Raw genomic sequence first — 1,153,433 nt, 5'->3', positions numbered from 1 at the left:
CGGCTGATGATACCCCTCTGGGATCCAACCTCCACAACAAAGAACAGGTATGATAAGGTCTGGGATCCACCTGAATTGTTACAGAGTGAGCAACCAACATGTTGAAATCCTATTTCAGGTACCTTGATAGAGAATTTTTGCAGGACAACCCAGCAAAGGTTTCAAAAATAATCATTGTCTATTGCGTGTCACACAATTGTGCAACTCAGAAGGGTTAGTCCTGTCCAGTGAAGCTGAAACGGCTGGTAAAGTAAGAAATTCAAATCATCTAGCGGTTGGCCAGACAGGAGAGGAAGCGAAAGTAGAGGAAGTGAAAGGTCACTGCCAGTAACTGGAGAAAATGGCAGGAAATGATCCACAACTGTTTCCAATAAAAAAAGAAAGAGAGAACTTACATTTATATAGCAACTTTTATGACCACAGAACATCCCAAATTGCTTCACAGTGAAAGATAAATCATGGATTTCATATCCGGTCAAGAGACACTGAGGGAGCTCTCTCAATAGCCTTATTATAGACACTATTCCCCAATGCAATAAATCTTTGGCCCTTTCAGAGTTAAATCACTCTCTCACTATATTAAAGAACAAGGAGTCACATATTGCAGCATAATATTGCACTGTCACACTTTTTGACTGACAATTTTCAGGTTTGCTTAACACTAACAGTACTTCTAATTCCACCCACCATTGTGTCTACTGCATGAACATGAAATCGATCCTGTCATTGTACTGTAGACAATCCACACCTGCTCCTCACAGCTCTCCTTCACCTTGCTCATCTCTCACTACCTTATTGGTCGATCTGCTGAAGAGATGAAGAGCTCCCTTCTTTTGGGCACGTAACGGCTTGATGGTTGCCACTCCTCTCTCTGTGGCACTTCCTTACTGCTGATTGTCGGCAACCTTTTCCTTTGCAAGAAGAATACAAATTGAGTAAGGTAACTGATTCAATCAGCTTTGGCTTAGTGTAGCACTCTTAATTCTGAGTCGGAAGATTGTTGGCTCAAGCCCCAGGCCATACACGTGAGCACATCACCTAGGCTGACACTGCAGTGGAGTACTGAGGGAGTGCTGCACTGTCAGAGGTACTATCTTTCAGATGAGATGTTAAACCAAGGTCCTGCCAGGCTGGTCACTTGGACGTAAGGGGGCGATTTAAATACTACCTGCCCAGCAGAAACTTGGCAGGTAGGCACTTGAAATCACCTGGGTTAGTTACTCACCAGAAAACCATCCAGAGGCTGCACACCATAATTTTCATTCTAGCTTCTGCATGAATAGTGAGAATGGGTAGGAAGACAGCCGGCAAGATTTAAATGAAGTCTGGGAATTAAAATACCACAGACCTGATTTCTGGTGTAGTGGGTACATAATCCACCTACCCACGGAGAATTGCCAAACGTGATGCAATCTAGTAAGGCAGTGTACAGAGGCAAGGGTGCTCTATATATGATTGGGTGCATTAAAATAGATACTGAGCAGATAAAGTATGCTTCAGTTGAATATCTGTAATAAGATCTAAAAACCTAATTAAGGTGGTAACTGTCTAATGCAACACGTATTTCACATGACAGTTCATACAGGATATCATTATATGCTTCAGTCTATGTGCTTTGCTATTTTTTTCTCAGAGCCCTGTAAATCTGTCCCTGTAAATCCTATGGATGGGCAATAAATGTCGACTTTTCCAGTGACGCTCATATCCTGAGAATTAATTTAAAAAAAAACAAAAGTAGTCTGAATCTGAATAAGTTCAAATGTTTGGTAAATTCAGATTTACGAGGGTGAATGTTGGGCAGAGACAGAATTGGGCTATGATGGGCCCCATAACTGTAATAACCAGCCAATAACCAGCTCAAAAATGCAGAATAGCGACTTAGCAAGGTACTAGAGTGTGCTCACTGCCTGTGAAATCTTACCTCAAAAGGAGTCAGCACCTTTTGGTTAGAAAGGGGAGAAAGTTCAGGGGACTAAATCATAGCTCCCTGTTTATCAAAGCTATTCCAGGATTTATGTAAACTGGATTCGTTTTTACTCGAATTGTTAGTCAGTATAGTGAATTATAAAGAAGCACATTCATTCTTAAAGAGGATTATTCATTTCCAATCTTTTATGGTTTAAAATTTATAGTTATTGAAATGCCAGGGGTCAGCCTGTCTCTTTGCTAACTTTTTATATCTATGGGTACTGTGAAACCAATGCAATTTAATGATTTTAAAAAATGAAAGCTATTTGACTACCCTAAGAATCGTGCAATGAAAGAATAAAGTAGACTTTCCCTCCGGACCAAATGGACTATATTCCCTCACAGTGAACTTTTGGGATAAATACCATCTGATCTTTGAACCCAAGAATGGGTTTCCAGTTCCCGATATGATCTAACCAAGTTTGTTTTAAAATCCACCAGGCAGGTCTAGAGTTACTTTGCATGGTTTGACTTTTCTATATTAGACGGACAGTCTAAAACATGTTGTCATGGCTGTGACCTGTGACCCCCCCCCCTCACTTATAGATCAAAGATTCCTGGCTTTGCAAAAATACAAAATATAATTCAGAGAATAGCAAACAAGCAGAAATATCGTGACAGGGTAATCATCTGGCAATTGAACCTGAAATTTAGTATGATGTTAAAGCAGAAACTTCATCTTTTACTTCACTTTGTTTACATGAACATTTGAAGAGCAGTCTTTAAATCATTTACTTTTAGAAGTGGGCAGTGGTTAACATGCACTATGTTTAGATGACCTGTCCAAACCTGCTTTGGCTGAGAGTTCAAACCAGGATGCTCCTATTGAAATTCTCTGTCTCTGTTCCGTCTGCTGGAATTGAATAACAACCACCAATAAAGATCTTGAGGCGGTTTCTCTGCGCTGTGATGCTACGATATTCGTTAATAAGGGTTCCACAGTGTAATCTTTGATCTTAATAATTTGGAAAGGTGAAACCAAGCAGGTCCACTGTAACTGAACCCAGATGAGTACCTTTCATGTACCTGCAGTCGCCGCCAGAATTTTTTCAAATTCCAAACTGGAATAGAATCCCTTGTAATAATCAAACTAAGTTATCAGTTAAGTTTGCTTGCTACATAACCCTCTTCCCAGGGGATTTTTCCCTCTTATTACTTGCTAAAGGGGTCATTTCTCACTGGTGGGGAGCATTGACTTCTGAGATTGGACTTTACAAATTTCACTGTGTACTGCACATTGTTTAAATGCTTGTAAAATTGTGCACAGCATAAGCCAGAATTGCAATATGTGCTTTCAGTGGATGAGGATCTCCATCAGGAGCACAAAGTTGAAAAATTATCCTTATGTGCCTGGAGCATGATGGCGTTCACGTGCTCTCAAAAAAGAAAGAAAGACTTGTACTTATATAGCCTCTTTCATGACCACCGCACGCCTCAAAGCACTTTACAGCAAATGAAGTAATTTTGAGCTGTAGTCACTGTTGCAATGTGGGAAACGCAACAGCCAATTTGCACACAGCAAACTCCCACAAACTGCAATGTGATAATGACCAAACAATCTGTTTTTGTGTTGTTTATTGTTGGATAAATATTGGCTCGGACACTGGGGATAACTATCCTGCTGTTCTTCGAAATGGTGCCGTGGGATCTTTTACATCCATCCGAGCAGGCAGACAGGGCCTCGGTTTAATGTCTGATCCAAAAGATGGTTCCTCCAACAGTGCAGCCTTACTCAGTACAGCACAGGAGTGTCAGCCTTGACTTTTGCCCTTAAGCCTTGGAATGGGACTTGAATCCAGCGGTAAGAGTGTCACCAACAGAGGCTGAGAGGCAGGTTAATTTTGGATTTTTCTCCTACAGGCAGTAAATTCTACCAAAGCAGTTGGATGGAAATGTTGGGTTGGACTGGATTGCAATAACAATATATGAAACTGAGGGTAAATGCAATTGAATTGGTTTTGTAACAAAATAGACGGGATAAACAAAGAACAAAGAAAATTACAGCACAGGAACAGGCCCTTCGGCCCTCCAAGCCTGCGCCGATCCAGATCCTCTTATCTAAACATGTCGCCTATTTTCTAAGGGTCTGTATCTCTTTTCTTCCTGCCCATTCATGTATCTGTCTAGATACATCTTAAAAGAGGCCATCGTGCCCGCATCTACCACCTCCGCTGGCAACGCGTTCCAGGCACCCACCACCCTCTGCGTAAAGAACTTTCCACGCATATCCCCCCTAAACTTTTCCCCTTTCACTTTGAACTCGTGTCCTCTAGTAATTGAATCCCCCACTCTGGGAAAAAGCCTCTTGCTATCCACCCTGTCTATACCTCTCATGATTTTGTACACCTCAATCAGGTCCCCCCTCAACCTCCGTCTTTCTAATGAAAATAATCCTAATCTACTCAACCTCTCTTCATAGCTAGCGCCCTCCATACCAGGCAACATCCTGGTGAACCTCCTCTGCACCCTCTCCAAAGCATCCACATCCTTTTGGTAATGTGGCGACCAGAACTGCACGCAGTATTCCAAATGTGGCCGAACCAAAGTCTTATACAACTGTAACATGACCTGCCAACTCTTGTACTCAATACCCCGTCCGATGAAGGAAAGCATGCCGTATGCCTTCTTGACCACTCTATTGACCTGCGTTGCCACCTTCAGGGAACAGTGGACCTGAACACCCAAATCTCTCTGGACATCAATTTTCCCCAGGACTTTTCCATTTACTGTATAGTTCACTCTTGAATTGGATCTTCCAAAATGCATCACCTCGCATTTGCCCTGATTGAACTCCATCTGCCATTTCTCTGCCCAACTCTCCAATCTATCCATATTCTGCTGTATTCTCTGACAGTCCCCTTCACTAGCTGCTACTTCACCAATCTTAGTGTCCCCAAGGTTATTACGGGTAGCGAGGGAAGAGATTGCTGCGCCTTTGGCGATGATCTTTGCGTCCTCACTGTCCACTGGAGTCGTACCAGATGGTGGCAAATGTTATTCCCTTGTTCAAGAAAGGGAATAGGGATAATGCTGGGAATTACAGACCAGTCAGTCTTACGTCGGTGATGGGCAAATTATTGGAGAGGATTCTGAGAGACAGGATTTATGATTATTTGGAAAAGCATAGTTTGATTAGAGATAGTCAGCATGGCTTTGTGAGGGGCAGGTCATGTCTCACAAGCCTTATTGAATTCTTTGAGGATGTGACAAAACACATTGATGAAGGAAGAGCAGTGGATGTGGTGTATATGGATTTTAGCAAGGCGTTTAAGGTTCCCCCTGGTAGGCTCATTCAGAAAGTAAGGAGCCATGGGATACAGGAAAATTTGGCTGTCTGGATACAGAATTGGCTGGCCCATAGAAGACAGAGGGTGGTAGTAAATGGAAAGTATTCAGCCTGGAGCTCGGTGACCAGTGGTGTTCCGCAGGGATCTGTTCTGGGACCTCTGCTCTTTGTGATTTTTATAAATGACTTGGATGAGGAAGTGGAAGGCTGGGTTAGTAAGTTTGCCGATGACACAAAGGTTGCTGGAGTTGTGGATAGTGTGGAGGGCTGTTGTAGGTTGCAACGGGACATTGACAGGATGCAGAGCTGGGCTGAGAAGTGGCAGATGGAGTTCAACCTGGAAAAGTGTGAAGTGATTCATTTTGGAAGGTCGAATTTGAATGCAGAATACAGGCTTAAAGACAGGATTCTTGGCAGTGTGGAGGAACAGAGGGATCTTGGGGTCCATGTGCCACCCAAGTTGATAGGGTTGTTCAGAAGGCGTATGGGGTGTTGGCTTTCATTAACAGGGGGATTGAGTTTAAGAGCCGCGAGGTTATGCTGCAGCTCTATAAAGCCCTGGTTAGACCACACTTGGAATATTGTGTTCAGTTCTGGTCGCCTCATTATAGGAAGGATGTGGAAGCTTTAGAGAGGGTGCAGGGGAGATTTACCAGGATGCTGCCTGGACTGGAGGGCATGTCTTATGAAGAAAGGTTGAGGGAGCTAGGGCTTTTCTCATTGGAGCGAAGAAGGATGAGAGGTGACTTGATAGAGGTGTACAAGATGATGAGAGGCATAGATAGAATGGATAGCCAGAGACTTTTTCCCAGGGTGGAAAGGGCTATCACCAGGGGGCATAATTTTAAGGTGATTGGAGGAAGGTTTAGGGGAGATGTCAGAGGTAGGTTCTTTACACAGAGAGTGGTGGGTGCGTGGAATGCACTGCCAGTGGTGGTAGTAGAAGCAGATACATTAGGGACATTTAAGCGACTCTTGGATAGGTACATGGATGATAGTAGAATGAAAGGTATGCAGGTAGTCTGATCTTAGATTAGGTTAAAGGGTCGGCACAACATCGTGGGCCGAAGGGCCTGTACTGTGCTGTACTGTTCTATGTTCTATGTTCTAAATATATAAAACTGCAACTAAACTTTTCTACCCATTAAAACAGTTCATTTATTTAAATAATGAAGCCACCATATGTCCAGAAGGAGAAACATATACCTAATACAGTGCAAGGGATTGCTTTAGTCAGAATTATTTTTTTAAATTTATTTTTTAAAAATTTTTTTAAAATTTTATTTTTTATTTAAATAAAAAAAAATATACCTAATACAGTGCAATGGATTCCTTTATTCAGAATTATATGTACAAACAAATGGTTCTGAACACAATTGTCCAATGTGTAGCAACAAAAGCTCTTTTCTGGCAATTGCACTACTACTGCAGAACTGTAAGACTATTTTTGTGGATTCTTGCAGAGTGATTTACTGCCACCAAATTAAAACATGTTTTCAATAATTTGATTTAACAGTTTAGCTAATCTAAAACCAGGCCCTTGATCTCGAAAAGTTATAATGCAATAATACTTATGGGTTACTATATACTGGTTGTTAATTACGCTAACATGCTTTCTTTTATGCAATATAGTTTGGATCATTTCATACTGTGACTCAACGCTTTCAAAAAACAAAATCCAGCATTACAAACTGCCTGGGCCCCATCTACCTCCAGCAAAAGGTGAGATAGTTGGGGATTTTCAATGCGAATCCTATGATGGCTACTGGAGTTGTACAGAAATGAAATTAGCCCCAGAATGATAATCACAAAGGTTCCTAAAAACCTAAGAGGAAACAACAGCAAAAGCAAAGAAAGATAAATGTTCAGAGCTGTTTACATCATGTCAATCACAAATAAGGCTATCTCTGATCGCTTCCTAGTATTACTCTCCATCCACAGCACCCTTCCCCCTTCCAACCCCACTTCTTTCTGGTGTCAGCTCCTGGAGTAAACTCTCCCCCAAGTCACTGACAACTACTCTTTCGAATTCTCAACAGTCTAGCCTTTCACCACAATACTTCTGCAGCAACTGATGTGTTCAACCACACCCTGACCTCCAGCTTTGTTGTCTTTGTCCCTATTAAAACTATTACCCTCTCTCACCCTGGGTATTCCCTCTGGTACAGCCCTTGTTTCCACTCCCTTAAGTCTTCACTGTCACTAAGATTGAAATCGTGGATTGGATTTTGCCGAGATTATCAGGATGCTGATGCCAAACTCAATTGCAGATCGGAAACCCTGAAGTGGCCATGGTGGGATGTTGGTCATGACCTTCCCGGAGATGGCCAATTAAGAAGCCGCCTCCGGGAGCACCATCCAATTAAGGATGGCAGATGGACCAGGGAACTGGACGGCTGAACATGAGGGCCGTAGTGATGTCCGGCCGGCAGCCCCACCAGGAGAGGCCAGTGCTGCTGATGTAGGTAGGAGGGCGCCTCAAGATAGAGGTACCCTCTGAAGAATTATAAAAGTGTATGAAACAACTGTGGACACAGCTGCCAGGCCATCGGTGTGAAGGGGACAGCCACCACAGGATGGCTTTTGACTGCAGCTGTAGCCTTCTGGCACCCACGTCTCCGGGTGGGGCTAGGAGCGGGGAAATTAAAGGAGGCCTCACTGTCCCCCTGGGAGTCTCCCCGATGTGTGATTCTCTAGTCTGCTCCCGGTTCCGACTCCAAATCTGTCTCTGTGGAACCAACAAAATTTAGCCCCATCTGTTCAGTTGCCTCTGCTATTTCCCTCCTTTCCCTTAGCACATTGGGCCAAACTTCCCCTAAACGTCCCCTCCTGCCCTTTCCTTGAACTCATTTTTATTTAGTTTCTCTCCTATCGCCTGTCTTGCCCTCTCTGAGCTCATCTTGTCCATCAGACCCACCTGCTCCCTCGACCCTATTCTCACTAAACTGCTGACCACCCAACTTCCCTTCCTGGTCCCCATATTAGCTAATATTGTTCATGGTTCCTTCTACTGAGGTATTGTTCCCATTACCTTTTATTCCAACATTATCAGCCCTACCCTTAAAAAAAACCCATCCTTGAACCTACTGTCCTTGCAAACTACTCCAACCTCCCTTTCCTTTCCAAAGTCCTCGAACATGTTGTCTCCTCCCAAATCTGTGTCCATCATTCCCGCAACTCCATGTTTGAATCCCTCCAACAGGTTTCCACCCTGCTACAGTATTAAAACAGCCGTAATCAAAGTTGCAAATGACATCCTCTGTGACTGTGACTTTGATAAACTCTCTCTCCTCATCCTACTTGACTTTGCAGACTTTGATATGGCTGATCACATCATCCTCCTCCAATGCTTCTCCTCCATCATCCAGCTGAGTGAGACTGCACTTGCCTACTTTCATTCTTTTCTATCCAGTTGTAGCCAGAGAATTACTTGCAATGGCTTTTCTTCCCATTTCCACACTGTTACCTCTGGAATGCCCAAGGACCTATACTTTCTCAAGTATATGCTGCCCGTTGATGACATATTCTGAAAGCACTAGGTCAGGATCTACATGTACACTGACATTACTCAGCTCTACCTCACCACCACCTCTTTTGACCCGCCACTGTCTCTGATTTGTCATAGTGTTTGTTCGACATCCAATAATGGATCAGCAGACATTTCCTCCAACTAAATATTGAGAAGACCAAAGCCATTGTCTCCAGTCCCTGCTATAGACTCCATTCCCTAGCCATCAACTCCATCCCTCTACCTGGCAACTGTCTGAGTCTGAACCAGACCATTCACAACCTTGGTGGTGTATTTGTCCCCAAGTTGATCTTCTGACAACACATCCACTTGATCACCAGGACTGTCTTCTTGCACCGCTGTAGCATTGCCTGCCTCCATCCCTGCCACAGCTCGTCTACTACTGAAACCCTCATGAATGCCTTTCTTATCTGTAGACTTGACTATTCCAATGTTCTCCTGGCCGGCCTCCCATAAACTTGAGGTCATCCAAAACTCTGTTGCCCGTATCCTAACTCACACCTGATTTTTAGTCCCAAGAGTTGTGCCGCCTCGGAAAAATGTGTTGTTATCCGTTGCAGGTCTGACTGGGCCAGGAGAGCACAGTCATCGGCAAAGAGAAATTCATGGATGAGTTTTTCTTGTGTCTTTGTGTGAGCCTGAAGATGCCTGAGGTTGAAAAGGCCTCCATCAGTCCGGAGGCCGACGTAAACTACCTCCTTAAGGTCTTCCGTTGCCTGCTGCAGCTTCATGCTGAAAAAGATGGTGAATAAAGTAGGAGCCAGCATACATTCCTGCTTCACACCATTGGAGATTCAGAAAGGACTCAAGCGGTCACTGTTTTGCTTGACTTGTCCGTACTGATTTACATGAAACTGCTTCACCAGTTTAAATTAGTTTAAAGAAAACTGAAGTCCTGCATCAGCCTGCACCCCAAGAAGAATATAGACCATCAAGCATGGTAATCGAGGGAACTGAGCTGGATGCCATCAAGCAATTTACTTATTTGGAGAGTGTCATCTCGTTTGATGCCACCATAGACAAAGAAGTGGACAATAGGCTCTCAAAAACAAACAGTACATTCGGCAGACTCTACAAACGAGTGTGGAGCAACCACAGGCTCGGAGCACAGACCAAACTCAAAGTGTACGAAGCCGTAGTCCTCACCACCCTTCTGTATGGCGCCGAGTCATGGCTCCAATACTGCTGTCATGTATGCCTTCTGGAGCGCTTCCATCAGCGCTGCCTCCGCAGCATCCTCAAGATCCGCTGGCAGGACCGCATCACAAACATTGAAGTCCTGGAAACAGCCAACATTGAGGCCATCCTCCTGCAAAGCCAACTGCGTTGGGTGGGTCATGGCACCCAGATGGATGACAGTCACCTTCCCAAGATTGTATTCTATGGAGAACTGACCACTGGTAAAAGGAACAGAGGGGCGCCATGCAAACGTTTCCAGGACTTCCTGAACAAGTCTCTCTCTGTGCACCAAATGACTATAGCCAGTGGGAAGCACAGGCCATAGATCATGATGCCTGAAGATGCTACATCAGGAATGCTACAGACACCTTTGAGACTGAGTGAAAAACCAGCATGAAAGAGAAAAGGAGGAGAAGGATAGATCCAATTGCCCCCTGCTGCAACTATGCCTTCACTTGTACCCACTGTGGGAGGATCTGCCCGTCATGGATAGATCTGACTCGCCACCAGCAGGCCTGCAACCGATGACTAAAACCTTCCTAAAATCTTTGTCTGCGAAGAAAGGCCAAGAACACACACCTAGACCTGTTCAACCATCACTCCTGTGCTCGCTGACCTACATTGGCTGCTGGTCCACAATGCCTTGATTCTAAATTTCTCATCTTCTTTTCAAATCCCTCCATGGCCTCTTGCCCCTCCCTATCTCTGTAACCTCCTCTCTGCACTCCTCCAATTCTGGCCTCTTGTGTATCCGTGATTTTAATCACTCCACCACTGGTGGCCATGCCTTCAGCTGTCTAGGTCCCAAACTCTGGAATTCCCTCCCTAAATCTCTCTGCTTCTCTAGCTCTCTCTCCCCCTTTAAGACTGTCCATAAAGCCTATCTCTTTGACCAAACTTTTGGTATTCTGCCCTAATATCCCATTATGTGGCTCCATATTAAATTATATTCGATAACACTTCTGTAAAGCTCTAGGGAGATTTTACTACATTAAATGTGCTATATAAATGCGAGTTGTAATTGTTACTGAATCTTTTCACTATGCTTTTTAAAAGAACTTCCACGTACAGCTGAATCTCCTAACAACCTGTTGATATGGGTGTGAATTATGTTCAGCAACCTGCACCTAACATTTGCAAATACATGCACGATGAAATGAAGACAGGACTGTAAATGTAATATTAGGGATATTCCAATCTCATTTAGACGTTCGCTTTCTGCTTCCTTTCAGTTCTGCACCGATACGCTCTCATAACACAAACACAGTATAGATCGGCAGAATGATTTCCGCTCTTAATCCTGTTCCATGACACCATATAAACTGACACACATAGATGCAATGAAGATGAAAATTATTTCAATGTGCCTCCTCCTTCCCTTTTTTAAAATTCATTTCATGGGATGTGGACATTGCTGGCAAGGCCAACACTTGTTGCCCATCCCGAATTGCCCTTGGCAACTGAGTGGCTTGCTGGACCATTTCAGAGGGCAGTTAAGAGTCAACCACATTGCTGTGGGTCTGGAGTCACATGTAGGCCAGACCAGGTAAGGACAGAAGATTTCCTTCCCTAAAGGACTTGAGTGAACAAGATGGGTTTTTATGACAATCAATGATGGTTGCATGGCACCATTACTGAGAACAGCTTTTAACTCCAGATTTTTAAAAATTAGTTGAATTATAATTCCACTTGCTGTTATGGCAGCATTTGAACCCATACCCCCACCTTATTTGCTTGGGTCTACTAGATTATTAGTTCTATGACATTACCACTGCACTCCGTAGAATAAGTACTCAAAAGGGCAAAAAATGCAGGGCTGTGGGGAAAGAGTAAGGGAGTGGGACAAGCTGGATAGCTTTATCAATGAGCTGGTACAGGCACGATTGGCTGAATGAGCTTCTTCTGTACTGTATCATTCTATGGTTCTTTGATTCGATAAATTCTTCCTGATTTTCTTGGCCACTGTCAGAGCATCTCTTTTCAAAAGCAAACTGTTGATATTCTGTTTCCTTATTAGTCAAGGCTATGAGCACACACAAAAGGCAATGACGGTCTGGATTGCCATACTGTATAATGAAAATTGTACCACAAATATATTGAATACCTTATTGTGGTGCACATTGCATGCTACTTCTCAATCTGTCTTAGTTCCACAACGTTAGTTCTGCAGTAATCATTGTGGATATGCATGTCTCATTCTAACAATGCTCTACTGGATTTGGTGCATTCTGAGTTGGTGCCACAAGCAAGGAATTTAGGACATACCTGTGGTCACACAGGAGCCAGCCAAAATGACAGGCAGCAGTGTGCACTGGCTGAAAAAGTTAATTTTAGATTGCTTTGAAAAAGTTGGCATACAATATCATATTTTGGACATTACATTCAATTTCCACGTTCATCCAATGAATGATCTTTATGTGATTTTACTATGGCATGGCATTGCACAATGCTGTGCAAATTTCCATGACTGCACTCAGAGACTCTGGAAACTCACTGCTTGGCCACTTGTTGTTCTATCTTTTCATGCATTTAGACAAGTAGATAAATGCAGGTCTGTGACCTGCTGGATGTAATCGCCCATTACGTGCTAAGGAATAGGAGTCTCATTATTTCTTGGTGCTGAGAAGGAACCTGCAGCATAGATGTTCATGTTACCCTCCCAACTACAAGTAACGGGACTACCAAAGGATGGGGATTCTGAGTTAGCAGCTAACAGATAACAAGAGTGATTAAACACAACTCTGCTAAAGCATAAACAACACATGCAGTGTTGTTTTGTTAATGCCAAGCAATTGGCTCTTGACATAAATTCTCTGAAAAGCTTAATTAACCCTATCCCAGATTCCCCGTTTCCTTCCTCTCTCCCAATCTGCTGCTGTAATTCATGAGAACTAAAATCAACACTACATTCACACAAACTGTTGCTGGAGTGAATATGTGGTGATGGCATCCAAATTTATTTCAGTTTTTGGTCATCCGATCATTACCATAGAACCATAAAATGTTACAGCATAAAAACAGGCCATTGCGTCTATCAAGTCTGGGACAGTATTTTTCTCCACATGAGCCATCTAATCTCCTGCTTGCTCACCATATCCTTTAATATTCCTCTTTCCAAATTCCTTATTAAAAATAGTTTATGCATACTGCTTTGACAAAGGTTTGTGGCATAAATATCCACCTTCTAATCATTCTCTGTCTAAAGATTTATTTTCTAATCTTCCTTTTATTTCTTTTTGTGATTATCTTAAATTTGTGCATGCTCATTACCAACACTTTAATCAATGAAAACAACTTGTCACGGTTTACCTCACCATAACCTTTCATAATCTTAAGCCCTCTATCAGGTCATCTGTACCTCCTCCACTTTAGTGAAAGAGCCCTTATTTCTCAAGACTTTCTTCATAACTGTAACCATCCACCCTTCAGTGCATCTAAGTGAATCCACACTACACATTTTCCATTGCTTTTTATCCCTCCCATATGTAATACTCCAAATGTGGCCTAACCACAGTAATGTACTACATTAATTTCTTTCTTTTTTATTCCATACCTCTAGACACAAAACCAAGATTTCTGTTTGTCTTTTTATGGCCTTTCCTACTTCTGCTACAATCTTTAATGACCTGCGTATCTGCATACCAAGATCCATCTTATGCTCTACATTTAAAATCTTACTATTTAAAATATAATTCCTTGCCCTATCCTTACTTCCAAAAAGTATTCCTTCACATTTTTCTACATGGAACTGCGTCTGGCACTTACCCGCCCATCCCACAACCTACCTTTATCCTCCTGCAAACCATTTGCAATCTTTATCATAATTTCCCTTGCCCAAATTTGGTAGCATCAGCAAGTTTCCAAAATGTGACCTCAATTATTGATGCCATATCATTTATGCATCTAGTAAACAAGAGTAGGCCTAACATGGACACCTGAGAAACACCACTCACCAGAACTTTCCCTCCAATCATCTCTCTATCTGTGTGGCCACACACTAAAATTTGATGAATATTTGAACCAGAGAAGATGTAGGGGTTATGGGAAGATTTTGTTGTGTATGTTATTACATTGATTGTAATTTGATAGGACAATTGTATATAGGCACGCTTAATATTAATATTGATATTAATTGATATTAATGTACATTCCAAGTGTGTTGTATCAAAACATTCAAAACAATTTCACAGCAAGATCATTTGGTGTCCTATTTATGCAAATGATAAACTGTTAACTTTTAAAAATTATGAATGAATAAAGCATAAATAAATTGACCATGTACTTTATACTTGTGCACAGATCCATAGAGAAATACCATAGCTTTGTGTGATGATTTGGTGTGTAGATTTTGCAGAGACTGTACTGCTACAATGATCCACAGCCTGGGGCCTCAGTTTAGTTATTTGGTTCCTTACAGTCAACTCCATCATCTTGTGAGGGCTCCGTGTGCTAAGCAAGATGAAGTGTGACACTGGGAATTATAGCTGGTGCGTTTGAATGTGGCACTTGTTTTTCATTAATTTTCCTTATTTTTTGAGGTTGGTTGCTTGCAATTCCTGTGATTGATCCAGCTGTACAGTAGTTCATTCAACAAAAAAGACAAACAAAAGCACTGAAAATTTCAAACATTTAAAAATAGAAAAATTCAAATATTGTTTTATTTCAAAAATATAATTCAATTTCTATGATTCTAAGAAATATTTTAAGAAATTCGTTTGTAAGGATACCCTCACATCTATCTCACATGAGTTTAAAAAAAGACTTGTGTATTTTACATCAGCCTAGTCAGCACTACAATAATGATAAACATAACATTTCCAATAACTGTTACTCAAAGGGCTAAAATGACAGGTGAACAACTGACCAGACTGCTCAATATAGTACAATTGACATATTCTTATGTTTTTCCTAAATTACAGTGAACTATAATTTAAAAATTGAGCTGCTAGTACATTTATATTTGAAAGACACCAGGGCTAGTATAGGGGCAATTACATTAAGCTCTGAAGACAGAAAGTCTGATTAAGAGCTTTGGGAAGAATGCAACATGGAGGATAGCATTACAAATTGGTCAAAATCAGCATTTTTTCCCAGTCATAAAAGGTAACAGCTACATTCTGCCTTCTTATTATTTAGGCATAGCATTTACAGGAACAGTTAGCAAAATGATTAATGGTACAATTCCTCTCAATATGGGTGGCAGGCAGATTCAAAATACAAAAAGAAAACATAAATATATCTGTGCCTATGCAGATATCCAAGTTCGTGGAAGCTATCCAGAGGATTAAGAAAGTATAATAGCTGTTATTACTTGCCATCAGTATTTCATATAATTTCTATATGAAAATATTATTTCAATAAATTAGAAGCTATGAGAGATGCACATGCATGTGGTCAAATAATATATGTAGAGGGTATGCTAAGTTTAGTGCATTGTACGTGAATGTTATTATGGGGGATAGTCTATGCATTGAAAGAGATATTCTCTATTCTCACAGTTAACAGAAGCTGCTCATGAAACCAGGTTCAGCAAACACCAGTAAATAAATGGTGCAGGTAACAACTGGTGCTACTGGATTAATCAGGGGCCTTGGCTGGGAGTATATACTTAGGCTAAGAAGCTGAAGGAGATAAATTAATATTTGCAGATACAGTTACTAATCAAGAACACTTCTAAAAATGTATCATCCTAAGTGTGTGGATTAAATATGTTCTCTCAAACTGTCAGCTTTATCAATGACTTCAAATTAGCATAACCAATGCTATCATCAATACTCACAGTTGAAGCAAACAAATATATATGTTACACCTAGAGTGTATTTTGTCCATCACAGTGCTGTTTTACGCCTTAGCATCACATTGTGTGACTGCTGCAAATTTCTGAGTCACACTTACATTTTTGGACGGCGTTTCATGTTCTGAAAGAGCAGTACATCACAACTGAATGGATTCAGAATATACTGATCAATAACAGCAAGCAGAAATGAAAATTAACAATCAGCATTTGAAAATTCTTCTAATCAAAAATTGGTAATCAGAAAACATGCAAATAGCATTATTCCTTTGCTTGAAATAGTGACTCCAAATCTCTTCCCATGTGATGCACTCTAAACGCACAAAAAAGTGCACATATTTGATAGTGTATCTAAGGATTGTTTTTAAAAGGAATTATATCTTGTGTTATTATTTTTATAATTTATACTAACCTTATTTAAAATATTACAGTGTGAGAAATTCATAAACTCTTTTGTGGGGTTCAGAAGTGCAGTGGGTGCAACCTTAGCTCACTGCTTTGACCTGCTACTCACATCATCCCAATTTCATTTAAATATTTGGGTCCATCAATTGCACTTGGAGTGGTCAACATAGGGACTCGATCTTCTGAGGAAGAGCAGGTACCCCTCTGAAAGGGGTTGTCTGGGGATTCCCACTTGTCTGATAGATGGTGTGCATTGTACAGAATGAGGTGGGTGTGAGGTGGCTTGACCTAATATTGCACTATGGCCAACAGGAGATAGTGACCAGACTGAACACGGTCTGCAGTAGTTGGAAACAGATGCAGGAGGAATTGGCACACTTTAGGGACCTGGCACAGTAAAATAAACTAACAGTGCCCTGTACTAGATAGATGATGAATAGCACAAAATATGACCTGTCTACTGTTTCCACATTCGCTGCTTGCCTTTGTATAAGTGTATGGCTCTTTCACTGTATCTCATACCACAGCAGAGCTCACAGTCAAAATGCAAATGGATAATAAAAGCCTTTCTGCACTTTCAGCGTTCAGGGCCTTCAGCTTGGAAGCAGTTGGTATCTCCCTGCATTTTGTAAAATGTACCAATGTAGTAACTTGGCCGTGCATGCTATGGCATTCAATAGGAAGCGATAAAACTGCTAATTATGCTGACAAATAAATCAAACATATTTTTCATTATGAGACTAGTAAAGCAGTTGAGTAGGCTGAGCCACAGACATAATTGAAGACGGCGGTGATCTTGCCAACCACTAATAATGTTTTCCTACTTTTCGAGATTGCTGCAGGTGCCCATGCTGCAGATGAATAAATTACATGCACACAAACATACGAATTAGGAGCAGGAGTAGGCCATTCGGCCCCTCGAGCCTGTTCCGCCATTTAGTAAGATCATGGCTGATCTGATTGTAACCTCAAGTTCTGTCCAACTTACCTAAAGAAAGCTGAGACTGCTGCCCTGCTTTAATTTGAAAGTTGATGTTTCAAGTCCTGCTAAAACGTTTGAAGCCTGCTGGTCTCTGGCATTCCTTCTTCCGTCTTATACCATCTTTACCGTGAATTTGAGGCACTCGAAAAGAAAGCCTATCTTAAGGAGTGAGCAAAGGCTGTACCAAAAATTTATATCTTCATAATGGTTTCAAAAATATGATTCAAAAATCTCATTAAGAACACAACACAAAAAATACTATTAACATAACAAAAATCCCTTCAATAATAGCTCCTACGCACAGGGAGCTTTCCTTGTGCCCATTTCAATGACAAAACCCACCAATTTACTTTCAATGATTTGTGAAAAATTATCAGTCGAATGCAACCCTTACAAAGAAGGTGCAAGCTATGGGAGATCTTGAATTTTATCTAGTATATATACTCTAGCTCAAAGATCAGTGCAAGGTTAGATAGAAAACTAACTGAATCCTTGATGGAGTGAATTTAACCCTGTCTGGTCTGCAGAAACTGTCAAGGGGGCAGTTAAAATCACCTGAGCTACCTACTGTGGTTAGGTCATGTTCTCTTCCCACTATCTTCAGTTTTAGCCTGCTGTTCTGAGGAGGTGGGATAACATCCATTGTAAAATGGCAAGATCTTTTTTTAGTTATGCAGATTGGGAAGGTGACTGTTCTGAACATTGCTAAAAGAATTCAATGCTCACCTCCACTTTCAGAAATTTCTAAATCCATTACTAAATTGCAAAAACCACCCCCCCCCCCCCCAACCCCAAATAAAAGTTCTACAATCCCATGTATTAAAATGGGAATTTAATTTATTCAGTTCAACTAAATGGAATTACATTTATTCAGTCATGCCTGATGTTGGGTCTATTTGAGGACTTGTTTTGCTTGAGAATGTTCCAGTGAAGCACCTTGGGATGTTTTATTACTTAAAGGCGCTATATAAAAGTAAGTTGTTGTTATTGAGTCATCAACTTTTTTAAAGAATACTTCGCCAGTGTAATTGTGAGTCAATGATCATACACCATGCAGTTAAGTCTTATTGGAATCTTGCTTTGTCAGCTCACCTTCATAGATTCCAATGCAATAATGGTTCCAGGTTGAAATTAGAATTAGAAAATTTGCCTTGCTGGAATATTGGGATGCAAGTGGAGTTGGAAGAAAACAGTAGGATTGTCTGATTCTTTTTGCATGTATCCTCAAACCAGGTATAATGAATAGGCTGAGAGGAAACCATTTTTGTCACAACTACTCTGCCAGTCACTTTTATGTAGGGAAATGCTGTTCGACAGGTTTTGTGATGCTGGGGAACTTGTCCCTCACCTGCTCACAAGCCTCTGAATTTAGGACACTGCACCACCCTTTGTGCCATCTTCTCCATGTTGACGGAATGGGGAGGACACCCTTTGTTGCCAACTAGGGCAACCCTTTTTCAACCATTTACTACAATGGGAAACTCCACAGTGGCACCACTGAATGGTTGCATTCTTTGTGGACACTGCATTGTGCCATCTGCACATGATTCCCTGCCTCTTAACTTGTTCCTGTGGAAGGAAATCAGCTCACCCTTTAGGAGCTGCAACAGCTACAAATTTCCCACCCTGTCTGATTCCATTGAGCGAGCTTCCAGTGGAAGGTCCAATCTGGCGGAAGAGTTTGCACCACAAGCATTATGAGGTTGATTCCAGAAGATTTGCCATGGTCAACTATTTCAGCAAAGCTTACGGGTCATCAATCCTAAACTCTGAGCTACGGGACTGAATTGTCTACCTTGTATATATTATACAAACTTCACAATGGGCTTATATTAATACAGCTCATTTTTTTATTAGATAATGGAATGTGGGCATTGCTGGCAAGGCAGCATTTAGTGCCCATCAAGAATTGCCCTTGAGATAGTGGTGGTGAGTCGCCTCCTCGAACCACTGCAATCTGTGTGATGAAGACACTCACACAGCACTCTTAGGTAGTGAGGTTCCAGGATTTTGACCCAGCAATGATGAAGGAATGGTGATATATTTCCAAGTCAGAATGGTGTGTGACTTGAAGGGGAACTTGCAGATATGGGATCACTTAGCTCAGTCTATTGCATGCTGCTTCCACTGTTCAGCATGTATGTAGGCCTGTGTTGTTGCTTCACCAGGTTGGCACCTCATTTTTAAGTATGCCTGGTGTTGCTCCTGGCATGTACTCTTACACTCCTCATTGATCCAGGGTTGATCCCCTAACTTGATGGTAAAGGTACAGCTATGGCTATCCCAGGCAATAAGGTGACAGATTGTGGTTGAATACAATTTTGCTGCTGATGATGACCCACATGGATGCCCAGTTTTGAGCTGCTAGATCTGTTCTGAATCTATCCCATTTAGCACAGCGATAGTGCCACACAACATGATGCAGGGTGTCCTCAGTGTGCATATGGGACTTCATCTACAAAAGGACTATGCAGTGGGCACTTCTACCAATACCTACTATGGACAGATGCATCTGTGACAGGTAGATTGGTGAGGACGAGTTCAAGCAGGTTTTTTTCCTTAATGTTGATTCTCTCACCAACTGCCGCAGGCCCAGTCTGGCAGCTATGTCCTTCAGGACTCAGCCAAATCAGTCAGAAGTGGTGCTGCCAAGTCACTCTTGTGACAGACATTGAGCTCTCCCACCCAGAGTACATAGAGTCATAGAGTCATAGAGAGATACAGCACTGAAACAGGCCCTTCGGCCCACCAAGTCTGTGCCAACCATCAACCACCCATTTTATACTAATCCTACATTAATCCCATGTCCCCTACCACATCCCCACCTTCCCTCAATTCTCCTACCATCTACCTCCGATTGGGGCAATTTACAATGGCCAATTTACCTATCAACCTGCAAGTCTTTTGCTGTGGGAGGAAACCGGAGCACCTCTGCATCCTCTGCCTTTGTTACCCTCGGTGCTTCTTCAAAATTGTGCTCAACATGGAGGAGCACAGATTCATCAGCTGAGGGAAGGTGTTAGATGATAATCAGCAGGAGGTTTCCTTGCCCATATTTGACCTGATGCCATGAAACTTCATCGGATTGGAAGTCAATCTTGGGGTCTCGGAGTACCACTCCCTCTCAATTGTATGCCACTGTATGGCCACCTCTGGTGGGTCTGTCCTACTGGTGGATGGTGACGGAGGAGTCTGGGACGTTGGCTGAAAGAAATGATTCTGTGAGTATGACTATGTCGGGCTGTTGCTTGACCTATCTGTGGGGCAGCTCTCACAATTTCGGCACAAGTCCCCAAATGTTAGTGAAGAGGACTTTGCAGGATTGGCAGGGCTGGATGTGCCTTGTCGTGTCCGGTGCTTAGTTCGATGTCAGGTGGTCTGTCTTGTTTTATTCTTATTAGTTCTTGCAGCAGTTTAATATAACTTGCTCGACCATTTCAGAGGGCAGTTATGAGTCAACCACAATGCTTTGGTTCTGGAGTCACATATAGGCCAGACCAGGTAAGGACAACAGATATCTTGCCCTTCAAGAACATTAGTGAACCAGATGGGTTTTTACAAAAGTCTGGTACATTCAAAGTCACCATTACTGATACAAACTTTTTATTCCAAATTTTAGTTAATTTACTGATTTTTAAACTTTCCAGCTACCATCAGATTTGAACTCATGTCTCTGGATCACTAGTCGAGGCATCTGGATTGCTAATGCAGTAACATATCCAGTATGCTGCCATATTCCTATTATTATTGTATTGCTCAAAATAGAAAGAATTTAATTTTAAATTTGATTTCTGAAAAGCTATTCCTTACATAAAATGTATAAATATTATTGGAATTCATATCATAGATTTTTCATTACTGCATTTTGCTAAGAAGCAAAGTCAAGTAATTAGGGGTTAAAAATTCCAGTGCCCCTCTTTCGTCTGTCAGCAGCACATATTGAAACATTACACACTCCCAGCCCACAATTTTCTGTCCATTAAAGTCCGTTAGTGTTTTAACTGTTTGACTTTTGCTATAAAATTACCGAAATAAAATACTCTGAAATCAGTATTGATCAGAGATTAAAAACAGCAAGAACTTGATGAATCAAGACTTGCTAGGTTTGCGTGTGTGTCAGTTGACAGGGAGAGATGATAGATAACAATTGAAATATATCATTAATTCTGGGTAGTTTGCTTTTACTTTTATGGATTCTAAAATCCCACAACTGTACCTCAGAGGTCAATGAGAGGGGATGGAGTGGTCCTAAATTTGGTTTGGTCTCTAAGCCCTGAACTTTGAATGTACCTTTTTTGCAGGAAGACACTGTGACCTGGGTCATTATAGAGCCAGAGGCTTTATGGGATCAGCTTGCAATTTCTATTGAACTCTTTAATTCTTTGCTACTGGCCTGGACTGCTCAACCTACATGCAACAATCCTCCATTAGTAAGCTCCCTTTGAAATTTCAGGCTTTGTTCAAAGGACATATCTGTACAGAAAACATCAACAATGTCTAAATGCCAGACCCCGCAGGCAAAATATTAATGAAAATCATTTCTAAATAAATAATAAAGGAAGAAGGGTGGAAGTGTATCAGATTTGTGATGTTAATATGATCATAAGGAAACATTAAATTAGATAGACAATGGAAATTAAAGTTAAGTTCAAAACATATGCTCTCGGGTCTTGTCACAAAACGTAGTCAATAATTCCAAACTATCATAAAACATACCATATTACTCAAAAATAATTTAACCTTTGGAAATCTTAGCAGAAATCTGTACTAATGCTTGTTATTTTAGAATCACTGTGAGAATTTCTCTTGCTCACAGTAAAATTATGATAAAGTGTAGCTTGTGGAGAGATGCATAGAAAATGCATGAACTTCATGTCTTCAGTATGTTCTAGAAATGTAATTATTTCAGGAGATTCCAGTTTGCTATCTTGGCCTTCCATCAGCTATGATAAGGCTTCCAACTAAAGCACCCTGAAGTAATTACACTACCATAACACACTAAAGACAAGAAAAAAGCATTGAAATAACTCAGAGAAGTCACTGAACAAAGAATCTTTCTGATGGCAGTGATACATACGTTAATGAAAATAAATATTTTTGACAGTCTGCAAACTGTTTACAGCTCAGACTGCTGAAGACTTAATAAGGTAGCCTAGATCAAACTTCTGCAGCACTGAAGTTCATTTTATGGAGAACTTTACAGTGTACATTTATTGAATCAGTCCAGACTTTTTGAAAGGAAACTTAGTAGCACCATGCACTCTTGATTCCATTTAAAGCAAAACTAACAAAATGGAGACATTGCAGCGAGCTCTAGGATGTGTTTGATACTTTAAATCCATTTTCTCTTAATCTTTTTCGGGTTTTTCATGTGTGTGTGTGTGCTTGTTGGGATTCTTTTCTTTTCTCTGGAACTCTGTTCAGTAACCTGAATAAATCAATGGAACAGTTCCAACTGGAGCAGCCATGGAGTGACAACTCGATCCATTTAATTGGGACATCAGAGCTACAACTTTTAGGCTATCATGCCACGCCAACTATTCAGTCATCATTTCAAAATCAATTCTTACAGGAGCAACAGGCCAGAAGAGGAAAATTGATACAATATTTTTTATATTAATAAAATTGCAATCTTTCCTACACCACATGGTGGTGTACATCGAGCCTGCGATTAAGTTATATTTAAATTTTACTCTGCTGATCAAGTTGTGTTATTTTTACTATTTAGTTTTAGAGACTGGCAACTTTTATATAGTGGACTGCACCTGTTTCATGTGTTTTCATTCAGAGAAAGTCCCACAGATGTGAAGATTTATTGATTGCACAAGGACATAAACTATCTCAAATACAGATTAATTATGTCCTGGAGGCACTTACTCTGTGTCTGTTAATCCTCTCACCAGTACCAACCTGTACTTAGATTTATGGTTGCAAAGGTTAAAGATCACAGAGTAAGGTTTTATTTCCAGTTGTCATTATAAAAACCATATCATCCTTACATTTTCAACATTTTGCTTTGTAATATGATACATTTTACAACTATGCCAAATAGTATTGTTGGTTATTAGTAGGTGAATAAGACTTGTCTTTTACTGCTTAATCATCTCTTTTGCATACAACTGGTAAGTTAATTGTGGTAATAATGTCTAATGCAGTTTTTAGTTAGATGTACCCACCAATTAAAATACAGGGCAATATATTAGTATTTTTATAAGGGTTTCTGATAAACAACAGAATACACGAAAAAACTTTTCTTATAACATGCTTATTTGTAAGGTTCCCAGTGTGCTAGTTACTAACTGCTAACACATTCTGAGTTACCTAGAGAAATGGGGCTTGTATATTATGGCGTTTAAAAAAAAAAATCCATTCCCTTTTCTACCAAGTTTCTTTTTTCCTGTTCTCCTATCCTGAAGGTCTTTACTTCTTGCTGAGATACAGTTTCCAAGATGTTGGTACCTAACCTATTTTTCATATTTGAGGCTAGACAGTAAATGTTGGTATGTTATTTGACCATGGGAGCTTCACAGCTAAGCCAGATCCTATCCTGACCCAGCTTGCATGTCCATGCACTTCCAGCAGTGATAGTAGGATAGCAATCTGTCGTGAAATCACAATGCATTCTTTATAAACATGTTTATAATTATTCTATACCAAAATGTGTACAGGAGGAATTTCTTAACAGGTGTTAAATTGAAACCCTGTTTGCCCTGTTAAGTGGATATAAAACATACCCTGGTACTATTTAAAGGAGAGTTCTCCTGGTATCCTGGCCTACATTTATCCCTCAACCAATACTACCAAAAACAGATTAACTGATCATTTGCTTCAATACTGTTTGTTGGATTTTGCTGTTGCCGAACTGGCTGCTGCATTTGCCTACAAAACGACAGTTACTACACTTCAAAGTTCTTAATTGTTTGTGAAGTGCTTTGAGACATCTTGAGGCCCTATATAAATACAACCTATGTGTATCAAGGGAAATAAGCTTCTGAAATCTCAATCAAGTTTCTAAGGAAATGAATTGATAGAACAAAGGTATCTTTGGAAACATAATGGATACTGTCAACTTTGCAGGAATACAGAGTGGTATTTAGTAAAATACCATACCATGGCAACCTGCACAGTTCAACTGTCATCAATTTTGGAGAAGGCAGCAGCTTTTGTGAAATTAATTTTTGATTGGCTTTTAGCCAATCAAAAGCCAATAACTTTAAGAATTGACCTGGTCATGTCACAGAGCTGACCTGGTCAATCTTTGTCACATAAGCCTATAAAGCAGGAAGAGATGCCACTGGATGAGTAAACTTGTTGCTGGCCTTAAGAACCCAATAACATTAACAGTGAAATAAAGCAGTTAACTTTCCTGGTAAAAAACCTCCCTGCCACTAAAAATAGTATAGCAGATAGATGCCATCTATTGTGCCAAGAGAAATGAGTTACTAATCCTAATAATTAGCCTATTATGTATAAGCTCACTGTTTAAGGAATCAAATAACTCCTACAATTAAACTGTCTACAACAGATTTCAGTCAAAATGTCATGGCTGTTTTGTTCTAAACGCTCAATGCAATTTAAATATTTAGTGTATATTTTTAATGGTGCGTTCATAAACCTTTATGGCAAATAGTTTGTATTCTTAAGAGGAGTTGACTGTCTAGCCTTTCTTTGGGAATATTAAACTAGATGGTCTTTGTAGTATAAGTTTATGATGCCATATTTCAAATTGAAACAATATTTACCTAGGACTTGCAGTTTGAACCATTCTAATCTGATTAGAAGTGACACACCAACCAATTAGCTGTTATATAATAGTTCTGTACTGAAAAACCTTGGCCCAAAGTAGCCATTCAAATTTCAACCTGTATTTAATTTACCTCAGGGCTTTCAGCAGCCTGAGCACACAAATGCCAGTCATGCATTGGACTAATAGTTGGTTGAATATGGAAAATAATTATGTTAAGAGAGTGAACAGAAACCAACTACCTTCTCCCAGTAATTATTTAATTTAGGCTTTTTCTAAATTCAAACCAGATTCAGTATAACTGTGCACGACATGCAAATTCACTCAGATTTGGCCGCTGGTCAGTAATTTAGTTACTCAACAGAAATCCCTTGGCTTTAATAGATGTATGAGCCAACAGAATGATAAGAATAAATGTTACCCTATATTCCTGCATCATTATTGAGTTGATTGCAGCCACAATCTAGGCACTTGCAACATCCTCATGATAGACCCACAGTGAAATGCAAATGCCGCAAAATTTGGTTGCATAGTGTACATATTTTCAGCAATACGGTTGCTGTCTCAGGCCTAAAATGGTGTCTGCACCCTGCACACACACTTCTGGCATTGATTTCATGCCAGTGGTGCCATTTTTGATCTGAACATTCCAACTACTGCTCTTTCTTAATCTCGCACAGTTGACCATGTGTTTGGTAGCAGGTAGGACCCTCCACCAGCACTATTTAAAGGACTCATCAACCACTTTCAGGGTAATTGCTGATTGATTTATACTATCTGTTGCTGAGTTAGTGAAAGTGTTTTGTGGTTTGCACTGCTATTTAAAGTTGCTGAGGTTTACAGGGAGTGGAGTGGCGTGAGGTAAAAGCCTTGGTTCTGACTTTAAGGGTTCTGCTCAGACTACTTGCTCCCAGACATGGGTGCTGTAGCTTCTATTCCCCTCTGGCTTGCAGCATGAAACGTAGAATGAGCAGAGGCAACACAGAGGATGAAGCTGCTCGAAGAGGAAGAAGGAGGAGGGGAGAAGGGCTCTCAGCAGGAAGCCATATACACCCAGGGTCTTCAGGGAACAATTCTCCTCAGTGAGAAACAGTTTGCTAGATGCCTCCGTTTCATCAAGGAGGTGCTCACTGAAATCTGCCACCTGTTGCAGTTGGAGCAGGGCAAGGACAGCATGGCAAGTGGCTATGAAGGTGACCATAGCCATGAACGTTTATGCTTCTGGCTCCTTCCAGCCTGGAAGAGGAGATATTTGCAACATCTTCCAGTTTGCCATCCACTGTTACAGAAAGGAGGTCACTGAGTCTCTGTTTGCAAAGAGAGCTGAATACATTTCATTTTCTCTTGCCAGAGAGCAGCAGTGGGAGCGAGCACCTGGCTTTGCTAGGATTGCAGGCATCCCCATGAGTGCCATTGACTACACACACATCACTTTGTGGGCGCTGCATGTAAATTCTGAAAGATAACACACCAGAAGGGATTCCACTACCTCAAAGTCCAGTGTTACAACCAGGTGAGAAAGGGGTCTAGGGGTTCCCTCTCAGCCTTATCCTGGTTTGACCGTAAGAGGGTTTAATTTTTAAAACTGCATGTTTTAGCTTCCCCTCAGTGGATCCTTGTTCACTGCTCTCCACTTTTAATGGCAAAGAAATCAACCAGACAGGTTTTCTTAGATTTAAATAAGAAAGATGTAAGCTTATTAACCTTAAAATTCTAATTCAGTTAAAACTACTAACAATACACGTTGCAACCATGCTAGCATGCATACGTGATAAACACACATGCAGATAGAGACAGAAAAGGAGAAGGAATCAAGGGGAAAGTTTTGAAGCAATAGCTGGAGTTCATTTACTGTCTTTTGAGTTTGATGTAAAGTCTTTGATTGTAGTTCAATCTTGCTGTCTTGTTGGAGCCCAGTGCACTTTCAAACTTGTTTCAATAGTTTTTTGTCTTGATGCTTAGTTTCCTTCCATGGGTCCCTGTCTTTACATTGGAAACTGTTCTGTGAACATAATTCAAAACAAAACTTGGGCCAGTAGGTTAGTCATGTGAACAGTTTTTTTTTAGCAAACTCTCCTGTGTTTTTGTGGATTCCTCTTCTAAACATTCACCCTCAGTGGGGGGTGGGGGGTGGGGTGGGGGGGGGGAATGGAATGCTGGTTTTTTACACATTCATGTCTGGTGATCAAAATCCATTTGGGTTAATTGGATCAGGGAGCAGTTCCATTGTCTTCTCCAGGCAACTGTTTCTTAGAATGCAAATGTTTTCAGCCACTGCTGTGATCTCTTCAAACAAGTCAGTTCTTCAGTCCAGCAAGAGTTTAAAATTAATGTTCCATATGATGAAATTAATATGCATCATTCTTGGCAGGTGCGGTTTTCATGACACTAGCTAATATGCAACCATACGCAGCATGTCGTGCAAGTCAATTTCTGGTATCCTAGCTGCAGTTAAGGGAGATAGTGGGTTGTGGTAATGTCACTAGACTAGCAATCCATAGGCCCTGGCATCATAGATTCAAATCCCACCACAGATTTCAGTTACTTAATAAAAATCTGGAATTGCAAGCCAATCATTGGTGATTGTGCTATGAAATTATCATCAATTGTTGTAAAAACACTTCTGGTTCACTAATGCCCTTTAGGGAAGGAAAGCTGCTGTCCTTACCTGGTCTGGCCTACATCTGACTCCAGACCCACAGTAATGTGGTTGACTTGTAGCTGCCCTCTGAAATGGTTCAGCAAGCCACTCAGTTCAAGGGCAATTAGGGATGGGCAGCAAATGTGCCCACATCCCCATAAAATAATATTAAAAAAATGTCTCCATTCTGTGGCAATTTGCTGAACCATCTTCATTTGAGCCTCCACAACATACGAGATGGCGCCTACTGAGTGATAAGGGCTATCCACTGACCACCTGGCTCATGATGCCGGTGTGCAACCTATGCATATGTGGCCAGCATGCCTATAACATGCTGTGACACAATATATCATTAATTGAGGGGAACCTTGGGGTACTTAAACGATGCTTCTGCTTCTTGGACTGTGCTGGAGGAGCCCTGCAGTACTCACCAGATTGTATGTCATGGTTTGTTGTGGTGCAATGGAAGCTGAGACATCAGACACTGAATCATGGTTGGGTCTGCGAGTGTGCTAATGGATTTGGTACCACTTCCATGTTGAAAAGGATGGGCTCCAAGCTCTGTGCAAACCCTGTGCCAACTTGGAATAGGACTCTTCTGCGCTCCTTGACAATGACCACAGGCTTTCTAGCATGGCTGAAAATGCATCAAATATGTCCCTGCGCATATCCATCAATCTTTATCTGTAGGCTGCCCCATTGAAGTCCTTATCTGAGTCCGGTGCAGCAGAACTCATGTACAATCTCATCCTTCAGTGAACTGGCACCTATGCTACCCTTTGCCATTTGTGCCTGGTGTCTCATCATGTGTAGAGTTTGCCTCTTGATTTTGCATCCCCTTCTCAGTTGTGCAGGCACTCAGCATTGAATGCACACAGAAATCATTTAAATGAGATAATTGCATCGGAAGCAATGGACGTGGATTAATTGTGCATCGTGATCTCTACGCCTGTTATCACAGCCTAATTGAATTTCCTGGCCAAAGAATTTCAACTAGCATTATTTACCATGGATATAAGTATTTCACTTCCAGTATTCTCTGCAGGTAGATTGTAGACCTTTAGCTGGTTAAACACCAGTAGTACCCTTACACACGTGTGGGAGTCCCTTAATCCACCCTTTGTCTAATTCTTCATGACTTAGTTAGTTGAGGAAAAGCCTATGGGAAGTGAGAAGTGAGTGTGGACTCCATATCAGACAGAGAAATTCTGAAATTAAAAGCAGAAAATGCTGGAAATACTCAGCAGGTTTGGCAGCATCTTTGGAGAAAGAAACAGAGTTAATGTTTCAAGTCTGTGACCTTTTATCAGCTGCTGAGTTTTGCCAGTATTTTCTGTTTTTATTTCAGATTTCCAGCATCCACAGTATTTTGTGATTGTGAAAGAGGAATTCTGCATGTGCAGGTTTCTCAGATGCTTGTTTTGAAGCTGTTAAATATGGAGATGTGTGACTGCATGGGTCAGATAGTTGCCTGTCCAAAATGAAAATTCACCAATACTATCATTTAAAACTACAGAGATATTATTTCAATAGATCATCTTTCAGATGGAACATTAAACTGAGGCACCGTATATCCTCTCAAGTGAATGTAGAAAATCCCATGGCACTTTCTGCACATTTGTGTAAGGTAGGGCAGAACCCCTGATAGCCTGGTCAATATTTATTCCTCTAATGCCATGAAAGAACAGATTATACAGTCATTTGTTTTATTGACGTTTGTGGAACCTTATTGTGTGCAAATCAGCTGCTAGGTTTGCTTACGTTGCAACAGTGACTATGCTTCAAAAGTATTTAATTGGTTGTGAAATCCTTTAGGACATCTTGAGGTCATGAAAGGAGCTGTATAAATCCAATTTGTTTTCTTTCCTTCTTCCTTTCTCCTCTATGTGTCATTATATTTTCACGCCAATGTGCTATGTTGAATGGTAATTTTTTAACCCACTGGCTGCAGACCTGAATTAATTTTTTTTAAAGAAATTAAAAAGGAACAGATAAAAGGTGACTTTGCTAGCAGCTTAAGATGGTCACCTAATTTGCAACACTGTATCCTACATTCCAAGGCCTGTGAGGTGGAGACAAAGGGCTGCATTTTAAAAGGCCACTGCTGAGATTGGTACGGGGCCTGCCGGCGTCGAGGTCGGTGGCGGGCCTCCTCTGTTGCTATCTTCATTCCCCCCGCCACCATTCCCGGCATTGGAGAGCCTTTAAAATGTAGTTCGAAGTGTCTGCCCAGTCCTAGCAAGAACCAAGACCTGGGAAATTTAAGGGAACTGCCTGTTCCCATTTGCAAGGCATCAAGACTATCACTTGAACAATGGGACCCTGGTTGTGAGAAAGGAATTCCCAGACATGGGCTGTTTTATTTGCAAGAAGAAATACACTGCTAACTACCGTGCTTGCGTCACAGAATCACAGAATTGTTACAGCCCAGAAGGAGACCATTCGGCCCATCATCTCTGCACCAGCTGTCCAAAAGAGCAATTCACTGGGCTGAAAGTTATGTTGCACGGCAGCGGCCGCATGTGCAAGCCGAGTTTCACGGACCTGCCACGGTATTAATCATGGCGGCTCACTTAAAGTCCCCCTTCCCGAGGATGTGGAGGGGGCAGGCAGTCCGTGCCCGGCAATGGCGTCAGGCACCACTGCGCAGGCGCCGATGCCATTTTTAAAGGTCTTTGAGCCCTATCTTTACATTTAAATGTTTAAAGGGATATGGGTTTCAAAAAATTAAATTAATTGATCTAGCCCCTTTCCCACACACCCCCAACAACCATAGATCTAATTTCTTGCCCTCTTCCCCCCCCCCCCACAAAATAGTTACCTTGTGCAACTGACCTTCCCCCGCAACAAAGTTCACAATTCTTAATCTTTAACCCTTCCCACCATCCCCTACATCAATCAAATCACTCAGACGCTGCTCTCCCCATCCACACACCCTCCCCGCACTGAAAAGCTTACCTGCTCCCCGTTCCCCACCAATGTCCTGCTTCGGATTCCCAGACAGAGACCCGACATGAGGCCTCGTCAGCATCGGCAGTATCAGGCTAGGCCTTCCCAGCATCGAGGCCCGTGCTGGGCGTCTGCCAGAGTTATTTTCTGGCGCCCCCCCCCCCCCCCCCGCCACGATCCCTGACATCAGACATCAGGGGGGCTGTAAAGTCCAGCCCACAGTACCATTCCCCCGCCTTCTCCCCATAACTCTGCACATTCTACCTTTTCATATAACAGTCTAATTCCCTTTTGAATGCTTCAATTGAACCTGTCTCCGCCGCACTCTCGGGCAGCGCATTTCAAACCTTAACCACTCGCTGCGTGAAAAAGTTTTTCCTCATGTCACTTTTGCTTCTCTTCCCCATTACTTTAAATCTGTACCCTCTCGTTCTCGATCCTTTCACGAGTGGGATCAGTTTCTCTCTATCCACTCTGTCTGGATCCTTCATGATTTTGAATACCTCTACCAAATCACCACTCAGCCTCCTCTTCTCCAAGGAAAACAGTCCCAACTTCTTCAATCTAACTTCGTAACTGAAATTCCTCATCCCTGGAACCATTCTCGTGAATCTTTTCTGCAGACTCTCCAATGCCCTCACATCTTTCTTAAAAGTGCGGTGTCCAGAACTGTATGCAATAGTCCAGCTGAGGCCAAACAAGTGTCTTATACAAGTTCAACATAACCTCCTTGCTCTTGTACTCTATGCCCCTATTAATAAAACCCAGGATACTGTATGCTTTATTAACCACTCTGCCACCTTCAATGACTTATGCACATATACACCCAGGTCCTCTGCTCCTGCACTTCCTTTAGAATTGTACTCTTTATTTTATATTGTGTCTCCTTGTTCTTCCTACCAAAATGAACCACTTCACATTTCTCTACATTGAACTTCATCTGCCACCTATCCGCCCATTCCACCAATTCTTGTTTATGTCCTTTTGCAGTTCTACACTATCCTCCTCACAGTTTACAAATTGCCCCTAGTATAGGTAGATGGTAGGGAAATATAGGGACAAGTGGGGATGTGGTAGGAATATGGGATTAGTGTAGGATTAGTATAAATGGGTGGTTGATGGTCGGCACAGACTCGGTGGGCTGAAGGGCCTGTTTCAGTGCTGTATCTCTAAAACTAAAACTAAAAAAACTACAATGCTTCCAAGTTTCGTATCATCCAAAACCTTTGAAATTGTACCTTGTACACCAAGGTCTAGGTCATTAATATATATCAGGAAAAGCAAGGGTCCCGACACTGTCTCCTGGGGAACTCCACTACAAACCTTCCTCCAGCCTGCAAAGCATCCATTAACCACTACTCTTTGTTTCCTGTCACTCAGCTAATTCTGTATCCATGTTTCTACCGTCCCTTTTATTCCAGGAGCTATAACTTTGCTCATATGTATTTTGTGTGGCACTGTATCAAATGCCTTTTGAAAGTCCATGTACACCACATCAACTGCATTGCCTTCAATAAACCCTTTCTAATACCTCCACAAAAACTCCAGCAAGTTAGTCAAACATGATTTTCCCTTAAGAAATCCATGCTGGCTTTTTTAAATTAACCTGCATTTGTCCATGTCAACATTAATTTTGTCCTGAATTATTCTTTCTATGCTTCTGCGATTTCCACCTTCACTTCCCTCAGTATCCTTGGCTGCTTCTCATCTGGTCCTGGTGTTTGATCCACTTTAAGTACTGACAGTCTATCTAATACGTCCTCCTTATCAATTTTAGACCCCTCTAGTGCCTGACTTACCTCTTCTTTTACCATTGCCTGGATTGCATCTTCTTCCTCAGTTATGCCTTCTGCCTCCACGCGTAAATCCCCTTTATGATCCTGAATCGGCCCAACTCCTCCTTTTACCACCCTTTTACTATTAACATGTCTATAGAAAACTTTGGGATTCCCTTCAATGTTAGCTGCCAGTTTCTTTTCATGCCCATTCTTTGTTTCTCTTATTTGCTTTTTCACTTCCCCTCTGGACCTTCTATATTCATCCTGGTTCTCAATAGTATTTTCTACCTAGCATCTGTCATAAGCACACTTTTTCTTCTTTATCTCTACCTCTTTTGTCATCCAGGGAGCTCTGGATTTGTTTACCCTTCCTTTCTCCTTCGAGGGAATATACCTTGACTCTGCCCAAACTATCTCATCTTTGAAGGTAGCCTATTGTTCAGCTACTGATTTTCCTGCCAGCTTTTGACTCCAATTGATTCACCCCAGATCCATTCTTAACTCATTGAAGTTGGCTTTCCCCCAGTTAATTATTCTTACTCTGAATCACTGGGTGACTGTCATGTGACAAGCCCCCTCAGTTGTGTGTTTTAAGCTGATGTTTCTCTGCAGCAGGCTGACAAGCATCTTGACTCTGACAAGTGCAGACCCAAGTGGGGGTCCCTCCATTCTCTCTTTCTCACTCCATTTTTATTTGAAAGTTTCAAATAAAAGCAAAATACTGCAGATGCTGGAAATCTGAAATAAAAACAAGAAACGCTGGAAATACTCAGCAGGTCTGGCAGCATCTGTGGAGAGAGAAGCAGAGTTAACGTTTCAGGTCAGTGACCCTTCTTCAGAACTGAATGAGTGACCACCGCATAGTCATTGTGGAGATGAAGTCCCGCCTTCATGTTGTGTGGCACTACCACAGTGCTAAATGGGATAGATTTCGAACAGATCTAGCAATGCAAAACTGGGCATCCATGAGGCACTGTGGGCCATCAGCAGCAGGAGAATTGTGCTCAACCACAATCTGTAACCTCATGGCCCAGCATATCTCCCACTCTACTATTACCATCAAACCAGGAGACCAACCCTGGTTCAATGAAGAGTGCAGCAGGGCATGCCAGGAGCAGCACCAAGCATACCTCAAAATGAGGTGTCAACCTGGAGATGCGACAACACAGGACGACCTGCATGCCAAACGGGATATACCCAAGGATATTATGGGAAGCGAGGGAAGAGATTGCTGCGCCTTTGGCGATGATCTTTGCGTCTTCACTGTCCACTGGAGTAGTACCGGATGATTGGAGGATGGCAAATGTTGTTCCCTTGTTCAAGAAAGGGAATAGGGATAACCCTGGGAATTATAGACCAGTCAGTCTTTCGTCGGTAGTGGGAAAATTATTGGAGAGGATTCTGAGAGACAGGATTTATGATTATTTGGAAAGGCATAGTCTGATTAGAGACAGTCAGCATGGCTTTGTGAGGGGCAGGTCATGCCTCACAAGCCTTATTGAATTCTTTGAAGATGTGACAAAACACATTGATGAAGGAAGAGCAGTGAATGTGGTGTATATGGATTTTAGCAAGGCGTTTGATAAGGTTCCCCATGGTAGTCTCATTCAGAAAGTAAGGAGGCATGGGATTCAGGGAAAGCTGGCTGTCTGGATACAGAATTGGCTGGCCCATAGAAGTCAGAGGGTGGTAGTAGATGGAAAGTATTCAGCATGGAGCTCGGTGACCAGTGGTGTTCCACAAGGATCTGTTCCGGGACCTCTGCTCTTTGTGATTTTTATAAATGACTTGGATGAGGATGTGGAAGGCTGGGTTAGCAAGTTTGCCGATGACACGAAGGTTGCTGGAATTGTGGATAGTGTGGAAGGCTGTTCTAGGTTGCAACGGGACATTGACAGGATGCAGAGCTGGGCTGAGAAGTGGCAGATGGAGTTCAACCTGGAGAAGTGTGAAGTGATTCATTTTGGAAGGTCGAATTTGAATGCAGAATGCAGGCTTAAAGACAGGATTCTTGGTAGTGTGGAGGAACAAAGGGATCTTGGGGTCCACGTCCATAGATCGCTCAAAGTTGCCACCCAGGTTGATATGGTTGTTAAGAAGGCGTATGGTGTGTTGGCTTTCATTAACAGGGGAATTGAGTTTAAGAGCCGCGAGATTATGCTGCAGCTCTATAAGGTTCTGGTTCGACCACACTTGGAATATTGTGTTCAGTTCTGGTCGCCTCATTATAGGAAGGATGTGGAAGCTTTAGAGAGGGTGCACAGGGGATTTACCAGGATGCTGCCCTTACTGGAGGGCATGTCCTACGAAGAAAGGTTGAGGGAGCTAGGGCTTTTCTCATTGGAGCGAAGAAGGATGAGAGGTGACTTGATAGAGGGGTACAAGATGATGAGAGGCATAGATAGTGGATAGCCAGAGACTTTTTCCCAGGGTGGAAAGGGCTATCACCAGGGGGCATAATTTTAAGGTGATTGGAGGAAGGTTTCGGGGAGATGTCAGAGGTAGGTTCTTTACACAGAGAGTGGTGGGTGCGTGGAATGCGCTGCCAGCGGTGGTAGTAGAAGCAGATACATTAGGGATATTTAAGCGACTCTTGGATAGATACATGGATGATAGTAGAATGAAGTGTAGGTAGTTAGTTTGATATTAGAGTAGGTTAAATGTTCGGCACAACATAGTGGGCCGAAGGGCCTGTACTGTGCTGTACCGTTCTATGTTCGATGTTCTATAAACTGCATAAGCAGCATGCAATAGACAGAGCTAAGCGATCCCATAACCAACGGATCAGATCTAAGCTCTGCAGTCCTAAGACATTGAGCCGTGAATGGTGGTGGACAATTAAACAACTAACTGGAGGAGCTGGCTCCACAAATATCGCCATCCTCAATGATGTGGGAGCCCAGCACATCAGTGCGAAAGATAAGGCTGAAGCATTTGCAACAATCTTCAGCCAGAAGTGCCGAGCTAATGATCCATCTCGGCCTCATCCTGAAATCCCCAACATCCCAGATGCCAGACTTCAGCCAATTCTATTCACGCTGCATGATATCAAGAAACGACTGAAGGCACTGCATACTGCAAAGGCTCTGGGCCCTGACTATATTCCAGCAATAGTACTGAAGACCTGTGCTCCAGAACTTGCCGCACCCTTAGCCAAGCTGTTCCAGTACAGCTACAACACTGGCATCTACCCTGCATTGTGGAAAATTGCCCAGGTAAGTCCTGTACACAAAAAGCAGGACAAGTCCAACCGTGCCAATTACCGCCCCATCAGCCTACTCTCAATCATCAGTAAAGTGATGGAAGGTGTCATCAACAGTGCCATCAAGTGGCACATGCTTAGCAATAACCTGCTCAGTGACAATCAGTTTGGGTTCCGCCAGTGCCACTCAGCTCCTGACCTCATCACAGCCTTGGTTCAAACATGGGCAAAAGAGCTGAACTCAAGAGGTGAGGTGGGAGTGACTGCCCTTGGCGTCAAGGCAGGATTTGACCAAGTATGTCATCAAGGAGCCCTAGCAAAACTGGAGTCAATGGGAATCAGGGGGAAAACCCTCCTCTGGCTGGAGTCACACCTAATGCAAAGGGAGATGGCTGTGGTTTTCGGAGGTCAATCATCTCAGCTCTAGGACATCACTGCAGGAGTTCCTCAGGGTAGTGTCCTAGGCCCAACCATCTTCAGCTGCTTCATCAATGACCTTCCTTCAATCATAAGGTCAGAAGTGGGGATGTTCGCTGATGATTTGCACAATGTGCAGCACCATTCGCGACTCCTCAGATACTGAAACAGTCCGTGTAGAAATGCAGCAAGACATGGGCTGATAAGTGGCAAATAACATTCACGCCACACAAGTTCCAGGCAATGACCATTTCCAACAAGAGAGAATCTAACCATCTCCCCTTGTCATTCAATGGCATTACCATCGCTGAATCCCCCACTATCAACCTCTTAGGGGCTACCATTGACCAGAAATTGAACTGGAGTAGCCATGTAAATACCGTGGCTACAAGAACAGGTCAGAGGTTAAGAATCCTGCAGCAAGTAACTCGACACCATCCAGGAAAAAGCAGCTCGCTTGATTGGTACCCCATCGACAAACATTCACTCCCTCCACCACTGACACACAGTGACAGCAGTGTGTACCATCTACAAGATGCACTGCAGCAATGCACCAAGGCTCCTTATACAGCACCTTCCAAACCCATGACCTCTGCCAACTAGAAAGACAAGGGCAGCAAATGCATGGGAACACCACCACCTGCAAGTTCCCATCCAAGTCACACACCATCCTGACTGGGAACTATATTGTTGTTCCTTCACTGTCGCTGGATCAAAATCCTGGAACTCCCTTCCTAACAGCACTGTGGGTGTACCTACCCCACATGGACTGCAGTGGTTCAAGAAGGCAGCTCACCACCACCTTCTCAAGGGCAATTAGAGATGGGCAATAAATGTTGGCCTGGCCAGCAATGTCCACATCCCATGAATGAATAAAAAAAAACCTTGTGAGTATGTGTGTGTGAAAGTTGGAGCATAGTCTGTTATTTTACTTAGATTGGTTTAAGTAAAATAAAACAAACTTTTTTTTGTTAAACTCAAGGAAACCTGTCCAATTGATTCTTTTTATGATCATAGCATGTAAATAATCAAACACTCACTTATTGGCAAGTCCATGCACTTTAAAAAGAATTAAATCCTGTTATAGTCAAACAAATAGAGGGACAAGGGGGGAACTCTTTGACCCTTCCTCATCTGATCATAATAATATAAATTAATTTATTTTCCCACTTTCTCCCTCCACCATCCATAGAAGCACTGTGTCAAAACCCTACACCATCATTAGTTATTCAAATAAGTTCAAAAGATTAGATACCGATGTTAACATTATGGGAAGGGTCTCCACCAGAAACATTAACTCATCTGCTCGCTCCAGAGATGCTGGCTGACCTGGAGACTGTTGACCTCTTTCTGTTTTTGTTTCAGATTTTCAACATCTGCAGTATTTTGTTACCATTATACAGCATTGTCATGATAAAATTAAGCCTTAAGTTTTGAACCATTTGATTTGTGCTTACATTGGTCTAACAGAAACATTTGTTTCATCAATTAATATCAAAAGAGAGCAATTAATGAAAGTAAACTGATAATTATTTTAAATAGGATGAAATGAAGAAAACTGCCATCAGAGAATTCAGCAGTGCAAAGAGCTAATATTGAACTTTCACATCTGGGGCATAGATTTGAATCCAACCAAATTATTTGGGTGAAAATATTTCCTTTATTTCAGCTTTAAAGGGTCCTCCATGATGGGATCTTAGGCAGTCCATTCTTTGTAGCTGGGGTCCCTCAGAACAATTCAAACCAAAATTTACAATCATTTTCTGATCGACCAGTAGGATGGTTGGTGTGGCAAATGGACAATATACACAATTATACTACGAGCTGCTTGCCATACTTTGAGGTTGAGGATCTCTGTTGAGTGAAATGAAATAAGAACAGAAAATGCTGGAAATACTCAGCAGGTCTGGCAGAGTTAAGGGGCAGAGTTTTTGATCACAGGAGGAGGCGGGACTGGAGGCAGACGAACTTGCAATTTCTCGACACTGGCTGGCATGCCTGTTTGCCTGCATGCTCTTGGGCCATTTCGGGTCTCACCTAAACATGCAAACTACGTATTCATACACACATATCTATAAGCATAGGCCAAGCTTGTATTATAGTATAAGATTAGAACCAGGTCCCCTTTAAGACAGAGTGCTCTCAAGTGTCAGGAAGTATGCAGTCACACGAATGGGCCTGGAGGGTGGGAACTGGGCCCACCAGGAGTTGTGGTGTTCTTTGATATTAGAGAGTGCTCTTGGAAGTAGTCAGCACCTGGAAACTGGGTTGTATTATTTGCATGTCAATTAATATAAATGGAAGACCAAAGCGGTCACTATAATAAAGCTTGTTATTAAATAAAAATTACTCATGTGTGCATCATAAGTGCAGTTATTGTTACTGGACTAACAACCCAATGAAATCTTTTAACATACCCCAATATGTTTCCAAAGCCCAACCTTAACCTACGAGAGCACCATGCTACCCTGGCAGGATATTTATGTTTCAATCTATTTTTACAATTTTCGATAGTCACACTGCTAAATTAGTGCTGTGTTATGGGTAGGATTTTGCTTTGGAATTGTGCCAATGTGAAATTTAACTCTACCCAAAATTCATTACACTTCGCAGTTCTGATGAAAAGTCACAGACCTGAAACCTTGGACCCGATTTTCGTTTGGGACCCTGAAGTCGGGAGAATCTTCAGGTCCCGATCCTGTAGTGCATCCACACCGGACATCTGATGCGATTATTGAAGGGATGGCTAATTAGTGGCCAGGGTGTACGTTCACTGTCCAATTAAGGACGACGGGTGGGGTCCTGAGGCTGAAAGGCCAATAGGAGACCCTCCAGCACTGAGAGAGCGGCAGCCCCACTGTCAGAGGTGGGCACTGCCCATGCAGATAAGTGAGAGAGAGGGCACCTCCATTTGGACATTATAAGCTTTGTTTACAGCACAGTACATGCTTAGGCCAAATGTTTATCCTGCTACCGAGACCTGGGTGTTTTCATTCTCTGCCCTCGCATTTCCAAACTGTCTGTTGTTCATATAGAGAGACAAGATGACGAATTCCTTTTCTCTTACATTTGTTCTACCACTAAAAATGCTAAAGAAAGGAATGCTGGGATAAATTATTAATTCAACGTAAAAGATTCTAACAGTGTAAATTAGAAGCTCGTGGTTGCATTTCCTCTGTGGTATTTGGTCTGTGCATTGCTTAAATATATGTTTTGGGTAAGGAGAGGGGAAATTTTTCAGTCTGCATTAACATGTCCCTGCACTCTCTCCCCTCAAACCACACAATTCAAAATACTCAACAACATCATCAACTTGTATTTATTTGGCATCTTTAATATTTCAAGGTGCTTCACAGACTTCGAACAAAATTTAACACTGAGTAGCCGATGAAGATTTTAGGACAGATGACGAAAAGCTGAGTCAAATGGATAGGTTTTAAGGAGCATCTTAAAGAAGGAGAGAGAGTGTGATAGAAAGGCAGAGAGATTTAGGGAGGGAATTCCAGAGCTTAGGGCCTTGGCAGCTGAAAGCACGGTCCCAGTGGTGGAGAAGTTAAAATCAGGGATGCGTGAATTGGAGGAGTGTAGAACTATCGGAGGGTTGTAGGAATGATGGAAAATACAAAGATAAGGACAGGTAAGGTCATGGAGGTATTTGAAAACAATGCTGAGAATTTTAAAGTCGAGGTGTTGGATCAGAGACCAGTGCAGGTCAGCATGCACAGGGGTGCTGGGTGAATGAGAGTTGGAGCGAGTTAAGGTACAGGCAGCAGAGTTTTACATAAGCATATGTTTATGTAGGGTGGAAAATGGGAAGTTGGCCAGGAGAGCATTAGAATAGTCAAGTCTAGAGATAGCAAAGGTACAGATGAGGATCTCAGCAGCAGATGAGCTGAAGCAGAGTTGGAGTCAGGTAATGCTACGGAGGTGGAAGTAGTCTTGGTGATGGCATGGATACATGGTCAGAAACTCATCTCGGGGTCAAACATAAGTTTTTTTAATATTCATTCATGGGATGTGGGCATCACTGGCCAGGCCAGCATTTATTGCCCATCTCTAATTGCCCTTGAGAAGGTGTTGGTGAGCTGCCTTCTTGAACCGCTGCAGTCCATGTGAGGTAGGTACACCCACAGTGCTGTTAGGAAGGGAGTTCCAGGATTTTGACCCAGCGACAGTGAAGGAACGGTGATGTAGTTCCAAGTCAGGATGGTGTGTGACTTGGAGGGGAACTTGCAGGTGGTGATGTTCCCATGCATTTGCTGCCCTTGTCTTTCTAGTTGGTAGAGGTCGTGGGTTTGGAAGGTGCTTTCTAAGGAACCTTGGTACGTTGCTGCAGTGCATCTTGCAGATGGTACACACTGCTGAAATTGTGTGTCGGTGGTGGAGGGAGTGAATGTTTGTGGATGGAGTGCCAATCAAGCGAGCTGCTTTATCCTGGATGGTGTCGAACTTCTTGAGTGTTGTTGGAGCTGCACCCATCTAGGCAAGTGGACAGTGTTCCATCACACTCCTGACTTGTGCCTTGTAGATGGTGGACAGGCTTTGGGGAGTCAGGACGTGAGTTACTCACCACAGGATTCCTAACCTCTGACCTGCTCTTGTAGCCACGGTATTTATATGCCTACTCCATTTAAGTTTCTGGTCAATGGTAGCCCCTAGGAGGTTGATAGTGGGGGATTCAGTGCTGTCATTGAATGTCAAGGGGAGATGATTAGATTCCCTCTTGTTGGAGATGGTCATTGCCTGGCAATTGTGTGGCGCAAATGTTATTTGCCACTTATTAGCCCAAGTCTGGATATTGTCCAGGTCTTGCTGCATTTCTACACGGACTGCTTCAGTATCTGAGGAGTCGCGAATGGTGCTGCACATTGTGCAGTCATCAGCGAACATCCCCACTTCTGACCTTATGATTGAAGGAAGGTCATTGATGAAGCAGCTGAAGATGGTTGGGCCTAGGACACTACCCTGAGGAACTCCTGCAGTGATGTCCTAGAGCTGAGATGATTGACCTCCAACAACCACAGCCATCTCCCTTTGCGTTAGGTATAACTCCAACCAGCAGAGAGTTTTCCCCCTGATTCCCATTGACTCCAGTTTTGCTAGGGCTCCTTGATGACATACTCTGTCAAATCCTGCCTTGACGCCAAGGGCAGTCACTCTCACCTCACCTCTTGAGTTCAGCTCTTTTGTCCATGTTTGAATCAAGGCTGTGATGAGGTCAGGAGCTGAGTAGCACTGGCGGAACCCAAACTGAGCGTCACTGAGCAGGTTATTGCTAGGCAAGTGCAGCTTGATAGCACTGTCGATGACACCTTCCATCACTTTACTGATGATTAAGTGTAGACTGATATGGCGATAATTGGGTGGGTTGGACTTGTCCTGCTTTTTGTGTACAGGACATACCTGGGCAATTTTCCACATTGCTGGGTAGATGCCAGTGTTGCAGCTGTATTGGAACAGCTTGGCTAGGGTGTGGCAAGTTCTGGAGCACAGGTCTTCAGTACTATTGCCAGAATATTGTCAGAGCCCAGAGCCTTTGCAGTATCCAGTGCCTTCAGCCATTTCTTGATATCACGCGGGGCGAATAGAATTGGCTGAAGTCTGGCATCTGTGATGCTGGGGACTTCAGGAAGAGGCCAAGATGGATCATCAACTTGGCACTTCTGGCTGAAGATTGTTGCAAATGCTTCAGCCTTATCTTTTGTACTGATGTGCTCGGCTCCCCCATCATTGAGGATGGGGATATTTGTGGAGCCACCTCCTCCAGTTAGTTGTTTAATTGTCCACCACCATTCACTGCTGGATGTGGCAGGACTGCAGAGCTTCGATCTGATCCGTTGGTTATGGGATCGCTTAGCTCTGTCTATCGCATGCTGCTTACGCAGTTTGGCATGCATGTAGTCCTGTGTTGTAGCTTCACCAGGTTGACACCTCATTTTGAGGTATTCTTGGTGCTGCTCCTGGCATGCCCTGCTGCACTCTTCATTGAACAAGGGTTGGTCTCCTGGCTTGATGCTAATGGTAGAGTGGGATATATGCCGGGCCATGAGGTTATAGATTGTGGTTAAGTACAATTCTGCTGCTGCTGATGACCCACAGTGCCTCATGCAGGCCCAGTTTTGCATTGCTAGATCTGTTTGAAATCTATCCCATTTAGCACGGTGATGGTGCCACACATCACGATGGACGGTATCCGCAATGTGAAGGCGGGACTTCGTCTCCACAAGGACTGTGCGGTGGTCACTCCTACCAATACTGTCATGGACAGATACCTCTGCAGCAGGCAGATTGATGAGGATGAGGTCAAGTATGTTTTTCCCTCACCCCCTGCCGCAGACCCAGTCTAGCAGCTATGACCTTTAGTACTCAGCCAGTAGTAGTGCTACCGAGCCACTCTTGGTGATGGACATTGAAGTCCCCCACCCAGAGTGCATTCTGCACCCTTGCTACCCTCTGTGCTTCTTCCAAGTGGTGTTCAACATGGAGGAGTACTGACTCATCAGCTGAGGGAGGGCGGTAGGTAGTAATCAGCAGGAGGTTTCCTTGCCTATGTTTGACCTGATGCAATGAGACTTCTGGAGTCGAAGTTGAGGCCTCCCAGGGCAACTTCCTCCAGACTGTATACCACTGTGCCGCCAACTCTGTCCTGCCAGTGGGACAGGACATACCTGGGGACATTGTCTGTAAGGTATGATTCCGTGAGTATAACTATGTCAGGCTGTAGCTTCACTAGTCTGTGGGACAACTCTCCCAACTTTGGCACAAGCCCCCAGATGTTAGTAAGCAGGACTTTGCAGGGTTGAGTTTGCCATTGTCGTTTCCGGTGCCTCGGACGATGCCGGGTGGTCCGGCCGGTTTCATTCCTTTTTATTGACTTTGTAGCAGTTAGGTACAATTGAGTGGCTTGCTGGGCCATTTCAGAGGGCGTGTAAGAGTCAACCACATTGCTGTGGGTCTGGAGTCACGTGTAGGCCAGACCAGACCAGGTAAGAACAGCAGGTTTCCTTCCCTAAAGGGCATGAGTGAACTAGATGGGTTTTTACAACAATTGACAATGGTTCCTTGGCCATCATTAGAATAGCTTCTCATACCAGAGTTATTAATCGAATTCAAATTCCACCTTTTGCTGTGGTGGGATTTGAACCCATGTCTCCAGAGCAATACCTTGGGCCTTTGGGTTTATATTCTAGTGACAATACCACTACGCCACTGCCTCCCCAGGACGAAAGCAGTGGTCAAAGAACAGTTTTTGTAGCAGGGACTGAAGACAATGGGCTGGATTTTACCAGCCCGCCAACGGTCCTATTATACAGGCGGTGGCAGCAAGACCTCATGGCGGCCCCCCACCACTTGGCAACAGGAACTTCATTTGAATGTGGAAATTAATGTTAATGAATTAATAAATACTTACCTCGGCTCGACACCAGTCCCGCTCTGATACTCCGGACGGTTACCGGAACTCCTGCGCCTTCGGATCTCCATTCAGAAATCAGAGGCGCAATACTGGTTGAGAGGGGGGAGGAGTTAAGATTTCAGAGTGGGGGGAGCAGGGAAACCTCTTGCGATTGATGGAGGGGATGGTGAGAAGGGGTTGAAGGTGAAAGCGAATAAAGTTTGATGGGGGAAAGGTTGGGATCGGAAGATAAGTTTCTTTGCGGGGAGGGAGAGGGCAATCAATTAAGTCTTTAGTCATTGGGGGTGGTGGGAGAGGGGCTTGAATCATTTATTACATTTGTCACATTAAATTTTTCTTGACTGTTCCCTCAAAAATGTAAATGAACTGTAAGATCTTGAAGTGCTTTAAAAATGACGCCGGCGCTCACACAGTGGCACTGGACGCCGTTGCTGGGGACGGAGCGCCCACCCCCTCCACATCATCGGGAGTGGGCGTTCCGCCCCTTCCATGTAAATGAGCCGCTGCGTTAAATATCGTGGCGGCTGCACAGAGCAAATCCCGTGCTTGTGCCCTGCTGCTTTTGAATTTCGCCACCGAGAGCGATGGCGAGCTGGAAAAATTCCGGCCAATGGCTTCAGCCTTTCCAATATTCAGTTGGAAGAGATTTCTTCTCATCCAATATTGGATGTTGGACAAGCAACATGACAAATCAGAGACAGTGGCAGAGTTGAGAGAAGTGATGGTAATATAGAGCTGAGTATCGTCAGCGTACACATGGAGCCTGATGTGTTTTTAAATGATGTCATCGAGGGCAGCATATAGGTACGAGGGGGACAATGATAGATCCTTCGAAAACAGAGGTAACACTGTGGGGAGTGGGAAGAGAAGGCATTGCAGGTGACGATTATGGTTATGATTCGATCAATAAGAATGGAACCAGGCGAGTGAAATCCCAAGCAGCTGGATGATGGGGGAATGGCGTGGGAGGATGATGGTGTGGTCAACTGCGTCAGACGCTGCCTAAGTCTAAATGTTGATCAGGTCTTGCTGCATGTGGACACAAACTGGTTCAGTATCTGAGGGAGTTTCTCTCTATCGATGTTGCCAGAACTTCTGAGTATTTCCAACATTTTCTCTTTTTATTTTAGCTTGGATTCTTTGTCTATTTTAAACTGAATAATCTGGCTAAATAATTGTCATCAGTATTGTGACTATGCGAAAAAGATTTGTAGGGTTTCTAGTAGAATGTGACATAGCCCAGTCTATTTTAATAATTTACAGATGGCTACACATAAATGTACACCTAAATCAGCAGGGGTGAATTCGATAATTACTTTTTAATAAATAATAACTTTTGCTAATCTTTAGATCTCTGCTGCATTATGTTTCAGATACTCATGCATTTTAACATCTATGTAATTTGAAATGTCTTATCAATTGAAAGATGCTCTAAATCGAAATACACAAATTATTTTGTCAGTTCTGCTGAGAAATACCAAAATCTAGTACATAATGATCCATATTTTCCTAGGTTATGTAGTAATTATATTGAAAATTCAGATGTCTGCATGTTGTGTTGTTGATACAATGCTGGTGTGGTACTCAAGGGCCAGATTATTGACCTTTATCTATCTGCAGTTCACATTGCTCTAAGGATTGCTCTTATTCCACATTCAGAAGATCTGGACCCAGATGAGAAAGAAGCTTGCCAGCCTTCTGAAAATTGGTCAAGGTACGACTACACAGCAATACCCTACGCATAAAATGTGTCCAATGAAACCTAGCTGCATCATTTATATTGAATTACTCAGATATGTGCTGAGATGCAGCATATGCACTTGGATGTTAATATACATGCTTGTTACGGTCAAGTGAGGAGGGGTCGAAGGGCTTCCCTCATTTCCCTCTCCTTGGACTGAATTTTATAAGGCCGCCGCCGAAATCGGCAGCAGGAGCTGCCACAATCCTAAGCGCGGGAGCTCATTTAAATAGCCGGGGCGTGCCGCCCCCCCAAATCACATGGAGGGGGCAGGCAGTCCATCCCCAGCAATGGCGTCATCTGCCTGTGCGCAGGCACTGACACCATTTTTAAAGGGCTTTGAGCCCTACCGTTCCATTTAAATATTTAAATAATTTATTTTGCCCCCTCTCCCACCCCCAATAACCGTAAAATGAATTACTTGCCCTCTCCCCCGCAGAAAACACTTACCTTGTCCACCTGACCTCCCCCCCCAACAAAATGCATATACTTTAACCTCAAACCCTTCTCATCATCCCCTACACCAATGATGTTACTTTGACCCCATTCCCCCACCTGAGAAACCTACCTCCTTCTCCCTCCCCACAAGTGTTCCACCTCGTTTCTCCGGACGGGGATCCCAAGGTGCGGGAGTGCCGGCCAGTGGCAGGAAGATTGCAGCAGGACTGAAGGCGGCAGAGTAAATATGATTAATTCATTCATTTTAATGGATTTAAATATGCTAATGGGGATCCCATTGCTGAGCAGCGGAGGGGCCGTCACGCGACCTCGCCGCTGCCGGCAATATCAGGCCGGGCCCTCCTGGCATCGGGGTGCGCGGCAGTCATCTCCCAGAGGCATTTTCCGCCACCCCAACATGAAACCGGACATCAGGGATCTGCAAAACCCAGCCCCTTGTTTGACCACAACTGGTTTAATTCTTTCTTAAAGTGGATGCACTAGCCAATTCAATAGGTGCTTGATTACTTACTTGCTCTGATCATAACAAGAACCAATCGGACAGGTTTTCCTGAGTTTAACAAAGAACGAGGTTACCTTTATTGCACCTAAATGGAATTAATGAAAATAATAAACTATGCAACAACTTTCTCTCTCTCTCTCACACACACACACACACACACACACACACACACACACACACACACACACACACACACACACACACACACACACACACACACACACACACACACACACACACACACACTCACTCTAGAGGTTTACACACATACAAATAGGTTCCAGAGTGGGGAAGGGTAGATTGGTTGAGTTAGAGTCCATAGAAAAAGGTATACTATCTGTGGAATTTGGTGATTCAGCTAGCTTCTAGTTGAATTCAGTGGTCCTGAGGCTTTTAGTTTGAAGAGATTGATGACAGATTCGGTGGGTCTCTTGGAGATAATGATGCAGATGATTTCCTCCAACGGGGTTTCTGATTGTAGCCGGAGTATGCAAAGGTGGTCAGTCAAGAGGCAGGATATGAAGCTTTCAAGCTGGAATGGAGCGAGAGAAAGAGGGACTCTGCACTTGGGTCTGCACGTGTCAGCGTCCAGATGCTTCTCCTTGCTGCTGCAGAGAAACACAAGCTTAAAACCACAGATTAGAGGGGCTTGTCACATGATACTCAGTGATCACTCAGTGATTCAAGCATAGTAGTTAGCAGTATTTCCTCTTGCTAAAAGAAATAGAACAAGCAGTTCCCTTAAACTTCCTGGGTCTTGGTTCTTGCTGGGATGAGCAGACAGTTCGTCTCCCTCCTCACAGGCCTTGCAATGTGGGATACAGTGTTACAAATTAGATGACAATCTTAAGCTGCTAACAAAATCATTTTTTATCTGTTCTTTTTGAAATTTCTTTGAAAAATAAATTCAGATCCCCAGTCAGTGGATTAAAGGAAATTATCATTCAACAAAGCAAGTTGTTGTGACGTGCTCAAAGTCCCAACACCAACAACAAATTATATTTATGTCGCACCTTTAACATAATAAAACGTGCCAAGGCATTTCACAGGAACATTCTAAAATAAAATGACACTGAGCCACATAAGAAGATATTACATCAAGTTACCAAAAGCTTGGTTGAAGAGGTGGGCTTTAAGAGTATCTTAAAGGACATAAGTGAGGTGGAGAAGCAGAGAGGTGTACGGAGGCCATTCCAGAGATTAGGGCCTAGGCAGCTGAAAGCTCGGCCACCAGTGGTGGAGTGATTAAAATCAGGGATGCTCAGGAAGCCAGAGTTAGATGAGTACAGATATCTTGGAGGGTTGTGGGGCTGGAGGAAATTACAGAGATAGGGAAGGGCGAGGCCATGGAGGGATTTGAAAACAAGTATGAGTATTTTAAAATAAAGGCGTTGCTTGACCGGAAGCCAATGTAAGTCAGCAAGCACAGAGATGATAGGTGAACAGGACTTGGTGCAAGTTAAGGCACGGGCAGCAGCGTTTTGGATGACCTTAAGTTTACGGAGGGTAGAATGTGGGAGGTCAGCCAGGAGTGCATTGAAATAATCAAGTCTAGAGGTAATGAAGGCACGAATGAGGGTTTCAGCAGCAGATGAGACAGGGTGAAGTTGGACGATGTTACGGGGTGGAAATAGGCGGTCTTAGTGATGGTGCGAATATATGGTCGGAAGCTCCTCTTGCGATCAAATTTGACACCAAGGTTGTGGACAGATTCATTTATTCTCAGACGGTTGCCAGGGAGAGAAATGGAGTCAGTAGCTAGGGAACGGAATTCGGAGCATCTCAAAAATACATCACTACTGACAGAATTAAGCAGCAGACTGCGGAAGAGAGCAAACTGGAGTGGGCAGGGAGAAGCTGGAGGCCTTCCCAAACTCAGGGTTAGTGCTATACTTTTCATATTCTTTCTTCTGCTATTCACTCACTTGCTCACTCTCTCACAGGCATACATTCAAGCACAGTATCATTGCAGACAACCATCCTCTTGTCAACCTTATGTCACCGAGGAAGCACTAAGTTTAGGTAAGAGGTTAAGAGCACTATTATTAAGAAAGTAGGCCCTAGAGGTAGTCATAGTCTTATATGATTTACTGTAATAAGTAAACCAGAAATTGTCATTCAGAATGTGTGTATTATCATGCTGTTGTATGTGACTCCTTATTCTTTATGGTAATATAGTGCGAGAGCAAATTATCCCTGAAAGGACAAAAGATTTATTGCCTTGTGGAATGCTACTTATGGTGGGCAGTGTCTCATGATCTAATATTAAAACTGTGATTGATCTTTATTGGAAACAGTTGTGGATTACTTCCTGCCATTTTTCTTGAGTAACTGGGTTTATCAGAATCTCCTCCTCTTCTCCTTCCTGGCCAATGTCTGGTTAATTAGCAAGGAAGGATCTCTTCCTTTAACCACCTTTTCATCATCACCAGGCAGGACTAACCCTTTCTGAGTGGCATAATTGTGTAACATACAGCAGGCAACAATTATTCTTAAAACCCTTGATGCGCTGTACCTCAAGAATCCTCCAGCTTATCAAGGCATTTGAAACAGGATTTCAATTTGGCGATTCTTTGCTCTATTGCTTTTCAGATGGATTTTAGGGTCTCATCATACCCGCTCACCACTGAATAGGTTGGTTGCCAGAAAGATGCAATCATCTAGGACTGAAAGGGGAGATCTCTGTTGGTATTAAAAACAGAAAACACTGGAAATAGTCTGGCTGCATCTGCGGAGAGAGAAACAGAGTTAACATTTCAGGTTGGTGGTCTTTTGTCAGAATTGGAAAATGTTAGAGATGTAGCAGGTATTAATCCAATACAAAGGCAGGGAAAGGGTGGGGCATGGTGGGGATAGAATAAAAGAGGAGGTCTGTGATAGAGTGGAAGGCAGGGGAGATTAAATGACAAAAGGGATGATGGTACAAGGCAAAAGGAGATGATAATGGGATAAGTAAAGAATCAAAAGATGGGTCTAGAGGAGGGGTAAATGACAATAGCAGAATCCTTACCAACAGCTGCCATTCAAAAAAACAGGGCTGAGGTTATGATCAAAATTGTTGAACTCAATATTGAGTCTGGAAGGTTGTAAAGTTTCTAATCAAAAGATGAGATGCTGTTTCTCAAGCTTCCTTTGATCTTCATTTGAACAGCGTAGGAGGCTGAGGACAGGGAGGTCAGAGTGGGAGTGGGACAGAGAATTAAAATGACAGGTGACCAGAAGCTTGGGGTTCTGCTTGTAGAAGTGTTCCACAAAACGATCATCCAGTCTGCTTTTGGTCTCCCCAGTGTAGAGGAGACCACATCGTGAGCAGTGAATACGGTATATTAAATTGAGAGAAGTAAAAGTAAATTGCTGTTTCACCTGTTTGGGGCCCTGAACAGTGGGAAAGGAGGAGCTAAAAGGGCAGGTCCTGAATCTCCTGTGCCTGCATGGGAAGGTGTCGTGAGAAGGGGAGGGGTTATTGGAGGTGATTGAGGAGTAGACCAGGGTGTCGTGGACGGAACGGTCCCATCAAAATGCTGAAAGGGGAGGGGAGTGAAAGATGTGCTTGGTGGTGGCATCATTGCTAGTGGTGGCAGAAATGGCAGAGAATGATCTGTTGAATGTGGAATCCGGTGGGATGGAATGTGAGGACCATGGGGTCCTAACGATGGTTCTGGGTGAGAGGCAATGGTGTGAGAGTGCGGGAAATGGAACGGACATAGTCATGGGCCCTGTCAGTCATTGTAGAAGGGCATCTTCCATTGAGGAGAAAGGAAGTCATATCAGAAGAGCTGGTTTGGAAGGTGGGTATTGTCAGAATAGATGCACTGGAGATGGAGAAACTGGGAAAATGTAATAAAGTCCTTACAGGAAGTGGAGTGTAAGGAGTATAGTCAAAGTAGCTGTGGGAGTCAGTGGGCTTATAGTGGACATTGATTGATAGCCTATCCCCAGAAATAGAGACGGAGAAGTTCAGGAAGGGAAGGAAGAGTCAGAGATTGACCATGTAAAAGTGAGGGAAGGATGGAAATTGGAAGCAAAGTTGATCGTCAAAGTTGGAATGTATCATGGCAGATTTCTAGGTAACAAGCTTTTACATGCATGATCTTGTGTTAGCATGTAAGCTGCACATGATGAATGATGACCCTTTGTGTTCAGGGAGGGTGGGTCACATGCGTGGTTTTCAATGCACCATGAGTTTCATCAATCGCACACCATAGATGTTACTTGAAGAAAGCTCACTGCTTGTTCTAAATACTTAGCAGGGTGCATAGAGAAAAGTATAAATTGTGAGGACCACCTGAATAGAGCACCTGTCACCTTCTTGATTGCAATGGTGCACTGCCGATTGACATCTGTGACAGAGATTACCTGAGGATGCGTGGCATAAAAATTTAATGCTGTGGTCACTGTAACAACTGCTGGCTCTATGCTGTTCCTTGAGGTAGTGGCTGGAGGCCTATGGCCAGCAGCTGCTATAACCCTCCTATAACATCTGAGGTTGGCAGGGAAAATGCAACTGTTTAATTGCCTCATGGAAAAAAAAATCAACATTCTCCTCTAAGATCTGCAAACTCTAGGGTAGACAGTAATGTGTTGGAAACCAGATTCTTTTGTCACTGTCAGTCTACATCCTCCAATCTAGTCTATTCCATCTTCATAACACAGAAAGAGATGAATTCCCATAGGAAACTCCATCACGAATCAGAGCTAGATCGGCGAGGAGGATAAAAGAGTGGCCTGGAGAACAAGAGCACAGCAAGACCGGCAGGGAAGATAAAAGAGCGGCCTGGACAGGGAAAGCCCAGCGAGACCGTCAGCGGGGATGATAAAGGAGCAGCCCGGAGAGTGAGGGCACAATGAGACCAGTGGCAGGGATGATAAAGGAGCAGCCCAGAGAGTGAGAGCACAGTGAAGCCGGCAGCAGGGGTGGTAAAGGAGATGTGGGGAGGGTTCAGAGCAGACCTACTGGGTTTGAAAAAAAAATCAAAGTGTGACTCACAGTAAAGCAGGTAAGTGATTGGTTGGTGAATATTTCTCTTTCTCTCTCTCTAAACGCAGGCAATTTTTCAACTTAGGAGTCAGGAAATTAATAACCTCAATCAGGGTGAGTATAACAGTGAGTAAATTAATAAGAGTAGTAGCATAGAGCAGGTCTAGAGGCATTAATTAAAAATTAATAATTTAAACAAGGTACCAACTAGATTTTAAAAGAGGGAACACTTGGGTAAGAGTGATCATTGTATCATAATGTTTTGACTAGTAGTGCAGAGAAACAAGGAAGGATATAAGGCAGAACATCTAGACTGGAAGAGGGCTAATTTCAATGCGATGAGAAGGAATATAGCCAGGGTAAAATGGAACCAAAGACTAACAGGAAAAACTGTAATGGAACAATGGGTTATCTTTAAGGAAGCGGTGCTTCAGGTAAAGGCTAGGTACATCCCAACAAGGGTGAAAGGTAGGGGAACTAAAAACAGGACTCTTTGGTTGATTGAGGGAAATAGTGATGATGAAACAAAAAAAGAGGGTGATGAGGGTGAGGGTATCTCATCAACTGGCAGTTCTGATGAAAGGTCACAGACCTGGAATGTTAACTCTGCTTCTCTCTCCACAGATGCTGCCTGACCTGCTGAGTATTTCCAGAACTTTCTGTTTTTATTTCAGATTTCCAGCATCTGCAGTATTTTGCTTTTATTTTAATCATTCTTGGTGACTTCAACTCAAGAGTTGGTGCAGATCACCAGGCATGTGAAGGGGTCATAGGAAAAAACGGGGTTGGCAGTTGTAACAGCAATGGTCTCCTCTTGCTGAAGGTGTGTGCTGAGCAGAAGCTCTTTATCAGCAACACAGTTTTCACCTCCCTAACCACAACAAGATGTGTTGGATGCACCCCCATTCCATGCATTGGCATCTGATCGAATATGTCATCACCAGGCAGGATCTGCGTGTAACAAAAGCCATGTGCAGTGTGGACTGCTGAACTGACCACCATCTTATCATTTTAACGCAAAACATCAAGCTCCATTCCCCTAGAAGCCCCCAGTGCATAAAGGTCCAGAAGAGTCTCAATGTCTCAAGGCTCAAACGGGCAGTCGTGAAGGAGTCCCTCTCAGAGAAACTCGAAAATCGCCTGTGTATAGCTAAAATGGACACTCTGTGCATTGAAGATGACTGGGTGACCTTCAGGGATATAGTGTGCTCCACTGCTCCAGAGATCCTTGGCCCTACCTCTCTTCAGCATGAAGATTTGTTCAATGAAAACAATGAGGTGATCCAGAAACTACTGGAGGAAAAACATCACCTCTGTCGGGCTTCCCTCAATGACAAGTCATCACTACCCATGCATGTTGCCTACCACAACAGCTCCAGGACTGTCCAATACAAGCTCACAGAGATGCATGATACTTGGCTGAATCAGCAAGCAGATGAACTCCAGCCTTATGCTGACCATAAAAACTAGAACAGATTCTACGATGCTCTGAAATCTGTCTATGGCTCCCAGTCTACTGGTTCATCACTAATCCTCATTGCTGATGGGTTGACACTGCTCACAGAAAAAGTCTGAATTCTAGAAAGAAGAGCAGAGCAGTTTAACCACATCCTCAATCGGCCTTCATCCATCAATGAAGAAGCTATCAACAGGCAGCCAAAGGTTGCCATCAATTGTTCTCTTGATGACCCTCCCACGCGGTTAGAGACCACAAAAACTATGAAACCCCTATCTAGCTGCAAAGCTTCAGAAGCTGATGCTATCCCAGCTGAGGTCTACAATGCTGGAGGTCAATGTCAGATCAAGAAGCTCACTGAACACCTTCAGTCTATGTGGGAGCAAGGCACCATCCCGCAAAAATACAAAGATGCCTCCATTGTCCAGCTGTACAAGCAGAAAGGAACTCGCCAATCTTGCAACAATCACAGAGGAATCACACTCCTCTCCATCGCCAGAAAAATCTTCACCAGAATCCTCTTGAACCGCTTAGTGCAACTTCTCAACCAGGATCTGCCAGAGAGTCAGTGCAGATTCAAGGAACCACTGATATGGTGTTTGCAGTTAGACAGCTCCAGGAGAAATGCCAAGAACAGAACCTGAACCTTTATACCATGTTTGTTGACCCGATCAACACCTTTGACACAGTCAGTCGTGAGGGCCTTTGGACGGTAATGGAGAAATTCGGCTGTCCTGAGAAATTCATCACAATGATTCGACAGTTCCATGATGGCATGCTCGCGTGTGTCCTGGAAGATAGTGAGTCTTCTGACCCATTCCCAGTTATTAATGGAGTTAAGCAGGGCTGGAGCTTGCACCAGCCTTCTTAAGCATGTTTTTCTGCACCATGCTCTCCGATGCCTTCCATGATGGTGATCCTGACATCAGAATCAGATATCACATGGTTGGGAAACTGCTCAATCTGAGATGATTCCGGGTAAAATCCAAGGTCTCCAAGGACATACTTCATGATTTCCTGTTTGCTGATGACTGTGCACTTGTTGCCGGTTCACAGCTGGACATGCAATGCTGGTTTTGTTCTCCAATCCAACTTCAGCCTTACAAACAGCACAAAGAAAACTGAAGTCATGTACCAGCCTGCTCCAGGAGAGCATTATCTCAAGCCCAAGGTTTCAGTCCATGACCAGAACTTGTCGCCCAGGATCACTGCACCTGGCACAAACAAATAAAAAAAGAGGTGTGGCCTCCTTTGAAAGCAAGTGCATATCAGAGACAGAGAGAAAACGCAAGGAGAGGCAATCCAGAGCCAGCAGCTCGTCCAAAACTCAATCGTCTGTGGTATCCTGCCCTATTTGCAGCAGAACCTTCTGGTGCAGATTGGCCTTAGCTGTCACCGACATACCCACCAGAGCCGTATCAAACACCACAGATGATGGACATGGTTATCTTCGCCTTGAAGGACAAACAATACCCACTTTTATGTTGACTGCCATTCTATTCTCCTATTCTCTCTTTGCCAGTCTTATTTTTCTCTCCTTCTCCCCCTCAACTCTGTTTTTACCAAGAATAATTAGCTTGTCTGACTTTAGCACAGCAGCAATCAAAGAGTGGAGGTCATCATAAAATTTATCTTTGACTCCATCAGGGTTGGTCATGATAGGGGTGTACACACCAATGAGAGTTGCTTGCCTGTTGCTGTGCAAGGGGAGTTTAAGCACCATCAGGGGATCAGTAACGCCCTTGAGAATGCAAGTCAACTTACTGATGTGATGGTTCATGACAGCAAAGCCTTCACCAGCTTCGCGCCATTCTTCTTTTCCACAGCCACTCCAAACGAATGTGTAGCCTGCACCGATTTCCTTGAGCAGACGCTTCTCAGATAGAGGAGTCTTATTGAGGGCGGCAATTTGGACGATGCACCTAGCCAAATATCAGGTCTGTCAGCATTGTCCATGTGGGTGTGCACGTTCCATGCGCCAAAGGTGACCCATATCACCCTTACTTCTTTTTTGAGATAGACTTATGACCGCGTTGATGGATCCCCACCAGCTGCAGCCTGCAGGCCAGGGTAGGTGAAGCAGACAATGTTTCGAGCACCTTTTCTAGTCCCTTCCCTAGGGAGGTGAGGGATGTGGTCCTGAAAAAGGGCAGCTTAGTCACTCAGGGGGCTGCTGAGTTGCACTACTGCTTCCTTTCTACTGAAAATCGACCCTATGGCCTGAGCTGCCCATGTGCAGGTTCGCAGCTACAGCTCCCAGTGAATCCACACCTGCTGCTACATTACTCACCCATCGCCACATGACTTGTGACAGATGGACAATGGATGACGGATAAAGGTGATGAACATGACTTGCGCACGAATTGGATTTTAGCAGGGGAGAGTTGCGCATCGTTAGCCTCACTTTCGTCCTGACCTATATTGGTCCAGTGGCAGGATGAGACTAGATGGCTGGAGATAGATCCAGATGCAGTTGGCGATCAGGACGTCTTCTGTGTCCTGTCAAGCTCTATGCATTCCACAACACGGTGCTCAAATGCCTCAAGGCCATTGCACCTTAGATTGGTCTCATTCACCCAATCTTCCAGGGTAGACAAGCCCTAATTCGCTGAGAGTAGGAGACCCGACAGTTACCCTCGCCTGGTTTGGGCTACCCGTCGAAGTGGTTTACCAGGGTGTGGCCGCTGTTACACGCTAACAGCTGCTTGGAGCAACGGGTGAGAGCTGGGTGGTGAAGATCAATACAGGATGAGCCACTCCAAGGAGTGTGGCAATCCGCCTGTGAGAGGTGTTACCCCTTCCTTTACACCCCTTACATCCAAGTAAGCAGGTAGTAAGAGGTGGAACAGGGCATATTGGGGATAAAGAGGCACATGGTAAGGCTAGAATACTTAATGAGCACTTTGCATTGGTGTTTACTAGAGGAATCTGACAAAATATCCGAAGAAGCAAAGAGAGCAGAGGCAACGAATAGGATAAAAATTGAGAGGTATTCGAAAGGCTGGCTATATTTAGGGTCGGTAAGTCACCTGGTCCGGATGGCATGAATCCCAGGTTGCTCTAGAGAATTGTTCCGTGCTTTGCAGGGATGTTGCCGTGGTAGGCTCCAGGATGGTGCACTCATCAGGATGGCTGTGCACTGGAACCACTCTGATCCAGACACGTTTCACCTGTGTGAGACTCAGCGCTGAATTCTGTGCCTATGGCAGGGCTCCTGGTGCTGGAACGGCATAAGTGATACTGCCTCGGGCAGCTGGAGCCTCCAGGAGTGCTTCTCCACTGCCGGGACTATTGGGGATCCCACTCCAAGAGCTGCCGGCCAATCACGGAGCCAGCAGCTCAGTAGTATTTGCAGCACCACCGGGAGCAGTATGCCTATGCTGGTACTACAAGAAGTCATGGACCCAGGCCCAGCAGTGGAGCCCGGACCCAAGGTATGTGAGGCGGGGTCGCCAGGGTCAGATCGGCAGGCCCCGGCGAGGGTTGGCGTTTAGTGCATGGGTCAGGGGGATTTACAGGTGTAGACCTTTCCCAGCGGGCGCCCTCTGTAGGCCACAGATTGTATAGAGAAGGGCCCCTCCCAAGCCTGCAGGGAGGTTGCCTCATTTTACTGGCCGACTTCCCCGTGTGGCAGAGGCATCCCCGCTACTGTTTAAGTCGCAGCGGCAGCAGGAAGAGACCCTTAAGTGGTCATTAATAGGCAAAATTGTGTTGCAAAGGGGAGGCGATGGGCCCTCCACCTCCTGCCATCTCAGGGGAACCATAAAATTCAGCCCTCAGTTTGCAGGACATTTGGAGAGGAGAGCCGCCTTCATCTGAGTGAGAGCGTGCATCCGTTAACAATAAAAATCAGCAACCTTCCAACGCACAAACGGCTCCAGAGTCTCCACCTGACACTCTCTTCCCCAACACATTCCTTTACCCTGCTAACAATTATTTTCCATTCTCCTGCCTTTCGCCTTGCCTTAGTGCAAAAAAATGCCCAGTGCTTTATCGCACAACAGTTTACTATTATTTACAACAGAAACACCCAAATGACCCACAAAGCGATATCATCAATGCGGTGTTCTCTGCTCACAGCCACTTCTACGCAGGGGTAGGGTGGGGGGGGGGGGCGGTGTGCACCTCCAAAGGCTGCTGCCCAGGCATCACTACAAAGGCAGCCTCTGTCACAGGGTGTAACTCCACAGATGCTTCCTCCATCAGAGGGCCCATGGAGGCGGATGGTGATGATGGAGCCCCGTGAGGGGTTGGCCACTTCATCACCATCTGTTGCCTCCTCAGCCCTTTCATGGTGCCCTTGATCACTAGAGGGAACTGAGTGCAGCTGGCATCCACTCAAGCTTCTTTGCACCATTTGCGCCACTGACCAGTCAATGTTACAGACCACAACATGCACTCAGTGCATATCAATGTGCTGTTCCTGCACCCACTCAGAGTGATGCCCCATGTGGTTCTCCATGAGGTTGGCCACTCTTTCAAGGGAGGAGCTCATGCTCTCAAAGAACTGAGACATTGTGAAGCACATGAGATGAATCCATTCACATCCCATGATTTTGCAGTATATCAGGTAATACATTTAACGCTGGTTCTCCAGGTAAAGCTGCCTGTTTTGTGACTCCCGAGGCTCTGCAGCGCCGCCCTACTGAGCAGAGCTGCGCCTGTCCTCCATCTTCCGAGGAGGACTGGCCACAACAGACTCTGCCTCCCCCATCTCCTCCTGCTCTGATATATGCCACCGTTTCTAATACCACGTGAGGAGTCCCCAAGGTCCGGGTATCTGCGCTGGTGAAGAGTGCACAAGGAAGATGTGACGAGTTGATGATCCATCTCGGCCCCCTCCTGAAGTCCCCAGCAACACAGATGCCAGTCTTCAGTCAATTCGATTCACTCTGTGTGATATCAAGCAACGACTGAAGGCACTGGATACTGCAAAGGCTATGGGCCCTGACAACATTCCGGCAATAGTACTGAAGACTTGTGCTCCAGAACTCGCCGCGCCCCTAGCCAAGTTGTCCCAGTACAGTAACAAAACTGCATCTACCCAGCAATGTGGAAAATTGCCCATGTATGGCCTGTACACAAAAAACAGGAAAAGTCCAACCCGGCCAATTACAGCCCTATCAGTCTATTCTCAATCGTCAGTAAAGTGATGGAAGGTGTCGTCGACAGTGTTATCAAGCTGCACTTGCTTAGCAATAACCTGCTCAGTTTGGGTTCTGCCAGGACCTCTCTGCTCCTGACCTCGTTACAGCCTGGTTCAAACATGGACAAAAGAGCTGAACTCAAGAGGTGAGGTGAGAATGACTGCCCTTGACATCAAGGCAGCATTTGACCGAGTATGGCATCAAGGAGCCCAGCAAAACTGGAGTCAATGGGAATCAGGGGGAAAACTTTCTGCTGGTTGGAGTCGTACCTAGCGCAAAGGAAGATGGTTGTGGTTGTTGGTAGTCAATCATCTGAGCTCCAGGACTTTATTGCAGGAGTTCCTCAGGGTAGTGTCCTAGGCCCAACCATCTTCAGCTGCTTCATCAATGACCTTCCTTCAATCATAAGGTCAGAAGTGGGGATGTTTGCTGATGATTGCACAATGTTCAGTACCATTCGCGACTCCTCAGATACTGAAGCAGTCCATGTAGAAATGCAGCAAGACTTGGAGAATATCCAGGCTTGGGCTGAGAAGTGGCAAGTAACATTCGCGCCACACAAGTTCCAGGCAATGACCAGCTCCAACAAGACAGAATCTAACCCTCTCCTAGTGACATTCAATGGCATTACGATTGCTAAATCCCCCACTGTCAACATTCTGGGGGGTTATCGTTGACCAGAAACGGAACTGGAGTAGCCATATAAATAATACCGTAGCTACAAGAGCAGGTCAGAGGCTAGGAATCCTGCGGTGAGTAACTCACCTCCTGATTCCCCAAAGCCTGTCCACCATCTCCAAGTCACAAGTCAGGAGCGTGATGGAATATTCTCCACTTGCCTGAATGGTTGTAGCTCCAACAACACTCAAGAAACTCAACACCATCCAGGACAAAACAGTCCGCTTGTTGGGCACCCCATCCATAAATATTCACTCCCTCCAACACTGACGCACAGTGGCAGCAGTGTGTACCATCTACAAGATGCACTGCAGCAATGCACCAAGGCTCCTTAGACAGCAGCTTCCAAACCCGCGACCTCTACCACCTAGAAGGACAAGGGCAGCAGTTGCATGGGAGCACCATCACCTGCAAGTTCCCCTCCAAGCCACACACCATCCTGACTTGGAACTATATTGCCGTTCCTTCACTGTCGCTGTGTCATATTCCTGGAACTCTCTTCCCAACAGCACTATCGGTGTACCGATCCCACATGGACTGCAGCAGTTCAAGAAGGCAGCTCACCACCACCTTCACAAGGGCAATTAGGGATGGGCAACAACTGCTGGCATAGCCAGCGACGCCCTCATCCCAGGAACGACTAAAAAAAAGAGAAGGTGTTCATGAGAAATTGGCACAATCATCAGATGCTTCTGCTGCTTAAAATAACAAGATGACAGCTTATGCATTGACAGCTCATTGCATGCGGAGGATTGCCATGTATCCCCTGAACATAGAGATGTTGAGATCTTTTCACCCTGTCTTGTTGGACTCCTGTTTCTCAGTCTTCAATATCCCAGTGGCTTGTAATTCTGGCCAGATCAAGAGCCAGCTCCTCAAAATGCATTAGTGATGTGAGCTGGAGCACCCAACTATCCAAACGTGCCCTCTCCTTGTCCCTGGTGTTGTTCTACCATTTGGCCTGTGAGGTGAAGGAAGATGCCATTAGGACAATGCCTCTCTGCCTCACCACTTGCAACTTTTCATTTGTATAGGATATTGCAGTCTTCCCTGTAGCCTACTGTCCAATAGCACTAGGTTTATGAACTATGCTTATGGGTCATCAATGTTGCTCTGCAAACATTTCTGCCATGGTCAAGAGAACACTATGCGTCATCAGAATGCCGCTCTGTTTTTTATTCCTTTGACTGCTGACCGGGAGGCATTCCATCTGGGTCTATCTTTGGATTCACCTTTCCAGACCTAAGAACAAAGAACAATACAGCACAGGAACAGACCATTCGGCCCTCCAAGCCTGCGCCGATCTTGATGCTTGCCTAAACTAAAACCTTCGGCACTTCCGGGGACCGTATCCCTCTATTCCCATCCTATTCATGTATTTGTCAAGATGCCTCTTAAACGTCGCTATCGTACCTGCTTCCACCACCTCCCCCGGCAGCAGGTTCCAGGCACTCACCACTCTCTGTGTAAAGAACTTGCCTCACACATCCCCTCTAAACGTTGCCCCTCTCACCTGAAACCTTTGTCCCCTAGCAACTGACTCTTCCACCCGAAGAAAAAGCTTCTGACTATCCACTCTGTCCATGCCACTCATAACTTTGTAAACCTCTATCATGTCGCCCCTCCACCTCCGTCGTTCCAGTGAAAACAATCCAAGTTTATCCAACCTCTCCTCATAGCTAATGCCCTCCAGACCAGGCAACATCCTGGTAAACCTCTTCTGTACCCTCTCCAAAGCCTCCACGTCCTTCTGGTAGTGTGGCAACCAGAATTGTATGCAATATTCTAAATGTGGCCTAACTAAGGTTCTGTACAGCTGCAACATGACTTGCCAATTTTTAGACTCTAGGCCCCGACCGATGAAGGCAAGCATGCCGCATGCCTTCTTGACTACCTTATCCACCTGCGTTGCCACTTTCAGTGACCTGTGAATCTGTACGCCCAGATCTCTCTGCCTGTCAATACTCCTAAGGGTTCTGCCATTTACTGTATACTTCCCACCTGCATTAGACCTTCCAAGATGCATTACCTCACATTTGTCCGGATTAAACTCCATCTGTCATTTCTCCGCCCAAGTCTCCAACCGATCTATATCCTGCTGTATCCTCTGACAATCCTCATCACTATCCGCAACTGCACCAACCTTTGTGTCGTCCGCAAACTTACTAACCAGACCAGCTACATTTTCCTCCACATCATTTATATAAACTACAAACATCAAAGGTCCCAGCACTGATCCCTGCAGAACACCACTAGTCACATCCCTCCATTCAGAAAAGCACTGCTACCATCTGTCTTCTATGACAGAGCCAGTTCTGTATCCATTTTGCCAGCTCACCTCTGATCCCATGTGACTTCACCTTTTGTACCAGTCTGCCATGAGGGACCTTGTTAAAGGCTTTACTGAAGTCCATATAGATAACATCCACTGCCCTTCCTTCATCGATCATCTTCGTCACTTCCTCAAAAAACTCAATCAAATTTGTGAGACACGACCTCCCCTTCACAAAACCATGCTGCCTCTCGCTAATAAGTCCATTTGTTTCCAAATGGGAGTAAATCCTGTCCCGAGAATCCTCTCTAATAATTTCCCTACCACTGACGTAAGGCTCACAGGCCTATAATTTCCTGGATTATCCTTGCTACCCTTCTTAAACAAAGGAACAACATTGGCTATTCTCCAGTCCTCTGGGACCTCATCTGTAGCCAATGAGGATGCAAAGATTTCTGTCAAGGCCCCAGCAATTTCTTCCCTTGCCTCCCTCAGTATTCTGGGGTAGATCCCATCAGGCCCTGGGGACTTATCTACCTTAATGCTTTGCAAAACACCCAACACCTCCTCCTTTTTGATAATGAGATGACTGAGACTATCTACACTCCCTTCCCTAGGCTCATCATCCACCAAGTCCTTCTCTTTGGTGAATACTGATGCAAAGTACTCATTTAGTACCTCACCCATTTCCTCTGCTCCACACATAGATTCCCTTCTCTGCCCTTGAGTGGGCCAACCCTTTCCCTGGTTACCCTCTTGCTCTTTAGATACGTATAAAAAGCCTTGGGATTTTCCTTAATCCTGTTTGCCAATGATTTTTCATGACCCCTTTTAGCCCTCCTGACTCCTTGCTTAAGTTCCTTCCTACTGTCTTTATATTCCTCAAGGGATTCGTCTGTTCCGACCTTCCAGCCCTTATGAATGCTTCCTTTTTCTTTTTGACTAGGCTCACAATATCCCACGTTATCCAAGGTTCCTGAAACTTGCCAGACTTATCCTTCTTCCTCACAGGAACATGCCGGTCCTGGATTCTAATCAACTGACATTTGAAAGACTCCCACATGTCAGATGTTGATTTACCCTCAAACAGCCGCTCCCAATCTAAATTCTTCAGTTCCTGCCTAATATTGTTATAATTAGCCTTCCCCCCATTTAGCACCTTCACCCGAGGGCTACTCTTATCCTTATCCACAAGTGCCTTAAAACCTATGGAATTATGGTCACTATTGCCGAAATGCATCCCCTAATGAAACTTCGACCACCTGGCCGGGCTCATTCCGCAATACCAGTATGGCCCCATCCTTAATTGGACTATCAACATATTGTTTCAAGAAGCTCTCCTGGATGCTTCTTACAAATTTTGCCCCATCCAAGCCCCTAGCATTACGTGAGTCCCAGTCAATATAGGGGAAGTTAAAATCACCCACCACTACAATCCTGTTACCTTTACATCTTTCCAAAATCTGTCTACATATCTGCTCCTCTACCTCCCGCTGGCTGTTGGGAGGCCTGTAGAAAACCCTCAACATCGTGACTGCAACCCTTCCTATTCCTGAGCTCCACCCATATTGCCACGCTGCAGGACCCCTCCAAGGTGTCCTCCCACAGTACAGCTGTGATACTCTCCTTAACCAGTAATGCAACTCGCCCACCCCTTTTACATCCCCCTCTATCTTGCCTGAAGCTTCTAAATCCTGGAACATTTAGCTGCCAATCCTGTCCTTCCCTCAACCAAGTATCTGTAATAGCAACAACATCATAGTTCCAAGTACTAATCCAAGCTCTAAGTTCATCTGCCTTACCTGTTATACTTCTCGCATTGAAACAAATGCACTTCAGACGACCAGTCCCGCTGTGCTCCGTAACATCTCCCTGCCTGCTCTTCCTCTTAGTCTTACTGGCCTTATTTACTAGTTCCCCCTCATTTATTTCACTTGCTGTCCTACTGCTCTGGTTCCCACCCCCCTGCCACACTAGTTTAAACCCTCCTGAGTGACACAAGCAAACCTCGCAGCCAGGATATTTGTGCCCCTCCAGTTTAGATGCAACCCGTCCTTCTTGTACAGGTCTCATCTGTCCCTGAAGAGATCCCAATGGTCCAGATATCTGAAACCTTCCCTTCTACACCAGCTGTTCAGCCACGTGTTTAGCTGCACTATCTTCCTATTTCTAGCCTCACTGGCACATGGCACAGGGAATAATCCTGAGATTACAACCCTAGAGGTCCTGTCTTTTAACTTTCTACCTAACTCCCTAAACTCCCCCTGCAGGACCTCGTCACTCTTCCTGCCTATGTCGTTGGTACCGATGTGTACCATAACTTCTGGCTGTTCACCCTCCCCCTTCAGAATGTCCCCTGTCGGTTCAGAGACATCCTTGACTCTGGCACCAGGGAGGCAACATACCGTCCTGGAGTCTCTTCCACGTCCACAGAAGCGCCTATCTGTGCCCCTGTCTATAGAGTCCCCTATAACTTTTGCTCTTATGCGCTTTGTCCCTCCCTGCTGAACAACAGTGCCAGCCGTGGTGCCACTGCTCTGGTTGCTGCTGTTTTCCCCTGATAGGCCATCCCTCCCAACAGTATCCAAAACGGTATACTTGTTAGAGAGGGGGATAGCCACAGAGGATTCCTGCACTGACTGCCTGCCCCTTCTAGCGGTCACCCATCTATCTGCCTGCACCTTGGGTGTAACCACTTCTCTAAAACTCCTGTCTGTGACGCTTTCTGCCACCTGCATGCTCCTAAGTGAATCTAGCTGCCGCTCCAACCGATCCATGCGGTCCGTGAGGAGCTGCAACTGGGTACACTTCCTGCAGATGTAGTCGTCCAGAACGCTGGAAGTGTCACGGACCTCCCACATCTCACAGGTGAAGCACTTCACCCCTCTAACTGACATTTCTAGCACTAATTAATAAATTAATTTAAAATAAATAAATACTTATTAAATCCTTACTAAATTGTTATAATTAACTATATGGTCCCTAGTGCTAGATTCTGCTATAAATATTAAATGCTAACTAAATACAGTAATCTCCTCCCTCTTTGGAAGCTCTCAGCTCCCCTCACTCTGAGGACAGGTAGGAAATGAAAGAACTCCTCACTCCCTCCTCACTGAATTTCCTCAGTTACCGAACTTCCACTACAGCACTCTAATGCAACCCAAGTCAGCACTCTAGTGCAAACAAAAGGACTAAGCAGGTCATTGAAATGTTTCCTACGCTGGATCCAGTTCCTCCTCATCACTCCTCTGCTGCTGACCTCATGAGCCACCTCCAGCCTTCTTGGTCTGCCTTGCAGGCTTTCTCATGCCGCTGACAGGGAACAGGATATTTCTCCATGATGTCACCCTCTCCACCAGCACCTCAAATGAGGTGGCTGAGAAACACGGGAGCTGCCCTGGCACAGCTCCTCCTTCCATTATTGCAATAAGTGGCAATCAGAGCAAGGGCTGCCACTCGCCCTTTAAATTGGGTCCACTGCTTCCTGTGTCCTGCCTCCTTCCTTGCCTGCCTCGTCTAATTAGCGGCGAATGTGACTCTTGGCCTATTAAGTGCTTTTTCAATTAAAATGCAACATGTGCGTGTTGCCAATACAGAGCGGGGTCAGGACCCGGAAATGAATGTGAAGTTGGGGTCCCGACCCGGGAATTGAAATCTCACTTTCTGTATCTACCCCATCGAATGTCTGTATTGTTTTAAAGGCCTCAATCAAATCACTCCGCAACCTTCTAAACTGAAGGCAGAAGCCACGTTTATGCAACGTGTCCTCATTATTTAATCCTTCCAGTTAATTGCATAATTCTGGTGACTCTGCATCCTTTCAAAGCCAATGTATTTTTCTTGAAGTTCAGTGTCTAAAATTGAACATAATGCTCCAGATGGGTTCTGATTAAGACTCTGAACAGCTGAAGCATCAGGGGATCCTCACTTCTGTATTCCAATCCCCTTGAAATAAAGACTATCATTCCATTAGCCTTTTTGATTATATGTTGTCCCTGTGCACTCACTTTTGTGATTTGTGTACATGAACACTGATTTACAAATTATAGAAACCGGGCATATAAAATAATGCACAGTTGCCACGTTTTAATTGTTTCATTAGACTTTACAAGATATAAGCTACAGATACAATCCACTAAATGAGGAAAATATGTTCGTTGCACATTCAAATGATTGAAAAACAGCCACAATTACTACAGCCATCACATCCTTTGTGATCCAGGCAGAAACCACAATAAAAGCGAAGGAATGTTTGGTTCTCTGAATCACAGCAAGAATTCAGTGATTTATTCGTGCTTGTGCTGTTTAATGAAATGGAACTGGAGTTAACCATTAAAAACTTGTTTCCTGAAGGAACTGAGTCATTTTGCTTTCATTTTTTTGAAGAAAAAGAAATGATTTGGATGCCACTGGGAATGTGTCTAATCTGGTTACATCATCAGATCATTTTGTAAAAGTTTCAAGCTTTTAAAATGAAATTATGGCAGTTTTAAAAGCCAATGATAATTATAGGAACAATTTCTGCAACCTTTGATTACCACAGTATAGGTAGTTCCTATTATTAAGAAATAAAATTAGTTTGTCATTTTTATTGACTCTTTGCCCAAATAAATTAGCATGTAGGTCTATCCTGGAGAGAAAATATTTTATTATGCTGAAGCATGTGGGTCCCGGTGGCAGCACTGGATAATGGTGACATTATCGCATGTCACGTGTGCGGCCAGCTGACTGTGACCATGTGCCGGTCGGGCCATTTGAATGCAGGAGGCGCGGGGCCCATCCCATTGGAGGATGGTGGTGGGTGACAAGACGTCGTTGGCTGAGCCAAACACGGATTCCAGAGCCATATTTAAAGCACCGCCAACCTTACTTGAATTTGCTGCAGCCCTGCCTTTGTACTGCTGTGCTGCTGACTGGAGACCCTCTGTTGCTGTGCTGCTGACCATCCTGACTGGACTCCCTCTGCTGCTGTGCTGCTGACCCTTATGACTGGAGACCCTGTACCGCTGTGCTGCTGACCGTCCTGTCTGGAGACCCTCTGTTGCTGTGCTGCTGACCGTCCTGACTGGAGTCCCTCTGTTGCTGTGCTGCTGACCATCCTGACTGGACTCCCTCTGCTGCTGTGCTGCTGACCCTTATGACTGGAGACCCTGTACCGCTGTGCTGCTGACCGTCCTGTCTGGAGACCCTCTGTTGCTGTGCTGCTGACCGTCCTGACTGGAGACCCTCTGCTGCTGTGCTGCTGACCCTCCTGACTGGAGTCCCTCTGCTGCTGTGCTGCTGACCTTCCTGACTGGAGACCCTCTGCTGCTGTGCTGCTCACCGTCCTGACTGGAGTCCATCTGCTGCTGTGCTGCTGACCATCCTGACTGGAGACCCTCTGCTGCTGTGCTGCTGACCCTCCTGACTGGAGTCACTCTATTGCTGTGCTGCTGACCCCAGCCCCTGGTTGGAGAGCCTGTGCTACTGTTCTGCTGACCAAGGCCTCATAAGGCCAGGTGCTGACCGGGAGCCAAGAGGGACTATGTCAGGCAGAAGACACAGGTGACCCCACGGTTCAGCAATGCCTCCCTGCGGCTACAACCAGAAAAAGTCCTGCTGGTCTCCGTGGGAAGACTAACAGTGTCCCTTTTTCTGCTCGTAGGAGAATAGGACCCACAACAATAGCGAAAGGGCAAAGACTGGAGGTGGGATCCCAGACATCTGAGAACTGACCCCGGCAGCCTGGAACTAGTGTGCTCCCAGGGCGACCGTTCCATAGCAGACAGAGAGACTGGAGTTTCCACCCATCAGAGTGAGGAGGTATTGTCTTCATGTGCCCACCACTGCCCTTCTAAAGAATCACATCACACATGATTGGCATGGGCAGAATCATGCAGCAGAACTCCTACTTGTTTGTGTTTTCTCATGCAGGTCATGGTACCTCAGAGGAAAGATTGCCTGCTGGCACAGCTGGAATCCTGTTGTCCTCTAAGGATGAGGAGGGAGAATCGTCAGAGTGTGCATAGACACACCGTTCCCCTGGACCCTCCATCAGCGCAGATACACTCACGTCAGTGGGTATGCGCTCAGGCTTAGAGGCAGGGTCACAAGTGGGTGAGAGCATCACAGTGCCTTTGATCAGCTGACGGAGGCCATGACAGGCGAGGTCACTGACAGTCGGATGACCGTGGGAAGCTTGACCCATGCTGAACCACCAGTTGATGACAAGCCTCTGGCGTCGGCAGCACGGAACATTCTGGAGTCAAAAAGAAAAGTAAGGGAACATCTGGCGGAGCTGCCAGAGGCAATGCAGACATGCATAGACAATGGAGGAGGCTATCCATGCCATGAGTGCTGCAATGTCTCAGGGGTGTGAGGGCACGGCTTCCTTCATTGAGAGGTTGGTGACTCTCCTGGAGAGTCAGATCCTGGAGATGTGCATAGACCTGCATACCCTCACCTAGGCCATTAGTTCAACGCAGCAGTGGCAAGGCGAGAGGGTAACGAGATGCTTGGAGTCTTCTATAGGTCCTCGTCCTTCTATGGTCTGGAGGGAGGTTCAAGTGAGCCTTGAAAGGGAGAAGGAGAGGCTGACCTCTACATCTGGGGGCTCCCATTAGGGAACTTTGAGTGTGGAAAGTGGTTCCTCAGCCCCTCTGCCAGTGAGCTCAACTCCAGTAGCTGCGATGACTGAGGAGGCTCCTGCACGTGTACAGGAACCCCTCAGCGAGTCAGGGCCATCCAGTCCTCACGCAGCCAGAGGACGCCTTCCAAAGTCATCCCAGGCCATGGGGCAGTGTGTTCAGCAGCCTGCCATCACCTCAGCTGCCAGTGCAAGGGGAACACTTTGTAGAAGCTCACAGAAGCGGGTGACGAAGAGCACCTAGAATCACTTGAGGTTTCATGGGTGTGAGCAATTTGGTCTTGTTTTTGGGTATTGTGAATGTTTAAATAAATGGAGGTCACTTTCATTGTTGAGAATCTCTCATGCTTTCCCTGCTGCACTGTCAGATGCCACTTTCACGCGTGCTTCCTCAATGGGTTGCCCGCGCAGGGGCAGGCTGCATATGGGCACCTTGTCAGCTTTGTGCATATGCCTGGTAAGCCTGGGCGCAAGGTACGGGAGTGCAATAGGAAAGAGTGCAACATGGAATAGAGTGATGTATTACTGAATTCACTTGGAACAGGCATCATGGTGGCAGAAACCAGGTATGTATGAGATTGTCCCGAGCCTCCCCTGCACATCTCTTAATGGCCCTTGCCTCTGGTTACAAGGGCGTCATCATCCCGCACTGCTTGCTTGGCATCCTCCTTCACATCCTCCTCATCGGATGAGGTGTGGCATTCAATCATGTCCTCTTGATGCAAGGCCTCAACCCTCTGCAGTCTAGACTGTGCAGAACACAGCAGACAACTGATACCCGAGACCCACGCTGGGGCATAGTGCAGGCTCCACCAGATCAATCCAGGCACTGGAATCTCATTTTCAGCAGCCCATTGGCCTGCTCGATGGTCGCTTGGGTCGACCATGTCTGGTGTTGTATTTCTCCTCTGCTGCAGTATGAGGGTTCCTTACAGGCGTAAGTAGCCGTGTCTTCAATGGGTAGCCCTTGTTCCCAAGAGTCCATTCCTGAAGGTGAGCCGGGGGGCCTGAAAATCTGTGACACCTGGGACTGAGAAAATATGCAGGCATTGTGGCTGCTTCCCGAGAAGCGAGCACAGACCTGCAGGAAACACTTTCGTGGTGGCAGACCATTTATATGTTGATGGAATGGAAGCCTTTCCTGTTGATGAATGCCGCGGACTGGTCCGTGGGAGCCTTGATGGCCACATGCATGCAATTGATGACACCTTGCACCTGGTGGAATCCAACGATGGCCCCAAAGCCAATGGCACTCTATGCCTGACTGTCAGGGTTGGTCCAGTAAAGCACATAGTTGCTGGTCCTCTTGAACAAAGCATTGGTCACCTCCTTGATGCAGCATTGGGGCTGCTGCCAGGGAGACGCCACACATCTGCCCTGTAGGTCCCTGGAAAGAGCTGGAGGCATAAAAGTTGAGTGTCCTGGTGATCTTCAGGCCCACGGGCATTGGATGAAGACCAAAGCCAATGGGTCGCAGCTCATCCTGCTGCATGATGTATAAGTCGGTGACGACCTCCCTGGAGAGCTGCAGTCTTCATTGACACTGCTGCTTGGACATTTGGAGGTAGCTGAAGTGAGCCCGGTACAATCTCTGCTGTGGATAAGCCCTTATTGGCGCCGCCGGCTGCTGTGTTGATCTTCACTAGCTTGCCCAGACCCCACCTGGCCCTGCCTCCCTCTGAGTCACTGCTGTGCAGCATGGGGACTACACGGGTGTATAAGATCTAAGCCAACTGGTCGCTCCCGCTTCTATCCCTGGAGAGAGGACCTTACCTTTGGAGACTGCCCCTTGCCACTCCCCTCTGAACACGGGCTAATGCCCCTCAGCGTCTACCATTGAAGGAAGCCCACCAGCTCAGATGAAGCCTACTCTTGCCTCAAGGGCTGCAACCCCTCTATGTCCACTCTTACCGACAGAACAGAAATCCCTCTGCATCCACTCTTTCTTCGAGGGCTACACTGCCTTCATGCAATGGCGCTGCATTTCCCCCACCGTGCTGTTCCCCTTCCTGCATTCACCAACACTCCCCATGGCTGCCTTCCCGCGGTGGCACTGAGGCCTCATCTCGGTGCGCCATCTTTCAACGACCGGGGATCTGAAGGCACATGATCCCCCGTGTGCACGTCACCAAATTGGAAACACCCCCAGAAAATACAAATCAGGCCTATGCAAATACATGCTAAATACCAGTCATCGCCCCTTCGGCCTTTCCTGCCACTGACAAAATACGGAACCAGCATCACGATGTTAAGTTTCCAGGTGACCAAGTCCCCTCCCAATTTTTTGCCCCCGCCCATGCCTCCAATCCCACTGGTGCTGGCTGGATAAAATTCACCCATTGTGTGAGAGGGGTGAATTGAAAAGGCTGATGTTAGAGGCGTTGAAATTTGTCTCAAACATGTCTCAGAATCTTGTACTACAGAGTAAATGGGCTGGATTTTATTCCAGCGATGGGGTCCCTACGGTGAGCCAGAAGTGGGGAGACCCCACCTTGGTCCTTTGTTGGACCCCCGGTGCTATTTAAGAGCAGGCAGGCAATTAACTGGCTGCCATCGGGGATACTGTCCCTTTAAGGGACAAGCTCCCGCCTCCAAGAACAGCCGGCCAATCGGAAAACCGGCAGCTCGGCAGTACTGGTAGTGCCATCGGGAGCGGTGGCCACTGCTGCTACTGCAGGAGGCATGCTGAAGAGAAGAATGATGCAGACCTTGGGAGAGGTAAGTGGGGCCAGAGTCACCGAGAACATTCAGGCAGGCTCCAGTGATGGGGGTTGATGGTGGGGGGGGGCCCTCCACGGGCCCTGAATTTCCCCCAAAGGAGGGACCCACCCTGACCCCGCTAGGTGATTTACCTGGCGGCATCTCCAGGCGGTGGTGGGCCCCTCCTTCACCCATTAAGTTGAGGTGCAGGTGGGAAGAGGCCCTTAACTGGTCATTAATTACCAACTTAAGGGTCTCAATTGGCCTGGGGTGGGAAGGCCGTCCTCAGCCTTCACGGCTACGGAAAAATTCTTCCAGTGTACTACTCCAACCTCGGTCGTAACAGATTTTAAACTGTCAATTGCTGCAGTCAGCAAATTTGAATTGTGGCATAAATAATACTGTGTCTTTAAATGATGCCATCTTATCACATTCTTGATACTACTTTTGCTTTTGAAATTTGCTGATAACATATTCAAAATATAAAAATAATGGGGAATTTTATCTTCCAGGTGTTCACCAGTGGAACGCATGGACAAACCATCAGGGAGGTGAAGCAGGAGACCCAGCCCATTTTAATAGCTCAGTCACATTTAAATAGAGCCGTTGATTTGTGAGGCCCAAACAGACATTTGGGGTTGGAGTTTACCAGCCCCCCGATGTCAAGGGTCCTGGCAGGAGGGCCCGGAAAATACTTCCAGGGGAGGCTCGCCATGGGCCTCAGCACCATTTTACCGGTGGCAGCGGAGCATTCTGACGGTTCCCCCACTGCTTGGTGGCACAGCCTTAATTTCAATATTTAAATAAATTATAATGACTGTATAAGCACCTATCTTGTCCCAATGACCTTTCCTTTATGATATTTCGGTCGGTGGCCGGAAGTCCCGGCCTTCGGTCTCCGAGGCGTAACACTGGTGGGGAGGGGGGAGGAGTGAAATTTTCAGGGCGGTGGGGGGAGTGTGGAAAACTGTTCCTATTGGCTGAGGGGATGTTGGGAAGGGGTTGTAGGGCTACGGTAATGAAGTTCCGGTGGGAAAGTTTGGAATGGGGAAAAAATTTTTTTTAGGAGGGTAATGACAATAAGTGAAGTTTATGGTCATTGATGGGGGTTGGGAGAGGGCCTTCGATCTTTTATTAAATTTATAAATGTCCATGTCACATACATTTCACTTTAAAAAGTAAAAATGCCGGTAAAGGCTTGAAGCCCTTTAGAAATGGCACTGGCGCCTGTATGGTGGCGGCAAATGCTGTTGCTGGGGGTGGAGTGCCCAGCCCCTCTATGTTAATGAGCCATCACGCGTAATATCGCGGCGGCTCTGCGGCGCACATCTCATGCGTGCGCTGTGCTATCTTGGAAGCTCGCTGCGACAATGGTGGCGAGCTATTAAAATTCAGCCTCTGATATTGCATTGGCCTGGAGGCCACGTGCCCAGCATCAAAGTGAGCTATTACGGAGTGGGGTTCAGGAGAACTTCCTGAACATTGAGAATGGGAAGCCTGCAGTGGCAACATCCCAAACTATTTATGAGGCCTAGAGGAACCCTCTTGTTCGTCTTGGTCCCATTATAGGTTTTTGACTTACCTTGGAACATAACGAGTCTCTGCTTCATTGTTGGGTCCATTACACCCTGTGAACTGGTGGACAGGGGGAAGGCGTAGAAAACTTATGCCTCCCCCCAGCTAAAGGCCTTCACAATGCATCCTCCAGTTATATAATAAACTACATATTGATATATGACACCCATCAAGCCTTTTAACCAATCTCATGTAAATTTGCTTTACTGAAAATTTTAAACTAATTTTAGAGTGTCTGCAGAAATGCAGAAATGCAGAAAACTGCAGAAATGGTGGCAACAATGAGTGTGTGAAACTAGGGCTATATTCGACCCTTAATCAAGTGACAATTATACAACAGACATCTGATACCACATTTAACATTACCAGGCGTGGATTTTACAGACCCCGCCCCCCTCCTACAATGGCGAGGGTCTTGGTGGTGTGGGGGAGATGCCAGAAAATGCTTCCGGCAGAGGCCCGCCACAGGCCTCGGTGCCGGGAAGGTCCGGCCTGATATTGTTGGCAGCGGTGAGGCCCCATGGCACCCTCGCCACCACTCAGTGACAGGAGCCACATTTAAATATGTAAATGAATTTAAATAAAGGATATACTGCCTTCTCACTCCTGCCGTCTGTCCCGGTGCAATATTGGTGCCGGTGGTCGGCACTCCCACATCTTTGGATCCCTGTCCGGGGATATGAGGCGGAACAGTAGTGGAGAGGGGGGAGCAGGTAAGTTTTTCAGTGCGGCGGGGGGTGGGGTGAGGAGTGGCACCAAAGTCAGTTCATTGGTGTAGGGGAAGGTGGGAAAGGGTAAAGTGTAAGATTTATGAACTTTGAGGGGGGAAAAGACCAGGTACACAACGTAAGTGTTTTGTTGGGGGGGGTGGAGGGGAGGAGAGGGCAGGTAATTAATTCTATGGTTATTGGGAGGTGGGAGAGTGTCAGGATCAATTTATTTATTTTTAAAAATAAAGATATTTTTCAATATTTAAATTTAACAATAGGACTCAAAGCCCTTTAAAAATGACATCAGCGCCTGCGCAAATGCAGCTGACGTCATTGCCGGGGATGGACAGCCCGCCACTCCACATCATCAGGGTGGGCAATCTGCTCCGGCAATTTAAATGATCTGCCGCGCTTAATATTGTGGCGGCTCCGTGACGTACAGCCCGCCGGAGTTGTTTTCATCCACCGCCAATTATAGCAGTGGAAGTATAAATTCCAGTCCTATGTTACATATACAGAAGAAATATAAATGTAATATGTAAATCTGCTCTGCAAGTTTTTATTCTGCATGGAATTTTGGAAAATTCATAATGTATGATTGATTTTTCATGGACTTCCTTCACAAGCACTGGGGGTAGCAAAGAAAGTGGCATGGAACAAACGAAGCATTGTTATGAAAAGTCAAATGCATATCAGTCACAGTTATTGACCTAGATAATTCAGGATGCAGAAAAGCATGCCATCATGATTAGGCAACATAAGATAGACTGCAAGGTCTATTTTGCACTAACGAATTCTTTGCCAAGTTTTTAGACAAGGTCGTCCACTTTGACCGATTTTAGAGAATGCTACCTTTACAAATAATCCAGTTATGCCACTGTATAGCACTGTATTGTCTGTTTACTGCTGATACTAGAAAACAAGCTGGTCACGAGTGGAGAATACTTACAGAGAAAGTTATGGCATAATATGATGGGGAATTTGACAGTAATGCATCATTTTATAGCAATAATCCAAATTTGTGGACCTGTTAGATAACATGTGTTGGATACAATTTTTACTAGAACTTATTTTATTCTATATATTGCTTTGGTTCTTCAAGACACAAAAGAATAGAATACCTCCCAAAGCACTTTGCCTCAACATCCCATAGCAGCTATTATTGTACAACTGACACAGCACAACACTCACAGTCTTTCCTGGAAAACAATTATGATGTTTGTCACAGTTACGCTGATGCAACTTCCAACCAGTAGGCATTAGTCAGATTTCAATGATCACTCTGGTCAGATCTCAGCCTTCTTTCTGTGGGAACATCAAGCACAGTCCAAAGGTAGAAGACTAGAGGGAAAGTTGTCCACATGCCCCCTAGCAGCAAGCTTAAAGTAACAGTAACAGAAGTCTCAGCCAGGGAGGGGCCATTCATGTCACAGCCTTTCAGATGCTTAATCCTTCTACGACTTCATACTACTTTCCAAGGAAAGCATGCGAAGGTACAATAACAACTTAAGAGTTTCCACCCACCCTCTCTCTCAGCAGTGGATGGTGCATGGCTGGGGGAGGGACGATGAGAGGGTGGTAGGCATGGTCAGTGTGGGGTAGGGTTACACTGGGAGAATATAGACAGATTTGATTTCCTCATAAAACTGCAATCTTTAAAAAAAATTATGGATCAAAGTGGAAGCACCTGAGGACTCTGAACACAGAAAAGACTACAGGCTGTGACAACATTTTTTTGTGCTGAAAACCTGTACACCAGAGCTTGCCAGTCTCCTGACCAAGCTGTTCCAGTAAACCGTTCAAATTGACAACTACCCAACAATGTTGAAAATTTCTCACCAAAAATAAAATCAATTTAATCTGGTCAATTATCAACCTATCAATCTCTTCGTAATAGTCAGTAAAATGATGTAAGGAGTAATCAATAGCAGCATCAAACAACATCTAAAACATCAATGATAACCTGCTTACCAATGCTCAGTTCAGGTCTTATCAGAATCACTTAGCCTCAGGCCAGGATCCAGAGATGAACACTAGCTGAAAGCCAGAGCAGAGGCGGGAGAAGCTGCCTTCAATATCATGGCAGCATTTGATCAAGTGATCAAGTGTGGTACCAAGGAGTTCTAGCAAAACTAAGATTATTGGGGTTTGAAGGAAGAATACTTCAGTAGTTTGAATCATATCTGACTCAAAGGTGGCCCTGGTTGTCATCACAGCCATAGCACATTGTTGCAGGCATTTGTCAGGTAAGCAATCTTAGTCCAACCATCTTCACCTGACCGTCCCTCTGTTATAAGATCAGGAGTGGGTTGCTCGCTGACGATTTCACACTGTGACCTCCATTTGCAACTCCTCCAGTAATGAAAAAGCCAAGGACCTGTAAGAATGTAAGAATGGGCTGACAAGTACCTCGTAAAGCCTGTGCCATGTAAGTCCCAGGTAATAACTAACCCCCAAGAAAAAAAAGTCCAACCACCGTCCCCTTAGGATTGAGGCTCACTATCACCTTCTCAGGGCATCTAAGGATTGTCAATAAATGTGACCTTGCCAGTGTCATCCACATCCCAAGAACAAATAAAAATAACAGCGCCACCCTGGCCAAGTCTCTCACGGATAACATCTTGGGAACATACAAAAGCAAAATACTGTGGATGCTGGAAATCTGAAATAAATACGGAAAATTCTGGAAGCACTCAGCAGGTCTGGCTGTGGAGAGAGAAACAGAGTTAATATTTAAGGCCTTTGGGAACATCATTGACTGGTAGATTAACTGGACCAATCATATCAATATCATGGCTAATAGAATAGGGCAGAGATTGGGCACTCTATGATGGATGGCTCACCTCCTGGCCCCTCAAAACTTCTCTACCACTCACAAGGCTCAATCTGATGGAATAATCACCACAGCTGCAGCTGCAACAACATTTAAGATGTTCAACACCATCCAGGCCAGAGCAGTTCATGTGATTGGCACCCCTGTCAAGGAATCAAATATCAACCTCCTCCATTACCAGGTGCATTGAGGCTGCAGTATATACTATCTTAAAGCCTGGCTACCCGACCCGAACTCAACTAGACCCGACTACATGTGTCGGGTTCGGGTCAGGTCAGGTCTATATTCCAAGTCCAGCATTCGGGCTCGGGTCGGGTCGGGCTGGACAGTGCTACTTCCGGGAAGTCACAGGATCAGGCCTACCCATGATTCCCCATAGCTCCTTCTGCAGGAATAGCCTGCTGCTGGAACGGACAAAGGACATTTGTGTCGGGTTGGGTCAGGTCGGGTGTGAAAAAAAATTAAAAGGACTCGGGCTCGGGTCTGGTTCGGATTGGCTGTGGTCGGGTTGGGCGCAGGTCGGGTTTTAATTTTATACCCAAGTCAGGCTTTATACTATCTACAGAAACTCACCAAGGTTACTTCAACAGGACCTTCCAGCCCCTGCGACCCTATCAAAAAGAATGACAGGAGTGGCAATGTCATGGAAATACTATCACCTCAGAGTTCCCCTCCAATTACACAACATCCTGACATCGACATATATCACTGTGCCTTCATAACTGCTGTGTCAATATGCTAAAAAGTCCTACTAACACCACTGCAGCTACAAGAAGTAGAGCTGTTCAAGAAGTAGGTCCACCATCATATTTCAGGATGAGATAGACAGATGTTTAGTTTCTCGGGGAATTAAGGGATATGGGGAGCAGGCAGGAAAGTGGAGCCAAGGCAGAAGATCAGCCATGGTCATACTGAATGAAGGAGCAGGCTCGAGGGGATGTATAGTCTACTCCTGCTCCTACTTTTTAATGCTCTTATGTTCAACGGCAGGCAAGTAGGGTTTGGCAATAAATATGACCTTGGTAATGTCGGCAAATTGGCAAATTTCTGAGAAGAAACAGTGGGGCAGTGGCGCAGTGGTTAGCACCGCAGCCTCACAGCTCCAGGGACCCGGGTTCAATTCTGGGTACTGCCTGTGTGGAGTTTGCAAGTTCTCCCTGTGTCTGCATGGGTTTCCTCCGGGTGCTCCGGTTTCCTCCCACATGCCAAAGACTTGCAGGTTGATAGGTTAATTGGCCATTGTAAATTGCCCCGAGTATAGGTAGGTGGTAGGGAAATATAGGGACAGGTGGGGATGTGGTAGGGATATGGGATTGGTGTAGGATTGGTATGGGTGGGTGGTTGATGGTCGGCACAGACTCGGTGGGCTGAAGGGCCTGTCTCAGTGCTGTATCTCTAAACTAAACTAAACTAAACTAAAACACCTTTGATTTCTGTTGAATGTGATACTATACAGGCACAGCTGTACCCTCAGGACTTCACCATGCAAGCACTGCTTGAATGTTCATTGGATAAATGGGTCATCTAACAACACCCTGGCATCCCTGTATGTAATTTGCAAGATCAAAAGGAAGACAAGTGTACCTTGCAGTTTCACATAATCAGTTATGTATAATTGATCTTTTAATGTACTTGGGGCCTCAGTTAGTATAATGGACAGCATGCTTCAAGGAGAAGTACATCAGGGGAATTTTCATTAATGACAAAAAAAAATCATTAGCAGCTGCATGTCATAATATCAAATAATGCAATAGACAGTATTTTGTCTCCTTTAATAAAAGCAGAAGAATAAAGTTTCCAATTTGATTTTTTTTTATTTTTAGAGTTGCTTGATTTGAGATTATCTTTAATTTGAAACTGATGTAGGTTTGGGACCCTAACATTAGATGACAACAGGACTAGGTCAGCCAAACATTCTGTGCTTACTATAGATCAGTTTTACAGACTGATTTGTTCCATCTTTTTTTTAAATGGGAGCTCGTGTGTGCAAAGACTAATGGACTTCAAACCATCATTCGTTTGTAATACTGTTGTATATCTAATTAATTTTAACTGCTCCTGAAAAGAAAGCAGTAGCTGTACCATTGGAAGTCAGTTATCTAACCAATGCAGCTGTGGTCAGTCAAAATATGTTGCTTATGGAGACAATATCCCATTTGAGCAGCTTACGTAAGGGTTAATTCAGAACTTAAAGTTACAGTACAGCAGAGCAATTCAGCCTGAAAATTACTGTTACAGATGTTAATCCTTGACAGTTTCTGTCAATTATTTTTGAACGACAGTGATGTGAAGATTTGCTCCAAAATTCTGTGGTGTTGTGTTTCCCTATGCTTCATTTTATTTTCTTGTCCCTTCTATTTTATTTTTATATGGACATGTGGAACAGTCTTCAGTGTCAATTGGCATCTGTACAAGGCCAAATTGATATCGGTCAAAAAGAGAGATGGAGGGTAATCGAGATATGAATATCAGAGGAGTTGGGAAAGAATGTGATGTGGAAGGAAATCCCATGATAGGATATTCATATATTCATAGGATATTTATATGTGGGGCTCTGGATGGAGCAGGTTTGATGAACCAACTGTCCTTTTAATGCACTGAATTATCATAAGTTCTTATAGGACCTATTTTCTTACCTATAGCACCCTAGGAGCACCCATAGAAGAGACATGGGAAACCGGAAATATGGGCACTGAACCCCTAACCCCAGGGTTCTACTGATCATCAATATATTTATTTATTTCCTTCCTTCCTCCCTTCCTGCCCTCCTCCCTCCCTCCCTCCCTTCCTTCCATCCTTCCTCCCTTCCTTCCTGCCTGCCTGCCTGCCTGCCTGCCTGCCTGCCTGCCTTCCTTCCTTCCTTCCTTTCTTTTTCCTCCAGTAGCTGGCTTTCACTTCAGTACAGCGGAAGAAGCTGATTGGTGAGTAGCTGGTAAGTTATTCTACTTATTCTAATTGTAATAAATAGTTATTAAAGTTACAGTATAGCAGGACAGCTTGGCCCAGTGGATATACATCCTGTGGTACCTTGGAAATCATGAACGCACCATGTGTCCCAGATGAACACATCTGCAATAAGTGTCACTGGCTGCAGAAGCTTGAACTCCAGGTTTCGGAACGTGAGCGGCGGCTGGAATCACTGTTGTGCATCCACGAGGCTGAGGACTATGTGGATAGCACATTTAGGGAGGTGGTCACACCGCAGCTTAGGAGCATGCAGGCAGAGAGGGAATGGGTGACCATCAGGCAGTATTAGAGAACCAGGCAGGTAGTGCAGGAGTCCCCCAAGTCCATCTTGCTTGTTAATCAGTTTTCCATTTTAGATACTAGTGAGGGTGATGGTTCCTCAGGGGAGAGCAGCCAGAGCAAAGTCTGTTGCATCACAGGTGGCTCAGCTGCATAGGAGGGAAGGAAGAAGAGTGGCAGAGCAATAGTAATAGGGGATTCAATAGTCAGGGGATCAGACAGGTGTTTCTGTGGCAGTAAACATGATTCCAGGATGGTGGGTTGCCTCCCTGGTGCCAGGGTCAGGGATATCATGGAGCGGCTGCAAGTTATCCTTCCGGGGGAGGATGAACAACCAGAGATCGTGGTCCACATTGGTACGAATGACATAGGTAGGAACAGGGTTGAAGTCCTGAAAGCAGATTTTAGATGGCTGGAAGGAAATTAAAATGCAGGACCTCAAGAGCAGTAATCTCAGGATTACTCCCAATGCCACGTGCTAGTGAGCATAGAAATAGGAGGATTATCAATTAAACACGTGGCTGGAGAATTGGTGTAGGAGGGAAGGCATCAGATTTCTGAGGCATTGGGACCGGTTCTGGGGCAGGTGGGACCTGTACAGGATGGACGGGCTACACCTTAATAGGACTGAGACTATTATCCTCGCAGGGAGATTTGCTAGTGCTGTTAGGGAGGGTTTAAACTATTTTGTCAGGGGGATGGGAACCTGAGGGGTAGTTCAAATTGGAAGGAAGCCAAGCTGGTAACAGGAAGTAGAAAAATAGCAAGCAAAATTAGAAGGCAGGCGAAACAAAGGCAAGTATCAACTACGCTTAGAATGCAGAATAATGTCAAAAAGACAAGGTTAAGGGCACTCTACCTGAATGCATGCAGCATTCGCAACAAGGTAGATGATTTAAAGGCACAAATAGAGGTAAATGGGTACGACCTAATTGCCATTACAGAAACGTGGCTACAGGGTGACCAAGACTAGGAACTGAATATTCAAGGATATTCAACATTTAGGAAGGATAGGCAAAAGGGAAAAGGAGATGGTGTTGCACTGATAAGGGATGGGATCAATACATTAGTAAAGGGAGGATCTCAGATTGGAAGAACAAAATGTGGAATCTGTTTGGGTGGAGCTAAGAAACAGCAAGGGGCAGCAAACATTGGTAGGAGTTGTTTGTAGGCCACCAAACAGTAGTGGTAGTGTGGGGCATGGTATTAATCAGGAGATTAGAGAAGCATGTAGCATGGGTAGTACAGTAATCATGGGTGACTTCAACCTGCATATAGACTGGGTAAACCTAATGAGCACTAATGCTGTAGAGGATGACTTTCTAGAATGTGTCAGGGATGGTTTTCTAGACCAGTTGAGGAACCGACTAGAGAACAGGCTATTTTTGATCTTGTATAATGTAATGAGAAAGGGATAATTAATAATCTTGTTGTAAAAGAACCTTTAGGGATGAGTGACCATAATATGATACAATTTTACATTGTATTTGAAAGTGAGGTAGTTCAATCTGAAGCCAGGTTGTTAAATTTGAACAAAGGAAATTATGAAGGTATGAGGGGCAAATTGGCAGAGGTGGATTGGGAAAATACATTAAAAGGTATGACAGTACATAGGCAATGGATAGTCTTTAAATAATTATTGTATAGTTTACAGCAACTATGCATTCCTTCAAGGCACAAAAACATAAAAAGAAAAGTCAGTTAACCTGGATAACAAAGGAAGTTAAGAATTGTATAAGATTAAAAGAAAAGGCTTATAAAGTTGCCAGAAATAGTAGTAAACCTGAGGATTGGGAGGATTTTAGAATACAGCAAAGGAGGACCAAGAAATGGATAAAGAAAGGGAGAATAGAATATGAATGTAAACTAACAAAAAATATAAAACGGACTGTAAAAGCTTCTATAGGTATGTAAAAAGGAAACGTTTGGCTAAGACAGGCAGAGTCAGGAGAATTTATAATGGGGAATAGAGAAATGGCAGAGAAGCTAAATGGTTACTTTGTGTCTGTCTTCACTGAGGAAAATACAAGAAATTTCCCAGAATTAGAGATCCAAGGGATTTGGGGGAATGAGGAATTGAAGGAAATTAGTATTAGTAAGGAGGTTTTATTGGAGAAATTAATGGGGCTGAAGGTCGATAAGTCCCCAGGACCTGATATTCTACATTCCATGTAAGAGGTAGCTATGGAGATAGTGGATGCATCGGTGATCATCTTCCAAAATTCTATAGATTCTGGAATGGTTCCTGCAGATTGGAAGGTCGCAAATGTTGCCCCACTATTTAAGAAGGGAGGAAGAGAGAAAATAGGGAACTACAGTCCGGTCAACCTTACATCAGTAGTAGAGAAAATGCTAGAATCTATTCCAAAGGATGTGATAAATGGACACTTGGATAATAATGAAATGATTGGACATAGTCAACATGGATTTATGAATGGGAAATCAAGCAGTGTCTGTTGAAGTTTTTTGAGGATGGTACTAACAGAATTGATAAAGGGGAGTCGGTGGATATAGTATACTTGGATTTTCAGAAGGCTTTTGATAAAGTCCCTCAGAGGAGGTTGGTTAGCAAAATTAAAGCACATGGGATAGGAGTTAAAATACTGGCATGGAGTAAGGATTAGTTAATAGGCAGAAAACAGAGAGTAGCAATAAACGGGTCATTCTCATGTTGGCAGGCTGTGACTTGTGGGTTACCATAAGGATTAGTACTTGGGCCCGAGATGTTCACTATATTGTTACGACGTGTCTAGGGATCCCTCTCAGCCTTCAACCTTCACCTGGTCTTACTGTAACAGGGCTTTATTTTTAAACATACTGTGTTTTTAGCTCCCCCTTGGTGAATCCTTGTTCACCACTTTCCAATTATAAGGAAAAGAAATTAGCACAAACAGGCTTTCTTAGATTTAAAGAATAAAAGTGAAATTTATTAAAACTTAAACTTAAACTTTAATTCGGTTAATGCCTACGGATACACGATGTACCCACGCTAGCCTGCATACGCGATACACAAATGCAGAGAGGGACAGAAAAGAGTAGGAGAAAAAAATAAGGTGGAAAGGTTTGAGGCAATATCTGAAGAGCTGTTACAGTTCTTCGAGCTCACTGTAGAGTCCTTGCTTGTAGGTAATTTTACTTTTTGTTGGGGCCCAGTGTTTTTCTTAAACCTTGTTCTGTAAGAGACTTTTCTCTCTTGAGGTTTGTGTGTCTTCAATGGATTCCAAAGCTGGTGAGAAAGAGATGGGAGCAGATAACAGAGGGATGTTCTCAATCCAGGAGCCAGGAGCTTTCTGTTTTCAAACACCATTTCTCCAATTTAAAACTCTCAGTTCAAAACTCTGCAACAGCCTGTTAGTCATGTGACTGAACTGGTCTGACCACATCTGTTCTGTGTATTGCGAGCAGGGACTGGTGCTTTGTTCCAAGCAGTGTCTACTACTATGCAAAAAATGTCCTTTTGGCCAGGCCTGCCAATTCCTTGTATCAGGCCTTCTCTTCGTCCCATCAACAATTTGAAATTTAATGTCCATATGGCAAAATTAATGTGCCTCATTCATGGTAGGTAGGGGCCTGCTGTTCACAATATATATCAATGATTTGAATGTGGGTACCAAATGTAATATTTTCAACTTTCTGGATGATACAAAACTAGGTGGGAATGTGTGTTGTGAGAACAATGCAAAGTGGCTTCAAGGGGATTTGGACAGACTTAGTGAGTGGGCATGAACATGGCAGATGGAATATAATGTGGAAAAATGTGAGGTTATCCACTTTAGTAGGAGGAATAGATGTGCAGAGTATTTCTTAAATGCTAAGAAATTAGAAAGTGTAAATGTACAAAGGGTCTTGGGTGTCTTTGTCAATATGTCACTGAAAATTAGCATGCAGATGCATGTAATTAGGAAGCAATTAGGAAGGCTAATGGTATGCTAGCTTTTATCACAAAATGATTTGAGTACAGGAGTAGCGACGTCTTGCTTCAATTCTGTAGAACCTAGGTTAGACAGCACCTGGAGTACTGTGTGCAGTTTTGGTCCCTCATAGACAGTTGGCCCACTTGGCCCACCTCATTCCCCAGCACCAGACCCAGCAATGCCCAAGTCCTAGTTGGAGGGAGAACATATCAGTCAAAGAATTTCTCCTGAACATATTTCAGAAATTTCTCCCCCTTCGTTCCTTTTACTCCAACATAATCCCAATTGCTATTTGGGTAATTAAAGTCTCCCCAGTATCACCACCCTATAGTTCTTGCACATCGCTATTGATTTCCCTACAGATTTGCTCCTCTATCGCTCTCTCACTACGAATTACGAAGATATGAATTAGGAGCAGAAGTAGGCCATTCGGTCCCTTGAGTCTGCTCCACCATTCAATAAGATCATGGCTGATCTGTTTGTGTCTCAAATTCTACACCCTCATCTACCCCCAACAACCTTTGATTCCCTTGCCGAACAAGAATCTATCTAACTCCACCTTAAAAATATTCAATAAGCCTGCCTCCACCACCTTCTGAGGCAGAGAGTTGCAAAGTTGCACAACCCTCAGAGAAAAGATTTCTCCTCATCTCTGTCCTAAAAGGGCAAACCCGAATTTTAAAACAGTGCCCCCGAGTTCTGGACTCACTCGCAAGAGGAAACATCCTTTCTACACCCACTTTGTCACGATCATTCAGGATCTTATATACTTCAATCAAGTCTCCCCTCACACTTTATAAACTCCAATGAAAACAAGCCTGAAGGATATTATTGCCATTGAGGGAGTGCAACGAAGGCTCACCAGACTTGTTCACGGGATGGTGGGACTGTCCTATGAAGAGAGATTGGGGAAACTGGGCCTGTATTCGCTAGAGTTTCGAAGAATGAGAGGTGATATCATTAAAACCTACAAAATGTTTAAAGGGATAGACAGGGTAGATGCAGGTAAGATGTTTCCCCGGTTGGGGAGTCTAGAACCAGGGGACACAATTTCAAAATAAGGGCGAAGCCACTTCGGACCGAGTTGAGGAGAAATCTCTTTACTCAAAGGGTTATGAATCTTTGGAATTCTCTACTCCAGAGGACTGTGGAAGCTCAGTCATTGAGTATGTTTAAAGCAGAGATTGACAATTTCTAAATGCAAATGACATAAAGGGATATGGGGATAGTGTGGGGAAAAAGGCATTGAAGTGATGATCAGCCATGATCATATTGAATGCTGTAAGATTTAGAATCTTACTTATAATTTGTTCTTGGACAAGACAATAAGAATTCGCACAAGGGGATACCTGATGTAGTGGTATCGGGATGATTTATTAAGGCTAAAAGCAATACTTAAAAAATCCAAGGCAGTCAATATTCTAGTCCAAATGGCTTTTACTTTCCACTAGCTCTAGCAGCACAGACTATTCATGACTCCTCTTCTCTTGTCTTTCCCTTTGTCATCTTCAAATCTGTGCACGGAACCTCTCCAGGTCTGTCCTTTTATTCTTTGTAGCTGGTGGCTCCTCCTGTGCACTGATTGGTTGGTTCATAAATATCACTGTTTCGATTGGTCCTGCCATTTCATTTGTCAGTACTTCCGTTTGTACATTACTCATTATCACATGCGCAAAACAATGTGATCAAACAATCCATTATAACCTTGAGGTCCATTAGATCATACATTTCTGGCAAGACTCAACCTGCTTTTCTGTTGCATTTTGATCATAACTTGTTACATAGTTTTCGATATCTATTCTTTTCCTTGTGATTAGCAAAGTAATCACAAAGTAATTCTGTTTGACTCAAACTGTATAGGCAGCAGTTTTCCCAGTAGGATACACAGCTAAATTTAACTCTTCATTTACCAAAATCTTGTACAAAACATATATATATGAGAGTTCATAAAATTCATAATGCAAAAAAAGGCCAGTCAAAATTACAGAATCCACATTTCTTACAGTCCCTACCTTGAGGATGAAATGCACAATAACATTGATTCCTCACAATTAATCAATTTTTCCCTACAAGGTCATTTCATTAAGAAGTCAGTCTCGGAGGGTAAATCTTTTGGTAACACATTTTAAATGAAGCAGCTTGAGAATAACAAGCACAATCAATATTGTTTTGCTTGTGCAAGTAATCAGGGACAACATCCTCACCCAAGGGTGTTACCCTACAATTATATGTGGTTCCCCCAGCAGAGACTTTCTCCCAATCTTTTAATCGCTCTCTCCCTCTGTTCATTGTTCTGCCTCATCTTAATTAGATATTTCTGGGATGTCGTCATTCATTCTTTCTATTATAGATTTCAGATTTAGAGACGGGGGTATGGGATGTCCAAATTGAGCTACTGCTTTTCATGCTTCACCTTGCAACCCGAGGTTCATTCTTATTTCGGTGATATTGTGGACCAGTACAGGAAGCAAAACATTACTTCCTATTGGGTAATCTGGGTGGGTTTGAAGTAGAATGTGGGTTCTGAGATGGGGCATCGTGTTGCCCCATGCTGCATTTTCCGAGCAGTGGTGGTGACACAATACATTCCCATGTATAGGTACATGTGCCTATCATGCTCTTCTCCCCACTTCTGTACACACATCTCACAGTTTGGTGATTCCTGGTCTACAATGAACCAGCAAGCTGTCTTCCCTGTGTTCCTGACATTGCATCGAAATATATAGATTCCTCCTCTTTCTGAGCAGCACTCGAGGCTAGGGCTTTCCCAAGTGTAATCCCGATGGATCAAGATGGCTGAATGGCCGACTCTTGCTCCTATGTTCCTATGAGAGGCCTCCTTTGTGTTGCCTGAAGAGGATGCATGAGTTCAAATCAAGCTTTTCTGTCACCTTTGTGATTTCACAAGAACGTGCAGCCCAATTGCCTGGCTGCTGGGGGCTTTGGTTACTTAACTGTTCCTGTGGCTCTTGACTTTCCTGCATTCATGATCTGCAGCAGTGCAGCAGAAGTACAACAATGTTCATGCTTTCACCAGCTTCATTGTGGGAAATACAATCAGCATATTGAAGCCGAGCTTCTGCTGTCTAGATTGTTCAAGGCAAGTTCAGCAATACCATCCCACAAAGTTCTCCAGCACAATCATGGCTTGCTGTGTTCTCTACAATCTGGTTAATTGACAGGGACATTGACTTGGAGGAGTTAGAGGTGGAGCATGCTGAGAAGCAGCAGGATGATTTGCCAGATGAAGAGCACAAGACGAAAAACAGAGCAACACCCAGCAAAGCAAATACTGGTAGAACCAGCTAGAGAACACTTACCATGGAAAAGTTCTGATCATTTCAGCCATTGTGACATAGCCTTTCTATTCCTCCCTTCTCACTTCTTGTACAATAAAAACATCCATGAGAAGTCAAACCATTATACATCTATAAGCCCTCTTACCAACATTACACCTAGTAGAGAAAGCTGATTTTCTGGACTTTTAAAAATATTCTGGACTGAGCATTATCTAGATCTAACATTTAAATTTCACAGAATTCCAATGTCACACTATTAACCTCCTTCTATCATGGTGTTGTCCATTTCTAACAATGACTGTCTCTTATGCTTGGCTAACAAATCACTCCATTCACAGAAAATGAGACTCACTGATGAAAAGTACTATTTTGTCACTTTTTATAATATATGCACATTATGATCATGAATTTCTAGGCTGATTTTTCATGTTATTCCCTGCATGAAGCATGCGATTTAAAAATGTTAAATCATTGAATTGTGCAGCAAAGAAGGAATTCATTCATCCTAAAATACCAATGCTGGCTTTCTAAAACAGTTATGCATTTCATCTTTCCAATCTCCTTTTATGCTGCTCTATATTTTTATTATTCAGATTGATTTTATTTTGTATTATTGGCTCTAAATTTGCTATTTTTCTTTTTTAAGTCTGATTTTAAGTTTAATTTCTTTTTCCTTCCAAGGAAGCTTTTATAACACCACCATTTCTTTTTATGGAAATATGTCTAGCTTGTACCCTAACTATTTTCTGTTTGAATTGTCTGTGCACTGCATTGTTATTTCTTTCAAGTTTATCTGAGCTTTGGAGTTAGCCCTAGTGGCTGGAATAATACTAAACACCAAGGAAAATGGTTGTGATTGTCATTGCAGCACCAGGACATTGCAGCCAGAATTTCTCAGGATGGCATCTTTAGCTGAATCACCTCGGGCTGCTTCATCAATGTCCTTCCCTCTGTCATTAGTTAAGTAATGAGGCTGTTTGTTGATAATTCTACAATGTGCAGCTCCATCCCGCAAACCTTCTGATAATAAAACAGCCCATTGCCAGCCAGCAGCAGCAACTGGACAACATCCATACTTGGGCTGATAAATGGCAGCTACCATTCATGTCACATAATGACCATACAATGATCATGAGCAACAAGAAAAGACACAGCCATGTTCCCCTAAGCTTCAATGGCACCAACATTACTCATTGTCAACAACGTAGAGGTCACCGGTGACCAGTGCTTAACTGAACCAGCCATAGTGGCATCATGGCTACAAGAACAGAGCAGAGATTGTATACTCTTTGACAAGAAGCTTACGCTCTGATCCCTCAAAGCCTCTCTACCATTTACAATGCTCAACCCAAGCGTGTGATAGAATACTCATCACTTTTCTATATAGATGCAACTGGAACTAGGCTAAAGAAGCTCGATAGCGGCTTTAAACCAGTTCTGTTTTCATTAAGTCCTGCTGTAAGCAATATCCTGAGTCTTCTAAATTATTGGATTCAGTGGCATTGCATTCTTCATTAAATGAATAAGAAACTCTCCTCAAGAAGATTACTAAAATTTGAAGGAAACAAAGCCAAGTGGGTCACCCAAGATAAAATATTGATTACCAGCAATATGAGGCATTCAAAGCTGTTGCATATCTCTTCTTTAATCCTTTCACTGGCACAAACCTAAATATAAGTTTGAACAAACTTTTTCCAGGATAAGCATTAGCCTATATTTAGGTTTGCAATCTCAATTTTAATATCTGGACAATCAAAGATATTTCACAGCTGTGCACCATTATACCAATGAACACATGAAACAGAAGCCAGTCAATAGACTTTCAGGGAAAAGAAGATACTTCTCTGTGTTTCAAATCTCCAAAAATGTTCCTAGTTTTATTCCCTTGTCCACAGGAATCAGTTCTTTTTTACCTCAGTGAACTTAGCACTGAAGAACCTTTCAGTAAAGAGCATGGACCAGTGAAAATAGTTAAAATCGATGAAGTAGACACTAGACTTGATCTTTTATTATTTCTATCTCAAAAGACTTTGAAATTAGAGCTACAAGGTTCTGTGGTACACCATAAAGCAAAGACTTCAAGAATGTTGTTTATTTGTTTATGCCAGTCACAAAGGTAGATAAGCAGCAGGGCCCAGACTCAGGGCAAAGAGCACAGCAGCCACTGCCTTAGCATTTCCTGTAGCCCATTCTATGAGACAGGACAGAGGAAATACAGGGCCAGATTTGTGAAGAAAAAGTACTGGCCTGATTTTATACAATCCTCCAATTCACTCCCACTCAGAGCAATCAAGGTGTGATGTTGGTGAATAGAGGTCAAAGTTCAACAACATAGGCAAAGAGTAAGCTTGACCTTTCATGCCTACAAGGAGGCTTGGGCAAAAGTTTTGATCTGTTCATCAGTGCTTTCTGTGATTTATGGGATAAGGAAAACCTCACTATCCCTTGGGAAGTCTTTTATTACTTCTGCAAGCTCAATGTTATTGAACAAATTAAGCTAATGTCTTTCCTCTGTCAGAAACAATAATAAAGCTAAACAACTATTGTAGTTAAATAAACAAAAATAGCTATGTAAAAGAGCGAGTGACCAATTAGTTGTATATACAGAAATTTTAAAACTGTAGAAAGTTGCCATTAGTATACTTTCAATTACAATATAAGGTTCCAGATAAAAATACATAGTACTAGAGCAGACCTGCATTTCAAAAGTTGTTGATCATGACAGGTCGTGCATTTGTGTGACAAAGCTATCAGATGAGTTTTGAAGTTTAGACAAGCCATTTTATACAAGGCTATATCAAAGTGCACATGAGGAGGGAAAAAGAGGAAATGCAATGACCATTTTTTTAATAAATACTATACGGGAAATCAGCAATATTGCCTTCTAAAATCTGCTGTAACTATAATTATTACAATTATTTTGCAGTAGTCTATTCTGTAATGAATATTTATTTTGGTGTATTAATTCTAGTTTAGGAGTTAGCCATTTTTGCCCTTTACTTGCACCAGTTTTCTCTGTTGCACGTGTCCTCTTCCAAGAGAGTTCAATGGGCCTTGGGTGTCATCTGCTACCTTGCTGAAGTGAGCATTCTTCATGGGTGAACCTAGATAATGACTATAGACAGGGTATTTAACCATAGGGGCATGATAGCCAAACCTAGTACCATCGTCCTCTGATCTTGACATGTGCTTACTTCCAGCAGGGATTACTGCATTATGACTGGAAAGCATGCCAGATTTATACTTTTGTCATGTCTCAATGACAAGATCATGCGGGTGAAATTTGTCCAAGACAGCAGTACGAAATGGCCTCATAACAAATCAGTAATTAATTTTTCAGAGCGCCCGATCTTCTTTTCACTGATGTTCATACAACAATAGTTCAAACTCTTTTTGGGGATTCGTTTCCGAGTTTCACTGTTGCTTTTACTCGGTTTGAAATGAAAGATTTTGGCAATATTTCCCAAGTCAATGGAAAATAAAAACTTGTGCTGTGAAAAATCGACTGCCGAATCACTACGAGGCTGTTTTGTGCTGCTGGCATACACCAGTTTTGCCCCTAACCACCACCTCCCCCCGCAAGAGCCTGGAAATTATTATTTTTTTTTAATGAATACTTTATTCATTCATATCAAATTATTTAGTCAGCTATTTTAACAGAGGCATTAGTCCTCATGCCTCAAATAATTATTCTTTTTTTTAGAGAATAATCAAGACAGAATATTTGAATCTGCCAGGCTTAGAGTGACAAGAATGGCCATAGTCTAAGAGTTCCCAAGATTGCATGTGACATATGGCCTATCAGATGACAAAAATCATCTTGAATCATCTGCAAAGGCTTCTATTGTGGTGTGCTTTTTAGAGCAGGCTGGAATCCCACTCTACACTGAGCCTCAATTATAGCATTGGAAGCATTTTATAGCCAGATGCATATTTGTGGCTGCATTGTGGTTTTTTTGTCCTTGGACAAATTAATTGGCTTCTGTCGGAATTTTTACCTCAAGTCAGAAATAGGAAACAGTCCTGTACTTACAGACCTTGATTTTCCTTTCAAGAGACCACATTATCATTGGTCCATTCATTCGTGGGAAATATGCCACCTTTTTAAAGGTAGATTAGGACTTTCCCTCTCACACTTCATAACAAATGCACAAATAAAGACAACAGTAAGAAAACTCTCCCAACTTGCTTCCCATCTATTGACCTTGTTAGGAGTTTTATTCTCCGGAAATGACAACATTAGCACTTCGTATCAGATTGCTCTTCATATGTAAGGGAGCAAAACTGAATAAACATTTTGAAAGAATAAGGACCATCTCATGCAAAGACTAAACTGTTCAAATTGGGGATGTAGAGGCATAGCTGGACAAATATTTGCAACATTACTCCTAAATTGGCACTTCACCCGATAAATACACATAGAAACATGGAAACATTTATGAAATGGAAGGAGGCCATTTGGCCAGTAATGTCCATGCTGGCTGAGAAAGAGCTATCCAGTTAGGCATTGAATTCCAGACCCCCATCATCTTCTGGATGAAAAAATTACTCCTCAACTGATTACGTGAAATCTATGTCCTCTGGTTATTAACCTCTCTGCTAATGGAAATATGCTTTTCCTATCCATTCTAGCTAGACCCCTCATCATTTTACACACCTCAATTAAATTGCCTCTCAGCCTCCTCATTTCCAAAAAAAACCCCAATCTGTCCAATCTTTCCTCACAGCTAAATTTCTTCATTCCTGGCGACATCCGCGATAATCTCTGTACCCTCTCTCGTGCGTAAGCGTCCTTCCTGTAATGTGGTGACCAGATCTGTGCACAATACTCTAGCTGTGGTCTAACTAGTGTTTTATACAGTTCTGGCGTAACCTCCCTGCTCTTATACTCTAGGGTTCGGCCAATAAAGAAAAGTATCCCATTTGTCTTCTTGACCACCTTATCTACTTGTCCTGCTACCTTCAGGGACCTGTAGACATACACTCTAAGGTCCCTCTGACCCTCTACACTTTTCATAATCCTACTATTTATCGTGTAAACCCTTGCCTTTCATGTCCTTCCCAAATGCATTACCTCACACTTCTCTGAATTAACTCCATTTGCCACTTTTTGCCCACCTGACCGGTCTATTGATATCCTCCTGCAGTCTACAGCTTTCTTCCTCACTTTCAACCACACAGCCAATTTTTGTCTAATATACAAACTTCTTAATCATGCCTCCAACATTTAAGTCTAAATCATTGCTACATACCACAAAAAGCAAGGGGTCTAATACTAAGCCCTGTGGAACTCCACTATAAACAACCTCTCCATCACAAAAACACCCATCAACAATTACACTGTGTTTCCAAATCCTGACCCAATTTTAGAGGCAACTTGCCACTTTTCCTTGGATCCCATGAGCTTTTACTGATCAGTCTGCCATGTGTGACCTTTTCAAAAGACTTGCTAAAGTCCATGTAGACTACATCAAATGTGCTACCCTCATCGACCCTCTTGGTTACTTCCTCAAAAAATTAAAATCAAGTTAGTCAGAAAAGACCTTCCCTTAATAAATCCATGCTGATTGTCCTTGATTAATCTATGCCTCTCGAAATGGCAATTTATACCATCTATCAGATTTTTTTCCAATAATTTCACCGCACCCAAGGTTAGGCTGACTGACCTGTAATTAATTGGGCTATCCCTTCCTCCCTTTTAAGCAATGGTAAATGTTTAGCAGCCCCCCAATCCTCTGGCATTATGCCATTAGCCAGAGTGTTTTGAAAATAATGGTCAGAGCCTGGCCATTTCCTCCCTTGCTTCCTGTAACATCAGCAAAAAAGTATATTGTATTGCCCATAATGGGATTAACTCAGAGTTCTGAATATCTGGATGAGCAGTTGCAATGTCACTCAACTTGATATGAGGGAAATGACAAAAATATTTATTGTTTTGCTATGGTGCTGTGTACTGTGGGGAAAATTCTGTCATGCACTTAGGCATTATAGAGAAACCTCACAGAGAAAAATCAGACAGGGAAAATTCTGTCTACATAACAACGACATCCAATTTTCCATCCATTAATTCAATGGGCTACATAGGGAATTATTTAACACTCAAGTGCAAAAGAACACAATGCATTCTACGCATTTTAATGCTATGAAATAAAAAAATTTTACATTTATATAGTATCTTTCACGACCACCGGATGTCTAAAGCTCTTTACAGCCAGTGAAGTACTTTTGAAGCGTAGTCACTGTTTTAATGCAGGAAGCACGACAGCCAATTTGTGCACAACAATCTCCTACAAAAAGTAATGTGATAATGACCAGATAACCTGTTTTTGTGATGTTGATTGAGGGATAAATATTGGCCAAGACACCAGGGATAACTCCCCTGTGCTTCTTCAAAATAGTGCCATGGGATCTTTTACAATCACCTGAGAGGACAGATGACGCCAAGTTTCACATCTCATTCGAAAGACGGCACCTCCCACAGTGTAGCATTCCCTCAGTATTGCACTGGAATGTCAGCCTTAATTTTTGTGCTCAAGTCCTGGAGTAGGACTTGAACCCACAATTTTCTGACTCAGAGAGAGAATGCTACCAAGTAAGCCACGGCTGACTATAAAAGGAAAATGGATTAAAAAAAAAATTAAAATGTTGAACTTTTTTGAATTTTCATTTCTTCTTGTGAAAGGTTTGATTTATTCTGGGATAAGGTTGCATAGGGACTGATGCTCCTTTAACAAGCCAGCTTGCACTTACATAGTGCCTTGACAGAGAGCGTGGAATACAAAATGAATAAGATAAATAAAATAGATGAAACAAGGAATGAATACCAAACCACGATGGGAGAGTTATGATAGATGATTGAAAGCTTAGTCTAAATGGTAGGCTTTGAAAAGGTTTTAACAAAAGTAATAATTTACATTTACCACACACTGTGTCTCACATTACTCACATACTGATTCCCAAAATGTTATTTTCTGAAAGAAACTAATTAGCATTTGAATGAAACAATACCAACTATTTCCACTGCATCCCAAGAGAGTCTGTTCCATACATTGATCATTCACTCATTGAAATATTGGACTGGATTTTACCACGGAGATGGAGGTAGGTTTGGAGGAGGGCATGGCAGCAATTTTTCGCTACTGGCTGGCGTGCTGCTCTGCCGCCATGCTCCTCCCTTTAGCCTATTTTCAGGGAGGCGGCTTCTCAGGGGTGACGGCTACCTGTCCATCAGCAATGGGTGGCCAATTAAAGTGCCAACTGAGGGCAAGCTTCACACGCTGTCTGGATTTTCCACATGGCGGACGGGCCCCCCAAAGTGGCTGGAGCCCATAGCGGGAATGGTGGTGGCCTCTTGGCGGCAGGCCGGGGGGCCAGAGGCACGTCCTGCAAAGAAGCCCAGCATGGATCTGCAGGGCTGCGAGGACCACAAGGACCACAGCCATAGGCCATCCTGTGAGGGGGTCGGCCCTCTGCAATGATGGCCTGGCAGCTGTGGTCACAGTTCATTTTGTCGAATGTTCAATTCTTCAGGCGTGCCCGCTTCTCCTAGTGGAATTGCCAAGGTTCCAGATCTGCTGGCTCTCTGATTGGACCAGTAGCATCAGAGGACGACAAAAGCAGAGGTGGCCAATTCCAGGTCGCCTCCTGGAAGATTGATGAGCCAGTCTCAAAGCCGGCAAATATGGGCTCATGATCCCCATTTGGCCCCGACATCAGGGTCCCGAAGCCTGTGGGAAAATCCAGTGCATTATTTCCATAGGAAATCTTGGCCTGTGGGATTCTTTTTAACTGGCCACAATCAGATTATTAATATGTTTTCTTTATCAATGTTTACCCTGTGGAAATGTGTTCGTTCGTTGGTGTCATCTTCTTCTCAGTTGGTTGACTGCCATAGATCTCCACCTCTGTCTGTCTTGTGCTGTCCATACACATTCTGCATAGGTTAACTGCATCCAGTCCATTATATCTGTCATCCATTTTCTCCTCTAATTCCCTCTCCTACGTTTTCCATCGATCTTTGCTTCCAATTGTCTCTAACTTCTGCTCTCATGATGTGACCAAAGTATTGTAACTTTCTCTCTTTGATGTTTTGCACTAATTTCCTCTTTTCTCTAGCCATTTCCAGCACTTCCTCATTAAATAAGGCCAGGAGGACTAAGAGGAAGAGCAGGCAGGGAGATGTTGCGGAGCACAGCGGGACTGGTGGTCTGAAGTGCATTTGTTTCAATGCGAGAAGTATAACAGGTAAGGCAGATGAACTTAGAGCTTGGATTAGTACTTGGAAATATGATGTTGTTGCTATTACAGAGACTTGGTTGAGGGAAGGGCAGGATTGGCAGCTAAATGTTCCAGGATTTAGAAGCTTCAGGCGGGATAGAGGGGGATGTAAAAGGGGTGGGGGAGTTGCATTACTGGTTAAGGAGAATATCACAGAAGTACTGCGGAAGGACACCTCAGAGGGGTCATGCAGCGAGGCAATATGGGTGGAGCTCAGGAATAGGAAGGGTGCAGTCACGATGTTGGGGATTTACTACAGGCCTCCCAACAGCCAGCGGGAGGTAGAGGAGCAGATATGTAGACAGATTTTGGAAAGATGTAAAGGTAACAGGGTTGTGGTGGTGGGTGATTTTAACTTCCCCAATATTGACTGGGACTCACTTAGTGCTAGGGGCTTGGATGGGGCAGAATTTGTGAGGAGCATCCAGGAGGGCTTCTTGAAACAGTATGTAGATAGTCCAACTAGGGATGGGGCCATTCTGGACCTGATATTGGGGAATGAGCCCGGCCAGGTGGTCGAAATTTCAGTGGGGATGCATTTCGGGAACAGTGACCATAATTCCATAAGTTTTAAGGTACTTGTGGATAAGGATAAGAGTAGTCCTCAGGTGAAGGTGCTAAATTGGGGGAAGGCAAATTAGGCAGGAAGTGAAGAATTTAGATTGGGGGCGGCTGTTTGAGGGTAAATCAACATCTGACATGTGGGAGTCTTTCAAAGGTCAGCTGATTAGAATCCAGGACCAGCATGTTCCTGTGAGGAAGAAAGACAAGTTTGGCAAGTTTCGGGAAGCTTGAATAACACGGGATATTGTGAGCCTAGTCAAAAAGAAAAAGGAAGCATTTGTAAGGGCTGGAAGGCTAGGAACAGATGAAGCACTTGAGGAATATAAAGACAGTAGGAAGGAACTTAAGCAAGGAGTTAGGAGGGCTAAAAGGGGTCATGAAAAGTCATTGGCAAACAGAATTAAGGAAAATCCCAAGGCTTTTTATACATATATAAAGAGCAAGAGGGTAACCAGGGAAAGGGTTGGCCCACTCAAGGACAGAGATGGGAATCTATGTGTGGAGCCAGAGGAAATGGGCGAGGTGCTAAATGAGTACTTTGCATCAGTATTCACCAAAGAGAAGGACTTGCTGGGTGATGAGCCTAGGGAAGGGAGTGCAGATAGTCTCAGTCATCTCATTATCAAAAAGGAGGATGTCTTGGGTGTGTTGGGTGTCTTGCAAAGCATTAAGGTAGATAAGTCCCCATGGCCTGTTGGGATCTACCCTAGAATACTGAGGGAGGCAAGGGAAGAAATTGCTGTGGCCTTGACAGAAATCTTTGCATCCTCATTGGCTACAGGTGAGGTCCCAGAGGACTGGAGAATAGCCAATGTTGTTCCTTTGTTTAAAAATGGGTAGCAAGGATAATCCAGGAAATTATATGCCGGTGAGCCTTACCGTCAGTGGTAGGGAACCTATGAGAGAGGATTCTTCGGGACAGGATTTACTCCCATTTGGAAACAAATGGACTTATTAGCGAGAGGCAGCATGGTTTTGTGAAGGGGAGGTCGTGTCTCACTAATTTGATTGAGATTTTTGAGGAAGTGACGAAGATGATTGATGAAGGAAAGGCAGTGGATGTTATCTATATGGACTTCAGTAAAGCCTTTAACAAGGTCCCTCATGGCAGACTGGTACAAAAGGTGAAGTCACATGGGATCAGAGGTGAGCTGGCAAGATGGATACAGAACTGGCTCTGTCATAGAAGACAGATGGTAGCAGTGGAAGGGTGCTTTTCTGAATGGAGGGATGTGACTAGTGGTGTTCCGCAGGGATCAGTACTGGTACCTTTGCTGTTTGTAGTATATATAAATGGTTAGGAGGAAAATGTAGCTGGTCTGATTAGTAAGTTTACGGACAGTGATGAGAATTGTCAGAGGATACAGCAGGATATAGATCGATTGGAGACTTGGGCGGAGAAATGGCAGATGGAGTTTAATTCGGACAATTTGAGGTAATGCATTTTGGAAGGTCTAATGCAGGTGGGACGTATACAGTAAATGGCAGAACCCTTAGGAGTATTGACAGGCAGAGAGATCTGGGCGTACAGGTCCACAGGTCACTGAAAGCGGCAACGCAGGTGGATAAGGTAGTCAAGAAGGCATACGGTATGCTTGCCTTCATCGGTTGGGGCATAGAGTATAAAAATAGGCAAGTCATGCTGCAGCTGTACAGAACTTTAGTTAGGCCACACTTAGAATATTGCGTGCAATTCTGGTCGCCACACTACCAGAAGGACGTGGAGGCTTTGGAGAGGGTACAGAAGAGGTTTACCAGGATGTTGCCTGGTCTGGAGGGCATTAGCTATGAGGAGAGGTTGGATAAACTCGGATTGTTTTCACTGGAACGACGGAGGTGGAGGGGCGACATGATAGAGGTTTACAAAGTTATAAGCGGCATGGACAGAGTGGATAGTCAGAAGCTTTTTCCCAGGGTGGAAGAGTCAGTTACTAGGGGACATAGGTTTAAGGTGAGAGGGGCAAAGTTTAGAGGGGATGTGCAAGGCAAGTTCTTTACACAGAGGGTGGTGAGTGCCTGGAACATGTTGCCGGGGGAGGTGGTGGAAGCAGGTGCCATAGAGACGTTTAAGAGGCATCTTGACAAATACATGAATAGGATGGGAACAGAGGGATACGGACCCCGAAACTGCAGAAGGTTTTAGTTTAGGCAGGCATCAAGATCGGCGCAGGCTTGGAGGGCCGAATGGCCTGTTCCTGTGCTGTACTGTTTGCGGAAAATCCTTCGATATGTCCAAATCTCAAATGCATTCTGCTTATTAACAATGTCTTAATTTGTTGCCCACGTCTCCGAGGGATATAACATAGGGTGTATGGTGGAGTATGTGAGGAGTAGTTCCTTTGTACCCTCGTCAGCTGGTCTCCCACTGCTGTGTAAGGGGCTGGTAGTGCACACCAGCGGGCACACCTGGGACCTCGCTTCGGCTGGCATGCTGGACTAAGTGAGGGGGAACAGCAAATACACAAGGTGCTGTAGAAGGGGTGCCACCTTTTTTAAGTGCACAAAGATGGACCTGTGGAAGAACATACTAAGGAATCAGTGAAATATGTCAATTAACTTATTCTGAGTAAAAAAATCAATAATTCAGGAATACACTAACACTGTTCTTTCAGCAATATGTCTCCATCACTACAGTCTGATAGACAGTTCTACAGAAGGGAAATTTTAGTTGGATTTATATGTCAATATTTGTCGGAATAACTTATAGGTATCTTTGTTAAGTTGTATTGATGTCAGTAAATACTGCAACATGACATACTAAAAATGCACATCACTTATTCTATATGTAAATACCTATGTTCAATCACTTGCAGAGAATCTGAAAAACTCATCAGCAATATTGGATAAACCGAGGGTCCCCTCTACCAGAATGGGCGATTGATCTCCCAAAAGCTCTTGCTGGTGACTTGGGAGAAATGGTCCTTGTGTTCACGGCCAGTGCATGATGCTGCACCCTGAGTGTCATGGCTTGCAACTAAGTCATGTTATCTGAGCCATGCTGGCCTCCCAGCTATTCAGAATGCTACAGCTATTCATTTCTGGTTGTGAGGATGAAATTGGGGCCAATGAAAATTCCTGAAAAGTCCTGAAACTGCATAAGAATAGTTTTGATCTCATCTTTTACAATGAAGCCTTTCACATCTTGCATGAATTTCCCCAGTACTACCCATTTAGTGTTACAGGCAGCAGTCAATTTCTTCATATTACATGCCTCCATGTGGACAGAGAACAATACAAACTCCAGGAATACGTCAAATCAGAGCTGACAAGCCTAAATCAATGACCCAATATACACCAACTCTCCCGATTTTCATTTCCATTAACTTCTTGCATTGCTTGTGTACCAATGAGATCGGTGTGCATCTGAAAGGTCATGGGCATTAAATGTACCGTCTTCTCTGTGTTTTTCTTCACTTTCTCCCAATGGTCCTTCTCCTCTTTCTTTTCCTCTCCTTTTCTTTCTTTTCCTTCTTCTCTTTCTCCTTCTCCTCCACCTCCTTTTCTTTCTCCTCCTCCCTTCTTCCTTTTACATAGGAACATAGGAGCGGGAGTAGGCCATTCAGCCCATCGAGCCTGCTCCACCACTCAGTACGATCATGGCTTGTCATCCACTTCAATGCCTTTTTCCTACATATCCTTTTACATCACTGGAATTTAGAAATCTGTCAATCTCTGCTTTAAACATACTCAATGACTGAGCTTCCACAGCCCTCTGGAGTACAAAATTCCAAAGATTCACAACCCTCTGAATCAAGAAATTTCTCCTCATCTTAGTCCTTAGTGGCTGCTCCGTTATTTTGAAATTATGTCCCCTGGTTCTAGACTCCCCAACCAGCTGAAACATCTTAGCTGCATCTACCCCGTCTATCCCTTTAAATATTTTGTAAGTCTAAATGAGATCACCTCTCATTCTTCGAAACTCTAAAGACATACAGGCCCAGTTTCCCCAATCTCTCTTCACAGTCCTGCCATCCCGGGAACAAGTCTGGTGAACCTTCGTTGCACTCCCTCGATGGCAAAAATATCCTTCCTAAGATACGGGGGACCAAAACTGCACACAGTACTCCAGGTGCGGTTTAATCAAGGTTCTATATAATTGAAACAAGGCTTCACTACTCCTGTACTCAAATCCTCTTGCGATAAAGGCGAACATACCATTAGCCTTCCTAATTGCTTGCTGCACCTGCATGTTAGCTTTCAATGACTTATTGACATGAACACCCAGGTCCCTTTCTACACTTTCTAATCTCTTAACATTTAAGAAATACTCTGCACATCTATTCCTCCTACCAAAGTGGATAACTTCATATTTTTCCATATTATATTCCATTCTACCATGATGTTGGCCTTTCACTAAGTCTGTCAAAATCCCCTTGAAGCTGCTTTGCACCTTCCTCACAACACACATTCCCACCTAGTTTTGTGTCATCCGCGAACTTGAAAACATTACATTTGGTCCCCACATCCAAATCATTGATATATATTGTGAACAGCTGGGGCCTAAGTACTGATCCTTGCGGTACCCCACTATTCTTCCTCTTCCCTTCCCTTTCTCCTCCTTCTTCTACTGCTCCTTATCCTCCTTCTTCTCTTTCTCCTCCTTCTCTTTCGACCCTTTCTCCTCTTTCTTCTCCTTGTCCTGCTTTTTCGCTTTTTCCTCCTTCTCTTTCTCCTCCTTCTCCTCTTCCTCCTCCCCTTTCTTCTCCTACTTGTCTTTCTTCTCCTCCTTCTACTTCTCAAACTGGGCCACCATGAGAGTGTTTGCGCTGATTTTGAGTAATGAGTCGAAGCATGCTCAGACTGCCTTTTGTACACTTGCAGGATAATTTACTGCAAGGTGAAAGAGGTGTAATTAATTTCCCTGCAAGTGAATCATGAAAGGGGAAATACAGTTTTGAAAATAATAAATGGAGCAGTCCTTATGGGGAAACAAGTCCAAACATTATAGTGAAAATGCAAAGGAAGTGATTATAAAAAATTGGGAATTGTTATATTTTGGCAATGCACCACAATTTTTGAAATACATAAAGTCACATGTGACTATAATGGGTTTTGAAAGTATGGCGCTCAATGTTATGTTCAGCTGTAACTACTGATAAAATGTATTGTGAAATTATTGTAAAAGGTGTGCATATAACAATATTATTTGGCACCAAAGGATTGAACCACTTTTCAAGTTTTATTTTAAAGTTGAAAGCTGTCACTCTCAAGAAATAAGGTTGTTTTGAATTGCTGCTTCTCATTCTGACAAGATCTATAAATCATGAGTGGAATATGATTTGCTGTAATTTAACACTTGCGTGACATAAAAGTGTTCATAATTTGAAAATTAAATGTCTTTCTTTGTTCCTTTAAGAACCACGCAGCTGAAAACTCCATGGGGCCAAGGCAGGGGCGTTCGACATAACACTGATTCTGGAGTGTGCTGGCATTTTAATTAAACCGCTGACTGAAAGCTGGGAGGTTTACTCTGATGGAAAAATAGGGTCATTTTGAAGGCAAAAGGATAGCTGTTGTAGGGAATGGAAATGTAGCACTACTGCAGCAGCACATGTTATGCTGAGGATGGCAAGCACAGTAGATGGTGTTTTGTATTGCCTTTGAAGCTACTTTTATTTTAGGTTGAAGTGGGTGCCAGGGATGCCTTAGAGTAATCTTGCTGGGGTTTGCTGTGGCCTAATGAATCTGCCAAGTTTACACTGAGGTTGTCACCAGCTGAATGAGGCATGTACATTGGGAGTCAATGGCCATTATATCCTACTAAGCCAAATATAAGAGTAACTTAACTTGAGCTGACCTGGCCTGAGCATGCTTATTGCTGACACTGAGGGGCAGATTTTGACTTTGTGCGGTAAAATGATAGTGAGTCAGCAGCCTGCTTTACATCTCTCGCAATTATTATTTCTGTTGACTTCAATCGGGAGAGATGTAAAACAGACTGTCGGTCATTATCACACATTTTGCACAAGCCCATAAAGTCAGGATCTACCTTGAGCGCTTAAAACTAGGAAAATGTTAAACTTCCCTGGTGCTAACATCCCTCAGCTTAACAAGCACAAAAAAACCAAGTAGAATAGACACAGTCTAAGTCATGCCTATTGATAAAGCAATATTGTAATGATGAAGACAGACCCGTGACCACCAACATGCATGAAGATTTTCTTTGTGTCTGTGTATAGCAAAATCCTAAATGTGCTTATTAGGAAAAGGTTTATGATTTTGCTGCAGTTAATGCACAGAGAAAATTTTCATCCCATGTTCGATGCTTTTAGTTAATTCACATGGGAATTGTTTTCTTTAACTTCCAGGTTTTACAAAATGGTGCAGTCCCTTTAGTCAAAAAAGGTTGTCTCAATGATTCCAATGGCATTTTCCTTTGATATTTAAATTGAAACGCTATACAATATGCATGTTTGGTTTAAATGTTAAAACTAAGCAAAGTTCGGGCTGGTTGCATTCAATTCAGCGGATATATTTTCTTGCACAATGACACCGGGTTCGATTCTGGGTACTGCCTGTGTGGAGTTTGCAAGTTCTCCCTGTGTCTGCGTGGGTTTCCTCCGGGTGCTCCGGTTTCCTCCCACATGCCAAAGACTTGCAGGTTGATAGGTTAATTGGCCATTATAAATTGCCCCTAGTATAGGTAGGTGGTAGGGGAATATATAGGGACAGGTGGGGATGTGGTAGGAATATGGGATTAGTGTAGGATTAGTATAAATGGGTGGTTGATGGTCGGCACAGACTCGGTGGGCCGAAGGGCCTGTTTCCGTGCTGTATCTCTAAACTAAACTAAACTATCATTGCTTCCTGTCAGCAATATTGGCAGTTGTAATGCTCAAAAAATGTGGCGACAGGTGTTTTACTCACAGTTTGAGTGCCTGAAACTTTATCAAAAATCTATCAAAATTCCCTGAATCTATCCATTTAATAGACAACCAATGCCATCATGTCCACTTTGAGGTCTGTTTAATAAATACTGCAATTTCCACTTTAGCTAATCAATTTCTGTCAAGTTCTTAACAAGACACAAGATGGTTTTGAAAAATCCTCATCCAAGAAAATTGCTTCTGGAGTTATGATGTGTAACATTGGTCAAAGTGCAGAAATATTTACCAGTGGAAAACACAGTACATCACAACTATTTTACAAAGAGTTAGGTACCTAATTAAAAGATCGTTTGATGATAGAAATATCCAGATTGATTAAGGTTTGTAAAAAAACATTAAAAATGTAAAAAGTTCACTTGGTTGCCATTTCAAAAGACCCTGAAATTCCTGGGGCTCCAGAGGAAGTAAGTCCCATTTAAGCTGGTGAGTGGGAGCGGAGCAAGGAATATAGGTCATAATCTGCCTCTGTTTTGATTTTGTTCCATTTAGACCAGGCTGTTATATTTTGGGTAGCGGGCGTGTAGGTTTATCTTCCATCTGTCCTCCCCGCTCATCAGACACACCATACCATACATACCATACAAATTAGGAGCAGAAGCAAGCCATTCAGCCCATCGAGCCTGCTCTGCCATTCAACAAGATCATGGCTGATCTGTTTCTGTTTCAAATTCCACACTCCTATCTACTACCGATAATCTTTGATTCCCTTGCCTAACAAGAATCTATCTACCTCCGCCTTAAAAATATTCAATGATCCCACCTCCACCACCTTCTGAGGCAGAGAATTCCAAAGTTGCACAACCTCTGACAGAAAAAAATTCTCCTTGTCTCTGTCCTAAAAGGGCGACTCTTAATTTTCAAACCGTGCCCCCTAGTTCTGGACTCACCCAAATGAGGAAACATCGTTTCCACATTCACCAAGTCTCCCTTCACTCTTCTAAACTCCAGTGGAAACAATCCCAGTCTGTCCAACCTTTCCTCATAAGACAACCCATTCATTCCAGGGAGGGGACAATGAGGAAATTTCTGTACTTGCCCTGGAAATTCCTCCCTTTACATCCTTGAAAGACCTGATTGGAACTCATGCTAGATCTGACCTGCTATGAGGCCATTTGAGTCTTTCCAGAGGCCCCAAATCTTCACTAGAGTAGGCTAATCAAGCCCAGAAGGATCTAGACACATTTTCTATCATTGTATGGCTCCAGCAGAGGGCAACAGAATAAAAAACGTTTTGGGCCTTTTTGGATCTTGGGAGGACTCCACACAGCCACAAAAGGGTGAATCTTAATCTTAAAAGGGCTTGACAGGGCAGACAGTAGTGGTTGTTTCTTTTGGGCAGGGGAATCTAGAGGATAAGGTGACAATCACTTAGGACTGATATGAGGAGAATTTTTTTCACTCAGAGGGCTGTGAATCTTTGGAATTCTATACCCTAGAGAATTGTGCATGCTCCATCGTTGAGTATATTCGAGACTGAGATTGATAGATCTCAGAGAATCAAGGGATATAGAGGCTGGGCAGGAAAGTGGAGTTGAGGCAGAAGATCAGCCATGATTGTATTGATTGGTACAGCAGACTCGAGGGGCTGTATGGTCTACTTCTGCTCCTATGTTATGTTCTAATACTCTTAATACTGCTGATGTACCCTTGCTATGCAAATTATTCCATTTCTCGAATTTGGGACAGGGTCTCTGGCCTTGATTGAGGGCAGGCAGAGGCTCCACTCTACTACTAGCAGAGCAGGGCCCCAGAAATTTCCAGGCTTATGACCTCAAATCATTTTGTTTCTTTTATTAACCATAATTTGTTTTAGGTGAGATACAAGAGCAGCTTGACATAGTTTTGGGCTGTTCGCTCTCTCCTTGCATTTCAGGTGTTCTTCGGTCAGCCCTGGCAACACATTATTAAATCCAATCATGACTTCAAGCCAATTTGCGTCACAACATTTCTTACCCACATATAGAAGGTAAGTACGGCATCTCTGCTGGAGACGTACATCTCAATTTTTAAAATTGTATTTCTAGGAAGTAAAACTTTTGTATACAGAAATTTACATTGGAAAGAATTTGGACATGGATATATATGTTGGATAACATGGGTATCTATGGGTAAATGACACTAGTCATAAGCACATACCTGTCAATATCATAGAGTCATAGAGTCATAGAGTTATACAGCACAGAAACAGGCCCTTCGGCCCATCCGATCAGTGCAGGCCATCATGCACCTATCTATTCTAATCCCATTTTCCAGCACTTGGCCCGTAGACTTGTATGCTATGTGATTTCAAGTGCTCATCTAAATACTTCTTAAATGTTGTGAGGGTTCCAGCCTCTACCACCCCTTAAGGTTGTGTATTCCAGATTCCAACCACTCTCTGGGTGAAAATTTTTTCCTCAAATCCCCTCTAAACCTCCTGCCCCTTACCTTAAATCTATGCCACCTGGTTATTGATCCCTCCACTAAAACAAACAGTTTCTTCCTATCTATCCTATCAATGCCCCTCATAATTTTGTATACCTCAATCAGGTCCCCCCTCAGCCTTTTCTGCTCTAAGGAAAACAACCTTAGCCTATCCAGTCTCTCTTCATAGCTGAAATGCTCCAGCCCAGGCAACATCCTGGTGAATCTCCTCTGCACCCTCTCCAGTGCAATCACATCCTTCCTATAGTGCGGTGACCAGAACTGTACACAGTACACCAGCTGTGGCCTAACTAGCGTTTTATACAGCTCCATCATAACCTCCCTGCTCTTAAATTCTATGCCTCGGCTAATAAAGGCAAGTATCCCATATGCCTTCCTAACCATGCCTTCTACCTGTGCTGCTGCCTTCAGTGATCTATGGACAAGTACACCAAGGTCCCTCTGACCCTCTGTACTTCCTAGGGTCCTACCATCCATTATATATTCCCTTGCCTTGTTAGTCCTCCCAAAATGCATCACTTCACACTTCTCAGGATTAAATTCCATTTACCACTGCTCCACCCATCTTACCAGCCCATCTATATTGTCCTGTAATCTAAGGCTTTCCTCCTCACTATTTACGACACCACCAATTTTTGTGTCATCTGCGAACTTACTGATCATACCTCCTATATTCACGTCTAAATCATTAATGTACACTACAAACAGCAAGGGTCCCACACTGATCTCTGCGGTACACCACTGGTCACAGGCTTCCACTCGCAAAAACAATCCCCCACCATCACCCTCTGCCTCCCGCCACTAAGCCAATCTTGGATCCAATTTGCCAAGTTGCCCTGGATTCTATGGGCTCTTACCCTCTTAACCAATCTCCCATGCGGGACCTTATCAAAAGCCTTACTGAAATTCATGTAGACTACATCAACTGCCTTACCCTCATCTACACATCTAGTCACCTCCTCGAAAAATTCAATCAATTTTTCCAATAGTTTCTCTACCACTGATGTTAGACTCACTGGTCTGTAATTACCTGGTTTATCCTTGCTACCCTTCTTGAATAATGGTACCACAATCGCTGTCCTCCAGTCCATCTCCTGTGGCCAGAGAGGATTTGAAAATTTGTGGCAAAGCCCCTGCTATCTCCTCCCTTGCCTCACATAACAGCCTGGGTTACATCTCATCTGGGCCTGGGGATTTATCCACTTTGAAGCCCGCTAAAACAGCTAATACTTCCTCCCTTTCAATGCTAATTTGTTCAAGTATATCACAATCCCCAACCCTGATCTCTACACCTACATTGTTCTTCTCCATAGTGAACAAAGATGGAAAGTAATCATTTAAACCTCACCTATGTTCTCCAGCTCCACATACAGATTGTCACTTTGGTCCCTAATGTGCCCTACTCTTTCCTGGTTATCCTCTTGCCCTTAATATACATAAAACGCCTTGGAATTTCCTTTATCTTGCCCACCAGTGTTTTTTTATGTCCCCACTTCGCTCTCCTAATTATTTTTTTTAAGTACCCCCCTACACTTTCTATACTCCTCTAGTGCCTCCGCTGTTTTTGGCACTTTGAATCTGCCATAAGACGCCTTTTATTTCCTGATCAAATCCTCTATATATCCCTTGGCATCCAGGGTTCCCTAGACTTGTTGGTCCTACCCTTCACCTTTACTGGAACATGTAGGCCCTGAACTCTCATTATTTCCTTTTGAATGACTCCCACTGGTCTGACGTAAAGTCTCCTACAAGTAGCTGCTCCCAGTCCACTTTGGCCAGATCCTGTTTTATCATATTGAAATTGGCCTTCCCTCAATTCAGTACTTTTATTTCTGGTCCATCTTTGTCCTTTTCCATAACTACCATGTCTTCCCTGGCCTACAGCAGTTTTGGTTCCTGTTACAGAAATTTTGTTAAATTCATTCATAATAATTCTTTATGATGCATGTCATATACTGCAAGATGCAGGCAATAATTTCAGATTGTTTGGTCTATGTTGGGGAACATGGAAAAAATACCATTCGTTATTTTCGGTATGATATTTTGAGCATTTGGATTTTGGACTGCAGAGAATTAGTCGATATATTGAATTTGAACTCTAAGTTTGAATTCATCCAAAACCTTAACATATGAAAAGTTGGTTGGGGCAATTTTCACTTTGAGCTCTTGAGAACCTTTATACAACCCACCTGAATTTTCCATTCCATTGACGTCAATGGAATCTAATGAATGGCTAATCTTCTCCTGCCTGTTTTCTGCCCCCATCATTAGTTAAAATCAATCCTTTCAAATAAGCCCTATTGTAAAGCTGTTATTGTTAAACCAGTGTGGTTGGATAGCTTTGCAATTTACATCATTATCTCACTATTTAAAATATTAATCTGTTCATAAATTAAGTAATAGCCAGTATGCCATATTATTTTACAATATTTTTGCTAGCATACTTTATACCAGTGTCTTTAATATATACAGTACAGAGTAAACCAGTGTTATTAAATCATGTTATATAAGTGTAACGTGTACAGTAGCAGAGTGATCTCTTTCTAAACATGTCTGCTCCTAGGCATGAAACTTCTCATAACAACACCCTGCAAAACAGCTGAAACGATATAACATAGGAATGTGTTTTTCATCCTCTTTCTTTAAAATCCTACTTTACTCAGTCATCCTTAGGTTCATATTCCCCAGGGTGACAAATTGGTGCGTGCATTGTTAACCGCAGAGGTGCTTTTGTGGTTTATTGATAAAACAAAAAGAGCAATTAACCTGAGGCTAAAATGAACACAAGCAAATGCAGAAAGAAATCCAAAAGGAAACATCAGTCTCCACTCCACACAATACAACAGACTCAAACCAGATTTGAATAATTAATGTTCCAGAGAAATGTATTGGGCGGTTTATTGAAATCAAATGTAGAGGTGTGAATCAAGGAGATAAAAAAAACTCATTAAGATCTGTAATGACATTATTGAAATTTTCAAAACAACAAGAAATAATATATTGTTATTAGGTCTTTGATTCTGTTCTCACATAATCAATAATGTGAGTCCTTTGATCTCAAGGAATGTGTCAAGGTTCGAAGGCTAGGCCTCACAAAGGAGAAGCAGTAGCCAGGCACAGCATTAGGATGGCAACCTATGCAATTGCATAGAGCTCCAAGACAGTCTAGGGGCCCCAAGTAGATCTGACACCAGATAGATTAAGTAATATTTATTATCATTGTCTACTAAAATGTAGGGGACCAACATTTAAAAAAAAAATTTGTTTGGGGGATGTGGGCATCGTTGCCTAGGCCACCATTTGTTGCCCATCCCTAATTGCCCTTGAACTGAGTGGCTTGTTGGGCCATTTCAGAGGGCATTTAAGAGTCAACCACATTGCTGTGGGTCTGGAGTCACATGTAGGCCAGATCAGGTAAGGACAGCAGATTTCCTTCCCTAAAGGACATTAGTGCACCAGATGGGTTTTTACAACAATTGACAATGGTTTAATGGTCATCATTAGACTAGCTTTTTATTCCATATTTTTATTAAATTCAAATTTCACCATCTGCCATGGTGGGATTCGAACCCATGTCCCCAGAGAATTAGCCTGGACTCTGGATTACTAATCCAGTGGCATTAGCACTATGCCACTGCCTCCCCCATTTGCACATTTGTATGGGGCTCTGTGTGAAGCAAATACCACCCCTAGCAGCAGCACATGCTGGCAAGATAGAGCAGTATTGCTAAAGATTTATATTTATCCTCATTGGACTGCGTGAACATATAATTATAGAGGGAGACAAGATTCTCTGCCATCAACTATAAATTGTCTCTTATTCTGTGATGACAAGTATTTCTGTTATTTCTATGAGCCTCAGAGGATCAAAGTTGAAGAACTCTTGTGTTGTCATGAACAGAAGAAACCACATGACTCTGTTCATGGCATAACATTACTTTATCTTTCACTCTTCATGAGCACCTGTTATGATGTAACAACTGGAACAAATAATTTTACAGCTCAAAGATTGAATAATTATTTCTATGTGTCATTTTCAAAGTCAGACTCAGTAACATTTATTTTTCCTTAACATGACAGCCCCTCACTTAGAACTTTAAAGAATTGGCTTTTGTGACCTAAGACAGGCTACAGGGCCACCAGTAATCCAAAAGGAATTTACTACGGCAATTTGTTACCAGGAAAACTACAGCTAAAGCATCACAGAACTCTGTGGCAGTTCATAAAGGAAAGCAGAGCTGTCACAAAGAAGGAGCTCTGCAGCGTGCACTTTTTAAAAAATATGCCCTGCTGTGATGAGTCCTACTTTTTGTCCCCTTTCCATGCGGATTACACTTGGCCTTTGTGGAACCGTAATAGATCCATCTTAAAATGTGTCACAGCTGTGAAAACGTTATTTGGGCCAGTTGTGAAAAATGGAGAAGAAAGTTAGATAAATGTCTAGCTAAGAATGGGATTGAAGGCTGTAGAAGCAAGTGGGGGCTGTAATAACCAAATACTCCAGGGAATACGATGTTTCCAGTTGTGCATAGAAATGCCAACTGCAGATTAGATTGGTTAGATTTGGATAATGGATATTGTGTAATTTTTGGTGACTGTCTTTGAGGATTGGAGAGAATTTGTAGTACCCTCCCTCAGATGATCAAATAACCAGGTGCAATCCATTATAGGGTGGTATTTATAATGTGTTCTTAAGAACACAAGAACATAAGAAATAGGCCCTCGAGCCTTCTTTGCCATTCATTAAGATCATGGCTGACCTTTGACTTCAGCTCCACTTTCCCAACCTATCCCCATATCTGTTGACTCCCATAGAGGCAGGGTTTTTGTTTTCACGTCAAGACCCCGATGCCGGGATCAAATGTGGGTCTCGACCTCGCACCATGTCGGAAATAAGTCAGCTGACACAATCTTCCAAGGAATGGCCAATTAATAGCCGAAGGGCACGCTCGCTTTCCAATTAAGGACAGCGGACAGGCTCCTGATGCTAGAGGGCCGATAGGAGGCCCTCCAACACAGAAAGAGCATCAGCCTGCTGATGTAGGTAAGGGAGAGAGAGGGAGCTTCAGATGAAGGTGCCCTCTCAGCACTTTTAAAAGTGTTGAAAATAGAACTGGCAACAGGTGCCAGACTACCATCTTTCTGCACCGGCAGTGACGGGGGAGGGGTGTGATGAGTGGGTCTTCAACTTATTCTCGAGCACTGGCCCCCCCAGTCTGCCTCCAGCAGGCCATCTCCTTTCACTGGCTGTGATTCGGCCTCCACGCGGGGCCTGCCTGCCAACTGGGAATTTCCAGTCGATGTGGGAGAGGGACCTATTGCTTCAACTGGCAACCCATTTTTTGCGACCTGGCCTCCTTGAAAATGGCACAGAGGAGGGAAGATGCTAGCAAACTGGCATGCTGCACTCCCACAGCAATATTTCTGCCTGGTCTTCTCCGGTTCTGTTTCTGCGGCCATTTGATGAAAGGTCATCGACGTGAAAAGTTACCTATGTTTCTCTCTCCACAGATGCTGCCTGACTTACTGAATATTTCCAGCATTTACTATTTTTATTAGAATTGATCATTATGTCTCCCACAGAGGGTTAATTCAGTTCCAATCTTCCATCAGCAGACAAGTCTCCTCAGTAGCAACTCAGCCTCAAAGAAACCCTGCTTATCTCTTTAAGCAGAAGCATTGCTAGTTGGTCAACAACAACAACAACTTGCCTTTCAAAACACCTTTAATGTACATCGCAAGATGCTTAGCTCATTGAGCAGCCAAACATTGGCTTTAGTCCTTACTAGAGAACAGCAAGAATGAGGAACTCATCATGAACAGAATGGTGAGCAAGACAACTCACCATAAAATGTGTGTGTGCATTGCTACTATCCACCTACCCACAGAATAGGCAATTCACAATACCATCAAATGCTTGTTCCACCAGTTCAAAGTGTACACCTTTAGCAGCAGCTGCTTAACTCTGTAATCCAATCCCTATGTATGAGCACTTGTTATTATACTTGGCCTCCATCACCAGCAGGTGTTTTCCTAAGTTTCAGAGTTCTCTCATCAGCCAGACAATGGGTTTCTGCCATCAATATAGTGTCTTTGCAGGACACTTACAACAGACCAACCATCTTCGTGCTGTAGATGTCCGAATCCAATGCCACATAGCACACTTGCCTGTCACTAAGTGCTTAATCCAGGGCCTCATCTGGGGCTTTGGCAAAAAAGGAAAGTGCCTGTTGTGTGGCTGCCCCTTCAGCATTCTCAGTAACAGAATGGTGTAGGCCAAAGCCTTCTCTGCAAGCCATTTCCCCTTGCTGCCACAAATTCACTTCACTATTAAGTTCTGGATCTTACACATGGCAAAGGAAATATGTCTGTTACATGCCTCAGTGCTCTGAACCATGAAGAAGAACTGTTTGGACAGATGTCTTTTATGCTATAAACTTAACCTCTACTGGGACCTGGCCATCATTGAAACAAGATAAGAAAACCCAAAACTTCCTTCATCTATTCTCAGCATGTTCTAGTGCGTCTGCGAGAGCATTACATGAAGTGTATCTTTGAATCAAACTAGTCATTGGTGATATCTCTATGCTCAAGAATTAAGGATGAAAATTGTCTAGGGTTCGCACTCCTGATCGCCATTCAGTAGTCCACACTGAAAGAGAGTGTGTGTAGGATAGCATCTGGCTGTGATGGTTTCATTGTTGAATAGTCTACTCACAGTATTATCAAATCTCAAAGATGCATAGTGGTTATGTGGACAAGATACCAGAGGGTGCCTAAAACCTTTGTGAGTACACTCCAGCAAACAGTCAATGCTTTGAGAAGAGGGGAGGAGAGAAAATAGTCTATCAATTAGGAATATAGGAACATAGGAACAAGAGTAGGCTATTGAGCCCCTCAAGCCTGTTCCGCCATTCAATGAGACCATGGCTGATGTCCTCATTGCTTCTCTCTGAATAAACAATATATTAATTTGCTTTCCACTGCCAGATTTACCATTGTTAACAACCAAAATAACTTTTCCCTTTTATTTTATTTTTGGCCAGATTTTCATCTAATTTTGTTTCTCTCTTATTCCTGCTGATCTCCAATATATACCAGGCCTGAGCAAGCAGTAAATCGCATCAAACCTACAAAGTACTTACAGATTTTAAATACTAAGATTCAAATTCTGGGCCAAGGATTTGTCTTTGGGCCAAGCCACAGATTTCAGATCTTGGCCAACATAAGTTCTATATTTGGTTACTAATGCCACCCTCATTCATCCGCTACTAAAGTGGAGACATATTAAACCAGTTACTCGCTCTCTCTTCCTCTCTCACTGTCTTGTATAAAAAATTTAAACTTCACTGAAACTCAAGGCGAGATTTCAGCATTTCATTTTATGTTTTGTCTCAGTCTGCTTCTCAGTGTGGAAATATGGAACAGATCTTTCCATCAGCCTATGCATCTGAATTATAAAGCTTTGTTCATGACAGCTGGAATTGCACTGCAAAATGTATCACAGATAGTACAACATGGCAGTAATTTTAAAAAAATTATTCTAACTTGGTTTATGATTCAAAGCAACAATTTTGCAGTCTTTGTGCTGAAGAAATGGGTTCAATGCTCAATCAGTATCAAAGTTTGGCTATTAGTCATCCTAGAGACTTATCCAGAGTGTGGAAATTTCTATTTTTTCCCGATATGTGTGCGATACACCAGAGTGTATTACATGATAGAAACTATATAGAATCATACAGCTCAGAGGAGGCCATTCAGTCCAACGTGCCTGTGCCGACTCTGAATAAAGCTTCTAATTAGTTTCACTCCCCTGCTTTTCCCCCATAGCCTTGCAAATTTTGCCTTTTTATGTACATATCCCATTCCCTTTTCTGCAATGTCTGCAAAGGTCAGTTATTGGGACAGTAGCCCTGCACTAACTCAAACAGATTTCAACAGCACATGATCATGATTAAGAAGGATAGAAGGACAATGTTTCCATCTTTCCTCATGAACAAATGTATTAATACTAGCAAAATTCCTGAAGAACAAGAGCGGGCCTATCATCTTTCAAGTACTGTCAGTTTAATTCAACAGAAAAGCCTGCTCTTTGGAGAAAACAGCTGGCCCACTGCAATGTATAAGCAGGTGCAGAACACTTGTGGAGCTCCCTCAGATCTCAATCACCTATCAAAACAAGGGATGTGATAGGGATTTGGCCATCTAAGTTATGAGCAATAACTTTAGTTTTACCTTCAGGTTGTTTGAATGTCAGCCAGACATTTTTCAAAGGGAGATACAGCAATGAAAGTTTGTTGAAATATCGTGAGGACCCTCTGGAAATCGGAATTCTGGTAATATATTTGTAACAACAGAATCCTTCCTTCTTTAGCTGGGCAAGGAAACTTAAATATTGGGTAAGACACTGCAGAATATTTGGTTTCATTCATGAATTACAGTGCTTCAAAACTGTCAGCTGGTTGATCAAAACTGTTTAGCTCCTCAGCAGTGTAGTGTGTTTATTGAAATACTTTGGTTACAGTAGCCAATTTAGACGTTAACTATTGTTTCTATGTTTGATTGACATTTTAAAAATGGTTTTGCCAAGTTACTTCATGTTAGGGTCTTGTGACATCCTGCCAGCTTTTTGAAACACTTGAACAACATCTGGAGCAACCCAGGTTGTTTCCAATAGTAACTTGTTTCTTATAACATCGCCTTCAACAGTACTATTATGAAAGGGCACGGTCAGCAGTTTAGCCTCTCCTTTAAGCGGCCCATTTAAACTTGCATGAAAGCTGACACAATAATGTGGTGCACCTTAATGTGATATTAGCAGCTTCGCAAACTTCATATTTCTGTTTTGCAAAACAAGTATTTGGGATGATACTAGACATTTAATTCAAATTTACTTTTTGTTCTGGACAGATAGGCATCTTGGAAAAAAGTAAATAAATTAAAGCCCAAGATCTATATCATCCCAAAAAAAAATGTCTAAGGGGTAAATTATAACTAAAAATCCTGCTAAATCTCTTTTCATGGAACTGAATGCCAATGCTTTTTAACAAACCTATCATCTGATGTTAACTGATGCAAATTTGAATGCTGCAGAATGTTTATGTTTGATCCATTTGAATCATTTTTTTCTGTGCCATAGGGCTGCACCTCTTGTTACAGGCTGCCAAGTGCTGAACTCCAAAATGCAGATTTCTTCCCCATGGTGCAAAGCAGGTTCATACTGGGCCATCAGCCATTCAAGAATATTAGTAAAGGAGACATTATTTCTTGGTGTACAGATTTTAGTTTTGTGATATGCAGGATCATATAAATCTATAGAAAGCTTTTCAAATTTGGTAGTGGATTTTTAAAGAAATCTGCAGTAAATCAACAAGCCACATTCTGGTCTATTCAATTAAAAGCTCAAAAAAATTCATTTTTTTAATAAATAGCAGTTGCAACAATAAAACACTTAGGAGGGGTACTTTAATTATATTTCAGGCACACCTTTATGTCAATTCTTTCTTGACCCAGAAAGGTAGCAATTCAAATTTTCATTGGTACACCATCGAGTGAGCGGTAGATGAATCAGGATAGTGGTTTGACATCATCAGAGGCGATAACGCATTGAAGCAATGTGAATGCTGAGCAGGTGTTAGATTTTCACCCCGCTTAAATTGTACAGACGTACCATATTGAATGATGTGGCTGCCATTCCTCTAAGAGGCGTGGCTGATGGCTATTTTAAAAATGCATTCTATAATTGGGCATAGAATCTAATCTAATCCAAATTCATTTTATTAAGTGTCAAACTGAGGCAACATCAAATTCCACAGGAATATCAGAAATAATCAATCACTGCGCAATCTCTGAAAAATATAACTGCAGTCTTAATTGATTCTGTTAACATGGCTTCTGCAGACAACTTGCTGCAATAGTGCATGTTCGTGGTGCACTTGAAGTAGGGCTGTTTTCACAGGTGCGCTGAAGTATTTTGTTAACAAGCAAGGTACTACCTTAAAGCCCCCAAAATTTAACAACCCTGAACATCATTGGTCCCACAGTTTAGGGAGTAAAGTGTCTGATTGCCAAACAGATGTCATGTGGTCAAGTCTCAGCACTTCTGTCTATCACCGCAATGCACCCATTACTGCTTAGACTAAATCCCCAGAGTTCTCAGCTGGGTTGTTAAATCATAAATCAAGGGGAGGAAAAACTGACAAGATCTCTTTATATCTATTGTAAGCTCACTTTCTACTGACCATACAGTAAGTAGCTTTGAAGGTGAGTATGGAAAATCTCATGAGTTAGACTGGCCTGACCAGAAAACTGCATATCAATGACAAAGTCCCTAAGGAGTAGATAAAAGGATGAAATAAGAACGAAAAAAAGCGTGTTTTTTTAAAAAGCATTAAACGCAGGCTGTGAAACAAAAAATGAAATCCTTTTGGGAATACCAAACAGCTGATGTTAGCAGCTGTTCCATCTGTGTGTATGAAGTTGTTTGGTTTATCAGTGTCATTACTTGCCTTGCAGATAAAGAAAATAGACTGTGGATGAAAGGATGCTAAACACATTGAAAAAAATATACAACTGTTCAAAATACCATGTGGATTTGGAACAAAAAGCTTGAAGAATTTCAATCTTGTTAGTGTTAGATTTGAAAGCAACAAACTACTTATCTTTCTGATCTCAGCTGGTTTATGATAATTGCAAAATTCGTAAAAGAAGGGAACAATAATCCATCCAATTAAACTTTTTTCTTTTATGTAGTTTTTATTTTTATTACCTTGTAAAATATAAATGCATTTTCTATAGAACCTTAATGGGTTTTTTAATAGGCTAGGATATGTTAAAGAGCATATGGTTTTGTTTTAATGGTGATGCTTTTGGGGGAGGGTTGTGGGTGGGGGAGAAAGGTTGTCTCTTTAAGGCTGAAATGTCTTGATGGTTCTAAAGAAAATGAAAGCTTTAATTTTACTTCTTCAGCCAAACCTTGTGAACACCACAAGAAAATTGAAAATTCATCCTCAGGAATTTAATGTAACTGATCCCAGAGCATTTGGAAGCCCCGTGCTGTGGAGGCAAGAGCACCAAATGGAGAGGCTTACACAGCAGGCAGGGGATTGGAGAAGCCTTCCTTTAAAGTTGGCGCAGCACGGCTGACATCTGGCAACTGACACGAAACTGACATGCAGGCTAAATGAAATTCCTTTGTGGAAATTATTCCATAAGGAGTGTGAACAAATTTATTATCATGCACCTAGCTGCTGCACAAATCAAGAATGAATTTCTGGTGAAAGGCGTCCTGTGGCACTAAAACTTTAACCAATTCTAGTCTTGCTTAACTACAATTTTCTTTGATATCAGATTAACTTTTCTTTGTTTTCATTCTGCAAGGATAACTTCAAGACGGCAGGCAAAGTTCAGTGTAATCCTGAGCTGTACATGTATATGAAGAGGTGACAATATAAATAAATAGCATATAATTGAATGCAAGTAGTTGAGTAAAACCACAGTAATCACATGTGAATTTTAGTTTGATCAAGATTTAAAATTACCAGGTGCCCTTCACATAATTATTTTTAGGGCCATTAAAAATTGCCTTTAGGAATTTGTGGATAGTCCAGTGGTTAAAAACTGAAGATTTCCAAGTTAATCTCCTTACGCATAATGAGTAAGCAGATTTCAGCCAATTAGCCTCACCATTCTTAATAGAAAGGTGAAAAATTCACATCTTTTTAAATGCTAACTAATACTTATTTGTCAACCAACAATACATTAATAGATTTTCCGGTCATGTCTCTCACTTCTGTTGTGGGATCTTGCTGTGTACAAATTGGCAGCCACATTTACCTTCTTAGAACAGTGACTACACTTTAAAAGAGCTTTATTAGCTTTGGGACATGCTGAGGTTGTGAAAGATGTTACATAAATACAAGATGTTTCCTTTAGTGTCATTGAACATTGGTTTTACTTCACATTGATGCTAAAGTTGTGTCATAAATGCAGAGTTCGTGCCCAACCTCTTGGAGGAAAGAGTCTCACTTTGCTTCATGCAAGAGTCTGATCAGTGCTGACTCCAGAATTATGCTGCCACTTCTCAGCATTAGTGTGGAGTTCACACCAACTCTTCAATTGTAGTGCAATGCAGCCCAAGTCTCTGATGTTGGCTTTGCCTAGCTCACTGGAGATCCCCAGTTACCATGCATGATACTAACTTCTTTATTAGCTGTGTTATTTAGAAGCATTAATTCTTCTAAAATAAACAGAAAATGTGAAAATATGCACTAGATTAATCAGATTCTGAAAATAGAAATAACGCACACTTTGGCCCCCAAATTCTGTGAGATAATTTGTCCCGATATTGCACCACTGAGCCGTGACTTCCACTCACCAATGCTGCCCAGCATTGGCCCCACTATAAATTTTGGGGTCAGCTCATTAAAACGTAATTAATGCTTTAGTACAATTCTTGCCTTTAAAAAGCCAGAATGTCTAAAGATTGCAGCAGCTGGCTGGGGGAGCTGCAGACAAGTAGGAAAATGTTTGGCAAAGTTAATTGATCATCAGGTCACTGACATAAATGGATCATGTGAGGTTGTGTGGCACTTGTAAAGTATGCTTTCATGTAAAGGAACTAGTAGACGCACCCAAAGAAGGGAGCACATCATTGGAAGGAGGCATTAAGGAAGAACACACAATTTTAATGAGGCTATATATCTGACATGTCTGAAGGAGATTCAGCAAAGGACAGAAAGTGTCCTGCATGTTACATGGAAGAAGGGGAAGTACCACCTCTCTCACCTCCAGGACTACTGACCGGTGCCTGAAGCATTCAATAACTTGATGAGAGCAGACAAGGTTGTGCACTGGCCTATAACACTTTTCCTCATTGGGTACTAACACGCTGTTCGCTCTCTAAAATCAGTTGCTGCCCAAGTCACCCTTTCAGCTGTGCCATGACAAAGGGGGCCATTATCTTGAGATCTTTCAATATGTGCCACCATCTCCCTTAACAGCAAATACTTGCAAGAGAACCCCCTTCCTCTACATCAACAGGAAGAGACCAGCAGATCTATTATATCAGCTGTCTAATGCTATTTAAGAAGTATCTTTCAAATGCCTACACCTAGTTCCTATAATCTTGTGACAGGACAAACTTATGCACAATGCCCATGAAAGGCAGGAGGCTGAAGAGGGAATTTTTGACACCAGAGAGGCTACCCCCTATGAGGAGCAGACCAATGGAGCTTCTGGGAGCCATTCTACTAAAGCATGGGTGATGGCACGATCAGTAGGACAGTTCCAGCAGCAGACACACCTAAACCCTAACCATGATATCCCAGTGGAGCAGCAGCTGTCCAAAAGCTTTGACACCCTACTCTGGCTTCTTAATTCCAAAGGTGCTTTGCTCACCCATCCTTAGTTAATACCCTCCTTCCCTCCAGATCAATCAATACAGTGAGGGCAGAGGATGATGAGGGACAGAAGGAAAGAAAATTCTTTCTGGTGGACAGTGATGTGATGCAGGTGATGAGGAAGGTGATGAAGACAAGGCTGCACAGGAGTCCCAGGAACAAGATCCTGCCTCATGTTCTGTGGCCGCAAACATCTTCATAGCACTACTCTGTCACTTGTTATATCACTCCCATGCACATGGCGGTTGGGGGGATGGGGGGGTTGTGGTGGTGAATTAGAGAGTATTACAGAATGTGAGGGATTGGTTGTTGAAGTGCCACTTCCCCAGCAGAAGCAGAAGAATGGGCTGCCCAAAGCTTCAGAGTTGGGGGATGTGGATCTCATTGGCATTGCCTGAGAGGCAGAATGTTCAAACAATATCACACATGCAGGGTCTAAAATGTTATCTCCAAGATGAGCAGCAACTAACAGCTGTGACTCTGGAATCCACAGCATTCATTTGTGGTAATGCAACAAAAGTTTTTTCTTTTCTACAGGCATCGTTGCCACATCTGGCATTTTCACTGGAATCTCAGCAGCCGCCCACTTCAGAAGTGGCCCAGGACCAGTTTGTACCTTTTCCTCCATGCAGGCACAAACTACAACTCTGGTGGCTGTAAGGGGCAGATTAGGCAAATCCTCTCATACTGGCTTTCAGCTGTCTCTCAGAACTTTTAGGACCTGATAACTGATGTTGGTCAAGCCAGCCCATTCATCAGTGGATACACAGATGCATGATTTTGCCATTTCTCAGGATGGCAGCACATGCCAAACATTTAACCTTTCCCCTCAACAAGTGATACATAGGAGGTGAGGCCACTTAGCAGTGGCTTCCTCCCAGAAGAAGCTATCATGAGGGAAGGGCCACCTCAGCCCCATGAGTTTTAGTATCACGTGAGCAGTCAGGCCCACCTCATGATATTGGTTTTTCAGTTGTCCCCAGGAGAAACAACAGAAAGGGACAAAAATAAAAATTAGGCAACCAGGGTGTGAGGAAAAGTGAAATGTTTTACGTTAACCTTTTTGGGTTCCTTGCACTGAAGAATATATTCTCCTTTTATGATGTTATTCATGAAGACTATAGTCATACAAGAAAGAGTGCACTTATTTAGTGTTCACTTATTCAATGATATGATTGAGACTTGATTGTCTGATGTGATATTCTAGTTTGAACGATTTGTCATTTATTTGGAGGTGGAAGATAAGGAGTTATGGCAATGGTGACAAAGATAGAGTGGGTAAAAATATTTCATTAATACGTTGACTTTTAATGTCCCTTGCAGCTGACACTGAGGAGTCTGCCGTGCGATAGTCCACATGACGCTCCTCTTCTTACTCTGTTCTCTTCCGCCTCCAAAACTATTAGCACCACCTCAAAGAAATCTTCACAGATAGCATACTACAACTATGAGTAACATATTGCACAGTCCTTCCTCATCTATTGAGGCAACAAGGATGTCCATTTAAGACCCCATGGTCCTCTCAATAATCAATTCTATAAAGACTAATGCTGGAAACGAACCTGTGGCATTAAAATGGAGTGCAGTCATCACTTCTGCAACCATGGCAGAGCTGCCTGGCAGATGATCTGGGCTGCAGGCTTCCATGCAATAATTGGCTCAGCCCCTAATTTGCTGCATTGATTAAGTTCACTTTTCTTACACAGAATTCCTCAATGAGGTCCATAGAATCTACATTGCCTGTAGATTATTTAGGGAAGGCAATATCTTATTTATTTATTCATTCTTGGGATGTGGGCATTGCTGACAAAGCCAGCATTTATTGCCCATCCCCGATTGCCCTTGAGAAGATGGTGGTGAGTTGTCTTCTTGAACCGCTGCAGTCCATGTGATGTAGGTACACCCACAGTGCTGTTAGAGAGGGAGTTCCAGGATTTTGACCCAGCGGCAGTGATGAAATGGTAATATAGTTCCAAGTCAGGATGGTGACTGACTTGAAGGGGAACCTGCAGGTGATGGTGTGCACATGTGTCTGCTGCCCTTGTCCTTCTAGGTGGTAGAGGACACGGGTTTTGAAGGTGCTGTTGAAAGAGCCTTGGTGAGTTGCTGCAGTGCATCTTGTAGATGGTACATACTGCTGCCACTGTGCACTAGAGGGAGTAAATGTTTAAGGTGGTGGATGGGGTGCCGATCAAGCTGGCTGCTTTGTCCTGGATGGTGTCGATCTTCTTGAGTGTTGCTGGAGCTGTACTCATCCAGGCAAGTGAAGAGTATTCCATCACACTCTTGACTTGTGCTTTGTAAATGGTGGACAGGTTTTGGGGAGTCAGGTGGTGAGTCACTTGCCTCAGAATTCCCAGCCTATACCTGCTCTTGTTGCTACAATATTTATGTGTCTGCTTTAGTTTCTGGTCAATGGTAACCCCCACGATGTTGATAGTGAGCGATCTAGCGATGGTAATGCCATTAGACTCTCTCCTGTTGGAGATGGTCATTGCCTGGCACTTATGTGGCACGAATGTCACCTGCCATATATATTATTATAGTACACGCCATCATCAAATGCTGTCACATTTTCTGCTCTTACATTAAAATTGCAAACAAGGAAATGCCCATTGGGAATCACATATCTGGTTCTCAGAATCTCTTATCAGGGGTAGGGGCAAAAAAATTCTTTCAGGCTGCAAGCTCCAAAGCAAATCACTTCCACCAGCAGCAGCTGCTGATGGTAATGGGTACACTTTTATTTCATTCAAAGTTATCCTTGGTGAATAGGGACTGCAAGTCATGGGGTTTGGTGACTCCAAGGGCTGCATATAGTGTCACCACTGAACATAGAAAGATTAACAGCACAGAAGGCAGCCATTTGGCCCATCGTGCTTGTGCCTACTGAAAAAGAGCTATCCAGTTTAATCCAACCTTCCAGCTTTTGGTCTGTAGCCCTGTAGATTACAGCATCTCAAGTGCTTATCCAATAGTTCTTTAAAAATGCAATTAGGGTTTTATTCTAAGCCAGAATAGAGATGATTGGCTAATTTTTCCATCAATCATGCCTGTAGACTGTACTGCTGTAAGTGAATGGATCTGATTTTATGCATATAATTCGTATGTAACTATCCTCCACTCACTGGAATTTTTTGGAGAACTCACCCTGCCTTCACCAGGAGCAGTTGCTACAGTTTCAGTCATGCACGAGTTCCGTTTGGAGCAGTTTGTAGAGTCTCTTTTTAAACTGATGCTATAAATAGACTTTGTTTACTTTGCTATTTGTTGAGTTAATAACTCTGTTTCTTTTGCTTTGCTTGTTGTAAACTACTTTTGTTTTTTGTATGTCCTGATATAAGTCCTCATCTGCCTCCAACACATTGGCTGACACAGAGGTGTCAAAAGACACTCCAATGCATGTTCCTCCTCATTTGACTAAATGGCAAAGAGCTGCCAGCAGCATTGGTGAACACCCACATGAAGGCCTCAGATCATGCGGGAAACTTTAATGCTGCCATAGTGGCTGAAAACTCAGCGGAAATAGGTCCCGCCCCAGAATCCACCCTCAACAATAACTATTTTAAGACACAAACTCATCAAAAATGGTGAGTAAATTCAAGGCCCTTTTGACTGCATTTGTAGTTTTCTCTTTGCATCTCTATTCATTTTTTCATCCATCCCTGCACCAGGACACTGACAGAGATACACTGATCGCTGGGAATGCCTTTATTCTGTGCCAAGAAAGCAATAATAAAGAAGCCTCACAGCTCCAGGGACTTGGGTTCAATTCTGGGTACTGCCTGTGCGGAATTTGCAAGTTCTCCCTGTGACCGCGTGGGTTTTCGTCCCACAGCCAAAAACTTGCAGGTGATAGGTAAATTGGCCATTGTAAATTGCCCCTAGTGTAGGTAGGTGGTAGTGAACATGGGATTACTGTAGGGTTAGTATAATTGGGTGGTTGTTGGTCGGCACAGACTCGGTGGGCCGAAGGGCCTGTTTCAGAGCTGTATCTCTAAATAAAAAAATAAAAAATATATAAGCCATAATAATGCAGTAATAAATTATGTTACAGGTGGGAATAAGTGACAAGCTGGCAGTAATGATAATAACCTGCATTTATGTGGTGTCTTTAAAGTCATAAAACATCCCAAGGCACGTCACAGGAGTGAAGTCAGACAAAAATTGGCACTGAGGCAAAGGAGGCATTAGGACAGGTGACCAAAAGCTTGGTCAAAGAGTTGGGTTTTAAGGAGGGTCTTAAACTTGGAGAGAGTGGTGGAAAGGTGAATGCAAACCACCAATATAAAATAATAACAGACAAGAAAAAAGGAACAAACTAAAACAAGGAAACAAAAAGAAAATTGCAAGAAAGAGAACAAATTTCAAGAACCATGCAATATACAAAGTACAGCGAGAAAGCAATGAATAAACCATAAAAAGGAAGCAACAAATAAATGACAGGAAATGTGTAATAAATCAAGCACGAGAGCAATGAACAAGGCATAGGAAGGAAATAATAAACAGAAAGGAGGCAATAAACCAACAATAGTTTATTATACACAGCTATACACCAAAAGGAAGAGTAGACATCTCTTACTGTTACTGGTCAGTGGAGCTCAAAGTTTTTCATGCTCCTGATGTGGCTACAATTTTGGACAATAAAATATAACTGGGTAGAATTTGGACCTCGTTTCATGCATTTTACGGGTGTATAACGGGCACGTTGAGTGCGAGTTTTTAATGAATGTGTTTGTGATTTTTCTATACTTAGTGCACAGAGGAAATATTTGCCCCCAGGAGGGAAATATCTGGAATCTCCAGATATTGTTCAAGTCTGTATTTAAAATACAGTGGTCCATTTCTTGCATTGTTGCTTAATGGGACAAAGTACTGTATAAAAAGTGAAAATCTTAGCACTAATCTTGTGTTCATTATAAAATGACTTTGTACACAATTCAATTTTTTTGCAATTATAATGCTGCTAAATTTATCCTAACAGTTGGATCATTGTACCCAATCTTGTTTTGCCTCATAATGCTGAAAATATTTACTACTTTAAAAATATTTGATAGTGCTTCCGACTGATTAAGCATTTCATGCTTGTTGTCTATGTGTAAGTGTCTTCATGTCAATTCAGGTATGAGGCTGTGTCTTTTCGTAAAATGATGCATATGCTGCATATTCCTGCTCTCAATGCACAGCAAATAAATATTAGAATTACTACTCGTGGCTGAACTATTGATAAGTAAACCAATCTTGATGGCTATCAGCAAATTAAGTGCAGTAGGCATGCATCTCATCCAAAAACAGCCAAAATTCTTAGTTTGTGTGAAACTATTGGATTTTCAGAGGAAAAAGCCCTATTGGCCCTGACATTCTTCTTCAATAATAAATGTATCGATGTATACCGTTCACCCAATTTGTAAGGATGGACTGGACTATAAGGATATTTAGCATGGGAAATAGAAAAGTTCACATGGTAGCAGGTACTGTTTTGGAGTTGAGGCACATTGTTAGGGCGGAACTAATGCAGCCATATTCTACAACTAGCTGTATTATATCTGACCTATGGACATCTAAGATGAAGATGTGTTCCAATCTCCAACCGCAATAACTTTCAACCCAATGATTCAACAAATAAATAACATTTTCAGAATAACATTATCTGAATCGGTGATACTATCAACAATTTCATTGCTATAACCCCTTCAAGGACTTCAGGAAATAAAATTGTACTACTTTACTCTTTGTAGGTATTAAGTTTAAAAAGGGGGCCTTTTTCAAGTACTTCTGAGAGCCTGCTAGGTGAACATGATTTTCTTGAATCACTGAAGTACTTTCTAGTATCCTTTCCGGTTCTTTTTATCACAACATATTCCATTCAAATAGTTACCTCCGCACATATGTAGTGCCCTGGAGTTTGATGAATTCATGATGCTTGCAAGATGGGATGCTCACCGACACCACAATGTATTTCACCTTTTGCTTCATAAATCTTGGCTTTCTGATTCTGTTCGGTAAGGATGCCATTTAGTTGATGCCATTGCCACATAAAGATTTTAAGGTGATCAACCATCTGTTTCCCAGTACATTAAACTGCTTAAGCCAATGACTAAATGTTTTTTTTCTCCATCTAATTACCCAATCTTATTCATAGCAGTAAATCATTATTGAAATGATAAGAAAATAAAACTGTAAAATTGGTTAGCAGCTCTGCAGTTTTTATCAAACTATCATAAATGCTGTAAACTCTAGAGAGTTAAGCAGTGCGTTGGGTTGCTGGAAGTTGGTCCAACATGCTCCACCTAGCACCAGATCAGGCTATTTCCCTATTGCCGCTGCTATTAAGGTGCAGGAGGACGTCTGTGGGATAAATTTTCATCTTTACTGATGGAATGAAGCATTGCTAGGACAGAGTGCAGAAAGGAAAATCTTGCAGAGGGGAATTAGATGCTCAGAAAGAAACAGCCTGTGTTTCTTTCCATTTAAAGAAAGAAAGACTTGGATTTCAAAACCTCAAGATGTCTCAATGTGCTTTGCAGTCAATGAAGTACTTTTGAAGTGTAGTCACTGTTGTAATGTAGGAAACATGGCAGCCAGTATGCACACAGCAAACTCGCACAAACTGCAATATGATAATGACCAGATTATCTGTTTTTGTGATGTTGATTGAGGGGTAAATATTGGCCAGGAGACTGTGGATAACACCCCTACTCTTCTTCGAAGTAGGGAACGGAGGCAGGTGAGAGCTAAGAATACACCTGTTGGCCAGCATGCTGATTCCCGGGCTCCATCCCATCTCCGGGCCATTTTTTGCAGAGGCGGGATGGTGGGGTGCTCCTTAAGACCCTATTGAGACCAATTAAAGGAGGCTGGTGGGATTTTCCAGTCGGTTTCCAGGCCCCCACAGGGGCCATTTTAGGTGCCTGGAGATGGCCTCCCGATGGCAAACTAGGTGACCAACGCTCGAGGCAGACCTAGAGGTTCTCCCTGCCTGCCTAGTTGCAGGAGTGCCCACAGGCCACCCTGTAGAGGGGCTTCGCCCACCCACCCCCCCAACAATGGTGGCCTGACTACAAGATCCATTTTTTATTTGTTTAGAAAAGTCGGAGAGAAGGTGCCCACGTTTTGAAGCAGCCTCTCCCTTACTATCCTCTATTGCAGCCTGCTGCTCCTTTCAAGCTAGAAGGCCTCTGATTGGCCTTCCAGCTTTGAGAGCCTGCCCGCCATCCTTAATTGGATGGCGAGCCCATCTCCAGGTCAGTTAAGTGGGCATCTCTGTGAAAATCGGGGTCAGTGACTGTTTACCCCCAGTAGCAAGTTTGGGATCTGAAAACAGTCCAAACCTCTGTTTCCCAACCCCAGGAGGAAAATTCTCCCCCAAGTCTTTGGAGTGAGACACAAGAGGCAAAAGTGCGACCCACTGAACCATGGTTAAATTAATGGAAGAGAAATCTGGAAGGTCCTGCAAAGGGACTGCAACTCTCCCAGGCAATGCTTAATGCCCAGGCAGTAAAGACCAGAATCTGGTCAATTAACCTACAATTAACTTCTATTCTTATTCGATTGTAGCCCTGAAAGCAAGAGAAAACATCTTTGGGAGTGAAGTCAATTGGCTAACATTGGTGATGTAATCAGCTATCCATTCCCTCTATGGTCAGACACAGAAATGTTTGTACATGCAAGTCTGGTGTATATTTGCATATAAATGATTTGTTTCTTTATAGTGTACAGTATACTGATTAACTGGTTTACAAAAGCGATAGATGAATTATATGTTAGCATTTATTTATAAGCTTCAAGTAACTTCGCTTAACTGGGACACAGCATATTTGTTGCCATGGTTGTTGAAGCTCTTCCCCAAGGAATCCCTTTGCCCTCAACAAGAGACATTTAGTAGCTGCTTTCACAGTGTAAGGATGGTGAAAGAGTTCACCTTTGGTCAGCTGGAGCCCCAGTTGCAAATCCTTTTGAGATGCCTCAAGATCAAACATACATTTGTTCTCCATGTGGTAGCCACATGTGTTGTGCTTTACAGTATTTGTAGGCAGAAGTTTTTTTGTCCAGGATGGATGAAGATCATGCAGAATGTCAGGGACACATTTCACTAGTTTTCTGAAAAACTAACTAAAAGGTGAAAGAGGTAGGCAATATATGTTATAACTTATGCTTTATCTAATGATTCACACTCCAATAACTAATACTAAAATAATTCAAAATCTTTCTCTAGGGACTATTTTATTTATTTTTCTAAAAATTTACAAGCCTCGCAGTAATTGTAAAAATAGATTTTCTTTGGCTTGTTTTAAATCTGGTCTACCATCTGTGTCTTCCATTATAATGTTACTTACTTACTTCCATAGTCAACTGGGAAAGAAATATGCCTTCTAATGAGAAAATATGATTTTTTGCATTTTTCAGTCCTTTTAGATGAAGTTTTAATTCTGCCAGATCTTTAAGGGGACAGATTGTGATGTTTACAGTGGGTTGCTGGATATATCTGATTTATCTCAGAGCAATGCCAACATCACACCTGTATTGAATCACCAATTGGTTTATTTATAGCACTTTAAATATCTGAGCACTTACAAGATCTCAGTACAATGTCTTCTCAGAACAGTCTCAGTCTCTTTTAGTTTCAGTAACTACTAGGCTTAAACGATCAAACACAGTGAACACAGATAAGTGAACAGACTAATACAGTCAAACCCAGATCAATCAAATACTACACAGATGATCCACTTGTTCTTCTTGCCCTGAAGCATTGTCAGGATTGACAGGTTCAGTTTCAGCCAAGTTGGTTATAATGGGTATAATGGTTATAATTTATTCCTATTAATGGAGCAAAGCAGCAGCTGCTGTAACATGAATAGTTTTAGCCTTGAATATTAACCCCAAATAGGACTAGATACCTCAGCATCAAAACAGGATTTTTTTTTTACATTATCCTTACTGCTGCAAGAAGAAGTCAGAGTGAAGCTGAAATGTCTTCTTATAAACCAACTTTCAGTGAGAGGTCTCATTCCTTAAAAGTTCGCCTCTTTGGTCAATATTTCCACCTCTCCACCTCCTATCTTTTTTGAAACTCACCTCAAACAAACTTTTGGTCACCCCTCCAAATATCATCTTCTTTGGCTCGGTGTTTCCCTAAAAAAAAAAAACTGATTTTTCACCTGTTAGCCATAACAATAGCTTGTGATGCATCTCGGTCTCCAAATCCTGGGCAACAACATACCAGAAATTATGCTGTACTGATTGCTCTTTTATAGGCCTAAGTAATTAATAACAACTTCAATATCTTGGGCCTATGCAAGGAAAAGGGCATGTTCTTCCTCTGGTCAATGTTGGTGAGTACTTCACCTGTCATTCTGCCGTTACTCACCCTGGCTGCCAGTTATTTTCATGTCAGTGAGGACACAAATGAAGAGTTTTAAATCGCGTTTGTATCAAAAACTATGACTACTTTTACTGTCATCAGACATTGACATCAATTTAACTGAAATGGCATTTTAAAAAAGTTTGATCTTGGGATGTGGGCATTGCTGGCAAGACCAGCATTTGTTGCTCATCACTAATTGCCACCTTCTTGAACAGCTGCAGTCCATGTATTTTTAGGGAAGAAGTTTCAGGATTTTGACCCAGCAACAGTGAAGGAATGGCAATATAGTTCCTAGGTGACTGACTTGAAGGGAAACTTACAGGTGGTGGTGTTCCTATGTATCTGTTGCCCTTGTCCTTCTAGGTGGTAGAGGTTGTAGGTTTGGAAGGTGCTGTTGAAGGACCTTTGGTGAGTTGCTGCAGGGCATATTGTATATGGTACACACTGCTGCGAGTGTGTGTCGGTGGTGGAGGGAGTGAATGTTTAAGGTGGTGGATGGGGTGCCAATCAAGCGGACTGCTTCATCTTGGATGGTGTTGTGCTTCTTGGCTGTTGTTGAATCTGCAGTCATCCAGGCAAATGGAGAGTATTCCATCATACTCCTGACTTGTGTCTTGTAAATGGTGGACAGGGTTTGGAGAGTCAGGAGGTGAGTTACTCGTCGTTGAATTCCCAGCCTCTGACCTGCTCTTGTAGCCATAGCATTTAGTTGGCTGGTCTAGTTAAATTTTGGTCAGAGGTGACCCCCAGAATGGTGTTGGTGGGGGATTCAGCAATGGTAATGCCATTGAATGTCAAGGGGAGATTTAGATTCTCTCTTGTTGCAGATGGTCATTGCCTGACACTTGTATGGTGCCAATGTCACTTGCCACTTCTCAGCCGAAGCCTGAATGTTGTCCAGGTCTTGTTGCTTGCGGACACAGACTGCTCCAGTGTTTGAGGAGTTGTGAATGGGACTGAGCACAACGCAATCATCAGCGAACATCCTCATTTCTGCCCTTATGTTGGAGGGAAGGTTATTAATGAAGCAGCTGAAGATGATTTGGCCTAGGACACTACCCTGAGGAACTCCTGCAGCAATGTCCTGAGGCTGAGATGATTGGCCTCCAACAATCACAACCATCTTCCTTTGTGCTAAGTATGACTCCAACCAGTGGCGAGTTTTCCCCTGATTCCCATTGACTTCAATTTTTCTAGCGCTCCTTGATGCCTCACTTGGTCAAGTGCTGCCTTGATGTTAAGGGCAATCACTCTCACCTCATCTCTTGAATTCAGCTTGTTAGTCCATATTTGAACAAAGGCTGTAATGAGGTCTGGAGCTGAGTGGCCCTGGCAGAACCCAAACTGAGCATCAGTGAGCAGGTTATTGCTGAGTAAGTAGCGCTTGATAGCACTGCCAACAACACCTTCCATCACTTTGCTGATGATTGAAAATAGACTGATGGAGTGGTAATTGGCCACATTGAATTTGTCCTCCTTCTTGTGGACAGGACATAGCTGGGCAATTTTTCACGTGGTCGGGTAGATGATTGTGTTGTAGCTGCATTGGAACAGCTTAGCTAAGGGCACGGCTAGTTACAGAGCACAAGTCTTCAGTGCTACAGCCAGAATATTGTCATGGCCCATAGCCTTTGCTGTTTCCGGTGCCTTCAGCTGTTGCTTGATATCAAGTGAAGTGAATCAAATTGTCTGAAGACTGGCACCTATAATGATGGGGACCTGAGGATGAGGCCGAGATGGATCATCCACTCGGCACTTCTAGAAGAAGCTGGTTGCAAATGCTTCAGCCTTGTCTTTTGTACTGATGTTCTGGGTTCCCCCATCATTAAGGAGGGGGATGTCTCTGGATAGTAGATGTGGCAGGACTTCAGAACTTTGATCTCATCTGTTGGTTGTGGGATTGCTGACTCTATCAAGAGCATATTGCTTCTACTGTTTAGCATGCATATAGTCCTGTGTTGCAGCTTTAATGGTTGGCACTTCATTTTTAATTATGCCTGGTGCTGCTCCTGGCATGCTCTCCTACACTCCTCATTGAGCCAGGGTTGGTCCTCTGGCTTGATGGTAATGGTAGAGTGATGGTATTTTCTGGACCATGAGGTTATAGATTGTGGTTCAAATCAATTCTACTGCTGATGATGGCCCACAGAGCCTCATGGACGCCCAGTTTGAGCTGCTAGATTTGTTCTGAATCTATGCCATTTAGCACAGTGGTAGTCCCACAGAACACGATGGAGGGTGTCCTCAGTGTGAAGACAGGATTGTGCGGTGACCAATACTGTCATGGACAGATTGGTGACGGCAAGGTCAAGTAGGTTTTTCCCTCTTGTTGGTTCTCTCATCACTTGATCCAGGTCCAGTCTGGCAGGACTTGGCCAGTAGTGGTACTACCAAGCCACTCTTGGTACTGGACATTGAAGATCCCCCATCCAGAATACATTCTCTGCCCTTGCTACCCTCAGTGCTTCTTCCAAGTGGTGTTTAATATGGAGAAGTACTGAATCATCAGCTGATGGAGGGCACTAGGTGGTAATCAGCAGGAGATTTCGTTGCCCATGTTTGACCTGATGCCATGAGACTTCATGGAACCCAGAGTCCATGTTGAAGACTCCCAGAGGCATTCCTTTTCGACTGTATGCCACTGTGCTGCCACCTCTGGTGGGTCAGGACATACCTAGGAATGGTGCTGGAGGAGTCTGGGGCACTGGCTGAAAAGTATGAGTAAGTGAATGTGAATAATTCTGGCTGTTGCTTGATTAGTCTGTAGGACAGCTCTCCCAATTTTGGCTCAAGGTCCCAGATGTTAGTCAGGAGGACTTTGCAAGGTCATCTGGGCAGGGTGTGCCTTTGCCAATTCAGGGTGGTCCATCTGGTTGCATTCTCATTTGACTTTTCTGTAGCAGTTTGATATAACTGAGTGGTTTGCCAGACCAGTTCAGAGGGCAGTTAAGAGTCAACCAAATTGATGTGGGTCTGGAGTCACATGTAGGATAGACCAGGTGATGACGGCATATTTCTTCCCCTGAAGGGGCATTACTGAGCCAGATGGGTTTTTACAACAATCCAACAGTTTCATGATCATTATTAATGAGATTAGCATTTTATTCTAGATTTATTAATTGATTTTAAATTCCACCAGTGGCCATGGTAGGATTTGAACTCATCTCTCTGGAACATTAGTCCAGGCCTCTGGATTACTAGTCCAGTAACATTACCACTATGCCTTTACCTTTTAAGTTTAAGGTCCCTCTTCCATGCGTTTTCACCTCCAGGCTCAACTGTTTCAATGCAGTACTGGCCAGGCTCCCATCCTCTATTTACTGTGAACTTCAGCCCATCTATCTGATGCCCAAATTGCAATCCACACTAAGTCCCATTTGCCCATTACTACAATCCTCAATGGTTCCCAGATTTCCAACACTTCAAATTGAAAATCTGCATCCTTGTGTTTAAATTTATAGTCTTTCTCACTCCTTAAAAGTCCACCTCAATATTTCCACCTGTCCACCTCCTTATCCTCTTTTGAAACTCACCTTAAAATCCATCCAAGAACAAACTTTTGGTCACCCCTTAGAATATCTTCTTCTTTGACCTGGTGTTCATTGTTTTTTTGATTGCACCTCTGGGAAGCACTTTTGGGATGGTTTTCTACATTAAAAGGTGCAATAAAAATGTTTGCTGTTGTTAAATATACAAATGTACACATAAAAAGTTAATCATTATTCAGTTCAGTTACATTTATACTGTGCCAATCAGTTATTTGTCTGAATTATGTTCATTTATTCTTATAACAGTAAAATTCTGCTAAATACCTCTGTAATCAATCTGTACATATTTAAATATTAACATCTCATAGGTTTCATTCATTTGATTTTTGGCATCCCTTTGTTGGCCAGTTTGAAAGCAAATTCATGTGCTCCTGTGTGCATATTATAAATTTGCTTCAGGCGACTAATACCTTATCCTACCAGCAGTTTCAAGAGGTTTTTCAATATTTTACTGAGATCCTTAACAATAATACTGTTAAAATGACTATAGACTAGAAATTACATTGCCAATACTGCAAGCAAAAACGTAATGTATCTGTATGACATCTGTTGTTTTTGCGGAGATAATAATGCATTAAAATAAGGGTTAACACCTGCGTTAAAATAGTGGGAAGAGGAATGTCATGAATGCATGAAGTGTTTAGCAGCTCACAGCACCAAGAATCATTTCTAAGCTTCAAGAGCAGCAGTCTTTTATTTGGAAATAAACCACCAAGTAATATGACCTGAAGGGTATGAGTTTCCTGGTGTCACTCAATGCTTTATTTTCAAGTAAATTTTGCCTAATAGCAAACAATAGATTACAATTTAATCCATTAGCTGAGGTGAAAGATGAGATTAGTATTCAACTTTGAACTGAATATTTATTCATTGTTGTAGCATACACTGTTTCACTTGTTTGCAGATTTTGTTTAATATTTGATCATGCTGCTGTCAGCCACTAGTGGACCCATGTCCTGGATGGGGTGACATTGTTCTCAAAGAGTTTTAAAGCCCTTGTGACACTGACATCAGGCTTACTCTGTCTTTGGATATGTCGACACAAATCTACTCAAACTTCATAGTGAACAAAAAGGGACTTTATGTAAAACAAATAAATCAGCCAATGTCTGGGGTGGAACCATGTTTGTTTATTGAAACACAGGCTTGAAACAGTAGGCTTCTCAACTTGTTACAATGATAGAGTGTTGGATTGTTTGAGTAGAATTTTAAGCTCATGATGCAAACAAGTTTGACAACATACACCATATTTTTTATTTAAGATGTTTTTATACATTCCCTTATTTCAGTTTTAATTCCCTTTCTCTCACTTTCTTGTGATTCTTTTTGATTTGGTTGTTTTTCTTTCTTTTCCACCACCACCACGTCCATCTCTCTCTTTATCCTCTTTTTACTTTATACTCTGAAAACAGACTCCTTTAAGAATGTAACTTTAATTTCTGAATCTTATATTTGATCCCAAATTTTGAGAGGATTTACAGAAAAGAAATGCTGGAAGTATATAGACTTGGGGCAGGACCTACCTATAATTTTCCCTATGGGAGAATAGCTTACTTGCTGTGGCAGGCTGATTTCTGGCTGTGAGTTCTGAGTCTAGAGTCTTCAATGCTACGCATCTTTCACTTAAGGCTTAATGTGTCAATGTCTGTTTACACTGCACTAATACCATGATTGTGTTGATATCGAATGGTGGGACAGTAGGCAGAACACTTAACACTGATTTTATCAGTATTTACACTGCCAAGTTTGCTTCAGAAGAGTGCCCACGTCCAATGTCCAATTCATGTCGGTATGAACGTAACATCAATGACATCTTAAACACGTTTTAAGAATCTAAAAAGATAAAAGTTCGATGTAAGTGTGCTTTTTGCTAGAGACTGAATCTGCTGTCAATGAGACCTAATTCTTCAAAGAACCGTATAAGAGTACTGTATTAAAAACTGTATTTAAAAACTTCAATTATCTGACTATTTCAGACTTTACATAATTGATCTTACCCTTGAAGATAAATTCTAAACTTATGTCATGAATCATGTTAGCCTGCCGGCAAATTGTATAATTATGGCCACTTTCTTACATAATAGATTATATTTGGTCACTTATAAATAACCTTTGTTAGAAAGACCCAATGCTTTTGGGCATTGGTTATGTTGTGGAAATGATCATTTGTAACTCTGATTTAACTCCAAATTGAAATTTTATTAACTTTATAACTTTTTTTAGGGGAAATACTAACAGCCAAGATTGTGAGATCCCATGAGGACTTTTAAATTGTTTTCTGAACTGAAACTAGGAATTAAAGTAACAGAGTATGTAAAATATTATTTTAAATTTAAAGACTACTCTTACTTATGGATGATACAAGGAAAAATTACCACTTATGAATGTAAAAAAATATTCTCAACACTGACAAATTTTGCAGGCTATACATTCCACTGCTCAATATTTCTTGTGAGAAATGTGGTCTAGAGGTAAAGGGTTCTGATATTGGTAGAAAGCACTAACAAATTAATTTTCTGTATTTAGTGCTGCTCTGAGCAGTCTCAGCTGTGCAAAATAGATTAACAAACACGACCAAAATGTTTTGCAAAATAGCTGATTTTGCTTGTTAGCACCTTGTTAAGGCCAATCAGAAACAGCTCATGCAGAATTACACAGCTGTGGTGGTTAACTGAAAACTATTTTGCTCCTGGGCAGACTTGCTGTTCGTGAGCTGAGCAATGGAGAACATTGTTGAAGTATCACTGCAGCGCTGACAGAACTAACTGGTACTCGGGAGTTTTCTTCCATTGAGTGTGTATGCAACAGCCATTCTTGAGTATCTTACCACTTGATACGTGGAGGAGGAGACAGTGACCTACTTAATGGAATTGTACAACTTACAGCAGGTGCTAGCCTAGGTGATAAATCTACCTAAAGGAACAGGATTAGGCCATTCAGCCTCTTGAGCCTATTCCACCATTCTATTAGATCATGGCTAATCTGTACCCTAACCCCATCTACCTGCTTTGGTTCCATAATAGATAGCCGATCCTGGGCTTGACAAAGAAGCAGTGCAAAAAATAGGTGCAGCAAGGGTTTATTTGAATGAGATGTGCCATCCAGTTCAAGAACACATGTAGAGGCAGCCAACCATTTGCACTACCAGTACCAATGATGCTCACCTCAACCTTTATTCTACAGGGATTTCCCAAACATCCACTGGGCATGTCTTCGGAGTTGGCTACTTTTATGTGCCCCATTAAAGAGGTAAGCAAAGTGTTGACTTGCACCCAGTGCAGCATTGAACGGCAACAGAAGGGTCAGGAAAGATTTGCCTAAATTGCTGCCTTCCCCGAGGGCTTGGCTATCAGTTACTGCACATATATATAGAACCGTGTGCACTCATCAGCTATCATACATTACACTTCCATAGGAAGGCATTTATTTCATGAATGTGCAAATGCTGTGTAATGTTCACAAGAAAATAAATAACCTCAATACACAGTTCCTTTCAAGTGTCACAGCCTTCTGACTCAGATGCAAGAATGCTACCTACTGAGCCATGGTAGATACCATCAGCAGAGCAGCAGGGAGAGATACGTGAAAAAGGTATATTGTTCTTTTCTTCCAGTAAGCTCTGAAATTGGGCACCAGGATTTTCTATTGAAAGAATTGGCATTCAGAGAACTTTTTTTTTTGCTGACCACTGATGCTTTATCCTCTGCACAAAAATACAATAACAGACTGGTAGATATATTAAAATGAATTCACTTTATTGAGTTGTGCTATGCTTGTGGTGTATATTTAATGTATTTTGTTGGTGCGCTTGCCCTCTTGTGGGCCATGAGCTTCTCTGTTGTGGTTGTACATTTTTCTTATTGCTGAATGATTCCATAACTCTGGTGGATTGCTCCATATCCAACTGTTGAATAGTAGGAGATACAGAAGGCCCAATAACTGCATATCTGCAAATAATTCTTGAAACATGTGGATTAGTGCCGGGGTCTCTTTTGATGAAACTCCTGTTGTTTCCAGGGGTGCCACCTATGATCACTTGTGCAAATTATGCCATGACACAGAATTGCCACTGACATCACTGCAAGGCAAGTGTTTGTGTGCTACTTCATAGACACCACTGTTGGGCTGCATGTCTTCACAAGGCTTGATGATCTGTGTGTCTTAGCATAGGACACTGAATATCTAGGAGGTCCTAGAATCCCTTGCTCATGGTTGACTGCAACTGTTCTCCAAGTATGTTGAGCCCGGTTTTGACCTCAAAGCCTCTATAGTGACAATAGGAATATGGATGATCCTATTGTGCCTTTGGCCTGTAGAACCAAGATCTTTAACAGAGATTTGATTGGTGCTGCCATATGCTAAATGGCTGATTGTAGTGCAGACTGTATATTATAATTACTCCAGGTAAAGTCTGGGATTTCATTATTAGAACACAATGAATTGCAGGAGGAGCATTTCAAAATATAATTTGATGTTTTTAAAATGGATTTAGTATTTTTCTCTCTCGAGCACGCATTTTCTTAAAGGCTCACTTGTACTGGGCTTTTAGCAAAATAATTATTTGCTAGTACCTTTTTGAGAATTTAAAATATAAAATGATTACTGAATATTTTTCCAAAATAGCCATTCTGTTTTTAAAGTATAAGGAGATAAAAACTTGTGAAAAGTATGGAAACCACAAAATATGTGACAAACAAGTGTTGAAATCCAATCATTCCTTGAAATATCCAGTGAAATCATTGGGTCTATATTCAGCTACTTATTGCAATCACCAAACAAGTTCCCCTTTAAGAAATTAGAATAACATGACTGAATGAGACAACCACGCTGCACCTGTTTTATCGAGTGCTGAGCTCAGCGGCACTGTTATGACGCTGAGGACATGCTTTTGGCAAGGACCACATTAACATTTTGTTTAGGCGTAATAAGCCTCACACACAGCTGGCATGCAGGCCTTCACCACTACATGTACTTCACCAGAACACTAACTTGCAGTATGCATAACGGGCACAAGCACAGCCCTTAGCACCCAATAATATGGCTTTCATGTGCTTGATACACACCAACACTACATGCACTGACACTACATTATCAGCCAACATGTTTAGTGCACCCAATAATATGGCTTTCATGTACTCGATGTACAACAAAACTACAAGCACTGACAGTACATTATCAGCCGATGTGTTTAGTTGTCAATGCACCCTCAATTAAAAGGTGACACTGCATTCTGAACATTGAAATGAATATCTTTATATCATTGTATGTCAGCTGCAATTATTTGAAATATACACCTGCTTATTACTTGCAAAATATTTATCAAAGATACCACTTGAAGTGCTTTCTGTGTTTCTTTCCCTCTGTTCCTTCACCCATCTTACCCAACACAATAACTCCACTTGTGTGTGTATTGGACAAAACACTCTCACTCTTTCATTCCACCAGCAGCTCTTCAGTGCATTGTATGGGTGGGATTATCCTTTTTGGGGTAGATCAGCAGAGAGATGGGACTTGTGATCAGTCCCGCCCTACTCCAATTGCAGCCTGATTCTGACCCATTTTCCTGGGTCAGAGCTGGTTTGGGCCTGCAGAGCAGTGGGAGTCTGGCAATACTGAAGAGGAGAATGAGAGAGAACAAAAAAGTTTTGCACCAGTGAACATATTGATTGGTGTTTTTAAAAAGCTTCAAATCTTTAACTCTCAGAGACACCTGCAAAATATATTAACATGTTTGTTCTGTTATTTTTCATTTCTTTGTAGTCTATATAAAATCCAGCACCAAATGAAATTGGACTGCATAATTCACCACTCTAGCATGCATAAGTGAATTAGGGAGGTCAGTAACACAAATAGTATTTCTCTCTTGACATTTGGGACCAGCCAATGATCTTTTCGATTTGTGTACATTCCATGTTCCTCTCCACATGTCGCGGCACTCAAGAAGTTGATTCTGTATCACACAGTGTGTGCAACATCAAATGTGTATGTGCTGTAGTGCATTATTAGAGTCACTAACTATAGTGTTTATTCTGCATGCATGGTATATTATTCCCTTGCATGAACCTCCTACCCCCAACAAACTACTGTTTCTACAAACTACAACACATCCAAAATGTACATGTGCTCTCTTGCATCTCTTATGTAAAAAACAGCACTCCATCACTCTTGTCCTTTCTAAACTTAACCGACTTTCCATACCTCAAAAGAATCGATTATAATATCTGTATGAAAACCCATGACCATGCTACTTCTGAAATCTCCTCCAGCCATACATTCTTGTGCACACACTTCGCTCCTCTGACACAAGGTAATTTCTCATTTCCCATTTTGTCCGTTAGCAGTCATTCTTCTAGTCATTTAAATCTTTGCTATCTTGAATTTTCTCTCAGATTCCCTCCACCTTGCTACTGCCCTTCCAACTCTTAAAAGCTTCCTTAAAACCCTTTTCTCTGGGATGGTGGCCACTCCATAACTTCTTTATCTGTTTTGCTCAATGCCTATCTTTCTGTAAGATACTCCAAGAATCAGTTCTCTACATGAGGAACAGGGTAGGAATATAATTTGTTATTGTACAGTCAGCCACATTAGACAAGATTATTTATCTATGATAGACTTCTAACTAAGGAAGAAATTACATGCACATGTTTACCATACATCTGAGATTTTTGTGACATTGATTGAACTTCACATCTCATGTGAATGGATCTTGTTCTTAGGGTTGTATCTGAAAAATTCATCTGTGCTCAGAATATTTAAAAAGACTTTTAGAAGGTACAACATTTTTTTATTATTTGAATATGCTTCATTATTTTTAAGAATACAATGAATGTTAGAAGTGGATAAGCTGCAACTGCATGAGGAGGCCAATGTTTTTGGCTTCTCAAACCGCATGCTAACTTAAGCCTGATTGCTGCTACAATTATTATAATGTACTTTGCAGACTGAACAGCTACTGCGATAGGCACTTCAATCCAATATGCACAGACTGTCGTTATAGTTTGTTTTATGCCTATGGATGTAGCCATAACAACAGAGTCAAGAACAGAATAAGCATATTGACAGAGCTGGCACCAAAAACAGTCAAGATTTCATCTCTTTGCTTCATTCTTTTGGTGCATGCATAAAACACAAGCTTATTTTTTAACAACTCAAAATTCTAACTAAGAATTTTCTTATGCAACTATAAAACACACGGAAGACAAGGGCACAGATTGTTCTGGACCTAGACATCCTGCAGTGTGTACTGTTAGACTTGTTTGTACATGCTTAAGTTTAAAAAAAAATTCCTACAACGTTGCCAGAAATACGAGCTGATAACAGTGCACTGAGAGCAACAGGGCATCTCGAACCTTGGTGAACAATGAGACAAACACAACCATGAATTTAAGGATTGAGAAATAAACAGAGGGAGGACTGAGAAGGACAGTAAATTAGAGTGGGTGAATTCAATGTCAAATCAGGTATAGAAAGATGAATAAAGAGAGGGAAAGAAGGATTGTATTAAGAGAGACAGAAAAGAGACAGAGAAAGGAAAAGTTGGAAAAAATCAAAACGTTTAACATTTGATATTTTTAGAACTTGCAACAACAATTCACAACCTGAAGGAATGAGATTCCACACTTATAATTGTTTACTGTCTGGGCAAGAGAGGTTGATTGACAGTCACTCATAACTGTCACATTGTTAAAAGGGTAATTAGATAATTATTACATTTAACTTTCTGTGGTAAATTTAATAGATAATTAATATGTAAATGTAGCAAATTTATGAAAATCACAGGGAAATTAAGAGTGAGATGCTAATGGTGGAGCAGAGCAAATCAACCAGCAGCTTGTTGGGGCTTTGCAATTCATGAGGTATTTCTTCCTCACCACAAGTTGCTGCATGTTAATAATGGCATGTGCATTCAGACACCATTATTTTTGCAGCAAATTTGGGCTAAGGTTTATCCTGCTTAGGATGTAGTCCTGAAACAGAAGGAACTGTGAGGGTTATTTTGGTGAAAGAATGTAAACAAGCATCAAATGGTGCAGTGCTAAGACAAGATTGTTTGAAAGTCTGGTTTTAGCACTCAATTGCTTTTTACCATCATTTGAACTTGCCTGGAGGTGCTAAACCTGTAGGTTTAGCACTCAAGCATGAGTGAGACACAATTTTTGTGGAGCAGCAAATATATGGACTCCAAGTACACATTTTCATTGAAAGTGTGGAGTGGACTGGTGGATACACAGCAGCAGGTTTCAGGATGGCTTAGGGACCGAGTGAAAGGGTGCACAGGTTCTCAGATACAGCACTGGAGTTCCTGGTGGAGGAGGTCCAAAGGAAGAGGGATGTCCTGTACCCGCAGTGAGGAGGAGGTCCACCTCCCCTTCCTGTCCTTCTCTCCTGCAGTAATTGCCTAGCCCCATGTTCTCCTCCTATTCTTCCTGCAGACCTCTGAGGACCCCTAGCAAGATACCAATGACCAAGTGCTCCCTTTCTCCTGGTGAGTCCTATAAGGTAGAGCACTCACTCAGAGAACTTTCAGAATAAAAGTTGATGGAGTGTTGATGAAGTCTTGACCAAGTATCCCAGAAAGTCTCCCGATGTGTTTCAAAAGCTCCCTTCAAACCTCCGGTAACAAGTGAAATATGATATACTTTTAAGTAGCACTCGAAACCCTCTGCAACGACTTGGTTCCTCCCAATCAGTTAGTCATTTTTAGAACAGGGCATTATCTGCCAAAATGCTGTGCAGCTGTGATCCTTAATGAGTGCTAATAGGCAATTTAAGTGGCCCCTCAATGATCCTCAGGGCAGTTGTTCCTCGCCCAAGCTTCAATTCCTTTACCAAGATGGCATCTTGTACTAAACTGGCGTTTCAGCTCGAGACCCCACCTTGGTCATGGTGGAGCCTCTTTATCACCTGAAGGAGCCATCGAAACTTGTCCCCGTTTCTTGCTAATAGAAAAAAATAGTTGCAGTGTAATTTCTGACAATGCAGCAGTAAATTATTTAATATATTTGACAGAGTATTTCATGCAATGAATAAGCAAATTAGGTTTTTTTAAAGAGGATAGTTTATCTTTAAATTGTGGGAAGCTTCTAAATTACTTTTGCATGTCTAAATGTAGTGGCCCCTTTTTTTTGATATTGCAACGGTAGCAGATCCTCGACAGTTGGCACTTAGGCCCACTCCTTATTTGCATCCCTTAACCTGGCCCACTTTCAGGGCCAGAGGCATTACTTATTTCGGGTGAGGACCTGCACCATTGATGGTACAACTGAAACATCTGTTTCAGATGGGGGTGTGAGTACTCACTGCTGTGTCACCCAAGAAACTTTCAAAAAAAACTTTTAAGATTGCACCATTCTGAAGTAGACATGTCAACCTTTTACATTTTCAATGGCCCCTTTGATTCTTATTGCACAACCAGATGACAAGAATGCACAGGCATCCTCTGAACCCAGTGTTGCTTGGGCACAAATGTCAGGAAATGAACACATGACTTAGATCGTTTAGTTGCTCAGTGTCATAACACACCTGCCCGTTCATTTGTAGCCTATGTCGTTTTGTTGACTAACTCCGAATAGAATGGGCCCTACCAGAACTCCTAATAGACATGGGCCCTACCAGTGAGAACTCTTTCAGTTCCTGTCCATCAACTAGGTTTGACTGGTAAAATTGGATCAAAACTCCCATCTTTGTAACTATATCATAATGCGATTTTAGTTTGTGTATTTCTGACACCTTTGGTGCCTTAGCATTGTGGGACCAGTCTGCTAATTCTCTGTTAGCTCTAGTGTCAAACCTGACTCAGTGGTAGCACTCTCAGAGGTTTGTAAACTTTAACCCCACTGCAGGACTGGGAATACTGCACTGTCAAATGTGACATGTTTCAGATGAGATGTTAAAGTGGGGGCCCCCGAGGTGGATGTAAAGGTTCATGTTGTATGATTGCTTTAAGAGTGATGTCCCTTTAAGAACTCTATATGCTAATAAGATAAGTACCAGGATGTAGTCATATCACTAGAAGCCATCGTCACTCTACACTGTAACACTCTGGACAAAGGTTCTGTATATAGTTTGCTCTGTATTATATGCATTAGTTTAGCTGTTAATAAACTTTATAGAGATCTTCAAAAAACTGGAATCCATGTACCTTACTGCATTGTTAAAATAACACAAGCTGAGAAAAGCTCCATAGAATGGAAGCATGGCTGAAAATCAAGCGATTGGGTGAGTCATTGTGCCGACGATCGAGAAATCCCGGTAAAAAAAGCCTTTGAAGAGTTTTTAAAAATTAATTTTCTAAAGGCTCCATGTGAGCGCGAGAAGAAAAGAGAAAACCCTGAAAGGTGTGCAAACTGAAAAAAAAGTCCGCTTGTAAAAAGAAGCGTGGCAAACTCCAGAATACAGCAGAGTCTTCATTAAACCAGTCAAGCTGAAAAAAATCATTAAACCAGTCAAGCTAAAAAAAATCATTAAACCAGTCAAGTGTGAAGAAGATAAACAAACTCTAGCAAAAAAAGCAAAGGGGAAAACCCTTGAATTGCCTATCGAACAGTTGTGTACACATACAAGCAAAGTGCTGAAAGAGAAAAAAACAGAGAATACTGTCAAGCACCTGTTACACTCTGTCAAAGCAGCTAGCCTGAAAAAAAATTCTTAAAGGAGAAACAACATAGAGTTAATAGAACAAGTTTCAAAACAGGTTTTAAGCTACAAATAGAAAACACAGTGCTGAAGGCACACGCAGAGATGAACAAAGTTAAATATAGAGCAGAAAGCAAAAGAACAGCAGAAGAATGGATATCAAATTTCCCAGCATGAACTGGAAGTCCATTGATATCCTATCTGAGTTCAAACTTTTTAAACAAAGAAGGCAATTATACTTCATAGACCAAGCAGCTGCAGAACCAGAGATAGCAGTTAGAAATGAGGGGTTATACAGAATCAATACCTCTGGCTTATCGGAAGAGGACCAGAAAGATCCTGTAAAGATTTGGAAAGTGCTAGAAGATCAGCTTCAGGTAAGAGTGAATTTTAGAATTCCATCACCTGGAATTGATGTCCTATAGGCAACAGTAACAGGAATTAATAGATCAATTCGTCAGTAGATGCTGTAGTAAGGGCAACAAATGCATTTTTCAGAAACTGAGCCATCAGAGTGAATAATGGAGCTGGTGATTGTCTCAACACTTATTGAAGCATTTCAAAAAGACCTCTTGGCGGAAAAAGAAAGGTACAGCATTGATGCGCTGCTAGAAGATGGCAGGAAATATGAAGCCATTATAACTGGACAACAGCATCTGCAAGTAGTAGGTGGAGCCAACAGTATTAGCACAGTGACCAGGTCACAAAAAGCAAGCCTGCTGTGCTGTAAGTGTGGTTTGTCCCATTCACCGTGAAGTTGTCCTGCATTTCAAGATCTGTACAAGGCATGCGGTGACTCGGCCTATGCAAGAAATCTGGCTCCAAAGACACAGCCAAAAGTCACAATAGGACACAAACAAACAGAAGACAGGCGCAGCAACATGGCAACAGCAACATGGAGAGTGCCAGAGACCGGCATAAATGCAAGTCGATACACGAAGTCCACAGTGAAATAGACCTGAGACAAGACTCAGAGCAGAGTGATTCTCAGCCAGAAGATGAGCAGGCGTTTTACATTGTGAACCTGACACATTGTGTTGATGAAGTCAAACAACTGGAAGCTTTTGCTACTAGTAATATCATGTACACAAAGAATGTTGACAAACACACTCAGGAGTAAGATTGATATGGGAGCTAGTGGAACAATCCTACCAATCCGAATCCTGAAAGATATGTACCAGGGTCATTGGAAATTAGTGATACAACTGACAACTGCAAAGTTTACTTCATACAATGGATCACCCATCCCTTACAGTGGCACACTAACAATGCAATGCAGCTATGGCAAGTCAGCATGGAAACCACAAATATGTTACCTGGTAGATACAGGTGGACCCGCAGTGGCAGGACTACCAGTGTGTAAGAATCTCAACATTGTGACTATCCACAAGGTCACCAAGGTACCCACTACAGCAGAAGAGACCAAGGGTACATGCATTGAGTCAGTCTAGGACTTACAACGAATGTACCTGGACTGGTTTCGATGCCATAGGAGATTTCAAGGGCGATGCCGTACTGCATCTCGGAGAGAATGCAATTCTGTCAATCAACCCTTCCAGAAAGTGCAGCATGCACATACAAAAAAAGCCTAAGCACGAGTTGGATGACATGGAACTCAATGGCATCATCTGTCATGTGCATCATCACACAAACTAGTGCAGCTCAATTACGTGCGTACAAAAGAAGGATGGAGCAATCGGGGTAAGTCTAGATCCGAGGTGTCTAAACCTTTCCCTAAAGAGATTCCCCCACAAGATTCCAACACGAGATGAAGTGAATCCCAAGTTCACAGGAGCCAAATTCTTCTCCAAGTTGGATACTGAACATGGATATTAGTCGATACATCTAGCTAAGGAATCTCAGGAAGTCACCACCTTCAGAACACCATTTGAAAGATATTGTGTCCAGAAACTACCCCTTCTGCTTATCTGTCAGTCAAGATCTGTTTCAACAGCATACGGACAGAATTATAGAAAATATGCCTGGATGTATATGCATTGCCGATGATATTGCAGTAATGGGCAAAACCAAAGAAGAGCATGATTGGAATCTTCATTCACTGATGGCAGTAGCTCATCGCGAAGGGCTCATTTTTAACAGGACGGAATGTCAGGTGACTGTAAGTCAGATCCATTTTTTTGGCGCCATCGATTCAGGTTGTGGAATCCGTCCTGACCCAGGCAAAGTCAAAGCTGTAAAGCATATGCCTACTCCACAAAACAAAGAAGATCTACAGAAATGTCTTGGATTTTTCAACTTCTTGGCACCATACATTGCTAATTTTTTTGACAAAGCATCATCACTGAGAGAGCTCCTAAAGAAAGACGTACCGTATGTATGGCAGGAGGACCATCAGCATATGTTTGAGTCTCTCAAACAAGCATTGTCAGCAGAAACCTGTACCCTGCAGTACTATGATCCAAGGAAGAAGACAATCCTGGATGTCAACGCCTCACAGAAAGGGTTAAGAGTGTGCATCCTGCCGGATGGCAAACAAATTGCATTCAGATCCAAAAGTTTATCCTCAGCTCAATCCAATTACTCAAACATAGAGCTTGCTCTGGTGTTTGGCATCATAAGATTCCACACCTACCTGTTTAATAAGCAGTTCACTGTGGAAACCAACCACAAACCACTGGAGATGATCTGGTGCAACCATTGGCAAGTTCACCACCTCGACAGCGACTTTTAGTGAAAGAACAGGGGTACGACTTTGATGTCTGCTACAAACCAGGTACCAAAATGGTCACCTTGGATATGATGAGCAGATTGCCAAATCTGAACAAGAATGAAGAAGTTCCATTGAATCTACAAGTAGATAGCATGGACATCGAGGTGGAAAATGTGCTCAAAGTCAATTTACTGCATTTTGGTCAGCACAAATGTGACCAACTGCAATTAGAAACAGCCAATGATCCACAATTGAAGGCATTGTGGAGAGTCATCATAGGAGGATGGCCTGATATGATAAAAGAGGTGCCAGAAACCCTCAGATGCTTTTGGCCTTATCGAGATGAACTTGTATCTCGAGAGACGTAACCTTCAAGGGAAAACAAGTGCCCAATTGTGCCCAAAGCTCTCCAACAGGACATCTTGTCACAACTTCACCAAGGCCATATGGGTATAGAGCGAATGAGACAACTGGCACAATACACTGTTTATTGGCCAGGGATCAACGGTGACATCGAAAGTTTAGTGATGATGTGTGAGACATGCCAGAGCCACCAGCCACAACAATGTAAAGAATCTCTACACCCTCACGAGAATCCATCAGTCCCTTGATCCAAAATCGCCACTAATATATTTACCGTGAATGGAGACGACTTTATCTTAGTCACCGATTATTTCTCCAAATTTCCAGTTGTCAGACAGGTAAAAGACACTTCAAGCACGGTTGTCACAGACACATTGAGTGCCATATTCAGTCTGTTCGGTGCACCTGAATGAATTATTTCTGACAATGGGCCACAGTATACAGCCAGACCTTTCAGGAATACGTGTGCCAAATGGGGCGTGAACCATGTGATGCCTTCACCACATTACCCTAGATCTAATGGTCTTGCCGAGCAAATGGTTCACACAGTTAAATCACTTATCCTGAAGTGTCGGGCAACGAAACAAGATTTTCGTGTTGCCATGTTGCACCTCAGAGCTACACCTGTGGATATGGGCTTACCATGACCAGCAGTGATCATGTTTGGCAGACAAGTGAGAATGATTCTGCCAAGCCGTCATCTGTCCAAAGTCTCTGAAATGCAGCAGACACTGTTCAAAAAACAAGGGAGAATGAAGATGGTGCATGACCGACATGCAGGGGCAGAACTACCTCAACTACACGTAGGACAAAAGGACAGGGTCAGACACCCCACAGTGAGAACATGGTTACCCACAGAGGTATCCAAAGTATGCAGTGAGCCTAGGTCTTATGAGGTTACAACATCTAATGGAGCAGTGTTGAGGTGGAACCGAAGCCAACTAAGAGAAGTGTGCAATACTCCAATTGCACACAGCGGACTGGAAAGAACACACTCCAACGATGAGGGTGTGACGGAGTAACAGGACAACAATCAACACATTGGCAACACGTCTGCAAGCCAAGAACGGCCAAGGATGAAATCCACATCCCTAGAAGTTATACCAACAAGATCTGGGAGAGTTGTTAAACCACCGAAACGATATACGGACTTTTAAGCTTCTGCACTCATAACTGTCACAATCCATAACTTTATACTTGTACATTTTATAATCTCTATCCCTGTATAACTAATTTTGATGATATCCAATTTGTAGCGTACAAGACTTATCTTTGGAAAGAAAGGGGATTTTGTATGATCGCTTTAAGAGTGATGACCCTTTAAGAACTCAGTATGCTAATGAGCTAAGTACCAGGATTTAGTAATGTGACTAGAAGCCATAGTCACTCTGCATGGCAAAACCCTGGACAAAAGGTTCTGTATATAGTTTGCTATGTATTGTATGTACTAGTTTAGCTGTTAATAGACCTTCTAGAGATCTTCAAGGAACTGGAATCCACGTACCTCATTATGTTGCTTAAGATAACACAAAGAAACTCATGACATTTCCCATGACACTATTCAAAGATTAGTAGGATAATTCTCCAAGTTTGCTGGCCAACCTTTATTCTTCAACACACACTATTAAATCCGATTTACTTGTCATTTATCTCATTGTTATTAATCAGAACTTGCTGTGTGTAAATTAGACCCTGTTTGCCTGGATAACAACAGTGAGTACATTTAAAAAGCAATTCATTGGCAATGAAGCATATGGGATGTCCTGAGGATGCGAAAGTCGCTATATAAATGCAAGTGCATTTTCCTCAGTGGTCTAAACTACCTAAATTCCTTTGTATGTTTTACTCTTGCCAGATGTTGGACAGAGAGATTTCAGCCTCCTTGCATGTTGGTATGTAACCAAGCATCACTCCGGGATTGGCCACAATCTCGAGTGTCATGCAAGCTGAACTTACCTTTGTGGTCATTGTAATTTTAGTCTGGTTCAGCTCCACACTCATTGCTGACTCCAATAATAACCCAAGCTTCCCCTTTCTTAATCACATTAGTCATAACACCCCCATCACTCAAATCATTCACCACCAGAACCTAATACAGACTTGATGGGCCATTGTAACATTCCAGGATGCTATACTTCTCATAATATTGACTACGATATTACTTAATAGGAAACACAAATTTCTGTACTTGTCCATTTCTGTTCTACTAAATTCTGAATAATAACATTCTAGACTGTTCACCAACACATTTTTTCCTGCTGCAGTCCACAATAACTCTCGACACATAGTCTGCTCCATTAATCGGCAACACGTGATAGTTACACAACCAGTGATTCGGAATTTAGTTCCAACTTATTCATAAAAGCAAGAAATCAAGGCAATATGCCAGTTCACATAATGCTCTTCTATATGTTTGCCTGTCAGATAAATACAGTTTACTTAATGTAAGTTTGCTATACTTTTTAAAACTGCTAAAGAGCAACACAGTCTTGTATTTGCCTCAGTTAGGAGAAGAAAGATAAATTGCTGGTTAAACAAATATTATATTACACTTTTATGTGTCTAATGTCCTATGGCTTTAACTAAACTATTTTGCTCACATTATGGCAGCCAGGAAATGTTGTAAACCTCAATGGTCCACATAATTCTTCACATACTGGCATGAAATCAATATTTTGTTATAATATTACAAAACTTTATGAATTACATTAATTGATAATCTGTTGAGTTGAAAGCTTTAATTGCATTTTTAAATTGTTACATACTAGTTAGTACTAACTTGCATGTTGCATGTTATATAAAGTGAGTTTTTGCTCATTCATTGTTTGGATGCGGTGATGAGCGAATGGGTTTGAGTAAGTGTTGAGTGGTTGTACAGGTAAGTAACCTTTACGTGGTGTATGGTTCAGGTGTTCTCAAGATACTTCAAAGAACTGGCCTTGGAATATGTGTGCAGTTGTTGGCACAACAAGATTTGAAATGCACAAGCTGAGAGAATTACTAATTGTTCTGATGAGAGGTTACAGACCTGAAACATTAACTCTGTTTCGCTCTCCACAGATGCTGCCAGACCTGCTGTGTATTTCCAGCACTTTCTGTTTTTATTTCAGATTTCCAGCATCCACAATATTTTACCTTTACTAGCTGTAGTGTTATCCTGTGTTCTTAAGTCTTCCTTAAATGATTCAACACAAACACTATTTATAGTCTTATTTATATACATTCTATGATCTCAGGTCCAGGTCGTTTCCTCATTGGTGTTCTCTCTAAACTATGTGTTGAGTGTGCCTCTCAAAATGATGTCTCCCCTTATCTATGTATGATGACATCATCAGTTGAATCTGTGGCCGAGTCTCTTAAAGGTGAAGTTACTTAAAGGTGAAGTCACCACTGCACAACATTACAATTCCCCCCTTCTTTTAAATTTAAACTTTCCCCCTTTTCTTTAAAAATTAACAATTGTTCTCTAGCTGCTTCATCATGCAAAATTATATTGAACAAAACTCAGTTGGACTGAAGTTTAAGAACTTGGAAGGGAGAGGTTTCAGGCACATCGCCCTCAATACCAGACTTTTTTTCCCGCCAGGCTCCGTTCATCACCTAACAATGACATAGTCTTTAGATTGGACAGGTAATCAATGAAGTCTCGATGATCTTCACTGTGGATCTTGCAGTATCAATCTTGGCTGTGCTTGATTTGGCTGAGCTGCATCTTGCATCGTCATAGAGGTGAAATCATCAAAGCCATCTTCATCATTTTCTTCTGGAATTGTTTTAGCATTGACTCTTTTGATGAAAGTTACATTTCTCTTTACATGTAGTTTCCTCTTTTCGCTGTGATCATGTTTCCTTTTTTCTGAACTACTCTAAGCACTCTTGGGTCAAATGGTGAGCTAATTCTCGATGTTTTCTCTTACTGAACTAGGACTTTGTCTCAAATAAAAACAAAAAGTGCTGGAAATACTCAGCAGGTCTGGCAGCATCTGTGGAGAGAGAAGCAGAGTTAACATTTCAGATCTGTGACGTTTCATCAGAACAGAATAGAACAGAATGACTTTGTCTCCTGCTTTTATCTCATTATCTTTTGTGTGAATCCGCCGGTCTGCAAGTCTCTTTAATCTTCTGTTTTTGACTCTTCTCCCTATCCCTCAAGCTTTCTGTTGAGTGTGTATTGGGTTGCATAGGCATGAATTGTGGCAGTTTGCACTTCATCTGTCTTCTGACAATGTTGATTGTGATCAGCTTCAATTTGTTGGTAGTTTTGAAACTTAGCAGATTTCCCTTGCTTGAGTCTACGACGGAGAACTCAGTCTGACATGTGGACCTATGGGAGGATTTGAGAATAACTTGAATTATCCCTTGGAGTGGTAGAGGGGTAGAGGAGAAGATTTTAGATATCGACTTCTTCAATTGGAGTTTCTGTTTTGTGGAATGTCGGGGCATCCATTATGTTGACTGCTCCTGAGCCAATTACTGCAGAGATTGTTGAATTTTTAAATAATTCATTCATGCGATGTGGGCATCGCTGGCGAGGCCAGCATTTATTGCCCATCCCTAATTGCCCTTGAGAAGGTGGTGGTCAGCTGCCTTCTTGAATTGCCTCAGTCCATGTGAGGTAGGTACACCTACAGTGCTGTTAGGAAGGGAGTTCCAGGATTTTGGCCCATGGACAATGAAGGAACGGTGATATAGTTCCAAGTCAGGATGGTGTGTGACTTGGACAGGAACTTGCAGGTGATGATGTTCCCATGCATCTGCTGCTCTTGTCCTTCTAGGTGGTGGAGGTCGCGGGTTTGGAAGGTGCTGTCTAAGGAACCTTGGTGCGTTGCTGCAGTGCATCTTGTAGATGGCACACACTGTTGCCATTGTGCGTCGGTGGTGGAGGGAGTGAATGTTTGTGGATGGTGTGACAATCAAGCGGGCTGCTTTGTCCTGGATGCTGTCGAGCTTCTTGAGTGTTGCTGCAGCTGCACCCATCCAGGCAAGTGGAGAGTATTCCATCACATTCCTGACTTGTGCCTTGTAGATGGTGGACAGGCTTTGGGGAGTCAGGAGGTGAGTTACTCGCCGCAGGATTCCTAGCCTCTGACCTGCTCTTGTAGCCACGGTATTTATATGGCTACTCCAGTTCAGTTTCTGGTCAATGGTAGCCCCTAGGATGTTGATAGTGGAGGATTCAGCTATGGTAATGCCATTGAATGTCAAGGGGAGATGGTTAGATTCTCTCTTGTTGGATATGGTCATTGCCTGGCACTTGTGTGGCACAAATGTTACTTGCCACTTATAAGCCCAAGCCTGGATATTGTCCAGGTCTTGCTGCATTTCTACACGGACTGCTTCAGTATTTGAGGAGTCGCGAATGGTGCTGAACATTGTGCAATCATCAGCAAACATCCCCACTTCTGACCTTATGATTGGAGGAAGGATATTGATGAAGCAGCTGAAGATGGTTGGGCCTAGGACACTACCCTGAGGAACTCCTGCAGTGATGTCCTGGAGCTCAGATGATTGACCCCCAACAACCACAGCGATGTTCCTTTGAGCTAGGTATGACTCTAACCAGCAGAGAGTTTTCCCCCTGATTCCCATTGACTCCAGTTTTGCTAGGGCTCCTTGATGCCATACTCAGTCAAATGCTGCCTTGACGTCAAGGGCAGTCACTCTCACCTCACCACTTGAGTTCAGCTCTTTTGTCCATGTTTGAACCAAGGCTGTAATGAGGTCAGGTGCTGAGTGGCCCTGTCGGAACCCAAACTGGGTATCACTGAGCAGGTTATTGCTAAGCAAGTGCTGCTTGATGGCACTGTTGCTGACACCTTCCATCACTTTGCTGATGATTGAGAGTAGACTGATGGGGCAGTAATTGGCCGGGTTGGACTTGTCCTGCTTTTTGTGGTCAGGACATACCTGGGCAATTTTCCATATTGCCGGGTAGATGCCAGTGCTGTAGCTATACTGGAACAGCTTGGCTAGGGGTGAGGCAAGTTCTGGAGCACAGATCTTCAGTACTATTTCCGGAATATTGTCAGGATCCATAGCCTTTGCAGTATCCAGTGCCTTCAGTCATTTCTTGATATCACGTGGAGTGAATCGAATAGGCTGAAGTCTGGCATCTGTAATGCTGGAGACTTCATGAGGAGGCTGAGATGGATCATCAACTTGGCACTTCTGGCCGAAGATTGTTGGAAATGCTTCAGCCTTATCTTTTGCACTGATGTGCTGGGCTCCCCCATCATTAAGGATGGGGATATTTGTGGAGCCACCTCTACAGTTAGTTGTTTAATTGTCCACCACCATTCACGGCTGGATGTGGCAGGACTGCAGAGCTTACATCTGATCCGTTGGTTATGGGATCGCTTAGCTCTGTCTATTGCATGCTACTTATGTAGTTTGGCATGCAAGTAATCCTGGGTTGTAGCTTTACTAGGTTGACACCTCATGTTGAGGTATGCCTGGTGCTGCTCCTGGCATGCCCTCCTGCACTCCTCATTGAACCAGTGTTGGTCTCCTAGCTTGATGGTAATGGTAGAGTGGGGGATATGCCGGGCCATGACGTTACAGATTGTGGTTGAGTACAATTCTGCTGCTGCTGATGGCCCACAGCGCCTGATGGATGCCCAGTTTTGCATTGCTAGATCTGTTCAAAATCTATCCCATTTAGCACGGTGATAGTGCCACACAACACGATGGACAGTATCCTCAATGTGAAGGCAGGACTTCGTCTCCACAAGGACTGTGTGGTGGTCACTCCTACCAATACAGTCATGGACAGAAGCATCTGCGGCTGGCAGATTGGTGAGAACCAGGTCAAGTATGTTTTTCCCTCTTGTTGGTTCTCTCACCACCTGCCGCAGACCCAGTCTAGCAGCTATGTCCTTTAGGACTCAACCAGCTCGGTCAGTAGTGGTGCTACCGAGCCACTCTTGGTGAAGGACATTGAAGTCCCCCACCCAGAGTACATTTTGTGCCCTTGCCACCGTCAGTGCTTCCTCCAAGTGGTGTTCAACATGGAGGAGTACTGACTCATCAGCTGAGGGAGGGCGGTAGGTGGTAATCAGTTGGAAGTTACCTTACCCATGTTTGACCTGATGCCATGAGACTTCAGGGGGTCCAGAGTCGATGTTGAGGACTCCCAGGGCAACTCCCTCCCTACTGTAGACCACTGTCCCACCACCTCTGCCGGGTCTGTCCTGCTGGTGGGACAGGACATACCCAGGGATAGTGATTGCATTGTCTGGGACATTGTCTGTAAGGTATGATTCCGTGAGTATGACTATGTCAGGCTGTTGCTTGACTGGTCATTGGGACAGCTCTCCCAACTTTGGCACAAGGCCACAGATGTTAGTAAGGAGGACTTTGCATGGTCGACAGGGCTGGGTTTGCCGTTGTCGGTGCCTAGGTCGATGCCGGGCTATCCGTCCGGTTTCATTCCTTTTTATTGGCTTCGTAGTGGTTAGGTACAACTGAGTGGCTTGCTAGGCCATTTCAGAGGGCATGTAAGAGTCAACCACATTGCTGTGGGTCTGGAGTCACATGTAGGCCAGACCAGGTAAGGACAGCAGATTTCCTTCCCTAAAGGACATTAGTGAACCAGATGGGTTTTTACAACAATCAACAATGGTTTCATGGCCATCATTCGACTAGCTTTTTAATTCCAGATTTATTAATTAAATTCAAATTCCACCTTCTGCTCTGGTGGGATTTGAACCCAAGTCCCCAGATCAATACCCTGGGTCTCTGGGTTACCGGTCCAGTGATAATACCACTACGCCACCGCCTCCCCCTGTGTACACATCGCACAAGGGCAGGCATAGGTACTTGTGATTCCGAGCAAAGAAAATTCTCTTGTGTTGTGAATATGTAATCTTCCTTCTGACATTCAACTCTCTTAATATCTTGTGCAGGCTTTAAATTGGCATATTCTTGTGGAATGTCCCATTTTTCTGCAGGCTTTACACTTATTTCCTCTCGCAGGACAAGTTTGGTACTGAGGATATGTACCATCACAATGATTGCATGTTCGATCATGAGGTGATTGTAATCTCTGTCTTGGTCTTTCTTGACGTGCCTCTCGGTTTCTTCTGTGCCCTTATGTTTGGTGTGTTTCTCTGGTGAAACCATCCTCATGTGGCATTCGCAGATTCTGTCAACAATCCTCACCTGGCCTCAGGTGATTCTCGTCTTATGTTATTTGCCTTTTTCCTTCTAAGACTTCAGCTTGTCTTTCGCTGGCTTCCAGCATTCTGCCAACATCGAGTAGCCTTTGCAAGTTTAACAGTTCATCCCCTCTAAGTGTTTGCCTTCTTAGTCTTGATGATTGGCAGGTCATAATAATCTGGGAGATGATTTTTTTGTTCACATCTGTGAAGTTGCAATCCTGGGTCAGACTTCTGAGTCCCGTCACATAGTGGTCAAGAGTCTCGCACTTATCCTCTTTTGCTTGCCTGAAGACATCAATTTCATAGTGAAGATTTGCCCTCAGTTGAAAATATCTTGTTAGATCATTCTTCACTACAACAGAATCATCGTCCGTTCCGGTGTCTGTGAATATATCAAAAATATCATCAACTTTTGATCCAGCATAGTGTAGGAATAACGCTCTCTTTCTTTGGGATGTATTGATATCAAGTGCCACCATTAGGCATTCTAATCTTGCTAGCCATTTGCTCCAGTTTGACCCTGGGTTGCTGTCCATCTCTGTAAAAGCTGGTAAGACTGGCAGTTGCTGCGCACACATGGTGATGCTTAAATCTGGAACAAAACTTTTTTTTCTGTTCCTGCCCAGGTTTTCTGTCTATTCCAGTCTACATTTTCTCTCTGAAGCAGTCCTGGTTTCCTCTCACATTTTTTGTCTGTGTTTCCTTTTTTTAAGCCTCATCTCCAGAATATGTAGTGTTGTGCTGTGTTCTTAAGTCTTCATTAAATGATAACTGCAGGCTTTATATTTGTATCCAACACAAACACTATTTATTGTCTTATCTACATTCTATGATCTCAGGTCCAAGTCTTTTCATCACTGGGGTATGTGTGTATTCCTTCTAACCATGTGTTGAGTGTTCTTCTCAAAATGGTGTCTCCTTATATATATATGATGATGTCATCTGTCGTATCAGTGGCCTGGTCTCTTAAAGGTAAAGTTTGTTAAAGGTGAAGTCACCGCTACACTACATTACACTAACTGAGGTTACTCCAGAGATTTGGGGTTGTGAGAATTACAGACAATACCTGAAGAAAATTCAATTTTCTAAAATCAAATTTACTTGTAATCAGCGATTTGCTATTCTGCTATTATAAAATGATAGCACAGCTACCACAATGGTTCCATGTATTTATTATATAGATTACAATAACAACTTATATTTATATAGCACCTTTAACATAATAAAATGTTCCAAGGTGTTTCACAGCAGCGTTATAAAATAAAGTATGACACCGAGCCACAAACTATTAGGTCAGATGTCTAAAGGTTGGTCAAAGAGGTAGATTTTAAGGAGTGTTTTATAGGAGGAAAGCGAGGTGGAGAGGCAGAGCAGTGTAGGGAGGGTATGCCAGAACTTAGGACTTAGGCAACTGAAGGCACGGTCAACAATGGTGGAGCAATTAAAATCAGGGGTGCTCAAGAGACCAGAATTAGAGAAATGCAGATGTCTTGGAAGGTTGTGGAGCTGGAGGAGTTTAGAGATTAGTTTAGAGCAAGGCCATGAAGAGATTTGAGAACAAGGATAAGAATTTAAAAATCTAGATGTTGCTTAACTGGGAGCCAATGTAGGTTAGCGAACACAGGAGTGATAGGGGCACAGGACTTGGTGTGAGTTAAGAAGACATGGGCAGCAGAGTTTTGGATGACCTCATGTTTACCAAAAGTGGAATGTGGGTTACAAGCCAGGGGTGCATTGGAATACTCAAATCTTGAGGTAACGAAGGCATGAATGAGGCTTTCAGCAGCAGATGAGCTGAGACAGGGGTAACGTTGGTCAAAGTTATGGAGGTGGAAATAGGCGGTCTCAGTGATGGCACGAATATGAGGTTGGAAGTTCATCTCGGCGTCAAATATAACCCCAAGGTTGCAAACAGACTGGCTTAATCTCAGACTGTTGCCAGGGATTGGGACGGAGTCTCTGGCTGGGGAACAGAGCTTGGAGCAGGAACTGAAAACACTGGCTTTACTCTTCCTAATATTTAATTGGAGGAAATTTCTGCTCATCTAGTACTGGATATCAGATAAGCAATCTGATAATTTAGCCACAGTGGAGGTGTTGAGTGAAGTGGTGGTGAGATAGAGCTAGGTGTTAGCATACATGTAAAATTAATGCTATGCTTGCGGATGATGCTGCCAAGGGACAGCATGTAGATGAGAAATGGGAGGGGGCCAAGGATAGACCCTCGAGGGACACCAGAGGTTATGGTGCGGGAGCAGGAAGAGAGGCCATTGCAAGTAATTCTTTGGTTATGATTAAACAAATAAGAATGGATCCAGGTGAGAGCAGTCCCACCCAGGTGAACAACAGTGGAGAGGCATTGAAGGAGGCTGATGTGGTCAACCATGTGAAAGGTTCAGACAGGTCGAGAAGGACAAGGAACAAAAGTTTACTTTCGTCACTGTCACATAGGATGTTATTTGTGACTTTGATAAGAGCTGTTTTGGTACTGTGCTAGGGGCGGAATCCTGATTGGAGGTTTTCAGACATGGAGTTCTGGAAAAGATGGGAACAGATTTGAGCATAGAATTTACAAGAACACAAGAAATAGGAGCAGAAGTAGACCATGTGGCCCATCGAGCCTGCTCCGCCATTCAATATGATCATGGCTGACTTTGGGCTTCAATTCCACTTTCCTGCCCGCTCCCCATATCCCTTGGTTTCCTGCAAGACCAAAGATCTATCTATCCCAGCCTTAAATGTATTCAATGATGGAGCATCCACAACCTTCTGAGGTAGAGAACTCCAAAGAAAACACAAAATCAAGCCATTTGACCCAGTTGGTTTATTCCAGTGTTTACACTGCACCCTGCTTCATCTAACCCTATCAGCAAAGCCTTCTCCGTCATGTACTTATCTAGCTTCCCCTTAAATGCATCTATTCACCGGCACAGTGGCGCAGTGGTTAGCACCGCAGCCTCACAGCTCCAGCGACCCGGGTTCAATTCTGGGTACTGCCTGTGTGGAGTTTGCAAGTTCTCCCTTTGTCTGCGTGGGTTTTCTCCGGGTGCTTTGGTTTCCTCCCACAAGCCAAAAGACTTGCAGGTTGGTAGGTAAATTGGCCATTATAAATTGCCCCGAGTATAGGTAGGTGGTAGGGAAATATAAGGACAGGTGGGGATGTGGTAGGAATATGGGATTAGTGTAGGATTAGTATAAATGGGTGGTTGATGGTCGGCACAGACTCGGTGGGCCGAAGGGCCTGTTTAAGTGCTGTATCTCTAAACTAAACTAAACTATTTTATGTGGTAGTGAGTTCCAACTTCTCACCACTCTCTGAGTGAAGATGTTTCTCCTGAATTTCTTATTGGATTTACTAGTGACTACCTTATATTTAGGACCCCTAGTTTTGGACTCCCCACAAGCAGAATCATTTTCCCTACATATACTCTATCAAACCCATTCATAATTTTAAAGGCCTCTATGAGGTCAACCTCAGCTTTCTCTTTTCTAGAGAAAAGAGCCTCAGCCTGTTCAGTCTTTCCTGATAGTTAGAACATTTCCCTTCTGGTGTCATCCTTGTAAATCTTTTTTGCAGCTTCTGCAGTGCCTCTATACCCTTTATCCACGAAGTAGCAGAGCAATTACTAGAATGGTACCAGAGATCATGGACTTCAGTTATGTGGAGAGACTGGAGAAGCTGGGGTTGTTCTCCTTAGAGAAGAGAAGGTTAAGAGGAGATTTGTTAGAGGTGCTCAAAATCGTGAATGGTTTTGGAAGAGTAAATAAGGAGAAACTGTTTCAAGTGGCAGAAGGTTCGGCAACCAGAGGACACAGATTTAAGGTAATAGGAAACATTGTTTTACAAAGTGAGCAGTTGTAATCTGGAATGCATTGCCTGAAAGGGTGGTGGAAGCAGATTCATTAGCAACATTCAAAAGAAAATTAGCTAAATACTTGTAAGGAAACATTTACAAGGCTATGGGGAAAGAGCAGGGGACTAAGATTAATTGAATAGCTCCATCAAAGAGCTGGCACTGGCATATTGGCTAAATGGCATTTTGTTGGGTACATGGGGTACAGTAGCAGAGTGGTTATGTTACTGGACTAATAATCCAGAGACATGGGGCTGAATTTCATAGAGCCCTCTACATGGGTAACGGTGGCGGGGGTGGGGGGGATGAAGATTGCTCAGGATGAAGCCCGCCACCAACCTCGACGCCAGCAGGGCCCGTCCCAATCTTGACAGCAACGGACCGATATCGTGGCGGTCCCCCCCCCCCCACCGCTTGGCGATGAGACCACTATTTAAAAATTCAAATTTAATTTATATACCTTAGGTAATGAAGTTCCTGTCGCCTCCTGAAGTACGGTGGCGATCTTCATCCTGGTGGCCTGCACTGCCGCGCCTTCAAATCCCTGTCCAGGGAAACGAGGCGCGACACCTGGGTGGAGGAAGGAGGAGGGAAGTTTATCAGTGCGGGGGTGGGGAGCGGGGTCAAACTTACTTGATTGGTCTAGGGGGTGATGGCAAGGGTTTAAAGGTAAAAGTTTCTGAATTTTGCGGGGGGGAGAGGTCATATATTCAAGGTAAGTATTTCAGGGAGGAAAGGCAGGAATGATTTGCAATGCTATTGGGGGGGTTGGAAAGATTTTTTCATTACTTTTAATAATTGTAAATGATATGTTCCCTTAAAAATTTTAAATTGTCATTCACGGCTCTGAGCCCTTTAAAAATGGCGTCAGTGCCTGCGCAGTAGCACTGGACGCTGTTGCCAGGGGCAGTTCACCCACCCCATCATCATCGGGGGAGCGGTCTGCCTTGGGCATGTTAATGAGCCGCCACGTTTAAGATCGTGGCGGCTCCGGGGAGTGAATGCTGCAAGTGTGGGCTGTCATCTTTTACAGCCACTGCCATACTCGGCAGCAGCCACATAAAATCCAGCCCATGAGTTCAAATTCCACCACAGCAGCTGGGGAATTTAAATCCAATTCATTAGAAAAAAAAATCTGGAATAAAAAGCTAGCATCAGTGACTTAACTGGATTGTTGTAAATAAAAGGCATCTGGTTCACAAATGCTTTGTAGGAAGGAAGTCTATCATCCTTACCTGGTCTGGCCTGTATGTGACTTGTAAGACCCACAGCAATGTGGTTAACTCTTAACTGCCCTCTGAAATAGTTTGGCAAGCCATTCAGTTGCATTCAAGAAGGCAGCTCACCACCACCTTCTCAAAGGCAATTAGAGATAGACAATAAATGTTGGCCTTATCAGTGATGCCAACATCCCGTGAATCAATTTTAAGGTAAAAAAAAAGTAATTTTATGATTCTATTTACAAATTTGAACAGTCCCAGGTTTTAGGTTTGTAGAAGTTGGTTGATTTCAGCCAGGGTGGCAAAGTGGTGTTACAATTGGCTCCAGCACTCCTGCTGAATGTTATCCAGCAACCCTTGTTGGAAGTGTATGTTGAGGGAAGGATTATGCCCAGCTATAATGTCCTTCCAGAAGTGGAAAACCTGTTTACATTCACATCCCCAGAGGGCAGTTAAGATTCAACCACATTGCTGTGGGTCTGGAGTCACATGTAGGCCAGACCAGGTAAGGATGGCAGACTTCCTTCCTAAAGAACATTAGTGAACCAGATTTTTTGTTTCACAAAAATCTGGTAAGTCACCGTTACTGATGCTAGCTTTTTATTCCAGATTTTTAAAAAATAATGAATTGGATTTAAATTCCCCAGCTTCTGTGGTGGAATTTGAACTCATGTCTCCGGATTATTAGTCCAGTAACATAACCACTACGCTGCCGTACCCCTCTACCCAAAAAAGGCCATTTGGCCAATATGCTAGTGCTAACTCTTTGATGGAGCTAGCCAATTAACCATACATGAACAGTAGTTACTTGGGCCTCATTGAACAGTGAGGCACTTCTCTAAAACCATATCCCAGCAATGAGTCAGGTGATAGGGATCTCTAATACCATATCTGTCAGGAGAGGAAAACACATGAGAAAAGAACAATATAGCCCAAAACTGATTCACTGGATTCAGTTCTCCAAAACCACATGCACTTTGATAAACAAAACTTTAAGGAAATGAGGGAGTAGCTGTAAACATTACCGTAAAAAAACTATTAGTTAGTTAGCAGCTGCTTCTCGCACACAAACACCAATCTTACTGCCCGAGATGCGCTAACTCAGCAGAGACTGGGGATTCAATATCGGATCTTCCTGAAACAAAACAGAAGCTTACAACATTGCAACAAATATGATGTTTAAATACAAAAGCAAAATACTGCAGATGCGAGCAATCTGAAACAAAAACAGAAAATGCTGTAAATACTCAGCAGGTCAGGTAGCATCTGTGGAGAGAGAACAGAGTTAATGGGCAGAATTTTTCTGGTAGCATGCCAATCCCAACGTTGGGAAGATTCCGGGTCAGGATCCCAGAAGAGTGACCTTCCCGGAGGCGGACAATTAAGAAACTGCTTCCAGAAGCCACATCCAGTTAGGGACGGCGGCCAAGTTCCAGTATCGGGAGGTCCAATCAAGGATAGGGACACGGTCTGCCTTCACAGTGCGGGCAATGCCTGTCCATCAGCAGAAATGGCAGCAGAAACGACAGCAGCACCATGGAGGTACCTTGACTGGGAGGGAAGCAGCTGCCATTGAAGCAGGACAAGTATTAGCGGAGACATCAGTCTCATGAAGTGACAGCAAGGGCATGATTGCTGTATGGGGATAGATCTCCTTTGTGAATTACTGCCAGCAAATAAATGCAAACCTTCAACTGAGTTGCAGCTTGGACCTCCTGCTACAAAGCCGATTCTGATCCATGGCCAGGCTCCCAACACAGCAGGGGGCCCATGTAATACTGGCAAAGTTGCAGCACTGGGGAAAATGGCCCTTGATTGGGGCCTTATTTGGCATCAGTGCCTGCCCACTTCGATGGAGCGGGCTGCTAATTCCCCTGGCAGTCCACCCCTGGGAAAGTTGCCCAGAGGCAGGAAAGCGCGGGAAGCTCCTGACGGGGTTTCCCAGTCCTTTCCTGGCATCCCACTCCCACTCCCACCCCCCCGATCGCCTGGGAAAATTCAGCCCTATGTTTCAGGTCGATGACTTTTCATCTGAACTGAGTTCTTTTCTTTATTTAAGCATTTGTTGAAAATCTTATTTAAATCTGTTTCATTCATAGAATGTCACAAGGATGTGACATTCTGTAATTTAAAATCAGCAGTACAAATAGAAACATTGGGGTTGAGCTTTTTTGGGGCTCTCCCACTTGTCCAGTTTTCTCTGAGGTTTCCACAGCTCTTCTGCTGAAGTTACAGAAGAACAGATTCATCCTCATTGGTGTAAGTTGTCTTCTATGTATTTTGTTTGACATAAATATGGGTTGGTAGCAGTGAGAGGCTAATGTACCTAATGTCTGTTGGTGCTGCTACAAAGGCAATACTTATAACATAGAGACTAGGTGGCACAGTACTGCATAACCAGAGGTTACAGGGCTTCTTTAAACCTAAAAGTAACTGAAATTATAAGGAGGTGAACAAACATGTTATTACTGTTGTTACGACCAGGTGAGAAACATGTCTAGGGGTCCCTTTTAGCCTTCACCTGGTCTTATTGTAACAGGATTTATGTTTTTAAACACAGTGTTTTGAGCTTCCCCTTAGTGAATCCTTGTTCACTGCTTTCCAATTATAAGGCAAAGAAATTAGCACAAAACGGTTTAAAGAAGAAAAATGAAATTTATTAAACCTTAAGCTTAAACTCTAATATGGTTAATGCCTACAGATATACAACATTCCCACGCTAGCATGCAACCATGATACACACACGCAAATAGGTTCAGAAAAGAGCAGAAGAAAAACAAAGCAGAGAGGTTTGAGGCAATATCAGAAGAGTTTCTTGTTTACTGTGCTTCGACCTCACTGTAGTCCTTTAGTAAGTAGTCTTGCTTGGTGCCCTGTATTCTCCTTAAACCTTGTTTGCTGTAGGAGACTTTTCTCTCTTGGGGTTCATATGTCTTCAGTTACGTGAGAAAGATGAGAGCAGACAGGAGAGAGATGCTCTCAGTCCAGGAGCACACAGCTTTCTGAGTTCAAATTCTCTGTGGCAAGTTCAAATTCTGCAACAGCCATGTGACTTAACTGGTCTGACCACTTCTTCTGTGTATGTGGAAGCAAGGACTGGATCCTTTGTTCCAACACTGCTAGCCTGCAAAAAAGTCTTTCTGGCGAGGGGCCTGGCAATTCCTTGTAATAGGCCCTCTTTTCTTCCCAGCACCAATTTTAAGTTTTAATGTTCATGTGGCAAAATAATGTGTGCCTCATTCTTGGCGGGTGGGGGCCTGCATGACACTGTGCATATTACACCATAAATACTGATAAACCCAGACTTTTCCTCTATTCAACAGTAACTCAGGGACAGCTATGGGAAGGATTTTGTTCCAATGTCCACTTCTGAAGGTTTTCCACTACCTCAACAAAATATTCAAATTTTGCTATCCTTAGAGAAGGGTGTGATTTTGTATATTTTAATATAACTTACCTAAACTTGAGGATTTGCACCTCCACATTTTATGAAATCTATTGGATTATTTTTCCAGCTGTAAAAATAAAACTTATTCAGCTTGAATAAAATAAAATAACTGTTGACAGTCCATTTTTCATCCCATGCTGCTGCAGCACCTTTAAAGATGCTCAAATAGGAATTCTAAAGCTTTTCCCCTAGCAAACAGCAAAATGCTATTCAGTAGGAGAGACAGTCATTTACTTTGCTTTAACTTCAGTTAATGTCACAATTAATATAGCAGGAATTTGTATCTGATTTTCTGATATGTGTGGTATATATTGTTATATGGATAGAATACCTGATTACCATTCAGAAAGCCCACATTAAATTTGTGGTTTGGATTGTTACTGTATCAGGTATCCCATCAGTGGATATGTTTTGCTGACTCTCAGCTTTTCCAGGGAAGGAAAATATAACAGTATCATTCAACCCTATTAGTGAAATAATTGCCAGTGAATCTCTGAGCAGTGGTGGCTACGATTTGTTTTCTGTTATGTTTTGGAATGTTTGTGCACACATGGGTTGAAGGATGTCAATTCCAAGGAATGGAACACTTTTTCAATTGGGATACAAGATTTCAGCACTCCTAGATCAGGTATAGCATGATTGAATCTTGTTCTACTATCCCCCCAACAGTGTTGCTTAATCCTCAGCCTCAGAAGATGTGCCACTCCACAGTGCAATTTTATTTTTCCTCCCATCAGCACCACCAGCCCCGTGCCCCCCACCCCCCATTTCCCACACAAACCAACTTTATGAGTAATCTTGCTACTGAATGCCAGTTTTTGGCTGGTTTTCTCTTGTAAACCTATGTCCGCTATGAAATTTGTTTGTGCTGTCTAAACTCAATTCACAGAGAATTTTTCTAACTGGCTTAAAGACAGGATTTTCAATGTAGTCTTGTTGGGATTTGAACCCAGGTTTATCAAGGTGAATCAGTGGCAATGGATTCTGCCACCCCAGTTTATTGCTCCCACCTTGCAGCTTCATTTTACAAACTTTTAATGTGTTCTTTACTTTTATAATATTGTTTTTATACAAGCAAAGTAACTAAAGCCATGGTAGATAATAAGGATATTTGGTTATATTATAATGCTCGGATGATTTATTGCTCAAATCTGCAATGCCTGGAAAATATACATGGGTGAAGCAACTTCAGTAATGTGACATAATTGCCCTTTTCTTCTGCCCACCTCTCACCTCCCACCAAATGCACACACAAAAAAATTGTATTGGAAAAGCCTAGTTAGTTAGTCAGCTGACAAGTCCATAGGAAATTTGGGTGTGAATAAATTTCCCAACCATAAAACTTTTCTATCTTAGCAGACATTGACTGTGACAGTGTCACATCCATAGGGGTTTATAACGTGCATCTCATGAAAATATCCAATTTTAATATGAACAGCATTCCGTTAAAAGATCGAATTTGGCAGGGTTGAAGTGGTCTCCAGAGCCAGAAATTCCATCTGGGAATTGCAGCGTGATTAGTGATTCTGATTCCCCTGTTTGCAGTCTTTTTGACAGACTGGAAAGTTGCCCTGAGGCCATGTCATGCTGTTGGAGGTGAAATGGCCTCATTATTTCAGCTCAAGGCAAATAACGATCAAAGAGTTAGAGTTTCAAACACGAGCTTTTTTGAAGGAAGTCCTCAAAACAAGGAATACCAGCAAAGCAAGTATAAATACAAATTTAAATTCAATAAGAAAAACATGACTGTGATTAATTCATTACTGTATTTGGTGAAATGCCCTCTTTGTTCTCATTTTCCTTTAAATGATATTACATTCCAGCATTTAGACAGAAAGTTTTCATATTAAAATGCAAGACTTATTGCTCTCTAACACTTCCAATGCATCAAAGTTCACAAAAAATATCAAGAGTAAATGTGAAAAGGATAGTAACAGAGTTAAGGTACTACTTTGTGCAAACCACCATACGGTTCAATTAGGGTAACTCTGATGTGATGTTTGCACTAAGTGTAAAGCCATTACTGCATCCACCCAGATCTGTTGCATGTAATCAGATTCTATTTTTCTTTCTGTGATCAACAACAAGGGTCAAGGTCTTTCAGAAAGCAGGAGGCCCAATATTGAGTGGTAGGGGTGGTTGTGACTAACGGTGTGAAGCGCAGGGAGTAAGATGGACTTTCAGACTAAGGCAGTGCTATGAAGGAAAGAACTGGCATGTCAATGGTTTAAGATATTGCAGGTAGGTATTATGGAAGTAAATCAGGACTTGCACTGTTTTCTTCTTGTGGGCTGGCTGTGGAATTTAAGAGGACGTCGTGGATAGCACGTTTAGTGAGGTGGTCACACCGCAGGTAATGGCTGCACAGGCAGAAAAGAAATGGGTGACCACCAGACGGAGTAGTAGGCGCAGGCAGGTTGTGCAGGAGTCCCCTGTGGCCATCCCCCTCTCAAACAGATATACCGCTTTGGATACTGTTGGGGGGGATGACCTCCCAGGGGAAAGCAGCAACAGCCAAGTTTGTGGCACCACGGAGGGCTCTGCTGCACAGCAGGGGAGGAAAAGGGTTGGAAGAGCATTAGTGATAGGGGATTCTATCGTAAGGGGTGCAGATAGGCATTTCTGTGGCCACAGACGAGACTCCAGGATGGTATGTTGCCTCCCTGGTGCAAGGGTCAAGGATGTCTCGGAGCGGCTGCAGGACATTCTGAAAGGGGAGGGTGAGCAGCCAGAGGTCGTGGTCCATATTGGTACTAATGACATAGGCAGGAAGAGAGATGAGGTCCTGCAAAGTGAATATCGGGAGTTAGGCAGAAGGTTAAAAAGCAGGACCTCTAGGGTTGTAATCTCAGGATTACTCCCTGTGCCACATGCTAGTGAGGGTAGGAGTAGGAGGATTAGGCAAATGAATGCAAGGCTGAAGAGCTGGTGTAGGCGGGAGGACTTCAGCTACTTGGATCATTGGGATCTCTTCTGGTGCAGAGGTGACCTGTACAAGAAGGACAGGTTGCATCTAAACTGGAGGGGGACCAATATCCTTGTGGGGAGGTTTGCGAGTACTACTCGGGAGGGTTTAAACTAGTCTTGCAGGGGGGTGGGACCCAAAGTAGTAGTCTCTCCAATGAGATAGTTGAGGCAAATGTAGAGGTTAAAGCAAGCAAGTCCAGTAGGCAGGTCGGGCAGGGGCAGGACAGGGAGCGTGGAAGGTCTGGTAGGCTAAACTGCATTTACTTTCATGCAAGAAGCCTTACAGGTAAGGCAGATGAACTCAGTACATGGGATTGTTATATTATAGCTATTACGGAAACGTGGTTGAGGGATGGGCAGGACTGGCAGCTCAATGTTCCGGGGCACCGATCCTTCCGGCGTTACAGAGGTGGAGGTAAGAGAGGAGGGGGAGTTGCACTATTGATTAGGGAGGACATCACGGCAGTATTTAGAGAGGATATCCCGGGGGGAATGTCCAGCGAGGCCATATGGGTAGAACTTAGAAATAGGAAAGGGGTGATCACTTTGATGGGATTATACTATAGGCCCCCCAATAGTCAGAGGGAAGTGGAGGAGCATATATGTAGGGAAATCACAGATAGGTGTAGGAATTATACAGTTGTAATAGTAGGTGATTTTTACTTCCCTAATATTGACTGGGACTGCCTTCGTGCTGAGGGATCAGATGGGGAAGAATTTGTTAAGTGTGTCCAGGATAGTTTTCTGAAGCAGTATGTGGATGGCCCTACTAGAGAAGGGGCTACACTCGACCTCCTCTTAGGAAATGAGGATGGGCAGGTGGTTGATGTGTCAGTAGGGGAGCACTTTGGGACCAGTGACCATAACTCTATTAGCTTCAAGATAGTTATGGAAAAGGATAGGACTGGTCCTCAGGTTGAAGTCCTAAATTGGGGGAAGGCTAATTTCGATGGCATCAGACAGGAACTCTCAAAAGTTGAATGGGAGAGGCTGTTTACAGGTAAAGGGATGTCTGGCAAGTGGGAGGCTTTTAAAAGTGAGATAGGCAGAGTTCAGGGCCAGCATGTTCCTGTTAGATGGAAAGGCAAGGTTGGCAAGTTTAGGGAACCTTGGTTGACGAGGGATATTGAGGGTCTGGTCAGGACAAAGAAGGAGGCATATGTCAGGTATAGGCAGCTGGGATCGAGCGAGTCCCTCGAGGAGTATAGGGGATGTAGAACTACACTTAAGAAGGAAATTAGGAGGGCGAAAAGGGGCCATGAGATTTCCCTGGCAGATAAGATAAAGGAGAATCCTAAAAGATTCTATAAGTATATTAAGAGTAAAAGGGTAGCTAGGGAGAGAGTAGGTCCCCTTAAGGATCAGTGTGGCAATCTATGTGTGGAGCCACGGGAAATGGGTGAGGTCTTAAATGAATATTTCTCATCCGTATTTACCGTGGAGAAGGACATGGAAGCTAGTGAGTTCAAGGGAGGGAACACCAATATCCTGGAGCATATCAACATTACAAAGGAGGAGGTGTTGGAGGTTTTGAAGCGCATTAAGGTGGATAAATCCCTAGGGCCTGACCAGGTGTATCCTAGAATGCTATGGGAAGCAAGGGAAGAGATTGCTGGGGCCCTGGCAGAGATTTTTGTATCATCGTTAGTCACGGGTGAGGTACCGGAAGACTGGAGGATAGCTATTGTTGTGCCTTTATCTAAGAAGGGCAGCAGGGATAAGCCAGGGAACTACAGGCCGGTGGGCCTTACATCAGTGGTGGGAAAGTTATTGGAAGGGATTCTGAGAGACAGGATTGATATGCATCTGGAAAGGCATGGTCTGTTTAGGGATAGTCAGCATGGCTTTGTGCATGGGAAATCATGTCTCACGAATTTGATTGAGTTTTTCGAGGAGGTGACCAATAGGATTCACGAGGGCAGGGCGATGGATGTTGTCTACATGGACTTTAGCAAGGCTTTTGACAAGGTCCCACATGGTAGTCTGGTCCAGAAGGTTCAAACAAATGGGATCCAGGGTGAGCTAGCAAATTGGATACAAAATTGGCTTGGCAATTGGAGGCAGAGGGTGGTAGTGGAGGGTTGTTTTTCAGATTGGAGGCCAGTGACGAATGGTGTGCCGCAGGGATTTGTGCTGGGCCCTCTGATGTTTGTTATATATATTAATGACTTGGATGTGAATGTAAAGTGCATGATTAGTAAGTTTGCAGATGACATCAAAATTGGTGGTATAGTGGACAGTGAAGAAGGTTGTCTAAGGTTACAACAGGATATAGATCAGCTGGGAAAGTGGGCAAGGGAGTGGCAAATGGAATTTAACGCAGACAAGTGTGAAATGATGCATTTTTGGAAGTTAAACCAGGGCAGGACATATACAGTGAATGGCAGGGCCCTGGGGAGTGTTGTTGAGCAGAGAGACCTTGGGGTGCAAGTACATAGTTCCCTGACAGTGGCAACACAGGTAGACAGGGTGGTGAAGAAAGTGTATGGCATGCTTGCCTTCATCGGCGGAGGCATTGAGTACAAGAGTTGGGACGTCATGTTGCAATTGTTCATCACGTTGGTTAGGCCGCATTTGGAGTACAGTGTGCAGTTCTGGTCGCCGCACTGCAGAAAAGATGTGATAAAGCTCGAGAGAGTGCAGAAAAGATTCACAAGGAGTTATGAAGAGAGATTGGATAGGCTGGGTCTGTTTTCCCTGGAGCAAAGGAGGCTGAGAGGGGACATGATAGAGGTATATAAAATTATGAGAGGCATAGATAGGGTAGATAGCCAGAGTCTGTTTCCCGTGGTAGGGGTTACTAAAACTAGAGGGCATAGATTTAAGGTGAGAGGGAGGAGGTTTAAAGGGGATCAAAGGGGTAAATTTTTCACACAAGGAGTAGTGGGTATCTGGAATGAGCTGCCTGAGGAGTTGGTGGAGGCAGGAACAGTAGCCACATTTGAGAGGCATCTGGACAGGTACTTGAATGAGCAAGGCATAGAGGGATATAGAATTAATGCAGGCAGGTGGGATTTGTATAGATAGGCATTATGGTCGGCATGGACGCGGTGGGCCGAAGGGCCTTTTTCTATGCTGTCGGACTCTATGACTCTATGACTCTAACTATCATGGCAACTGGAATAGATTGAAAGTATTTTCCTAATAATTGATTGGTATAACAAGTGTTCAAATATTCTCTCAGAAAGTTTGGGCACTGAACCAATCCAAAATCTGAAATGAATATGTGTGCACAAAGAAAAATTATACAGATAGTCATGCCTGTACAACAGATAGATGATCGGACTGGAGAATAAAGCATTTTTATTTTGTACCCAATAGCTGCCTAAACTCCCAGATGAGGCAAAAGGAGGCAATAGGAAGGTTTCCTGTCTTGACATTAAAATGAGCCTCAACTCTTAACTTCAAACAATCAAACCTGTACTGGGATTGTGGCCAATTATTTTTCTGAGAGTCTCAGTCCATTGGCCTTTCTGACAGACTGAGAGTGCTAAATGCAATTTATATATAATTTAAAACTATTTACATAGGGTACAAATCAATAAAGTACAGAACTCAACACAGCAGTGCAATACATGAGTGGTTATTGTCACCCCTACTTAGTGCAATGTGATGCTTTAGAGCAGCATCCTTTGCGAAAATAAAAAAACACAAATAAAAACTAATTTTAAAAGGATATCAAAAAATAATAATTTTTCCACTACTCAAGATTAAATGGAGATGATCATTTAGCAAATAGCTGTTCAGAAGTACAGTCTTGTTTACTATATTTTGTTAAGGCTGCTGTGATGAAAAAATTTAATGTTTTGTTCTTGGTTTGTATTTTTCTTATTTATTTGTTGTGTTTAAATCTCACCAAAGCCTTTGACCTCGTCAGCAGACGTGGTCTCTTCAGACTACTAGAAAAGATTGGATGCCCACCAAAGCTACTAAGTATCACCACCTCATTCCATGACAATATGAAAGGCACAATTCAACATGGTGGCTCCTCATCAGAGCCCTTTCCTATCCTGAGTGGCGTGAAACAGGGCTGTGTTCTCGCACCCACACTTTTTGGGATTTTCTTCTCCCTGCTGCTTTCACATGCGTTCAAGTCCTCTGAAGAAGGAATTTTCCTCCACACAAGATCAGGGGGCAGGTTGTTCAACCTTGCCCGTCTAAGAGCGAAGTCCAAAGTACGGAAAGTCCTCATCAGGGAACTCCTCTTTGCTGACGATGCTGCTTTAACATCTCACACTGAAGAATGCCTGCAGAGTCTCATCGACAGGTTTGCGGCTGCCTGCAATGAATTTGGCCTAACCATCAGCCTCAAGAAAACGAACATCATGGGGCAGGACGTCAGAAATGCTCCATCCATCAATATTGGCGACCACGCTCTGGAAGTGGTTCAAGAGATCACCTACCTAGGCTCAACTATCACCAGTAACCTGTCTCTAGATGCAGAAATCAACAAGCGCATGGGAAAGGCTTCCACCGCTATGTCCAGACTGGTCAAGAGAGTGTGGGAAAATGGCGCACTGACACGGAACACAAAAGTCCGAGTGTATCAGGCCTGTGTCCTCAGTACCTTGCTCTGTGGCAGCGAGGCCTGGACAACGTATGTCAGCCAAGAGCGACGTCTCAATTCATTCCATCTTCGCTGCCTCCGGAGAATACTTGGCATCAGGTGGCAGGACCGTATCTCCAACACAGTAGTCCTCGAGGCGGCCAACATCCCCAGCTTATACACACTACTGAGTCAACGGCGCTTGAGATGACTTGGCCATGTGAGCCGCATGAAAGATGGCAGGATCCCCAAAGACACATTGTACAGCGAGCTCGCCACTGGTATCAGACCCACCGGCCTTCCATGTCTCTGCTTTAAAGACGTCTGCAAACGCGACATGAAATCCTGTGACATTGATCACAAGTCGTGGGAGTCAGTTGCCAGCGTCCGCCAGAGCTGGCGTGCAGCCATAAAGGCGGGGCTAAAGTGTGGCGAGTCGAAGAGACTTAGTAGTTGGCAGGAAAAAAGACAGAGGCGCAAGGGGAGAGCCAACTGTGTAACAGCCCCGACAAACAAATTTTGCTGCGGCACTTGTGGAAGGGCCTGTCACTCGAGAATTGGCCTTTATAGCCACTCCAGGCGCTGCTTCACAAACGACTGACCACCTCCAGGCGCTTACCCATTGTCTCTCGAGATAAGGAGGCCAAAGAAAAAAAGAAGAAATTTAAAAGAGGAATTTAAAATGCAATACTCAAGATGGAGAGGTTAAGTATTCATTTAAAAACAGACATCTTGGCTAGAGAGAAAAAATACAGTTTTTTTTTTAAAGGGAAGAAATATCCTTAATATGCTAATATTTTAACTTCACATTCTTAAATATCGCACTGGAACACTTCCTGATTAGGATTAAATGACTGTTATATGCTACAGACTGTTCCATCCTTGCACTGTTGGATTGTTGTGCAATGGTGTTTTTGATTTGTAAATCTCATCAGGAGGGATTGTTTTACATCAAAGGGGAATGTTAGACATCAATGTCACAGAAAGCCAACCATCATTTCGCTTGGTTTTGTCTGGTCGCTAGGCATGGAGGTGGAGAATAACTCTGTCGCATTCACCTATGTGAACGCAATAACTTTATTGGTTACGAAGGGATCAGACTACTATCTCTTGATGCAAAATATTTGTTTTATCCCAAGTTCTGCAAGGAGATTTTGAAAGGACCTCATCTGACTGCTTTTGTCTGCTGTTACCCCTTTGTGAACAAGTTCCAGACTGCTAGATCTTTAGCTCATTCAATATACCAGACAATTTCCCAGAAACTGCCATCACCATCCCCGGGTATGGGCTGTCCCACCGGCAGGACAGACCCAGCAGAGGTGGTGGCACAGTGGTATATAGTCAGGAGGGTGTTGCCCTTGGAGTCCTCAACATTGACTCCAGACCCCATGAAGTCTCATGGCATCAGGTCAAACAGAGGCAAGGAAACCTGCTGCTGACTACCATCAACCGCCCTCCCTCAGCTGATGAATCAGTACTCCTCCATGTTGAACACCACTTGGAGGAAGCACTAAGGGTGGCAAGAGCGCAGAATGTACTCTGGGTGGGGGACTTCAATGTTATCACCAAGAGTTGCTTGGTAGCACCACTACTGACCGAGCTGGCCGAGTCCTAAAGGACATAGCTGCAAGTCTGGGTCTGCGGCAGGTGCTGAGGGAACCAACAAGAGGGAAAAACATACTTGACCTCGTCCTCACCAATCTACCTGTCGCAGATGCATCTGTCCATGACAGTATTGGTAGGAGTGACCACCGCACAGCCCTTGTGGAGATGAAGTCCCGCCTTCACATTGAGGCTACCCTCCATCGTGTTGTGTGGCACTATCACCGTGCTGAATGGGATAGATTTTGAACAGATCTAGCAATCCAAAACTGAGCATCCATGAGGCGCTGTGGGCCATCAGCAGTAGCAGAATTGTACTCAACCACAAACTGTAACCTCATGGCCCGGCATATCCCCCACTCTAGCATTACCATCAAGCCAGGAGACCAACCCTTGTTCAATGAAGAGTGCAGGAGGGTATGCCAGGAGCAGCACCAGGCATACCTCAAAATGAGGTGTCAACCTGGTGAATCTACTTGTGTGCCAATTGCGATAGAGCTAAGTGATCCCATAACCAAGCAGCATGCAATAGACAGAGCTAAGCGATCCAATAAACAACGGATCAGATGTAAGCTCTGCAGTCCTGCCACATCCAGTCGTGAATGGTGGTGGACAATTAAACAACTAACTGAAGGAGGTGGCTCCACAAATATCCCCATCTTCAATGATGGGGGGGAGCCCAGCATATCAGTGCGAAAGATAAGGCTGAAGCATTTGCAACAAACTTCAGCCAAAAGTGCTGAGTATCCATCTTGGCCTCCTCCTGAAGTCCCCATCATCACAGAGGCCAGACTTCAGCCAAGTCGATTCATTCTGCGTGATATCAAGAAATGACTGAAGGCACTGGATGCTGCAAAGGCGATGGGCCCTGATAATATTCCAGCAACAGTACTGAAGAGCTGTGCTCCAGAACTTGCCGCGTCCCTAACCAAGCTGTTCCAGTACAGCTACAACACTGGCATCCACCCGACAATATGGAAAATTGCCCAGGTATATCCTGACCACAAAAAGCAGGACAAGTTCAACCCAGCCAATTACCGCCCCATCAGTCTACCCTCAATCATCAGTAAAGTGATGGAAGGTGTTATCAATAGTGCCATCAAGCAGCAGTTGCTTAGCAATAACCTGCTCAGTGACGCTCAGTTTGGGATCCGACAGGGCCACTCATCTCCTGACCTCACTACAGCCTTGGTTCAAACGTGGATAAAAGAGCTGAACTCAAGAGGAGAAGTAAGAGTGACTGCCCTTGACATCAAGGCAGCATTTGACCGAGTATGGCATCAAGGAGCCCTAGCAAAACTGAAGTCAATGGGAATCGGGGGGGGGAAAACACTCCGCTGGCTGGAGTCATACTTAGCGCAAAGGAAGATGGCTGCAGTTGTCGGAGGTCAATCATCTCAGCTCCAGGTTCACTAGACTGATTCCTGGGATGGCAGGACTGACGTATGAAGAGAGTTTGGGTCGATTAGGCTTGTATTTGCTAGAGTTTAGAAGAATGAGAGCAGGTCTCATAGAAACCTTCAAAATTCTAACAGGACTGGACAGACCAGATGTAGGAAGGTTGTTCCCGATGGCAGTGGAGCCCAGGACCAGGGGTCACAGTCTAAGGATAAGGGGTAAGCCATTTACAACTGAGATGAGGAGGGATTTCTTCACCCAGAGAGTAGTGAACCTGTGGAATTCTCTACCACAGAAAGCAGTTAAGGCTAAGTCATTAAATATATTCAAGAAAGAGTTAGATATAGTTCTTCAGACTAAAGGGATCAAGGGATATGGGGAGAAAGTGGGAACCGGTTACTGAGTTTGGATGATCAGCCATGATCATATTGAATGGCTGTGCAGGCACGAAGGGCCGAATGGCCTACTCCTTCTTCTATTTTTCTCTGTTCTATGTTTCTATCACTGCAGGAGTTCCTCAGGGTAGTGTCCTAGGCCCAACCATCTTCAGCTGCTTCATCAATGACCTTCCTTCAATCATAAGGTCAGAAGTGAGAATGTTTGCTGATGATTGCACAATGTTCAGCACCATTTGCGACTCCTAAGATACTGAAGCAGTCCGTGTAGAAATGCAGCAAGACCTGGAAAATATCCAGGCTTGGGCTGATAAGTGGCAAATAATATTCATGCCACACAAGTGCCAGGCAATGACCATCTCCAACAAGAGAGAATTTAACCATCTCCTCTTGACATTCATTGATGGCATTACCATCGCTGAATCCCCCACTATTAATATTCTAGGGGCTACCATTGACCAGAAACTGAACTGAAGTAGTCATATAAATATAATGATTACAAGAGCAGGTCAGAGGCTAGGAATCCTGCGGCGAGTAACTTACCTCCTGACACCCCAAAGCCTGTCCACCATCTACAAGGCACAATGTGAATGTGATGAATGTGATGAAATACTCTCAACTTGCCTGGATGGATGCAGCTCCAACAACACTCAAGAAGCTCGACACCATCCAGGACAAATCAGCCAGCTTGATTGGCACAGCATTGACAAATGTTCACTCCCTCCACCACCAACTCACATTGGTAGCGGTGTGTGCCATCTTCAAGATGCGCTGCAGCAACACACAAAAGCTCCTTAGACAACACCTTCCAAACCCGCGACCTCAACCAACTAGAAGGACAAGGGCAGCAAATGCATGGGAACACCACCACCTGCAAGTTCCCCTCCAAGTCACACACCATCCTGACTTGGAACTATATCACCATTGCTTCACTGTCACTGAGTCAAAATCCTGGAACTCCCTTCCTAACAGCACTGTGGGTGTACCTACCTCACATGGACTGCAGCAGTTCAAGAAAGCAGCTCACCGTCACCTTCTCAAAGGTAATTAGGGATGGGCAATAAATGCTGGCCTAGCCAGCGACACCCACATCCCATGAATGAATAAAAAAAAATGTCACTTATACGACTGCTTCTATGATTAGCTGTAGGAATAATTCTATTTAAAGTTTAGTCTGCTGCAAAAATGTTTTGGTGTGGCTGATATCTGTTTTACAAAGTGACATGAGATATAATATTTTTCCTTATCTGGTAGCAAAAAAAATGTGGTTCATTGTTCATTGGTTTGGAGGTGGGGTGGTGGGGTGCATGTTATCCCAGGTTACTTTGTTGCATAAGATCATGATAAGGTGGAGTAGCAGTGTTGATGAAGGATTCTGTCACAGCACTAGAATGTAAACATGTGTTCACATGTCACATTAAAACAGAATCAATATTAACAGTCAAGAAATAGGAAGGGAAATGGTGCAATTGGTGTGCATTTCAGGCCACCCAACAATGGAGATGAGATAGAGGTGGAGATTTTCAGACAACTTAAGAGAGATATGCCAGAACAACAGTGCATTAATATTGGGTGACTTTAACAATCCCAAGATAGACTGGCATACAGGAAATACATGGGTTCAAAGTGGGATATGCTTCATAGAATGCACCCAGGACTTCTTCCCAGATCAGTATGTTTCTTGGCCAATGAGGAAAGAAGAATTGCTTGATTTAGTTCTGCTGAATGAAGTAATACAAATAACTGATGTGAAAGTAAAAGAACAATTGGTAAATAACCACCACAACATGGTTATCCTTTTCTATTGACGTATGGTGCTGGCTGGCGTTCAGATGCCCTGATAGCATCATCTGTGCAACCAATAACTCCCTGCACCTGTGGGAAGTCAGCTACTGCTGCAAATCACCAAGTTTCTGCTGTTGATTCTTGAAGTCAATGGGGAGGAAAACAGCTTTGTTCACCAGTTGTGGACTGCAGATTGGAAGATACAGCTGACCTACCCTGAGAAGACTGAAAAGAGACAGCAGGCTAACATGGTGTTGGGGTGTATGTGTGTTAATGCGAGGAGTGTTACAAATGAAGTTGATCAGCTGCTGGCACGGGGTTATGGTAAAATGGCGACAATGGAGACTTGACATAATCATGGACAGTAACAGAAACTCGACATTCCTGGCTACAGTATATTCAAGAGAGATAGGAAAGGAGAACAAAAAGGGCAATATTGATCAAGCGTAATATTACAGTTCTACGGAGGGATGATCTCCTAGAAGGTTCAAAGACTGAATCTATTTGGTTAAAGTTAGGGAACAGAAAAGGAGCTGTTACATTGCTGCATGTTTGCTATAGATCCCTAAATAGTGAGAAGGAGATAGAGGGTCAAATTTCAGAGACTTCAATTACCCTAATATAGACTGGAGGAAAAAAAAGTGTAAAGGGCAATGAGGATTAAAATTTCTTAAAATATGTGTAGGAAAACATTTTTAATCAGTATGTTTCTAGCCCAGCAAGGAAGGAAACAGTGCTGTATCTAGTTCTGAGGAATGCAGGATTGGTGGAATGTGTTTCCATTGGTGAACATATGGGTAATAGTGATGATCATATAATTGGGTTTAAAGTAGTTCTGGAAAGGGCAAAGAAAAACCAATGACTCACTTCTGGTTGGCTATTTTAATCAATTTTAATGATTTGAGAAGGGATCTAGCACAAACAGACTGGAAACAAAGATTGGGCACGAAAACAGTTAATGAGCAATGGCAGTCCTTCAAAGTGGAGATGGTTCAGATTAAAACCAGACATATTCCCATAAGGAGGAAAGATAGGGCATTCAAAGTTAGAACTCCCTGCATGACAAAGAAATTAGAGATTAAAATAAAACAGAAAAAGAAGGCTTAAGACAATTGTTAGGTACAGAATACAATAGAATAAGGCAGAGTACAGAGTTTTCATAGGAAAATTGAAAAGGATATGAGAAGGGCAAAGAGAAACTATGAGAAAAGATTAGCAGGTGAAATAAGAGGGAAACCAAAAATCTTCTATAAACATGTAAAAAGTAAAATGATAGGTAGAGAAATGATAGGAAAGATTCGGGACAGAAAAGTAAATCTTACGAACCTACGAACATGCGGATTAGGAGCAGGAGCAGGCCACTCGGCCCTTCGAGCCTGCTCTGCCATTCAATAACTTCATGGCTGAACTGATTACTCCACATTTCCACCTACCCCCAAAAACCTTACAACCCCTTGCTTATCAAGAATCTGCCTCTGCCTTAAAAATATTCAAAGACTCTGCTTCCACCGCCTTTTGAAGAAGAGAATTCCAAAGACTCACGACCCTCTGAGAGAAAAAAATTTCTCCTCATCTCTGTATTAAATGGGCGACCCCTTATTTTAAAACAGTGACCTCGAGTTCGAGATTCTCCCAAAAGAGGAAACATCCTTTCCACATCCACCCTATCAAGGCCCCTCAGGATCTTATATGTTTCAATCAAGTCGCCTCTTACTCTTCTAAATTCTAGCAGATACAAGCTTCGCCTGTCCAATCTTTCCTCGTAAGACAGCCCGCCCATTCCAGGTCTAGTAAACCTTCTCTGTACTGCCTCCAACACATTTACATCCTTCCTTAAATAAGGAGACCAGTACTGTACACAGTACTCCAGATGTGGTCTCACCAATGCCCTGTATAGCTGAAGCATAATCTCCCTACTTTTGTATTCAATTCCCCTGCCGATAAACGATAACATTCCAAAAAAATAGATAAAATATAAGATGTGGTAAAAGGAGTGTAATGTGGGGAAACGTGAGGTTATTCACTTTAAAAAAAAATTGGCGGCACTGTGGCGCAGTGGCTAGCACCACAACTCCAGCGACCCGGGTTTGATTCTGGGTACTGCCTGTGCGGAGTTTGCAAGTTCTCCCTGTGACCGCGTGGGTTTTCGCCAGGTCCTCCGGTTTCCTCCCACAGCCAACGACTTGAAGGTTGATCGGTAAATTAGCCATTATAAATTACCCCTAGTATAGGTAGGTGGTAGGGGAATTGAGGGAAGGTGGGGATGTGGTAGGAATATGGGATTAATGTGGGATTAGTATAAATGGATGGTTGATGGTCAGCACAGACTCGGTGGGCCGAAGGGCCTGTTTCAGTGCTGTATCTCTAAATAGAAAAAAAATTAAAATAGAAAATTCTGTTAGCTTTCCTAATTACATGCTGTATCTGCATACTCTTCTTCTTCTTCTTCTTTGGCCTCCTTATCTCGAGAGACAATGGATAAGCGCCTGGAGGTGGTCAGTGGTTTGTGAAGCAGTGCCTGGAGTGGCTATAAAGGCCAATTCTAGAGTGACAGGCTCTTCCACAGGTGCTGCAGAGAAATTTGTTTGTCGGGGCTGCTACACAGTTGGCTCTCCCCTTGCGCCTCTGTCTTTTTTCCTGCCAACTACTAAGTCTCTTCGACTTGCCACACTTTAGCCCCGTCTTTATGGCTGCCCGCCAGCTCTGGCGGACGCTGGCAACTGACTCCCACGACTTGAGATCAATGTCACAGGATTTCATGTCGCGTTTGCAGACGACTTTAAAGCGGAGACATGGAAGGCCGGTGGGTCTGATACCAGTGGCGAGCTCGCTGTACAATGTGTCTTTGGGGATCCTGCCATCTTTCATGCGGCTCACATGGCCAAGCCATCTCAAGTGCCGCTGACTCAGTAGTGTGTATAAGCTGGGGATGTTGGCCGCCTCGAGGACTTCTGTGTTGGAGATACGGTCCTGCCACCTGATGCCAAGTATTCTCCGGAGGCAGCGAAGATGGAATGAATTGAGACGTCGCTCTTGGCTGACATACGTTGTCCAGGCCTCGCTGCCATAGAGCAAGGTACTGAGGACACAGGCCTGATACACTCGGACTTTTGTGTTCCGTGTCAGTGCGCTATTTTCCCACGCTCTCTTGGCCAGTCTGGACATAGCGGTGGAAGCCTTTCCCATGCGCTTGTTGATTTCTGCATCTAGAGACAGGTTACTGGTGATAGTTGAGCCTAGGTAGGTGATCTCTTGAACCACTTCCAGAGCGTGGTCGCCAATATTGATGGATGGAGCATTTCTGACGTCCTGCCCCATGATGTTCGTTTTCTTGAGGTTGATGGTTAGGCCAAATTCATTGCAGGCAGCCGCAAACCTGTCGATGAGACTCTGCAGGCACTCTTCAGTGTGAGATGTTAAAGCAGCATCGTCAGCAAAGAGGAGTTCCCTGATGAGGACTTTCCGTACTTTGGACTTCGCTCTTAGACGGGCAAAGTTGAACAACCTGCCCCCTGATCTTGTGTGGAGGAAAATTCCTTCTTCAGAGGACTTGAACGCATGTGAAAGCAGCAGGGAGAAGAAAATCCCAAAAAGTGTGGGTGCGAGAACACAGCCCTGTTTCACGCCACTCAGGATAGGAAAGGGCTCTGATGAGGAGCCACCATGTTGAATTGTGCCTTTCATATTGTCATGGAATGAGGTGATGATACTTAGTAGCTTTGGTGGGCATCCAATCTTTTCTAGTAGTCTGAAGAGACCACGTCTGCTGACGAGGTCAAAGGCTTTGGTGAGATCAATGAAAGCAATGTAGAGGGGCATCTGTTGTTCACGGCATTTCTCCTGTATCTGACGAAGGGAGAACAGCATGTCAACGGTCGATCTCTCTGCACGAAAGCCACACTGTGCCTCAGGGTAGACGCGCTCGGCCAGCTTCTGGAGCCTGTTTAGAGCGACTCGAGCAAAGACTTTCCCCACTATGCTGAGCAAGGAGATTCCACGGTAGTTGTTGCAGTCACCGCGGTCACCTTTGTTTTTATGGAGGGTGATGTGCATACTAACCTTTTATAATTCATGCATTAGGACAACCAGATCCCTCTGCATCTCAGAGCTCTGCCATCTCTCACCATTTAGATAATATGCTTCTTTTTTATTCTCCCTGCCAAAGTGGACAATTTCCCACTTTCCCACATTATACTCCAGTTGCCTGGTCTTTGCCTACTCAATTAACCTATCTATATCCCTTTGTAGCACCCTTATGACCTCACAAGTTACTTTCCTACCTATCTTTGTGTCTTCAGCAAACTTAGCAACCATACTTTCGAGCCCTTCATCTAAGTCATTTCTATAAATTGTAAAAGGTTGAGGCCCCAGCACAGATCCCTGTAGCACACCACTCGTTATATCTTGCCAACCAGAAAATAAACCATTTACGTCTACTCTCTGTTTCCTGTTAGCTAGCTAACCTTCTATTCATGCCAATATGTTACCCCCTATACTATGAGCTTTTATTTTTTCCAATAACCTTTGATGTGGCACCTTATCAAATGCCTTCTGGAAATCTAAGTACAATATGTCCACCGGATCCCCTTTATCCACAGCACTTGTAACTCCCTCAAAGAACTCCAATAAATTGGTTAAACATGATTTCCCTTTCACAAAACCATGTTGACTCTGCCTGATTACCTTGAATTTTTCTAAATGCCCTGCTATATAATGTCTTTAATAATAACACTGTGGGTGGCGCAGTGGTTAGCAACGCAGCCTCACGGCTCCAGGGACCTGGGTTCAATTCTGGGTACTGCCTGTGTGAAGTTTGCAAGTTCTCCCTGTGTCCGCGTGGGTTTTCGCCGGGTGCTCCGGTTTCCTCCCAACGCCAAAGACTTGTAGGTGATAGGTAAATTGGCCATTGTAAATTGCCCCTAGTGTAGGTAGGTGGTAGGGAATATGGGATTACTGTAGGGTTAGTATAAATGGGTGGTTCTTGGGTGGCACAGACTCGATGGGCCGAAGGGCCTGTTTCAGTGCTGTATCTCTAAATAAATAAACTTCTAATATTTTCCCGAAGACTGATGTTAAACTAACTGGCCTGTATTTTCCTGCTTTCTTTCTCTCTCCTTTTTGAATAAAAGAGTTACATTCACTATTTTCTATCCAATGGAACCTTCCCCGAATCTAGGGAATTTTGGAAAATTAAAACTAATGCATCAACTATCTCACTAGCCACTTCTTTTAACACCTTAGGATGAAGTCCATCAGGACCCGGGGACTTGTCAGCCCCCAGCTCCAACAATTTGTTTGGCACCACTTCCTTGGTGATTGTAATTTTCTTGGCTTCCTCCCTCCCTTCCATTTCTTGATTTACAGCTAATACTGGAATGTTACTTATATCCTCAATAGTGAAGACCGATGCAAAATATCTGTTCAATTCATCTGCCATCTCTTTATTATCCATTATTAATTCTCCAGACTCACTTTCTATAGGACCGACGCTCACTTTGTTAACTTTTTTCTTCTTTAAATATCTATAGAAACTCTTATATTCTTCGTGTCCTTCCTAAATGTCATGTACCCTTTAATATTCAGGTCCCAATCTGTGTCATCCTGCAGCAATGTCTCTGTAATGGCTATCGGATCAAACTTATTTATTTCTATTTGCACTCTCAGTTCATCTGTCTTGTTTCAAGTGCTACGAGCATTCAGATACCAAGCTGTTAGTTTTGTCCTTTTATTATTTTTGTAACCTCTAGCCTTATCTGCTGATTTACTCTTAGATTTGTACGCTCTGTCCCTTCCTGTCACAGTCTATCATTTCCCATATTAATAGCTTTCTCTCTTGCCTTGTCTTTACTCCTTGACTTAACATATCTTCCCAAATTTGATCCCTTGCCCCCACTATTCAGTTTAAAAACCTCTCTACTTCCCTAGTTATGCGGCTCGCTCGAACACCAGCCCCAGCACGGTTCAGGTATAGACCATCCCAACGGTATAGCCATCACTTTCCCCAGTACTGCTGCCGGTGCCCCAGGAACCAGAACCCACTTTTACCACACCAGTCTTTGAGCCACGCATTCATTTCTCTAATCTTATTTATCTTATGCCAATTTGCATGTGGCTCAGGTTATAATCCAGAGAGTATTACCTTTGAGGTTCTGCTTCTTAATTTGGTGCCTAATTCCTCATAATGACCGTGCAGAACCTCTTTCCTTGTCCTGTCCTGCCTATGTTGTTGGAACGTACATGGACCATGACGACTGGATCCTCCCCTTCCCATTGTAAGTTCCTCTCCAGCCCTGAACAGGTGTCCCGGCAGGCAGCACAACTGTCTGGACTCTCGCTCTTTGCTGCAGAGAATTATCAATCCCCCTAACTATACTGTCCCTTACTACCAGTACATTCCTTTTTTCTCCCTCCACTTGAATGGCTTCCTGTACCATGGTGCCAAAGTCAGGCTGCTTGTCCACCCTGCAGCCCCCACTCTCATCCAAACAAACTGAAAAAACCTCAAAACTGTTGGACAATTGCAAAGGCTGAGACTCCTGCATTCCTGCCCTCTGGGTCCCCTTACCTGCCTCAGCTGCAGCCACACTCTCCTGTCCCTGACCACTGACCAAATCAGATGACCCTATCCTAAGGGGTGTGACCGCCTCCTGGTACAAAATGTCCAGGTAACTTTCCCCCTCCCTGATGTGTCGCAGAGTCTGCAGCTCGGCCTCCAGTTCAATGACTCTGAGCCGAAGCTCTTTGAGCTTCTTGTGGAGGCAGAGGGCATAACTGAGGTAATGAATAAATACTTTGCATCTCTCTTCACAAAAAAGATGCTGTCAAGGTCACAGTAAAGGAAGAAGTAGTAGAGAAATTGGATAGGATAAAAATATAAAGAAGTTGTTAAATAGATTGGCATCACGCAAAGTTAACAAGTCACCTAATCCAGATGGGATGTATCGTAGATTGCTGAGGGAAGCTGGGGTAGAAAAAAATGAAGCTCTGATGACAATCTTTCAATCCTCCTTGGATATTGGAGTTGTGTCAGAGGACTGGATGATTGTAAATGTTACACCCCTATTCAAACAAGGGAGAGGGATAAAGCTGGAAACTACAGGCAATGTCAGTGGTGGGAAAACTATCAGAGAACGTTGTGAAAGACAAAATTAATTCTCTCTTGGAGAAGCATGGACTAATAAATGACAGTCAACAGTGATTTGTTCAAGACAAATCACATGTGACTAAACTGATTCTTTGAGTTCTATGTTGGAGGATCAGAGGGTTGATGAAGGTAATGCAGTAGATGTTGTACATATGAACTTTCAAATGGATGCTCTTCTGACTGGAGTGAAGTATGCAGTGGGGTCTCTAGGGACAGTATTTGGACCATTTCTTTCTTTGGAATATTAGAAATGACCTGGACTTGGGTATAGGGAGTACAATTTTCAAGTTTGCAGATGAACCAAACTTGGCAACGTGGTAAATAGTGAAGAGGATAGTAGCAGACTTCAGGAGGAGATAGACTAGTGAAATGGGCTGAAACATGACAGATGCAATTTAATGTGGGAAAGTCAGAGAGGCAGTATAATCTAAATGGTACTATTTTGAAGGAGGCGCAAGAGCAGAGGGATCTGAGGGTGCATATTCACAAATCTTTGAAGATGGCAGGGTAAGTCAACAAGGCAGTTAACAAAGCTTATGCGATCCTTGGCTTTGTAAATGGGCCATTGAATACAAAAACAATTAAGTTGTGCTAAACCTTTACAAATCACTGGTTAGGCCTCAGCTGGAGTATTGCGTACAGTTTTGGATGTCATGCTTTAGGAAGGATGTGAAGGCCTTGGAGATGTTTATCAGGATGATACCAGGATGAGGGCCTTCAGTTAAACAAGAGATTGGAGAAACTAGGCTTATTCGCCTCAGAGCAGAGAAGGTTAAGGGGTGGCCGATTAAAGCTATTAGTAATTATGAGGACTTTTCACAGAACACATAGGGAGAAACTGTTTCCTCTGGCAAGAAGGTCAAAACCAGAGCTTATAGATTTAACATAATTGGCAAAAAAAAACTAGAGGGGAAATGAGGAGAGTTTTTTTTTACATGCAGTGGGTTGTTAAGATCTAGAATGCACAAACTGAAAGGATGGTGGAAGCAAATTCCAATGAAAATTTCAAAAGGCAATTCGACATCTACTTGCACAAGTCTAATTTATAGGGTTATGGGGAAAATGCTGGGTGTGGGTCTCCACTGGATAGATCTTTCACACAGCCAGCACAGGCATAATGGGCTAAAAGGTCTCCCTCTGTGCTGTAAGATTCTATCATTGGTATTCAGAGGGATTTGGGTGTCCTTGTACACAGAAAGTTAACATGCAGGTACAGCAAGCAATTGGAAGGCAAAGGTATGTTAGCCTTTATTGGAAGGGGGTTGAAATCTAAGAGTAAGGAAGCCTTGTTGCAATTATATAGGGCTTTGGTGTGATCATATCTTGAATACTGTGAACAGTTTTGGTCTCCTTACCTATGGAAGGATATTCTTGCCTTAAAGGAGGTGCAATGAAGGTTCACCAGATTGATTCCTGGGAAGAGAGGGCTGTCTTCTGAGGAGAGTTTGAATAGAATGGGCCTATATTCTTGTACGTTTAGAAGAATAAGAGGTGATCTCATTGAAACGTATAAAATACTTAGAAGATTTGACAGAGTAGAGGCTGAGAGGCTTTTCCCCCTGGCTGGAGAGTCTGGAAATAGGGGGTATAGACTCAGCATAATGGGTCGGCCATTTAGGACTGAGATGAGCGATTTCTTCACTCGAAGGGTTGTGAATCTTTGAAATTCTCTACCCTGGAGAGCTATGGATTATCAGTCATTGAGTATATTCAAGACTGAGATGGATTAGATTTTTGGGCATTAAGGCAATCAAGGGATACGGAGATAGGCCAGGAAAGCAGAGCTGGTGTAGAACAGGTTGTCTAACATATGGCCCGTGGGCCAGAATTTGGCCCACGGATGTATTCCAGAGATGAGAAATTTCCCATTGGCTTCTTCTTCCTGACCGGCATTTTTTTAAAAAATCGCAAGTCAGTTGCACAGCTGACAGGTGCTGGGAGTAAGAACAGCAGTTTCTGAACTTTGGACAGATTTAGAGTTTTCCAGCCAGTTCCAACTTTTTTCAAAAAGCCCACTGGAAAACCGAATATGTCTTGACGTTGGGAAACCAGTGTTCCCGATGTCAGCACCTGTCAGCTGTGAAGCAGACGGTGTGATTTTTTAAAAAAATGACCAACCACAAAGCTGCTGTGCACTCCCACTCCCACTCCATGCAACTGTCAGAGAGAGAGAGAGAGAGAGACAGGGGTCAAAGAGAGGGGTGGGGCAGAGAGAGAGAGAGAGGGAGACAGAGGAGGACAGAAGAAGAGGGGGGAAAGATAGAGAAAGGGGGCAGAGAGAGAGAGGGAGAGAAAAGGGAGGAACAGAGAGAGAGGGGAGAGACAGAGAGAAGGAGACAGAGAGAGAGGGGAAGAGACAGAGAGAGAGAGGGAACAGGGAGAGAGAGAGAGGGGGGAACAGAGAGGGGGAAGACAGACAGAGAAAGGGATGGTGGGCAGAGAGAGAAAGAGAGGGATAGAAAGAGAAAGAGGGAGGGAAGAGAGAGGGGGGAACAGAAAGAGAGATGATGAATAGAGAGGGGGGGACAGAGAGAGAGAGAGAGGGGGGGAGAACAGAGAGAGAGTGGGATGGACAGAGAGAGGGGGGGAGATAGAGAGCGAGGGGAACAGAGCCAGAGAAAGACAGGGGGAGACAGAGAGGGAGCAGGGGGACAGAGAGTGAAAGAGGGGGATAGAAAGAGAACGAGGGAAGCGGGCAGAGAGAGGGGGCAACGGGGGGGGCAGAGAGCGGGGGGGACAGAGAGAGAAAGGGGGGATGGAGAGAGGGAGAGAGAGGGGGAGAGAGAGAGAGGGGGGAGAGACAGAAAGAGAGTGGGAGAGACAGAGACAAAGAGAGAGGGGGGAGACAGAGAGAGGGGGAATAGAGACAGAGAGAAAGATGGGGGTTAGAAAGAGAAAGGGGGGCAGAGCGAGAGAGAGGGGGGCAAAGAGAGGGGGCAGAGAGAGGGGGGGATGCAGAGAGAGAGGGGCAGAGAGAGAGGACTGAAACCATTTAGGGGAATTTTTCCAGGCTGGTGGAGGGGGGTTTGGAGGCTGGGGGAGGTGCTAGGAAAATTGCAAAAAATGACATTGGTCCTGTATCCCAGTGTGCTGTCACCTCCTTCTGTCATTCCCAGGGACAGGCAGGGAGTTAAGTCAGGAGACCCTGCAGCTGAGGTGGGAAGACAATTAAGAGAGACGTTGTGCATAGATTCCCTCTTTCCCAAAAGGGGAGCAGTCTCCAACTGTGTCTTGGAAACTGTGTTTCCAAGCCAGCAGATGGAGAAGGGGAGAGCACTGCAGGAGGGACTGCAGGCATGCAGGCGGCACAGGGCTCATCCCAAATGAAGGACAGGAGCAGGCGGAGAGATGATGATGGCATCGTAAGTGAAGACAAACACAGGTGTTTGGCACTATATTTAAAGTGCTGCCAGCCCTGCTTAAACTGCTGCTTCACTGACTGCTGCTGCTTTGCCTTTGCTGTTGCTGTGCTGCTGACCCCCCTGCCTGGAGTCCCTCTGCTGCTGTACTGCTGACCCCCCCTGCTTGGAGTCCCTCTGCTGCTGTACTGCTGACACCCCGCTGCCTGGAGAACCTGTGCTGCTGTGCTGTTGACCAAGGTCTCAAAAGGCCAGGAGCTCTCTGGAAGCCAAGAGGAACCATGTCAAACGGGAGACACCAGGTGGCCCCACAGTTCAGTGATGCTTCCCTGGAGATTCTTCTCCAGGCTGCAAGGGAAAGGCGGGAGGCCCTCTTTCCAGGGGATGGCAAGAAGAGGTTCTTCTGCCTGACCAAGCAAGCCTGGATGGAGATTGCAGAGGAGGTCAGAAGCTTTGGGGTCACCCAATACAACTGAGTCCACGGCAGGAAGAGAGTTAATGACCTATTTCATTCTGCCAAGGTGAGTGCTCCGTACCTCTCTCCTCTTTGGGGCTTGCTTGTGGCTATGTGGGAGGCAGCATGACCTGGGCAGGGAATCACCACAAAGGCGATGGCAAAGGGGGTAGGCATCACCACATCCTGGCAGATGTATGGATGCATCTCAGTGACAGGTCCCGGTCTATCATAGTTCAGCCCAATGATGCCCCCTGAGAGTGGACATGTAGGAAACCCCAGCAGTGGACAAGAAGCTGCCACTAGTAGAACTGCTGTCTTGCTCTTACTGCAAAGTCTTACTATGTCCCTCCTTCCACTTGCAGGACTAATGGGCCCATAACGCCAGGGAGACCTCGTGGACTGGTGGAGGAATAGTCAATATCTGGCCTCTTTTCACGGCTTAGGAGGAAGCACTGGAGCTAGTGGGGGCCCAAAGTGGCCGCTCAAGAGCAGATGGTGAGATTGGAGTCTCCACACGAGAGAGCGAGGATTGTCTTCATTCGACATCCACCGCACTTCTGGAAATCCACATCACGCATGGTTGGCATAACAAGATCTGCACAGCCTAACCCACAGATGTTTGTGTTTGCAGAAGGCTCCAGTTGCAGGGGGACAGCAGTCCACCTCTGAGGAAGAGAAGTCAGAGGATGGACCTTCGCGTGACTCTCCTGCATCTTCCAACAGCGCAGATACTTTCACCTCAGTGGGTTTACACTCGGCCTTAGAATCAGGGTCACAAGCTGGTGAGAGCACCGCACACGTGCCCGGGCAGCTGGCTAAGGCTGTGACAGGCGAGGCCACCATCAATCAGAGGACTGTGGGTGGCCAGGCCCATGCTGAGCCCCAGGATGATGATGAGCCACTGGTGTCGACAGCACAGGTCTTGCTGGAGTTGCAGACAGAGGTAAGGCAACATCTGGCTGATATGCCAGAGGCTTTGCGCAGCCATGAGTGGACGATGGAGGAGTTCATCCATGCCATAGTGCTGCCATGTCTCAGGCGATGAGTGGGCGAATGGCTTCCTCCATCAAGAGGTTGACAACCCTCATGGAGAGTCAGATCCCACAAATGCGCACAGACCTGCTCAACGCAGCAGTGGCAAGGCCAGAGAAAGACGAGGCACCTGGAGTCCTTTTCTGATCTTCAATCTTCTCTGGTCAGTGGGGAGGTTCAAGTGAGCCTTGAAAGGGAGGAGGAGAGGCTGACCACAGCAGGGGACTCCCCTCAGAGTGTGGACAGTGGCTGCTCAAGCTCTCCACCTGTGGATCCAGCTCTAGTAATCGCGATGCCTGAGGAGAGTCCTGCACCTTTGCAAGAAACCCTCAGGCAGCCGGGGTCTTCCAGGCCTCAGGCAGCCAGAGGATGGTCACCAAAGCCATCACAGGCCAAGGGGCAGCCTGATCAGCCTGCCTCCAGCTCAGCTGCTATCACAGGGGTCACACCTGATAGAAGCACTCGTAAACATATTAAGAAAAACCTAGACAAACTTGAGGTTTTACAGGTGTTTGATATTTGCCATTTATATTGTGTTATAAAGTTCTAGGATTATTACAGTTCACATTCATAATTGAAAAATGTTTATTCTTTCATGCCTTATTAGTAAGATGCTGCCTTCACCCTTACTCCCTCAATGGGCTGATTTTGTAGACACAGCCCTCCTTTGGTAAGCATCTCAGATGTGCCAGAGCAAGTGATGAAGCTGGGTACTAGGCACGGAATCCAGCTAGAAAGGAGGCGATAGACTGAATCCATCGAGGTGAGACTTTATTGAGTTCACTTTGAGAGGCCATCATGGTTGATGGAAGTGGATAAGTATGAGACTGTCTCTTGCCTCCCTGGCCCGTTGCTTAATATGCTTTGTCTCCGGTGCAAGGAGCTTAAATTCAATGCTGCTTGCTCATTAGCCTCCTCCGCGTCCTCTGCATCCTCCTCATTGATTGAGGAGTGGCGATCAACCATGTACTGTTCATGTAAGGCCTTCCCCGTCTGCAGTGCTAGATTGTGCAGAGCACAGCAAACCACCATGACACTCGAGACCCTCGCTTGGGCATACTGCAGAGCCCCACTGGATCGATCGAAGCACCAGAATCTCAACTTCAGCAGTCTGCTTGATGGTCGCTCAGGTGGAGCCATGGCAAGTGTACCTCTCCTCTGTTGCAGTGCAAGGGTTCTTCACAGGCCTCAGTAGCCAAGCCTTCAATGGGTAGCTCATCCCCAAGAAACCATCCCTGAAGGGACGTGGGGGGCCTGAAAAGTTGGGGCACCTGGGACTGTCGAAGTATGTAGGTGTCGTGGCTGCTTCTTGGGAAGCAGGCAGATACCTGCAGGAAACACTTTCCGTGGTCGCAGACCAGTTGAATGATGATGGCATGGAGGTCCTCACTGCAGCCAGTCGGCTCCCTCAGCTGGACCTCCAGGTAAGAGTAGGAGACCCGGGGACCAGCCTTCCCAGTAAAGGCCCGTTACCCGACCCAAATCCAATGGGACCCGACAACATGTGTCGGGTTTGGGTCGGATTGGGCCCGTCTTCCGGGTCCGGCTTTTGGGCTTGGGCTGGGTTGGGCCAGACACACAGTGTAAGTGCTCTGCCAGTAAGTATTAAAAATAAAAACTTACCAGAACTGAATCTGCGCAGTGAGCGAGTGACGCCACTATGACGTCATCACGAATGACCTGCAGCTTCATGATGCTTCCTAGTTGGAAGGTAAGTAAAGGGATGGTCAGGTCAGGTCAGGCTCAGGTTGGGTCGAGTCGGTGTTGGGCTCAGGTCGGCTCGGGCTCGGAGCGAAATTGGAGGGATTCGGGCCGAGTCGGGCTCAAGTCCGCTTTGGATCGGTCGGGTTGGGTTCTTTTTCCTGACCTGAGCAGGCCTTTACTTCCCAGATCTCCTCTCCATTTCTGTGGTTGCTGCAGCCTGAAAAAAACAACTGCTGCTGAGCTTCTCTACAACACACCATGGTCCCTTTCTCCTCTGACAAAATGGCCACGTCATTGTGCCTGCCCTCATTACTTGGTCAACAATCCTAGAGACGGACTCTTAATTGGTTGCTGTCCAGAAAGAGCAACTGGAAGGCCTACTATTCTTAGTTTGGCTTCCCAACCCGAAAATGGTCCCAACACTTGACTAAAACCTAAGGCAAGAAGATCCCACTTAATGGGCTGGATTTTAAGGAGCCCTCGACGCGGGATCCGTGGCAGTGTGGGGCGGGGTTGTGGGAGGGGGGGCACACCGGCTATTTAGCTGAGCCGCCGCACTTTAGATCGCGGTGGCCCTTTGGCGTGCGGGTGGGCCGCCATTTTTAAAACTCGCTGCCAATCCAGTCCAATGTCTTCAACCCCCAACACTAACTCCATTCCCTCGCCACCAGTTTTATCCCCCACCTTAGCCACTGTCTGAGGCTGAACCAAGTTGTTTCCCACCTCAGCCTGAGCTTCCAACCCCATTTCTTCCAGAGCATCTACTTCCACCTCTTTAATATTGCCTGCCTCAGCCCCAGTCTCTGTCCATTTGCTGCTGAAACCCTCATCCATACCTTTGTTACCTCCAGACTCAACTATTCCAATGTTTTCCTGGCTGGCTCCAATCTTCCATCCTACATGATCTTGAGTTCATCCCTCCTGACCGTATTCTAACTCACACCAAGTCCTGTTCACCCATCATCCCTTTGCTCGCTGATGTTCATTGTCTCCAGGTCCAGCAATGCTTCAAATTTAAAATTCTCATCCGTATGATCATCCATCAAATCCCTCCATGTTTTTGCTCCCCCCTATCTCTGTAACCTCCTCTAGCCCTATGACCCCCCAAGAACTCTGTGTTGCTCTAATTCTGGCCTCCTGTGCATCCCCGATTTCCTTTGCTTCACCATTAGTATCTGTGCCTTCAGCTGTCTATAGGCCCTAAGATCTGGAATTTCCTTCCTAAACACCTCCACTTCTCCAGCTTACTCTCCTCTTTTAAAATGTTTTAAAACTTACATCTTTGACCAAGCTTTTAGTCATCTGTCCTAATATCTCCTGATGTGGCTCTGTGAAATATTGTCCAATAACAATCCAGTGAAGCATATTAGGAAGTTCTATTGTATTAAAGGCTCGCTATAAATGCAACTTGTTGTATCATACTAGCACTTCAGCAACATGGATGTGCAGCAAGCAAGTTACTATCTGGAGTTAAGTGTTGTTTCAGCATATTTAAAAAAGATGCCACATGCTTTATGATCAACAGTACAGGGTTCAGAGACCTCTGCACTTTTTTATTTTATTTATTCGTTCTTGGAATGTGACCATCGCTGGTAAAGGCACCATTTATTGCCCATCTCTAATTGCTCTTGAGAACCACTGCAGTCCATGTGGTATAGGGACATCCACTGTGCTGTTAGGGAGGGAGTTCCAGGATTTTGACCCAGCAACAGTGAAGAAATGGCAATATTAGTTCCAAGTCAGGATGGTGTGTGATTTGGAGGGGAATTTTCAGGTGATGGTGCTCCCATGCGTCTGCTACCCTTGTCCTTCCAGGTGGAAGAGGTGGCGGGTTTGGAAGGTGCTGTTGAAGGAGCCATGGCAAGTTGCTGGTTTGTTTTTCACTGTATTCTCTAACAGGCCACAAGATTCCCAGATAGGCTTGAATATGAAAGAACTTTCAATCCATTTGATATCACCCTTCCAAGATACCAACCCTACCATCACCTGTTTGGAAAATCTGGCCATTTCTTTCACAACTCCTGACTTCAACTGCCTTCTCAATAATCAGGATGAGTTGTAGTCTGCTGTCATCTGATTCAAAGATTCATAAATAAAACTACAATGGACATCACTCCGATGGGGTATTTTTAACTGCTATCACTGAGCAATAAACAGGTGCTAGTGGAAAAGCTACAGGTTTTACATCTCGCCTGAGTTTCATTTCCATTGAAGGCCATGAGGTGAAAAACGGGCAGGGTCAAATCTGACAGCGTGTAAACCAAGCATCCAATCCGCTTCCACCCATTTCCCGCTCGATGCTAAACATAAAAATTCACCTCTTGGGTGAATGGCTGTGAGCGATCTTAATGTACAAATGCTTAACGCATATAAATCAAATGCCTCTCTTTTCTATTCCAATGGAGCCAGTTGTCAATTAACATCTATGTTAAAATAGTGGAAAGAGAAATTGATGTGCATAAGGTGTTTATACCATAACATTGCTCACAGTCATTCACAGGCTAATATCTTTGTTATGGTTGACTGCAGTGAAGAACTTTTAAACATATCTTAAAATTGAAAAATAAAAATACATAGAAGACAGCAGCAATACAGCAGGAATAATACAGCCTCTCTCCTCAGTCAAGATGACTGAAGATCAAAGATACATAAAAAATTTAAATTGAAGCTATGACTTTTCAGGCTCTATTGAAATATTAAAGCTGTCACAGACAGATCACTCACAACAGAGTCGTATTTGTGTTAGAGGCTTCTCTGCTAAATCGGTTATTAAAGACTTCTTGTCAGTTACAAAACTCGCTTTGTATTTGTGGTTTTATGTAAAAAGACCATCTGCCTGACTGTGGTGGGAAATTAGAATTATGGATGGAGCCAAGAGAATATCAGTGCTGAATCCAAGATTAATCACACCACCACGTTGGAGTCCAAAATGTTTCCGGTCAAAATTCTTCTTTCAATAAAAAAAACTGAAGGATTACTCCATAACCAACAACCTGGTAATGCCCTCTAGTCAGGTTCTGCTCCTCTCATGATGGTGTGGGATGGAGCTTTACTTTTGTGGGGCAGAAAGAGCTCAGAACAATAAAAAAAAAATTCCTTGTGTCGTTTTTTTTGAGTGCCTTTAAGGATCAATGGTTAGGCTGCTCAGCAACTGATACAAGTAGGTAGAGCCCGTGACGCAAACACTCCACTCATTTATACCTCAATTTTGCATCCGGGATCATATAACCAACATAGGTCCCCTATTTTCATATTTCAGGATTCTAACACCTAAAAATGACCTGAGCCAGTGACAATCCCAACAGAGTTCAGGCACTGCAGCTAATGACACAAAGTGCAGAGGTCTAGCATCAAGTTAACACCAGAAAAATGGTTGACCGTGAGTTGAATTTTGACCTCAATATCTCTTACCATTAAACCCAGTATCTCATTAGTATTTTTTGATGGCTTTATTCACTTGAGGTGCTGTTTTTAATGTCTTCTGAACCTGAATCCCCAAACTCCTTTGCTATTATAAATCACCCAAAGTTCCCCTATTCAAGATATATAATGACTTCTATTTTTTAACATAACGTATTGCTTCATATTTACTGACATTGAATTCCACCTGTCACTTGTAGCCTATTGCATCATCTTATCTATATCCCTCAGCAGCTTCTTTTGATCCTCAAAATTATTGATTTTGTCTCCTATTTTAGTATAATCTGCAAATTTGGATACCAGTCCCTCCGGCCTTACATCCAAAACAGTGAACAGAGCTTTGTCAGAACAGAATTTGTGGGACATCACCACCCAACTTCCAATCACTGAGAAAATGCTCTTAACTCCTACTTTGTTTCCGCATTTCCAACTAGTTTTTACTTCAATTTGCTGTCGTACCACAAATCCATACCCTTTAATCTTCACCAATAGTCTCCTGTGTGGTTTCTTGTCAAAAGCTTTCTGGCAGTCCATTTCTCATGTCCATCAAATCTATCACCCTCTCTAAGAACTTGTTAGGCTTGTCAAGTACAATCTTACTTTCTGAAATCCCTGTTGACTACTTCTAAGTATTTCCTTTACAGCTAAATTTATTGCCACATGTTAAATTAACTGGCCGACTATTACCTATCTTTTATATGGACAGTATATTGGCCATTGTCCAGTCTTCTGGCACAGATCTGCTCTCAATAGCATCCCGAAATATCACTTTAGGGCCTCTGCTATTTCTTCCCCACTTTCTCTCAAAATCCTTGGTTCAGGTTCTAGCAACTTTCTACTTTAGCTTAAATAACTTCTCCAGTGCATTCATTTTTTAAAAGCATCTCTTATCTCACTTCTTAGTAATTCAGGATTTACCTCCTTTTTTCTTTTTCTTTTATAAAATGCTTGTTAAATATCCCAGCCAGGCTGTTGTCGGGTCGGGTTTTATTTTTATACCCGAGCCAGACTTTAAGGTAGAGAACTGTTATCTAATAAGCAGAAAGTGGAGGAAAATCATGGTGATCAATTTTTTAGGCACGTAGATTTTGCTTTATTTTCGTATATTCTACAGCATGCTGCTGCTCGGCATTGGATGGTAAAAGGAAGGAAAATCACGCAAGGCTCATCATTAACAAGTTATGGCAGAATGTATGTTGAGTTCTCCCTAAAAATTGAACTTACTGTTTCTGATTAATTAGGAAACATAATGTAATACATATCTGTTAACCACATCTCTGCAGGAAGCAATGTTTTGGATTTAAAGTGTTACAGACTTAGGATTATTGACTATTAAGCTTCTATACATCTTCTCATATCTTCTCAAGGTATTGTCATCATATAAAAAAAAACTTGGAAGAAAGGGTGGAATAAGGGTTTATTCATTGTCACACCTGGGTATTCATGTAAAACTGGTGAAGTTTAAATTTCCCAAAGTACCACCACTTTTAGTTTGCTTTTCTTCCCATCCTCGCTATAAACAATAAGTTCACATTGCCCCAGCCCATAAGAGAGTTGGCATAAAACTGGATGTGGGCATACCAGCCTCAAGGGTGGAAGTGGCCACCCCCATGGGGAGATGGGGGCAGGTTTAAGACTATGGAAACAACCTGGACCCCCGAAGAAAATGATTTCCTGTTGTAGATTTTAGGATCTGCTAACTAATACAGGAACCCCAAAAGGGAACGATGTTGGGGGTGGCTGGACTACCCTCTCCCCATTGGCACCAGTTGTTGGAGTTACCAGCAGCATGGGCTGGTGAATGTCAAAGGTATACCTGGAGTGGGTGTGGACATCAGTTACATGCAAATGATCTATCCTCTCACTGACGTCACAAATTCTGACTGGGTCAATATGGCCAGCTACCAACTGGCATGCTTCTGGGATCATGAACCATGTATTTTCCGGGCTTGTTTTACCTTTTGCTGCACTCAGCAGCAGACTTTGTTGATGAGATACTGTGCTCCTTGCCCTGCAGATGAAACACCTAACGTATTATCTGCTCAAGCATTAAATAAGCTTTTCTAGATGCTTTTTGGCTTTCACATATCATTGATGAAAAATTATTTTGATGCTGTATCTTGGCTTGTACACTGCTTCTGAGCTCGGTAATTATTTTTCTACAGTGGTTTGCAGATGTGGACATGTTGGATACTTTAATTTTTCAATAATGGGATCCAGATTAAGCTTGTTGGTTTAATATATTTGAGCAATTTCAACTAATGTCTGATTACATGTCTTAATTTACTACTGGAAGTAATTTAATGTGGAACAGACCAGGAGAGTATTAAAGATTAGACAGTGAATGTATGTACATAATGCAATCATAATGTGTCTTTACCACTTCCATCCGAAATATGGGATGCACAACCTAGGTGTGATTTATTTAATCTTTTTTTATTCTTTCACGGATGTGGGCATCGCTAGCAAGGCCAGCATTTATTGCCCATCCTTAATTGCCCTTGAGAATGTTCCAGCCAGTTGCCTTCTTGAACCGCTGCAGTCCATCTGGTACAGGTACTCCCACAGTGCTGTTCGGAAGGGAGTTCCAGGATTTTGATCCAGTGACAGTGAAGGAACAGCGATTATGGTTCCAAGTCAGGATGGTTTGTAGATTGGAGAGGAACTTTCCAGTGGTGGTGTTTCCATGCACCTGCTGCCCTTGTCCTTGTAGATGGTAGAGGTCACAGGTTTGGAAGGCACTGTCAAAGGAACCTTGGTGAGTTGTTGCAATGCATCTTGTCGATGGCATACACTGCTGCCACTTTGCATGTTAGTGTCAAATAAGTTATTTTACTGCATGTTAAATACCTAGTTGTTGAAGGTAATAGGGTGAACAGATGTTGGGTGTTGATTAGTTAATTGTACTCAGATGTATATATAAAGAAAGCTAGCATTGGCTGGGCGTTGTTAGGAATGGAGAAGTAAGCTCTGTGGCAAGAAATAAACAGTCTCCACCAAAGCATCCTGGTCTCAGTGTCTTCTTCACAAACAGGCTTAGAAGTTTGTCTAACAGTGCATCAGTGGGAATTAATGTTTAACTTCATGGATGGGGTGCCGATCAAGCAGACTGCTTTGTCCTGGATGGTGTTGCACTTCTTGAGTGTTGTTGGAGCCACACTCATCCAGGCAAGTGGACAGTATTCCATTACAACCCTGACTTGTGCCTTGTAGATGGTGGACAGGCTTTAGGGAGTCAGAAGGTGAGTTACTCGCTGCAGAATTCCCAGTCTCTGAATTGCTCTTGTAGTCATGGTAGTTATGTGGCTGGTCCAGTTCAGTTTCTGGTCCATGTATACCACTGTGCCAGCACCTCTGCTGGGTCTCTCCTGCCAGTGAGACAGGACACAGCCAGGGATGGTGATGGAAGGACATTGGCTGTAAGGTATGATTCTGTGAGTATAGTTATGTCAGGCTCCTGCCTGACTAGTCTGTGGGAGAGGTCTCCCAATTTTGACACAAGCCCCCATACATACGAACATACGAATTAGGAGCAGGAGTAGGCCATTCAATCCCTCGAGCCTGCTCCGCCATTCATGGCTGAACTGATCACTCCACATTTCCACCTACCCCCGATAACCTTCCACCCCCTTAATAAGAAGAACTTTGCAAGGTCAGGGATGCCGTTGTCGTTTCCAGTGCCTAAGTCGATGCCAGGTGGGCCACCAGGTTTTATTCATTTTTGACTTTTCTGTAGCAGTTTTGTATGACTGAGTGGCTTGCTAGGCAAGTTCAGAGGGCAGTTAAGAGTCAACCACATTTCTGTGGGTCTGGAGTCACATGTAGGCCAGATCAGGTAAGGGCAGCAGATTTCCTTGCCTAAATGATATTACTGAAGCAGTTAGGTTTTTATGACATTCAATGATAGCTTCATGGCACCATTACAGAGACTAGCTTTCAATCCAGATTTTTATTAATTAATTGAATTTAAATTCCACCAGCTGCCATTGTGGGATTTGAACCTGTGTCCCCAGGGCATTAGCCTGGGCCTCTGGATTACTAGTCCTGTGATATTACCACTATGCCACCATCTCTCCAAAATCACAAAATTTACCTTACATTAGCAAATTGGCTATCAGAAAAAGTTAGAGTTTAATTTTACTAACATGGGTAAAAGAATAAACAGATATCCTCATCCCAACCTATATACGATGCATGAAGTTGCAATTTTTGAAAGGAATAGATTTAGTTCCTCATTTAGATGCTTCATCACTCCAATTTGCTCTCTTAAATCAGTTATACTCACTACAATTTATGTCATTTATCATCGTATAGCTAAAAGGGAGAAAATGAAAACATTACATCGAATGTACAGCACAGCAATAGGCTACATGGCCCAACCAGTCCATGCTGGTGTTTATGATCCACACAGGTCATCTCCTACCCCTCTTCATTTAAACCCATCAGCATAACCCTGTATAGCTTTCTCCTCCATATATTCATATAGTTCCCTCTTAAACGTATCTGTGCTGTTTGGCTACACTACTCCTTGTAGTAGTGAGCTCCACATTCTATACACACTTTATGTAAAGAGGTTTCTTCTGAATTCCCTACTGGATTTATTACTGACTATCTTATATTTATGGCCCCTAGTTTTAGTTTCCACCACACTGCACCCCTGCCATCCCCCCACTCCCCCCACACTCCCACCCCCACCACACACAACTGGAAACATCTCTATGTCTATCCTTTATGATCGTAAAGATCTCTGACAGGTTACCTCTCAGCTGCATCTTTTTTAGAGAAAGGACCTGCAGTCTGTAAATATTATTAACAGACTACTAACTGCTGAGCCTTTGCACACTTGGACCTCTGCATATGTTCGTTGCCATTTACAGGAGAAAGCAACAAACCAAAATCTGACATTATATGGCTTTGGTAACATTTGTGTACCAAATAATCAATGATAGCCCCCTTTTTGGATCACTTCAGCTTTAGAATTCCGTTTGGCTGTCAAACTTTTCAGATGTAACTAAGAAGTAAATTGGAACTTGATAAATATTGTTTTTACAGCCGATGATTTTTTAGATGAAATCTAAAAGGTTCACTGTACAGTGTAGCATCTCTTATTCAAACTCCTCAAGCCAGAAGTACAGTTGGGTGGGAACAAAGCATTTGCAATGTAAACTGAAAATGTCAGAGGTTCAAAAACTGAAAGCACTCAGATTTAGCAGAAGTTCCAATAAAGCACAAAGCCCTAACTTAAGCCCAGGTCTTTCAAGCTGTGCTGCCATGGGTTGAAAAGATCCCATCAACCTTTGGAACCTCTGCCTCAATCCTTACTCCAGATGTCTTTGTAACTTGCCCCTGTTGTCTAACTGCCCCAGTCTGTCATCAGCTTCCTTTTAGCCAGCTCCACGTGAGCTTTAGCATTTGCAGCATAGTGGCAGACTTTCTATAGCTCTGCCAAGTGCCACTCTTTATCTCATATTTCCTCTCTGTGGTCTAGGAAGAAAGAAAACTTTCTGTCTTCTGAGTGGGGGGAGAAAAAAAATGAAGGAACTTGCCAGAGATTTAAGATAGAAAGTGAAAGAGAAAAACAACAGCATTCAAAAATGACCAATGAGTCAGATTCTCAAAGAATCACAGAATGGTTACAGCACAGAAGGAGGCCATTCAGCCTGTCATGTCTGTGTCTGCTCTCTGCAACAGCAACTCACCTAGTCCCACTCGCTGCCTTTTCCCTAGGCCCACAAATTCTTTCTCCTCAGATAATTATCCAATTCTCTTTTGAAGGCCTCTATTGAATCTGCCTCCAGCACATTCTTAGGCAGTGCATTCCAGATCCTAACCACTCACTGCGTAAAAAGGTTTTTCCACATGTTGCCGTTGCTCCTTTTGCCAAACACCTTAAATCGATGTCCTCTGGTTCTGGATCTCTCTGCTAATGGGAACAGTTTTTCCCTATCTACTCTGTCCAGAGCCCTCATGATTTTGAACACTCTTAACCTTCTCTTCTCCAAGGAGAACAACACCACCTTCTCCAATCTATCCACGGTAACTGAAGTTCCTCATCCCTGGAACCATTCTTGTGAATCTTTTCTGCACCTTCTCTAATGCCTTAATATCCTTCCTAAGGTCTGGTGCCCAAAACTGGACACAATACTCCTTTTGTGGCCAAACCAATGTTTTATACAGGTTTATCATAACTTCCTTGTTCTTGTACTCTGTGCCTCTATTTATAAAGCCTGGGATCCCATATGCTTTATTAAATGCTTTCTCAACATGCCCTCCAACCTTCAATGATTTGTGCATATATACTCCTAGGTCCCTCTGCTCCTGCACCCCCTTTAGAAGTGTACCCTTTAATTTATATTGCCTCTCCTCATTCTCCCTACCAAAATGAATCACTTCACACTTGTCTGCATTAAGAGTGAGAAACAGAAGATATTTAATAAATTTCAATGCCCAACTTTTGATACAAATAATTCTGACTTGTGGAATTTACTCCTTCAGTATACTGGTGATGGCAACAGATTCCTGAGTGCTGTTATGCAGATATGTAGTACTTGAGGCTTTGTTGATACTGTTTTGCTGCTGCCAAAGGTGTAGTATAATAGAGGGATCACAGCATTGGTCTTAACAGAATACATTATTCCTGTATTTTCTCCTTATTTAGAGGTCCTGGCCAATATTTATCTCTCAACCAACACCTAAAAATTAATTATCTGACAATTATCAACTTGCTGTGTGTAAATTGGTTGTTGTGTTTCTACATAGGATGTGAGGGCATTAGAGAGGGTGCAGAAAAGATTCACGAGAATGGTTCCAGGGTGAAGAACTTCAGTTACATGGATAGATTAGAGAAACTGAGCCTGTTCTCCTTGAAGAAGAGAAGATTAAGAGGAGATTTGATAGAGGTGTTCAAAATCATGAGTGGTCTGTAGAGAGTGGATATGGAGAAACTGTTTCCATTGGCAGAAGGATCGCGAACTAGAGGACACCAATTTAAGGTGATTGACAAAAGAAGCAACAGCGACATGAGGAAATACGGTTTTACGCAGTGAGTGATTAGGATCCGGAATGCACTGCCTGAAAGTGTGGGGGAGACAGATTCAATAGAGGATTTCAAAAGAGAATTGGATAATTATCTGAAGACAAAAAATTTGCCGTGCTGTGGAGAAAAGGCAGGGGAGTGGGACTAGGTGAGTTGCTCTTGCTGAGAGCCGCCACAAACACAATGGGCCGAATGGCTTCCTTCTGTGCTGTAACCATTCTATAATTACAAGAGTGACTACACTCTGAAAGTACTTTATTGGCTGTGTGGCACTTTGGGATGCCCTGAGGCTGTGTAAGGCACTATATAGATGCAAGTTCTTTCTTTTTCTATATTGAAAAATCGTTTGCGTATTTTCAACACTTTCTGTTTTTATTTCATTCCATTGTATGATTTGTTCAATTTGTTTTTAAAACATAAAAACGTATAGGAAATTATGCCAGTTTACCGTGAGGTTTATCATTTTACTTGTCCTTCAGTTTATATGATCTCTCAACACTGCTGCAATGTTCCCCAAGGCTAAGTAAAAGCATGGCGGCTAAACAGTAAACAACAAACTCTCTATTCATAGTCATTTATGCTAAGTGGTTGCTTGCCCTTCTTGCATTGTTTGATCCAAGTCCAGTGCTTTTTCAATCCAAGGAAGCAAATATGTAACGTGGCATGCTATATTTAGCTCATAATAGCATGGTCAGGACACAGTTAATCAGGTTATTCTGGTTAATTAGGAAGGTTTTCCAAGCACCAGCTATGATTTTATCCAACTTTTTTTTTTAGCAGGAAAATAGCTCAAAGATTATTTGGACGACTTTTACTTGGACACAAGATTCCAAAAAAGCCAATGAGTGCTGATCACAAAAACATTTCTAGCTATTTTGTGAAAGATTTTCACAATGTTTTATATTAATCAACTGGACATTTTAGAAAATGTTTAATTTCCTTGTTAATCTCATTCACATACCATGTATTAATCCTCATCAAGAGCATGTATGATGACCAGTTTCCAAGACACATTCTGTACCATTTTGTAACTAACTGCGAATAGATACCCAAGAATAATGCAACAACATTTTATTTCACATTGTCCCTGTGGGCAAGTGTCACCCTTTAACACTGTCAGTACAGACAATTCAGCAAGAACTTACCATATGGGAAATCAGGGGCATGATAGGCCTTTCTAGCACATTGTGGCTCCACTGAACCAACCATGTGACATAACTCTACAGGGTTTTTTTTTCATTAACATACATTTTATTACTGAGTGAACCAATAAACTACACAAAGAAAAGACCAAATTTGAGAACAAGATCCCAACCAAAATGATCATTGTTAGTTCCTACATTGAGTAATTAGAATGAAAACTATGGTTACAGTACCCCAATGTCTAAGCAGGTTTATCCAGTAAGTAACTGAGCCAGTAAGATCCTTAGTTCAAACACTGGTCTGTACCTAGTTAGCTGATTTCACCCAGGGCAGGAATGAAAGTACTACAATGTTCTCTTTGTCTGTGGTATAGATAGGGTAAAATTGAGTGCAATCCAGCAATCCATATTTGACCTATGTGAGTGGATGTCAGATTAGGTCAGGTCAAATTCCGCAGTGATATCTCCCCATGATGAAATAGTATGCTGACATTCTCAAGGTTCACGTTTAAAAACAATCACCTGAATAAGGTGCTTTATGGTATTTTGTACCTGTAGAAGCCTACCCCAGCAAGGAGTCGATGTTTCCAGAAGAGGACAGGAGCGGAGAAAATTGTAGAGAAAATTTTTAAAAGTTGGTTACAAACACAGGGCAAGATCTAATGCCTGCATTTTAAAGGATTTAGTTGTTTTCCCGCTAAAAGCACTGCTCTTCCTTTAAATATTTAATGTTGCATCACTGAGGAAGATTGGAACTGTTGGGAGGTGTTCGGAGAAGTGAGGTAGAGTTTTTTTTCTTGTAACTGGCAATGAGTGCAAGCAGGTAGCTTCCCCACAGAGAGAAAAGGAAAAATGAAAAGCACAGCACCACAGGTTTTCCCTCGAAACATCCTGGCAGATAGCTTAATAGCACTGCTGACCAATCTGCAGGCAACCTGAGCACTGTTGACAGGAGGGAGGTCAACATTAATAGATGGGAGAAAAAATACCTTTAAAATAATGTAAAAACATTTAAGTGTTATTGAAAAGAAAAGCTTGCTCTTAATTTTTACAAGTTAAAGTAAATTTGTTGTGATGTTTCACAACTATGCGCTTGGAGTATTTAAAAATATATGGGCTAGTTTTCCAATAGACCAGTGGGGACTGGCAGAAGTAAGTGTTGGAGCAGGAAGAAAAACCATTGCTAGAGAAGCTCTGGCTACGATTGGATACTTAAGAATGGAACTAAGTGAGGACAGCCCACTCAGCTAGACTTCAGATGAGAGATGTTGGAGAATGAAGGTGTGGTTGACTGTGTAAAAGCCTGCAGAGAACTCAAGAAGGATGAAGAGGGATCCTGAATCATAATTAGGGGGGGTTCTGATGCTGTGGCAGGGCAAGAAACCTCAATGGAGAGATACAAACAAGAAGTTTCAGCAAAGCTGAGTATGGATTTGGAAGGCAACATGTTCATGGAGGTTGGAGATGGGGACATAGTTTGCAAGGATAAAGGGGCAGAAGTAGGTGTTTTATGGAGGGAGTGATAACAGCAATTTTGTAAGGGAGGGGGACAGTTGCTGAGGATAGGGAAGGATTTATAATATTAGCTAGCATGGTGGCCAGGAGGGCAGATTGGGTGGTTGCAGTTTAGTGGGAATGTGGTCAAGGAGCAGGAGGTGAATTTCATGGACAAGATGAAGTCAGAGAGAGTATAAGTAGAAATAGGAGATTGTCATGCTTGGAAGGAGCTGTGATATAATAAACAATAAACTGGTGGAATTATGACAACAACAACTCATCTGTTAAACTGAACCATAAGAAAATGGGAACATCTGTACCATGACAAAATGGAGTAGCAGTCAGGTGACCCATACTGTACTGACAATCAACAGGCCTGTCTGCAAAGACAAAATTCATTAACTACATCTGAATTGAAAGAAGCCCATTACATGTTAACTCCAGGCTATAGGAATGGGATTAACACAAGTTCTGTAAGACAGACTGACTTCCACAGCCCAAACCAAAATGAATGCATGTGAAGTAGCACCATTGTAACAGAATTGTCCCCATTCAGATGGCAAGATAGCAATAGTTTTCATATCCTGGACCATTGTATGGTTACACCAGGGGAGAGGGCCCTGTGTCACCTGACAGAGACTCAAATGTGATGGAGAGAGATGGGAGATCAAGAAAAGACCAGTTCCAGCCAAAGACTGTGTGGTTGGTCCAGCATAAGGAAAAAAGCCTGCTGCTGATACTACACTTCAACTTGTTGCAGCAGAGAACTTAAAAAGTGACCACTGCCTCTGGTCTGAAGTTTTAACCACCAGAAGCCTACAACACCTCAGCAAGTTCACAAATACAAACATCCAGGCCTGCACCTTTGAAAAGACTTTCCTCCCAAGAAGATTCAACAGGTTTCTGTGAGCTACAAACTCTTACGTCACTTTGGACTTTAATTGCATCCTACCGTTTTTTCCCTCTATCGATCTATTCTTGTGTATGCATGTGTGTGTGTGAATTCATGGGTAGGTCAAGAACGATTCAGGTTTTACTGTTTAACTAAAAACTTAACCTACTTTTTTTTTAAAGAAACTATGAGAAAACCTGTTTGTCTGTTTATTTGACCCTAAAATCATTCATGGACACAGTATTTTTAACAAAATACAATTGTGGTCAGTTGGGAGGAGAGAAGTGGAAGTTACCCACACCATTTACTACCTTTCGGTAAAAAGATGAACTAGAGAAACATGTGTATTCACAGCTAGAAGGGGGAGGCAAGGGAATGTGTCAAAACAGCAAAAGCAGCTGAATGGATGGTCTGAACCCTGGTGATGAAGAAGTTCATAAGCTCCTTACACTTGCTGGAGGTGTGAATTAAGGGGACAGGAAAGAAGGGTTTAAGAAGACATTGGTAATAAAGAAACGAAGCTGGGGTTATCTGTGCTCTCAAGGATTATCTTGCAATAGTGGGTGGTTTTGACAGAGGATAGGAAGGCCCAATTACATGTGATGTGGTCCAACCAGATATCCTGTTGGATGGTTAAACCTGTTGTGCACCAGGCACGCTCAGGTTTGCACACCCACTTTGGTTGATCTTGTCAAGTATGTGCACGTAGAGTCAAGTTCTCCAAGGCACTCTGGGTATCTTTCCCAGGAGGAGGATGCCCAGGATGCCAAAGAGTTACTCTCCAGTCTCAACTGCGTCATCAGGAAACTGTGGCGCTCTGATCCATTCTTATACTTATAAATCTGAACAAGCGTGGCAGAACATTTTCACATTCCCCTTTAAAAAGCTCCCAGATTACACAGCAGAAGCATGCTATGATGAAGCCTGATTCCAGATCCAGGTTGGGCAGATGCAATATCAACACTGCAATGTTACCATCAGATTGAAAAATCTTCATTTTATCCCTATTCCACAGTATCTAAATGCACTTCACAATTTCTCCAAAAATGTAATTTCTGTACCGATCTTATTTCTTTCTCACCATCTAAGTAGCCAATTCACCTCTTTCTTGGTAATCAAATATTTCTAACAGGCATTACTTGTGATAATTTCTTGCCCATCTGAAGTTTGCCCAAGACCTCCAGTCAAATATAAATTAGTTCCTCACTGTAAGCATATTAAAGAACATAACTTGTGTAGTGTTTGACTGTGAATTGTACAATTTGCTCTCAGCCATATCTCAACATATACTAACAGCCTACAGACAAGAGGACATTGGTGTCAGAGCTTAAAGTGAATTTGACATTCCACTGGACAGTACAATCTTATGTAAGTAATTACTGTAAGAAATTGCCATAAAATGAAAACTTTGCAAAGAAATTTCTTAATTATCATTTAGCTTTTGCTTAATTTGGGTGAGTTAACAAACAAAATAATTTAATTCCCTTGAGGACATCCCAGTAAAGAGGCTGCAACTGAATGAGGTAGATTTTCATCTTCACTGCCTGGGTGGTAATCCTGTCGAATAGATCGCCTGCCCTTTATACAACTAAATTAAATTAATGAATGAAAATCAGGAGGGTTATATAGAGGGTGGACAATTTGCTCCACCAGATTGAGACAGAAGACAGGAGAAAGGCTGAACACAGAAATAGAGCCATATAACCATAGAAAGGTTATGGCACAGAAAGAGGTCATTCAGCCCATTATGTCAGCGCCAGCTGAAAAAACTAGCTGCCCAATCTAATTCCACCTTCCAGCACCTGGTCCATAACCTTGCAGGTTACAGCACTTCAGGTGCAGGTCCAGGAACCTTTTAAATGAGTTGAAGACTTCTGCCTCTACCAGCAATCCAGGCAGCGAATTCCAGACACTCACCACCCTCTGGGTGAAAAAGTTTTTCCTCATGTCCCCTCTGATCCTTCTACCAATCACCTTAAATCTGTGCCTCCTGGTAATGGGCCTCTCCGCTAGGGTAAACAGTTCCTTCCTGTCTATTCTATCGAGGCCTCTCATAATTTTGTATACCTCACCCCTCAACCTCTTCTGTTCGAAGGAAAATAACCTTAGCCTATCCAATCATTCCTCATAGCTGCAATTTTCAACTGTAAATCTCCTCTGTACTCTCTCCAGAGCAATTACGTCCTTCCTGTAATGTAGTGACCAGAACTATATGCAATATTCCGGCTGTGGCCTAACCAGCATTTTGTACAGTTCCAGCATTACATCCCTGCTTTTGTATTCTATACCTCGGCCAATAAAGGAAAGCATTCCACATGCCTTCTTCACCAGTCTATCTACCTATCCTGCCACCTTCAGGGACCTGTGGACATACACGCCAAGGTCTCGCACTTCTTCTGCCCCTCTCAGTACCCTCCTGTATATTCTGTATTCCCTTGCTTTGTTTACTCTCCCCAAATGCATTACTTCACATTTCTCCAGATTGAATTCCATTTGCCACATTTCTGCCAACTCAACCAAACCATTGATGTCTTTCTAGAGTTTACAGCTATCCTCTTCATTATCAACTACACGGCCAATTTTTGTGTCATCTGCAAATTTCCCAATCATGCCTCCCACATGTAAGTCTAAATCATTAATATATACCACAAACAACAAGGGACCCTAGACTGAGCCCTGTGGAACACCCCTGGAAACGGCTTTCCATTCGCAAAAATATCTGTCGACCATTACCCTTTGTTTCCTGTCACTGAGCAAATTTTGGATACAATCGGCCACATTCCCCTATATCCCATGGGTTTTTATTTTTCTGACCAGTCTGCCATGTGGGACCTTGTCAAATGCCTTATTAAAATCCATGTAGACAACATCCACTGCACTACTATCAGACATGGGCAAGGAAACCTCCTGCTGATTACTACCTACCGCCCGCCCTCAGCTGATGAGTCAGTACTCCTCCATGTTGAACACCATTTGGAGGAAGCACTGAGGGTGGCAAGGGCACAAAATGTACTCTGGGTGGGGGACTTCAATGTCCATCACCAAGAGTGGCTCGGTAGCACCACTACTGACCGAGCTGGCCGAGTCCTAAAAGACATAGCTGCTAGACTGGGTCTGCGGCAGGTGGTGAGGGAACCAACAAGAGAGAAAAACATACTTGACCTTGTCCTCACCTATCTCCCTGCCGCAGATGCATCTGTCCATGACAGTATTGGTAGGACTGACCATCGCACATTCCTTCTGGAGCCGAAGTCCCACCTTCACATTGAGGATATCCTCCATCGTATTTAATGGCACTAACACCATGCTAAATGGGATGGATTTCGAACAGATCTAGCAATGCAAAACTGGGCATGCATGAGGCGCTGTGGGCCATCAGCAGAATTGTACTCATCCACAATCTGTAACGTCATATCCCCCATTCTACCATTACCATCAAGCCGGGGGTCCAACCCTGGTTCAATGAAGAGTGCAGGAGGGCATGCCAGGAGCAGCACCAGGCATACCTCAAAATGAGGTATCAACCTGGTGAAGCTACAACACAGGACTACTTGATGCCAAACTGCATAAGCAGCAGGCGATAGACAGAGCTAAGTGATTCCATAACCAATGGATCAGATCTAAGCTCTGCAGTCCTGCCACATCCAGCAGTGAATGGTGGTGGATGATTAAACAACTAACTGGAGGAGGTGGCTCCAAAAATATCCCCATCATCAATGATGGGGGAGCGCAGCACATCAGTGCGAAAGATAAGCCTGAAGCATTTGCAACAATCTTCAGCCAGAAGTGTTGAGTTGATGATCCATCTCGGTCTCCTCCCGACGTCCCCAGCATCACAGATGCCAGACTTCAGCCAATTCAATTCACTTTGCGTGATATCAAGAAATGACTGAAGGCACTGGATACTGCAAAGGCTATGGGCCCTGACAATATTCCACCAATAGTACTGAAGACCTGTGCTCCAGAACTTGCCGCGCCCCTAGCCAAGCTGTTCCAGTACAGCTACAACACTGGCATCTACCTGGCAATATGGAAAATTGCCCAGGTATGTCCTTTACAAAAAAAGCAGGACAAGTCCAACCCGGCCAATTACTGCCCCATCAGTCTACTCTCAATCATCCGTAAAGTGATGGAAGGTGTCATCAACAGTGCTATTAAGCGGCACTTGCTCAGCAATAACCTGCTCAGTGACACTCATTTTGAGTTACGCCAGGGCCACTCAGCTCCTGACCTCATTACAGTCTTTGTTCAAACATGGACAAAAGAGCTGAACTCAAGAGGTGAGGTGAGAGTGACTGCCCTTGACATCAAGGGATCAAGGCAGCATTTGACCGAGTATGGCATCAAGGAGCCCGAGCAAAACTGAAGTCAATGAGAATACGGGGAAAACTCTCTGCAGGTTGGAGTCATACCTAGCACAAAGGAAGATGGTTGTGGTTGTTGGAAGTCAATCACCTCAGCTCCAGGACATCACTGCAGGAGTTCCTCAGGGTAGTGTCCTAGGTCCAACCATCTTCAGCTGCTTCATCAATGTCCTTCCTTCAATCACAAGGTCAGAAGTGGGGACGTTCGCTGATGATTGCACAATGTTCAACACCATTCACGACTCCTCAGATACTGAAGCAGTCCGTGTAGAAATGCAGCAAGACCTGGACAATATCCAGGCTTGGGCTGATAAGTGGCAAGTAACATTCGCGCCACACAAGTGCCAGGCAATGACCAACTCCAACAAGAGATAATCTAACCATCTCCCCTTGACATTCAATGGCATTACCATTGCTGAATCCCCCACTATCAACATCCTGGGGGCTACCATTGACCGGAAACTGAACTGGAGTAGCCATATAAATACCGTGGCTACAAGAGCAGGTCAGAGGTTAGGAATCCTGCGGTGAGTAACTCACCTCCTGACTCCCTAAAGCCTGTCCACCATCTGCAAGGCACAAGTCAGGAATGTGATGGAATACTCTCCACTTGCCTGGATGGGTGCAGCTCCAACAACACTCGACACCATCCAGGACAAAGCAGCCCGCTTGATTTGCACCCCATCCACAAACATTCACTCCCTCCACCACTGACGCACAGTGGCAGCAGTGTGTACCATCTGCAAGATGCACTGCAGCAATGCACCACCAAGGTCAGACTGACTGGCCTATAATTATTTGGCCTATCCTGTGCACTCTTTATCAACAATGGTTCAACAGTTGCAGACCTTCAATGCTCTGGTACCTCACCTGTATCTAGCGAGGATTTGAGGATGATCCTCAGAGCATCCACTATTTCTTCCCTGGCTTCCTTTAACAACCTGGGATACAATCCATCTGGCGCTGGTGATTTATCCACTTTCAAGGATGTCAGACTCTCTAGTGCTTCCTCTCTCATTATGCTTATTGGGCTGGATCTTAAGCAGCTTTTAACATCGGGATCCATGACAGGATAGGGGGGCCTGAAGCTGGCTCTAGATGACGCCCGCCATGGACCTCAACGCCAGAAGGGACTGGCTCAATCCTCCCGGTGGCGACGAGGCACTGTAATGGCCCCCAGTGCTTCTCGGCGGCGGGACCCGGATTAGAATATGTAGACTGGCGCTTAACATCCATTAATATGCAAGCCACTCCGATTCAGGCAGCAGGTCTTGATCTTCATCTGGATGTTTGGCACTCACGTGCCTTCACTTTCACATCCATGAAAAGCTGGCAGCATTGAGGCGTCTGTCCTCAGAGCCTGTGAATGTGGGTGGGGGGGCTGCAATACGAAGGGTTTTAACTCTGCATTCATGAAGGTAGGTACCTCTGCCCTTCTTCTGTATAGGGGGCCACTCTGCGCCCGTTAACATTTGAGGGTTGGGGAATGCTGACCCTGCAATCTGCCAATGCTGTTTGGGGTAGGAGGATGAACAATGGCAGTCCATGATCCCTTTGTTTTGGGTGGAGACCACAAATGGTAGCCGGTTTAAGGTCATGTTGCCAGTGGTCCCATCCAGGCAAGGTCAATAAAAGACTGTGGTCATGCTGCCCCGCTCTTATTCAAAGCTAAGACGGGCAATGTTATGGCTTACCATATAGGTGATGCCGGAACACAGCTGAAGGACCAATTTACATCACTCTCTGCCCTGATAAGTGCCGTTGACGTACTGAAAGAACCGAGTTCACCTCCAGCTTAGAGATGGGGCTGGTCAACCCTGTCTTTCTTGGTTCAAGTGCTGTTAGGAGCCATATCTGCCAGAGGCAGAACCAAAAGGCAGGCGCAGCCAATGTGAAAGCTCCTAGACATGAGCAGCAGCAGCCACCAAGGGGCATTCGAGGCCTGAGGAGATAGCTGGTCTACAGGCCCCCCCATAACATACCTGCAGATGTCGGAGCGTCAGTGTCAGTGTCAGAGGCAACTGCAGATGTCCAGAGAGGCGTTGACAAATCTCTGTGCACTGTTGAATGATGACCTGCAGCCAATGGGATTTGCTGGACACCCTACGTCTGTGGCCCTCAAAGTCACCGCAGCTCTTGATTTCTACACATCCGCATCATTCCAGGAACCCACCGGCGACCTGTGTGGACTTTCACAGTCAGCTGTGCACAGCTACATCAGGGAGGTCACCAATTCCTTGTACAGGAAGGCCAGTGACTATATTCTCTTCAGGCCAGACCCTGAGATTCCCACAGGTGCAGGGGCTCATCAACTGCACGCATGTGGCCATCAAGGTTCCTGCTGGACAACCAGCCACATTCCCGAAAAGAAAGGGCTTCTACTCCCTCAACGTGCAGCCAGTTTGTGACCACATGAACTACTTCATGCAAGTGGGTGCCCGCTTTCCAGGCAGCTGCCATGACTCATTCATCCTGCGCCAGTCTCAGGTGCCACTGCTCTTCACTGCATCGGCTCAGATCCAGGGGTGAATTCTCGGGGACCAGGGCTATTCCTTGCAGACATGGCTCCTGACGCCGGTGAGAAACCCCACCAGTGAGGCAGAGGAGAGATACACGCCTACCACGGCTTGACACAAGCAACCATTGAGCAGGCCATCAGCATGCTGACGATGCACTTCCGCTGCCTGGTTAGATCTGGTGGGGCCCTACCGTACTCACCAGAAAGGGTTGCACACATCATTGTTGCATGCTGTGCTCTGCACACCTTTACAATACAGAGTGGGGAGGCCTTGCAGGATGACAAGAGACGGGAGCAGGAGCTATCCTCAGACGATGAGGACAGAGAGGAGTTGCAGCAGCATACGCACATGGGAGGACAAAGAGCATCGATGCAACACAGACATGGCGAGCAGAGAGCAAGGGATGCTCGGCAACGCTTTACTGATAAGCACTTCCACAATCCTTGAAGTGCACCATATCTCCCCATGTCATACATCACTGTGCTTCATCTGGTAGGCAGCCTTCTGCATCTGTGACACCTGTGTCTCTACCATTACTGGCAGCAGATGCCCATGTGACTGCATCCATGAAGTGCCACATCATGGATACTGCAATGGCAATGATGTTGTACCATACATTGGCTGTTCTGTTAGTCAATGATGTAATGGGAGGACACAGATTTGGCACATGCTGGCATGCGTCATTCACACAGTAAAAAAGGAGACAAGTTAGAAAAGCACATTTAGTGAGAAGGAATTAATACTGTCACCCGTGAAAACCCATATGTGTCATGGTGTCTTTTTGAAATGTTTGCGGGTGCTCCTTCGCAGTGTAACTTCTGCACGAGCGGCTTGACTGGAGGCAGGCAGCTGATCAGGATGGCCTTTGGCTTTGGATGACTTGAGTGGTCATCCTCTGGGTGCATGAGGCCTGGCGGGCCCCGGCTACCTGAGGGCCTCCTGCACCAGTGCAGGGCTGTCCTCAGATATCCTGGCTGCTGGAGCTGGACTCACCGGCGGAGGGGCTGAGGAGCTGGTGTCCACTTTGGAATCATCCAGAGGGAGGACCCCAGATATGGATCACTGGCTTGCCTCCTCCCTCTCAAGGCTTGTAGGAACCTCACTGGTCTCCTGCGAAGGACCAGTATCAGAGACACTCTCCAGGCCCTTGGTCCCTCTCTCGCCTAGCCACTGCTGTGTCCAGTTCATGGCCGAGGTGAGGGTTTGCAGGTCTGTGCACATCTATGGAATGTGGTTCCATTGAACCATCGAAAAATTACGGCACAGAAGGAGGCCATTCAGCCCGTTGTGTCCGTACCGGCCGAAAAAACTAGCTGCCCAATCTAAACCTACCTTCCAGCACCTGATCCATAGCCTTGCCCATTACAGCACTTCAGGTTCATGTCCAGGTACCTTTTAAAAGAATTGAGGGTTTCTGCCTCCACCACCATTCCTGGCAGTCATCCAGACACCCACCACCCTCTAGGTGAAAAAGTTTTTCCTCAAGTCCTCTCTAATCCTTCTACCAATCACCTTAAATCTGTGCACCCTGGTAATTGACCTCTCCACTGGGGAAACAGGTCCTTCCTGTCTACTCTATCTAGGCCTCTCATAATTTTGTACTCCTCAATCAAGTCACCCCTGAGCCTCCACTGTTCCAAGGAAAACAACCCTAACCTATTCAATCTTTCCTCATAGCTGCAAATTTCGAGCCCTGGCAACATTCTTGTAAATCTCTTCTGTACTCTGTTCAGAGCAATTATGTCCTTCCTATAATGTGGTGACAGGAGCTGTATGCAATACTCCAGCTGTGGCCTAACCAGCATTTTATACAGTTCCAGCATCACATCCCTGCTTTTGTATTCTATACCTCGGCCAATAAAGGAAAGCATTCTTCACCACTCTATTTACCTGCCCTGCCACCTTTAGGGGCTTGTGGACATGCACTCCAAGGTCTCTCACTTCTTCTGCCCCTCTCAATATCCTCCCATTTGTTGTGTATTCCCTCGCTTTATTTGCCCTTCCCAAATGCATTACCTCACACATATCTGGATTGAATTCTATTTGCCACACTTCCGCCCACTCAAACAAACCATTGATATAGTTTAGTTTAGTTTAGTTTAGAGATATAGCACTGAAACAGGCCCTTCGGCCCACCGAGTCTGTGCCGACCATCAACCACCCATTTATACTAATGCTACACTAATCCCATATTCCTACCACATCCCCACCTGTCCCTATATTTCCCTACCACCTACCTATACTAGTGGCAATTTATAATGGCCAATTTACCTATCAACCTGCAAGACTTTTGGCTTGTGGGAGGAAACCAGAGCACCCGGAGAAAACCCACGCAGACACAGGGAGAACTTGCAAACTCCACACAGGCAGAACCCAGAATTGAACCCGGGTCGCTGGAGCTGTGAGGCTGCAGTGCTAACCACTGCGCCACCGTGCCGCCCAGCTGGAGTCTACAGCTAACCTCTTCACTATTAATTTTTTTTGAAGCAGCGATAGTGCGAGCGAGGTGGCAGCTGGGAAGGTGAGTTTCAGTTTAAATTAACTTACCTTTTGTTTCGGCAGCTTTTTTTTGAAGCGGACACGGGGACTGCTGGGTAAGTAAACCTATATATTCGGGTAGTGGCTAAACCCGAAACACTACACGTGTAGTGTCTCCCACCCATCCTCCTCCTCTAACCAAAATAAAAGGACTCTTGTGTGGAGGGTTTGGTAAGGTAAGGTTTTCCCTTTTTTTTAATCTCTGTTGTCAATATAGAGCAGAGGGGATGAAAGCTAGGGCAGTTGCATGCTCCTCTTGCAGGATGTGGGAGGTGAGGGTCACCACTTGTGTCCCTGCTGACTTCACCTGTGAGAAGTGCACCCAACTCCAGCTCCTCGCAGACCGCGTTAGGGAACTGGAGCTGGAGCTGGATGAACTTCAGATCATTCAGGATGCTGAGGGGGTGATAGCGAGCAGTTATAGGGAAGTAGTGACACCTAAGTTACAGGATAAAGGTAGCTGGGTGACCATCAGGGGAGGGAAAGGGAATAGGCGCACAGTGCAGGGATCCCCTGTGGCCGTTCTCATCAATAATGCGTATACCGTTTTGGATACGGTTGGGGAGGGGGACCGACCAGAGGAAAGCCACAGTGGCCAGGTCTCTGGCACTGAGCCTGGCTCAGTGGCTCAGAAGGGAAGGGGGGACAATAGGAGAGTGATAGTGATAGGAGATTCAATGGTTAGAGGAACAGACAGGAGATTCTGTGGTTGCGAATGAGACTCCCGGATGGTATGTTGCCTCCCGGGTGCCAGGGTCAGGGATGTCTCGGATCGAGTCCACAGGATTCTTAAGGGGGAGGGGGAGCAGCCAGAGGTCGTGGTACGTATCGGTACCAATGACATAGCTAGGAAAAGGGTTTGAGGACCTGTAAAGCAAATATAGGGAGTTAGGTTGGAAGCTGAAAGGCAGGACGAGCAGAGTAGTAATCTCAGGATTGTTACCGGTGCCACGTGCTAGTGAGGCTAGAAACAGGGAGCGAGTGCAGCTGAACACGTGGCTACAGAACTGGTGTAGGAGGGAGGGATTCAGATACGTGGATCATTGGGATACCTTCTGGGGAAGGTGGGACCTATACAAGAAGGACGGGTTGCATCTGAACTGGAGGGGCACCAATATCCTGGGTGAGAGGTTTGCTAGAGCTCTTCGGGAGGGTTTAAACTAGTTTTGCAGGGGGATGGGAACCGGAGCTACGGATCAGTGGATGGGGTAGCTGTTGAACAGGCAGATACCGAGTGCAGAGAGTCTGTGAGGAAGGTTAGACAATTGACACGACAAAGTTGCAGCCAGTATGATGGGTTGAAGTGTGTCTATTTTAATGCAGGAAGTGTCAGAAATAAGGGTGATGAACTTAGAGCATGGATCAGTACTTGGAGCTACGATGTGGTGGCCATTACGGAGACGTGGATATCACAGGGGCAGGAATGGATGTTGGATGTTCCGGGGTTTAGATGTTTCAAAAGGAATAGGGAGGGAGGTAAAAGAGGTGGGGGAGTGGCATTGCTAATCAGTGATAGTATCACAGATGCAGAAAGGGAGGTCATTGAGGAGGGTTTGTCTACTGAGTCATTATGGGTGGAAGTCAGAAACAGGAAAGGAACAGTCACTTTGTTGGGAGTTTTCTATAGACCCCCCAATAGCAACAGAGACACAGAGGAACAGATTGGGAGGCAGATTTTGGAAAGGTGCAGAAGTAACAGGGTTGTTGTCATGGGTGACTTCAACTTCCCAAATATTGATTGTAACCTCCTTAGTGCAAATAGTTTGGATGGAGCAGTTTTTGTCAGGTGTGTCCAGGAAGGTTTCCTGACTCAATATGTAGATAGGCTGACTAGAGGGGAGGCTACGTTGGACTTGGTGCTTGGCAACGAACCAGGTCAGGTGGCAGATCTCTCGGTGGGAGAGCATTTCAGTGATAGTGATCACAATTCCCTGACCTTTACTATAGTCAGGGAGAGGGACAGGAGCAGACGGGATGGGAAAATATTTAATTGGGGGAGGGGGAATTACAATGCTATTAGGCAGGAACTGGGGAGCATAAACTGGGAACAGATGTTCTCAGGGAAATGCACGACAGAAATGTGGAGGTTGTTTAGGGAGCACTTGCTGCGACTGCTGGATAGGTTTGTCCCGATGAGGCAAGGAAGGGATGGTCGGCTGAAGGAACCTTGGATGACAAGAGATGTGGAACAGCTAGTCAAGAGGAAGAAGGAAGCTTACTTAAGGTTGAGGAAGCAAGGATCAGACAGGGCTCTAGAGGGTTACAAGGTAGCCAGGAAGGAACTGAAGAATGGACTTAGGAGAGTTAGAAGGGGACATGAAAAAGTCTTGGCGGGCTGGATTAAGGAAAATCCCAAGGCGTTCTACACTTATGTGAGGAACAAGAGGATGGCCAGAATGAGGGTAGGGCCGATCAGGGATAGTGGAGGGAACTTGTGCCACTAGGGGAGGTCCTAAATGAATACTTTGCTTCAGTATTCACTAGTGAGAGGGACCTGGTCGTTTGTGAGGACAGCGTGGAACAGGCTGATATGCTCGAACAGGTTGAGGTTAAGAGGGAGGATGTGCTGGAAATTTTGAATGATATGAGGACAGATAAGTCCCCGGGGCCAGATGGGATATACCCAAGAATATTACTGGAAGCGAGGAAAGAGATTGCTGCACCTTTGGCGATGATCTTTGCGTCCTCACTGTCCACTGAACTAGTAGCGGATGATTGGAGGGTGGCAAATGTTGTTCCCTTGTTCAAGAAAGGGAATAGGGATAACCCTGGGAATTATAGACCAGTCAGTCTTATGTCGGTAGTGGGCAAATTATTGGAGAGGATTCTGAGAGACAGGATTTATGATTATTTGGAAAAGCATGGTTTGATTAGAGACAGTCAGCATGGCTTTGTGAGGGGCAGGTCATGCCTCACAAGCCTTATTGAATTCTTTGAAGATGTGACAAAACACATTGATGAAGGAAGAGCAGTGGATGTGGTGTATATGGATTTTAGCAAGGCGTTTGATAAGGTTCCCCATGGTAGGCTCATTCAGAAAGTGAGGAGGCATGGGATACAGGGAAATTTGGCTGTCTGGATACAAAATTGGCTAGCCCATAGAAGACTGAGGGTGGTAGTAGATGGAAAGTATTCAGCATGGAGCTCGGTGACCAGTGGTGTTCCGCAGGGATCTGTTCTGAGACCTCTGCCCTTTGTGATTTTTATAAATGACTTGGATGAGGAAGTGGAAGGCTGGGTTAGTAAGTTTGCCAATGACACAAAGGTTGCTGGAGTTGTGGATGGTGTGGAAGGCTGTTGTAGGTTGCAACGGGACATTGACAGGATGCAGAGCTGGGCTGAGAAGTGGCAGATGGAGTTCAACCTGGAAAAGTGTGAAGTGATTCATTTTGGAAGGTCGAATTTGAATGCGGAATACAGGCTTAAAGACAGGATTCTTGGTAGTGTGGAGGAACAAAGGGATCTTGGGGTCCATGTCCATAGATCGCTCAAAGTTGCCACCCAAGTTGATAGGGTTGTTAAGAAGGCGTATGGGGTGTTGGCTTTCATTAACAGGGGGATTGAGTTTAAGAGCCGCGAGGTTATGCTGCAGCTCGAAAAGGCCCTGGTTCGACCACACTTGGAATATTGTGTTCAGTTCTGGTCGCCTCATTATAGGAAGGATGTGGAAGCTTTAGAGAGGGTGCAGAGGAGATTTACCAGGATGCTGCCTGGACTGGAGGGCATGTCTTATGAAGAAAGGTTGAGGGAGCTAGGGCTTTTCTCATTGGAGCGAAGAAGGATGAGAGGTGACTTGATAGAGGGGTACAAGATGATGACAGGCATAGATAGAGTGGATAGCCAGAGACTTTTTCCCAGGGTGGAAATGGCTATCACCAGGGGGCATAATTTTAAGGCGATTGGAGGAAGGTTTCGGGGAGAAGTCGGAGGTAGGTTCTTTACACAGAGAGTGGTGGGTACGTGGAATGCACTGCCAGCGGTGGTAGTAGAAGCAGATACATTAGGGACATTTAAGCGACTCTTGGATAGGTACATGGATGATAGTAGAATGAAGGGTAGGTAGTTAGTTTGATCTTAGAGTAGGTTAAAGGTTCAGCACAACATCGTGGAAACCGCTTTCCATTCACAAAAACATCCGTCGACTACTACCCTTTGTTTTCTGTCCCTGAGCCAATTCTGAATCCAACCTGCCACATTGCCCTGTATCCCATGGACTTTCATTTTACTGACCAGGCTGCCATGTGGGACTTTGTCAAATGCCTTACTAAAATCCATGTAGACCACATCTACTGCACTACCCTCATCAATCCTCCTTGTTACTTCCTCAAAAAACCCAATCAAGTTAGAAAGACATGACCTTCCCTTCACAAATCCATGCTGACTTTCCCTGATTAATCTGTGCCTTTCTAAGTGGCAGTTTGTCCTGTCTCTCAGAATTGATTCTAATAATTTACCCACCACCGAGGTCAGACTGACTGGCCTATAATTACTTACTTATCCCTTGCACACTTTTTAAATAATAGTACAATGTTCACAAACCTCCAATCGTCTGGTACCTCACCTGTATCTAGTGAGGATTTGAAGATGATCCTCAGCACATCCGTTATTTCCTCCTTGGCTTCCTTTAACAACCTGGGATGCTATCCATCTGGCCCTGGTGATTTATCCGCTTTCAAGGATGTCCGACCCTCTAGTACTTCCTCTCTTATCTGCTTATCGTATCTGATATTTCACACTCCTCCGCTTTAACTACAATGTTTACACCAACCCTCTCCTTTATGAAGACAGACAAAAAACCCATTAGGAACCTTGCCCACATCTTCTGTATCCATGCATAGGTTCCCTTGTACATCTGTGATAGGCCCGACCCTTTCTTTAGTTATCCGCTTGCTCTTAATGTACTGATAAAACACCACTGGGTTTTCCTTGATTTTACCTGCCAATAATTTTTCATGTCCTCTCTTTGCTTTTCTAATTTCCTTTTTTACTTCACCCCTGCACTTGTTCAACTCCTCTAGGCTTCCTAAAGTATTAAGATTATGCGATAATCATAAGCTTTCTTTTTTTGCTCTAACTTACCCTGTAAGCTTCTAGATAACCAAGGAGGTCTAGATTTGGCAGTACCACCCTTTATCTTTGTGGGGACATGCCTACACCGTGCCTGTAGTATCTTGCTTTTGAATGCCTCCCACTGATTTTCCTTCAAGTAGCTGTATCCAGTCCACTTTCACCAGGTCACCTCTCCATGAGGGTCACCATCCTCTCCATGGAGGAAGCCATGTGCTCATATGCCTGGGACATGGCAGCTGTCATGCCCTGGATGGACTCCCCCATCGTCCGCTCAAGTCTGTGCCTAGCCTGTGACATCTCCGCCAGACATTGTCTTAACTCTCCCTGCAATTCCAGCATGCCCTGTGCTGTCAACACCAGAGGATCATCATCAGCCTGAGGCTCAGCATGGGCATGGACAGCCACAGTCTTCCGACTGTCAGAGGCATTGACTGTCTCAGCCTGAGCCAGCTGTTTGGGTGTGTATGGTGCTCTCACAAACTTGTGACCCAGGCTCTAAAGCCGAATGGACTTCCACCGAGGTGAGTTTATCTTTGCTGGTGGAAAGTGCGCGAGTGTCATGGGACACTGCGTCCTCTGAGGTTGTCTCTTCCTCAGAGGTGTTGGACATCTCCAGGGTCTGCAATGCCGATTCTAAGCATTACCCTGCAAGATACAACGTGAAGAGCACAGTTTTAGGTTTAAGGGTATACATGTCACGGATATGAAAGCATTACGTCCACAAATTAAGGGCTTTGAGTAATCATTGTGTTTGTCAAAGAGGTGCATGTTCACCCGGGACCCCAAGCTCCACATCCGAAATGGCACATCCTCCCTGGCTGCCAGCTAGCTCCAGGGCCTCCTCCTCAGCCTGTGATAGTCTGTCTAATGTCTGGCACCCCTCTGCCAGTCCTGGATGACACCCTCACTTTGTGCGCCCTCTTTGCCTGGTTGAATAAGGATGCAGATGTTGAACATTGCCAAACAACAACATGATGCATGTTACAGCAGGGGCGCTACAACAAAAGGTGGGGGATGCACAGTTTGTAATACGGACTCCGCCTGTCATGTAGGGGCCATGCTCTGAGGTGCAAACGAGGGTGAGTTCTTTCACCCAAGCAGCCACTCATTTCCCTGCCCGACCTCCCTGTCTTTAACATGGCAATCACACCCATGTGCCACTCTGTGTGGGGACAACAGGTCAAATGGAGCCGTACAAAAAAGTGCCACTTAACTTTGCCGAGCACATAAGACTGTTCATCCTCTTGCGGCACTGGATCCAGTATCGGCGAATGACCCCACGGCAACTTACCTCCTCTGCAATCTCCGTCCAGGCTTGCTTGGTCAGGCGGGAGGGCGTCTACTAGGGCGGCACAGTGGCGCAGTGGTTAGCACCGCAGCCTCACAGCTCCAGGGACCCGGGTTCGATTCTGGGTACTGCCTGTGTGGAGTTTGCAAGTTCTCCCTGTGTCTGCGTGGGTTTTCTCCGGGTGCTCCGGTTTCCTCCCACAAGCCAAAAGACTTGCAGGTTGATAGGTAAATTGGCCATTATAAATTGTCACTAGTATAGGTAGGTGGTAGGGAAATATAGGGACAGGTGGGGATGTTTGGTAGGAATATGAATATGGGATTAGTGTAGGATTAGTATAAATGGGTGGTTGATGTTCGGCACAGACTCGGTGGGCCGAAGGGCCTGTTTCAGTGCTGTATCTCTAATCTAATCTTACTTACCAGCGCTGGGGAAAAGGACATCCCACCTGGAGGAGAGCGAAAAGGGAGGCATCACTGAACCATGGGGCCACAGTTCTTCGCACCTCTGCCATCTCCAATGCCTTGCAGGGGTAGTTGTTTGGCAGCTGCGGCTTAATAACTTCACTGCTGGCTGGTCTGCTCCAACAGCAATGGTTTAAATGTGATTGAGAATGAATGCAAGGCTGGCTGCCATTTAACCGTGGTGCCTGCACCTGCTGACTTGTCAGCTGATGCCATTCACGGCGTCGCCCAGCCTGCCCCCTCCACGTGACTGGGGACGCAGCCCAACCCAGGCATGCTAATGAGCCACTGCACTTAGGATCGCGGTGGCTCTGCAGCATGCGGCCCATGCAGGCGTGTTGCTATTTTTTTCGCCTGTCACTCATAGAATCCAGCCCATTGTATCTAATATTTCTCACTCTTTAACTACAATGTCTGCATCATCCCTTTCCTTTGTGAAGACAGAGACAAAGTACTCATTAAGAACCCTGCCCACATCTTCTGCATCCATGTATAAGTTACCTTGTACATCTCTGATAGACCTTTCCTTAGTTATCCTCTTGCTCTTAATGTACTGTAAAACATCTTTGGGTTTTCCTTGATCTTACCTGCCAATATTTTTTCATGTCCTCGCTTTTGCTTTTCTAATTTCCTTTTTTACTTCACCCCTCCACTTTCTATACTCCTCTGGGCTTTCTTAAGTATTAAGTTTTTTGAACTGTCATAAACTTTATTTTTCTGCTTTATCTTACCTTGTATGTTTCTAGATAACCAGGGGACTCTAGATTTGGCAGTACCACCCTTTTTCTTTGTGGGGACATGTCTACACTGTGCTTGTAGAATCTCGCTTTTGAATGTCTCCCACTGGTTTGCCACTGATTTTCCTTCAAGTAGCTGTATTCAGTCCACTTTCGCCAGATCACCTCTCAGCTTTGCAAAATTTGCTTTCTTCCAATTTATAACTTTTATTCCTGATCTGTCATTGCCCTTTTCCATAATAATGCTAAATCTAACTGTATTACGGTCACTATCTCCAAAATGGTCACCCATTGCTACTTTATCCACTTGCACAGCTTCATTTCCTAAGACTAAATCTAGAATTGAGCTTGTTATTTTTTTTTAAATTCATTCATGGGATGTAGGCGTCACTGGCTTGGCCAGCATTTATTGCCCATTCCTAATTGCCCCCGAGAAGGTGGTGGTGAGCTGCCTTCTTGAACTGCTGCAGTCCATGTGGGGTAGGTACACCCACAGTGCTGTTAGGAAGGGAGTTCCAGGATTTTGACCCAGCGACATTGAAGGAACGGCGATATAGTTCCAAGTCAGGATGGTGTGTGACTTGGAGGGGAACTTGCAGGTGGTGGTGTTCCCATGTATTTGCTGCCCTTGTCCTTCTAGTTGGTAGAGGTTGCGGGTTTGGAAGGTGCTGTTGAAGGAGCCTTGGTGCATTGCTGCAGTGCAGCTTGTAGATGGTACACAGTGCTGCCGCTGTGCGTCAGTGGTGGAGGGAGTGAATGTTTGTAGATGGGGTGCCAATCAAGCGGGCTGCTTGATTTGTGCCTTGTAGATGGTGGACAGGCTTTGGGGAGTCAGGAGGTGAGTTACTCGCCTCAGGATTCCTAGCCTCTGACCTGCTCTTGTAGCCACGGTATTTATATGGCTCCTCCAGTTCAGTTTCTGGTCAATGGTAGCCCCTAGGATGTTGATAGTGGGGGATTCAGCGATGGTAATGCCGTTGAATGTCAAGGGGAGATGGTTAGATTCTCTCTTGTTGGAGATGGTCACTGCACGTGCTGACTAAAACAACTCTCTTGAATGTAGTTCAAGAATTTTGTGCCCTCTGTGCCCTTTACACTTTTTGTCTCCCAGTTGATATTAGGGTAGTTGAAATCCCTAATTATTATTGCCCTATTGTTTTTGCACTCAGAAATTTGCCTACATATTTGTTCTTCTATCTTCCTCTCACTATTTGGGGGTCTATAGTACACTCCTAGTAGTGTGGCTGCCCCTTTTTCATTTCTGAGCTCAACCCATATGGTCTCATTTGATGATTCATTTAGCATATCATCCCTCCTCACAGCTGTAATTGATTCTTGATGCTCCAACAGCCGCAACCCCCCTACCCCCACTCTATCCTCCTTGAAAACTCTACATCCAGGGATGTTCAGCTGCCATTTTGCCCCTCTTTAAGCCAAGTTTCCGTTATAGGAATGATATCATGCTGCTGTGTGTCTATCTGTGCCCTCAGCTCATCGGCTTTATTTGCTATACTCCTTGCATTTAAAATAATTACCTTTTAACACAGCCAAATTCCTGTGCTGCACATTTTTTAACCTTTTCTTCTTCTGTCTTTCAGAGTCACTTGCTATTTTTCTGCCTCCCGTTCCCTGCTTTGAATTTGCCCTATCTGAAACTCCCTCAGGTTCCCATCCCCCGCCAATCTAGTTTAAACCATCCGCAACAGCACTAGGAAACCTTCCTGCAAAGATATACGTCCCGGTCCTGTTCAGGTGTAGACCATCTGACTAGTACAGGTCCCACCTTCCCCAGAACCGGTCCCAATGCCCCAGAAATCTGAAGCCTTCCCTCCTGCACCAATCTCTCCAGCCACGCATTCTTCTGGTGTAATTTCCTATTTCTATACTCACTAGTACGTGGCCTTGGGAGAAATCCGGAGATTACTAGCTTTGAAGTCCTGCTTGCTAATTTCTTTCCTAACTCCCTTTACTCAGCCTGCAGGACCTCATCCCTTTTTTTACCTATATCATTGGTACCAATGTGGACCACGACCTCTGGCTGTGCACCCTTGCCCTCCAGAATGCTCTGTAGCTGCTCAGTGATATCCTGTTGCACCAGGGAGGCAACATACTATCCTGGAATCACATCTGCGACCACAGAAATGCCTGTCTGTTCACCTAACTATAGCTGCTTCCTCGCAGGTCTGGTTCCAGCCCTCCTGCTCCCGAAGGTAAATGCAGGCCCCTAGTCTGGCCCTGTATTTATTCTCTCCCAGGTCTAGCTGCTTCCTCGCAGGTCTGGTTCCATCCCTCTCAGCTCCCGAAATAGTAGGTTTAGGAACATAGAAATAGTAAAAAGGTAGTCAAAAGAAGAGTTGGGCTGATTATGGATCAAAAAGGAAATCTTCTTCTGGAGACAGAGGGCATGGCTGAGGTACTAAATGAGTACTTTGCAGCTGTCTTCACTAAAAAGGATGCTGCCAATTTTGTAGTAAAAGAAGCGGTAGTTGAAAGAGGAGGTACTTAAAAGGTTGGCAACACTCAGAGTAAAAAAAAGTCACCAGGGCCCAAAGTGATGCATCCAAGGTTGCTGAAGGAAGTAAGGGTGGAAACTGTTAAAGGCAAATCGTGTTTGACTAACTTGATCAAGTGCTTTGTTGAAGTAATGGAGAGGAAGGATGAGGTAGTACAGTTGATGTTGTGCATATGGTCTTTCAAAAGGCATTTAATAAAGCACCGCATAACAGGCTTATTAGCAATATTGAAGCCCAAGGGATTCAATGGGCAGTCTGTGTGTATATGAAATTGGCTAAGGGACAAAAAGCAGAATGTACTGGTGGCAGCTATTTTTCAGACAGGAGGGAAGGGTGCAGTGGCATTGCATGGGTTGGTTTGGGACCACTCTTCTTCTTGATTTATATTAATGACCTGGACCTGGGTATACATGGCACATCAAAGTTTGCAGATGCCTCAATGAAAACTCAGAAATGTAGTAAACAGTGAGGAGGACAGGAACAGATTGGTGAGATGGGCAGTCATGTAGCCGATGAAATTTAACGCAGAAAAGTGTGAAATGGTTCATTTTGGTTGGAAGAATGAGGAGCAGCAATATACATTAAATGGTACAATTGTAAAGGGGGGGGGGGGGTTAGAACAGAGAGAGCTGGAGTTATATGTACACAAGTCTTTGAAGGTGACAGGGCAAGTTGAGAAGGTTGTTAAAAAGGCATGTGGGACTTGGCTTTATAAATAGAGGCATAGAGCACAACAAGGAAGTTGTGCTAAACATTTATAAAACACTAGTTCAGCCCCAGCTGCTGTATCATGTCCAGTTCTGGGCACCAGAAGGATGTGAAAGTCTTTGAGAGGATGCAGAGGAGATTTACTAGGATGCTACCAGGGATGAAAGTCTTGTTATGTGGAGAGACTGGAGAAAGTGGGGGTTTTCTCCTTAGAGGAGAAAAGGGAGATTTGATAGAGGTGTTCAAAATCTTGAAGGGTTTTGACAGAATAAATAAGGAGAAGGGGTAGTAGGGTTGGCAACCAGAGGACACAAATTTAAGGTAATTGAGAGAGGAACCAAAAGCAGCAAAAGGAAAAAAACTTACGCAGCAAGTTGTTATGATATGGCTGCACTGCCTAAAAGGGTGGTGGAAGCTGACTTAATGATAGCTTTTAAAAGGGATTTGGATAAATACTTGAAGCAGAAAAAAATTGCAGGGCGATGGGGCAAGAGGAGGGGAGTGGGACTAATTGGATGGATCTTTCAAACAGCTGGCACAAGAATGATGGGTTGAGTGGCCTCCTTCAATGCTATATCATTCTCTGGTTCTATGAAAAACCTAAACACTTACTATATATCCCTAAAAATTGAAAAAGAATTCCAAAATATATGTCTTAATTGTTTCTTTTGTAAAAAAGGTGGTGTAAATTTGTGATTTGAAGTGTCAGGACATAAGTTTGTATCTGTGATTTCCAATACACAAAAGTGGAGTAGGGAAATATATTCCTCCGGTTAATTTTATCAAAAGTGCAAATGCAGGTACATAGGTGAGCAAGCTGGTCACAACAGTAATAGATTTTTAACTGCTTCTTTGTGTCTTGCCTCCATCCTAAAATGGATGAAAGAAAATTGATGAGAGCAAAAAATAATATTGTTGAAATATTTTAAAGGTCTTTCCTGAGAAACCGATACAGATTTGTGCTGGCGGAGGATTTTATCAAAAAGTGAATTCTGAATCCAAATTAGGTAATTGTATTAGTTATACAATGATGGGGAAAAGTCTTAAAGTATTGACTAAACTAGCGATTATTGTTTAAAAATAATCTAAACTAACAGATCCCCTGTGGTAATATAAAAGCAAAATACTGCGGATGCTGGAAATCTGAAACAAAAACAAGAAATGCTGGATTCACTCAGCAGGTCTGGCAGCATCTGTGGAAAGAGAAGCAGAGTTAACGTTTCGGGTCAGTGACCCTTCTTCGGAACTGACAAATATTAGAAAAGTCACAGATTATAAACAAGTGAGGTAGGGGTGGGGCAAGAGATAACAAAGGAGAAGGTGCAGATTGGACCAGGCCACATAGCTGACCAAAAGGTGACGGAGCAAAGGCAAACAATATGTTAATGGTGTGTTGAAAGACAAAGTATTAGTACAGATTAGGTGTGAATACACTGAATATTGAACAGCAGCAAGTGCAAACCTGAAGAAAAACAACCTGAAAAAAACAGTTGGTAAGCAAACTGAACAAACTAAGACGAAATGAAATAAATGCAAAAAAAGATTGTAAAAAATGTAAAAAGGAATGTAAAAAAAAGCCGAAGAAGGGTCACTGACCCGAAACGTTAACTCTGCTTCTCTTTCCACAGATGCTGCCAGATCCCCTGTGGTGTTGTTCATGAATAGTCTGGAACATCAACTATAATCATGTGCCATTTAAATGTGACACTGGTTTGTCCATTGCTTTAATATAGAAAATTGCTGTAATATAGCAAATTTACTAAAGCAATGCAGAGCAACAGTGTGGGACTAATTGGATAGCTGCTTCAAACAACCCACATAGGCATGATGGGCCAAATGGCCTCCTTCTGTCATGTATGATTCTATGATATTGTACAGGCTTGAAGTACTAAATATATATATTATTGACATGAGTGACACAGGATTTCATAGATATAATACTTGTAATATCATTTACCTATAACCTCATAAAGCTTGCTTAAGATGCACACATCTTTGTTCTTCACTCACAAAGCCTTTTATTCCCAGTTGCTTACCGAAAAAAAAAATTGTTCTACCTCCAATGGTACATTTGCAGTATTTGCTTAAGATACAAGTTTAATGCTTTTGTTTTCCTCCCTACTCAAAATATTCTTAGTTTTTTCCTCAGTCATTTCTATTATTACAAAAGATACGTGCTCTTCCTGCTTTCTGACCACAGTGTTTTGTTGGTAGATCGCTGTTAAGTTCCTAATGACCAGCTGCTGAATAAGTGATCTTTTGTCAGGACAATCATTGATTGTCGTAAAAACCCATGTGGTTCACGAATGCCCTTTAGGGAAGGAAATCTGCTGTCCTTACCTGGTCAGGCCTACATGTGATTCCAGACGCACAGCAATGTGGTTGACTCTTAACTGCCCTCTGAAATGGCCTAGCAAGCCACTCAAATGTACCAAACTGCTACAGAAAGGTCAAAAAGAAATTAAACCAGGGACTGCCTGGCATCGACTTAGACACCAGAAACGACAATGGCACACCCAACTCTGTAAAGCCCTCCTTATGAACATTTAGGGGTTGGTGCCAAAATTGAGAGAGCTATCCCACAGACTAGTCAAGCAACAGCCTGACAAATTCATACTCATAGAATTATATCTGACAGCCACTGTCCTGAGCACCACCATCACCATCCCTGCGTATGTCCTATCCCACCAGCAAGATAGACCCAGCAGAGGCGGCGGCACAGTTGGGAGGGAGTTGCCCTGGGAGTCCTCAACATTGGCTCCAGCCCCCATGATGTCTCATGGTATCAGATCAAACATGGGCAAGGAAACCTCCTACTGATTATCACCTACCACCCTCCCTCAGCCGATGAATCAGTACTCTTCCATGTTGAACACCACTTGGAGGAAGCACTGAAGGTGGCAAGGGCACAGAATGTATTCTAGGTGAGGGACTTCAATGCCCATCACCAAGAGTGGCTCGGTAACACCAGTGGTGAGCAAGCTGGCCGAGTCCTGAAGGACATATCTGCAAAACTGGGCCTGCGGCAGGTGGTGAGGGAACCAACAAGAGGTAAAAGCCTACGAGACCTTGTCCTCACCAATCTCCCTGTCACAGATGCATCTGTCCATGACAGTATAGGTAGGAGTGATCATCGCACAGTCCTTGTGGAGATGATGTCCTGTCACACTGAGCATACACTCCATCATGTTGTGTGGCACTATTCCGTGCTAAATGGGATAAATTCAGAACAGATCTGGCAGCGTAAAATTGAGCCTCCATGAGGTGCTGTCGGCCATCTGCAGCAGCAGAATATGTATTCAACCACAAGTTGTAACCTCATGGCCTGGCATATCCCCCACTCTACCATTACTATAAAGCCAAGGAATCAACTCTGGGTCAATGAAGAGTGCAGGAGGGCATGCCAGGAGCAGCACTAGGCACATCTCAAAACAAGGTATCAACCTGGTGAAGCTATAACACCAGACTACTTGCATGCCAAACAGTGAAAGCAGCACGCGATAGACAGAGCTAAGCGATGCCACAACCAACAGATCAGATCAAAGGTCTGCAATTCTGCCACATCCAGTTGTGAATGTGGTGGACAATTAAACAACTGACAGGAGGGGGAGGCTCCACAAATATCCCCATCCTCAATGGGGGAGCCCAGCACATCAGTGCAAAAGAAAAGGCTGAAGCATTTGCAACAATCTTCAGCCAGACATGCCGAGTTGATGATCCATTTGCTAGATGTGTTCAAAATCTATCCGATTTAGCACGGTGGTAGTGCCACACAACACGATGGTGGGTACCCTCAGTGTGAAGACAGGACTTCATCTCCACAATGACTATGCTGTGGTCATTCCTATCAATACTGTCATGGACAGATGCATCTGTGACAGGTAGATTGGTGGTGACGAGGTCAAGTAGGTTTTTCCCTCTTGTTGGTACCCTCACCGTCTACCGCAGACCCAGTCTAGCAGCTATGTCCTTTAGGGCTCGGCCAGCTTGGTCAGTAGTGGTGCTACCGAGCCACTCATGGTGATGGACATTGAAGTCCCCATCCAGAGTACAGTTTGTGCCCTTGCTACCCTCAGTGCTTCTTCCAATTGGTGTTCAACATGGAGAAGCATTGATTCATCAGCTGAGGGAGAGCGATAGGTGGTAATCAGCAGGAGGTTTCCTTGCCCATATCTGACCTGATGCCATGAGATTTCATGGGGTCTGGAGTCAATGTTGAGGACACCTTCTTCACACTGGATCTCTGTGTCCATCCCCTTGGTCCTGTGGAACAGTATATGTCTGAGCAGAAGGCAGCTGCTACTGCTGCTGGTATTGCTGGTGCTGCTTCTCTTGTCCTCACCAGAGGTCTAAGCTAGAGCTGCATAAGGTGCTCTCATGCTGAAGGCTTGACAGCAGGGATGATCAGATCAAAGTGAGTAAAGTCGAAGGTAGATTAAATAACTTCCAAAAAGTTGGAAATTGCCTCTGAAGCAATGAAAGCACACTCAGAACAAGTGCTGTGAGCACAAGCCTTTCACATAGGCAGGCCAGCATCTATGCAGTTTCACTGTTTGAAGGCTTTTAAGCCATCAGTTTCATTGATCAATGACACTCTGCTGTGCTCTCACCTGGTTGATCCTGGCACGTTCCACACAGCTTTGGAAACACATTCGTTGGTTGTTAAAGCCAGAATTCAGAGTTAATGACTGCATAAATTGATTATTTAAACGCCTGACCCAATAGCTCCAAGGGATTTCCTGCTCACCTCCAATCATGCCCCGATGAAACCTGGAAGTGGGTGGGTTTCCAATTTGCCGGCATTTTTCAGGGATTTAACCACCTACCTGCACCCAAACTGTGCCCCTGGCAGTTAAAATTCTGCCCTTTCAAAGTCTCTGATTCACTATTAACTATGGTGACAATATCTACCTATAGTAATTCTCCTCTGTGAGATGACAGCATGCTATTGTGACAGAAATAAAAACCAAACAATAACATTTGATTCCAACCTATTAAATTTTGAAATTTATTGGGAGAATTTTAATTCTCCTTGATCTGCAGGAAAGGAGCGGAAGAGCAGTTAAAATTGAGTGGCTGCATCTCCTTTTGTGTTCCCGCTGATTTCCCCATTTAGCACCATTAGTACAAGTAAACAATATATCCCTGTGCTATACACTCACACCTTCTCATAAAATAGTACTAACATCAAACACACAGATAACTGTGCTTTTAAAATTGCAAACACTCCCAAGTGGGAAAACTGCAAACGTAGCCACTGCTGTATTAATCTCGAAGCTTCTTAGGAAGCCCAGTCCAGGGAGTTAAATTCCAAGACTGATCCTTAATCCTCTTTCTTGACCTGAGGTTATACAACCAACTTTGTGTTGAAAGTTTGTGCTCCAGGCCACTGCAGCACAAGGTCCGATTGGTGAAAGGAAGAACCACAGATGCATTGAAGGTCAGCCAAATTAACAAACAGAGGGCATTGGTCAGTAAAAGCTCATGACTTTTTTGTATATAAATAGCATATTCAACTAGGTCAGTCTCAATAGAGGAGTTTTTTTTACATAATGACCTCTTTTTTGGGGTCATCATTTTTGTGTACTCGTTCCTTACTTTTTATCAAATTTTCTTTCCTGACTCAATTATAATCACATGGTATATTTTTAAAAAGGGAAAAATGTCTCTTTTAAGCTTGGTTTTCAAAGGCAATACACAGACTAATATACCAAACCCTTAGGACCAGGCTGCACAAACGATTAAAACATTGTGGCAAAACAGTACTCTTGTTATCTTCACAGTCCTCATTTGAATCCAGCCTTGATAAAAAGTGATGAATGGCATCTTTTTCTCCCTGATACTAGTTTACGAGTATGATCCTTCTGTCATAATATAAGATTAACTATGGACATGCAGTAGTTTACCTTACTTAGTCTTACATTCTGTCTTCTACAAAATCTCCTCAGAAAGGTTTTTTACTGGCCTGATTTCTAATAGTTAAAGACACTTCCTACAACTGTGTAAAAGATGGCTCAGAAACATCTGCAGACATATTGACTGAAAAGTGCCTTTTGATATTCAACACGTACAACCGACAACAGCTTTCAGAAACAATCTAGTACTGTTGCCAGTATGGTGATTATTCAGCAATAACGGGCATTTATTATGTGTTAACTTCATTGCCTACTGAAGGAAAGTCAACTAAAGTATTCAATTAGAAAGGTCATGTCTAAATTCTAACATTGCTTTAAGGCTATAGAACCAGACTGCATTCCTGGAAATGGCTCATCAAAACTGGGGCAGTTCTACAGGTCCGGATTGCACTTTATCTCATGAATCATGAGCTTTTAATCCAAGTATTTTTCACTATTTGGTATAATTAAATGGAGGAAGTAGTTTCTTTGCAGCAAATGTTGAGGAAAAATGTTGGTAATTTTTTCAATCTATTTTTGTTTCATAAGCAAAATTGATAATTTTTTATGATCCAGTTATATACTGGTGTTCTGTTGTGCCGTGGAGAAGTGAACACATAGCATTGCACTTTTTATATTACCTATGGGACATCATTAATACTAACTCCACTCAGAAAAAGTAATCTAGCTATTTGTGGCAGCAGTTCATTGCAAAAACTTTTAAATAATTAGGTACTAAACTGGCAGTCTCATTCAAAGAATCTCCAAGCGTGGCTGTTTTGGGAAATGAAAAGGCTGCACCGGTGTAGTGAGCTGTGCCCTCCTGAAATTGGATTGAAGGCATATTTTTGGTTTAGCGTAAAGGAAGTTTTAATCTCAATCTGGTCCACATAGTTAATGGCTTGGGAGTGCCAATACTAATACTGAAATGGGGGGCTAATATTGCTTAACCAGCATTAACGTCATTGATATGATCAAGAGTTCAACTCAAAACAACCTTTAAAGCAAAAAGGAAAAAAAGCCTAGGCCCACATAAAATGTACAACATTTTTCCTATAATTATGTCTTGACCTTGTGTGACTCTGTACTAATTTAGAGTAGTCTAACATACGTCCCTGAACAAAGTTTATCCGGTTTTGATTTCAGAGGCCCAAAAATCCTGGTGTTTTTAAAACTAGAACCTGTTTTCAATAACTGCAGGATAGCAAGGAAGCTTTTCTGTAGAACAAGGAGATATGAATTCATATTCGTCACTATAATAGATCTCATTTAAAAAAACACACACAGTCAGGCATCCATTTTCAAACTAAGCCAAATTTAGGTATTCAGCTAATGAATCCAAATTGTTATACTGGACACCACACAATCTAAAGAGACACTTGAAGCCTCCTGACCCAAGATATATGTGAATAGGTGAACACACTGAGAAGCAAGTCGAAATAATTTTGATCCACTTGTTAAATTTGTTTCAGTTCTTAAGTCTAAATTAAACTTCAGTGATTTCTATTGAAAATCTAAGAAGCCAAATGAGTCATGAGACCTGCTTCCTTCTGCTTTTAATCATTGCTTTCTGAGAAACTTTTTCAGGATATTGTGCCTAACTGTTTATGGCTAGTATTGTTATGAGGTACTCAGTTAGCTTCGGATTTCTGATGATAGATGAATATTTACATTTTTCTCTTATTAAAATGATTTATTAATAAACTTAATCAGTAGAATTCAAAGTCTTAACCTAAAAAAAAAGCTAAAAGACAAGTGGTTCTCCAACAGACAGGTATGGACTATGGCTGAGCCACCAGTTCAAACAGGAAAGTTTCTGTTAAGATATCTTAATAGTGCTGAAGAAGAACCAAATATGGATTTGGGGCTTGGAGCTCAAATCCCAGCTTTGAAGGGCATTCAAATTCAATACCACCAATGTGTTTTGGACATTGGTCAAGCTGATGGATAAAGCATTTTACAATAATGTACTTGATAAGCCCTAAAAGTTAGTGAGGCTATTCACAGCTTACATAAATGTAACTCATGTCAGCTGGTTCTGGATCAACTTTGACAGTGGCTATCGGAAAGAACAGATAATATTATTCATGTAGCTGAAAGAGGAAAATAGTACTGTGGTAGAAAGTGGCAACTGTGAGAAACTTGTGGAGCAGCGTGAAGTCCAATAGTTTTTCAAATAATTCAATATATATTTAAGATATTATAGACTAATTTCAACACCTCAGAGGAGCCTTACTACGAAATAATAGATTCTTTAATGCAGTCGTTATTAAGCAGTTAACAGAGACCTACATGTGTGTGAAATATTCTATTAATTTAAATATAATTAGTGCTTATTTCTATACATTAGCTAGAGTAAATTTAGTCTGCTCTATTTTTCCTATATTATATATATATTTATTGAGTATAAAATGATTACAATTAAGATATTTAAACTTAATATGGAGCCAATTTCAAATAGATTGTTTCCAGGTGAATTGGTTTGTTTGTGTCCATGCAGAACTCTTGCCGATTAGGTTCCAAATCTGTGCAAATTATGAGCTGAATCTGTTTGAAATGGAATCATTATAAAACTTCTGAGCTGGTTTGGGTGTGTCCATATCTCCAATTGACAGATATGTGATTTCTTGCAGACACTGGAAATAGGAAGTGCAATTACAAATAATTACACAAAGCCAAACAAGTGTAAGACTCGATGTGCCACACTTCATCATTCACCTGAGGACTGAAATTGTGTAAGACAACATAACATCTGTACATGTTTTATGGTGAAACATGAAAACTGTAACTCTTAATGTAGCCAGAGTAAACTTTGACTTCTGACAGTACCAACAGAAATTTCCCAGAGAAAGCGCAAAGCAATGTTAACATGGCTTCTCCTGAGTTCAAAGCCTCTTCAAGGTTAATGAATGTTGAGAGCTCCTTTTTTAAAAAAGTTTGAGTGCAACTTGCTGAACATATTTGAAGGGAATCAAAGCAAAGTTGCTTGACTTAAAGCCAAGTTGGTGACTTTGCTGCACACCAGGGAAAAAGACATTACAAGCTGTTTTTTTTTGTTGCATGCTATATGCTGAATCACAGAATGAGATTCAAAAGGTTTCCCAAATATAACGCTGTAACTCATTGAAGCCTCCTTCAAAAGGTACTGCCTAGGCTTAACAAGATGTGAATAGCCTTCCAGTAAATCAGAGCCACGCCTGAAATGCAACAATTGCTATTCCTTCTTCAAACTTATTGGTAAACAACCACATTCTCCATTGCCAAGTTTACATTCCAACAACTAAGAAAAAGTCTTTAAGGCTAAAGCAAGCAAGCTCAATTTTAGTTTGGTTCTACCAAATTACTCAAATTCAGATAAGCTTGAATAAGAATCAGTATTTGCAGTAATCCTTAATCAGTCCACTGTCTACAGCTAGTGCTGTCACAAAAGAAGCAGTTATGTGGCAGTTTTTAACTGTGCCAGATGCAATATTCAGCAGATGTTTTGCATCAGTGAATACCATTGTCAACTCAGTTTTGTCTTTCCTGCTTATTGTTGTGCATGCTTTGGCTCTACAGATGCTCCCAGAGAGCCAGTAAATGTTGCTTGTAGTTATACTATCCCTCATTAAAAAACTTGCATGTTTATAGCACTTTTCACAACCACCAGATATCTCAAAAGTGCTTTACAGCCAATGAAGTGCTTTTGAAGTATAGTCGCTGTTGTAATGTAGGGAACACATTATTGTAAAAACCCATCTGGTTCACTAATGTCCTTTAGGGAAGGAAATCTGCCGACCTTACTTGGTCTGGCTTACATGTGACTCCAGACCCACAGTAATGTGGTTGACTCTTAAATTCCCTCTGAAATGGCCTAGCAAGCCATTCAGTTGTATCTAACTGCTACGAATAAAGAATGAAACCGGACGGACCACCTGGCATTGACCTGGAAACGGCAATGGCAAACCCAGCCCCGTCGACCCCGCAAAGTCCTCCTTATTAACATCTGGGGGCTTGTGCCAAAGTTGGGAGAGCTGTCCCCCGGACTAGTCAAGCAACAGCCTGACATATTCATACTCACGGAGTCATACCTTACAATGTCCCAGACACCGCCATCACCATCCTCGGGTACATCCTGTCCCACCGGCAGGACAGACCCAGCAGAGGCGGCGGCACAGTGGTAGACAGTTGGGGGGGAATTGCTCTGGGAGTTGCTCTGGGAGTCCTCAGCATCAACTCCAGACCTCATGAAATCTCGTGGCATCAGGTCAAACATGGGCAAAGAAACCTCCTGCTGATCACCACCTACCGCCCTCCCTCAGCTGATGAATCAGTACTCCTCCATGTTGAACACCATTTGGAGGAAGCACTGAGGGTGGCAACGGCGCAGGATGTATTCCAAGTGGGGGACTTCAATGTCCATCACCAAGAGTGGCTCGGTAGCACCACTACTGACAGAGCCCTAAAGAACATAGCTGCAAGACTGGGTATGCAGCAGGTGGTGGCGGAACCAACAAGAGGGAAAAACATACTTGACCTCATCCTCATCAATCTGTCTGCCACAGATGCATCTGCCCATGACAGTATTGGTAGGAGTGACCACCACACAGTCCTTGTGGAGACGAAGTCCCGCCTTCACATTGAGGGTACCGTCCATCATGTTGTGTGGCACTATCACTGTGCTAGCTGGGATAGGTTTGGAACAGATTTAGCAATGCACAACTGGGCATCCATGAGGTGCTGTGGGCCATCAGCAGCAGAAGAATTGTACTCAACCACAATCTGTAACCTCATGGCCCGGCATATCCCCCACTCTACCATTACCATCAAGCCGGGGGATCAACCCTGGTTCAATGAAGAGTGCAGGAGGGCATACCTGGAGCAGCACCAGGCATACCTCAAAATGAGGTGTCAATCTGGTGAAGCTACAGCCCAGGACTACTTGCATGCCAAACTGCATAAGCAGCATGCAATAGACAGTAACTTGGGATAAGTTAAAAGCACTGTCTCTGGAGGAGTTGAGAAAAATGGTTGAGTAGTGTGGGATCACGTATGTGGCAAGGCTAGGAAGTCTGAACTCCTAAGGTTAGTGGCCAACCATTTTTCCCTTGAATCTGACGAAGCAGAAGCAGTGTTAGAAGCAGACCCAGACAGTGTACTGTTAGCAAAGATACAATTGGAAAAAGGAAACTTGAATTAGAGTTAGAAGAAAGAGAAAAAGAGAAAGAGAGAGAGGCAGGAGAGGGAGAAGGAAAGAGCCTTCCAAATGGAACATGAAGAAAAACAAAGACAGGAGAAGGAACGAGAGAGAGGAGCGAGAGAAAGAAAATTCCAGAAAGAATGCCAAGAAAGAGAGTTATGGCAGCTTGAGTTAGCTAGGGGTTGACAGAGTAAACCGAGTGAAAGCATGGCCAATATGGAGAATCAGAATTCAGGCTTGGGTACAAAATTGCTAAAACTCACCCAATTGATTCCAACATTCAATGAGGAAGATGTGGAAGCATTTTTCGTTTCCTTGAAGAAACTGGCAAGGCAGATAAAATGGCCAGCTGAGACCTGGTCTCTTTTACTGCAAGGCAAATTAAATGGAAAAGCCCATGAGGTCTATTCCTCGCTGTCAGATGAGAGTTCATCAGACTATGAACTGACCAAAAATGCCATCCTCGGGGCATATGAATTAGTTTCCGAAGCCTATCGCCAAAAGTTTAGAACCCTCAAAAAACAAGCCAATCAAACCTATCTCGAGTTTGAAAGAAGCAAGCAGCTAGCTTTTGAAACAATGGCTGAGGGCTTTAAAATACAGCTCAGTTACGAGACTCTCAGAGAAGTAATCCTGTTAGAGGAATTTAAAAACTCTTTCCCATTCTCAATAAAAACTCATGTCGAGGAGCAGCAGGTTCGGGGAGCCCGGCAAGCAGCCATGCTGGCCGATCAATTTTCTTTAATCTTTAATTCTTAAGTCGGTTTCCCAGGGGAGAACCTTTCCTGAGCACTCCCACAAATCCAAAAAGGACAAAGGGTGGGAAGGTGATAGAAGCCCAGGCAGTCCTGGAAGAGAAAGGAAAGCAGGAGACACAGGGGGCCCTCCTCCAGCCAAAAAGGAAGGTGCTGTGAGCAAGAGTGAGACCCGGAGACGTGTGTGCTTCCACTGTAATAAAGCAGGGCAGTTAAAAGCTGACTGCTGGAAATTAAAAGGGAAACCATTAGGGTTAATCAGGGCACACCCGCTCAGGGAAGACGAGGGCCTGATGGAAACATGGAACAGGTTGTGGCTTTGACTGCAGTAAGGCTGCAACTCAGGAAGTTTACTACGCTCAGTGTAGGAAAAGTTAATAGGATTCCTGAAGGTTACCAGGGTTTTGTATCTGAAGGGAAAGTAACCCGATATCCCTCGAGTGGGGCCAGTAAGCCCATAGTGATTCTTAGGGACACAGGGGCCACTAGATCACTTTTACTGGGAAAAGGCCTGACCTTTCCCCCAGAGAGTGCAGTGAACACCAAAATGGTGGTGAATGGTATTGGAGGGTGGTGTATGTCTGTACCTGTAGACCGGGTGCACCTGGAGTGCGACCTAGTTTCGGGATTGGTGACCGTAGGGATTGTCCCTAGTTTGCCTGTGATGGGGTTGACCTGCTCCTAGGTAATAATCTGGCAGGGGTGAAGGTGGTAGCTCCCCCAGTAGTGAAAGAAAGACCGCAGGAGGTCAGAGAGACAGGGCAGTGGCAGGAGACGGTCTCCTGCAGAGTCCCTGAATGTGTAGTGGGTCAATCCTTGATCAAACCAGCTCTCCCAGAGGAGACTGCATTGGCACTGCAGGCAGATGACCGTGAGGTTTGCCTGTCCAAGACTTTCTTTGGAAAGTTAGAAGACCCCAGGGAATGAATTAAATGGATTTGCCCAGCTGAGGCTCATCGAGCTGACCCAGTATTGTGAGGATTAGCACAGGCTGCCCAGACTGAAAGTGAAGCAGAGAGAGTCCCTGATTGCTACTATTTAAAGAATGAAGTAATGATGAGGAAATGGAGTTTTCCTCACAGATCTGAGGGCCAAGAGTGGACAGTAGTTTACCAGTTAGTTGTGCCAAAGAGCCCACGAGACTACAGTAGCTGTTCATGCCAGTATACAAAAGACAAAAACCCGCATAAGGCAGCTCTTTGACTGGCCAAAATTCCACAAAGATGTGGTGGAGTACTGCAGGAATTGCCACATGTGCCAGATTGAGGAGAAACCCCAACCTACAGTGAAACCTGCACCCCTAAGTCCTGTAAGGGTGTTAGGAGGACCCTCCAGCAGAGGGCTGGTTAACTGCTGAGAACAAAAGGAGACAGGCAGGCACATGGCTGGCAAAAGTTTAGAAACAGAAGGGGGAAAAGTGACCCAGGGGGCAGGTTAAAGGAAGTCTGGGAGGAATCCCGGATGAAAACCCCTACCGCCCAGTCAAGAAACCCAGGAAAATGTGAAAAGTTAAACCCCACATCCTCCTATGTAAAAGCAGACTCTAGAAGCACCCCACCAGAGTTGCTAACAGCATTTACAGGAACCTGCAGAGAAACAGAGAGACCTCAAGAGGGCAGAGAAACCATGAAGGTGATGTCCCACCTAGTTGAAAGGTCACCAGAAAATGCAGTTAAGCCTGCACAAATACCTGCAGGTAGGAGTGTCCGGGAGAACAAAGGAGAGAGTAACAGAGACTCCTCCCCCACAGTCAGAGGAAAGGGGAACCACCCATCCCCTGAAGCCAAAGTCTTTACATGAATCAGGGAGTTAAGGATCGACCTGCTCCGCCCCACACAACCCCACTAACTTTCCCGGAGAAAAAAAAGGGGAATTAAAGCAGCCCTGACACCCAGAACAGACCATGTTTAATGAGCTTCAAGATTGGTGAATGAATGGAAATGAATGAGAGAAATGCATGATTTTCTTTCTGTATCTTATATTTCTCTCAAATTCTGTAATGAAATGCGCCATTTTCTTCAAATCGCATTTCATTCCCCTGGGTGTGTAGGTGTCAGGCAAACCCCCACCTGCCAAGACTGAGGCACACATTATTTCGCCACATGAACAGAAATTTAAAATCACAAGCCCTGAGTGGAAGGACATTTGTATAATATCAATGTTGAAACAACGGGGACCCCAGCAGTTGCTTCCCAATACACAGAAATGGACAGACCAGTTTTAGCCACATGACTATGGCTGTTGCAGAGAATTTGCAGTTCCCACAAAGGATTTTTCAAAAGACTGTTCCATATAAGGAGCTAGTCACATGACTAGCCTGCTGGGCAACTTGGGAGTTTTTTAAAAATTTGAACTCCCAAACAAAGGGATTTAAGGCAGAACTCCATTGCTCCTAGAACTGAAGCTAGAACATCTGCCTGTCTGCTCATCTCTCAGGGAACTGAAACCATTGAAAACACGTGAAACTCAAAGAGAGAAAGGTTTGCCACGTGAACAACGTTTTAAGAATATTACTGGGATTCAACGAATCGCAAGACCATATCTTCAATATAGGACTACAGTGAGCTCGAGAAACAGTAACAAGAAATTGCTTCAAACTGTTCTACTTATTTTTTCTTCTGCTCTTTTCTATTCCCATCTGCATCTTTATATTGCATGTGTATGCTAGCGTGAGCGCGTCCTATATCCAGAGGCATGCACCGTATTATAGTTTGAGTTTAAAGTTTAATAAATGTCATCTTTCTGCTTTAAACTAAAGAAAGCCTGTTTGTGCTCATTTATTTGCCTTATAATTGGAAAGATGTGAACCAGGACTCACAAAGGGGGAGCTCAAAACATAGTGTGTTAAAAATCAAGCCCTTTTACAATAAGACCAGATAAAGATAGCAAAAGACCCCGAGACATTGCTCACCTGGTCATAACAAAATGCAGCTTGTAACTCAGAAGATATTGTGGGATGAGGGATAGACGGATGTGAGAAGGAAGATTATGTATGAGCATACTGTCATCTTCAATGGTTTCATTTCCATTGCTGGCCACAACCTCAATGATGGCTGCCCCCATGATAGTGAGGACTGTCTCCTCCATGGGGGTAAGGACATGTGGCCATTTCTGTACCGTGCATTTAACTGTTGCTGCCTCCCATTATGTGAGATGGAAGTGTGTCAGTGAGTGTAGTGCAATTTGTATGGGTGATGTGGCTGTCATGGTTGAACAGCTGGCAGTGTGTGCAAGCTGTGAGTTGTGGGTGTGAGGCTTGCAGCAGTGCTAAGTGTGTGAGGGTGAGGTGAAGCTATGAATGTGAAGTATGAGTCATGGTTGATAGAGATTTTTGGTGGGTAACTGAAGACAGCGTGGTGCATTGAACTGTGTATGAGGTTAGTGGTGCAGTTGGTAGAATATGGCATTTGAAGATGAATTCACTGACCTTTGTGTGAGATCATTGAACTTCTTACTGCATCCAGGTCCTTGGGGCTAGACTCCTGACACACTGCCACAGCTATCTGCTCCCACTGCATTTGCACAGTTGCCTCTGCAGGAGGGCCTCCTGACTGCTTGTGGAGAGAGGACCTTTCTCCTCCTGTGCACCTTTTCCACCAAGGCATCCAGGGCAGCATCAGAGAACCTTGGAGCATACATCCTTCCCTGCTGCACCATAATTTAGTGTTCTTCTTGTTCACACCCTCTTTTGCAGTTCCAGCACCTTCACCAGCCAGAATGCACCTCCCCTTTAAGAGGCGCAGGATGGCTTTAATTAGTGCAGGCTAGCTTTAAGTGGAGCTAGCATCGCACAAACTTGAATCCCCTGCTCACGTGTGTAGCCATTTAGAAGCACATTTAGCACTGACTGCATGTAGCCATCATGCATCAACAAGCAGCACGAAATTTGTGTGCTGCCTGCATTGGAAGCAACGGGTGCAGGTATCACAATGCATAATTAACCCACCTTGTCCAATTTTATGGCCATATTGTGTAATCAGCATCATATCCAAGTCTTTCAGAATCTGTCGGTAGAATCAGTGTGTAAATTAAGGTCATACGCCACCTAGAAACAGCAACTGTACAAAGACTAGGCCTATACGCAGACCCAGAAACATAGGCCATAATTTTCCCGGCCCCTTGGCGGCAGGTTTGGAGGTAGAGGGCTGGGAAAACAGGAAAAACCCCATCAGGACAACTCCCCTATGTGATCCCACCTCTGGGTATGTTTCCCAGGGTCAGGCTGTCATTGGAAACTGGCAACCTGCTCACTGGAGGCAGGCAAGCAATCAAGACACTTAAGGCCTCAATTAGTGGTCATTTTCGGAGAGGAAGGCAGGTTTGCTGGCGTCATATGGGATCCTGTTGCGTCCGAAGCCCAGCAATGCTTCAGAGGCAGCTTCATGGCTCGAGGTCTGAGGGCAGTCATAAACTGATGCACACATGTATCAATGGTCCCAAAGGCTGGAAGCGGTACCTCTGCGGCCAAACGCATTCCTGTGGAGGTGCTCCCCCTTCACATCAATGGCCATGACTGTTCTGGGCCTTCTTTTTAAACATGCTGTCTGCACCCCTTTGTGAACACCTCCACTTTGAGGCGGCCCCTAGGTCTCTCTCTGCTTCATCAGCGTTCATCTGGCCCAGTGGGCCATCCCATCAGGCCCTCTGATTGGCCCTGCCATGACCGTGTGCCACCCACTGTCCCTAATTGGACGGCGGACATGAAGTCAGCCTGTTCATTGACCAGAAATGGTCCCAAAGCATGTACATTTTATAAGTCCAGAAGATTCCATCCATAGTTCCATGTCATTGTGCTTCCATTAGGCTTGTTTCGAGGCTAAAGCTGCAGCAAAGTATGATTCTAAGACATGTTTGGTACTACTGCACTACAAAGTGTCCATAATTTGTTCAAACATTTTCAAGTTTCTATTCTATTTGAAACTTGTTAATTGGACAAAAGCATTATTCTAGGCACTGAAGTATTCAGAAAGAAGTAGATTTTTGAAGCAATCACAGCAAAAAATGCCACATTTATTTTAGTGCATCAAAGTTTATTTTGAATTCTCTAATGAAATTAGCATCTTATTGAAATGAAAGCCTATTACTGTCTCCTTCTGCTGACTGTCACTTGTAGCTGGAAAATTGAAAGTGACTTTGCTCGAAATGGGATTCCACTTCAGGGTTTACTCTGAGGAAACTTGAGAACTATACAAATAAGGGTTATTTTAATTTGTGCTCATCATGCAACTCATAACTTTAATTTAAAATCTGCACAAATCCTAGTTTAAAGCAATTCCAATCTCAATTTAGAAGTGCACATTGCATGATTCATAAGACTTTCTTTACTTGTTGATATTGAAGAATCATGTTACCCTCTTCAGTTTTACAAGCCTACATTTAGGTTTAAATAAAATATCATTTTGCTTTATATATTTTTATCAGTCAGTAAACAATAGATGAATTAGGTACATAATTGCTCAGTGTCTTATAGACTGCTGCTACCAACTACTTCATTTGATATATAACATACACACAATTACACTTTATTACTGTTATGTTTTGCCATAATCTGCAGTGGTGATACTGGGCTGAATTTTGTTCAGCTCCCAACTTCGGGCTCCGTGGTGGGGGGGAGGGGACGGAAGATCGCAGCAGCAGCAGACTGCCATGCAACCCGACGCTGGGATTCACAGGCCTGATCTTCCCGGTGGCGGGGAAGCCCCAGGGCGGGCCATCCGTCGCTCTGTGACGGGACCCAACTTTAAATATTTAAATGAGGTGTTTGCATGAATTAAAACCTAACCCACAGCGATCTTACCTGCAGTTCCAGATCTTCAGCACGATGGGCAGCACTCACATGCCTTCACTTTCCGGTCCAGAGAAAGCTGGCGCCACTGAGGCAGGGAAGGGGGGAGCTCATCATTTGAAGTGTAGGGGGGGTGGGGTGTGGTTGGTGGTGAGAAGCGGAGTGAACTTTGCAATTTTAGTGTAGTGGGGGGAGGAAGGGTGAAATTTGCACTTTGTACAGTTGTGGGGTGGGGAAGGGGTCAACACTGCACTTTTGCAGTTGTGGGGCAAAGGGGTCAACACTGCAATTTTAGTGTAGTTGGGAGAGACAGGGTAAGCATTTGTTTTCAGTGTAGTGGTGGGGGGAACGGGGGCAACTCTGCATTCTCTACGCAGGGCTGGCCTTTAAAAATGGCATCAGTGCCTGCGCAGAGACAATTAACGCCGTTTACGGCATCGCCGAGGCCGCCCCCACCAGATGATTGGGGGGGGTGCGGCAGCCCTGCATAGAGTCATAGAGTCATGTAGCAGAGAAACAGGCCCTTCGGCCCACCATGTCCATGCTGACCATAATGCCTATCTATACTAATCCCACCTGCCTGCATTAATTCCATATCCCTCTATGCCTTGCTCATTCAAGTACCTGTCCAGATGCCTCTTAAATGTCACTACTGTTCCTGCCTCCACCACCTCCTCTGGCAGCTCATTCCAGATACCCACTATTCTTTGTGTGAAAAATTTCGCCCTTTGATCCCCTTTAAACCTCCTCCCTCTCACCTTAAATCTATGACCTCGAGTTTTAGTCACCCCTACCATGGGAAACAGACTCTGGCTATCTACCCTATCTATGCCTCTCATAATTTTATATACCTCTATCATGTCCCCTCTCAGCCTTCTTCGCTCCAGGGAAAACAGACCCCGCCTATCCAATATAATAAAAGCAAAATACTGCGAATGCTGGAAATCTGAAACAAAAACAAGAAATGCTGGAATCACTCAGCAGGTCTGGCAGCATCTGTGGAAAGAGAAGCAGAGTTAACGTTTCGGGTCAGTGACCCTTCTTCGGAACTGACAAATATTAGAAAAGTCACAGATTATAAACAAGTGAGGTAGGGGTGGGGCAAGAGATAACAAAGGAGAAGGTGCAGATTGGACCAGGCCACATAGCTGACCAAAAGGTGACGGAGCAAAGGCAAACAATATGTTAATGGTGTGTTGAAAGACAAAGTATTAGTACAGATTAGGTGTGAATACACTGAATATTGAACAGCAGCAAGTGCAAACCTGAAGAAAAACAACCTGAAAAAAACAGTGGGTAAGCAAACTGAACAAACTAAGACGAAATGAAATAAATGCAAAAAAAGATTGTAAAAAATGTAAAAAGGAATGTAAAAAAAAGGAAGAAAAAATAACTAAAAATGAAAGTAAAATGGGGGGCTGTCATGCTCTGAAATTATTGAACTCAATGTTCAGTCCGGCAGGCTGTAGTGTGCCGAATCGGTAGATGAGATGCTGTTCCTCGAGCTTGCGTTGATGTTCACTGGAACACTGCAGCAATCCCAGGACAGAGATGTGAGCATGAGAGCAGGGGGGAGTGTTGAAATGCCTATCCAATCTCTCTTCATAACTCAAGCCCTCCAAACCAGGCAACATCCTTGTGAATCTTTTCTGCACCCTCTCTCGCTTAATCACATCTTTCCTGCAGTGCGGCGACCAGAACTGCACACAGTACTCCAAGTGCGGCCTAACCAACGTTATGTACAACTGTAACATGATGTCCCAACTGTTGTACTCAATGCCTCGGCCGATGAAGGCAAGCATGCCATACGCCTTCTTCACCACCCTGTCTATCTGTGTTGCCACTTTCAGGGAACTATGTACTTGCACCCCAAGGTCTCTCTGCTCAACAACCCTCCCCAGGGCCCTGCCATTCACTGTATATGTCCTGCCCTGGTTTAACTTTCCAAAATACATCACTTCATACTTTTCTGCATTAAATTCCATTTGCCAATCCCTTGCCCACTTTCCCAGTTGATCTATATCCTGTTGTAACCTTAGACAACCTTCTTCACTGTCCACTATACCACCAATTTTGGTGCATATTCTAATGAGCCACCGGGTTCACGATTGCGGTGACTTGGTGGCACGTGTGTGCTGGCTGCCACTTTTTACGCCCACCAACAAAATCCAGCCCACTGTTTGAAGGTGCACAGGCTGAGCTTTGTATTTTCATTAGCTGGTGGTGTAGGATTTAAGCAACATACTGCTTTGGAGAGGAGGGAATGGCAGATATATGTTCCATGCAATCAGTAACTGGACATGAGGGAGAACATTGGGATTTAAATTCAACATTGTTGCACCTCTTTTATGGGTTTACAATGGGCGCAACAATAACCCACTTATCATGGATGATCAGGCCACTGCTAAATTAGTTGGGGCCAATTATTTAGATGGCCCTGTTAATGCACAAGCTCCAAATGGAGTTGCTCAATAATTAAGGCCCTGAAACTTACAGGAATTTTCAGAGCCAGAAAGAGCAGGACGGCCCTATCTACCCATTTGCAGCACCACTCAAGTTAGGACCTATTGAGTGGAGGGGGCCAAATCAGGAAGTGAGGTGGAGAGTGGAGGCCAATTTAGGGAGTAAGAATTATGATGAGCAAGATAAAATCTAAAAAAAATAATTGTGATAATAAGAGACAAATCATGACAAGGACAAACTGATCAGAATAACACAATAAGAATGTGGTCACATTAAAGCTCGCTTCAAAATAGATACTTAACATTGGAAAAATGGCCATCTCATGAAATATAAAATTATATTATCTGTTCATGGTAAGCATTTTCATGTACATTTTCATTCGCTACAAGGGACCCTGGGATATGCAGCACAATCATATATTTTAAGAGAAAGCACAGTCTGCTAAATGTTATAAGGGAGTTAAGTGCATATTTACTTTTATGAACCCTTGTTATCATATTTAATCCTTTTAAACTATTAGTTAGAGACAGCCTGGAACAGGTATTCCAGGTGGAACTCTCACCAATATGACACTATTTATCTTTGTTCCAGCAGAATCAGAAACTGGAGATAATCCCCACAACCCATTGTCCCCATTTATGTTAGAAAATCAATTGATTCCTATCTCTGCCACCCCCATCCTCCACCCCTTGTGAAGGCATTGAGCACTTGCTGGATTACAGTTCCATGACAGAGGTCTCCCTCCAGTGCCCTGCATAAGTGAGTATTATTCATATATGAGCTTGTCAGTGAGTATCGACAGATTATATGGGGAAATCCCAAATTCACTTTGATTGCCTCCAATTGGTGATCTTTAAGGGAACTGTTACATGTAGACACTTCCTGTACAATATTTGGGATTGTACAACAAAGACCATACATTTTCCCTATAACCTTTGTCTACACAATAACCAAACCACTTCATTTAATCAGTTTTTAAATTAACCACATAAAGGAATACGAACATACGAATTAGGAGCAGGAGCAGGCTACTCGGCCCTTCGAGCCTGCTCTGCCATTCAATAACTTCATGGCTGAACTGATTACTCCACATTTCCACCTACCCCCAATAACCTTTCCCCCCCTTGCTTATCAAGAATCTATCTACCTCTGCCTTAAAAATATTCAAAGTCTCTGCTTCCGCTGCCTTTTGAGGCAGAGAATTCCAAAGACTCATGACCCTCTGAGAGAAAAGATTTCTCCTCATCTCTGTCTTAAATGGGCGACCCCTTATTTTTAAACAGTGACCTCGAGTTCGAGATTCTCCCAAAAGAGGAAACATCCTTTCCACATCCACCCTGTCAAGACCCCTCAGGATCTTATATGTTTCCATCAAGTCGCCTCTTACCCTTCTAAATTCCAGCGAATACAAGCCTAGCCTGTCTAATCTTTCCTCCTAAGACAGCCCGCCCATTCCAGGTATTAGTCAAGTAAACCTTCTCTGTACTGCCTCCAACGCATTCACATCCTTGCTTACATAAGGAGACCATGACTGTACACAGTACTCCAGATGTGTTCTCACCAATGCCTTAAATAGCTGAAGCATAACCTCCCTACTTTTGTATTCAATTCTCCTGCCAATAAACGATAACATTCTATTAACTTTCCTAATTATGTGCTGTACCTGCATACTAACCTTTTGTGATTCATGCACTAGGACAACCAGATCCCTCTGCATCTCAGAGCTCTGCAATCTCTCACCATTTAGATTATATGCTTCATTTTTATTCTTCATGCCAAAGTGGACAATTTCCCACTTTCCCACTTTCCCACATTATACTCCAGTTGCCAAGTCTTTGCCTACTCACTGAACCTATCTATATCCCTTTGTAGCCCCCTTATGTCCTCTTCACAACTTACTTTCCTACCTATCTTTGTGTCATCAGCAAATTTAGCAACCATACCTTCGATCCCTTCATCTAAGTCATTTATATAAATTGTAAAAAGTTGAGGCCCAGCACAGATCCCTGTGGCACACCACTTGTTACATCCTGCCAACCAGAAAATGACCCATTTATGCCGACTCTCTGTTTCCTGTTAGCTTGCCAATCTTCTACCCATGCCAATATGTTACCCCCTACACCATGAGCTTTTATTTTCTGCAATAACCTTATCAAATGCCTTCTGGAAATCTAAGAACAATACATCCCCTTTATCCACAGCACATGTAACTCCCTCAAAGAGCTCCAATAAATTGGTTAAACATGATTTCCCTTTCACAAAACCATGTTGACTCTGCCTGATTACCTTGAATTTTTCTTACTGCCCTGCTATAACATCTTTAATAATATCTTCTAACATTTTCCCTAAGACAGATGTTAAGCTAACTGGCCTGCAGTTTCCTGTGTTCTGTCTCCCCCTCTTTTTGAATAAAGGAGTTACATTTGCTATTTTCCAATCTAACAGAACCTTCCCCAAATCTAGGGAATTTTGGAAAATTAAAACTAACGCATCAATTATCTCACTAGCCACTTCTTTTAACACCCTAGGATGAAGTCCATCAGGACCCAGTGACTTGTCAGCCCGCAGCTCCAACAATTTGTTCAGTACCACTTCCCTGGCGATTGAAATTTTCCTGAATTCCTCCCTCCCTTCCATTTCCTGACTTGTATCCTCAATAGTGAAGACCGATGCAAAATATCTGTTCAATTCATCTGCCATCTCCCTATTATCCATTATTACTTCCCCAGACTCACTTTCTATCGGACCAACACTCACTTTGTTAACTCTTTTCTTTTTTAAATATCATAGAAACTCTTACTATCTGTCTTTATATTTCTAGCTAGCTTTCTCTCGTACTCTAATTTTACCTTCCTTATCAATCCTTTAGTCATTCTTTGCTGTTTTTTTAATATTCTGTCCAATCTTCTGATCTGCCTCCCATCTTTGCATAATTATAGGCTTTTTCTTTAAGTTTGATACTATCTTTAACTGTTTTAGTTAACCATGGATGTCTTAATATTAATTTTAAATATATATATATATAAATTAATCTTTTGAATCATGAAAGATATTTTCTTTTGCATAATTTTAAAGTAGAATTGAAGCTATCTAGAGACTAGAGAGCTGAGTATTTTTCTTTATGCATCATATTGGAATAAAAAATAAAACTATTAAGGTGATACATTTTCTAAAGAAGTTGGCCAATCACATTGAAGTCCTCAAATAATTAAAAATAACCTTGTTCATTACGCTAACTGCCACTGAAACGTAACTTCAAGCTGAACATTATTATTTTTGCTCACCTGGCTTCAATAACCACCATGCTTTCATAAAACAACCTCACCATCAGTATTCAAATTAAAAATCCAGAAACAGTCTCATCAGCAGCACTAGATTTAACAGTGGAAAGACAGCTGTTTACCTTAATATCCTTTCCTTATAAATATTTTATTTAAACAGTGAGTGCTGATGGCATAATTGGGAAAACTAATTGGGGCGGCACAGTGGCGCAGTGGTTAGCACCGCAGCCTCACAGCTCCAGGGACCCGGGTTCGATTCCGGGTAATGCCTGTGTGGAGTTTGCAAGTTCTCCCTGTGTCTGCGTGGGTTTTCTCCGGGTGCTCCGGTTTCCTCCCACAAGCCAAAAGACTTGCAGGTTGATAGGTAAATTGGCCATTATAAATTGTCACTAGTATAGGTAGGTGGAAGGGAAATATAGGGACAGGTGGGGATGTTTGGTAGGAATATGGGATTAGTGTAGGATTAGTATAAATGGGTGGTTGATGTTCGGCACAGACTCGGTGGGCCGAAGGGCCTGTTTCAGTGCTGTATCTCTAATCTAATCTAGTTGGGAATAGCTATTATGTTGAACGCTAGCAGCAAGGAAAACTAATACCTGTAAATACCGTGTGCCAGAAAGTAGTAACTGTAATGGAAGTTTATTAATTGGGTTCCCTATTGTGACAGCATCTTGGTTGGATGCTGACAGAAGAACAATTTACAGTATAAATGAGGTGTGTAATGTAGAGATCAGAAAAATCAGAATTCTGGAATGTTTAATTTCAGGGATCGTTATCCTGCTTGAAATCCCTTAACAATAATCCACAACACAAGTAAATATCAGCATTTTATGAAAAGGCCTTAAAGGGGCAGATGGAAAATACCTTAGAATCACATAAAATGGTCTGATAAATATTGTAGGAGGTTCATAAACATGGTTGCAAGACATTAATCTGAGAATTATAGACAACTTAGTCTGACATCTGTAAGGGGGAAATTGAGAATATTATATATATTATTATATAGGAGGCTCACCATTAGATCATAAAGTCATAGGAAGTAGAAAGCATAGATTTAAAAGCAATAGATTATGCACCATTAATCTACTGGAATTCTTTGAGGGGGTAACAAGCTAGTGGTTGATGACTATCCAGTGGATATAATTAATTTGTTCATCGAAAGCATTATATTAAGTTCCACATGTGAGACTTTTAGAAAGTTCATGGAATTAATTAAGGCTTATGAAATTGCTTTCCACTATATACTTCTTTCCCCGAAGCAAAGTACATGGCAAGAATAAAGTTTCAATTAGAACCTCATTTATACGGGCAGAAATTCAATAATTTCTTAATGTGATCTCTACATTTTGTTCTACAGAACTTTTGTTGAACGAAACACCATTTCCATAAAATTGCAGAAAAACATATCTGTAAGTCATTATAACTAATTTGCAACAAGCCCGTGGGAGGCAATAGGCACTCAGTCCTACCAGTAACTCTTATTGGCTGCTATATTATTGAACTACCGGATTTGCCATTGTCCCAGTTTGGCCTGCAGTGCATGCTCATTAATCTAATGGTGATAATTTCCTGTTTCTGCAATATGTAAGGCTCCTAACCAATGGTCAACTATAATTGCATAAGCTAGAACGCTTGTTGTGCATAAATGTACAAAACAAGCAAGCAATAAGTTGGCATATAAGTGCTGTTACTCATCAGGGGAGAGGGCTCCTTTCTACATTCACACACCATATAATTAAGATCAAGGAGAAAATCAGAACCATATAAAAAGTGGCCTCCTGATATAAGCATTCAATGTGTACTTTTCATATTGCTGCTGTTTTTTTTTAATCCATTTGGAATAAACTTGCAGCTTATCCTCGTGACCTCAAATATACTACACAATGTAAATTGTCTCCACCAAACTGAACTCAGACTATCAGCTTGAGGGTACAGTCTCATCATCAGATTTCTTTTCAAGATTCAAAAAAATGACAAAGTGTTATGATCAACATTCAAATGCTTTTTATTTTCTTCCATTCATTACACCATTTCCAGAAAATTGCAGAAGAACAATGCTTTGAATGAATGTCAGGCAGCTGAACGGACTTCAATGGAGATGGTCATGTAACTAGGATGTGCATGTTAATTTAGCCTCATTACACCTCAAGCTCAATAACATTTGAAGCACTGTATCTTGAACATGTAGCCAGTACTCACTGCTAAATACTCCAGAAATTGTGTGGGGGGAAAAAAGATTGGTAGAGTTGTTTAGAATTTTTTAAAAGTTGATTTTAAAAGATGTTCTGCATGTTTTCCTTAAAGTTTACTCAGAATCACTTATTGTGGATGTAGATTCACAATCTATTTTTCCAAAGTGACTGGCCAAAAGTTACAAGAAATTCTATGTGCCACAGGTCCATTAGAATATATTCAAAATGCTTCTTCTTTCAATCCTTCTTCCTATATCCAGCTCTCATGTCCAAACTATTTTCTTAGTTGGTGGACAAGATGGTCCTGTCCTCAGACACATTCACAGTGGTTATCAATGCCAGTACTCCAGGAGTTGGAATTGTGGTTACAGCCAATTTCCATGTAGCCATTTTTCTGCTCTCTCCCACAAATGGCCCAATGAAGATTGACAGTCTTTTTCTACTTATTCAACTTACAATTGCCAGCTAAGACATAGGTATAGGTCTCAAGTGATTTATTTTGGGGAAGTCCAAAAGTGTTGTATTTAGTTACCAGACCAGACCAGCTGCTCTGGAATTTATCACTGAATCATTACAGTTTTTATTATAATGTATCCTACAATGTTCAAGACTTTCCAGCATGTGTTTCCCAAGCCATACTCTCAGTTTTAAAAATAGCACCAGCACTGGGCTGTTACAAAGTCTGACACATTACCCTGGAACAGCATTTGCCTTTTTGTATCGGAGAAAAATGGTCCCTCGTTTTTTTCAAATTTGCTCCTGTTTTGTTGCCTCCTCTCCTGGAGGTAGCATCTCAAACTGGAATAAAGTTCCACATCACCACTAATGCTTGGCTTGCACACATCGTCATATGTGACTATAGACAGCATAAAACAGTAGGTTATTCTTCTGGCAGGGACACCACAGTTAATTCCTATCCTGTTCTTGCTTAACACTCACATGCATGTATTTGCAGTAGAGCTCACTGCATGATGATCAAGAGCATGAACCCTGACTGACCCCATCTCCCACTCTGTCCTTCCCACCCCTACCCACTCAGCTCCAGGAAGCTGAATCAACTTTAGTGCTCCTATTATCATCCTGACTTAGATGAGTTTAATCTGCATAGACTAAAGATCAAACCTGAGGCATTCCCAGTGTGCAAGGATCAGTAACAGATCACATGAATCTTTATCGACTCAGCATTGAGGATATCTGTGAATGGCACCATTTTAATATATTGATTCAGAGCAGCCAGAGAAATGGCAAGATTAATTTACAGGAGAATGTTAAGTGTCTACTACAATGTACCACAGATAATTGTAGTGAATGGTGCAGGAATGAAACATAGCAAACAAACGGGAATGAAATTTCTTTACAGATGCTGCTTCCTTCTCTAGCACTCTTATTCTTTGCCTGCTCCAAACATTGATCTCTTGGAACAGCAGAAGATTTTAACGTTACATTACTGATACCATCTTGCGCAGCCCTCAGAGTTGTGGCCAATAGGACCATTACACCCTTTCAGCAGTTACATTGGCCCAGAATTGTGTGGAAGGGCGCATCTAGTAGTGAATGATGTGAATTGGATTTACCCTTCAGCTCTAATTAATTTTGTGCCACAAATTGCTGGAAGTGTGAGCTAGTAATGGTGCAGTGAGGTCAATGGGGCATCTGGGGCCTTGGTGAGTGATGGGGCCAATAGGCTATCTCTTTAACCAAAGGAATTTAATTATTTGAATGGTTAGCAAAATTCTGATATGGCAGATTGGACATTTGATTTTTAAACATAGTTTATCACCAAATTGCATGGAGGAAAATGTGTAGTGCAAAGCTTTTTTGCCAATGGAACATGACACAAATATATGAATAAGACAGCCTCCTGCCCAGGGTTCAAATTATTATTGTTTTTAGCTTGTGAAATTCAGGAATTGAAGACAGCTGCTGTCTACATGCAAAAGCTAGATATTTTATACCAGTTCAAAATGGTGTTATTTGTGGAATCAGTATGGTAATTGTTGGTTATTTATAAATTAATAGACCCATATAATTTGAGGGGAGGAGGTAAGTCTAAATCCTGATGGGATTAAACGAATTTACCATCAACTTTACTCCCAGCCAGAATCTATAACAAATCAATTTAAGAAATCAGTTTATCAGTTGTCACAGCCACATGGTGAGATTTGGGTGGCTCCTACTGTACAACCCTCACCTGAGCGCAGCAAGTGTGTTTGCTAATAGGGTTTAACCACTTTGTGTTTTATTTGTCTAATAGGCAGACAGCTGCAGGTTTTCTTGTAGATTTAAAACAGGAAATCAATTGTTTATTGATCAATGTGCCTTATCCCAAAATGGCATCCACTCACACATTTGCTCGCGCACACATTCACAAGAGACAGATAGAGAGGAAAAAGGGGTAAACGATTATAAGTTGGGGGGGGGGTGGGGGCGGTCACAGTAAACCTGTTGAATTCTCTTGGAAGTCAAGTACTCGTTGGTTGCAGGCCTGAGGTTCTTGCAGATTTCTCTCTTGGTTGAAAATACTGTTGCAGACAGTTGATCACTTCTAGTTCACTGCTGTATAGGTGTAGATGTGGAATTCTGCAGCAGGGCGTGTACCTTCTGGTTTGCTGGAAACAAGCTTCCTGGATGCTACTTTCTAGGATGTCTCTCCCTCTCTCTCCAGGCTGCTTTTTAAGGTACAGATGTGTTACACCTCGCCTCTGGGTAGGGAATGCTTTGGTCTGTCCCCCATGTTGATCATCAATGGCCCAGGATGTGGCTACTTCACACCTTCTTTGTTTCAGAAGAATCCATTCTAATCTGGAATATTTTAGGATGGGTGTAGGATGGGTGCAATTGACACCTGTTAGCTTTGAAGATTTTCTATTTTTCCCTGTCAGACAGTTTGAATTTTTTCTTTGTTGCCCATTTTTGGAGCATTGTTCACTTTTTAAAAGAAAGGTCCATTTTTTAAATGACAATGTCAGTTTTTATAACTCTTCACATTTTGTTCATAATTTGCGTATCATCGCATTTCTTGTCCGTGTGTATAATACAGTTAAACACATCTGTTTAACTTGCATCCTGGTTGTATGCTCTATGTGTCACGTGCACAACAATTATTTAATTACTAACTGGAAAGCCATTGAAAACAGAAATGACCCCATTATCAGGGTCCTCCAACCACTACATAGCAGTCCTAACTATCTTTGGCAAGTTTAATTCATGTTGACAGTCCAAATACAGCAATTTCATAGGGAGGTTGATGTGAGTGCCAGTTTTTACGAAGCTAATGGCTGAGCGGTGCAAATCGTCCAGCAGCTTATGGCGATTCGCAACTTAAATGTATCTCTTCCTTGACACAGATTGCTGGACAATCTAAACACTAATAATAGTGTGTGCCTTTAACTTGCTGTTATTTTGCCAGGTAATTTTGTTCCATTAATTCAGTTATCTCTGCAATCCACTGACCTTAAACAATTCAAAGCCTTTCTCTGGAAAATCTGGAACATTTTGTAAAAGTTATAGTAAATGTTACAATAGCACAATATTCTGCTTCAAAGCTAGCAGAATGAATTCAAAGATCAATATAACTGAATCAGTCATTAAAATAGCTGGGCACCAACACCTAGATCTACAGTGACCACTTAATTCCCTTCAAAAATACCATGATATAAATCTGCTTTAAGAATCTAGACTGAGAGTGACCAGCTGTAAAATGGGATTGTGAACAAGACCTTATGGTTTTGGTTTTAAATCTGATGATTCACAAAACCTAAATCTGGTCTCAATTACCACAGTCTCGTGTGTAAGCCTCCATGGACAGCAAGGAAACATGGATGCATTCCTGACACCATACTGCTGGAAAACACAGATGCAGACAAATCGCTAGACCACCAGGGAATCACATATTTATTCCTTCCCTCACTACCTGCTCTGTAAGGATACTTCTCTTTAACTCATACCTTCTTGTTATCCTTTAAGAGATTCTACTCCATGTCTCCAAGGTACTCTCTACCCAAACCGTTTCCATAATCTTCCACTGCATCTCCCAGTGTTTCCGAATTACTCTCCTTACCCTTTCCCATCTATCTCCTTTCATGCATTACAAAACTCCTCCATGCATTAAAATCCCCCATACACTCATTGCCTCTACCTTTGATTTTGCATCCTTTTATCTTTAAATCTTCACACCACCACTACACCCACTCCATGTCAACTTCAAACTACTCCAGTTGAAAATCACTTTATATCCACTGAAAACCACCTCCCACCCATTCTCAGCCTCCCCTTCTATTATTCCCCCCACTACTCCAGCATACATCTCTCAGTGATATGGAATGCTGTGGGTTACAGGGCAGCTTGCCACCTCCCCAGCAACGAAAATATGTATTATCCTCATTCACAAAGGAGAGAATTAAATTTGGCCGTTGACTGTATAACTGGCAACTGAGGTGTGTGTTTTCTTCTTTTGTTAACATAATTCAATGTTTCAGGGCACAAATGAGCAGAAAGAAATAAAAATAAAGATAGATATGAGGCAGTGAAAGAATGATGAGCATATATAGAAAGTTTGTGACAGAACTGGAGAGGGAGAGAGATCACAAATTAATTAATTTTCTCAGCTAGTTTTAAATTTCTCAAAAGTTCAAAATTAAAATTCCTAATTTAATGTTAGATATTGATGCAAAAATCTTGTTGAATCATAAAAATCCTAAATAATTTAAATAATTGTTAACAATTCTATGATGGATGAGGATGACATACTTTGTGCCAGAGGCCATTCCCTACAGCTTCAGGGAGATGTAACCAATCTTTCGTTCTTTACAATATCTTGGCAGTACCAAACCACAAGGGTTGATAGCCATTTATCTAGACATTCATGCTTTACGCCAAGAACATAAGGGCCTGGAAATTGGATCACTCCTGAATCAGTGCATGATCTTGCACGCACCTAATGAGGATGGCAACAGGACTGAGGCAAATTTGTCTGCTGACCTCATTACTGATAACCCGTTGGCACCACTTGTATTCCCAGACGCAGTTCACTGTCGCAGAATGGTTGAAGGTCCAGCTGGTTGGGATGCCAGCCAAGGGGTTCAGGTGAGTCAAGGTTGGGGCAATCGAAAGGGTGGAAAGTAGTGGATGGTAGCAACCCATGGTTTTAATGTGGAGCCGGGAGGCGCTTATCTTTTTTGGTGGTAGTCATTTTAGAGATTCACAGGTTAGGATGCATGTAGACCTAGTAATCCTGAACGCAGCAGGCCTAAGACCTGAAACTGGGGAAGTTGGCTCATGTTTGGGTCCTAAAATAGATGTTAGGCATTTTATTAGCATATTCAAATGGCTTATTATACATGGTTGCCAAGCATGTTTCTAAAACTTATGAACAAATATGGCATCTGACAGTTCAGGCAGAGAGGTCAGCCCCAAGTTAAACTTTTTTGCACCCCATTTTCTACCTGGAAAATGAGTGCAATTTCACCCAAGAAGCTGTGGAAACTGCACCTCATCAATTTAAAAATTTTACATATAAAATCAATATAAGAAAGATTTGCATTTATATAGTGCCTTTCATGACCTCAGGATGTCCTAAAGCTTTTTGTAGCTGATGAAAAACGTTTTTTTGAAGTATAGTCAATGTTGTAAGGTAGAAATAACTTCTGCTATTCCTACCTGTTGAAGTCTCTTCCAAACAGTCCCACTGCCTGTCCCTTGTTGCACCAGAAAATCCAAATGCAAAATTAGCCATCAGTTATTGGACAAAAATTGTTCACAAAAAACAACGCCACAAGAAAGCTCTGAGTTATGTGTTGACATTCCAGTACAAATTTTCCAAATGTTTTAAAGTTCTCAGCAACCACCATTAATCATCCATCCTTGTTGCAATTATCTCCAGCTGCACGCTCATATACACAATAGGAAGAAAACAAGTTGATTACTAAAATACTAATGTACTGCCTCAGTTAAGGCTAAAGGCCTGTTAGCAATGTATTATCATTGAAGAGCATGATCCAGATACAACAGAGTGGTGAAGGTAACAGTGCAGATCAATAGAATACATTCATTGGTATTTTCCCAAACTGAGCTGTACTGTCTGGGAAAAGCACCATGGAAGGAACTTGATGGCAAGCAATTTCAGGCTGCTCTTGTCAATCTAGATGCCAGCGAAGGAATAGCACCTGTAGGTGCTTGGGATAAAATAACTGACCCATCATCTCAGCTAGGGAATCATCTCAGCTAGGAAAGACAGTCAAGAAAAAAGAGAGGTTTTTTAACAAATATTGAATATTAGGTCTATAACTTGGCTTGATTCGGGATAGGATTTACTCCCATTTGGAAACAAATGAACTTATTAGCAAGAGGCAGCATGGTTTTGTGAAGGGGAGGTCATGTCTCACTAACTTGATTGAGTTTTTTGAGGAAGTGACGAAGATGATTGATGAAGGAAGGGCAGTGGATGTTGTCTATATGGACTTCAGTAAAGCCTTTGACAAGGTGCCTCATGGCAGACTGGTACAAAAGGTGAAGTCACACAGGATCAGAGGTGAGTTGGCAAGATGGATACGGAACTGGCTCGGTCTTAGAAGACAGAGGGTAGCAGTGGAAGGGTGCTTTTCTGAATGGAGGGCTGTGACTAGTGGTGTTCCGCAGGGATCAGTGCTGGGACCTTTGCTGTTTGTATTATATATAAATGATTTGGAGGAAAATGTAGCTGCTCTGATTAGTAAGTTTGCGGACGACACAAAAGTTGGTGGAGTTGCGGATAGTGATGAGAATTGTCAGAGGATACAGCAGGATATAGATCGGTTGGAGACTTGGGCAGAGAAATGGCAGATGGAGTTTAATCCGGACAAATGTGAGGTAATGCATTTTGGAAGATCTAATACAGGTGGGAAGTATACAGTAAATGGCAGAACCCTTAGGAGTATTGACAGGCAGAGAGATCTGGGCGTACAGGTCCACAGGTCACTGAAAGTGGCAACGCAGGTGGATAAGGTAGTCAAGAAGGCATATGGCATGCTTGCCTTCATCGGTCGGGGCATAGAGTATAAAAATTGGCAAGTCATGCTGCAGCTGTACAGAACTTTAGTTAGGCCATACTTAGAATATTGCGTGCAATTCCGGTCGCCACACTACCAGAATGACGTTGAGGCTTTGGAGAGGGTACAGAAGAGGTTTACCGGGATGTTGCCTGGTCTGGAGGGCATTAGCTATGAGGAGAGGTTGGATAAACTCGGATTGTTTCCACTGGAACGACGGAGGTGGAAAGCGACACGATAGAGGTTTACAAAGTTATGAGTGGCATGGACAGAGTGGATATTCAGAAGCTTTTTCCCAGGGTGGAAGAGTCAGTTACTAGGGGACAAAGGTTTAAGGCGCGAGGGGCAAAGTTTAGAGGGGATGTGCGAGGCAAGTTTTTTACACAGAGGGTGGTGAGTGCCTGGAACGTGCTGCCGGGGGAGGTGGTGGAAGCGATAGCGATGTTTGAGAGGCATCTTGACAAATACATGAATAGGATGGGAATAGAGGGATACGGACCCCGGAAGTGCAGAAGGTTTTAGTTTAGACACGCATCAAGATTGGAGTAGGCTGGGAGGGCCGAATGGCCTGTTCCTGTGCTGTACTGTTCTTTGTTTGTTCTTTGGATCTTTGGGCTGGGTTTTCCTGTGGGCATTCAGATCCCAACGTCGGGACCAAATGGGGGAGCAGGAAACAGCACTGATACAATCTCTCTTAACCTCCATTCCCCCACCAGGATGGTCAGAGGGCTCTCCGCTTCTTCCTTGAAAAGAGGCCCAACCAGTCCCCATCCACCACCACTCTCCTCCGCCTGGCTGAACTTGTTCTCACATTGAACAACTTCTCCTTCAACTCCACTCACTTCCTCCAAATAAAAGGTGTTGCTATGGGTAACTGCATGGGTCCTAGTTATGCCTGGCTTTTTGCGGGAAATGTCAAATATTCCTTGTTTAAATCCTACTCAAGCCTCCTCCCCCAACTCTTCTTCTAGTACACTGATGACTGTATCGGTGCCATTTCCTGCTCTCGCCCCAAACTGGAAAACTTCAACTTTGCTTCCAATTTCCACCTTCTCTCCCCTTTACATGGTCTACCTTTCTTCCCTTCCTTGACTTCTCTGTCTCCATCTCTGGGGATAGGCTTCATTATAAGCCCACCGACTCCCACGGCTACCTTGACTACACTTCCTCATACCCTGCTTCCTGTAAGGACTCTATTCCATTCTCCCAGTTTCTCCATCTCCGATGCATCAGTTCTGATGATGCAACCTTCCACAACAGTACTTCTGATATGTCTTCCTTTTTCCTCAACCGAGGACTCCCCCCACTCTGGTTGACAGGACCCTCAACCATGTCCGAGTCATTTCCCACACTTCTGCCCTCACCTCTTCCCCTCCCTCCCAGAACTGCGACAGGGTTCCCCTTGTCCTCACTTTACACCCCACCAGCCTACACATCCAAAGGATCATCCTCCGCCATTTCTGCCACCGCCAGCATGATACCACCACCGTACACATCTCCCCCTCCCCTCAGCATTCCGAAGAGACTGTTCCCTCCGCAACACCCTGGTCCACTCCTCCATCACCCTTGATACCTCATCCCCCTCCCAAGGCACCTTGCCATGCAATCGCAGGAGGTGTAATACCTGCCCTTTTACCCCTCTCTTTCCTCATTATCCAAGGCCCCAAACACTCCTACCAGGTGAAGCAGCAATTTACTTGTACGTCTTTCAATTTAGTATACAGTATTCTCCACTCACACTGCGGTTTCCTCTACAGTGGGGAGACCAAATGCAGATTGGGTGACCGCTTTGCGGAACATCTCCGCTCAGTCCACGAGCTTAACCCTGAGCTTCCGGTTGCTTGCCATTTCAATTCAGCTCCCTGCTCTCACACCCACATTTCTGTCCTTGGTCTGCTGCAGTTTCCAGTGAACATCAATGCAAGCTCAAGGAACAGCACCTCATTTTCCGATTAGGCACTCTCCAGCCTTCTGGACTCAACATTGAGTTCAAAATTTCAGAGCATGACTGGGCTTTGTTATTAATATTTAATTTATTTTACTTTATTATATTTTTCAACCATGTACCTGCCTTAAACTTGGTTTTTCATGTTTGTGCTTTTGGACAGAGCTGTCTATTATTCTGTCATTAACACTCTCTCTAGACTAATGCTTTGTCTTTCACCACACCATTAGCACTCCCTTTGCCTTTGTCCCATGACATCTTTGTCATTTAATCTCTCCTGCCCTTTGCCCTATCACACACCTTCCCTTTTATCCCCTTCCCCCATACCCGCTTCACTTGCTTAAAATCTACTACATTTCTAACCTTTGCCAGTTCTGATGAAAGGTCACAGACCAGAAACGTTAACTCTGTTTCTGTCTCCACAGATGCTGCCAGACCTGCTGAGTATTTCCAACATTTTCTGTTTTTATTACGGATAGCTCTAGAGCTTGACAGTCCCATCTGGAGAGATGGGCGCTGCTAAGGCAGGTAGGAGACCATAAGGGTGCCTCAACACGGAGGCACTCTCGGAGATATACATTTGAATTAAAAGCATAGAGGGGTAAACCCAATAGGCTGATCGGAGCAGAGGGGAAACCCCTCTGTGTGAAGCGTTTGGGCTGCGGGTCTGGACTTTCCTGCCTGTGGCCCCATCATTGGTGTATGGAGCCTCTGGCATTAATGGCCCTCTGGCCTTCTGTAGAAGGCCGCTTCATTGAGCTGGTGGCCACCGCACACAGCGGAAAGGCCACTCTGGTGCCTGCAAAATGCCAGTGAGACCACAAAATGGCTCCTAATTAGGGTCTTAAAAATGTTAATTGGCTGCCTGCCTTCGTGGAGCAGGCAGCCGATCAGCTTCCTAGCCTGGCCCTGGGAAAGTACCCAAGCAGTGGGAATGCATCAGGAAGACATCCTGATGCAACTCCCCACTATTTTCCTGCCCCCTCCTCCCCACTCACCTTCAACCCCATTTCGATGGGGCTGGGAAAATTCAGCCCAAATTTGATTTAATTTAAACTTTCTAAACTTCACAACTACTGAAGTTACTAATTTGTGTGAATAATAATACCCAGATGTGTCTGTGGCTTTGTAATTAATAACTGAGGCTTACCATAGCTGACAGGTAAGTGTAATCTGGACATTAAATACAGATGCTTAAAGAATTCCAAAAAAGCATAACTGACATTTGTTTTCTCTGTCCAGCACAGATTACAAGCTTCGTCTGCCAACCATTAGAGAGCTCACAAACTCTTCTTTCTGCATGTAAAGATTTTTTAAAACTACACGATTAATACTTGCATGCTCGAAGATAATATAGCTTGAGTTTAATTTCAATAAATAGATTCAGATTTGATCATATATGATGGTGATGAGGCATGGCCAAAGGTGTTTGATAAAAATGAACTATGTATTGTACCCCTCTCAACTGGAGAATACTACACTAGACCACTGTTTACATAGGAACATAGGAAATAGGAACAGGAGTAGGCCATTCGGCCCTTCGAGCCTGCTCCGTCATTCAACTAGATCATGGCTGATCTTCTACTTCAGTGCCAGTCTTGGGAGTGAAGGAGTTAGGAGTCTGTTAGGTTTTAAAGATTTAACATTACAATGTTTAAACAATTATTACAATCTGTTAGCACTGATTATTATGACCTCTGTGTGATGAGATTTTTGGGGGGCACTCAATTAGTAAGGAATATCAATGCTGAAGAACAGAAAACCTTTTCAGTTTTGCATCTATTATTACAATTGTGTGTTTCCAGTATATCAGAGAGTATATACATGGTAAAGCTTTCTCTATACTGTCTCAATAGTTTGCCTCAACTCAACTATTGGAAGATTGCCCTTGAATCTTCGAAGAGAAGGTGAAATTACAAGAAACGCAAGATCATTGGGTTAAATCCCAAATCAGCAGGAAGTGTCAGAAAATGGGTTGGAATGCAAAATTGCACAGATTAGGTATTGCCATGCATCATATATGAGAGCACCAGGGGTGACGTTATAGACTCAGGAGTCTTTAAGATAATGAAAGGGTTTGATAAGGTAAACAGAAAATTTCTTTCCACGTGTGGGAAGTCCAGAACTGGAGGTCATAGGTATAAGATAGATACTAAAATCCGATAGGGAATTGAGGAGAAACTTCTTTATCCAAATAGTGCTAAGAATGTGGAACTCACTACCAAAAGGACTGGTTGAGGAGAATAGTATAGATGCATTTAAGGACAAACTAGATCAGCTCATGAGGAAGAAAGGAATAGGAGGTTATGCTGATGGGGTTAGATGAAGAGAGGTGGGAGGAGGCATGTGGACCAGTTGGGCCAAACGGCCAGTTGCGACACTGCAGACTCAATGCAACATGGTTCGAGATGGGTATTTTTGACTTTGTGATAATGTAAAACAGGTGATAGCGAATTGGCAGCCTGTTGTATATCTCAATTTTTATTTCCATTGACTTCAATAAGCTGCCAATTTTCAAACACCCAATTTACACTCTCAAAGTCAAAATTACCTTATTGTTTGAGGTTTGAGGTTGTCACCTATTATATTCATCAAGTTAGGGTCATTGTGAGGGGGAATTTGCACTTTTACTGCTGGACATAAAGTGGATGTTAACAGATCGGTCGCCTGATGAACAACACACCCAAAAATTAGGTATTGTGTAAAATGGGTGGGCGATCTGCTGCCACTCATTTTGTGCCTACAGCTTAAAGTTAAAATTAAAAAGTTAGAAGTTAAAATTCAACATTGTAAACATAAACTCTGTGACCTCATGTCAATGTACTAAACTGAGACTGGGCAAACTCAATTCAGTTTGGCAGAGAAGGAAGGCTTTTATCTAATGATCTAGACTTGGTTTAAACTGGGTTCTTGAGATGAAAGAATGGTAATGATCTTTAAAATTAAAATATTTGGTTTAAGTTGTGACTAAAATGTTTGTTTGTTTCATTGTACACATCTATGGAGCTTTAAGTTATCCTCAATTTCCATATTGCATTTATTTTGCAGCAAAATATGGAGAGGTTGAAACCAATATTAATGTAGTTCACAAGTGATGATATTTTTGTTTTCTTGAAGGAAGAAAGAAAGATTTGCATTTATATAGCACTCTGCATGACCACTGGATGTCTCACAGTGTTTTACAGCCAATGAAGTATTTTTGAAGTATAGTCACTATTGTAATGTTGAAAACGCAGTAGCTAATTTACACACAGCAAACTCCCACAAACAGCAATGTAAAAATGTAATCTGTTTTTGTGATATTGATTGAGGGATAAATATTGGCCAAGACACCAGGGAGAACCCCCCTGCTCTTCTTCAAAATCATTCCACAGGATCTTTTACATCCACCCAGATAGGGTCTCATTTTAACAACTCATCCAAAGGACTGCACATCCAACAGTGCAGCACTCCCTCAGAATTGCACTGGAGTGTCAGTCTCAATTTTTGTACTCCAGCAGTACTTGAAGTAGTACTTGAACCCAGAGCCTTACACCTCAGAGGCGAGAGTGCTATCAACTGAGCCACAGCTGATGCATCTGTTCCTGGGTGGCAAAAGAAAATTTTAAAAAATGTTTAAAGCAACCTTTCTTACACCTGATCCCCTTGAGTCAAATTTATATTCCAAATGACACTGTGACAAAAACCCCCACATGCCAAATGGAAATATTAATTTCATCGTGTGGAACTTTTCCTGAGATTTTTCCTGGAAATTGTTACAAATAACTTTTAAAAACAGAACAGCTAGCAGCCAAGATGGCCATGCACAATTTGCATACGAAAAACCCAAAGGATCAGGCTGGAGACAGATGTGATTAACTCAGCCTAGCCAGAACAATGAGGTGCTCTCTGATTCACTTATCTGGGATAACCTTATCATAGTGGTCGTCAAAAGCCATTGCCACCCATTGACTTTGAAAGAGCAAACCCCCCCGCCCGCCCCCACCCCCAACCATGTCCGAACAGCTTGAGGTGAGAGCCTTGAATTTCAAAGACCCTTCCGGAGGATTCTGATTCAAACACAAAGAGGTGGTCATATCACATGACTGCTTGGACCACTCTGGAGATTTGTGGGTGGTGACTCAGAAGGCAGACAGTGACTGGGATCTAGCAAGGGAACATCTCTCTCCTGTCTCCAGAAAAGACCCAGAGAAGACTCGGCTACAACTACTAAGCCTTAAACCTACAGCCCAGCACAACCCACAACTAGGGGACAAGGATAAAGCCCCTCTTCTGCCTTCCAGAACCTGGGAAGCAAGCTCGAACCGTGTCGTGGCCCAGCGAGGACTTTAGGACTACAATTTCAACTAAAGATTCTGGGACTGAGATTCAGTATTTAATTTCTATTCATTTTGGACTCTACCCCAACCACCCAACTTGGTTTTCCTCTGTAATCTATTTTTGTGTGCGTGTGGCTCTTGTGTGAATGTGGGCATGGATGCTTAGCATATTTTAGTAATTTTAACCAGTTTATAATGATAAGGTTAATAAACTTACATCTTTCTTGTTTAAACTCAAGAAAATCTGTCTGATTGGTTCATTTGCAATTATATTAGTTCTCACTGATGTAGTAAGTTAAATCACTGTGTTAAAAAAGATAAGCCCTGTTGCAGTCAAACCAGAGAAGGGGCAAAAGGGGAGCCTGAGACCCCTTCCTCACCTGGTCGTAACAACACACATGCCCATAAATGTCCATGGTCTTCCTTTGTTATTCCTGCCATAGCCTTAAAATGTTTCTGGTGCCTTTTGGTTCCAAGTGGAGATGCCCTCTGAAATTATGGTCCTCCATGTTAAGCCACTTAGTACTAAACATCAATGTGAAATTTTGATGCACTGACAGGAAATATTGCCATAAAGAGATGTGAGTGAAGATTATGAATTTAGGATGTGAATGGCATTTTGTGTAATCATATAAAATAAAGTTCAAGAAATTAAAGCCTAAATTGAAGAGTGGTAGGTTGTGAAGGGAAGTAGTTTATAGAGTGAATCACAAGGGCCAGACGCAGAGTAACTAAATAAGAACATAAGAAATAGGAGCAGGAGTAGACCATATGGCCCGTTGAGCCTGCTCTGTCATTCAATATGATCCTGGCTGATCTTGGGATTTAACGCCACTTTCCCACCCCTCCCCATATTCCTTGAATCCCTGAGGGACCAAAACTCTGTCTATCTCACACTTAAATATATACAATGATGGAGCATCCGCTACCCTCTGGCGTGGAGAATTCCAAAGATTCATGACCCTTTGAGTGAAGAAATTTCTCCTCATCTCAGTCCTAAATGATTGTCCACTTATCCTGAGACTAAGCCCCCATGTTTTACATTCCCTGACCAGCGGAAACAACCTCTCAGTGTCTACCCTGTCAAGCCCCTTAAGAATCTTGTAAGTTTCAATGAGATCACTTCTCATTCTTCTAAACTTCAGACAATATAGACCCAATTTACTCAGCCTCTCATCATGTGACCACCCTCTCATCCCAGGGACCAATCTAGTGAACCTCCGCTGTACTGCCTCCAATGCAAGTATATCCTTCCTTAAATATGGAGACCAAAACTGTGCACAGTACTCTAGGTGTTGCCCCACTAAAACCCTGTACAATTGTAGCATGTGTTACAATCAGCTGGTACATGGTTTATATTAATTTTCTAGAGGTAATATTTAATGCAAAACAAATGAAAAAACCTGCTTTGAGAGGCTGGCGAACAATCCTAGAGTGGTTCCAAATCAAAGGGTGGTCCATGTTTATTTAGTAAGGTCATATTGGGAAGTGTAAAGGCCCAACACAATGGGAACCTGTCTTAACTTGTTGATGAATACAATGTGTCTGCAGCTGCTGCAATCAGGGGTTTAAATTATTCATATGATTTCCCAAAACAAAGAGAAGATTTGGAGCTAGAAATAATTAGTTTAAGTTGCTATCTGGGACATCCCACATGTACCAAATGCTATGGAGATAGATGATGCAGAGGGTGTCTGTTGGGTTTTTGATCTATGTGCTTGTTGACAGTCAGTCAGTTGGCTTTCAGACAAGCAGATGGCTTTTGGAAAAGCAAGTTGGCTTTTGGAAAGCTGTTGGCTTTGGGAGCAGCTGGACTCAGGACCAAAGAGGCCATCAGGAGCCAAGGATGTTTCTGTTTTAGTAAGGCCTGTGCTCAAGCTGGGAGGTCCAGATCCAGGAGATCTGATACCTCATAAGATAGCCAAGGAATTAAGGAAATCAAAGTGAATTCCTAAGAGCTATGGTACATTTTGGATTGGTTCCAGGAGAAGTGAACAAACCACCAAGAACTTGTAATGTATAGGGAAATTCTTGGAGTGGAGGTAACGGTCGAATAGGAGTGTTCGGTTGAGATTTAGCGTTTGAAGTATACGTCTTCAAGTTCTGTTAAGATTTTAAGTTTAAAATATGTGTTTTCAAATAGTAGTGTTAATTGAAAAGTGTTTTGCTTTAACTCTTGTACAGTAAAGTTTTTTGTTTAAAATGTGAAATCTTGTGGCATATTTCTTTCAGTAATAACTGGGAATTCGACTTTCTCTTTTTAAAAGTTAATGGTCCCTAACAGGATTGTAACAAAAGACTCCAATCCTCTTCCAATAAAGGCCAACACGACATTTGCCTTCCTAATTGCTTGCTGTACCTGCATGCTAGCTCTGTGTATTCCTTGTACGAGCACACCCATGTCTCTCTGAATATCAACATTTACAAATTTCACACCTTTTAGAAAATATTCTGCTCTTCTATTCTTTGGACCAAAGTGAATAACCTCACACTTCCTCACATTATACTCCATCTGCCACCTTGTTGCCCACAAAGTTGATCTTGCAGTTCCACCTACCTTTGTATCATCAGCAAACTTAGAAACATTACTCTCCGTCTCTTCATCTAATTCATTAATATACATTGTAAATAGCTGAGGCCCAGCACTGGTCCTTGTGGCATTCCACTAGTCACAGCCTGCCAACTTGAAAATGCCCCATTTATGCCTATTCATTGCTTCCTGTCCATTAACCAATACTCTATCTATGCTAATATGGGACTCATGATGTGACATAACTTGGTGACAGCCTCCTTGGGGAAACTCAGGCACTTGACACATTGCTCCTCAGTGAAGTTAAATTATGAGAAGTGTTCTCCAAAGATTTAAGTTTCTGGTCAATGGTAACCCCCAGGATATTAATGGTGGGGATTCGGCAATGATAATGCCATTGAATGTCAAGGGGAGACGATTAGATTCTGTCTTCTTGGAGATGGTTACATGGAACAGCTTGGCTAGGGGCACAGCTAGTTCTGGAGCACAAGTCTACAGCTGGGATGTTGTCAGGGCCCATAGCCTTTGCTCTATCCAGTGCCCTCAGCTGATTCTTGATATCATATGGAGTGAACCGAATTGGCTGAAGACTGACATCTGTAATGTTGGGAACCTCAGGAGGAGGCAGAGATGGATCATCCACTCGGCATTTCTGGCTGAAGATGGTTACAAATGCTTCAGCTTTGTCTTTTGCACTGACGTGCCAGCCTCCATTATCATTGAGAATGGGGATATCTGTGGCGCTTCCTCCTCCACCTGTTAGTTATTTAATTGTTCACCACCATTCACAACTGGATGTAGCAGGACTGCCGAGCTTTGATCTGATTCGTTAGTTGCAGGATCGCTTATCTCTGTCTATAGCATGCTGCTTCTGCTGTTTAGCATGCATGTAATCCTATGTTATAACTTAACCATATTGGCATCTCATTTTTAGATATGCCTAAATGCTAAAATATCCTATATTAACTGGTTAAATAAACTAGGTCGGGAAAAAGCTTACAAAGTTAACTGTGATTTCCCAGAGGTCCACTGCTGGGCCAGTTAGTAAAAGCAGAGCATAGCTGGACTATACAGGCAAAATATTTCCTGGTTAATACTCCAATGCAGAGTTAGTTGATCTTGGCCAGGATGGCAACAGAATTGCTATAGTTATCTTCAGCACTCATTCCTGTTCCTGGTTGCTACATAGTGATCCCTGCTGGAAAGTGCACACTTGTGGAAATTGGGAGAGGACAAGATTGAGCTCAGTCGTAATCCCCTGCCCCTCTCTCAGAATTGAACAGCATAGCAACTTTCATTACCTAGGATCACATATAAAGAATGGCCGCTTAATCAAGGTACTGAAAACAACTGTCACCCAGTAGGAATTGAAGACAAGGGGAGGAAAAAAAGGATCTACATGAAGATCATTCAAAAAATATATTTTAATAAAATGAGTGTAGAGTGGGTAATTCTTTTTTCTCCTGGCTCCACAGAATCAGAAGCTTAAAAAAAGTTTGCTTACCTTTTTGTGGCCAGTCTCTGGCTCTCCCTTTAAGGACCATTGGTCAGGCCACTGTAGACCCTGAAAAACTAAGTGGAGCATGCACAAATTTCATGCAAGGACCTAGACAAGTGTAAGGACCATAATTTTGATATTCAAAGTGCCCAACGCCTCTTTCAGGTAGATGTCCTGGACACTTGGAAGTTGCCAAAATCCCACTTGGTAGCCAGCATACTTCTGGGGGAGATCAGGCACAAGAAATAGTGTCATGAAATAGGAGCCCCTGAAAGCAAATGTTTCGCCCAAAAAACAGGCATGACGAGGCTCAATTTTTCCCCCTGGCAATGTTTGTTTAACACCCAAAGCAGCTCACTTCCCCCAGCAGTGAATCAAAATATTACGACTGGTTTAGGAAAAACACCTGAAATGAAACAGTTTACAATCAGCCTTTCACTCTTTGCTTGCAACCGCAAGTCAGATTGCTCAAGGAAGAGATGCTCAATTCAGAGTGTGAGCAGATATTCCCACAAGTCATAAAATAATCTAATAACTGCTTTGCCACTACTACCCTTTGACACCTTTGCACATTTTGTCTAATTGCCATCAATCAGATAAATAATGTTTGACCAATTTAATTAGAAAATGATGTCCTACTGTTGCCATTCTTTTAGATCAATGGCACGTAAGTGAGTGGCTGTTCAACAGGACAGTAAACTTTGACCTCAAAACACCTAAAAAAAGTACCTACCCCTTGTGCTGGATCCACTATGGACATTAGGTTTTCAACTGTAATGAATAAAACATAAAGGAAATGTCAAAATGTTTGTAGGGTTAATGTTGTGAATTCCCCCACGTCAGAGTAAATCAACATCCACATTTCTGCCTGCAATCCCATCTGAAAATGGCGTACAGCAAAATGCCAAAAACAAAAAATACAGTCACGCCACACCATGATAATAATATTTAGATGGGATTTTTTGCAAAATATCAGGCATCTACAGTTTGTGCTGACAAATAAAAGTATTTCAGAAGTGTGTTGTGTTGTACAATGGACAGTTTCCAAAGCAACTCAATGACACTATACAAAATGTATGTTACAGCAATAGCCAAGGGCCATGCTAAAGGAACAATCCCTCCCACTGAGTAGTTCAATGAGTCAAGTCATACTTTTAAACTGAAAAATGTATATTTGTATTGCCTGTGGGTAATTTTGCAATTCAAAATGCAGCAGCCAGATATTTACCTCACCAAGTCCCCCATCTTCATTGCTACAGCATGGGGGTAACTTGAGGGAAATTCTAAGAAGTTAGAATTAATTTAAAGACTCAAACAAGATCTGGTTGAAGGAGTCAATGCACTCTTAACTGCATTTAGCCAGAAATGAAGGCAAAAATTGTGATATGCATAACTTAGAATTCTGATCTATATTCATTTTAAAAATTGTTTTGAACTAAAGATCCTTGGAAAAGTTGATATGTAATTAATTTAAGACTACAGTGTTCTCTAATATGTCATTTTGGATAGATGTAGTAAGGTACACTCCTTTGAGGGTGAATATAAAAGTTCCCTATTGAGGGAACCGAAGCAATGCAAGTTATCAGAGAGCTTTATAGTGAAGGCTATTGCAGAAAGATATTGTAACATATACTTTACTGTAACATTACAGTAGATTTTGAAACTGATGAATACTTCTGATTTTGCTCTTCCTATAACAGATAGATTTCATGAATTCTATTTTATTCAAACGAAAGGCTACAGAACTGTTTCTATTTGAACATAGGTATCACAGCATCTAACTTCACCATTATTAAATGCATTCAAAGAGCCAATACCTCTGTGTAGTATTGACTTTGTTTAAAATGTTTTCCATTGTAATTTTTCTCATTTCCTCTCTTTCATCCACACATAGCCTGTTGAATCTGTAGGTTAAATATTTATGATATTGGGCAGAGTTGATTGAGCGCTGTAGATTGAGCTTGCCTTCTATAATAAACATATTGAATGAGCAGCTGACAGTGGAAACACGTTATACAACTGGAATTTCGGTGGTGTCAAGTTTAAAAAGTTCCAGCAATGCCTTTTGAGACAAAGTATTGTCAGGCAAACCCCCATCTGTCAACACTGAGGCACACATGATTTTGCCACAGGAACATTAAAATTTAAAATTGCAAGCCCCTGACTGGAAAGACATTTGCATAGTAACTAGCAGTGTTGGAACAAAGGGACCAGTCCCTGCCTCAATACATAGAAATGACCTGGTCAAATCAGTCGGTCACTTGACCACTTGCTGGCCAACTAGGGGAGATTTAAATTGGAAAAACAGAATTTGAACTTCCAACAGAGGATTTGAACTCAGAAAGCCATGTGCTCCCAGTTGAAACAGAACCTCCTCTCCAGTCCTGCCTGCCTCCATCTCTATCCCACGGAACTGAATCTTGTGAAAACACGTGAACCTCAAAGAGAGAAAAGTCTCCTATGTGAGCAAGGTTTAAGAAGAACACTGGGACCCGACGACCAGCAAGACTACCTACAATCAAGTGAACCCGAAGCACTGTAAACAAGAAACTCTTCTGATATTGCCTCAAACCCCTCTCTACTATATTTTCCTCCTCTTTTACAATATACAGTATTTCAGGAATCTCTTTATTTTTGTATCTTAAAGTCATTCTCGGTTCCCCTATAACTTTCAGCTCTATGATCCAAGCCAATACTCTTGCTTGTTGCTCTAAAGCTTCCCTTCTTTAGCCATGGTTCCTTATCCAATGGAACAGAAATCGCTGCTCCTGTGTCTAACTTGAAGCTAGTTTTATTTTCTCTTACTATGATATCCGTTGTCCAGCAATTTTGATTTGCTCCTTGTATTTCTCTAAGAAAGTCATTTCAATTGTTTGCTCATTTTGTACCTCATTTATTCTCCTGTTTAAATGATGTGTCCCTTTGCTGGTCTGCAGCATTTGCTGCGACACATCGATTGGAAATGTTCCTTTTTTCTACATTGGAAACAATAGGCCTCCCTGGCTGGGCAATTTTCCCACCAGTGCCTCTCTTGGCCGCACCTACTGCAATTCAATATTGCTGCCACGAGATAGCTTTCCTGCCTTTCGGGCTTTTTGGAGCCATTCCATTCCCTTTTTTTCACAAACTCCACTGAGTCTAATGTCTTCAAGATTGGACTCTCCCAGTCCCCTTGAACTACGGGTCAGTTATATTTCCTAACTTCCCACTGTCTGCTTAGCTGAATGGCTTTTCATAAACTCAAGTCTTCTCTCGACTGTAGTTGATCTGTCAGTACATTGTCAATAACCCTGACTACAATTCTATCTCGAATCAGTTCCTCATGCAAGCTTCCATACTCGCAATCTTTAACTATCTTGTATAGGTCATGAATAAATGATTCAATGCTTTCCCCTTTTCTTTGGGTGTGCTTATTAAATTTTTCCCATTCAACGATAACATTTTTCCTGATTTTAAAATACCCTTCTATAGCTTTCATGACTTCAGCATAAGTAGTTTGCTTCTCATCGATTCCTTGGGTTATTAGAATGTCATCTGCACACTCCTCCATGGCGAATAACAATGTACTGACCTGCTCTTGGTCTGGTCTCTGAACTAAACCCGACACAGAACAGTATACCTTGTGAATCTTCAGACCCATTTCAGCCACACCTCAGCTTGGTTCAGACCTGCTCCCTGCTCGAAGGCCTCTGGCAAAGGCAATGAATTTTGTATCTTCTTCTGTTTTGACAATGTTATCGTTTCTTCTCCTCTACAATCACTTTTCCGCTGCCCCCATGTAATATCGGGGTTACCATATTCTTTGTACTGAATAAAGATAGCAGTCGGTGGGCTAACGTAACTGGAGTTTATTTACAAAGGTCTATCAAATATGGCTGCCGCTACAATACTCCTCACACAAGGCTCTGTACAATCTGTGACATCACATCCTGTAATGATGCTTACAGTCTATTTACATATCTACCTAGCAACAACCTACATCACATTATACTAGACTGGCGACCCCGGCTCACTTATTTGAGGTTTGGGTCTTCAACGTTGGGCCTGGGTCCAAGGCCTCTGCAGTACCAGTACTAGCCACCGCTCCCGGTGGTGCTACCAATACTGCTGAGCTGTCGGCCCGGTGATTGGCCAGCAGCTCCTGGAGGCTGGATCCCCGTCTTTAAAGGGACGCAGATCCCAGCACGGGACATTTAGGCCTCAAAACATCGGAGGATCTCTCCAGGGGGCACGAAAAGGCCGAGGTGGCAGGGATCCCACTTCCTCCACAAACTCCAGCTCATATCTGTCAGCTGTGGCTCAGTGAGCAGCACTTTTACTTTTGACTTAGAGGGTTTTGGGTTCAAGTCCCACTCTAGGGACTTGGACACATTCCAGGCTGACACTCTAGTGCAGTCTTGAGGGAGCGTTGCACTGTTAAAGGCCCTGTCTACCTGCTCAGCAGGGTGTAAAGGATCCCATGGCACTAATTTGAAGAAGAGCAGCAGAGTTAACCTTGGTTTCCTGACCAATATTTATGTCTCAACTAATATCACAAAATCAGATTATTTGGTCCTTATCACATTGCTGTTTATAGGAGCTTGTTATGCACAAATTGGATGCTGCACTTCCTACGTCACAACAGTGACTACACTTCTAAGGTACTTCATCGACTGTAAAGTGTTTTGGGACATTGAGAGCTTCGGAAAGGCACTATATAAATGCGAGTCTTTCATTCTTTCTTTTTAACCAATGAGAAGCAGAAATAAGGGCAGTGACCTTGTTCTCCAGATGATTGTCAATAATGTGAGTCACGTGCATTTCAGGTTAATTGGTATTTGGACAAAGGTAGCTCTTGCCGTAAACATGCAGAAGTTTCATTTTAATTTGATAATGAAATGAAAATAACCTTTAATGAGGATTTCAATCTTTCTCAATCATGCCATTATAAAATGGACATTGTAGATTGTGAGGGTCTGTCTTCAAATCATTCCAAATTGAAAGGAGAACTGGTAAAATAGAATAGTTCCAGCATTTTCTGTTTTAATTTCAGATTTCCAGGTTTCACAATATTCTGCTTTTGTTATAGCCAAATAGAATTATTGCTTTTGTAGTATAAGAACAATGTAATTTGTTGGTGTTCATTTGTCAGAGAGTGCATTCCTTAGGTTATGAATGTTTGTGCTAAGGGTCTTACACAGTCATTTATTATCTTATAGTATTGAAATTTGGACCATGGGTTTTCAATCTTTATTTTTGTTCTTAGAGGAAGAGAAGGATGAGCAAAGGAAGGACGCTAGAAAAGATGGACTGTGCCAGAGGCCTACTGTCTTCACATGTTGGGCTAAATGTAATAATCCCGCCGCCAAAATTGGCACCGGGTGAAAACAATGGTGGAACACCTGTGCGGGCCACGTGTCACAGAGCCACTATGATCCTAAACGCGGCAGCTTATTTAAATAGTCAGGGCGGGCCACCCCCGATCACGTGGAGGGGGCAGGCTGTCCATCCCCGGCAACGGCATTAGCTGCCTATGCGCAGGCACTGGCGCCATTTTTAAAGGGCTTTGAGCACTACTGTTAGATTTAATTATTCAAATATACAGTGAATGGAAAAAATTTAAAACATTTATTTTGCCCCTCTCCCACCCCCCCATAACCATAAAATTGATTACTTGCCCTCTCCCCACCAAAACACTTACTTTGTCCAACTGACTACCCCCTCAATGTGCATAAACTCTAACTTCAAACCCTTCCCACCAACCCCTACACCAATGATGTTACTTTGACCCCATTTCCACCGCACCTCCCCCACTCCCGCATTGAGAAAATTACCTCCTCCCCCTCCCCACAAGTGTTCTGCCTCATTTCCAAAGACAATATTCAAAGGTGTGGGAGTGTTGGCCAGCGGCAGAAAGATCGTAGCGGGACTGAAGGCGTTGGTTAAGTATGATTAATGCATTCGTTTTAATTTATTTAAATATGCAAATGAGGGCCCCATCTCCGAGCGGTGTGGGGGGAGGGGGTGCTGCCATGAGGCCTTGCTGCTGCTGACAATATCAGGCTGGGCCCTCCTGGTGTCGGGGCCCGTGGGGGGCCCTCGCCTGGAGGCATTTTCCGCGCCCCGCCCACCCCCATCTGGAAGGAATGGACTATATGGGAATGGTAGTATTTTCATGGTCCATGCCTTCTTATATTTCAACACTTTGTGGTTAAAGGCAAGAGTCCCACAATTATTTTTCCACCAGGTTGCTTACTCATGTATTTCAAATGACATTTGCCTCTACAGAGCACTGAGGTTTCAAGCACAGAACGTCAGCAGACGTCACTTCAGCATTTCAGGTTACATTAACTTTGGAGCAACTGGTCTGAGACCAGTAACTGCAATTCAGGTTCCAACAGGCAGAATCCTGTTCACAAAGCTTGACTCCTAACTCCAGCGTCAAATGCATATTTAGGAGAGAGCTTCACATATGCCGACATCGGGGCGTGGGGTCTGTAAAATCCAGCCTGTTGTATCTCTTTAGTTCAGATATACAGGCAGAAGCAGACTTACCTGGATTTATTAGGGGAACTTTGTCTTCATAGGCTAGCATTCACCAGACAGGCTGTCACAGAGTTGTGCTGCATTCTGGCATCTGACCCCCAGCCAATTTCCAGCAAAGGCACAATATTGCCAGTTGCTGTCAAGGCTACTTCAGCCCTGAACTTCTGTGCCTCAGACTCATTCTAAAATACCGCAGCCAAATTGTAGCGCACAGATGTATCAAGTAAGTGACTGAAACGTGTTTTCTAGCCTGAGCAATTTCAGTCATCCTCCATCCCCCACCAGGACGGTTTGAGGGCTCTCCGCTTCTTCTTTGAACAGAGGCCCAACCAGTCCCCATCCACCACCACACTCCTCCGCCTGGCTGAACTTGTTCTCACATTGGACAACTTCTCCTTCAACTCCACGCACTTCCTTCAAGTAAAAGGTGTTGCTATGGGTACCCGCATGCGTCCTAGTTATGCCTGTCTTTTTGTGGGATATGTCGAACATTCCTTGTTCCAGCCCTACTCAGGCCCCCTCCCCCAACTCTTTTTCCGGTACATTGATGACTGCATCGGTGCCATTTCCTGCTCCCGCCCCGAACTGGAAAACTTTATCAACTTTGCTTCCAATTTCCACCCTCTCTCACCTTTACATGGTCCATCTCCGACACTTCCCTTGCCTTCCCTTCCTCGACTTCTTTATCTCCATCTCTAGGGATAGGCTGTCGACCAATATTCATTATAAACCCACCGACTCCCACAGCTACCTCGACTACACTTCTTCACACCCTGCCTCCTGGAAGGACTCTATTCCATTCTCCCAGTTTCTCCGTCTCCGACGCATCTGCTCTGTTGATGCTACCTTCCATGACAGCGCTTCTGATACGTCTTCCTTTTTCCTCAATCGAGGATTCCCCCCCACTATGGTTGTCAGGGCCCTCAACCGTGTCCGGCCCATTTACCGCACCTCTACCCTCATCCCTTCCCCTCCCTCCCAGAACCGTGACAGGGTTCCCCTTATCCTCACTTTCCACCCCATCAGCCTCCATATCCAAAGGATCATCTTCCGCCATTTCCACCACATCCAGCGTGATGCCACCACCAAACGCATCTTCCCCTCCCTTCCCCTGTCAGCATTCCGAAGGGATCGTTGCCTCCGTGACACGCAGGTCCACTCCTCCATTACCCCCACCACCTCGTCCCCTTCCCATGGCACCTTCCCCTGCAATCGCAGGAGGTGTAATACCTGCCCATTTACCTCCTCTCTCCTCACTATCCCTGGCCCCAAACACTCCTTTCAGGTGAAGCAGCAATTTACTTGCACTTCTTTCAATGTAGTATACTGTATTCACTGCTCACAATGTGGTCTCCTCTACATTGGGGAGACCAAACGCAGACTGGGTGACTGCTTTGCGGAACACCTCTGCTCAGCCCAAAAGCAGGACCCCGAGCTTCCGGTTGTTTGCAATTTCAACACTCACCCCTGCTCTCATGCTCACATCTCTGTCCTGGGATTGCTGCAGTCTTCCAGTGAACATCAACGCAAGCTCGAGGAACAGCATCTCATTTACCGATTAGGCACACTACAGCCTGCCGGATTGAATATTGAGTTCAATAATTTCAGAGCATGACGGGCCCCCCCATTTTACTTTTATTTTTAGTTATTTTTTTCTTTTTCCTTTTTTTAAATATATTTTTTGTGTTTATTTAATTTATTTCATCTTAGATAATTCAGTTTGCATACCCACTTTTTTTCATGTTTGTACTTGCGGCTGTTCAATATTCAGTCCGTTAACACCCCATCTGTACTAATGCTCTGTCATTCAACTCAGTTTGGGTTCCACCAGGGCCACTCAGCTCCTGACCTCATTACAGCCTTGGTTCAAACATGGACAAAAGGGCTGAACTCAAGAGGTGAGGTAAGAGTGACTGCCCTTGACATCAAGGCAGCATTTGACCTAGTATGGCATCAAGGAGCCCTAGCAAAATCGAGGTCAATGGGAATCAGGGGGAAAACCCTCCACTGGCTGGAGTCATACTGAGTGCAAAGGAAGATGGTTGTGGTTGTTGGAGGTCAATCTTCTGAGCTCCAGGACATCAATGCAGGAGTTCCTCAGGGTAGTGTCCTAAGCCCAACCATCTTCAGCTGCTTCATCAATGACCTTCCTTCAATCATAAGGTCAGAAGTGGGGATGTTTGCGGATAATTACACAATGTTCAGCACCATTCGTGTCTCCTCAGATACTGAAGCAGTCCGTGTAGAAATGCAGCAAGACCTGGACAATATCCAGGCTTGGGCTGATAAGTGACAAGTAACATTCGCACCACACAAGTGCCAGGCAATGACCATCTCCAACAAGAGATAATCTAACCATCTCCCCTTGACATTCAACAGCATTACCATTGCTGAATCCCCTACTATCAACATCCTAGGGGTTACCATTGACCAGAAACTGAACTGGAGTAGCCATATAAATACAGTGGCTACAAGAGCAGGTCAGAGGCTAGGAATCCTGCGGTGAGTAACTCACCTCCTGACTCCCCAAAACCTGCCCACTATCTACAAGGCACAAGTCAGGAGTGTGATGGAATACTCTCCACTTGTCTGGATGGGTGCAGCTCCAACAACACTCAAGAAGCTCGACACCATCCAGGACAAAGCAGCCCGCTTGATTGGCACCCCATCTACAAACATTCACTCCCTCCACCGTTGACGCACAGTGGCAGCAGTGTGTACCATCTACAAGATGCACTGCAGCAATGCACCAAGGCTCCTTAGACAGCACCTTCCAAACCCGCAACCTCTGCCAACTAGAAGGACAAGGGCAGCAAATGCATAGGACACCACCACCTGCAAGTTCCCCTCCAAGTCACACACCATCCTGACTTGGAACTATATCGCTGTTCCTTCACTGTCACTGGGTCAAAATCCTGGAACTCCCTTCCTAACAGCACTGTGGGTATACCTACCCCAAATGGACTGCAGTGGTTCAAGAAGGCAGCTCACCATCACCTTCTCAAGGGCAATTAGGGATGGGCAATAAATGCTGGCATGGCCAGCGTCGCCCACAGTGGCGCAGTGGTTAGCACCGCAGCCTCACAGCTCCAGGGACCCGGGTTCAATTCCGGGTACTGCCTGTGTGGAGTTTGCAAGTTCACCCTGTGTTTGCATGGGTTTCCTCCGGGTGCTCCGGTTTCCTCCCACATGCCAAAGACTTGCAGGTTGATGGGGCAATTTTTTTACAATCGCCAATTAACCTTAGTATAGGTAGGTGGTAGGGAAATATAGGGACAGGTGGGGATGTGGTAGGAATATGGAATTAGTGTAGGATTAGTATAAATGGGTGGTTGATGGTCGGCACAGACTCGGTGGGCCGAAGGGCCTGTTTCAGTGCTGTATTTCTAAACTAAACTAAACCATGAATGCATTAAAAAAAACACCATTAACATATTGTTTGCCTTTGCTCCATGACCTTCTGGTCAGCTATTCTGTGCCCTTGTCCTATCTACACCTTCTCCTTTGCTATCTCTTGCCCCACCCCCGCTTTACTGGCTTATAACCTTTTACATTTCTAATATTTGCCAATTCTGAAGAAGGGTCACTGACCTGAAACATTAACTTTGCTTCTCTCTCCACAGATGCTGCCAGACCTGCTGAGTATTTCCAGCATTTCTTGTTTTTTTTTCAGTTTTCCAGCATCTGTAGCATTTTGCTTTTATTATTCATTACATCCCCCACAGTGAACTGGCAACAGCATGAATTGGCAGTTCCCTTTTTAGAAATGGCAGGATTCCTCAAACTCCAGGGCATCATTGATGGCCCTGTAAGACCATGCAAAAATAGCTATACATTCATGTTCAGGAAAGGGTACAACTCTATCAACATAGAAGCATAGAAAATTAAAGGTACCATTTGTGCTAGCCAAAAAAGAGCTATGCAGCATCAGCCCACTTTCCAGCTCTTTGTCCCTAGCCCTGTAGGTTATGGCACTTCAAGTGCATATCCAAGTATTTTTTAAATGTGATGAAAACATACACTTGTGATCATCAGCACATTTATACAGGTCAATGTCCAACTCCCATGTTGCAGTTATGGCACGTTTATTTTTTGATAACCCATGGTGCCTCTATTATTTGAGACAGAAGAATGCAAGTTAGGCCAAGAATACCAATGAAGCACAGGTACAATTAAATGCATGCAGCCATAAGGACCATAATACAACACAGCAAAGACATCTTCAAATAGGTGAGGAGGCATCTTGCAATACAGTCCAGTAAAAGTTTCCCAATTCATTATCATCTGCATGCTACACTTTTGCCATGCAATGGGAAATAAGTACTTGGTTGAGAAGGACAATGATCCAGAGCTAAGATTAGAGCAACATGAACAGGAGAAGCCGGAAGATTTGCCTACAGAAATATCTTTGTGCCTGTGCTATATGAAAGGCTCTCACAGCTGAGAAATTCTCATAAGTATCCTCCCATCCTAACTATCAACAGTCTTCTTCGGCATGTAATGCCCAACACATGGGCTCAGTTTAACTGGTGTGTGTGTGTGTGTGTGTGTCTGCCTCATGTTCAACAGCCCAGTGCTGACCCTATGATTTGTGCACTCTATATCCTAACCTACTGCTCCTTCTGAGTGCTGCAACCATGCCACTTTTACTGACCACTGCCCTCACCATGCTTCCTAATCATTGAGACTGCATACCTAGTAGCACCATTAGGAGATAGAGCTTACTCTACATTGGAGCCCAAGATCCCTACCGCAGCAGTCTGAGACCTCATGAGTCATGCCATGAATATTATTAGGGTCTCTGCCAGGGGGAACGTAATTCCAAACGTCTAAGGAATCTTCCATGGTCTACAATATTACATATCCATGTGTCAGTGTATAGAGATGGGTAGTGGACTCTTCAACATGAGCCTTCAGCTGCATCAGATTGTTAGGCATAGTCTGCAATTTATCTATCAAAGTTCTGTGCTCAGAAAGCATAGTTCTTTTAAAAGTAAGCCCTGTGAGATCCAATTCCTTTGTTTCCTGTATTACAACAGTGACTACATGTCAAAAAGTACTTCATTGGCTGTAAAGCACTTTGAGATAGTCAGTGGACTTGAAAGGCACTATAGACTTTTGTCAAGAAAACATGCAATGCTGAATAAGGGTTATTAATCATCAGTTGGAAACCCATATTAAACATTTAAAAGGGAAAGCTGGAATTCTACATTTAACTTTTAAAAACTGGCAGCTAAGATGGCCATCACAATTTGCATTGTAATACCTTGCATTCCAGGACATTAAAGTGGAGGTGCATGTCTAAAAAGCTCCTATCCAGGACAATGGCTTGAACAGTTTAGTAAATTATCTATTATCACCCTCATTTGCATGACATTCAAAGCCATCTTAGAGCATTCACTAGTGGAGACATCCCTCCAGAGGCTGAACATTGAAACAATATAACCTGAGAGAGATTTGGGATTCTTAGACTTTGGACCTCATTAAAGAAAAGAAAGTCCTGAGAAAACCATGTGACAGTCTCCCCTGTCTATGTGAACTTGGAGTTTTTTGTTATACACAGCAGACAAACTTTGAGAGCTCATATGTGCAAGACCCCAGTGGGGCTGTCTCTCTCTCTGTCTCCAGATAACATTGCAAGTTTTTGAAATCTGTCTGTGACTGCAGAACATCCAAGTCTTTCATCGCTACAGCCAGAGACCCTGGAGAGAAAGCCACCTACATCACTGTCTCCAAGAAAACCCTGAACCAGGTAGACCAGCTGCAAGTGCACTTCGACCAACCAGAGACTTCAGAACCACGAATTCAGCCAGAAGACAGCTGAATCACCAGATCCCACAGACTGTATATTATTTTTATTTGTCCTGGACTCAAATCCAACCTAACTTCTTCATCACTCTGTAAACTATTTGTGTGTATGTAATTCTCGTGTGTGCGTGTGTGTGTGTGTGTGTGAAAGTTGGAGCGTAGTTTTATTATTTTACTTAGTTCGGGTTTTGATTTTAGTATACTTAAACTAACCTCTTTCTTGTTTAATACATGTAAACCTGTCCGATTGGTTCTTTTTTGATAATAGCACACAAAGAGTTAAACGCTTAGTGAATTGGTAAGCACATCCACTGTTTAAAAAGAAATAAACCCTGTTGCAGTCAAACAAGGAGAGGGAAAAGAGGGGAGCCTTTCAATTCCTCTTCAGCTGAAAAAAAACAGAGATACGAAGGAATTTCTTCTCTTAGAGGATGGTGAATCTCTGGAATTCTCTACCTCAGAGAGTTGTGGAGGCTAGGTCACTAAATGTATTTGAGGAGGTAGATAGATTTTGAAATCTCAGGGAGTCGAGGGTTATGCAAAGCAGGCCCGAAAGAGGAGTTGAGGCCTGGGATAAATCAGCCATGATCTTATTGAATGGCGGGGCAGGCTTGAGGGGCTGAATGGCCTACTCCTGCTCCTATTTCTTATGTTCTTATGTTCACCTGATCATAACACTTTTTTAATAAAAGCAAAATACTGCGGATGCTGGAAATCTGAAATAAAAACAGAAAGTGATGGGAATATTCAGCAGATCTGGCAGCATCTGTGCAGAGAGAAACCGAGTTAATGTTTCAGGTCTATGACCTTTCAACAGAACTGGCAAAGGTCAGAGCAAATGAAAAGGAGGGGGGGAGGTGTAAGAAGAACAAAAGGGAAGGTGCATGATAGGGCAGAAGAGATGAAATGACAAATATGTCATGGAACAAAGACAGAGGGAGTGCTATTGTTTTTTTTAAAGACAAATTATTAGTGCAGAGACAGTGTTAATGGATTTTTGAGGCTTTTTAATGACTTTTTTCTTTCTTTTCAGACCAGGTTCCAGTTCCTCCTCCACCATTATCTGCACTCTGTCCATCATTTGATGCATCTTCCTCTATCTCGCTATGTAAACACCTTAGAGGGGATGTAATTGAGCTGGCACTTTCACATGTCGGAATGAGTGATTCTGAATGCTGTAAGGTGCTCAGCAGGTCTGGCACACTTAGCCCTAGCACAACCTCCTGTGGCACATCTAGAGTGAAAGAAGAACGGAAATTACAATGCTCTCACCTTGACATAATTGACAGCAGAATAAGTCATATCATCTTTTGCTTCAGTATATGCTTTGTTGCCAGTAAGTGAATGAATTTTATAGTATTACAAGAAAGAACATAATCAGAAAGGTACTAATCCTGAAGATTGGTTAGATCTCAGAATTCACCATCCCCTATTCCCTGAATGCCATGTCATTAATGATTTGACGCAGTGAATTTTTTGAAGCCATTCAAAGACTGAAAATTATTGGGTTCTCGTCCCTTGCGAATTTGCTTCCATATATTATTGCAGTCTTGCAAACAGAGAATATGAGAGAAACTTAAATGGTCAGGAAGCCAAGCAGATGGTAGGCGTGAATACACTGCCCACAGGGGTGGTGGAAGCAGAAACAATCAATGATTTCAAAAGGAAATTGGATGGGCACATGAAGGAAATAAACTTGCAGGGCTACGGGGATCAAGCGGGGGAGCGGGAATGATTAGATTGCTCTGCGGAGAGCTGGCATAGACTCGATGGGCGAACTGACCTCCTTCTATGCCGTAAATGACTCTAATACTCTGATTAGATACAGATTCATCATGGAGCCATATTGAGATGGAAGGACTTTGTTTTGGGTGAATCCCTTTCAGCATGCGAGTCATGACATTACAAGTTGCTGGTTAATGTGTGCTCTGCCGCTGAATCTGAACGTATGGTCAGTATTCACAGGACTATACTATAGTGAGAGAGGAGGAAACACTTTGAGCTGTGCATCCTTTGGATAGTTTTTTCCACATAGAGTACCGGTAGTCAGTCCTACCCTGGCTGACCTGATGGGGTCTCTAAACCTCCTCTTGACTTGCAAGAAACTCCTTTGGGCTCTGTTCTCTGATTCAGCATGCAATGCCACCTATTGACAAGTACTTTACACTGCTCCCTTATACAGGGCTGAAATTTATACTACGAAAACAATGGCGGCCTGCCCGTATGGGCCGCATGTTGTGGAGCCGTCGTGCTGAATGGCCGGGGTGGACCGCCCACTCCGGCAATAGCGTCAGTGGCTGTGAACATTTTTAAAGGACTTCAACCCTGCCATTCAATTTAAATATTTAAAGATACATTGATTTTAAATAATTAAATACATTTATTTTGCCTCTCTCCCATCCCCCCAATAACCAGAGAATTAATTACGCCCTCTCCCCCCAAAACACTTACCTTGTCCACCTGACTTGCCCCCACAAAGTGCATAAACCTTACACCAATGATATGACTTTGACCCCACTCCCCCCGCCCCCGCATTGAGAAACTTACCTCCTGCCCCCACCCCAGCAGTGTTCCGCCTCAGTTCCCCGGAACCGAGTGACATGAAGATCGCACCGAGACAGACGGTGGGAGCATAAGAGTAATTCATTCATTTATTTTAATTACTTTAATTATTTAAATGGGTCTCCTGTCGTCGAGCAGCAGGTGGGGGCCGACCCGAGGCAATATCGGGCCGGGCCTTCCTGGCATCGAGGTCCATGGCAGGCCTCATCGGGGGGCAATCTTCATGCCCCCCCACCACAGATCCCAACGTCGAGGGCTCTATAAAATTTAGCCCACGATGTCAAAAAAGGTCAGCCTCCTCTGCTGCACTTGGAAGCGTCAGGAATTTTGGGGGATCGGGTTCTTTCCTCCATTAGCCCAAAAAACAGTAATTTTAATGAATTCTAGCTAAAAGATTTTATCTTTCCTCACATTACAGCAATGACTATACTTCAAAATTACTTCATTGGCTATAAAGTACTCTGGAACATCCTGAGGGTGCAAAAGGCACTATATAAATGCAAATCTTTCTTGCTTCTTCTGTCTTTCTTTAAGACTTCTTGACAGGAGCTTACAGCGCGAATGAAAATGAGGTTGATTTTAAAAGTTCCATTGGTGTCATCCCAGTGGGTGTGAAGCCATCATGCCTGCCTGGCACCTGACCTGCAAACGGATTCATTCTTTCATCACCAAGCTGGCCATCTGAAGCAAGAAGTGGAAATGATCAAAAACATTGAGGAATAACATCTGTAAATATTTCTACATTGGCTTCAACACTTATCGTAAACAGAGCTTTTAATAAATAGTCCAATCTCAAAACTGAATTTGATAAAATGTGCAATGATCTTTCATTGTAAAGGGGGACACATCAAAATAGCACTAGAATTTGGGACAGTTGTTCGAGTAACATGAACAACCTTTGTTTAAAAAAATTCTTATTTAATTGGATTTGGAAATTCTGTGAATAGAAATCTTCTATTTTATTGTATGTCAGGCCACATGATGACATAGCTTTGATGTCGTTGCGTATCTAAGTCATCATGTAGTCTGACGCACAACAAAATAGAACACTCACAGGATTGCCAAAGCTGTTAAAAAATTATATTGAAGCTTTTGGATAACAGATGATTTAGTTTGGACTCATAAATGTCACTTTATTTATGAAAGAATCTGGATGATTTTTTTGCAAAAATAAAAAATGCTGGTGGGAGAATTATTTCAGTCAATTTCAATCCCAGTGTGCTTGATAAACCTGGCAGCAGGCAGCAAAGTGGCTGGAAGAGGCCTTCATAAGTTTTATTTTTTGCTGTTTGGAGGATTCCGTGGGGGTCAGGAGGAGCAGGAGTGTTTCTTTAGGTCCTGGAACGACTCCTTGAGCATGGTCTGATTCTACATAGAATTTACAGCACAGAAACAGGCCATTGGGCCCAACAGTTCTAAGCTATTGATGTTTTACACAAGCCTCCACCCACTTTACTTCATTTTACCCTATCAACATATCCTTCTATTCCTTTCTCACTCATGTACCTCTCTAGTTTCCCCGTAAATGTGTTTATGCTATTCGCCTCAACTACTCCATGTGGTAACAGGTTAAACATTCTAACCACTCCAAATGAAGAAGTTTCTCCTGAATTCCTTACTAGGTTTATTGGAGACTGTCTTGTATTTGTGGCCCCTAGTGTTGGATACCCCACGGGCTGGATTTTGTTCTCTTCCCGACATCAGGCTCGTGGTGGGGTGAGGGGGTGCAGAGGATTGGAGTGGCAGCGGCCCACCACGGAATCTGACGCAGGGATTGCTGGGCCCAATCTTCCCGGCAGCGGGGAAGCTCCATGGCTGGCCCTCCGCCACTCTGCGATAGGACCCAACTTTACATATATAAATTACCTGTTTTCATTAATTAAAATCTAATTAGCAGCTATCTTACCTGTAGTTCCAGATCTTCAGCGGGACGGGAGGCACTCACACGCCTTCACTTTCCTGTCTATGGACAGCTGACACCACCGAGGTGGGGAAGGGGGGAATTCTGCATTTGTACTGTAGTGCGGGGTTGGGGGGTGGTGAACCCTCATTTGTTGTGTAGTGGGGGGGGTGGGGGAAAGGGGTGAACTCTGCATTGGTAATGTAGTTGGGGGGGGGAGCGATGAGGCAAATATGCATTTTTGATGTAGTTGGGGGTGGTGGACAAGGGGCAACTCTGCTGTTTCTTCACAGGGTTGGCAGCCCTTTAAAAATGGCGCCAGCGCCTGTGCAGAAACAGTTGATGCCGTTCACAGCATCGCTGAGGCCGTTCCCGCCATGTGATTGGGGGAGGCGGCTGTCCTGCATATGATAATGAGCCGCAGGGCTCAAGATGGCACTGGCGTGGAGGCGTGTGGCCCGTGTGTGCCAGCCGCCATTTTTTACGCCCGCCACTGCTAGTGGAAACTTCTTTCTTATATCTACCCTATTAAACCCTTTCATAAGTTTAAAACACCTGTATCAGGTGTACTCTCAGTCTTTCTTTTCTAAGAAAAGATCCCCAACCTGTTTAGTTGTTCTTGATTTTTATAGCCTCACAGTTCTGGTATCCTCCTTGTAAATTTTTTTTTGCACCTTCTCAAGTCTCTCTATATCCTTTTTTATAATATAGAGACCAGAATGGAGTACAGAGCTCTAAGTGTGGCCTAACCAATGTTTTATATGGATTTAGCATAACTACTCTGCTTCTCAATTTTATTCCTCAAGAAACGAACTGCAGCGCTTTGCTTTTTATTATGTCTTTGTTAACCTGCGTTGCTACTTTTAATAATTTGTGAATCTGTACACCTTGATCCCTTTGCTCCTCTATCCCATTTGGACTTGCATTTTCCAAAGTTTCCCCTGCCTTCTCCTCTCCCACACAGACATTTGTGTATGAATTCCATCACCCACCCACCCAGCTGCACTTAGCCAATGCCAGGAACCATTCCCTTAGGTCCAAGGTGGTATCTGATTCCCACCCCAAATCCGCCTCCCAGAAAAGGGAGGTGTTTTCAAAAGGGAATTGGATATATACTTGAAAAGGAAACATTGTAGAGTTTTGGAGAAATACCAAGAGATTGGAACAAATTGGATATCTCTTTCAAAGAGGCATGATGGGTTGAATGGCCTACATCTGTGCTATATGATTCTACAATTCTATAAATTCCCCACCATCAATATCCTGGGGGTCGCCATTGACCAAAACTCAATCAGACCAGCCACAGAAATGCCATTGCTCTAAGAGCAGGTCAGAGGATGGGTATTCTGCAGTGTGTCCCATCTTCTGACTCCCCAAAGCCTCTCCACCACCTACAAGGTAGAAGTCAGGAATACTCTCCACTTGCTTAGATGGGTGCAGAGGCAACAATGCTCAAGAAGATCAACTCAATCCAGGACAAAGCAGTCCACTTGATGAGGAGCCCATCTGCCATCTTCAACAGCTATTCGCTCACCATTGGCCTACTGTGGCTGCAGATGTGTACCATCTACAACATGTACTTTAGCAACTCACCAAGGCTTCTTCGACTGTTCTTCCCAAACCCATGACTTCCATCACCTAGAAAGGCAAGAGTTGCAGATACCTGGGAATACCATTACCTCCAAGTTACACACCATCCCAACTTGAACTTATATTGCTGTTCCTTCATCATCACTAGTTCAAAATCATGGAATTCCCTCCTCAGCAGCAATGTGGGGGCATCTTCACCACATGGACTGCAGTGGTTCAAGAAAGTGACTCACCACCTTCTCTTCAAAAGCAACTACAGTTGGGCTACTGATGCTCCTATCCCATGAATTTTTTTTAAATGACCACTCGTGTCTTCAACTTTTCTCACATTTTCTTCGGATGACTCAGTGGATAGATGCACCATATATTGCAATACCAGACCAGGATTGAGTTGAAGCAAGGGAAGATTCCTGCCTCCTGCCCCAGATTGCTATCCATCACAGGAAAGTATGCATACACCAAAGTTTGGTTCAGGTCACATATGATAAGATCACACATAAAGAATAACCGCTGAGATGATGTACCACACGGCTGCTGATATTTATGGAAACATAGCCCAAAATAAGTCACCAGAAAGAGTTAAAAGCAGTAATTCAAGCTACCTTGCCTTGCCATACTGTTCAACTCGTTGTAAGAATTCCCAATACACAATTTGAAGGGCAATGAGTTATCCTAGCATTTTGGTGAACAATTATCCTTCAATCAACAATACGAAGAAAAAGATTAATCTGTCATTTTACTATCAATAATGGAAAATTGCAAGTTCTCTGATCTAATTATGATCAAAATTATTTCCATACTGTTGGGGTGAAGCTCCAATGATAATGGGAAATTAAATATTTGTTAAATTTATACCAGTGTCTGCATCGAGCACTAAAACTAATGTTACAGAATGTGAGCTTCAGGTGGTCGATGTTAAACACTTTTTGTTTAACAGATTTCAGACATCAAAACCAAGCAAGAAAATGTGAAATTTTGATGAAAATTCATCTTCAGATCCTCCGACTGCATCTAAAGTCAACTACAGATGATTATCTCTATCAAGTATTCCCATGTCAGATTCTATATGGTTCCAACTGTCCTGCAATCAAAGCAGAAATTTGAGCTCTTTTTTGTGCATTACACGTAATGTTGATTAATATTATTTCAATGCAAACAGTCTTGTATTAAAGGTTTGTAGCATGGAATTTAGCATTTGTAGTTTGGCACACAAAGTAACAAGAGAATGTCAATACTAACAGCTGAATGAAAATATAGTTTGATACCAATAAATTGTTATCTGTTTATTTAAATTTCAGGGGCAAAGCACTCCCCTCTACAGGGTGGAAATTAAAATGAACTCAGGAACTTTACAGAACGACAAAAGGAAACTTGGCCAAAAGGAATTTTTATAGGAACAAAATGAAGACTAAAACAAAATCAGAAAATGCAGGTCTGTCTACATCTGAAAAGGAGTTAATATTATGGGTATAAACCTTTGTAGGAATTGCAAAACAATAAAGATGGCAGTTTATACATAAAGTAAAAAAGCCATTCGCACTTTTCCAAAAAACAATGGGATAGAAATGCGTTATGGCATGTTTTCAGGTTACTAACAAGTTTGTGAAGCAGGAAGCCCAATGGAAATTGGGCCTCTGGGCGCACTTTAGCAGGGAGTTATCGATACCTGTTGTGCCTCCAGAGGTAACTCTCCATTTTTCCATGATCTAATTTGGGTTGGCTGCCACCGTGGCATCGGACCACAGGTTTAGTTTAGAGATACAGCACTGAAACAGGCCCTTTGGCCCACCGAGTCTGTGCCGACCATCAACCACCCATTTATACCAATCCTACACTAATTCCGTTTTCCTACCACATCCCCACATGTCCCTATATTTCCCTACCACCTACCTATACTAGGGGCAATTGCTAATGGCCAATTAACCTATCAACCTGCAAGTCTTTGGCATGTGGGAGGAAACCGGAGCACCCGGAGGAAACCCACGCAGACACAGGGAGAACACAGACAGAGGTAAGTCTGTTGTGGGTGAGGTGGGTAGAGGTGGGGGAGGCAACCAAGAGGGGAGAAAGCATGGGCTCACAGTGGCCTGCAGCATTAACGTGGACCCAGGAGGAGCACTCCTGGCTGCACATTGAGTTAAATATAAAAGCTCACCCAACGGTTTCTTTGGTCTAACCCAACAATCCATTTAAGGACTACTAGGTACACTGTCATAAATCCAGAAAAACACTGCAAGCTCCGACTAGTTTTAACATATCAAAAATTGAGTCCTGAAACAACATTTCAATATAATTCCTGTGTTCATTTCAGGCAGCCAGCTGGACTGCCTAAAAAGAAGCCCTGATGATCTCAGCAGTAGGCCAAGCTCATGTGCAGATCAGGCAAGGGCCATTGCATTGCTCAGTTTGTCATTGTTGTGTTCATTTTGATGCCATTAAATGGGTGCATTAATTTTGAATTGCTCCCTCAGTATTTTAGACCCAAATGCTGGCACTATATCCTGACCCAAATATCAGAAATAAACTGACAATGCCATAATTTTTACCCTGCAAAAGTATGATTAAAATAGTACTGTGCTGCTAATTCTTGAATGATAGAAATTGGTTGAGGCTGCCCAACTTCACTTCCCTTGGGATCCGCTGTGCCAGAAAAAAAAGCTGAATTAGTTGCTGATAAGAATTAAAAGAATAATTTCAGTAATAGCTGCTGTAATCAATTGATTCTCCTGTGTTAAAAATCACTACTATTAAATTAACTATTCTAGTAGTGCAGTGGGTAGCATTCATCAATGTCTAAGTCATCTCAGATAAACATGATTTATGAAACACTTATGATCTAAAAGCCAGTGCTCTATCAAAATGTATATGTGAGCACTTGCAAGACAATCTTATACAGAGCCATTCAACCTGCAGCCTCACTCACAACAAAAGCTTAAGTGGACATTAATCATTAAATTTTACTGGCATAAGCACACTATGCAGACCTTTGGGGTATGTGAAAACCAATGTACATTGCTTGACAAACACAGTTCTATTTCTTATTCAACTCCTTTCAGCTTTTTCTAGCACTGCACATATCTCTGACTTGCTCTCACCCTGAAATTTTACTACATTCATCTTTTCATAGCAGCATTTACTCCATCCAGTATCCTCTTTGCACAGAGTTGCAATAATGGTACCATTTGGCATTTCTCAGGCTTGAAGCAATAAACTGCAATGAGAATGATACCAAATTGTCAGTGTGCCCATTGAGAGATAATTTGCTTTATTCTAATTTCCAGGTACTCTACTACAACAAAGTATTTGTTGTTGAATGTTAGAATTACGTTCTGCCTAAAAATTTACTTCAATCCAAAAGTAGTCAATTTAAAGCTAAGTTTTGGTGAAACATTAACAAGTTTGAAGAATATCAATGCAAATTCACATTCACCTTTTATGATTTAATCAGAGAGGACTGCAAAAGAATCTTTTTTTATTATGTTACATATTTATCAATTTTAACTGTTATTCAACATTAATTTTTTTTTAATTGCAGATTTTGAAATTAATATAAACTAATACACAAAAGATGAAACCAAAATCCCCAGGAAATGCAGCAAAAACAAATTCTGAAAATGTGGATGTACAGCGGTAAAAATTAATAGTGCCATAAGTCCCGAAGGGTGAATTCAGAAAATAATTAAACTTGACCTGAATCTGTGTCTTGGGTCTCTCTTGATAGCAGCTGACATTGAATTCTAAACATTATCAGCAAAATCTGACACACTGACAGCAGTGAAAGTAACATGGGGACTCGTTCCTCTCCAACATTATAAATGAAATTCTAAGTTACATTCTAAAAAAGCATGACAAAGGCCACTTTTGATTTAATTAAGTGCAGGTATGTTATTGAAGTCTCCAACCAAGGTAATTACAGCTGACGCCAGACCTAAAGGCAGCCTCACAGCCAGACTACACAAGCAGTGACGGTGTTTAGAGTCTCAGAGGGACTTGGAAAACCGTACTCAAAGTAGTAAGGAATTTGGTGTGTGAAAGGGAGGGAGCAGCCCCAGGGGAGTTTAATTCAGCCTCAAAGAAGAGAATCAAAGGTTCATCTCTTCGCCTTGGCACTGTCCCAACAGCCCCTTAAACATACACTCAAGCATCAGTGCTCCATATGGAGAGAGTCAAAGTGACAAATCCTCAGTTTAACACTTCCCTTCCCAACAGACATGCCACTATTAACATAAATCACTCTTTGACAGAATAGTCATTAAGAGTGTGGTTATATAATCTGGCTTTACCATTGGAAGTTCTATTTAAAGGAGTTGGTGAACTGCAAAATATTATTTCAAAGTGCTTTTGTTCATTCTCATTTTGATTAATAATAAAGCAACTTCTCAGGAATGCTTGAACATTGGCTCTGTTTTCCTTGAGGTTCTAAGTGATTAGTTTCAGCAATCGGCAAATCAGTTGCAAGTTTACATCTGCTTGTTGCAGTTCTCCAAATTGCCTTATTTTTACACAAAGCAACATATATGTGCACAGACACACAAAGGGTGTATAAAAGAATTTTACCCAGCCTAAATACAGCAAACACTGGCTAATCATTTCACAAAAACAACAATGGACTTCATTTTCAGTGGGATGGCTGCAGCATGACATGTTTGATTAAAAATATCAGGGTTATTTTTGTCTCACTACTATAGGAACAGGAGTCGGCTATTCAGCCCTTCAACTTGTTTTGCCATTCAATTAGCTCGTGACTAATCTGTATGCCAACTCCATCCATCCTCCTTGGCACTATGTCCTTTAATACCCTTGGCTTGCAAAAATCTATCACTCTTGGATTTAAAATTGTTAACTGAGCTAGCATCTTCTGCTTTTTGAGGGAGAGAATTCCACACTGCTATCTTTGCATGAAGGTGTGTTTCCTAACTTCTCCCCTGAATGGCCTGGCTCTGATTATAAGGTTATGTCCACTTGTCCTAGACTCTACCGTCAGCAGAAAAAGTTTCTCTATCCGCCCTATCAATTCCTTTCAAAATCCTAAAACTTCAACCAATTGTATAGCAATTGGGTGTTTAATTGTATTTAAGTAGTGAGCATTAACTGGAGACTCACCTGCAACTCATAGGGCGGGACGTGGAGCTGCCGCAATATTAAACACAGCAGCTCATTTAAATGGCCGGCGCCGACCACCATTCCCAATGATGTGGAGGGGTTGGGCTGGTCATCCCCAGCAATGGCGTCAGCAGCCTTTGTGCAGGCGTTGATGCCATTTTTAAAGGGCTTAGAGCCCTTCCATTCAATTTAAGTTTTTAAAGGGACTTGTTATGAAAACTTTTGGAAACATTTAATTTGCCCCTCTCCCACCCCCCAATAACCATGAAATTAACTACTTGCCCTCTCCCCCCAAAACACATCCCCTGCCCACCTGGCCTTCCCCCCCACCCCCACCCCACCCCCTGCCCAAAGTTCATAAGATTTAATCTTTACCCCTTATCACCATCCCCAAAAACAATGGTATTAGTTTTACCCCGCAGTGAAAAACCTACCGGCTCCCCCCTCCCCACCAGTGTTATATCTTGGATCCCCAGATGGGGACCCGAAGGCACGGGAGTCCCAGCCACTGGCACCAATATCGCTCAGGAATGGAGGCGGGAGCAGGTAGGACATTTATTTGTTAATTTGAATTAATTAAAATATTTAAATTTGGCTGGCTCCCATTGCCGAGCGATAGGGGGGCCACCATGAGGCCTCACCGCCACATGCAATACTAGGCCGGGCCTTCCCGGCATTGAGGCCCGGTGTGGGTCTCTGCCGGAGGTATTTTCCGGCCCACCCCCACCCCCCACCACAACCCCCAACGTCGGGAGGTGCTGTAAAATCTAGTCCATTGATGCAGGCTGAAACTATAGTTGTTGGATTGGAGGTGTATAATATATAATGTGTGTCTCTGGCTCTATAGATTGGGCATATATTCTCTAGAATTTAGAAGACTAAGAGATGATCTCATAGAAGCATACAAAATTCTTAGAGTGCCCGACAGCGCGGATGCAGGAAAGATGTTTCCTCTTGCTGGGTGGGGGATGATCTAGAACCAGGGGACACAGTCTCAGAATAAGGGGTAGGCCATTTAGGACTGAGAGGAGGAGGAATTTCTTCACTCAGAGGGTGGTGAATCTTTGGAATTCTCTACCCCAGAGGGCCATGGAGCCTCAGTCATTAAGTATGTTCAAGACAGAGATTGATAGATTTCTGAATATTAAAGATATCAAGGGATATGGGTGGGAAAATGACATTTAAGTAGATCATTAGTCATGATCTAGCTGAATGGTGGAGCAGGCTCGAGGGGCCAAATGGCCTACTCCTGTTGCTATTCCCTGTGTTCCTATGTATATAAAAGCTTCTAAGTGTATAAAGGCTAGGCTTCAGTTTTATCCCTCACTGCCTGGCTATCAGTTCTAACAATCAAATCACCCCTTAACCTTTTATATTCAAGGAAATACAAGCCTAATTTGTCATTTATCCTTATAATCAAACCTTTGGAACCCTGGTAACATTCTGTGCTGCACTTCTTCCTAAGCTAATACCATACATCATTTCTAAGATGTGGTGCCCAGAAATGTACACAATACTCCAGATGTGGTCTAACCAGAGCCTTGTATAGCTTTAGGAAAACTTCTAAACCTTTAGTTATAAAGACTAACATTTAATTAGGCGTTTTGATTATTTTTTGCACCTGACTACTGCATTTTAGCGATCCATGTGCATTGACGTCTGAGTTTCTTTGGACCTCCACTGTTCCCAGCTTTCAAAAGTACTTGGAACAGAATGGTTAACCTCACACTTTCCTGCATTGAAACCATCTGCCACAGTTTGGTCCACTCTCTAAATCCATCAATGCCTGTTTGTTTGAGCCAAAACGGACCAAAATAATGCAGCAGGTAGTCATGCCAACTTACTGCTGAGTTGCTATCCATGCTGAGTTGCATGCAGATCTCCATTCACATGACCAAAGCTCCCATTGGAAACAGATGGGGGGTTCATGCACATATAAGAGATGAAGTTAAGGTACCCAACAGAATTTTCCATCCTTCCTGCCTGAACGTCACCAGTTCCTGCTCCCATGCAGCAATGATGGGCAGTACAAGTCAGGAACTGGGCAGTACAAGTCAGGAACTGGCCATTTCCGGCAAAAATTTAAAGGGATCCTCAGTTGCAGTCAGGGTAGGTTGGATGACTTACTGAGAGATGTTTTACGACAGTCAATTATGGGTTTTGAGCCTTAAAGACTTCCATATCTAATGTATTTGCTGCTGTCGATTTCTTCCGTCCTCTTTCAAGTGCTGCGTGTTTTCATACTTGACACTTTTTCCCCTCCCCTTTAAGGTGCTGCTGCAGGCATTTCACCTTTAACACTCTGCCCAAAGCAGTGAACTGCCTACTGGGGAGCACCTATCATTTTGGCAGGCCACTGACCACATTATAATGAGGTTCTAGGACCAAAACAGTTCTCTGCGTTCTGTGGGTGGTAGGCACATATGCCACCCACCACCACCACCTACCCTCACCCCACCAATTCTCCTTAGGGTACCAGAATATTAAATGGTTTAGCACATAGTGGTGTACATTCTAGTCTCTAATGCTGGCATATATAGGAGTGTAAGAAGTTGTCTCACATTGGATTTCGAATGCAATGGCTGCCCATGATACAATTCATTCAGGAGAATGTTCTCTTCAGTACTAACCTTTTTGGAAATTTATTATATTTATTTTTAGCAAATCAAAATTGAAGGGCAGGAGAGAGGGATGAGAGCATTTTTATTTTGCTAAAACTTTGAAAACACACTTTGTCACACATCCAACATAAATTTGGCAACATGTTCCAGATCCTGCTCCTAAGCAGTAGCCAAGTAGAAGATTTCTGCACCAAAACTAGCAGCGGTTCTAATAAGAATATAAGAACATAAGAAATAGCAGCAGGAGTAGGCCAGACGGCCCCTCAAGCCTGCTCCACTATTCAATAAGATCATGGCTAGACTTCTACATCAACTCACTTTCTCAACCTATCCCCATATCACTTGATTCCCTTAGTGCCCAAGAATCTATTGATCTCAGTCTCAAATATATTCAACAACTGAGCATCCACAGCCCTCTGCAGTAGAGAATTCCAAAGATTCATAATCCTCAAAGAAATTTCTCCTCATCTCAGTGCTAAAGGTCAACCCCTTATCCTGTCTCTATGACACCTAGTTCTAGAATCTCCAACCAGTGGAAACAGCCTGTCAACATTTACCCCGGCAAGCCCTCTAAGAATCTTTATAGGTTTCAATCAGATCACCTCACATTCTTCTAAACTCCAGAGAAAACATGCCCATTCTACTCAATCCTCACAGGAAAACCCTCTCACCCCAGGAATCAGTCTAGTGAACCTTTGTTGCACTCCCTCTAAGGCAAGTATATCCTTCCTTAGGTAAGGAGACCCAAAACTGTACACAGTACTCCAGGTGTGATCACACCAAAGCCCTATATAATTGCAGCAAGACACCTTTACTTCTATACTGCAATGCCCTTGCAATAAAGGCTAATATATCAATCATCTTCCTAATTGCTTGCTGAAACTGCATACTAGCAGTACATACTGTACAAGATCGCCCAAATCCCTCTGAACACCAACATTTACTAATCTCTCACCTTTTAAAAAATAACCTGCTTTTCCATTTTCCTACCAAAGTGTATAATTTCACATTTTCTCACATTATACTCCATCTGTTACCTTCTTACCCAAACATTTAACCAGTCTACATCGCTTTGCCACTTCTTTATGTCCACCTCACAGTTTACTTTCCCGCTTATCTTATGACAGCATGAATGTTCACAAGAAAACTAGAGAAAGCTAATCGACAGCACGAGAAACATAGCACAATCCCAAACTTGCCCTGAAGATAAGCCCAATGCATGTGAAAAAAGTTAATTACACTGAAAGTTCAGTGGGACCCAGGAATAGATATACCCAATATTCCTTCATGTTAATAGAGGAAGTAAGTCAAAGTAATTGAAAGCCTGAAGGAGCATGCAAGTGTTAAAAAGTCAAGAAGTATTCTCTCGGGTGAACTAGAGACATACCCTTCCAGAAAACTTAGATTTTTGGCACTTTCATTTGGTGCAGAACATGTGACATATACTAATGACTTTGACTTGGGTGTACAGGGGCACAATTTCAAAAATTTGCAGATGGCACACAACTTTGAAGTATTGTGAATTGTGAGGAGGATAGTGATAGACTTCAAGAGGACATAGACAGGCTGGTGAATGGGCGGACACACGCAAAGTGAAATTTAATGCAGCGAATAGTGAGGTGATACATTTTGGCAGGAAGATCAAAGGAAAGGTAATATAAAATAAAGGGTAGAATTTTAAAGGGTGTACAGGAACAGAGAGACTTGGGGGTATATGTGCATAAATCATTGGATGTGACAGGGGAGGTTGAGGAAGTAATTAAAAAGGGATATGGGATCCTAGGCTTTATAAATAAAGGCATAGAGTTCAAAAGCAAAGAGATTATGATGAACCTTTATAAAACACTCAACTAAAGTATTGTGTCCAATTCTGGGCACTGGACTTTAGGAAGGATATGAAAGCTTTAGAGCAGGTGCAGAAAAGTTTTACAAGAATGTTTCAGGGATGAGGGACTTCAGTTACGTGGGAAGATTGGAGAAGCTGTGCCTGTTTCTCCTTAGAGAGGAGAAGGTTGAGAGATGATTTGATAGAGATGTTCAGAATCATGAGGGGTCTAAACAGAATATATGGAGAGAAACTGTTCCCATTGGCGGAAGGGTCGGGAACCAGAGGACACTGATTAAAGGTGATTGGCAACAGCACCAAAAGCGACATGAGGAGGAACATTTTTATGCAGTGCATGGTTAGGATCTGGAATGCACTGCCTGAGAGTGTGATGGAGGCAGATTCAGTCTTGACTTTCAATAGAGAATTGGGTAAGCACCTGAGTTGAAAAAAATTGCAGGGCTACAAGGAAAGGGCAAGAGAGTGGGACTAGCTAAATTGCTCTTGCAGAGAGCCAGTCTGAGTAGATGGGCTGAATGGTCTCCTTCTGTGCTATAACTATTCTATGATTCTATAAGCAGCATGTTAGAGTTTTGTGTGGGTCCAAGAGCAGCACTGCCGCTTCTTCGGGACCACATAAATTAATTTTTTTGAGTAGCCTTCAGCAATCCCTTTGAGGATTGCTGGTTAGGCCACTTAAGACCTGGTAAAACCAGGCAGAGCGTGTGCAGCACAAACAATTCAATAATCCTTTGGAAATTATGATATATTGCGTTCAGTCACATGACTAACCTTTCCAAAGTAAAAACAAATAATACTTCACAACAAAGGCATCAATTTTCTAACCCCGCCCCCCCCCACCCCCACCCTTCCCCACCACATCCTGAAGGTTCTATTTCATGCTGGGGTATAAATAAAATCAAATACTATCATTTTATATGACATCTTATCAGACTAGAAATCCCCAAGGTGTTTCACTCAAGGAATGAATTTTGAAGTGTTCTGGTTCCATTGGTATCAGCACTTTGAACTAAGTCACCATTCTTCACATATGCACCTAGATAGTTAGCCGGCTAAACAATCATGAGCGGCATAATTAAATCCAATCCTCTCCTCTCTCATGATACACACGAGCTCCAATTTTGTAGACAAGCAAAAGTGGGGCTGTGCTGAACCAAAACACCAAGCACACCTGTGCTCATAACTGAGTGGTTGGGAATAAAAACATTTTGTGATATAAGCCCTATCCACCATCTGGAGTACGCTGTAGGTACAGGAAGAGTTTGCTCAGAGACCTTCATTGACCATTTTTTGGATCTTTGTGATGTGCATGATAAAGGCTTCACACCAGATCAATTTCTGATACATCATAAGTAGTGGGACATACTTAGAAACCTATTTGGGAAAGCAGTAAAATACTATTACTCAAGGCATGCAACACATTAAACTGAAGGATCATATCAGATTTGATACGTATAGTGGGCACGACTACCTGAGGATTTGCATAAAGACCAAAATATTAATCTAGACATAAATAGATGGAGGTTCCCTTGTAAAACACAGATCCAAACACAAGAATCTTAAATGTGTTTTTGAGTGTCTGTCATATGCATTAAACTTCTTTCAAGGAGTTAAAAGTGAGATGGACTAGAGAATTGGGTTAAGTGGTGGGTTAGATATTGATCGAGCGAGGATTGCCTCATCACAATGTGCACACATGTAAGTGGTGTGTTGTGCTTTTACATGGCACATAAAGTATAATTGCCAAAATCAGAATTATGACCAAGCGTAATTTTATGGGATTTTGTTGCCAGAATTTAGTACTGCTGCTCAGATCCCTCTGTCAACCTATACCTTTCTGCACATAACACTGTCTTTAATTAGCATTAAGTGTATCCAAGGGAAATGTGGTTAAACGTAGAACAGTTCTTTCATTCATCCTTTGAGTTATGTGCTGACTTGGAAGCTTTCATATTCTGCTATAATATAAACTTTTTAAAAATTTGAATTGCTGGTGTGATTTCACAGGAAGGGCCTGTTGTTATGGTAACACACTGGCTTCATGAGACATGTACAGCTGTGCCTCACTTGTCCAATAAGGTCACAGTGGCCACTTGCTGTAAGGGTGCTGTGCGAAATTAGTTTGACAAACTCAATCCAGTTTTTGATGGACATGAATCTATGATATAAAACCGATTCTAATTTGTCACAAATTGGCTGGAATTTTTCATTGGGCTGGAGGCCCCGTCCACCGGCCGAAAAGTCAGTGGCGAGCCCGCCTCCGCTGGGCCTGGGGAGCCAGACCGGAATTTTTCCGCTTCCCAGGCCTTTAATTGATATTGGGCGGGACTTGCACCTCCTTGAGGCAGGAAGTCCCGCCTAATGGAGCTGCCGGCCATTCAGCGGGCCAACAGCTCTTAGTCCCAGCAGTGCCACTGGGAGCAGTGGCCACTGCTGGGAGAACACTCAGCCATTGCAAGCAAGATGAAGGACGGCCCTGGAACTCAGGTAAGCTTTTAGGGCCTGGCCAGAGACAATTGGTTGGGCCCCGATGAGGCAAGGGGGGGGTCGGATAGGGGGCGGGCGGAGTGTTGTGCTTTGAGGGCAGCTGGAGCTACGGGGGCAGCCCTCCGTGGGGCACAGCTTGTCCGATCAGGAGGGCCGCCCCCCCCCCCACCTGCCCACAAGAAGGCCATCTGGTTTCACCAGGCAGGGTTTTTGAGGCTTCTGCCATCCAGCCGCCGAGAGTAAAATACCCACTGCGTCGGGCGGAGGCCCTTAAGTCCCAGTTAATTGGCCACGTAAGGGCCTTCATTGGCCTGTGGTGGGCAGGCCGTTTCTCGTCGCCACCGCCCCGAGTAAAATTGCTGCAGGGGTGGAAGGGGGTCGGGAATGACCCCCACACCTCCCACTCAATTTTACGCATCCCCTGCCACCAGCCCGCTTGTTTGGGGGGGCGTAAAATACCGGCCATTGACAGCGTCATTCTGACAGGCCTAAGCATGTTCAGTATGAGAAATGTTGCAATGGATGCTGCTCTTCTGAGGTTGAGGTTGGAGCAGAGTGAAGGGGGTTATGCTATATCTGACCGGAGAATGCTTGACACTGACACTGGGTGACTGAAATTCAAAGTATTCCATTCCCTAATATTCAAATCGCTTACTTTAATGAGTACAAATAAAATTAGAGAGAGAGAAAAGCATCAGATAAGCAAGCACAAGTTAGAACAGCTAATGGCAACCTTTAGTACATATTGAAATATTTATTATGTACCCCACCCTCTATAATAATTTTCACGTTTATTGATAGTGTCTCATCAAAGAACGATGGGGTTGGGGGCATCATAGTAGTGCATTTTAGCACCGTGGCAGGATATTAAGCATTTTTTTCTTGTCTTAAGTTGTTGGGGGCTCCTTTAAATCAGTTACAAGACATTGGGCATAGACTTTTGAGATCCAGTGCCAACCACTGGGACTTTGCATGCGCTGGGCAACTAATCTCAAAATCGCAAGTGTGTTGTTCAGGATGTTCCAATAAGCTGTCCACTGCATGCAAGGCCCCTCCATGGTGCTTGGTCTCGGGAAATTTACCCAAAGCAGCTTTAAAGCCAGCTGCAGTCAGGATCATGTCCCTGATCTAACTCAATACAGATGTTGCAAAGATTTGTACGCTGTCTCCGGAGGGAGGAGCCAAACCACATTCAAATGAAACACATACTGGGTGATTTGCTTGGTTAATTGTAAAGCTACTTTCAAATGCATCCACAGTTATTCAGACATAGGAAACTACAGCAATTTTTTTTCTGGAGGGCATTGATAAACTGTAACTGTTCAACAATCTGATTCAAGTCAACTGGAACAATCAGAGAAATACGTTAGGCTAGCATAGCTCCTGCAACTAGAAAGCCTAAGAAAATAATATTCTGCATATATAGAAGTTAACCACAACAACAGCTTGCATTTATATAATGCCTATAACATAGTAAAACATCCCAAGGCACTTCACAGGAGCATTATCCATCAAAGTTTGACACCAAGCCACAGAAGGAGAAATTAGGGTAGATGGCCAAAAGCTTGGTCAAAGAGGTAGGTTTTAAAAAGGGTCTTAAAGGAGGAAAGGGAGGTAGAGAGGCAGAGAGGGTTATCATATAGAATAGAACCATAAAATGGGTACAGTACAGAAGGAATCCATTCAGCCCATCATGTCTGTGCTATTCTCTGCAAGAGCAACTCAGCTAGTCCCATCCCCATCCTATCCCCGTAGCCCTGCAAATTTTCTCTCTTCAGGTGCTTATCCAATTAACTTTTGAAAGCCATGACTGAATCTGCCACCACCACACATTCAGCCAGTGCATTCCAGACCCTTACTGCTCACTGCGTAAAAAAAGTTTATCCCCATGTCGCCGTTGGTTCTTTTGCCAATCACCTTAAATCGGTGTCCTCGGTTTCTCTCTATCTATTCTGTCTAGACCCCTCATGATTTTGAACACCTCTATCAAATCGTCTCTCAACCTTCTCTTCTCTAAGGAGAACAACCACAGCTTCTCCAATCTATCCACGCAACTGAAGTCCCTCATCCCTGGAATCATTCTCATAAATCTTTTCTGCACCCTCTCTAAAGGCTTCACATCTTTCCTAAAGTGCGGTTCCCAGAATTGGACATAATAAAAGTTGGGGTTGAACCAGTGTTTTAAAAAGGTTCATCATAACTTCCTTGTTCTTGTATCTATGCATCTATTTATAAAGCCCAGGATTCCGTATGCCTTTTTGACTACTTTCTCAACTTGAGCTCCTAACATCAATGATTTGTGCATTTCTGATATCTGGTATCTGTGTTCCTGTACCCCCTTTGGAATTCTACCCATTATTATACATTGCCTCTCCTCCTTCTACTTACCAAAATGTTTCACTTCACACTTCTTTGCATTAAATTTCAGCTGCCCATTCCATGTCCTCTTGAAGTCTATCCCAATTCTCCTCACAGTTCACAATAGTTCCAAGTTTTCTGTCATCTGAAAATGTTGAAATTATGCCCAGTATACCAAACTCTAAGTCATTAATATACATCAAGAAAAGCAGTGGTCCTAGTACTTTGGGAACCCCACTGTATGCCTTACTCCAGTCCAAAAGACAACCATTCACCACTGCTTAGTTTCTTGTCACTTAGCTAACCTCGTATCCATGCTACCATTTTCCCTTTTTTATACATAGGCTTCAACTTTGCTGGCAAGTCTATTATGTGACACATTATCAAACACCTTTTAGAAGTCCATATAGATGACATCAACAGCATAACCCTCATCAACCCTCTCTGTTACCGCATCAAAAAAACTCCAATCGAGTTAGTTAAACATAATTTGCCTTTAACAAATCCGTTTAGGGAATAAATTCCAGAGCTTCGTGCCCTGGCAGCTGAAGACACGGCTGCCAATAGTGAAGCAATTAAAATATGGGATACACAAGAGGCCAGAATTGGAGGAATGCAGATATCGCGGAGGGTTGGAGGAGGTTACAGCGATGAGGAGGAGCGAAGCCATGGATGGATATGAAAACAAGGATGTGAGTTTTAAAATTGAGGCCTTGCTCAACTGGGAGCCAATGTAAGTCAACGAACACCAGGTGACAGGACTTGGTGTGGGTTAGGAAACAGGCAGTAGAGTTTTGGATGAGGTTAAATTTATGAAGGGTGGAAGATGGGAGGCCGGCCAGGAGAACATTGGAATAGTTAAGTCCAGAGGTAACAAAAGCATGAATGAGAGTTTCAGCATCAGATGAGCTGAAGTTGGTGCAGAGTTGGGAAATATTACAGAGCTGAAAGTAGGTTGTCTTTGTGATGGTGCGGACATGTGGCCGGAAGCTCATCTCAGGATCAAATACGGCACCAAGGTTATGAACAGTCTGATTCCACCTCAAACAGTTGCCAGGGAGGAGCATGGTGTCATGGCTAGGAAATGGAGTTTGTGGCAGGGACTGAAGACAATAATTCAGTCTTACCAAAATTTAATCGGAGGTAATTTCTGCTCGTCCATTACTGGATTTCTGCTCATCCAAGACCTTAGCATATGGATTAACTGTTTTTGTTTGAGGTGTTAGTTAGTAGAATATCTACTGTAAACATGCCTGTGTATTATATAACTAATACATACTATATATTGTTTATCTTTTAATCAGTAAATTAGCTTGATAGTAAAGTCTAAAATGAGGTTTGATGTGATGCTCTGTTGCTTTTTGAGTTCACAAGAAGGACTTTGTTAAAGCACAGGACAGCTCCAGTAGCTAAAATGATTTACTGAAAGGTTTTCTGCTCATTATTTTTGTCTAATTATTTCAAATTTATTTAGATATCTGATCCAGTTAAGATACATTTAAGGCAGTAGGGAGTTAAGATTAAAATGGAAGACTTGCATTTAAATAGCACCTTTCACAAACTCAGGATCTCCCAAAGCACTTTATATCCAATAATGTGCTTTTTGAAGTGAATTCACTGGTGGAAATGCAGCAGTTAATTTGCATGTAGCAAGGTCCCACAACAGAAATGTGATAATGACCAGGTAATTTGTTCTTAGGTGCTGATTGAGGGATAACTATTGGTCAGGAAATCAGGGAAAACTCCCCTATTCTTCAAAATATTGCATGTGACCTTTTATGTTTGCCTTAGAGGTTAGAGGGGGTCTTGGTTTAATATCACTTCCAAACATCCAAAAGATGGCATCTCTGACTGTGTAGTACTCCCTCCATACTGCACTGATGTGTCAGTCTAGATTTTGTGCTTGGGTCCATGGAGTGAGGCTTGAACCCACAAGCTACTAACTCAGAGGCAAACGCTGAACGATCGCTTCCAATGGTGGAGTTTGGAGGGAGCAAGGAACAGTAAGTAGGCCAGTATCAAAGCAGCAGAAGTTGTAAACAGGCAGAAAAGACTGGAGGAGATCACTAAACTAGAGACAGTTGGGGCCAGAAAGAGATATGAAGTGAAGATGAAAAGCTTCAAGCCAATTCTCTGGGACAAAGGAAGCCAGTAGAATTTGACAAAAACAAGGGTGAAGACCTATTGAGAGTTATTGAAACATGCATGCCTTTGTTACCTCTAGATTTGACTATTCCAATGCATTCTTGATTGGACTCCCATTTTCCATTCGCCATAAACTTAAGCTCATCCAAAACTCTGCAGCGCATATCTTAACTTGCACCAACTTCACCCATCACCCCTGTGCTCACTGGTTCCCAGTCCAGCAATGCTTCAATTTTAAAATTATTTTCTTCATTTTCAAATTCCTCTGTAGCCCCGCCCCTCCCTTTCTCTGTACCCTCCTCCAGCCCTACAACCCTCCGAGAAGTTTATGTTTTTCCATTTCCTGTTCCTGCTCAAGCTGCTTCATCTGTAACTGAATTTTAGCTAAATCAACTGCACTACCCTCTGGTTTGCTGCCTCCTTCTTCCAATTTCAAATGGTGTGCTATGACTTAAATTATGTCTGCTTTCTTAGCTCCTGGTTTTAACTCTAACACCAACAGTTATGCCAAATCCTTTAGTTTAACCTTGGTTGTTTCTCAAATCACTCAGGGCTACATCCTCCTTCCCCCCAGAAAAGTTGCAGCAATTGATAAAGGCATTCCAGTAGAGTAAACTTTAATCTACTGCACAAGACACCTGTTTTTTCCCTTTTGCTCTCTTCAATTAATATTACCCCACTTACAATTGCACGTCATCAGTGTTGGATTATCCCACAAAGAGCCCCCAATTATATGTTACGATGGAGGCGGGAGAAATGCACTGTTTTTCTAGTTCCACTTCTCCACAGGTCACAACATATATTTAAATTTTTCCCACTTACCATTACGGTCAATTATAGACTCTATTTTTATCCCAGAATAAAATACACCAACCAGGTTTCTTTACTAAACAACAAATTATCAATTTATTATAAAACAAGTCTTAACCAGTAATGAAGCAAAGCATAAGCACACAGATTGAAACAGAACACACACACACACACACACACACACACACACACACACACACACACACACACACACACACACACACACACACACACACACACACACACACCAGTTAAGCAAAAAAAAATGGAGATTTACTCTCTAGAGCTCTATTACAAAAGAAAAGACAAAAAGAATACTTTGACCAGATACTTGCTAATTCTTGAAGAAAACAAGATATGGAAAGATGTCAGATGTCCTTTCTTTTGGTTTGGCATCCCAAGTACACGTAGACGGCTATCACTGGGATCTTCCTGGAACAGTTTTTGTCTGGCAACATTGAAGATTAGTTTGGGCAGGCTTACCAGGAAAAATGCAACGACAGTTTCAGACTGTTTCTTACACTTGCTTCTCACAGCTTCATAAAGCGATGGAAGAATTGGCAGGCTTTTCAAAGAGCTGGAACAGACTGAGGTAGGGTTTGCTCCCTTGGCACGTTTTCTCTAATTGTCTTTTTAACACTGTCTCTATCCCAACTCACTGTCCAAAGTGAAGCCAAAAACAATGTCACAAGAGTCAAGCCTCCTGACCCCTATATATCTTGACCTGTCACTTCTCAGTAAACAGCTTCCCCAAGTCAAAAAAGCCCCCTGCTGGGTATTTATTTGAAAACAGGTGCCTTCCAGGAACTGTTGTTTACAAGCTCAGTCCAAAAGACCTTCTGATGACCTCTTTTTAAAATAAACCCAAAACTTCAGCATCTATGGAATCTTTTTTCAGTTTTAAAATACAAATCCTCATAATTTAACAAAACATGGAAGCATTCATAACAATATGTCTTAGTGAACCCTTTCTTCCTATGATCTCATCCTACTATAATCCAGGTGGTGGATGGCAAAGCTCAATGGCTGTAATAGCAATTGTAAGAGAAACTTGTCTGTAGTATCAAATGGGAAAGTTAGAAATAGTTAAAGAGATTTTTAAGAATGCACTTAAGGCTGAAAAATACCCTCAGGGCTCAGATGTATGGATGAACCATTCAAGAGTCACTCTCACTATTTCAGAGGTCGTCTGAGTTCTCAAATGTGTTGCTACCATCTTGTTATGTTCGTATAAGGCACATTACTATCTTAATAATAATGGGATGAATTTCAGATAAATCTGGAGACTTTCAAAATGATTTGGCTCAGATTATAATGGCAGATTGTGTAGTGAACCTGGTGTGCATGAAATAGATCCACTGCTCGAGTCATCCTGTGTCTATGCTTTTCAGCTTAATCTCATGCAAAAAGACCCAACGTTTGACAAGCGATCAAAAGTCAAAGTAGTTGTAGACTACCAAGCTACTAATTGGGCTATTCTATTTCATGCATTAGAAGAATGGTTTGCTACTAGTTTTTACCACCTGAGGAGTCTTGTAACTGAAAACATCTGTTCCAGTCTCAAGTAATGTGTCATATGAAAATGTAAACAGCCCTTCCTTCTCCACATGGTAAACACTCAAATATGTTCCATCTTTACTGCGTGAACATCCTTATTAGCTTCAGAAGTACAACCAAAGAGAACAGAAGGATTGAATTGGATGTGCCTCAAATCATGTATCTGCCACTCTGAACATTTTTGATGGTCTACAAAGCCTGATCAATAGATGGGGAATCCAGCAAGTGCTCAATCGCTGATGCCCTATTTCTCATCAATCCGTAGCACTGTATTTTGGTACATCAACTCACTACCAGGCCACTTATTAATGTTTGGTGATCTGAGGAAAACTGTAACACGTTAAATAAGGGCAATTGACCACTTCCCGTGCTTGACCTGATTATGGTCACCAGTACAAAGCAGTAGCAAAATCACTGCCATCTGATTTGCCTGTGTAAAAATGGCCCCTAATGCTAGGAAGGGAAAACATTTTGTTGAGTTTTGGGGCTGCAAAAACACAATTTTAGGAGAAAAATGATTAGCATGATGACTATGTAAATGATGGTTATTTTTTCCCATTTCATTTTGTTATTATGGTATTTTGCTTAGGCCAGCCTAGGCCTATCATTCCTTCAATACTACAAGAGAAATTCAGCTTTTTCTTTTGGCAGATTTCTACTGCGTGTCTGCGTTTCATCAAATTGCTGCCCCCCACTTAACACTGAGCAAAAAAAAAAAATCACCTTTTTCTTTCATCGACACTAATCTTAGGCTCTCTTTACCACAACAGCCTTAGTCTGCTTCCTGTCATGGCAACCGACCAAAAGTCTGCTCATCACAATTAACACTTCACCATATCTCTTCTAACACTGAATGCAAGTCAATGGTAATAAGACACATTTTGAGTGGACCAAATGCTAAGATATTAAAAGGTCAAAATCAAATTTACAGACATTGAAAACTTGGACCAATATCCGTAGATTTTTTATTATCTAATAGGCTTTTAAATATGCAAACTTGATGATACTCCAAATTTCTAAGTTGCATTTTGTGAATTATATGGATTATTGGTTAAGGTAGACCAATAAATACTAACAGTATAGCGAGAACTACCCCACATATACAACAAATATAAAGTGTTGCTATGCAGACGGTCACAAATTAGTTGAGCATATGAAATGCATTAAAGGACAAATGTAAAAAAAGCATTAAATATATTTATATATATATATATATATATATATATATATATATGTCAAAAAGATTATTCTGTTTCTTAATATTGAATTATATTTTTAGAATTGGTGTAGACTAATCCATCAAAAACTACAGAGGACTACAGGAGGTTTTCTGCAAATGTTTCCCAGGCGTTTTTATGACTCATGCCCACTACTGAGTGGGAGTTTAGAATTTAATTTTCACTTTTATTCCCGTCCACCAAGCTGCATAATTTCATCAAGGCGTTCATAGTTCTTAACTCTCACTTAGGCAAGTAAAAAAAAGTTGCTTTCAGTTCTTTTACAGGTGATAGCAGATGCTTTTTTCATCCATTTTAATTCACTACTAGTCCAGCTCACCTGTTTACTCATGAACCCAGAGGAAACATAACCGTGTGAGAGGTCTGTTAACTAATTGCCTGAAATCATAGCATGAGAGACACATATCTGCAATCATGAAAGCAAATCAGTGTAATGGATTTTAGACTCTTCAATGATTCCAGAAATCTTTATAACACAAGCATGATTCCAATTATATAATTTAGTTAGTAATGTTTCTTTACTCATTTTTTTGCAAGATATGACAGTTACAGCAGCCTTCAAAGACTTAACAACTTCACAAAAGCACAATGCACTTTTAAAGTTTAATTATTATTGAAAGCATTGTGAGGGAATGTTTTTTGCAACATTACAGTTGATTTATAATACCTTTTACAGCCCAAATATCTTTTTACCCTCAGTGAATCAAACTTATTAATCAGATTGCACATCGTACCATAAAAAAATAAATGCCATAATTTTACCTTCTTTCACAAAATAAATTCCAGGAAAGTATTGCCTTATTCAGCAGCAATGCCATCCTATCCTAGAACGTTTTCAATAATTTAGCTCTCCGACTGTTAATTATACATTTTTAAAAAAGAAAAGCTGTTCATTTACTGTGAAACAGAAAGACCTGGTCAATGTTTTGCAGCAGACATAAGGCTGCTTTTGCAATGACAAATGACTTGCCTGAGCAAACTGCACACAAAAACCAATCGTAATGAAAATAAGATGTGCAGAGAGTGACAGACAAGCAAAAAATTATCTTCAAGTAGCCAAATGCAAATTCCTTCCATTGGAACCACACAGGTTACTATGTCTTGGAAACTACCCCTGTCTTTCATTACAGTTCCAGGTATAGACATAATCACTTATGGCCATATTTTCCTTTGGGTGCTAACTTTAATGAAAAGTACAAAAGCAAAACTGGTAAAAACTCGTAATGGACTTATATTTTTTCCAATACTCCAAACCTTGCTCTTAAGGTAAAATATAAGGTAACGAACATTGCTCATTAAGAATGGCGTCTTTTGTAGTCTGGTCATAAGCATTCAATAAAAAAGAACTGCAGCACAATTGGGCACAGTAGTTGGGGGAAGAGGGGTGATGCTGGGTGGGGGGTGAAGGTAGAGCTAGAAGCAAAGATTTTGAGCTCAAACTCCAAACTGTTACTTTGGAGTCTTGCTTTTTATATAAATATCAGCACATTCATTTAAAAACTATTCAAATATGGCATTGCTCAACAATATTAAGATGCGTTGTTTAAAATATTACCTACCAAAAATTATGGGATTATATTCAATATGAAATGTGATTTTTCATGTGCCCAATTTGCACATTGTAAAAGTTCAATTATAATTTCAAGGAGATACATAAATGAATGGCACCATGTTGTCACACAAATAAAATCCAGTGGTATGGCATTTGTCATTGCTAAATCATGTCTCATAACATGATCCTCCTTTACTATTAGGAACTTTTAACATACCCTGACTCTCTGTTATCCAGCAGGTTAAAGATGGAGAGAGGTTGGGGCCATCGCTCTAATGATGACCTTTTTCAGGAACAATTGCCAGGTGATTGCAGCAAAATGCAATCTTGAAAATTCAACAAAGCAATAAATAGCATCAGTGCTACGGGGCTAATACTAGTATAATTCTTTACAGATGACTAATGTCCTCTTCTTACCTATGGCCTAACTAGCACAAAAAAAAGTTGACTAAGCTTGAAATGTCCTGTGTTATATTTTGGTTTCACTCAGAAGATAAACTCTAGAAATGGTAGTTTACTAAATGAACTCCACCACACAGCTCCCCTTAATGAGATGCCCTCTCCGACTGTTGGCTTTCCGAAGTCCATCTTCATGGTGATGGGGGAGGGGGTGACAGTGTCATGGCCAAAACCATGAAGTGTGTCCTTAGAGAACTTGGAGACAGGACAATTAGAACTCACTGCTCTCCCTCTGAGACAGTAAAAGGATGCTGTTTCATTGCCCTAGGGTGCCTTTCTTTTGTCCTTAAGAAAATATTTACCAGCGTCTGAGAGAGAGAAAAAAATCAGTCTAAAGTTAGGATTAGCTCCCAGCTTCCTGCAGCCTTAGTTTTAACCCTGTAGTAATCCATAAATCCTTCAGAATACACTGGAGAAATCCACAACTGACAGGGTACAAGTTAATTCAAGCACTCCATAAATTAACATTCTTACATATACATTTCCTACAGTTTAGCATTCGCCTGTGTTAAAGTAAAACACAAAGGAACAACATCTAAGTTAACATTCATCCATTAAGACCAGAAACAATAATTTCTAGGATTGTGCATCCACCTCCATTTAAAATATTGCCAAAAAATTCTGATATTGCAACAGGATGTTCCCCTACAATAAATCCAATGAAGATATATTCAACTCAAGAAAGCAGAAATTGAAAAGTATTACACCAATGTTAGTATCTTTTGTCACTGCAAAACCTTGCAAATGACACTTATGCCTCCAAAAAAGTCAGCCATTTTGCCCTTGAAAAGATTTACATTGAGGTCTTTGAAGTTACAAAATTGTCACCATAATAAATGAGTACAGCAAACAATAACTGTGAATTAGTCTGTTTCCTTCCCAAGAAAAGTAAAATTAATGTTGAAGATTTTAATAGTTACTGTATCTTCATACATAATGGATAGTTAACCAGATTAACCAACAAGGAATTTTAAATTACAAGATTACTGATGTAATTCCAAATGACTGTGCAAGGCAGAAAAATACAAATACTGAGACAGGTAACTATTATGGACATCTGAAATGTTTAGTTACTTATTTTGGCTTCAAAAGAGCCTCATGTACTATCAGGTTGAAATACCATACTTTTGGAATGTACAAAGCTTCAATGAAATAAGGTCAAAGTGAAATATGTATAGTTCTAATATCCTAAAACAGATATGCATTATCCAGTTTCAATTTCTTCTATCATAGAAATTGGATACTATAGAAAATGTCCCCCACAGGGAACCATACCTCACTACAGCTATATACCGAATTCACTGGGCTCAGTTTAGATTTCGCAAGTCCTGACTCGACCTGTGACTGTGCCCCTTTAGAAATTACTTTGAAACTGAGTAGAGTTTGTCTCTGTAAAAATCTGTTATAAATAAATGGAATAATTCCCACTTAAGTATCGGTTGGACAGAATGAGCGCAATCGTACTGTCTTATGGCTGTGAGTTGCATTCCTGCATGAGCTAGAATTTTAAGTACTACTGAATGTATTTTGAATAAAGTTGGATTTTTTTGGTGATCAAAGCTGGCAGGTGTAACAACACTGTGATATACAGAGCTGGGTTGGTAGCAGACAAGGTGATAGCATAAGAAAAGTTTGGACTAAACTTATTTTAAAAAGTTCCACTAGAAATTCTGACCTTGCAGTTCTTTAGTCCAATCAAGATACATGCAACTCCAGAAAGCAGAACTTGAAAGCAATGCACAGCTGTTGGTAGCTTTTGCAGCTGAAAAACCTTGGAAGCAACCCTTGTGCCAACAAAATGGTTATCCACTTTGCCCTTGAATAATTTTCCATTGTGGTCTTAGAGGTATGAAATTACCACTATAATAAATGAGTACAGCAAAAAATAATTGTGAATTTGTCTGTTGCCTTTCTAAGAAAACAAGTTCTGCTATTTATTCACTGCATCTCTTAAAAATATTGTGAAATGTAAGTACAATAAGGCTGGCCAATCAACATTGTGCTGCTGCTTACACTTAATATCAACCTTAGTAGCAGAAATGCTTATTCAAGCCAACTGCACTTACACAGAATCAGCATTTAGCAAACTTCAGCAAAATACTATTCTATGTGCCATAGAGTGGATTAATTTTAAAATTATCCCCAAAAGATTGTGTTGAGATCGGTTTTCAAAGCTTATTTGGTATTCATAATACAAGTTCTCTTATAAACTGTTGAATCACTCCTTACCAATCTAGCCTATAGTAAGAGAATTCATAACACAAGCCTATCTATATGATGGCAAATTCTAAGTTAGTAAAACATCATTGTAAGTCATCTTCCATTCAGTAAGTCAATGTACACGTGATATGGCACTGACTGAAATGACCCAGATTTGATCTCCACCTCGAGCGCAGTGCAGAGGTAAGAGTGATTGCCCTTGACATCAAGGCAGCATTTGACTGAGTATGGCATCAAGGAGCCCTAGAAAAACTGAAGCCAATGGCAATCAGGGGGACAACTCTCCGCTGGTTGGAATCATACCTAACGCAAAAGAAGGTGGTTGTGGTTGTTGGAGGTCAATCATCTCAGCTCCAGGACATCACTGCAGGAGTTCCCCAGGGTAGTGTCCTAGGCCCAAACATCTTCAGCTGCTTCATCAATGACCTTCCTTCAATCATAAGGTCAGAAGTGGGAATGTTCACTGATGATTGCACAATGTTCAGCACCATTCACAACTCCTCAGATACTGAAGCAGTCCGTGTAGAAATGCAGCAAAATCTGGACAATATTCAGGCTTCGGTTGATAAGAGGCAAGTAACATTCGCGCCACATAAGTGCCAGGCAATGACCATCTCCGACAAGAGAGAATCTAGCCATCTCCCCTTGGCATTCAATGGCATTACCAGCGCTGAATCCCCCACTATCAACACCCTGGGGCTACCATTGACCAGAAACTGAACTGGAGTAGCCATATAAATACAGTGGCTACAAGAGCAGGTCAGAGACTAGGAATCCTGCAGCATGTAACTCACCTCCTGACTCCCCGAAGCCTGTCCACCATCTACAAGGCACAAGTCAGGAATGTGATGGAATACTCTCCACTTGCCTGGATGGGTGCAGCTCCAACAACACTCAAGAAGCTCGACACCATCCAGGACAAAGCAGCCCACTTAATTGGCATCCCATCCACAAACGTTCACTCCCTCCACCACCGACATACAGTGGCAGCAATGTGTACCATCTACAAGATGCACTGCAGCAACGCACCAAGGCTCCTTAGACAACACCTTCCAAACCCGCGACCTCTACCGACTAGAAGGACAAGGGCAGAAAATGCATGGGAAAACCAAATACCACCACCTGCAAGATCCTGTCCAAGTCACACACCATCCTGACTTGGAACTATATCGGCGTTCCTTCACTGTCGCTGGGTCAAAATCCAGGAACTCCCTTCTGAACAGCACTGTGGGTGTACCTACCTCACACGGACTGCAGCGGTTCAAGAAGGCTGCTCACCACCACCTTCTCAAGGGCAATTAGGGATGGGCAATAAATGCTGGCCTGGCCAGCCTCGCCCACATCCCATGAATGAATTTTCAAAAAGGATGTACCACAACTGGCTTTCTTGCTTTAAGGCTTGGTAGGGTTGGGAAGTAAAAGTAAAATCCAGCCACAGTTCTCATTCCAGATCACTATTTGGTGACCACTGTGGGTGAAGCAAATATGTGGATGTTAGCTAATGGCAAGATTTGATTAGCTTGCCAATAATCACTGCCCAAGTTCACACATGCGCAGTGGCCATTTGGATGAGGTACTGATGAGTCACAACCATCTGTTAGTTATAACCTGAACTTTAGTTACCACCCTAAGAAGATGAGAATATAGGAGAGAAGAATTAGGAAAAAACACCAATCTCTCAATTTTTCCAAGATGGGCCTTGAAATTTGATTGCGCAATGCCCATTTTTTTGCCCAAAAGAAAGAGTGCCACAGGATGCAACATTGTGTGCGGCACCTTTGTGGTCAATCCGCATCAGAAGTGCACCATGCCATAATGGTTAGGGCTGGTTAGCTTTATGTAAATAGGGGACTAGTGCCTGTTTCATTGGCTCCTGACTGACTGCAGCATGAGATTTGATTATTTGATGATCAGTTTAAACTTGTTTCCAGGATTTATTAATGCAATATAAATTCAAAAGCAGCTCCATTTTTTTGAAAAATGTTTTATTTTACTCAAATTTTTTAATTGCCTAACCTTGTTGACTATAGTTAAGCATAAATCACCACACACTATTGTATCATTTAATTAATTAAAATACATATTTAATTCAAAAGATCAGTTGAGAAATTAACTGACACACATTGAGTTGATTTGTGGCGCCTTCATGCGCAGAACCCCAATGTCAGCAGTTGTGTCAACTTAATGGCGGGAACAGATAATGCTCATTGGTAGAATACTGGTTGTAGTCAGAAAGAAGCCAATGATTTCTAAAGAAAATGGATGAACCGTATCAGGAGAGTCCTTCTCCATGTTGATCATGGAGGCATCACATCTATTTGAAAACTTCACAAACCTATATTCTCAGAAAGGGACAGAATATTCCCAGCAAATCATCAATTGACATGAGATTATAATGCATCTTGACAAACCTAAATTGGACAGCAGGATTTATGCAAGGCCAGAGAGTTAAAATATCTCAGGCCTCATTTCTGGAGCAACAGATGAGTTTCTCACCCGCCCAGAACTTGCCTGTAGTTAAAATTGGACCTTCTACTCTCAATGGGCACCGAACGTATAATTGCCAATTCAATGTCATGACATGGCATGTGATTCTTAATCCTTGAAGAATGCAAGGCAGTACAGAGCAACATGTTTGATTGGTGTCTACTACAAATGTACAAAATAGACTTGACTTAGTTATATATTAAGCCACTTGTCAATGTTATCATGAGCATATTTCCAAATACAATGATAATGAATTTTTATTTAGCAGTCTTCCATTTTAACATGCTCTTCTGAGCAGGCAGGAAAGACACCCAGAAGAAGCCTTCTTTAAATATGCAGACCGGATTCCAATGATGTCGGTGGGATCTGTCTGCTATTTTAACCAGTAGGCAGAATGGGCAATCTGCTGTGACTTTCCAGCCAGGTGAACTTAACAGATAAAAGAATTGGGACCAGAAGACATCCAAACAGGAAAATTAATAAACATTTTTGTTTAAAACTTTCCTTGTGCATACAGAAGGAGCAGGAATGCTCTTCCATGATCCAAAAGGGAACTTCAGGCCTTCTGAGCCCCAGGTTTCCCTCACCCTGATTGTGAGGCGCTCTAGAAACTCTCTTCCCCCCTGATTTATATAAGTACAGAGGATCATTCCTTCAGCCTTTCCCATTGGCCTCCTTTTGCCTGACAATCTGATCCCATTCCCCTGCCATTTCCCCATCGCCCTTGTGCCCTCTCTCTGAAAACCGCCGCTTCCCTTCAGTTTCAGGCATGCAACTGACTGGGGTCAAGTGGACGAGGGTCAGAAGTTAAAATTGCCCAGGCCTTACAATGCTGAGGTCAGGACAGTTTACCACTCACCTCAATCCTGCCCATTCAGTTCTTTCAGCATTAAAATTGAGTCTATAGTGTTTTCAACATTCCTTTCCTGTCATTTTCTCTCTCTCTCTGTTTCTGTATAACTGGCAGACTCTAATCTCTCATTACTGGTACTCAGTCTTTTGGTCTCTGTATTTGTCTTACTTTCTCCCACTCCGTTTTGTTGACACTGCAGCAAGGTCTGACCCCAAGCCATAGCAAACCGCGCGCTACAAAGTAGTTTGGCTTTCGACCTTTGACCATTACAGGATATGAAACTGTATGTTGCATGTTATGAGTTTACCCCTCATGTAGCACTCACATCCAGCATGGGTATGAAAAAAAATTCCATTATACCATATTTTTATTGGGTCAGTTTGGTTAATAATTTGTTCATTCCTACCAGCAGCTATTATTGGAATACTTCAGTTCACTTGTTTGTCACTGAAGGCAACATTACTTTAAGCAGCACTGTCTAATTTTCATCTGCTTTAGGAAACTTCAAAAGCACTTTTAAGCTCTGCATTACTCGGACAAAAGAAAACTTGAGCTGCCTGAGCTAAAAATAGCACAGGTAAAATGAAACTTGGAAAAATCTCCAGAAAATGCACATTCCAGAGTTTGCATGGGGCCTCAGTGTATATGCTTCCACAATTCACTGTGACTGATTAAAGGTGCCTATTTCAGTTTAGAAAATGAACAGCGGTCTACTTCAAGTGTTGTGTATACAACATCTGGGGCCTCCACTCTAGTTTCCTTAAGATGTCAGTCAAAGCAAACTCCCTCTGAAGTTGTGCATGATCATGTGGAGGTAGTTCCAACTATGGCTTTTCTCCAAAAGGAGTCCCTAGAGTTTGGCTGTGATTCCATCTATGCAAGCCTGCCACAATAACTCTTCCCTTTCATACAGAGATATCACCTAATACAGGAACATAGACCTCGAAAGAATGTAAAAATAAATTCTAATATTTCTTGGTATAATTCCCTCTTCGGCCATCACACTTCCTTCTCCAACAAGGGAAGTGAAGTAGTATAAACTGTAAACTTTGCCATAGCCATCAATGTTGCTCCATTATTAGCCTATCTGCTGGGTATAAGGGTTCTGACATTTATTTTCTGAGATGAACTACACAAGTGCACAAAGTGCTCCATCTAATGGATAATCAAGGTCTGTCAAAAGCCCTCCTCTTAGGAGAGGTCAGTCAAAGAATTGTATTTTAGTTTTTGACCTTTTGATTTGGATTGCAATATTACACCACTGGAGTTACCATCAATTTTTAATGGGAACTTAACCTAAATTAAACTTTGTAAATTAATAGGCCTCTTACTATTATAGACTTGTTTTAGTGCATCTTGCACTAGATGTATGCATAACCAACCATATTGGCTTCTTCTTTAATGGCAATTTAATTGTGGACAAGCGCGACTCTTTTGTAGGCAAAAATGTGATCCTTCCATTTTTGGTGAGATATTCACTGTACATTTTGCAGTCCAATTCTGCTTCGTAAACAGAAAATATTGGAAACCTTCAGCATATCAGGCAGCATCTGGAAGATAAACAGAAAGGTTAACATTTCCAGCATAAATCTTCATCACTATAGAAAGATATTATAGATCAACAGGTTATAAAACTAACAGAGCATGGGAAAGAGAACAGAGAAGGAGACAACATACATGGGATAGGAAAAATTGTGAGCTGTAAATTTATTAGGGAGAGAACAGGAGATAATTAAATAACAGAAGTGATAATAGTGTCAGACAAGAGTGCGTTTTCTACTGATTTTTCGGTAGTCTGTCAATTTCTGGCTCATAATCTATGTGACATTTAAGTGTTTTATTTTTGCCAGTATGTATAGTCTACTCAAAAGATTCTCCATAGTAGCCTGGCAGCAACTTTTACTGGGTGATTCAATAGGATGCAAAATCAATATAATCTGGGCAGATCTGCAGCACATTACAGGGATAGTTTTGTGGCAGCAATAGAGTCTCACGAATTACCTGTTATATGTGCACCCAAGCAAAACGGATACAGTATTTTAATCTGCTAAGCATTTATCATATAATTTCTCACCACACTGTAGGGGTTAAGATTTAATTTAAAATACTATTGTGTCATTGATCTCTAAAATGCTGGTGTAAATATTGTAATTACCATAAAATCCAATACATAAACTAGACTGTTAGGTTTTATGCTTTGGAAATATGACTGTTTTGTCTGCATAATTGTCATAATTGTTCTTTTTCTTAATAGGCAATTAATTGTCCCGTGTGATTTTTAAACCAGTGTAACCAATGTAATAAAATACAAACTGATAGGCACAACTGCCAAGCTGACTTAGCAGCAAAATGGATTCACGCTGTTCCAGCACAGTTTACTATGTGGAAGCCCCAAGTATTAAGGATTGCTGTTATGCCATCACAGTTGATCACATGTTTTTTTTCTTTCCCTCTTCGTCCTTCTCAACGTGCCTGAGCCTTTGACACGGTTGACCACACCATCCTCCTCCAACAGTTCTCCAGCCGACTGCACTTGCCTGGTTCCATGTTTATCTACTTAATCATTGTTGTGGGATCACCTTAAGAGAGGAACACCTTAAGAGACTGTAAGTGAAGGTCACTGGAGGAAGTGATGTCATGTCACACATGACCAGGGAGTTGTGAGTGCAGACTGCAGAGTAAGATGTGTGTAGGTGTACTTGTGTCGTAGCTATGTATATATGTTCTAGTTAAGTTAGGATAAAAACCCACATAATTCTTTGGGTATTACTTGTAGTCCTATGAATCTTACTATAGTCCACATGCCAAGGGAACATGTAATATTACAATCGTAGCCAGAGAATCACCAGCAATGCTTTCTCTTCCCACTCCCATACTGTTACCTTTGGAGTCCCCCCAAGGATCTATCCTTGGCCCCCTCCTATTTCTCATTTAATCTGCCCCTCAGTGACACCATCCAAAAACATAGCATCAATAGCCACATAAACGTTGACAATACCCAACTCTACCTCACCACCATGACTCTCAACCAATGCATTGTCTCTAAGTTATCAGTCTGCTTATCGACATGCAGTACTGAATAAGCAGAAAATTTCTCCAATTAAATATTTGGAAGAGCAAATCGATTGTCTGCAATCCCCACCATGAACTACATTCCCTAGCCATCAATTCCATTCCTCTCCCTGGCAGCTCTGAGGCTGAACCAGACTGTTTGTAATCTTGGTGTCATAAGTGACTCGAGATAAGCTTCTGATCATATATCCACACCATCACTAAAACCACTTATTTCCACTGCCGTAACATCGCTCAATGTCACCCCTGCCTCAGCTCTGAAACATTCATCCATTCCTTTGCTATCTCTGGATTTGACTATTCCAACGCACTACTAGCTGGAGTCCCACATTCTCTGTAAACTTGAGGACACCCAAAATTCTGCTGCCCATGTCCTAACTCGCACCAGATCCTGTTCACCCATCACCACCATGTTCCTTGTTCAACACTGGCTCCAAGTTAAGCAATGCCTCAAATTTAATATTCGCATCCTTGGAGCTTGATTCTATGGAGCCCCTCGATGTCGGGATTCATGGCGGGGGGTGGGGGGGCCTGAAGGTGGCCCCGGATGAGGCCTGCCACGGACCTCAACGCTGCCAGGGCCCAGCCTGATATTGCCGGCAGAGGCAAAGGCCTCGTGGCACACCCGCCCCCCCCCCCCCCCCCCCCCGCCGCTCAGCGACGGGACTGCAATTTAAATATTAATATAAATTACAATACCTGAATTAGTGACTCTGTTGTCTCCTCCTAATGTCCCACCACAATTTTCACCTCAGCAGCCGGCGCTGCCACGCCTTCGGATCCCCGTCCAGAAAAACAAAGCACAACACTGGTGGGGAGGGGGGAGGAGGTAAGTTTCTCAGTGCGGGGTGGGGGGGGGGGGCAGGAAACAGGGTCAAATTAGCATCATGGGTGCATAGGAAGGTGAGAAGGGTTGTAGTTGAGGTTTGTGCAGTTTGGGGGCAAAAGGCCAGATGGTAAAGGTAATTTGTTTTGGGGGAAAGGGCAAATAATTAATTTAATTGTTATTGGGGGGCGGGTAGGAGAGGGGCAAAAGAGATGTATTTATTTTTTTCATTTAATCTATCTTTAAATATTTAAATTTTTTGGTAGGGCTGACAGCCCTTTAAAAAAGGCGTCAGCAATTGCACACAGGCAGCTGACGCCATTGCCGCGGACGGACAGCCTGCCCCTCCATGTGATTGGGGGGGGGTGGGGGTGGGGGGCGGTGGCCTGCCCCGCTATTTAAATGAGTGGCTCTGTGGCGTGTAGCCCGCACAGGTGGCCTGCCATTTTTTTCGCCGGTGGGCTTATAGAATTCAGCCCTCGTTTTCAAATCCCTTCATGGCCTTGCCCCTCCCTACCTCTGTAAACTCCTCCAGTCCCACAATCCTCAGATATCTGTGCTCCTCCAACTTTGGCCATCTTAAGCATCCCCGATTTTAATCATTGCACCATTGGTTGTTGTGCCTTCAGCTGCCAAATCCCTAAACTCTAGAATTCCCTCTCTAAACCTCTCTTTCCTCCTTTAAGGCACTCATTAAGATCTACCTCTTTGAACAAGATTCGGCCCTAATATTTTACAATGTAGCTCAGTGTCAAATTTTGTTTCATAACACTCCTGTGAAGCACCTTGAGAAGTTTTATTACGTTAAAAGCACATTATAAATACAGGTTGTTGTTAGTATACTGACTGAAGTGCTTCTATTTTTATACCTGAAATTCTCTAAATCTCCTTCGAGAACAAAAAGTGGCGAAGGAAAGACCACTGGTAATGAAATAGAAAGAACAGAGAATGAGGAATGAACCAGTAGCAGAGAAGTGGAAAGTGCATACAGGAAGACAGACCTGGAGGGGATTCCAAATATGGGGTGAAGTAAAGCCAAGGGGGGATTTTATTAAGAGGATGAGGATTTTATAATTGTTCCATTTGAGTAGAGGAAGCCAGTGGAAATTGGCAAGGATTGAATGATGGGGATGAATTAGAGGATGTTAGCTTTAGCATTCTGGATTAGTTATAAATGGCAGAGGCCAGCAAGAATCGAGTTAGAAAAGCCAAGCCTCGAAGAGTTAAAGACGTGCATTGAGGGTTTCAGCAACAATGTAGCAAGAAGCAATATTTCAGAAGTGTAAGGAAGTGTTTTTCTGGAAGATTGGATCTGGGGAAGGAAGTTGAGCTATAGTTCAAGCAGGCCATATACAAATCCACAGTCTGAGGTGGTGACCAAGCAGTTTGGCAGAGCCGAGGCATGGGAGGACCCCAAAGAGAATGGCTTTGATTTTACGAATATGAACCTAGAAGAAATGATGATTCATTCCTTAATGTTGGACAGACAGCTAAAGAGGGTAGAAACAGCAATGGAATTAATGGCACAGGCAGACAGATAATCTCCGGGGGTGAGGGGTGGGGGGGGTGGGGCGTAAAAATATTTGGCTTTTCTGGCATACTCCCATCTCAATTCTAGCGGATGTACAGAAGATAGGCCACAAACTAGGCAAGGACACTGTCTCAACCAGGAGTTTCTGTGGCTTTTGTTGGGGGTACAGGCTCCACCTATCCAGGATTCCCAACATAAGGAGTACCCATGTCTTGGCCTAGGAAAAGCCAGTTGAGGTAGTGATTACCAGCCTATTTGCCCAACAGAAGGTGACATACTGGCCTCAGAAATAGCAGTTGTGGGGCCCACCTTGGGGATGTAGCCTTTAACCACCCACCACCCCACCCCACCCAACCCCCAGCAATATTTTGTCAATGGAACAATTATTTCAACTCCCATACAAGGGGAGCCGATGAGTGACCGAAACACTCTGTTGAAAAAGGACTAGAACTCTTGGACCATCCAAAGCAGATCAACTTTGACTGCAATTTCCAGCTTCCCTGGAATTTTCAGATACCCTACATGCATCCCTAATGACACAGGTGTTCACCAGGGACATACAAATTAAGGGACATCCCTCAGCATTGCTAACTGTGGTGTGGTCAGTGACGGAGTCCTCTAACAGGTGCTATCATGGTATAGTTGCAGGGATTACGGCCTATGCTTTTCTAAGGTATCAGCGTATATGTGGAAACTGACTATGCATGCAGGTTCCAGACTTGCATTAAGGCAGTCGGTAGTGGTATTATGGGCTGAATTTTTACCAGCCCTCTGGATGGCCTAGGAGGCAGCAGTGGCCCATAAAATAGCAAGGGAAGGTGGGGTTGGAGTGCCCATCGTCTTCCCACCATCATGCTATCTTGCCAGCAGTGGTGAAAGTGGTCCTCCCACCCAGAGGCTAACTGAGCCACTTAAGAGCTTCTTCCTGCTGCTGCTACCATTTTAGCAGCAGCGGGGGTTTGGGGGGGGCCCACCACCAGATGGGGAAACTTCCAGCTAAACCCTGGGTCGCCTCCCAGTGGGCACAGGGAGGGCCCTCCGATTCAGGCATTCTTTGGCCCACAGAGGGGCGTCCCAGCATCAATGACCATCTCCAGGTGAAAGGCGTTACTTTCCCTCATCAACCCCCTCTCCCGTCACTGAGGTCTGCCTGACTGGCCTCAGCACACCCAGACCGCACTTACCTGGTTGGGAGGGTGCCCTGTTTCCGTGCCATCCTCTTCTTCCAGATGCAGTCCCAACAGTGGTCACCAATCCCAGTGACATGCGAGGCTGCTGAGCTTTTTCTTTATTCATTCAGGGGATGTGGACGTCGTTGGCTGTGCCAGCATTTATTGCCCATCCTTAATTGCTCTTAAGGTGGTGGTGAGCTGCTTTCTTGAACTGCTGCAGGCCATGTGGGGTAGATATACCAACAGTGCTGTTAGGAAGGGAGTTCCAGGATTTTGACCCAGCGACAGTGAAGGAACAGCGATATAGTTCCAAGTCAGGATGGTGTGTGGTTTGGAGGGGAACTTGCAGGTGGTGGTGTTCCCATGTATCTGCTGCCCTTATCCTTCTAGGTGGTAGAGGTCGCAGGTTTGGAAGGTGTTGTCTAAGGAGCCTTGGCAGGTTGCTGCAGTGCATCTTATAGATGGTACACACTGCTGCCACTGTGTGTCAGTGGTGGAAAGAGTGAATGTTGGTGGATGGGGTGCCAATCAAGTGGGCTGCTTTGTCCTGGATGGTGTCGAACTTCTTGAACATTGTTGGAGCTGCACCCATCCAGGCAAGTTGAGAGTATTCCATTCCATGGTGGTCAGGCTTTGGGGAGTCAGGCGATGAGTTACTTGCCATAGAATTTCCAACCTCTGAACTGCTCTTGTAGCCACAGCAATTATGAGGCTGGTCTAGTTCAGTTTCTGGTCAATGGCAACCCCCAGGATGTTGATAGTGGGGGATTCAGTGATGGCAATGCCATTGAACCTCAAGGGGAGATGGTTAGATTCTTTCTTGTTTGAAATGATCATTGCCTGACACCTGTGTAGTGCGAGTGTTACTTGCCACTTATTAGCCCAAGCCTCGATGTTGTCCAAATCTTGCTGCATATGGACACAGTTGGCCGAAAGCTCCTGGGGTCAGGCATCTGTGCTTAATGGGGACGACAGCCCCGACGGCAACTCCCGTAAAATGCGGCTACGGCTTCCGCAGAACACCGAAGCATGGTCGCCCCCACTTTTGGACCCATCTGTGGGATGCCTGCCACGAGAACAAAATTCCGGCCTATATTTCTAAGGATCAAAAACGCTGTTTTATTCCAAGTCCCAAATTAAAATAAAACTGAAAAACATAGTCATTAGAGACGGATGAAAACAACGACACAAATTAGTCTGGTGTAAGGCTAAAAGTCTTTCTGACAGTCCATAACCATGAGTGCAATTGTTCAAGGACAAAAGTAGCATTCTTAAAGCACCAGCACTAGCAGAGACAACGGACATAAAGCATGGCCAGGTCAAGAATGCATTTATTTACGTCATTTCTTTTTGTTTCCCTTCTACCAAATCTACAAATCAATTTTAATAACTGGTTTACAAAGTCTTTCTGAACTCCTTACCGATTTTGGCATTGAGTCAGGTTATGGGTTGCTTGGTTTTGGTTCTTAAAGAAGATCTTGTTTCTTTCTCAGAAATCGGTACTCTAGACACTGAACTTTGAATTGGTTCAAACTCTGGCATGAGCTCATGATCAAGCAGATCATGTTCATGTTTTGGTTCATCCCTTGCAGGGATCTTGTGATCTACATGTACATTTCTCACTTTTCCATCAATTTCAACCAAGTATCTTTTGTTTCCATACACTTCTACTACATTTCCCACATTCCACTTGTGTAACTTGTGAGAGGGACTCAAAACACGAACATGCTCATTTTGCCTGAAATTGCGTTCTCTCTTGTATCAAAGAACAAAGAACAGTACAGCACAGGAACAGGCCATTCGGCCCTCCAAGCCTGTGCCGATCTTGATGGCTGCCTAAACTAAAACCTTCTGCACTTCCGGGCACCGTATCCCTCTATTCCCATCCTATTCATGTATTTGTGAAGATGCCTCTTAAACGTCGCTATCGTACCTGCTTCCACCACCTCCCCCGGCAGCAAGTTCCAGGCACTCACCACCCGCTGTGTAATGAACTTGCCTCGCACATCCCCTCTAAACTTCACCTCTCTCACCTTAAACCTATGTCTCCTAGTAACTGACTCTTCCACCCTGGGAAAAAGCTTCTGACTATCCACACTGTCCATGCCACTCATAACTTTGTAAACCTCTATCATGTCGCCCCTCCACCTCCGTCGTTCTAGTGAAAACAATCCGGGTTTATCCAACCTCTCCTCATAGCTAATACCCTCCAGACCAGGCAACATCCTGGTAAACCTCTTCTGTACCCTCTCCAAAGCCTCCACGTCCTTCTGGTAGTGTGGCGACCAGAATTGTACGCAATGTTCTAAGTGTGGGCTAACTAACGTTCTGTACAGCTGCAGCATGACTTGCCAATTTTTATACTCTATGCCCCGACCGATGAAGGCAAGCATGCCGTATGCCTTCTTGACTACCTTATCCACCGGCGTTGCCACTTTCAGTGACCTGTGGACTGTACGCCCAGATCTCTCTGCCTGTCAATACTCCTAAGGGTTCTGCCATTTACTGTATACTTCCCACCTGCATTAGACCTTCCAAAATGCATTATCTCACATTTGTCCAGATTAAACTCCATCTGCCATTTCTCCGCCCAAGTCTCCAACCGATCTATATCCTGCTGTATCCTCTGACAATCCTCAACACTATCCGCAACTCCACCAACCTTTGTGTCGTCCGCAAACTTACTAATCAGACCAGCTACATTTTCCTCCAAATCATTTACATATACTACAAAGAGCAAAGATCCCAGCACAGATCCCTGCGGAACACCACTAGTCACATCCCTCCATTCAGGAAAGCACCCTTCCACTGCTACCCTCTGTCTTCTATGACAGAGCCAGTTCAGTATCCATCTTGCCAGCTCCCCACTGATCCCGTGTGACTTCACCTTTTGTACCAGTCTGCCATGAGGGACCTTGTCAAAGGCTTTACTGAAGTCCATATAGATAACATCCACTGCCCTTCCTTCATCAATCATCTTTGTCACTTCCTCAAAAAACTCAATCAAATTAGTGAGACACGACCTCCCCTTCAGAAAACCATGCTGCCTCTCGCTAATAAGTTCATTTGTTTCCAAATGGGAGTAAATCCTGTCCCGAAGAATCCTCTTTAATAGTTTCCCTGCCACTGACGTAAGGCTCACCGGCCTATAATTTCCTGGATTATCCTTGCTACCCTTCTTAAACAAAGGAACAACATTGGCGATTCTCCACTCCTCTGGGACCTCACCTGTAGCCAATGAGGATGCAAAGATTTCTGTCAAGGCCCCAGCAATTTCTTCCCTTGCCTCCCTCAGTATTCTGGGGTAGATCCCATCAGGCCCTGGGGACTTATCTACCTTAATGCTTTGCAAGACACCCAACACTTCCTCCCTTTTGATAATGAGATGACTGAGACTATCTACACTCCCTCCCTAGGCTCATCATCCACCAAGTCCTTCTCTTTGGTGAATACTGATGTAAAGTACTCATTTAGTCCCTCGCCCATTTCCTCTGGCTCCACACATAGATTCCCTTCTCTGTCCTTGAGTGGGCCAACCCTTTCCCTGGTTACCCTCTTGCTCTTTATATACGTATAAAAAGCCTTGGGATTTTCCTTAATCCTGTTTGCCAATGACTTTTCATGACCCGTTTTAGCCTTCCTGACCCCTTGCTTAAGTTCCTTCCTACTGTCTTTATATTCCTCAAGGGATTCATCTGTTCCTAGCCTTCCAGCCCTTACGAATGCTTCCTTTTTCTTTTTGACTAGGCTCACAATATCCCGCGTTATCCAAGGTTCCCGAAACTTGCCAAACTTATCCTTCTTCCTCACAGGAACATGCCGGTCCTGGATTCTAATCAACTGACATTTGAAAGACTCCCACATGTCAGATGTTGATTTACCCTCAAACAGCCGCTCCCAATATAAATTCTTCAGTTCCTGCCTAATATTGTTATAATTAGACTTCCCCCCATTTCGCACCTTTACCCGAGGGCTACTCTTATCCTTATCCACAAGTGCCTTAAAACTTATGGAATTATGGTCACTGTTCCCGAAATGCTCCCCTACTGAAACTTCGACCATCTGGCCGGGCCCATTCCCCAATACCAGGTCCAGTACGGCCCCATCCCTAGTTGGACTATCTACGTATTGTTTCAAGAAGCCCTCCTGGATGCTCCTTACAAATTCTGTCCCATCCAAGCCCCTAGCACTGAGTCCCAGTCAATATAGGGGAAATTAAAATCACCCACCACTACAATCCTGTTACCTTTACATCTTTCCAAAATCTGTCTACATATCTGCTCCTCTACCTCCCGCTGGCTGTTGGGAGGCCTGTAGGAAACCCCCAACATCGTGACTGCACTCTTCCTATTCCTGAACTCCACCCATATTGTCTCGCTGCACGACCCCTCCAAGGTGTCCTCCCGCAGTACAGCTGTGATATTCTCCTTAACAAGTAATGCAACTCCCTCACCCCTTTTACATCCCCCTCTATCCTGCCTGAAGCTTCTAAATCCTGGAACATTTAGCTGCCAGTCCTGTCCTTCCCTCAACCAAGTCTCTGTAATAGCAACAACATCATAGTTCCAAGTACTAATCCAAGCTCTAAGTTCATCTGCCTTACCTGTTATACTTCTCGCATTGAAACAAATGCACTTCAGACCACCAGTCCCGCTGTGCTCCGCAACATCTCCCTGCCTGCTCTTCCTCTTAGTCTTACTGGCCTTATTTACTCGTTCCCCCTCATTTATTTTACTTGCGTCCTACTGCTCTGGTTCCCACCCCCCACCACACTAGTTTAAACCCTCCCGAGTGACGCTAGCAAACCTCGCAGCCAGGATATTTGTGCCTCTCCAGTTTAGATGCAACCCGTCCTTCTTGTACAGGTCCCATCTGTCCCTGAAGAGAGTCCAATGGTCCAGATATCTGAAACCCTCCCTTCTACCCCAGCTGTTCAGCCACGTGTTTAGCTACACTATCTTCCTATTTCTCGCCTCACTGGCACGTGGTACAGGGAGTAATCCTGAGATTACGAATGTAGAGGTCCTGCCTTTTAACTTTCTACCTAACTCCCTAAACTCCCCCTGCAGGACCTCGTCACTCTTCCTGCCTATGTCGTTGGTACCGATGTGTACCACAACCTCTGGCTGTTCACCCTCCCCCTTCAGAATGCCCCCTGTCCGTTCAGAGACATCCTTGACCCTGGCACCAGGGAGGCAACATACCATCCTGGAGTCTCTTCCACGTCCACAGAAGCGCCTATCTGTGCCCCTGACTATAGAGTCCCCTATAACTATTGCTCTTCTGTGCTTTGTCCCTCCCTACTGAACAACAGTGCCAGCCCTGGTGCCACTGCTCTGGCTGCTGCTGTTTTCCCCTGATAGGCCATCCCCCCCCAACAGTATCCAAAACAGTATACTTGTTAGAGAGGGGGACAGCCACAGGGGATTCCTGCACTGACTGCCTGCCCCTTCTAGCGGTCACCCATCTATCTGCCTGCACCTTGGGTGTAACCACTGCTCTAAAACTCCTGTCTATGACTCTTTCTGCCACCTGCATGCTCCTAAGTGCATCCAGTTGCCACTCCATCCGATCCATGCAGTCTGTGAGGAGCTGCAACTGGGTACACTTCCTGCAGATGTAGTCGTCCGGAACACTGGAAGCGTCACGGACCTCCCACATCTCACAGGTGAAGCACTTCACCCCTCTAACTGACATTTCTAGCACTAATTAATAAATTAATTTAAAATAAATACTTATTACATCCTTACTAAATTGTTATAATTAACTATATGGTCCCTAGTGCTAGATTCCTACTATAAGTATTAAATGCTAACTAAATACAGTAATCTCCTCCCTCTGGTTTAGTTACTCTACTTATTAATTAGTTAATTAGGGTTTTAATCAATTTTTATCAGTTTTATTTTCAAATTCAGTAAAAAAAAAATGCTCTCCCAGCCGATCAGGTCACAGCTTTCCTGTGACATCATTCAGTTTTTTTTTACCAGAGGTAAGTTTTTTATACTTACTGGTCCGGAACTCTGCCCTCCGAGTCTTCTCCCAGTCAGCTGTGCTCTTTGGAAGCTCTCAGCTCCCCTCACTTTGAGGACAGATAGGAAATGAAAGGAGCTCCTCGCTCCCTCCTTCCTGAACTTCCTCAGTTACCAAACTTCCACTGTAGCACTCTAATGCAACACAAGTCAGCACTCTAGTGCAAACAAAGTCAACACTGTAAGATGGCTCACTTTTATACTGACTGACTCTAGCCCCCTGAAAACTGGTTTAAGCCAATTCTCTAATTAACAAGGTGCAGCTGCAAGCAGAGCCTGAGTGAACCCTGTTTAAAGCTGGTCAAAAACTCACCTTCTCCAACCCTAACAGCAACTGTTAAGTTACTCTGCTAAATAAAAGACAGACTAGATTTAAAATAAAATTAACCCTTAATTATCCTCAGTTACCAAACTTCCACTGTAGCACTCTAATGCAACCCAAATCAGCACTCGAGTGCAAACAAAGGTGGTCAAAGTTTCAGTAGGGGAGCATTTTGGGAACAGTGACCATAATTCCATAAGTTTTAAGGTACTTGTGGATAAGGATAAGAGTAGTCCTCGGGTGAAGGTGCTAAATTGGGGGAAGGCTAATTATAACAATATTAGGCAGGAACTGAAGAATTTAGATTGGGGGTGGCTGTTTGAGGGTAAATCAACATCTGACATGTGGGAGTCTTTCAAATGTCAGTTGATTAGAATCCAGGACCGGCATGGTCCTGTGAGGAAGAAGGATAAGTTTGGAAAGTTTCGGGAACCTTGGATAACGTGGGATATTGTGCGCCGAGTCAAAAAGATAAAGGAAGCATTCGTAAGGGCTGGAAGGCTAGGAACAGATGAATCCCTTGAGGAATATAAAGACAGTAGGAAGGAACTTAAGCAAGGGGTCAGGAAGGCTAAAAGGGGTCATGAAAAGTCATTGGCAAACAGGATTAAGGATAATCCCAAGGCTTTTTATACATATATAAAGAGCAAGAGGGTAATTAGGGAAAGGTTGGCCCACTCAAGGACAGAGAAGGGAACCTATATGTGGAGCCAGAGGAAATGGGCGAGGCACTAAATCAGTACTTTGCCTCAGTATTCACCAAAGAGAAGGACTTGATGGATGATGAGCCTAGGGGGAAGGGAGTGTAGATAGTCTCAGTCATCTCATTATCAAAAAGGAGGAGATGTTGGGTGTCTTGCAAAGCATTAAGGTAGGTAAGTCCCCAGGGCCTGATGGGATCTACCCCAGAATACTAAGGGAGGCAAGGGAAGAAATTGCTGGGGCCTTGACAGAAATCTTTGCATCCTCATTGGCTACAGGTGAGGTCCCAGAGGACTGGAGAATCGCCACTGTTGTTCCTTTGTTTAAGAAGGGTAGCAAGGATAATCCAGGAAATTATAGGCCGGTGAGTCTTACATCAGTGGCAGGGAAATTATTAGAGAGGATTCTTCGGGACAGGATTTACTCCCATTTGGAAACAAACGAACTTATTAGCGAGAGGCAGCATGGTTTTGTGAAGGGGAGGTCGTGTCTCACTTATTTGATTGGGTTTTTTGAGGAAGTGACAAAGATGATTGATGAAGGAAGGGTGTGAGCACTCCAGTGACATTTTTGAGTGTACTGTTTGTGTTCAGGTTTAGCAGTCAAGTTTGGTCGACCCAGACTCAAACATGTCCTTAACCTTCTCTTCATCAAAAGCTCATCAGGTATATGCGCTGTAAAGGAGTGTGGCATTGTTCTATTGTTCAGCAGGAAATTAGCCAACTGCAGTTTCATACTGAAATTTGAACACCCGTGCAGCACTTGTTTCCTGAGTGCTTCTTTAACTATCCTAATGGATTTTCAGTTGCTCCATTTGATGCCAAATAGAATGGAGCAGAATGAAATTAAGGACCGTTGTCTCAGACAAGTTCCACTGGTAAACCATTATAAGCAAAAATAGACCGTAACTCATCTATTGTTGCTTCAGCATTGGTATTTTCACCCATGTGCTTGACTTTGATCCACTTCGAGTGGCTATCGATGAGTACGAAGAAATTGTTATTTTCCTTCTCACAAAAGTCTGCATGAACTCTGAAGTGGTTAAGTCAGCCATGGTCATGATTGCAAAGGAGATTTAGGCAGCTTATTACTACAGTTTTTGCAGACAGTACATTTGTTAACCAATGATTCTAGGTCACTGTCCAGACCAGGCCAATAAACAAAACCTCTTGATATGGATTTCATACTGAATATTCCTGTGTGTTCAGTATGGAGCTCTGCCAGAATCCTCTCTCTCAAAGAAATAGGTACCACCACTCTATGACCCCACTCATAGCAACGATTGTGGAACATTTTCAATTCCTCGTCTGTACATTCTTCAAATTCTGTCCACTCATCAAACTCTGTCCATCCATTCAACATCTCTTCATAGACTCTTTTCAACACTCGAGTCTTTGAGTTTCCGCTGTAATTTCAGTTGCAGCGATTAGAAAGTCATCATCTACTATGCCATTGTGACGATTGCACCTTCACAGCCTACTTCGGAGCCCTCATACGGCACACGCAACAGTGTGTCAGCGATAGCATTCCCTTTCAAACTGTTGTACTGTGAGAGAAGTAAAGCCCCCGACTGCAGCCTTCCCATTGCCATCATCGGTATTGCAGGCTTTGGTCCCAGAATAGCTATTAGGGGTTTATGATCTGTTAATAGTGTGAAGTTTCTACTCAACAAAAACTGGTGAAACTTCTTGATTCCGAAGATGATTTCAAGTGTTTCCTTTTCTATCTGCACATAGCTGTGTTCACGCTTGGTTAGGGTACGTGACATAAATGCTTCTCTCGACCATTATCCATGACATGATTGATCATTGCGCTAACTCCATTGTTTGGAGTGCCACATGCTAGCTTCAGGTCACAATTTGTGTTGTAAAGAACAAGTTTCTTTTACATGCAGTATAAACATCTTGTGCTTTAGACCATTCCCATTTCACATCTTTCTTCAATAGTTCTTGTAATGGATCTAATACCATTGCAACCTCTAACAGAAATCGCGAGTAGTATTGGACCATGCCTAGAAAAGATTTAAGCTCAGATACATCTTTTGGCTTTGGGGCATTCACAATTGCCTATATCTTCTCTTTCACTGGCTGTAATCTTTTCTCATTGTTTTTCAAGCCAAGGTACACTATCTCAGATTGCACAAAAGCACACTTGCTCCTTTTCAACTTCACAAAGTGATCATTGAACCTTTTTAACACTTGATCCAACACTTAAAGATTCTCTTCCTCTGTTTCGGACACGATCAATACATCATCCTGATTGCACAAGCAATGCGGCACTCTTTGTAAAATCTTATCCAGTGTAGTTCGGAAGGTTTTTGGAGAAGACGTCACACCATGGGGCAGCTTTGTGTAGGAGTATAGCCCCACGTGTGTGTTTATTATAACATACTGCTGACTCTCGATCCACATTGAACTGTGCATAAATGCATGGGACAAATCCGACTTTGTGAATAGCTTGGATCCCACTAACTCCACAAACAAATCTTGAGAGATCGGTAGTGGATACTGCTTATCATCCACAGCCTGGTTGATTGTGACTTTGCAGTCCCACAGAGTCTTAATGGTTTTGTCTGACTTGGGCAGCACTAGAATTGGGGTTGCCCAATCACCGTCATCTGTTTTTATTGGTACACCATTTCTCTGTAGCTTTTTGAGCTCCTCTTCAACCTGGCTTTTGAGGGCATTAGGAACCGGCCTAACTTTGTCAATATATTGGTTTTGCATCAGGCCTAATTCGAATGTACACTTTCATACCAATTATGCCTTCATAGCTGTCCTTGAATATTTTGCTGAAACTGAAGCTTCTTGGTCATCTCAACTTGGAAAACATGCTCCAGTCTAACTTTAGTTTGCAAAGCCAGTCTTTGCCCATTAACATTGGTTTATTGACGTATCTCACTACAATGGGTAACTTGAGGGACTTGCTGTTATACTGGGCATTGTACTCCATTTGTCTGCACGTTTCTAACATCTCACCAGAGTAGGTTTTCAAGTGAACTGTGTTCACTTAAAGTCACTGAATTTGCTCCCATGGGTGTCTCTACTCATAATGAAACAATCTGCAGCTGTATCAATGCGTATGTTGATGTACTGTTGATTTACCAACATCTTTGTAACGAAAGTCTCTGTCATTGAGTGATTGCTAGTGGCATAAATGCTGTACAGCCCTAGCTTAGGCACTCTGGATTCACTTCAAGATTGTGAACTCCACCTTTGTGATGTCGCTGTTTTCCATTACCTTTCCCTTTCCTGCTTTGGTTCCAAATTTGTAGCTTTCCATTATCTCTAGTGGCTTAGAGTTGAAATGTTCCTTCAGCTTGGTGATGATTGTTTTGAATGGCCCATTTTTTGCCTTGTTGGGAGCAAGAAGGTTTGTTAGTCTGCCATGCACTTCCGGGGCAATTTCCATTAGCAACATTTCTTTGTTGCATTCAAGAATTGCCTTATTCTGACTTTTGACCTCTCCACTTTCACCTCAAGTTCCAAGCTGTTATTAACTCTGAAAAGTATGTCCATTCTTTCAATAAACAAACTGAATGGCTCTTGAGCTTTCCTACATGTCCCTAGCCTTCCCATGTATCCTGTGGGTGCAGCCATATTATCCAGTCTCCAAATTCACAGTAACCCAGTAAGTATTTACTGAGGCTGTCCATAACAGTGATCCATAAAGCCAGTCTAGTCAGTGGTTGAAAATATTCTCTTACCCACATGAGCACATTGAATCTGATGCACATTAGGACGCTGCAGCATCCCATTCAACTGAGAAGACAATTTGAGGCTCAGGTTTCGCACAATTCAGCCAACATCTACGTCATCTGAGCAGGTAGGTCACCGGGAGCTGACTGATCTTGTTCACGGCAGTTACCTGCTGTTGTTTGCTGCCTATATTTATAGACTTTGATCCCATACTCGTCACCATTTTCTGTAATATATTTTGGCGACACTAGCAAAGAGAATGGACAATTATAGATTTTAATTTAGAATCTATAGCATTCGAACAACTAAGGTGCATTTGACTCTCTTATTACAATCCAGACTTTTGACTGCACCATTTTCAAATTAGTTCATAGTCCTTCCGCTAAGCATAACCCTCGCAATCAAGGATAATTCTGCCTGCACAAGAGATAATGTGGCATGGGTCTGACAATTAACAATAGTTAGTGTAAATTGGATACTAAATTTTACATAAAAGTCACGCTACCTCTTCAACTATTTAAAACATACCTGACCTGACTTGTACAACCTAAAATCACAAAATATTTACTCACACTTAATGGAATTTAAAGAATAATTCACTATTTTTAAAATACATACATCAGGGTTTCCACTTGAATTGATTACCATCCTTTCTCCTTCATGTGTGTTTTCAAACATAAATGAGTTGAAATTCTACTGTACTGCATTTACAGCTCATTGGTTAGTGTACTTACGTGGCATTCATGTTCACTATTTTAATTAAACTATCTTAACACATTTCAATTAGCAGATTAATAACTGTCAAAATAGCAAACAAAGGAATGATGTAGAGATAAGTTAACCAATCCATTAGAATATCATACAGTAGAATTTTAATTCTGAAGTCCACTGAAACAGAACAACTTCCAGAAATTTGATTTCACTTGAATGGGGACATGATTCTGGTACAGTCCATAGTTCATGCACCTAATGAAGCAGGCAGGAGGACCACAGCAAATTGATCTGGTGGCCTGATTAGATTAGTATTTGCAAACTGCAGGCCTTTAGGTGGCCCAGATGCAGCTCGTTGGTAACGGTGAGGGAGGTTGCTGAAAAGATCAATCAGCTTGGATGCTTATGAACTCTTCAGAAGAGGTGAGAGGTAATTGGGAGTGGGCCACAGTTTTAATGTAGAGCCAACAGGAGGACTCTGACCCCCCCCGCCCCCCCCCCCCCGCCAGCTCCACTGTAAGTTAAGTTTTAAAAAAATGTTTAACTTATTTTTGTGTGGCTGCTTCCAGCGGTCCCTTTGAGGAAAAACCGACAACATCATGCACTGTGCATATTGCGGTCATTCAGGGTGCAAATTGGCAAAAGGGCTGAAATGGGCACTTGGCCCCAAATTGCATATGCAGTGAACAGATACTAATTTCAGGCACATGTCCTTGACTACAAGAGCAGGTCAGAGGCTAGGAATCCTGCGGCGAGTAACTCACCTCCTGACACCCCAAAACCTGTCCACCATCTACAAGGCACAAGTCAGGAGTGTGATGGAATACTCTCCACTTGCCTGGATGGGTGCAGCTCCAACAACACTCAAGAAGCTCGACACCATCCAGGACAAAGCATCCCATTTGATTGACACCCCATTCACACCCTCCACCACTGACGCACAGTGGCAGCAGTGTGTACCATCTACAAGATGCACTGCAGCAATGCACCAAGGTTCCTTAGACAGCATCTTCCAAACCCACGACCTCTACCACCTAGAAGGACAAGGGCAGCAGTTGCATGGGAATACCCACCACCTGCAAGTGCCCCTCCAAGTTACACACCATCCTGACTTGGAACTACATCGCCGTTCCTTCACTGTCGCTGGGTCAAAATCCTGGAACTCCCTTCCGAACAGCACTGTGGTGTACCTACCCCACATGAGCTGCAGCGGTTCAAGAAGGCAGCTCACCATCACCTTCTCAAGGGCAATTCGGGATGGGCAATAAATGCTGGCATAGCCAGCGATGCCCACATCCCACAAATGAATTTCAAAAACCTACTGAGCAGCCCTAACCAACGTAGACGGTGGCACAATTGGGCACAGGCCCAGCACACACGACCTGACATATTGGATCCTTAGCTGCCTGTTTTATGCCTGTAAAATGAGTGCAGTTTAATCAAATTTCTAAGCCTGTGTTTTCCTTTGCACAATTTGTCTGCAAAGGTGCTCTAAGAAGATGTCTCCAGTGTATGAAACATGTTTTGCTCAGAATATGGGCTTCCAGAACAATCCCTTGATAATTTTAGCTTCCAAATGTATTTAATCCTGGATGGAGGATGAAATTGATACGTGCAAACTCTTATGACAATGTAATTTGGTAATAAGTGACAGTTGGCAAGGTGTAATTAGATTACACAAGATGTAATTAGCAAAAGACTCAGACAAATATTCAACCAAATAATATTCATGAATAAGTACCATTTACACATTCAGACAGGTTTCCATCAAAAGAGTACAGACATTTGACAATGACAACAGGCATTTATATTTGGGTAGAAATATCAATTAGCAAACTGCAATGAGATAAACATAGATCAAAGGTAAATTTCATAAAGACGTCCCAGCCTTTCTCTGATGACTGATGCCATTTTAGTTTGACAACATAATGCAGCCCAGCATGAAATGGAGTAAAAATGCTTTTTAAAAAATACAGAAAATGTATCTTCTTTGACTATTGAGCAATTACAGAACTCTACTCAAACTAGAATAAAACTTGCAATATGTAAATTCTATTCACAATGCAAAGGCAGCAGCAACATTCAAATCTTGATATTGTACTACTGCAAAAAATAACTTTCCAAGAGTTTGAAAATGTTTCAAGGATATACCTGAACTCAAAAGAGATGTTTTCCCACTTATTGTCAAATAAAACATTAGAAAAAAAATTTTCCCCTCAAAGTTTAAAAAATAAATATTTATTATTTCCTTACTCATTAGGTTTTGCTGGATTTATGTTATGTTCTCTTCTTGCAAACGTTTTTGAATCATGGATGTTCCATATGCATATTGCAACCAGAAAGTCAAATGGAAGTCTGAAAGTTGAAGGTCTGCCATAGATTTTCTCTGAGGTATGGTGGTGTTAGTCACAATCATAAGTAGTCTAAGTATTTTTTCTTGGAGTGCTCACATGGCCCAGTATCTAACTATAACATTGCATAACTCAGGACACCAATGCACTAATTACCATAACCAACTAATGCAATTGTGGGATTTTCAGCATGTCCCCAACACCTAAAAATTTAAATAGCTAGGCTTGTGTTTCAATCCCTCATGGCCTTGTTCTTATACCTACCTACACTATACCTTCCCTCAGCCTAACAAACCTTCTGCTCCACCCTTGCCTGTCTCCCCCACAACCTCCCCACCACCAACACCCGATTCCTCTGACTCTGTCCTCAGACATCTCTTACCTACAGTCCTGCCATTGGCAGCAGTATCCTCAGCCACCTAGACCCTATGCTCTAGAATGCCCTCCCTCTCCAACTCTCTCTTCTCCTTTAAGACCTTTCTTAAGCCTTTCTTAGACAAGCTTACGGTGATGCCTCCTGATATCACCTTTTTTGGTTTGGTGTCCATTTTATTTACACCTTTGGGAAATGCTTGGGATGTTCTTCTATGTTAAAAGTGCCATGTGAATACAAGTTGTCATTATAAATTTAAATTTTTAATATATATATTGTAACAAAAATTGTGTTGTCAGTAACGAGTGATAATTAACCCATTTATTTTTCCAAATGTTCAAATATTTTGTTGCTACTGATATGTTCATAAAGTTCAAATTTCTGTTAATATGCACTCACAATGTTTCTATATGTTACCACTGAGGATGAATGCTGCATTCTTTGTTCTTAGAGTTAATTTGCCATTTGAAATTTAAAATCTATCCAGGATTATCTCACTAGCTCTAGCAATAGACACCCAACTAAAGGATTACAAACTGAAAAAAGTTTTAACTGCTACTTTGAGTTCCTTACCTTCACTAATTCTCATCATTAAATGGGACACTGTCAGGGAGGTTTCTTCCTCTTACTGATAGAAGCATGCCCCCTGTTGACCAACCAAGAAGTCGCACAGGGAATTACCCAGATTTTTCAAGTTGACAGGCAAAGCAACCGTGGAGAACCTAAACAAGAAACACAAATTAAAAATAACTACCCAATATTGATTCTACACCATTTTATGGTCAATAGTTTAATGACTCATTTTGTGTGTTGCTTAGAATACTATGAGCAACATTTCTATGCTAAGGTAGGTCTTTCCACTTGTGATTCTGTCTTCAATATTAGATTTAAAACACTAAGTTCTATTAGTCTTGGCTGCGAATCACTCTTTTCATATCATTTTTCTTTCATTCTACAGTACATCTTACTGTTCAATAGGAGGGAAATAGCCAAAAGTGGTTGGAAATAGAAATCCTACCAAGGAATTCTCACATGCCCGTTGTTTGAATATACTGTATCCATAACTTTTCTATAAAAACTTGGGAATTGTTTTGGGCACAGTTAATACAATATACCTCTCAAAGTCAATGAAAGCTATTACAGGGATGCCCGCTATTTGTTACTCAGGAAGTGTTGCTTCATATAACTCCATCAGTTCACAGCCTCGCTAACAATTATTAACTTGATGACCTTAAGAACTCTGTAGCTACCTGGTCTTGGACTACTATTAGGGTTTCAAGCAATTATTGTGAAATAAAAATTACAGTTAGAAAGCATCCAACTGGCACAGTACATTACTACTCCTACCATGGATTACTAGGTAATCTTTCACAATTCTCCACATGATGTGGTCTGTTTAGACATGAAGTGCTTCCTCGATGAAGGGAAAGAGAAAATTGTAGGGTCCATCAGCATTATCCTTGTGTGATTCTTAGCACCTATTTCTAGATCCAATTGACAGAGGCATAGAAACATGTCACCCATTTGTTCCTTTCGGTAATAGGAAGGTGTCGGTGCTTGGTGGAAGGAGAGAATAACTATAAAATTGTGGGAGAATATATTTTTAAAGTTTAAGTTAAAAAAGGGTTCAAATGAAATTATGGTTGCAAAATTCAAACTTTAGATGATTCATATTTGTCCCTTTAAAATGAATAAACAATTTGCAATTTATCATGGGAACAGTTTCATTCTGTGTATACACGCCACCAATTATCAAGATCTTTATGCTTTCTCCGACAGTGACTGGAAGGGAGTGAGTCAGGTAAGTTTTTTTTAAATCATTTTTGGAGGGTTTATTCTTGAATGCAATTTGACTTTTGGGGCTTTGGTTTCATAGTCCATGTATGCAGGAAAAATAAATTCTTCATCTGGAATGGTATTCCAGGGAGACAATCCCTGCTAGAATCAATAAGCAAACAAATACACCTGTATTTTGCTACATTAATTATTGCCTATTTCTAATTGCTCTTAAGCAGATGAGCCACCCATTTCAGAGAGCAGTTAAAGAGTCAACTACATTGATGTGGCTCTGGAGTCACAAGGAGTCCAGACTGGGTTCTTCTTCTTTTGGGTCTATGAACTTCATGATTATTAGTAAGACTAACATTTTATTCCAGATTTATTGCATAACTAACTGAACTTAAATTCCTCCAGCCACGATGGTGGGATTTGAACACAAGTCCCTAGTGTATTAGGGCAGGCCTCTAGAATTCTAGCCCAGTAACATTACCATTATGCTACCATACCCTTCAGGCTGAGCTAGTGACTAACCTTATTAAAATAGCAGCCAGAGAAATTTCACACAAACACAATGATTTGCCAAGCATGATTTCACTCTTTTTTTTCACTAGACCTACACCATAATGGAGACTTGTGGTTAATGGCAGATTGCCACCCAGATTTGCCTCCTGTAGTTTCTAATTAACATTGGCTTGGATTTGACTGCCAGTGGCAAAAGAACAGCACTTGCTGTTGTCACGCTCACGCAAGGAGAATTTATGAACTATAAAAATGAACTGAGGATAAGAACTCCAAAATGGACACTTTTGCTGCAAGACAAAATGGAGTAAGAGGTCAGGTGACCTCTTCTGTACTGCCAATACACATGATAACTGCTGGAACTCTGAATCGGACATCGTGTCTGGTCAAGTGTTGAAGAAAACATTAGAAATAATAATGGTCCAGTCCATGTTAATGGATACCTTTTTCAACTAGTTGGACAAACAATAACTTTGCAGACATAGTCTCCAGACTCAAACTCAGGATAAAGGTGTGGAAAAACACCACTATATCAAGATGGCATAGAGATGAGCAACATCTAATGCATTGTCCAACGATGGCCACACCATCAAACCATTTATGAAAACACAATGAGAGAGAAACTTTGGTCACCTGACAGAAATCAAGTCTCTGATAAGGAGGTTTTAATAAGACACATTGCTGAGACAGAAAGACAGAAAGACAGAAACCAGGAGACCGAAAGAGATCTATTCCAGCAAAGAAGACCCTGCCCGAATACCAATTTTTAAAACTACCTTGAGGCAGAGACAGAAGGTGACCTTGGAAACTCCTTACCTGAGAGATTGTAACAGGATTTTTCATCATTGGACTGGGACTAAGATTTAACCCAAAGACGCCTGCAGCAAATTATCAGTCCATTTGAAACTTTCCAAATTTGATTTCAGTGAACCAGGAAGAGAAATACCAGACCTGCAGCATTTAAATTTTCCTCCTGGGAAAACAAACAAGGTTTCACAACGAACTCTTTTCAGAAATGCTAGACCTAAATACATGCTATCTCTTAATCTCTAACTTTTCTTGTGTGTGTGCTTGAGCAGATGAGGTTTCAAATTTTCGGCTGTTGTTTAATAAGCATTTATCTTTCTTTATCTGTTTATTGACAATTAAAATGCTCAAGGGTAAAAACATAATTCTAATCAAAACACTGGGCTGGATTTTTACAGCTCGCTGCCGATCTCGGTGGTGAGCTTCATAAACGGCATGATGTACGCACGAGATGTGCACCACGGTGCCACTGCGATATTTAGCGTGGCGGCTCATTTACATGGAGGGGGCAGACCGCACACCCCGATGATGTAAAGGGGGCGGGCGCTCCATCCCCGGCAACGGCATCTGGCAGCAGCATGCAGGCGCCGGCACCATTTTTAAGGGGCTTCAAGCCCTTACAAGTAATTTTGATTTTTAAATTGAAATGGATGTTAGCGTTCAAGTTAAAAATTGAATAAAAGATCGAAGCCCCTCTCCCACGCCCCCAATGACCAAACAATTTATTTATTGTCTTCTACCCACCCATCCCAAAAAAGTCTTTCATCCAATCCCGAACGTTCCCCCGAACTTTATTAACTTTGACCTTCCACCCCATCCCACCATCCCCTCAAACAATAGCAAGAGTTTTCCCCGCTACCCCACCTCCCTGAAAACTTCACTTCTCCCCTCCTCCCCACCAGCGTTCCACATCAGATCTCTGAAAGGAGATCCGAAGGCGCGGGTGTTCTGCCAGCTGGCTGGAATATCGGAGCGGGGTGGCCGTCGTGAAAAGGTAAGTCTTTATTAATCTAATTGAAATTAATTAACATATTTTAATTAGGTTCCCATCGACGAGCGGCAGGGGGGGGCTGCCATAAGGCCTCACCGCTGCCAGTGAAATGGGGCGGGGCCTGCTCAGTGTTGAGGCCTGTGGCAGGCCTCTCCCAGAGGTATTTTCGGGGCCTGCCCACCAGAACCCCCGACTTTGGGGGGCAGGTAAATTCCAGACTGTTGCTAGTTGAGAGATAAAATAGGGAAACCCCCCCTATCATTTCCCACCTGTCCATAACACTGTTCACCTCATTAACAGCTGCCCACAAAGATTTCTTGCGTAGATTGGCACTAATCTGATGTCTGATCCAAGGTGGTGCCCTCTACAGGGGATCAGTGGCATCTATGAGCAGAGAGGCTCTTCGACCAATCAGATTAAAGAATCCTCCAATGGGACACACAAGGGGAAAAATTGAATAAGGCCTGAAAACAGGCATAGGGAGCACAATGCACGATTGACCTCCACCCATTTGTTGCAATGCAGGCACCAGGCAAACTTCATGCTGCCTGCTAATTTAAATGATGCTAGCGGCAGTCCTATGCTACACACGCAGCTGAGTCACTGCATGCCTGAACAAGAAGCCCAAGTTCATATGAAGCTAGTGCCACTTAAGCTAGCCTGCACCTCTTAAAGGGGAAGGTATATTCTGGTAGCAGCATGTGCCAGAAATGGTTATAGAGGGCATTCAGAGCAGGAAGAAGAGTAAAAATGGCATAACAGGGCATAGAGCATGCTTCAGGTTCTGATGCAGTACTAGAGGCTTTGATGCAGGACGTGGACAGGAGGAGAGAAGTTCTCTATCCAAAGGGGGCTAGGAGGACCTCCAGACAGACACTGAGAAGGCAGTGAGGGTAGATAGCCATCACTGTCAGTGCAAGCATTCTAGCCGCAAGGACCTGGATGCAGTGCAGGAAGAAGTTGAAAGACCTCACACGAGTGGGCGAGGTCAATGAATGCATCTTCAAATGCCATATCCTTACAAATGAACCATTGGCCTCACACACTGCTTCACTTACCTACCAACAATCTTCATCAAGTATGACTCATATCTAAAATTCATAGCCTCACCTCACCCTTGCACACTTAGAACTGCTGCACGCCTCACACCCACATATCTCAGCTTGCACACTCTGCCAGCTATTCAAATATGGCAGGCACATCACTAAACACATTGCACCACACTTTCTGACACATTTCCCTCACTCTTGCAGGACAAGATGGCGCACAACCTTTGTCCTTTAGGGAAGGAAATCTGCCGTCCTTATCTGGTCTGGCCTACATGTACCTCAGACCCACAGCAATGTGGTTGACTCTTAACTGACCTCTGAAATGGCCTAGCAAGCCATTCCATTATCAAGGGTGATTAGGGATGGACAACAAATGCTGGTCTAACCAGTGGCACCCATATCCCAAGAAAGAATAAGAAAGAACTACAGGCAGCAGCACCTAATCGGTGCAAGGACAGGCATGGCAAAATGTCTTTACTCCCCATGGAGGAGAAAGTGGTCACAATTTTTGGTGTGGCCATGACTAAAGCCATGACCAGCAGCCAAGCTGAAACCATAGAAGATGACGGAATGTTCCTAACTAATCCACCTTCTCCCATTCCACTTGCCCCACATCCCACAATTTCTTCAGCTATATAAGCTGCAGATGGTGTAAGCATGCACCTTTTGCTTTCCTTCTCTGCAATCCTACCCTTGTGCCTTTCTCCTTTCAGATACCCAAGAACTGCCACCTGGCCAGGCTATGGCGCAAAAGGGTAAATTCCAGGAGACGCAGGAGACTGATGATGATCAAGCACCATCAACGGACGGACAGACAGACAGACCCGGAATCTGCACATAGTGGGCTGAATTTAGTGAATTTTGTCACGTGGGCAGCCTCCCCACTGCAGTCATGCAGCGGGCGGCCATTTTGCATAACGGAGGCACGGGGCCCCCCTAATGACACAGTGGGGACAGGAGGCAAGACGTTGAATATGGCATCAGATGACTCTGGAGCAGGAGCTGATACTATATTTAAAGCCCTGCCAGCCCTGCTTGCATTGCTTCCTTGCAATCACTTGCTGCTAGCTGCTCAAAACTGTGACCCATTCTGCAATGACTCTGGACCCCCACCCCGCCCGAGGCGGACACCACATGCTGTTTTCTCATGCTGTTCCTCACCTCTTTTTTTGAGTGCTTGCAAGTGGAGGACGTGGAACATGGCGAGGGTGGCACTACAACGGTGATGGCAGAGGAGGTTTTTTAAAAAAAAAATGTATTCATTCATGGGATGTGGGCGTCGCTGGCTATGCCAGCATTTATTGCCCATCCCTAATTGCCCTAGGTTAGGCATCACCTTATCCTAATAGGTGCATGGCTGCATCTTGGCCACAGGCCGCCTTCTTTTAAAACTCACCCCCCCCTTAACTCCCCTGAGAACAGGCAGCAGCATGTGCCATGTAGGATACCCAGTAGGGAATGAGGGGATGGCACTAGCAGAACTGTCATGTTGACCTCTCAGCAAAGTTTGATTATCTGCATCTTTTCTCTTTCCTTAGGACAAGAGGGCCCACAATAGGAGGGAGACAGCTGGAACAGGCAGAGGTACACCGGATCTTTGGCTTCTCAGCATAGCTGAGGAAGAAGCATTGGAACTGGCAGGGACACAGGCGGCCACAACATATCAGATGGAGAGACTGGAATCTCCACACAAGAGAATGAGGATTGGCTTCCATCTCCCTTCTGGAGACCCTCATCACTTAAGGTTGGCACACTGAAACCTGCACAGCCTAACCCACACGTTTCTATTCTCTCACACAGGTCAGCACCCGCAGGAGACTCAGAATTGTCACAGTGCAGAAGGAGGCCATTAGGCCTGTTGTGTATGCGCTGGCTCTCTGAAAGAGCAATTTACCTAGTGCCACTTCATCGCCTTCTCCCCGTAGCCCTGCACATTCTTCCTTTTCAAATAACAATCCAACTCCCTCATGAATACCTTGATTGAAACTGCCTGCACCACACTTTCAGGTAGTGTATTCCAGATCCTAACCACTTGCTGCGTGAAAATGTTTTTTCTCATGCTGTCATTGCTTCTTTTGCCAATTATGTTAAATCTGTGTCCTCTTGTTCTTGATCCTTCCACCAATGGGAACAGTTTTTCCCTATCTACTCTGTTCAGACCCCTTATGATTTTGAATACCTCTATCAAATCTCCTCTCAACTTTCTCTTCTCCAAGGAAAACAGTCCCAACTTCTCCAATCTATCCATGCAACTGCAGTTCCTCATCTCTAGAACCATTCTCGTGAATCTTTTCTGGACTCTCCCTAATACCTTCACATCTTTCCTAAAGTGTGGCACCCAGAACTAGACACAATACTCCAGTTGAGGCTGAACCAGTGTTCCATACATGTTTAACTTAACTTGCTTGCTTTTGTGCTCTATGCCCCTCTGCATGAAGCCTAGGATGCTGTATGTTCTATTAACCGCTCTCTCAACCTGTCCTGCCACCTTCAATGATTAATGCACATATACATCCAGGACCCTTTGCTCCTGCACCCTCTTCACAATTGCAGCCTTTATTTTACATTGTTTCTCTGTGTTCTTCCTACCAAAATGAATCCCTTCAAAATTTCATCTGCCACTTGTCTGCCCATTCTACTAACCTGTCTATGTCCTTTTGAAGTTCTACACTATCCTCCTCTCAGTTCACAATGTTTCCAAGTTTTGTATCATCTGCAAATTTTGAAATGGTGCCCTGTACATCAAGATCTAGGTCATTAATATATATCAGGAACTGCAAGGATCCTAACACCAACCATTGGGAAACTCCACTATAAGCCTTCCTCCAGTCTGAAAAACATCCATTAACCACTACTCTCTATTTCCTGTTACTCAGCCAATTTCATATCCATGTTTCTACTGTTGCTTTTATTCCATGAGCTATAACTTTGCTCACAGGTCTGTTGTGCGACACTCCAGCAAATGCTTTTTGGAAGTCCATGTACACCGCATCAACAGCATTGCCCTGATCAACCTTCTCTGTTACCTCATCAAAAATATCCTGCAAGTTAGTTAAACATGATTTGCTCTTCCCAAATCCATTGTGGCTTTCCCTAATTAATCTATATTTTCCCAAGTGACTATTAATTTTGTCCTGAATAATTGTTTCTAGAAGCTTCCCCACCACCAAAGTTAAACTGGCTGGCCTGTAGTTACAGTGTTTATTTTTACACCCTTTTTGAACAAGGATGTAACATTTGCAATTTTCTAGCCCTCTGGCATGACCCCTGAATCTAATGAAGACTGGAAAATTATGGCCAGTGCCTCCACAATTTCCGCTGTCACTTCCCTCAGTATACTTGGACGCATCTCATCCCGTCTTGGTGTCTTACCAACTTTAAGTACAGCTAGCCTCCTCCTTAGCAATTTTAAACCCTTCAAGTGTATGAATTACCTCCTCTTTCATCATGACCTGTGCAGCATCTTCTACCTTGTTAAAGACAGATGCATAGTATTCATTTAATATCTCAACCATGCCCCCTGCCTCCATACATAAATCCCCTTTTTGATCCCTGATCAGCCTCACTCCACCTTTTACCAGCCTTTTACTATTAATATGCCTATCAAAGACATTTGGATTCCCTTTTACATTAGCTGCCAGTCTCTTTTCATATTCTCTCTTTGTTTCTCTTATTTGCTTTTTCACTTCCCCTCTGAACCTTCTACATTCAGCCTGGTTCTCGATTGTATTATCCACCTGACATCTGTCATAAGCACACTTTTTCTTCTTCATCTTAATCTCTATCTCTTTTGTCACCCAGAGAACTCTATTTGTTTGCCCCATATTTCCCCTTTGTGGGAATATACCTTGATTGTGCCCAAAGTATCACTTCTTTAAAGTCAGCCCATTGTTCAATTACCATTTTGCCTGCCAACCTTTGATTCCAATTTATCTGGGTCAGATCCATTCTTATCCCATTGAAGCTGGTTTTCCCCGAGTTCATTATTCTTACTGTGGATTGTTCCTTGTCCTTTTCCATAGCCAACCTAAAACTTACGATACAATGATCATTATCTGCCACTTGTTCCCCACTTGGCCCACCTCCTTCCGAAGAATGAGGTCTAGCAGTGCCTCCTTTCTTGTTGGATTGGAAACATACTACTGTAGAAAATTCTCCTGAACACACACTAGGATCTCTTACCCCTCTCTGCCCTTTACACTACTACTATTCCAGTCTATATTTGAATAATTGAAGTCCCCTATTGTAACCACTCTAATTATTGCACCTCTATGTAACTTCCTTGCAAATTTGTCCCTCTTTTCTAATCTGTCGCTCTAGTTGTAAATATAATGCATACTTATATCTCCCAATACCAGTTTAACTGTTGCCCTCATTTAGAGAGAAAAAGTAACAATTTAAAACTCACCTGCCTGCTCATCTAATTAATGCTTCCAGGCTTCAGCTCTCTTGTCTTGCTGCTGGTCTCCAGCTCCCTTTCTCAGATCAGTCCTCTTTTGTAAATGGTCAGAACAGCGCCCCTCCTTCACTGCACCGAATTCACACACTTACCAAATTCACAAGCTCACATTTTGAGGGGAATTTTATAGTCTGCCAAACGTTGGGTTTGGAGGCGGGGAGAGCATATAATCAGGTGGATGGTGGCAGGGAGGACCCCGCCACCTTCCTGCCTCCACCCAAATTAAGTCGAATTAATGCCCAAGTAAGGGTCTCATCCCACCTGTCGCCACACAGAGTATGCTAAGCTGTGTGGGTTGCTTGCTGGCACTGGAGGGGGGTGATCCCTCATTAAAAGGCACTTAGTGACCGAACAAGGATCCGGCATCAGCAAGGAGGGCCCATTGAGAGTTACCTCCGTGCCCATGCTACTGACCGTCCTGCATACCCTCCCCGATGGCCCCCACCTGCGAAACCCCTCCCGCCCTGACTTACCTGTGGTCTGGGTACAGTGCCACCAGTGAGTCCAGTACCGGCAGCAGTACCGCCTCCACGGCAGGACTTACATCACTGTGGTTCGTGATCCCAGGGAAGGCCGGCCGCTGTCCACTTAAGTGTCTAATTGGAAAGTGATTTGGTGGGCCTTCCCCAGAGGAGGTAACGCGGGGCTTTCGCCGCGCTTTTGCCAGTGATCGAGACCCCCATCGCCAAGACAAAATCCCAGCCTTTGTGTCAAGCTGAGTCGCAAGCTGGTACTTTCATGCCTGGTGCAAAATTTGCAAGTTACTTGGTGCACTTAGAAAAACCACCTGTATTTATACTAGCTGAAATTCTACAGAGCTGAGTCATGCAATGCTGTCTAGAGAAACCAGTTCTAATCAGTTACCTATTAACTAACTGAAGCTGCCTCTCGGGCAGGGAGCTCCTTTATCCCTAAGACTGAAAGAAACTTAACTTTAACAGTAAATTGTAGATAAATGTTAAATGCAAACTTAACTAGCTTTTAGAAAGAGATTAACTCTTAAAATTTCCACATTTACCAAATTCCCAAGCTCAGACTCTGTCCAAAGCTGCGCTCAATCATGAGCTGCTACTTTCGTGCATGCGCGCATCTGAGAGATCTGGCTCTCATGAGGGTCGCCAACCTCATGATGGAGGAAGCCATGCGCTCACATGACTCAAGCAGAATGGGTCAGCCATCCACCTCTGAGGAGGAGGAGCACTCAGAAGATGCACGTCCCATGACACTCCTGCATTTTTCCACCAGCACAGATACTTTCATCTTGGTGGGACTCCGCTCGGCTGTAGAATCAGGGTCACATGCTGGTGAGAGCACTGCACATGTGCCCGAGAAACAGACTGAGACAGCTGAGGCCACTGACAGTCAGAGCACTGTGGGGGCCGAGGCCCAAGCTGAGCCCCAGGCTGATGTTCAGCCTCTGGTGATGAAAGCGCAGGGCGTGCTGGAGTTGCAGAGAGAGGTAAGGCAACATCTGGTGGAGATGCCAGAGGCCTTGCGCAACCATGAGAGGATGATGGAGGAGTCCATCCATGCCATAACTGCTGCCTTGTCTCAGGCATGTGAGCGCATGTCTTCCTCTATGGAGACTTTGGCGACCCTCATGGAGAGTCAAATTCCCACAGATGCGTGCAGGCCTGCACACCATCATTTTGGCCATGAGCTTGACGCAGCAGTGACAAGGCGAGAGAAGGAAAAGGCACCTGGAGCTTTCTCCAGATCATGGCAATGCTGTCCTGGCCCTGCAGTAAGGCTGCAGATCTGCCTGCAAGAAGTGACAGATTTCAGTGAGTATCTCTTTTGTAAAATGAAGACGATGCACACACTGTTCCTGGCTTAGGTTGAGGTAAGAGAATTGCTGCCTGAAGCCTTTAGATGGATAGGCCTCCTGCGGTGAATCCTTCTCCCCTGCATCTCCTCTCTCTGTGTTGGCTTTGCTCCAGCTCCCTTTCATGCTGCAGGCCAAGGGGGATGGTGACTGCAGCACCCATAACTGGGAGTAAGTGTCTGACCAGAACTCCCGAAGTCAAAACCAAGACCTTCTCCATGTCTAGCACCACTCCCTGTTGATTTCAGCAACTTTAAACAGCAGTAGTAAACTCCCAGCACTTCTACAAACTGAGACAGAGCCAGTAAAAATCAATCAGCAACCCACCTGAAAGTAATTGATGAACCTTTTAAATCATGAAGGGTCCTTCCTGCTAATGAACTCATGTTCAGCTGTGCGTGTTTAAGGAACAGCATTAGCTGGAGTGGTGAGATTGAAAATAGCAGCGCTGGTGTCAAATCACCATTACTTGTTGATTTATATCACAACATGCCTACTGTGCATAATTCTGATGCAAATTCCCACACCTATGCTAACACCCTCACCAAAATAACATCTGGAGGGGGTCGCGATGGAAGTGTGTGCACATAGCATGGCCTCCATTTTGCTATTAAAATGGCACTCACAGCACCAAAACTATGAGCACTTTGGAGCTGAGTTTTATGATCACAGAGTACAAACTGGGAAGTATAAAGCAGGAAATATAAATTAAATTTAAGTCATTTACAGAAAGCAAAATAAAGATTGGGTAAGAAAGATGGGATGAAGAAAGAGATAAAAGAGACAGACTGACATAGTTAAAAAATGTTTTTAAATCTTCAACACTAATCAAGAAGGAATGAGACTCTCCACTCATAAAATTTTCAGGGCCAGAGAGGTTGTTTGACAGTAAATTGCACACTGTTAAAAATTCACTTACTCCTGAAAGCACCAGCACTAACTTTTTATGTCATTTTTAGTGGGGAACTAGTGGACAAGTAATGCATGCCATTATAGTGATTTCAATTGCAAGTCTAACCTGAAGGTACCAGTATAGCACAGTCTGTGGAGGAGCATGGTATCTCTGACAGCAACTGCTAGATTTCCACATTTAACTGCCAACATCTGTACTCCAGAAATTTGTGTCAGATGTCCTGACTGTGAGCCTAACCATTAATATCATTGCAAAATCCAGGACAATATCACTCCCAAAGTAAATCGAGAACTCTGCAAATCTCATCAGAAAATAGTCATAGAGTCATTTACAGCACAGACCATTCAGCCCATCGAGTCCCTGCCAACTCTCCACGGAGCTATGCAGTCAGTTCCACTCCCCGGTTCGATACCCATAGCCCTGCAAATCTATTTCTCTCAGGTGACCATCCAACTTCCTCTTGATCATCTCAACTTCAAACATCATTGTGGACAGTGAGTTCCATGTCATTACCACCCATTGTGTAAAATAAAAATTTTTTCTCGTATTTCCTCTGGATCTTTTGCCCAAAACCTCAATCTGTGTCCCTTAGTCCTTGTACCATTTGTTAACGGGAACAGCTTTTCTTTGTCTAACTTATCAAAGCCTGTCATAATCTTGTACACGTCTATTAAATCTTCCCTCAATCTCCTTTGTTCTAAGGAGAACAAACCCAGCTTTTCCAATCTAACCTTGTAACTAAAATCCTCCATCCCTGGAACCATTCTGGTAAATCTCCTCTGCACCGTCTCAAGGACACTCACATCCTTCCTGAAGTGTGGTGACCGGAACTGGATATAATACTCCTGTTGGGGCCTAACCAGAACTTTATAAAGATGCAGCATAACTTCCCTTCTTTAGTACTCAATGCCTCTATTTATGAAGCCCAAGATTCATTTACTTTACTAACCAGTCTCTCAATATGTTCTGCCACCTTCAAAGATCTATGCACATGCACCCCCAAAGTCAATAAATGTAAGTGATGACCAGAGATGTATCGTGAGAGAAATAAAAATCAAACCGAAAACAAAAAGTACAATTTCAAATGTTTTTAAAATCAGAAAACAATATTAAAAAGGGAGAAGAGTTCCACTATTTTTCCAATTCCCATCCTTCTTCTCTAAAATATTGACTCCTTGCTCCAGTAGAATTGCACAGCCACCTGTTGGAGGAGGGAGGGAAAGTAGTAGATTTGGAGGGTGGGGTGAAAACCAAGAAGGGATTTAGAACCATAGAAAAGTTACAGCGCAGGAAGAGGCCATTCAGCCCATCGTGTCTGTGCAGGCTGAAAAAACTAGCCTAGTCTGTAGCCTTGCAGGTTACAGCACTTCAGGTGCAGGTCCAGGTACCTTTTAACTGAGTTGAGGGTTTCTGCCTCCACCACCGATCCGGGCAGTGAATTCCAGACACCCACCACCCTCTGGGTGATAAAGTTTTTCCTCATGTCCCCTCTATTCCTTCTACCAATCACCTTAAATCTGTGCCCCCAGTAATTGACCTGTCTGCTAGGGGAAACGGTCCTTCCTGTCTACTCTATCTAGAGTTATTGAAACACAGGGATGAGAATTTTACATTTAAGGTATTTGGAGATTGGAGACAACGTAGGTCAGCAAAGACAGGCATGCAGGTCTTTGTACAGGAAAGAATATTGACAGTTGAACTTGACAAAGCTTGGACAATGAGAGGTTGGCCAGGAGAGCCTAAGTTGAGTGTGGAAGTGACAGAAATAGATGAGAGTTTCAGCAGGAAATGGTGGTGCCAGAAGTGGGCAATGTTACATAAGTCGAATTAGGCAGTCTTTGTAATGGAGAGATATGAGTTCGAAAGAGAAGCATAGGGCTGATTAAGACTTCAAGATTATTGCTGATAAAAGAGGCATGCTGTCAAAGTTTTTCATCTTGCACTCATCAGGACAGATGCAAGAATGCCAAATTTCAACAGGAGCAACAATTTATACTGCATGAGAAAAGGGTGCTGATTGGTTGGCAAGTTGACTCTGATTGGTTGAGGCATTGCTATGGAGAATGCACCAGGGAACTATTGTCCCTTACACTTTTGTTTACTTCAAAAAAGGCACAAAGCCTGGACATGTTCATTTTGCCTGCAGAGGACAGGCCCCTGCGTATGAACATATGTAACTTCCAGCAAGTGTAAGTGTGCCAAATTGCGAGCCTGATTGATAATCTTAAATTGGTTGTTAGCGTAATTCTTAGCACACTCAGGAATGTTCAGCAAGTGCTGTCCAATTGCGGAATCATATCTAACATTGGACATTATGTTCTGAGTTTTGCCAGTATGGACTGGTTGAGTACGGTCAGTGCTCTGCCTATTGCAAATAGCCGAAGGGATGTGCTGTTTGATATGATCCACCGGTCATAGGAATGTATGGCCTGTCACCTAGCATGGGTGCCAAGAACGAAAGTTGGGTAATAAACAGTTTAGTCAGAAGTTAATTAACTGGATGGAACATAGCAGTTGAAGACAAATCATACGTGTGTGATTATTCCTGCTGTTGAAAATAAAATGATGGGATTGGTAGCGATGTTACTGGGTCAGTAATTCAGAGGCCCGGACCAATGCTCCAGACACATGAGTTCAAATCCTACCACAGCAGCTAGTGGAATTTAAATACAACTAATTAATAATTCTGGAATGGAAAAGCCCGTCTCAGTAATGGTGAGCATGAAATGGGCAGATTGTCATAAAAACTCATCTGGTTCACTAATGCCATTCAGGAAAGGAAATCATCCATCCTCACCCAGTCTGACAGACATGTGACTCCAGACCCACAGCAATGTGGCTGACTCTTAACTGCCATCTGAAAGTGTCTAACAAACCATTCAGTTATATCAAACTACTTCAGAAAAGTTGAAAATAATAAAACCGGATGGATCATGGGGCATCAACCCAGGCAACAGAAATGGCAAAGTCACACCCTGCCCAGTTGACCTTGTAAAGTCCTCTTCACTAACATCCAAGGACTTGTGCCAAAATTGTGAGTGCTGCCCCACAGACTAGTCAAGCAACAGACTGACATGGACATACTCACCAAATTATAGCCAATGTCCCAGAATCCTCCATCACCAATCTTGGGTAGGTCCTGAACCATAGATGGCACAGTGGTATACAGGAGGGGTGGCCCTAGGAGTCCTCAAGATTGACTGCATGAGGTCTCATGGTATCAGGTCAAACATGGGCAAGGAAACCTCCTGCTGATTTTCACCTCCTGCCCTCCCTCAGATGAACACAACTTGGAAGAAGCACTGAGGGCAGCAAGGGCACAGAATGTACTTTGGGTGGGAGACTTCAATGTCCAGCACCAGTACTGACGACCGAGTCCTGAAGGACATATCTGCCATATTGGGCCTGCGGCAGGTGGTGACAGAACCAACAAGAGGGAAAAATCGACTTGATCTTGCCCTCACCAATCTATATGTCGCAGATCGATCTATCCATGACAGTATTGGTAGGTGTGATCACCACACAATTTTTGTGGGGACAAAGTCCTGTCTTCACACTTAGAATAAACTTCATTATGTCGTGTGGCACTACTGTTGTGCTAAATGGGGTAGATTCAGAACAGATCTAGCAGCTCAAAACCAAGCATCCATGAGGCACTGTGGGCCATCAACAGCAGCAGAATTATATTCAACCACAATCTGTAACTTCACGAACGGGTATATCCCTCACTCTACGATTACCATCAAGCCAGGGGATCAACCCTGGTACAATGAAGAGTGCAGGAGAGCATGCCAACAGCAGCACATGCATACCTAAAAATGAAGCGCCAACCTGGTGAAGCTACAACACAGAACTACGCACTAAATAGTGAAAGCAGTATGCGATAGACAGACCAAAGCAATCCCAGAACCAATGGATCAGATCAATCTCTGCAGTCCTGCCACAGTCAGTCATAAATGGTGGTGGATAATGAAATAACTAACTGGAGGAGGGGTCTCCAAAACCACCCAGCACGACCATGCAAAAGAAAAGGCTGAAACATTTGCCAACATCTTCAGCCAGAAGTGCCGAGTGAATGATCCATCTTGCCCGGCTCCTGAGGTTCCCAGAATCACAGATGCCAATCTTCAGCCAATTAAATTCACTGCACGTGATATCAAGAAACAGCTGAAGACACTGGATGCAGCAAAGAATATGGGTCCTGACAACATCCCTGCTGTAGTATTGAAGACCTGTGCTCTGGAACTAGCCCCGCCCCCGAGCCAATCTGTTCCAGTTCAGCTACAACAATGGCATCTACCTGACAATGTGAAAAATTGCCCTGGTATGTCCTGTCCACAAAGAGCAGGACAAATCCAATCTGGCCAATTATCACTCCATCAGTCTACTCTCAATCATCAGCAAAGTGTTAGAAGCTCTCATTGACAGTGCTATCAAGTGACACTTACTCAGCAATAACCTGCTCATCGATGCTCAGTTTAGGTTCTGCCAAGGCCGCTCAGCTCCAGACCTCATTACAGCTGTGGCCCAAACATGGACAAAAGGAGCTGAATTCAAGAGGTGACAGTGCCTTTACATCAAGGCAACATTTGACCAAGTATGGCATCAAGGAGCCCTAGCAAAATTGAAGTCAATGGGAATCAGGGGGAAAACTTTACACTGGTCACAAAGGAAGATGGTTGTGGCTGTTAGGGGCCAATCATCTCACTCCCAGGACATCACTACAGGAGTTCCTCAGGGTAGTGTCCTAGGCCCAAATATCTTCAGCTGCTTCATAAATGACCTTCCCTCTCTCATAAAGGCATAAGTGGGGATGTTCGCTGATGATTTCACAGTGTTCAGTACCATTTGCAACTCCTCAAATACAGAGGCAGTCCATGCCCAGGTGCAGGAAGACCTAGACAACATTCAGGCTCGGGCTGTTAAATAGAAAGTAACATTCGCACCACAAAAGTGCCAGACAATGGCCATCTCCAACAAGAGAAAACTTAACCATTTCCCCTTGACTTTCAACAACATTACCATCGCTAAATCTCCTATCATCAACATCTGGAGGTTACCATTGACTAGAAACTTAACTGGACCAGTCGTATAAATACTGTGGCTGCAAGAGGAGGTTAGAGGCTGGGAAGTCTGTGGCAAGTATTCACCTCCTGACTTCCCAATGCCTGTCCACCATTTACAAGGTACAAGTCAGAAGTGTGATGGAATACTTTCCATTTGCCTGGATTGGTATAGCTTTAACAACACTCCAGAAGCTCGACACCATCCAGACAAAGCAGCCCGCTTGATCGGCAAACCATCCACCTCCTTAAACATTCACCCCCTCCACCACTGGCACACAGCGGAGGCTGCTCATACCACCTACAATTTGCACCGCAGCAAGTTGCCAAGCCTCCTTTGACAGTACCATCCAAACCTGTGGTCTCTACCACCTAGAAGGACAAGGGCAGCAGATGCATGGGAACACTACCACCTGCAAGCTCTCCTCCAAGTCACACATCATCCGGACTTGGACCTACATTGCTATTCCTTCACTGTCGCTGGGTCAAAATGCTGCATATCCCTCCATAACAGCAATGTGGGTGTACCTACACTCCAAGGACTGCAACGGTTCAAGGAGGCAGCTCACCACCACCTTCTCAAGGGAAATTAGGGATGGGCAAGAAATGCTGGCTTTGCTCATTAAAATAAGATTGGATATCAGTAGGCATTCTTCCAACTATCCACTGTAACTTCGTCATTTATACCTTTTTCTAGGATTGCAGTGACTCTTCTGCTGAATGGAAGATCAGGAAATTCCACCAAAATTCACTCCCATAGATTTTAGATGCCATGAGCCACCTCAGTTCAGCTGCAATGGGTATGCACTGCTGTGTAACATGGATCTCAAACTCGGCAACAAAGACCGCACTGAAGTTAGATATTTGACCTATTTTGCCATGCAGCGTTTTGTGGATTACTGGTGTAGAATTAACAGAGCTCTGAAGGAATTCATCAAAGGGAGGTATTTGCCCTTAGGTAATTCAGTTGAATGGCTTTTGAATTTTTTTTAATTTGGATTTGGCAGAAAGTTCACTACTTGATTTCAGAACTCTAATAATTCTAAGCAGCATTAATTAATTGTTACAACCGAGGCAGGAGGAGTGCACTGTTAATTCAGTCCCACTTCTCCACAGAACACAACATTTATTTTAATTTTCCCACTTACTGAAACAGACAATCAGATACATTACTTTCCCCAGAATAGATCACACGAACCATGTTTCTTTACTGAACAAAATTCACAGTTTATTATAAAACAAGTCTTAACTAGTAATGAAGTAAAACAATATATCACAAATTTTTAAAGTTCCAACATTAAATTTTAATGTGTCCCATTTTTACCTTAACCAAATTTGAAAGTCCCTTTTTACCTTAGACCCTTCACATTCACACACATACATATACACCAGTTAACTGAAAAAAAGATAAAAAAGGGATTTTTGGATCAGAGCTCTATTACAGACAAAAAACACAGCCAGGCAGATCACTTGTCCACCCCTGAAAAAAAACAGCAGATGAGACATGCTGCACCAAACTGGCACACAGTCCAACCTGTGAGCAAATGCAGGCAGGTCATTTCCATAACAGTTCTCTTCAGGCGGCGTTGAGAATTATTTTTAGTTGGCTTTCTTGAAATATAGGAAACAAGATGAATTGACACAATAAACTTCACAGAATCTTTTAGGGAATTGCGGGAAAGTGAGCTGGGTTGTAGTCTTCTGCTCTTCCTTGGAATTCTCTCCTTCTTCTGTCTTTTTTTGACACTTCAGCAACACTTGACTTTTTAAAACATTCTGCAAGAATCTGGTCTTTTCCTCCAGAAGGTAAAACACACACCCACTGACTAACAACCAAAAGGTTTGTCAGGTTATCTACCCATCCTAGGTGCTGTCTGTTCCGACTGAGCTTGTCCAATCAAAGGAGTGCTTGCCACTTTTCTGCCCCCGTTACCCTGTTCTAAGCCTAACCAAGCCATGTGACAAACAGCAACACTGCTGCCAATCCAGCTCCCTCGGTTCTCTTGATTAAAAAACTGCTCCAACATTTATTCAGCTTAATTATAAATTCCTTTAAAAATATTTTTAAACAAAAAACAATCACTTTCTTAACATATATATATGATAAATGAATGAATTATGTTAAGAAAGTGATTGTTTTTTGTTTAAAAAAAAAAAAATATATATATATATATATATATATATAGAGAGAGAGAGAGAGAGAGAGAGAAGCTGTAGCATGGAAACAGGCCATTCAATGTCAGTATTTACACTTCACATGAGCAAATTGCCCTCCAAGTTGAATTTGCACCAGTAATTCATTCAATTTGTTCCTTATACTCTATGCATTTGTATAAGGAACATTTATTTTGGCCACACATCCTAACCTATGCTTCTGCCCCAATGTTGTACATACACATTTCTCATTTCTCTCTCCTGCTTTAATTACTTTGCATTTTTTAGTTTTCCCTTTACCTGTAGTGCCTAAAGTGCAATTTCTGACTGTCACTATTCTCTTCCCTTTCGTTGTCTTTAAACTATTATTTATGCTACCTACTCCACCTGAGCCTTTCACTGCCCCACCCACATACTAGTTTAAAGTCCTTGTAACTGCCTATTTTTCATTCCCTCGGACCCTAGTCCTAGCCCAGTTTAAGTGGAGCCCACCTGCCAAGAATGAGGCATATTATTCTCGCCTTATGGGCATTAAATTTCAAATTGTTGCTGGGAAGAAAAGAAGGCCTGTTACAAGGGCTGCCAGACATTTGGATGGAGGACATTTGCATACCAATGGAGACAAGAAAGGTTACTTCCTTTATCTACTTAACCTAAAATGGACTTTGATCACCAGGTATCCACAAACACAGAAGTGGTTAATCCAGTTGGTCATGTGACTAACCTGCTGGCCAACTTGGGAGTTTTTGAATTGTGCACAGACAGTTTTTGAACTCAAAGAGACTGTTTGCTCCTGGACTGAGAAGACCTCTCCTGTCTGCTCCCATCTCTTTCTCACGGAACTCCAAACCCACTGAAGACATATGCACCTCAAGAGAGAAAAGTCTCCTACATTGAACAAGGTTTAAGAAGAATACTGGGCCCCAACAAAAATCAAGACCTACCTACAATCCAAGGACTCTACAGCGATCTCGAAGAACAGTAACCAAAGCCATCTTCAGATATTGCCTCAAACTTTTCCACTTTATTTCTTCTGCTCTTTTCTGACTCTATCTGCATGTGTGTATCACGCATGCATGCTAGCGTGGGCGTGTTGCGTATCCGTAGGCGTTAACCAAATTAGAGTTTAAGTTTAATAAAGTTCAACCTTTCTTCTTTAAACCTAAGAAAACCTGTTTGGCTAGTTTCTTTGCCATTTAATTGGAAAGCAGTGAACAAGGATTCACCAAGAGGAGCTAAAAACATGGTGTGTTTAAAATTAAACACTATTACAGTAAGATCAGGTGAAGGCTGAGAGGGACTCCTAGACCCCTTCTCACCAGGTCATAACAGAAATTTGGGGGCTACCATCCTGGATTTGACCCACAGACAAATGAGAAATTGTCAGTGGGAAGCCAAATTGCTCCCAATCAAAAAAGAGCAAGATTTCAATACAGGTTTTCTTGTAGTTGTGTGTGCTAGAATACTAACATGTCTGTGACTGAAGCTAATAGCTTCCCAAGCCAAGGTGAAGTAACTTGGGATAAGTTAAAAGTACTGACTATGGAGGAGTTGAGGAAAACAGTTGAGCAGTGTGGGATCACTGAACTTGGCAAGGCTCAGAAGTCAGAACTCCTAGGGCTAGTGGCTAACCATTTTTCCCTTGAATCTGAAGAAGCAGAAACAGGGTTAGAAGCAGACCCAGACAGGGTATTGTTAGCAAAGATACAATTGGAATGGAGGAAACTTGAATTTGAGAAAAGAGAAAGAGAAAGAGAGAGAGAGGAGAAAGAAAGAGAGAGACAGGAGAGGGAGAAATAAAGAGCCTTCCAGAAGGAACATGAAGAAAATGAAAGGCAGGAGAGGGAGAGAGAAAGAATATTCCAGAAGGAATGCAAAGAGAGAGAGTTGAGGCATCTTAAGTTAACTCGGGGGTGACAGAGTAACCCCAGTGAAAGCATGGCCGATATGGAGGAGCATAATTCAGGGCTGGGTACAGAATTGTTAAAACTATCTCAACTAATCCCAAAATCCAATGAGGAAGATGTGGAGTAATTTTTTTGTGTTCTTTAAGAAACTGGCAAGGCAGCTAAAATGGCCAGCTGAGACCTGGCCTCTTTTATTGCAAAGCAAGCTAAGCAGAAAAGCCCATGAGATTTATTCCCTGTTGACAGATGAGAGTTCATCAAATTATGAACTGACAAAAAATGCTATCCTCGGCGCATATGAATTAGTATCCAAAGCCTATCGCCATAAGTTTAGAACCCTCAAGAAGCAAGCTGATCAAACTTATCTGGAGTTTGAGAGAAGTATGCAACTGACTTTTGACCAGTGGCTGAGTGCTCTTAAAGTACAGCTCAGCTATGAGAATGTCAGAGAAGTAATTCTGTTAAAGGAATTTAAACACTCTCTCCTACTCTCCATGAAGACCCATGTAGAGGTGCAGCAGGTTCAGAAAGCCTAGCAAGCAGCCATTCTGGCATTCTGATGAGCTTGCTTTAATCTATAAGTCAGTTTCCCAGGGAAAAACCTTTCCTAGTCACCCCCACAAATCCAAAAAGGACTAAGGATGGGAAGATGACAGGAGCCCAAGCAGTCCTGGGGAAGAAAGAAAAGCTGGAGACACAGGGCGACCTCCTCTAGTCAAAAAGGAAGGTGCTGTGAGCAGGAGTGAGACCTGGAGACCTGTGTGCTTCCATCGTAATAAGGCAGGTCATCTAAAAGTTGACTGCTGGAAGCTAAAGGGAAAACCTGTGGGGTTAATCAGAGCACATTGGCTCAGTGAAGAAGGAATCCTGGAGGAGAGCACAACAGAGCAAGCTGCAGCTTTAACTGCAGTAGGAGTGCAACCCAGGAAGTTTACTACTACAAGTGCAGAAAAAGTTAATAGGATTCTTGAAGCCTATTAGGGTTTTGTGTTTGGAGGCAAAGTAACCCTTGAGTGGGTCAGGCAAGCCCATAGTAATTAGAGAGGGTGCAGAGGAGATTCACCAGGGTGTTGCCTAGGCTGGAGTATTTCAGCTATGAAGAGAGACTGAATAGGCTAGGGTTGTTTTCTTAGAGCAGAGAAGGCTGAGGGGGGACTTAATTGAGGTATGCAAAATTATGAGGGGCATAGATAGGGTAGATAGGAAGAAACTTTTTCCCTTAGCGGAGGTGTCAATAACCAGGGGGCATAGATTTAAGGTAAGGGGCAGGAGGTTTAGAGGGGATTTGAAGAAAGGTTTTTTCACCCAGAGGGTGGTTGGAATCTGGAACACACTGCCTGAAGGGGTGGTAGAGGCAGGAACCCTCACAACATTTAAGAAGTATTTAGATGAGCACTTGAAATGCCATTGGATACAAGGCTACGGGCCAAGTGCTGGAAAATGGAATTCGACTAGATAAGTGCTTGATGGCCAGCACAGACACGATGGGCCAAAGGGCCTGTTTCTGTGCTGTATAACTCTATGACTGTATGACTCTAATTAACCAATATTGCACGCGATTGAGGCAACTAGCAACCACATGTGACTTCAGTTATATTGAACATGTCGAACGGGAAATCAAAACACAAATAATTGAAGGTGGTCTCTCTAGTCAACTATGCCGAAAAGCACTGAGAAAGACATACAGTTGTCAGAGCAGTTGGAGTTAGCAATATAGAGCTACTGAAGTTGAGGCTGCCAACAGTAACTAACACACTCCAATTTCAACTCCTATGAAAACTGTTCATTGCTCACATGCTAGGAAGCCATGCAAAGCAACAACAGCTGTCGAACAGAGTTACGACTTGTGTAAAGAATGTTTCCACTGTGGTGGCGCTTACCCACACCAACAGTGTCCTGCTACTGGTTAAACAGTGTAAAGCTTGTGGAAAACCAAACCACTTTGCTCGTGTTTGTTGCTCATCAGCAAAATCAACTACTAAGACCAATACCAACAGAACGTGCTACCTATGTGTACCACAGCAAAAAGCCGAGAGAATGTAGCCAACATAGAGGCGGATGACCCTGAACATACTTTTGTCCTCTCTCTCAGATACAGTGACCATCGGCTGCTCGGAAGCAGATGCTCTCATAGATACAGGAGCATCTGTCAATGTCATGGGAGAGAAAACATTCAACAAACTTCAGGATTGCTCCATTCTCTGCAAACCAGGGAATACAACAATTTTCCCTTACAATAGTGACAAACCCCTGAAAGTTCTCAGGACCTTTGATGTGCCAGTCTTATTCAAAGACACTAGAACGAATGTTGTATTGCATGTCATATCTGGAGAATGTGACACACTTATCAGTTTCCACACAGCAACAGATCTGCATATAATTGCAGTCACATATATGATTCCCTTGCATAACAAAAACATTCTCGAACTGTATGCTGATCACTTCACTGGTATAAGCAAACTGAAAGGTGTTACATGCAAGCTGCATGTAGACCCTAATGTGCCCCCAGTTGCTCATCAACAGTGATGAATGACATTTCATGTCAGGATACAGACAGTGAGGGAACTTCAATGCCTACTTGACCTTGACATTATTGAGAAAGTTGAGGATGAGCCTACCCCCCTGGGTTTCACCCATAAAAGTCGTCAAGAAACCCAAGAGTGAGAACCAGATTAGAATCTGCATTAATATGCGATCACCAAACCAAGCCATACAATGAGAAAGACACCAACAATCGATGATATAGAGAAAGTGAATGGAGCTAAATTGTTAAGCTTGACCTCAATGCAGGCTACCATCAAATCGAGCTTGCAGAAGAATCGAGATATCTTACTCTATTCTCTACTCACAATGAACTTTTTCGATTCAAGAGGCTCAACTTTGGAGTCAACTCAGCAACTGAGGTATTTCAGCATATGATTCAGTCTGCACTTCAAGGACTTGAAGGCATGTTGAACATCAGTGACGACATTCTCACCTATGGTCGCACTGAAAGGGAACTCGAGACACCCCTACATGCATGCCTATAATGTCTCAAAGAATGTAACCTCAGCTTGAACAAAAACAAGTTCTTGTTTAATGAAAGCAGAATTGAATTCTTTGGTCATGTGTTCAGTGGTGAAGGAATATTACCTGATCCACGGAAAGTTGAAGCCATTGCAAAACGCTGCGGATCCTATAAACGTGCAAGTCGTCTGGAGTCTGCTAAGACTCATCACGTACTGTAGTCCTTTCATTCCTGACCTCCCTACACTATCTGCCCACCCCCCCCCCCCACATGATCTGACAAAAGCGACCACCAAGTGGGACTGGACTAAATCACACAAAAAGGCGGTGTACCAGATCAAACAACGTTTGTCAGCAACTTGCACAAATGCCTATTTTGACCCTGAGAAAACCAACCAGCTAGTCATGGATGGCTTAGGTGCAGTTCTCGTACAGAAAAACAAGACAGGTAACCCATCAATTGTTGCGATGGCTAACACCTGTCGAACAACGTTATTTACAAACAGAGAAGCATTCTCAGTCACATGGGGTATCTTATACTTTCACCTCTATTTGAATGGAAGAGAGTTTAAAATAATAACCGATCATAGATAACTATTAAAAGCTTGTTCAACAATCCACATAGCAAACCACCCATTCAAATAGAACGTTGGATGCTCAAACTACAAGAGCACAAGTTCCATGTTGAGTATCAGCCAGGCAAGCTCCACCCAATGACATTCATTGCTGACAGTCAGTCCTACTAGTCATGAGGAAAAGGTTGCTGAGCAACGTCTAAACTACGTAAGCATAAGTACAGCGCCAAAGTCGCTGAAACTAGCTGACATCAATGCAGCAACAAAACAAGATGAGACTTTGCAATTATGTATGAAGGCGATGGAATTACGAAACTGGACAGATGTGATCGAGAGAGTGTCTACAAGCGAAATCGCTCACATACCACAAGGTCTGCAGACTGTGTGAAATTAGCTCACTGTTACAACCACATCTGATTTCGTATTACGCACTAACTGTACTGTCATTCCACACTCATTGAGGGAATGTGTTGTCAATATAGCAAATGAAGGATACCAGGGAATTGTCAAAACCAAACAATTCCTCAGGAAAAGGTATGGTTCCCAGGAATTGACTGCTTGTTAGAGCACAAAATCAATGTTTGCCATGTCAAGCAATCACAATGTCAAATCTTCATGATCCTCTCAAGATGTCCGAACTACCTCCAGGACCATGGATTTAAGTTAGCGTTAACTTCGTAGATTTGCCTTTGGGCAAACACCTGCCTGTTGTCACTGCTGATTACAGCAGATTCCCAATTGTGGAATTAGTTATGTCAACATCAATGAATAATAAACTGAATAATGACTAAAAGGTTAATCAGGAGAAAGAAATTAGAGTATGAGAGGAAGCTCGCTAGTAATGTAAAAATGGATAGCAAGAGTTTCTACAGGCATTTAAAAAGGAAAAGCGTAAGTAAAGTGAGTGTTGCTCCTCTAGAGAGTGAAAATGGGGAGCTAATAGGAGATAATAAGGAAATTCAGATGAAATGAACAAATATTTTGCTTTTGTCTTCACTGTAGAGGATACTAAAAACATTCCAGTAATAGCTGTAAATTAGGAGGTGGAAGGAAGAGAGGAAATTGGTGAAATTACAATCACCAGGGAAGCGGTACTGACCAAACTAATGGAGCTGCGGACTGACAAGTCCCCGGGTTCTGATGGGCTTCATCCTAGGGTCTTAAAAGAGGTGGCAAATGAGGTAGTAGATGCATTAGTGTTAATTTTTCAAAATTCGCTAGATTCTGGAAAGGTTCCATCAGACTGGAAAGTAGCAAATATAGCCCCTCTAATCAAAAAGTGGGGAGGGGTGGGGGAGGTAGAAAACAGGTAACTACAGGCCAGTTAGCTTGACGTCTGTCATGGGGAAGGTGTTAGAATGGATCATTAAGGAGGCTATAGCTGGGCACTTAGAAAAACTCAAGGTAATCGGGAATAGTCAACATGGTTTTGTGAAAGGGAAATCATGTTTAACCAATTTAATGGAGTTCTTTGAAGGAGTCACATGTGCTGTGGATAAAGGGGAGCCCGTTGATGTACTGTACTTGGATTGCCAGAAGGCGTTTGACAAGGGCCATATAAAAGGTTACTGCGCAAAGTAGGAGCTCATGGTGTAGGGGGTAACATATTAGAATGGAGAGAAGATTGGCTGGCTGGCAGAAAATAGAGAGTATGCATAAATGAGTCCTTTTTATCTTGATTGGCAGGATGTAACGAGTGGTGTCCCACAGGGGTCTGTGCTGGGGCCTCAACTTTTTAAAATTTATTTCAATGGCTTAGATGAGGGGAGCAATGGCATGGTAGCTAAATTTGCAGATGACACAATGATAGGTAGGAAAGTATGTTGTGAAGAGGACATAAGGAGGTTGCAGACCGATATAGGTCGGTTGAGTGAGTGGGCAGATGGAGTATAATGTGGAAAAATGTGAAGTTGTTCACTTTGGCAGGAAGAATAAAAAAGCAGAATATTACTTAAACGGGGAATGACTGAAGAATTCCGAGGTGCAGAGGGATCTAGGTGTTCTAGTGCACGAGTCACAAAAGGTTAGTATGCAGGTACAGCAAGTAATAAAGGCGGTTACTGGAATGCTATCCTTTATTATGGGAGGAATTGAAAATAGAAGTAAGGATGCTATGCTTCAGTTATACAGGGCATTGGTGAAACCACATCTCGAATACTGTGTGCAGTTTTGGTCTCCTTATTTAAGGAAGGATATGAATGCATTGGAGGAGGTTTACCTGGAATGAGTGGGTTGTCTTATGAGGAGAGGTTGGACAGACTGAGCTTGTTTTCATTGGAATTTAGAAGAGTGAGGGTAGGCTTGATTGAAGTATATAAGATCCTGAACTGTCTTGACAAGGTGGATGTGGAAAGGATGTTTCCACTTGTGGGGGAGTCCAGAACTAGGGGGCACTGTTTTAGGACAGAGACGAGGAGAATGTTTTTCTCTCAGAAGGTTGTGCGACTTTGGAAATCTCTACCTCAGAAGGTGGTGGAGGCGGGGACATTGAATATTTTTAAGGTGGAGGTAGATAGATTCTGGTTAGGCAAGGCAATCAGACATTATCAGGGGTAGATGGGAGTGTGAAATTTGAGACACAAGCAGATCAGCCATGATCTTATTAAATGGCGAAGCAGGCTCAAAGGGCTAAATGGCCTACTTCTGCTCCTAATTCATATGGTAATATGGTATGAAAGCAATCATCCAAAAGCCTGACCAGATCTTCACATTGTTTGGAATCCCTCAAAAGGTAAAAAGGGACAATGGACACCTATTCAATAGCTATTCAGTAAATTAGTGAAATACCTAGGATTCACTCATCAAAAAACCACACCCCGTTTGGCCAAGAGCTAATAGAGAAGTCGAGAGATTTATGTGAACCTTGAAAAAAATGATACGTACAGCTACAGCTCAGAGCAAGTAATGGAAGCAAGAGCTAGATCACTTTCTTCATAATTACACAGCTACTCCTCACTCGACTACTGAAACACCTCCAGCTACATTCATTTTGCACATCCTATGCACATACGTCTTCCTGAGCTACACTGCGGAGCTAATGATCGACATCTATGCGAGCAGAATTGAGAACAGAAGGATGGAATGAAAATAAATGCAGAGCAAAACTAAAGCCAGGAGATAAAGTACTTGTGAAACGTGATGGTTATGTTGGAAAGCAAACAGCCCCTTATGACATCCAACCATTTGTTGTGACCAACACAACAGGATCAATGATCACTGCTAAGCACAGTTCACAAATCATCACACGAAACACGTCTTTCTTCAAAGCACTGAAAACACCACCAGTAAGCATTGAATCTGATTCCAATATGGACATCACAGATGAAGAACATGAGTCAAATGAGACTACATCTGATGTTAGACGATATCCTACTCGTGACAGAAAATGTCCACCATACTCAAGTGGTTACATGAAATATTTATCTTTAAGTTTATTGTTTCCAAAGGGTAGGCTTGTTTAATGAAAGCAGAATTGAATTCTTCGGTCATGTGTGCAGCAATGAAGGAATATCACCTGATCAAAGGAAATTTGAAGCCATTGCAAAATGCTGCAGCTCCTATAAATGTTGAGTAAGTCCAGAGTCTGCTAGGACTCATCACATACTGACTCATCATTCCTGAACAACTTGCCATGGCTGGGTGTAGTCCCAGAAGTGGCCACCACTGCCAGCCTGCTGATTGGCAGGCAGCTCCATTAGGCAGGACTTCCTGCCTCAAGAAGGTGGAGGTAACGCCCAATGCCAATTAAATTCCTGTGGCCAGGAACTTTTTGGCCAGTGGACGGGGCCTCCCGCCCAACCTAAAATTCCAGCCATGGTCTTATAACCAAACTGCAAAATAACAGTAACAATAGTGTTCATTACATCATTAGCAAATTAAGCACTGATGAAGAACAACATAGTGTATATAAAGTTAAATTTCATTGGAAAGAACCAGAAAGTTGTACTGATGTCTGGACAGCTTATTTATTTTCAAGTAAAGTATCTGTAATCTTTGCAGGAGAAGTCATTTTCACCTTGAGCAGAATTAGGTTACAAGCAAAGACGTATTTTCAACTTTTTTGTTGTTATTAATCAACTTTCTGGGCTGGCATGCTTGCAATGTGTAGAACATGAATTTTCACCATGGCAATGCAGAAAGAGCACTTAAGAGTTAAGTGATTTCAAACATAACACGCTGACAAGAGAAGCGACAGGGATGAAAATAGAATGAAAAGCATCAGTTCCACAGAAAGCAAACAATCGGCACACATGGCAAGCAGATCTGTAAAACTGTTTTATTTGAACCTGATTTATACAGGCATGGCCGGGGCAGCCTGCAGTCCATGTGAGGACCAGCATGAGCTGAAAATTCTCTCTGAGGAAAAGGAATATTCTTTTTTAAACTCAAATAATTCAGCTTGTTGGCACCAAAAGTGACTTCATTCTTGTAGTAATATCAACCGTGGCTGAGACTATATGAAAACAGATGATAAGTTCAAACAGAACACTAACCATGAAAGATTTTCACATTCTAACTGAAACCACAACTCAAAAAATTCATTTAACTGTTACTTGACAGATAGCTATAGCAATTATTTTAAATGACTGAATAGACTTCTTTGTGGTTTAGGTAACATTTAGATATGTTGATTGGATAAATATGAGTTTGAACAACTATATTTTAAATAAAATCAATGCACTATTTCTACCAAAATAAGTAATGGAGTCAGAGCAAAAGGTATAATTCAGATGAATTTTTTTTTTTAATTGTAAATTCTACACACTATTTTATGGAGTAATGTATCCAAGTGCCAATATTTATTCCTGAATTTTACCAACATTTGAATTTCTCCACAAACCTCAATAGTTTATTTCACCCACAACTTAGTCACAACCTTTTATTTTGCACCACAATCATGATTTTTCACAAGAGCAATAATCTCAAAGCATGTACTGAAGTGCCTAAGTATCTGTGACTGATGTAAATACCCAGCATTGGGCAGGTTTAAAACCTGCAGGAAGAATTACAGGGATACACAAGGAATCTTCACCCAACTAATACTTCAGCCATTAGAGTGAACAGGAGGATTATTCATGGAGGAGGTAAATGTCCGAAGAAGCCAAGTTTCTTGGAAAAGTGAAAACCAGCTATTCTCTATGGCCAAGAATGGAATCTGGCAGGGAGATAATAAATATGAGGAAGAAACTGAACATTATCTGTTTTCTGAGTGTTCAATCTGGCTGAGACCAGGCAAGAGTACTCTGGCAGACATTTAACACATAGTACAATTAGAAGAAACCACAAGGAAGACCAGTTAGTATTCCAGAAAAATACTGATGCATAGATTCCCTTTATCTTTTTGAATAGAAGTTGGACATTCTCAATGCAATCTGGTTATTCAATTGGTACCAACTAAAACACCATTGAGCTGACTCCCATCACCTATGTTAGATACCATGTTCCTCTTTTAACTTCTGCTGATTGGCCTGCCATAGCAAGCGTTAACAGAAGGTGACCTCACCCTAGAACCACCAGATGGTGCTTCAGAGACATTTAATGGTATTGCACTGGAAGAACAATAGAACAATGGGGAGCCTTACAGGATTGCCATAATGGGCCCAGCAAGACTCAGGTTGGTTAGCACTTCTACAGAATTACTATCTCTTTTTTTTGATAAGCAGATATGTAAACCAAACAGCTGTTCATGGGTTGTGCAGCCTAGTAAGCAATGTGAGAGAAAACTCAACAGTTAAATTTCTATTGCTGGAAAAAATTGTGTCACTGTCTTAATTATACCTTCCCATGCTCACAACACACATCAGTTTCTTTCAGACATTCCCTGCAATTGAACGATTGAGGATGAGTAGGTCCATATCATTATTCATATTGTTGCGAATCTTGTCTCAACCAAAAGTCTGGCTCTTTTCCACAGCAGACATCAGTGTTGTCAAGTATACAACATACTGGTAAAATGCTACAGACTATCTCTTCCCTGTATTTCAATAGATTACCAGATGTGTCAAGGCATCAAAAGCATTCTTTTGAGAGGTCAAATGCCCTTTCAATAACACATATGGTGCTGAAATGTGAGTAGATGTACCTGATTTGTACAGGGTTTAAGGATCTCCTCGAGGAGTCATCAGCCAGACTTTCAATCTTTACCTGCTGTCTACTGCAAAAGGAAAGATTGATAGTTATCTACAAACCAGTCTCCTCTAATCTCATTGTTTGATTTAGCAGCCAAAACTACACTGCACAATTGGAAATGATAGATTTCATGGTTATGTCAAATGCCTTAACATTCTAGAGACAAAATGGATGCATTTATGTCTGCAGCGTATTGGTCAAGACATTAAGGAACCCTGCTAGAGCACTGAAACTCCTATCTGGGCTGCTATTGCTGTAATGGGTCATTGGAAATCCTCTCCCAAATTAATTGAGTCCCTGACAGATTCATAACTGTGCAATATTTTTCAAAATGTTCCTTTGCTAAAACTGAGGAGGTTTATTAAATTCTGACCTTGTGCAAGTCACTGGTTATGCCGCATTTGGATTATTAGGTGGGTGGGGGGGGGGGTGCGAATATTATTTTTAGCGCAGCAGCAGTGCATCCAGAACTTTACAACCATATGCCAGGCATGGAGGATCTCCTGGTATTTTCTGAGGTCCCCTCATTTTATTAACTCTTCAGCCCTTCTTGTACATATTGGTCCAGCTTGGAGTATAGATAACTGGGGACAGGATGGAATATTCACACAGCAGCCATCACAGGGCACCTGCACTTTCTGTGCTTTGCAAGTGCTGCATTTGACAATTGCTTTTGCTGGTGTGAAAGCAATGGCCAAGGAGAATGCAAGGGTGTGGGGAGGAGAGAAAACGGCTCTTTCTACAGAGTATCTTGGAGGTAATGTTACAAAAGGTGAAGTAGAAAATGGTTGAAATCTTTAGTTTAGAGGGGCACCATCTTCAGTTGACAGCTGCCTGGGCTACATGGGAAGAGCAGGTGAACACAATCTCTGAGACATGATCATATTCAGTTCAAATGCAAAAGAATGCAAAGCATTGAAAATCTTTACCAAAGTAAGTGTCAATTGAATGGACCCAGTTCCGGTCATGGCAACACCCTCAACCAGCTGTATCTTGACATTGTGCACACATTTGAAAACCAGTTAGCCCTTCTTACACAGTGCATTCAGGCATGCCACAACTTGCACATATCAAGCAGACCATTCGGTGGTGCTAAATCATCAAGAAAAAGTAAGTTGCCACCAATAGTCATTTAGATGCTACATGTTCTTGTATACGTGCTTTGGGAAACGGGGTGGCCAATTGCATAGCACTGGAAGCGCTCATAAAGCATTCACTATTTCATCAATCTATTTATGATTTCAGGAAAAGGAACTCTAGAACAGAAAGGAAGTGACCAGTTGATAACCACGCTTCTAACCTGAAGGACATTTGCTTGGAATTTGGAAAGTGTGCTATGCATGAACGTTGGCTGATTTATGATTGTTTGCAAAAGGCCAAAGGTTCTTAAAAGACCAGCCTGCATTGAATGTGAGGATGCATTTGTTTAGGTGAAGGTGTGTGTTGCTGCCACACTCCATCATAAGACTGGAAATAAGTGCATTACTAACACTGACCGTGGCCAACTTTTTCAACACTTCTACATCTGTGCCAAAGGCCTCCTCAATTTTTAAATTCTCATCCTTGTGTTTTAAATTTATGGCTTCACCCCACTCTACCTCTGTAACCTGCTCCACCCCTCCCTTCGCTCAACATTGGCAGATATGCTCTCAGCCACATATGCCCCATGCTCTCGAATTCCCTTCCAGAACTTCTCTGCCTCTCCAACTCTCACTCCTCATTCGAGGCCACCCTTAAAACTCACCTCTGACACGTTTTTGTTCACCCCTCCTAATTTCATATTTGGCTTGGCATCTGTTTTTACTCACACCTCTTAAACACCTTGGGATGTCTCTTTCTACATTACAGACACTAAATAAATGCAAGTTTATTGCTCATTCCTCATTGCCCTGAGAAGGTGGTGTTGGTGGGCCGCCTTCTTGGGCCGCTGTAGTGATTTCATACAACTGAATGATTTTCTAGGCCAATTCAGAGGGCCAAATGTCAACCATATTGTTGTTGTTGTTGATCCCTTTCCACAGGACTGAAAGCAGATATATTGGGCTGAGTTTTACACCGCCCCAGTGGGTCGGATGGTGACATAAAAGGCAGTGTAAAATTGAGCGGGAGGCTCCAGGAGGCCTACCTGCCCTGGTCCCGCATCCTGTCGACTTTACAGTGACGAAGTTGGGGGGGGGGGGGGAGGGTGAGGGGGAGAATGGCCCACCCGCCCGAGGCCAATCAAGGCCCTTAAGTGGCCACTTAACAGCCACTTAAGGGCCCTCGCCCGCCTCCACGGGTATTTTACCTGTGGCAAGCGGGCATGCTGGGGACGTGAAAGGCCGCCCAGCGATAGCTGCCAGCCTTTCCGTGCCCCGGGAGGGGGGACCATGGCAGTCAGGCACAGTGTGCCCGATTGAGGGCCGCCCCTGCCTCCCAACCCACTCCCGGGACCTAAAACGCCCCCTCCCCCCAAACGACCACTCCAGCCTCACCAGGGAAGGACCAATCCCCTGGTGAGGCATGCCCAACTTACCTTCACTCCTGGATCCATCTGGTTAGCTGGGCTGCAGTCCCAGCAATGGCCACCACTACCGGTGGTGCTGCTGGGACTAAGAGCTGCTGGCCCGCTGATTGGCCGGCAGCTCAATGAGGTTAGATCTCCTCCTCAGGTGGGTGGAAGTCCTGCCTCGGAACACTTAAAGCCCGGGGACCCATAAAATGCGGGATGGATTCCCTGGCTAGACAGAAGCGGGTTCGCCACCGACTTTTATGTCCGTCCGCCAAAGGTAAAATCCAGCCCATTCAGTGGACAATTACTTTGGCAAAATCTTTCCAAGCATTAAACTCCTTCAGAATGCAGAAACTGCATTCACCAACTCTGCTGATTCTTGCCATGCAGCCCAATAACTGTCTTCTGAGAAGAAGAAACCTAAACTGGCAATCCTCCTTTGCTTCACCTTCCATAACATTACCATCCTTGGCTGGCTAAGTAAAGGGAACTGCTCTCCCTCCTCACCAGGCTCATGTACTTTCCTCAGTCATCTCTACTCATTAAAATGCCAGGAGGGTCTTTCCTCCCCCACCCCATTGCCAAGATGCACACTTCTACCCTAAAAATCAAAAATCTCCCCTATACTACTTATCTTGAGCCACATTACAATTTGAAATTCCCATTAACACGTTAACTGCTATTCATGACACTTGGCAGGGAATATTGTTGATGAATAAATTATTAAAACCGAATGAAAAACAGGAAGTTCTGGAAACACTGCAGGTCAATTAGCATCTGAGGAGAGAACAGATAACCTTCCAGGTGCAACCATTCGGCACTATAACTGGCAGCTTATGCAATACTGAAGAGATCCCTTTAGCATTTAGAATTCAAAAGGGAGTTTTTCATTATTTACCAGTAGGTTGCTGGTTGTTAAGAACAGAGTAGAAATCTTAATTATTGAAATACCACAAAGAAGTTAGAAGTATTGCAGCAGCTCCTCACTATATCACCCTGATATACCGAACCTCTGGTACAACAAACATTCCTCATGATTAATTGAGAAACCACATAAAACACCCCTTATTAAAACAATTTTTTTAATGTTTGTCAAATACAACATTATTGAATGTCTACTGTACGTTGTTCATATAAAATATTAGTTTCTTTCCCTGTGGTTATGCGGGTAGCTGTGGTAATCCCATTATCCTGGAGGCTAGCAATAGACATAAGAAAATGACATTGAATATATAATTTCAGACTGTTTGAATTAAAACAAGGTCCAGCTAAATAAAAAGTCAACAGGTTAAAATTACACTACAATTCAATTACTGTTATTCTTTTAAAGATGTATTTACTTAGTAAAATTAAACCTATACTCATGTTCAAACCATAGTGAAGACCAGCTGGTCTAAATTTTATATTTCCACATGAACAAAACTGGTCATCACGCGAAAGCTGTTCATTCCTGTCTCTTATGTAACTCTGTCCCAATACAAAGAAAAACGACATTTGTGGAGAAATAGTATTGGATTGCTGAAGAAATTAAACATAATATTTGTTTTTATCAATTGCAGACTGTCACCATGTGGAATACTTCAGCAAGATATTTAACCTTCAACTTCAAATAATCCTGTGTACATGCAGTGGGTAGTGAGATGATTTGAGGCATGTGTCTTAAAGACCATGGGATAGATATTAGTACCCGTCGCCCTTGTTTGTCAGACATAAAATGAGTGCAAAGTTTGCCAATTTAGCAGTGGGACAGCCTATGCCCAATCTGGCAGTGTTGGTTCCATTACCAAATTCGTGGCCTACTTCTTCGGCATCCTGAGCATTAGATCTAATGGGCCTTAAAACCTTTGCACATATAAATCAGGAGCCTTATACCAGTTAAAGTACTGCTTTCAGAAATTAGTCACTGTTGAATGAGACAGGCTCCCAACCAGAAGTTTTTAAACACCTTCCTGTGGAGACAGGAGGAGCAGTAGAGCTCCACCAACGCCACAGGGAGTCACAATTGCCCTCTCCCTCCCCGTCATCACCCCCTGAAGCCTGTCCAACACTACATCCTGGGACTTACCAGGGGACCACTGCTGGCGAGGCGGGCAGCCTGAAATTTGCATATCCCATTGGACAAGCTACTTATGGGTGTGAAACCAGTGATGGCAGCTTGCCCTGATCATTTAAATGAGGCCTGAGGGGCCATTTTCTCTCCTTCCTCAGGACTCTTGCTTCAGGCACATGTAGGGTTGCCAACACTCCAGGATTACCCTGGATTCTCCAAAAATCAAAGACTAATCTCCAGGACACTACTCCAATCAACCCAAGAAAAAAATCTTAGGAACAATAAAACATTGCATTTTGTTTTATGTTTAGTTTAGAGATACAGTACTGAAACAGGCCCTTCGGCCCACCGAGTCTGTGCCGACCATCAACCACCCATTTATACTAATCCTACACTAATTCCATATCCCTACCACATCCCCACCTGTCCCTATATTTCCCTACCACCTACCTATACTAGGGGCAATTTATAATGGCCAATTTACCTATCAACCTGCAAGTCTTTGGCATGTGGGAGGAAACCGGAGCACCCGGAGGAAACCCACGCAGACACAGGGAGAACTTGCAAACTCCGCACAGGCAGTACCTAGAATTGAACCCGGGTCGCTGGAGCTGTGAGGCTGCGGTGCTAACCACTGCGCCACTGTGCCACCCAACATTTTGTTTGTCTTTTAACATTTTGTTTGCTGGTTATAAAAATATTGGACTGGTGTTGTAGGGGTGGGGAATAGAAAGACTGTTGGACTGACAGACAAGAGTCATCCAATCAGGTAATGAAGAATCTACTCACTTTCCGATTGGAGTAGGACGGTGGTGCACCATAAGGATGACAGTGAACCAATGGTGGGTGTGTGGGGGCAGGGCGATAGGGGGAAGGAAGTCATGTAATGACACCTCCAGGAAGATGTGCAGAATTAGCAGCCGGAGCCATGTGCCAAAAAGGGCCAAGATGGTTTCTACCCTCAGATTTTAGAAATTCAAAAAAAAGTAGAGGAAAAAATTGTTTTTTGTTGCAATTGAGTTAATCTCATCAAAAAGTTTTAATGAGGTTTACCATATTGCCATGGAACAAGCCTTTAACTCTTCAAGTATATTTGTACAAGAATAGCTCAAGTCATTGTCTTTTGCAATTACAGTGTTAAAGTTAATGTCCTTTCAATTTAAAGTTACATATGCTCACTCGGAAACAACCATTCTATATCTGGCTTAAGTAAAAATACAATCACCGTCATCACAGTCATTTTATTTTCCTTGTCTGCTATTTTTAAAACAAATGGATTAACAGCTTCATTCAAAAAGCAGACTAAGGGATAGATAATGTAAAATAAAAATATAAAAATACTGGAAATACTTAGCAGGTCAGGCAGCTCTATGGAGATTGAAACAGGGTCAGAACTAAAAGAATTTAGAGATGTACAAAAATATAATATGCCATTTTTGTAATATTTTCATACTGTAATTTCAAGCCTTTAATTTCAGTCATCTTTGCTGCCATTAAAGAGTTCATTATAGGAAACCGGAGCTGACCGTATATGTCACTTTTATAATCTTCATTACATCTGAAGGGGTAGAAGCCTCATTGTACCTTGAACATGTTTTCCTTCATCCTGTAGGTTATTTTGCAAACAGTACAGCAAATTAAAAATGAAGAGATTGCGGTACTCGGCAACAACTTCTGCTGATAACTCTAGAACACTTTCTGAGTTCTGGAGAGGTTCCAATTTAACATGCCCACATGCTCAGTAGAGAATCTAGGGCAATCAACTCCTGTCTGGAGAACACAAAATACTGTGTGTTGCACCCTGCCTGGGGAGGGGGTGGATGGAAGAGACAGGTACAAAAGAGATGCCACCCACCACCACCTCCACCCCAGGAAATGCAATGTTGTGTGCTAATGGCCCCCATTGAGGCGGTGGAGGGGGGTGGTGAGAAACATTTAAATTTTGAAAAGAAAACTTACCTTTGCATTCGAAGCCACAATCCCAGCCTGGACCCCCAAGTGAGGCATACTAACAATAAGTGGTGGCTTGGTACATCTGGTCTCTGAGCATTTAAATACTCTCAAGTTTGGAATCCCTGCTCCTCATTCTGCCCCTTCTTATTTACTGGTGTCACACTGTGAAAGGAACAGTTATGAACTAAAGTGAACTGGAGCAAAAATGAATTGGTGAATTAAACTCCAAAAAATCGACACGTTTTGCTGCAGATGGAATAAGAGGTGAGGTGACCCTTCCTTTACTGCAAATATACATAACTGTTGGAGACTAAACTCATCATCAAGTCTGGACTAGTTCAAATATTAAACAGGCCACTCAATGCCAAATGGCTATCTTCAAGAATTGGGCTGACAAAGACCTTCACAGACAGAGAGACTCCACTTGCAAAGCCAAGATAATAGGTGGGAAATAACACCACTTTAACAAGATAAACCACATTCCAACTCCATTGTGTAACAATGGCCCTATGTTCAAAGACATTGAATGGACAAACCAGGGGAGAGCATCTAGGGTCACCTGACTGAAACCCAGCCTGATAAGGGTTTTTATTAAAAAAAAGATTCCTCTGAGAGAGAAAGAGAGAAAGCCAGCCAGCAAGGAAGCTGAGGCATTCTTTCCAGCTAAAACCAAGACTAAGACCCCGCCTGTGTCATCTTTAAACCACTGAGGCAGAGACTCCAAAGGTGACCTTGAAAACTCCCCATCCGTGAAATTTTAACAAGATTGTCCACCAACTTTGACTGAGTCTTAAACTAAAGAATCTGCAAATACTTCAGTGAACCAAGACAAGGAATATCAGGCCTGCAACGCTGTTCAAAATTCCTTCCAGAAAAGAAGGTTTCAAAGTGAACTCTTTTCATAACAATTGGACTTAAATGCATTAAATTTAATTTGAGAGCAACATTCCTGTGCAAATTATTTCCCATTCACTCCAATTATGATGGATTAAAACATTTCGGCAGATAGTCACAGCTGAGGCAGTGATCCTTCACATTTTCTTGAATAACATTATATTTTGTTGATCTGTTATATCTGCTATCTTCCACATGCCTATTGTCACGAATATCAAATTTTTCACTATAAAATTTGTTCATTTAAATCCAGTTGTGGTGCGCAAAATATAATGAACTAAAGTAGAAATATTATGAATTCAACTGCATGTTAAAATTTTCAAACAAGCACCTCAAGATATCTTGGGCCGAACTAAATATTTTTTGGCAGAGTAGATCAGGATTATAAAGCTTCATTTGAGTTGCATGCCCTTTTCACTTTTTCTTTTAAATTCATGAGAAATGTCTATTCAAAATCTTTTTTTTAAATAAACTACTGAAGATAACATTTAAGGAAAATGATTGCAAGATAACAAAATTGTATATGTTTCATATGTTATGAGATATTTGGAGTACAACCATTCCCCAAGCCTGTCTTATTTTTAGGCTGGCTAATTGAGATTTTTACTTCTTTTTGCTTGCTTTGTTCCACACAAAATCAATTTTTGATTGCCTGAATAACATTAAAAATCAATTGAAATCTTGTGTTGAGAAGGAAGTCAAAACATTTGGTGCCATAATACTAAATTTAGTGAGAAAGGCTTTCAACAAATACTTTTGCTTTATCCTTAATAAAAATTCTGTGACAGTCTGATGCAAGCTTTCCCTTTTACGTTATCTCTAAGTGATGCCTTCTATCTTTCTGGCTAGTTAAGTATGAAGCTACTTTAAATATTGCAGATTCTAATTTTGAAAGCTCGAAACAGGGAAGACAATCTGTATTCTTTCAAGACAATGTATGATATATACCAACAGTAACTTGTGGCAAAAGTGCGAAGAGAAATGCAGACTGGTTTCAATCTCATAATGAAGAGCTGGAAACTGTCATAGCCGCTAAGCGCATTGCACTTTTGAACTACAAGAAAGCCCCCAGCGATTTAACATCCGCAGCACTTAAAGCAGCCAGAAGTACTGCACAAAGAACAGCTAGGCGTTGCGCAAACGACTACTGGCAACACCTATGCAGTCATATTCAGCTGGCCTCAGACACCGGAAACATCAGAGGAATGTATGATGGCATGAAGAGAGCTCTTGGGCCAACCATCAAGAAGATCACCCCCCTCAAATCTAAATCGGGGGACATAATCACTGACCAATGCAAACAGATGGACCGCTGGGTTGAGCACTACCTAGAACTGTACTCCAGGGAGAATGCTGTCACTGAGACTGCCCTCAATGCAGCCCAGCCTCTACCAGTCATGGATGAGCTGGACATACAGCCAACCAAATCGGAACTCAGTGATGCCATTGATTCCCTAGCCAGCGGAAAAGCCCCTGGGAAGGACAGCATTACCCCTGAAATAATCAAGAGTGCCAAGCCTGCTATACTCTCAGCACTACATGAACTGCTATGCCTGTGCTGGGACGAGGGAGCAGTACCCCAGGACATGCGCGATGCCAACATCATCACCCTCTATAAAAACAAAGGTGACCGCGGTGACTGCAACAACTACCGTGGAATCTCCCTGCTCAGCATAGTGGGGAAAGTCTTTGCTCGAGTCGCTCTGAACAGGCTCCAGAAGCTGGCCGAGCGCGTCTACCCTGAGGCACAGTGTGGCTTTCGTGCAGAGAGATCGACTATTGACATGCTGTTCTCCCTTCGTCAGATACAGGAGAAATGCCGTGAACAACAGATGCCCCTCTACATTGCTTTCATTGATCTCACCAAAGCCTTTGACCTCGTCAGCAGACGTGGTCTCTTCAGACTACTAGAAAAGATCGGATGTCCACCAAAGCTACTAAGTATCATCACCTCATTCCATGACAATATGAAAGGCACAATTCAACATGGTGGCTCCTCATCAGAGCCCTTTCCTATCCTGAGTGGTGTGAAACAGGGCTGTGTTCTCGCACCCACACTTTTTGGGATTTTCTTCTCCCTGCTGCTTTCACATGCGTTCAAATCCTCTGAAGAAGGAATTTTCCTCCACACAAGATCAGGGGGCAGGTTGTTCAACCTTGCCCGTCTAAGAGCGAAGTCCAAAGTACGGAAAGTCCTCATCAGAGAACTCCTCTTTGCTGACGATGCTGCTTTAACATCTCACACTGAAGAATGCCTGCAGAGTCTCATCGACAGGTTTGCGTCTGCCTGCAATGAATTTGGCCTAACCATCAGCCTCAAGAAAACGAACATCATGGGGCAGGATGTCAGAAATGCTCCATCCATCAATATTGGCGACCACGCTCTGGAAGTGGTTCAAGAGTTCACCTACCTAGGCTCAACTATCACCAGTAACCTGTCTCTAGATGCAGAAATCAACAAGCGCATGGGTAAGGCTTCCACTGCTATGTCCAGACTGGCCAAGAGAGTGTGGGAAAATGGCGCACTGACACGGAACACAAAAGTCCGAGTGTATCAGGCCTGTGTCCTCAGTACCTTGCTCTACGGCAGCGAGGCCTGGACAACGTATGCCAGCCAAGAGCGACGTCTCAATTCATTCCATCTTCGCTGCCTTCGGAGAATACTTGGCATCAGGTGGCAGGACTATATCTCCAACACAGAAGTCCTTGAAGCGGCCAACACCCCCAGCTTATACACACTACTGAGTCAGCGGCGCTTGAGATGGCTTGGCCATGTGAGCCGCATGGAAAATGGCAGGATCCCCAAAGACACATTGTACAGCGAGCTCGCCACTGGTATCAGACCCACCGGCCGTCCATGTCTCCGTTATAAAGACGTCTGCAAACGCGACATGAAATCGTGTGACATTGATCACAAGTCGTGGGAGTCAGTTGCCAGCATTCGCCAGAGCTGGCGGGCAGCCATAAAGACAGGGCTAAATTGTGGCGAGTCGAAGAGACTTAGTAGTTGGCAGGAAAAAAGACAGAGGCGCAAGGGGAGAGCCAACTGTGCAACAGCCCCAACAAACAAATTTCTCTGCAGCACCTGTGGAAGAGCCTGTCACTCCAGAATTGGCCTTTATAGCCACTCCAGGCGCTGCTTCACAAACCACTGACCACCTCCAGGCGCGTATCCATTGTCTCTCGAGATAAGGAGGCCCAAAAGAAAAAAAGAAGAAAGAAAAAGAAAAAGAAAACTTGTCCCCATAAAAGCAACCAATATTCGTACCAAAACATTGTTTCTTGGGATACACAAGTGTGACAGAAACCACATCTGCCAGACGGAAATATATTAATTTCATCATATGGAACATTACTTGAACGCTAACCGGACATTGAACATAACTTGTTTTAAAAAGACCACAGAACAATGGCTGAAAACATGGCTGCACATTTGCATTCTAAAAGACAGTTGCATGGAGAGACAATGGGAGTACTCCCTGATTCATTTCGCAGGATGGGTTTTGTCAATAGTAATGATCAAGAGACATTGAGAGTCATTGAATGTGTAAGAGCCAGGATTCCACCACCACACCCACTGAAAGTGTCTGGTAAGCTTGGAGGAATCCACAAACTTCGCAGGAGAGACTGTTCCAAACATGCCTAACCTGCTGGCCAAGCTGGGGCTTTTTGAATTGTGCTCATAAAACAGGTTTTGGTAGAGACTGCAATTGAACTTCAAGGAGGAAAGTCTCCCCCTCTTTGTCTCTCTCAAGCAAATTTCCAGGGACCCATGGAGGTAACTTAAGCCTCAAGACAGAAGACCAGCGAAACAAGTTTGAAAGTGTGCACTGGGCCGAAACGAGAACTGCAAGAGTTAACTTTAATCAAAGACTTTACATCCAGCCCAAAACCAGTAACTGAACTCCATCTATTACTTCAAACCTTTCCCCTATAATTCTTTCTCCTCCTCTGTCTCTATTTGTATGTGTGTTTACTGCGTATGCATGCTAGCGTGGTCGTGTTGTGTATTTTCAGTAGTTTTAACTGCATTAGAGTTTTAAGGTTAATAAACTTACACCATTCTTGTTTAAATCTGAGTAAACCTGTCTTGTTGATTTTTTTGCAATTACAATTAGAGAGCAGTGAGTAAGGACTCACTGAGGGGAAGCTAAAAACACTGTTTTAAAGGTTCAACTCTGTTACAGCCAAACCAGGAAAAGGTTGAGAGGGGAGCCCTAGACCCCTTCCTCACCTGGTCATAACACAAGTTAAAATATAATTACACACAACTTGTCTGAATCATTCTTTTATGTACTGGCATGTTCCCTTAGCTCCCTGATTTGAACTGTATGTGCTCACTAATTAAGACACATAGGTGATCACATCTTTCTGTCTGCAAAAAAAAAAATGGTGAACAGAAGTGGAGTTTAACATAAAATACAAACAGATTGAAAAAATGCATTTCAGACACAAAAAGGTAACATAACCGTTCGAAGCTGCAGATTTTTTGTGCATGTGCATGTATAACAGCAAATCATAGGGATGTCTTTTCATTTCAAGAAGTTTCAGTTAAACTCAAAGGAACTCTTTTACACACTCTACAAATGTATCTCCTCAGTTCTGCCTAGATAAGTTCAGCTGTCATAAGGTCAAAGCAACTGTAAGGCTCTGTTTCCATTGTGCTAGAGGATTTAGACAGGTCTTTTGAATATTGAGGTTAGCAAAGAAGTCAGAAGGTTAACCTTGAGAAATAGTGTTCAATTCTTCTCAGCAAGAATTTAGCATGTTCCAGTTATAAAAATGAAAATGCAACACTGGTAAATAAATCATTCATTACTCTCTCTATTTTCTGTTTATAGCTTTGATTTTTTATATATTGCTCTCTTACAACTCTCTATCTTTATTTTTCTTCAGCGCTATAATGTTGCACCATTGAATTGCTATTTAAATAGATTTGGGTCTGCAGTTGTCAACGTAGCCAGAGGAGAATTGTCACAGCTCTCAAGGATTTTTTTTAAAGAAACCATTTCTGCTTTGTAGGCAGTATTTCCCACAAAGAGTTTTCCTCAACGACTTAGTCACAAAACCCACACAAGAAGAACTGCTGTTGGGCATTTTGAAGTCAAATAACAAAAAACACAGTTTAAGATTGGATTAGGTCTCAGAAAAATTCTCTCATTTTCTCTAGTTTAATTTTAGGTTATGAGGGATGGGAACGCAGGAAACAATTGTACTCACTGATTAATTCACATTTGAATTCTGCAGTTTTGAATATAGCCACAGGCTATACAATCACAATTATTTATATTCTTGATTCTCTTATGGCTTTATAGATCATAGTTTGACCCCACAGAATAAAATATGTTGCTTTTACTTACAGCATAACAGTATAAAATACATGACAGGTTAGAGTGAAATAAAGATTACAAGGCTTCAATAACAGAACAATCAACAACAACACAACCCATTTAAAGCTTCCGTTAGTATCTCTATGGAATAGGGTAAATAGATAAGCACAAACGCCAGAAATCTGATAAGAACAGCACTGAAAGGTCACAAAAGTATCTGAAAGAGGAAGGTCCATGTTTCAGTGGAATTTATCAGAATTGCAGAGCACAATACAGAAACGTTAACATAAGTGAAATGTATAATAATCTAAAGCTATATTTTACAGTCAATTGCAATACCTTATTTTATACACTTGGGAAAAATAGGACAGAAGGAAGTGGGTACAAACATGTGATGTTAATCCTGAATTCATGAACTCAACTTTGTAATTGTCTTTTAAAAAGTAGGTTGGCATCTTATTCTATATTCCAAACCCGTGACCTCCACCAATTAGAAGGACAAGGCCAGCAAATGCATGGGAACAACACCACCTGCAAGTTCCCCTCCAAGTCACACGCCATCCTGACTTGGAACTATATCACCATTCCTTCACTATCGCTGGGTCAAAATCCTGGAACTCTCTTCCTAACAGCACTGTGAGTGTACCTACCTCACATGGACTGCAGTGGTTCAAGAAGGCAGCTCACCACCACCTTCTGAAGGGCAATTAGGGATGGGCAATAAATGCTGGCCTAGCCAGCAACACCCACATCCCGTGAATGAATAACAAACAAAAAAATCACAAATCATATTATGGCCTAATGACAGTGAATGATTACTAAAGTTCAGTTATATTGTAGTCAATACATTTAAAAGTGGTAGCCAGCTGGCAGGAGGTCAGAGGTTGCTGGCTAGTACTGAGGGAAGGCTAGCTAGCAAGTAGGTAAGTTGTAGCGAGTGGCTTTTGGGAGGGTCTTACAAGAGGGAAAGCAGGGAGTTCAGGTCAGGAGAGGCCTGCTCCTACTGGCCACACAAAAAAAGATTTTACACTTACCTTGAAGAGCCTTTTCTACATAGGCTGACAGGAAAACTGTGACAGCTTCCCTGCTCAGACACTAGTAATAATGCAAACAGGTTCCTTTTGACATTGTCATACACATGAGAATTGCAGCAATGAAAATACAGAACCAAACTGAAAAGTTATAAAAATTGGAACAATTTTTTTTAAAAGACTGGTACATGTGCAGTCCACATGGGCGGCACAGTGGCGCAGTGGTTAGCACCGCAGCCTCACAGCTCCAGCGACCCGGGTTCAATTCTGGGTACTGCCTGTGTGGAGTTTGCAAGTTCTCCCTGTGTCTGCATGGGTTTCCTCCGGGCGCTCCGGTTTCCTCCCACATGCCAAAGACTTGCAGGTTGATAGGTTAATTGGCCATTATAAATTGCCCCTAGTATAGGTAGGTGGTAGGGAAATATAGGGACAGGTGGGGATGTGGTAGGAATGTGGGATTAGTGCAGGATAAGTATAAATGGGTGGTTGATGGTCGGCACAGACTCGGTGGGCCGAAGGGCCTGTTTCAGTGCTGTATCTCTAAACTAAACTAAACAAAATGGAGGACAAGACTCATGACCCTCAGCATCCCTTGCACTCAAATCCACATCAGTGCCTATTAAGACTGAAAACCAATTAAGCCCTGTCTGCATGGAAATGCGACAGATAATAACACCTGGATGTGGCTATACTCAAAAACAATGATACAAGACCTTTTTCAGACTTCTCTTCTCCAAATAACCTCCATTACATTGGAGTGTGAAGCCATCATGAAGCTAGGATGGAAACCTGAAGTCCCCCAGCAGGAAAAAATGTTCGGTATTGGGATTGCTACTAATGATATTATGGAGCTCCTCGTAGAACTGGTCTTCAGGTGGGGAGCAGAGTGTTGGAGCATAAATGCTAAGTAGGTGTACTGGACCAGATGGACAGTATGCGTTCCGAGCCATTTGAGGGTGGCTCTATCATGCTGAGCAACGAGTTTCTGATTGGGAAGCCCACTCCATGCAGTCTTGGTTCTTCAGGATCCCTACCCTGCCAGAAGAAGGTGTCGTCTTGCTCTCTTAGAGATCCGCTCGCCGGGAGGTGTGTCTCCTGAAGTGCTGCAAAGTCCACATTGAGTCTATTGAGCTCGTTGTTAATGATGGCAGTCTTCCAAGAATTGTTGATTTGTGTAAGGTCTTCCGACAGGCCAGGGCACATAGTTCTGACGTTCCAGCTTGCAAAACGGAGGGCTGGTACCCTCTTTACTTTTTTTTTCGTGCTGTTTTGTGCAGTGTTACAGTCCACTTGTCGGGCAATGACCCTGAGCTCCAAGCACCTATTGAAGCAGGTGGGCTGTGACGGGACAGAAACTTTCTGACCAGGGGCTTCCCAGTTTGAGGCGGGCGGTAGCTGTCCAGTGAGATGTGATGACCTCTCCCACCAACAAAGGCAACCGGTGGCGCCCAATCTCTACGCCAATCGAGCTAGACTTATAACCCATAACTGCTGCCTTCCGTGTTGTTTTGGTCGCTGGGAGGCGACTATGGAGTGACCTCTTCATGGCGCATGCCTGGGCGGATGTATGGAGGTTGTGAGTTGCCCAAGTGTCAAAACCCCCCTCTCAGCCTTCCTGGTCTGGTCCAAAGGAGTGCAGAGCACGACGTTTGGCACCGGTATGGCTGCAGGAACTGCCGGAAACATGCCAAAGGTGACACATGACCGCCTTCAGGGTTCAGCTCCGGATTTTCTGTTAGGGTTTACTCCCTTAGCCTTGGTCTCTCCCGAGACGCCCACAAGGTAGTGGGGTTGTTCGGGCCCCTGCTCAGGAATAGCAGCTAACAAGTAAGCTGTGTGATTTCATGGAGGGAAAGGGAAGGGACAGAGTGCGGGGGGAAAGGGGTGCGGTGGATGCCAGGGGGAGGAGGTGGGGGAAGGGGGTGCAAGGGGGAGGGGGAAAGGGGGTGGGGGGAAGGGGGTGCGAGGGGCTGAGCTGGGGGAGGTGCGGGGGGAGTGGGTGGGGGAAGGGGGTGCGGGGGGGGTGGGGGGAAGTGGGTGCGGGAGGGTGAGCTGGGAAGGGGGTGCGAGGGGGGAGGGGGGAAGGGGTGGGGGGAAGGGGTGCGAGGGGGGGAAGGAGGTGCGGGGGGAGGGGGTGGGGGAAGGTGGTGTAGGGGGCGGGGGGGGGCATCCGGCGGGGGTCGCGACCGTGATGAGCGGACCAGCCCACAGCCTGCACGGCCTCCTCGATATCAGCGTCCTCCAGACTGACGCTGCGTTCATGGTCGCCATCCAGCTGACAGTGGAGCTTCTTTCCTGGCTCCCAGCAGTGACAGCAGAAGGGCAACCGAGGCCGGATTGAGGCCCTGAACCTCGGTGATCGCCTCATGGGCACTCGGGCCGCCTTTCACGTCCCTGGCCAGTGCCTTCTAAGTGGGCATGTTGTTCACATCGTGGCCGCACCAGGACGAGTAGAACTCCACAACCCAGATACTAACAACTAACAATAGCTGATGGGAATCCTGCACGCAGTTGGTCCTTCCAGTGAGAATTGTAGCTCCACGAGCCAGGACAAAATCAAAGGGTTTGGCACTGGGTTTGAAGAAAGACGGGGTCTGGTCATCTCAGGTCCAGGCCTACAATCAGCATTGGTAATGACTAGTCGTGTGGGTGATTGTAAGTTTTTCAGTCAAATCTTGAAGGGGTTTGTACTGTGGGGGCTGTAGTCGAGGAGGGGGGGTCAGGAACGGTATAAATATATATACACACAATATATACATACACACATACAACTAGACTGCTAAATAAAATAAAGTAACAGTGCAACAGCTGATGTATTCAAAAAGAAAAGCATGGAAATGGAACAATAGACTGGTTGAGCTTTGGGGTATATGAGGCAGGACTGGAAAATATTGTACAATGAAGCAATTGTTAAACGACACAGCAAGGCAGACTTTGAAAAATAGTTTTATGGAACTGAGCATTAAAAAAGCACTGGCTTTGTAACAGTGGCACTACTTTTAAATCTTCCTCAAGTTAAACTCAGTAATGCCTGGGGCTCAGTGTTTGCTCTTTAGCTACTTTATATTAACATTGTTTTTGGGAGACTGGTGTTCATGAGCTGTCAACTGCAAAAACACTCAAGTCCAGCTTCCTTATACTGCTGCCAGCTTTGTGGACCCAATTTGTCATGAGTATGTCACTAAGATAAAGGAGCTGAAATTAGCCGCAGAAACATCTAGAACTGCCTCACAGACTTTGGTCTCCCAATTTTGGAATTAAATGGTGCCACGATAAAAGCAACTTTTGCTCATGTTTTCCCCTTTCATTTTTCTGAAGAAGTTTCTGCTGATTTCTATTTAATAGGGCTGCTGTTTTTAAACCAGTCATTAATTTCCTGAATTAAATCAAAGTAATCCTCAGAGCAGCACCAAACACAAACAGTAATTTTGACCAAATTGCATCCCCATTTTAAAAATTGTGTGAAGCCCCGGCATTACTAACACCTCTAACTATGAACTTGGTGTTTGGAGAGCAAGAATTTACATATTCCTGCAGTATTTAATAGCCTGCAGCAGCTTGAAAGAGTCACCCACATGAGAATTTATGCTTGGAAAAAAAACATCAATTTTGGATTGTGAACAATGCATGTAAGACCTGCTACAGGCAGAGAGCCCGAAGATTTTATAATGAGGATGTGGGATCTAAGACAATGGGGAGACACCCTGTTTAGTTTGGTCTGCCACTGGTCCAAAATGAGAACATATGGCCAATGGTAGGGGTGGGCAGTGCAGTCATTGCCAATTCTATGGACCCACATATGGCAATACAGCAGTGCTAAAAATTCAATAACTTTACCAGATCCGGCAAGAGGATTTAGCCATACCTTACAAAAATGCATTGTGTCAAGCATGCCCTCCCTTCAAACACATTACGTGCTTCAAATTGCTCACTGTCAAGCACAAGAGGTACCATAATGCCTTTTACACCCACAGCAATCATTCAGAAGTATTCCTTTACTCAAAGTCTTGCATGTAAGCAACCTTCTAAAAGCTTCATATACAATCTAATTGTTTGGTGCTTGGTATGGTTATCATCCCCCTGCACACTGACATCTGGGTTTCACAATGCAAAGCAAGAGTAAATCTCACATTTGCATAACAGTCCATGAAAATTACAGAACCTGAAAACCTCCTACTTCTTGCATCCTATGGGAAGGAAGCTATTCAAACTCTTTCCACTCGGAAGGAATTGCATACAGCACCAAATGCAGGCTTGTCATGAACTTCTACTCCTCCTCCTCCTTATCCCAAATGGTCAGCAAAGTGCATCATGTAAACCTGGTGTGAAATAAATGAGGAAGATAAACATGACTAAATGACAGCTAGCTCTGCTGACACTTTGGGAAAGATGCTATCACTCACTCTCTCCTTGAAAATACAAACTTGAAGATATCCACCCTAGAGCAGTTTGTGAGCCAAATAAGACTGCAGTTGGTGAGGCACAAAGTACAAATGAAAAGGAGCAGCAGGTGGTGTAAATGCAATGAAGGCCACATCACATAGTATGTTGCACGGGCAGCAAAGTTTTGGATGACCTCAAGTTTACAGAGGGTAGAATGTGGGACACCAGCCAGGGGTGCATTGGAATCGCCAAGTCTAGAGGTAATGAAGGCATGAATGAGGGTTTCAGCAGCAGATGAGCTGAGACACGGGTGAAGTTGGGCGATGTTCCAGAGGTGGAAATAGGTGGTCTTAGTGATGGCACAAATATGAGGTTGGAACCTCATCTCTGGGTCAAATGTGACAACAAGGTTATGAACAGATTGGCTTAATCTAAGACTGTTGCTGGGAGAGCGATGGAATCAGTAGCGAGGGAACAGAGTTTGGAAAAGGGACTGATAATGTTGGTTTCAGTCTTCCCAATATTTAATTGGAGGAAATTTCTGTTCATCCCAGTACTAGATGTTGGATAAACAGTCTTAAAATTTAGCAACAGTGGAAGGGTCGAGAGAGGTGGTGATGCGGTATAGATGGGTGTCATCAGCGTAGATGTGTTACTGAGGAGCAGCATGCAGATGAGAAATAGGAGAGGGCCAAGGATAGATCCATGTGGACACCAGAGGTAACATTACTGAAGCAAACTGAGAAGCCATTGCAAGTGATTCTCTGGCTGTGATTAGATAGATAAGAATGGAACCAAATGAGAGCAGTCCCACCCAGCTGGACGACAATGCAGAGACATTTGAGGACGGTGTAGTCAACTATGTCAAAGGCACTGTAGACAGGTTGAGAAGAACGAAGAGGGAAAGTTTACCTTTGTCATAGTCACATACGATGTCATTTGTGACATTGATAAGAGCTGTTTCGGTGCTGTGGCAGGGGTGGAAACCTGATTGGAGGTATTCACACATGGAGTTCCGGGAAAGATGGGAACAGATTTGGGAGGCAACAACACTTTCGAGGACTTTGGAGAAAAAAGGGAGGTTAGAGACAGGACGATGGTGTGCAAGGACAGTGAATTTAAGGTTTGGTTTTTTTTGAGGAGAGGTGTGATGACAGCAGATTTAAAGGAGAGAGGGGCAACACCTGAAGAGAGAGAAGCATTTACAATATCAGCTAACATGGGGACCAGGAGAAGAAGTTGGGTGATCAGCAGTTTAGTGGGAATAGGATAAAGGGAGCAGGAGGTGGGTCTCATGGACAAGATGAGCTCAGAGAGGGCATGAGGGGAGATAGGAGAGAAACTGGAGAAAGCTGCAAGTTCAGGGCTGGGGCAGGGAAGGACCATTAGAGGAAAATCTGCCAGGTAGGCTAGTGGCAGGAGGAACGCTTACAGCTCAGAAGGTGGCCATTTGGCCTGTTGTGATGTCTCATGGGACTTTAGCGAGGTCTGACCGAGTTTAGTATAAAATGTGAGACTTAGACTGAGACAGAAGGCAGCAGGCTGTTGTACAGAATGTAGTCTTCTTTATTCTGTTTTACTTTCACTTACAATTTGCTTGCATTTGTGTTCTACAGCAGCCTCAAATGAACACAATGCAATTGCAATTTCAAAATACTACACAACACTACACATCATGTCCATGCCAGCTCTCTATAACAGTAACATACCTCCCTCGCATTTTCTCCATAGCCCTGCAAATGTTTTCTCTTCAGGCACTTATCCAATTCCCTTTAGAAAGCCATGACTGAATTTGCCTCCACCACAGTCTCAAGCACTGCATTCCAGATCCTAACCACTCACTGCATAAAGAGTTTTCCTCATGTCACCTTTTTGCCAATCACCTTAAATTGGTGTCCTCTGATTCTCGGCCCTTCGGTCAATGGGAACAGTTTCTCCCCATCTACTCGGTCTAGACCCCTCATGATTTTGAACAGCTCCATCAAATCTGCTCTCAACCTTCTTTTCTCTAATGAGAACAGCCACAGATTCTCCAATAAATGAAGACCCTCAACCCTGGAACAATTCTTGTAAATCTTTTCTGCACCCTTTCTACAGCCTTCACATCCTTCCTAAAGTGTGGTGCCCAAAACTGGATACAATACTCATATTAAGGCTGAACTAGTGTTTTATAAAGGTTCATCATAACTTCCTTGCTTTAGAACTCTATGCCTCAATTTATAAAGCCCAGAATCCCATATGCCTTTTTAACCACTTTCTCAACCTGCCCTGCAACCTTCAATGATTTATGTACATATACTCTCTCTGTTCTTGCATCCCCTTTAGTTTATAGTGCATTTCCTCATTCTTCGTACCAAAATGTATCACTTCTCTGCATTAAATTTCATCTGTCATGTGTTTGGCCATTTTCTGTTTCCATTCCCCACTACTCTCTGTTTCCTGTCACTGAGCCAACTTCGTACCCATGTGCCATTTTCTCTTTTTTTTTTACATGGGCTTCAACTTTTCTGGCAAGTCTATTATGTGGCACTTTATTAAATGCTTTTTGAAAGTCCATATACACCACATCAACCACATTACCCTCATCAATCCTCACTGTTACCTCATCAAAAAAACCTCAAAATTAGTTCAATACAATTTGCCTTTTGCAAATCCATGCTGGCTTTCCTTAATTAATCCACACTTGTCCAAGTGACTGTTAATTTTAACCTGGATTATTGTTTCTAAAAACATGCCTACCACCGAGGTTAACCGGCTGGCCAGTAGTTGTTGGGTTTATTTATCGTTACACCCTTTATGAACAAGGTGTAATATTTGCAATTCTCTAGTGCTCTGGCACCATCCCCAAGTCTAAGGAGGATTGGAAGATTATGGCCAGTACCTCTGCAATTTCCACCCTTACTTCTCTAAGCATTCTTGGATGCATCCCGTCGGGTCCTAATGACTTTTCAACGTTAAGTACAGCCAGCCTTTCTAATGCCTCTTCATGTAGCATATGGTACATCACAAGCAACTTGTCCAAAATTGCCGTTAACTCTCAACCAGCTTTTCATGCTGTAAGATTTTTTTTGACTTGCAGAGAATACATGTAAGCTCACAGCACAGACCAAAATCTCTGACAGGATCAACTAGATTAAATGTCCCAAGGGTCTTATTTTAACAACTAATAACAAAATTATACTTTGTGATGATGTAGACTTGGCACTTCTATCCACTTGATAATGAAACCACAAAATATAATACAGATGATATAGTTTGGTGAAACAATATGATCGATGTTGCTAGCTGGCCCTGACTGGGAGAGAATATTCAAAAAAAAACATTTTAACAAGCTTTAAAAAGTTCCAGAAGGAAGCAAGTTTATTAGAAATGTAGCAATTTAAACTTTATCTGAAATCTGTTTATAATAAGACCCACTGAACTAAAAAATGAAGGGAAACTGTTTTATTTATGATGCTGAAATGTGAAATAAACGTGACCGACCCCACTGAATTAAAGAATGCCAGAAAGCAAGGCTACAGTAAGAGGTATAATTAAGAGTACAACCACATTAATTCTTTAGGGAGATGAAACCTATCACTGGCTTTCAAGTCCACACTGAAAAGAACATTGACTACAAAAAAATTCTCGCAAAACAATTTTCCAATAGTTCCCATTAACATCAGCCAAGAAAATATCTCAGAGCTTGAATCTTGCATCAAAACAAAGTACAAAGTTTCACTTTGTACAGACCATCTCAGTACTTCTAAAGTAAAATGTATTAAGTTTTTTATTTTCTGTTTTTAATGGGAAAAAATCTTGCTTTCTTTGGGGTAGAGAATAGACTGGCCCTGCACGCCCCAAGCGAGAGTCCTGAGGCTAGTCCAAAATTGGGTTTTAGCCCCGTGACCCTGAAACCAACTGCGATACTGTATTACAGTTAAATAAAAACTGAAATATCAGGAGTAATGTTATTGGTGTAGAATTAATGATATATTACAAAAGAACATTTAAAAATATAAAGTTCAAATCTTTTCTCCCACTTGCCCTTTTGTTTTATATTTATTAAATTTTACTTTTATCTAACAATTGTTAATCTATTCGAATCAATGTTGTCTTTATTCAAAATAAAGGATGATACGCTAAAGAGGAAAAGAAGCAGATAAACAAATTTTCCTCCACCTCACTGCTCACATCTATTTTGGAAATTAAAACTTTGCAAAAACTTGACTGAGCAAAACCTACGTCCAAAAGCGGGTCTGTTTTTTTTAACAAAGAATTGAGTGCCACAAGTATAAAGGTTGACTTATTCATCGTTTATGCCTCAAACCAAGGAAGGCTGCTGCAGGACTGGGCAGCCACATAACAACCAAAGATCATAATGAGACCCATACTGGTGAGTGTGGGAGGGGTGATTGTAACTTTTGGTGATGGTGTAAAATGGACAATATTGAATTAGTTGCCTTATTCTCCTTCCAATTGAATCAATGTTCTGGGGTGAAATCTGATTGAATGATTATAACAGTTAGCTTATGGTTAAACAGTCTCTGAGAAAGCATCTCACTGCTAAATAGACCACAGGCAAATCATGTAAACATTAAAATAAATAAAACATTCTGCGAAGACAGAACAATTTTCCAATATTACACTGCAACCAATCTATCAAAAACAAAACGATTTGTCTGCAGAATGAGATTTTATATTGTGACTAAAACCCTTTTTTGCCAAAATGTTACTTATATTTATATACTTATGTAGAATAATTAAAATCCAACATTCTGCAATTTCTGTACCCCGATTACCACAATGTAGAACTGGATATCATAGATAATTAAATGACTGAAATGATGAAAACATTTAAAAAAGTGACTCAGAAAAATATTAAAAGCCTCAGGGAAATGTACTAAATGGTAAAATACATATGTTCTGTATCATTTAACATCTGCAAATTTCAGTACATTAGCAATGCTGAACATTAGAAAAGTAGAATTTAGCAGATGTTGACAACCACAGAGGAGTTTGTAATCCATGATAAATTCTGAATATATGTTACTGAATTTAATTTTTTAATGTATAGTTTAGCAATCATACTGTTGTCCTCAAAGCATGAAAGGCCATTTCAAAAACCTTTGATCTCAAAATCCATCTCTGAGTTTCGCTGTAAGCTTTAGTTTCAAAATGCATTTAATGATTAGAGGATAGACAGCTCAAATAATGTGTTGGACATGTTACATTCCTTGCACATTTTCAGTTAAGAACAAATAACATTAGAAAAGTATGAGAATATCAAAAGTTCTGGTTTATATTAGAATAAGATAGGGGATCCACTGACAACGTGTTGGCAAACCGGTGCACTGATGTGGGTTTGCACCACAATTCTTAACAGGCATACCTTAAAGAATGTCCATTTAAATAATAAATATTCATACAAAATGGCTTAGTCCTGCTTAATGAGTTGAGTTCATACATGGGCTGTAAAACACTGATTATGCGCATTTATGCACGTACTATATTGTGAGTATGGTATTTATGACTAATCTTAGCTTTTCACATGGTCAATGCCAGTCAAACGACTTTTACAGTCTCAAGTCAGTTAAATGTATTTTTTTAATAGGATGCTTTACATTCATTGTTTGACATTCAATAATTTTTGTCCTTTTCTCTTTCAAGTTCCTCCTTTCTACGCTAATTGCCAAGCTTTTGTTCACTGTTTTTATATTTGTAGTGCAGTGAGCACAGAGTGATGACTACTTCCACAGCCCTTACTCGATTGAGATATATAGACTCTGGTAGATGTAAGCAGCCATATTTCTAAATGCAATGAGCTGCATAGAGCAGTAAGGGTTTAATTCTGAAAGAAAACATTTGTAAAATTCAACACTAATTCCAACATCCCTCGGGACTTCCTACTGGTTATGTGTTTGATTGTAGCCTGTATTTCAGCTAAATGAAATAGTCTGTCCAATTCTTGATGCTGCAGAAGGTCTTTATGGAAATTTCTTTCCCTTCTGAACACCCTTACATTTGGTAAAATGTTTAGAAATTGTCAGAAATTTCTTATAAACAAGGCTTTAGAGCTCTGTTCATTTTGGAAAAAGTTACAATTACTGCTAATTATTTTGTGAAAAAATGTTTGCTAAAACATTCCAATTCTATTCTATAATTCAAAACATTTCTGTCAAGATTCAAGTGGTACAACTGTAGTCTGATCATAGTTTATATTTATATTGCAACTTTGCCATAAACACTTTCTTCAAAATAATATGTATGTATTTATCAGTTTTGATTTTTATTGTTATTCCTTCATTCTGCTCAGTCACTCATTTCAAAGTTAAATTACTAATTAGTGTACTAATTAAAGTTTATTAGTTGCTTTAGCACAAATTGCACAAGCAATTGTTACCTACATTTCTTAACTGGTGCAATGTTAATGCTATTTTGTGACTAGGAAAAATTGTTGGCCACAGTACATGTAATATGCAAATACCCCATTAAGTAGGTGCCAAATTATGTAACAAATATTTAAAGAGATTGAAGGCAAATTGACTTAGTCCAAGGGAATCAAGGGCATACAATTTTGAGGTCTCGTGAAGTTCAGATCTGTTCTCTTGTATCATGGCTACCTTGTGCAAACCTAGTAGTTCTACCATTTTTGTAAGTCGAAGGAGCAACTTCATAGTGGCATAGTCCCAATCTTCAGCTATCCTGTGTTAGTTAGTTACAATGCATTATGCAGCTGGGTTGTGTTGCAATTTTACACATGAAGTCCTTTGACAAGGTTGTTTTAACAATGCCCACCCTTAATGTTTGCTGTGCTGGAGCATAGCTATGGTTAGCAAACAATCAGAGCTAAAAGATTGAAAGCAGCGTGGTGTAGGCGAGTAGTAAATATGGAAGTGGTTGCTGCATGAAAACTTGTGTCATCTATTTGGTAAATGATACTGGTACTTGGCAGATTAAGGAGTATAATTTTCTTCCAAGATTTTACGGGGAATGTCACAATATTGAGCCCAGCTGCCACTTCCTGCTAGGCATACTGGCACCAGCGTCTTTTGGGGATATCAATATTTCCTTTGCCCTCTGACGTGAGAGCCTGTAGCTAAAGTACATAATGCTGGATTGGGGATGGTGATAGCTTATTGCCTGCGATTGCTGCAGCTATTAAAAGGAGATGGCATGCCAGCTGGAAATCACAATGGGCTTATGTTTTTCGGATCTAATTAGCAAACTCAGACAGATGTCACTTTCCATCCACATGGTTAACAAAAATAATATTGATCAATTATTAGACTATTGGAAAAGATTTCTGCTTTAATCCGTGGTATTAGATTATGAGTGGACCAAGTATATTTACTGGAGCCTTCCACCATTGCTTAGTGCACTTGTTTCCACTGTAATTCCACTTCACTGCTGTGAAATTGAACTCCATGGGGGTCAAGTCAAGCAAGAAATACCAAATATTTCCAAGAATTCTGAAAAGATACCTTAAAAATCAAAACACATTTGTTGTTTTAAGAGATTAAAGTGATGTACATTAAGCACAGTATGTCTGTTGGTCCGCTGAGATCTTGCTTCTGTATACTTTTAAACTTAATTTGATTTTTTTTTAGTTTAGCCTGAAATATGATCTGTCAGGTTTTTCGCTTCATCTATCAGAAAGGTCCAAATTATAGTATATTGGTTAAATATTGGGTGTTACATACTATTTCCTGTCCATACCCAGCAGTACAATGGTAAATTGTTAGAGCTGAAGCAACTATCCAAGCTGCTTCAAAAACATTCCAGATGTACTTTTTGAGGTGGATAACATCAGAAATAGCCTTTATCGCTAAATAATCCTAAAATAAAATCTATTTTCCAGATCTACGAGTGTTAAGTCCATAGTGAACTGCAGCTTTTATAAATTATTACCACAACTGTGCTTCACAAGCCAGAGAATGTGGGAAATAACTACCCCATCCCATCTCTTTAGCTTCAACTCTTTTCCAAGTAGGAATCTTACAAAAACAAGCACATGCTTATCAGTCAGAATTTGGTATCTTTTAACAGGATTATTCATGTTGCTACATAGCACAGAGAACTTTAATTGCTGATACCCATTGGTTTCCCATTGTTTCTTGTTGATTGGTTGGTTGCTTGCTCCCCTTACTCGTCAACAAAGTGGGAATCCTGACTAATTTTTAAAAAACATTTATATGTTATAGTTGATTTTCTGTATCACAACTCATAAGGAATTAAGATCAAGTATACTTTTATGAAATGGGTAATAGAGGATGGAGATGCTGAATTTTATGTTGCCGCCACCGTAATCGTAAAAAATGGTGACCCACACGCGCAGGCTTTACTCCGCGGAGCCTCCGCGATATTTAACACAGTGGCTCATTTACATGGCCGGGGCAGACCCCCGATGATATGGAGGAGGCGGGGGTCTATCCCTGGCAACGGCGTCCAGCGCCATTGTGCTGGCACCAATGCCATTTTTAAAGGGCTTCCAGCCCTTACATTTGAATTTTTAAAGGAATAGTCAGTTAGAATTATTCAAACAAATTAAATAAATGTTTCAAGCCCTCTTCCCCCCACCCCCCCCATGACTAAACAATTCATTCCTTGCCCTATGCCCCCAAAACACTTACCTTGTGCACCTGACACCCCCCCCCCTCCCCCCCTCACCAAAAAAGTTCACAAACTTAAATCTTTAACCCTTCCCACAACCCCCTTGACCAGTGAAATTAGTTTTACCCCACTCCCCCACCCGGCACTGAGAAACTTACCTGCTCCCCCTTCCCCACCAGTGTTCTGCTTTCCGTCAACGAACAGAGATCCGATGGCGTGAGAGTGCTGGCCGCTGGCTCCAAAATGGCAATGGAACAGATGGCGGGAACGGGTAAGCATTTAATTCAGTAATTTTTTAAATATGTAAATTTGGCTGCCGTCGCAGGGGTTGCCGCCACGAGGCAATATGGGACCAGGCTTTCCCAGCATCGAGGCCCATAGCGGACCTCTCTCGGAGGCACTTTCCGGGCCCCCCCAACCCCCCGCCACGATTCCCGACGTCGGGGTGGGGGCGTAAAATCCAGCCCCTGAATTCAGTCAGTTTTAAAGTCATATTTTCTGTCCTTAGTTTTACATAATACTTTGATTTGTATTATTTATAGTTAAGTAGCAAAACAAAAGGTCAATTTGAGAAGCAGAGTTATTGAAGAGCTAACAAGTTACTCTGAGGTATTGGTTGAAGAGGTGGGAAAATGAAAAACTAAAGTGATATAGCAGGATCACTGATGGGACAATGTATTTACAAAACAGATTTACATAGAAATTACCATCATAAATGTGGACATATAATTTATAAAATGTTTTCAAAGTACATCTGCAGACATGAGATTATACAGTTATTTAAAACATGGATACCATTATTGATTATTTATTACTAATTGTATTATTACTCATTACTATTGGTTACTAAAATAAGGTATTGATCATATTTTAAATATCTGTATAAATTAGAAACAAATCGAATCTGAACACATTTGGTTAAACCCAATTTGATCCTGCATTTTTCACCCAATGGAAAACTTGCAATTAGAAACATAGAAAATTTACAGCACAGAAGGAGACGATTCGGCCCATCATGTTTGCTTACCCAAAAAAAGTTATCCAACCTAATCCCACTTTCCAGCTTTCAGTATATGACTTTGTACTTCAAGTACATATCCAAATATTTTTCAAATGCTTCTGCTTCTACCACTCTTTCATGCAGTGAGTTCTAGACTCCCACCACTCTCTGGGTGAAAAAAATTCTCAACTCCCAGCTAATCTTTCTACCATCTGCATTAAATCTATGTCCCCTTGTTATTGACCTCTCTGCTAAGGGGAATATCCACTCTACCTAGGCCCCTCATAATTTTATACACTGCAACTAAATCTCCCTTCAGCCACCTCTATTCCAAAGAAAGCAACCTCAGCCTTTCCAATCTTTCCTCATAGCTAAAATTCTCCATTCCTGGCAGCATCCTCATAAATCTCCTCTGTATCCTCTCTATTGTGATCACATCCTTCCTGTAACGCAGTGACCAAAACTCTACACAATACTCCAGCTGTGGCTTAACTAGTGTTTTAAACAGTTCTAGCATAACCTCCTGCTCTTATATTCTATCCTCAGCTAATAAAGGAAAGTATTCCAAATGCCTTCTTAACCACTATATCTGCTACCTTCAGGGATCTGTGAACACGCACTCCAAGGTACCTCTGTTCATCTATACTTCTCAGTATCCTACCATTTGTTGCATATTCCCTTGGCTTGTTTGCCCTCCCCAAATGCATTACCTCACACTTCTCCGAATTGAATTCCATTTGCCATTTTTCTACCCAGCTGATTAATTAATTGATATTTCTCCAGTCTGCAGGCTGGATTTAATGGCCCTCCCCTCCCCTCCCCACAAGAGATGGGCTAGGAGGCAATGGGAGGCAGGGAGCAGAGAGTCTGTCGCATTCCCGTCACATCCCAATTAAGTCGGGGGTGGGTAAGGCCAAAGACAGCCTTTCCACCCAGAGGTCAATTGAGGCCTTTAGGTGGCCAATCACAAGCCACTTAAGGGCCTCTTCTTACTGCCACTGGAATTAAACCAGCGGTGGGGGTTGGGCCCCCCCCCCCCCCTTGTGGGGAGATCACCCAGTGAAATGTGGCGACCTCCCTGTGGGCTTGTGGGGTAGGGGCCTCCTCCATGGGCAATCTATGGCCCTCAGAGGGCCTCTAGCAGCAAACAAGCCACTTACTGTAACATAATTGCTCAGCCTCCACCCCCGCCCTCCCCTCAACACCCAGCTCCTGGTGGCACTGTCAATACTACTGAACTGCCAGCCCTCTGATTGTCCAGCAGCTCCTGGAGGCGGGATCCCCGTCTTTAAAGGGACAGGGTTCTAGCGCCAGGCACTTAAGTGCCTGAGCACTCTAGAATCATGTCAGTGGGGGGAGGGGGGCTCCGCAAGGCTGAGGCGGGTTCTCCTCTCCTTTTTGACACAGCGCCAGGAGCCCTGCCAGTGCAACAAATTCTGTCCTACAGCTTTCTTCTTCACTATCGACCACACGGCCAATTTATGTATCATTTGCAAACTTCTTGCTCATTCCTGCTACATTTTAGTCAAAATCATTGATATATACCACAAAAATCAAGGGGCCCAGTACTGAGCCCTGCAGAATCCCACTAGAGGCAGCCTTCCAGTCATTACATTTTCCTTCCTGCCACTGAGCCAATTTTGATTGCAATTTGCCATTTTTCCTTGGATCCAATGGTCTTTTACTTTTCTGACAATTTCTGACTATTACAGCAAATGAAACACTGAATAATTTACTGAATGATTCACTCCATGAATGTCATGATGCAAGATTGTAAAGGAAATAAATGTTGTCAGTTTAGTTAGCTGACATTTTCAGTTTCTTTAATATGTATGAAGACATTGTGAACTAAGGGTAATGGAGAATAGAGTTTAGAATAGAATGAGTCTAATGAAAGTGTGCATTGATGAAAATTACAGAAACCTTCATTGGGCGAGAGTAGTAGTTGAATTATAGTGTGTCATAAGAATGCAAGGAAACAAGTGATTCAGGTGACATCATAAGCTGCAACAGCTTTGGTCCCATGATTTGTTAATTTAATCTGGACAAGATGGTGTTTCAACCCATAACTTAGTCCAACCTTAAACTACTTCTGTAATTCTGAATGAAATGCTAGTCTTGGCCGTGGATATGCCATCTGTAATAAATCCATATGATAGTCGCAGCCAGTTTCACCTTCCATGGCAAGATCTTAAGCACAGCATTATGATGACATAGGAACATTTTACTTGCTGTTCTGATGATGGAAAATAGAATCGTTATAGAATACTATCCAACAATTCTCATTTTTTTGTTTCTAATCAATTAACAAATTCATAATTTGTATATTTTTATAACTTAGCTTTGTAATAGAGCTATTGAGAGTTAGATAGTTTTGAAAGCTCTGAATAGTCTATTACAATAATCATGGAAACTCCTTCAATACTGATGCACAATGTGCATTGTTCTTCTCTGGCCAGTTCATCATATTGTATGCAGTTGGCTCCATCATTTCAAGTTAGATTGCTGAGGTCTTGCGTTAAGGTTTAAGAAGAAATAGTAATAGGCGTTTATGCATGGGTTATGCAGGGCAGCGATTGGGAATGGTTGTTGAGAGAGAAATATTTTACCATCTTTTGAAACCTGTGTTCCAAATATTTTGATGCTTCAGATCAAGCAGTGGATTGGATCTTTATTTTGTGCAAATGTGCAAAACACGCAATAGCGAGTCGGCAACTCATTTTACATTTCTCGAGATTTTTATTTCCATTGAAATGTGCACGCATGTGTCATTTTTGATATTCTTGGAAGAAGATAAACCCGATACTGTTCAGTTCCCAGTCTGAGATGGTATAAGTGAACCAGCAATGATACCACTTAATATGAAGAGCTCACAAAAGATTCTTATTTTAAGCATTATCAAAATTGTATAATTGGACTATTAAAACATTGGATTAAAACAATGCTTAAAATACTAAAAACACCCCTCTGAATTCAAAGTCAAATCGTACCAGCAATGATCCTCAGGTAAGTTCCATGGGAAGGGGAAAGGGGCTATCATGAACACCTTGGGGCAGGGAAGAACATTTCTGCTGCACGTCAATTTTTGTTAGGGTTGCGAGCAGACTCTATTCAGGGCAGCCCATTTCCCTGAGCGTTCCTAAAACAAGGGTCCGGTCCATTGCATTATGCTAATGAGGGACCTAATACATGGTTTAGGCAATCATCCCAAACCCTCTCGATACAGGACATTACTCCTTAAAATTTGACCTCATTGCACCAGTTTTATACCTGTAAAACGAGTGCAGCAAGGCCCAATTACTACTCCAATTTAAATGGCTAGCAATTATTGTCATTGGTACATAAACCAGTGAGGATCTACATTCAAACAGCTATTATACTGGTGCAAACTGATGCCTCACTTGCAATAAGATCAAAGTGAGTAATTATCAGCAATATCTTTGTGACCAAATTGAGTTTTAGCTGTGTGGCTGGTAAATATCACACCACAAGCTTGATGTTAACACTGCTCAAATTCTTGACATCAGATTCTCATCTATTCTTTCCTCTACCACCATAACAATAATGGCTTGTGTCCCCAGTTTCTGAATGTTAACTTCCCTTCAATGTTACCTCCGCTATCAGCTTAGCAGAACTTTTCCAGTTTTTTTGCTGTCAATAGCTCCCCCTGCTGGATTATTCCAGTCATATCTTTTGCAAGATGCCAAGAATTAAAGTTTTTATATATTGCCTTTAATGTCCTCAAGATATCCCAAACTGCATCACAGCCAATGAACTAATTTTGAAATGTAATCATTATCGTTAAGTGGACAAATGCAGCAAGTAATTTGCGCATACCAAGGTCCCATGAGCAACAGGAGATAAATGACTAGTTAATCTATTTTGACAATGTTAGTTGATGGACAATTGTTGACCAAGATACTGGGAAAACTCTTTCCCTTCTTCAAATTGTGCCAGATGAGATACTTTATATATATTTTTTAATTTGTTTCATGGGAAGTAGATGTCACTGGCAAGGCCAACATTTGTTGCCTATTCCTAATCGCCCTTAAGGTGGTGGTGGTGGTGGTGGTGAACTGCTTTCTTGAACCGCTGCAGTCCATCTGGTGCGGGTACACCCAGTGTGCTGTTAGGGAGGGAGTTCCAGGATGGTGGTGTTCCCACATGTCTGTTGCCCTTGTCCTTCTAGGGTGGAAGAGGTTGTGGGTTTGGAAGGTGCTGTCAAAGAAGGCATGGTGAATTGCTGCTGTGCATCTTGTCTATGGTATACACTGTTGCCACGGTTGGTGGTGGAGGGAGTGAATGTTTAAGGTGGTGGAAGGGGTGCCAATCAAGTGGGCTGCTTTGTCTTGGATGGTGTTGAACTTCCTGAGTGTTTTTGAGCTGCCCTCATCCAGGCAAGTGGACAGCATTCTATCAAACTCCTGACTTGTGCTTTGTAGATTGTGGATAGGCTTTTAATCTCATTTTCAAGTAATTCCATAGTCTTCCTGCACTTTTAAAAATATATTCGGTCATGGGCATCACTGGCTAGGTCAGCATTTATTGACCATCCCTAATTGCCCTCGAGAAGATGGTGGTGAGCTGCCTCTTGAACTGCTGCAGTCCTTGTGGTATAGGTACACCACCAATGCTTTTAGGAAGGGAGTTCCAGGATTTTGACCCAGTGAGTGCAGGAACGGCGATATAGTTCCAAGTCACGATGGTGTGTGGCTTGGAGGAGAACTTACAGGAGGTAGTGTTCCCATGCATGTGTTGTCTGGTCCTTTTAGGTGGTAGAGGCTGCGGGTTTGGAAGATGCTGTCGAAGGAGCCTTGGTGAGTAGCTGCAGTACATCTTACAGATGGTACACACTGCTGCCACTGGCCATCAGTGAAGAGAACAAATGATGAAGATGATGGATAGCGTGCCAATCAAGCGTGCTGCTTTGTGCTGAATGGTGTCGAGCTTCTTGAGTGTTGTTGGAGTTGCACCCATCCAGGCAAGAGGAAAGCATTGTTTTTAATCCGTTCGTGGGCGTTGCTGGCTAGGCCAGCATTTATTGCCCATCCCTAATTGCCCTCGAGAAGGTCGCTTGCTAGGCCATTTCAGAGGGGATTTAAGAGTCAGCTACATTGCTGTGGGTCTAGAGTCACATGTAGGCCAGAACAGGTAAGGATGGCAGATTTGCTTCCCTAAAGGACATTAGTGAACCAGATGGGTTTTTTTCTGCAACTATCGACAATAGTTTCATAGTCACCACTAGACTTGCTTTTAATTCCAGATTTATTAACTGAATTCAAATTCCACCATCCATCTTGGTGGGATCCGAACCCATGTCCCCAAAGCCTAAGCCTGGGGCTCGAGTTACTAGTCTAGCAATATTACCACTACACCACAGCCTCCCCGTGGCATTTGGTATGATGTGGCATCCCCTTGCTATTCCATCACACTCCTGACATGTACCTTGTAGCTGGTGGACAGACTTTGAGGAGTCAGGAAGTGAGTTACTTGCTGCAGAATTCTCAGCCACTGACCTGCTCTTGTAGCCACAGTATTTATGTGGCTGGTGCAGTTCAGTTTCTGGTCAATAGAAACCCTAGGATGTTGATAGTGGGGGATTCAGCGACCGTAATGCCATTGAGCATCAAGGGGAGATGATTAGATTCACTCTTGTTTGAGATAGTCATTGCCTGGTACTTGAGTGGCGCGAATGTTACTTGCCACTTATCAGCCCATGCCTGGATATTGTCCAGGTCTTGCTGCATTTCTACACGGACTGCTTCAGTATCTGAGGAGTTGTGAATGGTGCTGAACATTGTGCAATCAGCAGACATCCCCACTTGACCTTATGATGGAGGGAAGGCCATTGATGAAGCAGCTGAAGATGGTTGGGCCTAGGACACAACCCTGGCAAACTCCTGCAATGATGTCCTGGGACTGAGATGATTGACATCCAACAACCACAACCATCTTCCTTTGTGCTAAGTATGCCTCCAGCCATGTTTGGACCAAGGCTGTAACGAGGTCAGGAGTTGAATGACTCTGGTGGAACCCAAACCCTATCCAAGCATCCTCTCTAGGACCACTTGCCAGCCGATAACCTTTCCTCTAACTCAGCAATACTCTATTCTAATTCTCACCCCCTCCCCCACCATTGAACTGAAAACCTATTCTCAATCACATCACCACCCACCATCGCCCGCCTCCCCACATTGAGAATAGAATCACCCCTGGCCCAGGGTCAACCAACAATTTCCCATGATCTGTGAATCCTTCTTACCACCACCCCCCCCCCCCCCCCCCCTCCATACTTCCCTGGACCCAGTCATCCCACACCATCTAATCCAGTTCGACCTGAATAGTGCACTTAGCCTCAAATTCCTTGCCCAACGATGTGGGAGATCAACTAGTATACTTTAAAGCATAAGGTTTCAGAAGGAACCCGAGCAGATTGTGCTTCCCAGTTTACAAGTAGTTATTTGCAAAGCCACAAGCTTCAATTATAATTTATTTGTATTCTTCATAGTGTTACAAAAGACCACGCAGCTAAAACTTTTAACAAAAACAGAAAATGCTGGGAATACTCAACATTCCAGGCTGTATTACCACTCCCTTTGCCTTTGCACCAACCTTTGTGTTATTTAATCTACCCATATTGCACCCTATCCTTCCCTTTTGTTCTTTTTCCACCCTCCCTATTTTCACTTGCTTAAAACCTATTACATTTCTAACTTTTCCCAATTCTGATGAAAGGTCATCGACCCAAAATGTTAACTCCGATTCTCTCTCCACAGATGCTGCCAGACCTGAGTATTTCTGGTGCTTTCTATGTTTATTTCAGATTTTCAGCATCTGCAGTATTTTACTTTTGTATTAGCTAAAACTTTAAACTGGCTCCATAGTTTATGAACCAAAAAATTCCAACTAAATTCCATTAATGGCATTTCAAGACGACAGATTAAATTTCTCTGATGAAAGTTGCAACGTATAAAGCCAACATACTAGCACGTATGCAAATTATCCCCAACCTGAGAAAACATAACATTCAATTTGACCCATCTCGCATCATACAATCTACAGCACGTCTTAGGATGAATCTTCCTCAACTCATACATAGAAGCATAGAAAATAGGAGGAGTAGGGCATTCGGCCCTACGGGCCTGCTCCGCCATTCAAAAAAGATGATGGCTGATCGTCTAATTCAGTCCCCTGTTCCCACTTTCTCCCCATATCCCTTTGGCATTAATGTATCTATCTCCTTCCTGAATATATTTAATGACTTGGCCTCCACTGCCTTCTGCGGTAGAGAATTCCACAGGTTCACCAGCCTCTGAGTGAAGACATTTCTCATCTCGGTTCTAAATGGTATACCCTGTATCTTGAGACTGTGACCCCTGGTTCTGGACTCCCCAGCCATCGGGAACATCCTCCCTGTATCTAGCTTGTCTAGTTTTGTTAGAATTTTATAGGTTTCTATGGGATCCCATCTCATTCTTCTAAACTCTAGCGAATATAGGCCTAGCCTACCCAATCTGTCCTCATACGTCAATCCTGCCAACCCAGGAATCAGCCTAGTAAATCTTCTTTGCACTCCCTCCATGGCAAGAACATCTTTCCTCGGATAAGCAGACGAAAACTGCACACAATACTCCAGATGTGGTCTCACCAAGGCCCTGTATAACATTTTTTGAAATGTTAGACTTAAGGCAACATATACACTGTGTCCTAATAGTAAATCAGAAATGTAAAACAGCAAAAGTTTTTTTTAAAAACTGCAAATCAGGGCTTCCATTTTACTCTCGTCTCTTCCTCTCCGCATGTCTTGTGGGCTAACAAAAAAAACTTAGCGTTTGTAATTTTTTTCCAGACACACAGAACAGATTGCTTAGCATTGAGTAGATGATGTCAAGCTGAAAAAAAAATGCATCCAGCCCACCACGACCATCCTTTATTTCCTTACTTGAAGTTAGTTCACTTTCTCCCCACCTTGGAATTGGAATATTCAGTTCCTCTAGGAGATACACAGTCTGCAATTCCTCATTTTGATCTCAAGTTCCATATCAACAACTTTACTGAAAAAGCAATTGAAGTCTTGTGTCTGAAGTGGGAACAGCATTCCAACAAAACAGGAATGAAATACTTTATAGAACCATAGAATGGTTACATCACAGGAGGCCATTCGACCTGTCGTACCCGAGCTGGCTTTCTGCACGAGCAATGTCGCTAGTCCCACACCCCTGCCCGTTCCCCATACCCCTGCAATCTTTTCCTTTCAGGTGATTATCCAATTCCCTTTTGAAAGCCATGACAGAATCTGCCTACACCACGCTCTCAGGCAGTGCATTCAGACCCTAGCCACGCGCTACCTTTGGTTCTTTTGCCAACCAGTGTCCTCTGATTCTCGACCCTTCCGTCAATGGGAACAGTTTCTCTATCTACGCTGTCTAGGCCCTTCATAATTTTGAACAACTCTATCAAATCTCTCAACCTTCTCTCCTCTAGGGAAAACTACCCCAGTTTCTCCAATATATCCATGGAACTGAAGTTCCTCATCCCCGGAACCATTCTTTAAATTTTTTTCTGCACACGCTCTAAAGCATTTGCTTCCTTGCTACAGAGTGATGCCCAGAATTGGACACAATACTCCAGCTGAGGCCAAACCATTGTTCTATAAAAGGTTCATCATAGCTTCATTGCTTTTGTATCTATTCCTTTTTTTAAAAAAAAACTATGCTTCATGGGATGTGGGCATCGCTGGCTAGGCCAGCATTTATTGCCCATCCCTAAATGCCCTTGAGAAGGTGGTGGTGAGCTGACTTCTTGAACTGCTGCAGTCCATGTGGGCTAGGTACACCCACAGTGCTATTAGGAAGGGAGTTCCAGGATTTTGACCCAGTGACAGTGAAGGAATGGCGATATAGTTCCAAGTCAGTCTGGCGTATAGCTTGGAGGGGAACTTGCAGGTGATGGCTTTCCCATACATCTGCTGCCCTTATCCTTGCAAGTAATAGAGGTCATGGGTTTGGAAGGTGCTATCGAAGGAGCCTTGGTGCATTGCTGCAGTGCATCTTGCAGATGGTACACACTGCTGCTACTGTGTGTCGGAGTGGAGGGAGTGAATAGCATCCCATCCACAAACAAATCAAGCCGGCTGCTTCGTCCTGGATGGTGTCGAGCTTCTTGAGCGTTGTTGGAGCTATACTCATCCAGGTAAGTGGAGCATTCCAAAACACTCCTGACTTGTGCCTTGTAGATGGTGGATAGGCTTTGGGGAATCAGGAGGTGAGTTACTCGCCACAGGATTCCTAGCCTCTGACCTGCTCTTGTAGCCACAGTATTTATATGGCTACTCCAGTTCAGTTTCTGGTCAATGGTAACACCCAGAATGTTGACAGTGGAGATTCAATGATTGTAATACCAATGAAGGTCAAGGGGAGATGGTTAGATTCTCTCTTATTGGAGATGGTCATTGCCTGACACAAATGTTACTTGTACACTTATCAGCCCAAGCCTGGATATAGTCCAAATCTTGCTGCATTTCTACACTGACTGCTTTGGTATCTGAGGAGTCGCGAATGGTGCTGAATGTTGTCATCAGCAAACATCCCCACTTCTGACCTTATGATTGAAAGGTGAAGCAGCTGAAGATGGCTGGGCCTAGGACGCTACCCTGAGAAACTCCTGCAATGATGTCCTGGAGGTGAGATGATTGACATCCAATAACCACAGCCATCTCCTTTGCACTAGGTATGACTCTAACCAGCGGAGAGTTTTCCCCCATTTCCCATTGGCTCGAGTTTTGCCAGGGCTCCTTGATGCCAATCTCGGTCAAATACTGCCTTGATGTCAAGGGTAGTAACTCTCACCTCGAGTTCAGCTCTTTTGTCCATGTTTGAACAAAGGTTATAATGAGGTCAGAAGCTGAGTCGCCCCGGCGGAACCCAAACTGAACGTCACTAAGCAGGTTATTGCTAAGCAAGTGCCACTTGATAACACTGTGGACGACACCTTCCATCACTTTACTGATGATTAATAGTAGACAGATGAGGCGGTCATTGGCCAGGTTGGACTTGTCCTGCTTTTTATGTACAGGATATACATGGGCAATTTTCCGCATTGCCTGGTAGATGCCAGTGTTATAGCTGTACTGAAACAGTTTGGTTAGGGGCGTGGCAAGTTCTGGAACACAGGTCTTCAGTACTATTGCCGGAATGTTGTCAGGGTCCATAGCCTTTGCAATACCCAGTGCCTTCAGTCGTTTCTTGATATCACGCAGCGGGGATTGAAATGGCTGAAGACGCATGTGAGACACTGGGGACTTCAGGAGGAGGCTGAGATGGATCATACACTCGGCCCTTCTGACTGAAGATTGTTGCAAATGCTTCAGCCTTATCTTTTGCACTGATGTGCTGGGCTCCCCCATCATTGAGGATGGGGATATTTGTGGAGCCACCTCCTCCAGTTAGCTGTTTAATTGTCCACCACCATTCACAACTGGATGTGGCAGGACTGCAGAGCTTAGATCTCTTCCGCTGGTAATGGGATTGCTTAGCTCTGTCTATCACATGCTGCTTACACTATTTGGCACACAAGTAGTCCTGGGTTGCAGCTTCACCAAGTTGACACCTGATTTTTGCTCCTGGCATGCCCTCCTGCACTCTTCATTGAACCAGGGTTGATCCCCTGGCTTGATGGTAATGGTAGAGTGGGGGATATGCCGGGCCATGAGGTTACAGATTGTGGTTGAGTACAATTCTGCTGCTGCTGATGGCACACAGTGCCTGATTGATGCCCAGTTTTGCATTGCTAGATCTGTTCGAACTCTCCCCCATTTACCACAGTGGTCGTGCCACACAACAAGCTGAAGTCAGGACTTTGTCTTCACAAGGACTGTGTGGTAGTCACTCCTACTAGTACTGTCATGGACAGATGCATCTGCAGCAGGTCAGGATCCCATGCCTTTTTAAACACTTTCTCAACCTGCCCTGCCACCTTCAATTTGTGCACATGTACAGGTCTCTATTCCTGCACCCCCTTTAGAATTGCACCCTTTATTTTATACAGCCTCGCCTCATTCTTCCTACTAAAATGCAAGACTTCACGTGTCTGAATTAAATTTCATCTGCCATATGTCCACCCATTCCACTAGCCTGTATGTCCTTTTGTAGTCTATTACAATCCTCAAGAATCACTAAACTGCCAAGTTTGTCATCTGCCAACCTTGAAATTGTGCCCTTTACTCCCACGTCTGAGTCATTAACATATCAAGCCAAGGCTTCGTCCTGGTACCAACCCTCTGGGGAACACCACTGTATGCCTTCCTCCAGTCCGAAAAATAACCATCACCACTACTGTTTTTTTGTCACTCAGCCAACTTCGTATCAATGCTGTCACTTTCTCTCCATGGGCTTCAACTTAGCGGATACGTGACATTTTACTAAATGCCGTTTGGAAGCACATATCGTCGAACTCTGGACGGCACAGTGGCTAGCACCACAGCCTCACAGCTCCAGCGACCCGGGTTCAATTCTGGGTATTGCCTGTGTGGAGTTTGCAAGTTCTCCCTGTGTCTGCGTGGGTTTTCTCCGGGTGCTCCGGTTTCCTCCCACAAGCCAAAAGACTTGCAGGTTGGTAGGTAAATTGGCCATTATAAATTGCCCCTAGTATCGATAGGTGGTAGGGAAATATAGGGACAGGTGGGGATGTGGTAGGAATATGGGATTAGTGTAGGATTAGTATAAATGGGTGGTTGATGGTCGGCACAGACTCGGTGGGCCGAAGGACCTGTTTCAGTGCTGTATCTCTAAAACTAAAAAAAAAACTAAACTAAAACAATCCAGTTTAAGATGATTTACCTGTAACAAATTCATGCTGGCTTTCCTTAATTAACCCACACTTGCCCAGTGACTGTTAGAAATGATCATCCAGGCCAAATTTAATAGCTTTCGCACCAGAGTTTAAACTGACTGACCGGTAGTTGGTGTGTTTTTCTCCTCTTTGCACCTCTTATTTCCTTCTCAATTTCCCCTTTGAACTTCCTATATTCAGCCTGGTTCTCACTTGTCAGCATACGAGTTATACATATAGCTAACAGACTACCAGTAAACTATATGGAGAAAGAGCAGGGGTGTGAGACCACTGACTGGCTTGCTCTTAGAAAGAGCTGGTGCAAACTACATGGGCTGAATGGTGTCCTTCTACGCTGTAGTATTCTAAGATCTATTGCTCTCTTAAATGGAGCTCAGAAGAATTTGGCTGTTTAGGAGTGTGGTGGAATAGCCAAGTCTACAGATAACAGATGACCTGATGCAGGGCACAGTCGGGAAGCGTTACAGAGATGGAAGTAGGTGGTCTTGGCATGGGTACATAGTGTTACGATCAAGGCGGGAGTAATGCACTGTTAATTCAGTCCCACTACTCCACAGGTCACAGCATATTAGTAAAGTTTCTCACCTACCTGAAAATAGCCAAATTAAACACTTTGTCCCCAAAAATAAACCAGGTTTCTTTAAACAACAAAATTAAGTATTTATTAATAAACTAAATCTTAAAGAAGATAAATCTGTATATGAAAAGATGTTATAACTTCTTATTCTTCCTAACCCTCATGCACACACATACATTCAAGAGTTAACCGGTTTTAAAAAGGATGTTTTTGGATTACAACTGTTTTAGGAATAAAATAACTGGGTTGTAGCTTCCTGGTAGGATATTTCCGGGTCAGTGAGGTGCCCCAGAGTTGAATAGTCAGATGGCACTTGAAGTCTCTCCAGGCGACGATGAACAGTCTGTGATTGGTAGACGTTCATGGCACTTCGTCTGCAGCAGGCATCACACAGATCTTTCAGCAAAGGGTGTATCAACAGGTCTACTTGGGTTTTGAAATAGCAGTCTAGCAATAGAAAGCTTCAGAATCTCCCAAAACATAAGAGGCAAAAGGAATCGCTCCTGCGGTAGAGATTTTTCAGAGACTAGAGGCAATAGGAGTCTGCTACCTTTTAAAATGCAGGGCTTCCTCTCAGCAAAGGATCCTTTCTCCAGAGATCAGCAACTCCTCTTTTCCTGGGTTTTTTCCTCTCTCTCCAGGCAGACCACAGCCACACCTCAAATGTAGGAATTCTTTTTCCAAGAGAGGCAAATCTTTTGAGAGAGTAGGTCTTTTTTCCTCTGGGCTTAAAACACAGGCCCCAGCCAGCTCACTGCTATGCTGCTCCCAGCTCCTTGGTCTTTTGCACACTGCAAAACGGAAACTAAAACCCACAATTAAGTCATGTGACTCAAATCTTTTTGTCATTTCCCTGTTGAGCTGCTGGGAACAGGTGTTTTGCAGTCTATGCACTCAGTTCAAACACCAAGTTTCAGCATTCAACGTTCACAGAAAATCTTTTCTCAAGCTTTTTATTTTAAACACACACAGAATTCTTAGCTTTCAAATTAAAAAAAGCTCTTATGACAATAGTCAAAAATTCATCTTGGGACCAAATATGACACCAAGGTTGTGTAGAGTCTAGCTCAACTTCACAATTGCCAGGTAGAGGGATGGAGCCAGTGGCTAGGGAACAGATTTGATTGCAGGGACTGAAGGCAATGGCTTTGGTCTTCCCAATATTTAGTTGGACGATCAAGCAGTCAACCTCAAGGACAAGCAGCCTGACAAATTAGAAGCGGAGGATCGCGAGAGGTGGTGGTGAGGTAGAGCTTAATGCATTTGAATGGCAGCCAGACAACGAGATGCTGTTTTGCCAAGCTTATGCTGGGTGGCACATCTCCAACTGCAACTTTGATTTCTTTAATCATGTTTAATCATGCATAAGCCCTTGCCTGAGTTTGCTGTGGCACTGGACTGGTAACCCAGAGACCTAGGGTATTGCTCTGGGGACATGTGTTCAAATCCCACCACAGCAGAAGGTGGAATTTGAATTCAATTAATAAATCTGGAATTAAAAGCTGGTCTAATGATGGCCATGAAACCATTGTCAATTGTTGTAAAAACCCATCTGGTTCACTAATGTTCTTTAGAGAATAAAATCTGCTGTCCTTACTTGGCCTGGCCTACATATAACTCCAGACCCACAGCAATGTGGTTGATTCTTACATGCCCTCTGAAATGGCCTAGCAAGCCACTCAATTCTATCTAACCGCTACGAAGTCAATAAAAAAAAGAAATTGGACGGACCACCCGGCATAGACCTAGGCCGGAAATGACAACGGCAAACCCAGCCCTGTCGACCCTGCAAAGTCCTCCTTACTAACATCTGGGGGCTTCTGTCGAAGTTGGGAAAGCTGTCCCATAGACTAGTCAAGCAACAGCCTGACAGTCATACTCACGGAATCATACCTGACAATGTCCCAGACACTGCCATCACCATCCCGGGGTATTTCCTGTCCCACCTGCAGGACAGACCCAGCAGAGGTGGCAGCACAGTGGTATACAGTCAGGAGGGAGTTGCCCTGGGAGTCCTCAACATCAACCTCTGGACCCCATGAAATCTCATGGCATCAGGACTAGTAACCCAGAGACCCAGGTATTGCTCTGGGGACATGGGTTCAAATCCCACCACAGCAGAAGGTGGAATTTGAATTCAATTAATAAATCTGTAATTTAAAGCTAGTCTAATGATGGCCATGAAACCATTGTCAATTGTTGTGAAAACCCATCTGGTTCACCAATGTCCTTTAGGGAAGGAAATCTGCTGGCCTTATCTGGTCTGGCCAACATGTGACTCCAGATCCACAGCAATGTGGTTGACTCTTACATGCCCTTGAAATGGTCGAGCAAGCCACTCACCTCAAGGGCAATTAGGGATGGGCAATAAATGCTGGCCTGGCCTGCGATGCCCACATCCCATAAATGAATAAAAAAAGTCAAACATGGACAAGGAAACCTCCTGCTGATTACTACCTACTGCCCTCCCTCAGCTGATGAGTTAGTACTCCTCCGTGTTGACCACCACTTGGAGGAAGCACTGAGTGGCTTGGTAGCATCATTACTGACTGAGCTGGCCGAGTCCTAAAGCACATAGCTGCTAGACTAGGTATTTGGCAGGTGGTGAGGGAACCAAGAGGGAAAAATATACTTGACCTCGTCCTCACCAATCTGCCTGCCGCAGATGCGTCTGTCCATGACAGTACTGGTAGGAGTGAACACCCGCACAGTCCTTGTGGAGACGAAGTCCTGCCTTAACATTGAGGATACCCTCCATCGTGTTGTGTGGCACTACCACCATGCTAAATGGGATAGATTTCGAACAGATCTAGCAATGCAAAACTGGGCATCCATCAGGTGCTGTGGGCCACCAGCAGCAGCAGAATTGTACTCAACCACAATCTGTAACCTCATGGCCCGGCATATCCCCCACTCTACCATTACCATCAAGCCAGGAGACCAACCCTGGTTCAATGAAGAGTGCAGGAGGGCATGCCAGGAGCAGCACCAGGCACACCTTAAAATGAGATGTCAACCTGGTAAAGCTACAACACAGGACTACCTGCATGCCAACCTGCCTAAGCAGCATGCGATAGACAGGGTTAAGCGATCCCATAACCAATGGATCTGATCTAAGCTCTGCAGTCCTGCCACATCCAGTCATGAATGGTGGTGGATTATTAAACAGCTAACTGGAGGAGGTGGCTCCACAAATATCCCCATCCTCAATGATGGGGGAGCCCAGCACATCAGTGCAAAAGATAAGGCTGAAGCATTTGCAACAATCTTCAGTCAGAAGGGCCGAGTTAATAATCCCCCTCGGCCTCCTCCTGAAGTCCCCAGCATCACAGATACCAGTCTTCAGCCAATTCGATTCATTCCGCGTGATATCAAGAAACGACTGAAGGCACTGGTTACTGCAAAGGCAATATTCCGGCAATAGTACTGAAGACCTGTGTTCCAGAACTTGCTGCACCCCTAACCAAGCTGTTTCAGTACAGCTATAGCACTGGCATCTACCCGGCAATGTGGAAAATTGCCCATGTATGTCCTGTACAGAAAAATCAGGATAAGTCCAACCTAGCCAATTACTGCCCCATCTGTCTGCTATTAATCATCAGTAAAGTGATGGAAGGTGTCGTCCACAGTGTTATCAAGTGGTACTTGCTTAGCAATAACCTGCTCAGTGACGTTCAGTTTGGGCTCCGTCGGGGGCGACTCAGCTTCTGACCTCATTATAACTTTTGTTCAAACATGGACAAAAGAGCTGAACTCGAGGTGAGAGTTACTACCCTTGACATCAAGGCAGTATTTGACTGAGATTGGCATCAAGGAGCCCTGGCAAAACTCGAGCCAATGGGAATCAGGGGGAAAACTCACCGCTGGTTAGAGTCATACCTAGTGCAAAGGAGATGGCTGTGGTTGTTGGAGGTCAATCATCTCAACTCCAGGACATCAATGCAGGAGCTTCTCAGGGTAGTGTCCTCGGCCCAACCAGCTTCAGCTGCTTCATCAATGACCTTCTTTCAATCATAAGGTCAGAAGTGGGGATGCTTGCTGATGATTGTACAACCTTCAAAACCATTCGCAACTCCTCAGATACCGAAGCAGTCAGTGTAGAAATGCAGCAAGATTTGGACTATATCCAGGCTTGGACTGATAAGTGGTAAGTAACATTCATGCCACTCAAGTGCCAGGCAACGGCCATCTCCAACAAGAGAGAATCTAACCATCTCCCCTTGACATTCAATGGCATTACGATCACTGAATCCCCCACTATCAACAGCCTAGGGGCTACCATTGACCAGAAACTGAACTGGAGTAGCCATATAAATACCATGATTACAAGAGCAAGTCAGAGGCTAGGAATTCTATGGCGAGTAACTCACCTCCTGACTCCCCAGAACCTGTCCACCATCTACAAGGCACAAGTCATGAGTGTGATGGAATACTCTCCACTTGCCTGGATAGGTGCAGCTCCGACAACACTCAAGAAGCTCGATACAATCCAGGACAAAGCAGCCCGCTTGATTGGTATCCCATTCACAAACATTCACTTCCTCCATCAGACGTACAGTGGCAGAGTGTGTACCATCTACAAGATGCACTGCAGCAACACACCAAGGCTCCTTAGACAGCAGCTTCCAAATCCGCGACCTCTACCAACTAGATCACCTGCAATTTCCCCTCCAAGTCACACACCATCCTGACTTGGAACTATATCGCCGTTCTTTCACTGTCACTGGGTCAAAATCATGGAACTCCCTACAGCACTGTGGGTGTACCTATCTCCCATGGACTGCAGCTGTTCAAGAAGGCAGCTCACCACCAACTTTTCAAGGCCAATTAGGGATGGGCAATAAATGCTGGCCTAGCCAGTGATGCCCACATCCCATGAATGAATAAAAATTAAAAAATTGCACCTAAATTCGCTGTTATTTTGACAGCAAATTTTAGGCCATTGTTTACCGAAAATTATTTTGGCCACCATTTTGTTTTCTCCAGTAATAAGCCTTTACAACTGGACATAAGTTTTAACACAGAACTATTTACAAGAAACTTCTAGCTTATATTTCAGTAATTTTTGTGGTTGAATTGTTTAAAGGTCAAGCCTCTGCTGGTTTCCAGATTTTAGCTGAAAAAATTCAAGTTGGTAGGATAGAGTCATTAAAAGGTACACTAAGGCTTCCTGTTTATTAACCCACCTATTTTTCCATTCTGATCATTGGAAAATTGAATTAAAAACTTCAAGAAAATCTTTGTAGAGCAGGGAAAAATGATTTTTTGGGGAAATAGTTACTATGTTCAAAGTGTTTTGTAAGAAGAAATAGATTTTCAAAGTCAAACTGAAAAGCAGAATCTTTATATTTTGTGATCTATTCTAAACATTTGCGTCTGTTTTTCTTTTATTAAAGAAATCTCAAAAAACAATTTCTCATAGGTGGCAAGCCATGGAATGGCACAAGTTAAAATATTTTTCCAAAAAAATCTGAAGTGCACTCAGATAAAGTTGCAGACATTTAAACAGAAAAAATGCAACAGAAGTTTTATACATTAAGTATCTTCTATAAAATAGCTATACTTTAGGGCAGTAAATAACAAATTGTTAAGGAAAATTCCATAGCCTAGGAATTTTAAGAGTCCCATTGGAAGTACTACAGGGTAGAACTTATACTTACCTGTCTGGCCCTGGCATGATCCCATCTAAAATCCATGGGAATAGGATCATATGCCTGGGTCAGCAGAGGTACTTTTGGGACATCAACTCCAGAGAATTGGTGGGACATCACTTCATTACTATTGGAATCTGGCTTAGTGAAGTCTCCATACCAATCCAGCACATATGCTTGTTTCTGTAAGCAGCAGCAGACTTAACCCTAGTTGTCAGTGCAAGAAACAATTGTAAAGTTGACAGACACATTCCTCCAGCTCTGCTCCAGGAACTCCATATTTCCACCCCACTAAGGAGTGCAATTTCTAAGATTATATATTTTCCACACCCAACAAAATACAAACAAAATACTGCAGATGCTGGAAATCTGAAATAAAAACAGGAAGTGCTGGAAATACTCAGGTCTGGCAGCATCTGTGGAGGGAGAAGCAGAGTTAACGTTTCAGGGCAGTGACCACAGATGCTGCCAGACCGGCTGAGTATTGCCAGCACTTTGTTTCCAATTAAACAAAACTTGGATCATCTTTTTGCAATGCTTTGCCAACTGTTTCTAAATGCTTTCACTAGAACTGTGGAGCCCCATCTTGAAATACAACTGTTTCACTATGAACAGCATGGGGAATCTGCTAGTTTTCATTATTCTCGCCAACCAAGTCAAATATGAAAATTGCGGACAGTACAGGCTATTTTAGATCTAGCATTGTGCAATTAGACAGGGTTAATTAATAGCCTTGTAGTAAAGTAGCCTCTAGTGAAGAGAATTCACAATATGATGAACTTTATATTGAGCTCAAGTGATCAAGGCCAAAACTAGGATCTTAAATCTGAACAAAACTATGTAGATACGAGGGGTGTGTTGACTAAGGCAGATCAAGAAACAAGATTAAAAGCTATGACAGTAGATAAGCAATGGCAAACATTTAAAGAATTCATAATTTGCAACAAATATACATTCCCTTAGGAATATATATCCCCACAAGAAAGTGGTCCAACTGTGTCTAATGAGCAGTGAAAAGTCAGTATTGGATTAAAAGGGAGAGGCTGATCATTTTGCTGAAAATGCTAGTAAACCTGAGGATTGGGAACATTTTAGAATTCAGCAAAAGATGTCCAAGATATTGATGAAAAGAGAGAGCAAACTAATGTGGGCCCCTTAGAGGCAGAGACAGGAGAAATTGAAATGGGACAATAGGAAATAGCAGAAACATTGGGCTGAATTTTTACTTACCAGCCGGGTGTAGGGTGGTCCAAAAGTCAGAGGGACCTCGGAAATCACTGTGGTGTTTTAACTCCACAATGGTGATGCCACATACACAATCAGTTCCTCACCTGTCAATCAAGCCTGATTGGCAAGCTTAGCTTCAAGTCAGACAGGAAGCCACTTCAATGAAGGCTGCAGGACCAAGTAAGCCCATGCCGACAAAGGGGTTCGGTGGTGGAGGGGTAGGTGGAGAAACTCTACTGACCAGAGTTAAAGTTGAAAATTTGAATAACAACGAAGCTGAAGTATTTACCCACCACTTGAAAGCAAGTTGGCTTCCCACCCACCTTCCAGCTTTAGTTAAAGCTGCAGAAAGTCAATTTTATAAATAACCTTAATCCTTCCCAATTTTTCTTCTTTCTTGGAAGCCGAGTTCCTTTGTTTTATCAGATGCCAAAGTCGCATCCTTTGAGAACAGCAATATTTGGGGATTTAGGACACAGATAGTAGGCAGTTTCTTGACTCAATCTAATGAATGCTAAAAAACATTTTTGAGGTAGATTGGGAGGGGTGGAGGTTTGGTTGCTTCTAGCCATTCGCCACTTTGGATCATAGAATGTTACAGCATAGAGGAAGCCATTTAGCTTATTGTTCCTGTGCCGGCTCTTTGAAAGAGCCATCCAATTATATCTCACTTTCCTGTATATTGGCAAATTTTTCCTTTAAGTAATTATCCAATTCCCTTTTGAAAGTTATTATTTAATCAATTTCCACCATCCTTTCAGGCATTCCAGATTATAATTATTGTCCCTCTGGTTCGTTTGCAAATTATCTTAGATCTGTGTACTGTGGTTACTGACTCTTCTGCCACTGCTTACAGTTTCTCAATCACTATCAAAACCATTCATGATTTTGAACACCTCCATCAAATCTCTTTTGTGCTCTAAGGAAAATATCCTAGTTTCTTTAGTTGACTGCTCTTGGAGAGTGTAAATGGAGGGATCAGGATACAAGAGATAAATTACAGCAGAGAAAGGGGAGGTAAGAAACAGGGATTGAGCAGATAGTTTAAAGAGGGTATATGTGTGGTCATGGGAGGGATGAGAAGAGGTAGTGGACGCGATGGGGCGGGGGTTGGAAAGCACAGCAAGAACAGGGGACAAAATTGGGACCTATGTCCAAGAGCAAGACAGACTTGCGTCTGGATGGCAGAGAATACATAAGACATCATTTACTATCAAGATTTTGCACACAAGCAAGAGGCTTATGACGACTTGGGTAATATAAATAGTGCTTTTAGTGATGTCTTTCACTCAATTCTATATCATTTAGTTCTTGTGCTGCAAACATTAATTGGACTCCAAAAACCTGTTGGTAATGTTTGGAGGAATGAGCATTTTTCCAGAAAGCTCTAACATTTCAAACATTAGTGGCAAAATTTCATCTGCAATAGAGGGCTACAGGCTAGTGGCTCTCCAACTTGGGTTTGTGGACTCCTGTGGCTCCATAGAAAATTTCCGAAGGTCAGTGAAATAATCTGAAGAGCAAGATTCAGGGACTTTGTGGGGAGAGGTCTTTTCAAAATAACTGGGGTGCATCAAGAAAACTAAATTAAAGGTCTAGAGATAAAAGCAGGTTATCAATGACCACAGGAATGGTTCAGAGTAAGTTAATGAAAGACAGCCAGAGGCAGGGTTGGTGTGAAACAGGAGTGGTGTATGCATGGAGGAGGAGTGCCAAGAGGGGCATGAAGATTTACAACGTAAATAACTATCTGGCTACCTCTTGATTTCTGCTGACAGTGTGGAACACTGGAACAGAATTCAATGAAATGGTTTAAAGTGCCTGTGAGCATAACATACCAGATACTGTGCCTATTAGATACTTTCATTGATTTGACAAACATTTATATGTTTATTATAATTTAGATGGGGGAATCCGTGATTACTAATCAATTTGAAAAGGAGTCTTTCAACCAAAAAAAGTTTTGAGAACCACTGCTATAGATTACTAAACAGTGCAAACAGTACTGGTGGGCATATTGCCGGAAAAATCCAGTGGCAGCAAGAAATTCAGTGACTACCGACACCAATGAAGATCTTTATATTAGAATAGCGTGGAACTTATTCCCTTGTGTAGAACTATTAAATTAGTGTCAACAGGAGGGAAAAAAAAACGCCAAGCTTAAGTGGAACAAAGCCCTCTATATGGTGCAGGCTGTGGGATGATAGACTTTTACATAAATCATGTAAAAGGGAGAAACTTATTTCTTTCCCCTTTCTGGCCATATATAAGCAATTCATTTTTAAGTAGATGAACACAAGAAAAATTGTTTAAAAATCAAGACAACTATTTTAAGTGCTCTCACAACCTAAAAAGAAAATAATCTGGAAAACACACAACCAGCAATTATCCAGGTTGATTAGATTCAAACTGTACTCCAAATTAAAATAAACCCAACCATATTTTTTGTCTCATACAACAAAAGCACTGAAGGTAGTCGTCACTGGTTACTTAAGTCCCCATGCTTCCACTGATCCATTTTTTCCAGTAGGTTCTAGTTCTTAAACCAGACATCTTAAACTACAAAATACAAAGCTCTTCAGAAAAATGAACTTCCATAGCCCATTTTAAAACCTTGCTAGCAGCTATAGGTATGGTCCAGTGTAAGTCAGATACACAGAAGTTATCAAAAGCATGAATCCCACTTGTAAAATAAAATTTGATTATTTAAGCACAAATTTGTATGAACTTACCTAGGTGCCTTGAGGGTTCAGTGTTGATTGTGATTTTGCCATTCTTTGTAGACATTGTGATCAGCTGATTGACTTGCGCAAAAGTAATAATCCAAATCCCCTGAAATTAAATCTCACCAGGTTTGTGAGAAAACAATGAGTGGAACCCAAACAGATTTAAATATTTATTATTTATTATCTTTATAGTAATATTTCCCCAGTGCTTTGAGGGGGGAAAAAAAGCATCTTCCAATTGTGAAATCTCTCTGGTCATGATCTTTCCATGAAATCTATAAAAGGTTTGACTTACACAGGGCCCTAGCTATAAAAGTACCAATTTAACAACTACAACTATCCACAAGTTATTGCTTTAAAAATTCTTAATTATAATACAGTTTAATTTGGTTAACATTGTAACACAGATATTTGTTTTTAATTGTCTTTATTAAAAAAACACTTAAATATTCATAACCTCATGCCATGCTTCATGATTCCATACAGAATCAACACATTTCAAGTTGAGCTGATCACAGGGGATGAAAAACACAAAACAAGCAACAGTCAAAACCTTCTAAAAAGGAACTAAACAGACAGATCTAGTCAAATAACAGACTTTCATCTCAATATTTAATAGATGGTGCTGCATTAATTAAAATGAAAATACAGGCAGCATGGTCTGAAATAAGCTATTGGAGCCTCAATCTTATCACCTGATGCAATTAAAGTTTCAATGGAGACATGAGCAACACAGTAGCCAACAAGTTACTCTGATACTACCCAGATGTTCTTCAGTTTGAATGCAAGTATGAGAACATTAGAGAAGCTAAGAACAGAATTTTAACTGTTTCTAGAAGTGTCAGTGTATGTTCACAAGTGCACAACAGTTTTTAGTATTTGTTGTTAATGCAGTCCAGAAGCCTATGTACAGAAATGAATTATGTCACAATACATAGTTAGTTATTCACTGTATTGCACATAAAGAAATTATACATACTAGGTCAATAGGAGGCCAGTAGCTATGAAGGGGCCTTCTATATCAAACTTCATGATTGCACCGTTATTTATAGGCTATCTATTTGCGACTGCTTTTTATTCGTTCCAGTCTTTTCTTCAGATCATCAAGGTTAGCTGCTGAGGTTGTGTTACTGTTGGTCTGCATCGGCGGATGGTGAGATTCCTGTTCTTGGTTATATTCTCGTGAATCTCGAAGATGGGCAAGTTTATTGTGTAGCAGCTCAGAGGATGATGCAACTGTAGTTACTGTTGGTTTGGACAGAAGCGAAGTTGCAGGTTGTCTTTCTTCATGCTGTACCAAGAGAGATGAGAAAAGAATGGTAGTCAGTCAGTGTCATACCTGGAGCTTAAACTGGAATATTCATACAGGAAAACAGAAACATTAAACTACCAAGTTACATTTTTGATGGGGTACAAAGTGTAGTGAATTATATTTTACTATAAACTGGAAAACAAAAAGGAATAGAAATGATACACACATTGACCAGTTTAAAATTTTTTTAACCAGATTTTCTCGCCAGATTCTTTTCCCCCATCCCCTCAGAGATCAGGCTGTACTAAAAGTCACTACCAGAACATCCTTAAGGCAGTGTTTGCACACAAGCAACTTCGCCCCCATAATACATCACAACAACAATGGGGGGGGGTGGGTGCAAGAGTAAGCCGGTCTATAGTCCTATCACTAACTGGTCTCTGATTAATTTGTTCATTTGTGGGAAAACAAGCCAAAGACTTTTATCCCACCTAACTTGTTAGTTGACCTATCTGAATTAAATAAGTTAACTTATTCAAACCTAAAAAGGTACATGTAGTGCACATGCACCCAAAGTTCAAAATATTCCACTTATTATACATTGGGAAGATCAAACCCCCACCATATGGACTTGGTAAATTCCCCTCCCTGGCCATGTCTCAGGCTGAACCGAACTGTTCATTGCTTTGAATCCATCCAGTGCTTGATAGACCTTGCCAATACAAGTAAAACGAGTAAACAAAGTCGAAAAGTGCAGCGGCAGTGGGAAGGAGCGAGACTGAGTGAGACCCGCAGAATTTAAGTGCAGCGGCAGCACGCCGAAGTTTTGAAAAAAGCCAACAGTGACGTCACGGGAGAGCCGCAAGGTGATTGGTTGGTGAGTCACTACTGTTAGGTAATAGCTCTAAATAGCTGGGTAATTATCTCAAGTTTAAAAGTTTAAAGTTTATTTCAAATATAGTTCGTTTTTTTTTAGGGAGTTCTGTAGTAACGAGGACCAGGGAAGAAGGGCCCTAGAGTAACTGATATTATTGGACATTAAGATCTTCCAGAAGGTTTAATTTAATTTAAAGGGTTAAGTCATGGCAGGAGACCTCAAAGCCGTGGTGTGCTCCTCATGCTCCATGTCGGAAGCTGGGATCATTTCCAGTGCCCTGGACCAGCATGTGTGCAGGAAGTGTATCCAGCTGCAGCTCCTGAAAGCCTGGGTTTCGGAGCTGGAGCGGCAGCTGGGGACACTGTGGAGCATCCACGAGGTGGAGAGCATTGTGGATAGCACTTATAGAGAGGTGGTCACACCGCAGGCTAAGACCCCACAGGCAGGAGGGGAATGGGTGACCACCAGGCAGAGCAAGAGGACTAGGCAGGCAGTTCAGGAATCTCCTGCGGCTATTCCCCTGCAAAACAGGTACACTGCTTTGGATACTGTTGGGGGGAATGGCCTCTCAGGGGAAAGCAGCAACAGCCCAATTCGTTGCACCACGGTTGGCTCTGCTGCACAGGGGAGGAGTAAAAAGTGTGGGAATGCAATAGTTATAGGGGATTCAATTGTAAGGGGAATAGATAGGTGTTTCTGTGGCCGCAAGAGACTCCAGGATGGTATGTTGCCTCCCTGGTGCTAGGGTCAAGGATGTCTCAGAGCGGTTACAGGACATTCTGAAGGGGGAGGGTGAACAGCCAGTGATGGTGGTACACATTGGTACAAACGACATAGGTTAAAAAAAAAAGGATGAGGCCCTAAAAGCAGAATATAGGGAGCTAGGAAGTAAGTTGAAAAGTAGGACCTCAAAGGTAGCGATCTCAGGATTACTACCAGTGCCACGTGCTAGTCAGAGCAGAAATAGCAGGATATATCGGATGAATACGTGGATGAAGAGATGGTGTGAGGGGAAGGGTTTTAGATCCCTGGGGCATTGGGACCGGTTCTAGGGGAGGTGGGACCCGGACAAACTGGACGGGTTACACCTGGGCAGGACCGGGACTGATGTCCTAAGGGGAGTATTTGCTAGAGTGGTTGGAGAGGGTTTAAACTAAAATGGCAGGAGGATAGGAACCTTAGCAAGGAGTCAGAGGAGGGCGGACCAAAGACAAGAACAAAAGACAATAAGGGGAATAAGAAAAGTGATAGGCAGAGAAATCAGGGGCCAGAATCAAACAGGGCCACTGTGAAAAATAGTGGGAAGGGGCCAAGTAATGTTAAAAAGACAAGCCTTAAGGTGAGTAAGTGTTGCTTGATAGCAGTCGACAACACCTTCCATCACTTTGATGATTGACAGTAGACTGATGGGGCGGTAATTGGCCGGATTGGATTTGTCCTGCTTTTTGTGGACAGGCCATACGTGGACAATTTTCCACATTGTTGGAATGCCAGTATTGTATATGTACTGGAATAGCTTGCCTAGAAGCGCAGTTAGTCCTGGAGCACAAGTCTTCAGCGCCACAGCCAGGTTTTTGTTGGGGCCCAGAGTCTTTGCTGTTTCCAGTGTGCTCAGCCATTTCTTGATAGCGCATAGAGTGAATCTAATTGCCTGAAGACTGGCATGTGTGATGCTGGGGACCTCAAAAGGAGGAGGCAGAGATCGATTATCCACTGGCACTTCTGGTTAACGATGGTTGCCAATGCTTCAGCTAAGTCTTTTGCACTGACATGCGGGGCTCCACCATCATTTAAGATGGGGATGTTTGTTGAGCCTCAAAGAACAAAGAAAATTACAGCACAGGAACAGGCCCTTCGGCCCTCCAAGCCTGCGCCGATCCAGATCCTCTATCTAAACATGACGCCTATTTTCTAAGGGTCTGTATCTCTTTGCTTCCTGCCCATTCATGTATCTGTCTAGATACATCTTAAAAGACGCTATCGTGCCCGCGTCTACCACCTCCGCTGGCAACGTGTTCCAGGCACCCACCACCCTCTGCGTAAAGAACTTTCCACGCATATCCCCCCTAAACTTTTCCCCTCTCACTTTGAACTCGTGACCCCTAGTAATTGAATCCCCCACTCTGGGGAAAAAGCTTCTTGCTATCCACCCTGTCTATACCTCTCATGATTTTGTACACCTCAATCAGGTCCCCCCTCAACCTCCGTCTTTCTAATGAAAATAATCCTAATCTACTCAACCTCTCTTCATAGCTAGCACCCTCCATACCAGGCAACATCCTGGTGAACCTCCTCTGCACCCTCTCCAAAGCATCTACATCCCTTTGGTAATGTGGCGACCAGAACTGCACGCAGTATTCCAAATGTGGCCGAACCAAAGTCTTATACAACTGTAACATGACCTGCCAACCCTTGTACTCAATACCCCGTCCGATGAAGGAAAGCATGCCGTATGCCTTCTTGACCACTCTATTGACCTGCGTTGCCACCTTCAGGGAACAATGGACCTGAACACCCAAATCTCTCTGTACATCAATTTTCCCCAGGACTTTTCCATTTACTGTATAGTTCACTCTTGAATTGGATCTTCCAAAATGCATCACCTCGCATTTGCCCTGATTGAACTCCATCTGCCATTTCTCTGCCCAACTCTCCAATCTATCTATATTCTGCTGTATTCTGACAGTCCCCTTCACTATCTGCTACTCCACCAATCTTAGTGTCGTCTGCAAACTTGCTAATCAGACCACCTATACTTTCCTCCAAATCATTTATGTATATCACAAACAGTGGTCCCAGCACGGATCCCTGTGGAACACCACTGGTCACACGTCTCCATTTTGAGAAACTCCCTTCCACTGCTACTCTCTGTCTCCTGTTGCCCAGCCAGTTCTTTATCCATCTAGCTAGTACACCCTGGACCCCATGCGACTTCACTTTCTCCATCAGCCTACCATGGGGAACCTTATCAAACGCTCCTGTTAGTTGTTTAATTGTCCACCACCATGCACGACTAGATGTGGCAGGACTGCAAAACTTTGATGTGATCCGTTAGTTGTGGGAATACCTAGCTGTGTCTACAGCATGCTGGTTTAGCATGCATGTAGTCTTGTGTTGTAGCTTCAACTGACTGGTGCCTCATTTTTAAGGTTGCCTGGTCCTACTCCTGGCATGCTGTTCCACATTCCTCATTAAAACAGGGTTGATCCCCTGGCTTGATGGTAATGGTAAAGTGAGGGAGCTGCAGGTCATGAGGTTACAGATTGTGGTGGAATATAATTCTGCTGCTGCTGATGGTCCTCAGCACCTCACAGATGTCCAGTTTTGAGCTGCTATATCTGTTCTGAATCCATCCCATTTAGCATAGCAATAGTGCCACACATGATCAAGCACACCTTCCATGAAGATGGGACTTAATTTCCACAAGGATCGTGCAGTGGTGATTCCAAACAATGGTGTCATCGACAGATATAAAATCGGCAAAAGGTAGATAAGCGAGGACGAGGTCAAGTAGGTTTTTCCCGCTTGCTGGTTGTCTGGCAAATATGTCCTTTAGCACTCGTTCAGCGTGGACAGTAGCAGTGCTACCATGCCAGTGACGGACATTGGAGTCCCTCGTCCTGAGTACATCTGGGGCCCTTGCTGCCCTCAGTGCTTCTTTCAAGTACTGTTCAACATAAAGGAGTACTGACTCATCAGCTGAGGGAGAGCAGCAGGTTGCAAACAACAGGTGGTGGTTTCCTTGGCCATGTGACTTCATGAGGTCCAGAATCAATGTTGAGGACTCCCAGGGCCACTCCCACCTGACTGTATACCATTGTAACATCACCTCTGATGGGTCTGTCCTGGTAGTGGGGCAGGGCATACTCAGGAATGGTGATGGAAAAGTCTGCGACGTTGGTGGTTAGATATGATTCTATGTCAGGCCGTTGCTTGACTAGTCTGTGGGACAGATTTTAGAACAAGTCCTCAGATTTTAGCATGGAGAACTTTGTAGGGTTGACTGGACAGGGTATGCCTTTGTCGCGCCGGGTGCCGGGTGGACCAGTTTTATTTTGATTTGACTTTTCCATAGTAGTTTGTTACAAATGAATGGCTTGCTAGGCCACTTCAAAGGGCAGTTAAGAGCCTAACACATTGCTGAGAGTCTGGAATCACATGTATACCAGACTGGGTAAATTTCCTTCCCTAAAGGACATTAGTGAATCAAATTTTAAAACATTTTTTTTTTACGACAATCTGGTAGTTTCACAGTCATTACGGAAACTAGCTTTTTATTCCATATTTAATTATTGAACATAAATTCTTCAGTTATTATGGGATTTGAACTGGTGCTTCCAAACATTAGTCCAGGCCTCTCGATTACGAGTCCAGTAATATGACCACCATGCCTGTAAGCATCTATGACAGTATACTTATGACAGTAAGCATCTGCTCACAATTCAGAAGCAGTTGTCAAACAACTGGAAGACTGAGTTTTCATCTACTCAACTGGGTCCATATTAGCTGCCAAGTCCTCTTAAAGACTCGTGTCTCATTCAGTGATAGCATTAACTGGGATTAGGCAATAGTTAAAACATTAAATACTGTTGAGCTGGGTCTGTAGGTGCCAGAGAAATGTCAATATATCACACCTCCCTAAACAAGGATTTATAGGATTGACCCACAAATGGCATGGCTGAATAGGAGCAGAATGCAGGGACCAAGGCACATCGTGCTGGGTAGGTGACAATTCCTTTTGAATGACCTGGCGTAGTATCATCTATGCCAAATACTACAAGGAGCTACAAAGATATGCATTTGAGGTGGCTTGTACTTTTTTCCCCTTCCTTATCATACACCATTTTACATCTGCCTTTCACACCCTCCACCCTTTCACTTCTTCCCTAATTTTTCTTACTTATTCTCTGCATTTAACTTCCCTCTGTTCATCACAGCATTGAAAAAGATTGAATCTACTCTTATTTACTCAAGAGAAGCAGAGTTAGCCAATTACTTTTTTTGGTCGGTTAAAATGAACTGGTATAAGAGTAATGGGCTGCAATTAAAAGTTCAAGTACTAGGCAGTTTAAGAGAAACACTAGTAACTACATGAAGACAGGGGATTCTGAGAGATCAGACAAAAATGATAAAAATGATCAAGGACAAATCAAAAACACAGCATCACAAGGATGTTTGCTTCTGAAGATTCAATGGACCAAATGCCTATTTATAGTGTAAAATTCTACATGCTCCTTATTGCAGCATTTGACACTTAACTAAATACTGTCTCCACTACAATGACAGTACAGGATGATGGTTAATAATTTCGGCATAATATATAACCATTTCATCAGATCTGCAAAAGTTAGGAGTTTGCGAGTCATAGGTTCATTACGGCACAGGAGTAGGCCATTGAGCCCATCGAGTCCATGTCAGTTCTCTGTAGCGTAATCCTATCAGTCCCATTCCCCTGCTCTAACCCCACAGCCCTGCAAGTTTATTTCCTTCAATGCCTATGCAATTTCCTTTTGAAATCATTGATAATCTCCACTTCCACTACCCTTCCAGGCAGCGACTGCCAAATCACTACCACTCATTGCCTAAAAAATGTTATTCCTCACATCCCCCGTATCACTTGCCCAAAATCTTAAATCTGTGTCCCCTAGTCCTTGGTACCATCTTAATGGGAATAGCTTTTCTTTGTCTACTTTATCGAAACCTGTCATAATCTTGTACAGCTCTATCAGATCTCCCCTCAATCTCCTTTGCTCCAAGGAGAACAACCCCAGCTTCTCCAACCTAGCTTTGTAGCCAAAATCCCTCATCCTTGGAACTATTCTGGTAAATCTCCTCTGCACCCTCTCAAGGACCCTCACATCCTTCCTAAAGTGTGGTGACCAGAACTGGAGGCAATACTAGTTGTGGCCTCACCAGAGCTTTATGAAGATTCAGCATGGCTTCCCTGCTTTTGTACTCAATACGTCTATTTATAAAGCCCAAGATCCCATATGCTTTGCTAACTCTCTCTCAATGGCTTGCCATCTTCAAAAGATATATGCACATGAATCCTCGGGTCCCTCTGTCCCTACACATTCTTTAAAACGGTGTCATTTAGTCCATATTGCCTCCCCCTACCCCTCCTGTCAAAATGAATCACCTCACACTTCTCTATTAAATTCCATCTGCCACTTGTCTGCCGATTCTGCTAGCCTATGTCCTGTTGCAGTCAATTGGTATCATATGGTGACTGCCACACCTCCAAATTTGGTGGTATCAGCAAATGTTGAAATTTTACTCCATATTCCAATATCCAAGTCTTTTATAGATATCAAACAAGCAGTGGTCCTAACACTGACCTTTAGGGAACACCATTGTTCACCATCTTCCAGTCTGAAAAACAACCATTTAACAAGACTCACTGTTTTCTGTCCTTAAGCCAACTTTTTATCCAAGCTGACATGACCCTCCTATTCAATGGGCCTCAATTCTGGCAATCAGCTTTTTATGTAGTGCTTTGTCAAATGCTTTCTTAAAATCCATATAGGCAACATTCACTGCATTTGCTTCATCAACCACCTTCTGTTACTTCATCAAAAAATTCAATTAGATTAGTCAAACACGATCTGCCTTTTATAAATCCGTGCTGTTACTGCTTAATCGATTCAAATCTCTTCAAGTGCCTGTTGATAATTTCCCTGATTATTGTTGCAAAAACCTCATCCACCGCTGATGTGAAACAGCTCAGTCTGTAGTTACTAGGAATGTCCTTGCACCATTTCTTGAAGAAGGGTGGCACATTTGCCACTTTGCAATCCTTTGGCACCACCCCGCACCCCCCGTATCTAGCAAATATTGGAAGATTATGGGAAGTCCTTCCACTATCTCTGCCCCCACTTTGATGCAAGCCATTCAGACCAGATGACTATCCACTCCAAGCATAGCCAGCTTTTCCAGTACAATCTTCCCATCAATTTTCACCCCATCCATTGTCTCTACCATTTCTACTTCAACTGATATTTTGTCAGCACCTTCTTCCTTGGTAAACACTGATACAAGTAAATCTAGCCTTGGCTTGTGCCTCTAAGCACGTCACCTTCTTTGTCCCCAAAAGGCCCCACCCTGCCTCTTATGACCTATTTACTGTTTATATGCAATTTTATGCACCACTGGAATCAGATTGGCTGCATGTTCCACACAGTATTTGGGGACCAGCTTGCAGCAGGGTCAACCCATCTTACTTGGTACACTACAACTTCTTCTGGAGCATTTCTCAGATCCTGTGGCAAGTGCTTGAGGCCACATTCACAGAATGTGGCATTAATTTTATATGCCAGAGTTGATTAAGGCATGGGATGCCATTTGGGTGAAAAGGAATTGGAAATAATTTTCTTTCAGCAGATTGGAAAATTAGAATATCAAGTGCACAACAATACTGAATTAGTTAAATAAACGTTCCAGGACAAATGTTCACAGATGATTCTACAAAATACACTAGTATTAAAACACCTGAAGGCGTTAGTCAAAAAGATGCATGTTACCTTAGAATTATTTTCTAAACCACAACGTTGCCGCAGAATTTTTAACCTTTCCAAGTAAACAGCCGGACCGACTTCTTCTCCATTAGTACTACCTGCAGAAGGGATGGAAGTGGAACTTGCCACATATGGCAAGTCTTCTGGAGGTGATGAAAACCCTGCTGAATACATAAATCAAGTACCCATTAACAAGGATGAAAACAAAATGAAATAATCCACCTGGCCTATTCTCAATTTATGGTTTGGAACTCCTCCCACACCGAACCATCACTTCCCCACACTTGGCATGCAAGACAACTGTGCTATTGCTCTGCTCCTTCATGTATCTTCCTAGTTAGCAAGCTCAGCGCCACTCCATTCTCTGATGTGGCGCAATAGAGTCAGTGTGAATAAGCCAAGACCTTGAAATGGTAGAAGCATGACTCAGTGTAGTGGTAACTTCAGGTATCAGCTGAAACCAGGCAATCATCAAAGAACCGTGCATCGCTAAACTAGGAATGAACACAGATCTCAACTGGGGGAAGGAAATGAAAACATCCCCTGGCTCTCCTGGGATCATCAGCTATGCACCAATTACAGGAGAGGGCAGATGACCTGCTTCCTGGAATCTGTTGCTCAAATTAGCCAGTTGACCCATTAAGACAACTCACTTTTGTCTTCCCCTCAGGAATTTCACCTCTTCTGAGGAAGAACTCTACAGGGTTACATGTAGTGACCAATTACTAAGGAATTTAAATAAAACCTGCACACAGCTGAGTGGCATGAATCTAAACTAGACCACTTACCATATACTGGAGGACCAAGGTTTTACATTCTCAAGCATCTATCAGCAATGGCATTACCCATGTGGCATTCTGCTTTTGTGACCCTCCTCCCCCTTCCACCCCAACAGCAGTCAGTATAGAATTGCACTGATCAATTACATTTAAATGCCAAACTGAGTATTATGCATGCATAATTGAGTTTTCCACAAAGCAACATAAATAGACTTTTCCGCGTGGGTAAACATTAGTACACATGAAGGATGTGCCACTCAAAAATCCTTGATGGCTCCAAGAAGTAATCCTTGAAGTTAAAAAGTTAATGTTTGTAGTAATTAGTGAATGCATTAACCATTTAATCAGAAAATCTAAAAATACTCAATTCAAGTTTCAAGATTAGAAGGTGCAGTCATGATGAAAGATCCCACAATTTGAATTTAGAGGATGCATCATTTGTATTACATGACAATTGTCCAATTATAGTTTAAAAGACCTTTTTTTCTGGTAATAAATGAAGGACTTTGAGTAGCATTTATCTTATCAACCCATCCTCCACAAAAATTCACAACGGGTGGCAGCAGGAGAGAGTTTCAAGGTTTAATTACTAACCACTCAAAAGGTGGCTTTAATGCAAAATCTGAATCTTGACCTGAGAAATTCCAGAACCATAACCCATTTCAAAAGATACACATTAAAGAAAAAAAATGAATGAATGTCCAAGTTTGACCCAGGTTAATTAGCAAGGTGGTAAATTAATTGCTGAAACTATTAGTAATTTCTTAAGTTTCCCAAGTGAACACACTTTTATTGCATTCAATCTTAATCCTACCAGAACTGGACGATGAAGATATCCTTCCTTTCCCTTCTCTCTCATTTTCCACAAGCCGCAGACCTCTTTCAATATAATTCTGAAAGAACTGAGAAGATTTCCTCAAGAATGGCTCAATGTCTGCATCTGAATACTTCTTTCTGTACTCATAAAGTTCTGCTAAACCCTGTGTGGAGAGGGGAACAATGTTAGCTCAGCAGTAGAGCAGGGGTTAAAAGGAAGTTGCTCAGACTGGCAAAAGTTGGGAAGTGATGTTCCACAAGGAGCAGTGCTGGGACCACTGGTGTTCACAATTTACATAAATTGAACTCAGGAATTAGAAGTATAATTTCAGGATTTGTGGACAACCCCAAATTATGGGTATAGTCTGCAGAGGAGGACTGCAACAAAGTACAGGGAGGCTTTTAATAAGCTTGCAAAATGGGCAAATGAACTTCAATGTAGATAGTGTAAAGCAGTAAATTTTGGTAGGCCGAAAAGGCGGCCGCATACCTTGGGAATTAAGTATGCAAATTGGGTAGAGGAACAGTCGGATCTGGGGGTGCAAATACACAACTTACAAAGTAGCAATGCAGATTAATAAGGCCATTAAAATCAATACCCTGGGGTTCATTTTTAGAGGGACAGAATTGAAAAGCAGAGAGGTTATGCTCAACTTGTATAGAACCTTTGTTAGACCACACCGAGGCACCAGAGAAGGTGCAAAAAAAAACAATTTACTATGATAACACCAGAGCTGAGAGGTTATACCCATCAGGGAAGATTAAACAGGCTGGATCTCTTCTATAGAAAAAAGATTGAGGGGGGACCTGATTGAAGTCTTCAATTATATGAAAGGGTAAAGAGAGATGTTGCCACTTGTAGGGGAGACCACAACGAAGTGAAAAATTAGAAGATCGTAATTGATAAATCCAAAAAGGAAATTCAGAAGTAACTTCTTTAACCAGAGAGTGGTTAGAATGTGTAACTTGTTACCACACGGAGTAGCTGAGATGACTAGCAAAGATGCATTTAAGGTGAAGTTTGATAAACAAGAGGGAGAAAGGAGAAGAATATGTTGATGGGGTTAGAAGGGTAGGAGGTGGCCTGCATAGAGCATAAATACCAGCATGGACCAGTGGGCTGAATGGCCAGTCTGCACTGTAAATACAGTGTTAAAAGTTGGTTTGTAATACAATCCCATCACTAACATACCTGCCATATTAATGTTGAATTTGCCTCCATTTACGTTTGATATTTCAAGGCAACAAACCACACTAGATATATTTTGTACCAGACATTTACACCAAGTAAAAATTATACCCTCAAAGCCAAACAAAACATTCATAAATCAACTGCACAAGGAGCCAAAATCTCCTTTTCCTCAAGACAACGGGCAGTGTTATTCATTCCCCAATTTTTTTTTTTTTTATATACAGGCAGCTCAAATTCAATGCAAACCTCACATTAAACTCAATGTATGTGAAGTGCATTTGAGGGTTATTACACAAAGTTAGAAAACCGTAACACAGTAGTCACAAAATGGATCAGTGAAGTAGCGACTTACACGAAGGACCTAAAAAGCATATACCTCCATTATTTCAACATTATCACCATATATCAAATATCTCTTGCAATTTGCCTATTCTACAATGGTTATTAAATATACTTCAGACAAGGTAACCACCTTGCAGACCATAAATTTGTGGTTTGGTTTTTTGTTACCATCCCAAGAGGGACACTAAATTTTCTTAATAGAATGCTAAGGGCACAGGCATGTTACCAAGACATCTACCCAACAATGCCTATTAACTTTTATTGCAAACTAAAAAAAATTAAACTGTCAAAACTATTAACATCTGCCTGGTTGACTGTAAACATAAGAACTAGGAGCAGGAGTAGGCAATTCAACTCCTCGAGCCTGCTCCGCCATTCAACACGATCATGGCTGATCTCATCTCGGCCTCAACTCCACTTTCCTGCCTGTTCTCCATAACCCTTCAACCCATTACTAATTAAAAATCTGTCTATCTCCTCAAATTTACTCAATATCCCGGCATCCACCGCACTTTGGGGTAGTGAATTCCACAGACTCACGAACCTTTGAGAGAAGTAATTCCTCCTCATCTGTGTTTTAAATCTGCTGCCCCTTATCCAAAAACAATGACCTCTCGTTCTAGATTTCCCCACCAGTGGAAACATCCTCCCTACGTCTACTTTGTCAATCCCCTTAATCATCTTATATACCTCAATTAGATCGCCTCTCATTCTTCTAAACTCTGGAGAGGAAAAGCCTAAACTGCTCAATCTCTCTTCATAAGACAAACCCCTCATCTCTGGAATCAGTCTAGTGACCTCCTCTGAACTGCCTGCAATACAACTACATCCCTCCTCAAGGGGACCAAAACCGTACGCAATACTCCGGGTGCAGTCTCACTAATGCCTCGTACAGTTTCAGCAACACTTCCCTACTTTTATACTGTTTCTTTAGCAATAAATGCCGAAATTCCATTTGCCTTCCTTATTACCTGCTGCACCTGCATACTGGTTTTCAGCGATTCATGCACGAGTACACCCATATCCCTCTGCACCAAAGTTGCTCTCCATTTAGATAATAATTTGCCTTTCTATTCTTCCGACCAAAATGGATAACCTCACACTTATCCACGTTAAACTCCATCTGCCAAATTATGGCCCATTCACCTAACTTATCCATATCCATTTATAAATTTTTTATTTCTTTATTGCAACTTACTATCCCACCTATTTTAGTGTCATCTGCAAATTTGGTTATAGTACCTTCTATCCCTGCATCCAAGTCATTAATATAGATTGTAAATAGCTGGGGCCCAAGGACCGAACCCTGTGGCACCCCACTGGTTACATCTTGCCAACCAGAAAAGGACCCATTTATCCCGACTCTCTGTTTTCTGTTGGTTAGCCAATCCTCTATCCAAGCTAATACATTGCCCCTAACCCCATGTGATCTTACCTTGTGTATTAACCTTTTGTGCGGCACCTAATCAAATGCCTTCTGGAAGTCCAGATATACTACATCTACAGGATTCCCATTATCCACTTTACTTGTTACATCTTCGAAGAACGCTAGCAAATTAGTCAAACACTATTTACCCTTCATAAAACCCACGCTGACTCTGATGGATTGCATTTTGACTTTCTTAATGTCCTATTACTTCCTGAATAATGGATTCTAACAATTTCCCAACGACAGATGTTAAACTAACTGCTCTATAGTTTCCTACTTTCTGCCTCCCTCCTTTTTTGAATAAGGGCGTTATATTAGGATTTTTCCAATCCACTGGAACCTTTCCCTCATCCAGGGAATTTTGGAATATTATAACCAATGGATACACTATCTCTGCCGCCACTTCCTTTAAGACCCTCGGATGTAGGCTATCAAGGCCCTGGGGACTAGTCTGCCTTCAATCCCAATAGTTTGCTCAGTACTTTTTCCCTAGTGATGATGATTGCTCTAAGTTCCTCCCTTTCTATAACCTCTGCATTACTTGTTACTATTGGGATGGTACTAATGTCCTCCACCCTGAAAACTGAGGCAAAATACTGATCGCCTCCACCATTTGTGTTCCCCACTATTAACTCCCCGTTCTCATCCTCCAAGGGACATTCACTTTAGCTACTCTCTTCCCTTTTATATACTTATAGAAGCTTTTACCATCAGTTTTTATATTTTGTGCTAGTTTTCTTTCATAATTTAGCTTTGCTCTTTTTATTACTTTTTTAGTAACCCTTTGTTGATCTTTAAAGTTTCCCAATCTTCCAGCCTGCCACTGGCCTTTGCAATATGGTATGCCTTAGTTTTTGTCTTTATGTTATCCTTAACTTTCTTGTAGTTCAACAGTGCAGTGCACTTAGTGGCTATGACAGGTTCCAGCTCTTCAAAGTGAGATGGAAACCAGTCTGCATTCTGCTTCTCACGTTTGCCAAAGGTAGTCATTGCTGAGTCATAGATGGCGTCTCTGATGTGGGCCCATTTTGTCTCTGCATCCCCTGCAGGAGTGTTTTAACGGGCTTTTTCAAGTGAATTTATAAACGTATGTAACAGCTGTGGATAAGAAATTCTGTTAGTGTTGATGCGCGGGCGGCCCTTCTGCTTGGAGCGATGTAGCTTCTTTGGTTTGAGTCTAACTTTGCTACACACCAGGGAGTGGTTGGTGTCGCAGTCTGCACTGTGGAAGCACGTGTGATTTGGAGAGTGTTTATAGAGGCTCACCTTGTGACGATGAGGTCCAGCTGGTGCCAACGACGTAATCTTGGGTATTTCCATGCAACCTAGTGACAGGGTTGAGTATGAAAGAACGAGTTGGTGATGCAGAGGTTGTGATAAGTACACAACTCCAACAGTCTCTGTCCATTCTCATTCTTCCTTCCAATGCCATAGCGCCCAGGGCAGGAGGGCCACGAGTCATGGCCGACACCAACCCTAGCGTTAAAGTCCCCCAGCAGGAACAAATTTTCAGTATTAGGAATGCTACTAATGATATTATGGAGTTCCTCGTAGAATTGGTCTTTAACTTCAGATGTGGAGCAGAATGTTGGAGCATAGATGCTGAGTAGGCGTACTGGACCAGAGGCAGTGAGCAGTTGGATGTACAGTATGCCTTCAGAGACATTTGAAGGTGGCTCGATCATGCTGAGCAAAGAGTTTCTGATGGCAAAGCCCACTCCATGCAGTCTTGGTTCTTCAGGATGCCTACCCTGCCAGTAGGTGTAGTCTTGCTCTCCTAGAGATCCGCTCGCAGGGAGGCATATCTCCTTAAGTGCTGCAATGTCCACATGGAGTCTACTGAGCTCGTTGTTAATGATGGCGGTCTTCCGAGAGTCGTTGATTTGTGTAGGGCCTTCCAACGGGCCAGGACACACAGTTCTAACGTTGCAGCTTGCAAAACGAAGGGCTGGTACCTTCTTTCCTTTTTTTGCCATGCTGTTGGAAGCCCCCAACGAGTTATCATCTGTAGCAATTAAAGTAGCCAGAACGCTGCACAATGAACAGCCAGGTGCTGTGCAAATGACTACTGGCAACACCGATGCAGTCGTATTCAGCTGGCCTCCGACACCGGAAACATCAGAGGAATGTATGATGGCATTAAGAGTGCTTTTGGGCAACCATCAGGAAGATCGCCCTCAAGTCTAAATCTGGGGTAACGATCACTGACCAGCGCAAGCAAATAGACCGCTGGGTGGAGCACTACCTAGAACTGTACTCCAGGGAAAATGTGGTCACTGATATCGCCCTCAATGCAGCCCAGTCTCTGCCAGTCATGGATGAGCTGGACGAACAGCCAACAAAATCGGAACTCCGTGATGCCATTGATTCTCTAGCCAGTGGAAAAGCCCCTGGAAAGGACAGCATTACCCCTGAAATCATCAAGAGTGCCAAGCCTGCTATACTCTCAGCACTCCATGAACTGCTTTGCCTGTGCTGGGATGAGGGAGCAGTACCACAGGACATGCGCGATGCCATTATCACCCCCCTTTATAAGAACAAGGGTGACCGCGGTGACTGCAACAACTACTGTGGAATCTCCCTGCTCAGCATAGTGGGGAAAGTCTTTGCTCGAGTCGTTTTAAACAGACTCCAGAAGCTGGCTGAGCGTGTTTACCCTGAGGCACAGTGCAGCTTTTGAGCAGAGATCCACCATTGACATGCTGTTCTCCCTTCGCTAGCAACAGGAGAAATGCCACGAACAGGTGCCCCTCTACGTTGCTTTCATAGATCTCACCAAAGCCTTTGACCTAGTCAGCAGACTTGGTCTCTTCAGACTACTAGTAAAGATCGGATGTCCACCAAAGCTACTAAGTATCATCACCTCATTCCATGACAATATGAAAGGCACAATTCAGCATAGCAGTGCCGCATCAGACCCCTTTCCTATCCTGAGTGGCATGAAACAGGGCTGTGTTCTCGCACCTACACTGTTTGGGATTTTCTTCTCACTGCTGCTCTCACATGCATTCAAATCTTAAGAAGAATTTTCCTCCACACAAGATCAGATGGCAGGTTGTTCAACCTTGCCCGTCTTAGAGCGAAGACCAAAGTATGGAAAGTCCTTATCAGGGAACTCCTCTTTGCTGACGATCCTGCATTAACTTCCCACAAAGAATATCTGTCCAGACTCATTGACAGGATTGCGGCTGCCTGCAACGAATTTGGCCTAACCATCAGCCTCAAGAAAACGAACATCATGGGACAGGATGTCAGAAATGCTCCATCCATCAATATCGGCGACCACACTCTGGAAGTGGTTCAAGAGTTCAACTACCTAGGCTCAACTATCACCAGTGACCTGTCTCTCGATGCAAAAATCAACAAGCGCATGGGAAAGGCGTCCGCTATATCCAGACTGGCCAAGAGGGTGTGGGAAAATGGCGCACTGACACGGAACACAAAAGTTCGAGCGTTTCAAGCCTGTGTCCTCAGTACCTTGCTCTATGGCAGCGAGGCCTAGACAACGTATGTCAGCCAAGAGCGATGTCTCAACTCATTCCATCTTCGCTGCCTCCGGAGATTCCTTGGCATCACCATATCTCCAACGCAGTAGTCCTCGAGGCGGCCAACATCCCCAGCATATACACCCTACTGAGCCAGCGGCCCTGGAGATGGCTTGGCCATGTAAGCCACACGGAAGATGGCAGGATCCCCAAGGACACATTGTACAGCGAGCTTGTCACTGTTATCAGACCCACCGGCCGTCCATATCTCCACTTTAAAGACGTCTGCAAACGTGACATGAAGTCCTGTGACAATGACCATAAGTCGTGGGAGTCAGTTGCCAGTGATCGCCAGAGCTGGCAGACAGCCATAAAGCTGGGGCTAAAGAGTGGCAAGTCGAAGAGACTTAGTAGTTTGCAGGAAAAAAGACAGAAGTGCAAGGAGAGCGCCAACTGTGCAACAGCCCCGACAATCAATTTTATCTGCAGCACCTGTGGAAGAGTCTGTCACTCTCGAATTGGCCTTTATAGCCACTGCAGGTGCTGCTCCACAAACCACTGATCACTTCTAGGTGCTTACCCATTGTCTCCCGAGACAAGGAGGCCAAAGAAAAAAGTATCCTCAACTTCCTTGCTTTGCCATGGATGTTTTTTCCCCCTCTTACAATCTTTCTTCCTCTCTGGAATATTTTAGTTGGGAGGAATTGAATATCCCCTTAAACGTCTGCCACTGCTCATCAACTGTCCTTCCTTTCAGTCTTCCTGCCCAGTCCACTAGGGCCAAATCTGTCCTCATGCCTATGTAATTACCTTTGTTTAACTCCAAAACGCTAGTGTGGGACTCCAGTTTCTCGCCCTCAAACTGAATTTGAAATTCTAGCATGCTATGATCACTCTTCCCTAGAGGCTCCTTAACTAGGAATTCATTAATTAATCCCACCTCATTACACAATACCAAATCTAGAATAGCCTGCTCGCTGGTTGGTTCCACAACATATTGCTCTAAAAAAACAGTCTCTAATACATTCAATGAACTCTTCCTTGAGGCTAGCCTTGCCAATATGATTAATCTGGTCTATATGCATATTAAAATCACCCATGATTATTGCCATACCTTTCTTACAAGCCCCCAGTATTTCTTGGTTTACACTGTGCCCACTGCGGAACTACAGTTTAGGGACCTATAGATTACTCCCACCAGGGTCTTCTTTCCCTTGCCATTTCTTATTTCTACCCAGACTGATTCTACGTCTTGATCTCCAGTGCCTCTATCATTTCTCACTACAGCACTGATCTCTTCCTTTACTAACAAAGCTACACCAACTCCTTTTCCTTCCTGCCTATCCTTCCAAAATACTGAGTACCCTTGGATATTCAACTCCCAAACCTGGGTTCCCTGCAACCACGTCTCAGTAATAGCCACTAAATCATACCCATTCATCTCTATTTGCACTGTTAATTCATATTTTATTCCAAATGCTTCGTGTATTCAGATACAAAGCCTTTAAGTTTGTTCCATCAAATTTCCCTACTCTTGTCCGATTCCTTGGTGCAATATGACGTTCACACGTTCTGTCCCTACTTTTTATTTTCTGGTAATAATCAGCCTCATCACTAACCTGCACTCCTACCTTCTCCTTTAACTTCCTAATTTTCCATGCAACTGAACCCTCCCCCCGCGATTTAGTTTAAAGCCCGACCTACAGCCCTAGCTCCCAGCAGGATTCAGGTGGAGCCTGTCCCATCGGAACAGCTCCCTCCTTCCCAAGTACTGGTGCCAATGTACTATGAATTCAAACCCATTCCTCCCACATCAATCTTTGAGCCACGCATATACCTCTTTAACCTTATTGACCATGTGCCAATTAGCTCGTGGCTCAGGTAGTAATCCTGAGATTACCACCTTTTTGGTTCTGCTTTTTAATTTAGCCCCTAGCTGCTCATATTCCCTCAGCAGAACCTCTATCCTCGTTCTACCTATACTGTTGGTACCTACGTGGGTCATGACAACTGGATCTTTCCCCTCCCTACTCCAAGCTCCTCTGCAGCCCAGATGAGATATCCTGAACCCTGGCACCAGGTAGGCAACACAGCCTTCGGGACTCTCGATCCTGGCCACAAAGAGCAGTGTCTATGCCCCTAACTATACTATCCACGATTAGGACTAGATTTCTCTTTTCTCCCCCCACTTGAATGGCTCCCTGTACCACAGTGTTATGGTCAGTTTGCTCATCCTCCCTACAGTCCCTGCTCTCGTCCACACAGGGAGCAAGAATCTCGAACTTGTTGGACAAGGACAAAAGCTCCTGTAACACTACCTCCTGTATCCCTCTACCTGCCTCACTCTGTCACACCCTCCTGTCCCTGACCATTGGCTGAATTCAAGGTAGTTAATCTAAGGGATGTGACTGTCTCCTGAAACAGTGTCCAGGTAACTCTCCCGCTCCCTGATGTGTCGCAGTGTCCGAAGCTCAGACTCCAGCTCATCAACTCTGAGCTGGAGTTCCTCGAGCAGCCAACACTTGCTGCAGATGTGGTCACTAGGAACCACAATGGGGTCCACCAGTTTCCACATCATGCAGGTAGAACACATCGCCTGAGAGAGAGTGAAGAGACACATAGAGTGAACAATGCAAAAGTTGACATTCTGCCAGATTTTCACTTGGATCCATGCATGGCCAAAAGGTGTTACACCCAAGCAGACATCCTCTTGCATGAATTAAAACACCAAAAGTTTCATCTAAGATTATATTGCTAGGGGAATAAAGGTCAACAGGGCAGCATATGCCAGTGAAGAACCCCTGAAAAATGGAAAGACCCATTGATGAGATGCAAAACCCAAAGATTAATGAGGGAAAAATTAGAGTACGAGAAAGCTAGCTAGAAATACAAAAACAGATACTAAGAGTTTCTACAGATATTTTTAAAAAGTTAACAAAGTGAGCATTGGTCCTATAGAAAGTGTGTCTGGGGAATTAATAAGGGAAAATGAGATAGCAGATGAATTTGTAATTTGAATCGGTCTTCACTATAGAGGATACAAGTAACATCCTAGAAATAGCTGTAAATCAGGAAATGGAAAGGAGGGAGGAATGCAGGAAAATTGATCACCAGGGAAGAAGTGGTACTGAGCAAATTGTTGGAGCTGCATGCTGACATGACCATTCTAGGGTCTTAAAAGAAGTAGCTAGTGAGAGAGTTGATGAGTTGGTTTTAATTTTCCAAAATTCCCTAGATTCAGGGAAGGTCCCATTAGATTGGAAAATAGTGAATGTAACTCCTTTATTCAAAAAGGGAGGGAGACAGAAAGCATGAAACTACATGCCTGTTAGCTTAACATCTGTCATAGGGAAAATGTTAGAAACTATTAAAGATGTTATAGCAGGGTACTGAGAAAAATTCAAGGTAATCAGGCAGAGTCAACATCTGTTTTGTGAAAGGGAAATTATGTTTAATCTATTTAGTGGAGTTCTTTGAAGAAGTAGCATGTGCTGTGGATAAAGGGAAACCGGTGAATGTACTGTACTTAGATTTCCAGAAGGCATTTGATGTGGTGTCGCATCAAAGGTTATTGTGGAAAATAAAAGCTCATGGTGTAGGGGGTAACATACTGGCATGGCTAGAAGACTGACTAACTAACTGGAAACAGTAGGCACAAATGGGTCATTTTCTGGTTGGCAAGATGGAACGAGCGATGTGCGACAGGGATCAGTGCTGGGGCCTCAACTTTTTACAATTATATAAATGACTTGGATGAAGGGACCGAAGGTATGGTTGCTAAATTTGCTGATAACACAAAGATAGGTAGGAAAGTAAGTTGTGAAGAGGACATAAGGAGGCTACAAAGGGATATAGATAGGTTAAGTGAGTGGGAAAAGATCTGGCAAATGAAGTATAAATGTGGGAAATGTGAAATTGTGCATTTTGGCAGGAAGAATAAAAAAAGCATTATTTAAATGGTGAGCGATTGCAGAGCTCAGAGATGCAGAGGGATAGGAGTGTCCTAGTGCATGCATCGCAAAAGGTTAGTATGCAGTTTCAGCAAATAATTAGGAAAGCTAATAGATTATTGTTTATTGCGAGGAGAATTGAATACAAAAGTAGGGAGGTTATGCTTATACAAGGCACTGGTGAGGCCACATTTGGAGTACTGTGTACAGTATTGCTTATTTAAGGAAGGATGTAAATGCAGTTCAGAGAAGGTTTACTAGACTAATATCGAATGGGCGGGTTGTCTTATGAGGAAAGATTGGACAGGCTAGGCTTGTATCCGCCGAATTTTAAGAAGAACTAGAGGAAACTTGATTGAAACATACAAGATCATGAGGAGGGGTCTTGACAGGGTGGATGTGGAAAGGATGTTTTCTCTTGCAAGAGAATCCAGAACTAGGGGTCACTGCTTAGAAATAAGGAGTCATCCATTTAAGACAGACGAGGAGAAATTTTTTCTCTGAGGGTCGTAAGTCTTTGGAACTCTCTTCCTCAAAAGGCGGCGGAATTTTTTTTTTTGAAGCAGACGTAGATAGATTCTTGCTAAGCAAGGGGGTGAAAGGTTATCAGAGGTAGGTGGGAATGTGGAGTTGAGGTTACAATCAGATCAGCCATGATCTTATTCAATGGTGGAGCAGGCTCGAGAGGCTGAGTGACCTACTCCTAATTTGTATGTTCGTATGTACTGGCTCTCAGTAATTAAAATAAGGTGCATTTCAGTCCCAAAAGGCAACAAACAATATACAGTAGACTTTCCTCTAGAGCTTCAACTGGTTGGCTAACATAAAACACGTAAAGCTGAAGATGGTGTAGGTGCCTGGAAATGCCTTTTAGCAGGACCATCTGGACATGTGATCTCCAGATTCCAGTTCCCCAAAAACCTTTCAATCTACAGAGGAGCCAGTGCAAGCTGCAAAACTTGTTTTCATGTGCCCCTCTGTTAAGGCACCCAAGATCGTACAGGAGGAAAGTGAAACAGAGGGTTAGAAACTCTCCAGCCTGCCTCAATTTCATTGTAATGTTGGGCACTGCAAATGCTGGCCAAACAGCATACATTGGGAAGCCCTAGGAAATACCACCTCTGCAACTGTGCCTGGAAATTAGGTACTCCTTAAGCACAACAAAGGAAAATTCATCTTCAACATCTTTCTATTTTCAAGTTCCGACTAATCAGTACATATCTTGGAGAAGTTGTGAGCACAGATTTGTACTGAAACATTTCAGTAGCAACAGACTTCATGACTAAGCTCATGACATATGAAAACTAACTACAGCATTAATTAAAAAAAAAATCCATAAATTTCTATATGTTCAAACATTTCAAACTTGCCTCTCTTGTGTTTTCTTTAGATCCAATCTTCTTGAATATTTCTGCCAAGGTTTCACTTATCTTTGCTTTTGATTCTTTATCTTCCTAAAAGAAACACAAGAAGTCACAACACTGACCATAACATTTCTTTTAAAAAAAATGTAAATTCTGGTATGTGTTGCACCTGGAATTTAGGTTTCAGTAGTTGTGGAATTTACCACAAGTTAATTCTATAGAAATAAAGATAACCTCAATTCCAAGCCCACCATCCAGGGCCCCAAACACTCCTCCCAGGCGAAGCAATGATTTACTTATACTTCTTTCAACTTAATACACTGCATTCAATACTCACAATGCAGTCTCCTCTACATTGAGATAATCAAATGCAGACTGGGTGATGGTTACGTTACCTTCAGCCCAAAATGTGAGAGCATTCGGTCGCTTGTCATTACAATTTACTGCCCCACCACCAATCTAACCTTTCCATCCTCTGCCTCCTACACTTTCCCAATTAAGCTCAACAGAAGCTCAAGTAGCATTACTTTAGCTATTTGATTACACACTTTACAGCCTTCCGGATTCAAAATTTGAGTTCAACAATTTCAATTCGTAACCACTGACCCCATTTTTCCCAAACAGGTGCTTACTTGTCCGATTACCACTCACTTGCCCTACACTATAAATCCTTTTGTCATTTAAAAATCACACCAGCCTTCCATCAGATCACAGACCTTCCTTTGTTCTTTCCTCCGTTCTTTTTACCCACCCTTCCCTGTCTCCATGCTTGCTTAAACCTTGCTACATCTAACATTTTCCAGTTGTGACAAAAAGATAAAGACCTTAAATGTTAACTTTCTCTCCACAAATGCTGCCTGATCTGCTGAGCATTCTAGGTTTATATACCTAGAGTACTACATTCGGCTCTGGGCACCACACCTCAGGAAGGACATGTATTGACCTTGAAGAGAATACAATGCTGATTCATTAGAATGATACCAAGACTAAAATGGTTAAATTCGGAGGACAGGTTACATGGACTAGGCTTGTAGTCACTTGAGTACAGAAGGTTAAGGGATGAATTAATTGAGGCAAATAAAAACAAGAAATGCTGGAACCACTCAGCAGGTCTGGCAGCATCTGTGGAAAGAGAAGCAGAGTTAACGTTTCGGGTCAGTGACCCTTCTTCGGAATTGAAATATTAGAAATGTCACAGGTTATAAGCAAGTGAGGCAGGGGTGGGGCAAGAGATAACAAAGGAGAAGGTGTAGATTGGACAAGGCCACATAGCTGACCAAAAGGTCATGGAGCAAAGGCAAACAATATGTTAATGGTGTGTTGAAAGACAAAGCATTAGTACAGATAGGGTGTTAACGGACTGAAGATTGAACAGCAGCAAGTACAAACATGAAAAAAAACAGTGGTTAAGCAAACTGAACAAACTAAGATGAAATGAAATGAAGTAAATCTCATTTACCGATACAGCCTGCCAGACTGAACATTGAGTTCAATAATTTCAGAGCATGACGGGCCCCCCATTTTACTTTTATTTTTAGTTATTTTTCTTTTTTTACATTTATTTTTTAAAAGTTTATTTCATTTCATCTTAGTTTGTTCAGTTTGCTTACCCACATAACTTGTGACATTTCTAATATTTGTCAGTTCCGAAGAAGGGTCACTGACCCGAAACGTTAACTCTGCTTCTCTTTCCACAGATGCTGCCAGACCTGCTGAGTGGTTCCAGCATTTCTTGTTTTTCTTTCAGATTTCCAGCATCCGCAATATTTTGCTTGAATTAATTGAGGCGTTTAAGATGATTTAAAGGATTTGTGAGGGTAGAGCAAAACTATTTCTTCTTGTGAGTGTGTCTAGAATAACATTAAAGTGGGAGCTAGATTGTTCAGGGATGAAGTCAAGATGCACTTCTTCACACAAATGATAGTGGAAATCTCTCCCCTAACAGCTGTTGGGTTTAGGCCAATTGAAAATTTTGAAACGGATATTGTTAGACAAGGATATTGGGGCTGGGGGGATGGGTAGAAGGAGAGAGAAGGAAAATTTTCAGAACAAGGCCTTGGATAGTGGAAAGAGGTACTATCATCTGGCCAAAATGGCAAAGGAAAGCTAGGAGTTTCTTAGACAAGTCCATGACTTTCCTTCCATCCCTCCCCACTCCCAAGATAAGAGCAACTCCAATTAGGTGAATGAAGGAGAAAGAATTCAAAAAACCTGTAATGTAGCAACACACAAAATTGGCTCAAAATTGGAAATTTCTTAATCAAGTTTTCATTGCTCAAGTTTAACCTATTCCTAATTTGATACGTACTATCGTAGAACCACTCTTTTCTGTTTCCGAATCAATCTTTCCACCTGACAAAGCCATCGAATGTTTAGTGACACGCCGAAGGTGAGCCTCGAGTTCAGATTCATTCTTATTCTCAATCAGTGTCAGATGATCCATAATCTGGTATAAAGAACAGTTGAAACAAGTTAAACACATTGTGCGTAATTTTAACTTGCCAATTTCCAATTCCACCCACACAGATACAAATGTTGCATAATCTTTTCAATTTGTGATAAATATTAAATGTTTAGTTTGTTTAGTTTAGAGATACAGCACTGAAACAGGCCCTTCGGCCCACCAAGTCTGTGCCGACCATCAACCACCCATTTTATATTAATCCTACACTAATCCCATATTCCTACCACATCCCCACCTGTCCCTATATTTCCCTACCACCTATCTATACTAGGGGCAATTGCTAATGGCCAATTTACCTATCAACCTGCAAGTCTTTAGCATGTGGGAGGAAACCGGAGCACCCAGAGGAAACCCACGCAGACACAGGGAGAACTTGCAAACTCCACACAGGCAGTACCCAGAATTGAACCCGGGTCACTGGAGCTGTGAGGCTGCAATGCTAACCACTGCGCCACTGTGCCGCCCCACAGTGAACAAATGTTCAAATCATTCACCTTGTTCAGTCTAAAACATTGCTTGGACAATGAGAAAGAATTAATATTGCAAGTTTTGAATTCTCAACACCTGTTCAGAGACTATTACTAAGTAGAGGGATTAAAAAGAAAAAAAAATTCTCATTTTAGTGCCAGAACCATTACATCACCAAAGGTTAACTAGTTTACGAAAGGAAATTCTTCACTTTTAGGCATAGTCTTGATCTGAATGAAGGTTATATTGGAGATAAATAACACACTGGAAAAAAGCAATGTCCTTCTCAAGAGACTTTTCCACTGCAAGTAATGCACTAATTGCTTACACAAGTAGTGACTGCCTTTGTGTCATTTACCAGATTCAGATCAAATGGCAACGATGAAATTGCACAAAAGTATGACAGAGGAAATCTCATTCCTCCACAGCCAATGTGTAAGTGACAATACCCAATACAATCGAAGCAAGATTATAGATATTTTCCTTACCAACTCTAAAGAAAGTGAAATACTACAAACTACCGTTCTACCCCAACCCAGTGGTCTTCCTTGACATAACATCCTCATAATGCCAGCAGTTCAGGCAGCACACATTTTCAATATGTCAGACTTGAGTAAAGAAAATGTGTCTCTAGTCAGTTTGCACGATGAGAAATGCACCTAGGTGTTCACAGTGCATGAAGAACAGTTACTAGATTTAAAGGCTAAGTCACAAGAACAGCAGAGTTTGCAATCACACTATACATCACATGTCTGCCTTTATCTCAACATACTGCAGCCTGCTAGCTGCTTAGCAACCCAAACCAAGAGTGCCTCAGGAATCCCACAAAGCTCTTTAAGGGTTGTCAGTTCTAGGAACGATAAGTAGCACTGAGGCAGAATCCAGCACTCTGCAATGAAGAAGCAATTAAGCTGTATGAGCAACCAATCACAGTGAAATTACACCTTCCTGAAATATACTTCCCTTTTCAGTTTAGACTGGTGTTACTCCTTATGAACGGAGATGTCCCACATCAACAGTCTTAATTTTTGACTGAGATTGTCAGTTTAGTGCCAAATTATGGATAGCTTGTACTAAACAGCCTGCATCTATGAACTACACTAAGATGTCTTAATTTCATATTAGGATCCTTCCAGCTACTAGATTTTCATTGCATCACTCCAAGCTGTAACAAAACATAACTCAGAGGCGAAGTGACAAAGACAAATCCATTGCACCACCCAGTGCCTCAATATCCATCAAGATATCAAACATTTTGGATTTTTCACTTCTGGGGAGCAGGGACTTTTACATTAATCACAGTAGATGAATGCAACACTGACAGGTGAAGTGAAAGGGCTTTTTGTTTGAAAATGGAAGATTGTTTGTTACACCTAAATAAACAGAAATAGGCCTGGCATGTCCAAACAGTAAATATCTGGAGGGGTGGCATTCTCCACTAGTTGAAAAACAAAGCCGCCACTACCGAAATTACAAACAACCACCAATGTGACAAAAACTGTAGTACACCATCCTTCATTCTACGACCTGTTTAAAGCCTTTTTGACAATGTTCAGCACACCATCCTCCAACACCTCACTTCCACTGCCCAGCTGGACAGGACTGTCCTCTTCTGGTTCCATTCTTATCCAGCAAGTCTTAGCCAGAAAATCACCTGCAATGGTTCCTCTTCCCACTCTGTTACTGCTGGAGTTTCCCAAGGATCTATCCTTGGTTGTCTATTTCTCATCTACATCTACATTGGCGACATCATCTGAAGACATGTCAGGTTCCACTACACTGACAAAACCCAGCTCTACTTCACCAGCACCACTTCTCCCCTGCCTCTGATTTATCACACTGCTTGTCTGACATCCACTGCCGATGAGCAAAAATTTCCTCCAATTAATTATTAGGACAACCAACTCCATGATCTTCAATCTCTTGCCCTGTCCACTGTCTGAGGCTAAACTGGGCCATTCACAACCTTAGCGTCATCTCTGACAGAGATGAGCTTCCAACCATCACCAAGACCGTTTATTTCAACATCTGTCCCTGCCTCAGGGCATCTGCTGCTGAAAACCTCTTAGTTACCTCTAGACTTGCCTATTCCAATGCTCTCCTGGCCCCCTCAAATTTGAGCTTATCCAAAGCTGTGTTCCTGTATTACCTTTAGCAAAGTAAAAGGTCCAAAGGTACCTTACAGGAGCAAAGAAAATTTTACAACGAGCCAAAGGAGACATTAGGGTAGATGACCAAAAGCTTGGTCAAAAAAATAGGTTTTAAAAGGAGAGTCTTGAAGGAAATTCCAGATCTTAGGGCCTTGCCAGCTGAAAGTATAGTTACCAATGCTGGAGCGATTAAAATTGGGGATGCTCAAGAGGCCATAATTGGAGGAGGATAGATATCTCAGTGCTGTAGGAAATTACAGAGATAGGAGGGGCGAAGTCATGGCGAGATTTGAAAACAAGGGTGAGAATTTTTAAATTGAGACATTGCTTAACTAGTAGGTCAGGTGAGCAGGCCAGTGGGTAAACGGGACTTGACGAATTGGGCATGGAGCGTATTCTGGATGACCTCAAGTTTACAGATGGTAGAACATGGAAGGTCAGCGTCAGAATAGTCAAGAAGTAACAAAGGCATGGACAAGGGTTTCAGCAGATGAGCTGAACCTGAGGCAGCAGCAGAGTCAGGCAATGTTAGAGATGGAAATAGGTGGTCCAAGTTAGCTAAGTGGTCAGAAGCTCATCTCGGGAGAAACATAACACCAAGGTTGCAAACGGTCTGGTTCAGCCTTAGATGGCTGGAAGGTGGAGGGATGCAGACAGTGGCTAGGGAATGGAGTTTGCGGCAGGGACCAAAGACAATGGTTTCGGTCTTTGCAATATTTAGTTGGGAGGAAATTTCTGCTCATCCAATATTGCATGTTGGACAAGCAATCTGACAGTTCAGTGGCAGCGAAGGGGTGCAACTTGCACCTAGTCACGTTCACCTATCAGCCCCCCCACCCCACCCCTGTGCACTTTGATTTATATTGGCTTCTGGTCTGGTAATGTTTCAATTTTAAAATTCTTATCTTTGCTCAAAATTCCCTCCATTGCCTTGCCCCTATCCATCTCTGCACTCCTTCAATTCTAGCCTCTTGCACATCCCCAATATTAACCGCTCCACCACTGGCAGCTGTGCCTTTAACTGCCTAGGCCCCAAGTTCTTGAATTCCCTTCCTAAACTCTCTTCCTTTTGGATGCTACTTAAAACCTACCTCTGACCCAGTTTTTGATCATCTGTCCTAATATTTCACGTGGCCTGGTGTCAAATTTTGTTTGGTAATGCTCCTGTGAATCACCTTGGGTCATTTTACTATATTAAAGGCACTATATAAATACAAGCTGTTGTTTTAAAATATCCAATTGTGAATACAATTATATTTCTGCTTAGAGAGAAATGAAATTAAGTCTATATATACTCAGATGTTCAACTCTGCACTGTTCCACGTTTCTGGAAAACACATGACCCTGATTCAGGTAATTGACTAATATAGAATTTTGTGCACATCTAAATCTTGCTATTCTTTGCTTGCAGTCATGCTCAATTGTCTATTAACAAAAAACAACTGGACATAAAAACAGCATGCTCTCATCAGCTAAAAAACTGAAGACTTGAAAGGGCTCAATTTCAGCTTTTAAAATTGTTGAAACTCAATTCCCTATGCATAAATTGTACATTTTTAAAGTAAGTCTCATTCCATGGACAATGAAAGAGCTCAACTGAGAAAATAGTACATCCATTACAAGTGAAGAAGTGTTTTCCAAAAAAAAAAAAATCCACCTCATGACCTCTGAAATGAAGAGTACTATATAATTTACTCTTTTGCTAGGTCTGGTGTCTAATGCTGCTGTATGGTGGGTCTTCAAGCTACCTGATGACTATTAATTTACAGGGAAAAAAACTGAAGAATGAAGAGGACTACACTGAACCACATAACATTTCAGTTTTTAGAAATAGAAATCTACGTTCACATCATTGCCAACTGATTTTATCACTATCTTATCCACAGTATGTCATACAACTTAACAGACTTGCTTGCATGTCAGTAAGGCTCTAGCCAATATATGCCCTCTAATGTGAGAAATCAGCAACTGCATCATTCATTAAAGAATAAATACCAAATCAGTCACCAAACCTTCGGTCCCAATAGCTTGCAAAGCGTATGGAGCAATGTCTTCTGTGTTCTCATGGGAAGATCACTCTTCATCTGTTTTAATCTCTCCCTTGGGAAAACCCGCATGAAATTGTGTATGTCCAAAAGTATTCGGTCAACATTGATAATGTTCACATTGCCTGGGAGAAGGCGTATCATGCGCCACAAACACTGTAAAAATATAATGAACACTCAACCAATTTGAATATATAGAATTTTAGGAGCAAAAAAAGAGAAGTTCAAATTTATACTTGAAGTGTTACCAAATACAACATATTACCTTCATTACTAGCTCTGAAAACTTTGGAGTGTTATTTGTTGTAGCCAGAAGACTGTCCTGTAGAAGCACAATCAAGGAACTGCAAAACAAAGTTTTACTTTAGGCAATATAGATAAAATCTGCATGATAATACACAAGCTATTCTAAATTGCATCGAGTAAAAAATGTGATGTTATTTAAAATGAAATAAGTATCTGGAACAGCCATGCATCAATGGTTTCTTCCTCATTTTTCCTGCTTCCAATAAATGTTTCATTAACCATTAGGGTGCTTGTTATTACAGTTGCTCCCCCATCATAGAACGATGCTTCCAAAATGGGTGGATTGCCTCTTCCCTTTTTATCCTTGGTTCACTAACGTCCTTCAAGGGAGGACATCTGCCATCCTTACCCAGTCTGGCTTACATGCGACTCCAGACTCGCACCAATGTGGTTGACTCATAACTGGCAAGCCAGTTATATCGAACAGCTACAGAAAAGTTGAATAAAAAATAAAAACTGAGCCCTTCCAGCATCAACCTAGGCACTCGAAACGGCAAAGGCACACTCTGCCCTATCGACTCTGCAAAGTCCTCCTCACTATCTGGGAACATGTGCCAAAATTGGGAGAGCCGAGCCACAGACTAGATAGGCACCAGCTTAACAATCTTACTTATTGCATCATACATTACAGCCAAGCCTCCATCATCTTTGGGCGTGTCTTGTCCCACCAGAGGTGACTGCACAGTGGTACACCAACAGGAGGCAGTGGCTATGGGAGTTCTCAACATTGACTTAGGAGTCTCTGAAATCTCATATCAGGTCAAACTTCAGCAAGGAAACCTCCTGATTACCACCTACCACACTCGCACAGCTCACCAATAAGTGCTCCTCCATGTTGAACACTACTTGAAAGAAGCACTGAGTAGCAAGGGCACACTGTAGTCTGGATGGGGGACTTCAATACCCATTAAGAGTGGCTCGGTAGTAGCACTACTGACTGCGCCCTGAAAGACATATCTGCCCGACTAAGCCTGCGGCAGGAGCTGAGAGAAACAAGAAGGAAAAACCTACTTGACCTCGTCCTCGCCAATCTACCTGCCACAGATGCATCGGTACAGGACAGCATTCGTTGGAGTGACCAACAGAGTCCTTGTGGAGACCAAGTCCAATCTTCACACTGAAGGTACCCTCCAGCACATTGTATGGCACTGCCATCGTGCTAAATGGGAAAGACCCAGAACAGAGCAGCTCAAAACTGGGCATCCATGAGACACCGTGGACCATCAACAGCATCAGAGTTGCATCAATCACCATCTGTAATCTCATGGTCGGACATACCCTTCACTCTACCATTACCATCAAGTCAGGAAACCAATCATTGAGGAGTGCAGCAGAGCATACAAGGAATTCTTCTTTGGCCTCCTTGTCTCGAGAGACAATGGGTAAGCGCCTGGAGGTGGTCAGTGGTTTGTGAAGCAGCACCTGGAGTGACTATAAAAGGCCAATTCTAGAGTGACAGACTCTTCCACAGGTGCTGCAGATAAAATTGGTTGTCGGGGCTGTTACACACAGTTGGCTCTTCCCTTGCGCTTCTGCCTTTTTTCCTGCCAACTGCTAAGTCTCTTCGACTCGCCACTCTTTAGCCCCGCCTTTATGGCTGTCCGCCAGCTCTGGTGATTACTGGCAACTGACTCCCACGACTTGTGATCAATGTCACAGGACTTCATGTCGCGTTTGCAGACGTCTTTAAAGCAGAAACATGGATGGCCGGTGGGTCTGATACCAGTGACGAGCTCGCTGTACAATGCATCCTTGGGGATCCTGCCATCTGCCATGTGGCTCACATTGCCAAGCCATCTCAAGCGCCGCTGGCTCAGTAGGATGTATATGCTGGGGATGTTGGCTGCCTCGAGGACTTCTGCGTTGGAGATACGGTCCTGCCACCTGACACCAAGGATACTCTGGAGGCAGCGAAGATGGAATGAATTGAGACGTCGCTCTTGGCTGACATACGTTGCCCAGGCCTCGCTGCCATAGAGCAAGGAACTGAGGACACAGGCTTGATACAATCGGACTTTTGTGTTCCGTGTCAGTGCGCCATTTTCTCACACACACTCTTGGCCAGTCTGGACATAGCATCGGATGCCTTTCCCATGCGCTTGTTGATTTCTGCATCGAGAGACAGGTTACTGGTGATAGTTGAGCCGAGGTAGGTGAACTTGAACCACTTCCAGAGTGTGGTCGCCAATATTGATGGATGGAGCATTTCTGATGTCCTGTCCCATGATGTTAGTTTTCTTGAGGCTGATGGTTAGGCCTTCACTCTACCATGACCATCAAGTCAGGAAACCAATCCTCATTGAGGAGTGCAGGACAGCATGCCAGGAGTAGCACCAGGCATACGTAAAACTTAAAATACAAGGTCACAGACCTGAAACGTTAACTCTGCTTCTCTCTCTCTCTCCACAGATGCTGCCAGACTGGAGTACTTCTAACACTTTTTGTTTTTATACCTAAAAATTAGTTTGCCAACCTGAAGTTACAACTCAGAACTACATGCATGCTAAAAAGTGGAAGCAGCATGCTATAGGCAGAACAAATCAAGCCCACAACCAACAGATCAGTTCAAAGCTTTGCTATACCCAGCCCTGAATGCTGGTGGACAACTAAACAAATAACGGGAGGAGGCAGCTCCAAAAATATCTTTTTTCTCTATGATGACGAAGCCCAGCACACCTGTGCAAAAGAAAAGGCTGAAAAACATTTGCAAAAACTCCAGCCAGAATTGACGAGCAGATGGTTCATCTTGGCCTCCTCCAGCAGTCACCACCATCATAGACACCAGTCTTCAGGTAATTAAATTCACTCCTTGTGACGTGGCTGAAAGTACTGGATACAGCAAAAGTCACGGGCCCTGACAACATCCTGGCAATAACACTGAAGACTTGTGCCCCAGAACGAGCCAAACTGTTCCAGTATAGCTACAACACTGGCATCAACCCGACAATGTGGAAAACTGCCCAGGTATTTCTTGTCCCCAAAAAGCAGAACAAATCCATACTAGCCAATTACTGCTCCAGTCTACTCTCAATTAACAGCAATGCAATGAAAAGTGTCGTTGAGAGTGCTATCAAGTGATACTTACTCAGCAATAACCTGCTCACCAATGCTCAGTTTGGGTTCTGCCGGGAGGTACTTAGCTCCAGCCCTCCTTACAGCCTTGGTCTGAACATGGACAGAAGAGCTGAATTCCAGAGGTGAAGTGAGGTGAGAGTGACTGCCCCTGACATCAAGGCAGCATTTGACCATGCATGGCATCAAAAAGGCCCAGCAGAAATGAAGTCAATGGGGAATTGGAGTGGGGAGGTGGGGGGGGTGGTTTGGAGGGGGCTGTTGGAGGAGGGAGAACTCCCACTGGAGTCATACCGAGTAGAAAGGAAAGCAGTTGTGGTTGTTGGAGGCCAATCATCTCTGCCCCAGGACATCGCTGCAGGTATTCCTCAGGATAGTGGCCTAGGCTCAACCATTTTCAGCTGCTTCATTATGACCTTCCCTCCAACATAAGATCAGAAGTGGGGATGTTCACTGATGATTGAAGTGTTCAGTGCTATCTGTAACTTTTCAAATACTGAAGCAGTTCATGCCTGCATCCAGCACTATCTGGACAACATCTAGACTTGGGCTGATAAATGGAAAGTAGCCGCAGAAGTATCAGGCAAAGACCATCTTCAGCAAGAATATAACCATCTCTGGAATTTCAACAGCATTACTCATCGTTGAATCATTCAATCATCCTGGGGATTACCATGACCAGAAACTGAACTGACCCGGCCTTATAAATACTGTGGCTACAAGAGTAAGTCAGAGGCCGAGAATTCTGCTGAGAGTAACTCACCTCCTCATTCCCCAATGCCTGTCCACCATCTACAAGGCACAAGTCAGGAGCGTGATGGATTATTCCCCACTTGTCTGGATGAGTGCAACTCCAACACTCAAGAAGGACAAGACAAAGCAGCCAGCTTGATCAGCACCCAATCCACCATCAGCACACAGTAGCAGCAGTACCATCTACAAGATGCACTGCAGCAACTCGCCACAGCTCCTTCCAAAACACCCACCTCTACCACCTAGAAGAACAAGGGCAAAAAATACATGGGAACACCACCTGCATGTTCCCCTCCAAGTCACGCATGGTCCTGGCTTGGAAACATATTGCTCTTCCTTCACTTGCTGGGTCAAAATCCTGAAACTCCTTTCCCAACAACGTGGGTGTACCCACCACATGGATTGCAGTGGTTCAAGAAAGTGGAAAACCACCACCACCACCTTCAAGAGCAGTTAGGATGGGCAATAAATGCTGGCCATGCGAGCGACGCTCATTACAAGAATGAAGAAAAATACCTTGGGACCACTAATGACTTTACAGTTTTCCCTCATGAAAATTAAGCTTCACTGATTACTCATTTCTATTTACCTGATCAAGCAGAACAGCATAATTGTCATCACTGCTCCTCAAAAAATATGCCAGATATAGATAACAATAGAAAAGAGAACTTTGCAAAGAGATTATCAATTCCAAAATAAGACCATGTTGAAAGCATGACTAGTAGCTATTTCCTCGTATAAAAGCTAAGTTCATACACCTAAAATACAACTGCTTAAAGTGGCTGCGAGGTCTAGAACAAGGGAACATATATTTAAGATTAAACATGGGAGACTTAAAAGAGAGAAGACACTTTAAAAAAATGTTGAATGCACAGATAATGTTTGAAGCAGACATATCAACATTTAAGAATAGCTTAAAATGTAGTTGAGGAAAAGTTGAAGAACTGTGATGTTCATCTGGTTAGACACTATTTATTGAAACATCTCTTCAAAGAGACTCTTTCAACAACAGAGACTAGATGAATAAATGGCAAGTCAGCTAGCCATTTTTCAATTTCCACTTCATGGACAGAGCTCGCTAAAATCTTATAGTCTCTGACATCTTTTCAAGAGCTTGCATAGAGAAGCTCAAAGAACCACTAGCTTGATTTTCACATACAGAAGTGTGGTTACCCCACTCATGTCAACAAATTTATACTCGTGGTGTGTTATTTGTTGATTTGAGGTGAAAGGAGTATGCAGCAGGCATCTTGTACATTCTCCAGTGATCACTGGTCAAAGTTGCAAGGAGGCTATTAAGCCCATCAAGTCCATACCAGTTCTCTGTAGAACAATCCAACAGTTCCATTCCCTGGCTCTAAACCCATAGCCCGGTTAGGTTATTTCCCTAAACACCCATTCAAGTTCCTTTTGAAACTATTTATCCTCTCTGCTTCTACCACCCTCAAAGGCAGCAAGTTCCAGGTCATTACCATTTTCTGCATTAAAAAGTTCTTCCTTACATCCCCATGGCAACTCTTGCCCAAAAGCTTAAATCTGTGTCCCCCAGTCCTTGTACCACCAGCAGTGTTTTTGGGATCCTTAAGGGGGAGGGGGAGCAGCCCCAAGTCGTGGTCCACATAGGCACCAACGACATAGGTAGGAAGAGAGATGGGGATTTAAGACAGAAATTCAGGGAGCTAGGGTGGAAGCTTAGAGCGAGAACAAACAGAGTTGTTATCTCTGGGTTGTTGCCCGTGCCACGTGATAGCGAAGCGAGAAATAGGGAGAGAGAGGAGTTGAACACGTGGCTGCAGGGATGGTGCAGGAGGGAGGGTTTTGGTTTCCTGGATAATTGGGGCTCTTTCTGGGGTAGGTGGGACCTCTACAAACAGGATGGTCTTCACCTGAACCAGAGGGGTACCAATATCCTGGGGGGGAGATTTGCTAGTGCTCTTCGGGGGGGTTTAAACTAATTCAGCAGGGGAATGGGAACCTAAATTGTAGTGCCAGTGTACAGGATGTTGAGAGTAGTGAGGTCAGGGATATGGTTACAAGGACGCAAGAGGGCACTGGCAAGCAAGAACCTGGTTTAAAGTGTGTCTACTTCAACGCCAGGAGCATCCGGAATAAGGTGGGTGAGCTTGCAGCATGGGTTGGTACCTGGGATCTCGATGTAGTGGCCATTTCGGAGACATGGGTAGAGCAGGGGCAGGAATGGATGTTGCAGGTTCCGGGATTTAGATGTTTCAGTAAGAACAGAGAAGATGGTAAAAGAGGGGGGGGGGGGGGGGTGGCATTGTTAATCAAGGAAAGTATTACAGCGACAGAAAGGACGTTTGAGGACTCGTCTACTGAGGTAGTATGGGCCGAGGTTAGAAACAGGAGAGGTGAGGTTACCCTGTTGGGAGTCTTTTATAGACCTCCGAACAGTTCCAGAGATGTAGAGGAAAGGATAGCAAAGATGATTCTCGACAGGGGCGAGAGTAACAGGGTAGTTGTTAAGGGGGACTTTAACTTTCCAAATATCGACTGGAAATACTATAGTTCGAGTACTTTAGATGGGTCAGTTTTTGTCCAGTGTGTGCAGGAGGGTTTTCTGACACAGTATGTAGACAGGCCAACCAGGGGTGATACCATATTGGATTTGGTACTGGGAAATGAACCCGGCCAGGTGTTAGATTTAGATGTAGGTGAGCACTTTGGTGATAGTGATCACAATTCGGTTAGGTTTACCTTAGCGATGGGCAGGGACAGGTATATACCTCAGGGCAAAAATTATAGCTGGGGGAAAGGAAATTATGATGCGATTAGGCAAGATTTAGGATGCGTAGGATGGGGAAGGAAACTGCAGGGGATGGGAACAATCGAAATGTGGAGCTTATTCAAGGAGCAGCTACTGTGTGTCCTTGATAAGTATGTACCCGTGAGGCAGGGAGGAAGTTGTCGAGCGAGGGAGCCATGGTTTACTAAATAAGTTGAAGCGCTTGTCAAGAGGAAGAAGGCGGCTTATGTTAGGATGAGACGTGAAGGCTCAGTTAGGGCGCTTGAGAGCTACAAGCTAGCCAGGAAGGATCTAAAGGGAGAGCTAAGAAGAGCAAGGGGAGGACACGAGAAGTCATTGGCGGATAGGATCAGGGAAAACCCTAAGGCTTTCTATAGGTATATCAGGAATAAAAGAATGACTAGAGTTAGATTAGGGCCAATCAAGGATAGTAGTGGGAAGTTGTGTGTGGAATCAGAGGAGATAGGGGAAGTGTTAAATGAATATTTTGCGTCAGTATTTACAGTAGAGAAAGAAAATGTTGTTGAGGAGAATACTGAGATTCAGGCTACTAGGCTAGATGGGATTGAGGTTCACAAGGAGGAGGTGTTATCAATTTTGGAAAGTGTGAAAATAGATAAGTCCCCTGGGCCAGATGGGATTTATCCTAGGATTCTCTGGGAAGCTAGGGAGGAGATTGCAGAGCCTTTGTCCTTGATCTTTATGTCGTCATTGTCGACAGGAATAGTGCCGGAAGACTGGAGGATAGCAAATGTTGTCCCCTTGTTCAAGAAGGGGAGTAGAGACAGCCCTGGTAATTATAGACCTGTGAGCCTTACTTCGGTTGTGGGCAAAATGTTGGAAAAGGTTATAAGAGACAGGATTTATAATCATCTTGAAAAGAATAAGTTCATTAGAGATAGTCAGCACGGTTTTGTGATGGGTAGGTCGTGCCTCACAAACCTTATTGAGTTTTTCGAGAAGGTGACCAAACAGGTGGATGAGGGTAAAGCAGTGGATGTGGTGTATATGGATTTCAGTAAGGCGTTTGATAAGGTTCCCCACAGTAGGCTATTGCAGAAAATAAGGAAGTATGGGGTTGAAGGTGATTTAGAGCTTTGGATCAGAAATTGGCTAGCTGAAAGAAGACAGAGGGTGGTGGTTGATGGCAAATGTTCATCCTGGAGTTTAGTTACTGGTGGTGTACCGCAAGGATCTGTTTTGGGGCCACTGCTGTGTGTCATTTTTATAAATGACCTGGAAGAGGGTGTAGAAGGGTGGGTTAGTAAATTTGCAGATGACACTAAGGTCGGTGGAGTTGTGGATAGTGCCGAAGGATGTTGTAGGGTACAGAGGAACATAGATAGGCTGCAGAGCTGGGCTGAGAGATGGCAAATGGAGTTTAATGCGGAAAAGTGTGAGGTGATTCACTTTGGAAGGAGTAACAGGAATGCAGAGTACTGGGCTAATGGGAAGATTCTTGGTCGTGTAGATGAACAGAGAGATCATGGTGTCCAGGTGCATAAATCCCTGAAGGTTGCTACCCAGGTTAATAGGGCTGTTAAGAAGGCATATGGTGTGTTAGCTTTTATTAGTAGGGGGATCGAGTTTCGGAGCCACGAGGTCATGCTGCAGCTGTACAAAACTCTGGTGAGACCGCACCTGGAGTATTGCGTGCAGTTCTGGTCACCGCATTATAGGAAGGATGTGGAAGCTATGGAAAGGGTGCAGAGGAGATTTACTAGGATGTTGCCTGGTATGGAGGGAAGGTCTTACGAGGAAAGGCTGAGGGACTTGAGGTTGTTTTCGTTGGAGAGAAGGAGGAGGAGAGGTGACTTAATAGAGACACATAAGGTAATCAGAGGGTTAGATAGGGTGGATAGTGAGCGTCTTTTTCCTCGGATGGTGATGGCAAACACGAGGGGACATAGCTTCAAGTTGAGGGGTGATAGATATAGGACAGATGTGAGAGGTAGTTTCTTTACTCAGAGAGTAGTAAGGGCGTGGAACGCCCTGCCTGCAGCAGTAGTAGATTCGCCAACTTTAAGGGCATTTAAGTGGTCATTGGATAGACATATGGATGAAAATGGAATACTGTAGGTCAGATGGTTTCACAGGTCGGCGCAACATCGAGGGCCGAAGGGCCTGTACTGCGCTGTAATGTTCTACTTCTAATGGGAACAGCTTTTCTTGGTCTACCTTATCCAAATTTGTCAGAATTTTGTATATCTCTATCAAATCTCCCCTCAATCTCCTTTGCTCCAAGGAGAACAATCCTAGTTTCTCCAACCTCATCTTGCAGCCAAAACCATTCTGGTGAATCTCCTCTTCACCCTTTCAAGGATCCTCACATCCTCCCTAAAGTGCGGTGACCAGAACTGGACACAATACTCTCGTTGTGGCCTATCAGAACTTCATACAGATTCAGCATAACCTTCCTGCTTTTGCACTCAACACCTCCTCTATGAAGCCCAAGATCCCAAATGCTTTGCTAACTACTCTCTCAATATGTGCTTCTACCAAAGTTCTGTGCAGATGATACCCCAGGTCCCTCTGTCCTGTACACTCTTTAGAACTGTGCCATTTAGTCTATATTGCTTCTTCCTATTGTTAAACATCATTCCACTGCTCCAACTATGACAAAGAACACAGCAGAGTTTCAGTTTATGCAGGATTTCATTTATGGCAACTGCCTTGCTATTTAAAAAGGAGGAATTTGTTTTTTAATTCTTTCATGGGATGTGGGCATTTGTTGCCCATCCCTAACTGCTCTCGACAACTGAGTGGCTTGCTCGGCCATTTCAGAGGGCAGTTAAGAAGTCAACCACTTTGCTGTGGGTCTGGAGTCACATGTAGGCCTGACCAGGCAAGGACAGCAGATTTCCTTCCCTAACAGAAATTAGCGAACCAGATGGGTTTTTCCAACAATTGATGATAGTTTCACAGCACCACTAGCTTTCAATTCCATCTGCTGCCGTGGTGGAATTTGAACCAGTGTCCCTGGGGAATTATCCTGTGCCTCTAGATTAACAGTCCAGTGACATTACCACAACACCACCATCATCCACAAATGTTTGGGGGGCAGTGGCGGAGTCTAACCTGTGCAGTTTTGTAAGCAGTGGGTGTCATGGATTGAGAGGGACAGCACGATCAACCTATGTGCAATGGACATAGAGAGGGAGGGACCAGTGATGCAACTGCTGTGATTTTATATTACTGAGAAGTGGTCAGCATATAATAAAACTGGTTCATGTGATTTATCGAAGACATCTGCATTTCAGAATTTGCTCAAAATCAGTTTGATTTAAAAGCTTAACTTAGGTTCATCATTCTGAATTAGACTTGAGCAACTGTTTTCAATCCCATTTCCCCAGGACCCAACCAATCTTTACAAAGTCAGGCAACAGTGTTATTGTTGATCTGTAACTGACCTAGATTTCCTTCTTTCTTAATAATAAAGCATGCAGTGCTCTTCATGTGGCCATGATCATTGGTAGTAACTCAAGCCACTTCTAGCAATCACAATTTTAAGGTTACTACCCTTTTCCAGAAAGACCTCCACTAACATGTACAAAACAATTAAAACTTCAAATAGCCTATTTCAAATAGCATAATGGAATAGTTTTCAAATGCAAATGGCCCTTCATTAAAATGATTCCTAAACCAAGTCTCAAAAGAGACAGGCTTCAATAAATTAAGTGTCCATCATCTAATATAACTAACTATAGAATCAACTCAGCTTTCCCCTTTTACCTCAAGATGTTGGTTGGATCTGATTTTTCCAAGACTTTTACCATCAGCAGATTGACTGATCGTATAACCTGTGGCCCTTCATCCAAGTCTTCTAAGCGTGAATCCAGCATCAATAATATTAATCCATGCATCAGATCCTTCAAAACACCCATGGAAGCCTCCTTGGCCAATGTTTCTATTTGGAACAACTAAACAAAGATAGATGATCAGGAGAAAGAGATTGCGTAAAAGTCAATCATTTACAGCACAGAAAGAAGCTATTTGACCCATCGAGTCCATGTCGGCTCCCCACGGAACTATTCAGTCAGTCCCACTCAATCCCTGTAGCCCTGCAAGTTTATCTCCTTCGAGTGGCCATCCAATTTCCCTTTGAAGTCATTAGCGATTACTTTTTTTTGATATACTGAAGATCAGCCTAGTACACAAAATGTTATATTAAACAACCTTCTATGCAGAGGATTCTAAAAGAAACTTCCATTTTCAAAACCAAGTAGGATGTTCTCTTCCTCGGTTAGGCTCTTAAAAATAGTGGAAAACAAATTGAAAATTATTTTTAAAATTTATAAAAACAAAAGAATGGTACACTTAACTTTTAGGTCACAGTACAAAAAGGAAAAGCAAGACCAGTCATGTTGTCCAACATTCATCCTTTTGACCAAACAATAAGCTAGCAATTCCTCAATTCCAGGCCTAAACCAAATCTAACCAAAGTGTTATAGTTGTACTCGTTTCTCAAGAAGGGATCAACTAAACATATTAAGTCACAGCACTTGCAATCTACCCTAAACTGTAGTTATATGAATTTTGAGTTCCAGAAAGGTTCATCTGTTGCTGGCAACAAGTCATTTAACCTATTGAACTATGCTGCCATTATTTTTTTTTTAAAGCCGGGGTAGCTCTCTTCTAAATCCCATATTTCCACTTTTTTCACAACCATAACTTACAAGTATTAATCTACTCTTAATTTGAAATTGTTCAACTTTTATTATGTTGCATTGAAATTATATAACAGCACAGAAGACTTTTTGTATGAAAATTACCTAATTTGAATTTGATTATTTTGAACCTTTTTTTGCTCGAAGTTCAAACTAACAGGAGGATACTGTGGCCTAGGTTTCCCAATTGCCACTGATGGCTCATCAGTGCTGTGATTTGGTAAACCTGGGCCTATTAACTTCTTTTTATATATCTCAACTGATTTTGCATTTATGAACTCTCAAAAGTTTTTCTGGGTTTGCTTCTGACCAGCTTAAATCTCAAATGATTATGGTTTTTTATTTTGTATTTGAGAGAAAAAGGTTGCTCATGTCCCATTGTGTAAATTCCCATGACTGTTAAACATCTTGATTACAGCACCCCCTCAACCTTATCTCTAGGAAATATTACTCATTCTACGTATTGCAAGAACAAGTAGGTGCAGGAGTAGGCCATTCTGCTGGACTCTGCCATTCAATATTGTGGCTGATGTATTTCATTCCACCTTCCTGCACTATACCTATATCCCTAGATTCCCTTAGTATCAGAAATCTATTGATCTTTGTCTTGCATCTCAACGATGAGCATCCACAGCTTTCTGGGATGCTGAATTGAAAGATTCACAACCGCTTGAGCGGTTTCTCATCTCAGTTCTTAATGGCTGACCTTGTACTGAGACTGTGACCCCTAATTTTCAACTCTACAGCCAGAGGAACATCTTGCGAGCATCAAACCTGTCAAGGCCCTTTGGAATTTTATTATTTTTGAATAAGATCACCCTTCATTCTTCTAAATTCTAGGGAATATAGGCCCAATCTCTCGTCATAGGACAAACCCTCATGCCAGGAATCAGTTCAGTGAATCGTCAATGCACTCCCTCTCCTTGGGCAAGAGGACCAAAACTGTATACAGTACTCAAGGTATCGCCAAAGCCCGAGATTAAACTGCAGTAAGACTTCTTTACTCTTACACCCAATCCTTTTCTAATGAAAGCTAACGTACTATTTACCTTCCTAATTGCTTGTTGTATCTGCATGTTAACTTTGATTCATGTACAAGGATGCCTAGGTCCCAGTAAACTTCTTCATCTCGCACCATTTAGAAAATATTCTGCTTTTCTATTTTTCTTTTTCTGGAAAACTTCACACTTCCCCATATTATATTCCACCTGCCATGTTCTTGCCCACTCACTTAACCTGTCTGTACCCCTTGAGCCCTCCTCACAGCTTACTTTCTCCACTTAAATTTGCATCGCCAGCAAACTGATACATTACACTCAGTCCCCTCAACCAAATCATCGATATAGATTGTAAATAGCTGAGGCTCAAACACCGATCCTTGTGGTGCCCCACAAATTACAGCCTGCCAACCCAAAAATGACTTGCTTATTCCTATTTTATTTTCAGTCTGTTAATCAATCCTCATTCCATGCAAATTTATTACACAAAATTAAGGCTCATGGGATTCAGCGTAACACCTTATTAAATGCCTTTGGAAATCCACTGGTTCCCCCTTACGTACCCTACTAGTTACCTCAAATATTTAATAGATTTGTCAAACACTATTGCGTTTTCATAATTTGATTAGGCAGAGTCAACATGGATTTAAGTGCCATATTATCATGCCCCTAATACTAGAATCTTGCATGTTCTTCTCTCCCTCCTTTCTTGAATAGCAGGTTACATTTGCAAACTTCCAATCCATGGGGACCATTCTAGAATCTAGGAAATTCTGTAAGATCTAAACCAATGAATCCATTATCTCTGGAGCTGCCCTTTAAAATCCTAGGATGCAGGCCATTAGGTAGGGAGATTTGTTGACTTTTAGACTCAAATTCTCCAGTACTATTTATTTACTGATGATTTCTTTAAGTTCTGACATGCATGGGAAGCAGTCACCATGATCATAAAGCTGAGGAGTTATGTCCCGATATTGACAGGGATGAGGGGATGGATTGAGGCTGGAGTAGTAGCCCTTTCAATGGAGACCCTTTGCATCCTGAGAGGCATGGAGAAACACTACAGCCCCAAAAGATAATCTTAAAAATAAACTTCAACACATACCTTACGGGCCTATTCTGGCCCAGTATCCAGCTCCTACCAAGTTTTACCTGACTGGGAAGCAGACACTCCAGCCCCGCATCCCCCTACTGAAGCCTCCTGTGTATATTGCAGATGGGGACACGATCTGCATAATTAAAACAGCATTTTGTTTCCTTCCTGCAGGAGCCTTGCTCAAGAGGTTAATACGTGGACACACCGGACAGGAAGTGGGGGGGTAACTGAGATCTATTATTTTGCCTTAAATTTCTGTTAGCCTCATATGAAATGTGCACACTCTCACCCACCTTTTAGGGACACATTCCATGTATTCAAGTCCAGAAAGCTTATAGATAGATCAGCAGGGCCATACCAACAAAATCAATGGGTGCTAAACTGTAACTGCTGTCAGCGGAGCATTTGTAAGCCTCCTATTTTTGCCTTGGTGGGACCAATTATCTGTTTCGGCAATGGTTTGCATGGTTACATGAAAGCAAGAATTATAAAAGAAAACATACTAAAATTAATCCCAGCCCACGGAGAAATGTCTTGCCCTTTGTTGCCATTAGCAAGCGAAGGTGACTAGTTATTGAGCTATAGTACCCCAGGATACAGTACACCTGCTTGGCTTAGGCAACAGATCAATTCAGTCACTTAACCCATCAGCAGGAAACGGACAATAGTCAATGGAAAGTAAAATCAAGTAGGTGGAAAACAGGGAAGTAGATCCAGTCCAAATAGGTTAGGTGTAAGTTACACCTGTAGGTTAAAATTTCCATTACCAAGCATGTCACCTCAATGCCAAAGAGGTACACTTCCTTCCTCCCTCCTAAGGCAGGAAGGCAGCCATTAGTGGTTGGACAACTACAAGCATGGATCAGAGTCCTCAAACAGCAGGTATCAAGAGTTCCTCACTGACAGCATGGTGAGCAGCATAAAGCACAATGTATGAACGCAGAGTTTTTTTTTAAACTCTCCTTTTGGTCTAATTCATTTTCAGAGGCTGGCTGAAAGGACCTTTGCAGAAGATCCAGCACACTGCACTTTGCAGCAGCTCCCCCGACCCCTCCAATCTTTCTTTGGCAATTCAAATATGCTAGTTTCTGGTCATCACCTTCCTTTCATTTTAGAAAAGTCTTTAAAAGCAGTCAGCATTGCTTTTTCCATTCCGACAGTATATTCAGATACTGACTACCTTGTTCGGTATTTCCAGGGTTGTCTAGTTTATTTCATTTATCTCCCTCATCACTGGTCTAAATTCCTGCTCTGCTGCTAATGCCATACTTTTAGAAACATAAATGCACATGCTTCAATTTTTTCCTTCGATCCGAAGTCTAATTTCTGATTAAGTCACACTAATGCTAGACATGTAACGTGGAAGAAAATTATGTTAATACTGAAGGTGTTGCTTTTTCCCACAACCCCAAATTTGTAACCTCTCGGGTCTAGAGGTATGCCTCTTACATAAATTTAATGCAACATCTTTTACCTACACATCTTGCTACTAATATAGAAATGCTTCTATAGTGCATCAATTTGTGAGTCAGATGGCCCCTGTGCACATTGTTTAGTCCTCAGGGTTCAGAAAGGAGCAGCTATGTCCCTGCACAACTACTCCTTCAATGGTGCAACTCATCACTCTCACATGTTCTCCAGTAAAAACTACACAAAAAAAATTATATTTTTCTTATTTCAATAGACTTATTCTAGACATACATTAGGCTCTGATTCATTAAAGCTTGAAAATATAGGTCGATACCTCACTGGAATATTCATTCATTAGATTTTAGGAAAAAAAGGTTTATAAATGCAATAATGTTCACTACATTGCTGATCGCCTACATTCAGTGCGCTTTTACACATTTGTCAATTTCTTTGTTCCTAGTTGTTGCCATGTGTATGATGTCCACTTGTCAAAGCATCTGTTTTCTCTGATGAAAATTTGTACAGTATAAATTTAGAATCAAATTTTTGAATTCACAAAAAAAACATAGTATTGACATTATATGTCTTATATGATAAAGTATTTCAAAATGGCATTAGAAACCATACCGTAATCATATTCCCAATGATACAGCTATAAAGCTTCAGGATTTCAGTCTTGTTAAGTTTTTCATCAGCCATGTGTGTGTTATAAATTAATCGAAGTTGCATGAAAGTTGCAATAAGAAACTGGTCAATATGACCAGACATAGTATCAGCTTTATCCTCTTGTCGCAAAACTTCGTCAATCTGAAAGTCAAGCAACATTATTTAATTTTCTATAATTCTTGCAAAAGAATCTGAATACAACAGATCTTCATTTTACCAACATGACTTATAGAATCCTACAGTTCAAGAGGCAGCCATTTGGCCAGTCTTGCCTGTGCTGGCTCTTTGAAAGAATTAGTCCCATTCCCCAGCCTTTTCCCCATAACCCGGCACATTAGTTCCCTTCACATACACATCTAACTGCCCTTTATAGAATCTCATTCCAACACAATTTCAGCTAGTGCGATACAAATCTTTATTTTATTTTTATGTATTTATTTAGAGATATAGCACTAAAACAAGCCCTTCGGCCCATCAAGTCTGTGCCGACCAACAACCACCCATTTATACTAATCCTACATGGATTCCATATTCCTTACCACATCCCCACCTTCCCTCAATTCTCCTACCACCTACCTACACTAGGGACAATTTACAATGGCCAACTTACCTATCAACCTGCAAGTCTTTGGCTGTGGGAGGAAACTGGAGCACCTGGCAGAAACCCACGCGGTCACAGGGAGAACTTGCAAACTCCGCACAGGCAGTACCCAGAACTGAACCTGGGTCGCTGGAGCTGTGAGGCTGCGGTGCTAATCACTGTGCCGCCCCAATCTTATCTGTGTGAGGAAATTTCTCATTTCCCCTCCATTTATTTTGCATCTGTGGCAAGAGAGTTGGTAATCAGAGGTCGAAGAAATCATTCCTCCCTACTTGTTCGATCAAAACCCTTCGTTATTTTGAATACCTTTAAGTCTACCCTCAATCTTCTCTGCTCTAAGAACAATCCCAGTTTCTGCAATGTCTCCACAAAAAATGCACACCCTCATCTTTTTATATTATTTGTTCATGAGATGTGAGCAACACTGGCAAGGCCAACATTTGTGGCCCATCCCTAACTGCCCTTGAAAAGATGGTGGTGAGCTGCCTTCTTGAATCACTGCAGTCCATGTGGTGAAGGTACACTCAATGCTGTTAGGTACGGAGTTCCAGGATTTTGACCCAGCAATGATGAAGGAGCTGCGATATATTTCCAAGTCAGTATAGTGTGCGACTTGACAGGTAACTTGTAGGTGCTGGCATTCCCATCTGTCTACTGCCATTGTTCTGCTAGGTGGTAGAGGTCGTGGGTTTGGAAGGTGCTGTCAAAGAAGCCTTGGCGAATTGCTGCAGTGCCCAGTGTAGACTGTACACGCTAGTGTAGTGGTGGAGGGAGTAAATGCTGAAGGTCGTGGATAGGGTGATCAAGCAGCTTGCTTTGTCCTGGATGGTGTCAGCTTAAGTGTTGTTGGAGCAGCACTCATAGAAGCAAGTGGAGTATTTTATCACACTCCTCACTTGTGCTTGTAGATGGTGGAAAGGTTTAGGGGAGTCAGGAGGCGAGTTACTCGACACAGAATACCCAGTCTCTGACCCGCTCTTGTAACCACTGTATCTGGGTTGTTGGTCCAGCTAAGATTGACTCCCACTGACTTCAATGGTAGCCCCTAGGAAGTTGCTGCTAGGGAATTAAATGACTGCAATGCTACTGAATGTCAAGGGGAGGTGATTAGAATCTTTGCTGAAGATGGTCATTACCAAGCAGTTGTGTGGCATGAATACTACTTGCCACTTATTAGCCCAAGCCTGAAATGTTGTTAAGGTCTTGCTGCACGTGGGCACTAACTGCTTAAAATTATCTGAGGAGTTGCAAATGCAGCTGAATACCGTACAGTGAATATCCCCACTTCAGACCATGCGATGGAGGGAAAGTCATTGATAAAGCAGCTGAAGATGGTTGGGCCTAAAACACTGCCCTGAAGAACTCCTGCAGCGATGAGGGACAAGATGATTGGCCTCCAACAACCACCTTCCTGTGTGCTTGGTATGATTCCAACCTGTAGAGCTTTCTCCGTGGATTCCCACGGACTTCAATTTTACGAAGGCTCCTTGATGCTGCCTCGATATTATCCTGGTAAACCTCCTCTGTATCCTCTCCAGGACATTTTATTCTATTTAATTACCTTGTATATCTAATACCCTCTCTCATTTCCCTCCTTGCAACAGTCCCAAGTTTTTCCTAATGCTTCCATGTAATTCCATCCTTTGATTTTCTTTTGTGCCTCAGACACAACTGAATGTAGTGCTCAAGGTACGACTTGTGATATACAGATTCAGCAGAACAGTCTCAGACTTGCACACTGAGTTGACAATATAGTTCAGCATTGTTCACTTTGTTCAGCGCTGTTCTGAATGACTGAAGTGTTGTTTACCATTGTTCCCACAATTCAATCATTTCTACACTATTCATTATGTTTTCCCCTCCCCCCCCCAGTTCTACACCTTTATGTTTCACCACCCCCCACATCCCCGGTCAGTTCTACACTATTTATGTTTCACCATTCCCCCCCCACACCCCCGTCAGTTCTGCACTATTTATGTTTCACCATTCCCCCCCCACACCCCCGTCAGTTCTACACTATTAGGTTTCACCATTCCCCCCTAACCACCTCCCCCACCACCCCCCCCAGTCAGTTCTACACTATTTATGTTTCACCATTCCCCCCCCCACCGCCCCCCGTCAGTTCTACACAATTCATTATGTTCCATGTTTTCTTGCTACACGCAACAGCTTAAAAATTGTATATCTAAAAATATTGTGCAACTATTTTTCTGTAGTTGTGCTTCAGATTCAATTGTATTCTTTCCCTTCTTCCTGCCCAATTTAAATAAATTTCCTGAGGGTTCCAGCATCACAGATGGCAGTCTTCAGCCAATCTGATTCACTCCACGTGATATCAAGAAATGGCTGAAGGCAATGGATACTGTGAAGGCTATGGGCCCTGACAACATTCCGGCAATAGCACTGAAAAAAAAAAAAATTTTAGGGCGGCACAGTGGCTAGCACTGCAGCCTCACAGCTCCAGCGACCCAGGTTCAATTCCGGGTACTGCCTGTGTGGAGTTTGCAAGTTCTCCCTGTGTCTACGTGGGTTTTCTCCAGGTGCTCTGGTTTCCTCCCACAAGCCAAAAGACTTGCAGGTTGGTAGGTAAATTGGCCATTATAAATTGCCCCTAGTATAGGTAGGTGGTAGGGAAATATAGGGACAGGTGGGGATGTGGTAGGAATATGGGATTAGTGTAGGATTAATATAAAATGAGTGGTTGATGGTCGGCACAGACTCGGTGGGCTGAAGGGCCTGTTTCAGTGCTGTATCTCTAAACTAAACTAAACTAGCCGCGCCCCTAGCCAAGCCGTTCCAGTACAGCTACAACACTGGCATCTTTCCGACAATATGGAAAATTGTCCAAGTATGTCCTGCACGCAAAAAGCAGGGCAAATCCAACCCAGCCAATTACCGTCCCATCAGTTTACTCTCGATCATCAGCAAAGTGATGGAAGGGGTCATCGACAGTGCTATCAAGCTGCACATGCTCAGTAATAACCTGCTCACTGATGCTCAATTTGGGTTCCGCCAGGGCCACTCAGCTCCTGACCTCATTACAGCCTTGGTCCAAACATGGACAAAAGAGCTGAACTCAAGAGTTGAGGCGAGAGAGACCGCCCTTGACATCAAGGCAGCATTTGACCGAGTATGGCATCAAAAAGTCCTAGCAAAACTGCAGACAACGGGAATTAGGGGGAAAACTTTTCACTGGTTAGAGTCACGCCTAACACAAAGGAAGACGTGGTTGTTGGAGGTCAATTATCTCGGTCCCAGGACATCACTGCAGGAGTTCCTCAGGGTAGTGTCCTAGGCCCAACCATCTTCAGCTGCTTCATCAATGACCTTCCTTCAATCAAAAGGTCAGAAGTGGGGATGTTCGCTGACGATTGCACAATGTTCAGCACCATTCGCGACTCCACAGATACCGACGCAGCCAGTGCCCCGATGCAGCAACATCCAGGCTTGGGCTAGTAAGTGGCAAGTAACATTCGCGCCAGGCAATGATCATCTCAAACAAGAGAGAACCCAATCATCGCCCCATTATGTTCAATGGCATTACCATCGCTGAATCCCCCACGATCAACATCCTGGGGGTTAACATTGACCAGAAACTCAATTTGACCAGCCACATAAATGCTGCGGCTACAAGAGCATGTTGGAGGCTGGGTATTGTGCGGCGAGTAACTCACCTCCTGTCTGCCCAATGCCTGTCCACCATCTACAAGGCACAAGTCAAGAGTATGATGGAATACTCTCCACTTGCCTGGATGGGTGCAGCTCCAACAGCACTCAAGAAGCTCGACACCATCCAGGACAAAGCAACCCGCTTGACTGGAATCACAACCACCACCCTCAACATTTGCTCCCTCCACCACCGATGCACAATGGCAGCAGTGTGTACCATCTACAAGATGCACAGCAGAAACTCACCAAGGCTCCTCAACAGCACCTTCCAAACCTGTGACTTCGACTACCTAGAAGGAAAAGGGCAGCAGATGCAAGGGCCCACCAACTGCAAGTTCCCCTCCAAGCCACACAGCATCCTGACTTGGAGCTACATTGTGGTTCCTTCATGTCACTGTTTCAAGATCCTGGAACTCCCTTCCTAACCCAAGGACTGCAGCAGTTCAAGAAGGCAGCTCACTACCAACTACTCAAGAAAATAAGGGATGGGCAATAAATGCTGGCCGAGCCAGCGACACCCATATCCAATGAAGGAATTAAAAGAAAAGGTACCCAGCTTGACATCACTTCACTAACATCCACAACTTCCTCTTTCAGCCAATCCCTTACCCAATTCCAAATAGCGTCCTTAACCTTTATCAAAACATTTCTGAAAAAAGGGCTTTCTGACATTAATTTTGGTATATTACTCAAGAAATAATGCAAATAGCTCTTTGATGTGTTTTGATTGGCATTTATTAGACTATCCTAAAATAGGTAAATAGTCAGGTTTGTGCCTAATGATAGATTCCAGAATTTTTAGAGTTATTGATGCAAGATTTGTAATTATCTGATTTTTTTTGTTGGAAAAAATGTTTCACCAAGAACATTCTGCAGACTTCATGTTTCAATTCTACTAAATTCTTTCAGACAAGATATTGATGGAGGCAGGTCTTTAGAGTCTTTGGACCACTGATCTCATCTGTCTAATAGAAGTGTATTTCCTTCACAGACTTAAAGCCCAAATAGGGAGACAGAACTTTAACTTATTAATATTCATGCTTTAGGATATAATGAAGATAAACAAATGCAAGAATGTTACATATTCACACAATTACACAGCCATCCCCACAGGACACACTGATTTCTCACCTGTGCAAGAGCCTGGATGCTGGTGTTAATATCACTACTTGCCACCTGAGACACAACAAAATTGATTGTAGAATCAGTGCTGCCATGTATCTCATCAAAGTGTGGAGAAACTGAACGGTTTCTGAAAACATTTAAGGAAATTCAAGATGAAGCTTAAAAAATTTATATCAAAATTTTCATCTTGCACATCAACCTCAAAATAACATTGCACAGCTGCAAACATGCTCAACATCCAGTATGCTACTTGTGGTTAGCAATTGCACAAATCACTTTTTCTCAGTAGGCTTTATGTATAAAATGCTTTAATCCTTGATTATAGCTATCTTGAGTGCTGTCAATAGTTATGCCAATGGAATGCAAAGGCAGCAAGAGTGTCTGCTTCATGAAGGGGTTTTCATATTTTGGCATTCTATCCCCATTTCAAAAATCTTTAATAGTTTTCAGTGAGATTTGAAGGTCGCAAAGCAGCTGCATGAAGAAAATCAAAAAGGAAAGCCAATCAACAGCGCTAAATTGTACAGCATTCCCAACAGTCAGGTTTTGGCTGTGATACAGCTTACTTTTGATTAAATGACTTATAAATACATGGGAAAGTTTAGATCAGTTTGCTACCACTGATGTAGAAAAGCGTCCCCAGTGTTGGCTAAGGTACTCAGCCTATTCGTTATTAATGGACATCAAAAAGTCAAATATTCACAGATACAGCAGCATGCAAGCATTGATTTAGAGGGGCAGGATGGAATGACTGCATTACTATAGTAGTACAAATATTAAACTGGAAAGCATTTACCCGTCTTTGCTCTTTGATACATTATCCACACACAATAGGAATATAGTCTAATTTGACATTCTGGGAAATCGTATGCAAAGTACAGACAAAATAGTATTGTTTCCACTTCAATTGCCAGTTAGCACAAACTCTAGCTTTCACCACACATTCTAATGCACTGTACTCATTTCATCTTCCTTGGAAGGAAGGATGAAAGGATGCATGACAATGCTTTGCTTTGAGACAAGGAAAACAAAAACTTGCAGCATAAAAATTAAGTCAGATAACTGTTATAAATGTGCCAAATATATAATAGGCTCATTAACATATTCATTTGCAAGTTCCACACACCAAAATAAAGGCTAGTGCAATGATATGAGAGTGTAAAAAGTCACTCAGCCATGGATCAGAACAGTTCAGACATTATCTGGATTAAGCTCAAACCCAATGGCAAGTAATCTTTGAATGAAGGATTTAATGTTCCAGTTTTGACTTTCCCAATTTACTGTTTTGATCATCAGGCCTTGCAAGTAACTGCTTGCCAACTTGTGTGCAAACTCACAGAATGGGCAGTTGAGAAGCAAATTAATGAACATAGATAAATGGGAGGTGATGCACGTTGGTAAGTAAAACTACACCTCAAAGTAAAAAAAATACAAAATGAGGTATGAGGTAGAACAGCAAAGAGATTTAATGGACTGGAGTACAGATAACGAGAGAGTGTTAATTAAAAGTTATTAAACACAGATTTTTCTTCCAAATAATTTAAATTCCCTTGCAATATATTGGAGACTTACTTTGGTTCTGGAATGCAAACTGGTTCATAGAGTTCATCAAGTTTGTGCTGCACCAGATCTGGTAATTCGCATCCACCAGCATGGTTGTCATTTTCTATTTCATCAAGATCCAACTGGAACTCTCTTGGAATTGTGTGAGTAGATTCAGATGTGGAGTGTGTATTATTGGAACGTGCTTGACTGCAAGAAATAAATATTTTAATGCCAAGAGTGTTAATAGTCATTCAATATTCTTCCTTACAATGGGAATCTCCAATTTCTAGAAGTCGTACACATCTTAACTTAGAATTTGCAACCCATTTGGAACAAAGCTCACTTCTTCAAAACTTCATTTCTTCTTTCTTTTGCACCTACCTCCACCCCCCCCCCCCACCACCCTTCATTAAATATTAATTCCAGCATGGACTCAATGTGCCAAATGGCCTCCTTCTGTGCCATAAATAACTGACTCCTGTTAAGACTATGGTTCAACAAATTCCAATTCCTTTCAGGTACCTTGCCCAAGAGGTCATTTTCACACAATTTCCACGTACAAGTACCTTCCAGCAAGTGTCAATGGACAGCAATTAGCAGCAAGACCACTAGCGTAACTTTTCTACTCCCTCACCCAGGGAAGCAAATTTTAGCACTCAAAACACCCTGCCTGAGATCAGCCAGCTCAGCACAGTCCAGGAAGCAAACCTGGGAACTTCTGGTTTATACAACTAGTTGTACACTCCCTTTAAACGTAGCCATAATATTGACTGAATACAAGCCGCCCTAATATCAAGAAATCTAAAATAAGCATTGAAGGAATTAAGTGCATTTCAAGAACTGCCTTCCTTTCAGTGTTTAAAACCCATTCGAGAAGCAACAAGTTAAATCTGTCAAAGTGGCTTGAAATAATACTCTACTGCTGGATGAGGCAATGCATTACATTTGACCTTGGAACTTGCATACAGAAATATATTGGAACAAATTTAATAACTTAAAAGTTTTGGGAAATACTAGCTTTTTTTTTAAACCCTTGTATACAAATAATGTACAGAATTTAAGAACTCCCATAATAGTTGCGAAGGTCAGTATGCTGGTTCAACAGCAGTGCACAATGAACCTACAAGAACAAGTTTTACTTACATTCGATAGGTTCGATACATTATTCTTTCCAAGGAAATGCGGTGAAAGAAGTCAGAAGACAGATTTAGACAACAAGCACAATTATAAAAGTAACAGACATGAAACAAAAAAAAAATGTTACACAAACAGCATCTTGCCCTCAACACACTGGTTTGCAGTATCTGCTTCACTGCAGTTAATAATCAAAAGTGGAATTATAATTTGTTCAACATTAGGCTTCAACACCTTATACTTTTCCTAGTGAATAAATTATCCATAGCATTTTAAGTACAAAACTTGCAACAGTAATCCTAAAGTGAAAACTTTCCCCCTTAGAACCCAGAAGATGGCCACTTCAGAAGTGCAGGGGCAAGACCAAAATATAGCATGTGCCATTACATAGATCCCTTCCTCTTTGGAAGATGAGTGTGACCACATGGCTATAAACCACGAGGCAAGTTTTAGTGAACATTAAACAGGTAAATTTCTTTTTAAAAATTACAGAAATTATAAATGTCTCTAATCTCAATTAGGGCAGTAGAAATTTGGAATTCTCTTCCTTCAGAAGACTGTGGATGCTGGGATAATCGGAGCTATCCAGTCTGAGATCAATAGATTTTTTTGTTAGGCAAGGCTGTCAAGGGACATGGAGCTAATGCATGTAAATGGAATTAAGGTAAAGATCAGCCATGATCGAATAGAATGGTGGATCAGGCTCAAGGGGCTTAATGATTTACTCCTGTTCCTGTGTGCCAACATCAGGACAGCAAAATGCTCTTTGTACTAACCTTTAACATTAAACTGAACCCTGAAAGCACTGTTCCTTTATTGGTTAGGTTACATCTGAGCCTTCTATTTCTGTTGGCTGCTTCATTAAATTATTTTGCTAAATGCACATAGCCAAGCAAAAGATCAGTTTGTAGCCAGAAGCTTTGGAGCTGCCCAAAGAGACTAGAAAGAATCAAAATGTCAGCTGTGACACAGTTGGTGACATTCACACCTGTGAAGCCGAAGGTTGTGGGTTCAAGTTCCACTCCAGAATTAAGAACAAGACCTAGTGTCATGCCCAATAAAGGCATGTCCTATTTATAACTTTAAACATAAAGTGTATTCAGCATAGAATCTTCTGGAACTGAATTTTTAAATTAACCACAAAGGACATTAAAATGCTGTACAAGATGGCTGCCAAGAGTCAGGTGACCTTTGCAGTTTGGTCCAGACTTGGAAATATCTCAAGCCTCCGGCAAGTTCTTAATTGAATGACTGTGGGTAGAGTGCCTCCCTTCAATGGATATACCAAGATAAAACCATTTGTGGAATTTACACCTCTTATTGTTAGTGGTCTTACCCAAAACTCAATATCCATGGAGTCCTAGACTCACCATCTCCAAGCTCGAAACTTAGAGAGCTGTAAGAAACCAGTTAAATCAGAGCGTTTCCAGAGCGCATGTCACCTGACCTGCTCAGTGTTTCCAGTCTTTTTTGCTTCATTAGAAAAAATCTTGGCCCTACCTTCGTACTTGTGTACTCAGATAAATCACATGGTATGTCTGACTTTAATGGAATAGCTTGATTTATGTCTCTGTTCCAGTACTGTGCACATCTTTGTCTTATCTTCAGGCGTAATCAGCCAGAATGTATTGTACATTGTGGGCAGTTTGGAAAATTAGCTTACAGTACCTGAGCTTAACACTATAATGTGGCTATCATGAAAGAATCCAATACACAGATTAAAAAGTACCTCATTTTTGTCAAACCCTACTTGTGTGCACAGATCGTCAGTGTGTTTCATCAGATCAGTCAGCTCCAGACCTCAGTACAGCCTGATTCAAACATTGACACAAGACCTGAATACCAAAGGTGAGGGGAGAGTGGCTGATCTTCACATCAAGATAGCACCAAGAGAGTCCCTGTAAAACTGAAATTAATGGGGATCAAGTGGGGAAACTGTATTGGCTGAAGTCATACCTGGCACACAGGAAAATGGCTCCAGTTGGTGGGCGGCTATTTATCTCAGCCCAGAACACTGCTGTAGAAGTTCAAGGCAGCATTCTGGGCCCAACTACCTTCAGCTGTTGCATCCATGACATTCTCTCCAGCATTTCAGAAATGGGACTGCTAGTGATTAACCCCTCTCCTTGCAAACTGCCACATCTCAAATCTTCCTTTCCCCTTCAAAATCCTTCAACATGTTGTCACTTCCCAAATTCTTGCCAATCTTTTCTACAATTCCATGTTTGAATCCTTCCAATCAGGTTTCCACCTCCTGCCACAGTACTGAACTAGCCCTCAAAATCATAAACGGCATTGTGACTGTGCTAAAATATCCCTCCTCATCCGTCTCAAATTGATATGCACCCTTCAATAGTTGGCCATACTACCTTCCTCCAAAGTTCAGTTGGAAGGAACAGCCCTTGCCCCTTTCCATTTTTATCTATCAGACCTAGTCACAGAATCACCTGCAGTGGCTTTTCTTTGCACTTCCATACAATTACTTCTGAAGTTCCCCCAAGAATCTATCTTTGGCCCCTTCGATTTCTCATCTACATGCTGCCCCTTGGCAAAAATCATCTGAAAACACTAACTTCTACATGTACACCAATAACACTTCGCTTTATCTCACCACCAACTTTCAACACCCCTCCACTGTCTCGGGTTTGTCACACTGCTCATCCTATATCCAGTACTGGATGATCAGAAATTTCTCCAACTAAATATTGGGAAAACTGAAGCCATTATCTTTAGTCCCCACCACAAACTCCATACACTGACTATCGTTTCCATTCACACTCCCTGGCAACCTTCTGAAGCAGAGCAAGTCCATTCTTAGCCTTAGTTTGCATTTGCCGGAGATGACCTTCCGATCACTTATCCGCTCAATATCAAGCCTGCCTACGTCCACCTCCGTAACACTGCCTGACTCTGACCCTGCCTCGGTCACTACTGTACTTGCTGATTTACACTGGCTCCAAATCAAAAATCATCAATTTTAAAATCCTCATCCTCGTTTCCAAATCCCTCCATGGCCTCTCCCTCCCCATAGAAACATAGAAAATAGGAGCAGGAGTAGGCCACTTGGCCCTTCGAGCCTGCTCCACCATTCATAATGATCATGGCTGATCATCTAACTCAGTAGCCTGTTCCCACTTTTGCCCCATACCCTTTGATCCCTTTAGAGCCAAGAGCTATATCTAACTCCTTCTTGAAAGCATACAATGTTTTGGCCTCAACTGCTTTCTGTGGTAGTGAATTCCACAGGCTCACCACTCTCTGGGTGAAGAAATTTCTCATCTCAGTCCTGAAAGGTTTACCCAGTATCCTCAGACTATGACCCCTGGTTCTGGACTCCCCCACCATCGGGAACATCCTTCCTGCATCTACCCTACCCTGACAAGTCCTGTTAGAATTTTATAGGTTTCTATGAGATCCCCCCTCTGTGGGACTTTGTCGAAAACCTTCTCAAAGTCCAAATAAACAACATCCACTTGCTGCCCCTCCAACTCTATCTCCCCCATCTCTAACCTCCTCCAGTCCTACAAACCTTCAGAGATTTCTGCGCTCCTCCAGTTCTGGCATCTCGTCCAGTCCCAATTTTAATCTCTCCACCACTGGAGACTGCTTCCTGCTGCCTTGACCCCAAGCTCTGGAATTCCATTTCCATCCCTCTCCTCCTTTAAAATGCTCCTTAAAACCCATCTCTTTAGCCAAATCTTTGACCAAGCTTTTAGTCATCTGCATTGATATCTTCCTCTGTGGCTCAGTGTCAATTCTTTTTGTATTGACAATGCTCTTAATGAACGTCTTTCGACGTTTTGCTTTGTTAAAGGGACTATATAAATTTAAGTTGCACTTGACTGCAATGTTGAAGCTCATTCACAATTCCTCAGATAAGGAAGCAATCCAGACCACATGCTGCAAGACAGCATCTAGGCTTAGGCTGATAAATGCCAAATAATATTTACACCAGACAAGTATCAGGCAATAGCCATCTCAAGCAAGCGACTGAGAATGATCATTTGACTGATCATTCAGTTGCATCAATGTAGAGCTCTGACCATCAATATCTTAGGGATTCACCATAAATGTTGCAATTACTACAGCAGAGCAGAGGTTAGACAGACATTCTGTGGAACCTCCCAATTCCCCAAAGCCATTCCACCACCTATAAGGCATAAGTCTATACTTGCTTGGATGAGTGCACTCAAGAATCTCGACTATTGACGACAATCCATCGCGCTGGATTAGCACCTTAATTCATCTAAACATCAATCCCTTCAACCACCGGCATACCGTGGCTGCAGTGTATATTACCTAAAGGAGGCACCGTCACAACTCACCAAGGTTTCTTCAGCAGCACATTCTAAACTGTGACCACAACTACCTGGAAGGACAACAGCAGCAAGTGTATGGAACACCATCAACTCCCAAATTCCCCTCCATGTCACATATCCCACTCACTTGGACTTGCATTGTTGTTTCTTCATGACTGGAAGAGAGTCCTGGAACTCCCTGCTTAACAGCATGGTGGGAGTATCTGCACCATATAAAATGCAAGTTCAAGAACAGGGCCCACCACCACCATCTTATGTGGGAAAACTTCAGATGGGCGATAAATGCCAACCTTTCCAGTGACACTCACATCCAAAGAATTAACTGAAAAGAATTCTAGAATGCCTTATAATACTTGATTTCTGTATTATACTTGGATGAGTACTACAACTAGTTATTCGAAGTGTTTGGAACAGAGCAATGAGTCAAGCTGTTGTATTCAAGTCAAACACAGATTTACTTTCTGGGATTTTTTGAAGTCATCGATCAATTGCTATATCCAAGGTGAAGGTGCAAGTCAGGCTTAAATAGGGGCAGGTATATGATTTTAAATATCACCTGCAAAGATGCTTGGAAGCTTCTGATCTCAAACGTGGACTTAAATATGGCTGCCTGTACTCAGTTTAATAGTCGCACTGAAGTTGTGGAATCAAATAGCACAGAAGGCAGGCATCGTGTCTTTGCCAGCTCTTCAGTAGGACTAACTATAGTCCCATTTCCCTGCTCGTGCCCAATAGCTGTGCAGATTTTCATGTCAATTTCCTTTTGAAAGTTACCATTGAATCTGCTTACACAAATCTTTCAGGCAGTACAATACAGTCACAACAACTCAGCGTAACATGGTCCTATTGTCACCCTGGTTCTTTGTCAATTATCTTAAATCTGTGCACTCCAATTACCAGTCTTATTGCCAATGGACAGTTTCTTTATTTATCCTATCAAAATTTCTCATTATTTTGAACACCCCTATTAAATCTCCCCTTAACGTTCACTGCTCATAGAATCCCAGCTTCTCTACTTTCTCCACATAACTGAAGTACCCCATCTCAACTCAGAAGACTTCAAGGTGATGGATAGCCATGCAACAAGTTGTCAAGGATCAATTTACAGTTGAAAGGTTACTACAGGAGAATTGTCTCATTTTGATGGGGGTTAGAAATGTTTGCCATTAATGTTTCCACAGAGTACTGTCTATTTAACTACTTAATATTCAATAAAATGTGTGTGGTGGTCTCTAGCCAGTCATTCTACCACTTAATGAAAAGGGGATTGGAACATAGGAGCAAGAGTAGGACATTCAGCCCATGGAGCCTGCTCCGCCATGCAATATAATCATGGCTGATCATCCACTTCAATGCTTTTTTCACACACTATCCCCATATCCCTTTATGTCTCTGGTATTTAGAAATCTGTCACTCTACTTCAAACATACTCAATGACTGAGCTTCCACAGCCCTCTGGGGTAGAGAATTCCAAATCCTCTGAGTAAAGAAATTTCTCCTCATCTCTGTCCTAAGTGGCTTCCCCCTTATTTTGAAATTGTGTCCACTGATTCTAGACACCCCAACCAAGAAAAACATCTTACCTGCATCTACCCTGTCTACCCCTTTCAGTATTTTGTAGGTTTCAATGAGATCACCACTCATTCTTCATAACTCGAGAATACAGGCCCAGTTTCCCCAATCTCTCTTCATAGGACAGTCCCACCATCCCAGGAACAAGTCTGGTGAACCTTCATTGCACTCCCTCTATGGCAATGATATCCTTCCTAAGGTAAGGGTACCAAAACTGCATATAGTGCTCCAGGTGCAGTCTAACCAAGGTTCTATACAATTGAAGCAAGACTTTACTACTCCTGTACTCCAATTATGTAAAGGCATGCAATTTTCACCAAGTGCAGGAAAAAGGGTCCCTTGTTGGAACTTTACTACATTTGCCTAGATTTTTAAAAGACACTTTGGTACAGACATTCAAGGGAATCTCTGATGGGATAAAAGCAAAATACTGCAGATGCTGGAAATCTGAAATAAAAACAAGAAATGCTGGAAATACTCAGCAGGTCTGGCAGCATCTGTGGACAGAGCAGAGTTAACGTTTCAGGTCACTGCTCTGAGCATTTCCAGCATTTCTTGTTTTTATTTCAAATCTCTCATCGCAATGGGAGTGATGTTAAACCAAAGGAAATATCTAAGGCAATATTGAAAATATAGCATGGGGAGGCTGGCCAAACACTGCTTATTAACAGACATGGATTTGCATGTTCTTGGTCTGGAGAGAAAAATCAGGGCAACCTTGAGTAAAAGCCTAAAACTTGGTTGACGGCCAAGTTTGGTGCATACAAGAAAAAAGCTAGATATAGATGTCAAGATGTCAATGTTGTCTCACAGACTTTCCCCTTTTTGAGTTCTACCCCAAGAGGGTTTTTGATTAGAATTCTGTGGCCAATTAACCGAATACAACTGTCAAAAACAGAAGTCAGAGACTGAAAACTAATCAACACCTTCAAGTTAACTTGGAGCAGGGCAGCAGTAAAGTACTCAGTCACAAGATGGGCTGGATTTTGTTTTCTCGGCACTGGGAGAGGTGGCGGGTGCGCAAAATGGCGATCTTCAGCCCGGGGCTGCTCATTATAATATGGAGGGCGGCCGCCTCCCCCAATCACATGGCGGGGGCGGCCTTGGCGACACCGTGAACAATGTCACCTGATGCAGGAGCAGGAGCTGGTGCCATTTGCAAAAGGCTGCCAGCCCTGCAGAACATTGAACCTATAAATTCCTGGCCCCTCCCCAGACCAATCATAGAGATGCCCCCTCCCCTATAGGTCAGCCTCTCCAATCACGTGGCGGGGGCGGCCTCAATGACACCATGAACGGCATTACTTGAAGTGGGAACAGGCGCCATTTTTGAAAGGCTGCCAGCCATACATTCACTCTCTCCCTGCAGTGCACCTGCGATTGCGGCAGAGGCATTGAAGGAGGCCTGAGAAAATCGGAGCAAACCCACCTTTAGAGGTGCTCCTCGTGCTCTATGTGGGAAGCCAGGAACAATTCCAGTGCGTGTGCAGGAAATGTCTCCAGCTGCAGCTCCTGGGAGCCCGGATTTCAGAGCTGGAGCGGCAGCTGGGGACACAGGAGCATCCGCGAGGCGGAGAGTATCCAGAAAACACAACAGACCTGAGGATTGGGAGCAGTTTATAATTAAGAAAGGGAAAGTAGAGTAAGAGAGTAAGCTTGCAGGGAACATAAAAATTAACTGTAAAAGTTTCTATAGGTATGTGAAGTGAAAAAGATTGAAGACAAATGGTAGGTCCTTTACAGTCAGAAACAGTGGAATTAATTATGGGGAACAAAGAAATGGCTGACCAACCAAATGCATACTTGGGTTCACAAAGGAGGACAAATATTATAGCAGAAATGTTGGGGAACACAGGGTTTAGTGAGAGGGAGGAACTGAAGGAAATCAGTATTAGTAGAGAAATGGTGTTGGGGAAATTGATGGGACTGAAATGCGATAAATCCCCAGGGCCTGATAATCTACATCCCAGAGTACTTAAGGAAGTGGCCCTAGAAATAATGGATGCATTGGTGGTCATCTTCCAAGATTCTATAGACTCTGGAACAGTTCCTACAGATTGGAGGGTGGCTAATGTGACCCCACTATTTAAAACGGGAGGTAAAGAGAAAACAGGGAATTACAGACCAGTCAGCCTGATGTCGGTAGTGGGGAAAATTCTAGGGTCCATTATCAAAGATTTTATAGCAGAGCACTTGGAGAACAGTGGTAGAATTGGACAGAGTCAGCATGGATTTACAAAAGGGAAATCATGCTTGATAAATCTACTAGAATTCTTCGAGGATGTAACGAGTAGAGTTGATGAGGGGGCACCAGTGGATGTGGTTTATTTGGACTTTCAGAAGGCTTTCGACAAAGTCGCACATAAGAGATTAGCATGTAAAATTAACATACATGGGATTGGGGGTAGTGTATTGCGATGGATAGAAAATTGGTTGGCAGACAAGAAACAAAGTAGGAATAAATAGGTCTTTTTCCAAATGGCAGGCAGTGACTAGTGGGGTACCGCAGGGACCGGCGCTAGGACCCCAGCTATTCACAATATATATTAATGATTTAGATGAGGGAACTAAATGTAGTAACTCCAAATTTGCAGATGACACAAAACTGGGTGGGAGGGTGAGCTGCAAGGAGGATGCAGAGAGGCTTCAGGGTGATTTGGACAAGTTGAGTGAGTGGGTTAATGCATGGGAGATGCAGTATAATGTGGATAAATGTGAGGTTATCCACTTTGGTAGCAAAAACAGGAAGGCAGATTATCTGAACGGCTATGAACTGAGAGAGGGGAATATGCAGAAAGACCTGGGTGTTCTCGTACACCAGTCGCTGAAGGCAAGTACGCTAATGCAACAGGCGGTAAAAAAGCCAAATGGTATGTTGGCCTTCATAGCAAGAGGATTCGAGTGCAGGAGCAGGGATGTCTTGCTGCAATTATACAGGGCCTTGGGTGAGGCCACACCTGGAATAGTGTGTGTAGTTTTGGTCTCCTTATGAGGAAGGATGTTCTTGCTATAGAGGGAGTGCAGCAAAGGTTTACCAGACTGATTCCTGGGATGGCGGGACTGATGTATGAGGAGGGATTGAGTTGGTTAGGATTATATTCGCTCGAGTTCAGAAGAGTGAGGGGGGATCTCATAGAAACTTATAAAATTCTAACAGGACTTGACAAGGTAGATGCAGGAAGGATGTTCCCGATGGTGGGGGAGTCCAGAACCAGGGGTCATAGTCTAAGGATACGGGGTAAACCTTTCAGGATTGAGATGAGGAGAAATTTCTTCACCAGAGAGTGGTGAGCCTGTGGAATTTGCTACCACAGAAAGCAGTTGAGGCCAAAACATTGTATGTTCTCAAGAAGGAGTTAGATATAGCTCTTGGGGTGAAAGGGATCAGAGGATATATGGGGAGAGAGGGAACAGGCTATTGAGTTAGATGATCAGCCATGATCATATTGAATGGCAAAGCAGGCTCGAAGGGCCGAATGGCCTACTCCTGCTCTTATTTTCTATGTTTCTATGAGAGCAAGGGTGGCCCCACACTTTAGTGATGCCTCCCTGCCAGTTCTCCTCCAAGCTGCAAGGGAAAGGCAGGAGGTCCTTTGCCCCAGCGATGGTAAGAAGTCCTCCCACCTAACCAAGCAAGCCTGGACGGAGGTGACACTGGAGGTTAGCAGCTGTGGGGTCATCTGCCAAATCTAGATGCAGTGTCAGAAGAGGGTCAATGACCTCATGCGATCAGCAAATGTAAGTGGCAAGTCTCGAGATTGCCCATTGCAAACTGTTTGGCATAATATGGTATGCCACATGGGTGCCACTGCAATATCAGAGACAGGAAGATCAGGGAGGATTAATGGCACATGACTAGCTGCTTATGCACACCAAGTGAACCTTTTGTACCTCAGAGCATGTCACACCCATGACAGGGTGATTCAGTGTACCAGACAAAGCATTCCCCCATTTGATGCTGAAATGCCCATATTGGTAAAACTGCGAGGTTGATGTTTGACAATGGTCATATCGCATCCTCGCTCTTCCAGAAGAGGGCCCACAACGGAAGGGAGGTGTCCTGGACCGGAGGCGCAGTAGCTGATCTGAGGCCACTGTCGCAAGCTGAAGAGGCATATGGGTTAGCCGGGATCCAGGGAGCATGTGGAATCTCAGACGTGGAGCTTGGGGGTCTCAGCTGGAAAGCGAATATTGCCAAACACAATGATTGCTAATGACATTTTCTATGCAGACGTTATACTATTACGACATATGTAGAATTACTAAATGTCTGTTATTCCCATTGCATCTTGCAGGGCGACACTCCAAGTTGGCCTTGGGCATCCAATATGCGACAAGCACTTCTGAGGAAGAGATACACTCAGAGGATGCAGTCCCATGACAGTCCTGCACCCTCCACCAGTGCAGAAACACTCACCTCATTGGGTATATGATCGGTGTTAGATTTGGGGTCACAAGCTGGAGAAAGCATCACAGACACCTGCGAGCAGCTGGCAGAGGCCGAGACAACCGAGGCCTGTGACAGTCGGAGGACTGTGGGTGGCCAGGCCCCTGTTGAGCCCCAGACTGATAAGCCTCTGGTGTCAGCAGCACAAGGCATGCTGGATTTGCAGGGAGAGGTCAGGCAACATCTGGCGGAGATGGCAGAGGCCATGCGCAGCCTTGAGCAGACGGTGGGGGAGACCAGTCATGCCACGACTGCTGCCATGTCCCAGGCATGTGAGCGCATGGCTTCACCCATGGAGAGGACAGAGACCCCCATGCAGAGCCACATTCCACAGATGCTCCTTAACTTGCAAACCATTGCTGTGGCCATATCAAATCAGCAGTGACAGGGCGAGAGAAGAACCAGGAGCCTGCTCCTGTTCTTAGTCCTTCTTCAGAGAGCAGTGAGATTCCACTAAACCATCAAAGGGAGGAGGAGACACTGTGCCCCACATCTGGGGTAATCTGAGTGTGGACACCGGCTCCTCAGTCCCTCCGCCAGTGAGTCCAGCTCCAGCAGCCACTAAGCCTGAGGACAGCCCTGCGCATATACAGCACTGAAACAGGCACTTCGGCCCACCGAGTCTGTGCCGACATCAACCACCCATTTATACTAATCCTACATTAATCCCATTTCCCTCTCACATTCCCACCTTCCCTCAATTCTCCTACCACCTACCTGTGTGCAGTTCTGGTCGCCGCACTACAGGAAAGATGTGATTAAGCTAGAGAGGGTGCAGAAAAGATTCACCAGGATATTGCCTGGTTTGGAGGGCTTGAGTTATAAAGAGAGACTGGATAGGCGGGGTCTGTTTTCCCTGGAGCAAAGGAGGCTGAGAGGGGACATGATAGAAGTACATAAAATTATGAGAGGCATAGATAGGGTAGATAGCAAGCGTCTGTTTCCCATGGTAGGGGTGACTAAAACTAGAGAGCATAGATTTAAGGTGAGGGAGGGAGGAGGTTTAAAGGGGATCAAAGGGGTAAATTTTTCACACAAAGAATAGTAGGTATCTGGAATGAGTTGCCTGAGGAGGTGGTGGAGGCAGGAACAGTAGTAACATTTAAGAGGCATCTGGACAGGTACTTGAATGAGAAAAGCACATGGAATTAATGCAGGCAGGTGGGATTAGTATAGACAAGCATTATGGTCGGCATGGACGTGGTGGATCGAAGGGCCTATTTCTATGCTGTACGACTCTATGACTCTGCACTAGGGGCAATTTACAATGGCCAATTTACCCATCAATCCGCATGTGGGAGGAAACCGGACCACCCGGAGGAGATCCACGCAGGTCACAGGGAGAACTTGCAAACTCCGCACAGGCAGTACCCAGAACTGACCCTGGGTCACTGGAGCGGTGAGGCTGCGGTGCTAACCACTGCGCCGCCTGTGCAGGAGGCCCCCAGCTGCTGGGGCCCTCCAGGCCTCAGGCACTCAGAGGATGATCGCCGAAGTCATCCCAGGTCAAGGGGCGTCCTACTCAGCAGCCGGCCTCCAGTCCAGCTGCTGGTGCAGAGGTCACACCACAAAGGAGCACCTGCAAATGATTCAAAAAGACACACTGACACATATGGGTATAAACAAAGAACAAAGAAAAATTACAGCACAGGAACAGGCCCTTCGGCCCTCCAAGCCTACGCCGATCCAGATCCTCTATCTAAACCTGTCACCTATTTTCTAAGGGTCTGTATCTCTTTACTTCCTGCCCATTCATGTATCTGTCCAGATACATCTTAAAAGACGCTATCGTGCCCGCGTCTACCACCTCCGCTGGCAACGCGTTCCAGGCACCCACCACCCTCTGCGTAAAGAACTTTCCACGCATATCCCCCCTAAACTTTTCCCCTTTCACTTTGAACTCGTGTCCCCTAGTAATTGAATCCCCCACTCTGGGAAAAAGCTTCTTGCTATCCAACCTGTCTATACCTCTCATGATTTTGTACACCTCAATCAGGTCCCCCCTCAACCTCCGTCTTTCTAATGAAAATAATCCTAATCTACTCAACCTCTCTTCATAGCTAGCGCCCTCCATACCAGGCAACATCCTGGTGAACCTCCTCTGCACCCTCTCCAAAGCATCTGCATCCTTTTGGTAATGTGGCGACCAGAACTGCACGCAGTATTCCAAATGTGGCCGAACCAAAGTCTTATACAACTGTAACATGACCTGCCAACCCTTGTACTCAATACCCCGTCCGATGAAGGAAAGCATGCCGTATGCCTTCTTGACCACTCTATTGACCTGCGTTGCCACCTTCAGGGAACAATGGACCTGAACACCCAAATCTCTCTGTACATCAATTTTCCCCAGGACCTTTCCATTTACTGTATAGTTCACTCTTGAATTGGATCTTCCAAAATGCATCACCTCGCATTTGCCTTGATTGAACTCCATCTGCCATTTCTCTGCCCAACTCTCCAATCTATCTATATTCTGCTGTATTCTCTGACAGTCCCCTTCACTATCTGCTACTCCGCCAATCTTAGTGTCGTCTGCAAACTTGCTAATCAGGCCACCTATACTTTCCTCCAAATCATTTATGTATATCACAAACAACAGTGGTCCCAGCACGGATCCCTGTGGAACACCACTGGTCACACATCTCCATTTTGAGAAACTCCCTTCCACTACTACTCTGTGTCTCCTGTTGCCCAGCCAGTTCTTTATCCATCTAGCTAGTACACCCTGGACCCCATGCGACTTCACTTTCTCCATCAGCCTACCATGGGGAACCTTATCAAACGCCTTACTGAAGTCCATGTATATGACATCTACAGCCCTTCCCTCATCAATCAACTTTGTCACTTCCTCAAAGAATTCTATTGTTGGGAAGACATGACCTTCCCTGCACAAAACCATGTTACCTATCACTGATAAGCCCATTTTCTTCCAAATGGGAATAGATCCTATCCCTCAGTATCTTCCCTACCACTGACGTCAGGCTCACCGGTCTATAATTACCTGGATTATCCCTGCTACCCTTCTTAAACAAGGGGACAACATTAGCAATTCTCCAGTCCTCCGGGACCTCACCCGTGTTTAAGGATGCTGCAAAGATATCTGTTAAGGCCCCAGCTATTTCCTCTCTCGCTTCCCTCAGTAATAGGATAGATCCCACCCGGACCTGGGGACTTGTCCACCTTAATGCCTTTTAGAATACCCAACACTTCCTCCCTCCTTATGCCGACTTGACCTAGAGTAATCAAACATCTGTCCCTAACCTCAACATCCGTCATGTCCCTCTCCTCGGTGAATACCAATGCAAAGTACTCGTTTAGAATCTCACCCATTTTCTCTGACTCCACGCATAACTTTCCTCCTTTGTCCTTGAGTGGGCCAATCCTTTCTCTAGTTACCCTCTTGCTCCTTATATATGAATAAAAGGCTTTGGGATTTTCCTTAACCCTGTTTGCTAAAGATATTTCATGACCCCTTTTAGCCCTCTTAATTCCTCATTTCAGATTGGTCCTACATTCCCGATATTCTTTCAAAGCTTCGTCTTTCTTCAGCCTCCTAGACCTTATGTATGCTTCCTTTTTCCTCTTAGCTAGTCTCACAATTTCACCTGTCATCCATGGTACCCTAATCTTGCCATTTCTATTACTCATTTTCACAGGAACATGTCTCTCCTGCACGCTAATCAACCTCTCTTTAAAAACCTCCCACATATCACATGTGGATTTACCTTCAAACAGCTGCTCCCAATCTACATTCCCCAGCTCCTGCCGAATTTTGGTATAGTTGGCCTTCCCCCAATTTAGCACTCTTCCTTTAGGACCACTCTCGTCTTTGTCCATGAGTATTCTAAAACTTACGGAATTGTGATCACTATTCCCAAAGTAGTCCCCTACTGAAACTTCAACCACCTGGCCGGGCTCATTCCCCAACACCAGGGTGAGATGGCTGCATCATTAATACCTTAATTAAATGTGCTTTTCTGACAACTTCAGCCTTCCTGTGCGAATAACGCAAGCCATCGATTATGTGTCTTGCCATTACATCATAGGCTTGACAGTACTGCCAATGTCACAAACATCAGTGCCATGCCAAGATGCATGATGTGGCACTACACAGATGCCATCACATGGGCAATGCCTCAGTCAGCTACTGCCAGTCATGCTGGAGGCTGTTTGAGGCAGCAGACTTCAGACGACATGCATGATGGTGGTATATGGTGTTAGGAGCATATGTTGTACTTCAGGGATTGCCATGATCAGGCATTGTCTTGCTTCCCTTGCTCACTGCTCATCATGTCGACCCTCTATCACTGCTCCCTGTACTCCCATGCACGATTGTCCCTGGATGTCCTCATTGTCTGAGGATGTCTCCTGCGCCAGTATCTCATCATCCTGCAAGGCCTCTCCCCTCTGTACTGCGATGTTGTGCAGGACGCAGCATACAACAATAAAGCGTCCAACCCTGTCTGGTGTGTACTGTCGGGCTCCACCTGATCTATCGAGGCAATGGAAACGTGTCTTCAGCATGCCGATGGACTGCTCAATGGTAGCTCGGGTGTAACTGTGGCAGGCGTTGTAGTGCTCTTCTGTATCATTCCTGAGGTTCCTCACTGGCATCAGAAGCCATGACAGCAATGGGTATCCCTTATCCCCAAGAATCCACCCCTGAAGGTGAGCGAGGGGAAGTGAATAGCAGTGGCACTTGGGATTGGCACAGGATGAAAGAATCATGGCAGCTACCTGGGAAGTGGGCACAAACTTGCAGGAAGCACTTTTGTGGTCACAAATTAGCTGCACGTTGAGTGAATGAAAGCCCTTTTTGTTAATATATGCAGCTGGCTGTTCCGTGGGAGCCTTCATGGCCAAATGCATGCAGTCGATAACTCCTTGCACTTGTGGGATTCCTGCAATGGCCCCAAAACCAACAGGCCTCTCTGCCTGACTGTCAGGGTCCGTCCTGAAGTGCACATAATTGCTGGCCTTCCTGTACAAAGCATAGGTAACCTCCCTGACACAGCGGTCTACAGCTGATTGCAAGACCCCCCATAAGTAGCCGATGGAACCCTGGAATGATCCACAGGCGTAGAAGTTTAAGGCCGCCATCACTTTGAGGGCCACAGGCATATGTTAACTACCAAAGCCCTGTGGTTGCAGGTCAGTGTTCAGCACTGCGCAGAAATGTGAGACAGCCTCTCTGGTCATCCGCAGCCATCTCTGACACTGGCATTCAGACATCTGCAGGTAAATCATCCTAGTCCTGTAGGCCCGCTACTGTCTCTGGCCTATTCTGCACCTTGGTGGCTGGTGCTGTTCGCATCTTGGAGCCTCCCCGTGGGCTGCATCTGCCTGTTGATCCTGCCTCTGGCAGGTATGCCTCATTACGCCACAAGGACCAGAAGGAGAGGGTGGACCATCCCCATCTCTACGCTCCAGGTAAATTCATTTCCTTCACAGGCCAATGGCACATAACTGGGCAGAGTAGTGTTGCAGCATGAGCTGTATGGTACAGCATGACATTGTCTGCAGTAACTTCAAGTAAGTGCGAGCCAGCCTGACCACCATTATATCAATCAAGGTCCCTGCAGTGGACCACTAGCAACTGGAACATTTATAGTTTCACATCCAACAACATGGATGCAGAGTTCCGAACCCCATCCGGAGATTTAACTTTTTCATGCAGAGTGTGGTTATGGTCTGTGATGAATTGCCTGAGTGTGGTGGAGAAAGGTTCAATTGAAGCATTCAAGAGGGAATTAGACTGTTATATGAAAAAGGAAGAATGTGCAGGGTTACGGGGAGGAAGTAGGGAACAGAACTGAGTGAACTGCTGTTTCGGAGAGTCGGTGCAGACACGATGGGCTGAATGGCCTTCTTCTGCACTGTAACAATTCTGTGATTCTGAAACTAACTCAGCTTCACAAAAAAAGGGCAGCACAGTACTTACAGGCCTTCACCGGCTCAGGACTTTCGCCTCAGCGGGGCCAGTTTTCTAGGATAGCAAACTGAAGGCACGCAAGTGCCGCACGTCCACCTGAAGATTGGTCGGATTGTGAGGGAACGCATGGTAATGAATGCAGATGGCTGTTTTACATGTGCTAAGTCAGATCCCATCACAGAACGGCGGAGGGGCTGCCACAGAGCTTCTCAGCTGCAGGGAAGATCAGGTCTGGCATTTCCAGCATTGGGCTCCATGGCGGGCCGCTGCCACTCTGTTCTTCTGGATCCCCAGCCACAGAACACAATGCCGGGAGGACAAGATGATTCAGCTTGATGTTTCCTGGAAGCATGCAAATTGTTTACAAATAGCTTGGAGAGGAACCTGCTGCACGTTAGCCTACAAGGTGCCACTATACATAATATGGCCCTGATCCATCAGGGGGGGGAAAAAAACCATAAAAGACACATTGCACATTCTGCTGGCCAATTTTGCAATGGAGTTACAATACTGTTTCCAAGTGGAAACAATTGTCTCCATGGGTTCAAATATTTGGTTATGTCTCCTTATACACTGAAGCTTCTATCAACATACTCCGAATATTCAGATCCCACAAGTACTCGAAAAAGTACGCTTTATTAATAGACCATCACGGAGTTTTCTTTAATTGGCATCCCCAAAGGTGAATGAGCAGATACAACAGAACTGCACATCACACCAAGCTGATTCTTGCAAATCAATAAATATTCCACTTGCAAGTCTCAAGTGGAGGCTTTTCCGAATTCCAGTAGCACAAACAGCAAATGGAAATTTTGCTTCTGGGCTAGTTCTCTCAAAGGCCATTCTGCCCATTTGAAACGGAGTTACAGTGCCCCACAAAATCCAGTTGATCCTGTTTGCATAAAATACTGACAGGTTAATATACTAAACTATCCCAACATTCTGCAGACAACAACTTCCTTCACCTATAAGATCAACAATTCCTCCAAGCAGGTCTTTTGAAGGAAACTTTTACCTACCTGAAAGTCAAGTTTTCTGTTGTCCTAGAGCTTGTAACAGAACTGATTGACTGATGTGTGATCGTTCAGCCAAAAGGAGCTAGTAACAGTGGAGATTGTGTAAGCACTCCAACAGTATCTTCACCCAACAAGTGTCTGTTTATAATCAATTTCCAAAATATCTGCAGCTGCAAGTATGATCTGTTGCAGAACCTTAGGCTTTGGCAACTGGAGAGATGAAGTTTAAATGTCCTTGTGCATTAAGCAATTGCTCCAAAAAACTAAACACATTTGAAAATCATGTTGCAAATGACAGCGCCAACTACTAATGCAGATACTGGTCACTGAAAACAATCCACAACATTCAAAGTTGATTTTGAAACTGGGAGCTAGCATAAACCAAAAATATGCTGTCCAGGACCATGTTAAATAAGGTAGGTTTTGAACCAAAATTAAAACAATGTCTATGGGGCAGCTGAGAGACTACAATGATCAAGTGGAACAGAACACAACAAAATTTCCCCAAAGATGACAGAAAAATACAACTACATACTATTGAAGGAAACCAAGTTATTTCTCTTTCTGGTGGGATACAAGTTAAGCCTAACAGAAACTTTAAACCCTAAATATGAAGGAATGGGTTGGGGAGAGGAGAAAAAGCACAAAGAGGAGAGTGACAGAATGCGTGAAAATGAAGAGGGCAAGAGATACACAGCTGATGACGCATGGACTCAGCCATTAAAAAGGGACAGTGTTCAAGAATTATACTTCTTTCATGTCAAATAATATCAAACCATATTTTCATACAAGGTTGAATGAATGAAGGCTCATTATAGGAAAGTTTCCACCACCTACTCTCCAGAAACATTCTAAGCAATTCTGCACTGCGTACAATCTTCTCAACTTAAAAACTCATTTTCTAATCTTCAGATATAATCAAATACAAAAACAAAGACAGAATAACAGAATCACTTCAAACCATTGGGTAATGCCCCTACTCCAAAATCTCCAACTGGATTATTAGAGAGTCATGTAAGTAATAATTTTGAAAATATTTTTGAGGAAAGCCAAGCCAAAATTTTTGCCTTTTCCCATTTCCTTTGACAGTGTTACATTTATCTGGCTAAAATGTGCATGTTCCAATAGTCAAGCTGGTTAAGGTAGAGGATAACGGATTTACAGGACAATCCCAAGTTCAATCCTGGCTTCTGCTAAGTTTGTTGATCACCATATTGGGGGCCGGGGGTGGGGGAAGTGGTTAGAGGCAGGTGTATAAATGGGTTCAGCATTCTTGGGTTGGGAAAGGGAAAGAGTCTTAGTTTCTGCTCTTCATTCGGTATCCAGCAGTACCTGCTCGAAAACACATTTAGATGTTGAGCAAATTACTTGCACAACTGTCATTTTCTCTCAATGTAGAAACTACCAGAACAAAAAAAAGCTTAGACTTTCTATATGCTAACAAAGATGCTGCCAGACTTGCTGAGTATTTCTAGCATGTTCTGTTGATTATTCTAATGTTCTCCTTGCACACTGTCCAATCCTCCACTCTCCAAAAGCTTGTCCCCAAACTCTCTTATTGATATCCAATCCTGCACCATGTTCCACTTGTCCATAAGCCCCACCTTTCCTTGATCTTTATTGGTTCTTGTCTAATGATCAACTTAAAATTCCAGCCCTCGTTTTTAAACCTCATTCCTTCCCATCTTGTAATCTCAAGCTCTACAATCCATCTCCAGAACTCTCCATTCCTCAGACTACAAACTTTGTGCATTCCTTGGCCTCATTACCAGCACTGTGCCTTCAGGTATCCAGGCACTACTCTCTGGAATTCCATCCTAAACCCCTCCAAGTCACCACATCGCTCCTCTAAGAATCTCCTCAAAAATTCACCTCTTGGCAAGCTTGTCACCGCTCTCAATTTTTCCTTTCGTGGCTTCACACCCGGTTTTCTCATACCTCTAAAGCAAGCTTTTCATTGCTTGAGAGCCATAAAAAAATGGTGTAAGTGCGAGATGTTTGAATGAAACGTGCTCACCCTATAATCATGAATGTCCTAGGCTTGATTCAAATTTGTGCCAAATTGGGTAATCTCAGCCAGAGCAACTGTTGGGGTGTGACAAATTGCCATCAGTACCCCTATGTTGATCGGCATAGGAAGGGAGAAAAAGCCAATCATTTCTTCCACCCAATATAGCCAGCCAGCGAGCGTTAAAAGCCTGAGATACAGTCAAAGCTGACAAGAAAGTGGCCACTTTGGCAAAGTACTTGAAGTGAACAAATCCCCAGGGAACCATAGCATAACTGGAGGTTTAGAGAGCGTGCAACAGTGTTGGGGGGGGAAGGCAGAGAGAGAAAGGGGGGGGGGGGGGGGGGAAGGCAGAGAGAGAGGTGGGGGGGGGGGGGGGAGTGGAGCACAGCCCGAGGAGCGGAGCTTTAAAAAGCGCGCCAACTCACAGAGACGGAGAACGCAGAGAGAGAGAGGAGCAGGGGAACAAAAAAAAAGTGACAAGAGTGACATCACAATCAGAGAGATCAGGGAAGAAGCTGCCTGCTTGGCAAGTATCTGGCAAGTAATTAAGGTCCATTCTAATCCTAACGTTTACAACAGTAAAGGAACGAGTGGTAAGCTTTATAAAATATATCAAAAAAAACAAATAATTGAATAAAATAATTAAGTAGTCAATTAAAACACATTAAGGATGGCAGGACAGGTGATGTGTCACAGCTGCAGCATACGGGGCAAACACGTCTGCATTAAGTGTTCGCGGCTTGAGGAGCTTCGGCTCCAAGTCTTTGAACTGGAGTCCGAGCTGCAGACACAGCGACACATCAGGGAGGGGGCACGTTACTTGGACATTTTGCACCAGGAGGTGGTCACACCCCTTAGGATAGGGTCTTCTGATTTGGTTAGTGGTCAGGGACAGGAGAGTGTGGCTGCAGCTGAGGCAGGTAAGGGGACCCAGAGGGCAGAAGTACAGGAGCTTCAGACTTTGCGATTGTCAAACAGGTTTGAGGTTCTTTCAGCTTGTTTGGATGGGAGCAGGGACTGCAGGCAGGATGAGCAAACTGACCATGGCACCATGGTGCAGGAAGCCATTCAAGTCGAGGGAGATAAAAAAGGAATGTAGTGGTAGTAGGGGATAGTATAGTTAGGGGGATTGACACTTTTCTCTGCAGCAAAGAGTGAGAGTCCAGATGGCTGTGATGCTTGCCCTTACCAGGGTTTGGGACATCTGCTCAGGGCTGGAGGGGAACTTACTGGGAGGGGGAGGATCCAGTCGTCCTAGTCCACGTAGGTACCAACGACAGAGGCAGGACAAGGAAAGAGGTTCTGTCTGGTCAGTATGAGGAACTAGGCACCAAATTAAGCAGAACCTCAAAAGGTAATGATCTCTGGATTATTACCTGAGCCACAAGCAAATTGGCATAGGGTAAATAAGATTAGAGAAATGAATGTGTGGCTCAAAGACTGGTGTGGTAGAAGTGGGTTCCGGTCTGTGGGGCACTGGCACCAGTACTGGGGAAAGTGGTGGCTGTACCGTTGGGACAGTCTACATCTGAACTGTGCTGGGGCCGGTGTTCTAGCGAGCTGCATAAATAGGGAAGTAGAGAGGGTTATAAACTGAATAGTGGGGGCAAGGGATCAAATTTGGGAAGAAATGATAAATCAAGGAGTAGAAACAAAGCAAGACAGAAAGGTATCAACATGGGAAATGATAAACAGACTGTGACAGGAAGGGATAGAGCGTACAAATCTCTAAGAATAAATCAACAGATAAGGCTACAGGTTACAAAAATAATAAAAAGGACAAAACTAAAGGCTCTATCTGAATGCACGTAGCATTAGAAACAAAACAGATGAATTGAGAGCGTAAATAGAAATAAATATGATCTGATAGCCATTACAGAGACATGGCTGCAGGACAACATAGATTGGGACCTGAATATTGAAAGATACACAGCATTTAGGAAGGACAGGAAGCTAGGAAAAGGTGGAGGGTAGCTCTGTTAATTAATGATGGTATCAGCGCAATAGAGAGGGATGACCCAACTTCAGGAGACCAGGATGTAGAAGCAGTTTGGGTAGAGATGAGAAATCAAAGGCAAGGCACTTGTGGGAGTGGTGTACAGACCACCTAACATTAACCAGACTGTAGGAAGAAATAATGGCAGCTTGTCAGAAAGGTACAGCGATAATTATGGGGGACTTTAAACTACAAATAGACTGGAAACATAAAATGGGCAAAGGTAGCTTTGATGAGGAGTACATAGAATGTTTTCGGGATAATTTCTTGGAACAATACGTTCTGGAACCAGAGAGCAGGCTATATTAGACCTGGTATTGTGCAACGAGATAGGATTAATTAATGACCTCATAGTTAAGGCAACCTAGGTAGCAGTGATCATAATATGATTGAATTTTACATTCAGTTTGAGGGAAAGAGTGGGTCCAAGACTAGTATTTTAAACTTAAATAAGGGCAATTATGAGGGCATGAAAGCAGAGCTAGCTAAAGTGAACTGGCAAATTAGGTTAAGGGATAGGTCAATAGAGATGCAGTGGCAGACATTTAAGGGGATATTTTAGAACACACAGAATAGATACATTTCAACGAGAAAGAAGAATTCCAAAAGGTGGGACCCGCCATCCATGGTTAACTAAAACAGTTAAAGATAGTATCAAACTTAAAGAAAAAGCCTATAATTGTGCAAAAATGGGAGGCAAGTCAGAAGATTGGACAGAATATAAAAAACAGCAAAGGAGGACTAAAAGATTGATAAAGGAAGGTACGAGAGAAAGCTAGCTAGAAATATAAAGACATAGTATGAGTTTCTATAGATATTTTAAAAAGAGTCAACGAAGTGAGTGTTGGTCCTATAAAAAAATGGGTCTGGGGAATTAATAATGGATAATAAGGAGATGGCAGATGAATTGAACAGATATTTTGCATCGGTCTTCACTATTGAGGATAGAAATAACATCCCAGTATCAGCTGCAAGTCAGGAAATGGAAGGGACGGAGGAACTCAAGAAAATTACAATCAACAGGGAAGTGGTACTGAACAAATTGTTGGAGCTGCGGGTTGAGAAGTCCTCTTGGACTTCATCCTAGGGTGTTAAAAGTAATGGCTAGAGAGATAGTTGATGCGTTAGTTTTAATTTTCCAAAATTCCCTAGAATCGGGGAAGGTTCCGTTAGATTGGAAAATAGCAAATGTGACTCCTTTATTCACAAACGAAAGCAGGAAACTACAGGCCTGTTAGCTTAAATCTGTCTTAGGGAAAATGTTAGAAGCTATTAAAGATGTTACAGCAGGGCATTTAGAAAAATTCAAGGTAATCAGGCAGACTCAACATGGTTTTGTGAAAGAGAAATCATGTTTAACCAATTTATTGGAGTTCTTTGAGGGAGTTACATGTGCTGTGGATAAACGGGAACCAGTGGATATATTGCACTTAGATTTCCAGAAGGCATTTGATAAGGTGCCACATCAAAGGTTAATGCAGAAAATAAAAGCTGATAGTGTAGGGGGTAACATATTGGCATGGATAGAAGATTGGTTAACTAACAGGAAACAGAGTGTCAGTATAAATGGGTCATTTTCTGGTTGGCAAGATGTAATGACTGGTGTGCCACAGGGATCTGTGCTCGGGCCTGAACTTTTTACAATTTATATAAATGACTTAGATGAAGGGACCGAAGGTATGGTTGCTAAATTTGCTGATGACACAAAGATAGGTGGGAAAGTAAGTTGTGACGAGGACATAACGAGGCTACAAAGGGATATAGATAGGTTAAGTGAGTGGGCAAAGACCTGGCAAATGGAGTATAATGTGGGAAAGTGGGAAATTGCCCACTTTGGCAGGAAGAATAAATAAAGCATATTATCTAAATGGTGGGAGATTGCAGAGTTTGGAGATGCAGAGGGATGTCCTCGTGGATGAATCGCAAAAGCTTAGTATGCAGGTAAGCACGTAGTTAGGAAAGCTAATAGAATGTTATCGTTTCTCGCGAGGGGAATCGAATACAAAAATAGGGAGGTTATGCTTCAGCTATACAGGGCATTGGTGAGACCACAGCTGAAGTACTGTGTACAGTACTGGTCTCCTTATTCAAGGAAGGATGTAAATGCATTGGAGGCAGGACAGAGAAGGTTACAAGAATAATACCTGGAATGGGTGGGCTATCTTATGAGGAAAGATTGGACCGGCTAGACATGTATCCACTGGAATTTAGAATAAGAGGGGTCTTGACAGGGTGGACGTGGAAAGGATGTTTCCCCTTGTGGGAGAATCTACAACTAGGGGTCACTGTTTAAAAATAAGGTGTCACCCATTCAAAACAGAGATGAGGAGAAATGTTTTCTTTGAGGGTCGTGAGTCTTTGGAATTCTCTTCCTCAAAAGGCAGTGGAAGCAGAGTCTTTGAATATTTTTAAGGCAACGGTAGATAGATTCCTGATAAGCAAGGGGGTGGAAGGTTATCGGGGGTAGGTGGAAATGTGGAGTAATTAGTTCAGCCATGAACTTGCTCCTAATTCGTATGTTCATATAGCATGGCAAGCATGGCAAGCAATCAACAGTTTCTGTTAAGGAAATTAGCAAGGGGTGGGGGTGGGTTTGAGGGAGAAAAAGAGGCTCAACTCAAGATAAAAAGTTACCTTTCTATTGAAAATGTATTCCAATGGCAAATCAAGTTTTGTTTAAAATGGCAGTTAACAGTGAGCAAGGATACCTTTAGACCTATACTAGAGTACTGGGTTATCATGGAATTTCATTTTTAAAAAACTAGAGTGATGACGGGAAATGTAAAGAAAGATTAAGTCTTGATACTTACTGTTAAATTCAATACTTCTGTAAAGTATCAAACACTAGCAAAATGCCTTACCTGCACAGGCAGTAGTCACCACTGAAAATTGGAGAATTTGCAACTTTAATGAGGACACACAAAAGATTCTGGGAAACTAGATGACCACTGGTTGGACTATTCAGTTACATATGAATGATGAATGAGAGAAGCAATGAATAAAAGTGGCAAGATAGTTCAGTTCAACAAAAACAAAATGCCTTCTCGATAAAGTCGGTACAATAAAGAACGCCTGGATTATTAAAACTACATTGGGTAACTGGGCACATCTTGTAGAGACCGGTAAATGCCGAAATACCCACTGACTAGAAGACAGATCTGGGATTCAGAAGGAACCCCATTTAAAACCATTACAAAATAAGGACAGGAACTCAACAAAATTAATGTAAACAAAATAACAGTAATGGAGAAATTAATGGCACTAAAGAGCGACAAATCCCCAGGACCAGATGGCTTGCCAGGTTTTAAATAAGGGCGGCACAGTGGTTAGCACCGCAGCCTCACAGCTCCAGGGACCAGGGTTCAATTCTGGGTACTGCCTGTGCGGAGTTTGCAAGTTCTCCCTGTGACCGCGTGGGTTTCCTCCGGGTGCTCCAGTTTCCTCCCACCGCCAGAGACTTGCAGGTGATAGGTAAATTGGCCATTGTAAATTGCCCCTAGTGTAGGTAGGTGGTAGGGAATATGGGATTACTGTAGGGTTAGTATAAATGGGTGGTTCTTGGTCGGCACAGACTCGGTGGGCCGCAGGGCCCGTTTCAGTGCTGTATCTCTAAATAAAAAATAACACCTTACAGATGTCCTAGTTATAACCTTCCGAAGTACTCTCAATTCAGGAACTGTTCCTCTAGATTGGAAAATTGCTGTGTCATTCTGCTGGTAAAGAAAGGTGACAGAGGGAAACCAGGAAAATTTTAGACCCGTTATCCTCGAATCTGTTTTGGGAAATTGCTAGAGTCTATAATTGAGGATAGGGTGACTTAAATTTTCAGCTATTCAGATAAAGCCAACATGAATTTGTAAAGACAAGGTCATGCTCGATGGACCCGAATGAAGTTTTTGAAGAGGCGACTGAAAGTAGTGGACAAGACCTATTGATATTTATACGGACTTCCAGGAGACGTTTGATAAAGTTGTTCATGTGAGACTGCAAGCTAATGTTGAGCTCCATGGAACTGAAGGCAAGTTATTGGCCTAGTTAGCAAACTGGCCAACAGGAAGGAAACAAAGCACGGATAATGAGCAGATACTCGAATTGGCAGGATGTGCCTGCAAAGATCTGTGTTGGGGCCCTCAACTATTCAGTGTATTCATCTTCAATGATGGGATAGAAAGTCACAATCCAAATTTGCCAATGACACAAAGATAAGCAGTACTGTAAGTAGTGTAGACGGAAATGTGACGTTATCAACAGATATTGATAGATTAAGTGGATGTGCAAAACTGTGGCAAATGGATTTCAATGACTTCAGAACCAGAGGACACCGATTTAAGGGTGAGTGACGAAAGGAGCAACAGCAACATGAGGAAAAACTTTTACGCAGTGAGTGGTTAGGATCTGGAATGCACTGTCTGAGTTTGATGGAGGCAGACTCAAATAGAGATCTTCAAAAGAACTGGATAATTAACCGAAGAGAAAAGATTTGCAGTGCTACAGGAAAAAGGCAGGGAAGTGGGACTTGCCGAGTTGCTATTAGAGAGCGGGCACAGACATGACAGGCCAAATGGCCTCCTGTATTGTAACCATTCTATGATTCTATGAAATCTGAGGTCATCCACTTTGAACCCAAAAAGGATAGAACAGGATATTTTCTAAATGGTGTATAGCTAGAAACATTGGAGGGCCAAAGAGACCTGGGGATCCAGGTACAGATTAAACTGTCATGAACAAACAGAAAATAATCAAAGGTTAATGAAATTATGGTTTTTATATCTAGAGGACAGGAATAAAAGGGGATTGAAGCCATGCTTCAGCTATACAAAGCCCTGGTTAAGCCACACCTGCAGTACCGGGAGCAGTTCGGAGTACTACACCTTAGCAAGAATATATTGGCCTTGGAGAGCAGCGTAGATTTACCAAAATAGCTGAACTCGAAGGGTTAAGCTACAAACAGAGATTACACAAAATAAGGTTGTATTCTCTGAAATTAAGATTAAGAGGTGACTTCATTGAATTTTGAGATATGAAGGGTAACAGTTTCTCCCAGTCTACCAATGGGGGAGTCTAGGGCAAGGAGGCATAGACAAAAAAGAGAGAGATCCGGACCTTTCAGAAGTGAAGCTAGGAAACACTTTGGGGCAAAGGCAGGTTTGCAAACATTGGACCATTGTTTAAAAAGGGTGCGAGGGACAGGCCAAATAATTATAGGTCGGTCAGTCTGACCTCAGTGGTGGGTAAATTGTTAGAATCTATTCTGAGGGACAGGATAAACTGCCACTTAGAAAGGCACAAACTAATCAGGGATAGTCAGCATAGGTTTGTTAAGGGAAGTTCATGTCTTACTAACTTAATTGAGTTTTTTGAGGAAGTAACGAGGATTGATGAGGGAAGTGCAGTGGATGTGGTCTACATGGATTTCAATAAGGCATCTGACAAGTTCCCACATGGCAGACTGGTCATTAAAATGAAAGCCCATGGATGCAGGGGTATGTGGCAGGTTGGATCCAGAATCGACTCAGGGCCAGGAAACAGAAAATAGGAGTAGGCCATTCAGCCCTTTGGGCCTGCTCCGCCATTCAAAAAAAAATCATGGCTGATCGTCTAATTCAGTCCCCTGTTCCTGCCTTCTCCCCATATCCCTTGATCCCTTTGGCATTAATGTATCTATCTCCTTCTTGACTATATTTAATGACTTGGCCTCCACTGCCTTCTGCGGTAGAGAATTCCACAGGTTCACCAGCCTCTAAGTGAAGAAATTTCTCATCCCGGTTCTAAATGGCATACGCTGTATCCTGAGACCCCTAGTTCTGGACTTCCCAGCCATCGGGAACATCCTCTCTGCATCTAGCTTGTCTAGTTCTGTTAGAATTTTATAGGTTTCTATGAGATCCCCTCTCATTCTTCTAAACTCTAGTGAATATAGGCCTAGTCGACCCAATCTCTCATCATACGCCAATCCTGCCATCCCAGGAATCAGCCTAGTAAATCTTCTTTGCACTCCCTCCATAGCAAGAATATTCTTCCTCAGATAACACGACCAAAACTGCACACAATACTCCAGATATGGTCTCACCAAGGCCCTGTCTAACTGCAGTAAGATATCCTTGCTCCTGTATTCAAATCCTCTTGCAATGAAGGCCAGCACAGCATTCACCTTCCTAACTGCTTGCTGCACCAGAATGCTTACTTTCAGCGACTGGTGTACAAGGAGACCCAAGTCTCATTGCATCTCCCCCTTTCTCAATCTGTCACCAGATAATAATCTGCCTTTCTGTTTTTACAACCAAAGTGGATAACTTGACATTTATCCACATTATACTGCATCTGCCATGCATTTGCCCACTCACCCAACTTGTCCAAATCACATTGGAGCTTCTTTGCATCCTCTTCACAGCTCACATTCCCCCCCAGCTTTGTGTCGTCTGCAAACTTGGAAATGTTACATTTAGTTCCCTCACCCAAGTCATTAATATATATTGTGAATAGCTGGGACCCAAGCACTGATCCCCACGCTACCCCAATAGTCACTGCCTGCCACCCAGAAAAAGACCCGTTTATTCCTACTCTCGGTTTCCTGTCGGTCAACCAATTCTAAATCCATGCCAGTATAATACCCCCAATCCCACGTGCTTTAATTTTGCACACTAACCTCTTATGTGGGACCTTATCAAAAGCCTTCTGAAAATTCAAATTATCTATTCTACTAGTTACATCCTCAAAATAACTCCAGTAGATTTGATCAGCATGATTTCCCTTTTGTAAATCCATGCTGACTTTGTCCAATCCCGTTTATGCTTTCCAGGTGTTCTGCTATCACATCCTTCATAATAGACTCTAGCATTTTCCTCATTACTGATGTACAGCTAACTGGTCTGTAATTCCCTATTTTTTCTTGCCCTCCTTTTTTAAATAGTGGGGTTACATTTGACACCCTCAAATCTGCAGGAGCTGCTCCAGAGTCTATAGAATTTTGGAAGAGGACCACCAATGCATCCACTATTTCCAGGGCCACTTCCTTTAGTACTCTGGGATATAGATTATCAGGCCCTAGGGATTTGTCAGCCTTTAACCGCATTAATTTCCCTAGCACTATTTTTTTTTTACTATAACTGATTTCCTTCAGTTTCTCCCTCTCATTAGACCCTTGGTTCCCTAACACTTCTGGGAAGTTATTTGTGTCCTCTTTTGTGAAGACAGAACCAAAGTATGTGTTTAATTGCTCTGCCATTTCTTTGTTCCAATTTCCCCCGTTTCTGACTGTAAGGGACCTTCATTTGTCTTCACTAATCTTTTCCTCTTCACATATTTATAGAAGCTTTTACAGTCAGTTTTTAAATGTTCCCCGCAAGTTTACTCTCATACTCTATTTCCCCCAGCTTAATCAACCTCTTTGTCCTCCTTTGCCGAATTCTAAACTGCTCCCAATCCATAGACGCTGCTTTTTCTGGCAATTTTATATGCCTCCTCTTTGGATCTAATACTATCCCTAATTTCTTTTGTAAGCCACGATTGAGCCACCTTTCCGGTTTTATTTTTGTGCCAGACAGGAATGAATAATTGTTGTAATTCATTCGCACATTCTTTAAATATTATCCATTGCCTATCCACCATCAACCCTTTTAGTAAAGTTCCCCAATCTAACAAAGCCAACTCACGCCTCACTTTCGTAGTTTCCTTTATTTAGATTCAGGACCTAGTTTCGGATTTAACTACTTCACTCTCCACCTTAATGAAGAATTCTGTCATGTTATGATCGCTCCTCCCCAAGGGACCCCGCACAAGAAGATTGTTAATTCATCCTTTCTTATTGCACAATATCCAATTTAGGATAGCCTGTTCTCTAGTTGGTTCCTCAACGTATTGGTCTAAAAAACCGTCACATACACACTACAGGAAATCCTCCCCCACAGTACTATTGCTAATTTAGTTTGACCAATCTAGATGTAGATTAAAGTCACATATGCTTACAGTTGTACCCTTATTGCATACATCTCTAATTTCCTGTTTAATGCCATCCCTTACATTTCCACTACTGTTTGGGGGCCTACAGACAACCCCCACCAATGTTTTCTGCCCCTTGGTATTTCTTAACTCCACCCATACAGATTCCACATCATGATTTTCTGAGCCAATATCCTTCCTTGCTATTGCATCGATTTCCTCCTTTACTAAATGCTACCCCACCTCCTTTCCCTTTTTGCCCGTCCTTCCTAAATACTAAATACCCCTGGATGTTCAGTTCCCATCCTCGGTCACCCTGCAGCCATGTCTCCGTAATCGCAACTATATCATAACCGTTTATATCTATTTGCACTGTTAATTCATCTACCTTATTGCGAATGCTCTGCGCATTAAGACACAATGACTTCAGACTTGTCTCTTTAACATTGTTAGTCATTTTAGCTCTATTTTGCACGATAGCCCCATTTGTTTCTCGTCCTTGTTTTCTTTGCCTTCCACTTTTGCTTACCTTACAAAGGGTAGTAGTCGACGGATGTTTTTGTGAATGGAAAGCTATTTCCACTGGCGTTCCACAGGGCTCAGTGTTGGGTCCTTTGCTGTTTGTGGTATATATTAATGACTTGTACTTAAATGTGGGAGGCATGATTGGGAAATTTGCCGATGACACAAAAATTGGCCGTGTAGATAGTGGATAGCCGTAGACGCCAGAAAGATATCAATGGTTCGGTTGAGTGGGCAGAAAAGTGGCAAATGGAATTCAATCCAGATATGTGAGGTAATGCATTTGGGAAGGGCAAATAAAGCAAGGGAATACACAATAAACAAGAGGATATTGAGAGGAGTAGAAGAAGTGAGACCTTGGAGTGCATGTCCACAGGTCCCTGAAGGTGGCAGGACAGGTAGATAAGAGTGGTGAAGGCAGCACATGGAATGCTTTCCTTTATTGGCCAAGGTACAGAATTCAAAGCAGGGATGTAATGCTGGAACTGCATAAAACGCTGGTTAGGCCACAGTTGGAGTATTGTGTACAGTTCTTGTCACCACATTACAGGAAGGACATAATTGCTCTGGAAAAAGTACAGAGGAGATTTACAAGAATGTTGTTGGGGCTTGAAAGTTGCAGCTATGAGAAAAGATTGGACAGGCTACAGCTGTTTCCCTTAGAACAAAGGAGGCTGAGGGGTGGCTTAATAGAGGTGTACAAAATTATGAGGGGCCTAGATAGAATAGACAGGAAGGACTGGTTTCCCCTAGCAAAGAGGTCAATTACCAGGAGGCACAGATTTAAGGTGATTGGCAGAAGGATTAGAGGGGACATGAGGAAAACCCTTTTCACCCTGGAATTCACTGCCAGGAATGGTGGATGAGGCATAAACCCTCAATTCTTTTAAAAGGTGCCTAGACATGCACCTGAAGTGCTGCGGCCAGCAAGGCTACGAACCAGGTGCTGGAAAATGGGATTAGATTGGGCGGCTAGTTTTCTCGGCCGGCATGGACACGACGGGCTGAATGGCCTCTTTCTGTGCCATAATTTTCTATGGTTTCTTTGGTTCTAAATGGAGTTAGGTCACAGATCAGCCATGATCTAACTGCAAGCAGAAAAGACTCAAGGGGCTAATTGGCCTACTTCTGTTCCTATGACACCCACATAATAGAACAATCGCTCTTCTTAACTATTGTCAATGTTGCAAAGAGAATCAATAGCTTCAGAGTAAATTCTAAACACTAAGCAAGAATTTGGATCACATCTGATGAATCATAGGTCAAATAACAGAACTGTGGCTACCATTCTACAGAGAAAAAAGCCCTTTAGAATTAAAGAGCAAACTTTAAGATCTATTGACCTTAAATCACACTTGTTACTAATCATCCCATTACTCAGTCTGATTGAGATGGTGCAAACACTATTTAGATTACACAGTAGCCATTGTAAACGTACTTCAATTTGGATGGCACTTCCTCACAGCCCTTGCGTGGCACAGCAGCATTTGGATTTAGTCCCTGTGTCCGGGTCTTCTCTTCCACTTGTTTTGTAGATACTGTTGAGGATTTCTTAGCAGATCGTTTGATTCTTTCCTCTAACATGCTCATCTCTTTCTCGGAGAGCTAGGATTAAAGAGAGTTGAAGTCCAAGAAAAAAGATCCAGTCAATTCCATAATGTTTCCCTTGCTATAGCCTTATTCTTAAATGTCCAGATTACTATCTTTTTATATTTCTAGTTAGCTTTCTCTTGTACTTAATTTTTCCCAACTTACTAATCTTTTAGTCATTCTTTGCTATTTTTTTTAAACTATTTTGTCCAATCTTCCGACCTGCTACCCATCTGTGTGCAATTATATGCTTTTTCTTTAAGTTTGATACCATGTTTAATTTTTTTCGTTCACCACGGATGGTTGGCCCTCCCCTTGGAGTTTTTTTCTCATTGAAATGTATCTATTTTAATGTATTCTGAAATATCCCCTGAAACGACTGCCACTGCATCTCTATTAAGCTATCCCTGAACCTACTTTGCCAGTTTACTTTATCTAGCTCTGCTTTCATGCCCTCATAATTGCCCTCATTTACGTTTAAAATACTAGTCTTGGATGACGCTTCTCTCCCTCAAACTGAATGCAAAATTCAATCATAATCGCTGCTGCCTCGGGGCACCTTCACTATGAGGTCATTAATTAATCCCATCTTGTTGCACAATACCAGGTCTAATATAGTCTGCTCCCTGGTTGGCTCCAGAACTGGCTATTCCAAGAAACTATCCAAAAAACATTCTATGTACTCCTCATCTAGGCTACCTTTGCCCATCTGATTTTTCCAGTCTATATGTAGATTAAAATCCCCCACGATTATCACCATACCTTTCTGACAATCACCCATTATTTCTTCATTTATACCCTGTCCTACTATGTGATTACTGTTAGGGGGCATGTACACACTCCCACTTCTTGCCTTTACCAATTCTCATCTCTACCCAAACTGCTCCTACATCCTTGTCTTCTGAACTCAGGGTCATCCCTCTCTATTGCACTCATAACATGAATTAACAGAACTACCCCTCCACCTTTTCCTAGCTTCCTGTCCTTCCTAAGTTTCATGTACCCTTCAATATTCAGGTCCCAATCTATTTCATCCTGCAGTCATATCTCTGTAATGGCCATCAGACTGCACTTATTTATTTTTATTTGCACCATCAGTTCATCTGATTTGTTTCAAATGCTCTGTGCATTCAGATAGACAGCCTTTAGTTTTGTCCTTTTATTATTTTTGTAACCTCTAGCCTTGTCTGCTGATTACTCTTCAATGTGACATTAACTTGTCTATCTAGTTACAAATGTTTTGATTATTCACATACATTTAGCACCTTCAATTTTAACTTACTATTTTTCCTGGATGCTACATTAACAGCCTGTATTTACATAACACCTTGGTATGTTTTATTACATTAAAGGCGATATATAAATACAAGTTGTTGATAGGACCTTATTCTTTATGCCCTATTACCCAGATTGAATTGTCCCTTCTTGAAACACCCTGCTTAATTTTACCCAAAAATCACTGCTTTGCTTGGCAACCTTGACTTCTCCCTTCAGAGTTATAAATTTACTCTTACTCAAATACTCCCTCCCCCTTACGTTTAACGTCCTGTCTACTACCCTAGATATTCGATTCAGCAAGATACTGGATCCAGACAAGTTTAAGACGAGTCTGTCACAATGGAAGAGCTCCCTCTTTCCCAAGTACTTGCACTAGTGCGCCATGAATTGAAATGGATGTCTCCCACAAGACTTTCAGACACGCATTTAAATCGCTGCTTGCACTGATGCCAATTTGCACATCGCTCAGGTTGTAATCCAGGGTCCCTAGCTCCCTCAAACTCCCTCAGCTAGTACGACATTCCTAGTTCTACCCATAATATTGCTCCCTATGTGGACAGGAACTGGATCTTCCCCTTCTCCAAATTTCTCCCCAACCACAAGGAGATGCCCTTAATTCCAATAAGTAGGCAAATACAGCTATCTTATCCCTCAACTATATGATCCCCTACCACATTCCTTTTTTTCCCCCCCACTGACTGGCTTCTTGCACCATGGTGTCATGGTCAATTTGCCCATCTTCCCTGCAGTTTTTGTTCTCTTCCACACTGGTAGTAAGAACCTTGTGTCTGTTGGACAATGGCAATGGCTCCTCCTCCACTGCCTCTGCAATCCCTTTACCTGCCCAAGTCGCAGTAACACATGCCTGTCCCTGGCCACTAACCAAATCTCAACTACTAGCCAAGCCAAGCGGTACGACTGCGTCCAGGGTAAAAAATGTCCAAGTAACTCTTATCCTCTTTGATGCATTGCAACGTCGACACCTCAGACTCCAGCTCCATAACTCCAAGCTGCAGTTCAAGTTGCAGCCACTTACTGCAGATGTGGTTGATTGGGATCACACTGCTCTCCAAAATTCCACATGTAGCGCATGAGCTAAAGCACAAGAAATAGGAACGGGGGTAGGCCATACAGCCCCCTTGAGCCTGCTCTGCTATTTAAGATGATCATGGCTGATCTGATCTTGGTCTCAATTCCACTTTCCTACCTGTTCCCCAGAACAGTCGGCACCCCTCGAGTTTAAGAATCTATCTCAGCCTTGAATATATTCAATGACTCAGTCTGCAAAGCTCTACGGGGCAGTCGATTTCAAAGATACACAATCTTCAGAAGAAATTCCTCCTCATCTCAGTATTAAATGGGCAACCCCTTATTCTGAAACTATGCCCTCAAGTTCTAAATTCCCCCAAGAGGGAAATATCCTCTCAGGATCTGTCCTGTCAAGTCCCCTCAGAATCTTGTGTTTCAATAAGATTACCTCTCATTCTTCGAAATTCTTACAAGTCCATAATCAACCTGGTGAACCTTCTCTGAACTGCCCCATTGCAAGTATATTCCATCAAAGAACAAAGAAAATTACAGCACAGGAACAGGCCCTTCGGCCCTCCAAGCCTGCGCCGATCCAGATCCTCTATCTAAACATGACGCCTATTTTCTAAGGGTCTGTATCTCTTTACTTCCTGCCCATTCATGTATCTGTCTAGATACATCTTAGAAGAAGCTATCGTGCCCGCGTCTACCACCTCCGCTGGTAACGCGTTCCAGGCACCCACCACCCTCTGCGTAAAGAACTTTCCACGCATATCCCCCCTAAACTTTTCCCCTCTCACTTTGAACTCGTGACCCCTAGTAATTGAATCCCCCACTCTGGGAAAAAGCTTCTTGCTATCCAACCTGTCTATACCTCTCATGATTTTGTACACCTCAATCAGGTCCCCCCTCAACCTCCGTCTTTCTAATGAAAATAATCCTAATCTACTCAACCTCTCTTCATAGCTAGCGCCCTCCATACCAGGCAACATCCTGGTGAACCTCCTCTGCACCCTCTCCAAAGCATCCACATCCTTTTGGTAATGTGGCGACCAGAACTGCACGCAGTATTCCAAATGTGGCCGAACCAAAGTCCCATACAACTGTAACATGACCTGCCAACTCTTGTACTCAATACCCCGTCCGATGAAGGAAAGCATGCCGTATGCCTTCTTGACCACTCTATTGACCTGCGTTGCCATCTTCAGGGAACAATGGACCTGAACACCCAAATCTCTCTGTATATCAATTTTCCCCAGGACTTTTCCATTTACTGTATAGTTCACTCTTGAATTGGATCTTCCAAAATGCATCACCTCGCATTTGCCCTGATTGAACTCCATCTGCCATTTCTCTGCCCAACTCTCCAGTCTATCTATATTCTGCTGTATTCTCTGACAGTCCCCTTCACTATCTGCCACTCCACCAATCTTAGTGTCGTCTGCAAACTTGCTAATCAGACCGCCTATACTTTCCTCCAAATCATTTATGTATATCACAAACAACAGTGGTCCCAGCACGGATCCCTGTGGAACACCACAGGTCACACGTCTCCATTTTGAGAAACTCCCTTCCACTACTACTCTCGGTCTCCTGTTGCCCAGCTAGTTCTTTATCCATCTAGCTAGTACACCCTGGACCCCATGCGACTTCACTTTCTCCATCAGCCTACCATGGGGAACCTTATCAAACGCCTTACTGAAGTCCATGTACATGACATCTACAGCCCTTCCCTCATCAATCAACTTTGTCACTTCCTCAAAGAATTCTATGAAGTTGGTAAGACATGACCTTCCCTGCACAAACCCATGTTGCCTATCACTGATAAGCCCATTTTCTTCCAAATGGCAATAGATCCTATCCCTCAGTAACTTCTCCAGCAGCTTCCCTACCACTGACGTCAGGCTCACCGGTCTATAATTACCTGGATTATCCCTGCTATCCTTCTTAAACAAGGGGACAACATTAGCAATTCTCCAGTCCTCCGGGACCTCACCCGTGTTTAAGGATGCTGCAAAGATATCTGTTAAGGCCCCAGCTATTTCCTCTCTCGCTTCCCACAGTAACCTGGGATAGATCCCATCCGGACCTGGGGACTTGTCCACCTTAATGCTTTTTAGAATACCCAACACTTCCTCCCTCCTTATGCCGACTTGACCTAGAGTAATCAAACATCTGTCCCTAACCTCAACATCCTTCATGTCCCTCTCCTCGGTGAATACCGATGCAAAGTACTCGTTTAGAATCTCACCCATTTTCTCTGACTCCACGCATAACTTTCCTCCTTTGTCCTTGAGTGGGCCAATCCTTTCTCTAGTTACCCTCTTGCTCCTTATATATATATGAAGAAAAGGCTTTGGGATTTTCCTTAACCCTGTTTGCTAAAGATATTTCATGACCCCTTTTAGCCCTCTTAATTCCTCATTTCAGATTGGTCCTACATTCCCGATATTCTTTCAAAGCTTCGTCTTTCTTCAGCCACCTAGACCTTATGTATGCTTCCTTTTTCCTCTTAGCTAGTCTCACAATTTCACCGGTCATCCATGGTTCCCTAATCTTGCCATTTCTATCCCTCAGTTTCACAGGAACATGTCTCTCCTGCACGCTAATCAACCTCTCTTTAAAAGCCTCCCACATATCACATGTGGATTTACCTTCAAACAGCTGCTCCCAATCTACATTCCCCAGCTCCTGCCGAATTTTGGTATAGTTGGCTTTCCCCCAATTTAGCACTCTTCCGTTAGGACCACTCTCGTCTTTGTCCATGAGTATTTTAAAGCTTACGGAATTGTGATCACTATTCCCAAAGTAGTCCCCTACTGAAACTTCAACCACCTGGCCGGGCTCATTCCCCAACACCAGGTCCAGTATGGCCCCTTCCTGAGTTGGACTATTTACATACTGCTCTAGAAAACCCTCCTGGATGCTCCTGACAAATTCTGCTCCATCTAGACCTCTAACACTAAGTGAATCCCAGTCAATGTTGGGAAAATTAAAATCTCCTATCACCACCACCCTGTTGCTCCTACATCTTTCCATAATCTGTTTACATATTTGTACCTCTATCTCAAGCTCGCTGTTGGGAGGCCTGTAGTACAGCCCAAACATTGTTACCGCACCCTTCCTATTTCTGAGTTCTGCCCATATTGCCTCACTGCTCGAGTCCTCCATAGTGCCCTCCTTCAGCACAGCTGTGATATCCTCTTTGACCAGTAATGCAATCTTACATAAGGAGACCAAAACTGTATGTACTACTGTAGGTGTGGTCTCACCAACACCATGTACAGTTGTGGCAAGACTTGCTTTTTAATAATCCACCCCCGCTGACCCCAACCCATTGCAATAAAGGCCAACATGCCATTTGCCTTTAAAATTACTTGCTGTACCCATATGCTATCAAAGAACAGTACAGCACAGCATGGGAACAGGCCATTCGGCCCTCCAAGCCTGCGCCGATCTTGATGCCTGCCTAAACTAAAACCTTCTGCACTTCCGGGGTCCGTATCCCTCTATTCCCATCCTCTTCATGTATTTGTCAAGATGCCTCTTAAACGTCTCTATGGTACCTGCTTCCACCACATCCCCCGGCAACAAGTTCCAGACACTCACCACCTTCTGTGTAAAGAACTCGCCTCGCACATCCCCTCTAAACTTTGCCCCTCTCACCTTAAACCTATGTCCCCTAGTAACTGACTCTTCCACCCTGGGTAAAAGCTTCTGACTATCCACTCTGTCCATGCCGCTTATAACTTTGTAAACCTCTATCATGTCGCCCCTCCACCTCCGTCGTTCCAGTGAAAACAATCCGAGTTTATCCAACCTCTCCTCATAGCTAATACCCTCCAGACCAGGCAACATCCTGGTAAACCTCTTCTGTACCCTCTCCAAAGCCTCCACGTCCTTCTGGTAGTGTGGCGACCAGAATTGCACGCAATATTCTAAGTGTGGCCTAACTAAAGTTCTGTACAGCTGCAGCAGGACTTGCCTATTTTTATACTCTATGCCCCGACCGATGAAGGCAAGCATGCCATATTATGCCTTCTTGACTACCTTATCCACCTGCGTTGCCACTTTCAGTGACCTGTGGACCTGTACGCCCAGATCTCTCTGCCTGTCAATACTCCTAAGGGTTCTGCCATTTACTGTATACTTCCCACCTGCATTAGACCTTCCAAAATGCATTACCTCACATTTGTCTGAATTAAACTCCATCTGCCATTTCTCCGCCCAAGTCTCCAACCGATCTATATCCTGCTGTATCCTCTGACAATCCTCATCACTGTCCGTAAACTTACTAATCAGACCAGCTACATTTTCCTCCAAATCATTTATATATACTACAAACAGCAAAGGTCCCAGCATTGATCCCTGCGGAACTAGTCACATCCCTCCATTCAGAAAAGCACCCTTCCACTGCTACCCTCTGTCTTCTATGACAGAGCCAGTTCTGTATCCATCTTGCCAGCTCCCCTCTGATCCCTTGTGACTTCACCTTTTGTATCAGTCTGCCATGAGGGACCTTGTCAAAGGCTTTACTGAAGTCCATATCAGTAACATCCACTGCCCTTCCTTCATCAATCATCTTTGTCACTTCCTCAAAAAACTCAATCAAATTAGTGAGACACGACCTCCCCTTCACAAAACCATGCTGCCTCTCGCTAATAAGTCCATTTGTTTCCAAATGGGAGTAAATCCTGTCCCGAAGAATCCTCTCTAATAATTTCCCTACCACTGACGTAGGCTCACCGGCCTATAATTTCCTGGATTATCCTTGCTACCCTTCTTAAACAAAGGAACAACATTGGCTATTCTCCAGTCCTCTGGGACCTCACCTGTAGCCAATGAGGATGCAAAGATTTCTGTCAAGGCCCCAGCAATTTCTTCCCTTGCCTCCCTCAGTATTCTGGGGTAGATCCCATCAGGCCCTGGGGACTTATCTACCTTAATGCTTTGCAAGACACCCAACACCTCCTCCTTTTTGATAATGAGATGACTGAGGCCATCTACACTACCTTCCCTATGCTCATCATCCACCAAGTCCTTCTCCTTGGTGAATACTGATGCAAAGTACTCATTTAGTACCTCGCCCATTTCCTCTGGCTCCACACACAGATTCCCATCCCTGTCCTTGAGTGGGCCAACACTTTCCCTGGTTACCCTCTTGCTCTTTAGATACGTATAAAAAGCCGTGGGATTTTCCTTAATCCTGTTTGCCAATGACTTCTCATAACCCCTTTTAGCCCTCCTGACTCCTTGCTTAAGTTCCTTCCTACTGTCTTTATACTCCTCAAGGGATTCGTCTGTTCCTAGCCTTCCAGCCCTTATGAATGCTTCCTTTTTCATTTTGACGAGGCTCACAATATCCCACGTTATCCAAGGTTCCCGAAACTTGCCAAACTTATCCTTCTTCCTCAATGTCCCCAATCTAAATTCTTCAGTACCTGCCTAATATTGTTATAATTAGCCTTCCCCCAATTTAGCACCTTCACCCGAGGACTACTCTTATCCTTATCCACAAGTACCTTAAAACTTATGGAATTATGGTCACTGTTCCCGAAATGCTCCCCTACTGAAACTTCGACCACCTGGCCGGGCTCATTCCCCAATACCAGGTCCAGTATGGCCCCATCCCTAGTTGGCCTATGTACGTATTGTTTCAAGAAGCCCTCCTGGATGCTTACAAATTCTGCCCCATCCAAGCCCCTAGCACTAAGCTTTATGTTTAATGTGCAGGGACACCCGGATACCTCTCTACTGCAGCATTCGGTCATGTCTCTCCATGTAAATATTTTGCTTTTTTGTTCTTCCTACAGAAGTGGATCACCTCATTTTCTCACGGCATCTGCCAAATTTCTGCCCACTTAACCTATCTATGCCCCTTTGCAGACTCAGTCCTCCTCATAATTTGCATTCCCACCTATGAGCAGAAAATTCAGCTCCAATACACTCAGTCCCTTCATTTAAGTCACTCATACAGATTGCAAATAGTCAAGGCCCCAGCACTGATCCTTGTGGCACCAAACAAACTAGTTACAGTTGAAAATGGCCCATTTATCCTGACTGTTTTCTGTTAGCATGGATTGGTTAACTAATATATTTACCCAACACCACAAGCTCTTATCTTATGCAGTAACCTTTTTTGTGGTGCCTTATCAAATGCCTTTTGGAAATCCAAACACAAAACACCTACTGGTTCCCCTTTATCCACCCTGCTTGTTACATCCTCAAAGTACTCTTGAAATTTGTCAAACACTATTTCCCTTTCATAAAACCATGTTGACCCTGCTTGATTATATTACTATTTTCGAAATGTCCTATTTCCATAAAATGGATTCCAGTATTTTCTCAATGACAGGCGTTAGGGTAACTGGCCTGGCCTATCCTGCTTTCTCTCCCTCCTTTCTTGAATAGGAGTGTTACATTTGAGGTTTTTCAATCCACTGTGACCTTACCAGAAACTAGGGAATTTTGGAAGATTACAATCAGTGTACCCACCATCGCTGCAGCCATTTCTTTTAAGACCCTAGAATGCAGGCCATCAGGTCCAGGGTACTTGCCAGCCTTTAGTCCCATTAAGTTTTCCTCGTACTTTTTCGGTAGTGATATTGATTTAAATTCCTCCCTCCCCTTTGTCCCTGATTTTCTATTACTGGGATGCTTTTAGTGACTTCTATCATGAAGATAGAAAATATTTGTTCAAAATCTCTACCATTTCCAGCTGCCACAGCAACACTAAACACAAATGAATTAGCCTTCCACTCCATTTGCAAAGTGCTACATAAGCAATGAATTATTTTAACATCTGGAGGACTTTAGGCATTATAATATGTATGAATTGGTGCACAATTTTATTCTTTTATTAATCCTTCCTGCATCCTTACCTTGGCATAACTCCACAGATTGTTCATATGCACACAGGAATGGCCAGAACATGAAAAGACTATTTTGGTTTATCTTGGTTACCCATCAACCCCCATCAATTTTCTCTTGGTCCCATTCAACTCTTGATTAAAGGGGTTATTCAACAGACTAGTTAATATTCAGTTTGGTCTATTCCACATATTTACTACTATATAGCCAACAGGGCTAGAAACTTGAGATCTTGTAGCTTGTTGCGCTATCAAGCTGTTAAAAAGTACAGAAAAATTGGAAAATATTAAAAATATGCCAATGAAGAGTTGGATTGTAATCACTGCTCAACACAGTCAAGCATGAAGAGTGTTGAAAATTGTACAGGAGGAGTGCAGGATGGAGCCAACACGGATCGATGGAGATTTCTGGCATACTCCAACTAAAGTAGACAGCTTAGGCTGGGAGTAATGAGGTCCTTTCAGTACATAGCATGCTAGTGGCGGTGACTGACAGTGACCATCCAAGTGTACAAGTTGCACCATAATCAGATACAACAGGTTAAAGATGCAGGATACAAGAGATGGTATAATGTCAACCAAAAAAAAAACGACCGCAATTTAGCCAGGCGGGGGATTGGTGGTGGAGGTAGATCATTGATCAGTTAAAAAAGATTGGAACTGGGAATAAGTCTGTGTTCCAGTGTACCTATCTGGAGCTAAATAGATATGGTGCAGTAATCAGATGGAGCATGCAGTTAGCAGATCTGAAGGTGTATGGGGATACAGAGTTAAAATTAAACAAGAAACGTGAAAAATGCTGAAAACAAATATTGGCTGAATGTAGGCATATGAAGTAGATGGATCAAGTGCAGGGTCAGGGATTTGAGAGATGGGTGGGGAGACTCAATGCTGGGAATGAGAAGAGAAGATTAAGAGAATTAAGGGTTACAGAAGACAGAGGTGGACTGCTAATTATCATATTGCTGTTTTGGAAGAATGTATCCTGGGGATTCTCTGTCTCAGTTGTGCCCCCCAGATAATTAGTGTAGCAAGGGTCAAAACCTCAATTGCTGTAACTTCTGATGGGAGCAAGTACTCACGAAGGATAGTGTACATAATAACCGCTCTCCACTACTTTGAAAAAAAAAATTGCTTTCATTTTGAAATAAGTTTCCACAACACTGCATCATTCACTTTCACTTTGTTTTTGTTTCTACTTTCTGCACATAATAGCAGTATAAGCTATTAACCAGACATGAGTCTTGGCTCACTCCTGCAAAAAAAAAACACTTACATTCCCAATCAATTTAAAAACTTGATCTCCACAGATGTTGTAGACAGTAACCACTGTATTTAAGGCAGCATTACGGACAGATGTATCTCTGTCTCCAATCTGACTTGCAATTTCTTTGAGCGCTTTGGCTGGAGTTGGCTGGCAAACATTCAAATCATACACTTCAATTAAAGCACCCAGCTCTTCCAAACATTCTGGAAAAAAAAACAGCAGTTAAGCAAAAAAATTAAATATGATTTACACGTGCTGCTAAGCTTCAAGTATTCCAAATGCCCATGATCACCCTCTGGGACTGTAACTTCCTGTGCCAGTAATTTAAGAGACTGAACCTTTCAAGATTCACTAGTTTAAGTCAATTTAAATAAAGTGGACCAACAACCACAAAAGGCACCTAATTTATTTTTTTTGGGAGGGGAGGGGGGGCAGGGCAGGGTGTGAACATGAAAATAATTTTGGCAAGGATAGTCTTCCTCACCTCCCTTTCCACACGACATGAATATCAAATAAACTGCCAACACTCCAGGTTCAAGGAGACTTTATTTTCTGTTCATGGGATGAGTGTGTCACTGGCTAGGCCAGCATTTGTTGCCCATCCCCAATTGCCCTTGAGAAGGTGCTGGTGAGCCAAGTTCTTGAACTGCTGTAGTCCATCTGGTGCAGGTACACCCACAGTGCTGCTAGGGAGGGAGTTCCAGGATTTGACCCAGCTACAGTGAAGGAACAGCGATATAGTTCCAACTCAGCATGTTGTGGGGCTTGGAGGAGAACTTGCAGGTGGTGGCGTTACCATCAACCTGCTGCCCTTGTTCTTCTACTTAGAGGTCGTGGGTTTGGTATGTGCTGTGCAAGGCGCCTTGGCAAGTTGCTGCAGTACATCTTGTAGATGGTACACACTGCTGCCACTTTGTGCCAATGGTGGAGGGAGTGAGCATTTAAGATAGTGGATAGAGTGCCGATCAAGCGAGCAGCTTTGTCCTGGATGGTGTCAAGTTTCCTGACTGTTGTTGGAGCTGCACTCATTCAGGAAAGTGGAGAGTATTCCATCTTACGCCTGACTTGTGGCTGTAGATGGAGGACAGGCTTTGGGAAGTCAGTAGATGAGTTACTCGTCATAGAATTCCCAGCCTCTGACCTGCTCTTGCAACCACATTATTTATACGGCTGGTCCAGCTAAGTTTCTGGTCAATAGTAAACTCCCAGAATGTTGATGGGTAATGCTGTTGAACATTAAGGGGAGATGGTTATTGCGTGGCACTTATGTGACATGCATGTTACTTACCACTCATCAGCCCAAACCTGAAGGTTGTCCAGGTCTTGTTGCATGTAGGAACATAGTCCTTCAGTATTGGAGAAGTCACAAATGGTGCTGAACACTGCAATCAGCGAACATCCGCGCTTCTGACCTTATGATGGAGGGAAGGTCATTAATGAAGCAGCTGAAGATGGTTGGGCCGAGGACACTACTGAGGGAACTCCTGCAGTGCTGTCCTGGGGTTGAGATGATTGACCTCCAACAATTGCAACCATCTTCCTTTGATCCAGGAATGAGACTAACCAGTTAGAGCTCCCACCCCACGATTCCCATTGACTTCAATTTTGCTACCTCTCCTTAATACCACACTCGGTCAAATACTGCTTTGATGCCAAGGGCAATCACACTCACCTCACCTCTGGAATTCAGCTTTTCTGTCCATGTTTGGATGAAGACTGTAATGAGGTTTGGAGCCGAATGCCTCTGGAAGCATCCTAACTGAGTAAGTGCTGCTACAGAGAGCTGTTGATGACACCTTCCATCACACTGCTGATGGTTGAGTAGACCGAATGGCCAGATTGGATTTGTCCTATTACCATCCTGCTTTTTGTGGACAGAAAACAGCTGGGCAATTTTCCACATGGTCAGGTAGATGCCAGCCTTGTAGATGTACTGGAACAGCTTGGCTAGGGGTGCAGCTAGTCCTGGAGCACAAGTCTTCAGTACTACAGCTGGGATGTTGTTAAGACCCATAGCTTTTGCTGTATCCAGCGCCTTCAACTATTTCTTGATATTATGTGGAGTGAATCAAATTGGCTGAAGACTAGCATCTGTGATGGTGGGGACCTCAGGAAGATAGAGAGTTGGATCATCCACTCAGCACTTCTGGCTGATGATGGTTGCAAATGCTTCAGCCGTGTATTTTGCACAATGTGCTGGTCACCCCCATCATTGACGATGGGGGTGTTTGTGCAGCCTCCTCCACCTCTTCAGTTTTTAATTGTCCACTACGAATCATGACTATATATGGCAGGACTGCAGAGCTTTGATCTGATTGGTTGGTTGAGAGATTGCTTTGCTCTACTGCAAGTAATCCTGTGTTGTAGTTTAACCAAACTGGCACATTTTTAGGTATACCTGGTGCTGCTCCCAGCATGCTCTCCTGCATTCCTTTATGAACCACACTGACGCCCTGGCTTGATGGTAATGGTAGACTGAGGGATATGCCAGATTAAGAGAATGCAGATTGTGGTTGAAAACAATTCTGCTGCTGCTGTTTGTCCACAGCACCTCACTGATGCCCAGTTTTGAGCTGCTAGATCTGTTCTGAATCTATCCCATTTAGCACAGTGGTAGTGCCACAAAAAATAATGGAGTGTGCCCTCTGAAGACTGGGCTTTGTCGCCACAAGGACTATGCGGTGGTCACTCCTACCAATGTTGTCATGGACAATTACATCTGCCACAGGTTGATTAGTGAGGGTGAGGTCAAGTAGGTTTTTCCCCTCTTGTTGGATTTATTTCACCAGCTGCCACAGACCCAGTCTAGCAGACATGTTCTTCAGGACTTGGCCACCTCTGTCAGTAGCGATGCTACCAAGCCACACTTGATGGTTTCTGGCATCCGTGAGCCTACAATCAGTTTCATGGAGGGGAAATTAGCTTAAAATAAAACTGTCTTCAGTAAAATGCATGATATAACTCACCCGCTCGTTGTTTTGAGTTTTTCGATTTCAGTCCTTCCATAATAAAACTAAACATTTTACTAGCTGGATAGACCTTGCACATAATGTTCAGAATGGTTCGAACATCTTTACGAATGACATCTTTTGGCTCGCCAACCTAAAATTTAAAAAAAAGATTATCCACAGGTTATTCCTCCATCTCGCTGATCTAAAAGTGCAAGTAGCCGACTGTTCAACTCCATGCACCTCTAGGTTTAACTAGGAGAGCTAAAGATGGTGAATTTTCAGAATGAAATATTTGGTTTCAACCAGTTCTATAGGTGAAAAGGAACCAGTTGACTTTCAGTTTCTCTAAGCCTTTAAAAATGAAAAAAATATTTCTGACGATGCTTTTGAGAGCAAAAACCACCATCTTAAATTCGACAGCAAATTCTCAGCTCACCCTTATTCTGAAAAATTGCCACAAAATCGATCTCCTCCTACCCCCAGCTGTTGGTTGAATTTGTCCCTGCCCTCCACATTCAGCATCACACACTGCTTCATAGTTGACCAGAAAAACGAAGTAACTTTCAACGTATGGGATGGAAAAATAACTCCCTTCTTTGTTATGCATCTTACTACAGTGATACAAGCTGAAACGGTTTGTTCCAATTGATAACATATGTTGTTTCTTCAACAAAAGTGCTACACCAACCATGACTTCAAATCATAAGGAGTTCCATTTCTTTGAATTGATTAAGAACCTTCTCCACTAGTTTGTCCCTTAATATCTATAGAGGTTGTCCTTAAAGATGTTCAGCTTCTCTTGTTATTTTAAAGAACTGACAGCTGATGAGTACTGCATTCTTGCTCCAATAACTCTGGTTCGAGCCAGACTACTTTAGTTTCACCTATATAATCTCATTATGAACCAATTTTTCTGGTTAATTTTTTTTTAATGATTCATTCACAAGATGACGGTGTTACTGGCAAGGCCAGAATTTATTGCCCATCCCTAATTGCCTTCATGAAGGTGGAGGTGAGCTACCTTCTTGAACTGCTGCAGTTCGCATGGTGAAGGTACTCCCACAGTGCTGTCAGGCAGGGAGTCCCAGGATTTTGATTCAGCGATGAAGGTATAGCAACATATTCAAGTCAGCATGGAGTGTGATGTTCCCATATGTCTGCTACCCTTATCCATTTGGCAGCTGAGGTCCTGGATTTGGGAGGTTCTGTCGAAGAAGCATAGCCAAGTTGTTGCAGCACATCTTTTAGATGATACACTGCAGCCATGGTACACTGGTGCTGGAGGGAGTAAAATGTTTAAGTGTGGTGGATGGGGTGCATTGCCCCAGCTGGTGTCGAGCTTCTTCAATGTTGTCGCAGCTGCACTCATCCAGTTAAGTGGAGAATGGTCATCACAATCCTGACCTTGAAGATGGTGGAAAGACTTTAGGGAGTTGGGAGGTGAGTCTTTCACCACAGAATACCCAGTCTCCTGACCTGCCCTCGTAATCACAGTGTGGTTGACCAATTTAAGTTTCTGGTCAATGATCATTGCCAGAATCTTGCCAGTGGGACCTCAGTGATGATAATGCCATTGAACATCAAACTGAGGTGGTCAGACGCTCCTGTTGGAGGTGGTCATTACCACGCAAGTGTCAGGCACAAATGTTACTTGCCTTTTCAGTCCAAACCTAGATGTTGTCCAGGTCTTACTACATGTGGGCATGGACTACATTATCTGACAATATTATGAAGCTTTATTCTACATCACTACTTTAGTCAATGCCTACCTTCACTTAAAGATTTATTCCATTTAAAAAGTACACAGTAATTTACCTTGTTAATTAGATATGGGATAAACGTAGATGCTTCATTTTCAGTTAAATGATAATCTTCTTTGCTCAGCACTGTAAATATTAGTTTCAAGTACTCCAGGACTTTCATCAGTACAGTTGTGTTGGTGTCAAAAAACCGTAGGGTCAGCCACTTCAGAATAAGATCCAGGCAAGCAACAGTCCCCTCTGTTTCACTTTCCAAATGCTGAGAGAAAAGAAGTTACATTTTATGCAACATTTACTTCAGGATGATCCTGTTCCTTTGATTTTTCCAAACTGAAAGAAACATTATGCACAGTTAATCCTCTGAAAGTCCAAAACAATTTCTTCTAAAACCAAGTAGCTTGCTGCCTCCTGAAACCCTCCGTTACCATACATGTTTACCAAGTTTGGCCAAGATTTTTTTTTGAATGCTGGTGCTCAAGGGAGAAAAGTCAATACTCAATATAATACAAGCTTTCAAATTCAGTACAGGATATTCAAATAAAATACTTTTTTTTTTAAAAACACCACCGAATTATTGGGTCAGAATTTACTGTAATAAGTGAGGCTAACAGTGCTTTTTATGCACAAACAGCAGCAACTTCAGGTGAACGCAAGCGCACAGTTAAGTGAGAAAATCCAGAAGTTGTCAGAGAAGTGCAAAAATGGCATTTTGCTGTCTGGCTCCCCCATTCAAATATATTGAACAGCATAAAGTTCCTGTATTTGCATGATAGGTATGAACTAACCATAAAGTATGGACATGCCCACTTCAGTCAAAGTACCTTTTTAACAACACAAGTCAATTATTGTTAAACAACCTCTCTGGCAATGGAAATTAGTGTTTACAAGTATGAGTCTCAGGCCTTTAGCTTAATTGCAGCTGGAGATATTTACTTTCAAAGTTAACTTTTTGTCCTTTTTTCTCAATCCAATCTTTCTTTCCCTATTCTGCTTTCTGTACCTGATTTGACACTGAATTTACTATTTCATCTTATATAGTCATTGAGTCATTACAGCACAGGGGCAGCCATTTGGCCCATCATGTCCATGCCAGCTCTCTGTAGAGCAATCCAGTCAGTCCAGTTCCCCTGCTCCATCCCCATAGCCCTGCAAGCTTATTGCCCTCAAGTGCCAACACAGGAACATAGGAACAGGAGTAGGCCATTCAGCCCCTCGAGCCTGTCCCGCCATTCAATGAGATCATGCCTGATCTGCAGCCTAACTCCATATACCTGCCTTTGGCCCATATCCCTCAATATCTTTGCTTAACAAAAATCTATCTATCTCAGATTTAAAATTAACAACTATTCTCGCTTCAACTGCTGTTTGTGGGAAAGAGTTCCAAACCTCTACCACCCTTTGCATGAAGAAGTGCTTCCTAACATCTCTCCTAAACGGTCTAGTCTTAATTTTTAGACTATACCCCGTAGTTTTAGAATCTCCAACCAGTGGAAATAGTTTATCTTTACTTAGCCTGTCTTTTCCTGTTAATATCTTGAAGACTTCAATCAGATCACCCCTTAACCTTCTAAATTCTAGCGAAAACAGGCCTAATTTGTGTAATCTCCTCGTAACTTAACCCCTGTAGTCCAGCTTTCATTCTTGTAAACCTACGTTGCACTCCCTCCAAGGCCAATATATCCTTCCTAAGGTGTGGTGCCCAGAACCGCTCACAGTACTCCAAGTGGGGTCTGCCCATCTAATTTCCTTTTGAAATCACTGATCATCTCCCCTTCCACCCTTGTAGGCAGTGAATTCCAGGTCATTACCACTCACTGCATAAAAATGTTCTTCCTCACATCCTCCCCATCACCCCCCGAATCTCTTGCTCAAAACCTTAAATCTATGTCCCCTAGTCCTTATGCCATCAGTTAACGGGAACAGCTTTTCTTTGTCTACCGTACCTAAACCTGTCATAATCTTGCACGTCTATCAGATTTCCTCTCAACCTCCTTTGCTCGAAGGAGAACAGCCCAGCTTCTTCAACCTAACCTTTTAACTAAAATCCCTCATCGTTGGAACCATTCTGGTAAATTTCCTCTGCACCCTCTCAAGGACCCTCACATCCTTCCTGAAATGTGGTGACCAGAACTGGATGCTATACTCTAGTTGCAGCCTAACCAGAGCCTTATAAAAAGTTCAACATAACTTCCCTGCTTTTGTACTTAATAAACTTTATTTATTTATGTCTTGCTAACTATTCTTGCAATATTCCCTTCACCTTCAAACATCTGTGCACAGGAACCCACACTGTACTGTTCCTCTGTCACTGTAAACTTAAACTGTGCCATTTAGTCTACATTACCTCTCCCAATCCCTTCTCCCAAAATACATCATATTTATATGTATGAAATTCTATCTGCCACTTGTCTGCCCATTCTGCCAGTCTATGGCTTATTGCAGTCAATTGGTATCATCCTCACTGTTTGCCAGATCTCAAGTCTAGTATCATGAACAAATTGTGAACATTTATTCTTGTGCATTCCAAAATCCAAGACTTTTACAGATATCAAAAAAGTGACCTTTGGGAAACACTGCTGTCTATTATTCCCCAATCTGAAAAAGAACCATTTACCATGACTGTTTTCTGTTCTTAAGTCTATGTATCTGAGCTGACACTGACCCTCCCATTCCATGAGCCTCAATTTCATTAACCAGCCTTTTGAGATACTTTGTCAAACGTTTTCTTAAAATCCATACAGACCATACCCACTGTATTCCCTTCATCAACTTCATTACTTCAAAAAAATTCAATTAGATTAGTCAAACACGATCTGCGTTATACAAATCCATGCTGGCTCTCTTTAATTAACTTAAACCTCTCCAAGTGCCTGTTTTCCCTGATCTTCATTTCTAAAACCTTAACCACCACTGATATTCAATTGACTGGCCTATGGTTACTAGGAATGTACTTGCATCCTTTTTTGAACACGGGTGTCACATTTGCCACTCTCCAACCCTCTGGCTTGTACTTCCTGGCTCAGAGTTTGCACTATGCATCAACAGTTCTTCAACCTGATTCATTAAGGAGGCACAGTTGCTTGTCTTGCTTATACAAATTACAGGTGCCACACTGTTTCAAACTCTCACTAACAGGATTGCCATGCAAAAGCTCATGACAATTCAATCGGCAGATGCTGTTTGTTCGCCAGTTACAGTAAACTTTAGCACAATGTAACCCAAATTCAAGAGTACATGCTACTGCCTCAGACTTTCAACCTAGTTAGGGCTAGATTCAAACAAACATCCTAATGCAAAAGAGACCAGGTAAAATGCATTGCTTTGTTACACTCATTTTCTTTAATGGATTACAATTACTTGAAGTGTATTAGCATACAAGAGAAAATATTTCACTAATTGACTTTCCATCATTCTAGGATATGTAATAAGCCTGCAACAATGCAATTTGTCTGGTTTCCAGTTACAAGAACTAACATTTTTGAAGAAAAGAGATTGTATTAATATATAGTTACCCTGGCCCAGTACTGTAAAAATGTAAACTGGTTTCTGTTAGTTGCTTTCTGGAAGGGGACTCATTTATTGCATTAGCCAAATACACAAACTACCAGTGGATATCACATGCCTAATGGCAAAATGAATCCTCTTCAAGCAATGAAAACTTCTAATTGTTTAATTAAATTACTACTGATGTAATTCTACAGTTTCCCATCAGGTGCATAATTATCACTTTGGTATTACCAATAGCTTACATTCAAGTGTCAGAAAAATTAACTTTAATACTAAAAAGGAACTGTTAACAATAATGGCTGTCCTGCTTGCAAGACTTCTGCCCATCATGCCAGATTTTATTTAAGATGACTAAGTCTATTTATATGATTTTTGCAGAGAACACAAGGAACAAATAAATGCAACCCACAACGCCAACAAATTCTATTTGCATGGAACAAACAGCACCTGATCATTCTAACAAGCATCAACCACCACTTTTATTAGTCAAAAAATCCCAGCTCCCCACACAGTTGCCATTAATTGATGTTAACAAAGCTTTAGGAATAACCTAGGCAAACTCAACCAGGGAGCAGATATGGAGAACTAGCACTACTAGTAACAGTAGGGCCCATGAATCTATAACCGAAAAGTGAACCAACTACTGGAAAGAAAAAAACGGGAGTGAGCAAAAAGGGTATTTTGGAAAAAGAAAATTAGGCCAACAAGTAATTTGAAAGATACTGAAATTTTTTTTTAAGCACTTCCTCACACATGCGACTCTGATTTGGAGCAAGGTGGCCTAAAAGTAACTGTGAAACTAGTTCAAGAAGTTTTTAGATGGGAGCTGTGTACATTGCTCAGACCTGGAATAGTTAAAATGACTACATATGGGTAGTCATATGCTAGAAACTTCCACCCTTAAAGTTAGCAGATCAATGTTAGAATGGACAATGACAATTCCAGAATATGACTCATTTATAAAGTATTAAAAGCCATTGTAATGTTCTTCCTTTAGCATGTGATCAAACCACAAATTGAAAGAAATAAATTCTCTTTTAAATCTTACATTTAAATGCACACAAAAATTTGGTTTCTGACATTCAATATTGAAATCAGATTAGACAGTCCAACTTTATAGCAGCATTATTTCACTTTTCCAGTCACAGCTAGGTCTTGTATATTAACAGATCATATAAAATGATCTCAGGACTTAAATGTAACAAGAAAATCTTGTTGGACATTCTAGAGACTTGCTTTTTTCTAAAAAAAAAAATGTTTACCTCCAGCAAGGCTGTTAAAGCTTTAATGTGATGATGAAAATCTGGATGAAACATTTCATCTTGCAACCACTTGGCCACACAGCTAGACATCTGAGTTTTCAACTGCTCTGTATACTCATCGCGGGGAGTTGTAAAGTTCCATTTCAATACCTAATGTAAGCAAGCATATGTATGTTTCAACAAGCAATGGAAGTGTTTATGTATATATCCAAGAATTTTATACGGCATGCAAAAAGATTGTTTTTCAAAACAATCCACATGAACGTCTGCAAGCTGATTCTGTTCAAGACTGCAGAACAAGTAATTTTGAATTCCTAAAGTACAACACCCAAAAGTTGTTTTAAACTGAAGGACAAAGATAGTGCTAAGTCTCACCTTTAAAGCTCTTTCATCCTTTACTCTTTGCTCTTTTGCATTGGGAATAATTATGAAGATTGGTCCCGATTTATCATCATCATCTTTAAGATTTGGCTTACTTGGCACTTTCTTACCAAGTCCAGACTGGAGAAGTAAAGATCAATTCATAACAAAACCATTACATTCACTGATGCTTGCACATACTAAACACACTTAGAATGAAGACATTACACTTGGCACAATAATGAAACTAAGACTAGTGCTCCAACTCACATAGCAACCTAAATATTTAGTGTAAAATGCTTTCCCTAACAGTAGGCAAAAGAAGGAATTTAGAAAATTCCAAAAGTAAATAACAGGGGAACAAATGGGCTTTAATGAAATTTTAAAATACTAGCATTTTGTCACAACATACCCATTTACTCTGGTGATTTATTTCCAGATATTGGGCAAGTTTAGCAATGGACAACACTTCAGATAGTTCTGATGAAAGGTCACAGACCTGAAACGTTAACTCTGCTTCTCTCTCCACAGATGCTGCCAGACCTGCTGAGTATTTCCAGCACTTTCTGTTTTTACTTCAGATAGTTGCTGGTATGTATAAAGTATAAAAATCAACTGAACCATCTATGTTCTTTGTGAAATGAGAATAATGAAGCCAGTGTATCCTATGGAACACAATGCAGATGTCTGGATAAAAGGCCATAATTACTGAGTCTTCATTTATTGAAGTTCAAATTCCAACTACAATTTGGAGTCAAGAGTTTCTGCTCCCTTGTTACTGCACTCACCAGCAGCAGTTGAGATGGAAATGGATTCAGGCTCAGCAAGTCAAAACATGTGAAGACATACAAGGATCACTGCCATATTATATGGAAGAAGTTGAAGTGCAATCTTGAAACCAAGTGGGATGCAGAACGGGAAAATGTAACAGCAGGAAAATTGAACTACTGAAGACCTTACACCTTAGTAGTCATAACAGATCAATAGTGGAAGTTGGCGAATAAGAAAAATTATTACAGGAAAGTATCAGTGATTTTAAGTCATATAGGGGGGGGAGTTCTTTAAAGAGAACAAATTATACAGCTCCTTAATGGAAACGAAGAGCAGGAAATAGTGGTTATATTAAATGTATTCCTCAAGGCTGAGCAAATTCCAGATTCTGCCGTTTTGGGCTCAATTAATACATAAAGGTCTGCTTTCAAAGGCCAACAAAAATAGGTCTACATGAAGGGTTGTTTAGTAACAAAGGTGAAAATGGGGAGGAAGGTAAATACAAATGACTACTGAAAAAGCAATTAAATGGAAAAATGAAGGTGGAGCAAAAAAAAAAAAAGGATGCATCTCATGGGAAGTGACTGAAAGTCAAAACAAGTTATTTTAATCTAGGCCATTTGTGTTAATTCGAACAGACGCAGTCCTAACACCAAGACCTGGGGCACCATACTTAGTAATCCCTCCCCTCTGCATGAATTTGTTGTTTCTACCATTCAGTCAATTTCTTATCCATTTCCATTGTTTACCATGACTTTCTAATGCTTTTAAGCTTAACTAATAGCATTTTGCGTGGAACTATAGTCAACTGCCTTTGTCAAAAAGTCCAGTTAAACCACGATATAGTGCTTCCCAAAGTGGAACAAGCAACTGGACACAGAGGCTGTCTTTTGGGGCAAGGGGGAGAATGGGGAGAAGGGGACCTGAAGGAAGGAGGGGACAAAGATTACATAGGAAAGCCAACTGGCTCCCAATTAATAAATCTCATTTAATTTATGAATAAAAAGGTTACCTTGGTTTTGGCAGTAGATCCAGTTGCTTTGCTCTTCTTAGGATCAGTTTTAAGTGCAGTAGCATCTGTATCATCATTTGTGGTGGCAATGTGCGCACGCAAGGAGGCTAAGAAAGTTGATAGACATATATACAATTGAAATAGGTAATATTAAAGCAACCAGAACAAATCCAAATACTGAGAATAAACCACAAAATATGAATAAAGAGGCTACGTAAAATTAGTGACAATGTTTAGATAGAGAATGAGTTGGCAGTTTGAATGACAAATCTCAAAACATTTCAAAAGGGACATTACATGCATTGTGAGTACACAGAAGAGTAAAAAGAACAATCTCAAGAGTAAAGGAGACAAGGAATAGGGAAAGATTTGGAGAAGCTTAAGGGAAATCTCACTGAAGTTAATCAATGTACTTAAGTGGCCTAATGTGGCACATAATAGTACTTCAAGGTAATAGGACAAAAGCAAAATGTAATGGTAAGTGTAGTGAGGCAGCTCATGTACTGTATTGAAAGAAACTGATCTGTATGACACTATCTGGTGTCAAATTGTAACTATTATGTAATGGATTGCTATAAATTGTGAATGAAGTACATTTTTGGAGAAAAAAAATTTAAATTAGCAAGAAACAAGAACAGATCTCAGGAAAAAAATATTCAAAGGGTAAAAGCATGTAATCTACCAGGGAAGGTAGTGAAGAATAAAACATCAGGAAAATGTATATAGTGTTGGGTACTAAACTGATACCTTAAAACACAGGAGAGCAGGATCAAGAGGACAAATAGTTTCCCTCGTTCTTGATATTTTCATTCTCAAAAATGATGGGTTGGGGGAGGAGAGTATGAAACTTAAGACATGCACTGAGCTACAGAATATGAATTTTAAAGGCTAGAAAAATCAGAATTGGGCCCTCCCTGATATTACAACTTTGATTGGAAATTCTCTCTGTATTTAAAAGGAATAATAGCACGTATTGCGCTTATACACTGGGCAATAAATTTAACAGTCTGCAAAACAAAAATGGATGGGGCAGGTAGGTTCGAAAAGAGTGGACTGAATTTTATCCGCTCGCCGCCACAGAGTAGCAACCTTCCGACACTGAAGTGCCGCAGCACAGCCCCCGTGATATTACACATGGGGGCTTATTTAAACGCAGGGGGCAGAGCGGTTGCCGCCGATTATGTAGGGGGGTCAGCCGCTGCGTCCTCAGCAACGGTGTCTCGCGCCACTGTGCAGGTGCTGGCACTATTTTTAAAGGGCTTAAAGCCCTTAGCAAAGACTTAAATTTTTAAAGATGTATTATACTTAATTTGTTTTTTATAAATAATTAGGAGATGGAGGAGTTTCCCAACCCCCCAATGGTCGTTCTATTGCCCTATATTCACAGAACCTATTTCATTTCCATCCCGAACTTTCCCCCACAACCCCATCTCACCATCCCCATAGCCAATAAAAAAAAGTGTTTCCCCCGCTTCCCCACTCCTCCCGCCCTGAAACTTTTATTCCTCCACCCTCCCCACCACTTTCTCTCCTCGGAACTCTGAAGGTGCGCGAGTTGCATTCGGTGCCCGTAAAATCAGTGTGGCACGGTCGCTACCAGCAGATAAGTTCATTTGCATCGAATTTTTGTTAATTTAAATATGTTGATGAATGCCCCGCCACTTGGGCCGCACCGAAGTCCCCCTGCCGCCGGTAATATGTGGCGGGCCCTTCTCAAGGTTGGGGGTTGAGGCGGGCCTCTTCCCACAGAATTTTACCAGCCGCCCGCCACAACCCATGGTGTCGAGGGACTGGTAAAATTCAGCCCAGTATGCTCATTAAAATTCAAGATCGAGTTAAATTTTGCATAGCAATACAAAGCACTATTAAATTCAGTAACAAATAATTGATGGAGCAATTTTGTTACCTGTACTAGGTGGCCTAGCTGCACTGGATTTTGAAGATGCTTTAGCTGTTGCTGCTGGTTTAGCTGGCACAATGGCTTGGGCCTTCTCAAGAGCTGACACCACTTGATCTTTTGAGGTAGGCTTAAGTAGAAAGCAGTAAGGTACCATGTATAGTTATACTGATACTATAAACCACACACATTCCCAGAATTTCACAATTAAGTTTAAAAAAAAATTTATAACACTATTGCATGATACAAAAATAGGTGTGAGGTCATGCACTTCGGTAGGAAGAATCAAAAAGCAGACTATTATTTAAATGGACAGGGACTTCAAAAAAAGTGCAGCACAGAGGGATCTGGGTGTTCTTGTGCATGAACCACAAAATGTTAGTATGCAGGTGCAACAAGTAATTCACAATGCAAATGGAATTTTGGCCTTTATTGCTAGGGGGTTGGAGTTTAAAATAGGGATGCCTTGTTACAACTGTACAGGGCGTTGGTGAGGCCACACCTGGAGTACTATGTACAGTTTTGGTCCCTGTATTTAAGAAAAGAGATACTGGCATTGGAGGCAATTCAAAAGAGATTTACTAGGCTGATTCCTGGGATGAAGGGGTTGACTCATCAAGAACAGCTGAACAGGTTAGGCCTTTATTCATTAGAGTTTATAAGAATGAGGAGTGATCTTATTGAAACGTACAAGATTCTGAGGGGGGCTTGACAGGGTAGATGTTGAGAAGATGTTCCCACTAGTGGGGGACTCTCAAACTAGGGGACATAGTTACAGAATAAGGGGACACTCATTTAAAACTGAGATGTGAAGGAATTTTTTCTGAGGGTAGTGAATGTCTGAAATTCTCTACCCCAGAGAGTTGTGGAGGCTAGATCAGCAAGTATTTAAAGAGGAGGTAGACAAATTTTTGAAATATCGGGGAGTTGAAGGCTATGAGGAGCTGGCACGAAAGAGGAGTTGAGATCTGGGGCAGATCAGCCATGATCTTAATGAATGGCGGGGCAGGCTTGAGGAGCCGAATGGCCTACTCCTGCTCCTATTTCTTGTTATGTTCTAATGAGACAAATTGCAATGATTAAGAACCAAATTTGGATGACTTACTATACAATAAGCAAAAAAAATTCAGCTAAGATATTAACCAAATGGTGGAGCGTTGAAAAATCAGATACATGCAAGACTTGGTGAGCATTAGGATACGGGCATCAGAATTTTGGACAAGCTCAAATTTACAGCAGGTACAAGATTGAAGGCCGCTCAGCCAACATTGGAATACTTGAGTCCTGAGGTAGCAGTTTCAATTACCCAAAATCTCTGCTTATGGGCAGCAGAAATGAAAGACATAACCACCTTATTCTTTGGGCAAGTTGAAGTGCAAAAAGATATTAGCTCAGTTTAGTTGCATTTTCTGAGTAAAGCCCACATGAAAATAACCACAATTTAGATTTTAAAGAATCGAATACAATACCTTTAACTTGCCAGCAGCTCTGACCATTTTTTCATAGCCAAGATGCATCATGAAAGTTGGCAGTGCATCTTGGCCCTTTTTTCGGACGTCTCCATTTCTGTCTTCCAAGCAAGAATACAGATGAGGCAAACAAAGCATGAGGTCAGAGGGCGCAGATCTTAGCGTTGGTAGTTTCTCTGCCAGCCAACCTAACAACTAAGCAGTGAACAAAATGTAAGCATTCTGGACAAGTAAATGTTTCATTAGAAAGATAACAGCTAGCCTGGACTTACCTCCTGCCTGAGGAAAGGGTTTTCCTTCTTCAATTCCTCTGAAAGGTCTTCACCATCTAGCCATTCCTTCATACCAGTTTTCTCAACCCAAGAATTCAAAGTTGCAAGAGCTGCCGCCCGAACATTACTCTAGATAAAACAAAGTCCTTCAAGTCAAGATACAAACTTGCAATCAGAATTAGTCAAACCACATTACTGTTTCTTGAAAACAGCTGATCTCAGTCAACAGCTACATATTCTGCAACTTGCGTTTATTGACCCTCAAATAGTAGCCACACCTTTATACCAATAGAAAGTTGGCCTGTAATCTTGAAAAATGAAAGATTCCAGAGAAATTCCTTTTTATTCTTTCATGGGATATGGTTGTCGCTGGCAAGGCCAGCATTTGTTGCTCCTGACAGCAGAGTGGCTTGCTAGGCCATTTCAGAGGGTAGTTAAGAATCAACCACATTGCTGGGGTCTGGAGTCGCACGTAGGCCAGACCAGGCAAGGACTGCAGATTTCCTTCCCTAAAGGACATCAGTGAACCGGATGGGTTTTTAAACGACAATGATAGCTTTTTAAACGACAATGATAGCTTCATGGCACCATTACTGACACTAGCTTTCAATTCCAGGTTTTATTAATTGAATTTTTTTTTGCCAATTAATTGAATTTAAATTCCACTAGCTGCCATGGTGGGATTTGAATCCATGTCCCCAGGACATTAGTCTGGCACTCTGGATTATTAGTTCATTGACATTACCACTATTCCACCGTCTTCCCAGTAGAAATGGGCAAACCTCAAATTGAAATCAAACTTCACAGAAGCAAAACAAAAAAGAGCAATTTATTTGATACAATTTTTTACTGATGTAACTGATTTAAATGAACACTACCCAGAAAATTCTAATATTTCAATTAAAATAAAGTACAATTAAAATTAATCTCAAAGGTACATCAGCATGACAAAGACCAGGGTAATAGATTGGACAATTTTGAGGGGCTAAGAATAGAACTTGGGAAATTAAAATTAACAGCATTAACAAACTATGTAGAACAGAAGATGACATTTAGAAAAGGTGTTCACAGTACAGGAAAAAGATATTCTGCTAAAAAAAACAAATTAAATGAGATACGATGAATAAATGAAAACATAAGGGGAAAAATGAGGGCAAAGAAAGGGACAGCATGGGAAAGCATAGCAAGGGAAAGCTCAAGGAGATTAAAAGAAATTAAGAGAGAAGTCAAAAAATTAGGAAGGCAAAGAAGAACTACAAAACTAAAATCAAGAAGCATAAAACAAAAATACATTCTTTTTATTCATACGCCTGTAGAGAAAGTCAGGATGAGAATAGGGCCACTCAGAGATGGGCAGTATAAAAGTCACAGACATAGCTAGTGAAATGGCAGAAATAATAATAAATTATTTTGCTTCAGTATTTACCAGGGAGACAGATCAGGTGCACATGACATCGGAAGATGAGACTAGAAATGACAACCACATTTAAAATAAAAGGAGAAACATTAAAGAAATTAATGAAATTCAAGATAAAATCCTTGGTCCGGACAGATTGTGCATTTTTTAAAAATCTACAGATGAGATAGCAAAGACACTATTACATACATTTAATATTAGAAAAGGGTGCAGTGACAGAGGATTGGCAGATAGCTAACGTTATTCCTATACTTAAAAGGAGATAAAACATGTTCAGGGAAGTATAAATCAACTTAACCTCAGTGGTAGGAAAAATGAGGGAGAAAATAGAAAATCTAATAACTAAAAGTACTAATGAATAGTCAACATAGATTTCAAAAGAGAAAGTCTTGCTTGACCAACCTCATTGAATTCTTTGAAGTGGTAAGGCAGTAGACAAGGGTAGTAAAGTAGATGCAATTTATCTAGATTTTAAAAGGTTTTGATAAGATACCAAATAGACTAATGAATAAAGTCAGAGTCAGGGGACAAGTAGCAGAATGGATAGCTAGCTGGCTGGCTACAAGACAAAAAGCAGAGAGTACTGGAAGAGGGAAAAGGTGGTCCTGCAAGGATGAATGCTGGGAGCACTTAATATAAATTAACCATTTACACTTTGGAATCAAAATATCAATTTCAAAACTTATGGACAACACCAAATTGAGAGGGCTAGTCAACACAGAGGAGAACTGCAACAAATTACTAGACATTAATAAACTTGCAGAATGGGCATATATTGGCAAATGAATTTCAACATATTGGTAAGAAAAATAAAGACATCACATTACTGGAAAAGAAACGTCTAAATGGCGTAGTGGAACAAAGGGGTCTGAGAGTTCAAGTATACAAATCGCTCAAAGTAGCAACACAGGGAGTACTGTGTAGAGTTCTGGTCGCCAGATTATAAAGAGGATATAGATGCACTGGAGAGGTTGAAAAAAAGATTAACAGGGATGATAGCAGAACTACCAGGTTGTACCTATCTGCTTATGAAAAGGTTTTGATGGAGTAGGCACAGAGAGTGCGTTTTCCAATTGTGCGGATCAGCAAAACTAAAAGCCATCAATCTAAGATAGTCAGAGAAATCAAAGAATTCAGAAGGAAGTGAGGATTTGGAACTCATTACCACTAGGAATAGTTGAGGCAAATCATATACATGCATTTAAGGCAAGGCTAGATTAGCATATGAAGGAGAAGGGAAGGGGGTCAGGCTGAGAAACTTGAGTGGAACATAAATGCCAGCCATGAACTAGTGAGGCCAAATGCCCCATCTCTGCACTGTATATTCTATGTAAATGGCATGCTCTATGACCATGACAGTGCTATACAATCTCTCCTTATCCTTCTCATCCTCTGTAGTCTTTGACATGGTCAACCACACCATACTCCCCAAATACCTCTCAATTGTCTAGCTCTGTGGGACTTCCTTCACTCGATTTTACTCTTACCTATCCAACTGCAATCAAAAGGGCTATGCTGTGACAGTTAAAAGAGGAATGATTGGATGAGGCAAGTGGAGCATATATGATGGCATGGACTGATGGTTGGGCAGAATGGCCCATTTCTGCACTGTATATTCTATGCAATTCTATCTAACTGGTCGAGAACACTTTGGTGAATGTTATAAGCATTGTGCATTTCAAAACATAATAGTCACAACTGCTTCCATTTATTCCTGAAATTCTTACCTTGCTGTCACCAAGCACCGTGATAATTGGTATACCCAGGATTTTTACATGTTGCCTAATATTAGGCCCCATAGCTGTAGCCATCTGCTGCAAGATTGCAAGCGTTTGCTGAACCTGAAGAGAATCAAGGAACAGATTCAGATCTGCAAAGCTTTTTACAATAAAAGATGCGAGATATAAAGTCAATGGTGCGAAATCTACCTACAGCTAAGATAGTTGTTTATGCTGAATCCTCAGTGGTAGTTTTAAAATAGCTCTGCATTTAACAGTCTCCAGGTTGGCCTTTATTCAAAAGGTGTGTAACGCAAGCCTTTGCTGCAATTTCAGCTTCATTCAAGGTGGAACATTTTAACTTAATCTAGATCTATCCATACACTGACAAGCATTCACCATTACATTGTCAAGTTACACGTCTCAGCAACATCACTGGAGAAATGGAAATATCACAGATGGTTCACCCATGGGGGGGTTAACAATACATTTGTCAAAGCTCCCTTTCATTTTACATATTGTAAATGCTGCATCTTATTGGATTCCTGTAGTAAACTTCAAAAAGTTTTCATCTCAACAAACTTGCAGGGTTATTGGAAGAATCCAGAAAAGGGTTCTGCATGTTTAGAAAAATCAGCCAATCCAAGGAGGAGCTTTTTGTTGTTGACGGGGAAATTAAACTTCAAAATCTTGGTTGTTCAATAATCATTCCAGAAAGGCATACATGTGTGAAGTCTACTCTCAAACTGCCTAACACTCAAGCTTACATCAACAGTGTCCATTTTTGAAACTCAGAAGACTGCCAACATCCCAACGGGATTTTCGACAGAGGACAGGAATGAGTGGAAAGAATAAGAAAAAAAAAACTGATGAATTCCCTAGTGCACTGTTACCTTCACAGCAGTTTACAGAAAGCTGTCCCTTATCCTCCAATTACAGCCTAAGCAGGTGTAGTCATTATGTCAAACTGTTGTGTATTTCTAATGAAAATCTTCACTAGATAATGCAAAGTTTAAAAAGTAGGAGGTCTGCTTAAAATGAAAATTTCTATCCCATCTTACCCCATACAAGGATAGGTTTCTCAAGATTATTTAGGCACTACCTCAAATGGATCACCATAACCTCCCACCTCAGGAGATTATAATAGCTGGAAAGCTATAAACTTATGCAAAATAAACACAGTTGGTTTTAGACTGCATGATGGGCAAATACACCCATGTTTAACACAGGACAAGATGAATGCTTATCGTGGAGTACCACTTACCAGAATTTTATTTGAGTCATTTAATCGTCCTTTCAGTACTCCAGGAAGTTCTCCAATATGTGGTTGAATAAGTTTTGCCTCATTTAGAATTGTACTTAATTCATCCAATCCTTCCTTCCTGATCTTCCAGTTTTTATCTCCCAGCTTTTCTATAAGATCTGAAGTAATCTTGTCACTGTACATTTTAAAATAAAATTAGAATGCCTTAGCATCAAGTTCTTCTTACATTATCTATACCCACACAAATATCTATTGGTGGCTAATAAAAATTCATCAGGCCTTTAACAAGCAGATTACTAAACGTTATTTGACTAGAGCACTTGCAGTTTGAACCCCATTTCTTGATTTGCATTCTATTTTAACTATATAGGCTTTGTTAATTGCATGGTATTGGTTGGACAAGTTAAATATTGGGTGTCTCGAGTTCATCCTTAGTTTTTCTCAACACAATGGAGTATACTGCACCGGAAGCTTCAGAACTGAAATGAACTGACCTTATATCAGTTCTTGGCAAAAGATCCTGAACATTTCCATTTTCTTCCTCATCCTGTTCTTCTGCCGCTTCATCATCATCAGCATCACGTTTAGCCACTCTTCTAATGGGAGCAGCAGGAGTTTGGCCCTGCATCTGTGAATATAAAGGATTTGCAAGTGCTACTAGGGACCTCTGAACAGCCCAATTTTTTTTTTTAAAAAGCTAGTATTGAGCTGATATTTTAGATGCTGCTACTAAAATACTAGTATCAACCAAATAAAAATCCTGTTATTTATGCAATGTTAATTCATAAAATGTTAAATTATTACTGAAAGAGTGCTCAACTTGTTTTAGATAGTCAAGTGAATAAGGCAGGACAGCAAACCAAGTTAATCAAGTATGGGAAGACTCCATCGTTTTTGTAACATTTACCTTCTCAAACTCAGCATCAATTTGAGACAACAAGGCTGGTTTCTCATCTTCAAAAAACATTCTTAATGGTGCTCCCATGTACAAATACATCACTCCCAACAAAGTGACTGCAGATGTTCGTACAGCCTACAGAAACAGCAACAGGAATCAGAATTCAGAAGCAAGTGTTGCAACGTACACAAACAGGCCATGAAAATAACCCTACTTACAGGGTTTGTTGCAGCCAAAGCAGTTTTCACACTACTGATGAAAGCTTTCACATTTAGCCTGCAAAAATAATTAAAATTGGTAAAAGATTATGCAATTCTAAAAAAGAACTGGTAATCTACAAGTTAGGGTTTTCTGCAAATACGGTTACACTTAAAGCATTCTTATTGAAGCTGTTAATGAATCGTAATGCCATCAAAATATTTATAGCCTCCAAAATTTAAAAATTTATCTCTGAATTTAACAAAATACAAAAAAAAAATCATTTGATATATTAAAAAGTGTACGCTGACCAGTTTAATTTTTTTTTTTAAATCAAGCAGTTAAAACAGCCGTAATATAAATCTACTGAACAGCAGCATAAGAGCTCAAGAAACTTACCCAGCAAATCCAAACTCCTTGATAGCAGTTGCCAACCAGTTTAGAACTTCAGATTGGTTTTTGGGATTTTTCTGTGCAAAAGCCATAGCAACAACCTGCAAACAATTTAAACATGATTGTCTAGGGACTTTAAAGTCAACTCGGTGTTAAATCAGATAACAGTGGATCTAACTTGTTTTAACTGTAGATTTATATATTGCCTGACTATAATTTGCATCAAAAATTCAATATAAATGTACTTTTATTTAATCAAATATTCAATCTTATTCTTTAAATGTTCAGCCTGCGGAAAGAATTAGGATTTGGTGTCATCCATTAAGAAAATTAAACAATGTTTCTTAAAAATAACCTTACAATGCGAAGAAATATTTCCAATCTATCCTAAAGTTCAACAATTAGAGAAAGCAAAAGAAATTGAGAATTAGGTGAAGCAATACTAAAAAAAAATCTCTCACAACTAAGAAGAATTAGTATTTTTAGCCAAATGTTGGCTAGGCAGGAGCTGTGTATGTGAATGATCCTGTAAATCTAGCATAATTAAACCAATGCACTTCATTTGGGTCCTATGGGTTTATTCTTGCTCTCTGGGCCAACACCTTTCCAAGCTTTCAGCTATAAGGAAGCAGCCTCCAATGCTAAGTTATATAGTATCACAGTATTTTGTTTTAGTTTTAATGTTTAATTCACTGCCACTTCTTATAGTTATGCCCACCTTGAACTTCTGCTCTCCTCTCTGGACAGAATACTCACTTGTCTCTCTTACACGGTTCACCTTTATTAATTCTTTCTCCCTACTCACGTTTGTTCTTTTCCTGGATCTGTACGTGATTAAAAGCTGCCCATTGTCCGCAACCTTCCAGTCTAAATACAGGGCACTGACCTGAAATAAACTTTTGCTCTCCACAGATACTGCCTGACCCAAGTATTTCCAGCATTTTCAGAATTTTTTCTTCACATTTTGCTTTTGACTTAATTTTCAGTTACTTAAAACTATTCAGGAACACTACAGTTTTTACTAACCTGTTCAGCAGTCCAGGGAAGGGAGCATGCGTCTGCTATCGCAGTGAGCGCTTCTTTTGCTTTCATTCCACATTTTATATCTCCTATCTTGTCAACCAGCCCATCCAGCACAACCTCAGCAGAGGTTCTAGAAAAGCTCCCTTTTTGAGCAATCAGTGCAACAATATTCAATTTCAGCTGCATCACCTAGAGTGTGAGAAATTGTTTGGTTTCAGTTATCAAAATACAAAAAGTTTTACAGCTGGCTGTGAATAATGTTTCAGTACCTAATTGATTCCACTTATTGATCAGGGATGGAGAGAGAGAAGGCAAAACACATGTAAGCGAGCTAGACTTTCAGATCCTGAACATCCAGCAGAGGTGGGCATAATAAAATTAGAGCAAGACCATTTAGGAATGAAATTAGAAAGCACTTATTTGACAAAGTAACACAGGGAAAGTAGGACATTCAACTCTGAGCTTGTTCTCCCAGTCAATGAGATCATAGTTGACCTATATCTACCTCGACCTGTTCAGCTTCCAACCACTCTTTCCTAATTTCTCTTGAATGGCCTGGTTGTATTTTGAAGGTAGTAAAAACCTGTAAACCTGGGTAGACAAACAAAATTGATGGACAGACCAGCTGCCATGATCTGAATAAATAGCAGCAGATAATTTATTTTGGTAGCGTTAATTGAGCAATATTGACCAGGATACGAGGAGAACTTCTCCTTTTCAAACAGTGCTGTGAAATCTTATGTCCACCTAAAGGAACAGACGATAGGTCTTGTGACAACATCACGGTACCTCATACTCCCCACATGTATTTGCCTAGATTAGAAACAAAAATGCGTATGCTCTGCAGTTCAAAATTATTCCAATTCACCCAATTCAAATGGAATATTTTCTGAAAAGAAAAAAAAAATCTACTCATTCAACATAGTGTACATTTTAAGTAATCATACCTGGAAATTGGTTTCCTTCCAGCCTGGTTTTTTAGCTAGCATCCGCACTAATGCCTGACAGGGCATCTCTTTCTTCTCAGTGACTTCTACAGCCTGCAAAATGCAAAGGCATTGTGGTATTTCAACTAGATGTATATGTTATATTTTTTTAAAAGACATCTTCCAAGATTTCTCTCAAGCTGCTTAGTTGCAATCTTGAGAGCATTGAAATGAAAATTCCCACAGTGCCCATACATAATCCACTAGTTAAACTCAAAAAGGTGGGTATTCAGGATAGATCAAGGTGGGAGTGAGAGGGAGGGAAGAAAAAATAATTCTAAACAGGATAACTCCAGCGATCAGTTAGGAATCCTGCGATTTCAAATTTACATATTTTGGATTCAAAAATTTGTTAAATTAACATAAGAAAACTAAGCAGTTAATGGAGGCACTTCAAAAAATACAAATGAATTGGACTAAATATGTAAATTGACAGAATGGCAGATGTGGGGACAGTAGCATAGTGGTATGTTACTGGACTAGTAAATCCAGAGGCCTGGACTAATGATCTGGAGGCATGAGTTCAAATCCCACCATGGCAGCTGACCAATTTAAATGCAATTAATAAATCCGGAATACTAGTCTCATTAATGATAAAACTACCGGATTGCTATAAAAACCCATCTGGTGCACGAATATCCTTCAGGGGAGGAAAACTGCCATCCTTACCCAGTCTGGCCATGTAACTCCAAATCCAATATGGTTGACAGTCAAATGCTGTAGCAAGCCACTCAGTTGAACCAAACAGTTGCAGAAAGTTAGCACTGTGGGTGTACGTACACCACATGGACTGCTTTGATTCAAGGCAGCAGCTCATCACCACCTTCTCAAGGGCATCTAGGGATGGGCTATAAATGCTGGCTTTGCCTGACATACTCACATCCCAAGAATAAATAAAAAAAAGATGCAAACTGCATATAGAACAAAAACAAAGAGGTTGACATAACCAAAGATGAAGTTGAAAGTCATGGTCAAACTATGTAGTGCTGTAGTCAGACCATGCTAAGTACTCAGTTCAGTTCAGGTCACAGAAAACAAGGGAGGTATTCAAATATATTAGACAGTAGAGTCTAAGGCTAATTCCTAGCATGAGAAGAGAAGAATACCAAATCAAACTGCAATAAGATGACAACGGCAATAAAAGGCAAATTTAGCACTCATGTAGGAAGTTCTTCTACAAAAAGTAAAGACATGATCAGAGTGGATCATGGAGCCAAAATACCTGGAATTATTTAATTGGTTGCTACAACCCAGGAAAGGAGGGGTGGGTTTTAAGAGTAAAGAGGTAAATTGTAAGGCTCCTTTTGTTGAACAAAAAGTGACAAGTGGCCTTCATCCATCTTAATTTTGCAAATATTACCATTTTGTACGACTCATAACTCTCTACCTTAAATTGCATCCAAGACCATTTGCAAGAGTCGTACATCTTTTGCCTTGTACAACTAAAACTACTCCCTCCAAGTACTTGCAGAAGTCAATGTTTATATACTGATGAGGGCTTAGCAACATGCCATTACTGATATCTTAAGATCCTGCTATCAAAACAGGTTGGTCATACTTGCTTATGCATTTATTCCCAATCGGTGCTTTTCTGATTTAAACATACAAGGGGGGAAAACAGCTTTCCAACATTTCAAAAATAGTATAGCAAATATAGCTCGGTGCTGGTCATAACACTGCACCCCCAATAATACGTGGAACCCATTCAACAGTTTGAGCATCATTCCAAATCTTCACCTTCATTTGCCGCTACTAAACCTCTACATCCTTACCTATCTCCAAAATAATGTGATACAACACTTGACAAGTTGTAATTGGCTATGCAGTTGAAAATAAATTCTACCCATTTGTAAAGTAACATGCAGTTATTAACATGAGGCATATGGAGCCCCCGAAGCTTAATTTCAAACTTCAGAATCAATATGTTCAGCATATGGTGAAGTCAAATTTCCATTAGCTATTACAAAAAAGATAAAGGAATACAAACATATAGTCATTTGAAGACCTTATAAACATCGTTTTATCATTCAACGTTCAAAATAAAAACTGTCACCTTCAATCAGGTAAGCAGCCATTGCATATTTTTCAAACATTTGAAGATAAGATGCAGGTAGGTGAATGGTTTGGGAAGCAGCTACCTGTTGGGCGAGTAGCTGGTAAGTGATTAAGATCCATTCCAATCCTAACGTTTAAAATTGTAAAGGAACTAGTTGTAAGCTTTATATAAAAGGGAAAATAAAATAAATAATTGAAAATAATTGTTTGTTAAAACACAGTAAGGATGGCAGGACAGGTAATGTGCCACGGCTGCAGCATGTAGGAGCTCCTGGATGCCAGTATGATCCAGGGCAAACACCTCTGCAGTAAGTGTTTGCGGCTCGAAGAGCTTCGGCTCAGTCATCGAACTGGAGTCCGAGCTGCAGACACAGCAACATATCAGGGAGGGGGAAGTTACCTGGACATTTTGAACCAGGTCACACCCCTTAGGATAGGGTCTTCTGATTTGGTCAGTGGTCGGAGACAGGACAGTGTGGCTGCAGCTGAAGGGGACCCAGAGGGCAGGAGTCTCAGCCTTTGTGATTGTCCAACAGGTGTGAGGTTCTTTCAGCTTGTTTGGATGAGAGTGGGAGGCTACAGGGTGGATGAGCAACCTGACCATGGCACCATGGTACAGGAAGCCATTCAAGTGGAGGGAGAAAAAAGGATTGTAGTGGTAGTAGGGGACAGTATAGTTAGGGGGATTGACATGGTTCTCTGCAGCAGAGAGCGAGAGTCCAGATGGCTGTGTTGCCTGCCTGGTGCCAGGGTGCAGGACATCTTCTCAGGGCTGGAGAGAACTTACAGTGGGAGGGGGAGGATCCAATTGTCATGGTCCATGTAGGTAACAACAACATAGGCAGGACAAGGAAAGAGGTTCTGCATAGTCAGTATGAGGAATGAGGCACCAAGTTAAGAAGCAGAACCTTAAAGGTAATAATCCAGTTAGACTACTTAGTTTAACATCTGATGTTGGGAAATTGTTAGAATCCATTATTAAAGAAGTAATAACAGGACATTTAGAAAGTCAAAACACAATCCATCAGAGTCAGCATGGTTTTATGGAGGGTAAATAGTGTTTGACTAATTTGCTAGAGTTCTTTGAAGATGCAAGATGCAAAGTGGATAACGGGGTTCCTGTGGATGTAGTATATCTGGACTTCCAGAAGGCATTTGATAAGGTGCTGCACAAAAGGTTAATTTTTTGTTTATTCATTCATGGGATGTGGGCGTCGCTGCCCAGGCCAACATTTATTGCCCATCCCTAATTGCCTATGAAAAGGTGATGGTGAGCTGCCTTCTTGAACCGCTGCAGTCCTCGTGGGGTAAGTACACCCACAGTGCTGTCAGGAAGGGAGTTCCAGGATTGTGACCCAGCGACAGTGAAGGAACAGCGATATGCTACCAAGTCAGGATGGTGTGTAACTTGGAGGGGAACTTGCAGGTGGTGGTGTTCCCATGCATTTGCTGCCCTTGTCCTTCCAGTTCGTAGAGGTCACGGGTTTGGAAGGTGCCGTCAAAGGAGCCCTGGTGCATTGCTGCAGTGCATCTTGCAGATGGTACACACTGCTGCCACTGTGTGTCGATGGTGGAGGGAGCGAATGTTTGTAGATGGGGTGCCAATCAAGCAGGCTGCTTTGTCCTGGATAGTGTCGACCTTCTTGAGTGTTGTTGGAGCTTCACCCATCCAGGCAAGCGGAGAGTATTCCATCACACTCCTAACTTGTGCCTTGTAGATGGTGGACAGGCTTTGGGGAGTCGCGAGGTGAGTTACTCGCCGCAGGATTCCTCGCCTCTGACCTGCTCTTGCAGCCACGGTATTTATATGGCTACTCCAGTTCAGTTTCTGGTCAATGGTAGCCCCCAGGATGTTGATAGTGGGGGATTCAGCAATGGTAATGCCACTGAATGTCAAGAGGAGATTCTCTCCTGTTGGAGATGGTCATTGCCTGGCACTTGTGTGGCGCGAATGTTACTTGCCACTTATCAGCCCAAACCTGGATATTGTCCAAGTCTTGCTGCATTTCTACACGGACTGCTTCAGTATCTGAGGAGTCACGAATGGTGGACATTGTGCAATCATCAGCGAACAACCCCACTTCTGACCTTATGACTGAAGGAAGGTCATTGATGAAGCAGCTGAAGATGGTTGGACTTAAGACTCTACCCTGAGGAACTCCTGCAGTGATGCCCTGGAGCTCAGATGATTGACCTCCAACAACCACAACCATCTTCCTTTGCGCTAGGTATGACTCCAACCAGCGGAGGGTTTCCCCGATTCCCATTGACCTCAGTTTTGCTAGGGCTCCTTGATGCCATACTCGGTCAAATGCTGCCTTGATGTCAAGGGCAGTCACTCTCACCTCACCTCTGGAGTTCAGCCCTTTTGTCCATGTTTGAACCAAGGCTGTAAAGAGGTCAGGAGCTGAGTGACCATGGCGGAACCCAAACTGAGCGTCACTGAGCAGGTTATTGCTAAGCAAGTGCTGCTTGATGGCACTGACGATGACACCTTCCATCACTTTACTGATGACTGAAAGTAGACTAATGGGGCAGTAATTGGCCGGGTTGGACTTGTCCTGCTTTTTGTGTACAGGACATACCTGGGCAATTTTCCACATTGCAGGGTAGATGCCAGTGTTGTAGCTGTACTGGAACAGTTTGGCTAGGGGCACGGCAAGTTCTGGAGCACAGGTCCTCCGTACTATTGCCGGAATATTGTCATGGCCCATAGCCTTTGTAGTATCCAGTGCCTTCAGTCGTTTCTTGATATCAACGCGGAGTGAATCGAATTGGCTGAAGTCTGGCATCAGTGATGCTGGCGACTTCAGTAGGAGGCAGAAATGGATCATCAACTCAGCACTTCTGGCAAAAGATTCTTACAAATGCTTCAGCCTTATCTTTCGCACTGATGTGCTGGGCTCCCCCATCATTGAGGATGAGGATATTTGTGGAGCCACCTCCTCCAGTTAGTTGTTTAATTGTCCACCACCATTCACGACTGGATGTGGCAGGACTGCAGAGCTTAGATCTAATCCGTTGGTCATGGGATCGCTTAGCTCTATCGCATGCTGCTTACGCAGTTTGGCATGCAGATAGTCCTGGGTTGTAGCTTCACCAGGTTGACACCTCATTTTGAGGTATGCCTGGTGCTGCTCCTGGCATGCTCTCCTGCACTCTTCATTGTACCAGGGTTGGTATCCTGGCTTGATGCCAATGGTCCAGTGGGGGATATGCCAGGCCATGAGGTTACAGATTGTGTTTGAGTACAATCTTGCTGCTGCTGATGGCCCAGAGCACCTCATGGATGCCCAGTTTTGCATTGTTCGAAATCTATCCCATTTAGCACGGTGGTAGTGCCACACAACACAAAGGACGGTATCCTCAATGTGAAGGTGGGACTTCGTCTCCACAACGACTGTGCGATGGTCACTCCTACAATACTGTCATGGACAGATGCATCTGCGGAAGGCAGATTGGTGAGGATGAGGTCAAGTATGTTTTCTCCTCTTGTTGGTTCCCTCACCACCTGCCGCATACCCGGTCTCGCAGATATGGCCTTTAGGACTCGGCCAGCTCGGTCAGTAGTGGTGCTACCAAGTCACTCTTGGTGATGGACATTGAAGTCTCCCACCCAGAGTACATTCTGTGCCCTTGCCACCGTCAGTGCTTCCTCAAAGTACTGTTTAACATGGAGGAGTACGGACTCATCAGATGAGGGAGGACGGTAGGTGGTAATCAGCAGGAGGTTTCCCTGCCCACGTTTGACCTGATGCCATGAGACTTCATGGGGTCCAGAGTCGATGTTGAGGACTCCCAGCGCAACTCCCTCCAGACTGTATACCACTGTGCCGCCACCTCTGCTGGGTCTGTCCTGCTGGTGGGACAGGACATACCCAGGAATTGTGATGGCAGAGTCTGGGACATTGTCAGGTATGATTCCGTGAGTATGACTATGTCAGGCTGTTGCTTGACTAGTCTATGGGACAGCTCTCCCAACTTTGGCACAAGCCCCCAGATGTTTCGAAGGAGGACTTTGCAGGGTCAACAGGACTGGGTTTGCCACTGTTGTCTCCGGTGCCTCGGTCGATGCCAGGTGGTCCGTCCGGTTTCATTCCTTTTTATTGACTTCGTAGCGGTTAGATACAACTGAGTGGCTTGCTAGGCCATTTCAGAGGGAATGCAAGAGTCAACCACATTGCTATGCGTCTGGAGTCACATGTAGGCCAGACCAGGTAAGGACAGCAGATTTCCTTCCCTAAAAGGACATTAGTGAACTAGATGGGTTTTTACAACAATCGACAATGGTTTCATGGCCATTAGACTAGCTTTTTAATTTCAGATTTTGTACACAAGGTAAGATCACATAGGGTTGGGGGCAATTGGATAGAGGATTGGCTGACCAACAGAAACAGAGTCAGGATAAATGGGTCTTTTTCTAGTTGGCAGGATGTGACTAGTGGAGTGCCATATGGTTCGGTCCTCGGGCCCCAACTATTTACAATTTATATTAATGACTTGGATGCAGGGATAGAAGGTACTATAGCCAAATTTGCAGATGACACTAAAATAGGTGGGATAGTAAATTGCAATAAAGAAATAAGAAATTTACAAATGGATATGGATAGGTTAGGTAAATGGGCCAAAATTTGGCAGATGGAGTTTAACGTGGATAAGTGTGAGGTTATCCATTTTGATCCGAAAAATAAAAAGACAAATTATCTAAATGGTGAGAAACTTCAGAGTGCTTCGGGTGCAGAGGGATTGGGTGTCCTCGTGCATGATTCGCTGAAAACTAGTATGCAGGTACAGCAGGTAATAAGGAAGGCAAATGGAATTTTGGCATTTATTGCGAAAGGAATAGAGTATAAAAGTAGGAAAGTGTTGCTGCAACTGTACAAGGCATTAGTGAGACCGCACCAAGAGTATTGCGTACAGTTTTGGTCCCTTTACTTGAGGAGAGATGTAGTTGCATTGGAGGCAGTTCAGAGGAGGTTCACTATATTGATTCCAGAGATGAGGGGTTTGTCTTCTGAAGAGAGATTGAGCAGTTCAGGCCTTTACTCTCTAGAGTTTAGATGAATGAGAGGAGATCTAATTGAGGTAAACAGGATGATTAAGATCAGCCATGACCATATTGAATGGTGGAGTAGGCTCCAAGAGCTGAATTGCTTACTCTTGCTCTTAGTTCTTATGTTCCTAAATTCTTATGTAATTTCTGGATTATTACCCAAGCCAAGTGCAAATTGGCATAGGCAAATAAGATTAGAAAAATTAATGCGGGGTCAAAGACGGGTGTGGTAGAAGTGGGTTCTGGTTCATGGGACACTAGTACAAGTACTGGGGAAAGTGGAGGCTGTACCGTTGAGACAGTCTACACCTGAACCGTGCCGGGGCCGGTGTTCTAGCGAGCTGCAACACTTGGGAAGTGGAGAGGGTTTTAACCTCAATAGTGGAGGCAAGGGATCAAATTTGGAAAGAAATGGAAAATCAAGGAGTAGAGACAAGGCAAGACAGAGAAAAGTGGGAAACGATAGACTGTGACAGGAAGGGACAGAGCATACAAATCTAAGAATAAATCAACAGATAAGGCTACAGGTTACAAAAATTATATAAAGGACAAAACTAAAGGCACTGTATCTGAATGCACGTAGCATTCTAAACAAAACAGATGAACAGAGAGCACAAATAGAAATAAATAAGTACGATCTGAAAGCCATCACAGAGACATGGCTGCAGGATGATATAGATTGCGACCTGAATATTGAAGGGTATATGGCATTTAGGAAGGACAGGAAACTAGGAAAAGGGGGAGGGGTAGATCTGTTAATTAATTATGTTATTAGCACAATAGAGAGGGATGACCCAAGTTCAGGAGACCAAGATGTAGAAGCAGTTTGGGTAGAGATGAGAAATCATAAAGGCAAGAAGGCACTTGTGGGAGTGGTGTACAGACCACCGAACATTAACCACACTGTAGGACAGGGTATAAAGGAAGAAATAATGGCAGCTTATCAGAAAGGTACAGCGATAATTATGGGGGATTTTAACCCACATATAGACTGGAAAAATCAGATGGGCAAAGGTCGCCTAGATGAGCAAATTGAATGCTTTCGGGATAATTTCTTGGAACAATACATTCAGGAGCCAACCAGAGAGCAGGCTATACGAGACCTTGTATTGTGCAACGAGATTTCAGTAGGATAAATCAGGATCTAGCCAAAGTGGACTGGGAGCAACTACTTGTAGGAAAGTCTACATCAGACCAGTGGGAGTCAAAGAGGAACTCATGAGAGTTCAGAGCCAACATGTATCCGTTAAGGTGAAAGGTAGGACCAACGAATCCAGGGAACCCTCAATGTCAAGGGATATTGAGGATTGGAGCAGAAAAAAAAAAAAAAAGGAGGCTTATGGCAGATTCAGAATGCTGAAAACAGCTGAGGCCCTCGAGGAGCATAGAAAGTGTAGGGGGGGGGGGGTACTTAAAGTAATTAGGAGAGCAAAGAGGGGACATGAAAAAACACTGGCAGGCACGCTAAAGGAAGATCCTAAGGCATTTTATAAGTATATTAAGGGCAAGAGTATAACCAGGGAAAGAGTGGGGCCCATTAGGGACCAAAGCAGCAATCTGTGTGTGGAGCCAAAGAACATGGTGAGGCTTTAAATTATTACTTTTCATCTGTGTTCACTATGGAGAAGGACGATGTTGGTGTAGAGATCAGGGAGGGGGATCTTGATATATTTGAACATACTGGCATTGAAAGGCAGGAAGTATTAGCTGTTTTAGCTGGCCTAAAATGGATAAATCCCCAGGCCCAGATGAGATGCTTCCAGGTTGTTATGTGAAGCAAGGGAGGAGATGGCAGGGGCTCTGACACAAATTTTTAAATCCTCTCTGGCCACAGGTGAGGTACGAGGATTGGAGGACAGCGAATGTGGTACCATTATTAGGGTAACTGGGATAAACCAGGTAATTACAGGCCAGTGAGTCTATCAGTGGTTGGGAAACTATTGGAAAAAATTCTGAGGGACAGGATTAATCTCCACTTGGAGAGGCAGGGATTAATCAGGGATTGTCAGCATGGCTTTGTCAGGGGGAGATCGTGCCTAACACACACAGAATTTTTCGACGCAGTGACTAGATGTGTAGATGAGGGTAAAGCAGTTGATGTAGTCTACATGGACTTCAGTAAGGCTTTTGATAAGGTCCCGCACAAGAGATTGGTTAAGAAGGTAAGATCCCATGGGATCCAGGGCAATTTGGATCCAAAATTGGTTCTGTAGCAGGAGGCAGATGGTGATGGTCAAGGGTTGTTTTTACAAGTAGAAGCTTGTGACAAGTGGTGTACCACAGGGATGGGTGCTGGGATCCTTACTGTTTGTAGTGTACATTAATGATTTAGACGTGAATATAGGAGGCATGATCACTAAGTTCGCAGATGACACGAAAATCTGTGATGCCGTAAATAGTGAGGAGGAAAGTCTTAGATTACAGGACGATATAGTTGGGCTGGTAAGATGGGCGGAGCAGTGGCAAATGGAATTTAATCCTGATAAGTGCGAGGTGATGCATTTTGGGAGGACTAACAAGGCAAGGGAATATACAATGGATGGTAGGACCCTAGGAAGTACAGAGGGTCAGAGGGACCTTGGTCTACTTGTCCATAGATCACTGAAGGCAGCAGCACAGGTAGATAAGGTGGTTAGGAAGGCATATGGGATACTTGCCTTTATTAGCCAAGGCACAGAATACAAGAGCAGGGAGGTTATGATGGAGCTGTATAAAATGCTAGCTAGGCCACAGCTGGAGTACTGTGTACAGTTCTGGGCACCACACTATAGGAAGGATGTGATTGCACTGGAGAGAGTGCAGAGGAGATTCACCAGGATGTTGCCTGAGCTGGAGTATTTCAGCTATGAAGAGAGACTGAAAAGGCTAGGGTTGTTTTCCTTAGAGCAGAGAAGGCTGAGGGAGATATGATTGAGGTATACAAAATTATGAAGGGCATTGACAGGTTAGATAAGAAACTTTTTCCCTTAGTGCAGGGGTCAATAACCAGCGGGCATAGGTTTACGGTCGGGGCAGGAGATTTAGATAAGATTGGAGGAAAAAAAAATTTCACCCAGAGGGTGGTTGGAATCAGGAATGCACTGCCTGAAGAGGTGGTAGAGGCAGGAATCCTCAACATTTAAGTATTTAGAGGAGCACTTGAAACGCCATAGCAAACAAGGCTTTGGGCCAAGTGCTGGAAAATGGGATTAGAATAGTTGGGTGATTGATGGCCGAGTCGGTGGGCCAAAAGGCCTGTTTCTGTACTCTATGACTATCCATGAATACTTAGTATGCACAGCTTGATTTCTAAGTAATTTTTTTTCAAATATTAAGCCTTGGTTAAAATTAAGCATTGCCCCTGGTTTGTACAAAACATATTCCAAGCTTTTAAACACTGATTATACATACCTTCTGGAACTCCTCCATGCTGGCTAACCTTTCCTTCCAGTTGCTACTGTCAAGTTGCTGCAGGCAGGATGCTGGTAGCACAGCTGCAGCTCTCTCTTCACACACCTCAATCTTTAAAAAAAAAAGAGCAACTTTAACTGTAAATGCCACAAAAATGTTTATAGAAGATTTTTTTGAAATCTTTCAAGTCCTGGAGACAAACAAAATCAAAACAGCTTTGGGTAACAATACATCAACACAAACTAATACAGGTCTAGAGCAGTGATTGTATAAAGAATAACACTGATTGTGTGCTGTCAAGAACCTCCAATGTAAATAGTTAAGAGCAAAATACCAAAGATGATTTAATCTGAAATAACAGAAAATGCTGGAAATATCCAGCATCTGTGGAGAGAAACAGAGAATGCTTCAGGTCAGTGACCCTTTGTCCAATTGGGAGTGCTTAGAGATGCAACAGTTTTTTTTAGCAAGACAGGGAAAGTTGGGGGGTGGGGGGGGGGGGGGGAAGGGAGGAAAAACAAATAAAGAAAAAAAAAGTGATTACTGACAACACAGCCGGCAGCCTAAGTCATCCGACTGTGCCAACCTACTGCGCAAGCGCTGCGTTCCACAGTGCCAGGACTGGTTGGCGCTTGCGCAGATGACGTCATCGCGTAATGCGAGCAGATGGGGTTGGCGCATGAGCAGATGACATCGAACGCAGGCAGATCCGGGCTGGAGAGAGCAGGGGTGAGGGGGTCTGGGGAGCGGGTGCGGGTAGAGCGTGGCCAAAGACCTTGCTTGGGGCGGATGCGCTCTCCTCCTTCCCCCCACCGCCCGCTCCCAACCCCCACCTGCTCGCTCGCTCGCTCCCCTCCCTTCCCGGCCCGCTCGTTCGCCTCCCCTCCCATTGTGTGCTGTCATGTGTTTAGGTTGACATCGTGTAATTATTTGAGCAGCGCCATCTTTAATCCTGGCAGCTGCCTGACGTCGCAGACTGTGACGTTTTTGTGGCACAGGCTGCATTTGCGCATGTGCCATTGCAGTGCCACCTACAGGTGGCATTGTCAGCAAACGCAGCCAAAAAAAAGTGGAAGGCAAGAGAGATTAAATGACTAAAGGGACAATAGTGCAAGGCAATATCCTCAACCAACATTTACTTTAAACCCAATGACTCCCACAGCTAATAAAAACCAAAAATGCTGGGAATATGCAGGTCAGGCAGCATCTCTGGAGAGAGAAACAGTTAACGTTTCAGATCAGTGGCCATTCATCTCCTATTGCCTTACATTAATCATCCCTTTTGTCATTTCATCTCTCCTTCCTTACACCGAATCACACACCTTCCCTTTTGTTTATTCCCTGCCTTGCTTAAAAAACTGTTCATCCCTTAAGCACTCTCAGTTACAACAAAGGGTCACCAACTTGAACTGCTAACAGTTTCACTGTCTACAGATGCTGCAGCATCAGGATTTTTCTGAATTTATGTAAAATAGTCACCGTTTTTGGGTGCTATTCTGGACAATGTTACAAAATAAAAATCGACTCAAGTCACATCCATTTTCTACATTGAGGATAGATTAGCCCTCGAACCCTACACTACACTTCACTTCCTAGTGGACTCCTGAGAATAGCTCCCCTTTTTTTTTGCAGAAAGATGCCTTTTACTGGGGCCTCATCACTTTCCTACTAGCAATCTGTTTGAGAGTCCTATTCTGTGAAAAGGCAACTCCAAAAGCTATTTCTCAATGTTGATACAATAACTAAGTAACCTCATTCTCCACTGTCTCAATCCCTCTTGCTATGAGGGCTTCCATTTTTTGTTAAATGATGATGTGTGTGTTAAAACGGACAAAAAATTCCATAGATGCGGGATCCTTGTTTTTTTAAAAAAGAAATCATCAGGTGGTCTCTTGGACTGAACTTGTAAACAAGTTACTGGAAGAATCAAGGAGGGCTAAAAAACAAGCCCTTACTGGAAGGCAGCTGTCTTCAGATAATTATCCAGCAGGATTTTTTTTTGGATTTGGAGAAAGATGTTCATGAAGAAGTGACAGGTCAAGATTTATAGAAGTTAGGAGGCTTGACTCTTGTGACATTGATTTTTGTTTCGCTTTGGGCAGGTAGTAGGGATATGGACAATGGTTTGAAAAGACAGTTGGAGAAATCTTGCCAAGGGAGCAAACCCCAACTCAGTGTGTTCCAGTTCTTTGAAAAGCCTACCAGTTTTCTATCTCTTTAAGAAGCGCTGAGAAGCAAGTGTAAGAAACTGCCTGAAACCCCTGTTGCTGCATTTTTCCTGGAAAGCCGATCTTCAACATTGCCAGACTAGAACTGTTCTAGGAAGATTCCAGTGACAGCCGTCTACGCATAATTGGGAAGCCAAACCAAAACAAAGGATACCGGACATCTTTCCACATTTTCTCTTTTTTCTTGAGGAATTAGCAAGTATTTGGCCCAAGTATTTTTTGTTTGTAATAGAGCTCTAAACAGTAAATCTCTTTTTTCCAGTTAACTAGTGTGTGTGCACGCACAGATATAGTGGGGTGAAGGTAAAAAGGGAACTTTTATATTTCAATCTTGATTACTGGTTAAGACTTGTTTTAAAATAAACTGATAACTGTTGTTTATTAAAGAAACCTGGTTGGTGTATTTTATTTTTGGGATAAAAATACCATATCGGTAAATAGGAATTTTTTTTAGCATATGTTGTGACCTGTGGAGAAGTGGAACTAGAAAAACAGTGTACTCCTCTCGCTTCGGTCCCAACACTCTACACAAGGCATTTGAAGGTTTTAGTGATTTTAGTGGGTATACTAGGGCCCTGGAGTCCCACTGCTGTTAGTCAAACTTAGACCCTTTTTAAACTAATTTGCTCAGATCACTGGTGCTTTTGTATCCCAAAACCTGAATCTGCTTGACAGAGTTTGCTGTGTTACTTATTTGTGGACAGAACAGTTAACTCTCAAACAATATCTGAAACCAGAACTGACCAAGATTGGACTCAACTGCCAATTTTTAAAAAAGATTTTCATGCAACATGGGTTTCACTGGCAAGGATAACTTTTTTGGCCATCCCTAATTGCCCTTGTAAAGTTGGTGGCAAGCCACCATTTTGAGTACAACCAAGTGGCTTGCTAAGCTATTTCAAAAGGACTGTTAGGGGTCAACCACATTGCTGTGCGTCTGGAGTCACATATAGACCAGGCCAGGCAAGGATGCAAATTTCCTTCCCTAAAGGACATTAGTAAACCAGATGGGTTTTTCATGATAGCCCAGCTGCTTCAGTCACCTTTAGTGATGTTCACTTTTTATTCCAGATGTATTTAATTGAATTTAAATTCCCCAGCTTCTGTGAGATTTGAACTAATCTCTCCAGATCACAGCATAACCGCTAAACTACCATATCCCCAACTAAAGTAATTTTAAGCTCCTGCTTTGCTTCCTGCATAAATTTAAAGATAATCTCCCACACTATACCTTAAAACATTATAGCAAGACAGCAATATTTCAAGTGTAGATCTACGTGGAAGTTAATACTTACACGAAGTTCTGGCTCAACCTCTTTAATCTCGGTTGCTTTTTTTCCTTTCCCACCTGCACCAGAAGCAGGCCCTGGTGCTTTCACTTTTTTAGATGTCCCAACAGGCTGCAGAACACAGAGTATGTTAGTCTTGAATAACTACAGTCCATCCCAAAATACCTAAATTGGTTTATTTAAGAAGCAGTTACTAATGACTAAATATAAACATAATATTCAGCTATTCCATCATATTGAAAGAGATACAGACATAGGCTGAATATGCTTCAAGCTGCACAGGTTCTTTTAAACTACACTAGCATAGAAGTGCCATTTTTAAACATAAAAACTGCAAGACAAGAGTAATTAGGCACATCTCCAATAGTCAGGAGTACAAAATGAGAATGCACCCTTGCAGGTACACAAATCTACTAAGGTCACTGTGAGAACAGAATTTGCGAGAACAAAATAATATGGGGACAATTATGATGAAATAATTAATCAATCATGTATTACTAACAAAATAACCTTGGAGCTGCAGAGACAGCTTATCAGAAATGGCTTCATAACTTCAGGGCTGCAGAGGCAGCTTATCAATAGAAATTGACAAGGCAGTACCCCAATCAGGCCCCGACACCAAGAAGCTGCAGAAGTTTGTAGACCAATTGGGAACAAAGAGTAGGTGCTACTGATTTGTATGAATAACTATAATAAGGCTTGATTTGGCGCGAAGAGTTAGTTCGGGGGGGGGGGGAAAGAGGGGGGGGTTAGTTCAGTGTGTGTGTTGCTTTTAGTTTTAGTTCAATTCATTGTTAATTGTTACATCTTCAGAAAACTTAAGTACTGCAATAAAGTTTCTTAAAGCTAGTGTCGGACTTCGTCTCTCTTTGTGCAACTAATGGGATCCAACAATTTGGCGTAGTCGGCAGGATCGCTGGAGAATTAAGACCGAAGCCACAGACATCGGACCTATATCAGCGCCCCAGAGGTAAGGACTCCTCTTTATGTTAAAAGTCATTGGTCGTTGACTAAATTCCAGTTCCCTGCCACACGATCCCGAACTTGGCAGTATTTGACGGAAATACCCTTTCTTGTGCGGCTCGAGACCCCCTTTCTAGACGTCTAACTTGGCGGTATTTGACGAAATACCTACTTGGCGAAAAGCCTGACAGCTCGAGACCTACTTCCCTACCTGAATGGATAAAATGACAGACGAAGGCAACAGACAGTTACCAACTACTGACAAAGGGGGGTGGGCCCCACCTGACGTTCCCGAAGATGAAATACTTCGGCAGTTGAAAGAATATATAGAGCAAGTTTGATTTGACTAAAACATACACTGAAATTGAACAAAAATATGGCACCTCCACGGGACAGTGGTCCCTGGAAGATATAAAGAGAGTTTGGGTAAGGATAAAGAACGGACCCAATGGTCCTTGGCCAATAAAGGGCAGAAAGCTCCATGACAAAGTTTATGGCAGAGTGACATAAAAGACTATGTTTTAGAATAAAAACAAGTTACTGTGTCTCTGATTTGAATGTGTGAATGTTGTGGAAACTTCCACAAATGAATTGAATGTCCCTGGGATGTACAGCTTGTGATCTGTACAACTTGTGTTTCGTAGAACTGACTGTCGTTAACTCTTTGTTGTCTGGCTTTAATGTTGAAAGCATGGGTCTATTAAGTTGTTTGGAATTGAATGGGTGAGAAAAGTGATTGTTGAGTGTATTAATTTCAATTTAAGATTGTGCACCCAGTAATAAAATATAATTCAATTTTATATCCTAAGTTAAAGTTTTATTTTTATTTTAAAAGTTGGTTTCGCAACTGTGAATAGGCAATGAACAATTTTCTAAGAGATAAGCTTCAGCCTTGAAGGTCTGAAGATGTCTGGCAAAAATCCAATTTGAAGTTTAAAACACTGCTTTAATTGGAAACTCTGCTATTGCTTTATTTTGAAGTCTAAACTTGAAGACATGTTTTACTGACTGTTTAAGTAGCAAATGTCAGGAATTGGATATTGGTTTAAGGGAGAGAAGGATAAACAAAGGAGATTTAGGAAAGAAATCCTGTTTAAAGTTTGTGTAAGGAGTTGGTGTTAAATCTTTTGTGTTAAGAATGTTAAATAACTTTTCCTTTAGTTTTTGGTTTTATTACAGGCATTTGAAAAGGTGCCTGAAGAACAAGAAAAATGACATAATTTACATATCTTTTTTTAAAAAGCACGTGCTATTCTGTTGTGTGTGTAGTTAATAAGTATTATAAGTTAATAAGTCTGAGTTAAGTTTATATTAAGGTGAATTGACCTGTTAGGTTGAAGAACTGGAAATTTCATTTGTGGCCACAATGAACTTTCAAGTTTATGATGTCATGTTTTGGAGGAGTCTTCAGTTCCGGACACAAGACTCGTTCATATAACATTGGCAGTTTTGATTTTTAAATATTTATTGCAGTGAATTGGAATTTGGAAGCATCTTTGTTATAAAAAAAATCCTGGCATTAGGAACTTTTTTTTTTAAGAACATTACAGCGCAGTACAGGCCCTTCGGCCCTCGATGTTGCGCCGACCTGTGAAACCATCTGACCTACACTATTCCATTTTCATCCATATGTCTATCCAATGACCACTTAAATGCCCTTAAAGTTGGCGAATCTACTACTGCTGCAGGCCGGGCGTTCCACGCCCTTACTACTCTGAGTAAAGAAACTACCTCTCACATCTGTCCTATATCTATCACCCCTCAACTTGAAGCTATGTCCCCTTGTGTTTGCCATCACCATCAGAGGAAAAAGACGCTCACTATCCACCCTATCTAACCCTCTGATTATCTTAGAAAAGATGCTAAAAATTTGAAAACAATTGCAGTTTGATCTAAAATGCTGTCTTTCCTGATGGAGATGCTTTCCTTTGAAGTTGATAAGTTACTAATGATTTTGTTGTTTTCAAACCCTAAGGATACCAAAAGAATTGAAAAAAGTTTAAAATGTAGTTCTTTTCGATCAGAAAAAAAAGGTTACGTAAAGTGACGCAGCTGAGAACAGATATAAGTGGACAAATTAACCCACTGGTCTCAGGGGCAGAGCCACAATAGATTCTGTGTTTTTTTTTAAGCAGGTGACGGCAGGTTCCAAGGCCATGTGAGAACTGATGCCACAGCAAGAGATCCAGCAGCTTTGAGAATTTAAGAACATAATTGCAGACATCAAATGTCACAGCATGCTTATCAATGAGACGAAGTGCTTGAGAAGGAGAGATAATTGCAAGCACTTCTGTCTTTAATGTACAAAAAGTCTGGGCATAAGAAATTGGAATCAATAAACAAAATTTAATTGATATGAGCGGTCATTTAAAGCACTCAAAGGGAAATTTATCTGATATTTAAGAGGACAATCAAAGTTTTAGAAAATAAAAAACAAAACAGTCTAAGTGGTTTAGTGTGTTGGACAATGCTCGAACTCCCCCTAGCACAAGATACTAAAGCTCCAAGATAAAAAAGGACAGTTCCTATTCCAGGTTGCGAGATTAAACGGACAAGAAGCACCAACCCCCACATCTGAATTACCGACGAGTAAAGTTACGACCCAGCAGCCACAAGTGACTGGTCTCCCTTGCCCTGCCTTAACTGCAGGACCAGAAAATGGACTTGCGATAATAAAAACGAATAAAATTGTATATGACAATATAAAGCTTGAGTTGGTACCGGTATTATTGAATATCTCAGATTGGAGACAAATTGATGCAGGACAGGTGCCAGTTTGGATCAATGACACCCAGTTGGAATACTTAGCTAGTCACACAAATGATAAAATTACCAGGTGCCAACTCAGAAAACGTAAGGTCAGGAATGTGTAAATACAGGATCCATGAGTATTGGAGTAGTGTTGGGAATACCTGTAATTCTGAGAGATAAGTTAGGGATGCAATTACATGAAGTAGAAAATATAGGGGTGATAAGGGGAAAAGATTACATAAAATACTATGATATATTACCCTATGTTGTGGAAATTGGAAAAGAGGTAATTGGAACAACATTGTCTGAGTGTAGTCTGGAAAACCAGGTGGTCATATGTCCTCATATATAAAACAGCAGAATCAAAATGTGGATTTAATGCCACTGTAAATTGCACCATGGAGACTAGGAAAGCATTGTCAGGGCTAACCCATGTGACCTATATGGGAAAGGGGAGATATTGCTTAACCACCACAGCGAAGGAGTACCACTATGGACATAACTGGACTTGTCCGGTGAGCAACAGTACATTTTGGTTCAACCCACAAATACCAACCTGAGTAGGGAAGATGGAGTTGGTAGAGATACAAAAACAAAAGACAGAAACAATAACTGTGACAGAAAGTATTAAGGAGGATTTGACAAATTACCTCCGGGAATATGAATATACTATTCAGCCATTGCCCACACGCTTGGGTAAAGAGAGACAGCAGCTAGAAGTCATTGCTGTAGTGTACTACAATCTGGAACAACAGTCGAAGAAGCTACAAGATGAGATGGACGAGATAAATGGCAGGAGGACTTATGGAACTGGGGGTCAGACGTGCAGATACAACCTTGGTTTAGAATTATCTCCCATGTCCTGATAGTGGTTTTGGGTATCATGGTGTTATATGTGACCTACTTAGTTTGGCAACTTAAGAAATTAATTAGGCGATGTAAGAGGATGTATGAATACAGGTTGGACAGCTACCCGAAAAGCAATTAGTGTTCGAACTTGCTCTGTAAAAGGAGAGACAATTAGTTATGCCATAAAAGGGTAATTGTATAACCTTTTCATATATACTTAAAATGAGTTAATTAATGATCAATGTACTTTAAGAATGAAATTGTATTGTTTGTACAATCGATTATGTAATAGTGATGCTTAAATGAAATTGTAATTGTACAAGTGTACCACCTTTTACGTTGTAAACAAGTAACTGAAGCCCCTGCAAAACTTATGCCTTTACAGAGCTCCCGTGGGCCCCTCCTGTGGCACAAGCAGGCAACGTATCGAGTGTGACTCCTCCGGGTGTTGAAGGCTGTTTCTAAACAAGTAGAGACCATTAAAGGCACCTAGGTGGGATCAAGGGAATGATTCTTAAAAGTGTTTTGAAGAATCAAAGGGGGGGGGGGGGGGGGGACTGTGAGAACAGAATTTTTGAGAACAAAATAATATGGGGACATTTAAGATGAAATAATTACTCAATCATGTATTACTAACAAAATAACCTCGGAGCTGCAGAGACAGCTTATCAGAAATGGCTTCATAACTTCAGGGCTGCAGAGGCAGCTTATCAGTAGAAATTGACAAGGCAGTACCCCAATCAGGCCCCGACACCAAGAAGCTGCAGAAGTTTGTAGACCAATTGGGAACAAAGAGTAGGTGTTACTGATTTGTATGAATAACTATAATAAGGCTTGATTTGGCGCGAAGAGTTAGTTCGGGGGTGGGGGGGGTTAGTTCAGTGTGTGTGTTGCTTTTAGTTTTAGTTCAGTTCATTGTTAATTGTTACATCTTCAGAAAACTTAAGTACTGCAATAAAGTTTCTTAAAGCTACAGTCGGACTTCGTCTCTCTTTGTGCAACTAATGGGATCCAACAGTCACTAAATGTCATCGATATCAAAAGTGCAAATATATATTTTATTTAATTACACAGTTAGCACATCAAGTCCAAGTAAACACAGCATGCTTTAAAAGGTTACGTCATACCTTGCCTGTAGAAGGTTTTTTTGACAGGCCACCAGCTTTGTTCATAGAAGCATCTACTTTGTCACCAGAGCTTGAAGATGGCCCAACTTTTCCTGGCAGTCCAGCCTTTCCCACTTTTGCACCAGCTCCGCCTTTATTCCCACAAATCAGTTCTACCTTATCTGAACATTCTTTAATCTGAAATGACAACAGTTATGCTGCAACATCACAAACCACAATGTAGCAGAGAAAAACAGATTTCCAATACTACAACTCAGTTTTTGCACACCAAATGATGAATTAAGCAATCCACAAATCTCAAATTTGTAGTGCATGGGAAAAGGATAAGCCATTCACCAGCCTTCCACACTGCCCCCAGTCCCACCCACCACTCTCACATCCTGAGACTGTTCTGGCATACAATTAGATCATGGCAACTATGTACCTCAAATCTATTAAGCCACTGCTGCTCCATTTAACTCAATACTCTTAAACATCACTCTCAATCTTAAATTCCTATTTGCCCAGAATCCACAGCTACCTTAGTCCAAGTCTGCACATAATTCACCATGATCTAATGACATCAAGAGGACAAAATACGATAGCCCACAAAAATGCGCATAGGGATCGAGATCACGAATAACCTGCGCCCATTCCTTCCATGACAGAGAAGCATGCAAATCTCATGCTGCCTGCTAATTTAAATGATTGTAGTGTGCAGTCCAGTGTAAACATGCTGTTGCACGCCTCAGCAGGGTCTTCAAGTGCATGCAAGGGTAGCACCACTTAAAGCCAACTTGCATTACATAAAACTAGCCTCCACCTCTAAAGATGAGGTGTATTCTGGCTGGAGTAGGGCTGAAGTGGCTAGGAAAAGTGCAAGAAGCATGATGAATAGCACAACAGGGGCAAGAGAGGGTGCTCCAATGTTCCTTGATGCAGCATTGGAGCCTTGGTGCAAGAAGTGGAGAAAAGGAGAGATGTCCTTATCCACTGCAAGCCAGAATGTCCTCCAGACAGACAATGAGTGGGCAGTGGGAGCAGATAACCATGGCAAACAATGCCAGTAGTCTAGCCCCAAAGGCCTGGATCCAGTACCGCAAGGACAGTGATTTCACATGAGTAGTCAAGGGCAATTATTGCATCTTCAAATGCCACATCATACTAACTGGAGCACTAGCCTCAGACTGCTCAATGCACTATACTCCCATCACTCACCCAGCAATATGTTTAGTTTAGAGATACAGCACTGAAACAGGCCCTTCGGCCCACCGAGTCTGTGCCGACCATCAACCACCCATTTTATACTAATCCTACACTAATCCCATATTCCTACCACATCCCCACCTGTCCCTATATTTCCCTACCACCTACCTATACGAGGGGCAATTTATAATGGCCAATGAGTTGGTACCGGTATCACAACTCATACCTCATATTTATAGCTTCACCTCACCGTCACACCCAAATCTCAGTTTGCACACACTGCCAGTTGTTCATCAATGACAGCCACATCACCCGAAGAGACTTCACAACACTCCGTGACACACTCCCTTCTCTTGCAGGACAAGGTGGCCTCAACAGGAAACAACTAACTGGAGGGAAACAGACACACCTGTATGTCCTAATCCCCTTAGAGTAGGCAGTGCTGGCCATTGTTGGAAAGCTCATTGCTCAGACCATGACCACTGGCAGGCCTGAAACCATTGAAGATATGGGATGCTCATACCCAATTCTCCTTCTCACATCCCACTTTCCCTTCATCCCACAATCCCTCTCAATTTACAAGCTCCAGATATGTAAGCATGCACCTCTTGCTTTCCCACCTATCCCCCCCACCCCACTTCCCCTCACCAAAACTTGACTTTTGTGCCTTTATCCTTTCAGACACCCAAGAACTGTCACTTGGCCAACAGCGGTGAGTGAACAGAAACAAATGGAAGAGCAGCAAGACTAACGAAGATCAAACAATGTCACTTGCGCCCGCACACACTCATCAGCTCAGATATTGACACTTAGCTAGAGAAGGAATCTTCCCATGTTGAGACACTGGCCACGAGTGGCCTGCAGACATGGCAGGCGACAAGGGTACCAGCTCGCTGGAGAGGTCGCACACACCAGTTCTGTTGCAGGGACTCAGATAAAGGAGGCGGTGGCATAGTGGTTATATTACTGGACTGGTAATCTAGAGGCCTAGGCTCATACTCTGGGGACATGGGTTCGAATCCCACCATGGCAGATGGCGAAATTTGAATTCAATTAATAAATCTGGAATTAAAAAGCTCGCATAATGGTGACCATAATACCACTATCAATTGTAAAAACGCATTGGTTCACTAATGTACTTTAATAACCCTCAACTCAGTTAAAAAGGACCAGGACCTGCACCTGAAGTGCTGTAACCTGAAGGCTACAGAGCAGGTGCTCGAAGCCAAGACTAGAATGGGCAGCTGGTTTTGTCGGCCGATGCAGACACGATGGACTGAATGGCCTCTTTCTGTGCCATAACTTTTGTCTGGTTCGAAGGACATCAATGGGGCAGCCTACAATAGAAAGCTGAAGGGTATGCACAATAAAATGCTCGGTGCATTGGCAGGCCTGCCAGACAGCCTGTGGTCAATGTCAAGGAGCATGGAGGAGTAGGGCACTATCTTGGCACAGGGCTTTGGACAGAGTTTGGAGCCCATCCTTTCCAGCATGGAAGTGGTGACCAACTTCATGAAAACATTTGTAAACCAATTCATGATGCTGTATCTGATGGCTGACATCTCAACCTCCATTGCAGCACAAGCAGTGGGTGCTGCAGTAGAATCAGGCTGAAGTCATGCAAGCTCAAAACTGCTCTCATCTGAGCTGTTTGTTGCCATGTAAACTCAGACTGATGCAATCATAGTTGTAGATACTAGTGTTCAAAGCAACATGCAGCAAGTCACAGTAGTCTAACAATTTTTCTCCAACACATTGCTAGAATTGCTGAGACGTCACCTGGGGGAGTGGTAGTGGCTCCAATGGAGTCTGGCCTGCTATTCTCTCAGGATGATAATATTCATCCTCCCACCACTGCCACTCCACCAGTGCCCGTGCTGTTGCCTGGCAGCCAGCCAGCATAGACTGCTGCCATCTACATGCCGAGATAGTGCAGTTCAAAGCCAGGCCCTCAAGGCCCTGAGTTGCTCAAGATCATCCTGCAAGGCCATCTGCAGCCACTGTCAGCAGCCTTCTATCAGCCATACTGCACCCACTGGGGTAGCACTGCATAGGACCATTAAGACAGGCAAAGGTGCATGAAAGACAGGCACAATGGGAATGCATAAGGGTGATTAGTTTACTTTCGTATGCAGTATTGGATGATTTGATTTATAAATTTGGATTGAAATGTATGTTTGCGGCAGCTTTTACTTCAACACTGTGACCATTAGGACATTATGATGGGAAGGTACGGTGTGCGACAGTTGCTGAGTGGGGAATTGGGGTTGCATTCACTGGTACTGCAGTCAGATGAGTTGATCATTGACCACCCGGCCAGAAAGGGGCTGTATTAGTCATCTCCTCCTGTTTTCCCTTTCCTCTTCAACCCGCTCCTCAGCTAGTCACCATGTAGCCTTTAGAAAGGTGATGGTGAGGTTGTGTAACAAGCAGCAAACGATGACAAATCTTGACACGTGCTCCGGCGAGTACTACAGGAGTCCTCCAGAGCAGTCCAGGTGGCAGATGCATTGTTTCAGCATGGCTGTGGTCTGTTCAATTACATTGTGTGTGGCAGCATGGCTTTCTTTATACACATTCTTCACACATATGCATGGGTTGTGCACAGCAGTCATAAGCCATGTGGTCAGCAGACGGCACTCGTCACAGTGTAGCCACTCTGGTTTGCCGTGGTGGCTCAAATGCAGATGGTAGAGTGGACTGCCACAGAATGAAAGCATCATGACTGCTGCCAGGATACATGATGAACTGCGTATGGTCATGCACTAGCTGAGTGTTGAGGGAATGGAACCCCTTTTGGTTGTGGTACAGCTCAGCTGAGATATGGTGCCTTCCAACGATAAGCACACAGTCAACGGCAGCCTGCACCATGGGGAAGCTTGCAATCCTTGCAAAGCCATGTCCTTGCTTCACTCCAGCAAGAGGTAATGAAATTTATTCTGCGCTCTTTGATGTCTGCCGCACTGTTCCTCACTGAGGTTCAGGTAGGAGAATTGCTCCTTGAACACCCTGGGCCAATATGCTCCTGCTGAGAACCCTTCTCCCCCTCTTGCAACAGCTTTTCCTGCTCTGTGTCACCTTTGCTCATTCTCCCAGTCATGCTGTAGTCCAGAGGGGATGCAAACTACAGCAGCCATGTCTGGGAACAAGTGTTTGTGTAGAATTCTTGAAGTCAAGACAAAGTTTCAGCATCTGCCACACCACTCCCTGTAGACTTCAGCAATGTTAAATAAATGTACAAAACCAAACACTTCTATAAATTCAGAAACAGCCAGTAAGAAATTTTCTGATCTATTTTTCTTGAAGTCAAGAAGTGGATAATCTCACATTTGCCCAAAACAAACTCCATCTGCTATAGTTTACGCCATGTGATTTGTGGACAACTCTGTAGCTTCTTGCTGCCATCCACACAACCTACTAAGCCCTCCAGAAAACTTGCAACTGCTGATTCCTTCATCCAAGTCACTAATATAAACTAAAAATCTGAGGCCTCAGCACAGATCCCTGGGAACCACCACTTGTTGCATCTCACCACAGATCAGCCTTCTGGAAGTTCATGTGGATAACATCCATAGGCATTTCCCCCATCCACGTCAATAACCTGCTCAAATAACTTAACTAGATTAGTCAGACATGACCTACCCAGCACAAATACATTCTGAATCTTTGATCAGATCATTTATCAAGTGCTCAGTTACCCCAATTCCAGTAACTTCCCCAGAATTCATGTTAAAATGCTATGGCCATAGTAATTTGGTTTCTCTCTCGTTCTTAAATATAGAATTTGCATTTGAAAATTTCCAATCTGAAGGCATAATTCTTGAACTTAGAGTGCTATGGAAAATTATGACTAATGAATTATCAGAAAAGTTCAGATTTAAATCAACTGTGAAAGAAATCAAATAAATACAATAGACTGCATGAAGTACCTGAGGAGTTGGGATATGCACCATTAAGCACTCCCTCAGTATCTCCACATGAAATTTTCTACAATCTGCCTGTTTTTTTTTTAAAAAGAGGCAACTATTCACTTTGCATTGATGCATGTGCACACAAGCATTTAGTTACAGCCATTGATTTAAGTGCAAGATTAGATGTCCTTAGTGCACAAAACTGAATGGACACATTCCCCAAATCACAAAGTCTTAGTCTAAATTTCAAACAAGAGAGGCAAACCATTGAATCCAAATTAGATTAGGAGTTTCATATGTTTTACATCTTCTTTGGAATAAATGATTTTACTTCAAAATGTGAAAAACAACTTGGAAGTACAGTCCCCTATGTAATAACTCACCTTATCAAGTTTCAGTTTATCAACATCAACAAGGAAAGGATTCATTAATCTTTCGCCAACAACTTTTAAAGCAGTACCTAGTGCTTCAAAGGCAGCATCCCTCACCTCGACTGCAGAATCATTAATTTGCTGTAGAGAATTAGAATGCATTAGTTCTGTTGGTTCACAAATCATTTCATTATTTTTTAAATATTCCATTTGTTTGCTTAATCAAACAAATTGCAGCAAGGTTTTGAAACAAAAATTCTAACTACATAAATGGCAGCGAAGATCCACAAGCAACACAACCCTCAGTTACGTACCTTAAGCAGCGCAGCACAAAGTGGCTTTAAAAGACTTTTTGGCAATGTAGAGGAAGTACAGCAATGGAAACTTCTTGCCAAGAAGAGTGATGCTTGTTGCTTGATTGATGGGTTTTTGTTATCCATTACAGCTAGCACATCTTCACTTAGGTTCTGTAATGTGGTCTGAATCCAAACATCTTGTTAAAGACTCATTACTGCAACCAAATTCTTAAAAATCTATTTTAGCAGAATATTTCTCATCTCAAATTTCCATGGAATTTTGTGAATAGAATACCTTTATACGAAGTATAGCAATTTCAGTAATACAGGCAACACTACATTTGGCATCAATATGTTAGAGCAGAACTGTAACAGTCATCAACTATAAACTCTTAAAATTAAGTTAACTACCCAAGAAAATTATGATGGGGTGCAACTGCAAAGGACAAGTGATTTCGCTATGCTAGAGAAATTTGTAGCTCATCGTCACAGCAGCGTAGGAATTTTTGGATATGTAAAGCTGTAAAGCCATTGATATTAGAATGAATAAAAGACCATTTCTGCATAAATGGACATAGATCTGTTTTTAGGGGTTGAATCTATGCTCAAAATGGACACACAAGTTTTAGACAGGGTCCATTTTCCATTTGGTGCCATGATAAAGCACTTCAAGGTCAACTGCAACACATCATAGTAAGGTGCTCCTAATGCAGCTTAAACCAAATTCTGAAAAAGTACCCTGCTGCAAAGGAATCATATGTTTCACAGTCATTCTGGCTTTCTTAAATTGGTAATTATAGGTCTAAATTAGAGGTGTACTGAAACAGCCCAACTCTTTTTCTTATAATTTTCATCCTAATCTGGGCTCCCTCAAAACACTATACAGAAGTATAGTTTAAAAAAAAAATTGGAGTGTATCAAGTAAATAATGGAGAAGTCTACGATTAAGGGAAACCAACTGGCCAGTTAATTTTGCAATGACACCCAACTGGACAGCCATAAGAGCAAAATACTGCAGATGCTGAAACTCTGAAATGAGAAAAGAGAGTGGCGAAAATACTCAGCAGGTCTGGCAGCATCTGTGGAGACAGAAACAGTTAATATTTCAGGTCTGCGACCGTTCACCAGAACTGGCAAAAGTTAGAAATGTAACAGTCTTTGAGCAAGTGAAAGGGATGGGGGGCGGGGGGGGTGGGAGAAAGCAGGTGTGGGGAGAAGAACAACACAAAGGAAAAACTGTGATAGGAAGTGGGAGTGAAAAGATTAAGCGACATGTCATGGAACAGAATGAAAACGGAGTGCTAAATAGTTGCAGCAAAAGACAAAGCACAAGTCCCGAGAGAGTGTTAAAGGAAGAATAATGAACAGGCCTGTACGAAAGAAAAAACATGAATAAGTTTAAGACCATCATACGGTTCAAAACATTTTTTAAAAATATATTTTGAAAAAACTGAAACAAAAAAAAAATTAATAGGGCTGATAATCTGAAATTATTGAACTCAATATTGAATCCAGAAGGCTGTAGAGTGCCTGATCGGAAAATGAAGTGCTGTTCCTCGAGCTCATGTTGATGTTCACTGGAACACTGCAGTAGGTGGAGGACAGAAGTGTGGGTATGTGGAAATGTGTAAAGAAGGTGGACAATTAAAAACGGCAAGCAACCGGAAGCTCAGGATCATGCTTCCGGACCGAGCGGAGGTGTTCTGCAAAGCAGTCACCCAATCTGTGCTTGGTCTCCCCAAAGTACAGGGGACTACACTGTGAACAGCGAATAAAATATTCTAAATTGAAAGTGGTAAATTGCTGTTTTACCTGGAAAAGTGTTTGGGGCCTTGGATGGTGAGGAGAGAGAAGGTAAAAGGGTGAGTATTACACCTCCTGAGACTGCATGGGAAGGTGCCATGGGAAAGGGAAGAGGTGTCAGGGGTGATGGAGGAGTAGACCAGGGTGTCGCAGAGGGAACGATCCCATCGGAATGCTGACAGGGAAGGGAGGCCAAGATGTGTTTGATGGTGGCATCACACTGGAGATGGCAAAAATGGTGCACGATTCTTTGATGTGGAGGCTGGTGGGGTGGAAAGCATGTCGTAGGTCTGGGAGGGGAAGGGGTGAGGGCAAGTGCAGGAAATGGGTTGGACACGGTAGAGGTCCCTGTCAATCACAGTGCAGGGGAGTCCTCGGTTGAGGAAAAAGGAAGACATATCAGAGACACTCTTGTGGAAGGTTGCATCATCGGAATAGATGCGTCGGAGACGGAGAAACTGGGAGAATGGAATGGAATCTTTACAGGAAGCTGGGTGTGAGGAATTGCAGCCAAGGTAGCCGTGGGAGTCGATGGGCTAATAATAAATACTAGCAGAAAAGCCTATCCCCAGAGATGGAGACAGAGAAGTTGAGGAAGGGAAGTGTCGGAGGTTGACCATGTGAAGGTGAGAGGAGGGTGGAAATTGGAAGCAAAGCTGAAGTTTTCCAGTTCAGGGAGAGAGCAGGCAGAGGCTTCGATACAATCATCAATGTACCAGAAAAAGAGTTGGGGAAGGGGTCTGAGTAGGACTGGAACAAGAAATAAAAACAAGAAATGCTGGAAATACTCAGCAGGTCTGGCAACACCTGTGGAGAGGTAAGCAGAGTTAACGTTTCAGGTCAGTGACCAGTCATCAGAACAAGGAATGTTTGACATATCCCACAAAAAGACAGGCATAGCTAGGACCTATGCGGGTACCCATAGCAACACCTTTTATTTGGAGGAAGTGAGTGGAGTTGAAGGAGAAGTTGTTCAATTTGAGAACAAGTTCAGCCAAGCAGAGGAGGGTTGGAAAGACCAAACACAGATTGGGTGACTGCTTTGCAGAACACCTCCGCTCAGTCCGCAAGCATGATCCTGAGCTTCCAGTTACTTGCCATTTTAATTCTCCACCTTCTTCCCACGCCCACATTTCTGTCCTCGGTCTGCTGCAGTGTTCCAGTGAACATCAATGCAAACTCAAGGAACAGCACCTCATTTTCCAATTAGGCACTCTACAGCCTTCTGGACTCAACATTAAGTTCAATTATTTCAGACCATGAACCCCATTATTTTTTGTTTACACACACATTACATTTTATTTATTAGCCATGTGATAGTCTGAAACTTATTTTTCATGTTTTTGCTTTCGTACAGACCTGCTCATTATTGTCATTAACATGCTCTCTGGACTCGTGCTTTGTCTTTCGCTACAACTAATTAGCGGTCCATTTGCATTCAGTTCCAAGACATCTGTCTTTTAATTTCTCCCCACTCTGTCCTATCTCAGTTCTTCCTTCATGTTCTTCTTTCTCTCTCCTCTTTCTCCACCCACCCCCCCCACCCCACCTTTTACTTGCTCAAAGACTGTTACATTTCTAACTTTTGCCAGTTCTGATGAAGGGTCGCAGACCTGAAAAGTTAACGGTTTCTCTCTCCACAGATGCTGCCAGACCTGCTGAGTATTTCCAGCACTTTCTGTTCTGATGGACGGCCATAATGTTTTGGGGGCAGGGGGAGAGGGGTCAGTCGGTGACAGCATGAGTGTTACCCAAAACATTCACATTTCGTTCAGTTTTCGGGACAATTTATAATTTGCAAGTCATTCGCAGAATACATTTGATGTTCTAGCACCTTGCTGGAATTATTGAATGCTTAATAATCAAGTCTATTAACTAGTGTAACCTGGGTTTCAGTTGGGCTGGCAATTACAAGGGTCCTGTATCCCGTGATTGTGGTGATGCTGGATTCAATGAATATGCTAACCCAAACACCAAGAAGGTCTACCCCGTTTCTCCTGAAAGTCTCCGGTTTTACAAGCCTCCCAAAACATATCACCCATTCGGAATGACACATCCCACAGCATTTTCACGATTATTTTTTCAAGATGGGATTTGGGAGAGGAGGGTTGTGGTAGACCCACCTCTATTAGCTGCAAGGAAGTACACGTATGCTGGTATGCTCATAGCAAAAGCATCTGCTCTCAAGAACAGAATCATCGGGCACAAGACTAGGCCTGAAGTATCTGCAAGGCAATCATGCTTTTGTGGCCTCACAGACTGTCCACTGGGATGTGGTCATCACCAGAATGTGTACATCAGACTCACTTTTGGCAAGCAGAGTTGTAGCACTTAGAGTCTTAAAGGATGTAATATGCAGAGTGAATATTAAAATTAGCCTTGCTGCACATGAGGGCTTAATTTCAATCTTATTCCAATATTCTTCCAGAACCATTTAAGCCCTGCAATGTCAGCCATGCCAGAGTGGACAGAACTGTAGCCTCTATTAGAAGGCTGTCAGTTCAAGTCCCACTCGAGAGACTTGTGCACAAAATCTAGGTTGACACTTTAACACTGTACTGTCACTGTGCCCCTTTTTGGATGAAATATTAAAGAGGCCAGCCTCCCCCTTCAGGTGAGCATAAAGGATCCCTCTGCACTATTCAAAGAGCAACAGGGGTGTTCTTCAGGAAGAAGTCCTTCCAAATTTTATCCCTCAATCAACATCACTAAAAACACAAATTATCTGTCCATTATCACGCCACCGGTTGTGGGACTTTACTGTGCGTAAATTTGTTGCTGCGTTTCCTATACTACAAGTGACTACACTTCAAAAAGTAAAGCACTTTACAGCCAATCAAGTAGAGTGTTGAAGTCATGAAACGAATGCATGTTTTTCTTTCTGGAGCTCTACTGTTTGAGTGTGCAGACTACAAAAATCCTCTACAGTGCAGAGAGATTTAGTTCGCTCCAGGAGGAGGGGAGAAAAGCTGAAAGAATATAATGTTCTGGGAAGAAATGATACAGATCATACAATAGTGTCCTCAAGATTGCCCTGCTGACATTAACTCTGTAGTGAAAGTGTCAAAATGTACACACTGAATGATTCACTGATCAGTGGAGATAATCTATGACATGAGCATAAAAACTTTCAAAGAAAGAAAGATAAACTCACAGAAAAAGGACAGGGAAAGGTGCCTCTAATGTGGAAGTAGCAACAACACAGGACTTGGGCAAGTGACCGTACCACGCACTGAAATGTGTTAATTTATGCAACTACAAGGTAAGTTCTACATACGCTATTGTACCCTGCTAAAATACAACTATACAACATTTTAGTTGAAATCCCCAGACTGAAATGATCAATTTTTCAACATTTTACCACAAGTGCTTCAAAAGCAAAACTCCAGAGCATCAATTCAGAGCTTACAGTGAGAAAAACAGCATCAATAGCTTCTTGCAAAGCCTGAACTACTTGAGGTTTCTTCTCTTTAAACTTTTCCAGAAGTGTTGGCACCACCTGAAAAGATTGAATAAGTTTGTATAATAGAGGTTTTGAACTATGGACACTGGTAATAAACTTTGCTCAAAAATGCAATTTAAAATGAATTAATATGTATCATTTTGAGCCAGTATGGTCCCACATTTGATTCTGGATCTTTAGGGAGTTAGCTGATTGCAATCAGCGTGGCAGGAGGAACACTAAGGGAAAAGGAGGAGGTATGGTGGTTTCGCAACAGTATGCACACTAGAGGAAGAGGTCAACATGCCAGACGTCCCAAAGAAACTATTACTGAATCAAGGACAGGGAGTCAACAAAATGAGTGCAAGGTAACAGTAATGAAGAAATTCATGGCACTAAAGAGCAACAAATCCCAGGACCATAAACAACCAGTTTGATTGGCACCCCCATCCACAAACATTCATTCCCTCCACCCTGATGCACTGGCAGCAATGTGTACCATCTACAAGATGCACTACAGCAACTCGCCAAGGCTCCTTAGACAGCACCTTCCAAACCCACAATGTCTACCACCTAGAAGGACCAGGGCAGCAGATGCATGGGAACACACCACCTGCAAGCCACACACTATCCTGACTTGGAACTATATCATCGTTCCCTCACTGGCACTGGGTCAAAATCCTGGAACTCCTTGCCTAACAGCACTCTTGGTGTACCTACCCCACATGGACTGCAGCAGTGCAAGAAGGCAGTTCACCACCACATTTGCAAGGCAATTAGGGATGGGCAATAAATGTTGGCCTAGCCAGCAACGGCCACATCCCACGAATAAGATGGCTTCCATCTCAGGGTCTTAAGGGACATTGATGGGAACACTGCAGATGCCCAAATTATAATCTTCCAAAGTTCTCTCTATTCAGGAACTACTCCTTTATATTGGAAAATTTGCATGTTACTCTGCTATTTAAGATAGATAAGAGGGGGAAAACCAGGGAATTATAGACCATTAACCTAACATATGTTGGTTGGAAATAGCTGGAGGTTATCATAAGATCATAAGAACTAGGAGCAGGAGCAGGCCGTCCGGCCCCTCGAGCCTGCTCCGCCATTCAATAAGATCATGGCTGATCTTTTCGTGGACTCAGATCCACTTACCCGCGCTCCCACCGTATCCCTTAATTCCTTTATTGTTCAAAAAGATATCTACCTTAGCTTTAAAGACGTTTACTGAAGAAGCGTCAACTACTTCACTGGGCAAGGAATTCCATAGAGTAACAACCCTCTGGGTGAAGAAGTTCCTTCTCAATTCAGTCCTAAATCTGCTCCCTCTAATCTTGAGGCTATGCCCTCTTGTTCTAGCTTCACCTGCCAGTGGAAACATCCTCTCTACTTGTATCTTATATATTCCCTTCATGATTTTATATGTTTCTATAAGATCCCCCCTCATTCTTCTGAACTCCAATGAATATAATCCCAATCTACTCAGTCTCTCCTCATAAGCCAACCCCCTCAACTCCAGAATCAACCTAGTGAACCTCCTCTGCTCCCTCTCCAGTGCCAGTATATCCTTTCTCAAGTAAGGAGACCAAAACTGCACACAGTACTCCAAGTGCGGCCTCACCAGTACCTTATACAGCTGCATCATAACCTCTCTGCTTTTAAACTCAATCCCTTTAGCAATGAAGGACAAAATTCCATTTGCCTTCCTAATTACTTGCTGTACCTGCAGACCAACCTTCTGCGATTCATGCACAAGGACACCTAGGTCCCGCTGCATAGCAGCATGCTGCAACTTTTTACCATTCAAGTAATAATCCTTTTTCCGGTTACTCCTACCGAAATGAATGACTTCACATTTATTAACATTGTATTCCATCTGCCAGACCTTTGCCCACTCACTCAATGTATCTATGTTCCTCTGCAAAGTTTCACAGTCATCTGCACACTTTGCTCTGCCACTCATCTTAGTATCATCTGCAAACTTTGACACCCTACACGTGGTCCCCAACTCCAAATCATCTATATAAATTGTAAATAATTGCGGTCCCAACACCGATCCCTGAGGCACACCACTAGTGACTGATTGCCAACCAGAATAGCACTCATTTATCCCCACTCTCTGCTTCCTGTTAGTCAACCAATCCTCTATCCATGCTAATACTTTACCCGACGCCATGCATCCTTATCTTACGCAGCAGCCTCTTGTGCGGCACCTTGTCGAAGGCCTTTTGGAAATCTAGGTACACCACATCCACTGGGTCCCCATTGTCCACCTTGCTCGTAATGTCATCATAGAATTCCAAAAGATTTGTCAAGCATGACCTGCCCTTCATGAACCCATGCTGTGTCTGCCCAACGGGACAATTTCTATCGAGATGCCCTGCTATTTCTTCCTTGATAATAGACTCAAGCATCTTCCCCACTACAGAGGTTAAGCTAATCGGCCTATAATTCCCCATCTTTTGTCTACCTCCCTTTTTAAACAGTGGCGTCACATCTGCTGTTTTCCTATCAACTGGGACTACCCCAGAGTCCAGCGAATTTTGGAAAATTACCGTCAGTGCACCTGCTATTCCTCCCGCCATCTCTTTTAGTACCCTGGGATGCATTCCATCAGGGCCAGGAGACTTATCAATCCTTAGCTCCATTAGCTTGCCCAACACTACCTCTTCCGTAATAATGATTGTTTCCAGGTCCTCACCTACGTTCGTCTCTTTGTCAATTACTGGCATGTTATTAATGTCCTCCACTGAGAAGACCGATACAAAATACCTGTTCAATGCCTCGGCCATTTCATCATATCCCATAACTAAATTCCCCTTCTCATCCTCTAAAGGACCAACGTTTACTTTAGCCACTCTTTTTCGTTTTATATATTTATAGAAACTTTTGCTATCTGTTTTTATATTCTGTGTTAGTTTTTTCTCATGTTCCATCTTACTTTTCTTTATAGCTCTTTTTGTAGCTTTCTGTTGACCTTTAAAGTTTTCCCAATCTTCTAGTTTCATGCTGTTTTTGGCCACTTTGTATGCCTTCTCTTTCAATTTGATAGCCTCCCTTATTTCCTTAGACACCCATGGCAGATTACCCTGTTGTCCCTGATCACTAACTGAATTTGAATTACTTAATCTACCAGGCGTGACTGCCTCCTGAAACAAAACGTCCAGGTAACTCTCCCCCACCCGGATGTGCCGCAGTGTTTGAAGCTCAGATTCCAGATCATCAACTCTGAGCCGGAGCTCTTCCAGCAACCAACACTTGCTGCAGATGTGGTCCCTGCCGTTCACAATGGGGACAGCCAGCTCCCACATCATACAGCTACAGCACATCACCTGCCCAGCCATCTCTACTTAGTTAATTACTTTATAATTAAGGTTAGGGTGACTGAACACATTTTCAGTTGATCAGAGAACGAACATGGATTTATAAAGGGCAGGTCATGCCTGATGAACCAGATTGAATATTTTTTTGAAATGGTGACTATAGTGGATAGGGGAATGTCTATGGATATTTAAATGGACTTCTAGAAGGCACCTGATAAAGTACCACATAAGAGACAGTTATCCAAAGTTGAAGCTCAGAGAACTGAAGGCAAATTATTACCCGGCTAGGAAATTAGCTGAGCAGAAAGACAGCTAATGGACAGATACTCTAATAGGCAGCATGTGACTTGTGTTGTCCCACAAAGACCTGTATTGGGGTCTCAACTATTCACTGTATTCATTAATGACTTAGATGACAGGATAGAAAGCTCCATATCCAAATTTGCCAATGACACAAAGATGGGCAGCATTGTAAGCCGCATAATTTTACATTCCCATCTACAAAGAGACATTGATAGATTAAGTGAACACGAAAATTTTGGCAAATTGTTTTCAGGACAGGGTACTTTCTAAATGATGAAAAGGCTAGAAACAGTGGAGGTCCAAAGAAACTTGGGGATCCTTGCACATAGACAAAAAATAGTCATGGACAGTTTCAGACAATATTCAACAAGGCTAACGGAATGCTGGCCTTTATATCAAGAGGATGAGAATACAAGGGGGTAGAAGTCATGTCAGCTATGCAAAGACCAGACTAGTCCACACTTGAAATACTGTGAGCAGTTCTGGGCACCACACTTTAGGTAGGATGTAGTGGCCTTGGAGGGAGTGCAGTACAGATATTCTGGAAAGGATACTGGACTCCAAGGGTTAAGCTACTTGACGAGATTAAACAAACTAGGGTTGTATTCCCTGGAATGGAGACCGTTAAGGGATGATTTGATCCGGGTTCTCAAGATATTAAGGGAATGGGTAGTTTCTCCCAATCTATCCTATTTCTAATAGTTGGGGTCTAGGACTAGGATGTAGTGTAAAAAAAATTAAAGCCAAACCATTCAGGAGCGAAATTAGGAAACACTTCATGCAAAGGGTGGTGGAAGTTTGGAACATTTCTGCAAAAGGCAATTGACGTGAGATCAGTTATTAATTTTAAAACTGAGATTGACAGATTTTTGTTAGCCAAAGGTATAAGGAATTTGGGGCAAAGGCAGGTGTATGGAGTTAGGTTACAGATCAGCCATCAGCTACTCACTGAACGGTGGAACAGACTTGAGCAGCTAAACGGCCTACTGTTGTTCCCATCTTCCTATGGTGAGGGTTTGGTTGAAGGAAAGTTAGCCACAAGATTGATTCTTGACCTCTATCTGACTAGCAAATGTAGGTGGATGTTAAAGATCTCATGACACTATACAAAGCAGAAAACTCTTCTAGCTTCCTAGTAACATTCCTGTTAATCACCAACAAATACAGATTAACACACCACAGAACTCATTGCCACACATCACACCTTTCTCAATCCTAAGGAATCAGTCATAAAACTCACTGCACATAAGGTTAACAAGCAAGTAAAATACTTGTAATTTATACATTTTCTATATGCAAGATAACCTTTGTTCAGAAGTCCCACACATTATTTGAAACTTACATGAGTAGCATAACACTGGAACTTCTTCCTGAGTCCAGCAGCTAGACCAGCAAGACATTTTGCACCCAGAGCCACAAGCAGTACGTTGGAGTCCTTTCCAATAACCTAGAAGGGAAAATTCAAATCTAAAAAAAATTCAGCATTCAGAACTGTGCAAAAATTCTCATTTTCCAGCAAGCTTGATTACTTCCTGCCCAAGATTAAAATGTGTTTTCGAGGAGAATGTATGGGTGATTGGGATGGGCCGGAGGGGGAAAAGAAAAGAGGGAGTGCAGGCATCATGATGTCATACATTGTACCGTGACTGGATGGGACAGGCTCAAATGGAGCAAACTGGGTCTCATCTTTTATTTTCATATGTTTACATTTGAGGGATCACATTTCAAGAGCTTATCCCATTGAATCTCATGGGTCACAAGTGATGGAGTTACTAACTGAAGGGCTGGAGACCCTGATTCTTTAAACAAAGTGACTCCTGACAACGCAGTGGTCCACCAACGTCAGAGTGTTCCAAGCTGTGCACATGTGCAAACGGTCTCCTGCTCTAGGTGAGATGCTGCGCATGCACAGCCTATGTCTTGCCAGGACTAACTGGTGCATGCGCGGGAAAACGTCATCACGTAACGCCAATGTCATTGAGTGGCTGGAGCTCGATGCCCGCCACTTGCTCCCCCTAACTCAGCTACTCGCTCCCACCACCCGCTTCCCCCCACTCAGCTACTCTTTCCTGCCCCACTGGCCACTCTTCCCAGGCCTTGACGCTTTCGACCCCTCACCCCGACCGGCCGCTTCCCCTCTCAGCCACTTACTTCAGAGCTCGCCACTGCTCCCCACCTCCTTCCCCTCCCGTCAGCCAATTGTTCCCCGCTTCTCGCATCCCGCCCTCCGGCCGCTCGCTCCCCATTTCCCCCTCCCTCCAGACGCTAGCTCTAGGCCGCGCCGCTTCCCTCCTCTTGGCCACGTGCTCCTACATCATCCCTCGCAGCCCGCCTTGCTTCTTCGGGCAGTGCGCTGAGAACGATCAAACGTGGGAGCGAGCAGCTGAGAGAAGGGAAGTGGCGCGGCCGCAAGGCTGTAGCAAGCACTTAAGGGAAGGCAACAGGCAGTCAGTGAGAAGATGGGCGCAGGAGGGATCGATAGAGAGAAGCACAATGGCAGGAGGGAGTGGGGGACTGTTGGGGGTGGGATGGAGGCGGCGATGGCAGCCATTGAGGGGATTTTCCGGTTGAAGCTCTTTTCCTGTGATAAATTGAGCAGCGCCACCTTTAATCCTGGCAGCTGCCTGAACGTCGCAAAGTGACGTTTCAGTGGAAGAGGCTGCATTTACGCATGTGCTAGTACTGCGCCACCTAATGGTTACGTTGTCAGCAAACTGCCTTCTTTAAAACTCTTAGAAATAAGTAATGCTATGAACAGATAAAAGAAAAACTTCATGCAATAGCTTTGCTGTTATATTCATATTGAAGCTTGCTTTAAGGCTGCCCATGAGATAAAAGCAGTTTTTGTTGACTGACCCTTAGCTCAGGTCAAAAAGTGTCTTGTTTATAAGAACCAATAGGGAATGCACGCAACCATCCATTTAGTTTAACTCTACTGGGAAATGGACATACTTATCATTAAGTAATAAGCTACGCAATGGAAAATTAACAGATTGGTGAAGTACCAAATCAACTTCTATCACAGTTAAATGTGAAACTTGGCCCCAAGAACTTCTATGTCAAATAAGGCTCCTCAACCAGCTGAAATTTGCCTGGTAGAATTGAGACTTGCCAAAGAAATTTCCCCAGATAGAATCTTGAACTTACAAGACCAGAAAGGCTAATGAAAAACTATTTACAAATCACACAGGGAAAAAAAAACTGGGTAGAAAGTACAACTCATACAAAAATGCACTAGACTACTTTAATGCATCTGTGGGTAATCATAATTCAATAAAACACAGCTTTCATACTCCTCCTGACCTCATGCTCAACTATTAGAGTTCACTGGCATGGATTTCAGGATTCTAAAATCCAAGTCCGTTCCCTTCTCAAAAAGACAGCATGAGTGAAGGAAGTGAGTGTTGCAAGGGCAAAAGGTGCTTTAAATACTAGTGCAGATTCTTCAGAATTAAGGTATTTTGGTAAAGTTAAATGGTGTATGCAGCAGCACCAATAACATTGATGCACAATTTGTCATAAGACTGAAATACAGCATGACAGGTATATAGTTACTTTTTTAAGTGCTCTCACGACATCCGCATAATCTCCGGATTCTAGCTTGGGGTTTTTCACAAGCACCTCAAGTGCTTCCAAAGCTTCTTTCCGCTCCTGCCATTTTTTGGCTTCCTATTTTAATTAGATGAAAAAAAAACAGATCAATTTGAATAGTACACAGGATTTCACGTGCTAACAGATAAAATACTAGATCAATTTATTAAGATTTACTGGTAGCCAGTTATCAATGCCAGATTGTTCTTGGGTGCTGTTTACAGTTATGACTTTCTGAAGCAAACTCCTGAACTGTTGGGAGGTTCAACACATTCAGAACTACCTGGTTAACAAGTTCCCAGTTAGTTTAAATGCTGACAGTGGTTCTCTCTAACTGATCAGACACCTAAGGAATTCACAAGATCCAGTAGGGACATTTCATAATTAGCTTTTGCAAGGTTTCTTATAAATTATCTTGAAGTAATATTCTCAACCATGACAACCTATAATAAAACCACCAAGTGAACAAAAAAGTTTGATTTCAAGTGAAATACTGTATTTAGTGATCTGCCAAAATGACCTTTTAAAATAGATTTGCTAAGCAGACTATAAACTTACTATTTACAAGATGCACATGAAAGTAAATTAGCCCCAAGTGGAGGTTCACAAAAACAGTCCTCCAAATCTGCTAAGTCCCTAATTTGAACCACAATGTAGAGGCTGCAGCTCATCTTTTCCTGCAAACTTAGGTAATGCAGGCTGAGCGGCCTTTTATTCCCCCTGAAGTCAGTAAAAAGGTTACAATGCTCATAACCCTCAAGATGAAAGAATAAGTGGAGTTAAAATGCTAAAAATTTAGAAAAGATCAGTGGTCCACTCGTATCACTTGATTAGCAGGGGGAGTTGGAGGAAAAAGGTAGCTCCATTACAAACGTCTTTCACAGAAGGAAACCATTTTCTTGACAATATAAAAATGTGCATAGCAACGAGATTGTACTTACAATTTTATCATAGAAATCTTTAGGAAGCTTTAAAAGAATCTCAACAGGCTCTAAAAGATCATAAGCATCCACAACAGGGGCTTCTCCTTCCTCTTCACCTGCAAAGAAAACCATATGGCATCTTCATATTAAAATTTATTGTGTTTTCTTTGTATGTCAAATCTAAGCTGCAACTGGGCCTCAAGAGAATAAATACTCTGCAATTTAAGATATTTTCCTGCCAATAGTTTCTCTATTTTCCATTTATTTATATCAAAAGCACAAATTTGCTCTTCCAAATCATTGCAAAATTCTACCCATTCTAGGAAAATTGCTCAGATACAGTTAACATGACACTTCTCTATCCCCCCACAAAGTTCACTTATTTATAGGGTGTGCAATAACATGCGTACCACACAATAGTTAATTTTTTGAAAAATGTGGTGAATTTCGCTGGCAAGGACAGCATTTACTGCCCATCCCTAATTGACCTCGAGCTGGTGATGGGCTGCCTTCTTGAACCATGATGTGTAGATACACCAGTGCTGTTAGGGAGGGAATTTCACAATTTTGACCCAGCAACATCGAAGGAACGGAATACAGTTTCAAGTCAGGATGATGCAAAATTTGGAGGGGAACCTGTAGGTGGTGGTGCTCCTATGCGTCTGCTGCTCTTGGTTTTCCAGGTGGTAGAGGCTGTGGGATTGGAAGATGCTGTGAAAAGGAGCTTTGGCAGGTTGCTACAGTGCATCATGTAGACAGAGTAGTGGTAATGTAACTGAAATAATCCAGAGGCCCAGGCCAATGCAGAGGACACTGCCCTACCCTGGCAGTGTGGCCTTTATCTAGATATTCAAATTAACAAATTAGATTTAAATTAACCTACCTGCTGGTAGCGCCATCCGACGCCAATTGCACCTTTCGCGCCTTTGGAACTCTGTTTGGAGTTCAGAGGCGAGAACCTGGTGGGGAGGGGGAGGAATAAAATTTTCAGGGTGGGAGAGCAGGGAAACCAATTTTTATTGACTGTGGGATGGTGCGAAGGGGTTGAGGGTCGAGGGTCAAAGGGAACAAATTTCAAGGGGGGGTAGTTCAGCAGATCAAAAGAATTATGGGGGGGGTAGTTCAGCAGAACAAAAAAAAATTATGGGGGGGGGGGATAAAAGAGGGCAACTTGTGGGGGTGAGAGACGGGATTTAAAGTGGAAATAAAATTTTATTTACCGCAGACCAGGACCTTTAAATATTGAAGTATTACTGAAGGGCTTGAAGCCCTTTAAAAATGGCGCCAGACGCAGCGGCTGCCCCCTCTAAATCATCGGGGATGGCAGCTCCACCCTTCTATTTAAATAAGACCCCATGCATAATAGTGCAGGGACTTGGCGGCTGCACTTGTGTTTCGGAAGGCCGCAGAGGTCAAAGCGCGCGCTGCGCTAATAAAATCCAGCCCTGCGTGTCAGTGGTGGATTGAATACATGGTTAAGGTGGCAAATGGAGTGCCAACCAAGCAGGCTGTTTCGTCCTGGATGGTGTAGAGTTTGAGTGCTGTTGGAATTGCACTCATCCAGGCAGGTGGAGAGTAGTCCATCACACTCCTGACTTTGCTTGTAGGTGGTGGAGAGTCAGGAAGGGAGTTATTCGTCACGGAATTGCCAGCCTCAGACCTGCTCTTCTAGCCACAGTACTTATATGGCTGGTCGGTCCAGTTAAGTTTCTGGTCAATGGTAATCCCCAGGATGTTGACGATGGGGGGTTTGGTGATGGTAATGCCATTGAACACCAAGGGGAGATGGTTAGATTCTCTCGTTGATGGACATTGCCTGGTACTTGCATGGCACCAATGCTACTTGTCACTTATCAGCCCAAGCCTAAATGTTGTCCAGGTCTTGCTGCATGCAGACATGAACTGCTTCAATAGCTGAGGAATCGCAAATGGTACGAAACACTATAATCGGTGAACATCCACATTTCTAATGATCGATGAAGCAGCTGAAGATGGTTCAGCCATAACAATACCCTGAGGAACTGGGACTGAGAAGATTGGCCTCCAACAACCACAACCATCTTCCTCTGTCCTAGCCATGACTCCAACCAGTGGATATTCCCCCCCACCCCCGATTCCCATTGACTTCAATTTTGCTAGGGATTCTTGATGCCACATTTGGACAAATGCTACCTTGATGTAAAGGGCAGTAACTCTCACCTCACCTCTGGAATTTAGCTCTTTTGTCCACGTTTGGACCAAGGCTGTAGTGAGGTCTGGAGCAGAGTGGCCCTGACAGAACCCAAACTGAGCACTAAAATAAAAGCAAAATACTGCAGATGCTGGAAATTTGAAATAAAAACAAGAAATGCTGGAAATACTCAGCAGGTCTGGCAGCATCTGTGGAGAGAGAAGCAGACTTAACGTTTCAGGTCAGTGACAGAAGAAGGGTCACTGACCTGAAACGTTAACTCTGCTTCTCTATCCATAGATGCTGCCAGACCTGCTGAGTATTTCCAGCATTTCTTGTTTTTATTCCAAATTGAGCACTGATGAGGAAGTGCCGTTTGGGAGTGTTGTTGAAGACACCTTACACCACTTCGCTTATGATTGAGAGTAGACTGTTGAAGCGGTAATTGGCTAGATTGGATTTATCCTGCTTTTTGTGGACACGATATATTTGGGCAATTTTCCACTTTGACATAGTTGCCAGTGTTGTAGCTGTACTGGAACAAATAGCTAGGGGCGTGGCTAGTTCTGAAGCATAACTCTCGAGTACTACAACTGGGATGTTGTCAGGGCCGAGTGTGTTCCACTGTTAGATATCACGTGGAGCGAATTGAATTGGCTCAAGACTGGCACCTGTGATGGTGGGATGCTCAGGAAGAGGCTGCGACGGTTGCATGTACTTAACCTCGTCTTTTGCATTTATGTGCTGGGCTTCCCCATCATTGAGGATGGGGGTTTGTGGAACTTTCTCATCTGGTTCGTTGTTTAATTGTCCATTACCTTTCACAACTGGATGTGGCAGGACTTCAGAGTTTTGATCTGATTCATTGATTGTGGGATTGCTTAACTCTTGTCTATCGCATGCTGTTTCTGCTTTTTAGAATGCATTTAAGTCCCATGTTCTAGCTTCACCAGGTTGGCATCTCATTTTTAGCTATGTGTGGTGTTTCTCCTGGCATGCTCTCCTGCAGTTCTCATTGAGCCAGGTTGAGGGATCTGCTAGGCCATGCGGTTATAGATTGCGGTTGAAAGAATTCTGCTGCTTCTGATGCCCCACAGCACCTCATGTATGCCCAGTTTTTAGTTGCTAGATCTATTCAGAATCCCTCTCATTTAGCAAGTTGGTACTGCCACACAGCAGAATGGAGGGGGTCTTTGTGTGAAGACTGGACTTTGTCTCCACACGGACTGTGGGATGGTCACTCTGCCCAATACTGTCAGGGACAGAGGCATCTGTGACAGGTAGATTGGTAAGGATGAGGTCAAGTAGGTTTGTACCTCTTGTTGGTTCTCTCACCACCTGAAGGCCCAGTCTGGCAGATATGCCCTTCAGCACTCAGTAGCGATGCTACTGAGCCACTGGTGGGATATTGAAGTTCCCCCACCTCGAGTACATTTTTTTTATTCATTTATTTATTTTTTATTTTTATTTATTTAGCGATACAGCACTGAAACAGGCCCTTTGGCCCGAGTCTGTGCTGACCAACAACCACCCATTTATACTAATCCTACATCAACCCCATATTCTCTACCACATCCCCACCATTCTCCTACCACCTACCTCCACTAGGGGCAATTTACAATGGCCAATTTACCTATCAACCTGCAAGTCTTTGGCTGTGGGAGGAAACCGGAGCACCCGGCAGAAACCCACGCAGACACAGGGAGAACTTGCAAACTCTGCACAGACAGTACCCAGAACCGAACCCGGGTCGCTGGAGCTGTGAGGCTGTGGTGCTAACCACTGCGCCGCCCACATTTTGTGCCCTTGCTATCCTCAGCGCTTTTTCCAAGTGGTGTTCAACTTGAAGGAGTACGGATTCATCTACAGAGGGAGGACATTAGTGCTAATCAGCAGGAGGTTTCCTTGCACACGGTTGACCTGATACCATGAGACTTCATGAGATCTGAAGTCAATGTTGAGTCAACCTAAACACAGCCCACTTGCCATGGCAAATCTCGTGAATATCTGGCCTAGAATATACCCTCGCCCCCAACCTAAACTTCAATTTGTTGCTTGGTTATTGTATGTCACATTTTCCACCTCTGTCTTAACCACAATGTCAAACAAAGTTTAAGTCTGTGTGAATTCTAAACTCAAACAGGTTTAAAATTCTGGCACACAAGCTGAATTTAGGTATAAATCAGTATTAGTCACGAGTATGAATTGTGTTTTATTCATCAGTTCAAGCTAAACACTCAGGTAATAGTATATTTGGATCATAAAAAACTCTTTGGAGAATGTATTAAATACAAGCCTACTCCTGCAAAAATCTTCTCATTTCTTGTAATAAGTTAAATGTCAGCAAACTTTGCCAATAAATTGAGCATCAAATTCTTGCACATTAAGAAACTACGTTATCTTGGATATTAAGAAGGTCCTCTTTGGCCTATCTTTTCTCCTCACCATTACTAGACCCTTTGGAACAGTGATTCCATAAGCAACATCCAGCTATCAGCACTCGCACCCACTTGACCTATCTTTATATGCAAGCCTAGATTAAATGTCAGAAAATAGCTAACAGTGTAAAGAAGGGTCTGATCTTGTTTTTAAACATGTACCATGTACTTTCCAGGTCTTTACTAGATGTTATACTAGTTTAGCTTAAATTAGTGTTTTTATTAAACAAATGGAACTTTTGGTAAACTGATGCAAAGCTTCAGTATCTAGAATTTGGCAGAGTCAAAAACTGCAGTGAAGGGCTTAAAAACAAGATCCTGAATTTGAGTTTTAATCAAGAAAAATCTGAGTAAATTCTATGTATTTCACTGACCTTCTTCTTCATCACCTGCTGCTTGATGCTGTTCAAACTTGCTTTTAAGATCTTGCTGAGAACGCAAAAACCGCGTCTGTCTGGGAGCTGTAGTTGGCAATTTAACCCATTCTTCTTCAAGTTCTTTCAACTGAGGGGAACAGTAACTGAATCTGTATCTCCTTCAACATTGGTGCATCACAACTGCTCAATTATAAGTTTTACTATATAAAATTAATATACCTGCACAGAATTTATATTTTGCAGCGGTGGTCGTAAGGCATCACGAATCCACTTGTAGACTTCCACTGCCAATAATTTGGCTTCATCTCTAACAGCTTTTTCTCGAGATTCAAATAATTTTGGCAAAGCCTTGACAATTGGCTTGAGTTGTACTATTTTTGAACCAAATTCACTAACAAAAATCAGAAAAAGTTAGATTTTGATCAAGATAGATAAAATATAGTTTAGATTGGTACTGATTTTACATCATTTATCCTTAGATATTTGGTCACACAACTGAACTAAGATACAGAATGACTACATTTAAGGTAGCAGGCAAACTTAGTCAAAATTTAAGACTTTTGAACAGGCGATTACCTTCAGGGGAATTTCCGCCCCGCACTCCCCCCACCCCCCCCCCACCCCCAGGTCAAAAAATTTTTTACAGCTATAAGACAAGGCAGAGTAGAATACACCCTATATTTACCAAAGAGCGTTCCTTATTGTTTCTATACAGGCCACAATAATCTTCGGGTTTTTGTTGTCAAGTCCTTTAAGTAGCTCCTCTTGAACAGGCTCAGTCTTTTCTATTTCTATGTACATTAGACATATTTCCATCCCCAGCTCCTTGGCTCTTGCTTTTGGTTGGTTGAACACTTTATTTACAACCCCTGATGACACTTCTCCAGCCGTTCTGAAATTATAAAAGGCAGTAATTAGTTTGATACTTTCAACAGGAGCCAAAAAACTTTACAGTTACTAATGGAAGCACTCAACAGTGCTACATAAACATATTTTGTTGTCTCAGATGGATGCAAAAATACTTATGCACTATTCAAAAAAGCAGGAAAGCTCCCTCATATCCTGTCCAGCATTTATCCTTCAATCAACACCAGCACAAACAGATCTGGTCATTCCTTTTATTGGTCTTTGTCGGATATTGCTGTGTGAAAACTGGAAGCCATATCCCCTACAATCTAACAGTGACTACACGTCAAAAAGGTAGTTAAAGTGCTTTGCAATATCGAGGTTCTGAAAGAATTTTGTATAAATGCAAGTTATTTTTCTCTAAAGCACAAGACGACATCCCAACTTTTTCTCGATCCAACTGGGGATCACAAGACGTGCTACCCAAGTCATTTTGCAATGGCTGTACCCAAGATTCTCTTTAATCCCCTCATTAGAAAAATGACAGTGGCAAAAATTCTAGCATTTATTTCAAGCAGAAAATGTAATGTCTACAGAAAACTACAACAAAACACAGGTCAGTCAGTGTTCACTAACCTACTGTGCTAAAACATTACATATTAAAAGATATTGAATACTGTAAAGGCACTATAGTACACTATAATTGAACACAAGCCTTCAACTTTATCCAAAAATTAGTAAATTCAAAGAGAAAATCCATATATGTGGAATGAACATTTTCCACATAAGAGGTAGGAAATAGTGTGGATTAAAGGCCTGCTCGGGTATGCGAACAAAACCTGACCCAAGCCAGACAGAACCACATCCGACCCGAGCCCGACCCGGCCAGAGTCCTTTCATTTTTTCCCGCCCGACCCGACTACCGGAATAAAGTTGATTATATTAAAGAGGTTGTGCTCTACCTTGGATGGAATCGCTCACTGCAGACTAGTGTGAAATGTTTCCCGCCTTGACGTCCTGGCTGTCACTGTGTCCGACCCGGCCTGACCCGAGCCTGAATGCCGGACCCGGAAGAGCGAGCCGACGCATCGTCGTGTCCGGTAGCCGTGCTCTAGTGTGGATTGTATCCTTTGCCACTCTGATTTAACTCATGCATTATGCAAGCATGCTAGTTTGTTTGTTTAACGTTAGTTAAAAAATTTAGTTCATTCTTCTGGTTTCATTGACCCACGTTCAAACCCATCCAAAAATGATACACAAGATTCCAAAATCCAAGCAACAAAATCCATGCAACTAAATATGCAACTCAAACATTTGTAAATATGCCTTTGCAATGAGATTTGTTTTGTAAACCATCAAAATGTGGATTCAAAACTACTACTGTGGATTTTTAGAACTTACCTTCCTGCTACATGAGCGTTTTCTATATAATTAAGTGCTGCTTCCAGTCCTTTCAGCTGAGCTACTGCATTTGAATCGGTTACAAATTTTTTGATTAATCCTAAGTATTTGGACCATTCTGGGCTTTTTTCATCTTGAATTTTCTGGAAGAGCTTGGCAGCTTCTTCATAGCCATTCAATCTGGCTTTCCACACCTGAAACACAATTTTGGTTTTCACATATTCAGTAAGCATCCATAATAGTATAAGCAATATTGCTTGATTTGTAATGTTTAATTTCATTTCCCACCACCACACTGCACCCCTCCCCCCTCACCTCCTACCCCGCCACCCCCCCAACCACCATCTGTACAACCTCCTTCTCACTATCTTTCATCCTTAGTTTCACAGCCTCTAAGAGGACTCCAGCACCAAGTGGCCATTCTGTGCCAGCACACAAGTTTTTCATGAGCATCACTGTTGGCTCGTATCCTATTTTCACCCAACATCCATACACGTTTTCCAACAGGTCATAAGAACAAGGGTCAGTAAAGGTCATTTGGCCTGCTGAAATTCAACCTAATGCGTACAACACCAACTGGAATCCCAATGTTTCTGTCTGTACTACCAACATTACTTTGAAAAAAGCCTGCCCTGAAATTTGCACTAATTTCCATGTAATTTTGATGACCTACTTTACAGTTTTAATTTTAAGTAATCTTTATCGATACCAATGAGGTCGCTCAACTGTTAAAGACTGCAAAGCACAAGAGGAAAAAAAAACTAAAAAATGTTACTTTTGAAATCACATGCTTTAGTACAAAATAACTGTCCGTTTCACCGCTTTAAAATGTTTAAATACTATTCGTTTGCTCCTGTATTATTTCCTGATGTGGAGCAATTTATACAGGCTGATCTGACCACTGTTCCCACTGACCCTTCCAGTCCTACTTCCCCCTGCCCACAACCCACCCTTTTCAATAAAACTAAAGGCACTCCCCAGGATTGAATTATAGAATCATACAGTACTTGAGGCTAATTGTGTCTCTGTAGGTTTTTCAAAGGCCTAAGCAATTAGTCCCACTCCCCTGCTCTTTCCTCATAAGCCTGCAACATTCTCCATTTCAACTATATATCCAATTCCTTTCAGAAAGTTCCCAATGAATCTACTTCCACCACCCTTTCAGGTAGTGCAATTCAGATCATAATTTGCATTCAAAAAAAGCTAATCGCCATGCTAGTTTTTGTTTTTGCCAATAATCTTAAATGTTTCCTCTGCCTACTGAACCTCCTGCCAGCTTCTCACTATTCTTTGATCCCAGAGCAAATAGAGACAATATCAGTAATGAAACTAGCTTCGCAAAAAGTTGGTTACTTTCTGTTGTACAAAAAGGAGGGGGGGGGGGGCTACTTTGAATAAAATATTTCCCCAAAACTCTACTTCCCATTCCAACTGCTCTAATCTTCCTTTGTAATTCATCCCCTTACACAGGAATCAGTCTTGTTACTATTTTTCTAATGCACGTGTTTTGGCAGCCTGGTGATGAAATTGAGCACAATCCTCCAGTGTGGCCTAAGAATTATACTATAAACTCAAAATATTTTGGGGTGGGGGGGTAGAGGAGATGACACCGAGCAAGAGAGACAGACAGAGATTTTGTCTTTAGTCTCTTCCATTCAACATTGATTTGACATTTATTAGATTTACATTTATTTCCTATTTGTATAATTGTACAACTACGTCTCCATCGAACTGCTCTATTACAATCCTCCATGCTCCTCTTATCTTTTGTATCCTTTCGCTACTACTCTTATTTTAGTGTCAACAAATGGCAAGCTTAGTGTTTGTTTCAGTATCCAATTCATTTACATAGATTAGAAAGTGTGGTTCAAGTCTGGGTCGCTCTAAAGCGGGGCTTCTCAATTGGGGTCCATGAAAGGATTTAGAGGGATCTGCCAAAAATAACCAGAGTGTGTGTAAAAGAAAAATTGATGTGATAATAGACTGATCAGAATCTGAGTCAAGACAAGCATTGGCTGTGATGCCTTGCCAATCAAGGGATGCTGTCCAATGAAAGTGAATCAAAATTGAGGCCTGAGCTCACACAGGGTGAGTGCGGAGACTTAAAATTTCCCCTGTGGCATCATTGTGCATGTTAAATCAATTGGCAAAATTCTCCACATGGCCATGTTTTCTTCATGTTTGATTTCTCAGTTCTATGCCATGTGATTTCACTCACAGACACCCTCCTCCCAACAACAACTCCCCAACAATTGAGTTATGTCCCCTGCACTGTTCGGAATTAGAATTTCATCCAGTGCCATTTTCATACAGTATCCCCAATTTTAAAATTGCTTAAGGTACAAAAGTTGCAAATTGGAAGGATAATTTTTTTTATGTATTTGTTCGGGGATGTGGACGTCACTGGCTATGCCAGCATTTATTGCCCATCCTTAATTGCTAGAGAAGGTGGTGGTGAGCTGCTTTCTTGAACCACTGCAGTTCTTGGGATGTAGGTACACCAACAGTGCTGTTAGGTACACCAACTGAGATGTCTTTGGTCAGTCAGTGCATGGAGAAACAGGGAATCTTACCCCAAGAAGGGGGAAGACTGGAGCATCGCAGTCAAGCTATAAGTAAAACAAAAATATATTTGTGCAGCTTTTTAAATTTACAGAAAAAGTACTTGTGTTACCAGGGATCCATGGAATTTTTGAAACACAGGAAGGGAAACCTCAAACAAAATTGCTGAGAACTCCTGCTCTAAGGCATCAGTCTATATGTCCCCCCCCCTCTCTCTCTCACACTCACTCTCTCCCTTCCCACCCAGTCAGACATGAAACTGTTTCAGAGCTTAAGTTCAATCTGTGATCTGGACTTTAACTACAAGTTCTCACATGCATTTTCTGCTGGACTGTCTTTATTCCAGTACCTGATCTGCTTCCAAAGGCTGAGTTTCCTGCTCTGCTAGGAAGTGTTCCATTGTTACTGTCAGGCAACCCGCTCCCCACCTGCCAAGACTGAGGCACACATGATTTCATTATATGATTAAAACTAAAAATTGCAAGACCCTGACTGGAAGGACATTTACATAGTACTAGCAGTGTTGGAACAAAAGAGACCCACTGGTTGCTTCCCCAATACACAGAAGTGGTCAGACCAGTTTTAGTCACATGACTAGCTGGCTGTTGAGATTGAACTTCCAACAAAGGATTAGAACTCAAAGCTCCTGGTTCCTTGTCTGAGAGGACCTCTCCTCTCCTGCCTACTCATCTCGCAGGGAACTGAAACCAATGAACTCAGACAGAAAAATCTCCTACTTGAACAAGGTTTATGGAGAATACTGGGCCCCAACAAAACCCAAGGCCACATCTTCAAGCAAGGACTACAGTGAACTCGAGAAACAGTAACAAGATATTGCCTCAAACTGTTCTACTTATCTTTTCTTCTGCTCTTTTCTATCCCTATTTGCACGTGTGTATCACATGTGCATACTAGCATGGGCGCATCACATATCCATGCGCATTAACCGTATCAGAGTTTAAGGTTTAATAAATTTCAATTTTCTTCTTTAAACCAAAGAAAGCCTGTCTGCGCTCATTTCTTTGCCTTATAATTGGAAAGTTGTGAACAAGGATTCACAAAAGGGGGAGCTCAAATCAGTGTGTTTAAAATTAAACCGTTACAATAAGACCAGGTGAAGATAGTAACAGACCCCTAGACACCTTTTTCACCTGGTCGTAACAGTTATGCTGAAGTAACTTTGCTCTGTTCTGGTTGTTCCCTTGGCCTTCCTGGGATCCTGCTCCCTTGCTAAATGATCTATGCTTTGCTGCTTTAGGAATATAAGAACAGGAGTACACCATTTAGCCCCTTGAGCCTGTTCTGCCATTCAGTGAGATTATGGTTTATACCTGCCTTTGCCCATATCCTTTAATACATTTAGCAAATAAAAACCTCAGATTTAAAATTAACTGATCTAGCATCAATTGTTGTTTGCAGAATAGTCCAAACTTCTTCCCACCCTTTGCATGACGAACTGTTGCCTAATTTCACTCCTGAAAGAGAGTTAGCTCTAATTTTGACTATGGCCCTAGTCTTTGACTCCCCAACAGGCAGAAATCGTTGCTTCCTATTTTTAACCTGAATAATGTTGAAAACCTTTATCAAATCACTCCTTAACCTTCTCAGTTCCATGGAACACAACCCTAGTTTGGGTAAACTCTCCTTGTAGCTTAACACTTGGAGTCCAAGTATCATTCTAGTGGAGAGTGCAACTTAAATTTACAAGGCCAAGAGGTGGTGCCCAGAACTTGCTCACCATACTCAATGTATGGTTTAACCAAGGCTTTGTATAGCTGAATCATGGCTTCCATCCCTTTGTATTCTCGTTCTCTAGATATAAAGGCTAACATTCGATGAGCCTTTGATTTTCTATACCTCTTCATGACCTTACAATGATCTGTGTACCTGGAGCCCAAAGTTTCTTTGGACTTCCATTGTTTCTAGCTTTTCACCACTTAAAGTGCCCTGTCCTTTTCAGGTCCAAAGTGGATGACCTCACTTGCCTATATTGAAAACCATTTGCCAGTTTTGTCCATTCACAGTTTAGTAATGTCTTTGTAATTTTGTTTCATATACGCTACTTACAATACCACCTATCTTTGTGTCATCAGCAACATTCAGTATGTGGCTTTCTACCCCATCATCTAAGTCATTCATAAATACAGTGAATAGTTGAGGCCTTAATACAGATTCTTGCAGGAAACTACTAGTCATATCCTGCCAATTTGAGTACCTGCCCATCATCCCTACTCTGTCTCTTTCTGCTCAGCCAATTTCCTAACCAGGCCAATAATGTGCCTTCAATTCATGACTTCAGCTAAGTCCCTTATGGGAGACTTTATTAAATGCCTTCAGGAAGTCCATATCAATAATATTCATACATTCCCCTGACCACTACTTTAGTCACCTCTTAAATTTTCAATCCAGTTTGTCAGGCATGACTTACTCTTTACATATCCATGCTAGCTCTCTCTGACGAGCTGAAAATTTTCAAGGTGTTCAGTCACCCCATCTTTAATTATAGATGTTAGCAATACCCTGACCACAGATGTTAGGTTAACTGGTATATAATTCCCTGGTTTCCCCAACATCACCTGCTTAAGCAATGGAGTAAGATGTGCAAATTTTCAAAAAGCAAAAAGAATTTGTTCCCAAGTCAAGAGAATTTGGAAGCTTATAATTAAAAGGCACCTGCAATGTTCTCAACATCCTTTAAAATCCCGAGATGGAAACCAACTGGCCCTGGGGATTTGTCACTCATTAGTACCATTATTCTTTTCATCACTTTTTTTGATTATTATTTTGCTTACGTTAATTTTGGTGAGCCCGTATCCCTGATTCACCATTAGCTTCCTTGGGATTTCCAGCATGTTGACCTCCTCCTTAACTATAAAAGTTGATGCAAAGTAATTATACAGAATGCTCCAGACTAGCTCTACTCCATCTAAAAGTCTTCATCCAACCGGAGCAGATTTTAAACTTAGGGCATTGTCATACAACCAGATCAAGTGCCATCAGGCCTGTATCTGCTGCTGAAACCAGATGAACCCCAGGTTTTTTTTCCTCCACTATCAACATCTTCTGAAACACCTTTCCCCTGACCCCTCTAAAATTTGCAAGGAGTTCACAGACTTTTGGCACAAAATTTGAGATTAATCTGCATCTCCTACTTCCCACCCCCGTCACTCAACAGCAAGCCAAATTTCTTCAAAAGCTCCCCATGCTGAAACTGAGAACTCATCATCTTACTCTAGCTTCTCTCCCATCTCGTCTTGGAGACTCATCTCCTGGTCCCTTGACACCATTCCCATGAAACTGCTAATCACGCAATTTCCCTACCTGTTGCCGCACCATGCTACCTATCATTCTATAGTTACCTCCCCTCAGGTACTGTCCCCTTCCTTTCAAAATAATATTCATTATGCCCTATCTCAACAAACAGCATTACAGTCACTTTTTTAAAAAAATTCTGCTATTGATAAAACTGCCCTGCCACAGCACTGGAACAGCCCTAGTTAAAATCACAATGTCATCCTGTGTGGTTTTGGTGCACTAAAACCGATTCTCATTTTCTGAAGCTTTTGACAGTCAATAACACTAGCCTCCTGCAATATCTCTCCTTTTGTTCAGTTCAGTGAGACTTCCTTCACTTGGTTCCATTCTTGCCTATCTGATGATGCAACAACTCCAGCAATGGGCTCTTTCCACCATGTACTATTGTCTCTGGATTCTCCCAAGGATCTAGCCTTGGTCTCCTCATCCATAAAATGATTGAGAGAGAGAAGAGGGAGTCTAAGATTATTTTTTTTTAAACTGAAATAAGGGTAACTATGTGGGCACGAAAGCTGATCTAGCTGAAGTGAACTGGTTTACTAGACTAGGAAACAGATCAATAGAGAAGCAGTGGCAGACAGTCATGGGGATATTTCAGAATACTCAGGGTAAGTCTTTTTCTACCATAAAAAAAAATTCGAAGGGGAAGACCCACCATCCATGGTTAACTAAAGAAGTTAACAAAAGCATTAAACTTAAGGAAAAGGCATATAATTGCACAAAGGTGAGCGGCAGGTCAGATGATTGGTCAGAATGTAAAGAATGGCAGAAAATAACTAAACAGTTAATCAGGAGAAAGAAATTAGAGTAAAAGAGGACGCTAGCTAGAAATGTAAAAACAGCTAGCAAGAGTTTCTACAGGTATTTAAAAAGCAAAAAAGTAAAGTGAGTGTTGGTCCTCTAGAGAGTGAGAATGAGGAGCTAATAGCAGATAATAAGAAAATGACGGATGAAATGAAGAAATATTTTGCTCCTGTCTTCAGAAGGATACAAAAAACATTTCAGTAACGCTGTAAATCAGGAGGTGGAAGGAAGAGAAGAACTTGGTGAAATTACCAAGGAAGCGGTACTGACCAAACTGATGGAGCTGCGGACTGAAAAGTCCCCGGGTCCTGATGGGCTTCATCCTAGGCTCTTAAAAAGAGGTGGCCAGATGTAGGACTAATATTCATTATAAGCCCACTGACTCCCACAGCTACCTCGACTACATTTCTTCACACCCTGCCTCCCACAAAGGACTACATTCCATTCTCCCAGTTTCTCCGTCTCCAACGCATCTGCTCTGATGATGCAACCTTCCTTTACAGCACTCGATATCTTCCTTTTTCCTCAACCGAGGATTCCCCCTCCACTGTGGCTGACAGGGCTCTCAACCACGTCCAGCCCATTTCCCGCACCTCTGCCCTGACCCCGTCCCTCCATCCCAAAACCGCAACAGGGTTCCCCTTGCTCTCACTTTCCGCCCCACCAGCCTCCACATCCAAAGGATTATCCTCTGCCATTTCCGCCACGTCCTGTGTGATGCCACTAAACGCATCTTCCACTCACCTCCCGTCAGCATTCCGAAGGGACTGTTCTCTCCACGACACCCTGGTCCACTCCTCCAGTACCCCAGCACTTCGTCCCCTTCCCACAGCACCTTCCCAAGCAATTGCAGGAGAAGTAATGCCTGCCCTTTCACCTCCTCTCTCCTCACTATCAAAGGCTCCAAAAACTCCTTTCAGGTGAAGCATCAATTTTCTTGTACTTCTTTCAATTTCGTATACTGTATTCACTGCTCACAATGTGGTCACCTCTATGTTGGGAAGACCAAATGCAGATTCGGTGACCGCTTTGCAGAACACCTCCGCTCAGTCCGAAAGCCATTTCAACACCCCCTCCCTGCTCTCATGCCCACATATCTGTCTTGGGCTTGCTGCAGTGTTCCAGTAAATATCAACGCAAGCTCAAGGAACAGCTGATCATGCACGCTACAGCCTGCTGGACTGAACACTGAGTTCAATAATTTCAGAGCATGACAGGCCCCACCTTTTCATTTTTAGTTTTTTTTTAAAATTTGTTTATTTTGTTTTAGTTTGTTTCATTTTTTTTTTTAACTATGTGCCTGCCCACTGTTTTTTTTTCATGTTTGTGCTTTGGGCCAGGGCTGTTCATTTTTCTGTCAATTAACATTCTCTCTGCACTAATGCAGTGTCTTTCAGCACACAATTAACATACCATTTGCCTTTGCTCCATGACCTTCTGGTCAGTTATTCTCTGTGACCCTGTCCTATCAACACCTTCCTTTTGTTATCTCTAGCCCCACCCCCACATTCTTTGCTTAAAACCTATTACATTTCTCACCTTTGCCAGTTTTGATGAAAGGTCACTGACCTGAAACATTAACTCTGTTTCTCTCTCCACAGATGCTGCCAGAACTACTGAGTATTTCCAGAATTTGTTTTTATTTGAGGTAGTAGATGCTTTGGTGCTAATTTTTCAAAATTCGCCAGATTCTGGAAAGGTTCCATGAGATTGGAAAACAGCAATTATAACTCCTCTATTCAGGAAAGGGGGGGGGGGGGGGGGGAGTGGTGGAGGCAGAAACTATAGGCCAGTTAGCTTAACGTCTGTCATAGGAAAAGTGCTTTAATGATCATTAAAGCAGGCTATAGCCGGGCACTTAGAAACATAGAAAATAGGAGTAGGCCATTCGGCCCTTCAAGCCTGCTCCGCCATTCATCATCATCATAGCTGATCACCCAACTCAGTAACCTGTTCCGCTTTCCCCCCCATATCCTTTGATCCCTTTCGCCCCCAAGAGCTATATCTAACTCCTTCTTGAAAGCATACAATGTTTTGGCCTCAACTGCTTTCTGTGGTAGTGAATTCCACAGGCTCACCAACCACTCTCTGGGTGAAGAAATTTCTCATCTCAGTCCCAAAAGGTTTACCCCATATCCTGGTCTCCTTATTTAAAGAAGGATGTAAATGCGTTGGAGGCAGTTCAGAGGAGATTTACTAGATTGATAGCTGGAATGAGCAGTTTGTCTTATGAGGAAAGGTTGGATAGACAGGGCCTATTTTCACCGGAGTTTAGAAGAGTGAGGGGAGACTTGACTGAAGTATACAAGATACTGAAGGGTCTTGACAAGGTGTATGTGGGAGTCCAGAACAAGGGGCACAATTTTAAAATTAGAGGTTGCCCTTTTCGGTCAGAGATGAGGAGAAATTTTTTCTCTGAGGGTTGTGCGACTTTGGAATTCTCTGCCTCAGAAAGTGGTAGAGGCGGGTCATTGAATAATTTAAGGTGGGATAGATAGATTCTTGTTAGGCAAGTGAATCAAAGGTTATCGGGGTAGATGGGAGTGTGGAATTCACGGCACACAGATCAGCCATGATCTTACTGAATGGCAGAGCAGGCTAGAGGGGCCAAATGGCCTACTTCTGCTCCTAATTCATATGTTCGTATGATCCTTTCTACCTTGGCAATGTCATCCAAAGACACAGATCAGTATCCACATATATGCTGACAGGGCCCAGTTCTACCTTCCCCACCACCTCTCTCTCTCGCCATTGTCTGGGTTGTCAGACTTTGTCTGACATTCAATTTTGGATGAGTGGTAATTTCCATCATTAGACAGATAGAAGACATTATCACCAACCCCTTACACAAAATTCCTACATTCCCTCAACAATTTCACACTTCTCCCTTCTCTCTCTTCCGCACCACAACCACCGCCCCCACCCCCCCCACCACCAACACACCAATTGGACCCTGTATAGCTTTTCAACCTCCTACTTAATTCATTATCAACTCATTTTTTGAGATGAACTTCCAACCACATATCCACACCATCACAAAGACTGCCCATTTCCACCTTCGTAACATCGCCCAACTTCACCCCTGCCTTAGCTCAGTCATAGAGTCGTACAGCATAGAAACAGGCCCTTCAGCCCATCGCATCCATGCCAACCATAATGCCTATCTATACTAATCCCACTTGCCTGCATTAATTCCATAGCCCTTTATGCCCTGCTCATTCAAGTACGGTTCCTGCCTCCACCACCTCCTCAAGCAGCTCACTCCAGATACCCACTATTCTTTGTGTGAAAAATTTACCCCTTTGATCCCCTTTAAACCTCCTCCCTCTCACCTTAAATCTATGCCCTCTAGTTTTAGTCACCCCTACCATGGGAAACAGACTCTGGCTATCTACCCTATCTATGCCTCTCATAATTTTATGTACCTCTATCATGTCCCCTCTTAGCCTCCTTCGCTCCAGGGAAAACAGACTCAGCCTATCCAATCTCTCTTTATAACTCAAGCCCTCCAAACCAGGCAACATCCTTGTGAATCTTTTCTGAACCCTCTCTAGCTTAATCACATCTTTCCTGTAGTGCGGCGACCAGAACTGCACACGGTATTCCAAATGCAGCCTAACCAACGTTATGTACAACTGTAACATGACGTCCCAACTCTTGTACTCAATGCCTCCGCCGATGAGTACGCCTTCTTCACCACCCTGTCTACCTGTGTTGCCATTTTCAGGGAACTATGTACTTGCACCCCAAGGTCTCTCCGCTCAACAACACTCCCCAGGGCCCTGCCATTCACTGTATATGTCCTGCCCTGGTTTAACTTCTCAAAATGCATCACTTCACACTTGTCTGCACTAAATTCCATTTGCCAATCCCTTGCCCACTTTCCCAGTTGATCTATATCCTGTTGTAACCTTAGACAACCTTCTTCACTGTCCACTATACCACCAATTTTGGCGTCATCTGCAAACTTACTAATCATGCCCCTTAGATTCACATCAAGTCATTAATATACATGACAAACAACAGAGGGCCCAGCGCCGATCCCTGCGGCACACCACTGGTCACCGGCCTCCAATCTGAAAAACAACCCTCCACTCCCACCCTCTGCCTCCTATCACCAAGCCAATTTTGTATCCAATTTGCTAGCTCACCCTGGATCCCATGTGTTCAAACCTTCTGGACCAGCCTACCTTGCAGGACCTTGTCAAAGGTCTTGCTAAAGTCCATGTAGACAACATCCATTGCCCTGCCCTCGTCAATCCTCTTGGTCACCTCCTCGAAAAACTCAATCAAATTCTCTGCCGCTGAAACCTTCATCCATGCTGTTGTTACCTTTACACTTGGCTTCCAATTAAGCAGTGCCTCAATTTTGAAATTCTCAGCCTTGTTTTCAAATCCTTCCATGGTCTCATCCCTCCCTACCTCTGCAATCTGCTCCAGCCCCACAACCTTCTGAGATATCTGCACTCATCCAATTGAGCCAAAGCCTTCAGCTGCCAAGGCCCGATGCTCTGGAATTCACTCCCTAAACCTTTCTGACTGTTTTTCCTCCTTTTAAGATGCTCCTTAAAACTTACCTCTTTGACCAAGATTTTTGGTATTCTGCCCGAATATCTCCTTATGCACCTCTGTCAAATATTTATTTTATTATACTCCCCTGAAGCACCTTGGGGCACTTTACCATGTTAAAGGCACGAAACAAGTAAAAGTTGTTGTTGTAGTTTGTAGTTGAATTAAGAATATTTTGACCCAACTAAGGTCCCCAAAATTGTGTAAAATTCACCCAAGAGGTACTATGCCAACTGGGAACTCCCAACTCAGTTGTTGAAACAGTACTTCATAACACAATAGCAGCAGGTAAAGTTTACACTATATACAGTCATCAGGCAAACTGATTGACTGTTTCAAACATACATATAGGGTGCACAGGTTAACAGAAATTTCAGACCATCTTGTGACTGATCAGCTTTTACATTCTGCAAAAAAGTTCACAGGGGCTCAAAGTCTTGGCTAAATATAGCAAAATGTAGTTAACAAATGGTAATTATTCCAATCTACAGTTGTCATCTTAGATACTCGCGGTATTTTTCTTAATGGTGTTCCATTTTTCAACTTGTAGGTCTTTCAACAATATTGCCAGTTAACTCTTCCATCATTCCTTTAAACTCTAGCCTATCAAAAAAATGTCCTGATCCTTACTAAAGTTGATTGCCAAATCATTTACAATCTTCAGATATGTGTACTCATCCAATTCTGACCTCAAGCAACCCTGTTTTAATCGTTCCACCACTGGTGGCCGAGCTTTCAGCTGTCAAGGACCCAAGCTCTGGAATTTGTCATTAATCCGGAAAGATCAGAAATAGGAACAGGACTAAGCGATTTGGCTCCTCGAGTCTTCTCCACCATCCAATAAGATCACAGCCTCAATTCCACTTTACTGCCCTCTCCCCATAACTCTCGACTCCCTTGTACCTTGAATATATTCAATGACCAGCCTCCACTGCTCTCTGGCTACAGAATGCCAAAGATTAACGACCCTCAGAAGAAATTCCTCCTCACCTCCACCTTAAATGGGAGACCCCTTATTCTGAATCTGTGCCCCCTAGTTCTAGATTCCTCCACAAGGGGAACATCCTCTCAGGATCTATCCTGTCAAGCCCCCTCAATCTTACGTTTCAATAAGGTTCATTTTTCTGAACTCCAATGAGTATAGGCCCAATCTGCTCAATTTTTCCTCAAATGGCAACCGCTTCATCCTTGGACTTAACCCAGAGTGTCTTTTCTTGCCTCCAATGCCAGTATACCCCTCCTTAAAATAAGGAGGCCAGAACTGTATCAAGTACACTCTGTGATCTCACCAACACCCTATACAGTTGTAGCAGGACTTCTCTACTTTTATACTCTAACCCCTTTGCAATAAAGGCAAATATTCCATTTGCCTCCCTAATTACTTGCTGTAACTGCATGCTAACATTGAGATTCATGTACAAGGACACCCAGATCCCCCTGTACTGCAGTATTCTGTAGTCTTGCTCCATTTCAATATTTTGTTTTTATATTCTTCCTACCAAAGTAGATAACCTCCCATTTCCCCTCGGTGTACTCAATTTCCCAAATTTTTGCCCACTATTTGTCCTATCTATATCCTTTTGCAGACTTGTGTCCTCAACTTGTTTTCACACCTATCTTTGTATTGTCAGCAAATTTGCCAGCTGAGTTAATCATAGAATGATAAAGGAGGTCATTCAGCTCATCATGCCTTTAGCCGAGCTATCCAATTAGTCCCACTCCATTGTCCTTTCCCCATAGCCCTGTAAATTTTTCCACTTCAAATATTTATCCAAATCTCGAGCGTTACTATTGAATCAGCTTCCACTCTCCTTTCAGACAGTCCAGATCACAATAACTTGCTGCGTTAAAAAATGTTTCCTCATGTCGCCTCTAGTTCTTTTGCCAAACAGTTCAAATTTGTGCCCTCTGGTCACTGGCCCTTCTGTCATGGAAAACAGTTGCTCCTTAGTCAAAAGCATTCAAGATTTTGAACACATCCATCACATCTTCTCTTAACCTTCTCTGTTCTAAAGAACAGTCCTTCATCTCATGTATAATTCTAATAGATCTCTTCTGCACTCTCTCTAAGGCCTTGCCATCCTTCCTGTGCAGACAATACTCCAGCTGAGGCCTAACCAGTGTTTATAAAGGTTTAGCATAACTTCCTTATTTTTGTACTCTATTCCTCTATTAATAAAGCCAAGGATCCCATATACCTTTTTTTTTTATAAAAAGAACAGCAGCTTTCTCAACTTGTCCAGCCACCTTCAAAGACTTCTGTACCCTCCAGGTCTCTACTCCTGCATCTTTCTTTAAAGGTTCTACCATTTAGTTCATATTGCCTCTCCTCATTGTTCCTACCAAAATGTACCACTTCTCACTTTTCTGCATTACATTTCATCTGCCATGTGTCTGCCCATCTTACCAATCTTTGTGCTCCTAAAAGAGGATACTAATCTTGTATATTACATTTCCAAGTTTCACATCATCTGCAAACTCGGAAATCATATCTTGTATACCCAAACCAGGTTATTAATGCACAAAATAGCCCAAATACTGACACAAGGAAATCACTATGTTTTTATGCTGCAGGAAAGCAAATCGTTCACCACTATTCCCTGCTTTCTCTCACTTAATCAATTTTGACTACATGCTTAATGAATGTCCGATAACTCTTATTTAAATCTGTGTCTGGCAAGTTAACTCTTAGTGACGCTCTTGCTTTAATCAGATTAGAAAGCAATCTTGTATGAAATTCACTAGTTTCCATTTCTTTACCCAAGTTCCATTCCAAAATTCCAGTTTATTTTGGAGTTTAAAGCTATGCTTGCAACATTGTTCTATACAAGATTATTTAAAGACCACCAGGAGCCTGCCCATAACTAATTTTTCCTCCCACAGCCCAGGATCAATGGATTTCAGTACCTCAAGTGCTAATATATCAATTAAGTCAGCATACAATGCATCCAACCTTCTTATTTATAATAAGTGAAAGAGATAGGAGTTTCAAAAAGTAAGCGTTATGGAGCTGCGGTAATGAGGTCAGTTCAACTTGATTTTTACCTTTTTTGGAGTTTCTCCAATTTTCAGGAGAAAGATTTTACCGGGGGCTGCATTTAAAAAACTCCATTGTTCAAATGCAGGATAATTGTTCATTTCCCAACGGCATTCAAACATTTGTAGAGCAACTCAGTTAGAGATACAGCACTGAAACAGGCCCTTCGGCCCACCGAGTCTGTGCCGACCATCAACCACCCATTTATACTAATCCTACACTAATCCCACATTACTACCACATCCCCACCTGTCCCTATATTTCCCTACCACCTACCTATACTAGGGGCAATTTATAATGGCCAATTAACCTATCAGCCTGCAAGTCTTTGGCATGTGGGAGGAAACCGGAGCACCCGGAGGAAACCCACGCAGACACAGGGAGAACTTGCAAACTCCACACAGGCAGTACCCAGAATTGAACCCGGGTCGCTGGAGCTGTGAGGCTGCGGTGCTAACCACTGCGCCACTGTGCCGCCCATTCTTTTTTCCAAACCAACAAATTGACACCTCCACTGGGACTTCAGCATTAATTTCAAATAGCACCGACTCAAGTACTCAGTGTGTTTTGTGCTACTGGACAGACCAGATTGTCTTGTGAAAAAATGGGGTTAGGAACCTAAAAAAGTCTGGTAACTGGCAAGGCAAGAAAAACCAACAAGGCCACCTCATCACCATATCCTTTCTGTAACTCCAATCTGTTGCCACTCCAGTTTGCATTTATATAGTACCTTTTTGATGTTAAAGGCAATGTATAGATGCAAACTATTGTCCTATTAAGTTCCATGCAGCTTTCCCCACAAAATAGAGAAATTCAGCAAGTGAACATGAACAGTGATTAAAACAACTGGATTGTTACATTTAGTTACCTGTAATTGGCAGGTCAGTAACTAAGAAGGCTTCCATTCTTTGCAAGCAAACCTTTATCAAAGAAATACCATCACATAGCACCATGTCAAAGGCAGTGACAATCAAGGATGCCCAAAATTCTGTTGTACCATGCAAGTCAACAAATTTCAGTACCATGCTCGTCAATAAGCTTCAGCTATTAGCATGAAATGTACAGATATCTTAAAATGCTGTGGGTAAAGCAAACCATGAATTATCTATATAAATAAAGGTTTTTGCTCCCAAATCAAGTTATGTGTAGCCCAGTAAACATTTATTTATGTTTTCAATGAAAACTGTTGCACATAGTATCTACCTCAGATTTGGTTAAAGCTGATGAGCTTTAATTGTTAATCCTTTACAAATATTTACTAACAATCTTTCTAATTATACTTGCAACTTAAAACAAGTCTTACACATACCTTATGCTCACACTTCTGGTCAATCGGCAATTTCATCCATTCGCATTCATCCCCCATGGTGATTACGTAATATACTCACTAAACAGCAACCTGGGGAAAATAAACACACATGACTATCCAAAACAACTTTCACTGCAGCATTAACACCTACGGGCTCCCACTGTTTTCCCTGGGGGGAGAAGCCTCAAGTTATACTTCCTTCCCCCCCCCCCCCCCACCACCATTTAGCTGCAATTCAAAAGTAGTGTACAACTACCCAGCTATATTCCTGAAATACCAGAAAGCTGCACAAAATCTGCCATGATCTGGTTCCTGTGTGATCCAGTTGCAGGACAACTCCAAAATAGTATGAGCTCTCAATTCTGCATGTATTTTTATGCAATAAAATCTGAGACATACCACACATTAGAAGTTTAGGATATAGTCATGTAACTGGCTTGAAACAGTTTACTCCTGCAGTAACTGGTGTCGATTTTAAGTGATCAGAAACAATTTATATAGTTACTAGTAGCTCTTCTATGGCATTATCAGAATGAGCTAGTGATATTTTTCTTTATAAAGAACAAGGCTTATTATACCAAATGATTTGAAAGGAGCTAGCAATATTGGGGGAGCAACCCAGGAGAACATGACCAAAGTATCCCTAGGTCCCCACTCTCACCAATGCGGCATTCTCGCTCAGTCTCCTCCTCTACCCAACTGTTGCCCTTTTTGTGTCTCAAGTATTCCATTCCTCCCACATGACATTGCCCATTGTTAAGTGGCTTTTGTCTTTACAATCCTACCTTAAAAGTATTTTGAAAAAAGTAAAATTACTTAAAATTGACGAAGAATCACACAAAAATGTGCATTTTGCCAATGTGATCCCCCGCCCCCAATGTACCAGGAGCACAGGAGAAAACATACTTTGTCATTTTGAGATTTACTCAACATACATTTTTTATCACAACAACATTTTTAATAAAAATTGTCTCAATGCTCAAAAGTTCATTTAGTTTAAGTTATTAAATTCAAGTCTCAAAAACAGTTCAAGATTTCTGAAACTTAATTTTTCAACAGCAATTAAATGCGAAAGAGAGAAATCCATTATCAATGAATTTTTTTGGTTAATTAGAACTGTAATTACAGGAACTATCTAGGAGCAACTCACAAAAGAATAGAAACTATTTTTAAAATAAATATACTTGCCAGATTAAGAACTTGCAGAATTTATACCGGGAAAGTGTCATTCTCAATGACATCCTCCAGCAACATGGTCCAATAACCTTTTCCTGACCATCACTGTTAAGTCTATCAATATAGTGAGAGCCACCACAACCAGAAGCTTAATTCGGTCAGCACCAACAACACCATAGCTACAACAGGAGGGTTGAGGCTGGGTACTTTACAATGAGTGGTTCATATCCTGACTACTGTAAAACTAAGCTTTTAGGGCAAGTGAGGTAAAAATGTACTAAGACTAAAACACATTTTTAAATAATTGGTTTTAGTGACTTAATGACAACAAACAGCTTTACAGATAAAGATGCTTACAACCTCATGCAAAAAAAAATACAACTCAGAAGCATGGCTTGTGAAATCCATCTTCTGGGAGAGAGGGGTTAGTTGTTCATCGGCTCTTTCTTTAAATGCTTCTTGCGGTTTCCTAAAACTCAACACAAAATGGCTAGTTCACCACCTGACCCCTCAATGTCTCTCTACTATAAGGCTCAAGTGGAATACTCACCACACACCTGGCTAAGTGCAACTGCAACATGCAAGAAGCACAAGATCATTCGGGACAGAGCTGTCCACTCAATTGGCAACCCAGCCACTGAAATCAGAATCCACTTCTTACATGCCCCGACACACTAGGGCTGCAGTATTATCTACAGGATGTACTGCAGACACTCCCCAAGGTTACTTTAACAGCACCATCACAGGCATACCATCACCTCCAAATCCCAATCTGGATGACCTGGCTCAGATATCACCATTCTTTCATCACTGCAGGGCTAACATTTTAGCATCACCACAGAATTATAATAATTTGAGGAGAAGGTCCATCCTCAGCTCAGGGAAACTACGTTGTCAGCATTTACTTGTTGACAGAATGAGAGTGATAACACAACATGTACAGAATTCAAGTTCCAGTTTTCTTCAAGGCCTTTTGGAAAACACAAAGAAACTCATTCTCACATGACAAGGCAACTGTTACCTATGGCGATACAGTCTGCATGCTGCAAAGTTCTAATTGAAGTCACAATTTACATTTCTATGACTGTAACCATGATTTGCAATCATGTCTCATTCTTCTTGACTGGTTTGCAGCCATTTATATGGTTGACCATACGATCCTCCAACACCTTTCTCCGTTGTCCAGCTGAGTGGGAATGCCCTAGCCTAGTTCTGCTCTTACCTAATCAGTCAGACAGAATTTCCTGCAATGACTTCTCTCCCTACCCCCACAGAATTGCCTCTGGAGTCCCACATGAATCTATCAACCCATGATTTCGCATCTACAAACTACCCAGAAGCAACATTATCCAAAGACAAGGCTAGATTGCTCAAGTATCTCAACCCACCGCACCAAGCTTTTGCGTTAGCAAGACTGTGTGTCCGACATCCAATCTTGGACCAGTAGAAATTTCATCCAATTAAACACTGGGGATTCTCCACCACAATCTGTGTTTCCACACTCTCCCTCCCCAGCCAGTATCTGGTCAAAGCAGATTGCTGTCAACCACACGAGTCTGAGCTCCCAAATTCATATTTCCACCACAAAGAATGCCTACTCCACCTCCAATATAGTCCGACCCCACAACTGCCTCAGCCCACGTGCTGCTGAAACATTAATCAGTACTTCCATTAACTCCAGACTAGACTCTTCTGATGCTCTCCAAGCTGGCCTCCCAACTTCCACACCCCATAAATCTGAACTCGCTGCTGCATCCTAACTTGCATCAAGTCCGATTCACCCAACACCCCTGCACTTCCTGGTCTATGTTGGCTTCCAATCCACTAAAGCCTAAAATATAGCATTTTCATCCTTGTATTTAGATCTCTCACCTCCAGCTCTACAACCCTCAGAGAACTCTGTATTCCTCTAACTCTCGCCTCTTGTGCGGCCCCCACATCATTCCACCATTGGCAACTGTGCCTTCAGCCATCTAGGCCCTAGGCTCTGGAATTCCCACGCTAAAGTTCTTTGCCCCGTCACCTCCTTTAAGACGCTGCTCAAAACCTCTCGACCAAGCATTTGGTCATCTATCCTACGGTGTCAATTTTTGTCTGATTAGGTTCCTGTGAAACAGCTTGGAAGTTACAGGAACTATATAGATGCACAGTGCTGTAGTTCTGAAATCTACACAGATGTGGTTTAAAACTCTTTCCAATAGACACAGATTAATATCTGCAGCTAAAGTGCAGGCTTATGATACAGGCCAAGGCCGAGGAGTGAAAACTTTATTGAAGATATTAAATAGCAAAGTACATTTTAATGGGAAAATGTAATTATGTTAAATATGCAATTTTCCTAATTTATTTTAAAACATTTTGCACACTTAGTCAAGGAAAAGAATCAGTGATTCAATTAGTTCAACAAAATGTGACAGCGGAAAATTGATATATTTGGATAGAATGTCCCCATTATAAATATTTACATATGGACATACAACAACTTGGCTACTGGTCATGCAGGTTTTCCATCTAAAAAAAGCTGGGCACAAAAATGATGTTAAGGTGTAATAAATAAAGGGCATGTCATATACGATATAGATAAGAAAAGGACTTCCGTTTCAAAGTAATGAAGATGGTAGTTACTTAATAAAAAGTTGAACAAATGGATTATTAAAGATATGGTCAAGTTTCTTCCTCCAATTGTATCTTCAAACCAATTAGTGATAAACAAGTAGCATGTAAAAAAAAGCTTTGGGGAGTCAGGTGTTATGTCACTCACCGCAGAATATGCAGCCCCTGACCTGCTCTAATAGCCATGGGAGTTATTTGGCTGGTCCAGTTGAATTTCTGGTCAATAGTAACGTCCAGGATGGTGGGAGTTTCAACAATTACCATTGAATGTCAAGGTAAGGTCTAGACTCTCATATTGGAGATGATCATTGCCTAGCACAAATGTTATTTGCCACTTAATCAGCTCAAACCTGGATGTTGTCTAGGTCTTCCTGCCTACAGGCATGCATGGGCTGCTTCATTAGCTGAGGAATTGCAAATGGAACTGAACACTGTGCAATCACGAGCTAACAATCCTACTTCTGACCTTTGATAAAGGAAAGTCGTGAATGAAACAGTTGAAGATAGTTGCGCCTCAGACACCAACCTGAGGAACATGGTGCAGTAATTTCCCGGGGATGAAATAATTGGCCACCAACAACCATCTTCCTTTCTACTAATGATTATGACTTGAGCCATGAAGAGTTTTCCCCAATTCCCATTCACTTCAGTTTTACTAAGGCTCCTTAAGGCCACACTCAGTCGAATGCTGTCTGCAGCACTATTTGCATTTCATCGAATTGGTTCGTCACTTTTGCAATGTATGTTCCCCTTCAGACAGAGGTGGCCAAACTTCTAGCTGTCTGCGCATAATGCCATAACTCCTGACACCTAGCAAACAGGGGAATAAACTGGCCACTTTCTGAGCAGGGGTTAGAAATGAATGCTAGTAAAACACCTGTGTATTCAGAAGTTAGTGTAAAAAGATGCCTACTTTATTAGCAGATTTTCCCCTCTATCATTCAGCCCGACAAGGTATGACTTAAATGATCAAAGGCCAAAGTTAAAACGCTGTTCTACACTATTATCCAACAAAGCGAGAGAAGTAACCAAGTACAGCTAACATATTTATATAACGCCGTTAATGTAACAGAACACCCCAATGCACTTCACAGGAGCAAATAAGACAAAGAATGACACAGCCACAAAAAGGAGATAAGTCAGATGACCAAAAGCTCGGTCAAAGAAGTAGGTTTTAGAGGAAGGCGAGGTGCAACAAGGGGATTCCAGAGCTTGAGACCAAGGTAACTGAAGGCATGGCCACCAATGCAGGAGCAATTAAAAATCGGGGATGCTCAAAAGGCCAGAATTAGAGCAGCTCGAATATCTTGGAGGGTTGTGGGGTTGGAGGAGATTAGAGATCGGGGTGGCAAGGCCTTGGAGGGATTTGAAAACAAATGATGAAAATTTTAAAAACGAGACGTTGCTTGACCGGGGGCCAACATAGGTCAATGAGCACAGAGGTGATAGGGAAATGGGACTTATTTATTTATTAATGGGATGTGGACCTCGCTAGGACAGCATTTATTGCCCATCCCCAATTGCCCTTCAGAAGGCAATGGTGAGTAAAGGCCTGCTACCCGACATGTGTCAGGTTCAGGTCGCACTTCCGGGTCTGGCATTCGTGCTCGGGTCAGACACGCTCTATTACAGGCAAGTGGCTCCAATGTTAATTACATTCTTGGACTAGAAAGGTGGTTTTGTTAAAGTTTTTTTAAGCTTGTGCAGCTCAGCAACAAAGTGAAAAACGGAAGGCAAGTTAACTGATGGTCGGGTTGGGAAAAAAAAAAAAATGGAAGGACTCGGGCCAGGTAGGATATGGTTCTGTTGGACTCAGGATGGGTTTTTTGCAGAGCCGAGCAGGTCTTTAGTGGTGAGTTGCCTTCTTGAACTGCTGCAGTCCACGTGAGGTAGGTACACCAACAGTGCTGTGAGGAAAGGAGCTCCAGGATTTTGACCCAGCAACAGTGAAGGGCAATATAGTTCCAAGTCAGGATGGTGTGTGGCTTGGAGGGGAACTTGCAGATGGTGGCGTTCCCATGCATCTGCTGCTGCCCTTGTCCTTCTAGGTGGTAGAGGTCGTGGATTTAGAAGCTGCTGCCCGAGTAGCCTTGGTGCAGTGCATCTTGTAGATGGTACACACTGCTGCCACTGCGCATTGGTGGTGGAAGGATGTTTGTGGATAGGGTGCCAATCAAGTGGGCTGCTTTGTCCTGGATGGTGTCGAACTTCTTGAGTGTTGTTGAAACTGCTCCCAAACAGGCAAGTGGAGAGTATTCCATCACACTCCTGACTTATACCTTGTAGAGCGCGGACAGGCTTTAGGGGAGTCAGGACGAGTTAGTTACTCGCCGTAGGATTCCTAACCTCTAACCTGCTCTTGTAGCCACAGAATTTATATGGCTACTCCAGTTCAGTTTCTGGTTAACGGTAAGCCCCAGGATGTTGATAGTGGGGAATTCAGCAATCATAATACCATTGAATGTCAAGGGGAGGTGGTTAGATTCTCTCTTATTGCAGATTGTCATTGCCTGGCACTTGGGTGGCACAAATGTCACCTACCACACAGCAGCCCAAGCATGGATATTGTCCAGGTCTTCCTGCATTTCTACACTGACTGCTTCAGTATCTGAGGAGTTGCGAATGTGTTGAACATTGTACAAGGTACAATCATCCCCACTTCTGACCTTATGATTGAAGGAAGGTCATTGATGAAGCAGCTGATGATTGGGCCTAGGACACTACCCTGGAGGAACTCCTTCAATGATGTCCTGGAGCTGAGATGATTGACCTCCAACAACCCACAACCATCATCCTTTGCACTAGTATGACTCCAACGAGTGGAGAGTTTTCCCCGATTCCCATTGACTCCAGTTTTGCTCGGGCTCCTTGATGCCAAACTTGGTCAAATGCTGCCTTAAATGTCAAGGGCAGTCAACTCTCACCTCGCCTCGAGTTCAGCTCTTTTGCCCATGTTTGAACCAAGGGTGTAGAGAGGTCGGGAGCTGAGTGGCCCTGGCAGAACCCAAACTGAGCGTCACTGAGCAGGTTATTGCAAAGCAAGTGCTGCTTGATAGCACAGTTGACAAAACCTTCCATCACTTTACTGACGATTGAGAGTAGACTGATGGGGCAGTAATTGGCCAGGTTGGACGTCCCGCTTTGTGTGTACAGGACATACCTAGGCAATTTTTCACATTGGAACAGCTTGGTTAGGGGCACAGCAATTTCTGGAGCACAGATCTTCAGCACGATTGCTGGAATGTTGTCAGGGCCCATAGCCTTTGCAGTATCCAGTGCCTTCAGTCGTTTCTTGATGTCACGCGGAGTGAATCAAATTGGCTGAAGACTGGCATCTGTGATGCTGGAGACTTCGGGAGGAGGCTGAGATAAAACATCCACTCAACACTTCTGGCTGAAGGTTGTTACAAATGCTTCAGCCTCATCTTTTGCACTGATGTGCTGGGCTCCCCCATCATTGAAGATGGGGATATTTGTGGAATCACCTCCTCCAGTTAGTTGTTTAATTGTCCACCACCATTCACGGCTGGATGTGGCAGGACTGCAGAGCTTAGATTTGATCCGTTGGTTATGGGATCGTTTAGCTCTATTGCATGCTGTTTACACTGTGTGGCATACAAGTAGTCCTGGGTTGTAGCTTCACTAGGTTAACACCTCATTTTGAAGTATGCTTGGTGCTGCTCCTGGCATGCCCTCCTGCACTCCTAATTGAACCAAGGTTGGTCCCCTGGCTTGATGGTAATTGTATAGTGAAGGATATACCAGGCCAGGAGGTTACAGATTGTGGTTGAGTACAATTCTGCTGCTGCTGATGGTCCACAATGCCTCATGGATGCCCAGTTTTGCATTGGTAGATCTGTTCTGAATCGATCCCATTTAGCACAGTGGTAGTGCCACAGGACTCTGTCTCCAAAAGGACTGTGCGGTGGTCACTCCTACCAATACTGTCGTGGACAGATGCATTTGTAACAGACAGATTGGTGAGGACAAGGTCAAATATATAGTACTTGGTGTGAGTTAAGACATAGGCAGCAGAGTTTTCGATGACAAGTTTACAGAGAATGTGAGAGATCAGCCAGGTTTGAGTTGGAAGTGTCAGTCTCGAGGTAATAAATGAGGGTTCCAGCGGCAGATGAGCCAAGACAGGGGTGAAGTTACGGAGGTGGAAATAGGCAGTCTTAGTGTTGGCACAAATGAGGTTGGAAACTCATCTCGGGGTCAAATATGACACCAAGTTTGGAACGGAGACTGAAAACAATGGATTCAGTCTTCCTAATATTTAATTGGAGGAAATTTCTGCTCATCTAGTACTGGATGCCAGATAAGCAGTCTGATAATTTAGCAACAGTGGAGGAGTAGAGAGAAGTGGTGGTGAGATGAAGCTGAGCGTCATCAGCATACATGTGAAAATTAATGCTGTGCTTTCAGATGCTGCTGCACGTAGATGAGAAATAAAAGGGGCCAAGGAAGAGAAGCCAAAATGGCTCAAAACAAAAGCCAGGACTATGCACAATCTGGTAACCAAATGTAGCTGGACAATTATAATGGTGGTACAGTGACAAAAGCTGGCTGGCAGCATACATATGGAAACTGCCCTCACAACTGAAGGATTCCAAGGAACAGTATGAAAACAAGGAAAGAGAAAACACAGGATGGAACATTGGAGTTTTCCCCAGAACTATATCAGGGTAAATGTCATTGCTCTTGAAGTTTAAAGTGAGAAGGGAAAAGGAAATTATTCAGAGGAATTCATCAACCCATTCATGTTTGAGCTTTTAATATGCAAAAAAACACTAATTTCCCCAGATAGAACTTTTTGTGATTCAGTGGCCAGATGTGTCTGGGAACATACAATAGAGTGAATTGTGGCAAAAAAAACAAGTTACAGGTCAGAAGACAAAGCAACACTACGCATAAAACACATTCAGGACAGGTGTATCATCCTGTTGTAAGCCACTCAAGATCACAAAATACACGCAATCAGGACAGGTGTATCATCCTGTTGTAAGCCACTCAAGATCACAAAATACACGCAATCAGGAAGCCATTCAGTCCATGTTGATTCACCCGTCCAGAAAGAATCTACACTCCAGTCCACCCCCATCCACCTACACACAAATCACTGCCATTTCGTAAACGATTCAGTTTTTTTTTAATGTATCTCCCTATTGGAACTGCCAGTCCGACCCACACGTTGATCAGTTTTTTTTTAAATGCAAGCCAATATAATGCCTTAAAGTTTATGCATTTAGTAATAGTATAATGCAACGTCCTGGTTTATGCATAGAAACCCATCGTTTTACCATTAGTCCAAGAGAAAGGTGCCGAGAAAGTTTCACCACTAACGGGCGAATTTAATAAACCTCAAATGTTTGCATGGTTCTAACGTAGTTTCTTTAGATGGTAAAATAAAAGCAGAAAATGCTGGTAATATTCAGTAGGTCAGTCAGTATCTATGGAGAGAAACAGAATTAACATTTCAAGTCAGTAATTTATTGCAAAAACATTCTGATGAAAGGTCATCCACCTGCAAACAATGCTGTCTCGTTCCATAGATGCTGCTAGGCCTGCTGAGGATTTCTAGCATTTTCTGTTTTGAATTTCAGATTACCAGCATCCATAGTAATATTTTGCTTATCCATAGAGGGTGGTTGCATTAGTTGTTCCTATGGTAGTGAGTAAGAAACCAAGAGCGAAGTGTTCCATATGTAAATAAAGTGCCCACGAAAGCCAATGTAAGAATTTAGTACCATTTACTTTATCGAGGTGAAATTTGCCAAAACATTTTTTGTGGAGGTGGAGGAAATGGAAGGCAATCCCCTTCTCTTCTCTTTGGCCTCCTTGTCTCGGGGGACAATGGGTAAGCGTCTAGAGGTGGTCAGTGGTTTGTGGAGCAGCACCTGGAGTGGCTATAAAGGCACTAAACTGACAGACTCTTCCACAGGCACTGCAAATAAAACTGGCTGTCCGGGCTGTTACACAGTTGGCTCTCTCCTTGCGCTTCTGTCTTCTTCCCTGCCAACTGCTAAGGCTCTTCGACTCGCCACTCTTTAGCCCCGCCTTTATGGTGGTCCGCCAGCTCTGGTGATCGCCAGCAACTGACTCCCACGACTTGTGGTCAATGTCACAGGACTTCATGTCGCGTTTGCAGACGTCTTTAAAGCAGAGACATGGACGGACGGTGGGTTGATACCAGTGACGAGCTCGCTGTACAATGCGTCCTTGGGGATCCATCTTCCATGCGGCTCACGTGGCCAAGCCATCTCAAGCACCGCTGGCTCAGTAGTGTGTACATGCTGGGGATGTTGGCCGCCTCGAGGACTACTGTGTTGGAGATACAGTCCTGCCACATGATGCCAAGGATTCTCCGGAGGCAGCGAAGATGGAATGAGTTGAGACATCGCTCTTGGCTGACATACATTGTCCAGGCCTCACTGCCGTAGAGCAAGGTACTGAGGACACAGGCTTGAAACAGTCAGACTTTTGTGTTCAGTGTCAGTGCACCATTTTCCCACACCCTCTTGGCCAGTCTGGACATAGCAGCGGATGCCTTTCCCATGCGCTTGTTGATTTTTGCATCGAGAGACAGGTTACTGGTGATAGTTGAGCCTAGGTAGGTGAACTCTTGAACCACTTCCAGAGCATGGTCGCCGATATTGATGGATGGAGCATTTCTGATGTTCTGTCCCATGATGTTCGTTTTCTTGAGGCTGATGGTTAGGCCAAATTCGTTGCAGGCAGCCGCAATCCTGTCGATGAGTCTCTGCAGACACTCTCTGCGTGGGAAGTCAATGTAGCATCGTCAGCAAAGAGGAGATCCCTGATGAGGACCTTCCATACTTTGGTCTTCACTCTAAGACAGGCAAGGTTGAACAACCTGCCATTTGATCTTGGGTGGAGGAAGATTCCTTCTTCTGAATCCAGTCGAGGAAAAAGGAAGACATAACAGAAGCACTGGTATGAATGGTTGGATATCAGAGCAAATGTTACAGAGATAAAGAAACTGGGAAAATGGAATGGAGTCCTTACAGGAAACAGGATGTGAGGAAGTGTAGTCAAGATAACTGTGGGAGTCAGTGGGCTTATAGTGAATATTAGTTGATAGTCATCAACCAGCAATAGGCATTAGTGCAGCTTCCTGTTCTCGTCTTGAAGTGGAAAATTTCAACCTTGCTCCTAATTCTCACCCTTCTCTCACTTTCACATGGATCATCTCAGGCTCTTTCCTTCCTCTACTTCTACCTCCACTTCCCCCACCATGATTGACAGGGTTCTTAACTGTGTCCATTCCATTAACTACACTTCTGTTCTCATCCATTCCCCTCCCTCCCAGAGGAAGGATAGGGTTCCCTCGTCCTCACCTCCCACTCACCAGCCTCAACAGATAATCCTCCGCCATCATAGCGTGACACTAAACACATCTCCCCCTCCCCTTTCAGCATTCCATTGGGTGACCGCTTTGCACAACACCTCCTTTCAGTCCACAAGCATGACCCGAGCTACCAGTCATCTGTCATTTTAACTCTCCACCTTGCTCTCACACTGACCGCTCTGTTCTTGGCCTACTGCAATGTTCCAATGAAGCTCAATGTAAGCTCGAGGAACAGCACCTCATCTTACGATAAGGCACTTTCCATTGAGTTGAATAATTTCAGACCATAATCTCCATCCCCTTTTTGTTTCCTTTCTTTTGCATCTTATGGCTTTTCTCTTGTTTATGCTTTCAGATAGCAGCATGAAGGCCTGCTACCCAACGGGACCAGACATGTGTCGGGTTCAGGTCGGGGCCCTCTTTTGGGCTCTGGTCGGGCCGGACACACCCGAGCTGAAAGTCCGGGTGGAAACAGTCTGCGCAGTGAGCAAGTGACATCACTATGATGTCATCACGCACACGCTGCAGCTTCCTGGAGGTTCTGAGTCGGAAGGTAAGTCAAGGGATGGTCGGGTCGAGTCGGGGTCGGGTTCTTTTTCCCCAACCTGAGCAGACCTGTACAGCAGCGTACCTGCTCTAGGCACATATTTTGTTTCTTTCTTGCCCCATTACCACTCCCTTTGGCCCTCCATGACTAACTCTTCTGTCATTTATAAAAAGACTTGCATTTATATAGCACCTTTCACGACCACCAGACATCTCAAAGCCATGAAGTACTCTCTGAAGTGTAGTCACTGTTGTAATGCAGGAAACAAGCCAGCCAATATGTGCACAGCAAACTCTCACAAACAGCAATGTGATAATGACCAGATAATCTGTTTTTGTGATGTTGATTGAGGCATAAATATTGGACAGGATCCAGAAATAACTCCCCTACTCTGCTTTGAAATAGTGTCATGGATCTTTTACATCCACCTGAACAAGCAGATGGGGCCTCAGTTTAACATCTCACCCAAAGACAGCACCTCCCTCAGTACTGCACTGGCACATCAGGCTTGAGATTTGGGACTTGAACCCAGAAACTTTTGACTCAGAAGAGTGTCCTACAAACTGAGCCTTATTCTCTTCTGTCTTCCACCCAATCACAGACCTTCCATTTTGTTCTTTTTCCAACCTGACCCTTGCTCAAAGCCTATTTCTAAATTTTCCCAGTTCTGATGAAGGGTCATCAACCTGAAACATTAGCACTGTTTTTGTATCCCTCCGCCCCCACCCCACCACAGATGCTACAAGACCTGAGTTTTTCCAGCATTTGTGTCTTTAATGCATCCTTCCTCAGAATCACAGAATTATTACAGCACAGGAGGCCGCCATTCAGCCCATCACGTCTGCAATGGCACTCCAAATGAGCAATTCACCTAACGCCATTCCCCTGCCTTCTCTCTGTAACCCTGCACATTCTTCCTTTTCAAATAACAGTCTAACTCCTTTTAGAATGCCTCGATTGAACCTGCCTCCACCATACTCAGGCAGTGCATTTCAGATCCTAACCACTCGCTGTGTGAAGTTTTTCCTCATGTCGCTTTTGTTTCTTTTGTCAATCACTTCAAATCTGTGCCCTCTTGTTCTCAATCTTTACATAAGTACGAATAGTTTTTCCCTATCCACTCTGTCCAGACCCCTCACAATTTTGAATGCCTCCATCAAATCCCCTCTCATCCTTCTCTTTTTCCAAAGAGTTACAACTTCTCCAATCTGTCAAGTTCCTCATCCATGGAACCATTCTCATGAATCTTTTCTGTACTCTCTGCAATGCCTTCACATCTTTCCTAAAGTGCGGCACCCAGAACTGAATACAATACTCCAGCTGAGGCCAAACTAGTGTCTTATACAGGTTCCTAGGCGGACCAAGAAAATACTAGTCAAAGAAGTTCTCCTTCCCCTTTACTCTTACTATCCCAATCAACATTTGCAATATCGCCACTCTTTAGTTCTTGCACGTCTGATTTCCCTGCACATTTGCTCCTCCATTTCTTGCATTATTTGGCAGCATATTCGCAGTAGCGCGACACTTTTTTGCTTCTCAATTCTAACCAAATACATTCCGTCCTTGCCCTCTCATCACCCTCTTTTGCTCCCCTACCTTTGCTGCATCTTTGTATTCATGAATATTAAGCACCCTGTCTGCATCATTTTTAAGCCAATTTTCTGTTATTGGCACTGCATCATATTCCTACATGGCTATTTGCGCTTGTAGCTCATGAACCTTATTCGACACACTGTGCGTTTACATTCATGCATTCTAAATCTGTCCTTGTATTTCCCATAGCCCTCGTCAGTTTGTTCCTATCTATTATGGTACTACATCCTTCTCTAGTACTATCCAACACTCACTCCTTTATGCATCTTTTTCACTTTCCTACTACTAAATGCTGGCTCCCATCCACCTGCCAATTTAGTTTAAACCCTCTCCAATCATACTAATGATGAACCTCTCAAGGAGATGGGTCCCAGTCCAGTTAAGGTGCAACCCATCCCTTTTGAACAGATGCCTCCTGCCCCATAACTAGTCCTAATGTACCAAGAATCTGAAGCCCTCCCTCCTGCACCATGTCTCAAGCCACACACTGATCCACCCTATCTTCCTATTTCTACTCTCACTCGTGCCTCGCACTGGGAGTAACTTAGAGATTATTAGCTTCGAGATCCTACTTTTTAAACTTCCTCCCTAGCTCCTGAAAGTCCGTAGGACTTCCCATGTCACTGGTACCAATATGTACAACGTCTGGCTCACTCCGTTCCCCCTGCAGAATATTCTGCAGCCTCTCCATGACGTCCTTCACCCTGGCACCAGGGAAACAGCACACCGTGCAGGACTTAAGATGGAATTTACAGAAATGCCTGTCTATCCCCCTAACTTTGGAATCTCCTATAACGAGAACATTTCTACACTTCGCTGTTTCCTCCCGTGCAGTCACTTGCCATTGATGCCACTGCTTGGACTGCACTCCTTCAAAGCATTGTCACTCCCAGCAATCTCCAGTACTGAGTACTAGCTTGAGAGTGGCACATACCCCAAAGACTCCTGCACTTCCTGTCTCCTCTTACTCTTCCAGATGGCTACTATCCTGAACACACTGCCTGTGGGGTGGCCAATTCCTGGAACAAATGATCCAGGAAACTGTCAGCCTCCCTTATTCTCCACAGTGACTCCAGCTGCCCCTCAAGCTCGGGAATCCTGAGCTCGAGCTCAAGTAGTTGGAAACACTTCCTACACTTGGATTCCCCCACGGCACAAGAATTGCAAACAGGTCTCAGCTGCCCATCGATGATCTATATATAAAAAAAATTACTATTCCCTCTTTTAGAATCTAGTCAGTATCCTGCTTAAATGTTAATTTTAATTAATGCCTCTAGACCTTCTGCTCTCACTGTCTCCTGCTCCCTCTGACAGCTTTTGTTTTTAAAAAAAACATATACCGGAACCCTCGCTCAAAATTCCTTGAGTTTCATACTCAGTAGAATTGGACTCCATGTTACTTACACCATGTTAGCAAAAGCCTCCTGTATTTACACTAGCAAAATTCCAAAAACTTAAGTCAGCCCTTCTTGACACAATTACTATTCTGACTAGCAACCTAATTGACTATGCAACTGCCACTAACAGTCAGCTTGTTTACCACTGTGAAAAAAGTTAAGGTTAAGTAAAATGCTAAATGCAAAACTGCTAAATTTCAGAAAGATAACACTTAAAAGCCCTAAAATTCCCTTTCGGCGAACATCTCTCTCTCAATCCAATCCTTCCTTTCCTTCTCTATTTTGCTTTCTGTACCCAATTTGACATGGAATTCAAATTCTAACTTACACTAAAATAAAATCAAAATATTGCAGATGCTGGAAATCTGAAATAAAACCAAAAAAGTGCTAGAAATACTCAGCAGGTCTGGCAGCACCTGTGGAGAGAGAAGCAAAGTTAACGTTTCTGAATACAGCACTGAAACAGGCCCTTCGGCCCACCGAGTCTATGCCGACCATCAACCACCCATTTATACTCTTTTGTCTTTTGGGCCTCCTTATCTCGAGAGACAATGGATACGCGCCTGGAGGTGGTCAGTGGTTTGTGAAGCAGCGCCTGGAGTGGCTATAAAGGCCAATTCTGGAGTGACAGGCTCTTCCACAGGTGCTGCAGAGAAATTTGTTTGTTGGGGCTGTTGCACAGTTGGCTCTCCCCTTGCGCCTCTGTCTTTTTTCCTGCCAACTACTAAGTCTCTTCGACTCGCCACAATTTAGCCCTGTCTTTATGGCTGCCCGCCAGCTCTGGCGAATGCTGGCAACTGACTCCCACGACTTGTGATCAATGTCACACGATTTCATGTCGCGTTTGCAGACGTCTTTATAACGGAGACATGGACGGCCGGTGGGTCTGATACCAGTGGCGAGCTCGCTGTACAATGTGTCTTTGGGGATCCTGCCATCTTCCATGCGGCTCACATGGTCATATTCCCTACCACATCTCCACCCCCTCAATTCCCCTATCACCTACCTACACCAGGGGCAATTTACAATAGCCAATTTACCTACCAACCTGCAAGTCTTTGGCTGTGGGAAGAAACCGGAGCACCCGGCGGAAACCCACGCTGTCACCGGGAGAACTTGCAAACTCCGCACAGGCAGTACCCAGAACCGAACCCGGGTCACTGGAGCTGTGAGGCTGCAGTGCTAACCACTGTGCCACCCTGAGTATTTCCAGCACTTTTTTGGTTTTATTCCAACTTACACTTCCCAATTCAGAATTTATGCTAATATAAAAGCAAAATACTGCGGATGCTGGAAATCTGAAATAAAAACAAGAAATGCTGAAATCACTCAGCAGGTCTGTCAGAATTTATGCTGCTCATTTAACGACTGTTCAATCTGATTAGTTAAGGAGACACATGCCCCAGATGTAACTGCAGAGGGGGATGCACTTTTTGAATGTTTGGTTGACAGAAACATGCCATGCAAAAGCCCATAGGAAGTTTACAGGCAAATGCAAGTCTAGCAAATGGCCACAACATTCATTCATTCAGTACTCAGCACAAGATCTGGCCCATTAATCGAACTGCTGTAAAAAAAAAATTCTAGTCAGTTAAGTACAGCACTTAAGCATCAAGGCTCAATCTACATTTCAGAGGATCTTGAAAGTCTTAAATAACATTTATCTGTTAAAACCGAGACAATTAAGGAATTTCACTAAAACGTTGTCAAACGAAAGCTTATGGCAGAATCTGCTCAAATGTCACTCATCTCTTGTTTAACCATATACTAAAAGAGCTGCATGATCCAAAATTAAAACGAGTTCACATCAACCGACTGCAAATAAGATGTAAAGCGGCTGCAATTTACCCAGTCAGACCTGTACGGGAGGCATTTAAAACACATCCCCATTTGTCACATTCCTATCTGGCTATAAAATATGAACTACCAATGGGCGGAGGGAGGGGACAAGTCATCGCTCACTCGAAGGTGCGGTGAGAATTACCTGGTAACGATATAAACATTTTTAAGCGATCAAGGGCAGACTAATCATTTTTTCAATAAGCGATGGAAACCGTATGACTGTGCTGCTGCTACCCTAGGAGCAGGCCTGGTAACGCACACAACAAATGTACAACTCCCCAGATCCTGGTCCTTTAAACAATAGGCAGCCTACGAAAGGAGAAACGGAAACTGCCGCGATTGGGACATCCAAAAACAGCAGGAAAGCAGTGAGCGGCATCGCCAATATAATGAAATGCCCGGTTCTAAACTCACCCACAACAGCAGCACGAAAGCTGTTCCAGCTTCCCTTCCCTCCCTCCCATGACCTGACGCCACGGTCGGACGGTCGCACGCAGCACCCAAAGGCGTCAGAAGAGCCGGTCCCACACACCCAGCCGGCAGCTCCCCAATATCGGCATATAAAAGGGAGGCGGTTGGGGATCTGGGGTTCACACACCCAACTGAACAGTCCCGCTCTCCATCCTCCCCACCCCACACCCCCTCCCCGGGGCCCTTCAACCATTATTATCTGCAGGGATTTAAGCGGCGCCCGCCGCTGGTAAGAGGGAAACACAAATAAATCTCCCCTCAGCACCGCCGGCAGACCACCGCCACCGCCCCCCGGCACTACTCACCGGCCCCTCCTTCTCAACATCCCCGCCCAAAGACACTCCAACAGACAGCGGCGCAAAGATCAAACCACTACCCGCGTTAAACAATATAGTCGCCGCAAGCTTCCAGGGTTGTCCAGCTCGTCGCTGCGGAAAAAGGCCCAGCCTCCAATTTCATTGTGTTCGCCGCCTGTTAAACCAGCTTCAACAGGAGGGAAAATGGAGTTCACCTTTCTCCATGACGTTTTAATTTATATAATAAATACTTGTATAAAGCCAAACCCCGATCGCTTCACCTTACCGATCCGGTTTGTGGCCTGGCACGGTGATCGATCGCTCACCCTATGCTGCCACCGTCCTGTGAAGTACCGCCGACACCTCGCACCGCTTTCAAAAAACACCTTTTGCCGTTTAACTAAACCGTTAGCGCAGAAGCGCGTTTGAAATTATCTGTCGCGCACCCCACAAACAACGCTTCACCCGATTGGTCGCTAACGAAATCCATAAGCAGCTTTCTCATTGGTCAAATTCAAATCCACCAGCCACCCACACCGGAAGAGATTGCTAAGATTGACATCTCAGATACCCCAATCAGAATTCGAGCTTCTGCTTTAGGTACCCTATCGACGCAGCGTTCTGAAGCAGGTTTTGGTTTAATTGGGGCTGGTGACACAGCGCTGGATGCAAAGGATGAGCGCTGAGCTGTTGTTTAGGAGCTTTTAAAAGCTGTAAGGATTTGGGGTTCTTTAACTGATCTCACCCGGCTCTCTAGATCCTTAATCTAAGGAGAGAGAGAGAGAGAAAAGTTGGCTGTTATTTCCACTCCTAATCGATATATGGTAAAACCTGTTGTAAAGTGCACCTGTCATAAATGACGCCAAAACCCTCTTCCCTGCTATCTGTGGCAAGTTAGATTTGTGTCTGGTTTGCATGACCTGAGTTTGTTACACTGTTATCTTTCTGCCTTGCAGCACATAAGGGTTTCGTTAAATCTGTCACCCTGGATGAAAGGTCACGATCTGAAACGTTAATTCTTGTTTTTCTCTCCATAGATGCTGCTTTACCTGCTGAGTATTTGCAGCATTTTCTGTTTTTGACTCAATATTTCTTGGTTGGTGGGGAAAGGTCATGGCAGCTCAATGTTAAACAGCACAGACCTTAGGACTGAGTTACCTCAAATGGTCACAACTGTAATAAGCACTTCAGGCCATCAATCAAGATGATTTTCGTTGTGACCAATCAATATTGGTGAAATAGTTACTCTGCATTAATTCTGAAATGTATATTTGTCTGCACGTTCTAAAGGCCAGGAAGCTCCCAGTCAAATTGGCAGCCTGTGGGCTATCTGTGCTGAAGCAGCTTAACTTTGAAAGTTTAAGCTAGAGAGAATGAGCTCATGTTTAGAAAGAAAACATGTTGTGTCTTTATTATTTTCAAGTCCCAAATAGCGTAGGAAATTTATGCCCTAACTGTGGAACAGTCATGCATTTTATTGTAAGTAAAGCAATTAATTGTCTGTTGTAAGATTTGATAAGATTTTATACCCCCTTCTAAGGTGGGAACAGACTTAACAGCACAAGGCTTGTTATGAATCAACTTTATTGAGATAAAGGTAGGGACAAGTTTGTTAAGTTTTCAGATAAGCCATAGTCACAAACTCAGGCAGTAATTAACAGTCTATCACAGTTACTACCCATATTAGAGACTGGACGGCAGGGCGCACGACTCTTTCTCTTGCAGCTTTTGGTTTTCAAGTTTTCCTTATCAGTCTCTCTTTCTTGTCTCTTGTTGTTGTTTGAAAATTCTCTGCCATACAGTATCAAAGACAGGACTTCTTTTATCCTGGCAGCTTTCCAGTTAACCCTCCCCTTTCCCAATTAGTAATTAGTCTTGTATTAAAGGATGCCTTTCTTAACCAACCAAGAATCGTTTTGTGATGCTTGCCAACCTTTCAGATTTGTGCAAGTAGTACCCCTTTGTGTTGACTACTTTATCTCAATGCTTTTACATTTCGAGATTCCTTATCTCATTACAAGGCAAATCTACACAGATGCTGTTTTCACTGTCTGCTCTCAAGGTCTCACCCTTGTACTGCAAGTAAGCATTTTAAAACTTGACAATCTCCCAGAATCCTTCTGCCTTGACATATTGTCTATACTGTGCCCTATTTCCTGAGTTTTTCCACTTTAACCATACTACAACGAAGGGTTCTAATAAAGCTAAATGTCAGTCTATGATAAGTTAGTTGTTAGTTTATAATAGCTGGATTTTAACAATTAGTACGCTGGTTAGTAATGTTTAGTAAGCTAATAATCTTACAATTCTCCTGGTTGAGGGGGAGATATCCTTATCAACCCCTCATTAATTATTTTACTATTTGCAAGAAAAGCCACGAGCTCTATGTTTCGTGTCTTGAACACACTTGTTGCATAAGGCGCCTCAAATAACAAAGCATTTAGAGTCCTACTATTAATACTATGGCCTGGGTTAGTATCATAAACATAGACAGAGTCTGGAGCCATGGGTGTTGGCCTACTTTATATACAGTCTCCCACCATTGGTAGCCGCCTAGCCGTTGTATTTCCTGCATTATACAATCATTGTTGTGCATCATTTTTACAAAGTGTTTCTGTGAGGTGGTGGTCCTTTCTATTCCAGGTTGCAGTGCTGACTGCTGTACTGATACCCAATAATTCCCCTTCATTTGATACTAACCCGCCTAATCGTGATAGCAACATCCATGGCCCCATCACACTGGTCACAAAAGTGTCATATTACATTCACTACAGTATCAAAATACTTCCATTGAGCATGGACTTAAGATTCTTCAGCTCTCGCTTTACCTCTATCCATCTTGTGGATAGTTCTTGCTAAGTATTATTTTCCTAGCCCTTCAACTATCTCTCTGAACTTTAATTTTACTCCCTCTGATCATTACCAATATGATTAATTTATCCTGATTATTGTAAAGTCATTTTTTTCTATGGATTATGTGTCAATGTCTTGATAATTTAAAATGTTGTCTCACTCTACTGGCTACATTAACTATTTCATGCCATACTGTTTGTCAAGTGGGTGAGCATGTCTGAGACCCGTTCTTCAGTGCATTTCACCATGCATTTTGCATGTTAGTTGCTTCACATGTAACAAATCACATCTGCACACTTACACCAGTATCCCAATATCATGCCACACATTCTCGACTCTCAGGCGATCTTATCAAAAAATCAAAAAGGTGGGATGGTGGTGGTGGTCTAATCTGAGATCTTTGCTTACCTCTCCCTGCATGGTCCCGACGACTCGGGTAGTGGCCAGACTATCAAATGTAGCTCTCTTTTTTTAAAAAACTCATAGGCAAGGATACAGATATCTCCAAGAGAAAAAGCTATCAAATTACCAGTCTTATGTACACTTTCCTGACTTTCACTGAAAAGTTCTGGACTTCTTGGAAATTCTACACTATATTAATTTAATGGCTTGAATTCTAATTTCACCCTTGTTTGTCCCCAAAATTCCTTTATTAGATCTTGCATCTGACAGATCTAGTTGCCAATTTCCATTAATTATAATTCTATTTCATTTTGAGCCCTGGAGAAACTTTACAGTTCAATATTCATAATATCTTTAAAACAGATCAAACATTCCCATTTGATTCCAGACATTACCATATTTTGTTTGTTTGTTCTCTATCTTAGAAGACATTTTAATTTCATAAAAGTAAATTACACTGGATTTTCAACATCTCAAATTATTCCAAATTCAAATAACAGCATTGCTGGGGTAACAGGCTTTGTTAATGTTCCATTTATCTTTCCCCGAAAGAACTTTATTTCTCTATATTCATAGAAACCACCTAGACTGTTTATTTTTAGTTTTCTAAAAATTATCTCCTTAAATTTCAAATAAATTCCCCTTTGAGTGCTTGAAATAACCACTCATATCAATTTAATTTTGTTTATTGATTCCAATTTTATGCCCAGGCTTGGTGGTATTGCATGGTGTTTTACATTAAGGACAGAGTGCTTGCAACTATCTGTCCTTCTCAACTATCTCGGAAGATAGCAAATAACAAAAGTTTTTGAAAAGGCAAAGCCTTTAGTTCAAATTGTGACTATGCTGTGACATTTGATGTCTGCAGATAAGTTCTTAAATTCTTAAAGCTGCTGGATCTCTTGCTGTGTCATTAGTTCTCATTTGGTCCTGGAAACCATTGCCACCTGTTTAAAAAAAACCCCACAAAGAGTCCATGTGGCTCTGTCCCATAGCCCAGTGAGTTAATTTGTCCAATTATATCTGTCAATTTAGAAATTTAAAATCTAATAATGTCCAATATATAAATTTTACTCTCAGCAATGTCAAAAATGTGGTGAATTAAATGAAAAGACAACAGCTGCAGCGGGGTTAATTTCTTTCCTTGTCGCCAAGGGAGCAGAGCAAAACATTCTTAGATGCGTCACTTTATGTAAATTTTTTGAAAAAAAATCCCGATTGAAAAAGAACAAAATGCCATTTTAAACTGTTCTATTCCCAATTCTTTTTGGTATCCTTAAGGTTTTAAAACAACAAAAATAATTAGTAACATTATCAACTTCAAAAGGAAAACATCTCCATCAGGAAAGACAGTATTTTAGATTAAACTCTAATTCCAAACTTATTAACATCTTTTGTAAGAGGTTTCTAATCCAAGGATTTTTATTTATATAACCAGGATGATTCAAAGTCCAATTCAAATTCATAGCATGAAACATTTAAAATCCAGAACTGCCAATGTTGTATGAGCGAGCCTTCTATGCGGAACTGAAGACTCCCTCAAAACTTGACATGATTACTTGGAAGTTCATTGTGGCCACTAATTAAATTCCAGTTTTCCCAACTTAACAGGTCAGTTAACTTTAATAATTTAAACTTAATTCAGACTTATTAACTTACAATACTTATTAGGTACACAGAACAGAATAGCACATGCTTTTTTTAAAGAAAAGGTAAATAACATAATTTTTCTTGTTCTTTCTTCAGGCGTCTTTTCAAATGACTGTAATAAAACCCAAAAATTAAAGAAAAAGTTATTTAACATCCTTACAACAAAGGACTTAACACCAGCCTCTTAAACAAATTTTGAACAGACAGAATATTTCCCACATCTCCTTTGTTTATCCTTTCTCTCTGTTAAACCAATATCCAATTCCTGACATTTGCCACTTAAAAACAGTCAGTAAGACATGTCTTTAATTTAAACTGCAAAAAAGCAATAGCAGATTTTAAACTGTGGTCCAATCAAAGCAGTATTTTAAACTTCAAATTGGATTTCTGCCGGGTATCTTCAGGCCTTCAAGGCTAAAGCTTATCTCTTACAAAATTGTTCATTGCCTTTTCGCAGTTGCAAAACCAACTTTTAAAATAAAAATAAAACATTACACCAGCATCTTTAATTTAAAATGTAATTCAGCTTTTATATCCCATTTCTGGGTGCACAATCCCAAATTGAAACAAACACACTCAACAATCACATTCACAATTTCTTAATTCCAAACAACGTAGAAATATTGATTCCTGTAATGGGTTATGAATTCAAAGTACCAAAAATCTGTGTTAAATTCTCTGTCCCGAGCCCAAGGAGCACACAGGTTCAACTAGCTCACAACCAAAACATGACTCAAGTTTCCCACAAAAATATACACGTGTGAAAATAGAACAAGTAACAGACTCATGTTTTCAACATTAAAGCCAGACTACAAAGGGTTAATGACTGTTGGCTCTACAGAACACAAGCTATACTGTTATGACCGAGGTGGGAGCAATGTACTGTCAATTCAGTCCCATCACTCCATAGGTCGCAGCATATTATTAAACTTTCCCCACCCAGCAGGAAAACTGCCAAATTCAACATTCCAGTAACCCCCAGAATAAAACAGACCAAACCAGGTATCTTTAGGCAACAACAAATTAATTACTTATTAAAAAATAAATCTTAAATACTCTTAAGATAGCCTTATAACTCTTTATTTTAACCGAACTTCCCCCGGAGAACCTTTTTTTTTAAATGATGTTTTAAAAATGAGCTGTTTCTTAAGAATAAATAAATAACTGGGTTATAAGTCTTTGTAGGTTACGTTCCTGATGGGTGAGGTATCCTAGTGTAAAAATAATCAGATGCCACTCAAAGTCTCTACATGTATTTGATGAAACAGTCTTTTCTTGATAGGTCTTTAAAGCACTTCAGCTGCAGTAGGCATGGAACAGTTCTTTCAACATGTGGTATAACGACAGGTCTATGTTTGGATTTTAAAATTGGTAGATTTCATTCAAAGCTTTACTGCGAATTCCAGAAAACACAATCAGTTAAGAGAGATTCAATTTTGAAGCAAAGAAACCTTAGATTGGAAGTTTTTTAAAAAAAAAGAATTTTGCTACCTCCAGCAATACGAATGTTTTCTTCAAAACTGATTTTTTTCTCCTTAGGCAATTAACACAGCTCACTGTAGAATTTCTGCTGAGAGAATTCTCTTCTTTCAAGGCAAGCATGCTTTGCTGGTGTCTCTCAAAACTGGTTTTAGCTGTTTTTTACACAGTCCAATTGAAACATTATACTATGTGACCTCCTCACTCTCCTGCTGTGGCCTAGGTAATAGGTGCAGCTCTGGCATTCTGTTCTCAGAAATCTAAAACTTCTCTTGCTGTATAATAGGTACACTGTTTTTAACAGAGTCTTAAAGGCACACTGTTTTAAACAGTGAAAAAAATAAATAGTTCCATGACAACACAGATAAGGACATTCATTCGTGGAAGCCTCCAACATTCACACATTTGAATAAAAGACACAGTAACTTTCTTTTACTCACTTTAAATTTTGCTAAAAACATCTTGTTTAAGTTGTCCCTCTTTCCTCAATCTGATAACTCTCACTTTCCCACTCCTAGCTCTCCCTAATCTATGTTCCAACCACCATCCTTGTAGGAGGCCGGGACAGTGCCCCCCACGGTTACTGCAGACACAATTGCCTGCTGTCTCCCCAATATTCCCTGCAATTCGTAAATTTGAAGGTGGCATTGAGAGTGATCTGCTTCCCGATGAGGTCTGCTCATCATTTCTCTACGTGCCCCCTTAGCGTCTGCCAAATCTCTTGTCTCAGTAAAGGGCATTTTTAGCTCTGCCTTCTGCAAAGAGATGACAATTTCCTGGGTGGGAAATGTAATATTTCAATTAACATACAGGGTTCTCTGTGCCAAACTAGCGTTAACTAGATACTGGGAAAAGATAGGAGCACTCAGAGGCGAGGGGGATGCATGGTTTGTAATGGGGTTTTATCAGTGGTGCTGAACTCAAAAGAATAGTTACCCAAACATCTGAAAATTGCAAAACTATCATTGCATATTCTTTGTATCCATACTGAATTATGACTTACCAGCTTCAGGAGAGGGGAAGATAAAAGATACGTTAACATTTCAAGTGCAAACGATAAGTTAATATTTCGAGTGCAGACATTGGGACCAAAAGTCTGCAATCCCACTCTGGTGCTATAATCACACCGAGCAGGACATTTTCTGCACCACAGTTATACACCTGACCCTGTCAGAATTCCAGGGATCAGACTATTTAAATTAAGTAGTTGGACACCCACAATAATGGTGTAACTGGAGCATCGAGGTAGGTGTAATGGTATTGTCCAATTGCTGGGGTGCTGCGCTAGAAGTTCAGGCAGAAGAAGGAAGAGTTTTTTTTTAAATGGCCCTTTTGCAGAATGGCTATTGTCCTTACAGCAGCCATTTTTTTTGCAACCTGCTGTAAGCACGCTTGGCTTTAAGGACCCGGTGGACTCCACTTCTGCCTTCCTGAAAGTACTGTATACCTGCTGTCACTGCCAGGGCTGGCAGGAATTTCAGCAGGCAATATCAACCCATCTTCCTGCGTCTTTGACCTCAGTTTCAAAGGGGAAAAGAGGATGTGCCTGCCTCACATGCCAGACAACTGTAGTAACTGTTACAATGAGGTACAGGCCCAGCAAAATGGGTTTGACCCCAATTTCCAACTCCAACCAACACTGTCATAGCCAGATGTTTCAAAGAGGTTGTGGGTTTCCAAGGCCAACAGGTTGGCACCTAATTCATTAACCTGTTGTGCATTTCCAACATTTTCTGGTTTATTTCCTTTTTATTAAAGGGTGCATATGACAGATGTCAGGTGGATAATAGAATTGAGAACCAGGCTGAATATATAAGGTTCATAGGGGAAATGAAAAAAACAAATAAGAGAAGCAAAGAGAGCATATGAGAAGAGACTCGTGGCTAACATAAAAGGGATACTAAAAGTCTTCTATAGGCACATAAATTGCAAAAGTGTGGTAAAAGGAGGAGTGGGGTCGATTAGGGACCTAAAAGGGGATTTACGCATGGAGGCAGAGGACATGGCTGAGGTACTAAATGAGTACTTTGCATCTGTCTTTGCCAAGGAAGAAGATGCTCCCAAGTTGAGGAAGTAGTTGAGACACTGAAGGAGCTAAAAATTGATAAAGAAGTATTAGGCTGGTTGTACTTAAAGTTGGTAAGTCACCAGGACTAGATGAGATGCATCCAAGGATACTGAGGGAAGTAAGGGTGGAAATTGTGGAGGCACTGGCCATAATCTTCCAATTATCCTTAGGTACAGGTGTGGTTCCAGAGGACTGGAGAACTGCAAATGTTACACCCTTATTCAAAAAGGGTGTAAGAGCAAGCCCAGCAACTACAGGCCAGTCATTTTAACCTTGGTGGTGGAATAGCTTTTAGAAATGTCAATTCAGGACAAAATTAATAGTCATTTGGACAAATGTGAATTAATTAAGGAAAGCCAGCACAGATTTGCTAAGGGCAAATTGTGTTTAACTAACTTGCTGGAGTTTTTCGATGAGGTAACTGAGAGGGTTGATGAGAGTAATGTGGTTGATGTGGTGTACATGGACTTCCAAAAGGCATTTGATAAAGTCCCACATAACAGGCTTATCAGCAAAGTTTGAACCGATGGAATAAATGGGACAGGAGCAGCACGAATACAAAATTGCTGGGAGTGGTTTATAGGCCCCCTAACAGTAGCTGTACTGTTGGACAATCGTTAAGCAAGAAATAATTGGAGCTTGTAACAAAGGCCATGCCATTGTGAAGGACCTTAATCTTCATATAGACTGAACCAATCAAATTGGCAAAGGTGGTCTGGAAGATGAGTTTGTAGAATGCTTTTGTGACAGTTTCCTGGAACAATATGTTGTGGAACCAACTAGGGATTAAGCTATTTTAGACCTAGTATTGTGCAGTGAAGCAGGGTTAAATAGTAATCTCATAGTAAGCGATCTGCTGGGAAAAAGTGATCACAATACAGTTGAATTGCATACAGTGCAGTTACAGTGCAGAAAGAGGCCATTTGGCCCATCATGTCTGCACCATCTCGCCTCATGAGCATTTCATCTAGTGCCACTCCCCCGCCTTCTCCCTGTAACCCTATACAATCTTCCTTTTCATATAACTGTCTAATTCCCTTCTGAATGCTTCAATTGACCTGTCTCCACCACACTCTCAGGCAGTGCACTTCAGACCTTAACCACTTGCCGGTTTTTCCTCAAGTCGCTTTTGCTTCTTTTACCAATTACTTTAAAATTGTGTCCTCTCGTTCTCGATCCTTTCATGAGTGGGAATAGTTTCTCCCTATCTACTCTGTCCAGACCCCTCATGATTTTGAAAATCTCCTCTCAGCCTTCTCTTCTCCAAGGAAAACAGTCCCAACTTCTCCAATCTATCTTCATAACTGAATTTTCTCATCCCTGGAACCATTCTGATGAACCTTTTCTGCACCTTCTCTAACACCTTCATAACCTTCCTAAAGCGCGGCACCCAGAACTGGACGCAATACTCCCAAACAAGAATCTTAAACTTCAAATTAGCCAATTACATAGGTCTGAGGGGAGAGCTGGCTAAAATTGATTGTGTAAATAGACTGAAAGATTTGGTGGTAAATAAACAGTGGGAAACATTTAAAGAAACAATTCAAAATGTTCAACAAAATACATTCTGTTTAACAAAAAAAAACTCAGCAAGGAAGATCCATCCATGGCTTACTAGGGAAGTTAGTTTAGCATTAGATTAAAAGAAGAGGCTTATAATGTGGCAAAGTATGCCTAAGGATTGGGAGTGTTTTAGAAACCTGCAAAGGGCCACCAAAAAGTTGTTAAGGGGAAAATAGAATGAGAGTAAACTGGCCAGGAATATAAAAACAGATTGTAAGAGCTTTTACAAGTATATAAAAAGGAGGAGAGTGGCTAAAACAAATGCTGGTCCCTTCGAGGCAGAAACTGGAGAAATTATCATGGAGAATGAGGGAATGGTATCTGTCTTCACAGTAGAAGACACAAGTTACATGCCAGAAATAGAGGGTACCCAAAGGGCTAATAACAGTGAGGAACTTAAAGTAATTAATACCAGCAGACAAAAATTATTGGAGAAACTTAAGGGACTGTCATGCAGGCCCCCACCTGCCAAGAATGAGGCACATTAATGTCGCCACATGACATTAAACTTAAAATTGTTGCTGGGAAGAAAAGAGGGCTTATCGCAAGGAATTGCCAGGCCCCTTGCTGGAAAGACATTTTTGCATACTAGCAAACTGTGTTGGAAAAAAGGAACCAGTCCCTGCTCCCCATTACACAGAAGACATGGTCAGACCAGTTAAGTCACATGACTAACTGGCTGTTGCAGAGTTTTGAACTGAGAGTTTTAAATTGGTCACAGAGAATTTGAACTCAGAAAGATCCTGGATTGAGAACACCTCTCTCCTGTCTGCTGTCATCTCATTCTCATCAGCTTTGGAATCCATTGAAGACACAGGAACCCCAAGAGAGAAAAGTCTCCTGCAGTGAACAAGGTTTTAGAAGAATACTGGGCTCCAACGAAAAGCAAGATCTACCTACAAGCAAGGACTACAGCGAGCCTGATGCACAGTAACAAAACACCCTCTTCAGAGATTGCCTCAAACCTCTCCACTTTATTTTTGCTTCTGCTCTTTTCTGTCTCTATTTGCATGTGCGTATCGCGTATGCATGCTGGCGTGGGGTGCGGTGTGTATCCGTAGGCATTAACTGAATTAGAGTTTAAGTTTTAATAAATTTCACTTTTAAACCTAAGAAAGCCTGTTTGTGCTTATTTCTTTACCTTATAATTGGAAAGCGGTCAACAAGGATTCACAAGGGGGAGCTCAAAACACAGTGTGTTTAAAATTAAATCCTGTTACAGTAAGACCAGGTGAAGGCTGAAAGGGACCCCTAGACACCTTTCTCACCTGGTCGTAACTGGGACTAAAATCTGTCATGTCCCCAGGACCTGATGGCCTCCATCCTAGGGTTCTAAAAGAGGTAGCTGCAGCGATAGTGGATGCACTGGCTATGATTTTCCAAAATTCCATAGATTCTAGAACAGCCCCAACAGATTAGAAGTTAGCAAATGTAACACTGCTATTCAAGAAAGGAGGGAGAATGAAAACAGGGAAACACATGCCAGTTAGCCTGACATCAGTCATCAGGAAAATGCTGGAATCTATTATTAAGGAGGTCTTAATGCACTTCAAAAATCACAGTATGATCAGACAAAGTCAACATGGTTTTTTGAAAGGGAAATTGTATTTGACAAATTTATTAGAGTTTTTGAGGATGTCACTAGTTGGGTAGTTAAAGGGGAACCAGTAGATGTAGTATGCTTGGATTTCCAAAAGGCATTTGATAAGATTCCACACAAAATGTTAATGTGCAAGATAAGCGTTCATGAATTGGGGGTAATATATTAGCATGGATAGAGGATTGGTTAACGGACAGGATCAGAGCGTAGGGATAAACTGGGCACTTTTAAGTTGGCAGATTGTGACTAGTGGAGTGCCGCAAGGATTGGATCTGGGGCCTTAGCTATTCACAATCTCCATTAATGACTTAGATACAGAGACCAAGAATAATGTATCTAATTTGTTGACAAGTCAAAGCTAGGTGGGAATGTAAGCTGTGAGGATGACACAAAGAGGCTGCAAAGGGATATATACAGGTTAATTGAGTGGGCAACAAGGTGGCAGATGGAGTATATTGTGGGGAAGTGTGAGGTTATTCACTTTAGTGGTAAGAATAGAAAAGCAGAATATTGTTTAAAAGGTGTGAAACTTGTAAGTGTTGATGTTTGGAGGGACTTGGGTGTACTCGTACAAGGAACATAGAAAGTTAGCATGCAGATACAGCAAACAATTAGGAAGGCTAATGGCATGTTGGCCTCTATTGCCAGGGGATTGGAGTATAAGAAGAAGAAAGTCTTGCTGCAATTGTACAGGGCTTTGGTGAGACCACACCTGGAGTACTGTGCGCCGTTTTGGTCTCCATATTTAAAGAAGGGTATACTTGCAATGGAGGCGGTACAGCAAAGGTTCACTAGATTGGTCCCTGGGATGAGAGGGTTGTCCTATGATGAGAGGCTGAGTAAATTGTGTCTATATTCTCTGGAGTTTAGAAGAATGAGAGATGATCTTATTGAAACATGCAAGATTTTGAAGGGGCTTAATAGGGTAGACACTGAAAGGTTGTTTCCCCTGGCTGGGGAATCTAGAACATGGGGGCACAATCACAGGATAAGGGGTCAATTGTTTAGGACTGAGATGTGTAGAAATTTCTTCACTCAAAGAGTTGTGAATCTTTGGAATTCTCTGCCCCAGAGGGTAGAGAATGCTCCATTGTTGAACGTACTTAAGGCTTTTAACAGATTTTTGGTCTCTAAGGGAATCAAGGGATATGGGGAGAAAGTGGGAAAGTGGAGTTGAGGCCCAGGATCAGCCATGATTGTATTGAAAGGCAGAGCAGATCTGAGGGGCCATATGATCTACTCCAGCTCCTATTTCTTCAATGCAGGCTGTCAGTCTTGTGAGCGGCTAGTACCACTTAAAGCTAACCTGCAATCCTTAAAGCTAGCCTGGGGAAGATCAGCCATGATCTTATTGAATGGCGGGGCAGGCTTGAGGGGCCAAATGGCCTACTCCTGCTCCTATTTCTTATGCTCTTATGAGCAGGGAAACCTTTTAAAGGGAAGATGCATTGTGATTGGAGCAGGTGCTGGCAGCCATGCAGGAAGTGAACCTGAGCAGAAGGATCTGGGTGTTCTTGTGCATGAAACAGAAAAAGTTACATGCAGGTGTAGCAAGAAATTAAGAAGACAAATGGAATTTCAGCCTTTATTGCAAGGGGGTTGGAGTTTAAAAATAGTGAAGTCTTGTTACAACTGTACAGGGTGTTGGTAAGGCCACACCTGGAGTACTGTGTACAGTTTTGGTCCCCATATTTAAGAAAGGATATACTGGCATTGAAGGCAGTTCAAAAGAGATTCACTAGGCTGATTCCTGGGGTGAAGGGGTTGACTCATCAAGAACAGCTGAACAGGTTAGGCCTTTATTCATTAGAGTTTAGAAGAATGAGGAGTGATCTTATTGAAACGTACAAGATTCTGAGTGGGCTTGGCAGGGTAGATGTTGAGAAGATGTTTCCACTAGTGGGAGAATCTCAAACTAGGGGACATAGTTACAGAAAAAGGGGACGCTCATTTAAAACAGAGATGCGAAGGAATTTCTTCTCTCAGAGGTTACTGAATGTCTGGAATTCTCTACCCCAGAGAGTTGTGGAGGCTAGATCACTGAAAGTATTTAAAGAGGAGGTAGATAGATTTTTGAAATATCGGGGAGTTGAGGGCTATGAGGAGCTGGCACGAAAGAGGAGTTGAGGTCTGGGGCAGATCAGCCATGATCTTATTGAATGGCGGGGCAAGCTTGAAGGGCCAAATGGCCTACTCCTGCTCCTATTTCTTATGCTCTTATGAGCAGGGAAACATTGAAGAATGGCACAACATGGGAGAGAAGGGGCCCCAAGGTTTTCAGATGCAGCACTGGAGGCCTTGTTGGAGGAGGAGGAAAGGAGGAGAGATGTCCTGTGTCCGCAGGGGGCAATAGGCCCTCCAGGCACATGCTCAGATGGTGGTAGGAGCAGATATCATCCAGATCAATGCCAGGAATCAAACCCCAAGGACCTAGTTGCGGTGCCACAATAAGTTCAGTGATGTCATAGGAGTGGTCAAGGTCAGTGAATGCATCATCAAATGCCTTATCCTACCAACTGTACAGCTAGCCGCAGAGACTGCTCAATTCACCATTTCTGCATTACTAACATACCAACAATCTATGAATTAGGACTCATACCTGACATTCATCTGTTCCACCTCATGCACTTAGCACTGCTGCAAGCCTCACAATCACATCTCATGGCTTACACACACTGCCAGCTATTTAAGCATAATAGCCACATCAACCAAACAGATTGCTCAATACTGACTGACACACTTCACTTTCTCTTCGTACTGTGAGCAATTCTGGGCACCACATCTTAGGAAGGATATATTGGCCTTGGAGAGAATGCAGCAGAGATTTACCAAAATGATACCTGGACTCCCAAGCTTGTATTACGAGGAGCAATTACATAAACTTGGGTTGTATACCCTGGAATTTAGAAGTTTAAGGGGTAATTTGGTCACATTTTTAAGTTATTATGGGGAACAGATAGGGTTGATAGAGAGAAACTATTTCCCCTGGTTGTGAAGTCTAGGACTAGAGGACATGGTCTAAAAATTAGAGCCAGACCTTTCCAGTGTGAATTTAGGAAACACTTCTCCGCACAAAGGAGGCAGTCATTTGGAACTCTCTCCTTCAAATGGCAAATGATGCTAGATCAATTGCTAATTTTAAATCTGAGATTGATAGATTTTTTTTAACCAACGGTATTAAGGAATAGGGGGCAAAGGTGGGCATATGGAGTTAGGTCACAGATCATCCATGAATGCCGGAATAGGCTCGAGGGGCTAAATGGCATGTTCCTGTTCCTATGCCCTAGGTTCCGATGTTCTTTCAGGACAAGGTGGCTTACAAATGCAAGCAGCGGGAGCTAACTGGAGGGAACAGGCATGCTTGCATGTCCTAACCCACATGGAGGAGACAGAATGCCCATTGCTGAGGCCATGGCCAGCAGCTTGACTGAAACCATCAAAGGTGATGGTATCCTCCTGCCTAACCTTCCTTTTCACATCACATTACCCCAACCCCCCCCCCCACCCCACCACGCCCCCGCCCCCCTGACCCACACTCTCTTCTGATTTACAAGCTGCAGATGGTGTGAGCATGCACCTCTGACCTTCCCGCTGCCCGCAGCACAATTTACCCTTGTACCTTTCTCCTTTCAGATATCTAAGAAGTGCAACCTGGCCAGGCAGTGGAGGAAAAGCAAGAAGACAGTCATGATGATGAAGATACACCATTACTTGATTTCACACTGGCAGCCACCAGCTCAGATACCGACACACTGCGTAATTTAGAGGAAAGCATAGAGGCAGGATGTGTACATGCTGACACACCAGCCATGAGTGGCCTGCAGCCAGGACAAGGGGCAAGTCTATTGCAGGTGCAAGCTTGCCGGAAAGTGAGGTCGCACATGAGTTCTGCAGCAGAGGGCTCAGATGAGAACAGCGATGGAGCAGCCTTCAGAAGAGGGTTGATGGGCACAATGAAATGCTTGGTGCATTGGTGAGCCTGTCAAAAAGCTTGTGTTCAATATCAAGGAGCATGGAGGTGCCCAGTAGCAACTTTGCACAGAACTTTACACAGAGCTTGGCGCCCATTCTTTCCAGTGTGGAAGTGGTGGCCAATTCCATTCGCACAGATGTGGACCCAACCATGATGCAGCATCTGATGGCTGATGTCTCAGCTTCCATTGCAGCAACAAGCGTTTCCAGTGGTACTCAGACTGCTGTCATTCAAGGTCAGCTTTCTGCCATGCAAGTTCAAACTGCTGCTGTCGTAGCTGCAGATCCCAGTGTGCAAAGGGCCTTGCAGGGTATTCCAGCAGTCCAGCAATCTTTCCTTCAACAGCCAGAGGAGTGGCAGATGGTCCATGAAGCACAAACCTACTTTCCTATCTCAAGAAGACAGCATTCATCCTCCCACCCTACCACTCCACCAGTCGTCTTGCTGTTGCCTATCAGCCAGCCAGCCAGCTCAGACTGCTGCCGCCCATGCCGAGATGGTGGAGTCCAAGTTGGGCCTTCTAGGGCCAGAGCTGCTCGAGATCATCCTCCAAGGGCATCTGCATTGAAAGTCATGAGCCTTCCACCAGCCATGAAACAGTCACTAGGATAACACTGCATAGCAGCACTAGGACAGGTAAAGGCACACAGAAGACAGGCACTAAGGGAATGCACAAGTGGATTAGTTGACGTTTGTATGCAATATGACCAGTGGGCAGTGACAGAGGGAAGATGAGGTGTGGGAGTATTGGTGAATGGAGAATTGGCATTGCTGTTACTGGTATCGCACTTGGATGAGTTCTTCTCAAAAAGTACGATCAGAAAGCAGCTGCCGAGATTGCTTCTTCCCTTCCTCTTCCAATAACAACAGCAACAATATATATTTATAAAGCACACTTAAAATAGTAAAATGTCCCAAGGCACTTAACAAGAGCGATAGCAACAAAATTATTTTTGCCATTTTATATACTGAGCCACAGAAAGAGATATCAGGACAGATGACCAAAAGCTTGATTAAACAGCTAAGTTTTTAGCAGCATCTTAAAAGAGGAGAGAGGTAGAGAGCTGAAGAGGTTTAGAGAGGGAATTCCAGAGCTTAAGGCCAAGGCAGCTGAAAGGATAGCTAGCAATGGTACAGCAGTTACAATCAGGGATGGGCAAGAGGCCAGAATTGGAAGAATGCAGAGATTGTGAAAGCTTTTAGGGCTGGAGGACGCCACAGAGATAGGGAGGGATGAGGCAATGGAGAGATTTATAAACAAGAATGAGGATTTTAAAGTTGAGGCATTGTCGTACCGAGAGCCATGAAAGTCAATATGCACTAGAGTGATGGGTGAATGAGATTTGGAGTAAGTTATATGGGCAGAAGAGTTTTGGATGAGCACGAGTATATGTAGGGTGGAAGTTGGGAGACCAACCAGGGGAGCACTGTAAAGTCAAATCCAGAGGTAACAAAGGCATGGATGAGGGTTTCAGCAGCAGAATTGCTGAGGCACGGTTGATGTCAAGTGATGTTACGGAGGTAGAAGTAGGTAGTCTTGGTGATGGTGTGGATATGTCATCAGAAATGCATCTCAAGGATCAAACACAACACCAAGATTCCGAATGGTCTTGCTCAGGGATAGAAACGGTGGTCAAGGAATGGAGTTTATGGCGGGGACCAAATAAAGTGGCTTCAGTCGTCCCGATATTCTGCCTCCTCCTCCTCATGCTCTTGTTCTTCAGTTGTTTGCCATATAGCTGGTGGCAAGGGCTGATCCCTCATGATGGCAAAGTTATGCAGCCTGCCCAAACCACTACAAATCTTGACAGCCGCTCCAATGAGTGCTGCAGAGCTCCTCCAGAGCTATCCAGGGAGCAAAACTTGTTTCAACACGCCAATGGTCTTTTCTAACACATTTTGTGTGGCAGCATTGTATGTATGTTGCGCACATTTGTGTGGCGTGCGCACTGGAATCTTCATCCATGTGTTATGAAGTCTTCATGTGGAAGCTGAGTTCTGTATGGCTTGTGTTTGTGGTTTTGAGACGGTCCCCAGTTTGAGGCTGGTTTCCAAATTCTGGGGAGTCTAACCCAGGTTAGAAAAACTAAAAGTCCTATGATTGAAAACAAACAGGTTTTTTTTTTACCAAGGATGTGACTGGGAGGTTAAGTTTCAGTTTCAAGCAAAAGTTTACAAACACTTATAGAATCAAAGCAACAGACAGAAGAAACCAACCAGCAACTAATCTGAAGGTAGTTGATGGGGTGTCCTCCCTGCTGCTGAATGAGTGTTCAGCTGTTCAAGGTTAAATGAGGGTGATAGCTAGAGTATTGAGCTCCAAAATGGCACCACTTGATTCAGTGTTGCACGCTGATTGATTTCATGATCTGCCTGCTCTGCATTCTTCCAGCCGTTGTTCACTGTTCATGCGCTAAGGCCCTTATGTAATTCTACCAAAAGTGTGCCCATATGCCGGAGAATGCATTTTGGAGCTGTAAGGGTGAAAAAAGTTTACAATTGCTTGTCCATAGTGCTGATTCAGCACTAGTTGGCGCTAAAGTATCCATGTCACTTAGAGTGGCAGCAAGATTGTTGGTGTATGAAATGGAAAAATCTCACTCTGTTGCATCAGGGCAGAGATGTCCAAATTATGGCCAGTGGGCAACATGCAGTTCCCAAGATCTGGCAATCTATCTCAAAGCTCATGCGGCACAGTGGCGCAGTGGTTAGCACCGCAGCCTCATAGCTCCAGGGACCCGGGTTCGATTCTGGGTACTGCCTGTGTGGAGTTTGCAAGTTCTCCCTGTGCTCCGGTTTCCTCCCACAAGCCAAAAGACTTGCAGGTTGATAGGTAAATTGGCCATTATAAATTGTCACTAGTATAGGTAGGTGGTAGGGAAATATAGGGACAGGTGGGGATGTGGTAGGAATATGGGATTAGTGTAGGATTAGTATAGATGGGTGGTTGATGTTCGGCACAGACTCGGTGGGCGGAAGGGCCTGTTTCAGTGCTGAATCTAATCTAATCTAATCAGGCAACTAAGCCTTATATGTACGTGTATTCTTTATTTGCTGGTTTGTTCTTTTTGAATTTCGTGCACCTGGTGTATGAAAAGGGCTGTACTCAACATATTGAAGATTTCTCTATCAATGAGGCAATCAGAACATGAAGATCTGTAAGCAATGGATATATGTATATTAATAATAACGTGGATTTAAACTTTATAGATGCCTCCTGAAGCCATTTTATGCGCCTGTGCAATTCAAAGACAAAAACGATTGGACAAGCCTCTGGTCAGAATACTCTTCTGAGGTTGGGGCATAACACTGGATCTGCCTGTGTAATACTAAACCATTCTTCGGAGCACAAAATTAAAAAAAGAGAATTATGTTAAATACATTTTATTATTATGTAGTTCCTCTAAAAAGCCAATCATGATTGCAAAAAACTTTTAAAGTTTAAACATAAACATGGATACACTGTAGTCTTAAATGAAAACATGGCATTTCAGACATTTACACAATAGGCAGTATGATCTATTATATCATTGTTGGGATTTACTAGTGTAAAAATGCAAAGGCTTTGAACTAACCCACAGAATCACACAGGCTCCTCTTTTGAAGACAATGAACTTTACTGCATGAGATACAGTAATGCCTGAACAATCCAAATGCACCAATCAAATAAATCCTCTGCATTGAAGGGAGCTTGGCTCAGCTGCTCTCAGCTAAAAAGCTACAAAGATCTAGGAGATACTTTAATAATTACTGCAACTAATAGCATAAAAGGAAATATACAAAAATAAGGACAACATGCATGAGTTTAAAATGGGAACTGAATTACATCTGGTATATACCTGGTCCAATTATCAAACTATACCTCACCTGAAAACTACACATGTTCTTAAGTTCCTGGGACCAATTTCCGTCTCAGGAAAGCCTATTTACACCTAAAAACGAATGGTAATGTGACCAAAATGGAATAGAATGGAAAGGGAAATCTGGTTGAGTATATAACTGGCAGTCAGTTTGCCACTGCCAGTTTTCTGCCCAAAAGCAAAAGGCAAAATCCACCCCACTGACTTACCACTAGTTCCCTGCCATCTCCATTCTAGGTCAGATTTTGAATTATTTAGTCAGATCTCGCCCCAGAAACAAGCAAGGGCCTGATTAATATATTCAACTAAGAATCAAGAACACAGTTAAGAAACCATTTTCAATTTCCATTTGGGTTGCTACTGCTAGTTCCTCAACATTTCCGCAGATAGGAATAGGTGGTCGCGTAGTGGTAATTTTACTAGACTAGTAATCCAGCAGGCCGGACTAATGCCAGAGACACGAGTTCAAATCGTACATTGCAGCTGCTGGAACTTAAATTCAATTAATTGATAAATCTGGATTAAAAAGCTTGTCTCAGTAATGGTGACCATGAAACTACCAATTGTCATAAAAACCCAACTTATTCACTAATGGCCTTTAAGGGAATGAAATCTGCTGTCCTTACCCAATGTGACCTCCATGTGACTCCAGACCCACAGCAATGTGTTTGACTCTTAATTGCCCTCTGAACTGGCCTAGCAAGCCACTCAGTTGTATCAAACAGCTACAGAAAAGTCAAAAACGAATAAAACTGGACCGACCACCTGCCATTGACATAGGCACCGGAAAATAAAAAGGCACACCCTGCAAAGTCCTCCTCCCTAACATAAAAGCAAAATACTGCGGATGCTGGAAATCTGAAATAAAAACAAGAAATGCTGGAATCACTCAGCAGGTCTGGCAGCATCTGTGAAAAGAGAAGCAGAGTTAACGTTCCGGGTCAGTGACACTTCTTCGGAACTGACAAATATTAGAAAAGTCACAGGTTATAAGCAAGTGAGGTGGGGGTGGGGCAAGAGATAACAAAGGAGGTCTAGATCACCCCCTCTTCCCTAACAGTTGGGGACTTGTGTCAAATATGGGAGAGCTGTCCCAAAGACTCATCAAGCAACAGCCTGACATAGTCAAACTCACTGAATCATACCTTACAGCCAATGTCCCAGACTCCTCCATCACCATCCTTGGGTATGACCAGAGCTGGTGGTACAGTGGTACACAGTCAGGATGAAGTGGCCCTGGGAGTCCCCAACCATTGACTCTGGAGCCTATGAAGTTTCATGGCATCAGGTCAAACGTGCGCAAGGAAACCTCCTGCTGATTACCACCTACTGTCCTTCCTCAGCTGATGAATCAGTGCTCCTCCTCATTGAATACCACTTGGAAGAAGCATTGAGGGTAGCAAGGGCACAGAATGCACTCTGGATGGGAGACTTCAATGTCCATTACCAAGAGTGGCTCGGTAGCACCATTACTGACCTAGCTGGCTGAGTGTTGAAGGACATATCTGCCATATGGGCCTGTGACTGGTATTGGGAGAACCAAGAGGGAAAAATTGGCTTGACCTCACTCTCACCAATCTGCCTGTCATCAAATGCCTCTGTCCATGACAGTATTGGTAGGACTGACCATTGCACAGACCTTGTGGAGATGAAATTCCATCTTCACACTGAGGATACAGTCCATCATGCTAAATGGTATGGATTCAAAACAGATCTAGCAGCTCAAAACTGGGCATCCATGAGGCACTGTGTGCCATCAGCAGCAGCAGAATTGTATTCCACCACAATCTGCAACCCCATGGTCCGTCATATTCCTTACTCTACCATTACCATCAAGCCAGGGGATAAACCCTGGTTCAATAAGGAGTATTGGTGAGCATGCCAGGGGCATGCCTAATAATATGCCAACCTGGTGAAGCTACAACACAGGACTACATGCATGCTACACAGCGGAAGCAGCATGTGATAGAGATAAGTGATCCCACAACTAACAGATCAGCTTAAAGCTTTGCAGTCCTGCCACATCCAAGCGTGAATGGTGGTGGATAGTTAAACAACAGATGGGAGGAGGAGGCGGCTCGACAAACATCCCCATTCACAATGATGGCACAGCCCAGCACATCAGTGCAAGAGACAAGGCTGAAACATTCGCAATCATCTTCAGCCAGAAGTGCACAGTAGATGACCCAGCTCAGCCTCCTCCTGAGGTCCCCACAACCTTAGATGGCAGTCTGCTGCCAACTCAATTCACTCCACATGATATCAAGAAACAGCTGAAGGCACTGGATACAGCAAAGGCTATAGGCCCTGACAACAGTCAGATGCAATACTGAAGACATGTGCTCCAGAACTAGCTGTACCCTTACCCAAGCTGTTCCAGTACAGCTACAGCATTGGCATCTACCGGATATTGTGGAAAACTGCCCAGGTATGTCTTATCCACAAAAAGCCTGACAAATCCGATCCAGCCAATTACTGCCCCATCAGTCTACTCCCAATCATCAGCAAAGTGATGGAAGGTATCCTTGACAGTGCTATCAAGTGGCACTTTCTCAACAACCTGCTCACTAATGCTCAGTTTGGGTACCACCAGGCCACTTGACTCTAGACTTCATTACAGCCTGGGTCCAAACATGGACAAAAGAGCTAAACTCCAGAACTGAGGTGAGAGTAACTGCCCTTGACATCAAGGCAGCACTTGTCCAAGTGTGGCATCAAGGAGCCCAAGAAAATTGAAGTGAATGGGAATCAGGGTGAAACCTCCCCACTGGTTAGAGTCATACCTAGCACAAAGGAAGATGGTTGTGGTTGTTGGAGACCAATCATCTTCGGCCCAGGACATCCTTGCAGGAATTCCTCAGAGTAGTGGCCTAGGCCCAAACATCTTCAGCTGCTTCATCAATGGCCTTCCCTCCATCATAAAGTCAGAAGTGGGGGTGTTTGCTGATGATTGCCGTGTTCAATACCATTCATGACTCCTCAGATACTGAAGCAGTTCATGCCCACATGCAGCAAGACCTGGACAACATTCAGGTTTGGGCTGATCAGTAGCAAGTAACATTCGTGACACACAAGTGCCAGGCAATGGCCACCTCCAGCAAGAGAGAATCTAACCATCTCCCCTTGACGTTCAACAGCATTACAGTCACTGAATCCCCACCAACATCCTGGGAGAGTTACCAACTGCACCAGCCATATAAATACAGCGGCTACAACAGCAGGTCGGAGGCTGTGAATTCTGCGATGAGTAACTCATCTCCTGACTCCCCAAAGCCTGGCCACTATCTACAGGCACAAGTCAGGAGTGTGATGAAATATTCATCATTTGCCTGGATGAGTGCAGCTCCAACAACACTCAAGAAGCTCAAAACCATCGAGGACAAAGCAGCTCACTTGATCAGCACCTATCCATCACCTTAAACATTCACTCCCTCCACCAACAGCACACATTGGCAACAGTATTCCATCAAACTGCTGACTTGTGCCTTGGTGGTTGCAGGCTTTGGGATGTGATGGGTCCAGTTAAGTTTCTGGTCAATGGTGACCCCAGGATACTGATGGTGGGAGATTCAATGATAGTAATACCATTGAATATTTAGGTGGTGGGGGGGTGGTGTTTACACTCACTTTTGTTGGAGATAGTTATTACCTGGCACTTGTGCGGCATGAATGTCACTTGCCATTTATCAGCCCAAGCCTGAATTTCCAAATATTGCTGCAAGTAGGCATGGACTGCTTCATTATCTGAGGAGTTGGGAATGGAACCGAACACTGCAATAATCAGTGAATATCCTCACTGATCTTATGATGGACGGCAGGTCATTGATGAAGTAGTTGAAGATGGTTAGGGCCTTGAGGGACTCCTGCAGTGATGTCCTGCGGCTGAAATGCTTACCTCAGTCATGGTTTTAAATATATAAACTCCATTGTGCTCTCACTGGAATTGCTTAAGTGTTTTAAGCATTGCATTTTCATCTACTGAAAGCTATGTCAGAATACTTTATGAACTGCTGGAAATGATGACTTTCATATCATTGCACATTTAAATGATTTAAAAAATATTTTTGTTCCAGATCGGTTTTCATTCTTACAGCTCCACTGGGCTTATCTTTAGCTTCTATACTTGTCTCGTTATCACCTCATTTTGCCTTGCATCATAATAACTTTTGTTATTTAGTCACTCCTGCCCTCCATTGATGTCTGTCAATCCAAGATGTAACTATAAAGAACAAAGAACAAAGAAAATTACAGCACAGGAACAGGCCCTTCGGCCCTCCAAGCCTGCGCCGATCCAGATCCTCTATCTAAACCTGCCTCCTATTTTCTAAGGGTCTGTATCTCTTTGCTTCCTGCCCATTCATGTATCTGTCTAGATACATCTTAAAAGACGCTATCGTGCCCGCGTCTACCACCTCCGCTGGCAACGCCTTCCAGGCACCCACCACCCTCTGCGTAAAGAACTTTCCACGCATATCCCCCCTAAACTTTTCCCCTCTCACTTTGAACTCGTGACCCCTAGTAATTGAATCCCCCACTCTGGGAAAAAGCTTCTTGCTATCCACCCTGTCTATACCTCTCATGATTTTGTACACCTCAATCAGGTCCCCCCTCAACCTCCGTCTTTCTAATGAAAATAATCCTAATCTGCTCAACCTCTCTTCATAGCTAGCGTCCTCCATACCAGGCAACATCCTGGTGAACCTCCTCTGCACCCTCTCCAAAGCATCTACATCCTTTTGGTAATGTTTATATTTTAATACTTATATTTTATCACTTATATCTACTTGAATGTTCTTTCCAAAAGTAATTTATCCTAAACAGCCTGAGGTGTGGTGCCCAGAAAGCAGTACTCTAGATGGGGTCTGACAAAGGCTCTGTACAACTGAAGTGTCACTTCCTCCCTTTTGTCTTCCAGCCACTTGGGATAAAAGCCAACATTCCATTCGCCTTTTTTGATTGGATTGTTGGATAATGGAATGCTTTGCCAAAGGGAATGTTTGAAGCAGAGACCATTGCAGCTTTTAAGGGAAACCTGATTAAAATGGAAGAATACAGAATTATTGGGAAAGAACATGACAGTGGGATTAGGTTTAGATTACTTTAGCAAAAAGCTGGCATAGAAACAATGTGCTGTAAACTTCAACAGTTCTGGAATGTAACCCAGTAAATCTGAATGATCTGGCTTTAGGCAGTACACTAAGCTCCACTAAGGATTGGATGGTCATTGGAGCCATGGATGGTGGTATGACATCATGTAATGAGAATACATGGTTGCATTTTTAGGAAATGTAGTGTGATGAAGTATACTATAAATAATCAATTCTGGACTTGTTATTAAATGCTGTAGCCATGGTAACATACAACAGCTAGGAATAAATCCAATGGGAAATTTAAAGTGGTCCAAATTGGACAAAAACATGCAAATGGGCAATTTGCTTTTTTAAAAATTTCTCCTGTGAAATAATGGTATTTTGAAAGTTATGTGTCTTTGCTTAGCAAGATAGAATTAACAGTAATGGCTGGTGCAAGATGAAATATAATGACCAGAAGTGTTGGTAGTGATATAATTTTAATCCTCTAGTAAAGTAAGTGTGTGACTATTCCTCTCTCTGGATTGGGTATATAGTGTGAATAATGTTGGAGTTCTTAGTGCTGATGGTGGAGGGCAAGGTGAAGGATAAAATAAAATTGATTAATTCTGCAAGGTACATCCTGCAATGAAATATATACTGCACTTTCCTTGTTTGAGTATCTGTCGATAAAGGTGTCAAGAGCTGGGATTGAGTGCCAAGGTGGGCAAGCACAGTATCCTTTTTACCTCCGGGAACTGCGTTCAAATTGATAAAATGAAAGTCTTCTCTATTGAACCTTAAATGAAAAATTTTGGACAGTGTCATTTCAGTTCCTTGTGGACAAAAGTCTACAGCATAAAACTGCCCACATTCAGAATTGTATTGGACAAGCTCATTTAAGAAGGTATGATTTGAATAGTTTGAGAAATCAAAATGTCAGGGCACGTATCTGAGGTTTAAGTTGGAGCATGTTGCCGGTAGACGGGACCCGACGACATGTGTTGAGTTTGCGTCGGGACAGCTCTCTCTTCCGGGCCCGGCATTTGGGCTCAGGTCGGGTCGGACACACTCTATCACCATCTCCGGTAAAATGGCTCTAATCTTAATGTTCTTTTTAAACAACCTTTCAAGTCCTGTTGCAGTTTTTGTTGCTTATCTGCACAAGCTTAAAAAGTGAAAAACAAAGGCTAGGTTAACTGAACATTCCAGTGGTCGGGTCGGGTCGGGTCGGGTCGGGTCGGGTCGGGCGCGGGAAAAAATGAAAGGACTCGGGCCAGGTCGGGCTGGGTTTCATTTGCAGACCCGCGCAGGCCTTTAGTTTCCGGGAACAATGTTCATTTTATCTCCCATCTTGCTGATCATGGAATGTTTGATATGGCCATGAGACGACAAATGAGAATTTTCCATTTTCTGATATGACCATGCTTCTATTCAGAAGTACAAAAATGATCCAATAAAATTATATTAAAAGGTACCTTGGGAGTCATGGCTACTCATTTATGAAGGCTGAATTGTTGTGATAGTGTATTTGTTAGTCTGTTAAATATAATCATTTAAATATATGTTTATGCTAATATTTAAGTCATCACAGGAAGTGATGTAATATCGTGTGATTCCGTTCTTTTGCACTGTGAGTTAGTCCATGTAAGCTGAAACAAGAAGTCTCTGTTAAAGCTCTGCATTTAACCCTTTATACCTGCCCTTCCGCATTGTTGGTATTAGTCTAGAACAGGGTGGTCCACCCTTTTTGGGCACAGGGCCGCATTACGATTTTTTTCTTGACCCAGGGGGGCCGATGAGCAAAATTTCAAAAGATAAAGGCACTAAAAATTTATCTTACTAATAAAAACAACAGCAAATGTGCATTTTTATGAAGAAGCTTTGAATGAGAAGAATGATTTATTGACTTAAATTCTCGTCACTATACTGAAAACTGACATAGTGACATACCTGGCTCAGTGGACAGAATGGCCTCCTTCAGTGCAGTAAGTAAATGACTCTTGACTCTCTCCTCCCCCACCCTCTCTGTCTTTCTCTCTCTCCTCCCTTTCACCCCTCCCTCTGTCTCCTCCTCCCACTATCTCTACCCCCACCCCATCCCCATGTCTCCAGCGTTCTCCGCTCCTTGCTCAGTGTTCCCCACTTCCCACTCAGTGTTCCCTGCTCCCCCGTTCCCTCCTCTCTCCCCCGCTCCCCCCTTTTGCTCTTTCTCTGGCCCCTTTTTTCTCTGTCTGTGCCCCTCTGTCTCTCTGCTCCCTTCTCTCTTTCTCTGTCCCCTCTCTCTCCTCTCTGTTCCCATTTCTCCTTCTCTGTCTCCCACTCTCTCGCACAGTTGTGAGTTATTTTAAAAAACATCGCTGTCAGTTTCAAAGCTGACAACCGCTGACATTGGGAATAGCTTTTTCCCAACAGACTCAAGGTTTTCCGGTGGGCTTTTAAAAAAAACGTCAGAACCTGCCGGAAAATCCTGAGTCTGTTAGAAAATGGTTGCTCCTGATGTCAACAGCTGAGAGCTTTGAAACTGACAGAGCGATGTTTTTAAATAGGTCGCTCTGTAAGAAGAAGAAGAAAAAGGGAAATTTCTCATCTCCAGTCACGGTGAGGATGAGGAATGGCCCCGGGAACAGTTTACATCCGCGGTCCAGATCCTGGCCCGTGGGCCATATGTTGGACAACCCTGGTCTAGAAAGGGATAACACAATTTCATTTTAGTTGATTTGTTTCCTTTAGTCTAAGGTGGTGTTTAGGCTCCACACAAATCCGCTCCCACCTTATTTCATCTCACCCTATCAACATATATATTCTGTATATTAACAAGTTTAATAGAGGTGTTCATAATTATGAGATTATGAAGATTGGTGTATTTAACAAAAGTTTGGAATAACTAGGATAATGCAAGACATAATTAAAGGAAATAATAAACACAGATCTATGGAGTTCATAGTTTCAAATATTACACAAATATAAGAAGTTTAGAAAACATTCAATTTTAATAACCAATTCATTTTATTTACACACAGATATATAGTTCACACTAAACAATTGTTCTGTAAACATTTTCTATCTGAGCAAAGTTAGCAGTTTCAAGACAGTCTTAAATATTACAGATTTTCATTTGGGATAATTACAAATACCCAAATTAGTTATGCAGCCTTTCAACATAATATATTATAACACAATTGGAAGACAAATGCACGACTAATGTTCAAATGCAGTATGTATGTTTCAGTCTACTTATTCTGCTTTCCCTTCTATTAGATGTAATTTTCAAAAAACATTTAAAATCATTTATGCATTTATAGTATTTTCTATGTTGACAAAGTAGAATACAAGATATTCCTGTGAGTGCAATGGAAGTACCTCGTTTTCTCCACAAAGAAAATAATGCTGTGCTTCGTTAAAATGCTAGGTAATATGGACCATGAAGTTGGTTGTTACCTTTTAAAATCTATACATTATAATCAGTTAATTACCTACGATTGTGCCATTTATTATCTTAAACTCACCAATTTATCAATTATTGCCACAGTTAGTTTACTACCTGAGTATTTAACCCATTGAGTACTGAAATTCCCTAATACAGTCTACTGATAATTTAGAGTCATTTTTGCATTAAACAATTGATGAAAATAACTTGAATTAAGCAAATGTAAATAATACAGCAAAGTGGGAGCTTAATGCCAATAAACAGAATCAGATACTTTGTATTTAGTAACTCTGGATTAAGAGTAAACTGCACACCACACAACATAACTTTTGTGTCACTATTTAACAATCTTGAGTCCACAAAGTTAGAAAATTGAATCCTATAAAAGAGGATGGTAATATACAGCATAAAATAATCAAAAATTCTTAAAGAAAATTATAACATTTTAAAAAACTCCTGTATCGAAATGCTATAAAATTATAGCATAGTGCTCAAGGGGTTAAAAAGCCTGGTACAATTCCTTCTCACAAAATTAATTCTATTTATTATACTGGTATTCTGGTCATTGGTAATGATAAAAAGAATCTGATAAGCTTTTGAGTTCTTCATTATTGAACCAGAAATAAAATCTAAATCATTTTCAGGTGCATCACAATTTGTTTTTTTTTACAATTCTGGAGCTTTTTCACATATTTACATATTTAAAATCTTCTGTCATGAGTATACTATAGAAAATTGTTTTGTTCGATTAATAATCCAGTTATTAGATTTAAAAATGCAGGTTCAAATGCGTAGACAATTAAGAACAGTGGGCCAAACTTGTGGTCTGGATAAAATAGCACCATTTCAGACTTTGAGGTTTAAGCGCCAGGCACTCAAATGGTTAAAAATTAGTCATTTGGTCAAAGAAATGCATTTCTATGCAAATAAACCAAGCTGTGTGATTGCAACAAAACACCCTCAAGTCTTGGCTCTATTTCCAGCATTGACCACTTGTTGGCAAAAACTGATTCAATACAATTAGGAAGGAAGGAAAATAAGCAGGATTTTTGTCACAAAAAATTGTTCCATCACCTGGTGCAAATATAAATCTGGCAGTAACTCAATTTTCAATCAACTCAGTTACTCTTATTGACCAAGCTCCAAATTTCCTTCCTTGTTTGATCATAAGCAACACTGTAAAAGCAGCAATCAAAATAAGCATGCAAACAGCATACTAATGAAGCAATTGACCTTTCGAAGTTTGTGACAATGTAACAATGCTGTGGAATAGAGATGAAAATGTGAAATAGTAAATAATAAGTAGCGGATGTGGCACTCTGAAAAATGTTACAGGAATTAGAGATGGAAAAATTGATAGCTGATATGCTGAGGTATTGCTGAAATTTGAAGTAAATTGGGATGCTTCCTTTATTACTTATCCATAGGATAGGCCTGGAGCCTCTTATCTTTTCAATTTCTTTATGAAGCAAGGATTGGGGCAGGATAAAGAAGTCATTATTATTCAAATGATATTGCTAGCATCGCAAAATACTTAAACGTCATTAAACTATAATCTTTTTGATTTTCAAGTGACTTTAATTAGGGAGAACAATATAATGTTCTACATTTGCAGTTAAATGGGGAATGACACTGTACTTGCTCTTGCTGGAAATTTAAGGAAGCAAAGATGATTTCTCCTCTCTTGATCGAAGTAACAATAATTTGCTACATGTATCGAGACACTACAGCAAATTGCTCAATGAAACTTAGGTTGTTCCAATAGCCCACAAGCTGAGTATTATCGTCTCTTTCACTGCTGCTGGCCAGGTTGAGTTAATGTCAGTGAACCTTTACCTCCTAATTTTCTGCTAAATTGTATAAATGATCATCTGTCTGCTATGCTGCAAGTGCCCAAGACAGTCTCACTTTAAGGTTAACAGCATTGTGCCCTACACTTAAAAAAGGTAAAGATCATAGGGAATACTTTCAGTGAAAAATGCTGCCAGTTATTTAACAAAGAAAATACAGAAATATCTCCTACCTTGCAGAATAGCTTTGATTTGGTGGATCATTTCTCTTCCTGTGAAGGCTTGATTTACACACACAACAATTCTGATGTTGTATATTCAGGGACCTCCAAATTGACCACTAAACCAGCTTGAATTACTGAGTTCCATCCAAGTGAATGGATGTGTAGAATACACATAAGGTTGTCCTTTGGACAGGCCACTTCAATAACCTCAAGTAAAGAGCAGACTTGACATGGCATGTCTTCAACGGGAGGGAAAATGAGTCACTAAACTAAGTTATGAGGTACATTTTATTCCTAAATTGAAGAACCTATATGGGGATGACTGTGTACCTATAGTATTCCGCTTAGCTTTTTCTAGTCTGTTAAAAGACTAAATTTAAGTTACTGGGCATCAATATTAAATGTAGCAGAAACAGGTAGTAAAATCTCACCTGTTATTACAATAACTGATCATGACTAATGTAGTTGTTTTTGTTTGATACTTGAATTTTAGTTGGTATTTTTAAAAGGTCATTTAATTTTAATTTTCCACCCCTCAATATACTTACTGGAGTTCTTGTCACAAAAATTCAATGTAAATTCAAATTAGAAACTTCTCACATCAGTCACTTGAAGTATTGCAGTCTGCTCCCCATTGATAACTTCACTCCCATTCACCATAACTTGCTCTGTGATGCAATTTAATAATGTAAAATAACACTGTGATACATTGTCAGATTTGATATAAAATGTTGAATTCTGGCCCACATTTGTAACCAACACAATTGCCTGTTTAATAGGTGATTTGTGCTATATTTATGAACTATTTAATGTAACTAGTTTGCTCAGGCCTAATATTTATACATTTCATCTAAATGTACTTAGTGGTTACAAGCAGGGCTAACTCTTGGTTGCTTATGAGTGAGTATAGTTAATAATCATTGATGGCAGCAACTTACATTTTTAATTGTATATCAGTGCTTAGACAGATATTTAGATGGCAAATGTAGCTGGTTCTGTACAATTGTTTGCCAATTCCTTTATCCCACTTTCAAAGCACCAAGAAAATACAGTGATTCCGGTCATATTTACAACTTCAGCTGTGTCTGAATGTCAAAGTGAGGATGAAAGGGTTAATTAAATATGTCCTTTCAATATTATCCCTTCTGTACAGAAGTCTTAACCTGAGACTACAAGGATTTTTATACTGTTCCTCAGGTGACTAAGATATGAGAGGCCTGCAGACAGCGTAAAAAGTCTTTTCCAAAAAGATTACTTTGCTCCACGTACAGAATTACATCCACTTTAATAGAGGAATCCTCTACAGTATAAAAGTAGGCCAACGCATGCTACAGATAATCATCTGTACATTCATGCTTTAACTAGACACATATTTTATGAAAATCTGAGAAAGAAATTTGTTAACATTGTGTATCAGGCATTTTGAAAACACATAAGAGAGTATGATCCCTTGGCTTCTAGCCAGTCTTGTTACGTACTGTGTTGTTTTCCAGTGTAGCTGATGACAGCCTGCAGTACCACTCAGTTCCCAGTTGAGTTGTGAGTGTTGTGTTTTTGAAAAAAGAATCCAAGTCCCCAAATTGTCTGGAGCATGCTCAGTCACTATCTGAGGTTGCCATAGAAATACATTTTAAATAGAACATAGGAGAAGGAAAAAAGAAGCTATTTCCGATCAGACTTCACTTTCAGTTGAGGGTTTGTGGTTGTGCTTCCAGCCAGTGTCAGGCAAGGGGAGGCCACTTCTTTCCTGTGTGCTTGTATTTACGCTGCTGCACTCTGACAGTGGTTCATCCTGTAGCAGCTGTTCTGTCTCTGTGTCGCCAAGTGAGTCTGTACTACCCTGGATGGACACGGTTTCTGCCTTCATGCAAACATGATCTCGAAGAATTCCTCCTCGTGTGGTCTTAATCTGTTTCAAGTCATCCCAATACATGTCGTCATTCGACAGCAAGCAGATGCCTTCGACAATTTTTATCTTTCCTTTTGTGTAACTATTATCTGTAGCAGTCTGAAAAAGAAAAGGCCAACAGTTCAACTCTGTACTCAATAACCTATAGCCTTTTATCCAATTAATGCTTCACAAGCTGGCCACAGCACATTCAAATTTCACGTACAGCAGCTCCACACACACACACACACACATTGTTCACTGAATTTTCAAGAGTTTACATAGTACTGTCCATTCTAACAAAATAGTTTTGTGATGGTGTTCTCCAGGAGAGATATATATATTTCAATCCACAAGCATGACCCTGAGCTTCCAGCCACTTGACATTTTATTTCTCCGCACCTCTTCCTCTCTGACTTCTCTGTCCTCGGTCTCCTACCCTGTTCCAATGAAGTTCGATGGAAGCTCGAGGTGTGGTACCACATCTTTTGATTAGGCACATAAGCTACTGGACTCAATACTGATTTCAATGACTTCAGATAATTACCGATATTCCATTTTTTCAGACAGCAGATGCTGATAATAGTTCTGCTGTTGCCATTTACAGCTCCTTTAGGTCCATTACCATTCCCTTCTGCCTTGCACTATTATCCCTTTTGTCATTTAATCAATGCCCTCCATCATGTTACAGACCTTCCCTTTTGTTTTTTCCTCCCCTCCCTTCCCCCTATTCACAACTCTGTATTGCTTATAGACTGTTAAATCTCTAACTTCTCCTAGTTTGATGAAAAGTTAATGACCTGAAATGAAAACTTTGTTTACATCTCCACAGATGCTGCCAGACCTGCTGACTTAAGGCCTGCTATCCGACCCGAACCCGACGGGACCTGACGACATGTGTCGGGTTCGGGTCAAGTTGGGTAGCTCTTTCGGGTATGGCTTTCGGGCTCGGGTCAGGTCAGGCCGGGCCTGGGTTGGACACACACAGTAAGTACTGCATTTTGCTCTGCCGGTAAGTGTCAAAAGTTGAAAAGCCGACTTGAGCTGGGTGTCCGGGATGTCAAGAAGGGAAACTGAGTCTGTGCAGTGAGCGAGTGAGCGTCTCTAAGACATCATCGCGCTCACGCTGCAGCTTCCTGCAGACGTGGAATGGGATGATATGTAAAGTGAACATTCCAATGGTCTGGTCAGGTGCAGGAAAAAACGGAGGGACTCAGGCTGGGTCGGGCTCGGGTCTGATGTGGTTCTGTCGGGTTCGGGTTCGGTTTCTTTTCCTGACATGAGCAGGCCTTTACTGCTGACTGTTTCCAGCATTTTCTGTTTTTATTTCAGATTTCCAGCCTCCGGAGTATTTTGGGTTTTTTTGTCCATGTGTGTATGTATGTAAATATTTTATGACACATTATGTCCTCACTTAATTTGTTTTTAATTGCTTCCATCTATATTTTGTAAAACACTAATTGTGTTGTGACCTAAATTTTTAACATATATGAAATTGCTTTTCTCAATCACAATCTAATATAGACAGTATTTTTACTTATTTCAATGGCAAAACATCCCTGTACTTGCTTATAAACTGTTAAATTTTTAACTTCTCCTAGTTTGATGAAAAGTTAATGACCTGAAATGATAACTTTGTTTCCATCTGCACAGATGCTGCCAGACCTGCTGACTAAAGGCCTGCTATCCGACCCGAACCCTTTTTCCAAGACTTTTCCCCTACTATTGCTCCTCCTGTCTCCACAAAAATGAACAGAAAAGAAAAATTCTGGCTTCTTTAAGAGTGGCCTGTATCAGTCCCTTTAAAGACCATTGGTTAGGCATTGGTTAGGTCGCTTCATGCCTGCAACCAATGGGCAGGGCATGTACAGTGCACATCCTTCCCATTGCTTTTTGAAAATCCCACCAGCGTCCTACAACAGGCAGTGGATCCCCAGTTAAACATTGAAATAAAGATCTTGCCTAGAACAGGCAGCAGCGCTAGACACCTATTCAGGTTCCACATGAAGATGACATCAGTGGGTCCCTGGCAAGATTTCATTTTCTTCACAAGGATGCTAATCTTCTGATGTTGCTAGGGAACAGATTCTTGCTGCCAAGAAGGCAGGTGTGATGCTTCATGTTCTGCCATTGCAATGCACGGAGGGATATCAATGTTGGGAAGCACACTTCTTTTCCTTATGACGTGTCATTTCTAATTGAGAAACTATTGGGGGGCAGGGGTGGAATTGTAACCCCCAAAAACCAGTGGATGTAAAAATGTTAAAAATCTGAAACCTGATAACCCACCTACTTACAGACTTAAGCAAGGCAGGACGATGACTAGAGAGGGGTGTGCGGAGGCAGGCAGCCAACCCACTCGCAGGGGATAGGTTAGTCATTTAATTATATTAAGGTTGCATAACTCAAAATTAACCACAATTTTAAATTGAACCTGGGCCTCCGGATAGCTCCTCTGCAGCTAAAGGGAAGCAAGGACTGCGAGATCCAGGACATTAGTGCCTTTCCGCTTACCTACTGGATCCAGTTTATCTGCTTCACCCACATCTGCCGTGATCATACAACTCCCAACCCTTCCTATCTCAGGCCCCCTCCCCCACTGCTTCTGATCTCCACAACGCAAATGCAGCTCGGTAAGGACCAACAGAATTAGTCTGTTATTAATTTAAACTGTGAAATAAATCAAAAACAAATGTTCAATATAATTTAAAATCATTTATAAGCAATTACACGATTGTTGAAATCATGATACCTGAAATGTATCTATTCATAACTAATAAATTACATAGGAGCATACGAATTAGCAGCAGGAGTAGGCCATTCGGCCCCTTCATGCCTGCTCCACCATTTAATAAGATCATGGCTGATCTAATTGTGGTTTCAACTCCACTTTGCTGCCTACTCCCGATGCCCTTCGACTCCCTTATTAGTCCAGAGAGAGTGTTCAGAGAGAGCTGTTCATTACTCTGAATACTTTCTCTGGACTAATGCTTTGTCTTTTACTACAACTATTACCACTTCCTATGCCTTTTGTTCCATGGCATCTCTGTCATTTAATCTCTCCTGCCCTCCATCCTATCACACACCTTCCCTTTTCTTCTTCTTCCCTCCTTCCCCTTGCTCAAAGCCGATTACATTTCTAATCTTTGCCAGTTCTAATAAAAGGTCACAGACCTGAAACTTTAACTCTGTTTCTCTGTCCACAGATGCTGCCAGGCCTGCTGCACTTGCTGTTTTTATTTCAGATTTCCAGCATCTGAGGTATTTTCATTTTATTTAACTAAAACTGACTACCTTGCAGAGGCTGAGCGCCAACTCTCAGGCACTCCTTCCTCCCTCCCTCTGGACCATGACCATGACCCCACACCGAACATCAAGCCACTGTCTCCAGGGCTGTTGCTGACCTCATCTCCTCTGGAGATCTTTCCTCGACAGCTTCTCACCTCATAGTCCCACAACCTCGAACTGCATCTACCTCCTTCCCAAAAGGTAGACCCATCATTTCAGCCTGTTGCTGCCCCACTAAACTTATTTCTTCCTATCTGGACTCTGTTTTGTCTCCCCTTGTCCAGTCTCTTCCCACCTAAATCTGTGACATTTCTGACGCCCTACATCATTTAAACAATTTCCAGTTTCCTGGCCCTAATTGTCTCCTCTTCACTATGGACGTCCATTCTCTCTACACCTCCATCTCCCACCAGGACAGTCTGAAGGCTTGCCACTTCTTCCTTGAACAGAGGCCCAACCAGTCCCCAACCACTACCACCTTCCTCCACCTGGCTCAACTTGTTCTCACATTGAACAACTTCTCCTTCAACTCCACGCACTTCCTCCAATTAAAAGGTATCGCTATGGGTACCCACATGCGTCCTAGTTATGCTTGTCTTTTTTGTGGGTGATGTCAAACATCCCTTGTTCCAGCCCTACTCAGGTCCCCTCCCCTAAATCTTTTTCCAGTACATTGCTGACTGTATCGGTGCCATTTCCTGCTCTTGCCCGGAACTGAAAAACTTCATCAACTTTACTTCCAATTTCCACCCTTCTCTTGCCTTCATATAGTCAATCTCTGACACCTACCTTCCGTTCCTTGACTTCTCTGTCTCCATTTCTGTGGGTAGACTGTCTGCTAATATTCATTATAAGTCCACTGACTTCTACAGCTACCTCGACTACACGTCTTCACACCCTGCCTCCTGTAAGGACTCCATTCCATTCTCCCAGTTTCTCTGTCCCTGTCACATCTGTACTGATGATGCAATCTTCTACAACAGCGCTTCTGATATGTCTGATGTCTTCCTTTTCCCTCAAACAAGGATTCCCCCCCACTGTGGTTGACAGGGCCCTCGACCATGTCCAACTCATTTCCCGCACTTCTGCTCTCACCCCTTCCCCTCCCTCCCAGAACTGCGGCAGGGTTCCCCTTGTCCTCACTTTCCACCCCACCAGCCTCCACATCTAAAGGATAATCCTCTGCCATTACTGCCACCTCCAGCATGATGCCACCACCAAACACATCTTCCTTTCCCCTCCCAACAGCATTTTGAAGGGACCATTCCCTCCATGACACCCTGGTTCATTCCTCCATCACCACTGACATCTTGTCCCCTTCCCACAGCACCTTCCCATGCAATCACAGAAGGCCTACCCTTTTACCTCCTCTCTCCTCACCATCGAAGGCCCCAAACATTCCTTCCAGGTGAAGCAGCTATTTACTTGTACGTCTTTCAATTCAGTATACTGTATTCACTGTTCACAATGCAGTCTCCTCCACATTGGGGAGCCCAAACGCAGAATGGGTGACTGCTTTGTGGAACATCTTCGCTCAGTCCGCAAGCGTGACACGAGCTTCCAGTTGCTTGCCATTTTAATTCATCGCCTGGCTCTCACGTCCATATTTCTGTCATATATACATACAAATATATGAATTAGGAGCAAGAGTAGGCCACTAGGCTCCTCGAGTCTGCTCCGCCATTCAACAAGATCATGGCTGATCTGACTGTAACCTCAACTCCACTGTCCTCAGCCTGCTGCAGTGTTTGAGTGAAGCTCAAATGCAAGATCGAACAATGGCACCTCATATGCCTATGAGGCACTTTACAGCCTTCTGGACTCAACATTGAGTTCAACAATTTCAGACTCTGAACCCCATTTTCATTGTTTTTTTTAAAACCATGTGCTAGTCTTAAACTTGTTTTTCATGTTTTTGCTTTCAAACAGAGCTGTTCATTGTTCTGCCACTAATGCTGTCTCTAGACAAATGCTTTGTCTTTTATTACAACTGTTACTACTCCCTCTGCCTTTTGTTCCGTGGCATCTCTGTCATTTAATCTCTCCCGCCCTCTGCCCTATCACAGACCTTCCCTTTTGTTCTTCTTTCCCCCATCCCCTTTCACTTGCTCATAACCTATTACATTCCTCACCTTTGCCAGTTCAGATGAAAGATCATCGACTTGAAATGTTAAGTCTGTTTTTCTCTCCACAGATGCTGCCAGGCGTGCTGAATATTTCCAGCACTTTGTTTTTATTTCAGATTTTCAGCTTTTATAAAACTAACTGACCTCAGGTTGTGTTTACTTACAGCATTCCTGTCATCATAAAACAGTGTATTTTTTTATTGCTTAGCGTTACTACTCAGTACCCTACTGCTGCTTTGCTTCAATGAGGTACTGGAAGATGAGAATTACAGAAATTCAGGACAGAAAGTAGCCATTTATTCCACTGTACCTGTTCAGTGTTAGCTCTACAACAAAACTATTTTCTCTACAACAGCAACAATATGCATTGAGATAGCACCTTTAGCATAGAAAAATGTTCCAAAGTGCTTCATAAAGCAGCATAATCAGACAAAAATCAATGCTGAACCAAAGGAGATAGCATGAGGGGTGACTAAAAGCTTGTTTTATGGAGGCTCTCAAAGAAGAGGGAAGTTGAGAAGGAAGAGAGGTTTAGTATGGTAATTTCAGAGGAGAGGGCCGAGAGGGCTGAAGACATGGCCACAAATGATGGGTCAATGGGACTTGAGGATGCACAAGACGCCAGAACTATAAGAATGCAGAGTTCTTGAACAGCCTAAACCTAGGGAAGATCACAGGTATAGAGTGGGGTGAGGAATCAAGGAGAATTTTAAATTTGAGATGTTGGGAGACTGGGAGCCAATGTAGGTCAGTGAGCATAAAGGTAATGGGTGAACAGGACTTGATATGCAGTCAGATATTGCAGAAGGGTCTTTTTTGTAAGCTGAAGTTTATGGAGAATGAAGGATGAGAGGCTGGCCAGCACAACATTGCAAAATTTGAGTCCGAGTGTGACAAAGGCATGAATGAGGGTTTCAGCAGCAGATGGACTGAGGCAGGGTTGGAGGCAGATGATAGGCTGGATTTAGTCATGTTGGCGGGGCTCCTGGCGCCGGGCCGAAAATGCAGTGAGAAGCCTACCTCTGCCTTTTGGAGGCCCCCAGCGCGATTTAACAGCTCTCAGGCACTCAAATGCCACTGCCAATTCTCTTATCTCAGTGCCTCTAAGAGCTGCTGACCAATCAGAGGGCTAGCAGCTCAGTAGTATCGACACAGCCAATGAGAGCAGTGGCCACTGCTGGTACTACAGGTGGAGACCCTGACTAGAGGTAAGTGAGGTGGGGAGGCCCTGGCAATAGGGGGGGTGGTGGTGGGGTGGGTTGTACAATGACTGTACAATGAGTGTAGGAGGGTGTTAAAGGAGGTGGGTTGTTTTCCGCTGTGTTCCTCCGTAGGCCACTGATTGCCCACAGAGGAGGACCCCAACCCAAGCCTGCAGGGAGGTCACCCCGTTTCATAGCTCGAGGCTTAATTCCAATGGCAGCGGGAATAGGGCCTTAAGGGCCTCAATCGGCCTCTGGGTGGGAAGGCCGTCTTTGTGCTGTTCGTAAGGCTGAAGTTATTGCATATATTGGAGAACAAGTCCATGCTACATTGCATGTGCAGCTCTGAACCGACAACTAGTGCACAGTCATCGGCAAACAGGAAATTGTGAAGTATGTCCTTGGAGACCTTGGATTTTACCCGGAATCATCTCAGATTGAGCAGTTTCCCGACCATGCAATATCTGATTCCGATGCCAGGATCACCATCATGGAAGGCCGTCTTCGGCCTTTCCTGTCCCCAACTTAATCGTGTTGTGACGGGAAGGTGACGTGCCCTCCACCCCTGTCTCCCATCGCAATTCTATGGGCCCTCCATCTCCTAACCCATCTCCGGGGGGCCCATTAAATCCAGCCCAATGTTACTTTGTTATGGAGAGAATGTGGGGTTAGAAACTCAGCCTGGGGTTAAATTGGGCACTGAGCCTGCAAAAAATCTGGCTCAACTTGAGACACTGGCTGGGGAAGGGTCTGGAATCAGTGACAAGATTATGCAGCTGGGGACTTAAGACAATTACCTTAATCTTACCAAACTGAAAGAGCAATAGTCCTGCCCACTCTGCTTTACGCATGCGAGACTTGATTGTGTACCAGAGTCATGCCAAGAAGCTCAACCACTTTCAATTGAGCTGTCTTCAGAAGCTTCAAAAACCAGATGGCAGAACAAAATACCAGACACTGAGGTGCTCACCCGAGCTAGCATGTCAAGCATCCACACCATATTGAGACAGTCACAACTGAGTTGGGTTGGTCCTGTAGCCAGAATGCCCGACACTCGCTTACCAAAGGGAATCTTATGTGAAAAGCTTGGGCTGGATTGGCAGACCACGCATTCCATAGAAACATAGAAAAATGGAGCAGGAGTAGGCCATTCGGCCCTTCGAGCCTGCTTCGCCATTCATTTTGATCATAGTTGATCATCCAACTCAGTAACCTGTTCCCGCTTTCCCCCCATATCCTTTGATTCCTTTCGCTCCAAGAGCTATATCTAACTCCTTCTTGAAAACATACAATGTTTTGGCCTCAACTGCTTTCTGTGGTAGCGAATTCCACAGGCTCACCACTCTCTGGGTGAAGTAATTTCTCCTCATCTCAATCCTGAAAGGTTTACCCCCTATCCTTAGATTATGACCCCTGGTTCTGGACTCCCCCACCATCGGGAACATCCTTCCTGCATCTACCCTGTCAAGTCCTGTTAGAATTTTATAGGTTTCTATGAGATTTCCCCCTCACTCTTCTGAACTCCAGCAAATATAATCCTAACCGACTCAATCTCTCCTCATAAGTCAGTCCCGCCATCCCAGTCTGGTAAACCTTCGCTGCACTCCCTCTATAGCAAGAACATCCTTCCTCAGATAAGGAGACGAAAACTGCACACAATATTCCAGATGTGGCCTCACCAAGGCCCTGTATAATTGCAGCAAGACATCCCTGCTCCTGTACTCAAATCCTCTCGCTATGAAGGCATGTCATGAAGACATACCATTTGCCTTTTTTACTGCCTGTTGCACCTGCATGCTTACCTTCAGCGACTTGTGTACAAGAACACCTATGTCTCGTTGCATATTCCCCTCTCTCAGTTTATAGCCGTTCAGATAATAATCTGCCTGCCTGTTTTTCTACCAAAGTGGATAACCTCACATTTATCCACATTATACTGCATCTACCATGCATTTGCCCACTCACTCAACTTGTCCAAATTACCCCGAAGCCTCTCTGCATCCTCCTCACAACTCACCCTCCCACCCAGTTTTGTGTCATCTGCAAATTTGGAGATCTCAAGCGTGACGGTTCATTTAAGTAGCCAGGGCAGGCCGCCCCCCCCCCACCCCCACAATCACATGGAGGGGGTGAGCTGTCTGTCCCCGGCAATGGTATCAGCTGCCTGTGCGCAGGCACTGATGCCATTTTTAAAGGGCAGTCAGCTCTGCTGGGATATTTAAATATTTAACGACATATACAATAAAACTAAAATACATTTGTTTTACCCCTCTCCCACATCCCCAATAACAATGACATTAACGACTTACCCTTCCCCCCTCAAAACATTTACCTTTAACATCTGACCTTCCCCCCCCCCAAAACTGCACAAAACCTAAAGTAGAATCCTTCCCACCATTCCCTACACCCATGACGTTTATTTAACCCTGTTTCCCCCCTTCCATACTGATAAACTTACCTCCTCCCCCCTTCCTCACCAGCGTTGTGCCTCGTTTCCCCAGATGGGGCTCTGAAGATGCGAGAGTGCCAGCTGCTGTGCTGAAGATCGCAGTGGGCCCTCAAGCTCCCGGGTGAGTACGTGAAAAGGTATTAATTTAATTAATTTGCATTTGTTGATTTTGCTCCCGTCGCCCAGCAGCCCGGGGGGGGGAGGGGTGGTGGTGCTGCCACGGTGCCTCGCAGAAGGATTGGGCAAGGCCCTGCCAACGTCGAGGTCCATGGCAGGCTTCATCCGGAGCCATCTTCAGGCCCCACCCGCCACAGACCTCGACATCGAGAGCTGCTTAAAATCTAGCCACTTGAGTCTGGGGTGTGCTCTCATGACGGTCAAAGGAAGCGCTACAAGCACACTTTGAAGGCTTCGCTTGGGAGTTTTGATACCGACCCCGAATCTTGGGAGAAGCTCGCACAGGATCACTGCACCTGGCACAACCAAATAAAAAAGGGTGCGGCCTCCTTCGAAAGCAAGTGCATATCAGAGGCAGAGAGAAAATGCAAGGAGAGGAAATCCCGAGCCAGCTGCCCGTCCAAAACTTAATCGTCTGCGGTATCCTGCCCTATTTGCAGCAGTACCTTCCGGTGCAGATTGGCCTTAGCTGTCACCTACATACCCACCAGAGCCGTATCAAACACCACAGATGATGTACATGGTCATCTTTGCCTCAAAGGATGAACAACACACAATTTCTCATGCAATGTAAACAAATTTTTTTCTCATCTAACTTCAGGAACACTGAACAGGTGACTTTTTCTGAAATACTTGGATGCCAGCCCCCACCTTTTGAACTTTCATTTAAAAAATTGGTACAATTATATAATTGTCAGATCAATATTCAAGGGTAATGCCATTTGCAAGTCTCTATTCAGGAATATTCCTTGAATGGAAATTTTAAAATCAAACCCAATTTCCTAGACACAGAGCTAGGGCAAACCCACTCTATTTAATTATATATTGAGGAAAAATCAACCACACATAGCCTTGGTAACCGTTCATTTTATGGACATGCATTACTAATTACAGAAGAGCAGTACAAAGATATGGGCTACAAAAGTATTAAGAACATTTTGACATGTAAACTTTTGCACCTACAACATTACTAATCTACTCCGTGAAACCTCCAGTTCCAAGCCAATCCACATCTTATCAGACTCTTTGTAGCAGTAACGAAAATACGTTATCTTGTTTACCATAACTAACTACATCAGGCGTGAGGCCATGAGGAGAATACTGTTATTTGGACACATCCATTGCTATCGACAAATGAGCCATTTTTTTACCTTCTGGAACAATGGTTCATGTTGATGCATGTGTTGTGAAACTCAGACAGTCTGGATTCTTCTTTTGATCTTAGTCCTAACGCTTTTAGCTGCTACTCCACCCTTCTGTTTGTAGTCCAGCAGTAAAACAGCGATAATTGTTACGGAAATTTACCAGCTACTGCTTTCAATAACCACACTGACTGGCTCCTTTATGCCTGTTTTAATTTGTGAACTGCAAGTGGCTTCTCAAATATATTTTATATTTTCTTTCTTTCAGCAAGTCCATCGTTTACTTCCCAATCCCGTCAACCCCAATTTATAATTGTCGCAGTAGATAACATAAATAGAACCTTTTTCCTTTAGATCTCATTATGTGTCATGATAATTTGCTGATTATTTCCTTCTACCTGCACATTCTTGCTTTTCAGATAACAGTCTAATTCCCTTTTGAATGCCTCAATTGAACCTGCCTCCACCACAATCTCAGGAAGTGCATTCCAGATCCTAACTACTTGTTGCGTGAAGAAATTTTTCCTTATGTTGCTTTTGCTTCATTTGCCAATCACTTTAAATCTGTGCCTTTTCATTCTCAATCATTTCATAAGTGTGAACAGTTTTTCCCTATCAGACCCCTCATGATTTTGAATACCTCTATCAAATCTCCTCTCAGCCTTCTCTTCCCCACGGAAAGAAATTAACAGCCATTTGAAAATTTCATTCCAAACTCCCTCTTAAGGAAAGCAATTTGAATTGAAGCAGAGTTCCAAAATTTCTCTAGATCCCAGGACTACTACTGGCCAACACCTTCAGTAACTTCAGTTTAAACTTTTGGGAAACTTCTGTCCCTGTGATGGGGATTGTCTGCAGTTCAGATTGCAGCAGATGGCACAACTCTGGGCGGCGCAGTGGTTAGCACCACAGCCTCACAGCTCCAGCGACCTGGGTTCAGTTCTGGGTAATGCCTGTGTGGAGTTTGCAAGTCCTCCCTGTGTCTGTGTGGGTTTCCGCCGGGTGCTCCGGTTTCCTCCCACCTCCAAAGACTTGCAGGTTGATAGGTAAATTGACCATTGTAAATTGCCCGTAGTGTAGGTAGGTGGTAGGAGAATGGTGGGGATGTGGTAGATAATATGGGGTTAATGTAGGATTAGTATAAATGGGTGGTTGTTGGTCGGCACAGACTCGGTGGGCCGAAGGGCCTGTTTCAGTGCTGTATCTCTAAATAAAAATAAATAAAATTAACTACCTAGTGATGTTTAACTTGTAAAGGCAATTCTCTGCCATTCCTTGATAGGTGTGTGTCTGTCTCTGAATATAGCTTCATTGGTAATGGCAGGCGATGTAAGAACACAGCCCTTCTTTCATCATTTGTTCTTGCCCTCCAAATACTCAAGCAGACAGGAGCAATATTTGCAATAACCATGTTATCAACTTTTATTATAGCAATCATAAATATTTGTTTCCCTTTAAGGAGCCACTTCTTGGGCTCAACCTGCATGTCCCTGACCTTTACATCTAATATTGGACTGTGCTTGCTTCCACGTCACTTCCACTTTCTCCTGATTTGTACGTTTCTTTCTCACCATGTTCCTCATCCATTGGATATAATTTTCTCCAATCACTAATGTTAATAATAGCCAATTTTAACAAGAGGTCATGTCGACTTTTCACTAACATTAGTCAGCAAAGGAAATATACTTTTTTGTTAGTTGCCCATCTCTTTTCTTTCACATTCATTTGGCACATTCTGTTGATCCTACTCAATCTGATTATATTTTCCTCTGCATAAAGCTTTCCATTGGGAACAATGAACAATGTATCCATGAATGCACACTCTGTGATAACTTAACTACACAGCTCTTTTTCCTTCATTTCAGTTTGAATCCACAATCTTCATACTTTTATAAATTTATTTGAAGTTATCTAAAGTTCTGTCTTTCTACTGAGAACAAGCCCAATTTTTTCAACCTATTCTCATCTGAGATTCCCAAGACCATATAAATTAGGCTTGGGAGTATTCAAGTTGCACAGTAAAATTAAAGACAGCCAAATAAACATATATTCTAAATTGTTTAAAAAATGCTATTATATTAATTTTGCTATTTAAATCCAAATTTGAATTCATAGAACACGGCCAGCTAGTGAGCATTTTGACTAAATATTGGAATAGATTTCCATCTTTACTGCCAGTGTGCTAATCAGCACCTGGATGGAGAACAGATAGGATATTCTGATGGGATGGACCACACACCCTCTTACAGAAGCCCTTGATTTTACTTCAATTACTTTCACTGCAAGGACAATCAGGTGGTTCTCTTAATGGTGTCAGATCATCCACAACAGATTGTGCTTTCTGCGCTGCACCCAGGTAATACTTAAGGCTGAGGGGATAAAGATGAAAATATAACCCATTTTGTTTACAAAACAAAGTAACATTAGTAAGGAAGTCAAATAATTACTTCTGGTGGTGAATGAAGAAATTAATTACTAATATCACCTGTTTCTTAATAAACTGGAAAGTATTTAGCAAAATAATTATAATTCTGTTCTGAAATTGATTCAAAGGAACCTAGGAGAAAAGAAAAGGTAGTAGTACAAAACTGCATGCACAATTTGGTAGGTTTTCATGCTGTGACAGGGAGTTATCCTGTTATTAGCTTTACATTATTTTTGTTATGGAAGCATTTGCATTTTGCAAACTAGAAAAAAGCTTGAACAAAAACACACTGAAAGAATATTGGGTGCTGTTGTGTTAAGATGATCTGAAACTTCTAAACTTTTGTTGATATTAAACTTTATCAAATGTTTTCTAGGTTATAGTATGCCATGAGTAAAACAGAGAAAATGTGTACATACTTATTGGAAGAATCATCATAGGATTGCATAACATTTATCTTGTGGTATATAAAGTAACATTTAATAGCAATTCACACTTTACTATGGGGGGAATTTTGTGCTGGCAGTGGGGATCTTAGCGTCGGGGAAAACGGATGCCGAGATCCCCGAGTCACCTCTTTTCCAGAATGCCCACCAAATTTAGTGCCAGTCAGTGCTGGAGATGACCATCCTGGAGGTTGAGGATCATTGCTGAAGCCAGACCTCAGGTAGATTAGGGCAGGAGGGGTCAAGCGGGGGAGGGGTCGGCAGCAAGGACGGGGTGGGGGGGAGGGGGGAGTGGCCCTCAGCCGGCCCCCCCCTTTCCAGATGCCGGGACCCTCATTCAGGCATTTTGCCTTTGAATGAGCAAACCCGCCACACCCCACCCCACCACAGAGCTGGGAAGCAGCCCACGTGGTTTTTCCTACCATGCTTCCCGTGCGGGGACAGGGCTGTCTGCTGCACGGGTAATTGCGGCTGCGGTAGGAAGAAGCTCTTAATTTGGGGCTAATTGGGTCTCAATTGGCGGTGGGATGGGATGACTGTTCACAGGACTTCCTGCCCTGGACTAAATTTTGGCGGAGGCAAGATGGTGGCGGCAACTCCCGACCACCATTCCACCTGACTTTATACTCTCCCCACCTCCAAACCTGCTGCGGGGGAGAGCATAAAATTCCAGCCCATGTGTAAGTGTGTAAAATTTGATTGCATAGCTAATCTCAGGCAGTATTCCATACAAAAGTTGGAGAAATTTAAAATCTTGTACTCAACAGCACTGCACCGAGTTTGCATTCTCTTTTGTTAATATTTCTTCAAACCTGTTAAATAAGTGCATCTTTTAAAAAAATCTGTTATTGTCACAGAAATATATCGGCCCTTTCCAGATTTGCAAAATGCCACAGTGCATTGTGCCAGCCCGTGTCAAATGGATGGAAGTTTCTGGGTTGTGGGCTGCCCGTGTCACACACTCATGCTGACGTGTACCTGAGGTGACGTTTGAAGTAGAAGTCAGAAAATGAAAGGTGAAAGACTATCAGATGGACCAGAAAGCTGCAGTGGAGGAAAAAGATTTCCAAAATACAACACATCAGTGATTTTGAATCTTCTATTTACTATTGTTAAGTAGTTTGATGCTTTGTATTATACATTATGTTATTTTATATAATAAAAATATAAAACAGGACAATTTTTTTTCATACAAAAGGCTCAATATTGTTGAATGAGTAAACCTGTCCCTACCCATACCGGTCATAACTAACTCTGCTTACATCCTGACTTCTCATTTAAACCTTGACTTCCTGTCCCTCTTCATCTGCTATCTTAAAAAACCCATAGCATCCCTTAATCTCTGTTTTCTGAGGAAGAGTGTAATGTCATAAAAAAGGGTTGCTCCATTGCAGCATGCCCTGACACTCTTGTTGAAAAATTAAACAGAGAAGCATTATGCTTTTCAGGACATCAGATTGGAAAGTAGAGAAGAAAGAGAAAGGGACAAGATGTGAATAGGGACAAAGCAGGCTATACTAAACATACGTGTGAGTAACCATTTAAAGGTTAATATACAGTCACTGATTTTAGCTAAGCACTATACCCATGAATCAATGACCTAAACGTTACTATAATGACCAATGGTACGTCCTAACATGAAGATAAAAGACAAGTTTATTATTGGTCACCGTTATTTCTGAAATCAAAGGATGAAGGGTCGATTTCCTGACCCTCGTGCCCAAGAAACACCCATTCCCAGGGTACAAAGGTCAGGAAGAGGGGACGGAGCCCTATTATGCCAGGTCTTCACCACCTTAATGTTGCCCTGGGGAAAGGAGTGGAAAGAATGGGCACAGACTCATTGTACCAATGAAAATGAGGGACGTCTGAGCAGCAAGATTATAAGAAAAGTCTTTTTTTTCCTACAGAACTTAAAACATTCGGGCCTCTGTTTCCCTGCTCTGGATAGCAACCAAGGCTGATGGTCAGGAATGCAGCTGTGCTGCAGACACCTGCAGCTGCATTCAAATCCCCAACTCCCACCATCCCTTTTGCTAGCACTGAGTCAAAGGTGCCCGTTAGCAATGTTATCAGCCCAGAATTGGAAATAAAATATCCAATTTTTGCTCTTGTTCCTTTCTCTGACTGTGTTTGCTTCCTTGTCACCAAATTGACCTCTTTGTAACTTTTCTCACAGCTATGGCCTGTTCCATTAAGTATATTTTTGTACAATCACGAATGTCAATATTAACAAGAAGTCATGTCGACTTACTGCCAGCCAAGGCAAAAGAGGGACATATACTTTTTTGTTAGTTGTCCTAATCTTTTGTTTCTCATTCATTATGCCCATTCTGTAGACACTGTCCTGTCGATGCTTACTATACCCTCTCCTCTGCACAAAGCCTTCCATCATGAACAATGGGCAACGCATTCAGACATGCTCACTCTGTGAGCTCAAAGTGCCCAATGGATCGAATCATTAATATACTAGACTATGAACTATCCCAACTGTGTGGAAGAAGCACAGGCATGTCAACTGTCAGCATTTGCCGCTCCTACCAACATGCTGTTCCAAACAGAAGAAATCCGGATCACTGCAAAAAGTGCACAGGAATTCCAATGAAAACAGAAATTCCCACTCAAGAATACAGAATGGCCAGAATCACTCAGCAATCAGTAGGAGTGACACTGAGTGGGGTTGGGGGGGGCGGGGGGAGGGAGGTAGTGGTGAGGGAAATGGATGGCCATGGAAGGAAGTTGGAAATCAAAGGGAGAGGTAAGGTGGCAGAGGCTAAGAGCATTTCTTTGTAGGAAAAGGGGTGAGGAAGCTGATACTTTGGAGTACAGAAGCATTCCAGCATTAAATGGGGGGGGGGGGGGGGGGGAAGAGTACTGGATTTAACTGAGGGTAGGAGGGAAAGAGCCAGCATAAATGGAGGAGGGGAGAGCAAAGAGCAGAGGGGAGAGAGGGAAGAGGACCAAGTTGATCTTAGGCAACTTATTTGAGTTTTTTGAGGAAAGGGAGGATTGATGAGTGCAGTGGATGCAGTCCACATGGATGTTATTAAAGCATCTGACAAGGTCCTGCATGGCAGACTGGTCAGTAAAATGCAAGTCCATGGGATACAGGGGAATCTGGCATGTTGGATCAAGAATTGGCTGAGTGACACGAAGCAAAGAGTAGTAATCAATGGATGTTTTTGTGAATGGAAAGCTGTTTCCAGTGGCATTCCACTGGGCTCAGTGTTGGGTCCCTTGCTGTGTGTGGTGTATATTAATGATTTGGACTTAAATATGGGAGGCATGATTGGGAAAGTTTCTGATGACACAAAAATTGGCCGTGTAGTTAATAGTGAAGAGGATTGCCGTAGATTCCAGAATGATATCAATGGTTTGGTTGAGTGGGCAGGAAAGTGGCAAATGGAATTCAATCCAAAGAAGTGTGAGGTAATGCATTTGGGGAGGGCAACTAAAGTGAGGGAATACACAATAAATGGGAGGATATTGAGAGGGGTAAAAGAAGTGAGAGACCTTGGAGTGCATGTCCACCGGTCCCTGAAGGTGGCAGGACAGGGAGATAGTGTGGTGAAGAAGGCATATGGATTGCTTTCTTTTATTGGCTGAGGTATAGAATACAAAAGCAGGGGTGTGATGCTGGAACTGTATAAAATGTTGGTTAGGCCACAGCTGGAGTATTGCGTACAGTTCTGGTCACCACATTACAGAAAGGACATAATTGCTCTGGAGAGAGTACAGAGGAGATTTACAAGAATGTTGCCAGGGCTTGAAAGTTGCAGCTACGAAGAAAGATTGGATCGGCTAGGGTTGTTTTCCCTGGAACTGAGGAGGCTGAGGGGAGACTTAATTGAGGTGCACAAAATTATGAGGGGCCTAGATAGAGTGGACAGAATGGACCTGTTACCAGGGACACCGATTTAAGGTAATTGGTGTAAGGATTAGAGGGGACAAGAGGAAAACTTTTCACCCAAAGGGTGGTGGGTGTCTGGAATTCGCTGCCAGGAATGATGATGGAGGCAGAAACCCTCAATTCTTTTAAGAGGTACCTGGACATGTACCTGAAGTGCTGAAAGGGTGTCAGCTTGAATGAACAAAACAAAAGAACAAAGAACAGTACAGCACAGGAATAGGCCATTCGGCCCTCCAAGCCTGCGCCGATCTTGATGCCTGCCTAAACTAACACCTTCTGCACTTCCGGGGCCCATATCCCTCTATTCCCTTCCTATTCATATATTTGTCAAGACGTCTCTTAAACGTCGCTATCGTATCTGCTTCCACCACCTCCCCTGGCAGCAAGTTCCAGGCATCCAGGTTACCACCCTCTGTGTAAAAAACTTGCCTCGCACATCCCCTCTAAACTTTGCCCCTCGCACCTTAAACCTATGTCCCCTAGTAACTGACTCTTCCACCCTGGGAAAAAGCTTCTGACTATCCACTCTGTCCATGCCACTCATAACTTAGTAAACCTCTATCATGTCGCCCCTCCACCTCCGTCGTTCCAGTGAAAACAATCAGTTTTTCCAATCTCTCCTCATAGCTAATGCCCTCCAGACCAGGCAACATCCTGGTAAACCTCCTCTGTACCCTCTCCAAAGCCTCCACGTCCTTCTGGTAGTGTGGCAACCAGAATTGCACGCAATATTCTTTAAGTGTGGCCTAACTAAGGTTCTGTACAGCTGCAACATGACTTGCCAATTTTTATACTCTATGCCCCGACCGATGAAGGCAAGCACGCCGTATGCCTTCTTGACTACCTTATCCACCTGCGTTGCCACCTGTGGACCTGTACGCCCAGATCTCTCTGCCTGTCAATACTCCTAAGGGTTCTGCCATTTACTGTATACCTCCCACCTGCATTAGACCTTCCAAAATGCATTACCTCACATTTGTCCAAATTAAACTCCATTTGCCATTTCTCCGCCCAAGTCTCCAACCGATCTATATCCTGTTGTATCCTCTGACAATCCTCATCATTATCCGCAACTCCACCAACCTTTGTGTCGTCCACAAACTTACTAATCAGACCAGCTACATTTTCCTCCAAATCATTTATATATACTACAAACAGCAAAGGTCCCAGCACTGATCCCTGCGGAACACCACTAGTCACATCCCTCCATTCAGAAAAACACCCATCCACTGTTACCCTCTGTCTTCTGTGACTGAGCCAGTTCTGTATCCATCTTGCCAGCTCACCTCTGATCCCGTGTGTCTTCACCTTTTGCACAAGTCTGCCATGCGAGACCTTGTCAAGGGCTTTACTAAAGTCCATATAGACAACTTCCACCGCCCTTCCCTCATCAATCATCTTCGTCACTTCCTCAAAAAACTCAATCAAATTAGTAAGACACAACCTCCCCTTCACAAAACCATGCTGTCTCTCGCTAATAAGTCTGTTTGTTTCCAAATGGGAGTAAATCCTGTCCCGAAGAATCCTCTCTAATAGTTTCCCTACCACTGACGTAAGGCTCACTGGCCTATAATTTCCTGGATTATCCTTACCACCCTTCTTAAACAAAGGAACAACATTGGCTATTCTCCAGTCCTCTGGGATCTCACCTGTAGCCAATGAGGATGCAAAGATTTCTGTCAAGGCCCCAGCAATTTCTTCCCTTGCCTCCCTCAGTATTCGAGGGTAGATCCCATCAGGCCCTGGGGACTTATCTACCTTAATGCTTTGCAAGACACCCAACACCTCCTCCTTTTTGATAATGAGATGACTGAGACTATCTGCACTCCATTCCCTAGGCTCATCATCCACCAAGTCCTTCTCCTTGGTGAATACTGATGCAAAGTACTCATTTAGCACCTCACCCATTTCCTCTGGCTCCACGCATAGATTTCCATCTCTGTCCTTGAGTGGGCCAACTCTTTCCCTGGTTACCCTCTTGCTCTTTATATACGTATAAAAAGCCTTGGGATTTTCCTTAATCCTGTTTGCCAATGACTTTTCATGACCCCTTTTAGCCCTCCTAACTCCTTGCTTAAGTTCCTTCCTACTGTCTTTATATTCCTCAAGGGATTCATCTGTTCCTAGCCTTCCAGCTCTTACAAATGCTTCCTTTTTCTTTTTGACTAGGCTCACAATATCCCGTGTTATCCCAGCTTCCCGAAACTTGCCAAACTTGTCTTTCTTCCTCACAGGAACATGCTGGTCCTGGATTCTAATCAGCTGACGTTTGAAAGACTCCCACATGTCAGATGTTGATTTACTCTCAAACAGCCGCCCCCAATCTAAATTCTTCAGTTCCTGCCTAATATTGTTATAATTAGCCTTCCCCCAATTTTGCACCTTCACCCGAGGACTACTCTTATCCTTATCCACAAGTACCTTAAAACTTGTGGTGGGGTAAAGAGCTTGAACTGGGTTGGAGGGGGTATAGCGTGTAAAACTGAATTGAAGGGTAGGTGGGTGAAATGTGCCAGTATGAACTAGGGAAGCTGGAGAAAGTGTCTCTGTGAATTGGTCTGGAGCAGCCTGTTTGAATTGGGCTGGTGGGCTGTGGTTGGATGTGTGAGAGTGACTTACGATCTGTTGAATTTCAAAGACAAAGTTCTTTTTCCTTTTTATTTTAGATTTAAAAATGATCAATTCTGATGTCTGAAAGTAGTTACAATTAATCAGAGTTCTTCATTATTAATGTACAAATTTAAAATCTTAAAGGGAAGTATGTTCTGGACTCACCTAGAAATAAGCTACTAATTCTGTGCCATTAGTATTTGCATTTTTTCTCTCAGCCTTGTATGTACATTGTTTTCTTCTATTGCAAGAGAAGAAACGTTGGGTAAACTTATTAATTAAGTTAAAAACCAGTGTAACTATTTGTTTTCATGTCATTGGCTTAAAATCAAGGGGAGTTCTCAAGTTCTCAGGTTTTTGGAGGCTGTATCAGTTGTTTTGAAACTGTTGCTAAGAAGTTGCTAAGTTTTCAGGTTGGCATGAATGAAAGCATCACAAGAACACCAATCTGCATTGCAAATTAGGCATACTTATAGAACCCAGAAGGAATATGTGTTATAAAGGGAACAAACGTTGCTATGCTACAGCTTAAAATATATCAATTACATTTGGTATAGTTGACATAATGCACTGATAATTGTGAATCATGTGTCCCACTGAACTCAATAGTTCCTTCCACCTTCAACATGTATCAGATTTAACCCTCAGTGCTGCAGTCTCTGGTAATTCATTGATTTGGCTATCCATTCTGTTCAACCATTAAGAACAACCTTCTGACAGATTTGTCAGATCTTCTCCCCTCTGGGCTTCAACTCTGGTTCTTTTTTTATAATTTGTTCATAGGATGTGGGTCTCGCTGGCAAAGCCATCATTTATTGCCCATCCCTAATTGCCCTTGAGAAGCTGGTGTTGACCACCTTCTTTTACCGCTGTAGTCCATGTAATGTAGGTACACCCACAGTGCTGTTAGGTAGGGAGTTCCTGAATTTTAACCCAGTGGCGATGAAGAAATGACAATATATTTCCAAGTCAGAATGGTATGTGACTTGGAGGGGAACTTGAGGTGGTAATCTTCCCATGTGCCTGCTGACCTTGTTCTTCTAGGCAGTGCTGTCTGGAAGGTGCTGTCAAAGAAGCATGGTGGCTCTAATGGCATCCTTTTTCCAAACCAGTATCCCCAATATTTACACCTTGCAACTTACCCCTGTCCTGTGCCATTTCTTACACTTCCAACTATCACCTACTGTGTCCTTCTTCAAATTAATGACACTGTTCACTCATTATCCAACTATTTTACTTGCAATTCTATTCAATACCCCTCAACTTCCTTCAGGTCACATGCCCTCAGCATACACAAACTAATTTTGCTTACTATTGCTGAATCACTATGTTGTGATCTTCTCTCTGCCCTTCAATAGAGCAATGAAATCTTGGTTTTCCAATTCTTCAAAGACAGTTGCAGTCTAGCCATGTTTTCACAAATCCAACAAACCACCATCATCTTTTTACTATGATAATTTCAGTATTAATGCTTTATTGATTCACAATTTTCACTTTTGTCTCCCTCTTACCTCAAATGGAATTAGCACAACTCCATTGCTAAAGCTGCCTCCAGGACGTTTAGTTTCCTCTTCCATGCCAAGCAATTCATTTCTCCTTTACAGGACTTAACTCGCTTCAAAACAGAAGTTTCCTGTCTGTATCTGAGGAGGGTCTCTTAACATAGCTGATCCCTGTCCTACTTCCGGTCTCTCACTTTCTTTTGTTGAAATCTTTATCATCTTTATTTTATCAATACACTATATGGCCAGTGTTCCTCTGAACCTTTATCTCGCTCCTCCTCAGCTGCAAATATGCCATGCAACATGCTCTTCCTCCTCCCATACATCCTCATTATGTACAGCGCAAAACTCATTGCATTCATTTTTCTATAGGGCTATAAAAGCTATGAATCTCCTGATCTTGCTCAATTTTTCCTTTCTGCTACTATCATCAGACTTTTAACCTCAAATTTCATGTCACCTAATCATTACTTCCTGATTTAGTTTCCCTTTTTACTCTTCTCAACTCTGGTGTCCTGAACAATAGATTGGCCATTTAATTTGAATAATTAAAAAAAATCTTGCTAATAGAATGGTGATCCTAACCACACTCTTATTTGTGCAGTTTACCTCTTTCTTATATCGAAGCTGATTATATATAGCCGGTTTCTGAACAGTTTCAATTTTCACTTCCTGCGTAGATGTACGGTATGATGGATTGCTGTAGGTTAGGTTGCTCACAACAGGATCATTAAACTTCGATTTTTTATGCCTGAAGAGGGAAAAAAGAAAGTTACTTCCACTGTGCGGAAAAAGATTCCATCTTTACAACTGAAATCATCCCTTTCCCAGGATCCTATATAAGACTTAGATAAGGGGCAGGATTTTCGCCAGCCAATTGGGGTGGGAATGAAGGCAGGGAGGGGTGTAATTTTTACACTGCTGGCTGGCATGCTGGCACCATCCCACTCTCTAGCCATTTTCCCGGAAACGGTACTGGGGCCAGAATGGCTGGTGAGTAGCCAATTGAGGTGAGTTAAAGGCCAATTATCAGAAGCCAACTGGAATTTTCCAGTTGGCCTGCAGCCCCCACCCCCACAGCGCAAGGAGCATGGCGGCCAGCACTCCAGGCAGCCTTTGAGGCTCCCCAACAAACCACACCAACGTTCCCCCACCCCACCCCCAACATCTACCTGGCTAGAGCTGGGGCCACAGGCCACCCTGTGCAGGGATTTTCCCCCATGATGGTGGCCTGGCAGCTGCAGCCAATAGGAGGGCCTCCTATTGACCCTCCAGCTTTGGGAGCTCACCCGTTGTCCATAATCGGATGGCGGGTGTGCCCTCTGGCCACCAATTGGCAAATTCAGCCAAGATCACTGTTGGGTGAATGCTCCCGACACAGCGCGGGGTTGGAACCTGCAGTTGACCCTGACATCAGGGTCCCAACCCAAAATGCAAAATCCTGTCCAAGATGTCCATACAGAAGAAAGCATAGGGGAGAGTTTCCATTTTGATGTTCCTGGTATATAGTGGACGAACACATTGGAAAGGTTTGTATCCCTGCCAGTGATCTTTGGTCCGGTTATTTTAGTGGACAGAAAATCATATGTGGCAGGTCCACAATTTTACAATAGGCGCTCCAGACAGATTTCAGCTCCCCTTGGTCTCAGAACAATTTCCAAAATATTTCTGGAGCCACATGCTAGAAATGGCCAGTGCGTGTTTCGTTCATTTACTCCTGAAAATTTTGAACAGGGTCCTACTACTGGTAAAGGCTTCCAATTTTCATGTGTAAGTACTCTCCTGCCTGTTTCCTGCACCTCTGTTCGAAGGACATAGTGGTTTTTAAATCGTATACTGGGACAGGAAGACAGCAGTTCATGCTTCAGGAAATATTATTAATTTACTCTTAATTTGAAGTTTATACAGAAGATTTCACTCGACTTCTCACTATCGAAATCCACCTGATGTCTCAGAACTTTCAGCACCGAGGACTAAAACCTTACACTCCATTTACAATAAGTCATTCTGTCATCTAAAGCTGAAATCACATTGAGCTTGAGTCAATTAAGTTATCTGCTTGCAATTATCACTTTGCTGTTCCCCTCTCAGTGCTGTTACCCACTTAGCACATGACCTCCACTTTTCTGAAAATGCCAGTCTTGCTTTTGACACCTCAATTTCACTCCTGTCCTGTTTATGAAGTACCAATCCCAGTCTCTCTAAGCAACCCTTGGAGCTGCTTCATGGAAAAATGACACCCTCTGCTCCCTGGGTGCAGCATGAAGGATTGCTACAGCTGCCCAATCAAAGATAGGTGACATTGGAACAATTATAGCATATGTTAAAATCATTCACGTGATGCAGACAGTACGTGTTATGGCAACTGACTCTATTCCTCAGCTCAATCTGAATACTACTGACTTTAGAAATAACCACAAAGATTATTGGAGAAAACATGGAGAATACAAAAGTAGGGAGGTTACACCAGTTATACAGGGCATTGGTGAGACTACATCTGGAGTACTGTGTACAGTATTGGTCTCCTTATTTAAGGAAGGATATAAATGCATTGGAAGCAGTTCAGAGAAGGTTTACTAGACTAATGCCTTGAATAGGCGGGTTGTCTTATGAGGAAAGATTGGACAGGCTAGACTTGTATCGGCTGGAGTTTAGAAGAGTAAGAGGCGACTTGATTGAAACATATACGATCCTGAGGGGTCTTGACAGGGCGGATGTGGAAAGCATGTTTCCCCTTGTGGGAGAATCTAGAACTAGGGTCACTATTTAAAAATAAAGGGTCACCCATTTAAGACAGAGATGAGGAGAAATTCTTTCTCTCAGAGGGTCTTGAGTCTTTGGAACTCTCTTCATCAAAAGGCGGTGGAAGCAGAGTCTTTAAATATTTTTAAGGCAGAGGTAGATAGATTCTTGATAAGCAAGGGGGTGAAACGTTATTGGGGGCAGGCAGGAATGTGGAGTTGAGGTTACAATCAGATCAGCAATGATCTTATTGAATAGCAGAGCAGGCTTGAGGGTCCGAGTGGCCTACTCCTGCTCCTAATTTGTATACTCATATGTTCAAGAGTTGGACTAGCCATCACACATTAAAAGGTTAAAGGTCTGTATTTGCTGAAAGAGCTGTTTGTGGCTCATAAATCATGTTATTGGCCACCGCTATTATAGAAGTATAGTTTTATACTTGTGTGAGAAAGAACAGGTTCCGTCAAATTCTCATTCTTTGCAGTGGACATAATAAAAGTGCTCTACTGTATATTTAAATTTTATTATGTTTACATAGTTCATTTATAAATGCTTTCACCAGTTATTTGCCTCAGTGTTGGGTCTTTATACACTTTCTTTCCCTCAAATTACCAAAACGTTTCATCCGTAACCTTGTTTTCACCACTGGACAGATCTCATCCTCATCAATGGGGGTTGATCACTGCCTTAATAAAGTCATAATAGTGTCTGCTTTTATGCATCCATAACCAGTAATCTCTGTCGAGTTCTAGGGAGTGAGTAACATTAACATAAGTCAAAACACTCCCTTGAATTTTCTTTCCCTCCCTTCCACATATGTTACACTGCATATTGCTTATGTTCAAATGTTGCTGCAGGTTTGCATCTTATGTCATCTCTGCTGTATGGGCCTTTCATGTAAAACATTGCATTAACTGAAACCATTACATGCCTAGTACGAATGCTAATATCCCTTCTGTTTAGTGAGTGTCAACACACTGTTCTATCACAGGAATGGCTAGCGTTTAAATGATTTAACAACGTTTATTCAATACGCAGGCTACACCATCACCACAAGGTCTATGGTGGTTCAAGAAGGTGGTGCACCATCACCAATCTCAGGATGGGCAGTATGGCCCAGATCAGCTAATTGAGTAAGTAAAAGGATCAAATCTAACATCTCCCTGGTCGACACCCAATAATATATTTAGCTATTGAACCACAGGAGGTGAAAGGGGGAGACATGGGTCTTGTTCTTTGCATGACCTAAAGTAAGTTTTACTTGCAAAATGTATCCAAAATTATAGGAAATGAAAAGCAACTTAAAATGGTTGGCATTTTAGGATGTTTCAAAGAATAAGATATGAATACAATACCTATATATAATGACTGCAGTTATGAGAATCAGGATTGCCAATATTGACAAGACTGCTCCAACGATGTAACTTATATGTAGTCCTTCACCTGCAACAGTTATAAGGCCAGTCAGTCAGAATGAAATGAAATGAAATACAATGTTAAATCCTAACTGGAATGTATTTCTTTGCTATAGAATAATACATGAAAATGAAATCGGAATAGCTGAAAAAAGTTTCCAATTGCATCATAAAGATGAAGCAAATTCAATACTTTAAATTTGGTTCACCTAAAGATAACTGAGAATGACCTCTGAACCAAAACTAACTTGCTTCTTCCTTACTAACAATCATACATGGATAAGAACAATAACACTTTCTACAATGTAAATATATATAGAAACTCAGCCGGACAATACATACAGCAAAAGCCTGACATTGTTTCCATGTAAATGCTATAGACATGTGGCTTTACTTCCTTTAAGTACAACATATTTATTGAAATGCATTGCTCTCTAATCCAATCTATATAACTGAAAAGATGACTTTATGGGAGAAGGCACTTCTGTAGAAATAATGTGGTGAATACATTAATCACCCTTTTAGAAAGATAATCTAGCCACATAGCAGGTTTCTGCATCAATACCAACATAATATGTTATGGACTGGTTAGACCTGGATCTTCACCCATAATTTCCCACATAGGTTGTTTTTGACCCTGTCAGAAGAGGAGTCGAGGAAAAGTGGAGACGAGTTGCTTTTCCATAGCAAGACAAAGAGGTTGGAAGACGGATACCCTGAGCTCCTCTTATGCACCTTTAGAAAGGTTTTGGCAGAAAACTAGGGTCAGGTTCCTTTCCTCCTCACAACCATCTGGAGTAGTTGAATAGCAAAAATATAACCACCACTGCTACCCTCTCCCCTAAAACAATATAGGGAGAATAATCTTAAAACAAGAAACTTTCTTTCAGAATTTTGATTTGATTATTTCCCATTTCTCCCACTATTATCACAATTGTTCTCCATGTTTTCAATAGAGTCAATGATGTAAAGCACCACAAATAATGCAGCTACTCTGCACATCCTTTTATTTTTAACAGTTTCTGTATCAAAATGATGCAAAATGAAATTAGTGCAGATGAACCAGTAGTTTGGCATTGATATGAAAATTTCAGTTGGTGTACCAATGGTTTTTAAACTTTAAAATTAAAAGTTTATAATGCAGCAAAGTGATATACTGGACTACTTTTTACTTTATTTCATTGGCAAACAGCTTCAGGTATGCGCATGCAAAGCTCTGCCTTTCCCTAATCTGAGTGGAGGGCAAACAGGTCACTACAAAATCGGTACAGTCCAATCTCAGTGCTCTCAAAATCACATGGATGTAAAAGCAGAGCAGTTAGTAGCAGGAAAGCAGTGGGATTTGTGTGATAAAAGAATGTTGTTAGGAGTGAGATACATCACAACAGGTTATATTTTTAAATTATAATGAATCAATGTGATGCAATTGCACCAAAAATTATTTCTCCCAGGGAAATTCACTTAATCTTCAGTGGTAAAGTACTCCACCTAGTGGCCTGGCTGAGATTAGAATCAACAACTTACTTTTCTATAGCACCTTTAATCTAGGGTTGAGAAACAAGGTTTTCACTTAGTTTGGACAGGCCACCAGGCACGTTCAGTGGCATTCTCTTCACCCAATTGGGAGACAGATGGGCAGGGCGGGGAGGGGGGACGAGGTTGGGTTATGCTTTAAGTTGTTTTGAAGCCCACTGCCATTTTGTCAACCAGTAACAAAACAACTTAAGGACTATGGTAATGCTGTCAATGAAAGATAGAAACGATAAAAGGAATGCCTTGAACACAAGTGAAATAAAATTCTATGCCACCTTTCATGGGTATTCTTAAAAATCCTCTTAAAATTGGTAATGTGAAGTTTAAATGGTATGTGCTTCAATCGTCTGGGACAAAGCAGTTACCTAATCGCCAGTTCATCTGTCACCTTAAAACTCCATTGCTGATTTACATCTAAGCACTGTACTAACTACAGCAACTCCCCACGGCTTCTTCAACAGCACCTCCCAAACCTGCAACACGTAGAAGAGTAAAGGAAACAGATGCATGGGAACACCAGTGCCTCCAAGTTCCCCTCCAAATCACACACCATCCCAACCTGGCCATATATTATTCCTTCATCATTGATGGCCGTGTCTTCAGCTGCCGAGGCCCTAAGCTCTGGAATTTCCTCCTTAAACCTCTCCGCCTCTCTTCCTCTGTTTCCTCCTTTAAGACGCGCCTTACCATCTCTTTGACCAAGCTTTTGCTCATTTGATCTAATATCTCCTTACATGGTTTAGTGCAAACATTTTGTTTGATAACGCTTGGGGCATTTTATAAATACATGTTGTTGTTCGTTCATCATTGCTGGGTCAAATTCCTGGAACTCCCAACCTAATAGCCACCTTCATCACACAAGCTGCAGCGGTTCAAGATGACTCACCAGCACCTTCTCAAAGGCAGCTAAGGATGAGTAATAAATACTGGCCTTTCTAGTATTGTCCGTATCCCAAAAATGGATTAAACAATTATATACAGACTAATCACCGTATAACACAGGGCTTTTTAGCCTCATTTCAGTGTGCAGGATACGTACCATTTATTGCAGGCAACACCTGGTTTTCATCCTGGTCACAGAGACCTTGATCTGCATCTTTCTGAGAACAGCTAGAGATAAAGACATTGTATTCAGCAATTTACATACAACTGCAAAGATTACATTCATCAGCATAACTGCTGACAAATTCAATACTTACAACAGGCACCAGCACTGCACCAGTAACAATGCAGGATGAGGATTAATTAATGGGTGTTTGAGTGCAATCAGTGATGATGGTTACACAAGCTTTTCAAATATGCCAGTAACATTTCAATAAATTAGTAATGATGTGCTTTCCAATTACTATGCAACTGCCATAATAAAATAATAACACAAGGGAATATTTTTCTCTTCAATTTTCTCCCTTCCCTTAAAGACGTTGACCTCTGCATACTAGAGAACATTACACAGCCAACAATCAGCCTCTGGTATCTCACTTCAATTTGAACTTTGACTGCAAGTATCAACAAGTTATCAGACTGTTAGAGATATTTCAACTGACGTGGGTTTGTTCACATGCTTGCACTTCCAAAAAAGGTGTACAGCAATCAGGAGCTGGAACCTTGGCTGATTTGCCCTTCCATGCCCCATATGATTGACGGTCACTGCTGCTGGTTCTGCTGAGATCAGCTTACTGCAGAAAAGGAATGAAATCTGGGATCATACTGGTCTCTTTTGCTCACAGGTGCAGCCTTTATTTGTAAGACACTGGGAGACTACACAGCAGACTACAAGTTAAATTGTGGCATACAATTTGAAAGACCTAATTACAATTTGACAACTCTCTATTGTCATGCAGGCCCCCACCTGCCAAGAATGAGGCACATTAATTTTGCCACATGGACATTAAATTTCAAATTATTGCTGGGAAAAAGAGAAGGCCTGTTACAAGGGATTGCCAGGCCCCTGGCTGGAAAGACATTTTTGCATATTAACTGACACTGCTTGGAACAAAGGAGCTATCCCCTGCTCCAATACAATACACAAAGCCAGAAGTGGTTATAGCAGTTGGTCACGTGATTACCCTGTTGGCCAACTCGGGGAGTTTTAAATTGTAGAGACAGTGCTGGAACTGGCAGAAAGCTCTTTGCTCCTGGATTGAAAAGACCTCCTCTCCTGTCCTGTCTGCTCCCATCTCTTTCTCACGGAACTCCAAAAACCGAGTGAAGACACATGAAGCCCAAGAGAGAAAAGTCTCCTACAGCAAACAAGGTTTAAGAAGAATACTGGGCCCCAACGAAAAGCAAGAACTACCTACAATCAAGGACTATACAGTGAGTTCAAAGACCCGTAACATAAACTCTTCAAATATTGCCTCAAACATTTCCACTTTATTTCTTCTGCTCATTTCTGTCTCTATTTGCATGTGTGTATCACGTTTGCATGCTAGCGTGGGTGCATCGTGCATCCGCAGGCATCAACCAAATTAGAGTTTAAGTTTTAATAAATTTCAATCTTTCTTCTTTAAACCTAAGAAAACCTGTTTGTGCCGGTTTCTTTGCCTTATAATTGGAAAGCGGTGAACAAGGATTCACCAAGGGGGAGCTAAAAACATGGTGTGTTTAAAAATTAAACTCTATTACAGTAAGACCAGTTGAAGGCTGAAAGGGCACCCTGGACCACTTTCTCACCTGGTTGTAACACTATAAAGGTCCTGGATTCCCCATCCTGAAGATAATTATTATTATTGAGCAATATTTTAGTACATGTTGTATCGGCATAAATAGCATCTGTGGTATGATATGTGTGGTTCTAAAGTAATTTATCAGATGATAATGTAAAATAATTTAATTCTCATTTCCCTTGAGGGCAGGATAGGTTTTTAGTATTCTGCTAGCCAGAGAGTATCTGCAATCACATTGTGTGATAAGCACACTTATTATTTTTCCCACTGAGGAAAGGAGCACTTTCACTGCTGCTGCGGTGCATTCTGTTTTCTCTGGGTGCTTGGACATTTCACCAGCAATGATCTTGAAGTACACTGGATGGATATATATAAATGATAATGTACATACTTATCTGGCAGTGCACAATGTACAATGCATTGCACTGCCAAACACCACTCTTGTCCAACGGTGAACAAGATCACGATTTGTTTGGTAGCAAGATCAAGCAGTGATAATAAAATGAAATCCACAGGCTGCAATAGAATTTTTAATATTTGTAATATGCCTCACACATCAGAGCTATGTCCATTCACTTCTAGCCCTGCAGCATCAAAAGCAAAAAGAGATGATAACATTTTTGCTTTTATTGCACAGATTCCAGAATCGCTGTAGTAATTCCATTGATAAGATCACAGCACTACAACTGGTGTGAGTTTTTGCAGTTATATTAACGTGAATAGTTAAGCCAAATCATGAATAAAAGCCATCATAAATTAACCCATATCATTCTGTTTTGATGACATACTTGATTCACATTTCCGAATGGAATTTGTTGAAATTTATTTCAACATGTTGTCAATTAATACTGAGAATGTCTATGTAACTACACTAACAACCTATTATTTTCTGCTGCAGGCTAAAAAAACACAAACAAGCTCCGTTTGCAGTAGTAGAGAGTGAATTAAATTCATTTATTGCCCCCATTTGAACTGTTAATTGGAAGACAAGTGTGCTTGCTGTTTCTGCTGCAATCTGGTTTGCAAATAACAGTATAAATTCCCAGAGTGAAGACAATTCTAGGAGGCCCATATTTGCGGCCTTCAAAATCTGCCTCAAGTATACCTGGAATAAAATCAAAACCATCCTGGATTTGGATGGAGGCATTATATAACAAGGGCTATAATCTGCACACTCACTTCTCACTTGTATTGTCAACCGAATCCGTGGGCTTTGCAGGGAAAGAGTCTGAAGTTTTACGTGAGCCACCAGTGTCAGCTTTCCCACTGGAGCTGGTGGTTTCTGGAAATGGAGGCACATATCCAGGAACTGCAAAGAATTATATTTACTGATTACTCATTCTGTTCAGAAAGCTTTATACCACCTTTACCCATAGGTGCACCTATAAACGTCTGTAAATAATGCCATGTCAGAGCGCTTATCACCTTTCAATCCGACATAATGAGCTCCTTATCTGAAACAATCTATCTGAAGGAGGTACCAAATAGAGAAGAGATTAATTCCAGAAGTCAGAGAAAAATATAGAGGGAAAAGCACTCCATCCCCGCACACTCAAACTCCATCATTTTTCTAAAGGCAGTATAAACAAGAATATTAAAGGGCATGGGAAGTGAACAAGGAGTAAAGAGAAAAATTAGCCACCAGCAGGAAGGAACTGTACATCTGCTCAAAAGCAGGCACAGTATTGTGTTTGGAAGTTTTGAAAAGAGGTAGGGTTTAACAGAATTACCTAATTATAAAGTGGGAGGAAATGAGTGGAAATCATGGGCTGGGTTTTACCAGCACTCTGGAGATGGGCTGGGAGACTGAAGGTCTCGTAAAATAGTGGTGGAAAGCTTTGGGATGGGAGCTCGATGTCTTCCCATCACCACGGCATATTACCACCCCCAATTAATTGGCCAGTTATTGGCCACTTCCTGCCTCTCTGACAGGGTTTTACTAGGATCGGGAGGGGCCCTCCTTTAAGGCTACTCCATGGCCCACAGAGGGGCCTCCTGAGGCTACGGTGCCGCCGTTGAAGGATGCACTCACCAGGATCGCTGGGACCTACCTGCCTGGGCCCAGCTCAGTAAAAGGAAAGTCTTATCTTGCCTTCGAGGGTGCCTCAGCATGGAGGTACCCTCTTCTTCTTCCTGCAGCCTCAGCTGCAGCCACCCGTATTGCTGTGGCTTCCTCTGACTTGGCCGGCAGGCTGCCATCCTCAATTGAACGGTCAACCCCCCTGCCCCACCAATTAAGAGGCCACCAGTGGTAAAACGTCGCCCAGGGTCCTGCCGTCCACCTATGTGTAGTTGGGTCCTGTTTATGGTCCCTGCGGCAGGGCAACTTATCTTTTCAAAAAATTCCAGCCTTTGCTTCTAAGAAAGAAAATGGATGTATAATTTGTAGATTACAAGGGAGAAGAGATGAATTAATCATTTATTGCCCCATGACTCTGGGATAACCGAGAGAGAACACCTCTCTGGACAACTATGGAATTCAAATGCATACAAACTAGAGGGAAAAATATTTTTAAAATACCATTTAACTCCTCCCAACTGCTGAAAAAAAAAGCACCAGCAAAGCACTGGGCAAGAATGAAGTCTTTTGCACCATTAACTGTGATGCAGTGCGTGAATAGGAAACGGTGCAATATCTGCACACAATGGGAAAGAATCAGGAGAATTGTGTGACACAACATGGTGACATTTTAAAAGAACAATCCGTACATCTGAATTGGCACAACATTTAGATACTTGTTTTGTTTCGTACTCAGTCGTTTAAATATTATATGTAAAAACAAAAGAATGTTAAGATGCACATTATTTATACCTGAAATGTTCCATGTTCGATCGCAGAAATCTGCTTTTTAAATTGACTCTTCTAAAGAGTATCTTTTCTGTCAGTGTTTCTATCTTTAAGCCGTTACCATTGGAAAACACAAGCCAGTTTGTGGCCTTAATATTATGACTCACCTATAGAGCATAGCCGTCCATCTGGTTCATCTGGACATCGACACACAAAGTCTGTTGCCCTGGCAAAGCAAAGATGTGTGCATCCTCCATTATTGACGCCACACGAGTTGGTACCTAAAACAAATTCAATCATTTAAAGTAAAGTTTGGAATTATTTCCAACATTCATGTCTTCTAACATTCTTGACAGAAATCTTTGCATCCTCATTGGCTACAGGTGAGGTCCCAGAGGACTAGAGAATAGCCAATGTTGTTCCTTTGTTTAAGAAGGGTGGCAAGGATAATCCAGGAAATTATAGGCCGGTGAGTCTTACCGTCAGTGGCAGAGAAATTATTAGAGAGGATTATTCGGGACAGGATTTACTCCCATTTGGAAACAAACGAACTTATTAGCGAGAGGCAGCATGGTTTTGTGAAGGGGAGGTCATGTCTCACTAAGTTGATTGAGTTTTTTGAGGAAGTGACGAAGATGATTGATGAGGGAAGGGCAGTGGATGCTGTCTATATGGACTTTAGTAAAGCCTTTGACAAGGTCCCTCATGGCAGACAAAAGGTGAAGTCACACGGGATCAGAGGTGAGCTGGCAAGATGGATACAGAACTGGCTCAGTCACAGAAGACAGAGGGTAACAGTGGATGGGTGTTTTTCTGAATGGAGGGATGTGACTAGTGGTGTTCCGCAGGGATCAATGCTGGGACCTTTCTGTTTGTAGTATATATAAATGATTTGGAGGAAAATGTAGCTGGTCTGATTAGTAAGTTTGCGGACGACACAAAGGTTGGTGGAGTTGCGGATAATGATGAGGATTGTCAGAGGATACAACAGGATATAGATCGGTTGGAGACTTGGGCGGAGAAATGGCAGATGGAGTTTAATCCGGACAAATGTGAGGTAATGCATTTTGGAAGGTCTAATGCAGGTGGGAGGTAAATGTAAATGGCAGAACCCTTAGGAGTATTGACAGGCAGAGAGATCTGGGCGTACAGGTCCACAGTTCACTGAAAGTGGCAACACAGGTGGATAAGGTAGTCAAGAAGGCATACGGCATGCTTGCCTTCATCGGTCGGGGCATAGAGTATAAAAATTGGCAAGTCATGTTGCAGCTGTACAGAACCTTAGTTAGGCCACACTTAGAGAATATTGCGTGCAATTCTGGTCGCCACACTACCAGAAGGACGTGGAGGCTTTGGAGAGGGTACAGAGGAGGTTTACCAGGATGTTGCCTGGTCTGGAGGGCATTAGCTATGAGGAGAGGTTGGAAAAACTCTGATTGTTTTCACTCGAACGACGGAGGTGGAGGGGCGACATGATAGAGGTTTACAAAGTTATGAGCAGCATGGACAGAGTGGATAGTCAGAAGCATTTTCCCAGGGTGGAAGAGTCAGTTACTAGGGGACATAGGTTTAAGGTACGAGGGGCAAAGTTTAGAGAGGATGTGCGAGGCAAGTTTTTTACACAGAGGGTGGTGAGTGCCTGGAACTTGCTGCCGGGGGAGGTGCTGGAAGCAGATACGATAGCGACGTTTAAGAGACATCTTGACAAATACATGAATAGGAAGAGAATAGAGGGATATGGGCCCCGGAAGTGCAGAAGGTTCTAGTTTAGGCAGGCATCAAGATCGGCGCAGGCTTGGAGGGCTGAATGGCCTGTTCCTGTGCTGTACTGTTCTTTGTTCTTTGTCCTTTGTCCTTCCAGCAGCATATTCTAGGGGATGTAATGGAAGATGTACTAACAACCAGAATATTAATGGAAAGTAATGATCGAATCATTGCTGTTTTATTATTCTTGCCTATATAATTTTTATATTTGGATTTAGATAGCGACGGAGAATGAATATGATATAGTCATGATGAATACGACATACAGATATCATGTGTAAGTGATAGTTTTTGCAATGCACTGACGTTTCTCAACGCATATTACATCATCAGTTTCATATTTACAAAGCAAAGGAAGTGCTTTTCTCACTAATAACATCCTTTTAACTAACAGACATCCATTGGCATATTTAGCTTTTGAGCAAAAATCTGAAAGTCAATATGTCACGGCCTACCACTGTTGAATAAATGGGCCCTAATTTGCTGTCAAAATAATGGTGAGGCTAATGGAGCTCACTATTAATTATGCACAAATCGTACAGCAATATCAGAAGGGAACAGACGTGCAGTTAAAATGCAAATATCCAAAAGTTGCTGTCCGAGATACGCAGTTTTGCCGTTAGCTTTGCGAAAATGGCATTTTGCCTACTGGCTCACCATCGAAATGCATTGAGTGACATGAAGTTCCTGTATTGGCACAGTGGATATGGACCAAACTCGCCACAGAAATTTAGGTCTTCTCCATTTTCTGTCTAAGTACCCTTTTAACAACATGATAATTATTAATTACTGCAAGTCAACCTCTCTGGCACTGAAAATTAACTATCTCAAGTGGGGAGTCTAATTCCTTCAGGTTTAAAATTTTGTTGGAGATTTTTTTTAAATGTAAAATTTTGAATTTTATTTTTCCTGTCTCTTTTCTCTCTCTCTTTCTTTATCCCCTCCCTTTATTTATTTTTCTGTACCTGATTTGACATTGAATTCACCCACTCTAATTTACACTTCCTTCTCTTGTCCTTGTGCTATTAATTTCCCAATCCTTCAATCTGATTGGTTAAGGAGATGCACAGTTGCTTTCCCTGTTCACTGAGATCCTAGATGCCCATTGAATGCCCTGCCACAACAAATTAGGGCCCAATATCCTTTTAGTCCATTCTTTCGCTTTCTATACCTGTTTGTCTTTGTGGAGAGACTACAATGATGTCCATCAGTCCCTCTACATTCGCGAGGATGGTTTCCTTGTTCCGACCTGTGTATTTGTCCACACGCTGGACTGATTTGGTTTGCCAGTCTGTCCAGTAAATCCAGCGGTCGTGCTAATTGTGAAGATAATGATTTTAGTTTTCACATAGAGAAATGCATGTAATTTAAAGTTGTTGAAAATCCTTCCATATTTATTTTAAGTACTATTTAAGTATATACTGGGAAAAAAGCCTCTTTACAAACATAGACTTACATGATGCCACAATAGAGTCATTCAGCACTTCCAGGATCTCATGCTCAGGGCTGGAGAGCTGGTCAGGCTGATCGGCCTCATGCCTGCTGTTACCAACCCCGCCTCCCCCTGCCCTTATATTAGTACTCAGTTTGCATTGAAAATATACAAATAGTCAAGCTTCAATCTGTAATATAAGTATTTTAATTCTCTCTAACCTCTTCACTGAAACATTTCTCCACTCTAGCCAGGATACTCAGAGCTTCATCTGTCAATCATTTCATCTACAGAATGGTTGACACAAATTTGAGTTCTACTTCAGTGGAAGAGAATGGTTGGATTTAATACCTTGTTTAGTGTTCCAAATTGGACATTAAAATTATGTCCTCATTTTGCCAAATCCACTGTCCATTTGGATGAATTAACATTTTGAATTCCACATTCATCCCAGAACTCCAAGCTGGCCCAGACCACCTTTGACTTGGACCAACCAAGAGCCCTGACCACTAAACAGGCTTTAAAGTACGGCATGTATCCTTTCTGACTGCTCCAACTTTTCCATTGCTGACTCACAGACCTATGCAGAGATATTCCCTACAAAGAATAATAGCACAGAAATGGGCTATTTGGCCCTTCAATCTTTGGCTGTTCCATGAGGATGGGTTGAAGGAACTCATAGGTAACATTCTACCCTTTCCTGTGGGGAAATGAATACCATTGTGTTCTTGACAGTAACAGCACCTGTTGCATCAAATTTTGCTAAGTTGAATCCATGAGGATATTTATTTCAGGGCACTTGGGATGGTCCACTTCCATTTTAAGAGGCAAATGGACACCATTCCCGACATCAGCAAATTCCTTTCTTTTCCGCTATTAGAAAACTTAAGTTGGCAAATCCTATCATTCGCCCAAATAATGGGCAGGATTTTAAGTTTTAAGTCAGACACCAACGTTGGGGTCAAATGTGGGTTCCGACCCCACACTATCAGGAGCAGCAACCTGACATGGATTTTTTCTTGATTGGCCAAACTCCATATACTTGGGTTTGAGTAATAGTCTGTAAGTAAAATATGGGAACCAGGTGATATCAGGGACAATGATAGTGAAGCTCAAGTACATTATAAATGTAATCTGAACCTTTTATTCACTGGGTAATAGTTACTGTAATTTGCAATTCTCTGTTTCTCCATAGGATGGCACTGTTACGTCGAAAAGCCATTTCAAAGTGACAGCGGCCAGTCTGTGGCAAATACGAATAACCCCTGACAAGTGTTACAATAAAAATAGCTAAAATCCTTTTATTGAAAGCACATGTAACAAAGAAAACAATGTTTTCTTAACGTAAAAAGAAATGACACAGATAAAGAATTTTTACGGGTTCTCTTGATCGCCTTCCATAACAAATGCAATCTCACAAGAAACAACGTGACGAGCTGTTCGCTACAGTTTCCACTGAAGTTATGTTGGATAATCAGGAGATTCCCATGGAAATTCTTCTCCCATACCATTTACTTTGACTAACCATGGGAGATTGATGAGTACATGTCTATAAGGGCTGATTTTATGAATGTGCACGCCTGACAGGAAGCATTGTTTGCCAAGAGCATCTATCAGGAATTCACAAGAAAACTCCAAGATTTCCATCCATTCATTGTAAATCACGGGGAAAATACTCATGCTTAAGAAATTATAATAACAGTAAGCACTATTTACTTCCATAAAAGTCAGCAAAATATAACCAATGAGAATAATGAGTTCAAAAGTGCATATATAGTGTCAATTTTTAACTGTACCATACTGTTTCAATATTTTCCTTAGTTTTATATCACTGGTGAAGGAAACTACATATGCATCTGTGAGCTAAATTACTGCCTAAATTCGGGCTATTTGAACAGCCCTGATTATTGAGTTAGGACTCGCCCCTCAACCATTTAAAATTATTTTGAGGACTCTCATCTTTATTTCTTGTCTGCACCCTCTCGATCTCTTGGAATGACTTTGTTACATATAACTAATTTTTAAAATGCTGCATGATATTATAAATTAAACTGGCAAACCAGGTTTGATAAGAGAGCGCCACACTGTATGACATTACTGTTCTTGTTCACGTGACTGGTATTATGCGTTAGCATTTCCCATCACCTTTGACATTGTTTTGAATCTCTGAATATCCAGATCATAAATGATTATTAATAGGATACTCCTTACCTGAGTTAAGGCAAAGGGATGTGTAACTTGGCCAACCAGAACTTGGCGTAGTTTTCCATTTAAATCACAACTTTCTATTCTATCTAAGTGAGCGTCCACCCAGTAGATCCTGCCAGGAGAAATTTGTATTGATTAAAATTATATTTCAGAAAGCTTATCAGGTACATACAATTGAGGGAGAAAGAGACTGTTCATAATTCCCAACTTGGCATTGGTGGGAAACTATCACCCAACCACTTCACACTGACACAACGGCCGAAAAGTCAGTGACGAGCCCGCCTCCGCCGGGCCTGGGGATCCAGACCGAATTTTACACTTCCCTTGGGGAGAACTTCCACCTCATTGAGGCAGGAGGTCCTGCCTAATGGAGCTGACGGCCAATCAGCAGGCCGGCAGCTCATAGTCCCAGCAGCGCCACCGGTGGTCACTGCTGGGACTACACCCAACCATTGCAAGAAGATGAAAGACGGCCCTGGAAAAAAGCTAAGTTTTTAGGGCCTCACTGGGAACAATCAATCAGTCAGGCCCTGACAAGGCAAGGGGTGGTCGGTTAGAGGGGTGGGGGGCGTGTTTTGCGATGGGGATAGTTGGGGCTTCAGGGGCAGCCCTCCATGAGACACAGGGTGCCTGATCAGGAGGGTCACCCCCCAGCCCGCCAGAAGGCCGCCTAGTTTTATCAGGCGGGTTTTCTGAGGCCTCAGTCACCTGTCAACCAAGGGTAAAATACCCATGGTGGCGGGCGGAGGCCCTTAAGTGGCAGATAATTGGCCACTTAAAGGCCTTGATTGGCCTAGTGCGGGTGGGCCATTTCTTGCCACCGCCACCCCGTTTACATTGGCAGCAGAGGCGGAAGCGGGTCGAGAAGGGGCCCCCCAGCCTCCCACTCCATTTTATGCACCCCAACCTCACCACCAGCCCGATCTTTTGGGGGGTGTAAAATTCTGGCCAACAGTTGTAGTGTGAATGTCATTCAGTAAGAATTTCAGCACGAATGAATTATTTTCTGTAATAGCGTACAACAAATTGCTTTCAAAGACAATCATAGAGTGGCAATTTTCTGTGACATTGAATGGTTCTGTATTACCATAAGAGGTTAGCAAAGGAGATTACTGGCGAGTAGCCAGGATAGTATCATGCTTTCCTTCCTAATCTATGCTGGTTAATTACATTTCTAGCCCCTTATATACTGATTATCTAATGGCCATTTTTTATATCTTTGCTTTCTTCTCAGCTCACCTTCTTGTATCATAATCCAAGGTCAGCCCATTTGGCCAACCCAAATCAGTATTAATAAGGACTTTCCGGTCAGTGCCATCCAACTGTGCGCGCTCAATTTTGGCAAGATTTCCCCAGTCTGTCCAGAAGAGATACCTATCAGAATACAAGAATAATGTTCACATTTTTATATTTATGTGGCTTATTTCACAGAAACATGTGATTTCATAGCTACGGCTTTATCTAAAAGAATTGAGTGAAGGCATGAAACATCACTTTCTCATATGTTTATTATTCAGGTCAACTATTTCATGTTTTTCCTGTGGTGATGCATCCTGCAGGGAATGTCTACAACGGGAGTGTATTACTCATGTTGCTCTGTCAACCTGGATCATGGGTGAAGGTTGATTTTTCATCTTAGGGCTAGATTTTAAGAGCCCGACATCGCTCCCAGCATCGTGCTCCAAAAATGGCGGCCTGCAATTCGGGCCACACGCCGAAGAGCTGCCGTGATCTCCTGCACGGCGGCTCATTTAAATTTCAATCACATGGAGGGGCCGGGCTGACCATCGCCGGCATTGGTGTCAGCTGCCAGTGCACAGGCGCTGGTGCCATTTTTAAAGGGCAGCCAATCCTGCCGGCAAATTTGAATTTTTGAAGTGACCCCCCCCCCTCCACTCCGCCGACCCCCAAAACTTACAAAACAAAATTGTAACACCACTTTCTAACCCCCAATAAAAATTACAGTAAGTATTGTCCCTCCCCTCCTCAAAACACTTAGCTTTGAATTCTGGCCTTACCACCAACACCGCCACCCCCACTCCACCCCTCACAGACTGCACAAAGTTGAAAGTTCACCCCTTCCCACCATCCCCTACACTGATGATGCTTACTTGACTCCATTCCCCCCCACGCCCAGCAGTAAAATCTTAGCTCCTCCCCCCTCCCCACCAGTGTCACATCTGCTTTCCCCAGATGGGGAATTGAAGGCACAGGAGTGCCGGCCACTGCACCGAAGATCGTGGCGGGCACGGAAGATTCAAGGTAAGTTGAACTTAAATACAGAAATTGAGGTCTTGTCGCCCAGCGCCGGGGGTGGGAGTGGGGGGTGGTGGGGAGCCACCACGGAGCCTCGCCACCATCGGGCCCTCCCAGCATCGGCTTCTGTGGCAGGCCTCTGCCACAACTGTCCTCCAGCACCCCCTGCCCTCCACCATGGAGCCCGACGTCGTGGGCTTGGTAAAAATCCAGCCCTTAGTTCTTATTACAGCCATCAGAGTCCTATAAAGGAGGAAACCATCTCTACAAACCGTTGGGCACATTTCACCGTAAAATGTAATGTCAAAATACAAATGATCTGACTTTTGAATTGGTATCGAAGAGATTGAGGGAGGGAAAAGAAGCCCTCTGGACCTCTGTGGTGGGACTATGCTGTGTTCTATGTTTGTTTTTCATTTAAGATAAATTATCTGCCTAGCCTAACTTTGTTTAATTAATGTAGATTTGAATGCTTTAGAATAATGAATCGCTAATTGTCTAATACCAATTTCCTAGGAGTTGTACTGGCTCATCTTCAATAAGCAGTATGGTTGCAGGCACATTTAATAAATCAACACGTTCATCTCAAATTTTCAGTGGGTTGTAGGTCTTACACACAGAAAGATACGATAAAGTCACTTTCAGAACTGATATACACTGGACTTATTCCCCCTTCATATGACATTGACAATTATTCCATGTTAGAAAGTGGGGGGATGTTGATTTAGCACAGTAATATCAAATGTGATATACACAAAATATGAACCTTCTACATACAAAGTCTGAACTGGACCTTGGTTCTTCTAAAAAGATTTACTTACCCCTTCCTAGGAAATACAGCAATTGCCCTTGGTTCATCCAGGCTGTTGTTGATTAGCACTTTCCGGCAGTTTCCATCAAGCCAGGACACTTCAATAGTGTTCCTGCCAGTGTCTGTCCAATACAGGTTCCTTGCTACCCAGTCAATGGCCAAACCATCAGTTGTTTTTAAACCCTGGCCAATGACTGTCACCATACCACTGCCATTGAGGTTTGCACTTCTGATGAGACAAAAAGCATTGTTTACAAAGATTAGAAACTGTAGGGCAGAAAAGGGATTTGGGTGCCCAGATAGCTAAATCATTAATGGGCAGTGCACAGGTACAAAAAGTAATCAGGAAGGTTAATGGAATGTTGGCCTTTATCTCAAGGGAGTTAGAATATAAACACGAGGAAATGATGACTCACTTGTATAGAGCCCATCTGGAGTATTGTGCACATCAGAAAGGATATATTGGCCTTGGATACAGTAAAGTGCAGATTCACCAGAATTATACCAAGGCTTAAAGAGTTACAATATCTTGTTGCATAAACTTGGGTTGTATTCCACTGAGTTTAGAAGGGGGAAGGGTGATCTAATTGAGGTGTTTAAATTTGATAAAATAGATACAAACAAGCTTAAAATTTGAGCTAGGCCAATCAGGAGTGAAATCCAGAAGCACAGTTTCACGCAAAAGGCAGTGGCAATGTAGAATTCTCTCTCTCAAAGTGCTGTGGATGCTGGGTCAGTTGAAATTTTCAAGACTGATACTGACAGATTTTTATTATCTAAAGGTTATCAAGGAATAAGAATCAAAGACAGGTAAATGGAGCTGAGGTACAGATCAGCCATGATCTAATTAAATGGTGGAACAGGTTATAGGGACTCAGGGGCCTGCTTCTGTTCATATGATGCTGTAGTCATTCACAGAAAATTTCTGCTATGTATAAGTGTATCAAAATGATAGATTTAAAGCAGTATATAAATATTCTGAGATGTAATTGTGTGAAAAATTTCCTAATCCAGGGTGTTCTTTTGGCAGCTGCTGATATATTTTTAAGAGGCAAGGAAAGCTTCTATTATTACCTATCCCATGAAAAGGGTCCACATTTTTGGCCTGCTTTGAAATTTATTTGATCGTAATACGGTGAATAATCCAGGCTGAAAAGAAATGACAGCTATAATTTCTTTTTCCACTTCCTAGTAGGAGTCTTCAGCATATTTTGAATTCTCATTGTCAAACCATTCTCATCATATTCTCGGTCTAATATGTAAATAAAGCCCAGCAGTTCTAGCATACTGCAGTCACTGCATTTCACCAGTTTGTCAAAACAAAGTCTATTAATGATTTTTCTATTTTGCTCATCACTTTCCCATCGTTCCCTTGAAATCAGTAACTCTGTGCTACAGTACAGCACCACAGTGATGGGCACCTTCAAGTACCTCATCCAAGTGGTTATTTTTTATGCATAAGCCTGTACAGTGAGTTTCAACAGCCACTTCACCACAAGGGTGTGGAACGCAGCCGGAATCCTAGCTAATTTTTCCTTCCTTAATCCAGAGGCACTGTGGTCAATTATAAATCCTCCCCCAGATGAAATCAGATAACTCATCAGGGATTAAACCGGAGACCACTGTGGTCTGTATGGTTCAAACACTCACTGGATAAACTCCATAAAGCACATCAGGAATGAAATATATAGAGTTCAGCACATTAAAAATTAGCATAATGAAACATTGCAGTAGTTTTTGTTTAATGAGACAACCTTTAGTGCTCGGTTATTGCATTTTTTGGCTTTCTAAAAAACTCTATGATATAGAGTGAAAAAATGTACACCTCATTAGTACACCATATTATTTAATTGTTTTATCTCCCAAATACCAAATCCTGACTAAGGAAGCAGGCTTGCAGTTCTTCTGATTGACCTCGAACAAAATTGTTCTGTAACCAGGTGCTGAGGATGTGCAAAAGAATCTGGACTCAGCTTCCATTTGTTCCTCTCTTTAGGGAGCAAGTTCTCACCTTCATTGGGTACATTTCCCAGTAGAATGTAGAATTCGGCATATGAGAAATCATGTATGCTGACTGCATCATAAAATAGTAACACCCTCTGCCAACCCTTTCATTTTTATTATATTATTTTGTGACCCACAGATCCTAACGTGAACATGTTGTCATTCCTGGAAGATTTTTTATTGGTTGATTGTCTCCATTTCTGGGGCTAGGCTAAGAAGTCAAGTTGGAGATAGACTATGTGAAGCCAAGTGAAGGGTGGAAATTGGAAGTAAAGTCGACAAAATTTTCCAGCTCAGGTGAGAGCAGGAAATGGCACCGATACAGTCTTTTGTTGTTCACAAGTTTATAACGACAATGAACTGTGACGCACTGGCCATGCCACATCCTTACCTGATCACATCCAGGTAGACATCTGTATAATACACCTTCATCTCTACACTGTCATAGTCCAGGGAAATGACGTTATGTAGCTCAGGAACTGGAACGTGCACATCTGTGTAATCAGTTGTATCCAAAGAGATTCGGCGAATGCTGCCACGGCTGGAGAAGAGGAGATAGGTCTCAGGAGCATTGTCACAAGTTTTCCCATCATTCTTCATTTGGATTCCTGTTGGACATGCGCAGGTGATACCATTGGGGCGTGGAAGGCAGAGATGGCTGCAGCCCCCGTTCCTGACACTACACTTGTTAAAACCTGTATGACAACAAACCAAAGCTTCTTTCAACAAAGTATTAATGTGAAATCTGTTAAACTGGATTCTGAGGGTTTTGAGTGAATCCCAGGGGTCACAGAGGGAGTGGCCTGGAAAATGCCTTTGGGGCCAGGAGGAACATGCATCCAACTCTTAGCCCTACAAACATCAGTACCACAGTTATTTCCTTAGTCTTTTGGAGCAACTTGCAACAGTCCGTTTAAAGAACCAGCCATTCGATGCTCAATTCCATTGGATGGAGCACATGAGTAGGACCCAATTTAAATATCTTATGGCTCCCCCATTTTGGTTGGGGACACTGGCCATCCATTTCAGACCAACTCCAAAATTTACTCAGGCATTTGGGTGACCAGTGGGCAGTATTTATTTTTTCAGAGTTTTTGTTTGCAGAACAAAATTTGTTTGGTGATAAGCAGAAAGAAACTGCTCCCAGAGTCTATTATCTTAGTGACAACCTGTATTCCCCCACCCCCACCCCCAAGCTCTCTGCTAAATTCCAGCTAGAATCAATTGTCTAGGATGAAGCCTGGTTTTCATACATATGTGTAGACATTTCTACACTGGTTCTAGTTGAGATTTAATTGTCGGTATATTCCTACTTGATGCTGTGATCTACTCTGCACCACTTCTTAGGTCAGTCACAGCAATATTTACCACATATTCATACTTCATAAATGTAGCATCCAAGCAAAACTCAAAACTTTTACGCCAAAATTGGAGTGTGAATCACACAATGCAAATTGACTCTGACAGGGAGATCATTCTGGCCAGGCTTTGACGCAGATTCAGACTGTAAAATCGCTTCACGCCAATGCTACAGCTATAGTGTAAATGCACCTTACTTTCTCAAAGCAAACTCCCTCAATGTAGCAATTTCCATCGTGTCTGCAGATGTTTATATCTTTATATTTATAAAAAGAGTAGCTAGCGTGTTGCCCTCTGTTTAATATTGTGAGCAAAAAGTGAACAGGCATCCCAAACAAGAAAACAGCTAATTATTCATTCTTTACATTATCTCTTTTAGCTTCTCATATGCTTTTTAGTTTGAGACTAATGATTGTTTTACAAATCCATTCACCCAATATTCATCATTTGGATCTTGCTGTAACAGCTGGGCTGCGTTTAACCACTTAGAACAATGCCATGGCTCAGATGTTATATTATTTTACACAGAAGGATGCAACAAACAGAAGCAGGAGTAGGCCATTCGTACCTTCAAGCCTGTTTCATCATTCAATAAGGTTTTGACTGATCTTCTATTTCAACTCCACCTTCCTGCACAATCCCCAATTTTGCTATTGCTTCAGCAAAACCTTTCAAAGTTCCCAGGAACATAGGAAATAGGAGCAGGAGTAGGCCATTCAGCCCCTCACACTTGCTCTGCCAATGAGATCATGGCTGATCTTCTACCTCAACACCATTTTCCCGCACGATCACCATATCCCTTGATGCCTTTAATATCTAGAAATCTATCGATCTCTGTTTTGAGCACACTGAGTCTCCACCACTCTCTGGGGTACAGAATTCCAAAGATTCACCACCTTCTGAGCGAAGACTTTCCTCTTCTTCTCAGTCATAAATTCTGAGACTTTGTACCCTGGTGCTGGAATCCCCCAGTCAGGGAAAACATCCTTTCTGCATCTGTCCTGTTGAGCCCTGTAAGAATTTTGTATGTTTCAATTCATTCTTCTAAACTCCAGAGAATAATGGCCCAGCCTCCTCAATCTCTTCTCAAAGGACAATCCTGCCATCCCAGGAATTAGTCTGGTGAACTTTTGTTGCTCTTCTGCTATGGCAAGTATATACTTCCTTAAGTAAGGAGATTAAAGCTGGACTCGGTACTCTAGATGCGGTCTCACCAAGGCTCTATATACAATTGCTGGAAGACTTCTTTACTCTTGCACTCAAATCCTCTTGCAATAAAGGCCAACATACCATTTTCCTTCCCATTGCTTGCTGCACCTGTATGTTAGCTTTCAGTGACTCATGAACAAGGACACCCAGGTCCATTTGGACATCAACACTTCCCAATCCCTCAGCATTTAAGAAATATTCTGCATTTCCATTTTTCCTACCAAAGTGGATAACTTCATATTTTTCCACATTATGTTCTTGCCCACTCACTTAGCCTGTCTGAATCCACCTGAAGCCTCTTTGCATCCTCCTCACAACTCACATTCCCACCTAGTTTTGTGTAATCAGCAAATTTGCAAATATTACATTGGTCCCCACATCCAAATCATTGATATAGATTGTGAATAGCTGGGGCAAAGCACTGATCCTTGTGGTACCCCACTAGTCACAACCTGCCAACCTGAGAATGACCCGTTTATTCCGACTCTGTTTTCTGTCGGTTAAACAATTCTCAATACATTCCAGTATATTACCCCCAATCCAATGTGCTCTAATTTTGTTTACTAACCTCTTGTGTGAGGCCTTAGCGAAAGCCTTCCAAAAGACAAATACACTAATCCACTGGTTCTCCCATATCTATTCTGCTAATTGCATCCTCAAAACACTCCAACAGGTTTGTCAAACATGATTTCCCTTTCATAAATCCATGTTGATTCTGACCAATCCTACCATTATTTTCCAAGTGTCCTGTTATCACATCCTTTATAATGGATTCTAGCATTTTCCCTATGACTGACGTTAGGCTAACAGCTTTGCAGTTCCCCATTTTCTCTCTCCCTCCTTTCTTAAATAGTGGGTTTACATTTGCTACCTTCCAATCTGCAGGAACAGTTCCAGAATCTATACAATTTTGGAAGATGATCACCAATGCATCCACTATCTCCACAGCTATGTTTTTTAACACTCGGGGATGTACATCATCAGGTCCAGGTGATTTACCAACTTTCAGTCCCATTAATTTTTCCAGTACTACTTTTTTACTAATACTAATTTCTTTCAGTTCAGAGATTATTTACTTCATCAGTCTTTAGCTGAAGGTGACTGATGTTCAGTGAGATATTTTCTACATTACAACAGCAACTACGCTGCATTGGCTGTAAAGCAATTGATACGTCATGAGGTTCTAAAAGGCGCGATACAACCTCAAATCTTTCTTTCTTTATATATTTATGTACCAGTCAACTACTCATGGTATTGCATTTGGGGAGTCAAAACTAAGTACAGTCATCAAGTGAAGAAGGGTTGCGGGGGAGGAGGTAACTGGACAATGCCACACAGACAAAATTCAATTCTCGTTTTGAAGTCAAATGTTCTGCTCTTATTTGTATATATTTTGATTTGATATTATTTATTGTTAAAAATGAAAAGAGGCCAATTTGGGAAGCAGAAAAGTAGAGCTGGTTGAAACATAGGAGTTTTTTTGCAGGACAGACCAAGGAGTCGAGAGTCACAGAAATTAGACGCTGGCAGGAGAGTATAATTACAGCATGATAAGTTTACAAGGGGCATTTCCATTAGAAACGTGGACATAGAAATTTATAATGGAAAATGGTGACATGAAAGTAAGATAGAAATGTGACAACAGGTAGTAAAATTTCGTAGATATAAAGGGCTGGATTTAACGTTCCTGCCGCCGGGAGTGGCGGCAGGCAAAAGCGCGCCACCATGCCACCGCGATCTAGCACGTGGCGGTTCATAATAATACGCTGGTCAGACCACCCCCCTCCCCCCAATCACATGGTGGGGCGGGCTCTGTGATGCCGGCAACAGCATCAGCTGCCTCTGCGCAGGCACTGACGCCATTTTTAAAGGGCTGCCAGATGGGTTGCTGAATTAGAATTCAGTACACCGCAAATAAAATGTTGCCCCTTCCTTCCCACCAGTAACACTTACAAATCATATTTGCCCTCTCCCCACTGAAAAACACTTACATTGATGCTTTGGCCTCTCCCCCCATACCCAAACCCCGCAAAATATACAAAGTGCAGAGGTCGCCCCTTCCCCCTGCTACACTATTAATGCAGATTTGACCCCATTCCACGCACCCCCTCCCACCCACTGCACTAGAAATCCCACGTTCCCCCCTTTCCCACCTCGGTGGCACCAGATTTCCCTGACGGACGGGAAACTGAAGGTGCTTGAGTGTCAGCTGCCGCATGCAACATCGCAGACAGCCGATAAGATAGCAGTGAATTTTATTTAAATGTATTCATGCCGTTCATTTAAATATTTAAAGTCAGGTCCTGTTGCCAAGGGTAGGGGGGCCGCCACAGAGCCTTGCCACTGCCGGGAAAATTGGGCCCAGTACTGGCAACATCGGGCTCTGTGGCGGGCTGCTGCCGGTAAGATCGTCTGGCACCACCACCACCCCTCCCGCCCCCACCCCGCCACCACGGATCCCAATGTTGGGACCTCAACAAAATTCAGCCCAAAGAGTGCACAGTTGTAAGTTGTTTTATACATTCTAAATATATGTATCTCAGATTAGAGAATCTACTCCTCCAAATACATTGAATAGAAACCAACTACCAAGAAACACACAACACTAAAAAATATAACATACCAACAGGTCGAATTCGATCAATAGCTTGAATGTCCATTAGCCCTGGCAAGTTGCCTCGCACTGTAATGATGTCACCCCCTGTGTTCTTGTCTGCTCTTTGGATGCTTCGAGTTTGCCAGTCTGTCCAGTAAATGTGAGGGTCAAGCAGAGTGAGGCCATAAGGGTGCTGGACAGGCGTAACTAGAGTACGGCGGTTAGCACCATTCAGGTCTGCTGCCTCAATACGCTGTGCAAGAAAAAAATTATGATGAACAACACCAGATTTCTTCTCAGGGACAGTTCTTTAAACAAGTGAAACAGAGGAAAACAAAGCCAAGTACAGGAAATACTAGATATATTATTGGCTTCCATTCAAAGTTGTGTTCCAGGTTGAATCCAGATTACAACTATTGAGAAAAGGACAATGTTCTTGCAGAGATGAGGTGCTATTTTGATATCACAACTGGGCATTGAGAGTAACATCGTTATTGAAGACAAGAAATTCCTGATAACAACAAATACCCATTTAGGAAAATACTGAAAATGGTGATAGTTGTCAGTACAGAAAAATTCATACCTTTTATATTTATATAAAATTATTTACTATACTGATACAGAGTGACTGTATGTACCTCAGTGTGTGCGTCAGCCCACAGGAGCCGGGAGCCTACTTTGTCAATAGCCAGACCATTAGGCCATCCCAGGTTACTATTGATAAGAACCACTCTGTCAGACCCATCCATTGCAGCACGTTCCAGTTTGGCATGTTCCCCCCAGTCTGTCCAGTACATGAACCTAGCAATATACAATAGAAATACATCAATACAATCTAGATCATAACTATTAAATATCAGATAACAACTCCTTCCTCTTCCTAAAGGGGAAAATTTTGAATAATTCATCTACTCAAAGGCAGTAACATTAATACCTATCAGAGAATGGTGAGATCGGTGTTCTTAAAATAAATGGATTACAACTATATGAAAATAGCAATGACAGTAATTTAATGCAAACATATTAGCCATGCATTAAAATAGCAGAGGAAAATATTAAAAAAGAACTTGGATTTATATAATATCATTCACATCCTAAGGACATAACAAAATATTTCACATCCAATGAATTACTTTTTTTTGAGTTGCGGCACTGTTGTTATCCTTAGCTCAGTGGTAATGCTCTTAGCTCTGAGTCAAAGGGTGTGTGTTCAAGTCTCAGTCCAGGCTTTCAGCACATAATCAAGGCTGATACTTAAGTGCAGCACTGAGAGAGCACTGTTAGAGATGCTGTCTTCCAGATGAAATGGTAAACAGAGGTTCTGCCTCTTGTCTCAGGTGAATGTAAAAGATCCCATGGCACTATTCAAAGAAGAGCAGGGGAGTTGTCCTGGCCAATATTTATCCTTCAATCAAGATCACAAGATAAAATGTTTGATCATTGTCTCACTGCTGTTGGCGGGACCTTGTTCCGCACAAACTGGTGGCTATGTTTCCCTGCAGTACAACAGTGACTACAGAACAGCACTTAATTGGCTGCAAAGCACTTTGAGCAGCCTAAGGTTGTGAATTATGCTATTAAATGTGAGTTCATTATTTCTTTCTTCACTGGCTAGAGAATCAATGGCATCACTGCTCAGCATAGTGGGGAAAGTCTTCACTCGAGTCGTTTTAAAAAGACTCCAGAAGCTGACTGAGCATGTCTACCCTGAGGCACAGTGTGGCTTTCGAGCAGAGAAATCTACAATTGACATGCTGTTCTCCCTTCGCCAGCTACAGGAGAAATGCCGCGAACAACAGATGCCCCTCTACATCGCTTTCATAGATCTCACCAAAGCCTTTGACCTCGTCAGCAGACGTGGTCTCTTCAGACTACTAGTAAAGATCGGATGTCCACCAAAGCTACTAAGTATCATCACCTCATTCCATGACAATATGAAAGGCACAATTCAGCATAGCGGCACCTCATCAGACCCCTTTCCTATCCTGAGTGGCATGAAACAGGGCTGTGTTCTCACACCTACACTGTTTGGGATCTTCTTCTCACTGCAGCTCTCACATGCGTTCAAGTCTTCAGAAGAAGGAATTTTCCTCCACACAAGATCAGATGGCAGGTTGTTCAACTTTGCCCGTCTTAGAGTGAAGACCAAAGTACGGAAGGTCCTCATCAGATAAGTCCTCTTTGCTGACGATGCTGCATTAACATCCCACACTGAAGAGTGTCTGCAGAGACTCATCGACAGGATTGCGGCTGCCTGCAACGAATTTGGCCTAACCATCAGCCTCAAGAAAACGAACATCATGGGACAGGACGTCAGAAATGCTCCATCCATCAACGCTCTGGAAGTGGTTCAAGAGTTCACCTATCTAGGCTCAACTATCACCAGTAACCTGTCTCTCGATGCAGAAATCAACAAGCACATGGGAAAGGCATCCGCTGCTATGTCCAGACTGGCCAAGAGGGTGTGGGAAAATGGCGCACTGACACGGGACACAAAAGTCCAAATGTTTCAAGCCTGTGTCCTCAGTACCTTGCTCTATGTCAGCGAGGCCTGGACAACGTATGTCAGCCAAGAACAACGTCTCAACTCATTCCATCTTCGCTGCCTCCGGAGAACCCTTGACATCCGGTGGCAGGACCGTATCTCCAACGCAGAAGTCCTCGAAGCGGCCAACATCCCCAGCATATACACCCTACTGAGTCAGCGGCGCTTGAGATGGCTTGGCCATGTGAGCCACATGGAAGATGGCAGGATCCCCAAGGACGCATTGTACAGCGAGCTCGTCACTGGTATCAGACCCACCGGCCGTCCATGTCTCCGCTTTAAAGACGTCTGCAAATGCGACATGAAGTCCTGTGACACTGACCACAAGTTGTGGGAGTCAGTTGCCAGTGACCGCTGGAGCTGGCGGACAGCCATAAAGGCGGGGTTATAGAGTGGCGAGTCAAAGAGACTTAGCAGTTGGCAGGAAAAAAGACAGAAGTGCGAGGAGAGCACCAACTGTGTAACAGCCCTGACAACCAATTTTATCTGCAGCGCCTGTGGAAGAGTCTGTCACTCTAGAATTGACCTATATAGCCACTCCAGGCACTGCTTCACAAACCACTGACCACCTCTAGGCGCTTACCCATTGTCTCTCGAGACAAGGAGGCCACAGAAGAAGAAAGTTATTGCTTTCTGTAAGCAAATGTGGCAACCAATTTGCACACAGCAGTGTCTCACAAACAGTAAATAAGATAATTTAGCAGTTAATCTGTTTTGCTGGTGTTGGTTGTGGAATTAATAATTTGCCAGGACACTGGAAGAACTCTGTACTGTAAATTTTATGTAATGTAATTCTATGTAATTCCTTCCTCCTCTTCAAATAGTGCCAGAATATCATTTAAATCCATCTGAATAAGCAGACAGGGACTCAGTTTAACACCTCATCTGAAAGGTGGCACCTCTGACAATGAAGCCTCCCCTCAGTCCAGCACTAAAGAGCAGGCTAGATTATGTGTTCAAGAACTGGCGTGCGGCTTGAACTTTCAGCCTGAGAGGCAAGAGTGCTACCGACTGAAGGAAACTGACACCTTAGACGGACATCAAAGCACATTCAGAGGACCTCAATATTTATGGCAGTTTTTCTTTACATCCTTTCAGCTTTGAGAATGTGAACAAATACACAATACATGGTGTAACAAAACAAAACCATTCACCACTTAGTTACTGTGTTCATTTTTGATAAATTTTGTTTTTTTAGCAAAATTATTTTTTACATTTATGTTATATACTTCAGTAAAATTGGAATATCCGAACAATGAATTTACCACTCATTTAAACAGCTTATCAACAGGCTATTATGACCTGCCTACCCACCCTTTCTCATAATGAAGAGCAATGGCTCTCGGACTGTCCAAATGCTGCCAGATCAGAACTTTTCTCATTGTTCCGTCCAAATTAGCAACTTCAATCCGATTTGTCCCTGTATCCGTCCAGTATATTTTACGGCCTGTCGCATCCACTGCTAGTCCATCAGTGGTCATTAACCCTGAGAAGAGAAAACACCATCTATAAAATGTACAGTACTAACAATAGTTTATTTTGGAATGATTATTATAGTACTCCCACTTTGAATAGTAAATTTATTTTGAGTTAACATTCCTCATTTTATCAAAAAAAATAAACTACTCTATCTTGTAAAAATAGTTTGCTTCCAGCAGAGATGAAAAATAATCTGGTTGCCATATAGTTTAGCTACTACAGTCTGGTTTGACAGTTTATGCAGACCAAAACCAAAAGTCAGCATTGCTGAGAAGCATAAATATGGCAGCTCACTTGCACTTTATTTGGACACAATATACTTGTTATGACCTCGTTATTGGTAGAGGTACTAAAGACCCAATAAATATTGCTCTCTACAAAATGCTCTTTGTGCAGCTCCCAGAGACATTGGGCTGAATTTTACGAGGGCAGCGAGCTTCGAAGATGGCGGCCCATACACACGGCTTTCACTCCGCGGAGCCACCGTGATATTAAGCATGGTGGCTCACTTACATGGTGCCATTTTTATAGGGCTTCAAGTCTTTCCATTGAATTTGAATTTTTAAAGGGAGAGGTATTATAAATTTAATGTTAAAACTTTAATAAAAGTTTCAAACCTCTCTCCCACCCCCCATAACTAAACAATTCACTACTTGCCCTTCCCCCCAAAAAGAACTAACCTTGCGATCCTGACCTTCCCCCCCCAAAGTTTATGAACTTTACCCCTTCCCAGCACCCCCTAGACCAATCGAAAGGGTTTCACCCTGTTCCCCCCTCCCCCCACCCTGTAAACCTACCTTCTCCCCCCTCCCCACCAGTCTCCCACCTCGGATCTCTGGATGGAGATCTGAAGGCATGGGAGGCTCGGCAACCAACCAGAATATCGCAGCGGGACAGCTGACGGGGGCAGGTAGGTCATTAATTCATTAATTTAAATTTATTTAAATATTTAAATCCAGCTCCCATCACCGAGCGGCAGGGGGGCCGCCACGAGGCCTTGCCGCCACCGCCAGTAATGGGGGCGGGGCCTTCCCGGTGTCAAGGCCCATGGCGGGCCTCTCCCAGAGGGATTTTCCGGGACCCCCGCTATGACCCCGACATCGTGGGGGGCAGGTAAAATTCAGCCCATTGTTTCAAAGAGGTTCTTTTTTTATATTCATTCATGAGATGTGGGCGTCGCTGGCTAGGCCAGCATTTATTGCCCATCCCTAATTGCCTGTGTTTTAAATCTCACAAAACAGTTATAAAATGCGCAGACTGGCTCTGACCTCTCACCTGTGGTTACAATGCCTTCCTGCTGTGATCCATTCAGGTTGGCTCTGCTGATTTTATTCAGTGTGCTGTCTGACCAATACACTTTCCCTAAAATTAAAAGACATTTCTTCAGTTCCACTGGTGACAGAGTTAATTTGTGAAAGGTTCAATGACCTGTTTATTTTGACTGCACTTTACTCACTGGAAGACAGACTGCTGTGAAGTGTCACTGAACTTGCAAAACCAAAATGTCCATCAGCAAAAAGCAATTTTGTTCAAACGAGAGTGAATTCAGAGGCAATAACCAAGAAATTTTGCTGCATTTTTAACTTTATGTTTTGAAACAATTTTGAAGGTGTAATCTCAGATTTGCAGTGTTACAAATCTGAGATTCCTAACAACAAAATACATTGGGGCCCTGCTATAACACGGTCCACGGGAACCATATCTGGAGACCATGTTATATCAGCCACCAATAAATTGTGTTGCTAACACCAGTCAGGTTTTCTTCCCTCTTGAGATGAAGTCAAAGGTAGTTCAATGAAGCTGTAGAAGTTGTTGGAAATGTCACTGTTCTGCTCTCCCTTGCGACATGGATGACAATTGTTCAAAGAGAGAAGGAGTTCGGAGAGCGGGTCTGGCAACTGAAGAGTGAACGTTTGGGAAAAATTATTAATCTTATAATTTTTCTGGTTTTGACTTCAACTAGGAGTAGTCCTAATTCCATTTGTTCACCCTGTTTCCATGTCCTTTGATTTGCCCTAATTTCCTTTTACCATATATCCAATCAGTTCTTAAAATGTTGACATGATCTCTGCTTCAATCACTATCTCTGATAATCCACAACCTCTACGTAAAAAAAAAAGTTTCTGTTACTCTCTCACAAATCTCTTACATTTAATCTCTTATCCATGTTCCTTGTTATAAACTCCTAAATTACTGGAAGCAGTCTGATTCTATCTATACTGTCTCATTCATTTGCAATTTTAAATAACTTTGTCATCCTGAATTCTCCTCCCTTTTAACAGAAGCAGCCCCAGCTGCTCACTGCATAGACTCACTGAGCTAATATCGCTTTAGGTATTATTACTTCAGCTCCTTTATAATGCTGGGCTCAGTCACTTCTCCGAGTTCTAATTCTTTTGATGTCAGTAGCACTCTGGTTTAAACAATAACAGACAACATAATAAATTAAAGGATGTTAATTCTTCCTTGAAAATTTTCAACCAAAAGAAGTACTTGTTACTGTTGGCCTTTCCTGAAAATTTTGATCCATGAAGTCAGAGAACTCACATACGTGAAAGTTTGCCATTTGTGGAGCATTTATACTTCAACAATGTTCGACACATCACAATAAAGACTAGAAATATGTTTTGAAAGGATAAATTTCAATGAAAATTTTGAGGTTCAAGAAGGACCCATGATGTATAGAGTTTGGTGCTATATTGGACCATGTTATAGTGGGGCCCCAGTGTAGTCCGATATAGCTTGATTCTAGTCATGCTGAATTGCTACCAAATGCTAAGAGGACAAGGCATTTTAATTTAATTTTAATTTGCATATTCAAGCCATAGAACAATGGATTTTTGGAGACTAAGAAAATCAAGGGATATGGAGATAGTGCAGGAAGGTGCAGTTAATGCAGAAGAGCAGCCACAATCTTATCGAATGGCACAGCAGGCTCAGGGAGTTGTATGGCCTACTCCTGTTCTTATGCTATTATGTTCTGAAATCACAACACTCAAACAAAATGCAATTTTAGCTTATATTTGTTGATGGAAAAGCAATGCACTTGTTGCACATGGACAAGTAAATGAATCTCAGAGTCAGAAAGACATTACGACACAGGACCATTCGGCCTATCGAGACCATGCCGGCGCTCTGTAGAGCAATCCAATCAGCCTCATTCCCCTGCTCTATCCCTGTAGCCCTCCAAGTTTATTTCCCTCAAGTGCCCAACCAATTTCCTTTTGAAATCATTCATCATCTCTGCTTCCACCAGCCTTGCTGGCAGCGAGTTCCAGGTCATTATCACTTGCAGCGAAAAAAGTTCTTCATCACATTCCCCCTGTATCTCTTGCCCAAAATATTAAATCTGTGTCCTCTAGTCCTCATATGTTCAACTAATGAGAACAGCTTTTCTTTGCCGACCTTATCTAATTCTTTCATAATCTGTACACCTTTATCAAATCTCCCCTCAATCTCCTTTGTTCCAAGAAGAAAAACCCCAGCTTCTCCAACCTAACCTTGTAACTAAAATCCCTCCTCGCTGGAACCATTCTGGTAAATCTCTGTACCCTCTCAAGGATCCTCACAAAGTGTGCTGACCAGAACTGGACACAATACTATAGTTGTGACCTAACCAGAGCTTTATAAAGGTTCAGCATAACTTCCCTGCTTTTGTACTCAATACTTGTGCTTATGAAGCCCGAGATCCCATATGCTTTGCGAACTACTCTCTCACTATGTCCTACCACCTGTAAAGATCTATTCACATGAACCCTCAGGTTCCTCTGTCCCTGTACACTCTTTAAGTCTACACCGCCTCTCTGTATCCCTTCTGCCAAAATGCATCACTTCACACTTCTCTGTATTAAATTCCATCTGCCAGCTATCTGAACATTCTGCTAGACTATCTATGTTCTGTTGCAGTCGATTGGTATCATCCTCACAGTCTCTCACACCTCCAAGTTTGGTATCATGGACAAATTTTGAAATTTTACTCTGTATTCCAATATCAAAGTCATTTATATATATCAAAAAAGCAGTGGTTCTAGCTCTGAATCTTGGGGAACACCACTGTCTACCATCCTCCAGTCTGAAAAAATACCATTTACCATTTGCTGTTTTCTGCCCTTAAGCCATTTTTTTTATCCAAGCTGATACTGACCCTTCTGTTCCATGAGCCTCAATTTTGTTAACCAGTCTTTTATGTGGTACTTTGTCAAGCGCTTTCTTAAAATCTATACAGACAACATTCGTTGCTTTCCCTTCATCAACCTTCTCTGTTACTTCATCAAAAAATTCAGATGCATTAGTCAAACACAATTTGCCTTTCACAAATTCATGCTGCCTCTCCTTAATTAGCTCAAACCTGTCCAAGTACCTGTTGATTTTTCTCCTTGATTATTGTTTGTAAAACCTTACCCGCTAAAGATGTTAAACTGACTGGCCTGTAGTTACTAGGAACGTTCTTACACCCTTTCTCAAATAAAGGTGTCATATTTGCCACTCTCCAATCCTCTGGCACCTCCCTTGTATTTAGGGAAGATTTGAAGATTATGGCAAGCCCTCCCGCTATCTCCATTCCCACTTCCTTTAGCAACCTCGGATGCAAGCCATCCGGACCAGGCGACTTATTCACTCTAAGCATAGCCAGCCTTTCCAGTACATCCTTCCTATCAATTTTCACCCCATCCATTATCTCTACCATCTCCGCTTCTACCAATATTTTGCCAGCATCCTCTTCCTTAGTAAATACCGATACAAAGTACTCATTAAGTATTCTAGCTTTGCCCTGCGCCTCTAAGCAGATATCACCTTCTTTGTCCCTAAAAGGCCACATTTCCCCTCTTACTACCCACTTACTATTTGCATGCCAGTAGAAGATTTTCAGGTTCCCTTTTATTTTAACTGCCATTCTATTCTCATTTTCTCTCTTTGCCAGTCTTATTTTCCTCTTCACTTCCCCTCTCAACTTATTGTATTTGGCCTGGTTCTTGCTTGAAGAATTCACCTGACATTTATCATGCACCCCTTTTTTATGTTTCATCAATTTCTCGATCTCTCTTGTCATTTAAGGAGCCCTGTCTTTGGTTCCCCTACCTTTCACCTTTATTGGAACTGTACCTGAAACATCTCCTCCTTAAAGTTCAACCATTGTTCTGTTAGTTTTTCCTGTCAATCTTTGGTTCCATTTTATCCTGGCAAGAGCATCTCTCAACCTATTGAAATTAGCCCCCTACCAATTTAGAAGTTCTACTTTAGATTGTTCCTTGCTTTTCTCCATTACTAAGCTAAACCTTATGGTACAATGATCACTGTTACTCAAGTGTTCTCCCAAACATTTGGTCCACTTGGCCCACCTTATTCCTCAGCACCAGATCCAGCAATGCCTCCTTCCTGGTTGGACTGAGAACATAATGGTCAAGGAAGTTCTCCTGAACACATTTCAGAAATTCCTCCCCCTCCTTACCCTTTACTCTAACATTATGGCAATTGATATTTGGGTAATTAAAGTCCCCCAATATTACCACTCTGTAGTTCTTGCACAACTCTGTGATTTCCCTGCAGATTTGCTCCTCGATCTCTCTCTCATTATTTGTAGACCTATAGAATACCCCAGTAGCGTGATCACGCCCTTTTTGCTTCTCAACTCTAACCAAATGGATTCTTTCTTTGCCTCTTCAAGGACATCCTCCCTTTCCAACATAACAATATCTTCCGTAATCAGTACTGCCACCCCACCTCCCTTTTTCCTTCCCTATCTTTTCTGAACACCTTGTATCGTTAAATATTAAGCACCCAGTCCTCACCCTTTTTAAGCCACATTTACGTTATTGCCACCACATCATTCTCCCACACAGCTATTTGTGCTTGTAGCTCACCAACCTTATTCACCACAATTTGTGCGTTTACATTCATGCGTCGTAAACTTGTCTTTGTATTCCTTGTGATCCTTCTTAATCTGCTTCTATTTAATATGGTTTAAGATTCATGCATTTACATCTCAAAAAATGTCAAAAAATGCTTTTCATAAATTAACAATCACCTTCTTTAGGATCAACGCCAATTGCAATTGTATTTTTCATTGCTCCATTGACAGGTACCACCACATCAGCAAAGTAAGGAATATCAAGTGACACCATTCGGATATCTGTTCTCCGTGCAAATATGAGGAAGCTAGTCATACCTGAAATAATATAGAAAAATTATTTTTTAAAAATCATGCAGTCAGATGAAAATAAATTCCTAAACTATTAAACCATCTTTTCAGTAACCAAACTGCTTCATTCATGATACAACACTATCCTTTCAGGAGCAGGCTGCCTCGTACCTTTCTGAAGTGTATAATAAATCTGTAATTAAAAGCAAATCAAATGATGACCATGAAACTACTGTCAATTGTTGTAAAAACCCATCAGGTTCACTAATATCCTTTAGGGAAGGAAATCTGCCGTCCATACCTGGTCTAGCCTATGTGTGACTCCAGACCTACAGCAATGTGATTCACTCTTAAATGCTCACTGAAATGGCCTAGCAAGCCACTCAGTTGCATCAAACCACTACAAAGTCTAAGAAAAGGAAGGAAACTGAAAATAACAACGGCAAATCCAGCCCTGTCGACCCTGCAAAACCCTCCTTACAAATATCTGGCTTGTGCCAAAATTGGGAGAGCTGTCCCACAGACTAGTCAAACAATAGCCTGACATAGCCATACTCACGGAATCATACCTTGCGGATAATGTCCCAGACACCACCATCACCATCCCTGGGTATGTCCTGTCCCATCGGCAGGACAGACCCAGCAGAGGTGGCGGCATAGTGGTATACAGTCAGGAGGGAGTTGCCCTGGGAGTCCTCAAAATTGAGTCCCGACCCCATGAAGTCTCATGGCACCAGGTCAAATATGGGCATGGAAATCTCCTGTTGATTACCAACTCTCACCTCGGCTGATGAATCAGTGCTCCTCCATGTTGAACACCAGTTGGAAGAATCACTGAGGGTAGCAAGGGCACAGAGTATACTCTAGGTGGGGGACTTCAATGTCCATCACCAAGAGTGGCTCGGTAGCACCACTACTGACTGAACTGGCCGAGTCCTAAAGGACATAGCTGTTAGACTGGGAAAAAGAGGGAAAAACCTACTTGACCTCGTCCTTACCAATCTGCCTGTCACAGTTGAATCCGTCCATGACAATATTGGTAGAAGTGACCATTGCACAGTCTTTGTGGAGATGAAGTCCCATCTTCACATTGAGGATACCGACCATCGTGTTGTGTGGCACTACCACCATGCTAAATGGGATAGATTTCAAACAGATCTAGCAACTCAAAATTGGGCATCCATGAGGCGCTGTGGGCCATCAGCAGCAGCAGAATTATATTCACCACAACCTGTAACCTCTTGGCCTGGCATATCCCCCACTCTACAATTCCCATCAAGCTGGGGGACCAACCCTTGTTCAATTAAGAGTGCAGGAGGGCATGCCAGGAGCAGCACCAGGCATACTCTTGTATTTGCATCCATCTTCAGCCAGAGGTGCCGAGTAGATGATCCATCTCGGCTTCCTCCTGAGGTCCCCAGTATCATAGATGCCAGTCTTCAGCCAATCCGACTCACTCCATGGGATGTCAAGAAATGGCTGAAGGCACTGGATACTGCAAAGGCTTTGGGCCCTGACAACATTCCGGCTCCAGAACTAGCCGCGCCCCTAGCCAAGCTATTCCAGTACAGCTACAACACTGGCATCTACCCGGCAATGTGGAAAATTGCCAAATATGTCCTGTACACACAAAGCAGGACAAATCCAACCTGGTCATTTACCGCCCTATCAGTCTACTCTCGATCATCAGCAAACCAATGGATGGGGTCGTCGACAGTGCTATCAAGCGGCATTTGCTCAGCAATAACCTGCTTACTGACTCTCAGTTTGGGTTCCGCCAGGGCCACTCAGCTCCCGACCTCATTACAGCCTTGGTCCAAACATGGACAAAAGAGCTGAACTCCAGATGTGAGGTGAGAGTGACTGCCCTTGACATCAAGACAGCATTTGACCAAGTATGACATCAAGGAACCTTAGCAAAACTGGAGTCAATGGGAATCAGGGTGAAATCTCTCGGCTGGTTGGAGTCATATCTAGCACAAAGGAGGATGGTTGTGGTTGTTGGAGGTCAATCATTTCAGTCCCAGGACATCACTGCAGGAGTTCCTCAGCATAGTGCTCTAGGCCCAACCAACTTCAGCTGTTCCATCAACGACCTTCCCTCCATTATAAGGGCAGAAGTGGGGATGTTCGCTGATGATCACACAATGCTCAGTTCCACTTGTGACTCCTCAGAAACTGAAGCAGCCCGTGCCAAGATGCAGCAAGACAATATTCATGTTTGGGCTGATGAGTAGCAAATAACATTCGCGCCACACAAGTGCCAGGCAATGACCATCTCCAACAAGAGAGAATCTAACCATCTCCCCTTGATATTCAATGACATTACCATCGCTGAATCCCACATCATCAACGTCCTGGGGGTTATCATTGAGCAGAAACTGAACTGGACCAGCCACATAAATACTGTGGCTAAAAGAGCAGGTCAGAGGCTGGGAATTCTGCGATGAGTAATTCATCTCGCGACTCCCCAAAGCCTTGTCAACCATCTACAAGGGACAAGTCAGGAGTGTGATGGAATACTCTCCACTTGCCTGGATGGGTGCATCTCCAACAACACTCAAGCAGCTCGACACCATCCAGGACAAAGCAGCCCGCTTGATTGGCACCCCATCCACCACTTTCAACATTCACTCCATTCACCACTGATGCACAGTGGCAGCAGTGTGTACCATCTACAAGATGCACTGCAGCAACGCAACAAGGCTCCTTTGACAGCACCTTCCAAACCGTGACCTCTACCATCCAGAAGGACAAGGGCAGCAGGTGCTTGGGAACACCATTACCTGCAAGTTCCCCTCCATCCTGACTTGGAACTATATCGCTGTTCCTTCACTGTCGCTGGGTCAAAATCCTGGAATTCCCTTCCTAACGGCACAGTTGGTGCACCTGCACCCCAAGTACTGAAGCGGTTCAAGAAGGCAGCTCACCACCACTTCAAGGGCAATTAGGGAGGGGCAATAAATGCTGGCCTAGCCAGTGGCGCCCACATCCCATGAATGAATAATAAAAAAATTGAGTACTGACATCATGCACATAGCAGTTTCCAATGTGTGCATGTTCTGCCCAGAAAGGAAACAAACAGCACAACTCAGTCACTTTGCTGGTTAACAATCGCATCGTAATATAACCATAAATACCCATTGAAGTACAAATACTGTTCAGTTTATGATTCAAAAGAATTTTTCTATTGGATATTTTGATTGTTAGCATATTGCTGTGAAGAGACATTCAGTGAGGAGCAAGTTACTTTAATTCCAGGCACTCGTTAGCTACCTTTTCCAAACATATTCGAGTTACCCTTGTTTAACAACAAATGTCTAAAGTCTGAAATAGATTTGTTATTTCAAATGGCTTTGTGCCACATACCAAAAGGAGAGTTCCAGCTTACCAGGTGCACAGGTTTTGCCGTCTGCAAGCAGGTTTATGCCTGTGGGGCATGCACAGCTATAGGCCTTAGGCAATGGGGCGAGAAGGCACAGGTGACTGCAGCCTCCATTGTTTATTTTGCACATGGTTGCCACTGTAAATAAATAAATGAAACATAAATCTTCTATAATAATTACTGTAAGTTATTAGATACAAGGTTCATTTAATCCTGTAAAATAAGTCATAGTTTACTTTAAAGCTTGTCTAACTGAGAGCTTGCATATTCTTTCAAGGTTCCCGACTCTTTCTCAATTACCTGGCGTTCGATGACGATGGAACATGTGAATATCCATTAGGTTTTCCAGGTTCTCCCGCAGCATCACACATCCCAGGCCATTATTTTTATCTGCGCTCTGAATACTCTTTGATTGCCAGTCAGTCCAGTAAATCTTATCTTCATGTAGAGTCAAGCCGAAAGGATGAGGCAACTGACTGCCAATCAGGACCTAGAAAAGAATTGCAACAATTGGGGTGGGGAGGAGAAGACAGTTTAGATCAGATGGAATAACTGTTGCTTTAAGCATGTATCACATGCATTTTCAATGTAATTTGAAACGTACAAAGTCACTTGCATGAGACAACTTGATTATTTTTTGTCCTAATACAATTTCAAAAAGTTATTCATCTATTGCAACTGGATGATAACTGATAATTCTACACTTTCAAGAAGCAGATGTGTTTTGTTTCTTCAACCTCCTGTATAAGCAACTACATTCAATTAATATTTGCATGGCAATGCTGAATAGTAACATATTGTTAATATAAATACCAGCCACGGATGAACAAAAACAAAATTTAATATTTCAATCCCGAGTGAATTTAACGTAACAATGAAGATAATTAGTATCAATATAGTCTAATTTATTTTTCCTTCTGTTTTCAGAATGAAACCATTGATGATTATGTTCTCATACCCTTCTATCAGTCCCAGTGAGGTTGGCGTACTCAATTGTCTTCATGCCTGCATCAGCCCAATACAGTCTCTCTGTCTCATAGTCCACTGCTAAACCATTGGGCCAAGTGAGATTGGAGGAGATGATGACTGTCCGCTCAGAAGCATCTAGCCCTGCACGTTCAATTTTTGGGTTGGCTCCCCAGTCTGTCCAGTACATATACCTTCATATAAAGAAAGAATGAGAAAGAATAACAAAAACTGGTTTAGCTTGTGGAATGATAAATATTCAAATTCTACAACTGCAGACCAGCTTTAATGTCTGTATTTAACTGAATTATTAAATGAGAGATTTTATGCTGAGCCCAAAAAAGAAGCCACTGCTTAAATTTAATCACTCAGACCCAGGTTAGGTTGGGGGGTCAGATCAGCCTGACAATTCTGATTACACAGGAAACAGCTAGAAGCTAAAACTGGACAGCAAAACTCTGCCTTGTATTTAAATGAATCATCAGATAAATGGAATATAAAATTATGTTACATGGAACAAAACTAAAAGCTTTTGGATACGTAATACAACAGTTGAACTGCCAAACTATTTATCAATGTCAAGTGAACAAACCCTCCAATGGGATCCACTACAATGTCTCTTGGCCTGTCCAGGTTCTCCCAGATAAGGACTGTCCGCATGCTGCCATCTAAATTTGAGGCCTCGATTCTGTCAGTACCTAAAACAAGGAGATGAAGGATTAAAAATATACTTTACTTTGTAAAACATGACACTAATATAATGAATACAGGTAGTACAGTGTTAAAACTCTGATGCGTTGTGCCATGTGACATAAAATTACACGAAATATACAGCACAGAAACAAGGCATTCAGTCCAATCAGTTTATGCTCCGTTTGAGCCAAATAAATTCCCGACTGTAAATTAAACCCAGGCCACAGCCTCCAATGACTTACATGGTGTAGATTGTGGGCTTAAAAACACAAAATCTAATTTAGCAAAATCCCAGCCACAGCCATGCATTGCGGATAGGAACCTGTGGAGCCAATGGACTCCTGCACGTCTCTTGCTGATCATAAACATTATAAAAGCCTCAAAAACACAAATAATTGTTAATTGTTTTTGCTTTTAGTAATTTTAAATTCAGTGTTGCTACATTTGATAGGCAATAACAGATATGCTGAATATAATCTGAAAATAAAAGGTTGGGCTACCTGCATCTGTCCAGTAAAGCTTGTTTGTCACCCAGTCAACAGCTAGCCCTGCAGGACTCTCCAGACTGGTGTCCACCACAGCCTGAAAAAAAGGTGATTGACAACATTATCAGATGGAGAATGATAAAACTACAACATATTGCTTTATGAAGCTTCTAAGATTAAAAACATGCATTTAAACTGAATCCCTTACTTACCAAATCACTAGACTATGTCCTCTGATATATTACACAGTCTTTATGACTTCCCCAATGTTACTGTAATTACATAAAAATATTCTGTCTATAACGCTCATTTTATTGAAACACATTTATATATGGTCCCCACAATAGCAGTGAACTTTATAGAATTCATGATGTCATGTATCAACTGGGGCTTCTACATAATCTTAAACTAATTGGATGATAGCTGAAATTAAAGAGTGCAATTCCTCTGATAATTCATCAGCCTCAATTAATTTTCAGCATGTGTTTTCCTAGTATTAGCAGTAAGTTCATCGCAGGATGAATGTGTATGGCATAATATAGATTTATTCATTGCAAAATGTCTTCCTTCATAAAAGTAATTGTTTTCACTTTTCTTCTTTGTTATACAATTGTAAACATATTTGGTTTCTAACCTATGCAAATACATGGCATACCTCCTGCTTTGTTCCATCCCACTTAGCCCTGTTGATAGAGTCTGTGGTGACATCTGTCCAATAGATGTATTCCCCTTTGGCGTCCCAGTCAAGTGCAACAGCACTGCGCACATCAGCCAGTGGAATGACATCATCAGACTTGTCCTCAGTGTCAAAGCTGATGCGACGGATGTCCGTCCTTCGAGCAAAAAGCAGGAACTTGTCAAGACCTGATAAGGCCGAAAGGTCTCTTGTCACTTCTAAGTTCAAAAATCATATACAACTTCTTTGAAATGTAACATCATACAAACAATAATATAATGACCAACAATGAATATTTCCATTTCACACTGAATGGCAGCATCCACCCTGGTTGAGCCAGATGCAATGGGGAGCCCCCACCCCCTACCAATGCACCTCAACTAAATCCTCTTTGGAGGTCTTGCTGTTACAGTGCAAGGTTTCCATTTTCCATGCTCCCAATATCAAATGCACTGATTGGTCCAGAAGTCATTCTATTTACGAGCCTTCAAGAAAAGAAAACTTGTACCCCAATGTTTGGACAAGCATTCACAACTAAGGATGAAATAACAAATGTTACCATAATCCTATTATCCGCACCAATGTAGCCTCCAGCTTCTCTGTTGCGGAACTTGGTGCATTATTTTCTGAGTTTATTGCACTATTTGCAGTTTTATTCAACAGGTAGTAATGAGTTTATTACAGTGAAGCATACATATATTAAATGTGCTTTCAGCCCTTGGTAAAAATGTGCACTAAACTGGACTGTGCATTTAATTAATCTGTTCTCTTACTCGATTTTTATTTACAGTGTATTAAAATAAATTATATTATATAAATCATAATGAAACAACAATTACAATTTTATAGGGCTAGTGAGTGAATATTCTTAAATGCATAATAGCCAGCTGGTATTACAACCAACAACACATTCCTCTCACTGGCTATTTAAATATGTTTCTACTTAAAATTGGAATTCTACAAGAGCCTGTGAGTAGACCATGTTGTTGAATATATTACCAGCTGGTTACTGTACATTCAGGAACACATGGTCCCTTCACTGGATATCAGAGCATCTTATTCATATGCTTGATTGAAGAAATGGTGGGCAGAAAGTTCTGCCACATTTGTGTCAACCATCCCCTTTCTAAAATTCAAAAGACAGGGGAATCGTTGCATAGAATGTAGCTGCCCCCATGACCAGGACTCACCATAATGTGTTCAATATGTGTCCAGACAGCTAGGAGCTATTGCATTTTCGAAGAGCTGCTGTCAGAGGTGGGCAATGAAAGGCTATAAAGATACACTACAAGACTACCTTGAAATTTAGTAATATTAACCCCAACACCTGGGAAGACAGCCACCAACAGACCATGATGGCAGCACTTCTGTCAAGTCGATTTGAATGAATGTGAGGCTGCAAAGTTGCAAGATATGGCTGCCAAGCACCTGCCTTGTAAGGCCAATCATCTATCCACCTCATCTAGCTTTTAATGCAATATCTGTGGCTGTATAGGGTGTGTCCCAGATCAGGCACTTCTCCCATCAATGCACCCACAACACTCGTGACTCATCTGTTGACAGGAAACGCCATAAAGCTCGCTATTTTGCTGTGGAATATTGTGGGCTGAATTTTGTTCAGTTCCTGACATTGGGTTCTGTGGCGGGGGTGGGTGGTGGGGGGTGGAAGATTGGACAGGCAGTGGCCCGCCACGGTGTCAGAGTCGACACTAACACATGGAGCCCGACGCAGGGATTGCCGGGCCCGATCTTGCCGGCGGTGGTCCCTCCACTATTCGGCGACGGGACCAGACTTAAAATATTTAAATAAACTTTATGAATTCATTTAAATTGAATTGCCATCTAATCTGGATCTTCTGTGCGACGGGCGGCACTCTCACGCCTTCACTTCCCCGTCCAAGGAAAGCTGGCACCACCGAGACGGGGAAGGGGGAACCCAGGATTTTTATTGTAGTGGTTGGCAGGGGGTGGGGGGGGCGTTCAACTCTGCATTTTTAGTGTGGGGGGGGGGGGAGAAGAGGGGTGACCTCTGCACTCTGTGCAGTTGGGGAGAGAAGGGGTAATGGGCCAAACATTTATTTTCAGTGTAGTTGTTGGGGGTGCTATGGGGTACAACTCTGCATTCTCTATGCAGGGCTGACAGGCCTTTAAAAATGGCACCAATGCTTATGCACAGGCAGCTGATGCCATTCATGGCGTCACCGAGGCCGCCCCTGCCACGTGATTGGGGGGAACGGCCGCCCTGCATATTCTAATGAGCCGCTGTGATCGGGGAAACAACATTCAGCCCTGTGCGTGTGGGACAATTGGCTGTTAAACAGTAATTTTTGGCAGGTGAATCACTGATCAGAAGTTGTGCTTTATATGATATAGAATTAACCAGAATATTTTTGAAGTGATCAGGATTTTGAAAAAGTGCCTTTTTATCTGTTATTTAATTAATGAGAGCTTAGGTAGGCTTTCTTATAATGTGATAACCTGAGAAAAGAATTATTTAACATCTTGTAATGCTACCGAGAACATTGTAACCTTACTAAATGGTATAATTTTTGCACCCTGTTGCTTAAAATTAAAATGTGGAAAAAGCTGGAAATGGGGTTGATGTAATGAGTAACTGTGCATCTGATTAATTACTATCATGGGGGAATTTGAACTGCCAGCAGAAAACTGCTGGATTTAGCTAGATTCCCTCCCGCTTACACTTCTGTGGCAAAATGTGGCCATGGCAATTTTAACTTCCAGGTCTTATTAACATGCTGCTGGTTGACTTCCAGCCAGGAATGGGGTGTGGGGAAGCCACTGTAGTCCTACAGGAAATCAAGCTGTCCACAGGCATTCAGTTAGAGGTAGGAACCAAGTTTCCAGTTCTGATGAAAGGTCACTGAATTAAAATCTGGGGGAATTTTATGGAGGCGACGGAGGTGTCAGCTGATGGCGGGAAAGCTGATGAGAGACATGTATTGCCTCCTCCTAGCAAGGCCCACCGTATTATGAGTCAATCGGGCTATTATGCTATCGGCGGGCCTACCCCGGGATCAGGGTGGAAGTCCCGCCCACCATGAGCTTCCATCCAGTCAGAGGCCAGCTGCACTTTTGCTCAATAGTGCCACTGGGGAAGCAGTGGCTGCTGTGGGGAATACACTCACCAGAGGCCCAGGATTGCAGGATGACCAAGGCAAAGGTGAGTGATGGCAGGAGGGGTGTCACGGAGTGTGGGTTGTGGGGGTGGGGCAGGGGGTTAGCTCTCAGTGGGCCCCCCCCCTCCTAATGCCGGATCCCTCGATCAGGCACTGAGGGCCTCTGAACAAGTGACCCCAGCCCCTTCCCCGGGTGCCGGCAAGCAACCCGCATGATTTTGCACATGTGCTACCCACATGGCAACAAGCCCACCCGCCACTGGGTTAATACCAGCGGCGGCAGGAAGAGGCCCTTAATTGGGCATTATTTGCCCACTTAAGGGCCTCTATTGGCGACAGGACAGGAAAGCCCTCCACAGGCCCTCCCGCCACAGACTTAATCGGGGTGGAAGCAGGAAGGTGACAGGTTCCCCACCTGCCACCATCTTCCCGATTAAATGCTCGCCCGCCTCCAAGCCCGCTACGGGGGATAGCATGAAATATCACCCATCAACTCTGTTTCCCTGCACAAATACTGCCAGACCTGTTGTGTATTTCCAGAATTTTCTATTTTTATTTGAGATTTCCAGCATTTGTGGTATTTTGCTCATGTACAATACAACTGTATTTAACTCACTGTCCATGACTTTTTAATTTGACTTATGTTACATTTGAAAAAAAAAAGCAGATATCACATAGTGCTGCTCACAAATAATTTTGAATCTGGAGCATGCCTGTGATGCTTAGGTGCTAACCTGGCCTGTGCCTTTAAAGGCTACTATTTAATGGAATAATTATAAATTGCTGAGGTCAATTAGAGGACAGATTTAATTTCTCATAACTTTCTCGCTTCAGGTCAGTAACTGGTTGTCTTTTTATAGCCTTTTATCTGTAATAAAGTGTGAGATTCAGTGAGCAATATCTCATGCATGGCAGACACAAGGGGCTGAATTTTATTAGCGCGCTGCACATCGCAGTGGCCGCTTTGAATTCGGCGGCCTTCCAACACGGAAGCGCTGCCACTGAGCCCCCTTGATATTTTGCGTGGGGGCTCATTTAAATGGAGGGGGTGGAGCGGCCGTCCTCGATGATGTCCCTGGCAATGGTGTCTGGTGCCACTGCGCGGGTGCTGGCGCAATTTTTAAAGGGCTTCAAGCCCTTAGCAAAAATTTAAATTTTTAAAGGTATATTACTTTTCATTTGTTTATTAAAAAAAAAATGAAAAGACGGAGGCCCTCTCCCAAACCCCCCAATTTTTTTCTTGCTCCATATTCACAAAACTTATTTTATTTCCAACCTGAACTTTCCCTCCAACCTTCTTACATTTGCCGTTCAACCCCTTCACATCATCGCCACAGCCAATAAAAAGTGTTTGCCCCGCTCTCCCCCGCCCTGATAATTTCACTCCTCCCCACTAGTGTCTCGCCTCGGAACTTTGAATGGAGCTCCGAAGGCACCCGATGTGCGGCTAGCAGTCATAAAATCGGCGTGCAACAGCCGCTGGGGCCAGGTAAGTTTATTTGCATTTGATTTAAATTAATTTAAATATGTAAATGGAGGTAGCAGAGAGGCCACACTGAGGCCTTGCCGCCGCCGGTAAAATGCGCGAGGCCTTCTCGACGTCGGGGGTCATGGCAGGCCACTCCAGCAAGTCTTTTACAGGCCCCCCTGCCACAACCCCCGAAGTCACGGGGCTGGTAAAATTCAGCCTAAAAAGTGAGATTTTGGATTTGCTGTGGTGTTGCTCAAGTTAAGCTGAATGATATGTTTTCATCAAGGCCTGGTCGTTATGCCATGTAATGCATAATGTATTAGTCTAACAAGCTGGATCTGTGTCCTTTTAAAGGAAAGTCTAATTATTAAGTGAACAGAGGCTTAGGGCAATCTCAGAGTTTAATTGCTCTTTGGTCAGGGTATTTTGCAAAATGGAATGTGCTTGTCATTTTCAGACTCAGATTATTCAGAAGCATTCTGTATTAGTAGATTGGCTTGGCCTGTGACCAAGTATGATGTCTGGAATATGACTTCTGGAGGGTTATATAGAATTATGTAGAAATTACAAAATGGAAACAGGCCATTCAGCCCAACTAGTCTATGTTGGAGATTATCCTCCACATGAGCAGTAGTCCCAATCTTATATGCCTGCTCAGTTCCCATATCCCTTTATTTGCCTTTCCTTCAATCACTTATCTACCTACTCTTAAATGTGTGTTGTCCCTGCTTCGGTCAAAGCTGAAGTAGGTAAAATAAGTTTACTTTGCTCTCTAAATCTCTTACACTGAATGCTATTGTCTATGTCGTCTTGTTCTACATGCCTCAACCACTTGATGCAGTTCGCTTCTATCTTCTCTGGTCCTATTTTAAACACCTCAATCAAATCTCATCCTAATACTCTCAGTTCTAATGAAAATAGCCCCAATTTTTTGCATCTTCCTTTGTATTCATATGTCCACCTACCAGACAGTATCCTAGTGAATCCGTGCTCACCCTCTCTTTTGCCTCAACATCCTTCATATAGTGTGGAGTCCAAAACGGCATAAATTGCTCCAACTATGTTCTTACATAGATTCAACCTTACATTTTTACTTTTATATTTTATATCTCTTGTCATGTGCAAATGGCTCATAGTTCTCTTCTACAGATTGAAAAATGAATATAATTTTTCTTCCAATCTATTGGATAGCTTCACAAGTGTCATCTGCAACAAACTTTTACTTACTTCCAGCGCAGCTGTATGCATCTACTTTTTTGAAGCCAGTTGGACAAGCACAGGTGTAGTTGGTACCACTGGGCAGGCAAAGGTGGCTACATCCTCCATTGTTGGCCCCGCAGCGATTTCTCCCTGCTCAAATAGCAGAAAGAACAACACACAATATAAATATCACCAACATATAATGGATATTTCTAAAATGATTTAACATCTACAATAGGAAGGAGTCATAGTGCTTGTTGCTTTCAATCTGCAACTTATCAAAGACAATAGAGTCTATTCCCAATAACTCAAGGTTGTTCCTTTTTGCACTAAAATTTTTGAATTATCCAGCAATTCAAATTAAACAATACATTTAATTGATGAAAACGGGAAATTTGGTGCTGAAAAAGTTGTTATCTGATAATTAAAATTAAATGACCTTGAATTAAGAGGAGCTTGGAGCCAGTAATTTCTTTGGCCCAGATATTTTCTGAAAAATTGTACCATCAGTACTGGTGCATCTACAACATATGCCATTATTCTAGGAAAGAAGTTGCAGACAATTGTGGCACAAGTGACTGATGCTAATTTTTTCACCACGCCAAAATTTCCTGGGCTATCTGTGCCACTCTGCCCTCACCTAAACAGTTAAAAGTTAATGATAAAATCCCTGACACCCCCACCATTCTAAACTGCAATGATGGCAATTTTCCTTGATTTGCATTAGTTTTCTTGCTGCTTGCAGGTACGCTGTTAAAGGTTCACACACAGACTTTGGTCATCGAGACTGAAACTGCCGCGTTTGGAACCTGCCATTCTAATCGGGAAATGCAATGTACTGCTACGGTTGATGCCCTTTCACACTGCCTGCTGACCACTAATGAATCATTGCAAACACTGCGCCTGTCTCTGAGCCAAAGACATAGCAAAGATCAGCAAAATACTAGAAGCTCAAGCAATGAGATCGTATTGTTCTAGGTAATAAATAAACATCCAAAAAACAACAGAGAGACAGTTTCACCAATTGGGGTATGTTTATCAGTGCTTTTAGAGTTCAAACTGAAATTTTCTTCAGCGAACTTCATTTGCAGCATGGCTGCTCTGCAGGAGCTTGCTATTTTAAAAAAAGATTTCAATGGACCTTAAAGCTCAAGTGAAATGCGCAATTATAAATGAAAATAAAACCAAACAGATGAAATGCAGCATAACCAAGCCTCCACATTCCAATTTTCATTTTGTTCACTATTATCATGAAAGATGAAGCAAAAATTACAATCCACAGTATCATTTAAAAAATGAAGCTGGGAATCAATTTGTTCAACTTCTAATGTAAACTCAGATTCTGCTTCTGCTTTAATATAATTTTGCACGCATGATACAAAAATTAAAAAAAAGTCAATTTGGAGAAAAATGAAGATGGCCATTATCAGTTATAGTCATTGTCTTTGTTCCTGGGCTACAGTTTTTGAAAAAAGATTTAAAATAAATTTATTAAATAGAAACAACAATTTGAAGAAAAATAAGTAAATTTTCTTAACAATCTAATTGAGTATGAATTTTTTCCAAAAAAAATTGAAATTACCTCCATTTGTTTTAAGTATCTATGCTTCTATTTGTCTTTAAATTGCAGGTGTTATGAAAGTACTTCCATTTTTAAATACTTTTTGAGGACTCATGTTTAAAGATTGTGGAGATGGATTCATTTGCAACTGAAAAGATTCCATAGATGCTGGACTTTGTTTTTTTTTTTAAAAAGGTCACTGGAAGGACCTGAGTTTTCTGTTTAAAAACAACCCTAACTAGATGTCACATGTCTTAAGCTAAATAAACAACGGAAGCCTTGGTGACAAGGGGGAGTTGTTTATAGAGAAGTGACATGTCAAAATTTATGGTGATCAAGAGTTGGTTTCGTTTTGGATTGTTTTGAGTCAGTTGGGGGATCAGCCTGCTAAGAGAGAAGACACCAGTTCATCCTTTCTCCACCTCCCTGAGAATCCAGTGTGTGATAGCCGAAACCCCTGACGCTGCATTTCTCCTGGAAAGCCTGCCAGACTAAGCCTTGATGTCGCCTGAAGAAAACTGCTTCAAAAAGATCCCAGTGACATCTGTCTATCCATATTTGGGATGCCAGAAAAGGGACAACTGATATCATTCCATATCTTATCCTTTTCCTTCAAAGTATTTGGCCAAAGTATTTTTTTTGTGTCTTTTTTTGAAGAGATCTCTGCAGAGAAAACTTCTTTATTTTTTCTTTAACTGGTGTGTGTGTGCATGTGTGTTGAGCTAATGTAAAAGGGGAACTTTCATATTTCAATCTGTCTGTTAATGATTTGCATCTTTACTGAATAAGTCTTGTCTTATAATAAATTTTGTTGTTTATTAAAGAAACCTGGTTGGTGGATCTTATTCTGAAATAAAAATAGAGTATATAATTGGCCATATTGGTAACTGGGTGAACATTTAAATATATATTGTGACCCGTAGAGAAGTGGAACTGGAGCAAGAAAGTGCATTCCTCCCTCCTTGGTCAGAACAAAGGTATAAGGATTAAAACATATTAGATTTAACAAGCTCATGCCTCATGTTCTTACCTGCTGGCTGTCTCTGGGGATGAAGGGTGTGAATATCCATCGGGAAATGGAGCTTGTTGCGGACAATCTCCTGGTTTTTCCCAGTAAACTTGTTGGCGCTATTTATGCTTTTGGTGTGCCAGTCTGTCCAGTATAGGCTGTCTTCAAACACAGTGATGGCAAAAGGATGAGGGAGCCCTGAAAAATCAGTGTTTTTATGTAAAAATTGCTGACAAGACACTTGAAATGGTGATTCACCCCAATCATTTATATGACGCATGGCATGTAATGTTATCCAATGATTATATAACTTCTGAGACAGCAACTATGTTTTGAAAATTAAACATAAAATGAAAAACATAAATATATTATTAATTACTTAGTTCAATGGCTTTTGCCAACTACTCAAAGGACTACTAAACTTTAAACTAGTCTCAATGTAGATATGTTATTATACAGCCACTGGATTATATAATTTGTGCTGAAGACCACTTTGAATAATGTTTTCATGAGTCAAGGGTACCTATTGATATGTTTTGTTATTTTGAGTCAAAGACCCCCATTGTTCAACTGTTTATGCCTTGAAGACATTCCCTGGTATCACAAACATAAACCACATGATTTCTCAAATGAAAAGTACATACACACTGGCAATTCTGTGTTATTTATTTAAGTATACACCAACAATTTTGTTGGCCAATTCTAAATTTTATTTTATCTTACTCTGCAGAGTCAACTCTTTGGCAATTTGACCAAATGCTACTAACGCTTGATAACGTGTATTAGTCTTCACTGGTGTGCTTCTCATAAGTGAAGTAGAATCGAGAACGCTTATTATTTCATCTCACATTCTCACCATTAAGGCATTTTTTCCCTCCTCCTTCTGGGTTTGCACACGTTCCCACCATTGGTGTAGTACACCAGTCCCTGACTGGTATCCAATGTATGGAGGCAGCAGAATAATAGTAAATATAAATGTATCAGTTTATTAAAATATACCAGAGGACCCAAACATCGACTTTGTTTTACTGTCACTAACTAATGGCAGCAATGGATAATAACACTTGGATCACTGCCAACTTGACAGACTATAACATACACCTCCTCAGAAACTGTAGTGTTGCAGTTTTGCTAGCACTTATCAGCAGGAGGAAATTACACATGTAAATACTGTTCACATATTTACATGCTTTTAAAACAGTTATTTAGCCTTGCCCAACACAAAACTTTTAACATTAATGTTAAAGCTCCATGCTCGTATGTGTGAGCAAATTGCACAAACCAAGATGGAAGCAAGCAAGATGGGGAATGAGAGCGCTTCAGCTAATCAGGTGGGGAACACCATGAAGTACAAGTAGAATGTGTAAACAGCAGGGAAAGGTCTCTTTCAAAAAAAACTCAATTTTGAAAGCATTTCCACACTGTGGGCCAAAGTTTATAGTCTCGCTGCCATAATCGGCAGTGAGCGAAAACAATGGCAGCCTGCCCGTGCTGAGGAACGGGTTGCTTCCTCTCTAGCCTAATGTTCTACTTGTAGGGCTGAATTTTACAGCGCCCTAACGCAGGGGTCATGGCGTCCGTCACCAGCAATGGCATCAGCAGCCTTTGGACAGGCCCTGACGCCATATTTAAAGGGCTTCAAGCCCTACATTTCAATTTAAATATTTAAAGATATATTGATGTAAAACTGATTTAAAACAATTAAATAATTATTTCTTGCCCCTCTCCCACCCCTGAAATTACCATAGGATTAATTACCTGCTCTGACCTCCCAAAACACTTACCTTGTGCAGCTGCCCTTCCCCCCCCAAAGTTCATAATTTACACTTTACCCCTTCCCACCAAACCTACACCAATGAAATTACTTTGATGCCGCCAAACACCCGCCCCCCCGCCGCACTGAAAAACCTACCTGCTCCCCCCTTCCCACCAGTGTTCCGCCTCGGATCATCAGATGGGGATCCGAAGGCAGGGGAGTGCCAGCCACCAGCACCAATATTGCAACGGGACGGAAGGCGGAGGTGCAGGTATGATTAATTAATTAATTTTAATGGATTTAGATATGTTAATGGGTGTCCGGTCACTGAGTGGCAGGGGGGGGGGGGTGGCTGCCAAAAGGCCTCGCTGCCGCCGCCGGCAATATCAGGCCGGGCCTTCCCGGCGTCGAGGCCCGGAGCAGGCCTCTGCTGGAGGCATTTTCTGGCATGCGCCCGCCATGACCCTCGACATCGGGGGGGCTGTAAAATACAGCCCTACAAAGAGAGCATTAGGCAAGAGAGGAAGCAACCTGTTCCTCAGTATCTGCAACAACCTCTCTGCAATTGACTAGCATGAAGACAACAACAGTGCTCTCAGTTGCCTCAATGTATTTTCTGTCTTTTTGTCTCAGTCCAACAGAGACTGGAACTCACTATGTAGGGGAAATCACATGTTCGAACTCCATGTTAGAATCCCTCCAATCAGATTACTGCCCCTGCCACAGTACTGAAACGCTCTTATCAAAGCCACAAATGACATCCTATGTGACTGAAACAAAGGTAAACTAACACTCCTTGTCTTTCTTGCCCTGTCTGCAGCCTTTGATATGGTTGACCACACCATCCTTTTCTAATGCCTCTCCACTGTCATCCAGCAGGGTGAGTCTGCTCTCATTTGGTTCCATTCTTATCTATCTAATCGGAGCCAGTGTTATGTCTGGTGTCCCCTCAAGGATCTATCATCGGCTCCCTCCTATTTCTCAATTACATGCTGTCTCTCAGTGACATCATCCGGAAACACAGTGTCTGTTTCCACATGTACAATGACAACACCAGCTCTACATCACCATCATTTCTTTCGATTCCTACACTGTCAATAAATGATCAGAAAGCTGACCTGACATCCAGTACTGGATGAGCAGAAATTTATTCCAATTAAATATTGGGAAGACTGACGCCATTGTCTTTGGTTCCTGCTATAAACCCTGTTTCCTGACCATTGACTCCCTCCCTCTGCCTGGCAACTGTCTGAGGCTGAACCAAATGGTTTGTAACCTTGGTGCCATATTTGACTCCGAGGTGAGCTTCCGACCACATATCCGCATCATTACTAACACTGCTCATTTCCACCTCCCCACTCTTCCCTCAGCCCATCTGCTGCTGAAAGCCTCATCCATGCCTTTGTTACCTCTAAACTTGATTATTGCATTGCAATCCTGGCTGGCCTCCCACATTCTACCCTCCATAAACCTGAGGTCGTCCAAAACTCCACTCCTGCATCCTAACTCGCACCAAGTCCTGTTCATCCACTACCCTTATCCTCACTGACCTACACCACGAACTCACCCTTCCCCATAACTGTAATCTCCTCTGCCCCCACAACCCTCTGAGATATCTGTGCTCCTCTAATTCAGGCCTTTTGAGCTTGTCCAATTTTAATCGCTCCACGATTGGAGGCCATGACATCAGCTGCCTGGACCCTATGCTTTTTTTTTATTCTTTCACAGGATGTGGGTGTCGCTGGCCAGGCCAGCATTTATTGCCCATCACTAATTGCCCTTGAGAAGGTGGTGGTGAGCTGCCTTCTTGAACCGCTGCAGTCCATGTGGGGTAGGTACACCCATAGTGCTGTTAGGAAGGGAGTTCCAGGATTTTGACCCAGCGACAGTGTAAGAACGGCGTTATAGTTCCAAGTCAGGATGGTGTGTGGCTTTGAGGGGAACTTGCAGGTGGTAGTGTTCCCGTGTGTCTGCTGTCCTTGTCCTTCTAATTGGTAGAGGTCGTGGGTTTGCAAGGTGCTGTCGAAGGAGCCTCGGTGCATTGCTGCAGTGCATCTTGTAGATGGTACACACTGCTGCCACTGTGCATTGATGGTGGAGGAAGTGAATGCTTAAGGTGGTGGATGGGGCACCAATCAAGCAGGCTGCTTTGTCCTGGATGGTGTCGAGCTTGTTGAGTGTTGTTGGAGCTGCACTCATCCAGGCAAATTTTTTTTTAATATTCATTTGTGAGATGTGGGCGTCGCTGGCTAAGCCAGCATTTATTGCCCATCCTGAATTGCCCTTGAACTGAGTGGTTTGCTCGGCCATTTCAGAGGGAATTTTAAGAGTCAACCACATTGCTGTGGGTCTGGAGTCACATGTAGGACAGACCAGGTAAGGACGGCAGATTTCCATCCCTAAAGGACATTAGTGAACCAGATGGGTTTTTACAACAATCGACAATGGTTTCATGGTCACCATTACACTAGCTTTTTAATTCCCAGATTAATTGAATTCAAATTTCATCATCTGCCATGATGGTATTCAAACCCAAGTCCCTAGAGCAGTAGCCTGGGTCTCTGCGTTACTAGGCCAGTGACATCACCACTATGCCATCATCTCCCTCGTGAGTATACCATCACACTCCTAACTTGTATCTTGTAGATGGTGGACAGGCTTTGGGGAGTCAAGACGTCAGTTACTCACCACAGAATTTCCAGACTCTGATATGCTCTTGTAGCCACGGTATTTATATAGCTGGTCCAGTTTAGTTTCTGGTCAATGGTAACTCCCAGGATTTTGATAGTGGGGAATTCAGCGATGGTAATGCCATTGAATGTCATGGGAAGATGGTTGAATTCTCTCTTGTTTGAAATGGTCATTGTCTGGCACTTGTATGGTGTGAATGTAACTTGCCACTTATCAGCTCTGGAACTCCCTCCCTAAATCTCTCTGCCTTTCTACGTTGCTTCCCTTCTTTAAGATCCTGCTTAAAACCTATCTTTGGGACATCTGTCCTAATGTCTCATGTGGCTCGGTGTCAAATTTTGCTTTACACCTTCCTGTGAATCGCTTGGGATATTTTATGATGTTAAAGGTGCTTTTCAAATATAAGCGTTTGAACTATACATCCTATAACTTCAATACAGAGTATCTTTGTGTGTCTGTACACTAATCCCATATGTTCAGAAATATGAATTGGAAAAAAGAGGATTTACAGGCAAAATGTAGTGTATGATCCTCAAAAGACTATCCATATGCAGCTGCTGTTATTTTGCATGTTAGTTTAAAGATCAACCACAACAGAAGTGAAACACTAGCCATGAACCCAGAGCACATCTTTGTGTTTGCCTAAGTAATCAATCTTATTTCTGTCTGTCACACAGTTTACTTGACAGCATGTAGGGTTTGAATAAGAATTATGCTTTCATATGGACGCATTGAGAAAATATATTCTTTGATAAGAGGCTGTAATTAGGTAGCTATTGTCTCTGTAGTTTTTCCATGCTGGTTTTGGCATTCATTAATTTTTTTTAAAAAAAAGATGGCAGATAACAACTGGTGCAGGTGTGTATTTTCTCCAACAAAGGAAGATAAATGAGAGCAGTCATGGTCCTTTACTTCATTGACCATTTTGCATGTTTCCACATCAAACATGATCTGGGAAACATCCAAGTAAGCACTACAAAGAGTAGCATACACATGCTGAAAGGTACTGTTAACCCATTAACACAAAGAACCTCAGAATCTGCATCAAATTTTAGAATGAAATATTGTAAAACTATCTGCATGTCGATGTTCAGCTGGTGGTAATGACTAGGATCAATTTCTATTGTGTAACATTTTAAAATTCCTCACATAATGGTATAAGGCTCAAATGCTCGAAAATAAAAATCTCCATGAACAGATTGTGGGTGTCTGGATTAATCTGCTTGTTATTCTTTAGGTCAAAAGCAATTGAAGGTGAGCTTTTAGATTAATGTAGACCTTTGGATTCAAGTTTCAATCGTATGAATTTCCAGTATATGTTCTCCTGAGAGACAGTCTTTTTAAACTGCTATAGAAAACGCTGAATATAATCACTATGATCCACAAGGAAAACTGAATGCACATTAAATTTCCAGGGCAACTGGTTGGGTAGATACATATCCACTGAAATTATTTGGAAACAATGCTAAACCAGTTTTAAAATAATTTTGTTTAAAAGCATCAAATTCCTAATTCTCATTCTATTACAGCCTGCCAAAGAAGGTAAAGAGTTCCCTCAATCTGCAAAAAGCTGACATATTTTCTACTTTACATGTGAAGGATCCAAAATTCAGATTTGCGACTTCATCTAAATTGAACAAACATAATTTGTTTCAGATCCCACATGAGCTTATCCTCAATTCTGGGCAGCTTCATTTTGCATATCGTGGTGGTTGTTTTAGAAATGTTGAATTAACAAGATCTGACTGGAACAGATTCAATCCAGAATATACAGTATAACTGAATGCTCAAAATGCCTAAAACCACAGAATATAGTCTCATTGGTCTTCTGAATCATTTAGCTTTTATGATCAGCTTGACATTGTATTTTATTGCAGTGCAAAAATGCTGATGGATAAAATAATCTGCAAAAACTGGAGAATGGCTATTAGTCAGTTGCAAATGATTGAATAATACAAATATTAATACAGAAGGGGCATGAGACCTATATCAGGGTCACTCAAGACAACATTGTTAGATTGCATTGGGAATTGAGTATTAATGAGAAGTGATCTACTTAAGCAAAATCAGTAATCCTTAAAATTAATTATTCAATTAAACTGCAACATTTGAAGCTGCACTGCACACTAGAGGCTGGATTTCGTTGAGTTCCCGACATCGGGCTCTGTGACGGGAGGGGCCGGAAGATCGCAGCCGCAGCGACCCGCCATGCACCTGGCGCCGGATTGACAGGCCTGATCTTCCCAGCGGAGGTAAGGCTCCGTGGCGGGCCCCCGCCACTTGACGATGGGGCCCAACTTTAAATATTTAAATAAAGGAAATGCATACATTTACATACCTTTCACAGCGAGCTTGCCGGCTGTCACGATCTTCCGCGTGGTGGCCGGCACTCATGTGCCTTCACTTTCCTGTCCAAGGAAAGCTAGCACCATCGAGGTGAGGAAGGGGGGATCTTAGGTTTTTTAGTGCAGTTGTGGTGGGGGGGGGGGGGGGGAACAAATCCGCATTTCTAGTGTTGGTGGGGACAAGGAGAGACCTCTGCACTTTGTGCAGTTGGGGTTGGGGAGAGGTCAACTCAGCAGTTTAAGTATTTTGAGGTGGGGGGGAAGAGGGAAACTGTGCAATGTAAGTGCTTTTGAGGGGGGGAGAAGGGCAACATTTTAATTGGGGTGTATTGGGGGATTACGGGTTTAAATATGCAAATTTTGCAGCAGGTCTGGCAGCCTTTTAAAAATGGCGCCAGTGCTTGCGCAGAGCCAGCTGACGCCGTTGCCGGCATCGCAAAGCCCCTTCCCGCCACATGATTGGGGGGGCAGGGGGGGTGGGCACAGCCCGACTGGCATATTATAATGAGCCACCGTGATGTGGCGGTGCGTGGCTCGCACATGTGGGCCGCCATTATTTTCGAGCGGGGCGGGAACATAAAATTGGGAGAGAATAGTGGGGGGGGGGGGGGGGTGCATAGAGTCGGGAAGGTAGGCGGGGTAGGGGGGTGCGGAGTGCCTGTCACCTTCCTGACTCAGTCCAATTCAATCAGGGATGGGGAAGAACAAGGACAACCTTCCTGGCGAAAGCCAATTGAGGCCCTTAAGTGGCCAATTAAAGGCCTCTTAAGGGCCTTTTTTTACCACCACTGGGGTGGGGGGGGTCCCTCTGCCACTTGAGGAGACTACCCAGAAAAAGCTGGTGGCCTCCATGTGGGCCTGGAGGAGGAGGGCCCTCCTGTTCAGGCACCTGTCACCCACAGAGGCCTCCACCAGTGACAAGAGCCATCGCTGCTGAAACACCCCTCCCTGTCCTCACCAACAAGCCCCCCATCCTCCCTCACCAAAGCCTGCCTAATTGCCTCCAACGAGCTTAACCACACACAGCTGGGTTTTGGGGCCTGCTGCATCTTGCTGGTCCTGGCTCGTGTAGTCCCAGCAGTGGTCACCGCTCCCAGAGGCTCTGCTGGGACTGAAGAGCTGCCAGCCCTCTGACAGGCTGGCAGCTCTTGGAGGCGGGATCTTCGCCCTTAAAAGGGACTGCTGCCCCAATGGCAAGCTGTTATTTGCCTGATGGGCACAGGATCTCGTCGGAGACCCTGGAAATGGCCACAGCAGGGTTGCCCCTGGCTTTCTGGCGCACTGTTGGGGCCACCGCCACCAGCATTAAATTCAGCCCTAGGTTTCTGAGTAGTGAGGCATGATATAACTGGAAAAACTGTGTTTCTCCAAGTCTGGAAACATCGTAAAACCAAGAAGTTGCTGCTCATCAAGAAGTATGAGATAGATGCATGCAGCACCGAGTAGTCAAGCAGTAAAAGAAAGCATGCAGAAGTGAAATACATAGAAATTTACAGCAGATAACAGGCTATTTCGCCCAATTTGTTTATGTTACACATGAGCCTCTTCCATCCATATTTCATCTCACCCAATCAACATATCCTTCTATTCCTTTCTCCCTCATGTATTTATCGAGCTTCCCCCTAAATACATCATTGCTACTCACCTTAACAACTCTCTGAATATGCGTGGAAAGTTCTTTACGCAGAGGGTGGTGGATGCCTGGAATGCGTTGCCAGCAGAGCTGGTAGACGCGGGCACTATAGCGTCTTTTAAGATGTATCTAGACAGATACATGAATGGGCAGGAAGCAAAGAGATACAGACCCTGAGAAAATAGGCGACAGGTTTAGATAGAGGATCTGGATCGGCGCAGGCTTGGAGGGCCGAAGGGCCTGTTCCTTTTAGTTTAGTTTAGAGATACAGCACTGAAACAGGCCCTTTGGCCCACCGAGTCTGTGCCGAACATCAACCATCCATTTATACTAATCCTACACTAATCCCATATTCCTATCACATCCCCACCTGTCCCTATATATTTCCCTACCACCTACCTATACTAGGGGCAATTTATAATGGCCAATTAACCTATCAACCTGCAAGTCTTTGGCATGTGGGAGGAAACCGGAGCACCCGGAGGAAACCCACGCAGACACAGGGAGAACTTGCAAACTCCGCACAGGCAGTACCCAGAATCGAACCCGGGTCCCTGGAGCTGTGAGGCTGCGGTGCTAACCACTGCGCCACTGTGCCGCCCCTACACTGTTCCTGTGCTGTAATTTTCTTTGTTCTTAACCAACAAACTGTTATAGTACCAGCTATATTTCAAACGTTATTGGCAGAGACTAGAGATTTGAATCTCTGGATGGTGATATTTAGAAAGCAAACTCAAAATGAATTTGTACAAAATTCCTGTTCCAGCTATTTCAGTCTGGAAATAAGAAGCTGATATCTGTAAAGGTGACCAGCAAGCTATCAGATTGTTCTAACTTTTTCGAGCATTGCTGGCAAAACCAGCATTTATTGCCCATCCCTAGTTGCCCTTGAGAAGATTGTGGTGAGCTGCCTTCTTGAATCGCTGCAGTCCATGTGGTGTAGGTACATTCACAATGCTGTTAGGAAGGGAGTTCCAGGATTTTGACCCAGCGACAGTGAAGGAACGGCGATATAGTTCCAAATCAGGATGGTGTGTGGCTTGGAGGGTAACTTGCAGATGGTGGTGTTCCCATGCATCTGCTGCCCTTGTCCTTCCAGGCAGTAGAGGTTGCAGGTTTGGAAGGTGAGGTCAAAACAGCCTTGGCAAGTTGCTGCAGTGCATCTTGTAAATGATACAACCTGCTGCCACTGTGCGCCAGTGCTGGAGGGAGTGAATGCTAAAAGGTGGTGGATTGGCTCCGAGCAAGCAGGCTGCTTTGTCCTGGATATTGTCCAGCCTCTTGAGTGTTGTTCGAGCTGCACTCATCCAAGCAAGTGGAGAGTATTCCTGACTTGTGTAGATAGTGGACAGGCTTTGGGGAGTCAGGAGATGAGTTACTTGCTACAGAATTCCCAGCCTCTGAACTGTGCTTGTAGCCACAGTATTTATATGGCTGGTGCAGTTAAGTTTCTGGTCAATGGTGGCCCCCAGGATGTTGACAGTGGGGGATTCAGCAATGATAATGCCGTTGAACATCAAGGGAATATGGTTAGAGATAGTTGGAGATAGTCATTGCCTGGCACTTGTATGGTGTGAATGCCATTTAGGGAAGGGAACCTGCAGCCCATACCCAGTCTTGGCCCATAGACGACCCCAGTCCAACAACAAGGCGGTTGACTCCTAAGTGCCCACAGCAGAGGCCCAGAAAGCCGCTCGGTTGTCGCAATTTGCTCCACAGCCCATCACCATCTTCTCACAATAATTAGGGATGGGTATTAAATGCTGGCCTTGCCAATGACGCACACATCCCAAGATTTTAAAAAATTGAGACATAAATGCATCTATTTTAAAGGGCGAACTTTCCCACAAAATAGAGAAATTAATTTCATATGCCAATAGTCAAAGAGCTCAATTTCAAAGCAAGAGTGATATCGGCTAGTGACTGCAGCTCACTTTACATTTTGTTCTAATTTCGGACAAAAGGCCTGCATTTTTTACTTACCTGGCTCGCTGGGCACGGGCGGGTCAGAAAGTTGTGGGGAACCCCTGCTGGGGGGGGAGGGGGAAGAGGAAATCAGAGGCCTTTGTGGAGGGATTGGAGGCCTTGTGGGGAAGATGGTGGGGAGGCGGGGGGTGCCCAATTGTGGATGTCCCTCAGGTAGGCACGCTGGATCCAGGAAGGAGGTGTAAAGACACTCACCTCCTAGATCTGCCAAGTCCTTACCTGGACGTAGCTGACCGATTTCCTGAGATTTGGGAAAGCTGGTCGACAACAGTTAAATTCAAAAAGCTGAATGACAATGAGCCTCACAGCCTTGTTATCATATTTAAAGTATCCACTTGCCTCCCTAAAGTGGGTTAGTCATACGCCCACCTTCCAACCTCAATTAAAACTGGAAGTGGGCGTGTTGGAGGCGGGTTTGGGCCAGAATATGAATTTTAGGATTTCAAACCCCCATCCGATCCAAACCCGCTCATTTTTTGGGTTAGCATTCCCCCCCTAAAATTAGAGGAGGGAACAAAATTAGCATCCTTAAATCACTACAGAAAGTACAGCATTTTTAAAAATTGCATAGGAAAATTATCCCTTAAGACTTGGAACTTTCTTCAGCACCAGAGGAAAAGTGCATTAAATACATAAACTCCACCCCTCCTAAGGAGGCCCAAAAGAAAGAAAGAAAGAAAGAATACCAGAATACCCACAACAAAAATCAGTACATAAACATTTCACCGCTAATAGCACAAAAAAAAAGTCAGTACTTTCCATCCAATGTACAAACCTACATAGCTACATCACCCTCCTTTAATTGTATTTTTTCTGGTGGATTAACTAAACAAACCTCAGGTTTCCTTAAAAAATATCTTGTGATAACCTGCTTAAAATAATCTGCACGTCACACAGAATATATATGTCACATTTTTAGAACATTACCTCATTTGAATTATATAATGACAAAAATGTTAGAATTCTGATAAGATGGAAGAGGTAATAATAAAAAGACAATAAATTTGTTGACCAGTAATTGATAAGTCGCAAAATTGTAACATTTCACAGTCATCTGACATTTGTATTATGCACTGCACAAATACATATGCAAGTTACACAGCAAAGGTCATATTTCATACAGTACAACAATAATAGAAATCCTTGCAGTAAAATATTTAACTCTTTCAATAATGCAGGTGCAATATGGCCTAGTTTCTATTGCACTGCCAATAACCAACAGATCACGTATTGATGCTATTACTGTAATCTCAATTAGACATTTGAAAAATACAGCTGTTCTGAACTTATAGAAACAGTGATTATGTAGGAAGGATTTTTTTGAACTCACTATGTACTACTGGCCTCACAAACAAGGCTAGCAGCCTCTCGTTATTCCTGAAGCTAGGTTCTGAAATGCGACATTTTGCTTCATAGTCTCAGCTCACAGCTCACTCACCACTTTCATTAAGCAGATGGGCACTTGCAGACAAAGTCTCAGTGAATGAGCTATTACATTCCTACCATTAGCCTGGAAAATGTCAAGAAAATTGAGGTCTGATTGGGGAAGAGACACTATGGTGACTTCAAATTTTATTGATAGAAAAACAACTATTAGGTTTCTGATAGATGGTTGAGGATAATGCCATTTTGATTCTCGATCCTGGCGCATTCCTCCAAAAGTTAAATGGTTTACAAGAATTAAGGACAATCTCAGTATTTTTTTGTTTATTTCATTTCTATTTATTTTATAAATACTTGTTTTGAAACAGTCAGATTGATGAGCTTATTGGAGGGAAGGAGTCGCTCTGAAGTGAAATGAATTAACACGGTAGAAATGATGAACATTCAGATGCAGCTTGGGTGTAGTTATAAATAGGTTTTTATGCATTAAGTAGCATAACAGCAGTTGGAGCTAACAATAACAATGACAGATGCATCATAAAAATGACCTTCTTAACTGTGTCAGAAATTCCTCAGGTCACATGGGGATTGTATTGTGCCCAATTGGATTTGCAGGGCCAGTGGAAGGGCACCACATTTACATGTGATAGACAGGTGCAGGCATCACTTTAGGGCCATCTCCAACACCCTTGGGTGGTGGGGGGGGGGGCGGGATTTCATTCAACCTTGGTCATGATTCTGTCCAATTATTTTTTTAAATTCTATCCTTCATGAGTCAAGCTCCTTATTGGCCTGGACCCCACTGATGGGGCCCACATCTGCCTTTGTGGAGGCTGGTATGCCTCATCTCAATTGGCATATCGTCATCCACACAAAGGCCTAACGAGTGAGAACTCACTGGCTCCTGGCTGCCATTTGTCTTGTAAGGAGCAGATCAAGGTTCTGGTCCAGAAACTGCAAGTGACCTCGTGGAACCCCAAGAAATTTCAGAAGCCTCAGAAATTAGTGCTGGGTATCAATATTCAGAATGTAGAAAAAGCAGATATTTGAACCAAATAGCTTTTCCCACGCTATACTTTTCCTGTGTTCTTCCTATGGTCAAAAGCACACACCAACAAGACTGATATTCCACTTAGCTTGATGATCTTTAATACATGACTATTTGATCTTAACTAATTACTGATATTTACTACAAACTCATGAGCCCTGAAAATAAGGAATGATTAATGATTGCTGTTAGTGGTATGTCCCAAGGACCTGTGCTGGAATCCCTCATTTTCTATTCATATTAATCATTTGGACAATAACAGAAGGTGACCGATATGCTGATCATACCAAAATAGAGGGGCATGGTAAACATTGAGGAAGAATGCAAGAATCTGCAGGAGATCACACACAGGTTAGAGAAGAGAGCAAGTCAGTGTCAGACAGTTAAAAAATATGCAATAGTAGACATTGAGGAAAAGTGAAACAACAGAGTGGAGCAACAGAGAAATCTAAGAGTTCAGATATATTGAGCTTTAACAGCAGGAGGGGGGGCAGAAAAATGGCTGTAAAAATGGGCCTTAAGATTCAGTTTTGACTTATACGAACTAAATACAAAACCAAAAGTAGTAATTCTTAATTTTTAGACCTTGATGAAGCTAAATTTGGAATACTGCATTTAGTTCATTATAGAACACATATCTGAACCATGTAAAGGGTTTACAAAAAAATTTTTTTTTTTAATTTTAAATTTAAAAGGATGTGAGTGTCACTGGCCAGGTCAGCATTTATTGTCCATCCCTAATTGCCCTTGAGAAGGTGGTGGTGAGCTGCCTTCTTGAACCGCTGCAGTCATGTGGGGTAGATACACCCACAGTGCTGTTAGGAAGGGAGTTCCAGGATTTTGACCCAGCGACAGTGAAGGAACGGCGATATAGTTCCAAGTCAGGATGGTGTGTGGCTTGGAGGGGAACTTGCAGGTGGTGGCATTCCCATGCTTCTGCTTTCCTTGTCCTTCTAGGTGGTAAAGGTCGTGGGTTTGGAAGGTGCTGTCGAATAAGCCTTGGTGCGTTGCTGCAGTGCATCTTGTAGATGGTACACACTGCTGCCACTGTGCGTCGATGGTGGAAGGAGTGAGTGTTTGTGGATGGGGTGCCAATCACGCGGGCTGCTTTGTCCTGGATGGTGTCAAGCTTCTTTCTATTTTATTTTTTTATTTCTATTTAGCGATACAGCACTGAAACAGGCCCTTCGGCCCACCGAGTCTGTGCCGACCATCAACCACCCATTTATACTAATCCTACACTAATCCCATATTCCTACCACATCCCCACCTGTCCCTATATTCTCCTACCACCTACCTACACTAGGGGCAATTTATAATGGCCAATTTACCTATCAACCTGCAAGTCTTTTGGTGGTGGGAGGAATCCGGAGTACCCGGCGAAAACCCACGCAGACACAGGGAGAACTTGCAAACTCCACACAGGCAGTACCCAGAATTGAACCCGGGTCGCTGGAGCTGTGAGGCTGCGGTGCTAACCACTGCGCCGCCCTAAAGTGTTCTTGAGTGTTGTTGGAGAAGCACCCATCCAGGCTAGTGGAGAGTATCACACTCCTGACTTGTGCCTTGTAGATGGTGGACAGGCTATAGGAAGTCAGGAAGTGAGTTACTTGCCACAGGATTCCTGGCCTCTGACCTGCTCTTATAGCCAAAGTATTTATATGGGTACAGTGAAGATTCTCTGGAATTATATCAGGAATATTTTATTATAGCTACAAAGATGAGCTTGAAAATGAGTTTTCCCATGAGCACAGAAAGTTAAGGAGATCGAATGGAGGGTTTCAAAATTATGAAAGGTTTTGAGAGGGTAAATAGTGGTTGTCAAATTGGTAACAAGAAGGCATTGTATCAATTATTATGACAGGAATGAAGGGAGTGTTAGGAGGACTTGTGTCACATGATAAGGTTTTTAGCAAAGTGGCTGCTGAGTCCATGATACCATTTCTAATTGACTGACTAAATACTTGAAAAGGAATGATAAAAGAGTATGATGGAAGGGTAGGGAACTGGGATTGGAGCAGATAGCTTCAGTTGAACGGTTACCAGGAGTCAGGCACAATTGGCCAAATGACCTCCTTTTGTGCTGTAATTTCTACGATTATAACCAATCAAAATAGTGCAGCAGGCACCTCAAAGACTGACCAAATTATTTTTGGAATGATTTGGTCTTAAAAATGTTCATCTCATAAGAACAATTCTATGGCAATTATTTTCCAATGACCATCATTTTGATTCAGCATATTGGACACAGCAACAAAATTCCATTTCGACATGGATTACCAAGTCTTCATCAATCAATACTAAAATTAAAGACATTTTGTGTACTACAACATATTCCTCTGATTCTGCTGGATAACAATCAGCTTTAGAAATATACTATATCCAAATTCTATGGAAAACATTCAGATTTTAAAAGCTACAAAAGCAGTTCAGTACACAAAGGGTTAACTCATCACTCTGTTAAATAATTATTAGCTACCCTATTTTAGTGATTCTAACCCAATAAAGCAAATTTGGGATAAGTATCCGAAAAGCAGGTTAATGGTAAAGCAAGTAAAAGTGGCTGCGTGTATAAGTACCAAATCCAAGTGTGTGTCACACATAGATCATCTATGAGAGCAGTAATAACTACGTTCAAATTTCACCTCGCCCAGCTGGTGTGTGATATTTCATAACATTTGTGCCCATAGTCATAGCTTTCAACAGCAAACCACCTGCAAATAACTTAAAATTCATCTCCGAAGAAACCCAAATCAATACCACAGTAAAACATAACACAATCACCAGTGACTTGTTTACAGGACACATGTGAACTCGGAGATAACAACCTCATAAAAACAAAAAGAACCACAGGCAAGGAAAGTAGAGAAGAGCTCAATGCTGTTGTCAAGAAGGCAGGTTAAAGGTAACCTTCGGTGAAAAGAGAACGTCTCTAGAGGATTTTTCCATGTACATATGTGCACATTATATGGCTATGGAAACAGCCAAGAAGAGCATATATGGCTCCATGCACTTCCTAAAGGAATACTCCACTCTAAGGCTGAACAGTATGCAAATAAAAACTCTGTAAAAAGGCCAATAATCATCTAAAATACTCCAGATGTACTTGGAAGTGTGGGAAATTATAGGATTGGGAAAGATTCATCTGGCCCAAAACCTAACACTAAGGGAGTGGTGAAGGAAATATCATGACCTGCTAAGCAGAGAGCCAGGGAGCACCAAATTCACTGAGCAGGGAGTTGATTCCTCATATCTCTTGTTGCAAGATGTTGAGCTGGGCTTACTTCTTTTGCTGCTTCCTCTTCCCTCTCATCATCCACATGCATGAAAGTGCCTGCAACAGTATTATAGTTTATTTCCTATATTCCACTGCTCACTTTTTCCCAAGATATCCTATGTACCAAGCCTCTCCAAAAAAGCATGTGACAGACTTTGGGCCTATGCAATTTTCAACTGTACTCTTTAATAATCTGCTGGTGTTCAATGTGTCTGGAAGTTGTGCTGATTTTTCAAGTCAACGTGTATTTTTTTACAGTGATGTTAACTATCAGTGCACTCCTCAATGTGATAGGACAATGGCAATTCTGCTTCACAGTAAGACAGTGCAAAATATAGAGGAATATTTTGTTTGGAGTATAAAATAAAATAATTTATTTTTAGCCTATCAGCACATAATTATCCACATCTTTTTCCACAGATGCTGCCAGACCTGCTGAGTGAATACAGCATTTCTTGTTTTTGTAGCACATAATTATAGTTTAGTAAAATAATTTTCCTTTAACTTTATTCACAAAGGAAAACATGCCCCACAGTATGTTAGAATATAACAAACCCCAACACCTGCCAAATCAACTTACCTTTATGCTACATAATAAATCATTTTTCCAATAGCTAAACAGTAATGTGCATACCTTGGCTGATCACTGCTTTTCTGTTCTGACCATCAAGGTCTGCACGTTCGATCACGTGATGCTTGGCATCTACCCAGTACATCTTTTGTCCTGCATAATCAATGGTGAGCCCATTGGGCCAGAAGAGATGGGTATCTGCAATGATTTTGCGGTTAGATCCATCCATGTCTGCATATTCTATCCGAGGAGTGTTACCCCAGTCCGTCCAATAGATGGTTCTGTAAAATGCATCAGATAAACCAATAGAATACAATGAAAAATGGACTATTTGAGGCTGAATGAAAGCAGCTTTTATTCAGGAATAAAACTAGCATAATTCTGTAATAATTAAACTTAAATCTAGAAAACTAAATGAGAACTGAAATAATTGAGGTGATTAATTAATAGTAGATGAGCATTTTTGAAACAAGTAGTTAAGTCCTGATTTTAACCTAACGCACCCAGCGAAAATGGGGCACATTTGGTCAGATGCCTGATTTACACCATACTCGATCATAAATCATAAGAATGGTTACAGCACAGAAGGAGGCCATTTGTCCTGTTGTGTCCATGCCAGCTCTCTGCAAGAGCAACTGACCTAGTCCCACTCCCCCACCTTTTTTCCGTAGCTCAGCAATTTTTTTTGCTTCAGATAATTGTCCAATTCTCTTTTGAAGGCCTCGATTGAATCTGCCTCCACCACACTCTCAGGCAGTGCATTCCAGATCCTAGCCAATCACTACGTAAAAAGTTTCTTCCTCATCTGAACTATCTCCTCTTTAAAGGCAGCCATCGTTCAGTTACAGTTTTGCCTGCCAATCTTTGACTTCAATTTACTTGGGTCAGATCCGGCCTCACTCCATTGAAGTTGGCCCTCCCTCAATTAATTCTCTTTACTCTGGATTGCTCTTTGTCCTTTTCCTTAGCTAACCTAAACCTTATGATGCTACAGCCACTGTCCCCTAAATGTTACTCTACTGACACATGATTCACTTGTCCCACCTCATTCCCCAGAACCAGATCCAGCAATGCCTCCTTCCTCGTTGACTAGAAAGACACTGACATAGACAATTCTCCTGAACACACTCCAGAAACTCTTTCTCCTCTCTGCCCTTTACTATTCCAGTCTGTATTAGGATAATTGAAGTCGCCCATTATCACTATTCTATAATTCTTGCACCTCCCTGTAATTTCCTTGCAAATTTGTTCCTTTGTACTTTCCCATTACTTGGTGGCCTATTGAATATCCCGTAAAATGTAATGGTACCTCCATTGTTTCTTAGTTCCAACCAAATAGATACTGACCTTGTCCTCTCTAGGACAACCTCTCTCACCAGCACTGGAACGTTCTCCTTTATCAGTACAGCTACCCCTCCTCCTTTCCTTCCTTCCCTATCTTTCCTGAACAGCTTGCATCCAGGATTATTTAGTACCCAGTCCTGCCCTTTTTTGAGCCAGGTCTTCATTATCGCCACAACATCATATTTCCATGTGGCTATCTGCGCCTGCAGCTCACCAACCTTATTTACTACACTTGGCGCATTCATATACATGCACAGTAAACCTAATTTAGAGTTTATTGCATTCCCTCCTCCTCTTACCCCACCTAATACTTTACCATTTCCTACTCTAGACAGGCCACTGACCTCAATGGAGCTGCAAATTAGACATTAGGTTAACACCATTAATTCATTGGTTTCTACAAGTATTATACCATTCAAAAGTTTCAATTTTGGGATGGGTGTGGACATGATGGGGGAGGAAGTGGGGAGCAGAAGAACATGAAAAATCAATGCGATAAATGTTTACAACGACATCCTGAAATAATCATGTGATATTTAATTGATGAAATCATCATTTGACAGCAAGCCATTGACAGTCATTCTAAACTTTAACAGATTTTACAATACCAAATTTCAAATCTCCGGAAGTTACTGGTTCCGAACTTGTTCGGCACAGCATTGTTATCACATTTGTATGAATTACAGAATTTTCTCAGTTTAGTTTGCACAACACATTGCAACTTACAAGTGTAACATTCTAGAAGTGATTCATTGCAGTTTGCAGCTCACATCCCACGACTGAATTTAAAAAAGCTGCAATATTAAATAAAACAATTCTTGTTGTGTTCTTGTACAATTGAAAATCAATTTCAATTCCCTGTGCTGTTTAGATGCTCCTGTTTAGCTTTTTAAAAATTTGTTTGGGCGATGTGGGCGTCACTGGCGAGGCCAACATTTATTGCCCATCCCTAATTGCCCTTGAACTGAGTGGCTTGCGAGGCCATTTCAGAGGCCATTTCAAGAGTCAACTACATTGCTGTGGTTCTGGAGTCACATGTAGGCCAGACCAGGTGAGGACGGCAGATTTCCTTCCCTAAAGGACATTAGCTGAAAGCAATCACATTTGTGCCGATTTGCAGATTATTCTGAACTCGGACTTATGAATACTTATAAATGTTGACTATTGTCTTGCCTCTGAAATTACACAGTGGCATATTAGCTTACTAATGCTTAAAAAATTCATCTGAAATTGCTCTGTTATTTTAGCAGCGGCATTATAGCAGATGTGTTAGTACATTCATTTTAAATAATAATGAATTAAAATAGATTAGAATTATTTCAGATGAACAGCTGGATGGTCATGTACTAGTATCTGACAGCATAATTTCAACACCTAGATCGGTATTTTGTGCAGAATGGAAAATTCGAGAAAGTGGAATCCATTGGCCAGGCCATGAAAGTGTGACAACCTTGAAGGTTCGTGAACTGATAGATCTGAACAAGTGGGACACTTAATCAAAAGCTGAACTGGAATTAATGAAAACCAGGGCATCAGAATAATGACCATAAAGTGGGGCAGGCAGGTTACAAAACCAATACCAGAGAAACAAACTACAATGTCAGTACTGCTGGAGCTCTTTAAAAATAGAAAAGACCACATTACATAGTCAATAAAAGGAACAGCTGAAACAGCAACAGTAGGACAACAATATCAAAAACTGCAAAGTTGGGAGAACAAATTAAAACAATTTAAAAAAAGACCACTTGAGAATCCATTCCAAGCCAAATACATTCAGTATGTGAGCATAAGCAATGTCCATCACTAAGATACATTTGTGGATTTGGCTGGGACCTTGGGACACCGTAACTAATATAACATCAAAGAGTGACTTTAATTTGCTGTGCATGAAGTAAAGCCTTTTGTAGGCCCCCAGTGGCAGGGTGTACCGTGTCAAAATGACCTTTGGGATTGTGTCATGTTAAAAAAATGTCTGAGTCATTAAAATCGCTACAAATTATAGTTGAGTTTGAGGTTAGAATCTGTTACTAAATGCAGTGATGTTTAAGAGCAAAGATCATAATTTTACTTGAAATGTATTACTCCTGAGCTGAAACAGATGGCATTTGGTGTTAATGCTATAGGCAACTGAAATAGATTCACACAGGATCAAAGTCTGTGGCCTGTCTTACCCCTCTATTGGATGTAGTGCAATGGCTCGCGGTTTCTCTAGATTCTGCCATAAAAGTACTTTTCTCTGTATTCCATCAAGATTTGCGACCTCGATACGTGATGTCCCAGAGTCCGTCCAGTACAATTTGTTGTGGATCCAATCAATGGCCAGCCCACCTGACAAAGATTAATTTTTTGGAGACATTATACAGTTGTTGTTGGCTTCTTCCTATCTCTGTTGATCAAGAATCACAAAACAGTACCTAAACCACTTCGTAGCAACAATCAGATGCATGAGATATGGCAGGAGCAATTCCCTGATTGACATCTGAGTGACTCACAGTGCTATAGAAAACAGAAGAAAATCATTGACAGAATATAAAACCTTCCTTCCTTCCTCTGTGCAGTCTCAACCATTTTATAATTAGCTTGCTATCGTTTCCTTACCAGACTCTACTGAAAATAAACATTTTAATCTCCAAAAATACTGGATATAGATCATAAACAACAGAGTTCAAAATTGTCTACAAATGTATTTAATAAGTTAGTCAGAAATATCAACCAAATGAAAATAAAGCTTAAAGTTTGCAGGCATATTTAGAAATTAAAAAATGACATGTTTTAAGTAAGCAACGCCCTTCCTCCTGGCTCACGTAGGCCAATGATTTCAACTGATTTTAATCAGGTTTCTACCACAGCAAATGTCATAGACTCCCAAGTGAAAATAAAACCTTAAAAACTCAGTTTACACATTAATAGGCAATACATGTTTATTAAGTAAGAAGATGCTGACAAAATGTCAGTAAAAGTGGAGATGGTAGAGGTAATGGGCTGGATTCTGCTGTCCCCCAGCCGTCGGGTTCTGTGGCGGGGTGGGGGGAGGGGCCTGAAGATGGCTCCAGATGAGGTCAGCCACAGATCTTGACTCCATGAGGGCCCGGCCCGATCCTCCCGGCAGCGGCAACCCCCCACACCATCCCCCACCACCACCCCCCACCATTAGAATTAGAATTAGAATATTACAGCGCAGTACAGGCCCTTCGGCCCTCGATGTTGCGCCGAGCTGTGAAACCATCTGACCTACACTATTCCATTTTCATCCATGTGTCTATCCAATGTCCACTTAAATGCCCTTAAAGTTGGCGAATCTACTACTGCTGCAGGCAGGGCATTCCACGCCCTTACTACTCTCTGAGTAAAGAAACTACCTCTGACATCTGTCCTATATCTATCACCCCTCAACTTGAAGCTATGTCCCCTCGTGTTTGCCATCACCATCCGAGGAAAAAGACGCTCACTATCCACCCTATCTAACCCTCTGATTATCTTATATGTCTCTATTAAGTCACCTCTCCTCCTCCTTCTCTCCAACGAAAACAACCTCAAGTCCCTCAGCCTTTCCTCGTAAGACCTTCCCTCCATACCAGGCAACATCCTAGTAAATCTCCTCTGCACCCTTTCCATAGCTTCCACATCCTTTCTATAATGCGGTGACCAGAACTGCACGCAATACTCCAGGTGCGGTCTCACCAGAGTCTTGTACAGCTGCAGCATGACCTCGTGGCTCCGAAACTCGACCCCCCTACTAATAAAAGCTAACACACCATATGCCTTCTTGACAGCCCTATTAACCTGGTTAGCAACCTTCAGGGATTTATGCACCTGGACACCAAGATCTCTCTGCTCATCTACACTAACAAGAATCTTCCCATTAGCCCAGTACTCTGCATTCCTGTTACTCCTTCCAAAGTGAATCACCTCACACTTTTCCGCATTAAACTCCATTTGCCATCTCTCAGCCCAGCTCTGCAGCCTATCTATGTCTCTCTGTACCCTACAACATCCTTCGGCACTATCCACAACTCCACCGACCTTAGTGTCATCTGCAAATTTACTAACCCACCCTTCTACACCCTCTTCCAGGTCATTTATAAAAATGACAAACAGCAATGGCCCCAAAACAGATCCTTGCGGTACACCACTAGTAACTAAACTCCAGGATGAACATTTGCCATCAACCACCACCCACCCTCTGTCTTCTTTCAGCTAGCCAATTTCTGATCCAAAGCTCTAAATCACCTTCAACCCCATACTTCCGTATTTTCTGCAATAGCCTACCGTGGGGAACCTTATCAAACGCCTTACTGAAATCCATATACACCACATCCACTGCTTTACCCTCATCCACCTGTTTGGTCACCTTCTCGAAAAACTCAATAAGGTTTGTGAGGCACGACCTACCCGTCACAAAACCGTGCTGACTATCTCTAATGTACTTATTCTTTTCAAGATGATTATAAATCCTGTCTCTTATAACCTTTTCCAACATTTTACCCACAACCGAAGTGAGGCTCACAGGTCTATAATTACCAGGGCTGTCTCTACTCCCCTTCTTGAACAAGGGGACAACATTTGCAATCCTCCAGTCTTCCGGCACTATTCCTGTCGACAATGACGACATAAAGATCAAGGACAAAGGCTCTGCAATCTCCTCCCTAGCTTCCCAGAGAATCCTAGGATAAATCCCATCTGGCCCAGGGGACTTATCTATTTTCACACTTTCCAAAATTGCTAACACCTCCTCCTTGTGAACCTCAATCCCATCTAGCCTTGTAGCCTGAATCTCAGTATTCTCAACAACATTTTCTTTCTCTACTGTAAATACTGACGCAAAATATTCATTTAACACTTCCCCTATCTCCTCTGATTCCACACACAACTTCCCACCACTATCCTTGATTGGCCCTAATCTAACTCTAGTCATTCTTTTATTCCTGATATACCTATAGAAAGCCTTAGGGTTTTCCCTGATCCGATCCACCAATGACTTCTCGTGTCCTCTCCTTGCTCTTCTTAGCTCTCCCTTTAGATCCTTCCTGGCTAGCTTGTAGCTCTCAAGCGCCCTAACTGAGCCTTCACGTCTCATCCTAACATAAGCCTTCTTCTTCCTCTTGACAAGCGCTTCAACTTCTTTAGTAAACCACGGCTCCCTCGCACAACAACTTCCTCCCTGCCTCACAGGTACATACTTATCAAGGACACGCAGTAGCTGCTCCTTGAATAAGCTCCACATTTCGATTGTTCCCATCCCCTGCAGTTTCCTTCCCCATCCTATGCATCCTAAATCTTGCCTAATCGCATCATAATTTCCTTTCCCCCAGTTATAATTCTTGCCCTGCGGTATATACCTGTCCCTGCCCATCGCTAAGGTAAACCTAACCGAATTGTGATCACTGTCACCAAAGTGCTCACCTACATCTAAATCTAACACCTGGCCGGGTTCATTTCCCAGTACCAAATCCAATGTGGCATCGCCCCTGGTTGGCCTGTCTACATACTGTGTCAGAAAACCCTCCTGCACACACTGGACAAAAACTGACCCATCTAAAGTACTCGAACTATAGTATTTCCAGTCGATATTTGGAAAGTTAAAGTCCCCCATAACAACTACCCTGTTACTCTCACCCCTGTCGAGAATCATCTTCGCTATCCTTTCCTCTACATCTCTGGAACTATTCGGAGGTCTATAAAAGACCATGCGCTGGGTAACGGGACCACAATTTAAATATCCAAATTAATAAAATTATTAAATTTAAATATACTTACCTGAGACCTTGAGGACCCGCTGCGATCTCTGGCGAGGCGGCCAGCTCTCCCGCGCCTTCGGATCCCCGTCTGGGGAAACGAGGTGTGACACTGGTGGGGAGAGGGGGGGGTGGGAAGAGGTACATTTATCAGGGCGGGGAGGTCAAATAAATGTCATGGGTGTAGGGGATGGTGGGAAGGATTGTACTTTAAATTTTGCACAGTTTGTGGGGGAAAAGGTCAGATGTTAAAGCTAAGTGTTTTGGGGAGGGAAAGGGCAAAAGGTTAAAGTAAGTATTATGGGGGGGGGGGGGGGGGTGGGAGAGGGGCAAAAGAAATGTATTTATTTATTTTACTGAATATGTCTTAAAATATTTAAATAAGCTGGCAGGGCTGACTGCCCTTTAAAAATGGTGTCAGCGCCTGCACACAGGCAGCTAACGCCATTGCTGGGGACGGACAGCCCGCTCCCTCTACATTGATTGGGGGGGTGGGGGTGCGTGGGCAGGTCGCCTTTTTTTGAGCTCCCTGCCGAGATCAATGAGATGAGCGGCAAGCTCTTAAAATCTAGCCCAGTGTCAGCTGAGATGAAAAATTGGCTTAAGGACAGAAAACAGCGAGTCATGGTAAGTGGTTGTTGTTCAGACAGGATAACCGTGGACAGTGGTGTTCCTAAAGGTCAGGGCTGGGACCACTTTTTTTGATATACATAAATGATGTGAATATTGGAATACAGAGTAACATTTCAAAATTTGCTGATGATACCAAATTTTGGAGAAGTGGCACACAGTGAGGACGATACAAATTGACTGCAACAGGACATAGATAGGCTAGCAGAGTGGGTAGACAAGTGGAAAACAGAATTTAATACAGAGAAGCGTGGGGTGATGCATTTTGGCAGAAGGGACAGGAAGAGGCAATATAGACTAAATGGCACAGTTCTAAAGAGTGTGCAGGGACACAGGCACCTGGGGGTGCATGTGCATTGATCTTTGAAGGTTGCAGGACATATTGAGAGAGTGATCAGCAAAGCCAATGCGATCTTGGGCTTCATCAATAAGCATATTGAGTACAAAAGCAGGGAGGTTTTGCTGAACCTTTATAAAGCTCTGGTTCGGCTACAACGAGAGTATTGCTTCCAGTTCTTTAGGAAGGATGCGAGAGTCCTTGAGAGGGTGCAGAGGAAATTTACTAGAATGGTTCCAGGGATGGGGGATTTTAGCGACAAGGTTAACTTGGAGAAGCTGAAGTTGTTCTCCTTGTAACAAAGGGGATTGCAGGGAGATTTAATAGAGGTGTACAAATTATGACAGGTTTAGATAAGGTAGACAGAGAAAACAGTTCCCATATGCTGATGTTACAAGGACTAGGGGACACGGATTTAAGATTTTGGGCAAGAGATGCGAGGGGATGTGAGGAAGAACTTTTTTGCACAGCGAGTGGTAATGAGCTGGAACTCACTGCTTACAAGGGTCTTGGAAGCAGAGACCATCAATGATTTCAAAAAGAAACTGGATGGGCACTTGAAGCAAATAAAACTGCAGGGTTATGGGGATAGACCAGGGGCAGGATTGACTGGGTTGCTGTATGGAAAGCTGGCATAGACTTGATGGCCTAAATGGCCTCCTTCTGTGCTGTACATGACTCTATGACTGAGATTTTATCCTGGCGAAGGTCATCTTCATGTCTGGAAAAAAGCAACGGAAAGAACCCCGCGACGCCTCATCTGTGGGAGGCCTGCCAAATCTAGTGTTAACTAGGCTCTTAACTGGACAGCGGCAGGCCTTCCACAGGATCAAGGACCTCGGCAAAGGACTCTAACCCTCTGAGAGCTGCTGGCCAATCAGAGGCCGACAGCGCTTTAACTGAGCAGCGTCATCGTGGAGGCGGTGGCTGCTGCCAATGGAGCACCATGGGTTTAAACTGACCAAATATCAGTTTTACTTTAAAGAAAGTGTATACAGATGCAGCCTCACGTAAGGCTGCACAGTGCGGAGTTTTGGTTGATTTCTAGAAGCAGAAGTTGGTCCAATCAGAGATGCGTCTGGTGCACAGTAATCGGTTGCTATGCACCAGATAAAAGCTCTGACTGGTTCAACTTTCACTTTTCGAATTCAGTGGAAATTCAAACATCCTGTGCTGAGATCGTCCAATTGCTCAGTTTCTTCAAAATGTAAAGAAATTCAGACTTTCTTTACCAGTAAAGCTGGAAAGTGGGTGGCAGCTACAAGTATCCACCAGGTAAGCAGTATCTTTTCACAATATTATCATTCAGGTCACCTTTGCTTAAATTAATATCTGCACTGATTTGCCATTTCAAAGTGTTCCAAACTCCCCCCGCCAGATCCCGTGGGCTAGACAACTAACACAAATGTGACGTTTGATGTTTGATAAAAGTTGAAGATATTAATCCCGTAGAAGGACGAAATAGAGCTGGGTAAAACAAAAATAGGAAGTCCAATCCTCCCTACTTGGACTTGGGATTCACATTTACTGGCGCTGACAAAGAACAAAAAAGAACAAAGAAAATTACAGCACAGGAACAGGCCCTTCGGCCCTCCAAGCCTGCGCCGATCTAGATCCTCTATCTAAACATGTCGCCTATTTTCTAAGGGTCTGTATCTCTTTGCTTCCTGCCCATTCATGTATCTGTCTAGATACATCTTAAAAGACGCTATCCTGCCCGCATCTACCACCTCCGCTGGCAACGTGTTCCAGGCACTCACCACCCTCTGCATAAAGAACTTTCCACGCATATCCCCCCGATACTTTTCCCCTCTCACTTTGAACTCGTGACCCCTAGTAATTGAATCCCCCACTCTGGGAAAAAGCCTCTTGCTATCCACCCTGTCTATACCTCTCATGATTTTGTACACCTCAATCAGGTCCCCCCTCAACCTCCATCTTTCTAATGAAAATAATCCTAATCTGCTCAACCTCTCTTCATAGCTAGCGCCCTCCATACCAGGCAACATCCTGGTGAACCGCCTCTGCACCCTCTCCAAAGCATCTACATCCTTTTGGTAATGTGGCAAACAGAACTGCACGCAGTATTCCAAATGTGGCCGAACCAAAGTCTTATACAACTGTAACATGACCTGCCAACCCTTGTACTCAATACCCCGTCCGATGAAGGAAAGCATGCCGTATGCCTTCTTGACCACTCTATTGACCTGCGTTGCCACCTTCAGGGAACAATGGACCTGAACACCCAAATCTCTCTGTACATCAATTTTCCCCAGGACTTTTCCATTTACTGTATAGTTCACTCTTGAATTGGATCTTCCAAAATGCATCACCTCGCATTTGCCCTGATTGAACTCCATCTGCCATTTCTCTGCCCAACTCTCCAATCTATCTATATTCTGCTGTATTCTCTGACAGTCCCCTTCACTATCTGCTACTCCACCAATCTTAGTGTCGTCTGCAAACTTGCTAATCAGACCGCCTATACTTTCCTCCAAATCATTTATGTATATCACAAACAACAGTGGTCCCAGCACGGATCTCTGTGGAACACCACTGGTCACACGTCTCCATTTTGAGAAACTCCCTTCCACTGCTACTGTCTGTCTCCTGTTGCCCAGCCAGTTCTTTATCCATCTAGCTAGTACACCCTGGACCCCATGCGACTTCACTTTCTCCATCAGCCTACCATGGGGAACCTTATCAAACGCCTTACTGAAGTCCATGTATATGACATCTACAGCCCTTCCCTCATCAATCAACTTTGTCACTTCCTCAAAGAATTCTATTAAGTTGGTAAGACATGACCTTCCCTGCACAAAACCATGTTGCCTATCACTGATAAGCCCATTTTCTTCCAAATGGGAATAGATCCTATCCCTCAGTATCTTCTCCAGCAGCTTCCCTACCACTGACGTCAGGCTCACCGGTCTATAATTACCTGGATTTTCCCTGCTACCCTTCTTAAACAAGGGGACAACATTAGCAATTCTCCAGTCCTCCGGGCCCTCACCTGTGTTTAAGGATGCTGCAAAGATATCTGTTAAGGCCCCAGCTATTTCCTCTCTCGCTTCCCTCAGCAACCTGGGATAGATCCCATCCGGACCTGGGGACTTGTCCACCTTAATGCCTTTTAGAATACCCAACACTTCCTCCCTCCTTATGCCGACTTGACCTAGAGTAATCAAACATCTGTCCCGAACCTCAACATCCGTCATGTCCCTCTCCTCGGTGAATACCGATGCAAAGTACTCGTTTAGAATCTCACCCATTTTCTCTGACTCCATGCATAACTTTCCTCCTTTATCCTTGAGTGGGCCAATCCTTTCTCTAGTTACCCTCTTGCTCCTTATATATGAATAAAAGGCTTTGGGATTTTCCTTAACCCTGTTTGCTAAAGATATTTCATGACCCCTTTTAGTCCTCTTAATTCCTCGTTTCAGATTGGTCCTACATTCCCGATATTCTTTCAAAGCTTCGTCTTTCTTCAGCCTCCTAGACCTTATGTATGCTTCCTTTTTCCTCTTAGCTCGTCTCACAATTTCACCTGTCATCCATGGTTCCCTAATCTTGCCATTTCTATCCCTCATTTTCACAGGAACATGTCTCTCCTGCACGCTAATCAACCTCTCTTTGATGATCAACCGCAATGTGTTTGTGCTGAAGTTCAAGCTCAGGACAGCATGAAGCCAAGCCAACTAAAATGCCACTTGGAGACCAAGTCTCCTGCCCTCAAAGATAACCCACAAGATTTCTTCAAAAGACAACTCTTTCATCTAAAATAACAGATGAAGGTAATTGAAGTGTTTAGACTCCTATCCCATGGCAATGTCTTGGCAAGAACCTATGAACCTATGAAGTGCCGCATATATTTGATTGCCTCTAAATCACTACTTCATCATGATTTTCTTGACCAGCACTTCAGGTTTTACTGGGCTATTTTTTTTATTGCCGATCTCAAGGGCAATTAGGGATGGACAATAAATCCTGGCCTAGCCAGCGACGCCCACATCCTATGAATGAATTTAAAAAAGCCTAGTAAAACCTGAAGTTTCTTTCTTTTGGGCCTCCTTATCTCAAGAGACAATGGATACGCGCCTGGAGGTGGTCAGTGGTTTGAGAAGCAGTGCCTGGAGTGGCTATAAAGGCCAATTCTGGAGTGACAGGCTCTTCCACAGGTGCTGCAGAGAAATTTGTTTGTCGGGGCTGTTGCACAGTTGGCTCTCCCCTTGCCCCTCTGTCTTTTTTCCTGCCAACTACTAAGTCTCTTCGACTCGCCACAACTTAGCCCTGTCTTTATGGCTGCCTGCCAGCTCTGGCAAACGCTGGCAACTGACTCCCAGACTTGTGATCAATGTCACAGGATTTCATGTCGCGTTTGCAGACGTCTTTATAGCGGAGACATGGACAGCCGGTGGGTCTGATACCAGTGGCGAGCTCGCTGTACAATGTATCTTTGGGGATCCTGCCATCTTCCATGCGGCTCACATGGCCAAGCCATCTCAAGCGCTGCTGACTCAGTAGTGTGTACAAGCTGGGGATGTTAGCCGCTTCGAGGACTTCTGTGTTGGAGATACGGTCCTGCCACCTGATGCCAAGTATTCCCCAGAGGCAGCGAAGATGGAATGAGTTGAGACGCCGCTCTTGGCTGGCATACGTTGTCCAGGCCTCGCTGCAACTGAGCAAGGTACTGAGGACACAGGCCTGATACACTCAGACTTTTGTGTTCCGTGTCAGTGCGCCATTTTCCCACACTCTCTTGGCCAGTCTGGACATAGCAGTGGAAGCCTTTCCCATGCGCTTGTTGATTTCTGCATCTAGAGACAGGTTACTGGTGATAGTTGAGCCTAGGTAGGTGAACTCTTGAACCACTTCCAGAGCGTGGTCGCCAATATTGATGGATGGAGCATTTCTGACGTCCTGCCCCATGATGTTCGTTTTCTTGAGGCTGATGGTTAGGCCAAATTCATTGCAGGCAGCCGCAAACCTGTCGATGAGACTCTGCAGGCATTCTTCAGCGTGAGATGTTAAAGCAGCATCGTCAGCAAAGAGGAGTTCCATGATGAGGACTTTCCGTACTTTGGACTTCGCTCTTAGACGGGCAAGGTTGAACAACCTGCCCCCTGATCTTGTGTGGAGGAAAATTCCTTCTTCAGAGGACTTGAACGCATGTGAAAGCAGCAGGGAGAAGAAAATCCCAAAAAGTGTGGGTGCGAGAACACAGCCCTGTTTCACGCCACTCAGGATAGGAAAGGGCTCTGATGAGGAGCCACCATGTTGACTTGTGCCTTTCATATTGTCATGGAATGAGGTGATAATACTTAGTAGCTGTGGTGGGCATCCAATCTTTTCTGGTAGTCTGAAGAGACCACGTCTACTGACGAGGTCAAAGGCTTTGGTGAGATCAATGAAAGCAATGTAGAGGGGCATCTGTTGTTCACGGCATTTCTCCTGTATCTGATGAAGGGACAACAGCATGTCAACGGTCGATCTCTCTGCTCGAAAGCCACACTGTGCCTCAGGGCAGACGCGCTCAGCCAGCTTCTGGAGCCTGTTTAGAGCGACTCGAGCAAAGACTTTCCCCACTATGCTGAGCAGGGAGATTCCACGGTAGTTGTTGCAGTCATCGCGGTCACCTTTGTTTTTATAGAGGGTGATGATATTGGCATCGCGCATGTCCTGGGATACTGCTCCCTCGTCCCAGCACAGGCAAAGCAGTTTATGTAGTGCTGAGAGTATAGCAGGCTTGGCACTCTTGATTATTTCAGGGGTAATGCTGTCCTTCCCAGGGGCTTTGCCGCTGGCTAGAGAATCAATGGCATCACTGAGTTCCAATTTGGTTGGCTGTATGTCCAGCTCATCCATGACCTGAAGTACTGGCTGACATATCTGACAGATTCAATGAACTCAATCTTTTTCCCATGCAGAAGTACAGAGAAACTTCTGTGATGAAATTGCTCGGCGCTGCACGACAATGGGATGGAAATTGATTCCAACCCGTTTTCAGGCCTGAAGTAGGTGGTGAGCAGGGGGCATGGACTAGAAGCTGGAGCCCGAGTCTCACCCAAAGTTGGGCCTTGTGCCTCATTAGCCTATTGGCAATGAGCTGCAGACACCAATTGGGCATTCAGAAATAGGCCACTCGTTCCCAGAGGATGAAGTTGGTCCAGGGGTCTTCCTGCAAGCAGCCCTTAGGTATGTCCTAAGACTGGGGGGATGGGGGGAGGGAGATCGGGAGCACGTGAGAGTGAGGGTGGGGGCTGGAAACAGGTGCATTCAGGTAATTATTGTTTGAACAAAATGTACATTTTTGAGAATGGCTTCCAACAGTCCCTTTAAGGGCCACTGGTAAGGCTGTATGTAGACAGCGTTAACCTGAATGCAGTTGCATTCAAGGCTAATTTCAAAGGGGTGATTCAAACTGGCATTAGCCCCGCTATTTACACAAACATACTGACGTAAGTTTCAGGTGTGGGCCCAGTAAACCTACGCAGGAGTCTTTACCAACATGGAAGTGGCGCACTTACAACGCAGATTGAGCGCGTCTGCACCACCCACCATATTGGATGTTTTGGCATTTATTTGACTTCAATGGAAAAGAACATTGTCTGCGGTGTAAATTGAGCTACGAATTCATTATCAGCTGTTTCACACTACTGGCAAAAACTAATTCCCCCCATCCCCCACTGTTTTTTAAACTGTGAATCTCCAAAGAGGGGGCTCAGCAATTATAAGCTTGGGAACCTCTGTTCTATTGTCTAAAGGGCCTCAAGGTCAATGGCTAAATCTGCCTCAAGGAAAAAGCAGTTTGCTGCTGTTTACCTTTGATTTTCTATATAAAAAAAGACTGTCACTATATACAGATAAGGCCTGGTGATCTCAGGTCATTGCTGTGTGCACAGGCTGCTCACACCCATGAAACAAAGGTCAACAATGGGTAAACAATCCAGCTGTCTCACCCCCAATGGTATACTGTGGTGCCCTGGCCACATCATCAATGTCTATGACCACGTGTAGGAACGATCGCGTGTCGCTTGCAAATGTGGCCATTTTGAATCTGTGAATAATGTGAAAAATGTGAATCGTCATACTCACACATCTAAACATGACGACTCATTTCTGATGTATGGCTTAATATCACCACAAAGAACAGTCTTTCTAAACACTCTGAAATGTAAATCATTGATAGTTTCCCATGTTTATCTGATTTAAACGGATTTGATTATGTTATCTGTACCTGGACTCTCAAGACCCGTTGATACTACTTCCTCCACATTACTTCCATTCAGGTTCGCTTTCATAATGCGGTCTAAGGTCACATCCGACCAGAACACCAGTTCCTTGCTGTGGTGGAAGTCCAGAGCGATGGCGTTCTCCAGATTGTTGAGTAGAAGTGTGTATTCTGATCGGCGGGGCAGTACCTGGCGGATATCAATCCGATTTGCAAACAGCAGCACTGGTTCTGGCCCTTAAGATAATAAAAAATTCAGATACAGACAAGTTAACAAACATGTTTCATTCGACAGGATTTCAAGTACCCCCCAAGACTAACCATTAACAAAGCACTAAAGAATTTAGGAGGAATTTCTTTATACAGAGAGTGATGAGAATGTGCAACTCACTGCCACATGGAGAGGCAGAAGCGAATAGTATTGATGCAATTAAGGAGAGGCTTGATGCATGCATGAGGGAGAATGAAATAGAGGGATATGGAGAGAGGGGACAGGTTAAGAGGAGGTAATTAGAGTGGGAGGAGGCTTGTGTGGAGGATTAACACTGGCGTAGACAAGTTAGGTCAAATGACCTGTTTTCTGTGCTGTAGATTCTGTGTAATGAATCCTGTCACACTATGGCACAGAGCATAACAATACTAAGTTACAAGTGTCACTATTTCGGTGTCGTAATGCTTCACAAACATAAATGTGGACATAGTAGTTTGAATCAATTCGTCTGCACCTAGAGGGGAAAAATAACAACTTGCACTTAAACAAAAACTTTACCATAGCAACCCATTCCAAATGCATGGGTGGGGAGCATGAAAACAGACACTGAGCAGGAATTAGAAGAACTAGGGATATAAAAGATTAGTTTTACTATGGTTATATAATGCAACTTTTGTAGCTATAGGAAATAATTTAGAATGGTTATAGCACACTCACCCAGGGCTTTGCAGCCTCGCTTATCAGGTCGTAATTCATAGCCCTGTACGCACCAGCACTGGAATCCTCCTTCTAAGTTGGTACAGCCTTGACTGCAGTATCCATCCTCAGCACACTCATCAATGTCTGCAAGAATCAGCACAACAGTTACCACAATGCTGTCATTGTACCACTGTGGCACTTGCATAGACAGTAAGATAATGCTTATGACATGGAATGCTTCCCTTCTCCTTCTATCTCCTGGTTATAAAGCATCTCACAGCCACATAGGAAATGTTCTACAGTGAACAGCTACTTTGAAGCCACTGAAGTATCATCTTATGTACATGGTTTGTTTGACATTACACAAGAATACTAATACAAAAATTGGTCAGTGAGACAAATACAATCACACTTTTTCCAGCAGAGCTCCCTTTCACTTTTCAAACAAGCAAAGGGTGGGATGAAAAGTTTGAAAACTGGCCCAAGCATATATTGTCACAGAATCACAGAATTATTACAGGGCAGAAGGAGGCCGTTCGGCCCATCGTGCCCGCACCAGTTCTCCGGAAGAGAAATTTACTTAGTTTCATTCCCTCGCCTTCTCCCCGTAATCCTGCACATTCTTCCTTTTCATATAACAGTCTAATTCCCTTTTGAATGCCTCTCAGGCACAGCATTCCAGACCTTAACCACTCACTGCGTGAAAAAGTTTTTCCTCATGTCGCTTTTGCTTGTCTTACCAACTACTTTAAATCTGTGCCCTCCCGTTCCCGATCATTTCACAAGTGGGAACAGTTTCTTTCTATCTACTCTGTCCAGACCCCTCATGATTTTGAATACCTCTAACAAATCACCTCTCAGCCTTCTCTTCTCCAAGGAAAACAGCCTAACTTCTCCAATCTATCTTCACAACTGAAATTCCTCATCTCTGGAACCATTCTCGTGAATCTTTTCAATACTCTCTCCAATGCCCTCACATCTTTCCTAAAGTGCGGCACCCAGAACTGGACGCAATACTCCAGCTGAGGCCGAACTAGTGTCTTATAGAAGCTCAACATAAATTCCTTGCTCTTGTAATCTATGCCCCTATTAATAAAGCCCAAGATACTGTATGCTTTATTAACCGCTCTCTCAACCTGTCCTGCAACCTTGAATGACTTATGCACATATACACCTAGATCCATCTGCTCCTGCACCCCCTTTAGAATTGTACCCTTTATTTTATAGTCGTTTGACAGTACAGAACTTGAGTATTGCTGAAAATAGAGACACTTTGTCCAACCTTTTCATCTTGTACTCATCAGGACAATCCAATGTAAAGGAAAGCAACAACTTTATACTGTATGAAAAAAGAGTGCTGATTGGTTGACAAGTGATCGCTGATCGGTAGAGGCGTTGCCATGGAGAATGCACCAATTTATGGTGGCTGACAGTTAATTGCCAAGCTCTGCTGAAATTTAAACCAGGCAGCTTGACTCTGATTGGTCAAGGCATTGCATTAAAGAATGAACCAGCGAATGGCTGTCACTTATTTTGTTTAGCTGCAATAGGCACTATGTGTGTACATGTTCTTTCTGTCTGCGAAGAACATATATGTTAATATATGTAGCTTCCAGTGTGCACAAATACGCCACACTGTGAGCCCTACTGACAATCTTGAACTGGTTGTCAGCGTGATTCTTAGCGCACTGAGGATTACTTAGCAAACGTTGTCCAATCGCGGAATCACATCTAATGTTGGTCACTGTGTTCTGAGTTTTGCAAGCATGGGCTGGTTGGGTATGGCCTGTACCTTGCCTGTTGCGAACAGTGAAAGGGACATGTTGTTTGATATGATCCACCAGTCTTCGGGACGTACAGCCTATACACCTAGCATCACACTGGCATTGAAATTCCTATATCACATTACTCATTTGTGTGATAGGCAGACGTCTTTTTGGCTTGAAGGCAGCATCCTGTTAATGGTGACTACCACACGTTTTGTTACTGCATAATAGCAGCGTGAAACAGCTAGCTTCACCTGTATATAGGCCATATGTTCCAAAGACTGGCAGATGCTATCAAACAACATGTCCCTTCTGCTGTTTACAATGGGCAAGGTATAGGCCATACCCAACCAGCCCATGCTTGCAAAACTCAAAACATCGTGCTCAACATTAGATGTGATTCCGCGATTGGACAACATTTCTAAGCAATCCTCAGTGTGCTAAGAATTACGCTGACAACCAGTTCAAGATTATCAGTAGGGCTCGCAATGTGGGGCATTTGTGCGTGCTGGAAGCTACATGTATTAATACACAGGGTCCTGTGCTTTGCAGACAGAAAGAAATGTACGCACATTGTGTCTATTCCAACTAAACAAAATAAGTGACAGCCATTCGCTGGTTCATTCCTCAGGGCAATGCCTTGACCAATCAGAGTCATGTTGCCTGGTTTAAATTTCAAACAAAGCTTGGCAGTTAACTGTCAGTCACCATAAACTGGTGCATTCTCCATGGCAATGCCTCTACCAATCATAGTTCATTTGCCAACCAATCAGCACTCTCTTCTCATACAGTATAAAGTTGTTGCTTTCCCTTACATTGGCATTCTCGCAGATTGTCCTGATGAGTGCAAGCCGAAAAGCTTCGACAACATGTCCTTTTATTTTATATTGTCTCTCCATGTTCTTCCTACCAAAATGAATCACTTCACATTTCGCTGCATTGAACTCCATCTGCCACCTGTCTGTCCATTCCACCAACTTGTCTATATTCTTTTGAAGTTCTACACTATCCTCCTCACAGTTCACAATGCTTCCAAGTTTCGTATCATCTGCAAACTTTGAAATTGTGCCCTGTATACCAAGTTCTTGGTCATTAATATATATCAGGAAAAGCAAGGTTCCCAACACTGACCCCTGGGGAACTCCACTACAAATATTCCTCCAGCCTGAATTATATTGTGCCAGAACCTTCTAGGAATGTGTTAGAAATAAATACAAATACAAGTACTTATGGTTGGGAACTGAGTTTGTCAACTCAAATAATTAACAGATTGTTGCTCTCAAGAAAAAACAACTCTGGCTGAATCCCCTTCAAATAAACACATAGGGGCTCAAAAGCAGTTGAAGCTCTGATACGATCTATTTTATCAGCCATCACCAATTGTTATAACAAGGCTGAATGGTATGCAGTACAGTACAGTAATATACTGTATGTCTCAGCACTAGGAAAAAGTGTTCAGGTAAAGAAATGTTAATGAAAAAAATCATACACATTGCCATTTCAGCCATTCAATGAGCACTCTGAGCTCAGTAATGGCATGCTCCAGCTGCAGCTAAGCTCCCTCTACTCTGCCCAAACAATGGACTTTAGCCACAATCCTAAAAGAGCATCCATCTGCACCATATTAATATTTATTTACATTATCCAACCCAGCCTTCACTGTGGTTTCCCTGGGTGAAACCAAGGACCGAACTGTGCCAAATTTGTGCAGTCTGATGCTGTGGGATCAAACCAATTAGTAACTGGTTGACCCTGCATGATTTTATTCCATGTAGGATTCTTACAGCCAGCAGGCAAAGCAGTGTATTGAAGCCAGCCAGATCTTACCGCACCACTTATCAAATCGGACTGGAAAAAATAGAACAGCTATTGCATCTCCAGAACAAACAATCTAGCAAACCAACACAAGCTAACCAGCAACTTCAATAAAGCTGACACATTTATAGAAAAGTTGACAGATGAAAAAGAGCCCTGAATTTATGCTTTATGATATATGAAGTCAAGAGGTTGCGCTGAATGTGAAGCAGGCCATGAAGAGGTCATAACTCAAGTTGCAGAACTATAGCATTTTGATCACTTTAATTGCAGTGGAAAAATCCACAAGTGCAGAAGTGGTGAATGTAGAATCTACTCATTGAGAATGTGAGTACTAAAGGAGTGAGATTTATTTTCTCAACATCAACATATGCTTACCACTCCCCCACCCCTTGAAGGTTTTGACTTCTGACAGTCCATTTTGTGTAATTTTTAGTATTTTGGAGCCTACTACAATTCTGCTTTTCAAACTGATACTATCTTCTTCTTGAACTCTGTAACAACTAGCAATGGGAGAAAACAATGGTTCTAACATCTTTCAGTTCTACCTCTCACAGATATTATTGCTTCAGACAGTCTCCAGTAGCTGGGAGGTAGTGGTGTAGTGGTAATGTCACTGGACTAGTAATCCAGAGCCCAGCTAGTGCTCTGGGGATATGGGATTAAATCCCACCACAGCAGATGGTAAAATTTGAATTCAACTAATAGATCTGGAATTAAAAAGCAGGCTAATGGTAACCATGAAACCATTGTTGGAAAAGCCCATCGGGTTCACTAATGTCCTTTAGGGAAAGAAATCTGCTGTCCTTATGTGGTCTGGCCTACATGAGACTCCAGACCTACAGCAATGTGATTGACTTTTAAAATAGCCTAGCAAGCCATTCAGATCAAGGGCAATTAGGGATGGGAAATAAATGCTGTCCTAGCCAGCAACACCCACATCCCACAAATAAGTAAAAAAGTTTTTGTTTAACGAAATGCTAACAAGCTGACACAAATTGAAAAGCTGAATGTTTGCTTGTTAAGCTGGTGATCACCATTGAGGAAGCAATACCATTTTTGAATGTACATAAATTAACATTCAATTAATCAAAGACTGCTACTTGAACTTTACCCAGAGAAAATTAATCCTAAAAGGAAATGTTAGATGAAAAGATAATCAGTACGTAGTTGTAACTGATGTGATCAAGTGTTACCCTTGTGTCAGGATGGCCAGCATTTGTATAGCCCCTTTGTGTTCTCGACACCAATTCAACCTCGTCAGCTACAAGCGGTTCAGCGCCCCTACGTACTTTTATTGTTAGACGCAGACCTGTTAAATAATCTGCTGTGGCTGAGGGAATTCAGCAGCCTTGATATACTCTTATACTAATAAGTAAGAGTTACAATTCTTTGTCCCTACCTTGGCACAATTTTCCACTCTCAATTAATCGATAGCCTGTGTGGCACGTGCATTGTACAATGCCTCGAACCTGCTGACACTTGTGTGCACATCCACCATTGTTCACATTGCAGCTTTCCTCCTCAGATCGTTCACCTGTTTTTAAATCACAAGGTTAGTTCTTATGCATCTTAACTGCAGTGGATGATCCTGTCACCTGGAAATCATTTACGTGGCACCGTGCATTTCGACAAATTATGTCCACATGCTATGCGACAGACTAGTAGGGTCTAGTCTTGCCCTTGCAATTCTCCATGCCATGATTTTCCATTTTCAGCTCAGCCCATCAGGAGAATAGTGATTGTGCTTCCCAAGGGAGAAGAAATCTCAGCCTTGGCTTAGCCTACCTGGTTACAAATCTCCTGGCAGCTTATTGAAAAATGGCTGAGGCCTAGGAACAGGTCTCTTCACCATCCTCCTGTTCATGGCATAGTGTGTGGGGACAAACTGAAACAGAAGCAATCTATCGAACAGAAACACTAACCAAATGTTTAGTTTAATAAAACAAATCAGTTTTCCAGTTACGTTTTGTTGATAATGGTGTTCTACCCTGAGCACATAGATAAAGGGAGTTGATGGAAATAAGACCTAACTTCTGTACAAAAAATGATTTAAAAGATTTAAAAAGTACATTGTTGCGCCATGCACTGATCTTTTGATTAAGTTCAAACTTACGACAGTTCTGGTGTGGGATTTCATCACTGCCATCTTCACAATCCCTGGCGCCATTGCAGACTTTGCGTTGACCAATGCAACTTCCATTGCCACATGTGAACTGATCTGGAGCACAGTGTGGGAACTCTGTGACAAAAGTAGCAGAGTTAACATCTTTGGGGCAATTATCTGATTTTACACTTCCACAGGGAGTTTTACCCAGTCTTGGTGCGGATCGGAAAATCAGGATACACGGTGCATCATTTTCTAATCTTTAAAATGGTTGGAATATCATCCACATCACTTGCCTAAATTTGCACTGCCAGAAGATGAGCCTCCGATTGGACGAATAAAATGACAATACCGTTCCCTCATGTTCAGTTCAAGCAGTAACATAACCAGTCTCACAATAGCTAATGCAACCTGCCACAGATCTTACCTGTACAAATCACAGTAGTCTGATCTTTGCACCATTTATTATCCCCTGCCCTGACTGTGGATGGTGATAACTTACTATGATGAGCTGGTATGTGTGTGCGCACATTACATACAAGAATGATGGATCAATTGGATAAGGTCATGATAAGGCAGGGAGCCTTGTGTGCTGGCTGTGCATATCAGAAATTCACATCCTGCTCATAATATGCCAAAGATCGTTTCACTGAATGACCTGGTAATGCAGCAGAATGCCTGACTCTCAAAGTCTCATCAACTGTGCCAAGGCACCCTAAATTGGCCCATTATTCTACAATAATCACTGGCTTTCTTCTGTTACTACTACTTCTGGTCAAAAGTTCAAGTTACACCAATGTCATTTAGTAATTCCCATTGTCACCTGTTTTTTCACAGTCTTCTTCGTCACTGTTATCAGAGCAATCATCCTCTCCATCACATCGCCATGACAACCGTATACAGCGGCCTGATTTGCAGCGGAACTGGTCTGTCGTGCACTGTGAAGCAGCTGTGCAACAATAAAATGCAGAATATTTATACTTTTCCTCGAATAGAAACTTCCGTCTTTGGTCACTAATGACAATTGTTTCCAACATAGTTGTGTGGAATGTGATTTTTGTTTTGAAGAAGATGGTTTTAAAAAAACTCACTGCAATTTTTCTCATCGGACTGATCATCGCAGTCAAAATCACCATCACATCTCCAGCCAGCATTGATACAGAGTCCACTGTTACAGAGAAACTCACCCGACCGGCATGGATGATGGGATGCTGTGGAGAATAACCAAGAAAGTTAAATTAGTACATGCGCAAAGGTAGAAGCCTCCATTTTAAACTTACCATTTGCTAATCAACAGGCCCATACCATAATTTTATTTCAATCCTTTCCATATTTTTAAATATGTTATGAAACTCTCTGGAGGATTAAAATCAGATAGTCTTATGAGTGTAAAATCTAAATAAGCCTCCTATTTCCTGTTTGAAATTTCAAGTGTACAAAAATATTGTTGGTTTACTGGTTGAAGAACCGGGCGGCACAGTGGCGCAGTGGTTAGCACCGCAGCCTCACAGCTCCAGCGACCCGGGTTCAATTCTGGGTACTGCCTGTGTGGAGCTTGCAAGTTCTCCCTGTGACCGCATGGGGGTTTTTGCCGGGTGCTCCGGTTTCCTCCCACAGCCTTGCAGGTTGATAGGTAAATTGGCCATTATAAATTGCCCCTAGTATAGGTAGGTGGTAGGGGAAGGTGGGGATGTGGTAGGAATATGGGATTAGTATAAATGGGTGTTTGATGGTCGGCACAGACTCGGTGGGCCGAAGGGCCTGTTTCAGTGCTGTATCTCTATATATATGAAAAAACCAGAAATTATCATTTTAGAAATGTTTAGCTGGCATGTGCTGCTGCATTTCTGTGCCTCTGCCACTAGAGGCTGACAGTGAGCTATATAAAAGTTGAAATTGTTCAAGTTATAAAAACTGATGTTCATAACATTTCAGTTTCTTCCACAGGCCCAACTGCTTGAACACATATACTTTTTGAATGTTGTGACCAAACAAAGCTGGTATTAAAAATTCTTCCTACCCTAGCATATGAACACATTTTAATTATCCATATTTCAAATTCTATAGATTCTGAAACAAAGGGCTGAATTTTTCAGCACTGCCCGAGGTCCCACTGCTGGGACCGCAAGTTGGAGGTGTGCCATTTGAATGGGGTGGGGGGGTGGGTAGCGGGTAGTGTGGGGAACGGACTGGGTGCACTATTCTGCAGCGGCCGGCCAATTAACTGCCGGCAGGCAGAGTAGGTGTCCAGTGAGGCGCCAGTGGCAGTGTGAGGTCACATCGCTGGGAGTACTGGAATATTTAAAGGGCTGCCAGGCACTCATTTGAATACATACGGTGACAAAGAAGCCCGAGAGGAAGAGCAGCTAAAGTAGGCCTATCCAAGAATGGCAGATTCTAGACACCCACGCCCCCCCCCCCACTCCCCCACTGCAGGTCTCCTCCAGACTGCTCGGGCGAAGCAGGAGGCTCCCAGGACGTGAGAAGGAGACCTGTCCACCAGAGCAAGAAAGCCCGGATGGAGATTGCAGAGGAGGTCAGTAGCCGTTGCGTCGTCCCTAGAACCTGGCTGCAGTGCCGCAAGCAGGGGAATGCCCTCATACAATCCGCCAAGGTAGTTGCACCACACTTTGCCCTCCTTAGAGGCTTCGTGTGTAAAGGTGAGCTAGTGAGAGAAGGAATGCCATCCCTGTCCCTGGCAATGGGGCCAGCCTGTATCATTGCCTGTTGCAGGCATGGTAGCATCTCAGTGAATGATCCTGGCCCATCACGACTCCTACACTGCTGCTTCTGAGTAGCTGTATGCAGGAGGCTTTCGTGTGGCACCACCATGATCAGTCAGGCGGCCACCAGCATGGGTGTTCAGTGTATTTTTCTCGGGCGATTAACAGCGGTCATCTACGTACTTGCAGGAGAAGACTGCCCACAATGCAAAGGAAAGGGCAAAGACCGTCAGTGGTATCCCATTCCTCACTATCCTGACCTCTATGAAGAAGACAGCACTGGAGCTTGGAGGACATCATTGGGGCTGTTCCATCACAGATGGTGAGATAGGAGCGGAGACACGAGAGAGTGAACGGCCTAATAGGCATAGGAGAGGCTCTGGCGAACACGAGGCATTATGTTAAAGTGTCCACTGAAAGTCACATGGAGCACTACACCAGGGTCTGAATTTTGTGCCCATGGCAGGGCTCCAGCGCGGGCCAAAAAGACAGGGGGATTCCCACCTCAGCCAGCTGGAGCCCCTCCAGAGTGATTCTACCGTGCCGGGCCAATTAACAAACCATTGCCGGGGTCCCTGTCCCTTTAAAGTGTTAGGCCCAACACTGGAGCCTGGATCCAAGGTAAGCGAAGCAGGGTCAACAGGGCCTGCCAGTCTGGCCCCGGTGGGGAAGGGGGGCGGGCGGGTGGGGGGGGGGCGGGCGGGGGGGGGGCGGGGGGTTGTGGGTGGACCTTTAGTTCAGGGGGACGGTGGTTCACGGAGGTGTAGGTTTTCCTGGAGGGGACCCTTCAGATTGCCCACAGAGGAGGGCCCCCGCCCCAAGCCACCTACGGCCTCAATTGGCCTTTGGGCGGGAAGGCTGTCATCGCCCTATCCCAGCCCTGACAAAATTACGTTGCGACGGGGAGGTGACGGGCCCCCCGCCTCCTGTCACAAATCTATGGGCCCCCTTGCCTCCAAGCCCATCTTGGGGGGAGGCCCATAAAATTTAGCTCTAGGTGTCGACCGAAAGGTGTGATGAAATGCGCATTATCATCTCATTAATCTGCTCTATCACGCAGGCTAGTCAAATGATGGCCATGAAACCATTGTCAATTGTTGTAAAAACCCATCTGGTTCACTAATGTCCTTTAGGGAAGGAAATCTGCTGTCCTGATCTGGTCTGGCAGCAATGTGTTTGACTCTTACATGCCCTTGAAATGGCCTAGCAAGCCACTCAGTTCAAGGGCAATTAGGGATGGGCAATAAATGCTGGCCTGGCCTGCGAAGCCCACATCCCATGAAAGAATAAAAAAAAAGGCCAATGAGAAGAGCAGACAGCTCAAGAGAGTGGAGGGCAGCCGTCAAAGGACGCACTGTCACACCATTCCTCTGCACCCTCCACCAGTGCAGATGCTTTCTCATCGGTGAGCATCTGTGCGCGAGTAGATCTGGGATCACAATCTGATGCGCAGAGCACAGACGTGTCTGAGCAGCTGATGGAGACTGTGATAGCTGAGGCCACTGACACTCGGGCGACTGTTGGAGGGTCCGGTGGTGCTCAGCCTCAGACTGATGACATGCCTTTGGAGTCGACTGCAAGACAGCAGAGGCTGTCGCTACAGCATGTGTTGAGGGAGCTTCCAGAGGCTGCGCACCGTGGCAGGGATGATGGAGGAGTCCATCCAGTTCATGATGCTGCCATATCACTGGCCTGTGCACACTAGGCATCCTCCATGGAGAGATTGGCCACCCTACTGGAGAGCCATATCCAGCAGATCACACAGTGGATGCTGGAGATGCGTGCAGCCCTGCATAATCACCACAGCCATAAGCTTTGTGCAGCAATGGCTTGACGAAAGGGGGGTTGAGGCGCCTGGGCTCACCACCAGGACCTCACACTCCTCAGGTGAGCAGGGAGCTACAGGTGTGCCTTGAAAGGGCAGAGCAGGGGCTGCCTGATGCATCTGGGGGCTCCTGTCAGGGCACTCCGGGTGTGGATAGCTACCCCTCAGCCCCTCTGTCAGTGACACCAGTGCGTCACTCACCAGCAATGACAGAGGAGGCTCCTGCACATGGGCAGAAGGCCCTGAGTATGCCAGGGCCCTCCAGGCCTGAAGCGGCCGGAGGATGACGGCCAAGATCATCCCAAGCCCCAGGGCAGTAAAGTCAGCAGCCTGCCTCCACCACAGCTGAGACTGCAGGGGGAGCACCACATAGAAGCTGACAGAAAAGATTTAAGAAGAGCACCTAGCTGCACTCAGGGTTCACAGGTTAATTTTTTTGGGGGAAACATGCAAGGCTGGAGATCTCCTTGCATTTCCTGTGGGTCGCTGGGACTTCAGGAGTACCCTGGCTCTGTTAAAGGGTTTGATGGGTGGAAGCACACCGTGTGAGGTCCAGGCACTCCCCGTGCCGCAATGTAATCTCTAACTGGGTGCAGGTAAATGGCAAGGCCAACGAAGGAGGCAGCAACAGGACTGCAAAGTGCTGAAGCTTTAGTGAATTGCATGGACCTGTCACTAAAGATCATGTGAACCGTGCCTGTATTAACAAGTCACAAGCCTCCCTAGCACAAATCTTTTGGCGCCTTGCCTGTGGTTGCAGGAGCTCTCCAGTAGCCAGTGCCTGGTTATCATCTTCCTCCATCTCCTTATCGTCAGAGGAGCCATCGTGCTCAACAATATCCTCACAGTTTAATTGCTCTCCCCTCTGTAGTGCCAGGTTGTGCAGGGCAGCAAATCACCAGGATGTGTGAGACCCTCGCTGGTGTCTATTGAAGGGCTTCACCAGATCTATCGAGGCATCTGAACCTCATCCTCAGAAGCTCTATGACTTGCTCGATGGTTGCTCGAGTTGTCCCGTGGCAGGTGTTGTATCTCTCCTCGGCAGCAATGTTTGGGTTTCTCACAAGGTGTCAGTAACCAAGTCTTCAATGAGTAGCCCTTGTCACCCAGTATCCAGCCAGGAAGGCGTGCAGGGGAGGCCTGTAAAAGTCTGGGACCTGGCACTGCTCCAATATGTAGGCATCGTGGCTGCTCCTGGGAACTGTGCGCACGAGTGCAGGAAGCACTTGCGGTGGTCTCAGACCAGGTGTACACTAAGCAACTGGAAGCTCTTCCTGTTGATGAAGGCTGAATGCTGGTCTGTGGAAGCCTTGATGGCCACATGCGGGCAGTCTATGACACCCTGCACCTGGGCAATCCAGCAATGGCCCTGAATCCTATGGCCCTCTCAGTCTGACTGTCCGGATTGGTGTGAAAGCATATGTATTGGCTGACCCTCTTGAACATGATATTGGTGACCATCTTGATGCAGTGATGAGCCGCTGGCAGGGAGATCCCACACGTACCTCCTATGGATCTCTGGAATAATTCTGAGGTGTAGAAATTCACCGCCTTGGTGACCTTCAGCACCACTGGCATTGAGTGCCCACCACTTCCCATGGGGCTCAGGTCGTCCTCCATCATGGCACACAGCTCTGTGACGGCCTCCCTGGAGAGGCAAAGTCTTGAGCGACACTATTGATCAAACATTTGAAGGTAGCTGAGCCTCAGTCTGTAGATCCTCTGAAGCGGGCAACCTCTTCTTCGCACAGGAGGCTGGTTGCGTGCCCCTCTGTGCGCTTATCCTCCGTTCCCCACCACCCCACCCCCGGAGACTGGCACTCCTGCCACCCCTCTGGTTGTTGCTGCTGCCCCTGCCTATGGCTGCAGCTGACCCCCACTCTGCTGCTTCTCCTCACTGGAGGAAGTGAAACCTGAGTGAATGAGACCCATGGCATTTAGATTCAATCAATCAGTCTCCAGGGTCTTTCCACCCGTGCTTTACCCACATAAGTGCCAGCTTCGCTATGCCACTCTGGTGGTTTGCCCCCACAGCTCTGGCACTCTTCCCGCAGCTGGCTATGTCAATGCCTGCCCTGGTCCACCCTCCCTGCCAAGGCACACTAGGACTCAGAACTGACCTCCCACTAGCTCATCGCCTCCTTATACCTGGGGAGACTCTGAAACCCCGTGGTTCCTGTGCTTCTAGAAAAATCAGGAAACCCTGGTAAAATTCAAGTTAATTGCCTTTTTAACAGGCTTAATTACCTGCACACTGTGGGTAAGTGCAAGGTCCTCTCACCAAGCCCGCCACCCTTCAGAATATCTGGTTCCGATGTGAAGGTGTCGGGCTTCCATCCCAACGCCTTCCATCCTAATATTCCAACCCTCCTGCCTCCCAGCCCACCTCCAATGGGCCAGGAAAAGTCAGCACAAGTGTTCCCACTGAACATGCCAATTCTAGAATTGTATAACAATCCTGGGATCTAGAAGCTCATTGAGAAATAAAACTGCCATATTCAGGATCTCTGCATGATAATAATGGATAACATCTGACAGTAACACCAGTTTTGACCTTCATCTGCATGAAACTACGGAATGTCTATTTTTTTGCCACTTCACTTTAGCTCTCTCCAAAAACTATTGATACTTCACAGATGTATAATTCCATGAGCAGTGCTCACTCTCTGGTATCGTACTCTAATAACTGTTACCCACATCAGCCATTCTTGTGAATTTAGCAGACTTTCTACCAAAGGAAGCCTCACAACTTAGCACAATTCTGCACTCACTCTATATCCACATTCACGCATTTCCAGCATCAGTAATCAGCTAAACTGGCAAATATTCCGCTCCCTAATTGTTTCGTATTTACTACCAACCTGGTTGAGATTAGTTAACTCAGCACATCGGAATGTGTCTCACACTTCCATTTTTACTCCCTCAGCATAATTTCTTGGGCTTTTCTCCTGGTATATATTTACAAAGAAAGTCTTGACTTTCTAGAGTAACTTAACACAACTCAGATATGTTTCAAAGTACTTGCACAGTGAAATGCCTTTTTGATATGCAAGTGAAATGCAGCTGCCATTTTGCACACAGCAAAGCCCCACACAATTAACCAATTAATCTGTTTTTGGTTGTGTTGTTTGAGAACAATGGGTTGGCCAACTTCCTGCTCTTCAAAATAATGCCATGGCATCTTTTAAGGCTTGCACGAACCTGCCTTTTAAATAGGGCAAAAATGTACCTTTTAAAAAAGCAAAATACTGCAGATGCTGGAAATCTGAAATAAAAACAGAAAGTGCTGGAAATACTCAGCAGGTCTGGCAGCATCAGAAGGTCACAGAGCTGAAACGTTAACTCTGCTTCTCTCTCCACAGATGCTGCCAGAATTGCTGAGTATTTCCAGCACTTTCTGTTTTTATTTCAAAAATGTACCTTATTGTTCTATATGAACTAAATTAAATGAACACCTGGTCAAAGTCACCAATGGCATCTGGTATAATGGCAAGCATGGTGTGTTATCCTCATTCTCCTTGCCCTTCCATAACGTTAAACATAATAAACATCCTCATTCACATGCCATCTCTGGGTGATTGCCTGCACTTGTTTCCACTTCCACTGGCTACATTGGGACATCTTCGGAAATGGTTTCTCCTCCCACTCCCTAAGGTCACCTCTGCAGTACTCCAAGCTTGTTCAGTTCCCTCCAAAACCCTTTCTCTTGACTGCAGCTACCACACCACGCACCCTCACCCCCCACCCCGACAAAATACTTGAAAAGATTGCACTCTGTAATCTCTGCGTCCTGTTCAGTCCTGAGAAAAACCTCTAATCCCCTATCCATCACTAACACCACCTTCTCCTATTTCCACAACATTGCCTTCATCCTTTCCTGTCTTGCCACACTACTAGTGAAATCCTCATCCACACTTTTGTTACTTCAAAGAATCAACCTCACCAACTTTGTCAGACTCTCAAATTGCCTGCTGCACAAATTCCATCCTGCCCAAATCCCCGTCATCCATTTCCTGTCTCACACTAAGTTTTACTCATTAAGCTCCTCTGTCCTCACCAACCTCCACCACTTCACTGTTCCTTACCACACCAAAATTCAAAATCCTTATACTCATTTATAAAACCTTCCATTGAACTGCTCCAGTTTCCTCTAACCCTATGCCCCAGACAATGTCTGACAGCCCTCTGAATCTGGCCTCCTGTGCATTTCCCTCTATCCAGTCTCTTCACTGGATGCCAATCTTGGCTGTACTCTCTGGAACACTTATCATAACTTCTCTGTCTTTAAAAGCCTCCTCAAAACCTATCCTTATGACCTTGCATACATCATTTTTCTTAAATTCCTCTGAAATCACTCAGTCTCTGCTCTCCAGTGCGAAGGGCTTGACACATTTTATTACATTAAAGGCACTCTACAAAGGCCAGTTGTTGTTGTTGGAAATTTTTTTCGCATTACTGTACTCAAATTGTTTACTCAAAGTAACCCTAGCACTTCAGTCTCCAAATCTATTTCTGGATATTTCTGTTCAGCAAAGAAGAATGCCTGTGTTGGAAAGGCACAGTGTATTGTTGTAAATGACAAACCATATCCCCAGCCGGCACAATGTATTCCTCAGGAACACAGAATCATGCTTGGACTCTTTTGAAAAATATCCTTTAGAGAATATATTTGGTGTGACCTTTTTTGGAATATATGCAAATATGTTTTGTCACCATCTGGATTTTTCTGATATTTGCCAATTTTGAAAATTACAGAGGGCAGGATTGTTGATTACCCAAGTATGGATGGCCTGCAGTGTTTGCCAAAATATCTGGGGTGGTATCTTTATGTAGTGAAAGATGACTCACCACACTGCCTGTTTTTGTCCTTGTCACATTCTCTTTTATGAATTTATTACCCCTGTTTAATTATAGCAATGAACAATTAAACCTTCAAGCACATAAACACTTTTAGTATCTGAGAAATAAAGATGTTTTCCATCACCAATCTTCAAAACGATCTCCAGCTGAAGAACAAAACTGAATGAAATCATTAGATGTGGAATATGCTTCTATTTATATAGAGGAATAGAGATGAATGGGATGAAAGGCTGGAATGCAATTGAGGGGGGTCAGATCTCTCGAGAACAAAGATCAAGCAGATACAAAAAAAATCAAAGCTCTTGTCACCATTCAGAACATAAACCCAAAATCCTTCTGTCTCTTGTAGTATATAATGTTGTTTACTTTTATTAAATTGTAATAAAAAATCTGGCATCAGAGCTTTCTTGTTTGTGCTCATATGTTAAACTTCTGCCGAGAGATGTTCAGTTACTTCTGCCAAATCTCATTACGGCCTATTATTGTGGTGCGGATGTGCAACATGTAACACCGTGAGGGAATTTTACTGGGAACAAAATATGTGCTTTCCTCATATGACAGGAAGGGACAGTTTTACTTTTAAAAATAGCACTGCGCTTCATCAGGAGAGTTACTGTGCAGTGTAATGATGGATGGATTGATTCAACAGACAGTAATAGGTAGCATGGTTATTTCCATCGGATTAGAATTGCACAGTTGAGGAGTTGCTGGTACGGATCATCAACATAGTGCAAATTGAAAGGTTTGTGCTGTGTAGTATGGCTGGTTTCCAATGTGACAGGTGTGAGAGATTTGGCCAAAGTGTGAGCTTTAATTCCTGTGTGACGTGATGTGGAAATGTGTGATACACCAGCTGCACAGATTGTTCAAAAAGCAACAAGAAGAAAATACCTGCATGTTCTGACATTTGAATCTGCATTTTGTGGAAAACATGAGGGTGAAGACTGTGAAATGCTTTGTACTAGCTATATACAGTGCATGCTAAAGGAATGAATAATACCATTACAGTTGACCAAAGACTATGGTTCACAAAAGTTGCGAGGTATGCATGTTGGATATATTGGAAAGGAACTCAATGAAATCTGGTAGCTGCTTTAACAATGCATTTCGCACTAGGGAATAAAAACATCACCTCAGTTTTTAAACTGCATGCAGCCCACCAGTGAAAGGCAGGTTTTATTATTTCATAGTTGTCTCAAAACATCTGGGCAAGTGTTTCAAATTACTTGGATCCTTCTTGTTACTGTAATAGACACAGCTTAAAAGATACCACTACAGGATTATATTACTAATCACAGTCACTCACTGAAATCGCTCTAACAGAACTATCCAGCTCAACACTTCAATTTTAAACAGCTACTGAACGTTTCAGTCTGCTGCAACCTACATGTCAGAAAAAAGTGACTGCCTTTAGTAAAATATAAATCAAGCCAAGCGGAATAGGCCTTCACTTCTTGATTTCTTCAACTGATTCATCAAATACAAATGGTATCATTTAACTAAGAGCTGTTATTTTTATGGATATTGACCATGTCACCACAAATAGATTGCTCCTATTTCAATCTGCAATTTCAATCCATTTAATGTTTAAATTAATATTCAAAGAGAGTCTTCTGCAGTTTGAGGTGTGTCCAGGACACACAGGATAACTAATCTAATTTTGTTGCATGCTATAGGTCCCACAGTTATTCACCAGGTTTTGTTGTGTAATTCTAACTAATTCCAGGATCTGAATGCATTCTCATCCAGCACATCTTTGCCACCTAGATAAAAAATAGGAGTCTGTGACCCACAGCCACTTTGCTTAAAGGGATATTCTCAATGTTTGAAAATATCTGGCAATCACGATTTATCAACCTGGTAAAAGAGCTCGTTCTGTGATAGAAAGGGAGGGCAGGACAGGAGATAAACATTCCAACCTTGATTCTCTAACATGTATTCCCATTCAGTGAGCATGGCTCTGTAGAATCATCCAGGCAATTCATGCTGTAAAAATACAATTCAGATTGTCCCTCCCTGAAAAAGTGTGAATCCACTTTTTAAACATGCTGGGCACAAACATTCTACTTTTTTTTCTTTTTAATGCTGTAAAATTACTCTCCTTTTATCCTTCGAAGTTATGTATCTTCAGTCCTGTATAACTGCCATTCTTGTTGATCAGGAGGATGAGATAGTCGAAACACAAAACATCTCCCCAGTCGCTATCAGGATAGTCCTCTCATCGAACGACCAGCAGTCACAATCCAGCAGTGCAAATGGGGCTCTCTCCATCCCTGGCCGATTGTTTCTCTTCGCCAACAAACACAGCCCAGCCAGACAAACCCAGCCTTCAGAGGCAGCTTGGTCATGAGTATCGGTTGAGTCTTGTATCCAGTGGTCCAGCTGATGGTAATCCACACATTCTAAACTTCTTCCTTGATCACTGGGGATGGCATTAAATAGTTCTGACAGGAATTTCCGTTGAGAATAGAAAGAACTAATTGTTGTAACAAAGTGTTTTGAAGTGGTTTGGAGAATCTAAACATTGATTTCCCAAGGAAAATAATTTTCATTGTGCAAAAATGCTTTAGTGGGGGGGAGGGAGGACTGGAGTTTTACTTATGACCCAAAACATCAAAACTTGAAAGTCAGTATTCAGATACATCACAAAGTCGTGATTTATTTCTGTCTGAAATTATAACTCGCAATGCATTTATCCAACCGTCACCTTGAAAATGTGAGAATGCAACTTGCAATATTTGAGTAATGTGTTGTTTGTGGACAAAATGTGGGAATGAAGTGTCACAAAGGGGAACCTAATGGACAATGATGTGTCAAACAGTCAAAGCACCTGAGCAAGTGAAAATTGAAGCTTCCAGCCTGATAAGCTTTGCAAGCATGCTGTTTCCATTTCAGAAGTGATGTGTAAGGGAACCAAATGGAAAGCCATTAGTCCACAAATATCTCAATCTACACTTGGAAACTGTACAATAAAATGCACACCAGGTGGGATCCAACCAAAAATAACATCCACTCTTTACCACATCCCACTAAACTCTCCACATAGGACATTGTGTAAACTGCCCAACAGTTAGTGCCTGTAAGGAGTCACACATATTCTGAAGCTTCAGGCCATCAGACCTTGACAAAATGCAATTGCATTTCCTAGTGATTTTAATTTATAAATAATAATATAAAAGTCACTAACCACAGTCTGATTCATCAGACCAGTCTCCACAATCATCATCACCATCACAGTGGTAGATGTCAAGAATACAACGCCCATAAGCACATTGAAACTCCTCCACACTGCAGTTGGTAACAGGAACATCAGCAGCTAAAAAAAATTAAAACAAATTAAAGGCAGTCTTAATTAAGTACGATATTATCTGGTAAATTACTACATCTCTCTGTCTAACTACCTGGTCCCTTCATTCAGATCATTCTAGGACTTTATCGCAGTTGCAGCAACCAGTTTATCCACTCGGTTTGATTTTCCCCCCCTTGACAAAAAGTGGACAATGCTCAGTCAGGCAAATAGATGGATCACGACGTAGAAGCAAAGCTAATTGTACCGCCACATTGGCTTATGTATATGAATTTCACAAAAGTAAATGCAAATAGACTTCTGCCCAGGCAAGAATTGGTGAGTAATAACAGTCTTGAAATAATTTTAGCCATTCCACCTATTAATCAGTTCTTTTTGGCAACAGGATATGTTGTAAAACTCAGCAGTTAATTGGCACAGTAATCATTGATTATTTACTTTTGATATTAAATTGCTGTGGTAAGAGCTGAAAACTGGTATTCTTTACTTTGTACAGTCATTGTTTTCCTACAATAACACCTATTAGTCCAATGAGACGGTAGTTTCAATTTCAATACACTGACAAATCTCAACACTTTAACTCAAAACAGATACAGCTGCCTCGGAGCCAAACAGGTTTTCAGGAAATATTTATACTCATTAGATTGGGGCTTCATGACACTGTAGGGCAGAATACTCCTAACTTCCTGTCAAATTGGAAATGCAAGACTGAGGAAATGCATTGTAAATTAAGTTAATAACTATATAACAGAGCACAAAATGTAATAAAACATTTTAATACTGTCTGCAGAATAAAACAATCCTTAATGTGCGCCCAATGATAAAGATCCTTCACATGAACAGAACATTCAATTACTCAAGCTAATGAAATGCTTTATTTTGATGAAGTGTTCCCTTCATTAAGATGGACAAACTAGTGGTGGGAAATGAAACTGTTTTCCCTCTTCTACATTTACCATCAGTTGGGGCTAGAAACTGAGAAAGACGACTCACTCCACTAATGCATCTTAATGTTAATCCCAGAACAGCCATTATTGCACTACTGTAATATTTGCACCTTCCACAACACTAATTTTTTTTAAAGATACATTTTCCAGGATATTTCACATTTTCTTACACTACATATATGTATTCAGGAAACTGTTGAATTATTTCACTTCTTCCTTTCGTGCCAAAATATTTTCTGAAAATTTACTTCTAAATGGGCTTTAATTATAGCACATTGCCTATCTAGAAGAAATTACTTGTTTCCATATTAACCACCAAAAGATTTTGGTGCTTTAATGATTAATCTACCGGTTCATAGAGAATGACAGTATTGAGTGTTTTTCTTAATACTCAGGCCTAACATTATGAAAACAGTCTGATTAAATAACAATGTAGAATTTGCCAATTGAAAATGGCAGACAATAGCTATTAAATTTTATGATTTTGTATATATGCCAAACCACCAAGTAATTCCAGAGTTAGTTGACATCCCAAGATAGGACAAATACTGAAAAGAAATCATAAATAAGATCATGATTTTTCTTGTACTTGTTCATTAGTTTTATTTGCTCACCAGTTTCAAACAGATCAACAACGTCTTGTAAGCAGTATTAATATTTTTCCCACATGATCTTTTTGTTAGTTAATTTCACTGAAGTTAGCAATTATCGGAGTCTTCAGAAATATGCTATTGTTGATCACAGGTTTGAATAAATTCTGGGTGTTGGTTACTGTCTGAACCTACAATTACAAGATTTACTGACAGCTGCCGATGGATGCCAAATATTTAATGGCATTTGTCAAGTTACTCATAAATAACCCACCCTTGCCCCAGGACTATAATAAATTAAACATCAATAAAACTTCAACAGATAAAATTTACCAATGGCATGTGAATAACCTGACAAACTCTCAAAGCAGTAGCTTTAATCTTATTGACCCTCAAAGGAAATAGTGTAATATTCACCACACCAAATCCTCACATTTCCAGCACAAAAATTGATCGATTCATTTCATAACAAGTCATTCTAGTTAAAGTCTGAACTGAGCATTGCCTATACTGTCAATGAAGGAGTTCCTGCTGCTCCTCCTTGCGGATACAGCCTGAAAACAGGTTTGACAGATGTCTGAAAGTGAGAATGAGCGAAACTAGAATTCTTTGAAGTTTTCAAAAAAATGTTCCCCTATGAACCATTCTCAAACACTGCCACAACTGACAGCTGCATTGTATCAAAAGGAATGCATAAAATGCAGTTCTAATGAAAACAGTTATCAACCTGCACAATTCTAAGATCTCCATCCTTATGCATACCACCTGCATGTTATAAAAGAGAATATTTGGCGTTTTCCCCTTAGATATGAGGGCTTTGAACCTACCGTCTGTCTAGTGTCAACTATTCTATTGACGTTTGTTTAGCTATTGGTGAAAGCTGTGCAAAGAAGTTCAAACAGTTCCAGCAATTAGTTCTTATTAAAGGTACTGTGTTTCTTTACTCTATCCTACCCAAAAGCAGTGGTCAAAAAGTTGTCCCAAAAATGCTGTCTGTAGGTCAGGTCAAGTAAAATAACCCAGTGCTGCAGCAACCTACGTTTTCAAGGGTCATTTTACTGCAGAAAAACATTAATCAATCCTAACTCTCCTGTACTTGGCTTGAATTTCAAATGTAAGATCACAATCTCTCACCCTCTCGACTGAGGATGATACCCTACACAATGCCATTAAATTGAAGTTTCACCATTTCTTTTGCTTTCTCTGGCTGTACAGTGACAGAAAGCAACAGAATACTATGAAGGAAGAGGGGGACTATCCCAGCATTCCAAATGGTAGTGAGGACCCTCCACTGAACCTACGCAGCTTGCAGTTACAATGATCGGATTTCACCTGGGAACATACAGAAAGTCCACTCTTTCCACGTGCCCCCACCTCCCACGTATTCTGTTGCTGTCTCTTACTCTTTCTCTCGAAAAAAAGAAAGGAGAACCAAGTTAGTGGCACTCATACCTGCAGCTAGGTGGATCCAGAAAATAGAAGAAATAAAAAGGAGGAAAAATGAAAAGAAATGGAAAAAATAGAGAAAGCAAAGAGAAAAAATAAAAGGGAAAAGAGGATAATGGAAGACAGCCAATCACATCACTGTTACAAAGAGTCGATACTGCATCCTTTTAGTCTGGTGTGGACTATTCAAAGAATTCAAGATAAATTGGTGTATTGCATTAATATATGGCTCTATTTCCATAGTAAAGGAAGGGGGAGCTAATTACACTGCCTGCTCTTATGACACTCATGCGCATGCAAGGAGCTGCACATTGACCTGCTACTGCCTGTGCCATTCACAATGTTCAAAAAGAGTTGATGGGATCATTAAATCTTGTTAATCATTAAAATATGAGCAATAGTGCAGAGGGCTACAAACGTTTGTTTTTGCTTTTCGTAATTGAGCTTTGTACAACCTGCTCTTATGCTGCTGCCAATGCCCACTCTTTCCAGGGTATGCCACTTCATCCAGATCATTTCTGGGTGGTAATTGACTGCAAGGTTTTCTTCCTGGAGAAATGACTTAGTCAATAACAACCCAAAAATGTATGTGAACTTTCAGACTGTTTATCCGACATCCAGTACTGAATGAACAGAAATTTCCTCCAATTAAATATTGCTTAGACTGAAGTCATTGACCTCGGTCCGCATACAAACACTACTCCCTCGCCACCAACTCCATCATTCTCCCTTGAAACTGGTTGAGGCTGAACCAGACTTTTAGCAACCTTGATGTCATCTGTGACCCCGAGATGAGCTTCTGACCGCATAGCTGCACCATCACTAAGAACACATATTTTCACCTCTGTAACACTGCCAGACTCCGCCCATCAGCTCATCTGCTGCTGAAACCGTCATCCATGCCTTTGTAACCTCTAGACTTGACAATTCCAACAGATGCCTGGCCAGCCTCCTATGTTCTACCCTCCATAAACTTGACATCATCCAATACTCTGTTGCTTGCGTCCAATTTCCGTTCACCCATCACCCCCATGCTCGCTGATCTACGTTGACTCTTGGTTAAGCAATACCTTGATTTTGAAATTCTTATCCTTCTTTATCCTTCTTTTCAAATCCCTCCATGACTTCAATCCTTCCTATCTCTGTAGTGTCCTCCAGCCCCACAACCCTCTGAGATATTTGTGCTCTTCAAATTCTGGCCTCTTGCGCAACCCCACTCTTAATCGCTCCACCATTGTTGACTGTATCTCCAGCTGCCTAGCCCCTAAGTTCTGGAATTCCCTCCCCAAACCGCTCCACCTCACTCTCCTCCTTTAAGATGCTCCTTAAAACCTACTTCTTCGACCAAACGTTTGGTCATCTGTCCTAATATCTCCTTATGTGGGTCGATGTCAAATTTTGTTTTATAATGCTCCTGTGGGATCTTGGGACATTTTATTACATTAAACGCACAATATAAATATAAGCTGTTGTTGTTGTAGAAAGAACTTGGATCGATATGGTGTCTTTCACTACCTCAGAACGCTCCAGAGTGGCTTACAACCAATTAAATACTTCTGAAATGTAGTCACTGTTGTAATATCAGGAAACATGGCATCCAATTTGCAGCAATAGAAATGAGATTATGAGTAGTTAATCTGTTTTCTTTGCAATATTGGTAGAGGAATAAATATTGGTCAAGATACTGGCAGAATACCCACGTTCTTCGAATAGTGCCATGGGATGTTTTCAAAACACCTGGGAGAGCAGACAGAAACTCGGATAATGTGCTCAAGTCTCTGGGGTGGTACTTGAACCTATGAGGTGCGAACGCTACTAATGAGCCGAGGCTGAAGCCTATATATGGGCAGCAACCTGGATCAAAACACAGGTCTGTCCCCTTAAATCTGTATGATGAACACAACTTGATGTTTGGTGTGGGACCATTTTCTGTTTTTATGGCAACTGAACAGCATTTTTACTGTTACCAGCTTTTATTGCTAGCAATGAAATCTAAACTAAACAAGCACATTAAATATGATTCTGAGGGAGCCAGACCATATAATTAACAGCAAGGACTACCATCTTCACTCAAAATTGCATGCAGTGCTTAGCCTACATATAAAAATTCATGATAGTCTCCAAGTGTAGTTTGGGCCAGGTTAATATCCCACACCCAAGTCACCAAATGCGTCACTGAACCTGAATAACTATACCAAATTATGCCCATCACTGACTGTTGACACTTATTCCTCCTCCACCAGTTACCAACTTGCTGAACCACATAGTATCAGGTAAATACATGACTGTGTTTGCATTTTCTCCTGCCTATGGATAAAACTAAGCAGAAAGGACAACAGAAAAGAACACTTTGGTAACTGGCTATTAATTAAGTGCCTGTTCTGTCACTAGGTACTATTGTCAGTGTGCCAACATGGAATTTGGCTAGATCTTGTTCCAGATTGCATCAGATTCAGGAAGGAACAGGTGCAGATTCTGTTACTAATGATCTTCAAATTGTCCTAAATCCTGTTGATCAAAAGGATACACTCTGCAAGTTCAGAAATATGTGCAAGATAGGATTCCTTGATGCCACTGTAACTGAGTGACTTGTTTGCCCTTTTTATAGAACTAGCAGAAACCATCGCCTACACAGACAGTGATGCTCCTTCCCCTGGGGATATTTTGTCTCTTGGTAAACTGTTCTTTGTAAATGCATTCTCTCTCCGGCAACTGCTCCACCTGAATAGCGAGCTACTGGCGGTGCTCAACAGAGCTAACACATGGTTAGACTATACGGTCCCAAAATTTCACAGAGGTTCTACTGGTCTCCCACAGGAGATCAGTAGAACTCACACAGAAACAGGTATAACGTGTTTATGTTAGGAGTCTCCACTATTTCTAGGAGTCAATTGGTTCTAATCCAAGAAGCACAACTTCTACCCCTTATACACTAGTCTAGAGAGTGGACCTAGGAGTGGCGGATTTCCTAAGTTGGAGATTTCGATCCTGGGGGTAATTGAGGTCCTGATACAATAGTGGTAGCCGGTACATCTGAAAAGCCTCCACCAAGATGCAGGTGGGCCTATCCGGTGGATTCCCACTTAGAAAGTTGCCTGAGGATGAATAGGACCAATAGCAGCAATACCAGGATTAGTGTGAGGAGGAGAGCTGGTGCAACTCAACCACGATCGCCCAAACTTCTGCTGGTATGGGGCAGGCAGGCAGACAATCAAATTGCACTAGGACAGGTGACTAAATGCTTGGTCAAGGAGGTAAGTTTTAAGGAAGGTTTTAAAATAGGAGGCGAAGAGACGGAGAGGTTTAGCAAGGGATTTCAAAATCATGCGGTAAGGGAAGTCGTATCACATATTGTTCTCATTTATGCTCTTAGGAATGTTGGGCACATGGGCTATGTGTGCATGTGCATTTGCGGCCTTGGTGTTCAATGTTCCTAGGGCCACAGGTGAATTAAAAATTTCCTAGGTCACTTTTGGCTATACAATGGATTGCTTCTGGTATAATATGTCAGAATTCAATGTAAGTCCAGTAACAGAAAAGAAAAACTAGGATTCATATAGTGCCTTTCATGTCCTCAGGATGTCCCAAAGCACATTACACCCAATAATATACTTTTGAAGTCTCGGCACTGCTGTAAGGAAGGAAACCTGAAATAGGAACAACCTTGCAACGCCAAGAATGTTTCTTTAATTTAACCACTCCTATGAAGTATTGTGTCCTAAGAGGTCAAGAAGGCAGGCCATTAGATGTGTAAAGCAAAGTGTAAAACAGGTTCATTGAGATCCTCAGGATTGAGTCCATTGGACATATGTAAGATAGCGTACAATCTACACATTCATCATTGCTATCATGTTAACTGCCAGAAAGTGTATTTTGTGCTGAAAGTACAATGAATGTTTTGGATTTTCATCTAATTTAAATGAAACTTGTTTAATTGTGGTATACTATCTACAATAAGCTTTCTCTAGAGTTGGTTTTATAGTTGCAGATTCAAGTCAAGATAAATTAGATTTTCTGCTGTATATTATAAACACTCCAGTCTCAAATCAGACTGATGAGGGCATTATTTTCTCTAGCAACATGACTGCTCATTGTCTGCAGAACAGTGCCTTTATCTCTTAAGATCAAAGTAGTGACTGATTTAGCTGAAAGCTGAAGAGCTGATGGGCTTAGTTTTCTACTCCTTTGAAGTCCTCATGAGCCTGAACCACTTATACGCAGTTATAAGCATCTGATACAGTTTGTTTCTGCTCTGCATGCAGAAGTAGTTCTGCATTTTTTATTCCTTTTTTTTGTCCAAATATCATTTTACCAAAAAGAGAACAGTTATATTATTCCTGATGTAATGTAATGTCAAGGTTGTCTTGAACTGAGAGAGGCACCAGTCAACAGAAAGACTTAACTGAGTATATTTCTCCTTGCTGCCTTGAAGGGGAAACTTGATATGAACTAAAATAGTAACTGAACAGAAAAGAAAATTACTTTTCAAGTTGAGTGTCTGTATTTGAATTGCCAGTGACAGAAATTTTGCAATGACCACACAGTTTTTAAAGGCTATAACAAATTTTCATTAGGTACAACAACAACTTATATTTATATAGCACCTTTAATGTAATAAAACATCCCAAGGCACGTCACAGGAGTATTATAAAACAAAATATAACACCGAGCCACATAAGGAGATATGAGGTTAGATGACCTAAAGCTTGGTCAAAGAGGTAGATTTTAAGGAGTGTCTTAAAGGAGGAAAGTGAGGTAGAGAGACAGAGAGGTGTAGGGAGGGTATTCCAGAGCTTAGGGCCTAGGCCGCCAAAGGCGCGGCCACCAATGGTGGAGCGATTAAAACTGGGGATGCTCAAGAGGCCAGAATGAGGAGCACAGATATCTCGGAGGGTTGTGGGGCTGGAGGAGATTACAGAGATAGGGAGGGGTGAGCCCATGGAGGGATTTGAAAACAAGGATGAGAATTTTAAAATCAAGACTTGCTTGACCAGGAGTCAATGTATGTAGGTCAGCAAGCACAGGGGTGATAGGTGAACAGGACATGAAGAGAGTTAAGACACGGGCAGCAGAGTTTTGGATGGCCTCAAGTTTGCAGAGAGTAAAATGTGGGAGACCAGCCAAGAGTGCATTGGAATAGTCAAGTATAGAGGTAACGAAGGCATGAATGGGGAATTCAGTAGCAAGTGAGCTGAGACAGGGAAGGAGTCGGGTGATGTTATGGAGGTGGAAATAGGCGGTCTTAATGGTGGGAGGTCAGAATCTCATCTCGGAGTCAAATTTGATATCAAGGTTGCGAACAGATTAGTTTAATCTCAGACTGTGCGGGGGTTAACGTCGATAGTTAGGGAACAGAATTTGGAGCAGGGGACTGAAAATAATGGTTTCAATTAGGTACAATGCGAAGTGTGTAAAAAAGTTTCGCTGCGTGATATCTTTTGGCAAGTTGCACTGTGTTATGGCTGTTTCCTTCAGACTTTCATTAATTATACTTAGTATAGGAAGTCTTTATCACCAGAAACTCTTTTAATACCCACATCTGAGGATGCTGCTCAGTTGTGGTTTGGTTCCTCATATTCTCAATTCCAAAAAGAATATTGAAGACGTACACAAAACCAACTTTATTTTCTGAAATAAAAACAAGAAATGCTGGAAATACTCAGCAGGTCTGGCAGCATCTGTAAAGAGAAAAGCAGAGTTAACATTTCTGGTCAGTGGCCTTTCATCAGATCTTTATTTTCTGTTGGGAGGGAATGTGCCACTGTCAGGTTTTTTGTTCAAAATCTTACTAAAAATATTAAGAAAATTATGCACAATTGAAATATGAAGGAAAGAAATAAAGATTCACCAGTTATTTTGATCTTGTTGGAACAATGGGCCCATTGAAAGTTCTTTAATAAACGCTTTGGTGGCATGACATTTTGCCATTTACAACTAGTAATTGGGCAGTATTATAATGTAATTAACACTAAGTAACCACTACACTGATATATTGCATTTAAAAATATGCACTGCAGTTACTGGCAATCGCTCTTTAATCCCAAATTAATACTTACGACAACCTTCTTCATCAGAACCGTCTTTGCAATCTGTGTCTCCATCACAATACCAGTGCTCTGCAATGCAGCTGCCATCATTGCAGCGAAACTCTTTGTCAGAACATTTTCTCATGTCTGCAATAGGAAAACAAAAGACAGCAAAAAAAATCATCGCCTCAGGCAAAACAATGCTGACCAACACTTGGCCACCAAACTTGCGTTCTATAAAAAAATGGACACAACGACTGGAACAATAGGCTGTGATTAGCTATTTAAATAGACAAAAGGCTCCACAAAGACCTGCTTGTGATTTAAAGTGATGTTTTCTAAATAGGAAGCTTGTCATTATGCTTCTTCTCAAAAATTGGTAGACCACAATTAGTGTAGCACTTACCACATTGTTCATCACTGTTGTCTCCACAGTCATTGTCCCCATCACAATGCCACAGACTTCGGATACAATAACCATTCTGGCAGTGAAACTCATCTTCTTCACACTCGCGAGGTGCTGAAATGCAAATCAAAAGCAGAATTAAGTGGCTCTGATTGCAACTGGTGGTAATTTTGTTCACAGCGATGCAGAATTAAGCATTTCATTTGCAGTTATTACACTTCTTTCAAACTTTTGAAATTCAGCCTTTTCTGGTTGTCATTCTTCTCTTACTGTGCTTGATCATTAAATCAACGTGCATCTTATTACAAGCCTTGTACCTCTTTATACCTCTTGTCTACACAACCTGATGCCTGCCCGCTGTTACATTTTTATCACCCTTTTTGTGTCAACTTTTCCCCAATGTAAATTCTTGTATCCAAATTTAAAATGGGGTTTACGTTTATAAACAGATTATTCATCATGCATCCTGGCAACAAGGTTCCCACAAATCATTCAAATACTTTCTGATTATTTTTCATTAGCCTTTTTTATTCTCAGTGTTTGAAATTTCTGAAGTGCAATATAAAAGTTTAAGCAACAATTAAATATTTCATAATGACATAGTTAAATTCACCCATTGAGTTGTCTTTTGAGTCTTCTAATTACCATGTCAAGGTTAATTGTCTTGAAGGCCCCAGCCTCTCTGAAAAGGGTGGTTTTGCTCTTGATATTTTTGCTCAGATCTATGACTCTGGAGTTGAATTTGGATTGTGCAGTCTGTTACGACCAGGTGAGGAAGAGGTCTAGGGTTCCCTTTCAGCCTTCACCTGGTCTTACTGTAACAAGGTTTAAATTTTAAACACACTGTTTTTAGCTCCCCCTTGGTGAATCCTTGTTCACCACTTTCCAATTACAAGGCAAAGAAACCAGCATAAACAGGTCTTCTTAGGTTTAAAGAAGAAAGATTGAAATGTTATTAAACTTAAACTCTAATTCGGTTAACGCCTACGGATACACAATGCGCCCACGCTAGCATGCACTAAAGACCTGCTAATCGACCCGAGCCCGACGGGACCCGACGACATGTGTCGGGTCAGGGCGGGGCGGGCCGGGCTCGAGGGGAAAATGGAGGAACTTGGGCCGGGTCGGGCTTGGGTCCGATGTGGTTCCGTCGGGTTCGGGTCGGGGTTTTTTTTTGTGACTTGAGCAGGCCTTTAGCATGCATACGTGATATACACATGCAGATAGAGACAGAAAGAAAACAGAAGAAATAAAGTGGAAATGTTCGAGGCAATATCTTAGGAGGTTTTTTGTCTTACGCTTCTTTGATCTCACTGTAGTGTCCTTGATCGTAGGCAGATCTTGCTTTTCGTTGGGGCCCAGTATTCTTCTTAAACCTTGTTCGCTGTAGGAGACTTTTCTCTCTTGGGGTTCATGTGTCTTCAGGGGATTTGGAGTTCCGTGAGAAAGAGATGAGAGCAGGCAGACAGACAGGAGGTCTTCTTCAGTCCAGGAGCATTCTGCTTTCTGCAAGCTCTCAGTTCAAACACTGTCTCTCCAAGTCAGAAAAAACCCAGACTGCCAAGCAGGTTAGTCACATGACTACGTCTACGTTTGACCACGTCTGTTTGTGGATTGTATTGGAGCAGTGGATAGCTCCTTTGTTCCAAGCACTGTCTGTTAATATGAAAAAAATGTCTTTCCAGCCAGGGGCCTGGCAACCCCTTGTCAGAGACCTTTTCTTCCCAGCAACAATTTAAAATTTCATCTCCATGTGGAAAAATTAATGTGCCTCATTCTTGGCAGGTGGGGGCCTGCATGATAAGTCTAAGCACATTCCCTGGGTGCATCAAACTGCCTTTCAATCAACTGTACTATGGAATATTTTTCTTCAGCTTCCAGCAGTTTCTGCTCAAAACCTTTTCAAAATCATTTGAAGAACAGCTAGAGGATAAATTTAAAAATTGTACTTCAGGTAAAATTTATGTTGACTTTTTTTGAGCAGAGAGGCTGTGCATGCTTACGTGAATTTTATGAGCGTACCACAAATCGCAGCAGCGCGCTCTCATCTCACCGTTCCACTCGCGCAAGTGCCAACGCTGAGCCCCTGCGATATTTCACGTGGGGGCTCACTTAAATGGAAGGGGCGGAGTGACCACCCCCAAATGACATAGAGGTGCGCTGCCATTTTTAAAAGGCTGCAAGCCCTTACCGGCAATTTTAATTTTGAAAGAGACATGGAGGGCAAATTAAAGTTTTAAACTTTATTAACCAATCAAAGCCCTCTCCCACACACCCCCCCCCCAATGACTATCAAATGTATTTAAGACAAAAAACTTTTCCTCCCATTACCAACTTTGTCCCCCGAACTTTGCTACCTTTGCCCTTCAACCCCTCCCCAACATCCCCTCATCCAATACAAAGTGTTTTCCCTGCTCCCACCCTGATAATTTCACTCCTCCCCCTGGCCACCAGTGTCACGCCTTGGAACTTCAACTCCAAATGGAGATCCGAAGGTGCCCGGGTTCCAGCCAGCAGCCGGAATATCGGTGTGGGATGGCTGCCGGGACAAGGTAAGCAAATTTGCATTTATTTTATTTCATTTTAATATTGCGGCAGGGCATTCTCGGCATTGGAGGTAATAGCCGGCCTCTCCTGGAAGAATTTTCCGGGCCCACCCGCCACGACCCCCAACGCTGGAGGCCTCATAAAATTCAGCCCTATGTGTGTGAGAAAGTAAGGTGACAGTTTACTATTTATTTGTACTTGTTTGCTTGTAGTTTTTCTCATGTTCTATAAAGGAATGAGGATGTAAGCATTCTAATTGTTCACAGCTGTCAGTCATGACGACCGAAAGAATGAGAAATCATTTTTCCTCCTTTAATTTATTATTCAAGCAAAAAGCAATTGAGTTGAATTTTGAAAGCTCTAGTTGGCACCTGTATTTTGTTGATGTTTACATTTTCTTAGAGCTGTGAGAAACCAAGACAGAGATAGAAATACACTGACAGATACACATCCAGAAACCAATACAAAATGCCACATTTAATATTTCTGAAGATCCCTTAGAAAATCTCAAACCAGTGGTACCACAAGATACCCTCTCAAACTTTTATATCAGGCCCATGATCTACCTTAGTTCCTACCCTTAGTGCTGACAGACATCAGGTATGCACTGTAAGCCCAACTGCACATTCAATCCCCAGTTGTGCCAAACCTCAGCTCCACCTTCCACAGTTTGACCAAACTTCAGATTCCTGCTCCATAGTGATGCTAAATCAAAGGACTCCCTCCTGGCAAACTTCACAATCCCTCAAACTCTAGGATTCCACCCCATTTGTGTCAAGCCTCATGACCATTCCCCAGAATTTCAAAAACCCAGTACTATCCCCGAGTGCTACCACAGTGCAGGACTGCCTCCAAGTATAGCTAAACTTATTTGCACTTCCCAGTACTGCTAAATACCAGCTCTCTACCTCCAATTGATGTATCTTGCAAACTGACTTGCAGTGTCTTAGCTTTAAATATGCAACAGGATTAAAAATTAAATATAGATAGGTAACAGAATTAAAATTCACCGATTTACAATTTTCATTGAACGATCAACAGAGTTATGAAATTCAATCCCTAAAGCACCAGTAAAATTGCAGAATAGATTTGAATAAAAATGGAATTTGGCTTCGTCAGCCACTGTAAATCAGTGACCCTGAGGTTATCCCCTACGTGGTATAATTAACCCAATTGTTGTAAAACCACAAATCATCTGAAACCCAGGAGCAACACCATGGGTGGTTCACTAGGTTTTTTTATTCATTCATGGAATGTGGGTATTTCTGGCAACGTCGCTAATTGCCCTTAAGAAAGTGATGGCGCGCCACCTTCTAAAACTGCTGCATACTGTGTGGTGAAGGTAGTCCCGCAGTGCTGTTAAGGAGGGAGTTCCAGGATTTTGACGATGAAGGAACTTTGATATATTTCCAAGTCAAGATTGTGTGTGCCCTTGCCCTTCTAGGGGGTAGAAGTTTGGGAGATGCTGTCAAAGAAACCTTAGCGAGTTGCTGCAGTGCATCTTGTAGAATGTACACACTGCAGCACAGTCCACCCATGGTGAATGTTTAAGGTGGTGGATGGGGTGCTGATCAAGTGGGCTGCTTTGTCCTGGATGATGTCTTGCGTGTTGTGTTGTTGGAGCAGCACTCATCCATCACACCCTCCTGACTTGGACCTTTTAGACAGTGGAAATAATTTGGTGAGCTACCTGCTGCAGAATTCCCAGCCTCTGACCTGCTGTTGTAGCCACAGTACTTAACTGGCTGGTCCAGTTCAATTTCTGGTCCATGGTAAGCCCCAGGATTCTGATGGTGGGGAATTCAGTGATGGTAATGCAGTTGAACGCCAAGGGGAGATGGTTAAACTCTCTCTTGTTGGAGATGGTCATTGACTGGCACATGTGTGGCATCAATGTTACTTGCCCAAGTCTAAATATTATTTCAAATCTTGCTGCATGTGGGCATGAACTGTTTCATTATCTGACGAGTTGTGAATGGAAGTGAACACTGTGCGATCATCAGCGAACATCCCCACTTCTGATCTTATGATTTAAGGAAGGTAATTGATGGCCAGCTGAAGATGGTTGATCTGAGGTCACTACTCTGAGCAACTCGGCAGCGATGTCCTGGGGCTGAGATAATTGGCCTCCAACAACCATCTTCCTTTGTGCGAGATATGACTCCAGCCAGTGGAGAGTTTTCCCGATTCCCATTGATGTCAATGTTGCTACGGCTCCTTAATGCCACACTCAATCAAATGCTACATTGATGACGAGAGTAATCACTCTCACCTCACCTCTGGAATTCAAATTTTTTGTCCATGTTTGGACCCAGGCTGTAATGCGGTCTGGAGCCTAGTGGTCCTGTTGGAACCCAAACTGAGCTTTAGTGCGCAGTTTACTGGTGAATAAGTGCTGTTTGACAGCACTGTTGACAACACCTTCCATCACTTTGCTGGTGATTGAGATTAGACTGATGAGAGTGGTAATTGGCCAGATTGGCTTTGCCAGCTTTTTGTGGACAGGGCATACCTGGTCAATTTTCCACTTTGTCAGGTAGATGCCCATGTTATAGTTGCATTGGAACAGTTTAGCTAGAGGCACAGCTAGTGCTGGAGCATTAGTTCTAGTAATATTAACGATCTTGCATCTTGTATACACATAGCAACCTTTTTCCATTATAAATTCTCAAGGCCATGCGAAAAATAGAAGTTGTCTATAAAGATTTGTCAAACTGTAATTACGCCCTCCCAATAATGGAGCTGCTGCAATGACAATACTGGTGGAAGGGTGCAACTGCAGCATGACAAGTTTTCAAGATAGTTTCCATTATAAATAGGAATAATTAGGACCTAGGAATGTATCATAGAAATATATAAAATGAATGATAGAACACATGAATTAAAAAGGGGCTTGAATTATGTTTGCATGTACGTAAACATATTGTGCTTTATTTGTATCCTGTTCCCCTTGGAGTGTCAACACTGGTAGGAGGGTCAAATTATAGTGTGATAAATTTATAAAGGCAGTTTCCAGTATAAATATGGACATAGGAATTTATGAAGATTAGGATAGAATGTATGACAGAATGGGGATTCTGTATGCTCTGCTTCAATTATCCTTTGGCCTCTAACTGCACTTCAGCTTCAGACACACTTTTTTTGGACTCAGAGGGCCGGATTTAATGGCCCCCCGCCCCTCCAGAGATGGGCTAGGAGGCAGTGGGGCCTGTAGAATTGCGATGGGAGGTGGGGTGGGAGGGCATGGCACCTTCTTGTCGTTCCGCAATTAAGTTGGGGGCAGGAAAAGCTGAAGACGGCTTTTCCGCCCAGAGGCCAATTGAGGCCCTTAAGTGGCCAAATATTAGCCATTTAAGGGCCTCTTCCCAGCTCCACTGAAATTAAGCCAGCAGCAGGAGGGGAGCCTCCCCCATGTATGGAATCTGTGGTCCACAAAGGGCCCCTGCCTGCAACACCCTACCTCCTGTAACACCCACTCTACACTCATCGCCCACCCTCACCCCACATTTCTGGGGCCTACCAGACTTGCCCCGGCAACCCTGCCTCACTTACCTTTTCTGCCAGTCTCCAGTGCAGGGCCTGCTCCCAGGCCTTGTACAGTACTGGAAGTGGCCACTGCTCCCGGTGGCGCTGCCAATACCACTGAGCTGCTGGCCCTCTGATTGGCCAGCAGATGTTGGAGGCGGGATCCCCATCTTTATAGGGGCTGGGATTCTGGCATCAGGCTGTTAATTGCGCAAGCGCTGTTGAATCACAACTGTGGAGCTCCGAAAGGTTGAGGCAGGGTTCTAAGTCTGGTCCCTCGTGTGCAACAGCCATGGTGGATCGACTATTATGCAATAAAAACACAGTTAGAAATAAATAGTTTCTTCAACTTTTAAGTATGTACATTATGATTTTTTGCACAGCACTATGATGCTCATTAGGTGCTTTTATCTTCACTTCTGAACTGGATTCATTTACAGAAGAACAGCAGCTATGCTGTCTGATTGGCTTCCCAATCGAAAAGTTGTCTCCCCTGAGGTGTGCTGGATTATACTTTTATACAAAGCCCCATGGGACATCCATTGCACAGGACCAGCTGACTATATTTGCATTGCTAAAACCAGTTCCCTGATCCCAACATTTTCACAATGCCACTGAGAGAAGAGAACTTATTTACACTAAAGAGTGCAGCTGGGGATTAGATCTCCCTCTATATACCATAGTGTCGATGTGCTTATCATAACATTCTGTAATGCTCCACTACCTTTGACACAGTAGATCACACATTATTTATGGTTGTCCTCATTAATGGATATAAAGTATTTTTACTATGAGACTTTTGAGAATTGTATTTTTTGTCATTTACTAACAATTCCACTTTTGTATTGATCAAAATCCATCAAGATCTTCATTGTCTCAGTGTTTGAGTCTGATTGTGAAATTGCCAGATTAGTATAAAAAGGCTGAATGATCACTACCTTTGCATATACCAGAAAATAATGATTATATGCAAAATTAACAGTCTAAAACAAACTATTGCTCATACAGTTCTTTATAAAAGACTTAGGGTAAGAAACTCATTTGGGCCCATTTTCAGAGAGGTGCAGATATTGAAAAGTTTATTTGAGGATGCCTATATGGTTGGCATCCTTCCATCTATGAAGCATGATGGACACACAGCAACAATTCATTAAGATGGGATGTTGGCTCTTGGTGCATCTTTGCTGATGGCTGTGAAGGCCAATCCTTGAGAGGCAGGTTCTGCCACAAGTGATGCACATGAAGCTGCCAAGTAATGCTGTGAGTTCTTGTTTTTGATGTTGGCGCCTGTTGCCAAGCTGGTCATCGTGGTACTGCACACCAGTCCACAGGATGTGTCACCATTTCCCTCTTTCACCAGCTAGTGGCTCCCAGATGTGATACTCGACATTTAGGGTCTTCATGTCACGCATGCAAGCATCCTTGAAGCGAGCTTTGGGCGCCCCGACTAGCTCACCATACGAAGGTCCTTGGGTATGCAACCATCTTCCATCCTGCGGATGTGTCCGATCCACCAAAGTTGCCTCTATTTGATTAGTGCCAACGTACTTGGGAGCTCTGCCTTTGAGAGGACTGCCACATTTATGATTTTGTCCTGCCAGGATATACCCATAATGCAGTGAAGATGGAAATTATTGAGCTTCTTTTCCTGGTGGCTGTAAGTCACCGACGTTTCACAGCCATACAGCAAGGTACTGAAAACACAGGCCTTATAAACCATCAGCTTGGTCCGGAGGGTCAGCTTGCTGTTATCACATGAGCCTTTCGCAAGTTGGCCAAAGGTGGTAGCTGCTTTCCCTATCGAGCTCTGCACCAAGGGACAGATTGTCTGTCGTCATTGTCCCAAGGTAGCAGAATTTGCTAACCACTTCCACTGGGGTGTTATTTAGAATGATCAGGGGCGGAGATGCAACACCTTGTCTCTTGACGCTTATAGTTGGGGAGAACAGGTTATAAGTTGAGGATGCCTATGCTTTGCTCAATCAGAACTCTTGTTCTCATGTGGCTCTCATTGGCCGAAATTTTCCCTGCCCCTTGGAGTCAGGTTTGGAGGCGCGACAGCTGGGAAAGTTGCAACAAATACGTCGGGCCAGCACCCCGCCATGTACCGACCTCCACACGCTTTTATTGGGGGTGGTAACAGGGCGCTGGGGCAACCTGCCCAGCAGGGGCAGGAAGCCAATTAAGGTGGTTGAGTAGGTAATTAAGTTCAATTTTCCAGTGACATACCATTTTTGCCAGAACCAACAGGGCCTCCCGCAGTGTGCACGACTCACCAGCTCACAGGAGGCGAGTGCACACCGGGAAAACCCAGCGACTTGAGCTTTGCATGAGAACTACGAATATTCCCATGAAAACGGGAAGCCTGTGTTCAAGGGTAGACAGAGGCTGGACATTGCAGCAGACTCTCATGCAGCCTGCTGCTACTGAGCATGCTGGGGCTTAAGAGAATCATTCCAGCCCCTTCTTCCTCATCTCCCTCTGGTAGTGGTGTCTTTCTTGCGCCCGAGTCCCTATAGCTGCACTCACACTGCAGCCACAGTGAAGGCTGCCGGTCACCCTCACATGCCAGTCCTGATTGGCCCTACCACCTCATCAGCCCGCCCGCTGTCCCTAATTGGATGGCGAACGCGTCCCGTTTGATCGCGCCAGAGGGCGCACTGCTGACATGAGAGTGGTTGTGACCCTGAACTGTTTTTTTAAGTGGAGAAAATTCCAGCCATTATATCAGCACTCCATCTTTGCAGCCAGGTTCCTGACAGGAGTTACGAGCCATGTGTAGAGGGGATAGACCCTGTCTCCAAAGACCCAGCCTGACACCCCGCTGGTCTGGATGGAAGCCAGAAAGGGAATGAGGAGTGGCACAGTGTGAACATCACAGCTACTGTCACAAAATCAGGCAATATCCACTGCCTGTGGTCACACACCTTCTACACATTCAAGAAATGGAACCCTTCCTGGTATAAAATATGTCTGGTTCTCAAAGGGCAGGGCCACATGTGTGCAGTTAAATTATGCCCTGTGCTTGGGGAAATCCATCAATGCAGGCAAAATCTGACCAGCAACATCAATGGGGAAGATGATGTAATCTGTCACTTGTGCTTGCTGGCCCTAAGGACATAAAATTGATGTTGCTGATGTCACCTATTGCAGCCGTGCAAGAGACTGTGACATAGAAGTTTGAAGGCTACTGATACCTTAACAGGCACAAGGCAATGCTTTGTGTGTCCTGATGTTTGGCTCCAATTCCTGCTGCAACAGATATCATAGATCAATGACTACCTGCCGAATGAAACAAGCCTCTTCTCATAATGCTTCTCTGCCATTTTCAGGTATGACATTCTGTTTCTTTAAGGCCTCCTGTGTCCCTGCCTCCACCATCTTCTTTGACATTCTGCAGATCTGTGATGCTGTGTTTGCTGCTGCTGCTACTGTTGTTCCCCCTGGTGTGGCACCTTCATGGCAATTCCCAGTTGTACAACAGCCAATCAAGTAAAACAGTGCAGCTGAAGGCCAAGGTCAGTTCTCCAACTGCTCTCGAACAACAAAACTTTCCAAATTCAGTCTAAACAGCCAATAAGTGGCTCCAAAAATCCCCAGCAACCGCTATCCAGAAACTTACCTTAATGAAGGTGAGGAATCTTTTAAATACTCTTGATGCAGTCTGTTTCCTGAGTGTGCCCACCGTGTTGCTGGGCAGGCTTAAGAATAATGGAATCAACTGCTCCCTGGCAGCAAATTCCCAAAAGGATCCTAATACTAGTGCAGGACCCCTATTTAAATATTATTCATGTTTCAGAGGGCCTCAATCAATATGGCAGCCACCACATTTTCCGGCTTAGGATGTTCCACTGTGAAACTGTTTTGTTAAATGCCTATTTGTTGCCCAACAACTGGGTGAAACCAATTTCTTACCCCTTTTGACTGCCATTGTACAGTAAATCAACATTTCACTTGCTTTTACTCCATCAAAATGCCATACTATAGTGACCCACAATATCAGCAGCAGCTTCCACAGTGCGGACTGCGACACCGACCACTCCCTGGTGTGCAGCAAGGTTAGACTCAGACCAAAGAAGTTGCATCATTCCAAGCAGAAGGGCCACCCGCGCATCAACACGAGCAGAATTTCTCACCCACAGCTGTTACAAAAATTTCTAAATTCACTTGTAACAGCCCTTCAAAACACTCCCACAGGGGATGCTGAGACCAAGTGGGCCCACATCAGAGACGCCATCTATGAGTCAGCTTTGACCACCTACGGCAAAAGTGCGAAGAGAAATGCAGACTGGTTTCAATCTCATAATGAAGAGCTGGAACCTGTCATAGCCGCTAAGCGCATTGCACTTTTGAACTACAAGAAAGCCCCCAGCGATTTAACATCCGCAGCACTTAAAGCAGCCAGAAGTACTGCACAAAGAACAGCTAGGCGTTGCGCAAACGACTACTGGCAACACCTATGCAGTCATATTCAGCTGGCCTCAGACACCGGAAACATCAGAGGAATGTATGATGGCATGAAGAGAGCTCTTGGGCCAACCATCAAGAAGATCACCCCCCTCAAATCTAAATCGGGGGACATAATCACTGACCAACGCAAACAGATGGACCGCTGGGTTGAGCACTACCTAGAACTGTACTCCAGGGAGAATGCTGTCACTGAGACTGCCCTCAATGCAGCCCAGCCTCTACCAGTCATGGATGAGCTGGACATACAGCCAACCAAATCGGAACTCAGTGATGCCATTGATTCCCTAGCCAGCGGAAAAGCCCCTGGGAAGGACAGCATTACCCCTGAAATAATCAAGAGTGCCAAGCCTGCTATACTCTCAGCACTACATGAACTGCTATGCCTGTGCTGGGACGAGGGAGCAGTACCCCAGGACATGCGCGATGCCAACATCATCACCCTCTATAAAAACAAAGGTGACCGCGGTGACTGCAACAACTACCGTGGAATCTCCCTGCTCAGCATAGTGGGGAAAGTCTTTGCTCGAGTCGCTCTGAACAGGCTCCAGAAGCTGGCCGAGCGCGTCTACCCTGAGGCACAGTGTGGCTTTCGTGCAGAGAGATCGACTATTGACATGCTGTTCTCCCTTCGTCAGATACAGGAGAAATGCCGTGAACAACAGATGCCCCTCTACATTGCTTTCATTGATCTCACCAAAGCCTTTGACCTCGTCAGCAGACGTGGTCTCTTCAGACTACTAGAAAAGATCGGATGTCCACCAAAGCTACTAAGTATCATCACCTCATTCCATGACAATATGAAAGGCACAATTCAACATGGTGGCTCCTCATCAGAGCCCTTTCCTATCCTGAGTGGTGTGAAACAGGGCTGTGTTCTCGCACCCACACTTTTTGGAATTTTCTTCTCACTGCTGCTTTCACATGCGTTCAAATCCTCTGAAGAAGGAATTTTCCTCCACACAAGATCAGGGGGCAGGTTGTTCAACCTTGCCCGTCTAAGAGCGAAGTCCAAAGTACGGAAAGTCCTCATCAGAGAACTCCTCTTTGCTGACGATGCTGCTTTAACATCTCACACTGAAGAATGCCTGCAGAGTCTCATCGACAGGTTTGCGTCTGCCTGCAATGAATTTGGCCTAACCATCAGCCTCAAGAAAACGAACATCATGGGGCAGGATGTCAGAAATGCTCCATCCATCAATATTGGCGACCATGCTCTGGAAGTGGTTCAAGAGTTCACCTACCTAGGCTCAACTATCACCAGTAACCTGTCTCTAGATGCAGAAATCAACAAGCGCATGGGTAAGGCTTCCACTGCTATGTTCAGACTGGCCAAGAGAGTGTGGGAAAATGGCGCACTGACACGGAACACAAAAGTCCGAGTGTATCAGGCCTGTGTCCTCAGTACCTTGCTCTACGGCAGCGAGGCCTGGACAACGTATGCCAGCCAAGAGCGACGTCTCAATTCATTCCATCTTCGCTGCCTTCGGAGAATACTTGGCATCAGGTGGCAGGACTATATTTCCAACACAGAAGTCCTTGAAGCGGCCAACATCCCCAGCTTATACACACTACTGAGTCAGCGGCGCTTGAGATGGCTTGGCCATGTGAGCCGCATGGAAGATGGCAGGATCCCCAAAGACACATTGTACAGCGAGCTCGCCACTGGTATCAGACCCACCGGCCGTCCATGTCTCCGTTATAAAGACGTCTGCAAACGCGACATGAAATCGTGTGACATTGATCACAAGTCGTGGGAGTCAGTTGCCAGCATTCGCCAGAGCTGGCGGGCAGCCATAAAGACAGGGCTAAATTGTGGCGAGTCGAAGAGACTTAGTAGTTGGCAGGAAAAAAGACAGAGGCGCAAGGGGAGAGCCAACTGTGCAACAGCCCCAACAAACAAATTTCTCTGCAGCACCTGTGGAAGAGCCTGTCACTCCAGAATTGGCCTTTATAGCCACTCCAGGCGCTGCTTCACAAACCACTGACCACCTCCAGGCGCGTATCCATTGTCTCTCGAGATAAGGAGGCCCAAAAGAGAAAAAAAGAGAGAATATCAGCCTAATAAATAAAGCAGTTGACATTACTCTCCATGGTTATGCAGTAATAAAAGACAGGTGCTAGATATTGATCTGTACCTTTCTGCTGTTCATACTGTCCCTTCATTTTTTTTTTGCCAAATCATCATTATTCTATAAGTATCATTGATGGACATACCACACCCTTGTGCAGGGTTATTTTCTCTGACATTTACTTGTCATAGTGTTATAATATGTTTCATTTCTTTGAAGTGAACTACATTCATCCCATTTGGGGTTACAGTGCTTATATTTAAAATATGAATATTCACCAAACTGATGCACCACTGTGATCAGCTAGGGTTCACACTGGCTCTGCATTTGGTAACAATTGCACAGGAACTCACAATCATCCAGATTGCATGGCCAAGAAAACCTAATCCAACGAGATATGCTTATCATGGTTTGCTAGTTGCTAGGTAGCAGAGTTCAGAAGGGAGATAAGTAATTGCTGATGACTGCGTGCCAGTGATGGATTTGCCCTACGGTCAGTGAGAGGAATTCTTATCCTTGAGCGACTTAGAATTACCAGCATCAGGGGAGTGAAGTTTATGATCAAGAAGATACAAATTGTTTACAAGTGCATTTAAACCCGTAGATTAATACATTGTTTTCTGAGTGAGGTCTAATAAAACAGGGTACATTTTCAAATGAAAAGCAGTGAGCCTCACTTTAGAAGATGTAAACTGTGACCATATTTTGCAACTTGAGTATGCGTAATAGGGCTTTTTTATATGACAGAGTTGAATCAGTGAGAATTACCTTCAAAGTAAAGAGTTTTGCATGAATATTGGTTTAATAAAGCTTCATTAGTCTGACCCAATGGCTTCCTACAATGGCCTCAGATTGTGCAACAATTCTGATTCAGTGTGGGTTTCACAAAAAGGGCATTTCTTTATTTCAACTGAGTTATAATGGGGGAAATTAATGGGGCCTGCAAGAGCAGCTTTTGTGGCAGGTGGGGTGACTTAATTAGGTGTGAGCTGGTATTTTGCATTCCTGACAGCGTTTTTTTGTTGTTGTTTGTGGCGCCTCAGGCTTCACCCCATCCTGCGGCTTTCCATACATTTGCATAGCATGGATACGCATTACCTTATAAATATTTCAAATTACGTTCGAGCTGCCAGATTCAGTCAGGGCAGCACGGGAATCTCGTGGTACCCGCTTCATGTTCATTTAAAGGTTGTGTGCACCAGTCGGTTTTGTGCTGTTGTGTATGACTGTGGTTGTTGGAGCTCAATCATCTGAGCTCCAGGACATCACTGCAGGAGTACCTCAGGGTAGTGTCCTAGGCCCAACCATCTTCAGCTGCTTCATCAATGACCTTCCTTCAATCATAAGGTCAGAAGTGGGGATGTTCGTTGATGATTGCACAATGTTCAGCACCATTCGCAACTCCTCAGATACTGAAGCAGTCCGTGTAGAAATGCAGCAAGACCTGTACAATATCCAGGCTTGGGCTGATAAGTGGCAAGTAACATTTGCGCCACACAAGTGCCAGGCAATGACCATCTCCAATAAGAGAGAATCGAATCATCTCCCCCATCGCTAGCAGCACCATCACCAGCATTACCATAGCTGAATCCCCCACTATTAACATCCTAAGGGCTACCATTAACCAGAAACTGAACTGGAGTAGCCATATAAATACCGTGACTACAAGAGCAGGTCAGTGGCTAGGAATCCTGAGGCGAGTAACTCACCTCCTGACTCCCCAAAGCTTGTCCACCATCTACAAGGCACAAGTCAAGACTGTGATGGAATACTCTCCACTTGCCTGGATGGGTGCAGCTCCAGCAACACTCAAGAAGCTTGACACCATCCAGGACAAAGCAGCCCGCTTGATTGGCACACCATCCACAAACATTCACTCCTTCCACCACCGACGCACAGTGGCAGCAGTGTGTACCATCTACAGGATGCACTGCAGAAACGCACCAAGGCTCCTTAGACAGCATCTTCCAAACCTGCGACCTCTACCACCTCGAAGGACATGAGCAGCAGATGCATGGGAACGTCACCACCTGCAAGTTCCCGTCCAAGTCACACACCATCCTGACTTGGAACTATATCGCCGTTCCTTCACTGTCGCCGGGTCAAAATCATGGAACTCCCTTCCTAACAGCACTGTGGGTGTACCTACCTCACATGGACAGCAGCGGTTCAAGAAGGCAGCTCACCACCACCTTCTCAAGGTCAATTAGGGATGGGCAATAAATGCTGGCATAGCCAGTGACGCCCACATCCCATGAATGAATTTTAAAAAAATGAGGTCTATGTTCTTTTTCGTGAACTCTTTGGCATAAGGAAGGCCAACACTGGAATGGATGTTTGGCTCCAGGCTCCGGACCAGCAAGGATGATTCCTTTGCGGGGAAGGCAGGGAAGGCATGTGGGCGCAGGTGGGGTGAGAGTACAGGGTGGGGTCTCGGGTGGCTGGAGGTGCAGGGGAGGGAGTGATCGAGAACCCATGGTGTGTACTAGGTGTTGTTGCTGCCGCAGTTGGCTGGAGGTGGGGAGTGGGGAGGTGGTGGTGGGTGTTTTGAGCGAAGATTAAAGTGATGGTCATGATGGGTCTAAAGGGAGGGATCAGTACTGTGCATGCCAGGGTCCTGTGGGGCAAACTCAGGGTACTGGCTGCTAGAGGGAACGTTCACAGTAACAGGGGGCAGTTGGATCCAGTCGGGAAGAAGGTCAAGACTTAGGGCTGGGTATTTTATTGAATCATAGGGAGGTGGACGCGACTCAACAATTTCATTGAGGTGATTAAGTGAAGGATCAAGGATCAAAGTGGGCATATTGATGGTGACGGGTCTAGGAGTAGTGGGGAAAGATGGCATGCCAAGTTAATAATGATCCAGTCCAAGGTAATGGGGGGAGGTTCAAGAATCATAAAGGGAAGGTATAAAGATAGTGTTTGGTGGGTCAAAGGTGATGGGTGCAGGCTGGAAGATGACAGGAGAAGGGTGAAAGGTGGGGAAACTTGCCTCTATTGAAACACGCATCATTTTTCCAAATGATACTGGAAACTACTTGGCCGTTCAAGGATTGCAAATCGACTGGGAGGAGACCAATGATGGGTGGGTGGATTTCAGGCTGGGTACAACGTTAGGCACATAAAAGCTATCTGCTCATAACTTCAATGTTACAGCTCCATGCCAAAACATGGGTGATTTTTAACGCTGGTCTCATTGTAATAGTTGCAAAGCTGCAAAGACATAGATCTCATACACCTAATTTTCTACTACCTCGCGAAGAACAGCAGAGATTGCGACTGAGGGCTCTTGCAGTTCTGAGGCTGATGCAGCAACACCAGCAGCAACCAGCACAAGAGGGTGAGGCTGCTCAGAATGATGCCATCCAGGGAAGGCATTATAGAAGATAGGCAATGGCACATCAGCGAATTCTCAGGACAAGGACAAACTACCTTCAGATGTCAGAGAGGCAATGCCAGAGACTTCTGAGGATGTCACATATGTTACGACCGACCGCTGCAGTCAAAGCCCCTAATCAAAATATACGATTCTGAATGTGGTGGGAGAAACACACTGTTAATTCAATCCCGTCACTCCACAGATTGCCTAACATATCATTTAAAACTTTCCAAATTAAAGACCCTGCCAAATTGTACCATCTATTAACCCCCAAATGAGGCTAACCAAACCAGGTGTCTTTACATCAACAAATTAACTCTTTAATTAGAAGAACTAAATTCTTAAACACTATGAAGATATAAACAACATTTAAAATAGAAAAAAATAGAGCTCTTGCAAATTTACAGTCCAATGTTGCTTGAAGTCCTCACAGAATGTTGCTTGAAGTCCTCACAGCCATCTGTTGCGAAAAAAAAGGTACTTCCACAGTAGAACAGTCCGTAGTCTAACTCCAGCAGTAGGTGATGCTTTCCTTCTTCCGCGATGGATTTCAACAATTAACAACTTGCGAACGCTTTCAATAGAATAAATCTGACTTTAGAGTTTTTGAGGGATAAAAGATTGTCACAGTCTAACTTCCCTTCCTTCAGTTCAAATTACCAGCGATCTCTGTTCTTGGCTTGACTTTTTTAGAATTTTGAGAGATAATAATTAAACAGACTAAAATCCTATTCCTTCAGTTTAAATGGTTGAGAGCTGTCTGTCTATGTGTCCTCTGTGTCTATGTTCTGTTAGAACAAACTGTCTTCAACTAAAAAGCCAGTTCAAAATTGAATTGTAACTAATGTATCGCTTGATACTCACTCCCAGTGGCTGTATCTATGGTAACAAGAATGCACCCTTTGAATCGCAGTCTCTAAATGGCTGCTTCTAAGGCAGCGAAAATGAACCTTCCTATAACTCCTGAGGCTTGCTGGTTCTTAAAGCAATACTGATCCTTTTTAAGCCTTAAAGACAAACCGCAACTTCCCGAAAAAAAACCACAGGACCATGACACATAAAATAGTCACTAAAATTTGTGGGATCCTTCAGCAGGACCTGTAACCGTGTGGTTTTGGTGGGAATCCCATCCCAGTTGCCCTCAAGAGGTGGAATTGTATGTTCTCTCCCGCATCAGATTCGGAGGTGGGGAGAACATATAATTGGGCGGGATGGTGGTGGTCCGGGGACCTCGCCACATTCCCGTCTCACCCCAAATTAATTCTGCAGTACATTTTTCTTACAAAGAAAGATTTATTTATTCAAAATATACTGTAGACTGGGGGAGGTCTACATTTCAGCACATTTCTCTAATTATAATCATATTTTAGCAGGAAATATACAGAAAATAAAACTGTTGTATTTTATAGAAGTGCATGAGAGCTGTGAAGAAGCATTCAGTATTTGAAAGGTAGACTTCTATATCTGTGAAAATACTTGTGAATAAATCGAACCTATATTAAAAATATAGAAAAGAGGACTCTAATGCATTTTGGAGGTAGCAGTGTCAATACAAAATGCTGTTCTGTATCCATATTAGTTGAGAATGAACTTGCCTTATTATCCCTTTAAATTTCCTTTATCACAGTCAGGTTTCCCTCTATTCTGCACCTGGGGAATATAAAGCAGGGCAGAGGAAAAGGAGGCAGAGACCTATTTGACAGTTTCTGCCTCTATTCTAGTCAGGTTACAGAAGCCTCAGCATTGCCTGACATTTAGATACACCACTTACATTTATGAAAAGTCTTCACCATACCATGAAATGCCAACTTAAAGCAAGCCACAAGCTAGCTTTTACAGACCAGAAAACTACACTTAAACTATGTACAAGTTCACTGCGGTTTCACCTGCCAGAAAGAAAGAACAATAATGGCGGGAGAAAAGGGGATGGGAGATATCACGTGAGAGATTTTTTTTAAAAGGTGCAAAAAACTGAACCTAGTTATTTTTGTTTTCCATCAAAAAATGTACATTTTCAAATTAAATCAAGAAGCCATTCGTGTTGGAGTAAAAGAATACTTGCACTTGATCCAAAATCTGAAATTTCTCTATCCTGTGAAACCTGATAATATACATATATACACCTTGATTTAGACGCAATACATACTATGATAATAACCAACTGAAATCAGATTGGCCTGTGACCAAACGTATAAATGTATGAATGAGACTTTGTGTGTTCAGTAAATAATTTATAATGAGATTCTGGGGCAAGATTTTCCTGCAGGCTTCTGAACCCCAGTGTTAGGCTCAAATGGGGGTCTGAACCCCACTATGGGCTGGATCTTGTTCTCCCACTGCACTGCCTCGATCTTGCATCCGGCAACTACTTAGCATCTGCAGGACAGCCGACCCGCCCATCCCCCCCAATCACGTGGCGGGGGCGGTCTTAGCAATGCTGTTTAACGCGTTGCCTGATGAAGGAGCAGGTGCTGGCGCCATTTTTAAAAGGCTGCCAGTCCTGCAAACAGCACAACATAGTGCAGAGTTGACCCCTTCCCGACCTCGGTGGCGCCAGTTTTCCCTGGATGGGAAGTGAAGGTGGTGAGTGCTGCACGTCACACTGATCGGGAACTGAAGGTAAGATCGCTGTGGATTACATTTTAATTAATGCAAAGACATAATTAAATATGCAAACTCGGGTCCCGTCACAGAGCAGCAGAGGGGCCGCCACGGAGTTTCCCTACCACCAAGATTGGGCCCAGCAATCCCGAAGTCGGGCTACGAGGCAACCGCTGCCACTCCAATTCTCAGCACCCTTCCTCTCCCGCCCCACCACAAAACCTAACGTTGGGCTGGGAACAAAATCCAGCCCACTGTGTGGGAAACAGTCACTCATTGTGATTTTCCCCATTTCGGCCAATTAGTAGCCAGAGGGCAGACTCACCTCCAATTAAGGATGGCAAGTGGGCTCCCAAAGTTGGAGGGCCAATAGGAGGCCTTCTAGCTTGAAAGCAGCAGCAGGATGCAATGACAAATGAGTGAGAGAGGGCACTCCAAAATATAGGTTGTTTCTCCAACTTTTTCACATTTAAAATTCAAAAATGGCCTTTGAAGCCAGGCCACCATTGTCAAAGGGAATCACAGAATGGTTGCAACACAGGAGGAGGCTATTCAGCCTGTCGTGTTCATGCTGGCTCTATGCAAGAGCAACTCAGCTAGTCCCACTCCCCTGCTATTTCCCTGTAGCTCTGCAAATTTTCTCTCGAGGTGTTTATCCAATTCCCTTTTGAAAAGCACAATTGAATCTGCCTCCACCACATTCGCAGGCAGCGTATTCCAGATCCTAACCCCTCGCTGCATAAAAAAAGTATCTCCTCATGTCACTATTCGTTCTTTTGTCATTTACCTTAAATCGGTGTCATCTGGTTCGCAACCCTTCCACCAACGGGAACAGTTTCTCTCTACCGTCTTCGACCCCTCACGATTTTGAAGACCTCTATCACATCTCCTCTCAACTTTCTCTTCTCTAAGGAAAACAAACCCAAAGGCGAGCAGGGGGTGTGGGGGTGGGGTTGGTGGCGGAGGTCAAAGGTGGGTGGGGGGGGTGGGGTGGGGGGAGTCCCTTCACAGTCTGTGCCTGCTGCTACACCAGGCAGGAAGAGGTGGTCTCTAAGCCTGCCTGGACAGCTGACCCCATCCTGGTTTGCTGCTGTTTCCTGCCACCTGCAGGGGCCTGGAGGCCGACTGGAAAATCCCAGTTGGCCTCTTAACTGGACTTAATAGGCCTTTAAGTGCTGCCTCCCCAATCACGCCTCCAGGAAAATGGCCCAAGCATAGGATGGAGCCAAGGAACCGGCACACAGGTTGGCGGCGCAAAATTTTGTGCCCTCCCACCTTCACTCCTGCCCCTTATCTCTTGCTGCAGTGTTCAATGGTTTCATTGATCTGGGTTTGATTATATTAGTCTGTCCAATGATCAGTGTTCACTGTGCTTGATTACTTAAGCCTATTGTGAAACTGAAACTTAACATTTCCAAATATTTATTAACAAATCGTTCAAATCTGGGTGTTCAGCTATATTGATTCTCATTTTAAATCTATCTTTCCTATTCTTCTTTAATCTCTTGCTGCTGTGAAGATGGGCAAACAAACCAAAGACAGTTCATGCTGTGAGGCTGGCCAAAGGAGGGCAGGGCATACCAATTTGGTTTTGACCAGATCAACACTTATGGAACAAGGGATGAACTGCTTTTTATTCATATGCTCAGATTTTTAAAAAACTCTTGATTCTCAATTTATTTTGCTTTTTTATTTTTCTCTAAGCTTCCCGAAGTCACAAGGTGTATTTGATAGGGTTGGCAGGCAACCTGCACCCAAGGAACTGCCAAATATCCTCTTAACCACAAGAAAACACACGAGGGACAGGTGATACGACATGGTCCAATTGAATGGAGCGTTCCATGGCAGTGTGACCAGACCCATCCTTTGCAACACTCGGGAAGGATAGAACCTCAGCACATAGTGACACATGGTGTTTGCGTACTGGGAATCTAAGCACAGCTTGATGCAGCCGCACACAAAGGTGGCCATCAGGAAGACAATGACGTTGGGTATGTATTTTCCCCCATTTATCCAGAGGTTTCAACATCGTGTCCCTGCGGACACGGTCCAATTCAATCTCCAGATAAAGCAGAAGATGGCACGGGTAACCACCACGGTGCAGAGCGGGGTATGGGCCAGACGTGCGCCACATACAGCAACACCATGAGCGCCTCGCGCCTGCTGACCAGGTTCTTACCCGCAATGAAGAGGGAGCGCTGCTCCTGCATGCCCAGTTTCTGTTTCACCACGGCTACACACTCCTTCCAGCTTTTGGCACACACATCGGCCCCTCCAAACCATATCCTCAGCACCTTCAGGTAGTCTGACCTGACAGTGAAGGGAGCAAAGGATCGGTCAACCCAGTTCCCAAAGAACATGGCCTCACTCTTGCCGCGATTTACTTTGGCTCCCGAGACCAGCTCGAAATGTTCACAGCAAACGGACAGCGGATCCAAGCGGAAGACAGCGATGTCGTCCATGTACAGGGAGCCTTTCACCTGTGCACCTCCGCTGCCTGGGTTTGTCACTCTGCTAATGCCAGTGTCGTTCCTGATGGACTCAGCAAAAGGTTCATTGCAGTAAACAAACAAGATCGGGAGAAAGGACAGCCCTGCCTGACTCCAGATTTGATCGGAAAACTTTCCGATTCCCACCCATTGTTTGAAATGCAATAATGATGTTTGTGTACAGCAGTTGGACCCAAATGCAGATTCCCTCCCCAAACCCCATTTTGGAGAGCACGTCCATCATGTAGGTGCGCAATATCCTGTCACAAGCCTTCTCCTGGTCCAAACTGAAGAGGCAGGTGTCCACCTCCCTGTCCTGTGGTGAAATCCCTACTGGTTCACTAATATCCTTTAGGGAAGAGAACCTACCATCCCTATTTGTGACTCCCGTCCCAGACCATCTGGTTGACTCCTAATACTCTCAGGCTAACTAGGGGATGGACAATAAATACTGTATTGCTAGTGTTGCCCATATCCTTAGTACAATTTTTTTTTAAACTAAAGGGATAAAATGACTTTGTATGTTCAAGGCAATGCATATCCAGATATGGCAATGCACAATATTTTGGTCCATCTGCAGCATTACATTTTTGTCCATACTTCTCAAATTTCTTCCCAGATCAAACTCATTTACTGCATGCTAACACACAGCTCCCAAGTTATTTTAGCTTGTTAATCTTTGTTAAGCATCAACTAGAAATTAACATGCAAGTTTTGACATACTTGCCTTCTAATCTATATTTTGTTACTGACTCATGGTACAAAGATGGAGTTAATGCCTTAGAAAAGGTCACCTGAGGTCCAACATGCAACAGAACAAGAAACATCAGCTGTTTCCGTCCACAAAGTAACATGAGTCCAGCAGCAAATCTCACTTTCCTGGCTAGACATGTTGAAGAGGAGAAGACCATCAGGCAGCAGAGAAGGATCAGGGATGATTGTTGGAGGGTCACCAGACAGATCCACCAGTACATCGGGTAGTGTGTCTACTGCCAGTGACAGAAGTACCTTGATCTCACCAAGAGCAATGTGTGAGCAGACTGTGCACCATCAAAAAATTTCTAGATAAATTACACCATCTTCTCAAACAGACCCGATCTCAAGGAGCAACATCACCACCCTGCTACTCTATAGGGATACAAACAAAAACAGAAAACTTTTTTTGCTATGGGCTCCTGACAACAGAAGGGTTGTCAAGGGTCAGTGAGTTTGTAGTTCAATGCTCTTTCAACCAGGCCATAGATGTCTGTTTTGACATGCTGTTGAATGCATAAAAATCAACAAACGTGTTCCACTTAACAGGAAAGGCTGTGACATTCCAGGAAAAGGACACAACTGACACATTCTAAGCATGAAATTAGTAACGATGCAATACCCCACGTTAACAGAAAAGAATATAATTTGATGATCATCCAATTAATCTGCAACCACTGAGAAATAATTACAAATATATTTGTTTTTACTTTGTCATGCAGGCCCCCACCTGCCAAGAATGAGGCATATTAATTTCACCACATAGAGATTAAATTTTAAATTGTTGCTGGGAAGAAGAGAAGGCCTGTTACAAGGACTGCCAGACCTTGGCTGCAAAAAAGGCATTTGCATATTAACAGAGAGTGTTTGGAAGGACAAAGCAGCCATTTCCTGACATTCAACCCACAATGGACTTTTGATCACCAGACGTTGAAGGTGGGGAGCTCGCATTCCAAGTTGACTGCTAAGATGGCCGAATACACAAACGGACATGGTCAAATCAGTTAGTCACATGACTAACCTGCTGGGCAACCTGTGTTTTTAGAATTTGTACAGTTTGGACAGAAAGCTGTTTGCTCCTGGATTGAAAAGATCTCTCCTGGCTGGCTCATCACAGCCTCTCCTGAATGTTCCCATCTCTTTCTCACGGAACTCCAAAACCCACTGAAGACACATGAACCCCAAGAGAGAAAAGTCTCCTATAGTGAACAAGGTTTAAGAAGAATACTGGGCCCCAACGAAAAGCAAGATCTACCTACAATCAAGGACTCTACAGCGAGCTCGAGGCACAGTAACAAAAACCCTCTTCAGAGATTGCCTTAAACGTGTCCACTTTATTTTTCTACTGCTCTTTCTGTCCCTATCGGCATGTGTGTATCGCGTTTATATACTGGCGTGGGCGTGTCGTGTATCCATAGTAGTTAACCAAATTAGAGTTTAAGGTTAAGTTTAATAAATTTCAATCTTTCTTCTTTAAACCTAAGAAAGCTTGTTTATGCTGGTTTCTTTGCCTTATAATCAGAAAGCGGTGAGCAAGGATTCACCAAGGAGGAGCTAAAAACAGTGTTTAAAATTAAACCCTGTTGCAGTAAGACCAGGTGAAGGCTGAAAGGGAACCCTAGACCTCTTTCTCACCTGGTCGTAACAACTTATTCACAGGATTTGGGCAATATCAGCAAGGCCACACTTATCATCCATCACTAATTGCATGAAAGGCAAATGGTAGACCTGTTCTTGAACCATACAGTCCTTGCAGTGATGCTGCTCCCACAGTAGCTTTTGATCCAGTCATGACAACAAAACAGCAATCTAGGCCTTAAATTCCACAGGGTGCTCTTGGGCTCCGCCCCTTTGTGACTTCTGCAAGAGATTGGTGGAGCCCTCAGAGTTATGGCATAAACAGCTGAAAGCCCCACAAAATATCCAGGTCGATATGTCCATCAGAATGCTGTGTGACTTGAAGAACAACTTGAAGGTGATGATGTCCCCATGATGTTACTGCCCTTGTGATTCTCAGTGGTAAAGATGGCAGGGCTGGGAAGTACTGTTGATGTAAGCTTGGCGAGTTGCAGCAATGCATCCTGTATTGTGGCAACAGTGCATCATTGGTGGTGGGGGTGGATATCTAGACCAGTGGGTTACTCTGTCCTAGATGGTGTTGAGATCCTTCAACATATGGTTTCCAGAGTGCTCTGCTTATTACTACTTATTCGGGTGAAGACAAGTTGATTTGATAAGCAACATAAATGGAGCAGACATTTGGTATAATCAAATGACAGTTCTAATGTTGGACTACAATATGCTTGGGACAGGGTCACAGAATGGTAGTCCTCTGCTACTCGTTAAATAATGTAGCCATTGAAAGAAGCAGATGCACATTTCTGGAAGATGAGTAGCAATGAGCCATTTCTCAGGAGAAGAAGAAAAAGGAGCCAAAAAATGATGACTAAGAGCTAGAAGCAGCTCAACACTACTGCAGAAAGCAACATGGGTTCACAAGGTTCCACATGACTAATTCTTTCCTTTAGGCCTACTTTTATGCTTCATTAGATTTTTTTTGCATGAACAATTATTCCATTTTAAAAATAAAAATGCCTGTAAAATTTAAAGTGATGTGCTGCATTTAAATTGATCATCCAACTGATGACCTCCATAATGCATTCTCAAAGGAGCTGTAATTTAGCCTGCTAACTCAGTCTAACCACCTACATTCTGTGACTTCTGTGAAAGGTTGGCTTTTTCAATGGAACTGTTAAAAAGTACATCCACATACATATTTTATGAAATCATTACATACTTTGATTACAAGGTATTTCTGGGAGGAGTGCTGGGGTACATACAGGTTGCTTGGCACGTCTATGCTTGTGCTGGCAACAATGCAGGTCATGGTATTAGGAAGTCATGCATCGTCTTGATTTTTGATGATTATTTAGGCCTGGGGATAGGGCAGGGAAGGCCTGCGTAGTAGTGATTATGTTGTTTAGTGTTGTTTCCCTTCTTGATGCCCTCTTGCTGCAAGGAGAAAATAAATGTGTATTGAATGAGGTAACTGTGCACGAGGGCAGTGTCTTTAATGTAGTGTAAATGGACTTTCAAAGGCATTTGATAAATATCACATATTAGACTTGATAGCAAAATTGAAGCCCATGAGATAAAAGGGACAGGAGAAGTGTAGATGCAAAACTAGCTAAGGGATAGAAAACAGTTTTTTAAAATTCTTTCACGAATGTGAGCGGTACTGGCAAGACCAACATTTATGCAGCATCCATAATTATCCTTGAGAAGGTGGTGGTGACTCACCACCACCCGTTGAACTGTTGACATCCGTGTGGTGTAGGTGCACCCACAGTGCTGTTAGGGAGGGAGTTCCAGGATTTTGACTGAGCGACAGGGAAGGAATGGCGATACAGTTCCAAGTCAGGATGGTGTGTGGTTTGGAGGGGAACTTGCAGGTAGTGGTGTTCCCATGCTTTTGCTGCCCTTGTTCTTGGAGGTAGTAGAGGTCGTGGGTTTGGAAGGTGCTGTCGAAGGAGCCTTGGCAAGTTGCTGCAGTTCATCTTGTAGACGATACACACTGCTGTCACTGGACACCAGTGGTAGAGGGAGTGAACGCTTAAGGTGGTGGATGGGGTGCCGATCAAGTGGGCTACTTTGGCTTGGATGGTGTAAAGCTTCTTGAGTGTTGTTGGAGCTGCACTGATTCAAGCAAGTGAAGAGTATTCCATCATACTCCTGGCTTATGCCTTGAATATGGTTGACAGGCTTTGAGGATCAGGGGGTGAGTTACTTGCTGCAGAATTCCCAGCCTCTGACCTGGTCTAGTAGCTACAGTATTTATGTGGCTGGTCCAGTTCAGTTTCTGGTCAGTGGTAACCCCCAGGGTGTTGATGGTGGGGGATTCAGCAATCATAATGCCGAGGGGACACGGTTAAATTCTCTCTTGTTGAAGATGGTTATTGCCTGGCACTTGTGTGGCGCGATTGTTATTTGCCACTTCTCAGCTTAAGCCTGAATGCTGTCCAGGTCTTGCTGCATGTGGGCACAGACTGCTTCAGTATCTGAGGAATCGCGAATGGTGCTGAACATTGTGCTATCATCAGCAAACGTCCCCACTTCTGACCTTATGTTGGAGGGAAGATCATTGATGATGATGGTTGGACCTAGGACATTACCCTGAGGAACTCCTGCAGCGATGGCCTGGGCTGAGATGAATGGAGGCCAATGACCACAACCATCTTCCTTTTGCTAGGTATGACTCCAATCAGCGGAGAGCTTTCCCCCAATTCCCATTGACTCCAGTTTTCCTGGAGCTCCTTGATGTCACGCTTGGTCAAATGCCTTGATATCAAGGGCAGTCACTCTTACCTCACCTCAGCTCTTTTGTCCATGTTTGGACCAAGGCTGTAATGAAGTCTGCAGCTGAGTGATTCTGACAGAACCCAAACTGAGCTTTGGTGAGCAGGTTATTGCTGAGGAACTGCTGCTTGATAGCACTGTCAATGACACCTTCCATTGCTTTGCAGATGATTAAGAGTAGACTGATGGAGCAGTAGTTGGCCGGATTGGATTTGTCCTACTTTTTGTGTACAGGACATATCTGGGCAATTTTCCACATTGTCGAGTAGATGCCAGTGTTGTAGCTGTACTGGAGCAGCCTGGCTTAGAGGTGTTGCTAGTGCTGGAGTACAAGTCTTCGGTACTACAGTTGAGATATTGTCAATGCCCATAGCCTTTGCCGTATGCAGTTCGTTCAGCCACTTCTTGATATCACCTGGAGTGAATCAAATTGGCTGAAGTGCTGTGGTGAATGGCTGTTTTTCAGGGTGGAGGGAGGTATATAGTGGAATTCTCCAAGGTTCAGTACCAGGACCACTCCTTTTTTTACTATACATTCAAGATTGGACTTGGGGGTACAGGGCACAATTTTGAAATTTGCAGATGACACGAAACTTGGAAGTGTAGGATACACTGAGGAAGATAGTAATAGACTTAAAGAGGACACAGCTAGACTGGTGGAAAGGGTGGACACATAGCAGATGAAATTCAACGTAAAAAAAGTGTGAGGTGATATATTTTGGTAGTAAGAATGAGGAAAGACAATAGATGCCAAATGATACAATTTTAAACGGAGTGCAAGAAGAAAGAGACCTGGGGTTGCTTCTGCACAAATCGTTGAAGGTGGCAGGACAGGCTAACAAAGCATTTAACAGCACATTGGACCCTGGACTTTATAAATAGAAGCAGAGAGTACAAAAGCCAGCAAGTTATGCCCTCTATATGCTCTCCAGCTGGAGTATCATGTCCAATTCTGGTCACCACACTTTATGAAGGACATGAAGCCTTTGGATAGGGCACAGAAGAGATTTACTAGAACAGTTCCAGGATGAGGGATTACGGGTGCGTGGATAGACTGCAGAAGCTGAAGCAGTTCTCCTTTGGGGAGAGATCACAAAGAGGAGATTTGATACAGATATTTAAAATCATTAAAGGTTTAGGTAGGAGTAGATAAAATGTTTCCAATGGCTGAAGAGTCGAAAACCAAAAGGCACAGATTTAAGGTGATTGACAAAAGAGCCTGAGGTAACATGAGGAAAAACTTTTTTCCGCAATGAGTGGTTAGGAGTTGGAATGCACTGCTTGATAGGGTGGTGGATACAGATTCAATAGCAACCTTCAAAAGGGAATTGGATAAATACTTGGAGGAAAAAATGCAGGAATATGGGGAAAAAGCAGGGGAAACGGACTAACTCGATTGCTCTTCCAAACAGCCAGCACAGACTCAATGGGGCGACTGGCCTCCTTCTGTGCTGTATTATTCTAGGAATGAGGGAATATCTTGGAGGCAGTGGTGTAGTGGTAATAGACTAGTAATCCAGAGACCTCGGCTATTGCTCTGGGGACACGGGTTCAAATCCCTCTATGGCAGCTGGTGGAATTTAAATTCAATTAATAAACATGGAATTCTAAAAAACCTGGTCTCAGTAATGGCAACCATGAAACCATTGTTGATTGTCCTAAAAACCCATCTGGTTCACTTATGCCTTTTAGGGATGGAAATCTGCTGTCCTTACCTGGTCTGCCAAATGTGACTCCAGACCCACAGCAGTGTGTTTGACTCTTAAATGCCTTCTGAAACGGGCAAGTTGCTCAGTTGTCCTAAACCACTAGAGAAAAGTCTAAAAAGAATGAAACCAAACAGACCACCTGGCATCAACCTAGGCACTGGAAACAATTATGCCAAACCGAGCCCCATCGACCCTGCAAAGTTCTTCGTACTAACATCTGGGGGCTTGTGCCAAAATTGGGAGAGCTGTCCCACTGACTAGTCAGGCAATAGCCTAACATAGTCATACTCACGGAATCATACCTTATAGATAATGTCCCTGACACCACCATCACAATCCCTGGGTATGTCCTTTCCCACTGGCAGGACAGACCCACCAGAGGTGGCGGCACAGTGGTATACAGTCAGGAGGGAGTTGCCTTGCGAGACCTCAACATTGACTCTGGGCCACATGAAGTTTCATGGCATCAGGTCAAACATGGGCATGGAAACTTCTGACTAACACCTACTGCCCTCCCTCAGCTGATGAATCAGTGCTTTTCTGTGTTTAACACCACTTGGAAGAAGCACTGAGGGTGGCAAGGGCTCAGAATGAACTGTGAGTGGGGTCTTTAATGTCTTTTCACCAGAGTGGCTCAGTAGCGCCACAGCTGGCTGAGTCCTAAAGGACATAACTGCTAGACTGATCTGTTGCAGGTGGTGAGGGAGCCAACAAGAGGGAAAAACCTACTTGACGTCATCTTCACCAATCTACCTGTTGCAGATGCATCTGTCCATGACACTATTGGTAGAAGTGACCACCGTACAGTCTTTGTGGAGATGACGTTCCGTCTTCGCATTGAGGATACCCTCCATTGTGTTGTGTGGCACTACCACTGTGCTAAATGGGATAGATTTCGAACAGATCTAGGAACTCAAAACTGGGCATCCATGAGGCGCTGTGGGCCATCAGCAGTAGCAGAACTGCATTCAACCACAATCTGTAATCTTATGGCACGGCACATACCCACTGTCAAGCCAGGGGATCAACCCTAGTTCAATGAAGAGTGATCCAAAGGTGAGAGTGATAATAACTGAACCAAACTGACTGTTAAGATCAGTGGTTACTTACATCTGTCAACCTCCAGATATAATTGCCAATCTTCATTCAAGTTCGTTCTAATTTCTTAATTTGTCACTTGAAGTTCTATAAGTCTGGATATCATTTTAGCATCTCCTGGTACATGACCCTGCATTGACCTCCTGTATTTGTCTTCCCCATCTCCTTCACTCTCTGACCCTTAGTGGTTTTGCCCTCATACCACATCTATCAGAAACACCTCAAAACATTTCATACTCAATTATAATTGACTTGTTATATAGGCAAATATGACAACCATTTTGCACACAGAAAGATCCCACAGCAGCAATGAATTGAGTGATCTATCAATGTATTTTTGGTGATGTTGGTTGAAATATTGGCCAATCGCTGAGAAATCCTTCCAGTTTTGCAAATAGTACCACATGATATTTACCATCCATCTGAACCCATTAATGATCAGTACAGGGAAATAAGCTTCGAGCAATGAATGCAGTGCTCCCTCCATACTACATTTCAGCTTGGGTTATATGATCATACCCTTGTTATGGCCTTCAACCCAGTCATTAGACTTATAGGCAAGAGTGTTACCACCTGAGCGAACCTGATACAGAGAAGGCAAACCATGCTAATTTGTCTTTGACAGCAGCATGAAGACATCCCAGCTAGCTGAGTCTCAGCATTATTTGTGAAGAAACAAGCAGGTGTAACATAACAAAGAACACATAACAATACGTTCAGAATTTTAGTCAAGGAATGGACAGACACAGCCACAATGCTTGCACACTTACGGCAATCCTGCTCATCAGAATCATCCCCACAGTCATTGTCACCATCACAGACCCAGGAGCGCCGGATGCACTTGCCATTGTCACAATGGAATTCCAAAGGGGAACAGGTAGGCAGCACTGGAAAAGAGGAAAGAAACAGTGAATGCTGGGTGAATTAAGAACACTGTTGTATTCCAGTTCTTTCTGTAAGACAGAACTATCCTTGAAATGCACTATCTGGACAGACCAGACTTTACAGATTCTTGATTTAAAAAAGCAGCTTTGGCAAAACGGCAGGAAAATGTAGCACAATTTATACAATGGAGATCAGAATCAGGAGCTCCAACTGCAGATATCAACTTATATGCTCAATAAGCAGAAAGATGTTAAAAACTCATGCTTTCAACCATTGCACCTCTTCTTTGCCTTCTAGAAAGACATAAAATTATAATGTAATAGCTCCAGGTGGCACTTAATCTTTAATTTTAAGAGTGCTTTTGTTCAGCTGGTTTCTGCTTCCTATAACTGCTTATTTTTTCCCCCAGACCATAAAAGGGAAGCTCATGGCAGCATTCTCAATATGAACATAAATGCCTCTCTGTGCTGTCATAAATTGCAAATTAAAACCAGTATGCTGTTATATATGGCATATCCTTACTGCCTTATTAGATGTAATGGGGTAGAGATTTCACTTTGATCGAATGTGAAATTATGGTTCAATTTCTGCTCAAACTCATTTGTACAATCAGAAATGTAAAATCTTTCATGAACCAGCAGAATTGGGAGACATTTCAGAACATAATTATTTTTTCCCCTCTTTTAAAAAAAAATTCCTTGACATCTTTAAGAGCGGTTACCTGGTGCAGTTTTATTAATACAGCTGCAAATGGGTTTACCACAAAAATAAGTCTTTTTAATAAGAGTGTCTGGTCCAACACCAGTGAGTAACCGATTTTAAATAATTGGAAATGACTTAAATACTATGCAGAACTATTTACTAATTCCATTGGGGTACACTGTCTGTTCCTTAGTAAAATAAAAAAAAACTTTTAAAGGGTGTCTAGCAGTTCCTTTGTGCCTAAAAAATATAGCTTAATTTGTAGATCCTCCTCCGAGGGCCGCAATTGGCCAAAATTATCCATGTTCATTAACTCAATCTGGGGCAAGACTAGTTTTATGGATGGGGCCAGCTTCCAGCATGATGTTTTTAAACTAACGTAAAAGATCACGAAAACTCAATTTGCGCAAGGTGCAACAGGTGCTTGAAACTCATCAATCTTTTATGCTGGGCCAGCCGATTTTGGGTGAATTCTGCTGGTAACATTGACACAACTTAACAGAAACTCTACCTTAGTTTCTCCTTTTTTAAGATCTATTTGTCAATTTCATAAATACAACATTAGCCAAAGTGGTTAAATGAAAGAGTGGTATATCAGGAAAGAGGCAATTTAAATTATTTTCAAATATTTTAAGCACTAAATAATAAAAAAGTAAGACATAATACTCTTAAAATAGAATTAATTGTACCTCTGTGCAATTATAATTTGTTTTGAATAAATAGATTCATCATTCATAAAAAATACAGCCATCAATTTACTTGATAAAATAAACATTTCTAATCAGAATAAAAGCTTATATTGCCAACTATTTTCATAAGTTATAATGGCTTTTTATTTGTTCCCATAGCTTTCTTTAACTTGCTAAAGCGTATGTTCTTCCAGCACCTCAAATTAAATTATTTACATATTATACCATGGAACTTCATGCTCTCACTAAAAGACAGTGAACACTTGATCTGGGCACAGGAAGTAACTCTCAGGGTTAATGAGTACCTCATTGAGTTAATTCAAATGTTTCATTCAAGGAATTGAGTTGCATGATGAAGGAATCCAGGTTTAAATAGAAGACTACACAATTTCCATAGTAACAGGAGTACTGGGCCTGAGGGGGTATTACTCAGCTTCCATCTGCACACTCAATCATGAATAGCCCACGGCAGATAAAGAAGACATTTCAAAAAAAGTCAGGCTTCTCCCTGAACTGTGACAGATACAGATCTGACAATCTTCAAAAACCCATTTGGGGCCTATGGCAACTAACATCAATCGGACTTTATCAGCTTGATGGCTTTGTGGTTTCCACAGTGAACTTTTCTCACTGATTGCATTAGTAAAGGAGAGAATAGAACAATCCTTTATTAACAGCGATGTCCACTTGTCCCACAAACCTCAGCTTGCAGCTCTTGTTGAGTTAAAGTTCCAGAATGGTAAATGTTCCTAAGTAATAAGTATTGAAAGCACTTTTTGCATTGAAACTGATAATGTAAGAAACTTAACATGGTTATCAAATACACTTAAGATATGAAAAAGTAACAAGTCTCATTGATAGTCTGAATCTTCTTAAAGACTTCCCATTTTATCACATCATCGTCCACTCTCTGAGGATTTGCCTTGTGGCAAACAGGATGCAGGTGTGCTATAACCAGTGATAAGTCAGACAAATGTTTCAATAGGTTCTTTAGCTGATTGGAAGCGGGATTAGTGGCATCAACTTAACAAGATGACATGCCTCACTGAGCTTGCAGCTCTAAATGCTGGTCAAAAGTTGTGTTTTTGGAGGGATAATGTGGTAAGGACACTCATGCTTATCATTGCTCTTTACAATAGTGGTCTGGGAACTCTCACCAGACCGGATCTTACTTTCATTCCTAGCCGACAAACTCTCCCTCCAACAGTGGTTTCCAACAGTGACCACTGGAGCATTATTAATAAGTCTTATAGCCAGCAAGTAGTGAGGTATTAATAGATAAAGTACATACAATATCTCACAGACAAGTCTGAGGAATTAGATACAGTGTTAGTAAATCCATCACCTTCCAGTGCAGTGTACACATTGGCAATTGTTAAGACAACTGTCACTATATTTTTTGACTTTTTCTATGTCACATTCTAATTACTAGTGTATATTTTTTCTTATATCTCACAAATACACACACACATCACATGAGAACCAAGTGTCAATGGTATATATTCATCAGTGTACTTTTGAACCTGGCACTCATTTTGACAACTGTGAGCATGTGACTTATTGTGCCACAATGTTTACACAGTAACAGCACCATTTTAAGCTACCCCCACTGTTTATTGGGACCATGGCTAGTGTTTACAAAACGTTGTCTTTTCATCTGAAGTACATTCTATAAGTTAATCAAGTTACACTGCTTTAGCAGGAGAATAAACAGGAATCATCTAATTGGAGGGAATCCTCAGACATGTCAAACGCATTGTAAACATTTTCACAATGGAGTAAACAATACAAAGCTATAAACTTTTAAAGGGAAAAAAGAACAAAAAGTGCTCTTTGCACTGCCAACAATATATACACCAGCAATATATCCACCTCCAATCTAAGTCTACCAACTGTCATGCAGCCAGCTCACATAGGGGGTACTAACAGTTGGAGTAATATAAAGATCAGACTTCACTCTATAAAAAGCACCTTTGGCAAAATTACTGGAAAACTATAAACATTGCATTACTATAAACAGTTAGAATGGAGAGGGACTGAATTAAACAGTTAAATAACTTGATAATTTGTAAAATATGTTACATTTTTCTTGTGGGGTTTGTCTATAGCATGTCAAATAAATCTAAATGTTTATCAGTGACTCAAACATTGTAGGATGCATGGAACTATAACTGTCCAAACAGAGAACTCAAAATAAGCTGAAAGTGGAGCTGTGCTTTAGGTTTGGGTTAATACAAATGCCCTGTTCATTTTTGTCATGTTGGTTGTTTGGAGCCATGAATAGCCCAATGGATCAAATTCTTGTGGAAACTGATCACAAACAACTCATTTAAGACATATTACATCGAATCCAAAGTAAAGCTTTATTCCATTTATTCAAACTGTAAACTTTTTAACATTATTGTTATTGCATACAGAGACTCTATAACTAATGGAAAGAGCTCAAGTAAAGGCTTAATATATGCTCTATATCCAAGATTGTGATAAGTCCTTGGTGACACAACTCTTTCCAATGACTGGGAACAGTGTTAATGGGCTTGACTGTCATACCAGGGGTGGGAACCTGACGCCAAAATAATTCCATGTCCCAACCCTGCACCTCTATTGTGTCGCTTATGCAAAGCTATTTTTAAATGCTATTGGCCTGATAGGGCAGGAGGCAAGCTCGATGCCCAATTTGAGGCGCCGAGCACCTCCAGGAGGTGAGAGCTGCAGCCTTGCTGACGAGAGCAGGCAAAGGGATAGCACCAAATATTAAATAGCACGAAGGCAAAAGGGCCAGAACAAAACACATTGCTGCGCGGGATACCGGGGCTCCCGATAATTTTAAATGTTTAAAAAAACTCTTCCCCGTTTCCCTACAGTGAATCCAACGGCTGGGCACTAATGTGCAACAGACTGTACGGGTTCGCTGGAATCCCCTTTGAAAATTACAGTGTCGACCTTCCTGGCCCGTTAAAAAGCTCCGAAAGGAGCTTAATGGGTCCTTAATTGGAGGAAAGCGACTTCCTTGCTCCCTTCCCCCAATTTCTCCCTGACACAGAAAATCGCGGACAGTCCCGGAGACGACCCTCCAGGACCACGATCTTCAAGTCGTGTCTGCTCCGGCTCCCAACCCAACAGCCCTTTGAAAACCCAGCCCAACATTTCAGGTCAATGACCTTTCGTCAGAGTGCCGTTGAAAGGTCATCCAACTGAAAACTTAACTTTGTTCTCTCTCCACAGATGCTGCCAGACATGGTAAGCATTTCCAGCACTCCCAGTATTTTGCTCTTCTTAGTCATGCGCACCAAAAATAATACAGGCAATAATGAAGTCCAAATAGCACACAGTGCAAGAAGATTGTTTGTACTGACTGGTTCATAGACGGTGAAGGTGCACATGTTGAATTGCGTAGCCCTGAAGAATGTCTGCAGGCCTTAAGGATGTAACTGTCCTACTTCTGTTGATTATTAGGATCTTATGTAAAGTAAGCTTAAGTTATTGAATCACAGACCACTTAACAAAACGTTTAATTCAGCACACATTGGCATTACATTGGCAATAAATACGACTAAGATAAGTGATAAGGATAGAGGCAGTACAACGGCAAAGAGCATCAATGTCTTCCAGCCTGAGCCAGAGGGTGGTACAATGTAGAGGCTGGATTGAGGTGACCTCTTATGCAGAGAGGGAAAAACTAGAGAAACAGTCATCCTCAGGGTGCTTTCACATGCCACCTTGCAGAGGACTGGGAGATTGCCTCATCATCTCAGAGACAGATACTTTGCAAGTATCATAAAATCATAGACCTTACAGCACAGAAGGAGGCCATTCTGACCGCACTGCCTGTTCTGAATCTTTGGAAGAGCAGTGGTACTTAATCCCACATCCCTGCATTTTCTCCATAACACTAAGTTCCTCATCCTCAAGCCCTTGTCCAATTTCCATTTAAATTTATTTATGGAAGCTGCTTCCACCACCTCTTCAGGTAGAACATGCTGAATCCCAACAACTCACAGGGCTATGAGGCTTTAGCGTGGCTTCAAGTAAGTCCAATAGTAATATTGTGCAACTATCAGATTTATATCATTAATGTAGCATCAATTTCCCCAAATTCGTTCTTCTTTTCAGAAGGTAGTCATATAATCTGCATTACATGTCACACTTACATGACTGACAGTTTGGTCAATACTGTATACTTTGCATATATTGTATGATTCAATCCCAATATTCAGACAAAGTAGTATCCGCATGAAGGTTTAATTCACAGACTAGATTTTACAGTATTTGATAATAGCCAGTTCAAAGTAGAAATACTGCTTTAAAGGCAGAAGGTCTTTCAATACAAAAACATTTACTCTTGAAAAATAAGTAGTTGCAGCTTGCTTATTACAGGTATGGTTTGTCCTCCTATTGCAGAGTTAAATACTGTCATAAACTTCAATGGAAGTGTTTTAAATCCTCATTCCATTTACAGTCGGTGTTAGTTTAGCGTAATGGGATTAATTAGATTTGATAAAGCATTTGGACACTTATTCTTTTTAAATATTCTGTTGAATTGCTGAGAGTGGGTCAGTGGTTATTCTGTTGTAAGGAGGGTGGATATATGTAAGTGGCAAGTGGAGCACATCATCAGCGAAAGGACCTAGAAACAAGTTTTTGTAACATGTTTTCCAAGAGACAATGATGTAATTTTCTGTTCGTTAGCCATTTTCTCCTCCTCCCATTAGCTCTCTCTTAGCCCCTATTACCTCTTTCCCTCATTTTCTTAGCCTGGTACCATCCAAAATCCCTATCTGTTCTTTCACTTCTCCATCATTCCTATTTAACAGAGAGAGATCTTTAAACTTTTAATTCTTTCCACATAAGTTCCAGTTATGTTCTCAGTACCAGGATACAGTCATGTGATGACTTGCCAGAGGCACTCTGTAACTGTAACACCAAGAGTAAGGTTCTGTAAATAGGTAGCTCTGCACTGTATATACTTGTTAGCTGTTAATAAACCTTTTTGAGATCTTCAACCAACTGGACTCCATGCATCTCATTTATGTTGCATCAGACAACATAAAAGAACTCATTACATGGTGGCAGCTGTGATGAGAAGACAAAGGGCTGGATTTTATAAGTTCACCGCCGATTTCAGCAGCAAGCTTCAAAAATGGCAGTCCACCCACATGGACCACATGTCGTGGAGCTGCCGCACAGAATATCGATGTCGTGGAGGGGCCAGGTTGTCCGGCAACGGCATCGGGCACCACTGCGCAGACGCCAATGCCATTTTCAAAGGGCTTTGAACCTTACATTACAATTTAAATTTTTAAAGAGATATTGAAATAAAATTTATTTGAACAATTAAATTAATGTTTCTCGCCCCTCTCTCCCACCCTCCTAATAACCATACAATTCATTCCTTGCCCTTCTCCCCACCAAAATACTTACCTTTTGTACTTGACCTTCCCCCCACCACCAAAGTTCATAAATTTTAACTTCACCCCTTCCCACCATCCCCTACACCAATCAGATTAGTTTGTCCCCACTCCCTCCTCTCCCGCACTGAAATACCAACCTGCTCCCCCCTCCCTGCCAGTATCCTGCATCGGATATCTGAACGGGTTTTCAGGGGCGCGGGAGTGCCAGCCACCAGCAACAATATCACTGCAGAAAGGACGGCAGGAGTGGGTTAAGTACTTAATTCATTTATTTTAATAAATTAACATATTTAGATTTGGCTCCTGTTACCAAGCAGCAGGAGAGCCACCACGAGGCCTCATCACCACTGGCAATATTGGCCGGGTCTTCCCGATGTTGAGGCCCATGGTAGGCCTCTCCTGGAGGCATTTTCTGATTTCCCCCCACCCACCCAGGCCACAATTTCCGATGTAGGGGTAGTCTGTAAAATCCAGCCCAAAGTCTAAATTGAAGACCACAGGGAAAACGGCTTTAAAAACAACCTTCCTACAGCTTAAAGAGAGAGTTTTAAAAAAAAGACTGGCCCAAACAGGGAAAGAAGAAAACACTTCAAGTTGTAGGAGATAAGAGCGCTAAACGACAGGCTGCAAATCAGTCACTGCAATCGAGTGAGTCATTGTCCCAACAGTCCAGGAATCCCCGTTGAAAAAAAGCTTTGAGGTGCTTGCAACATTGATTTTTTTGAAGGCTCAGTAAAAGAAAAAAAAGAGGGAAAACCCAATCCCTATCTCAGGCTGATCGATTGTTTTCAAAGGATCCCCCCAGGCTGATCGAAGTCAGCGCCATTACAGGTGGTCCCTGACAGCAAAAGCACAGGAATCCTCCATTCATGCAGGCTGCAGCTAAAGCTTTAAAAAATCCCATTAAATAACTCAAGCGTGAAGCACTTTCACTCACTCAGCCAAAGCTTAAAAAGCCATAAAACCACTTAAGCATGAAAAATTGACTATTGAATGGCTGTATAAACAAACTCTAGCAGAAAAAGAAACACTTGAAATGCCTATTTCACAACAGATTAGAGTGCTGGAAACTAGATCAACAGAAAAGCACTGCTAAACACCTGCTTCTATCAATCAAAGCAGCCAAGAGAGTTTCTTAAAGGGAAGGCAGTACAGAGTCACAGAGTAAGTCTTAAAGCAAGTTTTAAAGCAAAGGAACAGCAGAAAGATGGATACCAAATTTCCCAGCATGAACTGGAAGGCCATGGATATCCTATCCAAGTTCCAACTGTTCAAACAAAGAATGCAGCTATGCTTTACAGACAAAGTAACTGTAGAACCAGTAAAACAGGCTCTAAAAATACTAATAGCAGTTGGAAATGAGGGATTACACAAAATCAATACTTCAGGCATACTTCGGACGAGGACCAGAAAGATCCCGCAAAGATATGGAAAGTATTCAAAGATTAGCTCCAATTACGAGTGAATTTCAGAATTCACTGCCTGGAATTGATGTCCTATAGGCAACAACCACAGAAATCTATAGACCAGTTTGTCAGTAGATGCCGTAGTAAGGGCAGCAAATGCAATTTCTCAGAAACTGAGATGTCAGAGCGACTAATGGAGCTGTTGATTGTATCAACACCCATTGAAACGTTTCAGAAGGACCTCTTGGGGAAGAAGAAAGGTCACAGCATTGATGCACTGCTGGAAGATGGCAGGAAATAAGGAGCCACTGTAGCTGGACAACAGCACCTGCAAGCACCAGATGCAGTCAGCAGTATTGGCACCATAACCAGGTTGAAAAGAGCAAGCAAGCTGTGTGGTAAGTGTAGTTGGGCCCATTCACGGCGCAGTTGTCCTGCATTTCGAGACCTGTGCAAGGCATGCACTGCAAAAGGACACTGGGCCCACTTATGCAAGAAATCTGGCTCTAAAGATGCAGCCAGAAGTCACAGTAGGACACAGACAAACAGAAGACAGGCACAGCAACAGTGCAACAGCAGCAAGGAAAGTGCCAGGGACCTGCATATATGCAAGCAAATACACGAGGTCCACAGCGAAAACCTGAGACAAGACCCAGAGAGAAGCAATTCTCAGCCAAAAGACGAGCAGGCATTCCACATTATGAACCTGACACATCATGTTGATGAAGTCCAACAACTGGAAGCTTTCACCACTATTAACATCATGTGCCCAAAGAAAGCTAGCAAACATATACAAAGGGTTAAGATTGACACCGACACTAGTGCAAATATCCTACCAGTCCGAATACTGAAAGACATGTAACGGAATCATTGGAAATCAATGATACAAGTGACAACTGCCAAGTTATCTGCATACAACAGATCACCCATTCCTTGCTGTAGCACACTAACAATGCAATGCAGCTATGGCAAGTCGGTATGGAAACCACAAATATTCTATGCATCAGACAACACAAAAAGAACTCATACAAGGGGCATAATTTTTTTTTGAAAGGGTTGATGGGCCAATGCAAGAGTGGGGCTAGGTTAGCCTTCAAAACAAAAGTGGCATCAGGACCCAGGAAAGGTGGTAATGAAATGAAAAATGGAGGAAACAAGTTATAGGAGAGCATAAAGAGGCAGTAGTAGATTGCAGAATAGGTTTCAATAGCACAGAAGACCAAGGAGAAAAGGCACAAATTTTGTTTTTGAAAGGGTCACAGCTAGCAAGGCAAAAAAAGGAGTGGGCCCAGTAGCAGGGCTCAAGTGGCAGGACCAGTACAGTACTGGCAGCAGGAAATAAACAGAGAGGCACAAGTGGTGGCTGAATGAGTCCAGCTGCACATAATCTTTTGGGCCAAAGTTGGGCCTGATCTGGTGGAGAGATGGGAGAGAGAGAGAAAAGGGGAAGAAAAAATAGCAAGAGAGGGGAAGCAAATATAGTAAATGAAACATATAGAGTTAACTTGCTTGACTTGGAGAACAGGGTATGCCCAAAAAAATGCAATGAAAAGATACTAATTTTTGAATGGTTCCTGGCATTACACATTATAAGTAATGTATGCAGGTGTTACTAATGCCACAAAAATATCATACATTTGTGACACAGTAAGAAAATGGGACACTGTCATTTCAAACATTTTGTTATTTCTGGTGGAATTGGATGCTTTAATAACAATACTTGATTAAAAGTGAAAAATTGTTGGCTTCTCACTGCAATTGGCTCACCTCTGGACACTTAGTAATTCTTTGTCTGTCTACATCTAACTTTCTTATCTCCCCACACTTTCTCAGTACAACTTTTTCACTTGCTGCTGTTGTTTCGCCTCACCTCAAGAATGGTGGAAAGAGGCAAAGAAGACAGTGTGAAGAAGCTGTCCCCCAGTCACAAGAGGTGGCCAAGCCTCAGAGATTGTTTGTTCATGTTATGGTCCATATCAATGTGCCATTTTCCAAGAAAAACAGAGTTTCATGGACATAACTATGGATAAGAAATAATATTTTCCAACTTTTCTTTATGAAGTGTGAAATTTTCAGTCACATTCTGAAGGAAATTAATATGTCATAAGAATGGACCTATAAAAGAAAAGGGCTGGTTCAAGGACTGGTATAGTATTTAACTTAAATAACATCAATGTTTTCGTCAACCAATATGTAGAATAAAAAATACACTTCCTATTAATCTGCTGCTCACCTTTGCTCTTACATGGCGCTAAGAACTGTGGTTATCTATTCAAGTGTAATCTCCAAACACTGAAATGATGTAAAACATCAATGGACAAGAGCTACAGTTGAGTCAACTTTTGTACAAAATGCTCCAAGGACAGTATTGTTTGGAATAAAGTTGTGAAAGTAGAAATACAGAAGTCACCACACACATTAGATTAAAGCAAGTGTTTTTGAAGCAATTACTTTTGTGTGATAATACATGGCACAAAACCACAAGCTGTTCTGGAAAGGTTAAAGTGGCCCTCTGTTGATGAGAAGTATAATAAAGAACATCTCTGCTGTAAGCCTTTGTGGCAATTTAAAAGGCAAGAACTGGTCTCAGACTCATTTTACCTGAGTGGTACTGCAGCATCCTCACCCCAAAACATGGCAGTACAGTACATCATGCCTGACAGGGGGTGGCAGCCATCGGCCTTCCACTTTAAAAAAAATGCATGTGTTTGTAAGAAAACCTATCAAATCAGAAACCCCATAACTGATCAATTCAGATACAGTATTCATGGAATTTCCAGTCATATATAGAGATATGAGGCAATGCAGTTTTTTAATTGTGCTATGATGGCAGCAGAATCCCTGATCGCGACCCATAAATCAAGTTTATGTCTTCTAATATTCTTCGAACAATACAGCTCCTTTAAAGGGGAAATAAACTTGCTGCTGCAGTGTCAAAGGTGCACACTTTAATGCTATAACAGAGGAAATGATGAGGAAATATGCAGCCATGACCCTTGTACGGGAAATTATTCAGGACATAAGCACTAAAGTTTAACGGCATGCCTAGACTGAACGCTCTTCACATTGAAAGAATTACTCATTCATTTGGGGACCCTTTGCGGTGCAGAAGGTCAATATTATTGGCCTGGTGGGTACAATGGGCTGCATGGGTACGTCTTTAAATACTTCTGAGCAAATGAATTGTTCTGCAGTTTTTATGAATTTTCACCAAATGTCTGCATAATTTTTGGATGAAACAGTAACACATAGAAGGCTAAGAGCCCAATTTTGGACAAGTTCTATTTTCTCTGCAATTATGTTTTATCCTGTTAGCCTATCATAACCTAACATAATTTTCACTTCTAATGTACACCCATGCAATTTTGTCTCTGTAACAAATACTTGTGCAGCTTCTAGCAAGCGTAAATGCATAAACATTGCGAGCCCAACTAATAATCTTAAAAGTGGTTGTTGGTGTAATTCTTAGCAGACTCGGGACTGTTCAGTAAGTGCTGTCCAATTGTGGAGTCACATCTAACATTGGACATTATGTTCTGAGTTTTGCAACCACAGGCTGGTCAACCAAAGGGATGTGCTGTTTGATACGATCCACCAGTCATTGGGACGTACAGCCTATGTATCTGGCATCACACAGGCACTGGAATTCATATACCACATTACTCATTTTTGTGGTCGGCAGAACGTCATTTTGGCTTGAGAGTAGCATATATGCTTTGGGATTCCTACAGCGCCACACACTATAAGATTGGCCTTATTGGCACTCTTGTAAATAGGGCCCGAGCCATTTGCTCACCATGCAAACTTGATGCGAAATAGGGCACATCAAACCTATCCTGTGGGATAATGGTTACCCTGATCAGATCATTGCTCACTCTGTATCGCACATACTCACGAATGGACCTAAGGCTGCCACTTTCAGACCTGAAAAGTGCCTAGTCTACCTCAGATTACCCTGAAAGGGTAAGGTATCTCAAAAATTTGAGCAACGTGTGAATACACAAGAACACACAAGAAATAGGAGCAGAAGTAGTCCATATGGCCCATCAAGCCTGCTCCGCCATTCAATATGATCATAGCTGATCTTGGGCTTCAATTCCACTTTCCTGCCCGCTCCCCATATCCCTCGATTTCCTGCGAGACCAAAAATCTATCTATCCCAGCCTTAAATGGGGTAGAGAATTCCAAAGATTCACAATCCTTTGAGTTAGTGATTTCTCCTCACCTCAGTCCTGAATGATTGACCCCTTATCCTGAGACTGTGCCCCCGGGTTCTAGATTCCCCGACCAGCGGAAACAATCTCTCAGCTTCTACCTATCAAGCCCTTTCAGAATCTTGTATGTCTCAATTAGATCACCTCTCATTCTTCTAAACTCCAGAGAATATAGGCCCAATTTACTCGGCCTCTCATCATAGGACAACCCCTCATCCCAGGGACCAATTTAGTAAATCTTTGCTGCACTGCCTCCAATGCAAGTATATCCTTTCGTAAATGTGGAGACCAAAACTGCACACAGTATTCCAGGTGCAGTCTCACCAAAGCCTTGTACAATTTTAGTAAGACTTCTTTATTCCTGCACTCGCATGGGCAATTAGGGATGTACAATAAATGCTGGCCTGGCCAGCAATGCCCACTTCCCATGAAACAAATAAAAAAACTCCAATCCCCTTGCAATAATGGCCACCATGCCATTTGCCTTCCTAATAGCCTGCTGCAACTGCATGTTAACTTTGTGCTGATGAAAGGTCACGGACCTGAAACGTTAACTCTGCTTCTCTCTCCACAGGTGCTGCCAGACCTGCTGAGTATTTCCAGCACTTTCTGTTTTGATTTCAGATTTCCAGCATGCGGAGCATTTTGCTTTTATTTTGTTAACTTTGTACATTCCTTGTACAAAGTACACCCAAGTCTCTTTGAACATCAACACTTACCAGTTTCACACCTTTAAAAAAAATTCTACTGCGTTAAACATTTCATGCTGCTACTATCCAATTGCAACACGAGTGGTATTTTCCACTAACAGGATGCTACTCTCAAGTCAAAATGACGTTCTGCCTACCACACAAATGAGTAATGTGGTATATGAATTCCAGTGCCAGTGCAATACCAGGTACGTAGGCCATGCATCCCAATAACTGGAGGATCGTATCAAACAGCACATCCTTTCAGCTGTTCGCAATAGGCAGAGTATTGACCGTACTCAACCAGCCCGTACTTGCAAAACTCAGAACACATTGTCTAACGTTAGATGTGATTCTGCAATTGTACAGCACTTACTGAACAATCCTGAGCGTGCTAAGAATTACACTATCAACCTCTGTAAGATTATTAGCCGGGCTCGCAATGTGGCTCAAATACTTGTGTATGAAACATACTTAAAAGAAAAGGATAATTACATGAAATCATGCTCTTGGCTCAAAGTCTCACTCATGGGAGCAGATATCCGGAAGTCTGGCAAACTCTCCATAGTTTTCCATCTCTTCGTTTTAATGGATAGAGGATTGTGGGAAGCACCCAAATTCCTGACGTACACTGCCATAAGGGACAATTTTCTGACTTTAATGGGGGTTTCACCCATGAAAGCACATCTTGGAAATTTGGGCTTGAAATGCCTATAGTTCTCTTATTATTTAAATACCAATTGGAAAATTATGGGCTTTCTGTGCTGATATTTCCAATATGTGTTCTCAAGATATAAATAAGATATTGGGTTTCAGGCTCATTTTTCAATGTGAAGTTGTGCATTTTCAAAATTGCAGTATTATTATTTTTGCTGCTGGTTTTTTCACATTATGTGCCTTAATAGTTTATGCCTTCGTGGAATTGCCTAAGGAGTTTCTCCTGAAGATAAACTACTGTGTAAAGAAAAAAAACAAAGTGCAGACCAAGATCATTAATAACTTACCAATCAACAAAATGCTACATCCACAGTATAAAGTATCATGGAAGAAGAGGAAAATAAGGAGGATCACTGGCAAGAAACCAGGCTGAACAGACACGACAGGCGAGCTCTGGGCCCTGGCCCACTTGTACCTACACCTCTCCACCTGTAGAGGTGTGCAGGGCTATTTCGTTATGGCGACTCAGCAATGCTTCAGAAGTCTGCACCTGCCTCATCATGCAGTAAATGAGTTTTGCCAGCTCCAAGATAATACACGCACAGCTCATAAGGAACAGCTTTCTGCCATCAAGCTCCTCCTTTGACAACAAAGTCAACTTAGTCAGCTGCTGACATGTAACTAGCCCTCATGCTTGAGAGCATATTGCTACTCCCTCATGTAGGCCTTGCCAAAATTAATTCAGTGTTAAAATAACTTATCAAAAATACATTCACTGTTAAAGATCATTACCCCTTGGTTCCTACCATTGTGTACTCTTCAATCCTAGCCTCTTACTTCTCCTACAGTAGTAGGACATTCTGACTGATATTTTGTGGATGGAGCTTCAAGTGCTACTTCTTTGTATTTGGTTGCGAGCCACTTTGTGCACAGTTTGCCATCAGCTGGAATACAACCCAGGTTTCAGAAGGCATTCCTTAAAGTGGGGCAAACAAATGCTGGCAAGGAAATAGCTAATGTCTGAGTTGCAAAGCCAGCATTTGTTGCCCATCCCGAATTGCCCTTGAGAAGGTGGTAGTTAATCAATGGCTGGGATTTTATGGGCCCGCCTGAGACGGAGTTGAAGGCGGGACAGGAGGAGTGGGCACTGAGTATTGCGACGAGTGGGGGAAGCAGAGGGCCTGTCGCCAAGCAATCTTCCCAGGAGTGGGATAGGCAGACGACAGCCTTCCTGCCCAGAGGCCAATTGAGGCTGTTACGATCAGGTGAGAAAGGGGTCTCGGGTTTCCTCTCAGCCTTCATCTGGTCTTACCGTAACAGGGTTTAATTTTAAACACACCATTTTTTTTAGCTTCCCCCTTAGTGAATCCTTGTTCACTAACTTCCAATTATAAAGCAAAGAAACTAGCCAAACAGGTTTTCTTCGGTTTAAAGAAAAAAGATTGAACTTTATTAAACTTAAATTCTAATTCGGTTAACGCCTACAGATACATGACGCGCCCACACTAGCATGCATATGCGATACACACATGCAGATAGAGACAGAAAAGAGAAGATATAAAGTGGAAAGGTTTGAGGTAGTATCTAAAGATGGTTTTGGTTACTGTTCTTCGAACTCACTAAAAAGTCCTTGATTGCACGTAGGTCTTGCTTTTCATTGGGGCCCAGTATTCTTCTTAAACCTTGTTCGATGTAGGAGACATTTCTCTCTTGAAGTTCATGTGTCCTCAGTGGGTCCAGAGGCCTGTGAGAAAGGGATGGGAGCAGACAGGAGAGGTCTTCTCACTCCAGGAGCAGTCTTTTTTTTTCAGTTCAAACTCTTAGTACAATTCAGAAAAACCCAGGTTGCTAAGCAGGTTACTCATGTGACTAGCTGGTCTGACCACATCTGTTTGTGGATTCTCTTGTTTTAGCCGAGTCTAGAATATCTCTTCTTCACACAATACCTGGTGCTCAAAGTCCATTGTGGGTTAAATTGGAGCAGGGAATAGCCCCTTTGTCCCTCCAAGCACCCTCTGTTAGTATGCAAATGTTTTTTCCAGCCACGGCTGATCTGTTCAACAAGTCATTTCCCTGCTCCAGCAACAGTTTAAAATCAATGTCCATATGACAAAATTAATCTGATTCATTCTTGGCAGGATGTGGGTCTTCATGACACCTCCACATCCAAAGGAATGAAATGCAATTTGAGAAAAATGCATTTCATTAAAAAGGGTTGAGACAGAAAATATGATATAGGAAAAAAAGCATGCATAGGGCGGCACAGTGGCGCAGTGGTTAGCACCACAGCTCCAGGGACCCGGGTTCGATTCTGGGTACTGCCTGTGTGGAGTTTGCAAGTTCTCCCTGTGACCGCGTGGGTTTTCGCCGGGTGCTCCAGTTTCCTCCCACAGCCAAAGACTTGCAGGTTGATAGGTAAATTGGCCATTGTAAATTGCCCCTAGTGTAGGTAGGTGGTAGGGAATATGGGATTACTATTGGGTTAGTATAAAATGGGTGGTTGCTGGTCGGCACATACTCGGTGGGCCGAAAGGCCTGTTTCAGTGCTGTATCTCTAAATAAAAAATCTCTCATTCATTCACATTCATTCATAAATCCTCAAACATATTACAGCCTGTCTTTTCTTGGTGCCAGTGCTGTTTTAACTGCACATTTTTTGGCATCCCAATAAACATGTGGTTCTTTGGGGAAGTTTTTCTTCAGTTGCCCATTTCCATGACTGCCTAGGGTCTTTGTTCCTGTTGAGGTCTGCAAAGATTTAATTAGCCCTTCGTTGGATTTTTTTTTCTCAGCATAGTCAGTAGTGGGCAGGTCTATCCTGAACTCTCTTTCAGTGCTTTGCTGAGTCATGCAAAGGCTTTTTACTTCAGAGGATGAGTGGTTCTCTTTTTTTCTGGCTGTGGGGAGGATTCTTTGCTAATCTCCCCTTTGTCCTCTGGGACACTCCTGCATGTAGGTATTTGTGCAGACTCTACTGCACTCCCATGTGGCACTTCGACTAGGTGAGGCATCACCCTCACTGTTTCTCTGCCCCCTAGAGGTCTTTCTTTGTCGCTGCAGGCTCCTGTACATGCTGTTAGCAACTCTGGTGGGGTGCTTCTAGTGTCTGCATTTACATAGGAGGATGTGGCATCTAACTTTTCAAATTTTTCCGGATTGGCAGGTTTTCATCCAAGATTCCTCCTGATCTTCCTTTAACCTGCCCTCTTGGTCACTTCTTCCTCTTCCTTTTTTAACCTTTTTCCAGCCTTGTGCCAGCCCGTCCCCTTTTGTTTTCGACTGGAGTCCCTTACAGTTCACCAGCCCTCTGCTGGAGGGTCCTCCTAACACTGGTACAGGACTTAGGGGTGCAGGTTCCACTGTAGGTTGGGGGTTCCCCTCAACCTGGCACATGTGACAACTCCTGCAGTACTCCACCACATCTTTGTGGAGTTTTGGCCAGTCAAACTGCTGTTTCGTCTTTCGTATACCGGCATGTACAGCCACTGTAGTCTTGTGGACCCTGCTTAATATTTCTCTTCGGTACCTCTACGGCACTACTAACTGGTGAACTACTGTCCACTCCTTGCTCTTGGGTTTGTGAGCAGAACTTCATTTCCTCATTCTTTAAATAGTAGCAATCAGGGACTCCCTCTGCTTCAGTTTCAGTCTGGGCAGCCTGTGTTAACTCTCATAATACTGGGTCAGTTTGCTGAGCCTCAGCTAGGAAAAATCCATTTAATTCATTCCCTGGATCTTCTAACTTCCCAAAGAAAGACTCGGACAGACAGACTTGCTTAAAATCTTTTACATTTCTAATCTTTTGTCAGTTCTGAAGAAGGGTCACTGACCTGAAACGTTAACTCTGCTTCTCTCGTCACAGATGCTGCCAGACCTGCTGATTATTTCCAGCATTTCTTGTTTTTATTTCAGACCTCATGGTCATTTGCATGCAGTACCAATGTAGATCCTCTTGGTGAGCTTGTTTGATCACGGCCTCACTCATTACACACTCAGGGAAACTGCAGGGGACCATCTCCTGCCACTGCCCTGTCTCTCTGACCTCCTGCAGTCTTTCTTTCACTACTGGGGGGCTACCACCGTCATCCCCGCCAGATCATTACCTAGGAGCAGGTCAACCCTGTTCACAGGCAAACTAGGGACAATCCCTATGTTCACTGGTCCCGAAACTAGGTCGTACTCCAGGTGCATCTGGTGTATAGGTACAGGCATACACTGCCCTCCAATACCATTCACCACCATTTTGGTGTTCACTGCACTCTCTGGGGGAAAGGCCAGGCCTTTTCCCAGTAAAAGGGATCTAGTGGCTCCTGTGTCCCTGAGAAATACTATGGGCTAGCTTGGCCCACTCGAGGGGTATGGGGTTACTTTCCCTTCAAACACAAAACCCTGATAGCCTTCAGGAAGCCTATTAGCTTTTCTTGCACTTGTAGTAGTAAACTTCCTGGGTTGCACTCTTATTGCAGTTAAAGCTACAGATTGCTCTGTTGTGCTCTCCTCCAGGATTCCTTCTTCACTGAGTGGATGTGCCCTGATTAACTCTACAGGTTTTCCCTTTAATTTCCAGCAGTCAGCTTTTAGATGGCCTGCCTTGTTACAATGTAAGCACATAGGTCTCCGGGTCTCACTCCTGCTCATAGCACCTTCCTTTTTGGCTAGGGGAGAGTCCCCTGTGTCTCCTGCTTTTCTCTCTCTCCCAGGATTGCTTGGGCTCCTGTCACCTTCCCACCCTTTGTCTTTTACGTATTTGTGGAAAGGAAAGGTCCCCCCAGGAATCCAACTTAGATATTAAAGCAAATTCATCAGCCAGAACAGCTGCTTGCCGGGCTCTCTGAACCCGCTGCTCCTCCACATGGGTCTTTATGGAGAGTAGGAGAGAGTGTTTCAATTCCTCTAACAGAATTACTTCTCTGGGATTCTCATAGCTGAGCTGTACTTTAAGAGCCCTCAGCCACTGGTCAAAAGCCAGCTGCTTACTTCTTTCAAACTCCAGATAAGTTTGATTAGCTTGCTTCTTGAGGGTTCTAAACTTTTGGTGATAGGCTTTGGGTACGAATTCATATACCCGAGGATAGCATTTTTTGTCAGTTCATAATTTGATGAACTCTCATCTGGCAACAGGGAATAAACCTCATGGGCTTTTCCAATTAGCTTGCTTTGTAATAAAAGAGGCCAGGTCTCAGCTGGCCATTTTAGCGGCCTTGCCAGTTTCTCAAAAGGCACGAAAAATGCTTCCACATCTTCCTCATTGAATTTTGAAATTAGTTGAGATAGTATTAACAATTCTGTACTCAGCCCTGAAATATGCACCTCCATATTGACCATGCTTTTACTGGGGTTACTCTGTCGCCCCCTAGTAAATTCAAGCTGCTTCAGCTCTCTCTCTTTGCATTCTTTCTGGAAGGTTCTTTCTCTCTCTCCTCCCTCTCTTTGTCTTCAATTTCCTTCTGGAAAGCTTTTTATTTCTCTCTCTCTCTTTCCTCTAATTCAAGTTTCCTCTGTTCCAATTGTATCTTTGCTCGCAATACTCTGTCAGAGTCTATTTCTAACCCTGTCTCTGCTTCTTCAGATTCAAGGGAAAATGGTTGGCTACTAGCCTTAGGAGTTCAGACTTCCTAGCCTTGCCACGTACAGTGATCCCACACTGCTTAGCCATTTTCCACAACTCCTCCATAGACAGTGCTTTTAACTTATCCCAAGTTACTTGGGGAGCTACTAGCTTCAGTTGCAGACATGTTAGTATACAAGCACACACAACCACAAGAAAACCTGTTTTGAAATCTTGCTCTTTTTGATTGAGAACAATTTGGCTTCCCACTTCCAATTTCTCTCGTTTGTCTGTGGGTGAAATCCAGGATGGTAGCCCCCAAATTTCTGTTACAACCAGGTGAGAAAGCGGTCTAGGGTTTCCTCTCAGCCTTCACCTGGTTTTGCCGTATCAGGATTTTATTTTAAACACAACATTTTTGAGCTCCCCCTTCGTGAATCCTTGTTCACTAACTTCCACTTATAAGGCAAAGATACTAGCCAAACAGGTACTCTTAGGTTTAAAGAAAAAAGGTTGAACTTTATTAAACTTAAACTCTACTTCGGTTAATGCCGACGAATCCGCAACACGCCCACACTAGCATGCATACGCAATGCGGCACAGTGGCGCAGTGGTTACCACTGCAGCCACACAGCTCCAGCGACCCAGGTTCAATTCTGGGTACTGCCTGTGTGGAGTTTGCAAGTTCTCCCTGTGTCTGCGTGGGTTTCCTCCGGGGGCTCCGGTTTCCTCCCACATGCCAAAGACTTGCAGGTTGATAGGTAAATTGGCCATTAGCAATTGCCCGTAGTATAGTTAGGTGGTAGGGAAATATAGGTGGGGATGTTGTAGGAATATGGAATTAGTGTAGGAATAGTATAAATGGGTGGTTGATGGTCGGCACAGACTCGGTGGGCCGAAGGGCCTGTTTCAGTGCTGTATCTCTAAACTAAACTAAACTAAACTAAACACACATGCGGATAGAGACAGGAAAGAACAGAAGAAATAAAGTGGAAATGTCTGAGGTAATATCTGAAGATGGTTTTGGTTACTGTTCTTCGAACTCACTTTAAAGTCCTTGATTGTAGGTAGGTCTTGCTTTTCATTGGGGCCCAGTATTCTTCTTAAACCTTGTTCGATGTAGGAGTGTTTTTTCTCTTGAAGTTCATGTGTCCTCAGTGGGTCCAGAGGCTTGTGAGAAAGGGATGGGAGCAGACAGGAGAGGCCTTCTCACTCCAGGAGCAGTCTTCTTTTTCAGTTCAAACTCTTTGTACAATTCAGAAAAACCCAGGTTGCCAGGCAGGTTAGTTGTGTGACAAGCTGGTCTGACCATGTCTGTTTGTGGATTCTCTTGTCTTCGCCAAACCTGGAATGTCTCTTCTTCACACAATACCTGGTGCTCAAAGTCCATTGTGGGTTAAATTGGAGCAGGGAATAGCCCCTTTGTCCCTCCAAGCACCCTCTGTTAGTATGCAAATGTTTTTTCCAGCCACGGCTGATCTGTTCAACAAGTCATTTCCCCGCTCCAGCAACAGTTTAAAATCAATATCCATATGACAAAATTAATCTGACTCATTCTTGGCAGGATGTGGGTCTTCATGACAAGGCCCTTAAGTGGCCTATTAATAGCTAATTAAGGGCCTCTTTCTGCCATCGCTGTAATATTACCAGAAGTGGGGAGTGCCTTAGCCACATGGGGAGGGCACCTTGTAACAGGAGGTGCACTCTCTGCTGGCTTGAGGGGAGGTCAATCCTTCATGGACAATCTGTGGCCCATGGAAGGCCCCCACCAGGAGCCACTTTACCCCCCGGGACCGCCCTCCCCCTGAACCTCACACTCACCCTCCCACCGCCGCACCACCCCCCCCCGCCACTTTGCCGGGGACTTCTGGACTGGTCCCAGCAACCCTGCCTCACTTACCTGTGGCCTGGCGTTCCAGCACTGGGCCTGGTTCCAAAGCCTCTGCAGTACTGCCAGTGGCCACTGATAGTGGTGGTGCTGCTGATACTGCTGTATTGGCCAGTAGCTCTTGGAGGCAAGATCCCTGTCTTTTAAGGTTCAGGGATCCTGGCTCCTGAAACTTAGCTTTAAAAGCACTGGAAGATTGCTCTGGAGCAGCACAGAAAGGCAGAGGCGGGCTTTCCCCCGCCTTTGTGGCCTGGCACCGGGAGCCCCGCCTCCAACACAAATCCAGCCCCATGTCTTCCAATGCATCACAGTGTGTTCACTTGTGAGTAAATGTCTTCAAGTAGCAAAATGGGAAGCAAGGGGGTGTGCAAGTATTGTAATACCTCCTTACACATGATGGTATATTGCAGTTTGTGTTTGATGCACTGAAGGCAAGGTGGCTGGACCTGGTAAAAATGCTTATGATGGAACACTGTTACAAGACATAACTGCCTCCTGTTATCCTGACTGATCTGGAGAGGTCGGTGAACTTCTTCCAGCCTTGAATAATTATTCAGAAGTTGCTGGAAATGAGAGTGTACAAAACAGTCAAGGCCACCTCCTTCTGCGGACCTGCATCATTTCTTTCTGGGGCTTTCATTGGGGTCAGAAAGCTGGGATCTCCTTTTCGGGATTATAGCAGTAACAGCTCAACTGTCGAGCCTTTAAATATGTGTTTGGTGCCTTGAAGACACACCAGAGTCAGACAATGCAGTAAGCCAAATTGCTGAAGAAACAAAACGTCTGCCTCGACCTTATGATCTGCTACATCAGCACTAAATTGCACTCCCTCAACCCCACCGCCCTGGACAGAGTGGGGGACTGCCTACAGAGGGTGCTAACAACACTGTGGATATGTGATGAAGATAGCCTGGAAAACATTGGGCTGGTCCTGGGAAGAGCACTGATCAGCAGAAGTGCAATTTGGGTGCTATTCTGATGCTGAATCCACCAATAATGGAAATCTAACTCTACATGTTAGAAGTCATAAAACAGAAATGCAACAATATTTCCACATAGTATTTTTCCAGTTGGTGCATAGGTAACACTAACATGACGTTCCTCTAATTATAATTCTTCATAAAGTAGTAATTTGAAGATCAGCAAAGATTAACAAATCAAAGGGTTAACTTTCTAACTTCATGGTTCTCGGCGGGGAGCAGAAATTTGGGTGCACACTCCTGTTGATTTTCTGAGTCATAGAGAGATACAGCACTGAATCAGGCCCTTCGCTCCACCTAGTCTGTGCCGACCATCAAGCACCCATTTATACTAATCCTACATTAATCCCATTTTCCCTACCACATCCCCACAATTCTCCTACCACCTACCTACACTAGGGGCAATTTACATTGGCTAATTTACCTTATCAACCTGCAAGTCTTTGACTGTGGGAGGAAACCGGAGCACCCAGCGGAAACCCACACGGTCACAGGGAGAATTTGCAAACTCCGCACAGGCAGTACCCAGAACTGAACCTGGGTCACTGGAGCTGTGAGGCTACGGTGCTAACCACTGCACCACTGTGCCACCCCTTATCAAACTGAATGGTTGAATTTTGCACAATTGCATATTGTTAAGTCAAGACATCCTTATCTCTGTGATATTCCCACTGGATAATGGCTGGGAATTGACTGCACTCTTTTGAGCAGACAAACTGAGACTTAATCATGTGACCAAGTCAGTGCAAAAGGATGAAGAAGTAAGTCGACAAGTTGCTTTGAGTTCTGTTGCTTTTCTCCTGAAATGAGTCTTTTGTCTAATTGGCAGGATTATGTACTCCTGTCTGCTGATGAGAAGCTTTGCTTGTTAGATTCAATTTGCTGGAGCCAAAGAAAATGCCAACACAATATGGAATTCCACAACACATCACAGCACCTGCTCCCTCACGTTATGGTACTGGTGTGGATTCTTCATAGATTTCCGTCAAGTAAGAATACCGGAAAGTACATGGAGACAAATTTTGAATCCCAGCAAGAAACCTGATATGCAGCCTTTGGCTTCACACACCTTAATTTAAATGAATTATGACATTTGATTATGTTAATTATCATATTATCAGAGCTAGGTAGCAGGGATGATTACTATGATATATTTGAGGGGTTTTTTTTGGAAGTAAAACAGATTGACTAATAAAGAACACTGATGGTCAAAAACAAAGGGGCTAAATCATAGCAAGCTCAATACAAATCCTGAAAATACCAAACAACAGAGGTTTTGCTACTTGAACACATTTATCGCCAAATTAACTGATACAAGACTAACTTTAATTAAAATTGTCTATGCTTGTTTAAAAGTCTGCACAGCTACGGACTCAAGCGAGCATTAAACAGGGAAAGCTAATGTATACATGTATTGCCATATGGCAATTTATTAGCACAAAAGTAAGAGATGAAGAGAACTCTATACTCTCAACAGTGACATGCTAAAATTTCTACATAACATTTTCTGAGAATTGTTTTATTAACAGTGGCTTTATAATTTATGCAGAAAACCTAAAACCTAAACTACTAGAGGGGTGGGTTTTGAACAAATGTCAAAAAAATATTCTACATAAAACAATGGAAGGCACGTTCTCAATTTCTGGGAAATATTCAAGGCTACACCAAATTGAGCAGTTGACAAACAAATTCTGCAGGAAGTTCCAGTCATTGACTTTCAGAAACCTAAGCCCAAGATTTTTTATCTCCAAAATACACATCCAGTGTTGTTGGTGCCTAGGTGGGGGCATGGGAATAAGTGCAACAAACTTTTCACATTTCCATCAATTCTGATTGACTATTTGAATCGAATGTTTCCAATGTGGTTTGTCTGGTATATAACAACACAACAAGGATTACAAAGATCTGTGTCTGGGTTTGCTAGAGCATGCTTTGCTAACAGAAAAATACAGCTTATCCAAGCCTCAAATTAAAGCTCAATTTTGTACTTGACCAGAATTGGATTTAACCTACTGAGATTCTTCCCATCTTGCAATCACACAGGACAGTAACATACTGTTCTCAAAAGACCCACACCACTTTCAGCTAATGCCTTTCTTCATGGGAGACCCAGTGTGAGTCTTTAGCGGTCTCGTTGCAACAGCAGGCAGCTCCCTTTCCACAAGCACCATTACAAATCACCAAGGATTTCATGTAAAACTGATTAGACTGGAGAAATCCTGCTGGATCTAATTTAATTTTACATTGATTCTACACCAAAGGCAAACACAATAGCACAATGACATGAGAATTTCAATGATGTTTTCAACGTCAGGGAATATAGATTTCACAATAATGTTCCCACTTTACTCTTCTAAATTTTCTTTAATAAATAATGCTGTATGGACAATGATTAATTTTAGATACCAGATATCTTGTTCCAGATAAATGCTATTATTTAGTAGGCTTCTAGCAGACAACATGGTGCAGGCACTGTGAATGCCAAGTTTTGTTTAAAAAACAATCGCAGTGATTCATTTTAAGTTTGACCTATTCATTCACAAGCACTGGGGTGTATATGAAAACTTGACCTAAATTCACTCACCTAAATTCTCCAATTTCTTTCCTCCCATTGCAACCTTCCTTGCCTACATTTTGTTGATACTTTGGTCAGTGGCTTTCTGAACTTTCCTTGTGATTTCTTCCTGTGTTGAATCTTAATTCTCTTCTCCCACACTTACATTCTCAATTGTGCTGGAATCAAGACTCATCACACAGTCTGCTACTTTATTTCAACTATTCTGAAATCTTTTTCCATGGGGAACTCCTGTAAATACTAGCACTCTTCCAGGTTCTTCGCCATGATCTATTCCCAAGGGCTCCCTAATATTACTTCTGAAATACAGGGCCCGATTTTAACCCTGCGTAAGTGAATGGGTTTTCAGTGTGTTAAAATTAGGCCTTATACAGTGTCCACAAAAAGGAAAGCAACATTATCATAGCACAGAATATTTTTAATGAGTATATACAGCTGATGGATTGGGTTGGCATTCTTCTACTTATGAAAGATGATGGACATGCAGCAAACAATCCATTTAGATGGGGTGTCTTCACTTGGCGCACCTTTGTTGCTGGCTGTGAAGACCAATCCTTGACAGGCAGGTTCTGCCACAAGTGCTGTACGTGAAGCTGTCAAGTGACGCTGTGAGTTGTAGTTTTTGACGGTGGCACCGGTTGCCAAGCTGCTGTAGCAACTGGCTATTGTAGTAGTGCATACCAGTCCACACAATGGGCTGGAAATATAAGCAGCCCTTGACGTTGTGATCCATGGTGGGGGGGGGGGGGGGGGGGGGGGCTAAAGATGGTTCCGGATGATTCCCGCCACAGATCCCAACACCGGCAGGGCCCAGCCCGATCCTCCTGGTGGCCACAAGGCACCATGGCGCCCACGCCCCCCCCACCCCGCCCCACTACCCCCGCCGCTGGGCGACGGGACCACAATTTGAATATTTCAATCAATAAAAGTAATTAATTTAAATAAACTCACCCACGATCTTGAGGGTTCGCTATGATCTTCGGCACGACAGCCGGCACTCCCGCGCCTTCAGATCCCCGTCTGGGGAAACGAGGCGTGACACTGGTGGGGAGTGGGGAGGAGGCACGTTTATCAGTGCGGGGAGGTTGGGGGAGTGGTCAGGGTCAAATAAATGCCTTGGGTGAAGGGGAAGGTGGGAAGGGTTGTACTTTAAACTTAGTGCAGTTTGGGGGAGGAAGGTCAGATGTTAAAGGTAAATGTTTTGGGGGGGGAGGGCAAACAGTTAACGTAATTGTTATTGGGGGTGTGGAAAAGGGACATTGGAACTTTATGTAATTCTGGGGGGATATCTTTTAAAAAATTTAAATATCCCATCAGGGTTGACTGCCCTTTAAAAATGGCGTCAGCGCCTGCACACAGGCAACTGATGCCATTGTCGGGGATGGACAGCCTGCCCCCTTCATGTGATTAGTGGGGGGGGGCTCCATCCCGGCTATTTAAATGAGCCGCCGGGCTTAAGATCACGGTGGTTCTTTGGCATGCGGCCCGCCACTTTTTGAGCTCGCTGCTGAGAATCCAGCCTGACGTGTCGCCATTTCCCTCTTTCGCCAGCTGGTGACTCCCAAGAGTCGACATTTAGGGCCTTCATGTCATGCTTGCAAGCATCCTTGAAGTCCTTTCAAAGATACAGCTCCCAAGTGTGTTGGCACTAATCAAACAGAGACGGCTTTGGTGGATCGGACATGTCCATAGGATGGAAGTTGGTCGCATACTCAAACACTTCTGTATGGCATGGGAGCCAGGGCCAGATGACCAGTGGGATGCGAAAGCTCCGCTTTAAGGATGCTTGCAAGCATATATACAGCTTCGGAAATAACAAATGCAGAAATCTGATGCCCTTCAGATTGTCTTCCTGACATATTTTTCTGTGAACCTCAACATTTTGGAACTCTTTGCTTACCAACAGCCTTTCCTTCATCTTACAATCTAGTGACTTGTAAAATGCAAGCGTGGGAGTAATAATCATTACTTCCTCATTTATTCTTGTTTTCCCTTTATTCATTTTAACCTTGATAACACAACTTTGTCCTTTTCGTGATCCTAATCAGAAAATAATTGAGCAGGGCTCACATTACTGCTAATTTTTTGTTTCATGGTGAATCACAATGATTTTGGATATTCAAATTAATTGCATATAGATTCAGCTATTCCTGACTCAACTTGCATTTCCAGCCACAGTAAGAGGCAGTGAATTCTTCAGGCATACATAAAGTGCCTTCTGGAAATATGAATCACCGGATTGTCCTTCTGGAAAATGGCACTGTTAAAACTGGCACATGCAACACACCATTAAAAGAAACTTTTTAAAATGCAATCTGTGCACAGTTACTACTACCTCTCTGAACTGTTTTAACCAGGTGGGGTACTGTGTGTGCTATGTCTTTATCGCACTATATCGTCACTGGGGTTCACAGGTTTCTGCCAATTTATTATTGTCACGTGAATTTGGTTGCGAGAAGCACGGCAAGCAAAGAGAGAAACCGTTAAAAGATAGCGCATCAGAAATGACAAAACAGATTCCTGAAATCAGAACAGCACACCAAGGATCTTTTTTCCTATTTTTCCCATGTCAGAATACAGTTTCTGCTATCATCCTTCAGCCCCTTGTCAAAGTGGCTGTTATTCATGTGTGGCTGAGATCATTTAACTCAGCTTGGTACTAAACATAGACCTCTGGTTTTTATTGGGTACTACCATACCTCACCCTACATAGAATTACATAGAATTTAGTGCACAGCAAGAGGCTAGTGTTTATGCTCCAGATGAGCTCCTCCCACTCCCTAGTATAGGTAGGTGGTAGGGGAATATATAGGGACAGGTGAGGATGTGGTAGGAATATGGGATTAGTGTAGAATTAGTATAAATGGGTGGTTAATGGTCGGCACAGACTCGGTGGGCCAAAGGGCCTGTTTCAGTGCTGTATCTCTAAATCTAAAAAATCTAAATCACTCTATATCAACGAACCTGATATAATTCTTTTCCTGACTCCTACATGTGCCTATCTAGCTTACCCTTAAATGCATCTATGCTAATTGCCTTAAATACTTCATGTGGTAGCAAGTTTCACATTCGAACCACTCTCGGGGTAAAGAGGTTCAATTTACTCATTTAATCATCCATCCATTGCAGGAACCCAGGTAATAAATTTCAATAAGACATTTAGCAAGTGCAGAAACTCAGCAACATTGAGAGCATTACCATGAACAAAGCTGCCACAGTTTGTCAAGGGGTGAAATGTGGCACTGCATATAGCCGTATCAAAGACCATCATGTTAGATAAAGGCAACTGGGTGATTCATACAGTGAGAAAACTAGGTGAGTGCCAGAACAGCTGTCCAGCACGCAGAGGCAAGAAAAAGACAAGAGTCTATTTCAAAACATTCATTTATTCAAACAGAGTGTAAAAGGACTTACAAAAGTAACCTTCACTGGGGTCTTGAAATGAACAATGAAATGTCCAATAATTGTATATGAATGCTTAACACACTCATTTAAAATTTTTGAAGAGCAGCATTAAATTATTTTATTTAATTTTATACAGTTCATGCCTTTCCTATCCTGAGTAATGTGAAACAGGGCTGTGTTCTCGCACCTACACTGTTTGGGATCTTCTTCTCACTGCTGCTCTCACATGCGTTCAAGTCTTCAGAAGAAGGAATTTTTCTCCACACACGATCAGGTGGCAGGCAGGTTGTTCAACCTTGCCCATCTAAGAGCGAAGACCAAAGTACAGAAAGTCCTCATCAGGGAACTCCTCTTTGCTGACGATGCTGCATTAACATCCCACACAGAAGAGTATCTGCAGAGTCTCATTGACAGGATTGCGGCTGCCTGAACGAATTTGGCCTAACCATCAGCCTCAAGAAAACGAACATCATGGGACATGACGTCAAAAATGCTCCATCCATCAATATTGGCGACCACGCTCTGGAAGTGGTTCAAGAGTTCACCTACCTAGGCTCAACTATCACCAGTAACCTGTCTCTTGATGCAGAAATCAACAAGCACATGGGAAAGGCTTCCACTGCTATGTCCAGACTGGCCAAGAGAGTTTGGGAAAATAGCACACTGACACGGAACACAAAAGTCCGAGTGTATCAAGCCTGTGTCCTCAGTACCTTGCTCTATGGCAGCGAGGCCTGGACAATGTATGTCAGCCAAGAGCGACGTCTCAATTCATTCCATCTACGCTGCCTCCGGAGAATCCTTGGCATCAGGTGGCAGGACCATATCTCCAACACAGAAGTCCTCGAGGCGGCCAAAATCCCCAGCATATACACACCACTGAACCAGCGACGCTTGAGATGGCTTGGCCATGTGAGCCGCATGGAAGATGGCAGGATCCCCAAGGACACATTGTACAGCGAGCTCGTCACTGGTATCAGACCCACCAGCTGTCCATGTCTCCAATTTAAAGACGTCTGCAAATGCGACATGAAGTCCTGTGACATTGATCACAAGTCAGTTGCCAGCAATCGCCAGAGCTGGCGGGCAGCCATAAAGACAGGGCTAAGTTGTGGCGAGTCGAAGAGACTTAGCAGTTGGCAGGAAAAAAGACAGAAGCGCAAGGGGAGAGCCAACTGTGTAACAGTCCCGACAACCAATTTTATCTGCAGCACCTGTGGAAAAGTCTGTCTCTCTAGAATTGGTCTTTATAGCCACTCCAGGCACTTACCCATTGTCTCTTGAGACCAGGAGGCCAAAGAAGAATGCCGTAAATAAGATAGTAGGGAAAAAGGTTGCACAAAAGTGTTCATATGTTAAAACCACATTACATAACTTCAAGACTCCAGGCAAAGTAACATGTAATAAATCTTCTTTGAGGCTGTCTCTGAATTCTATAAAATACACACAGGAGTTGAAAATCTGACCCAGTTCAACCATCAGCAGCTGGAATTTGTAGCAAAACCCAGTTCTACTAGGAGTTTGCCTCAGTTTTTCATTGCAGCCTTTTTCCAATGGGTGAAAAGGAGAGAATGGCGTACAGGTTATCCTCCCCATTCTTCCAATTGAACCATTTTCCAATGGGGAAAACCACGGACGATTCTGAGGAAATCTGCCCAGTACGTTTTTATAAAGCAGCACAGGGTGCAATCTTCCATGGTAGAATTTCAAATTTTATTCATGATCAAGTCAACTCAATGGAAGATCAAGGAGCCTTACTGTATAATCTAACAGCAGCAAATCTATTTTCTTCTTGACACTGGGTGGTTTATTATTTAACTCGGATATCCTTCCCTGCCATTAGTGGGCCTGCACTCTGATTGTGTAGCTGAGAATGCGATATACTAGTTGTGGTGAAAGTTACTCATGCAAGTGTTTGGCTCCCCACCAATAAAACCCGAATATGCCTACTAGTCTTTACACTTATTATCAGTAATGTTCCTTAAGCAGGAAGTTATCCTTATGTGCTGCTCAACATTCACACTTCAAACAACACCACCAAAACAAATTCACTGCTAATTAATCTCATTTGCTGCTTGTGGAATCTACTATTGGATGCCACATTTACTTACATAACAAAAATAAATTGACAGTGAAGTGCTTTTTCTTTGGGGGAGTAAGGTCCTGAGGATGTGAAAGATGCAACATAAATGTATGTTGATCCTTTCACCATTGACCAGAAGCTTAACTGGACCAACCATATCAACAATATGGCTACTGGAGCAAGGTAAAGGCTGGATACTCTGTTATGAGTTCCTCAGTTCTTGACTCCTAAACTAAAAGACTCTCTAATCTAAAAGGTTGAAGTAGGGCTCATAAAAATAATGAACGTATTTTGTTTGTGACCCAAGTTCTCTGGTAGGGTTAATACCATAACTACAGAACACAAGTGGCTGCAGCAATGGATGGCATCATTTTGTGAATGGGTCATGTGAAGGAGAAACTACTTCACCTGGTTCTGAATAAAATAAATACTGTAAGCTAGATGGACCTAAAAAATTAACATTTAACAATCTGCATTTTTTTGGGGAATTCTTTAAAAATATAATTCTTTCAATTTTCTGCTCCCTTCAGGTGCAGGTATAGGTTTACACTTGAGAATAGCCAATGACCTTCCAGTACCTTCTATAAATTGATGTTTTGTATTTGGCAGCCTGCACTGCAGGCTGTTCTACTAAAGAAGCATCACAGTTAAGTTTGATTCCATTCTCACTAGACAGACAGACACACTTACACTTTACAACTGCTGTCACTAAATACCAATTGTCGGAATGGCTTGGCTTATTTTCTTCTCCCGAGTTTTGCAACACTGAGAACACCTGTAATGTCCCTTATGTTGTGCTAGCTGAGATCAGCTGTGTCAGCAGAAACTGGGGAGACTGAACTTGATATTTATGGAAATGTGAACAAATTTTGAAATTAGCATCAACGTTCACAAAAAAAAATAAAGGCTCCCTAAAATTCAATACTTAGAGGTCTTCCATAATGAGCAGGACAAATAGCCATTCAGACCTCCAAGATGAAGGCAGCAGCTGATTGGCAAAAGGCTGACCTTGGAGTATGTACAATTGATAGTATTGTTCCCCTTTCGGTCATTTAGCTGAAACCAACTGTCAGCTAACAGTGGGCAAAAGCATTTTGAAAATGATCCTTTTCATTTTTATACATACACTTCCCACTGTGTAACATCTCTAATGATGATATTGTGTGTATTTGTAATGATAACTCCTACAATTTTAAAACAAACTGGGAAATGCACAGAAATAACTATATTTTCATCATCTTCCACAAATAAAATTAGTAAAGGTTATAATTTGAAATAAAATTCAATGTTTTTAATTGTATTTCTGAAGCGAGTGAAGGGTCTAATCCCTTTTATTAGGCACCTTCAAACAGGTGAAGGTCCAGGGACAGCGAGAAATCCATCATTCTGACCAATGCTGTAAGTTCAGGGTCAGCATGTGCAGTAGCAGATCCCATTTCTTCACTACGATGAACTTCTTTATTGCGTGCATTGTTTTCAATTTTCACTCCTTTATTTTCCTTTGTTCTTGAAAAGGCTCTGACTTATATAAAGGTGCAATTCTATAGGTGTCAACAGCCCTCTGACACTCACCCAAATGGTCATTCTACACGTGTATGCCTCGGCAGTGATTGTCAGGGTCTATTTATTCAAGTTAATATTATGTTCAATAGACATCCACACAAATGTCCTTTCCAGCAGGCATCACGGGATGGTGATCAGGAGCAGGAACTCTGACTTATTATTCCTTTCTTCAACATTCTTAGTTCATGTATCAGTATAATACTAGTTTATTTTATGCAAAATAAATATGTTATTTCTTTCAACATTGACCAGAAGCTTAACTGGTCCAACAAATCAACAATATGGCTAGTAGAGCATGCTGGATACTGTGTAATGAGTGCCTCAGCTTCTGACTCGTAAAGATGCAGATTTTTAAATATTAATCTCCAGGCTGCATCTAGTTTACAGTTTATTTTATTCAGAACCAGATGAAGTAGCTTCTTCTACATTGTCCGTTGTTGCAGCTGATTGTATTCTGTAACTATCAGATGTCAGGTATCACTGTGCCTTTATCATAAAGGAAATGATTAAGTAAAATAATGTTTTTTATACTGTAAACAGTCACTGCAATACAAATTTATATAGTTTAGCAACTGTTATAAAAGCTTTAGCACCCATTTTCAAATGGATCTCTGGTCAGTTACAAAACAAAAGCGCAGCCAAGCAGTAGTTTTTGATAGAAACACCAAGCATAGTTCAAGCACAGAAAGTGAATTTAGCATTGTGAAATTATGTTGGTATATTTTGCAATAACATAGGAACAGAAGTAGGCCATTCACCCTACAAGCTTATTTCACCATTCAATGAGATCATCACTGATCTGTATCCTAATATTATCCACCTACTTTGGCTCCATTTCCTTTAATATGCTTGGCTAGCAAAAATCTCAGGTCTAAAATTATTAACCAAGCTAGCATCTACTGCTCTTTGTGCTTTTCTACCACCTTTTGCATGAAGAAGTATTTTCTAACTTCCCTTCTGAATGCACTGGCTCTGATTTTAAGGTTGTGTCCCCTTGTCCTAGACTCCCCCATCAACAGAAAAAGTTTCTCCATATTTACCCTATCAATTCCTTTCAAAATCCTAGAAACCTCAATCAAATCACCGCTTACTTGGAGCCCTGGTAACAATCTGGGGAACCTATTCCTTCCAAGGACAATATATCCTTTCGAAGTTTCAGTGCCCCAGATTCTCCAGATGTGGTCCAACCAAGGGCTTTGTGTAGCTGTAGCAAAACTTCCTCCCCATTATATTCCAGCCCTCTAGTTATAAAGGCCAACATTCCTTTTTGATTATCATTTCTATCTAACTACTACATTTTAGTGATCTGTGTACATGAACCCATAAATCTCATTAGACTTTCACTGTTCCTAGCTTTTCAATAATGAAGATTAGAAAAGCTCAGATAAGATCCTCAACAAGCATCTTATGGTATGCCATCATTCTCCACTTATGATTCATTTAAATTAGTGTGAATTATGTAGCAACAGGTTAGATAGGCAAATTTTGCGAACAAAAAACTGACATAATGTTTTCTACATTTCAACAGTGACTACTCTTCAAAAGTACTTCAATGGCTGTAAAGCGCTTTGGGACGTCTGGTGGTTGTGAAAGGCACGACATAAATACAAGTCTTTCTTTTTATGTAAAACATTACTGAAAATATCAATTACATATAGAACAAAACTGGAACTCAGCAACATTTTTCTATGTCATTTCCAGAAACGTACTTCCATCAGGATGGAAAATACGCCAAGTGGACTGTTCTGATAAAGGGTGCACACCCAAAACATCAGAACCTGTCTTTCCTCTTCACAGATACTTTTTTTAAATTTATTTTTTAATTTTTTTATTCAGAGATACAGCACTGAAACAGGTCCTTCGGTCCACTGAGTCTGTGCCGACCATTAACCACCCATTTATACTAATCCTACACTAATCCCATATTCCTACCACATCCTCCCCTGTCCCTATATTCCCCTACCACCTACCTACACTAGGGGCAATTTATAATGGCCAATTTACCTACCAACCTGCAAATCTTTTGGCTGTGGGAGGAAACCGGAGCACCCGGAGGAAACCCACACAGACACAGGGAGAACTTGCAAACTCCACACAGGCAGTACCCAGAATTGAACCCGGGTCGCTGGAGCTGTGAGGTTGCGTTGCTAACCACTGTGCCGCCCCATACTGACTAATGTGTTTCTTGCATTTTCTATTTCCAGAATTTGCAGTTTTTCATTACACCAATTTGACATCTGTGACATACGTGACATCCCAATTAAAAAAATATTGATGTATAAAAAGCAAATTACTCTTGAAGGTTTCAGTACAAACAGTACAGTAACCTGGATTGGCATCCTATAAGATTTTGAGGTATTATCAGTGTAAAACTAAATGTAATGTAAGGGGCCGACCTCTAGGTAGACCTAACAGTTTGGTGGCAAGACATAGCAGCAATACAAGTATCTGTAGACATAGCATGCTTGACAGCAAAATTGAACATAGCAACTGAGAATGCTTCATTCTAGCTGAAGATTAGAAGCCTCCAGCAAGCTGCTAGTTTAAACTGTCTTTACTTTTTTTCACAATGAGATTCCTTTAATAGCGAGTTTCTGTACTTCAACAATGAGGACAGAACATATTCTTATTACTAGCAACCATTACTGAAGGAAGAAGTGAATTGAGACAAAAATGCTTTTGTAATTTTGAAAGAAAAAGACCCCTATCCAGAGAGTTCTAAGCAGATACAGCTATTCATTTTCAGTCAGGCACAACCATAGGCCGCTAACATTTTTTAAAACCAACAATAAAGCATAATGGTCCCCTAGGCAAGACTCTAGAGCAAAAACAAATTTATTGTGAAATGAGTATCAATACTGCACAGCACGACACAGGGATTAGCATTTCACACTGAGAAAATTGCTTCAAAGTTTATTATACAAAATCTGAATTGGCATGCCAAGTACGTACGGATCGCTACATTTGACTAAATGGATCGTTCAAGCATAAGATTCTCATCCACTCTATCAATATACATTTCCCAATTGCACAGTCAAACATGAATTGCAATCCACAATCTAGAAAGTTTGGGAAGTTTTCAGATGGAAACTCAGCTTCCTACAAAACAAAAACCTCCCTTGAAGAGATACAGGGGAGCACCATACTCACGTTCGGGATGGACACTCAGCGTCCAGTAGATGAAGGACCAATAGAGCCCCCATCACAGCACATGTATAAATGGAACTAATTGAAAAAACTCCAACTTATCTACATTAGTTTTTCCATAAAGTCACATTATTGAATACAATTATTTGCATAAACTGTTAATTTATATGAAATAGTTTCTGAGACAGATTACTGTTATTTACCTGTATGTTCAAGATTTTTGAATTAGTGTGCTATGTACTGTGCTGAAAACGGATCATGAATTTTGTCATGTAAGACTTTTGAGAAACATAGGGGACAAATTTGATAATAAAAAGCAATACAGGGAACTTCTTTGGGATCCAAAAACAGGACCTAAGGGGGTAGAAATTTATCTGAGCCCATTTTCATGCTCAGACTTGGCATGGTGCAGGCACTGTGCACCTCAGGAGGTCTGAAGCCAGCCTGAAATTAAAGTTGCAAGAGCTTCCAAAGGCAGTTCATACATGGGGGACACATGTTTTAGGCCACTTGCCTTGCCAGCAGAAGCCCAAAAGTATGTCCTGGGTGTGGGGGCGATTGTACTGACTTTAGAGAAGGGGGAGAAGTCTTGCTTCGTCTGTCTCCACAGGAAGGTTGCCTGTTCGGTTCATCACAATCAAATTTGTGAGTGGACATATACAGGCGTTCGGCTCCCCCTTTACATATTGCAGTAACCCAACACCTGTTCTAGGTAGCCAGGGATGTCTGAAAAATGGTCAACCCAACTTCAGGTCAGATGTTTTTCAGGCGTCCTTGGACACAGTACATTGGTTCCTGAAATTGGGCCTTGTTGCTTTACATTAAAACAGGCACAACAAAACTCCATTTCTACTTCCAGGAGTGATCCCCAAATGATTGTTCTATTAAATGTCTGGATTAATCATTTGGTAGCTGTTTTACTTCACAGTCATAATTAAACCCTGCTCCAGAACCTGAGCTCATAATCTAGGTTGACATTTCAGTGTGTTATGGTGGGAGGTAATAATCCTTCAGATGAGACATTAAACAAAGGTTACATTTGCCTATTCCAGTAGTTTAGGTGGATATTGGAGATTCCCACTGCTGCTCTCACATGTGTTCAAGTCCTCAGAAGAAGGAATTTTCCTCCACACAAGATCAGATAGCAGGTTGTTCAACCCTGCCCATCTTAGAGCGAAGACCAAAGTACGGAAAGTCTTCATCAGGGAACTCCTCTTTGCTGACGATGCTGCATTAGCATCCCACACAGAAGAGTGTCCGCAGAGACTCATGGACAGGATTGCGGCTGCCTGCAACGAATTTGGCCTAACCATCAGCCTCAAGAAAACGAACATCATGGGGAAGGACGTCAGAAATGCTCCATCCATCAATATCAGCGACCACGCTCTGGAAGTGGTTCAAGAGTTCACCTACCTGGGCTCAACTATCACCAGTAACCTGTCTCTCGATGCAGAAATCAACAAGCGCATGGGAAAGGCATCCGCTGCTATGTCCAGACTGGCCAAGAGGGTGTGGGAAAATGGCGCACTGACACGGAACACAAAAGTCTGAGTGTTGCAAGCCTGTGTCCTCAATACCTTGCTCTATGGCAGCGAGGCCTGGACAATGTACGTCAGCCAAGAGTGACATCTCAACTCATTCCATCTTCGCTGCCTCCGGAAAATACTTGGCATCAGGTGGCTGGACCGTATCTCCAACACAGAAGTACTCGCGGCCGCCAACATCCCCAGCATATACACCCTACAGAGCCAGTGGCGCTTGAGATGGCTTGGCCATGTGAGCCGCATAGAAGATGGCAGGATCCCCAAGGATACATTGTACAGCGAGCTCGTCACTGGTATCAGACCCACCGCTTTAAAGACGTGACATGAAATCCTGTGACATTGACCACAAGTTGTGGGAGTCAGTTGCCAATGATTGCCAGAGCTGGCGGACAGACATAAAAGCGGGGCTAAAGAGTGGCAAGTTGAAGAGACTTAGCAGTTGGCAGGAAAAAAGACAGAAGTGCAAGGAGAGAGCCAACTGTGTAACAGCCCTGACAACCAATTTTATCTGCAGCGCCTGTGGAAGAGTCTGTCACTCTAGAATTGGCCTTTATAGCCACTCCAGGCGCTGCTCCACAAACCACTGACCACCTCTAGGCGTTTACCCACTGTCTCTTGAAACAAGGAGGCCAAAGAAGAAGAAGAAGATTGCATTACTTGAAGGAGATTGCATTACTTGGAATTATGATGTTGTTGCTATTACAGAGACTTGGTTGAGGGAAGGACAGGATTGGCAGCTAAATGTTCCAGGATTTAGAAGCTTCAGGCGGGATAGAGGTGAATGTAAAAGGGGTGGGGGAGTTGCATTACTTGTTAAGGTGAATATCACAGCTGTACTGCGGGAGGACACCTCGAAGGGGTCGTGCAGCGAGGCAATATGGGTGGAGCTCAGGAATAGGAAGGGTGCAGTCATGATGTTGGGGCTTTTCTACAGGCCTCCCAACAGCCAGCGGGAGGTAGAGGAGCAGATATGTAGACAGAATTTGGAAAGATGTAAAGGTAACAGGGTTGTAGTGGTGGGTGATTTTAACTTCCCCTATATTGACTGGGACTCACTTAGTGCTAGGGGCTTAGATGGGGCAGAATTTGTAAGGAGCATCCAGGAGGGCTTCTTGAAACAATATGTAGATAGTCCAACTAGGGATGGGGCCGTACTGGACCTGGTATGGGGGAATGAGCCCGGTCAGGTGGTCGAAGTTTCAGTAGGGGAGCATTTCGGGAACAGTGACCATAATTCCATATGTTTTAAGGTACTTGTGGATAAGGATAAGAGTAGTCCTTGGGAGAAGGTGCTAAATTGGGGGAAGGCTAATTATAACAATATTAGGCAGGAACTGAAGAATTTAGATTGGGGGCGGCTGTTTGAGGGTAAATCAACATCTGACCATGTGGGAGTCTTTCAAATGTCAGTTGATTAGAATCCAGGACCAGCATGTTCCTGTGAGGAAGAAGGATAAGTTTGGCAAGTTTCGGGAACCTTGGATAATGCAGGATATCGTGAGCCTAGTCAAAAAGAAAAAGGAAGCATTCGTAAGGGCTGGAAGGCTAGGAACAGACGAATCCCTTGAGGAATATAAAGACAGTAGAAAGGAACTTAAGCAAGGAGTTAGGAGGGCTAAAAGGGGTCATGAAAAGTCATTGGCAAACAGGATTAAGGATAATCCCAAGGCTTTTTATACGTATATAAAGAGCAAGAGGGTAACTAGGGAAAGGGTTGGCCCACTCAAGGACAGAGAAGGGAATCTATGTGTGGAGCCAGAGGAAATGGGCGAGGTACTTAATGAGTACTTTGCATCAGTATTCACCAAAGAGAAGGACTTGGTGGACGATGAGCCTAGGGAAGGGAGTGTAGATAGTCTCAGTCATCTCATTATCAAAAAGGAGGAGGTGTTGGGTGTCTTGCAAAGCATTAAGGTAGATAAGTCCCCAGGGCCTGATGGGATCTACCCCAGAATACTAAGGGAGGCAAGGGAAGAAATTGCTGGGGCCTTGACAGAAATCTTTGCATCCAAATTGGCTACAGGTGAGATCCCAGAGGACTGGAGAATAGCCAATGTTGTTCCTTTGTTGAAGAAGGGTAGCAAGGATAATCCAGGAAATTATAGGCCGGTGAGTCTTACATCAGTGGTAGGGAAATTATTAGAGAGGATTCTTCGGGACAGGATTTACTCCCATTTGGAAACAAACAAACTTATTAGCGAGAGACAGCATGGTTTTGTGAAAGGGAGGTCGTGTCTCACTAATTTGATTGAGTTTTTTGAGGAAGTCACAAAGATGATTGATGAAGGAAGGGCAGTGGATGTTATCTATATGGACTTCAGTAAAGCCTTTGACAAGGTCCTTTATGGCAGACTGGAACAAAAGGTGAAGTCACACAGGATCAGAGGTGAGCTGGCAGGATGGATACAGAACTGGCTCTGTCATAGAAGACAGTGGAAGGGTGCTTTTCTGAATGGAGGGATATGACTAGTGGTGTTCCGCAGGGATCAGTGCTGGGACTTTTGCTCTTTGTAATATATATAAATGATTTGGAGGAAAATGTAGCTGGTCTGATTAGTAAGTTTGCAGATGACAGAAAGGTTGGTGGAGTTGCGGATAGTGATGAGGATTGTCAGAGGATACAGCAGGATATAGATCGGTTGGAGACTTGGGCGGAGAAATGGCAGATGGAGTTTAATCCGGACAAATGTGAGGTAATGCATTTTGGAAGATCTAATGCAGGTGGGAAGTATACAGTAAATGGCAGAACCCTTAGGAGTATTGACAGGCAGAGAGATCTGGGCGTACAGGTCCACAGGTCACTGAAAGTGCCAACGCAGGTGGATAAGGTAGTCAAGAAGGCATAATATGGCAAGCTTGCCTTCATCGGTCGGGGCATAGAGTATAAAAATTGGCAAGTCATGCTGCAGCTGTACAGAACTTTAGTTAGGCCACACTTAGAATATTGCGTGCAATTCTGGTCGCCACACTACCAGAAGGACGTGGAGGCTTTGGAGAGGGTACAGAGGAGGTTTACCAGGATGTTGCCTGGTCTGGAGGGCATTAGCTATGAGGAGAGGTTGGATAAACTCGGATTATTTTCACTGGAATGACGGAGGTGGAGGGGTGACATGAAAAAGGTTTACAAAGTTATGAGCGGCATGGACAGAGTGAATAGTCAGAAGCTTTTTCCCAGGATGGAAGGGTCAGTTACGAAGGGACATAGGTTTAAGGTGAGAGGGGCAAAGTTTAGAGGGGATGTGCGAGGCAAGTTCTTTACACAGAGGGTGGTGAGTGCCTGGAACTTGCTGCCAGGGGAGGTGGTGGAAGCAGGTACGATAATGACGTTTAAGAGGCATCTTGACAAATAGATGAATAGGGTGGGAATAGAGGAATACGGTCCCCGGAAGTGCAGAAGGTTTTAGTTTAGGCAGGCATCAAGATCGGTGCAGGCTTGGAGGGCCGAATAGCCTGTTCCTGTGCTGCACTGTTCTTTGTTCTTTGAGAGAAAATAATTCTACCAGCATGCTGAGAGGCTTTCCTCCCTCAGCCAATATCAAAAAAGATAAATTTATCATTCATCTAATTTCTATTTATGGGACGTGGCCATGCACAAAATGGCTGCAATATCTGCCTACAATACAACACTCCTACACTTCAATTTATTATACACAGTGCAGTTTCACATATGATAATAAGGCACGACATAAATGGAAGTTTTTTTTCCTTAATATACTCACGTTCTGACCTTGGATACAAATTGGACATTTTAAAATGTCTCCCCCAATTTGCCATTTCTCAGTTGTGATTAACAGGACTTTTTGAACAATGGAAAGATGCACATTCACTATCTCTGGACTGCTGGTCCAGTAACATCCCAGCTCTCTTGACTACTAGAATAATTCCACTTCCAAATAGCAATGATCCCCTTCTTTGAAAATGAAACCAGGAAGAACCAGAGTATATAGCCATTTATTAGGAGACTTGAAGATGCCACTGTGGTGGTGGGGAGGGTCAAGAGCAATCAGAAAAGCGTAGGTAGAACCAATTAGTTCAGGAGAAAGAAAAGCCTGTCCATTGTTCAAGTACCTCAAACAAATTCAAATCTTAATATGCACTATCTATTGCTGAAAAAAAGAGACATGCTGTTGAAGCTTTACCACCTTGCGCTCATCAGGACAGACACAAGAATGCCAAATTTCAATGGGAGCAACAATTTATACTGCATGAGAAAAGGGTGCTGATTGGTTCGCAAGTCGACTCTGATTGGTAGAGGCGTTGCCATGTAGAATGCACCAGGGAACTATTGTCCCTCATGTTTTTGTTTCATTCAAGAAGGGCACAATGCCTGGATATGTTCACTCTGCCTGCAGAGGACAAGTCGCTGCGTATGAATATATGTAGCTTTTAGCAAGCGTAAGTGAGCCACATTGCGAGCCTGACTGATAATCTTAAATTGGTTGTTAGTGTAATTCTTAGCACACTCAGGATTGTTCAGCAAGTGCTATCCAATCACAGAATCACATCTAATGTTAGACATTGTGTTCTGAGTTTAGCAAGTACGGGCTGGTTGAGTACGGTCAGTACTCTGCCTATTGTGAACAGCCGAAGAGACGTGCTGTTTGATATGATCTGCCAGTCACTGGGACATACGGCGTATGTGCCTGGCATCGCACCAGCACTGGAATTCATATACCACATTACGCATTTGCACGATAGGCAGAACATCTTTTTGGCTTGACAGCAGCATCCTGTTAGTGGAATTTCCTTACATACCTTAATCCGCTCCATCCCAGGCACCAAGTCACGTTTGAAATGGAACACTCTAATGAACTCCCTTTCCTCGACGTGCTAGTTGAGAAATATGCCAATGGGTTCTCTAGTACTGTCTACCACAAACCTACCTTCATTGGTCAATATATGCATTGGGATTCCTACAGCTCCACACACTATAAGGTTGGCCTTATCGGCAATCTCGTAAATAGGGTCCGTCCATTCTCCATGGCAATGCCGTGACCAATCACAATCGACTTGCCAACCAATCAGCATCCTTTTCTCATGCAGTATAAATTGTTCTCCCTTTGAAATTTGGCATTCTTGCGTTTGCCCTGATGACAGCAGGACGAAAAGCTTCAACAGCATACTCAAGTTCTGTACTACCAAGCATCTATTTACACACTATCTAGTTGCCTATGATACATGGGCAGCTCTAAAAACATTTTACTGTATTTGACATGGAGCTTTGTACAGTCACCTGAATTTCCCATCAATCTTCCACACATAATGCTCTTTTTGTTAATTTTCCTCTGGTTCCCCCAAATATAGTTGCTCATTCTATTTTGAAAAAGTGATACAGTACTGCCAGTCTCTTTTGAGAAAGAAAAGAATGAGTTCCCCCACTCCAAACATGGATCACTCCTCTTATGTAGATTCTACACAGAATAAGAGCTGACAAATTTTCCAAGGTAACATGAAGAAATATACCAGTAACCCAGTCTGTGCTTGTTCGGCATTCATGCGAAAAGAATCTTCGAATTACTGGTAAAAAATGTGTAAAACCAATTCGGGTTCATTATAGTTTTATAAAAGGGAAAAATCAAGACCCGTGTGGAATATAGACAATTTTAAGAAACAAGTTTTTAAAAGCAATTATATGTCTGTGCATCAGTGTCTTCAATAGTGTGGTGTGCTCATAACATTGTTCGTTGGTCCATGCCATCTACATGACAGCATTGACTGAACATATTTCAACATTAATTCATGTTTATCATTTATCATTATGGAACAATAAGACGTTTGGAAAATAATTTTAAAGCTGCTTTTGACCACCATGATAACTCCTCATTCCCCTCTCTCAACTCTCCACTCACTGTATGTTACCAATTGTGAGAAGTCTGCCTCCAGACCCTCCGACACTCTTTCATCACTCCAGCTTAAGCACCAAGCACCCCTGAGATTAACTACTTAAAGGAAAACTAACCATCTGAAGTGCATGTGAAAAAATCACAGAATCACAGAATAATAGTGCAGAAGAGGCCCTTCGGCCCATCGAGTCTGCACCAATGCATTAAAGACACCTGACCTGTCTACCTAATCCCATTTGCCAGCACTTGGCCCATAGCCTTGAATGTTATGACGTGCCAAGTGCTCATCCAGGTACTTTTTAAAGGATGTGAGGCAACCCGCCTCTACCACCCTCCCAGGCAGTGCATTCCAGACCGTCACCACCCTCTTGGTAAAAATGTTCTTCCTCAAATCCCCCTTAAACCTCCTGCCCCTCACCTTAAACTTGTGTCCCCTCGTAACTGACCCTTCAACTGAGGGGAACAGTTGCTCCCTATCCACCCTGTCCATGCCCCTCATCTGGAGTAGATTTATTTTGTGCTAATTTTGAAGTATTGCCTAGCCAAATGAGGCATTGTAATTTAAGTGCAATTAAATGTCAATTGGGAAAAATATTGTAGATGTACTCATAGTGCTGTGATAGCGGCAACGGACAAATAGTTTCTTCTACCACAGGGACTGAAGTTTTTAGATCCTCAGTTATTGTTGTGCTATTGCAACTCATGGCTTGAAAAATTGGAAGCTTAGAGCAATGCCTGAATAACTGATTGATTTTCATGGAAATCCACTGTGTGAGGGCAACAGTCTCATAAATTTAATTCTTACTTCTGTTGAGAAAAAAAAATTACTCCCAATAAATCACAGTGCAACGTTGCTTTGCCAATCTATTGAGTGCACTGAACAAAAGAGCCTTTGAATTAATAAATATCCCAGCCTCAGCATTGCTTTGAAGGTCACACAGTCGATCGGAAAGGGTCCAAAATTCTTAAGAGTTTGTGTAAGCCTCACAGAAAAAGTCAGGTGGGGACATTAGAAAGAAAAAGGAAGTTGTGATTTTAAAATCGATACAAAAATGAAATTGCTCACCTACAAAGAAAGAGTTTGGTTAATCTGAAATTTACACAAAGGCAATATTACAAGTATCCTCAAGCTTTATCTGGTTAAATCTTTCCATCCTTCACCTTTCGGCAACCACCCTCTGCTACCATATTCTATTCCAGAAAGTGAGGTGGTAAAGGATAAGGCTGGAGCTAATCTTTTCAAACTTTTATAAGCTTTTATTTACAAAGATACACATTACAAACATGCACCTCCTCATCCAACCACTACAGTCTCAGTCTGTTCGTATTTATAGGGCACAAGTGAATCCCCATTTAATGCCCACCACCTACATATAATTAAATACAATTAATATACAATTAACTGTAGGTTAAATGGAAACCCTATGAGAGATGAAGAAGCTGTTCAGTTTTTAAAGTTAAAGGGGCAGGAATTTTTTAATGCTAACTTCGAATGAATTGTGGTTACATTCATAGTTTAATTTATGGCTACCAAAAACTGTGATTTGCAAGCTGGTGGTCTTCCATGTTAAAGAATCCATCTCCCATGAAAGAGTTTATATAAAGGACCAACAGCGTTCAACAACAAGTACTGAAGCAGCAACACTATTTTTCTATTCAAAAAGCAGCATTCTCAACAAGGTAGATGATTTAAAGGCCCAAATATAGGTAAATGGGTATGATCTAATTGCCATAACGGAAACGTGGCTACAGGGTGACCAAAGCTGGGAACTGAATATTCAAGGATATTTGACATTTAAGCCGGGTGTTAAATTTGAACAAAGGATAATTGAGGAGCAAATTGGCTGAGGTGGATTGGGAAAATACATTAAAAGGTATGACAGTGCATAGGCAATGGATAGTCTTTAAAGAAATATTACATACTTCACAGCAAATATACATTCCCTCAAGGCACAAAAACCCCAAAAGTAAAGGCAGTCAACTGTGGATAACAAAGGAAGTTAAGGATTGTATGAGATTAAAAGAAAAGGCCTATAAAGTTGCCAGAAATAGTAGTAAACCTGAGGATTGGGAGGAGTTTAGAATACAGCAAAGGAGAATGAACAAACTGATAAAGGGAGAAGAAAATATGAATGTAAGCTAGCAAAAAATATAAAAACGGACTGTAAGAGCTTCTACAGGTACATAAAAAGGAAATGTTTGGCTGAGACAAATGTGGGTCCATTACAGGCAGAGTCAGGAGAATTTATAATGGGGAATAGAGAAATGGCAGAGAGCTAAATGATTACTTTGTGTCTGTCTTCCCTGAGGAAGATACAAGAAATCTCCCGGAATTAGAGATCCAAGGGATTAGGAGGAATGAGGAATTGAAAGAAATTAGTCTTGGTAAGAAGGTTGTATTGGAGAAATTAATGGGGCTGAAGGTTGATAAGTCCCCGGGGCTTGATATTCTACATCCCAGAGTGTTGAAAGAGGTAGCCACGGAGATAGTGGATGCATTGGTGATCATCTTCCAAAATTCTATAGATTCTGGAGCGGTTCCTGCAGATTGGAAGGTTGCAAATTTCACCCCACTATTTAAGAAGGGAGGGAGAGAGAATACAGGGAATTACAGACCTGTTAGCCTTACATCAGTCGTTGGGAAAATGCTAGAATCTATTCTAAAGGATGTGATAAATGGACACTTGGATAATAGTGATCTGATTAGGCATAGTCAACATGGATTTATGAATGGGAAATCATGTTTGACGAACCTGATGGGAGTTTTTTGAGGATGTTACTAACAAAATTGATAAAGGGGGATCGGGGGACATGGTATACTTGGATTTTCAGAAGGCTTTTGATAAAGTCCCCCACAGGAGGTTGGTTAGCAAAATTAAAGCACATGGGATGGGAGGTAATATATTGGCATGGATTAAGGATTGGTTAACAGGCAGAAAACAGAGAGTAGGAATAAACGGGTCATTCTCGCATTGGCAGGCTGTGACTAGTGGGGTACCACAGGGATCAGTGCTTGGGCCCCAGCTGTTCACAAAAAATATCAATGATTTGGATATGGGGACCAAATGTAGTATTTCCAAGTTCGCGGATGACACAAAACTAGGTGGAAATGTGTGTTGTGAAGAAGATGCAAAGCGGCTTCAAGGGAATTTGGACAGACTTAGTGAGTGGGCAAGAACTTAGCAGATGGAATATAATGTGGAAAAATGTGAGGTTATCCATTTTAGTCGGAGGAACAGGTGTGCAGAGTATTTCTTAAATGGTAAGAGATTAGAAAGTGTAGATGTACAAAGGGACCTGGATGTCCTCATCAATAAGTCACTGAAAGCTAACATGCAGGTGCAGCAAGCAATTAGGAAGGATAATGGTATGTTAGCCTTTATCGCAAGAGGATTTGAGTACAGGAGTAGTGAAGTCTTGCTTCAATTGTAAACAACCTTGGTTAGACTGCACCTGGAGTACTGTGTACAGTTTTGGTCCCCTTACCTTAGGAAGGATATCATTGCCATAGAGGGAGTGCAACGAAGATTCACCAGACTTGTTCCCGGGATGGCAGGACTGTCCTATGAGGAGAGATTGGAGAAACCCTGTATTCTCTAGAGTTTCGAACCTACAAAATACATAAAGGGATAGATAGGGTCGATGCAGCTGTTTCCCCTGGTTAGGGAGTCTAGACCCAGGGATCACAATTTCAAAATAAGGGGAAAGCCACTTAGGACAGAGATGAGGAGAAATTTCTTTACTCAGAGGGTTGTGAATCTTTGGAATTCTCTACCCCAAAGGGCTGTGGAAGCTCAGTCACTGAATAGGTTTAAAGCAGAGATTGACAGATTTCTAAATACAGATGACATAAGGGGATATGAGGATAGTGTGGGAAAAAGTCATTGAAGTGGATGATCAGCCATGATCAAATTGAATGGCGGGGCAGGCTCAACGGACTGAATGGCCTACTTCTGCTCCTATGTTCCTATGTTCCAAAGCAAATTAATGACCTTCTTAACAGCATCAGTCAGTTGCTTAAGATAGCTAGTACCTTAAAGGCAGCAGTGTCAAGTTTTTCTGGGACCTATCTGTCTTTCAAATGCACCCTTTCTGCAGAAACATTCGATCTTCATTTTCATTTAATCTGAACCCCCTTCGATTACAGTCAGGTGCAAACATCTGAAAGGCCATATTGGAAATGAGGGGTAGTCCTATTCAAGCACAGGACGAGGAGAAAAATATTTGTACCCAAGTTTCTTAAACGTAAGCATTTTTTCACACTATTTGGGCACTAAAACCCAGAAAAATTGGCCCTAATAAGTATTTTAGGTCTAGGGAAAAATGAAAAAGGCAAATGCTCCTGTTCCTTTTCACTATCCTGTAATCACTGCTAGAAATAAGATGACGTGTAAATTGGTAGTGAGGACAGAATCAGGTTCATCTGCAATGCCTCCCGCAATTCAAAAACTGGTTGACAATTACAATCAATCCAGCTCATATATAATGACCACTGGGGCAAGGTACCTGAGTCTGCCAAGATCCATCTTTCAGCAAGGAATCAATAGGCATCTTTGTCCTGCACAGAAGTCACACCAGTGCTACTGGGCTCTTACACAGCCAGCTGCAAACTAAATCCAAACTGCTGGGACTCCAGTAGACCAGCTGCTGGGAAGGTCAGTTTTGAGCGAATCTTCCGAGTTTCCAGTCTTAGTGAACCTGATAATTTTACATTTGACTTACAGCTGGCTGCAAGACCCAGCTGTCTATAGCCCAGCAGCACCAATGCAGCATAAAATCACCTATTACTTTCAAGATTGAGGGAGAAAATTGGTAAAGAAGGAATAGTAAAAATCACTTTTGGGTACAGTTTTTTAAATTACAACTCAGAATGTTTTTATTTGAAGCAAATAATAAGTGAATTGATTATCGAAGGCGGCCAGTCTCATCTCCCTCCAAATCGATACTGCGTCAATCATGTCTGACCCAGTATTTCCAGTGTTGGACTTCAGAGTGGAGAGAGCGTATAATTGCTTTCTGCTCAGTCCACCTGTCTGCAAAACGGCAGTCAGGCAGAGAATAAGCGAATAGCCAGAGAATTCACATTAATCTTCACAAATCTCTCACCTACAATGAGTCAAGACAACTCCTTTAATAACTACTGAACAAAATGGACACCATGGCTTCAAAGTTCAGAGGACAGAGGGTGAAGGGAGGGGTAGGTAGAGTTGGGAGGTGTCACAGTGGCATTGAAATCTGTGCAAATGAGCTGGATTTGGGGCAGAGCCCAGTTCCACCAAGTCCCAGGCCCTTTTTTTGTACTTTACCAGATTCCACCAGAAAATGGAAGAAGACCCTCCACTCCCGTCATATCCCGTGAACATCAGTGGAACAGGCGGGACTGGCAGGATGACATTATCCACCTGAAATCATGCCAACTCCACCTCCGTTCTCCCCAATATAAAGTACACTTGTGTGCTAGAAAGAAAAAAAATGACTTGCATATATATAGCATCTTAATGACCACCAGACTCTTGAAGCACTTTACAGCTAATGAGGTACTTTTGAACTGTAGTTGCTGTTGTAATGTAGGAAACATAGCAAGCTCCTACAATGTGATAATGACCAGATAATCAGCTTTTGTGATGTTGATTGAGGGATAAATATCAGCCAGGATAAACTCCACTGCTTTTCTCTGTAATGGGATCTTTTACATCCACTTGAGAGTGGCTGATGGGGCCTCGGTTTAACGTCTCAACTGAAAGACGGCACCTCCAACAGTGCAGCAATCCCTCTGTGCTGTCAGCCTTGATTTTTGTGCTCAAGTCCTGGAGTGGGACTTGAACCCACATCCTTCTAATTCAGAGTCGAGAGTACTACCAACTGAGTCACGGCAGACAACTGATTTGGCAGGAAGTAGGGCACAAAGCGGTTTCAAATGCCAGTTTTCCGATAACAGTCATTCAGAGTAACTGACTGGCACGAGCATCTCGCCTTGACATTCAACGGCATTACGATCGCTGAATCCCCCACTACCCACATTCTGGGGGTTACCATTGACCAGGAACTGGAGTAGCCATATAAATACCGTGGCAACAAGAGCAGGTCAGAGGCTAGGAATCCTGCAGCGAATAACTCACCTCCAGCAGTGTGTACCATCTACAAGATGCAATGCAGCAACGCACCAAGGCTACTCAGGCAGCACCTTCCAAACACACGACCTCTACCAACTAGAAGGACAAGGGCAGCAGATACATGGGAACACCACCACCTGCACATTCCCCTCCAAGTCACACACCATCCTGACTTGGCCGTTCCCTCACTGTCGCTGGATCAAAATCCTGGAACTCCCTTCCTAACAGCACTGTGGGTGTACCTATACCACGTGGACTGCAGCAGTTCAAGAAGGCAGCTCACCACCACCTTCTCATGGGCAGTTAGGGGTGGGCAATAAATGCTGGCCTGGTTAGCGACGCCCAAATAAATAAAACAAATTTTAAAAAATGACAACTTTGCAGAAATGAATTTTTCTCTTTTTCAGCCAGAACAGCAGACCCGGTAACACTGCAGCCAGGGACCGCTCAGAAATTTCTGCCTACTGCTTTAGAAATAACACAAGTGGCACCAGTGTCCCACCCACTTATGCAAATGACCTGACTTTGGAATATGGACGGGGTAAATGGGCTGGCAGACCAATGGCTGGAGCTCCTGCTATGCTGGACTTGCGTCACCAGAGTAGAGCCCCAGGAATTTTGGGCTCCATATCTTTAAATATTTCAGTGCTTTGCAGTTTTTGAAAATGCAATCCCTTCCAAATATTTCTGCTCAACTTTTTATGGTGCGCTTATTTTTTTTAAATGAATACGCTCTTTGAGGATTATAAGATCATATATCAGCATCAAAATCAAAAATAGAACAAGGCCATTTGTATATTTTTACACTATTTTCCCCCAATTTTTGGTGTTTCTTCAAAAACCTTCACAAATCCCAGATATGACCCGTTATTTAATTGTCTCCCAAAGCTTCACCACGACTGACATGCTGTTACGTGTATGAGAGCAATTCAGGTCATGCTCCAATTGTCCTCAGATGCCCTCCAGTTGTTTTGAAACCCTGAGATCAGGAACTCAGTCAAAGGTTGTGGTTGTAAACCAGAGAAGCAGTCACCACTTTTTTTTTAAATCTCAAGGTAAAATATATCAGTCTAAGATCATTGCTACTTCTCTACATTTTTTAAAGATTCCTTGAGATAGTTAACAATACAGATTTACAGAGACTTACCGTTGCTGATGTCACTTAAAACATAAAAAAATTATGCATGCCCGAACGTGGAAAGACAGGGCTGAATTTTACGAAGGCCTGACATCAGGGACCATGGCTGCTGGAAAATGCCTCTGGGAGAGGCCCACCATGGACCTCAACGCTAGGAAGGCCCGACCCCACATTGCCGGCAGCGATGAGGCCTTGTGGCGGCCCCCTCATTGCTCGGTGACAGGAGCCCAATTTCAATATGTAAATTAATTTAAATAAATGAATCAATTACTGTTGCACTTCCGTTGTCCGTCCCAGAGCAACATTGCTGCCAGTGACTGGCAGCCCTTTGCCTTCGGATTCCCGGAATGGGGACCCGAGGAGGAACAGTGGTGGGAAGAGGGAAGCAGGTAAGTTTTTCAGTGCGGCGGGTTGGGGGAATGTGGTCAAACTCATCTCATTGGTGTAGGGGATGGTGGGAAGCGATATAATGCACAGTTTAGGAACATGGTGGGTGGGGGGGGAGGTCAGGTGCACAAGGTAAGAATTCTGTGGTGGGGGAGGGCAAGGAATTAATTCTATGGTTTTTGGGGGATGTGGGAGAGGGTCAAGATCAATTAATTTAATTTTTTGAAATCAATCTAGCTTTAAATATTTAAATTGTAATGTAGGGATCAAAATCCTTTAAAAATGGCTTCAACGCCATTGGAAAGGCGGCTGACACATTGCCAGGGATGGACAGCCCACCCCCTCCACATCATCGGGGTGGGCGGTGCGTCCCGGCTATTTAAATGAGCCATTGCACTTAATAGCGTGGCGGCTCCACGACATGCAGCCCGCGCAGGCGGACCACCATTGTTTACATCCGCCGCTCCGAAGTATAAATTTCAACCCACAAAGTGGTCTTGGAAAACAGATTTGAGAAATGCAAGGAACGAGAAAACACTTCTGCAGCAAATATTCCATAAATTAAGTCATCATCTTCGTTTGCTACTTTCTGGTGAAAAAATTACAGCTTCTGGAATCAAAAGGGTTTAAAAAGGGATAAGAAAATGCTTTCTGGGATGATAGTGCACTTCATCAAAGATTAGCAGAATACTGCATGGCTGGATCAAAACCCATAAAATCGGGCTTCTGACCAATACTAATTGACATCAAATAGATCAGACAAGCACACTCATAGCAGGTTAGGTCAGTAGTATTCATCAAAACAAGGTATTCAATAATCATTTGTCTATCTCTCCCTGATGGTAAAAACTATGCTAGGACAAGCACGAATGCATTATATTAGAACCTCGGTAAGGTGCATATCTCAACCAAGTACAAGCATTTCATTTCAAACCAGGCTTCTCATTTGCTCAGATTACATGGCAATCTTGATCCAAACTTAATGTTTTAAACTAAAGCAGGCTAAGGGAATTCCAACAGCAGACCAGATCATTTATTTCTGACTCCAATTAGAATCTTCTCACTATACAAAAGCTTACTGAGTTACTTATCTCTACTGATTGAGCAAGATGTCGAATCAGAATAGATTCAGATAAGTTCATAAATATCCACATAGACTGGAACTTGTCACTTTTGAGAGACCAGGTAAGGACAGCAGATTTCCTTCCTTAAAGGACATTAGTGAACCAAATGGGGTTTTACAACAATCAAACAATGGCTTCATAGTCATCATTAAACTTGCTTTTTTTACTTTTTTCATTTCAAATTTATTAATTGAATTCAAATTTCATCATCTGCCTTGGTGGGATTCAAACCCATGTCCCCAGAGCATTAGCATGGGCTCTAGATTACTAGTCTAGTGACAGTACCACTATGCCACCACCTCCCTTGTTCCAAATGAATTATGATAAACATACAGATAGTTTGTCAAGACATGTTATTTTTGGATCATGGTCTTGACAGGTAAAAATAAAGCAATTTGCAAATCTTCACATCTCAACCAATACATGCTAAACTTGAAAACTTGAAAACCAGCAAACAATGGCAAACATTTTCAGAAACCTGAATCAACTTGAAAAAGCTAGCGGCTCAAAAGGCAACTCAAAAACAGTTATATTTTGTTTTTATTGTAGTGCATTCCAAGAAATTTTGTCAAATGTTTTTGGAAGTCACATTTTGTAATTTAGCCCATTTCTTCCATGTCAACTGAAGCCCAAAGATCTTGCCTGTGACATGTGCAAAGAAGTAATTATCTTGATTGTATGCTGGGACATCAACTTGTAAGTTAAACTACAGGTATGCCAAATACATCCATAACTTGTCATGCAAGAGAAAACATAAAATAGCAAGAATTTGCAGTTATATAGTGCCTTTATCATAGGAAAATGTCACAAGATGTGTCATAAGAGGGCAAATGGACAAAAATTGACCTGAGCCGCAGAAGGAGGTATAAAGAATGGTGACTAAAGCTTGGCTGTAGAGGTACATTTTAAGGAAGGTCTTACAGAGGGAGAGAGAGGTGGAGGGGCAGAGATGTTTAGGGAGGGAATTCCGGTGCTTAGGATCTAAACAGCTGAAAACATGGTTGTCAATGCTGGGGCGAAGGATGTGGGGGATACACAGGAGGCCAGAGTCAGAGGAACGCAGAGCTCTTGGAGGGCTGTAGAGCTGAAGCAGGTCAGAGAGATAAGGAGGGGTGAGGCCATGGAGGGCTTTTGAACACAAGGATGAGAATTTTAAAATCAAGGCATTGGTGGACCAGGAGCCAATGTAGGTCAGCGATCACAGAGGTAATGTGTAAGCAGGACTTGGTGGGGTTTAGGATACAGACACTGGAGTTTTCAACAAGCTTAAGTTTATGGAGGGTGGAAGATTGGAGGTTCATCAGGAGAACATGGAATAGTTGAGTCTGGAGGTAACAAAAGCATGGATGACGGTTTCAACCGCAGGTAAGCAGAAAAGTAAATATATTTTTGCATGGTGGATTTAGAAATTTTTGAATGGGGATGTGATGCCTGAAAACATGAGCTATTTCCAGGAGGTGTTGTCTGAAGACCTTGCTCCCCAAGTATACTCTTTTTCATACGTTTTCCAGCATTTCGCAGTCTACCTTTGAAGCTGAAATGAATTTATTCTAGAAAGGTTAGAAATATTTTAGACAATGAAATAAAAGTAGTTACAAAGTTATAATTTGCTCCTGATTCTTGTGCCATCAGAAGGTTAGATATAGTGAATATAACACAAAGCCTAATGTAGGTACATAGTTATGGTCCCCATATCATGAAAAAAGTTATAGAGATACTGGTGAAAGTGCAAGAAAGATTTACTAGAATAATACCAGAACTGAGACGTCATACCTATCAACCTATCAGGATGAGGAGTGATCTGATAGAAATTTTTAAGAATGTGGAAAAGTTTGATAATATAGACAGAAAGAAGATGTTTCCACTTTTGGGAGAGTCTAAAACTAGGGCTCATAAATATAAAATAGTCACTAATAAATTCCATAGTGAATTCAGGGGGAACTTCTTCACTCAGAGAGTGGTTAGAAGTGGAACTCACTACCATAAGGAGTAGTTGAAGCGAATAGCTTAGACATATTTAAGAGGAAGCTAGATAAACATGTGGGAGAAAAGCACAGGAGGTTATGTTGATAGGGTTAGCTGAAGAGGGGTGAGAGGAGGCTTGTGTGAATCATAAACACCGGAATGGACCAGTTGGGATGAATGATCTGTTTCTGTGCTGTACATTCTATGTAATTTTATCTATGCAGGTACTACAGTTCAATGATGTAATATTGCAAATAGTAAGTACTGGTGGATCTCTCATGGGTCAGAGGAAGCCATTCTGGTGCATAGCTAGGTGTTCTGAATCATGAGGATGTATCTGAACACAGTTTGTATATGCTACAAGCTTGATCTGCTTTGCAACTTTGCTGTTATTGAAGAAAGGAAATGCCAAAATGTCTTTTATTCTTACTGTAGTCCTGAAGGATGCTGTTAAGGCTGAATTGGCGACTACGAGGACCCCAGGCATCAATATGAATTGACAATTGGGACAGATGGTTCCAATAATCTTCTAATCTCCTCTGAAACCTTGCAAATAATACCATACTTGGGGGCACCCACCATGATGTGCCACTGTTCAAGATGCAGAGTAGACCACAGCATATCCCCAATGACGTAATCACGGTCTGTCATAAAGAATCTCTATGGAACACTCCATGTCTTTAACAGAATCTTATTCACCAGGTTCAGAAAAGGCAGGTCCAAAACATTTAAGTAGCTACTGGCATTCCAAGATCTTTACCATTCACCCCTTGCCTGGAGCACCGATTCAACACTGACAGTTGGTATATATGTTATCACCAGTGTAACAGCCCCGACAAACAAATTTTCTGCAGCACCTGTGGAGGAGCCTGTCACTCTAGAATTGGCCTCTATAGCCACTCCAGGCGCTGCTCCACACACCATTGACCACCTCCAGGCGTTTACCCATTGTCTCTCGAGATAAGGAGGCCAAAGAAGAAAGAAGACCCCGATTGTATATTTCACATCACTCTCTCCTGTGTACTTACAATCTCTGCTGCATATCTCCCCTTGATACATTTCACACCATTTAGTTTTTTTCAGTATTTACGTGTATCTCCTCCTCAGTGGCAGCTGGTGACCTTTCCAATAGGTGAAGCACAGCTATAACTGCCCGACTAAGTCAGCATGTTACCATGGCAATCAGCCCTTCCTCTGGAGTTCCACCAACCTTAAAAGTTCAATATTATCTTTTTCTAACTATACTGTTCAACATTTCTTTTCTTTTAAGCCTTTACATCCACGGCCTGACTTTTAAAAAAACTAACTGGTCTATGTCCAGACTTCTACAAAGTTTTACTGGTCAAGCCTGTCTACAGGACAGTGACCCGTACAGCTCAGTGGTAACTTTTGCAAATTCTCTCAGTTGGGTGGAGCTTAATATTACAAATAACATTTACATCACAAGCTCCATCATGGAGCTTTGATACCAGGGCTGGAATTTTACACCACCCCAGTGAGCCGGATAGTGGCAGGGGGTGGCGTAAAATTGAGAGGGAGGCTCCGGGAGGCGTTCCCGACTCCACCCCACTTTATGTAAGGTGGGGCCGGGGGGGGGGGGGAGGGGTTAAAAACGAGCCGCCCGCCCCTGGCCAATCAAGGCCCTAAGTGGCCAATTAACGGCAACTTAAGAGCCTTCGCCGGCCTCCACGGGGATTTTACCCGTGGCAAGTGGGCGTCCGGGAGACGTGAAAGACTGCCCAGCGAAACTTGGCAGCCTCTCAGTCCACCGGGGGGGGGGGGGGGGGGGCCTGACAATTGGGTACAGGGTTCCCCACTTCCCCAACAACCCCCAGGACCCAAGACGCACCCACCCTCCCTTTCCCCCAAATGACCACCCTTGCCTCGCTGGAGCATGACTGATTACCCCCGGCGAGGCAACCCAAACTTACCTGCAGTCCTGGCTCCATGTCCTCGGCTGGGCTGTAGTCTCAGCAGTGGCCACCGCTCCCGGTGGTGCTGCTAGGATTAAGAGCTGCTGGCCCCATGATTGGCCGACAGCGCAATGAGGCAGGACTTCCTCTCTCAATTGGGTGGAGGTCCCGCCTCAGAACAGTTAAAGCCCGGGGACCATAAAATGCGGGACGGATCCCCAGGCTAGGTGGAAGCGGGTTCGCCACTGACTTTTACGTTGGTGGCCAGCTCCTGTCTGCCCAATGTAAAATCCAGCCCCATGTGTTATATTAAAAATTTCCATTCCTTAAGGGCTAAATAAGGTTATTTTTACTATATTCTGGGATGTGAGGTGATGTTAGAGTTAGACATTCTATGCAAAAGGACAGTCTGTGAATCTCTGTTTAATATGTGGAAACAGCACTGCCACTTACTGTGTGGCTGTATCCCAACCTTCTTTGAAATGTAGCAACAACCACCATCCACTATTTTATTTTGTTAGCTGATAACTTGAAGCCTGTTTTCTGAGAGGTGACAACAGTAGCCAGAGAGAGGGGAAGTGGCAAAGTATGAGAATTGACTACAACGGAAGAAATTTGCTGCTGCATGAAGGTCACGTGGTCTGGGAGCTGGCAAACTGTAGCCAATACCAGCATCAATTCCCCACCCACACCTGCACCCAAAATTCTAGGTGAGGCCTACTTCTACCTCTGTAACTTCGCCTGTACTATCTGGCCTCCAATCCTCCATTTCTGTTCACTTCAGATCATTCATAACCCCTGTGTCCTATCCTGCACCAAGTTGTGCTTACCCATTACCACAGTGTGCACTGACCTATGTTAGCATCTGGGAACTGCCCAAAAGCCCAAATGTAAAATTCTCATCCTCGTCTTTAAATCGTTTCAGGACCTCATTCCTTTCCATCCCAGCAACTTCCTCCTGCCCTACAATGTTCCAAGAAGTGTTCGAACAACTGTGACCCCTTTGACAACTCCACTCCCTTCACCTAACTACTAGGCCTTCAGCCATCTACAAACTACACTCCAGAATTCCCTACCGATGCCTCTCCACCTCTTCTGCTTTAATACTCACCTTAAAACCCATTTCTTCAACCAAGCATTTAGTCACTCCTCCTTATAGCTCCTTCTTTGACTCAGCATCCATTTCTTCATGATTACCCTTCTGTGAAGCACCTTGGGGCATTTTCCACATGTTGCTGCTGTGCTTTTGCTCCTGCGTGTTATTTCTCCCTTCAGCCCACCTCACCTTCTCCTCATTCACTCATAATCCACCTCTAAAGCACTCTGAGATATCTCTGTACATACTTAACACCATAGAGAAATATAAGTTGTTGTTCAGTGCCAACCTGAATTCCATTCAATAACAGTGGACTGGAATGGATTTAGCCCACCATAATTTAGTCATTGGTCACACGCACATTTATCTAGAATTGATTTAATCTCCAACTTGAAATGTAAATGCTTATGGAATGCTTGTGCAGATTTATAGCACTGGGCTGCCAATTGCATCTTGTTAAAAGGGGTACTATGAATGTTATTAGCTACCAGCGACAAGGGATTGGCTGCTGTCAACTTTTGTTACACCTGTAACTGAATAACTAAGGATTTGCTTCATACTAATGTGCCAGCCAAGTCTTGACAGCAGTGTAACATGCTTAGGGAGTTCAGCAAGTAACAAAATAGCAAGTATGAAATAAAACAATATCATTTGATCCACCAAGCCCACCCGTTCCAATGGTCAATTTATAATTTGTATTTTATGGCTTCTTTCAAAGTTAGTTAATCTACTGGGGGTGACATGTAACCTGAGGAAATTTCCCCATCATCCCCAAAGGCAATCAATTAAAATCTTCAGGCTATTAATTTAACTTTACAGTAGACAAACCAAATCAGCCGAATCCCACAGATGGTATACCATTGAACCAAACAGCAGCAGAGCTGCAGATTATGATCAGCTGCATTTATCTTTGTGATTTTCAATCCCTTTCTTTCAATCCTGTATCTTCCATTGGCCAGTAACACTTTGAATCATAGTAAACCAGTGTCCATGTCCTGTTTACATTGCTAAATCAGCTCACTTGTTCTGCCAACAGAACTGTAAATTTAGGAGAAATGAGTCTGCAATCCTGCTGCTGGCTAAAGGAGCATGATTTAACAGTGCAAACAGAGGGAGCTCGCACATGAAGCCAGTTTCAAGAGCTTCAAACTAAACAAGCGGCAATTTAAAAGCAACTTTAGCAATAACAGATGACATCATCAATAGTTCCAAAAATAAAAGCCAGCATCAGTATTTATAGCCATGAATAAAGTGATGAGACACCAAATATAAACAAAACTCAAGTTGTCCTGGGTCTCTAAAGTGAGGATTAAATGTTGAACTGGGAATGTTTGACTGACACCAACTAATTGGAACCTACATTGAGGAATTTCGATAAGACATGCGAATAAGTGCACGTAGGAGAGGTTCTGTTGACACAATTGTGAAAAATATAACAGGAACATTTCATACAGGGATCAGCATTATGATTACGCCTAACTATTGAGGTGATTTGTGAACATATTTGAAAAGTTATCTAGTATTTCTTTTCTTCAGTTTTTATGTGGATGGTTAGAATCAGCAGGTTTAGTGAGATGAATGCAAGCATCTACTAGCTGCCGTTGTGTGCATGAATTCAAGCTTTTCATGTTGTTTTTGTAGAGAGATAAGTTGTGTCTGGCTGATGACTTTTTTATGTCGGACTAAGTGCCAAGTTTCTTCAGAGACTGGCTAACTGACTGCCAAGTTTTTATAACTGATTGGCAGATTAGAGTTTTTCTTTTTTTGGGAACAGACCTGACCAAGTATTTCCAGGGAGAAAAGCAAAGCTGAAAGAAAGAGACAAAGTAACCCATTTCCAAAACAGAGTCTTTCTAAGCAGAGTAAAATGGCAAGACATGTTATCATAGAGATAAGAAAGCAAGATTTTTAACTCATTTAAAACCCACTCACTTGCACAGAGTTAAAATTGGGTAGAATATGAGAGTGATATCTATAGAGAAGTAGGAGGCTCACAATTAGCTGGCACAGGATTTTTCGATCATTATGTTCATCATTTAAATCTGTATTTTCTGTTTTTGCTCAAATCCTTCTCACCTCTAATTTAGACACGGGCTGTCACTGTATTTCCTAACAGGAAGCAAGAGTTTCACTGAGCAATACACATACTGGGTTATAAAGCCATATTAGATGACACCATTGCACGTGTTACTTTCAGATAAATCAAATAACAAGAGGATGCCGCCATTCATTTTGGAGAGTGCTTGACTGAGTCCTGCAAAAAAGAGACAGTGTGAAAGTGAAGAAAGAAAAGAAAGTAAGTTTCATATAGTGCATTATCACATCTCTCAGAAAAATACAGTAAGGTTCAAATGTGGTGCTAGATACAAAGGTTTATTTGCAGAGGTTACGCCTTTCATCTTGGCCCCTTTGGCCACTTCAGGGCCTCCATGTTCAGCTGTGAAGTCACCGCCTAAACCAAGAACAAATATACCATTTAGCACTACACCTGGGCAAAAAGATTCTGGCTGATGCTCATTACTGGTTCCCACAATAAATGTACAAGAAAAATATAAACTAACGGGCTGGATTTTCCCAAGTTTGTCGGCACCCTGACGTCGGGACCATTTCTGGGTCCTGACTGCACTGGAGGTCAGAGTGCTAAATGTCAGCATTTTACGGGAGGTGACCAATTAGTGGATTTCCTCTGCAATATCCATCCCACTGGGACTGGTGGGTGACCATCCTCCCCGCTCCTCGTGTGGAGGCAACTTCACAACGGGCAACCGGCAAACCGCCCTACAGCACATATTTACCGGCTTGCACTCCCTCTAAGCCATCTCCAGTACTGTGTCAAAATCCAGCCCAATGTGTTTAACCCATGTTTGACTCACAGGGAAACTTCAAAATATGATGTCAATTTATGGGCCACCAGTCTTGCTATTGCTAACAACATTACATTGATGATAAATGTGCATCATATCACCAACAAGTCAGCTTACTGCTTCCTCTGTAGAACCTAATATTTACATGGCATCCAGTGCCTGAGACCTTGCATGAATCAGTCTCTATTGCCTATAACGCCTATCTACTATCTTTGACCTTGTCATTCACTTCTCCTTACTGGTGATGTCAGATGTGACCTCATAGATGAGCCACAATAATACTAAGTAAGTGCTGAAGAAGCTGCGTTCCACAGTATAATCAACACTGGCTGCTTTCTTCATCAGTAAAATCATCTCCAAGTTGATAGGATTCTTGCAGAGAGTGTATTGATCCTAGATCCTGATAAACAAAGCTGCATGCTCAGAACTACAGTGGGTGAAGGAGAGGGAGAGTAACATCAGTTACCTCAACAAAGTTTGGATTATTTTTAAGCAATAAAAGAAAGTGTTGTTTTGTAAACGGATGTAAGTAACTTAAAAACATAGTAATTGTTTTGAAACAAATCTGTTGCACTGAGTGCTGCTGGAGTGCACAGAGTGTGAAGCTGGGAGTTTGGTGAGTGATGGAGTTTGGTGAAGAGGAGAACTATAAATCAATTAAGAAAAATAAATATGATTTAATTAGCACAATATAGATGGCAGAACAGATGATGCGTCACAGCTGCAGTATGTGGGAGCTCCTGGATGCCACAGCAATCTATGGCAACCACGTCTGTAGTAAGTGTCTGTGGCTTGAGGAGCTTTGGCTCAGAATAGATGAGCTGAAGGTCAAGCTGCAGATATTACGATACATCAGGGAGGGGGAAAGCTACCTGGACACTTTGTTCCAGAAGACAGTCACATCCCTCAGTATAGGGTCACTTGATTTGGTCAGTGGTCAGGGACAGGAGGGTGTGACTGTGAGTCAGGCAGGTAAGGGGATTGAGAAGGTGGGATTGAAGCAGCCTCAGCCCTTGCAACTGAGCAACAAGTTCAAGGCTCTTGCAGCTTGTATGGACAAGAGTGAGGGCTATAGTGTGGATGAGCAAACTGGCCAGGGCACCACGGTACAGGAAGCCATTCAAGACGGGGAGCAAAAAGGAAAGTAGTGCTAGTAGGGGATAGTATTGTGTGGGGATTGACACTGTCCTCTGCAGCAAAGAGCGAGAGTCTAGAAGGCTGTGTTGCCTGCCTGGTGCCAGGGTTCAGGACATCTGCTCAGGGCTGGAGATAAATTTAGAGTGGAGGGGGAGGATCCAGTCGTCGTGGTCCATGTAAGTACCAACGACATAGGCAGGACAAGGAAAGAGGTTCTGCATAGTCAGTATGAGAAATGAGGCACCAAGTTAAGAAGCAGAACCTTAAAGGTAATAATCTCTGGATTATTACCTAAACCACATGAAAGTTGGAATAGGGCAAATAAGATTAGAGAAATGTGACTGGTGTGGGAGAAGTGGGTTCTGGTTCATGGGCATTGGCACGAGTACTGAGGAAAGTGGGGGCTGGTATTGTTAGGACAGTCTACATCTGAACCATGCTGGAACCAGTGTTCGAGCAAGTCGCATAACTAGGGAAGCAGAGAGGGGTTTAATCTAAATAGTGAGGGCAAGGGATCAAATCTGGGAAGTTGTGGTAAATCAAAGAGTAAAGACAAGGCAAGAGAGAAAGGTGTTTATATGGGAAAATATAAACAGACCTTGACAGGAAGGGACAAATCTAAGAGTAAATCAGCAGATAAGGCTAGAGGTTACAAAAATAACAAAAGGACAAAACTAAAGGCTCTGTATCTGAAGGCATGTAGCATTCGTAACGAAACAGATAAACTGATAGTGCAAATAGAAATAAATAAGTATGAATTGATAGCCATTACAGAGACATGGCTGCAAGATGACATAGATTGGGACCTGAATATTGAAGGGTACATGACATTTAGGAAGGACAGGCAGCTAGGAAAATGTAGAGGGGCAGCTCTGTTAATTAATGATGGTATTAGCACATTAGAGAGGGATGACTTAAGTTCAGGAAACCAGGATGTAGACGTGGTTTGGATAGAGATTAGAAATGATAAAGGCAAGAAGTCACTTGCAGGAGTGATGTACAGGCCCCTAACAGTAACCACATGGTAGGACAGGGTATAAAGGAAGAAATAATGGCAGCTTGTCAGAAAGGTATGGCAATAATCATGGGGGCTTTTAATCTACATATAGACTGGAGAAATCAGATGGGCAAAGGTAGCCTAGGTGAGGAGTTCATAGACTGTTTCCAGGATAGTTTTTTAGAATAGCATGTTCTAGAGCCAACCAGACAGCAGGCTATACTAGACCTGGTATTGTGCAATGAGATAGGATTAATTAATGAATTCAAAGTGAAGGTGCCCCTAGGCAGCAGTGATCATAATATTTATGAATTTTACATTTAGTTTGAGGGAGAGAAGAATGGCTCGAAGACTAGTATTTTAAACTTAAATAAGGGCAAATATGAAGGCATGAAAGCAGAGCTAGCTAAAACGAACTGGCAAATTAGGTTAAGGGACGGGTCAATAGAGATGCAGTGGCAGACATTTAAAGGGATATTTCAGAATATACAAAATAGATACATTCCAACGAGAAAGAAAAATTCCAAGAGGAGGACCCACCATCCGTGGTTAACTAAAAAAGTTAAGGATAGTATCAAACTTAAAGAAAAAGCATATCATTGTACAAAGATGGGTGGCAGGTCAGAAGATTGGACAGAATATAAAAAACAGCAAAGAATGAGTAAAAGATTAATAAATAGGGAAAAATTAGAGTGCAAGAGAAGCTAGCTAGAAATATAAAAACAAATACTAAGAGTTTCTATAGATATTTTAAAAAGATAAGTTAACAAAGTGAGTGTTGGTCCTATAGAAAGTGAGTCTTGGAAATTAATAATGGAAAATAATGAGATGGCAGATGAATTGAACAGGTATTTTGTATCGGTCTTCACTATAGAGGATACAAGTAACATCCCATAAATAGCTGTAAATCAGGAAATAGAAGGGAGGGAGGGAGGAACTGAAGAAAATTATAATCACCAGGGAAGTGGCACTGAAAAAATTATTGGAGCTGCGGGCTGGCATGTCCCTGGGTCCTGATGGACTTCGTCCTAGGGTCTTAAAAGAAGTAGCTGGTGAGAGAGTTGATGGGTTGGTTTTAATTTTTCATAATTCCCTAGATTCGGGGAAGGTCCCATTCGATTGGAAAATAGTGAATGTAACTCCTTTATTCAAAAAGGGAGGGAGACAGAAAGCAGGAAACTACAGGCCAGTTAGCTTAACATCTGTCATAGGGAAATGTTAGAATCAGGCAGAGTCAACACAATTTTGTGAAAGGGAAATCATGTTTAACCAATTTATTGGAGTTCTTTTAAAAAGTAACGTGCTGTGGATAAAGGGGAATCGGTGGATGTACTGTACTTAAGATTTCCAGAAGGCATTTGATAAGGTGCAACATCAAAGGTTATTGCAGCTCATGGTGTAGGGGGTAACATATTGGCATGGTTAGAAGATTTGCGAGCTAACAGGAAACATAGAGTAGGCATAAATGGGTCATTTTCTAGTTGGTAAGATGCAACGATTGGTATGCTACAAGGATCAATGCTGGGGCCTCAACTTTTTACAATTTATATAAATGACTTAAATGACGGGACCAAAGGTATGGTTGCTAAATTTGCTGATGACATAAAGATTGGTAGGAAAGTAAGTTGCAAAGACATAAGGTGGCTACAAAGAGATATAGATAGGTTAAGTGAGTGGGCAAAGACCTGACAAATGGAGTATAATGTGGGAAAATGTGAAATTGTCCATTTTGGCAGTAAGAATAAAAAAAGCATATTATCTAAATGGTGAGAGATTGCAGAGCTCTGAGATGCAGAGGGATCTGGGTGTCTTAGTGCATGAATCGCAAAAGGTTAGTAGGTAGGTATAGCACGTAATTAAGAAAGCTAATAGAATGTTATCATTCATTGTGAGGGGAATTGAATACAGAAGTAAGAAAGTTATGCTTCAGTTATATGGGGCATTGGTGAGACCACATCTGGAGTATTGTGTACAGTACTGGTCTCCTTATTTAAGGAATGATGTAAATGAGTTGGAAGCAGTTTAGAGAATGCTTACTAGGCTAATACCTGGAATGGGCGGGCTATCTTCTGAGGAAAGGTTGGAAAGGCTAGGCTGGTATCTGCTGGAGTTTAGAAGAGTAAGAAGCGACTTGAATGAAACATATAAGATCCTGAAGGATCTTGACAGGGTGGATGTGGAAAGGATGTTTCCTCTTGTGGGAGAATTTAGAATGAAGGGTCACTGTTTAAAAATAAGGGGTCACCCATTTAAGACAGAGATGAGGAGAAATTTTTTCTCTCAGAGGATCGTGAGTCTTTGCAATTCTCTTCCTCAAAAGGCAATGGAAGGAGAATCTTCAAATATTTTAAGGCAGAGGTAGATAGATTCTGATAAGCAAGGTAGTGAAAGGTTATCGGGGGTTGGCGGGAATGTGGAGCTGAGGTTACAATCAGATCAGCCATGATCTTGTTGAATGGCGGAGCAGGCTCAAGGGGCTGAGTGGCCTAATCCTGCTCCTAATTTGTATGTTCGTATGTATGTCATCAAAGAGCATCCTTCTTGAAAGTCCCAATTTGGAAGTGGAATACATGAACATGATGCACAGACAGTTCTTGGTATAGCTACTGCAAAAAATAACCTTTTCTGTTGACAGAAGCTCAACAATTTTCATGAAGTCGTTTTAAGTTATCGAGGTGACAAGTTGCTTGCTGACTGACTGGATGACAGGCAAACAACCTGACAGAGTTGTAACATAAAGCCCCTCAGTTCCAGCAGCACAAGGGGATTAAAATGAGAAAGCTGAATTAGCATTCTGCAACATTCAGAAAGCAATGACACACGTCCTCTGCTTTCTGACAAAGAGAGGAAGTCTATTTGAGACATACTCGTTAATGATTGGCTTTCTTTTGTGCAGTCAGTACATACTGAAAAAGAAGTCAGTTTAAGAAGGGATTGAACAACGAGGAAGACAGAACATCCTTCCTTCTGCCAGTCCCTTTGTTCCACACTCCTTTTAGTTTGTACAAGAGTCATCTGTACAAAGAGGTTTCAGCTCTTTAAAATTCATTGTTAAATCTTTTCCATGCTCCAGCTTGATCTATGTTCATTGTGAAAGCAGGAATAGTAAAAAGGAAGTGACTTCATTGCTAATTAAACACATTGGTTTGGTTGTAGTTTGAGGAAAGGGATATTGCCTGAAGTATGAAGGCCAGATTGTTTTTTAAACAAATTGGGCCATTTTCTTTATCTCATTTGTTAATTAAACATATTGGTTTGGCTGCAGTTTGAAAAAAGAAGAAAAGGTCATAAGGGAGGGAAGAAAGAACGAACTTGAATTTATATAGCACCTTTCAAGACCTCAGGGTGTCCATAAGTGCTTTACTTTCAAGTGTAGTCACTGTTATAATGTAAAAAAAAGGCAGCCAATTTGCACACATTACGGTTCCACAAATCTGTTGACCTTCAGGGTCAGAGGTGAGAGTACTACCACTAAACTTGGACTATTGCTTGGTAAATGAAGGCTGGATTGTTGTACCATTACCTTTTTTCACTTGCCAGCAATGCATAAATTAAAATTTAAAAAATAATTTTCAATCTGCAATTATGTTTGACTATATTAAATGTATTGAAAACTGAAGCACTCACTGACGTCAACTCCACCAACTTCTCTGATTGCCACCTCAGATAATGTTTGGTGATACAGAATCCTGGTTTGTTGCTTAATCCTGAACAGAATTTCCTTTACCACACCTATTGTGTCACCACTAATATCTTCTAGCTTTGCAATATCATCCATCTCTGTCTCTCTTATGCCCACCATCACCAAGAATCCAATGAATGCCTCTTGGTTCAGTTTTTCTAATACTCTCTTGTTAACCATCTCTGCTACGATCCTTTATAAACTGCGACTGCCTTTTTTTAAAACCAAATTCTTGGAATAAAACTTGTTCTTTTGATGAATCAGGTGAGCTGTTCCTTGTTTCTTGGTAAATAGTGTGCAGTTTTAAGATCAAACTTTTGGGATGAGATGTCAATCTGACTTATTGAATTAAGCATTTAACCTTCTGGTCTCCTTCGACATAAAGCAATTTCCTTGAAGAAGTCAAGCAAACAAAAAAAATTCCTCCTCACACTTCAGTAGGCAATGGAACAATGTCTTGTAATTCTGTATTTCTGCATTTCCACCAGATCAACTGAACATAACAATCGGAAATAACATAGTAGCTGAATATTTTAACATATTTGCCATACTGCCTGTCCCATCAACCCTTTATTTATCACTGTAAATAATGGCTCTCTTTTCTCACAGATGACCTGTGTCCAGTCCACCAGTTTGTACGAGCAAAGATATAGTTTCCATTTTATACCCAAGCTATTTAAAATTTATTTAGATGTACAAATATATCAACAATTTATTTTGGTATATTAATGGATGTTATTAATTAACCCTCTAAAATAGTGTATTAATTACTTCTTAAATGTAGGTGGGCATCATACCTTGGCTAACATAAATTAGTAGAAAACAAATTCTGGGCAGTTGTGACCTTTACAGCCACAGCAGAGCAACTCTAGTAACCAAAGATCCAAAGTCATCTGCTACCAGTGGACACACCTTAACAAATGACTTTCTAAATAACCTCAACATCTTTGTACACAGATCCTCTTTCAGGTACAATATTACTGTTGCCGGAACTAACAAATACCCAAAATGTTGCATGACATTTCATGGCTTATTTCAGCAGGGTGTTTTTCAATGTAAAAAGGTGCTGTATGAGTGCAAGTTTTTCACAAAATTATTTCAAATGGGTTGATGCCTCTTTTAAACATGAATGAGGAATGTCATGAAATAAACATTCTTGTTCACTGATACGGAACTGTAATTTCTACTCTGCAGCCTCCTGCACATCCTTCACCTCTGTGTCCAAAGTCACTATCATCCTACTCTTTGTCTACAAGAATGGGAGCGGCCAAAGTAGGATCAAAAGTCATGCTGCTGTCCTCTTGATCTATATGACGATATTTATGTCCCATTAACACAAGCTCTGAATTCATGACATTTGGAGCATTGGTGCAATATCTTTAACTGGTTTAACTGAGACCACATCTCAAATACGGTGTGCAGTTTTGGTCTCCTTATTTAAGGAAGGACGTAAATGCGTTGGAGGTGGTTCAGAGGAGGTTTACCAGATTGATACCTGGAATGAGCAGGTTGTCTTATGAGGAAAGGTCGGACAGACTGGGCTTATTTTCACTGGAGTTTAGAAGAGTGAGGAGAGACTTAATTGAAGTATATAAGATCCTGAACGGTCTAGACAAGGTGGATGTGGAAAGGATGTTTCCTCTTGTGGGTGAGTCCAGAACTAGGGGGCACTGTTTTAAAATTAGGGGTTGCTCTTTTAGCACAGAGATGGGGAGAATTTTTTTCTCTCAGAGGGTTGTGCGACTTTGGAATTCTCTTCCTCAGAAGCTGGTAGAGGTGGGGTCATTGAATATATTTAAGGCGGGGGCAGATAGATTCTTGTTAGGCAACGGAATCAAAAGTTATCGGGGGCAGATGGGAGTGTGGAATTCGAAACACAAACAGATCAACCATGATCTTATGAATGGGGGAGCAGGCTCGAGGGGCTGAATGGCCTACTTCTGCTCCTAATTCATATGAATGCATGCACAAATGAAGTCACTTTTTAAAAAATTCTTTATCGGTCTTGCAGCCCTCTCACCTTCATTGATTTATGATACACAATTTACCCTGGTCTCCCTTGATTATGTGAACTTCATAATATTAATGGAATGCATAGCAACATGTTCAAGAGTACAAAACTCTCGTTAACATGGTTTCTGATGCTATTAAAAACAAGATCAATCATAGTCCACATTCTCCTATCTTGCCAAATCCTTGCAAAGTAGCTTTCTGTAGTGTTTCAATGGCTGCAGTCATACATACGAAGAGGAGTCACATGGTACAATACACAAATACTGTGATGTCACGTCACAGCCATCATTGTCTTTGGAAATGTTTAAATGGACCACCAGAATGTAAAGCGATTCTTATTTACTAACCTGCAAATGCTAAATCAATCCTGCTATAACACACATTTCTCTCTGTTTACAAGGATTTCATACTACATTTATACTTTATATAACAGCAAATAGAAGCCACATTAGCACATGGTGTGATTCCCATTCACCATTGTTAAAAATATGATCATATATAACAAACTAAATGCATCACTAAGAGCTTAGAGACTCCTGTAATCTAGATCTCCAATGATATAATCAGTTATCATTTAGGCAAACGATAAAAATCAAAAATGAACAGAAAACACCAAAGGAATCCTGAGGCTCATAATAATCTTTTGTAACTATTTGACTTTACGTTTTGAAAAACAGGCCCAACACTCCCCCTCTGAAAGTACTAATTTTTAACAAAGTGCTAAGAGCTGCTGAGCAAATGCAGTTTCAGGGCAGAGCCGTTCCCTTCCCTGAGGACATGCTCTAATGCATAGTTCAATGCTCACTTAATGATATTCTGCAAAGAATTTGAGGCAGAAACAGAAGGACCCCTCTAATTGCCTGTAATTGCAATAACCTCAAAGACTTGAACATGTAAATATTTGTCCACTACGCTGTCTTGGAAATGATTCTTTGAGAAAATTGTGTTTAGCAGAAACTAGAAGTGGTTACTGAATGAAAATGAGCTTGGTGACTTTGTGGCATGTGGCTACTAATTCACAAAACAAAAAGAATTACAATCAAAATTTTGATCACTTATTCAGTCTGGCCTATGAAGATGCCTTTTATTTTTCCTCCACTAGATCCTCAGCATTGCCTTCTAACCAATATGTTCCTGTTCAGTGAGAAGGGTACCATGATCACGATTATGCGCCTCTTCATGCCTGGTGCCAATGCTGACCTCTGACTGAGAGAAGTGCACATCGGCTGGGCAGGACTGGTCAAACTGAACTCCAGTATGAATATAAAATCGTGCAGATTGGTTGAAGGAGAAGTAATGGTCAGGATACAAGAAGAAGTCTTTCTTGTTTGAATAGTGCCATGCCACCTTCGACCAATAGGAATCTTAGTACTACACTGGAGTATCATCCTACATTATTACTGGGAAACTCCTCAAAGCTGCCTCTGCTCTGCTGATATAACTTCGCCAGGAAGAAAAGGAAAAAGAAAGATTTGCATTTATATAGTGCCTTTCATGACCACAGGATATCCCAAAGCATTTTACAGCCAATGAAGTCCTTTTGAAGTATAGTCACTGTTGTATTGTAGGAAATGTGGCAGATGAGTTGCGCACAGTAAGATTCCGATAGCAATGTGATAATGACCAGATAATCTGTTTTTGTGTTAATAGAAGGATAATTATTGGCCAGAACACCAGGGAGAATTCCCCTGCTCTTCTCTGAAATAGCGTCATAAGATCTTTTATGTCCACCTGAAAGGCCAGACAATGCCTTGGTTTGATGTCTCACATGAAAAGCAGCACTTCCCTCAGTACTACACTAGTGTCAGCCTTGTTTTTTGTGCTCAAGTCCTGGAGTGGAACTTGAACCCACAATCTCCTGATTCAGAGGCAACAGAGCGCTACCAACTGAGCCACAGCTGAGATGCAAAGTGTAGAAATGCAACAAATTCCTGTTTGTGCATAAACACCATTTATGTTCATAAACAGTGCCTCTGCCTCACTTCCGTCAAAGTTACTTATGGCGAGAAGGAGCAACTCTGAGGAATTTCCTGGTCTATGTGCTCAAGTCTTGTTTTAACACACATAACTATCCCAATCAGAGGGATGAGACCATGAACTGAGCCAAGATAACACCTGTCGTGTTATAAACTGAAGGGATTGCCAACAATTTGAAGTTAATTGTTCAAAGCAACTAGAATTCTAATCTGATAGTTCGTGAGCAAAGCTTGTCAGAGGAACTATCCTATAACTTATTTTTGACATTTTTTGAAGCATTCTCATCAAAGATCTGAGAAAATACTTTGCATTGTGCTAGAGCAGTGGAAGAAATATGCTAGCCAGAAGGTCAAAACACACTGATGTGTGTTCACTGTGGGCTTATTACATGCTTCAAAGTAAAAGGTACATCACTTTTGTGGTTAGACACTCACCATATCTATTTCAGAGGCTTACATGGAGAATTATAGTGCAGCTCTATGCCTTAGGCGCTTTGAAGAAGATTGATTTCAGTTCTCTGGGGAACTTTTCCAGATCAGTTATGGGCAGTAACGCTTGGTACAATAAAGAGATGGAAATCAAATGGCATCTTCACATCGAGTCACAGGCCTGGGTCTGTATTGTCTCAGTGTAGCTCTGCTTAACCTCCCCCAACCACGTATAGAAAAACCTTTTATTTCTATAACACAATTCATGACCTCAGAATATCCCAGAACTCTTTGAAACTAATTAAGCACTTTTAAGTGTAGTCATTGTTGTTATATAGAGAAATGTGGCAACCAATTTGTGTACATCAAGGGCCCACAAACAGTATTGTTTTTATTTTTATTTTATTTAGAGATACAGCATTGAAACAGGCCCTTCGGCCCACCGAGTCTGTGCCGACCAACACCACCCATTTTATACTAATCCTACATTAATCCCATGTTCCCTACCACATCCCCACCATTCTCCTACATACACTAGGGGCAATTTAAAATGGCCAATTTACCTATCAACAGGCAAGTCTTTGGCTGTGGGAGGAAACCGGAGCACCCGGCGGAAACCCACGCGGTCACAGGGAGAACTTGCAAACTCCGCACAGGCAGTACCCAGAACTGAACGCGGGTCGCTGGAGCTGGAGTAACAAGATAATGACCAGATAAATCTGTTTTAGTGACGTTGGCTGAATGATAAATGTTGGCCTGAACACCAGGAGAATTTCCCTGCTCTTCTCCAAATAGTGGCATGGAATCTTTTACGCTCACCTGAGGGAACAGACAGGGCTTTGGTTTAACCTCATCCAAAAGACGGCACCTATATTGGTGCAGCACTCCTCTGACATTGCACTAAACAGTCAGCCTTGATTTTCATGCTCAAATATTTGGAGCATGACTTGAACCCAAAACCTTCTTAGTCAGAGTCAAGAAGAGTGCTATCACTGAGCCAAAACTGACATCCTATAGACAGCTTGTATATGTATAGCCTGTTAAGTCAATCTGTCACTTTTTCAGTAAACATTCTATGTTATAAATCAGTTTTTAACAGGTATCCAATGCCTCAGTCTGTAACTGTACTGTAGAGTGTGGCACTGAGCCATTCACAGTAGAATGTACCTTTCCTATGTTTAGTTAGTCAATCTCAATGATGACCTTGCCAAACTAAGAAAGGTGGAAAAAAAGTACACTAAGGTTCCTCATCTTGACTATTGACAAGCTGATGCAGCTTTACAGTAAGATGGTTTGTTGCCCCCAGTTTTACCTCCTTGTTCTGTTAATGTCATTACTTCATCCAAATGGGTTTCAAGCCATAAAATAAAAAGCAACTAGGTAATAGTGCTCAAACAGCGTTAACACAGCTGGGCTCTTTGTATATATTTTACAGTGGGGGAGCTTAAGTGAATACACATTTTAAAGCTATATACCAAACGAGAGAATACTAAAACGTAAAATGCTCTCCTTTAAAAATCAACTTGAAACGCCTCTCCCACAACACTTAGAACCATGGTTTTTATTTAAGCTACTTATGTACATGTGCATGTGCCTATAAGTATCATGATTGCACCAAACCTGCAAGTACACATTCTATTGGTGTATTTCTGCAGCAAGAACGTGCACTTATACAGTACCTTTAAATGTAGCAAACATTCCACGGTATTTTAAAAACAGGATGTGCAAATGGACACTGACTAGGAGGGATCACAAAGCTGGCTAACGCCTTGGCTAAAAACTCAGGCTTTAAGGAGACATTTGAAGGTAACAAGAATTATTGAAAAGTAGGAAGAAAATTCCAGAGTCCACGGCCATGTTGGCTATAGGGTTTACCACTGGGGGAGGAGCAAAGGGAGGGAAGGGCTGTAATGTTCCAGAGTTGGCGAGAAAAGGTTGTGATTTCAGACATCGGGCAGGAGGCGGCTGCTTGGATAATGGTTCTCCCTGTGTCAGGACCCTCCAGTACATCACTGAAATGGTGGGACAAGATAGGGCACAATTTTAAAATTAGAACGAGACCATTAGGCGTGAAATCAAGAGGCACCTTTTTTACACAAAGGGTACTGGAAATGTGGAATTCTCTTCCTACAAGGCTGTGGATACTGGGTCAATTGAAAATTTCAAGACTGGAATCAACAGGTTTTTATTGGGTAGGGGTATGGATGGACATTGGTCAAAGGTGCGTAAATGGAGTTGAGATCTCGATCAAACACGAGCTAATTGAATGGTGGAACAGGCACAAGGCACTGAATTGTCTGAGTTCCTACATTAGTAACAGCTGGCAGGTGCCCAGCCATTTAAATGTAAATTATGTATTGCTATCACATTGTTCTGTTTATTTGTACTTTTGCTCCAATTAGAATGAAGGAATTGAAAAATATTTTAGAGAGTTCACTGTCCCATCTTCTGCAATAACATGATTGTTTGTCTCTTAATCATTTTCTTTCTTCACTAATATTTTCGAGTTCTAATGTTTTCTTGATGTACAAATAGTTTGAAATGCCCAGATTGTGAATACAATGGCATCTATCAGTGAACTCATGGCTAATGAGCATACGTACCAAACTACAGAACTAAAAAAAGCTGACAAACCTCCAAAAAAGCTGACCACTCAAATAACAGCACACAACTGAAAAATAGCCCTAGTAATGCTGGGGCTACTCTAGAATGTTGTAGGGCTCTGCTGACATAAAAGACAGACAGGAATGGGGTTCGTACCTTAGCCGAGCTGGTCAGGTCATTACTTTTCTTCCTGTTTTCCTTCTAGGTAATGGAAGCATTGTTTCTGGGGTTGACATTCTTTGCCACGAGTTTCCACTGTTTCTGTGCAATTTGCCTCGATAACCTATGACCGTCTGTGGGCAAAAGTTCCTCATTCCTACTTCCAACCCTCACCACCAGCAATTCTGTACCATCACCTAAAAATCTGGGGCCCTGGTTGTAGCCTTCTTCTCAAAATTGTGTAAATAAATATGTTGCAGTCTCCAGCATTGAAAAAGATGAATCTCCCTTTTAAGAAATGCAGCCCTGCCAGAATGCACTCCTCCCCCTCCTCCCACCCCAACATCCACGCCCCACCACCCCAAATGGGAAAGCTGCGCATAAAAAGCACGATTAAGGCTGGAAGCTCAGCATGAATGAAAATGTACATGGACCATAAATGCTGTCTGATGATCATGCAGCAGTTGTCCTAGCCTAGGGTGGCACAGTGGCGCCGTGGTTAGCACCGCAGCCTCACAGCTCCAGCGACCCGGGTTCGGTTCTGGGTACTACCTGTGCGGAGTTTGCAAGTTCTCCCTGTGTCTGCGTGGGTTTTCGCCAGGTGCTCCAGTTTCCTCCCACAGCCAAAGACTTGCAGGTTGATAGGTAAATTGGCCATTGTAAATTGCCCCTAGTGTAGGTAGGTGGTAGGAGAATGGTGGGGATGTGGCAGGGAATATGGGATTAATGCAGGATTAGTATAAACGGGTGGTTGTTGGTCAGCACAGACTCGGTAGGCCGAAGGGCCTGTTTCAGTGCTGTATCTCTCTCTATGACTCTATTGTGGCAGATTTTCCTCTTAACTGCTTGGTGTTAAATATCATCTGGGGAGAGCATAGATAGAAAAGAAAGAAGGTTAGCTCACTCAATCTTCCTTCCATTTTACTTAAAGATGCGTGATCTTCCTCCCTGATTTCCTCTCTGTTCTGCCCCAGCAGTATAGAGGAAATTCTATTCCATTATTACCTTGTCACTAGGTTGGAGCCTCTATCTGAACTATTTGCATCTCAATAGCTTCAAGAAACATCTGATTTTTTGTCAGCAGAAAAAATATCTATACAGATCACAAACTGTTCTACAATTTCCAAATCTACTTCCAAACCAGGTCTCAGCACTGATACGATATTTACCAGACGTTTCTAACATGATTGCCAGCTGGGAACCATCACAGCTGGAGATCTGCAAACACCGCTGGCAGATTGGACAAAGATAAGCAGTCCCTGTGTGAAATAAGCATGTTAACCACTGCATTATTTAGGCCATTTCAGTTCAATTTACAGTGTATGTTCAGTGGAGCTATCATTACTATTAGTACTGGAATGACAGGGCAACAGTCCGATAATGGATTACTTATATAGTGACATTTATTTTACTATTTCATGTAGGAAACAAACCTGTTGAGTTTTGAGACCATTTGTTTTAATTAAATGATACCACCTTCCCCACAAAATCCAGACCATGAAAATGTCATAAGCCTCTTGATATACCCACTAAAGACCATAAAATTACCAACTTCATTTTAATTTAGTTCCTTAAGACGGCCTGAAATGACCAACTGTCAAGATTTACCGGCGTTAACTTGGAATTAGGTCAGTTTATATATTAAATTATTCAGCACCATGTTAAAAACTACCTTGAATCTAAAGATGGCTTCTACATTATTAAAAATTTCCTAATGGATTTTCAGTGCAATGGGTGAAACACACCAGCTCTCATTAATGCTTTATATATAAGGAAAAAGCCCATACAGCAGTTCCACAGCAAATTAGTTATTGGTAATTGCATTTTTCATGGTTATGCATCAATAACTGAAAAATGGTGTCATGAATTGAAAATAATACAGTAACAGTCCAAATAAAATAAAGATATTATTTGGCTGTAACACTCAAGTCGTTAAGGAGAACTGAGTGAGAAAAAGCACCAGAGTAGCTCTGATCAATTTAGTGTAGATTTTCTTTGATAAATGCTCAATAGTGGACCTGCAAGCGGTGAGAAAAAACAACTGCCCATGTTTGACCTTGTCTTGTTGGGCCTTGTGCCTGAAAATCAGATGGCAAATTTGAAACTGTTAACTTTTGACTGCTGATGTCCAAGAGCAGGCCATAATACCAGTTTTTCATGGGTGCCCAACGAGCAGACTGACTGCAAAATGAAGAGGGAGACTGGAGTATCCCCACCCCTCATTAAAATAGCTATTATGTGCCTGGGCATGTTAAAGAGAGAGGCCCCAGGAAATTTCAGAAGTGCAGTGGGGGCCGAGCTCTGACGTAATGGGCTTCTGCCCTTTCTCCCTGTGTCTCTGCCTGGGGTACACCAATTGTCCAGGTGCAGAGCTCAAGAAATAACCCAGAAAGCCCCAGGTTCCGTTCTTAATCTAAGGTAATTTTAGCTGGTAGGAATATTATGAACAACAGGGCACAAGAGGATCAAAGCAAAATACTGTGGATTCTGGAAATCTGAAATAAAAACAGAAAATGCTGGAAATACTCAGCAGGTCAGGCAGCATCTGTGGAGGGAGCAACAGAGTTAAAGTTTCAGTCAGAGATATAACATATTTTAAGCAAGTACAGAGGCAGGGAAAGTGTGGGGGGGGGGGGTGGGGTGGGGGCAAAGAACAAAAGGAAAGATGTGTGATAAAGTGGAAGGCAGGAGAGATTAAATGACAAAACCTAACCTTTTCCAGTTCCAATGAACGGTCATCGACCTGAAACAAGAGGATCAAGTTTGTCTCTGATGCCCCCCACCATCCCTGCTCAAATAGCCTGTTATCCAAGTACTTTCATAAAGAAAAGTCACCTGGGTGAAATAATAGAGGGTTGCTGGTGAATGTAGAACTTTCTTGCAACAAGAGTCAGTGCATTTAGGAGCGTAGAAGAGAAAATTGAAAAGAACAGTATCTAGAGAAATCTATTCAAGTGCAGCATGTTTAAAGGTCACTTCTCCTGGTCTAGTAATGCAGCATGTTGGTGTACCAGGAAATGCCAGAATACAGGTTCTAACCTTTCATTCCTAATAAATTCACAATCTCAGATGGGTCATTTTGGATAGCACTAAGAACAAATCAGATTCTTCCCAATGGTCACAAGGATGGAGAAATATACATAAAATTTGTATTTTTCCAAAAACTTTCTAAATCACATCTGCCAAACTCCCCTGATGGTCCACTGGGTAAAGGGACTGTCTAATGTAACACAAAGCAATACCAACCAGAAGGCATCTACATTCCCTCCCTGGTCTGTGCTGAGTTTGTTGCATAAGGTACATGTATTGATGTCAGGTAAAAATACCACGGGGCTTCAGTGTGGTGCTCTCCATGGTTGCCTTGCCAACCAATACTCAACTCTCTAGCTTCAGTGACTGCAATTGAACCACAGGCAAAGTCAGGATTGGAGTAAAGAAATTTGAAAAAAGGATTCACATGTTGCTCCCTCTCCACTGATCTGTTGAACTGTAGAATGTAAAGGTGAATTTTCCTGTTCTGTGTATGGGCATATTAGATTGCCCAGATCCACGACATGGATGAAAATCAGGCAGGAAGGAATGCATAAACAAGAAAGGAATCTGCCCTGTTACCTGTTCATTTTATGAGCATGTGCACTACTCCACCTAAATTTTCTTTCTGTGCTGTGCTCAAGTGATTTAGTATGAGCAGGCATGGGGACAGGAAAATCTGCCCCTTAGATTCAGTGCTGATATTAGGTGTATAAAGTGGAAGACTGCCCCATTTCGCAGCATTGGCATCTCCCAGCTTAAAAGATCCTAAATATTTACCCAATATTAGTTCAAAAGCTCTGCACACAATGGGCTGAATTTTACGAGTGTGCCACAGTTCGCGGCAGCGCATTCTAATGGCGGTGTGCATCCTGTGCAGATGCGCCATCCCTGAGCCCCCACGATATTACGCGCGGGGCTCATTTAAATAGAGGGGGCGGAGTGGCCGCCCCCGATGAAGTATAGGTGGCGGCTGCCATGTCCCCGGCAACGGTGTCCGGCACCACTGCGCAGGTGCCGGCGCCATTTTTAAAGGGCTTTAAGCCCTTAAAATTAATTTTAATTTTTAAAGGTGCATCATTATAAATTTTTATTAAATGAAAACTTTTGTGATGGAGGCCCTTCCCCAACCCCCCAATGGTCATTTATTTGCCCGGGACAACAAAAACATGCTGTTTTCCCTACCCGAACTCTACCCCCCAACCTTCAAACTTTTGCCCTTTAGCCCTTTCCCACCATCCCCACATCCAATCAAGATTTTTTTCCCTGCTCCCCCACCCCTCCTGCCCTGAAAATTTTATTCCTCCCCCCTCCCCACCAGGTTCCCGCCTCAGAACTCCGTATGGAGTTCCAAAGATGCACGAAGCACGAACGGCGGTCGTAATATTGGCGTTGGACGGCCGCAGCCCGCAGGTAAGTTTATTTGCATATTATTAATGTTCATTTGCATATGCTGATGAAGGGCCCGCTGCCAGGCCGTTGGGGACACACCAAGGTCCCCCCGCTGCCAGTAATATGCGACTGGCCCTTCTCGACATCGCGGGTCAAGGCGAGCCTCTCCCCACAGAATTTTAACATCCCTGCGCCGTGACCTGCAGCGTCAAGAGGCCTGTAAAATTCAGCCCAATCTTTCCAGTATCATATTCAACATCAAAACAGAACAGTGACCACCTCGCACAGCCAGTGAAACAAGGTTAGTTAGAAGGCACACAAAAACAGTTTTGTGCACCAAATTTCTCTCCCTTTCTCTATTGAACCTTGCAGCCAGCAGAAAAAGCAAACTTTTATCCTATCAGTCTAAGCTGGATTCAAAGCCAATTTCCAAAGGTGAAATGACTCACTGACTAAATTGTTCAATCCTAGAGGAAATAGCGAACGAATATTTCCATCTTGCTGCACAAGTAGGATTCATCACACCACATAACTTTCCACTGTCCACTTGGGCTGTTGCTTCCTCAAAAATTCAAGGTGGCTAGTCAGTCAGAATCTCCCCCTGCTATTAGTTAACAGATTATCATACTGGTGAACCCGTATCTGGAGGGCATAAAGTTTTCACCACCAAAACAACAAAAGGAGAGATGAGGAGAAATATTTTTGTACAGTGGGTTGTTGAGACATGGAATGCCATGTCAGATATACTGGTTAAAGCGGATTCCAAAGGAAGCTTATTAAAGGAAGTGGATAAATATTTGAAAAATAAACTTTTAGAAAGATATGGAGAAAGGACAGTGGAAGGGAATAAATGGGTAGTTCTTTCACGGGATGATACGGGTCAATGGGCTACATAAAATTCCAGCATTCTGTAATAGGCTCCATTATTTTACCAGTTCTTGATCCAAGAGTGACTGGTCTGTTTATTTCCTTTTTGAGTATGGCATATATATTAGCTTGCTTACAATCTTTTGGGACTTCTCCAAAATTCAATGACTCCCTCATGAACGCTAGGTAAATTTGGATGAGGAAGGCCATCCAGAAAGACACCACAATTTTTCCATCATGGCGTCCATTGTTTCTTAAAAATGATTTTACTATTACTGCTACTGTCCATCCCTTGTGTTGATCAGGCTTGGTGTGCACTTGTGACATCAGTCCTAAATTTGCCTTTGATTAGTTTGAAACTCTGTACATTTGGTCAATTCACGCAGATGAACTTGAAATAATTTTCCAGAACTACCTTTTCTCTACTGTTTACTATCTTATTTACCTCAACAAGGGCATATCTTTCAAGGCGAAAATGCTTTCTCAGGCTTTCCTCCTACTTCAGTACTTTGAAACTAAAGACTTAATGTGGCTCTTCTCCAAACAGAAAGGGAGGCTTGAGTGCCTTCCTGTGCCTCAGTAACCAGAATTGAATGTAGATGATTGTTGCAAATTTATATTTCATCCCTGGTCATTCTTTGTGTCCTGGAGTAGATAACATTTTTCCTTGGGGATTTGATTGTTTTGATCCCGTTAAGCCTATGTAGAAGCTTCATCTTCATCTTTGTGGGAGGCAGTGGCATCACAGTAATGTCACTAGACTAGTAATCCAAAGCCCAGGCTAATGCTTTGGGGACATGGGTTCGAATCCCACCACGACAGATGGCAAAATTTGAATTCAATTAATAAATCTCAAATTAAAAACTAGTCTAATGGTGACCATTAAACCATTATCGATTGTTGTAAAAACCCATCTGGTTCACTAATGTTCTTTAAGGAAGGAAATCTGCTGTCCTTACCTGGTCTGGCCTACATGTGACTCCAGACCCACAGCAATGTGGTTGACTCTTAAGCGCCCTCTGAAATGGTATCGCAAGCCACTCAGTTTAAGGGCAGTTAGGGATGAGCGATAAATGCTGGCTTTGCCAGTGACAGCCACATCCCACAAAATGGATAATAAAAAAAAAATGTTTAAGTGTGCACTTGATCATCTCAATCAATGGAGGAAATGACTGTAGTCTTCAGATTACAAGGAAGCAATCTTGAAAACACTCACTATTCTATGCTCATGCTAACTTTCATCTCCATGAGCAGCCTTTACCGTTCTTAATTGTTCCTAATGGTCTTCTTCATGTTGTAGAATTTCTGTGGTTGTATTAATCATCTTTAGCTATCTAGGTTCTTCTTTGCCCTCTGATATTCCTTTTGATATGCTTCCGAGGTTTCTTGCATGCTTAACAATGATACCTATCACTCTTTTCTAAAGAATTTGTGAAGTTCATTTCTCGTTCTTATTTCATTTTGATTAGCTTGCTAATCAATTTAGGATCATAATTTTTGAGGCTACATTTGCTAATCTTGGGTTTGTACTTGTCTTGCATTGCTTTCAAGACATTCATAATCATCAACGGAGGTGTCAATCTGTTATAGTTTCTCCCTCATAACCTTGTAGTCAGCCTTTTTAAAATTGTATACCCGGGTGTTGGTCCTCCACAGTGTTGAATACCAAATCATATAATTATTAATTGTGTTATGGTCATGATCACAAAGAGGTACTGAGCCTTCCATTTTCTGTATGCTGTTAGGGCCACTTACCATCACTAAGCCCAGTCTCATGTAGCTTTCTTAATGTATTACAATTACAAATTTAGATCCTAAAGCACTAGAGCATTCTCGGTGATTTTGAGCACACGGCAATCAAAATTCACAGCAATATAGCTAACAAAGGATTGTATTAAAATAATAATATAAAGCATCAGGGAGTGTAAGAAAGAGAAAGAGCGAGAGAGAAAGAAATCAACTGTTGTATGATTGCTTTTAAGAGTGATGCCCCTTTAAGATCTTAGTATGCTCATGAGCTAAGTACCAGGATGCAATCATGTGACTATAAGCCAGAGTCACTATCCACTGTAACACCTTGAGGAAGGTTCTGTAAGTAGTTAAGCTCTGTACTTTATATAATAGTTTAGCTTTCATAAACCTGTTTGAGATCTTCAACCAACTGGACTCCACGCATCTCATTTATGTTGCATCAGATAACATAAAGAATGCATTACATGGTGGCAGCTGTGGTGAGAAGACAAAGCATAAGTTGGAGACCAAAGGTAAAACAGCTTTGAAAATGACTCTTCCTGCAGCCAAAAGAGAGAAAGTTCCACAGAAATACTGGCCCAAACAGTAGAAAGAAGAAAATACTTCCCTCCAGCTGTAGAAGACAGAGCACAGAATGACAGGCTGCAGGTAGATCGGGTAAATCATTGTGTCGAGGGATATTGGTTTAAAAAAAAACTCTGAAGTGCTTAAAACATTGATTTTTTTCTAAAGACTCCATAAAATAAAAGGGGAAGACCCGACTCATCTCCCAGGCTGATCAAGCTCGGTGCTATTACAGGAGGCGTCTGATTGCAAAAAATGCAGGAAAACCCAGATCACTATGCAGCCAAAGTTTTAAAAAACTCTATAAATCAATCAAGCATGAAGAAGAGCTTCCATTCACATAGCCACAGCTATAAAAATACCATTAAACCACTCGAGCGTGAAGAACATAAACAAACTCTAGCAAAAAAAAAGTAATTGAACTGCCTAGTGAATAGCTGTGTAAACAGACAGGCTTAAGTGCAGCAAGCAAGATAAAGACAGAGCACTGTCAAACACCTGCTCCTCTGAATCTAAGTAGCAAGTCTAAATAACAGAGAGTTTGTGAAAGGGGAAACAGTGCGGAGTCATAGAACAAGTCTTAAAGCAAGTTTTAAGCAAAAGAACAGTAGAAAGATGGGATACCAATTTCCCAGCATGAACTGGAAGGCCATGGATATGCTATCCGAGTCCCAACTTTTCAAACAAAGAATGCAGTTATGCTTCACAGACCAAGTAATTGTAGAAGAACAACAGGCAGTAAAAATACTAATAGCAGTTGTAAATGAGGGATTATACAGAATCAATACCTCAGGCTTATCTGACAAGGACCAGAAAAATCCCACAAAGATATGGAAAGTGCTTGAAGATCAGCTGCAGTTACGAGTGAATTTTAGAATTCACCGCCGGCAATTGATGTCCTATAGGCAACAGCCAGAGGAATTAATAGACCAGCTCATCAGTAGATGCCGTAGTAAGAGCAACGAATGCGATCTCTCAGAAACGGAGAGCGACTAATGGAGCTGGTGATTGTATCAACATTCACTGAAGCATTTCAGAAGGACCTCTTGGGGAAAAAGAAAGGTCGCATCATTGATGCACTGCTAGAAGATGGCAGGAAATACGAAGCCATTGTAGCTTGACTACAGCATCTGCAAGCACAAGGTGCAGCCAACAGTATCAGCAAGATAACCAGGTCGAAAAGAGCAAGCAAGCTGTGTGGTAAGTGTGGTTGGTCCCATTCACTGCAAAGTTGTCCTCCATTTCAGGACCTGTGTAAGACATGCAGTGCAAAAGGACACTGGGCCCGTCTGTGCAAGAAGTCTGGCTCCAAAGATGCAGCCTGAAGTCACAGTAGGACACAAACAAACGAAAGACAGGCGCAGCAACAGGGCAACAGCAGCAAGGAAAGCACTAGAGACCTGCATAAACACAAGCCGATACATAAAGTCCACAGCGAAGCAGACGTGAGACAAGACTCAGAGAGAAGCAATTCTCAGCCAAAAGACAAGAAGGTTTTCCACATTGTGAAGCCAGAATCACTCTGTAACTGTGACACCTAGAGGAAGATTCTGTAAATAGTTTGCTCTGCACTGTATATAATAGTTTAGCTGTAATAAACCTGTTTGAGATCTTCAACCAACTGGACTCCATGCATCTCATTTACGTTGCATCAGACAACATTACATCAACTGATACAATAACGTTACCAAAACCACTGCAGCAACTTGGCCAACACTATGATTGAACTCAAATGAGTTCTGGGTGGAGCACACTGATTAGTGTTCAGTAAGTGATCAGTTACTTACTGCAGCCATCTTCATCACTATGATCTCCACAGTCGTTGTCCCCATCACACTGCCACTGGGCTGGGATACAAGTACATTCGCCAAATGCACTCACTGCACATGTGAAATGATTTCTGCCGCATGAGCATTCAGTACTTCCTGATCCTGTCACACCTGCACAGACACAAAGATACAAACACTTGTGAATCCTAAAGAAGATCATTGAAGGACAAAACTGCGGTAAAGTAACAGAAGCAGCTATTGCTTAGAGATAAATTTCTTATTAGAGCCTTCAGTGTATGGGATCAGAATTACAACGTGTGTGGAGGATAAATACCAAAACAGACTGGTTGATCTTTACAGCCCGTTTCCATTTTGTAATCTTTATGCAATTCTAGGTAAGAATCTGTTGCCAGTTCAAAAATAAATGATACTTGTATACATATGTTTTGAAAATGTATCAGTCAGAAATAGCATTAACAGCAAGCAAGTACCCATAAACAAAACGTAGCTTCATATTAGCACAATAAATCTCTTTGCGGCAAGGTTCAAAAAGACAAGGTCCATACATGCTTATTAGAGTAATTTGAATATTAGAATTATGGTTTTATTATTATAACCTATGTATTTGTCCAGAGGAGATAAAAATGGGTTGAGATTAAACCAGACATATTGCCACCTAACTCCTGTATGCTTGTCTGATGCCACCCCCAATTTATTTTGGCTTTTTGAACTAAGTTGTCGGCACTGCTCTGGAAGTTGAAATGTTTTAAATGCTTTGCTAACCAAAAAGAGAACTGCCTCTGAAGAAAGTTTTTTTTTACCTGAAATAGAAATAGCAAAAAAACACAAATTCTTTAACAATTACATTCTGTTGCCAGTAGTGCGGCTGTCAATTGTTACACAGGCCTGACAACATCAAATGAATGTGTCTCTTTAAACCTTGCCTATAGCAAAATCCTCCTCCACAACTACAAATGACACCAGATAGCAGACTGCAGAGCTTAACATACCATCACAAATTAGTTTATATCAGGATACAAGTGAAGTAATTTTGAACAAATGAAAAAGCGTGTGTATAAAACAAAAATGGCTACACCAGTATTTATCAGCTCTCCAGAAAACTGGGAGCAATTTATTAAATCTGAATTGTAGAGAATATGCACATTTGACTCTATTTAGAATGCATTGTAGGATCTGAACCTTAGTTTGGAATATAATAAAGTAAAGCCCACATTTGGTCGACAACCTCACCCTATCCCAATTTCGGAAACCAATGAAGATTGACTAAAAGGCTTTAAATTAGCAGCACCGTATCGTGTAAACCAATTTCCTACGCCTAACTCTGATATCTTCCCAATTTCTCCAGAAAGTTGCACCAGGAAGTTGAAATTTCAAATAATCTCAAATAACACTGTAGCTTTCACATTTATGGCATAGAATCTTCATTGCAAAAAGGAGGATTTTATGAAGCAAATTTGCTCCAGATTTTTCTAAAGCTATTCATTATTTTGGATCTGCTACTGTTTAGAAACATTTTCCAACAGGAAATGAAATGGACATAGTCTTTAATCTCAAAGACAATCTAATACAAACTAATTATAGTTTCACTGTGGGCTGACACAGCTTTTAGAAAAAGGACAAAGATTTATTTTTTCCCCAGTAGTGCATACATGTGTTCCTCCCATTGCAGCTCAGTTCTATCCAATTGCTGAGCAATAAAAGGAAAGAAAGACTTGCATTTATGTAGCACCTTTCACAACCACTGGACGCCTCAAAGTGCTTTACAGACAATGAAATCATTTTTGTTTGAAGTGTAGTCATTGTTCTAATGCAGGATGTAATGTAAAACTGAAAGACTGAATTAATACCATATTGGGATAGATCATTTTTATTTGTCAAATAGTGAAGAAAGCTAAATGTTTTGTTTCTGCTGTTAGCCATGCTGTGTGTTCACAACTTAAATATGTCAGGATGAATTCTTTATAATTCAGTTTACGCAGTTCTTACCAATGCTATTATACACAAGATAATAAGAAGTATTTATGAACAAGATGCTAAAGCTGAAGTTGGTTAAAATTCATTACAATATCTGATTCTAGGACTTCGCATTTCATCATCTTGCTTATTTCATTGTAAGACTGAAATTTGCCTTCACTTAAAGGCAATTTGTACAATTGTATAACTCCCGATTTTCTTTATTTAATTACTGTGAATGTTTCTTCTGTACAATTCACTTACTCAAATCACTTGTGTTGCACTGATATTTCACTGCTTTGAATTGGCAAACCTATCAAATGTTGCTCATTTTGATGCATGTCACTCTTAAAAATAAACATCCAAATGGAAGAAGATTTTCTCTGCTCTAGTCAAATTGTAAACCTAATATTCAGAGGAAATCCTCTTCTCCACCATTTGTTTAAACAGGTTTGCAGTCTGTCTCACTCTCTTCTTCCTAAATCTCACAGGTAGCATTTTCCCAACATAGACAGCTCTGGAATTAGGTATAAGTTATGCCACAGCGATCTCAGTTCCTATGCAATGTCAACACCATGCTGTTAGTTACCCACTGTCCTTAGCAGGTATCTGATCTGACAAGCCTAGCTGATGTAAACATAGATCAGTTACACTATACATCTAGCTTTGCTGCAAAGCAGTTTCCAGGGGCTGGATTTTCAATTTGGGTTCAGGAACCTGACGGCCTGATTATTTCTAGGTTTGGACCCTGTGCCGTGTCAGCCTCAACGATGAGACACGATTTTTAAAGACAAAGGCCCTAATTGGGAGTGAGGTGAGTTCGGCACCCACTCAGTGGTGTCAGATGCAGCCTGGAGGCAGGACCTCGTGATGGAGGGTGATTTAAAAAGGCAAACGGCAGCCATGACTGGGCTTGCCGTCGCCTGGAGTAATGAAGCAGCATGGCGATCAGAGGGCCAGCGCTGGCCTGGGCAGGCATCCCCAGGGGGCCCCACATTTTTCTGATGCCTCCATTGAGGTTTTGACGGATGCTGTGGCAGAGAGGAGAGCTGTGCTCTTCCCTCTGTCCAGAAGAAATCCTCCCAGCCAGACCAAGAGGGCATCGATGGAGGTGGCTGAGGAGATCTGCAGCCTAGGAGTCATTGGGAAGATATGGGTGCAGTGCAGAAAGCGCTTCAATGATCTACTAAGGCCTGGAAAGGTGAGTGGCAGGCAACACCCAGGTGACAGGTCTCTAACTCTGTATACACCAGCATGCACACAAGCTGAGGGATTGAATACTCTAGTTCTGGGCCTCGGGTGTCACACACAAGGGGGCTCTTTCTGCAGCATCAGAGTCAGATGAGTTCCCAGGAGATCCCTGAGGCGATGTGCAGCCATGGGCAGACAATGGAGGAGTCCGGGTTTTGAGCGCATGAACTCCTCCATTGAGAGACTGGCCAACCGTTTGGAGAGCCATAGGTGGCATCAGTCTGAGGGGGTGCAAGAGCAACACGCTGAAATACACAGAAACAGTGACATTCTCTGAAGCATTGACCACACAGAGATACTTGGAGTGGATGGCAGCTGCGTCCCAGCTGGTGGCCTCATCCAGCATGCAAAAGCACCATGATTAGGCTGAGGCAGTCGAAGAGGCTGATGAGAGGGGCACCCTTCAGGTGGCATTTAATGATATGACACGAAATGGGTTGTCGGCTTTCCCTTTCCCACCCTCCCTTTGAAAATCGCATTACATTCCAAAGGTGTCATTAGCCAGTGTCGCCGTCCAAAATCGTGATTTTTCAATGCGGCCCGCACCTGACCTTGCCCACAATGGCCGATTGAAAATCCAGCCACGTGTCTCCGTGACACAAGCTTGATAAGATAATGGAAAAGCAAACTTTATGAAATTTGGAAAGAGCCTAGGTAGCCTTCAAATTTCTATCACTAGAAGATATTCAGATGTCCCCTTAGCCCTTTGCTGACACCAACAGTTGCTGTGACTATTGAAAGCAGGGCAGTATAAGAACATAAGAAATAGGAGCAGAAGTAGGCCATATATCCCCTCGAGCCCGCTCCATCATTCAATAAGATCATGGCTGAGCTTTTATATCAATTCCACTTCCTCACCTTATCCCCATATCCCTTGATTCCCTTAGTATCCAATAATCTTTCAATCTCACCCTCAACTCAACAACCGAACATCCACAGCCATTTGGGGTACAGAATTCCAAGGATTCACAACCTTCTGAGTGAAGACATTTCTCCTCATCTCAGTCTTAAATGGCCAATGCTTATCCTGAGACTATGACCCTTTGTTATAGATGCTTCAGGCAGCGGCAACAGCGTCTCAGCATATAAGTTAGTGCCGTTTCTCCATGCTGACCAGTGAAATTAATACAAAACTGCAGAGAAAATTTCACAATTAAATGGATTGCAGAATTAACAGGGGATAGAGAGCACTGAGGACAATGGAAGTGTCCCCACTGCCATTTCAATTGAAACCAGCTAGTTAGTCAGCACAGTCCTGGCCCATTCTGTCTATATACTACAATGCAGTCACATTCCCCCTATTCTGTTCATGTTTAATCTTTCATTTCTGATGAAAGACCCATTACTAAAATGTTAACTTGTCTCTTCTCTCCACAAATGCTACCTGAGCTGCTGGTCATTTCCAGCATTTTTTGCTTATGTTCCACTGTGAGAAGAATTTGATTGTTGCTCCCCAAATAAAATTAAATAAATTGTATTATAAAAAAAAATATGTTCTTTCTAAAGCAGTAAGCAACAGGTAAAAGGAGTTCTGATGGTGTATATTACTACTGAGTACAATACCGTAGCAGATGACTTGAGTAGGAGTTGAGGTTATCCAAACCTTTTTAGCCAATTTAATGAGAGGGAGTAAGCCATCTTTTTACAAGGCAAAGATCATGTGTCAAGTTTAATCCAATGAACATCCAGTCAAGATAAGGATCTTAATGAACTATACGGGAGCATAGATGACCATGAACAGCTTTGGAGACTGGGCAAAGTGCACCTTGTGATACAGTATAGTCTCCAATTGCACTCTTTAAACACAGTTGTTAAACTATTTTCTTTGAATGTGTATATATATCTTATTCAGACATAAACAGAACTACAATGCCACTTCAGATTTATTCTACAAAGATTTTATAGAGCAGAAAGCAATAGGTAAAAGGAAATTTGATGGTGCATATTACTACCAAGTAATTGAGATTCTGCAGCATTTAAACTCCTTTATGTTGGTTTGCACAATTAGCCAGATTTTGAAACAACTAAAATTAAAATTTCCTTTAAGTAATTTTCCACTGTCAGGAAAACCGACTGCCAGATATAAAAGCTGCACTGCTAACTTCACCAAAAAATCTGAAACCCAAGGCATAAAGAAGCCTCGTTTACATTGTAAATCATCAGAACCCTAAAGAAAGATCATTGACCTGAAAAGTTAACTTTGTTTCTCTCTCCACAGATGCTGAGTATTTCCAACATTTTCTGTTTTTATTAAGAAATAGAATAACTTCACTTCAAAAAAAAAACCCATGTTGAATTCAATCTCCCAATGAAAACAGGTTATTAGAATCTACGGTTTGGAGAGTATCTTTTCACTTGTGATTCTGGTGTTATAATGCAGTTTACAGAGATCAAGTTGATTGTGAAGGTTCTGTGAGAAATGAGATTGGGACATCTCAGTTCTTCCAGTGTCTATCCACAATATGAAACATCCGGGCAACTTCATTCAAAGATAGGTAAACAAGGCTTTCCATGAAGCTCCTCAGTTAATAATTCCTATGCTCAGTGTAGAAATGAGGAATTCAAGCCACAAAGATATGATTCAATTTAGATAATCTCAGCTAGGGCAGTAGTTGGGTAACTAAAATTGGTTTCAGTGTCCCTGTGTTAGAAAGGAGGGAAAACATATTAGCCAGAATTTCTACTCGGCTGTCAAGTGATAGAAGGTTCTGGTTCAATTGTGATATCCCACTAACATTCCAGTGTCTGATGATCTGCCATCATTCAGTCCTGTCTTTGCCCCCGCCTCAGCTCATCTGCTCATCTGCTGCTGAAACCCTGATCTGTCCCATTGTTACTTCTAGAGCTGACTATTTCAATGCACCTTCTAGCAGGCCTCCCATTTTCCACCCTCCCTAAATTTGATCTCATCCAAAACTCTGTTGCCTGTAGCCTAACTCGCACCGATGTCCTGTTCACCCATCGTCCTGTGCACACTGACCTACATTGGCTCTGATTCCGGCAATGCCTCAATTTGAAAATTCTCATCCTTGTTTTTAAATCCATCCATGGCCTCACCTTTCCCTACCTCTGTAATCGCCTCCAGACCTACAACCTTTGGAGATCTCTGCACTCCTCCAATTCTGGTCTCTTGTGCATCCCCGATTTTAATCATTCCACCCTTGGGAGACTGTGCCCTAAGCTCTGGAATTCTCTCTCTAAACATCTCCACCTCTCCAGCTATCTTTCCTCCTTTAAGATGCTCCTTAAAACCTACCAACCTGTCCAACTATCTCCTTATGTAGCTCAATGGCGAATATTGTGATTACGCTCCTGTGAAATGCCTTGGGACATTTTAGTACATTAAGTGCACTCTATAAATGCAAATGTCATTGTTTTGGTGACTTCAGGAGAGGAGAACAAAACAACTTTTTAAAAAAATATCCATGCCTCGAAGAAAGTACTTGCATTTATATAGCTCCGTAATCAAATCGTCAGGATATTCCAAATTCCTTTCCATCCAATTCATTGCTCTTACAGGGCGGCACAGTGGCGCAGTGGTTAGCACTGCAGCCTCACAGCTCCAGGGACCCGGGTTCGATTCTGGGTACTGCCTGTGCGGAGTTTGCAAGTTCTCCCTGTGTCTGCGTGGGTTTCCTCCGGGTGCTCCGGTTTCCTCCCACATGCCAAAGACTTGCAGGTTTCTAGGTTAATTGGCCATTATAAATTGCCCCGAGTACAGGTAGGTGGTAGGGAAAATATATAGGGACCGGTGGGGATGTTATTGGAATATGGGGTTCGTGTAGGATTAGTATAAATGGGTGGTTGATGGTCGGCACAGACTCGGTGGGCCGAAGGGCCTGTTTAAGTGCTGTATCTCGAAAACGAAAAACTTGAAGTTTAGCTACTGTTATTAAACTAAAATGGCATTCAGAACAACTACAAAATGAAGAGTTTTGTTACTGTAAATAATGCATTAAGGGAATTTATGGGGAAGAAAGCATTTCTTCATTAAGCTTTATCTACTGAAATATTGAAATCTTTTTCCTATTTTACTCCTTAATTGAGACCACATTAAGAATAAAAAGTACATTATGTACTCAAGAAGTTATTTCAATTGTCACAAATGCTTGAACTTCAGGAAAATCAGTTCCGCAACTTCATTTCGGAAAGCATATCATGCCAATATTTATTCAACACATAGATAAGATTTCATAGCTTGTCATTAGTAACCCAAGAAAATGAGAGGGTGTCCATTTCCTGCGATATCTGCATTGCAACTTTGATTGCATGGCATCAGTGAGCAATTTTGCCATGAATAAAATGAAATCAAAACTGTTACACAATACTGAACACCAAAACAAAGAATTTAAATGGGGTTAAGTTGCCATCATCTTTTTTTTATTGTTTAATGATTGCCAATCAATCTCATGTAGCAAAAATCCATATACTTGCAGCTCCAGCTCTTAAATCAACCCACACACATTTCTGTTTGGGTGATCACCATTCAATTTATAGCTCAATCACTGACTTATTTGCTGTTTACAGCCATTTTGGTGGAAAACTTATAAATTTTTTGACTAAACATCCAAACATGGTTTACATGGCAGCTGTCACACTAATCTTTCAAACAAGTTCAAAACCAAGTACTTTAGATGAGAATAGCCTATCTCAGTATGTGCAGATCTATGCCAATATTTTTAATTCTCACCTATATTATACATTGCTATGCTGAACATAATGAGTGAACTAGATAGACTTTTGACCGCTGACATTAGTTCACAGGTTTATGTTCTCTAACATCAAAATGCCAGTGCTCCATCATCGAAAGTACAAGGAAACAGGCCATTCGGCCCAGCTAGTCCATGTGGTGTTTATCCTCCGCACACAGCAAGCCAATACTCCCCCATCACATGCTGTAAAAGCCAGGCCTAAAAGTGAAGGCTCGACACGTCTAGTATCTGATCCACACAGATCAGGAAGGCCCAAAGTTTCATCCTCAGTCTGTGCTGAGTTTGATCTCAGCCAGGACACAGGTAAACGTCCTACAATTGCTGTCAATGCTCCAGTGTTAGGAAGCGATGTGGTTAAGTCAAAAACTAGTGTGTTAATTTTTTTTTTTAATTATGGAAAATGAGGGGCAAGTTGGCTGAGGTTGTTTGGGAAATTAGATTAAAAGATATGACAGTCGCTGAGCAATAGCCAGCATTTAAAGAAATAGTTCTGAATGAACGTACATCTCCTTGAGGCATAAAACTGCACCTGAAAAGTGGTACGCTTGAGATGTTAAGGATAGTAGTAGATTAAAAGAAGTCTTATAGTGCTACCAAAAAGAGTAGTAAACCTGAGGACTGGGAGGGTTTTAAATGTCAGCGAAGGATGGCCCAGAAATTGCTAAAGAGGGAGAAAGTAGAACAGAGAGCAAATTAGTGAGAAATATAAAAACAGATGGTAACAGCTTTTACAAGAATGTAAAAATGAAGCAATTAGTAAAAGTAAATGCGGATCCCTTAGAGGCAGAGACAGAAGAAATTTTAATGGGGAATAGGGAAATGGGAAAGCTGTTAACCAAATATTTTTTGTCTATTTTCACAGTAGAAGACACAAAGAGCACACTGGGCGACAAAGAGAATGAATATATTGATTTTGATCTTCCAGGATTCCTTAGCGTCTAGAATGGTTCCTAGAGATTGGAAGGTAGCAAATGCAACCCCACTGTTCAAGAAAGGAGAGAGAAAACAGGGAATTATAGGCCAGTTAGCCTGATATCTGCAGTAGGAAAAACGTTCGAATCTACTATGAGGGACGTGGTAACAGGGTAGTTGGAAAATCACAATATGATTAGGCAGAATCAACATGATTTTATAGGAACATAGGAGCAGGAGTAGGAGTAGGCCATTCAGCCCATTGAGGCTGCCTCGCCATTCAATACGATCATGGCTGATCATCTACTTCAATGCCGTATGTCATTTGTGTTTAGAAAGCTGTCAATCTCTGCTTTAAACATACTCAATGACTAGGCTTCCACATTCCTCTGGGGTAGAGAACTCCAAAGATTCACAACCCTCTGAGTAAAGAAAATTCTCCTCATCTTTGTCCTAAGTGGAAGAAAAATCATATCTGACAACTCTATTGAGTTTTTTGAGGGTGTAGCTAGCAGGGTAGATAAGGGGAAACCAGTGGATGCAGTATACTTGGATTTTCAGAAAGCATTCAAAAAGGCACCACACAAGAGGTTGTTACACAAGATTAGGGATCATGGGATTGTGGGGGGTAATATATTAGCATGGATTGAGAATTGGTCAACATATAAAACAAAGAGTAGGAATAAACAGGTCATTTTTGGGATGGCAGGATTAACTAGCAGGGTGCTGCAAGGATCAGTGCTGGAGCTATTTGCAATCTATATCAATGACATAGATGATGGGAACTGAGTGTAATATGTCCATGTTTGCTGACAAGGGAAGCTGGGAAGGAAAGTAAGCTTTGAGAAGGTGCAGAGGGACTGCAAAGGGATATAGGCTGGTTGAGTGATTCGGCAAGAAGATATCAGATGGAGTATAATATGCAGCAATGCAAAATTATCTATTTTGGTAGGAAGAAGGGAAAAGCAGAATATTTTTTAAAAGGTGAGAGACTAGTAAATGTTGATAATCAGAAGGATTAGGGATCCTTGTATATGAATCACAGAAAGTTACCATGCAGGTACAGCAAGCAATTAGGAAGGCAAATGGGTTAGAGGGTTGCAGTATAAGAGTAAGGAAATCTTGCTGCTATTATACAGGGCTTTGGTGAGACTACACCTGGAATACTGGGCTGGATGGGAATTCGCCACCAACGGAAAAGTCGGTGGTGAACCCACTTCCGCCACCTCAGGGATCCATCTCGCATTTTACGGGTCCCTAGGCTTTAATTGTCTCGAGGCGGGACTTCCACCTACTTGAGGAAGTCCCGCCTCATTGAGCTGCTGGCCAATCAGCAGGCCAGTAGCTCTTAGTCCTAGCAGGAAACCGGGAGTGGTGGCCACTGCTGGGACTGCAGCCCAACCAACCAGATGGAGCCAGGAGACAAGGTAAGTTGGGCATGCCTCAACAGGGAGATCGATTCTTCCCTGGTGAGACTGGTGTGGTCGTTTGGGGGGAGTGGGGCATCTTGGTTCCCGGGGGTGGGTTGGGAGATGGGGGCAGCCCTCAATTGGGCATCGTGTGCCCGACTGCCATGGTCTCCCCTAGCCCGGCGCGCGGAAAGGCTGGCAGCCTATTGCTGGGCGGCCTTTCATGTCTCCAGCACGCCCGCTTGCCACGGGTTAAATACCCGTGGAGGTGGGCGAGGGCTCTTAAGTAGCCGCTCAGTGGCCCATCCACCACCACACTCCTCCGCCTGGATTAACTTGTTCTCACATTGAACAACTTCTCCTGCAACTCCACTCACTTCCTTCAAGTAAAAGGTGTTGCTATGGGTACCCGCATGGGTCCCAGTTATGCCTGTCTTTTTGTGGGATATATCGAACATTCCGTGTTCCAGTCCTACTCAGGCCCCCTCCCCCAACTCTTTTTCTGGTACATTGATGACTGTATCGGTGCTGTTTCCTGCGCCCGCCCCGAACTGGAAAACCTTATCAACTTTGCTTCTAATTTCCACCCTTCTCTCACCTTTACATGGCCCATCTCCGACATTCCCTTCCCTTCCTCGACTGCTCTGTCTCCATCTCTGGGGATAGGCTGTCTACTAATATCCATTATAAGCCCACTGACTCCCACAACTACACTTCTTCACACTCTGCCTCCTGTAAGGACTCCATTCCATTCTCCCAGTTTCTCCCTCTCCAACGCATCTGCTCTGATGATTCCCCCCCACTGTGGTTGACAGGGCCCTCAATCACGTCCGGCCCATTTCCCGCACCTCTACCCTCACCCCTTCCCCTCCCTCCCAGAACCACGATAGGGTTCCCCTTGTCCTCACTTTCCACCCTATCAGCCTCCATATCCAAAGGATCATCCTCCGCCATTTCCGCCACCTCCAGTGTGATGCCACTACCAAACGCATCTTCCCCTCCCTTCCCCTGTCAGCATTCCAAAGGGATCGTTGCCTCCGCGACACCCTGGTCCACTCTTCCATTACCCCCACCACCTCATCCCCTTCCCACAGCACCCTCCCCTGCAATCGCAGGAGGTGTAATACCTGCCCATTTACCTCCTCTCTCCTCACTATCCCAGGCCCCAAACATTCCTTTCAGGTGAAGCAGCGATTTACTTGTACTTCTTTCAATGTAGTATATTGTTTTCGCTGCTCACAATGTGGTGTCCTCTACTTTGGGGAGTCCAAACGCAGACTGGGTGACCGCTTTGCGTAACACCTCCGCTCAGTCCGCAAGCAGGACCCTGAGCTTCCGTTTGCTTGCCATTTCAACACAACCCCCCCCCCGCCCTGCTCTCATTCTCACATCTCTGTTCTGGGATTGCTGCAGTGTTCCAGTGAACATCAACGCAAGCTCGAGGTACAGCATCTCATTTACCAATTAGGCACACTACAGCCTGCCGGACTGAACACTGAGTTCAATAATTTCAGAGCATGACGGGGCCCCCCATTTTACTTGTATTTTTAGTTACTTTTTCTTTTTTATATTTTTTTTGTGTTTATTTTATTTTATCTTTGTTTGTTCAGCTTGCCTACCCACTGTTTTTTTTCATATTTGTACTTGCGGCTGTTCAGTTTTCAGTCCGTTAACACCCTATCTGTAATAATGCTTTGTCTTTCAACACACCACTAACATATTGCTTGCCTTTACTCCATGACCTTCTGGTTGGTTATTGTCCTATCTACACCTTCTCCTGAAACGTTAACTCTGCTTCTCTCTCCACAGATGCTACCAGACCTGCTGAGTATTTCCAGCATTTTTTGTTCTTATTATGGTTTTAGCTTAAGTGTACTTAAGGCATTAAGGTGTAGATCTCAGATGAGGAGAAATGTTTTCACTCAGAGGAGTGTAAATCTTTGGAATTCTTTACCCCAGAGGGTTGTGGATGCTCAGTCAATGAGTATAATTTAAGACTGAGATCAAGGGAATCAAGGGATATGGAGACAGGGTTAAAAAGTGGAGCTAACATAGAAGATCAGCCATGATCTTATTGAAAGGTGGAGCAGGCTCGAGGGGATGCATGACCTACTCCTGCTCCTGTTTCTTATGTTTTTATGTAATTTTGGCTAGGGTTCCCACTCCTATTTGTCCTCTATGATCCTACTCCGAAAGGATTAGGTTGTGCTGAGCTGTTCCCCACACTCAAAATATTTGCCACTGCCCAATGTTAAGGCTCACACCTGAACACTTTGTTAAGGCACTGGAGGGCACATGACACCAACAGACCTGCCCCCTACTGAAAAGACAGCATTTTTGCAAGAGGTGAGTGGGAAGAAAGAATTGCATGGCAAAAACTTAACAGGGAATAATTACAAATTGCAAATGGAGAAAAGGTCTACAGCGATCTCATTTTTATTTATTTTTCCACTCGAATTGGCTGCACCTTAGGTCCCAGTAAGAGCCTCTCTATAAAGAGAGGTGAGAGAATGACTGGTGAAGACTCTCCCCTCGATTATTCCTGCCTCACTCCATGGCGCTGTTTGGCACCTTATCAAAATAGATCTCGCTAACCTAATATCTGATGCTTCCTTGGAAACACCCAAGCCATAGTATGTCCTGCTGTTAATGACAGAAGGGTATACCAGAGTGAAGGGTAAGCCAGCCATGACTGGTTAGTTGTATCGGCCAAAATGTCACAAACTATTTCTGCAGGCCTTTGCACACCTACTTGGCAATGACCGGGAATTATTCACTGGTTTAGCAATACAGGGCTGCCACATCTACAGTCATTAATAGTCAAGTATGACCTGAAAATTGGGTCCACCACTTGTAGGTTTTTTTTCTCCACCAAGAGAGAGTCTAACCACCTCCCATTGACATTAAACGATATTATCAGCACTGAACCCCTACCTTCAACATCGTGGGGTTCCCCATTAACCAGACACTCAACTGTATCAATCATATAAATGCCATGGCTACTATAGCAGGTCAATGTTAAATATCCTGCAGCGCGTGACTCACCTCCTGACTCCCCAAAGTTTTCCAAGGCAGGAATATAATAGAATACTCTCCACTTGCAGAATGTGTGCAACTACAACACCGCTCAAGAATAGCGACACGATCCAGCACAACCCAGTCCATTTATCAGCAGCCCATCATATTTAAATATCCAGTCCCTTCATTGGAACATGGCTGTAATGTGTTCTATATACAGAATGTACTGCAGAAACTCATCAAGGTCTCTTCGACAGCACCTTCCAAACTTGCAAGTTGCACCACCTAGAAGGACAAGGTCAGCGGATGCACAAGAACCCAGTCCCCTCCAAGTTACACACCATCCCAACTTGGAAATATAATGTAATTACTTCATCATCGGTGGGCCAAAGTCCTGGAATTCTCTACCTAACAGCATTGTGGGGTTACCTTCAATGCTCACCGACAGATTTGGTACCATGGAGCAGCAAAGAGGGCTACCTCCTTAGATATATCTCATGTAACATTACCTCCATTTTAACAGCCATTTCAGAGACGGGAGCAAATGCCAGACTCGTGCCTACATCTCAGGCTCCCTTTCCCTTCATTATTATGTTTATTCTTATGCTCTCTCTCCCTCCAAACTTAGCACACATTGGTAATGATTTCAGGCTTCTCCAAGGCCTTAAAGATTTTGTCCATATATTATGGCATTTTCCTTTAATTGTCCCCATCCCTTTAAATTCGATTTTCTGCTCCCACTACAAATCTGCTCCCTCGACCTGTATAAATCTGCACTGAAGTCATTCTATTACCTGAGCTAGTTAAGAAAGTTAAAACCCCACTTTCATTTCAGTCTGTCTAAAACCAATCAACAATTTGATGTAAATAATGCCAAATGAGGAAAATCAAAAATAATGTATCCTAAAATGACGAGAAAGTTGGGAAAAGTTTAGATTTTTCAATTGGTGTTATTTTAAGGCAGGCATTAAGCAATGCATTTTAAAAGAGTTAACACCAGTGTTAAAATAACAGCAATGCGAAAATCCAGACTGTGAGGTCTCACAAGATATTTTACCTTGTTTGTGAACAGAAGAGGGCAAGTTGACACAATCAGCAATCAGAGAATTACAAGAAAAAAACTGTTGGAAATCTGGAAAAGTGTATTAGACATGCTTGGTGTTTGTTTCTATATTACTATAATATATTTGTCTAAAAAAAAAGTGATTACAGTTAAGATTTACGAGAATGTATTACTGATGTTCACTCTGCAGTTAAAGACATGTAACAGCCGTAGTAACATTTTCCAAGCTACCTGTTTGGCAGGAAATGAACTTGTTAAGAAATTCCTGATGGTTAATATCCCTTTGAAGAACTACTTTCATATCAGAGTAACGCCTGAGAACACTCATATTTTACAACAGTGAATAAAAGCAAAACCCAGGGTGCAATATGGTTATTTATAACAGGAAAGCGTGGGCAAGCTGTTCGTTTCAAACAATTCACGGCTTACACAGTTTTCCCATTTCCCTCTGGAATGACAGAACTGAGCTACAGATTTCTCTTTGACTACTATCAGTGTTGCTGATAAACAACTCAGAATTCATTTCCATTGACAATATTCTCTTCCTTTCCTTTCCCCATCTCCCATCCTCAGAGATGAAGTTTTTGAACATTTCAAAACCTGCACTTGACAAACTTACCAAGTAACACTCATCTGTAGAGGGCAGCCAGGTTCAGACGACAATGAAGACTAACATTTAAAACCAAACATTGAATGGGAATTCAATACTCCAACTTTAAAACCAACACGGAAGCTGTGGTATTTAATTGTGTTACCAAGCAAACTTAAATTTTGGTTTGAAAACCTGCAATCCATATGTGATTAGCTTAAATTTATATTTGTATTGCCATTTTGTGTATTAATAGAACTTGCAACCTTTAAACATTTTCGGAGTTAAATGCACACAAGAATTTCTGAAACTGGAATCATCAATAAAGGCACTCTTCATGGCTAACTTCAAAACAACACAATTTGGAGCTTATAGACAATGTTGTGTCATGTTAGGCCCCCACCTGCTAAGAACAGGGCACATTGATTTTGTCATGAACATTCATTTTAAATTGTTACTGGAGTGAGGGGAGGACTTGTTGAACAGATCAGCCGTGGCAGGAAAGGCCATTTGCATATTAACAGACAGTGTTTGGAAGGACAAAGCAGCCATTCCCAGACATTCAACCCACAATGGACTTTTGATCACCAGACGTTGAAGGTGGGGGAGCTCACATTCCAGGCTGACTGCTAAGCTGGCTGAATACACAAATGAACATGGTCAAACCAACTAGTCACATGACTAACCTGCTGGGCAACCTGAGTTTTTTGAATTTGTACCAACAGTTTGGGCAGAGTGTCTGTTTGCTCCTGGACTGGGATGATCTCTCTCCTCTCAGCTCCCATATCTTTCTCATAAGCCTCTGAATCCACTGAAGACAGATGAACCCCAAGAGAGAAAAGTCTCCTACAGCGAACAAGGTTTAACAAGAATACTGGGCCCCAACAAAAAGCAAGATCTACCTGCAATCAAGGACTCTACAGTGAGCTCGAAGAACCGTAACAACAACTCTTCAGCTATTGCCTCAAACTTTTCCACTTTATTTTTCTTCTGCTCTTTTCTGTCTCTATTTGCATGTGTGTATCACGTATGCATGCTAGCGAGGGACATGGTGTGTATCTGTAGGTATTAATCGAATTAGAGTTTAATTTTAAGTTTAATAAATTTCAACTTTTCTTCTTTAAACTTAAGAAAGCCTGTTTGTGCTGTTTTCTTTGCCTTATAATTGGAAAGTGGTGAACAAGGATTCACCAAGGGGGAGCTAAAAACACGATGTGTTTAAAATTAAACCCTGTTACAGTAAGACCAGGTGAAGGCTGAAAGGGAACCCTAGACCTCTTTCTCACCTGGTCGTAACAGTTGGCATAACCAAGACTTCCTAGTGAAAGGTTACAGAACTTTATAGGTTAAAGTCCTCAAAAGAACTAAACATTGAAGTCCACAGAATGGTGATTAAACTCGAATAAAAGTCTACAATATATCAAGAGTTTTTCTGTAGCTCCCAGCTACACTGGAACTAAATGAACCTAACAGGAATACTTAGGTGAGTTGGCTGCAACATCACAATTTCAATTGAGTAATACAGGAATAATCATTTGTTACAAAAATAATGCAACCTCTCTAGGCTACTGTACCTTTCTTTGCTGTTCTCTGACAGTTACAGATTTACAGAAGGCAAAACTAATAGAATTTTAGACTGTCAATGATATTCCAGTAATAAAGAGCTGGCAGCTACTGAGTAAGCAACTATTCATCTAACAACAGTGTTTACAAAGATATTACGGATCTCCCCAAGGCACTGGCGAGTGTAATACTAAGCCATGAAATAGGAAGGTCCCCTGTTTCATCTTTCGTTTGTACTGTTATCAAGTCAACAGCTGGTGCAGCAATTGGGGCCCTCCAATTGGTCTGAAAACAAAAGGTGAAATTAGAAAGAGAAAAAAAGGAAAGGAGCATGTTAAAACAAACACTCTTGACAGCTATACAATAATCTATGCTGGAGAAACCATGGGTGTAAACACTGGATCAGGCTTGACACTGATGGGTGACATTGTCAAACAGCCTGTTCATAATTGCCATCTAGGCTCACTGATAAAGAATAACCACTTGGGTAAGATTCTGGAAGGCTGCAATCAATCGTTTAACTGCACTCCAACAGGAGAGCAGATAAAATTGTGAAAAAATAAAAAACATGGACACCAAAGATAAGGTATAGCCACAGACTGAACATCTTTTAAAAGAACAGAAGTTAAGCTACTGTTTATGGTTAGAGAAAAAACAGGTGGCTGATGAACACTGCACCTAAACAAACAAGCTGCCCTTTCCTAAGCGATCCCTATATATTTGGATCACTGCCTTGCACAATAAGTAAAATAAATATAGATAACTTTTGATGAAAAATAATTGGAATCAGACAGATTTAAGTGAAGAGTAATACAGAACATATTCATTATTATCTCCCCTCACATGCCGCTTTTCAGCTGGAAGGGCAAGTAGCTTCTTCCTTGGCCTCTGCCAATGCAATCTTTTACGACTAAGGACACAAGAGTGCTCCAGGGTGACCGCCCCTCTAATTTCTCTTCCTATTTCTGAGGTAGCCACTTGTCTCCAACATTTACTAATCTCTATTCCCCAATTGAGATCAGGGAGTATGATGGTAAATAAAAAGGTAAGCAGCAGGTTAACATGTGTGCAGGAGGGTTTAAGTTCAAGGCAGACTATGAAAGAAGCAGAAAGGAAGGATAATGCAGGAGTTATTATTAGAGATGTTGGAATTCATGAGGGTAAGAAAGCTAGCATAAAGGCACTTTACCTGAATGCTCATAGCATTCCTAACAAGGTTGATGAGTTAACGGCACAAATCATCGCGAATGAATACGATTTGGTAGCCATTACGGAGAAATGGTTACAGGTTGGTCACGACTGGGAGTTAAATATCCAGGGGTACCAGACTATTCGGAAGGACAGACAGACAGGAAGGTAAGGGAGGTGGTGTAGCTCTGATATTCAAGGACGACATCAGGGCGGTGCTGAGAGATGATATAGGTTCTATGGAGAATGAGGTTGAATCCATTTGGGTGGAAATTAGAAACTCTAAGAAGAAAAAGTCATTGATTGGCGTAGTCTACAGGCCACCAAATAATAACATCACATTGGGGCGGGCAATAAACAAAGAAATAACTAATGCCTGTAAAAATGGTACGGCAATTACCATGGGGGATTTTAATCTACATGTAGATTGGTCGAACCAGCTCAGTCAGGGTAGCCTTGAGGAGGAGTTCGTTGAGTGTATCCGTGATAGTTTTCTTGAACAGTATGTAATGGAACCGACAAGGGAGCAAGCTATCCTAGATCTAGTCCTGTGTAATGAGACAGGAATAATTAATGACCTCCTCTTGGAAGGAGTGATCACAGTATGGTTGAATTTAGAATACAGATGGAGAGTGTGAAGATAAAATCCAATACCAGGGTCCTGCGCTTGAACAAGGGGGACTACAATAGAATGAGGGAGGACTTGGCTAAAGTAGACTGGAAACAAAGATTTTATGGTGGGACAGTTGACGAGCAGTGGAAGACTTTCAAAGCAATTTTTCAAAGTGCTCAGCAAAAGTATATTCCAGTGAAAAGGAAGGACTGGAAGAAAAGGGGTAATCTGCCATGGGTGTCTAAGGAAATAAGGGAGGCTATCAAATTGAAAGAGAAGGCATACAAAGTGGCCAAAAACAGCATGAAACTAGAAGATTGGGAAAACTTTAAAGGTCAACAGAAAGCCACAAAAAGTGCTATAAAGAAAAGTAAGATAGAACATGAGAAAAAACTAGCACAGAATATAAAGACAGATAGCCATATATAAAAGACAAATATATAAAGCGAAAAAGAGTGGCTAAAGTAAACGTTGGTCCTTTAGAGGATGAGAAGGGGAATTTAGTTATGGGATATGATGAAATGGCCGAGGCATTGAACAGGTATTTTGTATCGGTCTTCACAGTGGAGGACACTAATAACATGCCAGTAATTGACAAAGAGACAAACGTAGGTGAGGACCTGGAAACAATCATTATTACGGAAGAGGTAGTGTTGGGCAAGCTAATGGAGCTAAGGATTGATAAGTCTCCTGGCCCTGATGGAATGCATCCCAGGGTACTAAAAGAGATGGCAGGAGAAATAGCAGGTGCTTTGGCGGTAATTTTCCAAAATTCGCTGGACTCTGGGGTAGTCCCAGTTGATAGGAAAACAGCAGATGTGACTCCACTGTTTAAAAAGGGAGGTAGACAAAAAATGGGGAATTATAGACCGATTAGCTTAACCTCTGTAGTGGGGAAGATGCTTGAGTCTATTATCAAGGAAGAAATAGCAGGGCATCTCGATAGAAATTGTCCCGTTGGGCAGACGCAGCATGGGTTCATGAAGGGCAGGTCATGCTTGACAAATCTTTTGGAATTCTGTGACGACATTACGAGCAAGGTGGACAATGGGGACCCAGTGGATGTGGTGTACCTAGATTTCCAAAAGGCCTTCGACAAAGTGCCGCACAAGAGGCTGCTGCATAAGATAAGGATGCATGGAGTTAGGGGTAAAGTATTAGCATGGATAGAGGATTGGTTGACTAACAGGAAGCAGAGAGTGGGGATAAATGAGTGCTATTCTGGTTGGCAATCAGTCACTAGTGGTGTGCCTCAGGGATCGGTGTTGGGACGACAATTATTTACAATTTATATAGATGATTTGGAGTTGGGGACCACGTGTAGGGTGTCAAAGTTTGCAGATGACACTAAGATGAGTGGCAGAGCAAAGTGTGCAGATGACTGTGAAACTTTGCAGAGGAACATAGAAACATTGAGCGAGTGGGCAAAGGTCTGGCAGATGGAATACAATGTTAATAAATGTGAAGTCATTCATTTCGGTATGAGTAACAGTAAAAAGGATTATTACTTGAATGGTAAAAAGTTGCAGCACGCTGCTATGCAGAGGGACCTAGGTGTCCTTGTGCATGAATCGCAGAAGATTGGTCTGCAGGTACAGCAAGTAATTAGGAAGGCAAATGGAATTTTGTCCTTCATTGCTAAAGGGATTGAGTTTAAAAGCAGAGAGGTTATGTTGCAGCTGTATAAGGTACTGGTGAGGCCGCACTTGGAGTACTGTGTGCAGTTTTGGTCTCCTTACTTGAGAAAGGATGTACGGGCACTGGAGGGGATGCAGAGGAGTTTCACTAGGTTGATTCCGGAGTTGAGGGGGTTGGCTTATAAGGAGAGACTGAGTAGATTGGGATTATATTCATTGGAATTCAGAAGAATGAGGGGGGATCTTATAGAAACATATAAAATCATGAAGGGAAGATACAAGTAGAGAGGATGTTTCCACTGGCAGGTGAAGCTAGAACAAGAGGGCATAGCCTCAAGATTAGAGGGAGCAGATTTAGGACTGAATTGAGAAGGAACTTCTTCACCCAGAGGGTTGTTACTCTATGGAATTCCTTGCCCAGTGAAGTAGTTGACGCTACTTCAGTAAACGTTTTTAAAGCTAAGGTAGATATCTTTTTGAACAATAAAGGAATTAAGGGATACGGTGAGAGCACGGGTAAGTGGATCTGAGTCCACGAAATGATCAGCCATGATCTTATTGAATGGCGGAGCAGGCTCGAGGGGCCAGATGGCCTACTCCTGCTCCTAGTTCTTATGATCTATATAAAAAGATAGATAAATACTTAGCACATCAATGTGCTGTGCCACCAAGCCATTAACAAAGTAAAAGACTTTGGTCTTTCAAAGATCTAAAACTTGAGTCCGAGCTGAGGTACTGCTGCTGGGCTTAAAAGATCCACAGTAGTTCAAAAGGAAAGGTACCAAGCAAAATTGCCCTGCAGCAGAAATGAAAGATTTCTTGATTTCATGCACACTTGTCACTCAGTATCTCGGAGAAGCATTTGACTAGGTTTAAGGCAGCACGTATCATTTACTGACATCAAAGAGAAGAACAGCGCTAAGAAGCACAGAAAACACATACTTTTAGGAATTTTCATTAAAATTATGTTTACACTAAAGTTTGTGTGCAGATTATCCTGGGCAAGGGCTGGAAATTGCTTTCATTGGATGACATGAATGGGAGCTGTCTAAATGAATGCACAAAAAAAGGTCTGTAGACAATGGCATTTTACTGGTGAGAAAGAGGAAGATGTGCATTGGACTGTTGTGGTCGCCAAATGTCATGAAGAAGATTCCCATATAAGTTGGGCATGAATTTGTCTTGCAGCCAAAAATGGATCATCCTTGACATTCAGTTCAGGCTATTGCTGTTGCACCTCATCCTGATTCTTTTGCTCATGGTGAGGGTATTCTTCCTCTGGGAAGGTCATTGGTAAAACAGAGCTGTGCAGCAAATAACACTCCACAATGAGCCCGAAGACGTCAGCTTGATGGTGTTGCAGCACACTGCTAGGTCATTCTAGAAACCTTCTTGGCATCTTCAACATGCCACCGCTGTGCACAATGAATGGATTTGTTTCATCAGTGCTTAGTTGGTGTTTTGGAAAAATGTACAGGTGCAATCTGCCAGGACTGCGCAGGACAGCCTTGTTCTCCCAGAAGCCACTGAGGAACTTGCTGGCAAGGTGGAATTCCTTAAAATAAAGGAATTGTACCAGCAGCCAGGGAAGTAAACATCACTTCCATTATAATGTGTTGCTGGTTGCAAACATGCTACATATCGACAGAGTGGAATCTTTTTCCTGCTGGCATAGGTACAAGCATTGATCAAAGGATATGAACATGTGGTTGCAATCAATGATTCTCTGAACCTTAGGGAATCCTGCCAACTCTATAAACTTTCACTGCTTTGTTACATTACCATCAGTTGTCCACGGGAAGCTGATGAAATTGCTAGCTCTAGGGAACAATGCATCCTAGAGATTTGTTTAAGGCATTTGTGTCTGTCTGATGTTACAGCTGCCCCAAGTGTTAGCCTGAAATGGTCCCCTGTGCCACTGAAGGGCAGTTGTAACCTTAATGGCCACTGGTAGAGTAGTGCCTGTGGTGGAAGTCAGCTTTACTGCATGTGACATAACTCTGTGATGGTTTCCTCTGAAAATGAAACTTCAGAAGGCACTGCCCCTTGGTCAGAAACAGTAGGTAGGAGCACCTTGGCCTGTATTCTCTGGTCCAATCTTCACCAGCGAGGCATTCCTCTGTTGTTCCTTTTCCAAGAAGAAATAAAAGCAGGGAATTCCCAACAAAAAGCCATATGCTCAATCTCAAAGGCAAGATGGGTTTGAAAAAGTATATAACTTCTTTTATTGTTGCTAGCTGCATTCATTAGGGAACATGAAAGAAGAGCCAAAAGACCATCAATTTTCAACATCTGACATATCTGAAAGAGTTTGCCAAACCTGCTGCTATCCTAGAACCTTCTGTTCCATGTTCTATGTTCCAGCAGAGGACACACAGTTACAATGAAGTATTTACTGCATTACTCATAACTGGTGGTGATATCGTGCTAGTGATTTATTTGAAGGGAAAGCAAAAGATTATTATTATGTTACTTTCTGAAAAGAGAGCAAAGAGTGCATTACACTGCCAATGAGCTGAATTCAAACCTCCAGCAGTCACGCGGAAGCTACACAGTGCTGTGGTCAGATCCTACCTGAACTATTGCAGGTAATTCTGGTTCGCGCAACAAGAAGACCTTGGAGTAATACAAATAAGAGAAATGGGGTTGATACCTTGTCTCAAAGCAAAGAGCAACGACATAAGCTAGGGCTCTTCATAATCAAAAAGAAATGCCACTGAGAGCTGACAGAAAGTGTTATACAAGATAATTAAAAGGATCTCGTAAATTGAGATAATATTTTCAGGAATGCAAGGGCAGAAAGACAAGAAAACAGAGGTTCAGGTTGTGAGGGGAAAATTTAGGGCAGATGTCAGAAAGCACAGTGGGAGATCAACAGCTGGCTGTCAGTGAGCGTAGTTCAGGCTAGGTCACTGGACTCAATTAAGAAACAACTAAATTTAAGGGTTGAGATTAAGTGGACAGAGGGTCTTCTTTACCTGAACTCATCTCGTGAGAGGTTAGCGAAAATGCTTATCAGCAAAAAAAAGTGCCCTTGTTCTTTTACTCTTTTTTTATTGTAATTTGTCATGGGCAATATGAATGGCACAAAGTAGCTGACCTTCAAAAAGAATCCTGCATTTGATAATCAGAGACCACATGTGAAATTTGGTTAAAATCTGGTTTGATAGTTATTGAACTGTTTTAGTAAGTGTTTGGACAGATGTATATATCTCACTGTCCTTTAAATTCCCCCTATCCATTTCGTGACAACAAATAAATTTAAAAACAGATATATTAGGAAAAGTAACAAATTAATAATCTTGCTTTTCCTTCAAATAAATCATCAATATTATATTACTGGTTATGAACTATGCTGAGAATGTTTCCTTCTAATACTGCATTCTTTATTGGAACCTGGACAAAAGATTCGGGATAGCAGGAGGTTTGGCAGACCCTTTTAAACATGTCAAGCTTTTAAAATTGATGGTCTTTTTGTCTTTTTTCTTTATGCTTCCTTATGAATACTGCCAGCGACGACAAAAGAAACTGTATACTTTTTTTCATTTCATCTCCCTGTTGGGGGTTCCATTACAAGTCCCCAACTCACCATTAACCATGCACCTTCAGAAATATCCAGAGCTCTGGCTCACCAGGCTGAAATCTTGGGGCACATTTAACCAGTCTCCACTCAGTGGGCAAGAAAGAGGATTAGGTGGCAGCAAGAATCAAAGTCCGGTTGTGAATAAAGATCTTTGCAAAGTGCTTGTGAAATTGGTGCTGTGCCGGTAACATGATCAAATTGATTTCCTTTGAAGAAATGGGTGTTTACTTCAACAGTTGGCAACAGGAGGAGAGAACAGTTAAGCTTCTAATTGGAAGCTGTGTTGCTACCTAATGGTCTTGAATTCAGCTTAAGGCAAGAAGCACACAAGTATTTACAATAAAAAAAAACTGAAGGCAACTTGTGGAAAATAACTCCACATCTAAGGGTTGGAACTTTTTGTTGGGCGGCAGGCCCCACCCACTGGCTGAAAAGTCAGTGGCGAGCCTGGCTCCGCCGGGCATGGGGAGCCAGGTCGGGAATTTTCGCACCCCAGGCCGTTAATTGGTCTTGAGCAGGTGTTCCACCTCCTTGAGGCAGGAAGTCCCACCTAATTGAGTTGCCAGCCAATCAGCGGGTCAGCAGCTCTTAGTCCCAGCAGCGCCACCAGGAGCGGTGGCCACTGCTAGAACTACACCCAGCCATCACAAGTGAGGTGAAGGGTGGTCACAGAAGACAGGTAAATTTTTAGTGCCTCGCCAGGGACAATAGGCCGGGCCCTGGCGAGGCAAGAGGGGTCAGTTAGGGGGGCGGTGAGTGTGTTCTACAGTGGGGACAGTTGGGCTCTGGGGACGGCCCGCCATGGTGCACAGAGTGCCCAATCAGGAGGGCCCTCCCCCAGCCCTCAAGAAGGTTGTCTGGTTTTACCAGGCAGGAGTCTTGAGGCTTTTGCTGTCTGGCCGCTGAGGGTAAAATACCCACGGCGGAGGGAGGAGGCCCTTGAATGCCAGTTAATTGGCCACTCAAAGGTCTTGATTGGCCTGGGGTGGGCAGGCGGTTTCTTGCTGCTGCCGCCCCGTGTAAATTGCAGCGGGGGTGGGAGGGGGTTGGGAATGGCCCCCCCACCCCCCACCACCACCATCAGTCAGCTCGTTTGGGAGCTTAAAATTCCAGCCATGAGGTTGAAAGCAAATTATTTGAGTGCTAACACTAGAAGAGTTTGTAACACAAGGTAGCCCATTTCTTATCAGGCTCATTTTGACAGCTGACTTTAAATAGGATTGCAAAAGCAAATGGACAAGGATGTTAGTGAAAAAAAATCAGCGATAAAAAAAATGAGGTATTAGAAAGAATCAAGATTAGAGTATCAACAAAAAGATTGGCAACATGGTACCATTTATGTCAGAATTAAAAAAGGTGTTCGTTTAGAATTAATTGTAGACAGCCATTATAGCTGTGTAGGTGAATGACTGACCACAGTCTCATATAGGAACATCACTGAGGTTGAATTACTGTTTTCGAGTGATAGTATATCCAAGATCATTATGAAATAAACAAATTCTATACACTATAGTGAAATAAAATGGGCTGTAGTAAGCACTTTAGAATTGGAAGAGGTTTGGGCTGCATGTTTGTTATAATACAATGTGTAAGATCCTGTGAACTTGAGTTAACATTCGTTGAATGAGACTTTAAACAGCAGTTCTACACGCTCATCCCAGTGGTCATTTAAGTCTGCTTCATAAAATGCCTGGACCAAGGACAATCAGAGCTCCTTAACCAATACCTAAAAGAAACATTGTTACTCATTATCTATATTGTCAAGACGACAAAATAAATGAGTTGCCTCCTCTGATTGGATTACTTATTTTAAGGATGTTTTTTTTTATTCATTCATGGGATGTGGGCGTCGCTGGCCAGGCCAGCATTTATTGCCCATCCCTAATTGCCCTTGAGAAGGTGGTGGTGAGCTGCCTTCTTGAACCGCTGCAGTCCATTTGGGGTAGGTACACCAACAGTGCTGTTAGGAAGAGACTTCCAGTATTTTGACCCAGCGACAGTGAAGGAACGGCGATATAGTTCCAAGTCAGGATGGTGTGTGACTTGGAGGGGAACTTGCAGGTGGTGGTGTTCCCATGCATTTGCTGCCCTTGTCCTTCTAGTTGGTAGAGGTCATGGGTTGGAAGGTGCTGTCTAAGGAGCCTTGGTGCGTTGCTGCAGTGCATCCTGTAGATGGTACACACTGCTGCCACTGTGCGTCGGTGGTGGAGGGAGTGAATGTTTGTTAATGGGGTGCCAATCAAGCGGGCTGCTTTGTCCTGGATGGTGTCGAGCTTCTTGAGTGTTGTTGGAGCTGCACCCATCCAGGCAAGTGGAGAGTATTCCATCACACTCCTGTCTTGTGCCTTGTAGATGGTGGACAGGCTTTGGGGAGTCAGGAGGTGAGTTACCCGCCTCAGGATTCCTAGCCTCTGACCTGCTCTTGTAGCCATGGTATTTATATGGCTACTCCAGTTCAGTTTCTGGTCAATGGTAGCCGCTAGGATATTGATAGTGGGGGATTCAGCGATGGTAATGCTGTTGAATGTCAAGGGGAGATGGTTAGATTCCCTCTTGTTGGAGATGCTCATTGCCTGGCACTTGTGTGGCGCGAATGTTACTTGCCACTTATCAGCCCAAGCCTGGATATTGTCCAGGTCTTGCTGCATTTCTACACGGACTGCTTCAGTATCAGAGGAGTCACAAATGGTGCTGAACATTGTGCAATCATCAGCGAACATCTCCACTTCTGACCTTATGATTGAAGGAAGGTCATTGATGAAGTAGCTGAAGATGGTTGGGCCTAAGACACTACCCTGAGGAACTCCTGCAGTGATGTCCTGGAGCTCAGATGATTGACCTCCAACAACCACAACCATCTTCCTTTGCGCTAGATATGACTCCAGACAGCGGAGGGTTTTCCCCCTGATTCCCAGTGACCTCAGTTTTGCGAGGGCTCCTTGATGCCATACTCGGTCAAATGCTGCCTTGATGTCAAGGGCAGTCACTCTCACCTCATCTCTTGAGTTCAGCTCTTTTGTCCATGTTTGAAACAAGGCTGTAATGAGGTCAGGAGCAGAGTGGCCCCGGCGGAACCCAAACTTAGCGTCACTGAGCAGGTTATTGCCAAGCAAGTGCTGCTTGATGGCACTGTTGATGACACCTTCCATCACTTTACCGATGATAGAGAGTATGCTGATGGAGCGGTAATTGGCCGGGTTGGATTTGTCCTGCTTTTTGTGTACAGGACATACCTGGACAATTTTCCACATTGCAGGGTAGATGCCAGTGTTGCAGCTGTACTGGAACAGCTTGGCTAGGGGCGCAGCAAGTTCTGGAGCACAGGTCTTCAGTACTATTGCTGGAATATTGTCAGGGCCCATAGCTTTTGCAGTATCCAGTGCCTTCAGTCGTTTCTTGTTATCACGCAGAGTGAATCGAATTGGCTGAAGTCTGGCATCTGTGATGCTAGGGACTTCAGGAGGAGGCCGAGATGGATCATCACGTTGGCATCCAATTTTGCTGTTTCCATTAAATAAATACATATGGAAGAATATAGAAGTGATCTTGTTATTGAAAAACACCCACATTACGGTGTCTGCCATGTGCATGCACTTATTTGCAAGTGACAGCAAAAGATGCTTTGTTGGCAAGCTGTTAGCTAAAATATTAGACTAAAAGAATCCTTTCAACTACAAGTTCAATTGTGGTCTCTTGGCCAAGTCTCTTCCCCAGTTCAGGCTTCTCCAAACGCATCAACTGCACTGGGATATAATTCCACAGACACCAAGCACCTTCCATTACCTCACAAAAGTGGCTATTCTTCATGTTAAGCCTAAACCACATATGTCAGCAAACTATTTAACCATGCAGAGGATCATAGCAAGTTTAATCCTTCCCTCAACTAATATGAATTTAAATACACAGTTCTCCAACAAAAGTCATTGGGATATTGATCAACAGCAGTAACCCTGACTGATTTTCTCCAATCTAACCTAGGGCTAAGCCTTTTGTTCTTCCCACCCTTCCCCCCACCCACCCCCACCCCTTTCTCAAAGGTTATTACATTTCTAACTTTTCCCAATTCTGATGAAAGGCCACAGAACTAAATGTTAACTCTGTTTCTCTCTCCACAGATGCTGTCTGACGTGCTGACTATTTCCAGAATTTTCCATTTTTATTTCAGATTTCCAGCATCTGCAGGATTTTGGTTTTGTATTGGTGCCATTATCCTTGTGCAACTGAGGTAAACTAACTAACAACAGAGCAGAAATCAAACCTGGGAGATCTGGGATTGCATAGCTCAGTTTTACAATGACTGTATCAACCAATTCCTGGGGGAACTTCCACATTTCAGCTTTAAAAGGGTGTATAGATCTATCGCTTTCCCCAGGTCTGCTCCAGGACCAATGCAAGTGGTATGGAACTTAAAATATAACTTCAAAACAGATGGCAGCAAAGCAACAAATCTATATTCTTTTTATTTGTCCTTGGGGTGTGCACGACATTGGCAAGATTGTATTTCTTGCCCATCCCTAGTTGCCCTGAGGTTATTATGAGTCAATCATTAAAGTGTAGGACTGAAATGGCATGTATGTCAGACCAGTCACCCTTCCCTGAAGGGCATTAGTGAACCTATTGAGTTTTTACAACAATCCATGGCCAACTTTCCTGGAGCCAGGCAACAAATTACCATATTTCTTAAATTCAATTTCGCAACTTGCCATAGGGGTAATTCAACTTATGCCTCATGGGTTGCTAGTCCAGTATCATAACCACTCGGCTAGCATACCGTAACTATACTGTAACAATTGTTTGTACTGTATCACATAATTAGCTTGTACCTTGTACCAACAGGCAAGTTCTGTGGTCCAGAATGTACTCTGCTCCTGACTCAAATGTAAATGAACAATGTTGAGAAGGGTCACTGACCTGAAACGTTAACTCTGCTTCTCCCTCCACAGATGCTGCCAGACCTGCTGAGTATTTCCAGCATTTCTTGTTTTTATTTCAGATTTCCAGCATCTGTAGTATTTAGCTTTTATTATAATGTTGAGAAGGTTGTTGCTTCCCAGCAGCAAAGCAACATTTGTTTCAATACAGCAATTAAGACAAAATTTGTCCTTTGAGTACTGAATATCGCCTATCCTCTCTCAATATTCTAGAAACTTGTAATGATGATTATAATAAAAGTATGGACTTTACAGAGGAAGACGACATTTCTAAATTGATTTTACTCACTTGTCTGTTAAACATAGAAGAAAGCCCCAAAGCAGTTCCTCAGTAATGTCCAAGTTAGAATGAGTTGGATGAGGAGGGAGGGTGAACAGCCAGCAGTCGTGGTCCACATTGGTACCAACGGCATAGATAGGAAGAGGGATGTGGTCCTGCAGAAAGAGTTCAGTGAGCTAGGCAAGAAATGAGCAAGCAGGACCTCAAAAGTAGTAATCTCTGGATTACCCCAGTATCACACACAAGTGAGTACAGAAATAGGAAGATAGTGCAGATGAATGCATGGCTGGAAAGATGGTGCAGGAGGGAGGGCTTTAGATTCCTGGGACATATAGAACATAGAACATAGAACAGTACAGCACAGTACAGGCCCTTTGGCCCACGATGTTGTGCCGAACCTTTAACCTACTCTAAGATCAAACTAACTACCTACCCTTCATTCTACTATCATCCATGTACCTATCCAAGAGTCGCTTAAATGCCCCTAATGTATCTGCTTCTACTACCACCGCTGGCAGCGCATTCCACGCACCCACCACTCTCTGTGTAAAGAACCTACCTCTGACATCTCCCCGAAACCTTCCTCCAATCACCTTAAAATTATGCCCCCTGGTGATAGCCCTTCCCACCCTGGGAAAAAGTCTCTGGCTATCCACTCTATCTATGCCTCTCATCATCTTGTACCCCTCTATCAAGTCACCTCTCATCCTTCTTCGCTCCAATGAGAAAAGCCCTAGCTCCCTCAATCTTTCTTCGTAGGACATGCCCTCCAGTCCAGGCAGCATCCTGGTAAATCTCCTCTGCACCCTCTCTAAAGCTTCCACATCCTTTCTATAATTGGGACCAGTTCTGGAGAAGGTGGGGCCTGGACAGGCCAGACGGGTTGCACCTGAAGAGAGCTGGAACAAATTTCCTTGCAGGGTGATTTGCTAGTGCTATTGGGGAGGGTTTAAACTAACTTGGCAGGGGGATGGGAACGAGGAGGAAATATGAGGGAGGAATACCAAGGTGCACAGACTGGGAGAGATAAACAGCGCTGCAGTAGAGACTAGTAAGTTATTAGGTGGGGTCGGAGTAAGGGAGAAAGCAATAAAGTCTAAATCAGGGCTAATATGCCTGTATGTGAATGCACGGAGTGTTATTAATAAGATTGGTAAATCACAGATACAGATTAACATGTGGGAATATGGTGTGACTATAACAGAGAGCAGGCTCGAAGAAGGGCAAGACTGGGTGTTAAATATTCCTGGATACAAGGTGTTCAGGAAAGATAGGAATGAAAAAAAGGGGGCGGGGTGACGGTATTGATTAAGGAGTGCATTGCAGTGCTGGAGAAAAAGGATGTCCCAGAGGGGTCGAGGACAGAATCAATTTGGCTAGAGCTAAGAAACAAAAAAGGTGCAGTTACATTGCTCGGTGTTGTCTCGAGGCCACCAGCTAGTGGGACAAATTTGCAAGGAAATTACAGAGAGGTGCAAAAATTATAGGGTAGTTATAATGGGGGACTTTAATTATCCAAACATAGACTGGGATATCAGAAGTGTAAAGCGTAGTGAAGAGCAAGAGTTCCTAGAGTGTGTTCAGGAAAATTTTCTACAGCAGTATGTTTCGAGTCCAACGAGAAAGGAGGCACTGCTGGACCTGGTTCTTGAGAAAGAGGTGGGTCAAGTGGATCAGGTAACAGGAGGAGATCCTTTACAGGACAGTGATCATTTGTAAAATAAGGTTTAGGCTGACTATGGAAAAGGACAAAGAACAATCCAGATTTAGAATAATTAACTGGGGGAAAGACAACTTCAATGGGGTAAGACCGGAGCTGTGGCGAATAAACTGGAGCTAAAGGTTGGCAGGAGAAATGGTATGAACAATGGTCCACTTCAAAAGAAGAGATATTCAGGCACAGTCAAGGTATGTTCCTTCGAAGGGGAAAGGTAGGGGTAAACAAATCCAGAGCTACCGGATGACAAAAGAGGTAGAGATTAAGATAAAGAAGAAAAAGTGTGCTTATGACAGATGCCAGGTATAAAATACTATTGAGAACCAGGCTGAATATAGAGGGTCCAGAGGGGAAGTGAAAAAACAAATAAGCGATGCAAAGAGAGAGCATGAAAAGAGACTGGCAGCTAACATGAAAGGGAATCCCAAAGTTTTTTTTATAGACATATGAATAGCAAAAGGATGGGAAAAGGAGGAGTTGGGGCCAGTAAGGGGATTTATGCATGGAGGCAGATGGCATATCTGAGGCATTAAATGGATACTTTGCATCTGTCTTTACTAAGGAAGAAGATGCAACCCAGGTAATGGTGAAAGAGGTAATTCAGTCACTAGAAGGGTTTAAAATTGATAAGGAGGAAGTATTAGATAGGCTGTCTATACTTAAAGTGGATAAAGAACCAGAACCGGATGAGATGCATCCAAGGATACTGAGAGAAGTGAGAGTAGGAATCGCAGAGGCACTGGCCATAATTTTTCAGTCTTCCTTAGACTTGGGGGTGGTGCCAAAGGACTGGAGAATTGCAAATATTTCACCCTTGTTCAAAGAAGGGTGTAAAGATAAGCCCAGCAACTACAGGCCAGTTTAATTTCAGTGGTGGGAAAACTTCTAGAAAGAATAATTCAAGAAAACATTAATAGTCACATGGACAAATGCGGGTTAAATAAAGAAAGTCAGCATGGATTTCTGAAGGGAAAATTATGTTTAACTAACTTGCTAAAGTTTTTTGAGGAAGTAACAGAGAGGGTTGATGAGGGCAATGCAGTTGATCAGGTGTATATGGACTTTCAAAAGGCGTTTGATACAGTGCCACACAACAGACTTGAGAGCAAAGTTATAGCTCATGGAATAAAAGGGATGGTAGCAACATGGATACAGAATTGGCTGAGCGACAGGAAACATGGATGTTTTTCGGGCTTTTTTTTATTCATTTGTGGAATGTGGGCTTCACTGGCAAGGCCAGCATTTATTGCCCATCCCTAATTGCCCTTTAACTGTACCATTTCAGAGGGCATGTAAGAGTCAACCACATTGCTGTGGGTCTGGAGTCACATGTAGGCCAGACCAGGTAAGGACAGCACATTTCCTTCCTTAAAGGACATTAGAGAACCAGATGGGTTTTTACAACAATCGACAATGGTTTCATGGTCACCATTAGACTAGCTTTTAATTCCAGATTTATTAATTAAATTCAAATTTCGCCATCTGTCATGTGGGATTCAAACACATGCCCCCAGAACATTAGCCTGGGCTTTGGATTACTAATCTAGTGACATTACCACTATGCCAGCACCTCCCCTGGAGGAAGATTTGTAGTGGAGTTCCCCAGTGGTCAGTGTTAGGAGCCTTGCTTTTCCTGATATATATTAATGACCTAGACCTTGGTGTACAGGGCACAATTTCAAAGTTTGTGGATGATACAAAACTTGGAAGCATTATGAACTGTGAGGAGGATAGTGTAGAACTTCAAAAGGACATAGACAAGTTGGTGGAATGGGCAGATGGGTGGCAGATGAAGTTCAATGCAGAGAAATGTGAAGTGGTTCATTTTGGTAGGAAGAACATGGAGAGACAATATAAAGTAAAGGGTAGAATTCTAAAGGGGGTGCAGGAGCAGAGGACCTGGGTGTATATGTGCATAAGTCATTGAAGGTGGCAGGACAAGTTGAGAGAGTGGTTAATAAAGTATACAGTATCCTGGGTTTTATTAATAGGGGCATAACAAGAGCAAGGAGGTTATGTTGAACTTATATCAAAGATACTCGTTGAGCCTCAGCTTGAGTATTGCGTCCAGTTCTGGGCGCCGCACTTTAGGAAAGATGTGAGGGCACGGGAGAGAGTACAGAAAAGCTTCACGAGAATGGTTCCAGGGATGAGGAACTTCAGTTATGAAAACAGATTAGAGAAGTTAGGACTGTTTTCCTTGGAGAAGAGAAGGCTAAGAGGTAATTTGATAGAGGTCATGAGGGGTTTGGACAGATTAGATAGGGAGAAACCATTCCCACTCATGAAAGGATCAAGAACGAGAGGGTATAGATTTAAATTAATGGCTAAGAGAAGCAAAAGCGACCTGAGAAAAAACTTTTTCACGCAGCGAGTGGTTACAGTCTGGAATCCACTGCCTGAGGGTGTGGTGGAGGCAGGTCCATTTGAAACATTCAAAAGGGAATTAGACTGTTATATGAAAAGGAAGAATGTGCAGGGTCACGGGGAGAAGGCAGGGGAATGGCATTAGGTGAACTGCTCTTTCAGAGAGCCTGTGCAGACACGATGGACTGAATGGCCTCCTTCTGCGCTCTAACAATTTTATGATTCTGTGAATTCTCCAAATAGCAACTCAGCAATGATTGATAAGTACTGTACCTTGAAGTGAACCAGTTTCGTGTTACAGAGATAAACTTTCCAAATGTGGCATATATTACGATTTGTTAACTTCAAAAAATGAGGTGAAGGAAAGGAGGGTTAAATTCCTCCTGTTGATAATTTACTCAAAAATCCTGCTTTGTACCTTTTGTGATTTTTCTGCTAAAATTAACTACCAGGATGAATTTTAGCTTCATTGCCAGATGACTCTAGGGAGCCAATCAATCAACATGCTTAAGTATGTGCAGACCCCTGAAGCAGAAGTATACCTCAGGATTCTGCTAGCACTTTTTCTCCCAAATCTCTGCGTTTGCTCACATTTAATTAACAATAATCTGTGTAAATCGAGCTTTTGATCACTCCAATTCTGCTGAAGAATTCAAAAGACAAGACGATGACAACTGTTTAAACACATGTAATTATTTTCTCAACTTATCTTTACCATCAGAATCTTCTGTAATATAATTTCCCTTCAGGAAGCAGAGGTTTTTAGCATCCTCTGTCCAGTGAGACATATGTACAAAGATACAATTAATTGAGAGGAAAAACAAGATCACACCTACTGTCTGAGAAGGCTGACAACAGCCTGTGACACAATAAAATACAAAGAAAGAACAAAAGACAAGAATTAGGTGCCCAGCGAACATTATATTCGTTTTAGGTATTGGCAGAATAACACAATAAATATTACATGGATTTCATGTTGGATCAAGCATTTTTACTGATCGCCAAGGATCTAAAAATCAATTGTGTTTTTACTATAAAAGCCCATCTAATTTTAATGCCTTTGATTCAACATCACTTTCAAATTGTAAAGGACAGATGGAAATATTTGCAGGTTTTACATCAATTGTGTTTTCTCCAATCAGTGGAAGTGTGCGCTAGGTGAAAGACAGAGTTGTACTTTTTAAATCACTTTCTTTACAGGGTATTACTCTTACAACAGGTTTTTGCATTGGCTTGGTTCCGGAAACAGGCTGTTATTAAAATTATGTTGTCAACTATGAATATGTGCTCTGCTGTGCAGTAGATGTGAATGTTCCAAGTTTGTGCTTGAATTACCAGTTCAATAATGGACAGCCCTAATCGTCCAAGTTGCATTAAGACATCCATTTGATACCATCATTGCTCACCAATCCAATGTAAGCGAGGCCAGGAAGCTTCAAAATTGTGGCTGCCGTCCCGCCATCTAAAACTCAAAATCGAATCCCTGGAGTCTCCGTGGTCCTTTAAGACTCAGTCCCACACCATAAGGTGCACTTATTTACTGAGCTGTCATAAAAGCTAGGAACAGCATTGTTTCTCATTATCGTGTTAGTTTATTGGCACCTTTTTAAAACATTAAATATTTAACTTATTTTTCACTCCCTCTGCAGTATTTAACGATTGGTGCATTCCACAGGATTTAGAAACATAGGAGCAGGAGTAGGCCATTCAGCCCATCAAACCTGTCATGGCTGATCATCCACTTCAATGCCTTTTTCCCACACTATCCTCATATCCCCTTATGTCATTTGTATTTAGAAAGCTGTCAATCTCTGCTTTAAACATACTCAATGACTGCTCTTCCACAGCCCTCTTGGGTAGAGAATTCCAAAGACTCACAACCCTCTGAGTATGAAATTTATCCTCATCTCGATCCTAAGTGGTCTCCCCCTTATTTTGGCATTGTGCCCCCTGGTTCTAGAGTCCCAACCAGGGGAAACATCTACCTTGTCTATCCCTGAAAGTATTTTGTGGGCTTCAATGAGATCACTTCTCATTCTTCGAAACTCTGGAGAATACAGGCCCACTTTGCCCAATCTCTCTTCATAGGACAGTCCTGCCATCCCGGAAACAAGTCTGGTGATTCGTCATTGCACTCCCTCTATGGCAATAATATCCTTCCTAAGGTAAGCACTCAATACTCAAGGTGCGGTCTGACCAAGATTCTATACAATTGAAGCAAGACTTCACTACTCCTGTACTCAAATCCTCTTGCGATAAAGGTTAACATACCATTATCCTTCCTAATTGCTTGCTGCGCCTGCATGTTGGCTTTCAGTGACTTATTGACAAGGACACCAAGGTCCCTTTGTACATCTACACTTTCTAACTCTTACCATTTAAGAAATACTCTGCACATCTATTCCTCCTACCAAAGTGGAAATCCTCACATTTTTCCACATTATATTCCATCTGCCACGTTCTTGCCCACTCATTAGGTCTGTTCAAATCACCTTGAAGCCACTTTTTATCTTCCTTGCAACACACATTCCCACCTAGTTTTGCGTCATCTGCAAATTTGGAAATATTATATTTGGTCCCCACATCCAAATCATTGATATTTATGGTGAACAGCTGGGGCCCAAGCACTGATCCTTGCAGTACCCAACTGGTCACAGCATGCCAATGCAAGAATGACCCGTTTATTCCTGCTCTCTGCTTTCTGCCTGTTAACCAATCCTTAATCCATGCCAGTATATTACCATCTATCCCATGTGCTTTAATTTTGCTAACCAACCTCCTGTGGGGGACTTCATCAAAAGATTTCTGAAAATCCAAGTAGACTATGTCCACTCACTCCCTTTTATCAATTCTGTCAGTAACGTCCTCAAAAACTCCAACAGGTTCATCAAAAATGATTTCCCATTCATAGATCCATGTTTACTATGCCCAATCAGATCACTATTATCCAAGTATTCATTTAAGACATCCTTTAGAATAAATTCTAGCATTTTCCCAACCACTGATGTAAGGCCAACAAGTCTGTAATTGAGTTCCGAAGAAGGGTCACTGACCCGAAACGTTAACTCTGCTTCTCTTTCCACAGATGCTGCCAGACCTGCTGAGTGAATCCAGCATTTCTTGTTTTTGTGTCTGTAATTCTCTGTTTCCTCTCTCCTTCCCTTCTTAAATAGTGGGGTGACATTTGCGACCTTCCAATCTGCAGGAACCGCTCCAGAATCTATAGAATTTTGGAAGATGATCACCAATGCATCCACAGAGACCCACTTTAAACCTAGTATGTAATAGCAGCACATCATTATTCCTGGGTGTCCATTCACGTGTCTACTAATTATACCAATATATCATACAGACAGGTGCCTAGTTCGCATCATAAATATGTGTACAGGCACTGATAAGTGACTGGGCAAAGAATTCCAATTCTCATTTTTTTTAAATTGTGCAACTACTACTGAAGAAGATTAACTGTTTAAATATGTCCTGTGGGAAGTTTGATTAGAAGTGTGGGAATTAGCATATTAGCATGATTTCACATGACAAGCTTTAGGAAGCACTCGTCTCTCAATATACATTATTTAAAAAGTAAAAATGCATTCAAATTTCCACCAGGGTTACTTGCTGGGTTGTCACAATGCAGACATGAACTCATTTGCCCAAAACCATATTTGTTGTCTTGGCATAATCTCTGGAGCATGGAACTTCTACAGGCCTAGGTTTACACTGCAGTCACTTAAGGACAAATATTTCTGCCTTTGCTAAAAAGTTTTGTAATTTTTTTAGGCTTTGCAAGCTGTTGGAGACAATGATTGAACTATTTCTTGTTGTACAAACATGTGAACATATAGGAACAGAGGAAACCACTACAATCCCAAAAGTAAAAGAAACCATACAGTGTTTTATCTCTCTTACGGCTCTGTCATTTTCTCTATCAAATATCTTTCCCTTTCAATTTCAACATCTGATATTCACGATAAAAAGGAATGTAGATTGAAGATTCATGGCTCAAAGTTTTGGGATCCCTGCTGTGCCACCAGTAATGTGACAGGCCAAATCCAGCTAGCATTTAAGAATGACACTGAGCCAGTTCCATATCAACAACAACTTGCATTTAAATACCACCTTTAACATAGTAAAAACATCCCAAGGCACTTTACAGGAATGTTATCAAACAAGATTTAGCACCAAGCCACTTAAGAAGCTATTAGGACAGGTGACCAAAAGTTTGGTCAAAGAGGCTGGTTTTGAGGAGTGTCTTAAAGCAGAGAGAGGTATAGAGTCAGAAAGGTTTAGGGAGGGAATTCCAGAGCATAGGGTCCAGGTAGCAACAACACTGGAGCGATTAAAATCAGGGATGCACAAGAGGCTGCAATTGTAGGAGCACAGAGATCTCGCAGGGCTGTAGAGCTGGATGAGATTACAGAGACAGGGAGGGGTGAGGTCATATGGAGATTTGAAAACAAGGATGAGAATTTTTAAATTGAGGCAACGTCCGACTGGGAGCCAATGTAGAGGCACGTTCACGTCGCCTGTCCCAAAGAAGTGTAAATTCTGCCATTCTAACGAAACTGTTAATTGGCCAACGATTAAAATAATTAAGACTTTCAGTTTCCCCACAAGGAATCTAATGGCAGTATTATAAGAAAATCAATCTTCTGTATTTCTATTGGACATCAGGGGAGCGGGCAGGAAGACTCAGCTGCACCTCCACCAAACCCTTCACTGATCGGCATTTCAAAGCGAAGGGGCTGGAGCTCAATAGACCCAGGTTCTGCTCCAACTTCTCTTCCCCTTCTCCTGGGAGATGATTTGCTGGAAACGCACCCTGCCCTCACTGCCTTAGAATTTTCAGCTCCAAACCTTTGAGATATGAAAACGTGCCTTCTATATAAGCACCTCAGAAACAAATATATTTTTTGAAACATTATTGAAAAAAACATGTAATTCCTACATCGCATTATAGATATAAATTGTCCCTCTCCTGTATGAAATGGATATGGTTGGTGTTATGAATATGTGTTTGATTTAGATTCAAAAATTAATTATTCCTATCTTGTAAAAGAAATGGAAACACAGCACCAATTGAATCAATTATTACTGCATATTAATGATTGCTATAACACGACAGAGTGTAGAAATGTCATGACAGGGTGAGCCTTAATTATGGTTTAGAATGAGAAAGTCACTGTTAAGAATAAAAATTACAAAGCACGGAGCATTGAAAAAAATATCTGAGGCAGTGATTAAGATAATTGTTTTTAAAAATAGATCTGAACCTGATTTTTAAAAAAAATTCAACTAAACCACTGCTGACATGTTTTGATAGTTTATTTGCCCAAAGTAATAATTTAAAAATGGATACATTTACATCTAAGACTTGAAGGAATCTCCTATATTTCATGAAAATTTATTTCATTTCTCTTGAACTAAAAATTCATGCCATTGTTTCATCTTAATTTTTCTCTTGTTGTTTAATTTTCTCTTTGGATTTAAGAATGATTGAATTAAAGTCACGTGCAAGGAGGCGATGGGTATAAGACTGAGGGTGGTGATGAGCACTATCACACAGAAATTGGAGCGTATTTTCCTGAATGATGATGTAAACACAGCAGATGTTTTAGTAATTCAAAGAGCAAGCACTACCTAAGTCAAAATTTGGACAATAAAGAGCATATAGAGGCAAAATAGGCTAGCCAGGTCTGGGAGACGAGGGCAATTAAAAACTGGCAAAGAACTGATTATTTCTTAGTTGCAATGGTGTCCTTCTCGTATCATAAGTTTGGCTTTCCCTGAAATATCATAAACATAATAATGGATTACTAATTTTCAAACCATTCTTGAGCAGGAAGCCACACTACAGATGTGCACATAGAGGTCCTTGTTGGTAAATTGTGGTTTCTCAGTTATCATTGATCCATTTTACTCAAAAACTGCACACTTCGCAGTTAAATTTACAAACCTCTCTATACAGTTATACAAGTTAAATAGCTCCTTAGCTGCTTGTAAAGCTTTGTAATCAATAGACAGCTACAATTTCTACTTCCAACAAAACCATTATTAGAAATTGCACAGTTCAAAGCCGTATCCACAATTTTGTTGGCATGTCATCAAATATAATGAAAAATAGGCATTTCATTCATTTGCAATAAAGATTTGAGTCATTAATGTTCACATTCATCTGGAAAGACTTTAGCACAGATTAACCCCTTTGGACAGTTTATGTTGATTACTCAACTTCACTATACATATGGGTGCAACATAAAAGTCAACTAAATCCACTAGCATCAATCAAATATCAGAAACAACAACTGCACAAGCAAAGATTACAGAAGTGCCAACATGTGTGCTTTTGGAGGCGTTTCTCAGAACATTAAAATATTGTCCTTACTTGACGCATATATGGAATGAGAAATCAGCTTGATTTATTTTCCCCTTTCCGAGCACAGAAACACAAAACAAATTGAATGCCTGCACCACTAACCTAACTGAGTTCTGCTGAGCCAGCAGACCAGTGACGGAACCTGGGATTTTTTGGTCTACATGGCTCAGTAACATTCCATCTAATAATTCTGAAAATTTGATTCAAAATAGGTTGAAAAAGTATCAATGAAATGTAAAGGGGTTAGAACGGCAAACTCACATCACAAGCAACATTGCACAGCCATGGGGCTACACAAGCTAGCAGTTTTGATGAGCAATGATATTTCTATTCCATTTCTCCACATAATAGAATTTTCTCAGTCTAACAGTTACCCTAGCAACCAGTCTGAAAATGATTTGCTGCATTACCATCATCCTTTTTATTACTTTCCCCTGACGTTTTGCTTTGAAAATATAATTTATTGTTTTTTCCCCTCATACTTATTTGTATAAACAAAAAAACACATTGCTTGTTCATAATTTGGTCGAGTCCACATACCAGAGATGTCTTACATACAATAGGTTTCTGATGTGCATTTTATTTATTCATTGTGTCAACTACGTTCAAACTTGCTAGCAAGACAAAGGGCACAAAACTCAGTTGTGTAGCGTTCGGTGCCAGTTTGGTTCCAAAATAGCACATGCACAACACTTCGGGTGTGAACTGCGCTGGATGCCATCTTGGGTAGGGTGTTAGCATGGGTGTAGGATGTATGCGCCGGAAGTAAGCAGAGTAGGCAGATCGTGACATCAATCAATGTGTAATGCTGATTTGATGCCAATTCTGACATTTTGAAGCTCAGGCTCCAGCTAAGGCCTTCAATTAACCGTGCACAGATGAACATGTTTTCATCAGCAGCAAGGAATCCCCAACCCCAGCAGTGCTATTTTAAGAGATCATCAATTACTTTCAGGTTCGTGGCTGATTGATTTCTACTGGTTGTTGCTGAGTTTGGAGAATTGTTTGGTGGTTTGTACTGCTATTAAAAGTTGCAGAAGTCTACAGGGAGTGGTGTGACAGGTACTGAAGGACTTCATCCTGATTTCAAGGATTCTGCATGAACCACTTGCTCCCAACCATGTTTACATCACCTTTCTCCTACAGCACAAGAGGGAGAATGAGCAAAGGTGTCACAGAGGAGGACAATCTGCTGGAAGAGGGAGGAGGAGGAGGTGAAGGGCTCTCAGAAGGACACCATATTCATCCCAGCTCTTCAGGATGCAACTCACATACCTCAACCTCAACAAGGAACAGTGTGCTAGACATCACTGCTTCACTAAGGAGGCGTCTATTGAAATCTGCCACCTGTTGCAGTCACAACTGCAGTGTCAGAGCAGGGCAAGGATGGCATGCGAGTGGCTGTGAAGGTGACCGTAGCCATGAGCTTTTATGCTTCCAGCTCCTTCTAGGCTGGAGCAGGTGATATTTGCAACATTTTGCAGTTTGTCATGCACTATTGCAGAAAGGAGGTCACCAAGGCTCTATGCTTAGAGAGCTGAATACATTTCATCCTCTCCTGCCAGAAAGCAGCAGGTAGAGCAAGCACACAGGTTTGCCAGCTTCCCCACAGTGCAGAGTGCCATTGACTGCACACACATCAATTTGTAGGCATCGTCTGTCAACTCTGAGGTGTACCACAACCCCAAGGGATTCTACTCCCTCAATGCCCAGCTGGTATGTGACCACAAGCAACACATCATGCCGGTCAATGCTCAATATCCCGGTAGCAGTCATTATGCCTTCATTCTGCAGCATTCCGCTGCATCATATGTATTTGAGCCTCCAGTTTGGCTACTGGGCGACAAGGGCTATCCACTGACTGCACTGCTCATCACTCCTTCACGCAGCCCACATGGACATGAGCAGCTAACATAGAATGATAGCCATGCTGCCACACGAAATGTGATCAAGCAGATCATTGGGAAACTTTTGCTGCCTGGGCAGCTCTGGTGGTAACCAGCAGTACGTGGCAGAGCACGCATCCAGATTTGTCATGATCTGTTGCATGTTGCACAACCTTGCCATCATAAGGGCACTGTCCCTGCCACCAGGCACAGGGCGAACAGCTAAGAAGGAGGAGGAAGAGGACAAACAAGGGAGGAGTCAATGAATGTATGTCCTTTCTGATAGGGATGTCCATGGTAAACCCATCTGACTGCAGTATCAATGAACACAACCCCAATTCTCCATTCGCCAGAAGTCCCACAAATTACCTTTCTTCTGTTACTGACCAACACGGCGCCTTTTTTGTCATGATGCTAAAATAAATGCCATCACAAAACAAACATTCCAAACCAAATTTTTTAATCAAACCATCCAATATCCCACACAAAGGTCAACGAATTACTCTTTTATATTCCATTAATGCCACATGCTTTTGTCTGTCCTAGTGTTCCTACACAATGCTACTCCAGTGGCTGCGACATGGCTGGTGAAAAGCTGATGACTTTCAGTGGAGGAGACCGCAGATGGACTTGCAGAATGACCTTGAGCAGCTCTAGTCCTAGAAGGCATTGGACTGCACCACCTCAGCATGGGCAAGAGCAGTCTGGGCTAGTTGGCTGACAGGCAATAATGGGGGCACTGGCAGAGTGGCAATAGTGGAAGGGCAAATGCTGTTATTCTGAGAGAGGACAACAGGTTTATGCTCCTCAGAACCACTGTCACTCCAACAGGGCAGTACCTCAGAAATCCTAGAAGTGTGCTGGAGGAAGAGTGCTATGACACCCTGCAAGACCCTTTGCACACTAGATCCACAGCCATGATGGCAGATATCTGAGCTTGCGTGACTTCTGTCTGAACTTTCACTGCAGCACTCAAATGTTGGATAGCTTCTGCTTGAGCTGCAATGGAGCTGAGACATCAGCCATTAGATGCTGGATATGATGGTCTCCAAGCTCTGCGCAAAGTCCTGTGCCAAGTTGGTGCTGGACTCCTCCATGTTCCTTGACATTGACCGCAGACATTCTGGCAGGCCTGCCAATGCACCAAGCATTTCAGTGTACATTCCCATCAGCCTTTTTCTCTAAGCTGCCGCATCCACTGAGTCCTCTGCAGTGGAACTTGTGTGTACAAATCGTTGAAGGTGGCAGGGAAGATTGAGAAAGTGATGAAAAAGGCTTTATAAATAGAGGTGTAAATTACAAAAGCAAGGAAGTTATGGTGAACCTTTATAAAACACTGGTTCGGCCTCAATTGGACTATTATGTTCAATTCTAGGCACCACACTTTAGGAAGGATGTGAAAGCTTTAGAAAGAGTGCAGAAAAGATTTACAAGAATGGTTCAAGGGATGAGGGACTTCAGTTATGTGGATAGATTGGAGAAGATGGTGTTGTTCTCCTTAGAGGAGATTTGATAGATATTCAAAATCATGAGGGGTCTGGACAGAGTAGGTAGACAGAAACTGTTCCCATTGGTGGAAGGGTTGAGAACCAGAGGACTCCGATTTAAGGTGAATGGCAAAAGAACCAACGGCGATGTAGCAAGTGGTTAGAATCTGGAATCTGCTGTCTGATAGTGTGGTGGAGGCAGATTCAATCATTGCTTTCAAAAGGGAATTGGATAATGATCTGAACAAAAAAATTTCCAGGGTTACGGGGAAAAGGTGGTGGCGTGGGGCTCGTTTATTTGCTCTTGCAGAGAGCCAGCATAGACAAGATGGGCCAAACAGCCTTCTTCTGTGCTGTAACCATTCTATGATTCTAGATTCATGGAATATACCGAAGTATACAATTACAAGGTGTTCTCAGAACACAATATTCTACCTTAAAGCAGTTCCCCTTGGCCAGCCAATTAGGTTGTTAGTTTAGTAAAACATATCTACTCATTTATAATATTTATTTGAGCTTCAAGTATTACACAACCAAGACAAGACACTGGGGAGGACGGCATGGTCCTCTATACTGGGACAGCAGGTGAAAGTAAAGCACTGAATTGGGACAGCATGTCCTGCATCAATTTTTTTCCTGGCCTGCCACAGCACATACATTTATTTTTAAAGAGCTGAAGTGCTTGCACCTCTTTGCTGCATGGGTCTCATTAAGGTTCCAGATTTAAGGCAAAAATATTTATATAAACACCTACTACAATTCGGTAGGATTTGTGCCAGGTTTGCTCTTTTTTCTGCATTTGCCCATTTGGAATAGAAACCAGCTAAGCTCTACTGGAAGAGAAGCTCTTAAATAGTCTAAGTGTCCTCTTTGTTGGGCATTCCATAATTCTGAAATTTCTATAAATATAACAACTTTGGGTGAAAACTTGCAACGTGGGGCAACAGTACCAATGATTGATGTTACACCAATGGCTTTGTTGAATGATCATTTTCTTCAATCCACTGACTGGGGATCCAAATATATATTTTTTAAAAGACATTTTTAAAAGACACGCTGCCAGCAAAGTCATCCTTTTAGCTTAAGATGATCACCTAGTTTGATACACTGTATCCTACATTGCAAAGGTCTGTGAGGACAGAGACAAAATGTCTGCTCAGTCCCCAGCAAGGACCAAGAATCAGAAAGTTTAAAGGAATTACCTGTTCTCTCAGCAAGCAGAGAAATACTACTAACGGCTATGTTTGAATGACTGAATGACTGTCATGCAACAAGACCCTCCCCATCTGTGATTTTAAGGTGGTGTTTTTTCTGCAGAAAAGGAGAAGAAACTTGACTCTGACATGAGCAGACCCTCAGTGGGGGTCTCTCCCTCTCTCTCTCTCCCCCTATTCCAGCTTGAAAGCTTTCAAATCCTGCCTGTTGATTGACAGTCTTTGTATACTCCGGCTACAATCAGAAACTTCATGGGAGGAAATCATCTGCATTGCTATCTACAAGAAACCAACTGAACCAGTCACCTACTTCTTCACACTAAAAGCCTCAAGATCGCTGAATTCAGCTAGAAGTCAGCCGAATCACCAAACGCCACAGACTGTATACCCTTTTTATGGACTCTAACTCAACCAATCTACCTTTTCACTCTGTAACCTGTGTGTGTGTAAACCTCCAGTGTGTGAGTGAAGGTTGGCGCTTTGCTTATTATTTTATTAATTCAGTTTAAGTACACTAAAGTTAACCTCTTTGTTAACTCAAGAAAACCTGTCCGATCGGTTCGTGTTATGATCATAGCAAGTAAGTAATCAAAGATCTACTGAATTGGCCAGTGCATCCACTTGAAGAAAGAATTAAACTTCTTGTGGTCAAACAAGGAGAGGGAAAAGAGGGAAGCCCTTTGACCTCTCCTCTCCTGACTGTAACAATGGCAATATCAATCTTTCCCTCAACCACTATCCTTGTGGCTCATTCCCATTTTTCAAATATTGTGCTCTCCAAATGTAGATCAAAAAAGTTCACTGTTGCATGGTCATCATGGCCAAAACTTTTACCATCGTTGCCACCGAAAACTGTGTCACACATGCTCAAAGTCAGCACTTTAGTACACTTTCCAAAGTGCTTTCATTTATCCAACCAAAACCCTTGGAAGATGAGAACAAGGCGGTCTTTCAACCATACTTTTCATCTCAACTTTATTTTTAATTCATTCACGGGACGTGGGCGTCACTGGCCAGGCTAGCATTTATTGCCCATCCCTAATTTCCCTTGAAAAGGTGGTGGTGAGCTGTCTTCTTGAACCGCTGCAGTCCATTTGGGGTAGGTACACCCACAGTGCTGTTAGGAAGGGAGTTCCAGGATTTTGACCCAGCGACAGTGAGGAACGGCGATATAGTTCCAAGTCAGGATGGTGTGTGACTTGGAGGGGAACTTGCAGATGGTGGTGTTCCCATGTATTTGCTGCCCTTGTCCTTCTAGTTGGTAGAGGTCGCGGGTTTGGAAGGTGCTGTTTAAGGAGCCTTGGTGCATTGCTGCAGTGCATCTTGCAGATGGTACACACTGCTGCCACTGTGCATCAGTGGTGGAGGGAGTGAATGTTTGTAGATGGGGTGCCAATCAAGCGGGCTGCTTTGTCCTGGATGGTGTCGAGCTTCTTGAGTGTTGTTGGAGCTGCACCCATCCAGGCAAGTGGAGAGTATTCCATCACACTCCTGACTTGTGCCTTGTAGATTGTGGACAGGCTTTGGGGAGTCAGGAGGTGAGTTACTCGCCTCAGGATTCCTAGCCTCTGACCTGCTCTTGTAGCCATGGTATTTATATGGCTACTCCAGTTCAGTTTTCGGTCAATGGTAGCCCCTAGGATGTTGATAGTGGGGGATTCAGCGATGGTAAGGCCGTTGAATGTCAAAGGGAGATGGTTAGATTCTCTCTTGTTGGAGATGGTCATTGCCTGGCACTTGTGTGGCGCGAATGTTACTTGCCACTTATCAGCCCAAGCCTGGATATTGTCCAGATCCTGCTGCATTTCTACACAGACTGCTTCAGTATCTGAGGAGTCGCGAATGGTGCTGAACATTGTGCAATCATCAGCGAACATCCCCACTTCTGACCTTATGATTGAAGGAAGGTCATTGATGAAGCAGCTGAAGATGGTTGGGCCTAGGACACTACCCTGAGGTACTCCTGCAGTGATGTCCTGGAGCTCAGATGATTGACCTCCAACAACCACAACCATCTTCCTTTGTGCTAGGTATGACTCCAGCCAGCGGAGGGTTTTCCCCCTGATTCCCATTGACCTCAGTTTTGCTAGGGCTCCTTGATGCCATACTCAGTCAAATGCTGCCTTGATGTCAAGGGCAGTCACTCTCACCTCACCTCTGGAGTTCAGCTCTTTTGTCCATGTTTGAACCAAGGCTGTAATGAGGTCAGGAGCTGAGTGGCCCTGGCGGAACCCAAACTGAGCATCACTGAGCAGGTTGTTGCTAAGCAAGTGCCGCTTGATGGCACTGTTGATGACGTCTTCCATCACTTTACTGATGATTGAGAGGAGGCTAATGGGGCAGTAGTTGGCCGGGTTGGATTTGTCCTGCTTTTTGTGTACAGGACATACCTGGGCAATTTTCCACATTGCAGGGTAGATGCTAGTGTTGTAGCTGTACTGGAACAGCTTGGCTAGGGGCGCGGCAAGTTCTGGAGCACAGGTCTTCAGTACTATTGCCGGAATGTTGTCAGGCCCCATAGCTTTTTCAGTATCCAGTAGCTTCAGTCGTTTCTTGATATCACGTGGAGTGAATCGAATTGGCTGAAGTTAGGCATCTGTGATGCTGGGGACTTCAGGAGGAGGCCGAGATGGATCATCTACTCAGCACTTCTGGCTGAAGATTGTTGCAAATGCTTCAGCCTTATCTTTCGCACTGATGTGCTGGGCTCCCCCATCATTGAGGATGGGGATAATTGTGGAGCCACCTCCTCCAGTTAGTTGTTTAATTGTCCACCACCATTCATGGCTGGATGTGGCAGGACTGCAGAGCTTAGATCTGATCCGTTGGTTATGGGACTGCTTAGCTCTGTCTATCGGATGATGCTTATGCAGTTTGGCATGCAAGTAGTCCTGGGTTGTAGCTTCACCAGGTTGACACCTCATTTTGAGGTGTGCCTGGTGCTGCTCCTGGCATGCCCGCCTGCACTCTTCATTGAACCAGGGTTGGTCTCCTGGCTTGATGGTAATGGTAGAGTGGGGGATATGCCGGGCCATGAGGTTACAGATTGTGGTTGAGTACAATTCTGCTGCTGCTGATGGCCCACAGCGCCTCATGGATGCCCAGTTTTACATTGCTAGATCCGTTCGAAATCTATCCCATTCAGCACGGTGATAGTGCCACACAACACGATGGACGGTATCCTCAATGTGAAGGCGGGACTTCGTCTCCACAAGGACTGTGCGGTGGTCACTCCTACCAATACAGTCATGGACAGATGCATCTGCGGCAGGCAGATTGGTGAGGATGGGGTCGAGTATGTTGTTCCCTCGTGTTGGTTCCCCCACCACCCGCTGCAGACCCAGTCTAGCAGCCATGTCCTTTAGGACTCGGCCAGCTTGGTCAGTAGTGGTGCTACCGAGCCACTTATGGTGATGGACATTGAAGTCCCCCACCCAGAGTACATTTTGTGCCCTTGCCACCCTCAGTGCTTCCTCCAAGTGCTGTTCAACATGGAGGAGTACTGAGTCATCAGCTGAGGGAGGGCGGTAGGTGGTAATCAGTCGGAGGTTACCTTGCCCATATTTGACCTGATGCCATGAGACTTCATGAGGTCCGGAGTCGATGTTGAGGACACCCAGGGCAACTCTCTCCCTACTGCATACCACTGTGCCACCACCTCTGCTGGGTCTGTCCTGCCGGTGGGACAGGACATACCCGGGGATGGTGATGGCAGTGTCTGGGACATTGTCTGTGAGGTATGATTCCGTGAGTACAACTATGTCAGGCTGTTGCTTGACTAGTCTGTGGGACAGCTCTCCCAACTTTGGCACAAGTCCCCAGATGTTAGTAAGGAGGACTTTGCAGGGTCGACAGGGCTGGGTTTGCCGTAGTCGTTTCCGGTGCCTAGGTCGATGCCGGGTGGTCCGTCTGGTTTCATTCCTTTTTATAGACTTTGTCGCGGTTAGGTACAACTGAGTGGCTTGCTAGGCCATTTCAGAGGGCATGTAAGAGTTAACCACATTGCTGTGGGTCTGGAGTCACATGTAGGCCAGACCAGGTAAGGACAGCAGATTTCCTTCCTTAAAGGACATTAGTGAACCAGATGGGTTTTTACAACAATCGACAGTGGTTTCATAGCCATCATTCGACCAGTTTTAATTCCAGATTTTTTTTATTAAGTTCAAATTCCACCTTCTGCTGTGGTGAGATTCGAACCCATGTTCCCAGAGGAATACCCTGGGTCTCTGGGTTACTAGTCCAGTGATAATACCACTACGCCACTGCCTAACTTGCTGAGGCATGGGCATGCATGGTATAATGAAGTAGCTGAAATGTATGAAAGCTGGACATTAACAGCAATAAATGTGTGTCTGCCATCTACATTACACAAGGTACTGCTGATTAGTCCTACATTGTGGCATTTTTTAAAGGGTGCCATCTGCTTCTGCATCTGTCTCCAGGTATTGCCGATCCAGTCAACAACATTGAGTCTGGTCATCAAATTCTACCAGGCATGGGGCATTGCCAATCTCTGGGGAGGCTACCCTGCAATCCCAAACAGGGCAAACCTCCTCACACCAACCTCATTCAAGAAAGAAAGAAAGACTTGCATTTATATGTTTAGAGATACAGCACTGAAACAGGCCCTTCGGCCCACCGAGTCTGTGCCGACCATCAACCACCCATTTATACTAATCCTACACTAATCCCATATTCCTACCACATTCCCACCTGTCCCTATATTTCCCCTACCACCTACCTATGCTAGGGGCAATTTATAATGGCCAATTTACCTATCAACCTGCAAGTCTTTGGCATGTGGGAGGAAACCGGAGCACCCGGAGGAAACCCACGCAGACACAGGGAGAACTTGCAAACTCCACACAGGCAGTACCCAGAATTGAACCCGGGTCGCTGGAGCTGTGAGGCTGCGGTGCTAACCACTGCGCCACTGTGCCGCATTGCGTATGCATGCTAGTGTGGGCGTGTTGCGGATTCGTAGGCATTAACCGAACTAACGCCTTTCTTGGCCTCAGGATGTCCCAGAGTGCTTTATAGCCAGTGAAGTACTTTTGACGTGTAGTAAACACTGTTGTAATGTGGGAAACATGGCAGCAAAGTTGCACACAGCAAGCTTCCATAAACAGCAATGTGATAATGACCAGGTAATCCATTTTGTTGTAATTTTTATTCAAAAGACTGTCCATCTATCAAACAGGGGGGTTTGTCTCCAACATCACTAATCTGTCATATGCCCACAGATTCCAATTTGTGCCTCCACATTGCATTGTCCAGGTTGGTTGAGCCTCAAGCACAAATAGCCGTTTGGAAATATGATGCAGTGGGGAAGGTGGTGGTGTAGTGGTAGTGTCACTGGACTAGTAACCAGATGCCCAGGCTATTGCTCTGGGGAGATGGGTTCAAATTCCACCATGGCAGATGGTGTAATTTGAATTCAATTAATAAATATCCACAATTAAAAGAAAAGCTAGTCTAATGGTGACCATTGAAACCATTGTCGATTGCTGTAAAAACCCACCTGTTTCACTAATATCCTTTAGGGAAGGAAATCTGCCATCCTTACCTGGTATGGCCTACATATGACTCCAGACCCACAGCAATGTGGTTGGCTCTTAACTGCCCTTTGAAATGGCCACTCAGTTCAAGGCAATTAGGGATGGGCAATAAATGCTGGCCTTGCCAGCGACGTCCATATCCCATGAAAGAAAAGAAAAATGGAAAGGTGGCTTAAAAATGGTCCAAGACTGGGCGCTTAATATTAAAGGATATAAAGTGTTCTGAAAAGCCAGGGAAGGACAAAATGGATATGGGGTGGCATTACTGATTAGGCAAGACATTTTAGTGTTGGAAAGGGAGGATGTCCTTGAGGGGGCAAGGACAGAATCCATTTGAATAGAGTTGAGAAACCAAAAGGGTATGATCACAAAACTGGGGGTTTTCTATAGGCCTCCAAATAGTGAGAGCGATAGAAGTGCAAATCTGCAGGAAAATCACAGAGATGTGCAAGAACTATTGAGTGGTGATATTGGGGGACTTAAATCACCCAAATATCAATTGGCATAATGTTAAGATGAAAGGGTAAGGATGGAGAGGATAAAAAAATTGGTTTAAGGACAGAAAACAGCGAGTCATTGTAAATGACTGCTTTTCAGATTGGAGGATGGTAGACAGTGGATTCCCCAAGGTGCAGTGCTAGGACCACTGCTTTTTTGAGATGATTTGGGAGGTGTTGCAGACAGTGAGGATGATATACTCAACTGCAACAGGACATAGATAGGCTAGAAGAATGGGCAGACAAGTGGCAGATGGAATTTAATACAGAGAAGTGTGAGGTGATGCATTTTGGTAGAAGGGATAGGGAGAAGCAATATAGACTAAATGGCACAGTTCGAGAGTGTACAGTGACAGAGGGACTTGGCGGTTCATGTGCACAGATCTTTAAAGGTGGCAGGACATAGTAAGAGAGTAGTTAGCAAAGCATATGGGATCTTGAGCTTCATAAATAGAGGTATTAAGTACAAAAGCAGGAAATTTATGCTGAACCTTTATAAAGCTCAGGTTAGGACACAAGTAGAGTATTGCGTCCAGTTCTGATCACCACGCTTTAGGAAGGATGTGAGGATCCTTGACAGGATGCAGAAGAGATTTACCAGAATGGTTCCATGGATGAGGGATTTAGCTACAAGATTATGTTGGAGACAGTGGGGTTGTTCGCCTTGAAGCAAAGGAGATTGAGGGGAGATTTGTTAGAGGTGTACAAGATTATGACAAGTTTAAATAAGGTAGACAAAGAAAAGCTGCTCCCATCAGCTGATGGTACAGGACTAGAGGACAGAGATATAAGAATTTGGGCAAGAGATGCAGGGAGGACGTGAGGAAGAACTTTTTTACACAGCAGCTGGTAATGATCTGGAACTCGCTGCCTATGAGGGTGGTGGAAGCAGAAACAATGAATGATTTCCAAAGGAAACCGGATGGGCACTTGAGGAAAATAAACTTGCAGGGCTACAGGGATAGAGCGGAGGAATGGAGCTGATTGGATTGCTCTACAGAAAGCTGGCATGGGTTCAATGGGCCAAATGGCCTCCTTCTGTGACATAATGTCTCTATGACTCTATAAACAATATACCAAATGCTCCAGAATGTCTATGTGAATGGAGAACTCCTTCCTCTCTGCCTCCTACAGTTTCCCTGTACATCAGACAGCTGCACATAGCAGGATTTTGATGGCTCAGAATGTTCTAAAGAGCTGTCCATGAGCAAACTCTTGCTGTACGAGTGATAAAGCAATAGCAGTTTGCATGGAAAGCAAAACACATAATATTCCAGGTGGCCTGTGATAGACAAACCAAAATGTCATAACATATCACCTCTTGATTTGTTTTTGAGCAGTTCGACTGGGATTCCATCTATAGCCACACCTTTATGACTTTCTCCTTCTCTGCTGGAAAGTGGGCTCTGTTCCATCTGATGATGCCAAAATCATCACACTATACAAAAACAAAGGTGACTGAAGAGACTGTAACAACTACAGGGGCATCTCACTCCTTAGCATCACGGGGAAGACCTTTGCTAGGGTCATACTTAAAATTTTGACTCCATTTACTTCCAGATCGAGTGTACCCAGAAGCAAAGTCTGGCTTCCGTGCTGGCAGATTTACTATTGATATGATCTTCTCCATATGCCAGCTACAAGAGAAGTGCAAGAAACGGAGTGTACCCCTTGACCTTACTTTTGTAGATCTCACTAAGGCATTCGATATCGTCAAAACAGCAGGACTCTACAAGATTTCGAAAAAAAGTGGCAGCCCACCAAAGCACCTCAGTCTCATCTGCTCCTTCCATGACAACATGCACTGTACAGTTTTATGGCTGCACTTCCAGCAGTTTTGGAGTGTAGAATGGAGTGAAACAGGGTTGTGTCCTAGCCCTCACTCTGTTTGGCATCATCTTCTCCATGTTCCTAACCTTTGCCTTCCCTGCAGAGATGGACTTGCACACTACGTTAGATGGCAAGCTCTACAATCTATTAAGGCTGAAAGCAAAGACAAAACACATCATATTGTGATCAGAGAACTCCTCTACGCTAATGATGCTGCACTAGTCGCCCACATGGAAACTCAGCTACAAAGACTCATCGACTGTCTCTCCTGTGCTTGTAACTTGACTATAATCAAGAAAACAGTAATCATGGGACATCTCCGTCCTGATCACACTAAATAACACCTCACTGGAAGTGGTTAGCAAATTCCACGGTGACAATCTGTCCTTTGATGCAGAGCTCGATATACGCATAGGGAAAGCAGCTACCACCTTTGGCTGATTTGTGAAATGTGCAATGCAAGCTGATGGTTTATAAGGCCTGTGTTCTCAGTACCTTGCTGTATGGCTGTGAAATGTAGGCGACTTACAGCTACCAGGAAAAGAAGCTCAATAATTTCCATCTTCGCTGTCTGCGGCGCATTATGGGCTTAATTTGGCAGGACAAAATTACAAATGTGGCAGTCCTGTCAAAGGCAGAGCTCCCAAGTGTGTTGGCACTAATCAGAGGCAGCTTCTGTGGATCGGACACGTCCGCAGGATGGAAGACTGTTGCAAACCCAAGGAACCTTCTGTATGGTGAGGTAGCCTGGGCCAGACGACCAGTGGGGCATCCAAAGCTCCGCTTCAAGAATGCTTGCAAGCGTGACGTGAAGGCCCTAAATGTCAACTATCATACTTGGCAGTCAGTAGCTGGTGAAAGAGGGAAATGGTGACACATCCTGTACACTACCACGATGAGCAGTTGCTACAGCAACTTGGCAACAGGCGCCAAAGTCAAAAATAACAACTCACAGCATCACTTGGCAGCTTCATGTGCATCACTTGTGGCAGAACCTGCCTCTCCAGGATTGGCCTTCACAGTCTTCAACAAAGGTGCACCAAGAGAAGACCCCCCACCTAAATGGACTGTTTGCTGCATGTCCATTATCTTTCGTAGATGGAAGGATGCCAACCAACCAACCTTGTTTTGTCAGATTATTCAAGATTTTATTTTCTCCCAACCCCCTCACATCATTTTTCTATGAATGTGTTTCTTTTTAAAGTATATTGTTTTGTCTCTCACTGACTGCCTTTCTAGTTCGCTTTCTCTCCTTTGTGCAGTTCTACTTTGCTATTCCTTTTTCCCACTCCTCATTTTGGTTGATAAACTGTAATTTATTTTATGAGCCGTGCTGTATTGGCATTCCCTTTAATGGCTCCACTACATGTGCAGTGGATGAATACGAATTGAAACAGCGCACAGCTTCATGAACAAGCACTGGGAGTGAGAAGCATTGAAAACAGGAAAACAAAATACATGATCAGATCAATTGGATCAAGCAGCAGGGAGTAAAGGACACAGAGGCCACAATTTTCCCATGGGCTTAAACACCTTTTGCCCTGAAGCAAAAGTCATGTGTTCCCATGCTACACAAAGGACAGACTGCATATGTAATTTCCTCCATAATCCAGCCACATAGAACAGGGACAGACAGCAGAGGGAGAATATCAACAAAAAAATTAGGATGAACATGATTTTGAACATACTAATAAACATTTTCCTTTGGCAAAAAGCTGAACTACTCAATGAAGTGTACCTACATATACTCAAACTAAAACCTAGTCCCATTGGTGTGAATTTGCTTTAATTAGCTATTTATCTATAATGTGGAAAATTGCAAAACCTACCACTGAGGGCAGCACACTGTGCTGGACAAGGGAAGAGAGGTGTTAGGAGGAGGATGATAAGGTTAACCCTGTCAAAGGCTGCCAAGTGGTCAAGAAAGACAAAGAGGAATAATACACCGTGGTCGCAATCACAGAGGATGTCGTTGATGACTTTGATTAGAGCTGTTTCAGTGCCAGGGGAACGACTGGGGTGGGAGAGATTATGGATTTTACTGGGGACAAGGGCATCAAAGGTGGAGCAGAGGGTTTGATTGAGGAGAACAACAGCTGGGTGCAAGACAAAGTTTGTTGATAAAACTGTACGCTTATGCTTTATTAGAGGAAAGGCTTTCACCATCTCCATGAATGTGGTATTTCTACTTCAAGGATGTTTGCAAACATGACATGAAGACCCTAAATGTCAACTATTGCACCTGGGTGTCACTAACTGGCGAAAGAGGGAAATGACAACACATCCTGTGGACTGGTGTGCACTCTATGATGAGCAGTTGCTACAGCAGCTTGGCAACAGGTGCCAACGTCAAAAACAACAACTCACAGCGCCACTTGGCAGCTTCACGTGCAGCATTTGTGGCAGAACCTGCTTCTCAAGGATTGGACTTCACAGTGATCAGCAAAGATGCACCAAGAGAAGATACCCCACCTAAATGGATTGTTTGCTGCATGTCCATCATCTTTCATAAATGGAACGATACCAACCAACCACAGTACTTTCATGTTGCCTCACTCCAATACAACTGAGGATTGGCCGCAAAGAAGCACAGCACTTTTTAAGAAGGAGCAGTGCATTGATATGTGTGTCAAAAAATGAATTATAAGGGCACAAAAAATAGAAGGGCTTTCACACGTTTTAATTGTTTTGCAAACAGAGCATTTAAGGAGAGTAATTTTAAAGAACAATAGCTTTTGTTGTCACACCAATTGTTTCCCAATTAGTTGTCACAAACTAGACAGCGACAGGACTGCCATGTGTGCTGTGTGCTTTAAACGCAGAAATAAATCAACTACAAATTCATCCAAATAATTTTCATTTGAAAACTACAGTACAGCCCTGTTCACTGCCTTCCATGACAGAAGTTGTTATGGTAACAATTCCATCATTTACAGTATTTTCTTCAGTTTTCAGACCTTCTAGTCCATTCCACACCAGGAGAGATTGGCAAGGAAATTCTTCAAGCACAGCATTCTTTGAAGTTCTGTGTACCAAAGGCATTTCTAAAGACAAAGTGCTGCTTCATTTTAAACTGTAATTCCACCAAACTTATGTTGCTCTGCAGAGCATACTAGGAAGCTGTTGAAGAACTTGATTGTATTATACAGAGGTTGAGACCACCCACATTTTTCATGTGGTGGGCATGATCAAGTTTTTGAACTCACTTCCAAATTTTGAGTTAATTCTGTTCTGAATTCTCTGGATAAATCAGCTTCAAATCATTAAGTACTTTCAATAACATTTCCACCCAGCAGAGGTCTTGACAATAACTGAAATCCTCTTAAAAAATGAACGACACCATTTAAAAATGTGAATCAGAGAACAGGATCCGAGTCTCTGAGTCAAGGTACAGGAGATTCATCCAGTTTTACTTCTTTGCTGGAGGTCTGAGGTACATATCCAAATGTTGCATTACCTTGTAATCAGGGAGTGTATTCAGTGTGGATCACAATGATTTGATGTTTTTACATTATACCATATCTCACATTTCCACTACTATTAGTCAAGCACAAGGACAATACATCTTTAGAGTGTTTGTGTGACACAGAACAACCAGAGCTGTAAGCAGATGGTTAGCAGCTGACCAATTGGGCAGAATTTCAAACTGATTTGGGTGCTTTTACTCTGAACTGATATCAGGGTAAGTCACTTTTAAAAAAGACATATTTATATTGCGTTTTTCATGACCTCAGGCTTTTCCAAAATGCTTTGTAGCCAATAAAGTACTTTTGAATTGTAATCACTGTTGTAATGTAGGAGATTTACATAATTTGTAGCTGACATTTTGTACCGAATCAGCTTAGGTTGTTAAAAAATTTGCATCCATACTGTGCTGTAAATGGGTTATTATCTCTAATGGACTAGTACAATCAATAAAGATGTCATTCAATTTCAGTCATTGCCAACCTGACTTCAACTGTAACATTTTTGTTGTATAGAGTAAGGAATTGCATTTTGAAGTTTGCAGTGACGCTAAGAGTCACAGTAAATTGTGCAACTGGGAACAGGAAGCTACAAAAGAGACATAGGCTGATTAAGTGAGTTGCCAAAAACTGGCAGGTAGAGTTGATGTGGGGAATTATGAGGTCATCCACATATTGCTGAAGCAAAGCTGATGTTGAGTCACTCCAGATAGGATTTAAAAAAAGACAAAAGCAAAATACTGCGGATGCTGGAAATCTGAAACAAAAACAAGAAATGCTGGAATCACTCAGCAGACCTGCTGAGTGATTCCAGCATTTCTTGTTTTTGTTTAAAAAAAGACTACTTGTTCAAAATTTGCGAAGAAATATATAATGACCAATATTTTAAAAAGCAATTCTGAAAAAGAAACAAACTCATTGCTATAATAAATCACTCATACAAACAATTGTCGCATTGTTCATCAATATGACAGGCCTCCCATGTTGTTCTGCTGGCAAAGTTCAATTTCAAACGTGTAGATTCAGATTCAGCCGGGCACATACATAACCCAGCCACAGAATTCTATAGAAGGTATTAAAAGTATCAATGGATTACACAGACCCTGCTCCCATCAGAAATGATGAAAAACAGTTATGGATAAATTCAAGTTAGTTTCATCTGTAACCAAATATTCCACTTCAATTAAGATTCTCTTACATCACCAAAATTATACTTGTACAATCATAGGGATTGAAAGCACAGAAGGAGGCATTCGCCCCATGATATATCCAGCCTAATCTCACTTTCCAACTCCAGATCTGAGCCTCATCAATTATGGCACTTCAAGTGAGGCAATCAGCGTTGTCTTTGTAACATTTCTGGAAATTGCCTAATTAAGTTAAATTTATTACCTCTTGGATTCCAAACATTTCTCTTACTTCAATAGTTCAGGCACCAAAAGATGTCTAGGCATGGGCAAATATGAAATAACCTAAGGGAGAATCCCCCCATGCTTCTATTGTGAGGACTCTATGGCGTCTCTTGTGTCAAACAATTAAGTACAATGGTAAGACTTTCCTACAAGCCTAGAGCTGCAGGGTTCTGATAGCATCAGCATTGTTTTCAATTCTCCTTCAGAGTTGTTTTTGCATCCTGGATTAAATGTTGAACTGAAAAAAAAACAAGATGCGAAAGGATTGTGGCAGACCTCCCACAGAACAATGCTAGAGTCTAAACCCACATAGAAGCTACAAATTATCAAGTACCCCATTTACTGCATTGATGTAAACACCGACTGTTAGTTTTATGTTCTTCACCACAACTGCATCCTGCGAGAGATACAGATGAATTCCAACACACCTTAAAGTTCAATGTTTACCGACAAAAAGAAAGGCTACATCTTAAAGATGATAAAGGTCAGGAACTTAATTAAACCTAATCAGGTCAACTGTAAAAAGACTTACTTAAGGGCATCCCAAAGCACTTTATAGCCAAACAAGTACTTTTGAAGTGTAATCACTGTTACGGTGCAAAAAATGCAGCAGCCAATTTGCGCACAGCAACATTCCACAAACAGCAATGTGATAATGGCCAGATAATCTGTTTTTTCAGTGACATTGATCAGGATACAGGGCAGAACTTCACTAGTCTTCATCGAAATAGAGCCATGAGATCTTCTAAGTCGACTCGAGAGGGGAGACAGGGCCTTGGTTTAACGTTTCATTTGAAAGATGGATTGTAGAAGCAGTTGAAGCAATTATAGTTGTAGTGTACCGTATTGAACTAGCTGATTGTATTGTGATAGCTAAGTATTTGTATACTGCTATACTGTCTCTCTGCTGTCATCTCTGTTGGGAAATGTAAATAAAGTTTCAACATGTCTGCTCCCAGTAAAGACCTCATGTAGACTTACTCTTTGAATACACAACAGAAACATGACAACGAGAGGATGGGACTGAATTTTTTTATACTTTCATTCAAGAGTTTACAGTCTGAAGAACGTTGTGACATACCTTTTGGAAGTCCCAAGTCGATTTTGAGGAAGTTTAGGTGATTTGAAAGATTGCTCCAGGTATGTCTGCAATTCATGCTCAGGTTCAACTCAGTGAATGAGCATGGTACATTATTTTAAAAACATGGCACTGAAGACAGATTCTGGGATAATGGGGGAATACAACCCTCAAAAAAGAGGACTGGTGTAATTATGAATGAAGGTTACACATGTGGCTGCAAGCTACTAAAATTTCTTTTTCTTTTCTTTCTTTTGGGCCTCCTTATCTCGAGAGACAATGGATACGCGCCTGGAGGTGGTCAGTGGTTTGTGAAGCAGCGCCTGGAGTGGCTATGAAGGCCAATTCTGGAGTGACAGGCTCTTCCACAGGTGCTGAAGAGAAATTTGTTTGTCGGGGCTGTTGCACAGTTGGCTCTCCCCTTGCGCCTCTGTCTTTTTTCCTGCCAACTACGAAGTCTCTTCGACTCGCCACAATTTAGCCCTGTCTTTATGGCTGCCCGCCAGCTCTGGCGAATGCTGGCAACTGACTCCCACGACTTGTGATCAATGTCACACGATTTCATGTCGCGTTTGCAGACGACTTTATAGCGGAGACATGGACGGCCGGTGGGTCTGATACCAGTGGCGAGCTCGCTGTACAATGTGTCTTTGGGGATCCTGCCATCTTCCATGCGGCTCACATGGCCAAGCCATCTCAAGCGCCGCTGACTCAGTAGTGTGTATAAGCTGGGGGTGTTGGCCGCTTCAAGGACTTCTGTGTTGGAGATATAGTCCTGCCACCTGATGCCAAGTATTCTCCGAAGGCAGCGAAGATGGAATGAATTGTGACGTCGCTCTTGGCTGGCATACGTTGTCCAGGCCTCGCTGCCGTAGAGCAAGGTACTGAGGACACAGGCCTGATACACTCGGACTTTTGTGTTCCGTGTCAGTGCGCCATTTTCCCACACTCTCTTGGCCAGTCTGGACATAGCAGTGGAAGCCTTACCCATGCGCTTGTTGATTTCTGCATCTAGAGACAGGTTACTGGTGATAGTTGAGCCTAGGTAGGTGAACTCTTGAACCACTTCCAGAGCGTGGTCGCCAATATTGATGGATGGAGCATTTCTGACATCCTGCCCCATGATGTTCGTTTTCTTGAGGCTGATGGTTAGGCCAAATTCATTGCAGGCAGACGCAAACCTGTCGATGAGACTCTGCAGGCACTCTTCAGTGTGAGATGTTAAAGCAGCATCATCAGCGAAGAGGAGTTCTCTGATGAGGACTTTCCGTACTTTGGACTTCGCTCTTAGACGGGCAAGGTTGAACAACCTGCCCCCTGATCTTGTGTGGAGGAAAATTCCTTCTTCAGAGGATTTGAACGCATGTGAAAGCAGCAGGGAGAAGAAAATCCCAAAAAGTGTGGGTGCGAGAGCACAGCCCTGTTTCACACCACTCAGGATAGGAAAGGGCTAAAATAGGGGATGAGGATAAAGTGAATGTTTTCCTCACCATGACAGGGTCAGATACTTTTGAGGTGGTGTTTAACTAATGTTGCCGGGGACACCCCAGTATTTTGGACTATTCTGGAATTAATAAGATTCTGGCTCGTATTATGGCACGATTAAGAATGAAATTGCACTCAGAGTTGCATTTCATGGAAGGAAGCAGTTGCAAAGTGAGTCTGTTGCTGATTATATTTTCGAATTAAAGAAACTCCCTCGTCACTGTGTTTATGGAGTGAACGTAGAAGTCAACCTTAGAAACACATTCATTGGAGGTCTAAAGAACAGTAAAATCCAGGCCAAGCTTTTGAGTAAAGGCAATAAGCTAACATGGAAGGAGGCCTGTGATGCGGCCACAGCCATGGAAATGTCAGGAAGAGATAGTTGCAGATTGCAAGAAAATTTCTTTTCCTGAGCAGGCAGGGGAGGTCCACCGGATTTCAACAGGAAGCAGGCCACAGCAGCCAAGTTCACAGACTCAGAGTCAGAAATCTAGATGCTACCGTTCCCAGGATAGCCACCAACCACTTAAATGTCCCTATTTCCAATCGAAGTGTTATGCCTGTGGGAAAAGTCAGTTATATCCAGATAGCATGTAGGAGTAGAGGAAACAGTAATGCTCCAGGTCACGGAAAAGCTCCAGGTCGCAACAATGCAGCAAGTTAAGGTTGTGGTTGACCTAATGCTAGCTGAGGAGCCTGGAAGTCCTGAATGTGCACATGGTAGGTATGGAAACAGAAGTTGATGTTATCGAGCAGGAAGGTCAAGGGTTGTACTCAATCAGAGAGCAAGAAAAACAGCACATGGAAGTTGAGAGAAAAAGGGCTGAAGATATAATTCCAGTTCCCACAGTAAAAACGAAAGTTGGAGATTCACAACTTACTTTCATCGTTGATACAGCTGCAGCAGTGTCTGTTATCTCAGAAGGAGAATACAAGAAGTCCCTAAGTCTCATTCTCTTACAAAAAACTGGTGTGAAACTGACTAGTTATTCCAATAACAGTATTCCAGTATTAGGTGAAGTTAGTGTTAGGGTGGAATATGATGATGCATCCTATTACTTGGCATTGTTAGTAGTAGGAGGGAACAAAGTTTCCCTGATGGGAAGAAATTGGCTTAAGAAAATACAGTTAAACTGGGCTGAATTATTTACAGTAGGGATCAGTAAGAGTATGTCTCACATTGAGGAACTGAAGACTGATTCAATTTAGCCAATGAGTTACCTGTGAATTACTTTACATACACAAATGACACACCAGTGTCTGCCAGAGAAATTTCTGAAGATACTTGCAAGGATATGATGCTCAGTAAAATACTCAATTATGTTATGAATAGTTGGTCTAAAGAGTGAGATGATGAGAAATTGCAGGAGTACTTCATGCATAGAAATGAACTGAGTGTAGATCATGGCTGTCTCCTTTGGGGTTTAAGAGTTATTATCCCACCAAGGTTTAAGGAGAGATTGTGAGAATAACTTCATCAAGAGCACACAGGGATAGTCCATATGAAAGCAGTAGCAAGAAGCTATTTTTGGTATCCAAAAGGTAGGTAGAGATATTGAAGAGTAGGTGAAAAATTGTGAAGTGTGTCTCAGAATGAAAAATGATCCAACCATGGTCAAACCCAAGAATGAATTCATGTCAATTTCTTTGAGTGGAAGGGAAAGAGTATTTTGTTGTGGTCAATAGCTATAGCAAGTGGATAAATATTGAGTCTATGCCCAATACCACAAGTGCCAAAACTATTGAGGTTTTGAGAAGTTGGTTTACAATTTATAGGTTGCCAGAAGTGTTGGTGTCAGATAATGGTCCACAGTTTATGCCAGAAGAGTTTGAAATATTTCTGAGCAAGAGTGGAGTCAAACACACTGTAACACCACCATATCACCCAGCACAAATGGTGCTGCAGAAGGTATACAAATTGTGAACAGGTCTTTGCAGACATATTTGCTAGGTGACAAGCTAGGCAGTAATATCCATGCTTCTGTTCAACACAGGCTAGATAATTTTCTATTCTCTTATAGAATAGCCCCACAGTCTACAACAAGTTTCTCACCTTAGGAGTTAGTATTTAAACACACTCCTAGGACAAGGTTTAGTTTGCTTAAGCCTGACATAAATAGCAAAGTAAGAAAAAAGCAAGACAGAGTGAAGATGAGTCTGATACTCGAGACATGAAACTTAGAGAGTTCAGTGCTGGTCAGAGGGTCGTGGTGAAAAAACCACCAAGGTGATAAGAAGAAGTACGTGTTTGGAGTTGTTGTAAAAAGACTCGGTGCATTCACATATCTAGTGAGAATTGGAGAGAGACTCTGTCAGTGTCATGCAGATCATTTGCCTGAAAGAGGAAATCCGACAAAGGAAGAGCATGAGAAACCTTCTATAGCTCAAGTTCCTACAGTCTCAAGAGAAAGTCAGAATGAAAGTGAATGTCACAAAGAAACTGAAAGTTTGCTGATATCATAAAATCCACTGGTCTTTGATTAAAACTAATCAATCAATTTCAGATTCCCAATCATTAAGTGGAGTTGGTAGTCAAAGTCAAAGCTCATGGTCGACAGAGTCTGAGATGTTGGGACAGCAGAGTCAAGTTAATGGAAATTAAAGAAGATACCCAGACAGAAAGAGAAAGAAGCCAGATAGGTTAATCAAAAGTATGTAGGAAGGAAGAAGAAATAAGTTGTTCTTTTCATTATTTTTGTCAGATGATATTTTTGTTAACGACATACTGGTGTTAAGGAAAAACAATTTTTTTTACATGTAAAATTACTCTGGAAGTATTTGTTATATGTGTTTTAGTTATGTAACAACAAGCATACAACCCAACCTGTTAAATTTCAGAGTACTGTTATTGTATTCTGGAAAATTATGTACATGTAACATTTTACATTTTAATGTATAAGTTTTTTTAAGTGGGGAGGGAGTGTATTGTATTGAACTGGCTAATTGCAATGTGATAGCTAAGAATTTGCATACTGCGATACTGCCTCACTCCTTCCTTCTCTGTTGGGAGGTTTACATAAAGTTTCAATATGGCTGCTCCTAGTAAAGATCTCATGTGAATACACTATAGTAAAAACTGAACAAGCCAAAGAGCTATCTAAACATTCTCTTTTTTTCATTATTTGTGGTACCTTTATTTCTCCTGTAAAACAGTGTCACATCTCAGGCTGAAATGAATCATGAAACTTGAAATCATAGCTTTAAATTTAAAAAAGATGTAATAAGTGTTCAATTTATTAAAGACTTCTGTAGAGTCCTATTCACTGTTCTCACAACAGCAATATAAGCTATCTGACCTTATAACAACCCCCAGATCAGGTGTTTTCCCCAAAGCACAAGGCTACTTTCAGTTTCCCTTCCAAGTACCATATATTCTCTAATATTCAAACCCACACACACAATCATACAAGTCCACTGTTGTTTTTTAACCGTACTCTCTTACATTTTAACATAGTCAAATTAAAGTGATACACACAGTTATCGTCAAGTCACATGCTTGCCTATGCAGTGCACTACATCATATCCATCTCTGCTGCACATGATTCCTACTAATATGTTGATGATTTGATAGTGGTGTCATTATAACAATTATATAAATTTTAAAAGATTGATCGCACATTGATTTCAACTAAATCCAAGCAACAGAATTTGAAACACAGCTGCTGAAGTTTGACTAGGGTTCACAGCAGATATTCTGTTCCATCTTAAAGTATATGTATTTGTTCTCCATGTTTTGCAGCGTTGTGATTTATAGGTATTATATATTGACACGCCGCGATAGCCTTATTTACATTCTCAAAGCATCAAGAAATAAATAATGAATTAGATGGACGTGTCATGCTTTTCTTCCTTTAATGTGACCTACATTTCCTTGGACAGTTTCCAATTTTGTTCCATGTGGTTCAAACATCAGATGGATGCCGAAGTGTCAATTCATATTATGTGATACGGAAGTATTCCACATGCATAAAATATTACAGGAAACCTAAACAACTACTTACATTCAGTCGGGCGTACATCCAGACCCAGATACGTCTAGGCTATGAGGCATCCAACTACTACAATCCAATTCTACTCTATAAAGGAATTTTCTCTTAAAATTTCACCACAGAGTGGCCCAGCAGCTACAATGCTTGAGAATCAGTCTACGAACTAGAAGACAAGGTCTCTGTCCTGACCGACATGACTAAATTTTCAAAAAGGGATAGCTTCACTTGTCTCAGCTGGTTACTTTTGAATAAAAGGGAAAACTACCTGTGAAGATATGCCCTTGCTTCAGCATTCAAATGTGTTTAGCAGCCATTTGAACCGAGGAGCAGGACTTATTATGGTTTAGGCAGAGATCCTCATTGGGGAAAGTTATACAGACATGGCAGAATCCCTTTATAACAATAATAATACACTTTACAGAAAAAATTGTGAAGAAAGTTTCCACAGGGTATCATAAAATCTAAATTTGACACACCATTCCAAGCAACAGCCTGGCAGGAAACTGAAGAGTCAATCAACTTAGGGAAAAGAGCCTGAGCTTACAAGCAGTGGACTGCAACTCAACCCTGTGACCTTATGGCAGGGACCCAAGTACTGGAATCCAAACTCATACAAGCTGCCATAAAATTCTTTCTGGCACTATCATAAAGTCTTACTGGACCAAATTTCATTGTCTTTTGAAAAACTCTTCAGCTAGTGAGATCATATGGAACTAGGCCTGGAAGCTACAAGAAATACAAAACAAACTATATTTGGCATCACCAGTCACCTTTCATGTAAGGGTATTCCTCTTAATTTTTAAACCACTTGTATCTTTCATAAATGTCACAAATCAACAGGACTGTCTAAACATTTAAAGATAGAATTCATTATTCAGTTCATGGGGGTGGGAGTTTGCGGGGAGGAGCAAGAAACAAGATTTTTCAACTGGCAAATAGCGAGTTCAAGTTATGGCCCAGTACTGCATTGGCACATGACCTGATAATCAATCCAATTACACCCCACTCTTTACTGTTACAGAATCTTACAGCATAGAATGAGGTCAGCAACTCTGGAGGGTTTGCATAGAATGCCTTTACCGGGTTTTTTTGGTCATATTTTGACTTGACACCAAGAGGCCGAATAAGAAGCAGATTTTCTTAAAATTCTCGTGGAACCAAGAGGAGCAGAAGTACTCCACCTGGCGCCACAGCACTCCTGGATGACAATTACTACAGCAGTCTCAACTCCCACTCTGCACTCACCATTGCCAACCCCCATCTCAACCTTAGCAGCCACCTGAATACTGTTGCTGGTGAGACAAGAGCCTAAAACCATGAGCTGAAAAATGGATGAATTTCCTGTGAAGGTTTGATAGGCTCCTGCAGCTTGGCTAAGTTATTAAAATGAGGAACAAGACCCCACTTTCTGACCAGTATATGTCAATACCTAACATAGCAATGCACGCCCTACCATAATCTCCATTCCTTTTAGTTAATCCCATCCTCCTTACAGATGAAATAATCCTTTAAATTACAGAACTCCTTGTAAGTAACTTTAAAGGGACATTTGCGCCAGTAATAACTGCTTGGCAAGTTTTTTGTACCTGTTTCTTAACACACTACACCAAGACTGGCAAAAATGCCACATTTAACTACATTAGCATGATAAAAGCTATCAGGAAAATCTAAAGTATAAATTATTCAAAAATCATCATTAAAAAATGAAAACACTTGGGTCCCAGTGAGTCACTCCATATGGCAGAATTTCACACAGACTTTGAATGACGTGGTTACTGTGGGTTTGAGTGAAGATGCCAATTATTACTTAATTGAAAGGAAAATCTCCTTCACCCATCATTCTTCTGGATCGTGTTTCAGTTCATGACACTAAGGCATTTGACGAAAGATGTTCTGTGTTCAGTCCTCGATCACACATACTGCAGCACTGGTTGATCAGGGCTTCCAAGGACAACACCAGTCTTTTTAGTGAATGGTGTAAGGGCAGCAGCTGTGTATTTGTGTACGTGTGTTTATGATATTGTATGAGATTTTTAAAAAATCTTGCATCTAGTCTGCATCTGTTAAACTTCAAAGAAGCAAATGCACATTCAAAATAAGTGAAAGAAATCAGTAAGTTATCTCCTGCAGGTTTTTCTGGCTTTGATAACCCGATTGCTCTCTAAGGATAGAATCATAGAATCTTACAGCACAGAAGGAGGCAATTCAACCTGCCATGCCTGTGCCAGCTCTTTGGCAGAGCTGCCAAATTTAATCCCACGCACAGCTTTTTCTCCATAACGCTGTGAAATGGTATATTTCAAGTATTTTCTCCCAATTGCCTTTTGAAGGTTCCTATGGAATCTGATTCCACCATTGTTTCAGGTAGTGAACTTCAAATCTTAACAACCCTCCATGTGGAAAAAAATTCCTCCTCATTTCCCCTTTCGCCAATTATTTTAAATCTATGGCCTTTGGTTACCAACCCACTTGCCAGGGTAATAGTTTCTCCCTACTTGTTTTATCAAAACCCCTCATAATTTTGAATATCTCTATCAGACCTCACCTTAACCATCTCTGCTTTGAGAACAATCCCAGCTTCTCAAATTTCTCCACATAAAAGAAGTTCCTCATCTATGGTAACATCCTGGTAAACCTATTTTGTACTGTCCAGAAGGCATTGACATCATTCGTAAAGTGTGGCACCCAAAATTGTTTACAATACTCCATCTGAGCTCTAACCACTGATTTGTCCTGGTTTTTGTATTTAATACCCTTTTTACAAAGCCAAGTATTCCACAGGCTTTCTTACCCACCTTAGCAACTTTCCCTGCCACCTACAAAGATTTGTTATTATGCACTCCCAGGTTCCTCTGCTCTTATTCCCTCGCCTCAAAATAGAATCATTTTGATAATATTGTCTCTCCATGTTGTTCCTCCTAAAATGCATCAATTCACACTTATCCACATCAAACTGCATCTGCCATGCCTCATATCCATTAGCCAATTGCATACCCAAGTTACCACCATCTCTTTAATACACGTGCTTCTATTTTGCGAATAAATTTGTTATTTTGTCAAATGCCTTTTTACCTTTTTAAAGTCTATGGGCAAAAATCAGTTATGGCCTGTTTTTAGGCACTGGGATCTCAGTTTGTGAACTGCCTATGCCAACTATTGTTGAGGCAGGCAACACACAAACTCGGTACTGCCTCCTCATTAACTGATTGTAGCATTGGTCGAAACGGGGCCTGCACTGCTGGCATGGGACCAAGCAGCATACACTCATCTCAGGAGGTGCAGCCAGCCTGTCCCTCTTAAAGAAAAGCTGCACTCAGTGGAAGGGAGCTGCTGCTGACTGTCTGTACTGACCTGCATGTAGCAGCTGCACAAACGGAGCACCAGGAAAGAGAGAGATTTACAGATGCGATGCAGGTAGGTTTAGTGGGGGAGGTGGACAGTAGGAGAGAGGACATGTTTCCTTGGAAGGCCAGTAGGACCCCAAGGACCACCCTTTAAAGGAAATGGGAGCAGGTGGCCAAGGAGGTCAATGCAAGAAGTCTGGCCCTGAGGACCTGGCAGCAAATCTGGAAAATGCTCAATAATCTCACATAGTCAAGGTCAGTGAATACACCTTCAAAGGACATCTCCTCCCCACCACTCCACCAGCCTCTCATTCTGCTCAATGCACCACACCCCCATCACTCAGCCAGCAGCACTCCCTGGCACTCAGGATTCATGCCGAATATCCAGATACTCCACTTCACCCTCACACACATTCCAATGATGCCAGCCTCACACTCAAACAGCTGTGGCAGGCACATCAACCAATCATAATCACTGACGTTCTGTCCTCTCTCTTGCAGGGCAAGGTAGCACAGAAGATAAGGGTGAAGGGCAGAAGCAATGGAGAACAAGGACGCCTGTATCTCCTGAACCAAGGGCGGCGCAGTGGTTAGCACCGCAGCCTCACAGCGCCAGTGACCCGGGTTCAATTCTGGGTACTGCCTGTGTGGAGTTTGCAAGTTCTCCCTGTGTCTGCGTGGGTTTTCGCCAGGTACTCCGGTTTCCTCCCACCACCAAAAGACTTGCAGGTTGATATGCAAATTGGCCATTATAAATTGCCCCTAGTATAGGTAGGTGGTAGGAGAATATAGGGACAGGTGGGGATGTGGTAGGAATATGGGATTAGTGTAGGATTAGTATAATTGGGTTGTTGATGTTCGGCACAGACTCGGTGGGCCGAAGGGCCTGTTTCAGTGCTGTATCTCTAAATAAAAAAAAAATGTAAAAAAAAACCAGAGGAGATGGTTCTCCGATCATTGGGCCAGCTGCGACACAATCCATGGCAGGTGGTGTCACTGAGATCATTGAGGATGACGGTATGTTCCTGCCTTTTGCTTCTTCTCAACTCCCAGATCACCCTGAACCTGTTATCAGACCTGATGAGCAAGCCCTTGATGGTGGGACCATGGAACTCTTGCTTCCCACCCCACCCTTCTTCCATCACCCAACACTACCCTTCTGATTTTCAGCCTTCAGACACCCAAGACCTGCCACATGCCCAGCCAAAGCACACCCAGGAGGAAGAGATCTAAATGTGGTGAATTACCAGGCATGAATGGGCTACAGCCAGGCTAGGAGGAAAGGATAGTTCATGTGCCAACTCCACTGAGGGTGAAGTCACAGATGACTTCTGCTACAGGGGACTCAGATGAGGACTTCGATAGAGCGGCATGCAGGAGAATGCTAATGGGCATGCACACCGAAATGCTGGGCTGAACTGAATGCCCCCGAGATGGGCTAGGAGACAAAGAGGGCCCATAGAACTGTGAGGGGAGGCAGGGGCAGAGGGCCCGTCACCTTTCCATCACACCAGCATTTAGTCGGGTGCAGGATAGGCCGAAGACGGCCTTCCCGTCCAGAGGCCAATTGAAGCCTTTAAGGAACCTATTATGAGCCACTTAAAGGCCTCTTCCTGCTGCTGCTGAAATAACATCAATGGCTTGGAGGGGTAGGGGAAGGGGTTGGCGGAGGGTGAAGTGGGGCCTCTTCCAGTGAAACGAGGTGCCCTCCCTGCGGGTTTGTGAGGAGGGGGGCTCTCCTCTGTGGGCAATCTGTGGTTCACGGAGGGACCCAAGCAGAAAGCCACCGACCTCCCTGAAACACCTTCCCTCTGCACTCAATGCCCACCCTCCCTCGTCCCATCGCAGAAGTTAGCGTCAATCACCTTACCTGCAAGTTAGCTGCCTGGCTCTTTAAAGAGCACTAATGGTGGATCCATCTTGCAGCTGTACGCATGCTCTTTGGTGAATACATTAAATGAACCTGTGAGTTCCAAGTTTGTAAATTGTGCGTCAAATCAGTCGCTAAGCCTATTGGGAAGCTTCCGGCGCACACAGAGGACACGTGTGCAGGTGCCCTTCCCAGCACAGAATGGGCATGAAAGAAACAGCCATAGGCAATGCTGCCCCACTTGGAGGGCCTTCAGCTTCCGTAGCACCAGCTCCAGTGGCCCTACAGATCTGGATTTCGTGCCCCATACATCCATCTACTGCACTACATTTATCCATCCTCTCTGTTACAAAGAACTTAATCAGGTTAGTCGGACACAGTTTTCCTTTAATAAATCCATGCTGTATGTCCCTTAGTGACCCTGCTTCTCCAAATGAGAATTCATTTTGCCCTTGACAATGATGTCCAGTAGTTGTTTTTACACTAACTGTCCAAGCAGCTACTCATCTACTGAAACTTTGTTCGAACAGTTACCCTCTAATTAACCTAAGATATACCCAAAAAGAACCTTTCTCCTCGGAGAATAGCTGCTATCCTAGTTTCATACAGACAAGTCAGGTTAAACACAATTCCATCTTAACAGCTTACATCACGACAGACTACATGTGAGCAACATCACAGGAGACCAGTTAGTGTATGCAGTAGTTTTACCTCATGTTAGTCATCTGATACATTGCTTCAGTAAATCTGCTGCATTATGCCAACAGAAAAGGCACCCTCACAGTTAGGCTCCCATGGATTGCAGTAAGCTTTGACTAGCTACACTCAATGGGCAATGCCATGAAAGATCTTCTAGTACAAAGATGTCGAACCTTTGGAGCTGTGGACTGAATGGTCCACAGATAATTACACAGAAATGCAAACTGCCAAGCCCACGCATATGCCATATAAAAAGAAAAGTCTTGTGCATCTGCTCAGTACAAAAACAGCAGATAAGGAGACCTGGAAACAGATTGTCCATCTATGTGATTGGTCAGGTATCTCCTTGCTGTGCACAAGTTAGCTGCTGCATGCGCCTGTGTAAGAACAATACACTTCAAATTAATTAATTGGTCATGAAGAGCTTTGCAATGCCCTGAGGACATGAAAGGCACAACATAAATGCAAATTCTTATTCTTTGCCCTCTCAGCCACTGGAAACCTAAACTGCCTTGGGGTAAATAAATTTCAAGCTAACTCTCTGCTACCACAAAAAGGCTAAATGAAATATTTTATACTGATATTCAATGCCAAGCTTAAAATACTAAATGCTCCCCAAACCTTGCTTTACTTTTTTTTTAAATAACTGCTATCTTCACCGTAAAACCTAAAAAATTCTTATTATGAAACAAAGTGTGAATCAATCAAGCTGATGGAAACCTCAGCTGCTGAGCCACTTTAGATAACTTCGACCAGGGACAGAAGAGCTTTGCATTTTGGGTAAGGACCCTCAGTCCTTCATCTGAACTCCATACAGTTGGTTCAGTCTGCAGCTTTGGTGTAAATCTGTTTTTTACTTCTTATTCTAAGCTTCTGGCTTTTATCAGCTTTACTTGCATCCGTTTCAAACCTGCATTATCTCCCTACCATAAATACAAAAGCAAAATAGAAATCTGAAGTGAAAACAGAAAATGCTGGAAATAATCAGCAGGCCAGGCAGCATCTGTGAAGAGAGAAACAGAGTTAACATTTTAGGTCGATGAGCTTTCATCAGAAATGAAAGTAATCAAGCTGAAATGTTAGCTCTGTTTCTCTCTCCACAGACGTTGCCTGCCCTGCTCAGTACTTTTCCAGCGTTTTCTGTTTTAATTTAACCCCCCCCACCACCACCTTTTCATATTTTCTCATGTGTTTCTTCAATGTCTTTTATTTATCTCATTACACTTCAGGATTATCTCATGTTAATATCACTTATGCCATTTAATCATCTCCTGTTTTCCATTTAAGCACTTTATGGGTCACTCTATTTCCTCTTTTGTGTGTTTTTTCATTCTTTTTAAAATGGTGTCTATCTACTATTTTTTACACCTTGTCTGTTCTCCTCACCAATGCTGAGTACTTCCCACTTTTTCTGTCCTGAATCTGCAGCATATCTGATTTTTGTTTAGCTGACTTTATGTCGTTCTTTATGTTCAAATTCTGGGAACCTGGTAACTGTGATCCAGTTCCTGGTGTTTATGTGTTCCTACCGGAGTCTAAAAATCTGCCACCGGGCTACAGAAAATGGATTTAACAGCATAACATTATAAGATTGCTTATGTATGCCAGGCTCCCAGAATCCAAATTAAAAGTTCAACATCAAAGCAGTTTGTGTCACCATGAGCATCTGTCAGCCCGTGGCGATGAGCATCAAATGGCTTCATTCAATCAAACAGCCAGCTTGCCCCAGGGAAATTTACCTTCACAAATAAAATGAGTTGCTAACCGCTGCAGCCACAGGAGTGTGCAGTGAGGATCATGTGTAAAGCACTTTTAGCCAATGCTCAAATGATTTGTTAGTGCGACTGTGGAAGGAACAAGAATTTTGCGAGTGTCCTGACTGCTATCTAAATGTTGAGGTTAGGATTTGAATGCAGACTGCTGAGACACAGCTATTCCAGTCAAATTTTCTGTGTCAATGAATAAATCAATTTTTACAAATGTTAATAGCTATTTTTATTGACTCAGCAGGTAAATGGACAATATGTTTCAGCACTGAGCCATACCAATTAGGAGGGTGAACCAAAAGGCAATATGCTGCAGATACCAGAAATTGGAAAACAGAACAAAAGCACTGGAAACACTGAGCAGGTTAAGGCCACAGCTATGGAGAAGACAGATCGGTTAATATTTCAGGTGCACATATTTCGGAAGAACTGCTGTAAAGTCACAGGAATATTTCTGCTCTGTGCTTAGCCCATCAATAATCTCAGCTATGATATTGCTGGATCGCACAATTGCCTTCAGTGTCCATGGATTGGCTGAGGGAAATTAGCCGGGTTCCCATTTACTGGAAGTATGCCTTGTATGCCACTGTGAGTGAGAATGTGATCAATCTTGATTGTGTAGCCTGCTAGTAAATATAGTCTGGTTTCACACATGTAGAATACATGAAGAAGACACGAAAATTGGTGGTGTCATAGTGAGGAGGAAAGCCTTAGATTACAGGACGATATAGATGGGCTTCTAAGATGGGCGAAGGAGTGGCAAATGGAATTTAATCCTGAGAAGTGTGAGGTGATGCATTTTGGGAGGACTAATGAGGCAAGGGAATATACAATGGATGGTAGGACCCTAGGAAGTACAAAGGGTCAGAGGGACCTTGGTGTACTTGTCCATAGATCACTGAAGGCAGCAGCACAGGTAGATAAGGTGGTTAGGAAGGCATATGGGATACTTATCTTTATTAGCCGAGGCATAGAATATAAGAGCAGGGAGGTTATTGTGGAGCTCTATAAAACGCTAGTTAGGCCACAGCAGGAGTACTGTGTACAGTTCTGGGCACCACACTATAGGAAGGATGTGATTGCACTGGAGAGGGTGCAGAGGAGATTCACCAGGATGTTGCCTGGGCTGGAGCATTTCAGCTATAAAGAAAGACTGAAAAGGCTAGGGTTGTTTTCCTTACAGCAGAGAAGGCTGAGGGGGGACCTGATTGAGGTATACAAAATTATGAGGGGCATTGATAGGGTAGACAGGAAGAAACTTTTTCTTTTAGCGGAGGGGTCAATAAGCAGGGAGCATAGATTTAACGTAAGGGGCAGAAGGTTTAGAGGGGATTTGAGGAAAAAAAATTTCACCCAGAGGGTGGTTGGAATCTGGGACGCACTGCCTGAAGAGGTGGTAGAGGCTGGAACCCTCACAACATTTAAGAAGTATTTAGATGAGCACTTGAAACGCCATAGCATACAAGGCTACGGGCCAAGTGCTGGAAAATGGGATTAGAATAGTTAGGTGCATGATGGCCGGCACAGACACGATGGGCCGAAGGGCCTGTTTCTGTGCTGTATAACTCTATGACTCATTTGATCAAGGTACTGGAGAAATAACTGTTGCTTGTGGAACTGTATGCCAGTATCAGTCACCACAATTGTCTGTCAGCATGAGGAATAAGGGAAGAAACTCAGTGAAAACTGAAGAAAAATCTAGTATCCATACAGAGTAATTTATATTCAGTTTCTATTATGATTGTATGTACCTCTGGATTGCTGACAGCACTGGAAAGGTAACATCCTGTAGTATTCCTCAAGGATTATCGTGTATCACGGTGATCTGCTGTGCTCAGCACGATCTAACACTGCAGAGTGGGGAGGACTTGCATGGCAAGGACCTGATTGAAGCCACTCCTCCACCAATGAGAAGGACACTGAGGAGGGTGATGAGCAGGATGTTGAACCCCCTGGGACTGTTTTCCTTGGAGAAGAGAAGGTTGAGAGCAGATTTGAGAGAGGCGTTCAAAATAGTGAGGGGTCTGGACAGAGTAGATAGGGAAAAACTATTCCCATTAGTAGAAGGATCGAGAACAAGAGGGCACAGATTTAAGGTAATTGGCAAAAGAAGCAATGGCGACATGAGAAAAAACTTTTTCACGCAGCAAGTGGTTAAGATCTGGAATACACTGCCTGAGAGTGTGGTGGAGGTAGGTTCAATCGAGGCATTCAAGAGGGAGTTGGATTTTTATCTAAAAAGGAAGAATGTGCAGAGCTATGGGGAGAAGGTGGGGGAGTGGCACTAGGTAAATTTTTCGGAGAGCTAGTGCAGACCTGATGCGCCGAATGACCTCCTTCTGTGCTGTAACAATTCTGTGATTTGAAGGCACATCTCCTAAAATCATATTGTTAGTAAAATCATAGTTTTCCTCTGTCTCAAGGATGTAATCTTTTTACTCAGGGATGAATATACAGACTTAGGAAAAGGACATTTTTCCCCATTGAATGGCTAATAAAATAGCACTGATGGTTGGTATGATGGGTGGCACCAATACAAATTAATAGGATGGAAGAATACTGATAGCTTATTTTTCACGCCCTCCAGAAAATTTCTGTGCTACTAAAGAGATACTGGTACAGCAAAGTTTCCATTAATGTAGCATGGCAAACAGCAGCATTGGGTTTGCTTTGGTGATACTGGTAAGGCAAAGTTGGAGTCACTCAAAACTAAAAGATCACATAACTGAGGTGACTGCAGTGAGATCTAGGATAGGCTGTATCATTGTCTGTTTATTGTTTTCAGCCTTTGCTTGCAAATATCAAATAACCCTGGGAGAGAGAAGTGGTAGGTAGAGAAAACGGGGGGAAAAACAAATGCTTGTTTTCAGCCGCTATGGCAGGAAGTCAATAGCAATTCCTTGCTCCTTGCTTCAGCATTTTTGTAGTAGAGCCATAGAAGCTTGCTGAAAATAATATTCATATATAATATCCAAAGGCATATAATGTCATATCACAGAATAGTGTACATTTTAAATGCCCTACTGCTATTTACATTGGTGCTTTACAATGTTTATAAAGTTTACTGGCACTGCTCATTTAACTGATTTTTTTTGGAACGACTAAGAAATGGAGAATATTAGATAGAAATGAATACGAGACAGATTTTTTAGTTATAAAGGCAGATGCCTATTTTTACCTATATTATATTTTTCAGAACAAAATTAGTATTTCATAACTTTTTCTCCAACCTGTCCCTGTAATTTACCATATTCCACCTTGAAGGGAACAGAGGTGATTTCTGTTTTCCTTGGCTTCCTGGGTGGTGGTGGAGAATCCAGTCCCTGAATGTGTGACTCTTACAGAATATAAAATTCTCCAACAGATGTCACAGTGGCACTATGGTTATTTTCTGGTTAACTGCAACAGTTTTGTGATTTCACTGAGATTTACAAATGAAACACTGATGCATATTCTTTCATTGGAAAACATCATTAGACCCCTGAGAGATGATCCCTCTCAGGTCAGACCATTGTCCAAGTTTACAATGTTACAAAGTATTTACAGTGCAGAAATAGGCCATTTGATCCAACAACTCGACATAAACCACCTCCTATCTTAATTCATCTAATCCCATCAACATATCCTCTGTTCCTTTCTTTCTGATCTTATCTAGCTTCCTCTTAAATGCACCTACGCTATTAGTTTCAACTACTCCTTGTGGTAGCAATTTCCAATCCCGAATCACTCTCTGTGTAAAGACATTTCTCCTGAACTTCCTATTGGATTTATTAGTGATTATTGTATATTTATCGCCCTTAGTTCTGGTCTCATCCACAAGTGGAAACATCTTCTCTGCATCTATCTTATCAAACTCTTAAATAATCTCAAAGTTCTCTATAAGGTCACCTTTCCGTCTTCTCTTTTCTAGAGAAAAGTTTCTTCTGGGTACTTACTTTTTTTTCTCCAAATGGCTGTTAAAATAATAATTAAAACCAAAAAATATAATTACTAAAAATTTTAATGGCAATTTAGAGGTTCTGCAAGGAGGTGGACTGACTTCACAGACTGAGATTTTAACTCAGTATGGGTTTTAGGTAAATAGGTAGCAGCAAGGTGAACTGGAAACTCGCCCTCTGTCCAAGAAATGACACCTGGGCTATTTTAACTTCCGGGCCGCATTTAAGTTCCGCCAGCTCGTCCAAGTGACATCACTTGGATCTAATATGCATATGAAAAGGTTTGGGTAGGTGTCCTTGTCACCTGTTCGGCAGACCAGGTTAAAATTCAGAGCAGTGACTTCCTGGCAGCAGGAGATAACCTGGGCAATTTTAACTGCCTATCAGCCAGGTTTCACAAGGTGGTAGGGTTAAAATTGCCCCAAGAATTTTTATAAAGGGAGGAAACAAGAAGGCTAGACATTCATTTTGAGGTCTCATTAAAGAAAATAATTTACGATAATTGATGCCATGGAGAAAGACTTAACAATAACCAGTTTACTTTTCCTCCTTGGCCATATATGTATAAACATGTATTTTTCTCTTCCATTTAACTGTCCCCTAAGGGGAGTTCTTTAAAGGGAAGGGGGAGCTACTGAAGGATAAGCTATTACTTTACCATGTCTCATTAGCTATGCCTTGTTTTCTATCTTGCTTCTCACTCATGTCTTTTACCTTCTCTAGTTAGCTCCTTTACTTTCCTATGGGAAATTAACAACCTTGCAGGTTACATTACAAAAATCTTATAGTCCATATGTATCTGCCACAGTTTTATTCATTCTGTAGCAGAAACATTGCTACAGAACAATATGCAAAAACAAGGCCACACACGTGCTCTAACTAAATTTGCTAAGAACATTGCAATCCAAAAAAAACTGCTATTAAAAAAGCACCCTGGCACTGGCCTCTCCGTGAACCGCAGCCAGTGGTCAGAAAACCTGGCAATAAAAATTCCAGTCATTGTACTACTTCAAAGCATTACATTCCCATATGGATCAAACAGACAGAACTGTCTGTGGTGACTGAAGGAAGGGAAACAGCTTAAACAGTCAATATAAAAATGTGAATAAGGGTGGGGCATGACTGCCCTGTTCTTGCCCCCACACCCAACACCAGCACCCCCCACCCCAACACACACACATACACACATGAACAGAGGAAAAACAGACTGCAAGACAGTACAAAAGCAACATAGGACTGTGGCTCACTATGTTTATCTCTCCTCATTCTCTGCTGCCTTCAACACAGTTCACCACTCCATTCTTCTCTGTGGTTCATCTTTGAGACACTACACTCTAGTTCCATTCTTATCTGTCACAAAACAGGCACTTTAACAGCAACAAATCATATTTATAAAACACCTTTCAGGTAAAACATCCCAAGGTGCTTCACAGGAGCATATAAAACAAAATATGACACCGAGCCACTTAAGGAGATATTAGGTCAATTGACCAAAGGCTTGGGTCATAGAGGTACATAGGAACACAGGAAATATGAGCAGGAGTAGGCCATTAGGCCCCTCGAGACTGCTCCACCATTCAATGGCTGACCTCAACGCCATTTTCCCACACTATCCACATATCCCTTGATATCTTTCATATCTAGTTTTAGTTTTAGAGATACAGCACTGAAACAGGCCTTTCGGCCCACCGAGTCTGTGCCGACCATCAACCACCCATTTATACTAATTCTACACTAATCCCATATTCCTACCACATCCCCACCTGTCCTTATATTTTCCTACCACCTACCTACACTAGGGGCAATTGCTAATGGCCAATTTACCTAACAACCTGCAAGTCTTTGGCATGTGGGAGGAAACCGGAGCACCCGGAGGAAGCCCACGCAAACACAGGGAGAACTTGCAAACTCCACACAGGCAGTACCCAGAATTGAACCCGGGTCACTGGAGCTGTGAGGCTGCGGTGCTAACCACTGCGCCACTGTGCCGCCCAAATCTAGAAATCTATCGATCTCTGTTTTGAAAATACTCAATGACTGAGCTTCCACAGCCCTCTGGGGTAGAGAATTACAAAGATTCTCTACACTCTGAGTGAAGAAATTCCTCCTCATCTCAGTCCTAAATGGCCTACCGCTTATTCTGTGACTGTGTCCCCTGGTTCTAGACCCATACCCCACCAGCCAGGGAAAACATCCTTCCTGCATCTATCCTGTTGAGCCCTGTAAGAACTTTGTATTCTTCAATGAGATCATCTCTCATTATTCTAAACTCTAGAGAATATAGGCCCAGCCTCCTCATTCTCTCCTCATAGGACAATCCCACCATCCCAGGGATCAATCTGGTGAGCCTTTGTTGCACTCCCTCTATGACAAGTATATACTTCCTTAGGTAAGGAAACCAAAACTGTACACAATACTCCAGGTGCGGTCTCACCAAGGCTCTATACAATTGCAGCAAGACTTCTTTATTCTTGTGCTCAAATCCTCTTGCAATAAAGGCCATCCTACCATTTGCCTTCTAATTGCTTGTTGCACCTGCATGTTAGCTTTCAGTGATTCATGAACAAGGACACCCAGGTCCATTTGGACATCAACACTTCCCAATCTCACCTTTTAAGAAATACTCTGCATTTCTGTTTTTCCTACCAAATTGGATAACTTTACATTTTTCCACATTATATTCCATCTGCCATGTTCTTGCCCACTCACTTAGCCTGCCTAAATCCCCTTGAAGCCTCTTTGCATCTTCCTCAGAACTCACATTCCCCTTTTAAGGATGGGTTTAAGGATTGTCTTAAAGGAGGAAAACAAGGTGGAGAGGAGGAGAGATGAACTTCATTGCACCCGATGACTTCTTCTACTCACATTTTCATTTTATCCGGGGATCCTCTCTTGGGCTCCTCATCTTCACTATTTGCCATATCTGCAAGTCAGTATCCACATGTACGCTGATGATACCCAGCTCCAGCTCACTGCTTCATCCAGCCCCTCAAATATTCCTGCCACACCATCCACTATTGACACCTGGTTGAACTAAAACTCTTGCCAGCTGAATGTTAGAAAAATCTATGCCATTCTCTTAGCATCCCCCGGAACATCCAAGTCCCTGACCTCAAGAATATCTACTTCCCTGACTGCTATCTCAAGCTGAGTAAGTCTAGAACCTGAATATCCTGCTCGACCACAAGCTCAACTTCCTTCCTCACATATGCACTCTACTACCAAAACAACTTTTGTCCACCTCGACAACACGACTCCCATCACTCCTCTTGTGCCACCAAAACCCTATCACTGACATTCCCACCATCCCATGTAACAAGAGGGAGAGAAAGTACATAGGCTGTCGGTTTATGAGAGCTCTGCATCCAATATAGGGATACAGCTTTAAGAAATTGTATAAAATGTCAAAATGACAAGCCAATTAAGGTCAATCATGTATAATTACCAACCTGGAAGGACAAAAGGCTGGGAAATAGTTCTGCTGGGAAGTGAAGGTTGGAGAGGAAGGAGCAAAGAGTGAGATGGTGTATGCTGGGAAGTAATCCCTTCATAGCCTCTTGCTGCACTTCAGCTGCAGGCAAGGGGTCAATTTTCCTAATTACTTAAGACAAACTCTACATCTAACCCCACAAACAACTTCAAAAAACCCTTAACTGTCAAACTGATCAAGCATTGAGATATTGGAGGAGCCACAATTTCCTTTAACTGAACATTGGGAGGTCTGATGCCATAAACTCTTCCCCGTCAACACTGATTCCATCCCCTCCCTGACCAAGCACTCAGGGTGAACCATATCTGGAGAAATGCTGGTGTCCTGTTTCGCCCAAAACAGAGCTGATAACTCACATCATATCCACCAGTAAAATTATTAACTTCCACCTCTTCACAATGATCTGCCAAACCCAACCTCACCCCACTGTCACTGCAACCCGTGTCCATGTTCTGGCATCTGCAGAATCTTCCTTGTCATCTTCCCAACCTCGACAAATTCCAACTTTTTCAAAACTCAATTGCTCATATGTTATCCTGCATCAAAGGTGGGAGGAAGGTGGCGTAGTGGTAATGTCACTGAACTAGTAAACCAGTTCCGAAGAAGGGTCACTGACCCGAAACGTTAACTCTGCTTCTCTTTTCACAGATGCTGCCAGACCTGCTGAGTAGTTCCAGCATTTCTTGTTTTTATTATAGTAATCCAGAGGGCCAGGCCAATGTCCTGGGAACATGAGTTCAAATCCCACTACAGCAGCTGCTAGAATTTAAATTCAATTAATTAATAAGTTCAATTAATTGATTTTTAAAAATCTGGAATTGAAAGCTAGTCTCAATTATGGTGCCATGAAGCTATCATTGATTGTCATAAAAACTCAAGTGTTCACTAATGTACTTTAGGGAAGGAAATCTGCCATCCTTACCTGGTCTGGCCTGCATGTGACTCCAGACCCACAGCATTATGGTTGACTCTTAACTGACCTCTGAAATGGCCTAGCAAGCCACTCAGTTGTCAAGGACAATTAGCGACACACTCATCCCAAGAAAGAATAAAAAAAAAATCCTGCTGACCCATCCTTGAGCCAACCTGTCATCCAATATATAAAATTTAACATCCTTGTCCTTTTCATGGCCCCAGTCCAAGATACCTTTGCAACGTCAGACAATCTTCCATTCCCTCCCATACCCTTTGGTCCTCCATCATGTGCATCCTTCACCCCCTTCAAATCCTGAGGTTGTGAAAGGCACTATATAAATTCAATTCTTCCTTTGAGCATTAGAACTCTTCTTAGTATTGGTATTTTGACTCTCAAATAGGGCAGCAATGCATTAGTTCTGGTATCAAATGCGTGCAACAGTTGACCTTAGGTTCTGTTGGCCTGGGCTGAAAGGCTAGAATTTGGAACCCAGAGCTGTTAGCCTTCTAGATATGAGGCCCATTGATCATTAGTTTCTTTTGGCTCGGTGGTTACCTCAGCATCCCCTCTCACCTCTGTTGTATAATGCTCCATTGCAAATATGGATGTTCATTAGACTGCATTCCCTCTTAAACTTGTATGTATACATGATCCTTTTTCCCATCCTTTGTTTATATTTTCAATTCATTTTCTTCAGTGATGGGACAAGATACTTTTATTCAACGTAGCTCTGTTGATTGAACGCTCTTATCTAGCTTTTTATGTCGTTTATATATTGTTAGGTGCTTATTTATAAAAGTAATAGAGAAACCTGTATTTTTTTTTCAAAAGAACAATGATATGTAAAGGACAATGCAGGGGATGGGTTCTATCATATGCACTCAGGTTAACGAAATACACTAGCGTTTCTTCTAAAAATGAACTCGGTTCATCGCCTATTTTGGTTCAATTATTTCATCCTTTCTACAGACATATATTTCCATTTTTCTTTCACACACCTCATCTGCTGCTGAGAAAGCAGAGAATGACAGCTAAAATGTTGCTTTTTTGAGGGCTTTCACCCCATAGAGAAATTGACTTCTTTCTGGCCATATCCATTTGCTGTCGAACTGGAACCCCCCAGAAAAAGCCGGATCAATCTTTGCTCTCTGTTCCAATTTTACAAAGAATCAGTTGTTATCTTTGAACTTGTCTCTTTCGTCCTTTCATTCTGGTGAAGTAACATTTCCAACTGAATGTCTGCACAAGGGGATCAAATGGTTGCAACATTGATGAGTTCCAGCCCACTGAAAAGTCTGCTTTGTGCTTATTGCTTGTGATTACAGCGACGTATAACAAGAAATGCAGTATGGCACACTGTAATACAGTGATGGCTTAGTTGGTCTGTACTATGCATTCACGAAGGTTTTGTAATCAGCTGGAAAGACTCTTCCTCACCTGCCCAGCAGGATGCCAGAAAATGGCGTGTGAACATTTGTCCCTTCTTGATCTCAGTGTAAATGATGAACAATAGTCTCTGCCAACTCAGTACCCTGCACAATGCATCTCCTTGAGGCTATTCCTGCCTGTGCTGCATTGCAACAAACAAAATTCACAATTTTATTCAAAGAAATACTGAACATTCTTTTGTTCTCAAGACCTCCATTTTGTAAAATTAGAAGGGTAAAGCCAATGAAATCTCAATTAATCTGAAAATCCTGACTTAAAACAATACATTCCTGTGCCAGCATTTAACTTACCAGCAGAAATGCAAACAGGAGATAGTCTCTTATACTATACATTGCACAGTACATGTGCTTGAAAAATATCTTGGTTTTCACCAACTTCAGCTAACGTTTACTGTAGTAATTAGAAATACTGTTGTTTTGAAAGTAGTTTGTGTGTTTTTGACAATGAAGGTTATAGGTATGTAAAAGAATGATTTATCCACATCATAAAGAATTTAATTAAACATTACTGATTGATCTTCAGACAATTATTTTTGAAAAGTCTCTTTTATTTCATTAACTATCTCTACTTCTCCTATTCCCTAACTCTTTTCTGCTGCCCCCTGTCTATATTTTCTACTTCTCTCTTTCTGTGTATGGCTTTCACACATTTCTTCTCATCATTAGCCTAGAAGTGCAATCCAAATTAATGCATTATAATCAAGGCAATGGAAAAAGCAGAGAAAAATGCAAAATCTATGGCTAAGTGCCTCCAACAGTGAGTCAGAAGCTATTCTCCTGCAGTTCCTAATTTCAATTTTTTGTAATATTTTTCTTTTCTCATATCTGTTTTTTCTTTTTGTAGTCTTGTTTTTTATCTGCATCGATTGTGTGCAGCAGGTTAGCAAGTCCCATCAACCCCATGGATCTGAATATGTTTGGGATTGCTGTCCTGCTGTGACAGCTTGCGCATCCCTTTGAGAACTGGTATCTGAAGCCATGATGGAAACTTGCATGGCAGCGAGCATGGATCTCATGACCTCAGTCTGATTTTTCACTACAGCACTGAGATGTTGGATGGCTTCTGCCTGCATGGCAATGAAAGTTGAGACATCGGCCATCAGGCACTTCATCACTACTGGCTCTGCAACTACCATTATGGAGCTTGCCACCATAAATCCTGATTGCTGATGGGTGAGTGATTGGGCTGTGGTGCACTGATCAGCACAAGAGATTGGTGGTTTGGTGGATAGGAGAGGCCATGAGAACATGCATTCACTGACCTTGACCAGCCATGTGCGGTCACTGAACCTTTTCCGGCAGTGCAGCCAGGTCCTCAGGGCCAGACTCCAGGAATTGACCTCGCTGGCAACCTGGTCCCATTCCCTTCTCAGGGTGTGGCTTGAGAGCCTCCTGGCCCCTGTGGAAACATGGCAACTCTCCTCGTTTCGACAACCATGACTAAGGCCTCTAGTGCTTCTTCCTAAAATCTGGGAGGAGTCTCTCTGGCCTGTTTCTCCATTTCCTGTCCTTTTCCTTCCAGTAAAGCCTTCGAGACACCAGCTGGAACTTTATGTTCAGCATAAAGGGGGCCTTGCCTATTGGCTAAAAAGTTGAGGGGGTCTGCCTCTGCTGGGTCTGGAAGTCATGCTGCAATTTTGCATGGCCCAGACCCTTAATTGGCCTTGGTCAAAACCTCCGTCCCTCTGATGCAGAACGCCCGGAAGCGGTGGCCACTGCCGGGACTGTATCCAGCAAGAAGAGGACGATTGACATCACCCTTCAGGAAGGTAAGCAGAGTTCGGGCCTCGCCAGAGACAACTGGCTGGGCCCCAGTGAGGGGTGGGGGTTGGACGGTAGGGCAAGGGGGGTAGTTGTAGCGGGGACTGACCTGTGCTGCTGTGGGGGCCCTCCATGAGGCACAGGGTGCCCAATCAGGAGGGGCCCCCAGCCTGCAAGGAGGCCGTCGGGTATTAGTGGGCAGCCTCCTCAGGTGCTGAAGTGCCCTTCCGCTGCAGGGAAGATACCAGCAGCAGCAGGAGGAGGTCCTTAAGTGGCAATTAATTGGCCACTAAGGGGCCTCTATTGGCCCAGAGCAGGCAGGCTGTTTGTTACCTCCTCCACCACTGGTAAAATAGCAGAGGGGACGGATAAGCAATGGGAACCTGCCCCTCCCCCCTCCACCTCCCAGTGGGTGGAGGGGGGGTGGGGGGTGGGGTGCGTAAAATTCCAGCCACCATTGCAGCACCTGCTGTAGCATGAGTGCAACTCCTCCTTAAGAGGGGCAGGTTGGTTTTAAGAGGTGCAAGCTAGCTCTGTATTGAGCCACACACGTACCTGGGCTCCAAGCTGAGCGTGTAGCCAGTCAGCAGCGCATTCCGCGCTGGGCTGCACACTAGAACGAACAGGCAGAACAAAGTTTGTGCATTGCCTGCCTCAATGAAACCAGGCATGGGGTAACCTTGCTTTGCGATACCTGCACCCGATATCTGGCTTAATCCAATTTTTTCCCCTTTAAGAGTTAATTTGCACTCCGCACTGCTTTGTTTGTGTTGAGAAAACACAGGATACTGTATGGGGAATGATTCACTGTCTGAACAAATGTTTCCTTTTACCAGGCAACCCCATTAACAAGGTGGCCATTAACTGTGTAAACCATTTGCCTCCAAACTTAATTTGTTGCTGTTCGTAACTAATGTTAGACTGCTAACTGGTAATAATTAACTTTTGTACTTGTCCTAATCTATTGCACCAGCACGAATCCACTGTGCATAAACAAAGCATAGACCATGGGGTGAAGAAAACTACCATTATAGATATTCAAGAACAATGTTATTTACCGTGTGGTTGTTTTAGTTTTATTGGAGAACTATAAATAGTCCTGAGGGGAAAAAAAACATTAATACATTAGAAATGTGAAACTATCACATACTTCCTGATGGATAGCTGTTTGTCAGAAATAAAATAAATGTCACCTTTGAAGATTATTTGAATGAAAGCTTTTGAATTATGAAAATGATGGATGATTTACTGCACTGCCAAGTTAATGTTCTCAAATTTGCAATATTTTAGGGCACTTGGTACCGTTCAACTTTTTTATGAATCATACCGGAAAATGATTATTTATGACTTTTTCAAGCAATAACATTTTCATATCTTTTGTATGTACAATGCCAACTATATTTTGAAAATTTACATTGCCTTGTTTCAAATTGGCTTGTAACTGATTGAGACAAGCAATACTGGATATTTATCGTAACTGAACTTATACTTGGCTATACTGGAACATTTTAGTGGTGGTAATCAGTAGAGATAAAATCTACATGCTCTTAAAAAAAAACTATCTTCCTCATCATATAAGGACCTTTAAAATGATGTCAAAAATAATATTTTGAGGGTTTATATGCAAATTTCTTTAGAAATAATTACATAGAAAATATGCCATGGGAACAGGCAGTTTGTTTTAATCAGCCTGTATTTGTGCTACCCTCCACACAAGCACTAGCTCTAATCCCATGTGCCTGCCCTTCTCCCATATCCCTTTAACCCCTCTCCTTCAACTACCTTTCCAAACTATTCTTAAATGTTGACATGGTCTCTGATTTGATCATTAACACTGCTAACGCATTCCACAGCTCCACAACCTTCTGTGCAAAGCAGTTTCTCCTGCTCTCTATCCATTACATCAACAACAACTTGCATTTATATAGCATCTTTAATGTAGCAAAAACATCTCAAGGTACTTCGTTAGGCAAAAGCTGACATTGAGCCAAAGAAGGCGACATTAGGATTGGTGACCAACAGCCTGGTCAAAGCGATAGGTTTTAAGGAGCATCTTAAACAAGGAGAGAGAAGTGGAACCGTGGAGAAGTTTGAATGGGAATTCTGGAGCTTGAGGAGCAGGTGGCTGAAGACACATTTGTCAATGTTGGGGCGAAGGAAATGGGAGATGCAGAAGATGCCAGAACTGGAGGTATACAGGGCCCTCAGAGGGTTGTAGGGCTGGAGAAGGTTACAGAGAAAGAATTATTAATTCCATCCATTGTATGTATATGTTTGAAGTGTGGCATTTCACACAAAGCTAGACTAAATTACAGTCAACTCCCCATATATGTAATGTGGATTACTTTCTGGCAAGCCTGGATACAATATATGTAAATTATTACTGGTACTGTTATTTCCTTATACTGTTCACAGTAGATCTGCTGTTCCTGTCTTAGTCTATTACATGCAACTTTTGAACCATCCACACTTACTACATATAACAAGGTTCTATTGCAGACATGATGCATTATAAGTTGTCTGCAACATTGATGATGGAAGAAAATGTATTTTGTTATTTTTTTCCGATTTGCCTTCATTAAGAGAATTCATCTGATCGACCTGGCATTTTGGCTTTACCAAAATTAATTACAGTAAACTTGAAAGCTATCATGCCATAAATAAGATGATAGCCAACATTTTAGTTATACATATATTAAAACCAGCAAAACTTGTAATTATCATTACATTCAATCACTTGCAATCTTTTTAACTTATTAAAAAGTTTGGATACTTCAAAAGGAATGCAGTGTACTTCCGATTCCATTTTTCTTCAAGATATTTCTGAAGTCCAGGATACGTTAGCCAAATGAAAAGGATGCTAAATCTTTAAAGTGTTGATTAGAAAGCAGTGCACACATCTTCAATTATATTGAAAAATGCTGGCATAGGCAGTTAAACAAAAACAGAGGCACCGGGTGAGTCATATTAAAAAAATCCGCAGTCTAAATCCAGAAAGGATAAACTAGTGCTAAAGCAGTTAGAGAACAGAATTACCTCGGTCTTTTGAGAATTTACAAGGAAAACTCAGGTCGTGTGGTCGTTTTTCGAGCACACCAGGGAGTCCACATCGGGCTGAAAGGAAACCCCAAAGTCTAAAACCCTGTTGTATTTGGTTTGACAGCTGCTTCCTTGGGGAACATTGTGCATTCGAAACACACTGAGCAGCAAACAAACACCAGAGAAAAACTCCACAACACATTCACGTTCCCACAGTAATTCACCTGTCAAAATAAAAACTGTTGTTCAGCTCCACAGAAAGAAGAGGGAAAAAGAATTTTGACCCCCTGCTCTGCTAGGAATGCTGTAGTTCTCTACTGAGAGACCATAGCTCTTGTTTCATTAGCCTAAACAAACTTGTGTTTTAAACCTACTGTTCTGAACTTCTGTCACTTGAGATTTTATAAAGTGAAATCTTGCAATATAAGGAGGTCAGGACAAGATAAATAAGTTCCTTATCAACAGAGTTGCATAGGATAGAACTGGCCAGCTCACCTCTCACTATTTACCAATTGCATCACTTGCAGTAATATTGTGCACTGCAGCTAATCTTGTGCACTGCAGCAGCGGCAACTGAACATTCAGAATAGGGGATAGTTAGAACTCAAGTGAACTGTAAAACATTTTTCTTGTAAAGGTATTCTTTATCTGTGTACCAAAGATCAAAAATTGATCATCTGAATAATCAATGGTGAGCACCTACGAATAGCTTTGTTGGTGACTGTGCTATTCATAAAATACAAATTGATTTATTAATTTTCTTAAACTGCTCTTTATGCATTTTGAGGGAAAGCCTGAAACTACAAACCTCAGTAACTAATGTAGGATTAATGGACCCTACCCAGTATGCATAATAGGGCTGTGAATAGAGTCAAATATGCAACTTAGGTCAAACTTTCTATTTAAACTAGACTTCACACTTAACGATAGAAGTTTTTACATAGTACGAGTGAATCACCTTTAGCCAAACAGACTTAAGTGAAAGCTTAAGTAAAAACTTAACTTGTATTACACAAGCAAAAATTTTAAACCATTTTCCTTACACAAATGTACTAATTCATTGAACGGAACGCTGGTTTACAGGAACCAGTCTGCAGTAAATACTTTGGGCCGGATTTTCAAAGGGCCACGGGGTCGGGAACCAGTGCTGGTACAATTTCAAAATCACGTTTCCAAAGGTCATCTCGGGATCCCGACGTGTCCAGGACAGAATGTAATTTTGAAATAGCCAGCAGCAAAGGGAGGGAACGGGAAACCCGCTCGCCGCCAATTAACAGTCACTTAAGCCTCTTAAGGAGCTTGTTAAGGGGCCTGTCTGGTGCAGAATGAAATTTTTAATCTTTATTTTAGCAAACCCGAACAGTCTGGTACACTTTAGTGCGCAGCTGTCAGGTTTGTCACATGACAAAATAAAGTTTATTAGTCTTTGTCTTAAGACATTTTTTTAAAGATACTTCCTGGTGCACGTGCTAGCGCTGGGCCTTCATTTTTCCTTCTGCGCCACTTCCCTTCCGGGGGGATGCTGCTGCCCGGTAAGGAGCTGCCTGCTCTCTTCAGCAAGGCAGAGGCAGCCCCCAACATGGCTGCTGCCTGCCTTTGTTGCTGGTGCCAGGTAGGCAGCTCTTTCTTGCCTCCTGGAGGCGCTCGGCACCACAAATTAGGCACCGAGCTTGCTCCTGCCCAATTAGGGCATTTACATTTAAAATGTTGTCACAAGAGCGACAAAGCTGAGGCACTTGGTCAGGATCTAGAATTCATCCGGGCGTGGGGTTCCTGACCCGAATTGAAAGTCCAGCCCTTTGTTTCTCTGCCTACTTTTTTCTCTCCCCTCCTCACCTGACAGCCACATACCCTCACTTCTAGCTGAGGTCACTGGATAATGATCAGGAATTAGAATCCTGAGATGGGAATTTCCTTGTGCTGTTCCCACTCTGCAACCATACCTAGGGCGGCACAGTGGCGCAGCGGTTAGCACCGCAGTCTCACAGCTCCAGCGACCCGGGTTCAGTTCTGGGTACTGCCTGTGTGGAGTTTGCAAGTTCTCCCTGTGTCTGCGTGGGTTTTCTCCGGGTGCTCCGGTTTCCTGCCAAAAGACTTGCAGGTTGATAGGTAAATTGGCCATTATAAATTGCCCCTAGTATAGGTAGGTGGTAGGAAAATATAGGGTCAGGTGGGGATGTGGTAGGAATATGGGATTAGTGTAGGATTAGTATAAATGGGTGGTTGATGATCGGCACAGACTCGGTCGGCCGAAGAGCCTGTTTCAGTGCTGTATCTCTAAACTAAACTAATAACTTTGCCCGAAATGCATTCAAACTTTTTTTAGTCATTCAAGGGATGTGGGCATCACTAGCAAGGCCAGCATTCACTGCCCATTCTAATTGCCCTGGAGACAATGCTGGTGAGACACCTCCTTGAACTGTTGTAGTCCGTGTGGTGTAGCTACACCCACTGTGCTGTTAGGTATGGCCTTCCAAGATTTCAACTCAGCGACGATGAAGGATGATATATTTCCAAGTCAGGATGTGTGACTTGGAAGGTAATTTGAAAGTGGTGGTGTTCTGCCCTTCTCCTTCTAGCTGGTTGAGATCACGGGTCTGGGAGGTGCTGTCATAGAAGCCTTGGTGAGTTGCTGCTGTGCATCTTGTAGATGGTACACACTGCAGTCACAGTGTGCCAGTGATGGAGGGAGTGAATGTTTAAGTTGGTAGATAGGGTGGCAATCAAGCAGATTACTTTGTTCTGGATGGTGTCGAGCTTCTTGAGTGTTGTTGGAGCTGCACCCATCCAGGCAAGTGGAGAGTATTCCATCACACTCTTGATGGTGAAAAGGCTTTGGGCTGTCATGAGGTGAGTCACTCGCCACAGAATTCCCAGCCCCTGTCCTACTCTTGTTGCCAAAATATTTATGTGGCTGATCCAATTAGGTTTCTGGTCAATGATGACTGTCAGGGTGTTGATGGTGGGGGATTTGACGATGAATGTACCGTTGAATATCATGGGGAGATAGTTAGAATTTCTCTTGTTGGCAATGCTCAATGTCTGGCGCCTGTGTAGCGTGAATATTACTTGAAAGACTTGCATTTATAAAGCAACTTTCACAACCACAGAACATCCTAAAGAGCTTTATAGTCAATGAAATACTTTTGAAGTGTAGTCACTGTTGTAATGTAGGAAACATGTGGGCAGCACAGTGGCGCAGTGGTTAGCACCGCAGCCTCACAGCTCCAGCGACCCGGGTTCAATTCTGGGTACTGCCTGTGTGGAGTTTGCAAGTTCTCCCTGTGTCTGCGTGGGTTTCCTCCGGGTGCTCCTGTTTCCTCCCACAGCCAAAAGACTTGCAGGTTGATAGGTGAATTGGCCATTATAAATTGTCACTAGTATAGGTAGGTGGTAGGGAAATATAGGGACAGGTGAGGATGTGGTAGGAATATGGGATTAGTGTAGGATTAGTATAAATGGGTGGTTAATGGTCAGCACAGACTCTGTTTCAGTGCTGTATCGCTAAATCTAAATCTAAAAAAATTTGCACACAGCTAGCTCCCACAAACAGCAATGTGATAATTACCAGGACACCAGGGATAATTATCTCTGCTCTTCTTCGAAACAGTGCCATTGGATCTTTTAGACCTATCTGAGCGAGCAGACGGGGCCTCAGTTTAACATCTCATCTAAAGGACAGCACCTCCAATAGTGTAACACTCCTCAGGATTCCACTGGAGTATAGGCCTTGATTTTTGTACTCAAGTCCTGGAATGGGAGTTGAACCTTCTGACTCAGAGGGAAGAGTGCTACCTACTCAGCTGACACTGGCAATATTGAGCCTTGCTACTTATCAGCAAAGCCTGAATGTTGCCAGTTCTTGCTGCATGTGGACACGGACTGCTTCATTATCTGAGGAGTCTCAAATGGTACTGAACTCTGTGCAATCATCAGCGAACATCCCCACTTCTGACCTTATGATGGAGGGAAGGTCATTGATGACGCAGCTGAAGATGGTTGGGCCTAGGACAGTACCCTGAGGAACTCCTGCAGTGATATCCTGGGCTGTGACGACTGACCTTCAACAACCACAACCATCATCCTTTGTGCTAGGTGTGACTCCATCCAGGAGAGTTCCCCCCTAATTCTCATCGACTTCAATTTTATTACTGTTCATTGGTGCCACAGTCAGTCAAATGAGGCCTTGGTATCAAAGGCAGTCACTCACATCTCACCTCTGGCATTCAGCTCTTTTGTCCATGTTTGGACCAAGGCTGTAGTGAGGTCTGAAGACATGTGGTCTTGGCATTAGTGAGCAGGTTATTGGTGGATAAGTGCCACTTGATAGCACTGTCAACAACCCTTTCCATAACTTTGCTGATAATTGAAAGTAGGACATGGTGTGGTAATTGGCTGGATTGAATTTGTTCTTTTTTGTAGACTGGACATACCAAGGCAATTTTCCACACCGTCATACAGATGCCAGTGTTGTAGCTGTACTGGAACATCTTGGCTAGCACGCAGCTAATGCCAGAGCACAATTCTTCAGTACTTCAGCCGGGATGTTATCGGGACCCAAGTCTTTGCTGAATCCATTTTGCTCAGCTGTTTCTTGATACCATATGGAGTAAATCAAATTGGCTAAAGACTGGCATCTGTGATGGTGGGGGACCTCAGGAGGAGGCTGCAAATGGATCTGGCTTTAGATGGTTGCAAATGTTTCAGCCTTACCTTTTGCACACACACATGCTGGACTCTGCCATCAATGAGGATGGGAATGTTCATGGAGACTCCTCCTCCCATTAGTTGTTTGAATGCCCACCACCATTCACGACTGGATGTGGCAGGACTGCAGAGTTTTGATCTGATCTGTTGGTTGTGGGATCGCTTAGTTCTGTCTATAGGATGTTGCTTCCACTGTTTAACAGGCAAGAAGCCATGTCTTGTAGCTTGACCAGGTTGGCAGCTTATTTTTAGGTATGCTTGCTGCTGCTCCTAGCATACTTTCCTGCACGCCTCATTTAACCAGGGTTGGTTCCCTGGCTTGATGGTAATCGTGGAGTGGGGGATATACTAGACGTTGAGGTTACAGATTGTGGTTGAATACAATTCTGCTGCTTCTGATAGCCCACTTCACCTGAAGGATGCTCAGTTTTGAGCTGCCAGATCTGTTCTGAGTCTATCCCATTTAGCATGGTGGTAGTGCCACACAACATGATGGAGGGTATCCTCAGTGTGGACTGTGCAGTGGTCACCCCTACTAATACTGTCATAGATAAATGCATCTGCAACAGGTAGATTGGTGAGGATGACGTCAAGTAGATTTTTCATTTTTGTCAGTACTCTCACAAACTGTTGCAGGCCCAGTCTGGGAGCTATGTCCTTCAGAACTCAGCCAGTTTGTCAGTAGTGATGCTATTGTACCACTCTTGGTGATAGATTTTGAAGCCCCCCCCCCCCCCCAGAGTACATTCTGCACCCTGCTGTCCTCAGTGCTTGCTCCAAATGGCATTCAACATGGAGGAGTACTGATTCGTCAACTGAGGGAAGGCAGTAGGTGGTAATGCCCATGTGTGGCCAGATGACATAAGACTCGTGGGGTCCGGAATTGACGTTGAAGACTCCCAGGACCTCTCCCTGCCGACTGTACACTACTGGCGGACATGCCGGTGGGACAGGACACATCCAGGGATGATGATAGAGGAATCTGGGATGTTGACTAAAAGATATATCCATCCAGTTTTATTCTTCCTCTTTGTTGTAGCTGTTTGTTACAACTGAGGGCTTGCTAGGCCATTTCAGAGGGCAGTTAAGAGTCAACCACATTACTTTGTGTCTGCAGTCACATTACCGCCAGACCAGGTAAGAGCACCAGATTTCCTTTCCTAAAGGAAATTAGGGAACCAGAGGGGTTTTTAGGACAATCCAATAGTTATATGGTCACGATTACTGATACTAGCTTTTTATTTAATTTAGATTTATTTTTTTAAACTGAATTTAATTTCCCCAGCTGCTGTAATAGGATCTGAACTCACAACTCTGGATCATTAGTCCAGGCCTCTGGATTACTAGTCCAGTAACATAACCCCTATGCTACCATACCCGTAATAAACTAAAGTTTTTTTTTTTAAACAGGAATCCATAAGGAAGTATTCAGTAAAAATTAATGCAACTAGGACATCAGATAACAAATACACTGGTTACAATGTGTTTGCATAAATATATTGGCCTGAAATTTATTCATCTCCATTTCAAAGAGAAGGGCTGTTTAATCGGATCCTGCAACCTGGCTTGGATTCATCAGAAAGTGCAAAATGCTGCATTTTGTATACCTCAGTTAGATGTTAAGAAGGAAGGCAACAATGACAAGTTTTGAGGTGGCCTGATGCATAAAAATTGTTTTGCATCCTTATAAAATAAACCTACCAGACCTTCAATGGGGTGAGCCTTGGAACAATGTTGGCATTCCTGCCTCTGAGTCAGAAGATTATGCTTCGAGTCCCACTCCAACCAGTCTCAGCAAACGGAGATATGAACTCTGAATATTGGGTTGGCATTCAGCAGAGCGCCCACATCAAAGGGAGTGAAATGTCCCTCCCTACCCTCCAAGATAGCCTTGACGGGCAGGAGTCCAGAGCCCAAGCTTCTATACACAGGGTTGACATTAAACGGGGTACTCGTGTCTGATGGGAGTGGAATGGGTACCCCATCATAACTAGCCACCTCTCCTGAAGTGTGTCGAGTCAGGCTAATGACCTGCCCATGGAAACAACTCTGCACACACTTTTCTGGATGTAAAACAGCAGAAGAAATGGGTTGCCTCATGTGCCATTAAGCAAAGAGAGGAAAACCACTTCCTTAATTGCTAGCAATTGAAAGCTACGTAAGAATGCTTTTGTCAACCCAACCTTGGCGTTCTCTTCAAATACTCACCACCTGTCTGGTATCTACATCATTCTAGCAAATCATACACAACAGATATGGGGCTAGAAGCTTTTTAATTAATTTTAAGTAGAATAAAACATACTTTGTTGTTTTGAAATAACATATAAAACTTCACTTTTTCAAAAGATAATGAATCAAGCATTTAACGAAATGTGTTTCCCCTGAAAATTTCACATGCATTCGCTCAATGCTTTACCTGGTAAGAAATGTTTACGTTATAAGTTAGTTGTGCATTTGGATAGTAATGATTAAACATTTCTCTAGGTTATTTTCTTGCTGTACTTAATTAAAATGTCACCGTAAATAAGTCTATTTTGTTAAATTAATAATTGGATTTAAGGTTGCCATGTTCTGAGTGATTTAACAATAGAGTTTAATAGACTACAGAGACTGCAGCACGGACACATTTTCCAGATTAAAGCTACGTATCACTCATCGATTGAGGGTTATAATAGTAATTATCTCTGTTTGATATCCTGCAATGGTGAGTTATTGGAAGATGGATTAAGTAGCATATGACAGTGTCTTTCAGAATCATGGGCATTGGTGTGAAACTGGCTCTTCCAAGCATTTCTCATTAACTCTTCAGGAGCTGCAGTAGTCTTAATTCCCAAGATGAAAATAAAGCGAGAGAAAGCCATTCTCATTTGAATAACTGAATATTTTCTTTTTTTGTGCACCTCTATAATGTTTTAAAAATAGGGTGGATGTTTGTTGTCATTAAAGGAAGATGTTAATGGTGGGAATACTGATTTTGAAAGGATTATGTGCTACGATTCTTCATCTTGAGCAGCACACAAACACAATGGGCTCGATTTTAAAGGCCCTCCAATGCTGGGAATGGTGGCTGGGGGGCATGAAGATCGGTGCGACGGAGGCCTGCCACCGACACCGACAGGTCCCACACCGATCTCGGCGGCGGCGAGGTCTCATGGTGGCCACCCCACTGCTCGGCGATGGAACCCGCATTAAATTATGTAAATGGCGACTTACCTCTAATGAATATGCAGGCCGCACCAATTCTGCCAACGGGTTGGTATCTTCATTCCGGCAGCCGGCAATGCCGTGCCTTCGAATCCCCGTTTAGGGAAACAAGGTGTGACTCCTGTGGGAGTGGGGAGAAGGTGATTTTCTCTGTTCTGGAGAGGGGGAGCAGGGTTAAAATGCTTCGGACTGGCCGGGGTTGGGCGGGGGGGGGGGTGGGGAGGGGTGCGGTGATGGGATGGCGTAAAGGACAAAGGGTCCCAACTTTGGTTTTGGGGGGTGGGGGGGGGGGGTAGTGGGGGGAGATCAGATTTTAATGGTACATATTCCAGGGGGGAAAAGGGCAGGAATAATGTGTAATTCAATTTTGGGGGTGTGAGGGGTTTAAAGGGCATGGAAAGCGTACTTTATTCATTTAAAAAAAATTAAAAGCCACTGTCCCTTTAAATTTGAATGCTTGCAATCACTGCAGCTCTGCAATGTGGGCCCCGTGCTTGCGGGCCACATATTTTTGTGCCAGACACCTACTTCGGCAGTGGGATCTGATCATGCAGCCCAATCTTTGCTTATAAGTCCTTAAGGAACACAATAAAAGCAGTATTCATGTCTTCAGGAACAGAAGTACTTTTGCCTTATTTGCCATTGTTTTCAATCCCTGATTTCACCCTTTTTGCAATGCAATAAGCAGTCTTCCTGCTGCTAAAGAAAACATATTAAGATAATTGTGGACAAATTGTTCCAAAACTATAAGTTGTACCATGTTATTCGGTTCAGTATGTTCACCTAATTCTGATTTGAAATAATTAGTTCTGCATTAAATGCCATTACATTAGAGAATATGTGAAACAGAACTTGTTTTGAGAATGTGTGTTGAGTGTTTGAAAGAAACCTCAAGAGCTCTGATGAGTTTACAAACAATTCAACCTTCTTCCTCATGGTTTTTGTCAAGAAAGCTCCTCGATTATGTTATCAGCTCACATCCCACTCACAGATAATTGCTAATCCACAGAAAGTGAAACTACTCAACATCGTGCATTCTACTTCTACTGTATATGCTGGATCCACAGTCAAGCTGCTAGGGTATGCAAAAAAAGTCTCTACTTACCTACAGAGCACCATTCAGCTGTGAGGTGCATCAGTATGACAGAAAATAATTTCCACTAGTTACCACTAAGTATAGGGTAAGCAACTGCAGTAACAGATTAGTGTTTAATGGCAAGCAATGATTTGTAATATCAGCTAACATTTGGCACTTGGTTATGTTCCATTTATCAAATGTGGCACTTATTTTCCCATGCTGTGACAAAGAATTAATTCTCGTGCTCAGCAAAGGTTTGCAATGCAAATGGAAAGAGGAAGCTGCACCTTCCATTCAAATTATCTGATAATTCTACTTTTAACACTAAATTCACAATTTGTTGTGTTATTTACATTGCTTCATTTAAATTACTGGATAATGTAAATTTAAAGACATTTTTGTGCTAATAAAATTATCAGAAGACCAACAACTTGCATTTGTATAGCCTCTTTAACACAATAAAAAGCCCCAAGGTGCTTCAAAGGAGCGACTCCCATCAAAATTTGACACTGAGCCTTGTAAGGACAGATGACCAAAAGCTTGGTCAAAGCTGGAAGTGGGTGGTTGGAGGCGGGTTTGGCTTGGTATTCTGATTTTTAAGATTTTAACCCCCCACGTGACCCAAGCCCACCTATTTTTCTGTGGTTAAAATTCCCCCCCAAAACAGCTTCAGTGAGCATCGGTAATAGAATGCATCCTTTCCCTATTTTACTGTTTTTATCTGCTATTTCTGCCTGCTACATTTTCTAAATCCAGATGCTAATGGATTCTAAGCAATAGTACAATTGCAATCAATTTAAATGTCAGAGATTCACCCTTAGAGATGGACGTAGTTCGAAAAATTTCAAAGGCGACTTGCCATTTCCAGTCGCAACCATCACTGACCCAGGGCTTTACTTTGCTCTCCGATTTAAAATACTAAATATAAGAAAGCAACAACTTAAGGATATAACAAGAAATGCTTAATAAAAGTGGTTTCTTCAATAGTCTATGCACAATTGTACAATTTGCCCCTGCACGGATTTTATCCACCTTACTTACTCATGAAAGATGTTCTGCAGTATTACTGACTCCCAAAGGGAAACAAGTGAAATTCCAGAATATCTGTCTAATAATACCACTGCTGCTATTCAGAGTTGGTCACCTCTATTTGTCATTATTCAAAGTGCCAGCTTTGGCTTATTGGTAGCACCCTCATCTTTGAGTCAGGATGTTATGGGTTCAAGTTTCACTTGAGAAACTGGAGCACATAATCTGGACTGACACTTCAGAGGAAGCAAAGAGGGAGTGCTGCATGATTGACGGTGCCGTCTTTTGGATGAGACATTAAATCGAGGCCTCATTGTCCCTTGGATAGAAGTAAAAGATTCCATCGAACTATTCGACGAAGAGCCAGGGAGTTCTCTCAGCACCTTGGCCAACATTTATCCCTCAACCAGTACCTAAAATAGATGACCTGGTCATTTATTTCATTGCTGTTTGTGGAACATTACTGTTCACAAATTGTCTACTGTGTATCCTGCGTTACAACAGTGACCACATTTCAGAAAAAGTGTGTTGGTTGTAAAGCACTTTGGGACGTCCAGAGACCATAAGAACATAAGAAATAGGAGCAGCAGTAGGCCCTTTGGCTGCTCGAGCCTGCTTCACCATTCGATAAGATTATGGTTGATCTGACTGTAGCCTTAACTTCACTTTCCTGCCTGCCCCGTCCCCCATAATCCTTTGCTCCTTTGTACATCAAAAATTCATCTAACTCAATCTTGAAAATATTCAATGGCTCAGCCTCCACTGCTCTCTGGGGTAGAGAATTCCAATGATTCATAACCATCTGAGAGAAGAAGTTCCTCATCTCCGCCTTAAATGGGAGACTCTTTATTTTGAAACTGTGACCCCTAGTTCTAGATCACTCCATGTTACAAGTGCTTCTACATTTTAAAGTATTTTTTGAGGACTCGTGTTTTAGAGCTCGACATTGGTTTACTTAGGGAAATCTGAAAAGACTCCATGGATGGGTTTTTACCAGGGTCACTGAGAGGTCTGGCTTTGAAAACAGTTACTGGAAGGCTCCTGTCTTCAAATAATTACCCAGCAGGAGTTGTTTTTAACTTGGGAAAATGTTTACAGAGAAGTGACAGGTCAAGAATCATAGAGGTCAGGAGGCTTATTTCTTGTGACATTGTTTATGGTTTCGCTTTGGACAGTGAGTTGGGATATGGACAATGGTTTTAAAAAGACAATTGGAGAAAACTTACCAAGAAGAACAAACCACCACACCTCAGTCTGTTCCAGCAGTTTAGAAAAGCCTGCTAGTTTTCCAACTCTCGAGAAGCTGCGAAGCAACTGTAAGAAGCAGACTGAAACTGTTGCTGCAGTTCTACTGTAAGGCCTGGCTGAAACCTCTGTTGCTGCATTTCCTAGAAGCTCAAGGTCGCCTGAAAAGAACTGTTCTAGGAAGATCCCAGTGGATGCCAAACAAAACAAAGGACATCTTTCCATATCTTCTCTTTCTTCTTTAAGAACTGGCAAGTATTTAACGCGTGTTCTTTTCTGTCTTTTTTTTTGTAATAGAGCTCTAAAAGACAATCCCTTTATTTTTCCGGTGTGCATGGAGATGCACCCTCTTAATCTTTCTTGACTGAAATGAACAATGTTCTAGAAATATCTGCTTATAATGTTTACTCCTGAAATTATCCTCATTGCTCTTATCTCAGGCATCTTTGTTCGGAAGGACATCAACCATTGATATCCTTTTGAATGAATCACAGATTGTACAAACTATTTCAAATGTAGCCTCACCAATGATGTAGACAAAGTAAACACAGTTAATTATATGTCCTTAAACTGTGTCTCAGCATTCAACAATAATTGCAACTAACTCCTTTTCCTTTACCACCTTGGGAATGAACCCAACTTCATTGTGCACATATGATTCATGTTTCAGTTCTAATGTGCATTACCAAAACCTCTCAGGTTACTGTATTGTAATATAACACATTGTGAGCAAAAAACTGTAAACAGGCATTAAATTTAACTTTAAGTTTAACTTTTGGCTTGTAAAATAGAATACTTCAAATAACATAATTTTTGTTCAGTAAACATGATAATTCCAAAAATAACCCATATATGATTAGTTTTTGGACACATCTATATGTACACCAAGGAAATATGAACCATGTAAAGTGAGAGTTATGTATTTGAATGATTTTATGACATTTTCAGAAATATCCTGTTCTGATTTCCTTATATTTCTATCAGAGTTCTAGTTATTAAGCCAGTTTAACACATGAAGCCTGTTAACACTATATGAATGTGGTGAGGCAGGATTGGGACACAGTAGCTATTGGGTGTTTTCGGCATAGGAACGGGGTAGGTCATTCAGCCTGTTCCAAGAGAGGCAGTGAGAGCCATTTTTACTAAATCTGTATCATAGTTTACTCAGAAATAACAACAAAATTCTCTTCAAAATGGAGGTGGTTGGTAAAAGCAACAAGACTGACCTCTGAATTAGATGATATGTATTCAGCCCCCAGTCCAGGACTTGAACAAGACCTTGTTAAACACAGCTCCACTTGCACAACACAAAAATGCATGTATATTACATGGAGTAATGCTGTTGTAATAAAACAGCATTAATTGACCGATCATGAGAGAGGTATTGATACAAAATGTAAAAAAAAGTCAACTTACTCTGCATAAAAGGAGACAATACCAATAGAAAATATATTACTCCATGCAAAACTTTTTTCCTGTTGTGGCCACATGATATCAGATACAGTTGTAAAGTAATTGTTTTACACAAATGAGCAAATGATAGTCATTCAAGTTTCTGAAGAGATTGTTTCCTCCAGGATACCACTTGCTCACCTTTCCATGCGAACACAGGAGATGCAACCCTGCCGATTTACCTCTTCTCACACCACTGTCCAGTACCCCAAAAACTCCTTTGTATTGAGACAAGTGTACTTCCTCCAGCCTAGAATAATGTATTTGTTGCTCATAAAGTGGTCACTTCTACATTGGAGAGTCCAAACACAGGATAAGTGATAGCTTTACCAAACACCTCTGCTCTGTCCACAGGAGCAATACCCATCGCTTGCCACTGCAGTTCTCTATCACACTCCTACTCTAACCTCTATGCCTTCTACACTATTCCAATGTAGTTTAATGCAAACCCGAGGATGAGCACCATATGTTTCTAATAAAGACTAGATAGTCCTCATTTCTTAATACTGACTTTAATAACTTTGGACCATAACTATAAGCCTGTGTTCCCTTTGGCAGGGAGTAATAATAATTTGGAGAGGGTGTGCTGGGACATACAGGGATTAGTTTGGGGAGATGGGGAGAAGAGTGGACTAGAACCTGGCTTGGCAAACCCCTGTCAGAACACCATGCTGGCAAGATGGTCAGCACCTTTTTTTAAATAAATTTGTCAGATATGAGCATCATTGGCAAGCATTTATTGCCCACCCCTAATTGCCCTTGAGAAGATTGTGGTGAACTGCCTTCTTGAAACGCTGCAGTCCAAGTGATGTAGGTATACCCACAGTGCTGTTAGGGAGGGAGTTCCAGGATCTTGACCCAGCGACAGTGAAGGAGCACCGAGGGAGTGGTGTTGACATTTTTTTTTCTCAACCAAGTTCCTAATCCACTGAAGCCTGTTCTGATTTGTCACAATTACCTGGCTCATCTCCCATCTCCTTCAGCTATTCACGTGTATTGATACATGCAAAATTTCAAAAAGGACTGCAATTAATGAATTTTTAAAAATTAAATGTCACCTCCATTGAGTATTTTTAACTTCTCGACCCAGGCAATAATCTGAAGATACAGATCACCAGCCTGTTGAAGAAACCTCATATTTTCAAAACAACAGAATATAAATTAGGTGGGTTTTATAACATGCTGGCAATCCACTCCATCAGATCACTACCCAGCTGGTGAAGATGAAAACCATCCCCGATTATTTTGAACTCATTTCTGACCTTCCACCTTTGGTGCAAAATAATAAATGAAAAAAACTAGGACTTCAAAATGGATTGTATTTGTACATAAAAGCAGTACATCTCTTTAAAGAAAGAAAATGAAACCATCCATCATGTTTCCATGTCACTTCCAGTGAGCAATATGTATACTTCTGTGCAAAATGGCCAAACTGTATCGCCATCCATCATTAGGCTTTTATCTCTTTTGAAATGAAAGCTTGATGAATGCTTTGAAATAACAAAACTACATATTAGACAAAAAGACCACAATGTTGCAATCACTCTCATAATATCTGGAAAGTAAAGGAGCTCTGAAGAGATTCTCTGAGTGAGGAAACCTTTCAGACTAGTAAGCTGGTTTACACCCATGATACAAGGTAGTCCTCTCATACCAAATACTTTACATCTGAGGAAATAAATCAACTGCAAAATGAATGAACAAAGCATGATTATAATAAAGTCATAAGACATTAATAAGCCTCCTTGAATATCATTACACATCAAAATAAGTAGGTACAGATGCATGTACAACTTGTCACTTGTATAATAACCACTGAAAGAAGGGGATGAAGAAGTGATCAAGAATGGAGGTATCTTTCATCAGGGGCGTGAAACTGGTGGTATTGGATTGGCTGCACAGAGTACGTCAGTACTAAGTTGTACTCCAGAAGGCTGGAGAAACAGGCTGAAACAAGCTCTGCATTGAAACCTTGGGCCAGATTTCAGGAGATATTCTCATGGGCCTTTCAGAGTCTTGTGGGAATTATTTGATTTATTGTTCAACTGAGCAGCGGTCACCTCGAATCTGGGTGGATGTACCAGCACTTCTGGGATTGGGGAAGGTTGTGGGCAGGTGCTTGCCTCCCCCTCTGCTCTTTGGCTGTAACCATTTACACACCCACTACGTTTCATATACATCTTTTATTTCTCTAACTTTGCTCATTATGATCTTCTTTTGTCACTCCATTGTCAATTATGCCATTTATCCATCTTCTGTCTTCCACCTAATCACAGACCATTCCTTTTACCCTTCCTTTTTTTTCATTCTTTTACAGGATGTGGGCATCACTAGCTAGGCCAGCATTTATTGCCCATCCCTAATCGCCCTTGAGAAGGTGGTGGTGAACTGCCTTCTTGAACCGCTGCAGTCCATGTGAGGTAGGTAAACCCACAGTGCTGTTAGGAAGGGAGTTGCAGGATTTTGACCCACCTTATAAGTTATGGTTCTGATGAAACGTGATCGACCTGAAATGTTAACCCTACCTTTCTCTCTCCAGAGATGCTGCCTGACCTGCTGAATGTTTTCAGCATTTTCTGTTTTCACTTTATACTTTTATCCATGCAACTCTTCGAGATAAACAAAGCAGACAGCTGATAGCCATTATTTTGAGATGGAAACATTATACTGAATAAAACTCAGCCAAACCACTTCTCCATTAAAAAGGGACAATCACAATCATAGCTTCCATATGTCTTCGCCTCCAGCACATGGCTAAGAACACGCACTACTTAAACTGGGTATGTAATTAAAGAAGCTGTTTTAGGGGATGCATTTCCAAAATGTTGCTTAATTGTGGCCAATTTGGATTTGAAAACCTCAACTTTGTTCTCCTTCCAAATTCTCTCCTTCACACATGTGACCATTATTCATATGTGAGCTTGACTAGCGAGTACCCCAGGTCAGCTATGATGGGCATCATATATAGTTCTAAGCCTGTCCTTATCGTTTCTCTGTAACTACTTTAAGTGGTAGAAACAAGCCCCCTGGCCAAAATTTCACTCTCGCAGGCCTGGAATGCTAAGACCAACTACAGCACCTCCACTGCTCCAACCCAAGAACTTCTTGGTCAAACCACAAGAGTGCATTACTAACTGAGTAATACCAGACTGCATCAAGGTTAAATAAACCATCAGGGGAAATACTGCTCTTGTTGCTAAAGTCTTTATCAGTAAATAAAAACAGAAAAAATGGACATACTCAGATCATTCAGCATTTATAGAGAGAACAGACTAGATGTTTCAGGAATGGACCCTTCATCAAAACTGAAGTCATTGCGGATGGACTGCATACAAAAAAGGAACAGAACAAAAAAGAAAGGGGAAAAGCACCGAAAAGCCAACTGGACTCACAGCAAAAGAAATAGAATGGTCTTAAGTGCTTAAGTGGAAAACAGGAGGCAGCTAAATGACAGACATAATATTAGCATGAAACAACAGGAAGCACAATGAGATTAATCAAAGAAACACATGAACAGCTGAAGGAAGCGGGGTATGAGGTAGGTAGAAATGGAAGTATCAAAAAAAACCTGGCAAAGCAGAGCAGGAAACAGTGACTCAGAAGCCTAGTAGGAAAATAAAAGCAGGTTGACACCGTAGGTACAGATCCCCTCTTCAGCATTCTTTTTCGATGGGAGCGGGGTGGGGGTTGGGGGCTGCCAGGTGCCTAATAGAAAGATAAGGTGCTGCTCCTCAAGTTTCCATTGAGTTTCAATAGAATAGTGTAGAAGACAAAAGACATAGAGGTCAGTGTAGGAATGGGACCAAGAATTGAACTGTTAAGTGACAGGGAGTTCAGGATGGTACTTACGGACAGAATGAGGGTGTTCAACAAAGCAGCTGCCTTATCTGCATTTACTCTCTATGAGGTAGAGGAGACTGCACCATGTGCAGTAAATACAATGTAGTAGGCTGCAAGTAGCAAACATAAACTGCTGTCTCACCTGGAATGACTGAGACACTGGACAGTGTTGTGGAGAAGGTAAATGCCTAAGCTGCATTTCCTGCACATGCATGGGAAGGTGCCAGGGGAAGGAGGACAGAAGGTAGAGGTGATGGAAGAGTGAATCAGGAGTCTCACAAGGGCCTACTCCTTTGGAAAGCTGAGAAGGGATGAAAGGGGAAGATGTGTCTGGTTCTGGCATGTCAGAAGGGGCAGAAATGGTGGGAGATGATCTGACAAATGCAGAGGTTGGTGAGGTAGAAGATGAGGATAAGTGGGACCCTATCATTGTTTTGGAGGGGGAAGGGGTGAGGACAGAACAAGAATTTGGGCAGACTCAGTTTCGGGTCTTGTGTACCACAATGGTGAGTAACTCTTGGCTGTGGACAAAGGGCATTTTGGAAGCTCTGGTGTGGTAGTGTGCAACATTAGAACACATACAATGGAGAAACTGGGAGGAGGGATTGAAATCCTTACAGGAAGCAGCGTGAGGACAAGTATAATGCTGGTAGTGGTGGAGTTGATGGGCTTGTATAGTTTTGAGTGGAAAGCTCAACCCTTGAGATAGAAATACAGATGCCAGGAAGGGAGGGGTAAGAGTCAGAGATAAATAATGTAAATGGAAAGGTGGAAATTTGAGGCAAAATTATTGAAATTCTCTAAATCAGAGTGAGAGTAAAAAGCAATCTTTACTGAGTTATTTTTTAATGTATTTACGATGTCATTACACATAGTCATCAGAGCACTTAATTCTCCAACTCCAACTCGTGTTTTACTACTTCATAAAAAAAATTCATATTACAAACAGAATTATAGACACTCAACCAATTCAATCTCCTTTACCTTAGTGTGGAAATCACTATCCTTAAGAGGAATAAAGTAGATTCTCCTTGTTTTTTTCCAAAATTTCAGATTACATGGGATATAGCCATTCTGAAGTGGGATATTAGAAACTGAAAATATTTGAGCAATATTTTCAATCACTTCATCTCTGAAAGCTACTGCAATTCTCATTTACCAAATACCAGCATGAGTGACTGAACATACAGGAAAGTGTTAACATTTGTAATTGTTTTCAGAGGAGTGTGGATTGCAGCTACCGAGACCACAGCACTTTTTGTAATACAGAGGTGAAACACTATTACTTATTGCATGAAAAATATAGTAAATGTGTTTTTGCTTTCAGTGTTAATTTACTCCTCATAAATATTTAAATATCTGCATATAGGATCTTTCTTGAACTGTATTTATGCAACATTAGTTCAATGATAGTGCTATTCAGCCTGGAATATATAAATATTAGGTAGGTGCCTTTTGCCATTACAACAAAAAGTGAACAGGCAACAAATAATATCAAGGGATGAATAGCCACATTTGCTTCTGCATAGTTTGCCTGTGGGCACAGTTGATGGTGAGTACACTTACGTGATATGGCAAAACAAAACTCTCTGTCGCACACAGAAAACATAATTCAAGCACAGTACATCCAGCGTTGCAACATTAATTCAGTGTAAAAGTACAATATGCTATGGTTAGCAAAACTGATACACAACTTGAAATTTTGATATTATGGTAATCTTCCACGTATTGGACGCGATTTACAATGAAAGCAATTCCCTTTAGCCTGTATTATGTTGAACCCTTTTGATGACTTAGGTCCCCTTCTTCTTTAATCATGTTTGGTTCTATTCATTCCTCGCAACTTTTCAGCAGTTGAAAATATAAACTTTCTTCACATTTGGGTTCTTGTTGCAATTTGTCCCTCAAGTATAATTCATTTTCAGTATTATATCGTTGCCACAATACACGATATGGAAACGAGTGGCAGGCAAACCTGAACTGCTTATATAAGTAAATACCATTCAAATTAGAAGTTTGTTCAACCTGTTTTCTTCATTCTACAGACAAACAAGCTCAGAAACACCATTTACAGAAAGTATTTTTCATACTCCCCAAATTAACTTTGACGTTATATCATACTAGCTTTTGAGTTAAAGGAAAGGAGATCTTGGGCCCAAAATTCTGATCAGGCTGTGGGAGGATTGCTGGATTCCAATTCTGTCAGATTCTATCCTCTCTTTCACAGAGAGCTATTTTCTGGTCAGGACGGGGAGAGTATGGGTGAAACTTTTGCCCATGCCCCAACATCAAAGGGGCATGTCTGGAGAGGGTTCACTGGCTTCTCTGGGGATTTCCAAATAATACACCTTTTAAAGACTTCAATGGAACTCATGTCAGCTGAGTGCTGGCATCAGCCCAGCTGAAGCTCAGTGCAGAGTTTTCAGGCCCATCCAACTACAGGAAACTTATGTTGCAGGGCAGATGGCCCTCCAACTGCCTCCACTGAGAGCTGAAGATAGTGAAAGTTATCTCTTTGTTGGTCTTGTCCTGGGTTTCCTATCCTTTGTCAGAGTGGCATGGCACTGATCTGAATTTGTTGCCAGCCTATCAGGTAGATGCCATTGATGTACCCTTACTGGAACAATGAGCCCACCTCAAGCATGCAAAGGACTCCAACCCTGTGATTTTGGACAGGGCCAGGGCTTTTTTACAACCTGGTTCTCTGCACTTCTGCTGTCAGAGCAGGCTGATCATAAATTCTAATGCACAGATATCAAAAACTGACACAACATAATGTCGAATACTGGTTTTGTCAGATGCTTCTGGTTGACAATTTTGATGTGTTTAATTTGAAGATTGCAGTTTTGAAACTCTGCAAACACTTCCTTTTTGTAAAATTACAGCACTTGGATTTTTGCTTCTAACTTTGCTAATTCAAAAGAATTACTGTTTATAGAGAGGAATCTTTGCCTTTTGTATCAGAAACACGTTCATGTACAGTGATACTATTACACCCAGGTCAGAGACTCAGATAGTGTTTCCTGTAGCATACTATCGGAGAATTTCTGCATTATCCATGTTGGTGTAGGATCAGCTAGAAACCAGAGCTAGAATTGATGCTATATAGCCTTGCAGAGCTATCTATACACACAGGCCAGCCTAGGAAACTACCTCCGTCCTCTTGTCCTGCAGCTGTAGTTCAATTTGACAAACTGCTCAGGAGTAGAACTTTCCATTTAGCATGAGATCTTAAATGCCTCCATAAGGTTCCCTTTCATTCATCTTTCAAATCCAAAATTTCTAATCAATCCTAATAACTTAGATACCTGACACAAGAGATCAGCTTCAATGCCCTTCCCTGAACTGCTTTCAGGCCTTGAATTCTTTATCTTTGGACATCAGTGTCAGTGACACAGCTTCAGAATAATATTCAACTGATTTTTATTTGATTTGGTAAATGCTGCTCTCGAGCCTGTATATGGTCAGCGTAAAGACTGTCACTCACAGTTCTCTTTCAACCTTTCTCTAGTTAGTTCAGCACCATTTGTTACATTTTCCATTTTTGGTTACAATTTGTAACACCTTACACTTTTATATGTACTGAATTTCAGCTCTCCCAGGCCTGGTCTGGTCTGTTCTACCGCATCATTGTCTGCTGACAACCAGCCTCATCTGATCCATTACCACCCATTTCCACTCTCAACCTCCTGTGCAATATTTTTTCAGTTGCTCACTCATTCTCTTAAATTAATGCTTCTTTTCCTAAAGGTTGCATCTTTTGAGCACCAGCGAGCTGAAGGATTCATAACATTTGTTCTTTCATTGTAAAAAAGTGGTCGTTCCATTACTGGTTTTAATGCGCCAATGAAAAAGCAGTCTTTTTCAATTATCCATAATCTGTGAAATCCAAAACACAAACCAACAAGTGAAAAAGTTGTGAACAAGTGAGCAGATAACAAAGTAATATCATTGGGTTTCCTAGGCTGGATAATGGGAGCATATGGTCTAGATCTTACCTATGGATCATATTTTGAACTCCCCTGCATGAAATCTTTGGAAGAGTTTCCACTCAGCCTTTAGAAATTCCATTAGAAATGCTACGTTGTCAGCAAGTTACCAAGGAATTGGTAAAGTATACAAAGTTTCATGAATTTTGTGGCCACATATGAACAATGTTTGAGTAGGTTTACTATAAAACGTGAGCCCTCCTCAGAGCAATTGGCATGAGCTTAATCAATAAAGCACTTACCTCAATCTTTAATGATAGCAACACTCTTCCAAAGGAACTGTTTTATACCTCAGTAATGTTATTTGCTCCATTAGTGAAAGGAACTGGATACCAGCAATAGATACATGGAATAGTCTGTAATTCCAGGCAATATTATGATTTAGATTATTCAGTTGTCACAGAACAGTTGGGCTGTTAGACCTTAATCAGAGCATTCTACAATCTATAGTAATCAAAGCAGCTTCAGTGCTAGACCCTCATTTCTAACCCTGTTCCAACGTACACCTTTAAGTGCGGGGTCACCAAACGTTAGTCTTTCTTCCCATTCAACCTTCAGTGCTGTTCCTCACGTTAATAACTGAGCAATTGGGCGGAGGGTCAAAGGTACCAGTTTGAACTGAGGAAGAATACCAATATGAACTAGACAAGAGGTGGTTAGAGAAAGGGAATGAGTGGAAAGAGATGAAGAGAAGAGCGACTACTTGAGGTATTTGGAGAAGTGCTGATCTGTTGAATATGGATAAAACCATAATGTCACATATTTTTGTCTATCAGGAGTGTTTATAAGTAAGCAGACTGCAGAATTTCTAATGCAAGAATTCAAAATTTTCCAGTTGGATCATGACATGGACCCTTCTAAAGATGTAGGCTTGGGAATGGGTGCATGGTACCATTCAGAAGAAGTATGTACAAGAAATCTTTCGAAAATTTGCAGACTGGAAATTGGCAAATTGACTTTCATATAAATAGATGTGAGATGATGCACTTTGGAAGGAAAAATAGCAACAGCGGGGCGAACTTTACAGATCCCCTGACGTCGGGGGCCGTGGCGGGGGAGGGGGGGGGGTGTAAAATGCCTCGGGCCTCGACGCCAGGAAGGCCTGGCTCCATATTGCCAGCAGCGGCGAGGCCTCGTGGGGACCCCCCCCCCCCACCACCACTCAGCGGCGGAAGACAAATCTGAATATTTAAATAAGCATTAATGACAGAATAAATGTCCTACCTGCTCTCGCCATCCGTCTCCCTCCGGTATTGGCACTGGTGGCTGGGACTCCCGCGCCTTTAGATCTCCATTCGGAGGGTCTAACTGGTGGAGACGGGGGAGCAGGTAAGTATGTCAGTGCGGGGGTGGGGGGGGGGTGGTGCTTGGGAGAAGTAGGGTCAGACTAATATGATTGGTGGAAGGAATGGTGGGTAGGGATTGAAGTAAAAGTTTATAAACTTTGAGTGGGGGGGAGGTACACAAGGTTAAGTATTTTGGGGGGCGGGGGGAGAGGGCAAGGAATTAAATGTATGGTTGTTGGGAGGAGGTGGAAGAAGGTGTAGATCATTAAATTTTATTTTTTCCAACAAATGTCCCCTTAAAATTTAAATTGTACTGTCGGGCTTGAAGCCCTTTAAAAATGGCGTCAGCACCTGCACAGTGGCGCCAGATGCCGATACCGAGGATGAATCGCCCGCTCCCTCCATGTCATTGGGGGGGAGGGTCGGGGGAATGAGCATTCCATCCCAGCCATGTAAATGAGCTGCTGTGTTTAATATCGTAGTAACTCTGCAGAGTAAAGCCGCCGCAACATAAATTTCAGACTATAGGTTAGAAAATAAAAAAACCTGAACAGGCTGGGGGAGCAAAGAGACCTAAGGATACAGGTGAACAAAACATTTAAAGTGGCATCCCAGGCTGGCAAAGTAATTAAAATGGTAACAAAACACTGGGATTTATTTCTAGGGATATAGAATTCAAAAGCTGTGAAGTTATGTTAAAGTAATACAAGACCCAGGTTAGGTTGCACTGGAGTGCTGAGCACAGATCTGGTCTTCATACTATAAAAAAGACACAGAAGCCCTGGAGAAAGTGCAAAAAATATTTACAAGGATGGTACCAGAAATGAGAGATTACAGCCATCAAAAAAGATTGAACTGGTTGGGGTTTTTTTCTTTAAAAAAGGGAAGACTTAGAGATGACTTGATTGAGGTCTTTAAAATTATGAATGGGTCGGATAGAGTAGATGTGGAGAGAATGTTTCCATTTGTGGGAGAATCCAAAGCTAGGGCAATAATTACAAGATAGTCGCTAATAAATCTGATAGAGAAATTAGACATTTCTTTTCTCAGAGTGTGGTTAGAATGTGGAACTTGCTATCACAAGAAGTGGTTGAGGCAAATAGTTTAAATGCTTTCAAAAGGAAACCAGATAAGTACATGAGAGAAAAGGGAATTGAAGGTATGCTGAAAAGCTGAGATGAGGCAGATGGAATGGGAAGACATTTGTGTGGCTTGTCAACACCAACACAAACTAGTTCTGATGAATGGCCTGTTTCTGTGCTATATATTCTATGTAATTCTAAGCAATTTCAAATTTGCTGCCTACACTTCTGCCCAACATATACAATAGTGATCTAATCAGAGAAATTAAGTTGGACAATGATTGCAGAGAAGTCAGCAACCCTGGTGTCTTTATTGAGTGCCAGAGAAATCACGAAGAGTACATTCAAAATACACAACTTAAATTAAATTATTTTACTCATTTTCATGGAGGAAATGGTTAATTTTTGCACACTTTAGCAACTTTTGCAAAGTTTGCATTCTTTATGCCCACTGAACATCTCTCTCCCTGCTCTGGGAATTATGCCATACAATACCAATAATTATACTCGTGTTTGAAGAGATGATCACAGAGAAGACTAAAAAAGCACTAGTTTTATTAAAAACACTCAGAATTTCTAATTCAAAGGATAGCACATGCTGAAAAAGAACAAAAAATATGAAACCCACATGAAACAGCACTTGTCAGAGAGCATCAGAATACCATGCTATTTCTGTGCACTTCCAACAACCATTATTATAAACTTAATTGTGCTGATTTCAAAAAGAAAATTGAAACAACATAATGTGTCTCTAAAGTTTGAGGAGTATTGAGACTACACTATATTTATAATTTTTGGTAGCATTATTGTTGCAGCCAAATTTTATCTTTAATTACAGTCTTGACAGAAGAAAGAGGACCCCAAGAAAGACAGCGTTTTATTAGCACAGGTAACAGCAGGCTTCAAATCTTTTGTAAAATTTTGAGACCTGTAAATTTGGATTAAAACTTGCGCACCAATGCTGGCTATCTAGCTAGCCAGTCAGTGTAAATGCCATGGGCTGGATTTTAAGAGACCACTGCCAATCTTGGTGGTGAGCTCAAAATATGGCGGCCCACATGCGTGGCCACACACCAAATGCCACTGCAATCTCCCGCGCGGCGGCTCATTTAAATAGCTGGAACAGCCCACCCCCACCCCCCAATCACATGAGGGGGTGGGCTGTCCATTGCTGGCAATGGCGCAGCTGCCTGTGCACAGGCGCTGGCGCTATTTTTAAAGGGCAGGCAGCCCTGCTGGTTAGTTTGAATATTTAAAGCAGCAACCCCTCCAAAATTTATCAAACAAATTTCTAACGTGCCTTTCCCACGCCCCCCCACCCCCAAAAGCAACTGCATTCACTATTTTCCCTTTTGCCCCCAAAGCACTTACCTTTTAAATCTGACCTTCCCCATCACAGACTGCTGAAGGTCGCAGCGGGACATTAAGATTGCTGGTAAGTATATTTAAATGAATTCTTTTTAATGATTTAAATATGGAAATTGAGGTCCTGTCGGCCAACAGCGGAGGGGGGCGGGGGGGGGGCCACCACGGAGCTTCACTACCGCTGGGAGGATCTGGCTGGGCTCTCCCATCGTCGGCCTCCAAGGTGGGCCTCTGCTGGAATAAACCTCCAGCCCCCCTGCCGACACGGAGCCTGATGTCTTGGGCTTGGTAAAATCTAGCCCCAAGAGTGCAATATAGTTCAATTAATATTTCATTACTCTGGATTTAAAAATAGACCAGAAAAGATGAATTAAACACAAAGATGTGGGGGTGTAATTTTGAATGTTAATAATGAGTATTAAAAAAATGATGTCAAGTCCTCAATATGGGTGCCTTCCTAAAGCATTCCGTTTAATGCTCCCTAAGATTAAGAATTATGTGCGGGAGCAAACACATTAGTTGAAAAACTATTCGTGTTATATTGCCTTATAGACTCCTTCTTATTGCCATAGCAGTCCCGTCAAATTTAAATGCACCAAACGCTAACAGTTCATTATGAATGATCTAGTTTCCATTATTCCACATGTCTGACTCTGCCCTCACTGTGGATATTACTATACATTGCACTATGTATTTTTACACATACACAAAATTTTACTTTTCTGGTTGACCCTGATAACAGTTCAACAGAATCACTATTGATCTAGTAATTGGTTGAGGAGATACTGACATAATGGTGGATCCATTCAAGTCAGAAATTGGGCTAATTTATTGTTTCATTGCAAGACTCAGAACAGCTGGTTCTTGACAACAATATTTAACGGATTGAAGAATCAAATGTTTGAGTCAAAACCACAATCGGCTTCAGCTTCCTGTGTGGCTGTGGTGAGGCACTTGAAGCCTAGTTCAGAATGAGTTCCTCTGGAGTCTGGTAATTTTCATTAAGCTAGATGCCTAATTGTTTCATTGTGTAACAGTCAGAACCACTGCCAAAGTGAAACCCTGCAGACAGCAGAGTTTTGTCAACACTTCAAGCATTCTAGAGCACTGCCCGACACTATTTCATGTGGGATTTTTATTCAGAAATGAATTCAAATAAAGGCTTAACGATAACAATCTAGACAAGGATATTGGCCCAATGGATTGAACTGATTCTTCAGTTGCACTACACATGCACTGCACCCAAAGGAACAATGATGGGCTAGATTTTGCAGTCAAAGGCAAAGCAATGGTGCTCACCGCTGACGTCAAAGAAAGCTGCCCACAAAGATCCAGCAATCTCCGTGGCTCAAATTTCCCCTTTCCTGATGGCAGTTTAAATCTGGTGCCATGTTGAGGGGTCTCCAGGTGTGCAGCAGCATTGATGGTCAGCAAACAGGGTAAACAGCCAATCACATTGAAGTAAACTCACACACAGCAAACCAGGAAATCAAAGCACTTTATCTTTCACTTTTATTTTAAATGTTGAGATGGCAAAATAAATGATTATGGTTGGATATAGATAGATGCTACAGCATCAATATAAACAAACTTTAAGAAAAAATTATTTTAAAAAATGCGGAATTTCATAATAAAAGAGGAATTTGATATCCTGTAAATATAAAATTAGCTTTTCAATGCCAGTGAGGCTGTTTAGCAGCAATTATGAAATTAGTATGCCATTAAAAACTCAGTTATACTTCGTTCAACAAAGGTGTACCATTTCAATGGTATTTACAGTGAGACTAAGCGCAAAAGGTGAAGTTTTCATGAATTCACTGTTTGCTTAGGGTTTGTACTCTGGGTGGGGCATTGGGTGGAGCTTTGAATCACTAACAGCAACTTCTGGATTTCTGCATTATTCCGCGCGTATGCAGACTCCCAAAGTTGTTGCCAGTTTCAATGGCATAATTATGGCAAATGCTAACAGTTTTGCTGTCATTACCACCATAAAATCCAGACTGTTGTGATATAAAATAATTACTACTTGCATCTAGTCTATCAATAAATTCAAAAACCCTATGACTTTTATTAGCAGGAATGTTACTTGAGGAGATTGTACTCTGAAAATCATAATGAAGTAATGGGAAGGTAAATTGAAGAAAATCATAGGAAATTAGAGGGGAAAAATAAAAATGTCAGGTTTGTTCCTTTTCTTCCTGCACCTCACAGGAGCATTATAAGGCAAAATTTGACAGCAAGCTACATAAGAGATATTGGGACAGGTGAACTGAAGACAGCGATAGCCCTCTTACCAAAATTAGATAGCTTTTAAAGTAAGTCAAATGTCATTTATTTTGTAAGCACTGCTGTAAATATTACTGAAGGGTCTCTCACATATGGAAAAATTCTGTGTTCAGCAATTGTCCAAAATTTACAAATGAATACATTTCCAGAGTAGTTTGCCAACCATTTTTATCTTAACAAGATAGGCTGAAGCTCTTTCCATTCAAAATACACGAGAAAAAGCAGTTGATACGGGCTTCATTTTTTGTATTATCAGCAATTTAGTCTGTTGACTGCAACCTGCACTTTCCTGTCAAGATGAATAGCAATAATTTTGACCCCAGGGGACAGGAAAAGGAAAGCCAGAAAATGTCGGATGACAGATGATGTATCAACTAAAAAAGGGAAGGAGAAAAGTGTCTGTAAATAGGATATGTGAAGAGACGATGAAAACAAATGACTGGTTAATCTGTGAGTGATTCTGTGCCGCTGCAAATATTAGTGAGGTCATCAAATCGGTTATCTCCTTCACCATTGTTAGATATACTCCAGAATTTTAGAATGACCAACTCGGGTGACTGACTGTTCATCCCAGTTATTCATCTAAATTCTAATGAATGGCTGTGTGTGTGATCTGTGTAATCTAAATGGATAAGAGATCACACTTCCCATTTTAAAAGTCCATTCAGTTCCAAATAAAGTGAAAGATATGTGGCACTACATCCGCCTTCTGCAATAAAATTGTCCCTTTCTCAATGACTGGGATTATGTTCAATTATTGTACTCAGCAAAGCGCATACAACAGAGACCTATTCATTGACCCTTTCACTGAAAACAGGCCAAAATACAATCGTGATGTATTTTGAAATAACTAGTACAGTGAAAATCATTTAAATGTCTTTTTTTTTAGCAAACTAGCATATTAATATTTACAGCAATGTCTCGCAACAGAAAAGAAAAAAAAGTGTTCATGGCAATTGGTTGAGATTCAATATTGAGGCACATTTTTATACAGTAGAGAGTGCATCATAAACAACAAGAGCTACATCAGAGAATGTTACAGAAGAAAGTTGATAGGCAGCTGTTGATTCAGGTACTTTTCTCTGTGTCCATGGCACTATGTTGTATTACATTTTCCCTGCCTTCATGCTGAAACCAATGCTGTAATCTACCTTTGCCAGTTTTGATGAAAGGTCACAGACCTGAAACGTTAACTCTGTTTCTCTCTCCACAGATGCTGCCTGACTGCTGAGTATTTCCAGTACTTTCTGTTTTTATTTCTGTAAATATACCGGTATGGTTAAGTTCTAGTTTTTGTGTAGCTGCGTAGACAATATTGTGAAGTAGCATTGCCAATCACATCTAATAAAATTTAAATTAAACTTTATATCATTTACATGTCATGAACAGTCAGCTGCAAAATGAAGATCATTTGATGATATAAGCAACAACAATAACTTACATTTATATAGTGCCTTTAATGTAGTAAAACGTTCCAAACATACCGAACCTCATCAACACTTTCTCTCTTGCATTTTTTTTATTCATTCATGGTATGTGGGCATCGCTGGCTAGGACAGCATTTATTGCGCATCCCTAATTGCCCTTGAGAAGGTGTTGGTGAGCTGCCTTCTTGAACCGCTACAGTCCATGTGGGGTAGGTATACCCACAGTGCTGTTAGGGAGGAGTTCCAGGATTTTGACCCAGCAACAGTGAAGGAATGGCGATATAGTTCCAAGTCAGGATGGTGTGTGGCTTGGAGGGGAATTTGCAGGTGGTGGTATTCCCATGCAACTGCTGCCCTTGTCCTTCTCGTTGGTAGAGGTTGTGGGTTTGGAAGGTGCTGTCTAAGGAGCCTTGGTGCATTGCTGCAGTGCATCTTGTAGATGGTACACACTGCTGCCACTGTGTGTCGGTGGTGGAGGGAGTGAATGTTTGTGGATGGGGTGCCAATCAAGCAGGCTGCCTTGTCCTGGATGGTGTAGAGCTTCTTGAGTGTTATTGGAGCTGCACCCATCCAGGCAAGTGGAGAGTATTCCAACACACTCCTGACTTGTACGTTGTAGATGGTGGACAGGCTTTGGGGAGTCAGGAGGTGAGTTACTCGCACTGAAACAGGCCCTTTGGCCCACCGAGACTGTGCCGACCAACATTCACCCATTTATACTAATCCTACATTAATCACATATTCCCTACCACATCCCCACCATTCTCCTACCACCTACCTGCACTAGGGGCAATTTATAATGGCCAATTTACCTAGTAACTTGCAAGTCTTTGGCTGTGGTAGAAAACCAGAGCACCTGGCGGAAACCCACGCAGTCACAGGGAGAACCTGCAAACTCCACACAGGCAGTACCCAGAACTGAACCCGGGTCGCTGGAGCGGTGAGGCTGCGGTGCTAACCACTGCGCCACTGTGCCAACTTATAAAAGGAGCTCGAAGAGGAAAGGAATTTGTAACTAACTGTACAGACATTAAACAGCCTGACGCCTATGACAAGTGTCTCACTCACAAATTAGGTGACTCTCCAAGCCCATAAATCTAATTTTAATCCAAAAATGAAGTAGTGCTTGCCAGTGAGAATATATGCCACAGTGCATGATATCCCCATGTGAAGTATTCTTTCTTTGGACTCACACAGACAACGTCACTGTATTCCAACAGTCACTTTGAAGTGCAGAAACAAAATAGGTCAGATCTTGCTGGAGCTGGTGTGCCCCATTAGTTAGATCTTTTCTGGCATCCTTCAGTTGCAAGTATAAGCTGATAACGGCATGGAGAGGGCAATGGGACAACTGTGACCTTAGTTAACAATGAGACCAACTGTGTATCTCCTTAACCAATGCCATTTAAGGATTGAGAAAGAAACAGAGGAACTACAGAGAAGGAGGGTGAATTACAGTCAAATCAGGTACAGAAAGAGAAATAAAGAGAGGGAAATAAAGATTAGCACAAGAGAAAAAGCGAATCAAAAAAGAAAAGTAAGAAAACAATTAAAATTTGGCTCTTTAAAATCCCTAACAATAAATTATATGCAGGTGTGAGATTGAACGCTTTAAATTGCTCCCATTCTGGGCCAAGAGGTTGATTGGTATTGTATTATCAGCAACCACATTGTTAAAAAGGTACTTATCTTAATTACAAGGTTTAACTTTCTGTTCAGAGATTAATGCGAAATTAATGGAGAAATCCAGAAATTTCTTAAAAAGAAATAAAAACAGAAAATGCTGGAAATAATCAGCAGTTCTGGCAGCATTTGTCGAGTGAGAATCAGAGTTAATGATTCAGGGGAGGCTGAGGTCAAGATGCCACTTGTGGAAAGCAAAGAGTGGAACAGTGGAAAGCCACCAGCAAGTTCTGCGGATTCGCAATTGACGGTATATCTCTTAATCCTCTGAGCTTGCTGTATTTGGCAGAACATGAAATAATATAAAAAGTAACACACAAATTACCCTATTATTCTCATGTAATAAAATAAACTTGAGGATACCAATTTAACCTTCCACCTCTTTCTGCAGCTTTTCTTTTAAAGAGGTGGAAACACACAATTAGGCATAGCTTTTTTCAAAACATTTTTTCTGGGGCGCTCATACAGTTATTGGGCAGGTACACAAATGCTGTCGTACTCTTTAAAAATACCTAAGTCATGAATTTCTTTGGAATTGTTCTTGATCCACTGCTGTAATTTGATCGGAAGTGCAGTGGAAACCCACTCTACAGGCTGGAATTTGAGAGCCAGCTGCCAGTGAAAAAAATGGCGGCCAGCATGTGCGGGCCACACGCCGCAGAGCTGCCGCAATCTCCCGAGTGGTGGCTCATTTAAAAAGGAGGGGGCGAGCTGTCCAACACTGGCAATGATGTCAGCTGCCCATGTGCAGGCGCTGGCGCCATTTTTAAAGAGCAGCCAGCCCTGCCAGTCACGTTGAATTTTTATAGTATTCCCCCTCAAAATCTACCAAATAAAATTTTAATGCCCCTTTCTCATACCTCCAATAACAATTAGATTAACTATTTACCCTTTCCCCTCTAAAGTACTTACCTTTGAAATCTGACCTTCCCACCCAGACTGTACAAAGTTTAAAGTTCACCCCTTCCCACCATCCCCTACACTCATTACATTTATTTGACCCCAACTCTCCCACACTAAAAATCTTCCCCCCCTCCCCACTAGTGTCACGCCAGCTTTCCCCAGACAGGGAAGTGAAGGCACAGGCGTGCCCCGGAAGATTGAAGGTGAGCGTATTTAAATTTATTCATTTTATTGATTTACATATTGAAATTCAGGTCCTGTCATCCAGCGGCAGGGGGGCCGCCACGGAGCTCACCACCGCTGGGAGGATCAGGCTAGGCCTTCCTGGCGTCGAGCTCCATGGTGAGCCACTGCCAGAACCATCTTCCGGCCCAGCTTTCACGCACCCCCCACCCCCCCCACCCTCTCCCCACCGCCACGGAGTCCGACGCTTGGTAAAATCCAGCCCTACATGTGTAAACAGGGCACTTCAAGCAAAGCTATGACAGAGGAGCTGAGCATCTCTAAATAAATTTCCAGCTATTTCAAGCTCACCCAGTGAATACATATGCCATAAATATGCCACATGGTGTAGAAAGTCTCAGGTTTGATCCTTGTCAAGTTCAGACCCATGATCTGCATCAAATTCTTTCCATCTCACTTGAGATAGTAATATAGTAATACAGGTGCTACCACTGGCCTCCATGCCCCAGGTTACAGGAAAGAAAAATCACCCAAGGTTTTCACTCCTAATTACTATCCCTAGTAACCCCTGATGGTGACAACATATCTGAATATTGAGTGAAGACAGAATCAGGTGCTGTAGTCATAAAAAACAGCCTACCAGTATGTTCTATATGAAGAATGATCACTTGAACAATATACTAGCACCTGAGGGACATATCCTAACAAAGAGCTTATCTTCAGGTGGAATAAAAAGAGCATAAAAACTGGGTACAGAACAACACTGACAGATGCCAAGAATGGTGTGTGTGCCATTGTGTCTGATGACAACACTCAACGATCATGTATGTATGAGAGAGAAGACAAACAAAACAAAAATCTTAGAGAGGAGGCCCAGGGAGATTGGCTATGATTACGAAAAATGACAACAAGGCTCACATATCGCTATTTTCTAGCCCCAATTGAGGGACCTCACATTGCAGCATCTACGTTATCATGAATTGGAAAAGACATACCAAGGAACCTGTGACAAAATGGAAAATTATTATATTTATATGACATTAGAGAGACATATTTAAAACAGGTTTCAGTGAGTTTCAAAGGCAATTGGTTCTCTGGCAATTGTGATCAGATCATAGAAATGGGACATGACCATCTTGAATGACTTTTCTTGTTTGGGTAAACACTCTGATCTGAAATTAATTAAGCCAAGAGCTTCTTGATAACTAAATTTGGCTATTTTAAATTGTAATTTTAATGTATATGGATTATCAGATTGTGCAACAGACAAAATCAACTCCTGTGATTTCTGAATCATTAAAACACGATATTTGCAGGAAGATATCTCTATCTGGACATGATCAACCCACCTAGCAAACTATGGACAATGACTTCAAAGGTATAGCTATAATACAAAATGATTCTCATGATACAGCTCAAACAAGTTAGCTTTAGTTCTGGCTGGTGATCTGAACACCATAGATTAGAAAATTATACCATCCACATAGTACAAACATTGGGAATAAACTCTCTTACAAAACTCCTGATGTTTATTAAACCGCAGAAGAAATATATTTTTTATGAGGTGGGGGAGGGCGTTAAACTTCTTTGCACTTTACTGTTTTTTTCTTACAGTAAATAACTTTTATCTTAAGGTTCATTCATCACCTTCCAGAGAGGATAGAGGAACATCGTGGGCATCCATATAATATCCATTGCACCATACACCATAACTAAGTGTTAATAGTGTGGCACACTATCCTACTGACAACAAATGTAAGGATAGTGGTTGTGGTTTGTGAAAAAACTCACTTTACTGGTATAAATTAATTTTTTCAGCAAATGTTAAACTGGTGTTGGGGGGAATATTGTCCCAAAAAATTGAGAGCAAACCATCTTGATTATAGCACATTCCCTAACAGCCATGTAATTTATAAAAAAATTTTGACACACATACTGAACTTGGTGGGATTGTTGCTAAGTAACTACTTAATGCTGTCTTTTAACCACACTTCATTTGTCTTCCACCCTCACTCCTAAGTTATCCAAATTGAGTGCCTCCTCTGCTCACTGAATCTGCTAGGTAAATGACCAAAGCATGACCATGACCTCACTGGAATATTTACACATATCTAAGTGTCAAACAATGTCAAACAACCCCATGGTTCAATTAATTGTTAGGAGTAGACAGCGAAAGGAGGGGCATTTGGGCTTGTTTAAATAAAGGGCTATGAGTCAGTGAAGTAATGCTGTAGATTTCAAGAATGTGGACTAAAGCAGCTTAAATGAATCATGCTATTAAGTCAGGAATTAGTTGAGTCAGCAATCAGAAGGCAGAGAAGACCTTTGATGCAAGAATAAAAACAAAACAAATCTATTCAGAATTAAAAGTATAACAGTATTACAGAAGTCACAATTGATTGTATAAAACCCCAGTTGACACAAGTGTTATTTTTGGCACAGAAAATGTTTTATGATATTGTAAAGCTTCTCCACCCTCTGTTCCACGAATGAAATCACTCTTTTAAAGTGAAACCTAAATGACTTAACAGTACAACAGCAGAGAAGAAAACAGCAGACAACCTTCTCCCATGTGATGGTAGAAGCAGAGATGCTGAATGACTTCAAAAGGAAATTGGATGGGCACTTGATGGAAATAAACTTGCTGGGCTACATGGATAGAGCAGAAGAATGGAAATGATTGTATTGCTTGACAGAGAGCCAGCATGGACTCGAGGGCCAAATGGCCTCCTTCTGAGACATAGTGACTTTATGGGGTGAATTTTGTTAGCACACTGCCAGTCTGCCCGCATACAGCTGCCGTCGCTAAGCCCCCACGATATTTCGCGCTGGGGCTCATCTAAATGGAGGGGGCGGAACGGCCGCCCCCAATGACATCCTCGGCAACGCGTCCAGCGCCACCGCACAGGCGCTGGCGCCATTTTTAAAAGGCTTCAAGCCCTGCAGTAACATTTGAAACTTTAAAGGGACATTCATTTTAAATTTGTGTTAAAAAGTAAATAAAAGCTGGAATGCCCTTTCCCACCCCCACCCCCAATGTTTGTTTTTGGGCCTATCCCATCCAAAATAAACTTAATTCCCAACCTGAGCATTTCCACCCCAAAAGTCGCCAGCTTTGCCCTTCATCACCATCCCACCATCCCCCCTGCCAATGGAGTAAGTTTCCTTCGTTTCCTGCCCCCCCTGAGACTGAAAATTAAACTCCACCCCCCTCCCCATCAGTGTCTCGCCTTGAATCCCTAAACAGGGATCGTAAGGTGGAATGGCTGTTCGGTTCAGGTAAGTTAGTTATTACGTATTTGCATAAGTTTTAAGGCCCCGCTGCCAAGGGGCGGTGGGGAACGGGGTGGGGGGGGGGGGGGTGGTGGGGGTGCTGCACACTGAGGCCTCACCACGGCCAGTAAAATACAGCAGGGCTTTCTTGGCATTGGGGTTTTTAAAATTCATTTGTGGGATGTGGGCGTCGCTGGCAAGGCCAGCATTTATTGCCCATCCCTAATTGTCGTTTAACTGAGTGGCTTGCTAGGCCATTTCAGAGGACATCTACGAGTCAACCACATTGCTGTGGGTCGGGAGTCACATGTAGGCCAGACCAGGTAGGGACAGCAGATTTCCTTCCCCACAGAACATTAGTGGACCAGATGGGTTTATAGGACAATCGACAATGGTTTCATGGTCACCATTAGACTAGCTTTTTAATTGCCAGATTAACTGAATTCAAATTTCACAATCTGCCATTGTGGAATTCGAACCCATGTCCCCAGAGCAGTAGTCTAGGTCTCTGAGTTACTAGTCCAGTAACATTACCACTACACCACCGCATCCCCATAATCCAAAGAATCCAAGCGCACCTAACTGGACCACATTCATGCATCTCCTAGAAACCAATTGCAAAGCAGCATGGCAGATATTATAGAGTCATAGGGCTGAATTTTATGAGCCCTCCGGCATAGAGGGTCATAGTGGGCTTCTTCTGGAAGAATTTTCCGGGCCCCCCCCGTTTCTTCTCTAAATAGCTACAAAGGAAAGTCCTGAAGAAGACTAACTGGAGGAGGTGGTTCCACAAATATCCCCATCCTCAATGATGGGGGAGCCCAGCACATCAGTGCGAAAGATAAGACTGAAGCATTTGCAACAAACTTCAGCCAGAAGTGCCAGGTTGATGATCCATCTCAGCCTCCTCCTGAAGTCCCCAGCATTACAGATGCCAGACTTCAGCCAATTCAATTCACTCCACGTGATATCAAGAAGCGACTGAAGACACTGGATACAGCAAAGGCTATGGGCCGCGCCCCGAGCCAAGCCGTTCTAGTACAGCTACAACACTGGCATCTACCCTACAATGTGGAAAATTCCCCCGATGTCCTGTACACAAAAAGCAGGACAAGTCCAACCCGGCCAATTACCGCCCCGTCAGCCTACTCTCAATCATCAGTAAAGTGATGGAAGGTGCCATCAAGCAGCACTTGCTGAGCAATAACCTGCCAGGGTCACTCAGCTCCTGACCTCATTACAGCCTTGTTTCAAACATGGAAAAAAGAGCTGAACTCAAGAGGTGAGGTGAGAGTGACTGCCCTTGACATCAAGGCAGCATTTGACAGAGTATGGCATCAAGGAGCCCTTGCAAAACTGAGGTCAATGGGAATCAGGGGGAAAGCCCTCGGCTGGCTGGAGTCATACCTAGAGCAAAGGAAGATGATTGTGGTTGTTGGAGGTCAATCATCTGACCTCCAGGGCAGCACTGTAGTGTCCTAGGACCAACCATCTTCAGCTGCTTCATCAATGACCTCCTTCAATCATAAGGTCAGAAGTGGGGATGTTCGCTGATGATTGCACAATGTTCAGCACCATTCATGACTCCTCAGATACTGAAGCAGTCCATGTAGAAATGCAGCAAGACCTGGACAATATCCAGGCTTGGGCTGATAAGTGGCAAGTAACATTCGCGCCACACAAGTGCCAGGCAATGACCATCTCCAACAAGAGAGAATCTAACCATCTCCCCTTGACATTCAACAGCATTACCATCGCTGAATCCCTCACTATCAACATCCTAGGGGCTACCATTGACCAAAAACTGAACTGGAGTAGCCATATAAATACCGTGGCTACAAGAGTAGGTCAGGGGTTAGGAATCCTGAGGCGAGTAACTCACCTCCTGACTCCCCAAAGCCTGTCCACCATCTACAAGGCACAAGTCAGGAGTGTGATGGAATACTCTCCACTTGCCTGGATGGGTGCAGTTCCAACAACACTTAAGAAGCTCGACACCATCCAGGACAAAGCAGCCCGCTTGATTGGCACAACATCAACAAACATTCACTCCCTCCACCACCGACGCACAGTGGCAGCAGTGTGTACCATCTACAAGATGTACTGCAGCAATGCACTAAGGCTCCTTAGACAGCGCCTTCCAATCTCGTGACCTCTACCAACTAGAACTAGAACATAGCAGTACAGGCCCTTCGGCCCTCGATGTTGCGCCGTTCCTGTGAAACCATCTGACCTACACTATTCCATTTTCATCCATATGTCTATCCAATGACCGCTTAAATGCCCTTAAAGTTGGCGAGTCTACTACTGTTGCAGGCAGGGCGTTCCACGCCCCTACTACTCTCTGAGTAAAGAAACTACCTCTAACATCTGTCCTATATCTATCACCCCTCAACTTAAAGCTATGTCCCCTCGTGTTTGCCATCACCATCCGAGGAAAAAGACTCTCACTATCCACCCTATCTCACCCTCTGATTATCTTAGATGTCTCTATTAAGTCACCTCTCCTCCTCCTTCTCTCTAACGAAAACAACCTCAAGTCCCTCAGCCTTTCCTCGTAAGACCTCGAAGGACAAGGGCAGAAAATACATGGGAACACCACCACCTGCAAGTTCCCCTCCAAGTCACACACCATCCTGACTTGGAACTATATCGCCGTTCCTTCACTGTCGCTGGGTCAAAATCCTGGAACTCCCTTCCTAACAGCACTGTGGGTATACCTACCCCAAATGAACTGCAGCGGTTCAAGAAGGCAGTTCACCAACACCTTCTCATGGGCAATTAGAGATTGGCAATAAATGCTGGCCTGGCCAGTGACGCCTACATCCCATGAATGAATAAAAAAAATAGCTAAATTGTTCTGTGTAATGCTTTTCCCCAATTCATGGGCTACATATTAATGTCCCAAACTTTGTACCTTGTGTGAAAGTGCAAAGATGAGTTCCTGATCAAAACAATTTCTGACAAAGGGTACTTTTTTGTGGGAAGTGCTAACTCTTTGAATCATAATTGCTTCATATAGTTTTGACAAAGATAACATTTATGTCTGGTATACTTTGATTTTTTGACAAAAAATACTGTTGCGACAGGACAAAATTATTGTGGCCAGAGTTATTGTACAAAATTCTTCTCTCAGCTATTTAATCGGTTTATTGTGACGATATTAATGTCTCCAATAAAATAGTGGTAAGAAGACTTCGGTAAAACACTTTGAAGGATTTGTGCAATGATATCACTCATAGTCATTTCCATGCTTAGATTAATAATAAGGGTGTGATAGAAAGAGTCTGGCAAGTAGTTGGACTGTCCATAAAATTTACCACCTATTTATTGTCCTTTAAATTGGACACTGTGTTCATTGACAAAGCAATCTGTTCCACTGGGTACAGAATAGCTTTCAAAATGCTATAGCTTTGGCCCTGTCACTGAGCACAAATTACCAATGCTATCACAGGGTTTTTCATTAATGAGTTGACAGCTACCCACTGAGCATGGCTAAGGGGGTATTCATCATGTTCACAACAATTCAGTACATCTCATTAATTCCACTAGCTCTTCCCTATCTTCAGGTAAATATGAGGCTACCAGCACTCACTAAGAATAAACTATGAGGAAAAGAAATACTCGGACATCCATTGAACAATTGCAGTCATGTCACATTGATAAATATCATGAACGCCAGGTTACGAAATTCAAACAGTAATTTCCAATCAAATATGTGCCCTTGACACAAGGAAACACAGTGCATACAGTGACCGAACTTTTTGGCAATAACTGTGTGATGAACTTGCCAGCAGCATACACTGCCACCCACAGTAAACAAGACGACATTTTGATTGCGCCTGTAAAAAATGTGATTCCAATGTTTTATTTAATTTTATCAATTTCTACAGAAGATGAACATTCAAAGAGCAAAAGCTGGACCTGAAAATACACTTTACTATTTGGTTAGTTGAAGAAATGACTTTTCCAGACAGCATTATTTGAAAAGTAGATGTCGAGTTTTTTTTTGGAAGTTGCACACAAAGCTTTGTATCAAAGTCCAAAACAAAACTGATAACGGATAAACTATTCAGACTGAGTACCTGTACATTTTTGGTTGAGTCAAGTTCACATCTGGCTATGGTTTGCCTTTTCTTTACAAGAAACAATACTAATTTCTGCAATAACACGTTCATCCTGACAGTATATTTAACACAGTGCAACAGTAAAGTGAGTGCAAACAATTTAGATAGACAGAATTCTATGATCCCTGTTCCACATTATTTGTGAATACTCCATGTTTGCTCTGAATACAAACAGAAATCATATGCAACCATCTTTGCCTGAGTCATAAGGAATGGCTGTTAGTATGGTAGTATTACATCACCAGTAACTAAAGGAAGGACTAAGAGGTAAATTACAATCATGGCAAATCTGATTTTACCCTCTAAAATCTGCATTCTGAAAATTAAGCACATATTAAATTAAACTGAAAGATTCATGGTTGGGACTTGCAAAGGAAAGGCAGGATGTAATTACAGAGACGTGGGCAATGAATCAAGGAATGGGATCAGGTGTTTGATTAGTTCTGAGTCTCTCAAATAAACAATGTTGTACAATGCAGAGATGAGGTGAGAGTGATTGCCCTTGACATCAAGGCAGCATTTGACCAAGTGTGGCATCAAGTAGCCCAAGCAAAACTGAAGTCAATGGGAATCGGGGGAAAACTCTTCACAGGCTGGAGTCATACCAAGCAAAAAGGAAAATAGGTGTGGTTGCGGTTGTTGGAGGCAAATCATCTCAGCCCCAGGACAAAACTGTACCATTCGAGACTCCTCAGATAATGAAGCAGTTTGTGCCTGCATGCAGGAAGACCTGGGCAACATTCAGGCTTGGGCTGCTAAGTGGCAAGCTATAATTGCGCCACACAAGTACCGGACAATGACCATCTCCAACAAGAGAGAATCTAACCATCTCCCACTGACAATCAATGGCATTACCATCGCTGAATCCCCCGCCATCAATATCCTGAGGGTTATCATTGACCAGAAACTGAACTGGTCAGCAATATAAGTACTGTGGCTACAACAGCAGGTCAGACGCTGGGAATTCTGCAGTGAGTAACTCATCTCCTGACTCCCCGAAGCCTTCCCAACCACCACCTTCAACATTCACTCCCTCCCCCACTGGTAGACTGCAGTGGTTCAAGAAGGCAGCTCACCACCACCTTCTTCAGGGCAATTAAGGATGGGCAACAAATTCTAGCCTTGCCAGTAATGTTAATATCCCATGAAAGAATACAAAAAGTGTCTCATCTCTAAAATCCGATAGACTTCATTGTAAATACTATACCATTTTTTAATGGAAGAAGTAAACAAGAAACACGACTTGTCCATTTGGCCACTTAACACTGTCCCATTAAACTATCTACAATTCCATCTTCTACTGTGTCACTTTCAGTTTCCTTCCAAAACAATTTCTATCCCTAAATTTCCTTTTGTTCATTGTGGATGTATCTAACATGGTCAGCATGGTTCTATGAAGGGTAAATCGTGTTTGACTAATTTGCTCGAGCTCTTCGAAGCTGTAACAAGCAACGTGGATAATGGGGATCCTGTAGATGTAATATATCTGGACTTCCAGAAGGCATTTGATAAGGTGCTGCACAAAAGGTTAATACACAAGGTAAGATCACATGGGGTTAGGGGCAATTTATTAGCTTGGATACAGGATTGGCTAACCAACAGAAAACAGGAGTCAGGATAAATGGGTCTTTTTCTGGTTGGCAAGTTCTAACTAGTGGGGTGCCATAGGATTTGGTCCTCGGGCCCCAACTATTTACAATCTATATTAATGACTTGGATGCAGGGATAAAAGGTACTATAGCCAAATTTGCAGATTGCACTAAAATAAGTTGCAATAAAGAAATAAGACATTTACAAATGGATATGGATAGGTTAGGTGAATGGGCCAGAATTTGGCAGATGGAGTTTAACGTGGATAAGTGTGAGGTTATCCATTTTGATCAGAAGAATAGAAAGACAAATTATCTAAATGGAGAGAAACATCAGAGTGCTTCGGTGCAGAGGGATCTGGGTGTCCTCGTGCATGATTCGCTGAAAACTAGTATGCAGGTACAGCAGGTAATAAGGAAGGCAAATGGACATTTGGCATTTATTGCCAAAGGAATAGAGTATAAAAGTAGGAAAGTGTTGCTGCAACTGTACAAGGCATTAGTGAGACCACACCTGGAGTATTACGTACAGTTTTGGCCACTTTACTTGAGGAGGGATGTAGTTGCATTGGAGGCAGTTCAGAGGAGATTCACTAGATTGATTCCAGAGATGAGGGGTTTGTCTTATGAAGAGAGATTGAGCAGTTTAGGCCTTTACTCTCTAGAGTTTAGAAGAATGAGAGGAGATCTAATTGAGGTAAACAAGATGATTAAGGGGATTGACAAAGTCGACTTAGAGAGGATGTTTCCTCTGGTCAGGCAATCTAGAACAAGAGGTCATAGTTTTAGGATAAGGGGTAGCAGATTTAAAACAGAGATGAGGAGAAATTACTTCTCTCAAAGGGTTGTGAGTCTGTGGAATTCACTACCCCAGAGTGGATACAGGGACATTGAGTAAATTTAAGGAGGAGATAGACAGATTTTTAATTAGTAATGGGTTGAAGGCTTATGGAGAACAGGCAGGAAAGTGCAGTTGAGGCCGAGATGAGAATAGCCATGATCGTATTGAATGGCACAGGAGGCTCGAGGGGCTGAATTTCCTACTCCTGCTGCTAGTTATTATGTTCCTCCACCCACACATTAATGTTACCCCTACCTGAAGTAAGTCTAGCATTGTCAGATTACAACATAGTTGTGGTCGGTTTACTACAGACAAATAAAACTATTATATCAGAGAACATAGAACATAGAACAGTACAGCACAGTACAGGCCCTTCGGCCCACGATGTTGTGCCAAACCTTTAACCTACTCCAAGATCAAACTAACTACTACCCTTCATTCTACTATCATCCATGTACCTATCCAAGGGTCGCTTAAATGCCCCTAATGTATCTGCTTCTACTACCACCGCTGGCAGCGTATTCCACGTACCCACCACTCTCTGTGTAAAGAACCTACCTCTGACATCTCCCCGAAACCTTCCTCCAATCACCTTAAAATTATGCCCCCTGGTGATAGCCCTTTCCACCCTGGGAAAAGGTCTCTGGCTATCCACTCTATCTATGCCTCTCATCATCTTGTACAGCTCTATCAAGTCACCTCTCATCCTTCTTCGCTCCAATGAGAAAAGCCCTAGCTCCCTCAATCTTTCTTCGCAGGACATGCCCTCCAGTCCAGGCAGCATCCTGGTAAATCTCCTCTGCACCCTCTCTAAAGCTTCCACATCCTTCCTATAATGAGGCGACCAGAACTGAACACAATATTCCAAGTGTGGTCGAACCAGGGCCTTATAGAGCTGCAGCATAACCTCGTGGCTCTTAAACTCAATCCCCCTGTTAATGAAAGCCAACACACCATACGCCTTCTTAACAACCCTATCAACTTGGGTGGCAACTTTAAGCGATCTATGGACATGGACCCCAAGATCCCTCTGTTCCTCCACACTACCAAGAATCCTGTCTTTAAGCCTGTATTCCGCATTCAAATTCGACCTTCCAAAATGAATCACTTCACACTTTTCCAGGTTGAACTCCATCTGCCACTTCTCAGCCCAGCTCTGCATCCTGTCAATGTCCCTTGAAACCTACAACAGCCTTCCACACTATCCACAACTCCAGCAACCCTCGTGTCATCGGCAAACTTGCTAACCCAGCCTTCCACTTCCTCATCCAAGTCATTTACAAAAATCACAAAGAGCAGAGGTCCCAGAACAGATCCTTGTGGAACACCACTGGTCACCGAGCTCCATGCTGAATACTTTCCATCTACTACCACCCTCTGACTTCTATGGGACAGCCAATTTTGTATCCAGACAGCCAACTTTCCCTGAATCCCATGCCTCCTTACTTTCTGAATGAGCCTACCATGGGGAACCTTATCAAACGCCTTGCTAAAATCCATATACACCACATCCACTGCTCTTCCTTAATCAATGTGTTTTGTCACATCTTCAAAGAATTCAAAAAGGCTTGTGAGGCATGAACTGCCCCTCACAAAGCCATGCTGACTGTCTCTAATCAAACCATGCTTTTCCAAATAATCATAAATCCTGTCTCTCAGAATCCTCTCCAATAATTTGCCCACTACCGACGTAAGACTGACTGGTCTATAATTCCCAGGGTTATCCCTATTCCCTTTCTTGAACAAGGGAACAACATTTGCCACCCTCCAATCATCCGGTACTACTCCAGTGGACAGTGAAGACGCAAAGATCATCACCAAAGGCACAGCAATCTCTTCCCTCGCTTCCCGTAATATCCTTGGGTATATCCCGTCTGGCCCCGGGGACTTATCTGTCCTCATATCATTCAAAATTTCCAGCACATCCTCCCTCTTAACCTCAACCTGTTCGAGCATATCAGCCTGTTCCACGCTGTCCTCACAAACGACCAGGTCCCTCTCACTAGTGAATACTGAAGCAAAGTATTCATTTAGGACCTCCCCTACCTCCTCCAACTCCAGGCACAAGAAGAACATAATAATGAACTTATTTGACCTTTCTAATCATGCCCTCTTTGTACTGGTTTTAAAACCAGTATAAAGAACTTTCTTATTTCTACATTATATTGATTTCTCACAACAATTTAAATAATTGTACCATGTTCCCTCTTTAACCTTTTTAAGGAGAATATCTCAAGCTTCTTCAATCTATCTTTATAGCTCAAAGATTTGAGATGAATAATTTTTTTTATTCGTTTGGGGGATGTGGGCATCACTGGCGAGGCCAGCATTTATTGCCCATCCCCAATTGACCTTGATAAGGTGTGATGAGCTGCCTACTTGAACCGCTGCAGTTCTTGGGGTATCGGTATGCCACAGTGCTGTTAGGGAGGGAGTTCCAGGATTTGGACCCAGCGACAGTGAAGGAATGGCGATATAGTTCCAAGTCAGGATGGTGTGTAGCTTGGAGGGAAACTTAGAGGTGGTGGTGTTCCCATGCATCAGGTACCCTTATCCATCTAGGTGGTAGATGCCGCGGGTTTGGAAGGTGCTGTTGAAGGAGCCTTGGTGAGTTGCTGCAATGCATCTTGTAGAACAAAGAACAAAGAAAATTACAGCCCATTCATGTATCTGTCTAGATACATCTTAAAAGTCGCTATCGTGCCGCGTCTACCACCTCCGCTGGCAACGCGTTCCAGGCACTCACCACCCTCTGCGTAAAGAACTTTCCACGCATATCCCCCCTAAACTTTTCCCCTCTCACTTTGAACTCGTGACCCCTAGTAATTGAATCCCCCACTCTGGGAAAAAGCTTCTTGCTATCCACCCTGTCTATACCTCTCATGATTTTGTACACCTCAATCAGGTCCCCCCTCAACCTCCATCTTTCTAATGAAAATAATCCCAATCTACTCAACCTCTCTTCATAGCTAGCGCCCTCCATACCAGGCAACATCCTGGTGAACCGCCTCTGCACCCTCTCCAAAGCATCTACATCCTTTTGGTAATGTGGCGACCAGAACTGCACGCAGTATTCCAAATGTGGCCGAACCAAAGTCTTATACAACTGTAACATGACCTGCCAACCCTTGTACTCAATACCCCGTCCGATGAAGGAAAGCATGCCGTATGCCTTCTTGACCACTCTATTGACCTGCGTTGCCACCTTCAGGGAACAATGGACCTGAACACCCAAATCTCTCTGTACATCAATTTTCCCCAGGACTTTTCCATTTACTGTATAGTTCACTCTTGAATTGGATCTTCCAAAATGCATCACCTCGCATTTGCCCTGATTGAACTCCATCTGCCATTTCTCTGCCCAACTCTCCAATCTATGTATATTCTGCTATATTCTCTGACAGTCCCCTTCACTATCTGCTACTCCATCAATCTTGTGTCGTCTGCAAACTTGCTAATCAGACCACCTATACTTTCCTCCAAATCATTTATGTATATCACAAACAACAGTGGTCCCAGCACGGATCCCTGTGGAACACCACTGGTCACACGTCTCCATTTTGAGAAACTCCCTTCCACTGCTACTGTCTGTCTCCTGTTGCCCAGCCAGTTCTTTATCCATCTAGCTAGTACACCCTGGACCCCATGCGACTTCACTTTCTCCATCAGCCGACCATGGGGAACCTTATCAAACGCCTTACTGAAGTCCATGTATATGACATCTACAGCCCTGGAGTGTCAATCAAGCAGGCTGCTTTGTCCTGGATGGTGTCGAGCTTCCCGAGTGTTGTTGGAGCTGCACCCATCCAGACAAGTGGACAGTATGCCATCACACACCTGACTTGTGCCTTGTAGATAGTGAACAGGAATTGGGGACTCAGGAGGTGAGTTACTCACTGCAAAATTCCCAGCCTCTGACCTGCTCTTGTAGCCACAGTACTTAAATGGCTGGTCCAGTTTAGTTTCTGGTCAATGGTAACCCCCAGGATGTGGGTAGTGGTGGATTCAGCGATGGTAATGTCATTGAATGTCAAGGGGAGATGGTTGGATTCTCTCTTGTTGGAGATGGTCATTGCATGACACTTGTGTGGCGTGAATGTAAGTTGCCCAAGCCTGAATGTTGTCCAAGTCTTGCTACATATGGACACGGACTGCTTCAGTATCTGAGGAGTCGCAAATGGTGCTGAACATTGCGGAATCATCAGCGAACATCCCCACTTCTGATCTTATGATGGAGGGAAGGAGCTGAAGATAGATTGATGCAGTGTATTTGATGATCCAACTTGCTGCAGCACAATTTTGTATTTATTAGAATTACACAGGTACAAATTCCCTCTAGAAACCAGATTTCCCATCTCAAATGCCTCAGGGGATAACACATGTGTTTCTTCAAAGCGATGCAGAGAAAACTGGATGGAAAGTAATTCTGAGGATGCCATTGTGGAGATTGTCACAGCTAATACAGCGAATCTGTTTTCGTGAAGCTGGAGGGATGGGCAAGAATTTTAGCCAGGACATGAGGAGAAAAATCACTGCTCTTCTTGAAATACTGTCATGGGATTTTTAACAACAACATAAATCACCAGAACAAGCAGAAAAAGCCTTGATTTAACATCTCGTCTTAAGGACTTCACCTTCAACAATGCAGCACTTCATCAATACGGCACTGAAATTACAGTTGAGTGGGAATGAAGCTTGGACCCAGAACATTCTGTCTCAGAGGCAAGAACGCAACTAAGTAAATCTAACAACAAAAGAAGAAAACAGCTAGAATTAACTCTCAATTGAAGAAAAAAAACATGTAAAGGAACACCTTTAAACAGAAATATCTCCCTCTGCCAAGAGCACGTAACTTCTGATTTCCTGTCCTTTTGTGTATTTTTTCTTCTGCTAAATGACCATCCATTTTTAATATGCTGTCATACGGATGGGTGATGGTCTGCACCCAAATCACTGCCAACGTGCCCTGTGGCCTCTTTTGAGGAGGAACTAGGAGCGTTCTTCTTCTTCTCGTCTTCTTCTTCTTTGGCCTCCTTATCTCAAGAGACAATGGGTAAACACCTGGAGGTGGTCAGTGCTTTGTGAAGCAGCACCTGGAGTGACTATAAAGGTCAATTCGAGAGTGACAGACTCTTCCACAGGCGCTGAAGATAAAATTGGTTGTCGGGGCTGTTGCACAGTTGGCTCTGTCCTTGCACTTCTGTCTTTTTTCCTGCCAACTGCTAAGTCTGTTCAACTTGCTGCTCTTTAGCCCCACCTTTATGGCTGTGTGACAGCTCTGGCGATCACTGGCAACTGACTCCCACGACTTGTGGTCAATGTCACAGGACTTCATGTCGTGTTTACAGACGTCTTTAAAGCGGAGACATGGACGGCCGGTGGGTCTGATACTAGCGACGAGCTCGGTGTACAATGCGTCCTTGGGGATCCTGCCATCTTCCATGTGGCTCACGTGGCCAAGCCATCTCAAGCGCCGCTGGCTCAGTAGGGTGTATATGCTGGGGATGTTGGTCGCCTCGAAGACTTCTGCGTTGGAGAGACGGTCCTGCCACCTGATGCCAAGGATTCTCCGGAGGCAGCGAAGATGGAATGAATTAAGACGTCGCTCTTGGCTGACATACGTTGTCCAGGCCTCGCTGCCATAGAGATAAGGTACTGAGGACACAGGCTTGAAACACTCAGACTTTTGTGTTCCGTGTCAGTGCGCCATTTTCCCACACTCTCTTGGCCAGTCTGGACATAGCAGCGGACGCCTTTCCCATGCGCTTATTAATTTCTGCATCGAGAGACAGGTTACTGGTGATAGTTGAGCCTAGGTAGGTGAACTCTTGAACCACTTCCAGAGCGTGGTTGTCGACATTGATGGATGGAGCATTTCTGACGTCCTATCCCATGATGTTCGCTTTCTTGATGCTGATGGTTAGGCCAAATTCGTTGCAGGCAGCCGCAATCCTTTCAATGAGTCTCTATAGACACTCTTCTGTGTGGGATGTTAATGCAGCATCGTCAGCAAAGAGGAGTTCCCTGATGAGGACCTTCCGTACTTTGGTCTTTGCTCTAGGACGGGCAAGGTTGAACAGCCTGCCATCTGATCTTGTGTAGAGGAAAATTCCTTCTTCTGAAGACTTGAACGCATGTGAGAGCAGCAGTGAGAAGAAGATCCCAAACAGTGTAGGTGCGAAAACACAGCCCCGTTTCACGTCACTCAGGATAGGAAAGGGGTCTGATGAGGCACCGCAATGCTGAATTGTGACTTTCATATTGTCATGGAATGAGGTGATGATACTTAGTAGCTTTGGTGGACATCCAATCTTTGCTATTAGTCTGAAGAGACCACGTCTGCTGATGAGGTCAAAGGCTTTGGTGAGATCTATGAAAGCAACGTACAGGGGCATCTGTTGTTCGCGGCATTTCTCCTGTAGCTGGTGAAGGGAGAACAGCATGTCAATGGTGGCTCTCTCTGCTCGAAAGCCACATTGTGCCTCAGGGTAGACATGCTCAGCCAGCTTCTGGAGTCTGTTTAAAACGACTCGAGCAAAGACTTCCCCCACTATGAGGGAGATTCCACGGGAACTAGGAGCCATTAATGCTTAAAACCTCTGCTTCAAATTTTCCTCACCTTTTCAGCTTTAACACTGCACCTTATTTGCAGTGCCTCACCACACCACTTAGAAACTGAGTGGAGCAGAAACTGATCCACCATTTATCCTTTATTCTGTGGCTCTGCATTAGTTCTCTAATCTCAGCCCCAGCTTGCATTTGTTTTTAAAATATTTGCATCCTTTTATCTGGATAGACTCAACTATTTGTGACTTTCGCACTTACAGTGTTAACTGACGGCTTTGTACAAAAGCAATGGATTCCCATGACAGACATATGAATGACCAAAACGTCCGAATTCTTCATTTCTTTTCTAACCGTAAAGTATTGTTACTATCTCAGCGGGGAATGTTCAATCAGGTTCAGCTTCTGGAACAGTTCTAAACAACTCTCTCCAAAAGTTCTGCTACCCAACTTAGTGCCACATCAAACAGAACAAAAACATTAATACAATTTTTCAATGCTTCCCTTAAACTCTGTATAACTAAATAAGCCAGCATAGGATTAACAATGCAATAGTGCAATTATGTTAGTACTGCTGATTGGTTCATTACATTCGTTGTAAGATGGTAAATTGTATTGCTAAATCATAATGCCACTTTAATGAACTGAAAGTAACCCAATTCTAAGAACACTGGACAGACCCACTTTGCATCGGTATGGGGCAGTGGGGGGGGTGGGGGGGCGGGTAACTGCGATACCCAAACAGCTCCATCATAACTCCAGGAGATTATACAAGAGTTAGGCGAAACAGCAGAGGAAAGCAGTAGTTCTCCTTGAATAGAAAACCAGTAAAAAGAAACCCAAGTAGTTCTTCAGTGGTGTCACTGCACAATTTTCAGTTTCATATACTCGGTCTTTGAATGCTATTTCAAAGCAAAAGATGCTTGTCCACTTCTTTCCCTCATATGCCTCAAGAACACAAATAACCATTTACTAACCCCAGGGAGCAGTTTCATAAAAAGTGCTGCTTTAGACTTGCTTTGTTAGCCCAACACAGCAGTCAACTTCATTTCCATCTGCTGAAAGTAAATCAAAAATAGCTGAAGCTTTCCTGCCTGAAAATAAACTACAGGGTAAGAGGAATAATAGCTTCTCTCAGCTTCTCACTCCCAACATCCACTTAACAAGTCACATCCTAGCACCATTTATTATCTGTTTCGAAATATTCCCACTGATTTGCTGCTATACCAGATAGAAGCCTAGGGTTTCTGTTTCTGAAGACTCCATTGATTTGTCACCAATGATGAGTGTTCACTATAAGTTCCCACAATCCCCTGCGGAGGGAAGATTCTCCCACAATGCCCTGCAGGGGAGAAGATTAAACAAAGACACAAATGCAGGAATAAAATCCACTTTATTTTGAAGTATGAGTTTTTTTTAAAAAAGGTACAAAGCAAGGGCAAGGTGAGGTTTGGTTTAACTGTTTATGTGCTGCACTCCTTTGTTGAAATTTACTTTCTCAGCACTATCAATGTCATACAAATCCTAGATATGAGATTCTTGGTGGGCAAGTGGACTCTGATTGGCAGAGGCATTGCCATGGAGAATGCACCAATCAGCACTCTCTTCTCAGACTGTATAAATTTGTTGTTTTCCCTTACATTGGTATTTTTGCGAATTGTCCTGATGAGTGCAAGACCAAAAGCTTCAACAAAATGTCTCTGTTTTCATAGATAGTAATGTATTCTCCATTTTCCCTGTCTCTATTTTTCTCTCCATCTCTCTTTGTTTCTCTTTTCACCAGGAAATTCTTTGATTCTTGCATGCAAAAGATCACAATTTCACATTTATTGGGGAGTTCACAGCTGAACCCACCTAAAAACCCATGCAATTACAAAGAGTTAAAATCGGGCCCATAGAATCTGAAGGCATGTGATATCATGTGACTGGGTCTATAATAATTGAGATTTTCTAGAATGGGAAAGAACATCCTATTTTACTCAAGTGCATGTTGTAACACTTTACTTTATATAGTGCTCCTCCCATGGAAAACAAATATCTCAGAAATTTATAGTCAAGTTAAGATCACATGGGGTTAGGGGCAATTTATTAGCTTGGATAGAGGATTGGCTAACCAACAGAAAACAGAGAGTCGGGATAAATGGGTCTTTTCTGGTTGGCAAGATGAAACTAGTGGGGTGCCACAGGGTTCACTCCTCGGGCCCCAACTATTTACAATCTATATCAATGACTTGGATGCAGGGATTGAAGGTACTATAGCCAAATTTGCAGATGACACTAAAATAGGTGAGATAGTAAGTTGCAATAAAGATATGGATAGGTTAGGTGAATGGGCCAGAATTTGGCAGATGGAGTTTAACGTGGATAAGTGTGAGGTTATCCATTTTGGTCGGAAGAACAGAAAGGCAAATAATTATCTAAACGGAGAGAAACTTCAGAGTGCTTCGGTGCAGAGGGATCTGGGTGTCCTCGTGCATGAATCGCAGAAAACTAGTATGCAGGTGCAGCAGGGAATAAGGAAGGCAAATGGACTTTTGGCATTTATTGCCAAAGGAATAGAGTATAAAAGTAGGGAAGTATTGTTCAACTGTACAAGGCATTAGTGAGACCGCACCTGGAATATTGCGTACAGTTTTGGTCCCCTTACTTGAGGAAGGATGTAGTTGCATTGGAGGCAGTTCAGAGGAGATTCACTAGATTGATTCCAGAGATGAGGGGTTTGTCTTATGAAGAGAGATTGAGCAGTTTAGGCTTTTCCTCTCTAGAGTTTAGAAGGATGAGAGGCGATCTAATTGAGGTATATAAGATGATTAATGGGATTGACATAGTAGACTTAGAGAGGATGTTTCCTCTGGTCAGGCAATCTAGAACGAGAGGTCATAGTTTTAGGTTAAGGGGTAGCAGATTTAAAACAGAGATGAGAAGAAATTACTTCTCTCAAAGGGTTGTGAGTCTGTGGAATTCACTACCCCAGAGTGCGGTGGATGCCAGGACATTGAGTAAATTTAAGGAGGAGATAGATAGATTTTTAATTAGTAATGGGTCGAAGGGTCATGGAGAAAGTGCAGGAAAGTGCAGTTGAGGCCGAGATGAGATCAGCCCCATGATCGTATAGGCTCGAGGGGCTGAATTTCCTACTCCTGCTCCGAGTTCTTTTATTCATATGTAAGTTGGCTGAGCAGTAAAAAAGGAGAGAGGGTAAAATGGGATTAGGAAAAGTAATGAAAACTGAATCAAAAAGTGAAGGGCTTTAAGAAAAGACAAAAGAGAGGAGGCAAAGTGGAGACAGATTGAGAAGGAATTTCAGCAGATAGGAACACAGTGCCTGAAATAACAGCCATCAAAGTTGCACATGGAGGAATTTGGGGTAGAAGCTGGGGAAGTTGATGAAGGTCTAGGACAGTGGTTCAGGCATACTTCCAGAAGCCAAAGAGGGTTGCTGTTTACCATTGCTGAGCAAGAGAAAATTACAAATCATATAGTACTTAATGTCAGTCCACCAAATAGTTGGAGATGATGAATCAAAGTTTAAGATGGAGGGTAAAGCTGCATGTCATATAGACACATCAAAAGCTGGCTCCATGGGTTTGGATGACATTGCAAAGGACCAGCATGTATAAGGTGAAGAATAGGAGACTAAGAATGGAACACTGGGGTAATCAGAGATGACTGTACCTCAGACGTACCTCAGAAGAAACAATTCGAGATGTAGTAGTTTTGTAGCAATTGATAAGACTCAAACCAAGAGAGAGCAGTACCATTGAGATGACTGTGGAGGAAATTATTCTCAAGATTCTCTTCCTGCACCCTATATTCTTAGTGTTGAAATCTAAACTCATCATACAATCATCTGCTCCAACTCATTCTCAGGATCTCAAATCAGTCTTTCCTTTCTCCTACAATTTACAAGCTTAGAAAACCTAATTTTAGCATCAACTAATTCCTAATTCACAATATACCTGGTATTATGCTGTACTGTCTCCTGTCTCTCGATGCAGAAGTCAACAAACGCATGGGAAAGGCTTCCACTGCTATGTCCAGACTGGCCAAGAGAGTGTGGGAAAATGGCGCACTGACACAGAACACAAAAGTCCAAGTGTATCAAGCCTGTGTCCTCAGTAACTTGCTCTACGGCAGCGAGGCCTGGACAACGTATGTCAGCCAAGAGCGACGTCTCAATTCATTCCATCTTCGCTGCCTCCGGAGAATCCTTGGCATCAGGTGGCAGGACCGTATCTCCAACACAGACGTCCTCGAGGTGGCCAACATCCCCAGCATATACACCCTACTGAGCCAGCGGCGCTTGAAATGGCTTAGCCATGTGAGCCACATGGAAGATGGCAGGATCCCCAAGGACACATTGTACAGCGAGCTCGTCACTGGTATCAGACCCACCTGCCATCCATATCTCCGCTTTAAAGACGTCTGCAAACACAACATGAAGTCCTGTGACACTGATCACAAGTCGTGGAAGTCAGTTGCCAGTGATCGCCAGAGCTGGCGGGCAGCCATAAAGGTGGGGCTAAAGTGTGGCGAGCTGAACAGACTTAGCAGTTGCAGGAAAAAAGACAGAAGCGCAAGGGGAGAGCCAACTGTGTAACAGCCCCGACAACCAATTTTATCTGCAGCACCTGTGGAAGAGTCTGTCACTCTAAAATTGGCCTTTATAGCCACTCCAGGTGCTGCTTCACAAACCACCGACCATCTCCAGGTGCTTACCCATTGTCTCTCAAGACAAGGAGGCCAAAGAAGAAGAAGAAGAAGAAGAAGAAGAATGCTGTATTGTGGATGTTGGCCTTTCATCCTGCTTTCATAAGAATAAATAAAATGCCCATTATAGCTAAATTATATTTGTTGTAAGTGTTTTAATGTCAGTAAGGCCATTTAACTGAAACACCGGGGAGAATTTTTGGAGGCCAGACCCTGACTTCGATTTCATTTCCGGGTCCTGACCCCACATGGCATGGGCATGACACGCCCAACCTGATTTTTATTGGTTTGGCCAATTAATGGGCAGGGGCCATGTTTGCCCTCCAGTTAAGGACTGCAGGTGGGCTCCCAATGCTGGACAGCCAATAGGATGCCCTCCAGCAGTAAGAAAGCTGCAGCCTGCTGATGAAGGTAAGGGAGAGAGAGGTAACCTCAAGATGGAGGCCGCCCTCTTAGCACTTCTAAAAGCTTTGAGAATAAAAATGGCCACAGCTGCCAAATCGCCTTTGTGCAGGGTAAATCACAGGGCGGTCTGTGGCTGAAACCATTGCCAATTTCCTGCATCGGCAGCGGAGTGGGTGGTGATGCCTTAGGAGTGCTGGCTCCCGGATCAGCCACTGAGAGGCTGCCTCCTTTCACTGGCCCTATTTTGGCCACCACAGGGGGCCCAATGCCGACTGGAAAATTCCAGTGCACACGGGAGAGGAGCCTTAATAGGCCACTTAATGGCTTCAATTGGCTATTTCCTGCTTATGGGTGGGTAACCGTCTCATCCCACCCTCCACAACCCCAACCTTGCCTCCTTAGAAATGGCCCAGAGGCAGGACTGTGCCAGCAAACCAGTACACCAGCCGGTGGGGGGAAAAATCCAGACCCGTCCATCTCCAGCAAGCTTCCAAAGTTCTGCCCACTGAGTTTGATAAAGCAGAAAATTTGCTTTACTTACAATAACTCAGATGAGCTGTTTGTATCTCTAATTCAAAGAGGAATTCACAGAAAGGTGCTGAAACTAGTTGTTCAAGTTTTCAGGCTAACCTGAAATGGCTGTAAAGCTTGTATTCCTGAAATTGACTGTGTCCTGGAGCTAAACTGGAATTAATGCTTGTAAAGTGTGATTAATTGAATCGGTGAATATAGAAACAATGATAAAGTGTATTACTAGTTTCTATTGATCTAAATGATACATTCTGCTGCCCAATCCCTGGAAGACAGGCTCTGATTTACCGGATAAGTACTTCAGTATAACAGCAACACCATTCCATACAGATATTAAACTGATGGCAGGATTTTGCTTCCGGGGTCCGGGTGCCGACCCTGTCCCAGGGGGCCTTGGGACAGTGGGGGAGGAAGTAGTCACAGCCTGCGATTTCCACAGAGGCAGGCTGCTAACTGGCTGTCAGGCAGCTTGGGCGGCCAATTAGTGGATGCGGGTGCAGGAATGGAAGCAGGACTGCTGAAGTGCGGGCCCAATTGAAAGGCACCAGAGAAGTCATTACTGAGGCAGCCATTTGAAAGAAGGAATTCAAACTGCAGGGCAAGAGGAGGAGAGGCAGAGGCCAGGCACTCGCTGCCCCTCGCTTCTCTGATGCTGACCTTGAGGTCCTCCTGGAAACTGTGAGGGAGAGCAGGGCGGTCGTCTTTCAGGAGGGTGGAAAGAGAAGGCCAGCCAGCAAAAGAAAACAGGCATGGCTGGAGGTGGCTGAAACAGTCAGCAGCAGGTGTGCAGTGCGGAGGAACAGGGTACAAAAGTTTCACTGACCTTCCTCACTCTGGCAAGGTGAGTGCAACATGAGACCCTGATGACAGGCCTATGGGTATTCAACCCCCAACTCTCACACCAGCTGAGGAGCCAGAGGGCACATGCTACTCCTGAACATGGGAGGAATGTGTGCCCAGGGTACTTACTCACCCCTCAGCGAGGCTCAGAGCCATAGTGCTGCAGAGGACCTGACAACACTGATACATGCCGCTTCTTATGTAAAAGAGCCATTGGCACTGGTCAGAGAGGCCAGTAGAGCCATATCTCTCTCCTTTTGTCTTTGCATGAGAAAAGGGCATATAATGCCTGGGAGAGAGTTTTCAGTGAAGGAGGAGTGCCCCAGCTCACCAGAGTCAGTGCAAAGGAGGAGGGACCAATGGAGATCGCCAGGGTGGCCCCGCAGGAGAAAGTCAGGGACGGAGAGATAAGGATACTTGGAGGAAAGGGTGAAAGGATATTGCAATCTGTAGATAAAGGAAGTGGAGGGCACACTTTCCCATCCAACAACATGCTGAAGACTCAGCTGCATTGGGAAGTCTCAGCACTGCACAGGCTCGTTCTCATGATCTCCTTCCTTTGTCTCCCACAGGATCTGTCATGGAGGGGGAATGCCTGAGTTCTGTCACATCATGGGGCCATCTCAAGGATCTGAGACAGAAGAGTCTGCACCATCACATCTTACAAACACACCCTCCACCAGTGCAGATGCACTCACATCGGTGGTCCTCATGCATGCTTAGAAAAGGTGGCACGGGGTGAAGAGCATGGCACTAAAGTGCAGGAGGAAGTCAGAGAGGAAGAGGAGCTATGGGCAGTCCCTCTTGGAGGATGGAGGACAGTCACAGCAACACAGCTGGGTGTAGATGCCGGGCCTCCGGAGTCACAAGAAAGGAGGCTCTACTTAGATTAGCAGCAATAGATGTGTTCCACAAGTCAGAGTTCCCTCAGGCAGTGCGGGGTCATGGGCTGAGAGTGGAGGAGTCCATTCAGCTCATGTGTACCACCATGGCTCAGGGCTTTGAATACATGAGCCCCTCCATTGTGAGAGTAGCCAATTTCATGGAGTGCAATATGCAACAGCACTCTGAGTGGATGTAGGAGCAGTGCACTGGCATGCACAGAATACATGAAACTCTCTGTAGTGTGGACCGGTCAGTGCGCTGCTTCTGCAAAGATGCATGGAATTGATGCATCCAACTGGTGGTTCCCTCCAGCTATCCAGAGGGCCATCCAAGGGCTGAGACAGTCATTGAAGAGGTTGAGGGTGCCTCCCTCACAGGGCACCAACATCATCATCAGCATCCTCTGACTGAGGGACCATTGATGCAGGAGGCTGCGCCTACATTGTCCCTGGTGTAGCAGCCTCTGGAGGTGCCCCCATTGGCACCTCCATGACCAGGACAACTGCCACGTGCATCTCAGCCACATGCAGACACAAGTGGGCAGACTGGCTTCACCTCATGCAGACCACTGCATAGAAGAGGCTGAGAGCGGAGGCCACCACGTCGGGCAGAGCATTGAGTGGTTCACTGGGGTTTGCTTCGCTTGTAAATGTGCACTTTGTAACTTCTGGAAGACACTAAGTATTGATACATGTCTCCAGATGTGAGCTTGCATTATTTAATGGCGAAACTGGAATAGAGGGAAGAGGTGGTGAAGGGAAGTAAATGCCTTTGAAGGGGGACAGTGAGACCTCTGGGCAGATCTGCATCATTCATTGACAGTAAGAATGGACCCATTCAAGGCTTAAATGGAAGTGTTCTCGCAGGCAGTTCAAAGTGAGTTTCAGAACATACAGTCCTCCTAGGTTAGAAGGGCTCAGCTGAAACGTACTTGGATTGAATGCATGTTCCCTGACATTGATGGCATCCTGACGAGACCCTTGAGTCCTACGTCAGCCCCCGCAACCTCCCTGCACAGCCGGGGCACCTCTCTGCACTGCATCTTCCTCTTCCTCTTCATCCTCCGGCTTCTCCTCTTCCTCCGATGAGCTGTGTCGCTCCAGGGCCTCCTCCTCCTCAAGGTCCACTCCTCTCTGGAGGGCCATACTATGCAGAGCGCAACAGATCACTACAATGCGCAACACCCTTGCAGGAGTGCACTGCCGGGCGCCACCCGATTGGTCCAGGCACCAAAACCGCATCTTCAGAAACCTGGTGGCCTAGTCAATGGTGGTCCTTGTGAGCAGATGGCTTCTGTTGTAGCACCTCTGTCTCAGGATCACTTAAAGGGTTGAGAAGCCATCAGTTCAAGGGATATCCCTTATCCCCTAGAATCCATTCATGAAGTTTGGGGGGGCAGAATGAAGAGCTGAGGTAGCCTGCACTGCTGGAGGATGAAGAAGCCACGGCATCTGCCAGGAAAGTGAGCGCACACATGCAGGAAGCTCTTGTTGTGGTCGCAGAGCAGCTGAACGTTGAGGGAGTGGAAGCCCTTCCTGCTGATGAATCTGACTGGTCGCTCACTCAGAGCCTTAATGGCAACATAGACGCAATTGACGACGCCCTGCACCGGCGGGAATCCAGCGATGGATGTGAATCCCACTGTCCTCCGTGCCTGCAGGACCCCATCTGTCTGAAATTGAATGTACTATCCAGCTTTTACAAATAGAGCATCAGTAGCCTGTGAGAATCAATGGTGTGCTGCCGCTTGAGAAACATCACCAAGGTCCACAGCTGATTCCTGGAAGGTGCAGAACTGAAGAAGTTCAAGGCCACAGTGACTTTGACAGCTACTGGCAGGGCATGGTGAGCAGTGCTGCAAGGTGTGTGGACTTCCACAACAAGGGTACAAATCTCAGTGACCATCTGGCCGGGTAGGAGCAGTCTCCTGCAGCACTGGTTCTCCAACATGTCCAGATAGCTTCGTCTTCAGAGGTACACCCTATACTGAGGGTATGGTCTCCGTTGCCTTTCTGCCCCTTGTCTTGCTCGGGGCTCAGCCTCTGCTGCTGAGCATGTTGATCCTTATTGCTCCTCAACCCAATATCTGAGAACCGCAATCCTATCACCAGCTACTGACTTGTGCTCAGCTGCACTCACAATAATTTCTGGAACTATAACCCCTCCTCCTGTGGGCCCATGATGCCAGGAAGGTCATGACCCCCCCCCCCCCCCCCCCCCACTGCCCGAACATGTACAGACCACTCTCTCTGCAACCTCCACACACCCGATGACACCTTTGTACCAACGACTAAGTGCCCCCCTCAGCTTTTATGGGCCCACCTGACGCCATGGTGCGGCCATGACTGGCTCCCCACTGTGTTGCTGCCTCCACACACCTGGACTGCCCCTGATCCAACGCATAACCCGTGCATCCCCACAAAAATTCCCCACATCTAAGCAAAATCGCCGTTGGCAAGAACAGCAATGTAAAACTAGCAAACCAGCCGGCGGTGAAATTTTTGCACCCACCCACCTCTGTGCCCGCCCCCATTGGGACATAAAAATTCAGCAAATTTCTGGTGTATCAGAATCCACACGGCTTTCCTTTCACTGTGTATATCATCCAATATTTCTTAATTATCGCTATTAAGTATTTCAAAAAATCCGACCCTGTTTTCTGCTATGTACATACATATAATTGAATAAAACAAGATTATTTATAACATTTCTTCAACAACTATTTGAAAAACTTTTGTTGAGCTTGAGTATTTTTTGTGATCTTCAGCATTATGCAACTGATCTTGCACCTCCTTAGTTCAGTGATAGGATTCTCGCATCTGAGTCAGAAGTTGTGAATTCAAGCCGCACTCCAGAGACTTATACTCATCTTATGGACTAATTCTTCAGTTCATTATTGCGGTAGTACAACATTTTCAGAGATTATGAATGAAATGTTAAACCCAGGTCCTGTCTGCCCTCTGTAAAATATCACATGGCACAATTCGAAGAACAACTGAAATATTTATCCTGGGCAATATTTATCCAGTAACCATCACAAAAAAAAACTACTTATCCAGTCATTATTGCATTGCTGTATGTGATGGCTGTGCACAACTTGGCTGTCACGTTTCCTACGTTACTATGTGGATAAACTTCAAAAGTAATTTATTGGTTGTAAAGCTTTGGGATGTCTTGAGATCGTGAAAGGCACTATAGAAATGTACATTATTTCTTTATCATCCAAATCTTTCTGCCACAGCAGGAATGAGTTTAATCCTCTTTCAGTTCGGCCATTTGTTTTTAGGACAACACTGCTCCATCTTGGGATGGGAAAAGATCTGACATAAACTGTAAGCCTCGACTACAAGAAGATCTTTGTTATCATGGGATGGCAGTGGAGGCTGATGTCAATCACTCAGATGTTTGTGATGTGAACCAAAAAGTCTTCCAAAAAAGGAAAAAGCAAAGTACAGAAACCAAGGAACCGCAAAAATGGAAAATACAGTTTAAAATTGTACAGAAAATAATCTGCACACATGTATAACAGAAAATCTTTGCATGTCGGGAGCAGCAGAGGTAAGTAGTTATATACGTACCCATGTTAAAAACAGAGCTACTTTTGCGAGACAGAAATTTGGTTACCCTGATATTTTCCTTTATAAACCATTCTGTGGAAGTTCAATCAGTTATGACAAAGATTTGTAACTGGATTAGACAATCTTTCAAATATATGGAAGAGCCTCAATAATGTACCATGGAGGCACCAGAGTTTTGTTCATTACATGGAAAAAACATTTTAAAATGTAAACACATTCTATGTAAGTGTTTATCTGCATTGAGTTACCATGTTGATGGGGATCACTATTACAAGATTATTATTACACTATGAAATAATCCTGTTTGGTGCAATATAGTATGCCAAACAACTCTCGTAAAACTATCTTTTGTATTCCAACTTTATATTTTTGTCTGTGTGCCCTGTCAGAATATTTTATATGTTGACAACAGTATAAAATTTACAGTAAATTCCATACTTCGAGTTACCTTCCAACTTTACCCCTTCCCTTACAAACATCAATCTTTGTGAGATATACATGAATAGTTAAGACCTGAGAAACTTCACTTCTATATTTTCTTAAATCAAACAAAAGAGATAGTGTCTCTGTTGAGCTGGTAATGTAACACCTGACACAGTCTGAACAGGAAGAGGTTTATCTACAGAGTAAATCTGATTCACTGCAGGTGTTCTAATTCCATTGAGATTCTGGAGACTCATAGTTCCCTATCTGCACAATTCCTGATCTTTTTGTAAAAAAATGAATTATTTCCAGGATTAAAAAAATATGTTTACATATAACAAGCACTGAACATGCACAGAAACTTCTGCACTAGCCCACTACTACAGCTATGGACTATATCACCAACAAAGGGCAGAGGTTTGCTAATGAGATTTCCCACATAAACAGGGTCCCCTTTATCTTCTTGTCTCTCACAGGAAAACAGTGACCCACGAGTAAAGAGGAACAATCAAATGACATAGAAAACCATTATATTTTCACAAATTTCCTAGTAATTGGAAAAGGCCTTCAAGCAGGAAATACACGTTTATCTTCTCTTTACAAAGCATGACCAAAATTAATGAGAAATAAAATGAATGAGAGCAAATCCAAACTACAATTTTAAAAAATGATAATTCAATAAACATACACAGTAACTTCCAAGTGCAGATAGGAGTTCTATTTGAGGCTGTAACTTCTTACCATCTTCATACAGTGTAGGAACTATTAAGACCTCCAACACACTTCGGGCCTTAAACAAGAAACTTTTTGTGCTGCACGGTATGAGCGTTGAAAATAAAGAAATGGCAGGTAATTCCAGCAGCAAAGTCCAAAGAGTTTCAATTTGAAATCCCAAAGGCAGCTGCCATCTATCAAAAACCAGCTTTCATCAATAAACAAATGTTTCTAGTAGTCATCCAGACCACCAGATGGAGTCATTTTAAAGAAAGAAAAATGTGCAGTTATATGGCACCTTTCATGACCTCAGGATATCCCAAAGCACTTTACAGCCAATTAAGTACTTTTTAAGTGCAGTCACTGTTGTGATGTAGGAAACTTTAAATGATGGTATGCTCAAGAAAAAGGCAACGTTATTAAGGAGACCTATTCTAACTCACTAAACATATTCCTACCACTTGGAAAATATGCTGTGCTCAGGATGAGATATCTTAGCCAAACTATCCTATCCTGCTGTTTGAACCAATAAAATGTGAAGGCAGAGGTTTTCAGGAGATATAAAGTAATTTTAAACAAAACAAATTGTAAATTGTTCCAATCAGAACTACAATATATTTCAGAACTTTGGCAGCTTATACTTCAGTGAGGCCACACTTAGAATATTGCGTGCAATTCTGGTCGCCACACTACCAGAAGGATGTGGAGGCTTTGGAGAGGGTACAGAAGAGGTTTACCAGGATGTTACCTGGTCTGGAGGGCATTAGCTATGAGGAGAGGTTGGATAAACTCAGATTGTTTTCACTGGAATGACGGAGGTGGAAGGGCGACATGATAGAGGTTTACAAAGTTATGAGCGGCATGGACAGAGTGGATAGTCAGAAGCTTTTTCCCAGGGTGGAAGAGTCAGTTACTAGGGGACATAGGTTTAAGGTGAGAGGGGCAAAGTTTAAAGGGGATGTGCGAGGCAAGTTCTTTACACAGAGGGTGGTGAGTGCCTAGAACTTGCTGCCGGGGGAGGCGGTGGAAGCAGGTACGATAGCGACGTTTAAGAGGCATCTTGACAAATACATGAATAGGATGGGAGCAGACGGATACCGTCCCCAGAAGTGCAGAAGGTTTTAGTTTAGGCCGGCATCAAGATCGGCGCAGGCTTGGAGGGCCGAATGGCCTATTCCTGTGCTGTACTGTTCTTTGTTCTTTGTTCAACCTGTCCCATGCTCAAAACAACACGGTGAGTTCAAATGTTAAAGAAATCTCCACCATGCCCTAGTTCTATGGATATCAACTCCATTGGAATCCAATTCTGACAACGTCTCTGAAAGCAGCATAAATTCATGATTTCCTGAGCACCATATGCTGCTATGTTATCCACTTGAAGATTAATGTTTATGTACAATCCCAATCGCATACAGCAGGCTGTGAATGCAATTTGCCTGCTATACACAATGGCCAGTACAATACCTTAACAAAGTTTATTTTCTCTCTCTCTGTAGTAAGCAGCCCACAGCTCCCCAAAATATGAACAAATGTTTGTTCTTCCTGCAAAAGCTTTTCACTGACATTTGATTCGCTCCCACTGAAGAGGTTGGAAATCGGGGAGCAGCAGGAGGCTCATTACAGGGAGAGAGGGAGTGAAAAGATGAACATTTTTCAGATGTTGTACTAGCCATTATATTACATTAGAGGGTCTCCTTCTATACAATATAATTCTTTCCACATTACAGCTGCTGGCGGAACAAAACTTGGAAAGACTCTTGCAGAAAAAGCCTTGGCTTTGTTCAGTGCCAATGGCTGGCAGTATAAAACATATGGGAATGGGAATTGGGCAGAAAGATCAGAGTGCAACATGTGCAACACTCCAATGTATGCCAAACTGGAAGAAATTACTGGATACGGAGGTGGAATTAATGAAGGCGAACTCTTAATTAGATGGGCATTTATGAGTAGGGCCCTACCAAATTCACGGCCATGAAAAATGTGTCATGGACTGTGAAATCTTGGGTCCTCCGTGAAATCGGCCATTTTGTGAACTTTGCAGATTTTATTCATTGGCATAAGGCTCACCTCGCTGATTGGTAGATCAAGGAGGGGTTCCAGTGCAGTTTTAAGAGAAGCAGTCTCAAGCATTAGCAGACAAGTAAGAATGCCAGAATGAGAAAATCAAAAACAGCCACAACCATTACTGCAGCACATGGAATGAAAGAATCTGGAAGCCAAATTCTGCATGTCGATGGTGAAATACTGTTTTGTACAAGTTGCAATATTTCATTCGACCACACATGGTGGGCAATGGTGCAGCACCACTTCAGAATCCAAAAGCCATTGCGGTAGAAAGAGATCATCCAACACCACACTGCTAGAAATCGAACGTGCAAAAAGACAAGCAACGATTTCACCAGCTTTTAAGAAGTCGACAGAAAGCTCAGAAAATCGTCAGTTGTTACAATGCAGCTTGTGGATGCTTTTGCAAGCGCCAACATACCATTGGAAAACTTGATCACCCAAAGCTAAGGGTATCCATTCAATGTAATGTGCAAAATGGTGGTTGCAAGTGCAAGTAAACTATGACAGGACTACCTACCAATGGTTTTTGCTATACATTGTGAAGAGATGAAATCTCAGATTAATGCATATGAGTCTTTTGCAATTATTTGTCCACCGATGAGCAAGACAACTATGTTTTATTATTCGTTATGTGTTGCATATTTTATTTGATGTTATGTCTGGTAAGGCCAAAGATGTACAGTCAAGAAAGCTAACAAAAGGGCTCACAGACTGCGTCCACTTAGTAGCTGTTAATTACACCACAATTTCTCAAGCGATAATCAAAACCATTTCAATATATGGTGCAGATTTCAACAAAGTGTCTGCTTTCATTAGTGACAATGCAACTTACATGACAAAATCTTGCAAATCTGTGTTCCAAGGTGTAATGCCTAATGCTATCCATATTACAAGTAATGCACACATAATTTCTCTTTTTAGTGAGCAAGTTTGGTAAAGTCGACAAACTGGTCAACTACATTAAAAAGATCTTCAAACACTGTGCTAGCCAAAGGCTAGATCAAGTCAACACATTGCAAATGCAGCTGAAATTGAGGAACAAAACATTGCCCTTCCTCTAGAGCTAGTAATTACACGTTGGCATTCTTGGTTTTGGGCAGTACAATATTATGCAGTTCACCTGAAATACTACTCAGACTTCATCTCAGAAGACCTCACATCAAAAACATACGTTTTAACAGATATTGTAACCATTCTAAATGATGCTTAGCTTAATAAGGAGGTTCAGTTTGTTGCCAAGAATGCTTAATCACTTGGGTTGAGTCTTGACACGTCACAATCCATAAAGCTTACAATAAAGTAATGCTGTACTGTTCTGGGCTGAAGCACAGTCAAACGAACAATACTCTGATGAGGATGAATTAAATGCCTGTGCTCAACAGGTGTTTTCATGCATGGCAAAGAAGCTCAAACAAAGGGGAAGAGTCAAGCAGTGAAGAAAATGAGGCTGAGAGGTTTCAACAACCTGCGGCGTTCCTGAAAGCTGTGCATATCATTAACCCTACACAAATGCACCTGTTGATGGTAGATTTAAACTTGTTTGACGCGATTCCTGGCTTTTGACAAGAACTGTAGACTGGAGATTCCTGCTTATAAAATCATTGTAAAAGAAGCAGATTGTACTTTGCCTTTGCTGCCATTTTGGAACCCTGTGGAATGCAGAATCCCCACCTTGCAAGGTTAGCATGGCACTGTCTGGCAATTCCAATAAACTCTGTGGATGCGGAGAGAGCTGTGTCTAAACATGGACAGGTGTTCACGGCACAGAGACAGGGAATGAAGAAAGAGACAGTTGCAGGTTGCTCCATGTTCACATTCAACCACTGACCTCAGTGAGGAAAGAATGTGACCTGTTTATAGTCAGCTTTTTACCACAGTTTTTGAAAATAAAATAAATGTCATTTGAAACCAGACACCTCCCTTGCCTTTTTTTGTTTTAAGTAAATCTTTTTCATGGTTTGTTGCGACACTGTGAAATTTATGATTTAAATATATGAAATCCTGAAATTCACAATTCTTAAAATACTGTGACTGTGAAATTTGTAAAATTTAACAATGAATTTGGTAGGGCCCTGCTTATGCGTAAGCATGGCCGTTTCTGCCCCAAATAAATGGAGTAGTTAGAATAATTGAATCTTACAACACAGGAGGTCTTTCGGTCCAATAGTGCCTGTGCCAGCACTTTGAAAGAATCGTCCAGTTTAGTCCCACACCTCAGCTTTTTCCCCATAAATTTGAAAATTTGGTCCTCTTCAGTACATGTCCAATTGATTTTTGAAAGTCTCCATGGAATCTGCTTCCACCATCCTTTCCAGTAGTGTTTAGTTTAGTTTAGTTTAGTTTAGAGATACAGCACTTTAACAGGCCCTTCGGCCCACCGAGTCTGTGCCGACCATCAACCACCCATTTATACTAATCCTACACTAATCCCGTATTCCTATCACATCCCCACCTGTCCCTATATATTTCCCTACCCACCTACCTATACTAGGGGCAATTTATGATGGCCAATTAACCTATCAACCTGCAAGTCTTTGGCGTGTGGGAGGAAACCGGAGCACCCGGAGGAAACCCACGCAGACACAGGGAGAACTTGCAAACTCCACACAGGCAGTACCCAGAATCGAACCCGGGTCCCTGGAGTTGTGAGGCTGCGGTGCTAACCACTGCGCCACTGTGCCACTGTGCTGTTCTCGATCTTAATAACACTGTGCAAAAAAATTCACATTTCCTCTCTAGTTCTTTTGCCAATTATTTTAAATATATGACTACTTACCAACCCACAGCCAGCGGCATCAGGTTCTCGCTACTTGTTCTATCAAAACCCTTCATAAATTTGGAATACCTCTAGTAGGTTTTCCCTTAACCTTCTCTGCTCTAAGGAGAAAAATCCCAGCTTCTTCAATCTTTCCATATAATTGAGGTCCTTCATCACTAGTTATCATCCTAGAAAATCTCCCTTTTCCAAGGGCTTGACATCCTTCCTAAATTGTGGTTCCCAGGATTGTACACAATACTCTAGCTGAGGCCTAAGCAGTGATTTGTAAAGTTTTAGCACGACTTTCTTTGTTCTTGTATTCAATGCCCCATTTACAAAGACAAGTAACAATTTCCTTTCTTAACTGACTTATCGACTTTTACTGCCACCTTCAAAGTCTTGTAAATCTGTATCCACCAGGTCCCTCTATACGCACTCCCCCCCAACATAGTACCATTTAGATTGCATTGCCTCCCTATTTTATTCCTCCCAAAGGAATTCACATGTATCTGCATTAAATAGCATCTGCCATGTGTCCTAACATTTCACTGGTCTGCCTATGGCTGCTATTAATCTCCTCATTATGTAATACATTGCCAAGTTTTGCATCATCTGCAAACTTCAAAACTGTACTCCCTAAACACTAGTCCAGGTCATTTTTATATTACAAAGAAAGCAATGATCCCAATTCCAACCCCTGTGGGGTTTTCTCCAGTCAGAAAAACACCCATTCACCACTACTCTCTGCCTTCTATCCCTTGGTCAATTATGTACCCAAGTTACCACTTACTCTTTAATTTGATGTGCTTCCATTTTCTGAATAAATGTGCCATGTGGTACTTTTATCAAATGCTTTTTGAAAGCCTATATATATATCTAGATATATAAAAAATCTACAATACCTTTATCAGCCCTCCCTGTTACATCAGCAAATAACTCAATTGGGTTAGCCAGGCACAATTTTTTATTAACACATCCATGCTGGCTATCTTTAATTCTCACCTGGAGAAGCAATAATAAATTTTGTCCTTGACAATGATCTCTAGTAGTTTTCCTACCACTGCTATTAGACTGACTGGCCTTAGTTATCAGGTTTATCCCTTTCCCCTTTATTTGAACAGAGATTTAACATTTGCAATCCTCATTCTCTGCCACCAGCCCCAATATCCAAGGAGGATTGAAAGATTGTGGTCAGAGCTTCTACTATCTGCACTCTTGCTTCCCTTCGCCACCTAGGATACATCCCATCTGGACCAGATGACTTGTTAACGTTTGAGTGATGCCAACCTATTTAGCACCTCCTTTCTATGGATTTTTATCCTATCCAATATAGTCGTTTGGTAGTACAGAACTTGAGTATTGTTGAAAAAGACATGTTGTCAAAGCTTTTTGGCTTGTACTCATCAGGACAAACCACAAGAATACCAATGTAAGGGAAAACAATGACTTTAAACCGTATGAGAAGAGAGTGCTGATTGGTTGGCAAGTGAACTCTGATTGGTGGAGGCATTGCCATGGCGAATGCACCAGTTTATGGTGACTGATAGTTAACTGCCAAGCTTTGTTTGAAATTTAAACCAGGAAACTTGTTGATTGGTCAAGGCATTGCCCTGAGGAATGAACCAGTGCATGGCTGTCACTTATTTTGTTTAGCTGGAACAGGTGCAATGTCTGTACATGTTCTTTCTGTCTGCAAAGAACAGGGCTCTGTGTATTAATATATGTAGCATCCAGTATGCACAAATGTGCCACACTGACAATCTTAAATTGGTTGTCAGCGTAATTCGAAGCACACTGTGGATTATTTAGCAAATGTTGTCCAATCGCGGAATCACAACTAATGTTGAACACTGTGTTTTGAGTTTTGCAAGCACGGGCTGGTTGGGTACGGCCTGTACCTTGCCCATTGCGAACAGCAGAAGGGACATGTTGTTTGCAAACATATGAATTAGGAGCAGGAGTAGGCCACTCGGCCCTTCGAGCCTCCTCCGCCATTCTATAAGTTCATGGCTGAACTGATTACTCCACATTTCCACCTACCTCCGATAACCTTCCACCCCCTTGCTTATCAAGAATCTATCTAACTCTGCCTTAAAAATATTCAAAGACTCGGCTTCCACTGCCTTTTGAGGAAGAGAATTCCAAAGACTCAGGGATGTATGGCCTATATACCTAGCATCACACTGGCATTGAAATTCATACATCACATTACTCACTTGTGTGATAGGCAGGACGCCCTTTTCGCTTGACGGCAGCATCCTATTAGTGGCGAACACCACACGTGTTGCTACTGCATAGTTGCAGCGTGAAACAGCTAGCTTTACCTGTTGCTCAAAGTTTTGGGATAGATTACTCTTCTAAGGTAATTTGAGGTAGACTGGGCACTTTTCAGGGCCTTAGGCCCGTTCATCAGTTTACGCGATATAGTGAGAAATGATCTGATCAGGGTAGCCATTGTCACGCAGGATGTCTTCGATTCGCCCTATTTCAGCATCAAGCTTACATGATGAACAAATGGCTCGGGCCCTATTTATGAGATTGTTGTTATTTTCACCTGTCCAATATTTCGCTCCCTCCTCTACTGTGCCATTAACTTCATCCCTTTTTTTTGTGAAGACAGATGCAAAATACTCAGTCACTACCTCAGTCATGCCCTCTGGCTGCACAAGAAGATTTCCTTCTTTGTCCCTAATCAGCCCCATCATTTCTTTAACTTTCCTTTTACTTTGTATATGTTTATAAAAGATCCTTGGATTCCCTTTTATATTACCTGCTAATCTTTCCTCAAATTCTCTCTTTGCTCTTCATGTATCCTTTTTCAATTTCCTGCTGCACTTCCTGTATTTTGCCTGGTTTTCTATTGTATTCTGTACCTGACATTGGTCATAAACCTCCTTTTTCCATTTTATTTTAATCCCGATTTCCTTTGTTATCCTGTGAGTTCTAGGTTTGGATGGCTTATCCTTCTATCTTATGGGAATATGTTCAGTTTGTTCCCGAACATATTTCTATCTTGAAGGCCTGCCATTGCTCACTTAAGACAATGTAACTGGCAACTTTGAATTCGATAGTATTGCAAATGGTTAGCGCTTTTTGGCCAATATAAGCAACTACCCATTTTAAACACAGTCATTTTAAGTGGTTGGGATATAACTGGATTGACAAAAATGTACAGGAGGTTTAATTCTTCTGGATTCCCCATCGTTATGTACACCCTCTTCAAAATGAATGGCTGAAATCAGGAATTACCAGTGTGTACTTCATCCTGGCAGTCAGTGGCACAGCATTGTATTACTGCGACATTAGGTGAAGGTGATTACATAGTAATCTGGTGAACTGTCACATGTTGATGTCCTTAATCAACATTAAATTGTTCATAGTTACAGCCACTAGTACATTCAACTGGCTGGAACCTCCTGAACATAACATGTGTCCATTTGGCTCTTTCTTTTGGGTTAGAAGGTTGTGGATTCAAGTCCAATGCCTGCAGTTAAATGCATAATGTAGGCAGATGCTAAAGTGCAGTACTGAGAGAGGATTGCATTATTAAAAGTGTGGCCCATTAGGTGAGATATGAGGCTGAGCTATCTGTTTATATGGACATCAAAGATTCCATGGCATCCTTCCCTCAAACAATAACACTTAAAAAAAACTTGTTCCTCATCTCACTGCAGTTACAACCGCAACTTATATTTATACAATGCTTTTAACATAATAAACATTCCAAGGCACTTTACAGGAACATTATAAAGCAAAATATATGACATCGAGCCACATCAGGAGATATTAGGTCAGATGACCAAAAGCTTAGTCAAAGAGGTAGGTTTTAAGGATTGTCTTAAAGAAGGAAAGTGAGGTGGAGAGGCAGAGAGGTGCAGGGAAGGTATTCCAGAGTTTAGGGCCGAGGCAACTGAAGGCACAGTCACCAATGGAGGAGCGATTAAAATCAGGATGCACAAAAGGTCAGAATTAGAAGAGCACAGATATCTCAGAAGGTTGTGGGGCTGAAGGAAATTACAGAGACAGGGAGGGACGAGGCTGTGGAGGGATTTGAAAACAAGGACGAGAATTTTGAAACCAAGAAATTTGCTTGACTGGGAGCCAATGTAGGTCAGCAAGCACAGGGGGTGATAGGTTTGAACGGGACTTGGGGATATTAAGACACAGGTAGCAGAGAGTTAATGGCATGTTGTTGTCTTTATCTAAAAACAAATCCAAGTCTGGCAGGGAGATTTTTAAAAATGGTCGACGTGGTTCTGGTACACAAATCTCATAAACAGGGCCTTTCTCATTCTTGTCTTATTGCGCTCTTATAGTTTACATGGATTTTCCTGGAGAAAAAAGTGCATCATCTTTACATCATTTGTAGCAATTTTGCCATTAATTTCTATAGGAAACAAAAGTTTGCACCATTTAATTTATTTCATACTTTGCACTATAATGAATACAGGTATAAAAGTGTGTACTGCCCCTACGGTTGTTAAAAATCAATATTTGCCAGCTGCTGCTACACATAAAATTAAAATTCCTCAAAGAACAGGAAAGCTGAGAAATAAACCATTGGACAGCAGGGCTGTGCAATCTCTGGACATCAATTATCTGTGGTAAAATTAAACTATATTACTAAAAACCCCACAGCAGGCTACATGTCTCTTACGAAATTGAAAATACAGATTTATGTGTGTACATCGGAAGACCGTACAGCACAGAAATTGGAATTGGTTTGAGTGTGTGGAGCAATTTTTTCTGGGACAATCAGGATTTCCTAATAACTTGTCCTGAATAAGAATAAGAACATTTGAAGCTGCTATTTTAATGAAAAATATACTCAAGGTAATTATATGCTGTAGCAGGAAACTATACTTACCAATGTCTCTTCATTTTTACATTTAAAAATTTGATATTTTGAGTTTTTAAAATTTGTGGTGGTGAGCTGCCTTCATGAACCACTGCAGTCCAAGTGGTGTAGATACACCCACAGTGCTATTAGGGAGGGAGTTTCAGGATTTTGCCCCAGCGCCAATGAAGGAACGGTGATATAGTTCCAAGTCAGGATGGTGTGTGACTTGGAGGGGAACTTGCAAGCAGTGGTGTTCCCCTGTGTCTGCTGCCCTTGTTCTTCTAGGTGGTAGAGGTCGCGGGTTTGGAAGGTGCTGTCGAAGGAGCCTCAGTGAGTTGCTGCAGTGCATCTTGAAGATGGAATAAACTACTGCCATTGTGCACTAGTGTTGGAGAGGTGGTGAATGTTTAAGGTAGTGGATGGAGTGCCGATCAAGTGGGCTGCTTTGTCTTGGATGGTGTCACGTTTCTTGAGCGTTAATATTTTCCATGGGGTTTGGTGTCGAATTTCTCTCCAGATGTTCACTGCAAAGATTTTCAATTTGTAATAGTCTGTAGGTGTTGGTGCAAGAGGAACGAGACTGAGTCAATGTGAAGGCCTTGAAGATGGTTCTAAGAATTGCAGTACAGAAAACTAAAATAACTTGTGCCAGTTTCCTCATGATATCTCCCTGTCAATAGTTTTGTAATACACTGAAATGAACACAAAGCATAACATGGATGTACTTCTGTTTTTTAAGGGAAAAAATATATTTTAACCTTATCTCTAAATTCCAGCAGAAGCTGATGGTGTGGCGGCGTAGTAGTAAAGCACAAAGCCCACAGTGGTCAGATAATTCAATTCGGGTCTAATTGCCAGTCTGTGCAGAGTTAACTAATCTCAGTTCAGATATTCACTGGACAACGACAGTTGGCTTGAAGCAACCTGGGGCAGGGTAGGTGGGGGGCAAACTAATTCGTAATTTTCACTTTCTGCTGCCCCCTGCTGCAACGTGCTCCTATGTGAGTGTTGAGTCAGGATAGGATCGGGCACATTGGTGATTACCTAAATTATCCTGCTGTCACTCTGCATCCAGCTTCACTGAAAAACAATGGGCACTTGGACAAGCTTATTCTGGAGGGCTGCGTGCACCACTGGAACCAACCTGTAAGAATCAACAGTTTCTGAACAGAAATAGGGAAGAAAAGGGAAATTGGGAGCAAAAAGAGATTGAACAAAAGTAAACCCCTTCCTAATTTACTCTTCAAATCCTGGCAAGTTGCAACTCAAACGAGCCACAAATGTGACACATTTTGCTAGTTCCCATCAGTTTGCTGAGCAATAATTATGAAGACAGTAAGTTTCCGACTGAGGCTGGTTGGGTGTATGTAGGTATTTTGTCCATATTATTTTGTAGCTGTGTGAGGTGTTCAATTAATGTCAGCATCTTGGATGTAAACAGCAAGTAATCCTTTCACCACCTAATCCAAAGAAGATGAGTGAGATAAGAAAACTTTAAATTTAGAGAGAAGAATAGGCAGTAAAGCAGTAAAAAGAGAATATTATGGACACGTTGCCTAACATGCTAGAAACTTTGGGCTGGATTTAGTGAGCCCATCGCGGGTCCCGGCTGCGGACCCGGAAGTGGGCTCCATCCCCACTTGTCACGTGTGTGACCGGTCCACTGCAATCACGCGGCGGGCGGCCAATTATAATAAAAGGTGGTGCGGGGCCTGGCCAATCACGTGATGGAGATGTGATTTGAGATGCCGAATACTGCATCAGATGACTCCCGAGCAGGTGCTGGCACCATATTTAAATACCTGCCAGCCCCGCATTCACTCCTGTCTGGTTTAAAAGAATGCCTACCTGAGTGGCCTCTGCTGCCCCAGGATTCCTTCTGCTGCCCCTCCCACCGCAGGACCCTCCTGGTGTCCCTGGACCACTTCTGCTTCCCCAGGACTCCTTATGCTGCCCCTCCTGCCACAGGACCCCTTATGCTGCCCCACCTGCCTCAGGACCCCTCTGCTGTCCCTGGACCACTTCTGCTGCCCCTCCTGGTGTCCCTGGACCCCTTCTGCTGCCCCAGGACTCCTTATGCTGCCCCTCCTGCCTCAGGACCCCTCTGCTGCCACAGGACCCCTTATGCTGCCCCACCTGCCTCAGGACCCCTCTGCTGTCCCTGGACCACTTCTGCTGCCCCTCCTGGTGTCCCTGGACCCCTTCTGCTGCCCCAGGACTCCTTATGCTGCCCCTCCTGCCTCAGGACCCCTCTGCTGCCCCAGGACCCCTTATGCTGCCCCTCCTGGTGTCCCTGGACCCCCTCTGCTGCCCCAGGACTCCTTATGCTGCCCCTCCTGCCTCAGGACCCCTCTGCTGTCCCTGGACCACTTCTGCTGCCTGATAGGCAATGAGCTGAAAGTGAGCCTGCACTGACCATGGCTGAAGGAAGGCACCGGCTGGGCCCATGATTTAGCAATGCTTCCCTCAAGGTTCTCCTCCAGGTTGCAAGGGAAACGTATTGCAAGAAGAGGTCCTCCCGCTTGACCAAGCAAGCCTGGAAGGAGATTGCAGAGGATGTCAGCAGTTGTGGAGTCACCCCCAAACATGGGTGCAGTGCCACAAGAGGGTCAATGACCTCCTTCGTTCTGCCAAGATAATTGCTCCTTACCTATCTCTTTTTTAGGGTTTGCATGTGACTACGCAGGAGGAAGTGTAACATGGGGAGGGCGGCACCACAAAGGCGCTGGAAAAGGGGTTAAGCATCACGGGCACCATATCGCGGGCACGATAGAGTCTTTTAAGATGTATCTAGACAGATACATGAATGGGCAGGAAGAAAAGAGATACAGAACCTTAGAAAATAGGCGACATGTTTAGAGAGAGGATCTGGATCGCCGCAGGCTTGGAGGGCCGAAGGGCCTGTTCCTGTGCTGTAATTATCTTTTTTTACCTCACCCTGACAGATACATTGGCTGCATCTTGGCCACAGGCCACCCTCTTTCACAGTTCACCCCCATTAACTCCCCTGAGAGCTGACGTGAGGATGCCCCAGTAGGGGATGAGGAGGATTTTAGAGAACTTTCATGTTGATCTCTCTGCGAAGTACGACTAGCTCCTTCTTTTCACTTGCAGGACAAGAGGGCCCATAACAGTAGGGAGACATTGTGGCCTGGCAGAGGCATCCCAGACATCAGGCCTTTCACCACTGCGGAGGAGCAGGTGCATGAACTAGCGGGGACCCAGGGCAACCGCTCAATAGCGGATGACGACATTAGAGTCTCTGTGCAAGAGAGAGCAAGGATAGTCTTCCATCAACATCCAGTTCACTTCTGGAGGCGCATGGTTGGCATGACGAGATCTACACAGCCTGTCCCACACTTTTATGTTCTCACGCAGGTCGGCATCCACAGGAAATTCTTGTGGAAGGTGGACATAATTCCACTTCTGAGGAGGATCAGGAGTCAGAGGATATACCGTCCCAAGACTCTCCTGCACCTTCCAGCAGTGTAGATACTTTCACCTCAATGGATTTCCACTGGGCTTTAGAATCAGAGTCACAAGCTGGTGAGAGCACCACATACACGCCTGAGCAGCTGGTTGAGGCTGAGACAGCCAAGGCATCAGACAGTTGGAGGACTGCATTTGGCCAGGACCATGCTGAGTCCCAGACTCATGACAAGCCTCTGGTGGTTGACACAGGGAATGCTGGAGTTGCAGAGAGGGGTAAGGCAACATCTGGCAGAGATGCCAGAGGCAATGCAGCCATGAGTGGATGATGGAGGAGGTCATCCAAGTCATGTCTCAGGCATGTGAGTGGATGGCTTCCTCCATTGAGAGGTTGGCAACCCTCATGGAGAGCCAGATTCCACAAATGCTCGCAGACCTGCACATCATCACCTTGGCCACGAGGTTGGCACAGCAGTGGCAGGGCGAGAGAAGGACGAGGCCCCCGGGGTTTTCTTCAGCTCCTTGTCCTTCTCTGGACAGAGAAATAATGTATCTAAGTTTGCTGATGATACAAAGCTAGGTGGAAAGGTAAGCTGTGGGGAGGACACAGAGAGGCTGCAAAGAGATATAGACAGGTTAAGTGAGTGGGCAACAAGATGGCAGATGGAGTATAATGTAGGGAAGTGTGAAGTTATTCACTTTTGTCATAATAGAAAAGCAGAATTTTTTAAAAAGCTGTGAAACTTGTAAGTGTTGCTGTTCAAAGAGACTTGGGTGTGCTCGTACAAGGAACACAAGATGTTAGCATGCAGGTACAGCAAGCAATTAGGAAGGCAAATGGCATGCTGGCCTTTATTGCAAGGGGATTGGAGTACAGAAATAAAGAAGTCTTGCTACAATTGTATAGGATTTCGGTGAGACCTCATCTGGAGTACTGCATGCAGTTTTGGTCTCCACATTTAAGAAAATATATACTTGCATTGCAGGCAGTGCAGTGAAGGTTCACTAAATTGGTCCCTGGGATGAGGGGGCTGTCCTATGATGAGAGGCTGAGTAAAATGGGCCTATAGTCTCTGGAGTTTAGAAGAATGAGAGGTGATCTCATTGAAACATTCAAAATTCTGAAGGGGCTGGATAGGGTAGACACAGAGATGTTTCCACTGGTTGGGGCATCTAAAACACGGGGCGCACAGTCTCAGGATAAGGGGCCGATCATTCAGGACTGAGACGAGGAGAAATTACTTCACTCAAAGGGTTGTGGATCTTTGGAATTCTCTATCCCAGGATTATGGATGCTACATCATTGAATACATTTAAGGCTGGGATAGAGAGAATTTTGGTCTCTTAGGGAATCAAGGGATATGGCAAACGGGCAGGAAAATGGAATTGAAGCCTAAGATCAGCCACGATTGTATTGAATGACGCAGCAGGCTCGATGGGCCATAGGGTCCTCTTCTGCTCCTATTTCTTGTGTTCAGCAAGGAGGTTCAAGTGAGCCCTGAAAGGGAGGAGGAGAGGCGACCTCCACAGTTAGGGGGGAAGGGGGTCCCCTCAGGGCACTGAGTGTGGATAGCAGCTCCTCCTTCCGCCAGTGAGCCCAGTTCCAGCAGCTACCACGCCTGAGGAGTGCCCTGCACCTGTACAGGAAGCTGTCAGGTAGCCGGGACCCTCCGGGCCTCAGGCAGCCAGAGGACAGCTGCCGAAGTCATCACAAGTCAAAGGGCAACCTGATCAGCAGCCTGCCTCCAGCCCAGCTGCTATCACAGGAGTTACACCTCGTGGAAGCACGCGAAAACAGATAAAGAAAACCACCGAGACACACTTGGGGTTTCATGGGCATTTGACATGTGACATTTACTTTCTCTTATAAAGTTCTATTGTTTTTAGTTTTTTTTTAAAAGAGATACAGCACTGAAACAGGCCCTTCAGCCCGAGTCTGTGCCGACCATCAACCACCCATTTATACTAATCCTACACTAATCCCATATTTCTACCACATCCCCACCTGTCCCTATATATTTCCCTACCACATACCTATACTAGGGGCAATTTATAATGGCCAATTAACCTATCACCCTGCAAGCCTTTGGCATGTGGGAGGAAACCGGAGTACCCGGAGGAAACCCACGCAGACACAGGGAGAACTTGCAAACTCCACACAGGCAGTGAAATTACCTTTCTTTGTGGAAAGTGATTATTCTATCATGCCTTAATTGTGAGCTGCTGACATCCCCCTTCCCCCTTAGTGGATGCCAATGTAGGCACAGCTCTCATTTGATTAGCTTCTCCCATGCGTATGTTTCAGCTGGGTGCTAGGCACGAAAACAAGTAGAAAGGAGGCAACAGACTGCATGCACTGAGGTGAGCCTTTATTGATTTTACTCAGAGGCTGTCATGGTGGCTAGAAGCAGGTAAGTAAGAGACTGTCTCTTACCTCCTTGGCCCATCGCTCGATGTGCCTGGCCTCAGTGCAAGGAATCATGTAGAATCACAGAATCGTTACAGCACAGGAGGCCATTTGGCCCATTGGGTCTGCAACGGCTCCCCGAAAGAGCAATTTACCTCATGCCACTCCCCTGCCTTCTCCCTGTACCCCTGCACATTCCTCCTTTTCAGATAAAATCCAACTCCCTCTTGAATGCCTCGATTGAACCTGCCTCTACCACTCTCTCAGGTATTGCATTCCACATCCGAACCACTCACTGCATGAAAAGGTTTTTCCTCTTGCCGCCATTGCATCTTTTGCCAATTACCTTCAATCTGTACCCTCTTGTTCTCGGTCCTTATACTAATGGGAATAGTTTTTCCCTATCTACTCTGTCCAGACCCCTCACAATTTTGAGCACCTCTCTCAAATCTCCTCTCATCCTTCTCTTCTCTAAGGAAAACAGTCCCAAGGGGTTCAACATCCAGTGCTGCCTGTTCATCACCCTCCTCAGCGTTCTCTTTGTTGGTGGAGGAGTGGCTTCAATCATGTCCTTGTCATGCAAGTCCTCCCCGCTCTGCAGTGTCAGATCATGCTGAACACAGCAGACCACCATGATACACAATAACCCTTGCTGAGGCATACTGCAGGGCTCCACCAGAGCGATCCAGGCACTGGAATCTCATCTTCAGAAGCCCAATGGCTTTCTCGCTGGTTGTTCGGCTAGAGCTGTGGCAAGTGTTGTACTTCTCTGCTGCATTGAGAGGGTTCCTCATAGGCATCAGCCCTTGTCCCCAAGAATCCATCACTGAAGGCGAGCAGGGGGTCTGAAGAGCTGTGCTACCTGAGACTGTCGAAGTATGCAGGCATCATGGCTGCTTCCTGGAAAGTGGGCACACACCTGCAGGAAATGCTTTCGGTGGCTGCAGACCAACTGATTGTTGATGGAATGAAAGTTGATGGAATGAAAGCCCTTCCTGTTGATGAAGGCAGCTGGCTGGTCTTTTGGAGCCTTGATGGCCACATTCATGCAGTCGATCACACCTTGCACTTGGGGGAATACAGTGATGGCCCCGAATTCCATTGTCCTCTTGGCCTGACTGTTAGGGTCAGTCCGGTAGAGCAGATAGTCGCAGGCCCTCTTGAACGGGGCATTAGTCACCTCCTTGATGCAGCAGTGGGCTGCTGCCTAGGAGATGCTACACGTGTCCACAGTGGATCCTTGGAATGATCCAGACACATAAAAAATTAAGCACTGTGATGATCTTCAAGGCCACGGGCATATGGGGACCACTGAATCCCATAGGTCGCAACTCGTTCTGCATGACGCACAAGTCAGTGATGGCCTGCCTGGAGAGCCTCAGTCTTCACTGACACTGCTGTTCAGACATTTGGAGATAGCTGACTCAAGTCCAGTGCACTCTCTGGCACAGGTGGGCCCTTCGTGGCATGGCCGGCTGCTGTCATTTTTGTTGTGAAGCTTCACAGGCTAGCCCTGCTGCGTCCTGGCCCTCCCTCCGTCAGAGGCACTGCATCACAGCATGGGAATCCAAAAAGATTGGGTGTATGAGACCCATGCCAGGTGATCATTAGGCCTCCAGAGTGCTGTCCTTGCAGAAATGAACTTGCCTTCACAGCTTTCCCTTTGCTACTTCTCTTGGCAGACTCGCTAATAGCCCTCAGTGCCCACCTTTGCTGACACCAAACCCTCTGTCACAGCAGTATGGGCATCCGATATTGCCACCCAAACCAAGACCCCTCCCCTTGCAGAACTCTCGAGACCCAGCTCAGCTGGTGCTGCCACCCAAGAGCCAACTCAACCAGTGCTGCCACTCAAGACCCAGCTCAGCTGGTACAGCCATTTGAGACCCAGCTCAGCTGGTACTGCCATCTGAGACCCTGCTCAGCCGGTACAGCCACCCGAGACCATGCTCAGCCAGTATTGCCACCTGAGAACAACGCTCCCATGCAGAATGCACAGTAATGGCCTCTGCTCCCCCTGCACCCCCACCCCACCAATTCCCCTATGCAGCACTGGTCATGGCCGCCTACCCGTCGCAGCACTGAGGCCTCACCTCAGCTTTCAATGGCTGGGGTTCCAAAGGCAGGTGAGTGCCGCCTGTTTTCCACTTAATTCCAAGCACCCCCCCACCCCAACCCCCCCAGTGAATCTCTTACAATTACATGGAAATGTATTGAAACTAACTGATATAAAATTTAAATGGCAATCCCGTCGGGGCGGCAACATCACCTTGATGCTTTCCGACCACTGACCAAATCCGGAACTGACGCCATGGCATCGGATTTCCAGTCGGACTCATCCGATGCAATTCTCTGGCCCCCTACACCTCCATTCCTGCTCCAAACGGCCTCACTAAATGCAGCCCTTTATGTGCAAACCAGTTTCAAAGTAGAACAGCAAAAGGCCATTAGAGTACCATGCAAGATATCCCAATGCTGACAAAATAATGGAAATCCTTCAGACGAAATGTAAAATCAAAGTCCCATCTACTTTGGGCATGGTACTATCTGAGGAATATTCGGGTGTTCTTAAATCCTAGCCAGCAACATCATATTAGCTCATTGCTACTTCTGGGAATTTGCTGTCAGCAATCATGGTGCTTGAAACACTAAGACACTACATTTCAAAGTAATTCACTACAGGTGAAGCATTGAGACATTTCAGACTGATGTAATAATGTGTCATGCATGCATGTGTCTTTTTTTGAAATTGTATATAACCACATCATATATTTCTGATCTTGTCTGAATGTTCGGTTAACCTGGTTCTGCAGAAACAATGTAGGAGACATAAATCGGACATTGTCAACTGTATGGCAAGATTTGCATTTGTTCCTAGCAGTAGCCTAAGTTTTCAGAAGTCTTGAGTTCTGACAAGAGTTAGAATGCAATGACAAAGCAGCACAGCTGGCCATGAGTATTATGAAACAGCTGTATCCTATCTGAGATGACCTCTGACACTTTCCACTCAGTGGGCTGCATAGTGGGTAGGCAGCCAATCTTCAAACAGTGTTAGTAATAAGACAGATCCTTGCATCGTAGAATTGTACACTTGCAGGGGAGGGGATACAAAACAGAAATTTAAAAATCCTTATTGGCTCACAATGCCTCACCCCTCACAAAATTACTTTCAGTAACAGCAGTTACACAGCCTCCAACAGCAGCAACAGTACTCTGCTTTTATATAATTAATGTGCTCTTTCACAAGAACACGCTATTTGAGTGGGCGTTGTATAATTGAAATTAGTTTAAACACGGGCAAAGACTTAAAGCCCTCTGATTTGCTGCCTGCCAGCTAGTTGAGCTACTGTGTCAGTATTACGATAGCATGGAACAACACATAAGATGATTTCTTTCCAACAGCAACACATTTTTTGACACTACTGTAGTGCTGGAAGGTAACCGCCCCCACACTACAGGATACATGACAGCTTTGATACTCTGATTAAGTCATCATGTTGATCTTTGTCCAAGCTCAGAAACATACACTGGACGGACGTAGGAAGATAACAAATTGTCTTCTAGTCATATTTTGTGAAATTCAAACCGAATTTAATCCTAATTATTATTACAAGTACAAATACCATCCAAAGTTATTTCTTAAAACTTAATAGGTGGTTCATGCGTGGTTGAATAACCCTATCAGGTTAAGAAATTCACCAAAATCTAGTTCTATTTAAAGTTGCACTACTGCATGGTTGACACAAAATTATCTTTTCATGCAGGTAGGAGTTAAGGAAGCTTAGCTCTTTCCTTGTGGTGTCCATTATAAGGATGTTCACGTTTCCCCAGGGAGGTTAATTTAAGAAACACACAGCTTATGTGCTCAATCATGCTACTAACCCTTGCTCCTTAACTTTGGATTTTGACCAATCACTAAGGTAGAATCCAAGGATAAAAAGCCATGTCAACAGTGTCAGCACACAAAGCATGCTGTATTGATTTTGATCTCTGCCCAGCAAAAATTCTAAATATCTTCAGAATGGATGGCACTTGAAAGAAAGCATTTTAGTACCCAATTGTTATGAAAGTGCCTCTGTGCTTTGTTAAAGATATTTTTTGAGGATTCATTTTTGAAAGATAGAAGGAATGTTAAACTTTGGGGATTTTAAAGGGGGTCATGTAAAGGCCACTTGACTTTGAAAAAAACAGTCCCTGGAAATATTTTTTAAAAGGTGCACTGAGAGGTCTTGTGAGGAAAACAAGCCTTTCCAGGAAACCACCTGACTTCCAGCTCAATAAACACTACAGAACTTTGGACATCTGGAGAAGATGTTTAAAAGAAGTGATAGGTCAAGATTGATGGAGGTCAAAAGGTTGACCTCCTGTTCTTGGTTTTGTTCTTGCATTGTTTTGAGTTGTGGTTGAACTGTATAAAAAGGGAGAGAACTTCAAAGCAGAAAAGAGAACTTCCAAGGAGAGAAGAGAATTCTTAAGGAAGGAGAGAAGACCACAAACTAGCTCAGCTTTCCAGCACCTCTCTAAAAGACCCTGAGAAGTCCATTGTGTCAACTCATCTCATGTCTTTGAAGAAAAGCCTGCTAAATTAATTCTCAACACCTCCTGAAAAGAACTGTTCTAAAAGATCCCAGTGACCTGTCTAAGTGTACTCAGAGGCTAAACTGTATGCCAGTTTTGGAACACAACATCTCATCTGCTGTTTCTTCCAGAATGAGCAAGTATTCAGCCCAAGTGTTTTTTTATTGTCTGTAATAGAGCTCTAAAAACAAAAATCCCTTTATTTTTCCGGTTAACCGGTATATGTGTGTGTGAGGGGCTAAGGTAAAAAAGGGAACTTTAATATTTCAATCTGTGTGTGTATGCTTTACTTCATTACTGGTTAAGATTTGTTTTATAATAAACTGATAATTTTATTGTTTATTAAAGAAACCTGGTTGGTGTGTTTTATTCTGGGATAAAAATAGAGTCTATGATTGACCTTATTGGTAAGTGGGGGGAAAATGTAAATATATGTTGTGACCCATGGAGAAGTGGAACTAAAATAAACAGTGCACTCCTCCCACCTCGGTCGTAACACCAAGATTATTTATTAATACCTATATGTTCACCATTTATTTCTGTTTCAAAGTCTATTGTATCTGCAGCTGTGTACCACTGGGTTTAGTTAAATAAGACCTCATAATTCACTCGCAGCTGTAGTGGTCTTGAATTACAGGCCTTTCCCACTTGAGAGTTGTCACAATGTTAGGCTCAGTTCCTTGTTACGCTGACAAGAAAGTAGTGGATCATAACTCCATGCAGGCCAAGAAAAATCTGTACAAATTAGTAATGCTGCTTCAGCTTAACACCACATATCATTGTATCGAGCTAAAGAAATAAAACCTTTTACCTAATCTTTCAGAGTGCAGCAATGATATGAAATATGATGTGAAGATATTAGATGCATTTTGTGTGCTTTGTCTGCTGTATTAAGACAAATTTCACATAACTGTTACCAATGCATAGTAAACACCTTTTCCTATTATTCTGTTACTATCTCCTTGAGCTAAAGGTGGTGGTTGAATTGCGGGTCTCTGCAATGCCACCATTTGTTTTCAATTGTTCTCAGTTAAATATGCATGTACGTGATCAGCATAATGTACCATGTGCATAGTTCAGCATATAGGGTATAGATACAGAATGATAATTTGAGCCTTACATTAGGTTTACTGACAACAACCTTTTCAGTGAAATACATTTCAAATTAAACTGAACTATCTTTTGAACAGAACAGGCTAGTATTTTTGTTGTTGTTGCAAAGTTTCAATGGGGCAGCAGTGCAGCATCATTCATCTCTAGGGGCAGTGATAACATGTGTTACAGTGGATGTCAGGGCTCGAATATAAGAACACCTTAGCAATCTTGAAACTATATTTCATTCCTATGCTTTCACAGCATTAGCTTTTGTGTCACTGTTAATTCTTTCAACAAAGTGTAAATCAAACAGAACTCTGCACTAATGTGTACTTATGTAAACAGAGATAGAGCACAAAAGTCACTTATCCTGACACAAATAATCCAATAGGTGCAAAGGTCAGGATTCTCAGTACAACGAATTGTGTCAGCTTCACCACATGGCTTGCCAGTATGCTCATGATCCAGCACAAATCATTTAGATGGTGTGGCTATTAGAAACACAATGGGACTTCCCAAGCATTGTAGACCCTCATAATTAGGCTGGTAGGATGACACAAAGGGTTTATGTAAAAGTTAATTCATGATCCAGTACCACACAACAATACAAAATCTTGTAACATAGTACCACTACAAATTTTATTACATGATGGTGTTTGTAACAGATCTGAGCACATTTAGAGGATTCCAAAGTTGGAGATCAGATTGGGAACAATATTTTTCAGATCTTTAAATCTGAATCTCACATTTTAATGATGCACTTACACAGCTATTTCAGTTGTTAACTGTGGTACCATCCTACCTTAAATGAGCAAGCTGACAAGTAGGACCTGATTCAAATTGAATTAGCATCAAATTGAATTGGAGGGATTTGTTTTGTAGTTGATTTGTAGCATATAATCCATGTAACCCAGTCAACTATGATAAACCCTGGAGGAAACGTATTGTGATGTCAAAAACTTCCACATTGAACAAATAAAACAATAAGTGTATGTAAAAATAAGCAGTAGGAAACAGTTAAAGCACAAATAAGTAGAGCTGTAATTTGGACTGTGTGTCAATACCTTGTAATCCACCACCTTTTCCCCTGCCCACCCTACCTCCAGCACATTAATATCCAATGTAGAATACCAAAACAAAGAAATGTTCCATACAGTGCAATGCTGGAGGCCTGGGCACATTATTACTGTCTGCATTTCTACATCCCATACAGGTGCTTCAATGTCACTTTAAATTCTTCACATTTTAAGCTCAAAATTATTTCAGCTAGTGGTGATCTGCAATGTTTGGTCTAGATACAAAACAGTTCTTTGACCCAAGCTTTAAAATGCTGATAATCTTTGTTCAGCTGTCCTGAGTCCTAAGGTGTTACACAATCTGCAGGGTCAGTCAGAAAAAGGTCAATGACAGAGTGAAGCCAATTGTTAACTAAAACCCTGAATAGACAAGTGATCGATTGGACATGCAACACCATTAATTCCTGATTGGCAAAGATGCCAGTCTTTTTGTCAGCAAACAAACATCTTAAATAAAAGAAAAAATTCTGTTTCCGTTTACAATAAAACAACAAATGCGCATTTAATAGTTTTAAGGAACAAGAAGGGTTGGCTTTGCCTTAGAGGAACATCAATGAGTTCAGTTTCTCTTGTGAAGTGATTATGATAATGATTTCAAAAAATGTTTTGGCCCTCTAGCAACCATTCATGTGACTTTTGTGAACAATATCTCTTCCTATATGAATCACCAAACCCACTTAAAGAAATCTCCATCTCAACCGCAGTCAAAACCTCTGCAGAGCTGCAAATAAGTAGAAGTGCATTTAATTTTCACAACAAAGCATTTTGTCTTTTTTATAAATATCAATTATATTTCAAGAGAAGGATCTGAGGTATGATTTAGAAATGGATACAGTGTCTCAGAGCTTGCTTCCAGTCAGCTTTAAAGCTGCAAGCAGTCCTTGCCAAGCACCTGCACATTAAGTTTAGTTTAGTTTAGAGATACAGCACTGAAACAGGCCCTTCGGCCCACCGAATCTGTGCCGACCATCAACCACCCATTTATACTAATCCTACACTAATTCCATATTCCTACCACATCCCCACCAGTCCCTATCATTCCCCTACCACCTACCTATACTAGGGGCAATTTATAATGGCCAATTTACCCATCAACCTGCAAGTCTTTGGCATGTGGGAGGAAACCGATAAATGCGGAAAAGGTACAATGACCATTTTTTTTTTCAGCAGTTCAATGTGGTACAGACTTCAAAATAGAAAATATACACTTCAAAGGATTTTCTAGTCAACTGATTAGGTTAAAATGTCACAGATTCTTCCTAGGATAAGATTAATTTTGTATTCAAATAAAATCAGACATTTTATCTTTCTTGTCCCACTATATTATCAATCCACCTCTGGTTGTTACTCCATTGAACCTACTTCTCATTCTTCCTACATTCCAGGTACACAAAAAAATTGTATTAAAATGAAAAAATCAGGTGTGTGCTAATCGACAGATATGAACTGAAAGCCAGAAGTATTAGTGTGAAAAAGACAACCCTTTGATAATCCTTGACCTGAATATTTATCTACCTGGAATGAGTTCTATTATTCAGTTGAAGAGCCTATGGTCTACCCAAATTTATGACAGTCGACAATTGATCTGTTAGCACATTTTCTTTCTTACATAGACGATAGGATCCTGTCTTAGCAAGTCAAATGAACTTACACTATAAAATTAATAAATGTTTATATAAACATGTACAGAGATAACACTGTACAGGATTCTTGAAGTAACATTTACACAATAAGGACTAAAGACCATAGGGTCAATATTGCAAAATGCAAAATGCGTCTGGGGACTTGACCAGCTGGAAGTATACACTGGGAAATGATGTGGGTGTGCTCTCCTTGAATTCCTACCAATTGTAATGACTCCTTATGAAATATCTTTGAATAATGTACAAAAATCTCTCTGGAGATTTTATTCAAACCACAGTATAGAGAACAGAAAAAAAAAGGATTTTTGGGCACTGTAATTTATTGTAGATATTCAGGCAACACTCAAGAAGCTTGATACCATCCAGAACAAAGCAGCCCGTGTGATCAGCAGCGTATCCACCTTCTATGCACAGTGGCAGCAATGTGTACCACCTACAGGATGCACCGCAGCAACTCGCCAAGCCTCTTTTGACAGCACCTTCCAAACCCATGACCTCTGCCACCTAGAAGAATGGGGGCAGCAGATGCATGGGAACACCACCACCTACAAATTCCCCTCCAAGCCACACACCACACTGACTGAATTCACTGTCAAAATCCTGGAACTCCCTCCCAAACAGCACTGTGGATGTACCTACACCACATGGACAGCAGAGGTTCAAGAAGGCAGCTCACCACCACCTTCTAAAGGTCAATTAGGGATGGGAAATAAATGCTGGCCTTGCCAGAGATGCTCACATCCCGTGAAAGAATAAAAAAAATTATATGAACCATGAGATTAAATCATAGCCTCATTATTTACTCACAACAATTCATCATGCTGTTTTGATTTTTCTGCTTCTAATTGTGTATTTGAAATAACCTACATATGGAAAAGATGGAAAGATAATAAATACTTAAGAGCAGAATTTGTTTAACGTTCCCTTTAAATCTTTAGCTACCATTTAGCAAATAATTCATAATTTGAGAGTTCTGTACACATCTGTCACTTACATAACTTACATTCTTTTTGGAACTTAGGTCTCCGCTTAAATCCCATTTGTTGGAATTTCCATTGGTGAGAAAGTAAATTCAATTAATAAAATACAAATAATGTTTTAAACTACCACAAGGGTAAAAATGTGAGCTTTTACTAAACAATGTACAATTTTATAGTAATACTTGTGCACAGGAAAGCATTCCAAAGCACTTCACATTATGGGTAGCATTGGTCCTGAATGGTGGTGGTGAGTGGGGATGGGAGAGTGGCGAGGGCTACAGAGAGAATTGAAATTACCCATCAAAAGTGCAGTTTTAGTAAAGGTTTTGAGAAAGATTTAAAAGCAGGAAAGGGATGTAAGATGTGAAAGGAATCTAGAGAGTTCCAGAGGACAGGAATGCTGTGAAACAGCAGCCAGCAATAGTGGACAAGGAGTTGCCAGCATCAGAGGAGCGGCAGTTCAATGCAGGCACACAAGGCTGCAGGCGATCACAAAGATAGGGCGGCTTGGGACCCAGGAAGGATTTGAAAGCAAGGACATAAATCTTGAGGTCAATTTACTACAGAATGGAAAGCCTAGAGAGGGAGTGCAGGATGTTATTCAGATGAGGATATATGCTACAGTATTTTGAATGAGTTTTAATTTGTGGAATGAGGCAGGCAAGGAAAACATTAGAGAAATCAAGCCTTGAGATAATAAAAGGCATGGACTAGAGATTCTGTGACCATGTGGAGGCACAAAGGTGGAGAGCGGCAATGTTTCAGCAGTAGATAAAATGTAGTCTTTGTACCAGATATGGGATCGAGACAGCTTGGGGTTAAGTGGGATGCCTAGAAATATGGCTATTTATTCTTAGCAACTACCCAGTAAGAAAGAAGTGAATTTCATATTAGAAAGAAATGTAGCAATATATTCTATTGACAATAGTGACAAAATATAGTTATTAAAACTGTAAATAACCTGCTGATTGTTGATATTAGCTGAAATAAATAAGTTTATTTTAAATTAGAATTCTGAAAACAAAACTCTTTACTCTTATTTTTACAAGAATAGTAGCTAACTGAGGAGCAATGGTTATGATTGATAAATAATAATGCTTTTTTCATATTATTGGGTAGGTGGCAAAGGAACTTAAGAAATCAGCTGATGATACTTAAAGTTGCAATGCTGCCATATTGATTACTATCTGCAGGTTAGAGGTAAAGACACCTACCCAGTAAAAGCCATCTGTTGTGAAAATATTCAAGCTAATCTATCAGTCAGTGACTGGAACGTGTTGTTTGTGCGTTCAATCATGTTGCCAACACTGACGCTTCAATCTGCCAATCAGAATTAAAATCCAGGGGCAGTGCCAGGTCAATTACATTGATATACTAAGCATACAGGCCTTATCAGCTGTAAAAACTGGAATATTTACATACCAGATGATGTTGGATAGCATTCTGCAATGTCTTGCTGTGGTTTGGAAAAATTGAGTCCTAAGGGAATGCACTAGAAACATTCAGAATATTGATGCTATATCGTATATCAGAGCTCTAACCCGAGGCGGTGACCAGATATCCCAGGCTGCCTGCAATGGCCTTCATTTTGGCTTATTTTACCCAGTCCCAAGCACTTGAGTTTTAATTTGCTCTTGTTTTGGTCTAGATTCTCTTGAATATTTGCACAACAGATGGCTTTTATTGGGTAGGTGCCTTTACCTCTAACCTGCAGATAGTAATCAATATGGCAGCATTGCAGCTTTGAGTATCACCAGCTGATTTCTTAAGCCCCTCTGCCACACACCCAATAATATAAAAAATGCTTTGTTTTTTATCCATCATAACCATTGTTCCTCAATTAGCTACTATTCTTGTAAAAATAAGAGATAATGGTTTTTTAAGAATTTTCATCTAAAAGAAACGTATTTACTTCAGCTATACGTTAATAATAACGACAGTCAACAGGCTATTTAGTTTTAATAACTATATTTTGTCACTATTGTCAATACACTGCTACATTTCTTTCTAATATGCTTGTCTATCATGATGATATTAATGAATATTTTCAATTCTTAACCAGTTATGTTAATAATTATTTTCTTTTCCACCATACTATACAAGACATTTTGTTACCTGATAATTGCTAGAAGAGATTTAAGCCACTGTTAGAAACCAGCAACAATTTAAATGACCAAACCACAGGAGAATTTTCTCTTCCTGACAACGTACAGCTCTGTATTGTGTTTAAGACAGGCTAGTGCAGACATGCCTCACACTTAAAAGAAGCTTATCATATTTTGATTTCACAAACAGGAATAATTATGACTGCAAACAAGTCTGTACCATTTCTACTGCTTCATGTTTAGTGTTCAATCAAAAGCACAAATAAAGCTTTGTTCAACAAAAGAATCTCCAGCTCACCTGCAGTTCATATTTAGCACATAAACACCTTCAGCATCTCACACTCTTTCGATTTGATGTTAGAACCTCTCACTCCTAGACTTACTGGGGAAGAAGTTCGTTATTTGATGGCCTGCTTATTAAATATCCAGCCTCTGCCACCGCAAGATTGTAAAACAGGTTTGTGGAAAATGCAGGGAAAAAAGATCAGGACTGGAGTACCCTGGGGGTAGATTTTGAAATTGCCACTTGGGCATAAAGCTGGCATTGCTGCTCAGCTGCCTCTTCCAGAAACCATCCAATTTCCTATCCATTAAAATCATTGGAAATGCAAATCGAATGGTTACCATAGGAACATAGGAACTGTCAGACAAAAAGAGACCAAGGACTGTCTAGCTGACCTTCTACCATCCTGGTAGTCGCGTGATACAAGGCTAATTAAGTTGTTCACGAATCACCACAATCAGACATTCTGGGCAGAATTTTATGTTGACATTTGAAGCGGGAATGGTGGCGTGGGAGGACGGAGAATCGCATTGGAAGTGGCTGCCCGGAAATCCGATGTCGTGATGTTTGTTCAGGATTTAGTCAGCGGCGGGAAAGCACCAAGATGGAATTGCCGAGTTGACAGATCCACCAGGGACCAGTGTGGTGTATTGGAGGCAGCAGCCCACCACTGCATTAAGGAGGTGACCAACGCCCTGTTCAAGAGGGCCGGCGACTATGTGCACTACTGGACAGAGTCTGATAGTCAGGCTGAGAGGGCCATTGGATTCAGGGATGTCATCACGGATGTGATAGATTGCACACATGTGGCCATCAAGGTTCCCATGGACCAGCCAGTCGCCTTCATCAACAGGAAGTGCATTTATTCTATCAACATTCAACTGGTCTGCAATCACTAAAAACGTTTCCTGCAGGTGTGAGCTCGCTTCTCGGGAAGCAGCCATGACGCCTACATACTGCGACAGTCCCAGGTGCCACAGATCTTCAGGCTCCCCACTTGCCTTCAGGGATGGATTCTCAGGGACAAGGGCTACCCATTCAAGACTTGGCTACTCAACGCCAGTGAGGAACCCCTGCAATGCTGCAGAGGAGAGGTAAAACACTTGCCTACCGACCATAGAGCAGGCCATTGGGCAGCTGAAGATGAGATTTCGTTCCCTAGATCAATCTGGTGGAGCCCTGCAGTATGCCCCTGTGAGGGTTTTGCATATCATGGTGGTCTGCTGAGCTCTGCACAATCTAGCACTGCCGGGGATTGGGCCGGGTGGTGTTGGTGGGGAGTTCTTGCATGACCATGAGATGCCTAAGCGACACTCCTCCACTAGAGCAGGATGTGCAGGAGGGAGATGAGCAGGCAGCAATGGATGTTGAAGCCCTTGCACCAGAAGCCAGACAGATTGAGCGAAGTGCCAAAGAGGCAGGAGACAATTTCATAATTACCCGCTTCCAGCCACCCTTGATGTCCACTCACAGAGAAACACACAGTAGTGCCAATGGGAGATAATATTTAAATGAGGGCTGCGCTTACATTGGCATTCCATTAAGGGGGAGGGGTGAAGTCAGCAGCTCACAATTAAGGCATGATAGAATAAGCACTTTTACACAATGAATGTTAATGGCTTGAACAAAAGAAATTCATATGAAGCATCACATGTCAGATAATTGAACACCCATGAACTCCCAAGTGAGTCTGGGTGCTTTTCTTTACACATTTGCGAATGCTTTTTCAAGGTGTGAACTCATCGCCAGCAGCTGGGCTGGAGGCAGGCTGCTGATCACACTGCCCCTTGGCCTGTGATGACTTCAGCAGCTGTCCTCTGGCTACCTGAGGCCTGAAAGGCCCCCGGCTGCCTGAGGATTTCATGTACTGATGCAGGACTTTCCTCACGCTTCGTGGCTGCAGGAGCTGGTCTCACTGGCAAGGGCAGAAGAGCTGGTGTCCACACTTGGAGTGTCCCGAGGGGAGCCCCCAGCTGTGGAGGCCAGCCTCTCCTCCTCGCTTTCCAAGTTTCACTAGAACCTCCCTGCTCACCAGAGAAGAACGAGGAGCTGGAGAAGACTCCATGCGCCTTGTCCTTCTCTTTCCTTGCCACTGCTGCGAGGAGCTCATGGCCAAGATGATGGTGTGCAGGTCTGCGCACATTTGTGGGATCTGACTCTCCATGAAGGTTGTCAACCTCTCGACGGAGGAAGCCATGCGCTCACGTGCCTGAGGCATGGCAGCAGTCGTGACATGGATGGACTCCTCCAACGCCCGTTCATGGCTGCGGATTGCCTCTGGCATCTCAGCCAGATGTTGCCTTACCCCTCACTGCAACTCCAGCATGTCCTGTGCTGTTGACACTAGAGGCTCATCATCAACCCAGGGCTCAGCAGGGGCCTGGCCACCCACAGTCCTCCAACTGTCAGTGGCCTTGGCTGTCTCACCCTCATCCAGCTGCTCGGGCGTGTGTAGTGCTTTCACCAGCTTGTGACCCTGATTCTACAGCCGAGCGGAAACCCACCGAGGTGAAAGTATCTGCACTGGTAGAAGGTGTAGGAGAGTCATGGGACAGTGCATCCTCAGTCTCTAGATCCTCCTCAGAGATGGAATTATGTTTCCCTTCTGCTGGAGTCTCCTGCGGTCACCTACCAGCATGAAAGAATACAAATGTGTGGGTTAGGCTGTGCAGATCTCATCATGCCAGTCATGCGTGATGTGCATCTGCAGAAGTGTGTCGGATGTCGACTGAGCACAATTCTCACTCTCTTGCACCAAGTCTCCAGTCTTCCAATCAGCTATTGAGCGGCCATCTTTGGTGCCCGTTAACTCCTCCTCAGCCGTCGAGAGAGGCCGTATGTCAGTAATTCCTCTGCCAGTCCATGAGGTCTCCGTCCTGTTATGAGCCCGCTTCTTCTGCAAGTTGAAAGAGATAGTTAGTGACTATGCAGGAAGAGTGAGATAACAGTTCAGCTAGTGGCAGCCCCTCGTCCACTGCTGGGGTTTCCTACATGGCTCCTCCCCACGTATACTGTCAGGAGAGGTAATGGAGGTGAGGCTTGAAAGAAGGTGGCCTGTGGCCAAGATGCATCCATGCATCTGGCAGAATGTGGTGATGCCTAATCCCCTTTTCCAGCACCTTTGTGTTGCCTTGTCTTGTTGATTCTGTGGGGTCTTGACAGGGTGGATGTGGAAAGGATGTTTCCCCTTATGGGAGAATCTAGAAGTAGGAGTCACTGTTTAAAAATAAGGGGTCGCCCATTTAAGACAGAGATGAGGAGAAATTTTTTCTCTCTCAGGGTCGTGAGTCTTTGGAACTCTCTTCCTCAAAAGGCGGTGGAAGCAGAGTCTTTGAATATTTTTAAGGCAGAGGTAGATAGATTCTTGATAAGCAAGGGGTGAAAGGTTATTGAGGGTTGGTAGGAATGTGGAGTTGAGGTTACAATCAGATCAGCCATGATTTTGTTGAATGGTGGAGCAGGCTCGAGGGACTGAGTTGCCTACTCCTGCTCCTAATTCATATGTTCGTATGCCTCTCCCCACGTCACGCTGCCTGACTCGTACCAACTAAAGAGGACAGGTGTGCAGCACTCACCTTGGAAGACCAAAGGAGGTCATTGAGTCTCTTTCTGCACTGGACTCATGTCCTTGGGGGGGGGGGCGGTGACTCCTTGGCAGCTTAGCTCCTCTGCGATCTCCATCCAGGCTTGCTTGGTTAGGTGGGAGGATCTCTTCTTGCCCTCCTGCCTTTCCTTTGTTGCCTGTAGGAGAATCTGTACGGAGGCATCACTAAACTGTGGGGCCACCTGCCTCAGACATGGTCCCAGTTCTATCAGGCTCTGTTCCTATGGTCAGAAGTCCTGGTGCAGTGGGGTCCTTGAGTTGCAGTCACAGGCAACAAGCAGCTGCCGTGGTGTCGTGGGTGTGGGGGGGGGGGGGTCCACTAGTCACAGGGACCATTAGCTACAGTAGTGTTGCAGGGGTCCAGCAGTTCAAAGTACCATCAAAGGGCATCAGCAGCACCAAGTTCACTGCCTCACTGAAAGGCAGGTCTGGCAGCGCCTCTAATATGGCACCAGCTATTGCAGAGGGGTCAGCTGACAAAGTAACCTGCACCTCGGAACCGCCCCCACCACGTAATTGGACAGGCCTGGTGCCTCCGTTATTGTATTTCACTGCCCGCTGTGTGATTGCGGTGGGCCCGCTGCTCACGTGACGAGCGGAGATGGCTCCACTTCTGGATCTGCCGCAGGGACCTGTGACGGGTTCACTAAATTCAACCCTCTGGGTGGGATTTTTATTCATTCATAACAGCAGGAAAGGAGGCGGGTGATCCCCTAACCCACCCTTCAGGTCGTCACGCTCCAAGTTTGAAAGGCAGCGCCAGGAGCGGGAAGAGGCAACCCACCTGCTCTATGCAAATAACCACTTAAACGTCTTAACAATCTTGTTGACAGCTCATTAAAGGGTCTGTTTTGTATTTTCTTTCTAGGTGCGGATTTGACACACCATCAGAATCACCTGAGGGAGGAGGAAGCGGCAGCGGTGACACAGCAGGGAGTGAGCTGAAACAGCGGGACAGAAGAAAGAGGCAGCATCGAAGAGGGAAGGCTCATAGAAAGCTCTCATCCACAGGTATCCAGTTGTGCTCAGTGAGATGAGTTATCTTTCTTTTTGCACTCTTGCAAGGGCCGAGATTAGTGGGCAGGGAGGTGGGGGTGGTGGAAGGGTTCTTCTGCTAACAGATCTCAGGAGTTCATGACGGGTGAGTGCAGGCACGGTTTCAGGAAGACTCCACATTCCATTGCCAACGAAGGAAAGGCATTAGAGAAAATGGAGTCAAGCTTCTCCGAGCTTGCTCTGCCCAGCGATGCGGAGCAGCACCTGCTGGTGCAGAGGCGGACCCCTGGGCAACCGGGGCGAAGAGGTGAGGAAGGAGAGGTAGGAAGGCTTCAGACTCCAGCTTACACAATCTTCACCAGCACACACAATCACTGTGCCAAAACTCACTCCTGTGTCTCGCCAACATGTAATGGAAACACACAAGTCAGCCTTAGTGCAACAACTTTCCCAGTGCTTTAACACTTAACATTTCACTATTGTTTACATGAGAAACACCCAAGTGATTCGCAAAGTGACATTATTGACACGGTGGCCGGTGCTCATGGCCACTCATACGAGGTGCTCCCCCTGTGGATGAGGATGAGGTGGATGTTAATCCATTAATTGCGTATCAATTGTTTGATTAAATGCAGGTGGAGGGTGTTAATTGGGGTCATACTTGAGCGCTTATAAGCAGACGCTTACTGAGACTGGGGGAGGGTTTGAGTGAGGAGCTACATGTTTGTAATCCTTTTACTTTGCACAATAAATGTGAAAGTGAGTAAAGATAGGCTCCAGCATTATCCTTCCATAACAAGCTTTCTGGAGTTTACCAGTGGAGACTGCTCGCTGGTGCCTGTCTGGGACTGAGATGCCCATGGCAGTCGTACTTGGCGTGGAGTTGCCAGAGGTGCACCTCCAAAGGCTGCAGCACCGTGAGCGCTGCAGCAGCAACCTCTATCACAGGGCATGTCTCCAACAGATGTTTCGTCTGGAGGTGACATGGAGGCCCCCTCATCACCATCTGTCACCACCTCAACCCTTTCATAGCGCACTTGATCACTGGAGCAAACCACCATCTCACACTGGTTCTCCAGGGGATCCATATGTTTTGTGACTCCCTCTGCTGAGCAGAGCTGCATCCATCCTCCATCCTCCGAGCGGAACTGGCCACAGCCAACTCTGCCTCCCTGAAGCGTCCGGCTCTGATGTGAGGGGCACTTCACCATGTGTCATCCTCTCGAACAACGCGCAAGGACCCACCCCAATGTGTGAGTGTCTGTGCTGGTGGAGGGTGCACAGGAAAGATTTGACGGTGCAGGTTACGAAGCATCTTCCTCCTCTGACTCCTCAGGAACTTATTGTCTTTGTGTGGCCTCCTGCCCCTCTGCGGCTGGCTCTGTGGGAGACATAAGAGAAGATAGTGATGAGAGATGGGTACAGTCAACAGATATGCTGCTAAAAACAATGAAATGACAGCTGAGGCATTGACAACTCATTGCACGAGGAGCATTGCCATGCATCCTCTGAACATAGAAATGTTGAGATCTTTTCATCCTGTCTATGGTGGACCCCCATTTCTCCATCCCCAGTGTCCCTGTGGCTTGACATTCTGGCCAAGTCAAGGGCCAGCTCTTCAAAGTTCGTCAGCGACACCAGCTGTGGCAGCCTGCAGACCAGGCGTGCCCTCTTGTTCTCCCTGGTGGTCAACTCCCGGTGGCCTACAAGGTGACGAAAGATGCAGTAGGATAATGCCTCTCTCCCTCACCAGTTGCAGCTTTCCATTCGCAGTCACAGTCTGCACTCCAGTCTCCTGCCCAACGTCACTGGGGTTCTGACCAATGCTTATGGGTCATCAAAGTTGCTGAGTTAGACGTCAGGAGACCTCTCTGTGCCCTCAGGATGCCTTTCTCTTTTGCTCTCTGTTGACTGGTGACCAGGAGTCATGCCATTTGGATCTATTTTTGGGCTCACTCTTCCAGACCTGAGGTCACTGAAATGCTTCCAAAACTGCACCCAGTTCCACCTCACCACTCCTTTTCTGCTGACCTTGTTAGCCACCTCCAGCTATGCCCTCTTGGTGAGCCCTGCAGACCTTCTGTTGCAACAGAATGTTTCTTCTGTCAGTCACCGCCTCCAGCAGCACCTCCAAGTGAGGCATCCGAAAACCAGGGCGGGAGTGGGAGGGGGAGGGGGGGGGGTTCTGCCCTGGCACAGTGGGCCTGCCTTCTAAATGCCCTTTGCTCTTCACTTTCCTCCATCTCTTGGATGAATGGCAACCTTAGCAATGGCTGCCATCCACCTTTTAAATCAGACCTGCTGCTACCTCCCACCTCGTTCCCATGCCTGCTGCCACTAATTGGGCGGCAAACATGACTGTAGGCCAATTACATAGAATCACAATGCATGCACATTACTGGGTCCCGATCCTGGAATGGAAATCCCGCCCCATTAGTCTACAACAGACCCTGACATGGCACAAGGGAAACTGCAGTGGTCAAGAGCTTTGGGAACCATAGGACCTGTTCATTTATCACATGTCCGAATTAGAATATAAGATGTTATTTGTTGGGAGAAATCTATCTACTTTGCTTGGATGAATCAATACTAACTGTTTCCTCCATCTCCTTAGGGAGCCTGTTCCACAGAAATATCGCTCACTGAAATATTGTTTCACAGATTGGTTCTGAATTTCCCCCTCCTCACTCAGGCCGTGTTTTCTGGTACTACTGTTATGACAAAGCCAGTTTACCTTGTCTAGAAGTTACATCATCTCTTCCCCTTAGAATTCTAAAAAAACCAACCTACTCTTTTCCAGTAAGAACATGCCCAATTTACATAATCTTACATCCAATTTATATAATGGGGAGCCAATCCACAGCACCAAGGTTACACATCAAAAATCCACCCTGATCTTACAGGTTACTACGGTTACACATCTCTGCATCTGACATCACAGCCAACAAGCATTGGTTGTCATCACAGGAGTAATGGTCAAATAATCGTGCATATATGAAGAATTAAACATGGTCTCAGTCTCCAGTGAGGCAAAGGGAAGTAGGTGGGGGATATCTGTGACAGATGCAGCTGGACGGATGGTCTCAGTCATAGTGAGAAAGAGGTCCATGAGCTCCTTGCACTTCTTGTTGAAGATAAGGATGGAAGTGACAAGGTAGAGGTGTTTAAGGAGATCGTTAGTAGTAAAGCAAAAAAGCTGGGGTTATCTTCACTTTCCAGAATGAGCCTGAAGTGGAGAACAGTTTTGGCAGAGGAGACCAAGACCTGATAGTGCTTGATATGGTCAGCCAGACTTGGATGAGGGATGGCTAAACCATTACAAACATTAGTTATTATCCCTAATGACCACTGGAGAGCAGATAAGTAACTCAGTGTCCAAATGACTTTTAAAAATAGGGCAATAAAGTGTCATTGAAAAGCTGAACGAGCCAAATTTAGTTTGTTCACAAGTCAAGATTTTGAGGGAAACAAAATGTTGGCTTGATTTTCTATTCAAAAAAGGAACTGAACTTAAAAAGGCATAATTATGGTCCAATGTCTTCCTGTACTGCTAACCTGACTACAGTTTGTGGTTCTGCTGTGGTTTCACATTTGATGGATTAGAGCTAATTTCCAGGACATCTGAATTTTAGCTGCTTTTGTAAAACAAAAAATGATGAGGAGATTGAGCTCCCTGAAAGCAGTATTAATCCATTTCTATTGCCTTTTCGAGTGAGGATAACCATTTTGGAATTTCAAATGTTTAATGGACGGTACTTTCTATTTTCCTTCCACATTAATGCTACTCTTGCCATCCTTAAAACGGGATGGAAGGGTGAGTGGAGGTTTGTGCATTTGATGGCCATAATTCTTAAACTACCGACCCAATATTTTAACAATTCAAGTGTCCAATTGCCATATCATTCCCCACAGATGCTTCCTTCTTCTACTATTCTCTTCTCCCCAAGGCTATAAGAAAATGTGCACCAGAACAACAGATTGTGTCTTCTGCAGTGGAGCTTTCAGTGGTGCACACACAACTGAAAAAATACCATCTGTAATGCAATACTAAATTGTATCGTCAAGCATATTTGCACCAAAAATTAGAAATTCTTACCTCAATGTGACTATCCCACCACTTCAGTGTTTTTTAATCAACTCGTGTCTTCAATTCCAGCACAGACTTGCCACAATCACACAACATAGCAATTCCAGTGTAAACAGTCTATTGACACAAAGATCAGTGGAAAACATCTAATACACCATTCAACAAAACAGATGCTGCATAGCGTGCAACAAGTTTCTCACTGTCCTCATTCCGATGGAATATTTAAATTTCAAGCCTACAATACCTCCATCCCAACCAACTGAAACAAAATATGTATCACGAAGCAACATCTCATACTTAATCCACAAGATTATTTTGATACCCGATTTGTGCAATAAATTTTATTAATGAGTAAAAACTTCTGCTATTCATTATTTGACCATGCCATGTCAGGCCTATTAAGTGCAAATAAGCATATGCAATATAATTTTGAACTGCATCCAAAATCTGTGCAATATTTAATGTTGATAAAATGCTAAAATAAATGAACGCTGGGCAAATAAGATGGGCTATCAGAAATTCAATAAACCGCAGAGATAAATAACTCAGCTGCTTAGCTGACAATGAAATCCCAAGCCACATTCAAAATAAGGAATGGGATACCCAGGGGCTGAAAAATTAACCTCAAGAAACTGGCAAGAAAATAATGAGCAGATTCTTCCAGTAGCTGCAGCTTTGCTAACACTGGTTCTAAATTTGAGAGATTGCTGGTACATTGGCAATGAAACAGTTGCTACATATGAAGTTGAGTAAGCCTATAATCACCCACAATCAAAAAGACTGTATGTCTTAAACCATAGGAAGTGGATACATTATAGTAACCAATCAATGCCTCACAATTCTGTCAGTGAATTTGTGGTGAGAATTTCTTTTCTTTTATCAATGTACTAATTCATAATTTGTTATACTTACATGGATCTTAAAGGTATTAGCTTTGGCTCATTGGTAGCATTCTCACCTCTAAGTCACTCCAGAGACTTGAATATATACTCGAAACTGACACTTCAGTGCAGTATTGAGGGAGTGCTGTACTGTCAAACATGCCATTGTTCAGATGAGACTTGAAACCAAAGTTTGGGATGGATATAAAAGATCCCATGGTGCCATGCGAAGAAGACAAGGAGTTCTCTTCAGTGTCATGGCTAATATTTACTGCTCAACCAACATCACTAAAACTAATTATCTGGTCACGATCTCATTTCTGTTTGTGGGGCCTTGCTGTGTGTGAATTGGCTGGTGCATTTCCGACATGACAACAATGACTGCACTTCAAAAGTACTTCATTGACTGCAAAGCACTTAGGGACATTCTGTAGTCGTAAAGCACACCACATCAATGCAAGTTCTTTCTTTAACATACTTTTGTTATGGACAGCACTACAAGAAATCTATTGTCCATCTTTTGGTATGCTTCATTGTGATTGCTTGCTAGACCACTTCAGAGGGCATTGAATCAACTACATAGTGAGGAAACCGCAGGCTAAAGCAAACATGGGATTGTAGGTTGCCTTCGTTGAAGAGAACATGAGAGAACCAGTTGGACTTTTACAACAATATGCAGTTTTCATGGTCATTTTGTTTGCTATTGCTAACACACAAATCACTAGATATATTAAATCCAATTTCACAACTTCTCATAGTGCAATTATGAAATCAATGAAGGTCATTTTGAATGTTTGTCTAAAAGGGCCAAGACGTGCCCAAAGGTAAAGCATGGCTACCTGACCTGAACCCAACAGGACTTGACGACATGTGTCAGGTTTGGGTCGGGTCGGGTCACTCTTCCGGGTCCGGCATTCAGGCTCGGTTTGGGTCGGACAAAGTAACAGCCAGGATGTCAAGGCGGGAAACACTCCGCACTAGTCTGCAGTGAGCGATTCCATCCAAGGTAGAGCACAACCTCTTCAATAAAGTTGATTATATTCCGGTGGTTGGGTCAGGTCGGGTAGGGCTGGGTGCGGGAAAAATTAAAGGACTCGGGCCGGGTTGGGCTCGAGTCGGCTGTGGTTCTGTCGGGCTCGGGTCGGGTTTCATTTGCAGACCCGAGCAGGCTTTTACCAGACGGTTGCAGCGACAGATCTGACCAATCCTTATGGTTGGTCCTCATTTCTATACTATTGGTAAGCTGCTCATACATTTCAAGCAGCTCGCTTACTGAAGAAGCAGAAAAATCTGCTGATTCTATCAGAGCCCAACAAGTGTGGGGGAGGGGCATGCTGAGGGGCAGGCAATCCAAGGGGAGGTGCCACACTACACTGTCCCCATCAAATACTCCCAGCGCAGGTACAAAAGAAAACTGGGTTGCTGCTACCTAATTGGGACTACTGAGTGCAGCAACGAGCCTCAGCTGACAGTGCTGCAGTCAGTTGCTGGAGGTGCTGCTGGAGAGGGAGAGCTGAGGAGAGAGTTGCAAGACTTAAAAAAAAAAGGAAAAAAAAAGAGAATAAAAAAAAGGGGAGGTGCCACAGAGGAATGAGAATTATGACCCTCAAATTTATAGGACCAAGGGGAACATTAATGGGATGCCAATAAATGCCCAATTTTCAAATGCCAGCCATTTCATTTATGCTGGAAAAGGGAACTGGCAACAGTTGAGAACATCCCCACTATTATTACGTTGTCAATCCAGTGCCATAATCATTACACTATCGTGATCTGTCTTTTTTATATGCCGATCTCGAAAAACAGCAAAAGCTGAGAAACAGATTCAAAACGGCTGACTTAGTCTTCAAAAAGGCTAACAACTCAAATACAGTCTTGATTATAAGCCAATGATGTAGGAAAGCAAGTAGTTACATAGGATTTGTAGCTTAAGCTTTAAATATAGCTAATATTCCTTCACTTGTGTTAAAGAAATAAAAACAGCACGTGAAAGCCTAAAGTTGGAGATTCGGATGTTGAAGGCAGCACATTGGGATACATTTTTAGGAAATTCTAGAACATCCACCCAGGAAAACTTTGAGATTGTACATTAAAAATTAAATATTTTGGTTAGTTTTAACCATGTTTAAATTTCACAGTTGACAGATTTTTAGTTTCTATTTCAGCAAATAAGATATTAACAAAGAAGCAAACAATTCTAGGAACACTGCAGTTATGCTTTAGTTTTTTTACAAACCATTAAGTTTTGCAATGAAACATTATAGCCACAATGCTTTTGAAATTCCACATGCATGCTATTACATTTCTATGGCGAATGCTCTGGATCTTGCAACTTCTGTATTTAGGTTTAATTTTCATTTAAATAAGTTGATGGCGCATCAGGAGGGCACTTGAAAAAATACTATTTAGCTGTAAAAATGTTTTTATTCGTTCGTGGGATGTGGGCGTCGCTGGCTAGGCCAGCATTTGTTGCCTATCCCTAATTGCCTTGAGAAGGTGGTAGTGAGCTGCCTTCTTAAACCGCTGTAGTCCTTGGGGTGTAGGTACGCCCACAGTGCTGTTAGGAAGGGAGTTCCAGGATTTTGACCCAGCAACAGTGAAGGAATGGTGATACAGTTCCAAGTCAGGATGGTGTGTGACTTGGAGGGGAATTTGCAGGTGGTGGTGTTCCCATTTATATTAATTAATTATATTATTTATATGAAAGGAAAGGAAAAATATATTGTCAATTGTAATAAAAGTGTGTTTCCTAAAAATGATTCCAAGTGTGGAGGCAATGAGGTTTAAGGAAAGATAAGAGAAAGTTGGGCTGTACAGATTAGAGAAAATGTTAAAGGGGGACAGTAGTTGTTGAGGTACATTAAACAGTGAAAATGAGATAAGGTAATACAGTAGAATAAAAAACATTAGGAACATTCTACATGGGGTTCAATGTTAGGCTAAGTGAGTTGAAGTACTAGAATAAGAAGCTGTGATGGAAACAGTAGCCTTTCTTCCTTGATTTCTTTCTTTTTTACCGTTTCGACTAACATTAGACTTGTCACAGCACAGGTGTAAACAATGTCATATGATTGCATGACACAAATATGAAGCCATAGCAAGCAAAAACATATTCCTCTCCCTGAACAAAGATGGTTTAAAATGTAATGAGGGATGGCCCACAGAACCTAAGACAAGCTAAAAGAAACAGCTCATACCTTGAACAACTTCTGTAAAACAGAAGTGAGATTTCCAAGAGCTTTATTTTTAGGCCCTGCCATGGCCAGAATCGGAAGTGGGTGGGCAATAAAAATAGCCCCATGGGTCGGCATGCCAATTCCCTGGTTCCGTCCTGCCCCGGGCCATTTCTGCGGAGATGGGATTGGGGGTGGTTGCAGGGCTACCCGCCAGCACGTGGCACATAGCCAACACAGCTAGTTAAGGGCCACGTAAGGCCATTAACAGAAGCCAACTGGGAATTTCCAGTCAGGCTCCAGGTCCTTGCATTTGGCGAGAGCCAGTTTAACTACTTAGAGGCGGCCTACACTGGTGGCCCAGCTGCAAAAGCCATTTTTAAATTTAAATTTAAAGAAGCTGGAGAGAGGGTACCTCCATTTAGAAGCGCCCTCTCCCTCACTTACCTGCCATCACAGCCTGCTGCTCCTTTCAAGCTGGAAGGCCTCAAATTGGCGGTCCAAATCTGAGAGCCTGCCCACCGTCCTTAATTGGATGGTGAGCCTGCCCTCTGGCCAATTATTGACTGCTCCAGGGAAAATCACATTGATTGACTTCCCCACACAGTGAGGGTTTCTGTCCCACATTTCAGCCTGACAGCAGGGTTCAGAAGCCCGCAGAGAAAATCCTGACCCAGTGTTCAATGTAGACAATTTAGTAAGCTTCGTAACTAGACTCAAACATTCTTCTTCCAAGAGGTTACAGTACAAGTCATCAGGATAATTATTAACTCACTGTCCAAGTAAAGTTTCAGACATGACAAAATATTTGGTCACATCATTGTGGTTACCTTTATAGGATTTGCATTTCCAAACAAATTCTTTTTAAATATCTGGATTTCCAACCATTTAAGAGAAAACTGAAAGCTTCTTCAATGGCCTTGCAGATGCAGGTGCTGCTGCTCAGTGCATTGTTAAACTGGACAAACGGCAAGGTTTGAGGTTTGATTTCTAGTCTGTCCTCGGTTAGCTGATCTCAGCTTGAAGAAGCATTTGGGATGCTACGATTGGCTTCAGAACCCCTGAATTAGGTCAGAAAAAACGATAAAGCGAAGGTTCCTGCCACATGTAGGCATCGCCAAAGAATACCAATGGTGGAGCAGAGGGAGGGATTGCCAAGCAGATGACTGGCTGTGGAGGAGCAAAGGTGCAGGCAGAGTGTTATCAGAAGGAGATCATCAGTGTGACACATTACTAATATAGTAAATGAACAAATTTCCAGCAAAATAGCTAAATCAATTGCTGCAAAATTGACTATAGCAGTCAATACAGCCAACAACTATAACAGATTATTAATAAACATGAATTCCTGTCATCCAAGACTCCTTGCAGTCTTTCCCACGCTACGTGGAAATTTTATCCAATGTGACAAGAATAACCCAAAATATTTCACTCCATTGGCATTCCATGAGATACTTAACTCCTCTCACTAAATATTGCTCAAGATTCAGGTCTTTTACTTACACAGCAAATAAACTCCAAGGCAGTCAAAATGTCAGGATCAACAGTAGGTTCAAAACAAAATTCTAAAAACGCTAACTGCTGCAGCTATCTAATATCAATGATAAACAACAGCTGACATCAAGTCTGAATCTGCAGGTACTAGTCTAATGTGGTTCTGTGCCTGGACTTACTGATCTCTTTTCATCATATATTGGATAACAGTACAGCTTGATGCCGCATGGAAAGAATTAAAAGCCTAAATAAAAAAGGCCTTTGAAGTTTTGTTGAGTTAACTATTTTTCTTTATCTCATCCTCAACTACAGGCACAATCTGGCATAATTCTCACTGCATTCCCTGGTTCATTAAGACACAGGTGGTGTTGTTATTACAGCTGTGCACACTGCATGTGGGCTGTAGCAAGTGAGAACACAATGGCAGTGGCACACTACAAGAAGAATTTGCACTCCATAGAATTATATTTATTTTAACAATTTCAACAGCCACTGTAATTCTGTAATATAAAAGTAATCATAGCATAGCTTCAAGATCTATAGAGCATTCAAATTGAAAACAACAGGATTACAAATAGTTCAATAAACCACGACAGAATATGACCTTGAAAACCTATACTAGTAATTTCTTTGATGTAGCTACCTCAGAATAGCTTATATAAATTTACACAAGATTATTAACATACATCATTTTTGCAGATATAATTGCCTGGAGTTTTATTCTCGGATTCCCAAGATTCTTTTTCTGCTCAATCATTCAAATTATTGAATGTGACAATAAAAGGATATATGAATGCTTTCACTGACAGATCCCTAAGATCAAACAAAGTTATTAGTGACAGAAGTGCAATGCGCCTTTTTTGTGTTTTTTATATACTATTTTACGAATGTAAAAACCATATTATTTACTTTTCCATCTATTAGCTGCAAGCTGGAGCATCAAAAAGCTGGACTGAGTGAATATTTTTGTTTTAACTTTACTAACTGCCCTACTGAAGTTTGTGTGTACTTTTAGAATGTTTATATTTATGAAGTAATTTAATTACAATGTTTTTAAATCTGTGTTTTGTAAGAAAAGTACAAAATAGGGAGCACTCATGAATTACATAGAATTTACAACAGAGAAACAGGTCATTTGGCCCAATAGGTCTCTGCCAGTGTTTATGCTTCACACAAACCTCCTCCCACCTTACTTCACTCTATCCTTCTATTCCTTTCTCCCTCAGTTACTTATCTAGCTTCCCCTTAAATATATTTATGCTACCACTCCATGTGGTAACAAGTTCCACATTCTCACCACCCTCTGAGTAAAGACGTTTCTCCTGAATTCTTGATTGGATTTCTTAGCGACAACCTTATATTTATGGCCCCTAGTTGGGCTCCCCCATATTAGAATGTTAAATATTCAGATAAAAACAGTTCAGGCCTGATATGCATAGCTACATACTTATTAGTCAATAAATCAAGGCCAATGCCAATGGTTTCCCCACAAAGGATACAATTATGAATGTTCATGTGCATCAGTGAATAACAAGCGCCAAATGTCTAACTTCTGCAATTGCCATTTTTATCCTGAAACCTGCACCAGCCAACAAGGTACAACATCTGTTCATAATAAACTACAGAAGACGACACTGCTGCTCATCCCAATAAAGAATGTAATAGAAGCAGCGTGGGAAATCCCATTAGACACTCTGTTGTTCCATAATATCCCTAAAATATTCCAGCAATTCCAGCCAGAGGCTGCAGTCAAGTGACTGGCAAGTTTAAAAACAGTGCCCAGTGAATTTCAAGCTATCATCAAATCTGCAGCAGATATGACAGTCTTATTAGTTTAGTGAAAATAATGCAATTAATTCATGAACAGTGCTACAAATCCAAATGAAAATATTAACATGTATGTCCAGTAAACTTCTGTAATTTATAGTATGCTTTCTATTATAGTAAACTTTAAATGTAATGCTTTTTAAAAAAATCTGTTGCCAAGTTCCAGTTAACTGAACAATCATTCACTTCAAAGGACGTGACTATATTTGCCATAGTCTGAAAGCAACAAGGCACCAATCCAAGCCAGGATTCTCCCTCCCCCCACAAGCATCATCTACACTAAAGTTTGTAGCATAAAGCCTCTGTTAACACCAGGAGCAAAACTAAACCACTGACCAAGCTTTGTCTTAGAAAAGCACAGATACTGGTGTGGTGATCTGTGGTCTTCCTGCGACAGACTCTCTCTTTGATCTGCGGAATCAAGCTGCAGGCAAAGGAAGACACAGGGAATTTGATGTAAGAGCGCTGATTCACATCTGCACAGCTGGATTAAAGCAATTTGAAGTCTATAGAACTGGGACAATACCCACATGAGTTTATACAGCAGATATAAATGTCAACAGGAGACTAGATGAGAACACAGGGCTAACTGAAAAACATTTTAGCCTTCCTGGACTGTAAATGGTTACAATGTCATTATGTACAGCAGTAATATTTAACCTCCTGTAAGTAAACTTGACTATAAGTGCTTCACTATGAAAGCAATGAGGAAAAATATGTTACATTAAAGAGATTCATTGGCTTATTATTCAGACAGGTTTAAAATAAACTAGAGGGTAGCATTAAATGTTACGGTTGTAGTTTGATTTATGGTCACTGTTAGCCAGACAGCTTGTGCAGGAAGGTCAGACATTTTGAAATATAAAATGTAGAGCAAGAATATATATGCGCAGGAATGTATCACATAAAAAGCTGATCTTAAAAAGCATGCAATACGAAATCCAACGATAGTGGTTTCCTGCAGTGCCGGGCTTGACCTTTTCCATTGCGCTCTATCTATCACACATTGGAAGGTCAAGAGCGAAACAAAAGCCAGTCTCAGCTCCCTTTCACAGCTTCAGAAAATAGACACCCACAGCATCCCTTTGAACTTTGCAAATTGAAGGTTGGCAGAATGAACAAAGGGCACATCTATTTGTCCAGGGCTGCACAACCAGAATAGCTGTCACCGACACCACAGGAAGAAGGTGCAACCAATTTCACAGAAAGTACCTGCAGGGGGCCCAGATCACTAGGCGACGCAAGGCGTCGGAGGGGAGATGAAAATTGGATCTACGCTTTCTGCAGATCATGCATCTTTAATAACCACATGGCAAGATAAAGTTTTTTAGTGAGAATTTCAACAGCACACAAAAGAACACTGGGAATCCAGCAATAAATCCTTTCGAAGCAAACGCAGTGGAGCTCTCGTCCGATCATTTGTTTTCTGTTGCCAGGCAGCTTACCTCCAATTCCTATCACACTACAGCCTTCTATCAGGCTGGCTCTCCACTTACTGTCAACTGTATGGCATTGAACAGCAAAAGCATAATTTCTCTCCATACACTGGTAACAATTAATTTGGCAACGTATCTTATTTTTTTCGATCTTTTCCCAAAGTCATGGAACTAAATACTCAGCCACTCGAAGTTTCATCCTTTATGTGTTTCAACTTTTTCACATTTGTGAAATTATCTGCGTCATTCTTGGTTTACCTCTCTTCCAGTCAGCTTGTTTCACTACGTGAAATGACACACCGTACAGCTCAGAATATTAGATGTTTTTACCACATCAGTCAGGTAACACTGAAAAAGAAACTACAAGTAGCTAATACAATTTAGGGCGGCACAGTGGCGCAGTGGTTAGCACCGCAGCCTCACAGCTCCAGGGACCCAGGTGCGATTCTGGGTTCTGCCTGTGCAGAGTTTGCAAGTTCTCCCTGTGACCGCGTGGGTTTTCACCGGGTGCTCCGGTTTCCTCCCACAGCCAAAAGACTTGCAGGTGATAGGTAAATTGGCCGTTGTAAATTGCCCCTAGTGTAGGTAGGTGGTAGGGAATATGGGATTACTGTAAGGTTAATATAAATGGGTGGTTGTTGGTCGGCACAGACTCGGTGGGCCGAAGGGCCTGTTTCAGTGCTGTATCTCTAAATAAAAAATAAAAAGAGAAAATGATGGAAACACTCAGCAGGTCAGGCAGCATCTGTGGAGAGAGAAACATGAGCTACGTTTCAGGTTGATAGCCCAAAGTCATTGATCTGAAATGGGCTGAATTTTCGGGACCCCTGAAGTCAGGAATGGAGGCGGGGGCCCATAAAATACTGGCGCCAGGCAGCGTGTCGATTTCAAAGCACCGATCCCATAGCCAGCAATAATGATCAGTGTTGGGACAGGAATCCCACTTGCCCTCCAATTGAGGCCAATTAACATATTTTAGAAGCTCATTAAGAGCTTGTCAGAGGCTGACCTTTTAATTTTTAAAAAAACGGACAGTTTATCTGTACTTTCAGAAACTGAAGGGAGGTGGGTAAAGAGCAAGGAACCAGTCATGGCTGCCCCAGGGTTTCATTCCGACCCCATAAGAGGGTAAATGGGGCAAAGGGGAACTGGGCACATGGCACAGGTGGCAGGGAGAGTAGGCACTTAGCACCTGGGCATTGAATGGGGTTGGCACCCCACTGACATCACAGGGCAGCAGAGGAGGGGGCAAGGCTGCTAATCACAATAGGACGACCATCTTCTCAGAAGAAAGGCTCCAGCTGGCAATGGGGCACGACTGTCAGATTTTCGGCCCAGTGGAGATTAGGGGCAACACCCTTCACCAGGAGGGGCAGAACCCTGGGCATCACGACGGCATGGGAGAGGAAAGAAGAGCAGGAAAACAATGAAGGCCAAACCCTCAAAACAGGATCGACTGCTGGCTCTTCAGTGCATTGTAGGAGGTACCATCTCCCAGATGAAATTTTAAACTGAGGTCACATATGTCTGGTCAGATGGACATTAAAGATCCCAATGCATTATTTTGAATAAGTGCAGGAAAGGTGGCCTGGTCAACATTAATCATTCAAGCTAAACCATTAAAACAAGATTATCTGGTCATTATCTCATTGCTGCTTGTGAAGCCTTGCTGTGCATAATTAGGCTCCTGTTTCCAAATATAACAGGAATGACTGCACTTCAAAAAGTACTTCAATAACTGCAAAGAACTTTGTGACATTCGGAGGACATGAAAGACGCTATGTAAATGCAAGTTTTTTCTTTTGAAGTCGTAGAAACAGGTATTCTTCTTCGAAAACCAAAATGTTTTAACAGTTACCAGTGCAGAAGAAGGTGGGTAACACTCCCTTCACTCCTCCCTTCGGTTCATCATTTGTTTTTTCATGACAAATGGATTACAATATTTACATACTAATTATTGAAATGTTTTAATTAAAGAACAATAAATAATCTGTAGAAAAGCTTCTCCAGTGAAAACAATTACAAACATTTAGAGTTTTCACCCCCACTCCTGCCCCGTTCTTCCTTACAGATTAAAAAACAGAACTGCATACTGATTTAGCCAACCATTCTTTTGCATCTGGGACATGGGTTCAAATCCAGATCAGACTGTTGTATGAAAGTCTTCCCTGTATGCAAGAATCAAATGTTTTAGCAGTCCCCAGTGGGTGTTTGGAACATCTCTCACTATAGAAAGAGAGATGCAGTTCCTTTCACACAAAATAGAGCAAATCGGGGGAGAAAAGTTGTTTGAGTTGTACAGGTTACTTAGTTAAAACCAATCATACAGTGTATGGGTAACAAGATATAGCTTGTAATCCCACTATGAGCAAGCCCTCACCACCTCATGTCTTATTAATAAGAAGAACCTTTTAAACATTCCTGTTCATTTAACATCCAAGGAAAGAAGATCTCTGAATGATTTAAAGGCTATTTTCTCTCCCACTGATGATTGTGATATTTTGCTAATTCTGCCAGTGTCACGGAAACTGATCTATGAGTTAAGACTGCAACACAAGACTTCTATTTTGGGCCTTTAGAATGCCTAGAACACAATGTTCTCAGAGTACTTAATCTGGGAACTCATATTGCCTGGAATGGTCGAGGCCTTATTCAACATATTTCCATTTTAAACTTCAATGCAGAAGTGGTAGAGAAATTGACTTGCTTGATAATATGTAGGAGGCCTTTACAAAATAGTGAACGGTCAAGAAATCCGTATGACACATTATAACAAGGAAACTGTATTTAATGTCCTTGGGACATCCCAAGTGTTTCAGTCAATGATTTACTTTTGAAGTGTAGCCACTATTGTGTTAGTTATCAAGTAGCATTAAACACTGCTACACCCTTCTAACTACCTATTAAATTATAACAAAATAATTTTGGTTATTAGTCACGGAACATGTCAATTCTCAAAGTGCCAATAACCAGAATGTTGTCAGATACTATGGGCTGTATTTTTGGAGCTACCTAAAGACAGGAACGGAGGTGGGCGGGGGACTTTTGGCGCAGGATGGCATGTCATTTTCAAGACCCTGATTCCAGGCAATAATGAACTTTGTGGGGGGAAGGTGAGACAGGAATCCTGCTCTCCCTCCAACTGAGGCCAATTAACATAGTTTTGAAGCTTGTTAAGAGCTTGTCAGAGACTGACCTTTTAATTTTGAAAAGGACGGGCAGTTTACTCGCACCTTCAGAAACAGATCAGCAGAAGGCAGACGGGTAAAGGAATGGGGAATAAAAACAAGAAATGCTGGAACCACTCAGCAGGTCTGGCAGCATCTGTGGAAAGAGAAGCAGAGTTAACGTTTCGGGCCAGTGACCCTTCTTCGGAACGGAAAGGAATGGGGAGCCAGTCATGGCTGCGCCAGAGCATCACATCGGCCCCTTAAGAGGGTCAAAGGGACAAAGGGGGACTGGGCACTTGGTAAGGGGTGCCCTTGGTGCTACACAGGTGGCAAGGAGAATGGGCACTCAGTACCTGGGCTTTGAACGGGGTTGGCACCCCCTGGCATCACAGGGCAGAAGAGCAGGGGGCAAAGCTACCAAGAACAATAGGACGGCCATCTGCCCAGAAGGAAGGCTCCAGTTGCCAATGGGGACACGAATTTCAGATTTGGGACCGAGTGACGATAAGGGGTAACATCCTCCGCAGGCAAAGCAGAACCCTGGGCATCAGGAGGACACAGGAGAGGAAAGAGGGGCAGAAAGGCAATAGAGGCTAAACCCTCAGCACAGGATCAACCACCGAAGACGGAACTACCTGGAGATGACCAAGACACAGTGCCACAGGAGACTACGTCTCACTAGGCAGATGATCACAGACATCTATGCTCTCATCGCCGAAGACCTTGCACCTCGCAGCAGTGGTTGCCATGCCCTGCCAGTAACTGTCAAAGTCACTTGAACTTCTTCACTTCTGGCTCCTTCCAAGGATCAACAGCGGACCTTAGTTGCATCTCAAAAATGGTTGCACAGCACTGCATCTCACTGGTCACTGATGCCCTCTTTGCCAGAGCTGGACAGCACATTCAATAACGATAGACATGGCCTCGCTTTGACAGAGGGCATTGTGTTTCGCCTCCATCACTAGATTCCCCCAGATGCAAGGCATCATTGATTGCACCCATGTGGCTATCAAAGCACCCAGCAACTGGCCAGTGAGATCCATCAAAAGGACTTCCACTCCCCAATGTCCAACTGGTCTGCGACCACAACAAGAGCTTCTTCCTCTGTGTGTGCACTCATTTTCCTGGCAGCTGCCACAACTCCCTCATATTCCACCAGTCCAGCCTGCCTCAAATCTTGACTGCAATACCCAAAGTGCATAGATGAATCTGACTGGAAAGGGAAATCCCTTAAAGAGATGGCTACCCACCCATCAACAGGAGCCCCAGGCAGAGGCACAGAATGAAACAACCAATGCCACCTGCTCAGCAGAACAACCATTGAGCAGGTCATCGGGCTTCTGAAGATGTCATTTGGGTGCCTGGACCTGTCGGCTGATGCCCTCCATTACCCTCCTGCAAGAGTCTCACAAGTTGTTGGTGGTCTGCTGACTCTCCATAACATGGCCCTCCAGAGAGATGTGGACCTTGAGGCTGGTGAGGTCCTGGAAGGAGACAGCTCACCGGGGGAGGAGCAGAAGGTAAGAGATGAGGAGGAATTAAAGGCAGAGGGAGATGATGCTGAACAGAGAGGTGCCCCTGTTGCACATCAAGGTGGCCTTGTCCTGCCACCCTCTGGGAAGAGGACCTCCCTCCTCCCCCTCACAGCCTCCAGTGTTAAATCCGGAGTGGGCTTGATGATGCAAGGGTCTGCCCTGCCCTGGTGCCAGGCCTCTGACTTCCCCGTGACATCTCACTTCCCTCTGGTGAAGTGGAAGGCTATAGCACAAAAGCAGCGCTCTCCCAAGACAACCAGCAGCCTCAGTGATGGCTGCCATGAGAGTCTAAACGAGTCCCACACTTCATTTGACCCATCTCCATTCCCACCCCCATCTCCATATCAATTAAGGGCTCACCCCCGTGAAAATCTGAACTTTAATCAGTTTCGCACCGGAGGCGGGTTTTTGACCCAAAAAAACAGACCTGGCTCCTGTTTCCTGCCTCCTTGGCAAAAATTCAGCCAGTCTTTCAGAAAATAACATTTTGGAATACAGTATTACAGTAATTTCAGGCATGACACAGTACTGAAACTGCTCTTATCAAAGTCACAAATGACATCCTATGTAACTGTGACAAAAGTAAACTATCCCTCTTTGTCCTTCTCAACTTGTCTGCAGCCTTTGACAAGGTTGACCACACCATCCTCCACCAATGCCTCTCTCCACTGTCACCCAGCTGGGTGGGACTGCTCTCATCTGGTTCCCTTATCAATCTAATCAAAGCCAAAGAATCACTTACAATGGCTTCTCTTCCTGTTCCCGCACTGTTAGCTCTGGTGTCTCTCAAGGATCTATCCTTGGCCCCCCCCCTATTTCTCATCTACATGCTGCCTCTTAGCGACAAAATCCAAAAGCACGGCATTAGTTTTCAAATGTATGCTGATGACAACCAGCTCCAACTCAAAACACTTCGCTTGACTCCTCCACTGTTGTTAAATTATCAGACTGCTTATCTGAGATCCAGTATTGGATGAGCAGAAATTTCCTCCAATTAAATATTCGGCAGACTGAAGCCATCGTTTTCGGTCCCCACACCAAATCCGTTTCCCAGCTACTGACTCCATCCCTCTCCCTGACAACAGTCTGAGATTAAGCCAATCTATTTGCAACTTTGATGTCACATTTGATCCCGAGGTGAGCTTCCGACCACAAATTTGCACCATCACTAAGACCACCTATTTCCACCTTCATAACATCGCCCGACTTCACCCGTCTCAGTTCATATGCTGCTGAAACCTTAATTCATGCCTTTGTTACCTCTAGACTTGACCATTGCACACACTTCTGGTTGGCTTCACACATTTTACTCTCTGTAAACTTGAGGCCATCCAAAACTCTGCTGCCTGTGTCTTAACTCGCACCAAGTCCCGTTCCCATATCACTCCTGTGCTCGCTGACCTACATTGGCTCCCAATCAAGCAACATCTTGATTTTAAAATTCTCATCTTTGTTTTCAAGCCCGTCTATGGCCTCGCCCCTCCCTATCTCTGTAATCTCCTCCAGCCCCACAACCCTCCAAGATATCCCCACTCCTCTAATTCTGGCCTCTTGTGGATCCCTGATCTTAATCGCTCCACCATTGGTGGCTGTGCCTTCAGTTACCTAGGCCTCAGGCTCTGGAATACCCTCCCTAGACCTCTCTGCCTCTCCACCTCACTTTCCTAATTCAGTGGCGCAGTGGTTAGCACTGCAGCCTCACAGCTCCAGCAACCCAGGTTCGGTTCTGGGTACTGCCTGTGCGGAGTTTGCAAGTTCTCCCTGTGACTGTGTGAGTTTCCGCCGGGTGCTCTGGTTTCCTCCCACAGCCACAGACTTGCAGGTTGGTAGGTAAATTGGCCATTGTAAATTGCCCCTCGTGTAGGTAGGTGGTAGGAGAATTGAGGGAAGGTGGGGATGTGGTATGGGATTAATGTAGGATTAGTATAAATGGGTGGTTGATAGTCGGCACAGACTCGGTGGGCCAAAGGGCCTGTTTCAGTGCTGTATCTCTCTATGACTCTAAACACTCCTTCAAACCTACCTCTTTGTCCAAGCTTTTGGTCATTTGACCTAATATCTCCTTTTGTGGCTCGATGTCATACTTTGTTCTATAATGCTCCTGTGAAGGACCTTGGGACGTTTTATAACTTTATATAAATAGTTGTTGTTGTTGTTGTTGCTGCATGCTTTACAGGTGACTTTGCATCTATGGTTCCCAAAGCCCTCAAGAACTGAGGTTTTCCTTGCAACATGTCTGGGTCTGTTATAAACTGATGGAGATTAATTACTATGATTAGGCAACAACTCCATTATCATTGTATCATGCAACTATCAGAATGGTAAAGGCAAACTAGATGGACCTTGATTTTTTTTTCCTCTAGCAGTTCTTATGTTTGTATCATGAGGAGTCATTTTGCTAAAATAGACATATATGTGGGTAATGGAAGGTGAGGTGAAAGGGGAAGAAATAGGAGGTATATGCAGTATATCTGAGAAGGAAAAAATGGGATGAGATGCATCACCTATACAACAATTATTTATCATAATTTCCAAAATGAGTTATCTCTCTGAGAGTCACAAAATCCTGTGGTGCCAAAGCAATCACAGGAACATTGCACCAGGTCCCTTACGCACCATATCCAACTGGTAAACACAATAACTTAACTCCTTGAGATGGGTGTTGCAATGATGTGGTCAAGTGAGTAAAAGCACATTTGTTCCATATGACTTGAATTGCTGGCAAAAATGTAAATTTGTATTTGAATACCACTCGATAAAAATTATGATTTAAGCAAAGGCATAATTATTATTACTGGTTTTTGCCCCAACTAGAAGTGTTAACCCTGGTTCCCATCTGTCTTATAGATATTACAAAGGCTTCCGTAATTTGCATGTCCAAGTGCATTCAAGGTGTCAATATGGGAGCAATGAGCTTTGGCAGCAATCCATGTAATGACAGGGAGAGAGCGCTGTCCTTCCCCCTTACATCACTCATTACCAATTCAGTGGCTTCAAGCAGTCCAGACAGAGTGGGTAACTATTTCTATTGTTGGGTACAAAGATGAGCGAATGCTTGTGCTCTGACATGCCCTTTTAGGGAACATTTTCTGCCTAGTTCTACATTATGAAGACATAGAATTACTTGTTGTTCTAAACACAATCTCTATTGTTTCCTTCTAAAACTTATGAATGGATTCACAAAAGACTTGCAAAGTCCTACAAATTCATTTAAGGACACGGATGTATTTGTTAGCTTTTAGTTTTGTTGTATAATGTTATGTTGCTCTTGACTAAGCAGTTTAAGGCAGTGAATGACTGAGCCATCAATGAACATGTGGATGAACCCAGGTTTCATCCTCAATTTCTGACAAATTAACTGATCTCACCCAGGGAGGCAGAGGAGGAGCTATACTTTGCCTCAGAATCCCTCAGATAAGGAGGGGAAGGGGGTAAAAAAAAAACTAATTCCTGAATACCATCAAGGCAGCTCCAGCTGGAAGTGTGGGTATATGAATGTGCAGTGGTGTTAGCCACTCATGATATTAGTCCCCAGTTGATGTGCCTAGCCCATGAACAACATGGTTAGTACTGGCTGGATGCAGAGATGATTCAATTAAGCAGACAGCACGAAGTTGGCGTGCTGACTGCATTGCAATCAACAGGCACAGGTTATTGAGCATTAGGATCCTTGTGTCCGTTTTCAAAGGGTATCCCATTTATTCCTCCTTACTGTTTAGCTTCACATATGGAAAGTAGTCAATCACTTGAGTGTGATACCAGAAGACAACAACTGATTCAGGCCCATATTACTGTACACCTGCTAGGAGTCAGTAGTTTCCAGAAAGGATGGGAAGGGAAGAAAGGGGGGCTGTGTGAGGAAAACTGGAAGAAAAAGGCACAGAAAATTAGATTACAAACAGTTTGAAGTAACTGAACATATGGAGGCAATTTCATTTTAAGCCGGTGAAAGTAAATGGGTTTTGTACTACTTTGAAGAAATAAAAATGTTTAGAAACAACTGCACTGCAAAGTAATGCTGAAAAATATAAGCTTCCTTTAATCAAAAGTGCCACTGTATAAATTCTTCAATGGAGTGATAATTTTAAAAAGTAACATTACAATATATTACACTGCTATGAAGTAATGATTTTCTTTTTTACACAAGCTTGAAGAAATCATTATTTACATTAATTCATTTTCTGGACATCTAACATGGTGGGAGGTGGCAGAAAGGTTTCCTCTATGCATGAAGGAGGTAGGGAGAGCATATAATTGGGCAGATGTGGAGGGGGGGATACCGCCACTTTCCTGCCTCCACTTAAATTATGTCCGGGGAGTGGGCGGGGAAAGGCTTGTTAATGGCCTTCCCATCCCGCTGCCAATTGAGGCCCTTAAGTGGGCTATTAATGCCCAATTAAGGGCCTCATTCCACCACCGCTAGAATTAGCCCAGCGGTGGGCGGGCCTGTTGGTGCACAGGGAGCACGCCAAGCAAACCTGTGCAGGTTGCTTGCTGGCTCCAGGAGTGGGATGGGGGGGGTGGTATGGTGCATGGGGGGGGGGGTAGTTTGGTTCCTCATTAAAAAGCACCTAGTGCCTGAACGAGAGACCCAGCAACGGGGAGGAGGAGAGCCCACTGAGAGCCACACCCCCGCTCTTGCTGCCAACACCCCTCCCCACGACCCCCACCCCGCGAATTCCCTCTCACCCTGACTTACCTGTGGCCTGGTTCCAGCACCTCAGGTGAGTCCATTACCGGCAGCAGCCACTGCCTCCGCGGCGGTGCTGCTCAGTGAAAGAGCTGCCAGCCCCTGATTGGCCAACAGCTCTCAGCAGGCGGAACTTCCGTCGCCAAGGTCCTCGATCCCGGGGAAGGCTTGCCACTGTCCACTTAAGTGTCTAATTGGTATTTGATTTGGCGGGCCTTCCCCAGAGGAGGCGACGCAGAGCCCTCACCCAGATAAAATCCTGGCCATAGGGTGCAACTTTTAACTTTGGCATGGGCATAATGCAGGCTGTTTTACACCACAATGGGAAGGAAAATCGGGCAAGTGTATAATGGGCGGTTGATCCGCTATTGTTTTTACGCCTCCGAAGTTGAAAGTTACACCTAATATCATTGACGTTATATATAGTAGCTGTCAAATATATAGATAGTGCTCAAGCCACTGGTGTTGGCCCTCTTCTGGTAACAGGCATTACACCATTTCAGCCAACTTACATCATCTGGTTCCTATAGCACCTCTCAGTTTTACAACAGTTGCTCAATTTTTTGTTCAAATTGTCAGCAAACTGGTTCCATTTTGAAGCAGTATGAACCGTGGAACATTTGTTCCATTCATGACTTGAGGTAAGGCTAAAAATGAATAATATAAGTCAACAATTACATTGCCTAATAAGAGTCTACAACTCACATTATAATAATCCCATGTTAAAACCGCAAACATCAAACACCTGGACTGGTGGCACAATTAAGTAACAATGATTGATGTCTTCAGTACACTGAAGTCTTTTCATAAACCCAGGAACAGGGAGGCCAAACCAACAGTACAGCGGCAAGGTTTCTGAGCTAAAATAACATCAATTACATTAAAATAGTCATTTGGTAGTACAGAACTTGAATATTGCTGAAAATAGAGACATAATGTCGAAGCTTTTCATTGTGCACTCATAAGGACAATCTGAAAGAATACCAATGTAAGGGAAAACAACAACTTTATACTGTATAAGAAGACAGTGCTGATTGGTTGGCAAGTGAACTCTGATTGGTCGAGGCGTTGCCATGTAGCATGCACCAGTTTACGGTGACTGACCATTAACTGCCAAGCTTTGTTTGAAATTTAAACCAATCACAGTCAAGTTGCCTGGTTTAAATTTCAAACAAAACTTGGCAGTTAACTGTCAGTCACTGTAAACTGGTACATTCTCCATGGCAACACCTCTACCAATCAGAGTTCACTTACCAACCGATCAGCACTCTCTTCTCATACAGTATAAAGTTGTTGTTTTCCCTTCCATTGGTATTCTTGCAGATTGTCCTGTTGAGTGCAAGACGAAAAGCTTCGACAACATGTCTCTATTTTCAGCAATACCTTAGAATATCTGAATAAGGATTATTGAAGATCAAATCCTAAATCAATTTCCTCCCCAGTACTCCCAGACCCCTCAGTCAGTGACTGCGAAACCCAGAACTTATCTTATGCTCCCTGAATTGTTTTCCACTTAGCCCCTGGATTCCACGACCTCCTCTTGGCTCATGAATACTACTGGACTCTGAGACCCAATACCAAACCCTAGAGTATTTTTCCCATGTTTTCAGATCCCAAGGCCACCGTAAAGCTGATAATATTGCTTGGTGTCACAGCCCTGTTCTTATAATACCTCCAGACTCACAGTGAGCAATGCTATGGGATATTGGTTAATAAATTCCTGATACTATAGTTCAAAAAATCTGAATACTACAAGTTGAACAAGTTCATCATCTTTCCGCGCCAACATTCCTACTTCGGCCAACATGACCTAAAAACTGTATGGTCATTCACCTCATGAGTTATTTGTTAGACATTATTGGCTTCCACACTTGCTACATGACAACAGTTGACAGCAATTGAAAAATAAAGTAATTCATTTTATGAAGTGCTTTGAGACAAGTCTTGATAAGAAAACTACCATATAAATGCTAGTATTATTATCTATTAAGAGTAATGTAGTGGTTATGTTATTAGACTAGTAATCCAGAGGCCTGGAAAACATGAGTTCAAATCCCACTATAACTGTTTTAAGAAACTGAATTCAGCTTTTTAAAAAAGTCAGGACATAAAAAGCTGGTATCAGTGTAAGTGAGCATTGGCTGGTAGACAGACTTGGAGACAGAAGGGCTGGCAATATGGTGGGGAAAGACGTCAGGAGGGGAGACTGACCGCTTCCTGCCACTATGGGATATTGCCAGAGGTGGGAACCTCAGTGGTGCGACCGCCCACTGGGCAGTCAATTGAGGCAACCAACTGCCCAATGAAGGGCCACCTCCTGCTCCCACAGCATTTTACTGGTGTCAGGAGGGGCCACTGCCAGGTGGGGAGATTACCAGCTAAACCCTGGTGGCCTCCCAGTGGGTTCCTGGGGTGAGGCCCTCCTTAATGGGCACCCCCAGGCAGCAATGGCCAGACCTGCACCCAAGGTGGCACCGAAGGAAAAAACCCACCCACCTGATTGCCTGTCCCTGGCTTTCCTAAAAAAAAAAGCTCACTGGTCTTCAAGGGCGCCTCAGCGCTCTCTCCTTTGTGATGCAGCCTCAGCGTGGCCACTGCTAGTGGTGGTGCTGCCAAGGCTGTTGAGCTGCCTGCCCTCTGACTGGGCTGGCAGCTCAGGGGTTGGGGGAGGTGGGGGGGGGGGGTGGGCCTCAACTGGATAGCAGCCCCGGCGATGGCCTGTTAATTGGCTGTCGTTGGCAAAATGCCACCCCGAGTCTCGCCGCCCGCCAGAATGTGGTCAGCTCCCACTTTCGGCCCCAGCAGCGGGAATTGACCCTCTCCAACAAAATTCAGTCCCTGATACTATTGGAGTGTCGTAAAAATCCAGCTGAATTACTGATGTTCTTTGGGTAGGAAACCTGCTGTCCTTATCCGGTCAGGCCTATATGTGACTTCACAGCAACATCACTGACTCTTAAAAGCACTCGGAAGTTGTCTAGCAAGCCAGTAAGTTGTATTAAACTCAAGAATAAGACAGACACCTTCACAGGACTGCTAGGGGTGAGCAATAAATACTGCCCTTGCCAGTGACACCCATGTTCCCGAGAATGAATAGAAATTATTTATTTATCTTTGTGTCCTACAGACTGCAAAACAAAGTAATTATAAGAATGTACTCCAATAGGACTTTTGACAAAGTTGAAAATCTAAATAGATAGGACAAGATATCACAGCTCAGGTTTGCGGAAAGGAATCTGATCTTCTTGATAAATCAAAGTTTTTATATTTTCATTCCACTGCATCCAATGAAGTTTTATTTTTAAATACCCTGATATAAATATGAACTTAATTGTGTATTGCTGCTACTAAAAATCACATTCTATCCCTTCAGATTGTGAGCATTAATGTACAAGCAGCCGTACATTTCATTGGTACAAAGACATTTTTACTGCAAACACGCACAGCATAGCAATGTCACGTTTTCTGCACCATCATCCACATTCATATGCCTGCCTCTCCAAGCTCTAATCAAAGGCAGCTCAAAACGGCAGGCTCTATTAAACAAACAATATCGGCTCATTCCAAGCACCAAATAGGCTTTTCAAACATCAGTTAGAATGGCAAACATTGTTTGAGAATGGTTACTAATGAAGTCAGCGAGTAGAAACACTTCATTGGAACAGTTCTTTCAGAGTGGCCTCTGTGGATTCCATGTCAAAACAGCTTGGTCTGTGCTGTTCAGATATGAAATGGTAGCTGTTGACTTTTTAACCATTAGTGCAGTGTGACAGAAGGAGACAGCATTTCTCTGCAGACACCTTCCTTATAGACTGGCCCTGATTAAGAGGGAGCTGTTATGCAACTCCTGAAGCATTTTCTAAAGGACCACCCATAAATCAAAGCAAACACATTGTGAGGCAATACTGAAACACAGTTGTTGCTCTTATAAGAGCTATTCATTTGGAAACTTTATCTTGATTCAGATGAATGTGATTACATCCAACAGATAATTGCCATGCTACCACTTCAGTATTGTGGATTTATTTCTCACTTCCAGATGTGAAGGCAAAGTCAGCAATCTTAAAAGCTCTGTGTTGTCAGGATTCTTTTACAAAAAGGCAAGAAACTGCTGTTTACAAGCAGTCAGTGGAAACAGACTTTCCCACTGACAAAGCAACAGTTAAATAAAAAAAGTGACATCTGTTACAATTATTGGAGCAAACACTTTCATATTCAAATCCTCTTTGGCCTCGCCCCTCCCTATCTCTGCAAATTTCTTGAGCCCAACAATCTTTCGAGAACTCTGTCTTCGTATGCATCCTCCCACTTTCTTTGCCTAACTGTGCCATGCCTTCAGCCATCTAGGTCTTAATGTCTGGAAATTCCTATATCTGTCTACTTCTTTATCTTTCTCTCCTCTGTTACGACATTCTTGAAACCTACCTCTTCGACGAAGCTTTTAGTCACCCGTCCTAATATCTCCTTCCTTGGCTTGGTGAAAATGTTTATCTCATGAGGCTGCTGTGAAGCACCCTGGGACATTTTGCTACATTAAATATAAATATATATTGCTATAGAAATGCAAGTTGTTGTTGCATACTAGATACTAGAATTCTGGATCTTACATGTGTTAATGAAGATCCATTCTGCAGTCTTATCTTTGCTTATGATGAAGCTTGAAACCGATTCTATTTGAATTTATTTCAGCAGACTTCAGATATTGGAAGACAAATTCAACTTGCAGCAAAAACTGGTGGCAAGTCAGAGGAGCAACTGTACCATGTGCCAGTCAGTACTGAGATGAGATCAAATTCGGCATCAGGCCTCTCTTGAATGAAGGCAGGTAGGCTGCAGACATCAAACGGCATCCCAAAGCAGCCCGCTGGTTGGGACCTGATCAATTCAAGCCGGCTCCAACACCAAGCTGGCGAATAGGCAGGTTCTGGGGTAGGAAGGGGCGAAGTAGGGAAAGGCTAGTGAGGGCCAACAGCAGCACACCCCACAGCACTCCTGCTCCTCTGGCTTCACAAAAATATAACTTTGAAAAAGTTTTGTGCTGTTTTTTGAGCAGCCTCCAGCATTCCCTTGACAGTGACACCACTTAGACCTGGTGCAACAGGCAGAGCTTGCTTGCAAAGCACAATATTACATCAGTGTAGGACCCCAATTTTCATAGTAAAGCAACATTGCACCTGCTTCAGGTGGACAAGCTTCTTGCTCATTTACAGGCCTGTCTGAATATGGCATCAGATAAGCCTTGTCAATAGGACAGCTGACATGCCCCCCACCCCTGATTTTCTACTTCTGGCTGCCAGTTTCTCGGTGCAGAACAGAGAGCTGTGAGTTGAGTTTCTTTCTCATCCTCATTAATGAGAGAAGAAGCTTATTTCTGTTCCATTGATTAGCAGGATATATGAGTTTAAGTTCATAATTCCCAGTGTCAGCCATATCAATATTAACTTGGCTCAGATTGTAGCACTCTTTTCTCTTGAGTCAGAAGGTTGTGAGTTTAAGCTCCAGTCCAGAACTTGAGCCCATAATTTATGCTGATGATCACATTTCAGTGCAATAATAATGGACATTGCAGTGTTGGAGGTGCTGTTCTTCAGATAAGACATCAAAAGGAGGTTTCATCTGCCTGTTCAGGGTGGGCATAAAAGATTTCACGGCACTATGTGAAGAAAAGTTGTCCTGGTATCCTGGCCAACATTCTTCTCTCAAACAACTCCACCAAAAACAGTTTAACTAGCCATTGATTTGACCTTACCATATACAATTTGACTGCCATGTTTGAGTTCACAACAATATTGACTATACTTCAAAAGCAGTTTGTTGGATTTGAAGCTCTTTGGGATTACCCGAGGTTGTGGTAAGATGTTTTAGACCTCCACGTTTGTTTGATCTTCATGTTAGAGACTGAAACAAGGCACTGCCTCAGAAAGAAGGGGAGAATAAAATCATTTTAATGGGTCATTCAGGTCTGCAGTTAGCTTTAGTGGACGTCTCAAAAAAATAATTTGCATGAATTTAAACAAGTTACTTATCGGCCTCTCAATTGCACGCAACAAAGACTTCCAAAAAGATACTGAATTTAAACTGAGTGGATCGGTAATGAATTCTCTTATAGTTCTGCGTAGTTCCTGAATTCAACTTCAGAGGACTTAACATCAATAATTTACAGAAAGGTATTTTTCACAATATTACAAATTGCTTTTATCAGACTGCATTCATTTGAAAAGATCAGCAAATATTTAGCATTCAAAGGGTTATGGAGCAACTATCTGCCATAAATAGTCCATTGGCACTTAAGATAATATTGCTGACACACTGTTGTTACATTCCACAAAGAACAGGCATTGACATAAAAGTTTAGAAAATACTGATGCTGCATGATTGATGTAGTCTCATTTTTGTTACTGCTCATCTATCAGCTACAATGAAGTTATAGAAACAACATGAATTATAATTCATCCCATTCACAGTCAATGGGGCAAAGCATGGCACTTTCCAAAATAAATGATGGCAGAGTTTCCAAGACCTCTTCTTTTTTTAATTATTCTTTTACTTATAAATTATACTTACCTTAAATGGAAACCTTCAGGAGAGGAGAGACTTTTCAGAGCCTCAAAGTAACGTCAAACCCATCACAATCTTTAGAATCAATTGACCCAATGTTCAGGTTGTTGGTAAGAGATATCACAATTACAGTAACTTTATCAATGAAAATGAGACTACATACACTATTTCCAAAACACATACTTTTATAAACAATAAGATTATATTTTAATATATGATTTAATAAAATTCCTATATTACATACTTTTTAAAAAGCTTATCGGTCAACTTTTTTTTAGTTTAAAAACAAGAAGTATTGGAAGGCTTCTGCCCATCAACCAGGTCTACAATCTTGGAACCACGCCAGCTTGGGGACGCGGCTGCTGCATGTTCCCACACCCTTGCAGCCTGACCCCATTTCCCTAACAGTAATGTGTTATAGTGACGAATATGACAGGGTCGCTATTTCATCTTTCACTGTATCCAATCAAGGATGACTTAAAATTGATGCAGGATGGACCAAACTGAGAATACCCAACCCTAAAAGTTTTACAATTAATTCTTTTTCCTTTCAAAAATTAAGTTTGAAATGACATTGGTTTGTAAAAATAAAATTTCAAGGGCCGCAGTTCTGGCATAAAGGAAATATTCGTGAACCAGTTGAGTTTTTACAAAATTCATCAACTGTCCTGGTGACTTTCTCGCTGGGATTTTACCAACCCTCTGGAGACGGGCAGGGAAGTGGGAAGGGTGCAAAATGGTAGCGTAGGGCATCGGGAGGGAAGTCCGACACCTTCCTGCTGCCACAGGATACTTCAAGAGACGGGAACAGCAGTGATGTCCACATCCCACGAACGAATAATAAAAAAGATCCCCACTGTCAGTTTGTACAGTATCGACTGTGAAAAGGATTTATTTGGGCACTGTCTCTTGTAAAATGAGGTGCACTCCCTGCAGGTTTGGGGCAGCGGTCCCTCCTCTATGGGCAATCTGTGGCCCATGGAGGACCCCTGCCAGCAAAACTTACAACTCCCTGAATGCCCCTCTCCCTGGACTTCACACCCACCCACCCTCCAACCAACCACCCCCCTCCCCACCCCCACTCGCTGGAGCCTTCCGGACTGGCCCTGGCGACCCCACCTCACTTATTTGAGGTCCAGGGTTCCAGAGCTGGCCCTGGGTCCCAGGCCTCTACAGTGCCGGCAGTGGCCACCGCTCTCGGTGGCACTGCCAATACTGCTGAGCTGCTGACCCTGTGATTGGCCGGCAGTTCTTGGAGGTGGAATCCCCATCTCTAAAGGGACGAAGATCCCAGTGCGCGACACTTAGGCATTAAAACACTGGAGGATTGCTCCCGGGGGGATTGATAAAGCCGAGACTGGGCTCCCCTCACCTTTTCAGCCGGGCGCTGGATGCCCCAGCTCCCCCACAAAATCCAGCCCTCTTGAGTCCTTCAGCTGTGTTGTACCCCCACCAACCCAACCCACTAAGACCCATCCAAAGTGCTCCAGCTCTGGCCCTGTTTCCCTTTGCAGCTCACTTCTCATATCAGTTATCCAGCTCCATTATCTGTCTGTCACAGTAGTTCTAGGAGCAGCCTCTCTCCCTGCCATTTTCTGCATCTCCAGAACCCACTCCTGCAGCTCTCTTGACCTTAATGCCACAGCATTCCAATTCTTTCCCCTGCTGCACACTCTGCTCCCCAAGCCAGGGGACATTACAGGATATGGCTGCATATCAGGAACATGTGTTTTAAGCAGGTGAATAGCCTTACTCACATTTGGGACCAGCAGATCAACTGATTTGCTTAGTGCTGCTCCCTGCTTGTTTTAAAAATAGAAGTGGCAGAATTGGTGGTCAATAAATCAATTGGTTCCAACAGTTTGAGTCAAGGGAAACTTGCCCTTCCGAACTTCAGCACTTTTGTTGTGCTCTTGGCACTCCCTTGGCTTCCTAAGCACAAAGAAGCCAGCATCACAAATACCCTTCATCCCATTTCTTTCCTCCACCTTCAACTCCTGAGGCTCACTCTACACTCTAACTTTAGGTCTTCAGAACACTATATTACATCCTTACTCTGACTTTGGACCCAGCTGTGTTCCCCTCCAGCAGACGGTGAAAGTCCAGTCATCTGATTAACTGATTTAGTTCAAACTGAAACAGGAACATTGAAATGTACTAAGTCAGAAAATACCACCTATCTGGTCCCAAAATCTAGGAAATAACATATCCCACATTACATCTCATATGTTTCTATTATAAAATAATTTTCAGGTTTGTAGATCCCCACTGTCAGTTTATACATCTACTGTGAAAAAGATTTAATTGGGCACTGTCTCTGAAAGCGAGAATGCTCCTGAAGCCAATTTTTGTATCATCCTTGCTCTTTTATCGGAGCTTAAAACAAAAAAATACTTTATAGCTTGTATAAAAGAAACTAAGCACCTGAGCAATACACATTGTGACTTAAATACAAATTTGCCCAGATTCAGTCAGATTTTCCTGTCAAAATAATGGTGGTTATTTATGCACGAACGGTAGAGCAACTTCAGGCAATAGGTTAAATAAAAAATTCAAAAGTTGCCGTCAGAGTTGTGGTGGTCCACGATAGCTTCAAGAAAACAGCATCTCGCTGTCTGGTTCAACATTGAAATGAACGAATGGCATAAGGTTGCTGTGTTTGCATGGTAGATATGAACCAAACTCACCAAAGAAAGTTAAGTCTTGTCCTTTCCAATCTAAGCACCCTTTTAATGATGTGGTAAATTTAATTAGTGCCGAACCACCTCTCTGGCACTGAAAATTAGCTATTAAAAGTGTGAGGTCTCTTTCTTTCAGGTTTTAATTGTTGGAGATTTCAAAAATGTAAAATCTAATTTTGTTTTTAACGTTTACTTTGTCTCTTTTTCTCTCTCTTAATCCAATCTTTCTTTCTCTAGTTTTATTTCTCTTTCTGTACCTGATCTGACATTGCATTTACCCATTTTAATTTACCCTTCCTTCTCAGTCCTTGTGCAATTAATTTTAGAATACTACAATCTGATCAACTGTTGCTTGCCTTGTTCACTCAGATCCCAGATGCCTGGTTTCGCTCATTGTGACGCTACCTGCTCACACTTTCAGTAACTTGCCACAAAAAAGTTTAAAAACCTAAATGTGTAAGGGCAACGTCTAACAGCAGATAACATGCAACAGCAAAATTTGGCCTCATAATTTAAACTACCTCTGTATCCAAAGGTTCTTCAAATATTTGGTTCAAGATCATATACATACAAAGAATAAGATTAATCCATTTTTTTTAACTATTATGTCAGGAAGGAAAATCTATTACACATTGGAATTTTACACTATTATCTAATAGAAAAGATGAACACAGCATGAAATAAAATTATCTCCTGCCTTTTGGATCTGTGTGAAAAAATGAATTCATCCCTAACATAATCTATTGCTGTAAAGAAATAACTTGCATTTATATAGCACCTTTCACGACCATAGGATCTCCCAAACATTTCAAAGCTAAAAATGTAGTTTTGAAGTGTGGTCACTTGCAATGTCAAAAATGCAGCAGCCAAACTGTGCACAGAAAGGTTCCACAAACAACAATGTGGTGATGACCAGATAATCTGTTTTTTTGTTAGTGATGTAAAAGCAAAATACGTCAGATGCTGGAAATCGGAAATAAAAACAAAAAGTGCTGGAAAATACTCAGCAGGTCTGGCAGCATCTGTGGGAGAGAAGCAAACTTAACGTTTCAGATCAGTGACCTTTCATCATGTTAGTGATGTTGGTTAGCCAGGACACCAGGGAGAACTCCCCTGCTCTTCTTTGAAATAGTGCTATAGGATTTTTTTACATTCACCTGAAAGATGGGGCCTGGGTTTAAGGTCTCATCCAAATGGCAGCATCCTCAGACAGTGGCATTAGAGTGTTCAGAGATTCCAGGAATGACCCAGGCAGGAGGAGGCTATTCGGCCTATCATGTCTTGCTGGCTCTTTGGCAGAGCTGTCCAAGTTCTGATGAAGGGTCACTGACGTGAAACGTTAACTCTGCTTTTCTCTCCACAGATGCTGCCAGACCTGCTGAGTATTTCCAGCATTTCTTGTTTTTAATTCCAGTCCCCTGCTCTTTTCCCATAGCCCTGTACCTTTTTCCCCTTCAAGTATTTATCCAATTCTCTTTTGAAAGTTACTATTGAATCTGCTCCACCACCCTTTCAGGCAGTGCATTCCTGATCACAACAACTTGCTGCAGATAAAAAAAAGGTTTCCTCATCTCACCTCTGGTTCTTTTGTTTTTGTCCTCTGATTACCAACCCTTCTGCCACTGGAAACACTTTAACCTTATGTATTGTATCAAAACCGTTCATGATTTTGAACACCTACATCAAATCTCCTCTTAACCCTCTCTGTTCTAAGGGGAACAATCCCATCATGTTCAGTCTCTCCACATAACTGAAATCCTCATCCCTGGTACCATTCTAGTAAATCTCTTCTCCCTCTCCAAGGCCTGATCATCCTTCCTAAAGTGTGGTTCCCAGAATTGAACACAATGCTCCAGCTGAGGCCTAACCAGTATTTTAGAAAGGTTTAGAATAACTTCTTGCTTTCGTACACAATCCCTCTATTAATAAATCCATGTATCCCACGGGCTTTTTTTTTAAAAAAACAGCCTTCCCCACCTGTCCTATCATCTTCAAAGATTGGTGTTCACATTTCCCAAGATCTCTCTGTTCCTGCACCCACTCCTTCAATTCTGCATCTCCTAGTTTAGCACAGATTTTCTACCCAAGTCTCTGGAATGGGGCTTCAAGCCATAACCTTCTAACTGAGGGGACAGAGTGCTGCACTGAGCCACAGCCAGCACCAGTAAATGCAAGCCTATCCAGCTTTATGTTTCTTACTATTCACAATATTAAAGGATTAGTCAAAACATAAATTAAAAACTCTACCTTTCCAAAATGTAAGAAACATAAATCTACCGTTATATGTCTGCATTTCTCATACCATCATCACACTACTTACTGGGATATTTGGACGTCTAAGCATTTTCCTGAAACAAAAATGTGGCTTATACATTCATCAAAATCTGTTCAAAAATCTGATGATGTACAAAAACTAGATATCAGTAAAAATCAGTAAAATATCATTAGTATTATAGTTGTTGTAATTTGTGTATTATTCGTACTTGTTTTTAGCCTAGATAAAGTTTCTCCCAAACAAAAATAAGCCCTTTGCTTACATTAACCTCAATCCAGTCGTTTTACAGATGACATGTTTTATTTTCTTTACAGTGCCACACTATAGCACTGGCTAACAAATAATATTCTTTCTTTAGACCTCTTGTGCTTGGAGAAAAATTGTTGGAAACATTTTTCAGTTCCGCCTTAAACACTTTAGTCACATACGGTATGTGTCAGCGCTTGAAATAAGTGGTGTAATTTATTACTTTGTGATATGATGAATATACAAACAGCAGCAACTGCCATTCACTCTGCCAAGTTAAGTCTTACTGTGATTTAAAGCTATGTACTGTCCGTGGCAATAAGATACAGTGCACAAGTTGCATTTATATGGCATGTTTAATATCTGAAGATGCTTCACAGAAGCATAATGACAAAAACTGGCACCAAGCCAAAGGAGAGGTGATTAAAAGCTTGCTCAGAAGTATTGCATTACACAGAATTTGCAGCAAAGAAACAGGTCATTTGCAGTTTATAAAGAGAGTCCGAAAGGAGGATGGAAAGGTGGAGCGATGGAGAGACTTATGGAGGGAATTCAGAGCTTAGAGGCTAGATTGCTGAAGAAGGGCCACCAAGAATGGAACCAAGTAAGTGCAGTCCCACTCAAGGACAATGGAGGTGAGGCATTGAAGAGAGTGTAGTTGATCAAGTCAAAGCTACAGTGAAGCTAAGATGAAAAGGATAGTGCATCACAATCACAGAGAATGTAATTTATGACATTTGATTAGGACAGTTTCAGTTCTGTAGTAAAGGCAGAAAACTGATTGGAAAGATTCAAACATGGAATTGTGGGAAAGATGGGCACAAGGACACAGGGAGGCAACAGCAAGAGTTTTGGAGAGGAAAGGGAGGTTGGAGATGCAGTGCCTGTTTGCAAGGACAGAGGAATCAAAGGTGGTTTTGAAATGCAAGGAAACAAAACCCGAGGAGAGGGAACCATTTACAATGTTAGCTAGTGAGGAGGCAAGAAAGAAAGGTCGGGTGTTTAGCAGGTTAGTGGGAAGGACGTCAAGATAGCAGGATGTGGACCTCATGGAAAAAATGAGCTCAGAGAAGTTACAGAAAGACGTGAGTGGGGAAACTTGAAGAGCAAAGGAAAGTGGAACATGTGGTACAGACAGCTGAAAGGAAGGTCTCAAATACTGTACATTCTCACTTCATACCAGTACTTTAGAAACAGCTTGCCATATGCATCTTTACCTGTTCCACCGCAGCAATGTGCAATGCTTGCAGTCCAGTAAAGCAACCGCATCTCTTTGCTATCTAATAAATTATCTGAATGCATCAACATTTCTAAAAACAGACATATCCAGAACAAATAAGTTGAACTCCTGTCATTTGCAAAAACTAAACAAACTACTCCCATCAAAGGGGAAATATAAAAATAATTAAAAAGGGGCTTTGGCAGTGTTCATACACATTTTAGTCATAATTTCAGTTATAAGGAAACTCCTATCCAATCCTCCAATAGTCCCTGGGTGCACATGTTTAATGAATACTTCTTTTTGTAGCCAGTCATTATTCACCTGTCATTCCTTATTATTGTACTTTTCAGATCAACTTAATTCATATCTGTACAAGTCAACACAAGCATCTTGAATGAAAAAGCAACACTTGTAGAAAATCACCTGAAAAGTTATATTAATCATCGATAGAACTGTTTCATGAATGTTTCAGATCAACATCCCTCCTCCATCCCACCCCGTATATCAACATATGTAGAATAATTATAAATGAGGATCCCCAGCAAACAACTTGTTAAGATATTTAGCAAGCTTGTCTTGAGTAAGACTGCCTGTTGAACCTGATCCCTGAAGGGATCAAAGATTCTTTTTCCCACTGCACATCCCATTCCTCTCAAATTAATAACCCTGTGTTGAGAACGTCAAAGAATTAGAAGTAATACAGAATGAATTATGTTTTTTCATTCAGGAAAGGTTAATTACAGTGTCGAGTTTTTGGCAATAATGAACATATTATTGCCTGAAGCCATCATATTATCAGTATTTTGGGTGGTCTCCCTGTAATAATAGCACTGTCTAATGAAAGGCAGCATGTATATAATAGATCACTTACTTGTTCCATGGCTTTTAACCAAAGCAATGCTATTTGTTCATTAAGATTATAATCAATCAGGTAGTTTCTAAAACAATGCTCTGACTTGAATGAACATTTTCCCAGCTTAGTACCTTTAACTCTTCCTACTGCAGTAATTTGAATTTCCCATTTTATTAGTCAAGAAAATCCCTTAAAACATAAGACAACACTGAAGGAAAACACTCAAATGACTAAAGTTTAAATGCTAAAAACAAAGGCTACAAAAATTTGCTGGCCAGCAACCTCAGCAATTACTTTGAGATTGTACCGACTGGAAACATCTACTGATGAACCCAGTCTTTCTGGGATCAGAGAAAAGTTTGCTAAGTTCCTTGCCATTGGCAGGAGCTGATGCCATATGGAAACTTCTGGGCACAAGCCATTTTGGAAATGTTGGGAGTCAGTGAGATGCCTGGGCAACCCCAAAAAATTGTAGCAATCTCTCACTGTCCCCTTTGCAACAAAAACAGTGACCTCCAAAATCTTAAGAGTGCAGGCCATAATCCTGGTGTCATGCAGGCCTCCACCTGCCAAGAATGAGGCACATTAATTTTGCCACATGGACATTACATTTCAAATTGTTGCTGGGAAGAAGAGAAGGCCTGTTACAAGGAATTGCCAGGCCCCTGGCTGGAAAGACATTTTTACATATTAGCAGACAGTGTTGGAACAAAGGAGCTATCTCCTGTTCCCATGCAATACAGAACAGACCTGATCAAACCATTTGGTCTGATGACTATCCTGCTGGCCAACTTGGGAAGTTTTAAGTTGTGGAGACAGTGTTTGAGCTGGAAAAGCTCTTTGTTCCTGAATTGAAAAGATCTCTCCTGGCTTGCTTGCTTCAGCCTCTCCTGTCTGCTCCCATCTCTTTCTCACGGAACTGAAACCCACTGAAGACACATGAACCCCAAGAGAAAACTGGGCCCCAACGAAAAGCAAGATCTACTTACAAAAGGACCCTACAGTGAGCGTGAAGAACCATAACAACAACACTTCAGATATTCTGTCAAACCTTTCCACTTTAATTTTTCTTCTGCTGTTTTCTGTCTCTATTTGCATGTGTGTATCGCGTATGCACGCTAGAGTGGGGCGTTGCGTGCATCCATAGGTGTTTACCGAATTAGAGTTTTAAGTTTAAGTTCAATAAAACTTCGCCTTTCTTCTTTAAGTCTCAGAAGGCCTGCTTATGCTCATTTCTTTACCTTATAAATGGAAAGTAGTTGACAAGGATTCACCAAGAGGGAGCTAAAAACACTGTGTTTAAAAATAAAACCCTGTTACAGTAAGATCAGGTGAAGGCTGAAAGAGAACTCTAGACCTCTTTCTCACATGGTCGTAACACTGGCCTTTACCCCCAGGTGGGACCCATAACCAGTGATAGGGAGGCATGTCCACTCCCTGCAGCAATGTCCACATGTAGAATTTCTATCCTCAATGAGTAGTAGGTATCTGAGCATCTTGGAAGACAATGAACTGAGCCCTGGGTGTATGTACCTTCTGAGTTAAACAGTGTCTGCTGTGGCTGTAGAGGCTGACTCATGAGTGACTATCCCTTCCACAGTTGGCACATATGAAAATCGGAATATCGCTGACCTGAGGTTGATGATTTTTCCTTCTGCCGGGTTCTCTTTTCCGCCATCTGGTCGTTTCTTTTGTCCTCTGCTTCTTCCATGCCCTTCCTGACTGCAATTCTCCAGGAACTCTGGTCAGCAGCAAGGACTTCCCATGCATGGACTCTGAGTCCCAGTTAATTTGAGGTCTCACTTGCAGACATCCTTGTTTCGCAGATGTGGGTGAATAGTTGGTCTCATACCAATAGCAAGTTGCCATAGTGCATGTCTTTGGAGATGTGGCAGTCATCCATTTGGCGCACATGACCCAGCCAACAGAGTCGCCGCTGACTCAAAAGGGCAAATATGCAAACATCCTCAAATGAGCCACAGAAGGATATAGCTGGATTCTGCCCAGCTTTCAGCTGTTCTGGCAGTCTCGTACCAAAGTAATGGCGAAACTACATTAAAAGGGTATGGAGTTTCAGAGCTGATATCTTTACGTGTTTAGTAAATGATACGAGATGAAATTGCATATGTTTTAATGTCTTGAATATTCATCCAGTTGAAAGGGTAAGGATGTTAGTGTACGGAATATTTTACATCTAATGACATCATATACAATACACTACCTAACCTATATTTTCCCCATTATAGCTAAAAAGCAATCAGAAAAAGTTCCCTACTGCACAAGAGTGTTCTTTCCGTTCCAGAATAGACTTATGTCTATGACCTCTGCAGGCAAATCGCTGATTTATCAAAAGCAATGCCATGCCAGATCTGATGACAGTTTTCTGCTGCAAATAGAAGCTCTTTGGGAATTGAACAACTGTCTAAACAAAACTTCTTACTGAACCATGGATAACCATTAGATAGTACAATTTTTAACCCGAACCCAATCTGTCTGCACTGGGTCTAACTCCATAGGTGAAACAGCAGTGCTCAACTCTGCACCAGCAAGTCCCAGTTACCAACAGAAGTTCCTTTCTTCCTCCTCTTCTGGATCTTGCCATGGCATGCACTATTCCACGGTCAAAATTGCAGCCAGTCAGCATACTTCCATTCTTTGTCATTTTTAAGCCAAACAGTAAGAGATGCACAACAGCAACTGCAATTAACCTGCTTCCTGATGTTTCCTTCAGTTTCTTCCAGTCGCATATCAAAACCTGGAGTTCATCATGACTGGAATCCTGATTGTGAATGAACTTTCTACACTTTGTAGCAAAACACAATTACATCAGTCAGGGAACTGGGAGCTTATATTCTTATGTGATCATTCTTTGTCTCATATTCTCCAAAACAATAGGAAAACACAGCTCCAGCAGCTTTTATATAATGCGTATGTGTGAAACAATTCTGAGGGAACCTTCCCCTGCAACCCATCGAGGAATATTTTGGAATACAATGTGTCAGTATGAAGTTATCTACTTTGGTTGGAAAAATAAAAAAATATTATTTTTTGAATGGAGAGAGACTGGGAAATCATAGAGTCATAGACTAATTATGGCAGAAAAGGAGGCCATTCAGTCCATTGAGTCCATGCCAGCTCTCTGTAGAGCAAATGATCAGTCCCTTTCCCCCGTCCGATCACTGAATCCCTGCAATTTTAATTCCCTCACGTGCCCACCCCATTTCCTTTTGCAATTAATTGTCGTCTCCGTTTCCATCACCCTCAGGGCAGCAAGTTCATGGGAATAGCTTTTCTTTGTCTACCTTATCTAAACCTGTCATAATCTTGTACACTTCAATCAAATCTCTCCTCAATCTCCTTTGCTCCAAGGAAAACAACCCCAGCTTCTCCAACCTAACTTTGTACCCTCATCCCTGAAATCATTCTGGTAAATCTCCTCTGCACCCTCTCAAGGACCTTCATATCTCTCCTGAAGTGTGGTGACCAGAATGGGACACAATACTCTAGTTGTAACCAAGTTAAGCATCATTTCCCTGCTTTGGCACTCAATACCTCTATTTATGAAGCCCAAGATCCCATATGCTTTGCTAACTACTCTCTCAATATGTCCTGCCATATTCAAAGATCTATGCACATGAACCCCCAGGTCTCAGTCCCTGTACACTCTTTAGCACTGTGCCATTTAGTCTAGATTGCCTCTCCCTATCCCTTCTGCCAAAATGCATCACCTCACACTACTCTGTATTAAATACAGCTATTCTACTAGCTGCAGTAGATCGGTATCATCCTCACCGTCTGCCACAGATCCAGGTTTGGTATCTTCAGCAAATTTAGAAATTTTACTCTGTATACTGATATCCACGTCATTTATATATAGCAAAAAAAGTAGTGGTCCTAGCAGTGAACCTTGGGGAATACCAGTGTCTTCTATCCTCCAGTCTGAAAAACTTTACCACAAGTCGGTTTTCTGTCCTTACGCCATTTTTTTTATCCAAGCTGACACTGACCCTCCTATTCCATGAGCCTCAATTTTGTTAACCAGCCTTTTATGTGGTATTTTGTTCAATGCTTTCTTAAGATCCATATAGACAACATTCATTGCTTTCCCTTCATCAATCTTCTCTGTTTACTTCATCAAAAATCAATTAGATTATTTAAGCACAATCTGCATTTTAGAAATCTGTGCTGGCTCCCCCTAATTAACTCAAACCTCTCCAAGTGCCTGTTGATTTTTTTCCCCGATTGTTGTTTCTAAAACCTTACCCATCACAGATGTTAAACTGACTGGCCTGTAGTTACTAGGAATGCCCTTACACTAATTCTTAAATAATGGTATCACATTTGCCACTCTCCAATCCTCTGGCACCTATCGAAGGAAGATTGGAAGATTATGGCAAGCCTTTCCACTACCTCCACTCCCACTTCCTTTTGCAACCTGGGATGCAAGCCATCCAACACAGCAACTTATTCACACTCAGTACATCCGGCCCATCAATTTTCACCTCATCTATTACCTCTAACATCTCCGTTACTACCGATACTTTGTCAAGCATTCTCTTCCTTAGTAAACCCAGATACAAAATACACATTTAGTATTCTAGCCTTGCCCTGCACCTCTAAGCCTTATTGTCCCTCATATGCTCCATCCCATCTCTTACTACCCACTTAGTATTTACATGCCGATAGAAGGTTTTTGGGTTCCCTTTTATGTTAGCTGCTAATTCTACTGTCATATTCTCTCTTTGCCATTCAGAGGGAATAGGTTTTCTGGTACATGATTCACAGAAAGTATCTAGGTACAGCAAGTAATTGGGAAGGCAACTGGTATGTTAGCTTTTGTTACAAAAGGGATTGAACTATAAGTGTAAGGACGTCTTACTACAATTATACAGGACATTGGTGAGGCCAGACCTGGAGTACTGTGTGCAGTTTTGGTCTCCTTATCTAAGGAAGGATGTTTTTTTTTTCTTCGTTCATGGGATGTGAACATCGCTGGCTAGGCCAGCATTTATTGCCCAACCCTAACTGCCCTTGAGAAGGTGGTGGTGAACTGTCTACTTGAGCCACTGCAGTCCTTGGGGTGTAGGTACACCCACAGTGCTGTTAGGAAGAGAGTTCCAGGATTTTGACCCAGTGACAGTGAAGGAACAGCGATAAATTGTTCCAAGTCAGAATGGTGTGTGGCTTGGAGGGGAACTTGCAGGTGATGGTGTTCCCATGCATCTGCTGCACTTGTCCTTCTAGGTGATAGAGGTCACAGGTTTGGAAGGTGCTGTCGAAGGAGCCTTGGTGAGTTGCTGCAGTGCATCTTGCAGATGGTACACTCTGCTGCCACTGTGCATCGGTGGTAAAGGGATTGAATGTTGAAGTTGGTGGATGGGGTGCCAATCAAGTGGGCTGCTTTGTCCTGGATGGTGTTGAGCTTCTTGAGTGTTGTTGGATCGGCACCCATCCAGTCAAGTGGAGAGTATTCCATTACACTCCTGACTTGTGCCTTGCAGATGGTGGACAGGCATTGGGGAATCAGGAGGTGAGTTACTCATTGCAGAATTCCCAGTCTCTGACCTGCTTTTGTAGTCAGAGTATTTAATGGCTGGTCCAGTTCAGTATCTGGTCAATGGTAACCCCCAGGATGCTGATAGTGGAGGATTCAGCGATAGTAATGCCATTGAACATCAAGGGCAGATGTCTAGATTCCCTCTTGTTTGAGATGGTCATTGCCTGGCACTTGTGTGGTGCAAATATTACTTGCCATTTATCAGCCCAAGCCTGGATGCTGTCCAGGTCTTGCTGCATCGGGACATGGGCTGCTTCAGTATCTGAGGAGTCGCCAATGGTGCTAAACATTGCACAATCAACGAACATCCCTACTTCTGACCTTATGTTGGAGGAAAGGTCATTGATGAAGCAGTTGAAGATGGTTGGGCCTAGGACACTACCTTGAGGAACTCCTCCAACAACCACAACCATCTTCCTTTGTGCTAGGTATGACTCCAACCAGCGAGAATTTTCCCGCTGATTCCTATTGACTCCAGTTTTGCTAGGGCTCCTTGATGCCATATACTAGGAGTGCAACAAAGGTACACGAGTGAGGTTCCTGGGATGAGGGGTTGACTACGCCAAAATTCCCTGGAGTTTAGGAGAATGAGAGGTGATCGAATAGAAACATAGAAAATTCTTCAGGGGCTTGACAGGGTCGATGCTGAAAAAGTGTTTCCCCTGGCTGGGGAAACTAGAACATGGAGTCACAGTCTCAGAATAAAGAGTCAGCCATTAAGGACTGAGGTGAGGGGATAGTCCTCCACTCAAAAGGGTTGTGAATCTTTGGAATTCCCTACTTCAGAGATCTGTGGATGCTCAATCATTGAGTATATTCAAGACAGACCGATAGATTTTTGGGTTCTAACAAAATTAAGGGATATGGGAATGGTGCGGGAAGGTGGAGTTGAGACAGATCAGCCATGGTCATGTTGAATGGTGAAGCAGGCTCGAAGGGCCAAATGGTCTACTCCTGCTCCTACTTCTTATGTTCTCATTTCAGGAAGATGATCTACAATGCTGAAAATATACTGCTATCCCTAATAATGTAATAAAAAGGATTCAGTCAGCATGTCCAACAGTTATACTACTGAAGACCACAAATCATAGAATCTAGTTATGTAGGCATTTAGCAGAAATGATGATACCACATCACTACTCTAGGCCCCCAAGCTATCAAGACAGTGACAGAAAACCATAGCAGCAGCTGCTCTGTTCATTTAGTAAGGCATGGAAAAATTTACTGACTTGAAGTGCTGCACTATACAAATCTGCTTCAGCATGGGCTTATACTTGTCTCTTCCATCCTCCATTTCCCCTTATGCTTCCTCTCCAGAAAACAGTGACTCACTCATCCATTTCCATAGAAGGCAGTGGCCCTTTGCTACCTCAATTAAGTGACCAATTTCCATGTAGGTGCCAGAACAGTGTCAGCAGGGTATCTAACCATTAGGTTAACATAGCCTTCTCAAGGGCAATTAGGGATGGGCAATAAATGCTGGCCTGGCCAGCGATGCCCACATCCCATGAATGAATTAAAAAAAACATATTCTATTCTCCACTTGTGTACACTTGTCACAGGGGTCTCTGAATAGAAATTCGGAGCAGAAGCCCTTACTGATTCTTCTTCTCACCTTCCCTAGCCTAATGTCAGTGTTGCCCATTGTAATGTCTCCACTGCCACCTCGGCTGAGTTTAACTAGCTCATCATAAACATTGTCGCTTAATTCCACCTCCTCAAAAAACAGTATTGTCGGCAGTACATTGGACCACTTTTTTATGATCTCCAGCAAATTAATCCAGCTATGAATAGTAATTCATATATACCTCTAAATATCAGTAACCATATCTTTTTCTATTACAAATCCTGATTTAATATTTGATATATCAATATTTCGCATTGAATACAAGAAGTCATCGACCCAGATGGTTCAGTTTCCTAACCAGGGTCACCGTATAGTTGTTGATTAGAATATGGTATAACTCACCCGGACAGAATAAATGAACTTGTTACTTTATAATTCGTTTAATTAAGTTAAAGAGGTGCATTACAACAAAGACACTTCTGGAGTCTGCACCACCTGTTGTCCAGTGCGACGTGACCGAATTGAGCCGAGGGAAAACGAGAATTCCGCAGGGTCCTGCCGCCCACCTCTCATATGCAAGCTGCCTTATGTTTAAAGGCACCAAACCAGGATATGAATTGAAAACTCAAATCTATAATGAACTATAAGCGTGTCCTTGAACGTTACCCATATCAGGCACAAAGAACTCGAAGCGCACTTGCTTCGCCATTTCACTGGGCGCTAGGACCGAGAAGAGGCTTTTGCTTGGGCTTGATCTACAGGGTTTCAAAGTGAGTTCCTGTAATACAACAGCTGAAGGCTTTACAGCAAGGAGGCAGGAAAATTCCACGACCGAAATTCTTTAACACTGTATTAATATACATGATGGAACCTGGGCAAATACAGTGGTGCCAAAAACTCATTCAGAATGAGCTGGAATGGAGAAATTTCGCACCAAACACCGTTTCAACAACACGCTTTAAAAAAAAAACTTATCTTCCTTTAAAGCCTCATTTATCTGTGAACGGGTTTATTTTATTTGTGTAAATAACATTAAAATAGCAATCAAACTATTCTGAGGAAACACTCACTGTCCAATTGAAAAAAAAACGCACACAGTATTAAAGAATAGGACTTATTAATTGAGAATGAGTCTGAAGATCTACATGAAACTAAACAACAAGAATCGATGACACGAGGCAAATCAGGATGGTTGCGCATTGTAGGGGTGTTGTACGATCATTTAATGCGGAGGAATGTAATTCTAAAACCCAACACCACAGCTAACAGTGAATGGTTAGTTTTATCAAGCTTTTTTTTTCCAGTTCCAGGCGATGGAGCAATTCTTCCTCCTGATAGGATTTATTCAGAAAACATTGGAAGAAAAAGCAACTTCATGTAAGATGAAGCATGCACTAGGATATCTTAAAAAAAACATTTACATTCAAAAGCTCATTCAGATAGAGCCAGCAGGTGGACGCACCACACTCACATGGGAACTCTCAAACAAGCACATCACTGATGAAATTCATCATTTTATCTATTGATGCTGCACATTTCCTTTATTAAAATAAAGTTTATAGCTCCATAAGTCGGGTTCAATCAAACTAATGCCAAAACATTTGACTTGTAATGAAACCATTACCCGCCCCGAATAACTCTTACAGTTTTTTTTTAAACCACATATTGCAATATCTTCGATAACAAAAAGGAGGAATTTCTCACTTTCTTTGCAGGGCTGACTTGTAGATACTGAGGAGCGTCCTGGGATTTTTACCCTTAAAACTCCACATTTTTAGAAGATGGACTGGAGTAAAACTTGATAGGTCAGCAAGAATCGCCGACTACAGCAGGTAAACTGCAGTTCAATATAAAATATAAACCGATATTAAGAATTGGAACAAGTTCAAAAGACTGTTTTTTGTGCGTGGGTTGGGAAGGGCAAATTAATTATTTTAAAAGGTAAAATAAACATTTATATGGGATAGTCCAATGGTTACAGAGTGACTTGGTGCTCCTTATTTATTGCAGTTTCCAAGTTTAAGCTACCAAAATGTTTTTTTTGTTAATGTAGCTATTTGATATTAAACATTCCCTTTAACTGTTCGACTTCCTTGAAATATATTTTACAGAAGCGCATACTATGGTTTAGAAGAGTCTAATTATAGTCAGAAGACTGGTAATTATAGTCCTACAACGGAAATGATCGCGTCTAGTTTCGCCGACATCCCTGTGCTGCTCAGACAAAGCAATCAGGAGAAGTTCAATTAGAAAACACAATTCATTCCGCATGGCTATTTGCTCTCTCCAAAAGTGCGATGGCATTCCAGATAATGCATTTATAAAGCAGTGTCCCCACTCGTCCTCCAGTGTTAAGAACTGCTGTAATCCTTTGTCTTCGAACAGATAAAGACTGAACTGGCGCCTGCATATTTAATCGTGCTACAAGGGAAGGAAGGAGAAATGCTACAGGCTGCTGGAGAGTTTATCTTCCCCTGATCGACAAAGTAAACTGAAGGCGCAGGGTCTTCTCTCAAAGTGACCGGCCTGTCAGTTTCACAGAATTTTAAACTCGATCAAGCAACACAATTGTGACGGAGCGCTTTCAGAATAAGAGATTACACAGTCTGACTTTGCAAAATGTAGAATATGTTTCAGAGGAGATCGCGCAGCTGTCAGTTATGTAAGAGCGCTGTGACTACCCTGTTAATCTGACTGGCTAGTAACTTAATCTACAGGAAAATATTGTACTTTTAACAGGGTCTGCCTTTTATTTGGCTGATGAGAACCAGCTCTAGTTGAGCTAACCAGCGTAGCAGAGCTGGTTTTTAAATAAAGCAGATGCACTCGGCATATAAAATCCCTGAGTGCAATATTGGAACTGGGCACATGGTCCTGCGTAGCAACAGTTTCCTAATTAGAATTTTACAGTTTGTTAAATCCCACCGAAGCATATTACCTTCTCCATTCAACTTTTTAGGTGTATTAACGCTATTATGCTGAAAACAACAACTTATTTGGACAATGTCCATATGATTTTTATCTTAAGATGGGTGCACTTACGGAAGCGAGCTTCCTTTAAAATGCCCCGCCAACCCTCACTCAGTTTTATTCAGTAAAAGCTGTTTTGCCTGTTTGGAGACACAGTTCCGCCTTGCTCTCCATGCCTGAACCCCAGCTCTCCCATTTCGAACGCATACCAGCCCTGATCGCGGCTGCTGTTACAACATGCAAGGTGTTGAAAACCTGCAGACGAAAGGAACTTTTCTGCTTGACTACTTCAGTTTAGTGTGCCTGAATGTACATGGCTCAAAGCGCACCTCCTATTATAACACTCTCCTCCACACATCTGCTGAAATCCATTATTATTTTTTGGCAAGAAAATGTACAAAACTCGAAGAGTTCAGTCCTTTTGGGGGGAAAAGACAAAGAACGGAGCATACGTTTCAGAACTTATAATCGAGTTTGTTTTGCTGTTCAAACAACTTTTGAGTTGTTGCACTCATCGTGCAGATAAAGACAACCTCACTTTAGCGCCCTGTGTCTCTTTTTTTCCCTGGATAACTCTGCAAAGTTGCAATGAAAGTGTTAAGTGACATATATCCATAACCCAAACACGCCGCATGCCTACAGGCAAGTCCGGGGCATCACTTCAGTTCTTGTTCCGTCCATAGACCTCATTCATTGTTGCACATCCACTTTGCAAACTCCACGGGCCGTATCTCTTCCCCCATAAAACACACACTCTGAAGAAGAAATACTGATAGGACTGGAAAGGTCTTACCTTGGTCGTGTAGCACAGTAGCAAGCAGGAAGCCAAAAAGCAGCGCAACAGGCTGCATTATGATCTTGTCTCACTCCTGAAGATTTGTTTTGTTTTCACCAGAACTCTTTTTTTAAAGGAACAAATGTTTCTTAAAAGGTTTGGGAAAGCGGGCAGGAGAGATGGTCAGATCATGGCTGGCAGCATCGGACTGGCAGCTGCTGTTAAAATTAAGTTTTCCTTCCTCTCTAAAAGGTAAACTTCAGAGCGACGCAGCAGCTGGATGGCACTGGCAAACATACAGCACTCTGCCTGCTCCGACCGCTTGCGCGATCATTTCTCCCATGGACTGATCAAAAGGAACATGGAGTGCACCACTCCGTCCATAAGGGGAGGAGGGTTAACAAACTGTCAGAAAATGGAGAGAACTGCAAAACGTTACCGGGTTGGAGGCACTTTAGCTCGACGTGTTTTGATAATAACGTCAAGTTTCTCAATCAGAGTGCAATTGATATTTTATGGCGCTTGCAATTCAGCGCCTCTCGTTACATTGCGTCCCCCGAAGACGTTTGCTGAATGTAAGGAGCTTTCCAATCCTAAACTTGCTTCAGTCACCAACCCAAGTGGCAGAGGCTGAACCAGAAGATTGCAATCGCCAAAAAAGGGACATTTAACATTTTTCCAAGTGTTCTTTTAATATCTGTAAGTCACCTTTAAAAAAAACTACTCAATGCATTCATACACAACGGAATTATCCAACAATAATATAAAAACACAAATTAGAATCAATAACAACTTGCATTTGTATAGCCGCTTTAACATAGTAAAACGTCCCAAAACGCTTCACAGGAGCCTGATCAAACAATTTTTGACATCGAGTTGCAAAAGACATTATGACAGGTGACCAACAGCTTGGTCAAAGCGCAGAAAAGGTTTTAAGGAGGGTCTTTACCAAGGAAAGAGGCCGAAAGGTTTTGGGAGAGAGGTCCCGAGTTTAGTGCCTAAGCCAGGGGTCTGCAACCTGTGGCTCCTCAGCGGCATGCGGCCCCTCACCTCGATCAATCAAACCTATTTTGATGGAAATTAAAAGGCTTGTTTCATTTTTAATTTTTTTTATTAACATTGTACTTGTGAGAAAGTTCAATTAACAACTTTTTTTTGTAAAAACCTTCATGTTGAAATGTGTTTCTTGTTTTTCATTGTTAGTAGCATCTGAGTAACAGCATTGCAGCTGTTAGGATATTGAGTTTTTGACTAATTTTTTTAAAACGGCTCTTCTTGTTATTAAGGTTGCCAACCCCTGGCCTAGGCAGCTGAAGGCACTGCATCCAATGGTGGAGTGATGAAAACCAGGGATGCATAAGAGGCCTGAATTGGAGGAGCACAGAGATCATGAAATGGAGTAGGGCTGCAGGAGGTTACATGGATAAGGAACAAAGTTTGTGGCAGCACCAAATATAGTGGCTTCAGTCTTCCCAATATTTAATTGGAGGAAATTCCTGTTCATCCAATACTGGGGATCAGACAAGCAGCATGACAAATCAGAAGCAGTGGAAGGGTCAAGAGATGTGGTGGCAAGGTAGGTGTTATCAATGTACATATGGAACCTGACGTGTTTTCACAGCAGACAGGAGGAACTCATTCAGCCCATCATGCCTGTGCCACAGACCTGCACATTTTTCCTATTCAAGTATATGTCTAATTTCATTTTAAAAGCTGTTATTGAAACTGCTTCCACCACCCTGTTAGATAGTTCCTTCCAATCAAGTTCTTGATCTCAGGTGTGCTATTAGAAGAAGGTACAACATAAGTTAGGTGCTTCCTACCAGATTGGGAAAAAATTAGGTAAATCATTAAGCCAGTAATTAATTAAAGAACTCTAGTCTTAATTGGTCAACTTGTCTGCTAAATTTCCCATCTAATATTCTGCAATCCTCACCAGAAAGTAATGACTCATGCTGGTTTCAGTAATTCCCCCAATGCACCACCCAACTGCTCATTCCTCATGTACAAATATAGATTTTTAAGTCTTGTTATACTATTTGATAGTGCAGCCATTTTTTTCCTACAATCTTCTGAACATCGTAACAATATTCCATTAATAGCTGGACATAGGTTTTTGAAGAATACTGATGATGTCGACAGTGGCAAGTAGGCCTGAGCTCTTTTGAATGACAACACTTCTGTCACATTTTTTCAGCCTTCCTCAACAACTGTTGAATTTAGCTTAAAAGCTAACTTTCAAATTCTACCATGGCCTTGGCTTGATATATGTGCAACCTCTGCAGCCCTTGTGCCCCCTCTGGCTCTCTTCTTTACTTTGACTTTGACCTTTCCTTCAGCTCTCATCTTTTCATGCCACCATTGAAGGTTGAGTATGCAGCCACTTCATGTCAATACGGAGAACACTTTGCCAACCATTATGCTTCTCTCCCCATGCTTAAAACCCTTCACAAATCAATCTTTTTGACTAAATTTTTAGTCACCCTCTCCTGCATTTCACACTGTGCTTGGTATTGCTCTTTTCTTCATTTTTACAATTGCTTTCCCCCTTGTCCCATGTAAAGTGCCTTGGAACATTTTCCCTGTTAAACAAGCAAGTTGTTGCTGTTGGTGATGTTGCATAGATTTCAACGTACTGTAAGGTTTAAACCTACCATTCAGAAGAAAGGGAGAAACTCGTTCACTTTTAATACAAAATTGTCATTCCAGTAATTAATTCTGTGCCGGAAATGTGGACAAAAAGCAGCATATTGGTTAAAATGTTGCTTAGGTGTACCTGGCGGCTACCTGAAATGAATACAGGCCTTATTAAATATTTCAATTGGCATCCTGTGCTTGTAGCAGGTTCGTTTGGGTTTCAGCCATGGCTCAGTTGGTAGCAATCTTATCTCTAAATCATAAGGCTCTTGGTTCAAGTCGCACTCCAGGACTTAAGCACAAAAATCAATGCTAATACTCCAGTGCAGTACTGAGGGTGCTGTCTTTCAGATGAGACATAAAACTGAGGCCCCATCTACCTACTTGGGTGAATCTAAAAGATCCCATTGAGCTATTTTGAAGAAGTGAACTGGTGTCCTGGCCAATATTTATCCCTCAATCATCATTTCCAAAAAAACAGATTATCTGGTCATTATCACATTGCTGATTGTGAGAATTTGCTGTGTGCAAATTGGCTGCCATGTTTCCTGCATTACAACAGGACGACACTACAAAAGTATTTCATTGGCTGTTAAGTGCTTGGAGACATCCACTGGTTGTGAAAAGCACTATACAAAATGCAAGTCTTTCTTTCTATTTTGAGAAATTGCTGCCTGGGAGCTCTTGATTCACTCATGCTTCAGACAAATATAGTTTGTTACACCAATGTGTTTTGTTGAATGGTAATTTTCTTTAATCCACTGACTGAAGATCTGAATTTGTATTTTTTTTAAAAAGACATTTGTAAAAAACCAGCTAAAAATCTTATCTGGCAGCTTAAGTTGGCTACCTAATTTGCAACATGTTATCCTACACTGCAATGCTTGTGAGGAGGGAGATGAAATGTCTTTGCATTTCCCAGCAAGAACCAAGACCCAGGAAGTTGAAAGGAACTACCTGTTCTTTTCAGCAAGTAGAGAAATACTGCTAACAGCTGTGTTTGAATCACTGAGTGTCTGTCATGTGACAAGTCCCTCCCCATCTGTGATTTAAGCTGGTGTTTTTCTCTGCAGCAGAGGAGAAGCAACTGGACTCTGACATGAGCAGACCCTAAGTGGGATCCCTCACTCTCTCTCTCCATTCCAGCTTGAAAGCTTTCAAATCCTGCTTGTTGACTGACCACCTTTGCATACTCCACCAACGATCAGAAACGCTGTTGCAGGAAATCATCCGCATCGCTGTCTCTAAGAAAGTCACCAAACCAGTCATCTACCTCTTCAAACTAAAAGCCACCACTGAATTCAGCTAGAAGCCAAGCGAATCACCAAACTCCACAACCAGTATACCTTTTTTATGGACTCTATCTCAACCAATCTACCTTTCCCCATTCTGTAACCTATTTCTGTGTGTGTAAACCTCTAGTGTGTGTGTGAGAGTGAAAGTTGGCACGTTGTTTATTATTTTATTAATTCGGTTTAGGTACAATAAATTTAACCACTTTCTTTGTTAACTCAAGAAAACCTGTCCAATTGGTTGTTGTTATGATCATAGCAAGTAAGTAATCAAACACCTACTGAATTGGCCAGTACTTCCACTTTAAGAAAGAATTCAACCTGTTGTGGTCTAACAAGGAGAGGGATAGGAGGGAAGCCTTTCAAGCCCTCCTCACTTGACTGTAACAGAAATTTGGGGGCTCACATCTGGGCTCAAACCCGAAGACAAACGGGAAATTGGAAGCAGGAAACCAAATTGATCCCTATCAATAATTTAAAAACTTCAATATAGATTTCCTTGTGGTTTTCAGTGCTAGAGTATTAAAATGTCCACATTCGAGGACCTTCCTAGAATAGAGTGAAGTAACTTGGGTCAGATTAAAAGCCCTATCTGTTGAAGAGTTGAGGAATGTAGCTGGGTAGTTAGAGATTACTATCTGTCCAAAAGCTAGGAAACCTGAAATCCTAAAACTTGTGGCCAACCATTTAAAAATTGACACTGAAGAACCGGAGACAGCATTAGAATCTGAAACAGATGGAGTAACATTAGCTAAGATACAGCTACAACAGAGGAGACCAGAATTAGAATTCCAGATAGAGAGAGAGGAGAGAGAATTCCAGGAAAGGGAAAGAATAAAGGTATGAAAGGTAAAATGAAAGAGCTTTCCAAAGGGAGTTAAGGCAGCTTGAACTGAATAGGGGAAGACCCAAAGTACCCAGTGAAGGCACCGTGGCACCGCTTGTGAGGGAGTTACCCCTAGTTCAGAATTGACTGCTGTGCTCCTAAAGTTCTTCCAAGGTTGAAACCAAAGTTCAATGAGGGGGATGTGGAAGCATTTTTCAGCTGTTTTGGAAAGCTTGCAAAATGATTGAAGTGGCCAGTAGACAGCTGGACACTGTTATTGTAAAACAAATTAACAGGAAAAGCCCATGAGGTTTATTCACTGTTGCTTGATGAGAGTTCATCAGATTATGAGATGACTAAAACCACTACTCTGTGTGCATACAAGCTCGTACCAGAGACGTACCGCCAAAAGTTCCGAACTTTCTGAAAGAAGCTGGAACCAACTTACATTGAATTTGAAAGGGTTGAGCAATTCACTTTTGACCGATGGATATGGGCACTTAAGATAGAGTCCACCTATGAAACCCTCAGAGAGGTGATCCTCCTTGAGGAGTTCAAAAACTCACTTCTCTTTTCCATAAGAAACCACAATGAAGAACAAAAGGTTCCAAGAGCCAGGCAGGCAGCAATCCTGGCTGATGATTATACACTTATTCACAAGCCCTTGCTCCAAGGGAAACCCTTCCCTAGTCACCTCCAAATATCTGAAAAGGATGGAAGGTGGGAGAGTGATAGGAGGATGAACAGCCACGAGCGAGAGGGGAAACTCAGGGGTCCCTCCAAAAAGGAAGGTGCTGAGAACAGGAGTGGCGCCAGGAAGCCTTTATGTTTCCATTGTAACAAGGCAGGTCACCAAGTTTAGTGAGGGTACACCAGACCAGTGCAGGAAAAGGGGTCCTGATGGAAAGCACAGCAGACTATGGCTTTAACTGTGGTAGTAAAACCCAGTAAACCTACCGCTGAGAGTATGGGAAAATTTAACAAGATCCCTGAGAGTTACCAGGATTTTGTGACAGGGGAAAAGTGACCCCATACCCCTCCAGTGAGGCGAGTAAGCCCATAGTCATACTTAGGGATACAGGGGCCACCCAATCCCTATGGCTGGGAAAAGGCATGACCTTTCCCCCAGAGAGTGCATTGAATGCTAAAGTGCTAGTAAACAGTATCAGAGGAAGGGATATACCCAAACCTTTATAACGGGTGCACCTGGAGTGCAACTTTGTTTCAGGATCGGAAATGGTGGGGATTGTCCCTAGTTTACCTGTGGACGTTGTTGACCTACTCCTGGGTAATGATCTGGCAGGGGCGAAGGTGGTAGTTTCCCCAGTGGTTTTAAAGAGACCGAAAGAAGTCAGGGAGACAGAGCAATTACAGGAAAAGGTCCCTGGCATTTTTCCTGACTGTGTAGCGGCCCGGTCCATGGCCAAACAAGCTCTGTCAGAGGAGGCTGAACTGGCACTGCAAACAGATGACCCTACTGACTGGTTATCTGAAAGATCGAGGACGCAAAAGATGGGTTAAACAGGTCTTCCTTGGTCGAGGCTCAGCAAGCCGACCCAGGGTTAAAAAAGTTAGCACAGACTGCCCAAACTGAAGCTGAAGCAGAGGGAGTTCCAGAGTACTACTATTTTAAGGATGAGGAAGGAAAGACCTCCTCACAGACCTGCAGACGGAGAGTGGAAAGTGGTTCACCAGGTAGCGGTGCCACCGAGGTACCGTAGGGAAATATTGAGATTAGCCCATGAGATTCCAATGGCTGGACATGTCGGTATCAGAAAAACCCAAGCCCGCATCAGACAGCATTTTCACTGGCCACAACTCCACAAGGATGTGGTGGAGTTCTGTAAGACTTGCCACATGTGCCAGATTGTGGGGAAGCCTCAACCTGCAATAAAACCTACACCCCTAATTCCCATACCGGCTTTTGGCAACCACTCAGCAGAGTGCTGGTAGATAGTGTGGGGCTGCTGCCAAAAACAAAAGGGGGCTACCAGTATCTTCTCACCATTAGGGATATGGCTACTCGATTTCCCGAGGCTATCCCTCTAAGAACTATCTCTGCCAAGGTAATGGTGGAGGAGCTAACACAATTCTTCACCCGATATGGGCTGCCTTCTGAGATCCAGTCAGATCAGGGCACAAATTTTATGTCCAGTATTTTTCAAAAGATGGTGGGCAATCTGGGCAGAACCCAGCTAAAGTCCTCAGCCTACCACCCACAGTCACAGTGACTTTGGAGTGGTACCACCAGACCCTAATGACAATAATTAGGGCATACTGCTCTGAGTATCCCCACGACTGGGACAAAGGACTGGGATTTCTTCTGTTTGCTACCAGAGACTCACGTAATGAGTCCACTGGCTTTAAATTACTTTATGTACAGGAGGTGAGAGGTCCTCTAAAACTAATCAGGGAGAGGGTTTTTCAACCCAGGGATGAATCTTCCCTGTTAAACTACATCTCCGTGTTCCGAGAGCGGCTCACGAGAGCCTGTGCAATGGCTCAGGAACACCTAAAAACCTCCAAGACAACTATGAAAAGGCAGTGGGAATGACATGCCAAGGCTAGAACATTTCAGCCTGGAGACCATGTGTTAATGCTATTACCAATACAGGGAGAACCATTGAAGGCCCATACAGAGTAATGAAGAGAATTAGCCAGGTGAATTGTATAATTGACACCCCAGAATGTAGGAAAAAACAAAAGCTGCCACATCAATATGTTAAAATGGTATCACAGCCAGGAAGGGACAAACAAGACAGGTCTGTCAGTCAGTCAGGAAAGAGGAGGGCAAAAGGGACAGTGAGGACGTTAGAGAAAAGCCTAGAGAATTCCCAAATCAAAATCCCTACCGTCCAGTTAGCTAACTTTGAAATGTTAGGGAAATTAGACACTGTACTCTCCTATTTAAACACAGAACAGAGAGGAGACCTAACATGGCTGTTCACTACATTTAAAGGGATCTGCAGGGACAGACCAGGGTGCACAACCCTAACCCTACATGATGTGGATGTAGGAGAGACCCCTCCCATAAAACAAAATCCCTATCGCCTATGTTTCAGGAAACTGATCCAGGTTTGGGAGGAAATTCAGAATGAAGACCTAGAAATTAAAAATTTTAATTATGAAGGGAGGCACAGAAAAGCTCATAAGCCAAAGGAAAACCATAAGACCAAAAATGTTTTTGTGGCAGATTTGGAGGGTGGTGATGGTGGTGGTGACTGCAAGTTAAGTATCCTAACTGAGGAGGAATTGTGGACCGGGCTGCATGAGCACAGGAAAAAACATATACAAAAAGCACTGGATGATTTTCACAAAGTGATGAACAACTTTGAACCCAGGGTTGAGTTCACTGATATAGAGAAACTGGAAAAGGAAGATATTGTAGAATTACACGAGGAAATTCAGTGTATGCTGGAGCACAAACTGATTGAGCCCAGTCAAAGTGGTTGGAGTTCCCCAGTTGTGCTCATGCACAGTTCCAGATAAAAAAGAAATTAACTCATGTATGACTATGACAGTGAGACTGATGAGTGTGTGTGAACAGTTTTTTAAAAAACTTGTGCCCTCATAATGAAATGTCCCCGTTGTCACATTTCATTTCGCCTGGTGGGGAGGTGTTATGCCAATGTGTTTTGTTGAATGTTAATTTTCTTTGGTCCTCTGATGGGAGATCTGGATTAATTTTTTTTTAAAAGAAATTTAAAAAGAACATTTAAAACAGGATGACTGCTGACAGCTTAAGATTGTTACCTAATTTGCAACACTGTATCCTACACTGCAATGCCTATGAGGAGGGGGACGAAATGTCTGCTAATTCCCCAGCAAGAACCAAGACCCAGGAAGTTTAAAGGAACTGCTTGTTCTTTTTGCAAGAGAGAAATACTGCTGCTATGTTTTGAATCACTAAGTGACTGCCATGTGACAAGCCCCTCCCCATCTGTGGTTTTATGCTGGTGTTTGTTCTGCAGCAGAGGAGCAGCAACTGGACTCTGACATAAGCAAACCCTAAGTGGGAGTCCCTTTCTCTCTCTATCTCTCTCTCTCCATTTCAGCATGAAAGCTTTTAAATCTTGTTTGTTGACTGACCACCTTTGCATCCTACTACAATCAGAAACTCCATTGGAGAAATCATCCGCATCGCTATCTCCAGGAGACTCACTGAACCAGTCATCTACCTCTTCAAACTAAAAGCCTCATGACCACTGAATTCAGTTAGAAGCCAGCTGAATCACCAAACTCCACAGACTGTACCCCTGTTTTATGGACTCTAACTCAACCAATCTACCTTTCCCCACTCTGTAACCTGTTGTAGTCTAACAAGGAGAGGGATAGGAGGGAAGCCTTTCAACCCCTCCTCAATTGACCAAAACAATATGGATTGCAGCTGCGTCTTTGAGATGTGGAAAGTGTCTCCTCACGTGAATGCATTAACTTCCTTATTTCAGCAATCCTTATTAGACTTTTAGGATTTTTAAGATTTGGAAATTTAAAAAAGGATTGGGGCTGGGATGGAGTTCCACTTTAATTTGAATACAATTACACTGAGATTTCCACATGCAGACTTTTACTACAGTACTGGGATGTCTGTCATGGAGCGTTGACTTTCTTGTTTGTGTGTGAGTTGTAGTGCTCTGTAACTTTGAAAGTTATTTATAGTTTATTTATATGCATGTGATGGACATCCATTTCTTCGTATGCAGTAACTAATGAGTTAACCCATATCATATGTGTCAGAGTGATCAAGATCCACAGGAATTTGAAGTCATAGCATTAATGATCATTAAAGGTGTTGACAAATTGCAAGCTTCTGACTGGAAACAGCCTGGTTCACCAGAGAGAACTAAACTTTTCATTTCCTGAAAATTGCACTTTCATATGTTGTATTTTTTTTAATGTTACACTGTGTAATGATTTTTTTTATCTGCAATTAAAAGAAAAGACATGAAACCTGTTTTCAGATTTTAAAAACATTTAAATAAATAGCTGGCTGATCAGTATCTATCAGAGAAAAAAATCCAAGTTAATTCACTGATGCAGCTGTTCATCAGAATTTTATTTTTAGGTGATAATATTGATGGTATTGATTCAATCTTATTCATTTGGAAGCTACTTAAGAGTGAAAATTGTGTTTTTTTTTAAACAGCTACTTTTGGGCTGCAATCAGATTTACCACAGGGATGAATGAAATGGTGAAATGTACTGCCCATTGGTTTAATTATTTTTCCTTGTTGTAATGAGCTTGAGTTTACAAATCACCAAGGCATATCCAGTGTAAAATTAGCAATGGAAGGAGATGAACACTGTGATGTTCAGTCAATCATCCCAGTCCCAGATCATCACTGAAGGAGTTCCTCAGGGTAGTGTCCTAGGCTCAACCATCTTCAGCTGCTTCATCATTGATCTTCCCTCCATCATAAGGTTAGAACTGGGAATGTTGGCTGATGATTCCACAGTCCTAAATTGCATTCACCACTCCTCAGATACTGAAGCAGTCTGTGTCTGCATGCAACAAGATCTCAACAACCTTCAGGCTTGTGCTGATAAGTGGCAAGTAACATTCATGCCACACAAGTGCTAGGCCATTTCAGAGGACAGTTTAAGTGCCAACCACATTGCTGTGGGTCTGGAATCACATGTTGGCCGGACCAGGTGAGGATAGCAGATTTCCTTCTCTGAAGGTCATTCGTGAACCAGATGGGTTTTTACAACAATCTGGTAGTGTCATCATCATTATTAATGAGACTGGCATTTTATTCTAGATTTATTAATTAATTGAATTTATATTGCCCCAGCTGTCATGGTGGAATCTGAACTCATTTCTCCAGAGCATTAGTCTAAGTCTCTGGATTACTAGCCCTGTAAAGTTACCACAATGCTGCAGTCCCCACGATAACAAGATTAGGTCAGAGACTGGGAATTCTGTGGCAAATGACTTACCTCTTGACTTTCCCAAAGCCTGTCCACTATCTACAAGGCGCAGGTCAGAAGTATGATGGAATATTCTCCAGTTGCACAGATGAGTGCTGCTGAAACATCACTCAAGAAGCTTGACACCATCCAGGACTAAGCAACCTGCTTATTTGGCATAACATCACCACCTAACAATTTCACTCCCTCCACCACCAGTGCAATGTAACTACAGTGTGTACCATCTTCAAAAGACACTGCATCAACTCGCCAAGGTTTCTTCGACAGCACCTCCTAAACCCTTGACCTCAACCACCTAGAAGGCCAAGAGCAGCAGGGACATGGGAACACCACCACCTCCAAGAATCCCTCCGAGTCACACACCATCCTGACTTGGAAATATATCATCGTTCCTTCATCATCACTTGGTCAAAATCGTGCAATTCCCTACCTTCACCACACGGACTGCAGTGGTTCAAGAAGGTGGCTCACCACCACCCTCTCGAGGTCAGTTTTTAAAAATTCATTCATGGGATGTGGGCATCGCTGGCTAGGTCAGCATTTATTGCCCATCCCTAATTGCCCTTGAGAAGGTAGTAGTAGTGAGCTGCCTTCTTGAACCGCTGCAATCCATGTGGGGTAGGTAAACCCACAGTGCTGTCAGGAAGGGAGTTCCAGGATTTTGACCCACAACAGTGAAGGAACAGCGATATAGTTCCAAGTCAGGATGATGTGTGACTTGGAAGGGAACTTGCCGGTGGCGGTGTTCCCATGCATTTGCTGTCCTTGTTCTTCTAGTTGGTAGAGGTCACAGATTTGGAAGGTGCTGTCTAAGCTGAGCCTTGGTGTGTTGCTGCAGTGTATCTTGTAGATGGTACACATTGCTGCCACTGTGCGTTGGTGGTAGAGGGAGTGAATGTTTGTGGATGGTGTGCCAATCAAGTGGGCTGCTTTGTCCTGGATGGTGTCGAGCTTCTTGAGTGTTGTTGGAGCTGCACCCATCCAGGCAAGTGGAGAGTATTCCATCACACTCCTGACTTGTGCCTTGTAGTAAAGGCCTGCTCAGGTCGGGAAAAAAAACCCGACCGATCCACAGTGGACCTTAGCCCGACCCGGCCCGAGTCCCTCCAATTTTGCCCTGTGCCTGACCCAACCTCAGCCCGCCCCCGACTCGACCTGACCCGACCGTCCCTTGACTTACCTTCCGAATGGGAAGCTCCACGAAGCTGCAGCGTATGCATGGTGACGTCATAGTGACATCACTTGCTCACTGTGCAGACTCAGTTTCGTCCCAGACTCCCAGCTCAGGTAAGTTTTCTAATTTCAACACTTACCAGCAGAGCACTTACCGTGTGTGTCTGGCCCGGCCCGACCTGAACTCGGCCCGACCCAATCCGAGCCCGAAAGCCGGACCCGGAAGAGGGGCCTGACCCGAACCCGAACCCGAACCCAACGCATGTCATCGGGTCCCGTCGGGTTCGGGTCATGTAGCAGGCCTTTATCTTGTAGATAGTGGACAGGCTTTGGGGAATCAGGAGGTGAGTTACTCACTGCAGGATTCCTAGCCTCTGACCTGCTTTTGTAGCCACAGATTTATATGACTACTCCAGAATGTTGATAGTGGGGGATTCAGTGATGGTAATGCTATTGAATGTCAAGGGGAGATGGTTAGATTTTCTCTTGTTGGAGATGGTCATTGCCTGGCACTTGTGTCGCGCAAATGTTACTTGCCACTTATCAGCCCAAGCCTGGATATTGTTCAGGTCTTGCTGCATTTCTACACAGACTGCTTCAGTATCTGAGGAGTCGCGAATTGTACTAAACATTGTGCAATCATCAACGAACATCCCCACTTCTGACCTTATGATTGAAGGAAGGTTATTGATGAAGCATTCGGGTTGGGTAGCCAGGCTGCACTGCAGAGCTTAGATCTGATCCGTTGCTTATGGGATTGCTTAGCTCTGTCCATCGCATGCTGCTTACGCAGTTAGGATAGACAATAAATTCTATCCTTGCTACCAACACCCACAAATTGTGAATGAATAAACAAAAAAAAAGAAATCTATACATCTCTTTGATGTTCAACTGTCAATCTATTATTAATTAAAAATGACAAGGGAACTTAAGTTTAAAGGCACTGCACCTCTAGATGATGCTGTGACCAATTAGATGACCATTGTGACCAGTTAGAATGGTGCAGAACCTAACCTTATGTGACAGATCACCAGTGAGCTGTTTATTTCCAATAATAAGAATTTCAATTAAAAAAAAGCCAAGACATAGCATAAATGACACTACTCTTTTGTTAAATATTGAGATCAGTGTGGATTCATAGAATGAAAAAATGTCAGTGTCAAAACTTACCCAGCGCTCAAAACAAACCCTCAACTAGGGAAGTAGATCCAAAAGTACAGAAAGAAGCAGCAAGTGAAAGGTATGAAGACTCAATGGAATAGGCAAAAAAAACATCAGCAGTATAAATAAATGGCACAGATTGAACATGTGACAAAACCCCTCAAACTCCCACAGAGCCAAAAGCTAACGCTCATTCCATTTAACCAGGAGATGAAAAGAGCATTCCGCCAGTATGTTGAACTTAACCCAGACAAGCAGGCATTGGGTGCTATTCTAACTGCCAACCAATTCAACTTCACAACTCTCATGCAAAGCAGAAAATGGCCATATTTCTTGAAATGCAACTAATTGCTCATTGCTGACATCCGCAGATATATCAAGGTGACTGAAAGTAGCAGTTCCCCTCTCCCCCACTGAGGACATACAGCCCCCAATTGAGAGGATTCCTCCATAAAGTGCAGTGGAGAAAGCGGACAACCCACTTTTCCCCCATGAAGGTTGCAATTAGTTCTAAGCTATTCCCCCACCACATTGTTATTGAGCGCAAACACAGCTTGGGAGCTACTCTCCAAATCTATTTCTTTAGACAGCTCCTCCCCAACAACCCTCTCCCTCTCTTCACACAGAGCACTATCTTCCCTGCAACCTACTGGCCTGATTTTAACTTACTCAAAACCCATTCACTTACACAGATCAAAATTGGGCCCAAACTGAGTGAAGATAACGATCCAAACTCACATTATTGGCCTTTTCTGGTCCTGAATTCTCTTCACATAGTGGCTTATCAGCTCAGGCACGAGTTATAATTGAAGTTGGGGTCTCAAAGTGCAATTGGACCCTGCAATATATATTTAAAGCAGGATCTGTCAGGTTCAGGACAGTGCCTTAGTTGCCTCCTCAGAAAAGCAGGTTAAAATGGAAGACATCGGGATCCAGGTCGGCACGTCACCTAGTGAACTTTAAGTGCCCCCATCCAGTTTCTACTGTGTGGGTAGGGTTTAAATCACTCCTCGTTTCTCACTGCAATATCAGTGTAATTGCTTGCCCGCGTGTGTTATGATGGCTGGAATTTTACCTGGTCAAATCAGGCATCCTCCAAGGTGGCCGAGGTGAAAAATGGTGAGCAATGACATTGGGTCGGGTCCCCAATATCATGGTACCCAATCCCCATTTTACATGTGGCAAACAAGTCAAAGGGAGAAATCGGGAACCCAGCAGCTTTAACAGAGCGGCAAGCAGTGTATCTGTGAAGGAGTGGGAGGTACTGGTTTTTTCATTACTCTCTGATAGATTTGTGCATTGTTTTGAAGGTTGGGGCTGTTTTTGCTGGTTCACCAAGTTTCACCTGAGTTAGTGAAACTCTTGGTAGGGCCACAGCATCAGTGATTTATTCTGTGTAGGGGAGGGGGGTTGTGAGTGCCTGTCCTTGCAGCAGGCTACAAATAGCTGTCCTCATTACATCTCTGGGACACTGCAAAACTATGGGAATTGCCCACTCTGGAGGTGGCTCATTAACTGAGGAAGACTATGCCACAAGGAGGGACAGGAGGGCAACTGGCCATGTAAATCAGCAACCGGCTGGCCAAGTGCAGCCTGGTAATGGGGGAGGGACAGAAGGTCACAGAATGTGCCGGGAGCAACCACCCGTGAGGAAACGAGTCTATCCAACTGGCAGGGTCTACCGCCCATGATTGAGCTTTCTGCAGATGTCAAAGTGCCAGTGCTGAGAGACTGTCACATCTCTTGTTGAGATGCTGGCAGTGGAAGTTGCTTCCAACTGTGTGGGTGGCCATCCAATACCGATCGCACTGAAGCGAACAGCCGCTCTGAACGTCTACGCACCAGGTTCTTTGCAGGCTTCATCAGGAAAGATGTGCGGAGTCTTACAATCATCAGTGCATCACTGCATTAAGGTGGTAACTGATGCCATATTCAGGCGTGCCAACCATTTCATCAAGTTCCAGACGGTCACTGCCAGTCAGGCTGAGAGAGCCAGAGGCTTCAGCGCCATCGCTGGGTTCCCCATGGTCCAAGGTGTAATTGACTGCACTCATGTGGCCATTAGAGAACCTACAGTTCAGCCAAGGGCCTTCATTAATTGAAAGGGGTTTCACTCAATGAATGTGCAACTTGGCTGTGACCACTGAAAGGGTATATTGTAGGTGTGTGCTGGAAACAGTCACGATGCATTCATTCTCCGGAACTCTCAGGTGCCAGCATTATTCAGCCCCCCTGAATGCCTGCAAGGATGGATACTTGGCAACAGGGGTTACCCACTGAAGATATGGCTGATGACACCGGTGAGGAACCGACAGAATAAAGCAGAGTAATGGTACAATGCGAGACATGCAACCACCAGAGTCACCATAGAGCAGACCATAGGTCTTTTGAAAATGAGAGTTAGATGTCTGGATTGCTCAGGTGGTGCCCTACAGTACTCGCCAGAAAGGGTATTTAGCATTGTTGTCGTCTGTTGCACCTTACATAACCTGGCCCTGGAGAGTGGGGAGGCCCTGGAGGATGATGTTCAGTGCGAGGCATCCTCAGACAAGGATGGTGAAACGGCTGAGGATGAGGAGGAGGGGGTGCAGCCACCTAAACGGCGGGGTGAGGGAGCAGGAAGTTTGCGGGAGTTGAGTGCAAGGGAGACCCAGGAGGCTCTAATACTCAGGCATTTCTCCTGAACGGCGGCTCATTACCCAGCGGCCCACCAGTCAGGAATGCCGCATTCACATGAGCTGGAAGAACAGAAGCACTCACCTGCAGGTGGAAAACTCAGCTGCAATGGCTTACCTTTCCCTCAAACACCACAAGGCCCGAATGTGCCACCTCCCCAAGTGCAGAACAGCAAGATCACCTGAAACATCAGCATTGACTTCTGACAGATGAAAATGCCAAGTGAAAAATGTAATATTTTTTAGTGAGCTATAACAGCAAATAAATATTTACAAATTGCACCAGTGACCCCATAGTGAAGTTATTGTGATTTTTTGAAACGTGCGAATGCTCACGCATGTGGATGACCCCTGGCCGCCAGCCATGGCAGAGGCAAGTGGCCATTCAGGCTGCCCCTTGGCTTTGGGTGACTTTGGTGGGCGTCCTCTGCCTGCCAGAGGCCGTACAGGCCGCAGCATGTTGAGGTGACCCTGAGCAGTCTCAGGACCATCCTCTAACACCCTTGGATTATGAGATGCTGCTGTCACTGGCAGAGGGGACAAGGAGTTGTTAACTGCATCAGGAGTGTCCTGAGAGTGCCCCCATATGCATACTGCTGCTGCTCCTGTGCCCCCTCGAGGCTCAATTGGGCCTACCTGCTCACAGATAGATGAACAGCTTCCGGATGTCGCAGGAGCCTCATCAACAACTCGCTAAGGCTTGGGTCCACGGAGCTCACTTTCTCGGTGAGGTTCTGCAGGGCCTCCAGGATTGGACCCTTCGCAGCAGCTGCCAATTTGTCAATGGAGGAAGCCAGATGCACAGCGAATAGGAACTGTGTGTTACTAATGGCTTGGATGGAGATCTCCAAAGCCTGGGCCAGAGCACGCAATGTCTCTGGTAACTCCGCCAGATCGCCACACAAGAGATCTCTCGCTGAATAGATGTCAGCAGAGGCTCATCATCAGCATGGGACTCTGCACCAGCCTGGCCTTCCATAGTCCTCCGAGTGTCAGAGACATCGGCTGATACTGCCTCTGGCAGCTGGTCTGGCACTTGTGTGGTGCTGGCACCAGGTTGTGACCACGAATCCAAGGACGCACACATCCCAACTGAGGTGACTGTCTCTGAGCTGGTGCTTGGTGCGGGGAAAGGATGTGACACTGCACCTGTTGAGGTCCACTCCTGCTCCTCAGAGATGGATGGATGAGCCCTGGAGACGCTTCCTGGCTGCTGCTGTGTTTCACCTGCAGGGGAAAGAAGAATTATCAGGTGTGATCAGCATTCCTGACTGAAGGACAAGTCATTGACTACAGCGTGGCCACATGTGTGTGATTTTGACCTTGCGAGCAACCTTCATTGCATGATCCAAGCCATACCACCAAACCACCCCGACCGCCCATCTCCCCCTTGACCACAGTTTGGGGAACTCACCATCCTGGCCAGGTGCGCCGGCCTCACCATCAGCTACTGAGCATCCTCCATCCTCCCCTGCAAGCATCAATGCATCCTCCTCCGCTCTCTTAAGAAAGGCAAGGTTGGCCACTCCTCCACTGGTCTGGGCCCTCTCTTGGACATTCTGAGCCCTCTTCTCCTGTGGAGACACATGGCAATTAGTTCAGTCCCTTGACTTGAAAGAGCACCCACTCACCCCTTGTGCTGAATGCTGCATCTGGAACCAATGCCACTGAAGTGCACGATTGGCACACCTCTGCAGCATTCTGTGTCTCAGGTGTGCCCAATATATGGCTCATGACAGGGCTGCAGCCATTCACTCCAGCTGGATGGCTTCAACTTTACAGCATTAGCACTCAGTGACCCTCCCATATCAGTTTAAAGCTGCGATGTCTGCGACATGCCCCTTACCTGGACAGAGCGCAAAAGGTCATTGACCTGCTTGCGGCACTGGAGCCATGTCCTCCTCAACTCCCCGCGGCTGCTGACCTCCTCCGCAACCGCTAGCCACACCTTTTTGGTGACTTAGGGAGGCCTGCTCCTTCTGTCTGCTAGGAAGAGGATCTCCCGCCTTGCTTCAGCCACTTGGAGGAGGACATGCAGGGAGTACTCAGGGAACCTGGGTGCCATGCGGTTGCATCTCTCTGCCATTGCCGCAAGTGAGTTCTGTTCTGTCTTGGGTATAATAATGTTTATTGGAGAGGTCGCCCCTTTAATTTCCTTTGCACTCCTTTCACCCTCAGGCAGTTCAATTCCTTCTTCTAGCATGCTGCTCCTCCAAATGTCTTCCTTTCTGCAGGTAAGCCTCTCAGAGCCACCTTCTCCTGGCTCTAGCCCCGCCCTCGCTGATACTCACCCTCCCGCCCGCATGCGCCCTTTTTCTGTCATAAATACGCTGGCGAGCCACTAATTGGTTAGTTAGCGCTCAATTGGGGCGGCAGCTAGGCACGGAGCGGGGGCTACTTTGGCACCCACTTCCGTGTCCCGGAAGACGGAGCTGCCAACAAAGGTAAAATTCTGGCCCAAATCTATATTCAGTGCTGTTTTGGAACTGTCAATGTTTTGTAGTGCTGTTTCAGCTGTTGAAGTTGTTGTCAACTTTCTCTCATTTCACATGAGGCAGGACCCCCGGATCCATATACCCTCTCTCACACAAAGCAGTGCAGGAAGAAATGAACTTACAGAAGTAGGACACCAGTTCCCAGTTAGATCTCTGTCCTGTTTGACGCAGGCTGGCAAAATAGAGATAGAAAGCTTGTGCCCGTAATCAGTCAAAACAGTCTATTAAATAGATTGAAAAGCCAAAGTATAGTAGGAAATAGATCATTGACAACCTAGTGATAAAGCTTTTAGAAAATGTCATCTGACAGAAAGAATGTAAACAACTGGCTACATGGCCTGTATTCATTATCTGATTAATCAGCAGATCAGATAACCTGGTTGATACAGCCTGCCTGTTGCTCCATCATCCTGTAAAAAAATGAGCAAAATTCCATTTGACACTGTCAGACATATTTCTTCACTTGTAATTAGAAACATCAAAGAAAAAAAAATCCAAAGATTCACTATTTTAATATTTATTCATCAGGGTAACTGTAATCCCAAGCCAGACAACTGCATATGCATAACATTACTGCCCCCAAACAAAGAAATGCAGGTTGCTCTCCTAGCAACAGTCAGAGAAGACACAATTAAAATTGTTACAGTACTGGCAAGCTATAAACCCAAAATTTAAAAAAATCTTTAATTTGGAGTTGAAGTAGGACAGATCTCTCCTTTTTTAATGCAGTAATAGGATGTGGGCATTGCTGGCAAGGGCAGCATTTATTGCCCATCTCGAATTGCACCTGAGATGGTGGTTGTGAGCTGCATGCTTGAATCGCTGCAGTTCGGAGGGTGAAGGTACTCCCACAGTACAGTCAGGGAGAGAGTTCCAGAATTTTGATCCAGCAATGAAGAAAAACAGCTCTATATTTCCAAGTCAGGATGGTGTGGGACTTGGAAGAGGACTTACAGGTGTTGATGTTCCAACATGTCTTCTTGTTCTTAGAGGTGTTGGAGGTCACAGGTTTAGGTGTTGTTGAAGACACCTACTTTTCAATTTAAGATGTTTCCCGAAGATCTCATTATTTCTTTACTGAATTACAGACAAAATAATAGATCAGTTCCTCAGGGGTGTGAGTAGGAGTCTGTGTGAATAGAATTTATTATTGTATTTATAGTGCATTGCTGTGTAAGTTTTATTAATCAAGATAGTGTATTCAAAATTATCGAAGTTTTAAGAAAAACACATTTTCCCCAGTCTATTGATGTTGAAGCAATTCTTATCCTTTGAGTTACTGGATGTCCTTTGTGTTTTCATTACACAAGTTCTTGAAATGTTTTTTTCATGCATTGTTTTACTACATATGACAAAGTCTAATTAGCAGAATCTGTTTCAGTGCTAATATTGAAATAAAATGAATAAAAGCTTTAATGGCAGCATCAGTATCTTTCATTTTGCTGTCGGCTTTAAGAGCTAAATAAATGGAATCAACAATGGCAGCAAAAATCACAGCAACTGATTTTCTTTCCAAACCTATTCATATTGTAATATAGAGATCAACCCAAACTTTTTCACATCTATATTTATGAGTAATATTTCTTAAAAGTGGGATATGTTCTGGGAAAAATGCAGCCCACTAAAGGTCTGAAATGTTGCCAAATTGGTTTTATGAGAAAAAGGAGTTTGCCTGTTTAAGAGACAAACAGTAGCTGGTTGTAAATCTAAAAAAAAAATCCTGTTTTTGATATACATTAATGACTTGGACTTTGGGGTAAAGGCCTGCTCAGGTCGGGAAAAAGAACCGACCCGAACTCGACCAAACCACAGCAGACCCGAGCCCGAACCAGCCCCCGAGCCCCTCTGATTTTGCCCCGCGCCTGACCCGAACATCCCTTTACTTAGCTTTGGACTCGGAACGTCCATGAAGCTGCAGCGCATGCGTGATGATGTCATCGTGACATCACTCACTCACTGCGCAGACTCAGTTTCGTCCTGGACTCCCAGCTCAGGTAACTTTTTCAATTTCAATACTTACTGGCAGAGCATTTACCATGTGCGTCCTGCCTGACCCGACCTGAGCCCAACCTGGACTCAGCCCGACCCGACCTGAGCCCGAAAGCCAGAACCAGAGGAGGGGGCTCGACCCGAATCCGAACCCGACACATGTCATCGGGTCCCGTCGGGTTCGAGTCAGGTAGCAGGCCTTTACTTTGAGGCACAATTTCAAAACTTCCAGCTGACACAAAACTTGAAAGTGTAGAAAATAGTGAGGAAAATAGTAATCGCCTTCAAGAGGAAATAGGCAGGCTGGTGGAACAGGCAGACACATAGCAGGTGAAATTCAATGCAGAAAAGTATGAGATGGTACATTTTAGTAGGAAGAATGAGGAAAGGCAATACAAGCTAAATGGTACAATTTTAAAGGGTGTTTGTGCATTAATCTTTGAAGGTGGCAGGACAGGTTATCAAAGCAGTTACTAAAGTATATTGGATCCTGGGCTTTAGAAATAGAGGCATAGAGTACAAAATCCATGAAGTTTTGCTAGTTAGGCCACAGCTGGAGTATTGTGTCCAATTCTGAAAACCACACTTTAGGAAGAACGTGAAGGCTTTGGAGAGGGTATAGAATGTTTTCCAGAATGAGGAATTACAGTTCCGTGGAAATCCTGGAGAAGCTGGGGTTGTTTTCATGGTGGGTTTAAATAGCATAACTAAAGAGAACCTGTTTCCAATGGCTGAAGGGTTGGTAACTAGAGGTCACAGATTTAAGATGATTTGCAAAAGAACCAGAGGTGATAAGAGGATAAACTTCTGTATGTAATAAGTTCTTAGGATTTGGAATGCACTGCCTGATTGGGTGGTAGATACAGATTCAATAGTAGCTTTAAAAAAATAATTAGATAAATACTGAAGGAGAAAAAAATTGCAGGGAAATGAGGAAACAGTGGGGGAATGGGACTAACTGGATTGCTCTTTGAAAGAGCCAGTACAGACTCAGTGGGCCAAATGGCCTCCTTCTATGCTGTATTATTCTATGATTACAGTAGACAGTAAATAGTCTTTGGTGATACACTTCTTGAGCAGATGTATTTCCTCAAGAATTTTGTTTTCAGATTATCAATTATTAGCTGCAAAACGCTTTAATTATAGTGTTTATAGAATCCTCTAAGTTACTCATGCATACTTTCAAAAGCCTTTAATGTACAGCCAAAGTACACAATATATATGCTTGGACTACGTATACAACCTCACTCTCTTCACAGAATGTCGATATTGCTCTTTTTTTCTTGTGACTAAGTGAAATTGTGTTTTCTTCTTCAGCTATTAGAAAACAGATATTCTTTCTAAATGACCTGAATTCATATAAAGAACTGACATAGATTAAAGTATCAGATAAATGTACACAATATGAAAGCAAAGGAAGAAAATAATTAGTGAAATCTTTCAACCATTCTTCAGTCATTTTGCACGGTTGCTAAGATCTCACTATGCCCCATAAACTATTAAAAGGCAGCATAAAAAAGTCCTCAATGATTTACAGTGCAGTGATGTATGCATGTCTTTGAAATATTATAACTTTCTTTAGGAATACTGTACACATAAAATTTTAAGTGATCCTACATGTCTGCTGCTTCATGGGTAGCAGAGATTGCTTTTACATGTAACTATGCTTAACCTTCTAGTCTAAGGACAGATTTGATACTATTTTTCTCATAGTTTTATTCTCCAAAGTACAATAGGTAAATTCCCCCTTGCCTACCGTCACCCACCACCAGTAAATATGTCAGTAACACAAGTCAGTATTTGGTGCTATTAGCTAACGCATGTTTTCAGGAGTATATCTATTAATAACAAAAATCATGTTCACATTTGATGATTACCTGACAGTAAACATGCCATTTGATTACCACATAATTGGAACTATGTTCTCAATGGTAGCAAATGTTTATGCACAGGCATTTGTCTACGTGTGTGTGCACACATAATTACCTGCATGCAAGTTTATCCGTGCCTGAATGTGCATATTTGGAACTTAATATGGATCTTAGACAATGGGGAATAGTAATAAATGGAGAAATGCACCACCTGTAGCAGAATGATTGATGTCAGAGTGATTGGTGTAATACTGCATCCACCACTGATTTCAGTTTGCACATTAAGATAGGGATCGATGGTAAAACAAACCGAGTACTGAGAATTTATTCAGATTTTCAATCTTCAGTATATATATATTGAAGGGATTCTGACCAATTTTTGTTCTTTTTTCTAACATGTATACATAGAGAGTGGATTGGTTTTCCACCATATTGTCTAAGGTTTGTAAGGTACCCAATTTAGGTCACCTCCGAACCATCTAACATACTCAGTTCAAATTATTTGTATTAGTTATGCCCTGTGCTAATCGCTATGGACTTACAATGCAACTCTGAGTGCAATGTTTTAATTTCTGTCAACCAGAGTCATCAAAAATGAAATCAGCGATAAATAAATTGACTTTATTTGCAACATCCTGTTAATACAATTAATACCATTTGTCAGGTTAAGCACTGGAAATTACAATTAGAACTTAAGTAGATGTTGTTAACTGACAGAGTTGAAATTGATAAAACACAAATGTAATTTAAGCATATTGCTGTATCTCAGCCATAGCTGAATTCTCTCCGTTACAGTATAACAGATTTATATTCACTTTTCAAGGTTACCACATGGACTAACACAGTTAAGGTTACAGTTTGTATTCAATGTGTCGTTGACAAGTTCAAATATGGGGCTTTCCCACTGGTATGGGAACCGACAGTCTAGCTTTGTGGTACTAACCCTTTGGATTCTTCTGGGATGATTTGCTTCACTTTGGACAATCATGCCAATGGCCATCATCTTCCAACTTTGGTCACATTCTTCTCATCCTGGCTTAACTAACCCTGCACAAGTGTGTTTTTCTGTACTGTTATATTGTCAAGATACTCTCACACTGTGATCAAAGACAAGAGCTATTAAATGCAGTTGGGGTACATGTTACAAGTTTACTTCTGTAAGGTTAAATCTTTATAATTTCTTAACGTTACAACTTCATTCTCAATACTTTTTTAGAACATCTGCTTGTTCTTATTCTTTCTGCCTTTCAGCTATGTTTTTTCACCTTAGCTTTCACTTTCTACTTTCTGCTTCCTGTCTTCAATGTGGGAAAGAACATGGCTTTATACCTTACATTATGGCTTTATACCTTGCACCAAATTCCAGTGAGTATGTGGAAAAGGATCATCTATGTCACATAGATTTCTTCCAGGATGTCAATCAATTGGACAGGCATGTGTCAGATTATGATGGTCAAATTTGAAATATCTTGATAAGCATCAAGCCTTTTGGTATAGCTTTCCCAGCAGTTACAGCCCTACAGAGGCCATTATTCTGACATTAATGTCTTCATGAAAACTTTCCCATTTGTTCCTTTGCTGTTTACATAAACAGATTTACCCATCAATTAGGTTGTTCAGTTTACCATCTTAATAGGTCTATCACATGTATAGTTCCAGGCTTTCTAGAACATTTGTTGCCTGTCTGTGTGTGAGCTCTTTTATCTCAGCTTTCCTGGAAAACTTGATCTCCTAGAATTCTAGCATTAACCTTCAGGTTTTCCCAGAATTCAGTATTATGGTTCAGCAGAGTTACTTCCCGAAAACTCTGTGATTTTGATGCAATTGATAGTACCTCAGGAGCAGAGTGATAACACTTTTTCATTGGATTAAACTACCGTATGATTCACAGTGTATAATGGAAATTTTTCTCAATTACAGGAACCAGAAGGTTCTGATGAAAATACATCAACCTGAAACGTTAACTCTGTTTCTGTCTCTGCTGATGTTGCCAGATTTGGTGAGTATTTCCAGCATTTGCTGCTTTTATTTCAGATTTGCAGGATCCACAGTATTTTGCATTTGTACCTCATAAATTAACAAGAAATATAATGCAAACACAAAGCATGTTAGGGTTGCCCTCATTGGTTAGCATATGCATCCCACATGCAGAGTTGTGGAACTCAGTGATGCTGGTCCTATTGAAGACCAGGGAAATGGCTAGGCTCTGTTTCATTAGAGATAATCATTCCCTGGCAGTTATGTGGTGTGAACGTTACCTACCACTTGTCAGCTGAAGCTTGGATGTCAATGCATAATTACGAGTGTTTTTGTATGTAACATTGACAGTTTTGTGTATAAATATAATAACATTAAGTTTGTCTGGAAGCTTAATTTCAAGAGAATTAAGATGTTGAAATCTAGAGTTTTCAATGGCATATTTCTTCCAAAATCCTTATGATTGTTTAAGATGAAGACTCCCTGAGATTTCCCTCCCTGAGAGATACAGCGCAATATGTTACCTATTGCTTTCAATCCCTGGCCATCAACCCCATCCCTCTCCCTGGCAAAGGTGTGAGGCTGAACCAGACCTTTTGGAATCTTGGTGTCGTATTTAACCCCAAGATGAACTTCTGACCACATATCTGCCCCATCTCTTAAGACTGCATACTTCCACCTCTGTAGCATCACCTGACTCCACCCCTGCCTTTGCTCATCTGCTGTTGAAATCCTCATCCTTGCCTTGGCTACCTCTAGACTTGACTATTTCACTCTTGGCCAGCCTTTCTCCATAAACTTAAGGTTATCCAATATTTGCTGTGTGTCCAACATTTCTTCTAATTTTTTTTCCGAGCGCATGGGCAATTTCTTTAAGTGCATGGCCCCTTTAAATTTTTTTGCATGACCACACACGCACAGCAATTTAAAGGAGCTGACTTGTGCGCGGTCTCCACAGGGAATTTCGGGTTGCTACGCAGGTCGCTTGTATCCTAACTGGCACCAAGTCCCAGTCACTCATCACCCCTGTGCTTGCTGAACAACATTGGCTCTCGGTTGAGCAAGCCCTCAATTTTTAAAATTCTAATCCTTGTTTTCAAATCTCTTCATGGCTTCACCTCCTCCCTACCTCTGTAACATCCTGCAGCCCTGCAACCATCCAAGATATCTCTGCAGCTCCTCTAAAGCTGGCTTCTGGCACAATCCTAATTTTGATCGCTCCACCATTGGTGGCTGTACCTTCAGCTGCTGAGGCCCAAAGCTCTGGAATTGCCTCCCTAAACCTCTCTTGGCTCTTTTTAAGACGCTCTTTAAAATGTACGCTTTCATCATCTGCCCTAATATCTCCTTATGGCTCGATGTAACATTTTGTGTGATAACGCTCTTGTGAAGTGCCCTGATGTTTTATTATGTTGAAGCCACAAGTTGTTGTTGTTTCAGAGGTGTAGATTTTCTATTTGCTCGGGGAACAGATGGGGTAGATAGTGACAAACTATTTCCGTTGGTTGGGGAGTCTAGGACTAGGGGACATACTCTAACAATTCGAGCCAGATCTTTCAGGCATGAAATTAGGAAACACTTCTTCACTCAAAGTTTGGAACTCACTTCCACAATTGACAATTGATGCTAGATCAATTGTTAATTCTAAATCTAAGATTGATAGATTTTTATTAACAAAAGGTATTAAGGAATATGGGGAAAATATGGATATATGGAGTTAGGTTGCAGATCAGCCATGGTCTCATTGAATGGCAGAACAGACTAGAGGGACTAAATGGCCTACTCCTGTTGCTATGCTCCTATATAAAACTAGAATTATGATGTCTGCTCATTACAGAAATCTTTTATTTCTAATAATTTGCTTTCAATTAAAATGAAAATTGGGTGGCTGATCCATATGCCATTTTAATGCTCAGCCTCAAGTTAGAGATCTACCTCAGAAAGTTGTATGAAAATATGGAACTGACTCAATTCACAACTTCGTCTTTCAAAACTAATTATTTTCTGGTTCAAGAATTTCCTGTAAAGGATAATTGAGCCATTATACAATTTGTGCATGTATTATATTTTCCGAGTATTTTCAGAACTTCATGGGCTAGAAATTTGTCTTGTGCGGTAGTGCAAAACAGGTGGTATCAGATCGATTGTCCGTTATATGCAGCGCTTGATATTCAGTTCCATTGCAATCCAATACTGGTCCCATTTTAGCCCCATATCTCCATTTAATGAAAATAAATATGTTAATTGGTGTAATCTATTCAATGCTGTCTGTGAATGATATCTGCAAATTCCGAGAGTCTTTGGAAGTAAAGGCCTGCTCGGGTCTGCAAAAAAAACCCCGATCCGAGCCCAACAGAGCCACATCTGACCCTGAGCCTGACCCAGCCAGAGTCCTTCCATTTTTTCCCGTGCCTGGCCCGACCCGACCATCAGTTAACTTACCTTCTGTTTTTCACTTTGTTGCTGATCTGCACAAGCTTAAAATAACTGTAACAAAGCCACCTTTCTAGTCCAAAAATTAAATTAACATTTGAGCCACTTACCTGTGATAGAGCATGTCCGACTTAGCTGACCCGACCCGAGCCCGAATGCCAGACCCGGAAGTGCAACCCAACCCGACCCGAACCTGACACGTCATCAGGTCCCGTCGTGTTCGGGTCGGGTAGCAGGCCTTTATTTGGAAGCGTAGTGTTAGATTGTCTTACATCAAATACAGTGAGCAAGCGGAATAATTGGAGAACACACCTCTGAAAGGTGAAATTGAGAAACGGAACACCTACCAAATCATGGAGGCAATGACCACTCACAGAAATTGCTGTTGGATGAGAAGACTGTTCCATAAAACCTGAAATTCACTTTTTATTTTTCATTCCTGTGGTCATTGCCTAACAATGAGTTCAGCAAAACATGGAAGTTTTATTTCATAGGAAGAAAGAACTTGCATTATACTGCATCTTTCACAACTTGGTGCCACAAAGGACTTCATAGCTAATTAATTACTTTCTGAAGTATAGTCACCATTGTAATATAATATGCATAGCAAGGTCCCACAAATTGTAATGATTGCACAAAGGATGTCACACCAAATACTGTGAATAATGTGTACTATGCATCTTGGACATAAGGTCCACAATGGACTTATGGTGGTTGTAATAACTGTATACATAGTTAATAGTATTCAGTTTAGTACTCAATGCAAATTTTTTTGAAATGTCAATTCATCAATAGATTTACTTTGCTTGCAGATCTTGTTACATCTGAATGATGTGGTTTGAAAAATTTTCTTTACACCATTACCATAAACCATGCGAAAACAATCAAGCACTCATTACTATTTAGCGTATTTAATATAGAGAAAATGGAAAACTGAATTATCAACCAGCTGTGTCAACATGTGCTATGAGAGATTAGAATAGAATTACAGTGCTTTGATGTTTCTGATTGACCTGTTATATATTACTTACTGTGCTGTATGAAAGAACCTTCTTTGAATCTCTAAGAAGCTCTCACTTACGTAACACGAGAAGCCATGGAAAGTGCAGGCTTATTTGTACTTTGCGCTTTTTGAGTAATAGCCACAGTAAATTTACACAGTGTTGGGCAAGATGAATTACTGCCACAAAATAACTGAACAAAAGTAATTCTTTCAACTTTGGTGATTTTTCTGGGAAAAGACATGTTACAGCCCTACCATAATAAATGTGTAACTGTGTAACAGCCCCGACAACCAATTTTATCTGCAGCACCTGTGGAAGAGTCTGTCACTCTAGTATTGGCCTTTATAGCCACTCCAGGCGCTGCTCCACAAACCACTGATCACCTCCAGGCGCTTACCCATTGTCTCCCGAGACAAGGAGGCCAAAGAAGAAGAAGATAATAAATGTGATGTTGTGATGTGCAGGTGTAGTCCTTGTCATATAGTTAGACATCCATTTGGCAAATAGACTTCATAAGTAATATATTCCGTTCAAAATCTGTCCATTTGGTTTTCCATCATGTTTTCAGTTATGTATTACCAAAAATATAATTTACCAGTATTTACCTGGACAATTTGCATTATTCAGAACACTTCCGTTACCCATTATAATTTATTGATTGGTTTTGGTCCTTTGCATAGAAGGTAACTCAAACTATTTACATTATTATTTTTATGGCAATAAATTACAAAAAATGAATTTCTTTGTTGAAGCTATGGCATTCCATGATCTTTTAGCAATGCCAATGTAAAAAATTCGACATGTTCTTCCCATACTCAAGTTTAAAAACCAACTACACTTTTCATTGAAATATTAAAAATGGAATCCACTAAACTTTGATGGTTTACACTGTTACGATCGAGGCGGGAGCAGTGCACTGTTTTTCTAGTTTCACTTCTCCACAGGTCAAAACCTATATTTAAGTTTTTTCTCCAGTTGTCAATACGTCAATCATAGACTCTATTTTTATCCCAGAACAAAATACACCAAGCAGGTTTCTTTAATAAATAACAAAATTATCAGTTTATTATAAAACGTGTCTTAACCTGTATCGATGCAAAGCATTAACACACAGATTGAAATATACCAAGTTCCCTTTTTACCTTAGCCCCTCACACACACACACACCAGTAAACTGAAAAAATAGAGATTTACTCTTTAGAGCTCTATTACAAAACAAAACAGGTAAAAATACTTTGGCCAAATACTTGCTAATTGGTGAAGAAAAAAGACAAGATATGGAAAGATGTCAGATGACCTTTGTTTTGATTTGGCATCCCAAATACACGTAGACAGCTGTCACTGGATCTTTCTAGAACAGTTCTTGTCAGGCGACGTTGAAGATCAGTTTGGACAGGCTTTCCAGGAAAAATGCAGCAACAGGGGTTTCAGGCAGTTGCTTACACTTGCTTCTCAGAGCTTCTCAAAAGATGGAAAAAGTGGCAGGCTTTTTAACAAGTTGGAACAGGCAGAGTTGGATTTGCTCCCTTGGCAAGTATTCTCCAACTGTCTTTTTAACACTGTCCATATCACCAAGTCACTGTCCAAAGTGAAACCAAAAACAATGTCACAAGAGTCAAGCCTCCTGACCCCTATAAATCTTGATCTGTCACTTCTTTGTAAACATCTTTCCCTAAGTCAAAAAACCCCTACTGGATAATTATCTGAAGACAGGTGACCTCCAGTTCGGGCTTGCTTTTCACACTCCTTGATTCTTCCAGTCGCTGTTGTTTACAAGTTAAGTCCAAAGACCTTCTGATGACCTCTTTTAAAAAAAACACACAAAGTTCCAGCATCAATGGAATCTTTTTTTCAGTTTTCACACACAAATCCTCACAAGTTAACAAAAAAATGGAAGCATTTGTAACAACACATAAAGCTAGATAGAGCCGAAATCTCTAAGACTCACTCTTAGTCATTGGATGTGGTAGATAGAATTGAATTTCATCCGCCCTTCCCAACTACATTTATGTGGAATAATTGGTACCTCTGGGGTTGCTGACACAGTTCCTCAAAAAGCTGACAACTCAAAACGTAGCCCTGATGGCTTAACGGTGACCGAATAAGTTAAATTCTGTTCTTATTAAATGGGACTCCAAAATTTGCAGCAATAGTTTGGAGATCAGAAATTCAGTATATTTTTCTGTGCAAGATAAACACCAATGGCCTAGATTTTATGGTCAGCTGTGAACGAACAGTGCTCGCCGTTCATTACATTTACACTTGCCCACAGACTTTCTATCGGTTTTGGCACTGGAACTTGCAGTCATTAGAAATCCAAAACAACATAGCATCCTCCACAGGAGATTTGTAACCTATATGAACAAGGTGAGCAACTATGTGTCTCCTTAACCAGTGGGATTGAAGAATCCTTACTGAGACATGCAGGGTGGAATCTTACCACCTTATTCTCTGGCTCAATGGTGGGACCATTTTTGGGTCCCGATTGGTGGGCCTTCCAGTTGCTTTTTACCAGAGCAAACCAATTAAGAGCCTGCCTCCCGGCTCCCCGACCAATTGGAGAAGACGGGCAGGATGACGCGGCCATTCTGTCAAGGGAAGGATTTCTGTTTAAAGGGACCATGGCATGTTTCAGAAAGGCTCAGCAGGAATAGGAATTTTCAGGCTGCAGCACCAACAGGAATAGAGAAGAGACCTGGGAAGGCTGATCCCCAGGTCTTTCACTCTTACCTGGGAGTTTAGCAGAGAGGCTGCAGTGAGCCAAGCTCTCCCAAGGTCAAAAGAAAGAGGAAAATCGCTCCAACCAAGCAGCCATGTTTGGAAGTAGCCGAGGAAGTCATCAGCCAGAATGTGTTCTCCCCCAATCTGGAGACCATAGACAAAGAGGACCAAGGACCTCAAGAGGGCATGAAAGGTCAGTAGCATGAAACTTTCTGGTGCCAAGCCCCACACTCTGACTTGACCAGGATGCTCCTGTACAGCACACCTCAGGTCAACACACATTGCAGTTCCTCTCATTCCTCTCTCTGCAAGCACCCCACATCCCAATCTGAGCAGCCAACACCCATACTTACCCTCAGCCTATTGCCCTCGTGTTCATGCCTCACAGTCACCCTGCACCAATGGTATCCTTCCCTCTTCTGCACCATTACCAGCACTCACACCTCCCTGCTTTCTCTCCTTACAGGAGAAGAGAACACACAACTTGGCAAGAGGCAGAGACACGGGGTGGAAGGAGGTGGCTGGGGGGGTGGGGTGGTGATCCTCCAGTGACAGACCGTTGCCAACCTGGTCCACTGTGAAGGAGGTCTTGTTCCAGGAGGCTGCAGATGTCAGCTGTAACCTGACATCTGAGCCTCCTGAGGCACTGGTGCTCAGGCATGTCAAGAAAGCTGATCCTCTGCCTATAGCCCCTGTGTTGGGATCTCGCCTCCTTCCAAGTGATCTTGGTGTCCATCCCAATTGCCCTGTGGCTGGTGTTGCTGCTTGCCCCCTTCCCTTGATCCTCAGCAAAGGTGGACAGTGGAGGTGCACGAGCTGCTCCAGTCCCACTCTGAAGGCTGGCAGCAGGGAAGTATAGCTAAAGGTGGGTGAAGTGCTGGACAGGTCAAGTGCCTTCGAAGCAGTTGGCAATCACTTGTCAAGCAATGATAACACTCTCTGATGGAAGGAGTGTTTTGGTCAGCAGTCTCTCAATGGCCCTGACTGGTGCTCTTCATTGTAACTGATTAAAGCCTTCCCAGCTTGTCAGTTTCACTGAAGAGTTTCTTCCCATTATGCACTCACCTTCTCCAACCTGCTGGATTGCAGACACAGCATGGAACTCCTGCACTGTTGGGAAAGAGAGAATCCATGCACGAATTCATTCCAAAATGCCTTCTTAAGTATTTCAATTGGCTTCTCGACTCAGGCACGGGGCTTCCCCGTTGCACTTCCAACCTGCCCCTGGAAAAGTCGGAAGGGGGTGGGATCACGTTGGGATCCTGACCCGACACCATTTTCTGCAATTTTCCTGCCCTACATCCACGCAAACTTGCCTCAACCATCCCGGTAAAATTCCACCCATGGGACGCGATTTCAATTCCAGGGTCAAGACCCCAAGACCCCAACATCACGCTCATCATTTCCAGGTCCTGACCCCGGCAATGCATTCGCTGTCCAATTAGCGGCGGTGGGCATGGGAAGGAGACAGGCCACATGAAGCAGCGGGCCCACTTTAAAGGGCAAGCGGCAGCCACTGCTGTTGTTGCCGTTCGTCTCAATAATGGTAGGAGGAGCTGAGCAGAAGGCAGTAGATAGGGCGGGCCTCTGTGCCTGGGCAAACCCCGTTTTTCTGTTGCCTCACTTGAGGTGCTGCTGGAGGCAGTGACAGCATGGAGAGGCATCCAGTTCCCTGCCAGTGGCATGAGAAAGCCTACAAGGCAGACCAAGAAGGCGTGGCTGGGGCTGGCTCATGAGGTCAGCAGCAGAAAAGTGGTGAGGAGGAACTGGGTCCGGTGCAGGAAATGTTTCAATGACCTGCTTAGGTCTGGCAAGGTAGATCCAAAGATAGACCCAGATGGCATGCCTCCTGGTCAGCAGTCACCAGAATGGAAAAGAGAGGGACATCCTGAGGGCGCATAGAGTTCTCCTGACCATAGGAGAGATGTGCACACAGCAGCATTGATGACCCACAAACATAGTTCATAACCCTAGCGCTATTGGACAGTAGGCTACAGAGAAGACTGCAACATCTTATGTGAATGAAAAGCTGCAAGTGGTGAGGGAGAGAAGCATTGTCCTAAAGCCATCTTTCTTCACCTTATCGGCGAAACAGGAGAGCAATGTCAGGGGGAATGAGAGGGCATGTATGGACAGTGGAGTGCTCCAGCTCATGTCACTGACGCATTTTGAGGAGCTGGCCCTTGATCTGGCGAGAGTGACAAGCCACTGGGACATTGGAGATGGAGAAATGGGAGTCCAACATCGACAAGGTGGAAAAATTTCAACATCCCCAGGTTCAGGGGATGCATGGCAATCCTCCCCATGCAACCAGCTGTCAGTGCATTAGCTGCCATCCTATTATTTTAAGCAGAAGAAGCATCTGTTCATTGTGCTGATTTATCATGACCACTTTCTCTTATATCATCAGCTCCGTAATGCGGGTAGCCAGTAGCTGCAGATGGATACACTTCCTGCACACATGGTCACCAGGGACACTGGAAGCGTCCCTGATTTCCCACATAGCGCAGGAGGAGCACATCACGGGGCTGAGCTCTCCTGCCATGACTTACCCTTAGGTAAATTAGTTACTCCCTTAATTAAAAAATACTAATTATACTAGGGGCCTTGTACTACCCATTTCAATCTAAAGTCCTTAAAATAAAACACTTAGTAGTACTCACCTTATCACCAGGGGATTTTTTTCCAACAATAAAACAACTTTCCTCTTATTTTTTTAAGATATTCTAACAGCTGCTACTCACCAACCAATCACCTTGCAGCTCTCCTCTGACATCACTATTTGCCTTTTTTTTCAAAACTCCGGCGCGCTGGAAGAGCTGCGCTCCGCTCCCGCAAGGTAAGAGACTGGGCCTCGATCCTTGGGGTCGATTTATAGGCTCCGCTCCCGGCATTCTCCCCACAGGTCCGCTCCGCTCCTGGAAGGTAAGAGACTGGGCCTCAATCCTCGGGGTCGATTTATAGGCTCCGCTCCCGGCGTTCTCCTCACAGGTCCGCTGTGGTCCGGTCCGGTCCGCTCCCGGAAGCTCCGCTCCCAAAAAGGCTATTCTCGGTGCTTATGAGTTAGTGTACAGGCAAAGATTTCGGAACCTCTAGAAACAGCCTGGGCAGACCTAAATGGAATTTGAGAGGGTAAAGCAAATTAATTTTGATCATTGGATCCATGCTCTAAAGGTAGAGGCCACATATGAGAACCTTAGGGATATTAATTCTCCTTGAAGAATTTCAGTGGCGCAGTGGTTAGCACTGCAGCCTCACAGCTCCAGCGACTTGGGTTCAATTCTGGGTACTGCCTGTGTGGAGTTTGTAAGTTCTCTCTGTGTCTGTGTGGGTTTTCGCCGGGTGCTCCGGTTTCCTCCCACCACCAAAGACTTACAGTTGATAGGTAAATTGGCCATTATAAATTGCCCCTAGTAGAGGTAGGTGATAGGGGAATATAGGGACAGGTGGGTATGTTGTAGGAATATGGGATTAGTGTAGGATTAGTATAAATGGGTGGTTGATGGTCGGCACAGACTCGGTGGGCCGAAGGGCCTGTTTCGGTGCTGTATCGCTAAAATAAAAAAAAATAAAAAATAATTTAAAAGTTCACTCCTTCCATTCGTAAGAACTCAGGTAGAGAACCAGAAAGTTTTAACAGCCAGACAGGCTGCTGAGATCGTTGATGATTACGACTTGTTTTGAAGCCCAAACCCTTTGTCCGTCACCTCCATAAACCCGAGAAGGATAGCAGGTGGAAGGGTGAAAGGAAGACAAGTAGCCAGGGACAAGAAGGGATAGCTGGGAACTCCTCGGGATCTCCTCCTCAGGCCAGAAAGGAAGGTGCTGAGGTTGGAGGTTGGAGGTGAGGTCCAAAAGCCTAAGTGTTACCATTGTCACAAAGTGTGACACCTTCGTGCAGAATGATGGAGTTGCGGGGTAAACCCATGGGACTTATTGGGGTGCACAACGCCAATGCAGAGAAACGGGCTGTTACGACCAGATGAGAAAGGGGTCTCGGGTTCCCTCTCAGCCTTCACCTGGTCTTACTGTAACAGAGTTTTATTTTAAAGCACCATGTTTTTAGCTCCCCCTTAGTGAATCCTTGCTCTCTAACCTCCAATTATAAGGCAAAGAAACGAGCCAAACAGGTTTTCTTAGGTTTAAAGAAAAAGGTTGAACTTTATTAAACTTAAACTCTAATTTGGTTAACGCCTACGGATATGCGACGTGCCGATGCTAGCATGCATATGCGATACAACATGCAGATAGAGACAGAAAAGAGCAGAAGAAATAAAGTGGAAAAGTTTGAGGCAATATCTGAAGATGGTCTTAGTTCCTGTTTTTCAAGCTCGTTGTAAAGTCCTTGATTGTAGGTAGGTCTTGCTTTTTGTTGGGGCCCAGTATTCTTCTTAAACCTTGTTCGATGTAGGAGACTTTTCTCTCTTGAAGTTCATGTGTCCTCAGTGGGTCCAGCGCCTTGTGAGACAGGGATGGGAGCAGACAGGAGAGGTCTTCTCACTCCAGGAGCAAAGAGTCTTTTTTCAGTTCAAACTCTTTTGTACAATTCAGAGAAACCCAGGTTGCCAAGCAGGTTAGTCACATGACTAGCTGGTCTGACCATGTCTGTTTGTGGGTTCTCTTGTCTTAGCCGACCCTGGAATGTCTCTCCTTACAGACAATACCTGGTCCTCAGAGTCTGTTGTGGGTTAAACTGGAGCAGGGAATAGCCCTTTCGTCCCTCCAAGCACTGTCTGTTAATGTTTTTTTCAGCCACGGTTGATCTGTTAAACAAGTCATTTCCTCGCTCCAGCAACAGTTTAAAATCAATGTTCATATGACAAAATTAATATGCCTCTTTCTTGGCAGGTTGGGGGAGGGGGTGGGTCTGCATGACAGGGGCCCTGACCGGGAATATGACAGATCAGGCTGCAGCTCTGACTGCAGCTGTAAGGCCAAGTACAAAAACCGCTGTGAGTGCGGGGGACATGAACAAGATACCTGAGAATTATAGGGAATTCTTGTCAGGCTGTTATATTAAAAATGGGATTCTGATGAGGAAGTGGAGACCTCCTCACAGACCTGCGGACAAAGAATGGATGGTTGTTTATCAGATACTGGTACCGCCCAGGTATTGTTGGGAAATATTAAGGATAGCTCATGAAATTCCTATTGACGTGGGGTTCCAGAAGTCCCGATCACATTGCGGTTGACATTCTTACTGGCCAAGTCTTTCCAAGGACGAGGTGCAGTTTTGCAAAACGTGCCATACATGTCAGATTGTGAGAAAACCACAACCTGCCATAAAACCAGCACCTCTAATTCCCATACCAGTTTTTGGGGAACCATTTAGTAAGATGTTGGTCGACTGTGTAGGACCTTTACTGAAAACAAAGGCCGGACATCAATATATACTCGCTATCATGGATATAGCTACTCGGTTCCCAGAGGCCATTCCGTTGAGAACAATTTTTGCTAAGATAGTGGTAGAGAAGTTACTAGATATGTATTACTGATTGAGATTCAGCTGGATAAAGGTTCCAGTTTTATGTCCAAAATTTTCCAGGAAGTTATGAATAATTTGTTGTATAACAGTGTTACGAGATTGCTTCTATTTCTTTTGTAAAATACGTTTTAAGGATTTAGAGTTGAATTATGGACATTGATTCATCTGGAATCTTGAAGAGATTCCTGAACGTTGTGATTTTTAAAAGAAGTCACCAGAAAGTTCCTGGGTTTGGCTTGTAAACAAATTTTACTGGAAGGCACCTGTCTGTAGATAATCACCCAGTAGGGGTTGTTTAACTTGGGGAGATGTTTACAAAGAAATGACAAGTCAAGATTTATAGAGGTCGGGAGGCTTGACTTCTGGGCTGTTTTAGTTTCAATTTGAACTGTTAGAAAAGACAGTTGTTTTTTGCCTGCCAAAAGAAGAAGACCCAGCTCTCTGTCTCTCTTGAAAAGAAACCGAGAGGAGTATAGAAAGTGGAGGGGTGAAATCAAAAAGGAAATTGGGAAAGCAAGAGAGGGCATGAAAGAATATTGGCAAGCAAAATCAAGGTGAACCCAAAGATGTTTTAATCAATACATTAAGAGTAAGAGGATAACTAAGGAGACAGTAGAGCCCATAAAAGACCAAAAGGGTAACCTATGTGTAGGGGCGGAAGATGTTGGTATGGTTCTTAATGAATACTTGGCGTCTGTCTTCACAAAAGAGGGGGACGATGCAGATATTGTTGTTAAGGAGGAGTGTTAAGTATTGGATGTGATTATCATAGGGAAAGAGGAAGTGTTAATGGGATTAGCATCCTTGAAAGTTGATAAATCACCAGGGCCGGATGAAATGTACCCTAGGCTGTTAAAAGAAGCAAGTGAGGAAATTGCAGCAGGACTGACCATCATTTTCCAGTCCTCACTGGATATAGGTGTGGTGCCGAACATTTCAACCAGGGGATGAGGTGTTAGTATTATTGCCTTTACAGGGTGAACCGCTGAAAGCACGGTTTAGTGGTCCATATAAAGTGGTCAAAAGAATTGGTAAAGTTATTTATTTGATTGACACCCCAGATCGCCGGAAAAGAACTGGCTGTGTCATATCAATATGTTGAAACAATATCATCTGTGGGAGGAGGATAAGCAAACACAGGTATGTCAGGTAGGAGGGACAGTGAAGGTGAATGGGATAGTGACGATGAGGCAGAAGGAGGCCGAGACAATTCTCAAATTGAACCCCTGACTATCTGGTTAGCTAATACTGAATTATTAGGGAGATTGGACACTATGCTTTCATATTTAGATGCAGAACAATAAGAAGACCTAACAGGGCTATTCACAGCATTTGAAGAAGTCTGTAAGGACAAGCCTGGATGAACAACCTTAGCCACACATGATGTGGATATAGGGGAATCCTTTCCTATAAAACAACATCCTTATCACTTAAGTGCAGAGAAACAGGCCCAGGTGAAAGCAGAAATCCAATATATGTTGGAAAATCACCTAATTGAACCCAGTCAAAGCAGTTGGAGTTTTCCAGTGGTATGAGTACCTAAACCTGGCAATTCAACTAGATTCTGCATAGACTACAGAAAAGTTAATGCAGTAACAAAGGCAGACTCCTACCCAATTCCTCTCTTGGAAGACTGTATTGACAAAGTGGGCAGCGCCATGTTTCTTAAAAAAAATAGATTAATTAAAGGGATTCTGGCAGGTTCCTTTAACATCCCGAGCTAAAAAAATATCATCCTTTGTCGCACCAGACGGTCTTTTCCAATGTCGAGTGATGCCATTCGGGCTAAAAAATGCCCCAACCACTTTTCAGAGACTAATGAACCAAGTGGTAGCCAGTATTCCTAACTGTGTGGTTTACCTTGATGATGTGCTGGTAAACAGTGACACTTGGAAGGACCACTTGGAATAACCAGAAGATCTGTCTAGGAAATTACAATCAGCTGACTTAGTGATAAACCTTGCCAAAAGTGAATTTGCAAAAGTGAGATTAACCTACCTTGGGCATATAGTAGGGAAAGTACAAATGTTGTCAAGAACAGCAAAAGTACAAGCATTGGTGGAGTTCCTTACCCCTAAGACTAAGCAAGAAATCGTAAGATTTTTGGGGATGTGTAGTTTCTACCACGAGTTTGTACAAAATGTTAGTACTATAGCTGCTCCACTGAAAGATTTGCTACAAAAAAAAGAAAACCAAGGTAGTGTGATCAGGGGAGTGCCAAGCATCTTTTGAGAGGCTGAAAGCCATTTTGAATAATGAACCAGTGTTGACAGCTCAAAATTTCACTAAGCCCTTCAAGATGCTAGTGACCTGGGGGTTGCTGCAGTCCTGTTACAAGACGATGAGTCAGGCACACAAAGGCCAGTGGGATACTTTTCCAAAAAGCTAAATCGACACCAAAAAAGATATTCAACCATGGAAGAAGAAACCCTGGGCTTATTACTATCGCTTAAGCATTTTGAAGTCTATGTCGTCCATGAATACAGAGAGACACAGGTATATACTGATCATAGCCACCGAGCCTCTGTGGAAAAATTCAAAAACTGGAATGCCAGACTATTCCGATGGAGTTTACTATTACAACCTTATTACTTAAAGATTATCCATACTGTGGGAAAAATAATGTAACTGCGGATGCTTTGTCTAGAATCTAACTTTGCTTTAAGTTATCTGAGTGCAAAGATGGTACAAAGCTGTATTAGCTACAGGTAAAGAGTGAATGAGAATGAGTGTGTAAATGTGTTTTAATAGTTTTCATCTTTTCTTTTCACTCTTTGCAATGAAACACATTTAAAACTGGCATTTCATTCCTCCAAGGATGGAGGTGCTATGAATGTCCTTCCATTTTTAAATTTTTTTTTGAGGACTTGTGTTAAAACTGAAAAGATTCCATGGATGTGTTTTTTTTTAACCAAGTTCACCGAAAGGACACTTGAGATGTTGTTTTAAAGCCTGTGCTGTAAATCATGTGCTTTGGGCTCAGTAAACAACAGAACCCTTGGTGACCTGGGGAAAATGGTTACAGAGAAACCACGTCAAGGTTTATGGAGGTCAGGAGGTCGACTCTCAGACTGGGGTTTGCATTGTTTTCAATGCAGTTGGGGTGTGACCTGTTTGAAGATAATTGGTGTTGTCCTGCCAGGGGCAAAAAAAAACACCCACCTCACTTCCTTCTCTTGCTCTTTGAAGAAATTCTGCAAAGATCCAGTGCGAGAGAGCTAAAATCCCTGGTGTTGCATAGCTCCGGAGAAGCTAAAAAAAATCCTGCGATTCAAGTGTGTGCTGTCAGAAAACCTTGATGCCACATTTCACCTGGAAAGCCTACTGGAATAATTCTTGACATCTCCAGAATGGACTGCTTCTGAAATGATCCCAGTGACCCGTCGCCGTTTACCTGGACACCAGACCAAAAAGGGACAACTGACTTCTTTCCATAGCTTCTCTTTTTTTTGTCAAGAATTAGCAAGTATTTGGCCAAAGTAGTCTTTGTTTTCTAACAGACCTCTGCAGAGAGAAATTCTGTATTTTTCTTCAGCGTGTGTTTGAGTGTAATTGGGGAATTTAAAAAGGGAACTTTCATATTTCAATCTGTGTGTTAATGCTTTGCTTCGTTACTGGTTAAGTCTTGTTTTATAATAAACTGATAATTTTGTTGTTTATTAAAGAAACCTGGTTGGTGTATATTATTCTGAGATAAAAAAATAGAGTATATGATTGGCTGTACCAGTAACCGAGTAAACATTTAAATATATGTTGTGATCTGTGGAGAAGTGGAATTAGAAAAGACAGTGCACTCCTCCCACCTTGATCGTAACACTGTATAAAGTACTGGAGGATTCCGACTATGGGAGTCTGCAAGAGGAATTGATTCGGGACAGATTAGTAGTCAGGGTTATAGACGAAGCGCTATCAGACCAGCTTCAGTCGAAAGAAGATTTGACTTCGAAAAAAGCCATTTTATTGAGCAGGCAGGCAGAAGTACAAAAGAGTAATCGACTACTAGTTCAGGGGGATCGGAGGAGTCCAACCTCGAAAGTTCTGGAATCAGTTGGGTCCGTTCAGAAGGCAGAGAGTAATGGCGTCAGAAAGCCTGCGTGGCAGGAAAGACACCTACAAGTAGCAACACTGAATTGCAGTAGGTGTGGCCATGAGCGACACTGGTGGGAAAATTGTCCTGCCTGGGAAGCTGAATGTTTCTGGTTCAAGAGAAAGGGGCACTTTCATCAGATTGTCGCGGCAGAAAACAAATGCTGCAGACTGGTAAAAAGATAGAAGAAATAAAAGAGGGTCAAACAATTAATACTCCCTTCCTAGGAGGAGTGCAGGGAAAACAACGAAGATTGCTGGGAAACAGAAATTTTAGTGGGAGAAAATAATACCACTTTCAAATTAGATACGGGAGCAGCGGTTTCTAACCTATCTGAATCATACACCTTGGCTAAGCAAAGAAAGGCTTAGCAAAACCAACAAAAATTATATGGGCCAGGAGGGATTCAGTTGAAGGTTGTGGGAGAAATACAAACAACCTTAACCCACAGAAACAACATGATCCCAGAAACCCTATCTGTTATTAGGAACCAAGCCTGTTCGCTCTTTAGTGAAAAAGCATGCCTAGCCTTAAAGATGTTACACAGGGTGGTAGCAGATCGTCCCAGAAAACTCTTCATCGGTGGTCTGAATACTGAAACAAATGAAAAAGCACTTGAAACAGTGTTTGGCAAATATGGAAGAATAGTAATAGTCCTGCTGATGAAAGATCATGGAACTAATAAATCAAGTGGTTTGTTTTTGTTACCTTTGAAAGTCCAGGAGCTATGAGGAATGCAGCCTGGGATATGAATGGGAAGCCTTTGGATGGAAAACCCATTCAAGTACAGCTATCTATTAGCCCACCATTTGAAATAGTGGACGATGTAGACCACCTCCACTCCCAAGCAGCTCTGGTCCTCCTAGGAGGATTCGAGGAGGAATAAGAGATTCTCCCCAAAAAGGTGGGCAGGGTAAGTGGATTCAGAGGAAAGAACAGTACTACCTTAAGAGGAAGGTACCACCACCTAAAAGGCTCCTTCCTTCGAGGGCAATGTGAAGTGAAAAAATGGGGGGGGGGGGGGGGAAGAGGACGTGGCTCAAGAGGACCTTCCTCACGCGAAAGGGATGGTTATGGGTCACCTCCATCTCGCAAAGAGATGATACCATCCAGAAGAATTGATGAAGGATCAACAGAATCAGCTACCAGAGAGACCTGATGAACCAGAGACACAACCAACAACAGATAACCCAGACGACAGTGAAGACAGAGAACATGAGTCATCTGATAGTTCCACTCACACACAGGAAAGGGAGGAAGAAGAACTGAAAGATTCAATACCCCAAACAAGTGAAAGAAGAACATCTTGTGGCAGAGTCGTGAGAACCCTGCAGATCTGATGAGTGAAGTCAGAGACTTGGAGGGGAGATGTAGTATAATTTACATAAGCTGTTTCTGGGTAGATTATGTATATAGACCTTAAGCATTATCACAGGATGTGATGTCACAAGTTTGTACCTCATGTTGCTCAGTATTCATGTAGATACCCTAGTAAGAAGACGCCTGTCAATAAACTTCTGTTACTTTGACCCAAAGTCTACTTTCCTCATTCAATACCAATAGCACAATGACAAGATAGTCCATCCTTCACAGCCTTGAGCAGGACCTCTAGGTCCACATCCGTGAAACAAGTGGCTGTCCTGCCCCAGGCCTCTGCCTCTCCTGAGACATCTATCAAACAGTAGGTAAAGTAAAGAAACATGACCTTCCCTTAACAAATGCATGCTGACAATCCCTGATTAATTCTTGCCTTTCTAAGTGGCAGTTTATCCTGTCCCTCAGAATTGGTTCCAATAATTTACCCACCACTGAGGTCAGACTGACCGGTCTATAATTATTTGACCTATCACTCACACCCTTTTTAAACAATGGTATAATGTTCACAGACTTCCAATCCTCTGGCAGCTCGCCCGTATCCAGTGACGATTTGAAGACGATCCTCAGAGCATCCAGTATTTCTTTCCTAGCTTCCGTTAACAACCTGGGATGTAATCCATCCAGCCCTGGCGATTTATCCACTTTCAAGGATGTCAGACCCTCTATTATTTCCTCTTTCATTATGCTTATCGTATCTAATATTTCACACTCCTCCTCTTTAACTACAATGTCTACATCAACCCCCTCCTTTGTGAAGACAGAGACAAAATGGGCATTAACCAAATGGGCATTAAAGCCTGGATTTTCCTCATAGCAGCAGGGTAACAGTGATGCATGACTTACACTTGTCCTGCCAACCTCAACACTGCCCAGACACTTTTCCTGGATGCAGGATGGGCTCCTGTTGGGATCCCTGACAGCAAGCAGTAGTCTGCTGTGACAATACAGGAAAATCCGAGTGCTGCTGTAGCAAGACCACTATTGCAGCACAAGAATAAGCTGATGGGCATTAAATGGTACAAGAGCCCAAAGAAGAGCAGACAAAATTGTTTTTAAGCAGTACCTAAAACTGAGGCCTAAAAATGTTAGAAGGGAGAGAAGGCCTATTCAAGGCGTCATGTCATTTGAACACATTGGGGTTGTTTCCGTGTTTAGCTTGGGCCTACTACTATATTCCACCAGGTAGTCTTGAGAAGCAATGGCAAGATGAGTGGATGAAAGAGAAATGAGATGGGAGCTATGTCTCATACACCATGCAAATTTTTGCTCATACACTTAAGAGATGTCTTCAGTATTCCAGAATGATCTCAAAGGAATGAATGGGCAGGAGAGGAATTTTTATTCCTGCACTGATTTTTATCAGCAAAAGCTAGCATGTGGACAAATGTCTAGAAATGCCATTAGAGTAGATATTGATAGTTGGCATGTATGAAATAGACAAAAAGAAAAACAAAGCAACATTATCATGTATATTTTCCACTGTGTCATCAGAGCTACAGTTGAGAAATCAATAAGGGGATAACTGCCCAGAGTGACAGTCAATGATTTCCAATCTTAATTGGGATATGTTTAGATGCCAGGAAGGTGGACTTTGAAGACTAGTAAATACTTCTGCACAGGGAGCAAGAGAATGCCGACAATGAGTCATAATTTCTGCCATTTGGTTACTGAGCAGCACAGGCAAAAGAATGGATCCTACAGCTATGATATACTGGGAGATCAAAAGAGGGGAAAATAACATAAAACTGAAGAGGAAACAGATTTTAAGGAAAAAGTGGTGAAGAAAAGTCTACTTGCTGATTTGCTTAAGCCTCAGGTTATGGTTCAGGAGATATGTGCCAAGCTCCAGAATATTTTCTCAAATCTTAAAAGAATGTACAAACAAATGAATACAGTCCTCTATTTGATTGTTGTAGTTGAACATTAGGTCTCCACTACTGATCAGGGAACAGTTCCTGAATTTAAAACAAAAGGTATGCTGTTGACATTCTAGTCCCTTATGAAGTACTCCCAGAGAAAGGTTAACTCGTCCCAAGATTGCAGAGAACTTTTCCTGTGTATAAAACAATTGTATTTATATCGTGGTTTTGATGACTACCAGATGTCTCAAAATGCATTACAACCAATTAAGTACTTTTGAAGTGTAGTCACTGTTGTTATGTAGGAAACAAGGCAGCCAATTTGCACAGAGCAAGCTCCCAAAAACAGCAATGTGATAATGACCAGATAATCTATTTTTGTTATGTTAATTGAGGGATAAATATCAGTTAGCACAGCAGGGAGAACTCCCCTGCTCTTCTTCAGAATAGTACCTAAGCTCCAGAATTCCCTCTCTAATCATCTATTTCCTCCTTGAAGATGCTCATTAAAACTACCTTTTTGACCATTTATAGCCATCCGATCAGGTAGATGGGTCCTTGGCTTAACATCTCATCCAAGCAACAGCACCTCCAACAATGCAGCACTCCCTCTCTCAATACTGGAATGTCAGCCTTTATTTTTGCACTAAGCCCTGGAGTCAGATTTAAACCCATAACCTTGTGAGTCAGAGGTGAGTGCCCTATCAACTGAGCCACACCTAACACTCAAAATTAAAGATCAGATTTAACCCCTGATTGCCAAAGTAAATCAGTGTAAATCAATAATGTTTTAGATGACCACAATCTATGGACACACATGTGTTAGTGCCATCTCCGCCACCTCCAGCATGATGCCACCACCAAACACAACTTCCCCTTCCCTTCCCTTTCAGCATTCTGAAGGGACTGTTCCCTCCCTGACACCCTGGACCATTCCTCAGTTACTGCGATACCTTCCCCCTTTCCTGCAGTACCTTTCCATGCAAATACAGGAGATGCCCTTTTACCTTCTCCCTTCTCATGGTCCAAGGCCCCAAACACTCCTTCCAAATAAAA

The 1,153,433-nt window shown here is 42.8% G+C and overlaps 2 protein-coding genes and 1 non-coding gene across 12 annotated transcripts; all 3 read right to left on the bottom strand.

Annotated features, from left to right (window-relative positions):
• Positions 1-411,682: 411,682 nt before the first annotated feature.
• ckap5 (cytoskeleton associated protein 5) lies at positions 411,683-609,830 on the bottom strand. 4 transcript variants are annotated; one of them, XM_068046465.1, is made up of 45 exons: positions 609,674-609,830; positions 592,081-592,170; positions 576,485-576,678; positions 574,923-575,129; positions 574,457-574,628; positions 574,235-574,364; positions 569,271-569,368; positions 568,294-568,407; positions 566,081-566,185; positions 561,080-561,169; positions 555,886-556,050; positions 555,584-555,712; positions 550,105-550,281; positions 544,421-544,525; positions 540,898-541,008; positions 530,361-530,453; positions 529,417-529,602; positions 528,397-528,491; positions 528,018-528,075; positions 527,809-527,934; positions 527,396-527,529; positions 526,902-527,076; positions 525,647-525,760; positions 522,503-522,631; positions 522,231-522,425; positions 520,771-520,891; positions 518,865-518,971; positions 517,097-517,222; positions 516,722-516,871; positions 512,008-512,211; positions 510,208-510,343; positions 507,251-507,444; positions 496,647-496,813; positions 465,462-465,485; positions 464,346-464,525; positions 462,780-462,900; positions 457,340-457,519; positions 452,274-452,461; positions 441,912-441,990; positions 441,614-441,802; positions 436,828-436,965; positions 434,526-434,609; positions 422,756-422,921; positions 421,169-421,326; positions 411,683-412,810 (listed from the first exon to the last, which is right to left on the bottom strand). In XM_068046465.1, the coding sequence occupies exons 2-45, from the start codon at positions 592,135-592,137 to the stop codon at positions 412,577-412,579; spliced, it is 6,105 nt and encodes a 2,034-aa protein (XP_067902566.1). In that variant the 5' UTR covers positions 592,138-592,170; positions 609,674-609,830; the 3' UTR covers positions 411,683-412,576. The 4 variants fall into 4 exon arrangements, with proteins under 4 accessions (XP_067902566.1, XP_067902567.1, XP_067902569.1 ...); XM_068046466.1 differs by having other exon boundaries at positions 421,169-421,323; XM_068046467.1 differs by lacking the exon at positions 465,462-465,485 and having other exon boundaries at positions 411,684-412,810.
• LOC137377380 (small nucleolar RNA SNORD67) lies at positions 456,825-456,933 on the bottom strand. Its single transcript, XR_010976413.1, has one exon. It is a non-coding gene; the product is annotated as a small nucleolar RNA SNORD67 (small nucleolar RNA).
• A 27,091-nt stretch (positions 609,831-636,921) lies between the features above and the next one.
• Positions 636,922-1,109,707, bottom strand: lrp4 (low density lipoprotein receptor-related protein 4). 7 transcript variants are annotated; one of them, XM_068046462.1, is made up of 39 exons: positions 1,109,403-1,109,707; positions 885,952-886,104; positions 804,504-804,620; positions 774,738-774,851; positions 774,362-774,478; positions 765,203-765,331; positions 753,699-753,818; positions 753,431-753,556; positions 752,617-752,742; positions 751,903-752,037; positions 746,938-747,063; positions 746,016-746,246; positions 734,248-734,404; positions 730,796-731,013; positions 714,064-714,240; positions 711,500-711,625; positions 705,644-705,882; positions 705,004-705,085; positions 704,403-704,508; positions 703,803-704,004; positions 703,145-703,334; positions 702,851-702,982; positions 699,346-699,486; positions 694,596-694,682; positions 693,156-693,327; positions 689,935-690,097; positions 689,324-689,549; positions 684,524-684,827; positions 682,139-682,357; positions 680,301-680,435; positions 679,065-679,173; positions 676,593-676,737; positions 673,825-673,938; positions 672,049-672,178; positions 669,243-669,313; positions 666,611-666,698; positions 663,123-663,264; positions 655,470-655,535; positions 641,269-641,356 (listed from the first exon to the last, which is right to left on the bottom strand). In XM_068046462.1, exons 1-38 carry the CDS (start codon positions 1,109,458-1,109,460, stop codon positions 655,494-655,496), a joined length of 5,469 nt encoding a protein of 1,822 aa, XP_067902563.1. In that variant the 5' UTR covers positions 1,109,461-1,109,707; the 3' UTR covers positions 641,269-641,356; positions 655,470-655,493. The 7 variants fall into 7 exon arrangements, with proteins under 7 accessions (XP_067902558.1, XP_067902561.1, XP_067902560.1 ...); XM_068046457.1 differs by lacking the exon at positions 655,470-655,535 and having other exon boundaries at positions 636,922-641,356; XM_068046460.1 differs by lacking the exon at positions 655,470-655,535 and having other exon boundaries at positions 636,922-641,356; positions 705,644-705,852.
• Positions 1,109,708-1,153,433: the final 43,726 nt, after the last annotated feature.

The sequence above is a fragment of the Heterodontus francisci genome, chromosome 14, assembly GCF_036365525.1.
Source record: "Heterodontus francisci isolate sHetFra1 chromosome 14, sHetFra1.hap1, whole genome shotgun sequence".
NCBI classification, from domain to species: domain Eukaryota; kingdom Metazoa; phylum Chordata; class Chondrichthyes; order Heterodontiformes; family Heterodontidae; genus Heterodontus; species Heterodontus francisci.
The sequence above is the reverse complement of the archived record's forward strand: the minus strand, read 5'-3'. Positions and strand labels throughout refer to the sequence as shown.

Bases quoted from the DNA above. Each gene is read 5' to 3' on its own strand.
- lrp4 (XM_068046457.1), bottom strand. From the start codon at position 1,109,460: ATGCAGCCTGTTGCGCTGCTTTTTGGCTTCCTGCTTGCTACTGTGCTA. The intron at 714,241-730,795 runs GTATGCACATTA...CTGATTTTTCAG, and splicing joins AAAAGCAGTGATCAGCCAAG to GGCTCCCTCATCCTTTTGCC. The intron at 680,436-682,138 runs GTAAGTAAATCT...GTATTCTGATAG, and splicing joins GCTGTATTTCCTAGGAAGGG to GTATCTCTTCTGGACAGACT.
- ckap5 (XM_068046465.1), bottom strand. From the start codon at position 592,137: ATGGGGGATGAATGCGAATGGATGAAATTGCCGATTGACCAGAAGTGT. The intron at 566,186-568,293 runs GTAACTATATAC...TTTCCCTTCTAG, and splicing joins TCGTGAGAGCACTTAAAAAA to GTTATTGGAAAGGACTCCAA. The intron at 436,966-441,613 runs GTTTGGTGACTG...TCTTTATACCAG, and splicing joins GCAAGCTATTGGGACCGAAG to ATTATGGATCATCTGACACT.